We start from the raw sequence: 1,068,658 nt of genomic DNA on the forward strand, positions 1-1,068,658 counted from the left end.
GTATACGTATTAATATTTTGTTTGAATTTTCCTTATATTTTTTTTGATTTTTTATGTATATTTCCATAACCATGCACTAAATACACATACATAAATACATGCATATTTTATCGCATTTTGTGGATATAATAGTTAAAAAAAAAAAGGAAAATAAATAAATAATATTTATTATACATACATACACATATTATTAATTGATATATGTACTTATACATATTCATAAAAATTTACATACTTGATTAATTTATTTATTTATTAGTTTATTTATTTATGGGTTTATTTATTTATTAGTTTATTTATTTATGGGTTTATTATGGGTTTATTTTTATAAGCTTCATTCTATTTAAATATGTTATATGAATATCTACATATGTATGGGTACATATATCCAATTTATTTTCCCAAGTTATATCATTTTTTCAAAAATATTAATAAATGGTTTTCTCATTCTTTATTAAATATGTACATATAATTATATTTTCCATTTATATATTATGTTATATGAATATTTGAATTTTTTTTATATCTATCTATATATTTTTAGATTGTCATTATTTTTTGTTAACATATATTTTACTTGTTTTTTTGAATATACAATATTTTAAATAAAAGGGAAACAAATATCTTGAAATATATTCCTTTTTTTTTTTTTTTTTTTTTTTTTTTTTTTTACTTGTAAAAAATGTATATATAGTTATACGACTATCATATATTTGAATATAAAATAAATTAGTATTTGCTTATAAATTTAAAAAAATAAAAATGGATATATATATCTATATTCTACTTTAAAAATGGAATTTACAAATAAATTAATTACATGATACAGCATTACAATGAAATATAAAATATATAAGCAAAGAGTTCGAATAATGATGCACACACCAATCAATTAAAAAGAGAGTGAAAATATATGTACATATCTTTAACGAAAAAAAAAAAAAAATATATATATTGGCAGACATATTAGCGGACAGTTTGGCCTTTCTCTAGTTGAGTGTTAAAATATCACAAACTTAGACACAAATTATTAAGCCAATTTTAGCTCCGGAGTTCTATAACAACATTTTGAGGATACCAAATTTGTAAGTTTTATAATTTGATCTTTATATATTTTGGCAAAATAGCAATACATTAGTTAATTATATAATTATAATTTATTTTATATGATCAATATATATAATGGCGCATATAATTGAAGACGAATTAAAAAATATAATAAAAGATATATATGTATCTCCAATACTAACCCATAGCAGTAGAATAGCAAAAAGAGAAATTTCTTTTTTTTTGGGGTTAACTATTAATGAATTATTAAACCCATTAGGTGAATCTGATTGTTTGATAATTAATGAAAAAGAAAATATAGATTTAAATTTAAATGCTAACATTAATATAAATTATATAAATAAGAATAATACATTATCTGAAAAAATATTAAATAATAAAAATTTAAAATTATCTTTTATAGATGTAGATGATTATGAAAATTTAAAATTAGAACATATTGAAAAAGTCTTAATAGATACTATTTCATACAATGAACCACAATATTCTGATATATATAATAAATCAAATTTAGATGCTTATTTTAATAAAAATAATAAGGATAATATTTATACGAATATAAAATATTTTGAAAATATATGCTTAAATTCAAAAATTATTCATAATAATATAAAAAATGATATAAAAAAAAGACAAAGCCAAAATTCACAAAATGATTCTAATATTTATATAGATCAAAAATTTGGAAAAATTAATAAAAAAAAAAAAAAAAAATTTCAACAAATAAATAATGATTCCACTACATCTGATTCTTCTTATGAACAAAATAATATAATTCGTATACAAAAATATAATGCTTTTTTTTTGCCATGGTTTTATAATTATTTTAAAACTTCATGGAAATATATGCATCTATATAATAGTTTGCCTATTTCTCCTTTAGGTATTATATGTATATGTAGTACAAAAGATAATGATATAATCAATTTATATAAATATATGATTAATTATCAAATAAAAAAAAATAATGTATATATGAATCAAAATATTCCTAAATGTATAATACTACTACATGTATCAAATAGTGATGATGATGAAATCGAAACCGATGTTCAAAAGATTTTTGTAAATGTTCAATCTAATTTTTTAAATTATAAATGTCATTTATTAATTATAAAAGCTCGAAGATTTATAGATGCATCAAATAAAGAACCTAAAATAAATTTGAGTTCACAAAATAATTTATCAATAAATAAATCAAACACATCTCAAGATATACAACAAATAAAAGAAAAAAATAACAAACTTGACAATGTAATATATGAAAATAATAAATACACAAATGAATCACAAACAAAACAATATAATAATCTTAATTTTATTCAAAAATTATATATAAAATATTTATCTCCAAATCCATTTAAAGATATTAAAAATAATAGTAATATATCTGTTTATACAAATTTTAAAGATATAGAAAATTTTCAAAAAAAAAAAAAAGAATTATCAAATAATTTAAATAAAATATATGAATATATAAATTCAGATAATGTAATATATATATGTAAAAATACACCTCTATATGTTGACAATATATTTTTTTGTTCATGTTTAAATCATATAGATGTTATATCATTAAAAAATTTTATACACAATTTTATAAAAACAAATGTAGTTTCATATATTACTACAATTGCTAATAAAATAAATAATATGATATTAAATAATAAAAAAAGTATAAAAAATCAACTAAAATTTATGTGGAAAAAAACAAAATTAAGCTTTTCAACATCCGATACAGCTTTATATGTAGCTGAACAAACTGGAAATGCTATTATATCCGCAGCACATAACGTATTAGCATCTAATCTAGATACTTATGAAAAAAAAAATAGCTTAAAAAATGTACAGCTATTTGATGGAAAAAATAACAATAATAATCAAATAACTTATTCTGCTTATGATGATGAAAAAAATGATTCAGAAGATCATGTCAAAGATCTTAATTATGATGGTGCATTACAAAAAAACAAACAAGATGGAATCATAAATAATGTATCCAAAATAGAAAATATTGAAGAAAATGAAATAAAAATATATAATAAAGATTCGTTAGAACATATGTATAAAACTTTAAGTGACATTTATTTTATTTTAGAGGAATATGAATTATCTTATAATATATTAAAAATGTGTATAAACGAATTTAAACATAATAAAGAATATGCTTATTTAGCAAATTTATATGAATTATATAGTTTATGTATTTTTAATATGAATAATATAAATAAAAAAGATATATTATATTATCTTGATATGAGCTATCAAATGTATTATAAAATATTTTATTTAAACAATATGTTTGTATGTTCTATAATTAATTATTACATATCTATAATTTGTGAAATTAAAAGTGAAGAAGCAGCTACTATACTAACCAATGCCAATTTTGATTTTTCATGTATTGAAGATAAAATGAACACAAAAAATTGCATTAGCAAATTCGAATTCCAAATCAATAATATTCGATCTGCTTTGTTGTTGGAGCAAATTACCTATAGTTATAAAAAGGCCAAGCACACTAAAAATAAAAAAAAAAACAAAGATAAAAATGACGATAAAAATCGAAATGTAGATAAATATGGCGATAAAAATGGCGATAAAAATGTAGATAAATATGGCGATTCATTTTTAACTGATAATGTACAACGAAATAATTTCCCTCCCACTGTATCTCAAGAATTTCCTATGAATCACCAAAAACAAATTAGTGAACTAACTTATAATACCTCATCAAATTCATTAATAGATGACAAAAATTTCCACAAAACTGAATCCGGCAAGCATGCTAGCTCTGCAAATGATGATAACTCGGAAAGTTATGAAAAAAATTTCGGGGAAAATTATGAAAAAAATTTCGAAAAAAATTATGAAAAAAATTTCGGAAAAAATTATGAAAATATTTGCCAAAATGACGCACCACATATTCGAAGCGTGCACCGAGATGATGTGTATGCACAAAATAGAGACCGAAATTCAAGTCTAGAACATATTAAAAAGATAAACCAAATGGATGAAATAGAAGAAAAAAATCAAATAAATAACCTAAAATATAAGTCAAGAAAATATTTATTTGATTTAACATTAGCAGGTCATACATTTAATAAATGTGGATTTAAAAAATTAGCTTTATTTTGTTATTCAAAATCTTTAAAAAAATTTGAAAAAAAAAAAATGAAACATATATATGAGCATTTGCATTTTATGATGGCTAGACAAGCATTTAGTATAAATTTATATTCTGAAGCATTACAACATTATATATCTATTTTGAATTCGATATCTAAATATTCTGAACAATCATATATTCTTAACAAAAATATTGATATATATTCTATTTCAATTGACAAAGAAATAAATTTTATAAGAGAATTTGCTTATGTATATAAAATATATATGGATAAAGTTTTAAATATGTATAATAAGGTTAGTGGAGAGCAGCTTCCCTCATTTTCGGAAGTTGGCCACGCAGCTAGCGAAAATGGCGAAGGCAAGGAAAATGGTGAAAATTTTGAAAATGGTGAAGATGGCGAAAGTAACGACATTGCACACACCGCTAGCAAATGCAATGGTGATGAAATTATAAAACCTTTGAATTTGAGAATTCCATTAATTTGCCAAAGAAATAGCGAAAGTTTATTTGCAAATTCAATTTATGTATCTAAAACAAATATATATAAATTAAAAAAAAACAATAGTATAAATAATATTAATTATTTTGATATTTTTGAAAATAATTTATATAAAATAAAAAATTATAATACAACCATACTAGATATGTATAATATCATGTCAAAAGATATTAATAACATTTCTAATGATAATATAAATTGTTTAAATTATTTATTTATTACTTATAAAAATTTTATTAATGCCATATATAACGATTCTATAAATTTAGAGAATAACGAAATATATACCCATGATGATTTGGGCCCCCCCAAAAATGAATGCATAAACGGAATTCCCCAAAATGGAAAAACTGAAAATGCTACCACATTTGAAAATAACACATTTGAAGAAACGAACCAAAATGATGCAAATAAAAATAACTGTGTTAATAAAAATGATCAATTTTTTCAAAAATCAATAAATGTGTCTCCATTTTTTTCCATGGAAAATACAAAAGATTTTATTTCATATACAAACGAATTAAGACTAAAACTTAAAAATAGTATCGAATTTTCTAATAGTGTTCAAATTAAAAATATATATCAAACAAATTTTTCAAAAGAGGAACTCCAAATTAATAATAAATATATTCAATATGCAACAAAAAATGATTTTATTTTTGTAACTTTTACTTTAAGCAATCCACTTCACACAAAAGTTGAATGTCAAGCTACACATCTATGTGCATATTTTTATAATCAAAAATTGAATCAAGATATTATTGTTGAAAAAAAAATTCTTATTCTAGAACCCAAAGAATCTCGAACTTTCACATTATATCTTCGTCCTCTAAAGCATGGATTATTATTTATATCAGGTATTTTCCCATTCCAATCTGACTCCGCAATTTGCACCTTACATATTTTCATCTTTGACTCAGCAATTTTTATTTTTCCATTCCAATATTTGACTTTACAATTTTCATCTTATCCATTCTCAATATTTGACTTTACAATTTTCATCTTTTGCAGGAATTGTTTGGGACCTATTCGGGCTCGTAAAGACTTATCAAAACTTTTACACACATGGAGTAAAACAATTAAATAAAAAATTTGATAAGATGCATAAATTAAAATATGATGAATTATTTAATGTAGATGATGATATAGAAAAAAAACAAAAAATAATTAAAAAAATAAATAAAGAAAATGATAAATATATATGGTCTAATAATATAGGAATGATTCAAAAAAGAAGTTTTGAAAAAACAGATACTTACGAAATAGATCATAGATTATTATATTATATATATGAAAAAACATATTTATTTGATTTTATATTTGAAAATGTTTATTCAAAAGATCGAAAAAAACAAAATAATTATGAAATCGATCTAATCGAATTATTAGAAGGAGAAGGAATGGAAATAAAATTTAAAATTATTAATTATTCAGAAATATCTTTAACATATTTGAATTTGTGTATAACTCCATGTAATTTATTTACATGCTATAAGCTTGTTTATAATAACAATACAACATTTCATATTTTGAAAGATATGTCAAATTCTTCACAAAGATGTCATAACACAGAATTGAATAATAACGATTCAGTGCCAAATATTGAGGAACCAATTTTTGTGGATAGTGAATTATATTGCGAAGATTATGTAGATGTAAATAACTGTTCAGTTTTTAAGCAAAAATTTAAAAATAAAAATATCCAAAATATAAAAATAAAAGGAAATTTAAAAAAAAATGATACATTTATTTTATATCTTAAAGTTGATACGACATATACTGGATTTCATAAATTTATGATAACTATGTTATGTGGAAATGATATAAATAATAATACCGATTCAAATAAACAAACAAATAATATGAACAATAATTCTGTAATATATCCTGATATGTTTCTAGAAAAAAAACAAGCCTCTTACTTATTTTTCAGAATAATTAATATTATACCAATAATTAAACTTATCACATATCCTTTAAATAAATATAATAGTGAACACAATTTTATTTATTTACTTTTTCATAATTTATGTAAAAATGAAATTTATTTATATAATTTATATCTTGAACATGTTAATAATAATAATGTGGATAAAAAAGAAAAACATATATATATCAATTTTACAGAAAAAAATAAAGACACAGAAAAAAAATATATAAAATTATATAATTTTTATTCTTCTAATATTCTATTTATAAAAAAAAATAAAACTCTTACATCTCTCTTTTATTCAGATAAAAATATTATACAAAATAATATTTTAGAAAATTATTTTATAGATCATACAAATAATTTAACCCCATCTCTTCATACGTCTTTTTATTTAAACATAAATTGGATATCTAAACAATTTGGTGTTTTAAAAAAAGGATGTATAAAAAAAAAAGTCACATTTTCAAATGACATATTAACTTTTTCTATTGATCAATTTGACAAAGATATATTTATAAACAATCAAAAAGACAAACTTATAAAAATTGGAATTAATATAAATAATAATTCAAATTTCGATATTTCTGATTGTTATGTACATGTTAGAGAAATGGAAGCGATGAATTTTGATTCTTCAATTGAAGAAAATGGTGATAAAGAAAGCATTACAAGTTTTGACAATACTGACACAGAATCTGTAGATGATAAATATACCAATGCTGATTATGATGATCAAAATAGTGAACAAAATTTTAAAAATAATTCTGATTTTTCTGAAATATATGAACATATAACCAACGAATTTAAAAATACCGAATCGGATCATTTTATAAAAAATGAACATATTGAAAATCAAACTGAAATAGATAAAATAGACGAAAAAAATAAAATAATTTCTAACTATTCTTATAAATCAGTTTTATATGATGAAATAAATATTCAACAAAATTCTATAAATGTAAAAATGAATATATCAAAATATAATCCCATAACGGAAAATTATTATAAAACTGACACAAATAATTTTGAAATGGCAGTTTTAAATTATTCTTCATCTATTAATGATAAAAATAATCAAGATATTAAAAATTTGGAAGAGAAACAAAAAAAAAGTTATAGTTCAGAGAAAAATAGTATTACAGATTTTTCATTTGATTTACCTCAAAAATATAAATTAACTCACCAAAAAAAAAAAAAAAAACTTTACAAACTTTTTGTTCATAATACATTTATACACGATTATAACAATCCTAATGATTTTATTCGATTGACATATGATGAAATTAATAAAAGAGAAAACCCAAACCAAAACCAAAATAAACATCCTGAACATTTCATTTCGATAAATGGTTTTACATTTGTAGGAATAATACAAAAACATATTAAAAAAATCAAAAAACACACACAAAAAAAAATATTTTTTAATATCCTTTTTACAAAACAAGGAATTTATAATATAAATAAATTTCATGTAGTGTTTAAGTTGAATGGTGAATTTTTTATGTTTAAACCTTTAAACGAATTAATTGTACAAATTCACAAATAAATATTACAAGATATTCTCTTAAAATGTGTCAAAGTTTTTTATGTAAAAGAACTTTCATAATGAGTGTACATGCACATGTATACACTAACACTTCTTTTCCTGTTTGAAGATTAAATTTTCCGTACATATATATGTATGTATGCATGTATATTATATACATTACCCAATTACCCCTTAATTTATTCCCCTTTTTAATTCCTTATTCTTTGGATTTTTTTTTTTTTACTATATATATAATATATTTTTTTAATTAAAATTCCTAACTATAATCCGCCATAATGTTATTTTAATTCATTTTATTTTGTATAAATGTATATAACAAATCCGAATTTATTAAAAATTCCGCGATATTTATTTTCCTTTTTTAACCAACAGAAAAGGCCAAGGAAAACTTAACTACTGTTTAACCTTTTATTTTATGAAACCCTTTTAATTAATAATACATACACAATTTAATATTTATGCCATAAAGAGTGGAAGATTAATTTTAGTTCCCCATATATGCCCATTTTCTTATATATATATATATATGTATATTTATTTAACCCATATATTATGATATGCTTTTTTGAAATATGTAATGGTAATTTATTTTTTATTTTACGGTAATGAGACACGTATATTAAATTTTCACAATACAACATCCCCATGTATATATGATCTAAATAAAATATAATAAAAATGTATAAAAAAAAAATAGGAAAATAATAAAATAATAGAAATAAATAATCATACCAGCGTAATTATACGTATATGTAGTGATCGAGTCAAATAAATTAAACTACTTTAAAACGGAAAGAAAAAAAGAAAGAAAAAAGAAAGAAAAAAGAAAGAAAAAAAAAAGAAAAAAATAATTGAAATGTATTCTAAACATTTTTGTTCAATTAAGCATATATGTTACGTGCATATATTATATGTATAAATATTGTAAAAAAAAAAGTAACTTTTTCATATTTATAGAAATGCTCTAATATCTAAATAAATATAATATATATAGCCAATTTAAGATGGCTTTATGTTTTCACTTTCTTTGATCTTTATATTCAAGTAAAAATATATATATATAATAATATATATATAATAATATATAGATATGTACATATATATACATAGCATAATAATTAATATTTAAATATAATTGTTTATTTTTATTAACAGTTCATACATTTTTTATGTTACTTTTTAGATATTTGCTTGTACTATATTAAAATTTTATGACCCGTTCATAAAATTATGAATGATTTTATTTTTATTTTATTGCTTTTTTTGTGTGTGATTATATTAATATGTGTACAAATTACTTAATTTAAAACATTTTAAAATCCAATTTTTAATTCTTCCCTTTTTTATTATTATTGCAATTACAATCATAATTGTTATATTTATTTCCTTACATTTCTATTTTCCCCGTTGTTATGCGAATATATCTATAATTATTTATGGTAACATCCCAAACGCTTTATATAATCAAATCCAATATAGTTGAATTTGATAATTTTGTTTCGGTGTAAGAAACGTACTTTGATTAAGCAATTTCCCCACCACACAATACATGATATATATATGTGTATATATTAATACATTTGCTTATTCAAGTGTTTATATATACACGCTTTCCCCTTCCCACATGCATTAAAAAAAGTACAGATTTGTATATATGAATAAATGGCTCAGTACAACGACGTTTCTAGTATAGTTATTGATTTGGGATTTGAAAATATCAAACTTGGCTATTCAGGAGATGAAAACCCTAAAAATATTTTTAGTTCAAATGTTGGAGTCCCTTTAGATTTGGAGGAAAAGATAAAAAATGAAGTATATAGAAAATGTTTATGTACAAAAGATGAATTTTATAAGTTTAATTTAATATATCCACTATTTTATTTACAACCACGTGAACACATCAAACTAAAAAATTGTTTATATCTAGATAATAAAAATAATTTTAATGTTAATGAAGATGTTTTAGAAAAAATTCTTTTTATGAATATAAATGGAGATAGATCAATATATAAGTTAATGCAAAATAGGATCAAAAGTTTTATAGGTAACAAATTATATAAGCAAACAGATATTGGAAATGAATATATTGATGGTGATAATATTAGTGAAAATGATAAAAATTATACTGAGGTAATAAATAACATCCAAATTGATTCAGAAAAAAATAACTATAATAATATTACTAATGAAACAAATAATTTAACATCTACTTTAAAAGAATGGAATGAAGAAAATGGCTATTTTGATCTTGATATAATTGAAAATAGTTACATCGATATTTGTGGTATCAAAAATATGTTGAATAAATATAATAATGTTAGTTGTGGATTAAATGAAAACATGGAAAAATTCCCTTATGTATTTTCTTTACCTAATAAAAGAAATAAGCAAATTAAAAAAAAAATTGCTGAATTATTATTTGAAAAATATAAAATTCCAGCTATCTATTTTAATTCAAAATCTATATTAACAGGATTTGCTTATAATAAAAAAGTTTGTTCTGTTGTTGATGTTGGTTCATGTTATACTGATTTTTCGATATGTAGTGATGGTATAATTGATGATAAAAATTATAATATATATAATATTGGGGGTACAAGTGTAGATATGTTTTTGGAAGAGTTACTACAAAAATATAATAATACATCTCTTATTCCATATTATGAATCTCATAAGGAAAAAAATATGCACACAAATAAAAAAGCTAGCTATAACAGTGATAATGTTCATATTGATTATTATACTAAAGCAAAGTATATCCCTTTGAGAGATTTAAAATGTTATTTATGTGAAGTAGCAAATAGTGAAAATGAAATAAATAAAGCAAAAAATATGACATTTAATGAACATGTCGATATATATATATTACCAGATGGTCAAAATATTAATATCACAAAATTTACTAACATTGCTTGTGAAATATTTTTCACACCATCATTATTAAATGATACAACCATAAATACACATTTAAATAATTTATATACAAAAGATAAAACTTTTGAAGGAATTCATACTACATTATTTAACATGTTACAAAATATTAAGTCAATTGAACATAAACAAGATTTAATAAATAATATTATTTTAACAGGATCTTCAACTTTATTCCAAAATTTTAATGAAAGGTTTATCAACGAATTTGCTAATTTAGATATCCTAAATAATACTAATTTACAAAATTACCAAGTATTAAATAATGGCAAAGAATTTAAAAAATATTCTTCATGGAAAGGGGGAAGCATATTATCATCTTTTAAAAATTTCAACTCTTTTTTTGTTACTAGAAAAGAGTATGAAGAATTTGGTTTTGAGATTGTAAATAGAAAGTGCTAAGAATGATGTTATTTTAGTTAAAAGTAGTACACTGCGAAAGTTTTTTTTTTTTTTTTTTTTTCACATGAACAAAATTATCCCACCCATTCAACTATATATATAATATATATATATGTGTGTATGTGTGTGCATGCTGTTGTATTCCCTCAATTAACTTCAGGGTTTCATTTCGCCGTCTTATCTTTTTTATGTATATACCTTTTCATATTTCATGCAATTTTTTAAATATATCAACTGGATAGTGCCAATTGCCCATTTAGGCTATGAATAGGCAAGACATAAACCAAACATATTTTGCTTATATTTTAAAATAAAAATAAAAAAATATATTTTTGATTAAATTTCCCACATTTTGTCACATTCCAAATAGTACATATCCTATAATAGCAATAATTGTATACTATCATACCAGTATATATGCAGAAATATTTTTTAAACACCTGTTTTTATCCTCTTTCACCATTTTATTTTTAATTTCGTTTTTTTCGCAACGTTTACAATTTAAAGCGATAATTTATTATTTTTTAAAGAAAAATAAAATAATAAATAAGTAAACAAAATGAACAAAATGAACAAAATGAACAAAATAAACAAAATAAACAAAATAAACAAAATAACGAATAAATAAACAAAATAACGAATAAATAAACAAAATAACGAATAAATAAACAAAATAACGAATAAATAAACAAAATAATGTGAAATTCGTAGAAAAATACCAATCCATACCATTTCCTATTATTCATATCTTAAATAATACAAATCAAGTAACAAAAAAAAATTCATACAATATTATTAAAATTAAAAAAAAAAAAAAAAAAAAAAAAATTCAGCTAGCCATTTAAACATTTAGCATATAATAAAAAAAAAAAATTTGCATAAATTTATATTATTTTATTTTTCTCTCTTTTTCGTTTTTATTTTTTTTTTTACGAGTTGAGAGTGAAGTTCTATATATTTTGTATAATATATTTGTCTCTTTATAATAATATTTATATGTTTGTAAAAATAAATAAGGATTTTTTCTTTTATTTAATATAATGGTTGGTCAAGTAGATATTAATTATATAAAAAAAAATCAGCTAAACAGCATATTTTGTTAAGTTTGTTTTAATTACATTATAAATAAACATTCATTGGTATTATTACCATATCATAGCTCATATTTGTCTTATTTTATTTTAGTATATGTTTTTTAATTTTTAGCTGATTTGGAAAAGACAAAACGCCAAATTAAGTGAAAATTTAACCAAAATAAAGAAATAAGAGCAGGAATAGGAATAAAATAGGAATAAAATAGGAATAAAAATAAAAATAATAAACACAGAATTGTGTAAAAACAAAGAAAACACAATATGCACCTGAAAAGGAATACACACATGTACATACAAATGTAAATATTTCCATAAATTGAATTAACGAAAGAAATGATAAATGGCGAGTCACACACTGTGAGTTGTAGAAAGATTTGTAAAAATGGAGAAAGAAATAAAAAATCGGTAAATAATGACAATTATTCAGAAAAAAGTGGGAACGAAAAAAATGGGAACGAAAAAAATGGGAACGAAAAAAGTGAGAACGAAAAAAGTGGGCATGATAATAATACAGAACAGAGAAGAAACGAATCTTGTGAAAATTCAATACTAAAAACAACATTATTTTTTATTTTGCTGGCACATACAATTATAATTTATATACTGATAAGAATAAAAAAAATAAAAAATATAAATTGTAAATTAAAAGATAAAAGTATTATATTTATATCAGAAATAGTAAAATTTATAATGTCGTGTTTTTTTTATTCAAAAGAAAATAAATTTAATATAAAAATAATAAAAAATAATTTAATTAATATAATTGTAAATAATAAATTATATCTTATATATTTAATGTTACCAAGTATATTATATTATATACAAAATATTCTTTTTTACATTTCGGTATCAAATCTTCCAATTCCTTTATTTCAGTTATTACACCAATTTAGAATATTGGTAGTTTTAATATTTACATTTTTAATTTTAAAAAAAAAAATAAAAAAGGAAAAAATATTATCAATACTATTTCTATTTTTATCATTGATATCCCTCAAAGATTATGATATAAATTTTACTAACTATTTTATAAGACAAAATTATAATACCACAAAACATATTGACATATTTAAAATCACAACAAATAATAATATAACCAAATATAAATTATTAAATAAATTTAATGTATTATTATTTTATTATATTCTTGAAAAAAAAACATTAAATAAACAAATCTTAAAATTGCCTATATTATTATTATTACAAAAACATGAAAAAAAAAAAAAAAAAATTAAAAAAATAGCTAGTCAATCATATTCCCAAAATAATTTAAACCTTGATAATAATGAATATTACATCGAACAACTTTTGGAAAATAATAAAAATCAAGATAAAACTAATGAAATAAAAACAGCTATGTTAAAACGGTTTAATATTAACACTAGTGTAATAAAAAATATAAATAATAATATAATAATAGGAATTATTTCTACATTTTTAATAACATTTATTAGTGGATTTTCGAGTGTCTTTTTAGAATATGTGTATCTCAATTATAAACATTCTTTTTGGCTACAAAATTTATTCTTATCTTTCTTTACCATAGTAATAAGTTTGTTAACAAAAAATTTAAACATATCTTTTGATATTCCAAACTCGCAAAAAAAAGACGAATCCGATAAACTCCAAAAGGGGAATACAAATGGTCACCAAAGTGGAAAAAGTGGAAAAAATGAAAAAAGTGAAAAAAATGGAAAAAATGGAAAAAGTGGAAAAAATGTTAACCCATTTACAGATACCCCTTTGGAAAGAACAAATTGGGATATTGTTAATAAACTGATTTACTATTTTTATAAACATTTTAATTCATTTAGCGAATTTATTTATGTTTCTATCCTCATATTTTTAAATGGCATAGGTGGAATCATAACATCGGTATATATAATATACGCTGGAAGCTTTTCAAAATTTTTTATTACACCAATTAGTTTAATATTTAATATTTATATATCTTCTATATATTTTAAAGATTTTGAATTTACTGTTAATTATTTGATTTCATTAGTGTTTGTGTTTTTTTCTTTGTATCTTTTTTTTAAAGACAGTTTAAAACCAGTAGTCAATAAATAACAAAAATAAAATTATTAGTCAATAAATATAAACATATGCACATATACACATATTTACATATAAACATATGCACATATACACATATTTACATATACACATATCTACATGCCCGTATTTTCTGACATTTTTTTAACTCACACTGCATATGCATATGTGTGTATCTACTCTATTGCCTTATTTTTATTTTTATTTTTTTACAGTTACTTTTTTAAAAACATTAAAAAAAATTTAAGTTAAAAACAAGCACACATAATTTGTTAAGAATAAAATCTTTTAACAAAAATTAAACCAATTTTGTAAGTTGCATTTTGTCGATAAAAGTGGAGCTACCCAAAATGTGGGAAAAAATAAAATAAAAAAAAATAAAATAAAATAAAATAAAATAAAATAAAATAAAATGGATATATAGATTTTGTGAAAATAGTGATTCTCGAAAAAATTAGAATTCTTTAAATTCCTACAAGTGTTAATACCCTCCGTTTTAGTGATTCATTTTTTTCGAAACTTAAATAAAACGCGGTAGGAGTAGGAAACCTACGTATATGCACAGATGCATTGGCATGGGTTCAAATTCAGAAAAAAAGATGCATAGTCTTTATTCAGTTGTATTGTTATTTTTTTCATCTACCGTATCCTTAGTTGACTTATCTTTATTTTGCCTAATTTTTCCTCTGGTTTTTTTTTTATAATTTAATATATTTCTTCCTATTTTCATTTCATCCCTTCCATTTAGGAAATCATAATTTGCATTTCCTTTTTGATTTTTTTCTTTTTCTTCATTATCAGATTTGGATTCATTTATATTTTTATCACCTGTTGGTGTAAATAACTTTTTAATAGTTTCTTTTTTTTTATTTATTGTATATTTCGAATTTTCTGAATTTTTTGAATTTTTTTCTTTTTCAAATTTATCAAATGCATCTTTATATATAACTGGCAACCATTCCATAGAATAAGCAGAAGAAAAATCTCTTATTTTATCCATATCAAAACCTTTTAATTTCATTCTTTGATCTCTTATTTCATTTCTTTCTTTTAAATATCTATTTAACTCTGCATCATAAATTTCTTTATGTGTAACATTTTCTCCTTGGCTTCTCAATCCTATTTCAGCTATTTTTCTAAAAACGCGTGGTTTTTGTACTGTTGAATAATATACCATTCTTAAATGTTTTAATTCATCTTCTGTATATTTATTAGCTTTATATATATACTCATGTAATTTTAAATATTTTTTCATAATATCTTGACTTTTTTTTTCTTTTGTATCTATTAAATTTGTATATTTTCTTAATATTAATGATGATTTTATTAAATTTTTTTTATTTACATATTCTTCAAATAGCTTATTTATTCTTTCTTTTTCTTTTGGATCATATTTAATTGGTTCATTTAAATATGGAGTAAGTTTATTGGGATCTATTCTAAGTCTACTATTTCTATATATTTTTCTTTCTTTATTTTTTTTAGTGCTTTCGTGTTTTCGAAAAGCTTCAGCTATTTTTGTTCCTTTCATAGTTAATATTTTTGTATATAATAATTGCACTTTTTCAAGTTTAATATGATTTGGATATTTTTTAAATCTTTCTATCAAATCTTTATATTTTTTTGTTTTTTCTATTATTTCATATTCATAAGACATGTTTGCATATTTTTTTTCATAATCAGAATCACACACATTATCATAAATATCATTTACAGGTTCAGAACCCGTTTTTTTTTCTGACAAAATAGATGTAGAACCATTTTTTTTATCTTCTTCTTCTTCTGATGCAATTTTTGCACAAAAGTCATCTAACTCATTGTAACGATATTTAAAATTTAAATAATCTATATTTTTATCATTACCATGTTGGAAAATATATGTTTTTATCAGTTTTTTCAAAATATTATCAACATTTTGTTCATTTGGATAAATATATTTTAATTTATTAACAAAAATATATGGTAATGAATTTAAAATTTTAAATGATTCTTCTCTTGTTAATACATTTGGATTTTCTGTCAAAATTTTATAACAAGTATTTATATCATCATGATATAAAAAAAAATAAAATTGTTTTTTCAAAACATCTCTATCATAAATTTGTCCATACAAATCATCTATACTTTTAATATCTATTTCTGGTTTATTCCTTAATCTAGTTTTATAATTAATATATGTTACATTAAATTTTCTCAAAACATTTTCATAATCTGTGCTGAATTCTTTTGGATATAATTTTTTATTTACTGTAATTACTGGCATCTTTGCCAATAATTTAAATAAATATTTATTTTTTTTTTTCATTTTTATTGATTTTATTTTGGAATCATCTTCTTGTAGTTCTTGTAGTTCTTTATTTTCCATAAAATAATATAATGCATTGTTTCGAATTTCATTTTTATTTTTTGTATTATATAGTTTATTATTTCTAATAAATGCATTTTCACAAAAATGGATATTATCCTTGCCATTATCTTTATCTTTATCTTTATCTTTATCATTCAATTTTGGTTTCAATTTTATACCATATGAATAATTGTTAATAAACCCTTTAATTCGTCTATTTTTGTATTTCTTATTAATATTACAATTGTAACTATTTTTATTCAAATGGCTAGCTAATGATATTTGATTCTTTTTACATTCCTCTCCATATAAAATTCTATATTTCTCTCTTTTTTTTTCGCTTTTTTTCTCTCTTTTTTTTATTCCATCATTATCTCTTAAACATATTACATACATATAGTAGATTAAAATAAAAATGGCAAATATTTTCATGTTTGGTCATTTTCGCATAGACAAAAAAAATGCTATAAAAGATGTGTAAAGTGGTAATAAATAGATACCAAACAAAAAAGATAATCCGATTTCAGATTATGCAAATATACCACATGAAATATAACAAAACTTTAAATATCTCAAAAAAAAATTAGTAAAATTTATTACATCATTTTATCAAATCATTTCTATCTTTTATTCTCCAATTTATAAACAAAAAAAATATTTAATCAATTATAAGCTAGCTCAATTAATATCCATTATTTTATTATTTATCCACATGTATATATATACACTTTTTCTTGACTCCCAATGTATAACTACAAATCGATCGTACCATTCTTACCTTCCCTGTATTATATTTTCTAAATAGGAAAAAAATTGTTCTTTTTTTATCTGTAAAACTTTCCCCCATATCATTACACTAATTCGAATAAAAAAAAAACAAAAAAACAAAAAAAAAAACAAAAAAAAATAAAAAAAAATATACATACGTAATACATACGTAATACTACGCAATGCATGCTGCACAAAAAGCGTTTCAAATATTCCACCTTTTTTATCATCCATTAACATAAAATATGCTCAAGTTGTATATGCAAATATACCACCGAATCTGTTCATATTTTTTCTCCTTTTTTCTAATTTTTCTACCTTTTTTTAATTTTTCCACTTTTTCAAAAACCAAAGAAAATGTTGAAGGAGTTTTACTAATGAGAAACATTTATACAAAGCTCGAAAATAAATATACATATATGTTTGGCCATATAAATATTACGTCCTCTCCAAACATCTATTAAAAATAGTAATCTTGTAAACTATACTCGGTGGTAAATAAAATTATCCATTTTGTGTTGACAGTTGACATAATTTAAAAATGGGAAGAAAATGGGAAGAAAAAATGGGGAAGAAAAAATGGGGAAAAAAAAATGGAAAAAAAATGAGAAAAAAAAATGGAAAAAAAAATGAGAAAAAAAATGAGAAAAAAAATGAGAAAAAATGGGGAAAAAAAATGGAAAAAAAAAATGGAAAAAAAAACGACACACCTCCAAATGAACCTATGCAAACTCGCACTTGTATTTTTGAAACATGGCGGCCAAGGTAGTATCATCAGATGCCTTTAACAATGATCGGATAATGTTTTTGTATTTAATAATTTTACAAAATTCATCCGTTACATTTTCAAAAAGCAATGATTTTTCATGTGCTAACTCAATAATTTCTTTGGGCAATCCAGCTAATTTTGCTATATGTATACCAAAAGATTTAGGACATATTCCTTTTATAAATTTATACAAAAATATAATTTTTTCTTGATCATCATCAATGCTTAAGCTCATATGATAGTTTGAGATATTTGTATTATGTTTAACTTCTTCTACTAATAAATGATAATGTGTTGAAAATATACATCTACATTTTATTACATCTGAAATTTGTTCAAGAGTAGATAATGCAATAGCAGTTCCATCAAATGATGATGTTCCTCTTCCTAATTCATCTAAAATTGCTAAACTATATTTAGTACTTTGTTTTAACAAATTTGATATATCTTCTAATTCTACAAGGAATGTACTTTTTCCTTCAAATAAATTATCACTAGATCCTAAACGTGTAAATATTTTATCTACAATAGTTAATTCACAATATGTTGATGGAACAAAAGCTCCAATTTGAGCCAAAATAACTGAAATAGCAGTTTGTCGAAGTAAGGTACTTTTACCACCCATATTAGGTCCTGTTAATAAAAGGGTTGTTTCTTTTTCTTTATCACATCCCATATAAATATTATTTGGAATAAAATTAGGCATTAATGTAGCAACTACTGGATGTATATTATTTTCAAGAATTAAAAATGGTTTTTTTTCTTTAGATGCATTTTCAGAACCCATTTTTCCATCTTTTTCAATTTCACAATTTAAATCATCTCCATAATTAGGATCATCTGATTTATTATCCATTGTATTTTCACATTCCATAAAATGTAAAATTGGTCGTGTTAAAGGAAAAGAAGTGTTTAAAGCAACATAAGCAAATGCTTGTAAACAATCTAATTCAGAAATTAGTCTACATGCAGATATATATTTTTCATAATGTTCATAAAATAGATGAAATATTTTCTGAAAAAATGGATAAATAGCATCTTTTTTTTCTTGTTCAATATCTTCTAACATTTCAACTAAATTTTTTATTTCCTCATTTTGTATTCTAACAAATCCTTTTTTAACAGATGTAATTTCAACTTCTTTTAAAAATGATTTAGGAACATTATCAGGACATTCTATTTCATATTTATATTTTGCATGTACATATTTAAGATTTGGAATTTTTAAAATTTTTTTAATATCAACTAATATATTATTTAATTCTTTTTCTATATCTTTTTCTTTTTTATTTATTGCATCAATAGCATCATCACATCCATCAGCAGGCTTATATTCTTTTTCTCCATCAAAATAAATCTTTTCTAAAAATTCATTAGTTATTTTATCAATTTCAGGATAATTTCCTTTTATATTATTTTTAGATATTTTATTATATGTATTTGTAATTTCGAATAAACGAGTAGGTATTAAATCTTCTTCACTATCAATACTATTTATTTCAATTAACATATTGTCAATTTCTTTAAATGCATTTAAAAATGTGACGAATTCTTTTAATTTTGTATTCACTATGTTATCAAAAAAAACAGCTCCTCTTTCACTTTGTGAAGCTTGTATACATATTTTATTTAATAATCTTTCTATATCAGGTAATTTCTTTAATTTCAAACGTATTAAAGATAATATATGATCATTTTTTCTTAAAAATTCAACTACATCTAATCTCTGATTTATTTTATCACAATTTAATAAAGGACTACATACCCATCTTCTCATATTCCTTGCTCCAAAATTTGTACATGTTTTATTTACATAATCATATAAAGAATTTTTTGTTTCTCCAGATTGAGTTTCTAAGATTTCTAAATGTTTCAATGCCGTTGCATCTAGAACCATATAATTATCCTTTTTAAATAAATCATAAAATTCAATTTTACAAAATTTTAATATTTTTTTATCTAACAAAAGAGATCGTAAATAGACAATAAAACCACCAAATGCACATATAACACTATTTTGTTCTTTATATGCTTCTAAAGCTTTAGGAATATTTTCAAAATATTTATTTACTTCATCAAGAGAAGCTATTATATTAGGAAAACTATTAACGCTAGTTAATTCTGGGCAAGCTGGTATATTTTTAAAAATAGATAAAACTTCTTTATTTATATTTTTTGAGCAATATAATATTTCAGCTGGACATAATTGAGCTAACAATGTTCTTAACTCAATTCTAGATTCATCATCATTACAATATCCAACAGATATATAAGATGTAGCCACATCACTTACAACAAATCCAAAATTACATTTGGTTTGTGACCCTGCATTATTATTATTATTATCATCATCTCCTATATCTTCTATATCATCAAAATGAAAACATATTATATATTTCGTTTCTGCTGATAACATATTATCATGTAAAATTGTACCTTTTGTATATATCTCGTTAATTTCTCTTTTTATAGCTTTATCTTTAGGACCTGATGATGTTTTATTTCGTTGTTCTAATTCTTTAGGGGTTTCCATCTGTTCTATTACAACAACTTTATGACCACTATTTATAACTTTTTTTGCATATAAATGTAAAGATTGTTCAGGAAAACCTAAATGAGGCTTTTGTTCACCATTCATCCAATTCAACCCACATATTGTATGCATTATACAAGCATCTATATAAAAAATTTCGTAAAATCTACCCATTTTAAAAAAAATTATTTTATCAAAATTTTTGGATTTTATTTTCCAAAATTGTTGCATACCCGGAGTATAATGAGCTTGCTTATATTCAATTGCCCATTGATGATCTTGAGGTGGTGTCCAAATTGTTGATGAATCATAATTTGGATGATCAGGGGCATTTAAATTAATATCTCTAATATATTCTGGTTGTATCCATTTAGGAAATTCAAAAGAATTACAATATAAAAAATATTGTTCTATATATAATCGAAATTTATCATTATTTAATGTAATAGGTAAATTTAAAAATTTATTACGTAAATGATCTAATTCTTGTGATTTTTTATTATCTTCAATTTTTTTTCGTTGCACATATTTTATATCTCTATTATTATTACTACCATCTTCTTTGTTACTATTTATTAAAATGTCTTCTCCTTTTTTATTTTCATCATATAGTAAATTTTTCAATTTATTGTCAACTCCTCCTTCATTTTTTACAAAATTTTCTTTTTTTTTTTTTTTTTTATCATTACTATCACTTTCACAATCATCATCATCATCATAAGAACTATCCAAAATTATTTTTCTTTTTTTTTTTACAATTATATCTTCCTCTGTGCTTATCTCAGCATTATCCATAATATATCCGTTATTTTCATATTTAACAGAATCACCATTTTTATTATTATTATTATTATCACTTTTTTCACATCCATCAAAATTATTTATGTTACTAAAAAGTTCACCCTTTCTATCGCTATCCATATCTTTATTATTTTTAAATGAATTATCATCTGTCTTTGCACAAACAAAATTATTTAAAATATCAATTTTGCTTTCTTTTTCTTCACATGCTTTATCATTAGTATCTTTCATGCTGTTTTCCTTTTTTATTTTATTATTTTGTGTTTTAAAAAAGCTTAAAATTGAAGCTTGCTTTTTATTTGAGCAAGCTCCTCCACTCCCCTTGTTCACTTCTCCCATTTTAAAAAAACAAAAAAATTAAAAATAAAAAATTAAAGATTAAAAATTAAAAATTAAAAATAAAAAAAAGATAAAATTAAAAAAGATATTTTTTTTTTTTTTTTTTTTTTTTTTTTTTAATTTTAAATTATTTACGCATTTATACACACTATGTGCATATCTAAATATTCCTTTATCTGTTTCTGACTTTATCACAAAATAAAATTATCTTATCTTTAGTCGCTATATATAACCCTATCAACTTTGTATTCCTTATAAGACTTATATGAATTCACAAATATATATATCTCTCTTCTTTTTTTCTAAAATCAAACAAGAATCACCAACCAAATTAAATTTTTTTTTTGATATTTTATATAACTTAAAAATTAAGAACCCTTTTGTCTATTATATCTATGTCTTCTATATACTTCTCGCCAACTTTGGCATTCTATATGCATAAAATGAGGTTTCTATATTCATTTATTTATCTATTTAATAAAACTATTATTTTTTTAATCTCTTCTCTTCCTTCGTTTTAATATAACTACATCCATACATTCAAAATGTTTTAAAAAAAAAAAAAAAAAAAAAAAAAAATAGATATATATTTAGTATTATTTAGTATTATTTCCTAAATATTTTTATGCTTTTTTACATTTCTTTTATTTAAAATTTGTGTTAATATACTTATCGTTTTACTGATTAATTTTTATTTTATTTCTTTTTTCTTTTTTTATATGTCTATCAAACTAATGAAATAAAAAATATACATGAATCATATAATATATATATGTATATTATGTTGATAACATAAAAGTGTCTATGCAATGGGCTCACATTAATACTGAAGTGAATAAAATAAAAAAATAAGTGTAATATATATGCACGGTATTTTATATTATTGTACTAAAAATATCTCTTTTATTTATCTTTGCTATATATATGGTAAAATATGTCTAATATATAGAAACACACTTATATTTGTTATGTACATTATATATTACTCATTATATATTTTTTTCAATTTGTGAGAATTATACAACTAATAAATTATTATTAAAAAAAAAAAAAAAATGCATAAGGTTGTGTATTAACAAAATGATATACACATATGCTAACCGAGCAACATACACACACACACACACACATATATTTCTCAATTTTATAAAATGAAGCATTTAAAATTTAATATATATTAAAAATATTACTTATTATTTATATAACTAGTTCTATTAATGTAAGTTATGTTTATATTCTCTCTAATTATTTTCAAATTCATGAATTTTATAATAAGTGATATTTTTTTTTTTTATCATTTAATAATATTTAGTATATTTTATATTTATTGACAAAAAAAGAAAAAACATAAATAAATACAAATTGTATTCCTTTCTTTGAGGGCTTATAAAATTAAAAACATTTAAACAGACATTTTTTAATTTTAATAAAAATATATTTTTTTATTTTAGGCTAAAAAATGGAATGCTAGGACACTATTATTATTATGTTTTATTTTTTTTAATAAGGTTTTTCATTTTGCTTTATTTTTTTTAATAAGGTTTTTCATTTTGCTTTATTTTTTTTAATAAGGTTTTTCATTTTGTTTTATTTTTTTATGAGCTTTTAAAACCCAATGCAAATATATATACATATATATATACATGTTAAATTACATAATTGTGTATATAATATGATAAAGAACTAACTATTATATTTATACCAGTTCATTATAAATTTAAATGCATATTAATACAATAGTAAAAATTAAAAATTCACAATTAAAAAATAAATATACCTTATTCGTTTTTTATTTTTTATATCTTATATAATAATTTATTAAAATAAAGGGATGCTTAAAAAAATTATACAAAAAAAAGCTAATTTTTATATGTTTCTTAAAAATAGGCGCACGAAAATACACAATTATGGGGTTTAGAATTTTCCCCATTTTTTTATAAACATTTTATCATATAGTTATGTAGTAAATAAATAAATCATCATATGTATGTATTGAAAATTCGGGAAAATAAAATTATCTTAAAAGGGTTTACCCAAAATAATAAGCATAATAAATATTAACAAAAATAATATTCATCTATAGCCCATTCATTGCCTACAATTTTCTGCCTCATTCACATATGAGTTGGGATATACCAAGTCGAATTATTTACGAATTATTTACGAATTATTTACGAATTATTTACGAATTAATTTTGCTTATATTACCATTCTTTTATTAATTTTGCTTATACTACCATTCTTTTATTAATTTTGCTTATAATATACAATCTGAACATATTTGTTCTTGTAAAAGTATCAAAATATAATTTTTTTCGAAATCTCTCTCTATATATATACAAATTGCTATGTATATATCCCTATAAAATCAGAATGATGTTCTAACTATATTTTATTTGTTTATTTTTTTTGACAAACATTTTTAAAAAATGGCGACAATTCTTAATATGGAATTCCCTTCATCAGATGAAAATGATGAAGACTATAATGTTGAAGAAGATTTAAAAGAAGAATTAAAAGAAGAAAAAAAAGAAGAAAAAAAAAAAAAAAAAAACTCAAAAAAAACAGAAAATAATATTAAAAAATCTATCATAAAAGAAAAAACAGAAAAAATATATACCGATATTAATAAAGAATATGAAAAATTATACACTCATGAAAATAGTGTTACGAATGAAGATTTTCTTCTTCAATTTCATAAAAAATATCCTCAATATGAAAAAAATAATAATACAACACAAAAATTGTTTAACCATCTGAATAAATATTGCTCAATAGAACAAGATAATTCCAATTTTATGGACATAAAAGATTATAAAAAAATATGTCGAAAATTTTATGATAATAATAATAATAATAGTGATGATAATAACAACAATTCTGATGTCTCAAATGTTGTCAAAAGTGCATTAAATTCATTTTATTCTAACAATTCTGTATATGTAGAAAAAAAATACATGTATGCTGGTAAAATATATAATATTAAAAAAAAAATCGACAAAACTTCCTCTTCATATAAAAGATATTTAAAAACAAAAGACAAAATAAATATTGGTGGAAATTTTGCAAATATTGATCAACTTGTACAGCAAATACAAGAAAATAAGCAAATCAATACAATTGATAAATCAACAGAAGATTGGAAACATTACAAAATAGTTAATTCTATTGATGAAGAAAAGTTAAAAGCTAACCAAAATTATTTGGATAATAAAATTTTTGCAGAAAATGTTGAAAGGAAAATGTTTGAAAACAAAGCGAAAAGAAAGCCGTGATAAGGCCGTGATAATATAAAAAAACACACTATTATGGTATTTTTTTCCACATTTTTAATACAAATAAAGTGGAGAATTCCTATATCCGCCGACTTACGATACACCACACATCATTTATGATATCCTGATTATATCAAATATATATATATGTATTTTATTTTATTTTATTTTATTTGTTTAACTCATTTGTATTCTTGAGAATAATATCATTCCCACTTTAATAATATTTATAATGCTTATTTTTTTCACACCCTTTTAGTGTTCCATTATTTTATTACTTTTTTCTGTACATTGTATTTACATTTATGTGATAACATATTTTTAATTTATTTTTATTTAATTTTTATTTAATTTTTATCTAATTTTTATCTATTTTTTATCTAATTTTTATCTAATTTTTATCTATTTTTTAATTCATTTTCAATGTGTTATAATAATTAAAAAAATACCCTATTAAATTATTGTTTATAGTTTACCATTTTTTTAACTATCCTTAACATATTTATTATTTTGTCTAAACCCCCCAAAAATAACTAAAAAAGTGATTTTAAAAATGTAAAAATTTATTTTTAAATTATCATTATTCTATACACACCTATAAATTTTATTAACAGTTTATTTAATTTTTATTAATAGTTATTTAATTTTTTATTAATAGTTATTTAATTTTTATTAGAGCTTATTTAATTTTTATTAACAGCTTATTTAATTTTTATTGATTTATATTAATATATCTTTTCCAAACTCAAAAAAATATAAGTTTAAGTTATACTAGTATATATCTCTGTTCACATTAATAAATATGTTTGTCCATCACATGGAACAAAACAACATTCCTTTAAATAATACAAGATAATATGTAGGTAGTTAAACATGTAGGTAGCTAAATATGTAGGTAGCTAAATATGCAGGTAGCTAAATATGCAGGTAGCTAAATATGCAGGTAGCTAAATATGCAGGTAGCTAAATATGTAGGTAGCTAAATATGTAGGTAGCTAAATAACTAATGTCAAATTCATTAAAACGTGGAAATTGCAAAAAATGGTGCAAAAAATGAAGTATAAACAGTGTAAAAGTGCAAAGAATAAATAGAAGAATGAATAATAAACGAATAAAAGAACGAAGATGAACGAAACATTTTTTGCCGCTTATAGTCCTGAAATGGAATAAAGCATAGATTAAGCTCTATTTTAAAATGTTTATTCGAACTTTAAAAAACAAAAAAAAAATGTAAGAAACAGTTCAAGCAATTTGAAGTATAAACCATTGATAAGCATCACAAAGGGAATAATAAAATAGGCACACACATGTATGTATATATATGTATATAATATATATATGTGTGTGCATAATATATATATGTATGTGTGTAAGAGAATGAATTAGAGATTCTGGTCGATTGAAGAATGATGTAACAATTTTTTATGAAGCATTTCTTGCTATAAAAAAATTCTAAAATCAACAAGCATTTTGTAAAATAGATAAATATACGAAAAAAATAAAACTTAATGTTAATACCTATTAAAACTATTTATAATATAAATACCTTAACTTATTCTGTGGATATAAATTGTCAATACGAAATATATATATTTTTTTTTTTACACACAAATTGTGTGCATATATAAATATTTAATTTTTTTCACACACTACAAATTCGATAAAATAATTTAAAATTTTCTTTGATATGCATTTTGACTTTTGTATAATTTTTTGTATTCTTGTTGTTGGTAAGATATTCGTTCAGAATTATCATAAGCATTATTATCATCATGTCTTCTGTATGTTTTTCTATTTTTACGATTTTTTTTTGATATAAAAGGTCTAATTGGCAATGTCAAAATAAAAATTATGAGTTGAAATATAGATGAAATAAAAAAACATATCCATCTCAATAACCATATTATAATTTTTATGGAATATTTAAATGATATATATATAATATAAAACAATATATATATGTGAATAAAATTAACAATAGTGAAAAATAATAAAAATAATATTTGATCTAGTAAATTTGTAGGTATTATTCCCTTTAATTCTGGATTTATTGTATTTATTTTATTTACGAAATTTTCTGCATTTATATTTAATTTTTGGACAAAATGTTCTACATATTTAAAATAACCATCTTTTAATGATAATAATATTGGAATTACATTCTTAACATGTTTTAAAATTAAATCATAACTATGTGATAAAATTGTATTAATTTTATTTTTTAAAAAAAGATGATAATATTTATAAATATAATCATTATATATATTTATAATTATATTTATTTTATTATTATTTATTATAAATTCATAAAATTCATATATTTTACTAATTGTCAAAGTACCATACATTTTTGTATATTTTATCAAGTTATAATATATAATATAAATTCTGTTCAATATTTCAAATAAATATGTATTTTCAATTATTATAATATAAATTGTTTTATATATTTTATAAATTTTATGAAAATATATCTTAATCATATTATAAGATATTAAATAATTTTCTCCATTTTCATATCCATTATTATTATAGTAATATTTTTCATATTTTTTACTACAATCATTTAATTTATATTCAGTATTAGCTATTTTAATTTCTAACTTATTTATTTTACTTTCCAAATTTTTATTTTCATTTTCCTTTTTATTTAAATTCTCATTATATTCATTTCTTATATTTTTAATTTCTTCACTATTTTTTAATTCCTTTTCTTTACAATTTTTAAACAAATTTTTTGTTTCATTCATTTGAGATACACACAAATTTAATTCATTTTTATTATTTTCTATATATTCATGTAAACTATTCTGAACATTTTTAATTTGAATAGCTAGCTCATTTTTTTGGTTCTCACATTCTTTTATTTTTCTCTGTGCTTCATTAATATTGTTTTCTAAAATTTGTTCTCTACTCATATTATTAATCTCATCATTCCCATCTTTTGTGCTAACACCATTTTCACATTTTAAGGTCGTAGCTACATATGCAAAACCTATGATCAACCAGACTTTCCCTAATTTCATTTTTAAAAATAAAACCAAAAAAAATCAAAAAAAATCAAAAAAAATAAAAAAAATCAATATAGTAAAATGTGGTAAAATGTGGCAAAATGTGGCAAAATGTGGTAAAATGTGGCAAATGCGTGGGGAATAAGTCGGCTTGCTGTGCTTATATGTATTTACACCCGTGCGATGCAACAGTTTTGTTCTTTTGAAAAAAATAAAATAAGTGGCACATGTATCCTATATTATAACTATCGTTTTATTCTTATATATAATATTTTATGTATATCCACTTTAGTACATACATATATATATATAACATATTTTTGTGTGTTATGTGTCTTGTTTCGCTATAATATAAAAATGGCTTGAATTTCGATATTTGTATATTTTTTTATTCTCGTAATTTTTTGAAATATTTAAAAATGTCCTTTAAATTTTTAAGCATACAAAATAGAGATACATATAAATATATTTGTTATTTTAAAATGATATGCTTATATGCTAAGGCAAAAAACGGCGAGGGGCTAATGCATATTTATTTGTGTATTTTACCCAGTATTTTATTTTCGAAATGTTTGTAAGCATAAAATGTAAAATGTATAAAATGTAAAATGTATAAAATGTAAAATGTATAAAATGTAAAATGTATAAAATGTAAAATGTAAAATGTAAAATATAAAATGTAAAATATAAAATGTATAAAATATAAAATACAATTTTTAATGAGTAGCATATTTTTTATTATAAAAACATTTCAAATAAAGACTGTGCTTACTCTACATTCAAAAATGGCAACATATATAATATATATATTATATATATATATTATTATACATATATTGCCCTCTATATTTTGTATGTTATTGTCGAAATAAAAGCGATTATATTTGTTAAATTTGCATAATTTCTATTTTTTGTTCATCCAGTTTTTTTTAAACATATCTTTATATGCAAATAATACTGTATTAAAATGATTAAAAGCTTATTTAACCTTGCCAATATAAATTTATTTTAAATATTGTTATGTTTTTTTCGGTTTTTATACGAATATTTTCCACAATTAAAAAATATTTAAAAATAATTTACTTCCCTATCTATATATCTATATTATAAATATACACGCACATGCATGTGTGCATATAAAATAATAATGAACATATATTTCACACCAGACATATATAATTATAAAAAGACATATGTATGTATATATATATATATATATATTTAATCAAAATTACTAATTTAAATAAATTAAGACCATTCAGACTTATAACCAGCTAATATTTCCAAAGGAAAATAAAAAAAAAAAAAGATATATTTTATTTTGTTTGTTTTGTTATATGTGAAAAATCATACCAATTACGCATTTTTTATTTTATTTAAAATTATTAAATATAGTACTTTATCAAATTTTCACTTTGTGTGTAAACAAATATCCATAAGTTTTTTATCTACATAAAACTGAATGGGTATATTAAAAATATAAAAGTGAATATTCTATAAGTATCTCATAAATTTTATGAATTTTCCCTAAGCTTGCTAAATATTTGTTAATTTTTTTTTTATCAAATATATATATATATATGTGTAGCATAAAATGTAGGAATAAGTTTTGCTTAAGTCAAATACACATTTTTTAAAAATTATGATTTCAAAAAAAAAAAAAAAATTTATAAAACTTGATAAAAAAATTAATAAAATACACAATTGACTTATAAATATATTGGCTTAAAATATACTAATTAAATTAAAATATACTAATTGATTTATAAATATACTAATTGCCATTTTTTGATAACATTTATAAAGCTGTATAAAATGTGGGAAAACCATATAAAAATTTTGAAAATATGTAAAAGCAAAAATATTGCTATCCATATATATATATATGCAATTAAGAAAAAAAAATAATTGATAAAATATGTATACATATGAAATGCATGATCATGTATTTGTCTAAATATAAAGCTGCACTCTCATCAAAAAAAATGACAGAGTTACAACATTTATTATTATTGTTATTATTATTATTGTTATTATTATTATTGTTATTATTGTTATTATTATTATTGTTATTATTATTATTGTTGTTATTATTATTTTCCTTTTAAATATTCCAAGAAGGAAAATAAAATGATAGGGCTTTAAATAGTATACATATTGATATATCAACGAGAACATGTACAATTATATTCTTCCTGAACAAGCAATTTAACAATATAAAATATGTCTTATTTCACTGAGTGGCTTATATTCCTTCCCAATATTATATATATATATATATATATATGAGCGATTTTTTATATTTTTCATAAAATCAAATACTAAAATTATCAAGTTTATACACATATACGGATTTCCCTTTTTATATTTTAATATTATTTATCATGTGTTTAATTTATATATATGCCCCTTCATATACATCTTCACATATTCTTATAAATACTCCCCCCTGTTTGTTGTACCATTGCATCAATAACATCCCCATCTTCAATTCCAAGTTGGTCAGGTGTATTCTCTCCATGTATTCGATCTCCGTCATATAAAAATCGGACTATAAAAAAAAAAAAAAAAAAAAAAAAAAAAATATATATATATGTATGTAATATATATATATATATATATATATATGTATGTATGTGATAAAGCTTAAGATAGCTAAATGGGGGCCAAGTACCCAGATGAAAAACACGAAAAAAAGGGAAACAAACAAAATATGTACATAAATCATAATGTCAATAAAATGATTGTTCTCTTTTTTTTAAAAACATGTACCTGCTTCTATTGATTGACCAAGACGATTACAATAAACTTCCATTAATTTTTCCAATTTTGTTTTTCTTTTTATTTTAAAAAAAACTTCTGCTCCATCAGGGGATCGAACTTTAACTTGAATATGTTCACCTTGTGTAGTCCCTGTGCTTCCATTATTATTTGCTGCTGCATTATCATCTGCCATTTTGTTTATATGAACTGTTAATAAATATTTTGTATATAATTTATTTTTTGAAAACTATAAAATATACCTTCTTCAACGGAAAATATACTACATATATGTTATTTTATATGTAAATTAAAGAATATACCTTTTTTTTTAACATTTAAAAATCAATATAAAATAAATAATAAATAACATTTATTAATAAGCAGTTTTTTTCATGTGCAAGTTTGTTTATAAAAATTATTAAGTATTAAAAAATATTTTTTTTATTTACTAAAACATTTAAATAGTACAAAAAAGAGAATTCAGCTAATTTGCATACTATATATATTTTTTTTATGTATTATTATTTTACCTAGTATATATATATTATATCCTGCATACATATATTTTTTTTTTTTATGTATTATTATTATTTTACATAGCTATAAATATTATATGCTTTTAATATTACATATGTGATACCCTTTTAAATTTTCAAATAAAGGCGCGAATTTTATGAGAGTTTTTCTTTTTTTTTTAATCTTTCATTCATCTTTTCTTAAATTATTTCAAACACTCATTTATATTATAAATCTTTTTTTAAACTCCAAAAAAACGAAAGAAAAAAAAGTGTTTTTTTTAAAGGAAAAAAATACATGTTACAATGGTATTTAATATTATATGGATATACAAAAAGTACACAAAATTATTATATATGTATAAAAATATGCACAAAGTATTTACATATAGAGTATTAATATTATATTATTTTAGCATATATAGACGAATTCACATTATTTTCTTTATATCTTTATTCTAATTTTTTATTGTAAAATAATAAACATTCTTATAAATACTGAATAATCATAAGAATTTTTTTTTTTTTTTTTAATGTTTGTTTTTGAAAATTTATGTAATAGTAGAAAGATGTTTATTATTTTTTTCTAAATATATAGTTAATTATTTAATATGTATGTATACTCTCTTATATCTTCTTTTCCATTCATATTCATGATATAAAATTGTGGGAAATTATATTTTTAATAACAATAATCCACATTGATATGGTAGTGTAGTCGGGTGTTATTTTTTATCATCTTTTAAGCAGCTTGGCTAGTTTCTTTTTCAATCTGTATCAAAAAAAAAAATATTATTTTATGAGTATTAAGTATTATGTGAAATTTGTAAAAAAAAAAAAAAAAAAAAGAGACTTACAGCTTCTTGGGCCTGTAAATATTGCTCTTTTAAATTTGCCAATTTGTCCACTAGCTTTTTTCTTAAATCCTGAATTATAAAAATAAAAAATGGTGTATAAAATTTTTATAGAAATATGTACTTTGAAAAAATATTTAAATAAAAAATTTCATTATCGCTTCGTTTCGATATTTATATAACTAACAACTAGGTGAGGGCTATATTTGTTATACTCGGCCAGCTCTTCATCAAGCTCTTTTGCCAAAACCGACTTTGGTTTCCTAATAAAGCTAATAAGAAAAATATGAACGGTACATAATTTATCTGAATTATTTAATAGTAAAGCAAAATACTTTTTTTCAGTTTAACACCCCATTTTGAAACGTTTTAATATTTACATTTTCGAAACCTTCCTATAGCATTCTTGTTCGTCTGTATTATTCTTTATCTATAAAAAATGAAAACAAATCATGACAATAATACTCCCAAAAAAAAATATAAAAACAGAGAAATAACCAAATAAAGGACATAGACTGTTTAATTTTCTTCTATATATAAAATACGAATTAATATTGCCATTATAATAATCAAATTTTATTTTCACATTTTAAAAAATTACTGTTTCTATAGATGCTTCACATTTTTTCCTAAAATATAGCTCATTTGCCAAAATGCCTTTTATTCTGTTATTTTGCTGTAATGTGGCTTCAATTATTCTTGATATATCCTTCAGCTATAAAAAAAATAATAGTTATTAGTAAAAACATGATCAAGCATGTTAATAATAATATATAATATGAAGCTATATCACATAGCTATAATAATTTTAAATAACAAACAAACAAATGTCTATCCAAGTACATTATAATTTGCTCTTATTAAAATAAAATAAATTAAATATAGACAAAAATATTCAAATTTAAAGAAACTATATTTCCTTATTTTAACAACGTGCGAAATAAAACACATCCATGATTAAAAAACTAAATATAACATACCCTTTTCAAGGAATTTAAATGATTATCATTTATTGTTTCCATTTTTTTACATATAAAATTCAATTATAATAATATTTTTATTGATTTTGACATAAACATATATAAAGAATTTTTATCCACTAAATGTGTATTTTATATATAAATACATTTTTTTTGTAGATAGGCTATGTATATAATTATATATAATATATGTATATATGGCATAAAAAAAAAAAAAAAAAAAAAAAAAAAAAAAAAAAAATTATGAACAAAATATGAAAAAATATGAAAAAATATGAACAAAATATGAAAAAATATGGAAAAAATTATGAACAAAATATGAACAAAATATGAACAAAATATGAAAAAATTATGAACAAAATATGAACAAAATATGAAAAAATATGAACAAAATATGAACAAAATATGAACAAAATATGAACAAAATATGAACAAAATATGAACAAATGTGAACAAATTTGGAAATATTATCAAAATAAACTTGAATAAAATTAAGATATTTGCAATTTTATCTATACAATTTTTGGAAAATAAGTGGGATAATAATATACATGTACATAATACCTGTAAACTCAAACTAATAAATCCTGCCGTTAAGCTGATTTAACAGCTCGTCTTTTAAAATTCAGTTAAAGCATTATTCTTCAAATTTGCCCAAACTTATTAACAAAAAATTTCCATATATTTTCATCCATAACCGTGTGTTTTGCTTTATATTATTATTTTTTTTTTAAATAATGAATCATGCTTCAAGTGACCAGATATATTTCATCCATAACACAACCCTGTATTTGTTTTTGTATGCTTTTGTTCAAGTAACTTACTATTTAATATGGCTATTTTTTACTAATAAAAATATTATAAAATTTTTGACAAGATTACAAAACAAAATACTAAAAAAATATTGCCAGTATTTTAAATCTTCCGAATATTTGGACATTTGTAAAAATATAGAAGAATTACAATTGAAGATAAAAAAATATAATAAATTAATCGAGCGAAATAAAAAAGAAAATAGCCATTTAAATAGTTATGATTTATTATTATTAAATGGAAAATATACAAGAAAGCTTTTAAAGGAAGAACAAACGTTAAACATTTATATGCAACAACTTAATGACCAAAATAAAAATAACTATATTGTTTTAACATGGAATGCATTATTGCAATTTTTTTCATCAACGGATAAAATCACCAGTATTCTTAGAAGACAGCTATGTGTATGAACACGAAAAAAAAGGAAAGCACACTTTTTTAATATATATACATACACCTTTATCCTTATTTTATTTTTTTTTTGCAGATCTCAATTATTTTTCTATCATTTATATTCCTTTTTAATGTCAATTTTGAAATACCACTTTTCAAAATAAACTTAAATATGTGGTTTAAAAGAAATATTCAAATAGAAGAATCAGGTATTTTCTCTATTTTAATACACCCAATTATATTGTCTAAAAATAAACATATATTAATTTTATTCCTTAACACTTTTTTGAATAAACAATTAATTACGATACTATTATATATCCTTTTATTATTCTATTTTTTTTTTTTTTTTTTTTTTTACAGATAAAAATCCAAATGGATTGTTAAGTTTTATGTATGGATATAATATTGCGAATTTTTTTTTTATGACAATGAAAGAAAATTTGTCTAATATATTTATAAAATTACCAATAGAAAATAAAACAAAAAAAAATTCTATATTCTTTTAATGAAAAAAGAAAATTTTCTTAAAAAATATAACTGAATAGTTATATATATTCATATTTTGATATGTAAAATAATATTTTTTTTTGTATTTTTATTTTCCAACTATTTGATTTTTTAAGTGATGGTATTTGCCTTTATCACAATACTTTTCATTTATTTTGGCAATTTAATCAATTTTATTTAATATTTTTTTAATATTTTTTTTATATTTTTTGTATACAGTTTTGAATTAAACAAAAATATGCAATAATTTGTTGATAAATAATTTTAAAAAATAAATATTGGAAAATTTTAAAAAAACAAGAAAAACATATAAGCTTGTAATTTTTTTTATTTTATTTCCTTTGATAAAACGAATCAAACAAACTCCACATTTGTATTTTCTCGTTGTTCTCGTTCTTTCTGTAATTATGAAAAAAAAAATAAAAAAAAAAAAAAAAAAAATATATCCATGTAGATTAGTATATGTATCAATATAATAAAAGTTTATTTATAAAAATGAAAAAAAAATAAATTTATCGAAAATGCCAAAAGTACTTATAGTTTTTAATTTTACATTTTTTTTGGACAGTTTCATTCTTACCTGTACATTTTGTTCGTGAAATATATCCGAAGAAAATTTGATTGCATCATTTTCATTCATTTTAATAATTTCATCACTTTCGAAATTGTTCTTAACTAGGGTAAAGTCTATATGTTCTTGCTTCTTAGCAATTAATTCTTTATGTATATTTTCAAATTCTGTATTTTTTAATAAAGCTGGATTTTTCTTGATATAATTTAAGGATAAGTTAATTTTTTTATCTGATGCTTCTTTTATTCTATTTTTATAAAATAACATTTTTCTTTTTTCTTTAATCTTTTCAATTGTTTTTATAGCATTAATTGTTTTTATATATAAATTTCTATCATATTTTATTGGCTCGTTTCGAATTTTTTCAAACTCAAATATTTTATCATCATTAAGTTCTTTGTTTCTTTCTTTACGATATATTTTTGTCCATTTTACTTTACGTGGATTATGTTTTGCCTTAAAATGTTTATGACATTTACTACGACAAAATCGAAAGACTCTTGCATCGTTTCGTATGAAATGTATTCCATGCCCTGTTCGTAATAAATGTGCAAAGGTATTAGTATGAAATATGTCGTGATATTATTTTGTGCATATTTCGCATGTTTTGCATATTTCGTAGGTTTCCCATTTTGGTTCTCTTTTTCTTACCTGGATATATGTTTCCCGAGCAATACCAACATTTTTCTATCCTCATTTTATCATCAAAAAAAAAAAAACAGAATGAAAAAATAAAATAAAAAAAGAAATAAATTGCCAAAAGTCCAAATTCAAAATAAAATGTAGTAAAAAAACGACAAAAATTGGCAATTATATAAAAAATAAATATATAACAAAAACAACGAATAAATATAATTTTTTTTTTATTAAAAACACCAAACCGATAAAAATCTATATTTTTTTTTATACTACATTTTTCGTATTTTTGAAATAAAATCAATCCGGTTTTCAGCTTAATCCAAAATTTATATTATTTATTTTTTTTCCACTTTTTAATTTTTTTATAAATTTTGTTCAGATTATTGGCGCATATACATGTATACATATATATATACATATATAATAATAATAATAATAATTAGTTATGCACTTTTTTTCTTTTTTAACTGTCACCAACTCTATAGGAAGCTTTATAACAACATTCCTTTGGAATATTTTGTCAAGTTTGTTACATTTTATTATATTTATATAAAAAAAATATACATATATATTATACATATCTATACAACAATTTTAATTTTTATCAAATATAATATTAAAAAAAAATTACTTTTCCCATTTTTTGGAATTATTTTTTCGAAAAAAAATAAACATACTATATCAACCCAATACAATATATTTTTCCATCTTTGAATTTTTTTATTTAAAATTTTCTATATCTAATATTACGAATTTTTTTTTCAACCATTTTAAGGCAAACATTGTGATATAGTATATAAAATAAGGGTATAAATACGGTAAAAATAGCAATATAGATAAACAATTATGTATATTTCAGATAACTAATACATATGAATGTTATTTAAAAAAAATGGACGAAAACGATGATCTAAATGATCTCAACTTCTTCTTAAGAGAAGAAAACCATTTAAAAGATGATAGTTATGATTATAATAAAAAAAAAGTTAGTATGCTTTTAAACAAAAATAATACATTAGAGAAATATAACGATAAAACGAGTAATAATTGTGAAAAGGATATTGAAAAATCTTTTGATAAAAATAACCAAATAGAAGACAATATTATTAATGAAAACAATTTAGAAATAATAGAAGATATTCAAAATTATGAAAATGATGATAACAAATCTTCTAATATAAAAAATAAATTAATTCATAAAGATATACCACTAAAAATACATAATATAATATCATCAGCAAATTTAGATACAGAAATAGATCTCCGACTTGTAGCAATTTCGATTAAAAGTGCAGAATATAATCCTAGTAAAATTAACACTCTTATAATTCGAATAAATAATCCAAAATGTACAGCATTGATTTTTAAAAGTGGAAGAATTATGCTTACGGGTACAAAAAATAAAACAGATTCTATAAAAGGATGTAAAAAAATTGGGAAAATTATTAAGCTAGTTACTAACCAAAATATTAGATTAAAAAATTTTAAAATTGAAAATATAATTGCAAGTGCAAATTGTAATATACCAGTTAGATTAGAAATGCTTGCTCATGATCATAAAGAATATTGCAATTATGAACCTGAATTATTTGCGGGTCTAGTTTATAGATACAAACCAACATCAAATTTAAAATCAGTTATTTTGATTTTTGTTTCTGGAAAAATTATTATCACTGGTTGTAAATCTTTACAAAAACTTAACACCGTTTTTCAAGATATTTACAATGTCTTAGTACAATATAAAAGTTGATATTTTCAACAAAAATATAAATTAAAAAAAACCTTTTCTTTTTTTCACATTTTATTATGTAAAAATTAAAACTTTTTTTTTCTTTTTTTTCACATTTTATTTTGTTTATGTAAAAATTAAAACTTTTTTTTTTCTTTTTTTTTTCTTTTTTTTTCTTTTTTTCACATTTTAAATTATAATCCTGATAGTTTACTACCATATTTGTTTTGTCAATTTTGATAAGTTATATGCCTCTTTTTTTTGGTGCAATTTTTATTTTTTCGTAACTCCTAAATATTTCAGTCAAATTTTTTTTCTATAAAATTTGGTGTGTATATACATGAAATGCCAATATATATAAACTTGTAAAACTGGGGTACATTACATGGTTTTCTTTTTATTTGAACCCACCATCTTGCCAACCTAACAAAATCTTCACAGCAGATCCAACATACCCTTTTAAGCGCGGGTTAAATACGTTCACAATTCCAATATATAGCTTTATTATGTAGCCTTATTAATAGCTCTATTATATAGCTTTATTTGTAATTATAGCCTTATGTAGCTTTGTTCATTAATTGGTCATGCTGAACATATTCGTCATAGCCTTTAGTTAGAGGGTCCTTATTTTCGGCATACAATGCAGCTAAATTGTGAATGTTGAAAATATTTTTAAAGTTACCTAATTCGATGGACTTATTTTTTTTTGCATTATTAATATTTCTTAGAATATATTTTTGTCGTCTAGCTTTAATTAAAGCAGAGGTAAACCAAACACATCTCAAAATTTTTATCCACTGTTTTATGTTAGGTCGAGAATTCAAATTTGTTAATTCAACATAACTGCATAATAATCTTTCGTTAAATCGTATTAAAGAAGGATGTATTTTTTTTAATTTCATTTCATTTAGTATATTAAAACTTTCCTCCAAATATTGTCCATCCGATATAATTATTTTTCCATGTAATAAAATACTATATGAAACTTCATCTTTTAGTGGATATTTATTTAATATATCATAGTAATATTCGAAATCTTTTTTATTATTTTTTTTTAGACTTATCCATATTTTTTTATGTATTTTATTTTTATATTTTTGTATATCATGCTCTTCTTTGGAAATTTCCAATGTCTCATTTTTTCGTTCAACATTTTTATTTTCTTCAACATTTATGTTTTTCTCAACATTTTTATTTTTCTCAACATTTTTATTTTTCTCAACATTTTTATTTTTCTCAACATTTTTATTTTTCTCAACATTTTTATTTTTCTCAACATTTATATTTTTCTCAACATTTATATTCTTCTCAACATTTTTATTTTTCTCAATATCTTGGGTTATAATTGACTGACTATGTAATACATTTTCACTCTTCATTTCTGTTGTTTTTTTATTTTTGTCTTGATTAAAAATGGCTAGTTCACTAAACATATTTAATTTGCTATTTTCATCATTTAGTAATTTCATTTTTCGTTTCACTTTTTCAGATATATAATACTTTTTATTATCACAATCTATATTACTCTCTCTATTCAACTCATTTTTTTCTTTTTTCAAAATTCTATTTGGGTAATATTTATTAATTATATCGTTAAAATTATTTTTATTTCCTCTTATTCTTAAAGAGGATGGTTTTAACCCTTTTTCCACTTTCACTCCAAAAGCCCGTTTGCTTATTTGGGTAAAATACACATTAAAACGGTTTAGAAAGCGCATATTTTTCACAACTTTCAAAATGTTCACAATTTTTACAGCCTCACAATTTTCACCGTTTCACAACTTTGTTTACGACATTATACTATTGTTCCATTTTTTAACTGGAAAATGATGTTTAAGTTTTGCAGTTTGGCAAATCAAAAAAAAAAAAAAAATATTCAAGTAGATAGCTAAAAATTTATACTTGCATACATACATACATACAAACACGATATTATAATGAAATTTTTATTTTATTTCCATTTCGAAAGCATACCCATGTTTATTATAAAATATAGAATGTGTATAATTTTTGCGGAACGTTTTTAGTTGTTTTTTCAAATATGTATAACTATTAAAAAATAAAACAAATAAATAAAACAAATAAATAAAACAAAATAAAACAAAATAAAATAATAAAAATGCAAGCAAGAAATAATACGTGACAAAATCGGATAAAAATTGAATTTTCATTAAGGCTCATTAAACTGTGTCAATATTAAATTTTCCCTACAGTTATTTCGAATTTTCTATATTTTAACTACATTAGCTATTATAATATTTTCCTTTAATTTTATTCCAAATCAAAAAATTGCAAAGAACTTGATAATAAATTTGCTAAAATGTTTTCAGAATGTTCCCTTTTGTTCCTCTATAAAAGTATAGAACAAAAAAATGAAAAGAAAAATGAAAGAAAGAGAAAAAGAAAAGTGAAAAGAAAAAGAAAGCATATTTAACGTGATAATGTAATAAACTGAATGAATATAGACTCATAAAACTAAATTTAATGGAAAAAAAAAAAAAAATAATTTTCTGGATAAATATATATTGTTATTTATCCTTTTATTTTATAGTTTATTCAAATAGTATTATCTTTTTTTTTTTACCAAATCTTGCTTAAATCTTCTCATAGCTTTTTTCTACATAAAAATAATGTCATTTATAACATGAATAAAATTGGAACAAATAAAAAAGTATATAATAATAATGTAATAATAAAAAAATAGAAAGTTAATTTTCAGGGATATTCCTGTTCTGCTATTTTTTATCGCGTATAAATATTTAACTTAAAATTTATCTATTTTTTATTATAATAAATGTGTGTGCATATTCCTTTACCTCTTTATTCTTGAGATGATCTATAAAAAAAATCCAAAATAAAAAAAATCCAAAATAAAAAAAAATCCAGAAATAAAAGTGCGAATTCAATGGGATGAAAAACCATAATAAATAACACATATAAAGCTAGCCAAAACAAATCTTAACTATTTTGTAAAAGTGAACTATTTTGTAAAAACAATTTAAGCATACATTTCATTTGAAAGAAAATGATACATTAGTTGATAAATAAGCATATGTATATCCCAATACATACATATATATTATTTTTTTATAATTATGTGTGCATTTTTTTTCCTTTTTTTTGTCTAACCCTCTATGATATCTTGAGTAGAACTCACTTCGGTCGCAAAGTTAAAAACGGTGTAAGGAGGAGTTGCAACATTTAATTCTGTTAGCTAATAATATTGAAATATAATTAATACAATTAGTAATAAAATAAAAAATTATAAAAATATTATTAATCACTATATTTAACAAATGTGTATAATATAAAATTATACATATTCTATAACTAAAATTGGAAATACTATTAATTTATAAAACACACACACATATATATATACATAAACAGTTATTGCAAACTATTTCATCCTCTCTTTTTCTTTATCTCTCCATAGTTTTATATTATTTATATTTTATACCTTTGCTTGAATAAAAATAAATGGAGATACTTTACCAATTGAATTTACATTTTTGCATAAAATATATTTATTTATGACAAAAAAAAGGAACAACTTCAAAAAAAAATATTTTAATTTATTCATTTTTGTAAAGTTGTCTCGTTTATCTTCACCCGAAAATTAAAAAAAAAAAAAATTATAATGATAAAAATAAAAAAGAGTGAAATAAACCGAATAACGTCCCAAAAAATAAATAAAATAAAATAAAAAATAAAATAATTTAATATATTCGAAATTTTTTTAAACAAATTTGATCAACTTGTTAATTTTTAATTTTTTATAAAAATGTATACAACTGTATGTTGGTTGATGGGGCTATTTATAAATATAATAAATCTCTTTATTTTTTTATATGGTAATATGCTTACATTTTATATATGTGCTAATTGTTAAGTCAACAAAAAAATATAATATCATTGCGTGCCAAAACAATGAAAATACAAATCGAATTATATATGGCAAAGAAAAAAAGGGAAATGGTAATTGTAACTAAAGAGGAATACGATAAATAAAAGGTTTAACATGAAATAAAAAATGCAAATTTCTGATAAAAGAAAACACACACATGTAGTATATATAATATATATAATATATATATATATATATATATATATATATATATATATATTTATTTATTTAAAATATTATTATTATATGTATCTACACTATATTGGGCTAGCAATTGTTTTTTCTACACACATTGTTATGTGACCAAAACAATAAAATTTATTAAAATTAATTCACTATCTTTTCAACCAGTCATAATTGTTACAACATTTCGAAAACGTTCATATATCATACATATATATCATATATGTACATATAAATAAATAAAGCAAAAAACTTGCATTTTATTATCTCCTTTTTTGTAGAGTTAATTATACTATCGTTTGCTTGATATGGAATATTAACTAAAAAATTCCAAATAAAGAATTAAAAAAAATTCCAAATAAAGAATTAAAAAAAATCCAAATAAAGAATTAAAAAAAATCCAAATAAAGAATTAAAAAAAATCCCAAATAAAGAATTAAAATAGGAATATAAATAAAAAAGAATAAAATAAAATATACAATATGCACACACGTTCGAAAATATAAAATGGGATAGTTCAAGCTGAATACAAATTAATATATATATACATATTTAATAACATTTTATTCACATTTTTATATGTCTGCATATGTGTTTATATTCATTTAAAAATTATATTTAATACAATTATTTATTAAATTTATATTACATTGTATTAAAAACAAAAAGCGGTAAAACGCGATAATATTTTTTAAATATTCTCTTTTCTTTTTAATATATTATAAAATACACCCACATTCTCTACATTATTTGATAATATATCCCTGTCTACATACATTTTATTTTATTATTATTTTTTTTTTTACAATTTTTAAATAAAACCACACAAATAAAATAGAATATTCTTTATTTTTAAAATGAATTAATTATAAAGAAATGATATACATTGTAAAAAAAAGAAAACACCAAAATATGTAGAAAAAGTTATATATTTTTAAATCGAAATATACGGTTTAACTATTAAAGCTGTATAATATGTAAAGAATTAAAAAAAAATAAAATAAACAAAATTTAATTTATTCTTTGGAATATCCATATTAGAATAAATAAAATTCGTCTATAAAATAAGCTAGATTGAAAAAAAAAAAAATATACACATGAAAATAAAATTTCACATTTAAAGCATTGAATTGTAAAATAACACAGTACATATATATATATGTATATGCTATTTTTAAACCATAGCTCTAAATTTTGTTAACTTGATTAATATATAATTGAATATTTTTTTTTTTTTTTTTTTTTTCTTATATTCGTATAAACATATAAGAACATATAAAAATGCATTAGGGGATGTTGACATTGATAAAATCCATATAGACATATACATTGGCATTTGTAAAAAATTGTCAATTAATTTTCAAAGACAGTTATTAAAATAATGAAACACCAATGGAAATAATTTTTTTTTTTTTTTTTTTTTTTTAAATAACTATAACATGAATAGAAGAATTAATAAATCAATAGAACAGAAAAAAGGGGCACACATATTTAAAAATTTGGAATTAAAAGAAAAAACAAATATTTCAAAAAATTCAAATAATCAAATTAATTTCATAGTCCAAAAATTACAAAAAAATATAAAACAATTTTCTAACACCCCTAATCAAAATGATAAAACTTCTTCTTTTAGTAATAACGTCTATACTTATAATATTTATCACAAAGAAAATGATATAAACCAACAAAATAAAACCCTAACCCAGCAAAATAAAACCCAAAGTCAGCAAAATAAAACCCAAAGTCAGCAAAATAAAACCCTAACCCAGCAAAATAAAACCCAAAGTCAGCAAAATAAAACCTTAACCCAGCAAAATAAAACCTTAACCCAGCAAAATAAAACCCTAACCCAACAAAATAAAACCCCAACCCAGCAAAATAAAACCCTAACCCAACAAAATAAAACCCAAAACCAACAAAATAAAACCCTAACCCAACAAAACATAAATACCATTTCCAGTGATACATTGAAAAGTATAATAAAACAAAATGACAAATTAACTAATGTTTCTAACAAATATACACTAAAAACAAAAAATTTATTAAACGAAAAAAATATTACAAATGAAGATACATATATTTCTTCGGTAAATATGATAAATAAATATAATAAGACAGATAAAAATGAAATAAATCAACACAATTTAGAAAAAAAAAAAAAAATAATCAACTATCCTGTAGAAACTTTAGGCAATAATAATGATAAAAACAGTTTCGAAACAATGAGACAAAAAGGGAATGATGATAAATGTCCTACTCATTCAACTGTGAATTATAAAATTGAAAAAAAAATATTAAAAGAAAACATTTTTAATAAGAACTTATCTTCTATTATGAAAGAAAAAGCAACTAAGATAAAAACCAATATGATCAATAATCCAAAAAATGAGACAGAAGAAATAAAAACATCTATATATAAAAAAATTGTAATAAATAATAACATAATGAAAACAAAACAAGAATGTAATAGTTTAATTATTGATAAAAAAAAGAATGATTCACAAAATAATAAAAATTTAAAAAAATTTAAGAGAATTATTCCATATGAACTTCCTCCTACAAAAAAAAATAAAAATGAAAATATCCAAACATGTAAAAATGTGGCATATCCTATATCATCTAATAATATATATAATAACAAGGAAAATACAAAAAAAATAAATGACGTAAACGAAAAAAAAATAAATGACGTAAACGGAAAAAAAATAAATGACATAAACGAAAAAATGAATTCATTATCGATCCCTATGAATTTTAATTCTATAGAAAACGCATCTGTTAAAAATGATCAGCTGTCTAATAATATAGATTCAAAATCTGACTCAGTTAATTATAACCAGTTAAGTTATACACAAAAAACAACAATACAATCAAAGACGCCATCTATTATGTATATAAAAAATGGACAAAAAAATTTAAATAAATTAAATATTAGTGAAAAAAGAGAAACAAAATCAACCAGTTATTATCCTAGAAATGAAATAAAACCCTTATTAATTAAAAATAAAAATAGTAAAAATACTGATCAAATAGAAAAAAAAAATATTCGTAAAATTACAAGTACAAAAAGTTATATATCATTAACAAATATAAAAATGAAAAATAATTCAAATATTACAATTAACAATTCTTCTGAAAAAAATCATTTTAATAAACATACTAATCAGGAAACAATTCTAAAAATAGACAATAGTGAGCTTTTAAATAAAAAAACGAATATGCTTTTTCCTAAAACCTTAAAAACATTTAAAGAAGTTAACATACACCATAAAATAAATTTGAATAATTCCAAAGATAATAATTTATTTTCCTTACAATATGAAAATGACAATATAATTGAAGGAAATAATGAATTTTATGATTTACCAAATCAAGACCTTTATTCGAAAGAGACTACAAAAAATGAAAATATTCGCAATTTTGACCATCTTGACCATCTTGCCCAGCTTGGCAATCTTGGCAATTTTGACCATCTTGACAATTTTGACCATCTTAACAATTTTGACCATCTTGACAATTTTGGCAATCTTAACAATTTTGACCATCTTAACATTTTGAACGATCGTAAATTTGTTAATTACAATATGCCTCAAATGAAACAGTCATATAATAATATAAAGTCAGAAATGGATTCAAAAAATAGAAATGTTCAAAATAATTTGGGAAACTGTTATAACGACAATAAATATAGTGAAAAATTTAATAATAGTGAAAATAGCAATTATAATAATAACACCATTGTTGAAAGTAGTGGTACCTGTCAAGATGGTGATAAAATACTTATAACTGTTAAACCAATGGATTCTACAGATTCTATTATCACATCTAATATAGAAAATGACCGAGTGAATTGCCAAAATTATATATTAAAAAAAAATTTTAATTCTGAATCAAAAGAATATAATTTATTCCAAACAAATAAAATGAATAATACAATGTTAAAACCAAGACATGAATCCATACAAATCGGATTAAAGCTTGATGAAATGAAAAGAAGAAGTTTCGAAATTTTTAATTATAATACACAAGTTGAAAATAACTTATCAAAAAACAACAAAGACATGTTAAGTAATATCATAGTAAAAACTGATAACACAAAAAAACAAAAATCGAGAAATATCATTGAATTGATTCAAAATGAAGATAAACTAGAATTCTTAAAAAAAAGAAAATTAAGTTATAATATAGACACAAATAAAAATAATGAAAAAAAAACATCCTTATTTTTCAAAAATTCTATAAATCCTAAACCCGGAATTCCATTCAATTCATCTATTCGAAATATTATAGAAAAGGTTGTTGGCAAACATCTGGTCCTAAGAAAAAGTATACCAAATTATAAAAAGCCAAACAAAAAGGAAAATACAATAAAGTTAAATGATCAGCAAGTAAATAATAAAAACAATAAAAACAATAACAATGATAATAATAACATTACCGTGAAAAATATCAATAACCGATTAAAAAAAAAAAATAGCTTCAACCCACTAAATCATATCAATTTAAATAAACCACCTTTTGTAAGAACTCAATACAGTCACATTTCTAGCAACCCCAATACAGGTAAGAACTATGCATAAAATATATATCACCATTTTTACTAATAAATCGGATAAAAAAATAAAAAAAATATAAAAAAAAATAATAAAAATAATGATAAAAATAATGATAAAAATATGATCAATGTGCATTATCTTAATATTTCCCAATTTGTCAAAATTAACCTGAATAATATAAATGTTGGAAATAATAATATTCATATTTTTCTTTTTATATAGAAAATGAATTATCACAAAATTTGGAAAATAAAGCTAATATATCAATGAATATTTTATTAAAAAAATTCCCACCCCCAAAATTTGAAATGTCCCCTAATATGAATAACATTTCAAATATACCCAATAATAATGATAAAAATGAAACACAAAATAATTATATAAATAATAATATCATGTCAAAAAATTTAAAAAAAAATAATATAATATTTAATTCTCAAATAAAATCATATTATAAAACAGATTTGAGTCAAATTAGTAATTTTTCAAAAAATAGACAATCACAAAATATAAAATATGGAAACGATGGAAATAAAAAAGAAATAAACAATGTCGATAATAATAAAAAGTCTTCACAACTAAATTATGGATATAAAAAATTGGAACAACTTTCTTCCATTTTATTAGGTAATGACCTTATTATCATTTGGTTTTTTCTCTAAATAAATAACAAACTTATTCTATCTATATATAACCTCTATTTTTTTTTTTTTTTTTTTTTTTTTTTGCATATATTTACACCTTCATAAAATTTGTTTTGTTTTTATTCCTTCTCAATTTAATATACAGAAACTCACAAAGATGAAAATAAAATAAATTTAATGGATCCAGCTGATAAATATAACAATATAATTAACAAATTTATAAATAACGGTGACTTAAAATATGATAATACTCATAACAATAGTTTTGGAAATATTGATAATATTTGGAATTTTTCAAAATATTCACAAATAAATAAAAAAACTTTTCTTTTATCTGAATGTGAAGAAAACAAACCAACCCATTGTACTATGACATGCACAGAAGATCCTTTAATTTGTCATAAATGCGAAAAAAATGGAGGCAAACAAAATGGAGGCGAAAAAAATGGAGGCAAACAAAATGGAGGCGAAAAAAATGGAGGCAAACAAAACGGAGGCAAACAAAATGGAGGCGAAAAAAATGGAGGCAAACAAAACGGAGGCAAACAAAATGGAGGCGAAAAAAATGAGAGTGACATATTACAGAATAATTATCAAGACCAAATAAATTGCGATAAAAACCCAAAGCAGAATGTCGAGGATAAGACTTTTAATTTATTTGCTATGCTAACAGAAAAAGAATGCAAAGACAAAAAAATTGAAAATATAAAAATGGATAATGATAATAAAATCGATGAAGCAAAGCAACTTGAGAATGAACAAATAGTTAAACAAAATTGTGAAACATCGAAAAAAAAAAATAAAATAATTTCTCAAAAAAAAGAAAATCTCGAATCAAAATTTTATCGAATGAAAAGTGAAGAAAATGAAAAGACCATTCACGATGATACATATCCCATAAGTGGATCTCAACCAAATACAAACGATATACATTCTAAAAAATACATCAACAATAAAATAGATTGTTCTGATTTAAGCCACAAGGAAGATCTAATTAGTGGAAAAAAAATTAGTGGAAAAAAAATTAGTGAAAAAATAAATAGTGAAAAAATAAATAGTGAAAAAATAAATAGCGAAAAAAATAATACTGAAAAAAAAAATAGCGAAAAAAAAAATAGCGAAAAAAAAAATAGTGAAAAAAAAAATAGTGAAAAAAAAGCTAGTGAAAAAAAAGCTAGTGAAAAAAAAGCTAGTGAAAAAAAAGCTAGTGAAAATGAAAAAAATGTCGATGGTCAAAGAGAAGATAAACAAAGAAAAAATTTGGGATCCAATTCATTTCAAATAGTTAACAATCAAATAATCGAACAAAATAAAATGGAATCTACAAATAACATTGATGAGCAAATTGAGATTGTAAAAAAAAACAACCCCTTACTTAGTATTAAACCCAATAAAAGCCAAAACTCAAATTTAACAAATTTTGACGATAATAAATGGGAAACTAAAACGATAGTTCCTCCTGATCATGTACTAAATAACAAAAGCAAAAGCGAAAGCAAAAACAAAAACACTAATAATAATAATGATGATGGTGATGATGATGATGATAATTACAAATATATAACAACATCTACACAATCCGAATCGCAAAATAATATAACCAAATTCCCAAATGAAGATACAATTTTCAATAATACATGCTTGGATAATTATGATACTAAAATAAAAATGATAGATCATAAAAATAAATATCTTGACAATACTAATCACTTAGAATTATTTTCAAATCCACCACATCTAAATTTTATTTGGAATGGTGAAAAAATAAATGATACCAAAGATAAAGATTCCCAAAGGGTTGGGGAATATACACATGCTATAAGTCATGAAAATTGTCAAAATCGTCAAAACTGTCAAAATAGTCAAAATAGCCAAAATTGTCAAAATTCGCAAAATTCAACCATTTTTCAAAACAAGAAACATACAGAACCAATCGCATCACAATCTAAAGACGAATTAAATGATGATATTTTTAAAAATAGAAAAAAAAAAAAACGGGGAAAATATATTATAAGTTCAAACGATAATCTTGATATTTCCCTAAATAATAATGATTTTGATGAAAATGGACAAAATGAAGAAGAATATATTTATACTAATGTTAATAATAACAATTATTTATTTAATTCATTTATTTATGACGAAAATATAAATAATGATGAATTGGGAAGTTTTATAAATTGTGAAGAAAATTGTTTTGATATAAATAAAGAGAATAAAAAAATATACAATGATAATAATTTACCGATTCAATTTAGTTCATCATATAATTTTAAAACAACTAATAATAACCTATCATTATTTACCCCAATAAATGAAGAAAATATATATCATGAAAATATTTTGTATGATCAAGAAAAAGATCTGACTCACTTATTTACTTTTAATGTTCAATTAGATTCAATACAAGAAAAAGAAAATATAGAAAAAGACAATTCTCAAATTGAGTCCAAAATTGATCATAATATTTATCAAGAACAAACTGAAATCTCAGATAATGATAAAACTAACATGATTTATAGGAAATTGAAAAATGTTTTTTTTAACAAAATAAATAAGTATGTAAAAAATGATTCTACTAAAAATACATCTACTTATATTGAATCTGATAATACTCCTTTTGAACATACTATTGAAGATGTAAAAAGAAAAAAAATAAACCAATCTACTACTTCAAATAAAAAATCAAAATCATCAATAATAAGAAAAAAAGTTCGACCAAATTATGAAGAAGATACAAATATTAACATATATGAAAAACATTATATAAATAGAAGAAGAAAAAAAAATGAATCTGAAAATAATACAAATAGTCAAAAAGAAACTTCTGATATCTATACAAATGACATTATAGATATAAAAATTAAAAAAAATGAAATTCCAGAAAATAGTGAAACAACTAAAATAGACACAGAAATAGGAACCCAATTAAATAATTTAGATCATATTTCAATTATTCCTAATAATCAAGATAGTGATAATTTTTTATTAAGTACTTCAAAAATTGTATCATTATATGACCAAGTAGATTCACATGATTCTAATTGTACTGAATCTATTTTATGTCATGGTACACCAGAAAATTATGCTACTAATAGTAGAAATGAAAATATGGATGAACAAATTGAAAACAAGTTAATTATCGAAAAAAAGGAAGTACATACAAAATATTTAGAAATAGAAGAATACACAAATTATACTAAAGGAATTTTTGATAATGCATTTTTTACAAATATTGATTCACATTCTGATCAAAAATCGATGCACGAAAATAATATTATAAAAAAAGATTCAATAGATGTAGCATTCAAAGATAACGATATTAATGACACATCTGAAAAGGTAAGCATTCACGAAAAGAATATAACTGAGATGGACACAAAAACAAACTTATTGTTAGACAAAATAGGAGATGACAAAATAGGAGATGACAAAATAGGAGATGACAAAATAGGAGATAATGAAATAGGAGATAATGAAATAGGAGATAACGGAGAAGGCAACGAACTATCAGATAGCCTTATAAAAAATCGTATAGAAGCAGAAAAATTAAATAATGAAATACCATACATAACTAATATATATAAAGAAATGCATAGATCATCTGTTATGCCATTAAGAATTGAAGCTTTTCATTCATTAGAGGACCAAAGATTAATATATGGAAATCCAGATTGGCAAAAATATTTTTGTCCATTATGTGATCAAAAATATTATCCACCTAATGTTTATGTAAAAAATTATATACATTATTTAAATGAACATTGGAATAATAGAAAAAGTTTAGGTGGTTATATAATATTTCCTTGTAAATTAGAGCATGATAATAATGAACAGAACCCATCAGAAAAAAAAGTAGATGCAGGAGTTACATCTTACAATGCTTCTAAAAAATGGAAAAAAAAAAAAAAAAAAATGAAAAGAAATGCAAGATTATTTATTAATCCACATTATCATTGCCCATTATGTTTACATTTGCAATTTGATGATTATCAACTTCTAGTTGAACATTGTACAAAATTACACAAATCTACAGGAGCAGATCCTACAAGAACACTTCCACCAAATTTTATGCACACACCATTTATTAATAACAATGATTATTATTGTTCTATAAAAAAAAATGAAACAGACATAAGTAGTAATGATATATTAGAATCTGATCAATCAGATAATAAAATAGTTTCAGAATCACAAAAAAAGGGTGATCCCTTATTCCATGATTCACCATCCCAATCAAATTTAACACTTGAATTAAATAATTTAAAAAAAAATAAAATGAAAAATGGAAGAATTAGCAAAGTTGCTTTTTGTGAAGAAATTAAAGTTCGAGAATATGACATTGAATTATCTAAAATAGAAAAATTTGGGGCCAGTATTGGTCCAGTTTTTAATGATGATAAAGAAGAACCATCAAATGTGGTTGCATCTGAAGATTCGGTGAACCACCCACCGTTGTCAAGCGAGTCAAACAAGTCAAACGAGTCAAACAAGCCAAACGAGTCAAACAAATCAAGTGAATCCTTTGAATCATCTAAATTAATAGATGTAGTAAAACCTTTAGATCCTCTGCCCATTTTAGAAAAATCACCTTCCGAAAATCATAGCAATGATTCTGTCGAAAATTCGGTATGTAATAAAAAAGGAAGAGAGAATAAAATTAAAGAATATGCAATTCCTCAAAATAACAATCAAACTGATTCAACAAATTTAGAAAAATGTTTAAAGTTAGATACGAAAACTAAAAATGATGATAAAATTGACATAGATGTATATGATAATTGTCTCACTTCTACTATATTAAATAATAATAATGAATCACGTACTTATAAAAAGAATAACGAAATTTCTAAAAATGTTGAGCATACTGGATATGCAAACAATACCAAATCTAAGTCTATACATCTGGAAAATAGTGATAATGATGATGATAATGATGATGATAATGGTGATGATAATGGTGATGATGATGATAATTGTCTATTTCGGGACAATTCTAAAATTAAGTTTTTAGATAAAAATGAATCTAATAATTATATTGATGAGTATGTTTTAAATTCAACAACAGATGAATCAACAAATGAAATAGATGATCAACAATATCCAAATAAAAATGATGATAATATAAACCCTTTTCATCAAAAAAATAAAAACAAACAAAATTTAACCAACAATATATCAGACAATTCATTATCTAATTTATTATCCTTAAATTATATATATGATTCAAAAATTAATGATATTATTCCAGATTCTAAAGATGAATATGAAAAAATATTACAAATAAAAGAACAACATCTTAATGAAATTTTATTAGAAAATATAAAAGAAAATCAAAAAGAACATATATTTAATCATAATGATAATAAAAAAGTTGGTCAATTTATAAAAAAACGTATTAATAATATACATAAAAACATTATATCAAAATATAAACGAAAAATTAAAATGTCTACTATACAAGATCCAAAACAACGAGAAATAAAAGAAAAAAATTCTTATTTAAAAAATAAATCTTATGAAAATATTTATATCCCTCCAAAAAATATGAACATAACTTTGAATAACGAAATAGAAAACACACCACTCAAAAAGATTATACGTCCCAAAAAAAAAGAAAAAATTACAACACAACAAATTAATTGCAGAAAAAGTTCTAGAAATAAAAATAAAGTTACACAATAATTCAACCATATCCATATATACTTTTATCATATCGCATGCGAACGATTTATTCGAGAAAAATAAAAAAAAAAAAAAAAAAAAAATTAGGAAAATTCACGAAAAATTAACCACTCCAATTTTATCACTCAATTTTATCACTCAATTTTATCATTCATCTTTAACTGTTTGCATATGTGCCACTTTTATCTCCATTTTTATATTACTATCATTATTTTTTTTAATTAAATTCGAAGAATAATTCAAAATGCTTATGCTTTGAAAATGTATATTCTTCGCTTTTTAAATATGGCGTAGCCATGTATATTTTTTTTGTCATACATTTTTGTTTAATGTTTTTAACTTAATAAAAAAAATAAAAAAATATATAAAAAAAAACACAATATTTACCCTTTTACTATTTTAACAGTTTATCATAAATTTAGTTAATCACTTTGGTTCTCTTATGGTCTTATCCATGCTTTTCTTTTGTGGCCCATGCGGCTTTTGCAGCTCTATAAAAAAAATAAAATAAAATAAAATAAAATGAAATAAAATAAAATGTTTAAATTAAAAAATGATACAATTATATAGACAAATAAATACCCATTTTAAAACATAAAATAGCCAAATTGCACACATATATTTGTCAAATGTGGAAAATAATTTTCGTTCAATAATACTAACCGAAAAGTGAGAGCATGCTTTTCAGATAATATTTGATCACATTCATTATAACCACCAGAAAGAAGAGTAATTATTGGTATTTTATTTTTAAAAGCCATTTGATAAGTTATATAATCCCTAGTATATATTCCATGGTCAGAAATTAAAAGCAACCCTAATTCATCATCTTTACTTATATCTACACCAGCCAAATAAAAAATTATAGAATTTTTTTGAGGTTTAATATTATTTAAAATATTTTGATATATTTTTAAATATTCATTATCTTCCATATATGAATTTAATTCAATATCAATAGTTGATTTTTTTTTTAAAAATGGATAATTATTTTTACAATGTAAACTTATTGTTTTAACATTTTGATGATTTTGAAATATTTCGGCTGTCCCATCACCTTGATGTACATCAACATCTAATATAATAACATTTTTAACAATTTTATAAAATAATAAAAAATCAACAGCTATTGCTATATCGTTAAATATACAAAACCCATCTCCTTTATCTCTTTTTGAGTGATGGTTTCCTCCTCCTATATGCATACACATAGAATGTTTTAAAGCCAATAATGAACTTAATATTGTTCCATTTATTTCAATTAAATATCTAGCTATTAAATCAGAAAATAAATTTAATTCATATAATTTTATTTCTTCATTATTTTTTATTATATTAAACATTTTATTTATAAAATTTGTACTATGAATAGAAAATAAAGACTTTTTTATTTTGCTAATATCACAAGATGGGATAATATAATTATTTTCATATATACATTCTTCTCTTTTATTTAAATAATTAAATATATTTTCATATTTATTAATCTTAAATCGATGTGTCTGTATATGTCTGTTTGATTTGTTCACTTTTCTTTCAGCATTTGAATATATTGGATGAAAAACATAAGGTGGGTTTTTTGAATTATTACAATATTTTTTTTGATTTTTAAAAATATTTTCGTATATTTTTTCATTAAAACTATTTTCACATATTTTAAATACCTCTTTTTGAATATCTAAAAATAATAACTCATTATCACAACTAACATGATTGGGATAATCCCATATTTTCTCATCAATTTCGTTCACTTTTTCATTTCTTTTATTGCATAGAGGATAATATTTTTTATTTATTTCATTTTTCACACATTTGTGTGCAAATTGTTCTGTGTGCAGATCAATTAATTTTTCGATTTTTTTTTTTTCTACATTTTGAAATATTCTACTATTGTAATTTTTTTTTGTTTGTTCAATAAAATTAATGAAATTACTTATTTCTATTATTCTTTTGTTTGGATATTTTTGTTTTAATTCCAAAGTTATCCAAACAAATTCAAATAACATAAATAAGATGACAAAATAAAACCAATACATTTTAACATACCAACCTTATATAACAACATTGAAAAAAAAAAAATGATCAATAGATTTCAAATAACACCAATCTCCATATAAAAAAACGAAACTTGAAATAATAAATAAGTAAATAAAAATATATTCATCTATCTACATATCCCTATATTTATTTTAAAATCAATAATATAACGGACAAATATTTAATAACAATTTTCATGCCGATTTATATTTTCACTTTTTTGAGATACCATAAGGAGACATATATTTCTGTGCAATTTATTGAGTACACACACGACAGCAATTTTTAATAAAACTATAAATACGTCATAATATAAATGTCATAATATGTATTATATGTACATAAATTATGATACATAATATACATATTGTGATACATATTGTGATACATGCCTCAGCATGTTCCATTACTACTTTGCCAACTTAAACAAGTAAACCTCATTGTTAAAAAAAAAAATAATAATTAAAATATAACAACAATAATGGTATTTTATCAGAGAAAAAAAAGAGAAAAATATTTCCTTAAAAATGTATGAGAACATATACAATATATTTTAAACGTCCTCAATTTACACACATGTTATTGACTAAATTATTATGTCCAATTTTTCACATTCTTTTTTCATAACTCCTCTTTAAATTTGATATACGGATGATATACGGATGATATACGGATGATATACGGATGATATACGGATGATATACGGATGATATACGGATGATATTGCTTTTGCTCGCTTTTCATTTTTATATACTTTTATCCATAATATTTTTTTTTTAATAAACTTATTTTCACAGAAAAAACAAGCCAAATATGAATAACGTGCACATTTTTTTTTTTAAATTGTAAAATAATTTATCAACATATACTATTTTATCACCTTTATTTAAATTTTCTCTTTTTTAATACAATACTAAATAATTTGTTGTTTATAAAAATATAATTCTAAAATAACACAAATAAAATAAGGCAATATTTTTGTAAAATATCATAACCTTCTAAATACATATACTAAGAGTGGAAACAAAATTTATTACAAATAATTTATTTTCAATTTCTCTCTTCAAATTTGTCCATTTTATTAGTTTGGCTATAATATTCCTAATTTATAAAATTTTTTTTTTTTTTTTTTTTTAACTTTTAAAATCAAACTTAAACAAATGTACATTTTGCCTGATCATTGACAATCGATAGCTTAAAAAAAAAAAAAATCGTCTAATATAAAAATTATCAAAAAAAATAATAAAATTAAAACGTTATAATTATCGAAAAATAAATTGAATTAAAAGTGTACATACATGAGTATGTATGTGGTATGGTCATATATTTCAACACCCTTAAGATGAAACAACCAAAAATTATTATATAACTTATTTTAACAAAGAAAAAAAAAAAAAATTGAAAACTTAATGTTCCGAAAAATTATGTTGACATATTGTTTGTTTTTTCCAAAGAAATGAATAAATATGAAGCAATAAAAAATCGTATAATACATAATATACATAAGAAGGTTACAAAAGGAAAGAAACATGGAAATACCTTTGCACATAACACTAGTAATAATACATGTAACATAAATGATGGAACATTTATTGATCTTCGAGAAAATTATAGCAGTAATGAAGATAAACAAAGTGAAAATGAAAAAGACAATGATGATAAAAATATAAAAACTTGTAATATAGAAAATGAAGAGAGTAACGAAGATAATCAATATTTAACTTATTATAATGATGGATATTTAAGAAATTTTCTTAAAACTGCAATTGTTAGTCCATGCTTAAATATAATTTTGGGAACTAATTTTATTTCCTTTTTAAACGAAAAAGAAAGAAACAGAGTTTCAATGACATGTAAACTTTTATTTTTTGAAGTTCATTCAATAAATAATCTAAAACAATTATATAAAAATAAATTCATAAAAAATATACAAAGGAAATTTATTTGGAAAGCTATATTATTAGCTGAAAATATATATATGAATGAAAATCAATATAATGAATATCAAAAAAAAAAAAGTTGTTATGATAATATAATTGAAAAAGACATTAATAGAACATTTCCAAATAATCCATATTTTATAAATCGAAAAGAAGATATGCAAAATAAATTATCAAATATATTAAAAATATGTTCATTATATTTTAAAGATATCGGTTATTGTCAAGGTATGAATTATGTTGCTGCAATATTGTTATTAGTTTTTCAAAATAATTTAGACGCAATACGTTGTTTTATTGCCTTATTAAAAGGGTTTAATTTAAAAGGCATGTTTATATATAAATTTCCACAATTAAAAAAAATTATATATCAATTAAATATATTAATAAAAGCTTATATGCCTAAATTGTTTTATTATTTTAAAAGAAAAAAAATAAAAATCGATTTCTTTTGTATAAATTGGTTTATGACATTATTTTCTCAAGATTTAAGTTTTGAAAATACATTAAAATTATGGGATATGTTTTTTTTATTTGGCATTAAAATTTTAATTAAATTTAGTCTAGCTATTTTATATCATCATCAACAAAAAATTCTGACCATGTCATATGATCAAGCTTTAATTTTTCTTAAATCAATTACTAAGTTACCCTTTACTAATTATCTTTTTGAAGAACAAAACTTTTTTAAATATTTAAATAAATTTAAAGTAACTAATCGAATGTTAAGACATATTATATTATTCAAAAAAAATAATGAAAAGGTAGAAATATGTGTTGACAAAAAAAATATTGGCAAAGTTAAATGGTCTTTTTTGTTAAAACAAAATTCAAAACAACTCAAAAATAAAAATTTTAATAATAACACACACATAAAAAAAATATCATTTTTTGATAAGTTGATCGATAATATAGTATATAAAGCTTCCTCTATAATGGTACCAAGAAATCCTCCTAACCTAATTTATAATGATCAACAAAATAGACAATATAAACATGCTAGCCTAGGCGCAAATGTGTATACTGATAATTTTAAAATACCCGATATAAATTATGAAAATAAATTTCCTGAACATACATATTCAAATGAAATTTTAGCTAGTAATAATAATTGCCTTGGAATTAATTTTAATACTAATTTATTTTGCGGTACTACTCAAAAACCTAAAAACGAACAAGTTAATCACGACGATAAGAGAGAATATATTGTATCTGACCAACAATCTTTAATGGAATCAAATATGTATTTTGACTTAAATTTGACAAAATAAATTCTTTGAAATATGTACAACTATAGCTAGTAATGGAAAAAAGTTGTATACTAAAATTTTTTTTTTTTTTTTTTTTTGAAAAATACAGCCAAAATATATTCAATCATCTTTGGTCAATTATGTTACTAATATTTCGAATCGCAATATCTCAAAAAAGTATAATCCAAAAATTATAATGGCTACGAATGTAACAAATAATATTTTATTCGATTATGAAAAATGCATATTACTTTCATATATGTAATCAAGACAATGCTCTTATCAATTCTGATCATTATTATCAATTTATGAACCAATCATACAAATGAAGATAGTACATGTACAAATGCATAAACGAATATGACACATAAACACGATCATATATTTTTGTTCCATTTATATAATAGCATAACACACTTTATTTTATTTCTCATTTACTTTAAATTATTTCATTTCGACATTTAAATTGCCTTCTTTTAGGTTTTTACGACTTTTTTTTTCCCTCCTATTTAAACACATATATATGTATATATTTTATTGTCACATTTTTATGTTATAAATTCATCATTATTTCATTTATGGATTTTGTGTACATATACTACATATCTTTATCAACGTTTAAAAATATATATTTATTCCTTCCTTTTTTTCGATTAGTTAATTTATTTTTTTATTTAAAAATGTAATTATTATTTTTTTATTTTTTTTTTTTCTATATATACCTATGATTGGTGCCGTTTTCTTTTGTTTGTATATTTCATTTAATTTTATGTTTTATATATTAATGAATAAACAAGTAAACATTATTTTAACGAAAAAATTGCATATCCATTTGATCATAGAAAAAAAAAAAAAAAAAAAAAAGAGATTGGAAATAATAAGGGAGTATATATAAAGAGGGAAGGAAAAATGTTTCAACCTCTCAAAAAATAAAAAATATTATAAAAAAATAAATGAATAAATGAATAAATTTTTTGTATGTAAAATTTATTCACAAAAAAAAGAAAAATAATTAGATTAGTTTAATAGTATATTACCAATTTTTATGTATATTGTGATTTGTTATGGTGTGAGTTCCATATAGGTACATGTATATATATATATATGTAACATATACCGAATTATCTAACCTTATTTATTTTTTGCTGTTTTTACGAATGTTAATAATATAAGGCATTTCAAAATGTCTAGTCGACTATTAAAAAAGTTCTTAAAAGAGCAAAATAGAGATGAGATAAACAAAATAAATCAATCTGTGGAAACAGAATCGTTGCCTCTAAAGCCTGGTCCTAAGAAAAAAAAACAAATTTTCAAATATTTGGAAGAATCACAAAGTGATGAAAATACAAGTGAAAGTACGACTCAGGTGGAGGGAGATGAAAAAACAATCCTTTTTAGCAAAAATGCACAAAATCAAAATAAACAAAAAAAAGGGGGTTTAAGTAAAAAAGATACCGAACAACATACAAAACAAGAAACAGAGGAAAACAAAAAGAAAAAAAATAAAAAAAAAAAAAAGAAAAAAAATAAAGACGACGAACTCGAAGAATTATTAAATAAAATTGGTGAAGAACAATATGAGAAGCAAAAACAAGAACGAAATATAAAAAACCCAAAACACCCAAGCAATAGCAATAGCAATATTAATAGTGGTGAATTCGCAAAGGAAAATCATGAGCTAAGGGAAGAAGTCAAGCTTTGGGCATGTACACATGAAAAATATAAATATTGCTTAAAACTAGAAAAAAATAATTTTGATGTAAATATAGAATTAAAAAGAATATTTGGTAAAGATTTTGTTAAAGAAAATAAATTTGTTAAAAAAAGTAAAATTAAATATTTGAAAAATTGGCTAGTTCAAGATTATAGTACAAAAACAATACAAGCACCATTAACTATGAAATATGTTGAAAACGAATTTAAAATTGAAAAAGAAAAATTATATTTAGAAGCAGAAAATTTATTCTATTTATTATTAGATACACATGATATACAATCAATGAATGATTTAATAAAAAAATATCCATTTCATATAGATACAATATTAATATTAGCTGAATATTATAATGAAACAAATAATTATGAAGTAGCTAATCAGTATATTAAAATGGCTTTATTATTATTACAAAACATTTTTCATATGAATTTTAATATAGATTATATAAATAATAACCATAAAATATATGTTAATCCACAACTATATGATAATAAAGTTTTATTTAAAACCTTATATATGCATATGCAATCTCTTGAATATGAAGGCTGTACTATAACATCGTTAGAAATTGCAAAACTGTTGTGTAAAATTGATTTATGCAATGATTTATGTGGTATACTTTTAAGAATTGATGGAATTATGCTAAAAGGAAATGTTTTTGAATTTTTGGTTTTTTTTTCATTCAATTTTATCCTTCAAAATATTCATTATGTTATGCCACTATCTAGAACTAATGAAATTATATCAGATTTTTTTTTTAACGAAAATGATATTAAAAATGGCGAAAATTGTATTACGGAAAAATTAAACCCAAATGAGGAAATCTCTCATAATAATATTCCTACTACCAATCAAAGTACTAATGAAATATCAAAAACACAAGAAAATATTTTGAAAATGGAATGCAAAGAAAACATTTCCTCATTAAAACGACAGGATGGAGATATTTTTGATGATGAAAAAATAATTTATGAACAGTTCAGTCAAAATAATGATTTTACTAAAAAATTACCTGAACAAGATAGAAATAATGACAAATTGGATTATTTACAAAACACACACACAAAAAAAAAATATGATTTTCAAAATTATGAAATTAGACTTCATTTTATTTTACCAAATTTCGCCTTTTCTATACCATTATGTTTATATCTAAAAAATAACACTAATGTGAATTATAATGAAATTAATGAAATTAAAAAAAATGATATATTATCTTCTTTTTCTTATGAAGAATGTAAATTTTTAATCCCACATTTTAATATAAATTTTAATTGCTACTGGGGTAATAATAATGTTAGCAACTTATGTGACAAAAAAAATATATCATATTCTTTATCATATTCTTCTCATCTATTCTTAATTAGGGCATTATTATTTTACCCCGATTTTGTTCAAATATTTGTAAAATATAATAATTTTAATACATCAAAAATTGTTAAAAATACTATATATGATATATCCTTTAAGCATATATTGTCACATCCCCCATTTTCAGACAATACCTTATTTAGTAATAAAGAAGAGTATGAAATTGTACAAAAAATCATATTAGCTTATCTGGAAAAAAATAATATATATTATAAATCTGAAAAAATGATTACCTGGGTACATGTTTGTAGTGCATTTATACACGAAATGTATAAGGACGAGTTGGGTAATTTTTCGTTGTATTTTTTATGAACACTCATAATTTTACAAAATTGTACATTTGTTATTATTTTTTTATTTATTTCGCGTCAATCTGTCTGCCTTGTTCGCGTCAATCTGTCTGCCTTGTTCGCGTCAATCTGTCTGCCTCGTTCGCGTCAATCTGTCTGCCTCGTTCGCTTCAATTTTTATATTTTTTTTTTTTTATAACAGTGGCCAAGGAGCTTGATGAAGCACGAAAGCAATGGCACAGAAGAATTCCACTTTTGGACATAAATAAATATAAAGGAATACGAGTGAGCGAATTTAAATCCAGAAATTATTTATTACCCGATTTCATGATGGAAAAAACTGTATCACATCCAGCTCCTGTCCCCAACACAACATCACAATATTATGTTTCATTAGATAGCAATGTGCTTGTAGCTTTTTTTCAATGTTTACTTCCTTGGTATCAAGTAGATTATTATGGTTAAATAATTAAATATGTTTTATTTTTTATGTTTTTACTTTGTGCTTTATTTTATTTTCAAAAAAAGGTGAATAAATATGTATTGAAATTTTCGTGGATATAAATTCATAAGCTTACACATATCCCGAAAAATATTAACACAATTCCTTATAAATGTACAACGTTATTTAACTATTTTAACTATTTTTTTTTATTTTTTTATTTTTTTATTTTTTTTATTTTACATAATTAGCTAATTTCTTCTTCATATCGACTTTATTTGCTTATTCCTTTTATCCTAATGCAGGCACGCATTCAAGGCCTGTGTATTTGGGGACAATATTGGAAACAGTGATAGAAGAAACTAAACGTTTTTTAAATATTTAATAATTTGTTTAATTAGTATGTATATATATATAACTCAATTGTAAAATTGTGCAATAATATAACACACCGATACACCTTCTTTAATTCTATATATGGCATTTGCATATGTATATATTTATATGGTTGCACAATTATAGTGCAAAAATAATTAAGTGAATTTTTTAATAATTCACAAATCGAAGATAATAAGTTTTTCGTAGAAAATAAAATTAAACAATATGATAATCCAAGATTGTATAAAAAAAAAAAAAAAAAATAAGCAAGATGAAAACATCAAAATTAGAAAAGTATTCAAAAGTAAAATTGAGACTAGAACAATACAAACAAATTATATAATTCAATAAAAATATATAACGGAAATAAATAATAAAAAATGCACACACATTTATAAGTGAATCTATTTAATATAAATAATTGAAGATTCCGATTGTCTTATTTTTATTATCTTAAAAATTTGCCAGCATAGTATATATTCCAATGTAGTCTCACACAACATGATAAAAATGATATATATTACCAACTTGTTTATATTATAATATGGTATCTCCATTTTACTTTTGTTTGCTGACTTGAAACAATAATTTAGATAAACAATTCAAAATATATGAATAAAAAGAATACAAATAAATATATATCCTAAAATTTATCTTCATTCTTTACAATAGTAATCAAAAGCATCTTGATTGCTAAAACACCAATATAATTTTCCGTTATCTATTAAAGGAATTTTTTTAACAATATCACAACAAAAACAAGAATGTACCCCACTAAATTTAATTTGGCCCATTGGTGTATAAGATCGATAAGCACTTTCATCTAATAAATAGATAAATAAAATGATCCATAATATAATTAAAATAGATGCAGATGTGATACGTACAATCCACTCTCTTGGTTTCATTTTACATGCTGGTCTTCCTTCATCATTTATTCTGTTCTTCATAATAGACATAATATTATGTAATGCATCTGTTTTATGTACTTTATTAGCTATTTGTTTTTTTCGATAATTTTCTCCTTTTATTTTTTTTTCTCTAGCTTTTTCTTCAATTAGTTGTTTCGTTGCATTCGATAAAAACCATGAAAAAGGTGGAGATGTTAACATTCTTTCTCCTAATGTACATTTATCAGCTGATGATACTGTTGTGATTGTAGCAAATCCATAAAGTATTCCTCCTAAACATCCACCAATATGTGCATAATTATCTGTATACCCAAACATACCAATAAAAATACCAAATATAACGACTAATATCATAAATATAATAACACAACATGGCCTAGGTATAGTTTTCCAATATTCTACATAATAAGCAAATAATGCTCCTATTAATCCATATAATGAACCTGATGATCCAATTGTAACTCCGCATGGGTCACACACAGCCGATAATAAATTTCCTGTTATTCCAGAAATAAAAAATAAAAATAATGTTCTTAGAAACCCCCAATCTGGTTCAATCATCCATAATATTTGAATTTGACATATAACATTAAATATTATATGCATTAAACCACCATGTAAATACATAGACCAAAATAAACGATATATTTCTCCATAATTTCTAATATAATTTGTATTTAACCCTCCTAATTGATTATATACACGATTATTTATTGAATCCCATGTAGCATATCCTCTACCATCTGGATTATCTTCTACTTTATTTTTTGGCCATCCATCATCAGATGTTTGTGTTCCTATAAAATGTCTATCTAAAGCTGATTCTTCTAAATTATATTCACATGCACCATATCCTAAAAATACAAAAAACGGCTCTCTATCTGATTCTAAATGCTCTGTATATATTGGGTATAAAACTTTAGATATACATCTACCATTAAATGTATTATAATTAAATATCATTTCAGAAAAAAATACCCAAAATAAAATTGCTGTAGTTGATATACATACTACTAATCTTCCAACTAATGGATTATTATTTAATCTCGGATCTTTTACTTTTTTTTTTGCATTTACATTTTTCCTTCTATATTTCCCAAGTATAGGTGAAGAAAACGGGTTCAAAGGGGCTCTCCTTCCAACAGCTCCAGATGGCAATGTATGCAATTCATTTTCGTCATTAATTAATATTCTTATTTCATCTAATCGATCTTTGTCCATTTTTAATTCTTTTCCATATCCAGTACTATCAACATTATTATTTTTTGCATCATTTTTTACACCATTTTTTACATCATTTTTTACATCATTTTTTACACCATTTTTTACATCATTTTTTACATCATTTTTTGGGTCATTTTTTGGGACACTTTTTGGGTCACTTTTTGGGACACTTTTTGGGTCATTTTTTACATCATTTTTCGTGTCCTTTTTTGGGCCACTTTTTGGGTCACTTTTCGCACTAGTTTTACCCGTGTTAGTGGGCGGTTTTTTTGGAACGCCTACAATTCCTTTTTCAACAAGATTTGGATTTCCTGGAGCTTCCTTTTTCAAAGCATTACTATTTTTAGGATCTCCAGGTATATTAGCTTTTTTTACTTGGTTTCCTTTGTTTATCCATGGAGGTGATTTGACACCCTTTTTGGCTGTATCATCTACTAACTCATGTAAAGCTTCATTCTTTTTACTATTAACTATAGCCTTTTTCGATTTATTTGTTTCCATGTGAACATTCAAGAGAGTTGGGGCATTATATCATAAGCGCAAATATATGTTTGCGTTTGGAACTTTACACTCTTAATATGTGTAAAAGTAGTTGTATACACACATATATGTAAACTTTTTTTTATTATTAATATATTCACTTTACCTAATCTACCTTAATTTTTATTACCAAAATTGTACGTATATTTGAACCCTCATTCCACTTTTGTGATATATCAGAAAGTAAAAAAAAAAAAAAAAAAAAAATATGTATATATATATATATATATATATATATATATTTACATATACATATTTACATATACATACACAAGATAAAAATTAGCCAAAATAAATATGTTCAGAATGAAAATTGTAAAATAACAATAATAATATTCCGAATTATGCTAACAATAAATTACTTAAAAGTGTGTAAATGTTAGATCTAAATGATTGACAGGAATGAGGCAACAAAATGGGGATATATATATATATATATAAGGAAAATAAGGAAAAAAAAAAATATTAAATATATTATATTGCACAAAAAAACAAAGACGAACTGTAATTATGTACACTCTCTAGTGAATACATAAAAAAATGAATTATTCCTTAATAAGTATGATACAGAATTAAGAGTATGCATTTTTGGAAAATTTATTTTAATTATTTTTTTGTTATTATTTGCATTTTTATAAATATTAAAGATCGATTTTCAAAAAAAATTACAAAAAAATATGTGCACATTACACATATATATATATACAAGTGTTACTTAACAAGTTTATAAATTGACTTAAATAATAGGTAACATATTATTGTACGTAAAAATTGAGTATATTTTTTTGCAATTATTATATAAATAAATAAGTGTAAATATATAAGTGTAAATATATAAATAAACAAATAAATAAATGTAATAATATACAACACTTTATATTGTTACCATTGCTATATATGCAAAACATAAAAATTATACTTAAAAAAAAATAAGACCAAACATAAGATTATAATGGTGATTTTTATTTTTACAAAATATAAGGTTTTTAGACTTTTCCTTAAGTAGCGTTTGTGTGTGTGCGTAAATATTTACATATATGTATATATTTACTTTATATATTTACTTTTATGTATATATTTACTTTATATATTTACTTTATATATTTACTTTATATATTTCCTTTTATGCATATATTTTTATATGCACATTTTCACATAGCAATTGCCTTGTAACATTTTTATCATTTTCCTTAAAAATAAAAAAGACGCATAAATATCGCTCTTACTCCATTATATGCCCACTTGTAATTTAATTATTATTATGAAAATTATTTCTGTTCAAATTCGAATTGTATATTGCCAAAGTAGTTACAAGATAAAGTTAGGATAAAAATAAGGGCCCTAGCAAGTTGTTTATTTCATCCTATTTGTGAAGACACAAAAAATGCATACATATATATATGCATATATACAATCGGTATATAAATCGGTACATAAATTGGTACATAAATCGGTACATAAATTGGTACATAAATTGGTACATAAATTGGTACATAAATTGGTACATAAATTGGTACATAAATTGGTATATAAATTGGTATATAAATTGGTATATAAATTTGATATATTTTTCTTAATTTACTACTTGTATAATTTGCCTATGCCCATACACACGATCTTAAGATTGAGATTCAAAAAATTTGGAATCCAAAAATAATATTCTGTTATATAATTGGTGACTATATTTATATAAATTTAAATTGATAGTGTATATATCTTTATTCCCTATAAAAATTACAAAAAAGTAAGAAATACATTTAAACTGTTATTATGTCATATCATGTCATATCATATCATGTCATATCATGTCATGTCATATATTTTATACTTGGGAAGAGATTAATTCTTTCATCATCTTGGACAGTATTCAAATTATAGGTTACATGAAAATTGTTATATTTTAACGTTGGCAAAAAAAACTCGCAAAAGTCTCTAAAAATAAGAAATAAAAAACAAATATTAAATAAATTTACATATAATATGATATACATACAAAGAATTATCATTATTCATATCAAAATAATATACTCTCTTTCTCTTTTTATATATAATCATAATATATTTTACTTTACTACATCATTTCCTATGTTAGTATAAAATTCTATTTTTTCTATCGACTTTAATTCGACTTTTGAGCAAAGAATAATTTTATTTATTCTATTGATACTCATCTTAAAATGTAAAAAAAAAAAAAAAAAAAAAAAAAAAATATATATATTTCCCTTTGACTAAGTCATATACACATTTATTAGATCTTCATTATTATTTTTCTACTTCATTTTTCGTTTCATTTTTCTACTTCATTTTTCTATTTATTTTTCCATTTCATTTTTCCTTTTTTTTCTGAATCTCACATAATATTTGTCTCCTATTATATTTTATGGATTTTTATTTCAAAATAAACAAATTATGAACATGTATTAAAATGTGGATACTAAACATACTCAACTCAATAAAATTGTGCATATATATGTACATGTACATAATATGTATATATGTGCATTTGCCGCGTCACTTATAAGTATAAAAGCGTGATAGTACAAATAATAGTTCCTACTTAGTTTTCCTATTAATATTTTTTTTTTTTTTTGGTTTTTTTTTGGGTTTTTTTTTTTTTTTTTTTTTTCAATGTATGCATATAACACATGCTTACTCCCCTCTATATAACAAAAATAGCAATATTAAACTATTGTCACATTTTCCTGTTTTATAAAATAACACGATATGATACCTAATTTTGATACTTTATATATGACCAAATTATGTACAAGTTTTATATTTTTTTCATACTTGACTTTTTTTTTTTTACACTCTTCAACAAACATGTCAAAATCAACACATAAAATATAGCTACTTATGTAATGATCAAAAATATAGCATCTAATAATACCTCAATAATATTTATAACATCCAAATAAAAAAATAAGCAAGCTACAACCCTTCATAATTGTACACTTTCATAATTGTACACTTTCGTAATTGCACATACTTTCCCTTTTTAAAGAACAATAATAACTTATTAATTTTATTTCCTTTAGCAGTTTTTTTTTTTTTTTTTTTTTTTTTTTTTTAAATTATAAAAATATTAAGTTAAAAAGCATACATGAAAGAATTTCAAAAAAAATAAAATGATAGCAATGATATAAAAATTGTAAAAGATTTATAAATAATAATTTAATTTACTAATGTAAAAAATGCATGAAAAAAAAAATATATATACATATATATATATACAATTTTAAATAAAAGATGATTGCCCCACTCTCTTTTGTTATGTGGGTACCCCTAATAGATTCGTATATATAGATATAATTATTAAGAATAATGTGCTGATCATTTTATACATTGTTTTAAATTTCGGTTTCTTTTTCATGTGTTTTTTTTTTCTTCTGCATTGCCCATTATGCTCTTCAATATTACAGTATGTTCAAGGTTATCATAAAATTTGTGATATATTTCGAAAATATTTAAGACAGAATTTTTTTAACAAAAGTTTGTTTATTCATCACCAGTATTTGTTGTAAGGGCTTTATTTTCATCTTTCTTAGATTTTGCTTTTTTTTCTTCTTTATTTTTTTTTCTTTTTACAGATGTTGCAATTCCATTATAGTATGCATTGTTCAATTTTTGTAATTTTTTCTTTTCTATATTTTTTTTAGTTTTCTTTTCTTTTTTATCTTTTGCATTTTCAGAAATGCTTTTCTTCATTCTTCGAACTGCTAATGATCTTAACAATTTATATGCTGGGTTAAGTCTGCATCTAACAGCAAAATTTGTTAATGAGTTTTTGTTTTGGGTTCTCTTTTTGCATGGGTTCTTTTTATCTAATAAGCTAGCTTGAACTTGATCACTATTAATTATTCTGTATATATCAGCATTATTAACAATTGGTTTAGGTAATATATAATGTTTCTTAGTAACATATTTTTGGAAAGTTTTTCCATAAATAACATCTAATTTTTTAAATGCATCTTCACTCCATATACATAATCTACCAATAGAACCACCTGGAGCTAATTTTAATAAACTTAATTTTTCAACATTACATAAATCTACACCTGGAATATTTCTAAAAGCTTTTTTAATTCCTGAATCTTTGCTATAAATAATAAGTGGTCCATTACTTATTTTATATTTTCTATTTCTCATTTTTCCTTTTCCCGCTCTAATTTTTTTAGATTTAATTAATCTATTAACTTCATCTCTTAATCCTAAGCTTATTAAAAATTTAAGAGCATCTTTTGTTTTTTGCAAACTTTCGATATCATTACTAGCAACTAAAGGAACCTCTTTTAAATTTGATATTCTATGACCCCTTGCCAAAACTAATGAAGTAATACCACTAGCAGCAATAGAAGAGCAAACAGCATATCTTTTTTCTTTTAAATTTATTTTTCTTCCCCATCTTCTCCATATTTTTGTAGGATTAAACATACCACCACCTCTACACATATTACCAAAAGCAGCCTGACCAGCTCGATGTGTACCTCCTCCTGGAACTCTTGGAATTCTAGCTACTGCTCTTCCTGTACCCCATGATTCTGCTGATGTTTCATATCCTGCACCTAATTTCACAGCATATGGATGCCTTGTATTTTTTGACATATTGCTAAAAATATATTCTATTAAATCGTTCCTTATTGGGGTTTGAAAAACAACAGGAATTTCAACTTCCCCAACTACCTTCTTCCCACTGATACTATAAACATTTGCAAGTGGTCTTATAGTTGCCATTTATTTCGATTTTAAATTTAATAAATTATGTTTTTAAAACTGGGGGAAAATATCTGGAGAAAAAAAAAAAAAAAAAAAAAAAATGTCAATTTTTAAAACTGAAAAATATGACTAATTATTTTTGGTAGATGCACATACACAAACCGTATCACTTTAACGTATCACTTTATATGTAGTGGTGATATGGGATAGAGAAAAAGAGAATGTGAATAATGCTATATCGAGACTAAAATAAGAAATTTTATTTTGTCATATTAAGCAAGCTACAACTCTTGTTCGCTCATACCATATTCCCTTTATGTTTCAACAAATATGTATAATGTATATATAATATATATTTTTTTTTTTTTTTTTTTTTTTTTTTTTTTTTTATATACAACAAAATTAAATAAAAACAAGCATAATCGATTTGAGAATATTTATAAACAATTCATAATGTATAAGTTATATATATTATTTCCATTTCTACATTAATAAAAAGCTGGAAAAAAAATCTATAAAATATTATAAATATTTACCTTTTCTTTTTTATTTCTCAAAAGGAGTTTTTATTGTGTTTATAATAAAGTTTCAATTATAACAATATTATTTCCTTTTTTTTTTACAAATTTAAAAAGCATATTTTAAATAAAAAAAAAAAAAAAAAAAAATCTTAATAACTAATGACTACTTTTTTATACTGCGAAATTGCATATATTGTAAATTATATATAATTTAAGAAATATATTTTTTTATATTAATATTACAAGTTTAAAAATACCACATTATTTTTTAATTAATTTGTTCCTTTATTTTACGATACTATTTTGTATGTACATACAAATATACGCACTATTCTTTGTATGTTTAATTGGCAAAAAATAAAAAAATATAATAAAAATGTAATAAAAAATGTAGTGAACAAATTTAATATAATCATAATATATATATGTAAATATTATCATGTAAATATCATGTAAATATTATATGTAAATATGAATAACATTTTAACAATGCCAATAAGCAAGTCGCTATTTATTGTAAGGAAAACATTTTAAGCACTTTTTTTATATAATATAATTTATACTTATTTTTCCAATATAATAAAATTAGTACGCAAAAAAATTAACAGTATGTATATATATATGCACAAGAATAAATGGAAATATAAACCAATTTTTTCTTATTTTATATTTTATGCCTTTTATCCTTTGAAAGGGATGAAAAGGGTTTTCTATTTTCTACAGCTCCTCAAAAATATTCCCCTCTTCTTTCCCCTAATGCTAATAAAACAAAACCCTTTCTTTATTATTACTATGCATATATGAAAAGTTACATATATATTTATTATTATAATATATTATTTGAAAATGCCAAAATATAAACAAAACATTTTTTTTTATAACGAATTTCCTCTATTTTAATTTTCCTGAATTTATGAAAAAATATGTAGTAATTATTTTATTATATACATGTACATATGTATGCTTAAAAAAATGTATTATTTTATTTTGTTTAAAATTGTTATAAGTTATATTTAATTATTATACTAGCCAATTTTTTCACAATAATATCAACTTAAAAAATTTTTAAAAATAAATGAATTAAACCCAACCCTAAAAATATGTATTTCCATTTTACTCTCAATTTTATATTACCTATTTTCCGAGAAGTAAAACACCCTTTCTCCTATTTTCATCATTTTCAACATTTCATCATTTTCATCATTTTCAACCTTTTCATCATTTTCATCATTTTCAACCTTTTCATCATTTTCATCCATTTTCATCATTTTCAACACTTCGATTTATGCTTGTTTGATAAAAATGGCAATCTGTTTATTTCTTCTTCGGCTTTGCTTTTAAAGTTGCACAAAATAATGAACATGTACATTTTAGGATGTATAAATATATCCATCCTTTCTTTTCTTTTTGTCCTGTAATACTCCCGTGGTAGGTAACTATATATTTTGCAAACGGTCCATGCCCATGACATAAAATGGGCAGAGTAAAATAGGCGAAAAAATAGGCGAAAAATGGGCGAAAAAATGGGCAGAAGCATATATTATTGCATAAGGTCATGTATTAAAAATCATTTTTTATTCCACTAGTGTAAGTCCCATTTTCTCTATCATCAGTTTAATAAGCAAATAAACATTTAAATATCCTTCCCACTTAACCTTATTTTTCAACTTAGTTGTTTGTATTATTGAATTTTTAATTAGATCAATAATTTCATTATTATTTAAATTGGGGTTTATTGAAAATAATAATGAAATAACTCCGGTAACAATAGCAGCTGAAAAAGATGAACCACCACTTATAGCATATTGATTATTAATATGCGTCGATAAAATATCATTTCCTTGGGTTCCAAAATTAACATATTTATTACTATAACATGAATCTTTGGATAAAATAATATCATTATTTGAATCCTTATCAATATTAGAAACAACTAATAAATTTGTTAACTTTGCTAAATAAGCGGGTGGATACAATTTCATTAAATTTAGGTTGCACTCTCTATACCCACCACTATCACTATTTCCATCACTGCCACCATCACTATTGCCATCGCTATTAGTATTCGCTTCCGTTTTAGTATTCGCCTCCGTTTTCCTGTCCCCTTTTTGTTTGCTTTCTTGATATTCTTCATCCCCTTTTTGCACGCAATTTCCCGAAGATGTAACGACGATAATTCCTTTTTTTTCCAACTCCTTTAATGCATAATATAAATGGGGATAATTTTTTTTAGTGGAAAAGCTTGCATTAATGATTTTTGCATTTTTTTCTGCACAATAATTAAAACATTCTAATACATCACTTATATTACCAACGTTATTATTATTTAAAGCTTTACAAATTATTAATTTTGCCATTTTATTTATTCCTTGTATTCCCTCTTTCCCATTTATATTAATATTATTTCCATTCCCAGCAATAATTCCAGCTATAAAAGTACCATGACCATGTTCATCTATTGGGTTAGAGACACTAAAAAAATCATATTTATTATCTTGTTTTTTTTTTTGACGATAATTTCCTTCAGTAGATTTCATATCAATTATAGAATCTTTTAAATCTGGATGATTATAATTTATTCCTGTATCTATAATACAAACATTAACATTATGTTTTTCATATAAATTAGACAGTTGGGTTCCTTTAATTAATTCGCTTATATCATTTTGTTCTTCGATAATATTTATTTTTTTATATTTTTTTAAATTTATATTACTATTTTTAAACATAGATGAATTATTTATTTGGAAATTTTTCTTTTTTTCATTAGAATGTAAAGAATAATCATTTTTTGGAATATAATTCTTTAAAAATTTATTATAATAAATTGGTTTAAGCTTATAATCAGCTTCAACATTAATTTTTTTATTATTTTTTAAAGCATATAAACAAAATTTTATTAATAGTTCACTTTTATTTGGGGTTATATCATAAAGATATAAATTAACATGTTCTAATTTTTTTATTTTACCACAATAATTAAGTAGTTTAATAAATTTTTTATTCATAAAACCAGGATAATTTAACATATTATTTTCATTTTTAAAACTTATAATTAATCTATGAATTTTTGGAGATATTTTAAATTTAGTCTTCTTTAAATTTTTATAATAATTTTTCATAATTATTTCATTATTAATAATATCATCATCGGAAAATATATCATATATATTTGTCTTACTATTTTTATTTATTTCTAATTCTTTATTATTTATTTGATTTAAAATTCTTATTTTTCTGTTATTCCTTCCCCATCCTATCTCACTTTTTTTCCTAATCTCAATAATATGTAATGATCTATTATAAATTACATTACAAACATGATATATTAAAGACCATATATGTATATATCGCAAATATTTAACTTTCATTTCGTTCGCAATACAATATAAACACTCAGTTCGTTCGCAATACAATATAAACACTCAGTTCGTTCTAATTATAATATAAACACTCAGTTCATTCTAATTATAAGTTTTATACATACATACACACACAATTAATATGTCTTGGAAGAGAAATATATAATTTATCAAAATATTCACAAATTTATATCATATACAAATGGGGGTATAATACATTTGTGTGTATGTGTGTGCTCAATATATATGGGTCTTTTAAAGGGTATTTTAACTAAAAAAATTAGCTAAAAAATTAGCTAAAAAAATAGCTAAAAAATTAACTAAAAAATTAACTAAAAAATTAATAAAGTATTTATAATGCCGTTATAAATATTTTATTTTTTTTAAATTTAATTAAATTAAATTATTTTTCGAATTTTTATTCTAACAAATATTGTAATTACACCGGTACAAATAGCAGATTTATTCTAAGGTTTTATCATTATATTTTATGGACAATGGAAAATAAACTCACCAAAAATAATAAATTACTACTAATTTATATTTAAAAGAGAAACATTATCTTAATTAATAAGAATTATATAGAATGTATATAATTACCATTACACTGTTAATAAAAATTAAGTAAACAACCAAACAAACAACCAAATATACAACCAAATAAATGTGTATATTAAATCTCTATTGACATGGTGTAATGTGTGAAAAATATATACCCCCAAAAAAAAAATTTATTATTATACATATTCACAATAAAAAATTACACTATATATTAATTGTACTTGTTTTTATTTTTCTAATGTAAATGGAAAAAAAAGAGAAACATTAAATTACATTCTTCAAAAATTGAAAAACTTTTTTACTATTTAATTTTTACATAACATTCAATATCAATTGTCTATTTTCAAATCCCTTTATATATTGTATAAAAAAAAAAAAAAAAAAAAAAAAAAAATTCGAACTAGGAAATTTATTATTATATACATCATTTGTATATTAAAATGAAAATCTTACCACGTTATATGATTATTCTATGTTTGCGTTTTAAAAATGTACATAATATTTCTTTATATCCTTCTACTAATTTTGAGGTATAATTCTTTATATTTATTAAATTTTTTTAAAAACAAAGGAATAAATTAATTATTCATTGTCTATACAATATATATATATATAATTTTGTAAAATTTTTTGGTTGTAAAAAAAAAAAAAAAATTCCCTTAACAATGTCACTCTAAACACTCTCAAATAAAAAGTTTAACAATTTTATCGATTTTCATTATTTTTCATAAACCCACAAAAACATATAAAACAAAATAAAACAAAGTAAAACTTAATATAACAAAATATAACTTAATAAAATTTAGCAAAAAGACGCTAATTAAAAGCATAAGCATGTACAACACGGTTAAACACGAAAATACCCCCAAAAAAAAGAAACGAATAAAATGAACATGTAGTATATTCTCTTTGAATTAAACCCCATCTTAAAGTTTATCTAAGGAAAACCAAGTATCATTTCATCCCATCCAAATATGTATAAATATATATATATACCCTCTCTATATATATACATTACTAAATGTGTTTATTACTTTCACTTTATCTAGAATATCTTCTTGGAATTATTTTGGGACTTTTTTGTGGATTATTATGTGATTTCATTTCATTTCTTTTTAGTATACTATTATTATATTTATTTTTTTTTTCTCTCATAATCCTTTTATTTTTCTTACTGATCTGTCTTTTACTCCTTCTTCTATTTAAATATCTTTTATTTTTTACATCACGATCAAATTTTTTTTTTTTCTGCATATTTCGATTCTTTATATATCTACCTCGTTTATTATCTTCATCTATTCTTCTTCCTCTTCCATTCTTATTATCATAATTATTTTCCTTTAATCGTTTTTTTCGATCTTGATATATATCATCTGCATGCATGTCCATCCATTCAAATGGCTGACTAGCTTCTTCATTATCATTCAAATATAATCCCTCATCATTTTTTCTCCAAGAATTTAAAATTCCGAATTCTCTATTTATATTATTATTATTATTATTGTTATTATTATACTCGGGGTTTAAATTTTTTCCTCTATAACCTTCAAAATCATTATCATATAATTCTTCTATATTCCTTCCATTTTCTGAATAATTTATACCATCGTTTACCATCTGAATGTTATGCGTATTTTGTCTATCTCTTAAATTGTCTTCAGAAAATATAGGATATCTATTGCCATTTCTATTTATCTCAAATTGAGCTCTATGATTTTGATAATTTGCATCTTCTAAATTGTCTACATATTTTGATTTTATTCTATCATCATAATTCATTTGCATAAAAGAGCTATTAGTTGGATTCTTACTTTCAATAACATAAATATCGTTTTCTTTAACACTATATAAATCTTTGGAAGTCTCACCTTCAAATTCATTTTCATCCTCTAATAACGGCTCATCTTCAAGCCCATTTTCATCCTCTAATAACTGCTCACTCTTATTATTGCTATAGGAATCCTCACTATAGTCATCCAACTCATTCAAAGTACTCAATACATCTTCACCAGAACCACCTTCACCAGAACCACCTTCACCAGAACCACCTTCACCAGAACCACCTTCACCAGAACCACCTTCACCAGAACCACCTTCACCAGAACCACCTTCACCAGAACCACCTTCATCAGAACCACCTTCACCAGAACCATCTTCATCATAGTATATATCAGTAGAGGAATCGGTCTGTGGTTCTATCTCACCATCTTCCTGACCCTCTAAAACAGATGTTTTATTCGTGGGCTCATTCGGTGTTACATCTTCATATTTTTGAACAAAATCAGAGTAAATTATTCCCCTATTTAATAAAATATGAATAAATCTATTTATGTCAAAGTTACCTTCAAAAATATTTTCTGTTTTTAATTCTGGCGTTTCTTTCGATAGTATTGAATAGCTTAATATATTTCGTAACTCTTTAATAGATATATTGGGATATATATTTAGAATGATTGTTATTATATTTATAAAAAATGCTGAACTATATCTAATTTCATAATCTAACATATCATGGTCATCTCCTTTTTTTAAACTACTATTTATACTGTCCAAAAAAAAAACATTTTCAAATTTTTCAAATTTTTCAAAATGTTCAAAATCTTCAAAAAATGGAAATGGATATATTACAGAATTGTCTCCATGAGACTTTTCATTAAATAGTTTTTTCGATGGTAAAACTACGAATATTTCCGATTTTTTTAAATCTTCTATAATTTGCATTAATTGTTCATTTTTTTCATTTATATTATAATCTATATGAATTATTTTTACATTTTTTGTTTTACAATATTCTAGACATTTAATTACAGGAATTATATTCGAATCATTTTTTTTTTCCTTACTATTATCAAATGTTTTGCATATTTCTACATTTATACCACTCTTTTGTAAATCCACATTTTTTTCATATTTTTTTTCTATCAATTTTAATGTATCGCCTTGGATTTTTGATCTATCTTCATATTTTTCATACCCATTATGATTCTCCAAAAATGTAGACTCACATTCAGAATTACTATCTTCATCACAATTTTCGCTATTTACTCCCAAATTAAATGAATCAGGTTTTTTATAATTTATATTAACTGAATGATATGTATAACTATTATATGTGCTAATATCATGATTTAAAAAATAGTTAATTAACTCATCCTTAATATTTAATCCAGTGTCTATTAAGCATACTGATGTTATATTAATTGGTAAACCATTGTTTCTCATAAATTCAAAAATATCATTTATTTTATTAAAATTATCATATCTTCCATAGTTCATGGATTTGTTTATACGATTTTTCTTATTTCCATAAAAAAAATTCAAAACAAATTTATACACCCTTTGAAACATATTATCATCAACGCTTTGTGTATCACTATTTTCTTTAATTTCAGCATCCTTATCATTTTTCAAGTTTGTTTCAACAAAGTTAAGATTCTTAAGAGTTATATCGTCGCGTCTAAAAATATCTTTGGATACAAAATTATTCAAATATTCATAAAGAATTCTATTACTAATAGTATGGGATTTTTGTTGGGTGCACATATAAGGAAACTTTTCCTTAACTAATAAAATAATAAGATTGTAAAATATCGCTACAACCGCGATATATTTGAATTTTCCATTTAATAGGACCATTATTCCTAATAAATGTTTATATTAATTATTTAAAAAAAAAAAAATTATCATATCAATCCTTTGGAAAAAGTTAAATATTACATATGCTAACAAGTTTTATTTTTTACAAAAACTTATATTTTTTGAATATATAGAAATAAAAAATTGACCATATTATATATTTATGGAAATATTACATGATAAGACAAAATGTAAACAATGATTATCATTTTCTTTTTTTTTTTTCATAAGAATAATATACCATTAACCTTATTATAACTAATATATTTTTTGTTTGGACAATTTTACAACGTTGTAACATAAACTTTTTATATATAGCCAAATTTTCCATTACATTTTGGCTGTTTTTTTTTGTTAATAAAAAAAAAATACATATATACATATAACTAGCTAAAATAAAACATCATTTAGCTAGCTCAAACTACTAGACGCTTAAATTTTATTTCTTTCATATTCTTATATATAAAAATATTCCTTTTAATTTGTATGTATACCACTGTGATGTTTTATGAAAAGATATGTTGTCTCACTTTATATAATTTACTGTTCCTCGATATAGACATATATATGCATAATGAATAAGAGAAAACTTTAATTTAACTCAAAGTATGAACTAAAGAAAAGCTAACTTTTTACAATGAGGGAAAATGCACACACACAAAAAGATAAATTGATATTAATTTTTTTAATATATTTTGTTACATTGCATTAACAGCAAAAAAGATTAAAAAAGATTAAAAAAAGTTAAAAAAGATTAAAAAAAGTTAAAAAATATTAAAAAAGTTAAAAAAAGTTAAAAAATATTAAAAAATAAAATTTTTTTTTTTTTTTAATTTTAAAAAATTAATATTAAAGTTGTATATAAGTAGAATGCTCGAAATATATAATTTATAAGAAATAAAATGTTGATATTTTTTTATGTTTCTGAAATTTGTAAACCTATAAAATTCTGACTCTCTGATCAAATTCTATGCATACATCATTGTCTATAAGTACTTTTAAAATTCTCTTTAAATATTTTATATTTGTATTTTCATTAATAGTAAAAATAACAGTTTTGAGATAATTCAAATAGATATAACTACCAGACTCTTTGACAATTATTGATAAGTCTTGATCATATATAATTTTATCAAAAATATTTTTTATATTATTTTTTTTTGAAGTTATTAGTAAAATATAAGAAGGTAAATCTTTAATACTGATATTGCTATTAATTATGTCGAAAATTATACTACTTACACATTTATCAACATATTGTATGTTTTCTCCTTTTGTCTCTCCACGCTCAGACACATTATTACTTGGCTTTATAAAATTAAAATTAAACTGTAAACTGTTCATAAAAAAAAATAAGGATATTAGGAATAAAAAAAAATAACGAAACTGGCACTTCATAATATAAAATGGATATTTAAAGATTATCGAAATAAAAGTGTATTGTTTTTTTTTTTAGAAAATATATGTCAATGTGCATTTATTATTATGCATATATTTATACATGCATATACTCGTGTGTGATAGACATATTTTTATTTAAATAAATTTAATGAGCTTAATTTTTATTTTAATTTACATTTGCATTCTAGTTTTACACTTTTAAACATTGCACTTATCAAATTTGGTGGATGTAGGTACAAAAGTTATATGCATATATATATATATATATATATATATTTTTTTTTTTTTCAATAATAAAAATTAGTGTTTAAAAAATAACGCCAAAATTAGGAAATGGCCACAATATAGAATATACATATATATATGCATACAATTTTAATTAAAATAAAAAAATCGTACATATAATTAATATGAATGTACCATGTGTACATTATATTTGTACATAAGGAGCATGAAAGACATTAAATTTTTCGAGCATGCAAACACACACTTTTTTAATTTTACAAATTTTTTAGACTTTTTGAAAAGTTACACTCATATTGATATTTATTAAAAATAATAATATAACAATTTCTATCACATCATTTGTGAAAATAAATAGGATGTGCATTATGTTATTCCAAAAAGAGATGGTATTAATATGAAAGTAAAAAGAGGGAATAATTTTTGAAGTAATAAACTTTTCCAATTAACATCAAGAAAAACAATGACGTGCACCAAATGAAACATATGCTGGTGTAATGCACCAAATGAAACATATGTTGGTGTAACGCACCAAATGAAACATATGCTGGTGTAATGCACCAAATGAAACATATGCTGGTGTAACGCACCAAATGTCGAAAAGAGTTATTATATTTATACTATAGAAATATAAATTGGAAAAGGTAATAAACTATTTTATAATTTTTCAAAGTTATCTACATAAAATTTTAAACAAGTATAATTTAAATAATACATAGTATACCATGTAAAATGAATACGGAAAAGTGATGTATATATATATATATATATATATATTTTTATGAACTGAAATAGACTATTAAAAACTAATTACAATATGCGTGCATATGTGAGCGCATACTATTAAATCATTTTCATACATGAAAAAAAAAGTTGAAAAAAAAGTTGAAAAAAAATACATAAATAAACAAATGTGTATACAAATGAAAAATAAAATTTTGAAATGTGTTTTGTCCACACTTATGTGACTCGATTTCCAACAGATATACTACATTCTTCATGTCGATTTCACACTATATAATATTTTGTGCGCATTTTGGCTGTCCTCTCCGAGTCGCTGATTATCTACTCTTGAATTTTCTAACTTCTAGTTCCTTTTTTTGTTTTTCCATATGCTAATACCTTGAAATCTTATGTACGAGTTCTTTGAAGATATGGCATTTTTTACGGCCTTCAATATATCTATATAACCACCCCATGCAATTTTATTTTTATGGGAAGATAATTTTACAACTGAATTTTTTAAAATACTTACAACTTGTTTATATGTTAACTCTGGATTTATTGATAAAATAATCGAAGCAATTCCAGCAACATGAGGAGCAGCCATAGATGTTCCACTTAATTCAAGATATGAACCCCGAGTAGCAGTAGAATAAATATTTGCACCTGGTGCTGAAACTTGACAATAAATATCACTATAAAAAGAGTTTATTGAAACATCATACTCGCCATTTTTTTTCTTTTTTAAGTTTGCAACAACAACCACATTGTCATATTGTGTTGAAAGTACTGATGGGTATTTAGAATTAACAGATAAATCACATCTAGTTATATCTGGAATAGAAGATGTAGGATGTGAACAGTTACTTGACGAAACAACAAATAAAATTCCTAATCTTCCTAAATATTCTATAGTTGAACTAAATACAGTACTATATTCATCAAAAGAAAAACTTCCATTAATAATATTAGCCTTATTATTAATACAATAATCAATACATTTAAATATATTACCTAATCTACCTAATTTTTTATCATCTAAAGCTTTACAAATAACTAGCTTAGAATTAGTATTTACTCCAACAACACCAATAGAATTATTTCCAATTGCTGAAATTATTCCTGCAACATGAGTTCCATGATTATGATCATCCCATGGATCTCCAGTATTGTTTACATAATTCGCACCATATATATCATCAATGATTCCATTATTATCATCATCTACACCTGGTTTTCCATTTAACTCTTTTAAATTTACATATATATTGCCTTTTAAATCTGGATGATTATAATCTATACCACTATCTATTACACATACTTTTGTTGTTTCGACTGAATTAGTTGTTATCATTTCTTGAGCATCATCTAAACGGGCTAGATCTAAACCCCATTGCAAATTTCTATATTCATCGTTAAAATATGATTTTTTATCTGAATTTTTAGATTTTTCTAATTTATTATTTATTTTTTCATATGTGTTATTTTCTACTTCTAACATATTTGATTGTATCTTTTTAAAATTTATAGATGTATCTCCTCTTTTTACTGCATCTTTTATTATGTCTACATATATAGAATCAGCTCCTACTAATTCATCAGATTCTACATGAGCTCCTTTTTTTTTTAATAATGTTATATAGGTTTCTAATTCTTTATCTGTCATATCTGAATTTAATTCTATTATCATGGATTTTATATTTTTTAAATTTACAATTTCTCCTTTACTTTGAATAAATGACATAAAATCTTCTTGAATAATTGATTCCTCAAAAAATGATGGAGTAGTTGCATGATTTTCACTAACAATTAATCTTAAAGATTTATTTTTTTTTTCATTTAATAAATCTTTTTCTAATATTTTTTTTTTAGAATGTTTTTCTTCTTCTTCAGCTTTTTTCTTTTCCATTTCTATTTTGTTTAATTCTTCTTTTGGTGCATCCTCATCTGGATTATATGCATCTCCATCTGGTTCAACATCATCAATTGTCATGTTACTATTTTCTAAAATTGCATCAACTTTTTCTAAAAAACGCAAATCTTCTATTATTTTCTGTACATCTTTTTCTTTATTCATTAAATCATTATGTGCCGATATTGTGCACAAAGCCAAGCTTACGACACAACCATAGATAAAAAATCTTCGCATTTTTGAAAATCCCATTTTTTATTTGTACGAAAAATAGCTGTTTAAAAAAAAAATCTAGCCAAATTAATTTGACGGAAAAATTATGACCAGTACAGGCAATTTTGGGGTTATTCGAAATGGAAAAAAAAAAATATATATATCAAGTGACAAACTTGTCTTAAAAATGATTAAACAGTAATGAGTAAAATGAATATATTAAAAAAGAGCATATACTATTAATTGAAAATAAATATATATCAAATTTAATTAGTTTATAAAAGTCGAATTTTAAATATTTTATTATGTATGTTTTTTTTTTTTTAATTTGGGTATGAAAAAAAATATAATAATAAAACAAAAGATAAAAAATTTGTAGAGTTATGTATTATCTATAATGTGAAATTTCACAATTGTGATGTGACATAAACTCTTTTACACATAACTGTTCAAAAAAAAATGTCTTCACAATATTGTCTTTATTGTTTGTAGAGAAAATCAATTAATAATTAACAAGTACAATATATGTAATATATATATATATATAAATGAATAAATACATTGAATTAAATTTTTTATAAATAAAAGTAAAATAATTTGGATCATCAAAAAAGTTATTTTGGTTTTTAAATATCACAATGGTTCTAATAAAAAATAGACCTATTAAATATTAAGTTCAAAGAATAAAGAGAAGGTAAACAAATTTATTACAATTTTATAAAAATCATTTTGTTTTCAATATAATTTTATTTTATTTTTTAATCCACTTGATTTTATTTTATTTTATTTTTTTTTTTAGTTTTATTTATTTTGTTTCCTTTTTGGTACGAAACACCTGGAACATTGGAAATTTTTTATTTCACGTGCTCTATAAAAAAAAAAATAAAAAAAAAAATAAAAAAAAAAATAAAAATAATAAATAAATGCACTTTCTACATTTATACCCCTCTTTAATATTTTTTGTTTATTTTTTATAGTGCTTTATTTTTTCCTTTTATGAATATTGTATACTCATAAATTTAAAAATAAAATAAATTTGTCTTATTACGTTGAATTAATTTACAAACAATTTAATGTCTAAACTCTAGTGCACATATTACTGTGTAATTTTAAGATATTATTATAACGGTATGTGGGAATAAAATGGGAAATTTTTATTAAAAAAAAATAATTTTTTTTGATTTTTCTTAAAAAAAAATAATTTTTTTGATTTTTCTTAAAACAAATGTTTATATTTTCTTCTATTTAATGTGTGTTATATATTTGATTATTCTTTAAACAATCTTCCATTGTTTTTTTCGATTTTTTTTCGAATTTTTTTTGAATTTTTTTTGAATTTTTTAAAATTTCCTATCTATTTTATTTCCCACTCAAGAGTGATCAAATATGTATTACATATATATATACATATATATATGATTATATGCACATTTTTACCGCCCTAAATTTGTTTACACAAATTAATGGGAAACAATATTTAAAACCAATTTGATTGGTAAACATTTGTGTGAATTTAAATAAGATTTTCAAAATAGGGAAATTATTTTTTCTCTTTTTATTCGATTTTGTACCCCTTTTTGTTATGATTTTCTTTATTTTTAAAAAAACAAATTTAATTTTTATAATACATCATTTATTTTTACATTAAAAAAATAACAAAATATTTCAAAGTTATAAATTTTTTTTTTTTAAATAAATAAAATCACAATTAATTCACACTGTCTATTTTTGCTAATAGAAATATATATTAAAACTATAATATTATTAATGATTTTTTTTTGTCTTTTTTACAATTTAGTTGTAATCAAAACAAGAAAATAATAAACTTATTATCGTAAATTCAAATATGAACAATTTTTTTCACAAAATTTAGTTAACATCAAATAAAAAAAAATACAATTATTTAAAAAAAGGCAAATAAAACAATATACTATACTAATAACACACATGAATATGCATATATATATAATATATATACATATAATATATATACATATAATATATATACATATAATATATATACATATAATATATATACATACTAAGATAATGCTATATTTTTGTCGGCTTTCAAAATGACCAATTTAATATTTTGTTAATTTATTTAAAGGGGTTTTGCATATATACAGTTATAAAAATGATATACAAAATGAGAAGACGACCAAATTGAAAGTTCTAAAAAAAAAATATCATAAAATAAAAAATGTTGGGGAAAAGTAGTTTTCATTTCCATAAGGTATAAAATGTACATAACAAAATTATGGGAAATTCGCAATTAAATTTTGTTAAAATAAAGCAACATCACTTGTACTATTCGTTTTTTTCGCTATCCCTTGTATTGTGCTTATATGTTTATAATCTCTAATTTGGGAATTTTACGAATTTTGCAATTTTTCACTAACCTTTCCCTTTTCCCACTTTATTTTTTCCCTTTTCCCACTTTATTTTTTTTCACGTTTTCTTAATATAAAGGCAACAAATTTGCCAATTGAATAAAACAATTTTTGATATAAAGAAAATACATGAAAACACCAAAAATAATTGACTATTAGCTGTTAATATATTTTGTACAATATATACACATATTTATATTATATGAATGTACGCAAATATCATATTTTTAAATTCATGCACATATAATTTTATATATCGTGGCTCATAAATAACATAATAATATATTTATTAAAACCATGTATTTATTTATTATGAAAAAAATTTCCCTAAATTCAAAAATAGCAAGAATTAAAATATATGTATTATTATATTCTATATGCAATTGTACAAATATAAAAATAAAGTAATTGAAAAAAATAGTATACAAAAAAAATGAGCAAAATTTATAAAATATAAAAAAAAAAGAAAATGTATAAATAACCATTTAAAATAGCTAAAATGAATGAAATAAAAAAAACAAAAAAACAAAAAAACTTATATCTCCATAGTAATTAAGATTATAAAATACCATAAGCATATATGCATGTTTGTATACATTTTTTAAATTAACAAATTGTTTTACATTATATTAAATAAGCTACTATATCTCATATATATTATATGTTCATACATACATACATACAAGATACTTCCAACAAATTGGATAACAGTAACAATATAATATGTTACTCCATGAAATCTAATTCATCAAATTGTAATTATTATTGGGAATAAAATTAATTGAATTTTTCAGTACATAATATATTTCTAAAAAATTTGATTAACATTTTTTTTGTTTTTCTCTCCCTTAGTGCTTTTTTTTGCTTTTCTTCTCATTAACCTTTTTTTTTTGCCATTCTCTCCCGTAGTGCTTTTTTTTTATTCAACTTGGAAAATATTGGATATTTAAAAAATATGATGAATGACAATGGTTTAAATAACCATAAAATGAACAACACAAATAATTCTGGTATTGGAAATAATAGAAATATAATGTTTCAGAATCGTGGAGGAATTAATCAAAACTCTTCAAACCCCAATATTTCAATTGGGGCATCAAATAATATACATCATATAACAACACAAGGAAATACAAACAATAATATGATTGGGCAAGGAATTAACAATTATAATGTTAGTAGTGTTAATATACACAGTATGGGAAACAATATTGGAATGAATCATACAAAAATGAATAATAATAATAATAATGGTAATACTAATAATGGGAATAATAATATAAATAATGGAGAAATGGGAATGACAAATAATTTTAACAATGTTCATGCAAATCCAGGATCTTCTATTCGTGTTGCACCAAATGATGATGAAGAAAAAAAAAAAATATATCAATTAATATTTGACTTATGTTTTTCTGAAAAAAGAGAAAGTGCATTATTAGAACTATCACGAAAAAGAGAAAAATATCATGATATTGCACCAGTATTATGGAATTCTTTTGGAACTATAACTACCTTATTACAAGAAATTGTGTCGATATATCCACAATTATCTCCACCTTTATTAACAACATCCTCATCAAATCGAGTTTGTAATTCATTAGCTTTGTTACAATGTGTTGCTTCACATCCAGAAACAAAACAACATTTTTTAAATGCACATATTCCACTATTTTTATATCCATTTTTAAATGCAGAATCAAAAAATAGACCATTTGAATATTTACGTCTAACGTCTCTTGGTGTTATTGGTGCATTAGTTAAGGTCGATAACCCCGATGTAATCAATTTTTTATTACAAACTGAAATTATACCCTTATGTTTACGAATCATGGAAACTGGAAGTGAGCTATCTAAAACTGTTGCAACATTTATTGTTCAAAAAATATTAATAGATGAATTAGGATTAAATTATATATGTGCAACTCCTGAAAGATTTTATGCTGTATCAACAGTTTTATCAAACATGGTTAATGCACTAATTGAAAATCCATCATCAAGATTATTAAAACATATAGTTCGTTGTTATTTAAGATTATCAGAAAATCCAAGAGCTTTAGAAGCATTAAAATGTTGTTTACCTGATTCTTTGAAACATGTAAATAAAGCTTTTATTCCATGTCTTAAAGAAGATCCATATACAAAAAAATGGTTAATTCAATTATTATATAATATTAACAATTCTGAACAAACACAAAATGTTCCAAATCATATTAATGCACTAAATAATATTCATATTCATCATGTCGGACCACAAACTATCTCGACCCCTCATCCTGTAAACTCAAATAACCATATCAATACATTACCAAAAAATAACTATAATAATATTCCACCAAATATTAATGATACTATAATCCAAGAAAATAATAACAATGTCAAAAATAGTAATGTAGGAAATAAAAATAATCCCAATAATTATAAGGACCAAACTAATACATCTAATGTCGGTGCAAATTCGAGTAATAATAATAACAACATTTCGAACGTAGCTAATAAGCCAAATCATTCAAAATCAGAAGCAAGCAATATAACACCCACTATGCTTTCAAATAATAATCAACATAACACAAATTCACAAAATACTTCTACACCCAATATTAGTAATAACCCCAAAACGGGTTCTACAAACAATGATAATATAACAAAAAATATTGCCATGTCAGGCAATAATAATACTAGCTCAATTAATGTTGGCAATGTTGAAGCTTCTAATACATCTAACAACGCAGAGATAGAAACAGTTCCAACAAATGCATCTACTAACACACCCTCTACTTCTGCTAATGCAGATACTACTGTGTCTAGTAACAATAATAAATAATATTTTTTTAATTTATATTTGTTAAAAAATATATATAATCGTACAATAAATATAAAATTGCTTTAAATTTTATTTATATTAAAATGATTTTATTACATATTTAGTGAAATTTACTGTTTTGGATGTATGCATGTATGTATGTATTTATGTTTATGTTTTTTTTGTACAATATATTGTCATTTTATATTTTTTTTTTTACTTTCAAACACACTTGGATCTTTTCCTTTATATAATATAAAATGAAGAGTATCAAATGTAATTTTGATGAACCTCGATTTTTTTTTTTTTTTTTTTTTCACCCCTCTCTTGTTTATTTTTATTTCTAATTTTAATATATGTATGTATATATAATTGCTCAAATATACGAGACTCTATAAAATAGGTATTTTATTTTTTCGTTGTTATATCTATTATTTTAAGTGAATATATAAATTAAAAAAATATATGTAGTGCACATATTTTAACTATAGTGTGTGTTAATGAGAAGATCACCATATATATAACCTTACAATATAATATTATGTACAGCTAGCTAAAAAATTAATGAAGCTGAATGGTTGTACACACATATGGTGATCTTCTCATTAACACACGGTGCATTGTGGGGAAATAAAATAAAAAAAAATAAAAAATGAAAAATAAAAAATGGAAAATAAAAAATAAAAAATGAAAAATAAAAAATGGAAAATAAAAAATAAAGTAGGGTAAGCCGAAATAAAGGTAGACAAATATAAGGTTTGCACAAAACATGAATATAACTATTGGTAGCCATCCAAATTATGGAATCAATATTTTATGTAATGTGAATGGTCACGTAAGTTGCACGAAGATGTGAACGTTGAGAAGTGAACATACACAATCGTATAAGTATGGATAAGAAATCATATCACTATAGAGGTAAGCATTTCCTCAATTATAGGGTCGATTTCTTTATTATTTACAACCGAATCACATAAAACTAAAGCAGTTTCAATATCTAAAACTTTTGCTGCAAAAATGATTAAATGAAAATCGGAACATCGTGAATTTCCATTAACACCTCTATTTAATTTACTACTTGAAAAATATTCCTTAACATCATAAACAGTTTGAGGTTTATTTCTATTTTCTCTAGGAAAATGATAATTTTTAAAAATAGATCGTACAACTTTTGGAGCTGAATCATTAACACGTATTATAAGCCAATCAGTGTCAAATTTATTAGTTTCTTTTCCACCTTCTAAAATTTGAGGTAATAGTTCATATTTATTTGGGGTTCTTAATTTTATATGTGATGGATCATCTTGTATTTCATTAATTAAATTATATTTTACTAAACTCATTCCTAAATCAGATACCATAAAAGCATTTGTAATTGGTTCATTATTTAGTGAAGGATCTGGTGATATTGTACATGTAATAAAATTTGATATATTATAATTAGTATAATGTGTATTATTTTTTAAATTAGCTAATTGTAATTTGGCTATATTTAATAATTCATATGAAGTTAAATATTCTTTTCTTGGTAAATGAGTAAAAATAATTCCAATTTTTTCGAGTCCTAATTTTTCTGCAATTAAATCTACATTATTCATGAAATCATCAGGTAATAATCTTACCTTATCTCCTTCACAAAATTGTGGAGGTTCATATATACATTCACAAACAGCTCTTATTCCTAAATTATAATGACTATCTTCTTTATAGTATCCATACATCCATCCAACTCTTTGATCAAGCATATGATTTTCACAATACCAATAATTAACAAAATTTTTTATTTCTTCAACATTCATTAATTCTAAATGATCAACATGTCTATACTCTTGATGTTTTAATGTTACACTTAATGGTATTTTATTTAATTGCCCTTTTACTAAATATACAGATTTATATTCATTATTTAATGGCAAATCTGTTGTATCATATCCTCTTAATTTTAAAAAATAATCGAACGATTTGAAATTTGGTTCATTTTTATTATTTTCACTATTTTCTTTTTTTAGTTTGCTTTCTCCACCATTCAAATTTGTGCTATGCCCATACTTGCTGCCACTATTATAATCATTATTGCTGCGGCTATTGCTATGATCATTATTATTGCTACTATTATTATTGCTGCTATTATTATTGCTGCTATTGTATGCCATGCCTTTTCTCTCTAAACTGTCTTCATCTTTATTGTTAGAATTAGTACAGTTTGTATTTTTTTTATATGTAGGTTTTATTTCACTTTTCAATTCTATAATACATCCATTTTGCATTTTATACTCATCAATAGTTATCCAATCATTATTTAAAGCTTCATTTGAATAACCAAATAAATATATTTCCTGTTTTTCAACTGGCACATTTAAAAGCTCATTAATTTTATTTTTTAAATCAATTAATTTTTTATCTTTTTCTATTTCAATTCTGTATATTCCTGTCGCACATCGCAACCTCACAATTATTTTGTTCATTTTTCGATTTCGTGCGATTCCACCTTTTATCTATATTATTATTTATACTTTATTTTATTTTACTTTTTTTTTTTTTTTTTTTTTTTTTTTTTTAATTCCTTAAGAAAAATGAGAGAATCATTTCATAGCCATACATATAATATGTATGAGTTTATTTATTTGTTTAAACTTAAGGATGAAAAAAAAAAAAAAAAAAAAAATATATATATATAATAAAAAAAAATAAAGTAATAATAATAATATAGCAAACTAAAATACCAGCAATAGTTGCGGTAGTAATAATTTATATAGTATAGTGCACAAAATCTATGGATTATTTTTTTCAATCAAATATATGCTTATATTTTTTTTTTTTCCTTTAAATAATTTAGGATACAAATATTATCTTTTCTTTTTATCGATAACTCCACATTTAAATCTATGTCATATATATATATAATATGTACCTTATTTATTTATTTATTAATAAAATTGTAATAATAATTTACAAGTAAAATATAAAATGTCCATTTTTTTTTATCTCTTAACCACAATGCTACTATTCAAGTATGCTTATTTTTATCATTTTTATTATATCATTTTTATTATATCATTTTTATTATATCATTTTTATTAACCCTTAAATAGTACACTAGTATTAAATTAAAAAAAATAAAACTATAAAATTTAGAAAAATCAAAAAAACAAAATAAAATGCATATCACGCGTTTAGCAATTTATGAACACTCCAAAGGTGTAAAATGAATAGTGAGTAATGAATGAAGCTATGATTGTGTTTTATTCTCCCCCCCTCATTTTAAATAGAATATTATATCCTTATTTTGGTATTTTCATAATTCGATATTTTTTATTTTACGATTTTCCTGACCATATCATCTTCATAATGCAGTCTTAATTATTTTGTTTTATTCATGTATTACTAGCTATTAATTTTATTCCAAAAAAAAAAAATGAGGTACATATATTTACCTATACCATGTGCATATTATTTTCCTTTTTTGAAAGTGTATACTTACTTTGGTATTTTTTTTCATTTCACACACATATTCATGTGTTAAGTCATAAAAACGAGAGAAAAAAGAAATATATTATTTTTCATAAAGGAGTATACATATTAGCATTGTACTGTAGGAACAAATGTAGCGATTTTCATAACTAGCTAGCTATTTTTTTTATGTAATTATATTTATGAACTGTTCATGCGAAAATGGTAAATGTTACAGCTTTTTTCTTAAATTGGCATTCCACAGAGTGTATGTATGTATAGCATAATTCATAATGCTTATATTTTTCAAATGCATGCCATCTTCATATAATATAGCAATTATTTATGTTTAAAAATTAGCCTATATCTCCAAACATTACGAATTTTTAGTTATATAAAATATGTACATAACGAAATTCATAGAAGACATTATGTACTAAATCAATATATGAATATTTCAAAACATTTTTAACTTTTTGTGCATACGTTTATCATATAAAATTTTCTACATTCACAAAAATAGCTTTATAAACAATTGGCTACATAATATATATAGAAAGAAGTTAACATTGAGAGGGTATAAAGTTATTGTCCGAATTTAATTAGCCAAATTTTAATTATTTTTTTTTTTAACAATTTTTATTTTTTTTAACAATTTTTATTTTTTTTAACAATTTTTATTTTTTTTAATAATTTTTATTTTTTTTTTCATTACACAACCTTTTTCTTTATTTTTTATATATGTAGATATATATTATACACATAAAAAAGTATATAAATATCCCTCATAGTTTATTTTGTCAAAAAAAAAAAACTGCTATTCACAAAAAATAATTAAAGGGATGAAATAAAAGGGGGAAGGAAAGGTATTAAAATAAAATAAAAAAATATGTATATACTTTTACAAATTCTTTTAAATTTTACGGAATTTACAAAATTTATTAAATGCAAAACGGAAAAATAAATGCTAAAAATGCATAAAAGGGAATTAAATAAAGTGAAAAATAAAAAAATAAAAAAATATACAAATATACAAATTTACTTTTTTTTTTTTTTTTACTTTTTTTAATTCTTTATCAAGTATCTATAAAACAAATATCGATGTATCTATATCTATGCAATTAATGTAATAGTTTGTATGCTGAATATGTCATTTGCGTTAATATTATTGTTATATGGTAAAGCTTTTATAATTATATATATATATATATATATATATATATGTATGTATTATAATTATATACACTACAAGTATGTATATATAAGCACATGGTTATTTCATGTATATTTTTTATAAATATATTTGGTTCCCTTTTTCAAATAATTAAAAAAAAAAAGTAGAATTTCATATACGATTTTAAGTCCTTTGATTTTTTTTAAATATCTAAAAATTTACAAAATAAAATCTTTACATAATATATACTAAGAGAGTTGCATCACATAAAAAAAAAATATTTACTATATATGTATATTTTTGTAAATAACATTTTTATTTTTCTTAAATTTTATGTATCCCAATTTTATCAACATATTCCATCAAATTATGAAAAATGATTATATTATAGTAATTTAGGAATAAAAAAAAAAAAAAAAAAAAAAAAAAAAAACGAAAGGGGGGGAAAACCACCAAAATTATGGAAATGTATTTTACCATTCATATAAAAAAAATAATCATTTGATTTAATTTATTAGTATTTTTATATTAAAATTAAAAACGCAAATGGGAAAAAAAAAAAAAATATAATTTCCCAAATATTTTAAATAAATATATAACATAGTTTATTATTGTATATGCTATCTATTTAATTTATATGTCAGTGCCTACGGTAATTCTATTTGTGTTAATTTTATTTTAATATATGCACGTATATAATCCTTCATATTTAGAAAATTCTTACTTTATATAACACACACTTTAACATTTATTCGTAAAATAATAATCCTTTGCATCATCATCATCATCTTTATTTAAAAATAATTTTATTTTGTACCAAGTTTCGTTATTTTTTAATTTTAATTTTTTATTAACATTTTTTTTTTTTTTTTTCCCCTTAACTGTATACACAAGACATATCCATTTTATACATGTGTTACAGAAGTATATATATAGATGAATATATAATGCAAATGCTTATTCTGGAAACATTTAGCATGCATTTATATATTTATATATATATATAATATATGTATATATAATATATATATATGGTTTCATATGTGCTTATAGGCATATGTGTTATCATTAATTTGTTTTGTAACTATTTTTTTATGTTGATTTGAGTTTTTTTTTTTTTTTTTTTTTTTTTTTTTTATATATAACTGTAATTTATTCAGTAGATTGTCACAGTATAAATTCTATAATGCTTTGAAATAAAATAAATATATAATCGATAGATACAACCTAATGTAAAAGTGGAAACAAATGGTCGAGATATCTTATTTTCTAGTTTTATTTTCCTTCGATATATAAATATAGAATAGTAAAATAGTCACAAAAGCAATGATAAAAAAAGTGCGAAAGAAAGATCAAGATGTTTTTGAGTGTATTGAAATGAACCAAATAAATAAAGTAGCTGATAAAGTAATAGAAAATAATTCAGAAAACGATAATATAAATGTACATAATTTAAAGCATTACTCATCAAGAGATATAAATAAAAATACATTTATTGATGATGAAAAAAATATATGTAATAAAATATATGAAACGATGAATAACAAAAATAATGAAAATTTTAAAAATCGTGATGTTAATTGGTTTGAAGATGAAGATAAGTTTAATTCTATTAATAGTGAGGATGATTTTCATCATATAATAATAGGAATGGAAAAAAATGAAAAAAACGAAAAAAATGAAAAAAATGAAAAAAACGACTCAAACCAGACAATTACTCCTTTTGGCGAATACATTGACTATATAGATTATAACGAAGAGTGCCATAAAAAAATTGTAAACAATTTTAGTGACCACAATGTGAACTTAATAAATAATACTCAAATTGGTGCTACTCACGAGAATGACGAAAAAAATGGCGAGGAAAATGGCGAGCAAAATGTCGAAAAAAATGGCGAGCAAAATGAGGAAGAAGCATATGCAAGTTGTGGCAAAAGTGAGCAAAGCAATCTTGCTATTTATAATGATGATAATAAATTTTACAAAATAAATAGTGATCAAAATATAATAGATTCAAACGATATAAACTTCCAAAATGTTTTTAAAAAAAGTAAAACTCTTGATATTTATCAATTTAAGAAAAAAGGTGAGGGAGAAAATATTTTAACCCAAACCTCTACTTCCGATTCCAAAGATACTAAAAATGTAACGATTCCATTTTATAATAAAAAAAAAGAAAATGGAAAAAATTATGATCAAAATGGCAATGATCCGAAAATTGCCAAGCATCTTATCCGTATGAACGATCAAAATAGCGCACCACAAAATAGCGCACCACAAAATAGCGCACCACAAAATAGCGCACCACAAAATAACACACCACAAAATAACACACCACAAAATAACAATACGATGCAAAATAAAAATTATAATAAAAAACAAAATGGTTCTCAAAATTTGGATTATATAAACCCTGAAAGTTTAACTCCAAATGATGAGACAACAAATTATATGGACGAAGTTATTAAAAAAATGACAGAAATTGTTGATAAAAAAAAAACGAGCTCAGAAAATGAGGCGGAAAATGGGCCGGAAAATGAGGCAGAAAATGGGCCGGAAAATGAGGCGGAAAATAACGTGGCATATGACGTACCATATGACGTACCATATGACGTGCCATATGACGTGCCAAACAAATTGCAAGTTTTAGATAAACATAAAATAAAAAGAAATGAGTTAAAACATTCTCTAAAAAAATATCATTCTAATAATGTTGTGCCACGAAGGCAATCATCTAATAGTATATACACTTTTGAAAATTTGTCAAATAAAAAATTTCATAGTACTAATAATATAGAAGATATTAGTGATTCTATGTTTGACTATTCTCCTGAAATATTCGAAAAAAAAAAAAAAGGAGAAATGGAAAATGTAAAAAACTTAGTTGATGATAATATAAAAAATGAAATAATTTCAGAAAATGTTAAATTTGAAAAAAATTTTAAAAATTTGATAACTGATGAACATTTTTCTTTAACTCCTACTAATAGTAAAGAAGAAAATGATATGAATTTATATGAAAGCATTTCAGATATGTCTATCATAAATGAATCAAAAATAAAAATTAATAATCGAAATGAATTTTTAAAAAACAATCCTATGCGAAGTTTTATAAATCAAACAAGAGAGTCCTTTGGAATCAAAAAAGGGAATAATGATAATAACAGCCAAGTGGTAGAATTAATAGAACATGATAAAACAAAACAAAATAATCATAATAATGATGATGATGACAAAATTAAAAATAAAATAGAACCTTCTCATGCTATTGAAGCTAATAACCATGTAGAAAAGGTTCACAAAACCGGAGTTATTGATTTGTATGAAAATAATTTTAAAACAATATCACAAAGACCACTAAATATTGATCAAATTGGAAATGAAAGTAAAAATGGGAATGAAAATTGGAATGAAAATGGGAATGGAAGTAAAAATGGAAGTAAAAATTGGAATGAAAATGGGAATGGAAGTAAAAATGAGTCAATTGGGCCGGTTAACCGATTCGCCAGCAAAGGTGGAAATATAATAAGAAATTTATTAAGAGTTGGAAATGAACCAAATAAAAATGTGATTTTAAGTATCCACAATAAAAGTAGTATTGAAAAAAAATTCATGACAAATTCAACAGATATAAATATTCTTCAAACTGATAATAATACGAGTAATACATCTATTGGTGGAGATGAACCCATAGATGCAAATGAAAAATATACAACAACAATTGTTAATGATAATAAAATAAAAAGAAGAATAATTGATTGTAAAAATGATAAATTAAAATGGGGAACAACACAAGTAATTATTGATATAGATGATACAATTAGATCAAGTGGTGGATATAAATTTTTTAATTATGCATTAGGTGGTGTAGATGCACAATATCATAGAGGAGAAACATATCCGGGTTCTTTTCAATTCATATTTGAATTAGCAATGAATAAATTACCACCTGAATGCAAACCTTTGTTATTATCTGTACTAACTGCTCGAATACCCCAAGTTCCAATAACTGAAAATTCATATTTAAATATAAAATTTAATGAAGTAGCAGAAAGAAGAGGAATTAAAAATTGGGGTATTGATTGTGATAATAAAATTTTATATTCTACATTAAAAGAATGGGTATGGAATGAAACAAGAGGAGAAAAAAAATTTTTTAATTTTAAACAATTACATAAACATGTTATACATCAAAATTCTCTTGTTCGATATATATGGATTGGAGATACAGGGGATATGGATAAGCAAGCTGGTGAAATGATGATTAAAACTTTTCCACAGAGAATGAAAGCTGTTTTTTTACATCATGTAAAAGGAAAAGATGATGAAACATTATTACCTAATGATTATTTTATTAAATCAGTTCCAATATTTTTTTTTAGAACATACATTGGAGCTGCTACAAAAGCATATGCATATAATTTGATAGATAAAAAAGGGTTGACTCGGGTTCTGGTTCAAGCTGTTTTAGATTTAGAAAAAAGTAGAACCCCTTCTAGTTCATCTAAATGGGAAGATTTAATTAAAGATATTTTATTAAGTGATGCAATTGAAGAACTTGATAAATATAATGCAGAGACTGTTAATAAAACAAAGAAAATTATATCATATCGTATGAAAGAAATCTCCGAAAGAAAATTGCATTCTAACAATTAAACATCTTTTTTATTTTTATTGACTAATAAAAAACGTGTATATATAATACATGTGTACATACATATATGTTTGTGCTTAATTTTTCACATGCGTATTGTATAAAATGCATGCGCTTTATCATATTCATACTTTTTTTGTATTTTCCATTATTTTTACTATTTGTGTGTGCATAAAACATAAACAAACCTTATACCTACTTGTATGCGTGAGTATGCCGGTATATGCGTATGCAAGATTTATCTTTTAAATAATCGAAAATTAAAAGCGAGATTAAGGCCAAACATATGAAAAAAATGTGAAAAAATGTGAAAAAAATGTGAAAAAAATGTGAAAAAATATGAAAAAAATATGAAAAAAATAAGGCCAAAAATATGAACAAAAATATGAACAAAAATAAGCACGCCTTCTTCCCGAAATACGCAACACATATCTACGCCAAAAAAGAGAGTGATTAACTGGTCATGTAAATTCCGTTCTCATTTATAAAAAATAATAAATTTAGAAAAAACGAAATGGGAAACATATTTTGACGTAAAAAATTTAGTTTTGTTCCTCTTGGTAACCCAATTTAATTTCATAGCTGGAAATTATTACCTCCAATTTTGTCACTACTATTTTGTCACTACTATTTTGTCACTACTATTTTGTCACTACTATTTTGTCACTACCATTTTATCTTTTAACGAAAATAATAACCTTCCCTATCTTAAATTCCCTTTGTACATTTTATGGAAAACTGACTTATGTATTTTATTTATTTTTATCATTTAATATATATCATTCATTTATGAAAAAGTAATAACATATTTATAATAAAATTTCCAGCTAGCCAAAATTGGAAAAAAAAATTTTGTATTTTTTTTTTTTTTTTCACCATCACAAATTGTCATAAATATATGCACCATACATATTTATATGGATTGACATTTTTTATTATTCTAAGAATTTATTGTATAAATTTCTAAATTTTCAAATAATATTTCATCAAATATTATTAAAATAGTTTTTATAAACCCTAAGCATATATTTACAATTTTTTTTAGTATAAGAAATGAATATATACTTCCTTTTTTGTTCATGTCATTAAGAATAATAAAGAAATGAAACGTATTGTAAAAACGGAAGAAATCTTTATGTTAATTAAAATGTAACCATATTAACAAAATAACGAAGAAAAAAAAAGAAGAAAAAAAAAAAGAAAAAAAAAAAAGAAAAAAAAAACGTTCTTATTTACTACACTACTTCACTATGTTGTGTAACATATATTTATTCTTATGATTTTTTTTGTAGAGAAAATATATCAGATATAAATGCTGTGAATCATGTGAAATTAGCATTTAAACATATTATCCTGGACTTATTCGGATTATCAATGTTACTAAAAGTGGATTATAAATTATTCAAGTTTGGCAATGTCAATAATTTCTTTGTTTTAAAAACAGACATACGGTAAAACTTTTATTATTTATATACTTCGATTTGTTTGCACACTTATACATATTATGTCTATTTTTTAAATACATTTTTTTTTTTTGCAGATTTTTGAACCTCTTTCTCTACATAATACAACCAAACAATACACAAAAATTTGAATTTAATCTAAAGCTTTTTAAAATTTCAAATTTATTAACAAATTTAACAACCATACCAACTATCTCTTTAAATATATACGAGCAACCTAAACACTGATATTTATGGGAGTACTCCCTTTTTACAATTATTAACTAATTTATAATCATATACATGTTTATATATAGAATACAACATATACACAGAGAAAATTATTCTTCTTTTTTTTGCTAAATAAAAGAATTTCTTATTTCATATTATGTTTTTGTATATTACTAATTTATTAAGAACATGTTAAATAATATATGCATATTGAAATGTCAAATAGTTATATAAATATATAAAATCAAATTTTTGTGATAATTTTTTTAAAAAAAAATGTAATAATTTACTAGAAAAATAAAAACAAATATTTTACTAAAAATAAAAACAAAACCATTACTAGTTGTTCTCTCTGATCTATAGTAAGATGTAGTTGAAACTTCTTCATTATGTTCTATATATCTTCTTGAATCTTTAAAATTATTATTATTTTGAACTTGATTCATATATACATGCATTATTAAAAAATCTGTCCCATCAGCTGATTGACATATACAAGAAAAATATTTTTTATCATTAGTCACAGGTAATTTTGTAAATATAGAAGTTTTATCTCCATATGTAACCAGTTCATTATTAAAAATAGTTGAAGAATTAACAAGTTTATAATTATTTTCATCCCATCTTTTATTATGATGTTGATTATTTAATTCATTTCTAACATATACATTATTAAAACATGTGTTAGGTTTTATGTTATAACTATGGGGACATAATAATACAAGATCATCTCCACTTTTTGGATATGCATCACATACTTTATTTACTTGATAATTTACAATACCATCCATGGTTATAGCTGTAGATGTTCTATATTCATAATTAAAATCACATCCTGGTATTTTTTTTGAACCCCCTGAAATATATACTTTTAATACTTTTCTAATAACTTTATTTTCTTTTTCCATATAACAATAACAAGAAAAATTTCGACTATTTACAACAATAGGTGGAATTGTAAATTCAGATCTATGAACATTATTATCTGAACTCATTATTATATTATATGCACCACGAACATAATCTTGTATTCTATATGTTGTATTCATTACTGACACATATTCAAAACATAATAAATTTTCATCAAAACGATCTTGTTCTCGATGGTCTATTCCGTTTATTTCCTTATTTGTATAAGGACATGTAAATTCGAGGGTTTCTCCGGGTGATGCATTTAATGTAATATTATTTTTCTCATAAGTGGCTAAATCGACTGTTTTTTTGCTTATAACCCCATTTAAGCAAAGTATCAAAATTACTAATATACTTATTATATTTTTTACATCAATCATATTGCTCATCTTGATTAAATTATATATGTATATCAACAAATCGGTACAAATGGCTATTTATATATATAGCATATATATTAAATGCACTCTTGGTTTTGGGGAAAAATCAGAAAAAAATATTGTTGCTTAGGAGGATGAACAGAAAAATAAAAAAACACAATTAAAACGAAACCAATGTGTTTACTAAAATTTAACAAATTGAAGAATATACCTTTCAATTTTGCAAAAATCAAAGCGCAAATGAAAATTTGGGGTATGCATTTTACAACGGAATTTTTATTTAAAGCATTTACAAAAAAAAAAAAAAAAACACAATGCTTTCAAAGCCTTCAAAAGCAAAAATGAAGAAAATGTGTAAAAATGAGAAAAATGTTAAAAATGAAGAAAATGTTAAAAATGAAGAAAATGTGTAAAAATGTTTAATTAATTTAAGCCAAAGTAAAAATAATTTCAAAGAAAAATATAAGTAAAATCAAATTAATATATGAAATAAATCACTATGAACGGGAGTTCACACATATTGTATACCATTATTTTTTATCAATAAGTATAAATACATAAAAAACAAAGCATACATATGATAAGACATCGAAACTGTTTTTTTTAATTTGATGTTTATTTAAAGTATTCTTTAAAAAGAAAATCTTTAACACCATTTTTATTTTTTTCATAAAAACATGCAATGAACTAAATATTAAATTAATACCACACACTCATTTTACAAATATTATCATTTTAAAGACATTGTTTATTTATATCACATATACATATATATAATATTAATATCAAAAACATTATACTAATTTAAGAATTACAATTTATCAATAATCTTCATTTTAATGTTTCTTCAAATTTTCTCCCATAAAAAAAAATGTGTGCATGTCCAAATGAGATAGCTAATGCATTTTTTTTTTTTTTTTTTTATAATATCATATAAATCTTGCATAAATAGCTAGATTTTTTTTTTTTTGTTCCATATGTTTTAAAATGTGTAAAAATAAACTAATTGTAAATATTATATAAAAAGGGGAAAAAATAAATCGTATAAATATGTAATAAGCATATGAGCAACTATTGTATGTAACACTTTATATTGATTTAAGTTTTTTTCATACAACTAATATACACATGCAATTATTATTTAATTAACGATATACACATAAATTTTTATAGCTCGCAAAATGTGAAAATTCTTTTGGCTATTTAGTTACATTTTTTCAAATATTATATTGATTAATTATTATTATTTTTTTTTTTCACTCGGACAAATAGCATTTCGAAATTAGTTGAATAAAATACGCGTCTTTAGCTAATATCTCCAATATATGTATGTATAACATATGTATGGGCAACTACTACAAATGAAAAATAATAGCCTCAATACATATGTGTGCAAGCACATTGTATGATTAAGCAAAACATCCCGAAACTCTCCAGTCTCCGCTTGCCAAAACAAAATGCAACGTGATACCCCTTATAATGATAAGCAAAAGCGTGAGAAAAAACGTGAAGAAAAACGTGAAGAAAAATATGAGAAAAAACGTGAAGAAAAACATGAACAAAAGCGTGAACAAATATATAATGGGGAAGATATGAGTATAAAGCAAAAAAATGAACTGCTCGAAATCGTCAACGAAATTCCAAAGCTATATGAAGATAAGGAGAATGAAATAATCTCATCTTTAATATATAGTTATATTCACAAATACCCAAAGTCAATAGAATCATATGAAAGCTTTATAAATTTTTATATTCAAATAAAAAATTATAAAAGTGCATTAAATTTGTTATATGCTGTAATATATTTGGATAAAGACAACAAAAAATTTATTGAATTAATGAAAAATTGTGAAGAAAAATTAGTTTCAAAAATATGTAAAATTCCAGCAATATATAAAAGTCAGCTATCTTACCCTGAAAAAATGGGGTTATATAGAGATAGCCAACATATAATAAACAGAATAAATAATGAAACGATATCTATGTATGGACAAAATGATCCACATCATTATATGAATGACAATACTACCGAACCTGTGTTAAGTGAAGACATATTCAACAATAAAATACATATAGTTAAACAAGGAAAGCATTATATTGCTTTGGCTAAACATAATATTGAACCTGGGGAAATAATATTTCAAGAAAAACCTTATATGTTAACACAACATATTTTTTCAAATAACTATACATATTCAACATGCTACCATTGCTTAAAGGAACGAAATGTTAGTGAGAAAAGTTATGCATGCCCAATAAACCCACATGATTGTCCATATATTTTTTGTAATTGGAAATGTTTAATAAATAATATAAAGGTTCATGAAATTGAATGTTCAATATTACCAATAATAGATGCAGCATCTAAAGAATCTGGAATAATGTATTATACAGTACTTCATATATTTAGAGTTTTAATAAAAACAAGAATTGAAAGAAATTATAATAATAGAAAATATAATATATTAAATGATATATTTAGTGTTTATTCATATTATAATGCAGTTAAAGAAAATCAAAAAAATATATTTAAATCATTTAATATTTTAGCAAATAGAATAATACTAGAATTCCCATCTTCATTTTATTTATATCTAAAACAAAAGGAACTTGTTGAATTTATGTTAATTATATGGCAATACTCTCCATTTATAAAATATTATTCACCATCATTAATTTTGCAAAATATAAATCCTGAAATAACATTTGGTTTAGTATATTCTCCAATTTTATCAAAATTACATCATAGTTGTATACCAACTTGTAGTTACTATTATGATGAAAATGGAATTTTAATTATTCGTGCAATTTGTAAAATACCCGAAGGTGGTAAATTATGTATTAATATATTACCTGATCAATATTTACCTCTTAAAATTAGAAAAAGTTTTAAAGGAATACCAAGGGTTTTTGCATGTGATTGTATTAGATGTTCGGACCCAACAGAAAATAATCTACATTTAAGAAGCATAAAATGTCCTAAATGTATAATTGGATATATATATCCTATAAAAACAGAATCACTAGTTGAGGCATTAAAACTTCATTGGTATGATCAAGAACTGAATAATACTATATCAAATGTTAGTGAAAATTCAAATGAATTAGATGTTATACATAATGAAGAAAATATAATATCTCAAAAAAATATAAGTCTTAATTCATTTTTAAAATATTCTAAACAAAGTGAAGGAAATATAAATGGTAGTAATTCAACATATGATAATAAAAATATATCTCAAAATAAAACAAGAGACATGAAAAATAGCTCCGAAATAAATAAAAAATCGATAGAACAATCAAGTAGTAAAAATTCACACACACATTATTTAAATGAAGAAAAAAAAAAAAAAATATGTTCCAATTTAGAAAAAGAAATAGAAAGATGGATATGTTCAAATTGTGGAAAATTATCACTAAAAGGTAATAAAAGATGTGTTAAATTAGAAAATAAAATATATTTGTTATATAATGAAGCAGAAAATAATTATATTAAAGGAAATGTAATTACAGCTAGAAATAAACTACTAAAAGTTTCTAACGAATTTTTTAATATTTTTCATCCAAATCATTATATAATATTTAATGTTAATGTATTATTAGCAGGATTATTAAGACATGATCCAAATAAACAAGTTTTTGATTCTTTAATTTTTTTTAGAAGAGCAATTATAGCAGCAGATAATGTATTACCTCCATGTTCGTTAGAAAAAATTCATTTATATGCATGTTTGGCGCATTACACATTTAACTGTTCTAATATTTCAAAATTATATAATAAAGGTTTTGGATTATCTAGCAAATTTATTTTTGATCCTATGTATGCATCTATATGGAATTCATATACTATTACAGGATACAAATCAACATTAACTATTTTACTTTTACAAAAATTAAGGACATACAGTATATCTATGAATAAATTTACTCCTCATATGGATATAGAATTTCATATAAACAGAAAAGATGAATTTTCTGATTTTTATCGTAAAGTTACACATAATAAAAATGAATCATTTAGACATATTAAACAGGTTACAAAAAATGATCCGTTTTATCCAATATATATGGCTTGTCAATGTATGGATATAAATTTTGAAGAAAATAAATATTTTGTTAATATATTTAAATCTTTTAAAAATATTTACTATTTAGGAAATGGTTTAAATGCATTATGTTTAGCAGCTGGGTTTGGGAATGTTAATCTTGTTAAAGTGTTATTAAAATTAAATTATTCTCTTTTTTTTAAAAATGAATTAAATATTAATGCACTTTTACATATGGCTAGCTCCTATTTACCAGACGAACAAAATGCATATCACTCAAATTATTATTACACTTTACTAAAAGAAATAGAATTACAACATGTTGAATTAGAACTTTTTGAAAAGGATTATTTTGGGGAAATAAATACTGCATCTAATGATGATGCATCTAATCAAAATTTTGAAAAAAAACATAATTACATGAATCCATATAATTTTAAAAACAAGATAGAAAATCCAATTCCATTTGATCTACTAATGGATGACGAATTTGTATATGGAGAAAAAAGCAAAGATATGGATAACCGTCAGAAAAATATTCTCATTTTATTTATAAGTCATTTATATAATCTTCAAAAAAAAAAAAAAAAAATATATAAAAGAAACCTAAAATTTAACCAAAAAATTATGGCCAACCAAACATCTAATTTTATATCTCAAAGCGAAGCAAGTAATATTACCAGTAGCGATAAGGAAAGTGAAAGTGATGTTAGTTCGATCAAAATTGGTGAATATCACAATAAATATAACAATTTGAGAGTAATAAAAAATCATGAAAATACGGAATCCGAGATCAATAGACGTAGGAACGACAGATATAAACGCAAAAGTGCTCGAGAAAAGAAAATGGCAAATTTAAGTTATAACAGTAATAAAGCTTCATCCGATTTTTCTAAAGAGGAAAGTATTGACGATTTGAACAGCAACAAATCATATAGCAACAATAATGACAATGCTAATGCTAATTCTAATTCTAATGCTAAATTTAATAGACCTTTGAAGAGTCTCGAAAATGTTGATAAATCGAGTATAAGTCGAAAAAAAAAGAAACAAAATTCTGAAAAAAAAATAAAAAGTGAAATAAGTGAATATAGCGAAAGTAGTAATAGTTCAACAGTTGATAAAAGTTCTAGCATAAATAGCCAAACAAGTTTTGAAAAATATTATTATGATGAATATAATATAGATATAGAATCTACTTCTGAAAACTCAGAAGATGTATTAAATAATAAAATGAATAATTATTTTTGTGAAAAAATGTTAATACAATCAGTTTCACATAAACTATTAGGTTTTAATAATGCATTACATTATGCATGTGTAAGAGGAAAAAGAGAGCTAGCTAAACAACTTTTAATAAGTGGTGTTCCTGTGATGTTACTGAATGGAGAAGGTAATACACCGTTACATATGAGTGCATTTAGTGGTCATAATGAAATTGTTAAAACATTAATTGAATTTAAAACAGATGTAAATTCTGTAAACACAAATGGAGAAACACCACTTATGTTAGCAACTTATCAATTACATTTTAATGTGATCAAGACTTTAATTGAACACAATGCAAGTGTAGTTGTAAATGGTGTAGATGTAGACACTTTAAAAAATACAGCTATAGATAATTATTCTATTAGTAATAGTATAGCTAGAAATAACAATAATACAATATTACATTGCTTAGTATATGGTATATTAAAAACTCATAAAATTTTTTATAAAAATAAATTAGATATGGATGATATAGCTACAGTTACTAACCATGGATTTAGTGAATTAACTTCTTCAAAATATTTAACACAAACATCAACTTATTTAAATATTAATCATACAATTTCAAATATTCCTATTATTGAACAGTTATCTCATGATTTTTTTCTTTTACCTTTTAAACTATTACACAGAATAAAAAAAGCTATTATTATAATAAAATATTTAATGGTACATTGTCCTATTTATTTATATGAAATTAAAAATTCTAATGGTTACAACCCTTTTGAATTGTTAAAGGCTATTTGGAAAAAATTATGTGAAAGAAGAATAGAAATATTAGGTGTTTCAGATTTAAGAATGTCATCTTTTAGTGATAACCAAAAAAATATTGTTTTTCAAGGATGGTCTCTCATAACTTCATTAATAAATATACTATTGTCTATTCTTCGCACAGATACATCTGTTTTGACTTCGATTTATAAAAATTTCATACGTATTAAGGACCCAAATAGTTCTACAATGCAATTAAAAGAAATTGAAAATAAATCTGAACATGGCGAGGAACAATCGAAAGAAACTACAAATAAGAATGGGGCAATTTTAAAAAAAACATCAATTATGAACAAGTCAGGCGAAATTGAAAAAAAGTCGGGCGAAATTGAAAAAAAGTCAGGTGATATTGAAAAAAAGTCAGGTGATATTGAAAAAAAGTCAGGTGAAATTGGAAAAAAGTCAGGTGAAATTGGAAAAAAGTCAGGTGAAATTGAAAACAAGTCAGGCGAAATTGAAAACAAGTCAGGCGAAAATGAAAACAAAAACGGCGTGAAACCAAAAGTTTCAAAAAAGGTATTGCTTAAGAAAATGAAAGCGCATTTAATAAAGAATAAAAACTCGTGATTGTAATTAATAAATTTGAAAGTTCTTTCACATATTCATATTTTTAATTGATGATTTAAAACTAATTAGTATATTAAAATATTAAAATATTGAAATATTGAAATACTTGTTTGTTATTTTGTGTAATTTTTTTCTTAAAGAAAATATAATATTTTTTTGTTTCGTTATTTGTTTAAAAAAAATTATAAATAATGAAAAACAAAATAAAAAATTTCAAAGAATAGTTACAAGTATACACACAAAAAAAAGTGAAAAAATGTGTTATTTTCGAACCCTTTTCAAGTTTTTTTGTATTTTTTTTGTTTTTTTTTGTTTTTTTTTTGTAATTTTTTTTATTTCCTTCTTGGAATTGTCTTATTTATTTTTCATTTCAATTATTTTCTCTTTTTCTTCAATTTCTGTAACTCTTGTTAGAATGTCTTCTGTTTGCCCACTAGTAATAAAGTGGATAAACATTTTTGCCATCAACACAAACCAATAAACATTCATTAATAAAATAACAAGTAATAAAAAAATGAGCCATATGAATGTTTCGACACGAATTAGTGAGTTGAATACATTATAATTTTTGTGAATTGGTAGAATACAATTTTTTGCAAATATGTATAATCGTAAGTATCCCCAACTCAAAAATAAAATACAAAATGATGAAACGGTTATAAATTTGTACCTTGTATCAACAAATACCCGGCATCTACAAAAGAAAGATAAAGAGAGCATAAGTGAAGCAGCTGGGTTGCAAAGGAGCCCGTGTGTGCGCATATTAATTGCACTCATTTGTCTCTACACTCATTTTTACAGCTATTTATTTTACAGCTATTTATTTTACAGCTATTTATTTTACAGCTATTTATTTTATGGCTATTTATTTTACAGCTATTTATTTTACAGCTAGTTTTTGGCTTACGCTGAAGAAAAGATCTCACATATGTCATGGCATAACATAATAATGGCTCCAACTCTTATGAGGTTATGGCTATATGAAAAATAAACTAATATCATTGCACAAAAGTGTTGCAAAAAATTCTCATAAAAATCTGGTAGCTTTTCGGACTTTAACAATGAATACACAGATGTTAATAAATATCCACCATTCAAAAAGTAGTATATATGAATTAAGTTTGACGTTTTCTGATTTGGGTAGTCTAAAAAAAAAAAAAAAAAAAAAAAAAAAAATAATAAAATAATAAAAATACATTAGTTTGAAATTCGCTGTTTATATAGTTAAAATTCGTTGGGTATATCTTCAAATTCGTTGGGTATATATTTGCTGGGCCGTTTTCAAAGCTAACCTAAAAAATAGGCACTTGTGTTTCCTTGGCCACCCATTTCTGTTGGGAAATATATTTGATCTTTGAGAGAAATGAATCCGAATATACTTATTAGAGAAAAATATATCAAATTAAAAAACATGACGTTAAATCGTCCAAGTTTAATTCCTCGAATATAAGGACTCCATTTTCTTTGTTACAAAAAAATAAAGTAAAAAAATAAAATATGAACTAGATATATATGCATGTAAATAAGAGAAATGAATTATTGTATATATATGTATGTATATATATATATTATATATGTGTGTGTTGAGATACCTCTTCGGAATAAGACGTTCTCCAATCAAAGTTGAAATTTGATTTAATATATATTTGACTATAAATGTTATACACCCACTTAGTACAAAAAAAACAAAATAACGGGGATTTGGGGAAACATTTATATTTGTAGAGAATATATTAATATCTGTTTTTAAATTATATAAGCAAAAAAATGTATATAATTTATGAAATTGTTCTTTAATAAAAAACAAAATGCTTCCATCACGTATCTGTTTTAGCAATTCATATAAGGGCCATATTTCCTGAATTGTAAATATTATTGTAATTAATAATAATATTTTAAAAATTGTATCAAGTTTCATTCTTAATGCACAAATGAAAAAAAGTGAAAAAAATGAAAAAATAAGAGGATAAAAAAAATAACAAAATAAAAGAGGATAAAAAAAATAACAAAATAAACAAAATGAAAGCAATAAATTATGTAAGACAAAAAGGCTAAAATACACCAACATATAATTATAGCCAAATATATTTTTTTTTCCTTTTATATATTTTTTTTTTTAATTAAAAAAAAAGCTTATCATAAAGAAAACAAGATTATAGAATGAAAATTGTGAAATATGAAATTATATGATTTTAAGAATAAGATTAATTTATATACTATAGTATATTTTATCAAAAAATAAATAAATAGTTTAAACATTTTTTTTTACAAAATGTGTCGAATATTTATGCAAACAAATAAACGTTTTTATGTATGTGTATTTAGTAACCTTTGAAAATTATACACATGCTTTTTATTTTTCAAAAAATATAAATCGTACTAAATTGTATCAAAATTATAAACCATACTAAACCGGTTGAATTATATTTAATTACATTTTTTGTTTTATAAAAATTTGGCAATAATATAAATAAATATCAAGTTTTTACTTGCAAGCAAATTTGTTTATAAGAAACTTTTACACACCAATTTGACTAAATATATAAATTATCAAAATTAAATAATAATTTCATTTTACATTGATACATATTAATATGTTCACCAAGTTTTGTAATAAACATCTTGACATTAGAATGGTCAACACATACTTATCACAAACTAATGCACAATAAATAAAAAGGGAGATAAAAGCGTGCCATATCATAGCATAACATATCAAAGATGGCATATCATAGCATGCCATATCAAAGATGGCATATCATAGCATAACATATCAAAGATGGCATAGCAAAACTATAATTCAATTCTGCTATTATGTGCATTAATAAACAGCAAAACAAATACTGTATAATTATCAGTTTCTATCGTTCATTACATTGTTCATAATTTTCTTTTTTTCCGAAAAATACATATATATAAATTTTTGTGGTTTTATTTTTTTTTAATTTATTATATCTATATACAAAATGACCAATCCTTATACTTTATTTTCTTTTCAAATTAAAAAAAAGTAAACTTAAGACAGCTTTTGAATAAATTATAATCTTTATCACAAATAAAATCTATAGTTATAAATGACAATAAACTTTTTTTTTCTTTTTTTTTCTTTTTTTTTTCTTTTTTTTTCTTTTTTTTTGTACATGTTTAGTAAATAATTTATTAAAAATAATAAAAAATAAAAAAAAGTTTAAAACCATAGAAAGATAGAAAATGAGAGAAAATAAAAATATAGTTATGAATAAATGTCTAACTATCTTATTATATACTCATAAGTTAACCTTTTTTAAAATAAATAAATAAATAAATATATATATATATATATATATATATATATATATATATATATATATATAATTATTAATATGTTTTTCTTTTGTAGACATTAAAAAATAATTCTTTAAATTATTTATTTTTTTTAATAACTTTCACAAAATTAAAAATCGGTATAAATACAAATATCTTATTTATTTTTTTTTTTATTCCATTTTTATATACCCTTATATTTAAAAAAAAAAAAAAATATGCTTCCTTATAACCAACCCATAATACATAAGCCTATATGACATTTTGATAATTGTTTTATATTATTTTTTTTGCTTATTTTTAGAATTGTTTATTATCACAAAATTTGTGCAAAAAATAATAATAATAAAAAAATAATAATAATAATAACAAGCTTATTGTTCTAGGTCCCAAAAAAACAGAAAAAAATAAACTCTCTTATAATTTTTAATACGGTTTTTTTTAATACGGCTTTTTTAATACGGCTTTTTTTAATACGTTTTTTTTAATACGGCTTTTTTAATACGTTTTTTTTTTAATACGGCTTTATATTATGTGCTTTATAAATTTTTTTAACCTGCTTGATATGTTCGTATATTTTTATTTATTATATTTTGGGCCCATATAGTTTTTTAATATTCTTTTTTATTTTTATATAATATTTTTTTTTTTTGGGGGGGGGACATTCTTCTAGGTTCATTAATAGGCGACAAATTATAATAGTGGAATATGAAATATATATATATATATATATATATATATATCCGTAATAATAAATAATATATATACATATATAATATTATATATATTATGTACGTGCATGCATATCCTGATAAATACAAGAATATGAATCATCCTGACAATCTTTGGAATAATTTTTTTTTTTAGTATTTTTTAGCATGCCTATAAAAAAGCATGTTATAAAAACATTCATATAAATAATCGAATAAAATATTTTTATTATTTATATGAATTTTTTTTTTTTTTTTAAATCTGTATCTCATTAATAAATATAAATATATACTAATCTCTCAAAAATATTATGCCTAACTTGTGATATATAATTAAAACCATAGGCTTTTATTTTTATTAAATTATCTTAGGATAAATATATATAGAAAATATATATTCATCTGTTTTTTTTTTTTTATTTTTCACAATTTTATATTATTTTTTTTATAATTAAATTTTTAATTTTTAAACAACCTCAACATACCCCCCCCCGGAAGAATAACCAGATTAACAACAACACAGATATCAGAATATCACAAACATAATCCTCAATATTATCAGCTATTCAGATAAAAAAAAAACAAAAAAAAACATATAAATATATACATATATATTGTACATATTTGTACATATTTATATATAGCTATCAAACATCTTATTGTCTGCTTTCTAAAAATCGTTATCGTTACATAATGAAGGAAAATGACAAAAACGAATATGGGACCTTTCCAATAACTATAAATGAAAATTATGGAGATCAAATTGGCGATTTAAAATATAAAAATTTTTACAAGTCATTATATGAAAAGATTAAATTAGCACTTTTATTTATAACATGGTATACGTTAAATGTTTTTTACAATGTTGATAATAAAAAAATATTAAATATTACAAAATTACCATGGACAGCTAGTTGTGCTCAATTATTTATTGGCTGGATATTTATATCAGCATATTGGGGTACTGGATATAAAAAAATTCCCAAAATTTTTTCATATGAATTATTTTTAAAAAATATAATAATTCAGAGTATATGCCATAATATGGTTCATTTTGGAGCTGTTATCGCAATGTCATCCACATCAGTTTCATTTACGCATGTTGTTAAAGCATGTGAACCCGTATTTACAGCTATATTATCTATTGTATTATTAAAACATTATTTAAAATTTAGTAAATATGTATGCCTTATAATTATTGTTGGAGGTGTTATATGTGCTAGTGTTAAAGAAATACATTTTACTATGTTTGCTTTTGTTTGTGCACTAATATCAAATCTCGGATCTTCCTTAAGATCAATTTATGCAAAAAAAATGATGATAAATAAATCATCAATTGGAGATAATTTAACAGGATCAAATATTTATGCTTTTATAACAATTTTTTCTGCATTAATATCTTTACCAGTAGTTTTAATAGTTGAAGGAAAACAGGCTTATAAATTTATAACAGAATTTGAAACCACACAATCAAAACATACACTAAATGAAATATATATAAGATTAATTTTAAGTGGTGTGTGGTATTATTTAAATAATGAAGTGGCATTCATGTGTCTAGAAAGAGTTAATCAAATTACACATGCTGTTGCTAATTCATTAAAAAGAATTGTTATAATAGTTTCCTCAATTATTATATTCAAAACACAAATTACTTTTCTCGGAGCTGCAGGTTCAGCTGTTACAATTATCGGGGCATTCCTTTATTCTATTATTTAAAGTATTTTTCAGAAATAGTGCAAAATTAACAGAATTGTTAAAATATACACAGTTTCCGAAATTCATACACTTTTTATAATATTTTTTAAATAAAAAGTTTTATCATAAGTTTAAACCCCTTCCCCATCAAATCGTATAACTAATTTATCATATATTTCCAGAATGAAGAAATTATATGCTTTTTTTTTTTTTTTGTCAATAGATCCTTTATTGTATTTTTACAAATGTATAAAACTTCAGAGCGGATATAATTATACGCATTTAAAAAGCAATCAAAGGGAAATAAATAAATAAATAAATAAATAAATAAATATATATATATAGAAATATATATAAATATATTTCATGGGGAATATATATTTTTTTTTGAAAAAAACTACCACAACAATGCAATACATTCATTGTCTATATTTTTTTAATATGCAAATGCAAAAAACGAGAATAATAAAAAATATATGTACGAATATGTGTGAATATGTATAACCCATGCACGACTGCATAAGCACTTTAAAAAAAACAAAAAAAAAAAAACAAAAAAAAAACCAAAAAAAAACAGACATATGCATATATATTACATATAGATATCTCATTATACTTTGCATTTTTTAACGTTTTATAATTGCATTTTGTTGAAATTTTTAAAAGGTTATATTTGAAGTTTTCCTTTTTTTTTTTTAAGTCTATCATATGAATAATATGCACTAGTCATATATGTTTTACTATTGGCATATATATAAATATTTATTTCCTTTTTACATTTTATAAATTGTAAAATTATGTTATTGTTTTTTATTCTCAACTTTTTTTTTTTTTTTAAAAAAAAAGGAAAACTATAAATATATAAAAACACTTTATACGTATACTAAAATTTTAATAATATTTTTTTTCAAAAATTATTTTACAAACATTTTTTTTATCATTTTTGTATGTACATATGCAAATAATATTTGCACAATTATATGTACGTACATGTAGGACAAATAAAAAGTGGGATATCGAAAAAAAAAAAATATTTTATGCTTTTTTAATTTTCGCAAAGACATATTGATAAATACATGGTGAAAATATTCTCTTTTTCCTTATCCAAATAATATCATATAAATTATAATAATAGTAATAATTATTATTATTATATTCTACATATTATTACCATTATTTTTTTATGTCCATTTTATTTCCACATGAAAAATATGACATACTAAGCACACACAAATAAAGCATATACAATAAAAAAAATATATATATATTAAGTACGTCTTTAAATATGTATAGGGACAAATACCAGCCCAAAATATTGTCACTCTTGTTGAGCGCGGGGTAATTTAATATTATAATAACGGTAGCAGTATATGTAGTTATTATTGTGGTGATATTTTAGGCATTACTTTTTATTGATAATTGTAAATTTCGTAATAAATAAAAAAAGTTATGTAGAAAACATTGAACTAGTTAAAACAAGCATTAAAAAACAAACAAAAATATGTACCTTATAATAGCTTTAGTGCAAAAAAAATGTGCACACAGGTTGTATAACTCTTTTCACATTAACAAGTTAATAAAATTATGCAATTTTACCTAACTTGTTAATAAAAAATGAATAAAAAGTCATTAGCATAATATTTTTTTTCGGAATTTTTTTTTATAAAATATGTCTTTCCTTTTATAATCAGTTCTAAGCCCTTAGAAATATGGAAAATGAGAACAAAAAAAGGGTGTGTTAGAAAAGTTTTAGATGATTCAATAAAATTAAGTTCTATAGAAATAGTCTCTGAAAATACGTCTGACTCGTACATATACACAGCACCAGGAAAATATAATTCGCTAGCTATTAGTTTACCTATTTTGGTTTTAATTGTTAAAAATGTAATACTTATTTTTTCCCACTTTTTTGCAATTTCCCTTTATTTTTTCCCACTTTATTGCAATTTCCCTTTGTTTTTTTTCACTTTATTGCAATTTCCCTTTATGTTTTCCCACTTTTTTCAATTCCCCTTTATTTTTTCCATATAATATATGCTATGAAAAATTAGTTACATAATTATCGCAAATGTTATTACATGTTCATATGAAATATATGTATACGCATAAATATACCTGAACAAAATAATTTAAATTTTTAAAATTTTTCTGCTTAGATGAATAAATATTTCTCATTTAGAATAAGTATAATGGACAACAAAAGGTGTCGAAGAACTTTTCGAATTTCGAATTTTCAGGTAAAAAAAAATAAACTAGTGAACAACCAATATTAGACAATAATTATAATTAAAAATATATACACGTTATTATATTCAAATTAATATAATATGCACATGTACATATTATTTTTCAAATTATTGCATATCTTCTTTATTTAATTTATTAAAAAAAAAAAAAAAAAAAAAAAAACTTAGACTGTTACAAGAATTTCAAATAAATGGTGTACTATGCCTATGGTATTAAATGAAGGTTGGAATATTTTACAAATAAATTTAAGTGATTACACAGAAAAAGCATTCAAAACAAAATATGTAGAAACAATAGAATTACAAATTAATGCAAGTATAAGAATTCGATGTATATATTTTTGTGATAGAATTTATAAAAATGAAGAATTAAAAGATGAATTTAAAATATTTTCAAAAAAAAAAGAAAAAATTGTATATATTCCCCCTCAAAATTTAATCAAAACATTAAAAAAAAACACTATCAAAAATGCAGTCAAAGAAAAAATATCAAAAAAAGAAAACGAACAAGAATGTAAAGACGAAAATAATACATCAAAACCTGGGGAAATAAAAGACACGTCTTTAGATTCTACAAAAGAGGAAGCTTCAATTATTAATGTACCACAAACAATGGTGGAAATAAATTCAACTGAAAACAAAGATAAAGAAATCGAATCAAATTTTAAAAGAGAAGATGATCAAAATATTCAAACAAATTTAGAAAAAGAAAACAAAACTCATGATTATATGGATATGGCTGAAGGCTTAGAAAATTATACTGATAAAGTTGAAGAAATAGATATGATTATTAAAAATGATGAAGATGCCCATTCTTTATCAAAAATAATTGAACCATTAGATGATGAAGAAAATAATAGCACCATGGATCCAAACAAAACATTATTAGTAGAAGGGAATGATAATGAAGCAGATATTAATAACTTAACAGAAATTAAAAACATTGAAATGGATTTGAACAATGTCTTATACGAGGATACGAATTATGACACTTACAATAATGACGACAATTAGGGGGTCCATATAAGATGGAAAACATAACAAGCCAAGCAACAAGCCAAGCAACAAGCCAAGCAGCAAACCAAGCAGCAAACCAAACAGCAAGCCAAATAAAGTAGTCAAATCACCCCGATGTGGAAATTCCCTTTTCGCTTTTAAATTCAAAAGTATACATATTTTTTCTATATTTTACCATATGCATTTTTGTGGTCAAATAGACGCCACTTTTAAAGTCTTAATTAATACCAAAAAACAAACAAAAAAAATAAAATAACAGAAAATAAAAAAAACAAAAAAACAAAAACAAAAAAATACGTATATGCACACCATTCGCCGCTCCCAACCAATCACGATTATGCTCTACCAGTAAATAATTGGGGCATGGAAAAATGGTGAATTAAGCTAAAATTATTAACAAAAAAAATTAATAAATCGGAAAGAACGCTAACAAATTTGTTCACAGTATATTGTAATCAATATAAATCTGTGATAAGGTCATGTAAAAGGTGTACAAGGTTAAACCCATTTATTAAGCACAAATAGGTTTTATTATAGTTGAAAAGAGGATATGATAAAAATGGAGAACCGTTATACATAATATATATATCTGTACTTATAAAAGTATGATTGCTAATTGTGCTTCGGTTTTTATCTTTATTTAACACCAAATTTAATTTGATTACATTGTCTAAACATAATTGTATTTCAATAGTTAAATAATCCAATACCGGTTTTAATAATTTGTTAATATTTGTAATTAATGAATTATTTATTAACATTTTAATAGGATAACTACGTACAGTAGATATATCATATGGTGTGTTATTTGATTTGGCTAACTTTAAAATATTTTTTTCTTTTTTTAACTTAATAAAATATAAGTCTTTCTTAAAATTAATAGCATTTATTAATATTGGTTTTTCTATTAAAAGTTTTGAAACAAAAATAAGAGCATTTTTTAACATATTCATATTTTTTTTCATATTATATTTATAATTTAAAATTAATTGTTCAATTTCTTCTTGCTGTTCATATAATTTTTTTAAATAATTCATATGTTTTTTTTTTTTTAAAATATTTATAGCTAGCTGGATAGCTATATTTCTCCATTTGACTTTAAAAAAAGTATTTTTATCATAAGTATTTTGGATCATAGCTAAATATTCTTGATCATATTTTGATTTTTCAATTTTATCATATTTAAATTTTTTAATATATAAATTAGGAGGAAAATCTTCAAAAAAATCAACATATATCATTTCATCAGACACAAATATATCAATAACCTTTTTAATAAAATGTACCAAATTTATTTCATCTTGTTCATGTAATGAAACATAATATGTTTTAAGTTCCTTTAATTTTAATAATAAATTATTAGTATCATCACAATCTTCAAAAAGTGGACAATTTTTAAAACACTCTGATATAATATATATATTATCTTTTTTACAATTATAACTATGTATAAAAGAAAATATATATTCGTTATTTTCAATACATCCACTTTTTCGATATGCCATATATTGAGGCATTGGTATTTTTGTAAATTGGCATATACTTATATTTTGTTCTGTCAATAAAAATCGAATATCTATTTTAAAATTATATATTAATTTACATTTTATAAAAAATTCTATTTCAATTTCATCAAAGATTAATTTTTTTTTTTTTTTTTTTCCACTATGGTTACTATTTATATCCTTAAGATATTTTATTTCATTTTTCGTATTTGTATGTTGATTAGAATTATTTGTATTATTGTTTATTTCGATGATTCGTTTATTTCCCTTTTCTATTATATTGTCTTTGTCTTTCCCCTTTTTTTGTTTTTTTATAAGATTATATAATAAGCTTTTTTTTTCTTTTATTTTGTTTGTTAATGGTGCATTACTTTTAATTGGGTCGGATAACAAATTTTCACACTCTTTTTCTACACGAACACTATCTCTTTTTTCACACTCGTTTTCTACACGAACACTATCTCTTTTTTCACATTCTTTTTCTACACGAATACTATCTCTTTTTTCACATTCTTTTTCTATATGAACATTATCGCTTTTCTCACTATTCAATACATTTTCCATATTATCCATTTCAATGGGCCTACATGTTTTTAGCCCATTAGCTAATATATTATCTGTCTTATATTTGTAAAATAAATTAATAATTTTAATAACTGGGTCGTCAAAAGATAATGCTATATAATTTTGGAAACGGAAAAATAAATTAAAAATATGACATAATTGGAATAACTTTAGCTGAACATAATATGGTTTCGTATCCAAATGGTAATGAAATATATCAATATATAAATTAGCATATATATCACATTTAGTATTTTGTATAAAATTATTTAAAATGTGTGTAAAAGAATTAAATGTGTTTTCAAATATATATTTTACAGAAATAAAACTATTTTTTAAATTATAACTATTTAAAGATTCAAATTTATTTAAATATAAAATTTGTATAAATTCACATATTCGATCACATGTTTTTACAATGTGTGTAGGAATAGAAGGGTAATAATATTTTTCTGATATTTTTTTAATATTATTTAATATTGGTAATATAATTGCCATAAGAGTTAAATTAAAAAAAGGTAGATATACAACCATATTGTCATTTACAAAATAAATTTTATTTTTTTGTTTATTATTTTCTTCTTTATTTATATTTTTCTCATATATACAAAAATATTTAAATAAATATTTTATAATAATTTTAAATATTTCTGGAAAATCAATCTTTTCAAATATTTTACATAATTCTTTAAATACATGTACAAGATCTATTTCCACAAGAATATTTTTTTCATCTAATTTTATTTCATTTTCATCTTCTTCAGATACATATTGTCTTTTCTCTGTTTTAAAATTATTTTTTACATTTTGTTCAATCATAAGATTGTTATTCATTATTGGTTTCATATTATTAACAAAATTGTAATTATACATTTTTTTGTTATTTTCATCATTATTTTTTCCTTTTATAAATTGTATAAATTTTTTGTTTTTTTCTTCATCCTCTATTTCAACAAACGTTTTAATAGAATTTCGTGGCTCATTCTCTATTTTATTATTTTCATTTTTTAATTCTGTATGTTCTTCAATTTTGTTTTCCATATTTATTATGACATTATTATGAATGTAATTTGGGTTCTCTATATTTATATCACTTTGGTTATATGCATCTAAATGGTCAGAATTTATTTCATTAGATTCTATTTTGGGAGTACCTAGAAAAGAAACCTTTGTCAATTCATGGTTGTGTAACTTGTTTGAAGGATTTCTTTTCCTAGACATAACATCTAGTAATCTGACAAAAGAATTTTTATTGTTCATATTTGCTATAGAATTTGAAAATTTGGATAAAACCTCATTTTTCATAAATAACATTCTAATTAATATAAAAAAAATCGAAGTTTCTACTTTATATAATGATTCAATATGTAAACAATTTTTCATTTCTTCAATTCCAAGTTTTATTAAAAAAATTGTAAAAATATTAAGTATTCTTTTATTTCTTAAATCATAATATAAATCAAATATAAATGAACATAAAATGTTTGTACTATTTTTATAAAACTTATGTTTTTTTTTTATATCTGAAACTGTATATATTTTTGTTCTCTCATCGAATGTGTCATAATCATATCCATGTTTTAATGTGTTTAAATTATAATTAGTTTTTACTGAATTATCAAAATTTGTCTTATCCTTACACTTTTCAAATACGATTTTTTTCAAATTTTTAATATTTTTATAATTATGTATAAGACACATAATAATTAAATATAATGGTTGCTGCTGTAATATATAAATAAATTTTTCTACATGTTTTCTATTCATATCAAAAATGTGTGTATTATTTGTGTACATAATATTTGGTAATGTTTCATTCATATAAGATATATGAGATAAAATATAATTTTGTAAATTAATATATAAATCATTATATTTTTTTTCACATTTTTTTAAATTTAATAAAAATTTCACATGTTTAGTATATAAATATATTAAATCCTTTTCATAATTTTTTATATAATTTAAACTATTATTATATTCTTCACTTTTTAATAATATTTGTATATATTCCCAATTTATTATATTTTCTAAATTTTGAACTTGAAATATAAATCGTTCAATTTGTTCCTCATAATAATTATTATATATTAAATAATTCATGAAACGCTCTTTATTTCTTATTTGTTTTTTTACCATATTTATTTCATTCCAGTTTGTATGAATATTATATTTTTGTGAAAAAATATATTCATTGTTTATAATTCTTTCTCCATTCTCATTTTCTCCACTTTCATTTTCTCCATTTTCATTCTCTCCACTTTCATAGCCAACCCATGTTTTTATAATATTTATCGGATTTTTAATATATACTACATTTTTTAGTCCTATACCTAAATGTCCATTTTTTGAATATCCCCATCCATATATATCATTATTAGCTAGCTGAGCAAAACTTACATTTTTAAAGGAATAAATTTTTTCCACATTATGTTTTAAAAAATAAGGAACTAAAACTGGTGTTTCTATATATGTCTCTTTTTTATTATTATTCAAAATTTGAAAATAACTATTATCACCTAATCCAAATATTTTATTATCATATGTTAAAAAAAGAATATGTTGATATTTTCCAACCATTGTTTTTATATTACTTATTTTATTATATAATGTAAATTTTTTATGAAATATATTATTTTTTATAAACTCTCCACATATATATATAAAACCATCAATTCCTAATATTATACTATATGTAGATCCAGCTAATATATCTTTTATATATATATCTTCATTTAGTTTAACATGTTTAGGATAACTTAAAATCGAAATTTGTTCACTAATTTTATTTTCTACATTTTCATCATTGTTTTTATTTTGTATTTCATTTGATATACCTAAACGTCCATTATTTGTATTACCACATACATATAATTCATTATTTTCAGTTAAAAATAAACTATGGCTAGTTCCTAAAGAACATTTATATATTTTTTTTATTAAATTAATTTTTCTTGGTAATAATATAAACCCTTGTATATATTCATTACCTAACCCAACTTTACCACTTTCGGCATTACCCCATATATATAAATCACCACATTCAATATTTTCTTCATTTTCATTATTAGAATAAAAATTATTATTAACAATACATGCACTATGATCATATCCTGCATATATCTTAATAACATTACTTAATGATTTTACATGTACAGGTTCATAAAAATCTGTTGTAATACCAACTCCTAATTGACTTTTATTATTTTTACCCCATCCATATACATATCCTAAATCGTTTAAAGCTAATACATAATCATTTCCACAAACTATTTTAGTTATTTTATTTACACATATATTTATATTTATAGGAATCAAATATTTTTTATTTAAATTATATTCACCTGTTCCCAATTCTCCATTTTTATTCAACCCTGACCCATACACTTTCCCATTTTCTATTAAAAATATACTAAAATAATCATTACCATCTATAATTTTTACTTTAGATTTTATTTTCAATCCAGTATTATCAATTTCGCCAAATAAAGGTCCTACACATTCATTATCTTTATTTTGGAATATTTTTTTTGCTATAATTATTTCATTTGTAACTGTTTTATTTAAATTGTAAAAATCCGTAATTACATCTTTTATATATATTTTTCCTCTTAATTCTTTTATATATATTATTTTGATATTTTTATCTTTTTTATAAAAAGTGTTAATATATATGTTATTATTTTTTGTTTTTTTTTCATTTAATTTGTGTATATAACTATTGTATGAATTTTCCAAATTATCAACATGTTTATAAACATCATTTTCAAATTTATTGTTTTTTTTTCTTTCCTCAATAATATGATCAATCACATTATCATCTGATTCTGAACCAGTATCAATATTATCTAATATGATTTCATTACTATTTATATTTTTATAATAGTTATTCCCAAACATTATTAAATCTCCAACTAATGTTATACCAAATAGTAAATAAATAGATGCATATACATAAATACATTTATAGTTTGTATTTATTAACTTGGGCGTTTTACAAATGTAAATATTATTATTACCATTTTTTGAAATATAAAATGTTCCCCATATATAAACATCACCATTAACATTTAAAGCTATTGAATTAAAACATGATGAACTAACCATAAATATTTTTTTATCAAAATTGAAAAATTCGACTTTTTGTGGATATAATAAATCACTATCATTACCATGTCCCAACTTATAAAATTTTCCACTACCCCATGTATAAACATTATAATCTGTGTCTACACAACTAGAATGTGATACTCCTGCACATACAAATATTATTTTTTTTTTATTTTTTAATTTATTAATTATTTGTGGTGTATTATAATTTTTTATATTTCCTAATCCTAACCGTCCATTACCCCCAAAACCCCAACTATATACATTTCCATCTATTGTGCATGCTAAACTATGTTTGCTTCCAGCAGAACAATGAATAACACTATTTTTTAAATAACCATAATTATTATCTTTTGAATTATTATAAAATTTATATTGATATGGATTATCATCATTTTTCTTTTTTATCGAACATTTTTCTAAATATATTCGAGTTGGCTCATAAACATTTGTATATGTTCCATTTCCAACACATCCAAAGCTATTTGATCCCCATCCATATAAAATACCATTTATTGAAATTGCTAATGTATGCATATCTCCACATGAAATATATTTTATTTTTGTATATTCAGGGAATCGTATTTTTATAGGAAATGGCGTAAACCAATCAGCTTTTTCGTCTTTTATTTTATCATCTCTATCCATCTCTTCATTTTTATTCATAAGACTTGTTGAATTACTACTCTGTGAACTTTTGCTTAACTCACTATGAACACCCTCTTGCTTATTTTCACAATCTTCACTTTTATCATCACTTTTATCATCACTTTTATCATCACTTTTATCATCACTTGAAATTCGATCATAATCGAAACTCATCAAACTGCTAAGAGACGATTCTACTCCTGCGCTAACTCCAAAAGCGGTGAGAAGATTTCTGTCAACATTTTTTCCAAATTTTTTTTCAAAATTTTTTTCGCCATTTTTTTCGCCATTTTTTCCTTTTTTCCCTTCATTTTTCTGACCGATTTCCGATTTTGAATCATCGATAATTTTCCTATGCTTGTTATAACCTAATAAACCATTGTTGCCTTTTCCAAATGAATAAACAAAGCATCCTTCATCATTTAAATTCTCTTTAACTAAAACATATGTTGAATAATTTGTACAACAAACTGAACAAGCTATAAAATTTTCAAAAAAATTAACAATAGTTGGTTTTTCACAATATCGTATATTTATACCAACTCCTAACTGATTGCTACTATTCCCACCCCAACAATAGACACTTGGCTTTTTCTTTGAATATGCAATACATGCATAATGATCTAATCCCGTACTTATTTTTGGATATAAGCTAAATATATATTTATTGACTTCATTAATATCTTCTTCATTTTTATAGTCCATTATATAAGGTTTTATTTTTCATGCAAAAAAAAAAAAAATTTTTAATTATGTTTTGTCTTTCATTTATTTTCCTTATTTATTTTTTATTCCTTTACTCATTTTGATAATTCACTGTTTGATTGGTGTCTTTTGACATGTGTGTGTTTTCTTTTTACCCTTTTAATTTTATTATTTTTTTTTTTAATATTTTTTTTTCTCCCTTTCAATACAACTTTGTATCTTAATTAAATTCAATCATATAAAATATTATTTGGGTGAAGAGAAAATGTCAATATTATTTTGGTGAAGAGAAAATGTCAATATTATTTTGGTGAAGAGAAAATGTCAATATTATTTTGGTGAAGAGAAAATGTCAATATTATTTTGGTGAAGAGAAAATGTCAATATTATTTTGGTGAAGAGAAAATGTCAATATTATTTTGGTGAAGAGAAAATGTCAATATTATTTTGGTGAAGAGAAAATGTCAATATTATTTTGGTGAAGAGAAAATGTCAATATTATTTTGTATATATATTATTAATAAAATTATAAATGTATATAACAAAATAGTGGTATAAAAATAATTTAAAGGCCAGACATTTATATCGCCCATATAATCAAAATATCTATTCTTGGTATCCTAATACTGACATATACAATTGTATAAACATATGACCAAAAAAATATGCACAATTGGACATGTTATATATTCATCTTGAGGTTATTTATTAAAAAAATATCCATACTAAAAAAATATCCATACTAAAAAAATATCCATACTAAAAAAATATCCATACTAAAAAAATATCCATATTAAAAAAATATCCATACTAAAAAAAGGTATATTTTCAATGGTATACTTATACAAAATTAGTTATTTTTTTGTGTATGCATTTTGTTGCAAATAATAAAAAGGCGATATATAACAAATTTAAATAGATTATTAACATAATATAACATGTACAAATTTTGAATATATATAAAATTTGTGGAGATAGAAAATGTGGTCATGCTTAATATGATTGGGTTTGAACTAATCATTTTATAATACTGTATATAAATATGAGGTTATTTTATATAAAATATAAAAGTCCATTTACATGACTTTATGGAAAAATTATGTTAATAAAAAAGTGAATGTGACTAAAAAGATAAAATTATTCTTCATTTGTCTGGTCTTTTCTTCTCTTTTTCGTTCATTCATCCTGTTTTTTTTTCTTTTTTATAGCTATATTTTTCCAGTCAAAAAAAAAAAATAAATTTCCATTTTTATATGAACAATAATAAATATATATGCACAATTAAGGTTATTTTTATTTATTTTTTTTTCAAAAATAATCAAATGTTTTATCATTTTTTGTTTAAATAAAACATTATTTTCGTTTTTCCATTTATCCACCATTTAAATTTGCATATGTATATCATATTTATTTTTTTTGGCCATTATAAATTATCTACTTTTCCAATGTTAAACTAATTATAAAATATATACAGCTCACCATTGAAAAAATATGACTAATAAGAAAAAAAAATGCCTAGCAAGGTAGGAAGAGTTAGGATGCCTGCTAATAACAGGCTGCCCGTTTCAGCTTCATTAAAAACATCAGAAATTTGGAAAAAATCTGTTGGTTATGATCCATATGCTTCAGTAGAAGAATTAAATAGCAAAAAGGAAACGAAAAATGAAGAAATAAATGAAAAGGCACAACATTTATTTAATATTGCAAGGGTAACTGGTAATATATCCACCACAATTCCAGGGGCATGTACACGCTGTAATCATGTCGGTCATTTATCTTATCAATGCAGAAATTTTATAAACTTAGATGAATATGATATTAGAAATGACATGAAAGGAGATGAAGAAAATGAATTAAAAGAAAGAAAAAACCTAGGTCTCATAAGTAGTACAGATGATGATAGCAGTAGTGATAGCGAAAGTGATAATAGCGATAGGGACGCAAAAAAAAGCAAAGAGAAAAGACGGAAACGAAAACATAAAGATCATAAACATAGGAAGGACAGACATAAAAAACATCACAAGCATAGAAATCGTGATGATAAAAAATGTGATGATAAAAAATGTGATAATAAAAAATGTGATGATAAATTAATTAACAAAAAGAAAGAAAAGCACAAAAGCCATCATTATGATGAAAAAAAAGATAGAAAGAGCAAATACAGAGAAAGCGATAAGAAACATAAAAAATCAAAAGAAAGATAAATAACGACTGAGGATGTATACATATTTTACAATGTATGAAAAACAAAACAAAAATCTTTTAAAAACCATCCAAATAATGAAAAAATATTTTAGTATATATACATAACACACCTGAATTTGAATTATCTCAAATATAAATATCCCAATTTATTTAGTTAAAAAAGAATTATATAAAATGTAAATAAAAATTAAAAAAATCTGCTTAAGTCTTTAAGATATTTCATTTTTTGCCTATTTTATTTATGTTGTATTATTATTTGTTTTTTACCTCTTTATTTCGTTGATCTATATTGATTGATAATATATCATGATTAAAATATGACATATTTGCATGATTTATTTATCCCATTTTTTTGTGAATTGTTTATATTTTCAATGTTATATAATAATTATTATAATTACTTTATTATCTTATACCTTTGTTTTTAACTTTAAAAATGAAAAACAAACTATTAATTTTGTTAATAAAAATACAATTAACATATTGAATAAAAACAAGTTATCAAGGTCATTCTCTAATTTGTTCGTTATTTTGTTTAATTTTTAGATTAAAAAATAGACAAAATTAATTCCAATTTTTATACACAATTTTTGCTAAAATATAATACTAAGGAAACAACAGTTTTTATAGTACATAATGTTAATTTTTTTTATATTAACCTTGTTATTGCTTTGCACACATAATGTGCCCTCTTTTTTACATTGCCTGGTCAGGTAAAAAGCTTAAAATAGCTAAAAAAAGCTAGAAAAAAAAGCAAAAAAAAAAAACACACACACATGCAACATAATATAACGATATTATAAACGGACATGCCAAAAAAGGATGTTTGTGCCACTGTTCTATCCCCACCAAAATAAATAAATAAATATATATTTGCTTATTTATTCGTGTGGCCAAAAAGAACAGAATGGGATCCTACAAATTTGGTGACACTTTTGGAGAAATAACCTTAAGGTAGTAAAGTATATATAATTTAAAAGGGAACAAACATAATTTTTTTCATTCTTTCATTAAAAATTTTGGAGAGAAAATAATATATATATATACATATACATACATACATAGTAATAACAAATTAGTAGTAAAACTTGTATGAACAATAGTAGAAAGAATAATATAATGATAATAGTGACAGTGTAGCAATAAAATATATAAAATGATTAAAAAATTTTGTAATAATTTCTTTAATTTTTCGAAATTGAAAGAATGCCATAAAAATATACTTACGGGATTTATGTAATCCTAATATATATAAATATATACATAATATATTTTTTTATATCATGAATAAAATACATAAAAATAATTTTAAACCCTGAAAATATAATAAAATGTGTGGAACATAAACAACAAAATATATTTAATCTATCTTTTTCCTTTATTATGTTAAAATATTTAATTTGTTTTTATAAAAATTGACAAAATTGTAAGATTTCATGCTTAAATGATATAAACAAAGTTATATATATAAAAACCGTATTAATATATTATATAATGATACGTAACATATTTTAAAAATACTGCATATATATAATATAATCATATTATATACATGTTCTGAGATTATAAAACTTAAAAAAAAAATTCATATTAAAATGGGAATCCCAAAATAGTGATATTTTTATTTTTTATACATTTTTTGAGCTTACTTTTTTATATTTTTTAACTTTCTTTTATTTTCATTTTGTTTTGTTTTTTTTTATATTATAGAGGTAATGCAAACGGCTCATTACCCCGCCTAAAAGAATGAGTAGCGATTCTGAAAACTATTATTATAAGATAAACAATGATAATAATAGTAGAAAAAAAAGAAAAGAAATCGAAGAAGATCGATTAAAAAAAAGTAAGAGGCACTATGACGAAACAGATAATAGAAAGGACAATGATTATAATAAGGAAAAACACAGAGGAGAGAAAATAAAAGATTACGAAAAAGAAATATATAATCGTCATAAAAAAAATAAATACAATAGTTATGAAGAAAGAGAAAGGAAAAATTATTATGATAGACGAAGTATTGAATCATACAAAAGTAGTCATGTAAAAAATTATGAAAAAAAAAAATATGATGAAAAAGACAAATATGAGTCGAAAAAAAGTGAAAGGGAAAAAAAACGTCATAAAAAAGAAGAAGATGAAAGTGATGAATATGAACGATACGAAGAACTGAAATATAATAAAAGAAAAAGTGATGAAAAAATTAAAAAAAAAGAAAAAAAAAAAGAAAAAAAAAAAGAAAAAAATTATCATTACACATCTAGTAGTGATGAAAGTTATAGAAAAACAGAAAAATGTCGTGATAAAAAAAAAAACTATGGAAGAAGCGGAAGTAATATAATGGATAATGATAGCGATAAAAATATTGAAGGTAAGCCTTCAAATGAAAATAAGGCAAAAGAGAAACTAAACAAAAATAAAGAGATGGAAAAAAAATGTGAACAGAAAAGTGCAGAAAGTGAACAAGAAATGAAGAGCGAAATGAAGAGCGAAATGAAGAGCGAAGTTAAGGACGAAGTTAAGGGCGACGTTAAGAGCGAAGTCAAGGACGAAATTAAGAGCGAAGTCAAGGACAAAATGAAGAACGAAGTTAAGGACGAAGTTAAGAGCGCCGCGAAACCGGTAGCCGAGACGAAAAGTCTGAGCAGATTAGAAAGGTTAAAATTATTTGCCCAAAAACTAAAATGGGGAAGTAGTGGAAATGTAAAAAAAGGGACAAAATTTACACTTAATGCTCCAAAAATAAAAGGAGTGAATAAACAGGTAAACTTAGATATATTCATGGAGAATGATATCGAAGAAGAGGAGGAAAAGGATGAAAAGGATGAAAAAGAAAAAAACTTAGTAGATGCATACATTGAAAAGGAAGCCGAAATGACAAACGATGTGTTGAAAGACATAAAGGAAGAGATAGAAGAAAATGTAGATGATCCACTGGAAATATTTATGAAAAATATAGAAAAAGAAAACTTAGAAAATCAAGAAATATATACAAATAAGACAATAACTCTTGATGAAATTTATAGCTATGATATGAACAAACATAAATATGAAGATACAATTTATGTACAGGCTGAAAACGAAGAAATAAAAGAAGGGAACATGAATAAAGAAAAGGAAAACGAAACAAAGAACACAAGTTCTCAAATTAATAAATTTAAATTAGAAAATAATAAAGAAGGAAACGAAGAGGATGGTGAAATGGATGACAATGTGAATGAAAATGAGGAGGAAGATTTTTACAAAATTTTTATTGAAACACTCAAAAAAAAAACAGAAGAAGATAAAAAAAAAAAAGAAGAAGAAGAAGAAAAGGAAAGAATAAAAAATGAAGAAAAAGAACAAAATGAATTGGATGATTCTTCTATAAATTTAAGTGAAGATAGTGAATATAATTGCGAAACAAATACTTTAAAAAAAAAAATTAACAAAAAATTTCTACAAGTAAATCATGATGAAATCGATTATTTACCTATTAAGAAAAATGTTTATGTACAAGTTAGTGAAATTACAAATATGTCAGAAAAAGATGTTGAAATGTTTAGAAAAAATAATGGGAATATAGTTGTAAGAGGAAAAAATTGTCCCCGACCTATTCAATATTTTTATCAATGTGGATTACCTGGAAAAATTTTAAATATATTAGAAAAAAAAAATTTTAAAAAAATGTTTAGTATACAGATGCAAGCAATACCTGCATTAATGTGTGGTCGAGATATAATTGCAATAGCAGAAACTGGAAGTGGAAAAACTATATCTTATCTATTTCCATTAATTAGGCATGTGTTACATCAAGACAAATTAAGAAACAATGATGGACCCATTGGAATTATACTTACCCCTACTAGGGAATTAAGTATTCAAGTTAAAAATGAGGCAAATATATATTGTAAGGCTGTTGATTTAAAAATATTAGCAGTTTATGGTGGGTCCAATATTGGTGCACAATTAAATGTATTAAAAAGAGGTGTCGAGATAATTGTCGGAACTCCTGGAAGAATAATTGATATATTAACAATAAGTAATAGTAAAGTTACAAATTTAAATAGAGCATCTTTTATAGTTTTAGATGAAGCAGATAGATTGTTAGATCTCGGATTTGAATCACAAATACATAGTATTTTAAATAATTGTAGAAAAGATAAACAAACTGCTATGATATCTGCAACATTTCCTAATTATATTCAAAATTTAGCAAAAAAATTATTATATAAACCTATAGAAATAATAGTAGGAGAAAAAGGAAAAACAAATAATAATATATATCAATTTGTTGAAGTTTTAGAAGAAAAAAAAAAATTATTTCGTTTACTGAAATTATTAGGAGAGTGGATTAAATATGGACTTATTTTAATATTTGTTAATAAACAGTTGGAAGCCGATTTATTATATCTAGAATTATTTAAATATGAATATAAAACATTAGTGTTACATGGTGGGCAAGATCAATCAGATCGAGAGCATACATTAAAAAGCTTTAAAGATGAACAAAATAAAATATTAATTGCAACATCTGTTATGGCTCGAGGAATTGATATTAAAAATATTATTTTAGTAATTAACTATGAATGTCCAGATCATATTGAAGATTATATACATAAAATTGGAAGAACTGGTAGATCGAATAACATAGGATATGCATATACTTTCATTACCCCAAATGAACACACAAAAGCTTATGATATATATAATTTAATTAAAAATAATATATATTATATAAACAAGACGATAGATATTCCCATTGAATTAGAACAAATGGTTAATGAATATGTGAATAGTAAAATAGCAGAAAAAGATAGAAATAAAATCAATACATCTAATGGTGGTTCAAATTCTACTATTGTTAATTCGATATCTTACCATGTGGGTGATAAGAAAAAGGGATATAAAGGAAAAGGGTTCAAATTTACACCCAATGAAAAATCAAGAATGCAAATGGATAAAGATTTAGCAAAAAAAGAACTCGGGTTGATAGAAGAGAAAAATGAAGATGAGGATAAAGAAGGAGGATATACATCAGATATGGAAAATGAAGGAAAAATAAATTCGAATATAATTAATAAAACAGAGAATGTTGGCCAAACCCACGAAGGAAAGAAAATGAAAAATGTACCAGGAATAACTAAAGCACAAAAAAATAATGAAACAATAAATATATCACCACAAACAAATCTTAAACAAATCGAATTAGAAATTCAAAAAATAAAAATGGATGATACTATGAATTTATCACTAAAAGCAAAAAAAATAAATGAACTAATGAAAGCTCATAATTTTATTGAATTACAACAAAGTAGTTATAAAACAGTGGATAGTTCAAATGATGAAGAAATTGATAAAATGGCAGAAATGGAAAGTTTAAAATTAACTGAGCATATTAAAGATCCAAAAGAAAAACAATTAATGTTCCAAAAAACGAAAGAAGATATTAAAAAAAAACTAATAAATAGTAAAGCTCAGATTGAATCAAGAAATGAAAGTATACAAAGGAATATGCTTTTAAATGTTATAAGAACAAAAAATATGAAAAAATATTCTCCATTTTTACCTCATACATATGTAACTGAGGACAATACTATTTTAGAAGAATTTTATATTAATGATTATCCTCAGCATGTGCGTTTAAAAATATCTAATCGAGATGTCTTGGCACGGATACAGGATATGTCTGGAGCTATGTGTCAAATTAAAGGACAATATTCTAACCCTTCACAACCAAATAAAACTAACTTTATATTGGACCACAAATTGTTACATATTGAAATTACTGCCCCTACTTATAATCAGGTACAAATTGCTCGAACAGAATTAACTTCCCTTCTTAACATGTTCATGCAAAAATGCAACCTAAAAAATCAAAAGCCAAGTGCAGGGGGATATGCCACATTTCGGTGAAAACAATTTATCCGTGCCTGAAAATTTATGCGTTTGCTGCGTATGTAGATGTCGTACGCTTTGAACACGACTCGCCACCTCTTGTGACGGAATTAGTGCCTATTTTAAGTGGCGTCATTTTGTAAATTCCCATTTTTAGTTCTTATATATGCATATACATATACATATATATATATATATATATATATATATATATATATATTTATTTATTTATTTATTTATTACCCGTTTTGGGTTCATTTGTTCTACACCTTTTTACAACCAATTAAAAAAACTGAACTTTTTGTTTTTAATTCATATGATTGACTTTCTAATATGCGTGGATATTTCCGTAAGCTCGATTCGCAAACAGGAAAGAAATATTTCACTTGAAATAAAAGCGTTATATGTGCTCTTATAGCACAATTTGACAAAATTGTTTAGAAAAATATTCAATTATGGTTATTCATTTTTAAATTAAAATGGTATAAAGCAGTGAAAATGTAAAGAAATGAAGAAATTTATAATAAAACAAAAAAAAACAGCAAAATGCGCACGCATTGGATGAATTTTTCTTTTACATGAAAATAGAATAAGAACAAAAACAAATTGAAACGCATGAGCAAGGTAATATGCAATTTTGCATGAACAATGCATAAATATATTAACTAGAAATTAATTTTTTTTTATAATTATTAAAAAAAAATGTACATATGTCAAATATATATACACATATATCACCATACTTTTGTTATTTCATCCCAATTTTTATGAATTTCATTTTTATTCATGTGTATGAACATAAAGTTGTATGAAAAAGGTGTAATAGTTGACGCACACGCTTTTTCAATTATAGCTATAAATAAAAAAGTAAAAAAAAAAAAAAAACATATATATATATATATTATATGTATGTGCATATAATTTTTCAGATGGAATAGCTAGTTAGCTAGCTAAAATTAACAAAAAAAAATATTCACCTTGCATAGTAATACATTTTTTTTTCTGCAAAAATCATTCTTCAAATTCTTGTGTATTCATTTTATCGTATATTCCTCCTTCATCTTTGTCTATAGGATTATCAGTTGACTCAAAATTATTAGAATTATCATCCAGATTATGGTCAAAGCTACTAATACTTTGATCATCTTCAATATTATCTATTGAAGAAATAATATCATTATCCATGCCACCATTTTGGTTCATATTATTTATTTCATTTTTATTTTCGCTGTTTGGCATATTTGATATATTTCTTGAAGTAAAATTACGTCTATCATCAAGAAATATTAAATCTCCTTTGTTATAAGATAAAACAATTTCAGTTATTTGTCTTGGTTGATTATTTAAATCATTGCCAAACCATTTTCTTGTATGTAAGGATCCTTGAATATATACTCTTCTTCCTTTTCTTAAATATTTATCAATTAAATCGACTATATTTTGATCATATACAACTATTCTATGCCAATCTGTTTTCGATTTTAATTCATTGCTATTTCTATCTCTCCAAAATTCATTGGTTGCTAAACTAAACGTTGCCACTTTATCACCACCATTCAATATTTTTATATCAGGCTCACAACCAACTCTACCAATTAACGTTATTTTATTTAATGATTTTTCACTCATAACAGGTCTATTATTATAAAATCTTTTATTATTATTTTCATAATTAAAATCGTTTTGCATATTTATTTTTAAATTGTGTACTTTTCTACTAGTTATTCTTTTATTTGAACCCCCGTTAAATGTGTGAATTTTAAGATTTCCTATATATCCCCATATTTTAAGAATGCTATTTAAATATATTGTAATTACCAAAAATATAAGTTTCATTATTTTACTGTACGATTATCACAAGCTATAACTATAACACGCGCATGTGTAGGTATGTATATATATATATATTTATATGACGTGTACATATATTATATGACGTGTACATATATTACATGACATGTACATATATTACATGACATGTACATATATTATATGACATGTATAATGCATATGGAAATGATCCAATCTCACATTATATTTGTTTTATTCGTATAAAATATGGTAAAAAAAAAACACAAAACCAATGAAATAACGAATAAGGAACAAAATGAAATATACTAACTTAAATTTTCACTATTCCATAATCTTTATTTTTAAAAAGCATAATAAATATATTACATAAATATATACTACATACATAAGTGCCTGTTTTTATAATTATTATATTATCGATATAACCAGCAATTTAAACTAAAGTATTTATGGATCAGCTAAAACCTATTTTCTCTTTTAATATCATTTTTATTTTAATGTCATTTTTTTTTTTTTTTTTTATATACATATTTTTTAGTCATTATAGCTACTTATATTTATGCACATGTATTTTTATCTTTATTTTTATCTTTATTTTTTCCTTTTTTAAATACAATTTTTTTTTTTTTTTTTTTTTTTTTTACTTTTTATTCATTCCGCTATTTTTACCTTATCAAATAATTAAAAAGAGGAACTAAAAAAAGAAATGAACTTTTTTTCACATTTCAACTCACACCCATATATATTATAATTAGATACTTTGGTATCCATTTTGTATATTCTCCCAACTCTCTAAAACAATTTATATATTCAAATGTGTCGATAATTTCTTATAATAGTGTACAAATGTGTGTGATCACAAATACGAAGTCATGTATTATTATTTTATTAACAAAGCTGACTCGCTACTATTACTACTACTACTACTGCTATTGCTATTGCTATTGCCAAAATTTAAACATATAACTAATTTAGTTCATTCTCAATTGTTTTATATTATAATTATTTTCTACAATCTATAAGTAGTCGCAATGATAAAATGTAGCATCTCTTGTGTGAACACGATAATACATATATATTATATACATATATATTATATATTTTTTATTTCAAAATATATAAATTACTATAACAGTTAAAAATACATTTCTACTATATCCAAACAAAATTCTAATTTTATATTAACATGGGTAACTGCAAATAAGTGCAATATGTTTTTTAGAAAAATACACAAATATATATAATACTACCATATATATGTGATATAAATTGTTCTGCCTTTCCCATTCCCCAAATGGGATGAATTATGAAAAAATATTGTCATCATTATCAGCATTATCATCATTATCAGCATTGGCAACATTGACAGCATTGGCAACATTGACAGCATTGGCAACATAGACTATGTATTAATTTAGTATTATATACAATGATATATGTAATATTATTATATTTTTTTTAATAGGAAATATTTGTTTGTGTCTATATAACATTGTACGAACTAAATGAAATATAGCTGTTATAGGATAATAGAATAATTTTAACTACTAGTTTGATAATGTTGTTTTTGTTCATATATTTACATGCATTTACATATATTTCCTATTCCTTTAATTTCATCACACAAAATGAATAACACGTCATAATGCCAATGTTTAGGAAAATATAAAAACATAAAAACATAAAAATATCAAAACATTAAAACATCAAAAATAATAATAAAATTGTTATTTTTTAAATTATTCAAAAATAAAAAGTGCATTAAAATATTTTACCTAGTTATATATTCTGTCCATTTTTTTATATCTACACACAACCTAGAGAAAATATTTTTTTTTTTTTCCATTTTTTTTTCCATTTTTTTTTCCCACTTTTTCCCCACTTTTTTTTTTTTTTTTTCTTAATTGGAAAATAATAATAAAAAAAATTTATGTTTCCTTTTTTTTTCATATCTCTTTTTACCTCTTAAGAAAGAATATAATATAATAAAAAAAAAAAAAAAAAAAATGTTAATTGGAAATATTACGAATTGTAATATTTATATAATAATTTATTTTTTTTTTTTTTTGAAAAATATGTAATTTTTTTCTTTTTTATCATGTAAATAACATGAATAGATTGTAATGATTTTATTTAAAATAATTTCATTTGTCTAATTCCATTTTTTTTGTTTATTTATTTCATTGTTACATTTTAATTTATTACTTGTACAGAATATTTCTTATTTGTTCAAATTCGTGTATATATATATATAATATTATATATATATTATATATATATTTTTTTTTTTTGAATTTATTTTATTATTTAATTGGAAATAATTTTACCATGAAAAGATACAAATTATGCTAATTGGCACTTTAGTTCCTTTTATTACAATTGAATTGTGATTGTTATTTGTTGAAATGTGTCTATAGCTGTTTGTTTATTTGCTTATTTGAATACACACACATAGTGTATATTTATTAGCAACACCTTGTCTATTCTAATTATTCAATTTTTTTCTCATTTATTTATTTGTTTAAAATAAAAACAAAACTCATTAAACTTTGTAAAATCTGTGTTCGCTACTGGATACGATTATATCGAGTCAAGATCTAATGAATTAATTAAAAAAAAAAAAAAAAAAAAAAAGTGATATATAAAGTGATATATAAAGGGATATATAAAAGGATAGAACAGAATATAATAAATTTCCAAGCTAAAATAATACAGATTTAAAAAAAAAAAAAATGAGTTTAAATAATAATAATATAGTAGATTTAATAAAAAAAAAAAAGGAAATAATAAAAGAGAAAAGAAAAGAAAGTAGGTCTCAAAATTCTATATCAACAAAGATAAATAATAATGAAAATAAAAATGAATTGAGTAAAAATACACTAATTAATAATTTTGTAACATCTCAAAAATTAATAAAAGATTTACAAAAAAGAGATAACATATCTTTAGATACATCTTTATATTTATTTAATGTTGAAGTTGAAAAGATTCAAAAAATTACAAAATGTGATAAATGGAAAAATGTTCCATATATTTACCAAAAATCAGCAACTGAAATATTATTACGAAAAAATGAATATATAACTGAGTTTAATAAAAAATATAAAAAAAATATGAATAAAAAAATTGGTCAAAATAATATAGTTACAAAAAGATATAGTAGTAATGTAAGTACCCACAGAAATTGTAATAAACAAGCTTCAATTCGATCTCAAACAGTGAACCAATATGTCCTTAAAAAATTGGAAAATGCTAATAAAAAAGCTATAGCCAATATAAGAGAAAATTCCCACTCAAAAAAAATCAATAACAATGAAAACGGTCTTAAAAATGGTACACACTTAAGAAATTGTGGCAATGTTGGAAATTATGGCAACTTTGAAAATGAAGCGCAAGATGAGCGTGCAAATAGTCATGAAAATGTGAATAAAAGTAATTGTTTTTTTCGGTGTGATGGAATCTATTCTACATCTACAAATTTGGTGGACACAGAAAAAGACGAAAATTCAAATTTTGTAAAAGAAAATAAATTTAAAAATATAAAGAATTATAATGGAATGTTTTATGAGAATATAAATTCAAATGGGTTGAAAAAAAACGATTATTATTATTATGATAATAGTGGTAACAGAACTAACAGTAGGAATAGAATTTATTCCAATTCACGTCCTAAAAATATTTCATCTTTTAGTTCTAATTCTGAAAAAGAAAAGTTTGAGAAAGAAAAGTTTGAGAAAGAAAAATTTGAGAAAGACATAAAATCGAATCAAGATACAAATAAGCGAAACTCTATTTGGTGTTCATATGGATCTAACAATTTAAATAATTTAAAAAAAAACGATAACATATCAAATGTTGAAAATGATGACATATCAAATGGTGAAAATGATGACATATCAAATGGTGAAAATGATATAAATAAAAAATGTTTAGGAAAATATTTTTGTTACAATAATGAAAATCAAGATAGTGACATTCCAGAACCATTTAGTCACGAAAATGATCTTGTGAAAAAAAAATGGTCAGAAATGAAATGTTCACATTTTAGCATAAATAATTCAAATTTAAATTCGAACGATATTAACGATATTAACGAAATAAAATCGAATAAGCAAACAAAAAAAATTATTCCAAATTTTGAGCGACACACTGTTTCATCTTTTATAAAAAATTTAAGTGTACAAAAAGAAATTTTAGAAAAAAAACAAAAAAAACAGGTTCGAGAAAAATTGAAAAGAATGCCTACTAAACAAATTGTCGAAACTTCCAAAAGAACATATTCTTTATATGATAAGGCAACACAAAACAATTTAAAAAATCTTGTAAAATCTCAAAAAAAAAGCGATAAAAATGAGCAAAATAACGAAAAAATATGTGGAAAAAATAAACAAAATTACGACAAAATATGTGGAAAAAACAAACAGAATGATGACAAAATATGTGGAAAAAATAAACAGAATGACGATCTAATAAATGATAGCAGTTTCGAGGAAATATGGAATACAGTTTTAAAAAAGCAAGATACATTATATAGTGTTAAAAATACATCTCCTAATAATAAATATGATTTGTATCATATAGTCCCATTTAATGATAATTATTCCTGGGTCAGAAATTTAAGAAATTATAGTTCGCCTGCTAAGTTTAATAGTTGTTCTGTTAATTCGAATTTGAAAGAAAATTGTAAAAAAGTTTCTGAAAAACAAAAAGAAGAGAGAAAAATTGGGTCCAATCTAAAAGTTAATAATATTAACAAGTCACAATTTTATGAAAAAAATAAAATAAAGCAAAAACTAGAAAAAAAAAATGATCAAAATAAGTTGGAAGTAGAAAAAAAAAATGATCAAAATAAGTTGGAAGTAGAAAAAAAAAATGATCAAAATAAGTTGGAAGTAGAAAGGAAAGATGAACCAAAATATTTACCAAATTGTAAAGACAACACTATAGATGTAAATAATAATCTTAAAATTAAAGAAAATAGTTGTTTTTATAATAATTATGTTTTTTGCAATAATAAACAAGAAACTGAAAATAGTGATATGGGAAAAGATGATGATAGTGAAGAGAATAAAAATAATATTAAAGAATATATAAACATACTTGAAAATGTTAAAAATAATTTAAAAGAAGAAGATAAAAATCCGTTAGAAAAATTTAATGAAAGAAAAAGTAATAATAATTTTGAAATATATGAATATGTGAAAAATAATGAAAATTATAAAAAAAATAATAAAATTTTTGAAATTTTAGTAAACCCTCAAAATAATATCAATAATAAAAACGAAAACACAAATAAAAATAAAATTATTACATCTAAATATTCTCTTAAAAATAATAATCAAAATGTAATTTCAAATTCTAAAAAGTCAATAAGTAATGTGTCTAACAATTTATTTGGATATAAACAATATTTTAAACATGATGCAAATACAAATAAGTTATGTGAAAAAAAAAAAAATAATAAATGCTTTATACCATTTTCTCAGATTCCCTCTCCTTTTAATGATCAAAAATCTATGATTCTTCAAAAAAATAATATAGAAACAGATGCACCGAATCAAAGCAAATTTATGTGTAATTCTTGTCATACAAATTCTAATATAAAAAATGTTGAACATTTAAATAATTATGAAAAAAAGAAAGATGAAATTATATATAATAAAAGTTTGGCTAGTTCAAAAGAATTAAATACACAAAAGAGTATTATATCTAATCCTTCAATAAATTCTAAAAAATATAATGATAAATTTATATTTTTTGAAAAGAACATAAATTTATTAGAAAAAGAGACCAATATTAATAATAAAATAGATAATACTGATTCTACGAATAATATAGATGTAGAATCTGATCAAAATTATTCATGCTATAAAACATTATGTGTATATAATAAATTTCTGAACAAACATAATGAATATGATTCCGTTAATACATTAGAAGAAGCCAAAAAAATAGAAAAAAATATTTTAGAAAAACAAAAATCAGAGCATTTCTGTCTTAATCATGGAATGAGAATAGTAACAAAAGATTCAGAAAAAGATATTTTGAATAATAAAATAAATGAAAATCTTGGTCAATCTATGATAGATGCTAATGTAAATTCGATAAAAAAAATAAACTCGACAAAGTTAAGCTCGGCGAATAGTATTAATGTGGCAGATGCGCAAAGTGGTGTAAGCTGTTTTAACATTGGATGCTCATATAATTCAGTTGATAAATCAAATAACGAGTTTAAAATTAAAAAAGAAATAGCTGAACCCATGGAAAATTATAGAATCAATGTAGATGCAAAAATTGAATCTGATAATGCTGGATGCTATTTTAATTTGTGTAAAAACAAAGAAGTGAATTCTCAAGAATATTTTACCGGATCTATTGATTCAAAAAATTTAAACACTGGAAATGTTGAGAAAAGAAGAACTACTTCTATACTTGATAATAATGATAAAATATTCGAATTTGAAAGTAGAAGCATTTCAAATAACAGGAAGCAAACACATTTCCAAGATTCAAATGATGAAGATATGAATTTATTAAAAAGAAAAGAAACATATAACAATGTAGAGACAGTAGTAGAACGAAAAAAAACATACAATTTAGATTTTACAGATAATAAAAATGAAAATAATTTAAAAGAAAAAATTAACCAAGAATATGGATACATAAATAAATCTTCTTATTCTAATAATTATGAAATGATAGGAATGAAAAAAAGTATTATGAATACTAAACGAGCAACTACATATAGTTATCCTAAATTAGATGTAAATTCAATAAATGAAAAAATGGATGTAAATAATAAATTAAAAAATGAAGGAATAAATAACAAATTAAAAAATGAAGGAATTAGTAGTAATACATTTGATAATTATGTTTTTATAAAAAATAAAATTGCTATACCAAAATTAAAATTAGATCAATTAAAACATAAAAATAATCATCATTTTGATATTTTAAGTTCTGAAATAAAAAATCCTGCACATTTTTCAGTATTACAATGTAATAAGGTACATCTATTTCCTTTTATTCCTTTAAATGATAAGAATGTTATTTTTTCTAATAATAAACAACCAGATTTATTGAAAATAGAAAGTAATTATTTATCTACTTTAAATATTAATAAAATAAATCCTAATAATAAATTTAATAATAATGAAATTAGTGAAATAATTGTCAAAAATAATAATATTTTATCTTTTGCTCCTAAAAATGTAAATAAAACATCAACACGTTCAAGATCTCACACATTTAATTTAAATTATAAAAAAAATAATATAACTAATACAAGATTATCAAATAATATAATTACAAATTTAAATAACGAAAAATATGATAATATTTCTAATCCAGTTTGTTCAGAATCATTTGTAAGTAATGTCTTTCCTATCTTCAGAAAAAATAGAAGTAAATCTAATTCAAAACATTATAATAAATTAAAATTACATGAATATCAATCTAAAATCATATTTCCAGATTTAAAAAATAATAAAAATGTATTTCCCAATTGTTCTGATGAGAATGCCAATTCTGAATCGGCTAATTTGAAAGTGAATGACTCTGTTAATTTGAAAGTGAATGACTCTGTTAATTTGAAAGTGAATGACTCTGTTAATTTGAAAGTGAATGACTCTGTTAATTTGAAAGTGAATGATTCTGTTAATTGCTTGAACCCGTGCATCTGCCAAAATGTAACCAAAACCGAATTGACAAATGAGAATCATTTAGATGCAGTACATAATAAAAACAGTAATGATAATCTAAACAAAGATATAGAATACATAAAAATAGAATCACAAAATGTTATAGATAATTCTCAATTTAACAACCAAAATAAAAGTTTTGAAGAAATAAATAATAACACATCAAAAAAACAATCATATAAAGATATCATTTTGAATTTTTTTGGAATAAAAAAAAAATACAATGAAAAGAAAGATGATACTTCTAATCATTTTCAAAACAAAATCAAAGAGAACAATGGAAATATGAATGTCCCAAAAATGTGTAATACCAAAAGTTTAGGAATAGAAAACACATTTCATGGGTACAGTAAAAATGGTCAAAATGGTCAAAATGGTCAAAATGGTCAAAATGGTCAAAATAGTAAAAATGGTCAAAATGGTCAAAATACCAATTTTGAACTTTTTACTAGCAAATATCTGGAAAGTAATAATATAAAAAACCATGCGATAAATAAAAATTCAATTAATTTAATGGAAAAAAAACCAAGTATCATAAATAAGCAAAATGTAAGCAAAGCTGAAATTAGAACCACATCTTCAATTCGTAGCAATAACAACATAAACAATGATAATGATAATAAAATAAATTCTACTTTGGGCTTTTCAAATTATACAAATAATAATTATATGAATACAAATGTGAATTCAAAAGCATTTAGTTTATCCTTTATGGAATTAAAAAATAAAAAAACATCATCTCCATGCATATCAATGAATAAAGCCAATTCAAATTCAATGCATAATCAAAAATTGGGATGTAACAAATTGAATACTGAAATAGATATTATAAAAAAAAATCAAAATAATAAAATTGATTTAAAAGTTAGAAATAGTAATATTATTTTTAATAGCCCAAAACTTTCTTCTGATTTACCAATTCATTCTAGTTTTAATTTTTCAGAAAAAATAAAAATGTCTACAATTGAATATAGTAACCCAAATTTAAATAAATTTATTTGCAATAAAAATACACATTATTTTAATACTTATAATAATTCCTTAATGGAAACAGAAATTATAAAAAAAGATAATTCTAACTCAACATGTATTAAAGAACCTCTACTCAATGAATTAGCATTTAAGGATATACTCACTATAGAAAACAGTTGTAAAAATAAACTAGAATCTATTCCAAATAAACCTGCATCTATTCAAAATAAGTCAGTACCTATTCAATATAAACCTGCACCTATTCAATATAAGCCTGCATCTATTCAAAACAAACCTACATTTATTCCAAATAAATCTACATTTATTCCAAATAAACCTGCATCTATTCCAAATATAGGTATACACAATTTGTTTGGAAATAGAATCACAGAATCAAATTTAATAGATTCCCCAAATAACAATATAGATGCAAAGTTTAATATTATAGAAAATAAAACCATGAATAATGAATCTTTAGAAATAAACAAAAAAAATATAGATATAACTTTTAATTTTAAGGAAGACACAAATAACAAATGTTATAACACTTATCATCAAAAAAATCTTCAAATAGTTCCATTTGATAATTCTGATAAAAAAATAATTATAAAAGAATTAGAATCCGAAAATAAACAAGTCCTTAATAAAAATTATACGAATCTATTTATATCTAAGAGTACAATAGACATTTTAAATAAAAAAGTTAATAATGTTATTTATAATCCTCATTCTATAAATATTCAATTCAATCAATACGATAATATAGATAAACGAAATACCGATTCTAACAATGTTATAATTAAATCAAATATTTCTATGGATTCTAAAAATTCAACAACAGCTACATTACAACAACATGTTCATTTATCTAGCGTAAATCAAGGTCATCCACATAATCTGAATAATATTCAAGAACACGAAATTTCAAAAAAAAATGAATCCCTCCAAACTGCTCTCGCTCTCTCTGGCCCAAACAAGGTCCTGCACGGGGGGGAACCAGAAAAGGAGGCAGATGCAGATGCAGAAGTTGGGGAAGTTGTAGATGCAGAAAATGAAGAAGGAGAAGAGGAGGATGCAGAAGTTGAAGAAGTTGAGGAAGATGAGGAAGGTGTAGAGGAGGAAGAAGTTGAGGAAGATGCAGATGCAGAAGATGAAGATGAAGGAGAGGAAGGAGAAGAAGAGGAAGGAGAGGAAGAGGAAGAGGAAGATGAAGAAGGAGAGGAGGAAGAGGATGACGGCGAGGAAGATGGTGATGAAGATGATGAGGAGGAAGAGGATGATGGCGATTACGAAGAAGGAGAAAATGATGAAGAGGAGGATGGTGAAGATTATGAGGAGGAGGATGGAGAAAATGATGAAGAGGAGGATGGAGAAAATGATGAAGAGGAGGATGGTGAAGATTATGAGGAGGAGGAAGAAGATGGTGATGAAGATTACGAAGGAGACGAGGAGGAAGAGGAAGATGATGTGGAAGATGTTGAGGAAGATTGTGATGAAGATGATGAGGAAGATTGTGATGAAGATGGTGAGGAAGATTGTGATGAAGATGATGAGGAAGATTGTGATGAAGATTGTGATGAAGATGGTGATGAAGGAGAGGAGGACGAATATAGCCACGAAGTGAAATACCCTCAAAAGTATATGGGCAAGTTGGGATCTTTTAATAATTTTAACATTAAAAATGATAAATACACAAAATTAGAACCATCAAATGAAATATTTGTTTTACCGTCACATAATTTAAGCAGCATTCCGAAAAAGAATATATTAAGTGTATATCCATCAAGCACTTCTTCAAGTTTTAATATAGGTTTTTCTGAAAAAAAAAAAAAAATCAATAGTACACTGATAGAAAAGGGTATAAATAGTAGCGAAGAAAGGAATGAAGAATTATGTAGAAATCGTGAAAATATGTTTGAACCAGATAAAAAAATACCATTGGCTATCTTAAGAAGCGACAGAGACTCAACATTTAATAACGATCATAATAACGATCATAATAATAATTCGTGTAATTCGCATAATTCGTATAACTTTTTTAATGAGATTTCAAAACAAGTGGAATGTGAAAAAAAAAATAATGAGCAACTAAAAAAAAAACTAAAAGAACAGATATATATCCAAAGAAATTTATCAAAACTTAGAGACCAACAATATGCACATCTTCAATCTCTTAAACATAAAGATGTGTATAATATGAATGGAAATATATATTCCTAAAATCGATCAAATGTGAGAAGTGAAAGATAAACTTAATTTTTCTCCCAATTTTTCTCCCAATTTTTCTCCCAATTTTTCTCCCAATTTTTCTCCCAATTTTTTCTCCCAATTTTTTCTCCCAATTTTTTCTCCCAATTTTTTTCCCATATTTTTTCTTATTTTTCAAAATTAACATAAAACCAGTTAAGGTTTTGGAGAAAATTAAAAAATATTAAATTAATAACAATGTGCATAGATTTTCAAAATGCACAATTTGTCAAAGAATGTTAAATCGAAAAGTATGCAGGATAATATTGTTGCACTATTTTATTGCACAAAAAAAAAAAAACATCAAAATAAAATTAAAAAAAAAAATTAATATATATACAAAGATAATTAGTTTTTTTTTGTATCTATGTTAAATCTATACCCCCATCAGGTGTTAACTCAACATTTCCTTCAACATTTAATTTTGATTTGATATTGTAAAGAAAATATATTTTCCAATTATCTAATTTGGTTACTCTATCATATTCATGTACAACTTCTTCAAAATATTCGATATTTTGTTCTGTTATAGCATCAATGATATTATCTAAAAACTTCCTTTCTCTTGAACTTGCAAATCTTGGATCATTTAAAGAATATTTTTCAATAGATATTTTTGCATTTACAATGTCTCCAATAACAATATGAAGTATTCCTGCTTTTATATAATAATCACGGGCCCCATATTGCAACAAGCTATTTTTTAGCGCTTTTTCAGCTTCGTTTTCAAATATCTAGTATAAAAATAAAGCCCATACACATGTATAATATATATACTGTATATACTGCATATACTATATAGTGTGTTTGTGTGTAAGCAAAGATTTACAAGAGTATACATAATTATGTATTTTTTTTTTTTTTTTTTTTTTTTTTTTTTTTTTTTCTCCTTTTTACCGATATAGCATCTTCATATTGGTGATTAAATTGTGCACTCAACTCGGCATATTTCACAATACATTGTGTGTACACTGACCTGAAAACGTTGCAAAAAATGATAAAAATGATAAAAATGATAAAAATGATAAAAGCGATAAAAGTGATAGTGGGAATGATGAAATAAAACTCCTTTTTAATTTCGTTTTTTGGGTACTTTGAATATTCGTCCATTTCAAAATAATAAGCAGCCTTTTTGTAGTATGCTGATGCATTATTATAATCTAACAAATCTTCATATATTTCTGCAATGTTTTTTTCACATTTTCCACAATTTGAAAATCTACCAATGGTTGCATACATTTTGACAGCCTCTTCAATATATTTTATGGCCTCTAAAAAATTGAAAAAAAAAATTAAGGCAATATTTTATACTTTAAATTAAGTTAAAATAATAAGGTAATAATATATTCAAATCAAATTATAATATTATCTAATATTATATATTTTCTAACCAATTTTATCATATTTTTTTGTTATGTTTCCTGCCTCTAAATAAGCATTGGCACAATAGCTAGTTTCATTATTTTTTTTGTATAACGCGGCATTTTTTAAAATACAAGAAGCTGCTTCTTTCCCTAAAGTGACATAAAAAATGAAGAAGTGAAATCGAGAATGAATAAATGAAATCGAGAATGAATAAATGAAATCAAGGATGAATGAATGAATAGAACCCTATTTTGCAAACAGCGCAATAGAAACGAATTTGTTAGTTTGCAACAAATTAGTAGACATAATAAACAAATTATTGTTAAAATGTATATGTAGATATTTTGAGGATATATAAAATCTAACATTTATGAGAAAGCTTGTATTTATTTGCTGCCATGTTATAACAGTTTATAACTTCATCTGTATTATCTGTTCCAAAAAATGAAGAAAAAAAGTCCTTTTTATTTAATGACTCTGCTTTTTTTTCTAGTTCTTTTGCTTCGTTTTCCATTTTTTTTAAAACTCTTTTAACTTCAATAATACATATGTGCATACATATATATAATGTAGGAATATTTTTATACACAAAAATATTTATATTTTTTTCGTCTGTAAAATATTTACAAAAATAGCTAAAATAATAAATAAAAAAAAAATAATCAAAACCCTAACTTTTTTTCCATATATAACATTTATATCCTCATTATTACATTCCACTGTATTATCAAATTTTATTATAATTTTATAATGTATTTTATTTTCCTTCTTTTTTCTCTTTTTTGTGCATATATTTTGTAATATATATTTCCTGAATTATATATATATATATATATTTTTTTTTTTTTTTTTTTTTTTTTTTTTTTTTTTTGTATACCAGCATCCCTCATTCAACATGGGGTTAACTATAAATGTATTCCTTATATAAATAATTTTTTTAATTTCCCATAAATATATTAATATTGGCTTATTTATTTTTACAATATAATATTATTTTTTTTTATAATTATAATAAATTTATTCTCAATTTTATAAATAGATTATATGAAAAAAAAAGGTTAGCTAATTATAAATAATAACTCAAATGCCCCTCTCTATTTTCTTAACAAAAACAAAAATAGTTTTCATATTCCGTCTTTATGTAGTTTGCAATTGTATTATTATTTTCATTATATATATATAAAATGAAAATAATAATAACTAGAGTGTCTTTACCTTAACTTGCAACTTCGCCACAACTACAGCAATGCAATATGTCAAAGTATGCAATATGTCAAAGTATGCAATATGTCAAAGTAAGCAATATGCCGAAGTATGCAATATGCCGAAGTATGCAAGCCAAAGTATGCAATCCAAAGTATGCAAGCCAAAGTAAGCACATTAAAATGTTAAGACCAAAGCAGACTCGAATTCTAGCACTCGCAAAGAGTATTACCCAAGAGTTACATTGTTATGACAAAAATAATAATATTCAATTTGGCTAACCATAAGACGTACAACATGCATATAGCATATTAAAAAATAAAAAAATAAAATATATTATTTTTATTTTATTTTATTTTATTTTAGTTAAGGAAAATGTTAGTTCGATATGAAAAATGTTTAAATAAAATATTTGTATAATTGTACAACTATGTCCCTATTCAATGAATGTCATACATGTTTGTAAATAAAACGAAATAAAAATTTATTCTAAATTGTGTGTAAAAGATTATTTTTTGTTTAAATTTGTGAAAATGGAAATATAAATTATGTATGATTCTTTACATTATAGACAATATATAAGGATTACACAAATAGATATATTAAAAACTGATAATTCATATGCGTATTGGTAATTGAATATATTTATTTTCTCATATTTGTATAGTACTATTTTATATTAATGCTTTATGATGATTTTTGTGAAATCGTCTTATAATATAAATATATATAAATATATATATATATAAATATATATTATAAATGTTTGATTGGTTATTATTCCTTTGTAGTTATTTAATCCATTTTGATAATAATATATGGTTTGTATAAATTTCCATTTTTTCTTTAATTACATATACCTTATAAATAAAAACACACACAAGATATTTTTTTTGTTATTTGATATATAAAGTGTTAAAGAACAAATATTTGAATAAAATGAAATTTTGTTGGTTTTAACACGTCTTATTATTCCATAATAATTTAAATTTATTTTTTTTGTGTATTTATTCGAATATCCATAAAAATATAAACCATTTATTTTTAAAATACATGAAAATAAAAATTTAATTTTGTATTTTAAGCATACAAAAAAAGGTATATGCACTTATTCTTTTTTTATTTGGGGTTATAATTTTTTATATTTTAAATGGCTAGCTTCTTACCCAATATTAATCTCAATCATTTACTTTTGCCAATAAAACTGTGGAGAGATAAAAAATGTTTACATCATTATATACCCAAAGTGGAAAAATAAAAGGCAGTAAACTAACAAATAATAATAAATAAAATAACAAAGCAGTGAAATAAAAAGCAGTGAAATAAAAAGCAGCAAAATATCAAAGCAGCAAAATATCAAAGCAGCAAAATATCAAAGCAGCAAAATATCAAAGCAGCAAAATATCAAAGCAGCAAAATATCAAAGCAGCAAAATATCAAAGCAGCAAAATATCAAAGTAATAGCAGGAAGCCATAGGGGATGAGTAGGGCTCCCAAAATAATTTTTAAACCTTAAACGAGACAATATATTATTTTTAAAAAACATAAATATATAACCATCACTCATAAGTTCATATTTTATCCGTTTTAAAAAAAAAAATTAGTAAAGCGACACGTTTATCATTATTTATTTTATAATTTTTATGGGTATCACGTAAGGGTTTCCAATATTTATATAATATATATATATAATATATATAATATATATATATATGTGTGTGTGTATATGTTTAAGTTCCCTTTTTTTTGTGTATGAAAATACGAGGCTATTTAGATATATGCACACTTATTTATTTTTTCCCAATATTTCTGCAAAGTGTTATAATTGCACATAAAGAGAGGAGAAGAATTAAAGTAAAAATTTAATAATAATTTGCCAATTTTCAAAAATAAGGTAACTAAAGGGTTTTAATGTGTATATTCCTTGTGTAGGGTGGAAATAGTTGAAAAAAAAAAAAAAAAAAAAAAAAAAATAATACTAAAATAATACTAAAATAATACTAATATAATACTAACATAATACTAACGTAATAAAGAAATAGCACATTAAGAAGGGCTACTCTCCGAAACGCAAAAACTGAGGCCTAACTCAAATGACAAATAATGGAAACATAAACGATGAACGAACTGTAAATGATGAAGAGAAACGGGAAGAAGGTTCGTTCGCTATTTTAAAAACAAAAAGGAAAGAAAACACAGAAATTATGAATTATGCTAATTATAACATAGATAATGATAATAATACAAATTTATGTTTAAACAATATAATAAAAAAAAATAATAAAAGAATAATAATTGAAAAATTAATATTAGAAAATTTTAAAAGCTATTCAGGAATAAAAATAATTGGACCATTTTATAAAAAATTTAGTTGTATTGTTGGACCAAATGGAAGTGGTAAAAGTAATATTATAGATGCAATGCTTTTTGTTTTTGGGCGAAGAGCAAAAAAGATTCGACAAAATAAATTATCAGATCTTATTCATAATTCAAAATATTCTACAAATAACGAATATACAAAAGTGTCCATATATTTTAAGACAATTATAGATAAGCCCGGCGAAGAAGATGAAGAAGATGAAGAAGATGAAGAAGGCGATGAAAATGCCGAGGGTAGGAATGATGATAACGATGTGAATGGCGAATCTAGTCCTCACGATTTTATAATTAGCCGTGAAGCCACGATAGATAATCAATCAAAATACAGAATCGATGGAAAAGTTGTTACACAAAAAGATGTGTTTGATTTGCTTTATAAAAAGGGAATAGATTTGAGTAATAATCGTTTTTTAATATTGCAAGGAGAAGTAGAACAAATAGCCCAAATGAATCCAAAAGGAAATAAAAATGAAGAAGGGTTATTAGAATATTTAGAAGATATAATTGGTACAAATAAATATATAGATGATATAAATTCTAGTTTAGAAAATTTTGAAAAAAGTGAAGAAATTTATCATGAAAAGGTAAACAGATTAAAACATGTTTATAATGAATTAAAAGAATTATCATCTCCAAGAAAAGAAGCAAAATATTTTATAGATTTACAAAAAAATACATACAAATTAAATATAATAAGCTTAAAAAAAGATAGATATGAATTTGGAAAAATAATATATAATAAAGAAAAAGAACATGAAAAATATTTAGAAATAAAAGATGGTCATAATGTAGAATATAATAAATTATTAGAAGAAAGAAAAGAAATAAATACTATTCTTAATGATTTAGAAAATGAAGAAGATCAACTTATTAAAAAAAAAAATAAAACAGATTCTGATTTTAAAAAATTAACACAAAATGATGAAAATATTAAAAAAGAATTAATCACAATAGTTGAAAAAATGCAAAGTTTATATGTAAAAAGAGAAGAATTGAAAAAAAAAAAAATTCCTTTATATAAAAAAACTATAGATGAAAAACAAAATATTCTTACCGAAATAAAAAAAAATAAACTTCCAAAATTAGAACAAGAAGTAGAAAAATGTGAAGAAGAATTAGAAAAATATAATGAAGAAATAAAAAAAGATATAGACAAAATTAATCAAGTATATTCAAATGAAGAAAAAAAATTGGCACCATTACAAAACCGTTATGATAGTACAATCAAAGATATATCAGAATGTATAACAAAATGTAATATCATTGAAAAAAAAAAAAAAGAATATAGAAATCATGTAGAAAATTTAGAACATATCCAATCAAAGATATTAAATGAAATTAAAGAAAAAGACATCCAAATAAAACACATGGTATCAATGCAACAAGAAAAAGAAAATGAACTAGCCAAAAAAGAAAAAGATCTACAAAATTTAGATAATAAAATTGAAGAAATTAACAAAAATTTAATAAATGAAACAGTTACATATGAAACAATAAAAAAGGAACTTGTTACTAATAAAACAAATAGTAAATTACATGAATTTGTTTATAATTTAAAAAAAAATAAAATTAAAGGAATACATGGAATGTTAAACGATTTAGGATACATAGATAAAAAATATGAAAAAGCATTATTAATAGCAGGAAATAATTATTCGGATCTTGTTGTAGTACAGAATCCAAATGATGCAATACTTTTATTTGAAGAAATTAGAAAAGCAAATTTAGGACGGATAAATGTTTTATCATTATCAATATTAGAAAAAAATTTAAAACCAATTATGTTAAATAATGAACAAAATTATAAACCAATACTTCCAAATATTCATAGATTAATAGATTTTGTAAAATTTAAAAATAATATATATAAAATATGTTTTTATCATATTTTAAAAGAAACCCTTTTAGCAAATAATTTGGATGAAGCACATATTATCGGATATACTCATAAAAAAAGGGTTGTTACAATAAATGGTGAATTAATTGAAAATGATGGTAGAATTTGTGGAGGAGGTATTGGAATGGGTTCTATTCATTCTAAACATGGACCTAGAAGTAGTATAAAAACAACAGAATATGATGAATATGATTTAATAAAAATAGAAAAATCTATTAAAGAAATTAATAAAAATGTAGAACAATTAAAGGTAGAACGAAATATTTTACTTTCAGATATAAAAAGTGTAAATTCATTTATTGAAGATAATGAATGTAAAATGGAAATTGCAAATAAAAGAAGTGAAAATTTAAAGAAACAATTAAAAGATGTTGATGATCAATTAGAAAATTCGCAAGTACCAGAACTAACAAAAGAAGAAGAAGAAGAATTAAAAACACTTAATGAGCTAATAGAAAAAAAAAATAATGAAAGAGATAAAATTGATATTTTATTAAAAGAACAAGAAAAAAAAGTTAAAAAACATTATGATGAATTACAAAATGTAGGAGGTGAAAAAAAAAAAAAATTAAAATCAAAACTTCTGACTGCCGAAAGACAATTAAATTTAATGAAAGAAGAATTAGAAAAACATAATAGTGAAGAAGTCAATGCTTTAGCAGATTTAGAAAAAGGAAAAAAAGATATTCTTAAATTTACTGAAGAAATTGAAGAATATGAAAAAAATGAAAAAGAATTAGAACAAGAATTAAATAACATTGAAGCAAAAGGATGTACTATATATGAAGAATTAAATAATTTGGAACAACTTCTAAATCAGATGCAAATAAAAATTGAAGAAAATAAAAAAAAAAAACAAATAATAGACGAAAGTATATCAAAAAAAGATTTAGAAAATGTAGATATATTATATAAAATTGAAAATATTGAAAAAGAAATCAAACAATATCTTTCAAAAAAAGATCAATACGAAATTAAAATTAAAGAATATATGGATCTAATTGATCAATCTGATAAACTTATTTTGGAAAACATGACTTTTTCTATAAAAGACAATACTCAAAATGATGATACTCCTGAAAGTGAAATTTCTGATAATACAACAAATAGTGATGGAAACACATATTGTAGTGGAAATAGTGAATATGAAGAAGAAAGCACTTGGGATGATGCAGAAGATGATGAAAAGGGCGAACAGCTTTGTTTAACTAATGGGGCAGGTGCAAATGCGGCAGATGTAAATGGCATAGATCCAAATGGGGCAGGTGCAAATGGCGCAGATGCAAATGGGGCAGGTGCAAATGGCGCAGATGCAAATGGCATAGATGCAAATGGGGCAGGTGCAAATGAAGAAGGAAAAAAAAGAAGACGAAAAAAAAAAAAAAAAAAAGAAGAAGAAGATGAAGATGAAGAAAATGATTTGAAAGAACTTGAAGATATGCTTCATGACAATAATGAAATAAATGATACTGAAAATGAATATGATTATATAAATATAAAAGATGAAGAATTAGAAGTATTAAATAAAAAAGAAATAGAAACAAAAATTGAGCATAAATTACATATATGTGAAAAAAAAGCACCAAATTTAAAAGTATTCCAAGATTATAATATAAAATTACATGATTATAAAAAAAGAAGAAAAGATGTAAAAAAATCAAAAAAAGAAAAAGATAAAATAAGAAAAATTTATGATAATTTATGTAATAAAAGAAGAAAAGAATTTTTAGCTGCCTTTAATATTATCTCATGTAAATTAAAAGAAATGTATCAAATGATTGCAATAGGGGGTGATGCAGAATTAGAAATTATTGATTCTTCCGAAATATTTAATGAAGGTATATTATTTTCAGTTAGGCCACCTAAAAAAAGTTGGAAACATATCCAAAATTTATCAGGAGGAGAAAAAACTTTAAGCTCATTAGCTTTAGTTTTTGCTTTACATTATTTTAAACCGAATCCTATTTATTTTATGGATGAAATAGATGCAGCTTTAGATTTTAAAAATGTCTCAATTATATCTCATTACATTAAAACAAAAACAAATGATGCTCAATTTATTGTTATTTCACTTAGAAACCAAATGTTTGAATTATGTGATCGAATGGTGGGCATATACAAAACAAATGATATAACTAAATGCATAACTTTAAATCCGTACAAAATTCAGGATAATAAAAAGAGAAAGAGCGAAGTTTCCCAAGCATAACGACGCACAAGCATATGCATACATATATATATATACATATACGTATCAGATAATTCAAAATTTGATTTATTATTATGAAGAATGGACAATTCATTATGCCTAATAAATCATTGCAATTGTTTTATTCACATCATAAAATATAGATTCGATATTATGATATTCATAAAAATAAATATAAAAAAAAATTAACTAAATGTTTTTGCGTATGTGAGATTTGTTTTCTTCTTTTTTCCCTTTTTGTGTTTATGTTTACATTTCATTTATTTTTTGATTTTTTTTTCTCGTTTTTTTTATTTAAAATTATTACTATTTTATATACACGCAGAGATGAAAATGGAGACATATAATGCTTATAAGTACATATTAAAATAAATAAATGTGCACTTGCGTATTTTTTTTTTTTCTCCTTTATCTTCTCTTTTTTTTTTCTAGCAATTATTTAAATAAAAAGTATACATATATTATTTGTCTTACCCTTTAAGATGTTGATATTGAAAATTCTATTTTGTTCCTTTTAATATATATATATCCAAAACTACAAAGCCAAGGCAATTATATTTTTTTGTCTAATTTTATTTTGAGTTCCTTTGTTCCTTAAATATTCACTATAATACTACTTTGGAACATTAATAAATTTGATTAATTAAAATAAATACATATATATTTTTATAGGCTAAATAATATATCCATGTAAATACAAAAAAAATGGGGTACTGTACGATTTCGGATGATAACAAAAATTTGATGACTTATAAGCATATCAAAAAATTATGTACAGGTTTGTTGGATTGTTCATACATACATGCATAAATATATTTAAGAAATATACTAATCTTGGCAGGAAAATTTATTTTTTTTTTTAAATTCATATTTTTCATATATTACTATTTTCAGACAATAATCTTTACGACACTGATGAACTAAATGAAGTTCTTTACCTTCATATGAAAGGGTTTCATAATATTGATGGGCTATCAACTTTTAAAAATTTAAAATGCTTATTTTTAAATAACAATTGCATAAAAAAAATTGAAAATTTAAAAGATCTTGTAAATTTGAAGGCATTGTAATGAAAAAAATGAGATAGCTATGAGACTATACTTTCGTTTTTATTATACACATTAATTTGTATAAAATGATGATAATAATAATGATAATATATTTATACCAATACTAGCTATTTACTTTTTCCTAACATTTTTATGCACTTGTTCAGGTATTTACAGAACAATGATATCAGCGTAATAGAAAATATTGACTGCATGTCGTTGGTAATTTTAAATTTATCCAACAACAAAATAAAGAAAATTGAAAACTTGCATCACTTGAAATTTTTACAAACATTGAATGTATCCAACAATTTAATTGAAGACATCGAAGTAATGAAATAGTAAAAAAAAAAATATGTACACACTTATTCGCAACATTTTTATAGCTATTTCTTTTATTTATGATTGTATTTGATAGGCAAAATAAAAGACAATATATAAACATTTACATATTTTGTTTATTTATACTATTTAGGATATAAAAGAAGTTGCACAACTTGAAAATCTCTCACATTTAGACCTTTCGTATAATAATATAAATTTCGAAAAAGAGAATGAAGTAAAAAATTTACCTGACTGTGTCAGAAATTTTCCTGATATTTGTTCAGAAAAAAAATCAACTTTAAATGAAATAAAAAATGAGCAAGTTGAAGAATATTCTATGGAAGAAAATAATAACGAAACTATTATGGACTATTTTAATTTCTATGTAAATTTTCACGAAGAAATAACCAAAAATGAAAATCCTAATATTATTAAGTATCATCAAAATATTCAAAATATGGACCAATTAGCTAAAAAAAAGTTTTTTTTTATTTGTGAATTTATTATTTTACTAAAAAAAATTAAAAACTTAAAAACACTATTTGTCAAGCACAACCCGTTTGTAAATAAATTTAAATATACTACGAAATATTTAATTGCAAGTAAGCTTTCAATTTTTGAAAATTCCCACAAACATGTATATTCCATTGCTTAAAATATATATGTAAATAATATCTATATACATATACATACATGGATATATGGATGCACCCCACTTCATTTACTACACATCAGATATTCCCAACATAGTATTCCTCGATGATAAAAAAATAAAAAAAGAAGATATTTGTCTAGCACGAATATTTTTAAAAAAGGGAGCAATAGAAGAAAATGAACTTAAAAAAATATTTGAGCAAAAAAAAATTGATAAATATAAAAATTTAACAGAAAAATTTCACAATTTTTTATTAAAGAAAAGTGAAAGTATGGAAAACCAAAGCAAAGGAGCTATAATAATAGATTAATAAATTAGATGAAAAATTACAAACTTAACAACTTTAAGAAAATTATGTATATAATATTTATATATGTATGGATGTGTGCATGTTTTATTATTTTGTTCATTTGTTTTATGTACTTGTATATTAACACTTGTACATAATATAAATATATTTATTGATTTTATTTATGATTCTTAAAGTTTTTGTGAATCTATAAAAAGGTATTATTGTTTTGTTTATTTTTAATAACAAGGTATAAGAATATCAAAATAGAAAAAAAATAAACATAACATGAAAATTGCAAACGAAATAGGAATAAATATACTATTTCTGATATTTTTATGACGAAAACAAGAAATAAAATGAAAAGAATTAAAAAATAAACAAATGTCGGTTATGTGAATATATATAGATACACTCCTCTTTATTGTGCTGAACAAATTTAACATTTATTTTAATTTTTTTTTTTTTTCAATTTTTTATTTAACAAGCCCAGCTCCTAATCCCTTATCTGTAAACAAACCCTCTTCTTTCATTTTTTTAATTTTTTCAAGATATTCATTTTTTATTTGTTCTTCCCGTTCATCTTCTGAACTCAATTTAATTTCTTTGTCTTTTTTTTCATGCTCTTCCATTTTTTTAGCCTTCTTTATCTTATTATCTCCCGTTTCTGGTTCTTTTATTTTTCTTGTTTTATTTTTCTTTTGCAATGCCAAGACCTAAAAAAATGCATATGTATAAATGTGCATATGTATGTATATGTATAAATAGGCACATGTATGTATATGTATAAATAGGCACATGTATAAATGTGCATATGTATAAATAGGCATATGTATGCATTATGCATATTTCTTTGTTTTTTTATTTTCCTTTTTACGAACTTGCTGCAAAAAGGATCCATCATTTTTGAATTTATTGTACGTCTTTGGATCAACATTATTTGATTTATTCTTTTCATTCTCATCTATCGAATTATTATTCTCCACCATTTCGTCGGTAATCTCATTTTGTTCGTTCGCTTCATTTTTTTCGTTCGCTTCATTTTTTTCGTTCGCTTCATTTTTTTCGTTCGCTTCATTTTTTTCGTTCGCTTCATTTTTTTCGTTCGCTTCATTTTTTTCGTTCACTTCATTTTGTTCATTCACTTCACTTTCTTTTTTCGATTTTGTTTCCACCTTTTTTCCCATCTTTGTGTAATTGAAAGAAATAAATTTTTACTTTGCTATTTTCAGTAAGCTGATTTGGGCACTTATTTGTTTTATTTTATATTTTCTTGGCTGTTTACATTTATTTTTTATATGAACTATAATACTATTTATATTTATAAGAAATATAAATCATTGAGATAAAAATATCTATAGATACTTTGCTTAAATTAATAGATTTAGTTTTTTATTTTAATTGATTATTTGGAATAATTTAACTGTTCTTTTTATTTTATCTTTTTTTTCGCACACTATATATTACTGAAATTTTATACTTGAAAAAAAAAAAAAAAAATCCCAATTCGTTTGAAAAATACAGATATATATATATATATATATATATATATATATATATATATATTGGGGCAAATGTGAAAAAAATGAAAAAAAAGAAATAAAGACTAATGTCAATCTAAAAAAATAAAAATAATATGAAAACAATGAATTAAAAAAATAATGAAATAAAAACAAATGAAATAAAAACAAATGAAATAAAAACAAATAAAATAACATGACAATACAACTTTATATTTTTCCCCTATATATATATATTTCATTTTATCGTTATATTTTCTACGATTATTTAATTTTTTTTTTTTTTTTTCTTAAAATATGATTAATAATCTGGCTTTTTGTGTAAAGCCCTGGAATCTCATTATTTCTTATCTTAATAAATAACAAATAAATAATAAATAAAATATGTTCACATTGTGATGTGTTGTTTTAAAAAATTAAAAATGAAAAACCCTTTTTATAGTTATAGTTTATAAAGTTGGCAAAATAAGCTGCGCATTGAAAAAGAAAAATGAGAAAAATAAAAAAAAAAATGGGAAAAATAATAGGTAAATATAATAGGTAAGGTAAATATAAATGGGTAAGGTAATAGGTAAATATAATAGGTAAGGTAAATATAATAGATAAATGGGGGAGTGAGAGATCGCTTTATATGTGTTTAGATATTCATTTCCCTGCTTTAATAGATGTTACAATGTTAGACACATTTGTTCCAACTTTTATGTGCTTTCCGAAAAATAAGCTACTTGATGGGGTTGATAAATAATCTGTAATAAATAAAAATGAAAAATTTTATAAGATGTATATGAAAGATTAGGGAACATAATTTCGTCCCATTCTTTTCTCTTTTTTTCTCTTTTTCTTTTCTCTTTTTCTTTTCTCTTTTTTTCTCTTTTTTCTCTTTTTCTCCTTTTCTCTTATCACTTACCAACTGAATTTTGTATACACCCTTGTATCATAAAAGTCGTTGCACATTCGAAACTCATTTTGTGGAAAACGTTACGGCATGCGGCCATTCCGTATCGATTAAAGGATTTCAAGTCCCCTAAAATGGTAAAAATGGTAAAAATGTGAAAAAAATGTGCAAAAAATGTGCAAAAAATATGAAAAAAATATGAAAAAAATATGAAAAAAATATGCAAAAAATGTGCAAAAAATATGAAAAAAAATATGAAAAAGTGGCAAGTCAGCGCAACTGTTCGAGCTCGGGCTTTACCTGTGTGTGTCATGAAATCACTGATAAAAGATAAATGACGGAAATCGATTTTAATTCCATATGCCTCGAAAACTTTCTTTAATTCCTTTGTAATACATAATCTTCCTGCCTCTATACCATACGTTTTAACAATTGTATAAATGTCATTACAATATAATTTAGTCTTATCAATATATTTATCTTTAATATTAAAAAGCTTGTATACATTTCTTCCTTCTATTTGTAACTCATATTCTTCTCCACTATGTGTTATATCTTTTCCTTTCAAAATTTTTGGATTATTTAGATCTTTAACTTTAAATAAAATTTCTTTAGATATTTCATTTTGTAAATAACTTAAAAAGTCTATAGGATAAGGGAAAAAATTTACATCCCAAGATAGTTCAAATTTTAAAACCCATGTAATTGGAGAAAAATCAATTTTTTTTATAAAACAAAGTAAACTACTTTTAATCTTATCAATTAAATTTTTTATATATTTTTGATCATTTAATTTATTTTTGCTTCCTGATATTCCTATAGAAGGATCTTCATAATCACTAACATCCAAATTATGTTTATTCATTCGATTTTTATAATCATATAAATATTCTGAAAATTTTTTACTCATTTTTTGTTTTAATTCTGTTTCACTTTCGCTACTTATTGAAGAATCTGAATTTATTTCTTTGGACTTATTTTTATTTTGTTCATTTTTTATATTATCATTTACATCTGTTAGTTTTCTCTTTTTACTTGATGTGTTCAATTTGTCCTCTTTTTTGGATTTATTTGATTCTTTAGGATCTTCATTAATTATTGAAGAATCTGTTATGGATTCATCTGAAGAGTAGTTACTTTCGGAGTCAGTTTCATTTAGTAATTTCGATTTTTTTTTTTCTTTTTTTTCAGATTTTTTTTCTTTTTTTTTTTCATCACCATCATCCGATTCGCTACTATTCACATTTTCATGTTTAATATCATCATCAGTATCTGCTGCATTTTGAGATAACATACTATCAGTATCATTTTCTGCATCTTCTTCACTTTCGTCATACTCTTTGTCTTCTTGTTCAGATTTATATTCATCGCTTTCTCTTCCATCATTTTGATCACTATCATTATTTCCATCTGATTTATCATTTTTATCATTATCACTTCCTTCATTTTTACCATCCATTGAAAAATTATCATCATTGTCTTCACTAAATTTTTTGGGTGTTTTTAAAGAAGTGTTATAATGATCATCATCATCTCCTAATTTATTTCCTTCCGATTTATTTGGCATATACTTTAGTTTTGCATTAATTTCATCTTCATCATCTTTATATTCATATTTTTCATAAGCAAAATTAAACTCTTCAGACATTTTTTCACTAATAAAATCGAATAATTCATCATAATGCTCATGATTTATAAAATGAATATTTTTTATATTATGATGAGATATACTATTTTGTATTTTATTTAATATTGACATAAGAACAATATTTACCATTTTATATAATATAAAAGGAATAGATAAATGTTTGTTAACTTTACAGAAATGATTTAAATTATCAAATTGAATAACAATTTCATGAACCCATTCTTTTTTTAAATCAAAATTTAAGTTTGTATTTTCTATAACTTGTAAAATTTTTGAATAATTTGCAGTTTTACATATATCACTTTTATCCCAATTAGATTCATTTTCTTTATTATTTTTTGATAATAAATTATTATCTAGTTTAATTGTATGAATTTCTTTATTTTCTATTTTATCACGAATTATTAATTTTCGATTTATTCCAATACCATATATAACTTCGGATAGTAATATACTTTGATAACTACTTAAAATTTTGTCTGCAATATTAGTTATATAATTTTTTATTTGATTTGGATTATTATTATTTTTTTCATCTAATTTTATAGGAACATAAATCATTGGTTTTGATGTCAATTTTGAGGTTAAAAATATTTCTTTTAATCTTGGGATACCCATAGTAACATTTTCAGTACCAGCCAAGTGAAAAGTGTTTAGTGTCATTTGCGTAGCTGGCTCACCAAAAGATTGTGCAACTAATATTCCAATTGATTCTCCAGGGGAACATAATGAATGGAAATATTTTGATCTTAATAATGATGCAGATAACGAATCAAAATTTTCATTGTAATTTGTTATATTGAATTTTTTGTTTATAAGAATGTTATTTAATTTTGCATTATAGTTATCTGAAATAGATCCTATATAAGTATACGGATTATATTGGAAGATCAGGGGGTCATCTTCACCGCCATCACCATCACCATCATCATCATCATTTTTGCCATTTTTGCCATTTTCACCATTTTTTTCGTTTTTTTTTCCATCTTCGTTTTTTTTTTTTCCGTCATTTTTTGCAAACAGCCTCTGGTTGCTTAAAATGAGCTGGTCTGACCCGTAATTCAAATATTTACTAAATGATATATTATAATTGTTTATTAAATCGGAAGGAAGGTTTAAATAAGCTGTTTTTGATGGGTCAATACCATCTTCACCATAAAGAAATTGTATAATTGAGTTATCCTCATTTCGAACTGTACCATCATAATGTAATATTACTGATTCCATAGATTTAATTAAACATCTTTGTATATATCCAGATTTAGCCGTTTTAACTGCTGTATCTATTAACCCTTCTCTACCAGACATACAATGAAAAAAATATTCTTGTGGCCTTAACCCTTCTAAAAAGCAATCTGTAATTAATCCACATGATCTAGCCCCATAATCATATCTATGAAAACTTGGTAATGTTTTTCCTGATCTCATTCTAGGAACTCTTTTTCCTTCTAAATATTGTTGATCTAACATACCACATATCATAGAATAATTAACCTTACTACCTTTAGCACCTGTGAAAATCATATTACTAAAACCATTGGTTAAAAATTTATTCATTAAATTTTCCATTGTTATTAAATTATTTGTTCCAGATGATACTCTACATAAATATGGTTGAAATAACGAATCTAATAAACCATCAAAATTTATTCTTTTTAATGAAAAAAAATTATTTATTAAAAAATCTAATTTGTGAAATACATCTTTCATTCTGTAAAATTTGAAATGTGAATATTTTTCATCTTTTATATTTAAATATTTTTCATAATATTGATATCTATTATTATATGAAAGATTTGTTATATCTTCGTTAAGAGCAAATGAAGGCAAACTTGAGATTAAGCAATTTTTTATAATATCTACATTATCTATACCTATATTTTGGGAATTTTCAAATTTGGTTTCATTTATTTCATCTTCATCATGTTTTAATTTGGAAGGAGAATTATTATTTATTTTACCTTTTTTTTCTCTTTCTATTTTAATTAAACGACTATATAAATGTAAATATTTTTTTAATATAACATCATTTGTTTTTTCCAATTTATTATCATTAAATTTGATCTTTTCTGTATTAAGAGATGATACATATTCTGTTTCAAGTTTAAGATCTTTTTTTAACAATATGTTATTTATTACTGTTTCGACAATTTCTTCACTACTTATATTTGTATTCAAACCACTCGCAAAATCAATTAAAGAAGGAAAATATTTGACTATATTTTCATTTTGAAATAATTCAAATAAAATAAATACTTTTAATTTTTTGTTACATTTTGCTTCTTTTAAAAAATTTACAATTTTTTCAATAACCTTTACTACTTGTGTACTTGTAAATGTGCTTGTTTTATAAAAGATGGGGTTATTTATTGAATTGTATAATTTATTTATTATGCTATTAACAAATTCGTAATACCTACTTTCATCTTCCCAAATAGTTCCACCTTCGCAAATAGTTCCATCCTTTCCCTGCTTTTCTAACGAATTAAGCTTATTTTTACCAACTAGACATTTCTCAAAAATTTCATAATTTTCTTTTTTAATTATATAATTCAAATGTGGAGAATCTGAATATTTACATTTCTGTGTCTCTTCCGATTCTTCATTTTTTACATTCCCACTAAGCATATTGTTTTGAGTAAATATTTCCTCAATTTCTTTGTTTAGAAATGTAATAAAATATAAATCTTTTTTCAAATTTAATTCTTTATCATTAAAAAGATTAAATTTGTTTGGAATATTTTTTTTAGTTAAACATATATTTGTATTCATATGTTTATCCTCAATATTCATTTTTTTTTCTAATTTTCTCTCATATTTATTTATTATTTGTGATTTGTTCAAATAAATATCATATAATTTATTAGAAAATAAATTTTGACCTTCTTCATAGTTACTTATTTTTTTATTACTATATTCATCCATTTTATTCATGTCTGCATTTAAAGCTTTTCCAATTGTATATACAAAAAGGTTTTGTAAATAAAACCCTGTAAATGATATTCTTTTTTTAATTTTTTTTTTTTCCACTTTTGCTTTTTTTTTTAAAATAAAATCATATAAACTTAAACTTGTTCCTCTTAATTGTAAAAAACTAATGAATAAACGACCAAAACAATCAAGCATAACAGCAGCAGATTTTGGTCCAAATAATTCATAACATAGATGTACAAAACTATTTGAGCTAGCTCCAAAATGTAATTTATCTAATACACCTTGTAATAATTCTGAATTTTTAATAATAATTTCACATTCTTTTTTTGGATCAAATGACCATAATTCAGGATCTGTTTTAGCTTTTGCTACATAATTTATTCCTTTAAAATTTTCCATAAAACTATTATCTCCATTTTTATTATATGTTTCAATGGCTAGTTCATTTATAATAGTTTTTAAAATACTCGATATTAATTGCTTTCCTGTCCATAATTTTTTAGGAAATAAAATAGTTGGCTCTTCTGTTTTTATAGTAAAATTTGTTTTGTTTAAATTAGTTGCATAGGGATCTATATAGCTATAATTAGATATTTTTGCATTGATCCCACGAAATGAATTAGAACCACTTTTATCATTACCTCCTGAATTTTTATTTCCATCTTTTGTATTTGAACTGTTAGAAGTGTTTCTATGTTTTGTTTTGCTGAAAAAAAATGCATTTTTTTGACGAAGTAATCCATTAAGAGAACATTGTAATAAGTTGCAATATTCATCATAATTTAAAAATGTTTCTAAAGAAGTAAGATGTAATCCACCAAGAATAAAATCTTGAGCTAATCCACGTAAAGGAGATCCATCTTTAAAGCTTGTAAATAAAAAATCGGAATTCATTAGATGTGTTGCTTCTGCACGTGCTAAAGGTGTTTGTAATAAATGTAGATTCATTTCATCTCCATCAAAATCAGCATTATAACTACTACAATTAACATAATTTAATCTAAAAACTTTTTCCTTTTCAAAAATTTTTAAAAAATGAGCCATAATAGAAAATTTATGTAAAGTTGGCTGTCTGTTCATTATGACTATATCTCCATCTCTAGCATGCCTATGTAAAACTAACGTTTCATGTTTTCCTTTCTGTAATATATGTGTTAATCTGCTTATTAAATTCATTCTATTTTCATAAGAATGTGATAATTTAAATACTCTTCCTTGACCATCTTTATAACTTAAAGCACCTGGATATACATCTGGCCCATTTTCAATTAATTTTTTTACGTACTCGAAATTATTTTCAGTTATATGTTCATCAATAGTTAATGTTTTAGCAAATTCAATTGGAACACCAATTTGATTTGTTTCAATAAATGTATCAGGAGATATAACCGTACGAGCACAATTATTTACGCGTTTACCCATTATGTTTTTTCTTAATATTCCTTCTTTTTTATCTAATATTTCCCTAATACTTATATTATCCATATTTTTTTGAAGTCGTTTATCAATCAAGCTGCTATCAAGAAATGTATTTACTGAAAGTTGTAAATTACCAAATAAAATATTCAAATAAGCAATTTTATTATTATAAATTAATGAATAACATCTTAAAAAATCAGATTTTGCAATTTCGATGTTAAACTCCATAGAATTAGAAATTACTCTTTGTCGTAGTCTTAAAGAAAATAATAAAAACATTTCATTATATAGATCTAATTCATTTTTATTGTATTCTATCATATGATCGAAATCTACATTTTTTTTGCTATTTATACATAATTTTACATAATTATTAAGTTTGCATATATAATTTGTAATTCTTGTTCTTTTATGTATTCCTCTAGATTGGGTTCGAAAACGATTTGAGCTTATTCCCATATAATATAAAAAAAATACTTGATATCCATCTTTTTTTGTAAATGGGTATACCAAATTAATTATTTCTTTATTATTTTCTACAAAAATCTTTTTTAATAAATCGATAATTTGAAAACTAAATAAACGAACTGTACATTTTTCCCTAGATGTTTTTCGTTTATATGAAGCTACAGCATCTTTGAATGATTCATCCTCTTCATCTCCATCTTTATTATTAGAACCTTCGTATTGAAATTTATCAATTCCATTTTCTGAATTATTTAAATTTTTTATTTTCTCAGATTTTATTTCTTTACCTCGTTTATTTGCTTTTCCTACTTCTGCATCATCATCATTATCGTCATTGGAATTATTTCCATTTTCTTCAAATCCTTCATTTTTACTTTTTTTAGAAATATATTTTTTAAAAAACGAGTTATTTGTATATATTCCAACAAAATTAATAGTATCTTTTTTTGGAGATGTTTTTGCTACTATACTTCTACGAAATTTACAATTTGAGCAATTAGCTCCTTTTTTCATATGAAGTTTTATAGCTTTATTTAAAATTACATATTCTTCATAGTTATAATTTGATTGAAAAGCTAATTTGCTTATATCAAATTTATATTTTTTTATTTTTTCCTTTAAAAATTTTATTTTTTCTTTTGTCTCTTTATTTTCTATTTCTTGATTTGTTTTTTTATCTTTGGAATAATTATGTTTTTTTTTATTATCAGATTCTTTACTAAAATCAGCCTCATTTGTTTGATCATCATTATATATATCATCATTTATTTTTTTCCATAACTCATATGTTTGTCTATCTTCAAAGGAATCATTTTCGTTATTATCTTTTTCATTATTACCAAAACTGTTTTCATAATCCTGACAAATAGATTCAACTATATCTTCCATAGTAATATTTGATTCTTTACATATTTTATTATATAATCTTTCAATTTCACTAACTATATATTCATTTTCATTATTTTTTTTTATTATAAATTTGTTTGAGCTTTCAATTTCATTTAACGATTTTAGTTGATAAATATGTTTTAATAAAAATATAACATCTTCTGAATAGCATAATGCATAGCAATTATAACAAACTAAATTTAGTAATTCTTGTAAATCTTTATAAAATAGTGGGTTAAATACTGGCAACACAAATTCTATGTGCCCAATATGACCTAAACAACTATCATGTTTTTCAAAACAAACAGAGCATATTTGTGTATAATCTATAGTTCCAAATCTTGGATCATATGTAATTCTATTTGATGTTCCATCTTTTGAAACTTTTTCAAATTCTTGTAACTGATTTTCATATTTACCAAGGGAAATTCTTTTTAGTTCTTGGCTGCTCAACACACCAAGTTCCGCACTTTTTATTTCTGAACAATTCGCACTATTTATGTCATACATTTTTAGTGCAATTTGCTTATAATAAAAACTTTACTTTCTCGAGTTACCTTCTCGTTTTACCACTTAGGTTGGATGTCGTCCACCAATTTTGGGGGGACTCCTTTTTATTATTGATTTAAATTTTTCCTTGTGACCAGATCAAACAAAAATCATATTTTATAATTCATTTCTAGAATACTTTGTGTTCTTACGGCTTTTCAAAAGGGAAACTTGTATAGAGGTTTATAAACCATGAAATGGTTATATGTATCATCAAAATATTACATACAAAAGTAAAATTGTGAAAATTGAAAAAATTGAGGAAACCAAATTGTATTTTTTTTACAAAATATGATACAAAAATTTAAAGCAATTAAAAATAAATACGAATTTTAAATCGCACATACCCTTGGAATTTTTCAAAAAAACAAAAGGGTAAATATATTTAAGCCATTCACATGAATATATATATAACGAATTAATTATGTGATGTATTTGCAAAAATTAATTTATTATTCTTGAATTTTATACATCCATTTTTTCATTATATTTTTATTTTTCTTAAACATGATACAAAAATAATATAAAATTAAGGTTGCGAAATAAATAATGATAAAATGATAATAATAATAATAACAATAATAATAGCAATAATAACCAAGCAAATAAATATTCTACAAAAATTATCATATACGCCCTGGCTAATATTTTTTTTGTAAAATATATATAAATTAAATAAATCCAAATACAAAGATAAACGAAAATTGAAAAATATAAAAATATAAAAATAACATTTAAATATAGATAATAAATTAATTAATAAAGCTTATGAATTGTATTTCCCAACGCCAATTATAATAAATTATTTCTTTAATTAATGCGGTTTCCTATAGAGTTTATACTAAAGGGGCAACCTCTTCATATCAACACATATATGCGCCACTATCAGGACAATTTTTTTACGCACATGTATGTATATATATATATATATATATATGATATATTGCAATCTATTAGTAAAAAATAAAATTAGTAAAAATATATTTTTTTATCCTTTTAAAGTGTTCATGTAAAGTGGAAAAATATTTGGATATGCTATAAATTTACAAATAAAAAAATTAGTGTTTCCATTTAAAACAATTCCATAATTAATTGAAAAATTGCCAACCCACTGGTATACTTACAATATACTTTCTAATGATAAAATATTTTTTCCATTTTCAGCTATTGTTCTCCCTTTTACAATTCATTGTTTTGTTGTATTGTTTTTTTATTTTTATAATAATTTTATCAAGCTTAAGAAAAATTATATACATTATGTTGTATATATGCTAAGAGTTATATAGTATTGCTATACAAAATATTTCAAAAAAATTAATAGGCTAAAATTATATAAATATAAAGTATTACTCATTTATAGTTAATTAATTTTTAAAGGCAATATTTGGTTATAAATGATTGTAATGGTATTTTTTTTCGTAATATAAAATTAATTATAATATTATTGGTTAGCATAAAAGGAAAATAAATAAAAGCTTGCACACGGAAAACCTTTGTAGCATTGTTTTACTATTTTTCGTTTTTTTATAAATATTCGTCTATGTTACCTTTACTTTATGCATGACATTTATATTAAATGTTAATCTCAGAGTTCACTGATTTGACGAGGTTTTGGGTTAATGTAATGTTGAGTAACCTTTGTGGGATTCCCTTAAAATTTATATTTATATATTATATATTTTTTATTACAATCAAAAAACTATTTTTTCATTTTTTTCATTGAAATGTACCCAGACATAAAAGTTAAAAACATATAGGTATATTTAAATATCACACAATTATATATATATATATGTTGTTTGATAAATTCATATATCATTAATTTTAGTGCTTATTTTAATTTATGCTATTTTTCCCTTTTGGGGGGGGTTAATAAGGAGAACATATTATAGGTTACTGCTTTTCCTTATATTTTTATTTTGGAACAACATATAAAAATTTCAAATAAAAATTCAAACAGCCATTATGGTTAGCTATTTTGCTTTAATTAATTTTTTTGATAATTACAAAATATAATCGCATGAATTGTTAATAAAATAACTTAAATAAAATATAAAAATAACTAGCATGCTACAGTGAAAATACACACAATTATTATTTCTTTTCATTTGTTCATTTTTGAGCCCACTTTTTTCTGACTCGTTAAGGTAAAAAAATTATATTTTAGCTGTCAAAAAAAAAAATTACACACACACCAATTTTATATGAAAAAGGAAAATATTATTTTGAATATTTTGAATATTTATAACATTAATTTAATGTTTTCACTTAAGGCGATTTAAAATGTAATTCTATGTATTTATAAGGTACGGCACATGTTGCAACTATGGCTATTTCATTTAAGCACAAATATATTGTACTTAATAGCCTTATAAAATATGTACAATTATATATATATTTTTTTATTATTTGAATCCTTACTTTATTAATAAAGAATGGTTCATAAATATCGTTATAACTATTCCTTTTAATTTTTAGCTTTTTATTATTACAGCTTTATTCTTTTGGATAAATCAAGGATAAAAGTTGAGAGGTGAAACGAGCGGGTGGTTCCGGCTTTTGTGTCTAATATAAGTAAGAAGATACATAATAAAAAATTTTATCCCATGGATCAGCTAAAAATTATTTTCAGTGACAATCTAAAAAGTGGAAAACTTTATTCTGATTTAAGATCATTCTTAGAAAATGAAACAGACGGAAGTAATGATGTCAGATATAGTGAAATGTTAAATTGCGATCATATAGATATGCTTAGTGAACCAATACCGTTTAATAATGTATGCCTTATATATACAAATTATTTATATAAATCTCATTTTGTACGTACATGTGAAAAAAAAAAAAAAATAATAACAGAAGTTCCAACTCATTATAAAGATACGGATTTTACATGTTCGGAAGACGAATTTAGCACGCTAGATATAAATCCTTATTCCCTTGCATTAATATTATTAATAATTGATTCCAATTATTTAGAAGATCAATACACAAGTGAAGAAAATAATATATCTTATCAAATAAAAAAACTCCGAGAGAAATATGGGAGTGTTAGAATAATATGTATATTTATAGGAATACGAGAATTTTTAAATATTATAGATTATACCAAACACCCTCAAATATGTTATGAAAAAAATGATAATATAATTCTTAATAATAAACATTTAGATAGATTTATTGCATCATTACTTATCCAGTATAATGTTGATACAGTTGAAATCGAAAATTCAATTGATATACATAAATATATTTTTAAATGTTGTAAATATTTACATCAATCAAAAATTCGAAAACTTAATTCTTATTTTAAAGTAAAACCAGCAGGAATAATGAGTCAATTTAAAAATGACAACTTAAACGAAAATAAAACCTATTATACTTGGGTATCCCAATTAATGCAAATCACTGGCATATCTCAAGACATCGCCATAAGAATAGCTGAAGAATTTAACACGCCTTTTGATTTAATTGTACATTTTAAAAAAATAAATGATGAAGAATGTTTAAAAGACTTAATTATTAGTTCAGCATATGGAGAAAGAAAATTGGGGAAAGCATTATCACGAAAAATATACAGAATTTTTTCTCCGAATTCCAATCCTTATAATGCTGTTTCATAACTTGCCTATATTTAAATCGAAATTTTGTAAACAATCCGTTATATATATAACACCTATTTAAATATATTCCCATCAGTTTTTTAATTTAATTGGCTATATTTATTAGTATATTTAGTTATCTTTATAAATTTATTTATACACTTATTTGGGATTTACATTTTTGATACCTCCAACTTCAATTTAAGTGCCTCTATCCGACAATTGGTCATACACTTTTTAAACATATTTGTTTTATTTATTTGTTAATATTTTTATGATACCCCTATTTATTCTTACCATTTATTCTTACCATTTATTCTTACCATTTATTCTTACCATTTATTCTTGCCATTTATTCTTACCATTTATTCTTGCCATTTATTCTTACCATTTATTCTTACCATTTATTCTTTTTTTTCATTTCAAGTTTTATATTTTATTTTTTGTACCGACCATTTTTCGTGAGATTGTTTTCATTTTCTCCACTAAATGAAACGTCACGAAATGTGAAAAAAAAAAAAAATAGAAAATAGCATAGTAAAATAAAAACGTGCTCTTAATAATATGTTGTTTATTATTTTTTTTTTTACAATTTTTCAATTGACTTTTCCATTTTAAGTATATTTTTTAATGTGGCATTTAAACGAAAAGTAAAAATATGACAATATTTTTTAGTATAAAAAGGGGGAAATGATAAAAAATTTAAAATAGTATATTATGTAAGTATATAAATATATTGTTTATCCCTTTTGTTTAAATTGGCATTGCATGCTCTTTGGAAAATGAAACAGCCACGTTCATTTTGCTGATGTGTAGAATATAGAGATAGAGAACAAACAAGTATAGGAATTGGTGAAAAAAAAAAAACGCAGCATATACATAATATATACAAATACTGACACAGTGTGGAATATTTATTTTTATTGCCTTTGCTTCTTTTCGACCTTATGTTAACTTTTTTTTAATGAGAATTTTTTTCATTCTTTTTTTTTATTTGGCTCCACTTATATTTTTACTAGTAAAATGTATTAATAAAATACCCAGAGAAATAAAAAAAAATAACATTTTGATGTGTGACGTATTAAAAAAACAACGGGAATTATGGCGACCTTGGAAAATAAAGTTACGCAAAATTAATACATTTTTTTTAAATAATCATGATAAAATGATCTATGCGTTTAGTAAAGGAATTGTGAATGGGCATAATTTCGTTCGAACACACCATAGGGGTACACGTTTATTTTCCACCGAAAAAGGTAAACCATAAAAGATGATCAAATAAATGAGAATGTATATAAATAAATATATATAATACATTATGGATTTTTCCACATTTGCGTTTATTACATATATAAATTAAAAAAAAAAAAAATTCCTACATTTTTATTTACTTCCTTATATCTTTAGTTGGAAGAACCAAAATAAAAGAATTGTATAATTTAGAAATAAATAATTCTGAAAAAAAAAACTATAAAATATGCGGATGGATTAAGTCTGTTCGAACAGTTGGGAAAAATGGTTTTGCTTTTGTTGACATTAATGATGGATCTCACTATAAAAATTTTCAAGTGGTTATTGATTCAGGAATCTCAAATTATCAAAATCTTTTAAAGGCATCAAGAGATGATGCTATAGAATGTTTTGGGGAGTTGAAATGCCCAATAGGAAAAAAACAAAAAGTAGAATTGTCTGTTTATGATTCAGGAAAAAAACATTATATAAAACTTTTTAAAGAATTGAATACTGACAATTTGGCTAGCAGTTCCAGTAATTTATCCACTAACAATATTATAAAAACAAATACAGATAATGAAAAAAAATGTAATATGATTTATGATAATGAACATATGGAGGTATTAGAAAGAGAGAATCATGAAAAATCTGAAAAATCGGAAAAATCGGAAAAATCTGAAAAAATTGAAGAAGAAAAAAATGAAACTGAACTTAAGGATGTTTATATGATCTCTAAAAAATATCATACAAAAGAATATTTAAGAAATTTCCCACATTTAAGAGGTCGAACAAAATTATATAGTAGTATATTTCGGTTAAAGTCAGATTTAATTATAGAAACATTTAATTATTTTAAAAAAAATAATTACACATATATTAATACACCTATATTAACAAGTAATGATTGTGAAGGGGGGGGAGAATTATTTCATGTTATTACCTCTCCAAACAAAAATAAAAAAACAGAAATCGAAACAGAAAACATAAATTTTATAAATGAAAAAAATAATAATTTTGATAAAAAAAATAGTGAAAAAAAACAATTTTTTAAAAAACCATGTTATTTAAATGTATCAAGCCAATTGGCATTGGAATGTTTATGTTGCTCTATTGGAGATGTATTTACTATAAACCAATCTTTTCGAGCAGAAAATTCAAATACATCTAGACATTTAAGTGAATTTCTTATGTTAGAAGTAGAGCTAGCTTTTTCCGATTTAAATCATATTATTTTAGAATCAGAAAAATATATTAAAGAAATGATTAATTTTGTTTTATCCAAATCAGAAGATATTGAATATATAAATGAACATCATGATCAAAATCTTAAAAAAAATTTAGAAGAAATTTTAAAAAAACCATTTATAATAATAACATATGAAGAAGCAATCCAGATATTGAAAAAAAGAAATAATTCCAATTCTACTAATTTTGATTTTTCAGAATCAGATATATCATTTGAAGATCAAAAATATCTCGCAAATATATATTTTGAATCTCCTGTAATTATTATTAATTACCCAAGTAATATAAAACCGTTTTATATGAAATTAAATGATGATAAAAAAACAGTTTCTTGTATGGACCTAATTTTTCCAAATGTTGGAGAAATTGCAGGAGGATCAGAAAGAGAAACAAATTTAAATATATTAAAAGAACAAATGATAAAAAATAAATTAAACATTGATTTATATAATCCTTATCTTGAATTAAGAAAATATGGTAATATTCCTCATTCTGGATTCGGATTAGGAATTGATCGATTAATTATGTATATTTTGTCGATGTCTAACATACGAGATATTGTACCATTTCCTAGATATCCAAATTATCTCTTTATGTGAGTTTTAGTTAATTTATAAAATCAAAAATAAAATTATACACACACACATATATATATAGAGACTTACCTTATATATAAAAAAATTATCAAAAAGTAATGAAAAATAGCAAATGTTCATAACATAAAAGATTAAAAAATTAGATATATCAAAATATTATGATAACGTCATAAAATTGCCAAAACGATTTAAGCCATAAAATAATTTTTTCTATAATCGGGGCAATATAGGACGTATATATCTGTGTGCACTTTATTTGCTTACTATTTTTTTTACATTTTTTTATTTGATTTTTTTTTTTTTTTTTTTCGAAAATCAGTTTATTTGAACAAATTCTTTTAAGTTATCTAAATCTTTGTAAATCGAATCTATTTCATAGGAATGTAAACACATCCATTCTCCATAACAAATGCTGCTATAGGCCATTGTATTTATACATTCCCCCATCAACTAAAAATAAAAAAATTATGAAAAATTATGAAAAATGTGATATTTATTCATTCAGCGTTTTTAATTTGTTCATAATTGTATCATAAATAAAATATGAAAACTATTTATTTGACAATTTTTTTTTTTTATCATTAATTGAAAACTGTGAATATATATATTTTTCTTACATTTTCTGATGTTGTTTCAAATTGGCTACATTTGCGAATACACTCTTCACTTTTTTTTTTAAACTGATCAATAAGCTCAGAATTGCTATCACTTAATTTTAATAAATTGTTTATTCTCTTTTCAAAATCAGATGTATTTATAACATTTATTAAATTTTCTGATACCTCTTTTAATTTATTATATTTTTCGAAAACCTTCGTATTTAAATTTTCAATAGTTTCAAAAAAATCATGTGTTAAGGCACACTCATTATATTCACCACAGCTTATTTCATTTTTATCATCTAAAAATTTACAATAAATAAAAACATATTTTATGAGAATACACATATACTTATTGTCATTACGCTATGATAAATATATCATGTATGTTTATCCAAATATGTGCAATTTAAAAACAAAAAAAAACAAAAAAAAAAACGTACTTTTTATTATATCGCCTTTCTGAAGACTTGAAGGAGTAGAAATGCCCTTATTGGAATTCTCGTTAGGGCCTCTAAAAAATATAAGCAAAAAAAATATAAGCAAAAAAAAATATACATAAGTATGTGCACATATATATACACATGTGAGTGTTAGATTTATTACCTTAAAATATTTTGATTAAAAAACAATGATGTCTTTTCATTGCTCCATAAAGTTTGTTTATCTTCTTTTCCAATACTTTGAATTAATTCTCTATCTGATATAATTAAAGTATCATCTTGAATTTTTTCAGCATATCTTTGTTCATTTTGTTTGTAAAATTTGTCTTCAGTTAGTGATTCTGTTCGTTTGTAATAATCCACATTATTACATAATCTACCAAAATTGTGATTGTAAAATTTTTATTAAAAAAAAATAACTATTTAATGAAAAGTAAAAAGGAGGTATTAAAATAACTTAGCCGGAATTTCATGAATAAATAAAAAAATTAAATTTTAAGCGAACAATATTTATTACTCTATTTTTTGTCCTAAATTCAAGGGGGTCTCTGATTCATCTATTTCTTCACTATTAAAAAGAAGGGAGGAATGTGAATAGAGCTAGAATACAGCTAGAATAGAGCTAGAATAGAGCTAGAATAAAGCTAGAATATAGCTAGAATATAGCTAGAATATAGCTGGAACATATGAAGATAAACACCATGATATTTATAGTGTAAAAACATAAAATAATAATACCCGAATTTATTATGCGGAGTTATACTCCCAAAATAATCATTGTGCATAATATTTCTGTTAATAATGAAAAAGTGGAAAATATATTACATAGAAGAAATAATGAATTGTGAAAAATAGAAAAAGTGAAACTTACTTGATGGAACGAAAATTTTCAATTTCATTTTTCCCAAACTCATTGTATAGATCATCTTCATTTGTATCATCAAATTCGATTGAATTAAGAATATTAGATCCTATATTAATATCGTTAGTATTTTCAATATTAGATTTTATATTTCCCATTCCATGTTTAACCTTATCATGATATTCATTTTGTGACGAATAAAAATTAAGATACTTTTCGAGGGGTTCACTTGAAAAAAAATACAAAAAAATGATAAAATTATGTATGCATGTATATGCAATAAAAAATAAAAAAAATTTGAAAAATATCAGATATCTTTCGTAAATAAGAGAGATATATAAAACGAATAATAAATTGATGAGTATTTTACAAATATACATATTATTTATTTTATATAATTTTTACTTTTTGATTAAATAGTCTGTGTTTATTTTAATATTTTGGTCATCTGTATTTTCAGAAATAGTCGAAGTGTCCAATTCAGGTCTCATTTTTTATGAACAGATTTGCGTAAAATAGTGAGTCAAAAAAAAAAAAAAAAAATTGCAATATAATTGTAACAAATTGGCTAATTTTTTTATCACAAAATAATATAAAAAATGGAACAAAAACATGACAAAAATAATAGAACAAAAGATGGACAACTTGGCTTTATGTATGCATATGTGCCAAGAGAAAAATAAATAAAAATAATATAAGTTATATATTTTTAAACTATTATAAATAAATAAATAAAAACTTTAGAAATATAATAGTAATGGAATATAGACAATTAAAAAAGGTCGTATAAATAATAAAAGTTTTATAGACAAAAAGGAACAAAAAAATAAGTCCATATCACATTCATTGCTACTATCCCTACTATTATTATTATTATTACTATTATTATTATTATTACTATTATTATTACTATTATTACTATTATTATTACTACCAATTATTATATTTTTATAAAAATAGTGTACATACTTTGCAAGATCAGCGTTAAATAAATTTGCCGTTTTTTCTTCACCCCACTTGTGGTTAGTTTTGTTTAGCATTCACAGTGGATAAACAAATTAACTATAGTCTTTCTATATTTATTAAAATGTATGTTCTTTTTATTAATAAATTTTTAAGTTAATAATTTGTTTGTTTTATTACATCATAATATATACAAAAAAAATAATAAATCCACATATTTGTATTCCAGCAAAATTATAAGTACATAAGTGCACACATTACAAATTTCTTCAATTTTCTTAAAAAAAAATATTATATATATAACAACTTTATTTGGTATATTTATACTTATATACATGAGAAGATATATGCTTATAATTCCAATTTATGTTACCAGAGATATTTTTGTCTTTTTTTTTTTTTTTTTTATTTTAGAACAAACTAGCCTTTAAATGATACCTCCATTTTCATATATATATTTAACACACACAAACAATTATATATAAAAAAAAAAGAAAAAAAAAACATTAAAACGTAGAATGTAGATATTATTTAAGTAGAAAAGTGATGAAAAAAAAAGAGAATAATTTGAACAATATACTATTTATATATTTCCTGCGTACTATATATACTACTTTATGCCAATTACAATTTAGATTTAAAGAGAATCTTATTCTTTTTTTTTTGATTTCCCAATAAAAAAAATTTATCATTTTATTTAAGCAATTTTTTAATTATTAAACAAATCACGATTGTTTTAAATATTAAAAAAAAAAAAAAAAGTGAAAACATGAAGAAGTTCAATGATGTGAAATTGAGAAAAATATATAAATAAAAATAATAATAGTACCAAAAAATGAACATACAAATAAATAGTGAACGGGAAATCATTCACAAGGTAATGATATATTATTAAAGTAAAATATATAAATATAAAAAAATTAAAAAAGTAAAATATATAAATATAAAAAAAGTAAAAAAATAAAAAAAATAAAAAAAGTAAAAAAAGTAAAAAAGTAAAAAAGTAAAAAAATAAAAAAAGCAAAATTGAATTAAACGAATAAATTAAAATATAGCATATACAATGAAAAAAAATATATTGAACTTTTATTTATTACGGCTTTAAGAATAGAAAAGAATATATTACTACAAATAATAAATACTACTATAATTAATAAGATAGCTATATATTATCCATATATATATTTTATATTTTTTTTTAAATTCATGTTCAATCATTCTTTTCGAAACAAAGATTTTCCAATAATATTTTTTTCTGAAAAAAATATAAGCATACAATACATACACATAAAAATGCGAAAATTAATAACCAAATAAATATTCAAATATATGCATTTATGTATATATAAGCGTGTATTCATATATATATACATATCTATATAAGCTTATGTTTCCATATCCACATACATTTGTATGATGGAACAGGAAAAAAAGCCGAGGAGGGAAAAAGAAGAACCCTCTATCATCTCAACAAGTATGGTTTATGATGAAAAGGAGAATCAAAATGAAAAGGAAAATCAAAATGAAAATGAAAATGAAAAACAAAATGAAAAACAAAATGAAAAACAAAATGAAAAACAAAATGAAAAACAAAATGAAAATGAAAAATTAACACAGGTTGAAAATAAATGTGAAGCATTGCCTGAACATAATTGCAATACACATGCTAACAAATCAGATAATATTTGTATACAAAATTCAAATGTGTTAAAATGTGAAGAAATCCAAAATAATATAGATAGCAAGCTAAGCCTTAGTACCAATTTGTATGAACAAAATTATAAATATAATACAAATTTGTATGAACAAAATATGGATGATTGTAACATTGTAGATATAAAATATGATTTAAATAATCCAGTTAAAAAAAATAACATTTTAATAAATAATATAGAAAAAGAAGAAATAGTGGAACCAAACGATGAAGGTAATGAAAATAGTTTTATAGATACAAGCACAAATAAGAATGAAGAAATAAATAATGAAAAAATAAATAATGAAGAAAGTAATATTAAGCTTATTTCAAATCAAAAAGATAAAAATATATGTGATATTATTAATACAAATAATATTGAAGTTGAAAAAAGAGAGGATACAAACATAAAAGAAAAATTGAGAAATGAAGAAAAATTGAGAAATGAAGAAAAATTGAAAAATGAAGAAAAATTGAGAAATGAAGAAAAATTGGAAAATGAAGAAAAATTGAAAAATGAAGAAAAATTGGAAAATGAAGAAAAATGTCTAACAAATTTTAATTATAATAATGAATCAAATATAGTAGAAAAATATTGTGAACAAAATAAAAATATAATAGACGATGCAACAGAAAAAAATCGACGTATTATAGAAATGTATGAAAAAAAACTTGAAACTGAAATTAGTCAAAAAGAAAAAAATATAGATGGGCTTATAGAATCAAGTAATAAATCTGATGGTAATGTGTCAGATATTAGTGCAAAAATGAGGGAAAGTATTTCCAAAATATTTAGAGAAACTCCATCATCAAAACCTAAAATTATAAATGAAATAAAAAAAAATGATAATGATGAAAGTTTTGAAAATGAAGAAAATTTTGAAAATAATAAAAATGAAGATAAAAATAAAAATTTTTTCAAAGATGAAGGAAATCTAAGTAATGATAATGGAAGTATGAGTCGAGATTGTCGTGATAATAAGCCAAGCTTCTCTCGAAATACTTTAAAAGAGGGAAGCCTTTTGAGGCTTTTTCGATGTGAATATTTTGACACTCATTTACATATTAGATATTTATATGATAGAAAAGAAGTAGGAGTACATGAATATTTAGTTAATTCATTATATACACAAAGAAACCCTGAAGATATATTATTTTATTTACCTCAATTATGTCAAATATCATTAGTACGATATGAATCATCATCTCTTTATCGATTCCTTTTAGATAAAGCTAGCAAATCTATGCATTTTGCTTTAAAATTAAATTGGATATATAATTCAATAGTTGAAGATAATATACCTAAATATAAAGAAATATCTCAAAAAATGATACAAGAAATTGAAATGGCTGTAGTTAATTGTAAACCATTAAATAATGAATGTAAAATATTTAAAGAAAATAAACAGTCTGATCTTCTTATTTTAGCATATCCACTTTTATTTAAAAGAAAATTTATTATAAAAAAAATAAGAGCAAATGAAAAAATAAATCAAATTAAAAAATTTAACAAATTTATTAGTAATTCTTATAGTTTAAAAGGACTTATCGAAAGTAACCCGATAGAAAAAACAAATACATTATTGTCTGGAAATAATTCAGATAAAATATTAAAAGAAATGTGTTTTTGTTCAAATTATGTTAATAATACTGATCAGAAAAATACTGATATAATTAATGTAGAAAAGATGGATGAGAAAATGAAAGATCCTCAATCAATATATTCTAATTCTGAGCATATTAATGAAGAGTGTGAAAAAAATAATTATCTCGGTGCAAAGGAAAAATATAACGGTGTTTGCCCTAAATGTGCACATATTTTTGAGATAAAAAAAGAAAAAAAAGATAAAAAAAAAAATATAACTTTATCACCCCAATTGCCATCATGCTATATAATAAATTCAGGAGCTTTATCTGTAGCATCTGCGAAAATAAAATTGCCAAGTACTTATGCAAAATTAGGAGATCCATTAAGCTTTTCCAAATTTTCACTTCCCGATTGCAATTATAGTTTTGATATGATTGAAGAATTACAACAATTTTTTATGAAACAAAGAAGATGTGATTATTTTAGTTTGCTGAACAATTTTATAAATATATTAATAACAACATCTAATTTGTTAGCAAATGAACCTGATATCGATATAAGAAACACATTACTAAACAAATTTATATATTCCTTAAATACTTGGATGGTTATGAGAAGATGTATAGTAGCTTCTTGTGAAAATATTTTTTCCATGACGGGTTTATGTATACCAATGGAATCAATATCTTCTAGTAAATCCGATAGATGTGGATCAAGAAGAAAACACAAAAAAAATTCCAAACATTTACAAATATTACATTTTAATAATGATGAATGTAAAATATTTTTTTCAAAAAAAAGAGCACCATATTTATTGGTTTTTGAAGTAGCAGATTTGGATGAAGATATTTCACACATTAGTGATAATACATTTTATGTGAGTAATAGATTATTTAATATAGAAAATGGTAAAAGTGAAAAAAATGAAAAAAATGAAAAAAGTGAAAAAAGTGGTAGAAATGACAAACATGGTGAAAATTGTGAAAATTGTCAAAATTGCCAAAATTGCCAAAATTGCCAAAATTGCCAAAATTGGCAAAGTGATAAAAATTGGCAAAACGAATCAGGGGTGAAAAAATATTTGAGTGATGATGAACATTCAAATAATGAAAAAAGTGATGAAGAACTGAAACATAATAATTATATTCTTACAAAAAATTATGGAGGATATAATGAAAACAGCAGTTCATATGAATGTGAAATGAAATCTAGTTACGAAGAACAAAATAAAAAAATAATAATAAATAACAATAATAAAAACATAGGAAGGGGTAATGGAAATCGTTACTATGAATCAAATGAAAATTCATATCAATATTATGATGATAAAAATTATCAAGAAATTTATAATTATAAAAAAGAACAAATTAACAAACTAAATAGTAATACAAATAGTGTTAATGATGATCCTAGTGAAATTAGTAGTACCAATAGCAGTTGCAATTCTTCCAAAGATTTAAACGTAATAAAAATGAACGATCTTTATGTATATAATGCTATAGTAAACGATTTAAGGAGAGAAAATTTAATATCTTTTACATCTGAAGAAGAAGAAAATATCTATCTTATAAAAAAATGTATTGGATTAGCAGAAGAAAAATCAAATGATGGTTATAGTGACAAAGAATATGATAACAATGAAATGGGAAGAAGGAGATCAAGACAAAATAATAATAAAAACGAATTAAATAGCGAATCTAATGATTCATCTACAGAAGGAATAAAAACAAATAAATTTTTAAACACTAGATCTGCATCTATGCCTAACTATTTAAACAACTCGAAATCCACTGATATTACATCTACTAAATGTTCTCCTGTTAATAATAATGATGATGAAAATGGTCATATAAATGATATGTGTGAATATAATGAAGGAGATGGTAACTCCAAAAATATTCAAACTACCGAACAAGACAAACCAACTCAAGATCATGAAAATGGAGAAACATATGATAAAAATAACAAAAAAGAAATAAGTTCAATAAATAAAAATTTAATAAAAAGAATTGGAAATAATAATAATAATGGGAAAAGTGATGGAAAGCATTCTAGTGTATTATCATCACATTCTCATAATACACGAAATTTTTATTATTCTACAGAACTACCTTCCATGTTACCAGATATAAGCGAATATTTTAAAGTAGAAAATTATTTAAATGATGAATTTAAAAAAAAAAATTGTAAAATTATAAAAACATTATTATGGGGAGAATTATTTGAAGATAAAAAAAAAAAAATTAGAAAAATATCACCTTATGGCAAATTAAGATCTTGGGATCTTAAATGTGTCATAGTAAAAGGTGGTGATGATTTAAGACAAGAATTATTAGCTTCTCAATTAATTAAACAATTCAAAATTATATTTGATAATGCTGGTTTGCCATTATGGTTACGCCCTTATGAAATATTAGTCACTGGATCTAATTCAGGGATAATTGAATTTGTCCATGATACTTGTTCAGTTGATTCACTAAAAAGAAAGTTTGGTACAGATAGTATTTCAACGATTTTCAATATCGTCTTTGCAGATTACATATTTGAGGCCAAAAAGGTTCGATACTGTTTATTATATACATAAACATGTACATTTCTATGTTAATTCAGATACTATATATGTGTATATTTCTATTTATTTTTACAGAATTTTATAGAAAGCCATGCAGCATATTCCTTAATTTCATATTTATTACAAGTAAAAGATAGACATAATGGAAATATGCTATTAGATTCATATGGACATCTAATACATATAGATTATGGATTCATGTTAACAAATTCGCCGGGTAATGTTAATTTTGAAACATCACCTTTCAAATTAACTCAAGAATATTTAGATATTATGGATGGAGAAAATTCAGATAATTATGAATATTTTAGACGACTTATTGTTAGTGGATTTTTAGAAGCTCGCAAACATTCTGAAGAAATTATTCTCCTTGTTGAATTAATGATGCCAGGTAAATTTTGCATAATAATAAAATATGAGGCTAAATCAAATATCTCATTTTTTTTTAGTATTCCATGATATTCTCAATCATATTAACTCCACTACTATCCCTTTTTGCTTAACTTTACCACGTTGTATAATTATTGGCATATAAAATGAGCTACATACTTATTCATATTTTCACACTTTCGAATTTTCATATTTTCACACTTTCGAATTTATTCCCTTCTCAGCTTTAAAAATGCCATGCTTTTCGAATGGAACACAGTTTTGCATAGATTCCTTAAAAGAACGATTTATGACAAATTTAACTGTTGACGCGGTAAAAAAAATACCTAAATATAGTACTACATTTTTATTATAATAGTATAACACATATTATATTTACACTTTTGCATAAACGTTTTAAACAATATATATATATATTTTTTTTTTTTTTTTTTTTTTTTTTTTTTTTCCACAGTGTATCCAACGAATTAACACGTTAATTGAAACCTCTATCAACAACTTCCGAAGTATTCAATATGATTATTTTCAACGAATAACAAATGGAATTATGTAAATTTATATCTAAAAAAATTTAATATACGCAAAGTTAGCGAATAAATCATACCGTAAAAGAGGAGTCCATATATTTATATGCGTGTAATTAAATTGATAGCCTCACTTTAACATGTTTTTTGATTTTTATATATTTCTGATTATTGCAAATATGCTATCATTGTCCAACTTGGTTTATTTTGTTTTTTTTTTCTTTTTCTGTTTAATTTTGGTGTATTAATGTTTTCAAACTATTGCATAGCATGTGCATATATATATATATATTTTTTTTTGTCATTTCATTCGTTACTATATATATATAACTATTCTCTTTTTTTTTTTTTTTAATTTTCCCATTATCATCAATTATTTGCATTTGCTTTTTTAATTTGTGTATAAAATGCTTATTTTAATTATTTTTTTTTAATTAAAACTCTTACATTTAAATTACACTATATTTAGTTCCTCTCTATTTTGCATTCATTTGAAGCTAAATGTATGCTCTTTTTTTTTCTTAGCTTTTTTCAAAATTTTTTTTTTTCATATATATTGCAAATTCGTTTAAACTAATAATAAGGGAGGGTGTTCATTTTTTTTTTATAAAATTAATAAAATAGTGTGAAAAAAAAAAATATATTATTATATGCATGGATAAAGAATTATCAAAAAATAAAGGAAAAAATATTTCATGTCATAACGGTAATAGGATATATAAAAGGATAAAATGATGAATTAATATTTAAAAATACAATCAATAGTACTTTGCAAATATACACACACACATATATATATGTATGCATATGTATGTATATGTATATGCATACACTTAGGTGACGTTTTTTGTTCGTGAAAATGACTGAAAACGAACAAGTTGAAATAATCGAAAGAAAAGAAGAGTTAGTTGATGAAATATATATACAAAATGAAATCGATAAATTAAATATAGACGAATTAATAAAGCCTAAACAAAACCATGCATTAAAAAAAGTTATACAAACAGATAGAAATATTGTTATGAGTTTAGATGACAAAATAAGTAAGTTACAAAAGTCATGTCAATATGGAAAACAAGTATCAAGAATCATAAAATTTAAAGCAGAGAGTTTAAGTACTATTTCTTTAAAGGAAAAATTAAAATTAATATTAGATACATTTGTAGATATGTTTTCTGAAGATAATGAAACGAATACTGAATTTCAACTTAATGATGATGATAATAGTTTTATAAACAATAATAATGTCGTAAAACCAACTATTAGTTTTATAAAAATATCAAAATATTTTAGTATAAATACATTACCATTTTGTTCACTAAATTATGATACAATCCCTTTAAATCTTTTTATTAGTGATGAAAATAATTTTACTATTGAAACAAATAAAAAAAAAAATTATACCAGAACTAAACAATCTAACAATAGTTATAAAAAATTAAAAGATTATACATATGATAATGGACCTGAAGTAAAATTAGAAACTTATGAACAATCAATGAAACTTAAATATAAATTAAATCAACTTGAAAAAATTCAAAAAAATGTAAAATTTTTTAATTTTATTATTGATTGTGATCCAATTAATGGATTTAATGAAACAACATTTCGTTTGTTTTTGGTTACTTTACTTGTATCAAAAGGTCATGTAGAATTTTATAAAAATACGGATGATATTTTATGCATTAAATCATGTGAAACCCTGGACCCAAATAATGAAAATGATGACATCACACACACATTGGAAGGAGAATTAAAAAAAAAAAAAAAAAAACCAAGCCTTACTTACGTCGTGGTCTTATAATAAATGGGAAGAGTTAGTTAATCAAATAAATAAAGAATCATGATATTAATCCGTTTATGATATTTTTTCATTATTCACATTTTTACATACATCACCTTTTTTAGTGAAATTTTTTCAGAACTGTAATGGGAGAGCTAGCCATAATTATACTCTCCACTTTTTTTTTTTTTTTTTTTTTTTTAAATTAAAATATTTTTACACATTTGTGCATTATGTAAATTTTGAATGAAATAAGCATGTAGAGAATTTTTGTTATATACATTTCCATATTTATTTACTCTATTTTTAAAAATAATTCACAAATGTGTAGGTGCACATGGATTGTGTTTTTATTGGGGTACTTATGTATATGTATATGCCCTCTTCTTTGTGTGCGTTATTTTATTCCTTTGTCTTTGCGAAATTTTCTAAGAAAAAATATATAATCATCCAATAAAATAAAACAACAAAATAGAAAAATGACAAAATATAAGGCGAAGGAATAAGTATAATTTCTGCCTACATTAGCATTTGCATAATATATATGTGCGGAATACATTGAAAACGAATAAAAGTAATAAATTTCATGCGAAATTTAGATCTTATTTATTATCATATACGGATATATACACATTTGTAAAAATGGAAGATACTATAGCAAATATGAGTGAAGAAAATTTAAATTATATTAAAACATGTATCGGATATTCCTTGGCGAAATCCATGCTATATGCAATAAAGACAGACACAGAAGGTAATGAATATAAAAGAAAAAAATTCATCTTTTTTTATGAACCAAGAAATATATTTTATACATATATATAATAAGAATTCATGTAGATATTGTATATATATTAAATGGTTTTATTTTTCATATAAAACCGTGTTCTTTGCAAGAGTCACAAAAAATATATATATATATATGTCGGATCATTCCAATTCACCATCTACCTTTATATATTTTTATCTCATTATTATTTGTTTTTTTGCCTTTTTATTAATTACACTGTGAAAAAAAAGACCCTTTAAATGTTATAAGCCAACAACTAAAAAACTTTACAACCTTCAATGAAGACAAAAAAAAAAAAAAAAAAAAATTCATAAAAAAAATTAATTCATATCATATTAAAATACATGATGAAATAAATAAAAATTTTACAAAAAATAGTATTAAAGATTTATATGAATTTGGGAATAAAAATGATGGCACTTTATTCGAAAAACTGGGAAACTTATTAAATATAATTAAAAATGTTTTGGATGCTGAAAATGTGTATATTGGAAAAATGCATACAGAGATAGAAAATGAAAAAAAGACGGGGAAAAAAAAAAAAAAAACGCATAAAAAAAATATCTTGAAAATTCTTTTTACTAGTGATAAGTGTAACATAAAAAACGAAATGGTGCTTAATGAAATCCAATTTGAAAGCATATTTAAACAATTTGCAGAAACAAAAAGAGATCATTTTTTTTTTGAAAAAAATTATATATTTCCTAACATTATAAAGGAAAATTATACTTATGACGAATTAAGTGAAAATTTATTTCCAAATATAAAACTTTTTTACGAAAACAATAACCGTTTGAAAATCATAAATAAAAGTGATTTCAAACAAACTGAAAATGAGAACCATAAAATAGAAAATGATGATATTTCCGAATTTGGAAATGATAGTGTTCCAAATTCTGACGATTCGAATGAACTTAACTCAGACAAAAATACAGAAGACAATTCCTTACATGAGGAAGAGTCAATTAATGAAACGAGTGATGAAGAAGATGAAGCGGAAAAAAATGAAAAAGAAAATGAGAAAGGAAGTGATTTAGATTTATTAGAGAAAGAAAGTGAGAAAGGGAATGGCGTAGAGTTATTAGAGAAAGAAAATGAAATCATAAAAGAATATGAAAATTTTGACGAAAAATTAATTAATACTTTAAATATGAATCTAACATATAAATGTACATACATATATGAAATTATGGAAATCGAAGAATCGTTTTTATATGAATATATGGTTCCTGGAGATTTTCTTGCCATCCCATTAATATATTATTCATGTTATAATCTTAATTTTTTGAATTATTTATATAACATGAAAAATAAACCGGAACAGCCAACATCCAATAGTTTAGAAAGCATAGGTAAGAAAAACATGTGTATGCATGTGTATGCATGTGTATGCATGTATATGCATATATAAATGCGCATTCATCAAAATTATAGTTATGTTCACAATAAAACGGGAGAGAAGTATACACGACTTGAAAAATGGCCAAAAAATAAAATAAAAAATAAAAAAACAAAAAAATAATAAAAAATAAAAAAATAATAAAATAATAAAAAAAAACAAATTTTACTCTAAATTTATAAGCATGTGTGGCCCAGGAGGATGATGGCTTCAAATTGGTAAACCCTGAAGTAAAGGAAGAAAAAAAGACAAATTGGATAGTTGATTTAAAAGAAGAAAAAAAGACAAATTGGATAGTTGATTTAAAAAAAGAAAAAAAAATAGAAATGTGTCTTTGTATAGATAACAGAGGAAGTGTCAATAAAATAAATGAACAAAAAATGTTTGCCCTAATACATTTCTCTTATCTTTTGATTATACGAATGTTAATGTGTGAAAGAAAATCCGTTGAAAAACAGGCAAGGAAAAGGAGAGTTTATATGTGCTCGTTCAAATAATATGAAAATAATTAAATATGTTTTCATATATTTCTAGTTATTCGAAAAAAAAAATAAATATATATATATATATCACATACACCTATAAACATAATTGTCCTTTCACAAAATTCAGGTTGAATATATGATAGAATGCGAGCATGGAAGCGAAAGACAATTAATCGATAAGTTGCAAACAAAAACCCAAGAAAACAATCAGGAAAATATCATAAATAAATTTAAAAATAAATTAGTCGAACATCATTATTTTATAGAATCATCAAACCTAATAAATTACATGGCTTCATTCCAATGGATAGAAAAAAAAATTCTCAAATATCAACACAAGATTATCCAAATAAGTATACAAAAAAAAAAAATTTTAATTTCCTATTCACATTATTCTCAAAAAAATTATTAATAAAAAATACTTTTTTTAACTTATACAGATAAAATAAAGGTTGAGTTTAACAAAAATTTGTTACAAACCTTACTTAATTGTTTTATAATAATAGATCATGAATATTCAAAACCCTCATTATCAAAAAAGATAATACAAAATTATGAATGGAATGAATTAATATTATACATCAATCAAAATTTTATAGATCGTCTCACAACGTTTAACCCCCTTTTAGAATTTGAAGGTTTGTTCACAAATACAATCTCATGCAATATAGCTACAAAATGTTAAAATAAATATGAATGTGTGCATATTTCGAAAATATAAATATATTTATTTTTATCCATATAAAACAATTTTGTGGGTCCAATCAAACGAACGATTTATATTGAATACATAATATAGTATTCATTAATCTTGTCAGCTATCATTCATTTTTTCACTTTCCCATGTATTTTATAGAAAAGGAAATAGAAAAACTTCATGAGATAAAAAATTTGCTAAATATTGCACCTTTAAAAAAGAGCAATTATCTGAAAAATATGGAAGGAATAACTACATATGGAATAACCTTATTGGAATATTTTAATAATGTAATAAAAAATGAATATTTATGAAACATTTAATATTGCTCAAAAGTTGTTGTTCTATCAAATAATTTGCTATATCTGCATTAAAAAAAAAAAAAATTGTATATACTTTTGTGGATATTCATGTATAAAATTGGTAATATTTTTATGCCTTCCTTTTTAATATGTTCATACAGATAACCATAAATATTTTGGATGAAGTTTTAAAAATAAAAGAAGGAAAATTAATTCCAAATACATAAAACAACAAAAGTGGTCACCCAATCCAAATATCTAATATGAATTTTTTATCGAATCTTGACAATTAAATTTTTCAAAATATGCTATATCTATGTATAATATTATATGTGTGTATTTTTCTTCTTTTTTTCACGTCATTTTGACATAATTTTTCAAAATATATGTAAATGCAAACCTGAACATGAATTTAAGTGGATACACGCAAATACACTAGTGATAAAAAAGTGTAACTTTATAATATGAAAAAACGACCCTTAAAATAATAAAGCAAAACAAAACAAAACAAAATAAAACAAAGTAAAAAAAACAAAATGATAAAAATCCACATATTCTATACTAACGTATACACTCGTGTTTGTGCTAAAATTGTGGTATAAAAAAAAGGAGCTAAAAGGAATAAATATAGTGAATTAATAACATTTAAATTTTTCATGTTATTACATTTTTCATTTTTTTAATTTTTTAATTTTTTAATTTTATTTATTGTATATCATTAAAAAATAATTTAAATGTTAGAAAAAAGTATTAAAAAAAGCGGAAAATGTAAAAAAAAGACAATAAAAGAATATAAATGTATTCTTATTAAATTAACTTAAAAAAAAATATATTATCATCAATATATTTCCATATGCATTTATTATCAACTTATTAAACATCAATAAAATGCGCTTAAAAAAATATTACTAAAGGATTAATTCTCCCCCGTTTTTTTCAATATGTGTATATATCTATAAATATATGCATATTAAATTGGAAAAAAAGTATTAACCATGGAATATTATTTGAGTAAAAAAATATATCTTACATTACAACAAGGTGTATGTATGAAAGTATATTAATATAACCATAACTATTTAATTGTTTTAATTTCACAAGTATATATATATGTCGATATATATGCATAACGAATGAATGTATTATATAAAATATATTATGGAGCATATTTTTTTGTGGGCAAACGGTTTTTTTTTTTCTAATTATCGAATGAAATATATTTGTGTCAATCCATTTAAAAGTACAAATTGTATTTCTTAATTAATAATATGATTTTGATTGTGTCTTATATTTTTTTAATGCATATTATCGTTGATTCGCATTTTGCTGAAATTTAAAAAGCGGGATAAATTTTTCATAAATCTTTGGCTTTAAATTTGCATATGATTTTCCATGGTTATAAAGCCATGTGTCATAATCCATATATATTTTTTCTAATAATTGTTCTATTAATTTTTTTGCTAATATATAATGATCATATTTTTGACAAGATACACATAAATGTAGTGATTCATTTGCTTCTTTTTTTTCTTCTCCTTCTAAATATCCAGACCCTCGACCTCTTAATCTTAATTTACAATCAGTACCTACACATATTTTTTTCATGTTAGTTCCTTTTAATCCTATTATTCTTTTGGCTATATCAAAACCGTTAAATGGGTCAATTTGTACTTCATATTTTGCTGTGTATTTTTTAATTACAAGAAAATTGTCTGATAACATTGAATCTTTAGATAAATAATTATTTTTAGCATTATTGTTATTATTATTATTGTTATTGTTATTATTATTATTATTATTATTATTATTATTCTTATTATTGAAATTATTTGTTTTATCTCCAAAATACCTATTGTTCCCTCCTTTAGAAAACTTATCTTTATCATCATGCATCATTATTCCTTTATTTTCTTTTCTAATAATATTATCTCGTCCGACATTATTATTGTTGTTAGTAATATATGGGGGTTTATATCTTGGAGATGGTTGTTGTTTATCCATATTTTTCCCGTTATTCGCATTTGTGCATATGGAATTGGGTTTCTTCATATTAAATTTGATTTTATCATAATTTTTATATATATCCATCATGGCATTATTAATACAATTTTCGTCAGAGTTATTTGTTTTGTATTTCATAGTGTTATTATTATTGTTATCATTTATTTTTGAATTAGATATATAATTAGAAAAATTTCCATATGATTTCAAATTGAGATGCATATTATGTGAATCAATTATAGATTCATCAGATATGCATCTAGTAGATGTACTTTTACCACAATGGTTATAATCTATTATTTTTAAAGGATTAATAATAGCATTATTATTACCACTATTATTATTGTTGTGAGAAATGAGATTCATGTTTTCGCTACTTCCATTTATTAAATTTATATTATTATTAGAATTACAATCAGTGATACCATTTCGATTATTAGATGCATTGTCTTTAATTAGCCATTCATTATTATTGATCATATTTGTTTCTTCCATTATATTTCTTATAGAATTGTTATACTTATTTTTATTTTTTTCTATGTTCATTGTATTTTGATAATTATTAAAATGTAGTGACGATGTGTAATTGTTATTATTGTTGTTGCTATTATTATTATTATTGCTAGTAGTAGTAGTAGTAGTGTAACTATATATACTTTTTAGTTTTGCCTCATTATATATATTATTTTCCACATCCTTGCACATGCAATTTTTAATGTCAAAATTGTTACTATCATGCATATGAATGCAATCAGTTGGGGCTTTTAAATATGTAGTATTTATTTTATTAACAGTTTGACCTCTTTTTATATTTCCGATTTTATTTCTCTCAATAATATTATAATTATTTCCATTCAAATTAAGATTATTTGGGTTCAAATTATTTCGAGTACCAATGTAATTACCATTCCCTTTACCCAACCATCTCATCATGTTATTGTCACTATTATAATTTCTATATCTTGGGCTATTTGATATAATACTACCATTTTCGCTTAGATAATTACAATTTCTCATATTATAATGAACACTTCCCTCATTTATATTTAAATTGTCATTAATATTTTCATCATCAGTTCTATTATTACCATTACGATTAATATTATTATAATTACGATCATTATTAAAAATTTGTGTATTGGTAATATCATTGGTATTTCCATTAGAGCAATTATTATGATCCGCCTTATTATCAATAATTTTGTTTACATCGTTTCGTTCCATTATTCTACTATTGCATCTATTGACAGAATTTTTGTTATTTGAGTTATTGTTTGGCAATATGCACATCAAAATGTTATCAGCTATTGCAGAATTCATGCGATTAGAAATTTCAATTTTTTCCGTAGTATTTTCTCTTTTATTATTAATAAGAAATTGTGTCATTTTATCATCTATGATGTTTCTCAAATATGTTTGCTTATTATTTTTATTTGAGACATCTCCAAAATAATTGTTAATATTTGCAGCCCCACTAGATACAGTAGAAACATTATTATCAGGACTGTTTGCAATGTTATTTAATTTGTCGGTGCCAAGCATTTTAATAATTTTTTCTTGATTAAAGCATATATTATTATTATTATTGTTAAGAGAAGACATAACAATATTTCCGTTGTTTATTCGATTATAATTGTTATAAGTGGTCAAATTTGCATCCATATTATTTTGGTTGATATTTTGAAAATTATTAAACATTATATTATTTTCTCCAAAAGAAATGTTATTATTATTTCCGTTTTCATATGACATATTTTCGACTAAATTTTTATTTTGCATAATATTTTTTTTCATTGCAATATAGTCCTTATATTTTTCAAGCTGACTTTTAAATATATCATCCTTTTGAAATAAAATATCAGTATTTTCTAATTCGATTTTTGTATTATTAGATTTATTTTCATTATCTCGTAATAACACAGGATTTACAAAAGGAAAAGTTTTCTTTATTGAATTATTATTATTATTATCAGCATTCATGTCGTTAAAACAATTCATATTTTCCTTTATAGTATGATTGCAATTAATATTATTCCCACGATTATTATTACTACTACTATTATTATTATTATATTTATCGGTGTATCGTCTTTCATCAGATTTATTAATGTTTTTCATTGTATTATCATGTACATACATTTCTGAACCCTCATTGTTTATTGGGTATTCATATTTGTCCTCATCAAATGGTTCGCTTTTTCTTCCATTATCATTTAATAAAAATGAATTAATATTATTTATTTTGTTGGGAATATTGTTTTCTCTTATATTATTACTATTAATACAATTTCGGCTATTATTATTGAAACTATTAGCTTCACTGGTTCTATTTGCACACATAGATGCATTATTATTGTTGTAAGTTTTAAAGTTAGAATTATGATAACTAGAATTACCATTATTACCATTATTACCATTATTGCCATTATTGCCATTATTGCCATTATTGCCATTATTGCCATTATTGCCATTATTGACATTATTCCCATTAGTGTATGTATTTCCAGTGCTCCTTTCATTAACCATATTTTTGCTTCCTTTTCGATTGTCATAAATATTTTGATCTGTGATAATTTCATTCATTGTTGCCTGAATATTGTGATAATCAAATTGATCTCTTTTTTTCATGCATGAACTTATATCATCAAAATCAGACAAATTTATAGAACTATTATTATTATTGCTTTCATTAAACTCTTTCGTATTTCGAATACTTTCCATTTTTGTAGCCTCATTTGTATTGTTAATAATTTCATTTCTATGATCTTCAATAAAATTTTTGAGATCATTTCCACTACTGTGATGTGTCTCATTTATTTTTCTTCCACCCCAATTACAATTTACAATATCAACCATATTTTTTTTTTCTGAATAAATATTTCTATTTAAATATCCATTTATAGATGTCCCATTTAATGTTGCTACATCTTTATTTTTTAAAAGTGAATTATCAATGTGTTCAAAATTGGTATGGTTATTATTATTATTATTATTTTTTTTATTTTGGGTGTCTTTCAAATAGCTATCATCTAAAAATTGTTTTATATATTTCATAAAAAATTCATTTTTTTCATGTTCACTTATCATATTATTATCACTCAAGTTTATATTTGACTTATTTCCCGTATCTCCTATATAATTCATTATATAATTTTTTTCATTTATATTGCTATATTTTTGAGTACTATAAAGAATATCTTTTCTGTAATTCCCTTCACATGTATCACTGAAATTAGTAGCATCGCTGTTTGCAACATTGTTTTGATTTCGATTGTTATTGTTGTTAATATCGTTGCTAATATTATTACTAATGCTGTTAATACCATTCGAAATAGTAGCATTATTATTTCCAAGACAATCAACATCGCAATTTAAAATGTCACGATTCGAAAAAATGCTAAAATTGTCATCAATAATATCATCACCCAAGTTTTCATAACCAATAGCATCTGCATCTATATTTTTTTTATCTAATAAAATTGGTTTCACAGAAACATTACATTTATTAATATTATTACTACCATTTGCACTAACATTAGTAGTTCCGCTATTACTATCATTGTCATTTTTTACATTAGTTCGTTTATAATATAAATTTCCAATATTATTTTTTATATTATCAATATCATCTTTACTAAAATAGTTATTACATTCATTATCAAAATCAAAATATGGATTATCTAATGTATTTTTATTATAGATAAAATTTTGTTTAGTTTGAAAATCTTTTGTATTTATATTATTATGTATTGTGTTATTTAATGACAATTCAGAACAATTTATTTCATTAAAATTGTTATCTTTATTTTCTTTTATTATATCCTTTGACATATTATCTATCTCTTTATTTTTGTTACTATTATTACTTAATATGGTAGTATCATCATTTTCTAAAAATGACAATATTTTATCTTTATCACTTAAATTTACATAATTATTATTTATATCGGTTCTTATTTTATGGACACTTTCGTTTGATTTAACATGATCATCTAGTGTATGAGAATTACTATTGTTATCTATGTAATCTCTTACATTTTTCTCATTATTATTATTGTTTATTTCATTAATATTCATTTTTTTATTCGAGTTAACATAATTATCTAATTCAGATTGTTTCTGTTCTTTAATATTATTGAAACCATAATTTAAATATTCCTCGAGCATTTTACTAGATATATTATTTTCATTTCGAGGGCTTCTCAAATATTTTTCCATTTCATTAAATATGGAATTGTTAGTGATTTTATCATTTTGAGAATTTTGATTATCTTCCTTATTAACAATATCACAAGACGATATGTTGTTATTTCCAACGCTAATTATATCTGCGTTATTATTTCCAACGCTAACTATATCTACGTTGTTATTTCCATATTTGTAATTTTGAAATGCATATGCATAATCATTCATATATTCATCTTTTGAATTATTTATATTTAAATTTTTTGCATTGAGGCAGCTAATAATTGTATCGTTATCATTGTTATTATTATTGGGGTCTATATTAGAATCGTTGAAATTTTTTTTATTATTTGGGCATTCATCTAAATAATCCAAAAGAGAGACACCGCTTATTTTAAAAGAGTCAAACTCAGCATTTATCTCATCATCTTTAGCATATAATTTTTGAGGAAAACATAAAAAATGATTAGAATTATTAAATTCTTGAATTTGGTTTAAATCATTAGAAGAAGATGATAGTATATTATCAGATGATCTGTCTTTAACAGTTTCTAATAGTTTGCTATCCTTATTATTATAATTATTAATTAAATTATTCATATTGTTTTCATCATTTTCATAAATAAATAAATTATTTTCTCTATCTTCCCGTTTTTCAAATTTGATGTTATTATTTGATATATTATGATTTCCTTGTTCAATATTTAAATTTGAAAATTCCTCATAAATATTATTGCTATCCGTTCCTTGATGTGAATGATTGTTAATAGTTGTTTGTGTTAAAGGTTTTAAATTAGAATATTTTTTATTCATTAATTCTTTATCTGAAATGTTAGAATAATTTGCATCATGATCATTATGTGCCATGTTATAATTTTTTTTGTCATTTTTATTAAAGACATTATCTTTATTATTATAATTATTTATTTTTTCTGTTTGTAAATTTCTTATGCTTGTATTACACCTCTGTATGCTCTCTGATTCCTTGATATTGTTCATTTTTACAATATCTTTTAACATAAAAATTGCTTAATAATTTTTAAAAATAATGTTATACAAATTTATGTGTATAAAAAATTGAGAATGTATGTTTATATAGAAATATTATTTTCATAAATTGTTTTTTTTTCTTTTGTCTTTTTAATATCGCAATTTTTTTATTAACTTTTTATCTCCTGTTTTTGATGATTTTTTGGTTCTATTCCTTTATTGTCTTAATTACGTATTTTAAATTTTATATTTCTTAATTACTTAAATACATACAGAAAAAAAAATTATGTGTATTTTAAAATTATTTTGGAATTTTGAAAAAATATGTAACACAATTTAATTATATCAGAATATATCTATATTAAATTCATAAAAGAATGCAATCAAAATATATACATACATATATATATATATATATATATATATATATATATATATATATATATATATATATATATATATATATTTATTTATTTATTTATTTATTTATTTATTTACGGTTAAATAGAGAAATTTATATTTTTCATTTTTTAATTTGAGTAAATTTACCCAATGAGGTATATATATTTTAAATGTATTTATATATATACATATATATATTTTTTTTTCAATATATACTTCAGTTTATAAATATATTGAGCTCACACATTTTTTAAATCAGTATATAATATTATTTCTTTCTATTTTTCAAACGTCTTTAATTAAGCATTTTTAATAATTTCTCTTGTTTAAAATGAAATAACACACATATGTATATGCACAAAGATTCAATTCTATGTAGTATCAATACATACATATCTTATTCATACACATAAACATATACATGTATTAATAATAAGTTATATAAAAATAATTTAACAATATCATTAAATAATAATGTATATAGCTTAAAAAAACAAACAAAAAATTATATATACATATATATATATATATATATATATTACAAAAGAATATTCTACAATAAAAATGATTGCCTTTTAAATCATAAACAATAATTGTTTATGAACTATTACATGGAGGTAATATTTATAAGTAGATATATTTGAATGAATATTTATTTTTTATTATACACTATTATTCCTACTATATACGTATGTATAATATATATATATGTATATGTTCATAATTATTAATATCTCCAAAATATTCCACCCCTCTACTACATTAGTAAAATTTTAAAAAAAATTCTTAAAGTCTTATTTTTCTTACGTGTAATTATGTCATTGTAAATATCCATTCCTTTACAAATAATTACAGCATTAAGTTTTTTAATAAATTTAATTTTTCCGTTTTTTATTAATGGAAAAAAAATACATAAATGTGTATGTATATATCATATATATATATATACTATTATTATAATAACATATTATAAATATGCTTTTCTATTAGCATATAATGGAATAAAAATACATAATTATTATAGACAAATATAAAGTATATTCTCATCAAGCATACATGCATATATGTGAGATAATAATGTAACAACATACATATATATATATATATATACATGTACAATAGCTTTAAATATATAAATTTTATAATAATAAAGACATTTTTTAAAAATATTTATAATTTATTAATAAATTACGTCTATTTTTATTGGGCTTTTACTATTCAAGTAAAATATAATACATAAATAAATATTCAAAATGTAATTAAGCATTATAAATTTTTACATTTCATAAAAAATAGTTGACATAAAAATTTGCTTCTGATAGTATAAATTAATTTAAATTTCACTTAAAAACATGTATATAATATAAAAATGAACCAGCAGTTATGTGAATATAGAAAACATGAATGAATATGTTTTACACTAGTTACATAAAACATATACACAATAATTTAAATTTAATTGCAATAACATTTTTCTGTATAATTATTGTTATATTTTTCATCCTTATATATAATTGAAAAAATGTGAAAATTATATATATGCATATATATATATATATATATATATATATATAAGTGTGCTTGTTTATAAGAATAAGCATAAATACATTTTATTCCTTACACACACACATGAATATAGTATATATTTACACATAAATGTAATGAAAACATATAAAATGTGTATTGTTTGGGGTTTGGGTTATTATCTTTCGCAATTCTTAAAGAAATAAAATTACAAGAAAATATAAAAACTATGCATTTAAATACAATATAAATGTAATACACATAAAATATTAATATAATTGTATTCAAGTGTATTGGCTTAATATCACCAATGAATATATTATTCCCTCATAAAAAAAAATGGAAAAGTTTATTAAAAGATGGAAAATAATAAATTATGCTTATAATAAACACGATTTTTAAAGATTGAAAAATAAAACTATCTATGAATATGCAATTATATATACATAAATGATATATGAACACAATTAAAGGATTTCAAAATATTTTTTAAAAAATTATCACACCTTATTAAATTCATAAAAAAAAAAATTAAATTATTTAAATAATATTCAATTATAATATAAGATTGAAAAACAAAAAGGTGAAAAAAATGAATAAGCCAAAAAAATATATAAATAAATCTTTATTATTCATAAAAATGAATTTCTGATGAAATATGCATTTCATTTATGTCTATACATTTATATGAAATTATATTTAAAAACAATTAGTATACAAAAAACATATCCTTATAAGTAGCAATATATTCATATATGTAAAAAATCAGTTCTCTTATACATTTAAGTAATTTTAATTTTTAAATGAAAAAATGGGCTCGTCAGAATCATGTTCTTATCTCTCAAATTCATTGCTTTCAAAATCGTATTGTTAATACCTTATCTTTTTTTTTTTTTTTTTCACTTATTTAAGTATTAACCCTTAAACTCATGACCAAAATATAATTAAAAAATAGTAAAAAAAAAAGAAAAAAAAAGAAAAAAAAAAAAAAAAAAAAAAAAAAAAAAAAAAGCGGATAATGATAATCAATATATATAAGATGCATCAATATTGATCAAACATAAATTTATATATTTGCTTAAATTATAAGCATATACGTGTGCAAATGAATTTTAAAAAATATTTATTTTTCTTGAACAATAAGTGCAAAATATCAAAGAAAAATGATAAACATATTTTTAGTATATTTAGTTTACATATGTAATAAATTAAACTAAAAATATATTAAAGAAAAGAGGATCCCTAAAAATTAATGAAAAGCATCAAATATTGCATGTCTTCTTATTATATTTTTTTAATTTAATAAAAAATATTTATATAAGAAGAAAAAAAGAGCAAAAATTATATAAATGTGTATACACTCATAATAAGTATGCAATGTGTTTACTATAAATTATTTGTGACTATATTTATTTATCATTGTTTTATATGAGCATCATATATATATAATTATATATATAAATATATAATATTTTTTTTTATACCCAAATTATTAACACACTAATGTACACTCTTTCGTTTTTTTTGCATGTATAATTCACGAATAAAAATTAAAATCATATTATTCATAATTTAATATGATGCATATTTGGCCAACGATAATAAGCTAAAATTATTTACACAGTGTCATAAAAAAAAAATTAAGCACAAAAATAAAATTAATAATTTACACATTCTAAATGGAGCTTTTTAAGTATATTTGTAATAAATATATAAGAGAAATAATAAAGCTATATTATATATGTATATTGCATTACATATTTTATTCTTTAGGTATCATACTTTCATATCACATTTTTTATTATATATTTAAAAGATTTTATGTTTAAAAGTATACTAATCGAAATACACAATTTCTTCGTAGTAGCTCATTATTATTATTTTCAATGAGGATAAATAATGAGTTATTTTTAAATGACCAAATTTATTTATGTTACACTATGCGTTTAATTTATAAAGGAATACAACTCGTTATTCCCTTTTTACGTAGAAAAAATCGTGATTGTTATATTTATTTATACATATGTATTTTACTTGAAATATTGATATTTAAGCCGAAAATTTCCACTTATAATACTAATTTTGCCTTTTATTTTTACACATTTTACTATATTTAGAAAAAATAATTTAAAATTTCGTTTAACCTTAAATATAATTATCCTTTATATTGGCTACCTTTTATTATAATTATTTTTTTCATATTATACCATAATGTAAGTGTATAATAATTTTTTTTTTTTTAATTTATACCTTATGGCCATTTCATCCCAAAAAATATTCAAACTTTATACTTTACATTTATATAAATATATAAGCATGTAATATATATCTTTATATTTTGTGTATGTAAACTACTTATGTTACCAAATTATTGTTGCGTATATGTCAACAAAATATTTTGTTTTGTGAATAATTTATGTACTATGAAGTTCAAACATTTATCATTATCATATCATCATTATCGTCATTACCATCGTCATTACCATCGCCATTACCATCATCATTACCATCATCATTAATTTATGGTAGTTTCTACTAACATTATATAATAATTCACATTTTTCTTTGCGTTATTTATAGTAAGTGGAAACATCACACACAACTGGATCATTTGTTCCAAATATAAATAGCAAAGTTTAGTATTATAAAATAGGCAAAATATTACTACTATGAAAACATAAATAATTTTATCTGTTCTTGCGAAGTAATATTGATAAGGGGTATATACATATGTGGATCGAGATTGAATACATATATGTCATTTAAACAGGATAACCATGTATAACACAAAAAAATATGATAATATATTTTTCTATCACGGAAAATGTTTATTTTGATTTACAGATGATCCATGAATAATGCAATAATGTTTTATTTAAGCAAAAATAATATAATAACCAATATTATAAATTGTTTGTATGTGATTGTTCTTATTTATTTGTAAATGCTATAAAATATGTAGTCTAATTATTCATACATTCTTTTAATTACAAATGGTAAAATAATTTATTAATAATACTTTATACATGCGTCAGCATATATATAATTATTATAACAATAAAAAAAAAAATGATAATTATTTTTTATAAGGGTAAAGGTTTATAGTTTCATTGTTAAATACGAGTTAATGAGCTTAGATAAGTAGATATAATATATATCATAAAATGTATATATAAAATTAAGATTATCATTTTTTTCATTTATTTCTATATATTAATGAGAGTATTATACTTTTAATTTTACTTCGGGGGAAAAAATATATACTTTTGAAAAAAAAAATTGGGAAAATGCCCTTTTTTCTTCAACGTTCTGTATTTTTATTTATTTTATATATTTCGCATCCAAATTATATGTTATATATGAACAAACTCTATTGAATTTCGCCACTTGCGTAAATAATATTTTTTCCGATTTGGGGGGTTGAATTTGGCAAAAAAAAATAATAATAATAACAAATACGTATATAACATTTAGGTAAATAACTAAAATATATATATATGTACGCATTTGTTTATATATTCACTTGCTTAATATTAAGATAAATGAGCATGGTCAAAATATCGTGCATCCTTGTGGTTAGTATTTAGTTTATGTAAAATAAAACAAATACCATGAGTTTTATGCAATTTTTAAAAAAAAAGGATCAAGACGAAAAAGGTGGTGAACAGGGTAAAGAAACTGATAAAAATGGAAAAAAAGAAAATAATAAAAAAGATGGAAATATCACAGATGGTGAATCAAGTGATGGAAGTTATGGACCATGTCCTTTAGAAGAAACTGGAAATGAAAAAGATAAAAAAAATAATAAAAAGGATGAAAATGTCACAGATGGTGAATCAAGTGATGGAAGTTATGGACCATGCCCTTTAGAAGAAACTGGGAATGAAAAAGATAAAGAAATTGACCAAGAAGATAGTGACACAAATGACAAACAACATGAAATAAAAGATTCATCTGAATATACAAAAGATAAAGCAAATGTGGTATCAAATAAAAGAAAAGTTAAAGAAAAAAAAAAAAGTCACAAAAAAGTGAGAATAAATAATGATATATATTTAAAAAATATTCCAACAAATAAACATTATGAAGTAAGTTATATGCACACAGATGTTGTAACTCATGTTCTTGTGAGTAATAAAAAAAAATATATAATAACAGGAAGTTGTAATGGAGTTATAAAATTTTGGTATAAAAATGTAGGATCTATTGAATTTGTAAAACATTTTAAAGTTCATTCCGATGAAATTATATACTTATTCATGTCAGAGGACGAAGAATTTTTAGGAAGTTTATCAAAAGATAAAACTTATAAGCAATTTGATATTAGTAGTTTTGACATGAATATAATAATAAATTTAAATTTTTTGCCTAAAACGGGAGAATTTGTTTATTCTCCATTTTTTTCAACATCTGTAAAAGTAGCCATATCATCAAGTGAAAAACCGTGCATCTATATTTATAAACCTTTAGAAAGCGATACATATATACATGCAATAGACTTAAGTTCTAACATTATTGAAATAATAAAATATAACAAAGTATACAATTTATGTATATTAAGTGATAATAAAGGAATTATTGATATAGTAGATGCTACTAATTTTAAATTTCCAAATAAAAATAATAATAATCCTATGATAAATAACAGTGACACAGAAAATAATAATAATGATTTGGATATATTAACTTCTATAGATACAAGATATAATAAAGCTAAAAAACTTGGCTTCTCCTATAAAAGTGAAACAGATTTATACGAATTATGTAAATATAAAACTTATGCACTATGTATAAATATAAGTTCAGATGGAGAATTTATGGTGGTTTTTTCAGAAAATTATTTTATACGTATATATAAATTTAAAACCATGAAATTATATAGAGTTTATGATGAAAGTACAGAAATGTATTTAACTGCACAAAATGATCCATTAAAAAAAAATTTACATATAGATAGTTTAGATTTTGGAAAAAGACTTTTTATAGAAAAAGAAATAAAAAAACATATAAAAAATCAGAATATGAAATTAGATATGGTTATATTCGATGAATCTAATCAATATATAATATATACAACTTTTATTGGTATAAAAGTTGTCAATTTTATTACTAATCAATTATGTTATATAATCGGAAAAAATGAAACAAATTTAAGATATTTATCTCTTTCCTTATATCAAAAAATAATACCTGCTAATAAAATTAAAACAAATGTTCATGAGTCTTTATATATTAATGAAAAAAATATATCTGATTGTGCTTTATTTTGTACTGTATACAAAAAAGCTAGATTTTATATTTTTACTAAAAAAATAATAAATGAACATGAATTAGATGAAAGAGATATATATAATGAGCAACCAAACAAAAATGAATTGAGTTCATTATTATCAACAAAATCTATAGAAAACATTGAAAAAAATAACAATACAAAAACACCGAAAAGTGCTATTATTTATACAACAATGGGGGAAATACATATCAGTTTTTTTTACAAAGAGTGTAAAAAAACTGTTCTAAATTTTGCAACTCATTCAACAAATGGATATTATAATAATTGTATTTTTCATAGAGTTATTAAGCATTTTATGATTCAAACTGGAGATCCAGGGGGAGATGGAACAGGAGGCGAAAGTATTTGGGGAAGTGAATTTGAAGACGAATTTTTTGATCATCTTAATCACTCAAAACCCTTTATGGTATCTATGGCAAATTGTGGCCCTAATACCAATGGATCACAATTTTTCATAACAACTGTTCCTTGTCCTTGGTTAGATTTTAAGCACACTGTTTTTGGAAAGGTAACACAAGGAACGAAAGTTGTTTTAGATATAGAAAAAGTCCGTACTGATAAAAGGGATAAGCCTTTAGATGAAATTAAAATTTTAAACATAAAAATTAATCACTAATAGCTAGTCGTTAGTCCTTATTAGTTTTTTTTTTGAAAATGCATCATTTATGATACATAACATTTGCACAATGGGTGATTGTATATATGTAACAGTGCGCGATGTATATATATATATGTATTTTTTTCTTTTTTTTTGAGTATGGTAATTTATAATATTATTTTTTGATAAATTACACCTTCAAAATAGTTAATTTATTAATCCAACAACCATTTTTAATACATTATTTTTTGTTAAGTAAACTTTGTATAAATATATCACAAATGTCTTTATAATTATATTTGATTTAATACAGTTCACAAAAAAAATTATCTTTTTATAATTTCCGCTTTTTTTCATATATTTTAAAAATGTTTAAGATCATTAATTTGGTGCATGTCTATTCTTTGTGCAAGCAAAATATATAATAGCAATTAGTTTCTATATATGATGCAGTCTGACACGCACTATCCAAATGATTGGAATTTTTATTCACTATTAAATGCAGAGGTGAAAGAAAAGCGCAATTGTTACACCTTTTAATAACACCATCATTATCACTTATTCAAAAGAAAATAATTTTTAATATAAATCAACATATTAACAAATGAAAAATAAAACATAATAAAATAAAATACTTTGATTAATTATATGAAAATTATACATATCAAAATATCAATGATTAAAAATTTTAATCAATACATACATGTAATACGCTATTACAATTAAAACATTTTAACAAAATTAAAAATATAGTGTGTTTTTACCAAATAATATATACATATATCAAATCATTAGATAAGCATAATTATTTTCATCTTTTGAAAATAATAGGTGCGTGAAATCTTTTATCGACATTTGTATAATTACTTGTTCTATTAGAAACTTGAATCGGTGAAGACATATGAGGAATAGTTGGTAATATTATAGGATTTATTCTTTTGGGAATCATAATGGGATTAAGTAAATGGGGTGCACTTATAAATCTTTGACTTATCGATTTTATTAATGAATCTCTTTCTTCTTTGAAGTTTTTAACCCTAGTAGTAATATCGTTAAAGGTTTGCTGTAATCGAACTTTATGCCCTGGTAGCCATCGAGTGTTGTTAAATTTTTCTACATCATCAAGGGAATTTGTAGATAATGTACATAATGTTTCTATAGTATCAAATCCTGCATTGATAAAATGAACAGATATATCTACTGGTAATTTTTGATATTTAAAAAAGTCCACAACTAATATTCTTTCTTTTTCTAAATCAGGGTCTATATTAAGGAAAAGCACATATGTATATATATTTATGAATATTTTTCAACAAAACATAATTAAAAATTACTATTGCATTTATCGAATTAAATTAGTGAAAAATATATACCTCCATTCCATACAGCTTCAAAACCACGCAAATGTTCTGGGTAATGTTTACATAGAAAGTCAACAATAAAATGTATTACATCACTTGGCTTATTTTCATCAATTTCCTGTAAAAACGTGAATATGTATCCATATATATATTTTTTGTAATTTATCATTTCATTTTTTATTTTATTTCACATTTTACATACAAAAAATATATTTCAAAAGGTTATATATTTTTACTTGAGCTATTCTTGCTAATAGCTGCTGAACGCTAGATCTATTATTATAAGCATCTTTAGAAATCATTTTATTTGAAACTAAGCCACCCTTTCGGTTTGATGACGATCCATCTTCAGTTTTTAATTGGATATCCGATTTATTCGATATACTTTCATGTGATTCACTCATAAATTTTGGCATTTTCTATAATTTATATATGTGCGTGTGTGTATATATATATTCAAAAAGGAATGCTGTGCGCAAATAATTTTTTTATATATATAAAATAAAGAAATTTAGATAGGTTAATGGCATTTTATCTACTTAAAATACTTTATTGTAAATATTTTGTAATTTTTTTTTGTCATTTATCTGTCTATCTATTATTTTTTTCCTTTATATTTATTTATATTTATTTATTTAAAATATATAAAGGAAATGTATACATATAAAAGGAAACAAAAATTAAATAAATAAAAACAAATATAGCTTATATATTTAAACTATTGTCATGTTCATTCAGTACGTTTAATGATATTGTTTTTAAAGTGTAATATTAATATATTTTCCCCTTTGCATATTTTATATATATGTATATTTTTTTAATATCGATAATTTACTACAATTTCTACTTTTTCGACATTAAATACAACTATTATAGACAATTTTGTTTTTTTGATATGTGCATATATATTTATATAAATTTTAAATATTATTATAAATTTTTTTTTACAAATGTATCACTATAACAATTTTAAGCAATATTTTTATGTGAAATTGCTATTATATATAATTAACCATTTGAACTGTATAACTATATTTAAGTCTTATATTATTATTTTTTTTTATTAACGTTCATAAATTGAAAATACAAAATAACATTTTTTATGAAATGTTAATGCAAAAAAAAAATTATAATTGTCTATTTATAGCTGTTTTATAAACATAATTTTTCAAAATAATAAGCAAAGAATTGTTATTCATGATAAAAAAAACTATTTTTAACAATAAATTTGGAATTATAAAAAGTTTATATTATACAAATAGTAAAATAATATGATTTGGTACCTTAATTTTGTTCTCATTGAATTTTAAATCTATACAACTTCACACAACAAGCTATTTAAAAAAAAAAAAAAAATAGCTAAAAATCTTAAACATTTTTTCCATCCATACATACATTAAAAGAGGGTGATGAGTAAAAATTTTTGTCTTATGAACAAATAAGGTTTTTCTTATGACAATATAATAGAATAACAATAGCATATTTTTTTGTAAACATTTTTATAATCGAATTTCATTTCTCCCATTTTATTTTCATATATGCAATTTTTTCATAATTAAAATATATAACTTGCATTTTTTCTTTTTATAATAAAAATTTTATTTAAAAAAAAATAGAAATATATAGCAATGACAAAACAACGAAGTGGATATATAAACACAATTTAAGCAAAAATGTATACCCCTATTATCATTTAAAATGTTTAAGAATTGTTATTTTTCCATAGCACCAATAACTAATTAGTAGGATTAATCAGTTATCATTTTCTAGGGTTTATTTATTATATTTGAGAATAAAAATTACATTTATTTTACAAAAAAATATAAATTTGAATTTTGTATAAGTTAAATTATTATTAACTATAAGAAATAAATATTCATAATATGAATTACTAATAAAAAATATGCTATATATTATTGGTCAATTTGTTATATAACATATTTAATATTCTATATTTGGTCATTTTTGAAGGAATTCTATGTTTCATTAATATTTCTGAATAGAAAAAATATATTAATAGTTGCAATATACATATAGTGGATTTAACCAATCTGGATCTATTATAGTGAAATGTTTTCTATATATATTGAAAGTATATAAATATTAAACTGCTAAACAATAAAAATATAAGATAACAAAAACAAACAACGCACATTATTTAAGTTTCGGATAACAATTATAATATTGTATCTTAAAAAACAATTAATTCATCAAATGTAGACGATATTAAACTATGAAGATATTCACTTTTTTGTCATTTTACAAAAAACAATAGACTTTTATCAAAATCATTTTATATGCATATTATACCTTTTTTGAGTTGAACTTTTTAATAATATTGCATTTTCGTTATCAATTAAACGTTATATATATTATAATAATAATAACAAATAATTGGACTATTAAAGTATTGGTAATACTAATAAAGTTGTAAAGAAGAACAAATATAACAATAATGTATATTGGAGTGCTATCAGATGAATTTGATAATAATTTTGACTTGAAAAATGATTCTAAATTTGGAGGGGATCCTGTATGGTTATGTGGAACAAATTCAACAGTTTTTAATTTGAAATGTTCCACATGTAAGAAAAATTTGACATTTTTATTCCAATTATCAACCCCCTATGACATATACATAAGAATATTGTATATTTTCTGCTGCATGAATAGTGCTAAATGCAATATGAATAAGAATAATTGGGTATGTATTAAAGGAAAGAAAAAAATATGTGAAAACTTAGAAAATTTTGAAATAAGAGAATCTCCCACAAACAATTCTAATATATTGGAATTAAACAATCAAAAAAATGGTGAAAAAAATGATATGAGTATATATCCTATGACTTATAATAATAATAGTAGTAAAGAAAATGTGGGTTCCAAACCAACTAATTCATCTAATGAAAATATTAAAAGGGAAGATTCAAGTATACATATTATTAATTCTCAATCTGAAAAATTAATAGATTGGAATACTTTATTTTCAAAAAATGCAAAAAGTCAAAATACAAATGGATCATTACTTAGTAGTTGCATAAATGAAAGCTTAAATTATGCAAACGAAAAAATAAAAAATGATAATAACATATCTTATAGTAATAAGAATGCATCCAAAAACTATAATAACAAATACAAATCAGTAAACAAAAATCATCAGATAAATAATAAACAAAACGAATTAAATCAAATAAATAACCAAACTGAACTTAATAATATAACTTTAAATGATGTTGATGTGAATAATGTTAATTTGCCATGTTATTATATTTCTTTAATTGAAGATGATGAAGAATATGGAAAAGATTATTTATATGAAAAAGCTAACAAAATGTATCAATCTTATGAAAAAAATATTAATACAATTAATGAAGACGAAGAATTGAATGATAATGACAATATGGATAATGGAAGTGATAAAGACAATGTAGAACTTTTTGAAAATGATTTGAATGGGTATGTTAAATTTTATTCATATCTAAGTAAAAATTATAATCAAATATTAAGATATTCATACAAAGGAAAATTTTTATATATATACAAATATACAAAGAATCAGTTAAAAGGGAAAAACATGATTTGTTCACATTGTAAAAGTAAATTAGTATTTGAATTACAACTGTTCTCTACTTTTGTGTATCAAATAGAAAAAATATTAGAAAAAACATCGAATAATATTTTAAAAAAATTATTAAATAATTTTAATGTAGGAAATGTCATTATATTTACTTGTGAAAAGGATTGTGTTGCAATTGACAATATGTATTCATATGAACATATTGAATTTGAAATTTTCTAGATATAGAACATGGGAAATTATTTATTTGTATTATATTTTTTAAATCTGCATACGCAACATATATAGTTTGAACACTCAAACAATTTAATGATATTGTTTTCAGTTATTTTAAATTATTTTATTATTTATTTTTTATCTATTTTTTTGTTTTTTATTAAAGTTTGATAATATAAACATATGCAATGCTCAACATAAAAAACTATATTTATACAAAAAAATGTCAAAATTATAACTTTAAAAAATAAAAGATCAAAAATGAGTTCAATAAGCTTGCACATATTATATATATAATACATGCACATTCGTATAAATGTGTTGATCTTGTTTAGCATATATGCATATAACAAATTTTATGTGCAGTTTTTATAAACTTAAAAAAAACTTTATGCAAATTTTGTGTAATGAGAAATATTTCGTTATTTCATGGATCGCTCATTCCTTTGAAAGTATTATTTTATAATTATTTATTTTTACCATTTTAAAAACGAAAATTTTTAGTGACAAACATTGCCCAAGGAAACTTAAGTCTTAGACTTCTGTTAAATATTTTTTCTATTGGTATTTCGAATTGCTTACAAAATGCAACAGTTATTCTTGGATCCATGTAATTAATTTTTGAAGTTCCTAATGCTATTGTTTTATTATCATCTCTTACTTTCATTTGATTTTCTAGTAATTCTACCTTTTTAATAAGGGCGATTAGTTTTTTTTTACATGATTCTTCTTTCATGTTTTCTTTGACTTTATTTGGTCGTAAGGATCCATCTAATGTGACAACCTTTGAAACAAAAGTAAATTCCTTTTCATTATTATTTTTTTTTAAATATTGTAAATATTTTTTATACTCTTGCATATCTTCATTATAAATTTCAATTTGTTTTTTTATTTTAGACATGGTTGTATCATGTTGTTTTGGAATACTTCTTTGATGGTTACAAAGAATAGCAACTTCTCTATTAGCATTGTTAAAAAAGTTAATAAGATCATTAACATTGGATACATCTACTTCTATTGGCGAATTTTTATTATCCTCATTTTCTTTTTTCATCAAATTTTCATTACTAGATGTATTCTCATTTTCCTTTTTTTCAATTTTTTCATTATTTGGTGCATCGTTATAATCACTTAACACATTTGATGATGATGTTGCATTTTCTAATTTAATTTTTTTTGGTTTTCGTATATCAATATCACAAGATAATAAAGAATCATCATTTTTTCCTTTTATTTCTTTTAATCTTCTTAATTGTTGATCTAAAGTAATTGAAGCATTGTATGTACGAAAAACTTTTGCTGATAATGTTGGCATTATCTCTTTTAAATATTCATTTAATTTTGAGCAAGTTATTTGATCAAATACTCCTTCATCTTTATTTTTATTTTTACAAAATATGATCATATTAATATATGCTTGCTTATCAATTTTTACAGTATTGAAATATCTGATACTATCTTTACCTAAAAAGTCTAATGTTATGTAACAATCATCTTCTAAAATATCTTCTAAATTTTTAGGTAACGGTATCTTGCTTATTTTATTATCATTTTCATCATTTGTATTTTCATTTTTTATAATTACATTATGAGAAAAGCTAACATGCTCTACTCTCAAACTGCAACAACCTACTGTATCTGCTTCTTCATCAATATCTTTTTCTCCTCCTACTCTTAAAGCTAAAAAGTCGATTAAATAAACAGCTGTGCCTAATTGTTTATTAACAATGTTTTTATTCTTCATTTTATTTTGATAATCTTTTCGAATTTTATGTACGCATGATTTTAACTTTCTGGCATTTTCATATTTTAAAAAATCTTTATACCCTTTAAATTTTGATTGAGCTGATAAAAATGTGTATTTTATTTGATCATTAATACTATCTTTGTAATAAGCTAACCATGTAACTTTGTTATCATGATATATATCTCCCCAATTGTGTCCACACATATCATCATAGAGTCTCGGGGCAGGTGCATCTTTACTTATATTAATTACAACGTCTTCTGGAAAAATTCTTTTTTTTAATAATCCTTGTTTTGGATGCTCTCCTCTACCTCTAAATAAACCAGGTGGTTCTGCTTTGTTACTTGAAATTTTTTCACGAATCCAATCAACTAATGCAAATGTATATGGCAATTCTTTTTCCATTCGAATTTTTTTTTCTTCTTCTTTTTCTTCTTTTGTTTTATTTAATCGCTCTTCTCTTAATTTAATTAAATGCTCTTTAATTGTCATAAAATCAATAAATTTAAAATTTGATATATCTCCGTTCTTTATCTTATTTTCATTTTCTCGTCTTATAATATTATCCTTCTCTAAATTATTTATAAATGTTTTAAAAAAATTTAATATAAACTTGTCTTTTGTACAATAATCAGTTCCTATTACACTACACCAATATGTAGCTAATTCCTCTGCTTTAGGATTTAATTCTATTTTAATACTTTTATAAAAAATGGGAATATTGTGTTGTACATATGGAGGAGAAAATATAATACCTCTATGCTCTAAATAATTCCATTGTGTATCAGATTGATCATCTATTTTTTCCCACCATCTATTTATTGGTTCGAAATTTTCTTCGGATTTTTTAGGTATCTTTTTTGGTTTCTTAACCGTTTCTTTTTTTACTTTATTTGCTATTTTTTTTTCCTCTTTAACTCGCGATGATTTTTCACCTGATTCCTTTTTTGTCTTTACAGATTCTTTTAAATGTTTTAATGTCTTTTTTCCTTCACTGGTAGTATTATTTGAATTTAAATTATCATTATCAGCACTAATACTTTTTTGTTTTTTTTTTATTTTACACACATTTAAATTTTCTTCATTTTTCCTTTTTGTATTTAACTTCGATCCAACACGCCGAATAGTACTGCATTTTTCCTTTGCGCTTGACTTACTATTATTCGTTATAACATTTTCTTTATTTGGTATACAAGTTGTATTATCATTTATTTGGGTATCATTTATTTTGGAATCATTTATTTTGGAATCATTTATTTTGGTATCATTTATTTTGGCATCATTTATTTGGGTATCATTTAATTTAGTAGAATACACATTTTTTTTAATGTTATCAATTAATATATCGTCATCGGATGTGCTATCATCGCCTCTATAATTATTTTCTACTATGCTCATTTTACATCCGACAAAAAAAGTTAAAGTGTGCAAATATGTATAAAGTTAACTAAAATCCTTAAAAAAATATAGTTTATAAAGTTTTCAACTTTAGTACATATAATCTGTAAAAGAAAATTATATATATAATTTAATCTTCATACCCAAATGTTTACAAATACAAAATCAAATATAATATCACAAAGATATTATGTTTATATGATACAAAATATATTTTATGTACAATTTTCTGCACTCAAATAAAAAATAATCACAACAAATTAAAATGTTAATTCATAATAAGTCCCAAATATATTTAACATACCAAAATAACATGATGAAAATTCAAAGCTAAATTCAAGTTATTATAAATTTATTGTTTTTTTTTTTATTTTTTTTATTTTTTGTATTATATTTATTTTTTTTACATTTCTTCTTACCCTCGATTTAATATATTTTTATATGTAACAAAAAAATATTATGCATGTTTTATATTTTTTCACAAAGATGAAAGAAATATATTTTTATTGTGTGTATTTAAAAAAAACACAGCATAAAGAAAATTAAAAAAATGAGAAAAAAATGTGTAAATTAAGCATTCTTCTCTTTTCATATTTTTAAGGAAAAATTATTATGTTCACACAATTTACTATTATATAATTAGCATCAAACAATGCGTCAATGAACTATAAACCATAATACAATAAAGTATGGTTATATTATATATATTTATTTATCGTTAAACTAATTAAAAAAATTATATTAAACATAAAAAGGAAAAATATAAAATTAAAATGGCCAAAAACATGCAATAACATAACGTGTATTATGTATAAACATATTTAAATGTCTAATTTAATATATATCGAAAGATGTATATAATGTATTAGACATATGTATAAAAAATATATAATATAATATTTGATTTTAATGTTAAAATTTGTTTACACTAATTATTTTATACTCTTTCGTAATGTATGCTATTTCATTATTTCTCCATAATTTTTCTTGATATCCATATTATGTATAATATAAAAATTAGGATATTCTTTGCTTAAATTTCAATATTGAAGTGAATAGACGATGATCTGCCTTTTTACAAATCAATAAAATTTATATTTCAATGAAATATTATATAGCTTTAAACCATTTGTTTTTTTAATTTGTTATTATACACAAATTCACTTAATTGAAGTTTTAAAAGTTTAAGGAAATCTTCTTTTCATTGTGTACCTATATAGAATCTATAATACATTAAGGTAGACTGGGAAAATATTTTTTCGTTAAATTAATTTCACAAAAGAAAAATTTATCCTCTTAAAATATAGCGAACATTTAGATTTATTTTTCTTAATTTTACTATATAACCTATGAATATTAGGAATTAATATTTCCAAAAAATATTTAAATTCAATATGAATTTAAAATTTATTAATTCTATAAATGCTATATAAAAAGGCTATATATGCATCAAAGATAAAAATTATTTTTTTCGTGACAGCAATAAAATCGGATATTTTTTCATATGTATTGTATTTAACACTAAATTAAAAATGTGAATAAAAAAATGTTAAGTATTATGTTATTTTATAATAGGTTTATAAAATATAATTTTATTATGAATAAATAATGGTTATGTCAGGATGGCCGAGTGGTCTAAGGCGCAGCGTTTAGGCCGCTGTCCGTAAGGGCGTGGGTTCGAACCCCACTCCTGACAAATAAAATAAATTTTATATATATGAATTTTGTTATATTTTAAAATATATATTGGATATAATTAATATAAAATTTATGGTATTATTTATTGTAATATTATATAGTTTATAGTTAATTTATATTTACAATTTTAGTAATCAGCATATCATTCTGTATTATAAATGATAGTAATACTGTTTTTTAATAACTATCAATGTGATATTATAATGTAAATTTAAATGTTTTGATAAGTATAAAAATTGTAATTAAAAAAATTATTTTGTATTTTAACTTTTAATAAAAAAAGTGTAAAGGAGTATGTTAGATGGATATAATAAGATTTATACCAAATTAAAAAATATATGCAAGTCAAACACATCACCCAGTATTATGTCTATAGAAATTATTTCATTTAAAGGTCTGATTAAAAATCTAATTGTATATATAATTATTGAACAAGGTACCATCCCCATAATTGTATAACGAATTATAGAAGTTATAAATAATATTGACATTTGCATAGTAATCGATCATAAACAAACAATAATTATATATTTTGGTATTATGTATACTTTCACTTTTTAAGATACATGTTTCATTCAAAATAACAATAATTTTAATAATTAATGAATCTGTGATTCAACACAATTAAAAGTGAAATGATAAGGAAGATGTTATATACAATACATATTTCAGCACAATTATGTTGTTCTTGGTGTTATTTTTATAAAATAATAAAATGCTTTCTAAAGTATGTATATCCAGCATATGTAGAGAAAATTGAATGCAAAACATAACGATCGATCTAAACAAATACAATTTTCCTCTAATTCGAAGAATTATATAAATTAAAAAAATGTAATAATGCATTTCAATATGTAAACATCTATATTAAGAGTATATAGAGAGCATTGTATATGTATTCAATAAAATTACACTCGCTTCAGAAAATTTATGTTCAACATATAAAAAGTTCACAATTTGCAATAACCGTTTAAATGGTTTTATTTATATATACTTATATAATCATTGCATATAATGAATACTATTAGAAATTAATATTTGCTTAATGCTGTCATTTGTCTTATTTGTTCATAAAAATACATGCATGTTACATAATACAGAAAATCATGTTTTTAAGGTGTATAACAATTAAATAAATCTTATTATGAAATGAACAATACATGATATGCAAATATCTCTTTTCAAACGTTCACATTTTGGGATTTTTTAATATATTTTCTCAATATCATTGTCTTTGTATAAAATCAAATGAAAGAGATATATATGTATTATAAAGATAAAACAATAATATTTTATTGAGGTATAAAACATATATATATTTTCTTCAAATGTAAATAAGATCAACTAGTGCCAAATAAAACCATAAAAAAGGTTTAAGCAAAAAAACATATATCTATATTTTCTCACAAATAATGACAAAGCAATGTGGGTGAATTAACAAACTTTAAATGTATTTAACACTCTTTTGTAATATATATATATGTACAGTCGCTTCTTTGAGAATTACTACCTTATTTATTTATTTATCTTTAAATATATATATTTTTTTTTTAAATGGTAACCTAAGAGTATTAATAGCATGATAAACATTATTTGAATAATAAATATGTCAATCTAAAATTATGTAAAATGTCCTAAATTACTATTCTATATATTTATAATATATTATGGTTCTAATAAACGATATAAATTGGTTAAATTTCAATGAAATGAGAATGTTTCATTTTTTTAACTTCGGAAATATTTTTTATTATGAATAAAAGTATACATTTATTGTCTAATTATTTAATATATCACATAGATTTGTTTATGCTTCAGTCAAAAAATATTATATTGTGGATATTCGCCAACGTAAAGTACGAATCTATATTGCATAAAATAAAGCACATATATGTGTCTATAAATAATAACATTTATTGTTCATTATTAAAAAGAAAAAATACAATATTATTTGTTGATTTTTGCTCTTTTTTTCTTAAATTTCAAATATAAACAAGTAATGCTCATTATAGCTTGGAAGTGTTTCATAATAAAATAGTTTTAAGGAATCTTTATTTCATTCAGTTTTTCTAAAATTTTTTGTGTATGATGATATTTTCATGGTTGATAATATGAAATGCCCATTAAATTTTTATACATGGATAATTTTTATAGAACTATCAAAAATAAATTTATGCCACATATCTTTGGAAATATTAAAATATATCAAATGAATATAATAGTTTCCTTTTATAATAATGTATTAGTGACTAGGATCAATCATAATTTAAAAAATACATGGTTTATACCTTTAATCATTTGATTTCACAAATATATTCATCTTAATGTTTATATAATTCTTTTAATTATTATAATAAAATATGTGCATAGATTTTTTCAGAGATCGATAAATTTATAAAATGTCTGTAAAAATGGTATTTGATTTGATCTCCATATTAAATGAGTTTCTATTTTCAATAATAAACCATATATTTACTGTTAAGTATAAGATATCTATGACAATGTGTTTTGTTAATGATACAATTTCATTATAAGACATTCATGCATAAGAATAGTGCTAAAGGAATTGGTTCAATTATTGTATTTATTATTAAAAATGTTACAACATACGTATCTACTCCATATACTACATCTAAGATCCTCAGAAAAAAAACATTCAAAAAATTATTATAAGACCATTTATCTTAATAAAGGTCCTCGGAGTTATATATGTTTAAAATGACATATTGTTTTATTGTGACATTTATAAAAATGATTTTTATTTGTATATATATAATTTGTTTATCCACTAATGCTCCAATGATATTTTTATTTTATAAGGATAAGCTGATAAATATTTTAGCACAATTTATAGCCACAAATCAATTATGCTAATATAATAGTAAATACAATGGTATATGATCAAAAATTATTCATTAAAATTGAAAGTTTTGTAGAGACATTAAAATGCATATATATCTATAGATGTAGTGGATATTTCATTTCCAAAGAATATGATTAGAATTTGAATTTATGTAAACCGAAAATATATACCAGTTATAACTTCAAAATTTTTTTAAATAATTTAATCTTATGTTGTTTTATCTACTAATATGAGAAAAATTGTAGTAAAAAAAATGATATTGATTATGAGAAAATATAAACTTTTAGATACTAATATAAAATGAAACTTTCTATATTATTTCTATAAAAAAATGTAAAATATCACTTATATATATTAATTTGTCACAAAATTATAATGTATACTAAAATAAAAAACCAATGAGAATAAATATATAATATAAAACAATTTTATTAAACTCATAAAAAATTATATACTAGACAATAAATTAATGTGTGTAAAATAAATATAATAATTATTAAATTAAATAATTATATTTAAAATTAAATATTTAAAAAATAAATTAATGTTATTATAAGATAATTAAAATAAATAATATATAATTAATTAAAAATAAATATTATATAATATAATTAATTTAAAATAATTAAAATAAACAATATATAATTAATTAAAGTAAATAATATATATAATTAAAGTAAATAATATATAATTAATTAAAATAAATATTATATAATTAAATAAAATTACATATTATATATACACAATTAATTTAAAATAATTAAAATAAACAATATATAATTAATTAAAGTAAATAATATATAATTAATTAAAATAAATATTATATAATTAAAGTAAATAATATATAATTAATTAAAATAAATATTATATAATTAATTAAATTAAATATTATAATACATAATTGAAAATAAATATTATATATATTTATATAATTAATAAAATAATAATATATTTATAATAATTAATTAAAATTAAATATTATATTTATAATTAATAAAATAATAATACATTTATAATAATTAATTAAAATAATAATATATTTATAATAAAATATATTATAATAATTAAAACAATTATTATATTTAATTAAATTATAATAAAATATAGTATATTAATTATTTAAAAATATAATAATTAGTGTTATTACTATAAAATAATTAAAAATATAATATATTATTAAAATTAACTAATTTAAAATAAATAATATATATAATTAAAATAATTTTATTAATAATTATTAAAATATATTATTTATTATTATATAATTAATAGTATTAATTAAAATATTATTTAATAAAATAATATATATTTATTTAAATAATAAATAAATTAATAAATAATATATATAATTAATTAAAAAAATATATATATTTAATTATAATAATAAATAAATTAATAAATATATATATTTAAAATAATAAATAATATACATAATTAATTTAAAATATATATATTTAATTAAAATAAATAAATTAATAATTAAATTAATTTTATATTAATTTAACCATATATTATTAAAATTATTTAATATATTTATATTTATTTAATATAATAATAAATATTTTTTAATTATATATATAATTATCTACTTATTATTTATAAATAAATTAAATATATTTTATTTTTAATTAAATAAATAAATTATATAGTATATTAATATTATAATATAAATTAATTATATTTATAATTATTTTTATTTATTATTTAATTCATAAATGAAATTAATAATTATTTATTATTTATCATTATTTTAAATAATTAATATAATAAATTATATTTTTATAAAATTTAAATTTATTATTATAATTATATTTAAAAATATTATGTGTAATTAATTTTAATTATTATTTTAATTGTTTTTAAATTATAAAAAATAAAATTAACACTTTAATAATTAATAAAATTATATTATAAATAAATTATTATAATAAATTTTAAAATATTAATATAAATTAACACACACATTTTATCAAAATTATTATAATAAATATTATTATTAAATGAAACAAATTTATTATAATATTCAAATTAATTTACAATATTTAATTAAAATATATAATTTACTATATAAAAATAATACATTGTTTTATCGATATAAAATTGATTAAAAGATTATCTTGTATAAATATAGCCTTTTATTATCATAATATTTGTTCACTATATGAAACATTAATATTGTCATTTTTATGATTATTATAAATATAACACATGGGATATTTCTATTCTAATTATATTCAAAAAATTAATATATTTTGATATAAAGCTGTTATCATAGACATATGATAATGAAAAAATATTATAATGTTTCTTTTTAAATTCCATACATTTGTTTGTTTTCAAATGTTTTTATTTTGTAAACGGTGTTTAAAAGGCTCTCATTCATTAATTAGCCTTTTCCCAAACATGGAGTTAGATATAAGGAATGATAATTGGAGATATTTTTCATCTCATTTCTTTCATAGGAATTTTTATAAATACGTTATGAGCAATTACTTTAACATCTTACAGTTTCCAGGATATGTTATAAATAAAATATATTACTTTGTTATTAAAAAATATAAGCATTATCCCAAAACAATTTTCTACATGCAAAAAATATTATGCTTCATACTAAATTTATAATCTTTAATATAAGCTAATCTTTAAAATTACTTATACAATTTTAATAGTTTGTATTTTAGAATATACTATATACAAAAAAACATATATAATAATGGCTAATTACAAAAAATAAAATTATAAGACAGAAATAATTCATCAATTCCCATGTGATAAATGTATATACATTTAATCATATTTAATAAAAATGTTAAAACTCATAATTTCCTTCTTAACCATAAGTTGTTTTATATTGTCAGGTTTTTCATCATAAAATTGTAGTCTGTAAATTCTTTAATAAAACAATTGTTGTTTGTGTTTAGAATCATTTGGTTATGTTTTTTTGTATTATTTTATTTTAAATTATTTTGTTATAACTAAAAACATCAATATCTGCATGTTTGGATTATTGTCCATGAATTATAAATATATATATGAATTAAATTACTGCTTTAAAAGGGTATTTTTATAATGAAATGGAGAAAAACAAAGTTAAAGATAATGCATTTAAAGAAAAAAATGAATCTATAATTCCTCGAAAAAACGAACAAATTGTGCCTTCTCATTGCTATAGAAACTGTACAGTGCAAAATACACTTTCTGGCATTTTAAAACCTGTAGAAATACCATATAATGATTTGCTTAATTCAAACACAAAGGACATACCTAATATTATTTTTTTAAGAAAAAACATTAATGTATCAAATCATAAAAATAATAAACACCAAAAAACAAGGAATAATGATATTAAGGACCAAAACAATTTACCAAATGTGTGTAATAATATTGTAGAGTCACATCCTCTTATTAATTATGAAAATTTTGTTATAAAAAAAACATTGAAAAACATTTTTTTTCAAAGAAAAATTAGCAATGCATATTCAACCGCTGAAATTACTAATAAAAGTAAACCGAATGCAAAATTCGAAGGTTTTGATTATGCAATGTACAATGGAACTAAAAATGAACATGTGAACAAACTCCCCATTATAAAGCTTCTAGAATCAAAAAACAATTTTACCATTCCAAATAACACCTATTTAAATAGCATCAAGACACTCAATTACAATAATATTATATACTATGACATTAATAAAAAAAATTTCAGTCCGAAAACAAGAAATATAAATAAGGATATCATTCAAAATTATAGCGCCATGTGTATAGAAAATGATAACTGTTTGGTTAATGAATTTAAAAATATTAAGGATGATAATAATAAAAAAATAAATGTGAAATCTCGTGAAAATCATATTTTATGTGTTGACCACGAAAATGTTTTCAAAAATAACTCTCTGTCTTTAATAGAAACACACGAAAATGGAATGGAAAGAACACTAAATAAAAATAACGCAGTTCACCGTTCAGTAGAATTAAAAACACTTGATGATTTAAATCCTCTTAACAAAAGAATAAAAAAAGCGAAAAAAAAAAATGGAGGAGCGTGTTTTTGTAGTTTCAACAATTTTTCATTTCAATTTTTGATGTCATGTGATAAAACATAGAACTTGAGTAGTAATAATTTTTGTTTTATACATATATAATTATTTTTAAATTATTTAAAGTATCTCATATATTTTGTTTTATACTTCTATATTTATAGGTTTTTATTTTTAGATTGATATAACTATATTTTTCATTTATCAATTTTGCACACATTTTTACACCTTTTTTAGATATTACGAATTATATATTTTGTCTATAATAAATAATATTTATTTATTTATTTGATTCTCTATAATAAAACATAATGCTTTATCTTAAAAATCATCAAACTGCAGATAAAGATAAAATAAACGAAAATAATTTACCATATAATTTAATTATATAATTTCATAATGTCCTAAGAACCTTGCAAAAAATATATTTAATAAGGTATTTACCGGAAAAAGTACAATTGTACATGTTTAATTGTTTAAAAAGTATATAAAATTTCATTTTTTTTCTATAAGTATTTTCATAAAGACATCCATTTTAAAAGAGGAACATAAGTTTCTCTAAAATAATAACGCTATAAAAGCATAAACTATTATGAAAAATAAAAATTAATTTAGAAATGATAAACATAAAAAAGGAAAATATCGAAGGAGATAAAAAATCAAATATAGACAAATTAGATAATGATGAATATAATGCAACATTCCTAGTGGAGAATGATAATAAAGAAAATGATGTTGATCATTTGAATAAGCAATTTGAACAAAATGTAAATAAATGTCATGATAATTCAAATACAGAATCAAATCTAGAATCAGACAGTGATAATTCAGAATATTTTGAAAAATTATTAAAGAATGCCAAAGTAATTAATATATCAAGCTTTAATAAAAATGAAATAATCGCAGACAAAAGTAATTATTTTAAAACTTATACATTCTCTTTTTAATTATTGAATTATTAATGTTATAAATATCAACACATAATATTTGTTTGCATAATATAAACATCTGACCGTTTGAAATAGAGGATGCTTAGTTATGTTTTATGTATTAATATTTATTTTTATTTCAAAGGAGAAAAAGGACCAATCAGTATTCCAACTGATGATAAGCATTTTCTTATGGCTCTTTCATTCATACACAACTTTATGATTGAACATGAATTTATAGAATCACTTGAAGTATTTGAAGTTAGACAAATAATTATGCTTTTAATTTTAAATATTTTTTATTTAGAATGTCTTTTTGTTTTAGTTGCATCATATACGTTTCTGTTAATAACTACAAATGTAAAAAAATAAAATGAATTATTTTTAAATTAGAAGGAATATTTTAAAAAATATGGTGATGATATTAATATACTAAGAAAGGGTAAACGTGAAGATATACTTACTCAAAATGAGCTTTTGAGAAATGACTTTTGGAATCATCAAGAATTTACAAAGGACATTCAAAATTCTCTAGAAGAAGCAAAGTAATTAGTTTCAAATATAATATACACTAAAACGGATGTTCTTTGTATCATTTAAACATATGATTAACCTTTATAACATTTTTTTTATATAACAGTAAAAAAATCCAAAAAACAATAAAGGAAAGAGACTACTATTTAATGCATCATAAAAGAGTTATACAGGAGAAGGAAACCTTGAATAGTATGATTAAAATCACGGTGTTCGATATATATAGATATTCAATATTAATATGTTCATTTTTTTATATATCATAAATAAATTTTCTTTTGTAATTTTATTTTTGTACCTTTGATAGAAGAAATCCAAAAGCAAAAAAAAGAAATTGAAAAGATTCAAAATTCGATAGGGGAAATAAGGGCTAAATACGAAGTAAATATTCTAATGACACACATGTCTTTTTTTATATTTTAAGAATTAACAAAAAATATCAACTGAAATTTATTTAAATAAATGTAATGTATAACGCCTTTTCTTTTTTTCAAAGTCTACACTTAAAGAAAAAATGTTAGTTACATTAGAAAAAGAAAAAAGAGATACAAAAATCGAAGGTTTAAACAAGTATATTGAACGGCTTAAAGATTTATTAGGAAATAGCGGATCTCCCTCATTGGTTAATATTTCTTCCAATGATGAAAAAGGTAATAATTTAACTGAAAGTATCATTTCAAAAGAAGATAAAAAAATATCAAAAAAAAATACAAAAAGAGAAGATACCCCATGGCCCAATAATGAAGATTCCCCTTGTGAATTAAGTGAAAATGAATATGATAAATATAATATTTGTGTTTCCTCTTTAAGCATTGAAAAATCCTTTAATGCTCATAACAGTGCAGTATTAGGTATTGCTTACAACAAAGAGGTTCAATTAATAGCAACAGGAGGTGATGACGGTAAATGGAAAACGTGGAGTGCATCAAATTATGAATTAGTAATGGAATCACAAGCTCATAAAAAATGGATAGGAGATATATGTTTTAATAAAAAAGGGAATATTTTATGTACATGTAGTGGAGATTCTAAAATAAAATTATGGGATATGCTTAAAGAAAAGTGTATTCATACTTTTATGAATTCAGCCGGCCCTATATGGAGTCTATCATTTCATTATGAAGGTTTTTAATTTATAAAAATTACATATTTATATATAGATAAATGTATATATGTAATTTAAATTTTGTAATGAAATCGTATACAAAATTGTCTTCATTTTTTAAGTTATTAATTGAATTGTGTAAAGTATAAAAGAGTATATTTACACATAAATATATTTATATGAAACAAGTTAATATATATATTTATTATTATCAACTTTATAGGAAATTTTTTTGCATCTGCATCCATGGATCAGACAATTAGAATATTTGACATGAATAGCTTAAGACAAAGGCAAATATTAAGAGGGCATGTTGATAGCATAAATTGTGTAAATTTTCATCCATTTTTCAAAACCCTCACTAGCGCATCTGCTGACAAAACAGTAATTCTTCCCCCTTTACGCATAAATCACATATTTATAATTTTAATAGGGTACAAATTTCGAATATATAACATTTTTTTTAATATAGGTATCAACATGGGATATGAAAAGTGGGCTATGTATAAATACTTTTTATGGACATAGCTTTCCGTGCAATTACTCTAATTTCAGTACAGATGTAATAATAATAATGATGATAAAAATAATTAAAAATATTTTTTGTGTTAAAAAAACAAAAACACTAATAACATGATCATTTATATTTAGGGGAAATGGATATATTCTTGTGATTCTGGAGGCGTCGTTAAAATTTGGGACGTTCGAGCAAATAGATGCCTTATCAACATCGATGCAGGTTTCTTATGTTATATATCAACAAACTATGATTTTGTTTTTATATTTGATTTTTCTATATAATTATTTAATTTTTTTATTGAAATTATAATTAGGACCATCAAGTGCAAATAAATGCCCAATGGATAAAAATAATAAATATTTATTTATAGCATCAGAAGATAATACGATCAAAATGTATAATATTTTAGATTAATATTTTAATTTAATTTGATTATATAAATTATACAGTTTTTAAATGAATATTTTTTTTTTAGATTTGATGTTATAGAGAAGAAATTTGTTAGGACACTAAAACATGAATTTCCAATAAAAGTAAAAATCAAGACAAAGGAAAAAAATATACACAAATATATAATATATACTATATTGACGTAATTCTTTTATTTTGAACACCTTTTTATAGAATATTATAGTGGAAAATAATAAACTAATATATTCTTTATCCAATGGAGACATTTTCGTAAGAGGACACCGAACGGAATAGATATTAAATCATAATAAAATAAATGTAAATATCAATAATACATTTTTTGAGTTGTATCATAAAACATATAACTAAAATATAACAAAATATTGGGAAATATTTTTTTAAGGAATAGTTGGAATTTTTACTTTTATGCTTCAAATTTATTTTGTTTTTTATATAATGCGAAAATTTTCATTTATATTAGTAAATCAATTAAAACATCAATAAAAACTTATATTATATTTAATATGCGTTTATATATATGTGTAGTTTTATATCACGATGAAATTATAAATAATTGTATACAATATTAACCATTATTAAATAATACAACACATAAACTTAAATATAAGTTTATATGAATAAGATATTCCAACATAAATTGTAGTTATATTTTAAAAGTAAAAGGTTTATCTGGAAACTATGTAGCAATTATATACCCACTTTCTAAAATTTACCATGTCTCTTTTCTATTATACACATTTATATATATTTTATAGTATGATACATAATATAATATATACGTTTTGTATTTAATATGAATGAACATAAATCGATACTTTCGATGGTAAAGAGCTCATTAAAAAATATACAGAGAATGTAATATGTAAAAAAATAAATAATAGTATTAATCGTGTAATATATATTTCATTAAATGATATACATAATAATGTGCTTCTACAACACCTTATAATTTTTTTTATAATTAAAAAAATATTAAATAAGCACAAAATATAAAATATTGTATCCCCTTATATAATATATTACTTCCAAATATACTTTTTAATTAATATATTTGTTCAATTGCTTAAAAAATGTAAAACTATATATTTTTGTATACGTATTCCAATATACAAATAAATAATACTTAACTAGCTTCATAAAACACTTCCCCCCCTGAGTTTTAGCTATAATTCTATAATATTTTCAAATATTTATTTTGTTTATATTTTTTAGCATAAAATATTTTTTCCACTACTTTTTATTTCATTTTATTGGCTATTTTTTATGCATTAGTAATATTATAATTACTTGAGTTATTAAAAAGATATATCATGTTCCGAATAAATTATTTATAAATGCGTATATATACATAATATAATTAAATTGTATATGGAAAAATATATGTTGCATATATAGTAGTACGTGCATTAAAATATGCTGAGTAAGAGCTTTTTTTATATTGATTATTATTTTTTTTTTTATAAAATGAGATTAAAGAAATGGCCCCGCCTGCTGCATGACTTTTTTTTCTTTTTTTTGTGAAAAATAAATATATATTTTTTTTTTTATATTTATTCTTTTTTTTCGACGTCTTCTTTACCGAAGACTGCAGCATTAATATATAGCTATTAAGGCGATGAAGAAAAAATTGCGTAAAAATTTACAATCTGACAAATAAAATATTATTAAAATTTAATTTTCTTAATATTTTATTTAACGATGACAAACGCAAGATATCAGAGCTTTTTATATATATTTAAAAATAATGTTTTTTAAAAGAATAAAATTTATGCAAATTTGAGTAAAAAAAATGTAATGGTCTATGTATATAAATGTAATGGATATAAACAAAAGAAATATGTACATATGGTTATTATATGTATTCAAAAAGGAAATAATTGTTATATATATTACTCTTTTATTATTTTATGAAACATTTAAAGAAAACACATAATAAATATAAAAACGAAAAAAATATTGTTATTATAATATATACCCCCATATAAATATGCACATGGGGATAATAAATATCATTAATAATTTTTTACCCTTAAATCAATAGTAAATATATAAATGTAATAAAGTATAAATATTCTTTGTGAATCGACAAATGTTTTTGTCAAATCTTTATATAAATGTTATAATATGATAAAAAGGTTATATTGAAGAAGCCTTTAATTATATAAAAAAAAAATATATTTTTTATTTTCAAAGTAAAATATATGCTGTATTATTTGAAAATAATAATTCATACTGTAATATTCATTTAGGGAAAATAAAGTTAAATAAAAAACATAATAAGTCAGTTATTGTATATATACTTATTGACATATTATTAATTCATTATTATATTTATTTTTTGGAAACAATTTATCGTTGTCAAATAAATGGAAATACTCAATTGAAATATTTGTCACAATAATAGCATATATATATTAACCTGTGAATACATTTCGACACAATAAATTGCATAAATATTAACCATCATACTTTTTGCTTGAACATATTTTTCTATAAATTTAATATGAAGTAACGAATACAACTATAGGGAGAAAAAATATATTATATCCCTATAAAAAAGCAATAAGTATACTAAGGTAGTGATAATTTTTTACTTCTTTTAAATGCATATTTTGTTTATTTACACAAAATAAAAGAATATTTTGTATTTAAAAGCTTTTTAGTGGTTTATGCGTCATCCAGTAATGGACGGTAGAAAATTAAATATTCATTGGGTCATTTTATAGTTATTAATAAATACAAAGCTGATTCATTTATATATATATATATATATATGTATGTATAAAAAATATTCCACTTAATTTAAGAACGCATAAGTAATTATGTAATAACACGTCCATTATATATATACACCATTATGTATAAATTTTAGTATTTTTCTTCAAATAAACCATCTGATATGTAAACAAATCTAGGAGTAATTTCTTCACCTTTATAATATGAATAAATTAAACCAGCTTCCATATCAAGTGATTCTCCCATGTAAAATTCGAAATCATCGAAATTTGTTAAAATATGTTTAATTAAGGGTTGTGCCTTTGTTTTAAAAATATCTACACGATCTGGTTTCTTCTCTTCTAAATGCTTAAGAATTCTTTGCATAAAGTTTTTAACATAAGCGCTATATTCTTTTTTGCTTAAACTAGTGGATGTTAATTGAAAAGAGTCAACAATATCAATGACGTGTTCAACATCAGCTCCCATTCCATCTACTGCATCTTCACTATTATCAGCTATACCATAATCATCATTTCCTTTTATTCTTTTATTTGATTTTACTTCAAAAGCAATTTCACGAAATTCAGGATTTCCAAATGGATCTTCTTGAATGTATGAATCTGAGCATACTTCATCATTTGTAAAAATGTCTTTATATACTTTCATTTTGGCTTATACAAATATCGAACAAAATAATATTTTTTTATACACGTAAATATAGCAGTAAATATCCTTGTAATTAAAAATTACAACTAGTTTCCTTAAAAATACAATATGATTAAAAGGCTTCTAAAAAGAAAGAAGAAAAATATGAATTTCCGATTTTATATTATCACAAAAAATAAAAAGGGGATATCGATATATTATATTATATGCATGCTTTTAAGTTTTTCACTTTTAATATATATAATATTATGCTATAATTTTTTATATTTATATTTACCAAAGTTTTAAAGATAAACGATCTTAAGCTTAAAAAAAAAATTTATAAAAATATATTATTTTAACATAAAGAAACAAATATAAAAATTCAATGAATTAATAAAAAAAATAAATATATTATGTTACTATTTACGGATATATATATATATAAATAAGTGTGCTTATAAAATAATTACTATTTTTTTTAATGCATATTTGACAACGGTAATAATGCGCTTAATAAATTTCTTTCTTTATTATTATATATATTGCATTTAATTCTAATTAATATAAATTCATAAAATTTCAAAGGATTATTATTAAATGAGTGAATAAATATGTTTGTATCGTTTTTTATTGATATAAAAAGAAACAAAAATGTTCTACTTAAAAATATAAGTAATGTATGTATATTATACAGGAACTAAGATATATTAATTTATATCACATATTTTATAAGGGGAAAATCCTTCTGTGTAATATTTAATAAGATTGCCTCTTTTTAAAAAATTGTATATTTTTTTGTGTTTTTTGTGTTTTTTATGTACAATTTAGTATACTATACTATACTATAATTATTAAAATAAGCTTGTAATTATATATATATATCTTGGACACTTCAAAGTATAATATAAACATATACTTATGCTATTATTATAAAGACAAAACGATGAATTAAATATTACAGAAACAAATAATAATGTGCTTAAAAATGAAATACATGACAAAATGCATTCTCTATAAAAAAAATTAATTTATAACTGTATTACACAATCTATATGTGTATATATTTTTTTTTCTTCTATTAGTAAAAGATGAAAGCTATTTTTTTTGTAATTTTAATTTTTGTATTACTAAGTTCCACATTCTATGGAAAAAAATCAAAACTAAAAAAAAAAGGTAAAATATAACAAGAAAAATGGTGTTCCTTTACTATCATAAAATCATTAATAATTCATATAAATTATAACAATTATATATATTGATATTTAAAATTTTTAAGCTGTAAAAAAAAAACAAAAGAAAATATCTGCTACGTGTACGTTATCAACATTTTTTCTTATATTTTTTTAATTATAGGAAAAAATGGAAAAAAGAATGTGTCATTAGGTGGTGACTTTTTGGGAGATAGTACACCTTTACCCAGTTCTGTATATAATTTACATGTCGATTTAAATAAGCATTATGAATTAAATGATTTTATTTTAAATAGAAAAGAAAAAATAAATAAAACCTTAATTTTAATGTATAAAGAACATTCTAACCATGTAAAAGAACTTCAAGGAATAATGGGATTAAGGCAAAAATTAATAGATCACTTAATTAATGAAATAAAAGAATTAAAGGAGTTAAATGAGTTATAAGAATTAAAGAAATCAACAGATGTGTGTGAATGCATTCCTTAATTATATGAATTAATTTATCGATTATAAATGCTTTCGAACACATATTTGTGTAACCGTTCATATTTTCAGATATATTCATTTGTTTTGATTCACTTGTTTTTATTCATTTGTTTTTATTCACTTGTTTTTGTTCATTTTTTGTGGTTATTTTTTGTTGTTTACAATGCATATTATGCTAAATATGTATGACACTACTTTTCGATACGTTAACTTTATTTGAATGATGTCTCGCTACCTCATTACCTATCGATAAGTATTTTTTTTAATTTTTTTACAAAAAAAATTCGTAAAGTAGACACTTCAAAATAAATCGAAATTATATTAATAAAAAAACAAAATACCAAACAAATTATTATAGCTTCTAATGTTATATATTTTTTGGTTTATTTTGTAATTTCCCTTTCTTACCGAAAAAACATATTCATGAGAATTAAACAATATTTTGAATATAAATGCATTTAAAAACGCACATACAAATATTTATATTATAAAAAATAAATAATAAACTGTTTATTTATTATTATATATTTTTTGAATTTGTTTTTAATCAACAAATTCGATGATATATATATATTATGGGTATACGCGCCAAAATAATATACATATTACGCACACAAATATAATTATATACGTATATTAACATTATTTGATGTAACGATAAAATTGTAAAAATACGCTATATCAATTTTTTTAACATTAATATAGCAAATAAGGGGTGAGCAAAAAATTAATGCCCTTAAAAAACAAAACCATATATTTTTTATAATTTTAAATTTATCACATAGCTGAATAATGCTTCATTTAATATATATAAATACTTATTAGTCTTTTTTGTTAAAATGATATGACCAATTATGTAAAATCGTTATAAAAAAAAAATAAAAAAAGTATTATATCATATTTTTAGCACATATATATTTTTTATAAGACTTATAATATATTGAAGATTAAGGATTTTAATACATAAATTATAAGAAGTATATATATACAAAAAAGTTGAAATATTTTAATGATAAAAAACAATGCATTTATTTACATTATATATTGTACGCATGTGAATAAACAAATTGTATTTTGTAATTTATAAGCAATATTAAAATTAAGATATATTAAAAGTGTGCGAAAAAAATTTATCAATGACGTTACAAAAGAGTTTGGGGGACGCAATCACAACTATTTGGAGTGTGTTAGACGAAAATGATTGGAATGTTAAATATGTAGCAATAATATATATATCGTATATTGTTGGTTTGGTTTCTTGCTATTTTTTGAGAAAAATATGTTCTCAATCTTTTGTTAATTTTATAAAGCTTTTAAAAGGTGTTTTAGTTTCAATAATTTCTGTGATTAGCTTGAAATATTTAAACATAAATACCAGAGTAGGTATTAATTTACTTCATATATATAATATTGTGCAGGTGTGTAGTTTTTTAGAAGTATTTAGCATAAGAATTAAAAACACAAATAAAAAATTATCAAATGATCAAACTTCAATCGTTAATAAATATGAGTTAGATAATGAAAATGAAAATGTAGACTATCACACATTAATAGGGGATGCATCAGAACATTTAGAAAAAATAGCAAAGACCATTTTGAATGACAAAAAATCCTTAGAGGAAAATAAAGGAATATTAAAAGAAAAGGAACTTATAGAACAAATTGAACAAGAAGAAAAAAAAGAAGAAGAATATATGAAAGCAAAAAATGTTAGTAACTCCAAAAAAAGAAATAATGGAAATAAAATAAATTTGGTTTGGATTTATGTTTTTTTTTCAAAAACATTCAATGTAATATTTTTTTCTTTATTTTGGAAGTTAATGCCCAATTTGATAATAGTAAAAATATTTTTGACATTACAATTATGTGCAAACTTGATTTATACTGCTAAAAATATTTACAAAAACAATTCAAATATAAAATTATTACAAAAATTAATAGATGGACTTAATATTGCATATTATATTTTTATAAGTTTATTTTTTACAAAAATATTATATACATTTGATGAAAATTATAATAATAATTTAATACAAAACTTCGCAGTTATTTCTATTGTCTTTCATATGTATTATGGATACGTGGCATTTGTTAAATATATTTATGATTATTATAAGCAATTCAGACCATCGTTATTTTCATTTATATTATTTTTTCATGTATTTTCCATAATTGGAATAATCAAATTATATCATCATGAATACCGAAAATCCTTGTTAATACAGGTTAGTAAAATTGTTTTTTTTTCTTTCCGTTGATTTTGTTTACCTTTTTTTTTTTTTCGTTAATTCATGTCATTGACTTCATATATTCATTTTTTCCTTTTTTTATAGTGCATAACATTTTACCTCATTAACGGATTTGGAATAACATTCGGTGCCCATCGATTGTGGTCACATAGAGCATTTAAAGCTAGTACATTCGTGCAAGTTTTATTTCTAATTTTGAATAGTTTTGCAAATCAAGGTAGTGTAATAATATGGGCAAAGAATCACCGTTTACATCACAAATACAGTGATACAAAATATGATCCTCATAATATAAGAAATGGTTTTTTTTATAGTCATGTTGGATGGTTATTATATCAAAAAACAAAATTTGTTAAGGAAAAAGAAAAGGAAATTTATGTTGACGATCTATTACAAAATCCAATTCTTATGTTACAACATAAATTAGACCCATATTTCAACTTTTTTTTTTGTTTCATAATACCAGGTATATATACCTACTATATGTATAACAATTTTTGGGATGGATTTTTAATTTTAGGTGCTCTTAGATGGATTATTACCTTACATGCTACTTGGTCAATTAATAGTGCTTCTCATTCATTTGGTCATAGACCATATAATGCTGATATAAAAGCATCTAATAATATATTTACATCAATAGTAGCTCTTGGAGAGGGATGTCATAATTATCATCACGTATTTCCATATTGTTATGCTATGAATGAGAATTTTTATATTCTTAGCATAAACCCAACAAAATATGTAATACAGCTTTTTTATTATTTGGGATTAGTATGGGATTTAAAATCAGCACAAAATATATGTAAAGAAGTCCGATTAAGAGAATCATTAAAAATAGAACAAAGAAATAAAAGGCTAAGTGAAAATATTAAAAATCAAATATTGAAAAAAGAAGATACAAGCTATATAACAGATTTAATGAATTCCTTTAAGACATTTTGTAACGATTATATAAATATTTCTACATTTATGTATATATTATACTTTTTAAGAGATATTACTATTATGTTTACTATTTTCTTAATACACATATGGTATTGTTATAATAAATATGGAAATGGAACAGCCTTTTCAAAATTATCACTAGAAAATAATAAACTTCTTAATATTATTTTTTTTACATTTTTTCATATAATTCTATATGGCATACCCATGGGAACGATGTTTACAAGTCTCTACTCATTAGTTTATGAATGCAAAAGAGGATTAATATTTAAAAATCAATTCCTTAACAATTTATTTGGTAGTATAATATCATCTTTTATTTTATTACCATATTCCTCTGAAAAATCAAGAAAATCCTTATTAACATCATTAAATGAAGATTTTTTTAAAGTTTTAAAAGGACCAATATACTTTGATTTATATATAATTATTTTTTCTTTAGTATCAATATTATATGGATTTATTGCTTACGGATTTGGGTACTTTTATTTTTGCACCTTTTTCTTAGTACCATATATAGTTTTTAATGCATGGTTATTACTTTATGTTTATTTGTTAAAGAATCCACCATGCTTAAATGCCCAGATAGATGCAAAGGATGTAGATATAAATATTTTAAATTATGTTGCCTTTCAATCATTATTAGAATGGAAAAAAAATAATTCAATTTACCAAAGCAAGAAAAGATTATATAAATTTGTTTTCTCCTTTATCAATTTTATGCATCATCATTTATGTTATACATATGTTGTAGAATTTATAAATTCAAAAATACCAAGCTACCGAACAAAGGAAATCTACAAGTATTTTGACAAAACTTTAGACCAATACTATTTTATGCGTAATGACAAATTCATGGAAATATTAAAAGAATTTTTATAAAATGATGATCTTTTACCATATAAAAAACCATTGAACACAAGTGTGTGAAAAAAAAAAAAAAAAAAAAACAATCTGTATTATAAACAAAAATGTGTTTACTAAATAACCATTGAATTGTCCTCTACTAGTATTATATATATATATATTAAATGTACATTACCAATTGATTTGAAAATGTATTATCAGCAGCATGATTACTGTTATTGTTATATTTTACTATTAAAAATATTGTATACATAAATCATATAAACAAGTTTATTTTTTTATTGATTTTTGCATGTTATTAATGAAGAAGGAAACGAAATATATACATATATATATATATCATTTCCTAGTTGAATTTAAGTATTGTGCATTTATTTCATCAATTTTTATTCAGAAATAAATGCAATATCTATATATACAATATTTTTAGTGATATGCATGTAATTAGTAACGCAAATACAACATTATGTATATTTGTGTGTATTTGTCATTTGATTCTTCATAATTGATTTTTTTTTTTTTTTTTAAATATGTTTATATTTTATTTTTTATGGCAAAATTTTCTATTAAGCATCATTCAAATAAAAACGAAAAACAAGAATAAAATAAAATATAAAAACAAAAAAATGTGTATATATAAAAAAAAAAATTTCATCTATAACTTTATCTGAAATTATTTATTTTGAGCATGGGGTAGAAATTCAAATATGTATTACACTGTCAACATCTATATATTTGTATGTTTACGTGTATTTTCATATTTTTATCATCAAATAATTGCTACCCCTATTTTAAAGATAATTGCTCAAGGCTTGGAATAAAATATCCTTATAATCAAAAAAGGATTGGTTAATTAAAAAATCATTATAATTTTGTTCTTCATTGAGTTTATCTTTTTTGGGCTTATAATTGCATAACTGTTCATGCAATATTTTTTCTTTTTTAATTAATTTATCATAATTAAAATGAGCATAATATATATCATTTCCTTCATATAAAATTCCATACCCATGTTTCATTCCCCTATACCAATATCCTTCATATCGGTTTATATTATCATAAAAAAATATTCCATAACCATGCTTCATTCCTAAAAGGAACATTCCATCGTAGTTTTCTTGTTTAGCGTCGTCGTTACTGCTACCACTACTATTGTTATTATTACACATTATGCTTAATCCCTTTTTATGGGGTATAAGATATATTTGTTTTTCTTTAAGATACTCAACAATTTGATAATTTTTTTTTAACTTATTTTCAATTTTAGTGATCCAATTTTTATCCAATACTTCCCAACATTTTTTCAATAATTTTGCTTCTTTTCTCTTTATATAAATTTCAAGCTTTTCGTTAAAATTTATTTGTGTAGAATCATTTTCACTATATTCAAGGTTACAACTATTATTATTTGAAGAATAATTTTGTATTATATTTGTTATATCATCTGATAAAGAGTTTTTTGCATCTGTTTTCAGTTTTGTATTATTCGGATTGCTATCGGGTCGTATTTCTAAACTGTTAATATCATCAGAGTTGTGAATAACGGATTTTATGATATTTATAACACCGTTTGAAAATATTTTATTTTCTATTTTCTTATCCATAGTTATATTTTTACTTTGTGTAGATATCAAATTTTGGTCACTATTATTAACTTTATCTGTATTAGATATGTTCGTTTCAATAAAATTTCTCACATCATGTAACTGTTTACTTATATTATTAGGTATTTTATTTTTACTATATAAATAGTTACAATTCGTATTGTTCTTTTTATATATACCAAAAGGTAAAATATAAATCTTACCTATATATTTATCTTTGTTAGGAAATATTATATGAAAATTTTTTTTTAATACAGGTTCATCATTATTCCATTTACCTTCGATACATAACATTTTATCAGAATTGGGATTATTTTTTATAGTTAAAAACCCATTTCCATTTTTTTTTCCTTCCCAAAAAATACCTTCAAATATGGTAGTATCATTATAAGATAAAAATCCATATCCATGTGGTAAGAAATTTTTTATTTCCCCTGTATAAATATTTCCGTTTTCATAAATAATTTTACCCTTTCCAACTAAATCATTATCTTTAAATATACCAATATATGTATTTTTATTAAATATAAGTTTCCCATTACCATTAAAAAACCCATTTAAAAATTCGCCCTCATATTGATTTAATAAGTAATCAACATATAGCCCATTACCACTGAATAAGTTATTTTTAAATTTACCAAAATATTTGAATTTATTAGAATACAGTAAATGGCCTGAACCATTTATTTGATCATCTTTCCATTCTCCATAAAATGTTATACAATGTGTATTATATATAAGTTTTCCAATTCCTTCTTTGCACTTTTTGAGTTTACAATAAGTTCCTTCATATACATAACCTTTTAATGATATTAATAAAACATCTATTAAATTTGTATTTATTTCTTTTTTTGTTTTATCTATTTTTTCATTTTCATTTTCCAGTTTTCTGTTTTTTTTTTCAATAATTAATATATCATCTATAAAATTATAATTTTCTATATCTTCCTTATCAAGTAATATATTATTTTTTTTTGAAATTTTTAAAAAATTATTTAGTTTTAAATCCTTTTCTATAAAAAAATTATAATTTGAAGTCTTATTCCACATTTCAAGAAAATGTATATTATAATTATTGTTATAATTTTCTCTTTTATCTTTTACACCTTCTTCATAATTTTGTTTGCTTAACATAAAAAACTCGTCAAAATATTTATGAAAATTATTTCTTAATTCTGTAATATGTTGTTTTTTAAATTCGTTATTTTCTTCATTTTCTTTTATACAATTTATGCTACTATTTGATATATTTATTTCCTTAATAATATTCAAATTGTAGCTATTTTGTTGTTGTATTTTTAACGATTTAATATCTATTACATATACATCATCTTCATCATCTATGTATTCAATTGGACTACAATATTGTTCATATATTTCATTGTGTTCATATTTACTCACATTTTTATTCACATTTTTAACACAATTCGAATCGATATTATTCTGATTGTTAATTACATAACCCTGATTACTGTCCCTAATAGGTTCCCCTTTATTATTAACATGATAATTTTTCATATTTTCATAAAAAGGTGCATCATTTTTTTTGTTGGTATTATATTGAAAAGCATTATTCTGAGAACATGCGTTAGAATCATCCTTATTTGAAGAAATAACATTTTTATTATTATTATTATTATTATATTTTTTAATATTTTCAAAAAATGCAGAAGAAAAATTTAAAAAAGATTTAAAAGATAAACTAATTGTTTTTAGATAATTAATTTCATATTTAGTTAATGTTAATGCATTATTTAAATATCCATTTTTTATAAATATTTCATCTTTATCTATATCATATAACACATCTACCACATCTTTTACATATTTATATACATCGCTATCTGTGTTTGTGGATATTAAATAATTTTTTCCAAATGTGTATTCATTAAATAATTGAAGGTTATTTATATGTAATAACAATATATATCGTTCATGAAATAAAATTAATGGTAACTTAAATTTTATCCATTCCTCAAATTTTCCTTCATAATTTTTTATGTTAAATCCAAAATTTATAATATCAGGTATGAATGACAAAAATAATAATAATTTTTCATATGTATTCCCTTTTTTAGAGCTCACCAAAACTATTTTTCTTTCTAACAATATTGCTTTTAAAAAAATTAAAATATTTTTTATTTTCATATTATTCACATTTTCAATACTATTTTCCAGACTCACATAATAATCCTCATAAGTAATATATTCCAATATTTTTCCTGTGTTAAAATAATCAACAAAGTTTTTTAATTTTTCATAATTTATTCTGTCTCCACTATTATCTATTATAATATCATTTTCATAATCACCCCTCTTATCAATATTCATATCAAACTTTTCTACTTTTTCATTATTATCTTCCTCCTTTTTTTCTTTAACTGTATTCATTATTAATGATTGTGCAACTGGAATAAATCGTGTGTATATAAAATCATAATATGGAATTTGACTTATAATAATAATTTCCTTATATTTGCAATTTTCAAAATAATTTAAAGATATTATATAATATCTATTACCACTATCTCCATACATAATGTTGTATTCCTTATTGAAAACATTAGTTTTATCATTGTTAAAATAAAGAAGGGTATTATCCGAATTAAATTCATTAAATAAATATATTCTTTCTAAAATTAACATCTTTATATCATTCACCCAATCCCCTTCATATCTATACCAAACATTAAATGGTGTTATTGATTTTAAATTGTTTTTATCATTAACTTTAAAAAAATTATCATTTTTTTTTATATCTATTATATTTGGATAAATAAATTCAATTTGTTCATTTTCTTCTTTAGATAAAATAACAATACAACAGATATAAGGTCCACAAGTTGTGGGATCAAATAATATTTTTATTTTTTTGTATTTATTAACTATTATATCAGATATATTATCATATTTTACACACTTTTCTGGTGGATCGTTTAATTCCGTGTTTTTTACAAAAAAATGAGATGGCCTATCAGCGTCAAATTTTATATTTTCTACATCTTCGTCAAAAATTTTATCAATGTTCTTTCCTATTTCGGATAATTCATTTTCATTCACTTGCTTATTTTCTTGATCATTGTATCTGTACGTTTAAGGTGAAAAATATCCAGATAAATAAATGTATACATATATATATTATTGATTATACATTGTTTTCTTTAAAGAATATATAGATTACAAATATATTTATGTATATACATATGCCAACAAAAGACCAAATCTCTAAACATAAAACGATATAAAAGCTTATAAATATATAAAGTTTAATATATTTGAGTCAAAAATAACCTTTCAGTTTTTAGAGAAAAAATGTGTGAGTTATCCTTATTTTTCTTCATAAATCTCTTAAAGTTGGAAAAAAAAACGACAAAAAAAAATTACATAGTTTTATTATTCATTTCTGACTTATACTAAATTGTAATAAAAAAATAATATAATATTTAAGAAAAATATATATAAATTTATTGTAAATTAATGATATATATATATTTTAAGTTCAATTTTTATCATTATAAGCAAAAAATTGTATTTTATTTTATTTTATTTTACACTATTATACTTTTCACCATATCATCACCGTGAAAACAAAAGAAAGTAAACGACAATTATATTTTACTTGTGAAAAAAAAAAACATATAAATATATATGAGTTTCTTTTTATATATTATAAATACCCTAAGTTAATTAAATTGTTTTCCGGATTTAAAACAAAATATATTCAAAATTGTATAACATTTTATCCTTTTACTACTAATATTTGTTTTAGCTTTATTTGATTATTTTCCTGTGAAAAATTATATTCAAATTATTATATCAAAACCTTTAAACAAATATATACAATATGCTTTTTTCAAACATGGTGATTACAACTTTATGTATATTATTGCTCATGAAGACAAACTATTTTTATAGTATAATTTATGGAAATTTGTTGGTAATATATAATTTAATGAATATATCGCTTAACTATAAAAAATATAATATTTATCTTTTAAAAATATAAACAATAGTGTTAATATATATAACAATTAAAATTTATGTGACCAAATAAACTAAGAAAATCATATAGAATGTGGTATATATGTTTTTGAAATTCCTTTTTTATTTTGAAAAAAAATCAAATAACCTTTTTAAATTTTCCTTTATAAATCTGAATTTTTTATATTATATCGTTCATATTTTTTCACAATTATAATATATATTAAACAATGTTTATATAAACACATAAATTATTATCAAGTAATAAAAAAGATGTTCTCAACCATAGGTAGCATGAAAAACAATTTCCACATTTATGGAAAAATCACTTTTCTCGTAAAGTTATTTGTCTTATAAAATTTAAGTTAATATTTTTTTGTACTTTGAAAAAAATACGAAAAAAATATGAAAAAAATATGAAAAAAATATGAAAAAAATATTTTCACATGTTTGGTAACTTAATATCGCTTAAAAAAATGACAATTTGTTTCGTTTTGATTTCCTTTTTTACAACTTGTTCCAAATAAAGCGGTGAAAAAATCTATGTTCAGTTTAAGAAGCAAATAAAATCACCAATTGTGATGTTATGGCGAATAAAGAAATATCATTATAAAAGGTTGTATATATATAACACAAAATATGTAAAAAGCATAAAAGAGAGTTTATAAAAAACATAAGAGAGTTTATAAAAAAACATAAGAGAGTTTATAAAAAGGCATATATATAATTACACATTTACATGCATGCAACAAATTTGACAATTTTTGTGAACCCAAATTATAAAATTGCATAATTTATCAGAGTTAAAGGAAATAAATATTATATTTAATATATCTATGTTCGTTCATTTGTTTCAATTGAGAATATTTTATTTATTTGAATTTTGTTTTTTGGGCTTAATTTCAAATTATTTTTGGAGAAAATATAAATACACTCCAAATTATTTCGTAATCTATAATTTTTACTTAATTTTTTTTTTTGCACATATATAAATGTGAAAATAGTAACTATTCTTTAATTAAGACAATTTAATTTTTATTTATTAGAATTTATTTTTACGTATTTTGTTGAACCTTTATCATTATATATATACACATTTGTGATTTATTGAAATTTTTATATTGCGCCTTTTTCGTCATATAATAAAAACCATGCATCCAAAAATAAATATCTCAATCATTTCAAAATATGAGAACACATAGATCATAGAATTCATATAAAATATAAATTTTGTATAAAACGAATGAACCTTTAAAAAATCTCTCATTTTTATATATACATATGCATGTTTGAATATTTATGCAAGACCGAGGAAATTAAAATTCACGCTCTCTATATATAGTTGTCTTTTAATTTCATAGATTGTTTTATTGAAGTATTATTAATTTTATCCATGCTCTTCAATTTCAAAATGAGTGTGGTATTTTTTTAATACATTTGTTATGCTATTAAAAACGAACAAATATATGTGTTTCCGTTTTTGCTTGTGTTTATGTATTTTTTTTTTTGTGAGCACATTTTGACATGTTTAAATGATATTATTTATTTTTAAAAAAGAAAAAATAGTTTTAAAGTAATAAGGTAACCTTCGATACAAAATAAACAAAACGCAAAGGGAGCCACTAGTTTTATTCTTTTTCATAAGAACTTTGCATTAATGGGCAATATAATCATTTAAAAAACATAAAATAAAAAAATAGATATAAATGTTTTTAATATTTTAATGAAAATATTTTCAAATTGAGGAAAGAATACAGAAAATAATATTTGTTAATTCCACGCTTTTATGAATATATAGTTGTAATATACAAATTTGAAAGTAATAATAAAACTATATATTTATATATATAATCATAAAAAAGTGGAGAATATAAAAAAAAAAAAAAAAGACATGAATATATTATATTTTAGGAATTTAGTTTTAATTATCTCCTTTTTTGTGATAAACAACCAAATTAATATTAAAAATGGATTTATATTATTGGGCTTTTTTAGTAGCTTTTCTTGGAAAAGTGAAAATAATATGATGACAGAATGGGTATTAAATGGCAGTCTAACTAATCAAAATAAAAATATCCGAATTTTAAATGCCCATACTGATTTGAATGATAATGTGGATAGTAATATTGCATATAAAAATTTGGATAAAAATGAAAATGCCACATCAGGAAAATCTTTATTTCATAATACAAATTATTATAATCACTTAGATAAAAGTGAACATAAGGAGAATCATAATTCAAAAGCTGAAATTGAAATAAAGGAACTCATAAAGAAAGAAATCGAGAAAAATATCAAAAAAGAGGAACAACTCATAAAGAAAGAAATCGATAAAAGCATCAAAAAAGAAGAAGAACACATAAAAAACGAAATCGATAAAAGTATCAAAAAAGAGGAAGAACATATAAAAAACGAAATCGATAATGAACAAGATAATGAACAAGATACTGAACAAGATGATGAACAAGGTGAAGAAAAAGGTGAAGAAAAAGACAAACCGAAGGAAAAAAAAATAGAAAAACTAATACATCATGAAATTAGGAAAATTAATGAACAAATTGAAAAAAATATACAAGAAAGCGAACAAAAAAAGAACCCTGGTGATATAAACAAAAATAAAACTATAGCAATTGAAATAAAAAGTGAAAACAGACATCCTAAAATGAAATGCTCAAATCAATTAAATTATATAGAATATTCAAATATAGATAAAAAGTTCACAAGCGAAAAATCTAATAATGATGTAATTTCCTTTATTAATATAAAAACAAAAGATAAAATATATTTTAGAGATAAAATAAATGAAAATATTACAAAAATTGAAGATCATTATAATACAAATCAAATATCAAACATCGAACACATGGAAGTAGAACCAAATAGCATTAAACAGGACCAAGATGTTACAGGTGAACAAATTAAAAATAAAAATAAAAACAAAATCCAAGACAATGCAACGTTATATGAAAATAATAATAATAATGATAATAATCATAATATTAATAATGACAATAATAATGATAATAATATTAATAACGTATTTTTGGATTCAAAGGAATATAACAAATTTCACATATTTTTTAATAATAATTTAAAGAATATTAATAAGCATAAAAATTTTCATAAATATAATAACAATTTAAATGAAATCACAAAAAATAATGATATAACTAAAAGCGTTTTTACTAATTTTATAACGGAAAATCAAGAAGATGATTCTCCTCCCCTATCACCCATAAATTTTGGACGTCGAAGTTCGGTTTTAAATTTAAGCAATGATGAGTATAATAAATTAATGAATGAAGCAAGTGTGCTTGTATATGATAATAATGAAATTGTCCCATATAGATATGACCCCTTTGAAGTAAAAGATGATGCTATAAATGATGCAGAAAGAAATAACAATAACAATAATAATAATAATAATGATAATAATAATAATAATGATAGTAATCATAGTAATTATAGTAATGATAATAATAATAATATATATAGGGACAACCCCAATGATATGTCATCAGAAAATAACCCAGAGGAAGAATCTCAATTTAAAGGAATGCTTTTAACATTTGTAACTGTTATTATAATTCTTGCGATTATATTTTTAATTGCATTTATTATTTATTATTATGATATTATAAATAAAATACGTGTAAAATTACAAAATAAAGGAAAAAATAATAAATCAATGACAATAAAAAATGACAAATCCTCAGGAATATACATCGATAATTACTATGCTGATAATACTCATGTATAAAAATTAACATATATTCGAATGGTTGTGTACATATATATGCATATGTGTGTATACATAACGTTTATTTTTTCATTATATAATATTGTTTTAAAATAATATCATTTGTGTCCTTTTTTATTTTTCTCATTCATTTGTTTTACTAATATGTACATGTTTTTTTTTTTGTTATTTGTTTACAATATACATTTTATTTATATTTCCGTTTTTTTATTATTTCTTAAAAATCTACATATTTATTACTAAATGAATCATATATTTGATCAAAAAAAAGTAAATAAATAAAAAACATCACTATTTACAAACATTTTATATGCATAATAACTTTTATAAAACAAAATCACAAAGATATATAAGCATAATATTTTTCAGACAAACTTTTCATATGAATATATGCTTACATACACATTATTTACTACCTTTTCTTCTCTGTATATTTAAAAGGTTTATGGAAAGTGAATATATTACATTATATTAATTTCAGGGATGTAGAAAAAATTGGTACCAAATTTTATTATATAATTATCCTCAACCTTTATAGATTTCTATAATAAATTTAGTATATCTTATAACAATGCCTATTCATATATATATATGTACATACTTATACATCATAAGCAAATAAATTGGTATGAATCGATTATGATTGTGGAATCGCATTTTTATAGCGTTAAGTTGTATTTTGTTGTGTTACTTCATTTCTGTTGATATTTCACAAATTCTAAAAAGGGCTTTTTAATATGAAAGAGAACAGAAAACACAAAGAATACAAAAGAAGAAAGACATTATAATTGCTTTATTTTTTATATTATAGGTGCTATTATATTAATATATACGTGTGTATATATATATTAATCTAAAGTTGTTAAAAAACATGTACTATACATGTGGAATTGGTTAGAAAAAAAAAAAAACTTATTTGTGGATTGAGAAATATAAACATTTTTTAAATATATTTATTTTATAATTAAGCAAAATATATAACTGTTGTATATATTTTAATTGTATCAATTCTGTGTTCAACGTATATAATTATATACATGTCACACTCTTATAAAAATTATTTGCATTTTTTTAAATAGCACACCTAGACCACCAAATCAAAAATATAAAAGAAAAAAGAAATATAAAATTATATTTTTCTTCTATTTTCTTAAACAACCAAGCCATATTGTTGCTTAAACAAATTTTCCAATTTTATAAAACACATTTTTATAAAAATATATGGAAAAGGGAATCTTATAAAGAAATAATAAAATATAGTGTAATTTAGTGAAAATAATAAATGTGTTATTATTAAATCTATAAGTCGTTTTTAATATATTTTAAATATATTTTTTCCATTGTAAAACATAATAACCAATTTATTATATTTTTGTAATTCATAAAATATACATCAACATATACACATACATGTAATGTTATTATATACCATACAATATCTTAGTATTTATGTGCCAGTTTTTTATATCTTTTTTTGCGTGTGTTTTTAGAATATAAACAAGCTTTATAAATTGTGTTTCGCCATTTTTATGATTTGTACCTAATCTCATGTGTTATTATATGGATGTTTGTGTAATATGAAAAAAACAGTCACTAATTTTCCACTGATAAAAAAAAAAGTAGAGTTGAGAGGGGAAATAAATTATATATATATACATAACAAAGTTTAATCTGCATTTTTCCCAATCTTGTTAATTTGAATTTCACATAATGGTTAAGCTTGAATATGTTTTAACAAAAAATTAAAAAAGTGTAAGGAAATTATTAAATGTATATTTCACACGAATAAAAATAGCGTGTAATTTTTTATAAATATATTAATTTATTTTTTTTTCATAACAAAAGTTGTTTAAATTTTTTTTTTTTTTTTAAGAATATTAAAGCTGTACTTATTTTGTGCATATATGCAAAATATATACAGCATGTATACCTAATAGTGTATATTGTATACATGTATGTCGTTTTGATTTCAACGCCTTTTTTCTCTGGATTATATAAAATAATATAAAAATATTTTTTTGTTATATTTTTATTTTTTATGAATTTTATTAATTTTATCAATAATATATTTATAAATTAAATTTATAATTTATTTTATATGCCTATTTGTATATGATATATTTTACTTATTAAGGAAAATATTTTTAATTATATATATATGAAATACATAGCTATATGATTATATATATTTTTCCACAATAAATTTTTTCATTATAAAATGTATTATATTTTTTTAAATTATCGTATTAGGAAGAAAACAAACAGATAATAAATATCATTGTTTCTACCTATATAAAATATACATATATGTGTTAAATAATTTATATTAAAAAAAATTAAATTAAATAATTTGCCAAAATGGAATGCAACATTTTGGAAGACGATGCCTATAATATTAGGACACCGAAAATAATAAATAAAGAAAGTTCTACTGAAAAAAATTATTCCGAAGACGATAAAAATACGTCTTGTTATGTTAGTTATTCGTCAGTAGGTGATGATGGATATTTAGATGTAGAATGTGAAAATATTCAAAACCCCAAAGATTCCCACACATTTAATTACAATGACCGTGTATATAATAATAATACCAAAAATAATAACTATGTTCGTGATCAAAATTTAGCTAGCTATAGTAACGAAATTAATTACAATACTAATATAATGAGTGATAGCAATGTGAATAATAACAATGAGACAAATAATTTTGTGAACAATTCGAATAGTCAAGTTGATTGTAATTCCTTAATGAATTTTTATTCGAACGAAAATGAATTTTTAAATAATAATGGTGAATCATGTGATATGGATGTTTTAAAAAATTATAAAAATTGCATAGACAACAATAAAAATCATGATGATTACAAATGTGCAAATTTAAAACAATGGAACAAAGATAACGTTACAACATCTAATAATAATTTAAATGTCTGTTCTAAAAAAAATAACGAAAAAAAAAATTCTGAAGGTAATTTTCTTAGTGTATTAAGCAAATTTAAAAAAAGCATAAAAGATAATGTTATTGGAAAAAATATATGGAATAACCCCAATTCAGATATTAAATATACAGATCAAGATAGTTCAAAATTATGTGCGAATTTACAAGAGAATATTTCTGGAATTAACGAAAATGATGGAGAATATAATTCGTTGAATGCTTCTAACATTTCTGACGAAAATCAAAATCAAAGTGAAAATAAAAACTATTTTAATCATTTAAATATATCCAATCAAAAATATTTATACAATTCTAATTCAAATTTAGTTTTTTATGAAACGATTAAGAACAATAACAAAATTATATCAAATGATTGTGATGATGATAATAATAATAATAACGAGCTGAGTCCTAATAAAAAAAAATTGTATAAAAAAATAAATGAATATAAAAAAAATAATGAATATAAAAAAAATAATGAATATAAAAAAAATAATGAATATAAAAAAAATAATGAATCCAAATCCGAACCTAATAATTTCATTCATTGTAGTAATTTCAACAACTTGACAGAAGAACACATTTACAATGATGTTGATTATAATTACATTCTTAAAAATAAAAGTGAAGATAATTTTGAATCAATTGACATTCCTTTCTCTGATGAGAAAAATTATATCACTGGAAAAAGTTATCCTAACTATATACGAGAAAAAAAATATAAAAATAGCAATACAGATATATCACAAAACTATAAAGAATGTTATCAAAATCATAGTAGTAAGGATGATTATGAAGAAGATCAAGATAATTCAAATCAAATGAGTGATCAAAGTAGCTTTTTAAACCATTATTGTAATGGTGAACTTAATAGAAAAGTAAATATTTTAAATGATGTTAATTTATTAAAATTATTGTTACACTATAAGAAAAATAAAGGATATAAACCAGATGGAATGGAAGATAAAATTATTGATAACTTAATTAATTATAAAAAGAAAAAGCAAAATAATTTGTTAGAAAAAAATTTAATAAATATATGTTCTAAATGTATAGATGAAATGCAATTATCAAGTTATCCATTTTTATGTTTTGAATGTCTTATTAAACAAATTAACATAAGAAAACAAAAACAAAAAAAAAAAGATATTTGTGAACCCGAAAATGTAAATAATGATTTAAAAAATATTAATACATATATTTTTAATTTTTTTAAACAAGTTGATAAATTAAAATTGAGATTCAAAATGGATGATGAAGAAATCGTATTTATGTTTAGTGAATTAAGAAAATGTAATTTATGGAAATCAGAAAAAAATATGTGTAAAATTTTTATTAACATTTTTAAAAATAATATTATTGAAAATAATGATTTGCTTGAAAGCAAATTTTTAAAAAAGTTTTTTAAAGAAAATTATGAACAATTTTTAAATAATACTGATAAAGAACAATTGGAGTACATTCTCAACAACGGTCATATTTCATATGATAGTGATTATAAAACTATGATTGATAATTTTTCAAAATTTAATAAAATCAAACAAATAAAAAAAATATTTTGTAATGATGATAATGGAGAATATATAGATACAGGTGTTGACCAATGCAAAGAAAACGATTTTAAAGAAAATGACGAAAATTTAAATTCATCTAGTTACAGTTATCAAAATTATAGCGAACAAAAATGGAAAAATACTAAATATATTTTTATTAAATATTTAAAAAAAGGAAAAAATAATTCACATCATATAATAATATGCAATAATAATACAATTTTAAATAAAAAAAAACAAGTTATTAAATATATACATAAAATAAAATATATTTGCAAATATTTTTTTAAAATAGAAAATCGACATTATTATAGTTCTATTTTTACAAATTCCTTAAAATTATTAAAAAAAAATAAAAGCAACAATATCTATATATGTAAATGGAAATATAGTTTAAAAAATATTATCAAAGAAAATATATTAAATATTAGTAATATTAGTAATATTGGTAATATTGATAATATTGATAATACTAGTAATATTGGTAATACTAGTAATACTAGTAATAATAATAGTGAATCATTTGAGGAATTTATTTATTCTAGTGATAAATATTCTGAAAATGAAGATATTTTTTTCATTAATAATCTTATTGGTAAACTAATTAATGAAAATAATAAAATTAAAGCTTCAAATATTATTTATGAAAATACACCAAACAAAAGAAAATATTATAACAATGAAATTTCTTCTCCTAAATTTGAGAAGAAACGATTTGTTAGTTTTGATCAAAATCTTATAATACCACATTATAATAAAAATACAAACAATTTTATTGAAAATAATTGTGAAAACATTAACAAAATGAAAAATACAAACGAAGATAATAAAAATAAAAATAAAAATCTATATTATTACGAACATAGTGATACAGATAAAAACAACATCGAGGGGAACCAAACAGAAAACGATATAAACAGTGATATATTAAGCGAAAATGATATAAATAAAAATTTTAAAAATGACAACGAATCTTTATGTGATTATATAGAATGTGACGAATCAGCTTGTGATTCTGAAATCAGAAAAAAAAAACGTAAGGTAGAAAAAAATAATATAAATAGTGGTGATGATTGTAATGGTAATAGTATTGTAGCAAACACAAACTTAAATAAATATTTAAACGAAAATGTGAATAGAAACGAAAATGTGAACAGAAACGAAAATGTGAATAGAAACGAAAATGTGAATAGAAACGAAAATGTGAATAGAAACGAAAATGTGAATAGAAACGAAAATGTGAACAGAAACGAAAATGTGAATAACGCTAATACCGGAAACAATGAAAAATATTCTAAGAAGCGCCTTAAAGAAATAGAAATGATTATTTCCCAATTACCAAATATAATAACTCAAAAAGTTATACCCCCTCTTAGTATGCCATTAAATACAAAATGGACCAGTTTATTTTATGAAATAAGAAATAATGATTTTGTAAATATAAAAAATATAGATTATTATAAATTATTTATGATAACAAAAAGTTTATCAGATATATTTATTAATAGAAATTCTGTTTTTGATATTCAAAGTACAATAAATTCGAAAGAAAATTTTCCAAAAAATACAAGACTTAATAATAGCATTGAGAATAATATGAACACCTTAAGCAATTGTAACAATGCACAAATAAAACACAAAAAAAATAATGAAGTGGTCGAATTATATATTCCTAATTTTTGGAGAACTGCAAAAAATGTAAATGAAATTAAATCAATTAGTACAGGAAATTCTGATGATTTTTATTTCAAATTATTAGTACATCCTAGAGGAAACTCAAATGAAGATAATTATTTATCAATTTATTTAGAAGTAATAAAACAAGATTTTTATCCACCTGATTGGGTTTTTCCAAATGTTCGATTTCAATTAACTGTTCATAATTTTAAATCAAAAAAAAATTCAATTTCTTCATGGGCTTATTGGTCTTTTACAAACAATTCATTATCTAGAGGATGGCAAAAAATGATAAATCATTCTAAAATAAATAAATCATCTGGATTTTTAGATGACAATGGTGGGTTATTAATTAAAGGAAAAGCAGAAAGATCTTTTAAAAATTTATGGTCTAAATCTATTCAATATACACCTCAATATATATGGAGTTATATACCAGAAAAATTATTTTCGGATTTTAAAAATGATATATTTCTTCAATTTTTATTTAAAAAATATATTTTTGAAACTTGCTCATGCCCAAATCCAAATAGTAATAATAATAAAAACACTTATGAAAATTCATTAGAAAAAGACGTTGTAGAATATATTAAAACTTACATGTATAATAGATATGCAATAGATATTTATAATTTTACTCTATTTTGGTCTCCAGAATTTATTAAGAGATTTCTTGTAAATGATTCAAAAAAATTCAAAAAATATAAAGGTTCTTTTTATACAAATATTAAACATATAATTGAAAACACATTTCTGAAAACAAATAAAGAAGTTATATGTCTTAATAATGATCAAAATTTTTACATACAAGATACACAAAATGATAAAACAGAAAGCTCGGACAGTGATTATTACGAATTTAATGATATCAGTATATATAACAATTTAATGAAACAAATTAATTTAAAAGATTTAAAAATGATTTCACGTGATGAATCACGAAAACGTGAAACATTCTTAAATAATGATTTATATAGAGATGATAGAAAACATATATTATCTTTAACTAACTATATTGTACCTATTGTTGAATCATTTAATGATAATGATAATTTAACTATTTTAGTAAATTGCTTATATAATATCGAATTATTTAGAATTATAATTTTGAAATATAATGCTAATTTATATAATAGACTTTTAAGAAAATATATTAGGAAAAAAAAAACCGAAAAAATATTTAAATTTAATTATATTATGGATAAATATCAAATAGAAGAAAACAATTCAACATATGATATTTTATATAGAATAAAAAAATATAATAAAAAATCAAAAAAAAATATATATTTATATGATCATGATGAATTTAAAAAAAATATCTTATTTAAATTAGAATTAATTTATGATAGAGTTCGTTCTTTTCTTGTATATTTAGATGATAAAGTTAAAAACTTAATTAATATAAGTCTTCATAATAATATATTTATAGATGGAAATTCAAAATACAATGATCATACATATGCTTTTTTTAATATTGGAACTATTATTAATATAAATTCTATAAAAAGTTATAAAATAGAGGAATCAAATAATTATATTATAGATATGAACAAATATATAGAATATATTAATAAAATCATTACTGTTTTAAATATTAATATTAATCACATAAGTAAAAAGGGGTTCAGTATAAATTATATGTGTAATGCTGATAAAATAAAAGTTTCTATACATAATATAAATAATAATATTGAGGAAGTGAATACAATTATAGCAAGTATTGAACATGCAGATAATGTTAGTTTATTAAAAAATCAAGATGGAAATATGATTACATTTACAAATAATACAGATAATGTCAAATCAGATGTGAAAAATGAAGTTAATCTTTCAGGTGATAATTCAATAAAATCAAATCAAGTTCAAAATATAAATAAAAATATTTTAGAAAAAGATGAAAAATGTGATTTAAAAAATTATTTAAAATTAATTGAACCTAATTTAATTGATGATCCAAAGAAATTAAAGAATATATCTTATCGATATAATAATGATATGAAATCATTTAATATGTTTGAATATTTTAGAAAAAATAATAAAAATGTTATAATAGCTTTACAAAGAGTTTTTATATGTATGCAAATGTATTCTTTAGTTTTATGTGCTAAAAAAGGAAAAGAATTTTTTGATAAAAATATGTCAAGTAATTTTGATCAATCATTTTTTAAAGAAAAAGAAAATTCAAATGTTTTTTGTGATTGTAAGAAAAAATATTATCAAACTAAATATGACATTTCAGAAAATTATAAAAAAAATGAAAATATTAATTTACATCCAAATTGTCAAGAATCTCTTCAAAAAAATTCATTTACATCTACAATTGCAACAGCAGTTGAAGGAACAAAAGGAAATCCAATTCCAAGCAACACAACTTTGGCAAATGATATAAGAACTAATGGAGAAAATACTTTATTTTATCAAAATTATAATAATGGATATAATAATGAAAATGAAAAAATTCTGAACAAATCAGAAAATAATGCTGTCCAATCTGTTGGTGTAGATAATATCAAAGAAGGAGAAAAAAATATAATAGTAAATAATGAAGATTCTATATGTTTAAATAATAAAAATAATTTGGGTAATTGTATTAGTTGCAGTGAAAATATGAATGAATTTGACTTTTTTAATTATAATAATTCGAAAGAATCAAATGATGATAATATAAAATATTTTTCTAATTTAGAAATACATAAAAAAATGTGTCTATATTATTACAAAAGTACACTTTTTTATAATAATGTATATTCAGAAGATAATCAAGATAATTACAGTTTTAGTAGCAACAAAAATAATAGGTTAGCTAGTGTAAATTCTACAGAAAAAAGTAGTTCTGATGAATTTTATAATTCTAATAATATGCCATATTCTACTCTAAATATATATAATAAAGAAGATAATTATTTAAATTTATTTAAACCTTTATTACCTAATATCAAACCTTTATTATTCAGTTTAAATAAAATATTGTTCAATCAATATAGATGTAATGAATCCATCAATACAATACATGAACAGCTATTCAATCATATTGTTTGTGATATAGCAAAAGATAAAATTAAGTTAAATAGAAAAATTAAGGAAATAAAAAAAAAATATATACCAAAGGATGAAAATTGTAATTTATGTAAATGTAATAATTGCTCAAAACAAGAAAATAATAAAAATGATGATGACAAAAATTGTAAAAATATGGATTGCCCAAAAAATTCGAAACAATATAGAAAAGCGAAGATAAAAATAAAACATTTAGTTGAAGATTTGAAAAATATAAGAGCATTTGAAAAAATATGTTATGAACTTTTTAATTTAAAAAATAAATCTGAAACTGAAACATTTAGTAGTGATATGATGAGTGATTATAATGAAGGCCAACATTTTAACAGTAACAATGATAGTAACAATTACAATAGTTTAAAAAAACCCTTAAAAAATAAACAAACAAAAATAGGAACAAAAAATTCTACTGATATGAATGAACCAAGAATAGGAAAGGAAAATGAAAACAGTTATGAAAGGAAAACATCAAATGTAGGAATTGCAAATGATGTAGAAATCAAAAATAGTAATAGTAGTAATAATAATAGTAGTAATAATAATAGTAGTAATAATAATAGTAGTAATAATAATAGCAATTCTGTGGATGCGGCAAGCCAAAGTAAAACAGAAAAAAATCAAAAGGAACATGATAAAACTCAAGAATATAACATTTTCACGCCAAACCAAGCTAATGAACACAAAAATGGTAATAATAATAATAATGACAATTCTAGTGAAATTGTTGAAAATAGTGGAAACACCGGAATATCGTCCAATATGAATAATAATAATAATAACAATAATAATAACAATAATAATAACAATAACAATAACAGTATTTCACATTTTAGAAAAGAATCAGATAACAATTACCTGAACAAAAATAAAAATATTGATGATTTGATTCGTAGTATAATTAACAAAAAAAAAAAAAGCTTTTATAAAAATTTTATTACATGCGAAAAAGATATATATAAAACTATAGAAAATTCATCATTTACTGAAATTCCATATGTACTATTTTTTTATATGAATTGTTTTAAAAATTTGAAAAGAGGAGAGTTAGTTGATATTCCTTTATATCTTGACATTTATGAAGACAAAGAAAATGATGAAATAATAAGTAACTGTAAAAATGAAAATACACAAAATTTAGTTCATAACAATTGCAATAATAATAAAGAAGAAAAAAGACCATATTATTTTGGAATAAAAAAAAACATCAGAAAAAAAAATCGAAATAATGATTTTAACGAAGAAGAAGAAATAATTACTTATCATTTATATGCTCTTGTAATTTCTGAAAATAAAGATATTAACAATGTGTCTATGCCAAATTATAATAAAACCAATGATTTAGAAATAAATACAGCTAGCGATTTTAATTTTAATTCATATTCATATTTAATTTTAAGACCATATATAAAAGGACCATGGTATAAGATATATAAAAATAGAATAACAAAATTAATACAAAAATGTGAATTTAACGAATGGAAATGTCACAAAGATTTTTATTGTTCTTCATGTATATATATAAGTGAAAATTATTATGATAAAAATAATAAATATTTTTTAAAACAATATAATATTAAAGATATTAATTTCCCATTATATATCCATACTTTAAAAGAATTTGATATCGAAGAAAAAGATATATATGATTTTAATAAAAAATTAAATACAGATATTAATACTTTATTACTTGATAAAAATCATGAAAAAACAGATGATGAAATAATTTATGAACTTCGAAAAACAGAAAATATCACTTTTCCAAAACCAATAGGTGTACAAATTTCTAATGAAAATATGAAAATGCCACAAATTGGTAATAAATATAGAAATGGATACAAACAATGTGGAACTAACACACAAAATAAAAGTGATGATATTTCCTCTGATCATGAAAATGAACAAAAAAATTCCACCTCAAATGGTAATAGTAACAATAATAGCGGTAATAATAGCGGTAATAATAGCGGTAATAATAATGCGTACATAAAGAGATTGTGCTATTTTCCTTATATAAAAGGTGGAAAAGATTTAGTAATGAACTGTTTAAGTGTTCATCACAAAATAATGATCAATATTAAAGAAGAATTATTTGAAGATATTATAAAAATTAATAATAATAATAATTTATGTTATACCACTTTTAATGATCAAAAAGCAGAAATGGGAATTATTCTTAATAAAAATACTAGCAGATTAAAATATAATAGACATTTTTATGATTTAAAAAATATCGTAAGAGCTTATAAAAAATTTGAAGATAATAATGATTATTTTTCTAACTCACCAAATAGTAATATGGCAACTGAATTAAAAAAAATAAGTGATATTTCAAAAGGCTTCTTTATATCAGATAATGCAATGTCAGTATATGAAACATATCAAAAAAATTCTAAGCTATATCAGAAACCATATGAATTTTTTTATTGTGCTAGAAAAGGAACAGGGATTATAAAAAAACATCAACCAAATAATTTCAAAATAAAACAGTTTCAAAATAGGTCAATAAATAATGAAAATAGAAACAATAACAATAGTACTATTAATCATAAATCGGATACTAAAGAAATGTCTAAAAATGAAGAAATTAATAATAATAATAATAATAATAATAATAATAATAATAATAATAATAATAATAATAATAATAATAATAATAATAACATTTTTAAATATAATTATAATAAAATTAAAAAAATATATCGAAGAAGATATATAGAACGCCGATACAAAAATTCATATATAAATGAACAAATATATTATAGAAATTTAAACGAATATTCATGTATTAATAAATATAAAACAAAATATCAAGGAATACCTATTTCATATGACATCCAAAAATATAGAAATAAATATAACACAAAAAAAAAATGTAGAAATATAAATAATGGAATAGTAACAAATTTAAATACGACCAAATATTTTACACAACTAGAAAATTTATTAAATATAAATATACAAAATAAAAATTTCAACAATATTGATAAGAATGTTCGACTTTGTATAAATAATCCCTTTAATGTTGAACTGAATAATATATTTTATAACTTTTTTAGAGAAAAAATAAATATGAACAACATTAAAAAAAACTATTATAAAAATGAAGACAAATTAGAATCACATAGATATTATATTAAAACATGTTTAAATATGTTTAAGTCTTTTTTTCATGAATATTTTTATATAAATTTTACAAATAATAATGAATTAAAAAAGAAAAAAAAAAATACATACAAAAATTTTTGTATTGCTTTATCAGATATTTTTTTTAATAATTTAAGTTTTAATACAGAAGAAGATTATGACAATTTTGATTATATACAAGGTGGAATAGCAGTGTACAAATTTTATTTAGATCGATTTAAAAAATTAAAAATATTGTTAAAAAAAATATTCATGTATTTAAATATTATTTTCAGAATAATTAAATATATACAATTAAAAAAATTACTATTCAATGAAAGCTTTGATATACATACTTGCAAAATACATGATGTATTTTTCTTTAACTTTTTATATTTTTTTTATAATAAATATTCAAAAGATTGTCAAGAAGCATATATTAAAAAATTATGTACACGCTTTTCTGTGAATACTAAAGAAATAAATTCTACTATTAAAAATAAAATAACTGTATCAATGGATCATAATTTTGATTTTTTGAATTTTTTTGAAAATTTATTTTTAGAAACAGGAGAAAAAAATGTTAAACAAAATGAAGTAGAAAAAAAAGAGAAAAATGTGTCTACAAAATATATTACACCAAATTTTATTTCTAAAAAGCTTAAAATATTAAATAGTGAACAAAATAATTTAACAAATTTATTTTCCTTTTGTACATGTATTACAGATGATAAAAAAAATAAAATGTTTTTTGAAACAGAGAATCATAACATCGATTGTGTATTTAGATATATTTCATTTAATTTACATGAAGACATCAAATATTTAAAAAATAAAAATAAAAACTTTAAAAAAAAAATGTATATACAAAATGATGAAAAAGAAAAAAATATAATAAATGTAAACAGTTATGTAAATAACATTTTAAATTCAAAGGATGATATAAAACCTAAACAATTGGAAGCTTTTATATTAAATTTATTGAATACAAAAAAAAAAACATGTATTTTATGCTATTGTATACGTAGATATTATTTAAGGTTTTTAAACAAATTACAAAAAAATCTAACTTTTGATATATTAGATAAACAAATTAATTATATCTTTGATAATAACTATTTAGGAGTAATAAATTTATATAATAAAAATATAATTGGCTCAAATAGTAACATATATTCAAATAAAAGAAACCATTATAATAATAGACATCAACCTTGCAATTGTTTAAGCATTTTTAATTATATAAATCAAGATGCGATTGAAGCATGTATAACATATTTATTACAAAAATTATGGAAACATTATGTATGTGATATTTTATCTATTCCAAATGAATTAGAACAATTTTATGATAATTTAACAAAAAAAAATAAAAAAAAAAAAAATAAAAATGCAAATGATAAAGGAGCAAACTTTATTAAACATCTCAAAGAAGAAACAAAAAACAATTCTACAAATAAACATCTTTCTAATAGTGATATTGGTGATTCGTTAGCTCATAATAATGAAGATACTTATGAAAAAAATCCAAACAATAATTTATTACTTTCAAATTTCAAGTTTATAGATATTACTGATATAAAGAAGCAAATACCTTCTTTCCCTATTTCTCAAAATCCAATTACTATTGAATCCGAAAACGGTGCTAAAACTAATGCACTAACAACAAAACTTGCTTCTCTCAACAATGTCGGGGAAAACAAAAACTACGAAAAAAATAATAAATCTAGTAACGACCCAAAATGTACCAACTCAGAACAACACGATAAAGAAACAAAAAATTTCTACATCATAGACCTAAGCATATTAAAAGAAGAAGAATTAAATGAATATAAAAAAAAATACAATAATACCAAACTTGATTTGAAAGAAATATTAAAAAGCAAATTAGAAAATGTAGAATTGAAAAAATTATTGCACCATTTTAATTTTACACATGTCAATGGAAATTTAATAAATAATTATATTAGTAAAAAAAATAAACAACATATTATAATTTGTGAAACATATAAACATTCTGATCAACAATATTTTGATTTAGATGATAGTGACACTACTCCAGTAAATCCTTTATATGTTCAAGAAAATATAAATTATATTAAAAATTGTGAAAAAAGTGCTCAAGAAATAAAAAAGTTGGAAAATTTGCTTACCATAGAAATTAGCAAACATGGAAAAAACGAAAATCTTGGAATTTCTAATAATGGTAATGGAAATAAAGGAATAAATAATGAAGTAACAAAAAAAGGAAAAAAAAATGGCAAAAATGAACAAAATGATGATAAAAATAATAAAAAAAAAATTAAAAATTATTCTGTATTTCATCAAAAAGAAGGACAAAAAAATACTGATAAAATATCTTCCATATTAGAAGAGAAATTTGAAAATATTTTGAACAATAAAAATTATGATGAAAATTTTATTTATAATTTCTATCAAGGTTTACAATTATTAAATGATCAATTGTGTAATAAATCTACAGAACAAAATATTATAAACGAAAATAATAATGCAAGCCATAGTTTAACAGACAAAAATAACAATGCAAGCCATAGTTTAACAGACAAAAATAACAATGCAAGCCATAGTTTAACAGACAAAAATAATAATGCAAGCCATAGTTTAATAAACAAAAATATGATAATTACAACAGCAAATACAATCAATGATATAGTAAAAAAATATAATATAAATAATATAAATGGAATAAAAACCATTTTAATAAAAAATGGATATGACATACATAAATATTACACAGGAATAGATTTAATATTTTTATTTTTATCAAAAATAAAAGGAGGAAATTTAAATTTCATGAATGAACATAATTATACAAATAATCAAAATATATATGAAATTATTTTAAATCAAATTAAAGATATAAATTATGAAAAAATAAAAAGAGAATATCAATGTCTAGATTATATATTACAAACATTTGAATATATAGATGAAACATATTTATATACAAAATATAAAAATCTTTTTGATTTTACAGATTATATTTTTACATTACAAAATCTTACCATTGATCAAAATACAGATATAACACATGATATATTTAACTTATTTTTTGATATATTAAATAATTTATTTTGTTATGGAATCGGAATAGTAAATAATTTTAGTGAAAATAATAAAGAAATCATAAAAGTTAGTAAATTAGAAGCGTTTTTTGATCAAGTGCATAAATCTACTGGATCTTTATTAATAATAGATAATTCATTTTATCCCAATAATGAATTATATACATTTATTCAATACAATTCATATTTTTGGTATATTCTATACAAACAATATGATATGTTCTTATCATATTATGATCATAAAAATCACTGCCAAATATTTAATGCCTTTCTTTTCCACTTTTTAAATTATGTTTTTAATTTCCCTATGGATAATTTTTTTAAAATAGATAATAAATTGAGTAATCAAAATGATTTATTAGTTAAAGGTATATTTAAAAAATGTTTATTTTTAGAAAATGATAGAGATATTTATTTATTTAAAATAATATTCTCCTTTTTATTACAAGATCAAAATCATTTTTACAATTATTATTATAGTACTGAAATGTCTCTATTCATTTTTAACACAATCATGTCTTTAAATAACTTTTATTTTAATATGAATAAATCATATCTATTTTCTCCAAATTTTACAAAATTAAACAATTATGAATATGTTCAGATCTCACAAAAATTAACTGAACCCATTGCGGCCGTTTCGAAGGAGAATAAAATTGTAGACACCAAAAAAGAGCCGCAAAAAGGTCAAGAAAATCAACCGCAAAAAGGTCAAGAAAATCAACCGAAAAAAATTCAAGAAAATCAACCGAAAAAAGGTCAAGAAAATCAAGAATCTCAAAAAAATCAAGCGCAAAAAAGTCAAGAAAATCAAGAAGCGCAAGAATCTCAAAAAAATCAAGCGCAAAAAAATCAAGAAAAGGGTGTGAGTGGCGGAAAAGATGACGAAAGCGAGGAAGAGGGCAAGCCCGTTTGCTACAACCTAGTATACTTACTAAAGACTGTAGAAAAAGATTTTGAAAAATTGAAACCTGTAATAAATTTTTATTCGAGAAACAACACATTATATTTTAATAACACTATAAGAAATATAAATTTGGTAATAAATGATGATAAGAAAAGAAGGGTTACAGCAAAATATCAAAGTTGTAATATTATTAATAATAACAATATGTATTATGCTTCATATAACAATCCTATAATTAACATAAACCCTGATTATAATGATTTATTAACTATATATTTAACAAGCTTATATAATTATAATAAACATTTTAGAAATATTAATAATTTATTCTCTATATATAGCAATTTCTCTTACAATTTTCATAATATATTTTTATTTATGAATAAAAAAAATGATATATTTTGTTCCCTTTTCAAAATGAGATTTAAAAAATATAATTCTAAAGAATTGGCAGATTTAATTATTAGCTTCGATAAGTTATGTAGTTCAAATAAAACACAAACAAATTATCAAAATTTGAAAGGAAAAAATAATGTACTAGAAAATAACAAAAATGGTACTACATATATATATCTAAATAATCAAAATACTGAAAAAAAAATTAAAAATTACGAATATGCTATACACAATTGTATAAGTGAATTCTTTTATATGTATGATAATATTGTTTATGATATCAATGCAACTGGAAATATCTCATATTATTTTAAAGAAGATAATGCATATTTATATTTTGATCATGATAAAGATATAGAGCAATATCAAGAAAGAGAAAACCATTTTTTTAAAATTAACGCAATTGAAAGAGACAAAATAGATGATATAGATAAAAGAGTTGAAAAAGTTATGAAATATCAAAAATATAATAAGCTTAAAAATGATTCAATCGATTTAAATACAAACACTAAAGATAGCTCAAATTTATATAAAAATAAAAATTATAATAATAGTAATAACAATAATAATGTCAATAATAATAAAAGAAAAAAAAATGAAAAAAATGAAAATTACTATCAAGAATCAGAATTGGAAAAAGATTTAATGAGTATACAATTTAAAAAAAATGATGTTATTGAAAAGTTTTTTCCTTACTTTTTTTATTTAAACCCATCAATGTATAATAACAATCTTTCAAATATTTCCCTAAATACAATTCCACAATCAACTAATATACAAAAATCTTCTAATTCAATTGACTCTCCTTCTAACATTAACCATATAAATTTAGGAGACACATCAAATAACAATTATGTTAGCAATAATAACGAAGAAAATGATAATGAGAACAATGTGAAATATAATAATTATATAAATAATATTGATTCTAATATTGTTGGAAAATATGATAAAATAGATGTGATTGAAAATGCTGAAATAGCTAATAATAATAATAACGAACAGAAAATTGAGCATATGAATAATCACAATTTAGATAATAACCACATTACTAAAAAAAACAATTCTACTAAAATTGAAATTAAAACAAATAATTATATCCTTGGAGATATATCAAAAAATTATTTTTACATATCTATATTATTTAATATCGATTTTTTTAATGTAAGAGGGATACATATAGAAAATACAATAATATCTGATAGAACATTTTTAGTAAGCAAAGTTATAAAAGATACAAAAGGAAAATTATTAACTGTTAAGGTATTTCATATTTATAACATTTTATCAAAAATTATCGAATTATATTACACAAATAAAGAAACTAATCAAAAAGAAGAAAATTTTTTAAATAGTTTTGATTATAAATCAGATGAAGAATTTTATTATAAAATGAAAATGAATCCATCTTATTTCTTTTTATTATATGCTATTAAAAAAGATTATGATAAAAAAAATAAAAATAAATTAATTTTTATGAATGTTAATTCCGAATTGGAAACATATATTGAAGATAAAAAAGATAACCATTATAAAACAGATCTAACCATACTTTTGATACCTATATTTCCTCAAACAATATTTGGAAAACCCAATGCAAATCTTAGTCTGTTTAATGATAGTGACTATCCATTAATAACTTTTAAGTTTATGACTGAAATATATGAGCTTGTTTGTATAGGTAAGTGTGTTTAAAATATGCTAATAAAATTAAAGAAATACATGAAAAAATTAATAATTAAAAAAAATTATTTTAAGAACAACACAAATAAAATTAATATTTGTTATTCTTGCTTTTGTTTTGTTTTGTTTTGTTTCGTTTTATTTGTTTTATTTTTTATTTTTTATTTTTTATTTTTATTTTTTTTTCAAAAATTTTAAAACACGTATGCATGCATTATCCCCATTTTCACCTGCACACATCATTTACATGTACATTATACACACATATAATTATATACATGTTTACAACTTTTTTTTTTTTTTTTTTTTTTTTTTTAAGGAATAATTGTATGTCAATCAAAGCTGTTCCTTCAAGATTACATACTAAATTGGTTTATACCAAAAGTTAAGGAGAGAAAACTTATAAAAGAGGATATTGACATTAAATTAGATGATATAAATGTTTATGAAGAATGTGAATTATATTGCTTGGAAAAAATAAGAAAATTTTCATGTAGTATAAAAAAAATATTAAAGAAACATAACAGTACAATTGTTATTCAAGTAAATAAATATATGAATACAAACAAAATTAATATAAAATGTATTGAACATACAAAATTAAATAAAAATTTTTATTGTTCTATTTGTAAAAATAATTATATATGTGTGTGTCACAAAAATAAAAAACAAGAACTCCGGAGAAAAATGAATTATTTAAAATGTCATGATGTATTATATAAAACAATAAAAAAAAAATATAATGAAATAATCAATGATAATACAAAATGTGAAGATAATGAGATTGAAACCCTTTCTGATCCATCCAATGATGAAAACAGTACTGTCATTTCAACTCATAATGAAAAAGATAAAATAAAAGAAGAAATAAATATTCAACAAAATCAAATTGAAAATAAATCTGTTATAAATAAAGATCAAAAACAATCCTTTTACAATTTTTCTGAAAATATTGATATATTATATGAATTAAATCCTTATGAACATTCATATAGATCATCCAATAGTTCAATATTATGTATATCTAGTGATAGTAGTATATCTAACATTTCTGATGATGATAATAAATTTTTTGTCGAAGTTGAAAATACATGTTCACACTATATTAATAATATATCAAAAAAAAATATTATTAACAATACAGTTAATTATGATTTATATAAAATGAACAACGCAAAGTCAATCATAGAATCAAAATATAAAGAGTCTCTAACAGCTACTAATAATTTAAACCCTTGTAAAATAGATTATCTCCCACATACTAATGATAACGAAAAAGATGAGATCGAAAAAGATGAGATCGAAAAAGATGAGATCGAAAAAGATGAGATCGAAAAAGAAGAGATCGAGCAAAATGATATCGAACAAATTATTTTACAAGAATTTAACAACTTGGGAAAAGAAGACTCTCAAAATGTTGATAATTCTTATAAACAAAATAGTAAAGAGGGTAGCCAAAATGATCTTTCCCAGTTTCCAAGCCAAGTCGAAAATGGTCAGGAGAAAAATGGTCAGGAGAAAAATGACGGGGAAAGCCATAAAAGCTGTAAACATGACACTCCAATAAATGTGGATGAAATATTTAATGGCAACATTTCGAAAGATTCTAACAATGCAGAAACTGAACAAGAACAAAAAATCACATCTATCAACGATTCAGTTGTGCAGACAACAGATCAATCCAACACGGTCGAAAGGTCTCCGAAGAGTAAAAAAAAGAAGAAAAAGCATGAAAAGGTGGAAGAAAAGGTGGGAGAAAAGGTGGGAGAAAAGGTGGAAGAAAAGGTGGGAGAAAAGGTGGAAGAAAAGGTGGAAGAAAAGGTGGGAGAAAAGGTGGATGAACAGGTGGAAAGCAATAGCGGCGAGTTAAACACAGATGTAAAACCGAAAAGTGCTAGTAACCTTGCAAAGAAAGATAACGTAAAAATAAAAACTAATGATAATACAAGCACAAGTAAAAAGAAAAGCGAACAAGAATCTAAGAATAATTACGAAACAAATAATAAGAATGATGATATTAATGAGAAAAATGATAATAGCCCCAAAAGTAATAAAAATAAAAATGGGGAAAATACAAATGGAGAAAATAATAATGAAAGTGACGAAAATAGTGACAATAAAAAGAAAAATGAAGATTGTAATAAAAAAAGTAAAAAAAATAAAAAAAACAAAAATAAAAATAAAAATAAAAAAACAAATGAAAGTGAAGATAGTAAAGATGGAAAAATGAATAACGAAATGAATGAAATAAATGTAGAAGAAGATAATAAACAAAAATCTAATAATTCAAATGAAATTATAAATAATTATTTTTCTAAACCTGTTACAGATTATATAAAAAATTGTGATAAAATAGAATCACTTGCATCTTATATTTATAGTGAATTAATTGAAATAACAAAAAAAAAAATTAAAAAAAATCCAATAAAAATGGAAAATATTTCAACCGATGGCTATTTAGCAATTGGTGAAGAATTTCTAAATGTAATGAATAAAATAATTACAATTATACATCTAAAATTTAATGATGATAATAACAAACAAAATGAAGAAATCGATTGTCAAGATGAGACAGAAAATGTAGAGCTTGAAAAATATAATATATATAATAATGAAAATGTGATCAAATTTATAAATTTATTGAAAAAAAATATTATTTTCAAAATTTTATTTCCAGATATATCTAGTGATAAAAATAAAAATAAAAATAAAAAAAATATAAAAAAAAAAAAACAAGTCGATGTTAAATATGTATATGATATATTTAAAAGAGAATACACATTTTATGATAAAATATTAATATTAATACAACATATATTAGATATAAATATGAGAACAAATCTATTCCTATTTGTTTATTTATTTGTGGGAAAATATTTCTCTTTTATTGATTTAGACATCATTTTAAATGTTATGATTAATTATAATGAATATATATATTATAATAAAGTCAATATAGAAAATTCAGTTTTAAATGGAATATCTAATAACTTTATTTATGGTATAGAATGTAATAGTTCGGAGTTACAAATTGTATCAAATTCTGAAAAAAAAATTAAAAAAAAAAATAGTGATGAAGATAATGGAAATGATGATGAACTAGTAGATATAAATATAAGTAGAATAATTTATTTATTAATCTTAATTAGTAATAAAAAAATAATTAATGAATTAATTAATGAAAAAATAGTTTTTAAAGAAAATGAAAATAAATTATATATAGAAATAAATAAAAAATATTATGAAAATTCAAATACTGATTATATTAAAATGATGAAAAAAAATCTTGTAAAAGGTTTAAAAGAAAATTATATTTTAGATTTAAAATTTTTAGAAACAATTACACTAAACAGTTTATTAAATAAGGAAAATGAAACATGTACACAATTGTATGTTACAAACAATTTGAACAATTTAGAAGTTAAAAACATTTATAACAATACTAATGATTTAAACAAACATGTAGATATAAATGAAAATGAAGAAAATAAAAAAGATAAATTATTAAATTTGAGTGAAAAAAATAATATATCAACAATTATTAATTCAGATTTATATAATGAAACTAATTTTAAAAAATATATGATAATATATAATTATATTAAATTTAAATTAAGTTTTAAAATAGCTATAAAAAAAATAAATACACAAAAAGATAACCTTTCTTTTTATTCACTAGTTTTTAAACATTGTACATTTATACTAAATTCATTACATAATATTTATGTTGCAAAAAAAAATGATCAAAAAAAATTGGTAATTCCGAATATTTCGATAAATTCGAAAAAAATATTTGATCTTAATATTAATGATGTTGTTAAATTAAAAGAAATATATGAAAAATATGTTAAATATAATAATAATAATAAAAAAAATGTTTTAAAAGATTTATACTTAATTAAAGGAATCGATACTATATTATTAATTAATCCACAAAATAATGAAAAAAAAACTTTTATTCTCGATTTATTTCTTAACTCAGATTTAGGAATTGCTTACAAAAATATTACCAATAATTTTAACACCACAAATGATCAAAATTTTGATTCAAACGTTTTAAATAGCAATGCTAGAAAGCCACATCTAAAAATAACAGAATCAAATATTAGTATGGCTAAAAATAATATGGCTAATCCTGAAAATAATACAAATGACATCTATTTATTATCAAATAATGGAAATATTATAAATGATAAAAAACTTGGAATCAAAAATTTTATTATGTCTACAATGTATGATCAAGCAAATGCTAATAAAAATGAATCACAACATAAACAAATTAATTTATCAAATTCTGGAAGGAATACATCTATACCATTAACACATAGTGGAAAAAATAATAACATCTTAATCGAAACAAATATTAATGATACATCTATAGAATTAGATGATGTATTAAATAATGAAATAATCACAAATAAAAAAAACAATGGATTATTAGAAAATTCTAAATATACAAAAAAAAATATATCATCTGTTATTAGTTATAAAAGTGGAACAGAAATTGCAACAAAAGGAGATGACATAAATTTAAATAATATGATAAATGATGAATCTGTATCAAATAAATATGTAAAAAATAAATTTAAAAGAATATATAATAAAGATATTCCATATATATGTAATGAAGGAAAATCTTGGATGGTTATTTATAAACCCGCATATTATCATTGTTCAGCATATACATCACATAATAGATATAATTTTTTAGTAAATATTAATAAATATAGTGATTATTTTTATAATATATTAGAAAAGATATGTATAAAATGTAAAATAAAAACCAAATTTATGTGTGCCCCATGTAAAGAAATGGAAAAAATTTGTAATAAATGTGAAAATATAATATCAAAATTATGTTCTAAATGTAATTTATTAATAAAAAAAAATAGAGATGTATTTAAAATTATTAATAATATATCATTAAATGATGTTATATATAGTGGAAGAGTGGAATCTTTTCATCTATTTATGATGAAATCTTTCCCAAATTTAGAAACTGTAAAAAAATGGCATAAATTAGAATGTGGATTATGTCATAGAATCGATTTAGAAACATCTGGAAGTTTAATTATTGCTAAAACAAAAGATGCTAGAGATTTCCTTTTTGATCAATTTAGAAAAAGAAATGTATATAAAGAATACATCTTACTATGTCATGGTCGAATTAAAAAGAAAAAAGGGTTTATTAATAAATCAATACAAACACATGAATACAACAATTTCCATAGTAAAAGCCATTTTAGTTTAGTAGTCAAAACTGGGGGAACAGATGCATATACAGAATATAATTGTGTTAAAATATATAAATTAAAAAGAAATATTCAAGATATAATAAAAGAAGTTATGGATGGAAAATATAATTGTAATAGTACTATAAAAAAAGATATAAATAAAGAAATATATTGTAATGATTATTATAAATTTCTAGATGAAAATAAAAAAAATGTTAATAAAATTGTACAAAGATGGGTTGCTATAGAACCATCTAATAATTACATTAACACTGATGATAACAATATAGAAATAGATGAAAAATTTGTTTATCCGTATTATTATGGTCAAGATGATGATAATTCAGACTCTATACAAATTACCATAAAAATTATTGCAAACTATAATTCGGATTCTCAGCTAGTTGAGTATCGAAAAAAAAAAAAAAAAAAACAAAGAATTAAGTTTCAAAAAGAAATGCGAAAGTTGATCAAAAGTCGAGAACAAAATAACACAGATGCAGGTGCAGATGCAGATGCAGACGCAAAACAGAGGGACTATATAAGCTCAGAACAAAATGAAGAACCTAATGAAAAACGTAATGAAACTAATGAAACTAATGAAAACATTCCTGACATTTTTGTTACTGATAATGAAGACGACGAAAATGGCGAAGATGATGAAAAAAACGAAGAAGAAGAAGAAGAGGCATGTTATAAAAATTTATCAAAAAAAAAAAAATTATTACGAAAATTAAGTCTCTTAAAATATAATAATAAAAAAGATAAAATAATTTATGATTATACATCTTCTATAAATAGAAAAGTATGTCATCATTTATGTTTTAGATGTAATTCAATTTCTGATGAATATTTTTATACTGACCCTAAAGATATAGAAACATATACTAAAGAATTTACTTTATGTAATGTTAAGATACATACTGGTCGAACACATCAAATCCGTGTGCATATGAGACATATTGGTCATCCCTTAGTTTCAGATAAAAAATATTTAAATACATCTTTAAGCAATTTAGATAAATTTTGGTGTTTTAGAATGTTTTTACATTCTATTATTCTTGAATTTAATAATCCTGATTATTATTTTTATAATTTAAATGATGATATTCCAAAAAAAAGAACTAAAAAAAATATATCATCTAATAATAATTCATATAAAATACCAGAAAGAAGTGTTAAAGCAATTTGTCCACTTGCTTGTGATTTGCAAACAGCACTTAATCATGAATTGCAAGTTGTTGATATTTTAGAAGATGAAAATACATATATAAATAAAATACTTAAAATGAATATTAATGATAAAAGAAGTGAAGCTATGAAAAATGCAAAACCAATTATAGAAATTTACAAAATGAATAATTTAATATTTGGAACAGATGATAATAGAAATTTATCAATGGAACATATTAGAGATAAACAACAAAACCAACAAAATAACCAAAGTGATGAAATAGAAACAGATTTGAACAAATCAAAAGACATTACATCTAAACAAATATACACAAAAGATGAATACCAACCATGTTATGACGATAGTGACGAATATGAACATGACCCAGATTTTGATACGTTCGATGATGAAGTATTTAGAGAAAATGAAGATGAAGAAGATGAAGACGAAAATGAAGATGAAAATGAAAATGAAAATGAAGAGGAAAATGAAAATGAAGAGGAAGACGAAGAGGAGGATGAAGAGGAGGATGAAGAGGAGGATGAACAAAAGATCGTTCATAAAAAATATTCTGAACAAAGTGAGAAAAATATTAAAGAAAAAATGCTTTCAGATGTAAATAAGAACCAAATGAACAAATTACTAAAATCTGATAAAAATGTAAAAGAAAAAAAAATAAAAAATGGAAAAAAAATAACAAAAGCATCTCCGGAAAATGCACCGATAAGTTCAAATGAAATCAAAATTGGGCAAGATCATAAAAATGGCAATGCTGGTAATGGCGGCGATAACAATGACAATGCTGGTAATGACAGCCTTGGTGAAGAGGAAATCCAACGGTCACTTGCCTTAGATGCAGTCGGAATTGGTGATGATAATAATAAAAGATACATTTTAAAGGTGAATCATGATAGTTTCTTCAAAAGCAAAAATAAATCGAAAGAAAAACAAAAAAATAGTAATCTTGGAAAAAAAAAAGAAATTAACGGAAATGGCAATGAACAAACATATAAAGATAATTATAATGATAGTGAAATAAATTTAAAAACTAATTTTAATTTTTTAATAAATGAAATAAAAATTGTTTTAGAAAATATAATAATGAATAGTATTGCGTTCAAGATACTTTCATATTTATTCAAATTAAAAGAAGCATTATTGTGTATATTAAACATATTTGGTAAAGATATAAAAAAAAAAAAACAAAAAAAAAATATTGTTAAAATTAATTTAGTAGAATTGTTTAAAAAAAATAAAGAAAATAAAATAGCAAGCGAGTTTATATATGAAATAGCATTATGTATCAGTTATTTTTTCAAAAGTAATAATAATAATAATATACACATCAAAAAAAGAAAAGACAAATTTATTATATACACACAACAAAAAAATGGAAATAAAAATGGGAAGGCAAATGGAAAGGCAAATGGAAGCGCCAATGCAAATAAAAACAATTCTGAACAAATCACCACTACATCACCGCATATATCAAACACTATCAAAAATATGATCATAGAAAAATTTTATACCATTTTATATAATATGAATTATTTCCTAAAAGAACATGGAATCAATACAAATTTAAATATAAAAAAACAAATAACAGATAAAATAAAAATTGTATACTTACAAATTACTAGTGTCTTTGTTATTATTATTAAAACTCTAAATGGAAAGATGTATATAAATAATAATTTTGAAATAAATAAAACAACATCTTTAAATAAAATCGAACTATTTTTCTTACTATACAAATTATATCAACAAAAAAAAAATGAAACAGAAAATAATAAGAAAAAGAAAAAAAATTCAAAAAAAAAAAAAATAAAAAATAAAATAACCAATGAGCAAAATGAATTAATAGAAGAAATAAAAAAAAATATAATTAAAATTCATTACATGAATTATCATGAAAATATTTTTAAAACAAATAAAATATATCTTAATGATAAATTAGACCAAATAAATAATGAAAATATAAATTATGATAATAAATATATAAAACAAAATCAACTTAATATCATCCATGAACCTTCGAATTTTGATATTAACCAAATCGATGTTACACAGAATTATAATTTTATGGAAAAACCAATAAATATTATAAATAAACAATTAGAATTAAAAAAAAATATAATATATACTTCATCTGACAATGACAAATATAATACATTATTAAGCAACTATTCATATGGCGATAATAAAAATGAAAACCCAATCAACCAAATGAAACGTGGCATGTGTGATGATGACCAAATGAATTACCAAAGAAGCGAAAGAAATCAAATTAATTTAAAACATCCACAAGTTGTGTTATATGAAAATAAAGAAAATATAAATGTAGGAAACAATAATTTATTTAAGGATCAAAATAGTAATAGTTATATTTATAAAAATGACGTTGTGAATAATAATAATAATAATGGAATTCGAAACCAAATTAAAAGTTATTCTTATAACAATATAGATAATAATATATTACAAGAATACATAAATAGCACAAGACAATCGATAAATAACAATTATCACAAAATAGAAAATATTCAAAATAAATTCTTAGATGTTGACAATGAAAAAAATATTATAAATTTAAAAAATTATTCTAATATAAATGAAAATAAAAAGGTATTTAACTTATCTAAGGAAAGTTTTATAGATGCATATCCAAAAGGGAATACGAATGATTTGTTCGTAAATAAAGGGAATACGAATGACCTGTTCGTAAATAAAGGAAATACGAATGATTTGTTCGTAAATAAAGGGAATACGCATGACCTGTTCATAAATAAAGGGAATACGAATGACCTGTTCATAAATAAAGGGAATACGAATATGATAAGAACACAAAACGAAATTAACTCAACAAAAATACAAGATATAAATTACAGAACGAAAGAAATTAATGTTAATGAAAATTCAAATGTAGAAGAAAATGTTTATAAAAATTTTTTAATCGAAATTGAAGAAATAAAAATAGAAACAAAAAAATGTGAGGAAAATTATGAAAAAGAAATGTTAGAAATTAAAAAAATAAAAAATGAAATAAAATATATTAAAGAAAATAAAACAAATGAAAAAATATGTCAAAAATTTGCAGATGTAAATATAAATAATTTTACTGTTATTTTACTAAATTCATATAAAATATATGGCTTAAATTTGTTTATAAAATTATTAGTATATGATAATAATATTCCACATTTCAATGAATTTAAAAAACAAGATCAAACAAATATAGAATTTTTTATTAACATATCTATTGATAAATTATTTGATCATTTATTATTAAATAATACTATATCTAATATTAACATAAAAAAGTTAAAAGAAAAATTTATACAAGGGCAACCAGCTTTTGAATCTATTCGAAACGATGCATCTAAATTAATTGAAGAAAATATTAAAGATCAAAATTTTATATATATATTTTGGAGACATACATATATACATGATATATATGAAAGAAAACAAATTATTTATGATTTTATAGTTAAGCTTATAGATAAAACTATTGAAAAATATATAATTATTGAATATATAAATATAAGACGAAATGATATATATGACCAAATGTATAACTTATTAAATAAAAATAAAAATGATACAAATAATATCTCTTTCAATTCACAATATAATGATCATATTAATTCGGATCAAATTATGTCTAATAACACACTTATTTATAATAGAGACACTAACAGCACCAACAGTAGCATAGCACATCACAATGCGACGCCGCATAATATATTCCAAAAGCTTTCACCACATAACATAATAATCGATAATAATAATTCAAATGTTCTACATAATTTGAATCTAAAAAATGTTAGAGATGCTAAATTAGATGTGCGAGACAAAATTCCAAATTTTTATTTTTCAAATGAATTTAATATTGAAAAAAAAAACAAAGAAAATATTATTTCTAATAATAATAATAATAATAATAATAATAATAAAATAAATGAAAGCAATTTTTTTACTAAAGGGAATTACAATCCTAATATCAATAATCTTCTTTTTGAAAATTATAATTTAGATAAAATAAATAATTATTTTGATTCTAAAAATGTTAAAGGAAGAAATTATCGCGAATCGGTAGATGCTAAAGATATAAATTACCATTCCATGTCATATCATAATATCATTGATGCTGATAAACAATCATGTTCAAATATATTTAGCGAAAATAGAGATGAAACACAAAATAGCGTATATAATAACAGTATGAATAAAACACATAGTAGTAGCAGTAATAACAATAGTAGCAATAGTAATAGATTGATGCATGATTCTAAAATTATAGAAGATATAACTAGAAGCATAAGTAACCATAATATGTATGATAAAAATAAATTAAAAAATATAGAACCATTTAACAATACATTATATCTCAAAAATAAATTTAGAAATGAAACACCTGGTATAAGAATAAATAACAATTTAAAAACAAATTCATTTAGTGCATATAATATGAATTATTATATTCATAATAATCAACAAAATGAAGAAAAACATAATAAAAATATAGATCCTAACTCAAATTTTATAAAATCAAATTATATAAATGATGAAAATATTGAACCAAGACAACACTATTTGAGTTCTTCTGCTGATGTAACCCCCAAAAATGAAAATAATAATAGTAGTAGTAATAATATTAATAATAACAAAATAGGGCATTATAATAATGGGCAAATGTTTTTAGATAATTATAAATCTTCAATGCAACACTATTTTAGTAACAGTCTAAGAGATGCAAACTTGTTAAAGAAAGGAAACCAACATGAATACATATCGAATGATGTAAATAATTTAGCAATGAAAAAAAAAGATCAATATATATTTTATGATAATAATGTTAAATTAAACGAAGAAAATATAGATGCAAAAAAAAATAATAATAGTAATAATAATAATGATGATGATGCCCAATTTATTGATAAACATCTAGATATTGGTACTGAACATGCAGCAAACATTTTAGAAGATAGCATTAAAAATAACTATTCAAAAAAACTTAAAAGCATTATGTCAAATATTTTGTTTAAAAACAATATAGATAAAACAATAGATGATGGTTCTAATGCTACAAATAACATAATAAATAATTTTGATGTATTAGGATCCAGAAATTTTGATGATTTTAAAAAAATAAATGAAAATGATGATATTATGGGTTCTAACCAAAATGAATACAATAAAAATAAAATAAATGATAATCATTCAAATATTAATAAAAATGGACCTACAGATCCAAATGATAAGTGTTTAGAATTGTTCAACAGTATAACTAGCCATTTTACATTATCAAATAATTTAATAAATAAAAAAAATAATGTAGCTAGCGATTATACAAATATTGGAGATGAAAAAGAAGAAATTATATTAAGTAATAACACTGATACTAATATTAACTCTGATATGTTAATGCAATATAATAGATTATATAAAGGAAATGAAAAGTTAGTTAGACAAAATAGTGTTGAAAGAAATATAGAAACACGTGGACAAAATATTTCTATGGCTAGCTATATCGAAAATAATAATAATAATAATATGAACATGGTCAGGCGAAATGGAAATAATAGTAACAATATATTAAATACTAATGCCAATATTAATAATATACACCATTTTAAATATTCAAATATATTTAAAAATAATGCTAATTATGAAAATGATAATATGAAAACTCCTAACGAATCAAATATTATGAACATGCTAGCCGAATTAAATAATAGCCCAAATAATTCAAAAAATATACGAAATGAAACATCGAATATGGAATCTTTACCACATACTGTTGATAATTTATCACACATTAATAATAGAAATTCTCATACTAATTTTGATATATTAAATAGAGATAATCCACAAATAATTGCAGAACAAAGAAAAATAAATGATAATATTAGAAATTCTAATAGCTCACCAAGGGCCAATATTAACATGAACGAGTCAGGTATTATAATGGACACAATCGGAACAAATCACACTAACTATAATAATAACATATATGATAATAACACATATGATAATAACACTAATTCATATATTTTCAAAAAATATTTTGGAATTAATTCACAAACAAATTTTGAAAAAGAAGAAAACCAACACATAAATAATAATGATCATATAAAACAAAAAAATTTTATGCAAACTAAAGATTCAATAAATAATGATAATATAAGAAATGGAAATGAGCATATTAGAATGATGATACCATGTAATGAAATAAATGTAAATAATTTGAATAGAAATTTAAATAAAGGACATATAAATAAATATACTAATTCATGTTCGGATATTAAAAATATATATCAAGAAGATGATGATTATATAAATAATAAATATGACCAAATAGATTCTAATCCAATTCCCCAAAAATATTTAAGCAAAACTTTTTCTAATTTAGATGCAATACACAAATTTAAAGATTCAGATGAAGATGCCCAGCAAATATTACGAATGATTGTAACCCAAAGAAATGAAATGATGAATGAAAATGATAATGAACAAAATTATAGAAACATTAGAAGTAGTAGTGCCCATAGTAATAATGGTTATTCTTATATGAATCACAAAAATAATAAAATAAATATAAAACAAGATGAAAATATATTAAACACCCCAATTGGAAATAATACACTATTTAATGGATCAAATAACAATTCACAAAATATGAATCAAAATTTTGATATAAATAATTTTCCATTATATATGAATAAAAATATGATTGATTTTAGTGTCAATAAAAATAAGCAATTAAACAGTAACAATAATAATAACAATTTTGATTTTAAAAATAATAAAGATATATATATGAATAATAATGGACATATCTTTTTTCAAAATTCAAACAATGATGTGAGCCCCAATAGATACATCGATATTAATTATGGTAATAACAATGTTTATAAAAAAACAACATCTAACGAAAATACAAATTATTTATCATTTAAAGATAAAAGAACAGATACTCATGATGATTATTTATTAAGTAGACAAATATATAAAGATGTAAATATATCACATGAAAAAAGTGTTAATAATAAAAATATATCTCTTCTTAATTCTAATTTAAATTTGGTTGCAAATATAATTGGAAACGATGATAGAAACAATGGTAATACAAAATATGTTGAAGAAAATCAAAATAAAAATGAACAAAATAGTAGCAAAAATAATAAAAAAAATGAAAAAAACTAGATAAATCAATTTTTAAGTTTTAAAAAATTATTTTAATCAAAATTGTATTATACTAAATAATATTTCCTGACTTATGCAAAATTATATATTTTATCATCATTTTTTCAAAAAAAAAAAAATTAATATTTCCATTATAATACTAAATATGTTTATTATAGCTCTACTGTTAAGGAAAACGAAAAACGGCCACATCACCAGCAAATTTATAAAATGAAAAGCGGGCACATCACCAACCGATTTATACATTGAAAAATTATTATTATAAATTTTCTTTTCTACAAAAATCAACTTTTAACTATATTTTTAATTTCGTTTCTGTTACTATAAAACCCACTTTAGTTGGTCTAATTGACTTTCATATGACAGCAATTATTCTCTCAATACATGTGCATTTTTGTGTTGCTATTTTCGAGCAAATAATATTTTGAAAATTTTTCGCGCCAAATAAAATGTTCATGCTTCATCATGCATACATATATATATATATATATATATATATATATATATTTTTTTTTTATTTATTTATTACAACTCGCTTTCGTAATGTTATGTTAGACTATACATATATTTGTGTGTTTTTTTATTTTCAAACTAATTAAAAATTATTATAATTTAAAAAAAAATTTAAATATAAAAAAAGCTATAAGCACAACTACAGTAAATGATGCAACGAGAAAAATTATGTACAGAAAAGAATTTTTTCTCTCTTCATCAATTAACATATATTGTATTGTTGGGCTTTTTTCAAAATTATAAAAATGAACACCCGTTTCATTTGGGGGAATTGAATTTCCATTGGGATATCCTGATGTGTGTGCAATAAATGGAAGCAAATTTAAAGACATAAAAGAGTATGTACTTTTATTTTTTTTATTTTTTTTTTTTTCATTTTCAATATTATGATCAATAAATTTTATATGATTATTATATCCATTTATTTTATTTTCTTCTTTTTTTAAAAGATCTTGTACATATTCTCTATTATTATTATCATTATAATATTTATCTTTTATATCAATTATATTTTTGTTTCCTAAATTATTTCTTAATTGTGTTTTTCTTTTTATATTTTTTTTCGATAAACAATAATTTATATTTATGTTTATATTTATTAATAAAATCAAAAAAAACAAATATATCTTCTTCATTTCGTAAAATTGGTAAATTTATTTTACAAAATATTTATTCGATTTTTATGTCCATATAATGTTTTGTTCTATGTTGTATTAACATCCTATCTCTAAAAAAAAAAAAAAAAAAGGAAGGGAAAGGAAAGGAAAGTATATATTTTGGTCTTTTATTATTTATCGTATATGTTTATCTTTTCATCATCCATTTAAATAAACAAGTATACACAGATGTTTGCATATATCTATATAATATATGGTTACATATTTATTGGAATTTGTATTATAGTTATTATTATTTTCGTATGCTTTTCATTATATTTTGTTATTATTTTATAATTTTTTTCATCTTGGATAATTTAGTATTTTTCACTCGTTTTACATTTATATCACGCCCTATAATTGTCTAAATGGTATATACATTTCGCATAAAAAAATACATAAAAAATAGATAAAAAATAGATAAAAAATAAATAACAAAATAAATAAAAAATAAATAACAAAATAAATAACAAAATATACTTGTGCAAACAAGTGCTTAAAAAATTGTATTTCCACTATTTTTGTATTTTATTTTTTACAACTATTTTTCACGGAGCACATTTATATAACATTCATATCTTATTTTCTATCAAACTTATTATAAATTATCGCCTTTTAATATATATATAACATTTATTTTAAAATTCGGAGTCTGTAATTATATGCTAAACTGTATATTTCCATTTATATACATTTCAAAGAGAAAAAAAGTGTGTGTGTAATATGCACTTTATTATATGAACATACATAATTAACTAAAAAAAACTATTATATAGTTTTTCCATATTTTGCATATACGTCTAAATACAACTTTTTTAAAAAAATATATTTCTACATTTCAGTTGGCATTGTCATATAACACATTATTCGCCATTCGGAAGTATATGCGAATATTCTACCAATCTATATTTTTCCCGTTTTATTTTATTTCTTGGAATTTTTATAAAACACTGTCATTCTGTTAGCTATTTTAGCTACTTTAGCTATTTTAGCTACTTTAGCTATTTTAGCTACTTTAGCTATTTTAGATATTTTGGCTAGTTTCGCTATTTTTCTATAGATATTATACAATTTTGTTCACTCTTAAATCAGCTCTGATCAATGGAGACCATAATGAACTATAGGAATGAACCCTTTCCATTTTTGTTCATTTTTATTTTCATGGTTATTTAAGACGGATTGTAAATAAACCATAACTTGTGTTCATTATTCTAAGTTGAAAGATTTTTAAAAAAGGTGTGCATATTATATCTTAAAAAAATAATTGGAAATTTTATTTTATACATATATAAAAATATGTAGGTAAAATAAAAAAAAAAAAAAATAATAAAAGTTATTTCGAATTTTTACATAATTATATTGTTCCTATTATTTTTAAGTCAATCATTAATTTCCTAGGTCGTTATATATTTTTTTTTCTTATCATATTTATTGTAATTGTTTTTATTCGTATTTTTTTAAAATAAGTTTATCATTATTGTCATTACTACCATCACATTATCATCATCATTGTTACTACTATTTTTAAAAAACGCTATAATGTGAAAAAAAAAAAAAACATCCTTTTCTTTACCCCTTTCTATTATTTATCACTGTAATAGTCGTTTTTATGAACAATTCTTAAATAATCAAAATTTATTTATATTGATTTTATATCTACCTATATATTCTTTATATATATATATGTTCCCTTTTTAATAAATGACTATTGAAATGACCAATCATAAATTATACATACAAGACGAAACAGTGGATGTTACTTTAATTTTATTTAAAAATGTAACAAATTCAAAAGACGTTCTTGAAATTTATAATAAACTAAGTGCTGATATATCATCATCTGATCACCAAAATAAATTCTTTCTTATTTTGGATAGTCAACTGGTAAGAAAATCAAACATTTATCCTTTAATTACAGTAATAAAGAAATTGTAATTTTCAAAAAAAAAAAATATATATATATATCAACAAATATACTTTTATATAATATGAGGTTAAACTCAGCTAGCCAAAATTCATTTAGCTATTTTTTTTTTTTTTTTTTTTTTTTTGTATTTCTGTTCAGGTTTTTAATGAAGATCATATATTACATAGTATTTATAGAGGATATCATAATTTTAAGACAAAAAAAAAGATAACCAAAAATATAATATTGGAAATTTTTTTTCTATTATCATCTCATGAGAATGTGAGTATTTTTTATAAATTGTTTTCATCCATTTTGAATGTCTTTATATTTTTAATATTCCCATTTTTTTTTTATTTAAATTATTTTTTACGTTTATAGATCAATGAATGCATAAATCAGTACAAGATGAATGAAAATTCTACCTCCATAATTTATGTGGGTGTTAATATGCCAACTGATCAGGTAATTTCATGCATTCATGCATATTTTTTATATATATCCTTTTTTTTGTGAATTAATTAAAAAAAATAAAAAAAATAAAAAAAAAACGAATGTAAATTATTATATATTCACACACATACAGATTTTAGAAGTTACCAAACTAATTCAAGGGGAAAGTACAAATTTCGATGAAATATCTTCTTTGCATTGTGAAAAAAAAATATTAGAACATTTTAACACAGACATAAATAATATAGATAGATTTATTTATCATAATATTGCATCAAAGAAGATTTCTCTTAACTGATAAAATTTTTAATATATTATTTTAGCTATTTTATTAACATTTTTTTTTAACATTTTTTTTGCTACCCCAACCGTGTTCGGTGCACAAAATCATCCATTTATTAAGTTCCTTTTATTGGGAATTCTAACATTTTTTAAAAATAAAATCAAGACGTACATTTATTTTGTTTTTACTATATTATCTCTTTATAAAAGTTATGCACAAATATGTGGAAAATCTCTTCACATATTTTGTAGAAAATATTCATGGATATATGCACACAAAAAAACGAAAGTACCATTTTACACACTCAAAAAATATAACATATATTCCTATATATGCTATAGATAATACGAACTAATTTTGTTCTAAAATAATTCTCTATACTTATTAACATATCCATGTAAAGCAATATTTTCATAAAAATAAAAAAAAATTTAACATTGCATTAAGTATCGTATGTATAATATGCAATTTCATTGATATTTAAGGAAAGGCACAGAAATAAAATAGTGTAAATTATTAACAATAATGGAGCATTATACTGTATTACATTTATGTATTCTATTTCTGTATTCTGTTCATATATTATTTGCCCATACAAAACGCATCACATCTAAACCATGTAAGACAGATCTACGTGTGCATCTATAGGGAAGCCAGATATTACTCTAACAAAATTTAACAAGCTCTCAATTTGTGAAAAAAATGAGTGTCTGGTTTTATATTCGTTAGAATTAAAAGGCGATTTGCAAAAAATGCTTGAAAGGAATAAAACACTATTCATTTTTCTGTAACCATTATATTTGTTACTTAATATATCATGCTTTAATTCATAATTGCCAACCTTAATAGTACTAGTTAAAGATGCATTAGTTTTATTTTCATTCATTTTTTCAGATTTAAAATAAATTCTTTGTGATAATTCAACAAGAAGTATAAGATCAATTAAGATAGGAGATGCTAATAAAGAATCTTGACAAACATTATATAAAGATATTGTATTTTTTCCATTCATAAATAATTCACTAATATATTCATCCATAGCTTTTTTATCATCTCCTACATATGGAATATATTTTATTACTATTTCACTATTTACTTTTTGTTTTTCAATAGCATCAGAATAGTTATATTCATTTTCCATTTCCTCATTCTCTACATTTGTTTGTATCAAACTGTCTCCTTTACAATAATCATCATCTTTATTTGTATATACATCATCAAAATTATCATCTATATATAAATTTTCGTTAGCCTTTACATAATCACATATCAAATTACTTTTGGAAATTTTTTTACTATAAAATTGGCTATCTGAAGAAAGGTTTTTTCCATCATTATTTCCTAAATGGTTATACGAGACAATACTTTTGGGTTTTAGTCCTGAGATAGGATAGCGGCAAGTGTGTAGAGATGTGCGATTTAAAAAAAAAAAAATGAAAAAAAAATGAAAAAAAAATAGCAAAAAAAATGAAAAAATAGCCAAATGAATGACCAAATGAATGACCAAATGAATGACCAAATGAATGACCGAATGAATGACCGAGTGGGCCAGTCGTACCTGTCCCAAAGTAGGTGTCCAAAAGAAGGTTCTTTATTTTAGTCTGACCAGTTTTTAAGTCATTCCCAATTATAAATATTCCCTTTTGTTCAGCTAATTCAACAACACCATTTACCAAAGTGTTCTGAGGACTGCTATTTATAAATGGGCAATTTTCTAAAATAGATGCTAAGGCATATATAATACTTGGAGAAATTGATTCATGATTATTTTGACATGCTAATAAAATATTTTGAAATGTATCATTAATTCCTGGAATATGTGGTATATTCTTTTCAGTATTACCTGACCATAATACTATAATATCAGTTAACTTATTTTCTTTTTTAAATTTTTGGATTTGCTTTCTTACTTTTTCCATAATTTCTAATTTATTATTTCCAACTAATATATTATTAACTCTTTTTTGTTGATTAGCTGCAATAAAATTTCCTTTAAAATAAACACTTTTTAATGGTACATAATTCATATCATTTTTTATTTGCTCAACCAAATTATAATCAAAAACTTTATTTCTTATTAAGCAATCTTTTAGATTCAAATTGTTAATATCCCATCCTCCATAAACAATATTTTCGGGATTATATAATTCGATTAGATTATATATAGGGCAATAATAATGTTCTTTATCTATTTTATTATAACCTAATCTAATATTAGATGATAAAAATATACTACCTAAATAATTGGGTTTTTTTTTTTCATATTTATCTAAATATGTTATTTTTTTTGCATTTGCACATATTCCTCCTAACATAGTTGTTGAATTGTTTCCACCAATTCCAATTATTAATATTCCTAATTTTTTTGTTTTTATTTTTTCAGTCATTATTTTATAATTATTTTTTATTTCTTTACATTCTATTGTTCCATTTTTTACATCTTTTTTTACTTCAATTTCACTATGTTCATAATTTGAATAAACAAAATTTGAATCTTCATCTTTATTATATTTTATATTTAAAAAATTACCATCCTTTTTATAAAAATTGCTCCCTACTTCTTTTGTGCCTAAAAACTGTAACCCCTTATAGTTTTCCATTTATAAATAAGAGACTCAAAATTGATGTGAATAGTTTTGCTATGCTATGCTATGCTTTGCTATGCTTTGCTTTGCTATGCTTTGCTTTGTTTTGCTATGCTTTATTTTGTTTTGCTATGCTTTGCTATGCCTTGCCTTGCCTTGCCTTGCTTCGCTTCGTTTTCAGCGGACTAATTTGTGTGCTTATTTTGGGGAAGCTAAAATGAAACAGTTAAAAAAAACAATTAAAAATTGCAAAAGCAATTAAAAATTGCAAAAATAATTAAAAATAAATTAATATAAAGATATGGTCAATGGCCAATGCGTAACAATGCTGATAAAAAATTGCCAAAAATGGTTTATTAAATTTGCTTAAAATTAATAGGAACATATATTATATAGGAAATTATTTTTTTTTATAAAAAAACTTAATATATTTTCTTAAGAATAGGGTTTACCAATTTATATTTGTAGAGTTCCGTGCCACGTTATATTCAAATCAAGATGTTTCACAAGCATAAGCATAAGCACATGGCACATATCGCATATCACATGGCACGTATCAGTTTTATTCGCAGCTTTTGGCAGCCTTTGGCAGTTTTATTATTTTGTGGCAGCTTATATTGCTCCACAATCGGGCATATATATCTTGTCGATCGAACGATGAAGAAATTTAAAATTGCATTTTTCCTAAAGTAATGATATACAAACAATACGACCCAATTTTCAATAAATTATTTTTTTATATTTTTTTTATTTTTTTTATTTTTTTATTTTTTATTATTTTTTATTTTTATACAAATTTGACAATGTGTTTGCAATAATTTAAGTGGAAACAAAAATTCGAATAAGAAAAAAAATATTCGACCTCGATAGAAAAAAAAAATAAATATATTTTATTTTCCCCTTTTTCAAAAACCTCATTTTTTATATAAATTAAAAAAGTTGTTATTCACAAAATACCAATGCATATTATTTTGAGAGACCAATTTTGTTATGTAGTTTGGTCTAACATTTGATATCATAAAACGATAAACGCAAATTTTGTTTCATCTTTTAATTTGCCACCTCTCCATTTTCAAAAATTAAGCACTCCCAAAAATTGAACACTCCCAAAAATTGAACACTTCCCAAAATTAAATACGCATATTTCATCATATTTTACCATTATTTTTATTATTATTTTTTTTTTTTTTTTTTTTTTTTTTTTTTTTATTCTAAACATTGTGTGTGTTTATATATGAAATAAAATTTCCATTCTTGTGGATCGCATGATCGATACATTCAATTTGTATAACATCATTTATGGAATTTTATTTCTATAATTTAAGTTTTTTTTGTTTTTCTTTCCGTCTATTTATTTTATCTTTTGAGTGGTTCCATATTTCCATATATTAATACTTCCTTGTAAAATAGGAAAGAATCAATTTGGGCGTTGCCTTATTTGTGAATATTTTTCCCCATTTTTCCACCATTTTTCCACCATTTTTTTTCAATTTTTCCACCATTTTTCCACCATTTTTTTCGCAAAATGTGCTAATCATGATACACACTCGATTCGACCTGCACGAATTTGGGTAAAAACTGTTTAGCGAAGAAACTCTTTATTTTGGAAAAAAAAAGTGGAAAAAAAAAGTGGAAAAAAAAAGTGGAAAAAAAAAAGTGAAAAAAAAAAGTGAACAATGAACAGACTAAACTTGTTATTTAAACTATATCATAGACGGACAGAATGCAATTATAGTACCAGCCTTGTTGGAAATTCAAATCATGTTAAACTAAAAAATATATCTTATAATTTTTATAAAAATAGTAAAATAAATAATATATTAAATGAAGAGAATTATGAAAATGCAATAAAAATAAGTGAAACTATTTCAAATTTTTATAAAAATAAAATATATAACAATCAAAGTTATATACTAATTTTTAAAGGACTTATGAATATATTGCTAAAAATAAAAGAAGAAAAAAAAAAAAAAAAAATAGTAAATATTATGAACATATTTGTATTATATTTTAAAGATCATATAAATATTATGAATGAACAAGATATTACATTATTATTAGATACTAATGGAAAATGTAACATTAACAATAAAATAATAAATAAATTAATAATTAATAGATTTGATAAAAATAATAAAAATAATACATTATTTTATAATTTAAATCAAAAAAGTGTGTGTATCATATTGAACAATTTATATAAAATTAATGAAACAATAAAAATAAACATGATTCAAGATATATATAATTATTACATTATTAATAAATATTCAAATTATACATTAAAACAACTTATAATTATTTTACATTCTTTAAATAAATATAATTTCCAAAGATCTCAAATTATATATATTTTAAATTTTATTTCATCAAATATTTTTAAATCATATGATATTTTTCTTAAAACTTGTGAAAATGAAAAAAAATTGACTACACCCTCAAAATATCATAATAGTTCCATTTTAAAAATGAGCGAAAAAAATAAAACATCATCTATATATAATCAAGATGGAGATAAAGAAAATATAAATGAATTTGCTTCATTATTTTGTAAAAATAATAAATATGAAATTATTTTATTACATGTTTTAAGTTGTTACAATTATTGTAATAATCATATTATTAATATTTTGATTAATCAAACAAAAAATAAAATCTTAACAATTTATAACGAAAAAGAAATATGTATGTTAATTAATTCTATATCCAATTTTTTTGTTTTAAAAAAAAATAAAAATTTTGGAAAACATGGAACGGAAGAAGATAATTGTATAAATCATAAAAACAAATTAATTATGTCAAATTTAATTAATAATATTATTAAATTTAATAAAATATTTAACCATTACTCACATTTTAGTATAATATCTATTTATATATTTTTGTCAAAATTAGATTATTTCAATTCTTACAAAAATAAACAAATTCATGACAAATTTCTAAATCATATATTCTACAACTCGATATCAGATGGTGTTGGTGATAGTGATAATATAGACAATGTAAAAGAAAAAAAAAAAATTCCATATTTTTTTCTTAACAATAATGATAAAGATATTACTGTAAAAATATTAATAAATTTAGCATTTTCATTATCTTTAAATAATATAAATTGTTACAAATATTATAATTTTGTTTTACACTATTTTTATATATTAATAAAAAAATATATTATATCTTTTAATAAAAATTCTGAACAAATTAATTATGATATAAATAAGTTTATTCAATTATTGACAATTCAAAATATACAATTACTTTGTATTATATACACTTATTTATTTATAAATCAAATTTTATTTAAATTAAATATAATACATTATCATTTATTTTTATTTTTTATAAATAATTTAAATTATATCAATTCTATGTACTTATCACAACACACCACTTCAAAAATACATGGAGAGATAAATACAGTGCTTACATCCTTAAAACAATCAAAATATTATAATTTAAAAAATAATCAAAATTATGACGATAAAATAATAACCCAACAAATATTACACACTAATGAATGCTTTATTTTTCCTTATTATATAGATATATATTTATCTCCAATGTAAAAAATATTATATATATATATGTATTTATTTTATTTTATTTTTTTTTTTTTTTTTCTCCTAATGTGGTATGCCATTTTTTTGAATAATAATAATACCATGTGTATACTACAATTTATTATGTTAAAAATATGAGAAACTTTTTCCTATTTTTTTTTTTTTTTTTTCGATTAACCAATTTGTCAGTATATGTGGTATGCACTTTTTTGTTTCTCTTTAAACTCGCCATCTTCGCGGCTAACAATTTGTGAAAAATTAACAAATATAACAATAATAGAAAAATATAACAATATTGCAAAACATAACAATATTGCAAAACATAACAATACTGCAAAACATAACAATACTGCAAAACATAACAATATTGCAAAACATAACAATATTGCAAAACATAACAATATTGCAAAACATAACAATATTGCAAAATAAATAGGCGAGGGTACCCCATTTGGCACATAACACAAACTGCACTTTGTTTTTTGTTCAATAATTAATTATAAACATTTTTTTATTTCACCACGTGTTTTTATTATTCTTTCCTATGCCATCAACCAAATTTATGTACATAAAAATAAATCTTGTAGAAAAGTAAAATGTAGAGAAATTTATTTACAATATACTAAACCACATTTTAAGCATAATCTATTTTCCATAAAAATTATAAACATTTATATATTTAATAATATTTTTTTTGAATTTTTTTTTAAAACTTTAAACAATATTTTTATACAAAATGTCTCAGGATAAAATCACCAAATTAATTAAAGAAATAAATACTCTAAAATCAAGTATAAAAAAAAAAAAAAAAAAAAAAAAAATTAGTAATTTATGAAAACTTATGGTAAAAAGATTGTCACAAAATAATGCCAATTCCATTTACAATCTTTATTAATAAAATAGACGGACATATTTTATCCACAAAAATGTTAATCATATTTTTTTTTGGCCATATTTATAGGCTGTGAAAAAATTAATTCTCAATTGGAAGAATTAATAACTCAAAAAGTAGAAAATGAGATCCTCCTTGAAGTAGCCATAAATTTATATTATTATTAAATTTTGTGAACAATGATAAAATATGAATATATTTACATCCTATCTATTTTTTTTTCCCATTTTTTTTCCACTTTTTTCCACTTTTTTTCCCATTTTTTTCCATTTTTTTCCATTTTTTTTCCACTTTATTACATATATAGGAAGTTAAAAATTTAGAGCAAGATGCTACTCTTCATAAATTAACCGGATTAGTATTAGTTCGTGAAGAAAAAACAAAATGCTATGATACCATAACAAGGAGGATACATTATATTTCTGGGGAAATGTAATTTTATTTTTGAAAAAGTTTGCATGGAAAAAATAAACAATATGCAACGAAATAAACTACTATATACACTTTTTAAATATTGTGATCATTTTTAGTGAAAGCCGGAAAAAAGTTATTACCAACTCGGAGGAAAAATTAAAAAAGCTTTTTAGTGATGTAATATGCACATATATAGAAAAAATACACACATATAAAGAAAAAATACACACATAAAGAAAAAATACACATTTATTGTTTTGTTGCGTTTCCCAACTGTTTCATCCATATCACTAATACTAAATTCATCTTTTCTGTGTCCATTTGTTCTCCATTTTGTTCTCCATTTTGTTCTCCATTTTTTGTCCATTTTTTATGACCAATTCATAATTTATTTTTTTTTTATGACCAATTCATAATTTATTTTTTTTTTATGACCAATTCATAATTTATTTATTTTTTATGACCAATTCATAATTTATTTATTTTTTATGACCAATTCATAATTTATTTATTTTTTTTGACCAATTCATGCTTTTTTTTATAACAGCTGGAAGCCTATTCAAACCAAAGGAAAATCGCCATCCCGCAAGCATAAAAAATTAATTATAATTTGAACAATTAAATGGATTTCCTCGTTTTCCTTTATCTCACAAAAAAAAAAAAAAACCAAACAAATGTAATTAATTCATCATTTCAAACTATACTTAGTTTGAATATATTTCTCCTCTTTTTAGTTTCTTAATTTTTTCGTAATCTATATTTTGAACTTTAAATGCAAAGCTATAAAAATGGTGAAAAATAAGTTATAAAATGATAGAAAATTTATAAACAAAAATAGGGAATTTATATATATTCCCAATTTTTCATATTTTTATTATAATAATATATATCCTCATATGTTCATTATGTTGATAAAACTTATATAAAGCTATTCAAATATTATATAAAGTATTATTATTATTTTTTTTTTTTATTCTTACCACATCATGTTACTTTTTCTAACAAAGTAATGCATTTTCTTCCAATAGCCTCTTTTTTGAAAGCCCCTCTTTCTGTGCCTCTTATCATTTCTGACTTTATTAAAAAGGAGAATATTATTCTCTTTATTTTTTATATTTTCTAAATTAATTGATACGTCATTAAAAAACAAATTCGAATGAGAGTAACAAGAAGGGCTTAACTTATGATTTATTTCATTTTCATGTTTTAAACATATTCCATTTAAAAGAAATTTTGACTTTACATCGTTAGCACATTTTGTGTTTCGTATTACATTCTTAATTATATAAAACATTTTACTGAGTTTTAAAAAGGCATAAAAAACAAATATAAGAGTTCCTCATGGAATATAAAGGTAAAATATAAAAATGTAGAAAAAAGTTGTACATGCACATATGTATAATTAAAAAAATAAATAATAATAATTGAACTAAAAGTAAGGATACATATAAAATAAATCTTAAAATTAAAAATCCGAGACGATAAATATACAAATTTATCATAAAAACAACACCGTAAACGTGCATATATATGGGGCCGTAAATTATAATATTATGTGTTTTATATAGAAATTGAAAGTTTGACTATTTTAATTTAAAAAAAGGTTGGCAAAATTTACGAAATTATGAACGTTCAGGAAAAATGTCGGTAAAATTTATAAAAATATTATGAACGTTCAGGAAAAATGCCGGCAAAATTTATGAAAGCTTTATGAACGTTCAGGAAAAATATCGGTAAAATTTAGAAAGTGTAATAAACTTATGAACGCGGCATAAAAAATGCCATAAAAAAAATACATCGCAACAAAATATAAACAATATGTCTTAAAATAAATAACAAAATCTACCATATAGTGCATAAAAAAAATTATGATAAAATGAAAAATATTCATCTAAATTGTTAATGTGGAAAGCAGAGAGTTGCCAATACATACAACTCATTTTTTACAATATATATATATATTATACACATACATGCGATGTATCTTTCCCATTGGAATATGGCACACATTTATAACATTATACCAAGAAAACCGAATCCAGAGATGATATACCACATATAGCACCACCTTCGTTTTCGTTTACATTTTTAGTTCGAACTAAATATCCTTTTTGTTCATTTAGTATATTTTTATCCTTAAAAAAAATAATGTTATGAAAAAATCCAAATTCGGAAATTGACTGTTCAAGTGAAAATTCGATAAATTGTGTATCTTCCTCATCACAATAATTCGAATTTTTTTTTTGTAATTGATTTTCTTCAGATAACTTATTAATTTTTTGTTCATAATTTTTATTTACCTCTTTTATTCTACAATGTATAGTTGGAAATGGAGATGGAAATAATTTTTCCATTAAAACATAAAAAGATAATTTATTTTTTTCTTCTGGTTTATAATAAAGCATTAATTTTTCCTTAACATCATTACCATGTAAATTATTTTGTCCACCTTCTCTTTGGGGTTTTAGTATAAATTTATTTTCATTTTTAATTGCATAAGAAATGATATCAGAATGTTTATTTAATGATGGGTCAATTTGTAAAGCAAATGTTTTTTTTAACATGTTCATATCATTCAATATTTGTTCTTCTGATTTTTTTTTTTTATTTATATCAATAGAAATATATTTTCTTAATATATCATCATCTAATAATAACATTTGAATTTTTTTTAACCCAACTAACTGATAAGGCAAAGATGGAATTTTAACAGAATCACTAAATTCTAACATCTCTCTTAATTCCCATACTATTTCATTATAATGTAAAGGTGCATATAAGGCTCGAAAATAAATTACACTAACTTCGAAAATATTTTTTTTATATTGTTCAAACATTTTTACACCATCATATATATCGTAACCATTTATATCATCGTCATTTAAATTTATCATTAATTTTCCAGGTCTTATTTTTTTTTCATTACATCCATTATTATTATTATTATTTATAACTCGATCTATAGATTCTTTTAATGTTTCATTTGGATAATTTAAGAATATTTTTTTTTTTTCAAATAAGTTTTGCAATTGTTTTATTGTAAAATATCTTTGACTAATTCCTAATTTGCTTAATTCATATTTTGTTTGATATTTATCAAAACTGTTTATATCATCATCATGTAAAATACAAATAGTTATAACTTTATTATTTTCTAATTGATTACTATTTTCAATATAAATATTATGAACTTTTTCTATACAGGTAGAAATGCCTTGAAGAAAATTGTTATCAAATTTTTTGTCTAAAATTTCAAATATTTCTTCTTGATTTTGTTTATTCATGTATGGAAAATATTCTTTATATATTTCTTTTATCATATTTTTATGAGCTTCAAAAATAGTGCTTGATAAATTACCAAAAGCAACAGATATTGTGTTATATTCTATTTGTTTTATTTCACTATTATTTCCATCATTTTTCATATAATCTGATCTACCAATTATGCACCGAATATCGTTTTTTATATTTCGACCATTTTCTTCATTTAAATATACGTTCTCACATATTTCTATTATTTTTTTACAAAAATCATCATTTCCTTTTATATCTTCTAATGCCTTTAATAAAAATGGTAAATCACAAACTATATTATCAAAAATTTCTGAAAAAAGTAATGTACATTTTTTGCATAAATTTAATAAATTTCTATTTAGTTTTTGGGGAAATAATATGAAAGAAAATAACTTAGGAGAACACGATAAAACTGTATTATAATTTGTTATTCTTTTTTTTTCATCATTAATTGATTTTGAATAAATATAATAACTATTACAATTTAATGATGTCACTAAATCTTGAATCAATATATTTATTCTTTCATAACTTAAATATTCATTTTTTCCTTTTGGTACAAGAAAATAATTTATTATTTCCTTTTGAATAATTTCATAAAAATCATTTATTTCTTTTTCCATTTTTTTTATTCATATATTTTATTTGTTTATTTCCTTCAAATTTGAAATTATAAATACAAGCTTGCCCACTCACCTTTATATATATACCACTTTTTTCGGATGTTATCTTACGAATATATACCTGAATTTGTTTGGAAATATTTATTTCTTTCACTTTTGTTTTTGTATTATTCACAGTAAGCTACTTATTTGGAATCTACAACTATATGAACATACCTGTATGTGTACATATAATATATATATATTATTTTTATTTCATAAAAATATAGAAAATGAAATAAAAAATTTTACATTTTCTTGTTCTCATAAAATCTTTCTTTCAACTCTTCGGAGTTATTGCATAGATCAAGGATCCGGTAATATAATACAAAAGTTTTTAGATAGTTTTTTTTTCAACGTTAATAAAAAAGAAAAAAAATATAAGCATATTCTTGTCAGAACAAGCCATAATATATATAAATATATTACTACTATAACTCTTTAGTTAACCCCTATAGAACAATATTAAAATGTGAATTATTTTACTGTTATTACTATTATTATTACTATTATTATTATTTTTTTTTTTTTTATGATGCTATATAAAAATGTATGCAAGGTGCATATCCTAATGAATAGCATATGTTGTGAATAATTGAAATATTTAAAAATAGTCACTTTTCATTTGTTTGCTATTTTTTTAAATTTTGCTTTTCTCAATTATATCATAAAATCCCGAATTTTTTTTTTTTTATTATTAGCTAGCCAATGTGAAATTAACGCTAGCTTGTTCATATTTTATACATAAGTTTACAAAAAAAAAAAAAAAAAAATAATAATAATAATAATAATAATAATAAATGGATGAGTGTGTGAACAAGTAGCATACTATCGATTATTTTGATAGAAACTCGAAAAAAATGTTATATTGTAATTACCAATGGCAATTTCACAACATATTTTATTATATATCCACATTTCATCCAAAATTGTGGATTTATGTTTTTATATATATGTGTGTGTATACAGGTTAAACACAAAAATGTTCACGGGAGTATAAATAAAAGCGTGGACATAAAACATAGCTATAATAACAATACAAAAAAATAGACGATATATTTCATATAATAAAAAAATTATAAAACAAATTCGGTAATAAATAAAGCTAAATGAAATATTTTAAAAGGAGAAATATAAAATAAATCCTACTCAAATATTTTTTTTTTTATTTTTATTTTTTTTTTTTTTTTATTTTACATGTACAAACACAAATTCTATATATTGAGATATATGGTAGAATTAAATTCCTGATCACATCTCTTAAAAACAATAGAAATATCATATCCTCCTGCATAGTCAGATTTTTTAATCTCCTCTTCTGAAACAAATTTACGTACAGGTATATCTGTATCATTCCTGATAGCAGGGTTTAATGGTTGTGGCTGTGATTCAGAAATGTTAGTTACTTTAACTTCATTAAATAATTTAGGGTTTTCTTTAACTAGCGAATGAACATATGTTTCGTTATTTAATTTATTTACAATAGGTCTTTGTTTAATTATCTCATATAGGTTCCCTTCTTCCTTAACAATTTCATGAATTTTTTTTTTTTCATTTTCATATATAAGAGAATTATTTTCTTCTATTAATTTTATATTTTCTTTTTCATATCTTTTAATATATGCTTCAATAATTTTACGTTTTTTTTCATCACATTCATTTGTTAGCATAAAAATTATATCTTCAATTTTTTCTAAATAATTATTATATAAGGGTGTATTTTGAAAATTATGTCTTTTTTTATTAAATATTTCAGTTAATTTACTTCTTATATTTTTTTGATTGGAATATATTTTTTCTTCTATATCAAATGGAACTACGTTTTTTTTTGTTATAGCGATTTTACAACGTGGGCAATGTTGCTTATTGTGTTTATTTAAATGATTTTCCAAACATTCTCCACATATTTTATGTTTGCATATATCAAATAAAAATAGTTTTTTTTCAGTATTTACATATATATCATCCAAACATAAGGAACATTTATATTCATCCATTGTTACCTATATGTTTTATCATATGAATTGTTTTTATATCCACGTTTTTTCCTCTCTTCAAATGTGAAATGCAGATATGTATGTATGTATATATATATATATGTACCCATTAAACAAGATAAATGTTTTATGTGCATTTATTTATAATCATCACGAAGCATGCTTATTATTATATTTTTTATTTCCACTCTTTAAAACACGCAAATTTGTGATAAATATATTTATTCACATACTATTGAATTTCACATTATATATGTATATTTTTTTAAAAGCTATTCCAAAAATATACATGGCTTGCTTCCTTAATATTTTATAATAGCCATTATGAAAGTTACATTTTTTTTTCAAAGCAGTACATAACAAATAAACAAAGAAAAAAAAAAAGATAATTCAATAAAATTAGTTTAAAAATACATACCACAATTATATAGTGTAAACTATATAAAAAATATAATTATATGCATATATGAATTATATAAAGATAACCATTTTTCATGACCCCGAAAATAAAAACATATTATATGCAAACATTTGTGTTTTTAATTTTTTATATCACTTCGTTTTTAGTATGTTTATTTTATATCCTAAAATTATAGGTCACAATCAAATGGGATATGAAGAATTACATAATAAACTATTCTTCATATTTATAGTCTCCCAAAAAAAGTTAAAAAAATTTTATTATGGGCATATATATATATATATACATTCTCAATAAGCATAGAAGATACTATATTCTTTGTCAGTTTCACCCCAATACTATAATTTATATTTTTTTCTCATTTCGTGGAACTAATATACATGTATCCAAATTTGTTCATTTATTCAATGTTCCCACCTTTCCTTCTTACTTTCAATGTAGCGCTACCACTAAATTATAAAGGAACACGTGGAAAAAATATATAAATATGGGCAATAAATATTTGAAAATTTATAGACATAAATGCTAAAACATAATTTCACTTTAAAAGAAAAAAATTTTAATTATGTCTTGTTCATTATATTAAGTTTAAAAAAAACATATCAATCTTGTAACACATTGTCAATTTGAAACACAAAGGTTTTAATTTTAATCATATATTTCGTAAAATTAAACACACGTATAAACACTTTTTTTTTATGAACAATTCATGTAATTTTTACAATAAATAAAAAAAAAACATTTTTTTTTATTGCTTGTTAATATTTTCACATTTAATAAAATCCAATATGTTTTATTTTAGCTACCTATAACAGTTGTTTTTAATTTATATTATGTATGTGCATGAATTATATGTATTAAAAAATTATAGAAGCTTTTTTTTTTTTTTCCCTCATTCAAAATAATACTTATTATAATTTTTGTTTTTCATTTTTGGACATTGAATTTAATAAAATATTTAAAATTTGAGACATTGATTAAATTTAATTTCTTATAATACTGTACGAAAAAAATAAAAATAAACCATGAAATTTTTAAATAAATGTTTTAATCCAATAAATGGAAACATTGGCATTCCATTTTAATTGCCACCACTTTTATATGTATATACATTTTTTCCTTTAATTTTAAACCGTAATTATATCTTAAACGTTGCATAATAATTTTTTTATCTCCATTTTTATTTTTATTTTTATTTTCATCGTATTTCTTTAATATTATATCAAGGGCCTAGACCATATTATGTACAACTTTTTTTTTGTAAAATGAACAAGCTAAAATATACAAATAAATGTAGAAATGCTATTAAACTGGGGAATAATGGCACATGTGTTGAACAATCATATCATGATAAAGACAAAACAATAAGCTCAAAAGAAAGAACTTATTATTCACAAGTTAAATGGAAAAATTCTTGTGCATCATTATCAAAAGTTAAAGAACAGAAAAGTGGTTATAATAAAATATATTGTTATAAAGATAATAAAATCCAATATGGTGTGTGTAAAAATCATAAAACTAATGGATATATTTTATTAACTAATGTATCTATACCATATAATTTAAAAGGAACACACAATAATAATATGAACAAGACAGCCCAATTAAACAGTGAAATAAATAAACATTCCAATAAAAATGAAAATATATTTATATGTAATATATGTTATTATATAAACGAAATGAATGAACAAATGAAAAAGAAAAAAAAACAAACTACAGTTTATAACCTTGAATTTAATAATTTATCAGATTATCAAAATGATGAGGAAAATACTAAAATTACCAAAACAAACAAAACTAATTATATACACATGCTCAATAATAATTGTCAACAAATTCAAAAAGATAATAAAATAATAGAAGAAAAATATTCAAAACATTCCCCTTCCATTAAAAAAAATCTATTCAAATTTTTAAATTCGTTATTTAGTATGAATTAAGAATCTACAAAAAAATCATGTAAATAATTTTTTTTTTTTTTTTTTTTTTTTGTTTCTTCTACCCACTATCCCAGGCCCTATTATCATCTTCACTAATGTTATTAATGAAATTGTAAAATTTAATCTTTATATATATTTATTCAAAATATATCCAAAAAAAATAAAAGGCAATAAATATGGCTTGTCGTAGTAGTAGAATAATAAGCCATAAATTTTTTACTAATTTCATGATAACATTCTTAGGATATAATATATATATATATATATATATATGTATGTATGTATTTTTTTTTTAATAATTTTTTTGTTCATCCAACATTGGATTATATATTTTTTTTAAATATTCGTTTGTGTACATATGCATTTATGATTTACATGCATATGCAATGCGAAGTTTTGCATGTTTATTTTTTTATCGTGATTTTTTATAGTGATTTTTATCGTGATTTTTTATAGTGATTTTTATCGTGATTTTTTATAGTGATTTTTTTTGTAATAATGTGTGTATAATTGTTTTTGTGTTTTTGGCTGTTTTAAATATACTGTGGCCATAGTTTTTTATGTATGTTCATTATATTTTTATAAACTTGGCAAACTTACACATACAATGTTTGCTTATTTATTCATCATATGCTTTTAGAATCTCAATTTGTTTATCTACATTGGGATATTCCTTGTTATGATCATTATAATTACTACTATCTAATTTGTTCGGTTTGGAAATTTATTTGTTTGTTTCCCGATTCGGTGTTTAATCATCTTTACCATTTAACAAGAATATAAAATATTCATATACATGTATAATTTAAAAAGAGAGACAAAACATATTTTTTAATATAACTCGCCATTTTGTTCAAAATGAATAATGGGGTTAGGGCATTATATGTGTATAATTCATCCCCGAATAGTTCTAATTTGATATATACTAAAACTTTTGTTAATATCGAAGTTTATGCTAGGAGTTTACAAGTAAGCTCATTTTAAATTATTCCATGCAATATTGGACAGTAAAGCGAATAGAAACATAACCATATCGTATATGCATTTATCACACATTTCATCACACATTTTATCACACATTTTATCACACATTTTATCACACATTTTATCACACATTTTATCACACATTTTATCACACATTGTTGTCTTTTTTCCTCTTTTTTTTTTCCTCTTTTTTTTCCTCTTTTTTTTTTCCTCTTTTTTTTTTCCTCTTTTTTTTTTCCTCTTTTTTTTTCCTCTTTTTTTTCCTCTTTTTTAATAACCTTCGCAGAATGCAGATTATATAAACGTACTGAAAATAAAAAATATAGAATATTTAATTAAAAGCCAAATCATTGATAAAGAAAATGAAGAGAAATGGGTATATGATAATTTTCTTGAATTAAATAAAACAATAAGTTGTTATAAAATTCATATAAAAAATAAAATATTATATCCATTTTTATTGGGAAAAAAAGGAAATTTTATAGTTATTATTTTATTATTTATCGATAATAATGATGATAATAATATATGTATAATAAAAAATAATAGTATAAAATTATTTTATTACAATTTTATAAATGATTTATTAAATTATATTAAAAATATAATGATAAAATATGATCAATATTTTTGTAAAAATAATAATATCTATATTATACATAAATTAAAAAACAAGTTAGATTATTATATAGCCAATACAATTCCATATGGTCGAGTTGTAAATAAAAATTATTTTTTTAATTATATGAAAAGAGATATGTATAAATCTGAAAATATTTTAGATAGTAATGTATCCATATTTTATGATTATTTATATTTAACAAATAATAAAAATTTAATAATTAATGAAAATAAATTAAATGATATAAAAAATTATTTTATTAGAAAAGATAGTAACAATATTGATGAAAAAATAAAACTAGACAATTCAGATTCTACTAATTTTATTCCAAAGTTTGGAGAAATTACACAATATGTCTATACCCCCCAAAATTTACAAAATAAAAATAATAAAGAAAAACCATTTGATATTGATAACAAAAATCATGAACATTCTTATCATATATTAAATAAAATGTCAAATAATATATTATACACAAATAGTAAACCTCCTTTTGTTAATTATAAAAATATAGTACTTATAGATGATGAAACAAAATATATTTTTTTCAAATTGTTACAAAATTTTTTTAATATTATTAACAAAAAAAATTATTTAAATGATAAAAATACAACCAATTATTTTTATTCATTATATCTATTATATTTTTATAATTATTCTATATATTTTGAAAAAAATAAAAAAATATTAATAAATAAATTGGAAAAATATGAATATTCCAAAAATAACAAAGAAAATATTCAAACATATACCCCTATATATACATATGAGTAAGTTTTTTTTTTTTTATTATAAAATATTTCGAAAATAATAATTTAAAAAGCTTTCTTTATTTATATAGACAATATATTTGGTTTCTCTATGACCCTACTCCCGTTATCTTACCACGTTTTACTATCACTTTACTGTCATGTTCTACCATTTTACTACCATTTTCTAGGAAAAATACACACACTATTCCATGCATAACTATAAAGGAAGAATTAACCTGCTTTATAACAAGCTCTCAAAATAATGATACAAAAATAAAGGTTTACAAAACAAATTACATTTTAATTTTTATTCGCAACCTTGAAATATATGCGCTAACCCAATGCAACACCTATACCGCTAATTTAAAACTTAAAATTTTTAATTTTTAATCTTTAATTTTTAATCTTTAATCTTTAATTTTTAATCTTTAATTTTTAATTTTGTTTATTTAGGGGGAAATAATATTAAAACATCAAGGAGAAAAATATTTAGACATAAATATGGTTATTGAATTAGATAACGAAGATTGCGATATATATACTGACAGTTTCTCAATCTTTGAAAAAAAGTTATTAAAAAAAAAAATGAAAAATATACATGTACAGTACATGTAAATATACACACATATACATGCACAGTACATGTACATATACACACACACACATGCATATTGTTTTAAAATGTAGGGGCAAAAATCTAAAGATACAATATCCATGCAAACATCCAAAGAATAAGATAATTACATATTATTATAAAAATTTGCCAAGTCCTTTCTTTGGTATTGATATAAAAAAATGTAAAGAATATCGTAAAAATCATAAAGCGGTAAAATAATAAAACTTTTTTTATAATTATTTATAGGGTCATATAAAACTAAAATGCTAAATGAAAAAAATATAGAGATAAATATAACACTACAAAGAAATAACAATTTCCCATACATCCAATTAAAACAAAAGACAGATGAATATTTATTTTTTAGATTACCATTTCCTTTTGATATTATTAATCACACTTTAAAATGCAATTTCGTATGAAAAATAAATCTTTAATGGTTAAAAAATTTGTAATAACATAAATAAAATTATATTTTTGCTTAATTGTTTTTTTTAGGGAAAAATCCAGTTTGATAATAAAAAAGAAATAAAATGGACATTCCCTAACTTTGCAAGTAATAAAAAATAAAACAACAAATTTTACACTAAAATGAAACAGCAATTTTTATGTTATACAAACATATATAAATGGTTAAAGATATTCCTATTTTACACATGAATTTGTGAGAATATATTTTCATATTTCCACAAGCAAAAAATATCATACCTTTTCTCAATTTTTTCAATTTTTTCTCAATTTTTTTTCAATTTTTTTTCAATTTTTTTTCAATTTTTTTTCAAAAGGAGAATCACCAGCAATATTAAACGGAACGATACAAATCAATTGTATAGGTAGCTATTTTACAAAAATTATTCTGCTTTATTCCATTTGGCTATATATAAACAAAATAAAGAAAATCATTTTTATACATACTTGCATTTTTTCATATTTTCTATCATCACTCATCTTTATCTTAGATCTTTGTTTCACAAACCTGCTATATCTTTGTGTTATTCATATTTAATTTAATTCAATTTAATTCATGTATTTTTTATTTTATTATTATTTTTTTTTTTTTTTTTTTTTTTTTTCAGAAAAAACATTAAAACAGCTAGCTGGAGAAGTTCATATTTTTTTCAAATCAAATTATTCTAAAACGAAAATTGTTCATTCGAATATACAATTTTCAGCTGATTATATTCTTCAATCGAAAAATTTAATTATGTTAAGTTCTTAACAATTTATAAATTTTCTCATCTTACTAAATTTTATATATCTATTAAAATTTTTTAAAAAGTGATTCAAATAAACGTCCTAAAAAACGAAGAGAAAAATTTAGAGCTTTTCTATATCTTGTCTACATATATATATTTTTTTTTTTTTTTTTTTCAAGTACATTTTTATTTTACCGAATAAGCAGTATTTGCACAGGATAAAATTACTTTGTATAAATTTTCTTCCTTTATGTTAATAATTTTCTTAATTATAATATCGGACAATATTTTATATAGTTCCTCATTTTCCTTTTTGTTTTTTATTCTGGAATATCCATATTTGTTTTTTATTATTGTACCCGATTGGAACCCCTGTGTGCAAAAAGTACATGTATTTTTATTATCACTATTATATTTTTTTTTTTTATATTTTTTTTTTTTTTTTTTTTTTTTTATTTTGGCTAACTCGAATAATCTGAAAGATAGTTACACAATAAAACAACTCAGCTATGTTATTCACATCAAAGATTTGCAAATATTTTTTAAAAGAGAGTAAATCATTAATACAGCTTGTTAGTATTTCCTCTTCTGTTTTACTAAGCTGTTAAAAAAAATAATAACATTGTCTACATGTATTTTGGCTAAAATAGCTAGTTGGTAAATATTTTTTTAAGTATATCCAAAAGTGTGTGCAATAGTATTTTTATTATATTATTATATTATTTTTTTTTTTATTATTTTATTTTATTATATTTTTTTTTTTTTTTTCAAACCTGTATAGAAGATAAGTGGAAAAATATGTGAGAATAATAAGTATCATCGTTTAAATTAAATTGAATATTTTTTTTATTTTTTATGTAGTTATCAATATCTTCTGATGTAACATCGGGGGTTTTCTCTTTTGGTTTTTCTTGTTCATTTTCATCACTTTTTTCACCATTTTTTTCACCATTTTTTTCACCATTTTGTTGGGTCATATTTGCGTATTTATGCTTGATCTGATCTGCTATGGCTTCATTTTCTTCTTTTGTGGAGTCTCCTAAATAATATTTATCATTCTGAACATTTTTATAATTTAAATAAAATAAAAAATCCATACTAGAATCATCAAATTCTTCTTGTTCATTTTTATTTCTTTTTAGTATCTGTTCAATGTAATCATTTTGTTTTTTGTTTATATTTTGTGAAATATATTTATAAATATTTTTATCATTATCTCTTTCAAAATTTTTTCTTTTTAAAAAATTTATTTCAGCTATATTTTTTTTCTTAAAAGGAAACATAGACAAAATTTTTAATTCAATAAATAAAATAATATATTTAATTGTGTCAAATATAGTACCTATTTTATTATTTGATAAATTTAATTTTTCTATATTTTTTAAAATGTCAAAAGTTGTATAGCCATAATTTATTTTATGTTTTTTTAAATTTATATCACTATCACTATAGAATGAATGCAATTTTATGGGATAATTTAGAGATGGAACTTTACCATTTTTATGGTAATCGGTATTTTTTTCTGCCTTGCTTTTTTCTGCCTTGCTTTTTTTTGTTAAGATATAACTCGATATGCCTTCTTCTTCCCCTTGTTGAATATTTTGGTTTTCTTTTAAAAATTCAGATTTATTCGGATATTTTAAATTGTCTATAATTATATCGTACATGTCAAAATTTACTTCGTTTTTACAAAATTCTAAAATATTATAAAAGCTTTTTAATAGTAAAATTCTATCATTTAAATCGGTATAATTATTCATATCAATAATAACATTTTTACATATATTTGATAATAAATATGATGTATAATTTTTATTTATAAAAATATAATAGTTACATAATTTTGATAAATTATATAACACATTTGGTTTTCTTAAATTTGGATATTTATCATGATTACATAAATATAATTTTAATAATAATAAATTTATATCAAAATATTTATATTTAAAAAAAGATTCAGATAAAATAATTATATCATTTGGTTCAATCAATAAAAGATCATTATCTGTTTCTTCATCATTTGGTGTTTGTTTTTCAACTATTTGTATATTTTTATCTTTTAAATAATTCTGACTTATTATAATATCTGTATTAAGTTTCCATTTATTATTATCAAGTATTAAATAAATAATATATTTATAAATTTTATTTAAATAATAAAAATTGAATATATTAAAATGCATTAAGAAATCTATAAACCCTGTTATATGATAAAGATTTTTTATTTTATATATATCTAAACATATTTCTTTACATATTAATTTACAAAAATAAGGATTATAATAATTAATTTTTTTTATATTTTTTGTTAATGTTAATATATGGTTAATATTATATAAATCTCTTTTTTTTATTATTATTTCTATAAAATGTTTATATAAATAATTTATATTTTCTAATTTATGTTTTGAAGACACATCAAATAGTTGTAATTCATTATAATTGTTCAGCAATTTTAAAATGTTATATCCTCTTAAATTATTTTTAAATGCATCATTTGTATTTTTATATATTTCAAAATATGGAAAATCATTATTTAAATATATTTTTTTTTTTTTACTCTTTAATATTTTGTGTTTATAATATTTATACACATTTTTATCTTTCTCATTTTCGTAACTATCTATAAAATATTTATTGTATTCTATTTTTATTCCATTGTTGTGTTTGTATTTTGTTCTATTATTTACATATATTATCTTTTTCCCTATCTTTATATTTTCTTCTTTTATTTCGTTTAAAAAAAGTTTGTACTTCTCCATCTAGATATACATGTACCACAAAATAAGATTGTGATGTTGCTCTAAATAAATATTCTTATGATCGATATCTCATAAATTAGTGTTAAATATTTGGCTGAATGATAGTATACGTGTGTATTTCTAAAACGAAAAAACAACAAACTATCAGTACATCGAAAATAAAGTTATATACATTATATTTCTTACATGTTCGTGTGTCCCTCTAATTATGTTATATATATATATATTTTTTTTTTTTTTTTTTTTTTTTTTTCAATTACCAAACTAGCCCTTTTCCCTCACAATTATTAAAAAGAGGAATAAATCGATACTCCAAATTTATAAATGTTTAAAGAAAAAAAAGGGAGAGCAGAGCAAGCTATATATATCCACCTTATTAATTTGTAAACTCCTGAATAATTTAATAATTATAAAAAAAAAAAAAAAAAATTAAATTGCAAGAAATAAAAATATGCATAATAACATTCAATTTTTTTTTATATGCAGTTATTCATTTTGAGAATTGTTATTCTAAGAAATATTATATCCCGAAATAATGACATTCAAAAATAGTAAAAAAAATATGTATCGTTTTCCAGATTTTGCATATTTTTTTCACTCATTTCTTGGCTTGTAGAAATGTTATTATTTATGTTACCATTATTTGGGAATTGTTTATTTTTTTTTACAAATAGTTAATATGCATTTCTTATATGATAAAGCAAACTTGTTATTACCATTGCCATCACATCACCATCACCATCGTCATTATTATGTGTGTATCCCAATAAGGAAAATCGAGCTAATTTAAAAAATTGGAACATTCTCTCTATATTTTTTTTACTATTTTAAAACTCATTTGAATGATATATAATAAGGCCATGACTAGCCATAAATATCAAACACATAAAAAAAAAAAAATAATTAGTATGAAATACATAAATAGTAAGCTAATATTTAAAATTCATAATGCTTTATCCTTAAAAAAAAAAAAAAAAGGGAAGAATAGACATACTGTTAAAATGGAAGATATTATGTTTGTTTTTTAGGTATACTTTTATAATGTATTTAGTTTTTCAAATAAATGTTCAATTATTTTTTTTGGATTTTTATTATTACTTAATTTTATGAATGTAAAGGTTTACAAACATTTCCATTACGTCATGTATATATAGACAAACATATAAATATGTATAGATAATCATTTTAAAATTGAATTTCCCTATATTTATTCTTAATATTATATATATAATAAAAATATATACACAATGATGTTATCAAATTTTTAAACGTCATATAAATAGCCATTAATTATTATATTGTTGTTTTTTTTTCCCCCTTCCCCCATATGCATATATAAAAATTATTCAACATAGTTACACAAATGTAAACTTATGTTGTATATAAAAATAGAATAGTCTATAAAATTATATAATACGCAATATATATAATATATACAAATAAGAGAAGTTGTTAAAAATGATTAACCTAATTATAGTTTATAAAGTAAATACATATAATTTAAAAATATACAGCTAGCTTATAATGGAAAAAATAAATGTAACTCACTATAAATTATCTCTTTTTTTTTTTTTTTTTTTTTTTTTTGTGTGTGTGTGTGTTTATATATACATTATTTCTTTCCTATTTTATTTTGGCATATTTCACAGTTATTAAATGGTGTGTTGGAATATTATCATTACAGTGATTTGGTACTGTATATAATTTATTTGAAGTTTTTCTCATATTTTATTTTATTTTATTATGTACTTTTATACTTTTTGTTTTTTATGTAAATGTATCAAAATTATTCGTGTAAATCTAGAACTAGCACTTTTAAAAAATATCTTATATTATTATTTATTTTTTTTTTATGTTATTATCTTTAAAATGTTTTATTATTATATCACATATTTGTGTTTTTCTTTCGTTTTATCATAATTTCTTGTTTCATTTTATTTTATTATTATTTTTAATTTTTTTTTTTATGAACATGTTCATAATATTATATAATTTTTTTTTTTTCATATATTAATTATCATGTAAACAAATATATGCATACATAAGTTTAACATAAATTTATACATACGCATAATACATTAATAATATGTAATAATACAATGATTTTTTTTCTTATCATTATTTTAATATAGATGAATAAACCTATCATATAATTAGCAATTTTATTTTATACTCTTTCTTATGTTTTTATCAAATTTCATTTTACCTTAATTTTTATTCTTATATTGATATATATATTATTATTATTATTTTATTTTATATATTTTCCCAATTAATTTAGCATTAATTCTAAGTATTATATTTGCTTGACAATTATTCCCTTTTTTTTGTTATTATATATTTTTATATTATTAATAATATAGAATTTTTCCTATCCAAAATGAATGATAGCTAGTAAGTTTTTACAATTGGAGAATTAGCAATTTACAAACATAATATACATATATTATATAAGCATTATATAATATTTTCCAGAAATATATATAATATATGTATGTATATATATATATGCATATGTATATGTATGTATATTATACAAGCCATATATACTAATATCAAACACATATTATACGCTTGCAAATGCTCTAATACATTCCTAATGTAGTTGCAAATAGCTATATTATTTTTTTTTTTTTTTTACAGTGATAGCTTATTTAAAATTTTATTAATTGGGGATAGTGGTGTTGGGAAATCTTGTTTACTCCTTCGTTTTGCTGTAACCAAACTCTTAAAATTTGAACGAACATAATATATATATATATGTATATCCATATATTCATTCTTGCAATATGAGAATAATTTTTATTATTTTGTGATAAAAGAAGAAAGCATGCAAAAGAAAAGAATAAATGAAAATAGAGGGTTTATTAAAATTATTTTATAAACTAAGAAATAACGACACAGTTTTAATACAAATAAAGATATATACATTTAAGCATGCAATACACATTGATAGACATATGCTGATATTAAAAATTGCTTTCCTCTTTATGTTTCACATTTTCTATTTCATTATTCGTAACAACATATACATGCCTTACCATTGTTGTAATTGCAAATGCTATAATCGTTAGTTATTTTTTTTATATTTTTATATTTTTATTTTATTTTTTTATTTTGCTTTTTAGGATGATACATATACAGATAGCTACATTAGCACAATAGGAGTTGACTTCAAAATTAAAACAATAGAAATTGATGATAAAATTATAAAACTTCAAATAGTAATACAATATATCTCTTTTAAAAAAAATATATATTGCTTTAATATTAATGTAAAATGTGCACTAAAATAGCTAGCTAAACATATAATAAATATCCATATTTTTTTCTTGTTTTTAATAATTCAGTGGGATACAGCGGGACAGGAAAGGTTTAGAACAATAACATCCTCATATTATAGGGGAGCACAAGGTTTGTTTTTTAAAATATTTGTGAAATCAACAAATGTTTTTTTTATACACGCATACGCATTTTTACGAATGCAAATACATTTTATGAATGCAAATACATTTTATGATTTGTTCAGAATATTCCATGCATATATATATATATTTTTTTTTTTTTCTGAACCATTCAGGTATAATAATAGTATACGATGTAACCGATAGAGATAGCTTTAATAATGTCAAAAATTGGATCATCGAAATAGAAAAGTACGCTTAAAAATTTATTCATGTGTGTACATGTATATGTATTTATTTATATGTAGATAGTTAGATGATAGAAGAACGAAGAAAAAATCAATTTTCCCATTCTACATTTTTCCATTTTTCCATTCTACATTTTCCAGTTTTATATTGCACACACAGTGGTTGCATTATTACCTGCACGATTCATACGAATAAAACACATAAATGAATTTTTTATATGTTTTGCTTAATTTAACTTTTTTGTAGATATGCATCGGAAGATGTTCAAAAAATTTTAATAGGAAACAAAATTGATTTAAAAAACGACAGAAGTGTAAGCTATGAAGAAGGAAAAGAGCTAGCTGAAAGTTGTAATATTCAATTTTTAGAAACATCAGCAAAAATATCTCATAATGTTGAACAAGCATTTAAAACAATGGCATATGAAATAAAAAATAAGTCACAACTCGAAAATCAACAAAAAGGAAGAGCTAACATAAACTTAAATGCAAAACCAATTAAGGATAATAAAAAAAAATGTTGTTAATATACACATAATTATGCTTAATATATAATTAACAATTGAAGTAATAAATAAATCAAGCAGGAAAATTTTAGAAAAATATAATTCCAAATTCCATCCTTGTTTTTTTTCTTGTTTTTTTTTTCCTTGTTTTTTTGGTGTATTTTAGGACTCCCTATGTTAGCACCTTAACATTTAATTATTATTTATATATTTCTAATCTGTTCATTTTGCTCATATGTATATTCTTATATATGAGCTTTAAAATGCTGCCCAAATATGATACATATGCTTATGGAAAAAGAAAACATATCAAGGCATATATATTATTAGTGATGTGAAATATATATATACATATACATATATATATATTATTTTTTTTTTTTTTTTTAATTTAATGATTAAATAACTTACCTCCCCAAATTTTTTCCTTTTATTTTTTTTATTTTCTATATTTTTAGATAATAAATGCTTACTTTTTACTGTCTATATATCACGTATTATTTGTGTTATTATTTATTTTATCATAGTATATATATACATATACATATATATATATATATACACATACAGTAATATACACTTGCATATATATATATGTGTGTGTGTGTGTGCTCATTTATTTATATATACATATATAAGCATGTGGATTGTATTATGCCATATGCACGTCTATTCTTATTTCTTTTCTTTTCTTTTCATTTTATTTTTTTTTCGTTTAAAAACTTATGAAAGCAAATACAGAACTCAGATTAAAAAAGAAAAAAGAAAATCACCATCATTATGTTCTCTCTCTCTCTTTTTATATTATTTTTATTATTTTTTTTTTTTTATTTTTTTTTTTTTTTTTTTTTTTTTTTCCAAATTATTTAACAAAATGTGAAATATCCTCTTCGAAATTAAGGATGCTGTATATCGGAATGTTATGCTTTTGTTCGAATAAATCTTTAAAATAAACCTTTTCATTATGTTCATTTATTTCATGTTCATTCCTATTAAGAAGAACTATACATGCAACAACTTGTAAATCTGGATAATATTTCATTTTGTTAAATATTTCAGTTAAAGCAGTTCCACAAGTAAATACATCATCTATTATTATAACTTTTTTTTTATTTTTTTTTTCAAATTGTGGATTACAACAATTATTATTTATTACACAATCTTGATCATTTTCTTTTATATTCCCTACTATAATAGTTTTATCACCATATTCTTTTTTTTCTTTTCTATCATATAAATAAAATATATTATGAAATTTATTTGTGTTAAGTAAAAAATGGCTAGTTAGTGATACAATTGGTATTCCTTTATATGAGGCTCCAAATAAATAATCAAAATGAATGTTTTTTGAAAGTATTAAATTAGATATTAAAAAAGAAATAATATTTGCTGAAATAGCATTATTTAAAAAACCTGTTGAAACAAAATATTTAGATTTTCTTTTTGATTTTAAAATAAAATCTCCAAATTTTATAGCTTCATATTTTATAAGAGCATCTATTAATAAATTTTTCATCTCTTTTATATCATCACAATTTTTATTATCATTTCCTAGTTCTATTCTTTTGCATAATTCATTGTATCTGTTGTGTAATTCTTCATCTATATTTTTTATTTCTTTATTATTTTCATCCATTTTTTTCAATTATCAAAAAAAAAAAAAAAAATCTCAAATTGTAAAATGAGCAATAAAACTCTTTGTCAGTATAAATGTGTTTTTCTTAAATTTTTTATTTTTCTACAACTTTAAGTCAAATTTTGTTAAATATCGAAAAAAAATTCAAATTGTGAAATAAAAAAATTGTACAAATAAATAAATAAATATATAATATGAGAATATTTTTCCATGCTACATCAATTTGTAACTACTATACATTGCATGTATGATATGTATTTACATTTATATTTATTAGCATATTAATTTGGTGGGTATTATTTTGCATGCTTATATTGGCTTTATTTTTTTTTATTGCTTACAACAAAATAAGTCGATACGTATTGTTTTGGAGCAGCATATATAAACCCCAAAAATAAAAAATTAACATAAAAATTAGCAAATAAAAATTAACATAAAAATGAACATAAAAATGAACATAAAAATTAGCAAATAAAATGAACAATAATAGTGAACAATAATAGTGAACAAGTGAATGGGGAAATATAATTTTCACAAAATTTTCACAATAATTCACAATAATTTTCTCCTTTTTTTTCTCCTTTTTTTTCCCCTTTTTTTTCTCCTTTTTTTTCCCCTTTTTTTTTCTCCTTTTTTTTCCCCCTTTTTTTTCCCCTTTTTTTTTCTCCTTTTTTGCCAAATTCAGAGCCTACAAAATGGGGGACCCAAATTGGATGCGCGAAATGATGCCAACTTAAGAGAATGCTCAATTTCTTTTTTACGGCAAATAAAAAGGTATAAAATATTTGTGGATCTATAATTTTTTTGCAAAATAGTTGCTAAGTTATTCCAATCATTTAAATTATAATATAATGTATATTTTTTGTTTGGAATTGTGTCATAAAAATTGTTTCTTAAATATTTATTTTCTAAAGAGAATGTAGAATGTTGTTGTGTCTCTAGAATAGAATTATTATATAAATAATTCCAAGGTGTATAAATAAAAGTAAAATTATAATTATTTAAAATATTATAATTGTAAATTATTGTAAAAAATAAGATTTGAAATAACTTATAATCATTTTTATAATTTAATAAATTACGATATAATATTGAATTGTTAATAGAGAGACACATTTTATTTTTATTTTTTCGATTTTTATAATTTATTAAAAATATCTTATATTTAAATAAAAAAAATAATAATAATGAATTTGTATATGCTATATTTGAATTAACTAAAGGGCTATTTAATATTTTATTCATTTCATTTATATAATTTTGTGTTATTTGTAAAAATTCTTTGCCTTCTTTTTTTTTAAAAAATTTAATTTTTATTTCTTTTTTTTTTATTATCATTCTATTAAAATATAAGAGATATATATATATAAGAAAATTTTTATCATCATTATTACAAACCCACCCTTTTTTAAAAATTATATTTATTATCTCATATAAATTTTCCACTATTTCTATGTTATTTGCTTTAGATATTTTTCTCCAATTTTTTGCACACAAATTTATTTTTCTCCAATTTTTTGCACACAAATTAATTTTTCTCCAATTTTTATACACCCATATATTTTGTTTAAAAATAAGGCTTAAGCAAAAAAATAATTGCGTTAACATTAAATAAATGTTTTTTTTTTTTATTTGATTAACATTATTTTTGATTTGTTTTTTTATCAATATTAGCAAATTTAAAATAAGTGTCCAATCTGGATATTTATTTATATTATCTACAAGTTTGTTTTTATTTTTATATTCTTGAAAATTTAGACATATTTTAAAGATTGTTATTTTAAAAATAGAGATAAAAAAATATTCATCTTGAATTTGTTCATTAATAATATTACTATATTGTAATATATTTTTAAATAAATTATCTAAATTAATTTTTTTTTTCCCAAAATTATAATTACTATATAAATATAATTTGATTATTTCGATCAAATTTAAATTACATATTCTTTTATTTATTGTGAGACATAATTTTTGATTTATTTTTTCAATCTTTATCCAATTTTTTTTACAAAAATTTAAATTATATATTTTTTTTTTTTTCTTATTTTTGGTTAAATTATTTATATATTTAAAATATTTTAGTACATATTCATTATTTAGTGTATCCCATTTTATATTCTCTAAATTTGTAATCACATAAAATATATAATTTTGTTCATCTTTAAAAATATCTCTTCTCCTCATTCCTAATATTACATTTTCATTTATTAAATATAATAATTTTAAACATTTGTAAAGTGTTATATAGTTAGTTGATAAGTTTGTCTTATTTTCCAAAAAAATAGATAAACATTTATTAATACAATTAAATAATTTTATATCTATATTTTTACTTTTTAATAATTCTATATAGCTCTTAACTAAATAATTACATGTATGTTGTTCATATAATTTGGAAAAAAACAAATTTGTATTGTTAAAATTATTTACATATCTTGTTTTATTATAATCATATTTATTTGTGTTCATATCTATTATTTTTTTACATTTAAAATATATAGATGAATATAATAATTTGGTTAAAAAATTATTGTATATATTTAATTTTCTATTAATTTCAAATATTCTGAACAAATAAAAAAAATGAATTTCCTTCAAATTTGTTTTTCTTAATAAATCTATATATAATTTTGTTAAACAATTAAATGTTTCAAATTTTGTTAAAAATAAATAATCATAATTAATTAAATAATTTAAAAAAATACACATACATGTTAAATCTACCAAATAATAATTCATATATTTTTTCGTAGTTATTAAAAATGGAAATATATCATCCTTATCATTTTGTATTTTTTCCATATCCACCTTTTCAATGATAAAATTGTTATCGCCATTATTATCACCATTATTATTATCGCCATTATTATTATCGCCATGATTGTGACACGTTTTTAACTTTTTTTGTCTATTTTTGTTAATTATATACAATGAATGTAGAGCCAGCATTTTATTTATTTTTTTATTTTTATTCTTGTTTTTATTTTTATTATTATTATTATTACCCCCTTTTAATGCTATGCACTTGTAACTGTCAAGTATGCTCACCCTTTCATTATTACAACCATTCACACTTTTACATTTTTTATTAATATTTCTCAAATTTGTTAAGTTTAAATTATCTCTAAAATATTTTAACGAATTGTCATAAATATTTAAAGACCCTGTTGTGTTATTAATTTGTTTTTTTTTTTTAGCAACATTCTGAAAATATGAATAAATATAATTTTTTTTATCATTTTCAAAATTGGCTTTAAAAAATATTTGTGCATATTTTAAGATAGATATTATAAAACGATTATTTTTTATATTATTTTTATTGATAATATATAAATAAATAAATATATCTTTTAAATTTATTAATGGTAATTTGGTGTCTAACTTATCACGGGAATGCATAGGAAATAAATTTATATTCTTTAAATTTTTTTTTTTTAATATTTTTTTTTTTTTATTTAATAATAATAATTTTTCACCACATTTTATTAATCTATTTATTTTTCTCAAAATTATATAAGAATGTAAAAAAGTAAATTTTGAAGAATATAAATTTAATTTTTCAAAAGATAAAGCTATTAAAGATATATTTTCGATCTTGGTTCGGATAATAAACAAATTATTTAGATTTTTATTTTTCTCTTTTTTTATTTTCAAACTTTTGAATATTCTTCCAATTAATAATTCAAATAATTTATAATTTTTATCCAAAAAAAAAGAATAGACAAAAATTATTTTACTTAAAATAGACATATCTTTTTCACAATATAAATTTTTTTCAATATCATAAGATATAGATATAAGAAAATTTTTTATTACATTAATATTTAGAAATTCATATGTTTGTTCACACAAATTATTTAAATTATGATCTATTATGTAGAAAATGTTAAAATGGGATCTTAAATTTATTATGTTATCTTTTTCATATATTTTTTTAATATAACATGTTATATAATATTTATATAAATTAAATAATAATAAGCTTACTATTTTATTATTCATTGTATTTACAATATATTTCATGTCTTTTATTATTTTTAAAATTAAATAATTATAATTATTTTCATGATATATATTAATTAAACTTGTAATCAAATAAATGTTGCACACATCTTTATTCTTTTTTATATCAATAATGTTATTTATAATATCCATATTTTTCAAATCTTTTAACATTTTATCTTTTCTTATAGTTATACATGGTTGTATTGATATCATATCATTTTTTTGTAAAATTTTATTATATATATAATTTTCTTTAGCTAATATTTTCTCATTTTTATCAGTTTTATTTAAATTTATTTTATTATCCAAACAATCTCGTACCTCTTCATTACTAGCATTACTAACATTACTAAAACATTCTGTATTTATTTTATTATTTTTTATTATATTCAATTTGTTCTCTTCATTTTTATCCCCAGAATTTAGTTCTAAAATGTTACACTTTTTTATATTTATAAATTTGTCATCTTTGATATTATATATAACTTGAAAAAGGGATGGTGTATATTCAAGTTTTTTTTTTTTCTCTATATTAAAAGCTATTTTATCATCAGCTTTTTTTTTTTTGCAAAAATAATAATTTATATATTTTGCTGTTTTTGAACTTAATTTCTTGTTCTTTTTTGTTCCAGATAAGTTATCATTTATGTTTTTTTTCAAAGATCTTAATCTTTTCACACCATTTATTTTAGAGACATTGGAAAACATACTAGCATAAAAAAAAACATAAATTTTATATTATACCTTTTTATAATAACATGAACTGGTCAGGTAAAAATTGTAAAAAAAAAAAAAAAAAAAAAAAAAATCACAACATCATAACATCACAACTTAAAAGCTGTTTCCATACAAATTGCTATGGATAATAAAGATAGAGAAAAAAATATTCTACATTTAAACACTTTTTATTATTTATAATTTATTTTTTGGAAAATTATAGAAAAAATATTCATTTTTTCGTGTTCTATTTGTTATAACATTAAGCAAATCACAAATCCATTTTATTTGTATGAAATATATATGTAAAAAAAAAAAAATTTCAAGTTCAAAAATGTATGAACGTTCATTTTTTTTTTATAATTTTTTCGAAGATAGCGAACAAAATATATTCACATAGAATGCGTTCGGATATCAGTCTATCAATGCACATATAATTAAATTATCCCATATTTTGCAGCATTTTATTCATTCAATCATTTATTCATTCATTTATTCAATCATTTATTTACTCATTTATTTATTTACTTATTTTCTTTCTTTCTATTTACCACAAAACAGTTAGCTAGTCGCGATGTGCTTTGTTTAACTGCAAGCATTTGTATATGCTACTTGTCAGGTTATTTCGAAAAAAAAAAATATAATTGTAGCTATAAAATTAAAGTAACATTTCATGAAATTACAATTGAAAACGGAAATACAAATTAATTGTAGATAAAATATTACCTAGAATAAATGGTAACAAAATAGTTTGGTATTTTTTTCCATTTTCCTATGTATACATAAAATGAACGAATAAATGAATGTAAAAAAGCTGTTTTATAAATATCTCAGTTTCCACAGTTTTTTAATTAATAAAAATAATTATAATAACACCAAGTTAAATAATTTATTTAAAGGCAAGAATATAATGAGTCATATAAAACCAAACTATTTTATATGTATCCCTCTAAATGATAACAAAATAATAATAAATGAATTGTTGAATATACAAAAATTTGTTGTTTCAAAATTTGATTTATTAAATGAATGTATAATAGAAAAAGAAAAATTCCATATTTCGTTACTAATCTTATATGTTAAAAATAAGACACAAATAGATTTATCAAAAGAAGCCTTTAACGAAGCTATAAATGAAATTAAAAAAATTAATAAAAAAAATTTATATTTCAAAAGTTTGGATACATTTCACAATGATGTTTTATATTTAAGCTTAAATGAAGAAAGCAATGATTACATCATTTTGTTAGCAAATATTTTTAGAAAATGTTTTGAAAAAAGGAACATAAAAATAGTCTATAATAGTAGAAAACATGTGAATAACCATAAAAATGAGCCAAATAATAAAAATGAGCCAAATAATAAAAATGAGCCAAATAATAAAAATGAGCCAAATAATAAAAATGAGCCAAATAATAAAAAAGAACAAAATGAACAAAATAAAATAACTCCTCATTTAACTTTAATGAAAAATTCCCATTTAAGTAGAATTTACATGAACAGAAAGCCAAAAATATTTCCAGATTATTACTCGAATTTTGACTTAACAAAATTATTGACTGAACATATAACCCCGAATAAAATACAACTTCTCGAAATGGATATTGACCCAAAAACATCTTATTATAAAATAATATCTGAATTTTCATTTTCTTAGTTCTATATATTTCTAATCATAATTTAGAGGGAAAAAATAACCCGCAATTTCTTTTTTAAATAACAGTATTCACACACACAACCCTATTCCTTTATTTTATTATGCCCATATTATGCCCATATTATGTCCATATTATACCCATATATATGCCATATGTATATTTTTTGTCCCCTAGATATTACATTTCATTAATCGAAAAATAAAACTAACGAATTAAATTTTTTTAAAATAGACAAACAATGTATAAGCAAGCGACCAAACATACCGTTGCTACTCTAGAGTAATATCTCAAAGTAATAATTTTTTTTTTTGGATAAAATTTAAAAAAGCTAGCTATGAAATAAAAAAAAAAATATGCACACAAATGGTCATAAAATCAGTGCATTTATAAAATGTGAAAAATGTAAAATGCGTAAAATGTGAAAAATGTAAAATGTGAAAAATATGAAAAATATGCAAAATACGTAAAACATGTTTTAATGGTTTAATGTAGGTACACCTGAGCAACGTCATTTTAAGAGTATTTGTCTAAATTTGTAATTATTAATTTGGATTAAAAAAATATAAGAATATAAATTATTATAACATAAATGGATGAACATAATAAATGTAAAAAATTTATAAATTTTCATTATTTTTTTATAACAAGATTTTTATCACTTAAGTAATAATGGTATTAAAATTTATTATTTTTATTTTAACATTTTTGAATAAATATATACAAAGTGAAAATGATATATCTGTTAATGGGGTTTTAAATGTGTCAAATTTAAAAATATCATCTAAAGATAATCGAGATAATGGAATAATTTTCAAAAATCAAGAAACTGAATATAAGCTAGGTTTAACACCACAAAATGAATTTATTATAAGCAAGAAAAATAAGCCTATGATAACTATTGATGAACATGATAATATAAATTTTTTAAATCCTGATTTATCTGTTAAAGCTTTAAATATAGATGGAATATTAAAAATTAAAAATGTACCTCAATTTAATATGATCATACATGAAAATTTTTCAAATAATTCAAATACTAAAGGTTGGATAGGAGAACATTTTGATAATTTTACATCAAAATGTGGTGGTATTAATTTATTAGGGGGTTATGGTAAATTATCTAAAGGATCCATTTCTAAAACCTTTGAAAATATTCCTAGTCATATTCAAATACAAATTAAATCAAATTTTCATTTTATTGATAATTGGAATAATCAAACAGCTTACTTAAAAATTGGAACAGATAAAAATAATCTTTTTTATGTTTGGACAGATACACATTCAAATCTTAATAAAAATAATTCCATTAATATATGTGGAAATCCAACTCCCGAAACTAAATATTTTTCTATAATTGATATAATTATTCCTCATAATTCAAGCACACTTTTTGTTGAATTTGGTACAAATATTCAAGAAGACAATCCAAATGATATATCATGGGGAATATCTAATTTTCAATTATTTATTATTTGATAATGCTATTTATTATGCTGTTTCAAAGGGATACAACTAAATGAGATGATATAAAACAGTTGGAAAAATGTTAAGACAAAAACGCACCAATTACAAAAAAAACGCAAAATAAAGCCTAAATAAGATGAAAAAAGCCGAAAAATTATGAACGGTGCATGCATATAATGTAAACATTTTTTATGTGCATGTTTTTATAAAAATAAATGCATATAATACATTATTTAAAACGCTATAATATAAATCAATTATGCGATATAAAAGGGAAAAATAACTAAAAATTTATTTCGGTAATAACAAATCAATGCACACACACGTGTATGTGTATAGGTGGAAAAAACAAACAAAGTAAACAAAATAAAAAAAATAAAAATAATAAAAAAAATATGCAAAATATGCAAAATATACAAAATATACAAAATATACAAAATGACGAAAAAAATATAAACAAATCTCTCATGTGCAAATGCACACATAATAGTTGTTTTATTACTTCGTTGTTTCTCCTTTAATCATGTATAAAGATTCATATATATAAGAATGTTGAAACAACCTTATTCCATATAATGATAGACCTTAAAACAACATGTACATGTTAATACATATATATATGAATATGCATATATTCACGTTATTTCACATTGCTTGTGCAGGAATTATAATAGCTACATGAAAATTTTAATGATTTTTTTTTTTTTTTGTTATGTTTTACATTTTTTTATTTTGTTTCCCACTTAACCAATTTTAAACTCGTATAATATATATATATAGTGCTATTTTATTTTTTATATTAATTTTTATTGAAATGAATATGATTAATTTAAGGGTTCGATTTTTAATTTTTTATTTCCTGCTCTTAATCGAGACCCAACGTCTTCCCCTAAAAAAAACGGTGCAAAAAAGGTATAGAATATATTTAAATTGCACACACAGTTTTGTTAAATTTATACAAATTAAATGATACATAAAAGATAAGTTATAATAGTAAACTTATTAAATAATAGAAATGTAAAGAAAGAAAAAAAAAAAAAAAGGAATAAAATAAATAAATAAATAAATAAATATATGTCTATACCATCTAATACAAGTACTATCCTCCCTAGAGAAACCGGATCTGTTAATTCAATTCGTTTCCATGCTTCATATATAGCTGAAGCTAGAATTGCTACTAGTGTCATTGTTGTTGTATTATATACAGCTTGAGCTTTTCCTGGAACATTTCTTAATACAATTAGATTTTCATTTGTACATAAATTTAATAAACATTTTCTTGTTGATTTTCGTAAATCTAATAAATCTAACGTTTCTGGTAAATAATTTTTCGATTTGTTTGATATAGCTTCTAAAAAATTAACCCACATATCTTCTTCTCTTTTCCATAATTTTACATTTAATTCGATTGTAGTTTGTACAGAAAATTCAAGAAGTACTTGTAGAGATGATAAAGGTGTTCCTAATTGACAGGAAAAAAGCCATGGAGCTAACAAATTTTCGTCATTTTCAATTTGATAATTTATTTTTTGTGTTTTTTTTTCTGGCATATCATTATTATCAAGTACGATATCAGTCACTTCTAATTTGTCAAGTAAAATTACCATTTGTTTTTCTAATTTTATTATTCTTTTCTCTAGTCTGTATTTATCTGAATGTGGAAAAAAAAACAAAGAAATGGATGTATATATATGTATATTATATATATGTATATTATGTATATGTATATTATGTATATGTATATTATGTATATATGTGTATGATCCCCCTTTTCTTAACATTTTCTTCGCTACCTTTTTCCGAATTTTGTAATTTATCATTTAATTCTTTTACAATTGTTAATAAGGGGTCATATTTCGTAACGATAAATGTTTGCAGATCGCTGCTAAACATCGCTGCATTTTGGTTAGTAGCCATTTTTAAAAAAAAAAAAAAATAAAATACACACAAAAAAAATCAAAATTTTTTAAAAGAATTTTCGAAAAAAATACAAAAAAATCCTGCATACACACAAATGGAAGTCAGTTTTATATTTATGCACAAAACATAATGTATAATCACATAATGTATAATCATAAAACGTTATGCATGATCACATAATGTATAATCATAAAACGTTATGCATAATGATATTATAATTGTATGCATTCATTTGTGTACATGTTCAGTGCAAATAAAAGGTTTCCATTTGTGCAGTTGGAGTCAGACACAGTTTGGAGATGGTTTGGTGTATGCATAAAAAAATGTATATAATATTTTTTTTCAGATTACAAAAAAATGTATATAATATTATTTTTTAGATTATAAAAAAATGTATATATGGATTTCGATACAAGTAAAAAAGGGTGGGGGATATATAAATTTATGAGATATTTAATATTTTGTCAAATATATTTTTATAATTATAATTTTTTTTTTTTTTACATTTTTTTGTATAATTTTATAGGAATTAATTCATACCGCAAAAAGTGTTTTAAACACATTTTATTTTTATATTTGAAATAGATTACAAAAAAAGGAAAGATTCGAAAAATCAAAATTTTCCATTACAATTTGAATTGATGGTAGTTGTGTATATATAATAATTTTATTAATTTCAAAATAACAGAGAAACAACAAAATTAGATAAAAAAAAAAAAAAAAATGACTAAATAAATATGTCCATAAAATTAAAGAAAAAAAATATATTTATTTTAAGATATACATACATACATACCTTAACTTTCACAATGTGCGCATCTCTATTTGTTTAACATAGTATATTAAAAAAATACTTAAACTCTTCAATAAGTTTGCATAATCCACAGCATACTATTGTTAAAAAGGTTTTTATCTTCATCTTATTTTTATTTTTATCTTTATCATCATCTTATTTTTATTTTCATAAAACTTTTAGGTTTTTTTTTTTTTTTTTTTTTTTTTTTTTTTTTTATTTTTAGCATATAACAATCAACTAAATGATATGAAAATAAAGATAAAAATAGAAATGTAGCTATCTATCTATATATAATGTTCGTATTATTATTTTATTCTTTTATTGTTTGATAATAAGTTATATATGGCATAAACTTGCCTCAAATAAAAGGCATAAAACTTAGCGATATATACAAAAGAGTAAAACCTAGCGATATATACAAAAGAGTAAAACTTCGCTTACAAAAGAGTGCAGCCTCGTTTGCGAAAGAGACAATTTTGTTGGCATAATTCAAGAGCGAAATTATTCTCCTCGATAAAAAAATACTTTAAATATCATAAGTATGTACCAATTCGAGTATACACAAATTAATTAAAGTGAATTAAAAAAAAATATTTGGCAACAGATACATAGATAGATAAATATATCTATGGATATTTGTGATTATCTTTCACATATTCATATGATAAGAGATGAAAAGGAAATATGATTGGAATAAAAATAGAAGAAATTCGAAATTCAAGTGAGGTAGATCATTGTGAATGTTGTAATTTATTAAGTGAAAAGAGTGTAGAATTGGTTGTTATCAAAAATAAAGATTTGTATATTTATAAGTATAAAAGTAAAAGAAAAAGAAAAAGCACGAATAAAAATAAAAATAGAAATAAAAATAAAAATAAAAGATGCTATTTAATTTATGATACAAAACTAAATGCGCCAGTTATTAAACTTGTTGTTTTAAAAAACGTTTTTAAAAATAAAAATAAATGTTTTAGTGGAATTTTATTAATTTATAAAAATTTACATTTTATTATATATAAATATGAAACAAGCTTAAATACTCTTGTTCCTGTTTTAAAACATAATTTTGCCAAAGATATTAACTTTCAATCACTTTTTTATTCTTTGCCAATTTCGATAAATTACACGCATATTTATGAGGAGGCAAAAATAGTAAAGAGTCGCAAAAACAAAAGCGAAGACAAAAATGAAAATCCTAAACGAACTCGGAAAAAACTTATATTCCTCGATAAAAATAACCAATTTTATATTAAAAAAAAAAAATATAATAACAAAATAAGTATCGGTAGTAAAAATGTATGTAACAATAGTGGAAAGGATGAAAATAAAAGCCCAAACTTATTATCATCTAATGAAAATAATAACCACGATATAAATATTTATGATTCAGTTATTTTTAATGAAAATAAAAATGTAGACAATAATTTGTTGGATAACGAATTTGATAATATACAACATATTTTAAATAGTTATTATTTTAAAAAAAAAATAAAATCAAAAAAAAAAAATAACAATTTTTGCGAATTCCATATCTCCTTTTCTTATAATTTAAAAACTGTTTATACAATTTTTTACACCACAAAAAATAAAACCCTCCAAAATAAAGCCACCAAAAATAATAGCACATTACAAGATCAAAATGGTTTAGATATTGACACAACATACTTTTCCAATTATCTACATGTAGAAACCATTGATATTCTTAATTTAGGAGAGATATATAAACATTTTATCTTTATAAAAAAAATATTTTTCTATGCTGATCATGTTAACGTCTTTATTCAAACATCCCCGGTAAGTTTCGCCACATCATCCCTACTTCATTCCTACATCATTCTTATTTCATTCCTACTTCATTCTTATTTCATTCTTATTTCATTCCTATTTTATGTTTGTTTTATGTTTGTTTCATGTTTGTTTCATGTTTGTTTCCCATTTTCGCCTACCACTTGCAGATAAACGTGGGCCACACCCGAGTAGAAGAGTTAAGCCTAAAACTGTTGGTAATAAAAATTGAAAAAAAAAAATTTGACATAATACAAGTAATAAAAAATTTACCTAATGATATAATTGATATTCAAAGAGTTGGAAAATTAATTATTTGTGTATGCTACGATTATATATATGTTTTAAATTTAGAAAATTATAAAAAAGTTATTTATTTTTTTAATACATCATGTTATATGAATAACATTTTCCAATTAATAAAAAATAATTGTTTGTTTTATGACTATACATACTTTAATATAACATTTAAAATATCAAATATTTATGTAAAGAAAAATAAAATTTTTATCATAAATAAAAAATCAATAATTGAAGGAACAATATCAAAAGATATAAACAATTTAACTAATCTAATTAAATGGAATCAAATATTTAATTTTAAATCATATATAAATTATACTTGCTTTTTTGTTATTAATAAAAAATTTTATTTTGTTTGTTGCTACAATGGAATATCGGGGTTATCCAATATACAGCTAATAAGGCTATCTGAAAATGAACCAAGTGAAGATAGCGAATTGTGTAAAGTAGAACAGAATGACGATAGCGAATTGTGTAAAGTAGAACAGAATGACGATAGCGAATTGTGTAAAGTAGAACAGAATGATGATAGCAAATTGTGTAAAGTAGAACAGAATGATGATAGAATAGACAACTCTCCCGAGCTACTATCAAAAAGGGGAGATGGGCGAAAAAAAAGAAAAAGAAAAAATTCCGATTTTATTGTAGAAAAAAAACCAAAATATATAACTGAAGATATTGATAGTAAGAGTAAAAAAATCAAAAAATCATGGTCATATAAAAAAAATAATATATTTTTATTTTATTTAATTAATTATTTAAATAAAAATCAAAACATAAATGAATACACAAAAGAATTTAGCAATAATAAATATAATTTTTTATTTAAAAAATATAAAAAAAAAATAAAAATTTTAGAAAATAAATATTCTATAATAAATACTAATGGATTAATTGAATATTCATCTCCTTTATTTATTTTAAAAAAAAAAAAAAAAAAAAAAAAAAAAATACAAATAATTGATAATATACAATCTAAAGGAATATTAATAGATATATTTAAATTAAGTTATGATTCTTGCCCTATTTATAAAAGTACATATATGTGTCTTTTTGGATATAAACAAAATAGTATGTTGCACAAAATATATTTTCAAATTCCATCTATAATACAAACTATTATATCTTTTAAATATTATAATATAAATAGTGTTTGCACATCTAACAATGAAATAAGGCATAATAAAATAGACAAAAAAGATGGTCATGATATTAAATATATTCTTATAAATTTCGATGAAAATATGAACTTATCATATAATACTGATAAAAAAGGAATATTATTATGCTTAACTAATTTATCTATTTTTAAAAATCAAAACTCTAATAAATTCCACGAACAATATCAAGAAAACCAACTCAAAAGAAATTTGCTTTTACGCGAGTGCTCGCAAAGACTGTCCCAAATGGGTGGCGAAGATGAAGAGGATGAGAATGGTGGCGAAGGCGGAGATGGTGAAGAGGATGAAGAGGATGAGAATGGTGGGGAAGGCGGAGAGAATGAAAAGGTTGGTGAAGATGAGAATTGTGGGGAAGGCGGAGACGGGGGCGAAAAGAGACCCACTTCTAGCATAGATGTTGATAGCTATGAAAATGTGATCTATGCTTTAAAAGGGGAGGAAAAGAGAAGGGATATCCCGATCAATGATATAAAATCAATACAAGATTGTTTAAATTTTTTTAAAAGTTTTCCATTAATACATTTTAATATTAAAGATGTAGATAAATATGTCAAAAAAATATATCTTATTCACATTTTAAGAGAAAAAGAAGAAGATTGGAATTCCAATTCTATAATTCACGAAATTGATTGTATAAAATATGTCTTAACAAAAAAGTTTTGGAATTTTTGCTCAACTAGCAGTAATAATAATAACAACAAAACGTGGAATACGAAAAAAACATCCTTAAATTTGAAACAAAAATCGATATCGATATTGAGGTATAATAAAATACTAATACAAATTTGCCAAAATGAAATAAATATATTTTATTACAATAATACATATATTTTATTAAAACACATTTTAGTAGAGAATCAAAAAATTATAATATCATCTAAATTAATAAAACATTATTTAATCATTTTAAATAATTGTAATGAGTGCTTAATATATAATATAAATGATGATATCCTTAACTTAATGATAAATATAATTGAAGAATTTGTTTCAATATTTAATTCATGTCTTTTACATTGTTTATTATATGATTATACTGATGAATCTGTTAATATTATAGATATTGTTAAATTTATAGATGTAGAAAAAATATTTTATAATTCTTCTGAAATATCTAAATTATTAAATATACAATCATCTTCCATGTTTTTAAAAATTATAAATAAAAAACAAAAAAATTCAGATCATTTTATTATTTTGAACAATCAAATTAACAATACTCGATGTATATCTATAATCGAAAAAAATAATAAACAATTTTTATCTTTTTTAAATATTATAAATAACACATTCAATATTTATGATTTAGAAACTAAACAAATTATATTTGAAAGCAATTTTCTCCTAAACGTCCCTAAATATGTGTATAAAACCAGCCCACCGAGAAGTAAGGCAAAAAAAAATAGAATGAAATCAGAAGCAGATGCAGAGGCAGAGGCAGAGGCAGAAGCAGAAGCAGAGGCAGAGGCAGAAGCAGAGGCAGAAGCAGAGGCAGACAAACGAGCGCAATTTTTGAGCTTATACAAAAAAGAAGAAATTATAAACATTTTATTTTTTAAATTAGAAAACTATTACTTGTTAATAATATTTATGACAGGAAGACCTATTATAATATATAAATCTTTTTCATGTTCTAATTTTTTTAAAAATTTAAAATTAAAAATATTTATTCATAACTATATAAAACCAATTCCTAGCAACATCCATTTTGTTAATAACCCAAATAAAGTAAGCCCCGATAAAGTAAGCCCCGATAAAGTAAGCCCCGATAAAGTAAGCCCCGATAAAGTAAGCCCCGATAAAGTAAGCCCCGATAAAATAAGCCCCGATAAAATAGTTTCCACATCTAGACATTTTGAATCAAATAATGATGGGTATTATATATATGTTTGTAAAAATGATCATAATAAAAATTCGAATTTTAAAAATTGTATTGTCGTTTATCCATATATAGATCTTAAAAAAATAAAAATAAATGATCAAGATCAGAAAATATATTTTTATCAAAATATTTTAAATAATTATGATACAGATTTCCCAATTTTATTTTTTTCAAGTTATAAAGGTAAGTTATTTATTCATAGTTTTGATACAACACAAATGATAAATTCTACATTTTGTGATAGTCATGTAAAAAAGCACAAAAGTGGTGGTGATGGCAACTATTCACAAACCATTAAAGGTGTGAAGAAAATAGGAAAAAATTTATTTTTATCTTTTTCTGATAACAATTTGAGTATATTCAGCATAGGTACAGAAAAATATAATTCAATAGAAATTATAGATAAAAATGGAATCAAAATAAATAATATGGATTCTGTTTTTCCATTTTCAAATAAGTTATATTTAAATAAAAAAAATGTCTATATTGACAATACAAATTCTCTAATTTTTTTTAAATCTTCAAATTTAATAAATCTAAAATTTAATGATAATTTTATTTCAAAGTTGTTTGTTTCATATCCGTATATATCTAAGTTTGCTGTTTCTCAAAATTATTATATTTTAAAAAAAAAAATAAAAAATAATAATAAGAAGAAGAAGAAGAATAGCGATAGGAATAGCGGTGCGAATAACGGTGCGAATAACGGTGCAAGTGACGATGCAAGCGGCGATACGACCAAACAGGCAGTTACGTTTGGAAAAGTGATATGCTTAATAGTTCGAATTAAATATGATGAATATTATAATCTAAAAAAAAATTTAAAAAAAAGATTAAGTTATCAAAAAGATGAATTAAAAAATAATAATTTATATGAAAATGAAGATGCTGTATGTATCCCAAACCCTATACTAAGCGATTGTGTTAATAATCAATATACACATTTAATTAAACGTTTTATAGATGATGATATTGAAACAACAAATAATTTAAATGATGAAAATAAAAAAAGAAAAAATGAAATATTAATTCAATCAATAAAAACAAAATCAAAATATTATAAATTATTACTACTTCATGAAAATAGTCAAAATATTTATGGTTATTATATTTTTGAACATAGCGAGCAAATACATTCTATATCATTTGGGCAATTCAATAATACAGAATATATTTTTATAAGTACTAGTTTAAATATTAATGAGAGAATAGAAACACAAGGAAATATATATATTATTGAATTTAGTCATATTTTTAAATTATATGATACAAATTTATTTATTGACAATTTGTTTGTAAATGAAAAAAAGCATACTAATTTAGATTCTGCTGACGAAAAAAAGCATACTAATTTAGATTTCGCTGACGAAAAAAAGCTTCAAAACAAAATTGATCATGCAAAAAATGCAAAGCTAGTAGTATATATGAAAAAAACATATAACAGTTCTGTCACACATATATTACCATTTTATTTTTATTCAGAAACAAATAAACAAAAATATAAAAAGATTTCAAATGATGAAATAGAAAATAAATTTGAAATAAAATGGAATAATGATAAAAATGAAAATAAATGGAATGATAATAATTATATATATTCAAGTTTATTACATTGTACTAATTCAAAAATATATATCCATGAAATAAAAAATAATGATTTTATTAAAGGAGCCTTTTTAGATAATAATTTTTATATTAGTGATATAAAAATTTTTCGAAATTTTATTATAATTTCAGATCTATATAAAGGTATATATATAAATATGTACAGTTATGAAGAACAATATGATAGTAGACGTATAATATCTATATCAAAAACGTTTTATAATCATAATTTAAATATTTTATCATGTCATTATATTGTTTATAATTCAAATATATGTATTATTGCTATGGATGTATACAATAATTTTTTTATATTTGGTCATAAAAATAAACAAGATATTGACAATCTATATATTTATAATTATTTTAATTTTAATAGAAGAATTCTTAAATTTATAAATGAATTGCATCAAAATAAACATTCTAATTCAGCATTATCTATTTCGAATGATGGTTCTATTCATATATATCATCCATTAAATGATAAAGCTTTTATTTTTTTTAAACACATTTTTAAAATTGTAAAAAAATTTATATTTCCAAACCTCGCTTTAAATATCAACTCGGATTTAAAACCTGATATTTTTATTCAATCTATTATCTTAAATCTTCACAAAAAAACTGACTCTTTATTGGCAGGCAATGTCCTTTTCCACGACCTGCTTAGGTAGCTGCATCTACATCTACATGTACATATCTACAATTGTGTTCACATCTCATGCATATTTATGCCCGCTTTATTTAAGCTATATTTTTATTCATGCCCGCTTTATTTAAGCTATATTTTTATTCATGCCCGCTTTATTTACTTTTCGCAGGCAAATACCCTTTTATTCCTCCGAAGTTTTGTATGAATTATTTTGCCAAAGGGCAAACTTGCTCAACAACATTACAATTGTAAGTGGCAATAAATGTGGCACCTCGGCTCGTTCATGCATTTCCAATTTTGGCTTCCAATTTTTGCTTCCAATTTTTGCTTCCAATTTTTGCTTTTTAGGCGGACCTCATAAATGAGCTATACTTGTTGGGAACAAACTGACATCCTTTGTTTTCGTTCGAATGTAGATATTTTGTTCGGGCACATATGTATGCAACATATTTTAGGTAATGCTTAAATAAAGCATTATCATTTTTTCCCACTTTCATTTTCCACATTTTTCCCACTTTCATTTTTCACATTTTTCCCACTTTCATTTTTCCCATTTTTCCCATTTTTCCCACTTTCATTTTCCACCATTTCGACGGTAAAAGTTGTCATTTTTTATCGAACTATTTAATTTAATTAAGTTGTTTAATTAGTATGTGCATTATATAGAAACACGTTTGAGTTTTGTTCAAATTTAACGATTTCTTATTTTTAATGCATGAACAAAAAAAAATTATGAAAAAAAATTTAACAAAACATAAATATTAATTAAAGTGAGTAAAATATATAATATATTTCACTTTTCATTTTTTTTTTTTGAAACATGCAAATATTTCCCGTATATTTATATATACATATATGAGCATGAATATAAAACATATTGAGGTCGTTCAAGTTGAAAGTTCTCAAGTTGACGCCCCCAAATTGATGTGTGCACACTTTTTATGATTCCCTTTCGGTGCACATATTGTTTTTCTTATATTTATTCACATATCGGATATGATTATATGGAAATGCGCAATTCAATTATGTATATACAAATAATACATACATGCACATACTTCCTTCACTTCTGTACATTACACATGTAATGTATGAATTTGTTCCTTATTTATGTCTAAATATTAATATTTAATATTTTTCTGATAATCTTGCACAAGCTTCCAAACTTATTTTTATCATATTTTCTAATCTATCAGCAGCTAAAACATTGTCAAAATCTCCCTCATCCCATTTTAATGGGCATCCATCAACAATAAAGATACCTCCTGTTTTTACTTTTTTTAAAGTACCCATTACCATTAATGTAGATAATTCCATTTCAACAACAGCTACATTAGCTTTAGAATAATCTAACAATCTTGTTGGGATGATGCTATGTGGATAATATAGATCAGAGGATAAACTAATACCATTGTGAACCTTAACATTTAATTCTTCGGCACATTTTAATAATGTAGAATAAACTTCATAATCTGCAACAGCAGGGAAATCAGAATGTATCATCATATGTGTAACTCTATCTTCTCTTACAGCAGCATTACATACACATAAATCTCCTCTTTTTATTGATTCTGGTTGTAAAGATCCACATGATCCTGCACGAATAATAACCTTTGCTCCGATATTAATTAATTCTTCAAAACATATAGCGCACCCAGCGGAACCGACACCATGACTTACACATAAAAATTTCTGTCCTTTATAATGACATTCAACACTTTTGTATTCTCTATTACATGCTAAATCTACATATGAATCACATAATACTTTTATTTTGTCAACTCTTCCTGGATCTCCAACAACTAATACAACAGGGGTTGCATGTTTCTTGGAAAGCTTTATATGTCTTTGTTCCTCATCCATTCTACGCAAAAAGGAAGAATATGCATGTATGTAAAATGTGGGAATATGTAGAGCATGTGCATGTAGAACGTGTACATATGTATGGTATAATATAAATGTATCGACAATACGAAAATCTTAGCAATGTGCTAAGGTTGGCGATGTATCGTTGGAAACAGCACAAAAATTAAAATACATACGAAAAATTGATACAAAAATGGGTACACAAAATGCATACAAAAATACATTCGGAAATATTATTAGTTCACAATAAAATGAAGGGGAAATAAAGAAAGTGTAATATACTCATATGCTATTGAGAATATACATTTATGAAATTATAATTAAAATAGCTTATTACTTTTATATATGTTTGGAAAATTGCGAAAGATTATGTTTAGGAAAAATTTATATAATTATATAAATTATAAAATTATGTTATTTTTTTAAAAGGGTTAAAATGTGAAAAAATTTAAATAAATTAGTAAAGTTATAAAATTGTTAATAAAATGTTAATAAAATGTTAATAAAATTAATAAATTAATTATTAAAATATATCTTCATTGATAATTTATAAATTTTAAATTAAAAAAAATCAATTTTTTGAAAGCTATTTTTCCTGTTTTTTTCTGAATAAGTCATGTAATTTATATTATTAGCTCGATAAATAACTAAAAAAATACATGCATATATACATACAATATAATATTTGCACAGGTTAATATTAATATACTGAATAAGTAGGTGTGCACTATACAATCCTATATAATTATAGGTATTTATTTGACGGTTACGTGTATTTTATATTTTTACTACGAATGTATATATAGTGTATAATAGGATCTACATAAGTATTATTATTTTAAATATTCTTATATTTGTAAAATAATTCGGGGAAAATAGTAATAAAAATTATATTAAATAAATTAATTAGGATTAAATAATAGCCAAATACACTTTGTTTTGTTTTGCTTTCTTTTGTTTTCTTTTCTTTTCTTATTTTTAAAATTGTTAAAATATTTTTATAAAAGTTTTAATATAATCATGCATTATTAAAACATGTATGATTTATAATTCAAATATATTATTGGAAAAAAAGTGTATTTTAGGATCTACAAAAACAAAACGCGAGAAAAGGGGTCGCTAATAATATATCACCCCTATTTTACTATTCTGCTTATACAAGCTGGTCTGATAATACGAAATTTGAAAAAAATTATGAACATATTGACTAGCCATAATTTTTTTTTTTTTTAAACAAAAAAAAAGCTATATTTTTAATTAGCTCGATAAAAAAAATAAAATAAAATAATAAAATAACCCCCTAAAAAAAGTATATGCAAATATTTCTCAATTTTATAAAGAAATAACACATGGAAAAATATATTTTACTTAAACATATATAAAAGGATGTTTCTATTTTATCGCTGCTTTATTTTTGCATTATCTAAAGCTATTAAACTTAAATTTGCTCTTAACTCTTGAATTCCAAAACGCTTTAAACTTGAAACATTGAATAAATATTCATTTATGTTGAATTCACAACTTTCCTTCTTAAAAGTATTATTTTTTTTATGTATATTCTCATTAAACACTTTTACTTTTTTTTTATAATTTTCAATTATTGAAATAATTTTTATCATTGCATGATGTAATTCTTCAGCCTAAATAAAATAAACAATAAATAAAGCATATCCAATTTAGTATATTCCTACATCATACATATATGCATACACATATCAGTAGTGTATGTATAGGGACTATAAATTCACATAATAAACTAGTTTGGAATAAAAACTAAAGAACGTTAGTTAATAATATTTTTGAAAAAAAAAAAATATAGAGAAAATAACTAAATTTAAGCTCATTACCTTTAGTTTATCTATTTTTGTAACTATAATTTGAAAAGGAATATTTTTCATTATGAACATGTCCAACAAAACATAATCATAAGGTGTAAATAATTCTGTACATTCAATTAAGCATAAAGCTCTCTTTAAATTTTTTGCTTTATTTAAATATTCTTCTATAAGTATCGACCAATTATCTCTAAGGCTTTTCGAAACTTTTGCAAAACCATATCCTGGTAAATCTACAACAGATATGTAATTTAATAAGTTGTAAATAAATAAATGTCTCGTTCGACCCTGATAAAGAATATGAACAAATGTCGATACAATAATACTATTGTTATCAAAATATTTTTTATTTTTTATTTTATTTTATTTTATTTATTATTTTATTTTTTTCGTCTTAAATTATTACTGGCGTTTTAGATGCTTGAGCAACTTCCCTATAATTCATCAGAGCATTTATTAAACTCGATTTCCCCACATTTGATCTTCCAAAAATGGCAATCTGTAAATAAAAACGTAAATTCCATTATTATTTTATTCCCAAAATTGGAAAAAAAAAACTAAAAAAATCCTATATTACACATACATATATACATATTTTATTTGCGTTTTTTTAATGCACCTGTGGAATGTCTAGTGGCTTATACTTATGAATTGTTTGAGCTACATAAACGGGATATGCAATAATTTTGGAACTGAAAATTGTATTCCCCTTTTTGATCTAAAGACAATTTTAAAAAAGGTGAAAAAAAATCATGTACATTTTCAGTAAAAAATATATCTATATATCTCATGTAATTGTAAACATTTTTTTTTTTTTTTTATAAAAAAATACATATTCAGAATTAAGCCAAAAAGGAATATCTTCACTATTCAAAAAATTTATATTGAGAAATGGTTTAGCTAAATAAGGTGTTATTGCTATAATTGTACATAAAAAAAAAAAAAAAAAAAAAAAAAAAAAACATATATATATATATATTTACTCAAATGCCAAATTAAACAAAAATTGTTAGTTTTTATTTTTTGATTTTTAAAAGTGTACATTTTGTAGACGACGCATTCTTGAGTAGTAACAATTTGGTTGTTTTTATCATTTTCAAATATACAATTTTTAGGGGTAAATAAAATAATAAATAAACGAAATGTAAAATAAATACCCAAGTTTCTCCCCCTAACAATTGTGTAAAAAATGAATGACAAAACCTATTCCCGAATTATCAATTTACCATCACTTAATTTTTTTCATACTTGTTTGTAAAATGAAAAAAAAAATTATAAAATAAGCAAACATATACATATGTAGGCCTGACGTATTATTGAAAATAAATAAAAGACGTGAAACTACATTATAATATATTATACATGGTAACAAATTTCGGTGATATTTTTTTCAAATTTATTTCAAAATATTATAGCCATCAAAAAAAAAAATAAATAAACGCCTGTATTTTTTTTGCTGAAATAATTTAAAACATAATTTGATGATTTAAAATTAATAATTCATAACAAATAATAAATTTATATAATATATGTAATTTATAAAAATTGTTATCACATTTTACTATCATATTTTTTTACCATATTTTCTCCTTTTAATTAAAATAATGGCAACATGTAAATTATATGTGTCACTTGGTATTATTATTTTTTATATTAACTTTTTTTAAAGACCAAAATAAAATCCTCTTTTTTTATTTAGAGTTTTTTTTTAATAATTAAGAAAATTAAAAATGTTACCATTTAAGCCGCTAAGTCAGTTTATTTTTCAATTTGTTTTTATAACTTCTACTGCTTTGGGGAAAGCCTTTATACAGGTAATAAAATATACAAATATTTATGTTGCTATTATAAATAGCCACATATATATATATATTTACTACATATAAATATATTCTATATTAAAAAAATATCAACTATATGTTTGTATTTTTAATAACCATTATTTAATTTCCTACATATTTTGTTTTTTTTTTTTCCCTATTATATAAATATTTAAATTATATATACATAGCAATGGTAGTTATTATTATATATATATATATACTATGACTTAAAAAAATATATACATATATACATGCATAACATTTTATAGTTTGCCTATTCATATATTTCCCCCTTTTACATAATTATCATAATTCAATACAGGCATATAAAGAAATTATAAAAAACAAGAATAATACAAATTTAATAAAAGAGAAATATAATTCATATATGAATGTTGAAGAGGCTTTAAACATTTTAAATTTAGACAGAAATAAAATATATAAAAAATTAACAAAAGAAGAATTAATGTCACTAAAAGAGGAAATAAATAATAGACATATCGTTTTAAATAAACTTAACGCAAAATCTGGGACATATAATGGATCTGCTTATATACAAAAAAAGGCAGAAGTAGCAAAAAATATTTTGTTTCAACATTTAAAAATAGATTAAAATAAATCATATAATACTTAGTAATTCATAATATTTTATTTCCTTATCTTCTTCTTATTTTTTTTTTTTTTTTTGTCATCACACAATTTGCACACATATTATTTATGCCTAGATATCATGTTATTTTCAAAATTTACAAGCGAATTGAAGTATGTATATTATTACCAAATATGCATTTATATTTTTCAAATCCCATTAAATTATTTGTATTGTGTAACCACTATCCATTAATAGTTAACCCGCAAATATTCACATGAGCAAAGCAGCCACCTTCATATTGGTATTTACCAACTAAGCCACATGTGTGCATGTACATGTTTGTTAAATAGTTATTTCACTGAAATAACGCAAGCATAATGAAATGGATAGTCAAATTTGTAAATTATCAAATGTTATACATTCTATTTTACTTCGTTCATTTTGCTACTTATTTTATTATATTTTTTGGTATTCTGTGACAACTTATCAGTATATATATATATACATATATATAGATTGATTCTAATCAAATCATTATGTTTATGTTAAATTTTTTTTGACATATTTATACTTTTTTTTTTTTTTTTTAATTCAAATATTATGAGAAAATTGTAACATTTAAAAGCGTCAACTATTTTTTCATTCTAACTTTGCACCATTTAACTTCGTATCATTTTAACTTCGTGCCACTTTTCGCTTCCGTATCGTTCCCTCCCGACATGGAGGCCTTTTTCTTCTGAACCTTTTCATTTTTATTTTCCTGGATAGGCATCAGCTCGCTATTTTTTCTTTTTTTTATATAACTTGAAAAAGTCATAGTCGGAATTTTCTGAACAATTAAGGCATTTTCTTTCCCTTTGGGGTATTTTGACATATATAAGTTTATGTCAAAATTACGCTTACAACTATTATAATCCATGTATCGAATTTTCCCAAAAACACTTCTTTCATTCCAACTTTGATCATGAACACCCATAATAGATGACATGATGGAAACATATGCATTAGCTGTTTTTCCATCAATAGAAAATTCATTGGTTAATTTAATTGCGCATTTTAATGCTGTTCTAGAATTTTCTGACCAGTTCAGAATTTTTTTTGCCCAATACATTCTTAAAAATTCGTGAATTGTACCTTCATTTATTAATTGTAATTGGCAACAATTCCAAATGTCATTATGTGTCCTAGCATTTCGAAAATCTTCGTAATCATATAAATGATTTCTTTTGTCTAATTCGTGTTTTTTTAAACTCTCTTTTGCCCAATCTTTGGCCCCGTTAAAATTATCATAATTTTTATTATAGAAACAAAAATTGTCTGCCAATTCTTTCTTTATTAATAAATCGTCGTTAAAATATTCTTTTCCACTTGAGGCATGAATAGAAGGAAATTGCAGGGCATATTTGTTAACTTCGAGTATGCACCTGAAAAAATAAAAATTATCAATGTTATAAAAATGATCAATGTTATAAAAATGATCAATGTTATAAAAATGATCAAAATTAGCAATGCTATTATAAAAGAATTGCGTTTAAACAATATACCTTTGTGATGATATAATTCCCAAATTGATGTACGGAATAAGGAGATTAATCGTATCGTAATTGGGGTCATTTCTTTTTACACTATATTTGTCTAATTTATTTTTGCAAAAATCTTCCAAAATTTCTCTGGCTTTTTTTTCTGTACACACAAAATTTGACAGAACTGAGCAAGAATTATTAACTGTTAATTTTTTATATAAACTTACAATATCAAATGGTTCTGGATATTTTATAATTTGGTCAAAACGCTCTAATTTTATATATTCTATTAAAAATGAAGATAAGTGAGTTTGGATTTTTGGCTTTATAGTTCGAATTGAGGATTCTTCCATTTTTGATGTTATCCATAATGGTATTATATTATGTGAATCGACTTGTAAAATTTTTATTTTTTTTTTATTTGACATTTGTACAAGATTTTCAACAAATTGTTTTTGATATCCTAATGAATGAAAATCACAGACAACTGTTTTTATTTCATGGATTCTTAAAAATTCCATAAATTCGTCTATCATAAATATTGGAATAACATAAAATGGGATGTTTAATTTTTTAAATTCTTCTTCTAAATTTTTTAAAACTTTTAATTTTATATTTATATATCTTTCAGTAAATTTTTCTTTTCTATTAATATATGTACATGCTAATAAATTACATTTGTTTTTTTTTGCCATATCATATGCATATATAATAGACCAATTATCAGCTATTCTGAAATCACGAGTTAATAATAATAGTACATTTTTTTTAATACTATTTTCATTTCCATTTATGTTTCCATCATTATATTGTACTGAACTATTCAAACTACAACTCCCCATATCTTTTCTATTATAATATGTATTTAAACATCTAACACGTTTTTCTAATATTTTTAGTTTCTTTTCATTTGATACATCATATGGATTCTTTTTATTTTTTATCTCATTATTATTTATTTTATTATCTTTACTTATTAATTCACTACCTAATATACCAGAAGACTTAATTTTATTATTTTTATGTAATATTGCACCAGTTTTTTTTTCGATTTTAGCATGTTTTATCCCATTTCTCATTTTATCATCATATCCCTTTCTACATTCCGTATCGGTTTGTTTGTTTATGTTTCTCATATTTAAATTTATACGATTGGGTTTGTTATTTATAGGATTATGCTTACTATTTGCACGATTATCCTTTGTATTTATGTATCCACATTTGCTATTCATATGTTCTTGTTTACTATCTGTGTGGCTATCTTTCACATTTGTATCGCCATGTTTGTTACTCATATATTCATGGTTGCTACCTTTTGAATCTATACAATCGATTTTGTGTTCTTTTTTATCAATTGGGTATTCATTTTTCTCATTTGATGTATCTCCTTTGGAGGGAAGATGTTGCATTTTCGTACTAACGAAATCACTACTATTGTTAGTAGGGATACGATTTCCTCGCCTTTCATTTTGCATGGCGTCCATTTTAATATTGGTATCTTTATTTGTTAGTTTGGAAATTTTCGCAGAATTATTATTATTATTATTACTATTATCGTTTTTTACATCGCCATATGTGCTAATATTGAGTATTAGGCTACTTGGTTGTTCCCTTAATGAAGTATTTGGTTTTATTTTTTTTTGAATTTCTTCGTTAAATTTTTCATTTTTTAATGTGTCAATATTTGTTATTTCTTTATTCATTTGAATGTAATTTTCCCTAGGTAAGGAGCCAGCATCCTCTGTAATTTTATTCACACTATCTTTCATAAACATTTCGTTACCATGTTTACCAACATTTGGTTTTATTTCGTTCATTTTAATATTTTATTTTTTTAAAAAATAGAGAATGAAAAAAAAAACATATATTTATATATATGTATACAAATGAGTGAATTAAAGGAATACCAAATTATTACAAGTGGTGTGTGTTTATTTAAGTAATATTTCACATAGCTTTACATAAATAAACATAAACACATAAATAAATATATATTCATATATAATTTTATATAACTAAAAAAATGAGTTTAACAATGAAATCGTTTTTTTTTTTTTTTTTAAAGCAAAACGATATAATCATTATTCAAAAATATTTTTTATATACAAAAACACACAATATAAGTTGCACTGTAAATATATTTATTATTTTTTTACCATACTATTATAATAAGGCGCGTGAAGACATTTTATTTACACCCAATATATATGCAAATAGTTAAAAAATAAAAAAAGAGAAAAGTAAAAAAATAAATAAAATAAATAAAATATAAAATTAATCAACCACATAATACAAATTAATTCCTTAACATATTATACTTATTAAAAAAAAATGTGTATATTGAAAGAAAAAAAAGAAGAAATATTATGACTTGTTCAGACAATTTTTTTTTTTTTTTTAGTTAGTCATACATTTTTATTCCATTTCAAGTTTGACACATATTTATATTTTTTTTTTGTAATTCTTTAAAAAAAATTATTTAAACCTTAGACACCATAAAATTTAAGATCTACGAAATATGAAAAGTTTTGTAATATGGAGGATGTTTCGGTATATTTAACTGTTAAAAGGATAAACAACTATATTTTTCCCTTATTCGCAATATAATTTTTTTTGAAATCTAGCCATTATTGTATATATATAAGTTATGAACTATTGAAAACAAAAATGGAAACTCGCTTATAAACAAAAAAAAATAAAAGGAAAGTCCAAATATTATTCATAAGGTTTGCCATTTGGCATAAATGGATATTTTAAGGGTAATTTGTGATAAGGAGGTTTAGCGAAAATGTGCGAACAAATGGAAATAGGAAAATACAGGGATAGCTAGCTATTTTCTATTATCATTGCATTATTATTATCCCCAAGTTTTATTAGCGACATTGTTTTATTCACTTATTATTGTTATCACAAATCGCAATGTTTTATTACTATTACTAGTACTACTACTATTACTACTACTATTATTTTATGTATTGACATTTTATTTATCATCTATTTTGATCGATAAAACACATACATGCGCAAAAAATTGTTTTTATGCAATGACTGCACTATCTATGTACACATTGCAAAGTCAGGTGATTAATGTATATAAAAAAACTTCTTTAAAATTGCAACGTTCAATTTAAAAAAAATAAAGTATAAATAAATTAATGCCCAAGTGTGTGCAATGTAATTACATGCTTATATAAATAATAATAATTTTTTCAGTCATTATCAGCCTGTATATAGGAAAAAAAAAAAAAAAACAGGTACATTTTCCCGTCTTTGTAAATGTATGTATATACATGATCTGACGAACAAATACATGGGAATATATGTATAGAGTTTTTTTTTTTTATTGTCCTATTTAATAAATTAATAATAATTGAAAAAAATATTATTGTTTATTTTTTTTAAAAGCATTACAACGTAGTTTTTTTATGGAATATAGCTAGTCAAAAAAATATATAGGTATGTAACTACCTAAAATGTGTAGGAAAAAAAACACATAAATATGTTTGTGCATTTCTATTTTAAGAATTTTGTGTTTAAATAATTTAATTTTTTTTACGCAACTTAATGTTTTTTTTTGATGCAAGTAAATAAGGATAGGAAAAAAAACTTGGGTATGAACAAAGTCGAGAAAAAACTATAATAATATTGGATAAAATAATATAACACAAAAATACACATATTATAGACACAGAAATTGGAAATTTTTAATAGAATGTTTCGGTTATCGATTTTTGGGCCTCTTTTTCTTTGGAGTATATTTTTAATTATAAAAACAAACTGTTTTTATTTTAAAGTAGATAGTGAACTAATATCAAAAGATTCGAATATTCGTAAATGTTATAAAGAACACTATTTAAATTTCCAAGGACAAATAGTCCAAGTATGTAATGACAAAATAGTTACAAACACTTCAATAAGTAACAATATTTATATATCTGCATATAATACAGAAAATAAATGGGAAGAAAAATTAAAATTATTTAATGATCATACAAAAAGAAAAATTGAATATTTTTATAGTTTTATAAATAATGAAAACTTAGTAATAGTATACTGTTTTAGTAAATCATTGAACTATTCACCATATGAATGTCACAATGCAATTTCTACAGATTTAATAACATTTACAACTCAAAAAATTAACATCGATTTTAAGTCAATAGATCCATTAAGTTTACAAGATTATTCAATAAGCGAATTAGATATATTTGAAAAAAAATATATCCTTATATGTGGTCTAGATACACAAAGAACACAATACGGAGAATATAACAAATTTATTTTATGTAATGCCAGTTCTGATGGTGGAATTAATTGGACGTAAGTGAAATCTTTAAATCGATTTTATGCTAGTATGATTTTTTGCTTACCGTTTTTTTGGTTAACATTTTTTTGGTTAACATTTTTTTGGTTAACATTTTTTTGCTATAGTGCTTTATTTTATTGTCTATATTGGACATATTTTTTGATTCATTTAATTCGTTTAATTCGTTTAATTCGTTTAATTCGTTTAATCATTTTTTATTGTAGGGAAAAATTCACCTTCTTCGTAACAGGAGTTGATCCCAAGTTAAAATACACAAAACTAGTTCCTAAGATCAATGGAAATGAAATAGGATTTCTATATTACTCTGAAATAGAGAGTTTAAATAGATACTTAAAATGTAAATATAAAGACGGATATGATTATGAATGTTATTTGGTAGGGTTGGCACGACTTGAAAGTTATATGTGGGACATTTCAAAAATCAGAGGATATTATATATCAATAATTTCTAATAATAAACAACCACCACATTATATATATTATATGCATACTAATATATATACAATCCCATTAGAAGCCCCTACAAGTACGGATGTAGATTATCAAAAAGGAAACTTATTTCCTTTAGATAGCTATAGATTAATATATAATTATGTTGCTGGAAAGAATAGCTATACATATATATTAAAACATACTGGTGCCGTTAAATATTGTGCACTATTATATATAAAAAGAGAGCACATGAATCCCGGATTTGTTAAACATGGAAATAAATATATATGTACAATTTTATATGATGATTTAATTGTTGATGGTGATGATAGATATTTTACTTTAGGAGTTTATAATGGTGCTAAACATGATATAAGAAAATGTTTCCATGTTAAATATAATAAAGATTCAGAACCCGTTAATATAATACATAAAATAGAATCAATATATGAATATAACAATTATAGATTATATACATTATATATAAAAAAAGATTTAGAAAGATATTTTATTTTTGATATAACATTAGAATGTTATTTAGGTGAAGATTTTTTCTTAAGATTAAAATTATATTTTAAAAATAATTATGTATTACAAACTTCAGATTTAAATAAAAATCAAAATTCTATAAATCTATATAATAATAATATAATCTACTTTACCCTACCAAGCCCAGAATATGAAAAAACGTTGATGCCACAATTAAAATTTCCTCAATATACTAGATATGTTAAACTTCCTGATAAAAATTATATATTTCAATTACCGTCTTATATTAAAAACGAAGTCACGTTACAACTTCCTTTTGTCAATAAAAATAATATGAACAATCAGGTGATAAAAAATGTCGTGATCAATCCAAGTAGCGAAAATACACAAAATAATAAAAATATTGTTGGACTCGATTTTTCTAATGCTAATATATGCGACTATGCTAATATAAATCCTAATTGTGACAACATTGTAATAAATGAAAATAAAATAAATGTTACTATTGATACAAAAACTAATCAAGATATACAGCTAGCTATTATATGTCCTATAACTAAAAAAAATAAAAATACATGTTTTAATGATATTTATTTTAATAAGAAAAAAAAATTTATTCGAGATCACCTAAAAGATCAACAAGGATTATTAACCATATATCCAAAAATGTACATACATGGATTAGTAAATGATAATACCCCATATGAAGAATCCTTATTGACTATACCTAAAACTTATATTCAAAAATTTAATGAAAAAAAAAACAATTATAATAACACCTTTATTTGTAAGTGCCACTCAAATGACATCCTATACGAAATTACCTACACATTCGTTTAACTTTTTTACATTCCCTTTTCGACGTTTATTATTGCACACACATACATATTTTTTACTACTCTACACACATTTTAATCATAATTTCATGAAGAAAATAGGGTGTTAATTTTTTTTTTGTTATTTTTTTTTTAAATCATTTTAGACTATTAAAAAATGTGCATTTTTATTTGGTATAAACGAATTTAGTGAGAAACTTGAAACTTTCTTTTGCGAAATAAATTATGGTTATACACACATCCGATATATGCATTTTTTTACTATCCTAAATAATCATTTTTCGTATTAATGAAAAATAAAATTTATTATTTTTTTTGCAAAATTGTATACCAAAATAGCTAGCTACGAAAATGGCTAGTTAGCTATAAAAAATACCAAAATGTGGCGTTAAAAAATATCAAAATGGGGAGTTAAAAAATACCAAAATGGGGAGTTAAAAAATACCAAAATGTAGAATTAAAAAAATAAAATATAACGAAAGTTAAAGGATAAAAACATATATCATACATATACTTATTTATACGTATGCACATTTTTTTTTAACACGAACACAATGAACTTTGATCTCTGTCGTCTGAAGACAGATTGACCTTAGTTTGATTATTATTGACTGAGTTAATATTTTTTTTTTTTTTTTTTTTAATAAGTTCTTGAGTTATCATAGTAAAAGCAAGTTCAACATTCAATGAATCTTTAGCTGATGTTTCAATAAATGGTATGTTTAATTCTTTTGCTTTACTTTCCCCTTCAGCTGTTGGAACTTCTATTTCATCTTTACAATCAAATTTATTACCTACTAACAATTTACAAGTATCATCATTTGTGTATTTATTTATTTCAGCCATCCAATCATTAATATGCAAAAATGAATTTCTATCTGTTGTATCATAAATTATTATTATTCCATCAGCTCCTCTATAATATGCTGAAGTTATAGTTCGAAATCTTTCTTGTCCAGCTGTATCCCATATTTGCAATTTTACAACTTTATCATCAACTTTTAAAGTCCTAAAACGAAAATCAACCCCTATAGTGGTTATATAACTTTCTGTAAAATGATCATCAGAAAATCTTAACAATATACATGACTTTCCTACTCCACTATCACCAATTAATATTATTTTATATAAATAATCATAATCTCTTGATCTGTTTTCATTCATTTTATTTGTTCTCTTTAGAAATACAAGTCTTACAAAACCAATTACTTATCTTGAGTATTATATATGCACATATATAATGTGTGTGTGTGTTTTTTTTTTTTTTTTTTTTTTTTTTTTTTAGGTATATCTCTTAAAATAGCTAGCTAAAAAAAATATATTTAATCATTTGCACACACGAATATATAATACTTTAAAAGGGAAGAACAGGGTTATTTGATGAAAAAAAAATATATATATCAAAAATGTGGTATATATACAAACAGTTTTAACTATAAAAAATTAATATATAAGGTCAAGTATATATAATAACCTTATTGTAATAATGAGTAACATATTAAGAAAATAAAAATAGATAAATATATATACATAAAAAAAATAAATTTATCATTTAGTACAAATTATTAAACACATTGTTTAAAATATGGATTATACGCATATGAAAACGATTATATGTACATGTATGTATGTATATATATATATATATATATATGTGAGACCGTGTTCCACACTTGTAATCTATTCCCTGTTATTATTACCTTTCCCTTTATATATTAAATAAAAATATATTAATATAAAAACAAAATTTTTAGTACTTGTACATCATTCTTAATTATATCCATAAGTGTTAGCCCACTCATTTTAATATCTTGAATAAAATTCTTTCAATATTCATATAATATATACACCTCTACAATTAGAGATATTTCAAAGTTTTTTGGGTATACGGTTATAACTTATATAATGGTAAAAAATGATAAAATATAAAATGATAAAATATAAAATAATGATAAAATCGCAATGAAAATATTCAAGGTAACAATATTGTTACTGTTATTTTTTAGGTAATAACTTTCATCATATGCGGTATATTAAATAAAATTAAATTAATAGTGCCATATATTTTATACTTTTTATTTTTTAAGGATACTAGGACTATACCAATATAGTTGGTAATTTTGAATAGGTGAAACAATGTAATCAAAATTATTTATTCAAATGAATATTCGTACATATTGTTGCTAACATATACGATTATAATATTGTCGTATTTTTTTTCTTTTTTTTTTTCAAATTTTGAAATAAATTGACATTCCATTTGTACATATAATAAATATATACGAGATAAACAATTAACTGTTATCTTTTCTTTATTCTACACTTTTAATTTACTTTTTTTAATAATTTATAAAAAAAAATATTCATAGTGAGTAACACACTACTCTTTACTCATTTTGAAAAGGCATAAAAATAAAGCTCGATTTTATTACAAAATTTGAAACATTATTTCAAATATACATATTCCTTTATTATTTCACATTTTATTTATTTCAATATTATCCATAAAATTCACACTTATTTGTAAAATGCATAACTCATGTTTGGACATTATAAATAGTACAATACAACCGTATATATTATAAAAATAAAATTATAATAAAATAAATATAGATATGGAACTAATGTGAGAATACAGTTATAAGACTAGAGATAGTGCAAAAGATATTATTTTCTCCTTTTTCATATAATAGAAACTTATATAAGGAATAAGCACAAAATGGATAGAGACGATGTTATTTTAAACGAACAAATAAAATATGATCATTTTAATAGATCAATTGAAGAAGAGTATAAAAAGAAATTTTTACAAAATAATAATGTAGACGAATATTTTGATGATACTACATTTGTAGCATCAAATAATAAATCAGAAAATAAAAATACACAAATAAAAGAAAAAAGTAAAAAAGAAAAATTATTTTTATACAAAATTATATCCCCTGTAATAGATTTAGGAAAACATTTTTATTCATCATTAACATTAATATATGAACCCAAGTTATATCACCTTTCTCTTTTTTTAACGTTGTTATGGGGTTATAAAAATATTAAATATATAAATAAATTATTAGTCCATAAATATAATGATATACATTATCAAATAACTCGACCTGATTCTTTAAATAGTCGACACAAAGCTTTTAAAGTTTTAGCAATAGGCGGATCAATCATACCATGTTCAGTTATTGCACTTTCAATATATGACATGAAAAAAGAAAAAAATAATTCAATGTTCATAAAAAATATAGAATCAACATTTTCTCAACGGGATACTAATCCGCTCATGCCATACACAGTCAAAAGGAATTTCTCCAAAAAGGTTTCCATATTTATGTTTGTCATTTATGTTTGTCATTTATGTTTGTCATTTATGTTTGTTATTTATATTTGTTATTTTTATATGTATCATTGCTCCACTTTTCCATTCCTCCACTTTGCCATTTTTTCACACTGTAGGTTCAATGCTTAAAGGAAAGGCTCCTATTTTTTGCTAAAGATTTAGCGGAAAATAATAATTTTAAAAAGTTGTCAAAAGAATACCATACTAATATTAACAAGCGACTAAACAGCCACTATTTTAAAAAAGACAAAATGAGTTAAAAAATTATTTCCCTATTCAATGACACATATCATCCCATTTTTTTTTTTTGTACTTATTTTTATTTATTTGTCGAAATATTCTTTTCATTTAAATTTTGTTTTATACTTTTTGCCATTTGTTTTAAATGCTCATTTCCTGATAAATTTGCCCCTAAAAAATTATGTACAAAATTAAAAAAAAAAAAAAAAAATGAATGCATATATATACACATACTATTTATCATATACAATTTTATAAAATAACTTTTTTTTTTTTTTTTTTGTAATAATAAAACAAACCAAGATAGGAATGAAAATTATAAGGATTCAGATTATTGATAGGTTCGCCATTTCTATAAATACAATCAAAATCTCCAATTCGGTCCATTTGTGGTATATTATATTTTTCAATATTTATCAAAGTCATTAATTCATCTAAGATATTAAATTTTAAATCATAATCCTCTTTAGTATTCGAAGAAAAAGATGGAGAAGAATTTACTTCAATTAACCATGGTTTTAAATTATTATCAATAAGTATATCAAATCCATATAATTCAAAACAATGTTTATCATTTATTATAATTTTATGAACAGCTAAAAATGATTGTATTATACAATTTTCTATATTTTGTATTAATTCCATTATCTTATCATATCCATATCTATTAATCATATATATAAATAATTCTCTTATGAACCATTTCCCCCCTACAGTATTATCATATCCTTCTGCATTTTTTTGTATTGCTACATTTGTTAAATGCATTGTTATATCATTTATATTATTTTTTTCATTTTTAAAATATCTATGAGAAAATCGAGCAAACCCGCTCCTATGTATATAAATAGTTAGTGGATAATATGACAAAATTAACACATATAAACGTATATCAAATTTTTTCCCTCCAATTAATAGAGGATTAGGAATATATTCTTGTGCAACATATAGTTCAAGTTTATCACGTTCGATTTCTTTTCCTTTGTCTTTATCTCGATCTTTTATCCTCTCCTTATCTTTTTCATTTTCTCGGTTCTTATCTTCAATGATCCTATTTTTAGCACCATTACTCCAATCTTTTATTTGTGAAATTTTATCAAAAAGAAAAATTCCTTTTCCTTGTGATTTTCCAATCGGTTTCATGATCCATATTCGATTGCTTTTTTTTTTATATTCTTCTAAAAATATTTTATATTCGAGCGGTAAAACAAATGTAAGTGGCGTTATATCAAGTTTTTTCAATTCTTCACTATTTTGCGTTTTTCCATACAACTTTTTTAGTCTTTTTATATTCTTGGCTAGTAGGTCTTTACGAGTCAGCTAAAGAAATATGGCCGAAATGAGCGAAATGAGCGAAATATGACCGGAATATATCCATGGTATATATATATATCTCATTCGACTCACAATGCACACATACACACTAGTATATAATTAAACCTATGCTTGGAAATAACCAAAAATGATAAAAATACAGATAACATTTATGCACACACACACACAATTTTTACAGTGCTTTAAAAATAAATTTAGTAAAGGAAAAAAAATTATTTCTATTTTCCCATTTATTAATTTATCCATTTTACTCACTTCATAATAATTTCTAAAATGGTTCACATATTGATCATTTTTAAGGGAAAGAGTGTCATATACTTCATTTATCCAATCCTTTTCAGACCAACATAAATTCCATTCCGTTTCACTTGTAATGAAAAAAAAATATATATGTTTTATTTTTCCTATTTTTTAGTTATATTTTCACATATAAAAACAATTGTTTAATACATTCTCTGGCAATATTAAAATAACACAAAAATAGACAAAAAAAATTTAATGAACGTAATATATAATACTGTGTGGTGAGCTCCCATTCCCTGTGCAAAAACACATCATAAATTGTGTTACGAAAATCCGTTCTAAATTTTATAACCCTGATGAAAAATTAAACGACATTGATCATGTATTTTTAGAAAATACTGAAAAAGACAATTTTAAGGTAGCTTGCACATAGGACAAATAAAATGAGAAAAAATAATCAAACAAAGAAATGCAAAAATTTGATATACAAAACTTGAATGAAATGAATACTTATTTGAAGGAAACAGCTCTCTAAAATATATAGACATTTTTTTTAGCTAGCTATATTGATAAGTTAAAAAAAATAGCTAAAAAATAGCTAAAAAATGGCTAAAAAATAGCTAAAAAAATAGATAAAAAAATAGATAAAAAAAATAGTTAAAAAGAAAAGTGGCTACAGCTAGCTCAAAACATTACGCGTAAATATAATATTTGTGTGGTGATTCAAAAAAAAAAAAAAAATGCAAATAAGTTAATAGCTTGTTATATATACAAATTTAATTGTATGTATATCAAATTTTTAAGAGGTTAATTTTTCTCATTTGTTTATATCAACAAAAATAAAATATTTCAAAATATTTTTCCCAAGGTAAAAAAAAAAGACATTGAAAAAGAAGCAAATCTACGAAAAAATAATAATATATTAACATTGTATTGAACTTTGTCAAAAAAATAATATATATAACATTGTAATAAAAATTATCAAAAATAAAATCATAATTTTTGTAATCAACTATATTCACATGTGTGTGCAAGGAGATATATTTCTCCTCTTTCTATAAAAAGTTTTAATATGGTACATTTATACACTTGTATAAAATTAATTAATTTTTTTTGAGAAAATAAAAAGATAATAAATATTATGTGCACAAAAGGATATGTTGTGGGAACGCCTCGTTCTTTTGATCCTTTCCTTTTTTTTGTTAAATCTTCATTTGATATATAAATCGTGATATTGTATTTTTTTCAGAGATATGAGTATTTTGTACATAACACAATAAATATAATATATATTTTGCTCGTGTTATACCTACATAAAAAATTTTTCTTTCTTCAATTATTTCATTATTGTTTGCAGAAACATGAGGTATTTCACCCTCTATAACATTTATAATAAAAACAACCTTCCATTCTAATCCTTTTGATTTATGTATAGTTGTTAATGTAACTTTTTCAATTAACATTTTTTCATGTATATTATTTTTAAAATCATTCAAAAAACATATTAAACAATCATAACAAGTTTGTTCCATTAAATTTGGTTTATATTCTTTTGTTATTTCTAAAAATACAAATATATTTTGTATTTGACTATAATTATAGTCTTCTTCTTTTATATTAAAAAGTGCTTTTAAATTGTTCTTAATTTCTAATTCGGTTATTATGTTAGGATTTTCCTTATTATTATTATTAATTATTTCTGCATTTTCATTCGTGTTATTGTTTGTATTATCATTACATTGCTCAAATGTTCGTTTTTTTCCATGTATGTTTTGATAATCTACTGTATGAACGCAATTCTTTATTATATGTGTATTTTCTTTTTCTTTACTATTTTTTTCAATATCTGACTTATGGTCTATTGTGGATATATCATTTTTACAATCTGATAAATTTTCCATATTTGATGAATTATTATTAACATTCACCAAATCATTTTGTTCATTATTCATTGATATATTAGCGGTACCTTCCACATTCTCTTCTTTTTTTTTCAATATTTTTTTTATAAGGTTTATTTTTTTTAATATATCCATTACCAAAATATAAACTGAATTATGTTGAGAACAAATATTAAGAAAATGATTTATGACAAAAAAAAAATCAAGAATAATTTTTATTTCATTTTCTGTAAATATATTCAAAATGGCTAGCTGATCGTTACTAAGTTTTTTTCTTTTAGACAAAATATACAACTGTGAAATATTTTTAATTTTTTCAAAGAAAGATATACTTTCCTCATTTAATTTGCCCCTATGATTGTTAATATTATCATCTCTAGCATAACGAGGATCCGAGATATTGTGAACTTGTCTAATATTATTATTTGTTAATTTATGAACAATCGTTTTGATCAATTTACAATTTTTTATAATTTTAAAACATTTTAAAAAAACTACATCATCATTTACGTTTATTAAAAAACGAAGTAATGTTATCAATTGAATAATTTCTTTTGATCCAAAAAATGATTTTTTTTTATTTAATTCTTTTATTGGAATATTAAAAGTGGAAATATTTACTTCACTCCATTCTTCTTTCACTTGCTTATTTTCTTCTTTAATTTTATCAGAAGGAAATTCTTTTTTTGATAAGATACTATCCTCACCACTTTTCACATTTACTATATCTGTAGTTTTAGATTCAACTTGTTTTTCATTTTTTGAATAATTTTGATGAGTATCATTGGGTATATTTTTATTTTCTAAATTTTTACAAAATTCTCGGAACATTTTTAAAGCTTTTTTTTTAATTTCATACTTGTTCATATTTATAAGAGTTTCCTTTAAAGATTTATTAGTACGAGATAATATAGCAAAATCACTAAATTTTAAATTATATATTTTTTTTAAAAAAATAATTTGAGCTAATACATATGATATTTGATCATCATTCGTTTTGAAAATTTCAAAAGTTGCTTTTTGTCCTGGTATATTATCTGTACATATTTTTTTATTTATTCTACAACTTCCATTATTTAATATTAAATTATTTGATATTCTTACAATTTCTTTTGTACTTCGAAAGTTTCTACTTAGTTTAAATAATAAACAATTACACTCTTTTATAATTTTTTTAAAAACACTAGCATGCGCTCCTCTAAAGGCATAAATTGATTGATCATCATCCCCTATGACTGTAATACTTGTCTTTGTTTTATTTCGTTTATTATTTTGTATTTTACTATTTTTAGAACGCTTTTTGATAAATTTATTTGGATCATTTTCAACAAAAATATCCATATCTTCATCAATACACTCATTATCCATAATAGGTTTAACATCATATTGCATATTAGCAAAAAATTGAAGAATATTAAATTGTGTTGTATTTATATCTTGAAATTCGTCACAAAATATATGATTCCACTCTTCCAATATTTTATTTCGTATTGATATATTGTCTTTCATTAATTTATATGTTTCTATTAACAAATCATCAAAGTCATAATAAATATATTTTTCTTTTTCAAAAATTTTTTTATAATTTTCATAAAACTTTCTTTCAATATCATTTATTTCGATATTTGTCATATTATACAATTCAACATATTTTAATAATTTTATTTTTTTTTTTAAAAAAAGAATTTCTTTTTTTTTTAATATACATTTAACTTCACCCATTTGTTCTAAATTCCCTTTATCTATAGAACTATTAAAATTATATAAATAATTAAAAAAATATTCATTTTCTTCTTCTTCATCATCACAATCAGACTGTATTGCTTCATCTTCTAATTTCTTTTCTTCATGTTTACTTATATTATTCTTCATACAATTAATAAAATGTGAAAGATTAAATGTATTATCACTTTTATTAATTATAGAGGGATCATTTGTGCATTTATTACCCCCATCGATTGAAGAATTGTTGTACATCGTTGAATTACAAAAGTTGTTAAAAGCCATTTTTATTACATTACTGTTTATTAATTCTGTTAATATTTTAAACTCTCCTTTATATTTTAAAAGAATATATCGACAGAATGAATGAATAGTTCCTATAAATATTGTTGTGTCTAAAACTTTGAATTTATTTTTATACATTGTTTTATTAATGTCATATTTTTTATTCCGAATTTTATTTCCTCCAATGTTTTTATTTCTATTGAATAGTTTATTTTGAATTTCCTTTCCTGTACATAAATCTATCAAACAATTTATTTTTTTTATTATTTTTTCTTTCAAATCTTTAGCAGAATAATTTGTGAATGTTATACAGACAATTGATTTTTTCCTTTCTATTATACTCTTAATAATACGAGCTGTTAAAGTTGATGTTTTTCCTGACCCTGGACATGCAATAATACATAGATTATATTCCAAAGGTACCTGTACAATTTTGATTTGCTCTTCTGATAAATTTCTGAACAAAATATGATTAATTATATCATCATTAATTTTATTTGTATTATCTTCATCAACATTGATGGAGTCATTATAACTATCACTCTCTTCTTCTAAAGCCATTTTTCGTTTTAAATATTATTAGCTTGTTTTTTTTTTCACCTTTTTTATATTGCCTATGATACAAACAAGGACTCATTTTACTAAAAATACATTATACACACATGCACACAAATATATATATATATATATATATATATATATATATATGTTTATGTGTGCATATATTTTTCAAATAAACATTTTTGGCGCCCTTTTATTTGCATTCTTAGAGCATAGAAATGTGGAAAAGATGAAAATGGCTAGTCCAAAATAAAAAAAGTTTGAGAAAAAAAAAAAAAATTAAAAAAATGTGTGTGAGCAAAAGCCAAACTAGCGAAAAAAAAAAAACAGGTGTACAAATAGTTAGCAATTTTTTTTTTTCCCTTTTCATATAAAATGGCTTATTTTATCAAACACAAGAAAATATCAAAAGTTAAACTTAATAAAAGTTAAAATAAATATAAAACATAATTGTATTATATGTATATTCGTAATACTGAGTTTTAGTGTCCTCATAATTAATGTATGCCTTTTAAAATTAAAAAGTTTGAATTATTTAAAAAAAAAAAAAAAAAAAAAAAATATATATATATCACTACAAAACAATGTTATCATTCTCTATGAAAGCCAATTAGTCTATAAAATTTTTATTTTTTATAAATATTTAAAATGATAAAATTTTTGAAATTTTAATATCGAAAATATAATTATTTTTATTGGCATACCTATTTTATAACAAAGTGTATACACATTTTGAATGGATGTGTTTTTTCATTATAAAAATATAAGATAAAGAAAATCATAAATTATATGTGTATACAAGACATTAGTTGAGAGAAATATAAATACCCAAAGAAAAAAAAAAAATAAATTAACAAAAAAGGCTTTAATTACACACTTGTATAAAGATATTATTTCTTTGTTAAATTAAATTGTAAAAAAAATACCAAGAGAAAAATAATCAGAAATGAGACTATTTATTGTAACTTTAATTATTATATGAAGTATGCTCTCAAATTATACATATATTCCATATCCATTTAAACCAAATTAAAAACAGGTGATGCTAAGTTTGTTCATTATGAACAATATACTACCACTACCAATTGAATATCCTGTCATCATGAAAAATTCTATGGAAGTAATAAAATATGTTTCGAAATATAAATACATAAAAAAAAGTTGAAAAAATATAACAAGTTATAGTAATTTTATAAAATTATATTATCTTTATTTTTTATATTTTCGTAAAAAAAAATCCATTATATAATAAATAATATGTATGGCCTAAATTTTATACAGCTACAACAAATAGCATAAATCACCGAAATAAATATTTATCAGATTAAAAAAAAAAAAAAAAAAAAAAAAATATGAATTGTAAACTTTCAAAATTTTAAAACATATCTTTTTATTTTTTAAGTCATTTATCATATTTTAACAATCGTGATTTTTATTTAATCTACTATTAATTTTTTTTACTTTTACAATTTCTCATTTTTATAATTTGTAACTTTAGTTATAATATATTTTATATGCATTCTCATTCTGTTGCCCTTTTTTTTGTATATATAGATTATATATCGCAAACCACCTTATGGCCTATTTCTTTAAGATCCAAATCTGATTGTAAAATAAATAAAAAATATATTAAACTTTTTTAATGAGAAAATTATTTCATAAAATCCACACGTGATATGCAAGCATATATAGAAAGTTATTGCAGTTCGAACAAAATTGAGTAATGCATAGTTGAATAATGCATAGTTGAATAATGCATAATTGAGTAAAGCATAATTGAGTAAAGCATAATTGAGTAAAGCATAATTGAGTAAAGCATAATTGAGTAATGCATACTTGAATAATGCATCCTATTTCATGTATGCATATATATTCCATGCTACCTGTATACACATGACTGATCTCCTTATGTTAAAAACTTATGTATGGTTATCCAGATATTCAGTTAAATTAAAGTAAGATGAATAATATAATTAAAGAGAAGCAACAATGAAAAATGTCAAATATTTCAGAACTGTAATATTGTAGAGCAATAAAAATAAATCTATATATTTGTAAAATAAATTAACTACATTAAAATGTCTTTAAAATAAACAATATACAAAATAAATCGAAAACTTCTCAAAAAAATAAAAAATATATATATATATACATATTAGAAACACTAGTCAATTATTATATATTAAATAAAAAATGAATCCATACTACCCTTCTCCCAATTCGGCAAAACCACCACATTACCCATTCAAAACTAATGCAAACAATAATAACAACATAATTGAGAATTTCCCACCAATTATTTCATATGACACATCCTCTATTTATAAAAAAAGGGTAATGAAGCCTCCAAACTTAAATGTCATAGGAAATATCAATAGTGGGGGATTATATAAAAATAAAAGAAAAGTAGATATACATAATAGTAGTAATATAAATTTAACTAACAATTTAATAAATAAATATAACACAACAGGACAAAATAATATGTACAAATTAAATTATATTAGATCATTACCAAGAGAAACAAACATATCGATAATAAAAAACAATGGAGAAAGATATTACACATCTAAAGAAATAAATTATCATAAATATGTTCCAAAAATGGAAAATCAAAAGGTAACTTATTCATTTAATAAACATTCAAGTGGTTATAAATTAAATCATAGAAGAAGTGAAAATTTTCGTGAAAATGAATATTCCAAAATATTAGAGAATAGTTATTGGATTGATTTAAGAAATATATATAGACATGATAAAATAGAAAAACGAATAATGAAATTAAAAAGTATTAATTGTAATATTACAAATAAAATGAAAAATGAATATAAAGCTGCAGGAATATTTGTTGTTAAAAAAAGTATAGAAAATTCACAAAATAATGTTAACAATAAAATAAATAAAAATAATATAAATATACAAATATTACTAGGATTTGATCCTTTAAAAAAAAAACAAATAACTAAAGAAATCGAAAATAACCCATCAATGAAAAAAGGCCTATTAAATATTTTAGGGGGTAAAAGAGACGGTAACGAACAGGATCCTTTATTAACATCTTTTCGAGAATTTAGTGAAGAGAATCTTTATATTTATAATATGTTTTTATCCTATTTTAGTTATTATTATTATGTTATGGCAAATGTATCTAGCCAAGAGCATCCAGAGAATAATGGAACGCACGAAAAAGCCAAACATGGTGAAGTCAAACATGGCGAAGCAACTAAGAATGCTCACGAACGTAATAACTTGTATTCACATTTTTTAAAAACCAACCTTTTAAAAGACATAAATAATTTACCTGTTCGAGAAAAAGAAGGTATTATTAATTTGCATATAAATAATTTTTTAATATATTTCAAAGAACATTGTTTAAATATAAAAGAAAATCATAGTTACATATATAACTGTTCTTATCCACCAAGTTATAAAAATTTTGATGAAAAAAAAGAACCCTCAAATGTGAATAAAACAGAACAAGTAGAAGAAAAAAAAATAGATAAAAAATATAAAATTTTGGAAAAAATACATAAAGAAATAAATATATTAAATAAAATAAAAATGGATAATAAACACAATTTCAAGTTATATTATGAAAACGGAAAATATAATGTATTTTTTTATGATTGCACATTTTATAAATGTAAAAATATTTTACAATATATTAATAATTTCTTTTGGGAAAATTATGTTTCTTTATTTAATATCACATTAAAAGAAAATTTAAATTTCTTAACTCAAAAAAAAATCGAGAATAATAAAGAACATGTACCATATACTATGCATCAAACACAATTTAGTAATCAAATTGATGGAGAATTATATAAAAAAATAATGAATATTATAAAAGAGGATAATGAAAATATATCTCTTAATAATTCAGAAAAAAATAAAAATATATTTGAATATTTACCAAATAATAAAAATGAAAAAATTAATACTGATTTTATGAATGATGTTACATGGGTTAATCTTTCATCTTTATTATTATTTCTAATAAAATCAAAATCTTTTAAAGAAATTACCATTGGAATATGGAAAGTGTATACTACATTATATGAAAATGGAGTTATTGATAATAGCAATATAAGAAATAAAAATATTGTTATTATGCTTGATGGAGAAAAGGAATATTGTATATCAAAAGATGTTGTTTTAAAGGTTCAGAATTTATATAAAAATATACATAATACTTTAAAAAAATTAAAAAACGACAATAAATATAAAGAATTATTAATTCTTTTATTTTCACCATTTAACACAAAATTAAATTTAGAAAATATGAACAATGTAAACAATGATATATCTAAAGATTCATTTCGAAGTTTTTTTGAATATTTAATAAAATCCCCAGAAATATGGGCTTTTCTTTTTCTTAATTTAGTTAGTATTTTCCCATTGTGACTAAATTTACCGAAATAATGATCAATCACGAAACAAGATAAAGCAAGCTGAATAGTGTGAATAAAATATAACAAGACGAACTTAATAGTGTAGATATTGTACTAGACATACAACTATAGTATAAAAAAAAAAAAATATTTCAGGGGGTTTCTTTCATAATTCTCATATATGTTCTTAACGTATCCGTCTTATTTTTTCCATTTTGATAGCAAATTATTTGTCCCGTTATACCTTTTTATTTTTATGTATTTTTTTTTTTTTTTTTATTATATACTAACTTTTTGTGATTTTATTTACAAACACAATCATCTAATTTGTTTGAATCATGTATACATTTATAATGATTTATTAAATGGGTGAAAGATAAATAAATTGGTAGGAGATCGAATTTGTAAAAATGGCAAAAATGGTAAAAATTGGCAAAATAGTGAACATGTTGGAGAGACATGGCAATAGAATTATACCATTCTTCGAAATTGTATAATAATATAAATGATTATCTTGTTTCGATTGTTATTCTTTTATTACTTTTTTATATTTATCAATTTTTGATATTTTACTAATTTAAGAAAAATATTTTTATATGCAAATTAGCAAATAGTGGGCCTCTGGCCAGGGAGTATTTAATTGCGTTGCGTCGCTGCCCTTGTCGCCGCTACATTCTTCTTATTTTTTTTATTTATATTTTTTTTATTTTTTTTTTTTTTTTTTTTTTTTTAATATTGTTGGACTTATTTCGAGAACGAAAAGAACAAACTGAAGGATAAAAACGAAAGTATGAGAAATAAGGAAATGTCATAATATTTTTTGACTTTTTTTCAATTTAAAATTATTTAAAATGGTATGAATAAAAAAAAAAAAAAATGAAATTTCCTATTTGCAGGAAACACAATATACTGAAAAGAGGCATTTGTTTTTTCCTTTATATTTTCTACTATTTAAATATATTAAATTTTGAAAATATTATTATAAGTTGTTATAATGTAAAAAATCGAACAGAATTTTATAAAAATAAAAATAAAAATACAAAAAAATGTGTGAGCTTATTTATTGATAATACAAAAAATGTAGCAACTAATATAAGGAAAAGGAATGCCTTTAATTTGTTAAATTATGCAAAAGAAAAAAGAACAAAAAGAAAAACAGAATTAAATTTTTTTAGCAAAAATAAAGAGTGTTATGATAAATATACCAAAACTCCCCTGATTAATAAGCATTCAAAAAAGATATACTTTTTTACATTCAAAAAAAATAAGTTCAATTCTCAAAATGTCAATTTTCAAAATTATCGTTCTCAATTTTGGAAAAGAAAGGAAAGCCGCCAAGATATGTCTGAATTAGAAAATGAAAATATAAAAGACTATTTTCCTAATTCTATTCTAATAAATTTATCAAAAGTGTTTGATTTTTCTATTTTTTATGGAACTGAAACAGATAGGAAATATTACAAATATGATGATATAATTAAATATATAGAGGATACTAAATGGGGTAATAGATTTCTTGAAAATATAAAAATAAATAATAATTTAAGTAAAAATTATAATAAAAGAAAAGATAATGAAGAAATTTATTTTGATGATAAACCAATATTAATTAGAGGACGTGTAGAAAAAAAAGATAAACAATCACAACGAATTATTTTATATTTAAGACAAAATAGTGGATTATATATTATTTGTGTATATGAAAAAAATAAAAATATTTCCAAAATTAATAATATAATGTCTACTGAAAATGAAGAAAAAGATGAAATGTATACATATATTAAAAATATAAAAAATGAAACTGTTGTAGATATTATAGGAAATATAAAAATTAACAAAAAATTATATAAGCATAAAATACCACATATTGAAAGTATATATAATCAAAAGAGAATAGAAATACAAATAAAAAATATTTATAAAATTTCAGAATCTTATTATGTTCCCCCTATAACTCCTAATGATATCCCTTTTCTTAGAGCAACTGTTTTATGCAATAATCAAAATTATTTCAAAATGAATCAAATTTGGGAACATGCTGAAAAAGGCCAAGATGGAAACAAAAGTATTTACGAACATATAAATAAACAAGCTCAAAATGAGCAAGTAGTGCATCCAAATGTAGAGGACCCCCCTGAGAATGCTGAAAATGATGAAAAAAATGTGGAAAAACATGATGAAAAAAATGTGGAAAAAAATGTGGAAAAAAATGATGAAAAAAATGTGGAAAAACATGATGAAAAAAATGTGGAAAAACGCGAAATCGAATATTCCCCAAATGACCATGCTTGCTTAAATTATAGAAATTCGATAAATCAACTTATTTTTAATTTAAAAAATTTAGTAATAAAAAAAATGAGACAAATTTTGGAAGAAGACAAATATATAGAAATATTCACTCCTAAATTAACAAGAATAGACAAACCGCCAAAAAACGAAAATAATTCTCCTAACCAAACTGATGATTCAAATTACAATGTACAAACAGAAATGAACAATAATATAAATAAAATTAAACAAAATTATGATAAAACAAATTTTACAGAATTAAATGGATCAGAAGGAGGATCAAATTGTTTCAAAATTGAAAATGAAAATATAATACTTGCTCAAAGTTCACAATTTTATAAACAAATGATAATTAATTATGATTATGAAAAAATCTTTGAAATAAATTATTCATATAGAAATGAAAAATTTCATAGTACCAAACATTTAAATGAATTTTTATCATTAGATATTGAACAAGTTATATATAATAATCATTATGAAGTAATAATATATATTTATAATTTTTTAAAAAAGATTATTAATTATGTTAATACAAATTTTATTCAAGAAATTAGGTTAATTAACTTAATTTATGGAAAAAAAAATTTACACACATCATTTGAGCCTACTACAATTATTAGTGACAATCCTGTAGTTTTAACATTTTGTGAAGCTCAAAATATATTAAAAAATTATTATTATATAAAAAATGATATAAAATTTTGTAATAATTGTAAAAAATATTTACAAAATGAATATATTTATGATAAACAATATAAAATGTGTGTAAAAATATTAAATGAAAATGAAAAAAAAAAATTAAAAAAAAATATAATTTTTGAGAATTTTAATAAAAATGAACAATTACATAATATTTATTATAATAATAAAATTGCAAATAATTATAAAATTGATATAAAAAATTGTGAAGATAATAATGTAAATAATATTTCATCACCTAATAATGTAAATCATGATTTATTTTCACAAACAGTTTATTTATTTTTGAACAAAATTAACAAGAACGAAATTTATAATGATATTCTCCAATTTTATAATAATACATATGACAAAATAATATCTACATGTAAAACATACCAAACTAATACTTTTGATAAAAAATTTACATCATCTTCTTTCTTTAGTCATGTAAAATCAAATACAATTCCAAATATGATGGAAATATGTCAGTGTATGCCAGAAACTAATCATAATATTCCTGATCAAAATAATGATAACCTATTCGATTTAAACGAAAATGTTTTTATTAGTGAACCCAATGAATATTCCTATTTTAGTGGATTAAATAAATTTTTAGAAAAAAATATAAATAAAAAAATAAGTGTAAAAGAAAAAAAAAAAATAAAAAAATTAAAAAATTTATATATTTATCAAAAAGATTTTACAAATGATGAACTTAATTATTTATATTTATTTATAAAATATAATTTTAATACAGATATATTTATTATAGATCAATATCCATTACACCTTAGACCATTTTATAGTTTAAGCAATATATATGATATAAGATTTACAAATAGTTTTGATTTGATATATAAAGGAACTGAAATTATATCAGGTAGCCAAAGAATAAATAATTTGCCACTTTTATTGCTTCGTATATTAAAAGGAAAAATAAATAACAACAAAAATAAGGATAACGAAATAGACATATCATCATATTTACAAAAAAATAAAACGAATTTTAATTTATCAAATTATATTGATGATTTACAAAAATTAATAAATAAAAATTCAACATTATATAAATATGTTAATTCATTTGCTTATTCTTCTAATCCACATGGGGGAATGGCTTTAGGTTTGGATCGTTTTTTTATGTTACTACTAAATTTGGCGAATATAAAAAAGTCAACTTATTCTTAAAAAAAAATAAAAAAAAAAAAATAAAATAAAAAAAAAAAAAAAAAAAAAAAAAAAAAATTTAATTTGTATTTTTTAATTTGTAATTTTTTATTTTTAATTTTTTTTCTATTTTTTTTATTTGATGTTTTTTATTATACCTTTTGGAATACCAAATAAAACTCCATAAAAATAACTATTTTGTTAATAATTTCTCAATTTTTATTTACTATAAAAAAAAAATAAAAAAAAAAATAAGGATTTATTTTTTTCCTTAATTTTATTAAAATTATAAAAGAGTGTTTTTTTTTTTTATGCCGTGACCAGGGATCGAACCAGGGACCTTCAGATCTTCAGTCTGACGCTCTCCCAACTGAGCTATCACGGCTTTAAATTTTAGTAAAAACAGATAATTAATAATATTTGCATAATTTTTTATTTTAGTTTCGAAATCTCATATTCTTATAATACTAAGGAAATTTATTTATGTCATCAATTTGTATCGTTAATTTATGTCACCAATTTATATCGTTAATTTATTATTTTTTTTTGTAAAAAAAACAAAAATAGTAATTTACTAAATATTGTATATGGAAAAAAATGGGAATGCATAAAAAAGTCATCCCAATAATATTCATTTGTTAGTATATTACGTTGGGGTTTATTTTTTTTATAATAAGCCTCAAAATATGTGAAAATATTTATAAGCTTTCCCACCAATTTTCCCACTATATTTCCAAACAAATTTCCAAACAAAACTGGCCAATTAGTTATATATGCTTGCTGACCTTATAAATAGTTGAAAATGTGTTAAGTTTTTTTTTTTTTATTTTTTTTATTTTTTTTTATTTTTCCCTTTTTTATAAATAAAGAAAAATAGTTGTAAACAAAACACAAATGGTTATTAGACTAAAATCAATGCACTGACAATCTTAATGTCTTTTTATAAATTATAAGAACATGCATATATGATAAAAATAATAATAATAATAATAAAATAAATGAAAAAATTAATTCCTATAAGAATATAAAATTTTTCTATTTTTTAAATAATCAACTTTGTTAATTTTTTGGTAACTGAACAAATGTCTTCTGTAATATTTTTTATTATATACCCCCTGAATTAAAAAGAAAAAAAAGAAGGAAAAAAAGGAAAAAAAAAAAAGAAGAAAAAAAGAAGAAAAAAAAGAAAAACAAAATAAATGTGGAAAATATAAAACAAAATAGTTGGGGAATATTATAATATATGCACATACAAACTTATAAATATATTATTTATTTTTTATTTTTTATTTTTTTTACGCACATATATTCTAAGGGGTTGTATGGGAGATTTCTAAAAATTATTTGATTGGAAATGACATATAGTCCTATGTATACAACCGAAATAAATGATAAGCCTAGAGTTAAAAAAAAAAAAAATAATAATAATAATAATAATGTAAAAATATACAAATAAAACGGTAATATGTTTTGACTTTTAAAAAATATGAACAAGAACAAATGGTAATTACTAAAGCTGCCAATGTTTTCATTGTCTCTCATATAAGGATTGTCTAGGCATTCGTAGATAGAAAATGTTGCTATGATATGAAAAAAAAAAAAATAAAAATAATAAAAAAAAAAATAAAAATAAAAATAAAAAAATATAAATAAAATTATTATTTTTTTTTAAATTTTCCGAAAAATTATAGCAAAAGTATATAAAATAAAAACACTAAACATACCTATTACAAAAACAGCAAATGCTACAACCAGGTAAAGATAACACTAAAGGGAGAAAATATTTTTATATATAATGTGTGTATATATATATGGGTATATGCAAAAATGTAGATTATAATAATGAATTATAAAAAGCTATATTATATATGTGCACACACACCAAAATTATATCAAAGACCGAAATTGTAACAACCCCTGTTAGCAAAGATACATCAACTAAATCTTTAAAAGAAAAAGGATACATCTTAATCTTTGTTAAAATATATGTCCCATTTTTTCTTTTTAATATAATGAAAGATAAACATGACAATATCAATGAAGACAATGAAAATAATTGAAATAGACCTAAAAAATAAAAAAAAAAAAAATAATAAAAAAAAAAAAAAAATAGCTTGTCGAAATAATGAACTTATATTTCATAAGGAATACATTTTTAAAGACCAAATAACTGATAATAAATAATAATGATAATTTTCCTATATTCTATAATTTATATTTTATGAAAATATTACTTTTATTTATTATATCAGCATTCATATAAAGAGCTAAGAATGAAAGGGAAGATAGCCATAGACATATAACAAAAGTAATTTTAAGGATCCAATTACAAATATAATTAATTTTAATAAAAGGTGAAGACTTGTCACCATGCAAGCTGTTCACAATAGATTCTTTAGCCTTTTTAAACAAATACATTTTGTTAAACAAATAGTAATTTTAAAAAGTTAAAAAAGGTGAAAAAAAATGAAAAAAAAGTGAAAAAAAATGAAAAAAAATGAAAAAAAAGTGAAAAAAAATGAAAAAAAAATAGTATAATAAGGATGATAGATTATTAAATAACAGGAGAAAGAAGACTGTGCACGCATAATAATAAAATTGTGAAAGTGCACAAAATGGTGGAAACAACATATTTGTATATCTTTCAGGAAATAAAAAAATTATTTTTTTGAAGAAAGCACAATTAAACAAGGCTTTACGGATTTTGTATAGCACAAGTAATAATATTATAAACAAATATGTACATACATTATTATTTTTTTTTTAAAATAAATTACAACAGTCATATAGACTAAAAAATATATATATTTATTGGAAATAACAAATTTTGACAATATAATTATATGCACACACTATATATGCATATAAAGAATAAAATGGTAATTAATACATAAAAAAAAAAAAATACTAGTATTAAAAATAAAATATATATATTTTAATTTATTCCTTTATTTTTTTTTAGTGTCAAAATTGTTCCATTTATTTTGCTTATTAAAGCGATACTCGCCATGTTAACAAAAATTCCATGATCTATTACTCCCGTTGTCTATAAAAAAAATGAATACAATACAATGCAATATGTATAATCTGTTTCTTATATATAATAGTACATCACATTTCATGGATTTATTTTAGCAATATTTGTATATCCTTTTTAAGGATTTTATCATTATTTTATCATTTTTATTACCATTTTAATTTGTTCACAAGTTTGTGCCAAGTTTTCAATCGGATTATCAAAAAAAAAATCAACAATATAATTATTATTATCAGTTATAAAAATTTCTCCATTTTTTTCTCTTAATCTATATATACAATTTTTAAGAGCTGATATTTTTAGTAAATTTTCAATTATTATTTCATAACCAAAAGATAGAATTTCGATTGGAACAGCTCCTGTTGTCCCTAGCCCATCTTCGCACATTTTCGATTCATCAACAATCTATATAGTGAAATAAATAAAGATAATTATACAATATTTATAAATGGGTGAATATACTTACATATACATATATATACATGAAATAATTTATCATGCCCAAAATGTATGTATATGTATGTATATATGTATATGTAGTACTATTATAAAGCATGAGGCATTTCCTGCAACTAGCTTTTCACGAACTAGTGCACCCCCCCGTCCTTTTATTAAATTTAAGTCGGAGTCTATTTCATCAGCTCCATCTATTGCAATATCAATTTTTAAATTTTTTGTTAAGCTTGTCAAAGGAATTCCTAAGCTTTTTGCCTAAATGTGAGAAAACATAAAAGGGTTTCAAATATATATGAATAAGCCCGTTTAAGGACGTATGAAAAATTCTCTAAATTTTTTTTTTTTTTTTTTTTTTTTTATCTTAACCTTAATTTCTGTATCTATACTAGTTGGAACACATATTAGATTTTTTATTTTCCCACTTTTCATTAATGCATCAATTCTTTCAATAACATAAAAAACAGTGGATCCTGTTCCAAGTCCAATTGTCATATTAGATTGGACATATTCATCAACTGCTTTATATGCCTATTTGGTAATTATAAAAATAAAAAATATAAAATGAGTATATTCGAAAAGGTAGTAAAAAGGGTATGAAATAACTGATATTTTCTCTTTTTTTTAAATATCACAAAGTAATAATATACTCATCTACATATGTTTGCGTGAAAAATTACCACTATTTTTTTTAGACTGTCCATTATATTTTTATAGTAAGATAAAATATTTATCAGAAATGTGTGCAATGTACATATGGTATAATAAAATTATTATCAAATAATTTAAAAAAAAAAAAAAAAAAAATATATATGTATACAAAATTAACCAATTGCAAAATAGGTATAAAAATGAAACAACAATAATCTACATAGGCACTATCTATTATCATCCACTTAATATACTTGTTTGTCCGTTTTATATAATGTAATATAACATTTTTTTTTTTTTTTTTTTTATTTTTATTTTTTTTTTACAAAAAAATTATATATATGATTACGGGTTGTTTTTTTCCATTTATAAATTAAACAAAGATTAATGGATAAAAATGATTATAAAAATATTATCAAGTTATTATGAAGTTATTATATATAAAATAAAAAAAAATATACCTAACCTTCAAAATATATATTTTTTTTTACAATTCTTATTTTATGAAATATCAAGGAAAAATACAATATATAATAATAGTATATAAAAAATGTGCATAAGAAAATGTATTATTTCAGATATGCAATATAAATACAACTATATATATTATTTATGTAGATATCATATATTTTAAATATTTATATTTTATTTGATAAAGGAAAATAAAAACATAACTTTTACATATATATATATAACATAAAAAATAAATTTGCTACTTCAAACTATAAAAATATTATATATAGTGATAAAGAAAAAAAAAAAGAACAAAATAAAATAATTATTTTATATATTTATATGCATATTAGATATCCCTAACTTTTTTTATATTATCTATAAAAATTATTTTTTTTAATACCTCATATTATCCGCTTTTATACATTTTTATACATTTTTATTCCAATTAAAAAAAAAAAAATCACAAATATATCCCAAAATATGAAACATAAAAACTTCAAAACTATAACTGTTGCAATAAAAAAAGCGAAAAAAATACAAAAAATACAAAAAATACAAAAAACACAAAATATGGATACATTTTTACTTCCCACTATTTATGATAACCTTTTTAAATATTTTTATCAAATCCTTTATTATTTTAAATAGCTAACTATTTATACTTTTTCAATGAATAATAAAATAATTGATTGTAGAATATTTTTTTATAACCATAAAAATGGTAACCCTTATAAAAAAAGGGGGGGGAATACAATAATAATATTGTTTGCTTACATGTTTGTTTGTCATGAAAAATATAAAATAGTGTTCTAAATCAAAATAATCATTTTAAAAATTTTATAAAGTTATCCAAAATTATGCAAAACTCGTTTTAATGACTTTTTTTTTGTCTAATAGAAAAATGTGCAAAGGAAAATGGCGAGAAATTTCACTAATGGGAAATGTATGTTTTCTCTTTCCTTATATTTAAATTTGAAAAAAAAAAAAAAAAAAAAAAAAAGTTTTAATATAATCAATATATTTATATAATAATTATAAAACATATAATAAAGAATGCTAAAAATATAAATATTATTACTGTGTTATTAATTCTATATTGTCTCTATAAAAAAAAAAAAAAAAAAATGAAATATGGATAAAAATGCATAAATTATTTATATAAATATATTTTTAATCACTATTTAAGACAAATATACTTGAGGGGTGTATACATATAGTCTTTTTCGATAATTGTTATTTATATTAATTAGTAAAATTATTAATAATATATTTTATATTTTATATTTTTTTTTTTGCAAATGGGAAATAATGATCTATTAAAAATTCAAAATTCACATTCCTATGATCTAATGTATTGGAAAGATTTTTTTTCCAAAAATATAAAAGAAAATGATATAAATTCATATGTTAAAATAAAAGATAATAATATAATAGAATTAAAAAATGTAAAAATTAATAATAAGTATATATTTAATGGGCTAATAAAACTGGATAATTATAGTTGCCCTTGTTTTTATGAAAAATTTCAAATTTGCAACAATAGTGAAATATTTATAGGATATTTTAAATGTAGACATATAAAAGGATATGGTGAAATTATTTCAAACGATTATACATATAAAGGGTATATATCTAATTTTAATAAATCTCAAAGAGGATCATATTTATTCTTTTTATTAAATGATAATAATGATAAAAATAGAAAAATAATAAAATGTGATGGTTATAAAAATATGTCTTTGATATATAGTGGGATGTGGAAAAATGACAAAAGATATGGGCGTGGAACGTTAAAATTGAGTTTCACTAAAAAAAATAATATAGATTATGCCTTAAAAGAAGATGGAAATAAAATAATATACACTGGATGGTGGAAAAATGATAAAAGATATTTTTATGGAATCCAAAATTATATTAATAATAATTGTATATATCTTGGTTTTTGGAAAAAAAATAAAAAATGGAAATATGGAAAAATTATTTGGTATTATAATCGAAAAAAAAATATAACTTGTGAAAATCAAAAAAAAAAAAAAAAAAAAATACAAAATGTGTATATAGGTGAATGGAAAAATGATAGTCTTAATGGGCTTGGAACTTATTTTTGGTTTAAAAAAAAACATAACAATAATAAGAAGAAGAACAATAATGATAAGAAGAAGAACAATAATGATAAGAAGAACAATATAATAACACATAAAAATGCAAATTATGATAAGTATATAGGATATTGGAAAAAAGGGAAAAAAAACGGATATGGGATATTTTATTATAATTGTGGCAATAAATATATAGGTATGTGGAAAAATAATAAAAAGGAAGGATTAGGATATATGATAAATATTAATGGAAGTGTCTATAAATGTAATTTTAAAAATAACGTAATTATTTCGGAGGTACAAATAAATCCAGAATACCAAATAAATAATGTATATACTAATTCGATTTGCAAATTAATTAATTTTTTTTTTTTTGAAACCTATTTTAATATATCAAATAAGCAAATACAGTTACTTTACAAAATTATTTACACCAACTTTGATTTTTTAGTAGACATTTATGAGAGGCATAAAAAAATACAAATAAACAAAATAAGCAAAATAAGCAAAATAAATGAAAACAAAATAACAAAAGCCCAAACTAATGCCAACATTACTTTAGGTCAAGATAAAAACAATTTTACCTTAATAAATTTATGGGAAATATTTTATAAATGTAATATTTTTAATTCAAATTTCAACTTATCAGCTTTAAATAAATTAGTAATAGATCATACAACTATTTGTGAAGAAAATGAATTATTTAATATCTTAAAAGAAAATAGACCCAAAAATGATATAGAATTATTCCCATTAGACGAAAAGAAAATTATTAAATATTTTTTTTATAAATCTTTCGATATTTTAAATATATTACATTTTTTCCCTAAAAAATCTAAAAATAAATATATCTCTCTTTTAAGAGAGCATAAGACATATGAAAAAGAAACAAACAATCTTAAAAATAAAAAACAGACTCACACAATACAAAGTTGTCATGATCCCACAAACGACCACTTCAATACAGATGCTAGCACTAGCACTAAAGATTTATATATTGATGGGAAAAAAGATGAAAATTGTCAACATAATTACAATAGTTTAAATGGTGTATCAGATTTATTAATAAGTTATTCTACAAATTGTAAAATATCAAAAAAATTTTGTGGTCTTTTAAAATATGCTATTTTTAATAAAGATTTATACATATTAAAAGGTTGTAAAGAATTATATAAAATAATCAAATTTAATAAAAAAAAAATAAAATTTAAACAAGTTTTAAAGAAAATATATTTTTTTTTGATCAATAATAAAAAACAGTATAATAATAATTACTTGTATTATGTTTTATATAGTTTGTTTGAAGCATCTACACCTTTGATTTGTTCATTTTTATCTATGATAAGTAATAAAAATAGAAAAAAAAAAATTCGATTATTAGAAACACATAACAGTAGTATGACTTCTATACACTGTGATAATAAAAGTAATAACAAAGAAATAAAATCAATCAGAACCCAAAAATATATTAACAATATAAAATTTAATCAAATAAATAGAGAAATATCAGAAATTTTCCAAAATGAAGATTCTACTGAATATTTAAAAAATATAATTGAATTTACAAATGTACATAAATATAATATACACGACGAAACACGAGAAATAAGTTTTAATTGTTTTTTGTCAACGCTTGTTCATGTATCTATACGATTAAATAAATTTAGAAATATCACTGATCAATTTACTGACATTATAGAGATCTTGAAAAAAAATTATATAAAAAAACAAAACCACAACTATTACTTTGGTAGTAGGAAGTTTATTAAGAAAAGAAAGGGCCACTCCCGTAATGATAACAATAATAACAATAATAACAATAATAAGAATAATGAAACGACAGAAAAATTATTGAAAAATAATAATTACATATTCGATTTAACAAACAAAAAGAAAGCCACAATTTTATCACTGGAAAATATATCAAGTGAATTGATAAACATACTAAAAATTTATGTATATTATTTTATTTTTTACTTTTTAATATTTGAGTCAAAAGATAGTTTTTTTTCCATTTTTAACATAAAGTTAGATTTGTCCATAAAACTTAGAGATGTATTATTATTTTTAATTCAACTTAAATTAGTGAAAAAATCAAAAAAAAAAAACACATCAACGGGATATATCAATTTAGACAGTTATTCCAAAATATCTAAAAATAATAATAATAAAAAAATTAACATAAAAAATAAAATAAGTAAAATTCTGACTTGTTCAGGTAAAAATTATAAAAATATTCAAAAAAAAACATTAACAGTACAGAATAATGATAGAAAAAATAACAAAGAATTATTTAGACATGAACAAAAAAAAAAAAAAAAAATTAATTTGGAGAGTACCCGAAAAAAGGATAAAAGTAATATAAAAAAAGAACGAAAAAAAAAAAGAACAAATTGCAAAAATAAGAGTGAACAAAATATAGAAATTGAAATAAAGGATTATCCTGAAATAGGATACAATCAAAAAAAAAATAATACACTCGCTAATAATAAAGATAATAAAAAAAATTTATTTCATAAATGTGATAATAAAAATGGCATGAACGTACGAGCTAAGAATAAGAATTTGTCAAATGAAATATTTTTAAAAAAAAAATTAAATATATTTTCTTTGTCATATTTTGAAATTTTATCAATTTTTTCCAAAATATTGAACATTAAAAACCTACATTTAATAAGTGAGTCAAATTGTGATTTATATTTTAAAAAAATAAAACATGCTGGAAAAAGGAAATTGCATAAAATTAATAAAACTAATATGTTAAAAATGTGTGCAACCCGATATATGAGAATAATACAAAGAAAAAGAAAACATATTATACTAAGCTTATCTAATTCTATCAAAAAACAAAACAACAACAAAATATGTAGAGATAAAATAATTAGTGTGAATGCTGAAAAAAATGAAAAATATTCAACCCCTATTTATACAAAAAAATATGGAATGAAAATTGTTACATTATTAGACAAAAAATTAAGTGAATTAGATAAACATATGGATAGCGATTTTTTAATTATACAATCTGAAGAATTTAAGAAAGGAAAGAGAATAAAAGACAAAGATAAAAAAAAAAAAAAAAAAAATGAAAAATATGAAAAGAAAAATAAATCAATTTATGTAAATGATAAGGAAAAATGTGAATTGAATAAGCCTGATGATGGAATGGTACAAAAAACACTTATCAAAATTAAAAGACGACATGAAATAAAAAAAAAAATATATTTATTAAAAAATAATTATACAAATTATTGTAAAAATTATATGAGTGTAATTGACTATTATAATATTTGTCTTACTCCATATGAGCTTGTTTTATTTTTTTTGAAGTTTGTTAAAAAAGTTAAAAAAAAAAAAAAAATTATATCCTCATACATCGAAGTATTATCTATTTTTATATTCCGTGTTTTGTTGTATAATACATTTATTATAGCAAAAAAAAATAATTAAATAAATGGAAAAAATAATATGCAAAATTAATTAATATAAAAGGCAAATATGTTTGTACTAATTATTCGTTTTTCTCTTCCTTTTCTTCGATTTATTACATATTTATGTAAAAATTGTAGATGAACATAATTCATATATTAAAAATAAATAAAAAAACATTTATATATGCATTCGAATTATAAATTAAAAAAATATATGATTTAAAGGGGATAAAGGTATGCGCGCCTATTAATATATACATATACATTATATACATATAATACATATACATACACATACACATACACATTTGCATACTTGTGTGTAAAATAAATAAAAACATAAGAAACAGTCATATGCTCAATTATACGAAAACGATTATGTGAATGCAACATATTCGCAATGCATATTTACAAATCACCAGATGCATATCCTATATATGCAGAATAATAATTGTTTTAAAAAAAAAAATAAAACATACAAAGTTTTAATTAAATTGTATGAATAAAAAAGATAAATATACGAAAATTAACTATTGAATTATGTAGATATAAAAAAAAATAAAAATACGAATAAAAAAAAAAAATCAGACATATCTAAAATAAACGGATATATATATATATATATATATCAAATAAAGACGAAGTAAATAAATGTGTTTAAATTTAATGCCAATAAGTTAGTCTAAGGCAAACATATATGTATGGTAAATATATTCTTGAAAAGGGTAACAAATTATCTCGATCCAATATGTCGACACATAAATGTATAAGTAGGTGCATTAACTCTTATTAACATGCAGACCCATCCCTATACACACATTTTTTTTCTTTCTGATTATTTGAAGCAATGGGAATTGGAACATTTTTATTAACAATTATATTTTTGCATATTTTTATTAAATTATTTATACCAAAAATAATGTCTAAGTTAAATTTTTTATTTATTGGTCTATTATTTTTTAAATTATTAAAAATATCAAAAGAATATGTAAAATCAATCCATCTAAGGTCACAAAATGAAGGGTTATTTTTATCGTAAATAATTAATATGGATGTTGAACAAAATGTATATAAAGATTGGTTTTCTAGCCATATTTTTAATTTAATTAATTTTGGTAATATAATATTAGCAATGTTTTTTAAAAAAATTTCAAGAAAATATAAAACAAATTCATCATTTAACCTCATTCCAGATTCTCTACTTATTTTTAAAACATTATTTAGTTTGTCATAACACTCATTTATCTCGATTTTTTTTCCACCACAATTTTCACCAATATTTCCACCACAATTTTCACCAATATTTCCACCACTATTTCCAGCATTGTCAGTATAATTGTTTAAAACCTTATTGTATAAATTGTTAATTTCGTCAGTTGCTAAAAGGCTAGAATATTTAATATAATAAATAAATGCACATATACGAAAGCCCAAAGTTTTTTGTGTTGTTTTTAAGGAGCTCATTTCTTGCTTCCATGATTTTACCAAACAATATATTTCATTATTATTATATTTATAAAATTGTTCAGGTAAATTTAAATCTTTTGCTGTAATTTGTATTATATATTTATCACTATTATTTTTATATTTTTTTCTTATATTTTTTTTTATTTTTGACCATTTTTTAATATAATTTTCTCTATCATTCCAATCTATTAATTCACTTTCCTTTAATAGTTCTTTATTAAAAAATATATCATTATCTTTTATACTGTTATATCCTAATTTTAAATCTAATAAATGTTGATCACCATATTTTATTTGATTACATATTCTTTTAAGTTTTAATGCAAGATGCATTCGTTCCATTTTATTATTATCTATTATTTTATTTTCATTTTTCATATTTTTATTATACATAAAAATTTTCCATTTTTCAGAACTGTTACTTAAAATTGGTGAATTAGATTCTTCTTTTTCATAACATATTTCATTTTTTAATTTTATATTATTTTCAAAATTGTTATTCTTATTTATTATATTCGTTTTTATTTTTTCACAATTAATTTTTTCATCACCATTTTTTGATAACTCATTTGAAACAGAACCCTGATCTATATTCATTTCATAATTATTACAAAAATGTTTTTTTGTCGTTTTATTATTTATTTCAGAATCATCATCTTTATCTTCTATACATTGGTAAACAGGAACTATATCATAACATTTGGGTATTAATTTTTCTTTAATTAAAAATGCCAATATATTGTTATTTTTTTTTTCATCATTTAACCTGTCGAGAGGTTCATTTTTCGTAGTGAAATGGGCATGCAGATTTTGGTCGCATCTCTCGAAATTTTCACATTTTTCACATCTTTCACATTTTTCACATCTTTCACATTTTTCACATCTTTCGCAATTTTCACATCTTTCGCATTGTTCGCCATTAAGATAAGGGGCACCCAGTTTGCGCAAACATGAATGGCCCTCCTCAATACGATCACTTCTACATTTAGTGGTATCATTTTTTATTTTTATTTTTTTTGACTCACCATAAAAATTTATAGTATTTATATTTTGTTCAGAATTAATAGTTGGGATTTCATTAGTATCTTGAATATCCATAAATATATTTTCTCCCATTCTTTCATTACTTTTTTCTAATAAATTAATATAAAAAGCATAATTTATATCATTAGCAAATTGTGTTTTTTCATTTAGAAAATTTCCATACACTTTATTATATGAACGAACTGTATTCATATAAAATTTTGATTCTCCATTTTTAAAAAAAGGAATTATCTTATAAATATATTTTTCATTTTTATCAGTTAACATAATTGACGTCCCTGTAAGTTTAAAACCGGCAAGATTATATAATATTTTATTATTATTATTATTATTACTACTACTATTATTATTATTATTACTACTACTATTATTATTATTACTACTACTACTATTATTATTATTATTTTCATCTTCATTAGGATATATATTAAAACCGTTTTCAATATTATTAATAATTGAAATGGATTCATATTCCTTTATATTATTATTTACATACATATTTTCAGAATCATATGACATAGACATTTTTCCTTTTATTATTTCTTTTGAGTTAGTATGTATTTCTGTGATATTATTGTCTTCATTATCATAATTAAGTACATCTATATATACACCTAAACTATTAGTTAATGTTTCTACATTACTTTCAATACTACTAATTATATCACTAGATGTTACTATATTACTTCCATCATTTAAATAAGAATCCCAATCACTTTCAGAATTTTGTTCATTTTTTTTTTCATAACTACATAATTTATCATCTCTACTCTCTTCTTTAATATCATCATGAAGCATATCGTGTTTATTTCCACATTCTAACTCCTCACTACTATTGCTACTATGATTGTCATTATGATTACCATTAGACATATCAATAAACAAATTATCATATTTTGTTGTTTCGAAATTTAAATTTTTATTTTTATCGTTTGTATGTATATCACTATATAAGTTAATAAGATTGTCTTGATTATTTTTTACACAATTTAACATACTACTAGGTACATTTTTTTTTATATAATTATATATTTTTCCATCATTTTTTTCATAATTTTTTTCATAATTTTTTTCATCATTTTCATCATTTTTATAATTCGGCAAATTGCTTAAGTACGTAGTTCCCTCCTTCTGGAGTTGGCCAGAAGTTAGTTCATCTCTTTTCCCCATAGATATCTGAAATTGTTCTTTTTTATTATATTGTTTCAAATGTGCCAGTTAACAATATGTGCATATATATACATATACATATACATTTATATGTACATTAATGCAAATACAATGTGCAGACATACAAAAATTGAGAATTCAAGCAATCCCTTTTAAATTGGTATCTTCCTCAATATTTTTATTAATAAAAAAAAAAAATGACGATAATAATTATACATAATTCATCGCATTCAATTAGAAGGGAATAAAATATATTATCCACTTTTCATTTTATCTTTTCTGTTTTTTTTTAAAATAAAAAAATGCAAATATAATAGCTGTGTCTATAATATTACCAATTAATATAGAACAAATAATTTAAAAAAAAATAACCAAATCATTTTGATATTTATTATGTATATGTATATTTTCATCACTTTACCATCTTCTGTTATATTTTCTCAATTTGTTTGTCTCCACAAGTTTGTATATGTACATATACATGTGCACATATAGAATGTATAATTATAATGAATTATCTATCATGTGTCATCTAATAAATTGATCTTAAAAATGAATTAATTTAAAAAAAAAAAAAAAAAATATATATATATAATATAAATATAAATAAATATAAATAAATATAAATAAATATAAGGTTTGCTAGTCTCTTAAAAAAAAAAAAAAAATAATAAAATGAATAAAATAATTATGTAAATAACTCTAATTGAAGAAATATTGGGCTGAATATAAAAAAAAAATATAGAAATGGATGAAAATAAAATGACAAAATGACAAAATGAATAAATAAAAAAACAAATAAGGTAATGAGGGACAAACAAATTATGCAAAGTAATTTGCTTCAAAAAAAATATAACAAGAAAAAATAACAAGAAAAAATAAGAAAAAAAATTTTTTTAATAAATAATTTATATGTACATATTTTGTAGCATTTTTTTCGTATTCCATATGCGCATGACATATAATTTTTTAATTCAATTTTGTTTCCAGCCTTACTAGGGGCTATTTAAAAAAATAAAAAATAAAAATATAACACAATTAAAATAAAGTGAAATAAAGCGAAATAAAGCGAAATAAAGCGAAATAAAGCGAAATAAAGCGAAATAAATTATAATAACATTCAAGTATTAATTTTTTTAAATATTACTTTATATATGTATTATACAATTTTATCTTTTCTCATTTTATGACTAGTTCGCATATCAACTATATCATAAATAACGGAATTATCATATTTTTCAAGTTGGTACAATATATTAAAATAATAAAAAATATTTTACTCATTTTATTGGACATATAGTTCAAAATCAAGACCATACACGTACAAGAAGTTGGGAATCGGTGGGTCACATATGGTAATATAAAGCAAGGTGGAAAAGAAAAGCGGCAAAGCAAGGTGGCAAATAAAAGTGGCACGGACAAAATGGATAACAGTGATTGTGATGCAGAAGATGCAACTTGGGGGATAAAAAAATATCGAAGGAACCCATTTATAAATAACAAAGAAGACTATTTTAATGAGCATGTGGAAAGGATAATTTGCTCTATATTAGCAAATAAAAATATAAAAAAAATAAATTATTTAACTTTTGATGTGTTATTTAATTTTTTTATAAAAATAATTAAAAGATTTGGATCAATATGTAAAAAATTTTCATCTTTAAGAGGCAGTGTTGTAGTTAATTATATAGATATAAAATATTGTTTAAGATTATATTTTAATAATATATATAAAGAAATATATATAATAAAAAATTATAAAAATAATTTTGATCATATAATATTTAATATAAATATACAAAATCGAGATGAAAAAATAATAAATCATCAAGAAAATGAAGAAAAAGGAAATTATATTAATGTAATACAAAACTCTTATTTATATTATCAAAATTTATGTACAAAAAAAAAAAATAATAATTTTAATTCTGATAATTCTTTTTCACAAATAAATACAGACAATTTACATAATTCACCATCCAATCAAAATGTTAATGTATTATCATTAGATGAAAATATTGATATAGAAAAATATAAAGAACTTATGAGATTAAAAAAAAAATATATGCATGATCATATGCCAATAGTTCCATTAACTTTAAATAGAAAAGAAAAAATTACTGGATATTATAATGAACAAAATGAATTACATAATCAAAATTCATTTTCATTTTTTAATTCAACAGATCAATCTTCATCTGAATTATCTGACACAGATTCAAATTCAATAGATCAATCTCATAATCTTGATACTTTGGAAAATGTTCAAATATATAATAATGACAATAATAATAGTGGCAAAAATAGTAATGATAATTTAATATATGAAAAAGAGATAATGTGTAAAGAAAAAATTGAGGTACTAAAATTAATACCGAAAATAAAAGATATATATATACAAAATTCAAGTCAACAAAATTCACAATTTAACACTCCAAATGATAAGCATCCTATTTCATTTAATTCGAACAAATATATAGAACCTCAAGAATATCAAAATGGTTTATCTTTAGGTGATACACCTTCTCAAGTGTCTAATCAAATACATTAATTTGTGTTATTTTAACCTTTTTTCAATTTTGCCACTATTTATTTTGTGCATTTGAACAAACTCATTGCCATAAATCTGGCTCTTTGTTTAGATACCCCGATATTCCCACCTCCCGTCTTGTTACGTTTGTTACGTTTTTTTAAACCAAACCAATTATCAATCTAGCCATCCACCTACATACATACATGCCTATGTTATGCTACTTTCGTTTTGTTTCGGTACATACATTTTTGTATACTCTCCAGTGCAATTGCACGTACCCCCAAAAAAACTATAAATAACTTTGATTTATTCAAATGATAAATTCTATGGAAAATACAAAAAAAACGCTAAAAATAGAAATGAAAATAGAAATGAAAATGAAAATAGAAATGAAAATAAAAATGAAAATAAAAAATAAAAAATAAAAAAAAGTAGAGAAAAAAGTGGGCAAAAAAGTGGGCAAAAAAGTGGGCAAAAAAGTGGACATAATCCAAAAAATATGCAAGGTGTAATATGAAAGGTGTAATATGCACGGTGCACGGTGCATTATCAAATGGGCAAAACGCACACTATCTCGATCCTTTCGGATCTTACCCTTTCCCCGCTTTCCCCCCCACTTGTTTACAGTTTTTTTTTACACCTTTTTTTTCTTCCCACTTTGAGCATCGCTATTATTGCTAGTAGGCACAGCCAATGGATTAGGGACGATGGGTGCAGATCCAGTAACTACCTTCCCTTTGTTTGTTGTAAAATTTGGAGGAAAATTAGCGGGGCCTATAATAGGGTTAGATAAATAATTTGACTGGTCATAATAATTTGGGTTTGTTAATGCCCCATATGAATTTTGTGATGTCCCATATGGGTTTTGTGATGCCCCATATGGATTTTGTGGCCAAGTAGATGTTATAGCTTTATTTGAATTATAAAAATAAGGATTTGCATTGTTCATCCCATTATAAAAATTTGTAGAATTTATAGCTGGCTGTGTTTTCATATCAAATGCCCATTTAATTGTTAAAGAAATCGAATAATTAGCAAGTGGTTGGTCAGACATAGCAACTCTAGCAAATTCTGCATTCACTCTATTAGTAAATTGTATAAAAGCTATATTTTTGTTTGGAATAAATCTTACATAATCTATATTTCCATAAATAACAAATTCATCATATAAAACTTTTTCAATAATATTTACTTCATTCAAATTATTAATATATATACTTCCAATAAATAAAGTCCGACAATCATTGTTAAAATTTCCATTTCCATTCATATCTTCTTTAAAAGTATTATATTTTTCTCTACCAAATATATCCATAGTATTTTCAAATTCAAGTTCATCATTTTCTGTTGGTATTCTATGTCTATATAAGCAATTATGACCATATGCACAACATCCTCGAGCAAAATAAATACAAAAATATGGTTTGTTTGCATATGATTTATCGGCCTTAGTATATCCAGAATCTTTAGATGGGTTACATTTATATTTAGCTACAAATTTGGGATTATTATTATTATTTTTATCAGTTACATATTTACCAAACCATATAGTATTATTTTGATTTTCTTGTGTATATTCTACTTTATTCAATTCTTCCTGTGTTATTTGCAATCTTGCTGGATTTTTTAATATTGCTTTTACTTTATCGCTTGTTTTCATTAGCTCTAAACTTTTATTTATAAGAGAAAAAAAAGCATAATTTTTCATATCATTAGCTCCACCACTATTTATTAAATCTTTATTGTAGTCATATAATCCACTATTTTCAACATTTCCATCACAATAATAATTATAATTTTGATTATTTATTCCACCAATATTTCCAATATTTCCAATATTTGCATAACCATTTATATAATTATAATTGTACATATTATAATAATTGTTCATACCTATTGGCATATATATATTATTAAAGCTGTTAAATTCAGGATATCCATTTATATTATTATTTGAATTATTTTTTTTATTTTGAAAATTTTCTTTTGAAACATTGTTACTATATCCACTTCCTATATCGTTACTCATTGCTTGTATATTGTTTAGATTTCCGTAAAACTGATTATAATAATATTGGTAATTTCGGTAACTCTCTAAATTTATGTTGTTATTATTGCTATTGCTATTGTTATTGTTATTGGTATTATTGGTATTTTCGACTGCTGGCGTTGTGTTACTTACTGTTTCGTTTTTTTCGCCTTTTTCGTTTTCATCACTTTTTTCGCTTTTTTCACCTTTTTCACTTCTTTCACTTTTACTATTACAAACTGGCTCCCCCTTTTCAGAACCATCCTTCTTATTCTCACTTTCTTTCAAATCTTCCTCGATAGATATATTACATTTAGCTTTTTTTTTAGAACCATTTTCGTTATTATCCTTTTCAACATTGTCATCCTCTTTGATAGTTTCACTATTTTTTTTTCGTTTTTTGGGGTTTTCCTTGCTATTACCCTCTTTTAATTCCTCGCCTTTCTCATTCGGTTCACAAACTTTGCCATCTTCACTTTTGTCATCTTCATTTTTGCCATCTTCATTTTTGTCATCTTTATTTTTGTCATCTTCATTTTTGCCATCTTCACTTTTGCTATTTTCACTTTTGCTATTTTCACCATCTTTATCGTCTATTTTATTTGGGTTCGCTTCATCTTTGCTAGTTTGATCGCTAATATTGTTATTTCCAGTTTCTTCACCCTTTTCATTATTTGAGCTATCCGTTTTGTTTTCCTTTTCACCCTCCTTATAATTGAAAAAACTTTTAAAGCCCATCTTTAGATAGCCATTAAAAAATTAGAACTTACATTTATCAGTTGGTAAATTTATATATCCGCATTTATGTATATATTCGCATTTATGTATATATTCGCATTTATGCATTATCCACATTTATGCATATATCCACATTTATGCATATATATTGGCCAATTAGCTGACAAAAATTAACTAAATAAAATAAAATAGAAAAGAAAAGAATAAATGGGAATAAAGTGAGTAAGCTATACAAACAAAGCTTTAATTAAAAGATCTCTTAATTTTTTTTTTCATTTCAGCAATAGAAGAAACAAGCAAATTGTGAATTAAAAAAATTTACTTATAAATATGTACAAATGAATATATTTAACTTTTGCTATTTTATTATTTTTTATATTATTTTTTTTTTAACTTAATATTCTTTCTTATTCCTAAAACAGTATAACATTTTCAGCTTATATATATATATTTTTTTTTTTTTTTTTTTTTTTTTATACATATGTATTATTAACCAGAATAACATAAAACTGGAATGAAATTTTTATTAACATTGTCTTTTGTATGACCATCAATTATTCATTTATTTTCATTTCGTAATTTTTATAATTTCGTAAAAGCTTAAACATAAAGATAAAGCAAAAAAAAAATGGATATATATAATTATAAATAAAAAACATAAAATATAAAAAAAAAAAAAAAAATGTATTTTATGTACAGCATTTGCTACAATAAAAAAATATTATAGAGTGTTTCGCCCTGATAAAAAATGGGGAAAACTATGCAAATATAAATATCATTTAATTAAATATATAAATTTATTAAAAAAATTTAATTTGTTAGTATCCTAAAAAAATGTGTATATTTCATACTTATTTTATAGCTAGCCAATAATATATAATTTTTTGTTCTATCATGTTACATAAAATGTATTATTATTTATGTATATATATTATAAAGGTATATACAATTAACCAAAAAAAAGGCAGTTTTATTTTCATATAAACTAGAGAAATAAATATGTATATTTTTCACAATTAGTAAACTTTTGATATTTATATTCGAAATTTTTTATTAACATAAGAATAATAATATAGAATTCCAAGAAACATTCCTGTCAAATGTGATGCGTGCCCTGCATAAATATATACAAAAAAATATACAAAAAATATACAAAAAATATACAAAAAAATATACAAAAAATATGCATTTCACAATATACTAACAAAATTTTATAGAAACAAGATGTGTATATACATGACAAATATCCAATTAAATAAATAAGCATGGTGAAATAATTAATTAAAAATAACAAATTTAATGTTAACACAAAAAATGAAATAAATAAAAAATATTATTGTCTATACCTATATTGTCATTCTTGTTTGCTATAATGCTGTATAGCTCGTTTAAAAAGTAAAGCGACGAAAAAAGGGCCTACAAAATGGGAGAAAAAAATGGGGAAAAAATAGGAAAAAATGTGAAAAAGAATGGAAAAATAATGGCAAAATAATGAAAAAAGAATGGGGAAAAAATGTGTAGGGTGCATATACGTATTCGATATCATTCCCAATTTAAAAGTATTGCCACTCACTAATGGTAAGCCTAGAACACCATATAAATATATTTTGTGATTTGGGTGAATAAATGTGTATGTAGCTAATATAGAGCTTATACTTCCGCTAGCACCAAGAACATAAACATTTTTATAACCATAACTTGAATTCTTTTGATATAAAATTTGTATATAAGATGAAATAATTCCACTAACTATATATGTAAAAAAAAAGTTTTTTGAATTTATTAAAATTTCTAAAGAACGTCCAATATAAAATAAAGAAATTGTATTTAGTAAAAAAGATTGTATAGTATTGTGACTTATTATGTTAGTTACTAAAGTATATAATTGTTTTTCTCTTAAGCTTTTCAAACTACAACAAAAATATTTATACATAAATTCTGATGTTAATAATGAAAAAGAATGTGATTTTATCGGGGCTGGGCTAAAATAACTATAAGACATATTATCAGGTTTAGCATTTATCCATAAAAAATAAACAAAAAAATGTAAAAATATTAAACTATAAGTAACTGGAGATTTATTATAATGCTGCATTAATACTGCTTTAAAATATGGTATATTTTTTATTCCATATTTATAATATGTTGGGATATTATTTAAAAATAATTTCCCTCTATATTTTCCAACATTTATCAACTCCTTTAAAGCTTTATTATTATTATTATTATTATTACTTATAAATATATTTAAAAAATTTATAGGAAAATTTAAATTGGTCTTATAATTGTTACGATTTATTTTACTTATTCTATATTTATAAAAATCACTTTTTTCTTTACACAATTTTTTAAAAAATGAATATTTGTCATATAATATATTTTTATAATTTTCTTCAAATTTTATAATTATATTTTTTATTTTCTTTTGAATATTACTATTTTGTAATCTTCCTTTATTTAATTTTAACAAATAATTTTTTATTTCAAAATTTTGAAAATTAAATAATAAAGACTCACATTTCCGTTTCTGTTCATTAAAAATATTTTTGTCAGAATATTTTGAAAATCTACGTACTGAGTAATTCCCAACATATTTACCAAAACCACTTGTTGATGGATTAGCTGTTATATAAATAGTGGAAGCATTTCGCTCATTATTAATTTTATTATTTAAAAAATATATATTGTCTCTTAAATTGTTTTTATCATCTTTATATCTGTTCTCTTTCGATGTATTAGAAAAAATATTACTTTTATTTAATTTTCTTTTATGCACATACACATGCACATTTTTTGTTAGTGTATTTCCCTTCCCCACTAATTTCATTCCGATGTCCTTTTGCATGTATATAGAAAAATACTTGGGAAAGGATATGCTAGAGTTGGGGTATGAATTTTATTTCTGTGTATATATATGAGAAATGGGAAATAATCAAAATATCGAAAAAAAAAAAAAATGCTTTAAGAAAATCTATTATAAAAATAATATCTTAAAAAAATATACTTGTTTACAATTTGTATACGATTTAGCAGTATAGCCACAATATGTTAACAATTTTTTGTCTTTTTTTTTCTGTTTTTTTCTTTTTTTTTCTTGTTTCATTGTTAAAAGGACATTTTTTTTTGCATATAACAATAAAACAAAACGCCTTATTTCTTATGTTCCATCATAAAAATATCACTGACGAATTATTCATTTAGTTTACATGTACATTTCATATATTTATGACAATTATATAATATTATATTGTGTTCAGTTAAATTACTTCATCATTACTTATTGGATTTTGTAAACTGGGGAAATAATACATGTAACTATTCTTTTTCAAAAAAATAATACTTTATTAAATAATATCATTTTTTTTTTTGTTTCTTCTTCTATTCTATATTATTATTATTTATTTGTTTTATTTTTGTTTCTTCTATATTATTATTTATTTGTTTATTGACTTTCTAAAAATTTATGCATAAAATCTCCCCAACTTATATACGAAAAATAGTTATATCTTTTTTACTGCATAAGAAATATTATGACAACTTTTTCAATCTGTAAGTAACTTATCAAACTGAAATATGCATATACATATGAAAAAAAAAAATAATAATAAATAAAAATTCCAAATCATATAATACAACAAACAGCATGTGCTTATTCAATTTTTTTGCTCTCCCCTCCTATGTTTAACATATATGTTTGGATACCATTGAAAAAATATAAATACATAAATATTTTTATTTATAAAATTGGAGCATATTTTTTTAAAACATGACAAAAAAAAAGAAAAAAAGATCGTCGTCCTCTGAAATTTGTATTTTCTTACGAAATGTAAACATTCTTTCTATATTTTTTAACACTATATTATAAAAATATATAAAGTTAATATAAGAAATACAAAAAAAAAAAAAAACGAGGATGATATTATTTACTACCCTTTCAAATCCTTCATGTACAAAAATAAACAAAAATGAGGAAAGTATTTTAAAAAAAATAAAAACAATTGACGATGAATACATAGAATGTGAAATAAACAATAAAAAAAAAAAATGGTCTGAATATAAATTGGCAAAAGAATTTTACAAATATAATCATAATTTAATATGCCTAAAAAAATATGAATATAATCCTTTTAAAAAAATATGTCAAAAAAATTTCTCTTTTTTAAAGGAAGGGGAAAGATACTACACATCCAATGATAAGTTGTAAGTTTTGAAAGTTTACCTAAATACACACATATATATCCAAAAATTCATTTATCGAGTATAATCGTTATAACATTATATTGAAAACAAAAAAGAGATAGCCAATTAACTATTTTTTTTGTATACCATATATGTCTTATTTTTTCATATTTTTCTTTCATTTTTTTGTTATTTTATTCCTTTATATATATCTTAAAATTTTCACTTTCTTAGGCATAAAAGGCATTATAAGTTAATATTCGAAAATTTAATGAATTCACCATCTATTCAAATATCATTTTGTGGAATTATCATGACAGCTATTGCATGGCTAGTTGATTTAAAAAATAAAAGGTTTAAAAAATAAAAATATTAAAAATCGCTAGTTAAAAATAGCAAGTTTAAAAATAGCTAGTTTAAAAAATAGCAAACTTAAAAAAAGATACACATTTTTTTAAACAATTATATAGAGATATATAACGAAAATATTCTCTTTATATCTACCGTCTTAGGATAACTTTAAATAGTATATTTTATCAAATAAATTTAAATGAAATATAAAAACTGTACAGCCAATGGATACAATTTAAATGATAAGGAAATATAATGATAAAAAAAAAAAAAAAAAAAAAAAATTTATACAATATGTTAATAAAATTACAAACCCAAATATACACACAATGTGATATATATAAACATACACTTTTGGTTATCAAACCTTTGCTTTATTTTAATTAGACTTAAACCCATAAAAACACGAAGCATAACTATTTATGCTTTGCACATACTTAATTTTTACGAAAATATTTTCCTTATTTCATTTTTTATCACATATATTGTTGTTAAATATAAAAAAAAGCTGCACACACATTTTTTATATTAATTGTAGATCATTTGAAAAGAATACTTTTCACTTTCTCCTACTTGTTTCGTAAAATCGTTTTATTTTTTTTTTTTAAGTTTTATTATTATTTTTTTACTTATAAAATTCGTCCATTTTATATGAATGTTTTTTTTTTTTTGGAAACAAAAATAAGTTTATTCATTCTATATATTAAACATTTGTAAATAATTTATTCAATTAAATTACTTTTTTTTAAAACAAAAAATATTATTTTAAAAAAATAAATAAGCTTGAGAAATATTCTTTTCACCTGAAAAACTGAACGATCCAATCCCCTAATATATTCTACAAAAAAGAAAATATAAAACCTGAAAAATGGGTAAGGTAAACAAAGAAATTAAAAAACCTATTCAAATAAATTGAAGTAAAATAGTATAGTATAAAAATAACTGAACAGAAAGGACATACATATCAATATCTTGATAAGCTAATATACTATTATGCATATATGTGTACAAACTACTACAGGGATATATAAAAATTCTTAGCTGTTGTAACGATTTAAAACAAATATATCATATATAAAAATGGAATAAAAAATTATATGAAGTTATAAAAATACATATATTATGGCATCAAATAATAATCATATAAAACCATAAAAAATAATTAAAATTAAGAAAAGTTTGTTTTTGTTTTTTTTGTTTGTTTTGTTATTTTATAAATATATGTATTTTTTAATGCTGCTATGGTTTTACATATATATATATATATACATACATACCGTTTTGTAAAGATTTATTATAGCATTAATCAGGTTTGAAGAAGGAAAGCGGAAAAGAGAAACATGTATATATAATCATATGCATGCATAAATATATATATACTACTGCTTTTTGTGTTCTTTATTCCTGATGAATATATAAAATGGACTATAAAGAAAACAGTGGGCATGCAAACATAAAGGATATAGATTTTTATGTTACTATAAAGCTTCGGTTTTGTATTTGCCTTAAAGAGAATAATGATATAATTATTGGGAAAAAAATATGTGATGAGAAAAAAAAATTAATAAAAAAAATAATTTATTTAAAAAAGTTTATATTTAAAAAAAAAAGAAATGGAGAATCACGAGTGGAAAATACCCAACTAAAAAATAATGATGATAATATTGTAGAAAAAAAAGGCGATTCGATCTCATCATCCATTATACAAACAAATCAAAATAAAAATCTTACTGATAAAAATGATGAAAGTAAACATAATAATTCTATATTCAATTACACAAATATAAATTATAAAGAATGGTGGAAGGAAAAAAACCAAAACAAGTTTTGTATAACTTGCTATTTAATTATAGACAATGAATTTTTTTCCTATCCAGTTACTCTCGAATGTGATGAGATTAAGATACGAAGCGAAAGCGATAAAACCAAAATAAAAAAAAAAAGAGAAAGAAAAATTGATATAAACATTGAAAAAAAAAAAAAAGAGGAATTCCTTGATCCAATTGATATGTTTATAGAAAAAAAAAAAAAAAAAATCGCAAATAAAATATTTATAATAAATAAACGAATATGTTTTCCACTGAGATATCGTCAATTAAGCACAAATAGTTACTTATTATTTATTTTTCAAAATAAAAATAACACAGATGTAAGTTATTACTCGTTTTGTAAATTATTTACTCAAAACGGGGTTTTAAAGCAGGGCTTGCAAATAAGGCATATGTATTACACAGGAAATAGTAACAAAAACAAAAACAGCAAAAACAGCAAAAACAGCAAAAACAGCAAAAACAGCAAAAACAACAAAAACAACAACAATATAATAGCTAGCAAAACTGCTCATCGTGTTAATAGACATGTTACTGAAGCATTGAAGAGGAACATTATTTATATTAAAAGTGATTCTAAAAATAAATCAAAACAAAGTCTTTTCCGTTTTTTAAAAAACAATTACGCATACAATAATTTATTAAATCTCTGTGACTTAAAAAAAAAATATATTAAAAAAGAAAAATACACATTTGGTAAGAACAATGCAAAAACCAAACTAATAGCACACACTAAATTTTCTACTGACAAATTTATAATAAAAAAAAAAAAAAATAAAGTTAACCTTATAAGACCAAATTATAAATTCAAATCGTATATAAAAAAGGTATTACAGAATGATAGTATGATTCAGCAGATCAAACAAAAAAGAAAGGATGAGAAAATTAATTCGTTAGGAAATAATTTGTATGACAACAATCAAGATATCCAAAATAATGCAAAAACCATAAACAGTTTTAACATGGGTTTGTTTAGAGGGGAGACATATTGTAATTACACTATTACTTCAAAAAAAAATAAAAAAAATTATTTAAATTTATTAAAATATAAGCATATGGTGCATTTTATATATTCCCTAAAAAGAAACATGATAAAAAATTATAAAACTTTAGAGAAAAAAAAATTAATATATGAGAAAGAGATAGAAAATGAAAAAATAGACAAAAACAACCATCAAATAAGAGAAATAGGATATATAAAATATGAAGTTAATCGGAATAAAAAGTGTAGAGCTTTCACAAGTTTAAGTGAGATAAATAAAAAAAAAGATGTAAATTTTTCAAATAATATGATGGATATATGTTGGATAAAAAATAAAAATTTATTAAAATGGAAAAATGGATATAGTTATATAAAAAAATATAGCTATTTGTATGATTTACATAATGGTAGAATATCAAATGTTGGAAATAGAAATTCATTTAAATTACTTAAAGGTGTAATAAATATATATAAAAAATTTAAAATTTTTAAGGAAAAAAAAATAAAAGGATATTTAATATTTAATTGTGTTAGTTTTAATAAACCCAAAATATGCTATAATGAAAAGAAAAAAAAGTTAATTACATTTCATGAAAACATTTTTAATGATATAGAAAATAAAGAAATTGGATCCCCAAATTTTTATCATAACACTGGTTCAAATTATGATTGGTTTTTTAATTCATTCGATTATGTTGGAGATACTAGTAATATAAATAATTTAAGTTTTAATAAATTTGTAAAATCTGTTGCAAAAGGACAGAAGAAAAATAAGCATGGAAATTTATTTTTGCACAATTTCATATTTGATAATAAGAAGGATAACATAATAAATGAAAAAAATAAAAACTATTCACATAATCGATTTAAGATAATAGAAAGCAAAAAATATTGTGGAAAAATAAAAAATATTTTATATAAACGAAACAGTGTGGATGTACTTCGAAACGTGAATACAAATCATAGACATACAGAAAAAAAAATAAATGACATATTTGATCATATTAGTAAATACACTAATAGAATTAGTAAAAACATAAATATAAGCAATATAAATAGATATGATGATTATCCATTTAATTTTTTTTCAAAAGAAAAATGTGAAAAAAAAAAAATATCTGTTACCACTCCACCAATAGATGAAATAAAAACATTAAATTATGTTTTAAGTATTCCTTTAACAAAAATAAATGATGATGGAAAAAAGTGTTTATGGAAATTTCGTTTATTTTTAGTAAATCGAAAAGAAACATTAGGAAAATTTATTAAATCTGTAAATTGGAATGATAAAAATGAAGAAAAAGAAGCAATCAGTTTGTTAAGAAAATGGTCAAAACCATCTCTTGAAAATTGTCTAGAATTATTCCATTTATATATGCATTATAATGTTATAAAAAAATATATTATAGATATAATTAAAAATGCAAAAAAAGAACAATTAAAATTATATCTATTTCAAATAGTTCAAAGATTAAGAACATTTAATTACCAACGTATTGATGATTTATTCATTGATATATTAATACATAAATGTGTAAAATCAAAAAAATTATCTATTTATTTATATTGGTTTCTTCTTAGTGAAACACAAGATAAAAATAATGGAAAATTATATTTACATGTTCATAAATTATTTATAAATAAATTAGTTAAATCAAATTCAAAAAAAAAAAAAAAAATTTTAGAAATTTTAAAAAATCAAAACAGATTTCGTAATCAGTTACTTTACCTAACAATAATAGCTAAAAATAAAAGTGATCATATTCAAAATAAAACAAAAAAAATTAGAAAAAATTTATTTTATTATAGACAATGCTTTGGCTATATAAATATCAAAAATTTTATTAAAAATAATATATTTATTACTGATCAAAATGTTTATAACTTTTCTCATACTTCCGAATCTCAAAAATATGATGATCATATTTATTCTAATCCTATGGATCCTAACTTTTTAAATTCGTCAATAATTGAAAAGGAATTACATCAAAACGCTTCCACAAATTTGTCATCAACTTTTATTTCATCTAATACATCTTTGATTAATCAAAATGAAGAAAATGTGTCTTTAAAAAAAAAAAACAATTTTAAAATGATCCCAAACGACCTTTGCAATTCTATATATTATCTAAGTCCAGAACTCACGATTCATTTTAATGCAGAAGAAGATAAATATGCATTTCAATATGAAAGGAAATGTAATATGTCAGATGAATATATTAATAACAATGCTATGAGCAATGTTAATCATAATCGAAATCGTGATAATGATTTTGAAAACGAAAATAACGGATATGTGATAAATTATATTGATGACTCTAAAATAGTAAAGATCGAAAAAAATAAAGATAGTTCTTTTTTTTATAATTTTTTACAACCTAATGATGGTTTTGGGTTTTTCCTTAATTATAGTGATGATGATAAAAACATTGAAATTTTAGATGATTCTATAAATATTGTTCAAGAACAAAAAATAAAAAAAGTAACTACTCCTTTAATTTTACCAATAGATCCAAATACTGAGTTATTAACTTTTTTACCTGAACATTCATATGTTTTACGATCATCATTATATCCTATTGTTATAGCTTGTTTAGTCAGAAAAAAAATTAAATTATTTCATTCAGATTTTCATAACTTAATTATTAATAAACAAAAATATCTAAAAAAAAATATAAAGAAAAAAAAAAAAAATTATTCATTATACCATTTTAATGATTCAAAATTTATTAAAGCGTTATATAATTCGTTTGATAAAGCAAAAGATTTTCAATATTATTATAAAAATATTAAGTGTGTGAATAATGTTATTTTTTATAAAAAACAAAAAATAGAGCGAATAAATAATCCTTCACAAAATAATGAACCTTTTATAGATGGAAAGAAACAACAAACACAAATGAGAAAAGATATTCTGAAAGAGATGCAAATAAAAATTTCAACTGATGATGGGCAATGCAATAATGATGATTCAATAGCAGATGTGAATGAACATTTTGGAGAATTTGATTATACCTTCAATCCTGATTTTTCTCATTTTGAAAATAAAAAAACTGATAACAATTCAGTAATTACTACACCCACTTCAAGACCAGTATTAAAAAAGAAAAATGAAATAAATAATTTAGATATATCAGATTCTAAATTGTATGAAAAAGAAAAGGAAGCCTCGAATGATCACCTAGAAAAAGAATTCGTACAAAAAGAAAAACAAAATAGTATTAATAAAAAACGTGTAAAAAAATATAATGAAATATATGAACTAACTATTAAAAAATATATATATAAAGCTGGAGATGATTTAAGGCAAGATCATTTAGTTATACAAGTTATATATATAATTGATAATATTTGGAAAAAATATGGATTAAATTTAAAACTAACATTATATAGAGTTTTGGCTTTATCTACTAATGATGGATTTATTGAATTTGTAGATTATGCTGAATCTATATCTTCTATAAAAAAAAATTACAATGGTGAGATCAGACAATATTTTATTCATCATAGTAATGAAAAGAATACTCCTTTAGGGTTTGATACCGAAATTTTAGAAAATTTTATTTCAAGTTGTGCTGGATATAGTGTTATTACTTACATATTAGGAATAGGAGATAGACATTTAGATAATCTAATGGTATCTAATGATGGTCGTTTTTTTCATATAGATTTTGGATATATATTTGGTGAAGATCCTAAACCATTTTCACCTCCTATGAAATTGTGTAAAGAAATGATTGAAGCAATGGGTGGAGCCCAAAGTGTAGGATATGAACAATTTTTAAAAAAATGTTGTTTAGCATATAAATATTTAAGATACCATTCGACATTAATTATAAGCTTATTAGATTCTATGTGTGAATCAGGTCTAAAGGATATGAAAACGGCACCTGAATTATGTGTTTTAAAAGTTCAAGAAAAATTTAGATTAGATTTAAATGATGAAGCTGCAGAAATTCAATTCTTGGAAGTTATTAATGCATCTGTCAAGACACTTTTTCCAGTAGTTGTAGATAAGCTTCATGAATGGGCTTTAAACTGGAAATGATATTTTTTACAAAAAAAATTATTCCGCGCATTTCTTTATCAGCCAGCACGGTCATCTTTTATTTTCAATAATAATTTTGGAGAGAACCTTACATTTACACCGTGCATATATTTGCATATATTGCATATATTCTATTTTGCAGATTATTTTTTTGTACTGCATTTACAATCCCCATGTTTTGTGGTATTGTCGCACACAATTTAATTTATCAAGCTGTTTACTCTTTTCGTCTTTTTGTTGATGTTTAACATTTTTTAAATCCATTTTCCTAATCTTTTTCAATAATCGAATTTGGAAGGAAATATAATTTCGACCACCAAATAATAAATAAGAAAATGAGTAAACAAACATGAAAAGTTGCATCAAATTATTATTATTATTTTATATATATATGCATATATATTTTTTTTTGTCTACGAATAATCACCAACTCTAATAAAAATATTTTTTTATTTTTGTATATAACTCGCGAAATAAATTATCATTAAAAAAAAAGAAACAGATTAATTTATAAGTAATAGTTATATGTGAGGACCTATAACATATCTTTCTTTTGTTCATACAAAGGTTTTAATGATGGGAATAAATGCTAGCCTTTAAAAATATAAATTAATTCAGTTGTTTTTTTTACCATTTATATAGACAAGAAATGAAATAATACTACAATTCGTGCTTATATATGATATATCCCAGAAAAAATAAAAAATTGTATTTTGCTTAATTTTGGATAAGATAAAACTAAGGTTCATTTTGTTGGCACAAACATTATAGAAAAGGATATAACACAGTTGCACACACATTAGTTAGGCAAAAAATACATGTATATATATAAAATAGCCAAGAATATAATAAGTTTTTAAGAATATTATGAACAAAACAGAAATTAAAGGGAACACAAAAAAAAAAAATCTATGAAATAATATTGCATGTTAAGGTGAAATAAAATAGGAAATGTATATATGAAAGAAGTAAATATATAAATCTAAGATCTATTTTTATATATGTTAATATTAAAATTAAGAAAATATTGAATTTGTATATATACCTAATTAGACAAATTCATAGAATAGTATAAAAACATTATCTGCATTTTAGTACATATATATACACACACATATTCCTATTGGGCATATTTGTAGAATAAAAAAAAATATATGAACAAGCAAGGAAAAAAATACCCTATATATATATATGTATACATACAAATAGCCCTTTTAATGTTATTTTAAAAATATAAATAAAAATTATGCATAATTATGCACACAAATTTAAATAATGATATTTCTAATCATTTTAATAAGTAAATATTTAAGTCTACAATTATTATATCTTCAAAAAAAACAAATTGCACGTTGTATAATTAAAGTTTCTTATTTCATTTATTTAGTATAATGTGTATTTTTTTTTTTTTTTTTTTTTTTTTTCATATATATAAATATCAATGAAAATATAAAGATCAAAATTATGCATTTATTAAATAAAGATAAATATTTTCTCTTTTTCATTTATGAGATTAAAGAAATTTATAAGTCTAAATTTTTAAATGATAATTTTGTTAAAAATTTTGGTGCTTTTTTTTAGTTAGGCATTATTTTATTTAAAAAAAAATAAAATAATAATTATACTAATATATCGAAAAAAAAAAAAAAAAAAAAAAAAAAACAGCGATTTCTATATATAGATGAATTAAAAGCAAATAAATTGCTCTACATTATTAAATAAATTAAAAAAAAAATATAATATCAATAAATTGAATAAGGTTTATTTTAAGAATTAAAAATAAAAATTAATAGCGATTATATATGTACTATATTTACACATTTTTAATTTGTTTTATATGATTGAATTTGTATTCACAACACTTTTTTTTTGTTCTAACTTTGTCATATTTGTTTCTTTTCTGTTTTATTCATTTTTGTTCTTTTTTTTTATTCATTTTTGTTCTTTTCTGTTTTATTCATTTTTGTTCTTTTTTTTTTGTTTTTGCATACAAGCCCAATTACCTATCTGTCTATAATATAGTTTGTCTTTTACACATTTAACAATTTTGAAAAAAGAAATCGAATTTTGTTATATTTTCAAAAAGCAATTATAAAGGACAATTCAAAATAATTTTGTAGATCTATATTCAAAAATTTGAATAAAAAGCAAAGATCAAATTATACAAGTATTTATCCAAAATTATATAAGACATTGAAAGTGTGTCTAAAGAAGGAATAATACAATATTTTGAACAAATTAAAAAAAAAAAAAAAAAAGCATAAACCCTAAAAATATTATTTAATCAAAATATTATACTACCAAAATGAATTCTTTAAAGTAAAAAATATATAGTATAAACAAATACGAACAATGTGAATAAATCTGTTTTTTTCATAATTTTCATAATTTTCACATTTTTCACATTTTGATTTAGAAAAAAGAAGCAAAATATCCTTTGGGGGAAAAAATGGAGAAATGTAAAAACAAATATATTGATAGTGAATATATGCATATGTACATTTCGCACAAAATAGGAATGCTAAACATTTTACATGTCAAATATTGTTGTGGAAATTATTTTTTCAATATATATACATATATATGTATATACACATTTCAAATGGTCGTTTCTTTGCAGCTAATACAACAAAAAGCGATAAAGGACGAAATGAATAAGCAACTGAAAGTATCTCTAGAAAAACAGTAAGATAATCTTTTCGAAAATCTGGAAAATGAAAACATTATTTAATCATATAGATAAATATGCATATGTTATTATGATGTATATTCTTTTTTTATATCTATATTTATCTATATACATTTACTTCTTGTATTTTATATTCTTTAGAAAACAAGAAGAAGAAGAAAAAGAATGCACCTTTAAGCCACAAACATTGTGGAATCAAAGTTTTAAAAAAACAATTTCATTTGTTGATGAATTTTTTGTTAAATTGAAGCCATATATTGAGCAACAACAAAGTATGGATATGCACCGATACATATATGTTCATATATTTTATTTTGTTATTATGTACATGATTGTTTGTCTGTCTACACATGTGCATAAATGTACTTATGGAAATATATACACACGTGCATATAACCCCATTTTGATGTAGTGTATTTAAATCACTTGAAGGAGCTTGAGGTAGATGATCAAATATTTGCCGAAAAAATTAAGGTAAAAAAAGTATTTTTACTTTTATTTTTACTTTTATTTTTACTTTTATTTTTACTTTTATTTTTACTTTTATTTTTACTTTTATTTCATTTATTTTTTTATTTATTACTTAAACAAACATGATGCATGTCATTTTTAAACCATGTAGGAGGAACTGAGATTAATGCTTTCAAAAGCAATCGATAAAGAAATAATGGAAACAATAATTGAGGGATATAAAGGTATAAGAACTAGAGGAATGAATAAAATGAAAAGAGAAAAATTAGATATTCTATCAAAAATGATCAAACTTGAAAGGGAATATAATTGTTTTATGGCTAAAGAAAATGTAGATAAAAAAGATTTGGAAGAATGTGGATTTGATTGTGATTTGGCAGCAAAGTTAAGAAACGATATTCTTAAAGATTCTTTATGTCCTAATTCGTTAAGAGATTTTGCAAAAATTAGACAAGAAATTAATAAAGTTTTAGAAGAAGAATTGCGAATAAGAGAAAATGAAAAAAATTCTGTAGAGGAAGATGTGAATTCTAATGAAAACATATTTTCATACATGGACAAAAATGAATTATTATATGATAATGAAGAATTAAATAATTCGTTAAATATTTCAAGTAATGGAAAAAATGGAAAAAATGGAAAAAATGGAAAAAATGGAAAAAATGGAAAAAATGGAAAAAATGGAAAAAATGTTAATGATAATGCAGACAAAATAGATGGATATGAACAAGGTCATTACAGCTTTATAAATACAAATAACGAAATAGAAACAAAAGATAATCACAATAATAATCACAATAATAATCACAATAATAGTCATAATAATAGTCATAATAACAGTCACGATAATAGTCATAATAACAGTCATAATAATAATATGGTTTATATGCATAATGAATACTGCTTAAATGAACAAGAACAAACAATTAATAATTTACAAACTGAATATAAAAATGGACATAATAAAGTTAACCATTCAGGAAATGAACATGCCCAAATGCATTATAAAAATAATATACACAATTTTCCACATATATCTAACAACAATCTTATCAATAATGAAGGAAACGAACTAAAACGCGAAGCTGTGAATAAACATGTTATGAATAGTTCAGGAAATATGAAAATTCAAAATGGTCAAAATTGTCAAAATAGCCAAAATGGTCAAAATGGTCAAAATGGTCAAAATGGTCAAAATGAGCAAAATGGTCAAAATGGTCAAAATGAGCAAAATAGCCAAAATAGTGATTGGAATAAAAATTATGGAATGCATACAAAAAATGTCTATCTTAATGAAAATTACATGAACATGTTAAATATAAGAAATGGAAATGAACATTTATCAACTTTGAAAAGAGATCCAAATTTAATGAATGTTATAATAACAAAAAATAATGGTATAAATGATATAAATCAAAATCATATGAAATATACAGATAATAATTATTTTGGACAAATTAATAAAATAAAATATGGAAGTAAATATCCAGGATATATAAATGAAAATGAAAAACGTGTGGAAGAGAATAATAATATAGATCAAATACAAAAAAATAAATTTGTGAATAAAAATTACAATCCTGTTTCATTTAATTTTAACCAATATCCAAATGTTACCCAAAATAAAAATCTGATAAAAAGCAAGCAAATGTATATACCTCAAAATGAGCAGTATAAAAATGAACAGTATAAAAATGATCAGTTTAAGAATGAACAGTATAAAAATGAACAGTATAAGAGTGCCCAGTTTAAAAATGAGCAGTTTAAGAATGAGCAGTATAAAAATGAACAGTATAAAAATGAGCAGTATAAAAATGAGCAGTATAAAAATGAACAGTATAAGAGTGCCCAATTTAAGAGTGACCAACTTAAGAGTACGCGATATATAGACAAGAATCTATATAGCATTAAAAATGTTAACAAATTTTACGATTTCTATAATGAAAAATTGAATAACATTAAAGGGGGTAGTGCAAACATTCCAAACTCTGATAAAATAATGCACGGGTTAGATAATTATTATACAAATCATCAAAATATGAATCAAAAAAATAAAGTAGTGTTGTCCAATTTGAATGAAAATAGTACCTTACCAGATAATAGATATTTCAGGAAAAATGATTTTGATATTAAAAAACAAACAATATTTCCAAATTTTCATTACAAAAATAATTAAAAAAATAATTAAAAAAATAATTAAAAAAATAATTAAAAAAATAATTAAAAATTTATTTTCTCGAAATATAGAACAAATTTTTTATTTTCTCGAAAAATAGAACATTAACAAAGAAATTCAAAACTCTCAAATAGGATTGCAAAAAAAAAAAAAAAAAAAAAAAAAATGGTTAATCTTCTAATCATTATATAAAATACGTTTCGAATCATTTTTCATTAACTTATATTAGTTATCTATTCATTTCCATTTTTTTCGAAACCTAAATATTTTTATATTGTTTCTTTAAAAGATTCTTTTTTTCCATATCCAATTTTATTCTTTATTTCATATTAAATATTTTGGTGTAACTTTTATAATATTTTTAATTTTTTTTTTTTTTTTTTGTATATATAATATATTTATAAGGCAATTTTCGCTATATAGAGGTATATCAATTATTTTGGCACATACACATACACATATATATACTATGTATACTATACATATGTATATACTACATTTGTTTGTTTCGAATCAATGGTAGAAACTAATTGATAGGATCCGCATATTGCAATAATAGTAATAGCCCTTTTGTTATTCAAATAATTTAAATAAATGTATATATATAAAGTTTTTTTTTTTTTTTGTAAGAAAAATATGAAAAATGTTTGTCTAACCCCTTATTGAAAATTCACCATAAAATGAATTTTTTTGGTTTCGTTTGATTTTATCAAAAGGGATATGATAATCTAAAATGTTGAAATTATTAATTTTAAATATATTTTTTTTTTTTATTAATATTAATAATGGTACATGTAAATAACAAATATAAACATATATAACATATAGTAAAAAAAAAAATAAATATGGATCAATTCCCCAAATTATATTCTCTAAATTAAAAAAAGCTTCGTTTTTTATTAAAAATTCATTCCATAAATGTAAAAAGCACATAAATATTAAATCCATAGCAAAATATCGAAAAAAAATTATTAAATAAATGTTAAACCAGTCTATATATTTGGAATTTTTGTTGAATTCGAGTTGGATATGCTTTGATTTGTCAATATTTCCAATTATTAATAGATATATTTTTGTCTGCATAAAAAAAGAAAAAAATATACAAAAATGTGCAAAATGTGCAAAATGTGCAAAATGTACACATGCAAAGGCCATTCAAACAACAGTATTATCATCCCTTTTTTCAAATACGCCAAATTCGGCAACTGAAAAAATTGTCTATTTTGTAATACTGTGCAGGTTGCGCCTCTACTTCTCATTTTATTTCTCTCATTTTGTGCTCTATTTCATTTCTCTCATTTTATTTCTCTCATTTTTCGGCTTATCACAATTTCTTTGAGGAGAGAGTGTGGGCTACGACACGATATCCATTGAAAGACGGAATATGTAAATATCGAAAAGAGGGGAATAATAAATATATTAATAAATTGTCTAATAAAATATAATAAAACTCTATTTTGTAATTTTAGACGGATTTCACAATACATAAATATAAATTCATTCAAAAAGATTAAGATCATATTTAAAGATAATGGAAACAATCCAATTTTCTGGGCCGTTTTTTTTATCCCTCGTATCCAAAAAAAATTAAAATTAATATAAAATAAAATTAATAAAATAATTATATGAGATAATTGTGTTATACATATATCTAAATAATTTATGTTTATGGATTTATAAATATAATATAAACAAAATATAAATATCCATCCTAATGTAATAATTTTGTTTTGTGTATTTCCTCTAAAATGAAATATATCATTTAAAGACAAAAATAATACATCTATCCTTTTTGATGCTGATATAAGCATAAAGGTTAAATAAATAAATGCAAATATTATACTCAAAAATAAAGTAAATTTATTATAATAATTATGGGCCACTGGTACAAGGATATAATAAAAATTCCTTTTTATCAGCTTAAGTAAAAAATAATAATTATTTTCAATATTTTTTAAATTATTCCCGATTATTACTGAAAATGTTATAAATATTAATATGTCAAATAGGAAACAACACATTACAATCAGGTATGTGCAGTATATTATATTGATTCCGAGTCTGAAAAGGAGTACCAAGTGGACGTCTTTTTATTTTATTTGGCATTTTTTGGTATTTTTTTGGTATTTTTTTTGGTATTTTTTGGTATTTTTTTGGTATTTTTTTTGGTATTTTTTGGTATTTTTTTGGTATTTTTTTTGGTATTTTTTATTTTTATTTTTGCTACCTGAGTCCCTTGGATGTGTAAAAGTAAATCCCAGAATGAAAAGACATATTAACAATACAATGTATCATACATGAAATCCAAACTTCATGATTTGACAAAATATTGAATATTTTTGAGATATTTAAATCTGCTGACAGTAGCTCAATAAGGGAGAAATCGCGTAAAGATATAATATCAATTGTAAAAATAAAAATGATTAAAAATGTAAATAATTTTATTAATTTGTTGGATGATTTATATTTTGAAAAGCTGTTGTATATGAATAAAAAAAGGAATGAATATAATACAATATCTTCTCCAAAATTTTTTGTCTTTGGTTCTGTGTATTTTCTTAGTAAGGTGTCATACATTTTCATGCTCTGCAAAATGAAAGCAATGATGTCTCATCCTATTGCTATATATATATATATATATATATATATATATATATATATATATATTTCTATTTTTTCTATTTTTTCTATTTTTTTATTTTATTATTTTTTTTTTTTTTTTTCTCTGTACATTATACAAATAAAAATGCATAAATAATTTGAAAAAAAATATTGTAGACTTACCAACTTCATTGTGTTTATTTCACATTTCCCATCAGCGATATTATAAGAACATATATTTCTAGAGATATTGCAAATATTTTTATTTCCGTTAAATTTTGAACATATTTTATTATTCAGATTTTTGTATACCCATGGATTTTTATCAAGGAAATAATAAGAAAAATAATGCAAATGTAAACATATAGAATCTATACATTTTATTATAGACAATATATAAGATATAATTAATGAAATGGCTATTGGTAAATGGCAAGTGTTTATAGAATTGAAAAAAGAGATACAACCATCTAAAACAAATCTTCCTCCATTAATCTCTTGCAATAAAAATGGAGCCGAAAAAAAAATATAAGTAATAAATAATGGAAATATAATAGCTATTGTTTTATATTTTATAAATAAATATAAAGATGAACTTAATGTTGTTATAGAATATACTACACAATATAATACAAATGTATTTACATCATAATTATGAAATTCATTTACTTTTTTATATATCCATGGTAACATATATAAATTACAATATTTTAAATATTTCATATTTTCAAAGACACTTGCCATTTCAATTATATCATTATATGATATACCAATAGATACAAGATAATACAAAAAATTATCACAATCATATTTTTTTTTTTGATTTTTTTCATTTATTTTACACAATTGTTTGTCTTTTATTTCTTCTCCATTTTTATAATTTTGTTCAGAAAAATAAATTGAATAATCACATAAATCATATAAATTTGTATAACCCTCATATTTTATATTATAACTTTTTAATAATTTTAACAATTTTAATCTTTCTTTTTCTTTTGCATCTTTTATTTCAACACATTTGTTATATTTATTTAGTTTTAATTTTTCTACTCTATCTTGTTTTTTTTTGTGAAATAATTCTGAATGTTCATAAGCTTTTAAAAATAGTATAGATCGAATTTTTCGTACATCACTTTTATTATGTCTAATTAAATTTATTATATTTTCTTTTGTAATTATTCCTAAACTTTTATTTTTATTTTTTTTTATTATTGAACTTTTTGTTCTTCCTACACTTCGAAATCCTAATGTATGTTTGTTTCGAAATATTTTAGAATAGTTATTATTATACTGCGAAAATTTATGTAGGTACTTTTTTTTATTTTTTATCATTTTATCATCTTTTAATTTTGAAGATATTATTTCTTTATTTGATGTTTCCATCTTTTTTTCAAACTTACAAAATTTATCATCCATTTATTTATTGTTACTAACAAAATGTATGTATATATATATATATACAAACTTGTCTTTACATGGACAAATCTCGATATACAATATTATTATATGATCAAATACACATTTCACCAAAACGAAATTAAATCTTTCTACAATTTTTAGAAACATAAACAAATATATTATGACAACTTAGTAGTTCTATTTTGTCCATTAAAAATGTATCATTCCTTTATTCTCATAAAATAGCTCATATACATAAATATTTTTTTTTATTATTTTTTTTTATTATTTTTTTATTATTATTATTTTTTTTTTTTTTTTTTTTTTTTTACAGCTAGCTAAACCTTTTTTTGTACAATTTCATTCACATATATTTATAAATTATTTATGCATAACAAAAAAAAAAATAATATAAATAGAAGAGCATATTGCCAACTATACAATATATTTTATGGGATTCTCCAGAATAATAAGGACTATATATATACATGTTTATTTGTAGAGTTGTGAATATATGTGTGATACATTTGCTTAGCCAAGCAAAAGCATATTATATTTTATTCTCATATATCACACAAGAATATTTGTATCTATGTTATTTATTATAATTTTTAAATGAACAAATATGAATATAAGTTTACAAAAATGTTTATATATATTTTATTTTTGTAGACATGTTTATGGCCAATGTGCGTATATTTTACTTTTCTTATAACCCAATAATAATAACACTCTCATATATATATAAATTCAAAAAAAAAAAAAATAATAAAATAAATACCTTTTGTGAAAAAAACATCAGTTAAGTTGTTTTTCTATCATCATATTGTTCATATATGCCTATATATTTATACAATAATATTTGATCGTTTTTTTTTTTTTTTTTTTTGTTTTTTTTTTGTTTATTTTTCTATGAAATTGGAAATATCTTTAGAATGTAGACATATTTATATATTGCGTAGTATGCACATAAGAATTTGTGTGTGCAAAATTAAGTTTTAAATTCGAAAAAAAGGAAAATAAAATGAAACAATATATGTATACATATTTTAAAATATAATATACATTTTAATAACCTGTCTTTGATCAGTCTATTTTTTATTATTGAGAAAAAATTATGTAACTGTAAGCCTTCTTTAATAATTCGAAAAATATTTACTTTATTACATATATCTCAATTGCTTCTCATTATATATATTTAATTTTTTTTTTTTTTGTATTTAATAAAATGTACAGTCATGAATATATTTATGTTTAGAATAATATTTATACTTATTAATTTTTTTATTAATTTGGATATATATTTAGAAATATTACTTAAATGTTTTAGTTTTATAAATCTTACTAGCTATTATATTATTCATTTTTTATTGGCTATTTAATATGCACTCATATATATATACACCCTTAAAACAAAAATAAATCCTATTCACATAGAAAAGCATATAGAGGAGTGTATATATGGATAATTTTTTTTTTTGTTTTTGTTTTTTATTACTGAGTTGTATAATATCTATAACAACAAAAAAAATATAAATTATAATTATTATGATATGATTATATCTTTCAATTTTATTATCATTATATGATATTTATAAAAAACACAATGATATTTACATATATCGAAATATGATATAATATATATAATTATACTATGATGTGTGTAAATTATATTTATTAATTTTTTTATTATTTTTTTTTTCTATACAAAAAAACTAACATTAAAATTATTCAATCAAGGCTTTTTTATTTTTAAAAAATACATAGTTATAATTAAATTTGAAACAAATTTTTAATAAAGCATTTTATTTATTCTAACTGTATATATACATGTGTGTATTTATATTAGTAAAATTTCCTGACCTGTCTTGATTTTTTTTTTATACCTATATAGATCAAGTTATAAAAAATAAGAGATCAATTTTTTTTTTTTTTTTTTTTTTTTTTTTTTTACATTTATTATTTCAATATATTACTTATGGCACATTTTGCGATACAACTATTGCATATATATACTCAGGAAAATTAAAAAAAAAATTACAATAATAAGTTAACTTTAGACATATCAGATTATAAGGAGTTGGAAAATGAGGTATATATATATTTTTTTTTCTTAACGCTGTTTATCATTTTAATGAATATACAGTAAGGTAAACATAATGTTATATGCACATATATATAATAATATATCTCAATATATATATATAGAGCATATTCCCAAATTTTTCATATGCTAATATTTTAATTATAATAGGAAAATATATTAAGATTTTTATTCATCATAAAATAAATAATAATAGAAAAAAATATAATTTCATAAAATATATAATAATTTTATAATGATATAATCTTATGAAATATTATATTTTTCTTTCAATAGTCAATTCTTCAAAATAGCTAACTGTAAAAACAACATAATTTGTATGTACATTTAGATTGGTAATAAAATATTATCCTTATTAATATATAAAAATATAAAATTACACACACACACACATGTCTATATAAGTTTAAACAAAAAAACGAATGAACGATTTTACATTCATTGTTTATTTTATTTTTTTTTTTCACGCTTAAAGAAATATGGATACCGAACCAAGTTCGAGTCTAAGTGGTAAAAAGCCAAGCCTATTAAGTTTATTTACCAAAAAATCAAATTTAGGAAACCAGAAAGATACTGAAATCGAAAATTTAAATGAGCAAGTTTTAAGTGAAAAAAAGGATGATTCAAATGATACAGATTGTGAAAACGAAAATATAAAAAAAAAAAAAGTTGGAACAACCTTGAATAAAATAGAAGAAACGTCTGCTTCCACAAAAAATGAAAAGTAAAAAAATAATTAAAATATGTAATCTTTTATTATTGTTAAATTTGGTTAAAAAATAAATGCAAACAAATTATTGACAATTTGCTCAGGAAAACAGATACCAAAACTGAAAAAAATGTGGAAGAAAATACCGATAAAGTTGAATTAGTAAAAAAAAAAAATATGAATATATCACATGCATATACATTAAAATGTAAATATATATATTCGAAAAAAATGCAAAAACAACATTGGTTTTTTTAATGTAGAATGTCCAAAATGACGGGAATGAAAACACCATGTTATCCTCAGAAGAAAATATAAGTACAATATCCCTTTTAAAAGAAAAACCAAAAAATATATTATGCACACTTATATAAATGTGTATGAAAAAATATGTACAAATCATAACATTTGGATATTGGCTAGTCAATATTTTTTAATTTTTTTATTTTTTAATTTTTTAATTTTGCATACGTCAAAGATAACAACGGAGAGACAGATCAAGTGTGTCTAGAGGGAGAATTTGAGAACAAAGCAGAAAAAAACAATATTCAAAAATATGAGTAAACAAAAAAATTAATTTACCTAAGTAGTAGCTTCAATTATTTTTAGCATTTTACCTGCACAGTTCATGTAATTTGATAATATCATATACATTTTTATTTTTTTTTAGGAGTAAACTAAATCCAATCGCTCCAGAATTCAAACCCCAAAACTCTTTGTACATATATCAAAAAATTCAACAGTAAGCATTTGGACATAAAAAAAAATACATACCTTATTAAAAAGAATGTGAACGAAGAAAATGTAAAAACAATATGACATGTTCATGTGTGTGTATTTTTTTTAGACACACAAAAAGGAATATCATATTACTTATAAAATCCTTTGGGTATAAGGGGATTAAGCTAGAAAAAATATCTGGAGAATATTGTAAAAAATATAATGCCGTTTTAAATTTAGGGCAAGCAGGGTTTACTAATATTTATGATATCCTCAAAAGCTTAAATAATTGTTTAATATATGAATATGAAGAAAAGGAAGATGGATATAATAATAATAATGAAAAAAAAAATGACAACGAAAAAAAAAATGATAACGAAAAAGAAAATGATAACGAAAATGAGAGTAAGACAGATGTTCCAGTTGCAAAAAGTAATGAAGAACTAGAAAGAAATTTAATAATAAAATACAAAACCCCAAAAATGAATGAAGATCGTGAATTTTTTGTGAAAATAATATTAGGAACAATTGCAGAATATACAAATTATGATCCGAAATTGAGTAATGAAGAAACACCTTTAAATAATAATTTATCATTGAATAAATTGCCACAAGAAATAAAAAAAATATTTGGACAAACATTTAATATAAAAGCACTACAAATACGATGTGGTATTTACAAATTACAAACATTTTTAGAAGAGATACAAGAAATTGATATATTTTCACTTTCAAACGATATAAAAATTCGGATAACTCCAGAAACATATAATTCAAAAATACCACAATTAAAAAATATAAAAAAGTCAATGACTAGTAATGAATTAAAAATAAAATCTTTATACTCACGATTTAGTAGTAAAAATATATCAAATTATAATCAGTACAATGAAAATAAGACAAATATAAAATTGTGTGATGAAAATAGTAATATAATAAAAAAAACAGCTAGCCAAAATAATGATGAAAAAAATATACAAAATAAAATTGATAAACTTGATAGTATTGAAATTATTCAGACTATAAATTCAAGAAATAATAGTATTAGCCGAAAAAATGATTTTCTCCATGATATAAATTCTTCTTTATATAATTCAAAGTCTTGTGAAAATAATTGGAAAAATTTATTTCTTGGACAAAATAATAATCAGCTTTTTGAAAATCAAGATCTTAGTTATATGAACAAAACGAACAGTATTGATAAATTTGAAGATGATTACATTGATAAATATGACACAAAATTTTCTGCAAATTTTTCTCGTTTCAAAAATACTCATGATCCAATTATATACCAGAAAGGATTGGTAAATAGCCATCCGAATTATTTTCCTCAATTTAAAAAAGATAATGAAAATAAAAACTTGCTGCCTAAAATATTGCCAAAAGCACAGTTGCATATTCTTTTATTTCAGCTTATCGTTATTTTGTCAGCAAGACAAAAAATTGAATGGACTGAAATAAACAAAATCAAGGAGCAAATACTAAGATCGGGTAATGCCACTTTGTGTGTGCAAAAAAAAAAAAAAAAAAAAAAAAAAAAAAAAAAAAAAAAAAAAAAAAAAGATTATGGCTACCTGATTGAATGCACACACAAACTTCATTTTCAACATGTATACCAATTATTTAAATTTAAATTTTTAGGGAATGAGACTAACGAGTCAGAAGAAAGTCCCAACAAAAACGAAACTGATACAAAGAGTACTGTAGAAGAACCTGAATCATATAAAAAAGAAAAAACGAATATCTTAGACATTCTGAACAATTCAGGTACTACAGTTTCATCCGATTATTTAAATGGTAGCTATAAAACACAAGACACTTCAAATATGTACAAACATGAAGTATTATCAAGCGATATGAATACAAAAAATTCTCATTTTTTTAATTCGAATGAATTGGATGATAGTGAAAATGAATTAATAGGTGTCTTTGTTTCTTCAATAAAAAGTGAATGGAATAAAACATACTCTGAACAATATCCTCTTAGTTTTTATTTAAATTATTATAAAACAAAAAAATTAAAAAAATTATTAGAGGAAATACCAAATTTAATAATAGCAGGATATGGTAGAACTATGCAAGTTATTACTCTCGATTCTGCACAAGAATATTATGATAATCTTTTTTCAGATGATCAAAATAATTTTAAGGCAATTGCAAAATCGAAGTTTACATCATTAAGTAGTGCATTATATTTCAAGGATGCAACATATAAGGTATGTTTTACGAATTTAGTTATTATATAACATTGTCTTAAATTTGTAAGCACTACAAATAAACATAATCGACATAGTAAACATAATCAACATAGTAAACATAGTAAATAAAAATATTACCCTTTCGATCTACATTATTTTTTTTATTTTTTTTTTTTTATAGGAAATAGCAGAAGAGTGTATAAATGGAGACACTTCAAACGTTTTTAAAATTTTAGAAATAAATTATATAAAATTATCAAATTCGAATAAAAATATAAATAATTATAATTTTATAAATAATGAAAATATCGGACGAAATTTTTCAAAATCAATGGATAATCTTATAGATGATTATAATTTAAATGAAAATAGAGACAAATATTATGGACATAAAAATTATAATAAAAAAAAAAATTTAGAAATATTAAGATATCATTTACATAAATTATTATATAACTTAGTAATACATGTGTGTAAAAAACAAAATTCTTTATTTTTAAAATATAAAGAAAATGGAATTATATTGAATGAACAAGAAATAAACAAACAATTATGTTCTCCTGTATTTTATCCAAGTGATTTAACATATGATGATTTTATAATGCCTAAACAAAATTTTATACAAAAATATAATATAGCAAAAAATATGCATATTTTATCACAATATGGTATATATGGAATTAAACTTATACATTTACCAAATGAGTGGTTTAATTTATATAAATGTGAGTTACGCCCTTTAATGAAAATATGCAATTATTACCAAATAGGGAAAATGATTTCTACTATGTCTAATCTTCTTGTTGTTAATGAAGGGTTTGATACAAAATACATTCCAAATACAAATCTAGATTCAGAGGTATGCTCTTTTTTTACATATTTATTTTATTCACATGTAGCCAATCTTGCATATTGCATGATACGCGATGCATGATACGCGATGCGTGATACATGATACATAATACATTTTATTTTTTTTTTATTTTTTTATTTTTTTTAAGCTTGGAAGCTTCAATGACTTATCTTTCTGGGATTCCGTTAAGAAGACCCCTGACAGTATGCTTATACATGAATGTCCCAAGCTTAATGAAAATTGTTATGCTTTTACATGAATGCCCCAAGCTTAATGCAAATTCTGTCGTTTTTTCCTAATTAGCAGATATTTTACAAAACAAAATATTTTTCCCTGAACCACACAATGGAAATATAAATAACCCACCAAGTAAAAGCCCAGCATATGAAAGTATTATGGGAATTCTTTTTCCAAATGCAATTCCTCAAAAATCGAATAAATTTCAAAGAAATAACACTACTCATATTAGAGCATTCAGAAATTATGATTATAAAAAAAATAAATCATCATTTCCTGGTTCTTATAATTCATATAAAAATAGTATAAGTTTGCATAATTTATTTAGAAATTTATAACAATTAATGTAATTAATATATTATTTTTTAGTTTTATTTTACCAATTTTTCTACATAATTATAAGTGCATTACACATAAATTGTTCAAACATGTAGACATGTATTTTATCTCTATTTTTCAGTATTTTTTTATGTAACATATCTTTAAAAATACAAAGACTTACCAATTTAAACATAAATATACTTAATGAAATCAAATCGAAATTTTATTTTCGCAACCAGATCATACAAACATACATCTGATTTCTTGCCCAAACAAAATATCTATAAATCCATAATTTTTATAATATATAAATTTTAACTATAATTTAAAAAAAAAAAAAAAAAAAAAAAAAAACGAATATACATAAGTATGGAAATAACAATACCAGATAGACACTAATGTTTGCACATTTCATTGATATTAATTTTGAAGAAAAATAATAAAAAGCCCAAAATATAAGAATACCTATTTACATATATACACAATATGTGTTTTTTTTTTTTTTTTTTTTTTTTTGTTTTTTTTTTTTTTAAATAAATTGCAACTTGAAATATCTGAAGCGTATATTTTTTTTAAAGTAATTTTTTCTTTTGTAGTGACAAAACATACGCAAGCTTGCGCAAATATTTATTTTTCATCATTTTATAAATCGAAAAATTTACAAAAAAATAAATAAATTCATCTATTAATGAATAAAATGTATATCTATATAGGCACGTGTGAAAGTGTGTATATATATATGTACATATATAAATACACATAATTACACATGCAATGATAGGCACACATACACACATAATAATGTAAAAATATAATAGTAAAAATAATAAAATGATATCAATGAATAAAGAAAATCTGAACATAAATCAAATAGATAAAATGAACAGTTTAAAACAACTTTTATATATTAAGCTTGAGAATCAACAACCTCTTGCTTTGAAGAATATTTTCTTGAATATTGAGGTTTAGATTTGAAACTCGAACTTCTTGCATTTATATCACGTTCACTTCCTATTCGACTTTCATCAACAGACATATCTTCTTGGCTTGTATGATTTGAAAAGCTAACCATTCTACTTGTTCCTTTATGTGTACTATATTGATTGGAACTACTATTTACGCTTTCTTTATCATCATAATCTTGAGAACCTTGATAGCTTTTACTATCATTTGAACTAAAAGAGCTTTCATCATCATCTTCATTTTCTCCAGATGATAAAAATGGTTTAGATACTTGGGTTCCTTGCCTACTCTTTGCATAACTAGATTTTTCCAGTTTTCTTTTTCTTTCATCTTCAGAGATCATATAATCAGAAACATTTAATAGCACATCAAAAGCGCCTAATGATCTTCCAATAATTACACAAACAATAGCCAAATATCCCATAAAAGATGGTCTATTATATCCTAAACCAATCATAAATACTAATGCAATTGAAATAATTTCTAAAAATCTCCATGGGCCTTGTCCTGTTCTTCTAACTAATCTATTTGATACAACATTTTTGACAAAAGGTAATGCTCCAACAGTTACTAAACATCCCCATACTTGCCATGTGTATAAAGAAGTTATATTATATGGCATATGTCCTAATATTTTCCATTCACCACTTAATAAAATGAATATTGGTAATATTAAAACTCCTAACATATGCTGATTATTATGTAAGGTATTTCCTTTGCCTTCAACTAAATGCATAATCTTTTGCATAAATCCGGCTCTAAATACTGCTGAAAATAATGCATATAATAAGGCCCATATAATTACACCTTTTCCTGATGTTTGGGAATCAAAACATCCAAGTATAAATGCTGACAATAAAAATGCTATGGATTTCCATCTTAGGGGCATATATTCTTCTCCACATCCAATAAAACGAATTATATGATGAAAGACAACAGTAAAACTTACAAGTACTGGATATGATGATATGCAAGGGGTTTTAAATAACAAATAATTTGACAATACAAGCATTAAACAATAAAAAATTGATGGCACAAATAAAACTTTTAACATATTTTCATTTATCTCCACTTTTGGAAAATATGCAAACTTTGGAAATTCTTTACCCATTTCACCACACACATAGGCAACTAATAAACCTTGTGCTAATTGCCACCATGTAACAAATATAGGAAAAGGTATCACATCCAAAAATAGTCGATACATAACAAATACGTTACATAATGTCAAACCAACAAATAATATCTCGGAAGTTATTAATTCCGGATCTTTAAAATATCTTTCGATATCAGTCCACTCTGGCAAAATTGACTTTTCCATTTTATTCTATTTATCGTGTTAATTTTTATTACTAAATTAAATAAATCTGTCTATGCATACATGTATATATGTGTGTACGCAAAGGCGTAAATGTGTGCGTGCGTGTGTATATTTATTATATGTATATTTTTTTATAATATTTATGTAATTATTTTCCTATTAAAATATTTAATTGTCAAAGTCTATAAAAAAAAAAAATATAAAAAAAAATTCAATGTATTATTTATAACACACGTTTCTAGATATTATCTCTTAAATATATGCGAATTTTTTTTTTTTCAGAAATGTGTATTATTGATCATACAACTAATTTAATAATATTGCGTTCCGTTTTTTTTTTTTTTTATTCTTTTTTAATAATATTTCTAAACACAAACTATATTTTTAATTAAATTTGGCTAACACAATCATTTTTTTTTTTTTATTATTAGTGTGTGTAAGTAAGTAAATTATGCATACACAAACAAAATGCATACAATGTGTACATATACATAAATAATATATGATTTGTTAATAAATACATACAATTTGTTAATAATATATTTGCTAATAATATTAATTGTTAATAAATATTGCACATTTTTTATTAACATTTTTAAATATGTAACTAAAAAGTGTTTATATTATACTAAAATTGAAAATTGTTTACTAAATATATTTATTACACAAATGTAAAGGAAAATAATAATGATAAATATTATGCATATGCAATATGATTTTTTTTTTCATGCATATATATATATTTTTTTATTTTGTGCTAGAATTTACATTTGAACACTTTAATTTTAGAAAAGATAAAATACATATATTTTTTCCTATTTTAGTTTTTTTTACCTACATAATAACATAGAATTATTTACTTTAATCTAACTTTGCATATCCCTCTAAATTGTGTTATTATTTTTTTTTTTATATATTAATTATTACAAAATATGAGAATATTTATCAGTCTTTGCCTGGCTGTTTTTATTTTTTTTATTTTATTGCATGCTCATAATATTTCAATCTACAATTAAAAATATATGTATGTTTTTTTTTTTTGGGGAAATTGTGTGTAACTTTGAGATTGCACTTTTTTCGTTTTTCAAATAGGACAATTTTTTTCCTTTCCTTTTTCTTTCCCGTTTTAAACATAGACAACGATTTAAAACAAAACGAAGCAAAACAAAGCAAATTTTATTTTGTTACATTTCATTTTGTTACATTTCATTTTGTTACGTTTCATTTTGTTACATTTTATTTTGTTATGTTTCGTTTTATAGAATATATGCTGAAAAGCTAAGCTAAAATAGTAAGGCAATACTAGCGCACATATACACACGCCTTATATACACATGCATGTAGTCGCTAATATGCCAAACTGTTCAGTTAAAATTCCCGAATTTCCAACAAATAATAATAATAATAATGAAATATCAATGAAAAGAATAATATATACTCCTTTAAAAAATGAGTATAATATAAACTCCTGACCATTTATAATATTGTATAATAAATACCATCTTTCTATAAAAAAATAATCTAACTATTTTATATGAACTGAAATTTTTAAAATAGAAAGAACATACTTATAGGCTGCTAAAAAAAAAGCATATGATTTATTATAATAGGGATTTGTTGTAATGAAAATAATAAGGAATATACATGTTTCCATGTACATAGTAAAATATTTATTACATTTTGGAAAAAATAAACCGAAACAAAAGGTTTTAACACAAAATAATATGACTAATAAATTTATCCAAAATGTCATAGTAAAAAAAAAAAATGAATTTGATTCTTTAGATTATCATAAATAGCATATGCTATATATATAATATGATAACAAGGCAAAAATTAACATGAAAAATTAACATGAAAAATTAACATGAAAATTTTGATGTTAATAAAAATATGGTTCATACTTTAAGTATATAGGAATTATATCTATGTATATAATTTATAATAGTCCTTAATCTTTTTATATTCACAAAATTAGTGCATGTTGGTGCTGATTATTTTCATCAATATAAAGACTAGAAGTTGTGTTATAAAAACAACATAGCATTATTTTAACATTCAATTAATTAATATTTTCAATGTGCATTTTTTCATGATTTATACGTTCCTTTCATATGTAGGCTCCTATGCAAATATCATAATAATCGAATGGATAATATCGCATAGACACAATTATGTATATAATATATATATACGTTTGTGTGTGGGGAATATTTATTTTTTTATAATTTTTTTTTAAATTGATAAGAAATAAAAATTTAAGCAAAGAAAAGGGTGGTATAACAAGGCATTATAATGAATACACAAAACATTGTGCAATTGATACGTTTGTATAAAGATAGCGAAGTATAATTTTGATTGTTTGTTTATAGGGAATATATTATATAAAAATTTGTTTCATTTTTTGTTAATATGGTTTATGCATAAATATATAGATGCACATCACATATACTTTATTTTGTTATTTTTAAATTTTATATCAAGAAAACATATCATTATGAATTTATCATGGTATTTTAAATTTAATTAATGTTCACATAGTATTATAAATAACGACATAAATAGGATAAATAGGATAAATAGCATAGATAAATGTGTAGGGTTAAAAATGCAGTTTTCTTTGGATTTTATTTTTCCTTAATTTTGTCATATTCAATAGGAGTATGACATTTCATAGAAAATGCATGGATATTTTGTAACTCTTCTTTTATTATCTCATTGACTATCCTATGTCTATCTAATAATCTTTTATCCACAAAATTATTTGAAACTATTATTGCATCAAAGGCAGTTCCACATCCACATGATTTATCAATCAATTCTAAAAACACTGGTTTTAAGGCTAAGCTTAATTTTTGTTCTATTATTTTCTGTACACTCATTTTTTTTATTAGTTAAAAAGAATAAGCAATGTGTCTGGTCAAAGGAATATAAATACCTATAAAATATGTAGAGATAATATTTTTTTTTTTTTTTTTTTTTTTTTTTAGATATAATAATATAAATAATTTATTTTGCTGAAATTTACAATTTTCATTTATTTGACAAATTATATATTTTTGTTGATCCTTTAACCATACTAATATGATGATAAAGTATAAATAGTTTTATATAATTGAAAAATAAAAAAATATAATAAAAAAAAAACAAAACTTTAATTTATTTAAAAATAAAAAAATATACTTCGATCAATCATGATATAATTGCTTCAAAATGTAATGCATATATAGTTTTAAATAATTTTGTTAATAATCAATTATTTTTCTATATGTTTATAATTCCATTTTATACTTGATATATTTCCTTATTTTATTTCGTTTCATTATCTTCTCTTTTCTTTTGTTTATTATTTTATATTATATATTTCACCTTACTCATAAAGTATAAACCAATTTTTAATTAACATACAATTTGTGAGAAATATATAGTTCATATTAAATTTAAAAGAGTTTAAAAAAAAAAAAAAAAAAAAAAAAATTATAGATATAAAACTGAATGTGTGTTTATTATAATAACATAAAATTGTATATATGACATTATTACATGGTGTTGTTTTTTCCATTTTTGAAAATATAGAACTTGTTTAAATTTAAAATATTATATTACCAAATTCACCATACAGGGTTCAGGGTTAAAAAAAACAAATTATGCCAAGTTAGTTTTAAATTAAATAATATATGAAAAAATATATTAAAAATATATATTTTTTTTTATGGATAAGATTTATTTCCCCATTTTAACTAACTAAATAAATAAATAAAAAAATAAATTAATTTAAAAGTATAATTATAAATAAATAAGTTTACGTCGCACATGTATATATATATATATATAAATATATTTTATAGTGTACTATATAGACATACATATTATGCATAAAATATTTTGAATTGGTTGCTTTATATGATTTAACAATCCATGAATTATTTCGAGCATTTTTTTTTAAATATATCATTGAAACGCATATATATAAATGTGTATGCATGTATGTGTATGCATTTATGTATATGCGAATGATATGTACATACATATATGTGGGTAATCCCACATTTTGACATCATAAAAATAATAAAAAAAAAAAAAAACATAAAAAACAAATAATATTTCCTTACAAATGTTATATATGCAGAAAAATGAATGATTCATAAAAATGCATGATTAATAAAATTTGCATAATATATGTGTGTAACATTCTGTAGTTTTACTGGAAATTACATTTTTATTTTTTTTTAACGGAATCAAAATATGCATATTTTAGAAATAAAAATGGGCATGAGTTAGCTAACTATTTTGTTATTCGAAAATGACTTTATATAAAAGAGAATTAAACAATGTACCGTCATCTTAGAATACCAGCATTATAATATAAAGATAAGGGGGGATTCCACACGTTAGTATTGTATCGCATCGCATCGTATTGTATTATTTTTTATTTTTTATTTTTATTTTTATTTTTTTTTTTATTTTTTTTTTTTTTTTTCCCAAACTAATAGTGCAATTTTCTTCTCAACATCTTTTCTCTTGTTTTTTTGTGTTCATCATCATCACTAGAGCCTTTAAGTTTTGACAAAGAATACGGATAAGATTTCATTTTATTATTAATTTTTTTTCCTAATTCATTCCACTGTCTTTTTTTACGAGCATATCTAAATTTATTCATAAATATTTTTAAATAGTTAATTGCCTGAAATGCTAAAGATTGTGGATATAAAGATTGAGATAAATTATCGTTTAAATAATTTATATGTTTAACTGGGGCTGTTGTTAATAAGTTAGCGATATCTTTTTGTGATTTGGCTTTAAAAGAGCAAATAGATCTTATATCTCCAACTTTACGAAGATTTAAAAAAAAAGGAATAATGTCTAATAATTCTGTATCATTTAATTCACCTTTCCATTTTTTTATATGAAAGAAATTATCTGGATATTTAAAACCGGAAGTGTTTGAATCATCTATTAATATCATTTTTGAAATTTCTTTTTTAATATTTACTAAATTTTTAATATATACTTTACCATTCATTTCAAAACAATCTTCTCTATAAAATTTTTTATCAATATAATGATCAACATCCATAATATTTAAAACAGTATCAGCATATGATTTAATCGATGTTGTAAATATTATTATTTCATAATAAGGATATAAAACAGAAAAAAATAAATCTATATATGGTCTTTTACATACATATAAAGATAAATATTTTCCATTTATTAATACATCAATTTCTTTTTGATAATCATATTTTTTTTTTTTTGTACAATATATTAATGTTTCATCTAAATCTAAAACTAATGTCATAGATGGAAAGGTTCTTCTTTTTCTATAAGTTCTTACATTTAATTTCCTTTTTATAACAAAAAAGCCTAAAATATATTTCATAACATTTTTTAATTTTATCCATATTCTTAAATAAATTTTTACTCTGTTTAATATGTAGTAAATACATCGTTCGAATTTTTTCCGTTTCATGCTTATTTATTTCTGCTTAGCATAACTCATCTTAATATCTTTGCTGTAAAAATTAAAACAACCTATTTATATGTATGATAAAAATCGTAGTATATTACATATATACACACTATTTCATATAATATATAAATTTGTACCTGTAAATATTTATGCACATATTTACACATATGTGCGGAATTTTAAATAACGAACAGATTTTATAGATTTAAAAAATCGCTCTTTTTATTATACTGCTGTTACATATATATATTTGTTGCTTATTTTTATCAAACTTGGTCCTATAAATTTGTCAAAAAAAAAAAAAAAAAAAAAAAAAAATAGGAGAATAATCAATCATAGGCCATTTAAATTGCATAAAATTTTTTTCACTTTTTTTTTAATGTGAAAAAGTATATTTTCCTTACTTAATATTTCATTCTTGAATATTATTTTGTCATGTATATGGGCAGTATTATATCCATTCAAGCTTTGTTATTAATTTTAAGTACCAAAAATTAATATACGATACATATTATATTATATATGTTGTATGTACATATATATATAGAGGGGTGATAATATAAATCGGAATAATTGCAAAAATTCCTTAGAACAAAAAAAAAAAAAAAGTTTTCCTTTTATTTCACACGAAAATTAACATGAGGTTTGTTCAACTTTATTGTTGGTTAATTTATTTTTATTTTTTTTTTATTATTTTTTCTCTCGTTTTAATTCGCTGTAATTTTCTTCAATTATTTGTTTTCACTTAATTTGTTTGGTGATTTCAATTAATTTGTGTTAATTCATCCCGTTTGTTTATTTAACGTTTTTTATTAATTTTAATTTTTTTCAAGTTCATTCAATTTTTCGTTTCAAGCTTATGTTTAAATTTTCAAATATTTATTTATATATATTTTTTTGTCGCAATTTAACGAAAATATATTGCCCTCATATTATTCCAATATAATAATATTTATATTATTGCAAAACTACTTACCATTTGTATAATTTGCATAAAACTAAAAAAAAAAAAATAGTTATATGCAATGGGCATAAATAAATAATATATTTAATAACGTAACATAAGATATATAATAATGCCCACCTGTGTTTATTATTACTAATTGTAGAGAAAAAATAACAAAATAGTAAAATAAAATAAAGTAAAATAAAGTAAAATAAAATAAAGTAAAATAAAATAGAATAAAATAGAATAAAATTATTTAGGGTTTTCCATTTGTTTAACTATATTTTTTCTCAAAGAAAATATGTTCTTATATTCAAATTTTTATTTTTAATAATAACCATCTATATATGCACTTGATGATATATTATCTTAAATTTGAAAATTACTTTGAAAATATTTAAGGAAAGGAAATGAGAGGAAAACAAAAGCAAAAAGAAAGGAAAATGACATCCACTTTTTATTAATGTGTAAAAAATTCAAAATATTTTATTACATATATATTATTTCCATATGTATATATAGCTACCGTAAAATAAAGATTTTCATGAAACTGACAATTCGAATTTGTATGTGATTTTTCCATTTCTTACATATTACAATTATTATACCTTTTTATTAATGCTATATATATATTGCCAAAATAATATAATGCAAACTTTTAAAAGACATTTCGAGTATTTGTTCATTTTCCATTTAAATAATATTGACAAGTCTAATTCGATATTTGTGTGTGTAAATTATAAATAAATATATGAACAAAACATAAATATAGCCAAATGTACGAAAAAAAAATTATTACCTGTTCATATTATTATAAAAAATGATTTTATAACACATATATAATGAGCATTTATTTAAATATATATATACATGGATTTGTTTTTCTTTTATTATACATACGAATTAACATTCTATATCTCATGTATATCCTTGTGCGTTCATTATAATTTGTTTATATAAACCTACTTATGTAAAAATAGCAAATATATTATATATTTAATATATTTCTTTCAAAATGTCTTATGGATGGCTTACTGAAAGTACAATTTTCGGGAAAAAAGAAAAAACAATTCAGTTAGAGAAAGATAAACTATTTAATGAAAATAAGCATAATCCTAAAAATGAAAATAGTATTGATAAATTAAATGGGATTGTTAATTCTTATCTTAAAAATATCAAGGAAAATAAAAAAAATCCGATAAATAAAAAAAAAGTAATAGTAAAAACAGCTTAATATAAATCTTATGTCTATATTATATGCACATGCAATTATATAATACCACATTTTGTGTGTGTGTTAAAAATACAACGAAAAAACAATTTTAATCATAATTTAATCTTTGTTATTATTTTATATATAACTATTTTTTTTATTATGCTATATCATTAGTAGTTTACGTATTAATTTTTATTATTCTTATATCCGCATTATAGTTCATATTAAATATATATAACATTTAAAATAGCCATTTAATTTGTTTTACCACCTTTTTTTAGCTAAGTTACCATGAAAAAATATACAGTGAAAAAAATGAAGGTGTAGAAAAGAGAAATAAACAGGATAAAGAAATTACGACTGCAAACAAAAAAATAAATAAAGAAAAGAAATACGAAAAACTTCAAAAAAAAGGAAACAACGATCCCAAGTATTTAGTCAACTTTGAATTAAAAAAAGAAATGGAACTCGAAATGGAAAAAATTCGAAAATTGAAAGAAAAACAAAAAATAAAAAATTGGGAATTATTTCAAAATGAAAACCAATAAGAAAATGATAAATATAAGTGGAATGATTTTAGTATATACACTTGTGATAATGTTACCATGTTTTTTTCAAATGGTTACCAAATTTGATATATATATGTATATATTTATTTGTCACTACAATTTTACTTTTAAGAAAATTGAATAAATCTAATTTTTTTTAATAATAGCTATATTCTTATTTTTTTTAGTATTTTTATTTGCACATATTTACAAGCTTCTCGGGATTTCTTTCCCTCCTTGTTTTTAAAACTTACGATAATTATAATTCATAAATTTTAAAGTATAAACAAAAACTCTACCATTTTAATTATATAATTTGATAAAAATAAATTAAGTCTATAATGATAATACTTTTGTTATTTCCTTTTTTTTATACCAAATTAAAAAGACAAACATAAAATATCCTTATTATTTATGGACAATGTTAAGAAAGACAAATATGAAATATATGCACACTATAAATCAATACCCTAAATGTGTGTTATAAAGGCTACCAATTTATAGAGTTAAAATATAATAAATATCATTAATACTTTGAGAATTAATATATATTTATGTGTGTTATATGTGTACATAAATATGTTTGCAAATTTCAGACAATTAATCTATCTATCATAAAGTGTGATTAAATATCTTCAGCCTTGCTTTTACATAATACATATAGTAACTTAGGATCTTCATCTTCATATCGGATTTTTTTTTTATTTTATATAAAAGGGTAGTGTGTAAATTAGTGTAATCATTAAACCTTAAGGGGTATTCGCCAATATGCGGCATAATTTTTTTTAAATAATCACATTAAAAATTATTAAAAAAATTTCAAAGAATATATGATAAGCCTTACATACACTCTTTTATAATTATTTTTTTATTAACAGGAAATAATTTTATAAAAATTATTCATTATTTATATGTGCATTCAGGAAAAATGCATATAATACATAAAAATATTCTGAACAGTTATTTTTTTTTTTATAATATTTAGCTATATATCTTTTTTTTTTTAATAAAAAGTAAAATAATTTAGTAAATAAAAAAATAATAGTATACTAACACAAAATAATATGGTATAAAAAATAAATATAATAAAAATAAAGTGAAAAATGACCAATTAAAAAATTTATTAATTTAATATTAAAAATATTTCTTTTCGCTTTGTTTTTTTTTCATTTTTTTGTGTGACATGTACACATTACTATTATTGATGCAACTTTTGTGATATTTTTGTATTATTTAATATACACTATTTAGTTGCATTTTATTTTTCATTCTTTGGAATTATATGACCATTTACATTGTTTTTTGAATGTAGTAAAACTACGAAAATAAACTGTTTTAATTTTTTTTCTTTTATTTTCGCAATTTGCACAGTATATATCCCACAAGTGTGCGTGTCCCTCGAGAGCAAATCGCCATGCTACACTAAGGCACATATTTCTTGTCATAATATACATCATACATACATATATATATATATATATATATTTTAGTTTACTTCTTAACTTACTTTCTTTTATCATATGTCGTCTCCTCTACACACGCAGACATAATGAATAACCATTCGGTGTACAAATTCAACCCGACTATGTCAGTATTCAACAACAATACCAATTTAAACAACAGCATATACATTTCTGCTGATAAGAAATCAAAGTCAAGGACATCACTAAATACACTGTCATTTTATAAACCAAATGCGTCTGTATATGTAAAGAAAATCGATAAAACTGACAAAAAAGACAATGTAAAAACATTAATTCGATATTTAGGATGGAAAAATTATAGCGGTACAATATCACCAAATTTATTCAAAAATCCAAGTATGACTGATTTAATAAATATATGGAATTTTATATTTAAGCATGTGGATCCATTAATAGAAGTTAACAAAGATAATTATGGAGAAGTCGTATTAAGCTTTTATAGAGACATTGGATATCCATATACAATTTCAAAATCTACTTTGGTGGCTCCAACTACAGGTTTACAATATAATACACATTTATCTGCCTTAGCTTGGTTATGTCAATTATTAATTTTTGAAGCAGAATGTTTTAATGATATTAATGAAGAAAAAGATGTAAATTTTTTATATGATTTTAACGAAGATTGTGAAATAAAAATGGAAGATTTTATTTTACAGAGTTATAGATCATATATAAATAAAGAAGAAAAAAATATTAAGGATATGCTTAGTGCTAAGTTAGAAAAGGAATTGGAAAGACTTGAAAATGATATCGAAATAAAACATGAAGATATCCAAGAAAAGAAAAAAAAAATAGAAGAGATAAAAAGTAATATGAAAGAAAATGAAGAATTAATAAAAAGAAATAAAGTTTTACGCGAAGAAAATATAAAAATAAAATCTTTACATACAAATAGTTTAGAAGAAACTATAAAATTAGAAAAAGATATTGAAATTTGTAAAAAAGCAAATCTAGATGAAAAAAACAAAACCGAAGAAATATTAGAAGAAATAAATAAAATAAAAGAAACGTTACAAAAACAAACTTTAAATAAAGCACAATTTATACAAATGAATGAAAATATAGATAAAAACAAAGAAAAAATCGAAAATATAAAAAATGAAATTAAATCATTAAATAATGAACATCCAATATTAAGTGAAAAATTAAATAATAGAAATAATGATTTAAAAAAATTAGCAAAAAGTGTAAATGATAAATTAACTGAAATTTTAGAAATATTAAATATATACAATAATTTATCTCAATCAAATTGGAATAGTATTAACACTATTAGTATAAATATAGACGCCTTAACAATTGATACTATGCTTAATGTTAAATGGAAAGAAAATAAAAAAAATATTAAATCGTATATTGAAAAAGATAAAAAGGAGTTATCTAATTCGGTAAATATTATCGAGGAAAATGAAAATCAAATTAAAACAATCGAAAATGATATAGAACAAATAAAAGACTGTATATATGATCTGGAAGAATCAATCAGAAAGACAAACGAAAATATAAACAATTTTATAAGCGATTCTAATAATAAGTTTAATCAAATTATTCGCCAAAATGAGGTATTATTTTAAACCCCACAAATTTTAGTCAATACTCGCAACGGTGGCAGCAGAGGGGCTGCCCAGTTGGCCCCTCGCAGCCACTCCGTTCGTTCGTTTGCCCGTTCGTTTGTGTGCCTGTTCGTTCGTTTTCCCATTCTTTTGCCCACTCGCTTGTTTTATTTTTACTTTTTTGTTTTTATTTTTTAGGAAACGCTCGAAGAAGCCAGGAGTAAGCAGGTGAGAAACGAACATTGCGCACCATTGATATTTTTCATGTTTTTATAAATGTTGTGAGACATTGTATTTTCTCAAGTTTAAAATGATCAGCTTTATAAGCTATTTTTTTTGACCAGCCTTACTAGCTATTTTTTTGACCAGCTTTACTAGCTATTTTTTTTGACCAGCTTTACTAGCTATTTTTTTTGACCAGCTTTATAAGCTATTTTTGTGTGGTTGTATATAAAAAATAAAGGCCCGAAGTATTTTACACCCTAATTTGTATATAATTTTTCATTTTGTTTTCTTTTTAGAATGAGGCAAATGAAATGTTTAAAGATGTTATTGCATCAAAAGACGATAAAATAAATACTCTTAACAAAATAAAAATGGAAAACGAACAATTGTTTAAAGAAAAATTATCAACACTTCAAAAGGTTTTAAAAACAATATAAAATATATATACATATGAATATGTCTATTTATTATATATCTTTTATTTATATTTCATTAGTGCACTATCTCTTATGATATACACATTAATTGGGACGCTAATTAGCGACCTAAATTTAACCGAATTAACATGCATATAGATAGAAAGAGATGTATCTCCGTTGCTTTTATCACACCACTATATGGATATTTATATTACTACTACTTTGTTTTTAATATTATATTTTTTTTTATTTTTATTTTTATTTTTTCTTATTTTTTAGGCATGCTCAGTTTTGATAGAATTAAAAAGCTATAGCAAATCCTATATTTCTATGTAAGACTTCATTTATTATTTCTTGTTGTGGTAGATGCAGATAAATAGCAATTCGAGCATCTATTTTCAATTTATTTTGAATGTAATTGTTTATATTACATCAGGGTGAAGGTATTACTATACAATAAATAATACAATACATTTCGACCTTTATTTTATATTTTTTTTATAGAGTTTTAGACGAAAAAAAAAAGGAATTAGAATTATATAAAAATTTACACCAAAGTGTAACTGAATAAATATAAGCAAATAAAAAATGTGCATATTTCTATATGTATACATATGTATGCATATCTATATGTAGAATAGTCTTTTGGGGGTATTATATGTTTTGGGAAAATTATAATAAATAGAACATTCTATGGTAAATATGTTAATAAAGCCTCATCAATTTTGTGAATGGCTTTTTGAATATTTTCATCATTTAATTTGATATTATTTTCAATAGTTTGTATTTTTTTTTTTAATTTTTGAATTTCATTTTTTTCATTATTTTGCTTGTTTTGAAGGATATTAACATTTTCTAATTTTTGACCTTCTATAGACAGAATTTCATAAATTTCTTTTCTTTTTCGATATTTTTTGATTTGTTCTAATAATCTTTTGTATACTTTATTTTTTTTTTTAATTCTTTTTAATTTTTTTACATCACATATTGTTCGTTTGCTTAAAAACATAAAATCACTTTTTATACTCGACAATTCAGTATTTAACATATTTATGCTATTTTCTATTTTATTAAAATAAAGATATCCATTCAAAATCGATAAATTTTCATCCAAATAACTTTTTTCTTTTTCTTTTTCTTTTTCATTTGCATCTGTTGTTTGATCTTCATTATTATTCTCTTCTACATTTTTTAAAATTAGTTTTATTGATTTATTTATACAAAGGGAGAATTCATTTTTGGGTTCAAATAGATTCTGAACACATGCACCTGCAAATGCTTTTTCCATAATTTCTTTTTTCAATTATCGTTTTTGTTTATTATTTTTGACGTATATACTAAGTATAAATAATTAGCAGAAATATATAAAATTATTAACACATCCACTTAATTGGGTTATTTTTATCACATTTTATTCTCATCCGATTTTATTTTCATCCGATTTGATTTTCCCTGGAATGACGTAATAAAAAATAAAATAAATAGTGTAAATAATTTAAAAAATAGTAAACTTATAATAAAGTTGTAGTATTTATTAGTAAAATATTATGAACAAAATTTGTATGTACTATCAAAAATTTTTTAATTAATTTTAAGGAATATATTTTGCGCCCATTTAAGTATTCATATATTATAATCAGGAAAAAATTATAATTCTATGAATTTTTTTTCTTGGCATTTTCAGATATAATAGCCTGTCATAAGGTGGATTTATTATTCAAAATGGAAATAAAAAAATGAAAATAAAAAAAAATAGGGAACAAAAATAGGGAACATTTTTCACACTCCTTGGCTAGTTGGAAATATTTAACGTACTTAAGGAAAATTAATATGAATGTAATTTTTTTTTATTTTAGTATATTATTTTGCTTACTAAATAAGTTATTATTTTTTTTCACCATGGGAATATAAAGTTTTGTTTAAATTAAAAAAAAATAATTAACTATGCCGCATCAATTTTCTATGTAAAGGAAAATAAAATGTTACTTTTTTTTTTTGTTCCAAAATTTGAAAAATGAGATTAGAAAAAAAAGGAAAAACAGAAACAGACGATATTGGTCAAATTATTTTCCAAAAATCGATTGACTTGACCATCTTGTGTGATAAACACAATAAGCCCAAATAAATAAATAAAAATAACAAAATAGCAAAATAAATACAATATAATACAATATAATACAATATAATACAATACAATATAATACAATACAATATAATACAATACAATACAATACAATACAATACAATACAATACAATACAATACAATACAATACAATACAATACAATACAATACAATACAATACAATACAATACAATACAATACAATACAATACAATACAATACCTTGCTTATATTACACACATTGCAAATATAGTTATACGTATTCATGGTTGCGTGTGATATCCTTCATCTCTTCAAGCCATTATAGTCTTATGAAAAAAAACAAGATAAAATTAGATACTTGGAAAATATATGGATTTATTTTTTCTTTATATTATCACATTTTTCGAGTTATTATATTTATTGAGCGGAATTACAAGTTGTATAAATTGGGGTAGCGAAGATAAAAAGGGGTATCAAAATAAAATATTGTTTATTAGGAATTATAAAGAAAGATATAAAAGATGCAATAAAAATAATAATTTACAAAAATATTATATTCAACAAAAAGTATCGAAAATAAACTCCAAATTAGTAAGCTCTTTTGAATCACCTATTGTTGGAATAAACTTGGGAAATATATTAAAAAATAAAAATAAAAATAAATATTTATTTTTTTCACAAAATAATATTTTAAATCTAAGTGGTTCAAAAAGTGAATTAAAAATTTCATTCAAATTGCAAAAAGAATTAATTCTAAGACGAAATAAAAATTTAATAAATATTTTATTATGTCTTCATTATGTTCCTACAATTTCTAATGAATATTTAAAAAAAAGTTTAAATAATTTTCATCTTTCAGATTTAAACATAAAGGAAAATATTTTATATCATTTAACATTGAAGTGTTTATATGGCTTTGAAAAAAATAAAAATATTTTAGAAACAATTCATAAAAATAATTATAAATTTATTTTACAACATTCTAAGATATTGAAAAAGATAACAAAACATGTTCAAATTTCTGAAGAAAAAAATTGTTTACAATCTTCTAAAAGATTTGATAAATTAAAAAATAATTTAATTAGAACACATAGAAACAATTCATGGGTTGAAAATAAAGTCATAGATGTGTATTTAAAAATTCGAAAAAAAATAAATATAATTTTTATTAACACAAAAAAAAAAAAATATATATTTCAAACATACAAAAAAATAATAGGTAATATTAAATATTATGATGTATATGACAAATTAATCATTTTAAATTATTTATACAAAAATAAAAAATATAGAGAATGTTTTTTATTTTTTAAAAAATATATATATAATAGTATATTTGAACATAATACCCAACAAAAATCAAAATATTTTATTATAAATTTTATTAACATATTAAATCATAATAATATATTAAATATATATTTGATGCGAATACATAATTCATACAATTTTCTCTTAAGATCTATTTTATTGTCTAAAATTCAAGATAAACATAAATTGAATTTTTTACAAATTAATGTCGATAATTTTATTCAAAAAAATTTAAAAGATACTCTTTATTTGGGAATTAAACAAGACACAGATGTAGACAAAATTCAAAATGGCAATTCTAATAATAGTAACACAAATTTAACTTATTTATTTTATACAAATCTTTTAAATATATTTTTAAAAAAAAAAAACTATTATTTTTCTGGTCTTTTTTTAAAACAATTTTATTCTCACTATATGGATAATATTTATGACCATAAAATAGCCAATGACGAAAAGTTTTTTTTTTTTTTAATAACTTTAGCATTTTCTTTGAAAATATTTTATTTAAAAAAAAAGGGAAATATAACAACGCATGCCAGTGGCATATTCGGGGAATGCAAAGAAAATGCGAAAAATGGTGGAAATACACAAAATGGTGGAAATACACAAAATGGTGGAAATACACAAAATGGTGGAAATACACAAAGTAAACAGTTTGAAGCCTTGGACATATTCTCTCATATACCCTCACATAATTTTAACCACGTAAACATATTTGGTGAAGATTTGTTTAGTTCCGAAACAACTAATTTGGCTGCACCATTTGAAGTTGTTAATAAAATTATAAATTTAAATAAATTAGATGAAGAAGAAATTGATACATATAAACATTTCTATATTTTACTTTTGTGGCAATATGTATATTTATTACGACCTAATTTGAAAAATATAAATTTTGAAAATGTGCATTATTTTAATATTAATAAAGAAGAACCAAATCAAGATAACTTATCAATTTTGAAGGAAAAAAAAAAAGATAATCTTTTTTCAAAAATAATTAAAGGATATAAAAAAATTTTAAATAAAAAAATTTCTACACACCCTAACGAAGAAATTTTGATATACAATCAAGCATTCGAAGAGTTGAACTTTTTTATAGAAAATTATTTAACTGACATAATTAATAAAAATATAAATAATAAAAATGAAGAAAAATATATCTTACCTGATATTTTGTCAAATTTAATGGATATATTATCTATGCACAAAATAAACATATCATTTTTTTTTTCAGTCTTATATTTTCTTGACTTAAACAATAAAAAATTAATAAAAATTATTTTAAAAAAAAAACTTTTTAAAAATATAAATAAAAATATTACAAAAATAATAACAAAACGATTTCGCAAAGAAATACAAATAAACAAAAAAAATGAACAAACCCCATTCCTTTATGAATATATATTATCAGAATATAAAGAAATATATGATACATATAAAAATATTACTAACTATAGTACCAAAAAAGATATAAAAAAATTAATAAAAAAAATAACTGGAAAAAATGAAAGGAAACATCATCATTTTAAAATATTCAAAAAACCTATATTCGCCTTAAATTTGAAACAACTATTTTTTATTTTTTATTCTTTAAGTCATTTTAAAATGGATAAAGAAATTATTTCTTTATTTCGACATGCAATCAAAAATAAATATTTAAAAAAAAAAAATTTTATACACATTTTTAAAGACAAAAACGAAGAAAAACAAAATCACACAAATAATAATATAGAGGAAAATATTAATTTGTACAAAAAAATATTTTTTATATATCATAATTCTATCTTAAGTTTGGATAATTCATTTTATAATCCAAGATCAAATAAATGGGGTTCAAACTATTCAAAATATTTTTTTTATTATTCTAATAACCCATTACACATTTATAAATACGTAGGTAATAAATATGAAGAGAAGTTAAAAAAAAAAGAAATGTATAATCTCGTTAGACAAAATAAAAATTGTAGAGAATATGATAATAAAATTGAAGACGAATTGGAGAAAATAGAAAATATCGAATTTTTTGGAATAAAAAATATTGAGAGAATTAAAAAAAGCAAAATTTTTAAGAAATTCTTTATTAATAAAATATATAATTTTATAAATAAAAATGATTATACATTAATTTTAAATGGGCTTATGAAATATTTACTTAAAAATGTAACAACACTAAGAGCTAGCCAAATAGAAAAAAAATGTGAAACTAGCGAAAAAAAAAAAAAAAAATTATGGACAAAATATATATATTTATATTTTTACCTGACTTGGCAATGTTATTTAAAAACACACAAAATGTCAAATATAATTTTTTTGATTTTATTAAAAACTAGTTTATTAATGAATGATATAAATAATTTTAATAATCTTCTTTTATTAAATAAGAAATTAGCACATACAAATTATATGTGTATTAATTCTATGATAAATAATGACTCAAATTTTTTATTATTAAATTTAAAGAAAAAATATATTTCAAGTTTTAAAATACCAATTGATATGTATATTATTCATAATAAAAAACTTATTATTTATAATTTAAATTATTTTCAAGTTACAAAAATAATTAATAATTTTATTAATGTGGAAACACAAATTATATTTTTTATTGATTGTAGACAAACCTTTATTAATTTAATAAATTTAGACAATTTTTTCAATCTATCTTTTTTCAAAAATAATAAATTTATCCATTTTCTCAATCATCATAATTTAATATTAAATGAAAATAATTTTTTTAAAAAATCAAAATTTGTCTTATTTTTTGGAAATTGTATTAACAAAAAAACAAAAATTATCAAATATTTTTCAAGCCATTATAAAAATTATAATATTCAAAAAAACAAAAGTATAAAGGATGCTCTTATCATATCTGTCTATGATTAAAATTGGCGACTTATTTTTTTAGCTTCGTTTTGCAGCTGCCTTTGCTCGATTGTTTTTTTCACTTTTTACATTTTTTACATTTGTTATGATTTTCGCTATTTGTTCTATTTTCATTATTTTCGCTATTTTCGATATTTCGCTATTTTCGCTATTTGCGTTGTTCTACACCTGATGTCGTTTTGTGTAAAACATTTGCTTTTCACATAATTTATGCTTTATTTGAATAAAACTTTTTTTTATTGATTTTTTGGTTAAGTGGGGCTTATATAATAATTTAAAAAATATGAATTCGCACACTAATAAATAAATAAATATATATATATATATATATGTGCTTAATTGATATTATACTGGAAAAAAGTGGCCTTTACGAATATGCCTTTTAATAAACTTTGACAAAAATAGTTATTTATATGATAAAGGAGAAATATAATTTATTAATCAATTATTTTATGTGTTATATTTGTTTAATTTTTTTTTATCATATTTTGAAAAAGTACAACCCATATTCTTATTATCACGAGCTTATTTGATTTTACCCTATTAGCTTCATTCTTATACTAATATTTTTTTATTTTTTATTTTTTATTTTTTTGTTTTTTTTTTGGTGGCAATAAATGAAATCGATTAATTTTTTTTGAATTTACATGCATGTACTGAGAAAAAAAATATTTCTATGATCTCAATAAAAATAAAAATTAAAAAAAAAAGACAAATAATAATATTTCCAATTTGCATGTATTCTATATATAAATATCACTTTAAGCTAAAATATAGTCATTTATTCTATAAAATAAATTGTTAATAAATAACTGAAATTCATTTTTTTATATTTTATAAACACATGATAATAATAGACAATTTTTCAAAGAGACAACAAATTTAAAAAAAAAATAACCGAGGGTATCCAGACCCAATTTGTAATATATATATTAAATAATTTTATTCCTTTCATTTTATTAACCAAAATTTTTATAATATATTTTTGTCTATTTTTATAATATTTTTGTCTATTTTTATAATATTTTTGTCTATTTTTATATTATTTTTGTCTATTTTATCTATTTTTATAATATTTTTTGTCTATTTGATTGATGATTATATGTGGATAGTTACATAAGCTATTCCTTAAATTTTTTTTTCTTAAAATTACAATTTATATTTGAACTTAAAAATAAATTATTTTCTTATAAATGGCAACCCTAGCCTATATATAGTGATAAATATTTTATGATTCTACCAAATTATTTGTTTGTCTTTTTATCTACAATTATTAAAAACAGTGTATTTTATTTTATGTGTATATAATCTATTATTAATAAACAAACATGAAAAAATCGAAAAAAAAAAATTATTGAGAATTTTCCTTTTATTTTTTTCATTTTTTTCATGACAAATTATATATAACCTCAATATGAACACATTTTTTAATTTGTTTAAAAATAAACAAACAAATAAACAATGTCATATTGAAGTGGGGAGAGTGTAAATATTTTAAGCTCACATTTATTTCACTCTTTATTTTATATACATATACATGTATCCACATTTTACACACTACATTGAAGAAGAATCAAAAAAATATTATTTTTTACCAATTTTTTTAACAATCTTTTCGAATTCGTTTCACATCACAGAGGGAAAAAATAAAAAGGAAAAAAAAAACAACCTAATAAAAATTGATACCTCTAAATTTTATACAACATTTTGCAATTCGACACTTCGGTGTTTTTAAGACTGGACTGGCAAATTAAGAGCCATTCCATTTGTCTTACATTTGTCTTACATTTGTCTTACATTTGTCTTACATTTGTCTTACATTTGTCTTACAATTTTTTAATTTTTTTACACTTTTTTACACTATTTACATTATTTACACTATTTTTAAATCTCGATTGTAAAAATATAATGAAATATACAAATTTGTGGATTGCATGCTGTATAATTTATTTTTTGTTAATAAATTATTATTGTGAGAATAAATCATTAATTGATAGAGTAACAAAAAGAGGAGATTTAGACATTGTTTTACTATTAGATATTGGAAACGATCAAAATGGGAATACAAATAATTTAGGATCATTATCTAACAATGATAAACGTTTTAGTGGAATTCTTAATAACATAATTGAATTATCTAGAAATTTATTAGTTAAAAATGAAAATAAAAATGTTAAAATTACTTTTATAACATATGGAAATTTACATGTACAAACAAAAGGGACAATAACTAATAATGGAAATAACAATAAATTTGAAAATCAAGTTGTGAATATTTCAAATACATCTATACAAGATGGGTTCAAATCAAATATGAGCAATTCTTCTGTACATAATAATACAAGTTTTAAAAATGGAAACATAAATATAGAACAATTTATAAAAGTTATATTAAAAACAAAAATGGAAAATTCTCAAAAAAATATAATTGAATCTAATCATTTAAAAGCATTAAATTATGTAGGATTAAAACATTTTTATAATTCAAATAAAAATACGACAAAACTTATTATAATGTTTATTAACACAGATGGTAATAAAAATGGTGAACAAAATGATTTAGATGTAATTAATAATTTATTTGATAAAAAAAAAATAACATTAAATATTATTACAAAAATACAATATTTATCTTATTGTCATTATATTAATAATTTAGGACCCAATACAAATGAACAATTAAGATGCATAATAAAAAATTCATATAAAAATAATAATATTTTATCAAACATTTTAATAAAAGTATATAAAGATATTCCTGTAGATGCAATTTGTAATGATTGGGATGATTGGACAGCATGTACAACTACATGTGATATTGGATTCAGTTATAGACAAAGAACAATGTTAACTAATATTAAAAATCCAATAAATGGGTTCTATAAAAGAAAAGGAAAAAATTGTTCTCAACAAAATAATTATATAATAAATGAATGTTTTTATAAAAGTTGTGATAGTTCTTTAGATATATGTAATCAGGAAATGGATATATCATTACTTATTGATGATTCAGCAAATATTTATTCACAAAATATATGGCTAAAATATTTTATGACTCCAATTATAAAAATTATTTCCCAACTTAATGTTAATAATAATTTAGTTAATATTTCTATCTCATCATTTTCTAATCAAGTATTTAATTGGGTTGATTTTACATCACCTTTATCATCAAACAAAAATAAATTATTAACGTTTTTAAAAAATTGGAGATATAATTTAGGTGGATCATCTAAAGATATTATTAATGCTTTAAATATTGTAAATAATAATAATGTATTTAATTTTGATAAAAATAGACAAAATGCAAAAAAAATTCTTATTATTATAAATATTGGTGATATTTATGATAATAATAACTATAAAGAAATAATTAATAAAATAAGTCAGAATCATAATTTAGATATTTATTCTATTTGTCTTAAAAATAAAAATGTACAAAATTGTTCGGCTTTAAGTATTGATCGTAATCACATTTTAGGCAATAATAAAAAACAATTTTTTTATTCTTATGAAAATATGAGTGGTTTTAATGATAATGTTAATTTAATACAAAAAAATATTTGCTCAAATTCAAGTTATGATCAAGATAATGATTCTAAGAAAAAAGAAATTCCTTTAGATGAAAAAAAAGACAAAAAAATCAAAAAAAAAAATGACCCAACAAAATCAGACTATATCCCATTTAAAGAAAATAATATAAATAAAAAATTAAAGAAAAATAATGTTATTTTAAAATCGGTAACTAATTTAGACGAAACAAATGATGACAATGTAAATGATCCACTAGCTATTCCACTAAAAAGATACAAATCCGACTCTTTTATTAACAAGTCAGGTAAAAATGATGATAGTATTAACAAGTCAGGTAAAAAAGGTGATGATAACAATTCAATTATTAAGAGATTATTAAAACTGTTATATCGTAAAAAAAAAAAATATTCTATACAAAAAATTAACCCAAAAGATAAAAATAAGCTAACTTCATTTATCAAAAATTTAAAACATTATTTAAGTAGCAATAATGATAGTAAAAATAATGATAGTAAAAATAATGATGATAAAAATAATGATAATAAAAATAATGATGATAATGATAATAAGATCAATCCGGATGTCTATAAAAAAGTTGAAAGTGATTTTAATAATCTCCTTGATGAACTTTTTCATGAATCATCTAATAATACAAATAACGATTCAAATGATGAGGATGAAGATATTACTACTTCTACATATAATATAAATTATCATCCATCTTTGAATGATGATTCTATATCAACATATTCACATCTATTTGATAATATCGATATAGAACCTTATTGGAATTCAGATATAAATATACAAAATAAATTCCATTTTATTGATAGTGATGAGTTAGAAAAAGTGATCAAATCAGAAAATCTGTTCATCCCTTCTTCCTCTAATCCAATTAACAATTTTACTGACAATAATGTTCATATAAATCATGCACCTGGCCATGTACCAGAAGATGTACCAGATGTACCAGAATATGTACCAGAAGATGCATCTAGAGAAAAACCCGGGGATAGCGAAATATTAGAATCAGAAAAAAGTGAAGAGATAGATAATAAGAATATTTTTCCGCCCCCAAAAGAACCAAAATGTGAAATAAAAAAAAACAAAAAATATATTTCTAAATATGATATAATTAATAGATTCAGAAATAAAGAAATTATGAAAATAGATTCTATATCATTTGATTTAGATAAAGACAATGAAATTGAAAAAGTGGAAAAAAATAATAAAAATAATAAAAATATGGATGATAGAAAAGATAAAGATTATAAGCAAAATATTTCAAACAACACTAATAAAAATTATGATGAAAAAATGCCAGAAAAAGTGATAAGTTTAGAAGATATTGTAAAAATTAATAATCAAGTTATAGATAATGACGAGACGACTCTATATGAACTAGAAAATGAAGATGATAGTTGGAAAAGCAAACATCAAGAATGGGAAATCGATATGAACACAGTGTGGAGAAATAATAAAGGTGTCGAATCATATGTAGATCATGATAATAATGATGCAGATAATAAAGAAAAAAAATATCATTATGTTTATAAATATGCTGCTTCATTTTTCGTAGCTACATTTTTATTATTAGGAGCATCGACACTTTATGTTATACATAAAAGCAAACAAATAATTCCAACTATTTCTATCCCAGAAGAATTTATGATACATGAATCTAAAAAAACTGAAGATTATAAAGATCAAAATATAGCCATAGATTATAATGATGATTCTGCATGGAAATGAAAATAAATTTGACAATATGGAAAGAAAAACATACTCTCCATATTTTTAAAAAAAAAAATTCGCTCTAAATTTTTTTGCATAAATGTTTCGTATAAATGGGGTTGTAATTTTTTTACTTTTTCTTTTTTCTTTTTTCTTTTTCTTTTTATTTTTATTTTTCTTTTTATTTTTTTCGGTCCAAAAAGCCGACTCTATTTGATGTTGCATCGTGAAGAACGAATTGAACGTGTTGAAAGTCGAAATAAAAGTTATAAATCAATTTTTTATTTTCACAATTTTTAAAATAAAAAATAAAAAAATAAAAAATTTCATGATTGACACCCCTCTTTAAGTTATTAATTCAACCCGAATTTGTTGGTACAATTTTTTTATTATTTATAAAAAAATATTTATTTTATTAATGAAGATATTTTATTATATATTTCGTCTTTAATTGTATAATGTGTATCTTCGGCTTTTATAACTCTAACAAGACTCCTTAGTGTTATAATTAGATATGGTAAATTATCTATAGTTTCAAAAACAGTTACATCTTTAAGTATTAGTGTTGAGCCTACATCTATATATTTTTTATATTCCTTTTCAACTTCTTGATGTAAAGATGCAGGCATTTGACCAGATGGGTCCATACATATAATAAAATAACCATGGTTATGGCATTTTATGTTTTTTATAAGAACAATCATTTTATTAATTTTATAGTTAGAAAAATGTTTATTTTTTAAAATGTTATGTATATTATATGTATATAGAAAAGAATCATTATTATGTCTTCGAAAATATTTATGTGCATTAATACTTAAATGAAATGGGTCTATTGGTAGGTTCAAAATTTTTAAGGCTTTTAACCAGGAATTGTATTTTATAAATGAATAACAATATATTAATTTTTTATTTCTATCATAATCCTTTTTATTATATATATTTTTTGATAATTTTTCATCTTCTATTAAATTTGTATCAATTAAAAATGGAACCTGTTTATTAATTTTTTCTTTACTTATATAACTTGGAATTTTATCTCTCAATTTATTTATATTATTTTTAATATTTTGTAAATTTTTTTTTTTTAAATTTACTGTATCATATGAATCGATGTTATTTAATATGGATGATGAATAACTCTTTTTATTTGCCTCAAAACTTAATAAGCTATCAATATGTATATCATTATTATTATTATCATTATTATTATCATTATTATTATCATTATTATTATTATGTTTTTCACTTAAGCATGTCGAGCTAGAAAACGTATTTTTTACCATATCATTATTATGTAAAAACATTTCATTACTCTCTTTATTTTTAGTTACCTTCATAATATCATCATTAGATATATTATTTTGATCTACCCAATTACATATATCAGTTTCCATTGTAGCATTATCATTATTTATTTCTTTTGTTAAAAATTGTTCTTTATATAAATTTGTTTCATGTCTAGGTATTTTTCTCGATATATTTCTTGTCGTGTTCATATATAATTTATCTTCTTCTTTATTATATATATTATTAATATCATAATTTGTATTTATTACATTATTTGGTAATTCTGAATTTTTATTTTTGGTTAACTTGCAATGGTTTCCAGTTCCGTGAACCGTTTGTTTTTTATTGCTGCCATTTTTATTGCTGCCACTTTTATTACTGCCACTTTTATTACTGCCACTTTGATTATTTTTTAGCTGGGCATTTTTTTGTTCATGTAAATTATTATCTTTATAACCCTTTTTGCTGACATGTTCATAATTTTTTGTTTTATTTGTTTCCCCTTTTCCTAACGTGCTTATATTATCACCATCCTCGTCATTTATATTATTATAAAATAAGGAATTATTTTGAGGCAAATTTTGATAATTAAAATGATCAGTAGTATTAATACAACTACTTTTGTTGCTTATATTTCTGTTTTCGTCATTATTATTTTTAAAAAAATTATCCAAATTTCCAATATTACGAATATTGAAATTTAGTATAGAGTTTAATGGGTTATGGTTATTACTTTTTTGCACACTTCCATTGGTAGAATGGGGTGTTTGCTTATTATTTCCCAACTCATTTTTTTTCAGCTCATTTTTTTTCAACTCATTTTTTTTCAACTCATTTTTGTTCAACTCATTTTTTTTTTTGCTTTTCTTAATACAATCATCGTCACTTTCATCCAGTAGGCATGACAAGTTTTCATCTAACATACTTTTTGCAGAAATCCCATTCAAATTTTAAAGCAATAAAATTTTAAAGCCACAAAATTGATGACATCAAAATCATAGGAATACCTTTAAAACGTATGAACAGTCAGGTAAAAATGTGAAAATATCCATAAAGTATAATAAGTGGCTAGCACATTTTTTAAAATTAATTATTGCTGTTAATGTTATTTATGCATAATATTTACAATCATGTTAACCAATTTAGTGGCAATCATAGTAATACATTTTTGAATTGGTAAATTTTATTCCAAAAAAGAAAAAATCAAACCAATCAAATGATACAAAAAAAAGAAAATATAATAGTAAAAAATTAACAAAAAAATGGTACATGTTTCATTGTGGGGTCCCCTCTTTTTATGTATATACACATGGCTTATAAAAAAAAATTGCATAATAAATAAATAAATATATATATGTATATGTGTAAATAATATACATAATATTAATATAAAGGATGCCCGAGCATGTCGATATTCACTTTCACATATATTGCCACATTGGTAATAATGAAATTGGCACTAAAACAAAAAATAAAATAAAATAAAATAAAATAAAATAGAATAAAATAAATATATAAATTATATATAAATGGTATACAAATTATATATAAATGGTATACAAATTATATATAAATGGTATACAAATAATGTATAAATGGTATACAAATAATGTATAAGTTAATTAAAGCATTCGCTTTTATAAAGTAAAAATAATTAATATGGGTAATAAAAAACAATACATAGAATGAATAGTAAAATGCACACACATATGTGTAGGCAAATAAATTTTTATGAATTAAATTGTTATTTTGTTAGCCCGTATTTTTTAGCATAAACCCGTTTTAAAAATGTTAAAAAATTTTTGATATCAATGATACAGTCAATTGAGCTTGCCTTAATTTCTAATGCTTGACTAATATTGTGTTCTAACTTTTTTAAAACATCTTTTTTTATTTTTAAATTAGTTCTATTTTCATAACATGAAGTATCTGTTAAATGATCTGGAAAAAAAATATTATAAAGATATGAAGTTTTGGGGGTTTTTACATAAGTAGGTTTTTGCTTAGAATTTTTTTTATCAATTTTTGTAGCGACACAAGCTAATGGAATTTCGCCATTTAAAATATCTTCATTATTTTGATCAACGCCTTTTTCAATATCTATATTTTTATCAGAAAAATCAAATTTATTATCATATTCGTCTTCTTTATTATAATAATTAAAAGTTCGATCATCATTATAAAAATTAGATTCACTATAATTATGTTTTATATTTTTTCGTGTTAATGAAGTTGAATGTCCAGATGTAGATATCTTTGTGCTCATTTTATTTTTTTGAAAAATGGTCCAAATTTCATTTTGTTTTTTATTAACAGTACAGAATATTTCAGAAGGGGGTTTAGTATTTACATATAATTCATATAACCACATAACAAGATTATGATAAGATTTATTATTTGATGAATCATAAAATAATAAAATTCCATCATATTTTTCATAAAAAATGTTTCTAATATATGAATAAGTTTGAACCCCTCCAATTTCAAAAAATTCAACATATAAAAAATTATCGCTTTCTTTGTTTATATCATTATCAATTATTATACTATCATTATAATTAGTGTAATAATTATTTTCATATGTACTGTTAATATATTTATTATTTGATGTTACATCATTTAGATATACATTATGATATTGTTCATTTTTGTTTTTAATTATATTTAAGGGGATATTTTTTTCAAATATATTATTATTATAAGAATTATTTTTATTCCATATAAATGGATATATTTCAAACCCATATGTATATTTATGCCTTTTTTCAACAAAAAATTTTTTTGCATTCATTTTATTTTCGATAAACTCTAAAAAATTTTTTTTAGCTTGAAAAAACATAGATTCAACTATAGTTTCTACATTTTGTTTTTTGGAATTATTTTGTGCTAAATCTTTAGCAGATATAAATTGTTCTTTTTTTTCTTTTTCGTCTAAATACATAAAATAATCAAAATAATTAATAGGATATATTTCATCAAATCTTTCACTAATTAACCTAAGAAATGAACTTTTCCCAACCCCAAGATCTCCTAAAACCAAAATTCTTAAGCTCCTCATTTAGAAAATATTTTATTTAAACACTTAATATATTCTATACACACACACACACATATATAATGAAACCACAAATTACACCAATATAGTAAGCTCAGTCATATATTCAAGTTATATTAGCCTGACATGTTAATAATTTTTTTTTTTTTTTTTTTTTTTTTTTATTCATAATGTGTGTGTATATATATAATACTATACAAGTATTATATTCTTTTGGCCCTTCTCAGTGTTATTTTTGTGTTCGTCTTTTATTCAATATATATTATATTATATATTTTTCGATCCATTTTATTAAGTTATGAAATGCATATATTTCCATTAATAAACTTAATAAAAGTTTTTATTTCCATTCAAATTCGTATGTACATAATTATCATTGTATGAAGAATAGCTAGTTCCGCTCTTTTATTACATTCCAATCATTTTCGTTTTATTTTGTTTATCTATAAAATATAATGCTTAAAATTTATATTTTACTATATTCGCATTTTTATTTGCACAAAATTAATGTAAAAAATAATCATAATAATAAATACGCAGCATATATATTTTATGTCAAAATAATTGATATTTTTGATGGAATTGGCAAAACGTACAAAGAATGAAAATCCTAAAATGAAGGTAAAAATGAAGGATAAAAATGAAGGATAAAAATGAAGGCAAAAATGAAGGTAAAAACGAAGGTAAAAATGAAGGATAAAATGAAGGCATATAAAAATGTCTTATAGTTTTCTTCACTAAAAAAAACTGGTAATATATATAAATATTTAAGGAAATTATTAAAAATATAATTCAAATTTCCTCTAAAATAGTTCTGTTTTCCCACGTTGATATCAAAAAGGTTAAAAACAAAAAATGAAAAATAAATCGCTAAAGCAAAAAAAAAAAAATACCATAAAAAAAATTAAAAAATTATAGAGTTAAAAATATAGCACAATATTTATTCTTGCTAAGTTTTAGTAATTTGGTAAACTGTTCTGTGCTATAATAACAAAGTGTAAAGGCTAATATTAAAAAAAAAAAAAATTTCGGAAAATATATATATCTCCATATAAATAATCACATGTATATATATTAAAAAAATAATAATTTGCAGAGTTAATATTATTATATACATATATAATATATTATGCATCGCTTTTTTTCAATATAAAGGAATTATTTTATTTTTTTTTATAATAAAAAAAATTAGTTTCCTTATAGTTGGTTTTAAGTTATACAGAATGGGATATATAAAAAATAAAAAATACATCAACAATAAGGAAATATATTTATGTGAATAATACGCTTTATATATAAATTTGTTTTTTTTTTTTTTTTTTTTTAAATTTGGGTTATTAAAAATCTATATTTATTAGTATATTTTTTTTTCTTCTTCATTTTTTAATTCTTTTATATGAAGGAAAAAGAATAAAAAAAAAAAATATTATAAAATATAATAAACCAAACAAAAACAAATTTATCTTGGTGTTTACTTTTTAATAAATTTGATATTGCCATACATAAATAATATGTCCATAAAATGTAATAATAAAATTATGTATTATAATTTCCCTTAAATATTACTAATTCGTATGTATATCAATGTATGGATGTATTTTCCGAAATATATACACACCAAAACGCATAAAAATAATATTTTTTTTTATAGTCCAAATTTTATATTTCAAAAAAAGATACATGATTATATCAGCTTATTAAAAAATGCTGAATGTTAAGAATATAGTTCGAAGAATAAATAGTAAAAAGAATGTGAATGATATATCATGTAAGGTGTATAGTTGGTCTACTAATGATATATATAATATTAGCCCAATTGGTGAAAAAAGAAAATTTAGCACAAAAATAAATAATAATGAAAATGTATCTATACATGTAAATAAACAAAATGAGTTAGGGAATGATGTATATGATACAGTTATTATTGGTGGTGGAGTTACAGGTACTGCTTTATTATTTTTATTATCTAAATTTTCAAGCTTAAAAAAATTGGCAATAATAGAAAGAAGAGATGAATTTGCACAAGTAGCTTCTCATGGAAAAAATAATAGCCAAACAATTCATTGTGGAGATATAGAAACAAATTATAGTTTTGAAAAAGCCAAATTTATAAAAAGATATGCTGATATGTTAAGAAATTATTTATCAAATTTACCAAGTGAAAAAAGAGAAGATATATCAAATGTAACACAAAAAATGGTTTTAGGAGTTGGGGAAAAAGAATGCCAATTTTTAGAAGAAAGATATCCAACATTTAAACAATTATTTAAAACTATGAAATTATATAATAAAAATGATATATATAATGTAGAACCAAATGTAGCATTAAAAAATGAAAATAAATTAAGAGATGAAATGATATCATCTCTTTATATGCCACCTGAATTAACTACATGTGATTATCAAAAATTATCACAAAGTTTTATTGAATCATCAAAAAATTTAAATGATAAAAATAAAAAAATATCTATCAATATTTCTACTGAAGTCATAAATATAGAAGAAGTAAATGATTCATTATTTAAAATACATACAAATAAAGGAATTTTAAGATCAAGATTTGTAGTTGTATCTGCATGTGGTCATTCATTATTGATAGCACAAAAAATGAATTATGGATTAGAATATAGTTGTTTACCTGTTGCAGGTAGTTTTTATTTTACTAATAAAATATTGAATGGAAAAGTTTATACTATACAAAATCCAGCATTACCATTTGCAGCTGTACATGGTGATCCAGATATTATAGAACAAAATAAAACCCGATTTGGTCCAACCGCTTTACCTTTACCTTTACTTGAAAGAGATAATATGAAAACTTTATTTGATTTTTTAAAAGTATGGAATCCTGATATGAATTTATTTCATGTCTATTTTAATTTATTTAAAGATATAACAATGTTAAAATATATTTCTAGAAATTTTTTATTTGAAATTCCTATTCTAAATAAATATCTTTTTTTAAAAGATGTCCAAAAAATTATTCCATCACTCACTGTTAATCATTTATCTTATTGTGTTGGGTTTGGAGGTGTTAGACCACAACTTATAAACAAAAAAACAAAAAAACTTATTTTAGGAGAAGGAAAAATAGATTCTGGTAAAAACATTCTTTTTAATGTTACTCCATCTCCTGGAGCTACTACATGTTTGGGAAATGGAGAATTTGATATGAACACAATTTGTGAAAGACTTAATGAAACTGTTAATAAACAGGATGTCAATAAATATCTCTATCAAGGAGATTACCCAGTCAATTATTTGTAACCAAATTATGACGTTTCAAAAATTTGAAGAAAAAAAAAAAAAAAAGAGTTGTATTATCAATTTTTTATAGTAAACAGAGATATAAAAAGAGAATTTTATTGATTGTTACCCTATTTGTCATTATATTATTATTTCGTTATTTTTTACGTTTTTTTAGCTATTTGAAGGGAGACCATTCATTAGAATAAAAATTATCATTTTATAAAAATCAAAATAGAAATATAAACCCTTTTCACATCCACATCCACATATATATATATATTATATATATGCATTTTTCATGCTCCTTTTTTATGTACTATGCATGTAATATGTAGAATATTCATTTTATAGTGAACTTTTTAAACACCTCATTTTGCATAATACACAAAAAAAGAAAATACTTTTTTTCAATACACGATATACTTTGAAATAACATGAAAATGTTAAACGTGTATGCTCTTTATAAATTATTTTATTATCCTACCAATTGGAAAAAATTATATTTTTATAAATGCCATTATTTTTTTTTCAAATGCTTAAAAATGTATAAAAAAAAAATACGTCAAAATGGAATGAAAAATTTGAAATATAATATATATGCACAAAAAAGGGGAAAAAACTAAATTTATTCTGAACGTTCATATAATATTTAAAAAAAAAAAAAAATTCCTATTAATTATATGCAATATATATTTTTAGCTAGTTGTGGAAATACATTTTTTTTTTTTTTTTTTTAATTCATAAATTATGTAAAGTAAAGGCGTTGTGAAATGAGCATTATTTATAATCGTTTGGTTTGTCCCCATAAATAAACTCACAAACTCGCAAACTCATAAGTGGAAATTTTTATGTCATAGTAAAATAGTTATAGTTGGTTAATCCAAAGGAATGGCCAAATAACAATGACATGTAATAAGTTGTTTTACAAAAATTAAAATGACCACTTTGCAGTTTTTTATAATTTTTTTCACATTACATTACATATATTTACCTCTATTTATAGCGCCATATTAAATTTGTTAAAAGCGCCATGCTGAAATAGAGCTTATCATAGTTTGTATATAGAGGGAAATATACATATATATATATGTATAGGAAGAATGCATAAAGCTTTATTTATAAGTAATATATTTTCCTAAGAAAATATTGTCAAATATTAATACATGGGTATAAATATATACATTATTGATTGTGTATATGGTAGTATTTGAAAGGGAGAATATAATAATAAAGAAGTTTTAATATGTTTTCAAAAAGGAAGATTGTTAAAAAAAATATAAAGAAAAGCTTGTTTGATGATTCAGGAAATTGTGGAGAAGAAGTCAACTTATTTAAAGGTCCCTTGAACGAAGAAAATAATAAAGTAGAAAAGGATGAAAAAGTAGAAAAGGATGAAAATGAAAAACATGAAAAAGGAGATAAAATTAGCAGTAATGTGTGCGCACATGAAGAAGGTATAAAATTACACAATGGAGAGAATTTAAGCGAAACTAATAACGAAATACAAAAAAACATAACAACAGCATTTATGACGAACAATAAAAATATTAATGATGCATATAATGCTGAAGGTGGTATGAAAAATCAGCAAAATGAAAAAATGAAAAAAAAATTGAGTTTTATAGAAAGGAAAAAAAAAGAAGAAAGTGATAGAGTAAATAGATTAAATACAAGTTTTAACATATACAGTGAAAGTGATAGTGATAGCGATAGTGAAAATTATATAATGATAAAAAAAAAAAAAAAAAATATAAAGAAAAAATTTGCTGGTGTGAATAATGATAATATATATGAAAAAAAAGAAAACGTCGAAAAAATCAATTACATGAAAGACAATGCGCAAAATGATGAAAAACATATTATAAAAAAAACTGAATTGGATGGGCATGAAAAGCTTATTTATAATAAACATTATTCTAGAAATAAAAATGAACAAAATAATGAACAGTATTATAAAAAATACAATACAAATAGGCATTATATGTATGCTGAAAATAGCGATGGAAATGAAGGGCATGAAAATGATGTATTTTCTGTGAGAGGAACAGAAGGTGATATTAATGAAATGGATGGGGATAGTCTATATAGTTATACTGGTGTAAATGGTGATAGAAATATTCAAAATATATCACAAGTGAATAATATTTACAAAGGTGAAATAGGAACTAATAATAGCTTGCTTATTCAGGAAAATGAAAAAGTATATGATGATCATGTTATAATTAATTTTGAAGATGAAATTGATGATGATGAAAATGATGAAGAAAATAAATTAATCAAAGAAATAAAATTAAAAAAAAATATTATTCGAAAGAAAAAAGAAATTTCAGAAAAATATTTATTTGAATATAAAGAAGATTCAAATGATGATTGTAAAAAAATATATCCTTATGATTATTCTTATATAGACAAATATACTACCCAAAAAAATATATATTTAAATGAAATAAATAATAATTTAGAAAATGAAGACGACTTTGGAGTTGATGATACATATAACTATGAAACTTTAAATGAGATAAAATACAAACTTTTAATAAAAAAAAATAAAAATGAAGAAATAGGAAATTTATATGAACAAGTCATAATAAAAAGCAAACATGATGAACAGTCAGAATTAAGAAGAGAGTTTTCAAGTAACGACTTAGAATCAGAAAGCAAAGGAAATGGTGACACTCCCAAGTTATACAAATTGTATGGGAATGCAAGCGGTGAAAATGTAGGTGGTGAAAGTGTAGGTGGTGAAAGTGATAAAATAAAAAAAATTATTAACAGCAATATTTTTAAAGAACTATCTAACGAAAAAAAAAAAATGGAATTGTTAGCTAGCTCAAATTATGATGATAATATAAACGAAGATATATATATGAGAGATAAATCAACTGAAAATATTCCAATAAAAAAAGAGAAAACAAACAATTTAAATAATATAAATATGGATGAAAAATATAATACATATGAGAATAACAAAGAAGGGAAATCTTTTATCATCGAAAATAAACACACAATAAATAAATTTAGTGAAAATGGTTTAAAAATTAAAGAAGACATTGAAGATATTACTTTTTATAATAATGAAAATGAAAATATGTTTGAAAATATTAAAAGAAACTTTGAACAATATGGTGTATGTAATTTAGAAATTGTTAAGATGAATAATGATATAAAAAAAGATTATGATAATTATAAAACTGGAATTAAAAATTATGAAAATAAAAAACGTTTAGAAAAACATAATAATATAGAATATAAAAAATTAAAAAAAATGTGTAAAAAAAAAAAAGAAAAAATTATTACATGTATATATATTAATAAATTTATAGAAATTTTAAGGAACCTTATTTTAGAAAAATATAAATGTATTGATAATGCATTACAATTATTATACAAAATGGAAAGTAATTTTTCAACAATTTATTTTAACATGAAGTTATATATATATAAAGAATATTATGAACACAATAAGCTTAAATTTATTGATGACTATATATTTAATTCAAAATTTTATAAAAAAAAAAAAAATAAATATAAAACAATTCAGTTAAATTATCTTATAAAAGAAGATCATTTTATTCAAAACCAAAATAACATAAATACACTTATTTTATTTTACAACAATTTTGTTAATAATATTTATAATTATCAACATTTTAACAAAACATCATATCATTATATATTTGATGGGTTTTCAAGTAACTACTCTACTGACTCCTCAAATATGAGTGAAAATGATGATAAGACAAATAAAGAATTAAAAGATAATGAATATAATTTTTATAATAAATGTGAAAAGAGAAAATATTTTCAAACTATAAAAATGAAAGACATAAAAAATAAATTTCTTTCTCTTATTGAAAATATATTTGAAAATGTTAATTTATATTTTTTAAATTTTAAAAATGTGATAAAATATTTTTATTTATTTAAATATTATAATAGTGAATTTTTTAAAAATAATAATTGCTTGGAATGTTTTCAAGAAATATTTTTTTTTTTTGTAAAATTAGAATTACTATATTGGGATCCAATTTTACAATTTTCATTAAAAAAAAAAAAAAAAAATACTAAATTCGATATGTATGATAGACAAATCAAAAGAGACATATTGGCAACCGATAAAAATGGCTGTGATAAAAATGGTTGTAATAAAAATGGCTGTGATAAAAATGGCTGTGATAAAAATGGCTGTGATAAAAATGGCTGTGATAAAAGTGGCTGTGATAAAAATGTTGATGAAGATATATTTCCCCATTTTAATTACAATAATCTATTTATAAATAGTGAAAACGATAATGATGATAACCAATTTGGGGACCCATCCGAATCTTTGAGCGAAATTTCTGTTAGCTCAAGTTCCACAGATGAAGAAAATGTAAATAATGATATGGGAAAAAGAGAAAGCAAAAATAGTAGCGAAGAAAATAATAGCATTAACTTTGAAAATATAAATAAAATAGAACCAACATTTAAAAATTTTCAAAAAAATCATAATTTTGAAAAAAAAAAATACAAACTTAATAAAAAATATTTCAATACTAGCCCATTTATAAAATCATTTGAATGGTATAAATTTATGGATGAGTTAATGCTTATTTATGATATATCAAATGAAAAAGAAATATTAAAAAATTTATATAAAAATATATTTAACAAAAAAATATATGAACTAATAGATACTGTATGGAACCCATTTTCACTGAATCAAAGTATTAATTTAGTTGCCATAATAAAAGAATATATAATATATAATGAAGACCATGATTTATTATTTTTAAAAATTCGAGAAAGGATTTGTATCTACATAAAAACTTATTTAGAATCACGTAAAAATATAATGAATCAAAAAAAAAGAAATATTTTCTTAATTAGATGTTTAAAACTTTTAAAATGCATAAAAAATATACTTGCTATATTATCCGATAAAGAATTACACCAAATTGTTCAGAAACTTTTCTATGATGTTATTTTAGCTAACTGTGATTATTCTAACAAATTTCATAATCTTATTTTATCATCTTTAATTCCGATTATTCAATCTATAAATATATTATATAATGATAATTTTAATACTGATATGTCAAAAATAATGAATAGGGTCGTTTCCAATTTGGAATCTGATGACACTTGTTTTACGACACTTCATATTGATCATTGAAAAAATAAATGAAAAAAACTATAGTACTAAAATATAGAAGAATTAATTATAAACATAATATATATCCCATTTATTATTTTAATTTTTTTTTTTTTTTTTATGTAGCTCATCATGTACAGAAAAATAAGTGTGTACATGAAGAGAACGATAATCTGTCATGTAAAAAAAATCGTAACTTTTTTGAGTAGACAAACATACCCATATGTTTTGCGCCCTTCTTAAGGTGCAGAATAGTTTCTATTTTTTACTCTATTATTCTATTATTTTGTTATTTTGTTATTTTATTATTTTGTCATTTTGTTATTTTATTATTTTGTCATTTTTATTTTGTCATTTTTATTATTTTATTTTTATTCGTATAAACTTTCTTATCAAGTCCATTGATTAAATAAAAATGCATTTTCTTAAAATTTAAAGAAATTAAAAATCTTTTTAATTTATATATTTTTTTTATTCGCTTTCCTAAATGACTATGTTAGAGCGCCAGAAGGGAAAGCAAGAATATAATAAAAAAATTGTAATAAAAATTGTAATAAAAATTGCTATAAAATTGCTATAAAATTGCTATAAAATTGTAATAAAGATTGCTATAAAATTGTAATAAAGATTGCTATAAAATTGCTATAAAAATTGCAATAAAAATTGCATAAAAATTCTATAAAAATAATGATAAACAATAAAATGGGGTAGGGCATATAAAATATGTTTGGAACATGCGGATATTGGAATATGTTCAAAATGCAATAAATAACACCAAGAAAATTCGCATAAATAAAAAGGAAAATATTAAAGTCGCATAATGAATTAATTACAGAAATAAAAAAAGCATGTCCAATACATTTATTTAGGAAAGAAAGTGTATACATACACATTCTATGCAATTTAAAAGTTTACAAATATACAATTTTCTCATAAATTCTGACAAAAATGCAAACACAGCATATGTATAATAATTATGGAACACAATTATATGTGTATTCCCATTATAAATCCAAATTAAATCTTAAAAAATATTATATATATAATTTTGAAATTTTATCCGTTCATAATTCAACATATTCTCCACAGCTAGCTAATTTGACATATTTTCCACAGCTAGCTAATTTGACATATTTTCCACAGCTAGCCAATTTGACATATTTTCCATAGCTAGCTAATTTGACATATTTTCCATAGCTAGCCAATTTGACATATTTTCCACAGCTAGCCAATTTGACATATTTTTCCTAGAGCTATCGATTTTTGTATATTTTTTTTCAAAAATAATGACACACTTTTAAGGGGAAAAAATTAATCATTTATTGTGGTTGTGGCTGTGGCTGTTCTTGTGATGGAGCAATGTGCATCATAAATCCAAATTTATATTCATTATTTAAATAGTCAATGTATCCACTAACTCCAAATCCGGAATAATCTTGTGTAAAAACAGCAATTTTTCCACTACTGTCAATTGAGCCTTGTACCTTTGCATGTCTAAATGAGTAATCCCAACCTAATCTCATCGCTGATTCTTTTGTTTCTGGAGTAACTTCAAGTTCTGTTCCCACCGATAAACGATCCGATATTTTTCTGGCATATTGCATTTTATAAGAGTGTGCTTGATTTAACATAAATTCTGGTGATTTAAAATTTGGTTGTCTAATACATTGCATAGTTAATACATGATTTTTATGATTATATCGTAAACCAAAAGACCCAATAGATGCACAATTAGATCCTATATATGTCAAATCTACACCTGCTTGTAATTTTTTTGTTAATAATTGTGTATATGAAGCATTAAATATCCAAGCCCCTTGCCAAATTGTTTTAATATTGTAAGTATTTTGTGGATTATTTACTTCTAATGACATTTCATACATATTTCTAGGATCACTTTTATTATATGTATTAAAATTAAATTTACAATCAACAAAATTATTTATTTTTTTACAAAATCTTCCATTAACACTACCATCTAAATTAATTCTACTAATCATTAATAAAGTATTATCACTATTTGCAAAATTTGCTCCAAATTGATATAAATATCCAACATCTCTTAATGATGTTCCTAAAAATAAAGTATGAGTTGATTGTAAATATTTATTAACATTTTTATCAACTTCAAATCTGAACCCATCAAAATTATCTTGAGTAGTTATATATTTATATTCTTTATTTAAATTTTCAAATAATAAAGCATTAGGGGCATCAAATGTATTTATAAATGGTGTCAAATTTGGATCTTTTGAATTTTTATCATCACCTTCATTTTGTTTATTTTTTTCTATATCATTAATATTTTCAATATCACCATATTTCGGTTTTTGTATATTTTCGGTTTCTTTTATTTCTTCACATAATGTTAATAATTTATTATTTAATAATTTTCCTTTTTTTCTATTTAGTTTCTCATCTTTCTTTTGCTGTGTTTCAAAAATCGAGTTACCTTCTATGTATGTAAAATTTTGTCGAAACAACTTTTTTAAAGTATTTGTTATCTCCATAATATGTGCATAAACATGTATGTGTATATGTGTGCACCTGAATATTTTTTTTTTTTTTTTTCACTCTACTCTATACTCTTAAACTGGATTATTCTATTACAGTTTATGGCGTTGTTTTTGGTGTTTTTTTTGTGTTTTTTTGTTATTTTGTTATTTTTTTGCTGTTTTTTGTTTTTTCTCTTTAATGTATAAGGTCATTTATTCGCATTTGATACGAATCACATTAATACGCTTAGGCATAAAGATAAATCATAAAATAAAATGAATTAAAAAAAAATATATACAACTTTTTATCCGTTTTGAACTTAAAAGTCTATAACTATTGTTTAACTGCTCTAACTTTTGATGCTTTATTTTTTTTACATAAACCTTTATTATAGCATTTATGCAAAAAATAAAAAAGTGAATAATTAATACAATACAAAACTGTGTACATACATGTGTTTAAAATGTTGTAGACTATAAAACTACCCAAAGTAATATTCAAAAAAAATACATGCATACATACATACATACATACATACATATATATATATATACGTATAAAAATATATACTTAAAAATAAATTATTTATAATCTTGTAAAAATCGAGGATAGTCCCATAAATATATGTAGAATTTCACTTGAATAACATAATATATATTTTTATTTTATATTTATTTTTATCTCATCATTTTCTGTACAAAATTGTAAGGTTATTATCTTTATAAGTTTTATATTCTTATATATTTTTTTTTTTTTTTTTCACATAAATCTATACATTATATAATATATATATATATGTATATAAGAGCATTAATAATTTTAACAATATTACGTTATATATATTTTATTGTGTTATTAATTTTATTATTTTTTTTTTTTTTTTTTTTTTTATATCAATGAATGACATGCACATATTATTTTTTTTATTAACGTAAAATATAATAACTAATATTTGGAACACAGTAAAATTACATTATATCATATCCAAATTTCTATATTATTTTGAATTATATATATGATAAGTGTATTATAAATAATAAAATTATATTTTTGCAAAAATGGATATACTCTTTGGTATATTTTGCTAGCAAAGCGGTAACGGAAAAAATAGTTCGCTCTTAAGGATGTAAGCCCGTTTTTATAATGCATACAAATATGTATGTATGTATGTATGCATATATGTATGTATGTATTTGCTGCATATATGTATGTGCTGCATACACTTGGTTACCATTTTGCGATTCGTAAGTTCGAATTAGGATTGTTTGCAAAGGAAAGAAAGAAAGAAAGAAAAAAAAAGGAATTGTCAGAACTATTTTATTTTAATATATTTTATGGGAACTATAAAAATGTTTACATATGTAAGAAGCTTTATATAATAGTTGATTGGTGTAAGGAGAGTGGAGGTATAGAAACGATGCAGTATAAAAATGATCAGTATAGAAACGATCAGTATAAATCTCTTCATCTCTTTGCGATATTATCACGCTTTATTTTGATACTATCACGTTTTATTTTGATATTATCACGCTTTATTTTGTTATTATCACGCTTTATTTTGTTATTATCACGCTTTATTCATTTTGTCTTTATCTTTCCCACCTCCAATGATTTATCGTGGATATCCAACCCAAACATGACGCTACTCTTATATAATTTGTATCCCATGTAAATGATGTTAAAACTTAATATGTAAAAAATGTACATATAATAATAGGGTTATATATACATGTAATAATAGGGTTATATATACATGTAATAATAGTCATATATACATGTAATAATAGTCATATATACATGTAATAATAGAGGCATATATATATTTCTTTATTTTGAATAAAACAATCTTTGATAACCTTATTATACAAAGATATTATTTATTTTTATAAAATTTAACATTTAAATATATTTGATATGTTTATATAATATATTAGAGAGTCATTTATTCAAGTTTATATTTATAATAACCATTTTAGAAATGGAAAAAAAAAAAATGAAAATAATAATCTGTAATTTTGCCAAAAAAAAATTAGGCAACTATTTATTATGTTGTATTCAATTTTCATTTCGAATAAAATAACTATTTTTAAATATTATGATACATATAATAAATAGACCAAACAATATCCATTTTTTTTTTTTTTTTTTTTTTTTTTTTTCGGAAAAAATATATTTATATTTAAGTTAGTGTTATCACATTTATGTTTGAAAAAAAATAAATATGATTAGTTTAGAATATAAAAATATTGTAATTTTTATTTTATACAAAATTGTGATCATTTATTTATTTATTTATAATAAATAGGTGATAAAATATAATATTTTATTACCATTCGTTATGTTAAGTAACGCTATTTTATTATGAGCACTTAAAAATTGTAAATTTATTTGATAAAACAATAAATACGTGGAAAAATAAATGAAGATAAATGAAGATAATGGAAGAGTATAAATTCATATTTTCCATCTATACAAGATATGATATGTTGATATATATATATGTATGTATAAAATATATTTCAAAAGTACTTTTTATTTGCTTTCCGTACATAACCAAGTAACCCCGCTTTAAATATATTCCGTTTGAGACAAAGAAACGAAGAAATTATTTTCTAACATTTCATTTTCGTGTTTTTTATTGTTTTTACATTTTATATATATATATATGAAACTATCTGTATATTATTTCCAGATAAACCCTATATGTTCATATATTTGTATTACTGGATAGATAGCTACTTTTGTGTATGCATTATATCCATAGTTATATGTACAGCTATATGTACATCTATGTAGATAAGTCGAATATACTCATTTACAAATTACTAGAAGATACCTGTAATTAAACGATTAATTTGTGTATCCTTAGAATGTACTACCTATACATTTAACCCTTTTTTCTTATAAAAAAAAAAAAAGTCTGACTAGCCAAAATGCTTAAACATAATATCAAAGGGTTATATTGTTTTATTGATGAAGTACGAAATTGTAAAAGTAAAGAAGATGAAGAAAAAAAAGTGATTGAAGAGATAATAAAAATAAAAAAAAAGTTTAATGAAAAAAATTTAACAAATTATAAAAGGAAAAAATATATATGGAAATTATTATATTGTCATATATTAGGATATGGTATATCTTTACCTTATTTAAATATAATCAAATTAATATGTAGCCCTGAGTTTAGTGATAAATATTGTGGATACACAGCATTATCTTTATTAGTTAATGATAATAATGATATTTTAAATATTATGGTAAGTACTGTTAAATTAGATATAAAAAATTTTGATGAAAAAATAATTTTTTTAGCATTACATTTTACAAGTCATAAAATAAATGAATTGTTAATAGAAAATATATATAATGATATATTACATATTGTTATATCAAGTTATATATATAAACCTAATATTAGAAAAAAAGCTTTTTTATGTCTAACCAATATATATAAAAAAAGACATGATTTATTATTTAAAAATGATTTAGAAATCTTTAAGTTTCTCGATCAAAATATATCCGAAATAAATATATTTAATGCTTATTCATATTTAAATTTAATATATATTATAATATTGATTTTTCAAAAATATCAAACTTTATTTTTATATACAAAAAAAAAAGAAGAAAAAAAAAAAAAAAAAAAAAATACAACTCGTAATAAAAATCAGATTCCTAATACTGTAGGAATTAAACGAGAAGCTTGCAAAGATGAAAATAATAATTTAGATCAAAATAGTGACAAAGAAATAAGTAACATATACACTAATGGTGTAGATAGCAGCAGTGCAGAGAGCAACAGTGCAGAGAGCAACAGTGCAGAGAGCAACAGTGCAGAGAGCAACAGTGCAGAGAGCAACAATACAGAGAGTAACAGTATAGATAGCGACTACGTGAATCAAAATAATTCGTCTTCTTACAAACGGCTTTCAATAAATATAAAAAATGAACTAAAAAAAAAAAAAGGAATATTAGATTTGATAATTGACGAAAATTTTACATACACAGATTTAAAAAGAGTCGAAAAATTTGTAGAAATTGAATCTGAAAATATTATAAATATTAAAGAAATAAATTTATTTGAAATAAATAAATATGTAAATAAATATATTAATTATATAATAAATATAATATATTTAATACTAGATGATAATTTAAAAATTGATCAGGGTTTTTATTATTCTCAATTTCGATATCCATTTTTGTTAATTAAGTGTTTGCATATGATTCGATTATATGATATAGATAATTTATCACAAATTATAATAAATAAAATAAATGATATTTTATCTAAAATAATAAATAAAACATATAAAAAATTTAAAAGTCACCCATCTTTTTGGAATATTATAAATAATGTAGAAAATTATAAGAACCATGTAAACATCTCAACAAATAAAAGTAAATTTTCCAATAACATAATAAATAAAAAAAAAGAAAAAAATAAATTACCAAAAATGGATAAAAGTATTGTATATATTGAATATGCAATACTATATGAATGTTGTTCTATATATAAATTTTTGGATAAAAAAATAGATGAAAAAAATAAAGAAATGCTAATAAATTTGGTTATATCATCACTTAATACTAACAAGTCAAATATAAATTATATAGTACTTAATTGTTTATCTCAATTTAAAATAACACCATATATTTATAATAAATTAGAGAAACACATTTCATATTTAATTAAGCTATTAAAAAGCGATGATATAACAATCAAGTTACAAGCTTTTAATATTTTATTTAATTTATGTAATGCTTCAAATTGGAAATATTTAATAAATATATTTTTACAGCATTTACCATATGTTGATCCATATATACAAAATGAAATTATTATAAAAATATGCATTTTGGCAGAACAATTTTCATCAAACATGGCATGGTATATTGATATTATATTTAAAATTATTGAAACTACACACAAACATATTTTTAAAGATGTCTGTTATAGATTAGTTCAGTTATTAACAGGATTTGCCAAAAATAAAAAAAACACTTTATTATATAAAAATGGAAAGTCAGACAACACAATCAATACTAAAAATAATAATACCCCAAAAAATATGAACAATAAAAATACTAAAATAGATAATAATGATAATGATGAAGAAAAAAAAATTCAAATGTATGCTGCTATAAAATCTTATAGATATTTATCTAAAAATATATGCAAAATAGAACTACTTATAGATTTATGTTCTTATATTATTGGTTCATTTGGATATTTAATAAAAAATAAAATACCAATGAAAAGCCAATTTAAAATATTAGAAAAATATTTTAACTATACTACAATAAATAATAAATCTGTTATTTTACTTGCCTTTATGAAAATGTTATTTTATGATCATAAGTTAATTTCTAATGTTAAAAAAATTTTATCTGATATTATTGATCATCCAAATTTAGAATTACAAACAAGAGCATGTGAATTTATGAATCTTTGCAATATTGGAAATTTTAATTTAATCAATTCTGTCCTTAAAACTATGCCATTATACAATACCAAAAAAATTCAAAAAAATTTTCTCATTAAGCGCCTCCTCGAGACTAACAAGTAAGCCCATCCTCATCATCTACACTTCTACATCTCACCCACCTCACACTTCTACCCATATACACTTCTCCATCTACACTTCTTTCATATTTTTTTTTTTTTTTTTTTTTTTTTTTTTTTGACCCCCGTAGACATGCCAACATATACTTGCTCGAAAATGATGCCCAACTAACAAGCGAAAGGGTTAATAATAAAAACAAATCTGACAAATATGACAAATATAACAAGTTTGATGAAGAAGAAGATAAAGTAAGCAACTATTCTAGGGATCAAATTGATTCTAATTTATCATATGAAAGTTATAGTAAAAGAAAATCTCAAAGTGCATCTTCCGATTCTGGTTCTGGATCCGGTTCTGCATCTGGTTCTGCATCTGGTTCCGCATCTGGTTCCGCATCTGGTTCTGCATCTGGTTCTTCTTCTGGAGATTCAAATAAATTACATGACGACTTAAGTAGCAAATCCAAAACAAGTGATAAAGATTCAGATGATAATGGAAATTTATTTAAAATGTTAGGATTACAAAAAGCAAACAATATAAATGAATTATGGTTAAATGGTTGTTTATTAGATAAGTCCTTATTTTATAAAAATTCAATTGTTTCAATTTTAATTAAACAAAGGTACCAAGAAAATAAAGCTATTCTTAATTTTTATATCAAGAACATTTCTAAGGGTCCGATCAAGATTGTTAGGTACGTAAAGCAAGACGAATATTTAGACAGTTCTAAGTGTATTTTTTGATTTTTTTCTTTATTTTTTATTTTTCTTTTTTTCTTTTTTTCTTTCACAGCATTAACATTGAGGAGCCTGAACAAATAAAAATCAAAGAACAAAAAAATATAAATAACGAAATAATTAATGCAGATGAAGTATGTGAATATAAATTAAATGTTACAGTTTCTGATATTTTTTATGTTATTCCTATTATATTTTTCAATTTAACGATACCAACATCTCCGGTAAAGACATTATATTATCATTTATTTATATCTACATCTTATTCAAATAACTATTTGTAGTTTGAAATGTGTTCGTCTCTACACATTGTACATTATTATTATTTTTTTTCTTCTTATATTTTTTTCTTCTTATATTTTTTTCTTCTTATATTTTTTTTTTATTTTTTTTCATTTTCCATAGAACATAATTTTTTCCTCCAAGCTGCCAATTCTAATTACCCGATTTATCAAAGAAAGCAAAATTAATGAAACATCTTTTAAAATATATTGGAAAGGGTTTACACAAATTCATAGTGAAGATATTGTGATGGGCTTTCCAAAACATTCCAAGAAAATTCTCATCAATTATTTGACTAGCGCTTTTAACTTGTACGTTTTAAAGGTGAGTCAGGCTAACTAAAAATAAAAAAATCAAAAAAAATCAAAAAAAATCGGAAAAAATGACAATTCATGTATTCCCATTCGAGGGTATACCCATTCGAGGGTGTACCCATTCGAGTGTATGCCCGCATGCGAATACGTATTGAAGAGAATGTTGTGCATTGTCATGTTTGTTTATTTCATATGTATGTATATATATTGACCCAATTTAATTACACACAGATCGGAACGCATATATGCGCATCTGGATCCATACAATTTCCAGCAACAAACGTAGACAATAAGATTTTGATTTTAGTTAAAATTCGATACGAAGCAAGAGGGTAAGTTTTTTTCAAAATTTAAAGTTAATAAAATATATTAAATATTTTTGTCTATTTATTTATGTAGTTATAGTTTTATATATTTGATATTGCATTTTTTTCTCATTTCTTTAGATGTCAAATATCCGTTATTTCAACCATAAAACCCTTAAATAATTATCTAAATAAAATATTTGAAATTTATCTTATAAAAAACAAATAACAATAATATGTATATATATGACAATATGTGTTTGTTTCGATTTTATTGATTGTTTTATTTTGTCTTTATTTTGTACTTTATTTTGTACTTTATTTTGTACTTTATTTTGTACTTTATTTTGTACTTTATTTTGTACTTTTATTTTTTCTTTATTTTTTCTTTATTTTTTTCTTTATTTTTTTCTTTCATTTTTTTGTGTATTATTTATTTTCCAAAACCTTTGATAATTATATTAAGAAATGTTATGAGGTATATTAAAGATAAAAAGAATATAAGACACATTCCCTTTTCCACAATAATAAAAATGCACAAAATAAATTTAAACAAACTTGTTGCATATATATATGTGCCTCCAATCTGATTAAACAAATATAATTGATAAGGCAAGGACTATATTCCTTTTAAAGCCTTTTTTTAAACTTATTTTATTTCATTTTATTTTATTTTATTTTATTTTATTTTATTTTATTTATTTTATTTTTTTTTATTTTTTTTTTAATTTTATATTTTCAAAAATGTAGGATAATAAAAAAAGAGAGTAATAAAATTAATCAGACACATATAAATTATTTTATTATTGGAAATTACAGTTAAATTGTGTAACAATAATATATTATTATTTTTTTATTTATTGTGACAATATGTTTATCTCATTTTTTTTAAATAAATAAAAAAATAATAATATATTATTGTTACACTATTTGCATTACATTTATGTATCATATGTAAATACTTGTTAAAAAATAAAATTATCAAATTTAAAGAATGATACTTATTTTTAAAATATAGAAAACTTATACCTATAGAATAATTCATACTTTTATTTAAAAAAAAATATATAGTTAGAAAAAAGTCCTAACTACTATTTTTTGCACTTTTTTCATTTTTTGCATTTTTTCATAACTTAAATTATTTAAAAAGTTGTTTGCTATTCTACCTTTTATTTATTAACAAATCAGCTTTTTTTATTTATTAACAAATCAGCTTTTTTTTACTTATTAACAATGTCAGCTTTTTTTACTTATTAACAAATCAGCTTTTTTTACTTATTAACAATATAGCTTTTTTTTATTTATTATTATATATCCAACTAACAACAAACGGAACTAACTAATCACACTTAAATTAGTGTATACTAAAATTACTTAAGCAAAATTTGAAATGCAATTGGTAAAAATATGAAATACCCCTCAAAATTCTTTTTAATTTATTTGTGAATATATGTAAAATGAAAAAAACGTATTTACTATAATTTGTAAGGAATATAAAAAAAGGTATGTCAAGTTTTATTTATTTATTTTTTTTTATTTTATTTTCTTCACCGAAACACATAATGTATTTTATATATAAATGGAACAATATTTTACCATTACCTATAAAAAAGTTATTATGATATAGTAGCGAGCACATATAAAAAACATATATTATAATTATATACATATATAGCATATACTGTATATGTACATGTATATATAGCATATGCATATACATATTTATAACAATCAATAGATTTGAAATATGCGTGACGCTCCACTTATTTATTATATTATGGACAAGAATAGAAAATAAGTTGAGGTAAGAAAAAATATATTATTTATATAAAAAATATGTATATACAGAATTTATACATATATATCATTAAAACTCTATTGGCTTATTACCATTTACAAATAAATATCTATGTATGTATTACTAACAAGGCATAATAAATTCATATCAAATTTATTTACACCCATATATACATAAATTCACTTAAAGTATTATATCTATGATAATGAATAATACATGTATGTATAATATTTACATATATAAATAATATTACATATATATAATAATATTACATATATATAATAATAATAATAATATTACGTTTTATGCACAATCTTAATATATGTTCATACCGATTTGAATGCTACCTATTTTAACAATTTCATATCTTAATATTTAGTTTTTCTTATATAATTAGTTTTTATTGCAAATTTATACAATTTTTATTATAATTTTTTTATACATGTTTTAAAATTTAAGGTATTTTTCGACACCATTTTTTTCCATATAAATTATTTTTATTAGCTTATTTCACTATATATATATTATAAATAAAAAAAAAATCGAATATATCAAGAACAAATTTATTACATTTTTTAATTAACCATTTATATATAGGTAGTAGTAGCTTTCTTTTTTTCATTAATAAAGATATAATATATATAACTATACCTAAATATAAATAAACATAAAAATATCTTTTAATTTTCCATGAAATTTATATATATAAATTTTCTATCTCAAATGAAACACAAAAAAAACTTGATAAATAATGTATATTGTGTATCCTTATATATTTAATAAAAAGGTTAGAAAAAAAATATAATAACATTTTTAATATATATATAAATAAAAATTTGGTATTTTAATATAATCCTTTATACTATATTATTCCTACATTTTGGAGCTGATATATTTTTTTTTTTTTTATTTCATTGATAAAATAAAATAAAATAAAATACGTAATATTTTTATACGTAATATTTTTATACTTAATATTATATATATTTATATAATGCATATGCACAATTTTATTCATATAATATCGTATAAATGTGTGTATTCATAATATTATGTATATTAATGTAGAACAATATTGCATGTTAATGTAATATTTTCTTAAAAAAAATATGAACGTGCATAAAATATAACGATATTTATAAGCTAGCTACTTTTTTTCCTTATATAAATAGCTGTATGCATTTATTATTATTATTTTTTTTTTTATTTACATAGCTAGTATTTTATTTTGTGCATAAAAATGTATTTTTTAATTCATGAGTAATGTTGTGATATATGTTGCCATGGTAGATAAAACATGTCACATTATTGTAGCATAAATATTGTGCATATATATACATATCTAATATATAGAAATATATGTGATTATGCACACAATCCAATTTATATACCTATTTGCACAGACAATTTTATACACATTTTTTTTTTTTTTTTTTTATTAATTATTAAAAGGTCCTTTGTAATTATATTTATTTATTATAAAAAATTATAATTTTTAAAAATAAACATGACAGAAGCTGAAACCTCAAAAATAGAAAAGCCAAATTTTGATGCTTATAATGAAAAATTAGGAAGTATATCTGAGGCAATCGATCAGATTAAAAAGAAAATTGTAAGAAATATAAAACAAAATTAATACCTACTTATTTATGCATGATTATAAATATTCACAAATATGTATGTGCATATATTTTATACCTGGTTATATATCTTGCGTTATTTTATGCTTTTTATTAGGACAATTTGCAAAAGGAAATCAAAATAGCAAATAAAGGAAAAGAAGAATACAACAAAAAAAAAAAAGATATTGTAACAAAAATTGATTCATTCCAAAATGAGATCGACAAATTAGAAAACGAAAGAAGAGGTATTCTTGATGACATCGAACAAAAGCAGAAACATAAAAAAGAATTGAGAGTAAATGCCCAAAACATAAAAAAACAAATAGGATTTGAAAATGAAGAAGATATAGAAAAAAAAATTAGAGAGATTGAAAATAAATTAATGACATCAACTATTTCAATCAAAGAAGAAAAAGTATTAATAAACCAAATACAAGCATTAAATAAGAACAGACCACTTTTTTCATCATATAGTAAAATTGAAAATGAAGCAAATAAATATGATGATGAAGCTATTGGTAAGTGAAATTAATAATGTCCAGCTATACATGTAGTCATTTATTTTTATTGTACTCCTCTGTAAATATGTGTACAACTATTTATGTTAATTTGTCACATCGTAATTTTAATTTTATATATATTTTTTTATTTTTTTTATTTATTTTTTATTTTTTTTTTTTATTTCACAGTACCACTAAAAAGCAAAATGGACGAAATAAGGGAAAAAATAAACAAACTAAGAAACGAAAAAAAAAACGAACGAACCAAATTAAAAGAACTACAAAATAGCTATCAAGAAAGAAATACAAAATTAAATGAACTTAACAATTTAAGAGATAATTATTCTAAAAAAATGAATCACTATTTTATGGAAAGAAGAAGTATAACAGTCGAAATGGAAGAAAAAAAACAACAATATAGAAGCTATAAAATAAATTTATTACAAGCTAAACAACAAAAATTAAAAGAAGAAAGAGAAAGAAAAAATCTAGAATTTGAAAAACAAAATTTAGAAAAAGAATTAGAAGATATTGATGCATTACCATATAGAGAAGAATTAGCATTGATTGAAAATATGTTAGCATATTTAAAAAAACTTCAAGATGAAGCAAAAATGGAAGAAACAAAAAAACAACAAAATTTATCAAATAAAAAAGTTAATGGAGAAGTAGAAAAAACAAATGAAAATGATAAGGAGGAAGAAAATAATAAAGCAAAAAATGAAAATAAAAAAGGAAAAAATAAAAAAGACAAACATAAAATATTTAAACTTGATATGAACATACTTTGCTATTTTGTAACTGCTGGAATAACACCACCAGTTAGTTTTGATGAAATTGATTCATGTATTTCAAAATTATATGAAAAAAAAGATATGTATGAAAAGAAACGTGATGACAGCATTAAAAATGTAGAAAATCGAAGAACAAATTTGACCACCAAAATTAAGGGTATGTATAGCCATTCTATATATTATGACCATGTTCATATAAACATGATTTTTTTTAGTTTGACTTATTAATACCTTTCACTTTTTTTTTTTTTTTTTTTTTTTTTGCAGAAATTGATGATAAACTTGCTGTATTCAAGCCAGCTGAATATACTAAAGGACAGAAAGCAAATAAAGCCAAGGCATAAACATAAATATGAGAAAGCTTTGTAAATTAATTAGACGAAAAGATATATATATATATATATATATATATATATATATATATATGTATCCATGTGTGTGTTATATTTATATATGTATATATATTCATATGTGTGTGTATAGGTTACAATTTTATATTATATTTTTCTTCTTTTTCATATTTTTTTTTCTTTTTTTTTGTTTTTTTAAGATATACATAATTTATATATATGTGTTTACATGTTGTGTATATATATGTATGCATATCTTTTTATTTTTGAAATATCTGTTTTGTTCATTAAGTGCTTAATGCTGTTATAAATATCCTGGTGACAATGAATGAAAGAGAAAGATACAAAAAAAAGAAAAAAAAAACTTATTCATGATTGTTTAATCTTACATTTTCATTATTGAGCTATTTAAATGTACAACGTTGTATATTTATAAACAAAATTAAAATAATAAACAAGTATATAAATAATAAAATTAGTTAAATTAAATTAAAACTATAAAAATTAATGATTATAATTTTTATATTTATCACGTGTCTTCTCGCGATATTTAAAAATGTATTTATTATTTTGCTATTTCGCCAGCATTAAATATGTTCCCTTTCCAATACAGTACACTCGATATGCCATATAACTATAACTATAACTACAACTATAACTATAACTATAACATGTACGTACTATAACATATATATAGCTATAACATATATATAGCTATATAGACAGATGGAATAAAAGACGCTGTCTGCTGACTATTACGATGCTGTCTCTGACTATTACAAATGTGTTGCCCTTTTTGTATGCTTAGACAAAATAACTGAAAAATATTATTAAAATAATTTGTCCAAAATAAAAAATTTAACAAAAGCGAACAAACATCGTTCATAAACATTTTTTTAGGTTAACTGTAAAGCGTGATTTGGTTAAATTAAATAATCATGTGTGTGCAAACTCAGCTTTTAGCAAATTTTTAAATATATTGTTTGTGTTTTTAAAATGAGTCATTTACATGCTTATTTTAACATAATTTTTTTCTTAACATGTTTATTCAACTATATGCATATGCATATATATATATATATACATATATACATATATATATATATATTTATTTATTTAATGGACCCCTCTCTTTTTATAGTTGATAAATTATAAATCCTTTATATAAAGCAAAATTATGATACTCTTTTTTTTTAATATAATTTTTATAAACTTATGTTGAACAATGGAATTTTTCCATTGTTTATGTAATCAACTTAAAAAAAAAAATATAATAATGTATAAGCATAATTAGCAATAAATTTATGGAGAAAAATAAAACGAACTGTGTGAAGAAAGTGTTGTTTATTTATATACCCATATAATATATTATATATATATACTTGATCAATGTAAAAAAAACAAAATTATAAAAATTTACAAAATTTTTAGTACTACGATTTTTTTATTTAATTTATTCATTTTTTATTTTTTATTTTTATTTTAATTATTTTCTCTTTTTATTTTACAATCTTATTTTTTGCAAAATATATCATTTATTTATGCAATAAAGTGTAAATGCATAAAAAGGGAAAAAATTCAACTCAATTTATGCAAACCATGTCAAAGAAAAATTTTACATACAAAGAGAAAAGAAAAGAACACGATCGATAGAAAGAAAACGAGAAAAATTAAGTTTACGAATATTTAAATATAAAGGATTTTATTCCTTTAATTTTTTTTCCCTTTTTGTTTTTTACAAATTTTCTTTTGATTTTTTTCAAATATGAACTCGTCTTATAGAAAAACACGAACAATCGAATTACAAAAAAGGAAAGTAACCCAATCAAAAAATGTGTCTTCCTTATCAGAAAGAAAACTTCCTAATATTTATGCGGTAATATAAAACAATAAGAAATGTATTTTTATTTTATGCACAGATAGCCATAAATATATTCCCTTATTCTCTCTCCCCCCCCAATATATATGAACGTTCATGTAAAATATACAAATTTATATATATTTTTTTTTTTACAGCCAAAAGATTTCGATGAAAACTCAACAATAATTGTTTGTAATTTTCCTCAAACAACTACAATTAATGAATGTAGAAATTTTATGCAATGGATAGGTCCAATTATAAAAGTTGAGAAGATACCATCACTAATGCAAGAAAATAATTTTGTTGTTGTCTTTTGTAATCCATATTTTGCTGAGGTTATATTCAAAAACATTTTCAAATGGCTAGCTACTGACATTTCGAATTATGCATGTGTGTGTGTGTGTGCGTTTTTTTTTTTTTTTTATTTTATATATACGTATTTTTTATATGCATATTTTTTCAGGTAGCACTTGAAACTCCTTTATTATATGAAAATAAAACAAAACTTTTTACAAGAGCAGTTGAAAAAAGGGACACACTTTGGAAAGGAATTAATGACATGTTTACGACAAATATCAATTTTTTCTCATAAAATAGAAAAAGAAACATATGGGCATACCTAGTTGTATATATAGGAAATGCATATGTTAGCAAACGGAGGGTACAAAAAATAGTATTTTGTATATATCCATCACTTTCGATTTTATTTACTACCGATTTTATAAATAGTGGTATTATTTATTACCCTATTTATATTTACTATTTTTTTTTAAGAGTGTGCAAGCTTTAAATTTTTTCTTCCTTTATTCTTTTTCTTTTTTTTTTTTTAGCTATGTAAAAATTAAAATTGTATTTGTCAAACATATAATAATATACTATTGTCTAATTTATGTTTATTTTTTTGTATTATTATTTTTAACACAATTATAAAAAAACATTTCCTGTACATTTTTATATAACGAATTAAATGTAAATTATATGAACGGCAATGTTAATTAATTCCATTTTAGCATTCATGCAATATGCATAAAATTGCTGGCATATTTTGTGTTTATACTAATAGGTTTTTATAACTTTTTTTACCCTTTTTCTCGCTATGACATTATACAAATGTATGTATTGAGGAAGCATTCCTATATATCTCAGGACATAATGTTATGTTGTTTTAAAAAAATTCACAAATAACAAACAAGAAAATGCTTTGTACATTCCCTTTTTTAAATATGTTTATTAGTCTTACCATCGAATTGTTCATATCTTTAAAGAATAAAATAACATATTTACATGAATATGTACATATATTTGTTGTATACCCACATTATACAATTTTTGTCCCAATTCAAATGCCGTTGTACAAAAAAGTCCAATAAAATTCTCTGGTATACTTGTCATGTGTGTAATAAATTTTTGCTTTTTTGCTTTTTTCCTTTTTCATAATATTTTAGTAATTTTTTTATTTATATTACATATCCTAAGAATAGAATGAGACACAAATGCTTAGGATGTACATCATATGAGCAGAGGAATAACTTTCGTAGCTTTTTAAATACATTATTATACTGTAGTGATGTATTATGTATATACAGCGTCATATACATGCATATAATATACATATAATATACATATACATATATATATACATACATACATATAATATAACATGAATCATGCTCAAGTGTATGGGCCCAGATCAGTCCCTTTGGTTATTAGTAAAAGCATGTATCATATAAATACTTATGTAATTATATTCTCTGCTAAGATGTATATTTTTATTTAGCAATATCATGGTTAAAAATTTCAATACCATTAAAAAACTTGTAATCTTTTTTAAAGTCAGATAAAATATTTGTTTTTCGTTTTTTTTTTCGTTTTTTTTTTCGTTTTTTTTTTCGTTTTTTTTTTCGTTTTTTTTTTCGTTTTTTTTCGTTTTTTTCCTCCCCTTAACACTATCTTTGCTTGACAAACGAAATGGAAATTTATATACTATTGAATGCATATATCTCCCTTTATTTGTTTTCCAAATTTGTTGTTTCTTAAAATATACTATGTATATACATTGTGTAAGTATTATAGTGAACTTATCGATAAACAAAAAATACCATATTAATTTATTACACACGTATTTATACAATAGTATAATACCCATGCTCTTAAAATGTGAAAATGACAAATTGAGGAAACATAATAAGCTACCGAAACACAAGTAATGAAGAAGGTTGTAAATGGGTGGTACTTTTTCATTCACAATTTTTGCAATTCATTATTTAACCAAATATAACATAGACCACCTATTAACATATCATTCATCCAGTTTATTTAGAAAAGAGATGAACTAAAATATGAATAAAAATAAAACTAAATCTTTATATACTTTCCTTAAACTAACCCCAACAAATTGTATAAAACGAAATTCACAACAATTCAAACTTGTTGTTTTGGTATAAATATTTTGTTTTATGTAAATACTTAAAAAAAATTAAATTGATTACAAACCAGATTGTTTGCTTTTTTAATGGCTTCTAGTGAAACCTTGTATTTATAGTGTTTAAGTTATAAAAAAAAAAAAAAAATGAAATATATGCATTTTCTACATTCAATTAAAACATTTTTCTTCCATTTTTACGAAAAAAATAATATTAAAATAGAACATAAAAAATAACGAATAAAGCGAATATAATGAAGGAAACGAATAAAAGAAAAAAACATATTTTTTCTTATTTTTCTTTTTTACATTTGCATTTCATACTCCTATATGTACAAATATATATATACTTTTTCCTAATGACATATACATTTTATACATTTTGAGTGTGTAAGTATGTATATATATACACACACACACATTCATATATAAAATGTAATATATACATTATGTGTTACTTATATAAATAACATTTATGTATGCACACACACAAAATGTGTAAACATACATGTATATATATATATAATGTACTACATCATCTAGTTTTATTGAAGTCAGTTATTAAAAGATGACATTTCTTCTAAGATCATTTAATAATCTTGGTTAGCTGTGGCACCTGATTTTAATTGGGATTTTTTTGGTAACAATACATTATGGATATTTGGTAAAACTCCTCCAGAGGCAAATGTAACACCTGCTAAGAATTTATTCAATTCTTCGTCATTTCTTACAGCTAATTGTATGTGCCTTGGTGTTATTCTTGATTTTTTATTATCTCTTGCTGCATTTCCAGCTAATTCTAAAATTTCAGCACATAAATATTCCAAAACGGCTGCTAAATATACAGGTGCACCTGCTCCTACTCTTTTTGCATATTTTCCTTTTTTAAGATATCTTCCAATTCTTCCAACTGGGAATTGAAGTCCTGCCTTTGCGGAATTTGAAGTTCCCTTAACAGCTTTTTTGCGACCGGTTTTTCCTTTTGCTGACATTTTTTCAAAATAATAATAAATAAAACTTTTTTTTTATTAAAATTTAAAAAATCTGAAAAATAATTTTCACAAATAAAATATATTTGTTTCCCTTTAAAAAAAATATGTTTAAATGTATGAATTCTTTATTCGTTTTATTTATATGTATATATATATATATGTATACTTTTCAGTTCTCTTTTTTTTTTTATATTTATTATTTTAAAAAAAAAATATATTATTTTAATATGTGTTAATGGATATGCATATAAAAATCATTTCAAATTAAAAAAAAAAAATGTAAAATGTGCTAAAAAAAAATAATCGCGCTATTATGATTAAAAAAAAAAAAAAAGGCAATAATCCGAAAAAAAAAAACACTAAAAAAAAAAAAAAAAAGGCAATAAAAAATATTCAGAATGTTAATTTGTCTTCAAAAAATACACGTATCGTTATATATGTGCAACAAAATCCAGTTTATATGAGCAAAAAAAAAAATATATATATGTATTACGGGTTTGTATTTATTTCATTTTTTACCAAAATAACGCAATTTTATCCCATAAAAGCGATTATTATTTTTTTTTTTTTTGTATTTTTTTTTTTTTCGCTACATTATTTAATGACTCAAATTTGATGTAATGCAAAACTGAATATCCTTTTTTTGCATACTTACATGTACATAATATAAATTGTGTGTTAATAAATCCGTGTAGTAATATATATAAAATCATAAAAACGTATGAACAGTGCGTGCATAATTGTTTTTTTTTATTTGCATTTTATTTTATTTTTTTTTTTTTTTAAGCATTTTTACATGTACAATTCATTTTTTTTAAATAGTTACCATTATTCGTCCTCCTTATTGTTTTATGTATACATATATTTTTTATACAATGATTCGTATTTTATTCTTTTTTTAATACCAATGTATATATATTATGTAATCACATTTGTATGTATTCAATTATACAATACATATGCAACTCTTCATTTTGTGTATTATTATAATATCCCCTTTAGTGCACACTATTTTATATTACCATTCATATTATTGATACGTTTATCACATATTATGCATATACAATATAATATCCAAACTTAATAAAACATTGCTTCAATGCATATTTTTTTTTTTTAAAAAAGCTGTTTATAGCTCCAAAATAATTGCACACTGTGCATTAACACTTTTACGAGTTTTTTCATTTTAATATATTTTCAAAAAATAATTTGTGCAAATAATATTTTTCTACAAATCCACACAAAATTTACATGAACAGTGCATGCATTCATTTTAAAATTTATTATTCAGTTAGCGAATTATAAAACCATTTATTTTTATAATTCCATTATGTATTTCATTGAAACTTTTATGATTTATCCTTTTATTGCTACGTATTTATTATAATACGTTATATGTACATTTTTCCTTACATATTATTTGTATTATGATATTTTTATATGTTTATTATTTATGTAATATATATAGTCTATACATTCTCTTTATATAATTTATTTTTTTTCTCCTATTTTATGGGCAAAAATTACACACACACACACACATTATATCGATTGGTCAATCTCTCTATTCAGACAAATATTTATTTATCAGAAAACTGAAATAATTAATAACACAATTATTTTTTCATTAAAGAGTATATATTATACTTATTTTATAAAAATCACTATTCCTATTTATGTAATACCATATAATATAAAACATCAATTTTTTCCTTTTTATCTTTATGCCTTAATAATCAATTTGCTTCAAATGTAATACATTAGCATAATGATATTTAAAAATGACATGTACGGAATTAATAGTCTGTGAAAATCTTTTAATATGTTAAGATGACAGGATAATTTATTTTATTTTTTATTCATGGTACATGATAAGAACATATTTATTTTCTTTCTTCCCCTTAAAACGTGGGAAACATTTAAGGAGCTGATTATAAACAGTATAAAATTTCTTTTAAATTTCATTTATGTTTAAAGGAAAAGCATGGAAGCATGCATACATATATATATATGTATATACATATGTATGCATTCCAATCGTTATGAGGCTTATAAAATATTATGTTTTTCTTATAGCTTATTCAAAAACAATTTTTGTGTGTATTCATATTTGAGTAATATCATTAAGTTACAATTTTTACTTAAGATATAAATGATTAAATGGAGGATGCAACCCCAAACAATGTTATTTTTTGTGTGCGTTTTTTTAATTATATATTTAGGTATAAAAAAGTAATGTATATTATGTATTCCCCCTCCTTTAATTTTAACGACTAATAAACACAAGCATTTTTATTTATCACATTATACTTTGCATTTATGATAATATATATATATGTATATTTTGTAATGTATATAATGTAATCATATATTAGTTTTAAAGAAAAATACCAATTTGTTTTTCGATATGTATGATTTCCCATTTCTTTATACGATTGTCTTTAGGTAATATTACATAAATGCATTAATATGGGGTTTAAATTATGTGTCTTATTTTCCTTCGTTTTAATTTTTTTTTACAATTTTAAAACCATATAAAAAATATCTATATTTCTTATAAATACGGATATGTACGTAAATATATATTTTTTTAACCATATGATTGCATAATCATATTTAATGTACATACAGGAAAGTATTTTCTTTTTTGTTCGTTATTATTTTTATTTTAAAAATATAAACTTTTACATGGTACATTTATAAACATTTGCTTAGCCAAACTTTTTTTTTTTTTTTGCAAAGTTGAAAGGGGTATTACTCGATCGATACAACCCGTATTATTTAAGTCACGCGATAAAAATTAATTGAAACTAAAATTTACACTCATGATTATTAAATATTTATATTGGTTGTTTATTTAAATCTAATTATATAGCATATTTTTATAAATATACATAATTATTTATAAATAACTAAAGTTAAAAATTTTTTTATCTATGGTTTGACTAATACATTTTATTAACGTTCATAAAGTATCATGTATATATAATACATATACTTTTATAAAATAATACCCTTAGTAACACTAATATAATAATTATACATGTTAACATAACATTAATTTTTGGAAATTATTTTATATATATCATTTAGGCAAGGTTTGTCAAAGGTATAACAAACAAATATATATATCATGGTTTGCAATATATATATTATGGTTTGCAATATATATATTATGTTTACAATATATATATTATGTTTACAATATATATATTATGTTTACAATATATATATATGTAACTAATTTTTCAGTAATGACATTTATGTTAAATTGTGTCAATTCCAATAAAGAGTAAACGTATTAATTAAATACTATTATTTTGGGGGCGGTAAGGTTATAAAGAATTAAAAACTATGGTTATTTGAATATTAGCTGAAACTATTCATTCATAGCATTTAATGGACAAACATGAATTTGCTTGTATAAATATATTACTTGTTCATAATATATATTACCTGTTCATAATATATATTACCTGTTCATAATATATATTAAATGATATTAAGTTGTAATATCAAATGGAGACAAATTTGTTTTGAAATAAAAGTACAAAAACTTATAAATATATGTGCATTGTTATTTACTTATACTTTTTTGTAAATAATTTTTGTTTTTTTTTTGTGAAGCATCCATAACATAGTTTGTAAACATTACTATCGATATTTATAATATTAATAAAATACACTAATAAAAAATCATAGGAAAAAAAAAAACCTTGCACATTCAGTTTCTATAATATGATATTATGCACATGAAAGGGGGAAAAATAGGAACAATTTTTTCTTATTTAAAAAATATTATTAGCATTGCATAAATTATACGATATTACGTATATAATAATAGTATATATATTTTATATATGCAATATGTACAAGTCAGAATAAAAAAAATATTTATTATTCCATGGTCATATTGTTTTTACAAGCGGGGTGGGGAAAAAATTAATTGCATATATAATACGAAAACACATTTAGTAGTATAAACCTATATTTGTACGGTTTTATAAGTGAATGAAAAAAAAATTCAATATAATTACATGCACTTAAATAAATGATAAAAAAAAAAAAAATATAAACGTCTTTTAATTTACATATATGTATATACTTTTATTTTTTTATTTATTTATTTTTTATTACATATATATTATGTACATAAACGTTTTTTTTTTTTGTAAAAAAAAAAAATTGTTACCTGTAATATTATTATAAATAATATACACGAAAATAATATATGTATTGTTTTATTTATTTAATTATTTTTTTTTATTTATACCTTTAAAAAATATTTTTTCGACAAATAAATAATATTTTTCCAAATTAAAAAAATTTTGAACCACGCAAAAATAAACATTTTATATTTTTATAATATTATATTTTTTTTTTTACAATAATCATTTTTTTTATATATTTATTTTTGAAATTTTATTAATAAAAAATGGCAAGGACTAAACAAACAGCAAGAAAATCCACAGGAGGAAAAGCCCCAAGAAAGCAATTAGCATCCAAAGCAGCAAGAAAATCTGCTCCAGTATCCACTGGTATTAAAAAACCTCATAGATATCGACCAGGTACTGTTGCTTTAAGAGAAATTAGAAAATTTCAAAAATCTACTGACTTGTTAATAAGAAAATTACCATTCCAAAGATTAGTAAGAGAAATTGCCCAAGAGTACAAAACTGACTTAAGATTCCAATCCCAAGCAGTTTTAGCTTTACAAGAAGCCGCTGAAGCATACTTAGTTGGACTTTTTGAAGATACAAACTTATGCGCAATTCATGCAAAAAGAGTTACAATTATGCCAAAAGATATTCAATTAGCTAGACGTATCCGTGGAGAAAGATCATAAAATATGTAAAAGTATGTTTTAATTTATAATGTTTGCATAACATGTTAGTAACAAAAATGACCAAATAAATAAACAGAAAAAATGATATCACTTTAAATAATGCGAAAATCGACCCAGAATCTATATAACTTATATTATATATGTACAATAAAAATATAAGCAGCATATGATATCTGGACAAATCCTCTGACATATGGAATGCATAATCTATTCATACTAATAACTATAAAAAAGAAGTAGTATTAAATGCTGAAATAGCAAACCTATTATGAATATGATATAACATTGCGCATGTATGTATGTATGTATGTAGTATGCATGTACGTACATATATACATTACAAGGGTTTAAATTACTAATTTTTTTTATGTTTTTTTTTAAAATCACATAAGTACAATCTTATTTAGCGGTTGGAACTTTATATACTTTTAGAAAATTTGTAGTATTTTATATATGAACGTATTTTATCAGAATTTATTTTTATAGAAGCACTATATAACGTTATAAATTATTATTGGAATAAAGATAGTATATTATATAGTGCATTACTATTATTATTATTATTATATATATTTAAAAAAAAAATATAAAAGGTTCAATATTTTATATATATGTATATATAAAATGTAGCGTGGATTTAATTTTATTATAATAATGTTTATATTATTTTTAATGATTTATATCTCACTATATATTATTATGCGTATTGTGCATAAAAAATTGCTTGTTTTATTTATTATTTTTATTTTTTTTTTTTTTCATATGTAATATACGAAAAATTAAAATAATTAGTAAAATACAGCAGTATAAGCATTTTTTTATGTTCTCTTTTTTTTTTCTTAAGTATGAAAATACTTAATTGAATATGCATATGTATGTATAATATATGTATATATCTTTTTTTTTAGGCTTCACTAGAAGCTATTACTTTTTGAAGTGTTTTTTTTTTTTTTTATTTTTTAAGATTGTGTGTTTTATGTGATTGTTTTTATATATACATGTAATATAAAAAAAAAAATACATTAAACTAAAGAAACATACGGCAGCGTCCTTATAAAATTGTGTAGTATACAAAATAGCCACTGGCTTTTGGGACTAATTATATTAGTTCGATTATGTTGAAATGGGGAAATAAAAATAGTAAAGTGAGTGGTAGTATTTAGCTAGCTATTCTTTTTTTTATTAACATTTTAAAAACATTAAGGATGTTCCTATGCCTATACGGCTATGTACAATAACCATTATCCATATAGATATAGATATGCATATATGTGTATATATATGTGTATATATATGTGTATATGCATGTGTATATGCATGTGTATATGCATGTGTATATGCATGTGTATATGCATGTACGTATCGATAGTATATTTTAAAAGAATAGTATAAAACGAAAAGCGGTTTTAATAATATTTTGAATAAGTGCTAAGATTGACATAGTGCGTTAATTTTTCTAAAAAAATAAAAATGGTAGTAAAATGTATACAGAAATAAAGCATACATTTTATCATTTTTTTCGATTAAGGTATTGTGTAAAGTTTCTCAGCATTTAGCCATGTATTCATATTTGTATTCATATTTTTATACACATTTTTATACACATTTTTATTTTACAAAATAATTAATGTATGACAATTTTCAATTTTTTTTTAAATACATGTATGACACAAACCATAGGATGTAATATTATAGCTACTTAATTTGATAGCATGTCTTAAGAAGTTGTGATAAAAAAAAAGAAAAAAAATACAAAACAGTACTGTATGATAATTATTTGTTATTTTCATTATTTTCATTATTTTCATTATTTTTTTTTTTTTTTTTTTTTTTTTATGTGGTATGTGTATCAATGCAATGTGGTGGTGAAATAAAATGAGGATGTTCAGCACAAAAAATGGTATTGTCTTAAATTATTTGGTTATATACATAAAATTATTAGAAATATATTTTGTGTTAATAATAGTTAAAGGGAAAGTGGTCTAGAATCCAAAGAGGAAATAAAAAAAAGTATGAACATGTACATCGGTATTTTTAGAGGTCAATTTTTACATGTTCTAAAATATGTGTAGTGAAAATATTTAAATTTTGCAACTTAAAAAAATATCAATGAATTGTACATAATACTAAATATGCTATTTTAAATGCATAATAAATACATATGTAATTAAACATATGTGCACCATATTTATGCATACATGGATTTGGTTTCTATGTGTTATTAATTTTAAATATAGAAAATTAACAATATTTCCAAATTTCATGGAAAAATAGAATTAAAAAAAAAATACAAATAATTTATGTACATATATTGGATAAAATGTACAAAATAGGACGTCTTTAGTAATACCATGTGCATAATTCTACTCTTAATTTTTTTTTTTTTTTTTTTTAATTTTTTTTAGTAAATATATGAATATTAAATAATGCAAAATTTGCAATAAATATAAATTTTTGTATAATTTATCAACTTTTACATTTTGTTATCGTTTGTTATCGTTTGTTATCGTTTGTTATCGTTTGGTATTTTTTTTTTTTTCTACAATTTGACATATTATGGTAGGTATTATAATTTACATAATACTTTGAAATTTTTTTCGAAATTGCAACTGATTTGTTCTAAATAAAAAGAATATCCTTTTTTTCGCAACTATTGCAATTTTCACAATTTTCGTCTTTTCATAATTTTTCGCCATTTGATTGTTTACCTTTCCGGGTCTATTTCGGAATACTATGGGATCTAAAAAAGACGAGAATATTGATGATGGAATAGAATTAAAAAATAAATGCAACTTAGAAAATGGAGATATAAATATAGAGAATGAAAATTATAATTATTTTGACATAAACCAAAGAGAAGACAATGAAAAATTAAATATGGGGAGTATAGGAAGTTCAGAAAATTTATTTAATAAAAATGAAGAAATGGGAAAAATGGAAAAAATGGAAAAAATGGAAAAAATTATGAACGAAATAAATGAATCTGAGAAAGAATATGAATATTTGGAAAATATAGATAAACAAAATTTTACCCAATTTAATAACAATGAAAATAATTCTGAATCTATTCAATCATCTAATTCGAATAAATCGAACCAAAGCGATAGTATAAATGATCAGGACATTTCTGAAGATTGTTCAGAAAGCGAAGAAGCAAGCCAAGTTGGCGTAGATGCAAATGAAGTTGATGTAGATGCAAACGAAGTTGATGTAGATGCAAACGAAGTTGATGTAGATGCAAACGAAGTTGATGTAGATGCAAACGAAGTTGATGTAGATGCAAGCGAGGCTGATGTAGATGCAAGCGAAGAAGCAAGCGAGGTTGGCGTAGATGCAAACGAGGCTGGTGCAACGGTAGAAAGCATATTTGAAAATGATATAAATAACAATTATGCATTAACAAAAGAAAATGTATATAATAATAGTACAGAGTTAGGAAATTGTGAAAAAATAAATATTTTGAGTAATAAAAATGAATTAGAACAGAATGTATTTACTAATAGTTTAAAAAAAAATGAAGATAATATCATTAGTGTAATAAATAAAAAAATATCAAAGCGTAAAAATAACTTTTTTAATTTATTTAAAAAAAAAAATGCTTTAAATATACGAGGAAATAATGAAGAAGATAAAAATTGTAATCAAAAAATGGATGATTATAAAACAGATAATTCGTATATTAACGAAAAGGTAGACATGGGGAAAGTAAAAAATAACGACACAATGAATGGCGACACAATGAATGGCGACACAATGAATGGCGACACAATGAATGGCGACACAATGAATGGCGACACAATGAATGGCGACACAATGAATGGCGACACAATGAATGGCGACACAATGAATGACGACACAATGAATGGTGAAGATGGGAAAAGGTATGACAGTAGCATATCAGAAGAAAAAGAATTAACAACAAAAGATAATAGTGAATATAAAAAGGTATCAATAGATAATAGTGAATATAAAAAGGTATCAATGGATAATAGTGAATATAAAAAGGTATCAATGGATAATAGTGAATATAAAAAGGTATCAATAGATAATAGTGTTGATTTAAAAAATATAGATTCTAAATCCAATTTTACAGAATTACAAAATAAAATAAATAGCGAAAAGGATGAACATGGAAATAGTATTAGATACTGCATTCAAACAAGTGATAATCTTATATTAGATGTAAAAGATGAGAGAATTGGAATCATAAATTTGAACAATGGACAAGAAAATTTTATAAAAAATAATAAAAAAAATGGCGAAGCATATAACAACATTAACAATATCAACAATAGTATGGGAGATGATTTTATTAATGAAAGAGAATTTAGTAGATTTCAGATTCTAACAACGATACCAAGTGGTTCTACATCTATAAAAAAAATATACAGTTTTGATAAAATAAAATCATTTGTTTCTAATAACACTTTTTTAAGAAAAAAAACAAGTACACTCTTAAAAAGAAAATCCCAAATATCAAAAGAACTTCATTTTTTTTGTTATAATTATAATAATTTATTATGTTTCATATTTTATATTTTATGTTTTGGTTTTATAATATCTTCTTTATATTATGATTCTTGGAAAAGACATGAAATTAAGTTAAAATCAGATAATATGAAAAAAATTGTACAGGTAAATATTGGAAGTACTACAATTAAAAGAATACAAAAAATTATTAACAGTAATGGAGATGTAATATATTCAATTGATAAAGATCAGAAAATGGATTCTTTATTAGAACATAGATATTGTAAAAATGTAAAAAAAGAGGATCTAGAAAATTTTTTAATTGATTTAGCATCTAAAAACAAATTAAAAAATAATGAAGAAGAAATATTCAATTCTAAAAAAAACTTAAATGATTCTTTTTTGTTACAAGCTTTATTAGATATTGGAGATGTTGGATTATTAAAAGATGAGAAAATTATATTATCACGTAAATATATTTTTGGATCAACTATATATAATTTAGAATGTAAATTTTTAGGAAGATTAAAAAAAGCGGGAATATTTCACAAAATATTATTATATGTTATATTAGTATTTTTATTTATATCTATATCATTATTATTATTTATTATTATAAAATATAAATCTATTCAAAATATACAAATAATTAAATATATTTCGTTTGTTTTAGTTAATTTTGCTCTTATAACATTAATATCAACAATGTTTTCTATAACCAGAGAATATAATATACCTCTATGTGTTCAAACTGATGGTAGTTCAGATATTTGTGTTGATGGTAGATCTATTCATTTGATTCGTGCTTCGATTATTTTAATAATTTTCTCAAATTTATTTTTTTGTAAATTTATAAATATTATAAATAACAATATAATGGATGATGTAGTAGTCTAAAAATCTTTCATATATAAATATATCCTTATTAGAAAAATTGTAAATATATTATTATATATACAAATGTACATATTCCCTCATATATATAATATGTATCCTTGTATTGGCTTTTTTTTTTTAAGTTTTTTTTTCATTTATTTTATTTTTTCATACACCTAATTTTATTAGTTAATCGTTTAATTGTTTAATTTATACTTACCACTATTTTACTAACTTTTTTATACTCATATTATGACAATTTATGTCGTCTTTCTCCCCATATACCCATAAAATTCATATTTTTATCCAACTTTTTTAAAATAAAACTTTGATAATTATAAAAAAAATAAATGTAGATATAGTATATAAATTATGGCGTTGTGAAAAACCACAAATAAGGTAAAATAAGGTAAAATAAGGTAAAATAAAGTAAAATAAAGTAAAATAATAGAAAGTGTAATTTTATTCTTTTGTGCCTTTTTTAACCAACAACGAATGTGCACATGCATCCATGTAATTGTATATCTCTCTTTTTATCCTGATAAATATTTCCAATATGTCACTAATTAAATAATCCTTAAATGTTTTTTTTTTTTTTTTTCTTTTTTTTTTTCTGACAAAGTCATGTAAAAATGAGCTCGTGGTAATCAAATAATTTTTCAAAAAAAATGAGAATAACACAATGTGGAAAATAAAATACCTAAATAACCTGACAAAGGGATATTTTAATAATAAGGAGGGAATAAGATTGTGTAAATATTGTGAAAAAACTATAACATATACCCCTAGTTACAATAAAAATGGAAATATAAAGAGTAATTATTGTTCCATATTGGGGTATAAAAAAAATTATTACCATGGAATAAATTCAGAAAAAAACTTGAATAATATTTTAAATGAGGTTGATAAAATTCTGAACGGCAATAATTTTACTGTATACATAAAAAACAAAGAAGAAAATAATGAAAATAAATTATCACTAAAAAAAGAGAATGAAATAGACGTGTTTAAAATATTAAATATATTAAATAAAATAATAATCTTAATAAAAGAAGAAAATGATGAATTTCGAATAAATGTATGGAAAAATTCAACATTTAAAAATCTTTTGTCTTATATTAAATTAAAAATTTCGATTTTTAATTATAATGAAATGTTTTTATTTATATTATGTTTTTCAAAAATACAATTTATTCCCCAAGTTTTGCTTGAAGAAGTGTTAGTAAAGCTAAATGAAGAATCATATTTAAGTAATTTTTTTAAAGACGATGTTAATAAATTTGTTCAGTTTATTTTTATTTTTTCAAGTTTTAAAAACTTAAAAAATGTAGCATCACGTCAAGATTTTCTACAATTTGTAACCGAATATATTAATGTGATATTAACACAAGGATTCAGTAATAATAATAAAAATGACCAAAATAATAAAAATGACCAAAACATTATTAATAAAATAAATTTAGATTGTTACATGCTTTTATCTTCAGCAATGTATAACATGAATATAAAGAACGAAATGGTATTACATGAAATGTGTAATGAAATAATTTCTCTTTTAAATCAACATAAAATAGACGAAACTTTTGATGATAGAATTAATATAGCAAAAAAAATAATTAACATTTATTTTTCATATTCATCTCTAGGCTTTAATAATTATTATTTTTATGAAAAAATAAATTCATTTTTATATAATGTAATAGAAGATGTACCTTTGTCAAGCTCTTTAACTTTATTACTTACAATTTCGACACTAAAAGAAAAAAAAAATTATAATTTTCCTTTATGCTTATTATCAATAATAGAGAATAAATTTATAAACAATTTTTATGCATTAGATCAAAAAGATTTATTATTGTTAATATATTTATTTACTTACCTAAAGCTGTACATGTCAAATTATGAACAATATGTGTGCATGCTGGATTATTTATTTAATGTTCATAATTTTGATTTGTTAAAAGATTGTGATATTTACGATAAAGCAAAGCTAGTTCAAATATATTTTTCTTTAAAAGGAGGTATCGAATACAAAAAAGGAAAAGACAATATATCACAAATTAATATATTTGAATTAGAAGAAGACAATACATCAAAACAAACCAAAAATTTTGACGAAAATGAGAACCAAATTTACAATGATAATAAAAATGAAATAAAAAATATAATTTTAAAAGAATTACATAATAAAGGTATTCTTCAAAAAATTGAACAAAATGTAAATGGAAATATGGAAATAAAAGAAATAGCGATTGATGATGAAGACAATTTTAATGAAAAAAAACATGAACATGTGCAGGAAGAAATTGAAATAATAAATAAAATAATAAATGATAAAATTAATAATAAAATATTTAAAGTTAATAATATAAAAAGAAATATATATATAAATAATTATTATTTTAGTCATTTATATTTGCATATAGAAAAAGACCAAAAATCTAACAACAAAATATATGATAAATATGTTATTAATTTATGCACAAATGAAAATACTGACCATTTTGACAAAATTGATATATATACAAATATGAAAAGAGAACATTTATTAGATTTGCACATAAAATATATTCCAATTGATTTGTTAAAATGGAAAAATTTATCTCATCATGAAAAAGAAAAATTACTCATCCAAAAATTGATTGAAAAAAATGAGCATGTACAATATTTTGCATGACCATGTTCATAATTTTTATGTGTAATTGTACAGGTAAATTTGTATTGTTTCATATGAACATTTTTTTTTTTTTTTTTTTTTTTCATAAAGACGTTACAATATATCCAAATGATAAATCATTAATTAAAGTTTTTATTAAATAATGTTTAAAAATGGTAAAAAAAAAAATTAAAATTCGAAAAAAAAAAAAAATTAAAAGGAGTTAACCAGTATATATAGGATCGATTTTGGATAAAGAATCATACAATCCTATTTTTTAAGAATAAACAAAATGAAAGAAAGTTGAAAAAAAAATCAAATATATTTATTATCTTTCCTATTTCAATAATTGATTACATAAATAATAGGAGAATTGGAAAATTATGGAATAGAAAAAAAAAAATATATGTACCATCTTAAACATATAAAATTTGATTTAATTTAAAAGTCTTCAGGATATTCATCATCATAATCTTCTTCATCATAAGAAAGATCGCCATATATCATATCAACTTCATCTTTATAATTTTTAATTGAATTTTTAACTTCATTTGGTTTTTTTTTATTTACAAGAGATTCTCTTTGTTTTTTTTCTCTTTTATCAATCATATCTTGAATTTTTCTATTAAGACTTATTAATTCTTTATTTCCTAATTTCATTTCACTTGCTTGTAAAATTATTGATATAAACCTTTCAATAGCAACACTTTTTGCATTACTTTTTTTAATTCTAAATGCTAATATCTCTCCTAAGTGTTCACAATCTTTTATAGAGTTTAACGGTGTACTTTCAAGTGTAACTATTTTTTCTTGGGCTTTATTTTTATTCATATTTTTATTTTCATTATCTTTATTTATTTTTTTATTTTTATTTGGATTATCACTTATATCTAAAAAATCAGCAATATCATCCATATTATTTTCGAATATTTTTTTTTGAATTTCATCATTTTCATTTTTAATTGTTGTGTTCAAATCTTCTCGTTTTTCTTCTTCATCATCATTTAACCATTCAGACCAATCGTCGACTACCTCATCTTTTATAGCTACAAAAAAAATTAAAAAAATTAAAAAAATTAAAAAAATTAAAAAAATGAAAAAAATGAAAATGTATACATCGGTAATGATAATAATGATGATGATGGTGATGTTGCTTAGTTTGGAATATCGAGTTATAACTTAGTAGGGAAAATATATCAAACATAAAATTATGTATATGTATATGTATATTTTTTTTTTTTTTTTTTTTTTATAAATGTGTGACTAAGACTAGCCAAAAATGTTGTTATAAGTTCATAAGCTTACCCATTTTGTTTTATAATAAGAGAAATATATCCAAACAAATTATTTATTTTATTTTATCACAATATGATGATGATCTTGATTCCCTAAATAATAATAATAATAACCAGGGAAAAATTGTAAAATCCGAATTTTACAAATTGCAATTTGTCAATATTAATACATAAGTTGTGCTTGAAAAATTATTATACTATTTTTGCTGCATATGATTATACTATGATTATTATTATATTATTACTATTATATTATTATATTATTACTATTATATTATTATATTATTATTATTATATTATGATTATATTGTGATTATATTGTGATTATTATTATGATATTATTTTTTTTTTTTTTTTTTTTTTATATGTACATGCTTATGCTTGATAGTTTTTTCTCTACATTATAATAATATATGCGGAAAAAAAAGTGGTAAATATTTTACTAATATATAAATAATTTACTAATATGTAAATAATTTACTAATTATGTAAATAATTTACTAATTATGTAATAAAAATTGATATTTTTAATTATCTACAAAATTGTAAATCTGTTCTTTGAAACATTTACTCTCTAGGACACTCTATATATAAAACTTATTTTTTATTTGGAAAAAAATAAAAAAATGTTTTAAATATTTATATTGTATATATATAAAACATGCACCATTTATGTCATATTAGTTTCGTTGAAAACTGATTGTATTAAAGAAAGAACGAAATAAGAAAGAACGAAATAAGAAAGAACGAAAAAAGTCTTTTAATTTTTTATATAAATTATAATTAAAAAAATATATAACTTTTTTTTTTTTTTGGAACTATATTTATATATTCAAAAAGTGTGAGATTTATGTTTTAGGAAAATAAATAATAAAAAGAAAAGGTGTATATATTATGGACAGTTTTTAAATTTCTATATTTTATTTTTTTAAATATGATAAGAGAGGGTTATACAAAATAAAAATAACATAATGTTACTAAACAATCAAATGGTAAAATAACGAAATTAGCAAAATGATAATATGTTTAATTATAGTTATACACAATTTGCATTATATTTTATCCATTTGTGTATTCCTAATTTTAGTTTGTATCATATATATTTAAAAAATATATTATTTTTTATTTTATTAACTTTTATTAAAAATGAGTAAATATCAAAAATACAAATTTGTTTGGAACAGGTTGAAATAAAAATTGTGTTTAAATTATATAAAGAGTAATATATCTACAAGTTTTTATTTTGTACTTGTAATTTTTTAAATCAAATTTAAATAGGAATAAAAAAAAAATGAAAAAAAGTGATAATATGTTGTTTTAATTTTTCAGCTACAACAAAATTGTAATATAATTACAATAAGTACGTTTGTAAATTAGCTAAAAGGGAAAAATACCAAAAAATGTTGTATATATTTTAAATATTTATATATTTTATATACTCTATTTTGTATATTCTATTTATATATTGTAGAGTATTAAGTGGGATTTATTTTTTGGAAAAGTTGGCTATTTATTGTTAATAAAATAAAAAATATTTTTATTTTTATTTTTATTTTTATTTTTATTTTTATTGTCATTGCTTTTCCATTTATTGTAACATTCTTAATTATAATTTGAAATAAAATGAACTAAAGAATAAAAATATTATATAGTGGCACCTACCCCCTATAGCACTCGCTTTATTTTAGGCACAAAATTTTAGCAGCTAAAATAAAACGTAATAAAATAAAACGTAATAACATAAAACGTAATAACATAAAACGTAATAACATAATAAAATATAATTACATGTATAATAAATAAATAGTATGTACTTATTACTGCTTATATGCACTGTGTTATATTTAAAAAATAATCACGTTAAATTAAGTATCAATAAATTTAAGGATATTGCCATGCTATATTATATATATGTATGTATTATATATGTATGTATATATATGATTATATATATGATTATATTTATTTAACTAATTGGGGAAATATAAAGCTTGCGCATATTAAACATTTAAGGAACAAATTAAAAAAATATAAAAAAATAACGAAGCAAATATTTATTTACAAAAATATAATTACATAAAATTTGTATTATATTCCTAAAAATAATTAACAATTCCATAAAAAGGTAAAAATGCATTTTTAAAAAATAAAAAATATAGAAAATAAAGGGTTTATATTTATATTAAAAATACGAAAAAAAAAAGAAAATATAAAATCAAAAGAAAGCACAAACAAAAGAAAGCGCGAATCAAAAGAAAGCGCGAATCAAAAAAAAGCACAAACAAAATAAAACAAAATAAAATTTCTCTTCCCCAACCATTCTAACTGCATACATATTTTTTTATTCTATCCTTTTATACGATTTTTAGAAAAATTGTAAAAAATAAATAAACAAAATGGCAACAAGATTTAAGAAAAATAGAAAAAAGAGAGGTCATGTATCAGCCGGTCATGGTCGTATTGGAAAACACAGAAAACATCCAGGAGGAAGAGGAAAAGCTGGTGGTATGCATCATATGCGAATAAATTTTGATAAATATCATCCAGGATATTTTGGAAAGGTAATTAAAACTATTTTACTTGAACGTGTAGCTTTTGGGGAGGCTTAGCTAGCCAACTCGGGCCGTTGCACATGCACATGCATATGCATACTACATGCTACATACTACATACATGCTACATACTACATACTACATACATATACATGCATACACATGGGCGTGTTGATTTTTTAACAATTTCGTAGGTCGGTATGAGACATTTAAATTTATTAAAAAACCGAAAATATTGCCGAACCATAAATATTGATAAATTATGGGGTTTATTGCCAGAAGAAAAAAAACAAGAATTCGCTAAAAATGAAAATATAGCTCCAGTTATAGATGTAACAAGAGTTGGATATTTCAAAGTTTTAGGAAATGGAAATTTAGAACATAATCAACCGATTGTTGTAAAAGCTAGATATTTTTCTTCCATTGCTGAAAAAAAAATTAAAGCCGTAGGAGGGCAATGTATATTAGTAGCTTAAGATGTTTTTTTATATATACATATAGATAATTATAAATTTTAGAAACAGTATATTTTAAATAGAACTCGTTTTTTTATGAAACAATAATAAGAATACTGATTTAATTTGTTTTATTCAGTTTTATATTTAAAAATAAATAAATAAAATTATACAAGCATGCATTTATATATACCATTTTTACCTGTACAATAACTTTATAATATAACTATGTTCTTTTTTTTAATAATATATGTATGTATGCATGTATACAAACATGGGTACGTATATATATTGAAGAGGATATGAAGTGTTTAATATTTAAAAAAAAAAAAAATTAAATCATAGAAATGTATAGATATAAATGTATACATATATATGCTAGTGTATATAAATTGAATAACTATTGTTAATTTATTAGTTATCATTTTATGATTTTTGGAGATGGTTATTTTCTAAATCTACTTCTTCATATTGTATTTGGCTCAATTCCCAAGGTTTAAAAAAAGTTGAAAGTGATAAAAGGCTCCATTTTTTTGGTATAAAATATAAAGAAACGGTTAATAAATTTAATGTTAAGGTTAAATATGTTAGGATCTCTCGTTTGTATAATTCACTGTAAAAAAAATATAATTTTGTTTCTTTTTTTAAAAAAGTGTTACACCATTTAGTTCGAACCATACCCATAATATGTATATGTATAGTGCATATGTACATGTGCATATTTATTCGTGAATTTTTTTTTTTTTTTTTATTTTTACCCGATAAATCCTAGGTTTTTTAAATATAAGTCAAATAATATCAACGCGTGAGTGTGGGTAAAATACGTACGAAACAGCTTCTAAAATGGGAAGGGTGTGGATGCAAAATTGTAGATGCAAAAACTGAGTGCAAAATGTAGTGCAAATTATGTAGTTATTTTTTTTTTTTTTTTGTTTTTTGTCTTACTGCGGAAAATACGACTGCCCCACTTGAAAGCACCATAAAAAGACAAACGTGCAAAAGTAAGAAATTTATATATGTATTTTTTTTTTCGAGCATGAAAGCAAGGCCAAGTTTGAGCTGCAAAATGGAGAAAATGGAGAAAATGCAGAAAATTGTAGAAAATGTAGGCAGATGCAGGCAAATGAGGCAGATGCGGGCAAGCGAGCGAGTAAGAGAGCTTTCAATTTATTTGGCAAACCTTTGTGCTAAAATATATATATCCGGATAAAGCACATATAAGTAAATATGACACAATTAGTGTGTATACAATTATCGAACAAACGATATAATCATTAATAATAAGATACTGTAAAAGGGAATATATATATAGAACGAAATCGTATGGATGGTTTTATTTTTTATGTACAAGGAGGAAATAAACAAATCAAACAAATCAAATAGATCAAATCAAATCGAATCAAATAAAATAGATCAAATAAAATAGATGGAAAAACTATTCGAAGTAACCTGAAGCAAGGAATCCCAAAAAACGTATATAGAGAAAAGAAAGTTATGTTCAATTATGGCATTAAAAATATTGTAAAAAATTAAATGTACAATTATAGATATTGTTAATAATAAAAAAATGAGACCAAATAAAAGATATCCAAAAGCATATATTTGATTATTAGGATTGTTATATGAATCTAATATATTTTGATAATCTTTTTCAAGTCTATGTACTATATAATTAAGTATTTTTTTTTGTCTTATATATTTTATATGATAATAAAAAGATTTAAAAAAATTCATTTTTTTTATTTGTATTTTATTTTTTTCAAGAATTTCTGTAATTTGTATTAATTTTTTGGCTTTTATATTTATTATTGTTAATTCATCTTTTAATTGGTTGTTTTTTATTTTTCTTTTTTTATTTTTATATAAATATATTAAATTAAATGGAAATGTAAACATTCCAATTCCAAGATAAAAAGAAAAAAGAATAAAACCAAATAAAAATGTAAATAATATTATATGATCATTAACATTTAAATTTATATTCATTTTTATATTCATATCTGTTGGTATATTTTGACATTCTTCTATTTTTTTGATATTATATTTTAGAAAATATTTTTTATTTGTGTCTAATATATATTGGTACCATAATTTACAATCATTTGCATTTAATTTTATTTTTATTTTTTTAAATGGTAAATATGTTAAGAAAAATAAAAAAAAACCTAAACAAATAAAAAAAAATGTAATTGGGACTATTTTTATAAAAAATATTTTACACCATTTTTTTATTATAGGTTTACAATTCTCTTTCATTTTACAATTCTCTTTCATTTTATAATTCTCTTCTATCGTTTTTTTTTTAAACATTTCTTCATTTTCAATATTAATTAAATTATTCTGATCACATATTTGAAAATTATTATTAACATTTAAATATATTATAATTAATATAGGTGTTAATATAAAAATATATGACAAACATATTAAATATAATATTCTGTACACGATAAATATATTTAAATATTTCTTAACATTAGTAGATAATTTAAAATAAATGTCAATTGGAAATAATAATACTAATATCCAACATATCATATATCCAATAATAATAATAAAATTCATAATTTTATGTACAAAAATTTTATTATCATTTTTATGTCCACATATTATTAATAATCTGAATCCTGTTATACCTGCTAATATTAAACATCCTATGAAAAATATTAATAATATATATTCATCCATATTTAATCTATAAAAATTGTTAAAAAAAAAATAATGTAAACATGCCTATATATTAAAAATTACATGTGGTGGCATATTTGCATTTGTTGCATTTGTTGCATTTTTGTGATAAATATATCTTGTCTTACTTTTTTTTTTTTTACACTTGTTATATTTTCTATTTTTCTACAAAAAGAAAAATAAATTATTTAAAAAAAAAAAAAATCTTTAAATATATCACATGGTTCGTTTTATATGTAAAGCGATGGCATAGCTTTATAAATACGACAAATAAAAAGAGAAATATATATACATTTATTTATACATATAAATTGCAAGTTTGGCAATATCATGTTTCATTTATTTAGTAAAATGAAAAATATACAAATTAAAAAAAAGAGAGATTATACCTTTTTTTATTTTGTATTCAAAAAGTTGAGTATATTATATACCACTGTAATCATAGAACAGTTCAACTACATTTTTTTTTTTTTTTTTTTTCAAATAGCTGTACATAAAAAAAAAAAAAAAATAATAAAAGACCAAATGAATAAATAAAAATAAAATTAAGAATATTTCGTAAAATAAGAGAAAATATGAAATGAAGAAAATATATTTCTCTTAATCTTTATTTATATTTTTTATAGGAATTGTAATTCTTAACCCTACCATTTTAATCTCTCATTTTGAAAATTAAAAAAAAAAGAAAAAAAAAAAAAAATACTATTTTGGAGAAAGGGATCATACACCAAATAATATAATACAGGACATTGTATAATTACAACCATCTCATATATACATACATACATACATACATATGTCTATTAAAATGGCTGAACAAATAAGTATAGATATAGAGAAAAATCGAAAAAAATATGGTGTAATTTTGATATCATTTAAATATATTTTTATTTTCCCCAAATTAGTTTAAAAATTTGATGTACTATTACCAAATGAGACAACACAAAGGAAAAAAAAATATTTTATATATTCTCAATTTGTTTTAAAATATTATTAAAAAATATCTTATAAAATAAAAGTTTCCACACTATTTTATGTTTTCCTTTTGAAAATACACACACATGTCCTATATAAATTTTTTTTTTTTTAAAAAATTATGAACAGTTAATAATTTTTTATGTTTAACATTATATGTTAATAATATTTTAATTGTTGTAAAAGTGTAAAAAAAAAATATAAATGAATAAAGGACTCATAGTTGTTCTTTTTTAATCATAGTTATATGTATCCATGCGTAATATATAGATATGTGTGTATATGGTAAGGTATTGAAAAATGAGTATATATTTATTCAACCTTTGAAATGTTAAGATTAGCTAATTACATTTTCAATATTATTAAAATGGGGAGAAAGCTTTAAGAAAAAAAAAAAACCTGAATAATATTTTATTCATTTTTTTACATCCATTTTACATTCGTTTTACTTCATTTATTTTAAAGTACATATGTTTTTTACTTACGATTTGTGAATAAAGAAATAAATAGATATTCGAGTGCACGACACATTTTCTAGCAATTTAATGTAAAAAAAAAAAACAGGTATTTACACTGATTTAAATTTTAGCAAGTAATTAGTTTTTATATTATTAAGATATATTTTAGTAATAATGAAGAAATGCGAAAATGTACTACAAAAATAAAATGTATGTATTTTGCATGAATTAATTTACACCCTGATTTAACCCAACACCGAGTGCATATATGACAAGAAAAAAAAAAAAAAATATATATATATATATTATATAAATAAATAAATGTATTATTTTAAGTTTATTTGTTTTATATATCCTCAAAGTTGAACACTAATTTTATACATTTTTCCAATACACAAAAGATTAAATATTTTTTTACACCTTATATATTTTTAAAATATTTTCCATATACACTTATTTGAGTATATATATTGTGTATGATTTTTTTTCCTCTTAAAATTTAGCAAAATTTTTCTTTTCTCTTTTTTCTTTTTCCTTTTTTCTTTTTTCTTTTTATTTTTTATTTATTTTTTTAAAAATGACAAAAATATCATTAATAGGAAGTGGGCAAATAGGGGCTATAGTAGGTCAACTTTGTTTATCCGAAAATATCGGAGACATTGTTTTATATGATGTAGCAAATGGAGTACCCCAAGGAAAATCTCTTGATTTAAAACATTTTAGTACAATTATAGGTGTGAATCGAAAAATAATAGGAACAAACAATATCGAAGATATAAAAGATTCTGATGTAATAGTTATAACTGCGGGTGTTCAAAGAAAAGAAGGAATGTCTAGAGAAGATTTGATTGGTATAAATGGAAAAATAATAAAAAGTGTTGCAGAATCTGTAAAACAATATGCACCAAATGCTTTTGTTATATGTGTTACAAACCCTCTTGATGTTATGGTTAATGTTTTTCACAAATATAGTAATTTACCATATGAAAAAATATGTGGAATGGCAGGTATATTAGATACATCAAGATTTCGATATTTATTAGGTGAAAAATTAAATGTTTCTCCAGAAAATATTAATGCCATTATTTTAGGAGGTCATGGAGATCTTATGATGCCATTGCCAAGATATTGTTCAATATCTGGTATACCATTATTAGATTATATTAAAAATCATGATATGTCAGAAAAAGATATTAACGATATTATAGAAAAGACAAGAAATATGGGTGGAGAAATTATTAAGCTTGCTAAATCCTCTGCTATATTTGCTCCTGCTGCTTCAATTCTTAAAATGATAAAATCATATTTACAAGATCAAAATCAATTATTTACATGTGCTGTTTATTTAAATGGACAATATAATTGTACAAATTTATATGCCGGATCAACAGCTATTATTAATAAAACTGGGGCACATCCAATCGAATTTATATTGACAGAAGAAGAACAAGCTTCCTATCAAAAATCAATAAACAATATTAGAGAAAATACACAAAAAGCCTTAAATGCAGTTAACTAAATTTCCAACTTTTTTTTTTTTTTTCCTTAAAATGGATAGTCAAAAAATTATCGGTACGAAAATAATAAATATGATGGGTTATTAATATTTCCATTTATCACGGTCACTATCACTGCCACGGTCACTATCGCTGCCACTATCATATGTGTGCATGTATTAATTTTATGCTAAAACTAAAACAGCATTTTTTTTTTCGCCTCTTAAATAGTAAGGATATATTACATGTGTGTGTGTTTTAGTCAAGATTAAAAATTATGAAAATTTGCATTTAATATTTTACTAAAAATATAAAAAATCTCCATACTATTTTTGCATTTATATAAATACCTATATATATGGAAATGTAAATTTTTTGTTTCTTTAATTCTTAATGAATTTTTTCGTTTATTCTTAAAACATATTAATGAAAAAAAAACACCAGCTAGCCATATTAATTTTTTTTTTTTTTTTTAAATTTAATAAATTAACAAAATGTAAAGTTTTGATAATTCAAAAAAAATTAACTAACAATTATTTAGTACAACATTTCGTAGTCTATAATAAATTCTAACGAATTAAGAGAATGCAAAAAATGAGAAAATGCAAAAAATGAGAAGATATAAAAAATGAGAAAATATAAAAAAATGAGAAGATATAAAAAATGAGAAAATATAAAAAAATGAGAAGATATAAAAAAAAATTAAGAAAATGTAAAATGAAATCGATTTAGCACTTAATAATTAACAGACTAAGTATTAACGAAATTAAAAATAAGCCCATTAATCCAATGTGTACTAATCTTGCGGTATTTCCTGGCCTAACAAAATAAAAAATAAAAAAAAATAAAAAAAATTAAAAAAAAACATTGCCAAAATTGTGAGATATGTGTGTATTGTTGTTTTTCAAATTCTTACCCTCTATTCATTCTAATTACATTAAAAATGTATGGGTAGCAATAGCCCCCGAACAGTCCTCCAAGGTTTCCCATAATGTTTCCTACAGCAAATGGAAAAATGGTAAAATGATATACACAATGTTTCTTTTATTCTTTTATTTTATTATTTTTTTTTTTTTTTTTTTTTTTTTTTTTTTTTTTTTTTTTACCATTATGTGGGAACATGGCTATTGTCAAATACATTGGTACGATCGTAAATCTAGACATAAAAAAAAATAATAAATAAAATGTAAAATTTAGTATTACATGATTTGGTACGATATTATGTTATATACATTTTTGTCTTGTTCATTTCAAAATATTTTCAATAAAATGTAGATATGATAGATACACTCAAAATGCATTTTCTTTTATTTGGTATTTTATATTATAATCATACAAATAAGTCCCTATAATTTCGATTTTTCCTTTAATTTTTTTAAAATTCGATGTTACTTCTTGTAAAAAAAGACCCATAATTCCAGATAGTATAGTGCTGGTTCCTAATTGGGCCTAACCAATTAACGAACATAATTAGATTATGTGATAAAGCAAGAGCAAAATGTATAAAACATGATTTATTCGTTTATTCATTTTTTTCTTTTTTGAGAATATTACCTCATTGCAATTTGCTGTTGCACACATTAATAAATTCCCACATATCGAACTAAACAACATTAATGCTATAGTGTGAATCCGTCCATATCTTGAAAAAAAAAGAAAAAAAAAAAGAAAAAAAAAAAGAAAAATTATATGTTTACTATATTGCCAAATTGAGTAGCAACTTTCGCTCACAATAAAGCAAAGATGAAAAAAATGATATGGTTAATTTTTCCAATTTTGTAATTACCCTTTCTCAACAGTTATCCCAAGGTTGATTAAGTAATATGTATTAATCTATAAAAAAAAAAAAAGTGAAAATAAAAGTGAAAAAAAAATATGGTAAAATGTGAACATATTTGTTGCCCTTTTTGAGTTATACTATCAAACTCCATATATTGGGATGAACTAAGGTCGCAGTTATAAGTTTGTGGAAATGTAATTTATTTGAAATGATTTCCCTATTTATTCCAATATTTATTAACACATCTCTAAAAATAAGAAAAATAAAATTGTATTATTTTTAAAGGGTGTATATCTGTCTATATACGATAAAGTGTATAATTTTATTTTGTTTTATTATTATTTTATTGTATTTTTTTATTGTATTTTTTTATTTTATTATTTGATTTTTTTATTTTTTGTATGGTAAATATCGATTTACTCTCTAATAAATAAAGGGTTGTATTTATTAAAAAAATAAATGTTATATCCAAAGAAAAATATATATAAGAATATAGAAAATATTATGGTAACATAATGAGGCTTATAAGAAGGGAATAATATTTGAATAAATTTAATATTTTTTTTAAAGGTTTTATAAAAAGATCTTGCATATTTTATAAGTAACAACTCTGAGTCATCAAAAACATCATCATTTGGAATATTTTGATAATTCATAAGGAATCGCATTTTTGCTTTTTTATTATTTTATACAGAATCGTAAATATTTTACATCCAATTATTAATATAATTGGTTATTCATTTATACAAAATACGGAACAATAAAACATATAAAAAAATATTAATTAGCAATAATGTATTCAATTCGTAAACACAAGTTAGAAAATACGTGAACATATCAAAAAGGGACAATACGTTAAAAGCGAGAATAATAGCGGCAGGGTATGGTGGGGAAAATGTGGAAAAATGTAGAAAAAAATGTAGAAAAATGTAGAAAAATGTGGAAAAAAATGTAGAAAAATGCGGAAAAAAATGTGGAAAAATATAGAAAAAATATACAAAATGATTGTGTATGTAGCAAATAAGATATTGCAATTTTTCAGTGACAATGTTTGTAGTGATATTGTTATATATCCTAGTATTAAGAAGATCGTTATTGTATTTGAAATTTATATCGTGTGATATATGCATGCAAAGTTTACCCCAAAAATGGAAAAAAGAAAAAAAAAAAAAGAAGAAAAAAGAAGAAATAAAAAAGAAGAAATAAAAAACCAAATCATTGACCTTTTTTAACACAATTTTTATAATTAATTTTTTTAATAATTTTTTTTAGAATTGTGTTTTTTCAGTAAATTTCAAATAAGGTAGTGTTAAAATGGTATATATTTAGTAACACTATTCAGGTATTTTTTTTTTTTTTAAGAAAAATAAAATAAAAAAATGTATATCAGCTATCTATGTGTCAACAAGATTGCAAAATTATATTTTTATTAATAAATTTTGGGAACTTATTTATATGTGTATGGATCTATGAATCTACATAGGAATATATAACAATCATAACTCAAAAAATATATTTATATATATATATCAATATGCTTATATGTTTGCATTTTGTATATATATAAATATTTTTCTTTTTTTTTTCTTTTTTTTCCAAATTTATAACACATTTTAGCTTTTACTACTACCCCATCAACTAGCTATTATGCAACCAAGCCAAATGAACGAAAAAAAAATTTCGAAAATAACTCTTTTACTTTTAATTAATGAAATAATTAATTTGAATATAAAATTAGTAAAAGACAATATATTAGATATTGAAAATGTAGGAAATGGTGATAATAACAAGTTTTATAATGACAAATTTGATAATGAAAAGTTTGATAAAAAGGACAGTAATAGTAACAGTAAGGAGAATTGTAACGAGATAGAAAAAGATAAAGATTGCATAAATATCATGTCAAAAAGATTAAAAAATATGGGTAAAAGTATAGGATTAAAAATGATTGAACATATATTAATATATAAAAATAATTTAGTTGATATTAAAGATATTATCAAAGTTATAGGAAAAGATATGTGGTATATTATTTTTAATAAACATATTGATAAATTACAAACTTATAAAAAAAATGTATATATAATTGTTGATAACGATATAACTGTTTATTTAAAACACACTTTAATTGATAACCAAACAAATAAAAAAAATAATTTTATCCATTTTTTTATAATTTTTATAATTGGAATTATTAAAGGTGTTTTAACCCGATTTAAAATTAATGCTTATATTACTTACAATTTGCATTACCCTACATGTAAGTTTTAATTTGTTTCACTCCGCACTTTTTGACAATTTCACTTCGCACTTTTTGACATTTTTTCACAATTTTGCTCCACGCTTCTCCAAATTTTACTCCACGCTTCTCCACGCTTCTCCACACTTCTCCACATTTTTTGACTTTCCCTTTTTAGGTTCTTTTCAAATAACCATACTCGATGGGTAACTAAGCCAGTAATAAGCATACCACTTATATTGCATCATATTTAAATTAAAAAAATTCACAAAAAAAAAATCTTAAAATTATAAAAAAGTGTCCAATTTTTCAATCACAACTAACTGTGAACATAATAAATGAAGGAAACATTCAAATATCTGTGAATATTTGAATAAATAAAATAATTGTGATGGTATATATATTTTATATCATCAGTATAATATGGTGTGGTTTAAATTGTGTGCATGTTTTTGTATATTTTGTTTTATTTTTATAATAATTTATCAAAATATTTTATTTTTTTTAACAACAATTTTTCCTGATTTTTTATCAACAAACTCAAATTTAGTTAATCCATGTAACTTTTTTGAAAATAAGAAATTATTTTCGTTATGTAATAAAGAATGTGAATTATTACCATTGCCATTACCATCTTTGTGTTGAATATTTTGGAAATCTTTATCCGATTTATTTATTAAATTTATTTTACTTTGATTTAATAATATTCCTTGGTCATAATCTATAAATATTTGGTGTTTTTTTATTAACGGTTCACCAAAATTTATTTGATTTTTTTTTTTTTTATGTAAATTTTTTTCTACATTTTCAATTTTCGAATAAGTTGGAAATAAAAAATAATTTCTGTTTTTAATAAAATTGCTAGTGTTATATTTTTGTGAATAATTTGAATTTTCTTTAGAATAATTTTGTTTTTTTTCATATAACAAGTTCATATATAATTTTTTTTTGTTTTCATTTTGATTACAATATATTAAATTTGTTATGTCTTTTTTTGTTCGTTCATCGGCTTGATTTAAAACAATGAAATTGTAAAAGCAAATATTTTGTAAAAAATTTTTTATAAAATTCGTTTTTTTATCAATCGAATCTAATGATATAAATGAATCTTTGTCAAAATAATAATATTTACCATTTAATAAATTCATATGTCTTTTTTTTAATTCCATAAATCCATTTAAATTTTCTGAACAAGCTAAATATTTTTTTCGTGATAATATATCGATATATATATTTTTACCATCTCCTTTAATAAATATATCAAACATATAAGGTTTTTTTTCTTTTAACATTTCAAAATTTTCTACATTTAAATAATTTAATATATTCAATATTTCATCATGCATAGTTGTGTATTCTTTATATTGAATAAAATTCATATTTTTAGAAATAAACGTATTTATAGATAGTGGAAATTGTTTAATAAAATTTTCTCTTTCAAGCACTGTACTAAAGCATATGATACTTAACATGTTATTTTTTTTGTCATTTTTTTTGTCATTTTTTTTGCCATTTTTTTCGCCATTTTTTTCGCCATTTTTTTCGTCATTTTTTTCGCCATTTTTTTCGCTATCACTATCTATACATATAATATGATTAAAAAAGAGTTGCATAAAATCAAAGTCATATATATTATTGATTACTAATCCTGTGGTAAATACGATTAACTGTTTTGGTGTAAAACCACATAACAATTCTTTTCCTTTATTAACACACATTTTATAAAACTTATCATTTTGGTAATGAAGTTTTGATAAATTATGAACAATCAAACTTAAATTTAGTGCGGATATATTTTCAATTCTTCGAGTTAAAATTTCGCATATTATATCAAAGAATTTATCATCTTTTTTTTTTAACTTCCCTAGTGTGTACACAATATTTGTGATATTAACATCATTTAAACTTTCAGCGTGTCTGTAAAATGTCGAAAATGTTGAAAATGTTGAAAATGTTGAAAATGTGGAAAATGTTGAAAATGTTGAAAATGTGGAAAATGTTGAAAATGTTGAAAAATATCAAAATAAATGTGTGTAAAATGGGAATATATATACAAGGGACACAATTTTATGTATTTTAAGAATTCAGTATGGCATGGCATGGTCTTTTTTAATTTCGCTTTTTGATTGGCTTTAGCAGATTTGTTCTATTTCAAAAGAGACCATGCATTTCCTTGTCAAATTTGGCATAATTTAAAAAATAAAAAATGCCTGAACGTTCATAATTTTGCAGCTATTTTGCAGCTACTTGCAGCTATTTTTATAGCTATTTTTTTTTTTTTTTTTTTTTTTTTTTATTTTTATTTTTTTTTTTTTTTATTTCGCGTAGACATACCTTTTAAACAAGGTAAGACAAGAATTAACGAACTTGTCATCATAGTACTCATTTTTTGAGAGAGAATAAAAGGAAAGAGAAAGAGATAAAATGTTAAATTCTTTAGTTCTGTTTGTGAAAACGTCGGTTAAATATTTATAAATAAATTTATAAAAACCAAGATTAAATTTAATGTTACTTAAAATGTAGAGATATAAAGATATATATTTGATGTCTACATTTTTAATATTTTTTTTAATTCTATAATGTAATTTGTAAAATATTTGTATAGGTATTAAATTCATTTTAAAATAATAATACAATATTAATATTAATATATTTGTATTTTCATTAAATATTGTTTTTTTATTTATTAAATGAATAATTGTCCTTAAAATTTTTATGTATGTGTTTTTGTATTCATTATATTTTATATTTGATTTATTTAATTGTGTTGCATTTTGTATAATAATTTTTTCATTTTGTGTTATAATGTTATTATCCAATTTAGTGTTATTTTTACCGCCTTCGTTTTTACCGCCCCCGTTTTTAGTCTGGCTAGTATTGGCTATGCAAAATAATATATCGGATTTGGTAATTTTTATATTAGACTTGTTTATAAAATATAAAAGAGAAAGCATATCTAAATAATTCAAGTTACCAACATTTAGTAGTATATATTTACATATATATAGTAAATAATAATTTGATATATTAAATAAAGAAGAATATGAATGTAATATATAAGACAAAGCACTATTATTTAAATGGTTTGTGTATACATTTAACATATTAATTTTGTGATTTTTTTTTTTTTTATTTAATAATTGTATAGTATATTTATAATCGTCTTTATTATTTTGATCATTATCTTCATTTTTTAATAATTTTGTTAATTTATTATTTTTATATACCTTTATATGATTACAAATGTTTTTTAATATATTTTTAAAATATACATATTTATTTAATTTTATATTTTTATAACTTATAGCAACAGACAATAATAAAGATGGTGATGCTGTGTGTATATTATTATTTATATGATCAAAAAAATTTTGAATTGTTTTGATATTTTTTAAAACATTAAAACTTATTTTAGATTTACTTAAATTTTGTAATTCATAAATAAAAACACTTATTTTTATATTTTCTTTATTTTTTTCATATTCATTTATTTTTTTTAGACATAAAATTAAAATGTGTTCGCTTTCTTTATTTATGTAACTGTTTGTGTATGTAGAAAATATTTTATTGCTTTTTAATTTTTTATCTAAAATTAATTCGCCTTTAAATAGGTTCACACTACTACTGCCACTACTACAGCCACTACTACTGTCTAGATCTAATTTCGGTTCTGTTATTTCATTTTGGCTATTAAGATATGAGCTTTTGCTAACAAACTGTTTTACTGTTTTTATTTTTTCATTTTTAAAACATTTTATTATTTGCGGAAACTTAGAATAGGTCCCTAAACATTGTATGCTTCGCATTGTATGCTTCTTAACGTTATATATTTGTGATATTGTTTAACATTGCATTATGTGCATATTTTTTTAAATGGTTAGGTTATTATTAATTTATATGTTTCAATTTTCTGCATTTACATAAAAAATGAATATTTATGATACAAATTTCCAAATCTGTGAAGATTCGTGTATAATTTCCAACTCAAATTATGTACAAATTTCCAACTCAAATTATGTACAAATTTCCAACTCAAATTATGTACAAATTTCCAACTCAAATTATGTACAAATTTCCAACTCAAATTATGTATTAAGTTTGGATCAACTAATTTTACAAAGATAATATATAAATAGCAAACTATACTAAAAACAATAAGAATAATTTATCATAAATTTTGAATTATTTTAAAACCCAATTTATAAACATACTATCAATTTCTATAAATTATGAAATAAAAACATATCACAAACAATTATAATTTTTATAGAAAAAATAATCAAACTTGTTTCAATTCAAAATATTTTTTACTCATTTTGATACATTTAATTGTGCTGTTAATTTTGTGTATGTATTATTATTATTTTTTATTTTTTATTTTTTATTTTTTATTTTATTATTTTATTATTTTTTTTTTTTTTTTTTTTTTTTTTTTTTCAAAAGAACTAGAATATATAAAAAAAAATGTTGGTGATAATTTTTTAAAATTAAGCAAGTATAAAGTGGGATATAATTAAAAAAAATACACACCTTTACATTTAAATTTGATTTTTTTTTATTTTGAAAAAAATTTCATCATATTGTTTTATTTTTATTTATTACAAAATAATAATTTTCATATTTAATCACTTTTGATTATGTTAGATAAAAAATTATAATTTTTTAATAATACAGATCATGATGTTTATTTCATTTCAATTGGTTAACATATAAAAAATGTATTAACTAAAACTTAAAAAATGTGAATAGAACCAAATTTTAAGACAAAATGGATAACACACAACAAGCTAATATCTACAATTATGTGAATATATATTTTCCAGAAAATATAAAGATATATGAAAATACTTCCAAATGTTTTCTCTACGGATTTTCGAATAGTAGCACTTATGCCACCATTTATGTTACTCCCAACTATGTAAAGCCACAAAAAATGAAAGATAAAAATGAATGATAAAAATAAAGATAAAAATAGCATCAAACCAGATTATTCACAATGGACAGCATGTGTATCTCTCTTTTATGTTTCCCCATTTATTTTATTTTATTTTATTTTATTATTTTTTTTATTTTTTTTTTTTAACAATTTCATAGATTAAAGAAATAGAATTCGAAATGAATCATGAGCAGATAAAAAATTGGGAATCATTTCGAATACTTGGGGAATTAATGTTTGTAAAAAATTATGATGATATAGAAAAATATGTTAATTCAAAAAATAAAAAAGATAAAATAAATTATATATATAGTATTTATTATAAAAATAAACCGATTGTTGTAAAAATTAATACAGAAAATGAAAAAAAAAATAGTGTCTTATTTATTTTATATAATACAAACAAATATATTTATAACTTTGATTCTGATCATGTAAATAGTTTAATTTCAGATGCATATAAAATAAATTTCGCATCTATATATTATAATAAAGATTATCATAAAAAAAGTAATAGCATATTAAATAACTCAAATTTAAATAATGGAAAAACAAAGAACTTAAATATAGGCAGTGGGAAGTGTCAGCACATGCATACTACATCATGTGGTGATAGCAAACGGTGTGATAGTGAACGGTGTGATAGCAAACGGTGTGATAGTGAACGGTGTGATAGCAAACGTTGTGATAGTGAACGTTGTGATAGTGAACGTTGTGATAGTGAACGGTGTGATAGAGAAAAAGGGAAAAAAAGTTATGACTTATCGAAAAACAAGATATGTGAACACTTACTTATAAGGGATGTAATCAAATTAATAAATTTAAGATATGTTTATATTGAAGAAATGGAAAAATATGAAAATAAAAATAATGGAAATATCCCAAAAAATATAATAACTCCAAAATTTATTTATATAATTTATATATGGCTTTTTTTTATGTACATAATTTCAGTTATAAATAAGACAATATATTATTTATTTTATATACCATATATTTTTAGCGAAAAATTTGATTCGAAAAATAAATTAACTATTTTAAAATTAATAAAAGATAAATGTTTGTTAAATTCAGAATGGTATAAAATATTTTTGCAAATTATTAAAAATAAAAAAAAAAAAAATTTTTACATATATTATAAATATAAACAAATATTATTAATTCGAGCATTTAGTTTATTATTAGATGTATTGGGTGGTATCATTTTATTTTATATCATCTCAATTCAAATATTTAATTTAGGTTTTATTTATGATAAAATAAAAACCGTCTTTGAAACGACCACTTTAACGTATGCAATAAAAAATGTAGACATAAAATGTGGGCATGTGCACATGATATAATATACTATACTATGCATGTGCATATACTATACTATACTATACTATGCATGCTACATTTGTTTGGTTTGAAACATCTATGCAGACACCATATTAGCATGTAGAATATAATAGATACATGTTTTATTTTCTAATTTTATTTTTTCGAAACAGATCAATATTAGGTACATTATTACAAAAGCCATTTGGAATCAAATTAAACAACAATTTTACATCTTTTATTGGAAGTGTTGTAGTATCTATTTTAGATAAATGGTATTAATATTATCTGATCATTTATTTGTTTATTTTTAAAAATTTGTTTGTATGCATATCCTAATTTTTTTTTTTTTTTTTTTTTTTACATCATTTATAGGGAGGTTTTTAAAAATTTAATTCCATTTAAAAGGAATTCGATAATTAATTTTTTCAATATATCCAGTTTATTGGGATTGTCTATTTTTCTTTCTCTTACTATTGATTACTTAAGATTTGCAACTGTACATGTAAGGATGTATTAAAATGATTTAAAAAAAAAAAAATATATATATATATATATATTATTATTTCTATTAATTGTGCATTACACATTTTATATTTTATTCTGCACAATTCAGGTAACAATAATATTTTTTTTTTTTAAAAAAATATTTTCGATATTCCATAGTACTATGTACTCTTTGTATTTACTATTCAAGTAGGCTTATACTTTATAAAACAAATAAAGAAAAATGAGAAAAATAAATGAAGTTTTTATTCTCATTTTTTATCATTTTTTATCATTTTTTATCATTTTTTATCATTTTTTATCATTTTTTATCATTTTTTATCATTTTTTATTATTTTTTATTTTTCCTTTTTAGTGGAAAAAAATGGAATGTTTTAAAATCGAGAGTAGACACAAATTACTACACTAATAAAGAAGTTATACTTGGTTCAAATAAAAAAATAAATGATCAATTATTTATGATTTCACTATTTAGTTGTTTTATATTGCTTTATTTTTTCCAAAAAAATATATAGGCACAATGTTGTTTGCTATTTTAATATTCCTTTCCCCAACTGTTGTCATTCTCCTATTTGTTTTTGGCATCGTATACTTTGCAATTAAAGGTACTAGAATATGTGGAAAATTGCAAAAATTGCAAAAAAGATAAAATTATAAAAATGGCATGCTCAAAGGGTTGCAACCACTATACTAATTAATTGTCTAACCGATTATAATTGCGAAATATGTCTTTTTTTGCACACCATTTTTATAGGGTTTATATATTTTTTGGTAGTTTTAAAGGAAATTATTTTATATTCCCCTATTTATATTCTCTTATTAAGAAGCGAAAACAAATATATTAGTAAAGGAATAAAAATGAAACAATGTAAGATGAAATAACAAAAATTGTTAAAATAAAACAATTAAAAATAACAAAAAATATATATCTTTAAAATTTAATAATTTTTTTTAGGTCAATATACAGTAAATTGAAAAATTAAAAAAAAATATTTAATTAATTATTCCTCGATTTAAGACAATATAATATGTGTTTGTACACTTTCATCTTTTGCTATCTATAAGTTTGGTATATATTTTTTATTATTTTATTTTATTTTATTTATTTTTTTTTTTTTTTTTGTGCTACCTTTACAGAAAGAAAACGAATTAAATGGCTTCCCTCAATCACATTACCTACTTTTAGAAAATGATAAATTGTTATTTTTAGACAAAATAAAATTATTTTTTGCCATTTTTTTTAATTACCAAAATTTCAAATAAATATGTTTTTTTTTTTTTTTTTTTTTGTAATTTTATTCCGATATCTTTCCACATTCTTAATAATAACATAATTGTGGGATGATTTAAAAAACACACATTTATATTATTATATATATTTCCAATAAAGTAATAATAAGCTTATTTTATTTATAAAAAGATAATATAAATGAATTTAGTATTTATTAATATTTTATATGCATATATTTTTTTACATATAATTATTATCTTTTAAAAAAGTTAGAATTTTAAAAGCATTTTATTTAAAACAGGCAAAAAAAAAAAAAAAAAAAAAAAAAATTAAATAAATAAAGGTTACTAATTAGTTGCAAAATTAAACATGTTAATTTAAAAACAAAGAGAAATGGCAACATCATAAAAAAAAAAAAAATTATAATTCAATAATACAAACAAATAAACAAAAATACACACATATATGGATTTATTTATTTATTTAATATTTACTAAGATAACTTAATAACTTTTCCTTGTATATATCATTTATTTTTTGTATCCCCGATTTTAGTTCTTTCTGAAAAATGAATATATAAAATAGGAGACAAGACAGATGAATATATGTGAAATTAATTTATATAAAATGTAAAATAAATATTGCAAATGTAAAATAAATCTTACAAATGTAAAATAAAGCTTACATATACAATTAGAGATCTTGTACTGTCATGGAAATTTAATTTCAAAACATTTTTCATAAAAGTTAATTCTTTATAACACCATTCTTTTTTAACATTGGTTATTCTACAAAAAAAAAAAAAAAAAAAAAAGTATAAAAAATAAAGTATAAAAAATAAGAGTGTAGAGTTGTGGAATTATTTATATAACATTTAATGTGTTAAATTTAAGCTTACGTTTTATTTTTTTTATAAGATGAAGTATATTCGTTTAAAATATAATCATTTTTATAAGTCTTGACATTGCAATCTATTAAATTATCATCATTGTTTGAACTGTAACTTCGAGTATGATTTTGATAATTATTTTCAAGAGGAGTATCATTAAATATTTTTTCCGAATTATTAAAATTAGTAAAATTTGAATCTTCAATATTATTATTTTCTTCATTATTATAACTATAGACATAAAATATTAATTTTTTATTGTCATTTTTATCAATATATAAATCAATTAACATTAGAGGATAGCTAAATATTATTAGTCCATGATTTGCATGATTGTTTGAAGGGATACATAACAAGAAGTTTGTATCATCTTCAATATAATAGCAATTGAACTAAAAAAAAAAAAAAAAAAAAAAAAAAAATGGAAAATAGCTAGCTGTATACATATATATATGCATGTACATATTTTATTGTATATATTTTTTTTTTTTAAATTATTACAATTTTATTATTATTTTTCAAGTAGCATTTAATCATATTTTTGTTTTTTATATCAATTAAAGCCGTTATAATGTTATAGCTAAAATCGAATGGCATGGTAATAGTTTCTTCACTGAAAAAGAGGAAAAAATGTGTTCGATATGGAAAGTTGGGGGTTAACTATAAATTTATTGCTGTTTCATTTATTTATTTTATTTCTTAATTTATAACCTTTCTGAGCTTGAGACAATTTTGTTCAATTTTTTGGATAACCCATCCAGAACAAACAGGGCCTATTATGTTAAAATGGTGGAAAATGGTGAACAGGACAATTGGAATATTATTTCACACACACACACACACAAATTATGAACACTTCCATATGAACATGGTCAGGCAAATTTAGTGATTAACACAAAAATAGCGAATATATCGTCAACAAAATATAGTGAGTTTCTTTAATTTTTTGTTTTCTTACATGAACATTTCTTCGGTATATTTCGATTTGAGAAACTGGGTAGAGTAAATAATTATCATCATTGTCTATAAATAAAAAATTGGTCATAATTATGAGATTGTTCAGAATATTTCACGTTTAGCTATTTTCTATTTAATTTTATACATACTATTTACGCCACTTATAATGTTGATCAGTATGGAATCTTTCGAAATATTTATTTTTTCTTGAAAACAGTTTTCATAAATTTTACACTCCTCCTGTTGGTAATAAAACGTATATAAAATGTTTTTATATAAATATGTTTTTATATAAAATTCATACAAAATAGTACAGACAAGGGCTGATCAAACTTACCCAAAATATTTGACATGCTTTGTATTCCATTTTTCCAATGAGGGTTTTAACTTTATTTGCTAGCTTTTTCTTAATCTAAAAAAAAAAAAAAAAAAAAATAAATAAAATAAAATAAAATAAAATAAAAAAAAAAAAAATGAACGATATAAGCAATATGAAAAGCTTAAATAAATCATAATAATATAAATATGTTTGTTATTTGTAAAAGTTTGTGTGTTATATATACTTTTTTTTATTTGGTCAAAAATTCTTACTTTATTTATTAATTTTAAAAGAGGAAGAGAGAAATGAATGCAAACAGAATTGTCTGTTATTTTTCCAATATAAATAAAAGTTAAATTAGTTAACAGTTTTAATGTAATAATTCTTAAATATAAATTATTTATATGTGTATTTATAACATTCCATAAAAGATATAAAAAATTATATTTCGAAATTTTAAAAAAAGATATATTAATATTATTTAAATCAGAATTATAATTTTCTATATAATTATAAATAAATTGTATAGTTAATAATAGATAAATGTCTGATATTTTATTTTTTATATTAGTTTGATCAGATTTTTTAATATTTTTTTCTTTTTGTATATTTGTTAAAAGTATAAAATTTAATAATATTGGATTACTTAATTCGTTATATTTATTTAAATTTTCATTTTCTTTTTTTAAAACTTGTTTTGTCTTATTGTTTATATTTGAATTATTTTCAGATTTATTTTTTTCCTTTTCAAGATTTAAAAATTCTATAGTTGTATTTCCAAAATATTGTTCTATTAAATTTGAAAACATAATTTCTTCTTCAATATTATATTCGGGTATTAATTCATTAATTGATTTTGAATAGACATTTTCATAATCTATATCATTATTATATTTTATTTGTGTAATTGTAGTTTTTTTTTTATAAGGATCAAAAAAATAATTATAAAAAGGCGGATCTTTCAATTCGTTTAGTAATATTTTATGCAAAAAATTTACTTCAATATTTTCTCCAAATATTAATGAATATACAATATTATTTATTTTTTTATTTTTTAATATATTTAATGATCTAATTAGTATAAATAATGATATATTTGTATTAATAATATAATTATATAACACTGTAAAATTTTTTAATGAATTTGTATAACATATTGGATGTAAACATAGACTTAATTTGAAAAGATGATAATATATATTAACTATATTTAAATTATTATCATAATAATTTAATACTTTATTTATATATGAATTAAAATTAAATATATATTTATAAATATCATTATTTATATTTTCATCAAAAGTTATTTTTTTTGATAATACTGGAATAGTTAAATGTAACATATCCCATATATCTTGTTCACTATTTTTTTCTAATATCATGTTATTATTATTATTATTTAATATTTTTTTTAATTCATTGATATCACTAGAGCACCAAGAAAATGAAAAACAACTTGAAAAATTGTCTTGATCTAGGTCGTTATCTTCATTTTTATTTATCTCGGAACCATCATTATTTTTATCAAAATTTTTTTCAACTTTTGATTTTGGTGTCTTATTTTTTTTTTTATGCAACACACCATAACTTGATTCCATTTGAAAATATATTTTTTTTTTTCGTCTTTGAAAATATGAATTTTTTAAATCATTTTCTTTTATATAATTTGTGTAATATTGATTTGGATCTTGTTTTTTTTCTGTCTCTTTTTTGTCTTTTTTAGAATTATTTTTTCCTTTAAAATATAAAAAATCATAAGCACTAGTTCCTTTTTTTTCTTTTTTTTTTTTTTTTAAACTATTCCGTTTTCCATCTGTTAAATTACCTTCTTCATTTATTTTATCTTTTTTCATATTTTGGTATTCTATATTCTTAGAATCTTCTATAAAAATATTTTCCTCATTATCATAATTTTTCTTATTTTTATCATCCAAAAATGTGCTCGAATTTGTGGATGATAGACTAGATGATGATAAATTTTTAAAAAAATCGAAATTTTTATTTTTAATTACATATTCTCTATCTATGAATTTTAAAAAGGGTATACCCTCATCGTATTGTGCATTAGAAATGTCATTAGATGGGGGCATTAACTTTGGATGTTCATTCGTTCCGTCGTTTTTACTCATTTCTACAGTTGTAAGGACTTCCCTTTTTATTTCACCAAACTGTGTATGTTGTATATCAATTTGGTCATTTTTTTCCATTTCCAAATTAATATTAATACTAACATCATTTTTAGATAAATCAAGTATCACATCTGGTTGATTATTTTGAATAGATGGTAAGTTTTTTACATCTGTATTTTTATCAATTTGTTCAATAATTTTGTGATTAAATATTTTCGAAGTATCAATATGTTGATTATTTTTCGAAAAATATAAATAGTCAAAACTTTGATTTTTTTTATTTATTTTAAACTGAGATTCATTTTGTTGTTTTATATTTTGATCATATTTATTTGAATTATAAAATTGAATATCATCATTATTACCATCATTATTATCATCATTATCATCATTATTATCATCATTATTATCATTATTCTCATCATTATCATCATTATCATTACCCTTTTCATTATTTATAAAATCACAATATATAGAATTATGAAATGACCCAATAATTGGAAAATAAAAATAAATAATTAATTTTAATATTAACATATCATTAATTTTTTTCTTATTACAATTAAGCATATCTTCAAAAAAATATAAGACATCATCTATTTCATCCAAATAACTATTAAATAATTTATTTAATTTTTCAGATTCTTTTATTTTTGAATATATCTTATTTATTTTTATTAAATAGGTTCGCAAATAACAAACTAAAACTGTGAAAAACGAAGATCTCAGTAAAATCAAATTTTCTATCCCTTCATCTTCAACTAAAAAAAAAAAAAAAAAAAAAAAAATGAAAAAAATAAACACAAAATATACACATAAAATATGCATATAAATATGCACATAAATATGCATGGAAGCAAAAATGGAAAGTCAGATTTTATAAAGAAAGGTGTACAAACTTACTTTTAAAAATATTCAAAATAATATTTTTCACATATGTTCTTGTAATTATATCATTGAACTTGTACAATCTCAATGATTCGGTGTATAGTGGAAACTTTTTATTTTTCTTTAAAAATGGGGAAAAAAAATGGAGAAAAAAATGGAGAAAAAATGGAGAAAAAATGGGAAAATACAGATGCATATGAAGAAGTGGCATCTTTAAGACGACGGGCATAGACGCAGTGGTTGGTTCTCTTTTCTTACTTCGTTAAAAAAAAACTTAGAAGTATCATAATTTAAGAAAAACGATATCGATTTTATCATGGAAATATAGTAGGGAATGATATCCTCATCTTGATTTATAAAAGTTGTATATATTAGATTATTAATTTTATTATTACTAAATATGTAATCTAAGAAGTGTGGAAAAAATGCAAGTGTGCATGTAAATGTGTATATACAAATGTGTATGTAAACGTGTATGTAAATGTGTATATACAAATGTGTATGTAAATGTATATGCATAAAATAGTTGAAAAATATAAGATCGAAAAAGATGTAGACATATAAGAAGCATTTAAAATGTTTTATTACATAGAGAAATATCTTTTTGCAAATTTTGAATCAATAAAGTTAAAGATTGGTAAACTTGAATTCTTATAGTTTTATTTATATCTTGGCGAAGTAGATAAATAAAATGGGTAAAAATGTTATCTTCACAAAAGTACCTATTGATATAGCAATTAAGAAATTGGAAAATAGCAACGATAATAACAAAGATAATAACAACGATAATAACAATTTAAGCAAAGCACCACATTTCTATGTCTACGTTATATATATATAGACTTTTTAATTACTGAAAAATTTGATCATCATGTTTGTCACCCCATATTATTATTTGTGTTATTTTTCTTAAAAGTTCGGTAAAATTATTTGTATTAACATTATTTAAATTTATGTTTACTAATTTTTCAAAATAATATCTTTAGTGAAAAAAAAAAAAAAAAAAAAAAATATTGGAGAAAATATAAATTTGTATGTATACACATGTATATGATATGATTAAGACATTATAAATGTTTTATATGATAATATAAACATAGGATAAAATAATATTGTGTAAATATGACATAAACAAATAGGATATTTTATTTATTAATTTTTTATTTTGAACACACCTTAAATCTTCGTGAGTGTATATTTCTTTTTCATTTTTTGTGTTTTTAAATTTATCATCAAAATTGGCAAAGTTAAATACATTCCACATATTTACAAAAATTGTTTGTTTTTAAATTTGGGTTAATCATATGTTATATTACATTATATATGGGAGTATAAAAATTGATACTATATATAAATTTTTTTGGAATTTATGTGGAAATTATTCTTATTTAAGATAATAATAAATATTATCATGATATATTGTTTATATTATATTTTTTTATATAACAATTAACACAACAGTTTTTTTTGCTATATTTCTCTTCATTTTTATGATTAATTTTAATTTTACTTTTTTTTAGTATTTATATATTTTTTTTTTTTTGTTAAACTTATGCAGACGTAAATAAAACTTAATAATTTTTGTTTTTCACATATTTTCATTTATTTATAACTTTTTTTTTTTTTTTTTTTTTTTTTTTTTTTTTCTCATGTAGGAACAACTTTATATGCATAAATTCTGACTCGTGGAATTGCGTTATTTTTATAAAAAAAATATAAAAAATAAATTATATCATAAGAAATAAATTATCATAAGAAATAAAATATACCATTTAATAAAATGCAGTTAAGATAAATGTATATAAAATGATTATAAGAAGAAAAATACGCAATCTTTTAGATTATTATATATAATGATTATGTATCTTTTGTTATGTATATGTATATAATTAGCACATGGAAATGAAGGAGATTAAAAATAAAAAAGAGGAAAATAAGGTTTGTTCCCCAAATGAATCAAGTATATATTTACAATGGAAAAAAATAAATAAGATAGTTGATAATTTAAATTATTTACACCTTAATTACTTAACATAGAAAGGAAAATATTTCCCCCATCATTTTTTTCTTCATAATATTATGATTTGTGCATAATATATATTTTTTTTTTCTTGCCTGTGCAGGAGGAAAAGTTAGTATTAATCCTAAAAAGCGGAATTATGAAGATTTGTCCGAAAATATGAGTAAATAAAGAAAAAAATGGCAATAACAGACGAGTCGTATCAATGTGGATGTGGCATCCACATTCACATTCGCATTCATATTCACATTCATGTTATGTTTTTGCTTTTGTTTTTGCTTTTATTTTTATTTATTTTTTTTTTCCCACTTTGCAGATATAAAAAGCGTCTTAGCATTTATTCCACGAATTGTCCAATTGAATGAGAAAAAAAATGAGTAATACGAAAATAAAAAAATATATTGTTTTTCTCATTACATTGTACACAATTGTAGATAATTTTATATTATCATTAAAACGAATAAATGGAAATAGTCCAGTTTGCCAATTCATAAAATTTGGAAATGGAATTTTTAAAAATATAAGACAAAAAAATAAAAACAAAATTTATAATAATTTAGTAAATTATAATGTCTATGTACCAACCAATTGTAAAATTTCAAAAATAAGCTTTGATAATAAAACCATTCAACTTGAGAAATTTCCTTTAAAGAATTATAATATTATTTCAATTGATTATGGATATACATTTATGGGTAATATAAATATAAATCTGTATTTGTATATATAATTTCATAAAAAAAAAAAAAAAAAATTGTATATTTTTCAATTATTTTTATCATATATTATATAATACAGGTTTATGTCTTGTGTGCAAAAATAAATATATATATGAAAAAATTCTTTTTAAATATCCAAATTTAATTGATCGAGAAACCTTTGATTTGCCAATAAAAGAAAACACAATATTATTCTATCCTATCCATTTTAAAAATTATATTTTTAATTTTTTGAATTTTTTTCACTATTTATTCAAATGTATATATAATACTAATCTTCTTGTAATAATTGGATCTAACGGGTTAATCTAAAATACAAAAAAAATATATGATAGATTGAAAAATTCGAACTTATCATCACACATATAATCCTTGAATTATTCTCTCAAAACAATGAACTATTACAAACACACACACACATATATATATGTATGTATATTTTTACTTTTTCGCATTTCAACATTTTATAGATATCATATGGATAAACTGTCAAGCGATATGGGTAAATATATGTGCTATTTTATTAATGAAAATGAGGAAAATATTGAAAATTCAATGAAAAATATGTTATTTAGTGTAAATAATAAATTAATTACATTTCCAAATAATGATAATATTTATAAAAAAGAACAAATTATATTTGAAGAAAATTATAGTTTTCATTTAAATGACAATAAAAATAATTTATTCAAATTTTTATTAAAAAATTTTGTTACAAAAGTAAAGGATGAAAATAATACATTGTTTTCAAAATTTTACAATAAGGATTATAAATATAGAAAGGATAGTATTTCTGCTTGTTATTTGTCTTATTATTTTTTGAAATATTATGATAAAAATATTAATAGTTTTTTTTTACCATCAAAAAATATTAATTATGTATATCATATAAAGAAATGATAAATATCAAATTATTACGAATCTTTCCATATATTTTAGTTATTTAAAACACCATATAATGTACATAATATTGGTGTATATTTGTATACTACATAAATTTTCCATTATTTTTTTTTTTCAAATAAAAGATCGTATTTTTTCATAATTTGCAATATAATTAATGTTTTGTTAATAATTTTTTTGTTGTAAAACTTTAACATAAATATATAAAAAAATGTAGCAAAATGAAATCAACTATTTGAGAATTCGTGATTTTGCGAAATGATGAGTTTGTATATTATATTATATTATATCATTATACTATTGTTACATTATTATACTATTGTTACATTATTATACTATTGCTACATTATTATATATATACATGTTTGTCGCTCACTGATACATGTGTAAACAAATGCATAATTATAGGAACTAGCGAATTTCAATGGTTATCACTATAATATTATATTCTTTAATTGGTTTCCCTTATTTAAAAAAATGAGAAGAAATAAAGGATAAAATAAGTAATTATATATTTTTTTATTGTAATATTTCTGTTTATATTATTTATATATCTATTCAATGAAAATTGAAACAGGGAAATTTTATATGCCTAGATGTTTATATGAATATATGCCAGCATACTATACATATGTTTGCGCATAAATATATTATTGCATATTTTTTACGCATCCTTCACTCGTTCGCATTATTTTTTATTGCCGTTCATTTTTTCACTATTTTTCGCTATTTTTTCGCTATTTTTTCACTAATTTTTTATTGCTGTTCATTTTTTTTGGTATTTTTTATTGCTGTTCATTTTTTTTTGTTATTTTTTTTGCTAATTTTTATTGCTGTTCATTTTTTTGTTATTATTTGTCATTTTTTTTCATTTTTTGTCATTTTTTTTCATTTTTTTTCATTTTTTTCATTTTTTATTGGATACCATCTTTATTTGTTTGGCTTCCCCCCCTGAAGAAATGAAAAAGAGCAAGGATATAAAATGTACATTATTATAGTTCAATCGAAATGCTTATAAAAAGGAGGGAAATAAATTAACATATTTGTTTGTGTCCCTTTTCATTTTAAAATAAACACAAGATGACACAAATTAATGAAATAGAGTTTATTGAAGAAACTGAATATTTCAAGTTTCAGCATGGGGCCTCTTTTTGCATATTAAATGAAGAAAATAAAAGAAAAAACACAACGGGAAAAAAAGCGGAAAGCACAGTGAAAAACACAACGGAAAGCTTAAAATTGGAAAAAGATAGCATTTGTAACATTTTCATAATTAGCAATGTAAAACAAAAAGGGTTATATATATTCAATGAAAAAATAAATATTTTTTCCTTGTCTGATTTTTTATACAAAATTGATAATGTTAATGAAAATATAAATATAAAATCAATACCTTTCTTAGAAAAACCAAAATTAATAGAAAATAATAAAACAGATGATTTATGTTTTATATATACTGATAAACAAAATATATATATATTTGACTATGCCACTGATGAAGTTAAACTATACTGTAAAATTGATATATCTATAAAAGGCTTCAAACACATAGGTAAGTATTTTACATATGCACATGTTTATTTTATATGTGCACATGTCTATGCTATATACTCATTTATTTACAGTATGCTTACATAACAATTTGCACACATTTTATTTGAACATTTTTAGAAAAATATTCCTTTTTGGTATTGAGCGAAACAGAAGAGGTATTTATTTTGAGCGAAAAAATTATGTACAAATGCAACCAATTCAATGAAAAAATTAATAATATAGATGAAAAAGATAATGTGTTTTTATTTTCACTTAAAGATACAGAAAAGTTTATTTTAAAAGATGAAGATAAATGTATAACTTATAATTTAGATAACATTAGTAAAAATATTGATATAATATATGAGACATGTAATATAATTAGTACAAAATTTTTACAAGTTGATACAAAAAAAAAAATATATATATTATTTGTGGTAGTTTTATATAAAGATGATAATGATGTAACAACAGTTACTTATGATATCCATATAGAAAATTATGAAATAAAAAAAGTGAATTATTCAATTAATGATTTTTTTTTTGAAAATTATAATAAATTATCTTTTATTAAATCTGTGTATATTAGTGAGTGGCAAATTTTAATTGCTATTTCATCCGGATCATGTGAAGTAGTTATATATACAAATAATGATAAATTTATTGAAACAGATGTAAAAAATAATGATTTAAAAATATTATGTATAAAAGAAGGTTATAAAATAAATACAAGAGAATCAAATACGTTTTTTTTATCATTATTTATTTATTCTAAATATATAGATAAAATTTATAGGAAAAGTAAATTAGGTAATGTTCCATGTTTACAAAATCCTGTTGTTTTTTTTTTGTTACAAGAAAATAAAAAAATTGTAATTGAATATTTAGATCAATATAAATTAGAAGATAATAATGATGAAATTTCTCAAAATAATAATAATCAAATAGTTGAAAATGAAATGAAAGAAGTTAGTTTATTTATGCCTTTAAATCATGACATTATAGAAATATATAACCCTACTATTCTAAACTTGTTTAATTTTTTTAATCTCAAACAGATATTACCAGAAAAAGATAATACTACAATTGGTAAAGAAATAAATGAAGTTAAGAAAAAAAAGGAAAGTATATTTGAAATATTTAAAGGGATTGGGAAAAAGGAGGTGAAAGCGGCTCAAGATGATACTGTCAAAAAAAATGAGGTGGACAAACAAAATGAGGTGGGCAAACAAAATGAGGTGGACAAAAAAAATGCGGTGGGCAAACAAAATGAGGTGGACAAAAAAAATGCGGTGGGCAAACAAAATGAGGTGGGCAAACAAAACGAGATGGTATCTATGATGGAATTTCCTGTAACTTTTAGTGAAGAAAAAAATAGCCCATTAGAAAAAATAATACAGACACAAAAAGAAATAAAAAAAAATTCGATTATTAAATCTAAGGAACAAAATGATGAAATGAATACAAACAAAAATCTTTATGAAAATAATAATTTTGTTGTTAAAAAAATATTAAATAAATATAACAAATTTTTAAATATTGGAATGTATTTACCAGATGATATATTACACAAAGAAAATATATATATCATAGAAAAAAAAAAAATTCCAAAAATGAGTAGAAGGAAAAAAGAATGTTACTATAATAAAAAAGAAAAAAAAATTGTCTTATTAAATGTGTATGATGATGATAAACAAAATGAAAAATCTCCAAAACAAATAAATAATGTTCAAGAAAAAGAGAAATCCGAATTTTATGATTATTTTCATTGTGAAAATTTTGATTTTTATAAAACTGAAAAAATATCGGATGAATATTGTGAAAAAATTGTGAAAAAAATAGAAAAAAAACAAAAATTTTTGTTTGATATAAAAAAATTGTTCGTTTCTCAAAAGGAAGATGATAATATTTATTGTGATGTAGATAGTGTTGAAGAAAATGACGAAATTATAGGAAACAAATGTGAGGAGAGAAAAAATTGTGAAATAAAAATGTGTATATCAAAAAATGAAATGGTTAAATGTTATAAAGATTTAGATTCTTATTTTTCTAAAAATAAATTATTAAAAGTTAATACAGAAATTTATGATATATTAAATAAGACAGATAATAGAAATATGCTAGAAATCGTTTTGTATAATATATTTTTACAAGGAGATTTAAAAAATTGTGAAAATTTTATTTATTTTATTTTAAATAATTCATATAGTTCTTCACCCTTTTCTAACTCATTTTTTCTCCTCGAAATGTTTATTTATAATTTTTTGCGTCCTTACATAAATAAAGCAAAAAGTAGATCGAATAACGAACCAAACGAACAAAACAAACAAAAAAAATCGAATAAAGAACAAAATTGCAATTCTCATAAGAATGGTCAAATATACGATAAAGTTGAAAAAAAAGTAAAATATAAAATTGGTAAAGAAAATGATAAAAACAAAATAATAGTAAAGGATAGTGACTATAGTACCGATAATAATAATTATGATATTATATGTAAAAAAAACAAAAATGAATATGTTTCTAAAGTTATTCCTCTTTTTTCTAATATAATTAACGAGGAATATGAATTAAATTTATTTCAATTAATGAATTACAGTATTGACTTTTTAAATAATCAAATTTGTAATTTTTTTTCACATAAATTATTACCAATTATTCTTGAAAACAATCTTAACAAAATATATACAGACTTGGATTTAATAAATCATTATATATATAACGTTATTTTATCTCAAAAAAATTATATCAAAAAATGAACCAATAAAAAAAAAAAAAAAAAAACACCAAGATATACCAAGATATACCAAGATATACCAAGATATACCAAGATATACCCTTTTCCATATCTATATTTATGGAAATGCGTCAATTTAAAATATAAAACACCCTTGATCTAATCATATACTACGTATTGACTACATGTGTGTTTTTTTTTTGTGTCTGAAATAGTTTCCTAACTTTTCCCAACATTTTCTAACATTTCCCAACATTTCCTAATTTGGATAATATATCATTAATATTAAAAATTATAATTTTAAAGTTATAATTTTAAAGTTATAAACAAAAAAAAAAATATCAAATAATATAGCCGTGCACATATCGTCAAACAAATAGACATCTACACGATAAAATAGATTGTAGATATTGTCAGTGTGGGAAAATGAAATACACATGTACCACATATTTTAAAAAATTCGCTAGTTACGATCTTAGGAAATGTTTGCAAATTACGATCTTAGGAAATGTTTGCAAATTACGATCTTAGGAAATGTTTGCAAAGCTCGTTCATAATGTCTTCTGAATTGTTAATTTCCTTTTTTTTTTCTAAAAATATTTTTTTCGATTTTTTATAAATTTTAAAATATTTATTATATATTTGACAGTTTTTCTTATTTTTGTATTTTTTCAAAGACTCTGTTGAGAAATAGACAAGTTGTGGGCTTTCTGAACACAACTTCATAATTCTGTCAATTCGTTTTACATTCTAAAGTGGAAAAAATGAAGAAAAAATGAGAAATGAAGAGTGATGTGTAGTGATATGAAGTAGTGCGGTGTAATGATGTGGCTAATGCCGCAATACATATCAATAGCCACCCTTTGTGCACAATTTTCACATTTATTTATTACTGGTAAGATATTTTTGCTGACAAGCATGTTTGCCTGCAATCCTAAAACTACGCATAACATCTCGGGGAGACATATTTTAAATAATTTCTAAATAAATCAATAAAAATGAATAGAAAAATAAATAAAATCATGTAATAATCAAATTTATTCATTATGCATCTTAATATGAGATAATAAAAAAAAAAAAAAAAAACACATAGTCTAGAACAGGAAAATAAAATAATGATAAATTACCTCTGCAATCCAAGTCAATTGTAAAACTGCATTTTTGCTTAACCATGTAGATATTTTAACTAAAACATGATAATTGTTTTTTTTTTTAAGTATAGACATATTTTCATAAATATTATTATAATTTTTTTTTTTCAAAATATTTTTTTTATAATTTTCATATTTTCCTGGAACGAAATCACTTAAATAATTTATATCATTCATTTTTCCAAAATCATTTATTAATTCATTAGTTAAAATATCAGAATTGTATTCTTTTTTAAAACTTGTTTCTAATGGAATAACTGATTCATTATCGCATTCGTTGCAACTGCCCCCATTGCAACTATTTTGATTGACATAATATGGTTCTATATTACCATCGTTAAGTGGACTATGGCCATTTATTTCGACTTGTGTAGAATAATTAGCATCATATATGTTAGTTTTATTTGTTAAGTTATTAAATTTTTCTTCGCAAGGTTTTAGATTATTTTTTTTTTCCAAATTTTCAATAGGGCTTATCATATTATTATATTTTTCTTTTTTTTTTTTATAAGAATTTCCATTTATGATTCTATAATGCTTAGATAATAATTTATAGCTAAACAAAGATAAAACAAAGTTAGTTGATTTAAATTTTTTTTTTTTTTTTTTATTTTTCATTTTCATAAGTCTGTTTACCTTTCTCGGTGCAATAAATAAGTCTGAGCATAAAATAATACAAATAGAAAGAGTATATTGTATTTGTATACTCAATATTAAAGCATGTAGATAAAACATATCATCATTATTTTGACTATTATTTGCATAATTGTTGTCATGTAATTTGTTTGTTTGTAAATTTGAATTTACACAAATAAAAGAACCATTTTTATCACTTTTTATACAATCGCTTGAAAGAATTGTAGATTCGCCAATATTTATAAATTTATTATCATAATTTGAGGAAGTAGATTTGAAAAGAGTTGAACTAGGGAATGTGTCCGATAAATTAGACAAATGTGTAGGACTGTTAGATGTATAATTCATTGATATATTTGTTTTATAAGATTTATAATTTTGAAATGAAGTAATATAATTCATTATAATCTGTTTTTTTTTTATTTTTATATTCAAATATTTAGATGCTTCTAATATCTGCTTAGATGTAATGTTATGCAAAATAGATGAATGATAATAATAACTTTTATACAATTTAATAGATAAATAATATAAAAAAAGTAAAATATTTTGTAACTTAATCATATTTTTACTAATATCTTTTATTAGTATCTTTTCTTTTCGATTTTTCATAAGAATATTTAAATTTTTTTTATTAAACAAAATTAGTTTCACAATATTGTTTCTTCTTAATAAATAAATCAAAATTTTGTTATATTTTATTATCATATAATTTACCCATTTATTATATAAATAGCATTTATTTATAATATGCGAATATAATATTTTTTTTTTTTCAAAATGAGGAAATATATTTTCTACAACATTCTCACTTTTTTTTTCATTTCCATTCTTCATCCCTTTATCAAAATTTTCCAAAATTTTATTCACCATTTTGTTTTTTTTTAAATAAGGCAATATACATCTTCTCATTCCCGACTCTTCTCCATTTTGAAGCCTTTCCCCATTCGGTTTGTCCACCCTCTTTATATAATGGTGGGAAATATTTTTCATCACACTTTGAGCAGTTTGATATTTATTCACCAAAATAAGGATATGCAAAATGTATGAACTACAACGAAATTTAAATAATTGTTGTGAATATTTTGTTCCAATTTTTTCAAAAAAATATATCCATTTTAGTATCTCAATTAAAATAGTTTTTAACTCTAACTTATAATATAAAATACAAAAATAAAAATTTGCAATTTCCCATGCAGTTAGCAAAAAATTATCATCAATAAAAATATCCCCAATTTCCATAGGAAAATCTAATATTGAAGAATCAGACATTTTTTCAACTTTATTCAAATTTTGATTGTCTTTGTTTGTTTTATCAGTTTTCTCAATAATAGTAGTAACTACAGTTTCGCCCATTTTTGAATTCACATAATGATCTATAATTGCAATAACAAAGGAATATTTTTTTTTAATAAATAAATAAATATTATTATATGTATAACCTAAAATAAATTTACAATTAATTGCTATTTGTATATATTGTAAATATATCTGTATTTTATTTAACCATATAGATGATATATTATTTTTCATAATTTTATAAAATAATTTATTTTTTTTAAATTGCTTTTTCAATAAATTTATACAATTTAATAAATAAAAATATTTCTTTTCATATTCTTCATACCATTGTATATCATATACTTTTAATCTTTTTTTTAATCGTTTTAATAATAAAATATTTTTTTCAAAATCGTCACATAAATTTTGTCTATTTTCTTTATGCAATAGATTTACTTTTCCATTTTTATTCTGATCTACATCTGCTTTCAAAGTTTTATTCATTTTTTCGCATACATTTGAATCTTCTTTTAATGTTGTTTTTGTAAAAAATAAATTTATTTCATTTGAGGAGATTAACGTATCATCTAATATAATGTTATTTTTATTTTTTAAATGGAGAAACGATGGAATTTCTTCCATGCTTAAATAAGTTTTACATATACAATGTATAGATGATAAAAAATATGAACAAAGTATATCATACTCTTGGTCTTTTTTTTCTAATTCATAAAATAATTTGTTTTTTCCTGACCATTCTTCAAGTGAATAACAATTAGGAAGCAGTTTTTTGGAGTTAATAATTCCAGGAAGAAATTCATTATCTTCTATCAAAAAGTCGATACCATTATTTCCGCCATTATTTCCGCCATTATTTTCGCCATTTTTTAAACCAAAAATATTCCAATACTCTTTTAAAATGAAACCATTTCTTTTTTGTAAAGATGAAAATCTTTTTATATTTCGATTTATTAATTCTAGTTTACTATAATCAATATTTATTTTTTTACTATCTATTTCATTTTTTTCAAAACTAAAAAAATTGAATAACATATTATTTATTTGATAAAAATTTTCACAAAATATTCTCTCAATCCATACCCACATATTATAATAATTTTCATATATATAACTTGGCATTGGAATAAATAAATTTCCATTTTCTAAACTAAAATCGTAACTAAAAGAACTTTCCTTATTACAATAATATGTGTCGATTTTATTTAACATATTTTTATCATTTCTGCAATTTTGACTATCCTTATCAACTTTGCTAATATTAATATGATTGTCTTTCGCTAATGATTTGTCTAAATTCGGAGTAGAATTTTCAAATTCGAATTGTATATAATCCTTAAATTCATTATTTTGTAAATTATGAAAACTTTTTTTTTTACTTTTTTTTGAATAGATATATATAGACAACGAAATGAACTTTTTTTGAGCATAATTTAGAAAAATGCGAAAAAATTTTCGAATTATTAATATATTTTCAATAGTATATTTTCTATTATCATATATTAAATTAAATATTTCAATAATTATTAAACACAATAATTTTTCAAATTTGGTTTTAGTATGATATTTTACAATTGTATCAATTTTTCTATTTTTAAATAAATAATTCATTTCATTTTTTTCTATATTTGAATATCTTCGTTTTTTTAAATTATTTATTACATTTTCTTTATTTGTCCTTGCGTTGTCAAATGATTCACTTTTATTTACCCAACAGTTTTTATTAACTTGGCTATCATTATTCAATTCTCCAAAATCTCGATTTTTCTCAACTTTATTAATTCCTTTTATTTTCTTTAATTTTTTTATACATTTAACTGTTCTCAATATACTTAGCCTTTTTTTTACCTTCTTTTCGTGTGTTTTGTCGCGGTTCATTTCGTGTATTTTATCTCGGTTCTTTTCGTGTATTTTATCTCGGTTCTTTTCTCCATTTCTACACTCCGGGCTGTTATTACACTCACCTATACTTTCAGAGTGTCTACGTTTGATAACATTTTCATTATTAAAATATTGTGCACTATCTGAGGAGACTGCTCTTCCAAACGGTTTATTTATGATGTCGCCACTGTTTTTGTTATTCCGTCTTCTTTTGAATTTTTTCTCGGGGAAAATGTCAGACATTGCCCCTGAGGCTTCGTTTGAATCAATTCCTTTATGAAAAAGGTTCAAATAGTAAATAATATTATTATTTTCAACATAATCCTTCAAATTTTGGCTTATAGTAATGTAACATGCTAAGGCCATAAAAATATAATCTAAAATAGTTTTTTCTTGAATAAAATAATCATTTTTTAAATAGCTTGAATGATAATTTATCACCTCTTTAGATATTTTATAATTCTTAGAAATAACGATTTGATAAAAAAATTCATGTTCAAACATAAAAACAAGACTTCCATTCTTTTTTGTACAAATTAATGATGAGTTTAATAAAATTCCAATACAATATTTTTCAAATATTCTACATGCATCAAAAAAAAATTGTATTTTATTATAATTAAAAATATAGCAAACAATCTGAGAAACTATAATTAAAATTCCAATATCTAACAAAGGCCAATCTAAAGGACATTTCATATAAATTTGTTGCATAAATGATGAGAGTTTTTTATTCATTTTTTGTTTTTTTCTATTATTTTCATTGATATTTATACAAAAGTTATTATTTTCTTCATTGCCTTTTTTTATATATTCCTCTGTCTCAACAAATTCATTTTCATCATTTATAAACGATTTATATAATTGTTCTTCTTTTTGAAAAAGGAAGATCATTAAATTTTCTGCTAAATACAAATTATTATTATTTATCAGTTGTAAAATTATATTTATCCATCCATGTTCATAAAAAAATATTCCTTCTTTATTCGAGGGGGTATTATATAAATTTTCCAAGTTATTATCAGATTCAGTTTGTAAAAAATTGAAAACATTTTCATGCTTATCAGAATGGAAAGATTTTGTCATTTTATTCCCATCATCTTCATTATATCCATTTTCCTTAGTGTGCATATTTTTTTCACTATCTTCAGCTTGGAATAAATTACCAATTTCAACTTTTTGTTCACTTTGATTTTCTGTCACACCATCTTTTATTTTATATATTACACTTTGGCTAGTTAAAATTTCTTGAGAATTTTTAATTTCATCATCCATTTGTGATAAAACACATGCTTGTAAAGAATGCATGGAATTAATTTGTTTGCTCTTGACTTGTTCATAATTTTGTGTATTATTTTTTTCTAAAGGTAAATCAATTTTTCGCTTTTTCGTATTATTATTTCCACAAATGTTGCTATTATTTTTGGTGATATAACCAGAACTGTTATTAATTTTGGTATTACCACCAATTTGAGCCTCTAAATTTATCACATCTATCTTATTTTTTTTTTTGTGAAATTTTTCATTTTTATCACAAAATTTTTCATTTTTATTACAAAATTTTTCATGTTTATTACAAAATTTTCCTTTTTTTATTTTAAAAAAATTAACATTTTGATTATTTAAACTGAGATTATAATTTTTTTTTAAATTAAAAGAAAAATTACTCATTATATATTTTTCCTTCCTCAATATTATTTTGTTCGAATATTTATTTAACGAAAAAATCTTATTGCCAATTTTATTATTTATGTTACTATATTTACCAACTTTGGGTTTTGAAAAATTTACACACATTTTATTTTTATATAGTAATTTGTCATCATTTAAAAGTGTAACAGAATTTGTTTCATTTTCATCACTACCCAAACAATAAGTTATTCCAAACTGTTTACTATTAGCATATGTATCTTTAATTAAATATTTTCCTTCATGTGTTTTAATATATGACATTTGTTTTTTTATACATTTCCATTTTCTTCTTTTTTTCTTTCCATTTTTATCCTTCAACAACTTAGTATTATTAGCTTGATTCTGATTATTTTCAACATTTTCAACATTTTCAACATTTTCAACATTTTCAACATTTTCAACATTTTCAACATTTTCAACATTTTCAACATTTTCAACGTTTTCAATATTTTCACAATTTTTTTCGTGTTTCAATTTTGCCGTCTCCTTTTCCTCATTTTTTTGGAAATTTATATTTTTTTCAAAATCGAATGTATTTTCTTTTAATTTTTCATCAGTATGTGCACTTTTGTCATATAACAATCCATTAATATTATTTTTTCCTATTCTATCTATAATTGTTTCTTTGAATATTGTCACTATTTCATCTATATCATTATCTATATCATTATCTATATCAACTGAGGTTTTTTTTAAATTTATACAATTCAAGTTTTTATTTTTTTCGTTCTTTTTCGAATTATTATTATTCATTTCATCTTTTAACTCATTAGATTGATTACTGATATTGTATTCATTTTGATCGCCTTTCAAATTGCTTTCACTTATGTTCATCTTTTCAAAACAGGATATCATGTCGCTTGGAATAAAACTACTATTATTTATTATTTTATTATTTATTATTTTATTATTTATTATTTGTTTATTTTTTTTATTATGACATTTTGACCCGTCTTTTATTTCTTCAGAATTCTTCAATAACATTTCCATATATTTACAATCTTTTATTATTATATTATTTTCATCATCATTGTAAATTTGATCATTTTCTTCATCGTTGTAAATTTGATCATTTTCATCATCGTTGAAAATTTGATCATTTTCTTCATCATAAGATTTGTATTGACTCGATATTTCCCCCTTTTTGAATATATCGTGATTATTACTTATTGGTTTTTCTTCACAATTAAAATCTTCACTTACATATTTTTTTCGAGCTTCACTATTTTCATTTTGATCAGATTCATTTTTTATCAAAGATGATATGCATTTCGTTTCTTTGTAAAAAGAAGATACTAAATTATTCTCATTATTACAACTAACAAAATCTGTTTCATGAGAACAAATTTTGGAATTTATTTTTTTAGTTTCAATTTCTACACAATTTTCATTTATTAATTTGGAATTATTTTCACAATGTCTATCCAGATCCAATGAGATATATCTCTCATCTTTTGAACTTACACTTTTCTTGTAATTATGTGTTTCTTTTAATGCTTTATCAAATTCATTAATTTTTGTATTAATATTTTGAATCTTTCCTTTAGGAATTTCGTTTTGGCAAGAGAAATTATTTATATCTTTATTCACCAAAATATTGGGAATCTTTTTAACAATTGTATACTCTTTATCTAAATTTGAAAATATAATTTTGTTGGGTAACAAATTTGATATATCAGATAGATTAATATCATGTAATGGTAATATATGTGTTTCAGTTTCTGGATATGTTTTTATGTCATTAATTTCTCCTTTTATATTTTGATATTTTTCTATTTTAAGAATATTATTGATTGATGTATTATTTTCATCGGTTTTATTTTCACCATCTTTATCGATAATTCTATTTAAAGAGGAAACGGAACTAGCTTTAAATTTTTCTATATTTTTTAAAATGACATGTTTCTTTTCATCTATATTTAAATTACGTTGTATCAATTCTTCAAATGCGTTTTTATTAGTTCTATACCTTATCAGGTTTTCCAAATCTGCATTACTATTTATTTTATCTATTACATCTATCGTTTTATATCCTTGAATGGTTCCCTTTCCTTGTGTATCTTCATCTATCAATATATTTTCTTCTGTTTGTTTTTCATTATTAACTAATATATTGTTTTTACTATTTCCGGTGTTTTCTATATCATTAATAATAACAGTATTAGATGTATTAGTATTATTATATTGAGTCGTGTTATTAGATTTTATATTAATTGAATTTCTGTTTCTAACTGCTGTTGAATATCTTCTAAGCATTTCTTGTTTTGTTTCAATAGGATTTTTATTTTTCATTAAATTATTTTGTCCTTTATTTATTGGACTGCTCTTATTTGTTACATTACTACTTTGCCTCTTCAAAAATGACAAAGAATCTTTTTTATTTGATATGTTTACTTTATTATTTTTTTCTTCTTTTTCTTCTTTTTCTGGATTCATAATAGTATCAATTAACATTCTTTTTAAATTTTTATGAAATACATCATCATTTGCTATTATTTTCAAATCTTCATGTCGTGTTAATTTTTTATCACGAATAGACGTATAAGTAGGTGTATAAGGATTTTTTTTATATGGAATTTTTTCATTTTTATTAAGACCTTTTAATAAAAACGGTTTATTTTTATTTTCTTTTAGATTTATATTTAAATTATTTTTTATTTTCCTATCATTTATTGTTTTACCACACATTTTTACTTTTCTATTTAGTGTGTGTATATTCGAGGGAGGTATTTTTTTTAAATTATCTAGAATTTTTTTATTTATACTATTATGAGTAGTTAGAGGGAATTGATAATTCATTTTTTTCATCATTATTCCTGTAATATCTTTTCCTGATTTATTATTTTCATTTAATTTATTTTTTATAAGATCTTGTATGCTCCGTTTAGTGGTATGCTTTATATTCTCCTGAATAAGAGATGTTCTTTTACTGACTATACTTTTATATTTAGTGAAATCCATTCCCTTTTTAAGATTTGATATGCTTGAATTATTTATATTATTTGATTTAGGTGTGTTATTTGTAATATCTTTTGTATTCCATTGTCTGGATTGTTTATCATTATTTGTTAGAGTAGTTTTATTTATTTTTAAAGGTAGAAATCCTTTGTTATTATTTTTAATAGTATCGTTAAAACTTTTGTTTTCCTTTTTATCTAAATTTATAGATACATTTTTTAATCCTGTTATATTTTTATTTGAATTATATGATTCATAATTTTTCGTTTGTATATCTATAATATTGTTTGTATCTTTTTTCAGTTCTACACTGGTTTCTTTTCTTTCGTTTATTTTATTCTCTTCTTTTCGTTTTGTATTTTCTGGTTGATTATTAAAGGATCCTTTCATCAGTTCAGTATCATCTTGTCTCCCCAATATCAATCTCCCAGTTATATTACTGATTACACTCCTAACATTTTTTTTGAAAAAATTAATATAGCTTCCATTTTTCTTATTTATATTATTTTCGTCTCCAATTTTACAGCTATATTTATTCCCCATATTTTTTACAGACACTTCTTTATATGTCTTATTATTTGAATCAAAAAAATTGGATATCCTTTGCACATTATACGTGTGTTTCGAATTTTTGTTTTCATGAGACAATAATTTTGGTTTTTGATCATTTTTTGAAATATTCTTATTTAAGCAACTATTGAGCATAATATCGTCCTTTTTATATTTTTCATCATCTGAGAACTTGTTATTAATTATCATTTTATATGGCTTTGTTTAACGAAACAATGATTTCTCAAATTATATCAAACCCCAAATATATCTTGTATATTTTTCTTGCATATTTTTGTGAATATAAGATATTACAGGAAGTCAGTCATTTACAATGAAAAAAAATAACAAACAAATAAATAATATATGCATAGGTATATAGTATAATGATAATTATACAATTTTATCGTCATTTATTTTTCTAAATTTCAATATTTATTTGATGATGTCTGCTTAATCTCAGGAATGCCAAAAGATTATGTGTCTATACATCGGTTATTTATAACATTCACATAGAATTTGATAAAGTAATGCATTTTTAAGTGTAAAGAAACAAAACGGTATATATATTTGAAAAAAAAAACTAAATGGTTCATAAATATAAATTTAAAATATGTGTAAATAACAAATTTTCAGCATTTTCTTTATATAACTTATTTTCTATTGTATATATGTTAATAAATTAGTAACACAAAAAATGTAGAAAATAAAAAATAAGACACAGTGGTATAGAGAATTAAAAAAAAATTAAGAATAACATAAATAAATAAAAAAAGGATGAAAAAAAAAAAAATAATGTATCATTAATAATACGTCGAAAATAATTCAAAAAATTGTCAAAATAGACAATTCAAAAAATATCAATGCATAAAAAATTAAAAATTAGTAACTCACTTAATTTAATTAGTGTGATATAATTCAAAATTTGTTTATATTTATAATGGTTATATATATATGAAATGAAAAGTCATAAAAAAAATATTTTTAAATAGAGAAACGACAAAATGGAAAATTGCAGAAAATGCGCAATTTTCCAAATTCTGAATAAAATATTATCTTTTTTTTTGTTAAATTAAAATTAGAGAACATAAAATAAAAATTAAGATAAATAAGCAATGTAAATATTTAATTTTTTATAGTATATTTGTTACCTTTTTAAAAAACCTATATTAAATACTGATATATTATTTTCCCATTAAAAAATATTATTATCGTAATAATTTTTATTCCTGTTAAGAAATTTTATTTATCTCATTACTATTATTCTTTTAAATATGTTTTTATTATTCTCAATTGTTTTTATTATTCTCAATTGTGTTTGTTATTCTCAATTGTTTTTATTATTATTATTGTATTTTTTTTATTATTGATTAATCATTTGTATTAAGCTAGCCAAATAATTTCTACTTAATATAAGACACACACAATTTTGTTTTACTTGCATATTAATTATAAAAAAAATATGACCAAATACCTAATTTTTTATGACATGTACATATTTTTGTTGCTTTACTCCCCAAAATAGAGGGAATAAAACAAATAAAAATACACTTAAAAAACAGCTGTAAAATATGTACTGTTCAGAAAAAAAAAAATACAACAATGTTATATGTGTATATTTTTTTACAATTTAATCATAAAAAAAATATGGTAGTATTTCATAAAGAGTTATAGGTGATTGTGGAATATTTTGTATACCCTTTTTAACATAAAATGTGTGTATAAACAGAGATAATGATGGCAACATTTATGTTTTCTTTCTATACATTTTAGCTGTTTTTAACTACATATTATAAGACCAAATAACAAACTATATATATATATATTCATTTATTTTTATAAAATATTGCATATAGAAAGTAGCAAATAAAATTGTGGATGTTTTTATTTTGTTTATTTATATTTGCTCTAATTATAATATTGGAAATATTTATTTATGTATCGTATAAATGCATGCATACATGAAATAGTAAAAGATTTAAATGTAAAATATCTGTTCACTCTCTACATGTATAAGCATGAACAGCCAAAGAAGGCAATCACATAATACGCATAAATAAAAATGTATATTAAATATTAAAAAAAATGAAAATGCAAGGAAATTAAATTATAAAAGTAAAATAAAGATACTAATTTTATGAGTATAAATCATCATCTACATTATAATCTTGTGGGTCTTCATTATTTTCCTCATCGGGCCAATCAATGATAAAGTCTTCATTTGTTCCACCCGATTTAGTCTTATATAATGGATCGAATTTGATTCTAAAATTATCATATTTAATTAGATCAGCTTGTGAAACACTTCTTCTAGCCCCTGCTAATCCTTCTTTAAAGTGATGTCTAGTGATTTCGTATTTTATTTCAGATTCTTCGTTATTTGTATCTTGATTTTCATTAGTTTGATTATTTTCGGTATTTCCTTCAGGATTTAATTCAAGTTTTGATTTTTTATTCATTTCTTCGGCATCAATTGCATCTCTAATAGCTGCCCTGGCGGCTCTTTGACACAATTCGGCAAGATCTGCACCACTAAACCCGGCTGTTTTTTGAGCTAAAAAGTCAATAGGTACATTATCTGCAACAGGGCATTTTCTTAGAATTGCACTTAAAATAGAGATTCGTGCAGCAAGGTCAGGTAAAGGAATATAAATTAATTGATCTAATCTTCCGGGTCTTAATAGAGCTTCATCTAATAATTCTGGTCTATTAGTTGCACCGATAAAGAAAAGATTTTTTTTTGGTCCAACACCATCAATTTCAGTTAATAACTGATTCATAACACGATCACCTGCACCACTACCATCACCTAATGATGAACCTCTTTGAGTTCCAATAGAATCTAATTCATCAAAAAATAAAACACATGGTGCTGCAGCTCGAGCTTTATCAAAAACTTCTCTAACATTAGCTTCAGATTCACCAAACCACATAGTTAATAATTCAGGACCTTTTATTGAAACAAAATTTGCAGAGCATTCAGATGCTACTGCTTTAGCTAATAATGTTTTACCACAACCAGGAGGTCCATAAAATAATACACCCCTAGATGGAGCCATACCAAATTTTTCAAATTTATCTGGATGATCAATAGGATATAAAATCATTTCTCTTAATGTATTTTTAACTTCATCTAAACCTCCAATATCATCCCATTTAACATTTGGAACCTCAACAACAGTTTCTCTAAGTGATGATGGGTTGCATGTTCCTAATGCCATATTAAAATGATCTTGAGTTACACACATACTTTCCAAAACTTCTTTGTCAATAATTTCATCCTCTAAATCTATTACATCCATTTTTTCTCTTATACATGTTAATGCAGCTTCTGTACATAATTGTGCTAAATCTGCACCAACAAATCCATGTGTATTACTAGCTAATTCTTCTAATTTAACATCTGGAGATAATTTCATATTTTTGGTATGGATTCTTAATATTTCGAATCTACCATTATCATCAGGAACTCCTATATCAATTTCTCTATCAAATCTTCCAAATCTTCTTAAAGCTGGATCAATAGAATTTTGTCTATTTGTAGCGGCAATAACAACTACTTGCCCTCTACTTTTGATACCATCCATTAATGTTAATAATTGTGATACAACTCTTCTTTCTACTTCTCCATTAGTTTTTTCTCTTTTTGGAGCAATAGAATCAATTTCATCAATAAAAATAATTGCAGGTGAATTTTTTTCTGCTTCTTCAAATGCTCTTCTTAGATTTGCTTCTGCTTCACCTGCCATTTTACTCATAACTTCGGGACCATTTATTAGAAAAAAAAAAGCCCCTGTTTCATTTGCTACAGCTCTAGCAATACAAGTTTTACCACTACCTGGAGGTCCATATAATAATACACCTCTTGGTGGTTTAACTCCTAAAGTTTTAAATAACCCTGGATGTCTTAAAGGTAATTCAATCATTTCTCGAATTTGAGCTAGCTGTTTTTTACACCCACCAATATCATCATATCCTATTTCATCGAGCTTTTCTTCATCATCTCTTTTAATAGGATCACCTTCATAATATATTACAGTATCTGGAGATACAATACAAAAATCATCTGGATCTACTTCAACAACTTTAAATTCAACAGACATAAACCCACCTCTTACTAAAAACAAGTCTCCTTTTTTTACGGGTCTATATGATTCGTTAAAATAAGGTTTTAAAAATATTTCAAATAATGTATCTTTTGCCAAACCCTCGATTGTATCATCAATTGGCAATACTTGAATTTTCTTTCCGTAGGGGATTTCGGGGCAAGCCTTTACGTAGACAATGTCTGAAAGAGGAAAATGGACGAAATGGATGAACAGGACAAATGATGAAATGGACAAATGATGAAATGGACAAATGGACGAAATGGATGAACAGGATGGAAGGGGCTCCTAAATATGTTACACGATTTTTAGTCGATTTTGTTAGATATTTATCTTACCCCCTAAACAAACCCTCAAGTTTTTTCTAGCAACTTTATTTATTCGTATCTTTCCTTCATCTAAATCATTATCATTTAAAATGATGCAAATTGTTGAGTGTCTTTTTTTTCCTTTAATTAAAATTGTATCCCCTCTAAAAAAATTCAATTCTTCCATTCTTTTAGTATTTAATGCAACTACTGAATTGTCATCATTTGTTGCTTCTTCAACAATAAGTCGACACAAATTTTTTTTTTTTGGTATTTTCCCATTGTTATCATCACCCAAGGATTTAATATCAGGGTTATTTTCCATTATATTTATTAAAAAAAAAAAAAAAAAATAATAAATAAGCCAATGATATAATATATATACTATATCTGTGTATATATATTATACATACATATGTACATTATATATAGTATATTTTTCAAGGCTTATTTATAAATATAGCAAATTAATATTGAATTATAAAAATGCCAAGATTAAAGGAAAGCAAATCTTAAACTTATTATGGCGCCAAAAAAAAAAACGAATATATTGGCAGAATATATGTATATATATATATATATAATATGTGTGTACTTAATATTACAATAACAAAATTGTAATTTCTTCACTTTTTTTATAATACTTTATTTTTGCTAAAACTATTTGTATTATTAATATATTTTTTTAACAATTTCTTTACTATTTCAAAAAAAAAAAAAATAAAAATAAAAATGAAAATAAAAATAAAAGGCAATTATAATTAATAGAATAAAAATATAAACGAAGGCTTATATTTATGTTGTGCATTTTTTACTTAAATATTTTAAGTTTTTTTGTGCTATACTATTAAGAGTTTATCATAAAGTATATTTTATGCAAAAATAATTTTGTTCCATATTTTTATATATATGCGTGCAATTGTTTTATACTAATAATTTTATAAATGTCAGTGCTGTGTATTATTATCATCATTTTTAGTATTATATATAATATCTACGATTTAATTTTTCTATTTTTAAATTAAATTTAAAATAAAATAAAATAAACTTGGGAAAATAACGAGCTAAAACATATCCCCTGTTTTTAATTTTACTGATGAAAAGCTTTATTTATTCCGCTTACATTATTCCGCTTATCATTATTCCCCTTATTATTATTCCTCTTATTATTATTATTATTCGATTTATTGATAGGTGTATTTATTTTTTTAAATAAAGCTTATTTTACTATTATAAAAACAATATTTTTCTTTTTATTCATATATATTTCCATAGTTTGTAAAATTTGAATGGTACAATTGTATAGGGAACAAATCCTTAAGTTTTATATATATTAATTATTTTTATTAAAAAAAGAAAATTATAAGATAGTTAATTTTATATGCCCATATATAAGTTTAAGATCAACCGGTTTTCTATTCATCTCTCTATAATCATCTTCCATATATTATTGTATTTTTTTTATTATCTCTTTAATTTTTAATTAATGCATACACCCTCATTCATATAAATAAAAAAAAAAAAAATGCTATATTGACATGAACATATTCGCAAAAATACCTTATACATTCATAATATATAAAATGATACTACATATCGAACAATAAATATGGGGGTGTAACACCCACTGGCATATTACTATCTTTGGCTTTTATTTATATAACTATTTTGTTTATTAATAAAAAAATGAATTATAATTAAGAAGCTGGATTATAAAATAAAATGGTTATTTTTTACTTTCGAACAAAATTTAAATGTCATTTATTTTACACACTTTGACAGAAAAGAGAATAAAAGTTATATTATTTATGACAATATAAATTATGCAAAACATTGTATTTTCGGAAAATAATGATAAAAAAAATAAATCATAGATATAGCTACCATTATTGATAGAAAGGTGACCCCCCCCCCCAAAAAAAAAAGGAGTCTTTTTTTGTGTTTTAATAAAAAAATTTACAATATTTATATTTTTTTTTTTTTTTTTTTTAAAATAAATATGATTAATAAATAACTTTTGTAAAAACATGGAATATATATTATATAGATCAATTTAGGAATATTTACAAAATTTTATAATTTTTATAAAATACATTTATCAGCATCAAAATGAACAGAACCAGTATCTTCAACAAGTATATTAAGTAAAACTGGAAAATGATCAAATTTATCACTAATAATATAGTTCATCTGTTTTATTAATTCTTCTTTAGAATCAATAAAAACACCATATCCTCCATGAGCAGTAATGTAATTTTCGTATTTACTAAAATGATATAAAGCTGATGGATTGTCTAAATAAAATTGAGAATCTAATGTTTTATTATTAACATATTTAATTTCATTTTTTGGTTTTATTTGAAAATCTCTAGTTCCATATATTCCATTATTATTTATAACAATAATAACAATTTTTAATTTTAGTCGACAAATAGTTTCGATTTCATTACAAGTGAAACCAAAAGATGAATCACCTAAAATTGAAAATATTATATTATTTTTATTTTCTAAAGAAGCAGAAATAGCAGCATTCATTGAAACTCCCATCATTCCATTTATTTGTGGAATTACATAATTATATAATCCAAATTTTGGTAAATATAAAATTCCCATTATTAATGATATAGACCCTTCATTTGTAATTATTATTCGTTTTTTAACTTTTTTATTTAAAAATTTGCTACTATTTTCAACATTATTATTTTTTTCTGCTTCATCCGAACTAGTGTAATCCAAATCACAATCTTCTTCAATTTCTGGAAAACGATCCCAATTAACATTTTCAAAATTGTTATTTATTAGCTCTTCTGATATTACTTTTTTATTATCTTTTACTGTTTTTTTTTCCTCTTCTGATATATATATAATATCAGATAAGCCATGAGCTTGAATTTGATCTTCACTAAGTAGTTGAAAATAATTTATAAAATATTTTTTATATTCTATTGGAATATCATTTTGAGTAAAATAATAATTAATTAAGATATTTCGCAAAATTAGAAAAGCTTGTTCCATAGTAAATGTGTTATTATTTTTACCAAAATATTGGGTTGCAATTTTTGTGCATATTTTGTAAATATTTTTTTTTTTTTCTTTGTTTATAATACTAATCCAATCTTGTCGACTATCCATATTTACTAATAATGTACTGTCCTCTTTTATAGTAAAATATAATTTTTTTAAAATAAAATATAAATCATGAAAAAAGAAATGACTAATTTTTTCGTCATTTTGCCCGCCATTTTTTCCACCATTTTTTCCACCATTTTTCCCGTCATTTTTTTCAGCCTCTTCGACGTTGTTCAAATCGATACATATCATATTCTCCTTTTTACACATTGGGAAATTTCCAAAATTAAAATAAAAATTATATGGGCTTCCAATGGAAATGCAAAAATCTAAATTATTAAAAACAAAAGATTTACAAGAATTTACATTATAAATATAATTTTCTTTTAAGAAACTTTTTCCCATTGTATTAGTATATAATGGAATCTTCAAAAGTTTGGATAATTTTAAAACATATTTTATTCCATTATTACAATTTGATCCTACAAAAATAACACCCTTACTATTAGATTTATAAATTTGTTTGATACGTTTTACTAAATTTATAAATTTTTCCATTATTTCATCATTTTGATTTATTTCGACATTTAGTAGATCTGTTTTTATATTTTGATCAAAATATAGATTAACATTTTTCGAAACTGTTTCTAATACTTGAAAAGCTTGTTCAATATTTACAGTCTGACTAATCATCTTATAATCTAAATTTAAATAAACAGGGACCTTATATTTAATAGCCTGATTTATAGCTTTATTAAATTGTTCAGAAAATGTATCTAAAGAATTTGCATGATATACTGAATTACATATTTCTTTAGATTTATTTAAAAAATTAAATTGTGGAAAATATTGAAAATTATTATATTTTTCAAAAAGAGTTAAATTATTATCTATATAATTTTCAAAACATATTAATACCATAGGTAAATTATTTATTTTTGAATTATATAAACCACTAATTGTATTTATAAATCCTGGACCAGAACATACAAAAATGATTCCAACTTTTTTTTGTTTTTTTGTACTAAAATAATTTACATAATTACAACTTATAGCAGCATTTATTTCATTTCTAAAACTAATATAATATATTTTATTTTTAATCAAACTTTTTATTATTTTATTTATAGGTATACCATATACTCCATATATATGATCTATTTTATATTTTTTTAAAATTATTGCAATAATATCAAAAATTGGAATATCTTTATTTTTTATAAGTTCAATACCTTCAGATACTTTTTTTCGTGATATTTTACCTGTATCTGTTTTTAAAAAATTATTAACAAAATATATATTTTTAGGTACTTTAAAATCAGCTAATTCTTTTCTCATATGTTCTGTTAGTTCATATCTTTTATGAAAATTATTTAAATTTAATTCGATACTTTTATTTACATCAAATTCAGTTTCTTCCTTGGAATTATCATTATTTTCAATCATTTTATTGCCCTCTTTTAGACTTCCTGAATTAAGCTTATTTTCACTTTCACTCTCTATATATTTATTTTTATTGTTATTTTTATTGTTATCTTCTAAATAGATATCTTTAACTATTACTGAAGCATTTATAATTTCGCCATATACATCATCTTTTGATCCAAAAGTTAAACAATCTTGTATAATTGGATGGGTTCTTAGAACATCATCTATTTCGTTTGGAATTATTTTTTCACCACCTCTGTTTATTATATCTTTAATTCGACCAGATAAAAAAAGGAAATTATCTTCATCAATATATCCTATATCCCCAGTTTTAAAAAAAGGTACATTTTCTGATATTTCTAAAAATTTATTATTTATCATATATTGTGTTTTTTCTTTTATTGTATTAACATATACATATATATGTTCATTATCTTTTATTTCTTTATAACCATACATAACATTTTTTCCATTAATACATATTTCTCCTAAAGTATTATAATCACATACTTTTTTTTTTTCACTATCATATATTACAACTCCGACATTTGGTATTCCTACACTTTTTAATTTTTTCATACATATTTTATTTTTATTATTATCACTATTTATTAATTTATTTGAACTAACTTGATGACATGCCTCTGTCATACCATATGCTTGAAAAACTTGTGTTTCAAATTTTTCTTCAATTTCTTTTTCTAATAATTCATCTAAATATGAACTGGAAGTTCGAATAAATCGTAATTTATGTTGAACTTTTTTTCCATCACTATCTTTTCTTAAATAATCTTTTTCATATCTCAATAATAAAATTTTTAATATTGTTGGTATTGCAGAAAAATAGCTAATATTATATTCCATTATATTGTTCCAAAATTCAGAAGCACTAAATGAGTGTCCTAATTGAAATAAAATATTTCCTTTAGAGAATAGAATTGGCATTAATACGCCGATTAATCCATGTACATGATATAAAGGCATAACTATAATTGTGTTATCATTTTTATTTATATCATATGAATTTACAATATTTGTTATGGTTGTTTTTATATTATTATTAGTTAACTGAACAATTTTTACTTTACTTGTTGTTCCAGAGGTATGTAAGTGTAGACATATACCTTTATTCGATTCGGAATTATTTATAACATTATCTTGTTTTCCTATTTCGTTGTTTCCTATTTCGCTTTTTTCTACATCTTTGCCATTTGGTATATATGAGTATGTGAAATAAGGTTTTGTACTATTTTTCTTGATTTTTATTAACCCTATATTATGCTCTTTTGATAATTCTTCTAACGAATTAAGGACATTTTTATAATATCCATGTTTTTTTTTTATACTTGCATAATTATCATCATTTTCATCATAATCATGAACAATTATATACTTGCAATTGTTAACCAAATATCTTTCATATTCTTCTTTTTTTAAATTCGTATTTTGTGGTAAACATATATTATGATTAAAATTGATACTTAAAAATGTCAATACATATTCTATACTGTTAAATAAAATAATAGATATTTCATCTCCTTTTTTTATATTTATACTTTGAAAAAAATTTCGAAATTTTTCTATTTCTTCACATAATTCAGCATAAGAAAACCTTTTTTTATTTGTGTTCAGATCTGTAATATATCTATCGTTTATGTTTTCGAGATTGAGGAAATTCTTCAAGGTATTTTCTTTATCCAACATTTTTTTTCTCTTTTTTTTTAGTTTTATTTTGTATTTTTCTACTTATAATCTATTTGATTATTTTCAATATTTGGATGTTTTGGGGTATATATTTTATTATAGTTGGAGTAGATAAGAGAAAAAAGGTTAATCTAAAAATATAAAATATAAAATAAAAAATAATATTAACATTTTTTTTTTTTTTTATTGAATTAAAAATATGTATAAAGCTCGGGTTAAACTTCTAAAATCAATATGCACTTAATGATTTACCTTGCTTTTTTTTGTATGTCGTAATTTTTTTATTTTACAATTTTGCATTTTTACAGTTCATTATATGCATATGTATTCGAACGATTCCATTTTCTCTGTATAAAAGTATATTTTCATTTTTTTATACTTATATACTCCTTTTCAAACACAAAATGATGTTAATTCGAATATTCTTTTTATGAGGGTTTAAACAAGTTCCTATTTTTTTGCTATTTTTCAAATTTTATATTACTTTGCTAGCTCTTTCCATAAGTTACAGTGTTGGTGAGACTATGAAAAATACATGAATTTACAAAAATGTAAAATTCGCATTTTAACAAGGGAAAAAAAATATAATAATTAAATTTTCATTCCACCTTGCAATTTTTCGGTAGCATTTTTTTTTGTAAGTAAATGTATTCATAAAATATGTAAAGCTTGGTATTTTCACATTCAAATGCAATAATATAAGTCAGGAAAAAAATAAAAAGCAACAAAAAATTATTGCAAAGTCATGCAAATACGGAGCTAGCCATTGGAGAGTTAATGAAATATATTAACATGCATAAATAAATATGCTTAACACAGTAAATAACAAAAATATGTGCACACATATGTAATTTGGTTGTGAATAAATAATGTCCAACTTTTGTGCATACGGAATTAATCAATAAAATCAATAAATTACCTTTATTATTTTTAGGAAGAGATATTTTGAAAAATGAAAAAAAAAATTCTTTTAAATAGTGTGCGAAACATAGAAAAGAGATTTTTTTTTAGCAAACATAAAACTGAACAAGTTAATAAAATAGTATATGACTATTTTTATACAGATATTAAAATTTACAATGTTATTGATGTCCCAGACATAAAAAAATTAATATTTCGAGGGGAAAATAATACTGCTACTATTCCAACTGTTACTAGCCATAATGTTAATGATGATATTCTCAGCAAGAATGAGGATGGTACATGTTCAATAAACAGCGGTACCAAATTAATTGAAAATAATATGAACAGCAATGTAAATAATGATATATTTAACGAGCAACTTAAACATGTTATTAGTAATTATCTTTGCAATTATATAACTAGTAGTAAATATTTTAATCATTTGTGTGTTTTTTATATATATAATAATGAAAAAGAAAAATTTTATGAGTTAATGAAAAATTTTACCAATTATTGTTTTGGATATGAAGACTTATTTATTTTGTTTTATTTAATATGTAAAATAAATTACAAGGATAATAACATAATTCGTTATATGTTAAAAGTGTTTGAAATTTATTATTATAAAATTGACAATACTTTTTCATATAATATATCTAATTTGTTATTTTACCCTTATAATAATTTATATACAGCTATAAATAATTTGCCCTTATTTTATAAAATCAAATTAATTAATCTTGATAAGTGTTACTATGAAAAAATAAATAAAATGAAAGGAACCTCGATGGAAAAACTTGTGAATTTTAGTCAAGAAAATTGTACTGTTGATAGATTAGTAAAAAGGGGTAACACAAATGAAGAAACCGAAAATGGTTGTGATATAGACAAAAATGAGAATTATGAATTTTCCGAAAATAATGAAAATAATGAAAATTTGATTTTTAATAAAATAGATGAAAGCACGCCAGGAAACGTTTTAGAAAATTTACAAGAGGTAGATATGGAAGCATATGAAAAACGAATATCAAAAGATAGTATAAAATTTATAAATTTAAATATAAAAAAAGAAAAAAAAAATATAAAAACGAAAGAAATAAAATATGAAGGACTCAAATTAAAAAGTGCATTGATCACACAAATAAAAACCCAAGTAGAAAGAAAAGAAATTAGTCCATTTGAAGCTAAGGAAATATTATCCATTTTTATTAATGATAATAAATTAGCTGAAAAAAATTATTATATGATGGATTTTATTAATAGTATTGTGAATTATTTTATTGAAAATAATAAAGATATTTTACATAACAACTTATTGATTTTTCTCGTATTTTTAGACAATATAAAATATTATAGTAACAAAAAATTAAACAATAAAATAGAAGAATTGTTACAGAAATATATACCAAGTATGTCAAATATAAATGTGAAATATATAGATGATTTTGTAAATGAACAAGTTATAATGTCTAGTTATAAAAATGGAGAAAATGAAACAATATCAAATGAAAATAGATCCATTTTGAACTTATTATATAATCAAGAATATACATATAACTTTTCTTTATATGATGAGAATAAATTTTACGAAAATAAAAGCCAACATATAATGAACAAAATTTTAAAAAATTATTTTTTTCTCATATGTTATATTTTAAATTTACCCTTGAAATATCATATTTTTAAATCGTATATAAATTTATTTGACACACTTTTGGATATATTTAAAGATCATCGAAATATTTATTATTCCTTCAATATTTGTGACATTTCCCTTATATGTACATTTTTTTTAAAAAAGAAAATAATAGACGATAAAATAGTTAATAAATTATTTAATATTTTAAATTACAAAATTGATGAGTTATTATTAAATACATCAAATCAAGATATCAGCTCAAATTCAAATATGTCTAATAATGAAAAATTAAAACTTATTACTAAAAAAAATGAATATCCTATACCATTAAATGATATTATTATTTTTCTTCATTTTATTAATTTTTATAATTTAAAATATGATAAATTATGTAAACAGCTAATTATGATATGTTTTAACAAATATCATCATTTAAATGATACACAACAATTTATTTTTTTTAATAGTATTGAAGCAATGAAAAAAAAAAATATAATGAGTGATTTAAAATATATATTGGACTATTTTATGTATGACAAAAATATGGAGTTTTTTTTAAACAGGAATAAAAATATTCAAAAAGAATCCTTAGGACTTTTATTTGCTAATTAAAAAACAAAAAATTAAAACCTTGAGAAATTATTACAAAAGGTGCGAATCGCATAGTTTTACTGAAGAAATGAAAGAAAATGAAACACTAACCATTAATTATGATTAAAAATGTTATATAAATCTTATCATAATTATAGAGTTTCATTTTTTTTTTTCAAATGAACACGAATAAAAATATAATAAAAAATAGCTAGCTGAAAGAGCATAAATAACAACATATATTTTTAATAGGAAGCCACCACTCCCCCAAAAAAAAGAAGAAAAAAAAAAGAAAAAAAAAGAGAAAAAAAGAGAAAAAAAAAGACATAATAAATAAGCCTATGTACTGATGTAGAAATCAAGAAAAGTATATAAATGCATATAACATAGGGCTTAAATATTATTTCCTCCTTTAATTAAATAAAAAACAATATGATCCCCAACTCTTAAATAAAAATTGTGATATAAATAATCATGCTGCAAACCTTCTCTTTTTAAAAAAATGTAAATTGGATCATATTTATTTTTAATTATAAAATAGTTTCCCCATAAAAGGTAGCTACGCTTTCCCAATCTTCCTAAAAATGGCGGAAAAATGATGAAAAAATGACGGAAAAATGACGGAAAAATGATGAAAAAACGTAACGGAGAAGTAGCAGGCGGTGTGGCGTAAAGGGGAAAAGGGTTACCTGGCTCGACAGCTTTGTATGTAGATTTCATAATTGTTATATCCATTCCCGAATAAATTGTTTGTACATGTTTTAGATGAGGAAGAAAAGATTCAGAAGGTATTATATTTTTATCTTTTATTAAAGAATTATATTCATTTGAATTATACCATAATTGATCATCAAATTGATTATTATATGTTAAATGTTTACTTAACTTATTTGGAAAAAAATAAATAGAGTTATAATTAACAATTCCTAAAAAATTATATAAATTTATAGGTATACAAATATAATCATTTGGGCATGCATCCTTATTAATTATGTGCGAAATATTTATATCATCTCCATTATTATATGATATATCTTTATGTATCTCAATTGTTTTTGATGCGTTGCTTTTTAAAACATTAAAATTAAAATATATACAATATGTTCCTTTTTTTTTATCATATATATATTTATGTTTGTATCCAAATCTGTTGTTGTATCCTGTACATCTTTTTTCGACCTATTCAAATGGGAAAGTGAAAAACGTGAGATTTGCACAAGTTTAGAACCTATTTATTACTGTTACTATTGGTATTTTTATTTTTTTTTTTATTTTTTTTATTTTTTTATTTTTTTTTTTTTTTTTATTTTTAACCTTTGCAATCAATATGCAATCAAGACGGAAAGAGGGTTTGTCTGTATATAAATATTCGTATTTGTAAAAAAAATTGACTGGTTTGAAATAAGGAATATACTCCTTTTTAAATTTTGAATATATATTTAAACATATATAATCTAAAAAATCGCTAACACATATATAAATAATTGAACATGTTCTTTGAAATTCAAGTAAATCATTACAAGCTAAAAATGATAATATATTTTGTAATATTTTTTTTTCCTTAAGTATATTTAAAAATTTAGAATTTAATTTATTTTTTTCTTTTATACATGTATTTTCATTAGTAGTATCATCTTTATTAATTTCACATTTTATATAATTAATAGTGTTTTTTTTTTTGTTTTTTTTTTTTTCAATTATATTATCATTTTCGTACTTATATAATGAAAAATCGTTTTTACCTTGCTTGTTCATGTTAATTTTGACATGTTTTAATTCTGTTTTTTTATTACAATTTTCATATATTTCATTATTTTGTATTTTATTTAAATTTGTTTTATCTTCATTATTTTCTGTTGTATTATTTAGTATCGAATTATCTGTTTCAATACAACTTTTAGTATAATCTGTCTTTTTTTTTTTTAATAATGTATTTTTTTTCCTTTCTTTATATTTAAAATTATTATTTTTTTCCCCATTTTGTCTTCCTTTATTCTCATATGATAATGGTTTTTTTTTTTTTTTTTTAATATAATTTATATAATCAATTTCATCATTATCTGTTAATTTTTCTACACCATAAAATCCACTATAATCTAGCTCGAATTCTTTTTTTTCATTTTTATCACAAACAATGTTTTCATTATGTTTGCTATTTGATATTTTTCCTTTTTTTTTTTTAATAAAATTAATTTTAACAGTTGTTTCGACTGTTTCGTCTTTTTTGTTTATTATTTTATTTTTTTCACTAATTTGTTCTTTTAAATGGATTGTGTTATAGGACTCGAAAATGTCATTATTTAAATGTAATAGATCGTTTTCTGTTAATTTAGAAATATATATATTATCTTTTACCCCAATATTATTTTTTATTTTTATTCTATTTTTAATATCCTTATATAAAATTAGTTGCCTTTGCTTATTATCAGATATTTTATTTCCCATCGTAAAGGGACTAATTATATCTCCAAATTTGTAAATGTATAAATTGTATATATGTATATAATTGTATATATGTATATAATTATATATTATATATTATGTATATGTATATGCATGTGTATATGTGTGTGTATATGCTAAAAAGACGCTTAACATGACGAAATGTCCAAATAAAAAAATAATTAAATTAAATTAAATTAAATTAAATTAAAAGAAAATAACAAAAGTAAATATAACATATAACAGACAAAATTGGATATATATATATGTGAAAATTATAATTTAAACGAATGTTTATTTTGTTACATTATTATTTATTTGTATTTTAAAATAGGATACAAAACTGCAAATGTACACATATACCTGGCCCCTTATATGTTTAACGATTTTTTTTTTTTTTTTTTTTTTTTTTTTTTTTATATTCCCCTTTGTAATTATTATTTATTTTGAATTTTTGCTATTTTAATTGCGTTTTATTTTAGCAAATTATCATGCATATATCGTACATAAAGGAAAACAGGATGTATAACAAATTTTTCAAAATTTTGTAAATATTTCACATGTATATATAAAAGTTTGCATATTAATGACATTTAAATAAATGCCAAAATTTTTGATAATAAAATGATAAAAAATGATAAAAAAATAAAATATAGCAACAAAAAATGTGCTCAAATGTAACAAAATATGGCATAATAATGATGAGATAAATAGTACAGAGCATGGAAACAAAAAAAAGGGAAAAAAAATTAAAAAAATAAAAAAAATAAAAAAAATAAAAAAAACAATATTTGAATTTTTATATATTTTTAAATTTTTTTAAACAACCATGCAAACTATTTTATATTTTGTGGTATGTTTTTTATAATTGTTTTATAAATTTCATGAATATTTTTCGAAGATATATTTTCTTTGCAGTCTTGTTTTAAATATGACATATTTTCTTTGGCACCAAAAAAGTTAATTATAAAAATTAATTTTTGTTTTATCTTTTTCTTTATATATTTAAAATAATTAACATATTGAATAATACACAATACACAAAAAAGGGCTGCTAATGAGGGTCCCTCTTTTTTTACTTCCACATTTGGCATTCCCACATTTGGCACTTCCACATTTGCTATTTTTGCTTTCATACCATTTAAATAAGTATAGAATTGTTCTTTGTTGTGGTTTTTATTATAATATATATCTTTAAAAAATGGGAAAATAATTTGTGTTTTTTTTCCTTTTATTTTATTTTTTGTTCTGTCTCTTTCTTCAGTTTTTGACGCAAATCCAAATAAAATTGAAATGATGGTTAAAAGATATTTGCTATAAAATTTATTTTTATTTATATTTTTTTTTTTTTTTTCGAAACTTAATTTAATGGAAAACAAATAATAATATATATTAAAAAATAAATTTATTATCTCTAAAAATACATGAATATTATTTTTTTTATCATAAAAATTTAAGTTTATTATATTTCCCGTCCCCATATTTTTTACTTCGCTTTTTACTTCGCTTTTTACTTCGCTTTTTACTTCGCTTTTTTGTTCGCTTTTTTGTTCGCTTTTTTGTTCGCTTTTTTGTTCGATTTTTACTTCGCCTTTTTGTTCGCTGCTTCCGACTTCGGAATGGTCTCGATTTTTGGCATAAAGCAAGGTGCATTTTCCATAAGAATGATTTATAAAATTACTAATTTGTATGTATATATCTAAGTTTTGATTGTGTCGAAATATAAATAGTTCAATTTGATTGGCAAATATTTTGAAATTTATTTCACATAATAATTTTAGTAATAATTCATAAAAGAAATGTGTCAAAACGTCAAGGTCGTTTAGAATATCATTTTTTAAGCACCCACTTTGTTTAACTAATAAATCGGCATCGTCATTATCGTCGACATTATCGTCGACATTATTACCTCCATCTTTTTCTTCATCTTTTTCTTCATCTTCATTGTCATGCCAAATTCGACTGAGCCCTTTTAATGATTCTTTTTTGTGTCTAATATCAGTTTGTGTATCTTGAAGAATGTAATTTTCTGAAGCAACGCCCTTAAATTTTTTTATCTCAAAAAATGAAATATTATTATTTATTTTATTTTTAAAAATAATTGGAATGTCTTTGTGAAGTATATTATTTATATTCCCAATAAAGGAATCAATATGATCTTTATAAATATGATCTTTATAAATATGTGTATGTTGAAATATACTTGTGTTGCATTTATTTTGGTTGCATTTATTTTGGTCTGTTTCATTATTTTTATAACATCCTTGTTCTTTATTTGTGAACTGAAATATATGATAGAATTCTGAAAATATATCACAAAAAAGGATTAAAAATTTGATGGTATATTTAAAATATCCAAGATAAAAATAAGAAATAAGCATAAAAAAAGCAAAATGATAATAAGAAAAATTGAAAGAAATTTGATCAAAAAAATATCTATATATTTTTAAAAAATGGAAATATAAAGAATTATTTAAAACAATTAAATAATTCGAATTATCAAATAGTAATAATTTGTAACATGAAGTTAAAATATTTTTTATAAATGGGTAATCAGCGAATAAAAAATGGCCTTTTCTATGAAAAGATAAAAAAAAATCTTTAAAAAAAAGATATTTTTTAAAAAAAGAAGTTTTTTTTAAAAAGGGAGGCCTTTTAAATAGGAATAAATATAATAGGAAAGAATATTCCTTGGGTATTTTATATTTTTGTGATATTATGTTTTCTAAAAAAAATATTTTGTCCAAAAAAAAGTGATAAATTATAAGCATTATCACAAAATAATAATTAGTTCCATTTCCCATTAACTTAAATAACAAAAAAAAAATCATTGCATTATTTTCAAAATTTGTTTTATTTCTTAAAATAGTATTATAATTATTATAAAAATGATATAAATTTTTTTTGAAAATTGTTGTATAGTTATCATTTTTGCAAACAATATATTTCTTTCTACATATATTTTTATTTGTATAAATTTTATTTCGAAATGTTCTCTTAGTTAATAATAATAACAAAAAAAATAATTCTTTTGATCTGTGTTTTTTAAAAATATTTAAAAATAACAATATCGTTTTCTTCCATTTCAATTCTACCAAAATGTGGAATAATTTATATAAATTTTTTTTTTTTTTTTTTTTTAAATTATTTTTACACAATTTTTTATCTCTTTTACTAATATATTCCAACAATTCAACACATATATGTTCATCCCATTCATTATAGATATATTTCATGTCTTCCCTTTTCTTTGTACAATAATAATAATAATCATTATTATTATTATCGTTTTTTCTATAGCGCTTATTTAATATACCCCTTTTGCACACATAGGAATATTTCCCATATAAATTAAATATATTATATTTACAATTGAATTGTTTTTTTATTTTCATCCAAATTTTATAACAACATAAACAATAGTATAATTTATTATCATAACAAAAAATTTTGAAATAACTATTACATGAATCAGCCTTTTCAACATTGTCATATTTATCTTGAAATAACTTATAGTATTTTCCCGATATCCCTCTCCAAATTTTTTTTTTTTTTTTTAAATAAGAATATTTCTCTAATTTAATTTTACACAAAAGATATGCAATCTTAATAAAATTAAACAAATCTAAATTTTTAAAATAGATTAGTCTATTATATTTATTTTTTTTTTTTTTTAAAAAAACGCTGTTTCGTAGATCAATATATTCATTCAATACGTCATCAAAATGGTTGGAATAAAAATTTGTTTCGATTTCGTTTTTTTTGCTTTTTTTGCTTTTTTTTTTTTGCAACGAATTTGATGGTATAAACTTGTTATTTGTCTTATTTAATAAATATCCATCATCACATTTGGCAGATTTGGCAGATTTGGCAAATTTGTCAAACTTGGAAAATTTGGAAAATTTGTCACATTTGACAAACCCGTTTGGGCCATAACTCCATAAACGAAGATATTTATTCTTTTTGTCATCATCTAAAGTGGAATTATTTTTATTTATTTTAATGTAATTAATATAGTCACATAAATAAATAAAATTAAAAAATTTTTTAATAATTGATTTAGGATTAACATATTGTTCAGTGGTTATAGTATAATATATTCCCAACAAAATATCTAATAAAAAAATATTTTTATTTTTGATTGTACTAATTAACTTATTATAATATTCTATATCTGTATTGGTTATAAAATTTACAATACGTTGACATGAATTTTGTTCTTGATTTATCATGTTTTTTTTTTCATATTTTGTAGAAATCGAATCGGGGCTATAACTATTTCCATTGCCTACGCCATAATTTGTGTAAAAAGAATGTATCCACATATTATTATGAAAAAACGGAGACAAAATTTCAAATAAAAATAAATATTCATATAATTGTTTGTATTTATTTATATCAATAATATATACTCCTTGTAATATTTTTTTATATAGATATAATTTATTTGTAAATTTAAATAAATCTTGAATAGTTATATTTTTTTTTATATATTTTAAATATTCTATATTATTTCGTTCTTTTTTAATATTGTTTATTAAAAAAATGGTTTTAAGAATGTTGTCAAAATTTTTAATATTATATTTATTATTTCCTAAATTTATAGATCTTGAAATAAAATGTGACGAATTCAAATTAGTACTTTTTTTTATTTCATAAAAAGACGAAATATTATTTTTATTTTGTTCTTTCACCAAATTGGTAGTAAAATAAATTGCATATTTTCCTGCTTTTTGTTTTATTAATTTTAATAAAAAATTTTTATCAATTTTTTTTTTTTTTTTTTTATTTAAAAATATTATATTATTATATATCATAAGAAGCTTTTTTTTTTCTTTTTCTTCCATTTTAAAAAATCGTAAAGCAATCAAAGAATTTATATTTCGATATAATACCATAGATTTTATAATGCTACGATTTTGAATTTTCAAAAAAAAATTGTTTTTTTTACCAATTTCAGAATTATTCAAATTTATATAATTAAATCTATATTTCGTCTCCATCCTAGTATCATAAAAATAACATTTTTTACTGTCTATACACATTTTATTGTTTGCATCACCAATATGCCCAATATATGAACCATCACATTTGCAGTTGGTTTTATATAAGATATTATACGAGTTGCTTCTTAAAATTGTGTACCCTTTTTCATTTTCATCGCTTCCCTTTTCATCGCTTCCACCTTGATGCGTTGGGAAATTTGTAAATGAGGTATGGTTTCTGTGTGTATAATTTGAAATTATAATTTCGAGAAATAGGAAAATATAAAAATAATATAAAATTTGGAATAACAAATATTCGTCATTTTGAATAAACTTAATAAATAAATCTCCATTTTTTAAATCCTCATCACTAATTAAAGGAAAATATTTCTTGTCTTTTTTTAAAAATATTACAATGTTTATAATCTTTTGAAAAATATATTTATATTTATCTATGACAACTTTTAGTATTCTATATAATTTTTTTATTTTTTTAATATTGAAATGAAAAAATAAAAATGCATTATCACTAATATTATATGTATTATCACAAAAAAAATTAAAACCCTTTTGATATATACAACTTTTATCAGCTAACAAAATTGTGTTCTTGCCATGTTTGTTGCCCTTAAATTTTGCAAACATCTTTTCAATATTGATTTTTATTTGCTCTATACTTTTGATTAAAACATTTTTAGCGTTTTCAAAATTATATAAATTAGTAATTATATTATCATAACTATTTATATTTTTTTCAATAAATGAAAAAAAGTTAGGATCATAATATTTTGAACTTGTATCTTTTTTTTCATTTTTCATATAGTTTTTAAAAATGTTTATAAATAAATAAAAAATTAAAATATTAGATTTATTTAGTTGATTATTTTTTTTTTTTTTTATATGATAAATTATATATTTTATTAATTCATAATTTTGTTGAAAATATATTTCACATAAATAAAAATAACTTTTTTTTTTATTTTGAATATTATTTTGATAATAATTTGGATAAATAAACATACTGTCTTTTATATTAAAATTAAAATATATATCATTATCCATATTTTCACAATAATATAATATATATAATTTATTTTTATATTTTATAGAATCAATTATTGTATCATGTAATAAATAATTTTTATATTTATTTTGTTCAATATATATTTTATTTTCACAATTTAAAGATTTGTTATATTTATTAGTATTTTCTTTTTTTGTTGTTGTATTGTTTAAAAAATCAGAGTCTTCTATTTTATTATTTATTAAATTTTGAGAAATAGAATTATTTAATTTATCAACAATTTCTATTTTCTCTGTACATAAAAACTCAAAATTTAAATTTATAATTTCTTCTATATTTATAGTTTTAATATTAATTATAAATATTTTTTCATTCCTTATTCTGTTCAATATATCTTTTGTATCATTCAAATTGTTTAAGATAAAAGATAGACACTCAATAATTTTATCGTTCTTTAATTCATTTTTTTTTAACTCACATTGTAATTTTTCGCTTATAAAATTTCGAACATTATTTATATCTCTTTCTAAATTTGCCTCATCCATTTTTTCTTTTTCCCCATAACCCAAAACCCCGCCACTCCCACTATTTCCATATGTACCATTTTTATTATTTCCACTATTTCCATCATCAAAGTGTGCAAGCGGATGTGTTTGATTAAAAATGATAAAATGCGAATTTGTAAATTTGTAACAAACATTTGAATTAGGCCTCAATACCAAATTGAAGGTTGTAAATTTTTCTAAGATCTCGTGTATTATTGTAATAAAATATTTATTATTAATAAAATATTCTTTACACAAATTAAAAGAAAAAAAAGAATTTTTTATTTTATCGCATAAGTTATTGTTACTATTACAATTGGTTGTATTAAAAAAAAAAAGATAAAAAAAATAATAAGAAGAATAATAAAAAACTAAAGTATTTATCACCTTTTCATCATTACTTAACCAAATACGTCCATTTTGTCGTAAACTTAATATTCTATTCCCATTTTTTTTTTTTTTTTTTATATTTAAAAATATAGATTTATAATAATTTTTATTTTCCTTTGTTCCTATATTTTTTAAATTATTTATTTTATTATTCTCTCTTTTTAAAAGAATATCTTCTAAACTAATAATTGTATTATATTTTTCACATGTTACTAAAATGTTGTTTTTTGATATTTCGATATTATTAATTGGACCATTTATTTTATCAATAACTAATATACAATCTTTTTCATTTTCAATTTCTAATTTTTTATTTAAAATAAAACATGATAATATCCCATCTAAATCACCAATAAATAAATATATAATTTGATTCTCTTCATTTACTATAACGTTAATACTACTTATAGTATTTTTATGATATTTATTTTGTAGCATAAATATATTTTCTTTCACACATTTTAATTTTACCTCTTTTTTTGTTATTAATTTGTATTCTTTTATTAGAAATATTTCCCCATTGCTTGTCCCATGAATTAGCAACTTAAGTTTGTCTACAATCAAAATCTGTGAAAAGGAGAAAAATGAGAAAAATGAGGAAAAAGGGGGAAAAATTAAAATAAAAATGCGAAAAAATGAGAAAAATACAGAACAGAATGCTAACCTTTGTAATAACTGCAGATGTTCGACTTTTAATTACACTTACAAAATGAATGTGATCAAAAAAACATGATCCGTTTTTCTTAAAAACAAATATTTTTCCATCTGTTGATCCAATGTAAAAATATAATTTATTAGCATATAGGCAAAAAAATAAGATTTCATCATTTTTATTTTTTTTGTTTGCATTTAATTTATATAAGATAGAAAATGCTTTCATTTTTTTATATTAGACATCTTCTGTTCATTTCTAAAATGGGCAGTTCATTCTAAATGCGTAGTTCATTTCTCTTCATATTAATCTTTGTATTTCACTTTTTATTTATTCAGACAAAAAAAAAAAACGCAAACAAATATATATATAAATGTTGTGTGCTATATCTCTATTAATTATATGCATATTTAATTTAAGCTCATAAAATCATTGGTAATTATTTATTATATATCTATGTAATTTTGTAATTTCGTAGCTTTTATAATAACATATATTGTTTTATATATTCTTGATCACACAATTTGGGAAACACATTATATATTTTGAATTTTTTATGTATTAACAAGTCTGGTTTAAAAAGAAGATCCATTTTATATGAATAAAAAAATTATTACATTTTAAATTTTAACATCTTTATAGAATTTGGAACATATTACATATGCATGTATGTTTATGTATATGTATATGTATGTATATTATGCTGGTTTTATTTGAATTTCATTTTTTTTTTTCAAAATCCATATTTTTTAAAATGTATACATATCCTTATATTTTGAATGTTTAAACAAATTTAATTATTTTTTTAATTAACAAAAATACTATATCTTCAATTTTTCGTTCTTTTTGAGTTATTACTATGTAATAATAATTATTTTACCAGCTTTTATTTTTATTGTAATAAAAAAAAATTGAGTATAATTGTTATAGTATAATACTATTTATCACCTACCAGCAAATTTTTAAGGATTTAAAAAAAAAAAAAAAAAAAAAAAAAAAAAAATAATAATACATTCATATATATACATATTTTTATTTAGTAAAAAATGATAATGAAAAAATGTAAAGTAATACAACAATAATACATTTATAGTTTTATTATATATATTAATATTACCAAAAATTATGAAATTCGAATTAAATTATATTTTATAAAAATTAAATATTTTTCCTTTTTTATGGAAATAATTATATCATCTCTAATTTAATTTAAATATAACAAGGAAAATATCTGATAAAAGTTAATAAAAGATTTACCATTTCGTTTTTCACCATATATAGAGAAAAAGAAACCCTAACAAATAAAACAATGCGAAACGAAGAACACAATAATAATAATAATTTAGAACATAATTTATACTAAGTTTATTCGAAATTATAGTACAATATAAAATGTTCAGTGCGATGATAATATAATATATCACGATTTCATATTGCATACTTTTATTTTCTTAACAATGAAATATTTTGTTGTGTAACTATTTTTGCATAACGATAAAACTGTGTATAAATATTTTTTTCACAAATACACTTTTGCAATTTATCTATAATCGACATTTTATATTTCTTGCTAAAGTACAGACATATATAAATTAATAATATATAACTTATTATAACACATTAAAAAAAAATGGATTTTCAAAATCGAGTGGGACATAAAACAGGTAGTGGTATGCCACTAACCAGAGAAGATATAAACCAAGAAAGAAAAGAAAGATTGAAACAATTAGCTTTAGAAAATATTGATATAACTAAAGATCCTTATATATTGAAAAATAATGTTGGTATGTTTGAATGTAAATTATGCTTAACTTTGCATAATAACGAAAGCTCGTATTTGTGTCATACCCAAGGAAAAAAACATCAAATTAATTTAGCACAAAGATTGTTAAAAGAAAAAAATGAAATAATGATTAATAAATCAAGCAAACCACCACCTGAACAAAAAAAAATTATAAAAATTGGAAAACCTGGATATGATGTTACAAAAGTTCGAAATAAAAAAAATCAACTTGGAATATTATTTGAATTATCTTTTCCAAATATAAAAGAAAATACTAAACCCAAATTCCGATTTATGTCTTCTTTTGAACAAAAAATTGAACCAGCTGATAAAAAATATCAATATCTATTATTTGCTGCAGAACCTTATGAAACAATTGCTTTTAAAATACCAAATCTTGATATAGATGAAAATGACGATTTCTACTATAAATGGTTTGAAAAAAAAAAAATTTTTGTTATGCAAATCCATTTTCAAAAACATCCTGGACATTTTCCTATTCGAAATAACCCTAATCTTTTACCAGCTCACATGCAGTGGTAACACATGCAGTCTATATTTCATATTATTGACATATAGGAGCTGTTAATTTTTTTTTGTTTTTCAATTGCAATATAATTAATTATTATTTTTTTTAACATAATATAATTTTTTAAAAAACGTACACATATATATAATACAGTATGCTACTTTTATAGCATATTTGTTTTCTTTGTTTCTATATATTTATTTTTTTTAAAATTTAATTATAAAAATATGTAATTTGGAATCTTTGAGTTCATATTTCATTGGAATGATGCACATGTACATAGTGTGCGTCTTTGCATACACTATGGATTATATGATTTTCATTTCGTTTATATCATTGTGATTACTATAATAGCGTTTCTCTATTTTAATTATTATTATTATTATTTTCTATGTATATATACGTTTTTTTGGTACCGAATAAACTTGACATATATATATGTATATATATTCATTATATGTACATAAAAGGTGGATATATATTATGGTCTACAATTTTTTATGTAGATGAAAACAAATTAATAAAAATAACTATCATCATAACTGTTTCAAAAATTTAATCACTATATGCTTTGCTTTACATATAATTATTACAAACTATAAATGATAATTGCTATAAATACAAAAACAAACATTAATTTAGAGGCTATACTATTAGACATTAACAATGTGTAGTTTTTTGTGCATTCTTCTAGATCTTTCTTAACTATACTTTGCTTAAAATCAATAAATATTTTTTCGCGATATATTCTGTCTTTCATTTGACGTATGTGTTTTTTTAATGCATCCTTATTACCATGTAGACCATTAATATTTACAATTACCATACAATTAGTCAAGAATTTTTCTAATTTATTAACCTTGAATATATCTTCGCTTATTTTATCTACTGTAATAAAATGTTCTTTAATATCAATTCCACTTTCCACAATTGATTCATATATTTTAGACAAATCGTTTAAGTTATTATGACTATTTCCGCTCTGTAAATTAGTATTATTATCCGTAGATGCATTATTATTTTCTTCAGCTGGGGTATTACCGTCAATAATGAAAATCGCATCAGTAACAGGAGCGGTAATTTTATTTTGGATCAACTCACATTGATTCAGTTGGGCTTCAAACGACCCTTGTGCTAATTCAATCCCATCTGAATGTATTTTATCTACACTTCCATATATATCAACCATTAATTTAACATTAGTATCCTTATTTTCATGTTTTGAAAAATGTATCTGCATAAATATATAACCATTTCTAAAATTGTCCATGCTTACATCAATACTCTCATTATATAAACCATATAATTCGTGCATGCATGTTGTATACTTGTTCAAATTAGTAGAAAATGAATTACTAATCTCTCCAATTTTGTTATATAAATAGTCTTTGTTATCTTCTATAAATCGTGGTTCCTTGAAGCGCGGATTATAGTGACATAGGTTTGGAATCCGGTAATTATCATATTCAATTTTCTCATGTAACATATCTCCATCAGGAACCGTTCCATTTAAAATAGTGTCTACATCTATTAGGTCTAGTGCTATTTCATCTGTATTACCAGAACCATTTATCGCATTCAAATTCAAAAAAAAAAATATAAGGAACAACGATAGGAAAGTACATAACTTTATCATTATCGTTTTTTTACTTGAAAAATAAAATAATAAGTCTTAAAAGAAACAAACCCACAAAACAGGTTATTATTATATATATTTAATTGTCAATAAAACAATGTATTAAATATTTTTTTAAATATAAAGCAAAATAATAATAACAAATTCCTTTAAGAATGTTTTAATATTACAAATAAATGTTAATTTAAAAAAATTAGTTTTAAAAGAATGTAGAAAATATTGTCATAAAATAAGTAATTAAATAAACAAATAAAATTTAAAAGAATATTTTATATTTTTTTAACAAGATATAAAAATATATTTCAAAAATAATATTTATTAAAAATCAATATTATAAACAAATATATATATTAATTACTTATTATTTGTTTTTTTTTTTTTTTTATCTTGGTTATATTTTTTTTTTTTTGGTGATGATTCTTTCGTTAATTTCCTTTTTGGTGTTACATGGCTAGTTGGTAACTACATTGAGGATATGAACGTACATGTTTACAACCATATAATATATATATATGTACGTGTGTGCAATATTTTTATGTTTTTTTTATTTTTTAAGTATTTGGGGTAGCTATTTTTTTTTTTTTTTTCAGGTAGCTAAAAAATCGCTATATTGTCTATATTTTTTTTTTTTAAATATATACTTTGAATTTCAAATAAATACCATTGTTCTTATCCCATTGCATATGTACACATAGATCTAGCCTATTAATTAGTGGATAAACAAGCACATATGTATATATTCATAGAGATAAATCTATTTATATATCAGTATGCTCTTTGCATATGGTTATAAACATATAATATTTTATATATAATATTCATTATTTATTGTTTTTTTTTCGTTAACAAAAAAGAACAATATTTGTCATTTCCTCTCCTATTGGAATAATACAAGACTCACAATTTCATGATATTTAAAAAGAAAGAGATTCAGTGTAAATTACATGTTCTATATTTTTCTTATTAAAAATTATTTATTTTGAAATGTTTTATCTCAATTTTTTTTAAATATAAAGATGGGTGAATATACCCAATTTGTAAAGATACGATAAATATGCATATTAATGGGGCTTATAAAAATAATATGTCTTTTCCAAATCTTCTGTGGGCATTTCCATTGTATATTATTGTATATATATATATGCATACATACATGTATATAATATTTTATTAATATTCGGATGTGTGTGCAAACAGAACAAGGTATAATATTTCGAACTAAAAATTATCATATTTTAATATAGTAATAAATGTAAGAGCAAATAAAACATGTTTCATTTTGAATCTTTACCAATTTTACAATGGGTTCCTGTAATAGCATTTTGAAATTTTTATATATGATGATAAACATATATATACACATGTGTTCCCTTTTATTGTGTATTTTTATTAAATAAAATAAGGATCTAATAAAATAAATGGTTTTTCGACATTAAATATATTTTATAAATAGTTTCAACAATAATAACATAAATCATTTAAAATTTATTAGGTTATTTATTTTTTAAAAAAATTAATAGCATAGTCTTATATCCATCCCACTAACGCACGTGCACAAAAAAAAATATTATATGAACAATAAATATAAAAGCATATTGGGAAAAAGGAACAATAATTTCACCAACCAATATTTATTGATTACAACAAAGGTATATTTAAAAAAAAATTATGCAATGAGAAAATATAATAAATGTTATTTGTAAATAAAGGGAATGAAAGAAAATATAACAATATATATATTATCATATATCCATGTATATTCATTACCCATTTTTGAGTAAAATCGTAATCAAAATTTTTAATAAAATTTGTATATAATTGAAATATATAACATATTATTAAATCTTCCATCATACAGAATTTTTAAATATCCAGAAACAATAATTTATATGACCCTTTCCACGTATATGTATATATATATAATACATTGTAGTGTATACACATGATTTTTTTCTTATAGAAAATGCCTTAAACGCCTAAAGAAGGGGGGTCTCTTTATTAATGAATAGCCATAAGCCATAAGCCATAAGCACTCTTTTTCGAGTATTTTCTTTGCTTAGCTTATTTTCTTACTTTTTAATTATATATATTTTTATGTGTTTTTTAAATGTTAAATCTTATTCCCAAAAGAATCCCATCAACGTCTTTGCTTTATGGGAAAAGACCAATCCAAAGGATCCAAGTTGGTAAGATGAAAAATAATAAAAAAAAATAGGATAAAAATATACACACATAAAGATATATATAAATTAATGAATGTATTTACGGATATATAGATGGTGTGTGAACAAGTTTTATGTTTCTCCAACTTTTAATTTTAGGGAAAGATAAACATGTTTTGGAATTATGTTTAAGCGATATAAACTCGATTTATAATGATATTGACACAAATATCGAATTACAAAATAAGGATTATAATCCATTAAAATATAATAAATATATAAAATACAAAATGTCTGCTTTAGATTTAATTGAAACTTATAAAAATGAAGAGAACAAGAAAACAGCATTAACAAATGTTAAATGGTATTCTAAAATTCGGGATTATTTTTTTATAAATTTTAGCAAAAATCAAGTTGAATTAAAAGAAAAGATTGTCCCAAATTTTTTCTACCCAATTGAAAAATGATATTCTTACTGCATTATACTATGTTATATTAATTTTTTTCCTTTCTTTATTTTTTTTTCCATTACATTTTATTTAAGGGACCCTATTTTATTATATATTTGTTGTAGTAGAAAATATAAATTGCGTAGTTAACATTTTCGTTGCATATAACGACGTTGATTTTGATATGCCTACTACTTAGTGTAAGTTTATGGTTTTTTAAACAATATATTTTTTGAGCATACTATATAGAAGCATTTATAAATTTTTATTAAAAAAAAAAAATCCCAATTTTTGTGTAAATATATATATTTGGGAGTTACATCATAATATGATGAAATAAATGTATGCATATATGTATGTCTATGAAATAATTTTTTTTTTTAAAAATCTAAACGATAACCGAATTTTTATTGGAAAAGTTATTACCAGAATCATTCTCTATCGCTATACGCTCTTCATCATTGTTAAAATAAAAATAGGTACTCCATTTATTTTTGTCATAAAAATCAAAACTCATAGATTTAACTGGTAATATATCACTCATATAAAATATGATGACATTTTTTGCTTGTTTATTATTTCCATTATTATTTATTTCATCATTTTGATTTTCTTTTTTTTCTGGAACTATTGTATCATCAACTGTTTGCTCCCGTTTATTTTCTAACAATTTTTTATGATAATAATATTTTGAATTGGCAACATCACGAAATTCTTCAATTTTTTTTATGTTTTTAAATGAATTTATTACATTATTTTTTTCGTCTATAAATAGTTTTATTATTTCGTCTTCGGATAAATCTTGAAAAAATTTAATTTTATTTCTAGGAACATATGTATTTATTACATTTTTTAAATGTTTCTCATTTGATAATATAGTTAAAGCAGTTCTAATAAATTCCTCTTTATTTTTATACATAATAAAATTATCTGTTAACAATTGTATAATATTTTCCATTTTTATTATTTTATCATAAATAATATCATTCTCATAAATATAAGCTTTTAATTTTAAATAACGGAAAAAATTATTAGTCCATACCCAATACATTTTATTAACATAATTGTTCATAAATTCAACGTCTTTTTCTGAACACTCATTAGCTTCATTTACTATATTTTTTATTTTTTCATAATCATTTAATTCAGAGGAAATAACAAAAAAAGGTACCAAATAAAATATATATAATCCCACTACCTTCATTTTAGACACATTTTATGGATATTATATGGGGGATGAAAATTAATAACAAAGATAAGACTCAAATTGAAATAGAAACAAAAAAAAAAAAAAAAAATGGAGTGATATACTATTTTCAAATACTTTATAAGAAATTATTTTTTTTAAAATTATATAAATAAATTTTATTATTTTTAATAATTATTCTGTATACATAATAAAATATACCTTAACACCCATTTTATAAAAAGGGGTAAAAGTTTGCTTGAAATTAGTTATAAAAATGTTATATTTTTTTGAAAAATATTTTATTATATTTATTTTGTTTTTAAATAAATTAAAACAGAGAAAACAACTTTTTTTGTAATGTTTTTTTTGTGATGTTGTTTTGTAATTTTTTGTAATTTTTTTTATGATGTTTTTTTATAATTTCCTCTGGTTTTATAGAATTTGCTCTAATTGCATCAAATTAAAAGGAACGAAAAAGTATACAAAAAAAAGACAATTTTTAAATTATAAAAACAAATTTAAAACAAAAAAAATATCTATATGTACATGTTTAGCACTAATTTTTATGAGACCCCAAAATGTGTAACTTGAAATAGACAATTGCAGCACTCATAAGATTTATATGCAATTAAAAAATTAAACATAAAAATGTAAAGGTGTAAAAATGTAAAAGTGTAAAAATATATTTATAAAAACAAATTAAAACATAAAAATGTAAAGGTGTAAAGGTGTAAAAATATGTTTATAAAAACAAATTACAATTCGGGAATAAAAACAAAAAAGGTTAAAAGTATTTTTCGACTTTTTACCACCTGGCTAAATTTGGTTTGTGCCATCCATTACAAATAAGGTCTATCATTTTTTTTTTTTTTTTTTTTGTTTAAAAAATATTTATTTGTTGCTATTCAAACTGTTTATCATAAATATAATATTTAATATGTTTACACAATCCTTTTTATTCGTAATATTGTTACTAAAAAGATGCTCATAATTTTTATAAAGATAATTCTTAAATGAGCCAAATATTTGATAAAATAGGGTTGATGTTGAATTATTAATTAGATTATCATGAATTTGTAATTTTTTAAATGATGATACAAATAGACATAAAATGTGGCATACTCTGTTTAAATTTTTAATTTTTTTCAAATTATTGTCTGTATTATTTTTTGTTTCAGAATTATGTGTATCGAAAAAAATTAATTTGGTAAAAAAAATATCTTTTAAAAAAGTTAACATCAAAATAATTGATTTGTTAAAATAAGTAGAAATTATATTGCTATGAAAAATCGAAAAGGACTTATTATTTGTTTCATATATTTTTAAAATATTAATAAAAGTTTTAACTAAATCATGTATATCAATAATGGTAAAAACTGAATTTTTATTATTATCATTATTATTTTTTTCTTGATGAATTGCTAAGCTCAAAAATTTGTTAAACTTATTTAAATAACATAAATAAAATATGGAACTAATTTCTTGGTCTATTAAAAAATTTATAATGTTGTAAAAAATGACTGTATTTTCTCTATTATAGACTATTTTTGTATGTTGTTTATTTAAAATAATTTTATATAAAGAAATAATTTTATCATTAAAATTGTTTTTTAATTCATTTTTATTTCTTGTAATATTTATACAAAATATTGCAAATGTTTTATTATTTTTTTCATTTAAAATTAAATTTTTTACTTTCCCAAAAATTAAATCACAATTTTTTTTTAAAATATATCTATCACACATAAACAATTCAAATATATTGCATATATCAAATAAGTTTATAAAATTTATATATTTTAGTAACAAATAATTGGATAAAATATAGAGAAATTTATTTATATACTTCCATTTTATGCTAGTATAAATAATGACAGCAAAACTGTGAACATTTTCTCGTATATCCATATATTTTTTTTTTTTTTTTATATCTTTATTTAACATTATTGGTTGAATATATAATTCATCATTCCTATCGAAATCGGTATTATTAATGCAATTATTTGATGTGTTATATTTGTAACACGACAATTTATTTTTGTAGACATTTTTAAAATAATAAATTAACTCCTTTTTATTCATAATAGTTTTATTTGTTTCGAATTGATCTATTTTTTCTTTATCCATTTTATATTCATCAAAATTTTTGCTTTCATTAGTTGTCGATTTTATTAAAGTGTGTAAATTATATGAATGTTTTTTTTTTTCATTTTTGGCTATATTTATGCACACATTTGTATTTTCTGAATTGTTCATATTATTATATGACTTACTCACCATTTTTTCAATTTCCTTTTTATCCATTACAATATAATTTTTATTTATTTCATATTTTAAAAAATATTTTTCAATATTTTGTTCTAAATAATTATCACTATTGTCCATAAAATTATAGGAAATGTAAATGTGTGATAAAAATATATAAAAAGGGAAGCATTTTAAATTATAATTTTTTAACAAATTCATAAATGCTGATATATCATGCAAATTAAAACTGTTACTTGAATATTTTAATAATTGATTTTGAATATAATTTATTTCAGTGTCTTTATTTAATTCATTTAAGTTATATATCAGTTTGTAAAAGTTGTTAATATCCAAATTGTTGCTTATTTTGTCCATCTCATATATAAAAAAAGCATTTACACATTCTCTAAAATGAGTATTCAGAATGGAAAGGAAGTTATAAGAAATGTTTGTTGTCTCCATTTTATTCATTTTATATAAAATATCCATGTTAATATAATAAATGAATATATATGCACAAAATGTAATAATTTTATGACTGTTCATAACTTTTTCTTCAAGTAAACATTTTAATATTATCGTTATTTCTTTTAAAGTAAACATGTTTATATTATTAATAAATTGTTTTTTAAATTGTTCATATACTTTTACTTTATAATTTTTTGATAAATTATTTCTTAATTTATGAAAATTGTGTAAAATGCATGAAAAATGGATATAATTTTGTTCACATTCTGCATATATATGAGGTAAAAGAAAATCAATATTTTTTTCGACATTTTTATTTCCTTTATTTAAAGATTTCAAAATTCTTACAATATGTTCAAAACTAATAGTATTTTTTTTATTTTCACTAAAAAATTTGGTGTCCCATTTTTTATAGAATATTTTTGTATTATGAGAAAAAAAACATAAAGAAAATCGAAAATTGTTATTACATTTTTTTTTTTCTTGAAATATAGAGAAACAGTTGCTACTATTATAATTAGTAAAATATGTGTCTTTTCCTTTTGAATATTTTAATATTTGAATTTTCTTTTTTTTATCTATTATTATATTTCCAAATGCTTTTACATCCTTTTTTATACCAGAAAAATTGGGTAATTTAAGTTTTTTATTAACTTCTATAATTAAATTGTCATATTTTCTGTACATAGTCATTGTTCTATTTTTTCTTATTCACACTCTTCCCTTCTATCTAAATTTATAAAATATGAGTGAATATATTTCACCCCTCAAGAAATGAAAAAAAAAAAAAAAGAGGGACAAAACATGCACATGAATCTCATATCCAACTAAATATATGCTTTTAAATGAGCATGTTTATATATAACATACCTATGTAGGTATATGTTTGAATAAATATATACATGTAAGAATGCCTATATATATATACATACATATATGCATTACATATTGTATAAAATCAAAGGAATTCAAATATAACATCACTTTGATATCAAATGTAGGTCACAATGATTAAGTAGTGATAGCCAATGGGGGTGAAGTTAATAAAACATAAAATTGAAAATATTAAAAATATTAAAAAAATTAAAAAAAATTAAAAAATTAATAAAATAAAAAATGTATAAAAAAGTGGTAAAGAGTATATAAATATAAATATATATATGTATATGTATATATATATGTAATGCATGAATTACCTCAACTGAGGAAGGAAATAATTATACTGCACGACGCAAATTATTTATTTTTCCTATTTATTATTATTAGTTAATTTTTTCAATTTATTTTATTATTATATAATTGATTAAAAAAGAAATTTTTGAACAATGCAACCAATTATAATAAGGGATATATGTAAGAAATTATTGTAATGTGAATTCGGGACGCAAAAAATACCATCTCCAAAATAATCATATGAACAATGACATATAATTTTATTATTTTTAATTGAGCATTCAGCATTTTTATCACAATTTCCATTATTATTATTACAATCTTTAATAGGCATAGGAACACATTTAAAATATTCTACACTAGTATCTCGTACATAATTAGCTAAACATCGACATTCTTGCCTATCTTTCTCAATAATATAACATCGTGCATTGTCACCACATTTCGAATATTCGCATATATGATTAGTTTTAAATTTGACAAAATTAGTAATAGCAGTTATATAAAATTTACATTTTAAAACAAACCTTTCAATCTTATATACTGCTTCATCTAGTATCCTAGTTGTTTCTTTAAGATTTCTATTTTCTGCTAACAATGTTATACGCATTATATCAGCATGATCTATTATATCTTCTTTATTTTCTTTTTTTTTTTCTGGATTATTTTCAATAGTAGTATTTGAGGTTTCATTATTTTTTAAACTTAGAGTAGTTATCCCATTACTAACAGAAATATCTTCTTCTTCATCTTTTACATCATTAGTATCATTTGTTTGTTCATTTTGTGTATTAATATCATTACTTGGTTCTGTTGATATTTCACTTTGTTCATCTGTATTTTCATTATCGCCTTTTTCTTGATTAGTATCTATATTTACATGTACAGTATCATCATCTTCACCTTCTACGGTTTTATTAACATCTGAAATATCATCACTTTGATTTTCGGACTGATCAGAATTTGAATCTTTTATTTTACCAAAATTTGCTATGTTTGGAATTATACGAATTAATTTTCCTAAAAAAGAATCATCTTCGTTATTTATATTCATTTTGTTACTTTCCATATCTTCTTGGAAATTTTTAATGGTTTCTTTTTCGTTATCCGTAAAATTAAATACATCTATTTTTACATTGTCAGAATTTTGTTGTTCTTTTAAATCTTCAATTGGATTATTTTGTGGTTTGTTATTATAGTTTTCTTTTCTTATAAAATATGTCTCTTTAATATTATTTATTCCATCTTCTTCATCTGTTATAATAATATGGTCATCTATATTAATATGGTCATCTTCGATTTCCTCTATAACATCTTCCTCATTATTTTCTTGGCTTGTAGGGGTGACATTTATATTATTGTTTTTATCATTGACACTTGAAAGGGTTGCATTATTTGCATATACTATCAATAAAAATGATAAGGTAAATAATTTATTCCTTTTTGCAAGTATCATATTTTACTTAGCTAAGTTAGGTAAAAAAAAAAAAAAAAAATTTAAATGGCTAGCTGATACTAGAATAAGTAATATCACATTGCACACACGTGCATAGTATAATATTAATATTTCTTTTATATAATAATATGGTTTTTAATACATAACCATATAATTGTTAAAAAAAATAGAAATATATAAAGTGTAACCAAAAGAAATATGACTGAATTAAATGAATTTAATAAATGTCCAAATAACAAAATAATAAAATTATGTAATAGACAAAATCACATAAAAAAAGCGTTGTGAAAAAATATAATAAGAACACAACATATTTATTCATATTTTAATGCACTAATAATTAATTTTTATTTAATAATTTCTATAATAATTTTGGTTGTTATTATTAGATTGATTGAATGAATTGCCATAGATATTTCCTTATATTTTGTATATTAATTATTCAAATTAATAAAATAATTAAAAAAAAAATAAAAAGGTTGTTAAAAAATATAAAATAATTTTAGACAACTGAACGTATAGAAAGCAATACATAATATTGTGCATAAAATTGTAGGAATTTTTAATTATGTGATAAAATATATCAATTAAATTGGAGAAAATATTTATGTATAAATATATGTAGCATTATGTGTACATATAAAAAGTAGAATAATCGATAAGTTTATGTTAAAAATGTTAATAAATATTAGGCCAAATTTATGCGTACCATTTTTATTACATATTCTCCAAATGAATAGCTGATATAGTAACATTTTATTTTTCAAAAAAGGAAAAGAAAATTCTAGGTATTAATTGCTTATATAAATACCGCCAAAATTGGCAGTTATGTATATTTATATTTTATTTTTCTCTTAAAAAAACGAACAATGTCAAAACAAACAATGTTAAAACAGATAATGTTAAAACAGATAATGTTAAAACAATGTTAAAACAGTGTTAAAATGATAAGTATACATATTTATTTTTTTTCTTCATATTTACGTTTTAATAAATAATTTCGTCAGGAGTTGTTATTTAGGTTATACTTCATTTTTAAAAATTTCCTTTTGGAAATAATGTTTAGGATAATAGACATAAAATAACTTTTTATGATTTTTGAATGTTAAACAAAAAAGACAGAATTATATATGTAATATCAACATATTAAAAAAGGAAATATAATACCTCGTTCGTACCATAAAAACATTTTCAGATTATTATTTTGCAAGAATATATAACCAACCCTTTATAAAAAAATAATAGTAATAATAATGATAATAACATAAATTATAATATTTACAACGGCTGAAAAATAGCGTATATATTAAAATGCTACGCTATGCTTTTGTAAAAATTTGACAGTTGTATTATAGAATTGGAAAAACAAAATTCATATTTATTTTAAAGGAAAAATATACACATAAATATATGGAAAATATTGTTAATAATAATTTTTTTTTTAATATAAATAATTTATTTAATAAATTTCCTTTTATGTTAAGGTGAAAAATACACATATTCTTCTTCGTGTTATATAAACCTTTAAAAAAAAAATTCACAGCTTTTCATTTTAAAAACTTGCTTTATATTCTAGTATATTTTAAGTGACGTTAAAAAAAAAAAAAAAAAAAATTTAGAAAACATTTTCCGATAGTAAGCTTTATTTGCATCCATTTTTTATTTTATTAAAAAAAATATATATTTACATGTATAACAAGTATATAATTGTGTATTATGTAATAAAATGACAATTTTCTTTTTTCTTTTTTCTTTTTTAATTTATTAGTGTTTTATTTATTTAATAAATAAACATCCGCTTTGTCATATCATTTGTATAAAGGCATGCAATCCTTTTCTTCATTAACATTTATTTTGTGAAATTATATATATATATATATATGATTAATAGTATTGGGATATAAAAAGTATTAAAAAAAAATATATAGTAATATTAATTTAACAGTAAAGACTATAAATCTAAAAAATATGAATAAGCATGTGCTATATTTGTAGATTTCTAAAATACATCAATGTAAAACTTATCATAAAAAAATAATTAATGAAAGGATTTTTAGTGAAGAATTTTCTTTCATCTAATAATACAGATAATAAAAATGGGAATGATGATAATGAAAAAAATAAAAATAATCAACAGAATGAGATAGATAAAAATGAGAATGAAGAAAATAGTGGAGAAGGAAAAAAAAACGATATTCAAGCTAGCCAAAATAATAACGAAAATAATAAATCGAGCGAAATAAATCAAGAGGAAAAAAAATTAACATATGAAAAACACAACAAAGATAAATGTGATCCTCCAATGAATGAACAAAATCATATTACAACTGATACCCCTGATGGGAAATTTGAAAATGAAAATAATAACAACGATAATAGCAACGATAATAGCAACGATAATAGCAACGATAATAACAACGATAATAACAACGATAGTAATAATAATAATGACCTTGGAAATAACGAATATAAAGTAAAGGATAATACATTTTCAAGTATTGATAAAATGACATTTTACGAATGTGTGCTAAAACAGCTAGCTGATGATAACTTACTTGATTCATATAATACTTTAAAAAGAGAAATAAATTTAGAAGAAAATGCAAATAGCGAAAATAATTTCCTTTTTAATATGTATCAAAAGAGCTTATATAATTATCCTTCTAATGTAGTTGAGAGCGAAGAAACAAAAATAAATAAGTTAACAGAATATAATTCTTTAAATAAAAAAAAATCACATATATATAATAATAATAATTTAATATTAAACTATGAAAATAATAGCAACAAAATACGACAAATTTATTCTTACGATATTAATAGTCGTATAGAATTAATTCATAAAAATAAATGTATATGTTGTGCTAACAACATATCGAGAAATATTCTTTGTTCCGCTAGCTCGGATAGTACCATAAAAATGATAAAAATAAATGATTTAAAAAAAAAAAAAATATTTCTTATAGATAATAAACACACACAAAAAATAAATAGCCTAAAATTTCATCCAACAAAAAATATTTTATTTTCTGCTAGCGATGATTGTAAAATACAGATTATTGATATAAATAAAGCTTTAAAAAAAAAAAAAAAATTGTATTATAATCAATATAAACATATAAGAGACAAAAATAAAAGAAATGATGAAGAAACAGATATTATAATTCAGGATAAAAATCCATTTATATCAATGTATGTACACCCATGTGGTGATTTCTTATATGCATGTAATAAAAATGAAAATATAATCAAATTATATGATCTTCAAACTTTAAATTGTTTTATGACAACTAATAAAAATATGTATCATAATTCGACTATTAATCATATTAGTGGAACCTCGGATGGACATATATATGGCTCTGTTTCTGTTGATGGAAATATAAAAATATGGGATGGGCTTAATTCGAATTTAATACATACTCAATATAATGCACACAATGGTTATTCAATCCAATCAATTGAATTTAATAAATCAAATTTTTATATATTAACATCCGGTTTAGATGGTCAAACAAAAATATTTGATATAAGAAATTTTAAAACTTTATATACATTTGGAAATGGACTATCATGTATATCAAATAAAAGTATTTTTATGAATAACGAAGCTTTTATAGCTAATATTGTTCAACCTAATGATATTTTTGATTCAAAATTTTATATATATAATTCTTATTTTGGTAATATAGAACATAATATACAAAATATACATAATGATAAAATTACTGATATTATAAATGCAAGGGATGGATTGGATGTTCATACAGCTAGCTACGATGGATTTTGTAAAACCATCAAAATAAATCAAATGTATTCCCATGATAATTAATAAAAAAAAAATAAAGATACAAATTAAGCAAACTAATATGAATTTTATCTTAACACTTTTAAGATTTAATGATATATTCTTTAATATTAAGCAAAGAAAAAAAAAAAAAAAAAAAAAAAAATTTTTTTTTTTTTCAACTCAGTTTAATTAGCTAGCTATGAAAATAAAATTTATAGCATGTCTATCGATGTGTATATGTTTGCTTGATGTGTTGATATTTAAACTGATTTTTTTTAAGTTTGATTATTTGACATGCAGTTATTTTTTTTTCTTCAAACATTTGTCTTTTAACCATTTATATGTCATACAATATGTGCTCTTATATATAACATGCTATGCGAAATTGTGGCATTTTTTATTAACACTAAAATTAACTGTAATTGTTATTACATTTTTTAATATTTTTTTGAAAATTTTATAGTAATATATATTGGCTCATAGAAGTATATATTGGCTAATAGAAGTATATATTGGCATACACTTTTAGATCTCCATTTTGTGTTTCTTTCCCACTCGAAATCGGAAATATTATTTATGTCTTCTATCTTTTTTGCATCAAATTAGTGGTGGGTACATTCTGCATATGATATACACAAAACGCAAAATAAATTAAAAAATGTTAAAATAAATTAAAAAATGTTAAAATATATTAAAAAATGTTAAAAAATGTACACACACATATGTAGAAGGTGATAATATGCGAATTATTTGAATAAACTTTGAAAAATAATAAGATACACAAAATTGTAGACATATCATAAAAAATTATAGTTTATAAGAACATGAATATGTGTGCACACTCGATCTACTAATGCATATAATCTTTTTGGGAACTTATTTAGTGGAAACTTATAAATAATAATAAATTGAAAAAAAATGGAAAAAATGGAAAAAATAGAAACAATGGAAAGCATAGAATTAGAAGATATATGGGAAAACGTAATAAAAATTACTAGTCCTAGTATTACCAGTTTAGACAGCTCAAATGAAAGCAATATTTCTTATGTAAATAAAAGGGTTATAGAAAATAATAATTTATTGGTTAATATAAATTATGAATTGGATAGAAAAATTAATGACAATGATAATTCAAACAAACTTGATAATGATGTTAATAATAAAAAAAATAGCATAATTTATAATGGTGATAATATCGAAGTTAGTGAAGATAAAAGTTTATCTGATATTGAAAATGAAAGTATAATAAAATTAATAAAAACAGCCATGAAAAATAAAAAAAATAAAAAAGATTATGAATTTCGAAAATATATATCTGAAAGCAAGTTATTTTTTATTTTTGTACATATATTTTTGCATTTACTAAAAAATAAAAATAAAATTGAAAATCCATATGAGTATATTATTAATTGCTTTAAAATAAATTCAAATGAGACAGGTAGTTGTGATGAAGATGAGAGAAAAAAAATCATTAATGAAAATAATTTTTATAAAAAAACAAATAAAGAATTAATTAATAAAATAAATAATATACAACTCGAGATTATTGATATTCAAAAAAAAATGCATATACAATAATAATGCAGAATAATGTAGAATAATGTAGATAATATTAAAATAGTTAAAAATACAGAAAAATGGTAAATCTTGAGAATGTGCTGTCATATATTTTATTTTTTTATTTTTTTTTTTTTTTTTTTTTTTTATAACAATTATGCACACATCGATTTCATTGATTGGACGCATAACATAATCGTTGTAAATAAAGTTATATATAATTTATTTTTTGCAAAAAAATGAAAAATATGATCAGTATAGGAATTAGATATATGCTTCATTTTTATAATATTAACAGGTGAAAATGGGCCTGATATAAGATTACCAAAAATTCGATGAGAACTTTGAGGTATAGTAAAATTTGATCTATCAACAACTATTAATTCATGATATATATTTAAAAATTTATATTTTATATATAAATACATTTCAGTGTCTTCTAATATATCTGCATAAGATTTATTAGTTTCATAATTATCAACATCATTTTCTTGTTTTTTTTTTTTTTTTTTCATTTTTTTACTTGGAATTTTTATTAAAGGTTTAGGAATATCACAAAAATAGGCAAATGAATAATCATCATTAAATAATAATGAACTGTTTTCAACTTTTGATTGTAAAATAATTGTATAATCTAAAAATGGACCTTTTATATGTTCTTCAGTTATTGGTTGTATATTTAAACAATTATTTATACATTTTTTTTTTAAAGTTAAATTTCCAAATAAAGCTTTTTCTATTATTAATCCATTTTTTAAATTTTCTTCATTTAATTTTTTGTTATATATTTCTTTTAATTCTTCAATTTTATTAGCATAAATTAAATCTCCTTCTTTTTCGAGAATTTTTCTTTGATTTTCTATCTCGATATCATTAATATAATTATTTAAAGCATCATAATAAAATCTTTCAAATTTATCTGTTAAAATTCGATATGATTTTTGTATTAAAGAATAACATTCTTCATATTCACTAGGTAGTTTCTTATTAACTTCTAAAAGCTTTGATAAATATAAATAGCTTCTTCTAATAGTTTTATAATCACTATTTATATTAACATTAAGAATTTCATAATAATTTGGTTTACTATTACTTGATATAATATATTTTATTTTATCCATATAATTATTTATAAGATATTTTTTATTTTCAGGACTTATTAATTTTAAATTCGAAATTGAATTATTGTCTATTTCTGAAATATTTTCACTTAAATTTGAAAACTCACTTTTTTCCTCCATCTTATTTGAAACTACATTCGAATTTTCCATTTCAAAATTTGTCTCATATGGGAAATCCCGTTAAAGAAGTGGATTTATGCAAGTGGGGAAAAAATAAAAAAATAAAAAATAAAAAAATAAAAAAAATAAAAAAAATAAAATAAAATAAAAAAATAAAAATAAAATAAAATAATGGATAATTATAAGCTATTCCCTTTACAAAAATTCATTTGAAATTATTATTTTACACAATATTTTCCAAAAAAAAATATAACTTTCCAAAAAAAAATATAACTTTCCAAAAAAATAATAACTTTCCAAAAAAATATAATAACTTTCCAAAACTGTATTATAAATATACTTTAATTAAATTCGTTTTATTGAATGTGTATTTTCAAATTTTATAAATAAAAGGAGTATAAAATATATGCATCCACAAATTATCTTACTTTAGAAAATGTTACAAAATGCGCCCATGAAACGCTACGCATAAAAAGGGTACAATAAAAAGGATACGTATTAAAAGGATACACATAAAAAGGGTACAATAAAAAGGATACGCATTAAAAGGATACACATAATACATATTGGACGAACTTATTTAAAAGTTTTGTGATTAAATCTTGGCATTAAAAAGAGGGAATTATTGCATTAATTTCAATTGAATATTTTTTACATTGGTTTATTTTATTATATATATTTTTTTTTTTTTTGTATTTCGCCAAAAAATGTTGTAAATTTTTACACAAGTTACAAAATATTAAAAAGGGAAAAATAATAATTGTTTGTTTCCCCTGAAAAATAAAACAATGTAAAATATACAATTTTTTTAAATATTCAAAAAATTAAAAAAATATATTATATATATTAAAAGTGGAAATAAAAAAAAAAAAAATATATTTCATATGTATATAATTTATATTATTGTATCTTAATATACTCACAAATTTAAAGAATAAATAGTCTATGGGCTAGTGGTGTAGTGGTATCACGTTCGCTTCGCATGCGAAAGCTCCCGGGTTCGATTCCCGGCTGGTCCACAAAAATGTAAAAATAATAAAATAATAAATATATTTCATTTCTTAAGTTATTTCAAAACAATATACAAAGAGACCATATTGATAAATACGTGTAAAATAATGTTTTATTGTAAATATAAAAACGATCAAAATTATCTGTCAAAGTCAAATTATGCTTTTTTCCTTTTGATTTTAAAACTAAATAACGTGATAATATGTTATTAAATTGACGTTATTAATTGACAGAAGCGGGATTCGAACCCACGCCTTATACAGACTACCGTCTGAAGGTAGCGCCTTAGACCGCTCGGCCATTCTGTCAAATACTTATGGCCTTAAAATATACATAATAAAAATATTCTTATATTTTAAAATATATAAAAATATATTTATATATATATAGATAGATTTATAAATACAAAAGGAATAAAAAGGGAGAAATGTCATCCCGTTCAAATGTTGGAACATTATTATATAACTATCAATTAAAGGTTTGTTTTGTTAATATTTTAGATCATATATTTAAAAAAATAAAAATGATAGAGAAATAACAAGGAAAAGGAAAGTTGGTTATATATTGAAATAAATAATTTGTAATCAAATTTTATAGTTTACTTTTTATACATAAGGTTTAAGAATTATTTAATTTTCCATTTCGAAATTTTTTAAAAATAAAAAAATGTATAGATAACTGTATAGTATGAACTTTCATTCTACATACACAAATTAATAATAAAATTAGAAATGAGCTAGCCAAAAAATATTTTAAAATATTAGATGACTTTAACATAAATTTATGTCATATTATTAAGTAAAAAATATAGTTAATACATGTTAATATATATATAATTAAATCTTTATGAAATATAAATGTGATTGGATATCACCATTTGTAGATATATTTGTTTTACTTAATTTTGACTAGTAAATTGTGCCCAGTCAAAATATACGAAATGAGCGTAAAAATATGCACAGGAAATATATTTTTTCATAATTTTTGAATGAGCTTAAACTGAAAATATTAATCATTTAATAAAACTACAAATATATATTAATAGGACATGAAAAACAAGAACCTAAGGTTGTACTTTTTTCCAACAAAATAAAATCGGTTTTGTGAAGCTTGCCATTTTCAAAAATAGTGGTATTCATTTTGATATGTACAATGATGTATACCTTTGCATAAATTAATAAAGAAACAAATCGAGAGAATAGAATGTGAAAATATTAATAACTTAAACAATGAAAAAAACATATGGGGAATGATAAAAATAAAATTCAAATCTTTTTTGATATGTTATTATTTATTTTTCATTTTTGTTATTTTATATTTTCTTCAAATTAAGAATGTTTATGGATATGGAGTTACAAATACATTAAGATGGAATGGCGGATGTAGAAAATTTTCGAGATCAAAACAAAAAAACGGAATGAAAACCGGAATGAAAAACGGAACGAAAAACGGAATGAAAACCGGAATGAAAAACGGAATGAAAAACGGAATGAAAAATGAACAAAAAAATGAACAAAAAAATGAACAAAAAAACGAACAAAAAAACGTACTTAATAAAAGATATTCTATAAAATGTGAAGGTGATATAAAAAAACAATGTTGTATAATAGGAAAAGAAAAAATACCAAATAAAGAAGATTTAAAAACAACTCGAAATATAAAAAATAAGTCTAACAGTTATTTCAAATCATTATGTAATAATAATGTGTTAAATAAAAATGTCGAGGAAAATGTAAATTTTAATGATGGGGTCAAAAATTTTTTTGTTTTAAACCCGAACCCTAATATACTATTTCTAATTAATAATAATAATAACCAATTTGGAAAAATAAATAGCGAAAATTTAGGGGAGTCAAAAAAAAACGAAAAATCTATAAGTGAAAATAAAAAAAAAATCCGTCTTAAATTAAAAAGAGGATATTTAAATGATGTGTATAAAATTGAAAAGAACAAATTAAATACCATTTTATTATCTTTTAATGATAAAAGCATATTTAATAAAAAACAAACAAATATAAAAGAAAATATATTATTGTTAAATGGACAAACTGTTAAAACTGAAGTAGTAAAAGAATATCTATTTCATAAATTAAGATTAGAATATTATGAAAATATAAGAGATAAAAAAAAAATATTAACTTTAGATTTATGGTCTAAAGAGATTAATATCCCTATTGATAATTTAAAAAAATTAATTATTTATATTTATAAAATGAAAAATTTAATTCAAAAAGAAGATGAAGATTTATTAATAAAAACATATTTTTACAATAAAAAAAATATGTTTTCACTTTTTAGGAATACATATAATAATGATGGCAAAGCAAATAGCGAACCCTTTAATTTTAAAATTCCAGGCGAAGATGAAATTTATGAAAAGACCGAACAAGGAGAAAAAAGTGGGCGGAAAAAGGAACCTAAAAATGGGGGAAAAGGCAATGAAAAAAGTTATGAAAATTGTGAAAATTATGAAAATTGTGACATATTTGCAGACTATTTTGAAAACCACGACTCGATTTTATATAAAGATTGTGAAAAGCTAATAAATGAGCAAGTTCAAAAATTTATGGAATATATTAAAGATATAGTGTTTTTTGAAAATTCAATTTATATATTAGAAAAATTAGAAAATAGACCCCCATTATTAGAAGAGTTAATTTATGCATATAATTATCAGAAAGATAATTTTTTAAGAAAATTAGAAAATAAAATAAGATTATCTCAAAAATTGTTAATATATTTTATACCTTTAATAAGTAATATAGTAAGAAAATCTGAAATGAAATTAGGTAACAGTAATTTGAGTGAAGATGACTTTTTATTAGTTAGTTTAGATGCTGTAAAAAATGGGTTCAAAAAATATGATGTCGAAAAATTAGGAATCAAAAATTTAACAAAATATGTATATATGTGGGCAAAAAATAGTACTTATAATTATTATCAAAAACATAAATCTTTTGTATCGATTTCTTCTCATACATATAATGATTATAATAAAATAAATAAATTTGAAGAATCATTTTTTGAAAAAAATGATAGAAAACCAAATATAAAAGAAATAAGTGATGGATTAAATATGAGTGTAGAACGTGTAGAAAAAGCTATGACATCTATGGTTAATATTATAGATGCTGAAAAACCAATTACATATCAAAATAGTGATTCTGCACATCCAGAAAAAAATACTTACAAAGATTTAATTGTCAATGCAGATGATATTTACAGTTTTAATGAAATTATGTATAATGACATTGTAATAAAAGCATTACGAAAATTTATTTCTAAATCTTTAAAAAAAAAAACAAGTAAATTAATAATTTTTATGAAATTTGGACTTTTTTTTAAAAAAAAAAATTATTCTGATGAAGAAATTTGTCAAATTCTTAAAATTAGTAAAAAAAAATTTAATAAATATTTTCAAGATTCAATAATACAAATCAAAAATTTTATTAAAAAAATTAAATATAATAAAAATAAAAATGATCCAAGTTGTGATCTCACAACTTATTTAAATTTTTCTCAATATGATTTTATGGGAAATGAATTTTCACAAATAGAAATGTAAAACCTACTCGCCACCATTTTTTCACCATTTTTTTCACCATTTTTTTCACCATTTTTCACCATTTTTCACCATTTTTCACCATTTTTCACCATTTTTTTCACCATTTTTCACCATTTTTTTTTATGTCTATAAATGACGCTTGTTTTACACTTTTTATGTATTATTTATTTTTATAAGTTTATTAGTTCATTTTGTTAGTTATTTTTATTGGCATATTTCCACCTCCTCATCTCGGTGCGGTATGCCACGTATGCCCACACGGCGTGCACGAATTTGTTTTCCTTTTCGAATAACTTTTTGATAAAACAAATCAAACCAGAAAAGGGAAAAGAAAAGGGAAAAGAAAAATATCAAACCAGAAAAAGGTATAAAAATATCAAAATAGAAAAATATCAAAATATCAAAATAGAAAGGCATCAAAATAGAAAGGTATCAAATGCACATGAGCGGAAATGAGGCAGACTCGCCCTCGCTACTTTTCTGGGTTCGTATTGGGGTTGTACTTAAAATTAATCATAGCTCCTTTTTGGTCATATGACATATTTATTCCTTCGATAATCCTCGAATAAAATGTGTTATTGTTAACAGTTATATCAATTAGATCTTTATCAAAATTAATATTTTCATATGCACCTTTACCTGTTGAGTAGAATCTTTTACCAGGAAGGTTTTTCATAATTTCTAAATTAAAATCACCAAAATAAGAATCTTTGTTATCATTTTCGGTATTATTTTCAGAAACATCTTTAGTTTTATCTAAAGGCGTATTTACAAAATTTTCTTTTAAATGAGCATCACTGTTTTCTTCGTCAGATGTAAACACTAATATGTCTACATCTGAATCAAATGGTTCATTATTATTTATAGAAGTATCTTTTGAGTAATATTCACTATAATGTTTAATGTTATTAAGTTTTCCATTGGTTTTAATTAAATACTGACTAATAAATACATCATTTGCATTTTGGCTAGTTGCCATTCTTCCTGACTTATCAAATATCGTTTCACCATTAATATTAAAAATGTGAATATTCCAATTTGATAATGTTTTTTTTAAACATATGGATCCAAATACACCTATAATATTTATTTTTGTAACAAATTCGTCATTTTTATTATTCATTATTAAATAGTTTCCACATATTTCTACCTCATCTTCTTCTGATAATTTTTTTTTTTTTGAAAATGTGAGAATACCAGATAAGCAGTTGTAATCTGGAAATGGTTCGCTTATTTTGTTTCGTGAATTATCTTTTTCTGTTTCTTTACTTATGGTATTGTGATTATTATTATCATCATAATCTACTTCTAAACTTTCAGAACGTTTATTTGTTTTCAAAAAATTAGCTGTTAAACCAGATAATTGATAACCTAAAATAATTTGAAGCATACTTAGAATCATGCATAAATCATCAGTTAATATGTCCTTATTTTTAATAGCCTTATTTTTATTGTTAAATAAATTAGGACTATAATGTGTAACTGTTATAGATGTAACTTGTTTTATATAATTTAATGCTTCTCTTGCTTCGTATAAACATTCATCATGCATATAATTGTTATTTATCCAACTAATTTTCTCAGAATAATTTTTATAATTTAAAATAGTTTCAGAAGATTTATTAGGTATATCTGATAAAGTACCATAAGTAATTATATGTTTTGAATTTTCTAACATTAAATTTACAATATCCGGTTTTATAACCCATGGACAATCTATTACACTAAAATGAAAATGATATTTTTTTAAACATTCAGCTAAATTTTTTTTTATGGATTCTACATTTGTGTAAAAATTCATTTTGTTTATTTCGTCATCATCATTATTATTGTTATTATTTTTTTTTTTTTCAGACTCTTCATAATAATGTTTAGTGTTGTTATGATTGTCTTGTTCATATAATTGCTTTAGTGAAACAACTTTATTATCATCAAAAATTTTTATAATTTTGATATCTGAAAAATTTAAATTTCTATTACTTTTTTCATATTGTATGGTATTATATTTATTGTTCATATATTTCAGAACATTTTCTTCTTCTTTAGATAGTAAAAAAATATATTTTAATTTTATTTTATGCTCAAAAGATAAGTAATATAATCCATCATTTTGTACATAATAATTTATACCAATTATAGAATATTCAATTGGGTTTAAACAAAATTGTATATTATATAATAAATCATGAGAATAGTTGATATTATTTGTTGGAACATTTTTATTTTTTTTATTATTTTCTTTTTTTGATAATTTTATAGCAGATTTTATATATTTAAGAGATTTATTATAATTACATAATATTTTGTAACATGAAGCTATATTAATATATGTTGATGAATGTCTAGATTCCTTAAAATTTCGTAAACTTTCTTTTAAATAATATATTGATTTGTTAAATTCTCCAAATTTCATACATATATGTCCACATGCATCGGCAATATCTTCATCACCTTTTAATGAATAATAATTATCATAACATTCTTTTATATCTAATAATATATCTTTTTCTGTTCTACCATTGATATTAGGATAGCAAGCTAAATTTGTAAATGAACTTCGTATATTAAAAAAAACATCTGAATCATAATTGGAATATCTTAATAATGAAATTAATTCTTTTATTGACACATTAGCTGGATAATTATTAATATTATGAATAACAGATTTTTGCCAACTTATTAATATATCTGGTGGTATTTGCTCGACATTATCAAAAAAGGATGAAATAGTTCCACCAAAATGTATACTCATATTATTTAAATTTTTTAAATTTATTTTTTTCATTTTTTTGTAAATGGTTTCTCCTCCATTATTAAGATCATTTAATTGTAAATTTATTAAATCTCTTTCTGTATCATATTCATGATTTGATAATTTATTGTAATATCTATTATTTTTCTTTTTTTGATGTGCTTTGGCATTTTTTTTGAAATATTTTATTATATAAGAATTTTTAACTCTATCATAGGGAGTAATAGTATTTCCAGATGCATCTACTGATGATTTACCATCTGGTTTACTAAACAAACCATTTTCCATCACATTATTGTTTTGAATTTGTCCTCTAATAGTAAAATCGTTAGTTTTTTTATGAAGTAATAATGTAACAACTTGAAATGTGTCAGAATAAGGTGTATATATATAATACCCTCCTAAAGATAAAAAAAATAGACAAATCGCATTTAAATTAACCATAAAAGAAAGACTACCATGAACAACAATATGAGGATCTCTATAACCTCGAAATTCTTCATAAGATTGGTAACCTTTATCTCCTATTAGACATAATAATTTATTATTACTTAATTTTAATATACGCTTAAATAATATAAAAGCACCAACTGGTAATACAAATGATAAATTTTGATTAAAATAAGAATATAATTTTAATACAGTATATATATCTTCATATTTTCTTAAATAATCGGATGGTTTATTTGTTTGTTCTTTTTTAATTTCTTCGTCAATATCTATTTTTTCCCAATCCCATTTAACTGACATTCGTAACATAATATCTGCATTGGTTTTATCAGTTTCTTCTATAGGAGAATAAACTGATAAGAGAGCTCGTTTTGTACAATTTTCACTATTAACTATCCAGGCATCAGTTAATAAAGAATCTAAAACATAATTACATATTAAAACAATGGGTGTACCACTAGGTATATATTTTTTGGTAATTTCTAAATATATTTTATCTGATGTATCATTTCCATCAAAATATGCAAAATCTAACATTGAATAATTTGAATAATTCTTAGGTTTATCATCTGAATAATTTGTTTCATTATATGATGAAGAACAACATGAACTATTTGTAGAAGAATCATAATTTATCATTTCATTTTTATCATTTTCTGAATCATAATAAGAATTATTTTTACTTGAATATGTCTTATCACAATTATCTCTACTGTTAATATATTTTTTCAATTTTTCATGATTCATACAATAAGTTATATTATCTCTAGCTACATCTGTAAATACATATACAAATGGTTTTTCTGGTAAATTCATACTTTTAAAATATTTCTTATATTTTGATAATGCTCTCAAAATTAAGTAAGTAAATTTACCATGCCCAGCACCTATTTCTAGTATATAAATTGGAACATTACGATCACATTCATTACTATTAAACCAATCTTTCATATAATTAATTATTACTCGTGCATAATCTTTAGCTAGCTTGCTATTACTTGTTACGAATGATGGAACTATATTTTCTTTCCATGCATTTATTGCAGCTTTTTTATAATAATTTTGTAAAAGCTCCCATATTATACTATCACACAATAGTTCCTTTTTAGCTACACAATGTTTACTAGATGGATTTTTTTCAATAATTACTTCTCCACCCGACATTTTCTCTTCTTTGGATTGTAAGAAATGAGAATAAAGCGGATAAATGCGTAGATAAATATGTAAAAAAGTCTGTGACTATCTAATATATATATGTGTGTATACGTGCATATTTTTTTTTTTTTTCAGACGTATTTTTTTTGTGTGCAAACATTTACAACAGTTACAATTACCCTATAGTAAAAATCGTAGGTTAATTAATTTGTGCAAAGAAAAAAATTTACGTTCTCAATTTTTTAGTTAAAAATTAAGAATATATTTCATTAATGCAAAGAATAAAAAAAATTATAAAATGGTAAAAAAAAATTATGAACATGTCATAATATTTTTATTTTATTTCATTTTATGTCATATCATTTTATTCCCTTAAATTTGCTTTAATTAATTTTGTTCAATTTATTTCGTGTCTAGATTTTTACACTCTTGGCTCAATAAAGAAAATTAAAAAATTCAAATATCATACATTAATTATAAAATAAGCGAAAAACGAAAAAAGGGAAAAATTGTGTAATTATCCAAAAAAATATATATTTTGAAAAAAATTATATTTTGTAATAATACATAAGCACATGGGAAAATAATAAAATTAGTACATGCTCATTAAATATATACATATATATGTATATAATATAACTAATTTGCACACGCTATAATACAAAAAAATAAGAGGGGAATGCATAAATGGTACAATGTTAAATAGGACATATGCATGACAAATACTTTAGGTTAAAAAACGGTGCATACTATGTTATTTTATTTATTATTTTTATTACACCTTTTATAATTGTTATTTTTCATTTTGTATGGCCCCTTTCATGCAGCTTCATACACATAATAGTCGCAACAGATCATTCAGGTGTAGTTACACAACTTATTTAAAAAAAAAAAAAAAAAAAAAAAAGGAAAATAATGGGTAAAAATAAGCCACAAATAATTCTTATAAATGTATATACATTCATATCCTTAAAGAATAAAAACATTTACTAAACATTGAAAATAAGCATTTGCTAGAAATGATAGTCTAATATTGTGTGCTTATTTTTTTAACTTCATTTTTCTCTCTTTCCCCAAAGAATAAGCACATGCAATTATGTATTGTTACAAATTAAATTTATTTATATTTCGGAATTTTAATCTTTAACTAAAAATGAAAATAGGCTAGAACGAAAAAATATGTTACACCTCTCATGTTTGGTATTACTTTACACTAGTATATTAATTATTTTTTATTTAAAGGCTTCATAAGAAATTATATTCAACTAAATAATTAAAAATAATTTAACTATAGAATAAATAAAAGATATGATTGTTTTTTATACATTAATAGAAATTCTATTTTTAAGAAAAAAAAAAATAAAAATACTAAGTACCAATAAAATTGCAATTAATTTTGGAAAAATGTGAGAATCAATCAACAAGGAAATAACAAAATCGTGTAAAAAATTTAGTATTATATTTTTTATACAGATTATAAAATTGTAGCTGGTTTTATTATTTTAATTGAAATACAATACACACACATCCACCTAAGAAGTTATATACACAGAAATCCCATGTGATGAAAATTCACATAACTATAAAAATGTTTATAATGGTTGGTTATATTTGCATAGCTATTTATTTAAAGGTTGTAATAAAAAAATTAGAAAGAATTTGTTACAAATAAAAATAATGTTTTAATTTATAGTTTAAAAAAATAAAAAAATAAAAATATTAATTGATATATCAAACTTGGGTCATATAATATACAATATCATGATGATCTAAACTTATGAATTATCTTCTTCACTTTTATTTTTCCACTTATTTGATACCTTTGTATTTCCATGCATGGCTTTTCCTAACCCTAAACTAACATTTAAAAGTATTTTGGGGTTGTTAAAATTAGAAACAGCCATAACTATAGATGAAGCCATTTTTTGAGGATTTTCACTTTCAAATATTCCTGATCCTACAAAAACACCATCCATTCCTAATTGCATACACATAGCAGCATCTGCAGGTGTAGCTATTCCTCCAGCAGCAAAATTAACAACTGGTAATCTTTTTAATTTTCTCGTAAGTAATATAAGATCAATTGGTGCTCTAAGTTTTTTAGCAAAATTATATACTTCACTTTCATCTAATGAACATAAATATTTTATTTCATTATTTACTGTTCTTATATGTTTAATAGCTTCAATTATATTTCCAGTTCCAGCTTCACCTTTGGTTCTTATCATAGAAGCACCTTCTGATATTCTTCTTAATGCTTCTCCTAAATTTGTACATCCACATACAAATGGGGTTTTAAATTTATGTTTATTTATATGGTTATATTCATCTGCCATAGTTAATACTTCACTTTCGTCAAGCATATCAACTTTGAGCTCTTCTAAAATTTGTGCTTCAACAAAATGACCTATTCTAACTTTAGCTAACACATTTATAGAAATACATTTTCTTATCTCTTCAATTTTCAATGGGTCTACACTTCTAGCTACTCCATCAGTATTTCGAAGTTCAGATGGAATATTTTCTAAAACCATTACACCTATTGCACCAGCTTTTTCAGCTATTTTTGCTTGCTCTACATTTTTTACATCCATTATAACTCCCCCTTTTAACATTTCACACCATCCATGTTTAAGTAGAATGGAATCATTATCTGTGTAATCTCTCATTTTGATAAAATTTTCGAAAATGATATTTTGAATCGGTAATATTTGTTTTAAAAAAGAAACCTTTTAAATTTTATTAAAAAATTTCGAAATCTTTGAACATTTATTTTTTTATACTGTTTTTTTTTAGCAGAATTGTTCCACTTTTTTCTTTTAAATTATATATTATAATTTAACACAATTGAATTTACGTATATGAATACGAAAAGTTGAATAAACAAAAAAACAAATACACAATATAGATATTATTTTTACATTGATTTATTTGATTTTAGATAAAAATAGAGGCATACACAATTTTTCGGTAGGAGATTTATATTTTTTTTCAAAAAAAATAATAATTATTTTATTATCTTTAAATTGGTACAAAAAAATAGCGTTAAACTTTTCTAATAATTTTTTATATTATAATAATATATTTTTCAAATGACTTTTAAAAAAAAATATATATTTATATTTAACACTGTGGAAAAATATATACCACCATATTATTCATGTACAGTTATTTATATGTAGAAAATTTATTTCATGTACCTATTGATATATGCATAATCGGATTGGGAAATTGTAGTGACATTATTATTACCATTATTTTGTCATTATCATTACCACCATTTTGTCATTATCATTACCACCATTTTGCCATTATTATTATCATTATTTTGCCATTATTATTATCATAATTTTTTATTTTATTATTTTTTTTGCTTTTTCTTACAATTTCGAATTTTTAAATGTTCTACTGTTGGGCCATAGGAGACAAATATATTTTGTATGCAACCTGGTTATATATATGCTAACTATTTTAATATATTTTTTAATCCATATATTTATGTCACATTATATTGTATTGTAATATATTGTATTGTATTGTAATATATTGTATTGTATATTTTATACCTAGCCCAATACTGAGTTACAGAAATGGCTTTATTATGAAGAATGAAAAAAAAAAAAAAAATAATTTTCAAAAATATTTTTCCCTAAATTAGTACTCAAATAATATATGCATATAATGTAGGTATAAAATAACGTCGTTGGCATTATAAATTAAATTCAAAAGTTAATTTTTTTTTTTTTTTTGCAATAATATGGAATACATGCATTAGATTAATTAAAAATAAAATAAATATATTGTATACCAGTTTTATTAATAATTTACATTTTTTAATATTAAAAAAAGTATATTTATCGATAGAAAAAATTATGGTTAAATAAACAAAACACCATATTTACCTTAAAATCAGAATATAATTGTTTTAAATTTTTTGAGGGACAAATTTGTACTAAAATTAAAGACAAAAAAAAAAAAAAAAAAAAAAAAAAAAAGTAGAACATTGAAGCTACAACACTTTTTGTATGTTTCCCCAAAAACGTTCGAGTAAAATAAAAGCTTTGATAATATCAAAGAAATAAAAAAAAAATGGCAAAAACTTTTAAAAAAGGGAAATCAAGTAATGAGAAGAAAGAAAAAAATCATTTGAATAAAAAAACAGGGGGGGTAAAGGTTAATTATACAAAGAGAGATAAAAATAACACAGATAGAAATGATAAGAAAGGGGGCAAAAAGGTAGCCAAAAAAATAACCAAACAAATAACCAAACAAATAAGCAAACAAAATGAAGGGGGTAAAAAAAACTTAGTAGAAAAGAAAAAACAAAAAAGCGACAAAAAAGGTGACAAAAAAGGCGACAAAAATAAAGAAGATTGGAATGATAAATGCAAAGAAATTTTAAATGATGAGAATTTGTCTAAATCAAAAAAAAAAAAACTTTTAAAGGAATGCAAAAAAAAAAAATTTGCAGAAAATTACGATTATTATAAAAAGCTGAAATTAAATTTAAATGATTTATTACGATCAAAAGATAAATCAGAGAAGAATAAACAAATAGATATAATATATAATGAATTAAAAAAAATAGAACTAAGCAAATTTTGTCGTACAAATTTAGGATATCATATTATATCTGCTTTAATTATAAATAGTGATGAAGAATGTCAAAATAAATTATGGAAAACTATTAGCACAAATATGAATGATATTTGTGTATTTAATTTTGTTTCATTAACTTTTCAATGTTTTTATAAACATGCAAAAAATGATCAAATAAGAAATGATATTTGTATGTGGCTAATAAAAAATCCTAAAAATTTTTTAACAAAATTTGCTTCAAGATTATGGCATATAGTATTTAAAAAATTAAAAACAGACATGAAAATAAAAATAATTAATTCTTTAATATTACCAAATATTAATTCATTAAAAAATGTATCATTTGAACTTTTAAAAAAGCCCACAAAAGAAATGTTTATAACACTTAGCGAAGAAAATAAAACAGCAATTTCTAATTATATTATTGAATATATTGAAAATATTGTAGAAAAAGAATTATTATATAATATAGTTACACACAATATAATATTAACTGCAACTGAAATTCTGACTAAAGGAGAAGAAGATATAGTAAATGATAAACTTACAAAATTAATGGAAATAATACATGAGGGATGTGAATATTTAATATCTACAAACATTGGAAATAAAGCATTAATTTATTTATTAGGATATAGTACCAGTAAACATAAAAAAACCTTAATAAAAATTCTGAAAAATTATATGGTAGATTTATGTAAAAATAGTGTAAATTTTTTATTAGTAATTAGACTATTAAAAATAACAGATGATACTAAAATTTTAAATGATTATATTGTAAAAAAAATTACAAATTCTTTTGAGGAAATATTTAATGATTATTATGGATTTTATGTAATATTAGAATTTTTTTATGATATTAATCAATATAATGAAGATAAATATTTTTTTGTAGATTGGAAAAATATGATATATAGCAAAACTGTAAAAAGTGTGAAAGATGGAAACAAAAGAAAAAATGAAATTATACAGCCAATTATTGAACAATTAAAAAATATATTTAATGAAAAAGATAAATTAAATAATTATTTAAATGATAAGAGATATGTTATAATTATTTTTGAATATATACAATTTACACAAGATGATCAAATCATGAGTAATATTTTGTCTATTTTAGAAGATATTATATTATTCCTTAAAAGTGGTGAAAATGGTGGTGAAAAATATAATTGTAAAAATATTAATGACCTATTTTTAAAGCTTTATACATGCACAAAAAATCAAGATATATTTAAAAAAGTAATAAATAAAAATAATAATTCTTCAATGTTTTATCAATTATTATCTGATCTTTTTATTACAAATATAGAAATTATTCTAAAATCTGAATTAATTAAAACCTTTAATAATTTTATCATATTTATAAAAGACACTGATAATAATATATATCAACAAATTTTATCAAAAACTAAAAATATGAATAATGATGAAATTTACAACACACTAAAACAGACTTTACCAAATATGACATATTTTAATAAATATCTTGAGCTTATCAACCAATAATTAATAATTTTAAATCTTATTTTTATTTCTTCTCGACACTACGCAGTTTGGATTGTTATATACCAACATTTGTTATATGCCCACATTTATTATATGCCACATTTGTTATATGCCACATTTATTATATGCCACATTTATTGTATATGCCTGGGCTTTGTCAGAATAGCTAACTACTATTATGTAGATACATTTTTAAGGGGTAAAATATAACCAATGCTAACTTATGCAAAATAAAGATTGTTGGAATTTATTTATTATTTTTTTTTATTAAACAATTTGTATACATACACATAAAACTATGTATTTATGCATATATATATGCATGTTTTTTTTTTAAATATATATCTATAATAATTATATTAGAATTCTTTTATTAGTTAAGTTAGAATATCTTACTGATTTTTGTATCTCTATATATCATGTATTAATTTATAAAAAAATTTTAATCACAATATTTTTTTTCATCAATAATAGTTTATTTTTGATATTTGTACATTTCTACTATTTTCATAATTTTTTTTTATTAAAAATTCAAACAAGACAGGATAAAAAATATAAATTATATTTTTTTTTTGTCGAAATTTTTTAAAAACAAATATATATAAATTTACATGTCTCAATAAATAGTATTTTATATTTTTTTAGATTTATATAAATTATTTTCAAGTTTTTAGCAATAAAAAATATGAATATTATAACACATTTTTCCTGGTAATTTTATGTTTGTAGATGATTATGGTTTACCTTTTTTGTTTATTCAGTGACTTAAGCACAACAACAAAAAAAAAAAAAAACATTGAACTTTAAAAGTATATAAGATTTATTTCTTAATTTTCGCAAATTTTAAAACATAACATGCATTTAAGTGCATATAGATATACAAATATCCATAAATAATTTATTATAAATATATATATATATATATATATATATATATATATATATATATATATATATATATGGGCTTATATTGTGTGTAAATATTATCATACATTTACAACACTGTTTTTATTCTTGTAAATTAGGGTACGAGATTTTTCTGTATTTATTAGTATTTTATAATGTGTGTGTATGTTTTATATAAATAAGACTAAATTATAAATATAATAATTTCGAAGATTTCACATATGTACATACATAATATATTAAGCATGCTTAAAAAATAAGTAGGGAATAAAATATGTACCAAATGCATTTACTATACTATATTTTTATAGAATTAATACAGTCTTCTTATAAAAAAAAATATACAAATTCATTTTTAGGCAATATATTTATTAAGCCGTAAATATGTGTATACTTTTTTTTATATAAGCATAAATATATTAGCTTCAAAAATGCACACCATATATGTTCTAAATAAATTTCCGTTTTAACTTTCGTTTTTTTGAGGGAATATAAAATTTAGTAAACTTATGTACATATATTAAAAGTTAAGCATTTTATATATCAAGAAAAAGGTGTATATTATTTAGTATGTGTACTTGTATTTGTGATTGATATATTTTTTTTTTTTTTTTTTTATTCTATCCCTTTTTATGTTTTATACTATTTATTTTTATTCTTTCACAATTCCTACATATATAAATATAGGATATATTGTCTTTTTTTTTTTTTTACTTATTTATTTTTAGTTATATATTTTTGTTATTTATAATATATTTGTTACCTTCAATTGTTATCTTTAATTTTTCGCAAAAAAAAAAACAACTTGTTAATTTTATAGATTGTATAATAGTATAAATTTTTTTTGTATAATTTGTGATAATTTTCCAAATGAATAAATGTATGAATATATAACTTTTAATAAGAAAATTATTGTAATGCGTAGTTTATAATTTTGTAAAAATATATCTTTTGGATAAAAGTAAAGAAAAAAAAAAAAGAAGACTATTTAAGCAGGTAGACAATATATAAACCTATACATATTAACATATATTTGGGAATTATTTTTTTTATATCATATATGTCAATTCATATATTTATATATTTTTTCGATTTTTCAGATTAAGGTGCTTTTTTTGTCTTTTATTTTATCTTCTTTCAAATGAGCTTTATTTTGACTTGAGGTTATGCCATAACATTTTTCAGTGAAAGAGAAGCTATAAAACAGTGTATTTATAATTTTAAAAAATAACAAAATTATAAAAAAAAAAAAAAAAAAAAAAAAAAAAAAAAAAAATATATACATACACCCTTTTGTAAGCACGCATAAAACACAAAATAAATTTCTATACAAAAAAAGTTAAGACAATGGAAAATAAACAATGCAGATTAATTTTTAGTGATTGTTGTAAAGGTCGAGAAAATGTAGAATATAATGCTAACGATCATGTTGCAAATGAAAATATATATAATGAGCAAAATTATTATGGAAATAATCAAGAATATATATACAAAAATGATGGAAATTATATATATAAAAGCAGCGGAGATCATATGGGTTATGAAAACGGTAGCTATATGAACCAAAATAACAATAGCTATATGGACCAAAATAACAATAGCTATATGGGCCAAAATAACAATAGCTATATGAACCAAAATAACAATAGCTATATGGGCCAAAATAACAATAGCTATATGGACCAAAATAACAATAACTATATTTATAAAAGCGATGAGATGTATGTGCAAAAAAGCGATGATGTGTATGTGCAAAAAAGCGATGATATGTATACGCAAAAAAGCGATGGTATGTATATGCAAAAAAGCGATGATATGTATGTGCAAAAAAGCGATGATATGTATGTGCAAAAAAATGATGAAATTCCAATGATAAACGTTCAAGGAGATCAACCAATATTTAACATTCCAGTATACCAAGATAAATATATAAGAGATAAAATAATTGAAACACCAAAATATGAATTTCAAGATGTAGTGCAACCAAAATATTATCGTCAAGAAGCAAATCATGATGTCCCATGTGTTGAATTATTATTTAAAGAAAGAAATATAAATATGCCAAAGGAAAAAATAATAGAAAATAAAGTTGAAGTAAATGTCCCTATAGGATATACACCTATATATTCTCCTGTATGGGATATAAGAGAAATACCAAGAGTTATACCAAAATATGAAGGAGAACAAAAAATTATAGAAGTTGAAGTGCCTCAAATAAAATATGTCGACAAATTTATAGAAAAAGAAATAATTGTAGATATAAAAGAAAAGATAATTCCTAAAGTTACAGAAATAGAAAAACAAGTAGATATAGTAAAGTATGAATGGAAAGAAAAATATCAAGATGTTCCTGTGTGTAAATATGTGCCTAAAATAGATGTAGAATTAGATTGTCCATCCCCTTTAATAGTACCATATCCTGAAGTACATTTTCAAAATACATCTGAAATAATGAATCCAAATCAAAAATCAGCAGATATACCAAACGAAATATTGATAAACAATTCGGGTACATATAATACTATCCTAAACAACCATGTAGATGCATCAATAAAAAAGTCATTGTTAGAAATGACCAGATTACCAAATAAAATGAAAAATCAAAGTAGTGATCATATTAGAAATTTCAATGATAAATTTTCAGAAATAAATAATATAAATTCGAATAAAAAAAATAAAAAAATGTGGCCTTTTTGTACATTTAATAATTGTATAAATAATGAAACCAAAATAAGTGGATCTGACGATATTGACCCCAAAACAGGGTATCCAGTATCTATGCCAAAAAATTTTGCTTCATTTTTTAAAAGAGATCTAAATTCTGTTAAAAAACAAATGATGCAATACAAAAAAAAAAATGAAGTATCAAATAATATCATAGAAAATAGTCCAGTTAGTCCAACTATTGAATATATAGGAAAAATAGATAAACCACCAATAGATGGAGGAAAATTAGATGCAATATCATTCAAATTGCATGCTATTGAAGTACATCAATTTATTCCTGTACCAAATTTACCAAAACCACAATTTTTAGATTTAGTTCCACCTGAACAATTTGAAAATAATGATATATCTTCTCTCCATAATATTTTTGGAAAATCATCTGAAGATTGGGTTGATCCAAATATTACAGGATATATAGCACCTATGATGAATGACATATTATATGGAAATATACAACCTCAAACACCATTATTTAACAAATTAAGTATTGGTAGTAATCCAAAGGAAAATGATATTCCATCTATCAATGCTATCTCTTCTTATAGCCGAGATGAAGAAAATAATAATCGAATTCCCAAAAATACAAACAGTAATACATCTAGTGACAATATTTACATTGACCATAGTAAAATAATTCATGAAAATGAAGAAATGAATGACAATCAAATGATTTATGATAATTATAGCGGACGTTTTAGTGATAATTATAATGGAAACTAAATGTAAACAATACAAATTATAGTTTTGCAAATGATATGTACATAAAAAGTAGTTTAAAGTGCTTCTCAAACAATCTTGTGGATATATCAAGTTTAAGTTTGCATAATCATTAATTTTTTTTTTTTCATTTTTTTTTTCATTTTTTTTTTCATTTTTTTTTTCATTTTTTTTTTCATATTTTTTTTTCATATTTTTTTTCCACATACAAATCATCAATTGGTTATTATCTGTATATAAAAATTTCGATGGTCTCATATTTACATGACTTTACGATATTTATTTGTGTTTATATTTGTGTGTTAAATTGTATATAACGAATACTATATTGTGTATGTATGCCTGGATGCACCAATATGAAAATATTTTATTTTGTCATAACTATAGTATAAACTTTGTTTTATTCTAGTATTGGTTATATAAATTGTTAATTATTTAATTTAGATATATGTTCATCTCATTTATCTGCGACTAATACATATATGGATGTGTAAAATGCAGAAAAACTAGAAGAAATGAAATTCGGCCTTTTAGATTATTATTGGCATGTATATATATATAACAATACATGTAATCCTTATCATACTTGGTATATACACATTATCGTTTTACCTGCATTTTTGTAAAAAAATTTATATTTTTAAATTTTATATTTTTAAATTTTACCTTTGGGTATCTTATTAAGAGTGACACTACTTTTTTTTTACAAACATTTCCAACAAAAAAAATAACCAAAAAATATGTAAAAAAAATAAGCTAAAAAATATGTAAAAAAAATAACCAAAAAATATGTAAAATAAAATATATTTATATTTTCCCAAAAGCATAACACCGTTACCTATAATATATATGTTATGCATATTTATACATGTAGAGAAAAGCTAATAATTTTTTTATTAAAACATTTATAAAAAAGTGAGTTTTTTAAATAAAAAAATAATAACCAGTTTTATTTGTACAAAAATATATACCATTTTATTCAAATATCTATATAGAATTGGGATATAACATATGTTGGCTCCGTTTTAAAAGAGGGTCATTGCATGCTTCATTATCTTCTCCTTACTACATACAAATACAGATAAATATTGTTAAGTAGATGTATTGGAAAAGGTAAAACGCGTACCAAAGGATATGAAATAAATGCCATTCAGCTACGTGTATCTTCATATTGTCGATTAACTTGAACATTTGGGTTTTTTAATATTTGATGTATTTTTTTATATAGTGAACCAGTCTATTAGTACATTATCAATTTCGATAAATGGTTCCAAAAAAAAACAAAAAAAAAAAAAAAAAAAAAAAAACAAAATGTATATAGATATGCACATCAAGTTTTATTCTAAAAAGTCTGTAAAAGAGTTATTATTCAAATCGATAAGCTCAGGATATAGTATAGTAGCAATTGCTATACCATATGAGGATATATGTAATTATAATATAAATGAGAAATGGAAAGTAATAAATATATTTGTTTCTAAAAAATTTAGTAATGTTATTAAAAAGTTAGAGAATAATAACAATGAATGTGATAACTATTTTATTGATAAAATAAATTATGAAGATGAACTAAATGAATATTTATTAAAATTAAATAATCAAATCGATAATAATTATATTTTAGTAAATAAAAATAATACATTATCAATTAAAAATATATGTGATGACTTTATATTAAATTATAAACATGAAATAGAAGAAGAAGAAATAAAAAAATTACATAATTGGCTAGCTCCTAAATTTATAGCTACTGAAAATAGTAATAATAAAAAAGACATTAAAATGATTGGACAAGAAAATAGTTATATTAAAACTAGTGATAATTTAAATAATATTCAAAATGAAAACATTTTTTTTTTACAAAATAATACAGATACATATATATTAAAAAGGTTAAATATAAAATATGAAGATGTTAAACAAATTGAAAATTATCAAAATTTTTTAAAAGAAAATAAATTTGATTTAATATCAATTGAAGTAACAAATCCTGAAGAGATAAATATAATAGCTAATAAATATGATTGTGATATTATTTATTTTGATTTAAAAAACCCATTTACTTCTTTAAAAAAAACAGATATACAAAATGCTATAGACAAAGGATTGTTTTTTGAGTTATCATCACCTACTATACTAACTACAAATACGGAATATTTTTATTATTCTATATATTTAAATAATATAATTTCTGTTATACCATTAAATAGACTTATTATTAGTTCAGGTAGTATAGCACACACTGAAATATTAGAACCACTTCACTTTTTGAGATTACATTTTAATTTCAATAAATTTTCATATAAGCATTTAATTGGATGTATAACCAATGTACCTCTTGCTTGTATCCAAAGAGCATCTGTCAGAAAATCGATGAATACAGCTATATTTCACAAAACTGTGTTATGACAAAATAGTAGTAATAAAAACATATTACCATTTTGGGGGAAGGAAATACCAAGTTCCCTTTTCACCCTCCATTTTTATCACAATTTTTATCACTATTTTGTCATTATTTCGTCATTATTTTGTCATTATTTTGTCATTATTTTGTCATTATTTTGTCATTATTTTATCACTATTTTGTCATTATTTTGCCACTATTTTTCATTACTAATCGTGGCTATTTCCTCTCACACCTATTGTTGCACAAAACACGTAGGCGTTTTAAATTTGTTCAAGTTTTTACCGTGTAAATATTTAAAATTTAACATTTTTATCCCAACTTTTTTTTTGATATCTATATATCCATATTAATCTGAATATTTTAAAAAAAATTTTACATTTTATTATTCAAAAAAATTATAATATTTAAAAAGTTTTATATATCATTAATCATGTTTATAATTATGTTATTGATTTTTATTAAGAAAATTTTTTTGCATGATAAAATATAATTTTTTTTTAAAATGAAATAAAGAGTAATAGAACAATAATATGAATATACTATTTTGTGCATAAACAAAATAATTATTTACTATTAATAATTGTAAAAAATGAGTTTTATAAACATATTTTACGTTTTTAAAAAATCGACAGCTGCAGGATTCGAACCTGCGCAAGCAAAGCTCATTGGATTTCAAGTCCAACCCCTTAACCACTCGGGCAAACTGTCAATAATTTTATGTCATATATTTTATTCCATAATATAATAAAATATGTTCCTTTAAAATTATAGTATATACATATATACATATATATATATATATGCATATTTTAGACCTTTTAAAACAAAAAAAATATTACATAATTATGTGTACTTTTTTATATAAAATAAAAAATAATATACATTTTAAAACTTTACAAATGGAATATTTTTATAAGTTAAGGTTTTCACACCCTTTTTAAATAGTACTGAAAATTAATATTTTATTAATACATACAATATATTTTGGAGAATATATCGTTACAATAGTATATAGTTATATTATTATAAAATTTTTTTCGACTTGAAAAAATGAAAAAAATAAATAAATATATAAATATGCACAATACACAAATTAAGTTAATTAAAAAAAAAAAAAAAAAAATGTATAATATATATTGAGGGAATGCTGTTTTCTCTATATATATACATTATGTATGTTGAAATAGTACAAAAACAATGTTTGGTATAAAAAATAAAATAAATAAATCATATTGGCTTTATGAATTTATGATATAATTGATTTTGCATAATAAAAACAGTAAAATGGTATATGCATTCCCTTTTATTTAATATATACTATATATTATGCATATATATTATATTCATAAAATAATAGCTCACATTTAGTAGCTATAATTTGTGTAAGTATGACACATCAGGTGTATTTAAGAATGGGCTTTTTAAGGAAACAACAAATAAATATATAATTATAAAGTCATAATGAAAAATTATATACTTCGAAATGCTAATAAATGTATTTCAAGTCTTTCCGGAGGTGTAGAAAAAACATATGCCAACTCACTAATTAGTGATATTCGAGGAAAATATTTATTTAACAGAACAATATATACAAATAATGAAACATACGAAGATGAACGAGGAAAAAAAGTGTGCGAAAATATTATAGATGATCATAAAAATATATGTACAGAAAGAAAAAATAATGTAGAACAAGATGAAATATATAGAGAAAAGCAAAATGAGTTTACTAAAATATTTGATGAAAACAAATTTGAAAAAGAAGATTATAGCACAGTTAAAATTATAAATAAAAACAATACGGATACTAGTGAATTTTTGTTAAATAATGAAAATTACTTAAATTTTATAAATAAATATAACAATAATAGTAGTAGTAGCAATAGCAAGGGTAAGGGCAACCGATTTAGTAAAAACAATTTACAAATTGAAGATACAGAAAAGAGTCTATGGGAAATTTTAAAAGAAAAAGAAGAAGAATTAAAAAATAAAAAAAAATTAAAACTATATAAAAAAGAGCTTGACAAGAAAGCAAATAAAGAATATGAAAAAATTATAAAAGAAGAAAAATATGTTAATCAACAAATTAATGATACACACAAATTTAGAACAAATGATGATAAAAAAAAAGAAGAAATAAATAATATAGAAAAAAAACATAAAAAAAAAATATTGAAAAATAATAATATATATAATGATATTGATACATTTTTAGAAGGAGAACACAAATATATTAATGATATAAAATCTTATGATGAAATATATGATGAAAATTCTAAAAAAATTAATAATAAATCAGTAGATGAATATAAAGAAACAAAAAAAAATGATGATAATGATTTTTGCTTAAATAATATAATTAGTGAAGATATGAAAAGACATGTAGGAAATTATAATATTAATGACTATAGTAACAAAAACAAACAAATAGGAAGTAATATATTAATTAATGATTTGAATGTAAAAAATAAAAATTGTAATCAAATATCTAATGATAATTTATTAAATAATCAATTATTTGTAGAGGAACTAAATGATATATCTGCAAAAAAATGCATAGAAAAAATTATCATAAAAAAAGAAGACAAATTAGTTGGAAATGATGAACAAAATTTAATAGAAATAAATGCAGCAGAAATAGTAAAAAAAATCGGAGGAGAAAATCTAAGTACTATTGTTGATGGAAATATAGATAACTTAATAATACAAAAAGAAATAAAAAAAGAAAAAAATGTAACAGGATTAATAAGTGTTATATATAATAATTTAGATAATTGTGATAATATAAATTTAAGTAGTGGGTTAATTAAAATGTCTAAAATTATAGATTCATATCAAAAACAAAGTATAATGAGAAATCCTATGTATTTAAATATAATAAAAAAAGTAGAAGAAAATATAAATACTTTTGAATTACCAAGTTTAGTACAAATTTTTTATGCTTTTGTTAAAATAGATCATCTTCCTTATTTTTTTAATGATATAATAAATTGTATAAATAATAAATTAGATAAAGCTGAACCTAAACACATTTCTAGTATATTATATAGCATAAGTAATATACTAATTGAAACTAATGAGAGTAGAATTTTAAAAATGAAAGTTATAGATATTGTTAAAAATAATATAAAAAATTTTAATTGCCTTAATGATGTTATATGCTTACTCACTTCACTATCAAAACTAAAATATAAAGATATATATGTATATTATGAGCTTTCTAAAAAAATAGAAGAAAATATGAATGAATTAAATATGAAAAATGTTAGTAATATATTATGGTCTTTTAGTAATATCAATTATACTAGTAAATTAATAAAAAATATGAAAAAAATAATTGAAAAAAATATAAATAATACTAATTATATAGATATAATAAATATAATATATTCATTAGTTAAATTAAATGAATATGATGAACATTTATTTAATGATATTTTTCCAAATTTTATTAATGTTTATATACACAATATGAATATGAAGAATTTATGTATGATTTTATGGTCCTATACATATGCAAATATTGATAACCCAGATTTATATATAAATATATTAACTAAAATTAATGAGAATATAAAAGATATTACTACTAAAGATATAATATCTATATTAACATGTCTAAGTCGAATTAAATATAATTATAGATATAAATATTTATTTACTCATTTAAAAAATAAAATTATAAAAAATTTATATTCTTTTACACCTTTACAATTAACAAATATAATTTATTATTCTTCTTTTTTAGATTTATATGATCATAAATATTATTATTTATTAGTTCAGCAAATTTATCAAATTAGAAAATTATTATATTTAGAAAATTTAACTACAATTTTGTATGCATTAAAAAATGTATCTTATTTGAATCTACATAATATTCATGTTTTTAATTTAATATCTTATATTTTTGATCAAATAAAAATAAAATATAAATTATTGACGGGAGAAGATTGTCTTAATATAATGCTTATTATGAACGATTTGGAAAAATACACAACTCAAGGCTATCTCACTTTTTCTCCCCACAATAGTTCTGCAAACATGACTAATAATGCTAATATCCAAAATCAAGAAGGTGATATTTTATTATCAAACTCATTTTATGACAATAATAAAACTTGTGAAAAAAATTATATTGATATATTTGAAGAAGGAGTAAGCTTAGAAGAATTACACCTTGATAGAGAAGAAATTTATTTTCCTAATATTAATGATTTATTATATGAACAAATAAAAATAAGGCTTAACAATTTTTGGCAATTAAATATAAAAGATGTTAATAATTTATTAATAATTATGAAAAATGTTAATACATATGACCCTGTAATAATAAATATGATAATGAGACAAATTATTCCTATTTTATTAAAATGTTCAAATATTGAGTTCTTAATTTTTTTAAGTAATATAACAGCAAATACTAATCTCAAATTCATTGCCTTAACACATATGTCTAGAAGACCAAAACTTTTACAAGTTTTTAAAAAAAAAATTAATTCCATAACAAGTACTATATTGAACAATTATGAAGAACCTGATTATTCATATCAAAATGAATTTAATATGACTTTTTCAAATATTTTAGAGGAAAAGAAACGGGACTTGATAAATAATGATACAGTATTTTCAAAAATTGAGAAAAAATCGGATAAAGATATTGCACCATATATTGTGGATAAAAAAACAACGAATAATGATGTATCAATTACAAGTAATATTTCTGAAAATGCAGAAAAACGAATCACAAAAAATGATGATGATAATATCGAAATAAATGATATGTATAATAGCTTAAGCAAAAAAAAAAACAATGTCGACCTAAATAGTTGTATAGCACTTTGTTATGCATGTTTTAATATACATTATGAAGATGACAATATTTTAAAAATGTATGATGCTATAGAACACATGATAACTGTAGAAAAAAAAACAATTAGTTCTTTTATGTTGATAAATTTTTTATATATACTAACATTGACGAATAATAAATTAAATACAGTTATAAAGTTATCACAAGAGTATATGGACAATAGATATGGTTATAATATAGAAAAAAAAAAAAAAATAAATAATAATAATGATAATAATAATGATAATAATAATAATAATAATAATAATAATACTAATTTAAAATATCAAGCACAAGCAAATACTACAATAAATGGGAATGACAAAATAATGAGTGAACATACAGATAAAGATAAAAATGATCAAAATTTGAAATCATTAACAAGCTTTAATTTAATTTATGAAGAAAATGATGGATTGTCTAATTATATAGAGATTGGAAATGAACAAACGTCATTAATATTGTTAAAACTATTATATATAAATATTATACTAAATAAATATAATTATTTATATCATATATTATGTGAAATTTCAAAATATAATGACAATTTTTATAGCTATGAATTTATCAAAATATCAAAACAAGTGTGTTATCATATTTATAATTTCTCAAATTTTTTTTCAAAAAATAAAAGTATTGAATATACATGGAATAAAGTAATAAATAATGTATATGTAAATGACGAACATATATTTTTAGATTTAAATTATGAAAAAACAAATTTTAATTTTATTGATATAAAAAAAAATCATAATATTATTAACAACCTTTTAAATAATCCTAAAATAGACCAAAATATAGATAACAATATAACAATTGCTAAATATTTTTATTACATTTTAAATTACAATCTTAGTGATATAAATAATGCAACTCCTATAACTTCAAAAAAGGATAAAAAAAAAATCAAAATGTTTCATTTTGACAATGTCATATCTGATATTCTTAATTTCGTAAGAAATATACATGCACATTTATTTCGATTTTATATTTCTCTACATTTAAAAGCGTGTGTATAATTTGTTATTACAACGTTTATATTTGCTAGTATTCGTTTTTTTTTTTTTTTTATTTTTTTTTTATTTTTTTATTTTTTTTTCTTTCTTTACTGCAGCTAAATGTACAATACAAAGGGTCATATACGTATGAAAATATTTATCACATTTGCTGTTCATTTCCTCATGAAAGGCATTTGATAGATATAATATATTATGAAGTAAGAATTGAAACTTACATTGTGTCAAGATATGTATACTTGAACATATACGTACAAATGTTGTTAAATTTGTTATACACTTCCTTACTCTTATATATTATTTTTATGCTTTTTTATTCACTTAGGATGTTTTATACCCTTCGCACAAACCCTTGCTATCTGTGGAATTGAGACAAAAACAACTTGCCTTAAAAGGTACAACTATAATATTGCATAAAATATATTTAATGTCATTATTTTCAATTTTAGCCGCTATATTCTTAGTTGGCTAGTTACTTTCATTTTGCACACATTTTGTACATACTTTGCACACATTTTGTACATACTTTTTTTAATTGTAGGGTGGGCAGTTCATTCAATAAACTTCCGAGACATGTATAACAGCATAAAAGATAAAAATATAATTTGCTATATTTTTAATATTATAAAAAAAATAAAAAAAGATTTAAAGGATTTGCCAAATAATGTAGAACAAAAGGAGGAAGAAGAATTTTGGCAAAACTTAAAATATGCTAACATTTGAAAAAAAAACAAAAATACAAATTTTTACACATTCTATTAACGTTTTTTTGAAAATAATTAAATATACCAAAACAATAATAATACCATCTTTCGTATTTTTCACATTATACTTTTTTTTTTTTTTTTTTTTTTAATTTACTCGCTTATTTGTACTTGTGTTTGTCCATTTGCTTTACTATTTCTTACTATTTTATTATATCTTTATTTTTTTGTTTTTTTAATACACACATTTTAAAAAATGGCAAACAACAAACCAAATGATCTTTAAACATGGTTAACCACCAAACATAACCAAATAAATAACCAAATAAATAAATACATATATATACGCTTATTTATTTGGATATATTTGAACTTGTATGGGAAACTAGCAAATGTCTACATTGGGGGGCATTAATTTATGCATACAATATGAAGTGACTATATAAATTACACCTACTTTTTGAATTATATAGAATGGAAAATACTAGTTTTTTTCAAAATTTTGACTTATGTTTAAATTAATATAAGATAAAAGAGGAGGTGAGGTGATTGATAAAGCATAAAATAAAATATACATATATGTATGTATATCAATTTGAACAAAATGAAATATTAATTATAGCCATATTATTATTATAATAATAAAATAAATTAAATTGTTAATAAAATATATATAGCTATGCTTTCATTTATTATTATTACATGTACAATTTTTAATAAATTATAAAGTTGAAAATTTACAAAAATATAATATATATTTTATATGTAAAAGTATTTTTACATTTTATTAATATCAAAGTATTATGTATTTTTATTATTTTTACTATTTTTACTATTTTTACTATTTTTACTATTTTTACTGTTTTTACTATTTTTACTATTTTTAGCTTTTCCACGTAATTAAAAATTTAGGGCATTCATATTTTGCAATATATATTATACCACTGTTTTTATATATAGTTTATTATACCACTATTTTTATATGTAATTTATTTTATTTATTCCCCTTTTACATGCCATATTAAATCATAAATTGTGTACTCATACTTGCAAGAATAGGGATAGCGGCACATAATGTATACATATAACAATATGCATAATAAATATGCTGATAATAATGCTTACCTACATAGTATTGTACGTGTATTGAGTAAATATCAAAATTAACGAAATTAAATAAATGAGCGGCATAATATCGGGCGCATTTTTTTCCTGGTTATAAAAAATGTATACATATTCACATTATGTTTTGATATGAAAAAAAGTACTATATATTCTTATATATTATAATATGCATATAACAGACATGCAAATTTTTATACGGGTTATTTCTGCATACTCCAATAAAACCCCTGGTTACTATTTTTGTAAAATTAATTATATATAGCACATATAGCATTATATTTTTTGTGCTTTAAAAATTGAAATATATATATATATTATGCTCCCCCTTAAAAAGGAAATATAAGTTTAGAAAAACACGTACATAATTAAATCCTATATAGGTATAAAAATAGTCTCGATTTTTTATTTTCCTCTCTTGAATTTTTGTTGATTTTACCCATTTTTTTAGCGACTAAAAAAACGAACAAACAAATGGCCAAATAATAAGCGATTGAGAAATAACATTAAATATTATTTTTTATGAATAATAAATATTATAATTAACGTTGTTTTATAATTAACGTTGTTTTATAATTAACGATGTTTTATAATTAACGCTATTTTTAATTAACGCTATTTTTAATTAACGCTATTTTTGATTAACGCTATTTTTGATTAACGCTATTTTTAATTAAAATTATTACTTCCTAATATTGAGAATTTAATTATTTTCATAATTTAAGGATTATATAAAAAATAAAAATTAAAAATATTGGTATAAAAAAAAAAATATAAAAATTAAGCAATTTTGTGTACATATAGAAGTTAATATTGCATATCATATATGGATACATATTTATTATCCTTATTTTCTTAATTTTGAAAAAAACAGATAAAAATGCAAGACGATAAAATAAATTCAAAAGATGAAATATCATCAAGCTCTTCTTGTGAAGAAAATGAAGAAAACCAAAATATTTTGAATCCCCCCAATAGGCCAAAAATGAGTAAAGGGGAAAGAAGAGCTAGAAAAATGCTTGTAAAACTTGGCTTAAAGGCAATTCCAAATACCCACAAAGTTATAATTAAGAAATCACAAAAAATGATATTTGCCGTTTCCAATGTTGATATATATCAAATAGAAGGAACTGACTCTTATGTCATATTTGGGGATGCAAAAACAGATGAAATAACAAATTCATTTAACAGTAATGCTACAAAAAAATAATAATAAAACCCTATGCCTATATATATATTTACACGTATATGTACAAATTTTTATTATTTTATGAATTTTATTTATAGGCCTCCTTCCAGAAAATAACCCAAATGAAGGTGAAACTCCTGCTGAACAAGAAGTCAATTTTGAAGATGCTGAAAAAGCTGACGAAAAAGTTCAAGACTTAGAAAATGGTATATATTTTTTTTTTTTTTTTTTTTTTTTTTTATAAAAATAAAATGTTCAGCATGTTGTATATCCATGTAACTATTTATTTTATCATGTTTATATTTCAACAATTTTTAATATGCATGTATTTTTTTTAGGCGAACAAGCAAAAGATGTATCAATGGATGATGTCGAATTAATAATTTCTCAAACAAAATGTACCAAAGAAAAGGCCATTGAAGTTTTGAAAAAAAATAACAACGATTTAGTTCAATCTATTATGGAATTGAGTGGTTAAGTGTGTATATCTATATGTACATGTACATGTATATGTATATGTATAAATCTAACTAGCGAAACGAAGATAGCGTTAAAATGTGATAAATTATAAAATTTGTACATATATTTAAGTAGATAATTTTTATTTTTAACACGTGAGTGTATGTACACATAGCCGTTTTGCAACATTCGTACCAATTACCTATATATACAATATATGCCTATCTTTTAATTATCTCTATTATTATGTTATATGTATTATTTTTTTTTTTCAACATTATTGTAAAAATTTAAAAAAAAACTATATTAAAAAAAAATAAAACACCCCAAAAGAATTACCTTATGCTTTTCACACACCGTATTAAATAAAAAATGCAAACATATTTGGAATAAATTACACATGCATACGTAAATACACACGTAAATACTTGTATGTTATATGTTACCTTTTCATTAACAATTAAAAGATAGAAATGTCATTAAAAAAAGTTTGAGTTTAGTTTTGACATGTAAAAATTGAGTTCCAGTTTTAACATGTAAAAATTGAGTTCCAGTTTTAACATGTAAAAAATTGAGTTCAGTTTTAACATGTGCATTTTCAACATTGCTAATTTTGCTTGCTTTCTCAATTTAATGGATTTTTCATTCATCAAAGAAAAATCATGATTGTAGAAAATAGGAAGGTCAGGGTAGCATATTTCCATGTACCATGTTGGTGTTACGCATGTAACAAAATAAAAGCGAGTTGAAATAAAAACGAGGTGAAAATAAAAACGAGTTGAAAATAAAAACGAGTTAAAAATAAAAACGAGTTGAAATAAAAGCGAGTTAATACCGAGCGGATGCCGAGTGGGCGTAGTGTGTATATATGAGTGCCAATTGGTAAACTTGTTTATTTCCAAAATGATTGTATAAGCCCCCTCAATCCAGATGTTTTTTTTTCTTGTTGAATGTTTTTGGCTAATAAAGAAGGTTCAAGGAATATTTGTGTCATATCAATATGGATAGGGTTTAAATATATTTGTTTCATTTTTCGTTGAAACAATGTATGATCTATATTAAATAAAGTTTTATCTTTGATAATAGATTTCGTTTTTATTTGTAATGCAAATATTGCTAAGTGTTTAAAATAAAAATGATTATTAAGAATCGATAAAATATCTTGTAATCTGTTAAATAGAATCGAAACACGTACCAAAGATTTATTATTATAATGTTCAGAATTATCAATATTTATATAAATATAATTTCTAGATTTAATTAAATCAAATAATGCATATGCTTCTGCATTTTTTTCTTTTAAAGCATAATAACAAGCTAATGAAAAAGATTTTACATTTTTAATAATTTGTAACATATTAATAAAAATATCTATATTTTCAATATTTTTTAATTCTTCAATATTTTGTTTAAGCATATCTGCATATCTATATGCAGAATGTAATAATGGCATTTTATCTACAATATCATCTAATGTTTTTTTATTAAAAAAATTAAACCCTTTTAAATTATTATTCATATTTAATACATTATATAAATTTTTCATTAGAATTATAATTATCCTTTCTGTATCTACATATAATTTTTCACATAATAAATAATTTTCTAAATTATTCCAAATTTTTTCCATAAGAATATTATCATTATTAGAATTATTTTTATTTTTATTTAAATTTCCATGTGTTGATTTAACTAATTCTTCATGAACTATTGATAAACAATTATTATATATTGAAAATAAATTTCCATATTTATTTATTAAAAAAGATAATTCATAATTATCTAAAAATTTGATAAGTATAAAATTGTTATTTTTTATTTCTTCATTTAAATTAAAAATTTTATTTAATTTTATTATTTCATCATATTCTATCACTGTTTTTATATCATTGTCTAAAATGTTTTTTATTTTTAATATGCTATCATTTTCTCCACCATTTGCTCCATCATTTATCAATTTATATGTTTTATTTTTTATTTTAATAATAATAATATTATCTATACAATCTATTTGTAATCTTTCTTTTTCATCATTTTGATATGTTTCTATTTCTGTTATTTTATCTTTTGTTTCTTCGAAATCTTCTTCTTGCAATTTTTCATTATTTTTTTTTACATTATCTTTTTTAATATTATATAAGCATATACGTTCATATGAATTTACAATCGATAAAAAGTATTCATAAATTTCATTGATTCTTTTTTCGTTCTCTAAAAATATTTTACTTTTTTCCACTATAATATTTTCACTTAAATTTATTATATTTTCTTCTTCATTTTTTTTATCATATTCTATACTTGTATTATTTACAGTAATTCTTTTTATTAATTTAACAAATTTTGAAAATTCGACAATTTTAGATATACATTCTTCATATTTTTTTATTTCTAAAAGATATGCAATTTCAGTATAAGCATGATAACATTTTATTTGTAGTTCAGTATTTTTATCAATTGCTTTACTTACAGAATTAATCAAAAATTTTATTTTTTTTAGTCCTTTTTTTAATCGTCTTAAATAACAATGTTTAGATCTATATGGTGCCTTTAAATTATTTACATCTGTTTTTATTTTTATATATCTAACTCTACATATTTCAACATCTAAAAGTAATAATTCAAAGTATTTATCATTTATTACATCTGGATTATATATTTTTGATGTGTATTTATTTCCAACCTTTTTAACTTTATTTAAAACACTTCTTCTAAGTTTCATTCGCCTTCTGTTAACATATCCTAAAAATCGATCCATTTCATCATAATATAAACCATGTTTTTTATATATTCCAATTAAATAACAAAATATATCAAAATTTATTTTTTTCTCTGGAATTATTGATCCTGTATTTGATTCTCCAAGCGTCATTTTTTCAACTATCTTTTCTCCACATTTTTCTGGAACGTTTTCTGGAACGTTTTCTGGAAAATTTTCAACTGTTAGATGCTCTGCGACATGAGTTTTACATTCTACTTGGCCAGCCGTTTTAGATTCTACTTGGCTAGCCGTTTCCAACTCTGCTTGTTGACTCAAAGTTCTGTCCTCCATTTTAAGTTCCTTACTTATCAAAGTGTATTATGTACATATATATAATACTAAAAATTAGTTTCGAAAAAAACAAAATATATGCGCTTCTATATTTATATATATATATGCTTATTCGTTTATCTCATCCGTTTTAGTTATTTTGTTTTTTTTTATGCATAAGGTTATATCAATACAGCCATTAGATTTATATTTTAATCTTTTATTTCAATTATGCATATTTTTAACTATATATATATACATACATATGTATATATAATATATTGTGATTTTTTTTCAGTAAAAATATATCTTTTATGATAAGTTTTGAGTCTTTATGTTTTTATATTTTTACCTTAATTTTTTAAATAACAATTATTCTAAAAAAAAAAAAACACAAAACGATTATTATATTTCCATAAGGATAATTCAAATTTATTTTCCTTCCTTATGAAGTAGTTTAATATTTTATTTATATGACTACAAAAATATGCATATATATTAAATATAGTGGGGAAAAAAATGGGGATAAAAAATGGGGGAAAAAAAATGGGGAAAAAATTGATATACTTAAAATTTTGAAATATAGATAAAAAAATTGTATTATCATAATTATTTCTTTATTTTATTATATTTTTTTCTCCAATTTATTAAGTAAATAAAATAAAGGGTTTAGGTTTATAAAAAAAAATATTAAAATAAATATTGTCGCATTTGCTACAAATTCTATATATATTATGTGCAAGGATATATGTATGTTTGTATGTATGCATGTTTGTATATGAGCATGCATAATGAACTATAGTTTTAATGGGAAAAGGAGTATATTTTAAGGAAAAGAAAAAAAAATGTATAAAAATATAAAATAATTATGAAATTTTTTATTAAATCGAAATATCATTATATACACATTTTTTATAAATAATATTAGTCAGCTTTTAATATAATGAAAGTCTAAGCTTTATTTTGTCTACATTATAACACGCTATAATAAATTGAGGAAAAAAAGTTATTAATTCTAAAGATTCTTTAAAAATTAATGATATGTACTTAGTATTAAGATATAAGGATATATGAATATATCTATGGGCAAAGAATCCTATGATTTAATTATTATTTCATCTTATTTCTTTGTCCTTATAAAAATATGAACAATGTTTTGTTTCTTTATTTAAGCCTTTTTAGCTATTTTTGTGTAGCGTCCTTATGCTACCAAATGATTTATGTTAATTTTTTTGATGAAAATAAAAAAAATGATTTAGAAAATATTTCATGTTATTGGCAATATTTTTGCCATGGAAATTTTCATTTTTGCCAATATGGATGTAGTTTGAAGAAAAAATTAAAAAAAGGGTATAATTTGTTAAATAGTAAGTAAAATAAAATAGTGACCAAATTTTATTTTCCCATTTAAAAGTAGTACCAACACTAGTGTCATTCTGTTTCGCTATCTTCATTCCGTTTCGCTATCTTCATTCCGTTTCGCTACCTTCATTCCGTTTCGCTACCTTCATTCCGTTTCGCTACCTTCATTCCGTTTCGCTATCTTCATTCCGTTTCTTCCCTTCAATTTATTAACAAAATCGAAGTAAATTCTTACACGTTTTCAGCAAACTCTTTGCAAGAAAACTGTTTTATCAACATCGAATGCGACGACTATGATATTTATTTCGATTCAGAAGACCCAGCATATATCTTTTTTTTCTCAAACACATACTTTCGAATTACTTCGGATTCTACATTATACGTTAATTTATATAAAGGGTAAGAAATACAAATCACAAGAAAAGAAAATAGTGCAAATTCAAACAACGAATAATGCATACAAAAGGGCAATATATAAAACACCCCGAAAAAAAATCCTCATATATTCTTCAATTATTATATAAAAATTAATATATTTTCATGCCTATCATACCGTTGTATATATATACCATCACATTTGACTGTTCTACATAAAATTTTTCATCTTTAAAGAAACCAAAATAAAAGAAACGGACCAAACAAACAAACTGGAAAAACGCAAAGCTCAGTCAAAAAAGACGATTATCATAAATGGAATACCAAAAAAAAAAAGAAATATACAAATGTTAAAATAATTAATAAATTAAAAAATTTTGTATCACAGAGATTTAAAAAAGAATTAATCAAGTTATTAATTTTTTTCATCATTATTTATTTGATATTTTTATTACTATTTATATATACCTATTTACAACGAAAGCGATGCGAATAATAAAAAGCGCCAAAAGTCTTTTGTGAGAAATATAGATTATTAATACAAGCTATATTTGAACAATTCATAATATATACATGCATACATACGTATAAATTTATTTATACTTTCGATATACACTAACCTAAAATATGAGGGCTATATACATGTATGTATGCATGTGCAACTGATTCGTAATTGCAAAGTATAAATGATTATGTGTTTAGAAAAAGGTACAAAAGACATATTTTTGCAAAATGAAAAAAATAAGACGGTATATTATGTACATTATATATATATATTTATATTTGTTCCTATTATCGTGTGCTTATTATACAACTCCAAATCATTTCGAAATACATTTTTTCTGTTTTTATATTTATCTTAAAATATCTTTTTCACATTTTTAAAAATGTTCATGTTTTATTTACATAATTATTATGCCTTTTATATAAGAAACCCCAATTTTTTGCGTTTTTTCCATATAGCTTTATTTTTTCCATGTAGCTTTACTTTTTCCATGTAGCTTTATTTTTTCTCATTGTCTCCATTTAACATTATTTTTTTTCACTCACATCTCAGATTATTTTTTTAGTTTTCAATTGTTGATTTTTATCAATTTTTTCCAACTAATTTTATTTTATTAAAATTTTATCTAAAAAATGTGAGAACTCTTCCATACACACTTCCATATTTTATTTGAAAAATAAAGATGCATAATCTTGAAGTAAATATGAAATATTTTTTATTTTCGTCTGCAATTATTTTTTTACTTTTGTTGTTCCTCATAGGATGTAAAATAACTATTAGAAACCGAAAATTTTAAAAGTTATTTGCATTCTGTCTAATTAATTTACATCTCTTATCCAAGCTATTCGAATCGCTTATATTTTTATTATCACTTTGTATAGATTCATATTCGTTCATATAATTTTTATTTAAATTATTATCCTGATTGTAATAATAAGAGAAATCTTGATTTTTAGAATATTCTTGAGAATTTTCATAATTGTTATTTTTATATATTTTAGAAAAATTATCATCATTTTTTTGAGTGCAATATTTTCTACTATATTCATCATTATATGTTTTATTATATTCAATGAAATTCACATTTTTATGTCTATCTATACTAATTTCTCTAATATTATCTTCTTTTTCCAAATAATCATTTATATCGTTTCCTTTTTCAGCACCAAAACTGCTAAACCCGCTAAAACTACTGCTAATATTGTTATTTTGTTCAATACTTTTCTTAATATCTTCTACATTCTGAAATTCATAAGGTACTTCCATGCTTTGAATGTCATGTGGTATGTTCACACTTTCATAAATTTTATATGAATGAAAATTATCATCTTCTTTATGTTTTAGATATTCATCATCATCTTCTTTTTTTCCATGATTTTTATATTCTCCATAAGGAAAATCTTCTTGTATAATTTCATTATGTATTCTACTGGGACACTGATTTTTTGGAAAGATATATTCCATATTATTGTTAACTTGATTTGTGTTACTAAAGTTATTATTTAAGTTTTGAATATTTTCATCAGTGTAAATATTTTGTTCAAATTTTTTATCACTAAAAGTTTGCTTACTATTTTGATAATTATCTGTATATTTATTATCTTGCCATTCCTTATTATTGCTACTTTTAATAATACCCTCTCTTTTTTTTTCATTACATTTGTCAAACTGATTTAAACCCCCTGAAAATATGTTATTATCATTTTTACCAAAATAGCTTTTTACATCTTGACCATCTCTGATATTAGATTGTAATGTTTCAACCTCTCTTCTAAAAGAATAGTCTTCTTTGTGCTTTTCTTTTTGTAGCAGTTGATTATATCTATTCAAAATATTAATATAATAATCTTGAAACTGTTTTTTTGTATAGCTATGTGTATAAAATATTTGCTTTTTTTTATCATAATTATTTTCTATATTCTTAATAGCATCATCATTTTTAATAGCATTGTACAGAAAAATAGATTGCTTTCTTGCATAATCATATATAAAAAAATCATTATCATTTGTTTTTTTTAATAATTTTATCCCATTTTCAATTTCTTTTTTCTTTTTTATTTCCTCTTCACATTTTATTCTATGTTCATCTGAAGTATTACCCAAATTAGTATGCCCTTCAACATCGGCATGACTAATATTATTCAATTCATTTTCACTTTGAAATCGGAATATAAGAGGTTTTGAATAATTCAAAAAATAAGGACAATGCTTACCATTATTTTGAACCCTTTCTTCATATGAGGTATACAAAAAAGTGAAGAAATTATTTTGATCATTTTCATCTTTAATTTGAACAGCTTTAAGATTTTTATAAAATAAAGAATCGATTTGTGCATTTATATTAAAAAGGAAACATAAATTTATACATATTGCTTCAGTTATAGCTAGAAAATGCATTATAAATTTTAATTTTAATAATTCATTTTTTTCTATAAAATCAAAATAAACTACTTGTTCTATTAAGGGGAATATATGAGATGGAAATAAATCTAATGAACTTTTTACAATTATAAAATTACTAGACATTAAATTAAATATGTAATTCGCAGTTTCAACATGTCCTATATGGTCTATTTCTAAGTTTTGTCCAATTTGGTTGATCCCACTGTTACTCTTCCTATTATTATCAACACAAACAAGCACATTGTTTTTATCGAAAAAGAAACGAAAACAAATGTCATTTATTATGTAATACCCCTTCTCTGGTAATTTTTTAATTTTTATTTTATTAATTAATTTATTTGTATTTATCAAATTCCCAATCTCTCTGTCTATTTCATCATTATATAGGCTAACATATGTTGGTTTAAATGTACTGTTATTATTTTGTGAATTTATCATTGGATTTTTATTGAAATCGTTTAAAACGTTTTCGTTCAAAATAGGATATAAATAAATTCCATTTACACATTTTTTTATAGAAATATACATGTATTTTTCTTTTATCGAACTAATACTTTTAGATTGTATTAAATATATAGTATCTGGTAATAAATTTTCTTTCTCATACATTTCTTTATATGTTGAATTTATTAAAATTAGTCTTTTATTTATTATTTCGTGGTTTATATTATTTAATGGTATAAGTACGTAATAGCATTTTATTGAACATGTTTTTCTGTCTATCATATTTTTTTTTATTACCATATTATCAGAATTTGGTTGTGTACTATTTTTATCGCTTTGTTGATAATAGCTAGTTGCTTCATTTTTTGTTTCTTTATTCGTTTTTATGTCATTTTCATTCTCCTCACTCAAGGTTTTTATTTGTATTTTTAATATATCATTAGAATATTTATGAGGCAATATTACATTTTCAATTCTCATACCAGGTATTTTTAATTGGACATCGGTAATATTTAAATTAATCTCAATTATTTTTTCTATATTTTTAATTTTATTTATCGTTAAAATTATGTTAGATCTATATTTGTATTTATGAGTTAATGGAGATATATCTAGAACATTTTTATCATTAACTTGTATGTCAATAGTTTTATCATTTTCATTATCATAATATACTTCTTCTGTATCTTGTTTATTTTTATCATTAGAATAGTCCTCCTTTGACAATCCATATATATTTAATTTTTTGTCATTTTTTTGATTATATAAATAATCTGAAATTATATTTGAATATTCATATTTTTCGGTGTCTGAATCATGGGAAAAAACATGTTTATTACATTTTTTATTTATTCTCTGGTTCTTTTTATTTATTTCACTCGGAATCACACCTTTATTATTATCATAATTCGATGATTTGTCTTTTTTTATTTCTTCTTTATTAAAATAGCTAACTGTATCATATTTGCTAGCCTCTAATATTTCTTTTTCATAAAATATGTTTTTTTCATGCAAATGTTCACTACTATTTTTCTCTTTTTGAAATGCCTCTTTTTTACGATAAAAACTATTGGTTTGAATCTTACAACTATCGTTATAGTTGTTATTAATTGTGTTCTTTGCACATTTTTTGTTTTCCTTTTCTTGATCTAATTCTTTTTTTATATTAGTATTATCGCGTTTTGGTGAATTAAATATGCTATTGTCTATATAGTATTTTTTTAAAATAGGCGAATTTCCTTTTATATTTTCTTCAATATCACTATTTTTTTCATTCTTTAAATATACTTCAGGTTTATGAATCAAAACATTGTTTGTTTCATATAGCTTATTATGCATTAACTCAATGTTCCTATCTTCTTTTTGAACATATAAATCCATAAAATCGTTTATAGTGCCTCGAAAAGCGTTATAAATATTTTCTATAGGGAAAGTATTTTTATTTTTTTTAATTTTTCTTTCTATTGTTTTTATTATTCCCAATTTTCCCATCATATTATTTTGAATATTTTTATTCTCATTTGTACATACTTTTGGTGTATAATTAGGATAGTTTCCAATAATTATGTCTGAATTTTTATCATTAATTAGATCATTAATATTGTTACATAAAAATAAATTTTCTAAATTTAATGATTTATAAGCATTTTGTGTTTTTCTAAAAAATTCAGATAATTGAAATTTATCATTTATTTCTCTTTTTGTAGTATCATGACTTTCTTCATCTCCTTTTAAATTTTCCAAGTTTTTTTCATCCATTAGATCTTGTACGCGTATCGATTCGATACATTCATCAGATTCATCACAGTTCCATATTTTGTTTTTTTCTTCATTTGTTTGGCATTCCATTTCAATAAGGCTATCTGCATCATCTATAGAACTTTTAAGATCATTAAAATCCGATTTCATATGTAGATCATTCTTACTTGAGGTTATTTCTAATGATTGTAAATTATTGAAAGAGCTTGTAACATCATTATTGGTTCTTAGCATTTTGCGAATTTCATCATTTTTTGCATACAAATTTGTTTTTACTTTTTCTACATTTTTTATTTTTAAGTCATTTTCTAAATATGAACTCTTTATTTTCTTAAAATCGATTTTTCCAAACTCCATTATTGTTTCCTTATACTTTGTCTTTTTTTCTCAGTATGTACATATATATGTAAAAAAAATAAACAATCTACCACCCGTTGTAATTAAATTATATTTTTTTTTTTTGTATCCGTATGTAGATTACGAATATGTGTAAAAAAATTGCCCTTATTTTTTAATGTATACTATTCTAAATAACGAGGGATACCATAAACCATGAGAATGAATATAATATTATTTGTAGATATTCATTGTAATATCCACTTATAAAAATATGTACATATTTAAACTTTATATTTTCATATTCATTAAGAAAAAAGAAAAAAAAAACAAAAACAAAAGAATTAAATTAAAAAAAAACAAATACACATATTATATCAATTGGTCTGCTTGAAGGGGTATATAAAATAGATAAGCCAAAAAAGGAAAATATTACATATGCATATATATATGTTTTGTGTTAATAATTTTTTTGTTTTTTTTCTCATTTTAGTTATTTAAAAAAAAAAAAAAAAACAATTTTTTATTAACGAGACATATTTTTTATGTACATAGTAGATAGATTGTGTGTATTGAATTATTCTTAGTAATTATGTTTGTGCATATTTATTATGTATGTTAATATGAAATCAGGAAATAATATGTATGCATTTTTTTTATTGTTGCACACATTTTTTTTACTAATTGGTAATGTGTTTACTAAAAAAATTATGAGAATTGGTAGATTATTCTTAACACCGAAAAATCAAATAAAATTATAATATATTAAACAGTAAAATAAAAATAAGTGTCTACTTCGAAAAATGTATATATATATATATATATATGTGTGTGTGTATATTCATGTTAGGTTTTATTTGTTCTTATATAAAATACGAAAAAAAAAAAAATATTTTTGTCTATGCTCTTATACGGTATGACGATAATTAATACCGTAGGAAAGTAATACATACTACCCCTAATAATTGGTTTAATGTTTGTTCATAAATATTATATATATATATATATATATATATATATATAATATATACAACTAGGTCAACGTTCTTAAATAAATTGCCGTTCTTTCCTTCTTCCCATATTTTTATTTGCTTATTTTCGTTTTTTTAATATAAATAATTATCAAATAAATAAAAAAGTTATTAGCCAAGTAAAAGCTTAATATGTTATAGAGGATATTAAAAAAATATTGATAAAAAAATAGTGAAAGAAATGTTAATATATAAAATTATTGAAAGTTGAAAAATAAATAAAAAATCACAAGACATTACCAATGTATAGTTGTGCATATATACGTGATATGATATAAATAGTGCATATGGTTATGCATAAATAGGCAAATAAACATAAAACAAATATATATATACACAGAATTTATAATACGGGTGAAATTGTTATATACATATTAAAGGACAAATTTGGTATGCTACAAATGGTATGAATTAAATTAAATTATATTATATGTATTTTCGAAATGAGTTCATAACAAATAATTCAATGATATAAAAATTAAAAAAAAATGTCATTAAAAAGGTTTGTAAAAAATAAATATCTTCGAAATACAGCAAATTGTTCAAAATAAAATGTTCAATTAATTTTATTAGTTTGTTTCTTTTTTTCTTTTGCTTTTTCAGACCAATTCTGCAATTACATGCCATTTATGTGTCGAAACTATTTTACAAGTAGCGAATTTGCCCAACAAGTTTTCATTTTCATTATTATTATTATGCAATAAAACCTTGACATATTGTTTAGTATGACCAATAATATGTTCACTTTTGGATGATATTTCGGTAAATAAAACGTTCTGTATAGTATCCTGTAAAAATTTATAATTATTTTGATATGAAAGAAATGCATCAGTTACTTCTCTAGATCTTTTTTTAACAATTTTTGTGTCAATTTTTTTCATATTATATGCAACTGTTCCTCTTCTGGGATAAAATTGAGATATATTTAATATTGGGAATTTATATTTTTTAATTAAATTGACTGTTTCTAAATGATCATTTTCTGATTCATATGGGAATCCACAAATGATATCAGTTGCAATAGTCATATTTGGAACATATTTTCTTAGGTTATCTACTAAATAAATAAAATCTTCAATTTTATATTCTCTGTTCATATCTTTTAAAACATTATTACTACCACTTTGAACTGGTATATGAATAAATTCATACATATTTTTATGTTTTAATAATTTACAAATATCTTTAACATGTTTTAATATATAAGGAGGATTTGTCATTCCGATTCTTATCATAACATCAGTATCTTGTACATATTCCAATATTTCTTTTAATAAATTCACAATGTTTGTGTTTAAATCAATACCATAAGCTCCTGAATCTTCAGATGTTAGCCAAATTTCTTTAATATTATCTTTAGTATAAACATGTTTTATTCTATTAACAATATCTTTTATATTATAACTTGATAAATTTCCTCTTGCAAATTTTGTTTTACAATAAGTACAATTTCCTAAACATCCATTGTTAATATTAATAATTTCAATAAATTTATTTTTTCTTATTTTTGGAAGATTTAAAGATGTCATTTTTTTAGATTGTTTTAAGTATTTAACATTATATCCATTTATTACATTTTCAACAGCATCAACTATTTTATCTATATTATTAACTCCAACTAATGATACATTTTCAAATATCTTCATATCATTTTCAGCTTGAGGAACACAACCACAAACTATAATTTTTATATCTTTTCCAGAATTTGTACGTTTTTTTATTATTTCATTATTAATTCCTTCGACTTTATTTTTTACATTACTAACTAATGATTCATTTTCCCCATTACAACAACCAGCTTTTGTTTTGGGGTCGGATTTATCGTTATTTGTAGCACATCCACAAATATTTTGATTATCATTACATCCTTCTTTTTGATTTTCCCCACTCTCACAGCATGTGTTATTATTGTCATTATTACTATTTAGCTCAGTTGACATTTTTTTTTGGGAAACGGAATTTTCAAAAATTATATTATCTTCAATTCCTGAACAATCTGATGATGATGTTGACAAATAGCCGTCATTTTTTGTAATATTTTTTCTTTGATTTTGTTTATTTTTATTTTTACTAATTTGTTTATATTCATTATTACGAGAATTATTTAAATTGTTAACATAATTTATAATTGTTTTCATACTTTCCTCACTTGGGTTTTTTACAGTACAACTATTAACAATACAAATATCACAATCTTCAATATTTTTTACAAATTTAAAACCATAATTACTTAATAGTCCCATCATAAATTCAGAGTCAGAACTATTATGTGCACATCCAAAAGATTTAAAATATATATTATAATTTTCTGGTATAATTATATTATTTTCATTAAAATTATTATATATTATAGTATCATCATTATTTTTTATTTCATCATCTTCGCTATTTATTATATTTTGTTTTTTTTTATTCATAATATTTATATTTTTTTTTTTTTTTTTAATTTGAACTACATTATAATCCATCCTTTCATTTGTATTATTAATATCTTCAACATCTGTTAATGTGTTTGCATCTTCTGCTGATGATGTTTTTGGTTTTCTTGTTTTTTCATCATTAAATTTTATGAATTTTTTAAGAGCATTATTATTTCTATTTTTTAGAGCATTATTATTTCTATTTTTTAGAGCATTATTGTTTCTATTTTTTAGAGCATTATTATTTGCTTTCTCTTTTCTATCAGAAATATTATTATATTCAGCAAAGTATGAATCATTATCTGAATCGATATCATATGTACTACTATCATTATGTTTTATGTAATCAGATGTGTTTGATTCACTATTTATTTCATTATCCCAGTTTATAAGGCCATTTGTTTTTTTTTTGAATAACTCAAGTATGGATAATTTATTTTGTCCATTTTGTTTTTTGCTTTTTTTTTTGCCTTTTTTCTCGCTTTTTTTCTCGTTTTTTTTCTTGCTTTTTTTATTATCTAAAAATAGCTGATCAAGCAAGTTCTTCACTTCATTTTTGTATGTGCAAGCGTAATATGTCCCAGTAGCAACTAAGCAAACCAAACTTAGTACTTTTATTTTGCTACTATTCATTTTGTGAAAGGGAAAACTGACAATTTATGATCTTGCATATATTCACATGTATATTTGTGAGTATGTATATATAAATAAGTATAGTATACAATTATGATATATCATAATGAATGAAAGATTGAATTGTCAAGTATAAAATTTTTTTTTTTTTTTTTATGTTTTATTTGGTTATAAAGGTTGTTTCTTCGATTTTTATCACAAATTAAATAACTCTTTATTTTGGGGAATATAAAAATTATGCTAATAAATCATGGCAATTGTTTTATGTATTTGGTTAAGTTTATATTTGTATTAATCTTTAAAAATGTAAAAAGAATAACTTTATATAATATCTATTCCTATATATATATATAATGCATAGTTTTAGAAATAAATATTGAATTAACGATGTGATAATTACCTAAATTTAAATACTTACTTGTTTTATGGCATATATTATTATTACTAAATATTCTTTTATTTTTTTTTTTAAAAATGTATATATAAAAAAAATAAGATAATATTTATAAATTTTGTTTAAATATAGTATGCAATATATATTTAAAAATATATACAAAAAAAATAAAATTTATCTTCTATATATATATATATGCATATGGGGCTTTAAAAAAAATGTTGTAAAATAAGTTATACTATTTTAATTAATATATCCTATCATTTTATTAAAAATTAAAATAAAAAATAAAAAATTAAAAATAAAAAATAAAAAATTAAAAATATAAAATTAAAAATATAAAATTAAATAATAATAATAATAGCCATGTTTAAGCAAATCCTTTATTGTTTGAAAAAATGTGTCACTATATAAGAGGGTTTGTCAAGGAATTTTTTACATAAAAAAATATATATTATATAAAATTTTGAGAAAACCAAATAGTATGTATTAATAAGGATGTATTAAAAGAATTTATGTGAATAAATTATTCTATATGTATACATACACATAATTGAATAAATTGCAAATTGTGGAAAATATATGAACGGACATAGTATTATACTAAGATTTCCATTTTAGATATATCATATTTATATTTCCTTAATTTAAAAAAAAAAAAAAAAAAAAAGTATAGCCATTTCAATGAACTTGTTCACTCTTTTGACATTTCAAAATAAAAAATGGAAGATATACCAAATCATTATAAGAGATATTATGTGTCTCATAAGAAAATAAAAAGGATAATTTTAAATATGGGGAAAAAGTACAAAAAAAAAGTAAGGATCTATAAAATAAAAAAGTTCAAATCAACATTCTTTACTTATATATCATATATTCTGTTTGTAAAGCATTATTTTTATTACATCATTTTATCACATCATTTTTATCACATCATTTTTATTCACATCATTTTTATTCACATTTTTATCACATTATTTTTATTCACATCATTTTTATTCACATCATTTTTATCACACCATTTTTATCACATTTTTATTCACATCATTTTTATCACACCATTTTTATCACACCATTTTTATCACACCATTTTTATCACACCATTTTTATAATAGCTCGAAAAGGGTCTAATGCAAAATACTGTTAAACACGCGGACAAACAGAGTAAGGCTTGAAAAAATAAACACAAATTTTATATTTTTAGAAATACAATAATTTGTAACACTTATAAAGATAGCTATAATTCTAGTGTGGTCACATTTAATGTGCATGTTTAAAGAAGTAACATAACAACATCGTTACCCTTATTATTTCCCCATGTTGTTAGGAATAAAAATGTTGCCTCCTTTTTTATATAACGATATAATTAGCCACGAAATAAAAAAGGTAAACAAATTTTCGGAAAATAAATATAATGAAATTATAAAAAATTTAGTTGAGGTATATAAAGAATTGAAAAAAATAAAATGTAATAGTGAATTGTTGAAAAATAAAAAAGATATTGAAAAGATTTTAGACTTAATAGGATGTGATATAATTCATTTTGATTTTTATATCCAAAAAAATTTTAAAATAATTATGAAATTAGTTTTTTTTTTTGATAAAATAATGAATATATCTATAAATCAATGGGTATTATTAAGTCTAATAAAAGAAAAATTTTGTAATATAAATATTGAAAATTTGATAGTTTATTTATCCTTCTTATATTCTTCTCTTCGCTTAATAAATAATAATGAAGTCAATAATAAAGATAAAAATAATCAAATAGATAATAACCAAAATAAAAATAATGAAACATGGATTCCTCCTGATACTTTTGAAAGAACATCAAATAAATTTTTGGTCAAATTAGATCATATTATATATACAAAAGTAAAAATAGTAAAACATTTACCATATTTAATATTTGGATTAAATAATGATGATATTGAACAGCATTTTATCAGCTTAATAGAGAAAGAAGAAATAAAAAAAAAAAAAAAAAAAAAAAAAAAAAACGAAAAAAACGAAAAAAACGAAAAAACCGAAAAAACCGAAATAAACGAAATAAACGAAATAAACGAAATAAACGAAAAAAACGAAAAAAACGAAAAAAACGAAAAGATTGAAAAACGGAATACACACCAAACTAATGAGATAAATGCGAATTTACCAATTTCCAACAAAACAAATGATGAAGAAAATAAAGATATATCAAATGAAAAAAAGTTTAAAAAAAATCTAAAAGAGTCACAACAAATAACATCAGTATATTTTGATAATAAAGATGCTACATGTTTTTCAAAACGAATTTTAAGATATGAAAATGCACAACTTATTAGATTCAGATGGTATAATGATAATGAATATGATCATAATAAAATAATTTTTATTGAGAGAAAAATACATCATGAAGAATGGACGGGAGAAAATTCAACAAAAGAAAGATTTGAATTAGAACAAAAATATGTATTAAAATATATGAACGGAGAATTAAATATAAGAGATTATTTTATAAAAAAATTGAATAAAAAAAAAAAAGAACTTTATAAAATAGGAAATAAAAAAAGTTGTATTACTGAACAAGTTAATTGTGTGGATGAAAAAAAAATAAAAAATTTAGAAAAAAAAACAAAAAAAAATATTAAATTAGCAAATGAAATACAACAAATTATATTAAATAATAATCTAGAACCAATAATAAGAACCTCTTATTTAAGATCTGCATTTCAACAGAGTACTGACAATACTATAAGAATATCAATAGATACAAATATTTCGATGTTAAATGAATATATTAAAAAAAGAGAATATTGGTGTAGATTATCTGAAGAAATTTTAGGAAAAAATGAAGTAATTCGTCTTAATTATGGAATTATAGAAGTTAAATTAAAAGTTAATAAAATACCTGAATGGATTACAAATATATTAAATAGTAATGAATCAATAAATTTATATAAATATTCAAAATATCAAACAGCTATGGCTTTATTACATTCTGAAAAAATAAAATATATACCAATATGGGTATATGAAAATATACATGAACGATTTGAATCGAAAAGTAATTTTAGTGACCTTACTATAAAAGATTCACATGGTCACATTAGTGATTTTGAAAAAATTGGGAATAATATGAATCAATACTCAAATAAATATCTTTATCCAACAAATGGTTATACAACAGATTTAAATATGTCTGCATATAATACATTGGATAAAATGGATGAATTAGAAAAAACATTTTATTGGATAAATAATAAATATAATAAACATTTTAAAGAAAACGAAAAAATAAATTTATTAAAAATTGACCCTAAAGTAAATTTTGCTGCAGAAAGGACATTTCTTCATTATGCTATTGTATCTGTGTACATAACTTTATTGGCTCTATTTTTAGATCGATATAAAAATAATAATACTAATATATATCTTGTTATTATTTTGCTACTAATCACTGCATTCTCTTCACTAATATCATCGTATTTTTTTTTTTTAAAGAGAAACAGTATAATTCAAAAGTAAGTATAAAGCCGTGAATACGATTTTGCTATCTCCCACGCGCCTCTCCACACGCCTCTCCACATGCCTCTATACATGCCTCTATACATGCCTCTATACATGCCTCTATACATGCCTCTATACATGCATCTCCATGCGCCTCTATTTATACACTATTTATACACCTATTTATGTATCTCCATATGCACTTCTCCCTTTTTAGGCGGAAAACTGGGGAATCCAACACAAAGCATCTACGATTCGACAGCTTTTATAGCCCATTAATTTTATTAGTGCTGCTTTTGTTTTCAATTGTTTTATCAATTTATTTTAATTTTAATTTCAAAGCTAAACCGTTGATTTGAATACACAGGGTTTACTTTTTCCTTGTTTGTACATTTTTTTTTATTGTTTTTTTATTGTTTTTTTTATTGTTTTTTTTATTTCTTTTTTTATTGCTTTTTTTATTGCTTTTTTTCTATTTTTATTTCCTTTTAGTATATCTACTATTTATTCCGATACATTTCCCACACCTTTAAACATGGGTAATATATTAACTTAATTTTTTTGTGTATTTATTTATCCTAAGCTATTTTAATTTAAATAAAAAATTTAAATAAAAAATGTAAATAAAAAATGTAAATAAAAAAATGTAAATAAAAAAAACAGTGTAAAAAAAAACAGTGTACAAAAACAGCGTCAAGCAAGCCAAATAAAAATATATGGTCATAAAATTTGGTCAAAAATTGGTCAAAATATCCCCATAAAAGGAACCAGTTTTAAACATTGAAAAAAGGCAAAAAAATTCCAAAGATGGTAATACTAAATACAAACATGTAAGATGAATAAAATGAAATACATCATTAGGTAAAAAAATAAATTCTAAAGACCATGAAGAAATTATTTTATAAACAAATAAATACGAAAAACATAATTAGTTTTAAAAAGTTTTTCATCACAACAGAAATAAATAAAAATGTTGATTTAGATAATTTTCTTAATGATATAAAAACCAATGAAAGCAAAACATGGGAACATTATGTACAAGGAATAAATCCTGATTATGAGCCACGAAAAGAAATGTATCAATTTTTAAAAAATAAAAACATTAACGTATATAGAATGACTGTTTATGAGATTGAATGTTTCACAAAATGGATACTTATGCGAAAAATATATGGAGATAAATATCCACAATTTCCATACGAGATTACATTTGAAGACAAAATTAATCAACTAAAACAAAAATACCCATTAGAATAATAAAAAAATATCTTACATGTGTGTGTGCAAATTTCATAATTTGTTATATGAAAATAAAATTAGCGAATGTGATAAGTTCCGTTACATACTATATCATATGATACTGTTTTATTAATTTTAAAAGATAATTCAAAAAACGCTTGTTATTTTGATGTATGAAAATATGGGTATATTTAAAGACATGAAAATGGAGAAGTGCCATATACATATGCATTAATAAAAAGATAAATTGAGGAAAATGCGAAAATAAGTAAATTTACATACAAAAAACAAAAAAATAATAACAAATTAACATATATATATATATATATATATATATATATATATATATATGACTATTTAATTATGCAAACACAAATAATAATAAAATCAATAATGACCTTGTGAAATTTATTTCATTGGTATTTTATATATACAACTAAGAATTTTTTTTTTTTGACATATATCTTTGAGTCCTATATATAAATACGCCATCTTCATCTACATTATTTTTTATATCGTTATATGATGTATCAAGTTGATTTTTATATTTTATTTTTTTAAGTAACAAACTTAAGTAAGCGCATTGGAAATTATTTTCCTCTTCGCTATTAAACGATTTTATAATCCTTAAAATACTATTAATCATATGCTCATTCTGTTCATGCATATTGTTTTTTTCACTGTCGCTATTTTTATTAACATACTCACCATTTTCATTAACATACTCACCATTTTTATTAACATACTCACCATTTTTATTAACGTACTCACCATTTTTATTAACATACTCACCATTTTCTTGATTGCGAATAAAATCAGTCATAGAAATTATTAACTGTTCAGGAATATCTGGATCAGTTAATATATTTTTTATTTTTTTAATTAGTTCTGCTTTATTTTGCAAAGTAAAATTGGTATTTATTTGTTTTTCCTGTTTTGTGGATTCATTCGAATCAATACTCAAGTCAGTTTCATTAACATTAGTAATATTATAATTTTCTTTTTTATGTGAGCACCTAATCATTTTTTTTCCATTTGGACGTAGCGACACATTTTCTGTTAATAAAAGTAACTTTCCAATTATTATTAACAAAGCTGTTTCACATTTTAATATTCTTTCTGATAAATTTAAAAAATTAAAATTTAATTTTTGTAACAAATAAATTTCTAAATCTGAAAATCCTCGTTCACAACCTAACATTAAAAGTATTTTTCCTTTTTCTTTGTTTAAAATAGAATATTCAAGAGGATGTTCATTTTTTTTTTTTATATCTGTGTGTGCACACACTTTTATTGTATTTTCATCACAATAATTCTGAATGTTCATAAAAAAAGAACTAAATGTATAATGCACATAAACTTTTGGAAAACTTGTGCACATAGCTTGTTCTAATCCCAATTGAAGTGCAAACTTTATTTCATCATTTTTTAACATTTTACTGGATTCATAACATTTATTTGAATATTCTGAAAATACAATAATAATTTTTTTAACACCTACAGAAGATAATTGTTGAAGTGCTTTATTTAAAACTTTTGGTCGAGGTATACATAAAACAACGTCAATAGGTAAAAAGTTATTTTGAGATTTTTCTAAATGTATAGGAGTTAATAATTTTATTATATAAAATTTTGGATTTTCTTCTAAAATAATTCCTTCCCCTTTACCTTTATTAATTACTCCAACTTTAATTATTTGATTTAATTTAACTTTTAAAATATTTTTTAAATGGCTTGTTTGTCTTCCATCGGTTTTAAATAAATAGTCCCCATCATTTTTGTAAATTATGTTTGCACTAATTAGTATTAAGTTCATTTGGTCTTTTGTTTTATTCGATTTTTTTGCGGATAAAAGAAGATTGTTTCACACGTTTGTTCATAATATATACTATATGCATATATGTAAATTTAAATCTAGCTATATGCAAATAAGATGATAAACAGAAATAGTAGAATGCATTTCAATGTATTCATATAAATTATAATATCCTTTATTTAACAAATGTAAATATTTTTCTTTAGTACTTTTCAAAGATAGTAAAAAGAAAAAAAAAAAAAAAAACAAAAACCATATAGCCAAATACAAAAAAAAATAATAAATAAAAGAAATACAAAAATGATTATTTAAAAACAAAAAGGATAAAGGGAAAATATAACATTATGCATTAAACGTTGTTATTCAATTTTTACAAAAAATAAAGAAAAACTTTGAAATTATTTTATCACATTGTGAAATCATCACAAAGGAATACATATACAATACCACAAATATATATATAATAAAATATATTTATTAGCACAACAATTACTAATTGGAAATAAATATATACTTACACTTTTCTTTAATATATAGCTATATTAAAAAAAAAAAAAAAAAAAAAAATGTAACAGCTAATATGGTAAATATATTAATACAAAAAAATAATTACATAAAAAAATGTGAAAAATATTATATATTATATTTCGTTTGTTAAAATGCTATTATAAATTTTGAAATTCTTTAATTATACATATATTTGGTGAAAATAATAATTTTGTTAATACAATACACAGCAAATCCCCCCAAAAATTTAAATACCATAATAAAACATTTTGTAATAAAACAAAGTACAAGATTTAATGCTGAAATACGAAAAGTAATTCATATATCATACTAAAAAATATTATATACATATATATATGTGCATAATTATGTAATTTTAGTAGTTTAAGATGTTTTTAGAAAAATATTTAAAGTTACACATTTTTTAACACAATGTTAAATGAGCAATCACTATATCTATTACTTTTTTATTTTACACTATGTAGTGGTTTTTGGAAGCCCATTCAGTGATACATATCCATCTTTTATTTGGAAAATACTTGGAAAAAGTAGAAAAGGAAAAGACATTTTCAACCCCTTTTTTGTCGCATTAAATAAAACCAGGTAATATTTTTATATATGGACAATAAACTATCCCCTCATATACACATGTATATATATACCCGATTCATATTATTACATTATGCATATCTTTGTGTTTTACCTTTTTTCAGAATATATGATCATGTATTAAAGTATAATAGTCGATATTGGCTTTTTGTTGTTACTGGAGGTTGTGTTACTTCCTATTTTTGGGGAATATGGTTTAACAATATGTGGAAGAAAATAAACAAAGGGGTAAAAAAAAAAAAATATTAATTATTTATTCCGAAACATGTTAATGTCGTTATTAATGGGATGTAATTCTATTATCGTCATAGTTAATGGTTGTTTTATCATGTTTTATTCATATCATTTTTTTGCAGAAATTATATATTGATTGCCCATACACATATCCTGAGGAAGAAGATTAAAATAACCAGTTGATGCCAATTTAGTCTAATTTATCGAAATAATGCGTAGGCATATATATATGCAAGTCAACTTATGTATATATATTTTTTTTTCTTTTTTTTTTGTAAAAATTTAAAAAAAAAAATATATGTTTTATCCCGTATAAATATAATGTATTTCGATAAAAATTTGGTTGTACATACAAAATAAATAAAAGTTTTTGGAACCATTTCGTGTAATTGGGACAGATATATTACAATATAAATTACACAAATTAAAAAAAAAAAAAAAAAAAATCATTATATTTATATAGATAAAACAAATATATAATATAAACTTATTACAATAAACGAATATGCTTTATAAAAAAACAAATGTTTCAAAAATAATATTTTATTAAATTAGGCAAATCATATAAAAAAAACATAGGAAAAAATTGTGTAGAATATGTATAGATATATGGGCAATTATTTGATTTTCGATAAAGGTGGTTAAAAATAAGTATCATTATAATATTTTTATTATTTATTTAGTTCATTGTTTGAAGCTAATAAATATTGCAACTCTTTGTACGAAAAAAATAAATGACAAGATGATAAAACAATGTAGAAATATAAATTATGCTTTATAAAATGTGTGGCTTTTGATAAGAAAATTACAGTTAACAAATCAATAATCGAAGAACATAATTCTGTTATAACACTAACATCCCCAATAGTATATATTTGTTTATTTTCTAAATTATATAAATTGTCTTTAATTTGGGTGTTAATATTTGCAATCTGTTTTTCTTTTTTTATAAATGAATCAGTAACAGTTTCAGTTTCATTATTTTTTTCTTTTTTATTAAAACTTTCAGTCTCATTATCGATGCTTATACTATTCCAATTTGAACAATTTTTACTATCTTGGACATTATTTAAATTAAAAATTTCTTGATTAGTTTTTTTTATTTCATTCCAGTTTTTATTTGAGAGCATTTGACTTATATATAAATTCGTTAAAGATCTTATTGAGGTATATGTTAGTATACTCAAATTTTTCATTATGGATGATAAAGCATTCAAAATATAATAAATATAAGAATTTGATGACATATTAAAAGTTGAAAATATATCTATATATATACTGATAATATAAAAAATAGTAGATAAATATCTACAAAGCTTGAAATTTTTATTTACTATACCACTTAATTTACATAACCAACCAATTTTTAATATCTTTATTAATATTTCATTATTAATTAATAGTTTTGTTAGTACTAAATTGTTTATATTTTTTCTGAACAAAGAAATTCGTGCATTCAATGAGAATCTGCTACTTAATGATACACATACACGTGTTAAGGCTCGAAACAAACAGTATTTTTGAAATTGTTTATTTTTTAATGGTCTTATTACGTTTGTTAAAACACCCCGATATACATTAACCTTTACTAACCTTACGCATCTTTTCCCCTTGCTCGCATTGTATCTCTACTCGGAAAATCAGAAAAATGAGAAAAAATGAGAAAAAATGAGAGAAAAAGAAAAATAAGAAAAATCAGAAAAAAAGAAAAATAAGAAAAATCAGAAAAAGATACAATGAGAGAAAAAGATACACACTACAATTGCTCTACTGTTGATGGGTATGCAACTAAAACATGAAATTCAAAATTTAGTGTGTGCAAATTAAATGTGAAACAAAACAAATAAAGTGAGCTCATGTAAATAAGTCACTAAATAAAGAGGTTATTAAAAAATGGTTATAGATATCACGTTGTTTTTGCTTTTTATTTTTTATTGCTTTACATAGTGAACAGATCTTATTTTTGAATTTGGATGGTTTTTAAGAATAAACTGAGATGATATCTGTAGAATAATAAAATAATACAAGAAAGAGACAAACAATAATTTCATGGTGATATTTCGAGGGAATAATACAAAAAAAAAATAAAAAAAATAATAAAAAAAATAATAATAAAAATAATTTTAAATCATGAAAAGATAATGTGCCATAATACGGCACTAGAATAAAAATTACAAATCATGATAAACAAAATATTATTAAATAAAAATAGGAAAGGACAGAATAAAAGAAAATGAAAACAACTTGTAAAAAATTATATTATCCTATATAATAAATGTGCAATTATATTTATTGCAAACCTCATTTTAAAAATATATAATTTTATTAATAAATTATAATGAAAAATATTTAAAATGAACTTATATTTTTTTTTTTCTTTTTTTTTATTCCTATTATAAAATAATTATGATAAAAAATTAATAAAATAAAATTGATTTGAATAAAATATATAAACCATTGAGTTAAGATTTATTATTCAGCCTATTCTTTTTAAATAAAAATAAAAACAAAAATAAAAACAAAAATAAAAAGGGGATACTAATATATATTCCCCAAAAAACGAATAAACTATATTTATATTTTATAATCTTCGGAACAAAAGTGAAGGAAATAAACAAAATAATAATTTAACATATATAACTAAAAAAAAATATATATACATATATATACATATAAATATTAAAAACAATGCATAATCAAATTTTTATATTGTGTATATCAAAAGATATCTTGAGAATGTCATGAAAAAAATAGAATATTTACATATCATAACAAATTCGTTGCGTTAAATATGTGTAATAATAAATAAATACATATTATACATATATATATGTAAATAAATTTTAGGCGGTTATGCATAAAACGTTATTACTTACATTTAAGGGAAAAAAAATATAAATATTTTATAGGATAATATATAATAAATATAGCGGATGAAAAAAAAAAAAAAAAAAATATTCTCTCAATTTTTTTATACTTAGGGAATAACTTAAAATATTATTAGGATCATAAAAAAAAAAAAAAAAAAAAAAAAAACATAATAAAATAAAATAGTAACATTAAAAGAGCAAAATGAAATGAAACATAAACTCATGTGAATATCTATATTAATCTTTTAAATTATGTTATGAATGCAAAAAAAAAAAAAAAAAAAAAAAAGTAAATAAATAAAGAAAGAAAAAAAGAAAGAAATAAAGAAGAAAGAAAGAAAGCACATACAAATTGTTATATACAAAATAGTCATATACAAAATAGTCATATTTGAATAAATATAGATATAATAAATAATTAAGTTTTATACATAAAATATAACGAAGAGAATATATAATACATGCATATTATATTTTTCATACATTTTTGAAGCTACATAATACTACTTAAAAAAAAGTAAAAAACAAATAAATAAAAAAATATGTTTGAAGCATGCTAATTTTTATATATTTATAATGCTATTTAAACATTTTTAAATAATAAAAATATACTAATTGTATATAAATTTAAAAGTGAAAATAATAGAACATTTCATTATATACCTTTATAATAAATGTTCATAATATTTCATGTGCACAATTTCTCTATATTGATATTTGACTCATTATGTATTAACAAATTTAATGTATATTAACACGTTTTAAAAATAATAAAAAAAAAAAAAAAAAAAAAAAAATATGCATATTTTATATACGCATTATATACTACACACAGTTATACTGATATAAAAGTCGAAAGTTTCGAGATGTATTTTTGTTTTTTTTTTTTTTTTTAATTATAAAAATATTAAGACGTATATATAATTTATTAAATATAGAGTCATTCCCATATACATCAATATGTGTATATATATATACATTTGTTAATGTGTGTATATATATACATATGTTAATGTGTGTCAGTTTGCTCACTCCTTTTTCAATAATGCCAAAACGTTGTATGTGTGCCAAACCATATAAAGTAAAATAAACCAAAAAAAAACCAAAAAAAACCAAAAAAAAACCAAAAAAAAACCAAAAAAAAACCAAAAGAAAACCAAAAGAAAACCAAAAAAAAACCAAAAAAAAACCAAAAAAACAACATAAAAGCGAACAAAGCAAAATATTTCCGACTGAATTATTTCCCGACAATTATTTCCCGGCTGAATTAAATACAAATGTACAAAAATGGCGAGACGTATGAACTTGTTAAATATCGAAAAAAATATTCAAAATTTATGGAAAGAACATAATATATGTGAAAAAGAAGCTGGTGATATGAACGATGTAAGATATACAGGAAATTTCCCATATCCCTATATGAATGGGCTATTACATATTGGCCATGCATTTACATTAAGTAAATTAGAATTTTCTATCCGATATAAAAATATGATGTGTGATAATGTTTTATTACCCTTTTCTTTTCATTGCACGGGTACACCAATAGTTGTATGTGCAGACAAATTGAAAAACGAACTTAAAAATAAAATTTTGGATAATAAACAAACAGAGAAACATGAATGTCAACTTAAAGATAATTCGCTCGAAGAAAAAAGTGGGGAAAATGGAGAAAAAAGTGGGGAAAAAAGTGGAGAAAAAAGTGGAGAAAAAAGTGGAGAAAAAGCTGATGCTACTGTTTTTAGATCAAACAAAAGTAAAGCACAATCAAAAGGGTCTACACAAAATACACAATATGATATAATGAAGCAAATGAATATAAGCGATGATAAAATTCATTTATTTCAAGATCCTGAATATTGGTGTTATTATTTTTCATCACAAGCCAAAACACATTTAGAAGCTTTTGGTTTATATTGTGATTGGCGACGTTCATTTATTACTACTAATATAAACCCATACTATAATAAGTTTGTAAATTGGCAATTTAATTGTTTATATAAAAAAAATTTAATATATTATGGAAGTAGAATTACAATTTTTAGTCGTGTAAATAATCAGGCATGTGCTGACCATGAAAGATCGGAAGGAGAGGGTGTAAAATGTCAAGAATATACATTAATAAAAATATATTTAGAAAATTATATCGATTTTTTTAATATATTTATAGAAACTGTTTTAAATTATAATACAGAAAAATCAACAATTTCGAATTCTGTTAAATATACACCTTTTAATGAAAATGAAGAAAATTTAAAAAATGAAATATGGAATGAAAATTTTTTTAAAACAAAAAAAATTATATTTTTAGGAAGTACATTAAAACCTGAAACAGCATATGGTCAAAATTATACATTTATTAATCCGGATGATTATTATTGTGTTACTTTTGGATTTGATAAACAGATGCTTAATTATGGTGATAAAAATTATGTTAATAATATAATGTCAAAAGATGAAATAATTAAAAATTGTGAAAATATATATATATGTTCTGAAAATAGTTTATATAATTTGGCTTATCAAGGTATAATACCAATGTTAAAAAAAAAAGAAAAAAAAAATCATGAAAATAATAAAACTGAAACAAAAAATATCTATTTTAATAATATCGAAAATGATTTATTTATTTTGGCAAAAATAAAAGGAGAAAAATTTGTTGGATTAAAAATATATACAAATATATCACACATAAAAAATATGTGCATCTTACCAATGTCAACAATTAAAATGAATATATCAACAGGTATAGTTCCATGTGTTTCTAGTGATAGTATAGATGATTATGCTTGCTTAGAAGATATTAAAAAAAAAAAAACATATTATTGTGAAAAATATAATTTATTAAAAGAAGAATATTTAAATAATGAAAGTATATCATGTATTGAATTACCAGGAATTGGTACACATAGTGGTAAACATTTTTATGAATCTGAAAAAATTACATCTTATAAAGATGCAAAATTACCAAAATTAAAAGGAATGTTATATAAAAAACAATATTTTGAAGGAATTATGAAAATTGAACCATATTATAATATGAAAACATTTAATTGTAGAAAAATAGTTAAACAAAATATTATTAAAAATAATCAAGGTTTTCTATATAGCGAACCAGAAGTATTGGTAATTGATCGAAACAATGTTAAATGTATTGCTGCTTTATGTAATCAATGGTATATTAATTATGGAAATTTAAATTTTAAAAAAGATGTTCTTATTCAATTAAAGAAAAATAAGTTTCAAACATATAATGATGTTTTATATAAACAATTACAACATGTTATATTTTGGTTGGATGATTGGTCATGTAGTAGATCTTATGGGTTAGGAACACACATGCCAAATTTTAACGAAAAAAATAAATCAGAAAATGAATCGATAAAAACGGATGAAAATTATGTAAGAAAAACGGATGAAAATTATGTAAGAAAAACAGAATTAATCGAAAGTTTGTCTGATTCTACTATATATATGGCATACTATACAATAAGTCATTATTTACAAGGAAATGTAGATGGAAAAGAAAAAGGAATCTTAAATATAGATCATAATGATATAAACGATGCATTTTTTGATTATGTATTTGATATATCTAATAATACATCTAATATAAGTAAAAATATAACTATTGAAAAATTAAATATAATGAGAAAATCTTTTAAATATTGGTATCCTTTTGATATTAGAATATCTGGAAAGGATTTAATTTTTAATCATCTAACAATGTCATTATTTAATCATGTTGCTATTTGGGGAAATAAAATATATAAAAAAAATAAAGATTGTTCAGAAGAAAAAAGTGCTTTAGATAAACAAACTGAAATATTAAATGAAATTGAAAAACTTGATTTAAACGAATATGAAACTATAAAATATTTTCCGAAATCTTTTTTTTGTAATGGTCATGTTTTAATAAATAAAGAAAAAATGTCAAAAAGCAAAGGAAATTTTATAACTATAGAAAATAGTATAAATCAATATACTAGTGATGGAACTAGAATTGCATTAGCAGATGCAGGTGATTCTATTGAAGATGCTAATTTTAATACAGATACTGCAAATAGTGCTATTATGAAATTATATAATTTAATAAATTTTTCAATTGAAACAAAAAATAATGTTTATATATTTAGATGTGGAGAAAAAACGTTTAATGATCTTATTTTTGAAAATGAAATAAATTATTTAACAAATAAATGTAAAGAAGCATATGAAAAATTATTATTTAGAGATGTGTTAAAATATGGTTTTTATGATATGTTATTAAAAAGAGATACATATAGAATGATGTGTGATAAAATACATATGCACAAAGAAACAGTTAATTTTTTTATTGAGCGAATATGTATTATTATCAATCCGATAATACCACATGTAACGGAACATATATGGACATATATTTTAAAAAAAGATAAATTATTAATTACCCAAAAATGGCCAAGTTCAGAAAATACTAACTTTTCCATTGTTATGCATAAACAATATAATAATCTTTTAAATGTCATGGAAAATTTTAGAAAATCTTATGATAAGGTTTTGAATAAAAGCAATAAAGGCAAAGGCAATGCAAATAGCGTAAACAACGTAAATAGTGTAAATAGCGTAAATGGCAATAGTGTAAACAGTGTGAATGACAATGCGCTGAACCAGGGCGTATCGATAAGTAGCGGGCCAGACGATGAAGATGAAAAACACAAATTCAAAGCAATCGTTTATGTTGCTAGAGAATATAATGATACACAAAAAAGAATTATCGAAATATTAAATAATATAATTAAAAATAGTGATGATAAAAAGTTGCCAGCTAATTTTATTAATCTTTTAGTACAAAATAATTATGTTAATAATTTACCGAAAAATGAAAAAAAAGATATTTTAAGTTTTGCTACATTTCTTGTTAAAGATAATGTTACACTAAACAATAATCAATATGAATTAACTTTACCATATGATGAAATTCAATTAATAAAAAATAATATCGATTTTATAAAAAGAATTTTAAATTTAAGAGATATAAAAATACTTGAAAATATTAAAAAATCTGACATTGATCACACTGATATATATAAATTAGCTAACCCTGGCAACCCTTCGATTTTTATTTATAACACGAAAGAGTGACAAAAAAATATTGTATGTAGATAAAAAAAGCGAAGAAAAAGGCGAGAAAAAACACATACGCGACTTCGCCCCAATAAATTATATTATTATATATTCGCTTTAACAATTTTGTGTATTATAGTACAATCGTTTATGCACATGTATCTACGATATGTGCTTAGGCTTATAACAATTTCTGCCTCAACTTTTATAATTCAAAAATTAAAAAAAATTATATAGCAAATATGCATTACCATTAATATTTTTTGAATTTTTAGTTAATTGATATATATACATTTTTTTGCATACTTTCATTTTTTAAATAGAGTTTTTTTTTTAAATGAAATATAAATTCATCATGAAAATAAATCTATATTTAAAATTATATGACATATATAATGATGTAATATGAGATATTCTTCACCCCCTTTTTACCAACTTGAAATATATTGTTTATTTTGGAAATAAATTTGAATTAATATTTTTTAAAACTTAACAATGAAATATCAATAGCTCTTTAAGATAAAAATGGAAATTTCCTTTAATTTTTTTAGAAACATTTAAAATGACAAATAAATAGATCATAGAAATATTGTAAAAACAGAAAAAATATATAAAATATAAAATTCCCCATTAATAGGACCTTCGAACCATCACATATGTATCATATCCATATATGCACAATAAATTTTTAATATACTATCAAATTGTTTGAAATAAAATAAATTTCTAAACGTTCATATTGAATTGGAAACTGTTGTATATATGTGTGCTTTTGCACAGCTTTGTTGAAAATTGTACAAAAATGCAAAGTGACAAAGTGAAAAAAATAATATTATTCTGTTTCAGGTTAGAACGATTGGGATATAAACATTTATATGCACATGCATAATTTGAAATGTTTCCATCTGCTACTGTGCAAGGGCTGCATTGTTTTTTTTAACTTCTTTTATAAATTTTTTGATTAATTCAAAATCGCCATTTGGTGTAATTTCTTCAAAATTATTTTGTATATATTCATTATTAAATAAGCCCGGATTTGTATTTTGTTTATTTGTATTTTGTTTATTTGTATTTTGTTTATTTGTATTTTGTTTATTTGAATTTTGTATCAGATCCATAGAAATATCATGTTCTTTAGATAGCATGTACTGGTTTGGGCTTGCGTTATTTGTGTTATATTTGCTATTTTTGCTACTTTCGCTATTTTCGCTATTTTTGCTATTTTTGCTATTTTTGCTACTTTCGTCGTGATTGGTTTCGGATAATATACTACTTGAATATCCTACGTTAATGTCACAATTTTGTGAAGCATTATTTAATTCATGAAAAATATAATCTAAAATTTTATTGTTGTGTTTATTTTGGTCATGTTTATTGTTGTGATTATCATTTATTTCAGAACAATTTACAACATTGTTATTTTTTTCAAAATCATTTTTTTTATTATTATTATTGCTTTCATTAAAAAGGTAGTTCATTTTATTTTCGTCATTTTCTAAATCTATATTAATATAATCATCTGCATCTTTTTTATCATATACATTATTGTTAGATTTTGATTTTTCATTATTTATACCATTTTTTATATTTTTGGAAAAATAATATGTTTTATCATTTTTCATGTGTTTTTCTATTTCCTTTTCAGAAAATTTACAAACATTTTTGTAGTTTCTATCTTTGCAATTATTTTTCCCACTCTTTCCATGATCTATATATGAACAATATTCACAGTATGAATCATATATTGCATCGTGCATCTGTTCCTTATGCATGCGGTCATCATGCATCTGTTTACTAACACTTTTATTGCCTACACTTTTACTGCCCACACTTTTACTACCCACACTTTTGCCGTTCCAGGCATTGCTTGGATACACATTGCTATTTGTAGATTGATCGTTTTCACATTTGGACATATTATTTGGCGAGATGTCATTTCTTTTAATCGATTCAAAGTTATTTGTTTGTTTTTTTTGATCAGAAAGCAAGATAGGTGGTGTATCTACATATTCTGTTGTATGCTCATTGGGATTATCAAATATATCATTATTTTTAACGTCATTTAAATATTTACTTTTTAATAATATTTCATGTATATCTTCTAAATTTATATTTGTAAATTTTTTTCTATTTTTAACATTAAAGAATTTTTTAACATCTTGATTTTTATCATTAAATAGAATTTTTTTATTTTTTTTATTTGTAATAAATATGTTTGAATCATCTATACAATTCAATATTGGATTTTCATTTTCCATTACATTTATTTGATCTTTAAAATAGTTTCCTTTTAAATCATAAATATTTTTTTTTTCTCTAATTTGTTCATGTTTATCTTTATAAAATTCTAAATTTACACAATTTTTGTTAGTATAATTATTACTATTTCGTTTTTCAAAAATTATTTTATTTGTTTCATCATTTTTTTTATTAGTTCCAGATGTGTAAGATAATTCAGATATACACACATCATCTTTATTTTCACAATTATTAGAATTATAAATATTATTATTTGAATATGATCTAACATTTTTATTCTTATTTATAGAAAAAAATACTTTTTTATTTGAATTTTTTATATCGAAATCTGGAGAACAATTATAATTTATTAGTTCATCATCTGGTATAACATTAAGATTTATTGATTTTCTATTTTTTTTTAAATCATTTTTTAGATAATTTATTTCATTATTTTGTTCACACAATTTTGATGGTACTTCTAAAATATCTTTTCCTCTATTTTTATTTCTACAATTTTGGTAAAATAAAATATTTTTGTTTACACTTGGGCAAGTTGAGACGTTACTTATTTTTTTTGAATTTTTAGATGATAAATTTATTGGCGATAAAACATTTTCATTATTATTTTTATTCATATAACAATTTATTAACATATTACTATTTTTACCATTATCATAATTATCATTCTTTTTTTTATCACAAAAAATAGATGTGTAACAATTTACATTTTCATTACTTCCCAAATTCATGTTATTATTATATATATCTTCATTTTGAACCTGTTTTTTTCGTGTTAATATTTCAGGATATTTGTTAAAATAGGGGATACTCTTTTCAGGCAACTCTTCACATATTTTATTTGCGCTCAAATTGTTATTTTTATGTGAAGCGTTAGGATATTCATTTTTCCCGAACTGGTCAAATTCGGAAAATTGTTTAAATATGTTGCTATTGCCGCTGTTGCCATTGCCGCTGTTGCTATTGCTATTGTTGCTATTGCTGCTATTTCTGTCATTTTTTCTGTACAAATTTTCAGAAAAATATCTTTTCCAAGCCATTTTATTACAAGATTTGTCATCCGTTTTCATAAAGTTGTTTAGATGTGCATCTACCATGTCATCATACTTATTTGTTCTTGTATTCAAATTTTGTGTATCATTAAAAAAACGATTTGTTTTATTCGGATAATTATATATTGCAAAAGGATCATTATAATTTTTGTCTAAATTATTATTCGCACAATCATAAATATTATATTCATTTTCATTATTATGTGAATTTTTTTTTAAAAATATATTTTTATTAATTTTATTTATACAAATACATTTTTTTTTTTGAAACTCGCAATTTTGTTTTATATTAAATTTGTTATACACATTTTCATCTAAATGAGAACAGACACAATATGGGCAATTGCTATTAGATAAATTATTATTTGTATCTCTTTCAAAATGTTTATCTAAATTATATATTTTAGAACATGGGGTAGTAGGCACTTCATATCCAATATTACTATAATTATAGTTTGGCAAATTATAGTTTGGCGAATTATAGTTTGGCAAATTAACGTTTGGCAAATTAACGTTTGGCGAGGTGAAGTTTGGCAAATTCAAGTTTGTCGTGTTGAAAGTTGGCGAGGTGAAATTTGGGGGGCTGAAATTTGGGGGGCTGAAATTTGGGGGGCTGAAATTTGGTGGGCTGAAATTTGGTGGGTTAAAAGTTGGCGAGGTGATATTTTGGTTATATGGGCCATAGTGAGGATAAGGGATAGAAGGAGTTGTGTTTGGAATATCTTTATTAGACATTTTATCTTGATTTAAAGACATAAATTCATTTATTTTATTTTTAACAGAATATGTTAATGATTGTCTTTTATTTTCTGTAAATTGATCTTTAAAACAATCACTTAATGTTGTAAATATTTTTTCTTTTTTATATTTTTTATCATAACTATTTATGATATTTTTTAATTTATTTAAAAAATTATGATCATTATAATGGTTAAGAATAAAACTATTAATTTTATTTAAATATTGATATACTTCTTTATTTTTTTGATTTTCATATGTTATCCAATCTTCATTTTTTATATAATCTGTTTTTCTTTTTTTCCGTTTTGATATTAACAAGTCAGGTAAATTATATTCATTTATATCACTAATACTAAGTCTTGATCTTTTGGTTTTTTCAGCAATATATTTACCACATAATAACCATCTTAAAAGAAATAAAATAGATATTTTTTTACTATTTTTATATCCATAAAATTTACAAGAAATTGTTTTAAGCCTCATACTACCTTTATATCTATATCGGACTCGAAATTCTTTATTGTGTGGATGAAAATGTGGTTGCCACATTGTATCAATTGCATTATAATTTATTTTTCGATTTTTGATCTGTTTTAATCTTTTTTTATTTAATAATATTGATGCTCCATTATTTATTCCTAAATTTTTCATTGGACTATCACAAATACAAATAGAATCGCAAAAACTACATCTTGCATATTTGGTATCATTCATTTTATTTTTTTCATTTTCTAAATTTATAGATTTTTTTTTTTCATATATAACATCATCTTCACTTGATTCTCCAAAACAAAATAAAAAATCACTATGTTCAAGTTCATTATATTTTGATATATATTCCTTTAAAAAATAATTTATTTTTATATAACTATTATCTTTTCTCTCTTTAATAATTATTTTGGAAAAATCAACATTATCATTGTGCATAATATAATCAACAATTGTGTGTATTTCTTCATTTTGTTCATCCTTTTCGTCATTTTTTTCGTCCTTTTCGTCATTTTTTCTGTCATTTTTTCCGTCATTTTTTTCGTCATTTTTTCTGTCATTTTTTTCGTCATTTTTTCTGTCATTTTTTTCGTCATTTTTTCCGTCCTTTTTCCCCTCATTTTTTCCGTCCTTTTCGTCATTTTTTTCGCTAATAATAAATTCGTTTGGTCTAACACTTGTGTGTAAATTATTTTTTTTATATTTTTTCATTTCTTCAGTCCTTTTTTCATAATTAAATATGTCGATTTCGTTTATTTCGTTTATTTCGTTTGTTTCGTTTATTTCGTTTGTTTCGCTTGCTTCGTTTGCTTCGTTTTTTTCGTTTTTTTCGTTTGCTTTGTTTGGTTCTTTTTTTTCGTTTTTTTCGCCATTTTTGATATTATTTAATTCATTTTCTCCTTCCGCTGTTAAATAACTATTGTTGCTTTGAATTTCAAGTTGAAAATTTTTGTCCTTTTTTAAATTAAACATATCGAATTCTATACAACTATTTATCATATTTTTGCTGCTATTTATCATATTTTTGCTGCTATTTATCAGATTTCTGCTGCTATTTATCAGATTTCTGCTGCTGCTTGCCCCATTTTTGTTGCTATTTACCCCATTTTCATAGTCAAAAATGTTTTTATTTTTTTTTGGCCTAAAAAAATATATTTTTTGTGTAACTTTAGCATTATTCTTTATCTTTGATTTATTTTTGTTATTTTCGAACTCATTTTGAAGAACGTCATCATTTCTAGAATCATTTTTTGCATTGTCTATTTCCATAACAAAATTGTTATCCAGATTTAGTATATGATTATTATTAAATAATTTTTTTTTATTATTTTTATTTTTTTTTAAAATGTGTCTTTTATTTAATAATAAAAAATTTGTATTTACATCTTCAATGTTATCATCTTTGTTTATTACATTATTATCGTGGTTATTATCGTGGTCATTATCGTGGTTATTATCGTAGCTAATATATTTATTTGATTCTTTTTTTTGTATATTATCTTCATCATTTACACTTTGAGAACTATATGAATAATGAAAATCATAAATATCATTATATTCATTTAAACCATTAGAAACACATGAATAGAATTTTAAATTATCTTTTTCATTTATATCATCATATTTTCTATATTTATCAATAAATATATTTTTTATATTCAAATTTTGCATTGTTTCCATTTCAGAATCATCATTTTTTTCTACTGAACTATGGGTTCTACTTCCTCTACTTGCATACACACTATTTGATTTTTGTGTTTTTTTTTTATTAGTTGAAATATCGTCAGAAAAATAAAAGTTATAATTTTTACTAGTATATTGATTTTTAAATAATGAAAAATTCATTTTCTCTTTTTTATATTTATAATTATAATATTTTTGTCCATTTGTTTTTACAAAATTATTTCCTAATTTTTTCACAAGTTTATTTTTATCAAAAATATTTGATCTCTCATTTTTTAAAGGTTCAAAATTATTTTGTTTTTCAATTTTTGGGTTAAATATAGTGTCTAAATTTTTATATGGTTTTATATTTTCATCATTATTCTCTTCAAAATCATAATTTGAATAAAAAGATGTCATATTATTTAAATTTTCATTATCATTTTTTTTTTCTAATAATACATATGACCTTTTTTTTTCAGACATATTATAATTTTGATCTTTTTCTATTTTATCATCTCTTTTTATATTATTCTCTATTTTCCTCGAAATTGAGCTATCAAAACAATTTTCTTGAATTGAATTTTGTCTATTTTCCAAATTCCCAATTATAAATTTTTTGCTTTTTATAGAATCATTTAAATTATCAAAATTAGGAATAGATCTATTATTTTTAAAATCAATAAATTCATTTTTTTTATTTGTACTTATGAAAATATTCTCACATTTTTTTAAATCATTTTTTTTAACAACACTTTTATTTTCATTAATAAATATCTTTTCTTTATTTAAAGAATTGTTATTTATTAAGTTATTATCAACATGTATATTTTTACCATCTACATTTTGTGCTGTTTTATTTATTTCAAATTTTTTTTTAAAGTGGTTTGTATCTATATCTGTACCTGAATTTATACTGCTTGATTCTAAAGTAGCATCTATACATCTGTTTCGTTTTTTTAGTGTATTATATATTTGATCTTTGTAATTATTTGCTTCATTTTCTAAATTACTAAAATAATTTAAATATTTTTCCATATATATATCATTATTTATTCCGATATTTTCATCATCATCATTATTAATTTTATCCCAAATTATGTTCCTTTTATCTTGATTACTATCTTTTATTATTAAAGATGGTTCTGAATTTGATATTTTTGTGTTTTTTTTTTCATCTTCATATGAAAAAGAATTGAACAGTTCTTCATTGTTTTTGTCTGAATTGAGTTCTATTATATATTTTTTATTGTTAAAACTGTTACATAATTCATTATTATTATTTTTATAATTTATATAACCATCTTTTCTATTTCCAAATTTATTATTTTTATTTTTATCTTCCGAAATATTTATTCCATGGTAGTTATTATTTATGCTCTCCATTTTTTTAATATTTCAGTCTATTATATTATTATAAAATTAAAAAAAAAATAAAAAATACAATATGTACACTATAATTTCTATCTACTTACACTAATGTACATAAAAAAAAAAAAAAAAAAAAAAAAATATCCCAATATAAATTATGGGTCTTTTATATGTATTATATATGAATTTTTAATATTGGTTTATAATGAAGACAAAGTGGGGCCTATTATTGTTCATTTATATATTACCCAAAAGGGGGAATCAAAATAGTAGCAATCTCAAATAAATATGTATATGTATGTGTATGCATGTATATGTAATAGTTTTATTTGTTTATTCTATAAAACGACTACAACTTAATCAAATATATATTTTTTTGTCTTAAACTTGATAATATTTACATCTAGTAAAACGATAAATACATGTGTATACAGCATAAATGAATGTGTTCATATGAAAATTAAAAATTAACACTTTAAAATGAATATATCAAGTTATTCGCAATATATTGTATAAATAAAACCTAAACAAAAAATAAAATAATTCCTATCAGCATGTATGCACGTATGTATGTATGTATTCATGTCAGCTCATTTTAAAACAACTAAAATAACAAACACATAAATTATTTAATTTTGTAAATTTTTTGTATTATATTTTTATTTATGATTTAATTAATATATAGATGAAAACATATTTAAAAAGATATACAAATATATATATATAATAACATTTCTGTAACAATAAATAGATGCAGAACCACAAAAATTAATTAGATGTAAAATATATATATCAAATTGTATAAAGTAGTATTCAATTATATAAGCATGTAAATAATAAATTAATCATATAATGTTATATATCCATGTAGTAATATTCTTCTGTGTATATTATTGTGTACATATGTTAGTGATATTTTTTTATCTATTTAACGCCATAAAATTATGTACATTATATATATAATAAAACGTTGTAATATTACATTTTTTATTAATAAATATATATATAAAAATAATAAATTTAATAATTAAAAAAAAAAAAATGTATATATGTATATGTATATATGTATGTATAATATATATCCTTTGTATGGAAAATGTCTATATAATAACAACAATTTTATACAGAGATATATAAAAGATAAAATGACAATATAATAAAATATTATTTATATTTATAATAAATTATAGATGTATATATATATGTATTAAAAACAAAATTTTGATCTAAAATATAAAAATACACCTCTGAAAAATTGATAATAAAATAAAATTTAATTCTTCAAATATATATAGTTTTAGTATAATAAAAAATAATAAATCTTAAACAGATAAAATATAAGAATGTTGTTAGTCTTATCTACAATTTGAAAAAAAATAAATAAATATTAATATTAAATTGTATATATACATTAACTAAAATACATAATTTCTTTATTTTAATCACGTCTATTTTTTGTCCATTTTTTTTTTTAAATAAATAATTAGATGCAAGTATATATATTTGATTATTTTATAAAATGTTCTAATTAAAATAACTATATAATTAAAAAGACGCGTTATATATATATATTATTTATATCGATTAACTTGATATTTTTGTTAAAAAAAAAAATTGTATGCAACCCTTGAAAACATATTCACCTACATTACGTTAAAAAAATATATGTAAACAATATACTTAAAAATAAAATGGGTATTAATAAATTAGATATATATATATATACATATATATGCATAAACTAAATTTAAAAAAAAAAGAAATAATCATACAACAATATGAATCAAGCGTATTTTTTTGTAAAGAATAAAAAAATTAAAAACTAAAACTTTGAAATAAATATAAGGGACATTGAAATTCGTTGATCAATAAACAATAGATGTCAAATGTTAATACAAATATATGCATACATATAAATATATCTTAAAACATATAATAAAAATAAGTCTATGTACACACCATGGCTTTATATACTTAAAATATTAATAAATATGACGCATGCATATACATATATCTAAAATTTATATATTTTTTGGCTGCTATATGTTATATACTAATATAAATTAGAGTTTTTTTTTTAATTATATATAGTAAAATAATAATATGCGTTTAATTCAGGTTTTTTTATTCGTTTTCATTAAAAAAGACAAATTTATTTTAAATTTTGAAAAAAAATATATATATCTATATATTTATACATAGAAATATAAATATTTATAAATAAGAATACATGCATAGAAATTTGCAACCACAACCATAGAAAAAAGCAATATACAATCATAGGCATAGAAATATGCAATATACAACCATAGATACATAATGATACATGCATAGAACCATTGATAATTAGTGAAATATGTATATATTAGTGATAATTATATACCATACATATCGTATATGTAATATATATAGTACATATATGTAGAGATACATGCAGACATATACAATACATATATGAATACAAATATATAAAAGGCATACAAACATACATAAAATTATTATTGCATGCATATGAAACATATAGAGATATTTACATTATACATAGATATGATACATGCATGCAATGTATTATCTAATATAATACAACAGCACAAACTAATATTTGCAAATATAATAAATAATAATTAACTTATTTTATTATATCCTTGAATAATTAAATAATTAATACTGGAGATAAAATATACAATAGAAATATAAATAAATGAATAATGTATTCTTATTAAATTATCATAATTATTTATATATATTATTATTATTTTTTTTTTTTTTTTTCCAACAAAATAGAAAAAATCAAAATTAAAAAGATATTCCATATGTTTAATTGTAAAAAATCACCAAATTATCATGATATGATGTAATTATAGAGAAGATAAAACAAGTAAATAAAAAAAACAAATTAATAAATTAAAATAACAATTTTTTTTTATTATTATTTTATTTATCTTATATTTATATTAATAATGATATGGTTATATTATTATAAAGTATGTATATATATATATATATATATAATATGTATATATATAATATGTATATATATTTTTACATAATATATTATTACACATGGCATAAAAAAGAAAAGTGGACCAAAGTGTATTTTTATGGTTCCATTGAAAAAAATGTTATAACTGTAAATATATTATGTACATTTGTTCTTAAAGAAAAAATTATGAATACAAAAAAAATCGAAATAAAAAAATTGGTTGAATTATTTTTTTTCGTTTTTTAGTATATTATGATAGGTAAAGGAAATTACACACCATATATGTACACACATTTATATTAATAAATCTATAAGAATAATAATTAAACAAATGTATGAAAAATATATATATCTATATTACTACAAAGCTATTTAAATATATATATATATATATAACATACATATGTGTTATTTCACATTTTTTATATTTTTTTATTTTTATTTTAAAACATACCAATAAAAAATACCATGAATGAAAACCAGTTCAAAATTAAATAAATAAATAAACAAAAAAAAATATATACATATATACAAATTATAAAAAAAAAGATTTACATTTAAAATCTTTCTATGAAATTGTATGAAATATAAATTATTTTTATAACTATAAAACAACGGTTTATATAGGTACACACCAAAACATAAAGATCAATTTTTAGCATATCTCTTTATATATATACAATTTATGTGTAATAATGTATATGCAAATTCCATAGTTTTGTTTTTTAAACATTATTCAAATTTCACAAAATGATACATAACATATAAAATCAAATATGAATGTGATATTTTAATTGTTTCAATTTATACACATAAATATATGGGAAAATATAAAATACAACATTATATATTTTATTTGTATATCTATATAATATATTTATATATAATATATATATATATATTAAGTGGAACAGAACAAACATAAAAAATAGACAATTTCCATACACACACCCATTTAAGTGAGCGATATGAAAAAAAAAAAAAAAAAAATAGAATAAAATAAATCAACGATAATAGAATAAGAAATAATTTGATATTTACATGAACAAGCAATAAAAAATAAAGAAAAGAATATAAATTAATATGAACAAGCTATACACATTAAATTTTTGATTTTAATTCCACACTTATATTGAATATGGAAATTAAAATTGTATACACATATTTTGGTTTCACTTGAAAAAAATATATAACATATTTATCATTGTTATAAAACCATAGTCTTTCATAAGCTTTATTTTTTATTAGGAATTTATTAGGTAATATGTATAGTTAATATTTCTTTACATTTTAGCTATTAAATATGTACATGCAGGAAAAAAAAAAAAAATAAAAAGGGTAAATCTATATTTTAATAAAAAGAAATAAAACTTGGTAAACCTTCGAATTTCTTTATATCTTCCTATGAAATATTGTGTGTTTTTTTATGATAATTATCAATATATTTATTACTTTTAAAATTACAATAAAGTAGAAACATTATATTAAATTTTTTTTTTATGAAAAATAAGTCTTATGTGATAAAAAAAAAAATATAATACATATAGTGAGTAATAGTTTGGGTGAAAATGGAACATATTAAAAAATGCATATAAATAGATTGTCATATAAATAGATTATTATATAAAAAAGAACGTATTTTATGATGTCTTATTAGTTTTATTCACAAATATAAAGGCTATATATTCAAAATCAATTAATTTTTATTAAAACGTCTATTTATTCATTTATTTGGTTAAATTTTTAATATCACAATTATGAAACATATATGAAATTGTCTTCACTATATGTGTAATAAAATTATTTATTTTATAAACCCTTTATTTGTGGATATTAAAAATTAATTAAATGGGGTTTATATCTAAATTAGTGGTTGAATGGTGTAGTCACCGTTTCTTTGGGTCATTTTGGTGCCTTGCACAATATGTATATGACTGTGAAATAAATAAACAAATAAATAGATAAATAAATAGATAAACAATAGATAACCAAATAGATAACCAAATAGATAACCCAATTTTGGGACATACACAACTTATGTTACCCAATTTGTTCATGTTCATAATTATCATAGTGGATATACGAACTAATAGAAGGCAGATTTTTATCACCATATTTAGAAATCTGTCGTAAAATCATATCCCCAATCACAATAGAAGATGATGCTTCAATTACAGGGGGTATTCTCGGTAAAATACAACAATCATGCATTCCTTTTACCTTTAATGTACATATATTTCCTTCAAAATCGCTTGTTTCTTTTTCTATTTGTATTGAAGAAACTGGTTTTATTGCTGATCTAAAAATGATATTATTCCCTGTTGATATTCCAGCTAAAATACCACCACAGTTATTTGATTTTGTAATTAATAATTTGTGTTTATTTGGTATAGTACAATAAATATTTGAAATGTGTTTTTCCTCATATTCATTTTTGCAGACATTTTTTTCCCCATATTCATTTTTGCACATATTTTTTTTTTTTTTATCATCATTTGTATTATCCATTTCTAATTCTTTCTTAATCTGTTCATATTGGTAACACTCTTTTATCTCGTTTATATTTGGATGTACACATTTATTTTCTTCCTTGAAATAGCTATTTATTGCATCATTTTTTTCCAACGGAATAAATAAATCATTATGTTCAGACCCTAACATATAAGAGCCACTAAAACCGCTACCAAATTCTATACCCTTAATTGCTGGTATGGATAAAATAATTTTGCCTAATTCTGATTCCAATTTATCAAAAATAGGTTCCCCAATTCCAATAGGAACATTTTGAATAACACAAGTAGCAATTCCTCCTATACTATCTCCTTTATTTTTTATTTTTAAAATACATGAACATATTTGTATAGCTGTATAGGGATGTGGACATCTTGTTTGAAGAATTACCCATTCAATATTTTCTTTAATAATTTTTTTATCATTACATTGTATTATATTATTTTTTTCTTTTTCAGAAAATATTAATATTCCATCTAAATCATATATATTATTAAAATAATCCATAAATATTTTTTTATCTTGATTATATTTAACACATCCAAATTTATCTACCAATTCTTTACTTGGTGGCCATTTCTCAAACATATCATTAATTATTTTAGGTATTTTTATATTTCCAACAGAATATACATAAGAAACTATATGAATATTATAATAATTTTTTAGCCATTGCCCAATGCATGATCCTGCTGCTACTCTTGTTGCAGTTTCACGACCCGAAAATCGGCTACTTCCACTTTTATTTTTAACATTATATTTCATAAAATATGTATAATCTCCATGACCAGGGCGTGGTATATTTATAAAATTAGAATATAGATTTTTTTTTACATCTTGATTTTTTATTAGAAATGTAATAGGTGTTCCTAATGTTTTATTATCATCAAAACCTGACAAAACAATTAATTTATCTGGTTCATTTCTATTTGATGTTAATTTAGATTGATTTGGTTTTCTTCTATTTAATTGTTTTTGAATTTCCTCAAAATTTATCGTAATATTTGGTAAAAAACCATCAATTACACATCCAATTCCTTTTCCATGGCTTTCGCCAAATGTAGTAACTTTCAATAATGTCCCATATGTGCTCATACTTTATTTTGTTTGTTCATACATTTTTATTATCTTCAATAGCTAGCTATTTTTTTTTTTTTTTTAAACTGAAATATATTTATAATAAAAGGAAAAAATCGATCTTAATATAAAATCCATTACGCATATAATAGTATGGTCGCTGTATAAATTACAACAATATTAGATATTGTCAAAAAAAATGTATATTATGTATGTATAGCAGTCTTTATTTCTCCTTTTTTACAAAATATTCTATGAATATGTTTTAATCTATATATTTTTAATGCATATATTTTTAATGCATATATTTTTAATGTATATGTTTTTAATGCATATATTTTTAATGCATATATTTTAAGTATAGTATATTAAATGGTAGTGATTTATTATTATAGCGGAAATATATATATTATATAATCAGTATTAATTGATATGCCAAAAAATGGAGATTATATGTATGTATGTATGTATACATTTTTAACAATTATTATTCTTAGTTTGTTTATAAAATTAAAAATCCTTTTGAATTTGTATATATAGTTTTTAATGTTTACATATAAATATAATTTGTATAATTTTAAGTAAATCGGAAAAAAGTAAACCCTGAATAAAGGTAAAAGCAAAATTTAATAAAACTAAAATAAATGTTAAAACTTAATAATTAATTTTAGAAAATATAAAATAAAGTAATATATAATTATATAAAAAAAAAAAATTAATATACATGAAAAAAAAAAATAAAAGTAAAAAATATTAGGGAAAATTGGAAATACACAAAAAGAGATGAATAACTCATACAAGTATAAGTTCATTACAATGGGGGAGGGTAAGGCACAACACACAGATTGCAAGCCGGTGAATAATTATACCTTAAAAGCTAATACATTATATATGTATATAATTAAAAAAAAATGTATAAAAATATAAATAAAAAATAATTTGTTCCAAAAATATAGTCATGTAACAACAAAATAATGTTACAAAAATTAACTCAAATGCATACAATAAATATGTATACATATACCTATATGAAAATTATATTATATTCATAAAAATTTATAAAATTATAATTAATTTTTTTTTTTTTTTTTATGTATTTATTTAATTAATTTTCTGAATTGTTTATATGTTCTGAATTTCCTTGATCGGTTGGTAAATTATCTTGATTAAATTTATCTGAATTGGTAACTCCATTAAAACAATTATAATTAGAAACATTATTTTCGCTTAAATTTCCTAAATTATTTTTGTTAATAGTAAAAGGTACATTTGTTTGTGATAAATTTATTAAGTTATTATTTTTATTTCCATCTCCTTCTGTACATTCTCCTGATTGCAATTCTACAGTATTGTTATTGGTATAATCGTTATTTGTAAAGTTGTTATTTGTATAATCGTTATTTGTAGAGTTGTTATTTCCTAAATTATTTAGTTCTTGCTTTTCTGCTTCCAACATACCTTGAATATATTCATTTTCATTATATTCGGATTTATTTTTATCTTTTTTCATTTCTGGTGGTGTTTTTGGCATACTAATCGAGATTTGAGCAACCTTGTTATCAAAGCTTTCACTATTTGTATTTTGGGTAGTATTATTTATTAATTTTTTATTTAAAAAATAGCCATTTGTTCCGATTTCGGGCATATTCTGTACAAAAAAAAAATTACAATGTAATATATAAATAGTAGTTTGCATTATTTTCACATTATCTATGAAAGTTTTAGAGAATCAAATATTCTTACTGATGTATCCACATGATCATGGGAATAATTGCAATAATAATTGGCACAGTATGCTCCTATTAAATTAGTTGGTAAAAAAGAAATAAAGGTTTATCAAAAAATATTTTATTATAAATATTCACAATATCTTCATAAATGTTCATATTTTTTTTTCACAAATTTTTTTGTATATTTACCAAATTTGCATGGGACATTTGGATGAATATAAATACATTCTGATCCAAAGGCACAATAAGGCCAATTTCGACACTATAAAAAAATTAAAATTAAATTATATTTATTTGTTCATATGTAATATAAAGATATCTTCACAAATTATGAACATGCAATAATATCTTACATTTTCCACTGGATGGATGTATCGACATTTATCTCCAAATTGGCAATTTGGAAGGTAAAGGCATTTTTTGGGAATCTAAAAAAGAAATGAATTAGGATGTATGCATTATATATACATACGTGAATACATACGTGAATGCATACGTGAATGCATACGTGAATACATACATGCATACATATGTGAATACATACGTGAATGCATACATGAATACATACATGCATACATATGTGAATACATACGTGAATGCATACATGAATACATACATGCATACATATGTGAATGCATACATGAATACATACGTGAATGCATACATGAATACATACGTGCATACATACGTGCATACATACGTGAATACATACGTGCATACGCAACTGTTCATACGCAAATGTCAGAATAACATAATGAGTAGCATTCAAATGAGCATATAGCGAAAAAGCAGAGCAAATATTTCCAAGAAATTTACCTTCACCACTGTATTTGCGGGATCAACGACACCATCTTGGTTAACCATTTGATTTCCACCAGCTATAGAAAAAAATAAAAAAAATGACATACATATATATTTTTCGGCATACCAAAATTACTAAATGTTTGACTAGCCAAAAATACAAACATAAAAAAAATTATATGCACAAGCTAGCTAATGTGCATATTTTTTTTTATTAAAAATGTACCTATCGCTACATTTGTGGTACCATCATTTATGTGATTTAATTTTGTTTCATCTTGTAAATTTGTATTTTGGGTATTGGGTAATTGGTCATTTATTTGAGAATTTGTAATATTGTTTTTATCACTGTTATTTGTCATATTATTGGCATTTTGATTTATCCATACATTAGATATTATTGGTTGTGTTGTGTGTGTATTTTGTGGTTTTATTGGTGACTTATCAGAATTAACAAAACTTTTATTAAAATGAATTTGTTTATTAAATTTTTGAATATGAAATTGTTCTTGATTTTTTTGATTGTTTAAATACATATTATTATTATTTGGATTTCCAAAATTTAAGGTGTTGTTATTTTTTGCATTAACGTTCATAATATTATTTTTCGGATATGAATAATTATTACTGTTCATATTATTTTGAAATTTATTAGTGTGTGCAAAACCAGGTTGAGGAATCATATTTTTTTGTTGCATATTATTATTATAATGATTTGGATTGGGGGGATTAAAATAATTATTATTCACATTATTAGCCATATAGCTATTATTGGGATTATTCACATTTCCATCTAAAATATTTGGTTGAGATACCATATAATTACCTTGGTAATATTTTCCTTCGAAATTCATGCCCTTGTCATATGGATAATTTCTGTTCATGACATAATTTGGCATTTCTTGAGGATTTAAATCTAGCCAAAAAAAAAATAAATAAGTAAATGAATAAATATACGAATAAATATACGAATAAATATACGAATAAATATACGAATAAATATACGAATAAATAAACGAATAAATAAACGAACAAATAAACGAACAAATAAACGAATAAATAAACGAATAAATAAACGAATAAAATAAAACATTGTAGTAAATAGCAGAGTGACGAAACTTTTTTTATTCCATTTTATTCCATTTTTATTCCATTTTATTCCGTTTTCATATATCCATTAACTTGTTAAAACGATATAACAGTTACACAGATATAAATATGCAAATTTGCTTACTTGAAGAAGCGGGTTGTAAAAATGGGAATGTTTTATCATCCCCAAATCGTGGATTTGGCCTAAAAATAAGTTAATACATTTTATAAATATAAACATAAATTTATACAAAGGTTAAAGAAAACGAAAGTATGAAGCCAGCCTAATTAAATATTATTTATATTGCATATGAAATATATTTTATTAATTTGTTTTTTTTTTGAAGTCTCTAAAATATTACTTTAAAATGGCTTTATTTTTTTTATCCAAATTGTTGTATTCATCTGAAACCGAGTTTTTTCTCTCTTCCATTTCTAGGATAAAGAATACAAAAAATGTAATAATAAATAAATGAACAGTTCATAATATATATATATGTATATTTTGGCTAGCAACGACAATAATTTTTAATCGCCACTAGTATACAATAAATGAAATTAAAAAAAAAATTGAGTTATATTTAGAATAATTTATTATGCATATATGACCATATTTCATTTTTTTTTTTTTTTTTTTTTTTTTTTTTTACCAGTATTAGAACGTAATCCATCACTATATGAATATTCTTTGTTTCCTTTTTTAATTCCACCTTTTTTTTCAACATAAATTTTTCTATTAGGTGATAATGAACGACTATAACTTTTATCGTTTGTTCGGTCCTTTTCTCTTAATTTTATTTTTTTATCATATTTTTCATTATCATTTAATCGTCTCCTAGGTTGATTTCGATCATAATGAAATTTTCGTGAATGAATTTTTGATGAGTTTGATCTGATACTTATTTCTCTTTGTCTTTTTTTATATTTTTTTGAAAATAAATCAGAATCATTATTAGAATATTTATCACTACTACTTCGGATACTTTTCGACCCTCTTCTGGAACGTGAATTGTTTCTTTTATTTGAATCGTAATCCTTTAAATAACTCTTTAAAATTAGAAAGCATTGAGATGTTAATAATTTAAAAAAAAAAAAAAAAAAAAAAAAATAATGTATTATTGTTAAGGTAGAAAATGCAAAAAATAGCATACGTATTAATAATCTATTCATTTTTCACACGTTCACACTTTCGCACTATTTATAATATGAAATGTGCATGAAAAAATGTATGAAAATATGTATGAACATATGTATGGAAATATGTATGAAAATGTGCATGAACATATGTAGTATGCAAATTTTAAAATGCACAAACTTTTGATTTTTTGGATTGATTAAGTGACTGCTTCGATCTTGAGTCTGCAAAATTATGAAATGAAATTAGGAAATAATGTTGCAAATTGTAGATGCTATATGGTAAAAATACAACATGGATGTAAATTAAAAAAATGATTATACCTGGACTTTTATTTGATCGTGATTTCTCATCATTTAAATTATCGTCCTTTTGATTTTTCTTTATTTCATCAATAAGTTTTAATAACCAATCAACGAAAACTGTAGTCTGTATTTTTGAATAAGAAAAAAAATGTTATATATATGAGTTTTGTTTTATATAGCTATAAATATTATCATAGGCTTATTGCAATTGATTAAAAGAGTGCCGTTAGCTTTGGGCACGTCACGTACATGTACATGTTCATGTAGTTCGCATGTTCATGTAGTTCATATTTTTCTATTTTCTATTTTCTATTTTTTATTTTTTATCTTTTATTTTTCTATTACATGATCCCCTAAAAAGTCCTTCAATTCGTTACACATAAATTCACTACTGCTTTTTGAATTTCCGGCCATATGCCAAACATATTCAGTCAATATATCAACTTCATATTCTCCTAACAATTCTCTTAATTTTTCAGTAATAATGTTTTGATATTTTTTATCGGTTTCTGTGTTATTTGAAATCATTTTTATTTGTTTTTTATCTTATTCTGTTACTATCTTTTTTTAACAAAACTTGTTCAATCTTGGAAATATCCCTCATCAACATATACATACATGCATACATACTATATATACATACATATACATATATACATACATATACATATACATATATATATACATGCATATACATATATTTATATCTATATATAGATGGAGATATATTTCCCCAAGTTTATTTTAACTTATTGCTTTCTATATTATTTTTTAAACTAATATAAAAGCATTTTCTAAATATTATAATTTTTTTAGGATGTAATAAAATATAGTGCTTTGAATTTTCTATGGATATATTATATAAAAATAAAAGTATAAAAATATTTATATATTTAAATACCTAGCCTTTTATTTTGGAATTTTTTTTTTTTTTTTTTAATTCAAAATTATATAATTATCATTTTAAAAATATTGTAATATATATATATTTTATATTTATATATATAATAATTCAAAATTATTTATTTGCTTGTATATGTTACAGTATTATATTGCATCCTTTCCGATACTCAATCATATATATACATGCATATGCATATAATATACATACATATATTATTAATACCTTTTTTAAGATCTTATAAGTTTTGAATTTATTATAATTCAAAAATTGATATATAATACACTTATTTATTCATTATGTATGTATATATATTTTTTATTTTTTATTTTGTACACTATTAAATATATAGCTATTTTTATATTTTTCTGTAATAGTTGTTTATGACTATATTTCCACTCTCAGTTTATTCTGTATGGATGTATATGTTCATTTCCATATTCCTTAACTGAGTACTATATGTATAAAAATATGAACACATTAAAACTACATTTCAGTTAGTTTATTTCAGTTAGTTTATTTCAGTTAATTTAGCTTTATAAATTAATTCATTTACAATACTTATAAAACAAAGGAAATAAAAATATATCTGTTAATAAGAACAAACATATTCCATTTATGGTATATATTCACTGGGAAAATGAAATAAAATATATACCAAATTTAATATCCATTTTTGGAAAAATAAATATTCCCAAATTGAGTAGAAATATACACCTCTAATGTATAAATTGTTTTTTTTTTTTTCCCAAGATGCTATCCACATTTTATTATAAATATTGATTATCACATTATTTATATGTCACTACACATATAGAGATATTCCTATATTTAAAGAATAAACTAATTTTATACATAATCGATATGCATTATTAAAATAAAATAATTTATGTTTTATTTATAAAAATAACCAAAAATATTCCAAATTTTATTTTATTCCTATTACGCTTGCTATATATTAAATGCCTTGCTCATAATGTGTGCAATGAACAAACAGGCGATCAATTAAAAGAGTAAGAAGTGGGTAAGAAGTGGGTAAGAAGTGGGTAAGAAGTGGGTAAGAAGTGGGTAAGAAGTGGGTAAGAAGTGGGTAAGAAGTGAGTAAGAAGTGAGTAAGAAGTGGGTAAGAAGTGACTAACGTGAGTAGTGCTGGATGGCAATCTCAAAAATCAAGAACATTTTTATTTCACAAAAAACAACTTAAAATGTTAAGATATATAATTTGTTTAATGTTTTAGAAGATTATATAAATTTAACGAATAATAAAAACAATATTTTAAAGAAATTCATATTTTTACAATTTTTTTTTTTAATATAGTCCCAAACTAGTTTCTCCAATTTTTGTATAAATAAGTGTATATTATTATAAAAAAAAAAACGAGAATAAAATGATTTATCGAACTTTTTATATTATATAAATTTATGTACATTTATTGATCACATAACCGTTTCGAAATTGATAACCAGTTAAATATAACCAAGCTAAAATAACGAAGCTAAAATAACGAAGCTAAAATAACGAAGCTAAAATAACGAAGCCAGGATAATAAATGAAGCGCCAGGTTGTATTCTCATTCTCATTTTCATTCTCATTTTTGTTTTTATTTTTATTTTTATTTTTATTTTCATTTTCGTTTTCATTTTCATTTTCAAACGCAAGCAAAAATGTGTTGAGCTATGAAACATTAAATAACAACGTTAATAAATATACATTTTTGAAAACAAATCGATATAAAAAAAAATGCACACAAAGAAGATATAGTCAAAAAGAAGCAAACAAATATACAAATTTATATACAGTTAAGAATCCACTTAAATGTAAAGTGATAAATAAAATAAAATTAGTTAGAGAGAATGCAAAACATATGGTATATAATCTTGAAATAAACCACAACGGGCTTTTTAAATATATAGAAGGACAATCATGTGGGATAATTCCATATTACTCTGAAACAGATAATGAATGTAATAATACAAAAATTGAAAATGATGTAAATTGTGAAAAAAATGATGTAAATTGTGAAAAAAATGATGTAAATTGTGAAAAAAATGATGTAAATTGTGAAAAAAATAATGTAAATTGTGAAAAAAATAATGTTAAAAGAAAAAAATGTGCAAGGCTATATTCTATATCTTCAAGCAATTCTTATAATTTATCGGTTGCGATACGAATACATAAATATGAAGAAAATGTAAATGAAATAAAAAATATAAAATATGGATACTGTTCAGGTTATATAGAAAATATAAAAAAAAATGATGATATATATTTAACTGGGGCACATGGAAATTTTATTTTATCTAATAATATTATTGAAAATAATATAAATTTAATTTTAATTGGAACAGGAACTGGAATATCTCCATTTATAAGTTTTTTAAAAAAATTATTAATATATGATGAAAATAATACAATAAAAAAAAATACATATTCAGGTTTTATACATTTATTTTATGGGGTTTATAATGAAGATTCAATTTTATATTTAAATGAATTAGAAAAATTTAAAAAATTATATCCTAATAATTTACACATACATTATGTTTTCTCTGCTAATAAAAAATTAGATGGTTCTTCATTTTATGTACAAGATGAAATATTTAGAAAAAAAGACGAATTTTTTCATTTATTTAATAATTATCAAACAGAGCTTTATATATGTGGGCATAAAGCAATAAAACAACAAATTATGAACATTCTAAAAAGCGATCAAAATTTTGATGCTTCAAAAAAAAAAAGAGTTCATGTTGAAGTTTATTAGTTTATAATAAACTAAATGAGATATTCACATATATCCACACATATATATCCACATATGTATATCAACACATATATATCCACATATGTATATCCACACACATATATCCACATATGTATATATTTTTTTACACTAAGTGTTTGTATTAATCTAGTAAAAAAAAAAAAAAATTATAAATTATAAATTATAAAAATATCGATAGTTAATTAATTAAAAATATATTAATTTATATCCCTTGTATTTGTTAGTTATCCACACAATCTGTGGAATATGTGTGTATAAATTTATTTTTTGTTTTTTGGTGATTTTTTTCAAAATAAAATTTTATTAGCTATTTTTTTTATTAAATATTGAAAAATAACTTAATATTGAATTTGAAAAAAAACTAAAACACATATTACAACAGCATAGGAATAAGACCAATACACTGATTATATATACAAGCCACCACATTGTATATGTTGCTGCAATAAAAAAAAAAGAAAAAAAAAAGTATATTTGCTAGCTCACATTCATACATATATATGTGCAGAAAAAGGATGATTTATCGTCCATTTATAAATAACAGAGTTAATTTACCTGGAGTATAATGAATTACATATTGTGATAACCCTTTTTTTAATGGTTCTGAACAAGTCAAAAAAAATAAAAAAATATATACATATTAATAGCGATGCCCATGTTTATTTAGTTATATATTTATTTATTTAGTTATATAACTAGCTAAAATAAACATTTCGTGTTATACCATCACAAGGAGGTGAAACCTCTACTGTTTGTTTCCCCCATGGTAGCATAGATGGATTTTGTTGGTTTTTTTGTGTCCACCCATTATTACATTCACAAATAACTCTATTCAATTTTGTAATAAAAATACATTTGCCATTTAAACATGGATTTGTTTCTTGAAATGAACATGGATTATTTTCTATTTCACAATTTGCGCCTTGAAAAAAATCACCACACTCACATTTATAATAAGGTTTGTTTGCTGTGGGTATGCATGCTCCTTGTTATGTTACAAAAAAAAATAAAATATTATATATAAATAAGCATGTATATATATGTAGGAATATATATGAAAAATTCATAATTTGATCTAACCTTGCTTACATAATGCAACAGAGCAAGATTCAGTTGTGTTGTTTATATTACAGTCTTGTTCGCAAACATTCCATGTCTCTTTGCAATGTATCCCCTTTTCATTTTCATTACATAAACATAGTTGTTTATCATTACTTAAGACATAACAATCATTTTTACACTCATGATTCTCACAGTTTATACATAATATAGTTGTAATTTTGTTGTAAAAATATACGAGCAATATTATTATTATATTGAATTTTGAATATATGATCATATCGTACGTGTAAAAAAATTAAAAATAACAAATTTGAAGAAATTGGTGAAACAAAAAAATACTATTATTCAATCTTTTGATGTAATAAATTTATATAAAACTAGAAAATAATCTAAACATATTTTTTCATTATATAAATTTTGGAAAAATATATGATCACTTTTATTTTTCTCTTTTTTTAGTCTCGGTTAATTTATTAATTATACATATATTCTTTGTTTTTTTATGACTTGTTCATAATTTTTTTTCAATTTTTCCTGTTTAGGTTTATTTTGTCATTTATATTTTTTTTCTTGTTCATAATTTATCAATGGTGATTTACTAGGTTATTAATTTGCAGTTATATATGTGTACATATATATATAAAGATTAGCAGCACTAGACACTTTTTTACACATATTATAGTTTTTTTTAAAATATGCATATTATTATATTTTCTTTCCAAATGTATCATGTGATTATGTATACAAATTAATTTGTAATTTATAATTTATAATATATAATATATAATTTATAATATATAATTTACATATAATTTAAGATTAAGGTAAAATATAAGCTAGCCGAGTCATATTTTATTGCCATTTATCTCCTTCACAGTTTAATCACATGTATGTGCATATATATAGTGATTATGTATATATAATTTACCTTATTTATTCATAATTTTATTTACAATTAATATGAACAAATAAATAATACATTAACAACAATTTTATTATATTACTTAACAAATGTAAGCATTATATATACAACTCGATCTATTAAATATCACTAATTTATAATTAGCTACTAATGTAGTATTTTTTGTATTTTGTTGTGTATGTATCAATATTTATATATAAAAATGTATTTAAAAAATATGTTAAACATGTTGTGAAGGAAGTAAATATAAAATAGTTTGTTAAATCATGCACACATATTTATGTAGTTGCATTATATATGCTCACAAAAATGATTTCCAAAATAACTCGTGGACATATACAAGAGAACATATCAAAGAGGCACCAGTTTAAGGCTAAAAAAATAAATAGTAATAAATAAGCAAAATAACAACAGTTGTAATAATAAGTTACCAACGAATTTTACACAATTTTATTTATAAGCACTCACATACATGTTATATAAAGTAATATATTAAAAAGAGGGAAATAAAATGTACAGGGAAAATATAATTATCAATATGTGTGCAAATTTATGTACCTGTAATATAAATACCGCTCGTCATTCACACACACACATACATATGAACAAGCATATACATGAACACACATACATATGAACACGCATACATATGAACACGCATACATATGAACACGCATACATATGAACACGCATACATATGAACACGCATACATATGAACACGCATACATATGAACATACATAATATAGGATATCACCTTCACAACTCGGGTCATCATTTCACATTTATTATTATGTGAATAACAATAATAATACACAAATTCAAACATGTAATAAAAGGGAAACATATAGCCTGTTTTCGCATTGGCAATAGTAATAATTTTAGATATATGGAATAAACGTTTAAAACTAAAATATTATAAATGAGTGTATATATATATGATCAGGCAAATAAGATAATATGAAATATTAATGTGTTTTTTTTTTGGGAAGTCAAACATAATAATATAATTTTTCTATGTATATGTATATGTATATAAAATAAATTAGCATAGTTGTAAAATTCTATAATTTTATAAACAATACTAATATTTATGTGATCGAAGTTTTATAGCTGGTAAGGGACCATCCGATTCAGGCCATGAAACAGATATTCCATTTTGAAAAAGTATAGGCTTATATTGAGGCACAGATATAGTCATAATTGCAGAATTTCTGTAATGTTCAATATTAGCTTTTAATCCTTGTACCCTTCCCCATGTAACAGTGCATATTTTATTACTTTTAAATGCATTTAATTTATAATTATTAAAAAATTTAATAAATAGTTCAGCATAATGAGGATGTATAAAATTAATAAATGCATAACCAACATTACATTTGTTACGAAAATCAATTGGTAAATAAAAAAAATCATATAAACCTTTAAAATGCTCATTCATAACATCCATTAACATATTTTGTGTATATTTATTTGGTATATTTCTTAACATAACTGTTGTTAGACCATTATTATTATTACTATCTAAATTATGAATATTTAATATTGTTCCAAGTGGTATAGATTCTTCACATTTATATATAGTATCATTTTCATTATTATCACGATTTTCTTTATTACAAATAAAATTATCATAATACACAGTATCCATATGATCATTCTGAACATGTACATGTTCTATGCAACTTTTGTTTGATACTGAAGGAATAGATATAAAATTATTTAATCTTTGCACACATTTTTCTCCATTATCATCACTATTATTATTATCGCTATTTCTGTTATTATTATTGTCGCTATTGTTATCATTATTATTATCGCTATTGTTGTCACTATTTTTTTCATTATTTTTGTCACTATTTTTTTCATTATTTTTGTCACTATTTTTTTCATTATTTTTGTTACTATAATTTTCTTTATGCCCAATTGTCTGATAACTACATTTTCTATACTGTTCATAAGGACTTAATAAAGTATCCTCTATTTTTTTATCATTATTAATAACACATTTATTATTAGAAATATTTATTTTTTTTATACAATCTATTAAATCATTATATTCATTTGTTATCGTTTCATTGTCTTTATCACTTTCATAATCAGAATAAATATGTATCATAGTAGATATTGTATTTAATTCAAAATCTTCTTCTTTTTTTTTTTTTAAAAATTTCATATTTTGTTCATTCAACAAGCCATATTTTAATATTTTTTTTTCATTATTACATTGGTCATAATTTGGGCTATTGTTTTGCTTAACATTTGGGGAACAACATTCAGGATATTTTTCTCCACTATTACATATATCACCATCTTTAACATAATTATAATATTCTTTTGAAAATCTACAATTATTTTCACTAGTAAATATTTTATTTAATTTATCCAATTGATTATTACTATTCCCCTTTTTATTATAAAGAACATATGGAGATATATATGTATTTTTTATATGCACTATTCTTTTATTACTCACTCTTTTATTTATTTTTTCGTCTTCTAAGTTTATATTTTTCAAATTCATATTCATTTTTGTCCGTCCTTATTTATATTTACAACTTTTCTATTTCTATATTCATACGTCAGAATTATTTTAAGTCTTATTTTCTCTTTATATGTATGTATATATATATTTTTTGTGTGTAATGATTATATTTTTTATGTACATGCATATTTTTATGTTTTTTTTTCTGACCGGCAAGGTAATTAAATGTAGCCAAATTATATCACAGAATTATTAAAATAAAACGTATAAAATGATTAAAAAATATATTAAAAATATAGCATTATTTTTATTTTTTTTTGACATTAAAATATATATAAAGCATACATATTCTATATTTACCTTTTTAGAAGAAAAACCATGTATTCAGAATTTTACGTTGTTAATGTTACACTATTAATGAGAGTAATGTAATATAACAGAATAGAAAATGTAGTTAAGTTGTATAATGAAAAATACCATACTATTGGAAAAAAAAAAAAAAAACAACCAAATATGAATATATGAACAAAATTTTTTTTATGAATTATATATTCTTAAATTAAATGTTTTTTTATTTGTTATGTATAATAGTTACAACAATAATAAAACTAAAGTCAATATTAAAAATGCTCTTCAAAAAAGGCACATGAATATACATACCAAATATATGCATGTGTACACACGATCATATGCATATATAGAAAGAGGTATTTATTAAAATAGCAAATATAATAAACAAAAAAAAAATGAATAAAAACAAAAAGAATATGGGGAATACCCCATTTTTGTATTATATAAATTCACAACAAATAAAAAAACATTTTTAATAATAAAATTTTAATAAATTTATACGAAATATGTATTACATATATTTTCTATAGTATGGTGTTATGACATATGTGATTAAATAATTGGTGAAAATATGTCCAGTTTAAATTTATAATGTTTATAAAAAAAAAATTATAAATAAAATCTTTCTATATATCTCATATCTTTTCTTCCTCTCTTTATGTCGATATTTCCATTACAGGTAGAATGACAAGCAAAACATCAAAATGAGGATAAAATAAAATATTTTATATCAATATAACATTTTTTTTTTTATAATCTGTAAAAATTACTAAACATTAATTAATACTGACATACATACATGGAACCATATATAATGTCCATGTGTAAATAAAAATATTATTTTTATAAAAAGGAGATTGTCCTTTCAAAATATTATAATTAAAGCTTGCTTAAAAAGTAAAAATAAAAAACGTTTCTTAATTTACAATTGATAAATTATAATTGGCAAAATCCCAATTTATTTTGGAAAACCATTCTGAAAAAAAAAAAATATATATATATATATTGTGCAAATAGAAATGGAAAAATACCACAATTTTGTTCGAATTTCATCAAAATTTCATATGTCTAAGATAATAGCCTATAAGACTGTTTAAAAATTAAAATATATTTCCACTTTTTTTAGTTTTTTGTTTATACCTTTTATATAATCATTTCTAGAATTTTTATAATCCACATAATATGCATGTTCCCATACGTCTTTCAAAATGGAAAGAAAAAAAATCAGCATATATCCCCATAGACATATATATAAATAGATTTGACAATTTTATTATGTTTTATTATGTTTTATTATGTTTTATTATGCTTTATTATGTTTTATTATGCTTTATTATGCTTTATTATGTTTTATTATGCTTTATTATATTTTATTATGCTTTATTATGTTTTATTATGTTTTATTATGTTTTATTATGCTTTATTATGCTTTATTATGTTTTATTATGTTTTATTTTCTCTTTCCCCTTACCTAGTGCTAGTATTGGATGGCCAATTTGATGCTTAATTGGACATTCGGCATCATGTCCTTGATAAATTTTTAATTTATGTTCTTTGATTACTAGCCAAATCCAACCACTTCCAAAATGACCTATAATAAAAAAAAAAAATGTCACAGCAATAATAATATAACTTAGGTATTTATTATATAAAACACGATGAAAAATGTAAAAATAAAATACTGTGGAAACATATATGTCTCTTATTGGATATAATTACTTGATGCCTCCTTTGTGAATTGTTCTTTAAAATTTTCAAAAGAAATAAAGGACTCTTCAATTTTTTTTTTTATTTCTCCATATGGTTTTCCCTCTCCATTGCTTTTCAGTCCCAACCAAAAAAAGTTATGATTAAATATCTGAGCTGTTAATAAAAATAAGCATATTCCGAAATGTAAATTAGTGCATAAAAAATATTGTATGTTCATAATTAATAAGGAAATTATATATCTAGCCATAAAAAATATTGCATGTTCATAATTATTAAGAACATTATATATCTAGCCATAAAAAAATTGCTATTTTTTTATTTACACTTTATTATGTTCAATTAATTATTCATATGTATTTGTGTGCAAATATGAAATAGTACCTGCGTTATTATAAATTGGTCCATCGTATTTTTGCATTATTTCTATAACAGTGAAATGGGAATAAAGATAGAACTAATATATGCATACATTTTGAAAATGTGTGTAATAATATATGTACATATTTTGAAAATGTGTGTAATAATATATGTACATATTTTGAAAATGTGTGTAATAATATATGTACATATTTTGAAAATGTGTGTAATAATATATCCATATATTTTGAAAATGTGTGTAAAAATTTAATAATGTTCATTTTATACCCTCTAAAGACATATTCTTTAACTCAGGATGTTTTGTTGCAAAATCTTTGAATGAAAAAATTATAAAAATCATAAAAAATGAAAATAAAAGCTTGAATTATGGAAAAGGTAATATTAGTAAAATTTAATGTTGTTTTATTTTGTACCATTTAAATTTTTTATATAAGCAACATGGTGTTTACTGTAATGATACTTAATTGACTCTTCACTCAAAAATGGTTTCATTTCTTGAGGATTCTATAAATAAAAAATAACAGACATATGTATACATTTATAATAATTATTTTTCCTAGTACATTTATATAATAAATCGAAATAAAAAAATGTCATAAATTACATGCACTGTTCATATTTAAATATATATATGTTGGTTATTGGCACTATTATTGAACTTTGTTATGTTCATTTATTTAGTATTTTTTTTTTTTTTTATCATACAAATGGAAGTTTCATTAATGAAAAGGGTTTTGCATTCCACATAGGTATTACTCCCCATGTTTCATACATGCTATCATTTGTTTTGGTTAATTTTGTATGAATAAGTCTAGAGTTTGATAATGAAATTCCTTTGAAAATTAAATAATTTAATTTGATAGAACTTTTAAAATTCGAACCCTCTAAAAATATACATAAATTTGTAAGTAATGTTTATTTAAATATATATGTATGTATACATGTCCATTATTAGGCAATTAAAATGTTAAAGACAGTATGATTAATTAAAATGGTCTCGATTTTGTAATGATTTATACAAGTATGATAAGCATATATATATATATTTTTTTTTTTTTTTTTTTTTTTTTTTTTTTTTTTTTGCAATGTTAAGATAACCTTTCATACATTCCTGTTTTCCCATACATGTAACATAAAAGAGGATCAAAAAAAATGTAAAAAAAGGCATTTTTATTTTTGGTAAAATATGTTATGTCTATATAGAAAAGAACAAAATTCTTCTACAAATAAAAAATAAAATTTTCATGACATAAATTTTAACACTTTATTATTAGACTTGAAAAAAGTAATGTCATAAAAAATGGGAATTTAAAAAAAATTCCATAACGAGCAGATTTTTTTTTTTTTTTTTTTTATCTTCGATTCAATGTGATTAATTATTTTTATATATTTTTCTAAAAATTAGCTGATACACACATTAATATAAACTTTTATTTTTTATATATAAAATAAAGGGGCTTAAAACATATTAGATATATTATGTTTTTTTGAAATTATATCCTTAAAGGAGAAGCACATTTCTAAAATAATAAATAATTTGTAAGTTTTATTATATATAATATAATTTTATATTTCTAATATCGAAAAAAGCGAAAATATATACTTCGAACAATTGTTTTTATTCATTTTTTTTTATTCAAATTATTTATTTTGTCGATATATTTATATAACTTATACAAAAAAATACAATATTATGTACATACGTACTATATATATACATTTTGCTGCATAATATTTTCTCTAAAGCTACAAAATTATAAAATAAGGATTTTTTTTTTTTTTTTAATTATTCACAAAAATAACAATTTATTTTTTTTATTTTCGTTATATATCATACTGGTATTATAGTGAAATTAACAACAAAACTAAATTTTAAATCTATAAAACAATATTGGCAAAAAATACATTATACATATATAATCACAGTGAATTAAAAAACTGTATTATTATAAAACCCTATTCAGTTCTTCATCATTCAAATATAGTAGCACAATCATAAGATATTTTTGTTTTTTTTTTATTTTTTTATTTTTTTATTTATTTTTAATTTCATTTGTATGATATATTAAAAATTATTTGTAATTTATAGGGATATAAAATTAAAATAACTCTATGTTGATTTCATTTTTTACAAATTCAAAAATTGTTCTATATACCAAAAAAAAGCAACACAATTATTTGAAGATTTTATTTTTATTGTTAATAAAAAAAAACAACGAAACAAAACTCAAATAAATAGTAACAAAATAATAACAGACAGTTTTGCAAATGTATATTGGACGATATTATGATAACATTTAATTACAATCTTTTTATAAAAACAAAGTTTTCAGTTTAAATGATTTCCTCAAAAGTATATATAAATTAAGTCTATACATATGCATAATTATATAAAGAGTGCAAAAGGCAGCAAGCTAAAATAAAAATAAAAAATTATATTACCTGAACTGTTCATACGATTTTGTAAAATAAAAATAAAAAATTATTAGTTATTTAAAAAATATATATTAAAATTGGTAATGAATTATGGGTTTATATGAGTATGAAAGATTTACATCAAAAAGTGAGAAATTGTAAGAAGAGTAAAAATAAAAATATTTTGAAAATAAATTATTACGAAAAATTTGGCTAATTCAATTTTTATTTAGTTTTTTTTTTTTTTTTTTATTTTACCTAAAAAAAAATGCATTACGACCCATTAGTAGCTTTATCTACATTATCACCAATTGAAAAATTGTCTGATGAAAATTCAAAAAAAAAATCAAGATGGGGAAATAATGCAAGTAATTCTTTAGAAAATAAAATTGTTCCAAGTAGATGGGGAGATGAAAATTATAAACCATATTTGCCATTGCCATTTGTAGATTATCCCCCAGGTTTAACACCTTCACAATTAGATCAATTTTTAAGAGAACAAAGATATGATGAATTAACAAAAAAATTAAATAAAGGAGAGTTAGAATATGTCGACCCAGATATAAGACCTCCATCACCTCCACCTATTTATGATAAAAATGGAAATAGAATAAATACAAGAGAAGCCAGAATTAAAAATAGTATGATTGAAGAACATCATAGATTAATTGAATATTTATTAAAACATGTTGAAGGTTTTGTAGCCCCTTCTAATTATAAACCTATTAAAAAAATTCGTAAAATTGAAATTCCAATTGATAAATATCCAGATTATAATTTTATGGGATTAATAATTGGACCCAGAGGATGTAATCATAAAAGATTAGAAGCAGAAAGTGGGGCACAAATAAGTATAAGAGGCAAAGGTACACAAAAAGAAGGAAAAAGAACAGACCATCAAACAGATATTGAAGCTAATATGCCTAAACATGTTCATATATCAGCAGATAATGAAGAATGTGTTGAAAAAGCAGTAACATTAATAACACCATTATTAGATCCTACACATCCATTACATGATGAATTTAAAAAAAAAGGGTTAGAACAATTAGCATTAGTAAATGGAATCAATTTAAATCAATTAGAAACACAAAGATGTGCAATGTGTAATTCAACAACACATTTAACACATGAATGCCCAGAAAATATGAATATACAAAATTTTAAAAAACCAGAAATTAAATGTAATTTATGTGGTGACCATGGTCATATAACACTTGATTGTAAATTAGCTAAACAAAATAATATTATGAAAAATAATTTTGATGCATCAAATATACCTGCACCACCACCTGACGATGGAATGTCACCGACTTCATTTGACAGAAAAAATAATCACCCTTATATAAATAAACAAGATAAAACAAAAATGGATATTGAATATCAAAAAATGATGAGCGAATTAAACAAAGATAGTGGTAGTACTACTACTGCTAGCAATAATAATCAAAAAGGAAACACAAAAAACAGTGGAAATAACTTTCCTGCAAGTGGTCTCGTAAATAATATTACTGGCAATATAAATGATGATTATGCATTTCATCCAAATTCTAATAATTTTTCAGATACAACAAATAGTAAAAATAATAATACTAACAATTATAGTAATAATAATAATATGATGCCACAAATGAACATAAAAAATATGAACAATCCTAATTTTATTCCATTAGGAAAAGGTAATAATTCATTTAATGATGATTTAAAAAATGTTAACCAACAAAATTATTATGATAATTATAACACAAAAACGGGTATAAATGATAATGAACAAAATTTTAATGCAAATATGAATTATCAAGGGATGAGCAATATACCGTTAAATCATTCACTACCAATGTTACCAAATTTTTTTAATTTTTCTCCATTTATGAATAATGCTTTTCCTCAAAATGGTGCATTACCATATCCCAATCCTCAGCAAATGCCTTTGGACCCCATGTACATGCAGGCCTTTCCTGGTAAGCGTCACATTTTTTTCGCTATTTTGTTCGCCATTTTGTTTGCCATTTTTTCCGCCATTTTTTCTACCATTTTTTTCGCCATTTTTTCTACCATTTTTTTCGCCATTTTTTTCGCCATTTTTTTCGCCATTTTTTCTACCATTTTTTTTTCCATTTTCCACCATTTTTATTTTCGCCGATTTAGGATGGCCACAAATTCCTATGAACTATTCAGAAGATTTATTGGCACATGCCGCTGCCCCTGATACAAACCCACCACCTCTTCCATCAGAAAATGGGAATGCCCAAGAAGAAACAAATGATATGTAGAAGTTTTAATTATAAAAATGATGAATTATAAAAAAATAATAAAACAATAAAATAAATGAAAATATATATGTGTACGTATGCATATATACAATTGTGTGAAAAGAGGCAATGCTTATATATTCTCTAACAAAAGTGCACATGGCATAATACAATTAAACGCATGTGGTTCATTCTTCCGAAATTTTAAAAACAAATACATGATTTTTTTTTTTTTTTTTGAAATTTAGTAATTTGTGAAGAATTATTTAGTATCCTTCTTCCTTATTTAATGGTTTTGCTAACAAATTAACAATTTGATTGGAAAACTTTTTTTTTAAGTCATTTACCATTTTTATGTTTTTATATATACTAGGAAATTTTGTATATAACCAGCAATATAAATCGATTATTTCATAATAAAATTCTAACACTTTAATAAATTCATCAAAACCGACATTTTCTGTATCATTTTTTGCACACACTTGATATTTTAGTTCAGTGTGTGCGTTATTATGTAAATTCATAAACATTGGATTAATTAATTTTGAAAAAAAAGGAAATAAATTATTATTTATTTGAAAATTATCATTTTGTGCATCCTTCAAGTCGGGACTCATAATATTTGGGCTATTATATAAAGCTTCATAAGTGAAATTGCCATTGCCATTGCCATTGCCATTACCATTGCCATTACCATTACTATTGCAATTTATTTTTTCATTCCCACAAGGTTGTTTATAATCATTATTGAAGTAGTAATTATTTTTAGAATCAATATTAGCATCATTTGGTAAATTGCAATTTTTATTATCACCAACATAGTTCAGCATCGAAAGCATATCAGCATTTATGCATTCAAAAAAATCAACATATCCCAATATACTGTGTGACATAATAAATGTTCTTAAAATATTTATCATAATTATATTATTTATATTGACAGGAGATATTGTATATATAAATAGTATATTTTTATCTATATTAATATTCTTTAAAAATTTAGCAATAAATATAATTTGATTATAATTTTTTGTTAAAAAAAAATAAGAATCATTTAATTTTAAATAATCAATCAATATTTGTAATATTTCATATAGTTCAATTTTAGCTTTATATTCAAATTCTAATATTTTGCTCAGCTTTTCAATAGTGTCAAAGTTTGGAAAATATCCTGCCCGTAAAGTAGTATTAATATTTTTTTTTTTATTATCAAAATTATTTTGGCTAGCTGGATTTTCTCTATTATTTATATCATCATCATCATCATCATCACCATATTTATCCATATTTTCTATCTGTTCATATAATATTCTGTTAGAATTTATATTATCCAATAACTTATCACATGGTATATTACCAATATATTGATCGATCAAATTATTTGAATCATTAGTTTCATTTGCGTTATGTAATTCATAATAATTTTCATCATCATTACCAATTAATTTTTTGACATTTTTATTTTTAAAAATATTTTTTAAAATATTCATATCTTCAAAATTTACACATGTAACAAAACCATCACTCGAATTTTCTGAATCATTTTTATCAAATCTTCCAGCTCTTCCTGCTATTTGTAATATTTCGGATACATTTAAATATCGAATAATATCACCATCATATTTTTTTAGTGAATAAAATATAATTCTTCTTATTTTAATATTTAGTCCCATTCCAATAACATCAGTTGCTACTAAAACAGTTTCTTTTTTCTGATTTCCATGATTGTAATTTTCTATATGATATATTTCATTTTTTATATTTTCCTCATCATTATTTTTTTTCAATTTTATATTATCACAATCATTTTTGGTTTGTTTACAATAATAATTAAATAATTCTATTTGTTTTTTTTTTGATTCAGGGGGTAAAGTTCCATAAATTACAAAAACCCGTTTATTAAGTTTTTCAAGTTTTGTTTTTAGTAGCATTATGTTATTTCGTGAAAAACTTATTATACAATCACCTGTTTTAACATCATCTAATGCCTGTACATTTTCTTCTAATTTTAATTTGTTCAGTCGTTTAAATCGTTTTATTATGACTTGGTCATGTAAAATGTCTGATAATTCTTTAATTAAATTAACAATATGTTCACTACCACAAAGATATATTTCTTCACATTTTAAATTCATTAATACATGAGTCCATGCATAACCACGTATACTATTATTAATCATTTGTATTTCATCAATTATTGCACAATCATATTTTTCATTTAATGGGGTCATTTCAATTGTGCACACAGTGTGTGTGTTATTAGCTTTTTTAATTATTTCCTGACCTGTTAATAAATTTGCATTTTTTTTTAAATTTAATAATTTTTTATGTATTTCCCATGTTAATAATCTTAAAGGGGAACAATATAACCCGTTTTTTGAATCAATAAATTTATTGAAAGCTTCATGTGTTTTTCCACTATTTGTTGGTCCAACATAAAGATATAATTTTCTATTTAAGTTATTTTTCTTTTTTCTAATTTCATTTATTTCGGTAAAATCGCATAATTTTTTTATATGTTCATAAAATATCCATTGTTTGTGATAATTTCTTTTTATAAAATTTTGAAAAATGTTTAAAAGTGTTTCATATGAATTTAAATAACATTTATCGCTTACTTGCTCAAATTCGTTAATTTTTTCTTCTTCTATTTTATGATCTAAAGAAAAATTAACATGAACATTGTTATTAACAATTTGTCCATTTTCTTCATTCACTTTTACATTACGAGTATCACCAATACATCCATTACTACAACAATTTGTATCTACATCTTTTGTAATTAACTCTCTTAATTTAATTAAATTATTTTTATCGTTTTTAATTGTATTCAAAAAATGATTTCGCACATCCATATCTTGCAGAAAGAATATGGGAATATTATAACGATGAATAACATTTCGAATTAATTCCTTTTCATTTATAATTTTAATCAAAATATTTCTTATTTTTAATATTTCATTTTCATTTAGCATTACATAATGTTGCGCTTTTCTATATTCTTCATTTATTTTTTCAAAATATATATTATTATTATTATTACTTATATTTCTTCGACATTGTTCTAAGATTAAGAAATTTACATTATTTTGGTAATACTCTTTATTGATTTTTTTTATATAAAGATTTAAAAAGCATTTTCGAATATCTTTTATCATTTTGTTAATAAGTTTTGATTACATAATTAGTGGGGAATGAAGACGGGAAATTAGCTGAAAAAAATATATATAAGTTTGCCATTTCCTTTCTTCTTTTTTCATAACTTCTTAAATGGGATGGCTAAATTTTTTTACAATTAGCCTCAAAATTGTTAAAAATTGAAACTATTAAAGCTTCTTCATTTTATAGCTAATATAGTTAACTTATCTAATTTTATATACCATCATTATTTTTCCATTGTTCACACTATGTGATATATAAATAAAAATATGAACATTATACAACGTAGCTTATTATATTCATTATTCTATGAAAATTAATTTTATTATTTCACCATTTCTCAGCATTTTCAACATTTCTCAACATTTCTCAGCATTTTCAACATTTCTCAACATTTCTCAGCATTTTCAACATTTTTCACCATTTTGGGAATTATTTATATAATTTTTACCCTCGCCATTTATATACTTTTTGTTTTGTGCCTGAAAATTACAGCAATTTTTATCCCCGTGAAAAGGTACCCACATGGATTATATATATATCGTGCAGAATATTATAATTAAAACCATAAGTGCTTAAAGCCTATTTTTATGAACTTTTTTAAATGGTAAATATTTTTCACAAGTTTAATGGATAAACGAAAAATGAGATCTCATCGATTACATGGATAAGAACATATATAGCTATATTACAAACTTTCCAAAAAAAAAAAGTTATTTATATATTCCTATTTTTCTGAACGTACAGAAATTTAAATGGACACATGCCCATCACATAATTATTTTCGTAACTATTTTCGCTTTTTTTTTATTAATGTTAATAATTATTTTCGAAAATGTTTTTTTTTTTTTTTTTTCAAAAGTTTATTATAAGAATACAAAAAAATTAACATATAAAACTGTGCACACATAATAATACTACTATGTATATATGGTGTTGTATCATGATATATTAAATTGTTAAAACAGTAAAGAATGTAATAAATACATTAAATGAAATTAAAATTGAATATATTGAATTAATTAAAACAATAATAAATAGATGATCAATCAACAATGACAAATTAAAAAAATTAAAGGAAATATATATTAGCATAAAAGAAAATACCAAATAATGATACTAATATATATGCACACATTTTCAACAAGCTATTCCAGCTAGCTAAAATGGATTATGCATATACATTTTTGGATGGAAAAAAAAAAATAAAAAAAAAAACTTTATTTAAAAAAAATATGGTTATTCAACAACTTTAATTTTTTTTAATGCCTTGTACATTTCATAAGCACATGGACGTTCTTCTGGATTAAAACTGAAACATTTTTGTAAACATTTTTTTATAGAATTTGGTAAAAAGCTTGGTATGTGTGGTGTTCTTTTATTAACTATTAATTCATGACGTATTTTAGTATTTTTTGAAAAATTATAATATGGATATTTACTACAAAATATCTCAACAATACAACAAGCTAAACTCCATATATCAATTTTTTCAGTAACTTCTGATGTACAACTAAATGTTTCAGGAGCCATATATCTGTATGAACCAAAATTACTATAAAGTTTTGAATTTTTAAATCGTGCTTTTCCAAAATCACACATTACCAAATCCATATTATTATTTATTAATATATTTGATGTTTTAATATCTCCATTAATAATTGGTGGATTATGTGAATGTAATTCATGTACTATAGAACACATTTGTATTGCCCATTCTAATCTTTGTTTTTTATGAATTTTATTTTTATTTTTTAAAAAATTAAATAAATTTCCTTTTGCATAATATTCTAATAATAACATTAATTTATTATGTTTTATACATATACCATAAAATTTGCATATATTAGATCTTTGTAAATTTTTATATATTTCAATTTCTCTTAAAAAATTTTTTAAATTTTTGCTATCTTTTAAATCATGTATTTTGATAGCAACTGGTATTTGTATATAAACTTCTCCATCTTTATTTTCATTTTCTTCTTCATTTTCTTCTTCATTTTCTTCTTCTTCTTCTTCTTCTTCTTCTCTTTCGTCATTATCAGGTGTTTCAAAATAATTTCCTTCTCTGTTTTTTTTATTTTCATTATTATAATTAATTTTTAATTTTTCTTTTTGAATATATGCTTTTTTATCATGATTTTTTATCTTATTTTTGATATTACCTTCATCATCCTCTTCCTCTTCTTCTTTATTTTTTTCATTATTTTTAATTTTAGAAACATAATTATTATATTCTTTTTCATTAATATAATCTTTTGAAACATTTTTATTTTTAGATAAATTTAAAATAATAGTTGTTTTACATTCATCTGTGTTATTTGAATTTAGTAATGTACTATCTCCTAAACCCTGATTGCTTGAATTTATAATTTTACCTTTATTTCCATTTAATTGTACTTCATCATTTTGTCCAACATTTAGTCTATTTATCTTGTTGTTAATAATTATATTTCCATTACTAATGTTATTTTTAGTCCCACTATCGCTTGTATTTATAATATGGTAAACACTGTTATCATTTCCTCTGATGCTTTTTTGGTTTTCTTTATCGAGCATACGAGCATTGTCATTGTCATTGCCATTGCCATTATCACCATTATCGCCATTATCATTATTATCAGCATTATCATTATTATTATTGTTAGCATCATCTGCATCATCATCGTCATTATTTATGGAGTCGCCGGGATGGTTGTTTAGATTACCATTTCGATCGAATGCCGTGTTTTTGTTTTTTGGATAACAAAACATATTTTCATCATTGTTATTTGAGTGGATACAAATAAGTTCATCTAAGATATTTATTTTATTTTGCAATAAAATACTTTCGAAATCGGCATCAAAATTTTGATCATAATCATTTGGGTTCGACTCACGATCACTAAATGATGCAAAATTATTCATTAAATTTGTGTTTTTTGAATTTTTACATAATGAACAATAACAATCTTTTTTTATAGTATGATATTTTTTTCTTAAATTAAAAATAAATTTTAGGAATCCAAAAATTAATGCATTTACTAAATGATTCATATTTAATTTACTGAATGGAATTATTGATAATTTATTTAAACCATTTTTATGTTTATTTATTTCACGTTTTAATACTGACGAGCTTTTTAAAACTTGATCATTATTTAAAATATTATAAACAGTAAAATGTTTATATTTATTTAATAATTTATAATCATCTATGAATACAATTTTAAATATTGATTTGTCACTATAATAGTGAAATATATTTTGGCTATCAAATATATATAGATAATCTTTATTTAATGAAAATGTGATTATATTTTTACTTTTTATATATAAAAAACTTAAATTATTATTATATACAATATTATTATGATATATTTCAACTAATAAATATGAAATAATTTCATCATTATATTTTTTATTTAAATTTTTATTTATACTTTGTAATTTATTTATTATTTTTTCTGCTTCATTAATAAAACAACTTTTTCCGATAACTATATCATCACATTTTTTATTTCCATATATAAAATTTAACATTGATTTTTTTAATTCTTTTATCTCTTGTGAGTGTGAACATTGATATTGTAATACATTTCCTTTAAGAATATATTCACGTGCATATTGTTCATTTTTTTGGCACATGTGATTATTATTATTATTATTATCATCTCCATAATTAGTCAAATTTTTTATATCATCTTCTATATCATAATTTTTTTTTTTTTTTTCTATTTGATTTTCAAAAAAAGGAAAATTATTTAATAATTTATATTTCCTTTCACCATTACTATTTGTACTATATCTATTATCTTCATTTATTTGTTCTCCAAATATTTCGTTAATATCTTTGTTGCCTTGTTCTGAATAACTAACACTATTTTTCTCATTTCCATTATTATACTCCTCATTTATTATTTTTTTTTTTTTTAAAATGTTTTCAATCACTGATTTATCGTCTTCTTTTAAACTAATGCGTATGTTATATTCTTTTTTATTTTGGTTATTATCTACTTCATTGTTGTGATTGCAAGAAGATTCATTTTCACGATTATTGAAAATTTCAAATATCTTTTCTATCATTTTATTTCTAAGACAGTCCATCTTTTCTATATATTCTTGTATTTTATCATGCTTTTCATTGTTTTGACAATTTTTTTGACAGTTTTTTTGACAGTTTTTTTGACAATTTTTTTGATATTCTTCTCGACTATTATTATTGTTGGAAGTGCTGTTTGTGTTATTTCCGCAATTGTTAGAATTTGTGTTATTCAATTTCATAACTTCTAAATATAAACGACGAAAGTGGTTTCGTTCATAATTTGGATTCTCAAAATCTTTATTATGCATTTCTCTCTCCTTTTCATTTTGCTGACCCTTAATATCTTCATTGTTACATTTATCATCTTGAATAACAATAATTTTATTATCATTATTTTCTTTTTGTTTATTTATAAGCATTTTTTTTCTTTTAATTTTAACATTTTGATCATAATTTTCTTCTTTTGCATGAACATTATTATATTCCTTTTCTAAATTATGATCATCATCTATTCCAGTATGCAAATCATTAGTATATTTTGAATTTTGATCATACATTTCTTCATATTTATTTATTTTTTTTAATAATATTCCTTTATATACAACACCAAAACCACCTTTTGATAAATAAGATTGAATTTGAATATGATTATAATCTATTAATAATTTATCGTTTAAATATAATGAACATATATTTGTGTTTGTCATAAATATTATTTTTGATATTTTAGTAAATATATTAACATTTTTTAAGGGATAATATAATTTTATATGTTTTACTATTATATCATTTTCTCCTAAATGTATTATAGGAATATTTAACATCCTTTCTTTTTCCAAACATCTTCTATATATTTTTATGTTACAATTTTCTTTTGTTTTAAATATTTTATCTTTTTCATCATAAATAACATTTTCATTATTTAAACAATTTTCTTTATAACATGTAATTGAATTATCACTACTACTGTTAATAACATATTTTGAATTATTCATATTAGTATTATTTGTTATGACACCGCCTTTTAATAATGGTCCTGAACCTTCTCCTGTTAATGCATTTCCATTTTGATAATTTCTGATAATAGATTGTGCATCAATACTTCCTCTTTTTCCACTATTATTTTGATGTATATATTTTTTTATTTCATTGTTATTTTTATTTTTATTGACATTTCGATATTGTTCACTACTGCTACTACTATTACTACTGTTTGAATTTTCTTCTGAATTGTTCATGTTATAATTCTTATTTGAAGTTGCTATATTATTTTTATTATAACCATTGTGCATGTTTATATAATTTTCTTGAATTTGTAATTCCTCTTTAACACCATCATTATTATTATTATTGTATCCTTTTCGTTTTGCTTCTTCAAGTTTTTTTCTTTTTTCTTTAATAAAATGTATCAAATATTCTTCTTTTATATAGTTTCCATTACATGCACTGTTCATATTATTATTATTACTATTATTTTTCTTAACATAATTATTGCTACATCCAATATTGTGATTATAATGGGATATATCATTTTCTTTTCCCATATGACTGTTAATATTACTAGGAAATATATCTTTTTTATTAAAAAATATATCATCACATTCCATTAGTTTATTACAATTATCATTATTGCCATTTACCATTTTTTTCGAGCTAGCTTTTATTAACATTTTAATATGTTGTTCATCTTCTTTTTCTTTATTAAAATGGCTAGATGATATACCACGAGATTCGTACATGTCATTATGCATTTCATATTCCCTTCCAATACCATATATATCATCTGTTTGATTTACTTTCATATATCCATTCAATTTATTTATTCCATAATTATTTTTATTATTATTATTGTTAACATTGTGATTATTATTGCCACTACGGGGAGTCATATTTTTAATGTGCATACAGCTATTTTGTTCAGGTGAATTTTTATGATGCGAATTTTCATTATTATATCCTTTTAAAGTATTAGCATATATAAAATTTACACTTCCATTAGTACTATTTTGAATGCTTTGATTTTTTTTTTCAAATTCCTCAATTATGAAACTATTTTTTTGATTTATTCTATTTTCAATTTTATCCTGATTAAGATCATAAAAACCAGGAAAATTATATCCTTTTCCTTTATCATTTTCTACACCCCTTTTTTTTTTATCATAATTATAATATGGAGCATATGTTGGATATTCTGATTTATTTTTATCGTCATATGCACTTATACACGATGAAACGTTTTTTTCCATTCCATAAAAATTTTGATTATTATTTATGACTTGTTCAGAATTTTTATCCATTTTTGGGGGTGCATATAAATTATTTTTTATTTTTTCATAATTACATGCATGGGCAAGGTATTCTCCATCAATATTTTTTTTTTCTTTATCATAAACATTTTTTTCTCTTTTCATATTATTTAATAGTTCCTTTATATCCGCATTATTTTTGTTATTATTATTATTGTGAAATTTCATATTATTGTTAATAATTCCAACGCTTTTTTCACTACTAACATTTTTATTACTACTTCTTCTGAAAAAGTTATTATAGCTAGCTTCATTGGATATTCCAATATTACTAGTATGACTGCTATTGTTGCTAATACTATTTATTATTTCATATTCAGAATAATTTAATATATTTTCGGCTTTATATTTATTATTACCACTATTATTAACACTATAGTGCATTGGTGTGTCATTATTTCGATAATCGTTGTTTTTATTATTTCCTACAATGCCAACTAATGGATCGTTTTTTATATGATCATAAGTAGAGGGATGTATATTATTTTTATACATATTATTATTATTATATTTATTTGGAGTTACATTTTCGCTACCTATGTAATGATTGTTATTATCGCTATTATTATTTTTTCCATTTTTTACTAAAATATTTTTACTCTTAAAATTTAAAAAATCAAAATTTCCCAAAAATTTTTTGACATTATTAGTTATAAATGCTTTATCAGAATTTTCAGTGTTGTTCATATTTTCGTAAGTAATTTTTTCGTTACTTTTATTTTTCATATGAAAAGCAAGATTCATATTTTTATCATAACTATCCATAATAATTTTGTTATTATTGTTGTTACTGGCGTTACTGCTACTTCCATTGTAGTCGTTTATAATTTTCCCGTTACCATTTATATATGTCGGATTTTCATTATCTACTGCACTATTTCTATTTAATAAAAATTCTCTATTAAATTCTTTAGCTGATATAATATGGCTTGTTGTATTATAGCTATTATGTTTTTCTTTCATATGAACATCATTTGCATCCACTTCATTTTCATTTTCATTTCCATATAGTGAAAAAGTGAATATGTTATTGTTGTTTTTAAACATTTTATTATGCTTTACAATGGTGTATTTTTTATCTATATTTTTTATCGATATTTTTTGTATATTTTTTTTTATATAATTTTTTTTTAAATATTATTTCTTCATTTACTTCAAAATAACCTGTACTGTTCAGAATTTTTTACATCCAAGCATTATTGTATTATTTATTAATACTATACTTTTATTTTTTTTGAAGGGTTTATATATTAAAAAAAATAAAAATAAATAAATATATATATACACATGTATATAGTTAATATATGTTTTGATAAATTACTGAAAAGTATATTATACTATGTAATGAAGATATTATATTTTTTTTTTTTTTTTTTATATAAATTATAATAAATAATTTTCTTAATTTGGCTATATAATTTAAGCATATCCTTCAAATTTTTAGTTTTATTAATACAAATTTAAAAATTATTTTGTATATATTGTTTGTCTAGTTGCATATTAATGTATATATGTATCAACTGGTTTGTTTATGTCGTTAGTTAGATATTTAATTATAAATTCATATATTGACGTTTTCAAATATATGTTAAAATATTTAATTATTCAAAATATCGGATAATTAATTATTTAATTATTTTCAATTTTATTAAATTGTTATTAAATTTTTGTCTTTTCTCTTGTTTTATACATATTCAATGAATATATAACTAACATTTATATACACATAATTTTGTATATACAAAATATTATTATTACATATATATATATAATATATTATTTTATATATATATAATATATTGTTTTATATATATAGAATAAGACTGTTCATATTATATAAGGCTTAATAAATAGATAGCTGCTCAAAACAATGTAATTTTTTTATGCACAAAAGGTAAAACACAAATAAAAATGTAATATTTAATTATAAAAATGATAAGAAATTATTACACGAGTAAGCAAGTAAGCAAGTAAATAATGGATAATGGATGATGAATAATGAATAATGAATAAATAAATAAATAATGGGTGATGAATAAATAAATAATGGACGATGGATGATGAATATAGATTCAAAAAAAACTGTATCAAAGATTAAAAACTAAAGGATTATTATTAAATAAAAAAAAATGGGAAAAATGTGGTAACCCCCAAATATAAAATAGATACATACACACGTGTTTATATATACAATAATTTAAGATAGAAAAATGATAACATTTTTTTTCTATATATTTTATTAATTAGTCTATTATATAAAAAAATATTGTATATTAATAAAACAAATGTTTATATAAATATCTACATATATAATCGATTACTAAATTAAAAATAATAAGAATATAGTTTATAATATAGTTTATAATATAATCTAATTAAAAATGGCATTGGAAAAAAAAAGGATATACATGTAAGGTTATTATAATTCATATAAATATTGTAATTAAACCATGAAAACTTACTAAAATTTAAAAAAAAAAAAAAAAGCATAAAAAATTGTGATATAAAATATAAACACAAATAAGGCTATCATATATATATATCAATTAACATGCATTATTTATATCTATAGATGTATAAGTAGTAAAGATATAAAAGATTATTTAAATTTTTAGAAAACGTTTTCAATGTATATAATGATAATAATAGTACCTTAACTAAATAAGCATGGATAATATATAAATAAATAGGTTATACATAACAACATATACTACATAAAATATTAACATATACTATATAGCTGTACATATTTATATACCATTAATTTTTCTATATATAATATGTTAAAAAAAAAGAAACAATATATATTATGAAAAATATTAAAAACTAAAAAACAAAAAGTAAAAAAAAAAAAAAAAAAATACAAAACTTAACAGCGGTATAATATATTATAAGGTAATATTTTTTAAAATAACACCCTTTTTTTTATTTTATTTTTTTTCTCAAAAAATATATATTAACATATAGGGTACTACTCTTATAAGAGCAAATTTGTATTTTATAAAATTTACAAAAAGTACACGCAGAAATATAAATATATCTATTACTCACAACAAATAAATAATATATGCTATTTTATTTATTTATTTATTTTTTTTTTTTTTTTTTTAAGCATAAAAATTCAATGTTTGTCATATATTTTCATATGCCTATGAAATTTTTTTATTTTTTATATTAACACAAAAAAATTAATATTAAAGATGATAAGGACAAATCAATAATAAATTAAAAGATAATAATAATATGTGATAATATATTTATTACATTATTAACAAGTTTTAGGGTCGTCACATTTAGTATATTTAATAATATTATTATTATTTTATTTTTATGTATAATTTGTTTGCTTAGTTTATACGACCATTTTAGCTAAGAAAAAAAAAATATCTCAAAATAATAATGCTTGCATATTTTTTTTTTATTTTTTTTATTATTAAATTCGCTTTTTTATTTGATTGTTTTATAAATAATAACTTTTTGTCATGATTTTTTTTTTTTTTTTTTTCTATATTTGTGTTTTCATTAAAAAAAGGAAACAAAATTTGTTCATATTTGTTCATATTTGTTCAGTTCATATTTGTTCAGTTCATATTTGTTCAATTTGTTCATATTTTTTCAATTTGTTCATATTTGTTCAATTTGTTCATATTTTTTCAATTTATTCATATTTGTTCATATTTGTTGATTTTAAATATATTATATAAAAAGACTTTCAAAACGTTAAAGAATATATTTTTCTTAGTTTTATTTAAACAAGGGTTATAGAAAAAAACGATTAATTTAAGAAGCAAATTAATCAGAAAAAAAAAAGCCAATTTAAAATAAAAAAAATTAAAAAAAAATATCTAAGCATTATTATTATGAGATATTTTTTTTCTTAGCTAAAATTATCGCATAAAAATTATTATATACTTTCTGATGTCACTAAAAATATCTTCTTATAAACATGTCATTATTTAATATCTTTTAATTTATTATTGTTTTTTTCTATATATAGTAATAATTTTTTTTTTTTTTTTTTTTTTTGGGGGGGGGGAAGGGAAGATGAGAAATGGCGGAAATATATCCAAAAGTGAACACTATACATACTTGGTTATATGCTTTTCAATAAATTTTATTTTTATAGTTGCTTATTGACATGTTTTATTTTTGTAATTATTTGTTGACATGTTTTATTTTCTTTAAGTTGTAAGAGTTTACCATAAAAAGTATAAGCTTTTTTTTTTTTTGGTATTTGACTAAAATGGTTAAAAATGTTTATATATTATATTCCCAGAGTTCAAAACAAGATAATAAATAAATAAATAAAATATCTCTTAAAAAAATTGATAAAATTATTAGAGTGTAAATAATTTTAAAACAGTTTATGTAGCCATACATTACGTAGCCATACATTATGTAACCACCTATTATGTAACCACCTATTATGTAACCACCTATTATGTAACCACCTATTATGTAACCACCTATGATGTAACCACATATTATGTAACCACCTATTATGTAACCACATAATATGTATATGGATACGATTCCAATTTAAGAAATATTATATACTATGGTTATATAATAAGAAAATATTAATACATACTAAATTTGAGAATTGAATAAACAAAATAGGATATACTCCTAAAACCCAACACATACATGTGTATGTACATATTGATGTGTGCTAAAATAAAAGAAAGAGATCTTTGTTTTTTTTATTATTTTTTATATTTTACTTGCCTTTCTGATAACCCAGTATAAAAATAACCAAATATATACACTGCTTAATGTGGAACATATATATTAATAATATAAAATTAAAGAATCTTTATAAATATAGATAGGCATATGTATAAATTTGCCATAAGACATACACTTAACAGTGTTATAACAACAAACCCTCATTTCGTTTATTTTTAAAGTGGTGAAAATAATGGTGAAAATAATGGTGATAATAATGGTGTTATTTGGCATTTACTAAAGATCTCACAATATGAACAATATTTTTATTTTTATTTTTATTTTTATTCTTTTCTTATTCTTTCTTATTCTATTCTTACATTCCGAATTAATGTGTCTCTCGAAAATTTAAAAATAAAAAAATAAACACATTTCCAAAGACCTTGAAAAGTGGAAATAATATGCATGTTCGAAGAGAATTATTATTTAAAAGTAAAATAATAGCTTAATCAATTATAATATAATATGTGATAAAAAAAAATAATAAAAAAAAAAAAAAAAAAAAAAAAAGTATTTTTTTTAAGCAATATTATATTTATCGCTAGATAGCTATTATCATATAATTTTTTGCACATATATCAATGCCACTCAAGAGTCATTTTAACATTTCTAAAAAAATACACACATACTTTTATACTAATCATAAGCCAATTTAAGCATTTTTTATAATTATACAATTATATAAGAAAAGAGAATGAAGGGAAAACATTTTCATCAGCAATGGCTTACCTCCTAAATTTGTAGAAAAATAAAAAAAAAAAAAAAATTAAAAAAATCAAAAAAATTATAGCTTACATAAGTAGTCATTTAATACGTATAAATAAGTTTATTATTTTATTTTTTTTGATTTTTTTGATTTTTTTGATTTTTTTTTGTTATTTTCTCAAATGGAGCCTATAGTTATTGACAATTTATACGAATTTGGGAATGAAGAAGTGAGATTGGGAATTGATGAAGCTGGAAGAGGGCCTGTGTTAGGGCCTATGGTTTATTCCGGTTTTTATTGTAAAAAAGAAGATGAGAAATTATTAAAAGAAATGAAAATAGATGATTCTAAAAAGATAACCGAACATGATAGAGAAAAAATGTTTTATAAATTAAATAATTCTAAACTTCCATTTGCATGGAGAGTACATATATTAATGCCACAAGATATCAGTGCAAAAATGTTAAAAAAAGAAAAATATAATTTAAATGAAATATCACATGATACAGCCATATCTATAATTCAACATGTTTTAAGTCGAGGTTGTAATTTAACTGAAGTGTTTGTAGACACAGTAGGTAAAGCAAGTGTATATGAAGAGAAATTACAAAAATTATTTCCAAATATAAAATGTGTTGTTAAAGAAAAAGCTGATTCTTTATATCCAGTTGTTAGTGCTGCATCAATATGTGCTAAAGTTACACGTGATTTTTTAATAAAAAAATGGAAATATGAAGAACAAATTATTAATATAGACAAAGGATTTGGATCAGGATATCCAGGAGATCCAGTAACTAAGAATTTTTTAAAAAATAATTTCGATCCGATTTTTGGATTTCCAAGTATTGTACGTTTTAGTTGGTCAACTGCTGATACTATGTTGGAAAATTTAGGAGAAAAAATTGAATGGTATGATGAGGAGGAAAGTAATAATTCAAAAGCTATGAAAAGAAAAATTCCTTTTGATTATAGCAAATTACAAAAACCTTTAATTAATAGATCACAATTTTATGCAAAAAATGGACTAGATCTTGTTAGCAATTTATAAAACTTGATACAACACAATGGAAAATATCTCTCTTTAAATTTTATTGCTCTATTTGGTCAATATATATTCGTGTATTATATGTGCACACAATATGTATAATTATGAACATTTGAGGAAATTGTAAAATTTCCATATTTTTTTATGTCCTGTTCAGGTAATAAATAAGCCAAAACAGGAATTTAACGTTTTTTTGGTGACTATGCAATGTTTTTTGGTGACTATGTAATGTTTTTTTCCCCATGTTTTTTGGCCATATTTTTGGCCATGTTTTTTGACCATATTTTTTCCCATATTTTTTTCCCATATTTTTTTCCCATATACTTTTTCCCATATTTTTTTATGCTAAATTATAGTAAACTTATTTTTTTGTCAAAGGACAATAAATTTTTAATTTATTAAAAAAAAAGAAACTGAAAAAATTACATTTAATGTGTAGATTAACATAATTTTGTTTTTTTTTTATAAGAAAAATAAGTTAAATATAAAAAGGAGAAAATGAAAAATTAAGACCGTTCCTTTATACAGTATTTGGGTTACTATATGAATAAAAAAAAAAAAAAAAAACTACAGCATGAACAATATGAACAATTCGAATATTATGCATGTTTTTTTCGCTAGCTATATTTTTTATTACATTTTTATGAATGTTCATAATGTTTAGTTATTAATGCTATTTTTAATGGTATATTAATTCTATATTAATACCATTTTAATGCTATTATTAATGCTATTACTAATTCCACTTTAATGCTATTACTAATGCCATTTTTAATGCCATTTTAATGCTAATTTGATGGTAATTATTTGTTTTTAATTTTTAAATATCAAGCAAGCTCTATAATAAATTATTGTGCCATAATTTACAAGGCCAAAAATGTATTACAAAATATTGTGCCATAATTTACAAGGCCAAAAATAAATTATAAATTATTGTGCTATATATTTTTCTCCATAATTCTACACAATATTATGTTACAAATTAATATGTAATTAAAATGAAGATAATAATATAGGTATATATTTTTTTTTCCTTATTTTTTATTTTTTTCAAAAAAAATAATTTCGTGAAATAAGTTTTTTTTGTCTTAGTTTATATTATATATGCATCAATTTTTTATGCTTCATATATATATAATGCATAATATATTACTATATATAAAATATATATACATGTGTTATTTTCCTTGTATGCATATTTCATAATTATATAATGCTCCTTTTTTATATTCCCGCCATCCGCTTATGTATATTTCATATATACATAATAGTTTTATGCTCTCTTTATTTATGTTCGTATTATTTTTAATAATTTTGTTTCACCCATAAAATAATTTTAGTAAGCATTTTATTATTATTTCCTTTGGGTATTTATTATGCATTCACTATATTATGGTATTTACAATATTTCGGTAACTTTTTTTTTTTTTTATTTTTTTCTCGCAATTTTTCACATTATTTTTATTTTAAAAATAAATTTGTAACAATAGCATACATAATAAATAACATAATTTCCTATTAGATACTTCAAGTGTTTAAGTCATATTTTTTTTTCTCTCAATTTTCGTTGTTTGCTCTCTACATAATATTTTTAATATCTAAAAAAAGCAATTTGGAGAAAAATTATTTATTATGCAATTATATATATATAATATATAATTTCATCGCAAAAATAAAAATTAAATTAATGTATATCTTCATATTTAACATTTGCATTTAGGCAAAAATATATGCGAAGCTCTTCTAAAATATTGTATAAGAGTTTTCGCTATTTTTAGTTTTCTATAAAAATTATATATTTTTGCATAAATTAGAGTTTACCAATTATTTATAATTGTCACAAAAAAAAAAAAAAAAAAAAGGAAATACAAATGTGGCAAAAATAATAATTCCCAAAAAAGTGAGTCAAAACAATTTTGATTTAGTTTGCTATATATGAAATGCATAGATAATAATAAAATATATGAATAAACTATTTTGTAACGATTTATTATTGAGCTTAATAGTTTTTTTTTTGAAGATACATATTCTACATAGTATATATAATAGTTAGAAGTAAAAATTGTGATTTTGAGATTTGCTTCACATAAATTTATAAAGGATATATGTTAGTAGGAAAATAAATAATAAGAAAATAAGTGAATTTATATTTTGAATGTATTTTTTTTTAAAATGAGTGAATATAATTTAAAGAAAGATGATGATTCTCCGTTTTATAAATTGGATACAATAAAATGTGAAGTTCCAATAAATTCTGAATTTAACGATAGGATTAATAAGTTTGTTAATCAATTACGAATATCTTATGGAACATTAGAAGAGTTTGTTGATAATTTTGTTTATGAATTAAAAAAAGGTTTAGAAGCACATCGTAGACATCCAAATTTATGGATCCCACATGAATGTAGTTTTAAAATGTTAGATTCATGTATTTCTGATATACCAACAGGGCAAGAAAGAGGAACTTATTATGCTATTGATTTTGGAGGTACAAATTTTCGAGCAGTAAGAGCATCATTAGATGGAAATGGAAAAATAAAAAGAGATCAAGAAACTTATAGTTTAAAATTTACTGGTACATTTTCACATGAAAAGGGTTTATTAGATAAACATGCAACTGCTTCTCAATTATTTGACCATTTTGCTGAAAGGATAAAATATATTATGGGTGAATTTAATGATTTGGATGATAATAATGAAAAGAGTGTTGGATTTACATTTTCATTTCCATGTACTTCACCATCTATTAACTGTTCTATTTTAATTGATTGGACAAAAGGTTTTGAAACAGGAAGAGCAACTAACGACCCAGTCGAAGGTCGAGATGTTTGCAAATTAATGAATGATGCTTTTATTCGATCTAGTGTTCCTGCAAAAGTTTCATGTGTTGTGAATGATGCAGTAGGAACACTAATGTCATGTGCATATCAAAAAGGTAAATCTGCTCCACCATGTTATATCGGAATTATTTTAGGAACAGGTTCTAATGGTTGTTATTATGAACCAGATTGGAAGAAATATAAATATTCAGGTAAAATTATTAATATAGAATTAGGAAATTTTGATAAAGATTTACCATTATCTCCAATAGATTTAGTCATGGATTGGTATTCAGCTAATAGAAGCAGACAATTATTTGAAAAAATGATATCTGGAGCATATTTAGGTGAAATTGTTCGAAGATTTATGGTTAATGTTTTACAAAGCGCATCATCTAAAAAGATGTGGCAATCTGATAGTTTTAATTCTGAATCAGGTAGTGTTGTTTTAAATGATACAACTCCTGATTTTCGTGAATGTAAAAAAATAGCTAAACAAACATGGGATATGGATTTTACAGATGAACAAATTTATGCATTAAGAAAAATATGTGAAGCTGTTTATAATCGATCAGCAGCATTAGCAGCTGCTGCTATAGCTGCCATAGCAAAAAGAATCAAAATTATTGAACACTCAAAATTCTCATGTGGTGTTGATGGCTCATTATTTGTAAAAAACGCATGGTATTGTAATAGATTAAAAGAACATTTAAGAGTTATTTTAGCTGACAAAGCTGAAAATCTTATTATCATACCAGCGGATGATGGTTCTGGTAAAGGAGCAGCTATCACTGCAGCTGTCGTTTCGCTGTCTAGCAACATGAAGCAGCTCCCATAATGCAAGGCAAAGCGAGGCGGAGAAGCAAACAGAGCGAAGCGGAGAGGCAAACAAGGCAAAGCGGAGAGGCAAACAGAACGAAGCGCGAGTCTCACATTGCCGAGATTGGGCAGAATGAAAATGTACTAAAACATTTTAATGCACACAAGCTTTTGATCTAGAAAAAATGTCATATTTGAAATTTTTCCATCATTTTATTTTAACCCTTAATTGCGCCAATTTTTTTTTTTTGGGAGATGAGGGTTGTTGGCAATGGCTTTTATATACTAACCAAACCCCTTTGCGTTTTTGCATTAAATTAATAAATGTTATGAAAAGATGTACCATATTATATTATATTATATATATATGTATTCCTTATATCTAATATTCTTTGGCTCATGTGCATATATTTATTTATGATATATCACTATAATACATAATGAGTCCATTGATATGTATATAAAACATATGCATATAAAACATATGCATATAAAACATATGCATATAAAACATATGCATATAAAACATATGTATATAAAATATATGCATATAAAATAAAATTTGTGTGACTATATGCGAAGAAAAAACAGACTGTTTTATTTTTTTTTTTCTTCTTTTTATTATCATATGCTTTTTAATAGAAATTTAGGAATTTAAACGTTAGTTAGATTTAAAAAATGTTATTAATATTTATTACATTAATTTGTTATTCGAGTGTGGCTATATATATTTTGGTACAAAATATTTTCCACAAAATTATGATTTATTCATGTTCATAATTGTTATTACCATATTGGTGAATTGAAGGGGTATCTGAAATATGTGCAGATATATATAGTATATTCTTAAAATTATAGAATCAGTATGGTTAGTATTTATTATAAATAAAAGAGTGCTATTTGCATGACCTATAAAAAAAGGAGCGAGTTGAAATATAAACATCAGCTGATAAGAATATAAATTGTTTAGAAGTATACAATTTTACTTCTCTATGTTATTTATTTTGCTAAATACCATTTTTATATATTAATTAAAATTTTTGCAAAATCGTTGGCGACTTTTACAATAAATACGTTCATGCATTGCATGTTGAAAATGGGAATATAAATAAGTGTGAGTTGTGTTTTTAAATTTGAACATTTTTCCTATTCCGCTGTAAAATATATATGTATGTATATTACATTATATTACACTATGGGGACTGCACATTTTTTGGGATATTATAAATAGTTCCTATTATTGACCCTTCGATTTTTGTTAGAACGAAATACAAGTTTTGCATAATTTATGGATGATTAAATATTTTTATTTTATGGATTTCTTATATGTATGGGAAAATATGATATGCACATATCTACATATTTTATCGGCAAAAAAAAAAAAAAAAAAAATATGAATAGATTTTGGTTCCCTATCTCTTTGTTAATTTCATTTGATATGAATGAATAATGAAGAAAATATATTTATTTTTTAGAAAATAAAGAATTTCATTTAAATTAATTTTTTATTTTATTATTATAAATTTTGATTTTTTTAGCTATTTTTGTTAAATGCCTAGAGGTGGACATAAAGGTGGATTATTTCCTGTTAGTGGAATAAAATGGGGTATGTATGAGCGAGTTAAAAAAAGAGGATTATATCATAATAGAAGAGAAGATATATTAACACCAAGATGGGGATATAGATATGAAAATAGAAATAAAAAATATTTACCTGATGGAACATCAAAATCTTTTGATTCGGATGTAACAAAAGCTTGGCCTCAAGAAAAAAAACAATGGAATAATTATTATACAATTAATGAAGGTAGATATATATGGCCTAGTATATGTGCATATAATCCTGATATTAAAAATTATATTTTAAATGTTTTAGAGGATAGTCAAGGTCGACCATTTAGTGGAATTGGATTTGATAATGTTCAAAATGATTATATAAAAGACCAAACCAATAGTAACAATGATAATAATTTAAATAATATTAACAACAATAATAATAAAAATAGCTATTTGTATAAGCTAGCTAACGAATTTAATAATACTATATATCCACAAATTGAAGTAAATTTAAATAATAAATTAAAAAGAGGAAGAATTCAAAAATTATATGATATTATAAAAGAAGAAAATATTTGGAAAACAACACAAAAAATAAAAACAGCACAAACTGAAAATGTATTTCCATATGTTGATGATAATGCCACTTTAATAAGAGAATTACCACTCTCTGAAATTTTGTATACAAAAAATAATTTAAGATTAAAAGTTAGAAGACATCCAAAATGGATGAATGTCCAATTTTTGAAAAAAAAATTAAAAATACCTTACTTGTACAGGTAATTTTGCATTTTTTTTTTTTTTTTTTTTTTTTTGTCAATTTTGGCTATTCATAAAATTTTATTAATTTATTATTATAACATACATTTTTTTCCCTACACCCTTCTTTTTTTTTTTTTTATTTATATACCTTTTTCAGGAGAAGAGTTTCAAGGGAAGAATTACAAAAAAAAGAACTTGGATCTTTTTTTTAAAAATATCCAAATGTAAAAATATTAAAGAACATGTGTGTAAATTCAAATAAATTAATAATTAAAAACAAAAAAATATTTTCTTAGAGTCTTGTAGTATTATTTTTTTTCCTCCCTGTAAATAAATTCGAACAAATCATAAACAAATAAATTGGGGAATATTCAATAAAACGTATAATAATATTTGCACTATTTAAAAAAAAATAGAGAAATTAAACATAACAAGTTTATATATATATATATATATATATATATATATATATATATATATATGGATGTGTGTGCATTTCTTTTTCTTTTTTTATTATACCGTCTATAATATTGTAATAACCCAAAGGTTCCTAACCCATCATTTTTTTCATTCGAATTTGTTTTTCATTTTCGGGGCAGACTTCCTGCTTCTTTAGTTGTAAATAAGTTTTATAAAATGGTTTTCCTAAAAAAACGAAACGACAAAATAATAATTTATTTTTTGTGCTCATTGGTTTATTCATCTTTATAAATATTTTTTTAATGTTATGTTGTACATATTCAAAATGGTGTTTCATATTTTATATTTTTTATTTTATATTTTATACTTCACGTTTAATATTTTTTATTTTTTATTTTTTATTTTTACTTGTTTTCTACCTTAATATTAGACAAGCCCATATTTAAGCTGCCCTAACTATTTAGGGCCCTTTTCCTTATAAATAAAAAGTATAATTATGTCTACTTATATTATTTTTCTTGTCTTTAATAAACATTTTATATATGTTAAAAAAATATGTATAGTGAAAACATTTCGTAGTCTCATAGTGTAGAGATTTAAATTTTTCTGTAAATTTTACAAGAATTGTAATAAATTAATGAGGCAATTTATTTCTAATGGTGAAGATTTTTCTTAAAATGTTATTTGCTTTCTGAGATAAAATTATAAAAATATGTATATGCAATAAAAATATATTATACTATTCAGGAAATATATTTATAGATATATGAAAAAATACTTTTATATTTTATTGTCTCATAGGTTAAGAAGTTTTTATATCTTCCTTTTCAAATGTTTCATCATCTGATTCCATATATTTCAAAAAAAGTGATGAATATGATTGATCTCCTTTTTGTTTTAATTTTCGAGTTTTATCTTTTGCTTCTTTTAATGCATTTGCTTGTTTTTCTTCTAACATTTTTGTTTTGGTTTCATTTTTTATCATTTTTTCTTTTTCTAATTTTTGAACATATAACAATAAATCTCGTAAAGGTTCAGATATAATATTAGGATAAATATCTATAATTCTTTTTTTTGTATTTGCCTTAACATATTCATAATATTCATGCAAAGGATGATCAACATGTAAAAATGGAAATTTTATTAACAAATCATTATCTAGTTTTAAATAAAATTCTACAATATCACTTTCCTACCAAAAGAAGTTTAATAGAAAAGATGAAAAATGTATGCTTTTCGAGCATTTCATTTTATTTTACCTCATTTTATTTATTTCATTTTATTACCAAAATTGCAAATGTCGCTGTATATTCAATTATAATATGCTCTCTTAAGGTTTTGGGTAAATATTTTAGTTTTTCCGTACTAGAAATATAAGATGAAAAAATTGGCTGTCTTTCATTTTCGTTGAGATTGTTGTAGTAACTTAAAGAAGTTTCATTGTTCTAAATGTTGTCAAAAATAATAAATAAAATAAAACGAATATGCATAAATGTTATATATAATGATTTATTTTTTTATATTTTTATTGTATATTACATTGAAGCCATTTAAAATTTCAGGTGGGGGCTCATTGTTGAAATAACTTTCATTCATGTTAACATGGCTTGAAAAATATCAAAATTATTTAGGTGAGTTGAGATGGGAAATCTTTAATTTATAATTAAGCATTTATATAAATATGGAAAAATAAAAAAAGTCAAAGAATTAAATTTTTTTTTTTTATGTGTTAAAAATATTATGAGATATATTTTTTTTATTAGTCATTATTTTATCACTATCTTAATTTTAATATTTTATTCCAAATATGATCACAATACTAATTATATTTTTTCCCTGAAATAGATTAAAAAGAAAAAAAATGTAATTGAAAATGTAATCGAGAATATAATCGGAAATATAATCGAGAATATAATCGGAAATATAATCGGAAGTAAACCTATATAATAATTCAAGACTTATAATAAATAGGTGAAATGGCACAATTCAAATTTATGTTATTTATTAGGGTTTGCAAATATATTCTAATGAACTATTAAAATATATTATACAATATAAATGCAAAAAAATTTAGGTATTTATTATCATCATTATTTCGTTTTATTATTCTATATAATTTTATCAAAAGAAAGTTTACAACTATTTTATTTTTATGTATTGCCATTTATTATTTAGCTAGCTACTTATTTTTTTTTTTTTTTAAGCTGATTTGTACATACACATAAATGGCTATAATATGCCTCAATTTCGACCTCCCTCAAAAAAATAAAATAAAGTGATGAATAATAGTGGTAGTAATAATAGCGGTAGTAATAATAGCGGCAGTAATAATAGCGGCAGTAATAATAATTGTGCACACAATGAAATATTTCTCAAAAAGAGACGATAATTTGTTCATAAAAATATTTGATGTGTAACATTTTCATATACACACATATATGAGTATAATTCGTTTCATTTTGAGTTTTATTTATTATTTCTGTTATTTTATATTACTCTATCTGTCTAATTTAGTTCGATTTCGTTTGATTTTCTTAGAAAACCATACTTAAATTTTTCTGTCTTGCCTTTGTATTTGCATCACTTTTTCTACATTTTTTTGTTTAAATTTTTTATTAATATGAATAAAATATTCTACTTTTTTTTGTTTTTTTTTGGGCTTTCTAATTGTATGTTTCCATGGACAAAAAAGAGAAAGGCGGGTAAAAAAATTATGAAAAAATTATGAAAAAATTATGAAAAAATTATGAAAAATATAAATTGAAAAACCCAAAACAATGTAATACTCACTTTCTATTTCATGAATTTCTTTAATTCTTACCTTTTAGTGAACCAAATGATGATAATAAAAGGTTTGTTCAAAATGTGTTTTTTTTTTTTTTTTTTTTTTTTTACATTGTTCATATTTATTATGACTATTTATGATTTTTACCTGCATTGTGCATAAAAAAACAAGCATAAAATATTAAAACTTACTTTTTAAAGATATGTCCAATGAGATAAAAAGGAAGTCTGAATCTTTGCCAACCCAAAAGGACATTGTACTATAAATTATTTCCGTCTTTATATTTTTATCTTTATATTTTTATCACTAATATGTTTTACTTGTATTAATAAAATATTTTATTTTTTTATTCACACAAAAATCTAAATCAAAGGCAAACCAAATACACAAGTAAAATGCAAAAATAAATAATTTATGATTTCTTATTTTTTTTTTTTGTGGATTTCCTTAAATGGAAATAGTGGCTATTATTAAAATTATTTTTGATTAATATTCACATGATTACATAATATATAAAAATTTTGTTAGGGTATTATTTTTATGGGTGTATAAGAATATAGAAATATATGTACATATAAATTAATTCCCGATTATATATATAAGTACATGATTGAATTTCTTTTATAAAAAAATATTTTAACAGAATAGACAAAGAAGTTATAGATAATTTAAATAAAGAAATAATTAAAGAACAAAATATAATAAAACACAAACCTCATGTATGTTCAGAGCCTTCTTATGAAAGGGACTATTCTTATTTGTGTCCAGATGGTAATATCAAAATAGAGAAAAACTAAAGATAATAAAAATTGAAAACTAAATTTTTTACTATTCAAATCATGTTCTTTTAAGGTAAAATATATATATATCATTTTTTTTTTTTTTTTTTTTTTTTTTGTATTATACATCAATATAATATTTAGATTGGGTAAAAAATTCTAGTGATCAATGTTGGTAAGTATGTCCCATTGGTGATAAAGATTTTTGCCATTTATTTGGCATGGTTTTGCTATTTATTTGAGATTGTTTTGTTATTTATTTGGCATGGTTTTGCTATTTATTTGAGATTGTTTTGTTATTTATTTGGCATGGTTTTGCTATTTATTTGAGATTGTTTACGTTTTGATTTTTTTTAAACAAAATTTGGACATTTTTTGTAAATCATTAATCGAATAAAACAGGGGCATAGATTATGATGGACATTGCGAGTCCCTTAAATATTTCCAAGATTATACTGATGACGAAAAAAAGGAATTTGTAAAGCTATATCAAAAAAAAAAAAAAAAAAAATAAAAATAAAATAAAAAATAAAAAAAATAAAAAATAAATGCATATACATACATATGCACATATCTACATCCCAATTGGTAGGAACTCAATTGTTGTGTATCTTGGCCAAAGTTGAAGAAGACATCACATAAACAAAAAAGAGAAGATACTTTAAGAGGATCAGTTAGATCAAAATATTTATTTTATATTTTAGACATAATTTTTTTCCCCAAAAAATATATATGATGAAAAAATATAATAATTTTTTTTTTTAAAATCGATTTATTAACATTTAAAATTTTACAGATAAATCCAAATAACGGATTAATTGTTAAACCAAATAAATGAATCCCACAAAACAAAAAATGGCTATCAAATTATATATTTTTTTTGAATTTTTAATATTCTGTTATTTTTATATTTGTTATTAATTTTTTGTGATAAAACATATCAACATGCAAATATGCACACAAACACACATGCCCACATATACGTAGATACGCACATATGTGGTTAGAGCCATTTATAAAATCTATAACAACAATATGTACATAATAATATTATTTTTTTCATTTATAAAAAAGTGATATTAAAACGTTACAACAAATTTACAAAAAGTTAAAAATAAAAAATTAGACATATCTTATTTTTTTTCTGAAATTATCAAGTTATAGTATGTATGTAGATAGACATCTATAATTCACTATATAATAAAATTCTATGGTTAATTAAAATTTAGTTTCAAATTAATTTTTGGCTGAAATTTAAAAAATGGAACTTTTCCAGGATTTTTCTGAACATCAAATGTGTCTCGATCATTTAATAATCCAAAAACTAATGTCAGCATTCCTAAATCATAAATAAAATAACTTTGAAGATTTCCATATCCACTTTTTCTAATTAGTGATGTTAAGGTCAGATTAAAATTTAAAGATGGGCTAAGCCATTTCACCAACCTCGTTAATTTATTTTTATTATTCTCATCATTTTTTTTTTCATTTTTTTTTTTTTCAAACATTTTTTTTAATGGGCTTTTATTTAATTCGTTATAATTATTCATAATAGTCTCTAGTTTTTCTTCAAATTGTTTTACAAATTCATTTAACGATTTATCAAAATTTTGTGTTGCATAATTTTGATCAGTTTCTTCATTTGGGTATACTAAACTTTTGATATCTTCTTTAAGTTCTTTTAGTAGTATATTTTTAAAATATTTTATTTTATTATTTTTTTTATTTTCAATCAATTCTTTTTCACTTTTTATATAATTATTATTTAATATAATATTTTTTGCTTTATTTAAATATATATCTTGTAAATTTAATAACTGTTTTAACATTTGTTTATATATTAGTGCTTTAAATATATTTTCCAATTTTTCCATTATCACATTTTTTAGTTTTATTCCTGTTTGATTAAGTGTTAAAATATGGAAAAAAAATAATGCACCTTTTAATAATTCATTAGACAAATATCCGTAATTTTTTATAACACCTCCATTAATTATATTTTGTTCATATTTAAAATATATAGAATCAAAATGATTTAAGGTTTTATTATATGCTTCTTCTATAGCATATATATTATATACACATTTTTGATTAAATTTAGAAAAATTTTTAAAACTACCCATTTTGGTTATTTCCTTTTCTACATTATCTACTAAAAATTTATATTTATGTAGATTATTTTTTTGTATCATATTTAAATCTATTTTATTTTGTTTCATTAAGTATATATTATTCAAATTGTTAAATTTATTTTTTATTCCCGTCACAAAATTTGAAAAAATATATTGTGATTGTTTGCTTTTATCATCATTCAAATCTTCTAAAAGAACAAAATATATATGCACATTTTTTTTTCTTTCATTTAGGCATTTTAAAAATAGTTCGATTTTTGATGGAAAATTAAATATTACGGAGTTTGTTTTCAAATCAGTATTATTACCATTTTCATAAGTATTACCCGATTTACCATTTTCATAAGTATTACCCGATTTATCATTTTGTATTCCTTTCGATTTATCATTTTTCATTCCTTTCGATTTATCATTTTTCATTCCTTTCGATTTATCATTTTTCATTCCTTTCGATTTGTCATTTTTCATTCCTTTCGATTTGTCATTTTTCATTCCTTTGTCATTACCTTCCCCTCCATGCTCTTGTGATGTCTCGTTTTTTTCAAATAATTTTTTTAATTTTATGTCATCCCTAGATAGAGGTATTATAATGCTATTTGTTGTTTCAAGGATAAAATTTATTAATCTTTCATAATTATATATTATTTTATTACCATTATCTAATATTTCTTTATTTTCTAATATATCTAAATTCAGTACAACATTAAAATTATTATTCTTATCATATCCAAACCATAAATCGAACTTTTGTTTAAACCCTAAATTTATGAAATTTGTATCCAAACTAGTAGTATCATTTGATGTATCTGTGATAGGAGGAATGTTAAATAAATTTTCTAAAATTTTTTTTTTGTTATATCCTGAAGCTCCATAAAAAGAATAAATATATTTATTTTTTAAGCCCACATTGCTGTCTTTTGTATTATATATTTTTCTTAAATTATTAAGTTTTTCTGTATAATCTTTATCTGATAATAAATTTATGTATTCATATTTTTTTATTTTTTTCGCATATGAATTTTGTGCGCAAATTAAAACAAGGTAAAATAATATTAGGTAAATATTTATCATTTCAAAATCTAAATAGTTTTGCTCCTCATTTGAAATAAGTATTTGTTCAATCAAAAAAAATAAATGTATATATTTTTTGTAACCCTTTTTGTTTTGTATTTATATTTTGCGTATCTTTAAACTTGTACTTTATATAGCTAATATTAGTACTCATGCTACTACGCGATTTTTATTTCGCTAATTTGTAAAATATACTCAATATTTATAGCCTTCTTTTTCATATCCAATTAATTTCCCCTTTTCGAAAACCTTCAAAAATCCGCAGTTATATTTACATTCATAGTAAATTTTGTTGTGAATTTTTCTATATTTTTTTTTTTTTTAATTAAAAATAAAAAAATATGACGAAACGCTAGCGATTTTTTTTTTAAACATTTTTTTCTCAATATTTTTTTTGATGCGAAACTTTGGCGTTTCAGCAAAGAGTAATATAGGAACATATACATACAATATATATTTTTATTTAATTAATGCTATATTATGATATGTGTTTATAATTAAAATAAATTAATAATAAGTATCTTAAATACATGGGAATGAATAGTAGCTAGCTTGTACCTATATGCACATTGCAAACAAATTATGAACAAGCAATATATTTAAAATGCATATTTAATTATAGCTAATTAAAAAAATATATATTCCTTTCATAAATGTGTATCTAGCTATCTAATAAAAAAAAAAGAAAAAAAAGTTGTATAAAATTATGATATGTTCATGTAAAAAGTAAAAATATATATATATATATATATATATATATATATATATATATATATAACAAATATAATATTAATAATATGCCCAAAGTAACCGTAAAAAAAATTCATGCAGTTGCAAGATGGAAATGGATTGGATCATCAGTTGATAATATATGTGCAATTTGTAATAACTCCTTAGAAAATACTTGCACAATTTGTATAAGACCGGGGAATAGCTGCCCTCCAGCTTTTGGAAAGTGTGGTCATCATTTTCATTTACATTGTATGGAAAAATGGATAAGACAAAATAAGTTAACGTGCCCATGTTGTCGAGCAGCTTGGTATTACAAAACACAGTAATTATAGTTACGCGAATTTAAAGGTATATATTTTAAAAACCCTAAACCGTGTGCAAATGATATATACAAACATATGTAGCATATTCTATATATTGAATATTTTTTATTTGTTATACCAAATAAGCATATATATCCAATTTTATATATATTTTTAGGAATTATGGCTAGCTACAATTATACACATATGTACATATTACAAGACATGTATGCTTAATTTGTTAAGGATACATTTTGCTTATTTTTTTAAGTGATACACATTTTGCTTACATCATTTTTAATTATGATTTTAAAAAAAAAGGAAAACAAATAAATTTATTAACTTTTTTAGTAACCTCAAAATTTATCAACCTTAATTTTGACATCAAACAAAATATATATTAAAATTAAAAATGGGAAAGCATTTCAACAAAAATTGGTTTCATATTTATTTCTCTACTTTTTTTATGCCAAGCTAACAAATATAATTCCATCTTATAAAATATACTTTACCCATAAAATGTTTCTTTTATTTTGTAAACCTCCTTATCTACACTTGCAATATTTTGATTTGATTGGATGTTTATATTACTAGTATAATATAACCATTACAAAAAATAGGATTTGGTTTTTCAAAAAAAAAAAAAAAAAATACTATAGATATGTTGTTCCCAAAGCAATGTAGATAAAATGATATTATAGTTTGCTTTTGCTTTATTACCAAAATTTGTAAGCTTCTTCTCGTATTTTAAACATGTCAAATAATGTCGCATTTTATTATGTATAAATAAATCGTTTATTTTGCAATATTTTTGCAATGTGCTTGTAACATATACCTTCCCTTTGTGTGTAAAAGGAGGAAGACACGTGAGAAGATGGGAAGAGGAAAAAAGGGAAGGCGGAAAAAAGTGAAAGAGGAAAAAATTGAAAGAGGAAAAAAATGAAAGAGGGGAAAGGGGGCTTATTTAATATAGATATATAATGCAATAAATTAATTAAATGGTAATAATAATTATTTAAAATATGATGAAAGATAAAGGCTTAAAACAATAGTCTGCTTACAATGGATATATATATATACATACTGATGGGCATGTGAAAAATTATGTTAAAAAGCTGAGTGAACTCTATTTTATATACACGAACTAGTTTGTCTATAAGTGTGTAAATATATATATACATACGTAAATACGAATGTGGAACGATTATTTTATCTATTTTTTTATATATGTTTAAAAATTACTCATAAAATTATCGTACAATACTCCATTTTTTTCGCCATATAATTTTGGTGTACGTTTTCAGACACTTATAAGACAAATAAATACACCAAAAAGAGGAAATAAAAAAAAATGAATATATAATATACAGTATATATAATACAAAATATACATATTAGATGCACATTTTAAGCCGTGGAATGATGAAAAAAAATAAAATAATAGAAATAATAAAAAAATGTATAATGTGAAATATATTTAAGTATACTAGCAATCCAATTGTAATATTTTATGCATAATAATACAGTTTATAAATCTCAAATTTTTTTTTTTTGTGTGCTTATAGTGCATTTTTAAAATTTTAATTTTTATATTAAATAAAATTATTAAAGTAAAAATCAAAAAATAAAAATATATAAGAAAACACAATAAAATATACAAACTAGCATACTATATATTTATGAACATCTTATAATTTTTTTCACACAAAACGTGGAAGTTAATCATACATAAAAATCCTATAATAACTTATAGTTACAGTTATTTATCCAAAACTTTTTTTTTAAATTAAATAAAAAAAAAAAAAAAATAGGTAAAATAATAAATATACTGAAGTAAATTTACATGGAAAATGGTACACGAAGAACAGTTAAATAAATGAATAGGCAGATGGACGAATAAGAAAAGATATAGCCCCTATATATATACATACATATATACATGCATACGTACATGCATACGTACATGCATACATACATACATAATACATATACGCTACTTGAATATATTAAATATTTACATAAAGACAAAAGTTCTTTTCTTTTATTTTATTTTAAAATGGCTTTTATATATTTATTTTTAGATCGTATTTGTTATTGTTAATAGACATTTTTATACAAATATATAAGTAGAATTTAACATAAATATATTTTAATACTTTTTCCAGACATTGCATTTTTAACGATAATCTATTAATGTAATTCCTTTTTTTTTTTTTAGTAATACTTGGTTTGTTAAAAAAAAAAAAAAAAAAAAGAAATTTGAAAAATATTTTTAAGCCCCTTTGATTCGAACAGTATAGTTACATATATGTATATGTGTAAAAAAAAGAAATAAAATAAAAAGCTTAAATACAAAATAAAAATATTTATATTAAAATAACAAATAAATTAACTATATTTATATTTAGCCCCAATAGTTATATGCATACAACATAAGTTACACCTTTATGTTGGTCTAATCTTAATTAAAAAATATTTTCACTATATATATTAATCAGTAAAATAAGCTATGCACATATATATATATACATAGTTATACATAATTACATTAATAGTGTTGTGTCAAAGTATTTCGAAAATATTTATATAATATATATATTTAAGCTAGTATTATATGGGAAATAACATTATATATTTTTTTTTTTTCAAAATTTGCAATATTTTCATTTTTGCCTTTTCGTGTGTTAATTTTGCTTTTTCTCCTTTTTCCTTACTCTCTTCTTTATTTTATTATTATATTTTTTTTTTTCTGTTTCTTTGATAAATGGTGAATGCATAAATTATACATATGAAAAATATGCGGTGTGATACATATATGGATATTCCAAGTATGGTTTAACTTTTTATTTTTATTTTCTGTACATTCAGATTTTTTTATTATTTTTTTTTTTTTTTATTCATATATTTGAGTACATCCAGCCAAAAGTCATAAATAATCCATACAATCACTTGTTTTCTTTTATGTGTTTTAATTTTTTTTATGAACATACATAAATGTGTTTATGGGTAGATAAGTTAAACATAAACATATTAATATAAAAGTTGGCTAGTTTATTATTGTTTTTTTCTATAAAAAATAACATTTAAATTATAGCGTGTCCTTTTATAATATTTTATTTTTTCATATAATTTTTGAGCTCCTTTTTATTCCATTTTTTTTTTTTTTTTCACCCTTTCGGCTTTCGATCTTTTTTTTTATTGTTTATCTTTCATAATATTTATAATTTTTTTATTTATTTAATTTTTTTTTCTTTTGATTTTATAATATATATATATATAACCAATGTTCATTGAAATTTCAAATAAATTTATATACATACATATAATAATACTAAACAATATTGTACATATATAAATATTACATTGTATAGGTAGTATATAATTGATAAACAATTAATATGATTGTAGTAGTAGTATACTTTAATTAATTTAATATATGGAGTAGATATTTATGTATCTTTGTATGTATATAATATATTTATATACATATATATAATACACATATTATATATATATATTTTTATTTATAATAAAAAAATTGTCATACATATTCTTTTTTATATCAAGGAATCATACAAAAGGTGCTACCTATATATAGTTGAAAAAAAATTGATATATTTGCATGTAGATAACTTTTTTTTTTTCAAGTTTATAAATGGAGGACAATATTTTTATTATACATATAATGTATGTGCATTTATATTTTATAATGGCTCTTAATGTTTAACATATATATAATATATATACTTAGGGGATATAAATATTCACTACTATGTATATACATACATGCATATATATTATGTACTTAAAGATATTTGAAACAAAAAATTATCATAACAATTATATGCATACATAATACATTAATTTATATACATATATATTTATTTATTTATTTTTATTTTTATTTTTATTATTATTATTATTATTACTATTATTATTATTATTTTTTTATTATTATTATTATTTTTTTTTTTTTTTTCAATGATATATACATATATATTTTTTATTTATGGGAAATTTAAAAAGTTCAATAAATGTTCGTTTAATGTTTTACATTATATTTAACTTAGTAAGTGTACAATCTATATATTATTGTTTTTCATGGTTTTAAAACGTGTTTTTTTTTGCTTTTTTTACTATCTTTATTCTTACAATATTTTTTAACTAGCATATTTGCCCATATATATATAAGGCATCTTCTTGTTTCAATGTTATAAAAGGAATTTACATGTATATGCTATTATATACATGCTAAATGCTTATTCACTATTATTGTATATATATATTTACAAGTACATATGAAATATATATATATATACCCATTTTTATGGTTTATTTTTTCTGTATGTATATATAAATCCTTATGATCGTATATACATTTTTATTGCATATACATATATACATGTACATGTAGTATGCTTTTCTAATTTACTTAAATTTGCAATGTATTCAGAATCGTAAAGTTTTAGTTGTATTGCATATGTGTGATTTTATTTTATAACAATTTGAGATCTCGATTAATTTTAATATATGGCTAAATTATTTATATATTATTACTATTATACACTTAATAATTTGGCATTATATTTGTACTTTCATATATATATATATATATATGGGTATGTTTCATAGAACATTTTTATGTGATCCATGTTATGTAAAATAGAAAGAGGAATAGACGAAACTAATAACGAATTTTGTCAAATAACAGAAAAGGATAAATAATTTATTAACAATAATACAAGGAATGCTATAAATAGAGTATACAAAAAAAAAAAAAGGTATATAGCATTTATGTTTTAAATATCTTTATATAGTATATGAAATAGATATCAGCAAATATATATATATGTATATATATATATGTATATATATATATTGCTGTTAAAATGAGAATAAGAAAAACATGGTGTACATTATGTCGTGAAAATTTTGAAGATGGGGATGATTGTATTTGTTGTAAACAATGTAAAAAAAAGTTTCATAGAGAATGTTTACAAGCAGAAGGGTTAATAGATTCGGAGCAATTAAAAGATGTAAAAAATTATATATGTTATCAATGTATGAACGAAGAGGATGATACTCCTGAAAATGAAGATAGATGTAAAATATGTCGTGAAAAATCTTCAAATTTAATTTTATTATTATGTGATGGATGTCCTAATAGTTACCATGTTAGTTGTTTAGGATTACAAACAGAACCCGAATCTGAAAAATGGTATTGTCCAGTATGTAAGCCAGAAGAACATAAAAATTTAGATATTAGAAGAATGAGAAAAGGATTTGCAATAGATAATATGAATGGAGATCATGTAAATTCTTCAAGTTGTTATGTATGTCAACGACCTGGTAAATTATTAGGATGTGATTTTTGTCCAAATTCTTTTCACCCCACTTGTTTACCAGATCTTGATTTTGATAACATTTCTGATCAATGGGAATGTCCATGTTGTAAAAATGAAGATCCATTACTAAATCAGGGACATAAAAGATGGACTAAAAACGAGATTCAAGAAATTATGAAAAAAAGACAAAAAGAATTAAATTTTTGGCGATCTCGAATTATAAAATATAGAAATAGATTTTTATTAGCACATAGAAAAGATTTACAACCATTTGTGAATCCAAAAGTTTTTGCAAATTTAACAAAAACATTTAAGAATGATTTTTATGCTTCAAAATGTAATAATTCAAATAAAAAAGGAGGAAAAAATGATTCTGGAAAAGGAACCAAAATAACATCTATTAATAATAATTCCTCAAATAATGGAAAAAAATCTCTTAATTTAGATTCTAAAGAATTTGATGAATATATATCATCATTAGAAGAAGAAGCAAATCAAAATGCAAACAAATTTATAGAATCTGTTTTTCTTAGTGTTTATCATCCTAATGGTAAAAAAATAGAAAGACGACCTCTTGTAGATAATGTACAATTAAAACCTCATCAAGAAGATGGGGTTGAATGGCTATTAAAATCATTTTTAACTGGTGGTGCTATATTAGCAGATGAAATGGGATTAGGAAAAACTATACAAACTTTATGTTTTTTATCTTATTTAAAATGTAATAAAATAGATGGTCCCAATTTAATTGTTGTTCCATTATCTACTGTTGGTAATTGGCTTCGAGAAATTCATAGATTCACTCCACATCTAACATGTATAAAAATTTGTGGTTCTAAAAATGAAAGAACCCATGCTAAAGAAGACAGATTAGCAGAAAAAGGGTTATATGATTTATATGTAACTACATATGAAACTGTCAAAAATGAAGAAGAATTTTTTGTAGAAACTATTCCTAAGTGGCAATGTATCGTTTTAGATGAAGCACATCGAATTAAAAATCAAGGAGGAGCAATAAGACATTCAATGGACAGAGTTGTAGGAAATATGAGATTACTACTTACTGGTACACCTCTTCAAAATAATTCAGCAGAATTATTTACATTAATTAATTTTATGTTTCCAGATATTTTTAAAAATTCTGAAATCATTGAACAAGCTTTTATTAACACACCATCTACATCTGGAAATTCAAATAACAATAATGAAAATAATGGAAATAGTGGAAATAGTGGAAATGGTGGGAATGGTGGAAATAGTAGTAGTAATTATAAATTAAATGTTAATATAGGTAATATAGATTTAAAATCTTCAATTAAAGAAGAAGATTTAAAAGCAATTCGATGTTTATTAGATAAAATAATGTTAAGACGATTAAAAGAACAAGCTATAACATTACCTCGAAAAATATTTCATGATATATGGTTGCCATTGGGAAGTTTATCAGCACATTGGTATAAAAGATTGTTAGATATTAGATCAATGGTTGAAGAAAAGGTAAGTGTAAAAAAATTATTAGGATTAGTTATAAAAATGAGAATAATTTGTGGACATCCAAAAGGAATAGTTAGTAGACCATCACAGATGGAAAAGTTATTTGGATTTTTTGAGGAAGAAAGTGAAGAAATAAAAGAAGAAGTTAAAAAAGATGCAATAAAATTAAAAAATATATCAGGAGAAGAACATATAGAATCTTCTTCAAAATTGATTTTTATAGATAAATTATTATGTCAATTACATTATGAAAATTGTAAATATGTTAAAAATTATGCATCTAATTTTGATAAACATAAAAAAGAAGTTGCTATATATCATTATCATAAAATGCAAGAACAAAATCAATCACAAAAAAAAAAAAGAGAACATAGTGGTAAGTTAAAAAAAACAGAAGCTTTAGAAAATTCTCCATTATTTATGGAAATATATAATAAAGGTAAATTAGAATTAAAACCAACATCTAAAGATGAAGATAAATTAAAAAGTTTTATGCATACTGTTTCAATCGATAATGAATGTCCATATAAAAAAAAAAGATGTATATATGATAAAATAAAAGAAATGGTTAAAAATAAAAATAATGCCAAATTTAATCAAAATAATTTATATTCTTTAAAAAACCCTTCTAAAGATTTTTCGGAATTTCACTATAAAGAAAATGCAGAACCCAGTGATGATGAAAATAAAACCAAAAATGGAAATAAAACGGATGAAGATGAGGATGAAGATGCGGAAGAGGAGGAGGAAGAGGAAGAGGAAGAAAATGAAGAGACTGGCGATGACGAATGTAATAATTATAGTGAAAAAAATAAAAAAAATAAAAAAAATTTAAAGCAAGTATTTCCCGATGAGGACAGCAATGACGAAAAGGTTGAAAAGGTTGAAAAGGATGAAAATGTGGAAAATGTGGAAAAAGTCGAAAAGGTTGAAAAGGTTGAAAAAGATGAAAATGTGGAAAAAATTGAAAAAGATGAAAAAATTGAGCAGGGCGAAAATAAAGATTCTGAAGAAAAGACCCGAGGTTTAGATAATTTGAGAAACGAAAGTGGAGGGATAAATAGTAAAAACATAGTTACATTAGGAAAAAATTGTAAAATTATAAATATAAAAGAATTTTTTAAAAGTGGAAAAGAAGCAACTAATGGTGAAGGAAAAGCAAGTGTAAGCCCAACAGAACAAGTATCTAAGAATGAAAATTTAGAAAAGGTAGAAGCAGATTACATTAAAAAAGAATACGAAGGAGATACTATAAGTACAATACATTTAAATAAAAGTGATACTGAAGAGAAAATGATGCAAATAGGAGAAATAAAAGATGAAAAAAATGAAGAAATAGAAAAAAATAATAATAATAATAATAATAATAATACAATTAGTGTAAAAAAAGAAGTAACTATTAAACTTCCTTTTACAAGATCAAATTCTAATAATGAAGAAGGAGAGAATGCATCTAAAACTGAAGCTAAAATGCATAAAGTTTTAATTTTTACTCAATTTCAATTAGTATTAGATGAATTAGAAGAATATTGTAAATATAGATGTTGGAAATATATGAGATTAGATGGTTCAACGAATAAATTAATAAGAGAATTAGATATTAGAGAATTTAATTTATCTGATAGTATCTATTTTATATATTTAATTAGTACTAGAGCAGGTGGTTTAGGTATTAACTTAACAGCTGCAAATCATGTTATTATGTATGATGAAGATTGGAACCCTTTTATAGATCTTCAAGCTATTGATAGGGCACATCGTATTGGACAAAAAAGAGAAGTAAATGTTTGGAAATTAATGACAGAATGGACAGTTGAGGAAAGAATGGCATTTAGAAGAGAACAAAAATTAAAATTAGATAAATTAGTTGTTCAAACACAAGAAGATGAAGACATGTTAGATACTTTTGAAGAAAAATTATCATCAGATGAAATTCGTAAATTAATGTTACATGGAAAAGCTGCAATACAAAATATGGATGTTGAAAGTACTCTTGATTTACCACTTGAATTTTTTATAGATAGAGGTCGAAGAAAATTACCAATTATTAATGGTATTGATTTAGAAAAAGAAGAAAAAAATACAATTGAGCAAGAAATTAAAAATATAAAAGAGATAGGGAATCAACTTAATACAAATGATGAAGAAAATATTTATGTACAAAAGGAAAATTATATTAGTGATGATGATGGTAAAGATAATAATAATAATTATTATGATAATGGAATTGATATGGATGAAATGTTAGTAGAAGAAACAGAAGAATTACTTGATCAAGGTCAAAATAATAATGGATTGGGTTCTTTTTATGAAGATGGTAATAATGATCCTAATTCTACAAATACAGATGCAATTAAACAAGATAAAGAACAGAATGGAAGTAATAATTCTGGAACTGGATTAATATCACAATATTCATCAAATAATAATGGAGGTGATTCTACATTATGGAGATCAGTTAGAGAACGAAAAAAACCACAAAATATGTATACCCCAGAATATTGGGGAAGAAAACAAGAAGTTAAACAAATAAAACATGAAGGTAGATGTTTTATATGTAATAATACAAAAAATTATAAAACAATTGTAAAAGATCGAAATAATAATGATATTGAAATTGATTATGGTGATATGATAAATTGTTTTAGATGCCCTAAAACATATCATAAATTATGTGAAGGAATAAAAGATGAAGTTGTTAAAAAAACATGGACATGTAGTTGGCATGAATGTTGTTTATGTTTTAGAAAATCTTCTCAATGTGGAAATTTATTAATACATTGTGCTACATGCCCTACAAGTTTTTGTTATAGTTGTTTTCCACCAGATTATACACGATATTATGTTGGTGAAGAATATTATCATAATTTAAGACAAAGAGGTGTTAATTTTAATGCACAAAATTGGGTATGTTTTTTATGTTCTAAATGTAAAGCCGTTGAAGAACAAAAAAAACGAAGAAAAATGACAAAAGAAGAAAGAGAAAATGAAAAACAATTACAAAAAGAATTAAGAAGTCAATTACATGGTAGTAAACAAGAAGAAATTGAAACAAAAAAAAGAAAAAAAGCACAACAATTAGAAAGAGATAAATTTATTATAGAAAATAGAAAACGTATTGATGCTTTGGATAAAAAATATGAAACCCAATTAAGAAATGCATATGAAAATTTATTTCCTCCAAAATTTATTAAAGAATTAATTAACAGAATTGAGCAAGCTAAGCTTTTAAAACAAAAAGGTGGTACAACACCCGATGATGAAAATAATACATCTAAAGAATTGTTATCAAAAAATCAAAATTCAAAAGATTCAGATAATAATAATAATAATAATAGTAGTAGTACACCAAAAGATTCAATAAATAAAAAAAAATCAACAACATTTTTACATACTAAATTACCAAATAAAATTTTAGTTTTATGTGAAAATTGTAAATTGCCATGTCATGCAAATTATAAATATCCAGGAAATTGTTGTTATCCTTTAGAATTGGATAAATCATATTTTTATGCAAATTCCTCATTTAGTCAGTCAGCAAATAATAAAGAAAATAAAAATATAAATGGAGACAATATAAGATCTGGTGCTAACGGGTCAAGTTTTGGTCAATATCAGGGTTCTTCTACTACATTGGTGGATAAAGAAGGTTCAACTCAAAAAAATAATTTTAAAGATGATAATATGAATGAAATTGGTCAGAATGGGAACCAAATAAAAGATGAAGAGGATGAGGAAGAGGACGAAAAGGAAGAGAATGATAAGAATGATAAGAATGATAAAAATGATAAAAAATTATCTATTATAAATGAAGAAGACGAAGAAGAAAAAGAAATGAATACGACTGGCCAATCTAATTTTAATAATGATGAAAACTCAGCTAATAATAATAACCAAAAAAGTTTTCATGAAAATAGTAATGAAAATAAAAATGAAGGAAATATAAATGATAATGAACAATGTGGTGAATCACCAAATAATAATCAAGACAATAGTGGAAAAGCCAAAACAAGACGATTTTTAAGAGCTGTTTGTTCAAAATGTGGAACAGTTCAACTTGGTAAATTAGCTCATTTTAGAAAACATTGTGATAAATTAACTGAGGAAGAAAAAAAAGAATATGATGATAAAAGAGAAAAATTAAAACAATTAATCGAATTGCTTAACACAAAAAATATACCTGATGAACATACAGAAGAGGAATATAAAAATATGTCAATTTTTAAATTTAAAAGTTTGTATAGTAATTTTCAAGATAAAGCAGATAACATTTTAGAGGATTGTATTCGTGAAATGAAATGGGATATGCTTATATCTACAAAAAAAAAAACAGTAAAAAAAGAAAAAGAAAGTAAAAAAAATAATAATAATAATAACAATGGTGGAAATGGAGGAATGGGAAATAGTAGTGGTAACAGTAGTAGTAGAGGAAAAAGTAATGGAGAAAAAGATGGAGAGAAAAGAGGAGGAAATAATAATATATCTTCAAAATCTAATATAGCACAATTATTATATAAAAATGCATTGATCAATTCATTAAATAAAGAAGGAAAAGAATTTATTGAAATTATTAGTGATAATATGACACCCGAAATGAAAGAACTGTTAAGTCGAGAATTATCATCTATGAAAGGAAAAAGAAAAAAAGTTATAAATAAGAATACTATAAAAAGTAAAAAAATTAAAGGAAATAATAATGAAGGATGGGATGAAGAAAATAATTATACAATAGATGATGTAATGTTAAATCGACATAATAATGATAAATTAAATGAATTAAAAAAAATAAGTTCTAATAATAATAATAATAATTTAAATATATATCATGATAGGTTGAATAAAGATAATCAAAATGAACATTTTACATTAGATTCTTTTAATGATGATTTTTTGCATAAAGCTAAAGAATTTTTAAGAATTACAAAAAAAAAAATAATTAATAATGGATTTTCTGAATCCACAAATATAGGAAATGTATTAAATTCAGGAGAAAAAGATCATAATACAGATATTGAAAAATCAATTATTCAAAATTATATAAAAAAAATGAAAAATTCATTAAAAAATAATCAAATTAATTCTAAAATTATAAATGATTTAAATTTTAATAAACAACATCATATAAATAGTTATGATCATAGATCAAGTTCAAATTCAAGAATTGATGTTTACAAAAATTGTTTTGATAGAAATAATAAATATCATATTCAAGGCTCTCATAGTAATTATCGAATTAATCGAGGAGGTAGTGGAGAGCGCATCAAATTTGATGTTGCCAATGATCACAATAATAGTAATAATAATAATAACAATAGAATATTTGCTCCAAAATCGGGGATAGGAAATAAAAATTTCCACTTTTCAGATATAAACGACTTTAGCGTTGACATATTTAACATCGACAAGAACGTTAAGCACAAAGGTATGCAGCATAAGCGGTGTTCGCTAGTGGTGTTCTCTAGCAGTGTTCGTGAGCAACATTTTGAATAACATTTACATGCGATTTATTTTTCCTTCTTTTGTAGATGACCCTGTGGATTACGACATAAAAAAAATAACAAACACATCAGAAAATACCGGAACAAATAAAGTACACGAATATATATTATATCGAAAAAAAAAAAGTAACAGTAAAAGTCATCATGGATATGATGATGGTAACAGTTCTAATTATAGCGGTATGGGTAAACAGGATAATATACATAATAAATATGATAATATTGAAAATATAAACAAAAGTGGAAAAATAAATATGGAAACACAAATGAATATAAAAAGATCTTCAAATTCATCAAGTGATAGAATAAAACAATTAAATCTGAATGATGTTAAAAGTTTTTTAATAAATGCTGAAAGAAACTAAAATTGTCACATTTATGGTAAAAAATATTAAAGTTTTATTTTTTTTTTTTCCAGAATTTTTTAATTTTATAAATTCCTAGCAATAATCTTATTTGTGCACACAATAAATACAGTCTGAGATTCGAACTGTGAAATAAAATGAATAAAGCGCAAAAAAAGTATAAAAAAAAAAAAGTAAAACTTTAATATATATGCACATAAATAAAATAAGTTGGTTATTGTACATAGCCTGTGACATACATAACAACATATCTAATATATGAATTTTTCAAGCTCTTATATTTTTGAATAAATAATATAAATTGTAATAAAAAAAAATATATTATCAAAGAAATGTTATAAAATGAGGATATATATATTATGCACACAGAGAGGGTTAGGCTATAATATAAATGTTTAAGTACAAAATAAGCCTGAAGATATTTTAATATTTTTTTTTTTTTTTTTTTTTATTTTAAAAGGGTATGTATTAAAAATTTGTTCATACCAGGGTTTTATTCAAAAAAAAGAAAAAAAAAGAAAAATTTAATATAAACATTTCCCTTACAAGATATAAAATCCTCAAAAATATATTTAAATAAATTTTAAGAACAGAAAGAAATTTCCCGAATTGCCATCATTTCCGTGTTATATTTATTTCTTTTAATTTTAAGAATAATATATTACATATGTATATACTATAATGTATTAAAATATGTAACTAAGGAATCTCACAAAAAAGGAAAAATATATATAATATATATATATTAATATATATATATATTGCATATATAATATATACAAATAAAAAGCCTATCAATGAGACTTATTAATTATTTATATTTATTCCATATTTATAATAAATAGAACGTTCATATTTTTAACACATATTTAAAGTTGCCACAATAGTGTATATATGTATATATAGTAATGTTTTAAAAGTGATTTTTATACCTTTTTTATTTTTTTACATTTTTTATAATATTTTTTTTATGATTTTTTATAAATATGTTTATTATTGTCATTTTTTTTTTTTCGTTTTAAAGATAATAATAACCTCCCTTTTTTTTAACGCCTTATATATATACATTATATAATATATGGGAAATTTATAATATTTTCTTATATATATACATTTTTATATGTTTTTGTTTGATTTAAAGTGATGATATTTTATTAAATATCAATTTTGCATAGTTTTTAAATAAATAGGAATAAATAATAATAATAAAAAAAAAAAAAGTGAAAAACTTAATATACTAACATGCTTATAATTTTTATTTTATTATACAAATTTTACAACGTATTTAAAGTTTAAAAAAAAATCAATATTGCTATATTTTAAAAAGGGAAAAATGTTAAGTATCTTCATGCAAGACATAAGTATTATAATAGGCATATCTACAATGAAAAAAAAGAAGGGAAAAAAGGAAATGTAATGAGAAATACACTTTATAATGTCATTTTTTGTTTTATTTTTTTTTATTTTTTTTTTTATTTTTTGTTTTATTTTTCTTACTGGGAAAAAAGGCAGAATAAGACTCTATGGAAAACGAACTGTGATCTGTATAAGAACATTAATCTGAAGAAGAATGGAAAAATGAATTTATATTTTGTTTTGTTTGGCTATCTAAAAAATAAGATTAATATATTTTTTCCTTACCTCAATAACGAAAAAGGGTTGAATGATACCGATAAAAGACTGTTAATAAAAATTAAAATAATAAATATGTGTTTTCACAATATATATCTAAAGAGAGAGACATGCACAGACATGTAATTTCTATACATATATGATGGTACCTCTTGTGAAAAATAAAAGGAAAAGATAAGACTCCCAAATATTTTTGTATTAAATTCGTTGAATGTAGGGAAAACAATTGTATGTTCTTTGATTTGGCCAATATCCTAAAAGTGAAAAATGTAGTATTTGTAATAAAAAAAAATATTATTAATTTTTCTAAATTAGTATAAACATAATATAAAATAATTTGCTATATTACTGTGCGCCTTTATAAACACTTATATGATTTGGATGGCCTGAAACACCATATTCATCAAATGTTAAAATCTGAAAAAAAAAAAAAAAAAAAAAATTGTCGATGTGTATATAAATTAGCTAGCTGGCTAGCCATAAATAAAGAATAAATTTGATATACTAAAAAAAATAATTTGGATATATCATAATAATTAAATATCGATATATTAACATAAGACATACCTTTTTTATATTACGTTTAGAACAAAATTTTGATAAAACTTTAGAAACATATTGTTCATTCCATGGGTTCCAACCATCTTGCATATTTGGATCATCAATTATTTTATAATTATTTGGATGCCCTCCTAAATATGACCAAACTTTCGTAAATTCTTTTTCTCGTACTTTTCCGATACCATAATAATTACCATTAGAAAGAGATAAAATAAAAATTTCAGTTTTATTTTTATTATTAAATAACAATTTTAAGGTTGGTAAGAAAAACATAATTTCATCATCTGGATGAGCAACAACTATACAAATATTTCCTTCTGTTAATAAATTTATTAATTTTTTTTTCTTAAAATTTAAGTAATAATGTATCAATCCATAACCTATTCCTACCACCAATAAGGTTATACTTTTAACCGTTATATGATTCATGTTTCTTTATATTAATAAGTAAGAACATTTTATAAGCATAGAGATAAAATTCGGAAATAATGGGTGTAATTATATTAACACAATATAATTACATATAAATAATAAATTATCACGATTATGTAAAATATATATATGCATAATAATGTAATAAATTATTCAGCAAATGATATGGTGACATATAGTCAATTTAGCGTTATTTTATTATTTTAATTTTTTTATTTATTATAGTATTTTTTTCTGTAGTAGTTTTTCCAAAACCGCAAATGGGATAAAAAAAATAATAAATAAAAAAAAATAATCAAGCTAAAAAAAAAAATAAAATTAAAAAAAAAAATCAAGTTAAAATAAATAAAACAAAGCGGGATAAACAAAGCGGATAAACAAAGCGGATAAACAAAGCGGGACAAACAAAACGGAACAAAATTTATATTCATAAAATCGACGAAATAATAATTATATGTAGGAAAAACATTTAATCTCTTTTAGTGATCGAATAATATGGCAAGCAAATTCAAAATAACAACAAAATATAGATCAAAAATAAAAAGATAGCGACAGTAATAATACACACGTATGCATACATTTGTGAATAGATTTATGCATACATTTGTGAATAGATTTATGCATACATTTGTGAATGCATTTATGCATGCGCATTAGCCGCCCGACAACGAACCCAGTATCAGATTTAAGGATATCATTTTGTGATTTACAAAATGTTCGTATTTATTAAGTGTAATATATCATTAATAAAAATTCTATGCACAAAAAATTTACCAGGCAATGTGCAAAAGTATAATTGTGTTTCGTGGGGTACATAATTAACATTTGTTTTAAAGTTATGATAATTTTCTACGATAAATTGTTTGAAATATTCTGGTTTTAATGAAGAAATATAAAATTCCATTTCTTTAGATACATATTTCATTAAACATATTAAATGTTCATGTGGTCTTAACTCATGAGAGATTTCCATTTCATTACCAATATGATTCTTTAAATGATCTTCTTCTTTACTAATACTATTTATCTTATATTGTAATAATAAAATTTCCATTGTTCTAATTAAATTTGAAAATGTTAAATTATTTTTTAAAAGATTAACCTCTTTATTTGAATATGCTAATATGGTTGAATCTACTATTGCAATTATATTTCCCATAGATTTTGTACATATATTAATTACATTTTGTTCATAAAATTCTGTATAAGTATAAATTGATTTAATAATCTTGTTAATATTTTCTAATGAAAATTTATCTCGAAATATCTCAATGATATCTCTATTATGATCATACATGTTTAGATTGACTTGATTTAAAAACCAAGAGATAGCAGTAACTATATATACAGAACAATGATTTTTTATTAATAGTTCATTTCTTAAATAATATAATCTAAAATCTTCTTCTTCTTTTGAATATATTGTTTTTTTTTCTTCATTATATATAGATCTTATTCCTTCAATACTTGCATTATTAGTATAAATAAAATTATATATTTTTTTTATATGATCTTCCATATGTTTATGTGAATTTTTTTTATGAAAAGTAGATAATAAACTTTTTTTTTTTGTAACATTTTTTTTTTGTCCTAAATATAAATGTTTCGATAAATAATGTAATCTATTATTTAACATTTTAAGTCGATCTAAATATCCTTCAAAATAAGTATAATTATCTAGTACTTCCATATTTTCATTATTATCAGCTATTTGGGTAAATGTATCATGTAAAGAATCTGTATATGAACCAACGAAATCATTAAACATTCCAAGTTCCTCTGGTAATGCATCTAAATTATCAACTAATTCATTAATAAGTAAATATTGCATAGTACTATTTATATAATCTATATCAGATTTATTATAAGATATTAAACTAATTAAATTTGTTAATAATTTAGAAAGCATATTTGTAACAGGCAAATTTATTATCATCCCTTGATTTTTGGATTCATCTAAAAAAGTAAAGCAATAAAAAAATAAAACAGTAAAAAAAAATTTAATATATATAAATTATCGCCAAATTTGGGGCATATACATTCAAAAAAGTGTTAAGTGTGTGTATTATTTGTACATTCTTTAAAATAAATTCTAAACATGTGTAGAACTATTCTACCATGTTTTCACTTATTTTAATGTATATAAATAGACACAATATTATTTTTTTATTTTAACCTGATGATTCACGTTTTATGTATAATACGGGGGCCATTATTACTATAAATTGTGAAAAGAGAGTAAAAAAATATGAACGTTAATAATAAATAATGCACACAAATAAATAAAAAAATAAAAAAATAAAAAAATAAAATTAATGGACATCACATTTCCAGTTTTCACATTTCCATTCCGAGCAAACATAAAGTATTACTCTAAATATATGTTTTAATTTACTTATATCATTCCATGATAAATTTATTGAATTATTTAGGCATTCTTCTTTGCTATCAAACATATGGCTGCACATTTTACATATTTCTTCATATGCTTTTCGTCCACTCTTTAAATTAAGATAAATCATTTCTTTAACTTTGAATATATATATTTCTATACACTGTTCATTCATATTCTTCATTTCTCGATCATCAACACTCTGAAGTAATAATATAATTAAATTATGTAAAAGATAAAAAAAAAAAAAAAAAAAAAAAGCATTTTTTCCTGCATGTTCATGCAAAATATGTACATTTTTGGAAAATTACCATTTCTTCAAATTGTTTCCATCTTCCAGAACGGTAGTGCGATCTTTTGTCAAATATCCCGTCTAGATAATTATTTACTAAACCATTTGAAGCATTTAAACTTTTGTATTTCCATCCTTCAGATCTATTGCTGTGATCAACATCTAAAATTTTTTTTTTTTATTTTTGAAATAAAAGAAAGGGATATTTATTTTCATTAATATGTTTTAACTGAAAAATTTTAGGGTTTATTATTGTTTTTTTTAATTTCTTTTCGATTATTATATTTTTATTTTGGTCTTACAATTCTATAAGATTCAGACAAAATGTATTAAAGGGAAAAATAAAAATATTATTTAATTTTTGTTTATAATATATATATATAAGTATTTTTCTTCTTTTGTTGTACCTTTAAATCTTGAGATTCTTGTGAAAAAAAAAAAAAAAAAATATATAACCATAATATATAGCCATATTATAGAGAGTTACTCTCCGAATAAATATTTCACATTTTTAAAAATTCATTGTCTATTTAATTTTGTTTAATACTTTCAAGGGGATGTATTATACCTAATAATATTATTCAGTTCGTTATAAAGGGAAAATAAAATATGTGTGTATCCATGAAATTATATTTATTATATTTTTCCTTTTTAATTATTATTCATGTATGTATATTATTGACTAACTCATTTTGCTTAACGTGGTTATCATTTCTAATTATAAAGTTAAAAAAAAAAGTTAAAAAAATATATTTATATAATTATTTTTTAAATTTTAGGAATTTGTGTATATTTTGGTGTTGCGGTTGCTTACTTTGTAGGTAGCTTTTTCTGGGTTCTTCCTTTGGAGCTAATGAAAATGGAAAAAAAAATAATAAAAATTAAGTTATAAAATATTTGCAAATTAGATATATAATAGTTTCATTTTTTTTCTTTTTTTTTCTTTTTTTCTTTTTTTTTTCTTTTTTTTTCTTTTTTTTTCCTTTTTTTTTCCTTTTTTGTGTGTATACGCATTCTACTGGTTGAAGGTAACGGGTTAGTATATGCTATAAAAATCAAAAAAATAAAGAAATAAGAAATGGGGATATATTTCATTTTTATGAAGTTTTGTTATTTCATTTCTTGCATACGCAGTTTGCTGGTTGAAGGGATAGGCTCATCATCTGTTTTCAAAACAAAGGAAAATAAAAAATAGTTGTAATTTTATTCTTATATAGTTTTTCAATATTTATAAATTCATTATTAATATAGTTGTCTTTATTTATACCTTCTGAACTAGTGCTAGGAAAACTTGGAAGTTCTTTAAAGGGTATAAATAAGTAAGTAATATTTTACTATATTTTTCAATATATTTTTCAATATATTTTACTATATTTTTCAATATATTTTATATTATTTTTCAATATATTTTTCAATATATTGAGGGGTAAATCCTTATATGTTTATCTTTACCTTGAACATTAACAGGTACAGATGATTTTTCAGAAGCCTTAAAAAAAATATAAAATATGTATATTTATTATTTTTTACTTTTTTTGTAAATTTTTTTAAAATAAAAATATCAACTAATTTATTTTTTTTGATGAAAAACGTATCTTTATATATTACCTTAGATGGAAGCTCGCTAGATGATTCTTTAAAAATGAAAACAAATTATAAGAATACGATTCATAAATGTTATGGTTTTTATTTTAATTAAACATATAATTTTCATGTAAGTGCTTAATATATTTTCTTTTTCTATATGCACATATTTATTTTTATAAAAAAAACTAAAAAAAAAAAATATGTCTTACCATCAGAGAGGATCCTTTCTATATTAGGAGGAGCAATGAGGATTATCAGAAAAGTAGAATACATATTTAATTAATTTTTTATTTTCATGTTAAACAATTGTAGTAGTATGTACATATTGGTATGTGTAAATATTCTGAGTGCAAAATTATTTTTTACTATTTTTTACTCCTTTTTATTATTTTTTACTATTTTTTACTATTTTTTGTTATACCTATCTTTTGATAGCTGACAAATTGTGCTCCTATAAAATGTGATAAAAAAAAAGAGCATATATAAAGATAATATGTTGATAGACAGAATAAGTAGAAATTTGAATTTTGAAATGTTTATTGAAAAACAACGTTCATATATTTGTGTCTATAAAAATAATAATTTATGGTAATTATTTGCATACCATTTCCATTAGCTAAAAATTGGATATAAGCTATATAAAAAGAGAAAAAGAGAAAAAGAGAAAAAAAGAAAAAAAAAGAAAAAAAAATTGTATAATATTATTATATATACATAAATATGTCCAATTTTCCACTTGGTTTTGTTTGTTTTTTTTGTTTTTTTTGTTTTTTTTGTTTTTTTTATCAAACAAGTTTATTACTATAATTGAAGTGTGTATAATAACATTTTTTACAATTTGTAGAAATAATTTGAATATTTTGTAATAACCTTTTTGGTCCCGGGGAGTGAACGAAAGAACACAGGAAAGAATAAAAATATAAAATATATTCATGATTAAATATTAAAGATAACAAATTAAAATTAATATTTAAGGAAATATAAAAATATAAAAATACAAAAATACAAAAATACAAAAATATAATATAAAATGCTTTATAATAGTATAAATTAATATTTGGAAAATTATAAAACAAAAAAAAACAACAATAATGTTTCCTTTTATTAATAAAAAAAAATATTAAATATTTATCCCATACTATTCTATTCCCTTCGAAAAAAAAAAGACAAGAGATTAAGATTACATATAACCCGAAAAGTTGAGTTTTTTTTTTTTTTTTTTTTTTTTTCAAAAAATATAATTTTCTTTATAATAATAAAAACCAGATTTGGTAAGGATCATTATGAACATAAAACAAGTTGAATTTTCAATTATAATATATAGAATCCGATTTATTTTTTTTTTTCTCCTTTTTTAATAATTACATAAGACACTTAAAAATATATCAGGTTTAAAAAATTTGAACCTATTTTGTAATAATTCATTTTGTTATTATTATGCAGTTAGGAATATGATCAATATAGTAGCCTATTTCAATTTTATATTTTTTCCATTTTATATTTTGTGATCTTTAAGCATATTTCACTTTTTTTATATGTAGACAAAAAAAAAAAAAAAAAAAAAAAAAAAAAAATAAGTAATACATATATATATATACATACATATGTATGTAATGAATACAGTTTACATGGCTTGGACAAACTTTTTTTTTTCAAACGATTCTAATTTAAATATTCCAAACAAATCGGTTATTTTATTATATAATTTTATTACTCTCTTTATTGACATTATGAATTTGAGCCGACTTGTCTAATATGAAATAAATGATGAGTATTAAATAATTTTTGGATATTTTATTTTATAAAAAAATAAAAATAATATTTTTTTATATAAAGTAAATTTTTATGAGTGTAATATTTTGGAAAAGCGAAATGGATCTAGCAAATTTATATATATGAATAAATGAACAGATAAAAATATAAATCGAAAATATTTTTACGTTATTTGATTGTATAATTTTTATTAACACACTTATGAGACTGTATTAAAAGAGACAAAGTGAGCATAAAGGCCAAAAAAATAAAATAAAATAAAGCAAAATAAAACAAATTAAAATAAAGCAAAATAAAGCAAAATAAAACATCAGTTTTTAAGAACATTTTCATATTTTTTTTTCCGTATTTTCTCCTTTTTTCTCCTCTTTTCTCTTCTCCTTTTTTCCTTTTTTCCTGTTCAAATAATACGACATAACATATGCTCTATATTAACAAATGTGTGAGTAAATAATCGGGAATTATTTTTAAGTAAAATTGGAGAAAAAAAATAAGCAAATAGTTGATAAGTAAAAAAATAAGAATAGGTGAAAAGTAAAAAAATAAGCAATAGGTGAAAAATTAAACAGGTATGTATTCATGATGGAAAAATTGAAAAAGGGACCAAAAAAAAAAAAAATAAGTGCTAAAAAAAAAGAAGAAAGAATTGGCTATATGAAGGAGGTAAAATACTAATAAATGAGACAAAGGATGATAAAAAGAAAAGAATAAAATTATTAACTTGATAAAAAAAAATATATATGTTAACCCATTTTGTATACAAAATTTCCAATTTCAGATTTTTTTTAATATATATTTTTTTTTCTAAATAGCTAAAAAAAATAAACAAAGACATAAATTCTGAACAAAAAATAGTAGATGAAATAAATTCAAAAATTAATAATATAGATGCTAATATATTTTTAGGATACCATGATATAAAGGTTTAAACATAATATACATTTCCAATTATAAATAATATATTTGTTTCCATATGAAATTTCTAAAAAATAAACACAAAAAAAAAAAAAAAAAAAAATGAGAACCCTTTTGATATGCATAAAATATTTGAACATATATATTACAGATATTAAAACTGGAATTAAAAAATAAAGAAATCGAATTTGAAGAAAATAAATCAAGACAACTTTTATCATCCAGAAAAATTGAAAATACTATAAATAAATATGTACTAAAATGTTATGAATCTTTTTTGAAAACTTTAGAAGAAAATGAAATACAACTTCATGATAAATTTAAAACGTTTCAGTAAGGATTATTATAAAAAAATAAAAAATAAAAAATAAAAAATAAAAAATAAAAAAAAAAAAATAAAAAATAAAAAATAAAAAATAAAAAAATAAAAAAATATTCCAAATAACTTTCTTATTAAACAAAAGGATGTGTAGACATGTCAAAAATGTGTACTATTTTTAATTTTAAGAGTTGAAGAAAAAAGACATTTATCAGACAAAGAATACAATAAGCTAATAACAGATTCAAATGTAAATCATATAAATAAAATGAGTTCTATGGTTTTATCTCAAAATGAAATTATAAACGAACTTAATAAACGATTTATAAAAAACCTTAAAATAATTCGAGAAAATTATTCCAAAAAAATCGATATGGTTAGTTGCTAAAGTTGGCATTAACACATTGCAAATATTAGTTTGAAGAAAAAAATATTAACACAATTTGGAAAATAATTACCTTCCTAAATTATAATTTGATTATTTTACATTCTTATAGGAAAGAGAAGAAAATGATAAAAAAAGACAGAAAATTATTTTCGATTTACAAAAGGAAAAAAACGAAAATATCAAGTAAAATTATGAAAAAAAAAAAAAAAAAAAAAAAAAAAAAACTTTAAATTTATTTCAAAATCGTAATAATGTAAAATATAATTTAAACAAATTTTAAGAAAAATTTTAACAGAATATAATGAAAAAATTATAAATATTCAGAATTATTTTAAACTTATTTTGGATGATCAATTAGAAATGATCTATCAGCTAGAGGTTGCAAAAAAAAAAATCATATATTTTCTGTTTTCCTCTTTTTTTCTTCCTTTTTTCTTCCTTTTTTCAATTTTACAAAATTTTCAACAACACCTTGTTTATGAAACATTCTTTAGGATGAGAAACTTTCGAAAAGGAAAAATTATTTTTCTAAAAAAAAAAATTTAGAAGACTTAAAAAGGAATATCTGTTCTAATAAAAGTAATAAAACTGTGGAATTAAATTTGTCTATTTTATTATATGATCATATTGTAATATATCAAAAGTTTATAAATGCATTTTGACAAAATAATTGTCAAGGATCTTATTTATTTAATTCGAAAAAAATAAAATGTTTTATATAATTTTTTGATTAAATTTCAGAAATATTGCATCAGTTGGAAAAAGATATATCGTCTTTACAAGCTAATGCAGTAGATTATGAACAATTAAAAATTAATTTGAAACGAATAAAAGAAAAAAGAAATAGACAACAAAATGTTTTAACTGATTTAAAATTAGAAACTAATGTAAAGAAGCTACTTTTTGAAAAAATATCCAAACAATACGAAGAAGTTTATAATCAGAATCGATTCAAGTTATATGATCGACTTCAAAAAATTTTACTAGAAGTATGAAAAAAAAAAAAAAAAAAAAAAATTTAAGCACTATATATATATCTTCAACAATCATTATCGTTTCAAACAACCATTTATCGTTTCAAACAACCATTTATCGTTTTTTTCATTTTTAAAGAACTACTTTTTGGAGACAAAGATTAAGTTACAAAATGAAACCCTCGAAATAAATACCATAGAGGTTTGCATAAAAAGGAAACAAGGAAACAGTTTAATTGATTAACATGGCAACATTATGTTTTATTCGCAGTGTTTATTTTGGATGATTTTATTTTTCGCTATTTTATTTCGCATTATTTTTTCGCACTTTTTTCTAGCTGAACAAATGGAAGGAGTGTGTAGATCCTGAACAAAATGAAGTGATTAACAAAGCTTTGACCACTATGTTTCAAAAGTTTGAAATTTTGAAAAAGGAAGTTGAAGATTTAGTGGTAAGGATTAAAAATATTTATAAATAATTTTTTTGTACAGATAATTCAACTGATATAAGAAAATATAGCCTACAACTATTTTATACTTGTTAATATAACTTTTTTTTTTTTTTTTTTTTTTTTTTTTCACTTTTTAGGATAAAAATGAACAGAATAAAGAAAATTATGAAGCAATGATGCACCTGAATTATTTTTCCAATGATGATTTGGATGTTTTAAAAAGAGAAAATATATGATAAGAGTAGAAAAATTGAAGATACGATAAAGGCAGTATAACATTCTCAAGTGTATGCAAACTGTTTATTTACCCAGGATATACAATTAAATAAATATATAGAGGATATACATAAATAAATATATAGAGGATATACATAAATAAATATATAGAGGATATACATAAATAAATATATAGAGGATATACATAAATAAATATATTGTATATATATACAAATAAATATATATTGCAGATATGTATATGTGTATATATATATATATATTGCAGATATGTATATGTATAATACCCAATTCGCTCACGCACGCATCAGTCAGTATACATGCTACAAAGATCAAATTATCCACAAGTGTTTTTTATGATATACACATTAAATATAAATTATTTTTGTTCATTTCTTTTATTTGTACTTACAATTTTAAATTGGTATTTTTATATTTATTAAACATTTGTGATTATTTAATTATCATTCACATTAGCATTATTGTCTATATGTATGCACTTAACAATTTTTCTAAGTTTTATTTAAATAAAAAAATAAAATGAAATAAAATATAAAAATAAAAATAAAATAAAAAATAAAAATAAACAAAATGAAAAAAAAACGATATCAATAAATTTATTTTCAAACATAACATGAACAAATTACATATCATTTTGTAGTAATATTTAATAAAATTTTAAATTAAAAACATTTCAACAAATAATTAAGCATTTTTTTTTTTAGTCTATTGAATACCCAGCACCACTTTTTTATGCTATATCATTATCCATAGTGTATTAAATATTTTTTTTTTTTTTTTTTGTATACTGCAATTATTTTTCTTACATTTTTCCAATGTTATGTTTTTTTCATCTTTTGTTATTTTTTAATTGTATATGATTAATGTTATTTTATTATACAAAATTTAATTATATAATCATATATTTTGGGGTATATATGTTGTATATAATATTATGATATTTTGTTCTCTTTATAATCTTTATCCATTTTTTTTTTTTTTTTGACTCACTTAATATTTATGCTACCCTTAAAATATTTCAATAAAATAATAAAATGTTCAGGAAAAATTGAAAAATTATTCTGTATGGTTTATTAATATTCCATCAAATGCAGAATTATATAAAGTTTGTAAATATCAAAAAACGAAAAAATAAAAATAAAAATTTAGGATAAAAATTTAGGATAAAAATTTAGGGTAAAAATTTAGGGTAAAAATTTAGGGTAAAAATTTAGGATAAAATATTAGAATTCCAATTAAGTAAAAATATATATATAAACATTGAATTGTCTAAATGTAAATAAAATATATTTAATATGAAAGATTTAAAAGTTATACATTCTTCTAATACAAATTATATTCAAAATGAAGAAGAAAAAAAGAGGATTGCCAATGCATACTTGCAAGTATCAACTCATGGCACGGCCTTAGATATAGGTAAGTGAAAAATAAACATAATTATGTTTTATATTATCGTATACCACCATATGTATATGTTTATATTAAGAAGCATGATTGTTTTTCGTGAAGAAAATAAATTTTACTTAATTTTGATTGGAAATTTCGAATACACTACACAGATTTCGTATATCAACGTATCTATATATATAAACATTATATATTTTTCTTTTTTTTTCTTTTTTAACTATTTTTCATAATGAAGAAAATGAAGGGGAACGAATAGAAACACAAAATGTGCTAAATAAAAAAAATCTATATAATATATTTTATATCCGAATACTATATGCCATAATTTTTTTTATAGTGGGCGTATTTATACAATGCTATTTTATAATTTTGAGTGATGGTTACTATAATACAGGAGATACACCTTTGAAAGATAGATTACATGAATTATTCGAAAAGCCATCTTTTATGAGTCAAGAATTTGTTAATACATGTATCCTTTCTTTAATGGGGATATCTTTTTTAAGGTTTGGGTTATTTTCTCCTGCACTATTAGCAATAACTATGTTTATTAGAATAGCAATTATATTAGGATCTATTTATTCTATAAGATCGATATTTATTTATGTTACTACCATACCATGCCCAGTATATACTTGTCAACCTCTTGTAAATAATGGCTTTCTTCAAAATTTATACTCAATATATTTGATTGTCTTTGCCAAAGTATATGAATGTACTGATTTAATCATATCGGGTCATACTTGTTTTACTACTTTATTTGTTTTCACATGGCTATATTATGAAAAGAATTTGTTCATAAAGTTAATTATATTATTATATTCCATATATTTATATTTGCTCATTATAATATCAAGATTCCATTATACGGTTGATGTATTACTCGGAATTTTTTTTGGGTCGACTATTTTTATTTTCTATCATTGGCTCCTGGATGTTGCTGCAAAGCGATATGTACTAAATAAATCATTCTGCTGCAAGGTAATATATAGCTAACTGGAAAATTATATATACCACCTCGTGTGCATATTTCATTTTTTTTTATTTTATTTTTTTATTTTTTATTATTTTTTTTTTTATTTTATTTTTTCAGCGTCCCGGGTTTAAAGGATCTTTTTCTGATAGGAGTGTTGTACTTAATTGTCTTATTCGAATAATAGCATATATGGAAGGATTAGATCATCGGCTTAATATAGCAATGTATTATGACAAGGAATTAGTAAGTTTTATTATTCCCATATTATATATATATTATTTTGACCTACCTAAAAATTTGAGGAAAGAATAATATATTCAGATATAAATATATAATATTTAATTTCCACGCTATTTTGTTAGAGCGCTTTTTGTCCTTGTAAACCCGTAAATTCCCAAGGGCTCATAATTCAAAATAATTCTAGTGATTTGGAAAATTATACTTTTAGTGAGCATTTTTATCATTCTTATGCGGGAAATGGCTCTTTTGATCTGTCAACAATGAAATATTTTATAAGAAAATTTAAACTCTTCACTGGGATAATAAAAGAAGATTAATTTTTGTAAACATTTTTAATATATATATATAAGTTTGATTCTTTGTATAACTCCACACATAATATTTATATTTGTGTTATTCCGTTGTTTATGATTTTATAAAGCATATGCTAAAGGATGTAATATTTTTTTTAATGACATTTTATAATTAATTTATCATATTATGATTATTATTAACAATAATTAATTTTTGGTTATTTATTATTTTATTTTACATTTATGTATTTTTTGTGATTCCTATTGATGTATGCATGTAAACTATTTGTATTGTCTAATAATATTATATTCTTTAAAATTAATCTTATATTTTAAATTTATAAAAATTTCAAATATACAAAAATTTCAAGTATACAAAAATTTCAAGTATACAACAATTTCAAGTATACAAAAATTTCAAATATATAAAAATTCTCTATTTTTAAATATGCTAGCCAAAAATGTTTTTTTAACTATTTTAAAAAAAAAAAAAAAAAAAAAATGTCTCTTTTTTTTATTTTAATTTTGATGAGTTTATTTGTTAAATTCGAAATACCTAAATATATAAATATATACATATTAAAAAAATGTACACACATAAACAACAATCGATAAATAAGGAGATATGGCTCTACATAATTTTTTTTTTTTTTTTATTTATACAAGTATACTTATATGGATGTATTGAATTTTATGAATTGTTCAGAATATTTTTTTCTGTAAATGTTATAAAATATGACTGTTAATATAATTTTTTATTTTTTCTGTTTTTCGTTTATTTCTTTTTTTTGTGCGTTACAATTAAACTTGTTTTTCGTTATTATATGACATTTTTTAGCTATTTTTTTTTTTTTTGTCTTTTTTTTCATTTTAAGTAAATCTTTGCAATTGTGTAAAAAGTATGAACATTATTTAAAAAGGCAAAAATATAATTTTTGTATAAATTAAAAAAAAGGATCAATGGAAACTCCCCAATTTAATAAAGAAGATGATCGGCCAAAAAGCGAAAATGATAAAAACAGTAATTATATAATAAATGAAAATAGTCAAATAAATAAAGATATAGAATTAAATGAAATGTCTATAAAAAAAGATGAAGATATCAATAATTCAAACTGTTTAACAGAATGGAAGTTATTTAAGATATTATTTATAAAATTAATGATTTCTTTTGGTTTTTTCATAATTTCATTGTTTATACAAAGTTTCCTTATGATATATAGTGATTCCTATTATAAAAAAGATACAACACCTTTAAGTGATCGAGTACATGAATTAGTTGGACATCCCCCTAAATGGGTTTCTTATAATTTGTCAAATATTTTAGTGGGTTTATTATCGATTACATTTATTCAATTGATTTTATTTAATAGTATATATTTATCTATAGCTATTATTTGTCGTTTTTTATATATGCATGGATTTTTTTATATTTTAAGAGGAATACTTATATATATTACTTCATTGCCTGCTACATTAAAAACATGTATACCATTAGAGAGAGGAAATATAGGCTTTAACCTACTACAAGTTTTGAAACTTAATTTTAACCTGTTATATGTATGCTCAGATTTAATTGTATCTGGACATTCTTTTACAGCAACAATATTTTTATTATTTATATTTTGTTATATGGACAATGTTGTGTTAAAAATAATAACAGGTTTATTATCTTGTTGTATATATTCAGTTTTGATTGTTGGTTTTATACATTATACATCAGATGTACTATTAGGAATTTTATTTGGTTTTTTTATTTTTGGGTTATACCACATAGCACTTGATTTATCATCCTTACATTATATAATTTCCACATTATATGATGTTAGAAGTATATCAAATAATAAAAAAAATAATAATTTTGAAGCCAAGCCATTTTTTTTAAGATTTTTTTTATTAAGAATTTTATTGGGTATTATTCCACAGTTAGAAGGGTTACATCATACATTAGATTATGCAATGAATCAAAATAGCGATAAATCAGGGTTTTGTAGTTGTGGACATAATTCGAATACACATAATAAACCTATAGATGATTTATTTAAAAAGCCTCAGATAAAAGAAAAACTACTTTTTGGATATTCGAATCATTTATATCATGCATATGCTGGAGATGGCAAACATAATTTTTTATTATTTAAGTTTTTTGGCCCCCATCCCAAGGAATAACATTTTGCCGCGTAGCATTTTGGCACGTAACATTTTGCCGCTTAACATTTTGCCGCTTAACATTTTGCCGCGTAACATTTTGCCGCGTAACATTTTGCCGCGTAACATTTTGCCGCTTAACATTTGTTTTGTCTGTTGTAATATATACAAATGTATGTATAATTTTTGTTAAAAATGTTTTTCCTTACTATATCATGGGGAGATATTTGTTTGTTTAAAAATAATTATACATTTTTAATAATTTTGTTTTTAAAATTGAACGAATAGCTATTATTACATTATTGACAATTTTATTTTATGATATTAATTTTTTTTTTAGTCTACACGATGAGAATAAATCATATAATTTTTTTTATAAATGTGGTTAAAATGTAATGTTTTTTTTTTTTTTTTATATAAATTTTAACTTCAAATTTTTCATGTAAATATTAAAAAAAATAAAAATAAATATATATTATATATATATAAATAAATATTGATACATAAATAAAAAATAATTAAAAAAAATTTGAATAGTAACATTTTTATAATAGCAAAATGGAATAAAATAAATGAAAAACATGATAAGAAGATTCATTCTGTTTTGTTCACCATCCAAATGTAAATCCAGTGAGTATATAAAAAATTAAAAAGTAGAAATATTATGAATGTGGATGAAATAAAAAGAACATTATAACAATATGATGTCACAAATATATACATACATATATACATACATATGTTTGTGACTTATTATTAGCAACAGGGTTAATATATCAAGGCAATATTATTGGATAAATAAATATATATACTATCACATAATTATGTACAGATATAATATATAAGCATGGCTAGTCAGGACATTATTGAAAAAATTATTGAAAAAATTGTTGAAAAAATTGTCGAAAAAACGTGATATATTTTATAGGATTATTTAAATAATGGAAGAAAATATGAATACATGTTTCTCCTTTGATATGCTTGATATAATGATTAGTAATAGCAGTTATAGAAAAGAAAATGAAAAATTAATATGGGATGAAAACAAAAGTAATGATATATCAAAAAGTACCAAAGATCAATCATTATATAATACATTTGACAACAGTGAACAAATAAAAGAAGATAGAGATAAAAGCGTATCAACTCAAAATAAAAAAAAAAAAAGTTTAAATATATCAGAGAAATCTAATATAGATAATGAATTTTACGATGATATAGATAATATTATGGACAATGAAATAAACGAATTTGTAGATGCTGATTTAAACACATTTTTAAATTTGGTAACGAATGAAAAAAAAAAAAAAAAAGGGAAAGAATCACACCGTAAAATTAACGGTACTAAAAAAAATTCACCATTAAAAGTTCAAAAAGGAAAAAAAAAAAAAATAAATAATAATAATAATGATAGTAATAAAAAAAGAAAAAATAATCAAACATCAAGTTATGAAATATCAGAAGGTGAAGATCTTTTAGACATGTTTTCGTTACATGATGAAGGAATTAAAGATAATTTTTCCGAAAGAAATTATAATACCAATGTTGAAAATAGTTATATTGATGGTATTGAATATGCAATATGTAATGAAAATGAAATAGTAAGTAATAATACTAGCAAAAATTATGAAAATATAAATGAATATAATTTATTGTCCGAAGGAGGAATATCAAATAGTGACAGTAGTGACAATTGTGAAATAAAAGAAGATATTTCAACAAATAATAAAATAAATATAAAAAAAAGTGAGGAAAAAAGTGAGGAAAAAAGTGAGGAAAAAAGTGAGGAAAAAAGTGAGGAAAAAAGTGAGGAAAAAAGTGAGGAAAAAAGTGAGGAAAAAAGTGAGGAAAAAAGTGAGGAAAAAAGTGAGGAAAAAAGTGAGGAAAAAAGTGAGGAAAAAAGTGAAGAAAAAAGTGAAGAAAAGAATATAAATAATAAATTAGAAGATATAGAACGACTTGATAAATATTTATTAGAACCAAGTTGTATAGGATGTTCTAATTGTAACTACTATTTAAAAGAACTAACTTTGAAAAATTATATAAAATTTAGTTCGATGGGTGAGTATATAAATGAAGGTGAAAATAATTTACTTTTTTTAAAAAATAAACAAATACAAGAATTAGAAAATGTAAATAAAAAAATTATAAAACAAATGGAACTATTTAAAGAAGAAAATATAAATTTAAATAAAAAATTAGCTGATTTTAAATTTGAATTTATTGAAATAAATAAAAAAATTAATATGTTAATAAGCCAAAATAAGTTATTGCAAGATATAAATAATGATCTAACTAAAAATCTTCAAAAAGAAAAACAAAAAAAAAATCTACAATCTAATAATTATTCAGTGGGCAAAAAAAAAGTGTCTGAAAAGGATTTCGAAAATTCGATAGACAAAGAATTATTTAACTAATTTTCGAAAGATAAAAAATTGGAGATTGTTTTGTTATATTGCTTTTTTTTTTTTGTAAACCTATAAGTTTGTTTTAATACATAATTTATAGGAAAAAATGCATAATGTTATTTTATTTCGTCCATTGTTTTCGTGGGATGTTACTACGTATGTACTACGCTTGTGCCTCATCTGTGCCTACATCTGTGCCTACATTTGTGCTTATATATTTATTGATTTGCAGTCTACATTTGTGTGCGTTTTTTTATAAACAATTTTCAGTTCTCAATATGATTATTTTGAGGGATTTTTTTATAATTAAATTTGTTATCATATCAAAAAAATAGCAAAAGTTACTTAAAAAAAATAGTAATAAAAATTTTCATTATGAAAGGAATAAGGCTAAAATAAAAACATTCGTATAATTGTATGCTTTTAAAAATCAGGTAAATATGATAATTCATATAGGGAAAGATTGTTATATAATATATCCAAAACAAATATATACAACGATTAATTTTTGCAAACATAATAATATACACATATAAATGCGACAATCCAGAGTTTATATTGTGTGAAAAAAAAGAAAAAAAAGAAAAAAAAGAAAAAAAAAGAAAAAAAAAGAAAAAAAAAGAAGAAAAAAGAAGAAAAAAGAAGAAAAAAGAAGAAAAAAGAAGAAAAAAGAAAGATTAATCAGTAAAATTGGATAGAACAGAACAGATCTATACCATTATTATAGTTGCATTTACATATTAATGGGTAAAGGTTGTTAAACAAATTAAACATAAATAGAGAATAAAATTTAGAATTATTCCTTAATGTTAGTTCCGATTTCTGCTTTAATTGGTAGTTTTAAATTAAAGTCCCGAAGAATGTTATCAAATTTGTCAAACTTGCCAAACTTGGCAAAATTGTCATAAGAAGTCGAATTTTCTGTATTAATTTTTTTAAGATTTTCAATATATGTTTGTATAGATATATTATCGTTCATATAATCATATAATAATAATAATCTATTTTGTGTATTTGTATATTTTATTAAATTTAAAAAAGAATTTTCTAAAACTGGTTTTAATATATTTATAATATCATGAGTTCCATTTTCATCACATTCAAATAATAATTCATCATGAATTTGTAAAATTAATTTTGTTGATTTTATATAATTTTGATATTTTTTTAATAAAGAAACATTTATATTATTCATTTTGAGAAAAATATTTATATCTTTATTTATATTATTATCAAATGAAATTATTTTATTACATGATAATAATGCAAATTTCATTATATCTGCAGAACAACCTTGAATAGGTGTGTTCATACTTATTCGATATTTATTTTTAATGCCTAAATCAACTATTCTTTTTCTTCCTATTAATGTATAAACAGAATTCATATTTTTAACTAATATTTTTTGTTTTTGCATAAATTTATATACATTTGGATAAAAATTAAAAAAATTATCAATTAAAGATTTTGCAAAATTTTCACTTATTAATAAATTTTTTGCTAACCCATTTTCAGATTGTCCATATAAAATACCATATATAACAGTTTTGGTCATTCTTCTTAATTCTTTTGTTATTTCATTTGTATTAAATAATATTTTAGCAGTTTCTACAAACACATCACTATTGTTTAACATTTTTAATAATTGGTTATCAAAACTTAGATATGCCATAACAAATAATTCCATTTGTTTATAATCAAATGTGAGTAAATTTTTATTTATTGATGTATTTTTTATATTTTCTTTTTTAATAGAAATGGAATTTAGTTGATTAAGTTTTAAAGAAATTGTGCATCTAAATTTTGAATGAATATTTTGTAAATTTGGTTGATCACATGATAATCTACCTGTCGATGCTCCTAATTGATTAAGATTACAATGTATTTTTTTAGTATTTTTTTGTATATATTTTGGTAAATTTTCAATATAATTTTGAAATAATTTTTTAGATTCTCTATATAGTTTTATATTATTAATAATCTGTTTAATTTTGTCTTTTTCTTTTTCTTCAATATAATTATTTTTTTCTAATTCATCAATTATAATTTTTAGCATTTTATTATTTGTTTGTAATAATTTATTTCTTTTCATTTCATTTATAGTATTACTATATTGTCTTATTTTTATTTTATTATTTTCATCATTCGGACTATAAGAATAATTGAACTTTTTATGATCTAACAGATTTAAAGAATGTAATTCCTCACATTCTTCTCTGTTATTTTGACAATTTAAGTTTGAGATATAATCAAGATAGTTGGAATTATAATTTAAAACATTTATTATATTATCTTCGTTATCATTGATACTGTATGGAGTCATATGACTGTCTATACAAGTAGATAATTTATTGTTCGAATTTTCAGATGTAGTTTTATCTTGTTGATTAAAACTATCACTAAATAATATTTTAGATAAAAGAGAAGAGACTTGTTTAGACGAATTTAAATTTATATCATAACCACATAATTCTTCAATTTGTTTTTTATATATTAATGGATTATTTGAATTATTTTGTATTTCTTGTATTTTTTTTTGATTTAAATATATTCCTTCTTTTTCAATTTCACTTATACAAAAAATTAATGGTTGTTCTATTTTTGTATAAAGTGTTAATATGTTAATATTATATTTTAACTGATTTATTAAATAATTAAATAAAATTATTAAAAATATATTTCTAGAAACACAAAAAAAGATCATATCTTCTTCCGTAATTTCATGTATGCTTCTTTTATTACCAAATACTATTTTTTTAATATTATTTATGTTTTTTACTTTTACACTTGTGAAGGTAAACTTGGAATTAGCCGGCTCGCCATCTTGTTCTGGGGAATTTTTTCCGCTTTTTCCGATTTTTCCACTCTTTTCGCTTTTTCCACTCTTTTCGCTTTTTCCGCTTTTTTTGGTTTTCTTTTTTTTGGGGGCATCTTTTTTTTTTTGGTATTTTCCCCACCCATAAACTCCAAATTTTCCGGAAAGAACATCCGAAAATTCAGGGGGAACAATTGAATAAAATTTAAAGTATGGGGAAAATTTTTTAAATTCATTATTTGAAAATGATAAAAAATCATTTTGTGTTTTTTCTGTATATGAAGAAAATACATTTTGCAATTTCTCTCCTCTTTGAACAAGTTGCAATAAGGTACTTACAATATAAATATCGAATACATTTTGAATATTTAATAAATTTATTTTTAAATTATTAAATATATGTATTAATGTTTTATAATCATATACAATAAAAAGAAATGGATTTATATTTTTTTCTTTTTCCTTTTCTTTTTCTTTTTCCTTTTCTTTTTCATAATTGATCTCATTTGAAGTTTTGTCTTTTATACAATCATTTATTATTTCTTTGATTTGTTCATTTTTTTCTAATTCATTTATATTAAAAGTGAAAAAATATATTTTATCGTTATCTTTACATATATCTTCCTTTTTATATTTATTAACATTTAGATTGCAATTATTTTTTGTGGATTGTTCACATATTTTTGTCTGATTAACTAACACATTTTCAATAATGGGGTGTTTCCTATTTGTATCTTTTTTAGTCCAAAATGTAATGGAACCAGGATTATTTCCTCGGTCACGTTTTTCTCCATTTTCGCCACTTTCGCCACTTTCGCCACTTTCTGCATTTTCGCCATTTTCTCCACTTTCGCCATTTTTTCCGTTTTCTTCACTTTTTTCGTCCAATTTAGTCGAATTACAATTTCCTGAAGTGTCCCATTCACTATTATTGACAAGTTCTATAAAATTATAAAAATCATAATTTTCAAAAGGTTTTAAAATATCTGTTAAGATCTGAAAATCTTTAGGAATAACTACATGAAATATCAAATAAGTAGGGATAGAAAAACACTTAGATTTATATTTATCATCTGTTACTTCTGAAAACCAACTTATATAAATTTTCACAGATTCTATCCAATTATATATTACTGTATTATATTTATTAGAACATAATGTGTGTGGATCATTTGTTTCATTTTGTTCAATAACCAAGTGTGTGTTTTCTTTTTGTATTTTATCTAATTTATATTTTTTTAATATCAAAAGAAGCGAATTAAAAGAATTTGCTTCATTTAAAATATTTTCTTTCTTTTTTTGTAAAGCATGTATAATATTATTATAATTTATAAAATGACAATAATTGTATACTTGGTTATATATATATATATTTCTAATATTATTATTTTGTATATTTATATTCTTACATTTTCTTAAAATGTTACGATTTTTTATTACAATAGAAAATAATTTCATTTTTCACATTCTCTGATATAGTTTAGGATTTTCAAAAAAAAAAAAATAAAAAAATAAAGATACCCCTTCACATTATGTGAGTAGAATTAAATTTGTAAAATATGTTTTGTTTCCTTGGTTTTATTAATTGTTTCTTTTTTGTCAGCATTGTTTTACCCCTATTCATTTGCTATCCTTGTAATATGTATATAAAATTTTTGTTGCTTTTTCAAAATGATAATTTCAGATAATTACAGATAATTAGATATTGACATCAAATTATTATTCTTTCTTTAACTCCAAATTATTCCACGTTTTTATTTTTTTACACATTCTCTTTTGTTTCATTTTTATTTATCAAAAAGACTTTATATCGTTTTCCTTTGCCATTCATTTCGTCATTATTATATTTTACCATATGCGCATTATTTACGTACATACATATAACATATTAATGTTTTTCTTTCTGTTAAATAACGAAGTAGCCACTATCGTTGATAGGAAATAATTAGTAAATTGCCATTTTAATGTAAAAAATGGAGAAAAAAAAAAAACTAGCCATAAAATTAGCCATAAAACTAGCCATAAAAATTAACCACAAAATTAGCCATAAAAAATATGCATGTTCCATAAGTCGTATATTTAAAAAATGTTTTTCTAAATTTCCGCAATGAAATTATAACTTATATCTTTAACAATATAAGCTTTCAAATGTCTCCTTATTTTTGATTTTGTTCATTTGTTCACTTTTTATTTTTAATAAAAATGGCTTTTCTTTATTTTAAAAGTTTGGCGATTTGCACACAGTATCCCTTCATTGGTGTGAATGTCAAATCAACAACAAAAAATAAGAGTAATGATGATTTTCAAAATTTTGGTTAGTTTGATCGAATTATGTTTTAAGAGTTATTATATAAACAGATATACGGCATTGTAATATATTCACAAAATTTATGTGTGCAGAATTTAAAACGGCGTTAAAACAAATCATTAAAAATTATTTAAAAAATTGATTAAAAAAAACGGTTAAAAACATATTTAAAAATTTATATAAAAATGATGAACATATTTCGAATGAAAAGTACCTTCCTTTATTTTTCAAAACATAAAGTGGGACTTTTGACACAAAATAAAATGTAAATATAAACTTACAAAATATAAAAATAATAATACATATATATATATATCAAACATATATAATTGTTTATGTCTATATAATATAAATTATGTAGCTTTCGGAAATTATTGTAATTTGGAAACAATTTAAAAGGTCTAAACAAATAGAAATATAAAAGAAAAAAAAAAAAAATAATAATGATAATAATAATAATAAAGCTATTTAAGCAAATATCAATAGCCAACTGTTTGTGGAATGTAAAATTGGGGCCTAAAATTAGATGGTCTCGACTCTTTTATTATATTTTACTTTATTATATTTTACTTTATTTTACTTTACTTTATTTCAACGTAAATATAATAAATCGCTTTTATCATAATTCAACATTTGCTCTAGGTAAATAAACAAGCGAAAACATATTGCTAAACATGGATGATATAAGCCCTTTGTTTTTATTTGTGTTTTCTTCCTTATTTTCAGTGGTAAAAGCTTTTTGAAGATCATTAGATATAATTGTATTTATTTGTTCAGTTGTGTCAATATATTCATTATCTAAATATTTTTCTAGTGCATCCATATTATTTAGGTGTCCTTTAAATTCGATATTTTTTTGCATTAGTTTTTTGGGTGATCGTGCTAAAGAATTTATTAATGAAAAATTATTAAAAAAATTATAAACCCGTGAAAAAATTGTTTTGTTTTTATTATTATCAGTGTCTACAATATCTTCATTAATGTTTGAATTTTCAAATATATATTTTAGAGGGTCTAAATCATTTTTAGCACTTTTGTCATTACTATTGAACATATCTATATTTCCATTTAATGATTTAGCTAATTCGTAATCTAATTCTTCATCAGGATATTCATCATTATCTTGGTTTTTATTTTTTGATTTTTTTTGATTTTTACATTTTCCACCAATAAATTTAAAACATGTATTAGTTGTGTAAAAAGGACTATTTTCGAATAACTCATTTTTTTTTTTTATATAATCACTTTCTTTTTTTACAAATTTAGTATAATTATCAAAATTTTTTTTTTTTTTTTTGCTAGATATTACATTCACTTTTATATCTTTTAAATTAAAATATTTGTTATTAAATTCGATTAATAAATCACCATCACTATTTATCATTCCCTTTCCTTGATTTCCATTATTTGAGTGAAATAACTTTTGATTAAAAACAGGAAAAAAATGTTTTACTTCATCTATATCATATTCATCAGCTGAGTCTTTAAGGATATCATGTAAAGAGAGCAACTCATTTTTTTTTTTTTTTTCTTGGCGTTCTTTTATATAAAATTTGCAACATCCATTTTGATTACTTGTAAATAAATAACATTTGTAAAAAATATGTTTTTCAAAAATGTTCATATATTTACATTGATCATTTTCATTATTTACTTTCCTTGTAGGATTTCCTCCTATTATGTTTTTGTTCAATAATATTGAACTCAAGAAAATAAGTGATATAACTACATTCATACTATCTCCATTTATTATTTATACAACAAAAATTATGAATTTTATATTAATGAATTTTATATTAATAAATTTTATTATATACAAATGTTCTAATAATGTATATTTCTCCTAACGAATAAAATAATTTTTTTTTTTATATTTTGTTATCACTATTATATTTTTTTTTTTTTTTTTTTGTAATACAAATTTTTAGAAAAAAAAAAAAATGTAGTATATATCATATGTATATATTTAACGTTATACATATAAAAATGCAAACGTACAACTTTATAAATTTAGGAAAATTTAATTTGTTTTTATAACACACACTCTCAATTGTACTTTTTATTAATAACAATGAAGAAAAATTATAAATGCACATGTAATGTAATGTAATGTAATATAATATATTTTATCCAAATATGTATATGTTATACACGTCTGTTATTTTTTTTGCAATATTCACAAGATATAGCGTTTTCTATTGTAAAAGTTGTTTACCCGCATTTAAATAAATAAAACAAATAAGTAAAAAATAAATAAATAATTGAAAATTAAAAATTAAAAATTTTTTTTAAATTAAGAGGAAAAAATTGTTCAAAACTATTTATTATTTAGAGTAATAAAATTAGGATGACGGTGTTAAAAGTTTTTTTAATAAGCACACAAGAAAAAAAATATACATAACAATATATATAATATCGAAAGAAAAACATTATCCACATAAAGAACAAAATAACCAAATTAATAATTTTCCCAAAAGATATTTTTTTTTAAACATAATTCAAAACGCAGAATAGGAAGAAAAAATAGGTTTTGACTAAAATTATTGTAAACATTTTTGATGTTTTTTTTTTAATATTATTTTTACTATTGTACAAAGAAAATTTTAATTAAAAAAAAAAAACATACAACATATATAAATAATGTTGCAAAATTATGTAATGTATATACATAACACACAATAAAAAATATTTATTTTTAAGAGATGAATAAACGATAGGAGACGGAATGTAAAGCTATAAAAAGTTTTAAACACATAATAAAATTATTATTATTATTATAATATATATATATGTATATATATGTGTGTGTGTGTGTCACAGAAATATGGGGGTGTTAAAAATAGTATGAATTACATTGCTAATAAGAGTATAGAAAATTGTCCTGAAATGAATGTACAATTTTGAAAGAAACAAAAAGGAGAAGATATATATGTTTGGATAATATTGGATAATATTTGGATCGTTGTAAATTTGCACAATCTGATTGAGAAATATGCACACACGTATGCCTATTTACTCTTTCTGAAACTTTAATAACTATGCAAAAAAAATGACTAAATGAACTAAGTAAAAAGTAAAGAGTTAAAAATGACGATGAAATTAAAGAATGCGATTTGTAGACATATTTTTAGGTATGAAAAAAACAAATATGCAATTTTTGTGCTGCAACCAACAAATTTTTCAACGCTAAAAAGGTATACTACAAAAAACAATGAATATATGAACGGCAAGGTAAAAACAGCATATATATTAAAACCTAAAAAAAATAATTTTTCTTATGACCAAAAAAATAATTTGATAGACAATGACATATTTTTGAGAAAATCAGCTGATAATAAAGACAAAATAAACAAAGAAATGTACAAAAAATTAAACACAAAGATAATTGAAAATAGTAACTTTTTTCAAAATGACAAATTATTTTATAATTATATTACATGTAAAGTTGTTCGAGAGGTAAAAAACCTCAATTATATAACTAGCGATTTCTTTTATCATTTAAACAAATTTCACATTAATTTTATTAACAATAATTCAAATTTTTTTTTTTTAAAATTTACCAAGACATGCAAAATATTTTTTGGTGTGCTATTTAGCTTTTCATTACTTTTGACATTATTTTTAGTATCCTCATCAAATTATTTAGAATATAATATTATATTAAAATATCACATAAAATTTCACTCATTACTTTTTTCATTTTTTTCGGCATATTATTTAGCTCTACAAATAGGAAATTATTATTTTAAAAATAATTTCCATTATATATATACCCTCACTTTTTTAGTTAATTCTGTTATTTCTATGTTTATGGCAGATTATAATATATGGGGTTCTTATTATTTTTTATCCTTAAATTATTTAAGTTGTTTAGCAATTAATTATTGTAACATATTTTTAAAAACATTCCCTATACAAATATTTAGGAATACCAACAAGCTTATTTTATTTTCCCTTTTGTCCTCTTATTTAGCAGTAAACAAAGGAAAATATATCGAGAAAAATATTGAATTGTTAAATGATGAAGATGTTGATATTAGATCATTTAAATTATTTAAAATACTACCTTACTTTTTATAAAATTAAGCTATGAAAAATTATTAAAAGAGATTTTTATTGCTATGTTATTTGTACCCATGCGCTATATGCATGTTTTTTCCATTTTTCCTTATTTTTATGTGAAAGTTAAATGTTTGCAAATAGTTGCATACATATAATGGTTATACACCATGCTTATATCATTCATTTACATCCACTTTTGCTTTATAGAATTCATACTTAATGTGAATTTCCAATAATTTATATAAATTCAAAGTATTATATTTCTATCTTAGTGTGTTTATGTGTTAATATATGCGATCAAAATACAAATAACTAGTCTTTGTTTTTTAACCTAATAATTTAGGGGGGTTATGTGACATAGAAAATAATAAAATGATAAAATAATAAAATGATGAAATAATAAAATGATAAAATAATAAAATGATAAAATAATAAAATAACAATATAATATTAATACAAATTAAAACATATATCATTTACCCCTAATTTTTACATATTTTATTTACATTAAAAAAACCTTGCTATTTAATTTTTTTATTTTTAAATATTTTTTTTAATCTAAAACATTATATAGAACACACAACAAATGGAATATTATGCATATATATTGTCTTGGATATTATTATGTTTAAAATAAAAGAGACACTTATTGTGGCAAAATGTATATTATATCATAATTTGGTCATTAGCCATTTTTTTTTATTTCGTCTCTTTTTCACAATGTATAAAATAAATAAATAAATATATATATACAAATGAATGATTTAATTTGTGTGCTTTTTTTTATTACTTTCTCTTTTTCTTTTTTATATTAAAATTTTTATTATTTTTTTTTTCCATATAAATGAACTATATAAAAAGCACCTATTAGGAATGTACGTTATTTTTATTTTTTTTTATAATTCATATATTAGTGAAAGTTCAGGACTGTTATAAAAAAAAAAAAAAAAAAAAAAAAAATAATACATGTAGAGAAGGGATTTATAAAAATTATCGGGAAACGGAAAAAAAAAAATGTAAATTTTTATAGTTTATTAATTAAAATAAGGAATAAAAAAAAAATAAATAGCGGAAAGCATTGTATATGAAGTATGTACATTTAAAATGTATTTTAGTTCAGATTTATGCCGAAGAAAAAATTTTAATTTTAGTAAACCCTTTTAAATTTATTCAAAAGTATATAATACATAACATATATATATAAGGATCAATTCATACATGCTTGCACATATATAGTACAATATATATACAGTCAGCTCGCATATATATATATATATATATATTATATATATAATATATATTATGTATATATTACATATATTATATATATTATGTATATTATGTATATATATATATATATAATTTAGGCGTAAGGGCATAGACTTTTAATTATATAAATATCGTTTTCCATTTATATATCTGTTTATATATATACTACATGGATTTAATGATACAGAAGATATTTTCGTGAGTTGTAATAAATAAATGTACAAAATTCTTTTTTTCTTTTATATATATATAATTTTTTTATTTATTGACAAAATATTAATTACATGGTACACATATTTATTTAAGTATGCCTTTTAATTTTTCACAAAAAGATCGTTTCTGTACGTTTTTTTAACTTTATATACACAGACGTCAATGCATATACATATATATATATATACATTGATACATTTTAAATAATTCCTAAAAATAAAAAAATAAAAAATATTTTTTTAGTTTATATTAATATCTTTTGATGAATATCAAAGTATGTGATATACATTGTATGCATAATATGTGGTAATTTTTCTGTTCATTTTTGAGCATAAGAAAAATATAAATTTATATTTTTCTTTTTTGCAATTTTATTATATTTTTCCTACCTATTTGAATATCATATATGTGCATATTTATATGTTTAAGACAATAATTATGTGGAGTTATATTTTTCGTTTTGTTTCCATTTAATCATGCAATTAGCTCATTTATAAAATGTGTTTTAAATTGCGAATGTTTATTAAAATTAGTGTTTATTCAATTGCATATATAATTTTTTTTTTTTAAATACAAAAAGCAATATTTTTCAGATTTTACAGTTTGAATACAAATTCATCCAATTAATTTCACTCCACATTTTCCATTTGGTTTCATATATATATACACACATTTTTAATTATCATTTTATTGTTTTTATTTTTACAAAACTATTTGAATATTAACATTAGTAGTTTCCTCCTATAGTTTTTTTATTCTTTATCATTACTATTGCTATTACTATTATTATTATTATTACTATTATTATTATTTTTTTTTTTTTTTTTCTATTTTTGAACTTGTTTTATACGTTTTACGATCCACATTGTTTATTTGTGATTTCTACACGCAGTTGTTTTCTGCACCTACTATATATTATTGAACATATGATTCATATGTTTGTTTTTTTTTTTATATTTTTTTATTGCTAATTCAAAATTTCTTATTTTTTAATTTTTTTTTTTTTTTTTTTGTAAAGTGCTCATAAATGCATACGGTTTACAAAAGTGAGAGTTTGATTGAGTGTAGCAATTTTTTATTGTGCAGTAAAGATGAAATTGATGAGTATTTGGAGTTAAATGAAATAAAAAATGATAATGAAGAAACATATATAAATTATAATATAGAATGTGCACTGAACAAACATGTGCATGATAAAAAGGATGAAACAAAGAACCGAAGAAATATAATAATAAATGATAATGTAACAGAAAATAAAAAACATGAATATGGTGTATCAGATCCTGTATCTCTAGATTATCCAACAGAAGAAGATTTAAAAAAAGGGAATGATGTTGTAGAATTATTAAAAAGTTATAATTTATTTGAAACTGAACAAGCATTAAAAAAAAGAGAAAAAGTATTAGGTATGATAAATAAATTATTTCATGAATTTGTAATTGAGTTATCTATAAATCAAGGAATAAATGAAGAAGAAGCAAAAGAAATATATGGAAATTTATATACCTTTGGTTCTTATAGATTAGGAGTAATAACACCAAATAGTGATATAGATTGTATATTTTTAGCACCCCAAAATATAACAAGAGAAATATTTTTTAATGAATTTTATTTAAAATTACAACAAGATAGAAATGTAAAAAAATTACAAGCATTACCAGAAACATATACACCTATTATTCAATTTATGTATGATGATGTAGATATAGATTTATTATTGGCAACATTACCATATAGGACCTTAAAAGATTGTTGTTATACATTAGATAATGATTATATACTAAAAAATTTAGATGAAGTAACTGTAAGATCTTTAAATGGTATACGGGTTGCTGATTTAATATTAAACTCGGTACCAAATAAAGATAATTTTAGAAACACACTTAGATTTATAAAATTATGGGCAAAAAGAAGAGGAATTTATAGTAATATATTAGGTTTTTTAGGAGGTATTTCATGGGCATTATTGACAGCTAAGATTTGTCAAATTTATCCAAATTATAATATTAGTCAATTAATTTGTAAATTTTTTAGAGTTTATTCTATATGGAATTGGAAATATCCTGTTCTTATACAAAATATTAAAAAATATAATATTGAAGGATTAAAAAATTTTACTATATGGGATCCAGAAAAAAATGTTAAAGATAAATTGCATATTATGCCAATTATTACCCCCGCTTTTCCTTGTATGAATTCAACACATAATGTTACATATTGTACTAGAAGTATTTTAATTGAAGAATTTAAACGTGCACATTCTATTATTAATTATATGGATTCAAATCCAGATGCAGATATTAGTCAAGTTATGGAACATGTGAATAATTTGATGAGTCATGGAAATGCTATTAATATTAATAATGTAGGAAAATCTGGAGATAATGAAAATGTTAATATACATAATAATAATAGCAGTATATGGTCATGTATTATTGAACCTTTTGATTTATTTAAAACATATAAACATTTTTTACACATTCAAATTATGGGTACTAATGAGCTTATATATAATTTATGGAAAGGTTGGATAGAAAGTAAAATTAGGTTACTCTTTAAAAAGTTAGAAACAATTAATGAACTAAAAATTCGACCATTCCCTAAATTTTATACTTATAAAAAAGACAAATTTTATTATTGCTCTTCTTTTTTTATTGCCCTTATATTTTTTTTTAAAAACCCTTATGACAATACTTTTAACTTGTCATATGCAATCAGAGATTTTATAGATATTGTTCTAAACTGGCCACAAAAAAACAAATATACAAATTCATTTAAAATTAATATTAGCTACCAAAAAGTATCTCAGGTCTTGGACTTCTTGTCAAGTGTTTCAAATGATTCAAAAGAAAATAATGGAGATAACTAAAAAGCGAGCAAATTCGCAAAATTAGCAAAGTTAGCAAAGTTAGCAAAATTAGCAAAATTAGCAAAATTAACAAAAATTGTTTTAGGGAAATAACTGAGGAATGGTTATTTTTATGTGCAAACAAGATGTTTTGTTATATTTTTTTTATTTTAAAAACATTTTTTTTATTCATTCTAATAATGAGGAATGAGCGGGAATATATAATTACTTTTTTTTTTAAAACACATTTTAAATCCCCACCATATATATATATATATGATAGGCTAACAAAAGCCATATATGCTTATTCATATATATTTTTTTTCCTATTTAAATCTGATTTTTTTAATTTACATTATATTTTATAAAATAAATAGTAATAAATTTTTCATTAGTTTGTTCTAATGCAACTATAAATAAAAAAAACTAAATAAAACATGAAAAAAAAATATAAATAAAATATATTCCCCCAAATTGGCACAAACATGTATACATTGTCCAGTATCTGGGCTGTTTTTTACTTTTGGTTTAAAATGCGAAGAGAAAGGGAACATGAAATTCACTTTCTATCCCTTTTCATATATTTATTTATCCATGTTACCTATTTTATTATAATTTATTTTTAAACAATTTGATTAATAGAAGAAGCTGTTGTCTTTTTTTAAAAAAATTCTCATTGCTCTTATCTTCATCTTCTTCTTCTTCTTCTTCTTCATCTTTTCCATTTTTGCACAATTATATGCAAAATTTGTGCTCATTTTTTTTTATAAATCACGTTCCTTTCTTAGCATTAGTCATATCGCTTGAAAATTTGTGATGATTGAAATATGATTGCCTTAATACCTCGGGGTTATTGTGTAAAGTTGGGTACAAATATTCAGTTTGTAAAAGTAAATTTGGGACGAATTCATACTTTTCCATTATATGATATAAAGAAAAATTTGTAAATCGTTTTAGTCTATCCTCCTTTTTTTCTGGCAATAATGGCATTGCTTTTTTGTTGCTTAATTTTTTAAACCAGTGACATAAATTTCCGTAATCTTTTATATTTATCTTCCCCATTTTTTTTTATTTATTTTGTTTTTGTAAAAAACAAAGATACTTTGTTTATTGTAAAAAGATATACACTCTTATATACTAATATATATATTATGCATATTGTTCTTTTAAATAATTTGTATATATTTGTTAATATATATAATTTATTACAAGGAAATTTTATTTTCCAAGGATTTATATATAATATATCATAGAATATATTTATTTCAAAATATTGTTTATACTTTATTATGAATTGTGCAAAAATAAGTGTAAAATATTTCTCAGTATTTTAATTATTCGAATTTTATGAATAGCGTATTTATTTGCTTGCGCTAATATCCTGAATGTTACAAGTTATTTTAAATAATTATTAGCAGAATTCTTTTGTAAAAAAAACTAAACAAACGCGCACATGCGTGTAAGAGATGGTGTATTTTTAATATGTTAAAAAATGTATAATAAAATAGCAATTCAATTCTAGGTTAAATTAAAAAATTATTAACTCCAAAGTAAGATAAATTATAATATATGACATTTTACCATCTGAATAGCAAAAAAAGAAATGTTTTTTTTTTGTCACAAACATTAAAAAAATAAAACAAAAGATAGTAATTAATTATATAGGTTATAATATACACAATGAATTCCATATTTATGGGAGTAGAGAACAAAATGTATATTATTTTGAAATGTGACAGCATATTTTCCCCCTGTTATTTATAAGGAATAATGAAAAGTTGCAATCTTTTGTGTATTTATCATTGCATATATACGGAAGGTGATATTTTTCTTATGATAAATATTTGGCATATTGCGACATGGCCTAATATCCTTAATATTTTAATTCAAAGGAATAAATAGCTTCAAAATATTATAAATCAATATATTATTTTCCGTAAGCATATATACCAATGGGAGATATATTGTTTATTATATGAAGATGGCTAAAAGAAAAAAAGACAAAATTTACATTTAGCATTGTAAATAATAAAAAATTCTGACTGTTCATAAGAAAATTAGCTTTGAAAAAAAAAAAATATGAACATTCATAACAATATTGCTATATAAATAAAGCTTTTTAAAAAAATATAGACACATGTGAAAAATTTTCTGATCGTTCATAATAAAACTGGTTCCCTCATTAGATCTTTCGAAAAATATTATGTATTAAAATGAAAAATATTCTGAACAGTAATTAAAATATATCTTAATTATATAAAAATTATAAAAAAAAAAAAAAAAAACAGCGATGTTGTAATAATGGTTTGGTCAAAATATTTGTTCTCTATTTATTTTAAATAAGAAATTATTTAACTTAGAAAACAAATACTCTGTTTATATATGCAATATTTAAAAGTAAAGAATATTTTTATTAGGTTGTATTTCAATAGACAAAATTGATCTTAAAAGAATGCAAATTTGTGTGTAATATGTAAAAATATCATGAACATATAAAACATAACAAGTATATGTATATATATTGCATATCATGGATGTTTAAAATGTTTATTCATAATAAATAAAAAAAACACTAATTTTTTTTATTTTATTTTTTTTATTTTATTTTTTTTATTCTATAACTAATTTTTCCTATTAATATTATTATTTTATTTTTTTCATATAATTATTATTTTACTAAAGTAACCAATAGCCCATTGATTATAAAAAACACCAACGTCTGTTTCCAAGATAATGAAATAATTTACTTGTTTAATAATGAGCGAAATTAAAAAAACAAGCGACAATGCTGAAAATGAGACAAATGATGTCGAAGAGAAATCTAAGGATGTATTAGATGAAAAATTAAACAAGAAATTAAATGGAGAATTAGAATATAAATTAAAAGACAATTTAATTGGCAAAATGGAGAATGTGATTAACGATGTAATGGTCAAAGATTCAAATTTTAATAATGAAATAAAAAAAAAGTCGCTTTCACATGAACTGCATTTTGATAAAATAGACAAAGATAGTCACATTTTGTTAAAGAGTAATTCTGAAGACGTATTAGAGTTAATTACAAAAAATGAAAAAAATCCACAATATACAAATTATGCAAGTAGTAAATTGTTGTTAAAAGATAATGATGCACCAGCAAATATAAATATTACAAGTAGGACAGATACATCAACTTCAAAAGATACCCATAATGAATTAGAAACATACGGGAATTTTTTCAATATATCTGAAGAAGCTAAACATGAATTATCAGAACATGTAAAAAAATTAATTAAAGATAATAATGAACCAGATAATTATGCAAACGAGGTAAAACAAAATGATTATGACAGTGATGAAAGCAGCAATTATAAAAGAAAAAAAAGAAAAAAGAAAAAGAACGGATTAAGAAGTAAAATCAAAAAAAATAAATTAAGAACCAATAATGAAATTAATGGAAACGATAGTTTTAAAAAACTAAAAACATTATATAAAGGAGCCCAAGATGCAACGGCTAATTATATAACAAAAATCTTCAGCAGCAAAGTTTATATTGAAAAAAATATAATAAAATATGATGATATATTGTCTAAACATAGTGATAATATTATAAATCATTTTAACATTTTTGAAGAAACTAAAGATGAAGAAGAAATATCCACCTCCGATACAATAGGTTCAAATTCATTTAATAAAATGAGAAAAATATACATTTAGACAATAAATGCATTGAGTTTCTTTCTTTTAGTGAACTCATAAAACTGTTTTTTTTTTTTTTTTTGCGATTATAAAATATTTGTATATATATCATGCCCATTATCATTCACCTCTTTTTCTAAATTTCAGAAAATGGTATCCTGGATAATATATGTGAATATTTTGCATATCTGATGGCTTTATCACTAAAAAGTTAAAGAATATATACACTCGAATCGCTTACTTTTAAATAATTACCAATTTTATATGAAAACAGGCGTATATATGTTTAGTTCCTTTTTCTATTTTTTGTATTTAAATAAATTGATATTTTTATTGTTCTAATTTTTGATTATATAATAAATTGATTTATGAATCATTATACACTATTGTAAATTCATATACCTTGTATTTTACATAATTTTGTTTGTGATTTTTTTTCTTTTATGCTTAGTTCAAAAGCTTTATTTTCAAGCTATGGTGATTATTTTTTTTCGTGTCTATATTTGTTCACTTTTATAGTTCCCGGTTTTTGTGGCCTACCATTCTTAAATTTACACACATTTTGTATTATATATGCTTTATCTTAAATTGCTTAATCATATCGTTTTAAAATTAATAAGCATATGTATATGTCTACAATTTCGTTTTTTCCATGTCATTAATTTATTGTTATTCTGTGTAGTAGCTAATTTTGTTCGTAAGAATATTTTTTATGCATTATTATATGAAAAAAAACTAAAGAAAAATAGAGGCAAAACTAAAGAAAAATAGAGGCAAAATTAAAGAAAAATAGAGGCAAAATTAAAGAAAAATAGAGGCAAAATTAAAGAAAAATAGAGGAAAAATTAAAGAAAAATAGAGACAAAATTAAAGAAAAATAGTTTTTAACTCTATTTAAAAATGTACTTGCCAAATGGTAAATAGATCTTATTTATTATTTTCCATTCTTCGATATAAAATGAGTTAGTAACACAAATTTGGAAAAAATTGTTTAATTGTGGATGAAAATGTTTTTACGGTGTGTGCATAAATTAAAAATAAAATGATAGGTATAATGTGGGAGAAACATCCATAAATATGATAAAAATATAATGTGTTAAGGGTAAATGAAATATTATAATAAATATATTTTAATTTAATCAACAAAAATATAATGAACAAATAAGGAATATATGATTGAATGACATTGCCAATGTAGCTGGTAAAAATAACTACTAATTTAAATAGTAATATATATGTGTTAATTGCATTGAAAATATTAAGTATTAAAAAAAAAATTAATTAAAAAAATATTATTTTACATTGTGTAACTGTCCCACAAAAACAAAACATATTTTTTATATTTTTATATAGAAGAAAAAAAAAAGATAGGTCATACGTAAGATTTCATTATAAGTATCTTATTATTAAGGATAGTGGTTAAATTTAAAACATGATTTATATAAGACATTTTAATTTCTTCTATTAATTGAATATCAAAATTGTTTAATATACTATATGTTGTTTGATGTTTGTAGTTATTTAATATATTTATGTAATTTTTAAAATTTTGATTTAGCTGAGTTAGTAAATAAATATTTTTAGTAATTAAATTTTTTATGTTCAAATTATTTTCAGTTGATATATATTTTTTTCCTAAATTATAAATAGATTGAATTATTAAAGTGAAAATCGTAATATTCTGAATAAGATAATTAAATTTTTTGAATAGACATGATAAATTTATAATTTGATATGTTTTGTCATTAGACAAAAGTTGCTCGAAAATTTTAATATCATTAAATAAATGTAAATATATAGAATTATATAAAAATTGTATTTTATTAATATATTTCTTTATATCACCATTTTCTAATATATTTATATACATGCTTATATTTAATAGTAAACATTTATAGAATAGTATGGCACTTGTATTATATATATCACTATGATAGGCTGTTTCCATTAATTCATAATTTTTAAAAAAATATGTTCCTAATTTTTCTCTAAAATTATTAAACTCTATTGATGTTTCTAAACAGCATTTGACATTATCATCATCTAAAAAGAAATCACCATAACAGAAATCAGCATCATTCCAATTTTGGATAATAGAATTTTTATTTGATGTAAAATTTTCTGTTATATTAGAATGGAATTTATTTTCTGAATTTTGTACAGGATCTGTTAATTCATAGTAATGAATAATATATACGAGATATAAAAAAGCGGTTTTTGTTTTTTGAATTGCTTTATTTTTTTTATTATTATCAAAAGAATAGTAATAAAATGCTTTGTGAAATATGTACATAATTGTGTTTAAAATTGTTGAATTTAGATACAAATTTTGAAGAGGATAATTAAATAATTCATTTAAACATGTAGTAAAAGGGGATACAGATGAATAATTTTTTTTTGAGTAATCTTCATTTTTTCCAAAATATTTTTCATGATTTTTTGTATTATTAAAAATAAATTTGTTTTTATAATTTGAATTTTCTTTATCAAATGTAATATATGTATTATTAGAAATAAAAAAATTAATATCATTATGAACAGTATCATAATTGGCTTTTTTTTGTATTGTCTCAAAAGGAATATCCATCAAACTATGATTATCATCTTTTTCTTTACTAACAGTATTTGAGTTAACAATTATATTCTTAAAATTTGCTGAATTTGTTGAATTTGTTGAATCTGTTGAATTTGTTGAATTTGCTGAATTTGTTAAATTTTGTTCGTGGCTAGTTATATATATACTACCCTTCATGCTATAAAAATTATGTAAAATAATCATTGGGTATATAGTTTTGATATCTTTTATCATATATACATTATTTGCTTCTAAATTATTTAAAATTTTTATTTCTTTTAAAAAATTTAATTCATTTAATTGGGCTGTTAATGATTCATGTAAAATTTGGTTGTAAAAAAATGTATCATAATTTTTATAAACAGTTAATAAAAAAGACGGGATATTATATTTAATTAAAATTGCTTGATTATCTATTATTAAAAAATTATATTTGTCTAATAACAAATTTTTATATAAAATTTTATGGGAAAATATATTATCTTGATTAAAAAGTTCGTGATTAAAATTTTTTAAAAAATTTATGAAATTATTTTTTATTTTATCATTGTCTTTAGAAATATTACATTCTAAGCTTTCTTGTTTGTTTTCAATTTGATCAGAAATATTTTCTCTTTTTGTATTTTTATCTATATCTAAAGTAGGTGTCTTATTGTCACCAATTTGTTGACTATTCATTTTAGAAATTGTATTATATTTTATATCTTTTGTATTTTTAAAAGCATTGTTATTATTTCCTGTAAATGATGATCCTGAATCTTTATTACTAAATGAAAATTTTGTTTTGAAATCATTTAATAAAAATTTATATTTTAGTCTAGCATATAGATTAGTATAACCTGTTGTTTTATCTGCTTCAAGTTGAGTTTTAAATACATATAATAATTTTAAAAAATAAAAAAATATATTTGATGAGTTTAAAAAATATGAATTAACAATTTCATTAATTTTAAAAAAAGAATTATTTTTAAAACATTTTGAAATTGAGCTTTTTAAATTATTTTGTTGAACATTATAATAACTGATTGCTAATTTTATGGTATTATTAAATTTTGTATAATATGAATAATTAAATGAATGAATAAACAATATTGGTGAATATGTTATTAGTTGTATATTTTTGATATTTAACTTATCAACTAATTCAGTATAATTTGAAAAATTTCCAATTATATTATTTAAATAGATTAGTAATATTATTACATTAATATATTCATTATTTATAATACGTTTTATTTTTTTATTTTCATTTTCTAATTTTATTATATTTTTATTATAATTATATGCATATTTTAACAAACTTAATGCTATAATATAATATTTTCTATTTGTTAATTTTATATTTTTTTTGCATTTTTTTTCATCATTACAACATTTATTATTATCCACACATTCAAAATTTACAGTCATCATATTTTCATCACAATCATTTTTTTGATTTTTTTCTACCATATTATTTAAATTAGAACAAGAAAAAAAATCATCAAAAAGAGGTATTATATTTTCTATATACTCAGATAAATCTTTAAATCTTTTTAAGTCTATATCTTTTTCTATTTCTTTTAAATAAAAAAATATATCTTCATTTTTTTTGGATGAATTATAAGTTTTTTCATGAAATGTCGTGGTTTCGATTTTGTGTGATTTTTGAGAATTTTCTTGAAAACTTAAAACTTGTTGTTTATCTAAGAAGAGAGCCATTTCGACTAACAAACAAATCATATTATCGTCATTAACATGTATTATATTTTCATGATCATTTTTTATAAAATTTGAATCGGAAAAAAAACGAATAAATAAAGAAAATAATCGAGTAAAAGATTGATGAACATTTTTTTTATATAAGAGATAATGTAATTTTTCAAAATTATATATTTTTCTAATATATTGTAAAATAACTTTTTTAATTTGAATGTGATTATTTTTTTGAGCTAAATTTAATTTAAAATTTTGATATTCTTTATTTAATAATTCATATAAATTTTTAAGAATAATTTTAAAAAATATAACTAATATAATTATCATTTTATCATTTAAAAGACTAATATAATTTTTAATATTATAAAACAAGTTGTAATTATTACTCTCTTTTAATATGAATAAAAAAAGCATATACATATATACTTTTACATTACACTCTTCGTAAATCTTTTTTAAAAAATTATCATTTTTATAATTGTTAATATCATTTTCGAGTTTGTTTTTTATTAAATCAAGAGGGTTTATTTCTGCTGCTTGCCCATTTGGCTGTTCATCTGGTTTTCCACCTGGCTTTCCACCATTTTTATTGTCTGAAATAGTTTGATTACAAAATGAAAGAACACATTTTAATATGTCTACATATATGTCGTTCGAAATATAATATTCCTTTTTCTCTTCAAATATAGCATCCCAAAAATTGTTAATATTTTTTGGAAATTTTTTGAATTTATTTATATAAACATTTATCATTGATTTTTTAAAAAATTCTAAATACATTAAATCGTTTTTATATGATTTTAAAACATCTTCAAATATGTAATTTTCAACATTATCATTTTTTATATTAAGAAGATAAATTATAATATCCATATAGAGTATGTAATAATCTACATTTTCTGGTAAATCGTTTTTTATTAATTTTGTTAAAATAGATAAACAGTTTTCCAATTTTCCACTAATAAAAAATATATACAATTTATACACTTGATATTGTAATGTATTTAAAAAAAAATGATTTGATTTTGTATAATCTAGAATTTTAAGACACTCATCATAATTTCTCATTTTTATATTTAAAAAATAAAGGATTAAAAAAAAAGAAAAATTTTGTGTTATTTTATTATAATTATAACAATTATAATTTCTCAAAAAATTTAAAGATAAATTATATATTTGTGTATTATTAGTATTATTGTTAAGATATAGCAAATAACAATTATATAATAAATAAGTTGTATCATTAGTTGTTTTATATAATTTCAAAGATAAATTAGTACTTTTTTTAAAAAAACTGTTATTTATACAATAATCAAAAAGAGATATTAATATTTTTTCAATTTCCATTTTGGTTGTTATAATTTTTGAATTTTGTCCTTGTTTATTATTACCACTAATATTATTTTTATTATTTTCAAGTGCTTTTATTTTTTGTTCATATATATCTATTAATTTACTTTCTTTATTTATATTTATATATATATTTCCGAATATATAAAACATATTTCTGTCATAATCTTCTAAACTTATTTCATTTAATCCTTCATTGCATTCTTTTATTTCATTAACATAAGAGTGGAATAAACATTTTAAAATTAAATATAGTTTGACATTTTTTTTTCCTTTTAATCCTGCATTAATTAATTTTTCACATTTCTTAAAGGACTTTTCCTCTATTAAATTTAGAATCTCAATACTCTTGGAATTCATTTCGGTCTTTATTAATTATGTAATATATTTTTTTTATATATACATGTATTTATTATTTTTTATACTTTTATGAAATAGCGAAATTAGGAACAATACACATTAGTTAAGCTCCTCTTTGTAAATTATCTTATCAATATTTGAAAAAAAAATAACAATATATCAAATAATAAACAAATTATGCTTTAAAAAATGTTCATGTAGAATATGGCTTTTTCACTAATCATGTTCATTCAAATTTTATACTCAGTTTTGTAATAAATAGTGATCTAGCCTTTTTCTTGAAAAAAAAAAAAAAAAATAATAAAATAATAATTTCTTCAAATGTTCTATAAAATATGGCCCTAATAAACAGGAAAATATTTTGTTTTATTCAAAAATTCAAAATTAAATATACAAAATGTAGAACAAGAAAAAGGTATATTTGGGAAATAGTATATAAAAATTACTCCTTAAATATAAAAATATATTAATAAATATGTAAATGAATTACTGTGCTTAATTAAATTAAATAATTGCATAATCATTAAATATATACAATATTATAAAAATGTATGCATATATGTGAATAAATCACATTATTAAAAATAATAACAAAGGTAATGAATAATTCATATATATATTTATATTATATATATTTTATATAAATATAAAAATCCCCAAATTATAATAAGTGAATAGCAAATAAATAAAAAAAAGAAATGACGTACATATAATTGAATTTACTGGTAAAAGGCGAATATCTACAGTTTAGTGTCGAATAAAAAAATTATTTTATTTTGTATCCACAAATTGTAAACCTTTAAGAAAAAATATAAGCAACTATGTTTTTATTAAAATATCATGCTATCTAAAATAATTCGAAAATCACATTATTTGATAATTAAGCATACACATATTTTTATATATTATACATACATATATATATATACTTATACAAATATGAGTGTATAATATAAAATTTGCTATATTTTAAAACGGCAAAGTTAACATTTAAAATATTTTATAGGGAAAATTTATTTGTATTAAATTGTTTTATTTTAAGAATAATTTTTGTTTAATATAATTATTATACCCAAGGTTAACTAATTCATTTTGTATCCATATAAATATACGTTAAAAAAAAAAAAAATATATATGGAAATAAAAAATAAGAGCAAGTCATTTATTGCTGTTGTTCTCACTGATCCATCATTGAGAAGACTGATTTTTTTTATTCTAACTTCGCTAATAATATGGTAATAACTTTTTTACGGCATAAAAATGTGAAATATAAAATATGAAATATAAAATGTAAAATACATAATTTGAAAACCACATCGTAGTTAGCCACTATTGTGTATGCATATACGTACATAACTTTGTGTGTGTGTGTATGCACAAACATATGAATATATTTTTGCACACATTTGTACACATTTTTGTGTGAGGTGGCATTCCTTTATCTGATTGATTAAATTGGTAAAATATACGATTTTATTTTTTTACAATATTATTACAGTTTCCTTCCAATATATAAAGCCATAAGATATATTGTTGCTAAGGAATATGGTGGACTTTCGCCGTTTGATTCTATATTATACCACTGCATTACAAATATAATAGTTATAATTATATTTTATTTCGTTTTGCTTAAAAAAAATATTGGGGGAACTACCAAAGAAGTTATTGTAAATCGATTAAAATTAAAAGGAAAATGTATAATAGTTACAGGTATATATATGTATTTTTTTTTTTTTTTTTTTTTTTTAAACTATCCCTTAATTGTATCAAAAAATAAGTACCCATAAATATTATATGTATTAAATGCTTAGGAGGATATAGAGGAATAGGGTTAGCTGCTGTCCATGAATTTTTAAAATATGAATGTCACGTTGTTTTAGCATGCAGATCAATAAGTCATATGGATTTTATTCGCGCAAGTTTATTAAAAAAATATCCTGAGTAAGATGATTGCACTAATATTTAATTATTTGTTTATATGCATGAAATTGTTAAGGCACTAATTTACATACATATACATATATTCTTCTCAATTTTAGCGCGAAAATATATTGTGTAGAGCTTGATCTCGGATCCTATAAAAGCATAGAAAATTGTGCTAATTATATATTAAAAACTTTTCCCAAAATTGATATAATAGTTAACAATGCAGGTGAGGTTTCCATATTCTTATTGTTTTTTTTTTTTCTATTAATATATATGTATTTGTCTATAAATGGTTTTAAAAAATTCTAAAATTTTATATTTTGATTATTTTGTATATTCATATTTCTCGGTTTTTCTTTAAAAAATAAAATAATTATGAACGTACAGGATTTTTGAACAGAAAACTTGAATATATCAATGGACTTGAATCAACATTCTTTATTAATTATTATGGCCATTTTTATTTAATTAATCTTTTATATAATCGAATATTAACATCAGGAACATTAATTGTGAATCTTAGCAGTATAGCACACAGTCTCTTGAAGGAATCGGTTCGTTTTTTTGTTTATCAAACATAGCTTTATCAGATATATTTATATTTTCAATATTATTAATGTTTTACTTTTATTTTTTTAGGATGTAGATTATGCCTTTATTTATGAAAATAATAACGATAATTATAGTAAATCAAATCTTCTTTATCGAAAGGAATATAATTTTTCTAAATTATGTATGCTTTATTATTCGCAACAATTACAGAAAAGGTAATGAATTATCTTAATATAATAAAATTTTTCATATAACTAAAAACAAGTAGTAAATAAAAGGACATTGCCAATTATTTAGTGTGCATTATTACATTTTAAAACTAATTTTTTTTTGTAAATATAGATTTGAAATGCAAAAATCAGATGCATGTTCAGTATCAATAAACCCAGGTCTAGTAAAATCAGAATTCTTTAGATATGAACAAAGTTGGTTTAAAGCAATTTGTAAAAATTTTGCATTTCCAAAGACAACTTTACAAGGGGCTCAAACCATACTGTAAGTATTGAAAATGAAAAAAATAATTCTTTAATTTTGCAGATTATTCGAATTTAATATTATTTACATTTTTCTAACTTATTTATTATTAGTTATGTATGCCTTTTGGATCGTCGTGAACTAGCCAAAGGGTCCTACTATTCTGATTGTAAATTGGATTATATTCGACACTATGCCAAGGATATGAAAAAATCAGAGGTAAACAGTTAACGCCTTAAAATGTGCAACTGCAATTATGCATGTACTTATGCATGTATTGTTATGATTAAAATTGTTGCAAATTTTGCGATGAAAAATAAGTTATATTTGGAATAAAAAAAAAGGAAAAAGAAAAAGGATAGATAAGCATATGACCCTTCATTTGGGAACTAGCTACAAAAAATTATGTGCATTAAGTAGTATATATATGTATATATATGCAGTCGTGCATGTTTATTTATGTACAAAAATTAAAATAAAATGAATTATATGTTGATCGTTCAATGTAGGAACTATGGCGAATTTCCGAGGAAATACTTGCAAACAAGGGAAAATAGATCGAGGAAAAGATGGACAAAAAATATATATGTTATATGTGTGGACATATTGAAAGATATGATAGTATTGAAGCTGATTATATCATTTTAAAAAATTTTCTGTAAAATAATTTGTACAAAATTTAATGATAAAATCATAGTAAAAACGTATTGTCGATTTGGAATCCAAGAGTATACTAGCCTCATCAATATTTGAATGATTGCCATTAAAAAGAATATAATAATTATCAAGGAATTCGAATTTATTTTCACTATCATTTAGATTATTATCTGTGGAATTAAAAATAGTAGATTTATTGAAATTTAAAAAATTGTGGTTTTGAACAATTTTGTTATATATAATATTATTATTAACATTATTTTGGGTACTTAAAAAAAAAGAAGAATAATCTACAAATTTAACAATATAAATAAATTGATCATTTACATTCACTGTTTTTATAATTGGAATAAAATTTATAAATAATCTTTTAAACATTCCAGTTGTTTTTATATTTTTAACTTGAACAAATAAATCAAAATTTGTATTATTTAATTGATTTATAATAATATTTTTATTTTGTTCATGTTTATCTAAAACTAGTATCAGATCTTCTGTTGAAGCATCTTGAGATTCTTGAATTATTTTATTTTGATTTTTTTCATTATCTACTGTTTTATTGTTTGTTTTTTCGTCATTATCTTTTATATTATTAGTCCTGTTAATTAACTTAAGAAATTCGTCATAATTTTCTACACATCTATACCATTTTGAATCAAAGTCATAGAAACAAAATGGAATTAATAAAATAGATAAATGTACATTTATAACATTACAAATGTGATCATATATATATGGAGTATATTCATATATATATATATTTATATTTATAAACCATGTGTGGTTTTTATTTATATACAAATTATTTAATTTATTTTCAAATATATAATTATACAAATTATTTATTACATTATTAAAATATAAATCATTTAATTCATCACTATAAGATATTTTTATATTAATGTATTTCTTTTTTTTATTATTATCATCCTCATTTTCAACATCTTTATTAACATTCCATTCCTCAGTATTCCCAAAATCATCTTCTTCTATATTATTTTCATCATAATTAATTGTAATATTTAATTGAGAAATAATAATATTTTTTTCGCAAACATAATATATGTTACTCTGTAAATTGTCTTCTTCTCTTGTAACATTTAATTTTATTTTTTTTGTTTTTTGTTTTTCCATTTTGTATTTAATTGGGTTGTATAATACCTTCTTCGATTTTTATAATATATAAAACGAATGCTTAATTGTATAGTCTCTATATTATGTTCTAATAAAAATTGGAGAATCTGTTTTCAAACGGATTATCACAATTATATGTATGTATATATATGTATATGATATATATATATGATACATAATTCATATATAATCAATCCCCTTTTTTACTTTTTCAAATATTCAATTTACTAGCCCTTTTTAGCAAGTATTATGAATGAGAAAAAGAAAAAAAAAAAATACAATATATATATTAATGCGTTTCCATTTCCCTCCAAGGGTTATATATATCTACTCTTAATAATAACCTCAGAATAAAAAAACTATTCCAATTTGATGATCTATGTACTCAAGGAATTTATGCATATATGTATATATGATTAATCCATAACCCCATTTTTTCAATTTTCCTAACTTTTCTTACAAATAAATAATAAATGAAAAAATATAAATTTCAACTCATTATTTAGTAAAATTTATATATATATATATATCCCATATAAAGGGTAAATTAATAATAAGGAAAAAAAAAAATATATATAATAAAGTGAATATGTAAATATATATTCCCCAACAATATACTACAATCAGATAGAAGAAATTGCCCCAATTTTGTAGCTCCCTTCGATAAATATAATAAATAAAAAAAAACATAAAAAATTATGTCGTTGAAAAAAATTGAAAGAAAAGAGTTATAAATGAAAAAATAATAATGGTATATCGATTAAATATAAGAAAAAATGGATATTATAATAAATTTAAATTTTAATATTTATTTTTATCGAAAATATAAATAGCAAAGATACATAAAATAGTAGTTGCAATTTCCCCTACAACTGATATATATTTTTTTTAATGCCAAACTGCTTAATTAAAATTTATATGAAAAAAAATAATGAAAAAATCGATAATTAATCCAATTAGTTTTAGGAATATAATATATGTATAACTGTTGATGTGGAAAAAGATACACCATTTTAAAATATGACAAAATGTCATATACCCTATTATATTAATATTTAATAAAAATCAACATATAATATGGTATCACTTTTGTGATTTGTTAAAAATATGTACATTCATAGATGAGTGTGTATATATACATGTGGATATACGCAAGTGTGCGAGAAAGATGTCATGAAAAAAAGTTACAAAGAATCACTTATAAATAATAATATCAACTAATAAATGATAATATCAACTAATAAATTTATTTTGTAATTTTTTTGAATAATAGTGCTGTATTATGTCCCCCAAACCCTAAATTAGTATTTAATGAAAAATCAATATTTTGTTTTGAGGATATACATTTATTAGGTGTATAATTTAGATCACACTCATCATCTTTATGTTCATAATTAATTGTTGGAGGTATAATATTTGTTTGCATAGTTTTTAAGCATATAATAGATTCAATCGCTCCTGCTGCTCCTATACAATGACCTGTCATACTTTTCGTTGATGATATATGTAACTTGTATGCATGATCTTTAAAAACATTCTTAAAAACTTTTGTTTCTATTTGATCATTTAATTTAGTTGATGTTCCATGGGCATTTATATATTTAATATCGGATCCACTTATGTTGGCATTTTTTATTACCTTATTTATAGAATTTGTTAATCCTAAACCATTAGGTTCAGGGGATGTTATATGAAATGCATCACTTTCCGAAGAATATGCTAAAATTTCTCCATAAATTTTTGCATTTCTTTTTATTGCATGTTCATATGATTCTAGTATTAAAACACCTGATCCTTCACCCATAACAAATCCACTTCTTTTTAAATCAAAAGGTCTACAAGCCTTTTTAGGATTATCATTATATCCAACAGCCATTGCTCTTAATGCATTAAATCCAGCAAAACTAATCGGAGTAACACTAGCTTCAGTTCCTCCACATATCATAACGTCATATTCTTTATATTTTATATATCGATATGCCTCACCAATAGTATTTCCTGATGTTGCACATGCACTTAGCATACCAATAGAAATTCCTCTTAAATTATTTTCAATAGATACAAGCCCTGATGGTGTATTTGCAATCATTGCGGGTATTAAATATGGACTTACCCTTTTATGACCCTTTTCATACATTATTTTCATTTCTCTTTCTAAAAAATCTAATCCACCAATACCACTTCCAATAATTGTTCCAATTTTATTACTATCAATTTTGTTTAAATCTATTTTAGCATCATCTATTGCTAATCTAGTTGCAGCTATAGCATAATGGGTACAATCGTCATTACGATTTGCATCCTTTTTATTTGTATAATAATCAGGTGGGTTAAAATTTTTTTTATCTATTGTGCTAGCTATTCCGCATGACATTCCTGTTACATCAAATTTGGTTACTTTGTCAATCGAATTATAGCCATTAAGTATGTTCTCCCAAAATTGATTTATTCCAATTCCAACTCCATTTACAACACCAACACCTGTGCATACAACTCTGGAAGTCTGTATTATTGTAAAAAATAATAAAAAATTATGTACAATTCATATAGCTAGCCATATAATGTTATTTTTATTTGATATGTATTTATTTCACACAATTTATACTTATGTTTATTTTAAATTTATTTATGTAGACCTATATACATATATACGTAAAACACATGCATAAATGATATACCACTTGTTTGATTAAGAGAGTACTGCATATATACAATATGATTTAAAACATAACATATTTTTTATATTAATATCTTACTTCGCAATATTTTTTTAATTCATTTGCATTGTAAGTGGTGTATAGACTTAAATTCCTGAATATATTTTTTTTAGTTCTTTGAGCATTATTCTTGATAAATCCATATTTTTTGCTATACACCTGATGATGTTTTTACAATAGAAACATAAGCATGTATATTAAAAAAGATTAAAAGAGGTAAAATAAAAAAAAAAAAAAATTTATAAAATTATCATTAAGGTATAAATAAAAAATAATTTCTTTCTTAACAAAAAAATATATTATTCTAATATCACATGTCCTATATTCCCATATGCATGTTACTTCCAAGTATTTATAACACACACAACTATAGGATTAAATAGTGTTGTTCTACAACCATACATATGTATACTTGAGTCTTTTATATTCACAACTTTGTGTATATGTACCAAAATGAATATTTTTTTATACAAAAAAAAATATAATTTTTTTTTTTGCTTTTAAATCAGCAAATTCAGATACATGCATAAAAATATACATATGTCATATATGTTGTTTTTTAATACAAAGAAGGATTTTAAAACAAGTGTATATATAGTGTAGAAAACACAGGGGATGTAGATCATTTAATTTTTGTACAAATTTATGTTATATTAAATATTTTAAGATTACTTGGTGAACCAAAAAGCAGAAAAAGAGGAAATTTAAAGAAATTTTCATTTTTCGTTAAATAATTTTATAATACAAGAATATTTTTAAGGGCCATTTCTTTTTTTTTTTTTTTTCTTTTATTAAAAAATGTTCAAATTCTTTATTTTTAAATTTTATTGAAGAGATTAAAAAGAAAAAAAACAGTTGATATATTGAACAAGTATACACACCGTATGCAGGACACTTGTTTTTCGTATTCGACTTGTGCTAACCTTTTTTTATTTTTTAACGCATTTAAAAAAAAAAAATAAAACATATATATTAACAATTTTTTTTTTTTTCTTTTTTTATTATTGTTTAAATAAAATATACATGTATATAATTATATATGCATATTGTAGCCTATATATTTTAAATGGTTTGTATAATTCGAGCATTTTACAGAACAATCAAATAAAGTTGACAATAGTTAAAATGAAGAATCGATTTATTCAATCATACCAACTTTCCTCCATAATCATTGCAAAAAAATAATTCAAAGATAATTTGTTTCAGAAATATAACATTGTTATGCGTTAGCAATCAATATTAAGGATTTAATAATTTAATTTTATATAATTTGTACTTTATTTTTAATGTGTTATTATTTTTTTATTTTACTTTAATTTTATTATATGTATAATTATAAAACAATAAATAAAATAAGTGCACGAAAATGTACATATAAAAAACTCTTTTATTATAGGAAAAAAATTATGTATTTTAAAATGCCCATTTTATATTTAGTAAACACATAAATGATATTTGTATTGTTGCTTGCTACCCATTTTTTGTTCATTAAAATTTAACTCTTTGATTTGTCTTTTTTCATTACTTATATCATTTGATTGTTTAAAATGAAAAAAAAAAATTGTATTTAAAAATTTAGACAACCTATAAATTATTAATGTTTTCGAATAGCTTAAATAAATGCATGAGCGGTTTGTTCGCGTTTATTTTTTATTATTCTGCAATAATTAATATATATATATTTTTTTTTTTTTTTTCCTCTCAAACTCTTATAAATAGCGCAAAATGCATATTATATGTTGAGAGAAGCATATTATCTTTTGTGTACACTTTCATTACCTAAATATGCAACAAATGAATATATACGTACATATACATATGATAATTATATCAGTAAAATATATGGTTCATTTCATGTTTCTATACTTGTATGTATACATATTTATAAATATACAATAACATAGCCCATTCGTTTAAATATAAAAGTTACATAAATACACAACTTGGTATATTTTCAATATATATGCATATGATTTACGAGATATATACAAATAGAAAGGGTGTATATAACAGTTGGAAAATAATTGCGTTTGATATATATACAATATACATTATTTTTATTGCTAGATATATTTATAGTAACTGCAGTGTGCATTAGTAGAAAAAAATATTGTGGAAAATATCATTGGAAATTGTACCAATCGATTTCATATATTATTATATATATGTGTATATAAGATTGGAATATTATAAAAAATGTCTCATAAAAATATTTTAAAAATAAAAGAATTATAACAAAATAAGATACATTTATTTTCTTTATAACGAAATTGTGTTAATATATATATTATTCACTATACACTCATTGTGCGTTATTATTATTATTAATAATATTATTTTATTTTTTATTTTATTTTAAGCGATTGAGTGTACATTTAAATTTACAAATATACATATATATATATTATCAGCATGCACTGAAAGTTGCGTGTTTTTTTATTTTATTTTTAATAAATAAAGAATAATAAAGCACAATACACATAATATGCTTAGCATAGCAAGCAATATTCTAGTGTAAAATAATCCTTACACAAATAGAGCATTTGGATTAAATATAATAAAAATTATTATATAAAAATATACGTATATGTATGCATACATATATATTATATAATATATAACAATTAATTAACATTATAAAGACGATATTTGAAAAAACAAGTAGCAATTAATAAAACGCGAAAAAGAGCAATATCAAAAAAAATATAAATGAGGGGAATATACATACACAAAATAATGCCCCATTATATATATGTAAGGGTTAGTGTACAATTTAACCACATAAAGGCATGATTGTGATAAGGGCTAAAAATAAGTATAAAAAAAAAACGCACATACGCGTATATTCATAATAGGTAACACACAATTTCCATAAATACACACTAAGGAAAACGAAACTACCAAAAAATTTATAAAAATTAAAGGTAACTATAAGGGATGCTACTATGGAGCTATCAAGGGGTAAAATTATTGTGGAAAAGAAAATAAATGAGTACACAATAGATGAAGATGTCTTTTTTTTCGAGCCATGTGAAGAAGATATATATGATAAAAATAACAACCTGCGGTATATATTTCACAACACATTTATTAGGACAGAAGAAGAAATAATGATAAGTGAATTTAAAAAATATTGTAAAAATAAATGTTTAAAAATTAATAAAAGTTTTTTTGAAAATGAATGTCTACGTTATTTATATTCAGCCCAATTTGATTTTGCAAAGGCTTTTGACTTAATTAAGAATAATTATGAATTTCGATTATCTGATATATTACCAATAAATGAAAGTGATATTATAGAATACATAAATAAAGGTATAATGTATTGGCATGGTCGAGATAAAAAATGTCGACCTATTATTATAATAAATTTATTAAATATCGAATTATTAGATATTCAAAAATTAACAAATTTATTTTTTTTTTGCTTTGAATTTTTTTTAAAATATTTATGCATACCTGGAAAAGTCGAAAATTATATATCATTAATCGATTGTTCAGGCATATCTATATCCAAATTTCCAATGTCTACTTTTATGCGATTATTAGAAATTATGAATTCAAAATATAGATGTAGATTATTTAGAATGTATATTATCGACGCTCCTAAAATATTTAAATCTTTTGGAAAATCATTTTTAAATTTTGCACCTTCTTATATGACTAAGAAATTAAAAATTTTAGATGGAAATTACTCATCTTATTTAAGAGAAGAAATATTAGAAACACAATTAGAAAAAAAATATGGAGGAATACAAGAAAATAAGGATAATGCATATTATCCATTTTCTTTTTATAGTAATTGTTATTCTACTGAAAAAAATGCAAAGTCTCCAAAAAATAATTCTATTTTAATAGACATATTTAGTAAAATGAATCATCAAATATATGATCACATAGCATCTGGATATTCAATGCATTTGAAATTAATTGAAATTGGAGAAAATGAATCAATTAGACAGAAATATGACCATTTGAAGGAGAAAATAGATTATGAAGAATGTTGTGAAAAAAAAAAAAATAAAACTATTAATGATTCCCCAGATAATGAAGGTACTAAAACATACTCAAGGGCAAGTACAAACAATATTAGTAGTCAAAAAAGTAGCCAATCATATAAAACATTGAAAAAAAAAAAAAGTAAAAAATTGAATCTGAGTACACAAGACATTTTTATAAATAATAATTTTATTAATTGTATGATAAATAAAAAATATTATATAGATAATTCTAATATAAATTTTAATAATCTTATGAAAAGCCATAAATATATTAATTGTAAATCTAAATATATAGTTAATATAGCTAGTTTACATAAATGGTTTTTTAAAGTCAAGAATTTATATTTATCAAATATTGCTTCGAACTATTTAACAAATAAATTTCCATTTTTAATTGATCATATTGTAAATAGATCAAAATATAAGTCTTTATGTGAATATATTAAATATATAGACCAAATTAGTGGTAATAAAAAAACAGCATATACAACTAAGGGTAGTATACAAACTAATAGTGAAATTATAAACAGCTTAAGTTGTTCTGATAAAAAAATTGATAATCCAAATGCTTTTATTAATGCAAGTACATCTAATACTATCTCAAGCAATAAAGATCCTCAAGAAAATACCAATGCAACAGTAACAACTGCACATTCAATAAATAGTTGTGATGAAACAAATGATAAAGCTAATTGTAATAAACGTGATATAATTTCTCATGGTCGTCCATCAAATGTGCATCCAAAGAACAAAAATGGGATCCATAATGGACATAATTTTAAAATGAACTCATCTAAAAAAATATGCAATAATGGGGATATGAAAAATAAGATAATATACAGAACCGAATCAAAAAATGAAAAAATTCAATTTTATTGTGATTCAGCATCTATTTTTGAAGAAAATACTCAAACATTATTAAATGACAAAAATAATAATAGTAATAGACGAAATAAATATCAAAATAATATGACAAATGAAAAAAATGACCGAAAAAAAAAACATTATAAAATCACGGTAGCCAATTCAATATTTAAAGATGAAATTCCCGAACAAAAATTAGAAAGTAGTCATAATAAAAATGATAAAATTTCGGGAAAATCAAATATAAACTTAGAAAAGGGTGCTAAAAACAATAATGCTAATATTAGCAATAATATTAATCATGGTTATAAGAAAAAATATACTAAGGATATTAATGATGCTGATGCTAAAAAGGGGTCGAACATATCTTATGATAAGGGATTGGATAAAAAGGGAAGTATAATAAAAAAGGATGATACGCCAATATTCTATAGCGAAAATAGAGAACACTTTGAAAAAAATGTGGCAATTCAAAATAATAATGATCCCCAAAAAAATATTAAAAAAAAAAGTAAAAGGATCAAAATAATAGGTTTGAATTTTTTTAACAAAACATCTCCCACGACCTAAATTAAAAAAAAAAAACACAAATAAGCTAGCCACCTACAAAAACAAATTGTATAGCACGTAGATACATGTGTAAATATTTTATTTGTATATATGGGTGTGTTGGATTGGCGTATTTAATTGTCAAAATTTCATTTATAATTTTTTGAAAAGTATATACGTGCAAAACATTTGACTAAAAAACGAACACATTTAACAATGGGTACAAGCTAAAACTAATATATATTAGGAACACCTATATATATTAATTTCGATAAATAAATAAATATATATATATATATATATATATTGGGGATTTGTTTGCAAACAAGAATTTATTTACTTTACAGGCTTTAACGTTAAACCCTGGAATACCAAATATAAGTTTTATTTTTATATACCTTCAAATATATACACATAAAACGACTTTTTATATTACTCTTTTAATTTATCTAAATTCGGCACCCCATAAAATAATAAATTATAATTAAATACCCCTTAAATTTTTTACAATATTTAAACATGCTTACCAAAAAAAAATTTTAATGCATATAAGGAATATCATTATATATCTATTCTACTTATAAAGATTCTCCTCAATGTATTTGCGTGTGTGTGTGTGTGGAAAATAATATTTTTGTTTCATATATTTTTATTACTTCAATAAAATTTCATGATAATTATTTTTTTTCTGCTGTTTTATCGTATTTTATTTTTTCTGTTTTTTTATTTTCTTTATTTTTTGTTTTATCACAATTATAGTTTTATACCAGTATTCGTTCTATTTATTTATTGCTTATTTCTTCTCTATCTATTTATCTATATATCGCTTTATATATATAATATATTTATTTATGTTTATTTATTTATGCTTATTTATTTATAATATATGCATAATATATTTTTTGTTTTTGTAATTTTTGTTTATGCTTTTTTTTCATATTAATTTTTTCTTTTTATATTTTTCTTTCTTACATATTAATGTGAAGAGAGATAAAAAAACTATAAAAGACAATTGCACAAAATGCTTAAAGGGTTTTTGCGAATTTTAAATTTAATGAATTCTTTCCATTTCTCATACATATATCTATATATAGGTGTATATATGCTATATGTGGAGAGTCGTTTGTACATATATCTATATCTTTGGAATAATAAACTTTTCCATAAAGGATAATTTATTACATTTATTTTGGGATAATCTTATCCAAAGTGTGTAGAATAAAAAAAAAAAAATTCGTGCATCTATATATAGAGAGTGAAATAAAGAATGTGCAATACAAGAACTGGAAAAGTATAGTGTCTATACTTTCATATTTCTTAAAACGTTCAAAGGATATACTATTTTTTCATTTTTTTTTTTTTGATTTCCCTAATCTAAAATTTTTTAAATATTACCTTATTTTTTTTTCCTTTTGCACAGTCCTCATGATTAATAAATTCATCATATATTGCAAGTCTTGATAAAAAAAAAAAAATGAACTCAAATGATAGCGAATTAAATTATGTAACAGCAGATGATGAACGAAATAATTTATGCATTTGTGAAAATCGAGATATGTGTGAATGTGAATGGAATGTTGATAACATAGTAGAAATGTGTAACAGTGATGGGGGGAATATAAGTGAAATTAAAAAACAAAAAAAAAACACAAAAATAGGAAAAAATGATGTAAAAAATGATGTCGTAAAAAATGATAAAAAAAAAATTGTGAACAAAAATGAGGTGATTAACACATGTGATGATGAAAAAAATATTGATGAGACGATAATAAAAATACTAAATAACCTTAAATCCAAAATAAATGCCGTAATGGGTAAAGAGAGTGAAAATGAAAACACCGAAAAGGGTAAAGATTGTAAAATAGAAAATTCGAAAATGTTAAAAAAGGATGTAGATAAAATAATAAGAATTATTAAAAAAAAAAAAAAAACAGAAGATGAAAATAGTTCTAATAATGTAAAAGGATTAAAAGAGGAGTTAGAAAAAAATATAGTAAAACAAAAACAAATTTTGAAAAGTTATGAAGAAGAACAACAAAATGTAAAACTTTTACATGGACAATTAGATCAATTACAAAACATGTTTGATAATAATCAAAAAAAAGAAGATAAATGGAATTGTGAAAAAGAGAATTATTTAGAAGACATTGAATCGCTTAAATGTACTATAGAAGAACTAGAAATAAAAATTGAAAAAAAAAATAGTGAAATCGAAAATTTAAAAAGAGAATGTGAACATATATTATTAAAAGTTGATAATTTAGAAAAGAACAATAAAGAATTAAAAAATGAAAATAATGAAATGAATGAAGATATGAATTTAGCAAAAAAGGAAAGTAATAAAAAAAATATCCTAATCGATAATTTAAAAAAAGAATTAGAAGAGCAAAAAAAATTAGACGAAGAATACAATAAAGATAAATTAATAATTGAAAAAAATACAGAACTAATAATAGAAGAGCGTAATTTTATAAATGATGAATTAATAAAAACTCAAAAGTTGTTAGAAAATCAAATAAATAAAAATAAAGATCTACAAAATATCCGAACAAATTTGTTAGATAAAATAGATTTGTTAGAAAAAAAACAAAAAGATATGTTGAAAAAAAATAATGATATAGAACAAAAATTAGAAGATATTAATAAAAAAAATAAGCTACTTATCAATGAAAATAAAATGAAAGACAATGAAATTGCAAATAACATAAGTATGATTAATAATCTTAATAATATAAATGGTAAGATGAAAATAAAATTAGATCAAGAATATTTTAAAAATAAACTTTTAGAAAAAGAAAAAAAAACATTAAATGTTAATGTGAAATCTCTTACATATGAAATTCAAAGTATTATAAAATTAACTGAAGAAGCCAAAGTAAATATCCAAAATCAAAAAAGAGAAATTAATGATTTAATAATTGAAAAGGAGCAGACAAAAAAACTAATTGAAAAAATTGATAAAAATACTAAACAAAATACAGAAATAGCAAAACAAGAAAAAATAAATAATATTAATTTAGAAAAAGATATAAAAAAATATATAGAAGACAAAAAAAAACTTAATGAAGATATACAATTATTAGTTAAGGAAAAAGAGAAATTAATAGAAGACTTATCTCATATTAATACTACACTTATTCAAAATGAAAATGATTTAATCGAAAAGGACACTAAAATTAATACATATGTTAAGGTTATAAGTTCATTAAAAAGCCATTTAGCAAAAGAGAAAGCTATTTATGAAAATGTAAAAAGTAAAAAAATAACGACAACAAAATTGTTAGCTGAATCTAAGGATAAATTAATGAAACTGGAAGAAAAATATAAGTTACAATCTAATGAATTAGAAATTATTAAAACACATGAAAAAAATACAGAAATAAAAATAAATGATACAATGGAAGAAAAAAAAAAGTTAATTAATCAATGTGAAAAATTAAAAGAGCAAATAGAAAAATATAAAAATCAAAATGAAAGTTCCAAAACACAACTATTCCATGATAAAAAGTCAAGAGATCAATTAGAGGGAGAAATAAACGAATTAAATAATAAAATAAAAGTGTGCGATAAAAATATTATGAAAATAAAAAAAGAAAAAGATATGGCCGATAATGAAATCAATGAGAGAGATGATCAAATAGTTGTGTTAAAAGATAAACTAAAATTATTACAAATTTCTCATAATAACATAGAAACAACAAATAAAAATCAAACACAAAAAATACAAGATTTAAATAAAATCGTTTCAAATATTAAAAATCTAAATGAATTACATAACGAGTCTAAAGAGCTACTAAGCAGTAACAGGGTAGAAATTAATGCACTCAAAAAGGAACTAATTAGTGAACAAAGCAAAGTAAAATCCTTATCAGAAGAATTAGAAAAACCAATAAATATACACAGATGGAGAAATTTAGAGGGAAGTGACCCTACTGCCTTTGATCTAATACACAAACTTAAAAATGTTCAAAAAAAATTAATTGAAAAAACAGAAGAATCTATAAAAAAAAATGCCCTCATTCAATCAAAAACAAAAGAATGTGAAAATTTACAAAAAGAGCTAATTAACAAGACGAATTATACAAATGTGCAAGATATCACAAAAATTAAACAAGAGCTACGAAAAAAAGAGACACTCATTAAATCCTTAACTGCTGAAATTTCGATGTACCAAGAGGATGCAGAAAAAATGAAGTCATAAATTGTAAGCTTCGAAAAACCAACAAGCACACCTGGATTGTTATCATTTTTGTGTGATCGTAATTGTGGTCGTGATTATGATCGTGATCATGCTTATGCGTCATCATTAATTAATTTTATTATATTTTTTACCATTTATACATTTTGTCTTTACACCTTTTTAGCCTTAGTTTAGCATAAATAAAAACAAAAAAAAATATTATAAAAGTGAAAAAATGGAAAAGGGGACAAAATAAGAAGAAAAATTGAAGCAAATATGTGAAAGGAAACTCGCTAAATATATGCGAAATTAATCAGATGCAATTTTTTTCAAAAAGGGGGGAATATAATATCCATCATATCGCTTTAATAGAACAAATAATGATGGAGAAAAAAATATATTCATATTTTTCAAATAATTCAATTTTTGTTTATATTCTTCGCTATATATATATTCATTCATTTTGTTCATATCCGTCCAATTTTCCATATATAATGTTTCGACAAAATATTCATTTTCTTTTATATAAATATTATAATTATTAAACCCATTTTTTAATTCAATTGGATCAAAACAATATTTCAATTCATTAAGTGTATTTTTATAAAAATCATCTTTACTGGAAATAAATTTATTTAGTAGCACACCATTTGTAGAATTTATATTATTAACTAAACAAACAATTGTATCTCTTAAAAACCATCCACTCATGGAACCACTAATTCCAAATAAAATATATTTCAGCATTGTTCAAAGAGATACCTAAAAAAAATAAATAATATAAATAAAATTACTTTTTTTAGTTCATCTCTAGACACATGTATCCCATATGTATAGTTCTCTCTAACAACATATATGTGATTATCTTCTAAAGTCATAAAAATGTATTATCCTTACTTGAGTTTTTTTATAATAATTGAAATAAGTATATAATATGGCTATAAAATAAATATCTAATTTTTTATTATTTGTTCTTCATGATTTTTCTCCGATTTCCTTTTATTCACTGATTCAGTTGCTTTAAAATGGGCAAATTTTGTATTACTTTACTATTTATATTATTTTGTTTGCATCATTTATATATTTTTTTTTAATAATCTTATCTATTTTTATTTTACACGGTTTCGCTAATATATATATATATATATATTTTTTTTTGTCGCTTGTTTACGCCTTTGGAATTTAAAGTTATACGTAGATGGAAGATACAAGGATTTGCCAATTTTTTGGAGTGTACATATTAATAAAATATATAGGAGTAAAATAATTAAAAATTTCGTAAATAATATTTGCATATATTATACGTATGTGAATAAAATTGTAACTAAAAAAAAATATTTTATAATTTAAATAATTGGAATTTAAGCGTAAAAGATATGTAAAATAAAAAAAAAAAATTATGTCAGTAAAATTTATAAAAAAGAGATGGAGTTATGCACAATAAAACAGCATATAAATATTTGAATAGTAATATATATATATGATATGAATGAATTTGGTTAAAAAAGGGATTGAAATAGAAAATATATGAAACTTCTAACATCGAAATATCCTAAAATATCAAAAGATATTTTTCAGAGGAATAATATTATCCTAAGAAAAAAGAACGAAACAAGTAATTTTAAGAAATTATTGTGCAGGTCTTTTATATTTTATTCAGCAATGCAAAAAGTAATTGGGACTCATTCAGGACGTTTTCATACTGATGAGATATTAGCATCAGTGATGTTAAAATTTTTACCTGAATATAAAGATGCAAAAATTATCAGAACCCGGGATCAAGAACTTTTAGATAAATGTGATATTGTTGTAGATGTAGGAGGGATATATGATCATGAAAAAAAGAGATATGATCATCATCAAAGAGAATTTAATGATGGCTTAGATGAAAATCATAATATAAGACTAAGTAGTGCAGGGTTAATTTATAAACATTATGGAAAAGACGTATTAAGGAAAGGATTTAATATAACTGATGAAAATAAAGTAAATATATTATATGATAAAATATATACTGTATTAATAGAATCGATAGATGCACTTGATAATGGGATTAATCAATATGAAGGAGAAGCAAAATATCAAATAAATACAACCTTACAACATCGAGTAAATAGATTTAATCCAAATTTTTTGGAAGACGATGTTGATGAAAATGAACGTTTTATGTTAGCTTCAAATGTTGTAAAAGATGAATTTAGTAGTTTTGTAAATTATTATTCTAATGTTTGGTATGAAGCTAAAACTATAACTTTAGAAGCTGTGAAAAATAGATATAATTTTCATAAATCAGGTAGAGTTATATTTTTACAAAAACATTGCCCATATTCGGATCATATATATAATATAGAAAAAGAGCTAAATATTAAAGATCAAATTTTATTTTGTATTTACAAAGATAGATATAACAATTGCAGGTGTGGTACAATTTCAAAAGAAAACGAAGGTTTTAATCTTAGACTTCCATTTCCCCCTAGTTTTAGAGGTTTAAAAAATGAAGCTTTAGTTAAAGAATCAAATATCGAAGGCTTAACATTTGTTCATTATTCTGGCTTTACTAGTGCTGGTGATAATATTGAATGTTTGGTTAAATTGGTTGAGGCTACTTTAAAAGAAAATGGTATTTCTTATTAATTTTTAATGTCTTTTACGATGAAGTAATAATTGCTCACTTTTCCTCTTTTTTTTTTTTTTTTTTTTTATCTGTTTTAATTACATATTATAATTTTGAAAACATTATAAATATATAAAATTGGACTTATTCCAACTTTTTTTTTCTTTCCGTTCATAATTGTACAATAAATAGCGTTATTTATTGTGTTATATATGTCTTGGCATATTTACACTTTTACAGTAAAAACGCTTTTTGTGTCTTATACAAATAAAATTAAATTTTTATTGTGTTGAAAAATTATTATATACATACGGATATTATATGCAATATATTCGCCACCCAATGGTGTGCCATTATATCCAAATTTATTTATTGTTAAAAATGTAATATGAATAATATATATATATATATAACATCGCTTAATTAAGTTTAATACTGTAAAATTACGTATATTAATGGCTAATAAAGGAAAAAAAAAAAAAAAAAAATTTTAATGGCATTTATTTATTTATTTATATTTATAACAAAACGTGAAACACCTGTATCTTTTTTAAATTTTCGAAAGTGAATAGGGGGGGAGGGTTCTCATATTGTGCGGAAAAAAAACATTACTTTAATATATTTTTTTACATGCTTTATATTATTTTACTTATAAATGTTAATAAAAATTATATACATGAGTTGTATACCGTTATAGGTGAACATGTGTAGTTTTGCATATTTTTACAATTGTAAATCATATGAACAAAAACCAAATAAAATTTGCAACTTTCTTTCAGATAAAGGATATTAGAAATGTATAAATTTAATTTGGTACATACTTAAAATTAATAAAAAGGGATAATATATGAATTAAAAAAAAATAAAAAACTTGCTATAATATTTGCATATGTAATTTTAACAAGTTATTACATAAAAGTTATGCTCAAACTTGCACAAAATAAAAAATATTTTTATTTTTTTAACCCAAGTAAAGCCCTACAATTATAAGTTTGATGATTAATTTGAGGGAAAAAAGCAAGACAAAATGTTTATACTAAAATATAAACCTGTTTAATACGACGTTGTAATATCAACAAACCGATAAGCATAAAGCTAGCCATTACATATATATATATTTATTTATTTAACCGTTTGCTTATTTATATATACCAATTATATATCTCCTTCCACAAGTGGGGCTTATCCCAAAGCTTTAATGGTTTTTTTCCTTTTTTTTGCGAATAAAAAACATTTTACACACTTACAAGTGCATACAAATATAAACCATAGAGTAAGTATTATATATATAACATACATATTTTAAATTAAATAAAAAATCGAAACATTAAAGAAATTATATATTTAAAAAATACTTTATTTTAATGCTTTCATATCTACAAGTTACTAATCTTTTTAATATATATTTTTTTGGATATTTCGTAATTTTTATTTTCCGCATGATAATATTATAAATTACTCTCTTTTTTTATTCATATTTTTATTCATATTTTTATTCATATTTTTATTCATATTATTATTTTATAAGTTTTTGTACTTGATGTGTTTAAGTAAATACATATATACATAGTACGCGAATGTGATATATTATGACATTTTGAGTACAAGTTGTTTATATATACCATAATTTTTGTACGCAAATTTATATTTTATTTTTTAACCATATTATGCAAAGAAATAAAAATGATATACTACAAAAACTATTAAATACAACATTACATATATGAATAGAATATAAATTCGTAATTATATATAAAAATGAAATATTCAAAGCCTATAAAATAAAGTAAAAAGTGTAACTTATTTTATAACATATTTATTATATATATATTTTTTTTTTTTGAATGTCTATACTTGCATTATTATATATACTACTATTATTATAATGCGTGCATCATTTCTGCTAACTTATAATACTATATTTTAAGATACTATTATTAATGGCCATATAATTTAATTATACATATTTTTTAATATTACGGTGTATAAATAACATATATATATATATAATAATTTATGCGATATTTATTTTTAAAAGGTTTATTTTTTTTTCTGTGAATACATATATATTATATATAAGTTGAGGGAAGAAAATCCTTCCGTTGTGTATATATAGAAAAATAAATTATGGAATATATAAATATTGCTCCTATATTTTGATATATTGCAATAATGGCATAAAAATGCATTCTATTATATATCTACATATTTGAATAGGTCATTTAAGGGTCTTTATGATTTTTATTTTCCATGCCCAGATATATATAATATAATTATTTATGTTAATAGCACGTTGAGTTTACATATACACTTCTATTAATTATTCATTTCATTCTATTTATTGCATTTATTTCCCATACTATAAATATATGCATATTCTATAGCATCCAAATAAATATATTTAAATATTTTTTTTTCTCTTTTGCATTAAAATAATATCTTACGGTTATTATTTTCACTGCTTTATATTATTTATAATTAATATTAATAATTAATTTTTATTTCCATTCTTTATATATAAATAGTATATTATATATGTGCATAACACTTATATAACAATAATATATATTTATTAGTAAATATAAAATTATAACCCCCCTTAAGTTGCAAAAAAAAAATTAATTAAAATAATTATATATATTAATTAAATTTATTCAGCATAAAATATATAAATATATATTACTTTATATTTAAGAAATACCAACAAAGAAAAGATATATTAATTCATTTTTTTTTATTTTTGCATTCTTTTAATATAACGTTATTTATAATTTTATCTTCTACATTACAAAATATATATAAACAAAATGAATCCTTTTAAATTTAAAAACGCAACCGCTGGAGCTAGCTTACAAAGCGCAGCTAACATTACTTTAAGGCAAATTTTAGAACCTAATAATGTGAATTTACGTTCAAAAAAAACTCACATTGTTTGTACATTAGGCCCAGCATGTAAATCTGTTGAAACACTCGTGCAAATGATAGATGCAGGTTTGAAAAAAATAAAATGCATATATAACATTAATATATTTTATAGAAACACCAATACTGATAATTATTACGCGAATAATAAAAGTTTCTATGGAAATATATAGAGCTCGTTTTTATCACATAAAATTCATTATATTGTTTATTTTATTATTTGTTCATTTTAATAGGAATGGATATATGCCGTTTTAACTTTTCTCATGGAACTCATGATGATCACAAGCAAATGTTTGAAAATGTTTTAAAAGCACAAGCCCAAAGACCAAATTGCACATTAGGTATGTTATTAGATACTAAAGGACCTGAAATAAGAACAGGTTTATTAAAAAATAAAGAAGCTCATTTAAAAGAAGGAAGCAAATTAAAGTTGGTTACTGATTATTCCTATTTGGGAGATGAAACTTGTATTGCTTGTTCATACACAAAATTACCACAAAGTGTAAAGCCAGGAAGTATTATATTAATAGCTGATGGATCCGTTAGTTGTAGAGTATTAGAAACACACGATGATCATGTAATTACAGAAGTATTAAATAATGCAACAATTGGTGAGAAAAAAAATATGAACTTACCAAATGTTAAGGTTGATTTACCAATTATAAGTGAAAAAGATAAGGATGATATACTTAACTTTGCTATACCAATGGGATGCAATTTTATTGCTGCATCATTTATTCAATCTGCTGAAGATGTGCGTTTAATCAGAAATTTGTTAGGCCCACGAGGAAGACATATTAAAATTATTCCAAAAATCGAAAATATTGAAGGTATTATAAATTTTGACAAAATATTAGCTGAAGCCGATGGAATTATGATTGCAAGAGGAGATCTTGGTATGGAAATATCCGCAGAGAAGGTTTTCTTAGCCCAAAAACTTATGATATCAAAGTAATATTAAAATAATTTAAATTGTTTTCAGCATATATGTGTGTATAGAGAAGTGTATGCATATTTTTTCCCATTTGACCATTTGCACCACAAAGAAAAATAAATAAAATAAAAATATTTTTGGAAATTATTTTTATATATTATACGTGATGCATAAAATAATAAAAATAAATATAAATGACTTCGAACGTTTTGTTTGAGTTTTTTATTTTTATGTCTTGATAAGTCAACTGATTGGTTGTACAATGGAGATGAATGCAAATTTATTTTCATTCTTAAAACCATTCAGTGTTAAATTGAGATAACAAATTAATACATATTTGCATATTTAAATTTGCCATGATATATTATATAATTTAAATATTTTATGATTTGTATGATGCATTTATTTTTGCGAAAATGTCCATCAATTGTATTGTATGTTTCGATTCTATTTAGAATGACAAAAAAATACAAATACATTTATGATTACACTGTTGTTTATATAATATGGCACCTTATTTGTGTAATATACCATTTTACATATATTGTATTAATATTTGTTTTTTTAGATGTAATTTACAAGGAAAGCCAATCATTACAGCCACTCAAATGCTTGAATCTATGACAAAGAACCCAAGACCAACAAGAGCAGAAGTTACAGATGTAGCTAATGCAGTTTTAGACGGAACCGATTGTGTTATGCTTTCAGGTGAAACAGCAGGCGGTAAATTTCCAGTAGAAGCAGTTACTATTATGTCTAAAATATGTTTAGAAGCAGAAGCATGCATTGATTATAAATTATTATATCAATCATTAGTAAATGCCATCCAAACCCCAATAAGTGTACAAGAAGCAGTAGCTAGATCTGCAGTTGAAACAGCAGAATCGATTGAAGCATCTGTTATTATTACATTAACAGAAACCGGATACACTGCTAGACTAATAGCTAAATACAAACCAAGCTGTACTATATTAGCTTTAAGTGCATCTGATTCAACAGTTAGATGCTTAAATGTACACAGAGGTGTTACATGCATTAAAGTTGGATCATTCCAAGGAACTGATAACGTATTAAGAAATGCAATTGAAATTGCAAAAGAAAGAAATATCGTTAAACCTGGAGATAGTGCCATATGTATTCACGGAATTAAAGAAGAAGTTTCTGGAAGTACTAACTTAATGAAAGTAATACAAGTAGAATAAAAGAAGCCTGGTCTTACGGTTTGTTTCGCATATATTTTTTTCGATATGATTATATTACATTTGTATAAGATAGTTAAAATTTACCATAGTTGCATGATACTAATTTTGAAAAGTTGATGAATAATATATGCGTGAATATTATAATGTAAAAATTAATTCATGGTAACAATTTGTGTATTTTATGCATATCTCTATAAATTTATGAAAAAGACTTCTAAAAATATATATATATTATATATATAGGGTTATTAATATAAATAATATTTGAGCACAATAAAATTTTACTTTAAAAAAATCTACACATAACATTACCCTCGTATATATATACTGATATACATGGGTGATGTTTACGAATCATAAAGGATATATATATCTCTTATAAAAAATAGTGTGAAATTAAAAGGTTATTCGTATTTGGTAAAATTATTGCCTAATAATTTGCGAATGTTTTCTGGACTTTTTTTTAGCAACTTAACAAAATTATGTTCACATTATATATGGAGAATTCGTTGAAAGAACTTAAAAATTACATCATCATATTTTATTTTTTTGTATAGCCTACTTAATTGGATTCCCAGTTTTACACATTTATGTAAGTACGAAAAAAAAGTGAAGATTGTAAACAAAACTTAAGCAGAAAAAATGGCTAGTAATGCTTATGTAAAAAAAATAGAAATGTGCTTACAGTGAACATATGTCGAAATGGCATTTATGTTTCTTTTGATACGGTTTAAGCATATTTTTTTGTAAAAAGTATAATGATATATAAAAAATATATACACAGTGTAATATATTATGGTAATAAATTTTGTTATAATACCTTCAATAGAATTACAGACAAAAATATAATTAAAACGATTGTATAAAAAAGAGATTGAATGAACATTTCACTTTCTGTTTTTTGTTTTTTCCTTTTTTCTTTAATAATTTTTACATTATTAAAACGTAGATATGAAAATTGGGAATGTTTCACTATGGATTTTAAAGAAAATAATTACAAACTAAATTAATATCCTATATGCATAAATGTATTGAATGTGCAATTTAAAGGCACATGTTGCTCTTTCCCTTTTTTTCGATTTAACTAAATGCTTTTTTATAGATATAAAAATGGGCATTACCTTTTAAGAAAAGTTACAAATAGCAATTTAAAAATATGATAAAATTATGAAACATAAAATTATTTGCATATATAGATATATGTATTTTTTTCATAAATAAATTTAGGGGATATTATTATATAAATAATTATTGAGTTATCAAATAGGCGATGGCGTATTTTTTTTCTGATAATAAATAAAATCACACAAATATATAGTGTAAATAATTACGGAAAAAATACTGAAATATGCATATAAATTTATGTGCATGTAAAATTTTATTGATATATTTAGTAAAATATGAATAGATAAAACTTATGATGAGATGGCTAAAAATATTGGATCTATTTAGCGGCCTTTTCCTTCGAAAGTAAATAATATTTCAAAAAAGGAAAGAAGGATAAAAAAAAAAAATAAACAAAATAATAAGAGGGATTACTTAGGTAGTAATATTGCAAAATAGAAAGAAGAAGGGACATAAGTTTTTGTAATTTAAAACAAAAGTAAAAAATGATAAAAACAATTAGAAAAAATGGGATACTAGAAGAGGTAGCAAAAAAAACAAGATGCTGGAGCTTTTTGAACAATAACAAATATGGTGTATTGTTTAATCATAATAAATATATATCATATGATGGAAAAATAAAAGAAAAAGAAAATTTAGATGAAAACACTGAAGTAACTGATACGTTGTGTAATGTAAATAGTAATTTTGATGTAAAAAATATATTGGTTCATGATAAGTATAAAATTCAAGTAGGTTTATGTATTGATAGATTCCCTTTAAATTTTATTCCTGAAAAGTTTGAAAAAGATTTTGATGATTTCAGAGATAAATGGTTATTACGAACAAATAATAATTTAGAAATAAGTGAAGAATTTTTACACATGAAATACAATTTAAGTTCTTTTCATGATAAAAAAAAAAATGAAAATAACAATGAACAAGATCATTTGAAAAAATATCAAAACAATAAAGGAGACATAAATGAAGGTAATACAGAAAAGGAAATAGAACACGAAGAAAATGATGAATCAGGGCAAGACAATTTAGAAAATTTATTTTGTATAGAAGGAATGGAAAATATTTTAAGTTTAAAAAGAAAATTAAATCAAGAGAAAAATAATAAGCAAAGTGATATAAATAATATAAATGAAAAAGGGAATGATGATGACAAAACAAATGAATATCCCTTTAGAAATATTAAACGAAAACCAAACGACTTTTTATATTTATTAGTCAAATATAAAAAACGTGGTAATAACAATGATAATAATATAGTTAACAAATGGATGTTTCCCTATATAGATTTTAAAAAAAAGTTATCGATAAGAGAAAATTTACAATATTTATGTTCACATCATTTAGCATGTGAAATTCCATTTTTCATTGGTTATTCTCCATGCACCTTTGAAAAAAGAAAATTTAAAACTCCTTTAATACCAAATGAAATTATAGGAAGAAAAATATTTTATTATAGAGCTCATTATACAAATAATGATGCAAATATAAATTTAATGCAAAATCAGTATATACATGACTTTGCTTGGGTAACGCGTTCCGAATTGAAACAATTTTTATCCATCAGCAAATACCACGTCATAAAGGATTCGATACCTTTGACCTGAACTTTTTTTGAAGTGTTGAAATCCTCTATTTTGTTGCTAAATGTGCATATGTGTTATATGAATGTTTGCAAGGTATAACATATATATATATGTGCATGGCCGTGTGAAACTTCTTTATTTGTTTGAATTACAGTTGTAAGGATAATACATGTGCATTTGCGATGTACATTTTCCTTTTTTTTTATCCCCTTAATTTTTCATGCATTATATGTACCCCTTTTGCATGGGGGATAAGCCAAATACAACTTATCCATTTGGCTTCAGTTTAATTTTTTGGTATTTTTTTTGAAATTAAACACATGATATATAGATATAAGAATTTATAAATTATAATTTAATGGTGAAGTAATCAAATAAAATGCAATGGTACAAAACTGTATACATTATGTTACGAAACATTCATAGAGGATATATGAATAATTATATAACAATACAAAGATCATAAAAAAAATATAACATGTTAAACTTTTAATTATTTACATGAAAAGTAACCTTTTCCATCTCTTTTTTTATTTTATCTTTAATTTGGTTTCCTTCTATACTGGTATCAAATGCATCCCCGTTTGAGTTGCTATTTAAGCTGATTTGATCATCTTTATTTTCTTCATACAACTTTTTAAAATATTCCTTTGACCACATATATATATTTTTTTTTATTGTGTCATCATCATTACAATCCTTTCCTGGATTAAATAATATTACATTTTTTGCATAAGACACTAAAATGCTATTTAATTTATCAGATATATGTATTTCCTCTGATATATCTGATGTGTCAGTTTGACAATTAGCATCTTTTTCCATTGAAAAGAGGTTTATTAAAAATAATGAAGAGAAAATTAAATAATAATAAAAATAGAGGTAATAAAATAAAAATTATAGAGTACAAAAAATTTTTATATAATATTTAGATGATTAAAAATACGAAAAATATATACTCAATTGTTGTGTTTAAACTTTTTTTAGGTCTTTTTAATACTTAAAAGAATAATGCATACATATGTGCGACATTTCCTAAATTATGTGCGAAGATTTTATAAACCCTTATGTATTAAACATTTTAATATAATTTTGTTAATTATTCAAATAAATCATGTATATTTACAATTGGAATTATTTATATTTATGTATGTGAAAAAAATATACACGAATATGTATATAGTATATATAAGTTTTTGGTGTGTCTTTTTCTTTTTATATGCTTAACATTCTAACGCGTCTTATTTAAAGCGTATTAATAACATATCTCTTAAGAATTTTATAACAAAATTAATTATTTTTTTTATTTAGTTGGCATCATATTAATAACATTATCCATTAGATATATTTTCAATATCTTGTTTTTGTTTAATGATAAACATAAAAATGAAAAGAAACAATAATAAAAAAAAGACTAAGCTTGAGTTATAGTATGAATGACCAGCATAAAATAGACATTTTTATCATTTACATATTTATGATATAAGAAAAAAATGCAAAAATTTTATTTTTTCTTATCTATGTTTATATATATTCTTGTCATTTATTGACAAATACAGTCCTAAATATCCACTGTTATCCCAAAACATTTGACATAAATATTTTAGAGATTTATTTTTTCTATATTTTTAATATTTCAAAATAAATTTTAAAATTATAAAAAAGTTAATAGATAAAACGCACATGCTTAATATATGTGCACATGTGCGTGTAATAGAATGTATAAGATACGAACTCGCAGATATAGTCGCATAAAATTTAAACATTTTAAGACATATTTATATATGCGAAAAGAGTTGGTAAAAAATATTTGAAAGATTTTTATCCTAAACGTTTATTTTCAAGAACCATTTTTATTTTTTTTTCTTTAATATATTTTATTTTCCCTTTTTTTTCAATAATGTTAAATGCATATTTATTAAACTAAAGCATCATATTTTTACATGACACTATTATAATAAAAACTGAAGAGATATAATCATAAATTATTAGTAGTATAACAAAATAATTGCATATAAATATGTTGGCCTGAAGAAACAATATATACTATTTCCAAAAGGGGTATATACCATATATACTGTAACACAATTATAGATATGTTATATCATGAAAAATTGCCATATGTTAAATATACAACATACGTATTATGATATAAATTAATTGACATGTATATATACATAGTAATGCTATAATGTCATTCATCTGTTAAAATGACTTTGTCCTTAAATAAATTAAAATTGTACTTACGTGTCATCCATATATATATATATATATATATATATATAATATTTACCACATTTGTTTGCCTTTGGCAATATAAAAAAAAATATATATCAAATGGTATATATAAATAACTATAATTAATATTCAAAAAAAATAATTTTTAAATTATTAAAAAATAAATATATAGTACATTATTTTATACGTTGTTAAATTAATACCAATATATATAATTTGTATATTGCATGTATATTATTTGTTCCATTAAAAAATTCCCAATTATGCATAGATTTTTTAACTATTGTTATTATTGTGTTTTTTATTAAATTTTTATGATTAAAAAAATGTTATATAATTACTATGCAATAATATGTATATAATGGATTTAAAATGGCTTTGCAGTATTTTATAATTATATATATACAGTTTATTATTGCTATAATATAATGTCATTTTTATATGTATATAATAAATGAATAAATAAATTATTTGAACAGTGTATAATTTTTTTTAATATATAAATAAAAAATATGTAAATGTAAATCCAAGTACCCAAGTAAATAAAATATTAAGTGAGTGAATAAAAATTAGTAAAGAAAAAATTAAATGCGTAAGATATAAATAATAAGCATCGAATAACTCTGGTGCAGCTAATATTACTATTTTACGTCCATTATATATTTCCAACAGCATATTATGTTATATTATATATAAATACCTTGTATTGTATTCCTTCTTTTATCATAAATTATAAAAAAAAAAAGTTGTAATATGAAACCAGGAACCAGTCATAGTATTTATTATATATAAATGTGGTATAAAATCGTATACAAATAAGAATGAATGTTTTTTGTTGTGAATTACAAGAGGAAATTAAAAATGTATAATAAAATTATTATTATTTGATTAAATAATTATATATATTAATAATATTATATGTATAATGAAGAGCGTTGAATTTGAAGCAAATTCAAGTTCACACGGAAATGAATTAAATGAAGATGATATTAATAAATGCATTTTAAATAAATTAAATTTAATTTTTAATAACAATATTAAATCTATATCACAAGATGATGATAAATTAATTGAACACGAATTGAATCGAAAGGAAAAAACTAATGAAATAAGTGAAATTAATACAGTAAATAATGACACTACTGTCACAAATGCGATTGATAAGCAAAATAAATTTATAAAAAAAAATAGTTTAAATGCTGTTGATCAAAATAATAATGCATATAATGAAGAAATAAATAATTCGAACAGTCTTGATTCAAATAACAATAATAATACAAATAGTGATGTTACTAGTACCAATACGATTGGTAAACAAAATATAGCTATAAAAAAAAGCAGTTTAAATACTACTGACTCAAATGACAATGCATCTAGCGAAGGAATAAATAATTTAAATATTCTTGAATCAAACAATAACAATGCATGTTGTAATATTGATAAAAATGCCACAACAATAAGTAATACCAATGGAAATAGCACTAATGCTAGTGGTAGTAGCAAACATACCATTGATAAAAACAATCCTAATATTGTAGATATAAATGACACACATGTAGATGATCAAAATAGTTTTATAAATTCGATTGAAAGAGATTGCTCCACAATTGCTATTATAAACAATGGTAACAATACTGATAATACAATCAGGGATGCCAATAATATCGACAATATTAACAGTGATCTTAACACGAGAAGTATCAGCATTCTTAATCAACTAAAAAGAGAGAATTTATCTGAAAATGTGAGCGTAATAAGCATTGGCGATTTATATAAATTAAGTTGTGATGCTTGCTTAAGTATTGAATCTATAATGAAAAAAAAAAACCTGGGTGAATTATTAGCAGGGGAAAATAATTGTAATAATAATATTAATAAAAAAAATGAAAGGTGGAAAAGATATATAAAATGTATTGAGCCATTTTTAGACGTTCATACAATAATTAATTTAAGTCAGACATGCAAATTTTTGTATAAAAGAAAATACAAAGTATGGAATAATAGATTAATATTCAACAGTTATTTAGGTTACAATCCTAAAGTATTATATACATATGTATTCCCAACAATTTATAGGCATATTCATAGATCTGTTAGAAGAAGACTTTGTTTAGATTTTACTCTTTGCACTTTAATTAAAGATATAACAGTTACTAATATATTGAATCAAATATATAATTTTGATTCATTAAATACAAAGCATTTATTTATTTATAATTTACAAGAAATATATTTTGATTATTGTCATAATTTAACTGATAAAACTTTAGAAGTTTTAGCACAAACAAGGCTTCCTTCATTGAAAACGTTAAGTATTAAATGTGTCAGAAATAAATATTTAACTTGTGCGCCTTTAACTGTTATGCTAAAAAAGCAAAATTGGCCAATCTTTACAAATTTTATTTGTTCATTTTCAAATTCATGGTTGGAACCAATTTTTATTATATCTAATTTTATAGTTAATAGAGCAAATAATCAAAATCATTTAATTTATCATAAATTAAAAAATTTAAGAAAAACTTTAGAAAATATGAAAAATTTTGATAGTACCCATAATAATGTTAATACATCTTTGGGTACTTCGATAGACGAAAGTAATAAAAAAATTATTAATGAAAATAATAAATATAATTTTATGAGTTTACAAAGCTGTGTAGATGCAAGTAGCTTATACAAATTAAATATAAATGATTATTCATCTACTACTAACAATCATCATACTAATAATAATAAAAAATTCAAATCAGCACTTAATAGTGAAACTGAATTTAGTATTAGCCAATCTGAAACAAATAATAATTTTAGTCTTTTTAATAATTTTCTATATAACACTATGAGACATTTTGGATATTCGTCGAGACTTTCAAATAATTTTAATTATAAAGATTATAATAATACTTATCCACAAAAAAATTCCATTGTAAATAGAAAGGATGACACAAATAATTCTCATAGTTCAAATGGAAGTGTATCTAACAATAATAGTAATGTTAACAATTCCATGAGCAATTTCACAGGTGTTACTTCGAAAAAAAACATGAATATATCCATAAATATCGATACAAGTAATATAAATGCAAATGAACAAGGCCCAAATAAACAAAACAATATAGACAATCTTCATCCTGCAGGGCATTCTGTATCGACTGGCAAGTTTCATATCTCTTTGAGCAACAATGGTAATATTGGCTGTGATGGAAATGCATCATCCCTAATTTCAAAATCAGAGCCTAACGTAAATGCTGGGAATACTATTTGTGAAATGAAAGGACAAATAAATGATGGTAGTGGTGAGAAAGATGCGAATAATTATAGTAATAATTCTACAGCTGAAGAAATTGAAAATATGATTCCAAATAGTGATAATAAAGGAAATGATTCCTTTTCATGGGCCTGCAAAATGCGGAATACTGATGGGGTTCTTACAGAGTCGGAAAATAAAAGAAGTAAAAGAAAAAGTCGAGATAAAGAATCTTTTGAAAATGATGGAGAAGAGAAAAAAGTTCCTAAAATAAGAGATGAAGAAAAAAATAATGAAAAATCAAATTTCGAAGAATATACAGAAGATAGTTTACTACAAGATGGTAATGATACAAAAGATAATATGAAAAATAAAAATATGGTAAAAAAAGATTTAATAGAAGAAAAAAAAAGTAGAAATAGTTTTAATAATAAAAAAAACAAATTATTAACAGCAGAAAATATATTTTGTATGAATATATTACATAATAATGTAAATACATTTGATGAAGAAGAAGAAGATGATGATGACGATGAAGAAAACAATTTGAATAAATGCAAATGCAATGGAAATTCATGTATATATACCCCTGATGAAATAAATTTTAAATGTGATTGTGATGATTGCCCATTTGCTAATGGATATAAAAATTTAATTAGTGTTGATGATCCATATATACAATCCCATTTTGTTCATCCCAATTTAGATATTTTAGGATCATGGGGTAGTAAGTGTTTTTTAGAAAGTATAGGATTAGACATATATGTAAAGGGTTACAGTGTTGCATTAAAAAATGAAAATGTAAAAATTTGCGTTAAATTAAGTAAAAAAATTCAAGATGAATTATACGAACTAAGTAAAAGTGAAAAATATAAAAATAATAATTTAGTATATTTATTAAGAGATAAAGGTAGTGAACTTTTATCAAATACACCATTAACTATTGAAACCGATGAAAATGGTGGAATTGATATATGGACTTTACCAATATCTTTAGCCATTAGTAAGAAGAATAGATATTTATTTTATTTAGTTTTAAAGGGAGGTGCAAAAGTTGATATATGGGATTATCTTGGGAAATCTCCTTTGTATATAGCCTGTGAAAATGAGTGTAAAGAGTTTGTTGAAGTTTTAATAGATGAGCGAAGAAATAGAAAAAAAAAAAATAATATAATGCAATGCTACTCTAAAGGTTTATATAATATAGATAGAGAAGATTCAATAGCTAATTGTCATGGAAAGAATATATGTGTCGATGATTTGAATAAAAAAATGTCCTATAGTAATGAAGACATTAAGAAAATGAGTATTACAGAATTGGGGAAAGTTGCAGATTCCGAAACGGTGAACAATGGAAATAATATTAACAGTAACACTGTTATCGCGAATCATATTAACGATAATAATAATATTAACGGAAATAATAACGTTATTAACAATGGAGAAGATTTTAAAAGGATCGATACTTCCAATCCCTTTAAAAATGAGCCAAGGTATGAAACTAGAAATGATGTATCATCTTTATGGGGAATACATCACAATTCAAATGGCAGGAATAATGGAAATAGTAACACTAGTAGGAGTAATATAGAAAAACGACTTAGTGAAAAAATAAATGAAACACAAAAAGATAATAATATAAATGAAAAGGAAAGTTCAAATAAAGAATTAGTGCCCAATAATGTAAACATTGATATAAATAATTCATATGAAATAAATAATTCATATGATTTTGATGCACCAAATTTCGAAGGAATAAAAAAAAATGATAATTTTAATAATTTATGTATAAGTCCATATGGTAATAAATGTGATAATTATTATGTTACATATCCTATTGATATAGAAAATGGATATATACCTTTAAATATTGCTATTAAAAAAAAAAACTTTTCAATAGTTAATTCATTAGTTGAAAGTGGAGAAAGATTAGATATTAAGTGCCCATATGTAAGAGATTATAAATCTCCATTATATTTAGCATGTGAAAATAATATAAGTGAAATTATACAATTATTATTAGAAAAAAAAGCAAATCCTAATTGGTGTTATCATAATAAATTTACCCCCATTCTATTGGCTTATAATTTAAATAAAGCATGGGTTAATCATTTTCTTGATGCTGGGGCAGGAGAAAAAGCATGTGATAGACATATTTTAACAGAATTAATTTCATGTGCTATATTTAAAAAGGACTTATCTACAGTTCAATTATTATTAAAGAAATATCCCCAACTATTACAAAAAGGACATAAATTATGGTCTTTACCATTTATTCAAGCAGCTAAATTAGAACGATTAAATATATTAAAATATTTATATTCATTAAAAAAAGAAATAATTAATCAGTTGGATGCTAATAATGTATTGTCACCTATACATGCTGCTGCAGAAGAAGGAAATGTTGAAATTATAAAATTTTTGATAGAAAATGATGTTAATATAAATTTAACAAATAAATATCACCAAAATGCTTTACATATTGCCTGCTTAGAAAATCAAGAAAAAGTTGCACAGTTATTAATAGCAAATAATGTCGATGTTAATTGCAAAGATAATATAAATGGAGAATGCCCATTAATGATTTGTATCAGAACAAGAAATGAAAATTTAGCTATGTTAATATTAAATGAAAGTAAAAATATTAATTATAATTTAACAAATATCCATGGAGAAACTTCTTTAATTTATTCAATATTCTATGGATTATATGATGTAGCTGATATATTGATGGCAAGAGGCGCTGATGCTTCGGTAAGAGATATTAATGGAGATAAATCTTACAACGTCGCATGTGAGCGTGTCTTATCTAATAGAGCTTGTAAAAACGTTTTGAAAAAATTTCTTAAATTATATAGATCACAAAATAAAAATTTCTTACCCCAAAAAAATAAAATTAATAAAAAAAACAAATTTTACCAATCTTACCAAACTATAAACCAAAGTTTTTTTAGTATATTTCGTATTAAAAAAGAGCAAAAGGATAAAAAAAGCATATCCTATTCTATAGATAATGAAAGTATTCAGTAATTCAAAACATTTTTTGAGTTTGTATGTAGGTACGTTGAAAAACAGTTTGAATGTCGAAAATATGCGTGCGAATCAATGCATATATACACACACATAAAAAAAAATGTGTGTATGCATCTATAGCTTCGCATATAAATTTGTCCCTCACACATATCCCTTTTTAAATCAAATTAATTGTTATAATCTCTCAATAAAATTGTAATCCAATTATTTTTTAAAAGTGGGAAATATAAACCATGCGCATTATAGCATATTGTGCTTGTTTCCTCATGCATATAGTTTTATAATTTTTGTTCATACTTTATATGTTTTATTTTATTTTATTTTTATGCATCAAAATTGTCTTATTTGATTAAATTGATTCAATATTTTTAAATGTAATAGTATTAGCAGTTATACTCATTGTTTTTTTTTGTAATCCTATAAAAATAATTACCCATAAATATTGCTGAATATTATATTAATTTTTTTATGCCAATAAAGCGTAATACTTATAACGTAAAATATATATTTAAAAATAAATTAAAACATGGGAAAGTAATAAATATAAACTTTGTTCATAATAATAATACACGTAGAGAAAAAATACAATAGTATCATATGTGGATATAAATAATATATTTATTTAGATAGGCATATACTTATTTATTTTTTAATGTGTAAAATATATTTAAGGTGTTTCAAATGGTTGGAAACGGAAGGGGAATGCACATGCATATATATACATTAGCAAAATGGCGAGTCTAAAAACATTTTTTTTTATTAGCTTTTATTATTTTGATAATTAATTTTAATACTTTTAAAAAATAAAATCATAAAAATTATAAAATTAAAATTTAAATAAATTATATAAAAATATATAAAATAAATGTTTGTATATGCACATTGGTTTATGCATATATTTGTAGCATTGAACCATTTGAGGCAATCTGCTTTTTCGTATAAAAAAACTAAGATGAATAAAACAAAATGTACAAAGACAAAAAAAATCCTAAGAAAAAGAAACACGATGAAGCAGCTTCAACATGAAATGCATCCATTTGTGGCCTTCTATTATCATTTCTATTGTCATAAAAATGTGATTGGTCAGACATGTTTGTATAAGACATGCCAAAAGAAAACGGGTTGGCCCATACACCAAAAGAAGCTCTTAATCCTAAATTATTAGAATAGTTGTTATTTCTTCGAACATTTTCTTTTCTTTTAGGTGTAGGCCGGGGTTCTTCATTATTTGAATATTTATGATCACTACTATTTTTTCCTCTACCATACAAAGGTATTACATTTTCTTTGGTTACTTCTGCTTTACATACAGGGCAATCAATATTTTTTTTAATCCATGCAGAAAGACAAAACCAACAAAATAAATGGCCACATCTAGTAACAACAGGATCTCTTACATCATCAAAACATATATTACATTCAAATGTACTTCTATTGCAATCATTTTCTTGTGGGGCATTATTATTTGTAGTTTCTTTTTTCTCATCATTTTGACATGAGCTATTTTTATTATCGTTTGTATTACACTCATTTTGTTTATTACTATTTATGTTGTTTTTATCAATTTGTTCTTGCTCATATGCATTTTTATTTTTTTTCTCTGTATCGCACCCACTTTTAGATTCTTTACTTAATAATCTTTCGTTTTTTTTTATTTGTTCACATTTGTCCTCTACAATTATAAAACCAAGCTCATGGGGTGATGATCCAAGTTCCTTTGAACTTTGATATAAATCATTTAGTTTATCATCTTGGGTTTCTTCAATGTTTTTTGTATCATTATTAATTTCTTTTTCATATATATCCTCAATTTTATCGTGATTATTTTTTATAATATTTAAGTCATCATTTGTATGCCCAGAATTGTTTGTTAATTTTTTTTCATTATCATTATTATCACTATTATTATTATTATTATCACTATTATTATTATTATTATCACTATTTTTATTATTATCACTATTACAAGGATTACAATTTATGCTATCTTTTGAGATTAATAAAGAACCTTTGTCTGTTGGTGCTTCATCTTTGCAAATAATATCCAATTCTTCTTTTTGAATATTTTCAACTGTTTTATTATTTTTATATATATCAATGTCGTTTAAATTGGGCGATGATAAACCATCTGTAAATAAATTTGGTTCGTCTTGTTTTTCATTTTTTGGGAATATTTTTGTTTGGTCATCATTTGGGTCTTTATTTTGATTTGAACTTGGATATGCTGATTTATTTTGTGGATTCAAATTTACTAAGTTGTCATTGTTAACAGTATTTATTAATTCATCATTAACATCATAATCATATATGCCATCATAGAGAGAATCATATTCTTTACTAGTTTCATTCATTTTTATTTTCTCATTTTATTTTATTCATTTTTTACAAAAAAAAGCGCCGCAAAAATATTTTTTTTGTAAATTTTCATGAATTTTATAATACAGTATTGTCACAAAAAATCCAATAAGAAAATATAATTTTTACATAATTTAAATAATTTAAAAATATATTTTGTGAGACCTTATATTTGTGCCATATATATTTTTTGGGGGTCAGCGTTTTATTTGTAGGAATAATTAATAAACAGAAATCCTCAAAAAAAAGTACAAAACATTTTAAGAAATATACATGCATATAATAAATGCTTGGGCGCATAACGCTTACAAGCATCAAGAATATACAACAAAATAAATGTATAATGTTTTAAGTACTTAACATTTTTATGAGAAATATTTAAATGAATTTTCCATTTATTTTAACATAAGTTAATATATCAATTTAATGCTATCAACGTATTAAACGATTATTGATATTTTATATAACATTTATTTTAATCTCAAAAATTGTGCATATATTTTACGATTAATTGCAATTTATGCGCGTTTTTTTGTTTTTGTTAAGTTTTTAAATATATTTTATTAGCATATATATTTAAACACTTAAATACATAAAATAAAAAAATAATATAAAATAAAACAAAAAAGGCATCTGAAGGTCAAATGGATTATTTATTTAAAAAAAAAATGATATACATATATAATTCCTAATATGCTTATGCTAGCAAACTGCTTTTAAATTGTAGTTTTTAAATATAATGTATTAAACAATGCAGTAAGACATTTGGTAATGTTCATTTTAAATAAAACCTTTAGGTATATGTAGAAATGCTTTACAAAAAATTATTATTTTTAAGGGATAAATAACTATCAATATATATATATATTATTTATATTTGTGTGTGGATATTAATTTCGTATCATCAAAAATTGCGTGAGGGCATATACATATGGTAAGCATTTCAAAAGGTATACCTTAATATAACAGCCATATGCACTTCAAACGAGTTTGTGTATTTTATATTTCCACAACAAGCGCATATATATCATTGTAAATAAGCCATTTGTTTATAAGGAATTAATGTTTAATGTGTTATTTTTGCAGTATATTTATATTTAAATTCATTAATATACGGAGAACAAATTTGTAGAAATAATGTTATTTTTTTAATTATAATAAAATTTTTAGTTATACAAATATATAACAATTTCAAGGCTATAAAGCTTGCCAAAAAATTATGAAAAATTTTTTGTTAAACTTATTTTTTTGAGATGTCTTTTTATATAGCTCTATCACTAGCCCTATATATACAAAAAAATCATTTAAATTTGTACATATCAATTAAATAATATATATTTTTTTGAGGATTATAAAAAATTAATGCTTATCAATTCTCTCTCTATAAATTTATTTACTTTTTATCAACTTAATAATCTAATTATTACAAATGGTTATAAAAAAATTAAATTTTTGTATCACTCTTGATCATATTAATGTGTTTTTTACGTCTTAATTATATGGGTTTCCTATTTAATATACACGATTTTCAATTTATTAAAGGATATTCTGAAAATTAATAAATGTACTAATTATAAAATATTTGAATATATGCACTATACTTGTTCTTCTCTACTCTATTTTTATAAGTATATGCGCAAGTACTTTAAGACAATACATGTGACTATTTTTGTGAAAAAATGTTAAATCATCATCTAAGTGAATAAAAATCAAATTGATGCTAAAATTAAAACGAACATTCCAAATAATATTAGAGCTAAAATTTGTTTGATCTTTGCAATTTTTCAACAACAGCTGAAAAAGCCGCAAAACTTGCACACCCACTAAGCATTGAAGGCAAACCCTTTTTATAAGAAATCGTTGCACCTGTTAAGCAACCTGAATATAAAGTATTAGTTATGTCATTTGTTGCTCTTATTTTTTGCAATGAATTTTCATAAAGAGAAAATAAAAATCCTATTTTAGCAAAATTGATACAGCTATTTTTTACTGACTGTTTAAACATAATAAATTGCTCCTTGAGTTGCTCTTTATAAGTTAAATTGTAATCTATATTAGTTGGTTGCATAGTAAAAAAAAAAACCCCAATTAGTGCCCCAAGAAATCCACCACCAAGTCCCATACCTATGCACTTAGGTAATATTCCTTCATTTAAGTATGTGTGAACTTTTAAAAATATTTTTTCTTGGTCAGTTAATTCTTCTCCTTTTTTAAAAACATTTAAATTTATATATTTATCATTTAGTAAAATACTATTACCCCTACTGTTGTAGTTATTCCCATTGTTATTATTTAAACTCATTTTAACATTAAATTGTGTTATAACATTTTGCAGTATACTTTTCTGGAATTTTCCATATATTTTATACACTTTGACTTTATTTAGGGGATATTTGTTTAAATTCTTATGTATATGCAGCGCCCTTTTTATAAAATGCAATTTTCTTATATAATTATTTTTAATTTCAAAAATAAGATTAATCAATGAAAATTAAAATAATTCATAATACTATATGATTCTTTATTTAAATATATATACAAATACATATGCAAAAACGGGGGAAAAAAATATATTAAAATTGTATTACATCGTATTTATATCTTATAAAAATATACGTTGTGTATTTATATATATAACTAAATGCACAAATATTTTCCTGCATTAATTTCATATTGGTATCAAATTTATAATTTTTATTTTATTCTTTCAAATTAGTATATTTTTTTATGTAACAGCTATAAACATGAATAATTCTTTATACATTACATTTCAATGGATATTGGATTTGATGGAGTGTGATATGATATTTTTATATACTCGTCTCACATGAGTTTTTTATTTTAAATAAATACGACAATGTATTAAAAAACTATTTAAAATAATATGCATGTATATATATTTCTTAACAGCTTTTTTATTCGTACAATAGTATAAAAAATGTAATTACACAATCTTTTGAGCATTTTTAAAATAATAGAAATAAGCATACGTGTATACATTGGTAACTGCATATATGTTAGTACATTCTAGGTATATATATACATATATTCTGCTTATTTACATTTAAAAACGATAATAATAAATTAAAAAGTAATAGATGGATGTAAAAGAAAACCACTAGCAAGTCTCAGAGCAGATTCTCTATCTAACAATAATTCTACAATTTTAAGTGCGAATTCTACAGCTGTTCCTGGTCCAAGAGATGTTACACAATTTTTTGAAACACAAACTCTTCCTTTACCAATGTGTTTAAAATCACTTTCAAAAGAGGGGTATGCAACTGCTTCAACATCATCAATCAAGGAATGTCGATGTAGAACAAGTGCAGGTGCTGCACATATAGCTGCATAAAGTCTATTATTTTTTTTTTGGTCTCTTAGCATTTCAATAACAACTTGACAATCTGATATAGCATTAGATCCTTTCATTCCTCCTGGTATTATTATTACATCGAATATATCATTTTTTACTTTATCTATAATAGTATCAGCAAAAACGGTATTTTTTGATTGAAGCTGAACCTTTTCTGTCTCGTGTATTGAAGCGGTTGTTACATCAATATCTTTAACAATGGAAAAAAACGCACAAAAAATATAAAAAAAAATTTTAAATATATTTTTATTTGTAAATTACAAAATATAGGTGTTATATATAGGATAATATAAATATAAGCTCATATAATATACAAAAATATTTTCTAATTATATAACTTGATTTTTTTTATAATTTAATGAAAAAGGTATAAACGTTTTTATTTATGCATGTATTTATTCTTACTAGCTCTTCTTAATACGTCAACTGTTGTTATATATTCAACGTCTTCAGAACCGGATGCCTGGAAAACAACACAAAGAATATATATACAATTAGTGTGTATATATATATTATATAAATTGATAAAATAATTCATGAAATCAAAATAAATGTTTATTCCGATTTAATACTGTTCGAAAAAATGTAATTTAGCAAGCCCACAAATTATTATGTAGACTAATTAAGTTAAAGGGCATTTTTTATAGAAACAAAAAATATATAATATAGTTTTACATCAATAAATATGCTATATGAATATAAGCTTTAGTTTATTGGTTTAATGAAATCCCTCAATTTATCTTACCACTACAACTAATGCCTTTTTTTTCATACTCATTTTGGATATTTATATTGGGAAAATTTACAATATAGAAAGACTTAAAATTGAAGTAATATATTTGTTTAGAATAATTTTTTTAATTATTATTAATTATAGAAACTGGATTAATTTAAATAATAAGATATAACACTAATATATTAATATGGTTTTGATAAATAACTTGCTAACAAATTAATTTATTATTTTTATTTAAAAATCATATATTTTTATATATTAAAATGCAAATTATTAGAAAAAAATAAAAATAAAAATATTAAAAATATACAAATCTTTAAAATTAATTTTTAGATAATTATAAATAAGCACTCACATACTGCCACAAAAAAGGGAATTATTACATGTAGGCAAATTAAGAGTCTATATATGCATACCATAATTTTCGAAAAAAATTAATTTAAAGAAATATAAAATAAATTTCCTTATGCACATATATAAGAATATTATTTTAATTATTTTCCATTTTTTTGTTTTTTCTATATTTAATACATAAGTCTAAATGTACAATTAAAAATTATTATGAATATAATTTCCAAAAAATACTAATCCTATGTGTACATTTTTTAAGGCATAAATTTGCGTAAAAATGGCATTTTCTTAAAATGTGTGTATACACACATATATGCATATAAGTATGCATATATATAGAAATAACAATATAATTTTTATACCTTATTATGTTTATTTTACATGAATAAGTTAAAAAAAAAATATATATATATATAACTCTTCTTTTGTAGTATAAATATACCGTTATAATTCTTTGCAAATTTAAGTAAATCAATTGTATTAATTAATTTATATGATATAACGAAATGAATAATAAATGATTAGTAGAATATCTTACAAAAAATTGTATATATATACACATAGAAATAAATATTAATATAATTGATTAAAGGGCAAAGTAATTAGCATGGGCAAAAAATGCTCTTGCCATAAAACGCCGTGATTCGGATGCAAGTAAAAAATTGGACATACTAAAAGGGCGAATATATATATTGTATAGGTCATATGCGAAAAATGCCCGAATTCAGGGAAAATAATATTAACAAATTTAGTAACGATAAAATGCATTTTATAGATGACTGTATAGAAAAGAGAGATAATAATAATAATATGCAAAATGTGAGTGAAATGATAGAAAATAAAATGGATACAAAACCCAAAGAAAAGCAATATACCTTTAATCAAATAAACGAGTTAACGAATTATGGAAAGCATATTTCAAAAACATACAAAAAAAGAGCTTATACCTTAGGAGCAATCGATGGGATAGGATCAATAAGTATATTAAATGCCCCTTTAATAAATCCAGAAAATGCAAAAGTTGATCCTCCAATTTTACAATTACCCTCAACAACAAATCTTATAAAAAATGTTCATGTAAAAGCTAATAATGAAAAAAATATTGACAAGGCATATAAATATCGAGACCAAAATAGTAATAAGGATATTATTAGAAACATGAAGCCATTATATTCGATACCTGAATATGTTATGAATTCATATATGTATGATAATGATATGGATAAAAAAGGAAATGAAAATATTCCAAATGATGAAAGTAAATGTCTATTTCAAAATGAGTATCATAATTCAGAAAAAAAATTAGTAGAAACACATATAAATAGTGAATTGAGAAAGAATGTAGAGAATCAAAATAATAATATAAACATAAGCGAATCAGCATGTTTTGAAAAGGGGCAAATAGTTAATAACACAAAAGACCCTATTAAATATGAAGAGAACAAAATAAATTGTATATCAAATAACAATCGTGAAAAGATGAAGGGAAAAAACAATGGAATGCCAATGAATAATGATAATGTAAACAACAAAAATAATGGCAATAACACAAATGGTTCAAAAGGGGATCGATTAATGTACTCAAAAACAATTTTAGTGAAAAATGATGATAATGATAATAAAAAATATTCATATGAAAGTGGAAATTTTATGAAAAATAAATATACACATGAATATACTCATGCTGTAAAAAACAACGTTAATAACCATAATGAAAAATTAAATCAAGATGAGGATAAGATCGAATTTTGTAAGTTAAGCCAAATAATGTCACAAACTTTAACAAAAACGCTCGAAATTCTAGCCAATGAACGATTTTCCTAAATATTTTCTTAATTTGTATCATGTTTATTTTGTTTTTTTTTCTGAGGAAATTAATCATTTCCACCCAAAAATGTGTAAGAGAGGGGAAATTACAAGTTTTTATTATTATTACTACTACCAGTATTGGGTATTTATTTTTTTGGCATTACTATTTATATATATTCGGTTTTAAGAAAGAAATGGAGTTAAAGAAAATGAAAAATTGTAAAAAAATTTTATACTTCGAAATTTAAATATTTTATCATTATAGCTTTTGTTTTTATTCATTCTACTACGAAAAGTTGTATAAAATACATGAATTTTTTTTTACAAATTGGAAAAGAGTCTAATAATGCAAAATTTATTTGCAACCTTTGTAGAACATCACAACGTTAAGAGCTTCATTAAATTATCCAAAACATCTTTAAGCCAATTAATTTCAATAGATATTATTTCATACATTATTTTTCGAATAAAGTGTAAAACATATATATCCAAGAGAAACCGAGAAAAAAATACTTGTAGTGATAATCCAAATAAAATAAATATTTATGTAGGAGTACAAATCCGTCCCATAGGGAATATATATAAGTCAATATTATTTTAGAATATGAGTTACTCCATATGAATAATATATTAATTCACATTTTTAAAAGGACAATATCCCCAAATTTTCCAATGCTTTAATTATATTAATATAAGTACAAATGGGATATAAGTGGTATTATTTTTATTGGTGATTTTTACGATTAAAAGCAATCAGTTTTAATAAAATAAGTAAGTTAATATATTATTACTAAAATATTATGATGTCAAAAATGATAGTGTAACGTATATTCGTTTGGATATTCTACATGTGTAAACGTATTTAAAATTTTTTTTCATACTCATATATTTGTGAAAGAATTTATGCATAATGTAACATTTTTACTTAAATTGATAACACAATTAAGCATGGGCGTATCAACTACAAAATAATATATATTTTTTATTTCTTATCGTAATAATATGTATATAGTACGTATTTTAGTCCCATAGCTAAGTTTCTATAATAAAAAAAATTTACGGAAATACTTTTAATTCAGTGAGAAGCACGTTTTCATTTCATATTAAAATGTAAATTTTTATTTTGGAAAAATAAGTACTAAGAATATTTATGTTGTTTATCTTTTATTTCATTTATGCTCTCACATATATTATTAGTTTTACAATAAATTTATTTCATGAAAAAATATTATATTTCTTTAAATCATGCATATTCCCTATTAGCATATAAATTTAGGTTATTCCGTATTATTTTCCATGACTTTAAAGAAAAAATACAAATTCATTATTTTACCTTAATTTTTATATGTATGAATTTTTTCACGTGATATATTTTCCTTTTTTTATAGTATTTGACATATAAAAAATATATATATCATATACACTATATGCATGTATATATGTATTTTATTAAAGAGATGGATATGCTATTTTTTATTATTTACTATTGATTCAAGTAAAAATATGATACTTATTTTTTATTTTCACCTTTTAATATATTTTTTGATTAATTTTTTTTTAACTGTTTGAAAAAAATAATAATAGAAAACCCCAAAAAAGAAAAAAGGTATTTTCTATTATTATTATTTGATGATTAATTTGCAGCACAACATGTAAAATTATTTTTGGTATATTGTAGTAAATAAAAAAAGAGTGGAAAAAATAAATACATATGTATTTTTAATAGCGAATGCATATATAATATATATATATATATATATATATATATATATATATATTATTTTTTTTCTATAAATAAAAAATATATTATATTGGTACAACGTTTATTATATTTTTTATATGGGGGGTAAGAGAAAAAATACGCATAAATTTCGTATATTATTTAAATAATAAAATTGCATATAATAATATATTAATGTAATATCTTTGTATAATATACAAGTGGATTCTTAAGCCTGTATATAAAATTAAAAAGCTATTAAATTTAAATACCTTAATTATTGTGTAAGTTTTTTTTTCTTTCGTTTTTTTCCAAGAATATACATAAAAATGTAAATTTGTTTTTACTTTAGATAAAAAGTTATGAGTTTCCAAAAATTATAATTATATATATATTTTTTTTTCATTATTTTAATTATAAACATATTAATACACTGTTTTTTATGCTTTTATTTAAGCTTAAACCAGTAATGAATAATAGTGAAGCAAACATATACATATATAAATAATATATATGTATAAATCATATAAGATACACTTTTCTTTTTCATATAACGTACATTATATGTATAATATAATATTAAATATTCATAAGCATATTTACGTTATAGTTTATTGTTGATTATTCATATATATTGTAAACCCACATATTTACTACGAACAAATTCGATAATGTAAATAAAATAATTTATGTCAGTATACTTTTTATTTTAATTTTTCAATATATATATATATATCATCTATTTATATTCTTAGTTTCAATATAATTAAAAATTTCATAAAAATATAAGTGTTTATTTGTTCATTACATATAGTATTCGCGTTTATATATTTACAAATATAACATTTATACGCAAAAATTATATGTAGCGTTGTATATAAGTTTTTCCCCAGTTTTTTTTTCTTGTGTTTTTTTATAAATTTTTTTTTTTTTCACAATATATATATAAAATTTATATAATATAAAAATAGATAAATGCTTTATATACGCATATATTTACAATTTTTTTTTATTTATATCCCGTATGCATAATACATAATATTATATCTAAGACACTTGTAATTTTTCCATGTATTACTTGCATAGTTTCACATATATTTATGTAACATAAGCAATTATATGGGCATATATATACATATTTTTTTTGTGTATATATCCAAAAAATTCATATATAAAAGTAATATAGCACTTTTATCCAAGGTTGAATTCAAATTTTATGCATTTTTAATTTAATTAATACATATTACATATTTACATCTATGTTAATATATGTTTTTTTTTACATTTTTTTTTAAATATCATAAATAAAAAAGGGGGAAGAAGTTTTAATTTTTACGAATTGCACGTTGTAATATTTATATTTGTTATAAGGATTTACTTATGCATGTTTCGACTGATATATAAAAAGTCTATATATATATTTTTTTTCATCTTTCGTTTATAGCTATTAATACATATGCATAAGCGAGTATATCGATGTATATAGAGAGAGAAATAAAAATAGATAAACCCAATATATATAGGTGCATATATATGCATATGTGTATGTATTTATGAATGCAAGAAAATGCATAACACAAATTTTGAAAATAACTTATACATGGGATGGAAACCAAATGAGAAAATATATAAAACAATAATAGAGGCTTTATCATCTTCCTGCAATAATTCAAATAATAATGTGCAAATCGAAGTTACAAAAGTGTTAAAAGATTTAAATGAAAATGTTTCAGATGCAGCATTATATTTATTACATATATTTATGAACAAACAAGAAAATAGTGATGTTAGACAAGTAGGAGGTTTGTTATTAAAAAATTATATAAACTCAAAAAATAAATTTTTAACAAATGATATATTAAAAATAATAAAGAATGAGATATTTAAACTTGTAGAAGATGAAATAAAAGAAATAAGAAATACATCTGGCTCTGTTATAACATCAATATTAACAAAATATGAAGGGATAGAAAAATGGCCAGAAGCATTATATAATTTATTACTTTTAGTAGAACGCGGAAATAATGATGTAGTAGATGGAGCATTCCGTGCTATAATAATAATAATTGAAGATGAGTTAATAAATCGAAAAAATACTGATTCTCTTTTTTTTCAATTTTGCAAAACGCAGTTATTAGAAAAATTATTTTTATATTGTTCACTACAAGAGAAAAGTATAAAAAAAAAATATGCCGCTGAATGTCTTGATTTATTTATTAACGCATCATGTTTTGCAACAAATGGCATATTTAATGAATATTTCCCACAGTTATGGGAATGTTTAGGTTATTTAGCAGCAGAAGAAGATACACAAATATTAAAAATTGTTGTCACATGTGTGACAATTATTACGGACACAAGATATGCATCTATATTTAATAATCTTGATGGAATAATTCAATTTATGGTAAATGCAACCAATTCAGGTGATAGAAAAGTACAATTGGAGGCATTAGAATTTTGGCCTGTGTTTATTAAGGACAGAAGTTATATGGCATATTCAAATTATAATAATAATAATAGTAATAATAATAAATGCATTATCAGTAGTAATGTTACCGATGGTAAACCGATTGGAACCAATACATCGGAAAATTACATCGACGAAAATATATATAAAAATATAAACGAATTACGAAATGAGGCTTTAAAAACGTTAAAAAATTATTTACCATATTTATGTAAAATATTAATAGATAATACAGTATATACAAAATGGGATTATTTAACAATGGATGAATCTCATTTTCAAAATGATAATGCAAATGTTCCAGATTTAATACAGGACATTTCTCCTGAGTTATACCACAGCAGTAATAATAATAATTTTGCTAACGCTCAAAGTAGTGATAATAAAAGCAATAACATGCTGAATGAGCAAGGTGAATATTTAAAAGTGCAAAATATAAATTCAAATATTAATGGAAATTGTGCAAATAATAATAATGAAAATTGTATGAATGTTAATTCAGGTGATATAACAAATGATAATAATATAAATGATGATTTAGATGATATGAGTGATGAAGAAAAAAATGATGAAATGACCTCAAGGACATGGGGTAATGATTGGACAGTAAGAAAAGGTGCTGCACTATGTTTAGATTATTTATCAAATGTATATAATGATGATATATTAGAATATATATTACCTCATATTGAAGAGAAATTAATGAGTGATAAATGGAATATTCGAGAAAGTGCTGTATTATCATTAGGCGCTATTGCCAAAGGTTGTATGTATAGTTTATCTCCATTCATTCCTAAAGTTTTAGAATATTTAATAAAATTGTTAAATGATGAAAAGCCCTTAGCACGAAGTATTTCTTGCTGGTGTGTTACAAGATTTTCATCATGGATATGTCATCCAGATAATTGCGATAAATGGTTTGAACCCGTTTTATTAAATTTATTAAAAAGAGTATTAGATAGTAATAAACGAGTTCAAGAAGCAGCTTGCTCTTCATTTGCTAATTTAGAAGAAGATGCATTAGAATTATTAAACAACCATTTACATGAAATAGTACATACTATACAACAAGCATTTCAAATATACCAAGCAAAAAATTATTTCATTTTATTTGATGTAGTAGGAACATTAATTGATAGTGTAAATATTGTTAAGGAAAATATAGATTTAGCCCATGAAATTGTTAATTCGATACTTATAAAATGGAATAATATAAGAATTAGTAGTCCATATATTATTGCACTTATGGAATGTATGTCTTGTATTACTAGTGCTTATGGAAAAGAGTTTTTAAAATATGCAAAAATTGTTATAAGAACATGTATTAAATTTTTAGTATTATTATATATAGATTTAGAAGAGGAAATTAAATATTATTATAATAGAAAAGTAAACAATTCGAATTCATTTATTGTTAATAGAAATAATATAACACAAACCGCTAATGAATTATTAAATTATTATAAAATTTCAAATGAAGATTATTTTATTAATCTTAAAGACATTGATTCGATATCTTCCTCGAAAAAAAAAGATCTAATCGAATGTAGTTTTGATTTATTATCAAGAATATTAAGTGTTATTAATTCAGATATTATTGAAATTATAGCAGAAAATGAATATAACTTTATACCATTGGTTCATAAATATTGCCTAAAAGTTGGATGTGTTCATATTGATGGTATAATGTTTACGATTAATTCTTTGGATAATAATAATCAAAATTCAGCCGATGGTGTTAATACAAATAATAATAGATCTGGCTCCAACGAAAAGGGCATGCCACTATTATTAAATCATAATTATAACACGAAACTACCTACAAGTTCTAGTAGCATCGGTAATGATAATGTCAATGTTTCATCAGGGTCAGTGAAAAATGGAGTTATAATGATAAATAAAGAAAATGAATATACAGAGTTAGCTAAACAGTTTTTAAATTTTGGTATTTTACAATCAAATTTTGCATTAATTGGAGATATATCCAGATTTTGCGCTCAATATTTAATACCATTTTTAAATGATATTATTCCATTTTTAATAGCACATATATCACACCCATCTATACCAGTTTCAAATAATGCTAGCTGGGCAATTGGGGAAATTAGTATACATATAAACTCGCAATATATAGAACCATATGTTGACGAAATTGTAAAACAACATATTTATATTTGTCAAAATTCTAAATACCATGGTTGCTTATTACAAAATATATGTATAACTGTAGGAAGATTATGTTCTACTTACCCTAAAAAAATAATATATTATTTTCCTCAATTTTTAAAAACATGGTTAAAAATTATGTCTCATGGCACCCAAGAAAATGAAAAAATTAATTCACTAAAAGCCATTTTAGAAGCATTATATTTAAATCTTGATATTGCTGCTGAGCATTTAAAAGATATTGTATATATAATACTAAAATATAAATATGTTTCTCAGAACATTAATATTTTTTTCCATCAATTTTTATCAACAATGAAACAAAAGTATCCTAATCAGTGGAAGGAAATTTACAACCCAATGATGGATGAGCATTCTTCGCCAATACCAACCGATATGTTAAATGATTTGAGCACTAGATTTAATTTATAAGAAATAATATATACGCAGTTACGCACGTTTTCACTACAATAAACAATGTATAAGCCTTTGCACATGCATATATGCCAACATTTTACAGTTGTGAGTTATAGATGCACTACATATTATGTTGAAAATGTTTATCAAATGAGAACAAAGTATGTGAGCAATCTGTAGTGCTATAAAACTATAATAATAGTATATATTGCGAATTATTATATAATATAGATTAAACAAAAAATAAATGAAGCTTTATTTGCATAAAAGGTACTTGTATATTGGAAGATAGTGTGCCTTTTAATAATATATTTTATATACATAATCAACATTTATATTATCTATATGCATAAATATGTATGTATCTATATAATTTACAAATATATATGCATGAATATATTAAATTTATTAAATATATATTTATGTGTATATGTGTGTTTATATGTACATTACATTTGCATAAATATTTTTTGTATGCATATCAATTTCAAACAGTCTGTATATTTCCAAATATGAATAAAAAATATATAATTGCATTTTAAGGAACATAATACATAGATTTATTATTGAAAGCATAATGTGAGGGCATAATATATAAAGTATTAAAAAAAAATTATTTTTAAATGTACATTTTAATTAAAATTTATTTTTTCCATACTTTTCCTTTTTTTTTTTTTATGTTATATATTTTTTTTATTTTTTTTTAAATACCACTTAATTATTATTCTTAGATAATTAAAAAGAGAGATAAAAACAGTTATATAACGAAAATTAAAAATATTTTTTGTTTTTTTCATATAAATTATATAATAATTAAAAATTAGCTTTGCATAATTGCTACACCTTAATTTTGTCTATATATTAAAAAAGGAAAAAAAAAACAATACAAGCATAATAAATATTAAACAATTTGATATAATTAATCACAAGCTTTTTAAAGCCAAAGAAATATTGCTTCGTATTGAAAGTCATATATATCCAAAAATTTATTATTCACATATGATATTTTTACTTTTTATCCAATATTCTCAAATGTAGAAAAAACACCATTGCATATCAGAATGTATATTATTTTTATAATTGTTATGAGAACATTATATAGTTTTTTTGTGTTTATAAAATTGTGCATAAGTATCTATACAGATGTGACAAAATAAAATTTAACTATAAAAAAATAAAATGCGAAATGTTTCTTATTCTTTTTTGTTTTTGTGAATTCCATAAATATAAAGGTCACGTAACAGTAAACAATAATACATATGTACATGTATGAATTCTTACAAGCTGATACACACCAATATATATGTGCATTAATAGAAATAAAAATATGCAATTATATAATAATAATGCAACAATGCTTAAAATGAAAATATACATATTTGTAACAATAGACGTTGTATATTTTTTTATTATAAATTTAAGTGCGTTTTCTATCATTAATAATGAGATATGCAATCACTAATACGCATAGAATATGAAAAGAAAAGTTAAAAAAAATATATGTATATATGTCACATGCATATATATAACCAATAAAAAGATAATAAAATTCTGAAAAAAAAATGTAAAATGTACATACATCAACAATTGCACAAAAGAAATAATCAATTATGTATATAAAAACAAAATGATAAACAATTTGTTTTGCATGCTGCAATTATGTATTATCCAGTTGTTTTATTATAGCACATTGGAAATTGACTAATCTTAGCATAAGAACAAATTATTAATCATGGTATATAAATATTATATACATAAACGAAAAAGAAAAAAAGAGTGAATATGTACGGATATATGCATATATACACATACATATGCAAACATAAACAAACGTAAACAATGACTTGGGAATTATTTTTATTTTATTATTTGACTTTTATTGAGGGTTCTACCCTTTTTTGCAACCTTCACTAATTTATTTCACGCCTTTTCATATACAAATGGGGAATATTTAAAAAAATGGCGTTTCCTTAGTATTTTTATCATTATATTTTTGAGCATCCTTCCGCATATTTTAAAATAAACAAAAATAAGAAAAAATTAAATAAATAAGAAAAAATAAAAAGAAATGTGGTATATTATGTATATTCATAAAATCGATATATGCGCCCTAGGAGATATATTTTCTTCCCTTTGTAGATATTTTTTAATATAATATTATGATGCTACGCCATAACGTTTTTCCTTAGATTCCATAAATTTATTTTTAATAATTTCAATAACATCATAATTTGAAACAGTTGAAATATCTCCATAATCATTCAATCCGATTGCTATAGCTCTTAATATTCTTCTTATAATTTTTCCACTTCTTGTTTTTGGCAAATCGGGGACAATACATATTATATCTGGTGTAGCAATTGGTCCAATAACTTTTCTAACGTATAGCTTCAATTCTTCTATTAACTTTTCATCGGTATAATTTTCATGAGTATGATTTTGTACAATGTTGTCATTTGAACTTAATAGAGATCGATTATTTAATTCATCATTATTATTATTATCACCATTACATTCTGGATATTTTTGAAAACTTGTGAGTTTTTTAACGACAAAACATAGAATACCTTCCCCTTTAACTTTATGAGAAAAAGATACAACTGCTGATTCAGAAATACATGAATGTTGAACTAAAGCATGTTCAATTTCTGCAGCGCCTAATCTATGACCTGATACATTTAGTGTATCATCTATCCTTCCTGATATCCAATAATACCCATCTTCATCTCTATATGCACCATCTCCAGTAAAATAATAACTGGGGCATGCTTCAAAATAGGTTTTAATTAATCTATTGTGATTTCCATAAACTGTTCTTAACATACCTGGCCATGAACTTTTTATACATAATATACCACATACATTTGGACCCTTTAATGGCTCTAATGTTTTTGAATTTAATATCTCTAATTGTATACCAAAAAATGGTAAAGAAGCAGATCCCGGTTTCATTTTAAATAAATGTGGTATAGGTGCAATGACAATGCCCCCTGTTTCTGTTTGCCAATATGTATCGACAATTACACATTTTTTTTTTCCAACAACATTATAATACCATCTCCATGTTTCTGGGTTTATAGGTTCGCCTACACTTCCTAATATTCTACAAGATGATAAATCATAATTTTTAATATAATAATCACCATGTTTCATTAAAGTTCTAAGTGCGGTAGGGGCTGTATAAAATTGCGTTATTTTATGAGTTTGTATTAAGTTCCAATATCTACTACAATCAGGATAGGTAGGTATAGATGAAAATAAAGTGGTTGTTATTCCATTTAATAATGGTCCATATACTACATAAGTATGACCTGTTACCCAACCAATATCAGCAACACAACCAAAAATATCATCATCTTTTATATCAAAAATATATTTGGATGTTGCAAATGCATATAATAAATATCCTGCAGTAGTATGAGTCACACCTTTAGGTTTCCCAGTAGAACCAGATGTATATAATATAGATAAAAAATCTTCACTATCTACATATTCTATTGGGCAATATGGTCTCATATTTTTCATTAACATTGATCCATTAATATCTCGACCTTCTTTTAGTGTACATATATTTTCATCAAAATCATATTTGCTTTTACAATTTTGTTCATAATTGGCGTGTCCATTGTGTATATTATAATCATTAATATGTTCAAAAGCGTTTACTTGATTACAGTTAATCATATTATTATCATATGAAATATGTCCATTCATTTGTGTCCCATTTTCAGTCAATTTATTTTCCTTTCCATCTATTATATACTGATCATTATTGTTATATAACTCTTTATATGTACCATTTTCCTTGTTTTGATTTTTTTTATTTATATTGGTATTTTTTGATATTAATTTATTAAGTGTTTGTATATCTTTTTCTTTAGTACCCTTTTTATCGATTTTATTATTTTTGGATAAATTGACATCATTCGTATCATTATTAGAAGATAAATTAATATCATTATGATTGCTATTACTACATATGCCTGTTATATTATTTGTAACACAATTATTTAAATTCTCAGTTTTTTTATCAAATGTATCTTCTTTAATATGATTGGAAATATCATTATGTAATATACTATCATATACATTTGGGCTTGGATCATTATTGTTTTTATGTGTTGCATTTCCAACTGCGTAATATTGCAAGAAATGACTACTTCCTTGAGAGCATATATTAGATGTATTATACATATTATTTGATTTACTATTTAATATACTATTATTATTGTTATCATTTCTTTTTGTTTTATTTTTAAAAACTATACACGTTTTGATCATTCCAGACATCTCCATTGCCCCATCGGCAATATTTTTTAATTTGGTTAATTTACCGCCTCTTAAACCAAAATCGCTAGTAATTAAAATAGTTGATCCTGAACTGACTATCCTTTCTGATAAACTCCTAGTAGAATATCCAGCAAAAACAACATTATGTATAGCACCTATTCTAGCGCATGCTAGCATAGAATATATCAATTCCGGTATCATTGGCAAATAAATGGTTACACAATCTTGTTTTTTAACTCCATACATTTTTAATAAATTAGCAATTTTACAAACTTTTTCTAATAATTTTTGATAACTTATTTTTTTATAATCATTTGGTGTATCCTTTTCCCATATAATGGCAGTCTTATTAGGATGCTTTTCAACCCATCTATCAACACAATTATCACAGGCATTTATTTTCCCATTAACAAACCAGCTAACATTTCCTTTATTAAAATTGCCAATATATGTCTTAGTAAATAATTTAGACCACCTTAAATTATTTTTTGCCATATCACCCCAAAATAACTCAGGGTTTTTTATACTCTCTTCATACATTTTTTTATATTCTTTTATATCTTTAATTTGGTTGTTACCACCAAATTTATTTTGATCGACCTCATATGCTTCATTTACTGGAAATGATTTGCTATTAAGGAAAATATTTTCATCTATATCAATATTATCAATTTTTGATGAATCCATCTTTGAAGCAACTCCATTGTGTTCCGCGTTATTCATTATGTACTACGGGCTTTACCCAATTTTTTCTCGTTTTTTTTTTTTTTTTAATTTATTTTTATTTCTTTTTATAATTAATATATATAAGCTATATAATCTCAACAATTTTATGTTATTTCATAATTACAATAAAACATAGCACGTGCATATGTACATATTATAAATATGCATATATATATACTCTTTAAGCATGCTGCTTATTTTTTTTTTTTTTTTTCCTTTAAATTAAAAACATAATAAATATATTATTTTAAAAGAAAAAAAATACTTTAAACAATACAAAGAAAATAAATATTTTTTAAAATAACAGGAATAAATTAATAAGTGTTATATAGTATATTTGTCATTATATGGCAAAATTGCTGTAAACTTGATACATACCTAATATATTCAATTTTGTTTATATATCACGCAAATAAGTTAATATAAGATACATTAATTATATACACATATTTATTATATAAATATATTTACAGTATTATATATGACCATTATTACCCGTGTTATATAAATAAGCCTTATTATTTAATACCAATCGAAACTAAGCATTCAAAGGGCAAAATTATGCATATATATATATGAATATTGGTGATTTTCTGAAATTAATTTTTAAAGAATTTTATAGCAGTGGCATGAAATAATTAGTTAAATATGTGAAAAAAATAGTTAAACATTCTTACATATTTTTAAGTATATATTAATAAAAGTATATTTAAATTAAAATATTCATATTACTTTATTTGTATATTTTTTTAAGCGTCAAATTTTAAACGCATATTTATATATGATTATATATTATAGGGGATTTTACTAATAATAGTATTAATCGTTCTTTTTGTTTTTTTTTTCTTAATTACTTCATACACATAATAATTTCACCATATATATATAAAAAAAAGCTTAAAATGTTGGCATAAATTATATTTATTAATTAACATTTGTAATCAAAACCATTTTATTGTTCAGTGAATATTTTTCTCACTTTTTCTTATTAATCATTTATGGTGTTATGTTAAGAGAAAAAATATATGCTTTATATATGCTATATAAAAAAATAATAACATAATTGAAAGAAAACAAAGAGAAAAGAGAAAGATACAACAATATGCTTATTAAATCGTAAATAATATATGCTTATATTACATATATATGTATTTGCTCGAATATTGTTTATAATTACAACAAAATATTTCCCCTTAATATAGTTGTGTGTATTTGTTTACTTTATATTACTTTAATAACTAAGTATATTATTTTTTTTTTTAATTTATACAAGCCCAATTAATATAACATAATTTTATTATATTTTCTTTTTTTTGTTATTGCACATTATAACATTCATTTTGCAGAAATTAATAGGTTTCTTATAAATGTGTAAATAATGTTTAATAATATCTACATATTTTTTTATTTGGTAAATTAAATTGTAATTTAAAAAGTGGCAATTATGTGCAACTTAAATTTGATGCATACTTAAGATATTCGACTTCCATAATCCTTAGTTCGCCATATATATGTAACCGTGTAAAAATATATATGAATAATAAAATAAACATCCATGCACACATAGTATGAACAATTATTGTAATGCATAATATTTTCCAAGTTAATTTCAAAATAAGCATAATTTATGATATGTTCACTAGTACAATTAAATTTTTTCCCCTTCACACATGAAATTACATATCATGATTTTTTTGTGATTATAAAAGTAAATTGATGTTGAAATATATTAATTCTAATAATGGAAGAAAATGTAAATGAGATTAACAAAAAGCTAAAAATTAATAACAATAAAGCTGTAAACTATTACGTAAATAATGTTTCTCTAAAAAAAAAAAAACAGTATTCTGCAAATTTTACATATTCTAACAAACTCAATAATAACACAAAAAAATGGAATAATAGTTATGATGTAAATATTACTTCAAAAAATGGTCACACTCCTAATTTAATGAAAAGTGCATTAAATTATTGGGAGTATAATGCAAATTCTAAAAATAATAATATAAAAAGCAAAACAACAAATAATCACCCTTTTATAAAAAATGACACAATTTTGAATTCTGATTGGGAAGATAAAGAACTGAAAAAGGTATTAATAAATTTCGAAATAAAAATGTTCCATATATATATGTATACTTTTCATTATTATAATACATTTTTTTATTTCTCTTCCTATTAAAGAAATTCGATTTATATGAGCATCAAAGAATATTTCTCAAAAGCAATGTAAAGGATAGGGTGGAAACTTGTAACAGTAATAAGAAATTAAATAACATTGGTCTATCTTCAAATGAATACACAAATTATAATGTTGTATCAGAAAAAAATAGTTATGAACATGCTAAAAAAATTAATGAACTATGGAATATATATGTCAATGAGTTACTTGAACTAACAAACAATAATGAATTATCTCTCGAAACAATCAATGAGATGGAGTTGAACGGGGCATATGTAGAAGTTCATAAATCACGATGTTCATCATATATTGGCATTAAAGGAATAATCATTCTGGAAACTCAAAATGTAATTATATAAAATACGTAAAAAAATTGTATGAAAATATAAAATGTAATAAAATGAAATATATATTGTGCATCATTAAATAGTCCTTCAATTTTTATTGTTTCATTGTATAATATTTTTGTGCAATACTATATGCATATTTATATACACATATATCCGAATAAATATTTCTATTGTTTAGGGCTTTAAAATAATAACTCCCAATAACAAAGTACTAATACTATTAAAGAACAAAACTGTTTTTATAATCAAAATAAAGGATAAACAATATTATTTGCATGGTGTGCAACTAATGCGAGATCCTGCATTAAAATCTTCGAAGAAATACAAAATGTTGCAGAACAGAGTTATTTGAAAAATAATTGAATTGAAAAATTTTACTATTATTAATAATATTAGTAGTAATAGCATATTGTGAATAATAACAGCAATTGTTCAGTTCACATATTTTTTTAATTATATCATTTCCTTATTAAGTATACACTTTTGTTTATGTTCATCCATATATATAATGTATTATATATGTATCCTTTACAATGTTTCATTGATTCTTTACATGTTTATTCCCAATTTTTATGTGGTTATAATTTTCAATAATGTTACAATGTTTCACAATTTTCCAAATTTGAATGTGAAACTATATACATGTATCTATTAATTTGCACTTTGATATAATTTTTAAGTATATTATACAGAGAAAATTTAAATGTATTTTTGAATCCTTATTTTTTAAAGAAATTAATTTTACATTTATAAATAAATATAAACATTTCACAATTTTTGTTTTAATATATTTTTCAAACTCCAAATTTTGTAACAAATTATATGCAATATTTCATAAAGCATGAGGCATATTTATTTTTTTTGTAAATTTTATTATAACATTTGTTTTTTAAAAATTCTTTAATTTTAATTTACATTTAAAATAAAATTAAAAATATGATTTATTTTTCAATCTAAAAAAATATTTTTTTAAAACGATACCCAAAATTTGAATATCTCATTTTAACCGCAATCAATTAATAACATCAAATATATTTGTTTATACTCCAAAGATCTTCGTATCCTATTATATTAAATAGTATACAACTGTTTAAGCGCTGTTTATATCATAAATAATTATTTATCCACTTTTTTATTTGTTTGATTTTTCTATTGAAATAGTAAGTTAATAGGTATTTTAAAAGTACGAACATAATGAGCAACGATTTATTTAAGTCAGAAAATAATATAGCAGAACTTTTAGTTGAATCACCAGCATTTACATTTCATTGTGCCCATTTTATTGCTTATAAAGGATTCAGAGAAACATTACATGGTCATAATTATAATGTTTCGTTAAAAGTGAAAGGGCATATACAAAGTGATGGATATGTTGTAGATTTTTCTATATTAAAAAAGATTGTTAAAAACATTTGCAATACAATAGACCATCGTTTTATTATACCCACTAATAGTGACGTTCTAAAAATCGAAAAAATAAATAATAATTTTCAAATTACATGTGAAGATAATTCTGTATATTCATTTCCACAAAATGATTGTGTTGAAATTCCTATAAAACATTCATCGACTGAAGAAATAGGCCATTACATTCTTAATAAAGCAATAGATGCAATAGGCATGGATTTCCTTAAAAATCGATCAGTTACTTATATAGAGATAAGTGTGAGTGAATCGCTAACCCAAAAAGCGATGGTTTGCAGGTATATATAAGAGAAATCAGAAAATTGTATACCTACACCTGCATACATACATTTTATTAGTATTTTTTTTTATTTTCTTTCAAAGTTATTATTTTTTTTATGTTACCAATATATAAAAATTCAAAATATTTTAAGTGAATAGATATGTGTAGCTATTCATATATTTTAAGCTACATATTTGAATGGTAAAAAAATAATAACGAAAATAATTTAAAAAAAACAAATCAAATAGTATAAAACGACAAAAACAACAATATTGGCAATAGATAAGAATTACAGAAAAAATAAATCAATTAAAATACTTATCAAGCCAATATAACTTATTATAAAAAATATATATGTGGTAATAAAATAAGAGCAATTTTGTTACTAAAACAATTAAAACAAACTAATCTTCATACATCAATTGCATTTGATCATGAACAACGTATGCATCTAAATCAATAGCTGTACAATTTTTGATTGCATATAAAAGCCTTTCCTTCAAAATTTCTAAAGAAGAATATTGTGGTAATAGCAATCGAAATCCACATGTAACAGCTGTAGGCAATCTTTGGTCGACATCATTAATATTATTATTTGTATTATCTACATCTATGATCATATGCCAATCATTTTTTGTTGTAGGTAATCTTGAACGACCCGAAACGAATCTAAGAAATGATTGCAATTGTTCATTAGTAAATTTTTCTAAAACTGCAAAAAGTTTATCTTTCATTTTTAAGTCATTAAACCAAGTATGGGCTTTTAAAACACCTAAATTAATTTCTCTTTCACCACAAACCATATGCTCTATATCAGTAAAATCATATAATAATCTTAATCTTCCTAAAGGTATTACTGAACTAAAACCTTTTAATAAATGTGTAATTCCTTTTGATGATTCATTCATTTTACATTTTGTCATTAATTTAATGAATAAATCTAGATTATCAAAGTTGATCGGTACATTCATTCCATTTTTTATAAGTTCAATTGAATTTCCACCTGAATCTTCAGTCATAAATGTCATATCTCCTAAAGAATATGTCAGTTCAGTATTCCACACATCTTTTTTTTCAGAGTTTAACATTTTTAATGTTTTTAACATTTCTACTGCAACCAGATCATAATCACATAAATCTTGCAATTCTAATGGCATTCCAGATACCTTTTTCCATATTATAGGGTTAAAGCATATATTTAATGGAGATGCAATACAAATACACATGCCCATAATTCTACCTAAAGATTCATACATAGCTAATTCCATAGCTTTAATGGTTTTTTCATCATATCCTATACTCTCACTATTTTTTGCATTATTATTATTAGTAGTAGAATTATTTCCTTTATTTTGTATGTTTTCAAATTCATCTTTTTGGTCTGTTCTATTATATGATGATAATTTGTCATTATCTTTATCATTTTTTTTATAAATTTTGTTAATAAAGTTTCTTATAGTTTTTAATGATGTATTATTAATAATTTCAAATACAGAATCTGTTGGAAAATTATATTCAAATGACGAATCTCTATCACATTTATTATTTAAAGAGCTATCTGTTTGATTTTCATTTTCCAGTTTTTCAAAAGTTACAGATTTTTTACTATTCAATAAATAGCTATAGTTTTTATTTTTAGAACACGATTTATTATTTTTATTTCCTTTTTTTTTTTTTGGTGAACCTTTTTTTGCACTATGCATATCATCATTGCTGCATTCAGTGTAAACGCAATTTCCATTTTTCTTAAGATGCTTTCCCTTTTCATTAGAGTTTTCATTGATATTAACAAATTCATTATCATATGAATTTTCTTTAGAAATTAAACTGTTATTCTTTAAGTATACATGTTCTCTTTCACACTCATTTATATTATTATTGAATTCCCCATTCTGTTCATTTTCGTTTTCATCAGCTTGCATTGAAAAGAATTCATAATTTTGATTTACACTTTCTTTAAAATGTTCATCATATAATTTGTTCTCATCTTTGTTTTTATGCATTTGAAATTTCATAGATTGAGATTTGTGCAACTTCTTTTTAATATTTTTAATAGAATTATATGCTTGTAATATTTGCCATCTATAATTTTCTAAATTATCAATAATATCTATTTCTCCAACATAATCTGCCTCTTGAATCGAATAAGGACTAGTTTTGGGATTTATAATTACAGTGTCTTGACGTCCTCCAATTGCTTGTGTATAATTTGGACATGGTATACATAATTGAAACATTGGTAAACTTTTATCTGGAGAATCTGATAATTTTCCCATAACTTCTCTTGATATAGATGAAAGATATTCATGAAATGGACCACCAAAATCAGTAGCACCTTCTCCAATAAATACTACCATAAAAGGTCTATCTCTTGGTTTCCTTCTAAGTTTATGAGTATCCATATTTAATAATGAAAATGTACTTTGATACCACATTGAATGCGTAATGTTTTTAGCCGTTGCTGCCATACCTCTATCTATTTTTAATGTCAAATTAGATTTTTCTGGATTTGCTGAAGTAATATTTTTTAAACAATCTTTCCATAATTTTGAAACAGTATCATGTTTGAGTAGTTTCTTAACAAATAAATATGAAGACAATTGTATAGGTAAATCAGAAGAACCCATTGCTAAAACCATCTTATTAGAATAATATCCATTTTTACAATGTTTTATACAGTTTAAACTACTATTTTTAGTAGTTTTTTCATCAAGAATATTACCATTATTGTCAAAATAGTTATTATCACTATCATTTGTAAATGAAAACTGATAATTGTCATTAATTTTTTGTGAAATATTTTTGTTGTCATCTTTAATATTGTCACATTTGTTAAGATTAAATAAATAGTTACTAAAATTGTATATATCATTATGTTTTTTACAATTTGTTTCATTCCATGGGAAATATCTATCTTTGCTACTAAAAAAGCATAACGGACATTCCAAGGTACGTAACCCATGCTCTTCTAAATGCACAACAGGTTTATTAAACAAAACTGCTGAAATTGGTAAACAATTTTCAAAATAATTATTAAATGTATTTAACAATGATATACGATCTTGTATAATTTTTAAAAAAATATTTTTATTTTGTTCATATACATGATTTTTATAATAATCTACCGTCATAACCATTTTATTTTTTGCAATATTTTTTAAAGATTCTTCGGAAAGAGTAAAATATTTCTTAAAATTTGGAGGGAAAGCACCATGCTTTTTATAGTTATTTTGATATATTGTCCTCATTGTAAAATTATGAACTTTTTTAATTTCTTCAATAAATTCGTCTAAAGATATATTTATTTTTTTCCATAATTGTGATGTTTTACTTGGTAATTTCTTCTTTATTTTTTCTATATCAAATGCATGATAAACAAAAAGACTTAATTTTTCAGGAGAATCCATATAGCTACTTATTAAATCATATATATGCAAAATATATATATCTAATGTATGTGGCCATATTTTATTACATTCTTCTCTAATTAATTCATTTTCATTTGGGTTAGATATTAATTCTATTTCACATAATAATTTAAAGTCTCTTTCTTCTTTTTTATCATATTCTATATAATCCCCTTCATAATAGGTATCATTTTCATATATATTTTTTTCATTTAAATTGTCTTCATATATATAATCATATGAATCATTTATATCACTTACTGAAATATATTTATTTTTCTTACTTTTTTTGTTATTTTTATTTATATCATTCAGTTTATAATTTTTTTTATCTGATTCATTTATATTTCCTAATCTAACCAAATTGTCACATTTTTCTTTTTCAGTACTATAATTTGTATTTTTACATTCTTTTCCACAGTTAGAACTTTTTTTTAATGTATCAAAGGGCAAATTATTATAACTAGACATATCTTCTGTAAAATTGTTTTCAAACTTTATATGTGTGTCTCTTTCTTGTTTTTTAATGTTCAATTGACTTTTCTTTCTATTATTTGTTTTGCTATTGCTGCTGATACTGTTTATGTTATTATTATCAAGATCCTTTCTAGTATTACTATTACTTTCTCCTAATATATCTAAATTAATTGATCGTATAGAGCTTTGCTTGGTCATTTTATTTTCTCGTTGTTTAATATCTTCATTATTTTTCAAAATATCCTTTTTGTTATTATTGCATTTTCCATCGCTGTCTTTATTACATGATTCTGTATCATTTTCGATTTGATTATAGCTTATTCTTTCGTGATGACTAGAAGAATGACTGCATGACGCAAAATTAACATTTTCGTTTTCACTATTTTTTTCTTTTTCATTGATTTCTTTCCTTATTGAATCATCTATATTATCTAATCCATAATTATCAATTTCATTTTCATTAGTAATATAATGCATAGAATTTGTTACATTGTTCGAAGCGCTGTTACTATTATGCATTTCGCTAAAAATTCTAAACAATGGTATACATTGTGCAGAATCTGTTATATGAGTATATTTATCATGTGTATTATTTGTTCGCGATTTTGATTTATTTTTATTTTCATCTATTTGTTCGTCAAGAATATTAGGAATAAAATAAAGTTCTTTCTTTGATTTTTCTTTTTTATTTATAGTATATCCCCGTAAATAATTTGAATATTTGTCTTGCTCATTTATATCATTATTGTTACTATTCTCTTGAAAAATATAATTCTTTAAGAATAATTTTTTTGAATATAAATCACATAAAAATGATCCTCTATTTAGATCTCTATTTTTAAATATTTCATTAAACATACATGAATCATGTAAAGCCATATTTAATAAAATATTTTTATCATTAATTGTATTTATTAAATTGTTGTAAAATAAAAAGTGGTCACCATTTTGCAATGCTTTATTCATAATTGCTACTGATTCTAATACATCATTCTCATATTTAAAAAATGTATATGAATCTGTTATCCATTTTATATCATGAAATTCATTTAAAATACCCATTTTTTTTAATAAATTTTTCTTCCATTGTTCATGTACATCATTAGACCATTTTTGTTTGAACCCGCTAAATATGGTGCAATAAATATCTATCTTTAATAGCATATAACCTAAATCCAATGAGGAACTATATTTTTCTAGATTCTTTTTTATATCCATATTTAATAAATATTTTAATTTTTTATCCATACAAAGTGTGTCAAATAATTCTAAAAATTTTTCAAATCCTTTAATTAAATCATCTTCATTTTTGACCTTGGTTAATATACTATTCAATTCTTCTAATTTAGGGATACTACTTATTTTTTTTGAATCTAAATAACCAGCATTTTTTAGAATATCTGAAAAAATACCAGATTTATTTATAAATTCTAAAAGACTTTCATGCAAGTATTGATAGTTATAGGAATTTGTTTTTAATTTAGAAAATACAAGATTATATTCGCATCTATTTTTTTTAACATTATCAAAATTTAATCTATTATGATTCATTTCATGTATATTTATATCATTCAGATGTAAAATATTATTTTTATTTTTTTTATTATTTTGGTGTTTATCCCAAAACTCAGTATCATTTACAAATTCGTCATCAAGACAAGGGTGAACAACAATATGGTTACATATAGCATTGATGTGGTTGTTATTTATCATATAATTTTTGTTTCCATGTTTTGTCTCATTTATTAGGTTATATGAAAGATCGCTATAGTTAATTTGATCATTTCCATTTATTAAATCATAATAGAAATAATTTTTATTTACGTCTTCATAATTATTTTTATTTGCATGAGTATCCATTTCTATTAAATAGCCCTTTTGTAAAATTATTGCATCATTATTAGCTTCTTCAATTTCTATAGTGTTATCATTTCCGATGCAATTTTTATCATATTTATTATACAGCGAATTAATTTCACATTCTTTGTTAGTAATCTTTTTATTTTTATGTTTCATTGTTTTTATTTCATTTTCTTTATTTTCTTTTTTATTTTTACCAATATTGGACAAATTTATTATATGGCTATTTTGTAAAGAATCATCAGCATAACATGGCTTACTCTTCATTTTTAATGTTTGTCTATTTTCATCAGAAAAATTATATCCCCATCCATTAGTATCACTACAACCTATTTGACCATTCTTAGAATTATTCCAAACCTTTTCGGTTATTAATTCTTCGCCACCTATGACAAAGGAATTGATTTTTACTGAGAAACTTTTGTAAGAACATTTTTGATTTATATTAAACCCAACAGCTACTGAACAATTTGAAAGGAGACCGGGAATAAACTCTTCATTAATATAACAATTTTTTCCTTTTTTATTATTTTTTGATGATAATTTAATCCAAATTTTTAAAATATTTTCTAATTTTTTGTTTTTAATTATTCCTTTTTCTGTTAAATTTTCAACAGATACTCCTTTTTTATTCATGATAGTAGGATCAGCGCCTAATTTTAATAAAGTTTGAACCATTTTTATAATATCACCCTTTTCCTCACTATTACATGAATCTAATATAACTTTATGCAAAGCAGTATTCCCCTTAGTATCTCTTTTATTAATTTGTACACCATATACACAAACAAGCATAGATACGATTCTGATATGTCCACATTGCGCTGCTACCATTAAGGGTGTTTCCTTATCCAGTTTATAACAAGAACTATTAGGATTAACTTTGCCAAGTTTTATTAATTTTTGAACACAACTTTCACAGCCTATTCTGCACGCTAATATTAATGGTGTTAAATGCTTTTCATATATAATATTCTTCATTGATGATATAAGCTCACATGAAAAACCTTCCTGGTTCATTTCATAATGATCAAATGATATTTCTGGTTTATTTTCATCAGATTTCATTAATAGTTGAGGATTATTTTCCAAAATAGAAGTAACATTATCGCAATCATTTAATAACAATGAATTATATAATTTAATCATATTAACATGATTTTTAATTCTTATTAGCATTTGATTTTTACGATATTCTTCTTCATCATTTTCACAAGTGTCGTTATCGATATTATAGGTGTTAGTATCATTTTTTGTATTATGCATATCTTGATATACTTTTTTACCTTTTGATTTTATGCTATAATGTGTTATTCCGCTAATTTTTTTATTAGATTTTTTTTCTAAAGAGTAAGAATTATTTGTATATGTGCTATTTCTTCGTGATTTGGATGTTGAATTTAACGATTCATTTATTAGGGTATTTGAACTTTCATAATTATCATATTTAGAGTCATTTTCCTTTAGAATTTGTTCATTGTCTTTTTGTTCGCAATTTATATCATTGGTTTCATTTTTAACTGATTCTAAATCAACGCAATTTATATTGCTAGTATTGTTACAAATGTGTGCCTTTTTTGATGCATTATAAAATTCTTTTGTTTTTATTTCCTTATATTGGTCAGAGAACATCGATTTGTTCATATTTCTATAGTTATAAAATGTATCAAATTTGAAACCAAATTCATAGACGCCATTTTTGTAGAAAAACAAACTTTGATATAATGGTTCGAATTCAATACACAAATTGTCATTATTTTTAAATCCTGATACTTGCAATTCACATTCTTCTATTTTATCTGATGGAAGCTCAGAAGTAGGTAAAGGAAGATTTAATGGACAAACAAAAGTGCCATTACTTTTCCATAGCCAACGATAAATTCCCCATACTATTCCAACAGAATTATTAATATCATCTGAATTACAACTAGTATCATGTTCATTAATTTTGACAGTACAATTAAAAATAAAATGTTTTGCAGGAAATACAGAGTCATAAGCATCTATACATGATTTGAATTCTTTGCATCCTACATAATACATACAAAGATTATTGTAATTGCCAAGCTTATCTTCGTGAATGGGTTTGTATGATTTTTCTATATTATTATCACTTTGAATTACATTGTTAATTTCTTGTATTGAACTATATTTTATATTATATAAATCTTTTTTTAATTTTGGTAAATTATTAAGTTTATATTTTATATGTAAATTATTGTCATTACTACTTCTAGTAAAATAATCATTTACGCAATTACTATGAATTACATTCCTTCCAGTACATTCTTGTATAGATTCATTATAATATGATGTATATTGCTTTTTGTTAATTTCATCTAATTCATATATGCTTGTTTTTGAAGCTAAATTACTATTTATAGATTTTTTTAATTTTTCAATATTTTTGTTATCATGTGACAAAGAAATGTGATACGAATTATCATATCTTCCTCTTTTATTTATTTCAAGAAATTCATTTTTATATATCTTATCTAAGTGATTAGTCGAATTTAAATCACCTTTCACTTTTTTGTTCAAATTTTCTTTGTTTACATAAGTATTTGTATTTGTGTTTGATATTTTAGTAAATGTTTTTTGCATATTAGATATATTTTGAATACTTAAATAAGTTTTTGGATTTTTAAATTCACCATTATTTAATGATTCTAAATTCTTTATATTCGATTCTTTGTGTCTACTTGACTTATCAAAACTGTAATAATTCATAATTGGGACATTTCTAATATTTTTGAGATTATCTAGAGATAAAATTTTCCATTTTTTTCCGTGAAAATTTCTTCCATATATATAATAAGAACTGTTTATCAATCCACTTTTAATCTTGATGTTTGGGGTTAAAAAAAACGAGGTTGTATTATAATTTTTCCCAGAAATAATATTGTGTTTTGACTTAGCATCACATAATTTTACTATAACTTCATTATTTAATTTTGGTATTATTAATGGTAATATTTTTTGTTTTTTAACGATTTCTCCTATAGATGCATTTTCTGTTGTTCCTCTATTATCTGGAAAAATAAAACATTTAGGATTCCATAAATTTTTAATACGTTCCCATATACTATTTTTATCAACACAATTATTTTTATATTTAATTTTATGAGTATCTTCGAATTTAAGATAAAAATTTGATAATGATGAAGAAAAATATTTTTCATTCGTATCTATAAATTTAAGGTACAAAGATAAATTAGACAAACCAGAGTTATTGTTTAGTTCATCTAATATTTTATTTTCTGTTAAAGGTTCTACTATAATAAGAGGTACGAATTTCATGATATCAATATTAAATTCATTTTTCATTAAACATATATCATTTGCAATCCACACTATTTGTTTACCAATTATTTTGACGGTAATAGTTATTTTAGTTGTTGTTTTATTTATTATAGATGATTTTAATTTTTCTAAAACATCATCAACAATAAATCCTTTCGAATAAACTTTATCATTGAAAATGTCGTAAGTTATATAGCTATTCTCATATTTGAAAGAATTATTATTTTGTGTAATTTTTTCATTTAAATTAGTAGGGGAAATATTTGTGCTGATTTTCTTTTTATTATTGTCATCATCATTATCATCCATTTTTCTGTTATTATTGTTTTCATCACTATTAGTATTACTATTGCTACTAATATTTATATATTCGTCTTTTATTCTAATATCATTATATTTATCAGTTTCGTTTCCATCTTCGAAGGTTTTATTAGTGCCATTACAATTTTCATTATTGGTTATAAATTCATTCGTATGTTTTTCATTATATTTCTTATTAATCTCACAAAAATAAACAATATCATTTTTAGGAGAAGAAGATTCATCATTATTATCATCAGTATTAACACTATTATTAATAATATCGCTCTTTCTTGATTTATTAGTAAATACTTTCTTTTCTATGCTTTTTGGAAAATAAGAGGAGTATCTAAATAGTCCATCAATTTTAATAGATCTAGGGCAAATGTTCTTATAATTAGCGAGAGAAATATTACTTAATCTATGGCGTTTTTCTGGGATATTTGCTTTACTATCTTCATTATTTATTGTAATTTTGTGGTTGCTATATTCTTTTTTATCACTATCAATTTTATTATCATATTCTGACATTGATGCATCATTCAGATTGGCATATTTTCTTTTCATGCTTAGAATACCTATTTTTATATTCATTAATTTTTGAATATTATCAAATACACAATTTATGTTATCATTTAATGAGAGTGATATAGTAAAGGAAGACGAATGACTCGTTCCAGAGTATAGATAAGAATCCCCTATTAATATTAATGGGTTTGCCAATTTGTGGGTATTAGTTATTTCAATATGAGAGCCTAACTTAAAATTTTTCACATTATTAATTTTTAAATTTGTTTCGATCGAATTTAAAGCAATATATTTAAAATTTTGTATTTTATTAAATTTTATCTCTTGTAAAATATAATTGAAATCACTGTCTGCACCAAATACTACATTAGGTCTATTCATAATTTTTTTTTTTAATGAAATTCTATTAATTTTGTCTTTATAGTTTTTATTTGATTTTATAATTTTCTCCATATCCGAATTATATATATTACTACTATTCACACTAAAATTAGCATTATCATTTTTGTTTTTCTTATTATTTTCTATTGGTACTGGAAACATATCGTTTATTTTTAATTTAATGATTTCTGAATTAGGAGAAGATATGTGATGAATTTTTTTATTAATATCTATTATAATATTAGCTGAGACTGTTTTTTTCAATTGTAATACATCTTGAACAAATATTTCTGGATAATTTCCTTCATAATTGTCTGCAAAAATATTATTCAAATATTTGATATCCATTAATTTATTATTGCCAAAAGGGACAATATTTTTATTGTCTATATGTGTTGATTTATTTTTTAATTTATTATCATTAACATTTATTGAATTATTTACTGTCAAATTGTTAATTATATCATCATTTTGCCCCTGAGGAAATTTGTTTTTTTCATCTGTTTGTGATTCAGTTTGTTTTTCTGTATCCCCATGCATAAATGCTATTGGATCGTCGTTAATACTTTTATTAACATAACCTTTTATACATTCATTCGTATTAAAATTCCTTATATTTTTATAATAAATTTTAGACACATGATCAACGACGTACAAATATAAACAATATTGCTTAAAATTGTTATATACAGGTTCATTGCTAAATTTCATTTTATTAAATACATCAATTTTTTTAATATAATATGCAGCGCAAGCAAAATAATGGATAAGTAATGAAGCATTAACTTTTAAGGGATCATGGGTTCCCTTTTCTTTATTATCAAATAAATCGAAATTATATGCATTGTGCGACAATTTTTTTCCATTCACTACATTATTATTAGCTGAATTTATATATAAGGCATTTTGTGTTGATTCATTATTGGCATTATGACAATCGTTAGCTGGTTCTGTATTCTCTTGTAAACCGCTATTATTAATATTGTTCGAAGAAATATTTGGACTCGTTCTATTAGTAACATTTAAATTATATATTGTTTCATTGCTTGCACTATTAATTCCACTAAAATTATTATTTAGTATTCGATTATTAGATGAGTTTTGTATGCAATTCAATATATCGTTAATGTTGTTATTTAAGCTATCTATAATATTATTGACATTCTCATTATTATTTCTAACATTTCCATTATTACTATTATTATTTATCTCTTCATATTTATTTTTACTACTATTATTGATTTTATAGCAATTTTCTTCATTTAATTTAATAATTTGATTAAAAACAGAAGATCCAAAAATATTTACACAATTAAATAGATAATTTAAAAACTCATTATAGTTGCATTTTATTCTTTGATATTTATTTTTTATATTATTATATGTGATTTGAGATTCTCGAGATTTTTTTGTTTTTTTGTTTATTATATAATTGGTATCAAATTTATTATATATAGTGTCACTATTAATATTATCAAGGTCTCCAGTGGGCAAATTAAATTGAGTTAACATGTCTATATTCAACAATTGTTTATAATTTTTTTGAATTGTTCTATTTTGCATTATATAAGTAACACAAGACCAATAAACCAATCTGCATACATCTATACCAAGAATTATAGGAAGGCGATTTCCATTAATAATTAATCCAAATAATGATGTAACTGAAATGGGTGTAATACAACTTGATCGTATTTGTGATGGACATAATGGATGCCTAATAAATGTATCTAATAACCAATGTGCTACATGCACAGAAGGCGAAATTGAATGAAAATTTTCTACTTTAACTCTCTTTTGTGAAATACATTGAACAATAGAACCTATTAAATGGTATAATAATTCACATTGGATTATTAATAACAACTGATTTACTAATTTTTTATCTTTCCATGTAACAATAGATTTGTAAAATATTCTTTGCCATCCATACAAAATTGAATATTTATAACTCTTTTCATTAATTAATTTATACACATTTTCTTGTATTTTTGCATTTCTTAATTGTCCTTGAAATTTTTGCCAATAATCTTCTTTTCTAAAATCTTTATTCCTACTAAGGTAATAAACACACATACGAAATAGATAAATAATGCTAAAAATATTTAAAATTTCTTCCTTATGTTTTAATCCTAAATTATATAATTTTCCAATATTATTTATTTTATTTTTATTCTTTTTATGTAAATATGATTTAATATTGAAAATTTCCTTATTATTTTGATTTTGTACACCATCATTATTATTCCATAAAACGTTATCCTGATTCGTTTCTTCTATACCATAATAGTTTCCTTCAATAATTGTTTTTTCGTTAACGAAATCCAAACTTACATCCTCTGTATTATTTAATGATGTACTATCTTTATACAACATATTAGAATCATCTTCGTCTTTTCTAACATGTTTGCCATTTTTATTTGTTTTGCTGTTATTTATTATTTTTATAACTTTCTTTTTATTACGCTTACTACGCTTTTCAATTATTTCGCCTTTTTTCATTATGGGTCGTTGCTTGGATCTTTCGAGAGTATTATTATCATTATAGTTATAAATTCCATTTATCCCTTCCTTGATTTTCTTGCCATAATTGATATTTTTTAAACTTGTTTTTAACTCATCCATAAACAATTTAGGAAATAATAGTGTCATTACACAACAAATATCTATTAAATATTTTTTTAAAACGTAACCAGCATAAAAATTTGCTGATGTACTAGCAATTTTCTTTGAAAGATATGTATTAGAATATTCAAAATCAAAAAGTGTATCTTTTAATGAATTAGAAGTTAAATTAATATTATTATGTGGAAAGCTTAATGAATATGCATTTTGAGAATTAAAACAAACTAAAACATTTAATATATATGTCCATAAATCAAAAGTATCATTTTGTGTTATTACTTGTTGGTTTTTGATTTCTGGAGGAAATAGATTAAACTGTTGTAAAAATTCAAATGGTATTCCACAATGTTTCAATATTTCTATCATATTTATATTTTCTTTTTTATCAACAAATTTATTTATTCCATCAGTTCTTATTATGTTAAAATAATTCGAATTATATATATGTGCGGTATCTTCATTATATGAATTATTTATATTATTTTTTGAATTTGATTCATTTACAAAGAAATTGTGGACAAAAGATGTTGGTGATATAGTATTATTAAAATTATTTTGGAAATTATATTTTTGATTTTTTCCAAAAATCCTTTCAATATTAATAGAATTATTTTTCGCAAAATGTTTAATTAATATATCACTTATTCCAATGTCTATAAAATTAAATATTTTAATAAAATTTAATAACTTTTTAAATGACCCATAAACATTTTTATCAGGTTCATAAGTTCCATCTGAATTCATTTCAAGTAGTGTTCTTAATAAAATACAACAGCACATAACTGATTTTGTTGCTATTAAACATATAGTATACTCAAAGAAATCATTTTTATTATCATTGAATATATTTAATTGTTTATAGTTCAATTCATCATCACTTTTATTATTATTATTATTATTTTTGTTATTATCATTTGTATCATCACTAATTTCCTTACTTTCATGATTTTCAAAATTATTTCTATAAGATTCTGATGAGCCAGTTTCACCTATAAAAATTGAATCCATTTGCAAGTTTTCATTTCGTATACTATTATTATTCATAGAACCGTTATTATTTGGACTGTTCGTGTTGACATAATTTTCATTTTTTTCACTGCTACTCATATTATATAAATTATTTTCTGTGTCTATTGCATCATTTTTTGATCTTGATTTTCTTAATGGATGTAAACTTTTCTTCTTTTTATTTAATTCCCCTTTTATACTATTAATATTGTTTTTATCTACTACAATATTATTATTATCTTCATAATTGCATTTATTATTTGGTTTATATTTGTTGGTAATAAAATTAAAAATAGAATTTACAAAGAAGTCACTGCATATAATATCTACCAATTTACAAAAAAAAAGTTCAATACATTTCATATCTAAAGAATACGATACAGAATGCTTTAATTCCGATAAACTGCTTAGCCAAGGAAGTTCATCATAAAAATTGTGTTTTTTATTTTCTGTTTTTTTCTCATTTTCATTTGGTGTTTTTTCCTCGTTTTCTATAGTTAACCCAAAAATGCAAATAATAGATAATAATTCTCTAACTATTTTATTTATATTAATTTTACGTTTTATATAGACATTTGGATATAATAAATTCATGTTATTTTCTTCATTGGTATGATGGTTTCTCTTATCTGAGATATTACACTCAAATAATAAGTAGTGTTCGGATGGTTTGCCTTTTTCAAGTTCAGTGCTATTTATTTTAATAAATTTCTCAATATCACTAACATGTTCTGAGCTATTATTATTTGTGCTGCTACTATAATTGATACCATCATAATCATCCTTGTCTAAATGCAAAATTTCTCCATTTTTGTGATTATATTTGTTTTCCTTTACATTATTTTCTTCATTATTATTTTTTTTATAAGATTTTTTATTTAAAAACTCATATAAATTTTTATCCAAACCTATTTCATTTTTGTCATTGTTTTCTAAACTATTCTTATTATTTTTTTCTATAGATTGAATAGAATTAAATAATTTTATTTTCTTTGATTTTTGAACTTCAAATAAATCATTTGTAATGTCATTTTCTGAATATAAATTTGATGAATTTTTTTTCAAATTATAAGATATTTTAGTTAATGTGTTACTCATCCTTGTTATTAATTCTTGTTTTAATCCTTTTAAAATTTCATTATCTGATCCAAGAATTGATTGGTATAATTTTACAGATTCATAGAATTCTTTTTTCTTCAAAGACATTTTATTTAATTTTTTTTCAAAATTTTTCTTTTTACATCCAGTCAAGGAATAATATTCATTTAAATATTCTTCATCTAAATTTTTATTATTGTTTCTAGAATTTTTTGAGTCTATTGTATTTGGATCTACATAGTCCATAGTAAATGTTGGACCTTCATACAAAATAGTCATAGGATCTTGGAAAATAAAAATTAGATTCATTCGTCTTTCAAATTCAATTTGTGAATCAGATTCAAATAAAACTTCTAAAACAGATCCGATACTAACTCCTGAAACCATAAGTTCTGTTCTTAAACATTTTTGATTTTGTTGATCTTCTACGTTAAATTTCACACTTAAAAGATCACCTAGTTCATATTGGACATTTGCTGCAAATACATCATGACTAAATGGTTGACATGTGCTTGTACGAAAACCAACCACATCATTTCTATCAAAAACTTCAGAAACATTAGAAAGCACACATTCAGCGGGGGCAACAGTAACACCAAAACGACCTCTTGTTTGAATACGAAAATTAATTATATCATTAACTTCATTATGGGTAACATTTAATGCTGGAAATGTAAGTGGTGCTAAACATAAAACGACACCTCCTAAGTTTAAACCACGTAAAACTCGTAATGTTCTTCCTTCCATTTGTGTTTCAAAATCATCTGATGGTCTAGCTGACATAAAAAACTCAGATTGAGGTAAATCGTGAAATGGATGATTTCTATATGATATCCTAGGTATTAAACCTAATATATTTTGTGTGCTTCGACATTGTATATCACATTCATTACTTGATTCATTCATATCCATTTGATAATATATAGATTCAAAATTATCTCTAGAGGTAATAAAATTCTCCATTCTTTCATTTTTACTATTATCATTAGTACTATGATTTGAAGAATTATTATTATCATCCTTTTTAGATGTTGAATTTTTGGTGTTTTCATCAAAAGTATTTTTTCCTTTAGGAAATAATTTTCTTGCTTCTTGATGAATCAATTGCTTTGGAAACAATTTTATAGGAGGTAAACACCTGAGTAAAAACAAGCCTTGTATTTTTCCTTGTTTATAATTATTATTTTTTATATTACTAGTATCATAATTTTTATGCAAAATATTTGATATTTTAATGTTCTTTCCTTTGTCTTTTATAAAATTATCATAATTTCCATTTAAAAATACATTGTTATTATTATAATTAACATTAATATTGTTGTCTTTTAATGGTGTTTTACTAATTTTATTATTATCCTTTTGTATATTGTTTATATATTCATTTTCTATTGCATCATTATAATTATTTAATATATATTGATCAAAATATTTGTTAAAAAAAACCGTAATATCATCAGCATCATTAGGAGCCTTTTTTATACACTCTGTAATTAGTTTATAAAAATTACAATTTATTTTAAGGTTTGATAATTTTTTAAAACAATATGTAGGATTATCTTGACCTAGTAAAAAACACCTTAATAATATCATTGCACCAGTTGATGAATTTTGAATGCAACTAATTAAAGAATGCATAAAATCACTAATCATTTTTTCACAATCATTTACTTGGTGTTTTCTTATTTTCGTATTATTAATAATAATGTAAAATGAACCCTTTTTATTTTTTGTTAAATCTTTATATAATTTTACAATGTTGCATAATTTTATTAAAACAGACATTATCATTTTTAAAACAGATTCTATAAGATTTTTTCTTTGAGCTGTATTGAAATTATATTTAAAATCATTATAATTATTTTTATATTTATATTCATCATACATATCATAGATGATATTACAATACTTCCCTTTCACACTTTTTGTACTACTCTCATTAGATATATTATTATGTAGCTTTTCATTTTCTGTATTTTCTCCAGAAACAATTATTCCCCATAAAATAGTTTTAATCAAATTCCAACTTATTGTTTTTAGTTTTATATAATTTAGGTTTTCATAATCATCAAAATAATCACTTTCGCTATTTTTGCAATTCTCAGAATTTGTGCTTTTGCAAGAATCATCGTTATTGTTATCATTAGAAACATGTTCTATATCCATTGAAGATTTCATACATTCACAAACATGTTCTTCATTTGTGTTTTCATAATTTTTATTATCATCATTATTATAATAATGATAGTTTTCATAACCATATTTATTAACGTTATTATTATTATTACCACTATTTGATGTATTTATTATCATATCTCCATCATTCTGTTGGCTTTTTCGTGGTTTCTTTCTTTTTAATGGCTTATCATCATCAATTAATTCGATATTTTTGCAAGATGGATTTGTATATTCCAACTCTAACGGGTCCACACACTCTATTATTTCATTTATAATAATTGATTTTTTTTTCACCCAAATGTTTATTACATCATTAGTATCTGTGTTAATTGAAAATTCCAATTCAAAATTATTTTTCATAAAAAATGATTTTAAATTAGTATCGTGATTCTTATTATCATATATTTCTAGCTGTACATCAGATATTGTTCTAGAATTTCCATATATGTTATATACCGGATCTCCGCTTATAGACCAAAAGCATGAATTTATTTTATTATTCATATTTTGAAATATATTTTGTTTTATATGTTTTATAGATTTATTCAGGTTTTTCAATGGTAAGGTATATCGAGAAGAATTTTTGTATTGTTGGACACACAAAGCCAAATATTGATTTCTGTGAAAATATTCTTTTGTTATTTCAAAACCCTTTAAATTTTCTAAAATTAATGCTTTATCTATATGCTCATTATTATCAACATACTCATGATAAATAATAACTCCTGTAATCACATTATCTAATAACACTGCATTTTCATGTTCTAAAGAATTACAATTTCGCACTATTGGTATTCTTTGTTTTATTTGTTTTGGTTTTTTAACTATTCTTTCAGAATGTATGTATCCTTTGACATCATGTCCATTTTTCTTTTCTTCAACATTTTGTTCGTCCATTTTGCTATCTATTTTTTCATTGATGTTATTATTTTTAATGTTATTTTTCATTGGAATTGATTTGGAATTCATATTTCCTGGCACATTTTTAACAGATTTGCAACAATATGAGCATATTACTTTAAATCTAGAGCTATTATGATTCATGAATGGTTGTTTTTTATTTACAGAATTAATTGTCTTTTTATATTGTTCAAAGTTTATATGTACTTCACGCAATAGTGGTTGACATATTGTTAACATATGGTATAAAAATGGTACAACATATCTACTATCATTCAAGGGTTTTACTTTCAAACATATCTGTAAAGCTATTAATCGTAAAACGCTTTCTATCCATAATGTGTTCATAGAATTTTTTATAATTTGTGAAAAATTGGCCGAATTCATTATCATTTTTCTATTATATCTTAAGTACCAAATGCATATACTTTTTGTTATATCCGTTAATGTAAAGGAAAGAGCATATTCCATTGGCTGTGTAAACCAATAGTTATGTGAAATTTTATCCTTCATATATGAATATGACCCGTTTGTAGTACTGTTATTTTCGTTCATTACGTTTATTACATTTTTCAATGGAGTTATATTTCTAAATTTTATAATTATAATATGCAATAATTTCAAAAGCATCCATCCATAATTTTGTACAGAAAATAAAGATGGTTCAACATTCGAAACTGTTCTATTGCATTCATTATATGTTCCTCTACTTAGAGAAGGAACAAGCAAATCTAGAATAACAGGCCATTGTGTGTTTTTTTCTGATTTGTGTTTTAATAACTTAAATATGTCTCTTTTTATCTTATTATTATCATATTTATAATTCAATTCAACAATTTTTTTATATTTCCTTTTATCTGTATATAAACTTAATTTATTATTTTCACACAATGATGGTGATCTCTTTTTTTTTTTTAATATAATACAATTTTCTGTTTTATTATTTTCTTGCACATTATTTGGTTGTGTCTGCTCGTATTCATTTGATATGGATTGGTTATTAAAATCATCTATATTTTTTTCATTATAATTAATTTTTTTCTTCTTTTTCTGAATATCATCAGAATTATAATTATAACAATCTTTTCGTGATTGCTCATTTTGATATTTTTTATTTTTTTTCATATTTACTATTGGATTTTTTATTCCTCCAAATATTCCTGCACATAACATTGATTTTAAACTTCGACTAATTAAATATCTACATAAATGTGTCAATTGCTCTATTCTTATGACATTTAAAACAGTTTCAAGTTCAATATCATCAATTAAAAAGTTTAATATTTCTTTTAATTGTGTAGTATAATTGTAGTCAAATGTATGATCTACTATATTGTCTATAGTCATATTTTCTGAATTCATAGAAGCATATTTATTTTTAATATAATCAAAAGATGGATAATTTTTTATATTTTTTAAATATTGGTCACTTTTCATATCATCAATATATAAAGGTATTTTTTCATTATTACTGATAAAATTGCTTGATTTGGATTTAGTGATTATATTATGTTTATTAAATATACCATGTAAATTAAAAAAAGAAGAGTTACAATCATATTCAAAAAAACTACTACCATTTTTTGTAGCATAATATGTGCTTTTATCCAACTTGTTGATATTATTATTAATATCTTGGGTTATGAAATCATTTTCATCTAAAAGTTTGTGGGAATACATACAACGATCTGATTTATTATTTGCAACATTGTAATTTAACTCATCGACAAGAATATTATTACACTCTTGGTGATAAATATAATTTTTACTATTTTGATTATTTAAGCAAAGTTCTCCATCGTTGATATTATTGTTGTTTTCATAATTAATGCTATCATTTCTTAAAATATTCATATAATTAGGGTTATGTTTTTCTGGAATATAATAATTCGTATAATAGTTAGTGCTATCACAAATTTGGAAACTATTAGAATATTTTTGTGTCTTAATATTATGATCAATCATACTATTATCTATACTATCTCTATTGTATTTTAAGTAAATATTATTGGATTCTTTTAAAATATTATTTCTTTTATATGTTCTTAATAATCTTTTTAAGTGGCACATGTTTCTTGTAGTATTCTTACCAAAAATTGTTTCTGTGCTAAATTGCATACATTCTATTTTATCATACATTCTATTTTGATTTCTAAATAAATTGTCAATATAACACAAAGATGACATATTTGTTTTTAATGAGCTAGTAAATGCTGGTACAGTTGCAGCTTCTTGTACTAATTGATAATCGCTGCGATCGGAATATAATTTTCTTATAGTAACAGGTATATCATAAGAATTTCTTCTCATAAATACAAAATGTTCATCCCATTCATGAGAATAGTTATCAATTACTATTACTGGACACAATCCATATGGATATGTATTCATTATCCATTCACATTTCTTTACAATTTTATTTATTTGTTTTTCTCTTTTTAATTTAATTAAATCAATTGTTATAGATTCATTAGTTTTATTACTGCTTTTTTCCTCCACGTTATGTAGTGAAAATTTTGTATAATCTAATCCATCTTTATAAATATCTTCTGAATTAAAAGACTGGTTTTCATTATCCGATGATGTTGCATTTTTATCTAGGTTAAATTCATTTGATATATTACTATTGTTATGTTCATTATTATCTACGCGATTTACATAATCATTTTTTACATTTTTTATATCATCATATAACTTGTTATCAGAATCAATCGATTCCATACTGTTATAACTTTTATTATCATTTTTTGATTTGTTTAATGATTTATTTTCTTCATTTTTTTTATTATGTTTTGTCTGACTTTTTGCTATTAGATCAATAACACCCTGTCTAGCTAAATTACAAGCCATTGTTATTTTCTTTATTTCTAAAGCTTCTTTTAAAGATGAATTATATTCATTACTCTCATTAATTAATTCATTTTGTATATTTTTTGAGTTTTCATTATTTTCTATATGATTATAACCAATAATATACAAAAACACAGCAACAAATGCTATTTGCACTCTTTCAAAATTTTTATGAAACACATTATAAAATTTTCCTAAATCTTTTATAGCATCATTATCGTTTTTCAATAATTTATGTAAAAATTCTATGCTTCGTTTATTTCCAGGATTATACTTCTCATCCTGAGTAGAAAATTGTATTTTTTCTGATTTAATTTTATAACTATCTGATTTTAAATTCTGAGATATACTATTTTCATTATCATATGATGGTTTATATGTGTTGGTACGTTCCTTTCCTACAGACATACTTGCCTTATTAAAGTTATCATAATTATTCGACTCGTTTGTTATTATATTATTAGGTGAATAATTATCTATGTAACTATCTTCACATGTATTTTTTGTCATCGATAAAAATCTTGATATACTTTGAGGAATTACATAGTGATTAAAAACATAATTTTCATAATCGCACACAGAACAATCTGTAAGTTGTAATAATATAATTCTTATAGCTTTTTCGAAATCAAAATATTTATTTTTTTTTGACGATATGCGAATATATTTAGCTGCATCAATTAAAATCAATGGTATTGGATATGAATTTGATGAATCTTTTAAATTTTTCCGCATGTTCACATATATTTCATATTTGCTTAGGTTATCTGACATAATAGTGAAGAATGATAAGAAGTGGGTAGCTAAACTTGTAATACTTATACAACATTCTGCAATGGGATGTAAATTATCTTTATGTACTGACATTTCAAAAGACAAGTGTCTTGAAGTTAATAATCCTTGTAATGTGATTTTTAAAAACATTGGCCAAATATTTAAAGCCATTTTTAAAGATAAATAATTTTTCAATTCTTTTATATATGAGTATTTGTTAATTTTTTTTTCATCGAACAAATTTGTAACATATCCTAAACATGGAATAATTCCGCTTATAATGAAATTACATGATTGTAATAACGTTAAGCTTTTAGGTTTAATCATGTTTTCACATAATTGAAGAAAATTCATTTTTTCATTTAATCCATTTCTAATCATTTTTGATCCAAATATGTGTATAAATTTGTGCATGCCATTTTTTTCATATAAATAATGGTATGAAATACTAGACAAAACTCTTAAACCAACTGATAACATAATTTTCAATATTTCTTCCAAAAGAGAAAAGATGAAACTCAATTTATTTGAATCAGTTACATACTTTATTATTTTTTTTTTAATTTTTTTCAATTTTTTGCTATTCTTATCATACTTTTTCTTTTTAGATAAGCTATGAATAACTTCATTCATTTGTGTTTTAAAGGCTATCGAATCACTATTTTTATCATAAAAATCTTGTAACTTTTTTCTAATATAAAATTCGTCAGATTCATCAGAGTTATAATTGTATTCTGGAAATATTGTATATTTGTCTTTTTTGTTATGATGCTTTTTTCCTTTTTTCTTATCATTTTTATCATTTCTATTACTATTACATATATTTTCTATACTATTAGCAATAAAAAGTGATGGATTATTCTTATTTACACATAATCCATGTGAACTGGAATCATCTGAATTTGATAAAGCATTATCAATCAATCCTGTGGATTCAGTAGAAATTAAAGGCATCCATATATTTTTTTCTTCTCTACATTTTGTATATTTTAAAATATTCGTATTATCATTGTTAAAAGAAGACAAATCCGAACATATATAACTAGAAAATTTACTATTATAACTAAGATTATCTTCGAAAAAACTACCTGAATTATATAAATATTGATTTTTTAAAATTGGAGAATTCTCAAAATTGTTTTCCATAAAATTTGTTTGGTTTATATTGTTTACTCCATATTCTGAATTGGATAATTTTATACTAATATTGTTATTTTCTTTATTTGGAACTTTATCTTTTGATATTTTATTATGTAAGTTATAAAATGGAATAACTGGTTGATATAAAAAGGCTTTTTCTGATTCATATTCTGTTGCTATTGTCAATATGTGTGTCGTTAGCATTAATACAATACCTCGAAAAAAAATAGATGCCACTTCACTTGCATTACTTACATTGGTATTTTTTTGTTTTATTTCATTAATTATTTTGATACAGAAATCAAAATATTTATAATTTGATAATATTTCTTTTTTTGGTTCACTTTCATAAAAAAAGCATAGTTTATGTATAAATTCACATGTTTTGTTTTCAATTAAAAAATCGTTTTCATCATTATGTTGTACAACAGGTATATTTATTGCATCACTTGTTTGATTATTTATTAATAAAATTAATTCTTCAACAAAAACACCAAAATATGTATTGTCTATTATTCTAAATTTAGAATTTCTTTTTCTTTTTCCATATCTTTCTATTTCATGCTTATTTTCTTCATAATATTTTCGTTTTTTTGTTTTTTCTTCCTTTTTAAGGTCCATATTAAATTCATTTAAATAGTTTCCGTTTATATTATAAAAACTAGAACTACATGATGACGATGAAAATGTGGGAGAACTTATATTTTGAGATTTTACATAATGATTGTTTTCATTTTTGTTATAGCTGTTACTGTTACAATTGTTAGTATTATAATGATATTTATCTTTATAATTACTATGGTAACTATCATCAATGGAACTGTCGCAATGATTACTATATGGTGCACTTAGCATTCGTTTCATCATAATTTCTAAAATTCCTTTATGTTCTAAAGATTTCAATAGTTTCAAAATCATATATGAGTCTAATATATTATTGTCTGAAAAAAACTTTAGTAACTTCAAAATAATATCAATGTTTATTCTCATAAATATATTACTTATAATTATTTTATCCGCCTCTAAAAGTATTTGGAATACATTCCTTCGCAATAACCATAAAATACCATTTAAATCTAATTCTTCCATTTCATAATATTCATTTACAAAAAATTCTTTTATATTTACAAATGGTGTTTCTAATTTAATTATTTTTAAAAATGCTAATATTAATCGTTCTGATAATGAATAAAATTGTTCATTGTTTTCTATCCTAATATTATGTGTATCTATATTATTCTTTAAATATAATTTCAGAATACTTAATGCACATATATGAGAATCAGATATTTTATTCCACTCATATAAATATTCTCTATATTTCTTTACTGGTTCATTGTGGCTATTTGTGCAATTTGTATTGTCTATAATATCTTTATTTTCATTGTTACTGTTGATTTTTTCCGATACACACATATTTGATAACTTATATAATTTTTTCAAAATTTTATTATTATTTTCTGTGTATTTAATTAGTGATTCAAAAGTTAAAATGTCTATACTATTATATAATTTATATGTTGTTTCATTTTCTATTACTTTTTTATAATCGTTATCAGTCCAATTACAAAAGTGGTATATATAGCGATTTAATGCAATAGAAACTTTATTATAGAGCTCTATTATATTAATTGAGTTTTTAAATAGAAAATCACTATTTATATCTGGAAGCAATTTTCTGTTTACTAATTCATCAACAAATGCCGCAGACCATGAATATTCATTTGGGAATTCAATATTACATGTGTGAGAAGCATAAACTTTTAAGTTTATACTATTGCTCATGAAAATTTTATTATCAAAAGAAGAAGAATTTTTTTTTATATTTGTTGTTAATAAATGCTTTCCGTTTGAATAAATAACTATTTTACCGTGGTTATTCTGGAAATCGGAAATGCTATTATTATCATTATTGTAGCATCCTTGATCAACTAATATATCAAATATAATTGCATTCATGTTTGTTATATCATATGCATTTACCTGCTTAGTTGTATCTTTATTTTTATACTTTTTGCAATTTTCATTATTATTATTTTGGATTTTTAATGAATTATGGTTATTATTCTTTTCATAAAATAAATTACTATTCTTGTCACAGTTATTTTCATCTATTTCTTTGGAAAGATGTTCTTGTTCCTTGATGTAATTTGTTGGTTTTATTAATTTTGTATACATGTAATTTTTAAGAAAATTAATCTCCAATATGTTGTGTTTATTGTATTGGTTATTATTATCATTTGCATTACTATTAATGTCTTCATCTTCATTTAGTTGAAACATAATTTTACATTTAGATCCTTGTTCGTCTAATACTTTTATAGAATTGTCAATTTCAAATGAAACAACAATTTGAAATATATATGACCCATGTGATGGAAGTATGTTTGTAGAATATTCACAAGGTTTAGATATTCCTTTTAAATGTCTTTTCGAGGTGTTATTAATTTTCAAAAACATTGGATATTGCAATGAAAATAATTCTAACAACTTCAAGGATTCATATTCATGCAACGGAATTTTGCATATAAATTTCTGAAAATTTGTATAATTTACTAAATGTTCACCATTATTATTTTCTTTGATTATATTAGCGCTAGTTCTATTATTTTCATCATTATTAATTTTATTTTTGTTCGTTATTGTCTTGTTATAATCAATTATATTATCTATTTTGCTCCTCAAAGACGCATTTTCACTATAATTTTTTTTGTAAGATGATAAAATTTCACATCTTAAGTAAGGGATAATTATGCATTCTGCAATTGTATTAAGAAAATTAACGATTTCTTTTAAAGAATTTTCATATATGGCTATTGTTAAAAATGTATCTACAACTGTTAATGTTAATGCTATGTCATTATTTCCAATAGCATATTTTAATACTTCTTTGCAAACATTTGAATTGTTATATATATTTAATGGAGAAATAATATAATTATGCTTTTCATTATTTGAGGATTGTTTATTTTCTAATTTTTTATTAAAAGTATAAGAATAATTTAGTTTTGTGTTAATCAATAATTGCTTAAGAAATATATGAATTTCTTCGTTTTCAATTTTTATAGAATTTATTCCTTTAAAAATAATATTAAAAACATCAAAAATGTTAATATAATATTCATTTGATGATATAAAATTATTTGTCTGATTTTTACTGAGGTTAAAAAATTTGAATATCATATCTCGTACTAATGAAGTATTATCTGATTTATTTAAAGAATCATATTTTGTACTAAAACCATATTTTTCATAATCAGGAGAAGGAATCATTTCACTTATGATTTTACCGGTTTTAAATAAAGGGGCTTTTGAATTATTACTCATAGCATGCTCTACCATAAATTTAACTTCCAATATTGATTTATTTTGATGATTATATATAGAATTTCTTACATTTTCTAAATATTTTGGTAGCAATATCATATTATTTGGAACCTTTGTAATATTTGCAAAACTAGAAGTTTCTGACGTGTCATTTTTATCATTTTCCTCAACTATAATTTCATCATTTAAACTTATCATTTTTAAATATTCTTCATACTTTTTATCTTTCCATGATTTACTATCCATTTGATTTAACACATTACATAAATAATCGCCATATTCTTCTAATTCATTAAAAGGCTCAATAATACTTTTTTCATCATTATTATTTAATTTATTGGTTTCATATAGATTTGAATCATTAGATTTATCATCTATATTAATTCCAATTTTATCATATACCTCAATATTGTTCTTTTCATTTTTTTTTAAATCTGTATTATTACAATCATTTCCTAAAACATGATCATTTTTTTTGAGTGATGTAATAATATATTTTATTAATGTTCCACATATATAATAATAATATTTTTTTTTTTTTGCTTCTAAATAATTAATAAATGTTAAAATTTCATTTTCTTGTTTTTTATTTTTGTCTAAATTATAAATTTTAGACTGCAAACACTTAACACATTCTAAATACACTTTTGATTTATATAATAATTTTAAAATGTTTTCATAATTGCTTATTAATCGGGAAGAAGATTGCAACAATAGAAATTCGCCATAATTGCTAATTGATTTTAAAAAACGCGTTCTACTTACAACAACAAATTCAGAAACATGGCATTTATTTGCATCTTGAAAATTATCAAGTATATTTATTAATTTTTCTGAAATAATTTTTTTGTCTTTTTCGCTCGTATTTGCATATACGGAATGTAAATCATTCATCTTTGCTATTTATTGTATAAAACGACAAATTTAAAATAAATTTAAACAAATGTTACAAAGTCAACAAAGCATAAAAAAAAGACAGAATAACCAAATAAAAATTGACGAATAAAATAAAGAATATATAAAACAAACAATAACTATTCATATTATTCATAAAATTAAATACAAAATTTACTAAATAATATTTACTTTAATAACAAATTAAAATTGGCATTAAATTATAGAATAAAAGAGAGTGATTAATAATAAATATTTATAACCAAGGAGTATGCATTATTATATAAATATATATATCATATATATATATATTTCTCCTTAACCCTTAAAATATTTAAAGTGTGAGAATTAAAAATATAATAACATCGAAAAAAAAACGAAAGTATAACAAACTAAAACAACGAAATAAAAATATGCATCAAAAAAAATAAAAACAAAAACAAAAAATATAAAATAATAAACGAAAAGATAAGCATATATGTTATATATCACATCGAAGAACTACATGCAGAAAAATACACAATATAAAATATTTATAAAACAATTTGGTTATTCAATAGAAAGCGACGCACATATAGTATTTCCTTATTATTTTTATTTTTTATTATTTTTCACCTATTTTTTACGTTGTATGATATCAAAAAACAAATGTAATGTAAATACGTTATAAAGTATATATGCTCCTAAAGGCCAAAAGGTTGTGCTTGCAAGCTGCATATATGTACACATTTCATTACAATTTATCGTTACATAAAGCAATACCGTCATACAATTTTCACTAGTAATGTATTACGATGGTGACTGCTTTAACATTTAAGTAATATTTTGTGCATACTAATAATTATTCATTAATAATTTATTAAAAAATAATTTTTTATGTGTGCATACGTGATAATGTATTTTTGTGTGCAGCGTGTAAAATCAGTGCACCAAAAAATAGTGAATTTTTGATTATATAAATGACATGCATCAAATAAATATATATATTATATATAATGCATAATATGGGATAATTTTTATGAAAAAGACAAAACAAAATACAACAATAAATATATATAATTAAAAAATAATATATTTTATATCCTATAAAATGCAGTTGTCCAAATTAATGAATATATTTTTTAGACATTTTTTATGAACAAAATACAACAAAACATAATTGGACGGTGTTTTTTTTAATTATATAAATATAACTAGCCAAAATATATTAATGTTTATAAAAATTCTGGCCTTTAATTAAAAAAAAATAGTGATAAAATGGAATAAAATAAAGTTGCAAAGTAAAAAGGAACTTGTATTTTTAAATGATAAAAAATATATATATTATATATATATGTGCATATATTTTTGTGTGGTATATTAACTATTTATTACATTATAAAATTAAATTGGTAGAATGGGACATTTTTTGATCATCTACAATCTAACTTGTATTATTTGGATGAAATTGTGAACAAATATTTTTTTATGAACCATTAACAAAAATGCACATGTCCAATAATATTTATTTTATTTTTTGTGATATTTTTTAAGGAAATTTAAAATTGCTACCATATTTGAAATATAAGTATTTTGTATGAAATTTATAATACCAACAAAAATAATGAAAAAAAACAAATTTATGATATGCATATATATATAATTGTATATGTGTGTCTAATTTATGTAAAAGTATCATTACTCTACGTATTAATTAGCACGTTTCTAATTTAATAGTATACAATTTTTATTTTTAAACAATTATTATATATAATTCCATGTTCTTTTTATTTGATAAAACATAATTTTATCAAGCATTATTTAAAATTATGGTGTAACATTTTGTCTGAAATATATGGTGGATGTTTTTTGTTTGGTTATTAAATTTATCAAATAAATGAAAGTCACAAAAAAGTATCATGTAAAATATCAAAATTTAATTTTTTATTTTGTGTTATAAATTATGCAAATGCCAGCATGTCCTTATTTCAAGTTTAGTTGATAATTTTATAGTAACATTTTATTTTAGAAGCTAATTACAAAAAAAAAAAATCATATTTAATACTTTTATTTATTATTTTATTTTTTAAATTTTAAAGAGCATTTCTATATGTATTTTTATGTAGAAATTTATATAAATATTTAACAATAGTATAAAAATATATGCTTTATTTCTGCATTATAAGGACAAAAGTGTTACAAATTATATTTTTGAGTATGTGGTGTTTACAGTCTAGATAATGTTCTTTTTTAATGAATAACATAATTTTACCCTTTTACACCATAAAAAATAATTTGCAATATCCTGCAAATAATATAAGGCTTATATTACATTAATATATAAATATCTCACTAAGAGAGGGTTAAGTAAAAATTAATATTATGATTAATATTATGATTAAAATTATAATAATTTTTCATAAGTCTTTGAATTTTTTTTCCCTTTAAATGAATCTAAATAAAATTATTATTAACATATATTATTCTTTAATATATGTACATATAATATGGAGGAATTTCTTAATATGCGTTTTTCTTATTTCCATTAAGCTGCATCGATTTCTTTATATATAACCGATGATGAATTTATTAAATCAAGTCTAAGAAATTTTTTTTTTTCGATTTCATATATATATGCTTTTAAAATTGATCCATTAGAATAATATTATGTGTGACGTTTAAAAAAAACAAGATTCTTTGAATTTAATTGCGAATAAATATTTATTGTTGTATTATGTATTAGCTACAAAACGGCATATATACGATTGACAGTGAGTGCTGCCCTTTATAATTTTTTAAATATTGTCACACATATATATATTATTTATAACATTTTGTTTCAATGTTTAATGATGTATTCAAAGAATTTAATAAAAAAGAGAAGGAAAATGTTTAAATAATATGTTGAATGTAATAAAAGATTAAAATAAACTATTTAACAAAGGTGATTATATTTGTTTGAACTAAAATAGCCATTTGTAGTAACACATTGTAGATACAACTTCTCATATATTGTGTTTTGTCTTTTCATTTTTTAAGTTTGGAGCATTATATGGGGTATCTCTCTATATACATATAAAGCTTACATATTTATATGCAATATAATGTCCTATGTATATAATATATTATGTCATACAACAATATTATGTGGTATAATTTGTATAAATATTATGGGGTGCAATGTAGCATCAAAATTTTTTTTAAATATTTAAAAAAAAATCTTTGTATATACCTATGAAGTTTTGTTTTCTTCCAATATTTATTATAAGTTTTAATCAAAAAAATATATTAATATATACTTTCAGCTGTAATGCATATGTAATAATATTTCATCCATTTTTATTTGTCTCAATAAGTAAATATACAATAATGCACATGGAGAGAGGTTGTTATTAAATGGTACTTTAGTTAAATTTTATTGTAAGGATAATTTAATACAAATAGCTTAAATAGGTTATTTGTCATTTAATTAAAAAAAGGAAACAATAATAAATAACAAATAATAAAAATTCACAAAAAAATATAAAGGCTTTATTATAAAGATATGGAAAAATAAATATAAAAGGGTACGGAAAAAGGTATATATATAATATATATATATATATATTTGTGCATACATTCATTTGTATATGAATAAATAATGTTTATTTCGTAATTTAATTATTGTAATGTGGAAATAAATTTAGTTCAATTTTTTTTTCAATATTTTGCATAAGATTTACATTGCTAAATATTTTTGTATGAATTTTTATATTGTTTTATAATATATATAATATATTTGTATATAAAGCATTATTAGATACTTTACAAACCAATATATATAAGTTAAACATTGATAATTATTTAAATTATTATTATATAATATCAATTTGTTTCTGCTATATCACCTATGTTGTGTTAGAGAAACATATACATTTTTTCATTCAAAATGATTATGTGATGATGATGATAATAATAAGAATTTTAATAGAAAGCTAAATAATTTTTTAGCAAATTAATATATTATCATGCGGAAATGAAATAAAAAATATATATTCAACTATAAAATCTCGTTTTATACAAATCCGCTATAAATATTACTTTACAATTGGAAGGTATTTATAAATAATTATTAATAATCATAGATTAAGGAATACTTGAAATATATAAAAAAATCAAACAAGGGAACTAGGGTAAATAGAACATATTTATTACTTGTTAAAAATATTGTGTGAATAAAATTATTTGATGTAAAAAATACAATAATTGTAATATTACTAAATATATAATCAAGAAGGCAGCGCAATAATTAATATTATCACACTTAATTTAGCAAATTAGGTAATTATATATGGATAATATAAGAAAGGGTGATTTGTTTTTGAAGACAGTTAATCTTTAATTTGCCTACACCTTCAAAACATATATGCATTTACCATATTTGTAAATATAACTTTTTGTTTTTTACATGGAAACATTTACCTTATATTTGTGAGAAGGATAAACATAAGAAAAACCATTAATATGTATAATAAGGGAATAAATATTTGTCTTAATGAAGATAATAAATGTATTATACTTTTACATATAATATTTAATAAATGTATAGTTAGTTTCGCTGTTTCACATATATTAGCAGAAGGAAAAATATGTTTCCTAAATCGTATAAAAAATAGTAAAATATTTAGAAGGTTTGGAAATATCAATAATCATAGAAGAAATAATGTGAAAGAGTATTATAAATTTGTAGGAAGAATAAATAAAGGTAAAGAGAACAGAAATAAGTGTAAAGTAAAGTTACATAGATTTTATGACTACGCAAAATCATACATTTTAAAACAATTTAAATGGGTATTAAATAAATCAAAATATATTTATTTTAATATAATATATCATTTAAAAAATATTTGTTATTTAAAGAATGCCTTTTGTGTGCAATATACACAAAGAGAGTATTTGTCACAAAATATTGAAAATTATATTATTAATATTTTACCAAAACATATTCAAAGCTTTAATCCTATTAATTGGTCTTATTATAATAACAATGAATATGATAGTAAATATATTATAATAAATAATTTAAACTTTATAAAATATAAAAATAAATGTGAAAAACAATATGATATAGAAATGGAAGAGGATATAAACTGTAAAGGTGCAAATGATATTTTTTATAACAGTTATAATTATTGTAATAATAATAATAGTAAGCGTGATGAAAAAATAGAAAAAAATATAGTAGAAAAAAACATAGAAAATAAGTATAATATAAAAGAATATGATAAAACAAATAAAAGTATATTATTTCCTATTGAAGAATTTAAAAAAATTATTCAAATAGAAAATAATATCGAAAGAAATTATATAGTTCCAAAGGAATCTAACAAAAATATTTTATATAACTTAAAAAACATTCTTGAAAAAATTCGAAATATAGAAGCAATATCAAATATAAATAATTATATTGATATGAAAAATACAATCGAAAGTTATAAATTAAATCCTGATGAGTGTAAAGAAATATTACATAAGGATAAAGACTTTCGTAATAAATCAAAATTGTGTTTATCTTGTTTTCATAATATAATTCATAAAATAATATATTATAGTAAAATGGAGAATATAAGTTTTTCAGACATGTATAAACAGTTATTAACTAATTATAATAACACTTCTTGTGAATATTGCAATCGAATAAATAATTCCATAAATAGTAATAATGATTTTTTAAGCCTTTATAATGATAACAATATATACAATTGGGAAAATCGTGAAAAAAACAAATTTGAAACCTTGGAAAATGAAATTCCACGTTGGAATTTTAATTCTTCGTATGGTAATAATTTTCCACATTTACAAAAAAATAATAAAATATATAGAATTTTAAGCGAAGAAAACGAAAAAACATTTAATAATATCGTAGGAAGAAATGAAATGGAAAATGATGAATTGTATAAACGTATACATACAGAAAATAATGTTGATTTCGGTGCATATAGTGACCTTGGGGAATATAATAATGACAATGAGAAATATATGTTAGACGAAAACGAAATAGAGCAGATCATAGAAGAGGAGGTAAAAAAACAAGAGAAAAATCAGAATTTAAACAATATGGACTTCAATAATGTAAATAAGAAACATAACCAATTAAAAGATGATAATATAATTATTTTTAACAAGAATAATATGCATAACAATTTATATAACAATGGACCCAATGATTCAAATTTAGAGAAAAATAATATTTTATTTCCCTATGAAAAGTACAACAATTTAGATAAAAACGAAATGAACTTAACAAAATATTCTCAAAATAAGCAATTTTATGGTCAATATAAATATGATGAAGCAATATATAAATATGATTTAATAGTACTTGATACATCAGGGTATATATATAAAGTATCAACAGATGGAACATATCATTGGAAATATAGAATTGTGAAAAATATACAATATTATATAAATTATGAAGAAGAAAATAAAATAGAAAATTATTATAATGCATTCAAAAATAATAATGAAAAAATTAATATGATGCGCAAAGATATTTTAAGAAAAAATGATTATGAACAATATCATAAATTAAAATTAAGAGCAATGAAAAAACTTCAATATAATAATTTTATTGATGTATTCAATTCAAATTATAAAAAAAATTATCCAACATACTTTAATGAGGAAATTACAGAAAAGGATGATATTGATAAGAAGAAAAATTATAATTATGAAAAATCTAAAAAAAAAAGTAAAAATAAAAATGCAATGAAAAAATTACTTTCAGATTATAGTGGTGATTTATTTTATGTTGATGAAAATAATGAAGCAATTCCAATAAATATAAATATTAAAGATGTTGTTAATAATTCTCCTTTTAAATCGACACTGTTTCCAAATATATTATTTATTGGATCTAGACAATCAAGCATAGTTAATTTAGATTTTGATACAGGATATGTAATAAAAAAATATGAAGAAAATTATGATGATTTAGTAAAAGAAAAACAAAAAGCTTTACCAAATAAATACGAAAAATTCATTAAAAAAAATTCTAATATATTGCATGATAAATTAGAAAAGTATTCGGAGCATTCTATAGATATAAATGATAAAAATTATTATGTTAATGAGGAAAAGGATGATCTTGATAAGGATTATACTATTATAGATGGCGAAGTTGTTGAAAATAATCAGCAACTTGACGACATAGATTTATATAATGATGAAATTGAAACAGAAAATAACAATGGCGAAAATAATCTTCTCCTTATTGATGGGAAAGAGAAAATAGAAGAACAACCACCAAATAATGGAGACAAAATAAATACAGATAATGTGTCTAATATTCCAGATGAATGTGAAATAGAAAACTGTTTAAGCAAACCTTCAAAAGAAGAAAACGAAATTGCTAACAATAAATTTAATAAAAACAACAAAGATAAACTACTAATTCAAAGAATAAAAATAAAGAATAAAAAACCCTTTTTAATGAAAAAATGGTATATGAATATTAGTAACAATAGTTTATTAAATATAAATTCGAGCGTTTTAGGAATAAACAAAAAGAAAAGAAATAGCAAAAAAGGAGAAAAGGGAAATAAAACACGAAAAATTCAAAAAAGACAACTACAAATTAGTCTTGTTAAGTGGGTTATAAAAGCAGTTGATGAAACTTCTTTGAAACAAAAATGGATAACAAGTTGGGTTGATGTTGGGTCTATATTTATCACTGATAGTCATAAACAAGATTTATCATTTATTAATTCACTAATTGATATTGATGGTAATAAATTAATATTGAGAACACTAGAAAATAATAAAGTAAACAAACCTTATGATAATACCATTTCCAAAAATATAGAAGATGGTGAAAGAAACGAACTTGAATTTGCATCGGAGAATTATAAAAACGATATACCGAATGAAATTGATGAAAATAATAATAACAAAATAGGAAGCAATATAAATAAATTAAATCCGAATATTAAATCTAAAATTTTTATTTTTTCAAAAGAAATATCATCTGTATTTGCATTGCAATATAAAAGTAAAACTAATATATTCACATTAGATACAATATTAAAGCAAAATGAAAAATTGTTTCCTGAATATGATAATATTAAACCTTATTCATATAATCTTCTTAATTTAAAAAATAATAACAATGCGTTACTTTTGCCATTTTCTTCATCTAATGACTATTTAAAGAATAATGATAAAAAAAATCTTCCGTGGAATTTCAATTATGATGAAAATGGTACAAATCCTAATAATAGCATTGCTTTTCAAAACTACAATAATTTTATTGTCCAACGGTTAAATAATATATCAATTAACATAACATCAATCGAAAAGGATTTAAGATATTTATTATTAAGTATTATATTCGTTTTTGATAAGCATAAAAAAATTCCCATGAATTATATATTTCAAATGAAAACATTATTACATGAATATCAAAAAACAAAACAAAAATTTATGATATGTTTACGAGGATTAAATCATAATAAAAATATAAATATATTTTCAAACCATAATGATATTAGAGATACTGATATAAAGCATTATGAATATGACGATTATGATTATATAAACAAAGAGATGGATGCGATTGACGAGCCTATACATATTTGTGAATATACAAATAAATTTATCGATTTATCATTTGAAGGGAAAGAAAAATGTATTGATTATTGCTCTATGCTTAATATATGGGATAAAATATTTAATAATTATACAAATCACGATGATTGTTTATTATTATCAAATTTATATAGAATATTGAATAGTACATATCCCCTTACTAACAAAGATTTTAATCGCATAATTGATGGAATATTTCTAAAGGATAATGAAAACATGTTAATAAAAAGAAGAAGAAAACCAAATGAAGGCTCAAGAAATCATGATTTAACAGAATTTTCATCCCAAAAACATAAAAAAAGTTGGTATTGGAATATTTTTTATGCAATCACCTTAGTGATTGTAGTTCCATTTATATTTATTTATAGACTATTTAAAAAGCAAACAAATAATAAAAATAATAATAAAGTAATTATGAGAAAGAAAAAAATTACGGATTATGATGAAGATAGTAATGATACATATGATGATGAATTATTAAATATCGACAAAGTTTTATTAAAAAGAAACAAACGAAAATTGGCAAATATATTAAAAGAAAATGGTATATCAAGTTTAAATAAAACGGAATTAGAAATGTATATGAAAAAAAATTTGAAAAAAGCGCAAAATATAGAACAATTAACTTTAGTAGATATATTAGCTAGACATGCAAGAGATTCAGATAGTGACAGTAATTTTTATGATATTCATGATGGTAAATATAATTTATACCCATATTATTATTCTGGTCAAGAATCAAAATATAGTTTGCCAAATATGCATTATATAGATTTAAGCAAATCGCATTCAGGAGAGACTAATAAATATGATTTAAATGGAAGGAATATGTTTTATATGCATAGAAGAAGAGCTGCTTCACAAGATGTTGCATATAAGCAATCATTTATAGTAAAGAAAAGGGTTAGAAGTAATTATAAATTAGGGAACACATATAATAAGCGAAATTATACAGATTATGAAAAGGATAAAAAGAGCAATTCTATAAAAGAAAAAAGTATAAATGAAAAGGCTTTTGATAAAAGTGATTTTATAAACTTTTTAAAAAATTTTAATAAAAAGTTTATGAAAAAAAATCCATTTGTAGATCATCTTATGAAAAATAATAAAACAGATTCAAACAACGAATTTAATAGTGATAATAAGGAAAAAGCTAAATATTTATATAGTGAAAAATACAATCTCAATAGTGCGGATGAAGAAAATAAGAGTCCTTATGCAAAAAAATATTCAGATGAAAAAAAAAATAAAAGTAAATCTTCAAAATATATAGAAAACACACAAAGCAATAATAATGATAATATTAATGGAAATATGAACATCGGAAATCATATTAATAATGATAAAATGAATAATAAAGGTTCCAGTGCAAGAAATCTATCAATCATTCAAACATCACATATTCCTTATGATGCCCCATTAGCCGATTTTTTAGAAAATGGCAGATTTATGAGAACTTTTGAAAATATATCATTAATAGGACAAGGAGGATTTGGATCAGTGTATAAAGTATCACATAGACTTGAACCAGGATCGCCAACATATGCTGTTAAATTTATATATTTAAAAGTAAGTTCATTGGATAATGTTAACTCAAGAAGATATTTTCGTGAAATCGCTGCAAATAGAGATATATACAGTAAACATGTTGTTAGATATTACACATGGTGGTGTGAAGAACCTCAATTTTTACCAATGGATATAATTCCAAAAGAAATTCAAAATACGCTTAAAAAAAATAAAGATCCTTTTAAAAAAGTTTGTAATAAAAATAAAAAAGATGATGATTATTCTAGTGATTGTACAGTATCTTCAGGTGAAAATAATAAATTTGATTTAAAAAATTATAAAAAAGTAATAACAAAAAAAAATGCTCCAAAATTAAAATTTTATAGTGATAATGATACACCATATAATAAAAGAAAAAATATTAATCAGAAAAATGCGTTTTTAAATGATAAAAATTTATCAGATAATATATATATAATCGAAAATAATAAAAAGAAGAAAAAAAAAAAAAAAAAAAAAAAAAAAATTATATATAAGGAAAAAAAAAAAGGAAATATCGGCATAAATGGAGGCCATAAATATAGTACATTTTATGAACAAAATAATCCAAATCATTTCAGTTCTACTCTTCAAGAATATGATCCTTTTGGTTATGGGTATTTAAGTGAAAACGAAAGAGATTTAATTGTTTTTGCGGATAATGATGAATCTAATGGGTCTGGTCATTCGAAAAAAAATGATAATGATGAGCGAAAATCTTTGAATAACCAAAATGGAATTTGTAATACAGGGGGCGATATCAGCAAAAATGGCAATGCCATACATGATAATAGTAATATGTTGGCTTGTCAACAATCCAATAAAAATTCAATGACTATAAAAAATGCACAGAGTAACAGTATTAATGGTACATTAAATAGAGATACTATAAATGACGAAACCAAAACACGGGGCACTAATAACAATCCGAAATATTCTATTGATTATAATATTGATACAATAATTAAGCAAAAAAGTGGATCATTTACTTGGGTGGAAAAGGCTCCTAGTAATAATAAATATAAAAAGGACGGTTTGGATATTATTAATACAAATAGAAAATTAATAGAAGAAAACAATAAGAAAGAGAAAGGTCAAGAGAAGGAAAAAGACAAATTAAAGATGAATGGTGAATTAGAGAAAAAAGAAAATGCTAATAAAATAAAATATTATAAGAAAAAAAACGTGGGTCCAGAATTTTCAATTGTTTTATTATTACAAATGGAATTTTGTAAAGGTTTTACATTGCGTAGATGGCTAGATAGATCATCAAGAAGTGACAAACCTTTACATTTTACATATGGAGATAAAAATACAAATCATCCTTTGGAATTTGATTTATTTAAACAACTAATTAAAGGATTAAAAGATATTCATTCAACTTGTTTTATTCATAGAGATCTAAAACCAGAAAATATATTTGTAGATTTAGATACTTATATATTAAAAATAGGAGATCTAGGATTAGTACGATTTATAGAAGAAAAAAAAAGAGAAAACGATTTAAATAATATAGATAACTTTAAAGAAAATATATATACAGAAATAAATCACAACACTATAACTAGTCAAATTTCATTGAAAGGGCAAATGATTGGAACTCCTGGATATACAGCACCTGAAGGAGGAGCTTTATGTGACGAAAAAGCAGACATTTATAGTGCAGCATTAATATTACTAGAATTATTATGCCCACGTTTTAATACAATAATGGAAAGATATAAAACATTAAATGATTTTCGAAATTATTATACTGTGCCTGATTATGTTAAGATTCATTTAAATCCTTGGTATATTTTGATGTTACAAATGTCTAAACCTAATCCCGCTGATAGACCATCAGCAGCAGATTTATATAATAAAATAAAGGTATTGCTAGATCCGCATTTGACAGATTTTACCTTTAGCTTTAATGATATAAACAATGATGATCTCGAATATACAGGAAACCGCAATGTAATAAATTCTACCAACCCCAATGGTGATATTAAGGAAAATGTTAATCAAAAAAATTTAGTGGATGATAAAGATAATAACAATACTATTAATGGAAACGAAGTTGATCATTAGCACTATGGTGTGGTGATAATGATTCTTATAAACGAAGAAAAGCATATACCTTCATTAAAAATGTTGACATTTATAACAATGTTAATAATTAAAATATGCTTTATTTAAAATATTTAATTACCTTTAATAGTTCGTTTTAATTGCTATGTACATATATGTATTGTAGCACATTTTGTTTTTATTTCGAATTTTTAAATGTTATACACATGCATAACTTATTACAACGCCATTTCTATATTTCATTTATTTATTAACTTATTTTATTATAATACTATTTTAATAATTTTTTTACCCTTTGCACTTTTTTTTCTGAATTTTACATCCCTTTAAATTTCTTTACTCATCTATTTATTATTTTTTTTTTAATTTATTTATTATTAAGATACCTTAATTTATTTTACTTTACATATATTTACCTACCTTTGTGCATATTATTATTTACAATTTGAATATTCATTTTCACATTACATAAAAATACCACATATGCTTGTTTTTATTTTTTTTCATTTAATTTATATGATTAAACCATTACATAGCGATGTATATTTTACCCGTCGTTATAATATATACATGGTGATCATCTAATGTTATTGTGAATAACATTAAATGTTACTTATTTTTTTTTTTTTTTATTATCAAATTAAAAACCTCATTAAAATTTATTAAACACATAAAACGCAAATAAACTCTGTTGCGGTGTTTAACACTGTTTTTTAAGCATTTAATATTATTTTTCACCTTTAATACATTTTATACTATAAAGTTTCAGATATACATATTAAAAAAAATGGGCTTCCAATGTTTCCTTAAAGGATACAAGTAATATAAAATAATTTCACATATTTCTGTAAAAACATGAGCTTCTTTCTTTTTTTTTGTTTTTTAATTACAACATATTAACTTGTATTAATGATAAAGTTGTGAGAATCTTCAAAAAAAAAGTAATGAAAAAAGAAAGAAGATAATACGAAAGGTAAAAATTAAAAAATTATAATATATAACATGTTACAAAAATTTTTAAAGGTTCAAAACATAAAATAGGAAAAATTTGGAATATGGATGTAATTGGTATAATGATGGAATTTCTTCTTGTTATCTGTCATTTATTTTTTTTTTCTTTTAACAAATAAGAAAGTAATGCCGAGCTCTTTGCAGATATTTGTTATTACAGTGTATGAATAGTCAAATAAGTAAAATAATCCAAATCCTAAAATGTAATATAATATATTGTTTTCGGAAAGTGCTGCAACATTTAAGAATTTTGGTTTCATTGTTCTTTTGACGAATAAGAGAGCCATAAAAGCGTAATAGACTATTATTGGAATTGGGACATATGGCATTTTAATCTGAAAAAAAAAATGATGCAATAATAAATATATAGTATATATGTTTTTATTTAGAATTGTTATATCTTGTGAACATAGACATAAATAAATCATACAAATATAAAAATGTTTATAATAAAAAACTCAAAACATTAACTATTGTTATTATAATGAATTCCGAATAAATAGTAATTCATAATTACCTTTAAAAGTGTGGATAAATGTATGTGTAATGTGTAAAAGGCTGAGTATATAGCTAAGATTAAGAAGCATATCAATTCATTTTGGGGGGTTATGGCTATAAAAAAAAAAATAAGTTATAATGATAATTTTATAAAAACATATCTAATATTTATTATCATAAATAATTGTTCTTTCGTATTTTGCTTTATTAATTACTTGTTCTATAGAAATAATATTCTGATAAGATAAATCCGATAAATAATGCTAAGAGTACTGCACAAAAAAAATATAAAGAAAAATATAGTAATGGGTATTAGGAAAATGACAAAAATGTTTATTTGTTCAATTAATATTAAAATGTAAAATATCACACATTTTTAATCTTACATGATGCTTCTTTTTTCTTTTTCTTGGCGTTTGTAATTCCTTTATATATGAAATTAACAGTGGTTGGGGTAATACTAAAAAATTAAAAAAATAAGGATAAATTGAATTATATATAATTAATAATATAAAAGATAAGAATAAACAACATATGAGTTATATTAATTTGATATATCAGTATTAATATGTTTGATGAATGTATCCTTTCTAATATATTTTTTTATTCTTACAGCAAGAAGGATACAACAATCAATATGGTAGATAATGATAAACTTAATAAGGAATATCCAAAAAAGGAACTAAAAATTAAAAGAAAATTTTAAAATAATTGGTGTTTTATTGTTTTTTAGAAATATTATTTTATTTATTTTTTATATTTTAATATTCTTACTGTATCTTGGCTGGAATTATATTTTTAAAGGTTAATTTTTGATATATTCCTGGTCCTTTTAATCCTCTAAAAACACATAATGCTATTCCCTAAAATAAAAATAACACATGTACAAATATTTTAATAAATAATGTTCCATATTTTCTGTATCTTTTTATCCGTTTTATTTAATTTTTTTTATGTTTATTTCACTTACAAAGAGAGTGATTTCAGTTACTCCAAAAGGTCCATTGGTTGTGTTGAATGTTTTTGTATAATGTTCTAACCACTGAAAAAAATAAAACATTTATTATAAATATATAAAAAATACTTATGCACAGGCATATATTATATATATAGAAAGCGAAAAATTAAAATATATGCAAATGCTTATAACTCATTCTTACCGATATAATGTAAGTCATTAATTGGATATATCCTATAGCCTATAAAAGAAAAGAGTTTAGAATCATCGAGATATATTTTTGTCAATCGAAAAAGTTATTTTTTAATTATCTTATATAATTCTCTGAATTTCAAAATTACCCAAAATAATACACATCCATGGGTCAAACCAATAGTTTTAACAGCGACTACAACAAATAAACACTGTAAAATAGAAAGGAATAGAAAAAATTAATTTAAAATGAACTATACAAATTATAAAATAAATAAAATATATATATTTGATTTAAAAAAAAAACGTACTGAAGTAATTGCGTCACATCCATGATCAAAAAGTTGTCCTAATGCAGAACTTGTGTTTGTTCTTCTTGCTTGTTTTCCGTCAATGGAATCAAAAGTCTATAATAGAAAAAATTTATACAAAATGAATATAACATAATTATATATCACATAAATATAAAATAAAAATTAATAAAACAATTTGAAAAAAACTTACTGAATATAAAAAGAATAAGATCCCCATATATATATATATGTGATCATACTTCTTATTGTTCATGTCAAACATATACATGAGAAAGAATGCCAATGTTGAACATATAAATCCTAGTAATGTCAACAGATTGGCCGTTACGGACTGTAAAAAAAGCAACAAAAATTATATAATGTATGTATGAAAACAGGCTTTTAACAAATCACACAAACAATTATAACAGAGACATAGAAGTATGCGCAGATAATAAAATATAATACAAAGCATATAATATACAAAATAATTAATATATATTATGCTTACCTTTGGAATTAGTTTGACGCAAAAATTCCAATACGGTTCACATAATTTCTCGAATAGAGAGTGGGCTCCCCTCTTATATGAGTAAGATTTACAATTGGAGTAGGCATTTTTGTTTAATTTGAAAATAATCCCCATTTTTTCATTAAAAGTATGTTTAGTTGAATAAATTAAAAAATAATATATATATTTATAATAGTTTTGATATGTTAGTATATCTTCACAACTTGTATTTCTCCATTAACATATGAATTTTATTGATATGGAACTATTGCTATAAAAATATAACTTAATAATTTATAAAAATTATATCATCATATATTTTTCTCTTCAATTTTTTTTTATATTAATAAAAAATGAAAATGAGTATTGATCTAGAAATTTAGTTCTTAAAAACTAATAAATATGTCAAATATTAAAAAAAAAAAATAGTATATAAATAAAATTATTATTAAATATTTAACAAAATATATATTATATATTTATAATATAAAATAAACAAACAATTTGGGCACAAAATAAAAAATAAGCATTAAGAATTTTTTTTTATATATTGCTATAATTAAAAAAAAATCTCTTTGAAGTATTGCATTATTTATATAATACGTATAAATGAACAATTTTCTCGCGTAATAATAAATTATAGCTTATATTATATATATAATATATATATATAATATATATAATATGTTTTTGTGCTTACGATACAAATTATATATGCATATAATCATGCATTTTATAATAAATATATAATTAAAAAAAAAAAATGATTTATTAATGTTCATTATTAAAAATTTTTTAATAACCCAGTTATGCATTTATGAAAATGTATTCATAAAGTATTATATTACAACTATATTTTTATTATTTACTTTTTTATTATATAGCATATATTTATTATGGCTATTTTTTATTTGGCTATATCATTTATTTTATATTTTTCTTATGTATATAATTGTATGTATTATGGACTTGATATTTTATTAGTTTTATAAGCAATTTTATTTGTTTATTTTATGATCTGAATAGTTTATCTAAAAAATGTATTGTTTTTTTATATTTTGGGGATTTAATTGAATTTTTCTAATATTATACATGTTTACCTATTTTTATTAGGTAGATGCTTTCTATTATGATAGCGTCTACGAAAATAATTATATTATGATGATGATGATTTATAAATTTTTCATAAAGACCCAATAATTATATTATGATTGTTTATGATGATTGGGTTGCAAAATAGAATGTTACAATTTTTTTAACAATGAAAGGGATATTTTATGTATTATTATTACTGTTTTATTTTTTTGTGAATAATTTATTTAACTTTATTAATATGGTAATATACTGGGGTTCTCTTTTGTTTCTGTTTTATAATAATTATTAAATTGTTTATACATTATTTCAATTATAACAATTTATTTATATTAAAAGTAAGAAATAGTGATAAAATTGTGGTCTTGTTAATAATAATAATATAATAGGTGGCATACCCAGGTTCACTTTAGTTAAATAATTCGTAATGGATAATTAATCTAAATTTATGCTATTATAGATATTTATTTATACCATTTCTTCCTTTATCCTATTTATTATTTCTTATGATATCTCTTATCATGCGTTTTTTTTGTTTTATTGGATTCCTCACATTAAACTAAACTATTTATACTATAAGACGATTCTTTAATTTGATTTTTTGCTAAACTTTATACAATATTTTTTTTTTCACAAACAAATTAAAATAAAAAAAATCATAATATGTTATTTTCGAGTTAAAACTTTAAAATCTTACAATTTGTAAAAGATATATTATTAAAAAAAATGAAAACTAATAAATATCACAATTCATAAGCATTGTTAAAATGAAATATGTATATATAGGTACTATTTTGTTTCTTTCCTTCGCTATATGTGCGATTATAATTAAGTAAAAACATATTTTCTTTAGTGTATAGCATATACTTAAAATTAACGAATTAAATTGGAACGTGAAAAAAAAATACATTGTTATTAATGCTGGCTTTTGGTAGGTACAAGTATTTTAACTAATAACGTGCATATGTATATAATATAAGGATAATTATGAAAATATATATATTCACATATAAATCGGTATATTTTTATTTGTTTAAGTTTTCATAAATTATTATTATGGTATTATGAAAAAAAATGAATAGCAATATCTCTTTTTGTTCTTATATAATTTTACATTTACCTTATTTATTTTATTTTCCTGAATAATATAATTAAAATATCCTTTAAAGGACATATACTATAAGTATACTAAAATGTTTTATAAAGAATTGGTATGTTTGTATGTATAAATACATACACCTATTGATAAAAGACAACAATATTTATAATTCATTACCTTATTTTCAATTGTTTATGACATGTCTATATAATTTAATATTTAAAAAATGTAATTAGCTGACATAGACAGTTCAAAATAAACAATATTCAGTTTTTCATAATAAATAATGTTTTATATAGGCAATTTCATATATCTTGATTTATTTTCTGTCTTTATATATTTTCTATTCACATATGATAATGAATAATATATTTGTTTACTAATTTTCATATTATATGTACTATATATTGATATATATGTTATAATATACATGCAGATCGATGATAACTGTGAACAAAACCAAAAAAATGTAGAAAGAAATTCCTTTGGAATATATATTCGGTTATTGTATTGTTTTTTTTCTGTGACATTGTTGATTGGTATTTAATATAACCATATATATATAGTATAATCGGTGTGCATTCATGATATTACATATCCCATCTATTTATTTTGTTTCAAAATTTTTAATATAGGTTTTTCTTGTATAGCAAACGGGAGAAAAGGAATATTTTATTTGCTTTTTTCTTTTTGCCCTAGTTTCGTTTATCTTTATCTGTTAGAATATATATATTTTTTTCATTTTATTGCATTTATTAGTATAATCACATTTTATAACTATAAATATATTTTTACTATAAGTTGTCCCCATTTTCTGCGTTTTCAATTATAGATTCAAGAAGAAAATAAAGAAACGAATAAAATTTTCACACATTGTTGAAATGATATTATATGGAGCTATATTATCGATTATTTTTGCAGGATTTTTAGAATATATTTTCTCACTTTTATGTTTTTATTTTTGTCATACATGTTTTTTAAAAAATGTTAAGGAATCATATTCCTTTGCCTGTTTAATAGTGATACTATTATGTATAAAAAAATTATTAAAATTGTTAAAATTATTAATACATAAATTGTCGCTCTCCTATTTTTGCATATGTATATATACTATTTATTAGTTTGAATATTCTAATTTGTATAGCGTATATTGTGTGAATATACATGGTTGCAAGGAAAGTAACAATATTTCCATTAATATAGATTCTTCACATATATATGTATACATTGTCATGGATTTTTTTACAGACTTTTTTTTGGGGGTAGCATATGTAGAAGAATTTTCAAAAATTTGTCCAATATTTTTTATTAATGCTAATTCAATAGTAAATAAAAATGAATACACAGAACTGCCTATTATTGAAAATCACAATTTTAAAAGTGATATAACATATGAAGATAATGAACATAATAACAAATTTAATAAGTTTAAATATATTTATGTAGATGATAAATTCGAATATATATATTTTTCCTTGTGCTCTTCAGCAGGGTTATATTTTCATATATTTATAAATTAAATGCTTATTTATATTATTTAATTATATTTTTTCATATTTGTTGTTATTGTTGTATGTTTATATTCAATTATTATATATTTGCGTGAATATTTAAATTCGATATATGGTCTTTTATATGATTTATTGGTTAATAGATTTTCAAGCACAGAAAACCTAATTTATTTTACTTTAACATCAGAAGATAATTTTTTGACAATTATAATATTAAGGTAACCATAAACTATCAATAGCACCAACCGTTTTCACTTAAAATGTTACTAATATAATATTTATTATTTTACTATTTTTACACAGGAATATAATTTGTGTCTTATTACACATGTCATGTTCAGGAATATCATCCTACAACATTATAAACAATCGAAATAATGAAAATCGAAATGGTATATATAAAAAAAGGAACCGTAAATATATATTGAGCAAATTTCTAAGAATATATATGTCTATTTACAGAACTTTACATATTTATTAAGTATTAATAACATAAATAATAATGGAGATAACTTTTATCACATTTTTTTGTGCTTTTCAGGCATGATGCAAAGCATATTATCGATATTGAAATCATTATTTTTATCATCATTATTTCATGCCATATATGACTATTCCATATATTACAGTTCATTAAATATACCTGAATATCAAATTTCATTTTTTAAAGCATTGTTTATGTATTCTTTTTTTTCAATGTTATTTATATTTTTCGTTATAATTAAAGGAATTGTTTGATGTCTATATATTTCTTGTTATTTTTATTACTATACCCTCTAATTAATAATTTTTTTATTAAAAATACAAATAATGTATTTGCATCTTGATTTGAATTCAATATGTTGTATTAAGCAAAAAATATATATTATTAATTTGAATGTTTACAAATAAATATTTATTGAAATTTTTTCGAACTTTTTGTTTATGTTTTTTTTCCCTGTGTTTGGTAATATATGATACATATATTAATAATTAATTTGAAAATATCCTTAAAATTGTTAATAAGATGAATGAAATGATGATTAAATTAAAAAAACACGAAAAATAAAAGATGTGATATATGGTATTTAATAAGTGTGTTTGAATAATGTAAAAGGGGAGTACCAGTGTGTATATATATACATGGGTATGTATATAATATAGATATATGATATGTTGCGTATGTAAAAAAGGAAAATAAAGTGTTGAAATTGTTCTATGAAAAATTAATTAAAAGGTAAAATAAATAAGCAAAAATTGGAGAAATGATATTAAAATCTGGTGCAAACGGAATTTGTATTTTTATCTTAATAATGTATATGCATGTGAATATACATAGATTTATTGATTAAAATTAAGATCAGTAATGATTATTAGGACGGTCCAATTCCCTGAGGATTCAAATTGCCCCAATTTGAGTGCAAACCAGCATTTATTATCGGGTACAATAAATTTAAATATGCCAATATCATCTTTATTATTTCGACATTCATTAAGAATATTTAATGCTTTTGTTAATGTTTTAATATATACCACTTTTTTCAAATCGGAATTATCGTTATTTTTATATGTTTCACATATATTTTTTTTTTTTTTGGTGTCTATTACATTTTTTAAAACATAATTATTTTTTAATGTAGTTACATTTTTTGTAGTTATCGAATCCATAAGAAAAATAATATCACATTTTTTATTTACTATTTCGAATATTAATTCAATTCTATCTGAATAAAACTTGGAATAGGTATTTAAAATTTTACAACATTTTTTTAATTTGCAATTAATATATATAGAATTTTTATGCATTTTTATATCTGGAAATTTAGTTAATGATGGGTTAATAATTTCTACTCCACATTCATATTTTTTAAAAGCATCTGTAACATTACAATGATGTTTAAATAATAATATACATATTCCATTTTTTTCAAATAAATCAATTGTAATTTTTGTATTTTTAGATATATTCTTAAAAATATCATATATTTGATATATATATACCAGTATAATTATTTCATTGTTCGAATTACTTTTTAAAATAAAATTTTCATAAAATAAATCATTCATACTAATTTTTATCAATATTTCTACATGCCTCTTTTCATTGCCAAAAATTAATAAATATTTTTCCGAAAACTTAAAACACAAAAAAGAGGTTTCAATTGAAAAAGAACAAAATTCTTTAAGTCCTTTCAGTATATATGAAAAGTCATTTATACCGTCTTGTTTGAATTCCGCATGTAATTTCATTGTATCTTACGTATTCTTATAGAGGTGTACATATTATATATTTGTTTTTCTATTCGTTTATTTTCTATATACTTTTTTAAATTGGCTCCCTTTGCTCTTTTAAAGTTGCTTGGATTTTACTACGCCTTTCAAATTTTGAAGCTTATAATTTAAACTTTACACAATGTGTTTGGCTTATGTCTGTAAATATTGGCATATAGTTATTTTGATTAACTTATATATTTTAGTATATAAACAAAATGTATAGATATTTTTTACTATTGATTAATACCACTTTAGGGTTTCCCTGTGTTTATTCTATTCATGTATTGTATTTCTTTTCTATATTTTTGTGTTATATTTTTATCAATACCATTTTTCGCGCATTTCACGAACAATTTTATTTGTTACATATATATATGTGTTTTCTTTTTTTTATCACGTTTGTTTTAGTAATTTTCATATATATTTTTATTCTTAAGTAAAAAAACGAATGAACAACAAAAACATGTATTTTTTTCTTTTTTTAAAGCATTCGAATGTTGCTAAATGTTTCCGTTACATATAAACATACCTTAGTGGTGTATTATATAGGTACATATTTTTACACATTTATGTATTGTTTATTTTTATATTTATATTTATAAGTTTATCGAATTAAAAATATATAAGTATTTAAATGAATTTTTCTATTATAATTTTTACATAAAAAAAAATATATAAAGCATTATTCACAGTAATGAATAATATTAGGATTTGTGTCCGTTATATTATTTTTTATCATTCACATCATATTGTAAAATAATTTATATATACGGGAAACATGCATTATGACTTATTCTTCTTTTTAATATATTCTTCTTCCAATTTTATTAACTCATTTCTCCAATATTCGCGTTCCTATTAATCATAAAATATGCATTCATGAAAATATTTATGGGCAAAAGTATTTATAAAAAACTGTATTATTATTAGCACATACATAGCTTTATATATTATAAGATACATAATCAATACATATTCAAATTGTATGTTTTAATTGCTATGTATTATAACAATGCTTACCTGTTTTAATTTTTCGATTTTTTTTTTCAAATTCAACAATATAGCCACGTCAGTTCTTAAAACCCTATGTAGCAACGAAAATAAAATTTTAAATAATCATAGAAATGTGTAAAAATATAAAACAATAAGCAGATAATTATATATACATATATGATATGCAATTATACCCATATAAGAAGCAAATGTTTTCTGTATATATGGTTGGTTTTTCTATGCCGTTTTCTTTTAAATATATATCTAGTTTGTCAAAATATGAGATATCGATTTTAAGTTTTTGGAAAAAATATTTTGCGCTATAAATATTTTTTTCGTCCTTTTCGTCCTCAGGGAATTTGTTTATCTATATAAGCGATGAAAGAAATAAGGACATATAAAAATATAATAAAAAGGTATAAGATAAATAGTTGGAAAACACAGACAAATTCAAAAAATTATAAGTATGTAAAAATATGGAGAAATAACACAGACACTTTTATTATTATTGAATGTATAAACACATATATTTTGTGTTACCGGTATAATTTCATCGTTGGTTAATTCAAATTTCTTTTTCAATTTTTTCATATCAGACACCTTTTTTAATTCATGTTTAATTTTGCTCTCAAATTTTTTAATGCTTTCCATTGTTATTTCTTCTAACATTACGTCTTTTTTTGATATTGTATATGTTTTATGAATTGTATTTTTTCTTTCGATATCTGCTTCCATATTATACGTAAATTTGACTAGTGGATGTTTAGCTTTTCCTTCTTTTAGTTTTATTAAATCAGTATTATTTTTAATTTTTTTTGATTCTTCTAACTTAATTTTTTGATCATAAGCATCTTCTACAACTTTTTTAGAGACGCTATAAAACCGATCTTTTATTTCTTCTATAGTTCTTGAATATTTAGTATCATATACATCATATATAATAATAAAATGACATTCATATTTTTCACATAAATTAAATAAATAATCAGTTTCTTCCTTTGTCCATTTTAAATTCATATTTTTAATTTGTTTATTGTAAAATTCATCATCATATTTTACTATATTTAATTTTTTATTAAATTTTTCAAAAGTGTAATCATCTTCTATAGCATTTTCATTAAATTGAATTTTGTCATTTTTATACCCTATTTTTTTCCATTTTTTTAGTATTAAGTCATCATTTCTGCATTTGTTTTTAAATTTTACCAACCTCCATATGCTAGAATTCTTGTTATTAACCTATGAAAAAAGAAGATGAAAATGAAGAAAAGATATGCATATATATAAAAATTGAATTTCTTTACATTAATGTGAATATATGGATTTGTTTTCATTTTTTTTAAATTTACATTTATAGTTTTAGATGATGTTGGAAGTGAAAACAAGTTATCATTTTCTTTTAAAAAATTTAATTCTTTTTTGCTCTTTTTATCTTTCTCCTTTTTCTTATCCTTTATTTTTTCGATGTTAATACCGAGCATATCATATATATGACTCATTTTCGATGAAGAATATTAAAACTTATTAATATAACGAAGAAGATAATATATCATTTCAATGTGCAATGCATGTCATATGGATAGTAACTAGACAAAGCCATTAATTTTATCATTGCTTAATCAAAATAACAAAAAAAAATATATATATACATGATGTTGTGATAACTTATGATTATATGTGATAATAATAAACCAAAGGTTAGTCATGCATTTGAATGCATATATGATTATCAAATGACAAATAAACAGCTTGCAGAAAATAATAATACATATATAAATATATATAGTCTAGGAATGTATAGTTTCCTAATTTGTTATAATTGTTTAATGATTAATTCTCTGCAACTCTTACCAATTTATCATTAATATAAAAAATCTATACACATAAATTATGCAAAAATATATGCATATGTTATTAAGTGTATATTAACTGCATTATTTAAAAAAACAAAAAAAATTACTAAATTTTAGGAAAACTATCAAATGAAATACATCTTTATTACTACATGTAGTGATCAAAAATAATATTATAATTATGGAAGTTTATGATGTATATACTATAAAAAATATATTTTTTTTTTGAAGTTGAATTTTTTCTTTAAGTATATATGAAAAAAAAAAAATATATGCATATGTATGCTATATCTAAAGGAGAGTGTAACGGATTTAATAATCTCCTATTTTAAGTTCTATTAAATGTGAGAAAACATATGTATATATGTTACTTATACGTGTAAAACATTGTTTAATAATTCAGAGAAAAAATGTAATAAATACAATTTATAAAATTGGATTTATAAAAAGGGTAAAAATTTGAAATATTATACCCTATATATATAATACATACATATGTATGTTATTATATGTATATAAAGTAGCATCTTATGAAGATGCTATTTTCGTTAATCATATTTTTGGTGTTTTTTTTAGAAGAATGTTACATTTTATGCTTAAAAAAAAAATACAATTTTCTACTAAAAGAAAATAATACAATATACCATCACAAACAAAGAGAATGTACTAATAAATCTTATTTATCATTAAAGAAACATAAGAAAAGTCATTACTGTAAAAATGAAAAGAAAAGGTTAATTCTAAACAATAGGGAAGGGTCACAGAATGAATATAAGGTAGATATAGAAAAGAAAATACTTGGCCATAATTTATTTAATTTCAGCTTAGTAGATATTCTAACTATTTTCAAGCTATTATTATATTTAAAAAAAATAACTTTATATCGTCATAATAATAATGTATCAATTCAAATAAAAGAACCCTTAAGAGAAAATAATAACAGCTATCGTGATACAATATATGAGTATGGACTATTTTTAAAAAAATATTTATCAAAAAATAAAAATGCAAGAAACACATTTTTTAATGTAATCGATACTAAATTAATAAGAACTGGGGAAATATGTTGTGACGCGACTGAAAAGAATGAACAAACATGTAATAATTTACACCAAACAAAAAATCAACAAACTCAAACGGTTATTCCCAGTAGTAATGATCAATTGGAAAATAATGACACAGACCACTTTATAAAAAACAGGGGGGATATGAAGGAAGATAAAAAAAATATATCTAATATTATAAGGATTTTAAAAAAAATAATTAAAAATTTATACATTGATGTAAAAGAAGAACGTTACATAAATAATATTAACGATAAAACAATTTTAATTGTATTTTATGTAAATGGTAAAAAATTTGTAATTTCGTGTTGTTATAAAAAAATTGATAGAATGTATTATCTATATAAAAATACAGTATATGTTGAAGTGTGTGATATAATAAAAAAAGACATTGCAATAATTAATCTTATATCGAATAATAAATTATTCTGTGATTTTAGTAAAGATAAAATATCGGTTAACCCATTTTATATAAAATATTATGTTAAATATTATCTCAATACATTATTTCATTTAAGCCCTAAATTGGTAATAAATAATTATTCAAGCATGCTATATAATAATAAGTTTCCGTATATATCTCAAATCGGTAATTCACATAATAATATAGACAAAAATATAATGCATACATTTTTTTTAAATAATAAAAATTCTATTGATATAAAACAACCTCAAAATTATGAAAACAAACAAAATGATACAATAAGAAAGTATGAGCATATAAAAAAAAGAAAAGATATAAACATCAAAGCGATAAAAATATATATGAATGGGAAGTATTATGTATCGATTCCAATGTGTTTAATATATAATGTAATTAAAAAAAAATTTTATATAAACAACATTTTTTATATTGATAATACAAAACACAATTTAGAAGACATTTGCACACTTATGGATATATATTTTAGTAACATTAATTTTTTTCAAAGTAATAATTTTATTTATTTAAATAACACAAATATAATATTAAATAGTGACCAACTAAAATTTGATCTTAACTATATTCTTCTTTTTTATTTTGTATATTTTAATAACAAAAAAAAATTGCATACACCGAAGGAAATAAATCCACTATTTCCTTTTTATAATATAATGTATAATAAAAAAGGAAATAATTCAAAAATTATAAAAAAAATTGTATATAAAGCTGATAGCAATTTTGTTAATTTTGTATATTAAGTATTTGTATGAATGCTATGACGATAGAATAATGTTGTAGCACGATGATATCAAATTACATAATATATTGTTACATGTATTTCTTTTTACCATCCGCACATTATTTTTATTTCGTGCTTTTGATTTGTTATTTGACTTTTTTTTTCTAACACTATATTAATTTGTTTAATTAACTATATTTTTAAAATTTATTTTCTGAAACATTGACAAATTGTAGAGAAAAACAAAAAAAAATGTAAACACTATACTGTTTCGTTTTACTTGGAATTTGTATACACAAAAAATATATTAAGGGTGTAAAAATTCATGTATATGCGACATATTGATTATATGAGCATATATAAAAGCTGTGGCACAAAAAATAAGAGTTCCAAACTTTTAAAATAATGGAATAAATGAATAACATAATGATGAACAAAGGGACGCAATTTATTTGCCTCATGAAGAATAGCAAATAGAATGAAATAAATATATGAATTAGGGAAACGGTATAACTTGTTATTATAACAACTATGACATTTCCTCCAATATTTTTTTAATATAATCACTAATAAAGGTATTTACAAATGTGTAATTAATGCTCATTAACGATTTCTCTTGATTTATTTTATTTTTTAAAATACCTATAATTCGGTTTTTAAAATTTTGCTCATTTAATATATTTTTATTATCATCAATTTGTAAATACTTTATATTTTCATCAAGGATATTTTTTAGCATATTATGCATTTCATCAAAGATATTATTATTATTTGCAGTGTTTAATTTTTCTAATAATGCTTCTTTGTCAAACCCTATGTCTATATATTTATATAAATATTCTCTGATAAAAGCTTTGTCTAGATTATTTTTTTTTGAGTATTTGATAAGAAAATATAAATCCTTTGGTTTTATCAAAATTTTTTTTGATAACATATTTTTTTTTTTTAATATATCTATTAATGTATTAACTATAAAATTTGAGATGCTCTTTTCTTCATCCATCCGATTTACAACCTCGTCGATTTCATCACCATTTACTTTTTTATCTACTTCTATATGTTCCAAACATTCGTTAAAATAGTTGTATAAAAATGGGTCATTAAAAAATACATGGAAATAATGGTTTGACCATTTATATTTAATTTGATCTTCATATATTTTGATTTTATAATTAACATAAAACTTTAACAACTTTAAGACTTTATTGTTTATTTTATATTCAGGTATATTTCCTTCGTGTACATAATTATATTTTTCTTTTTTACGTAAAAAATAATCTGTATTATTTACATAGCTTTTTGTATATATATCACTTGATATATTATTATTGTCATTATTATTATTATTACATTTTATGTTATTATAATTTTCTAAGATTGATTTAACAACATTTTGTTTTTCTAATTCTATACAATTTCTTATTTTTGTAAAGCTATTAATATTTTTAAGCTCTATCCTATTATATTTTATATTTTCATATTCAAAAGATATGTTTATGTCTGATCTTATATTTTCTTTATTACCTACACACACACCTAGCAAACATATTTTATTTTTGATTTCTTTTAACAGGTTTATACAATCGTCAATATTCATGTAACCCTTTTCGATTACAATTTCAGCTAATGGTATACCACATCTGTTATAGTCTAATAAAAGCTTTATATCCGAATTACTATTTATTCCAAGTCCATGATTAATCGAATTAATTTCTAAATTGGTATCATTACATGATGAATTTATGCAATTATTAGTAATATCATCAACATGTTTATTTTTATCCAATAAAATGTCATTATTAAATGTGTCTCTATCATTTACTTCTGATGGTATCGATTCATTGGAGTTTATTTTATTTAATTTATTGAAAATTAGAAAAGATTTGCTTGTATCTTCTTCTAAATGAACACTTTTTATATTATATTTTTTTCCGTTAATATAAATATATCCATTTGATCCTAGTGGTTTTTCTTTTTGTGTAATTTGATATCCTTTTGGCAAATCATAATAATTATAGATTTTTCTATCAAATGATATATGCTTACTTAAATTACAATTAAGAATGATAGAAATTAAATATGTATACAAAATGGCTGTAATATTTACTAAATTTAACGAACCTACTTCACCTACACAAATATTGCAAATATGTTCATTTGGTTTAGTAATAATGTTATCCCCATAATTACCATGACAATTTGTTTCACTTTTTTTATTTTCTTTTATATCATTTTTTAAATTGTCAATTTCAGAGTTATAATTATCTATTTTGTTTACTGTTTTTTTTTTCAATATATTTTCATTTAAAAAGTTTGTTAAATCAGTGTTATACTTTTCATTTTTTTTTTCTTTATATAAAGAAGATATATTAAAGCAGTTACAAAATGCTTTATGTTTTGTACTTAATTGTACGTGCATCTCAATGCCAATTTGATATTTCAATTTATTTTCGATGTTTTTTGTTAGCTCCGTGTTATTGGTTACCTCATGATTGTATATGCTATTTCTGAATTTTACTTTTATATTTTTTATATTTTGTCCTAAGGAAATTAAATTATTGTTACCTTTTAATGTGTTTATTTTGAAGCATGTAATTTCAAACCAAATAAAAAAAACGAAGTAACTAAACCATATGTAAGCAAACATCATATATAAGTATATGGGTTTGTTTGTGTATATGCATATAAATGTGTGTATTGTTGCTTCCTTTGGTATGGTATTCTATGGTCAATGCATTTTTCATAAAAACTATAAAATAAATAAAAAGTTATAAATGTAATTTTTTATACATAAGCTATGTGTATCTCCAATGTTTTTCATATTTTTGAAGATATTGACTTCTGCCTTGTCCTATCGCTTTTTCATTCACAACTTCTGTAACCTTTGAGTTTTCTTCTCTTCAGCAACCGTTTAGTTACATATGGATTGCATAGATAATTTTATGTCATTATTTATTTTTTTAATTTGTATTTTTAAAAACATTTTGCCATTTTAGTTATACTAAAAAATATATAAATGTTAAAGCATTCATTGGGTTCATATATATGTGCGTGAATAATTCGTTTTATCAAATATTGCGCCTTTCTTTTTTTTATTAACAGTCATGGTTTATAATCTATTGCAATTAATAATATTTTTTACTTATAGCAATTTATGCTAGAATAAATTTCTAATAAGAGAAACTTTTTTTTGACATAAAAATAATTAAAAGAAAAAAATTACATATATTTATATTATATACATATATATGTACTTATGCGGGCATATTATAGATGTGCAATGGTATTATATATATGTTTTCTTTTGAAGTCATTTGATAAAGGTTGCAAAAAAAAAATATTTTAAATCCCCAAAATAACGATATTAGGTATATATAAATTTATAACATTCTATATATATGTATAGAAGAAAGATAAAAACATGTTAAATATGTTAAATATGTAATACGAGTAAATTCTTCAAATAATTATCAATAAATGCAAATTATATTGACTATACATATTTTTTTAAACAAAATAAAAAACAAAAGCAGTCATTCTATATTTCATTATCATTTTATTAAAAAAAATAAATCATACTAATAATAAATGGTTTCTAAATAAACTGAAATTTATATATTATTTTAATTGCATAGATATAGAAAAGCCAAATGAAAATGATTGGAAATATGTTACTTTGTTATTTCATCTTATCTATGAACCATATGATAAGTATTTATACAATATTATGAAATTGTTTTTACTAAGGCATAATAATATAAGCAATATACATGACCTTGTGTTAATTATGATGACAATTTATTATACTGGAGTAAATAATAATAAAACTTATAATACTAATAATATAGATTGTTTCAAAGAGGATATTAATTATATAAATCATCAATACGAATATACACACACTAAATTATTTGACAATATATATAGTATAATTAATCAAATGCATATCAAATGAAAAAACAAAAAACAAAAAGAAAAAATTAAGAATATTTTAATAGTTTTAATAGCATATACGTGTGTATATTTTATACTTTTTTATATATATTTATGAGCACAGGGTAGAGAAATATTTTTTATGGGGTTCCAAATGTCTAAATATTGTATTAATATTTATTTGTGCCTTTTTTATTATTTTATGTATTTTTTTTCGTATTTTCTTATTAATTTGTTGCCTCCTTGCTAACTGAATTCATAAACTTTTGAATACTTTCTTTATCATTTTGTGTTAAAAAATTATTTGGCAAAAAATTATAACTACAGTGCAAATATAATCTATATACTTCAGTTTGTATATTAACAAAATTTAATTTTTTGTATATTCTTAAAGCAATTTCATTTTCTACATTTAAATCACATCTATTGCAATAATATAAATATTTCAATATATATATACATATGTACATAATTAATAGACCAAATGATTTATTTCTATATTCTTTATGAACTACAAGTCGTTCGATTCTTGAATCAAAGCATCTTCCCATGTGAAATAACAAATATATCTCTACATAACCAACAATTTTTTTATTTTTTAAATTGTAATTTTGTAGTTCCGAATAAATATCATTTGGATCTAAAATAGTTTTACTAGCATTATAGTCTTTATTGCTTTTTTTGAAATATCGATTATTTTTTTCAATTCCTTTTTTTATGATATCTTCAATATTTAATATAAGCGATTTCTCAAATTGCACTGTATTAATATATGAAGATGTGTTTTGATAAGGAACATTATTATTATTATCATAAATGTATAAAACATAAGGATAATAAAAAGATTTCCCTATCATTTCAAAAAATAAAGATGGCCCAAAAAATATATTGCATGTTGTAACATCTCTTAGCATTTGATTACATATAATTAAATATTCATAATAAGTTGACATTAATTTAAATTTAAATTTGTAATTATTCCATGTGAAAACATATTTATATAACACTTTCTTTTTGTTCAATATATCTAAATAAAACTCTTTGAAACTTTCACAATTGTTTATTTCAGGGATATTTTTTTCTTTATGTGAATTTTCCATTTTTGAAAAATTAAGTTTCTTTTTACATATAAATTTCATATGAAAAAAAAATTATATACCTAGATAGAAATATAAATCACATTTCATTAAAAGCAAAAGTTCATGAAAACTGCCAATTGAAAAAAATAATGCTCATCATATAGAGGGGGAAATAATTTAAATAAACATATAGCAATCGGTGTAATGTACATATATGTATAATTGTTATATAAGGAAGTAAAAAAAAAATAGAATAACAAACATGTGGAATGTACATATTAGGAACAAAATTGCAAATATAAAATGTGTTAATGAAAAATAAATGAGCAGGTGCTGTTATGAAATAATAAATAAATATAATACTTTATGAGCATTATACATATATATATATATATATATAGCAACGTTAAATGTGTTTTCTTATAGGTAAGTAAAATTCGTATTTATATATTTCCTGTGTTCCAATAAGGGGGAAAATAATAAATAGAATAAAAATAAGTATTGAATAAAAAAACACAAAATATATTTCTGTATCGGTATCATTCTTTCCACACGGAAAATTAAAAAATTATTCATTCAACAAAGTTCATGTATATAGTGATATTATACTAGTAAAATGGAAAGAAGCTTTGAGGTTTCGCCATTTTTATAAGTGAATATTGTTTAAATTAATTTTTTATATAGTTCGTAGTAACATTCAGAAAAGAGAACAGGGTATCGTGTTGGGTTATATGTAGAAAAGTGGTCTGTTTTTAATTTTTTTATTTCATTTAATGTATGCTGTTTTATTTCGTGTATTGTCTTGAAGGTGATTAATAATTTTCCATTATCCCATGCATGCAATAATTTATTTTCGATTTTTTTGGGTGTAATAACTGTTTTTTTACATTGGTTTAGCATATCAATACATGTAATTTCTTTGTTTGGCAAAGGTTGTGTTTCATTGAAAGATTGTAAATAATCAAATGATACAGAATCATCTTCAGTATATAATCTATAAAGCATTTTTTTATATGGGTAATTCGATTTTATATGCTCATTTGTTATTTTAAAGCATGGTTGATTATTAATTTCCACTAACTTAAAAACAAGACCTAATGATGGCTGTGATTGGCATGTAATTAAATTTGTTCCAATGGCAAACATATCAATATGATGCTTATCTTGATTGAAAGTTTCAATTACTTTTTCATTGATATCATTACTAATACAAATTTTGAGGCCATCAAAAGGAACATTTAGCTTACTTGATATATCAATAAATATTTTTTTACACTCATTTGATAAGTGTTTTAAATCGCCGGAATCGATTCGTATACCAATAGGTTTATAATTTATTTCATGTAATGACAATGCTACTATTAGAAAGTTGAAAATTCCAGATTCTAATGTGCTATATGTATCTATTAAGCTAATGAACATCTTTGGATTAATTTGAGCAAAAGCTACAAATGCCAATAATTCACTTTCATTAGCATTTTTGCAATCATATAACTTATGGACAATTTCTTTATTTTTATTTACTATACTTAAAAAGTCATGATTATCTAAATATCTATTAGGTACCGATTGATCACCTTTAAACGATAATATAAATGAATGTGACATTGTTCCTAATATAGGTATATCATATAGAAAAGATGCATATACATTTGATGTAAAATCAGCTCCAGCATAAGCATATCTCGATCCACTTAATGCACCATCCGGTCCTTGAGCTCTTCTACAACCAAATTCAGCTAATGTTTTTTGATTTATGGAAATTTTATGCATCATACTATTTGTAGCTATTAAAGTGGGATAATTTATTAGATTTAAAATAGCGCTTTCTAATATTTGACATATTAATAATGGTCCTTCTAATGTTATTAATGGTTCATTCGCAAAAACTATTGACCCTTCTTCCATACTATGAATAGATAAGCGAGATCCATTTACACCTTTTAAATAATCAACAAATTCGTCAATATACTCATAATGTGACATTTTTTTTTTTATATATTCTAATTGTCTTTGTGTAAAACGAAAACAATTAATATATTTTATAACTTCATGCACTCCTCCTAAAACAGCAAATTCTCCTTTAAAAGGGCATTTACGAAAAAATACTTCGAAGACTGATATATTTTCATGCTTTTTTTGTCTAAAAAATGTATATGCCATTACCAAATGATAGTAATCCATAAAAAGAGCATTCATACTATTGCTATGTGGCATATCTAAACTTTTGTTTATTCGATTCTCTATTAAATATTTGGTACATTTCATTAACGATATAATTTTATGATCTTCGATAGGAACTTCACTGGATTCAGATTTATCTATCACTTGCATAGTGTTTAGATTCCCCTTAGTATAATTATTATTTATGGCATTTTCATGACCATCCATTAATTTTTTAGATATTTCACCATTAAGTGTGTTATTACATGAATCTTGTGATATATGTTTTTTCTTTTTCAAAAGCAAAAGTTCTTTTAAATCATCTTCTGTTATATATACATCATTTACATAAATAGATTTATTATTTTGGGCGATTGTGATGTTATTAATTAAAATTGAATTTACATCTCTCATTTCCATATCTTGTTTATTTAAATATAAATTATCATTCAAATTTGTTCCATTACCTCCATTACATAATCGGTCTTTATCACTATTACATTTGGCTTCCATTTTGTTCTTATTGTATATATATATACATATATATTATAACGGAATTTAGTTTTTTTTTATTATATCGGAAAATTAAGAAATGTCAATGTTGGGTACGCTAGGTATTGGTTAGAAAATGAAAAATAAAATTAAATTAAAATATACAATATAAAATAATTTTAAAATGAAAAATATTAAAGAACATATAAAATTTATTTTACTTTGACATAAAATATTATTCTGGAGCATTTTATTGCATACATAATAAAAGTAATTATATACTTCTAATTTGAAGGGACTATTAATTATATATGTGCATATCCAAAGATATTGTAACCATTTGCATTCATATACATGTAAATATGCAATATAAATAAGTGATGTGAACTATTTAATTGTTTAGGAGAAGCTAAAAACGAATAGGATCATCAAATAATAAAAAAAATTATTACAAAAAATAAATAAAATTAATTTAAATGCGTTAAATTTTTTACACAGTTTAATTAAACATAAGCAATTTAGATAAATTATTTATCAAAAAAATAAAAAGCATTAGTAATAATTAGTAATGTACAATATTAATAATATAATTTTTTTTATATTATAACTTTTAATTAAATTTAAAAAATAACGTCATTATAGGAACGATACAATTCATATATATGCATTATTTTTTATGGATGTAAATGAAAACGTACTATAACGCATGTATATATAATCCATTCGATGATATAAATTGTATGCTCTCTTATATTATATTATTGCATTGTTACACAATTTCCCCACTATTTTCACATATTTTATATAGTATATGTATGAATGCTGGTCGCCTTGGTATTTTCATATATAGACCCCCACTATTCCATATATATAATATGCATCCATTATATATATATATACATGTTTATATATCCACATATATTTATGAAACCCAATTCAAATAAATAGTTTTAAGAAAAATAAATTTTGAATGTTTGCAGAGCTTTCATTTTGCTATTTTTACGAATTAAGTTTTTTTTATTGTTTTCATTGGCTAATTTTAGTTATTGGTATATTATTAAAATAAACAATAAAATACACAAAAATCAATGATGGAAAAAATCGAAAAAAAGGTACCAAAATGGATTGTGCAAAACAAAAATGAAACGTTATATGCATACATATGCATATACAATCAATATATAGGATGAAAAAGGGAAATGTGAGGATTAGAATAAGTAATATGCACATTTTTCCATTTATAAATAAATTTTATGAATATACATAATATATATGTAAATTAAGATATCCTCTAACTATATATTGCACACGCATTAGTACTTCCTTTGTAATTTTATTAACTTTTTCATTTTTAATTTCCGAAGAAATATTAAAAGTGTGTTACAAAAAAATAAGGATTTTTATAATTAATGATATATTAAAGTACGCCGATATATATTACTTCATTATAAAGCACACATTAATGTGCATAATGCGCATAACATATACCGAAGTCCGTGCACCAAATATATTAGAACAAATCAACAATGGCCTCCTTTTGTTTCTCTGTTAACTTATCAGGAAATTGTACCATGAATTTAATGTAAAGATTGCCATATTGACTTGAATTTTTAATCGGCATACCTTTATTTTGTATTTTAAGAACTTCATTATGAAAAGTGACGGTATTTTTGGTTATACGAATAGGTGTACCACTAATATGATGTATATCTTTTGAGAATCCAATTAAAGCATCCTTTAAACTAATTTGATATGTTTGATGTAAATCATTATTTTTTCTTTCATAGATCTTATGGTTTTTTGTTTGAACAAGAAAAATTAAATCTCCATTCTCATGACCAATTTGTTGTTTTCCTTTTTTTTCAAATAAAATTTTATCATTATTTTTAGTTCCAGGTTCAATTTCTAATGTTAATTCAATACTTTTTTCTTCAATTAGTCCATTTGGGCAATATGAGCATTTCGAGTCCCACGCCTTTCCCCTATCTATACAATTATCATCTCTTATTTTATTTTGCATAATAAAACCTGGAGCGACTTGTTGTGTTACAGTTCTATACCCTTTACCACTACATTCTTTTTTTTTCATAATACAATCATCACTTCTTAAGCATTTTACATCCCTTGTATAATATATCGAAAATATATCTCCTTTATATAATTGCTCTAAACTCAATTCTATTGGTAATATTAGGCTTTCTGCTTTTTTAACTTCTTCTCTTCTAAAACCGCCACCAAAAAAACTTTCATAAATATTAAAATGATCTGATGGATCATCATCCATTTTATTACTTTCTACATTCTTTGCAGCGTTTAATCCATAATTATCATACATTCTTCTTTTTTCTTCATCACCTAATATTTCATAAGCTTCAGCTATTTCATTAAAACGAGTATTTGAATTTTTATCTTTTGCTTTATCTGGATGATATATTTTGGATAGTTTCCTATAAGCCTTTTTTATTTCTTCAGTAGTTGCATATTTATCTACTTCTAACACCTTATATAATTTTGTATGGTTATAATCGTCATCTTCGGGTTCCCCACGTCCAAACCATGCATTTACATATTTATTCCATTTTGTATCTATTTGTATTGTGCTTAAAACAGCTAAAATAACCAATGTAAAATATAGTTTTCTCTGTATCATGTTTCTTCAAATATCCATCTGTAAAGGTTTGTATAGATGATGCATATCAGGAATTATTAGATGAAATAGAAACAAGTAAATGCATTCTTATGCATATATGTGTATATATAGCTATGGATGCATATATACACATATGAAATATTCGGATACAGTTATTATATGTACGTCCACAAATACAAGGATGTGCTTGATTATAATATTTTTACCTGAATGCCTATGTATTTATATATCGTATCTAAATAAAGAACGCCTGAGTTATATATATATATATCCTTTTTTCTACGAGCCTCAAAAATATGATATTAAAGGCATATTTCGTATATAAAGCCCTTTTTGAAAATTAAAACATTTAATTTTGTTGCTCTGTATTTTGTGGAAGTATAAATGTTAATTTATATGTGAATTATATATATATTAATATTTTATAGGCAATTGGGGTGCTATTTTTATGGATGTATAATTGTATACAAAAATATGTATATACTACAAAAGCTTATACTCTATAATTGGAAATTTTAGAATTTGAATTTTTAAATCATACTCTTTTGTTTATTATATAAATTTCTAAATATTTTTTTTTTAATCATAATTTTCCACTATTGTATTATTTATTTTTTTTTATTATTCAAAAATTAATAATAATAATTTTGGCCGCTTATTTATTATTTTACTATTTTTTTTACTATCATGGGCCATATATTATTATGCTTTAAATAATAAAAAAATATAATAATACTAATATGCTTTTGTATATATATTATAGTGCACAAACAAGCTGAATATTAAAGTCAATATTTTATTACATTATTTTTTGTTCTAACAAAGAATTACAAAATATTTTAACTTAAAATAAAATTTTATTTCAAAGGAAATGTTCTTTATGTGCTTATGTAAAAACTTGTTACATTGATTGTTTTTTGGAGACTTAGAGACATTCGAAAACAACGGTGTTGAAAAAAAACAAAATGGCCCAAAACAGTAAAAACGTTAATTTAGAGTAATGAAATGCTAGAATTCGCCATAAACCCTTATTAAAGGGAACATGTATTACATATAATTGGATATATACATAGTATACAAATGTAATAATTATAAGTATGTATATACATATATTCAAATGAAACGATACATATAGATTGCATATTACTATTGGATGTGTGAAATTGCAGAAAAAAATGTTGGGTATATCGTAGATTAATAGAAATGAAATAATGTGTATGTGCGTAAAACCTCGATAATATTTGGTATATATGACTTTGGAAATGATATGCAAATAAAGTTGTTTGTATATAAACACCATACATTTGGGTTTCTTATATTTTTCCAATTTCACATAAAATTATATAAATATATTGTTTACAAAGTTAACATTGCTCATAGACTGCTTTATGTATAAAAATATACCTATAGTATTCATATTTATGCCTAGTTAAAAAAAAAAAAAAAATTTGATAAAAAAAAAAATTCTAAGCTATTCTTTTTATGTATACAATTTAAAAGAGAAAAATTATTTATACAGTATAACTGTGAATAAAATATAATTAATATTTTCAGAGTTTTTGTTATGAACGTTTTAAAGCCCTAAAATTCATATTATATTATATAAATAAATATGATGTTGATAGACAAAATATTTATATTTAAAATCATAGTTGTTGTTATACACTAAATATAAAGGTTATGAAAATATTGGTAGCATTGCTCCAAGAATTTTATTGTGAAAAAAATAATATAAATTATAAATAAATATGTTATTATTGTCATAAAAAAATATTAAATAATAATAAGATTTTATGCTGCTACTCAATGCTTTATATTGCTTATAAAATTATGTGTACCGATATATTCGAAGTATTTACATGATTTATTAATAAAATAGTTTTGTAAAAAATTATTTCGAAAAATATCCAAAATAACGATATAGGTATAGTACATTTATAACGCTCTCTATATATATCTAGAAAAAGAAAATGATAAAATATTAAAAATAGCATATATGCAATACGAGTAACTTCTTCAAATGATTGTCAATAAATGTAAATAGATATATAATTATAAATATTTTTTTAAACATAATAAAAAATAAAAAGCAGCTATTCCTTGTATCGCTCCTGAATGAATATACTAAATAGTAAAAATAGAATAATAACAGATTTAATAAAATTTGAGAGGAAAATAAAATGTAATGTTCGCCTATATAATAATAAAAAAACAAAATGTGCAGGGGATAATAAAAAAAATAATAATTTCCTAAAGAATATATGCAATAAAAATGTCATAAGGAATTTGGATTCAGTAAATATTATTGAAAATTTAAAGTATGTAACTGAATATAATGTGAATGAAGATATTATTAAAAATTACATAAATCGAGTAAAAACACTAAAAGAACAATGGGGATTAAATAAAATATATTTTATTTTTAAAACACTTATAAAATACAAATTATATGATGTTGCTTTGTTGAACAAATTAGAAAATATTATCAATGATATAGAGGTTCCTAATGAAGACATGAAAAAAGAAAAAATTGATTGTTTTGAAAATGTATATATAATAAGGATATCGTATATTTTATACAGTTTTTACTATTTTAATCATACTAATGAACAAGTAGTAAAAAAGTTGATAAGCATCTTGAACATTAAAATAGATTATATAATATATCACAATGATTATTTCAATCGTTTTATTTTTAACACATTCAAGGGTTTTAGTGAAAGATATGAAAACATAAAACAAGAGAATAATAATAATAGCTATGGAAAGGATATAGATAATGTACAAAAATGCATAAATTATGATAATAAAACGTGTAATGAATCACCTGAATACGGTATTTTAGGGAACTCTCTAAAATTTAATGGCTTAAAAAAGGAAATATATGAAGTCAAAGGAATGGCTTTAGATAGTAATAAGAATATGGATGTTTATATTAGAAATATAACTTTTAATGAAATATATTTCATTATCAGTTTATTAAAAAAAATAAATTATACTAATAACAAATGGTTTCTAAATAAACTGAAATTTATATATTATTTTAATTGCATAGATATAGAAAGGCCAAATGAAAATGATTGGAGATATGTTACTTTGTTATTTCATCTTATCTATGAACCATATGATAAGTATTTATACAACATTATGAAATTGTTTTTACTAAGGCATAATAATATAAGCAATATACATGACCTTGTGTTAATTATGATGACAATTTATTATACTGGAGTAAATAATAATAAAACTTATAATACTAATAATATAGATTGTTTCAAAGAGAATATTAATTATATAAATCATCAATACGAATATACACACACTGGAATATTTGACAATATAGATAGTATATTTGATCAAATGCATATCATATCAAATGAAAAAACAAAAAAACTTAAATTTATTTTGAATTATATTTCTGAACATAGAAATGAGATAACAAATAAGGATATTCCTGATATAATATGTGAACGAATTTTTAATTTGTTAAATTATGAATATTATAAAAGTAAATCATTTTGTTATAATTTTGAATCAAAAAATAAAGAAAAACAAATTTCTAATAATATTAAAAATGAACAAAATGAGGAAAATAATTTAGAAAAAAATAAATCCAGAAATAATTCCTCTGATTTTTATAAAACAAAAAGCAGTGATTTACAAAGCATAAGCGAATTCATAAAAATTTGCAATTACATGTCTAAAGAAGTGGATGTATTGTATTATTTATATTTAAAAAATAATATAGAATTTTTTAATATGGAAACAATAATTAATGTGATGAAAATGTATATTTTTGTTTACAACATTAGTAATGATCTAAATAAAAACTATTATAAAAATAAACACAGGGATTTAATATATTCAAATATGATAACTAACAATTTAAATAACTTAACAAATATTATTGTTCAAATTATTATAATGAATTCTTTACATCGATTATATAGTTCATGCAATTTAAAAAATTTGGCAAATATCCTTTATTATTTACACCAAATAAATAGCACTTTTGATAATAAAACATTTGAAGAGCTACACATTAAAAAGTTGCAAGACAATATAGATGATATTGTTACTAAAAAGTTAAAGGTAATTATAAATAAGCAAGGAGAGAATAATACTAATGTTGTTGAAGAGTTACAGACTACCAAAGAGAGATATCACATGAACAATTTGGATGCTATCTCGTTCGATGATATGGAATATGGGGAAAAAATAAATGAAACTTTCGCCAAAAAAGCATATAAAAACGAAGATGATAATACGCATTCCGAACATTTACACAACAGCTTATCCAAAAAAAATGAAAACATAAATGAAGGAAATAATATGAATTTAAAAATACAACATGATGAAAATAATATTAATACATTTATTTCACTATTTAATATATATAGTAAAAATTTGAATAATAAAAAAATAATTTATATGCTTTTACAAATTTTAAATAAATATAATATCGAACAAAAATCAAGCAAACCAGAAATATATATAAATTTATTAAATTCATTTGCAAAAATGAAATATAGAAATTTATTACTTATAGAAACATGCCTAAAAAAAGTCACTGAAAATTTAAACAGTTTACATTTTTTTGATTACATAAATTTACTAATATCATTATCAAGGCTAAATATATTTGGTATAAATTTAAATGTATATGATAATGTTTCAATGTCTTTAAAAAATAAAGATGCTATGTTGAATAAAAAAACGTCATATGAAAATGAAAAGCTTCTTTTCATAAATGAATGTAATGATAGTAATTTAAAAAATTGTAGTCAAATAAGCATGGTTAACAATTTAAAATGTATATTGGAAAAAATAAATGAAAATTTGTCTAATTTTATTTTCACACCAAGTTATAAAATAATTAACATTATTCCAAATATATTAAACAGTTATGTGATATTAGGTTTTGATAAAATACACTTTAAAAATATAAATAAAATGCTAGAGTCTTTTCATCATTATATATTTAATTATTTTGAAGAAAAACACTCTGAAAATATTAATATGAGCTATTATAATAATAAATATGATATCGATAGTTTCAACGAATATTATTCAACAGATATAATTAATAGTATGGGTAGCCCAGGTGTAAAAAACCATTATTGGTATTTCAGTGAACAAAACAATGTAATACTAACAAAAACAAATTCTAATATATCACTTCATATTCCCATTCATTCGATATATCAGCTGTATATATTTAATGTTTATTTTAATATATATATAAAATATTTATATCAATATTACATAAACGAAGACAAATATATACCTGTTGAAACTCATTCCATGAATAACAACAGGGAAATAAATTGCATAAAAAACCCATTACACTATTTAAATAATTCAAGAATTTACATAAATGCGGATAAAACAAAAACTGATAAAAAAAGTTACGATTTTTTTAAAATACACAATATTTTAAGTGAAAAAAGTATACATATACTAAACAACATAATATATTTCGTTAAATATATAAACAACTTTTATAATAAAAGCACATATGAAAAGTATAATTTTTATATGCAATTTTTGATTCATACTCCAGAAAAAGAGACCAGAAATGAACAGCTAGTTGAATACGCAAAAGAGTGCCATGTTATTGAGAAAAGAAACAAATCAGCAATTCATTCATCGAGTTTCCACAGGGATGTTTTCTCAACATTTCGTTTGTTAGGGATAAACGATATGGAGTGTGAGGTAATATTGTGTGAATATTGAAGAGCACATATGTATATATAGAGAGATATAATGCAATGCATAAATACAATAAATCATTATACCGGTTTATCACTAAGTATACTTTATCATTTTACTTATTATCTTAATTTTTGTCTTTTAATTTTTTTTGAAGGTCCCATTTCTTGATGGAATATATACTGTCGATATTGTTATACAAAATTCGGTAATATAAAAATTACAATGAATCTATATTGATGAAAAATATAATAATAACACTTTTTTCAACCCTTTGTATACATTAACTATTATCCTTACTGATTTAATTTTTTTATCGTATTTTTTATTTTTTAGATATGTGTCGAGATCAATGGAAACAACCATTATTACTATGACAGAAACATGAAGAGATCATGTCAAAATATTGATTGCCTAAATCTAATAAAATATTACTTGCTGTGCAAAAAATATAAACTAATTTTAATTCCATACTTAGAATGGAATAAGTTAAAAAATAATGAAGAAAAAAAAGAATATTTGAAAAATAAAATGGAGTCATAAATACATGATAAGAAAAACGTGCATTGCGGATTTGTACAAGTGCTCAGATATATATTAATAAGATTATTTAATGGTGCTGTACAATATATATTTCACGTATTCGAATTATTAATAATATAAAATGATGGAATCATCAAAATGGCAATGAAATACCAAATATAGTTTGTTTTGTAATACAATACTATTTGTTTGTTATGAAACGAACTTAAAAACAATATTTTACGAAAAAAGTTAAAACTAACAAAAAAGAAAAAAGAAAAAATTAAGAACATTTTAATGTTTTCAGTAACATATACGTGTGTATATTTTATACTGTTTTATATATATTTATGAGTATAGGATAGATAATTTTTTTTGTGGATTTACAGATGTCTACATAATGTATTAATATTTATTGGTGCCTTTTTTATTATTTTATGTATTTTTTTTTTGTATTTTCTTATTAATTTGTTTCCTCCTTGCTAACTGAATTCATAAACTTTTGAATACTTTCTTTATCATTTTGTGTTAAAAAATTATTTGGCAAAAAATTATTACAGTGCAAATGTAATCTATGTACTTCCGTTTGTATATTAACAAAATTTAATCTGTTGTATATTTTAAGGTAATTTAATTTGCTACATTTAAATAACATCTATTACAATAATGTAAATATTTCAATATATATATAGATATATTTGAATGGAACGATAGGCACAGATTGCATATATCTTTGAACGTGTGAAATTGCAAAAAAAAATGTTGGGTATATCGTAGATTAATAGAAATGAAATAATGTGTATGTGCGTAAAACCTCGATAATATTTGGTATATATGACTTTGGAAATGATATGCAAATAAAGTTGTTTGTATATAAACACCATACATTTGGGTTTCTTACATTTTTCCAATTTCACATAAAATTATATAAATAGGTATAAATATATTATTATTGCCATAAAAAAACATTAAATATTAATAAGATTTTATGCTGCTACTCAATATTTTTATATTGCTTATAAAATTATGTGAACCAATATATTCGAAGTATTTACATGATTTATTAATAAAATGCATTTGTAAAAAAGTGTTTCAAAATCTAAAAGACGAAAAATTTCATTGTATTATATTAATGAAAAAAAATGCATATTATTTTATATATATTCCATATTTGTATTCCTTTGAAAATTTTAATTATTACTTGTAATTTCTCATTTACAACAGGTTTTCATATAATCTATAGTTGTAAGTTTCCTATTAAATATTTTAATTATTTTAGAACAACACATATATAATTACCATATTTTGTCTCGAAATATATTTGTACAGTTTCCTCTATAATTTCAATACAAAAATAAAAAGTATTCCATGCATTGTGTGCATATCTGACAACAAAACCAATACAAACTACATGCGCATAATTATATAGTGCTTTCATTTAAAATGTGTAATTACGTTTTTATTAATATATTACATTATTTTTTTTCATTCGAATTAAGCATAAATTATATATATATGAGAAATTATAATTTATATAAATTTCTTTATATATTATTTCTATATACATAAAACCACATGCATATGCTATATTTTGTTCAACTCAAAATATACTAAATTATATGTAGCACCACCAAAAAAAAATAAAGCACATAAATAAGGCATGCAAAAAAACACACTTATGCATTGAAATATTTTTTAATGTTTTTCTATTCAACGTAATAATATGTTAAATATATTATTATAAAGGAAATGTTTTTATATTATATGCATATTAAAATCGATGTGAATTTTTTATACACTTTTTAAATTGGGTTTAATGAAAAAAAATATAATAATATTAATAAATTCTTAAAATTTATATTATTAAATATTTGGTATATAATTCAATGTTAAATTTGTTATATGATAATTTTTGTCTCTAATTGTTTTTTTTTTAATTTTATATATACTTTTTGATGTTTTTTATGTCAATATTATAAAATAATTAAAATCAACAACATAATAATATACTTAATTTGAGAAATAAAAAAGAAATTCACATAACCGACAATTTAAAGATAGTGTGTATATAGACATTTTGTATAATTAAACATTTATTGTAAAATAAATATACTATACATATAATTTGTATATATTTTTCATTAAAAAAATTATTGATGTGAATGTGAAAGAATGCAGGTATTTCTCTTTATAATCATATTATATAACTGCATATGTTTGACATTAATATATTCGTTTAACCCATCAATTGGGAGCATCATCAATGTGCTTATAAAAACACCTTATAAATTATCTTTTGGTGAATCCAATAAAAATTCGGAAATTGCGAATTTAGAAGGAACGGGTAATTTTTTGAATGAAACAAACACTGAAGAGACAGAACAAACAGTCGAATTCGAAAGTAAAGAGTCAAAAAATGATGACCAAAATGTATTGAATATCGAATCGACACCTGAAGCAGTGGTCGAGTATGAAGTAGCAGATACTAAAGAAGCTATAGTAGAAGAAGCATCAATCGATAAGGAAACCGTAATAGAAGAGACAGCTGATAAAGATGATCCTTCAGTTGAAATAAAAAGAGTTAAAGAAGTCACAGCCGAAGAAATCGAAAAAGTAAAAGAGAGTGCAGAAAAAGAAATAAAAAAAATTAAAGAAACTGCTGCGGAAGAAGTAGAAAAGATTAAAGAAACTGTAGCAGAAGAAATTGAAATTGCTAAAGAAATAATAGCAGGTGCTGTATTAGAACAAAAACAAAAGGAAAAAGAATACGTATCAGAACATACAGAAGAAAATGAAGAAAAAAAAATAGAATCGGAATATACAGAAGAAAATGAAGAAAAAGAAATCGAATCGAAATATACAGAAGAAAATGAAGAAAAAAAAAACGAATCAGAATATACAGAAGAAAATGAAGAAGATACAGTGAAAGAAATAGAAGTATCAAAAAACGTTAATATAGAAAATGAAACTATTATGGAGGAAATAGATAACTCAGATGTTGAAAAGCTTAGTGAAACGGAGAAAGAATTAAAAACAAATGAAATGATTCAAGAAAAATATGGGGAATTCAAAAGGGCTGAAGATTCCTATTATTGGGAAAGCAAATCTACCGATGTAGAGGATGGTGTAGATGATGACGTTGATGATGATGAGATTGTTGGACTTCCAAAAAAAAGTAATAATACTATTATTGATAATACTCCTAAGAGTAGTGTCTATTTAGTTCCAGGGCTAGGAGGAAGTACGTTAATTGCGGAATACAATCATGCACAGATTGATAGCTGTAGTTCAAAAGCATTACATTCGAAACCTTATAGAATATGGCTTAGTTTAAGCAGATTATTTTCAATTAGATCAAATGTATATTGTTTATTTGATACATTAAAATTAGATTATGATAGAAAAAAAAAAATGTATCGCAACAAACCAGGTGTATTTATAAATGTTGAACATTATGGGTATATAAAAGGTGTTGCATTTTTAGATTATATAAAAAATAAACCATTGCGTTTAACAAGATATTATGGTATTCTTGCAGATAAATTTTTGGAAAATGGATATATTGATGGAAAAGATATATTAAGTGCCCCATATGATTGGAGATTTCCCCTTTCACAACAAAAATATGAAGTTTTAAAGTCACACATTGAATATATATATGGACTGAAAAAAGGAACTAAAGTCGATTTAATAGGTCATAGTTTAGGTGGGTTATTTATTAATTATTTTTTATCACAATTTGTAGATGAAGAATGGAAAAAAAAATATATAAATATTGTAATGCATATTAATGTGCCATTTGCTGGTTCGATTAAAGCAATTAGAGCACTACTTTATAGTAGTAAAGATTATACGCTTTTTAAATTAAGAAATATTCTTAAAGTATCTATATCTGGAAGTTTGATGAAAGCTATTTCACATAATATGGGATCTCCATTTGATCTTATACCTTATAGAAAATATTATGACAGAGATCAAATCGTTGTAATAATAAATATGGGTAAGTTGCCAATTGATGAGAAACTTGTTCAAAGCATAGTAACCGAATGTGGAATATATAACGAACGATGTTACACTGATAGAGAAGATGTAAATTTAAAGACATATACATTATCAAATTGGCACGAATTGTTAAGTGATGATATAAGGGAAAAATATGAAAATTATATCCAATACACCGATCGATTTTTTTCAGTAGATCATGGTATTCCAACATATTGTTTGTATAGTACCACTAGAAAAAGAAATACAGAATATATGCTATTTTACCAAGATGTGCACTTTAATCACGATCCTATAATATATTATGGTATTGGTGATGGAACAATTTCATTGGAAAGTTTAGAGGCTTGTAAAAAACTCCAAAATGTGAAAGAAGCTAAACACTTTGTATATTACAAACATATTGGAATTTTAAAAAGCGATATAGTTAGTGATTACATATACAATATCATAAATCAAAATAGAACTAATTAATATGCATCATTTGTACATGAAGCAAATAAAAATAAGGAAATATTTTTTATGTTTTATAATATTCGTTGTAAAACTCCGAGAAATATTATACATTATTATGTCATTCTAATTAAAAAAATTCACATTGTTATGCTTACTCAATGTTATATTTATTTTATTTATTCGTCATTTGAGTATGTATATATATGCGAGTGAGCATATACAATAATTAATATGGATTTGTTTAAAAATCACATTTTTTGTTTTGTGCATTTACATTATTAATTGTTTTGTGTATATTATATAATTTATCATATTAATTCATATATTTTTTACTAAAATATTGTGTTGCAACATGAGCCAGTATGAATGTATGGGAAGTTGTTGTTTTATGTAATAATATACAAATCGTTTTTTATAATCTAAATATATATATATATATATATATATATATATGGTGATGAAAAAGCGAATACTACAACATTTGCATACAGCTAACTGCTGAATATACTCATTATTTGTGTTAATAATTACATTACAAAATAAACAACAATTATGCTTTCATTGTAAATCGGCATAATATTGTATATCAACTTTTTTATTTGCTTATTATGAATTAAAGTGACTTATAATAATTTAGATATAATAATATGTTATCAATATATTAATTATTATTATAAGAATTCTAAGTGATATTTTCCTTAAAAAACTGTACCAATTTGTGAAAGACATAATACACCAAAACTATTTATAAGTTTATTATGTGTATTACATATTTTTTATAATATATACGAGAATGTAATAAAATTATTTATATATAATTTTTACCTCCATAAATTTATTAACACTTTTTTTTTATATTTAAAAAATCAATATGTAACAAAAATGAGAAATATTACAACAATATGTAATTTACAGCTTCATGTAATATTATTAAGGAATATAAAGATATTGTCATTTCAGCACACCAATGCAATTTTTTCTGAGATAAATATTTATTAATTTTATTATTATTCAAGTACTGGAAATATAAATTTATTTGTATTTATTCGTTTTACTTTATATATGATGTATACTCGTTATATACATTTTTTAAATTATATAATAATAATAATAATACGAATTTATATATGCATAAAAAATGCATATTTTGTATTTCATAATTTTTTTAATTCGAGTAAAATATGAATTTTATAAAAAAAAAATGTTTATTTAAAATTGTTATAGCCCCCAAAAAATATAGAATAAAAAGAGGAAGTTGATAAGAAAAAGTAAGGGTTCATACTTATATGGATGATATAGCATAATTCAATACATATGAATATTATATATAAATTATACATGTGGGGAATATATCAAATAAATATTTTTCTATGACATACGGAATTATTATTCCCCTATATAATTTTTTCAATATGTTATGAGACGTTTGATTTACCACTATTTAAAATTATGCAATACATAAAAAATAATATAAAAAAAAAAAAAAAATATATACATATACGTATAATATATATTTTAAACCCTATAACGGAATGCATTTTCAGCACCTTTGGGAATAACGTCATTTATTTATAAATCCAATACGACCTTACATAAAATTTTTAATAACTATATATTTACATGAAAAAATGCATAACACCATAAATATAAAAATTTTTAAGTAGATTCTTCATCATTTTGGCTATATAATAATATTAAGTATATATAAAAATATATGTATAATTTTTACCATTTTTATATTTGTTTCATATTGTAATAATAATTAATGACTGGAAATAATAGAATAATAAAAATAATAATATAAAAAAACTTTTAAATAATATATGAATAAAATATATATATTAAAATAAAAATAAATTTCATTAACATAAATATGTAAGAATAACGTTAGTAGAATGCTTGTACTCCAAAATATGTACTTAATAAAATTGGTAAAAATATAGAATTACTAAACGAAATTAAAAACCCCAAAGCATTTAACAAAAAAAATAATATTATAGCCTAGTAAAACAATACTATTAAAATATTTGTATATATGTATGTATGTTGATTTAGTGAATAATAAATATATATTAGTATAGTATTTTCTTTTTGAGAGTATGTAAAAATGATAAAAAAAAATAAACATTGTATATAAGCATTACCTTTTCTTTTAATATTATCTTTTTTATTTATAATTTATTCGATTTAAAAGAAAAAAAAAGGAATAATTAAAAACTATACTAAAAAGAATTACAATAAAAGTGTGGTTATACGTATATTTTATACTAATATGCGTACACAATCTTCCAGGAGATAGAGGCATATATGTAAATATAGAAATATAACATCAGAATCATATTTTTAAGAAGTTTTTTTTCTTATATATAATAATAATAATCGAATCAAAATAAAAAAATCAAGAATCATTATGAATTTTTTGAGCCATTCATATTAATGACATAATATTCTTTTTATTATAATTAACAGCATTGTTTTTGAAATATTTAAAACCATAAGAAAGGAATATATATAATAATTACATATGTGAAGAAAGAAATAAGAGAACACAAAAAATATAATTCTAAGACACCCAAAAGAGGAAATAGAACAGCTTTTTCGCATTTGCGCATAAGTATATTATATACATACAAGTTATATTTATAGATACAAATATTGATATTGTTTGTACAAATTAGAAAATTTAGTAATAGTTTATATAGAGAAAAATATAGATAGATTTAAAAAAAATGAATAATACAAACAAAGTAAATGGTGAACATGAAACCAAAGAGGGGAATAATTCCAATAGTACTAAAACATTATGGGTAGGGGACTTGGATAAGATAAAAGATGAAAAGGTTGATGAAAATTATATTTTGTATTGTATGTTTTATGAATTTTCTGAAGATATAATAAAAATAAAATTATGTAAGGAAAAAAATTCTCAAAAAAATTCATATGCTTTTATAGAATTTACGAATTATGATATTGCAAAATATTGTTTTGAACAATTAAATGGGAAATGGATACCTGGAAAAATTAATAAATTTAAGTTGAATTGGGCAAAATATAATCTTGCTGATAATGTAAATTCGAGTGATAAAAATGTAGATATTGAATTAGATGACAAAGGAACATATTCTATATATGTTGGTAGTTTACCAAAAAGTACAACAAAAGAAGAAATTGAAAATTTATTTTCTAGTTTTTATAGTAGTATTTGCTTTGTTAAAATAATTAAGAATACGCAAAAAAATCAAAATAAGGTTTATTGTTTTATTCACTTTTTTAATTATGACGAATGTGTTAGAGCATTAACCGAAATGGATGGATATATTTTTAAAGGATATAAAATTAAAGTTAGTAAATCAAATGGAATTAAAATAGCTAATTCGGATATGAATAATTATTATAACAATAATAAAAATTTTGAAAATAATGCAAACAATATAAAATTATTGAATGAAAATAATTACAACCCTAATAATTTTAATCAAAATAATTATTTCATAAACCCTTATAACCAAACCAATTATAGCCCAAATAATTACAACGCAATTAATTATAATTCAATGAATTATAACTCTATTAATTATAATTCAATAAATAATACCTCAAATAACTATAATCAAAACAGATATCCCACAGGAAACAATGCACAAAATTGTTATAATTCAAACAATCCTAATATGATGATTAACCAAGGGGGAGAGCAAGAAAATGAATGCAATACTAATGCAAATCCTATTAACGGAAATAATAATAGCAACAATACCAACATGAATGAGAATGCAGCCCCAAATAAAAACATGTTCCTTTACTATAACAATGGAAATAGTGGATTAAATAATCCATATGATATAAATTATTATGATCAGATGAATTCTAACGTCAATTCATATGCTGCTTATGGAAACACAGCAAATAGTAACAACAATAATAATACTATCCCATATAATACAAATAACTATGCAGGCACATTAAATCAGTTGAATTATTATGGTAATCAGTTGACACAGGTAAATAACTACAATGAAGATGCACTAAATAATAATAATAATAAAACCTATAATGACGATGGACTAGTAGTGGATAACAATAATAGCACCGATAATAATACTAACAATAATAATAATAATAATAATAATACTAACAATAACAATAACAATAATAATAATAATAATGATGATAATAACAATAATGATGATAATAACAATAATAATATGCATAACGGTGCCGAAAATCATACATACTTAAATAATTATATGTGTGATAACAACAATTTAGATAATTTTAATAGGGATCTTAAGAACGAAAATAATGATGAACAAAATAGTTTATCTAATCAGAAATAAATAAATCATAATATTATAAACTATAACGATATGTCATCAACCATCCAAGAAAAAGGAAATAATTCAAATGAAATGAATTGGGCGAAAAAATATTTAAGCGTATTTAACAATTTTTGTAATTAAATGTATATAATAGCATTTCATATAAAAAATAATTGTAGTAATAAAATTAATCATATAAATATATACAGAAATACAATTGAACAAATTTGTTATACTATTAATGTGAACAAGAATCCTATAAATAACAAAAAGAAAATGATCATATTAAATATTTCTATATACATCATAAAAAATATGTTAATTAAACTTTTTAGGAGTATCTAAATGCAGATAAGAAATTTTTAAGATTATACCCATAGCAAGAATTGTGGAAAATAATGAAAAATTATTTATCATTATTTTTCTATAATTTTTTTTTTAATAAATATGCTAATGCTCATAATTTATTTTATGGCCGCCTACTGCAATTCCAACGTTCTTTTTATTTATATATGTGAAGTTTATAAGCCGAGCTTGTAAAAAATAATAATCTCTTATTTATATTTTCCAAAATTTTGTACAATTTTTAATAATACATTTTTACTAATTCAAAATTTCATTATATGTTATTTTATTTTATTTTATTATATTTAGTTTCATTTATTTATTATTTTTCATTTTCTGCTTTTGTTTTTTACGTTATTTATTTAAGATAAAAAATATTTTCCTTATATAAATATATGGTAAAATATAATGCAGTGAACATTTTTTATGTTTTAATTCGCCTTATGTATTGCATATAGTATTGTTTCTTATATTATATTTTATTTCCTTAGTTATTTCTCCTTTTATTTTTGCAACAAGTCTTTATATATATTGTTATTGTATAATATGTATCATTATTACCCTATTTTATTATCTTCTGTTATTTAATTTGATCGTTTATATTTTCTCGTATTTTCGTTTAAGAATTTTATTTCATTTTTATTATTCACATTTGTTCCTTTGGAAAATTTGTTTATTCACACCTTGTGCGCATATATTAGCATATTTAGATAATAAATTGAAATAGTTATTTATTTAATTTTTATATAAACACAACTATAATTCAACTAAATGTAATTAAATATGCAAATCGTTTAAAATTATAACATTAAAATCCAATGAATGCATATATATACAAACTAAATCAATATTATGCAATTATATATATGAAATGAAGGTATAAAGTAAAAAACACACTTTGGTCTTTCACTAACGTATTATAAGAAATGCGGTAACTATAGATGAAATCAACCCCATTACCGAAAAAAAACATAGTAGGGCTAAGGTTGCATACCTCTCTGTTTTGTTCTTAAAAGTATGCATATTTTTATAATATATCAAATTGGGTAAGATACTAAAAAGAAAAAAACAACATATAACGTATATGTATATGTATAGATGTATAAATATATGAGTATACATGTATTGGTAATATTCGCTTACCATGATATGATGGATGAAGTAAATCCACCAAAGATACCTATAAAATTTGATAATTTCCTAACGTTAAATTCTACAAAAGCACATAAGCAAGTAACGAAAATTGCTGCGCATTTTCTTTGAAACATATCATCTCCTTGAGATTCAGATGCGCTTGAGTTTTCTGTATTTTCATCTTGGATATATTCACCAAATGGGTTTTCGGTGTCATAGCGTAAAATATTTGACAAAGATGGTAAATATTCATTTCTTGTGAATACAACAGAATATAATTTTTGGATGTTATTACGGATTGATGTATATAAAGATATCATACTAGGATAGGTCGCAATAAAATTTAATGGAATTGAAAAAAAAAAGGATATACATAAAAAAAATTTGCATAAAAGTATCGACATATTTGTTTCTTCATAATTTAATATAATGTTATCTTTGGTTGTATTTAAAAAGGATAAATATCCTAATAAACCAAATAATGTATAAAAAATAACTTGTATTAATATACTTCTTGATTCCGATTTTGTTATTCTTCTTTGTGTTGGTTGATTAAATTGCCCAGTTATAAAGCAAGCATTTGATTGTTGTGAAAATGAAAATAACAATATATTAAAACATTTAAAAAAATGCTTATTTATTTTAAATAATGAAATATTTTTTTCTGGTAATAAACTCATATAATATTTGCTTTGATACCCAACTGTTAATACAGTTAATGTTATAGAAAATAATGAAAAAATTAAAAAACAATTAATAGAACCTATATGCTCTCTAAATGTTAATGGGAGCACTAATAAGCATATAACTATCGTTATAAATATACGATTAGAAATAAAGCTGGGGAAATTAAAGGCATATAAAATATTACTTAAATAATCATTCACTAGTATTAACACTAATACATAGCCTGATAAAAATGAAAATGTTAAACCAAAATCAATAAGTGTTTTGTAATATTTATTTCCAATTTTTTCTAATAAATTTCCATATACAAATATATTATGTTCGAGTGATGACATGCACAAAATATTTGTAGTTATGTAGGATTCTAGTGAGTTTAATAATATAAGTATAATACTCAAAATTATCCCAAGTTCTGAAAAAACGTATGGAATTGATAAAAGACCCACACCAATAGCTGTACATAAAAATAAAACTGTACTTGATCTTACGCCACCAGGTGTAAATGGACTAAATGTTCTCTTCTTCCATGTTTTTTTTTTATTTGTTTGGTTTTCTTCATATATTTTGTTTTTCTCCTTTTCATTTATTTCTTGATCGTCATCTTTTATATGATCTATTGAAATATGCTTATTGTGACTATGCTTACTGTTTTTACTGCTTTTACTGTTTTTACTATTTTTACTGTTTTTACTATTATGCATCTTATTATTATACTTATTTTGGTGATACCAATTGTTCCCCATATTATAATTCTTACTACTTTCGTCAATTAAATCTATTTTTGATGTGTTTTCTAAACTATTTATATTTATATATGGAGTTGTGTTTTCCATATTGGTGTCTATTTGTTTTGTTTCATCTCCTATTTTATTATTAAACACAAAAACTCCGTTATAATTGGAATTAGCTCCCATATTATTTTTACTTATTCCGGCATTTACATCATCATGTTTCTCCAAATAATTATAACTGTCATTGTTTTTTTTATAATTCACTATATTTGGAACCACATCATTTGTAGAATGACAATAATCTAATATATCTATATTATTAACCATTCTATTAAAAAATAGAAGCAATAATTAATACCACTAGCAAGAAAAACCTATTGGATAAACTAATGGAAATCAAATATCTTTTAAAAACTCGTCAAGTTAATATGCAAGCATCTGCATATATTACTTATATATTAAATCAAATTAAAAAGTAAATCTTAGTAGGATATATATATATCCATTTTTACTTTGTATATATACAGTTTTTATTTTAACATGTATATATATAAGGAGTGAAATATCTTTGATATTTTGGACGGCGATAAATATAATAAGAAATATATAGAGAATCGAAAAAATGAATAAAAAGTGATTAATATGATGAAATAGTAGAAACACTTATATAAATAGTGAAAAATATACAACGCTGTGGGATGGAAAATTATATTTCCATCGTAACCCTATTACAAAAAATATGTCACAAGTTTTAATTAATAACTATATAATTCCTCAATAAAAAATATGTAATAATAAAATAATTTTTTTACAAATATATAAAATATAGAAGAATTAAAACAACGATGAGCACAACAAAATATGAAAATATAAAAAATTTCCATAAATATAATATGGTTATAATAACGAAACACTATGGAAATCAAAATATTTTTATAATTTGATTAATATATAAATATATGGATGGTATATATACGTTTATAAAAAATGATTATACCCCAGAATAAAAATACAGTGAGAATGGAGTAAATTAATTTTAATAAATATACATATAAAAGAAAATTGCCATACTTTTATCATATGTCAAATTATTTATATATATTTTTTAGGAAGTTATAACTTTATTATTTACGTATTTTACTCTCTTATGAGGAAAAAATATATCTATAAATTTAAGTATTTTGAAGCACCATATTAAATAACATAAAAAATGAACAAAACAATAATTTATAGATTTTTAGTTTAAGTTTACAAATATTATATGGTTTATTGTATATATTCCAAATACATAATTGTTCTAAATATTTATTATATACTGTTTGATTTGTATTGTTTTGGATTAATTTCATTTTATTTAAATTATATTATTTTTTTTATTGTTTTAAGTATTTGTTTAAAAATGAAACTTGTGTTTTAGAAGCTGTGTTAATACCCATCACATCGGATTAGAAAAAAGATAAAAAGAACAAATTTACCTGTTTTTTTAATACAGTCCCCTTTTTTACTTAATATTAATGTATAGGAATAAATGTATATATTATATATATATGGGTTATGTATTCTATTTTTTTAATGTTTTAACATTTATTATATATATATATATATATTTAAATTTTATATAAAAAATGGAGAATATTTTAAAAAACTTTCGAATGCTGAGCATACCTGTAAAGGATAACCCCCTTTTGACATTAAATGTAAGACGCTCATAATTATATTTTCTTATAATATTTGTTTATACGATAAAGTATATAATAAATGTGATATTCATTATAACACAAATAGACATATATGCATATATATTCTTATTTTTTTTAGTTGTTTATATTTAGCTGTAAAAATGATAATGATGAAGACATGATGCATAATGAAACGTTATGTGTAGGGGTCCTTGATAATATATTTAACCACAACGATATAAAAAAGTTTTTTTCTAATTTTGGAACTATTAAATCTTTTAATGTTTTAGAAAAAGAGCATTTATCAAAAAATTTCCAAAATTTTGCTTATTGTATATATATAAAATATATAGAAGAAAATGCAATTGAAACTATTTTAAGATATACTGTTGATTTAAATAATTGTTTTACAAGTAACACTTATGTTCCATATTTTATAAATATGGAAAGTAAAAAATATACATATTATTTAAAAAAATATTATGATGATCATTATAATTTAAATATAGGAAGGAAAGCAATTATTAAAGACATTTTAAATTTAAATAAAGATAATAAGCATCCAAAAAAAACAAATTTAGTGGATAACGATGGTTTTACTGTTGTTCAAAAACACACAGATAAGCCTGATAATATTAACTCAATTTTTTCTAATAATAACGAAAAAATTAAAAATTTCACAAAAAAACGGAAATCCAAAATTCATGAAGGATTTTATTTATTTCAAAAAAAAGGAAGTTTTAATAATCCAAATCCAATTTTACCCAAAAATAAAAAAACGAAAAAATTTTAAGAAAAAAAATATAGCTACCTCAAATTGTGAATTCGCGTAATATGCGCATATAGTACATAAAATTATAGATAAACAAACGAAAGCATAAATATATGTGATGTTTATATATGCATAATAAATACCTTTGACATAATTGAAAATCGAATAAGTGATGCAAACAAAAAATACTTGTTGGGGAAGCACATAAGATGGAAATAAGATACACGAATTAAGAACATTATTGTAGATATGTGTGAACAAAAATATATTAAATGTAAAAATAGTATAGATGATAATTTAGATAACATTATATCTAATATAAAATTAAAAAAAATAAAAAGACGAAAAAATAATTTTACAATTTATTCGAAACGATGAAAATCGTATTTTTTTCAACCATTTGTACACAAAATACGTTTATTGCTTTAAATGTTTTGTTTAATATTTTATCTTATTGTTGATAAGGTTTTTTTTATAATTAATTAATGTATTCTTTAATAAGGAGGTACATTAATACACTTATTATTTTTTTTCAAATTCATAATTACCTGAATATATATTTTTTTAGTTCTATATATGTAATGAATATTTCAAAAATAACATGAACAAAAATTTTAGGAAAATTCTATAAATAAAAATACATTTAAGTAATGTAAATTTGTTATGTATTAAATAAGCATTATTCAATTTTTAAAATGGAATTAAACTGTTCTTTATATAAAATATTTATTAAAACATTAATAATTTTTTAAATACATGGATATAATACAACAAAATTTATTTTTATATATTGGGGTTTATTATAAATTCGACTTAAATGCATATATATATTTATTTATAAATTATATAAGAACATACACATTATAATTTTTTAATATTACGTTTCGAAAATAATTTCTACCCACAAATTATGAAAAGTTTGCATGTGTTATACCATTAAAACTAAAAAAAATAAGCATAAAACTGTATATATATAAATTAGTGAGATGGAATATTTTATATCACGATACTTTGGATACAAAGTATAATTTATAAAATAAAAATTAACCAAAACGTTGTCTTTAAGAGTATAAGATATATTTTTTTTTCGACGCCTTTTCGCTTATAAGTTGTAAATTTTAAAGTTTGTGTACCTATAAATTTATATATATTTATATAATATATTTATATATATATATGTATATATATAACAAAATCGTCAATAAATTATATTATAATTTAATATATTTTTTTTATTATGATATTAATATTTTTATAGATTAAGAACTATACGTGTTTAGTGGTATTATTTATATATATTGTCTATATGAAATTTTAAGAAATAATTATTCTTAATTTTATACCTTTTATCTAATGAAGCACTATTCATGCTATGCTGTTCTTTTTCATTTTTTTTATATTAAAGAAACAATTTTACAATTTAATAAAGTGTAAAATATTTACAAGCCATTAGATATTTTTAAGTTGCATACTGATGCTAAATATATATTATATGTAAGCATACTATATATATTTTTTGCATTATCATATATGTATATAATTATTCGGTCACTTTTTAACACTCAAAAAAAAAAAAAAGTGAAAAGCAATTCTTGAATTTGGTATAATTTTTTCGAAGAAATAATTGAAAATATTGAAAGTTTTATTATCCTCTTTTTTTTAATTACTCATTTATACATATATGCAAATGTATAATTTTCTTAAAATATTCCCTTATGCAATTTGATTTTTTTTTTTTAATATATTTGTTTGATTTTTTAAATGATATATTAAAAGTGTATAATAATGATTTTTTTTTAATGAATTTTTTGTTTTAAGTAACCTGAAATAATTCTTATTTTATGATACTATTTTTTTTTATTTTATAAACCTTAAATGTTTAAGAATAACCAGTTTATAAAAGGGTACTAAAATATACATCATATACATATATAATATGTATCTCTATGTTTTATTTGCCACATAATATACATATTATATATATATATATTTATATATATTTAAATCCGATTTTTTTAAATTAACATTCAAGATGCTATTAAGAAATTACAAATAAATACATAAGAAGAAGAAGAAAAAAGAACGTTCAAGGGGAAGACTGATAACAAGGTGCGAAATAGAATATATGAAAAAATATAATAAAAAATAGTATGAATGAAAATATAAAAAAGGAAGGAATGAAAAACGTGGAAGAATATAATGAAAATCCTTACAACAATGAAACACAAGAAGAACGTAGTTTCAGTAATAATAATGAGAATATAAAAAAAAAATATAATAATGATGATATAAAAGACAATAAAGGAAGCATTATACGCAAACCAATAAATAACTTAAAAAATAATGGTACGCCATCCGAATTAATAAATAGTGAAAATGTGCATACTCTTGAAGGCAATCAAAATAGTAACCACAAGACATATGATAATATGAAAATGCATAAAAGTAATTTTTTAAATTTGAATAACAAAAATGATGTAAATGATGATAAGGAAATTAACAATATTACAAATAAAAGTATAAAGTCTACATTATACGATAATACAAAAAATAATAGCACTTTAGCTGTATGTTTTGTAAAAAATGATAATAGCCTTTCTCAAAATGTAAATGAAACAGAGAATGGAGGAAAAAAAAAAAGAAAGAAAAAAAGGAGAAAACCCATAGATAGTTATTCAGATGATTATACCAATTTAAAAAAAAAGAAAAGAAGCATTTTTTATAAAAGTTTATTAAAAAAAAAGTGCAAACCATATATGAATAACTTAAAAACAAATAGTTTATATAGTCTTCATTCTTTACAAAGTGGAAATTGCAATAAATTTGTGGGGAACAACCAATTGCAAAATGTACCCATTGATAATTTCGATAAAAATGACAATAATTTTTTTAATTTTAATGATAATAAAACGAAAGGGAATGCTTTTGAATATGATATAAATTGTGAAAGAAATTTTTATTCTGACACTTGTATAATTTCTTTGTTAAAAAAAAAAAAAAAAAAAAAAAAAATATACAATATATTATATTACAATGAGCATTTTCGAGAAAATCAATACAAAACTAAAAATAAACAATCACTAAAAAAAACGTCAATATGTTATGGATTGTTTTTTAATAAATATAAAAATTGTAGATTAAATAATATTAATAAAAATGTTAAAACGTTATATTATACTGCTACTAAATTGGGGAAGATACATAAATATTTACAATGTGAAAATTATAATTTAACGTTAAGAAATATTCAAAAAAGGCAAAGGCTATATTTTTATCATAAAGAAAACATGCTTAGTATGTTTAACTGCTTTATAAGGAACAATTGTAAGAATGGAAAAAAAAATAAAACTTTGAAAACGAATCGATGTGGGATTAAGAAAGAAGGTTTTAAGGAGACGAAGAGCCTAACAAGAGGGGCTGGTTACAAATCGAATAAATCTGAAAAAACAAAAAAAAATAATAAGTCAAATAAAATGAATAATTCTAATGTATCAAAAGAAAATATTGATAATGCATCTAACAATTTAGTAAATGATGAAATAAAAATGAAAAGAAAGCTTAGTGAAGAAAATAAAGAGAATGAAATAAATGATAAAGATGGCGATTTAAAAAATGATAATATTAACAATAAGGTAAAAAATGATATACAAACAGAAGAGGGGAATAAAGAATTGAGAATAACAGGGAAATCATTTATAAAATATAATCAGCACATATATGAAAAATACTACAATGATATATTTTTAAGGATTGGTAAAATAGTAACAAATAAAAAAAAAATATATTTTTTAACTTATAAAATTATAAAAGAATCTTATTTTCGTATTTTAATATTAAATAATGAAAAGTTAGAGAGAAATATTTTACAAGTCGTAGCTATACAAGATGCTACATTGTTTGATAAAAATGTAAGAATATATAGTGATCCATTTTATATAAGAAATAATGGAAATCTGTATGGTGTTAAATTTTTAAAATTTTTTTCACTAAAATACTTTAAAAAAAAAAAAAATATAGAAGACATCATATTTTCAGATGCAGAAATAGCTGATAAAAATTCAAATAAAAAAAACATAGAAAATGAAAACAATAATTCAAAAGTCGTTAAATCAGAAAAAGAAAAAAAAGATACTGAAGAAACTATTTTGAGTAAAAGTGGCACTGATACAGAAGATAATAATATTAATAACACCAATTGTAATAGTGATGAAAATGAGCAAAAGGAAAATAAGACTTGTATCAATTTAAATGCAACAAAAGCCTCAAAAGATAAAAATAACAATATTAGTATTAACAAATCCAAAGAGATGAAGCATCATGAAAAGGACACCCCTAAATCTTCTATCTCCAGCAATAGTAATAATAATACCCTTAATTATGATTCTGATGATAATGAAAAGGGAAAAAAAAATCAATCTTGTAAAAATGAAAAATGTGCAAATATGATAAATAAAAAAGGAAGAAACGCAAATAGTAAAGTAAAAAATGAAAAAGTTAGTAACACAAAAAATCAGTTCAATAACAATGATAAAAATAGCAAAAAAGCGAACGCCAAGAATACAAAAAATAATAATAGAGATTCTAAAATTAAAAAGAATCCAAATGAAATAAACAAAAATATTGGTAGAAATAAAACATGTAAAAAAACAAATAATTCCAAAGCAAGATATAATAAAAATGCAAATAAAGAAGATGAAGAACATAAATACACGGGTGTTATATATAATAGTAAAAGAAAATATTATTTTAATATTACCAAGATTAGTGATATAATTAGTATGGTAAAAGGATCCGAAGACACAACAAAATTTTATTTAGATACTTCTAACAATAATATGAAAAAAAAATTAAAATTATTTAAAAAAGTAGAAAAAACATTGTTTTTAGAAAATTTAAATATTGACGGTGAAGAGGTATTATTTAAGCGCCCTAAATTTTTTAACTGCATAATTGAAGAAGTCTTTGAAAATTATAATATATTATACGAAACAGAAGATGGCAATTTTAACATGTTTGAAAATAAATACGATCGTTTAAAAAAAAATGTGGTAAACAAACCCGAAAATGATTTATCGAATAAATACATTGAATTAAAAGATGAAGAGAGAGGTTTTAGGTACATAGGTTATCGTGTTAGTTTTGAATTAAAAACAGATAACAAAAAAAAAAGTACTTTAAAAACCGGTATTATAAAATATTATTCTCCAAAATATAAACAATTCTTTATACACCATATAGAAAATATAAAATTTAATTTATCAGTTGATTCTCCCAAAAGTATAAACAGAGATGTAAGTAATACAAGAAATTATTCTAGAACATCATCTTTTTCTTATAATACTATCATCAAGGATATAAATCACAATGATTATAATACGGAAAGTAATTTAAACAATATAAACATGATTGATATAAATGGTGGTGACCCTCAAGGATGTTTGAATGCAAATGGAAATAAAACAGATATTCTAGAAAAATATAATAGTGAGAATAAATCTCCAAAGTATAATATTAAAATGCAAGACGAAGTTGAGAAGAAAAAACCTGATTTTATTTTTTCAGATGTTAAAGGGTGGTATTCGCCACATTTTTATAATATAAAAGTATTAATATCCTTAAAAGAATTCCACAGATTTGATATACTAGATAAAAAGAAAGAAGTACATGATCTTAGCATTTTAAATAAGCTTACTAAATGTTTTTTATGTAAAAATAATATCCTTTTCATTAAAGGGCATGATCATTACACTAGCACTTTACCCACTACTATATATGATTTAAGTAGTGAAGCAGAAAAAAAAGAAATTGATGAAACGAATACTATAAATGTGCATTGGGGTGTAAAATGTTTTATGTGTTCTAAAACATTTCATGCAGAATGCTTAGGAGATGAAGTTATGATTGCAAAAAGTTATGATAAAAATGTTTTAATGAAAGAATATAAAAAATATATTTATAAAAATAGTCTTAAAAAAGATAAAAAAAGTACAAAAAAAAATAAGAGAACGAAAAGTCCTAATAAAAAAGAGGGTACGAAATCAGCTAAAGGTAGTAACAACAGTATTAGTGATAATAAAAATGGAAAAGCCAAAATGGAATATGCTAGTAGTAAAAGTAATACTAATAGTAGCTCGCTTCAGAGTAGTAGAAATACATCCTATAATTGCATAAATGATTTATCAAATGAAATTGGAACCAAATTAAAAAAAAATATAACTAGTAAAACACGGGAGAATAACAAGATTCTCAGAAGTAATAGTAACAGTAATAATAATAATAGCGGGGATAATGAAAGTAGTCAAACAAAAAGTGATGATTTAAATGATGGAAATTTAGATGATGAATATTCTGATGCCGAAAACAATAATAATTTAGAAAAATCAAAAACAAAAAAATCTCGAAAATATTTAAATTATATTCCGTCAGTCAAATATAATGATATGCATTATAAAAAATATATATGTAAAGAGTGCTATCGATGTATATACTGTTGTGAAAGTATATATAATTATAAACAGACACCAAATGTAGCTAATTATGTTATTTGTAAATCTTGTAATATGGTAGCTCATGGGTCATGCTGTTTTCCCAATGTCCCAGATATTTATTTATTTAATTGGAAATGTGATGATTGTTTAAAATGTAGCAAATGTGATTATTCAAATTTATGTTTTATAAATTATAATGAATGGGAATTACATTTAGATTGTTGTATAAATTGTTATAAAGAATACGAAAAGAAAAATTTTTGTATTATATGTAATGAAAAATATAAAGTTGATGATAGTAATAAATGGGTAGAATGCGATGTTTGTAAATTTTGGATTCATTTAAGTTGTGATAAAGATGAAGATAGAAATATAGAAACATTAGCAATAAAACACATTAATTATAAATGTCCTACATGCAGATCAGGATCATTTATTGATAAAATTGAGCGAATATTGTATTTATTTTTTCTATTAGATAAATATAAAAATTTCACTTTTCATGTACCAATCAATTTTTATATATATTGGAGAATTGTCAAAATACCAATGAATTTATATATTATGAAAGAAAAATTATGGGGGAAAAAATATAACACAATATCTGACTTTTTATATGATTTTATCCTTATAGTACACAATGCTAAAACTGTTCATATGCCTAATACACCTATATATAAGAATGCATGTAATTTTGAAAAAAAAGGAAAAGCTATAATTAAAAATATGTTTAATATGTCTAATGAAGAACTGAATAAATATATTGATGACTGTCTTGAAAAATATAAAAAAATTATAGCTGATGATGTCACTAATAATGAATCATCAAATAATGTAACTAATACTAATATTGACAATAATTTTTCGATAGAAAATAGTAAATTAAATAATAATAGTAATTCTTACAATTTTAATATGGATTATATGCTTTCGAAATATAATGAGAATATGGGCCCTCACAACAATGCTGCTATTTCGGATTGTACTTATAAGGATAAAAAAAATAGCGAATATAGCCTTAGTAAGGAAACTATAAATTTAGTGGATATGAATAAAGATGCACATATTCATCAAGAAAATTATAATGATATAGGGTACTATGGCAGTACAACTATTAACAGTAATGATAATTTAGGTATAGAGAAATCTAGAGATAACACAAAAAATAGTGGTGATCGAATACGATTTTTTCAAGAGGGTCATGATATAAAAAATTTAGAAAATAATTATAATAAGTTTGAAAAACAAAATGGAACTGATAAATACAACTATAGAAACATTAATGATAATTCTCACTATTCTGAAAATAATATGCTTATGAATAACTTTCAAACATGTAATAATGTTTATGAAACAAATAAAGATAATATACAAATAGAAAGAAATATTATTTCCAAATTTGAAACATCACAATTTGATAAATTGGAAAGCAAAGATGATGCTTCTTATATTAATAATAACACTAATAAAAATAATATAAATGATAATCCTTACAAAAAAAGAAAACGTGAAAATATTGAAAAAGATATTATGCATTATGATTTACATGAACTTTTTAATTTAAAAAAAAATTCCATTTTTTTCCAATCAAACAAGGAAATGTTTATTTCAGATAAAAACGATACAATACAATATAGCATAATTAATATTAATACTAATAGTAAAATTTACTTTAATACATCATACAATAAATATGACGATTTTGACACTTGTAAAATATTAAAGATTCATTTTTTGAAAAAATCTTGTAAGATAATGAAAACTGACAATCGTGAAAATTTATGTTCAGAGGCCACACTTACAGATAAACCAAAATTAGAAAATGTAACAGGCGAAATGAGTAATAATAACGACAATCTAAATAGATCTGCATCTATTATTGAGGATTTAGTTACGAAAACTGCATTAAATGATAGTTCACAAAATAGTGAAAAAATTGCATTTAACGAAGAAGTGATAGATGTAGATACAAATAAAAAGAAAATGTCAAACGATAATATTTTATATAATCCTGATAAAAATAAACTATTCCTAGATTCTGATATTTTTATGATTGATATTATGAAGGAAAAAATAAAAATTAATCATGTTACAAAAGAAAAGAAAAGAATATTAAGCCCTATAAATGACACTTTAAAATTTTTAAAATGCATTCAAATTATATTTTTTGATAGCTTTGATACCGATGGGCATGATAAAATTGTATATCCATTGAATGCAAGCATTTACCAAAGTTATAAAAAATCAAAACGTGATATGGCATATATTAATGATACAACTTATTCTGGAAAGGAATATGAGGAGAGAGATAAAAATGATAATTTATTTGGTACAATTAAAGAAATATCGATAGATAGTATTATATCTTCTGTTTGTAAATATGAAATAATAAAAAATTGTGATAATAAATTCGAAAGAAGTAAAAATTATGCGAATACAAATGACGAGCAGAATAGCACTATTAAACATATTGATTGTCAAGGTGATAATTTTCTTAAAAAAAAAATCCCAAATATAAAGAAAAAAGTTGAAAAAATACAATTTCTGAAAAATGACATATTAAAAGAATATTGCTTTATATGTGGATGTATTGAATATAAATATCCACTTTTATATTGTTCATCATGTGGTTGCTCAATTCATTATTCATGTGCAAATGTATCACAACCATTTTTATTTAAATTAAATTCCTATTTTGAACATAAAAAAGATATAAATAATATTTTTAATGTTGTAAGTAGAAATTTCAAATGCTACAATTGCATTAAGTGTGATGGATGTGGCGATGGATTTGATGACGAAATTAAAAGAAGCTTTTATTCAAATACAAGAGATAAAAATTCACATAATTTAAAGCAATTTGAAAAGGGAGTATACAATCATTTATATAATTTACAGATAGAAATGTTTTCAACAAAAATTAAAAAAAATAGTAGTAATAATACCCAAAATTGTAACGATAATAAAAAAAATATTATGATAAAAAATGAAAACAATTTAGAGCATGCTGATACAGATGCAAGCATTAGCCTAGTAAATGTAAATAATTACGATGATAATAATGCGTCTATTGTAAAGTATGCAGATCATTCTTTTGTAAATTCAAGTGCATGTGAAAATACACCTCTCACAGATGTTGTTTGCATATCTGATAAGCACAATTTTGCAGATAAAATTGAAAAGAATGAAACAGACCATAATTTAATTCCTATTAATGTTAACAAAAACAATAAAAAAAATAATGCCACTAGTAATAATTTCGAGAATAATTGTGATAAAAATATTTATATTCATGATAATTTATATACAAACAATATGAATAATAAAAGTTGTGAAATATTGGATACAGAAAAGTCAATGGGAGACGAAATCAATAATAGTATAAGCAAAAAAGCTGAAAAAGAAAAATCTGATACTTTAAAAAAAGGCATGGTAAATATATTAAACATACATGAACAAACATCGAAAGTAATAAAATGTTTTTGTTGTGGTAAATCATCACACAATCATTGTTTTTATCGCATGGACAAAGATCTCAATAATATAAATTCAATGATTCATAAAAAAAATTATAGAAGCTATACAAAAAAATATAATAGAAAAGGGTCTAATAAAAAAGTAGTTAATAATTACCATGGAAATAATGAAATAAATTATAAAAATGTTAATAGTGATCTTAGCCCAGTTAAATATTGCGATAATTCAACATCTGCAGATAATAATAGTCTTATATATTTTATAAAAGATGAAAGTATATCGAAATATAATTTGAAAAATAATGATACAGTAATAAATAATAATTTTTATCACCCTCATACTTTAAAAAATATTAATAATACAAGTAATATGATTTTTAAAAATACACAAGAACATAATGTAAATTCACATGCTGCTGCTGGCAATATATATGGTAGAGGAAGTAATAATAATATGTATGCATACATGAATAATCCAAGTTATATAAATAGTATATATTATAATAATAACACACATTGTAATATAAATAACATTTATGGTGATAGCATTGGAAATCCCAACATTGTTAATAGTATGCGTAACGCAAGCAATAGTGATAATAACATCATTATTAAAAAAGGTTATGAACAATTTAATGGTATAAATATTGTGGATCTTGCTTTAAGAAAAAACTATATATCTACAGATCGTATAAATAATTTTAATTTTGAAAAAAATAATATACAACCACGTGGTATATATAGTTACGTTATTCCTTCTAATGAAGTATTGCACGATTCATATAAAATTTGTTTAAACAATGTTGAACATGATGCAGTTGTTACTATAAATGATAGAAGATTTAACAAACGAGTTTTAAATAAAATATATGAACTTATTGATAATAATAAAAATATCGTGATAAAGGATTTATCACATTTATTTAATGTAACTGAATTTAAGCTAAACTTTGCTCTTTGTGAAATTTTAAATGGCTTAATTGTCTATCTCAATAATAAATTGAATGAATATAATTTATTAATGCATTCAAATAATATTATAACAAATGAAAAAGTGGATGATCATATAAATAATAAGAAAAAAAATATAAGCATATTCGATACCAATTTTATTTCTACTGCTCAAGACAAAATTAATGTTAATGAAAATATTTTTAAAATTAAATCATTAATTTCATATATTTTCTCAAATGATGAAAGTATCGAAAAAACATTTAACCAAAGTTTTATGGGAATGGGAATTTCAAATTATGTTAGTAATAACATACATGACAATACTAGCAACAATGATATTATGCGTTTTGGTAGTTTATATAGCAATAATTTTAACAAATATAATAATATAAATATCACGAAAAATCACAGATATTCATTGCCAATATATAATGACACATTTAATCAAAATTTAGTTCATTTAATTGCAAACGGTTCAAATGGTAATAATTATAATGTTGGCAATAATAACGACAATCATGCAAATAATACTCAAAATATGAGCAATATTAACAGATTTGGTATTGAACAAAATGTCGAAGGGATAAATAATTTTAATAATCAGGTATATAGCATAAATGATAAAGATAGTGTTATTCCTGTGGATATGAAAAATGCTGTTAATAATAAAAATGCTATGTTACTATCCTATATAAGCCCAAATGTATGCAACATAAATACTCCCTATATTTTAAATGGTCCAAAAAATGATGGAAAAATGCATGAAATGTACTATAAAAATAACTCATTTTCTATTGAATCGAATGTATTAAATACCAATACTGTTAAAAAAGCAAATAGTTTTGATAAAATGTGTACAAAAATAAATGGATTCAATTATGAACATCCTGAATATATTTTAAAACAAAAAAATATTAATTGGGTAGGTAATGTTTCTAATATGAATAATTCGAATAATATGAAAATGTTTATTAATAAAAATTTAAACAATATGATAACTATTAATAGTGGTAATAACATAAATAATATGAATGATTTTGATGGAGAAAATAACCAAAACATAGATAATTCATATAAAGGTATAAACAGAAATTGGATTAATGAAACAGGTAATTTCAACAATACCAATAGTATTTTACAAAATATAAATATGATAAATAATATAGGAGATAATAAGCAAATCGTGAGCTCAAATAATGTTAATAATTTATACAACTCTTCCAATGTCATTAGTAAAAATATGAATAAAGATATAAATGAAATTAAGGAAGACAATACAGTTATTAATCAAAACCATATAGTGAATATGAATAAAATAAACAACGTAAACGAAATAAAAAATTTGAACAAATATAATGATATGAGCACACATGCAAATTATTTAAATAATTTTAATAATGTACATATGTTGAATAATATGATTACAAATAAAGTTACAAATATAGCTACTAATGATACTATTAGTAATGTCATGGAAGTTAAAAGTTCTAGTCATTTTAATAGCAAAATAAATTGTATATTAAATGAATCAGCAATAAATAACAAAATATATAGGCATAGTTCTCTCAGCAGCAATTTAGACTCGCATAAAAATAGCTACTTTTTTTATAACTCATCAAATAATAATCTTTCCAACAACATTAGACGCAATAGTAACAATTATGGTTCTTTAAATTGTAAAACTATTAGCAGTATTAATATGTTCAATAAATTCAAAACAAATTCAGATATTAATAATAATTTTATAAATGAGGTAACCAACGATTTGTATTATAAAATCAAGAACAAAGAAATCGGGCCCAATGAAATTTTTATTCAAAATAATAATCCACCTTTAATATTTATTGATAGTCCATATAATAGTTATAATAAACTCCAAGATGTTAAAAGTTATGATAATTTTACCTTTCAAAAAAGTGTATCTTTAAATTCATCATCTATATATGATATAAACAATAAAGAAAACAAAAATGGCTATATGTATAATAATAATTTCATCACCAATGTTGCTTATAATTTTTCTAATAATGGACCAAATAAAAAAGAGCATGATCAAGTAAAAAGCCTTTTAAAAGCTAGTATAGCTGATTTTGATAAAATTTCAAGTAGCAATAAAAATGTAAAATCCTCATCCCTCAGTGGAAACACATTAAATTTTCCAAAATTAAACAAAACTTGTAGTAATGATTCAAATTATAAATATAATAACGTCAATACTCTTGTTAAACAAAATATAAATATTAATAAAAACAACAATGATTTTATAGAGAATGATATGTATAACTATCGAAAAAATCCATCTGATAGCGTTTTAAGTATTAAGGAAAAAACAGATATTAACTTCAACAAGTTGAATACTATCAATACATGCACATTTTTTGACTTAACTTCATTACATGTTGAAAATAAATCAAATGTAAAAAATGTGAATCAAAATTTGAGGCATGAAACGCAAAATATCAAAACTATTAGTAATAATAATTACATTTGTTACAGTAACAATACTAATAATGATTGTGACATAATATGTAATAGTAATAAAGCAGAGGGTACTATTAAGTTAGTTGACAATATAAATAGTGATAAAATAAATGAAAACTTTATAAATACTAATATAGGAACATTAAACAACAATTGTAACATAATAGAAATTAAACACGAGGAAAACGTAAATTCTGAACATTCGAATGAAGTAGTTACAAACTATCAAAATGATATTGTCAATAATAATTTAAATCAAAAATCAGAAAGGAAAAACCTCAAAAAACAAAGTAATAATGCCAAAAATATGAATAGCAATGATGAGATATCTATAGAAAATATAATTACACCAATTAACACAAATATAAATGAAAGAGAGAAACACATATCAATTATACCTGAATGCGTCCATATAACAGATGATTTAAATATAAAAAAAGATAAAAAAAAATCTGAAAAAGGAAAAGAAATTGTGGAAGAAAAAAATGGATCGAAGAATGTAGATAATGAAATCAATGATAAAAATGAAGAAACAAAAAAACAAAAGGAAATTACAGGAAAAAATGAATTAAATGAAGAACGCGGGAATGAACTATGTAAAGATGGAATCGAAGATAAACAGGCAAAAAAAGAAAAGAGGAAAAAAGGAGAACGAACTGTACGAGAGAAAAAAAAGAAAGAAACCAAAAAAGGAAAAGATGAGGAAAAGGGAAAAACTAATGGTACCAATGAAGAAGGTGAAGAAATACAATCAAAAAAAAATAAAACAAACAAATCAAAAGGAACACGTATTAAAATAAAAAAAGAAAGAAATAGTAATAAAAATATGCCTAATGGAAATGTAGATGATTTATCTACACATCAAATAGATGGTAAATGTATGAATAACAATACCAAAAATGTTGAAAATTCTTATAATGCCAATGATACTCATAATAATGATAGTACATTGCATTTAACAAAAAGAAGTAAATCTAATTCAAAATCTGTTGATAAAAAATCCAAATTGGAAAAAAATAATAAAAATAATGATAATTACAATTTATCTGAAAATAATGATTTCTATCTTTGCTCAGATATTGGCGAATCTGGATATTCTCCATATCATAAAATTCATTCATCTTTTCCTGTTAAAAAAATAAAAATTAATAAATTAAACAAATTTTTAAAAAAAAATTCATTTATATTAAAGTCAAAATTTAAGAGAGTTAGTCCTAATTCTTATTTATGCCACGATTGTATATTATTATATAAAAGTGAATTATCTTTTGATGTATTCAACGATGAAATGCAAAATTTTGAAAAAAATATGCCTGATTCTGATGAAATTACTAATATATGTAATGTTAAGAAAGATGTAACTGTAGAACGAATTGAAACATTTAAATTGAATTATAACATCCCCCCAAATAATATTATATCTAATGACAATGATAAGAACAGTGTAAAAACAGAATGCAAAGATATTGCTATCATGGAAAACGTCATTGAGTGTGATACTAACATTAATAATAATAACAATTCAAATCAGATAAATAGAGTTGAGAGCGAAAATAATAATATCGTAATTTTCAAGAATAATAAAAATTCCTTTGAACAAAATTCTAGAAATATGTATGAGGAGAATTCAAATAACATGATGAAGAAATATGATGATGACGATGACAAAAAAGATGTTGAGTTATTATTTATTGATAATATTAATAACAAATCAAAAAATAGCAATGTAAAAACTATTTATGAACAAATGAATAATGATGTTGTGGTAATATGCAATAATGAAGAAAAAGACAAATATATCGAAAATGTGAATGAAAATAAATGTGTTAATTCTTGTAGAAAGGATAGCAATAAACAGCCTTGTCAAAATCAAAATAGTTACATTAGTAATAACCTTAGCAAAAATACAAATCTTAGTAACAGCAATAATAATTATTTCACTGTACATAATAGCAATACATTAGAATGGGATAAGGAAAAGACTTATTGGTCAGCCAAAATATCATCTTTTAACAATATATACTACAATATGAATTATTTCAAATCAAATAAAACAAGCCATACAATTATAAATGATATTGAAAAGAATAAAACAGAGGTATATAAATGCTCAATATGCTGTATTTTATATGAATATAAAATTAATGAATGTTTAAAAATTCCAAATGAGGAGACTAGTTCAAACCTATTATTTATTTGCAATATGTGTAGCCGAAAATATAAATACATTTTTAAATATATGAAGCATTCTGGAAATAATAACAAATTTATAATTATGAATGACAAAGAAAAAAAAAATAATAAAATATATACCCCCAATAATTGTATTAATAGCATTAGTAACAATCGTAACAGTAAATTAAGAAATATGCTACACGAATTAGTGTATTTTATAATTAATATATGTTATGAACATATATATGAAAAGAAAATATTTTTAAAAAATATTTTTAATTTATTAGATAAAATATTAAAAGGAAAAAATATAAAGTTGCTTAGTTTGCTGCATTTTTCTTATACCTATTTTGTATATGATGAGTTTTATTTGTTTTTTCAAGAAAAGCTAAAAAAATCCATGTTCTTAAAAAGAAAAAAAAATACATATTTAAAAAAAATATTTTCTGCCATATCTACATCTTCTTTTGTTAGCATTATGGAATATGTGTTACAACAATTTTATAATCATATTTACAATGAAGTTGGCTACACTAAAACTGGACAAAATAAGCATTCCGATTATTTATATACTTTGCCGAAAAGAGTGATATTCTTATATTATACAAAATCAAATAATAAATTTGAGCAAGTTGTTAATTATTCGATTTATATTTTATACTTATATTATGTTCGTGCATGTTACTGCAAGCAATTTTTATTCAGAAATATTGAAAATCTACTAAATATCAAAAGAACAAATAAAAGGCATAAAAAGAGTGAAATCATTCAGACAAAAAAAAAAAAATCAGGAAAAGGAAGTAAGCATTTTAAAGCATCTCTTTTAAAAGGAGACAATTCTGATAGTTTTTACAATTTAGTGTACAATTTTAATTATAAGATTATTACTAAATTACCAAACAGTTTTAATAAGATTGCCGAAAATATGAATAAAGACAAAAAGGATCAGATTGGAGAAGAAAATTGCGTTTCGATATGTTCTTATAAATCGATTGAGGAAGTAAACAATAGTAATAATATACATAATGTAGTAAAAATAGAGAGAGAGAATAATATTACTAATGACTATAATGAGAAAAATAACAAAATTGTTCAAATGGTAACAAAATATGATGAAGAATGTGAAAAATTAATTCAAAATTATTATGAAAAAATAAAATCAATAATGAAAAATAAAATAAATTTATATGTAAAATTTATGCTAAATAAGTATATTAAAGAAGGTGTAAATATTTTAAAGGATAGAAAAATGAAAAATGGCACAAACAATAGTATTATAAATAATAATAAAGAAAAAAATAATAAAAAATTTGATAATAAAATATGTTTTTTTTGTAATTACGGAAATTATATTTATAAGGGACAGCTTATTCCATTTTACGATATTTATATGCATACTGAATGCTTAAAATGGAGTTTAAATTGTACACAATATTATAATTACAATAAAGACGGTGTATATGAATATAACAAAAATTTAGCAGATGTAAAAAATAATATGAATGATACAACTACTAATAATACTAACAAGGTTATTAATACTACTTCTAATACTGGTAATAATAAAAAAAACTCTAAAAGGGAGCAAATGAAAGATAAAAATAATTCGAAAAACTTAACAAGCAATAAAAAAACAAAAAAGAAATCAACATCAAATTATGTTGATAATTGCAAAAATGATGCAGAAAATTCAAATGTGAATAAAAATAATAAAAACACAAATGTATTAGTAAATAATGAAAATCCATCTTTTATTAAGAACGAAAAGCTTTCTCATGATACTCGTTTCAATTTAATGAATTGTGGCGACACTAATTCAACAATCGAAACAAATAATGCATCACAACGTGAGCAAAATGCTGAAGAAAACCTTGAAACAAATATTAAGAAGCGAATTAAAAATATAAAATTAATGGAACGTTTAGAATATATTGAAAATAAACACTCTTTTAATAATTATCAAAATATAATAGAAGTAGATGAAGATGATATTAAAGAAATAATATACGATTCTGTTAATTCAACTTGCTTTTTATGTGGTTATAAAAATGCTAGCATTTATTGTAGTAATGAAAATTGTAGTGTAAAATTTCATTTAAATTGCGCTTTTTATTCAACTATTATTAAAAATTGCAATGATAATATATTTTTTAATTATAAAAAATTATTCAATTTGATTAAATTTAATAATGATACAATTTTCTGCAATCTAAATAATTTGCCACATAAAAAAGAGGAAGAAAATTATATATTTGAAAATAATTATAATGATATTTTCCCAATTCATATAATATTCAAAACAAAAAAAATATGGTGTAATCATTGTTGGAATGATAAATCTGTTTATGAATCATTTTATTTAAAAAAGGAAAATGTCTCATATTGTACACCTTCAAATTGTGTGAATGACCAAATGACTTATGAACAAAATCAAATAATAGCTGATAACACGCCATCTAAACATGTTGAAATTAATAATTTGAATCATATCCCAAACTTAGAAAATACCCTTGGAAAAAAGGAGATGCTTCAAGAAAATTCGATTACATGTGTAAAATCAGAAAATGATATGGAAAATAAAAAACTTATATCATATACCAATGATAAAAGAGCTACTAGCACAAAGTTTCTCGAAATGCTAAAACAATATTTTAATTCTTTTCTTGAGTTTTACTTCGAAAATGGATCATACTATGTTATGGATACAATTTTACACAACATAAATGAAAGCATAAAAATTCGATATAAATCAAAACCGTTGACGGTGTTGCAAGAAATTTTAAATAAAAAGAGTAAAATAGAAAAAAAAATGAAAGAATTAGAAAATGTTATAAATAAATATGTAAACAAAAAAAATGATGAAAAATATATTGATGATAAGTATAATCTTATTATTCAAGAAAACACAAAAAATATTAGTAACAATAATAATGATATACCAAATGAGCGACACGAGACAAAAATTACGAAAAAGATAAAACGAAACGAAGAACCAATTAATAATACAATTGTTGATATACAAAAAATTATTGATAATAAAAATGTGAGCAATATTTTAAAGTCATATTTTATACTTAAAAATTTTTTCTATATAGGAAATTTTACAACATTAAAAAATGAAAACTATTTTTTTTCAAAAAAAAACGAAAATTCTTTTGTTAAATATTTAGTAGAAAATGAACAAACATTAAATATATGCCTGTCAGATGTGCTTACCACTAATCAAATAAAAATGAGTTCATTTGCCTGTAAAAAAAAATGGAATGAAAATGATATGGCCAATTCTTCTACCAATGAATATAATAAAATGAACGAAATGAATTCCCCTCAAAATTATTGTATAAAATATGTTGAATATGATAATGAATCAGATGATAATACATCAGATACTAATATTAATTGTAGTAGCGAAACAGAAGAGTCAAGCCAATATATAAATGATATAGATAATAATATTGAAGAAAATATGAAATATAAAAAAAAAAGTATAAATATTTATTTTAAAAATTTAACAGATATGAAAGAAAAAAAAAAAGTCAACATAACCAAATTGCAACAAGTTAGTAGTAATTTTATCAGGAATAGAGAAAATGTGCACATTAATAAAATTGTTGAAGAAATAGATGAGGGAAAAAATAAAAACCTTGTAGGAAAAGAAAAATTAAATATTTTTAAAAAAAGAGGAAAACCACAAGAATATATAAACGATCGAAAATGGAGTAATACCAGTAGTAATGCTAGTATTGCCAATATGATGCTAAAGAAAGAGTGTTTTTTAAACTTGGTTACAAATAATAATGATATATATATTAAACAAATAAACGATAAATATTTTTTAAATTATAAATATAATACTGCTACTAATAATAATAATAATTTACCTTTCAATCACTCAAAATGTAATGTTATTAAAATCGGCTGTCATAATATATTAAACATTGGAGAAGTAGTAAAATACGAAGGAGAAGAAATGATATATCCATGTGGATTTTTAAATATGAGAATATTTTTTAATTTACCATCATCAGTTTTATTTCACATATATAAGAATGCTAATATTAATAATTTGTGTTTAAAAAATAATGTATTAGAAAAAATATGTTTACAACTACGAGCTACTTACATATTTTCAATTACTCTCAAAAATAATAATATATTCTTTTCAATTATTTTATTCCCGTTAATAAATATAAATTATTTTAGTGAAGCCGATGCACAAAAATTTGTTTTAGCTGAAAGCCATAATATTAACGAATTATATAAACAATTTCTTTCCTACTTTAATTATCAAAACGAAATATATATTACAGAGCAATACAAAAAGTTTACAAAGAAATATTCAAAATTATATGAATATATGGCTAAATTTTTTTTTAAATCTGCTGAACACAACAAATCACTTGATGCACACAGTTTCTTTGGATTAACATTACCATGCGTTATATATCATATTAAATATAAGTTGTTTAAATTTATATGGGCTAATTTAAGTAGTAAAATTAATACACATGCCAAACGAGAGTGCGAACGGTTAGCATAAAAAACAAAAACAGAAAGTGTGATACTTGTGGTACATATTTTGTATGAATAGTCATAATATAGTATTTATATATGTTTACTTTACATAATTTATTTTTATTTTTATACCTTTTTTTAGTGATGAGATAAAAAAAAAAATAAAAAATTGCAAGAGGGAAGTCAAATATAATGATAATATTCTATGCAAATATTCCAATCTCGAAACGTCAATTTTTAAGGACAGCGAAAAAGAAATGGTAAAATTATAATTCTTAAAAAAAAATTGTATATACATATGCGTGAACATGTTTGATGTATATAACATACATCCGTGTGATACGCTTTTATGCATTTATTATTTCACCAACTCAATGCTCATTAAGCATCCAATGTTTATGCTAAATATGTTCACTCTTTTATTTGTTTTACCTTAATTTTTTTACTTATTTTAGGAAAAAAATACAAGAAAAATAACAAAATACAAATATAACATAAACAGTGCGATGTCTTACAGATATTTAATGAACATATCATCAAACTCAAGATTGTATGTAAAGAAAAGTAGCATACATGGGTATGGATTATATACACGTGAATTCATTAATGAAGGAGAGGTAAAATATTTTATATATTTTTTTGTATTGATTGATGCATATATATATGGGCATATATTTAATGACCTTTATTTTTTTAATAAATAATTTTATTGAATTTCTTTATATTTTTTTAAAATTTATAGCCTGTTATAGAATATATTGGTGAATATATAAGAAATATAATAAGTGACAAAAGGGAAAAATATTACGAAAAAATCGAAAGTAGTTGCTATATGTTTAGACTTAATGAGAATATAATTATCGATGCGACAAAATGGGGGAATGTTAGTCGATTTATTAACCACAGCTGCGAGGTAAAAATTATGAAAATACTTATTTGTGTGCAAACATTCTACTAATATTATTTGATATATTAATTTTTATTCATTTATCCTTCCTTTTTTTAGCCTAATTGTTTTTGTAAAATAGTTAGCTGTGATCAAAATTTAAAACACATTGTTATCTTTGCAAAAAAAGATATTTTACCACATGAGGAAATAACATATGACTACCAAGTAAGAATTACAAAACTGTGAAATATTCGTGACAGTTATTTGTTTATTTATTTATTTATTTTTACAACTTAATAATTAATTTTTTTTCTTCCACAGTTTGGTGTCGAATCCGAAGGAGAAAAACTAATTTGTTTATGTGGATCAAGCACGTGTCTAGGAAGAATGAACTAATGCAATGATAATTGCCATTATTTTTTTAGTATGAAAATATTATCGTGATGTGTTTTTGATGCTATGTTTCGTATAATATTTATACACCCATATTCACATATCTATGTAAATTTTTTTTATTTTGTCAAATTTATATATTTTTTACTGCAACATATGAATAAGTAAATTAAACACTTTTCATAAAATGTTGGGTAACATTATGTTTTAAATACTCTACCTTGTCAATGTTTTTATTATTATTTTTTTTAAAATAAAAAACAAAAAAAATATTTTGTAATTTGTTTAAAAAACTTATACAAATATTTCTTTATTTTTTTTATTTTCGACATATACAAATGCACATATATTATTTTTTAATGATTTACATCTTCCCCGCTTTTGCGATTATTATGAACAAAAAATAAAAGGTTTTATATTAAAGGGGTTATAGGTTTATTTGAGTATATATAATAAATAAGATTATGTTAGTTTTAATTATATTTATTATTAGTGATTTTGTGTAACTAAAAGTAATTCACATACACACATTTTATAGTATGAACATATAGAAATATGTGTAGTATGTACGGTTCATATTTGTACTAAAAAAAATAATCATGAAATGCAAAATAAATGAAAAAGATAGAGAAATATCTCTTCTGAAAAATAAAAAGTGACCCTCCTCATATTTTATAGTTCGTAATGATAAAGATCATTTTGAAAAAATATAAATTCTCTATTTACCAATGAAGATACTCTATTTGTAATTTGTTCATTGGAAGAAATATTCATTTTTTTTTTAATATATTCACATATATTCATTTGTGATGCTTTTCCTTCTACTTTTAAAAATTTAACAATAGCTGCATCGATATGTAGACTTATATCTTCATTCTCCATATTTTCTTGTGTTAATGCAGGGATATTTGTATTATCTTTATACGTTGTATCAGCATAATCTACTACTAAATGTTTTTTTTTTGATTTAAATTGTGAATTGACCTTAAATATTTTATTTATTTCATCATAAATTAATATTTGTGTTTCTCCATCCGAGTAAATAGATTTTAAATAGCATAATATATTATCAATTGATATACCTGTCATATCGCTTAATTCATTTATAGTATATTCCAAATTTTTATTAAATTGAAGTAGGCAAAGTGCTTGGATAATTGTTACAGTAATATAAATTTTTTTTTTTTTTTTTTTTTTGCAAAATAAATTATTGTCACTTTCTGATTTAACACTGTTCTTATTTGAATCATTTTTTTCAAGAAGCTGTAAAATATCAGCTTGCCATCGTGAATATTCTTTTTTTTTGGTTATTCTACTAAAATTTACTTTTAATGTGCACAACCCAAATAGAGGCAAAAATGTGATATTTTTGGATTTATTATAGCGCTTATAATATTTAAGAAAATAATCATTACACATTTTTACAGATTCTGGATAGATAACACTATTTTCAAGTTTATTATAATCCCAAATTTCATTAAAAATGATATTTACAAAATATTTTTTTTTCTTTAATAATTTTATTGAATTATGAGGCATTTCGTTGTAAAATCGTTTAACTATTTTTGATGTAATTTTCATATCTTTTAAAATACTTTCTATTTTTTTAGTAAATTGTTGACCACATTCTTTTTTAAGAGTTTTAAAAACTTTAATATCTAACACAATGTTAAATGAATTGTCATTTATTAATCGTTTACACATAAAAATACGATAATATTTTTCAAATTTTTCTTTGTCACTTATATATTTAAAAAGACTAAGCACAATAGTTACTATACTCATAATACACTTTCCAACGTCTTGATACATTGTGAACAATTTTTCAACCTTTTCAACCTTTTTAGCTCTTTCAGCCTTTTCTGCATGGTAATGCATATAAATTTTATCACCATTTCCACTGTTGTCATAATCTGAATAACTATATTGGTTATTTAACTCATTATCATTTTCAACACCAGATTCTTGATCCCCCTTACTATTAGAGTCTTGATCGGTTTCTCTTTCTACTATTCCAACACTATCTGTATTACTTAAAAAATGTGGGTTACTAATATTATTTCGATATTTTTTATTTTTTATTTCCTTATTTAATATATAATATTTTCTAAGCTTATTTATACATGCATTATACATCATCATTAAATTGTTTAGATATATGCTAAGTATAATTGGCATGTATTTTTCAGCCTGATCACCTTTATTTAAAATATGTTCAAGTACTTCTTTCCATTTTTTTGTAAAAAAATATGAATATCTAAATGACATAATAATAATCCTATCAATATTTAATTTAAAATTTATTAATTGTATAAAATTATCATTTAATATATTTATATTATTTCTATTATTAATTAAATTATTAATTAAATCAACACCTATAGTTTCAACGGAGTTACAAAATAAATTACAAAATTCTTCAGTTATATTTAAATTTAGAGAAAATAAATATAAAATTCTTAATGAGTCATATTTTTCATTAATTATACAATAATCTATATACTCTTTTTGATATAGTATATCCTTATGGTTTACTATTAAAAGCTCTTTTAACATATTTAAAATATCTATTTCTGTTTCTTCTTTTAAAAACTTGCGACATCTCATTTGTTCATGACATAAATAATTCTCTATTTCATTTGGAAAATTATATAATCGATTATCTATGATTTTATTTTTTTCATTTATTAACATTTTATTACTTTTTTTTACCCTATTTTTAAAGTATGCATATGTTTCGTTTTTATACACTTTTTCAAATTCTTCATACATTCCTAGAATATCTATTATTCTTAGTACAGTAGAAAGTAGTTTCTCATTTATTTTTGTAGAATTTTCTTTACAAACAAAATTATTATTATTATTTTCTTTTTTAGAAGAATTATTTAAAAGTAATGTATCATCTGAAGAATGTATAGACACATTTGTGTTGTCCTTTTCTATATCATAGTTTATTACATTGGGTTGATTTTCTTTTTGATCAAAGTTAATTTCATTAGTTTTATCAGTTTGGTAATTTTCATGAGAATAATTAATACATTTATCAATACCAACTTGCTCATATTTTATATTGTCTATATTTATTAACATATTTTTTGCGTTTTCATCATTATATATATCCATACATACGTATTGATAAAATTTGGTTTCACAAAAAATTTTATCCCATTTTAAATATTCAGAAGTACTTGATATTATAATATTTTTTATTTTTGTAAAATCATGAGTATACTTTTTCCATATTTCAGTAAATATATAAGAAGGAGTATCAAAGTTAACAGATGTAATCTTATTATAAGAATTGAATGATTCTAATATGTCTTCTAAATGAACTATAACTGACGAAAAATTGTTCCATATATGGACATAATAATTTAAAAAAGTTTCCACATTTTTAAATTCATTATTATTTATTTTAGTTTCTAAATCTTCAAAAAAGGCAATTGTTTTTTCCTTACATTTATTTTCAATTGTTTCACATATTAATCTATCACAATCATAAAAAACAAAAAAATCGAATAAATTTTTAATTATAAATATATTTTCACTATCTATCTTTAGCTCTTTAAACGGTAAAAAGTCGAAACAACTTTGGATATATTCTTCAAACTTTCTTAAGCTACTCGAAAATTGCTCATTGTCTATGTTAACATTTTCTATAAAGATGAAAAAAAAAAAATAATAATAATTCCACTACATTGTTAGAACAGTTAATACACACATACGTAAATTTATCAACAAATATGTTTATATATATATGACTGTTAATTCATAATTTTTTAATTATTGATATATAACACGAAGTTATATTGCGTAGAAAATGCTATGACATGCCACCTTTCAAATACAATAAGCACATTTGAATGCATTTCACTAATTTATGGAAGTAATATATAACAGAAAATTGGCATGCTTTTATACATTTGATTATATATATATATATTTTTTTTTTTAATTTGACATGTAAACATGTACAAGCCCAGACATATGTATAAATGTAGTTGTATGATCATAATTGTACCTTTATTTTTAATATAAAAAACTGGGAAATTTTTAAAAGCACTTGGATCCATTTATTACTTTTGGTTTTAATTCAAAATAAATGAATTTATTAATTAGGCATAATTATATATATTATATAAATTTTTTATTATCAAAAATATGAAATAAAAAGAAGAAAAATCGGAAAAAAAATATTATGTTACTTTATATATTCATATTAAAGTTTCCATTTCATACACATAATCTTACACATGCATATATAAAGGCCATACTTAAACTTTATGAAATAAATTTTATTTCATTTATATATAATAAGCACCTGTTCTATATTTAGCATATTTTCAAAAATTTATATTATTCATATAATATCAGATATTTGATTTAACTAATATCATATGAAATATGATGGTGTATTTTCTTTATTACATGGATCTGTTACAAAAGGTAAAATAAAACAAAGATTAATGAAATAATATATATAAAATGAAAATTCTACCAAATATTATACAGCCATATATAAATTAAATGCTGATATTATTGAAAGCTATTTAAGAGTTAAAAAAAACAATGGGTATTTGTAGTTAAAAAATTAATAATTGTAAGATTATAAAAATATTTTTATGGGTTTGTAATGACACCATTCTAAATTTATTTATAATAGAAAAAAAGAGAAGCACATACGAGTATTTTTAATTAAATAAATAAATATATATATAATATCCAATTAAGCATATGTATTTTTTTTTTTAAATATACCAATTCCCTATTTACTCAGACTTTATATTATAGTGATATGATTTATTAAATATAAAATATAATATTTTAAGCAATACATTATTATAATAGGAAGAAATACATTTTTAATAAAGTATTGTTTATAATTGCTTCCTTCACTTTAAGGTACCTCGATTTATTTGTTTGTATATACATAATACATAAATATATGATATATAATAATATACTTATAATTTTTTTTATTCACAAGGCATATCATTCTTTTTTATTTTTGTAATTTATTTTGTCATATTTTTTGGTCTCAGTCGACACACAATTACATTATCCATTGTTTTATATATTTCCCCACTTGTTTTATATATCAATTTATTTTTATTTACACTTTTTGTATTTTTCACCCTATTTACTTTATGTTTAAATTTCATTTTTTTCTTATTTATAAATATTCCATCGCTTATGATATTAGCTGAGTGTAATGCATAAAATGCTTTGGAAAAAATTTTAAGTTATGTGTAATTTTTATTATATTTTGTTTTTTATAAGCTTATTTTGGCCACAGTATATTAGCGGTTATTTTTAACTGTATCTTTATTATTATATTTAAATGTCTGTGTCTTAATTATAATAGGATATAAAAAGAAGCAACATTTGTATATTTTCCTTTTTTATATATTTTTTATATTTCGCCCTTTTACATATTTCTTATCATTCATACTCAATAAAAAAATTGCATGAATGTAAAATTATTTATTTTAATAAAAAATGAATTATATATGATTGTAGCTAACTTTGAGGGTGTTGTTTTAATTTATTTTATTCTCCTCTGAGCTCTTATCCAATAATTTTAATTATTGATTTGTATTTTATGTGTAAATATTTTTTTTTTCACCTTATTAAATATAAAAAAAAAACAAAAAATCGTTATATTACTTTTAGTAGTTATACATTATTTCACATTTTATTAAACATTATGAGAGCAAAAAATTAAATAACATACATTTCAAATTATATTATGTTTTTTGTTTGGTACCAAAACGATTTCTCATTAATCTCACAATTTTAACAATTCCGCTAAACGCTTTAAACATAATAAGGAGTTATTGAAATACAAAGACATAAGTATTGATGTATATAAGGAAATGAGATGAATAAATAAGCAGTCAAATTCGAAACTCAAGTAAACAAAATATATAATATATGAATTAATTTCCGCATGTGCATGTGTGTAATAGTTTTAATCTGTAGTGTAGATGGAGATAAAAATAAGAGAATAAGGACCTCTAAAAATATTAAAGATAATTCATACTTACATATGTATATATGTGAAATAAGCACATAAAATAATATATAATTAAAAAAAAAAAAATAAAAAAAATAAAGAATATGAGTGTTGGGCAAGATGTACAGTTACTTAAGCTTGACACATTGGCAAAACGTTTTGAGGAAAAAATAAATACCTTAAAAGGATTATTAAAAGGAAAAAATGTAAAAATAGAAGATTCAATTTTAATTAGATATATTTTATCTTATGGAGACAAAACAGAGGAATTAGTTAACGCAGTTACAAGAGCTGTTGAATGGAGAAAAGAAAACATAGAGCCAATACTAAAGAATGATAAATTATATTTTAAAAATAATGATATTATATTTCCGATTCGAGTTAAACCATATTATTTTTTAATACGAAAAACATTAGCAGCATGTGCCCACAAATATACTTTAGATAACCAACCGGTTGTTATTGGTCGATTAAAATTATGTAATTTTACATTTTTATTAGATAATGTTCCAGAAGATATTATAATAGACTATATCGTATATTCAAATGAACATGAATTTTCAATATGTAATAAACAAAGTAAAAAACACAATTATATATGCAGGACATATAGATTTATTGATTTAAAGGGTTTTGCCCTTAGGCAATTTGATAAACGATTTTTAAAAATTTTTGCAAGTACATCAAAATTATCTGAATTTCTTCACCCCCAACTAGTTTTCAATACAGTACGTATATATGAGCTTTGCAATATTTTGTTATTTTACATTAATCTCATGAATTGGATATGTCCACCATACCTGTATATATATATATATATATATACAAATGCGTCTAATATTCTTTATATATGTATTGTTTCATTCTTTTTTTATTCAGTACTTAATAAATGCCCCATCCTATATAAGGATTACAATTGAAACATTAAAGGCCTTTGGGATTAGTAGGAGAACCTTAAATAAATTGAAAATACCCAAAATGATAGAAAGCATAGAACCTGCAGATTGCGAATGGTTCAATACGATAATGGATAAAAAAGTAAGCTTTCTAAAATAAATTAAAAAAAAATAAATTGATTAAATAGATGCACATATGCTTCAGGAATATTTGTGACTATCCTTATTTATTAATATATTTTTAATGTTCCGATATCGTATTTATTCAAAATAACGTTTTCATTTATTTCCTTTTGAAGGATATACCGTCATATCTCGGTGGATTGTGTAAGTGTAAAAATGGATGTATACCTGGATTCAAGAATGATCAAGAAAATATGGAAGAATTCAACCTAAATGATGTAAAAGCAGAAATAAAAAAACAATTTTCAAAAATAAACAATCCCGAACGTAATACAAATTCCCAAAATAAAAATAAAAAATGAAAAATTAATTTGGGATAAATGTTATTGTGCCCCCATAATAAACTATTTAGATTTTGTTATTTTATTTATTTTAATTTTTTATTCAATTTTGTTATTTTTATTTATTTTTTTCATAAACATACATTAATCTATACAAATTATCCGCCATTTTATAAGCTTTGATTTTTTTTAATATACATATTTATTTGTGAAAATAATATGATTTAAGGATATTTTTAATAATAAATTTTAACATTATTTAATTTTATTAAATATCGATTTTTAAGAAGAAAATATAATTTAGCTTTTTAATAAAAAAAAGAATAAAAAATTAATGAACAATTTTTAAAACGTGTCCGTTTTCTTCTACAGGACCCCCAAATCCGTATGTTGAGGTTTTTATTTCCTGGCCATTTTTGATAAATGATTTAGGCAATGAGCTCCACTCAGCATTACCTGAATAATAAAATAGAAATGCATTATATCCATATTTACATGAGCAAAACCAAAATGTGTACAATAAATATAAAAGCAATAGTTTAATATAGAAAATATTTAAGACTTTTTTATTTTTTATTTTTTTACAATCATTAGCCCATCTAGCTCGATGCTCATAATCATAATTTGAAAAGTCCATAGCTGGTGAGCATTTCCCAACATAGTCCTTTACCCAAAAAAATAATTCATGGTATATGGTTATTTGAACACATCTATAATATATGCTTATTTGAGCACACATCTATAACACATCTTATTTGAGCACACATCTATAATATATGCTCATTTCTTATTTATTATCAAAATGAAATATTGAAAAAATGCAGTTCTTACATTAGGTGCTATGCATAAGCTATTCCCTACGAGGGTCCATCTGAATGGGCATTTCCCCATGATCTTTAACTTTGGTGCTTTTACAAGAGAAAATATATATATTTAAATTAAAACTATTATATCAATTATTATTTATCTATAATTTTTTAAATACGTAATAATATTGTTAACTTGTTTTTTTCAAAGGTATATAATTTGTTATCCTGTTTAATATTATATTGTCTTACAATTTATACATGGCCATTGTACTTCACATTTCCATGCGAACAACTCTTTATCGACATCTTTACTATTCGAGAAGTCTATAGATCTACACCTACAAAATAAAATAATATAATGAAGTTTATGGGATAAAAAAAATATACATATATTATACATTCATTCAAAATAATTAATAATAATATTTCAAAACTAACTGTCCTTCGTATGTTTCAGGAGGGATACAAAGACCTGTATCATATTCTGATATTTTCCATCCTTTAAGAAAAAAAAATTATATATATTTTGAAACTAAATATAGAAATGTATGCAATGTTTATTTATACGTAAACAATATTTAGGTCTATTTAAAATTGTAAACATAAATTTGGTCATATATATGTAGTGTTTCATTATTTATATTTCCTTTATTAATGATTTTTTTTTAAACCTAAAGGACATAAATTAGAATAATCCCTTCGGCATTTTCCAATATACCTAAATGAATTATAATATAAAAATAAATAGTTCATTGAAGTGAAATTTGAACTATGAGAAATATGGTAAAAATAAATAAATAATTTTTTAATATTTTGCAAACCATAATTTTTTCAATCTCTCTTGGATTATTCTGTAAATTTCTGAAAATATATAATTATACAAACTATGTAACAATGCAAACTGGAAAAGAAAAATAAATAATGTTGAAAATAATATATAAACCTTTATCCAAGATATTTTCTATTTCAGAATTTTCAAGATCAATTGTTGCTTGTTCCTCAGCCTTTATATTAAACAATGGTGTAAAAATAAAGAAAAAAAAAGAAATTAATTGATATATAAATATTTGATATTTATCAAAAAATTATCGTTTTTTTGTGTCTACAATTTATGCCTTATTTATGTATATGCGAAATAATGAGCACAAACATGTATATACTTATATACATGCGTACCTGTTCAAGACTTTCATGTGCTAGGTCATTGAAGTCAGACCCATCGAAACCCTCGCTTTCCTCATCGTCATCATCTTCATCTTCCTTTTCATTATTAATTAATTCGTCATTAATTGCATTTAATTCTTCCATATCCCTATATTTGTTAATTAAAATTTTGTAAATACCCTTTTTACAATTTTTGAATAGGCATATATAAAAAGAAAAGTATACATATAAGCATAGTTTATTTTTCTGATTACTTTGATATGTCTTTATTCTCTTTTGTATTGAGACTAGTAAATCTAGGGGATTCGTAGCAATTAGACATTTTTAACCAAATTATGGAGACAAAAAAGAACAGAAAAAAAGGTGAAGAAACTTTCATTTTAAATGAGAACAAAAAGATGATGTGTTTTAAAGTTTTTATTCATAAGGTAGTATATATAATTATACATATTTACTTATATACAGACTTTATTTATATATTAAAAACACTAACAATTCACCAATTTATTTATAAGAAACATTGTACAATAATATTATTACAAAATTCATCTATTTTTCGAATTCCAGTACACATGTACACTTATGTATTGTTGTAGTTTATTTATTTAAATGTTCTAATATTAAAAGTATCTACAATATGAAAAATGTGTATATACATCAAAATGTAACCTGTATTCCTATTTAAATAATTTTATTCCTTAATTTTTTAATTTTTTATATTTCGTATATTTTGTTGTTTTTTTTTATTATTCGTTCAAATATTTAAATATATTTAAAAAAAGTAAAAGATAAATTTAGTTAGCTCTTGAAATATGATTTACTAGCTAAGTCTTAATTTCTTATGGTGCCTACACACCTACAATAGTTACTATTATCACTACATTATTACTACATTTATTATTTTTATTGATTAATAGCACAATTGAAATATTGTGCAAAAATAAAACATGCAAAATATTATAAAGATAAACAAAATATATTTTAAAATAAAAAATGTGTACATATAAAACATGTTCAAATTATTCACTTTCATATTATATACATATGAAGTATAACAAAAAATAAATAAATGTGTAAAAAATCACCATTTATTAAATGAAAAATAAATGTAAAGAGAATAAAAAAAAACAATATCATTATCAAGATATATTAAGGGGAAATATATCGGATTCAGTTTTTTCACCCTTAATATATTTTTATATGTCTAATATGATATATATATCAGGTTTAAAAAAATAAATTAAACTAAATGAATGAAGAAAATGTATAATATAGTAAATAAACATAAACATAGAAAAGTATAAAAGCGAATTAAAAGAAAAAATTAAATGGAATAATTATTTATATTAATTAAATAAATGAGTAAACGACAAATTATATAAAATAATAATGTACTACGTGCTATGTAAGAGAATTGATGCAGAATAACTAAAAAAGAGAAATCAATGTAACGAAGTAAAAAATAGACCAAATAATATGTTTGAAAAAATTATATAGATTTATGTGTATCATTTTGTATTAACCACCAAACAAAGTATTATAGTAACCGTTTTTATTAGAGCAAATTAGTAAAATAATAAAAAGATAAACTAAGATAACATTTTTTTTCGAATTATTATTTTAATTTTGTATCTATTTTATTTAATTATATTTGCTTGTTCCTTTCTCTCCATGTGTTTGTTTCTTGAATTACTTCGGGGCAAATAAAAATGCTGTCTGGAATATGAATAGTATTTATTGGTTCGTTATAAGAATCACATTTGTTCATATGAAAGCGTTTTAAATTATTATCACTATCACTATCGATACTATTTAATTTTGTAATGCTGCTAAAAGATTCGTTAAAATCTGTACTAGAATTGTGTGCATTGCTATAATAATATATACTACGATTTATATCCGTGCTTTTTGTTTCGTTCGGATTATTATTTTTATTTTCTTCATTATTACATACTGGAGGAACATATAAATATAATAAATTTTTAAATAATTTATCATTAACCTGAGAATTACATTTTTCAGAAAAAAACCATTTAAATGCTGTAATAAAATCTTCATTCATAAAATCAAAAGAAAAAGCTGCTTTTTTACTACACTCTTTAGCATTACTTAATAAAATATGCGAACTTGAATTTTTATAAGAATCATTTTCGGAATGAAATATTAAAATTGAACAACATATTGATTTTATTGAATTTATAACATGCTTTATATCAAAACTATCTTTCAATATTCTTTTCATTAATGAACAAGGAATGTTCATATCTTCGGTTGGTAAAGGTTCGGAATTTTCGGTATAAAAAAAGGACATATTACATCGAACTATTCCGTTGTAGAATTGGTAACTTGTAACATTATTATAACCATCATCTGTACTCATATTGTTTCCATTTTTCATACTATCTCTACATATATTATTTTTAGTATTTATATGCTGTATATTTGTGTTATTAGAGAATTCTTCATTTCCTCCCCCTTTTTTACCATTGGTTCGATTGTTATTATTTATCCTTTTTTTGCTTTTTTCAATTTTTTCACTTGATTTTTTACCATTTGTATTATAAAATTTCTGTTTAATAACCCGTTCATCATCGATTACAGATTCTTCATCAATTATAACCTCTTCATCAATACTTGTATGGACATATTCATCAAATATTCCTTTATGTGTTATTTCATTATCTGCTTCACTGTCTGCTAATATAATATCATTAGTATTATTATTATTATTATTATCATTATTATTATTATTATTATTATTTGGTGCGCTCGTGTTAACAATTTCAATAAATTGGGGTTTGATAAGTATTAATCCCCCCAACGTTCCATTTTCGCCATACACTTCTTCCAATCGATTGACCACTTCTATAGCTGGACTAGCCAAAAACTCATAACACATTATATAAACATTACTATATGGTATTTTTAAAAAATTAAAAATAAATTTTAAAATAGTAAATGCATCATTTACGATTGATACTGATTTCTGCTCATAAATATCAAAACTGGCACCATATCCTGAATATTCCATAGCAATTATATTTAAATTTAACTTTTTATGCAAGGCGTTTACAGTTGGAATTATCATCCCTAAGTCTTCATTAAATTTATGTAAATATAATATGATTTTATCACTTCTTGTTGATTTGTCATCATTTAAAAAAAAAAAGGCACATGGAATAGAATCAGTACTAATAGGCTCTGAAATTTTTAAACTTCTTGGTACCCATCCTAGTAAATTTTTAAAATCATTGCTCGTGTAGGAACTTTCTGGAAAATATACATCATTTGAGCAATTTTCTTCTTCGCAAAATTTTATTTCTTCATCGCTGAATTGATAGTTTGTAAAAATTCCCGAAGAATTCTTCTTATTTATTAGAGATGTGAAGGTACTGTATTTTAAATCAATCAAATTAAGGCATTTTCTTGTAACTTCTTTTATCTCATTTTTCTTTTTCTTACAATTTTTTATAACGTTTTCCTTATCAAACATTTTCGCATTCTATTTATGCAATAATTTCTAAAAGCTTTGATTAGGGTATATAATATATACAAGCATACTCGTGTATTATATATTTATGTATAGTGACTGCACAGGACAAAATACATACACACATGTAAATAAATAATAATATATATACATACAATGAAGGAAATATACAAAGCGGAGAGGTACAAAGGTGCAAAAAATTACATTTAAAAAAGTTAAGCTATATTTAATTATTTATATATAGCTAAATCTTCAGAAAAATATACATTATCTACTTATTTAAAAATATACATATACTGTTAATATATATAATGGCATCATATATGACAATATAAAAATTTAATTATATCACTAATAAAAATATATTTAAATAAAAATGCAAATTTATGTCTGAGGAAACAAGAAACATGGCTTTTTGACGGTATATATTAAAATTTGTTCCTCTATTTTCGTTTTTGTTTATTTTCTTTTATTATCTTATTATTTATTTATTATATATTTTTGGAGAATAGGAATCTTATAAATGTGTGTGTAAATAGTGAAATATATATTTTTGTGTTAATAATCCTATGCAAATAAATTTAAAAACACAAATGGCGCATTTATTTTATACGCACAAAGCAAACAATCGATATATATATTTATTTTTTTCTAACGTCATTTTCCAATAAATGAAAAATTAAAACATAATTAAGCATAGTATAAATGCTAATAAAATAAATAAAATTTATTAATTTTTAACGAACAATATAATGTACATGTGTAATTCATATATTTAACATATGTATAATAAAAAATATATATAATCAAAAACTCTATAAACTTAAAATGTTGTTTCCAAAGGTTACTATTTTTATATAAATTTATACGTTTTTTTTTTTTTCAGATTATATTTACCACTGGGATATCGGTTTTCTGTTTTTTATTTAATTTATGGAGAAAAATATTTAATATATTAAAATAAAAATCATAAGAGACTTAAAATGAAACTTTAATTTTTACATGCTATTGCTCGACTTTCTGTAAACAACAAAAAAAGGACCTAAAGAAAATAACCAAAATAATGTTTAAATATAAAAATTTACATAAAATTATTGCCATTTATATAATTTTTTAAAATTCTTCTTATGAATGTCTTTTTCAATTCAATAATTTTATAAAATAAATTAAAATGTTATAAATTTTCAAAACTTAAAAAATCAAACAAAATTGGATCTTTGTACATTTGGCATGTTTTGTGTATATATAAGGAATATGATGATATTAGTTAACACATATAATATTTATTTACTCATTTATTTAATTGATTAATCAATTATTTAATTAATTTTATTTGTTCTTTTTTATGTACAAATGGCTATATCAAGGTAAAATATTTCAAAAAAAAAAAAAAAAAAAAAAAAAAAAAAAAAATATACATATAATGGCTAGATCGAAGCTGTATTTACACTAATTTTTTTTTATGCAACCGTTCATTTCAAATGTATAAGTATATAATGTGTTTTTTGGGGAACAATGGAAATATAGATGTTCAACCAAGTTAAGGGAAATATGTGTGAAATGGTTTAATTTATTTACAATTTATTTTTAAAAATATAAAAAATATCTCAATATATTATATATATATGATAACTGTTTCCCATATTTATAATTTATAATCTCTTATATAGTGTGTGTGGATATAAATAAAATATCATAAAATTTGTATTTTTTTAAAATAAACTTCTGAATATATTAAGAGAAATGAAGTACTTTTTTGTTTCAATCTATTTGTTTTTTTGTTGTTTTTTCTATAATAATTTTGTTCTAAATGAAAAAATTATTCCCATAAGCCCTGTATGTCTAAAAATAAATATATAATAATTCTAATAATTTGCAGACTTCATTTGGTGAAATTGTGAATACTAATTCCATTTTAACTTTCCAATAAATGCTATATTTATATTTTATTTTCTTAATTAAACACATACATTATTTATATAGGCTGGCCGCAATAAATTAAAAAAAAATATTGAACACGATGACGATTTCAAAATAAACATACACGTAAAAAAATAATATAATATGCATAACCATAAATAAAAATAAGTCTTCATTTTCGAATTATGATATTAAAATATGTAATTAATAATCACAATATTATGTAATTCTACAATTAAGGCCCCGGTTGAAGATACACAAGAAGTACTTGAATCTTTGGATTCCTTAATGAGGGTCGAAGAAATTCAAAGAAAAGTCGATGAAGAAGAGTTTATGAACACTAAACAAAGATTATTAAAAGTCCACAAAAAAAGAATTCAGTATGTCTATATAAATATTATAATAATGCTAATTATTGTTCAAAAAATTACAATTCACCAATTTTTATATAATTTATTTTAAAATACTATAGGGACATTCTTGCGTCAGCATTTGAACCTCTTCATGACTTTTTACCAAATCCATTACAATATTTAATCACTAAAGGTAAATTCAGAAAAGGGAAAAGATATAATAAAATTTTAATATTATTTCAATGTATTAAAATGTAAAAAAATAAATATATATAAATATATATAAATATATATATATATATATATAGTAAATGCACACACAACATTGCCCACTATAAAAATTCGCACACCTATTGATAAAAAGAGTTGTGTACTAACCAATACACATGCATTAATTATAAGCGAGAATAAGTTATTTTTACTGCTTAATGCTTACTATTATGCTATCCGATTCGTATTTAATTGTTACACTATTATTATGAGAAACTAGTGCTAATACATATATATATTATATATATATACGATGTGTTCAAATGGCAACTTTGCGCTTATTCGCTTTATTTCATACACTATTTTTAGATGTTCATTCATATCTAAAGAGCTTGGAAGAATGATTAGAGAGAAAAATAGGATATCTCTTTAATAATAATTATATGCATGGTCATATAGACATTTTACAGCTATAAACCCAATGAAAAGTAAAACTAGCTCACAAGAGATGAACAATGTTTCGATCTCAAAAAAAATAATTTATTTGTCCCATTATGAAATGTATAATGCGTGTAAAATTTTAAAAATTTAAGTTTTATGTTTGACAGAAAATTATTTCATTATAAGAAACTATATATTGTGAAAATCTACGTATAGTTACGTTTTCATGAAATTATATATATGTTATGCCAAACTATTTTTTGGATAAGAAAATATATCAATATATATGCATATAATGAATATTTCCTTAAAAGCATCCATATAGAAATATGCATATTTTTTCACCAATATAAATATATTAGGTTGTTCTTTGTAAGCATAATACCCATAAATGAAATAGATTTATTTAAAAAAACAAATGTGGTAAAATAAAAGGAAAAAAAAAAAAAATAGGATATGCTTAACGATTAATGGTTATTACTTAAAAAAATATAAACAAGTATGGTCATATAAGATATGTTTTCATTGATTTTAAAACATCTAATAATAGTGGCATATTTAGCATATTAGCTAAATTCTCCATTATTTCTAATGTTTGGACCCAATTGCTTATTTCTAAGCGAGGAACAAATGATTTTCCACACTTACAAATGGCTCTTCTGTGAAACGATTTGATAGCATTACAATTGTTGCACACAAGATCTTGTGCCTGTTGATATGAAAAAAAAAAGGAAATATAAATAGACCAGTATAGGAAGAAATTAAGAGAGACAATAAAAATTGGATGTAGACAAATATGGTAGATAACAAATTTGATGGAATAAAAAAAATGAAATAATTTATAAAATAACTTACGTTGTATGCATCAAAAGTATCTTGGAGATGTGATAAAATTTTAGTTTCTATAAATTCATTGTCATATTTTGAATTGCAATTTTTGCATAACCAAATAAATGATCGTTTTCCATTAATTTCTGCTTCTACTAAACTTGTTACTATATTCATATGATTAACTGATGAGCAGTTTTCACAAAATATATCTTTTAATGTTAATTCATGACATGGACTTGTCCACAAAGAATTTTTTCGGTTATATTCACTAGCATCTATCATTTCATATAGTTCATGTCTTTTTTCATGAAAAGCTTCATTAGAATTTTCATTTTCCAAATTTAGTAATTTATCATTTTGCATTAAAAAAATGCAAAATTTAACAATTTCTAATCTCCAATTATTTTGTTTTTTTGCTAAATTTCCTAAAGTTTGAGGGAATAAAAATGGTGCTAAATTTAAATTATTTTCATCAATATCATTATCATAAGGCCAATAATTTTCTATTAAATAATTTTTGTACTTGATTGATTTCATAATTTTTTTATATACATTTCCTGGCATAAACCATAAATTTTTTAATTTTTCTTCAATTTTAAAAGACAATACATCTATACTTTCATTTATTAATGAAAAAGTTTCACACACTTCATCTAGTTCATCAAATGATTTATCATAAATATATTTTAATTTTGCTCTTTGTGCTAGATTTATTTTATCAGTAAGTTTGTCCGATTTTAATATAATATTAAAATCGTTTTTTTCATCTTTTTGTATTTCCAAATTTTCTTCATTTGTTCTTAAATTTGCTTTATTTCCATAAAGTGCTAATATATCTTGTAATGGGTTCAGTGTAATAGCATCTAATACATATCGTAAAAACGATTCACATATAGGTGGTAGATATTCAATTATTTTTAAATTTTCATCTGTATTATCTTCATTAGGATTATAATATTCTTTATATCTTATAAAATTATATTTATCAAATTGACATGCAGCTATATATTCTTGTTTTATGTGAAATGGGACATTTGCATATATTGAATCATTTTGTGAAAAATATGTAATTAAATTTTTTAAAATATTTCGACCTGAAATAACCGAATATTCATTAAAAGATATTACAAAATTTCTTAAATCTGCATAAATAATATTAGAATTAAATTTCTTTTTTATAATATTAATTAAATTGTTTTGATACATTTCGGAGCATTCTAAAACTTTATTATATAATGCAACGTCATATAACAAACTAGAATTATTCGAAATCCAAGAATAAAATGATGTAAATATTTCAGAAATACTCTCAAAAGTTTTATTAGTAGTTAACAATGCTAATGAAGAAATTTTAGATATTAAATATTCTAAGCATTGACCTAATAATTTAAAAGCAAAATTACTAAATTGTGAAACATGTGAATTATATTCTACAATATCATTAATATCATATTTATTTTTCACATAATTTTTTTTTTCATTCAAATCATCATTTTCATATTCATCAACATTGTTAGTAGATATGTCTAATCCATTTTCATCTGTTGTTGAAAGATCTTCGTCATTATTTCCCTGATATGATTCTCGTTCGGTATTTTTTTTTTCATTTTTATTATGTTCGTTATTGTTATTCATTTCCTTTTTTATTCTATTTTTCGAAAATTCGCTATTTCCAGATGTAAACTTATTTTTTTGGTTATATCTTTTTTCTATTTCTGTTTTTGATTCATTTTGTTGTTCTTCCTTTTTAGTATTTGTGACAGAAACATATTCCTTATTATTTTGAACACTGGCATATTTTGTAAAAAGTCGAACACTATTAAAAATAAGGGATTCATTAAAAAATAAATGAACAATATATCCTCTATATATACCTTGGTTAACTATATCTACATTTTTTTTGACCAAATCATAATCACAAAAATTATTAATATTTAAATATGGAATACCCAAATCCGAATTTCCAAAGTAAGATAACCATAAGATACCTTTTGATTTTTTTAAAAAGGAAGCATATAATGTATCATATATAAATTTATGTTTTTGATTATTTTTTTTGACATTAAGAAGGTTAAATAAAGGTATGCTTGATATTCTAGCAAAGTTAATGTCTTCTTCAACCTTATGATAATTTTGATAGAATAATTCTAAAGATAAATTAAATGCATTTACTTTGTAATTTTTTTGTGGAATATTTTGATATTTATGAGGGTTTTCAATTTTATAAAAATAACAAGGGAAATATTTATTAGTACTCCACCAACCTAGTTTGCTTCTATCAATAGTTGAACAAACATAAAAAATATATTTCTTTTTTCCTGTTAATATGTTTGCACGATATTTATTTAAATATAGATCTAAATATTCTAACACTTTATAAACATTTGGATTATCTTCGTAATAAATATCAAATTTTCTATAATGATATAAAAATAAAAAATCTCTTTCAACATTTTTTATAAAAAATTCTTTATCGAATATAGTATTCATTGCTTTTTTTTTAAGTTGATCTTTTTGAAAATTTGGAATAAGATTATTCATATTTTCATCATTTTCAATTCCTTTCGTTGTTTCGATATTTTTTGAGAAGCTATTCCAATTATTATTATTATCGTTGTCATAATTATTGCCACTTAATTGAAGGTACATTTGCTCAAGTTTTAAAAATTTAGCAAATTGTTGATATGGATCAAAATCATTTTCTTCCTTTCCAATACCACTATACATAATTTTATTTCCAAAAAGGATTTCATTTGAATCATCCTCAAATTGGTCATAAACATTTATAAATATTCGATTACATATATTGTCAACAAGTGTGTGAAATATGTTAATATATATTATATGTACATCATCTAAATAATTGGTAGATATTTTTTTTCCTGGATTTTTTTCTAGTTTAGTAAAACAATGTGATTTAAAACATTTATTTTCATCAAATATACAATTATAATTATTTGATTCGATTTCAACTGAATTTCCATATCTACTTAAAAAGTCAAAATATAATGGTATTTTTGTTTCATATACTGATATTATACTTTCATGATAATTAGCATTTAATGTATTGATTATATATTTATTAAAATATTTTTCAGACATAATAAATTCATATAAATTAAATATTTTAACATTTCTTGGAAGAAAAAAATTAGCATTTGGTTTTGATTTAAATATTGTATTTTCACTATTTGTTGATAATAATTTTATTGTAATATTTTTATTACTTTTTATGTCTAATGGGTTGTAATTATTTATATATATATGTCTATATATTTGTAGTTTTATTTTATAAAATTTATTTGTGTTTTTTAATGATACAATAGCATAGTAAATACCATCATCATCGTTTGCATCTAAAACATCGTCTTTATTAAACATATCGTTCTTATCATCTATTCCATTGTTATTTTCGTCAGAACTTGATGAATCATATTCATTTTCATCCTTAAAATATTTCAAATATGGTTTAAGTAATGTCTCTTTTTTGTCATTTTTTGTTGTATTAGGATTATTAACTGTTCGGTTTTTTTCAGTGTTGTTATTATTATTTTTTCCTAAATTATTACCCTTTCCACTTTTTCTACTATTTTTTTGTTTGTCATTGATTTTTTCATTTGCCCGTTTTTTTTCCCCTCCTTTTTTATTTTTTTTGTATAGATAAACAATATCCATAGGATTTTGAATAATGTGCATATATTTTGGATCCAAATTAGACATATTATTTTGTTTATAATTATTTTCACTATTTTGTGGTCCATCATCATTGAATGATAAACTTGTTTGTTGTTTTTTTTTATTTTTTTCTTCATTTTTTATTTTTCGAATTTGAGCTCTATTATTTTTCCATATTTTATTTGTAATTAAAATCCAGTTTTTAAAATTTGTTTCAAATAAGTTATATAATTCAGATTGTTTTAAAGTACTAATATTAATTTTTTGGTCATCAATTAAAATATAGTTGCTATTATTTTCTGCATGAATACCTAGAGAGTTACCTTTCTTATATTGTAAACTGTTTGTAATATTATTTGTCCCATCATCATTTATTAAAATTATTTTAGTTTTCTTAGATATAAAATTATCTAATAAGCATTGTTCTAATAACCGTTTTTTTGTTTTTGTCGGACCTATATTATGCATCGATTCCTCAATAGAAATTGCACCATTTTTGTCTTTTGATTGATTTTCATGGTTATATTTTTTAACTATGGCATTAGAATCATTATCTAACATATCGGTTCCATTATAAGTTGAAGTATCATTGGTTATATCTGTTTCTATTCCTAAATGATCTTTCTTTATAGTGTTACTTAACATTTCAGGTTTTTCTTTTTTAACAAAAAATGAGGTAATTTTTTTTTGTTTTTCCTCTGAAATATTTATCTGTTTTTCTAACCAATCAGGAATTGATATGGAAGTGATTGGGTTATTAATATTTTGTTTAATAGCAGGTATAATAACTAGCTTCAAAATTTGCACTTCTAATTTTTGTTTATAATAATCCCAATCTATAATATCTCTAACATTGACTGGAACATTTGGGGGGAATTGCATACCTAGCCATTTACTTAGATAAAATATTTGTGTATCTACATTTGTTTTAAAGATTTGTATTGGAATGGCTCTAAATGTGACATCAGAACCTATAGGTTTAGATGCAACGATAAATTGTGTAGATACATTATTATCTTCGATATAACTTGTATTACTTAATAATTCACTTAATCTTTTTGCAGTTGTTATACCCAAACTTTTTGCATTTGGTTGTTCTTTTACTGATTTATTTAAAACCTTTTTAGCTAAAATTAAATCAAATAATTCATCATCATTTTCTATATCTATAGCTTTAGAATCTATTAAATTTTTCCATTTATTTGCAGTCAAAGATGCATAATAATATGATTCTTCTTTTGTTTTTCCTTTTAAAAAATTATTAAATATTTCACTTTGAAATCTTTGTATAATTCTTAATTCTCCTCTTCTTTTAATTTCAAAACCTTTTAATTCACTTATTTGATATTTATCATTAAATACAACATATCTTTTTTTTAATAAATCATCTGATTTTTCAGATGCAGGCAAAAACATACTATGCCATGGACCATCTAATTCAAAAAATATTTCATTTTTACTTATACAATCATAATCGTTAGTTTTTTCATTATATACTAAGTATTGATTATTAGTCCATTTTTTATGCATTTCAAGATTTAATATATTTGTTGGAAATTCAAAGTTCATTTTTTTAATATTTTTATTATTTTTTATTGCATCTTCTGTCATATTTTCATATTGTTTAATATTGTTTAATTCATCTTTATCTAATATATATACATCATATATCTCAGGAAAACGTTTTGGTAACATACACCATATACCATCTGTATCTAATTCCATAGGTATACCTATTTTATCAATTAATTTAAAAGCATCATTTATAATTTGAGATCCAGTATATGTAACAACGGCTCCCATTTGATCTGAATACCATCTACTACTTTTTCTTTTTACATATCCATAAAAACTATTTAATATACATTTATGAGCTAATTGTAATGAATCATTTAATAATATTTTTTCATCTAATTCATGAATTTTAACATAATCTATTTTACTCTGTTTTAATAGTTCTCTTTTTTCATGTTCACATTCTTTTAACCCTCTTTTATAAACATATCTTCTGTCTCTAAATGTTTTTACTGTATCAACATAAAATGGATTTTCTCTTTGGCAAATCAAACTAGATGCATCTACTTCCTTTGCTAACTTTGTCTTTTTAAAAACTTTTTGAGAACACTCTTTTATCACCTTCATCAGTTCGTCATGCTGCTGCTTCTCAGTTAGTTCGTTCCATCTGCGAGAAATAAACGGGGATAGTGTATGTAGACAATGGAAAAAAAAAGAAAAAAAAAAGAAAAAATAAAGGAAAAAGATTAAGAAAAAAGATTAAGAAAAAAGATTAAGAAAAAGCGCTTACGATTTCTTTTTGTTAACCACGGGCTTCATAACGGCATCATTTGCGGTGCTCTCTGAATCTTCATTATTCTCCATTTTGAAATAAGGGTTCTGGGGATAAAATAGTCGCGTCTTTAAGTCCTGTTTTAGAGACAAAATATGACCATAATCAATAGGAGATATTTCAAGTTTTCTTTTCCAAATCATTTTTTTTTGACATAAATGTCTTTGCTTATAATAAGAACAATTAAAACAATGGTCGGGTGTTATTATAGCATTTGGTTGCAATCTATGTGATAATATAATATTTGGATACATTGCAGCCACATCTAAATGATAAATATTAGGACATGAACTTATATTTGGGTTCTGAATAAAAAATGTTAATTTTTGAATAATGTCATTTTTAATATTTTCAAGATTTAAAATTTGTTTTTTATTCACATATTTTTTATCATTAATATTCAAATTTTTGTTTAAATCTTTTTGAATCCAAAAATCTATAATATTATCAACATTATTTAATAAATATTTATATGTATCAGAATTTAAATGAAAATTTTCTTTCAAATCATCTCTATAAATACCACATTTTAAGCTTTGTACTTTTCCACCAACAAATGAATCATCATAAATAAAATATTTTTTTTTATTATTAACATCAGTAAAATATTGATTATAAATAGGTTTAGATTTATTTGGAAATAATATATTTTTTTTATATGCTTCTGCCATTAAAAGTTGTTCACATAAAGTTCCACTACCTTGTCTTAGTACATTATCAGGATTCATAGGTATTATAGAACATAGTGCAAATAAAAAGCTGTGAATAAATTTATCATATAAATAAAATGTTGCAACAGCATCAGAAACACTATAGACAGCTAAGTGCTGTGGATTATTTCTAGCAATGGGTACCATAAGTTCAGGATCTACTTCTGTTGGATTATATTTTAATTTAATTTTACAAACACTTTTTAATGTTCTAGATCCATTGGGTAAATAAGAATCTCTTTCTACCCATTTATATGCATCTATATTTAATATAAAATTACATGAACATTCCTTTTTGTTGTTCATAATGAATCCAATCTCTTTTGGAACACTAATATTATTTATTTCACACCTTCTACATAAATATGGTATATCAAAAAAATCACCATTGTATGTAACAAATATATGTATACGTAATAATTTTATATGTTCTATAAACCTTTTTAATAAAAAATATTCATTTTGTTCATTAAAAATTTTAAATGTGCCAGCTCCTGAATATTCATTATTAGGTTTGTATAAAAATTCGCGTATATTTTTACTCATAACATTTCTATTAACTATTAAATAACCTTGAGCATTATACATATATGATATTAAAATAATTTCATCCTTTTCTTTATCTGGAAACTTTAATTCATCTTTATAACATTCTATATCCCATGCAAGAACATTTAAAGGTGCTAATATTTCTTTTTTCAAAACTTCAAAATAAATTTGTTCAGTATAAATTTCATCTTCTAGTCTTGTAACTTTATACCATAAACCACATCTTATATTTTTATCTATACATAAACGTGTAGTATATTTTACATCATATTCATATAATTCAACCAGTTCACTCATTATTTCTTCTTTGCTTAAAATATTTTTTTTCATATTAACAATAATATCGTTCATATTTAGTATATTATTAGAAGTTTCTAAAGTATTTGCTCCATTATTTTTATTTTCATTATTTGTATTTTTGTTTCCTTTTTCTTTATTATCTGTTTCTGTGTTATTATAATTGTTTTTGTTTTTATCATCATTTTTAGTAAAACCATTTATTTGTTCATTTTCTTTATCATTTTTACATGAAAATTCTAATTTGCTATATGATAATTCATCATCATTAAATATATGTTTATCATTATTATCATCTTTACTTTTTTTATTTCTTTCTATTATTCTTTCTAAAAAAGTTCGTGATCTTACTAAATTTTCAATAGTATCAAACGATAGCTTGAAAAAAATATTATTTAGATAACTTCTTTTTTTGTTTAAATGGTCAAATAAACTTATATCATCTTTTTTTACAAATTCTATTTCGACATTATATTTACCTAGTTCTTTTTTTAAAAAATTACTAACTGATTCATAGTTGTATATATTCTTAGTTTTTAAATAAAAGTAGGGTCGATAAAATAATGTAAGTCGCCATGTCTTGTTGTTATCCGAAACGAAATACATATGAACACCTAAGGGGGGAGCAAAAAAAAAAAAAAAAAAAAAAAAAAAAACATATATATATATATATATATATAATGATGAAATATGCAAAAAGGTTATCATAATACACCAAACCAATGTAGTAACATAGAAAATAGTGAATATATTATCATAAATAAAAAAGATGAAAAATGATAAGACATCACAAAAATGCAAAATAGGTACCTGTTTTTTTTTGGGTTTTAGTGGAATCTTTTACTAGCACGCTCATAGTAGTAGGGACAATATTATAAAGGTATCCCTCCTTCTCACCCTTATCTATCCATGTTTTAATTTTGAATTTACCTTCTAATTTGACAAGCTTTTCATATTCATAATCAGCATTTATTTTCGAATCTTTTTCCCATCCTTTTGTCCTAGTTTGTAACGCCATTTTTTTTTTTTTTCTGATAGCGTTTTAATTCAAAGTTTAAATTTTAGAAAAAGATAAGAAAAAAAAAAAAAATCGGTAGGATAAAAGAATGTAATTGTTATTACTATATAATATTATTAATTACACAAAAATAATCATCCATTTTTGAAAATAACTTATGTAAAATTTTAATAAAAAAGTGTATTATTTTATTGATCTTCAAATATGAACACAAGTAAAATAAGTTTATACAAAAAAAATTATAAAATCCATAGAGATTTATTAAAAAGGACCAAAATATGATATAAAAAAAAATTAAAAGGAAAAAAAAAAAAAAAAAAAATGATGATAAGGAGCATAGAATGTGTAATATAAAAAATGTTATATGTGTTTATCCATATTTATATATTATTAAAAGCGTGAATAAACATACATTTCCTATGTATTTTAAAAAATGTATATGATTGTATACTAATATAAAATATGTAGTTAAAATGTGCACAATAAAATGGAATTTGGAAATCTTCCTTTTTTTGTTTTAAACATAAATAATTCGAAAAATTTGCACATATAACAATAAAACTTATATATTCTTATTATAATTTGAAATCATATTAACATGTTTTAGTTTCTGTTATTTAATAAATTATAATTTAATGTGTTCTCATTATTCTTACTATAAATAATAATTATATCATAATTAATATAATACTTGAACTTAACACCTCTGCTAATATGTTATATTTAAATACCTTTAAAGATTTATAAGCTAGCGAAAAGGAATAATAATAATAACAAAGCAGTGATATTATTTTATATTTATTTCTGTATTTTTTTTGTTTTTAAAAGAAATATTTATAAAATAAGTATATACATAACTGATGAAGAAATAACAAAATGTGTTTGAAATAAAAAAAATTATATTTTTATTTTTTCTTTCTTACAAGCCAGAAAAGTAAAAAAATGTAAAAAGAAAAAAGACAAACAATGTGCAATGTATTCTCTTTAGAGAAACAATAGAATAAAGGAAAAAAAAAATAAAGAATACATAATTTAGTACATATATAAAATAAAAATATAGAGAAAAATTTCATACAAATTTTAAGTTTACGAAATTAATTCATATATATATCTATATATTTATATATCTATCTATATATTTATATATATAATACAAAAGTAAAAATTATTTATATTAATTCCATTCGTCCCCTTTTTAAAGCAAATGCGTATTATAATAAGCAACTATATTTATTAATCAGATTAAAAAATGTGTGTATGCAGCATATATATTGCCCATAACATGTGGATAAACAAATTGAAGAAATGAGATATTATATTAGCAAAAAATAAAGCTTGTTCATATAACACTATCATATAATACTGTCATATAATACTATAATGTTTTATATGCAAGTTCAGCTCATCACATAATGGCTCTTAAATGTTTTGCTTTTTGAAATTATGCTAATATTATTTTTTTTAATTTTAATTATAGAAAAAAAAAAAAGTGTTATTAAAGCATGTCTATAAGTGCAAACTTCTAAAACGTTATTTATATAACAAGAAAACAAGTATATATATACTAACGAAATAAAAAATAAAAAATAAAAAATGAAAAATAAAAAATATTTGTACATTTCAGTTGAAAAAAAATTATTTTTTTACCATGCATAAAGTAAGGAAAATGTAACAAACATTTATCAAAATAACCAAAACGGATACGTATATATATATATATATATATATATATATATATATATAATATACATTTTTTTGAACAAATAAAACAAACAAATGGAAGCAAATAAAGTTTATAATAAAGTGTGTGCATATTATATGGTAACATTTTTTTCTTTTTCACACTTTTTATAAACATTATGAAAAAGAAAAAAGAAAATAACGGCAAACAAGTAAAATGAGTTCGGAAAAAATTAAATACAAACGAGTATGTATCCTGATTTAATTCTACAAACGATATCTGAAATTGAAATAGGCTAAAAAAATTTATTAAAAAAAAATGCATTTTTTCACCATTTCACTGTTCAATCATAGAATTATATATTTTGGGTAAATTATATATTTTGGGTAAATTATATATTTTGGGTAAATAATTAAAAAAGTGTCTATTATTTCTTTGCAATATTATTAAGTAGTTTCAACTTTTTGTATGTTAAAATTTATCAAATTTGTCTGAAACATTATTGGTCTATATTATCTTTGTATTATCATGCTTACCGAATATGTATTTTTTTTCAGTCATACAATATTTTTTTATGGATATGAATAATATATATAATAAGAATGAAAAAAATAACAACCCAATAAAATATAAAAAGTATTTAAATTGATAATTTGGGAAATTAAAATCTAATATGCTACTATAATTTATCGGCTGATGAATATAATATCCATATCTTTTTCTAAGCTTTTCAGCAAACCCTTCTACAGGCATATTTAAATTATGGTTAGGCATATTATATTGATTATTTTTATCATTATTATTGTTATGATTCAATTTTGTAGAAACGGAAGTTGAAGATAACATATTATTACTATGTGTTGTATTGTCTTTTCCTTTTGATTTTTCTAAAATAAAATGGTTTTGATTATTATAGGGCTTGTTTTTTATTTTATGCAATTTTTGCATTATGCTTTCATAATAACTTAATAAATTTATGCAATTATTATTTAAATGGTTATAATTTTGTTTTAAACATTTATGAACTATAGAAAATTTGGAAAAATCTTCACAATATTTATTAATAACATCAGAGCATGAATATAATAAAGAATTATTTAAAGACCTTTTACATCTTTCTGATAAATTATCTTTTTTTAAAGTAATACATTTTAATACATTATCTTTATGACAATTATGATTTTTTATATCTTCTTCACATCCTTTTATTGGTTTTATTGCATTGAAATTTTTTGAAATAGCATTATTTATTTCTTTATCATATATATTTGCAAAATCATAAAAATTTAGAAAATGTACATAATCATTTGCTAATGTATTATTACTATCTTTTATAATTTTTATATTATCTTGATTTGTCATATTATCTTTATTTTTTTCTAATTCTTCATTTATATCTAAAGAATAAATTGCATAAGCAGTAGGTATAATTTCGGCTAGCATATTTGTTAATATAGTTATATCATCTTGAATTGGATTATTTTTTTTATTCCTTTTATTTAATTTATAATTATCGTTAATAGTTAAATGGTTTTCTATTCCGGTAAACATAGGTTGCATTATATCATTAAAAAAATCATCATTTAATATTTGTATGTCTAAATAAGAACTTTTTGTTAATTGTTGTTGTATTAATAATATAACCCATATAATGGGTGAGATAAATATTCTTAAATTTTTTCTCATTCTCATATTATATGAATGTTATTATTTTTTTTTTTATATTTTTGTGATTATATATCTCTATTTTAAGGTGCCTATATGATCATGCATTTATATTTTAAAAATAAAAAAATACTATTCATTTGGTAATACACACACATATACAAATAAAGGAAAAAAAAAGTTATTCATATTACTTTCTAATTAAATAATTTTTCGCAAAAATAAAAAAAAATAATAATATTTATTTCTTTAGTAGCATTATACACCTATATTTCAAAAAGACTCAAACCAATATTGCAATAAAAATATGTATAATGCATAAATAATGTCTAATATTAAAAACATTTAACAATCCCAAAATAATAATTTGTTCTATTATTTTATATATGAAATAAAAAAAAAAAATCGATAATAACGTGTGCTATATATTATTGGGATATTCAGCTAATTTTATAATTAATTATATATGAAAACAAACAAGATCGTGAAAACATGTATATAGATATATGCATTTATTATAAAAAAAAAAAAAAAAAACAAACAAATAGAAAAAGTTTAAGTGTATCATAAAATATAAAGATAATTTACCCATTCAAAGATATAAATATGTATCAAAATAATAATTTAAAACTATACAATATTTTATTAAATATAACAAATAAAAACAAATATATAATATATATGAATAAAAGGAAAAACGCATACGCACATAATAATAAATGTTAATATTTCCTCTTTATGGATATTACATCCAAATTTTTTAATATATTTTTTTTTTTTTTTCCGTTTTTCTTTTGTAATGTTTATTATTTTTTGTATATAACTTTTACAAAATACACATTTATGTATTTGTTTGAATTATTTTATTTTTTTTAAATTACCAAGAAATAATTGCATATTTTTATTTATGCTTGAAAGTACAAAAAAAAAAAAATATTTTGAATATGTCTAACACTGCACCATATAAATTAAATGCATGTACAATATTAAAACATCAAAACAAAAAGTCATATTATATAAATAAATTAGTTTATGATATATGTTTATATATTTTTTATTTGTATTTTTTAATTTTTTCACGTTAAAAATATAAATGATATATTTTAAAATAATATAATATTGCAACCTTATAACAGCTAGACAAATGGTGTTTAATGCATATCTCCAATTCTTTAGTACATCCATAAATATTGTGTGCTCAAATAAAAGCAAAAAATAAAAAGAAAAAAAGTAAAAAATTACCAAATTAACAAATTAAGAAACATATGGAAATTGTTACAATTTATATATACAAGCGAAAATGTATATACCCAACTGTTAACCTTAACTTGGAATTTTTAAGACTATAAAAAGTTCATCACATATATATGTGTATAAATATATGTGTATAAATATATTATGCGTATACTACGATATTTATAATGTTGTATTGTTTGTCTATAAATAAATATAAATACATGAATATAATATAAATAAATATAATATAAATAAATATAATATAAATAAATATATATGTAAAATGCGTTATTTATATTAAAATTATGTAAACAGTTGTAAGATTTAATTTTTAGAAAATAATAATCCGTTGTATTACAATATGCCGTTATTTTATCTTATATTTTATCGTTTATTTATCGTTTATTTATCGTTTATTTATCGTTTATTTATCGTTTATTTTCTTTTATTTTTTTGGGGTTAGTGAAAAGAAAAGCCATGTGTGCTTAGGTATATAAACTTGTTATAGCAAATAAATTAAGGTTAATATATTTATTTAGTACATTTTCTTTCACATTATTGTACCTTAAAAAATAAACTAAATAAAACTATATAATTATATAGCATATTTAAAAAGTCTTTTATGTTTAAAACTTCAAAAGTGAACAAACATATTTAGGAAATTTATTTATAGCCAAAATATTTAGGTAAATTTTTTTTTTTTATTCATTCTGTTGATACAAGTTAAATATTTTTTTTTATGTTGTTTCTCTTTCTTTATATGGATGTTGATGAATTTAGATATTTAAAAATGTAATTTAATTAAGTTGTATTGATTTACATTAATTTTACAAATTAAAAAAAATAACAAAAAAAGGCGAAAATAAATGATATATAAAAATTTAAGAATAATATGTATAACTGTTTTTTTTTTTTTTTTTTTTTTATCGCCTCTTTAGTATGCATATATTAAATTTTTTTAAAAATAATATATATTTATTTAAAAAAAAAAATTGAAAACAATTAGGTTGTATTTATATCACATTTTATCTTGATAAGTTATAAAAAAAAATTAATATAGCATAATATAATTTTTATAAAAAATAACATTATTTTATTAAAAAAATATACATATGGATTTCTTAAAAACAGTATAACATCATTAAATATATCTATATGAAAAGATAAGTTGGGGTTTATAAAAAAAAAAAAAAAAAAAAGAGAATAATCCCCGGTTCTCCATTTTTTTTTTTACAACGATTATCTCAAAATTCTTTATTTTTTCTATATCTACACTATTATTTTGAGAATAAAAAATGGGAAAAGCTCAGGGAAATAAAAAAAATAACAAGTTAGATAAAATAACGAGTGATGACATGTCAGAAAATGACGAAATTGTAAGTGATGACATGTCAAAAGATGACGAAATTGTAAGTGAGGAAATAATTTCTTCAGAAACAGAAAGTAGTAGCAGTAGCAGCAATGAAGACCTTTCCGAAGATGAAGAAAATGAAACTCGAATCGATAAAGAAATACAAATATATTTTACTTCAAATATAACAGATGAGAAATATAAAATACAAGAGAATACAACTTATACAATACCAATATATTTTAAAAGAATTGATTTATCAAAAATGGTAAAAAAGTTACTAAACATAAATGATGATGATGATGATGGTAATATATCATTTGACTTTTTAATAAATAAAAAAATATTAAGATCTTCTATATCTGAATTTTTAGAAGAAAATAATATATTATCAGAATCAACTATTGAAATAGAATATATTTTATGTTTAAAAAAAAAAACAAGCAAACATATTGATAATATATCTGAATGGATATCAAAAATGGTTATTATTGAAGATAGATTATATTGTAGTACATTTGAAGGAAATATATTATATTATGATTTAAAAAAATTTAATAAAATAGATGAAAAAATGATATCAGATAGCCCAATATATTCATTTAATGTATGTAAATATATTCCAAAAAATAATAAAAATATTTGTGATAATAATTTTCAAAATATGCATCAATCTGTTATTGGCTTGTCTAATGGTACAATGAAAGTATGTTTAAATGAAGAAACTGATAAAGGAATATCTTTAAAAAGTGAAATATATTTAGGAAATAATGAGGATATGATAAAATGTATCGAATTTAATAAATCTAATTCTTTGCTTTTATCTGGAGGAACTGATAATAAAATAAATATATATGACAATAATAATATTTTAGAAGAGTTAAATAATAATAATAATACAAATAGTAATAATAAGAGAAAAATTAAAAATATAATAACACCCAAAAAATGTATATATAAAGAAGAGGGTATTATAACATCACTATCATTTTTAAATGATAATAAATTTTTATGTACATCATTAAATAGTAATATAAATATATATGATACAACACATATAGATATAGTTACTTCATATTCATATAATAAATCTATATTATTAAGTGACATTATTAATGATAATTTATTTGTAATATCTGATGACCAATCTATAATTAAATTATTTGATATACGCTGTTTAAATCAGACAAATACCATAACACTAAATGGAAATAAATATTATTTTCATGATAAAATTATAACTTCTTTAGAAGCAAATAAAAACGAATTATATATTTTATCATCTTCTCATGATGGTTTTATTAATATATATGATATTAGATTAAATAAGTCACCCATATATACTATCAAAAATGAAAAACAATTAAAATATTTATCTTCTACCTGGTTTTATAATAATGATCAAAATAACTCGATTGTAAGTGCTGATGAGCAGAATCTGGTTATTCATCAGTTTTAGTTCAGTTGGAAATGTAAAAGTGAATGCTGGCCTCATACATAGCACCAATTTGTCAACCCATTTGCCAACCAATTTGTCAACCTATTTTCCAACCAATTTTCCAACCAATTTTCCAACCTATTTGCCAACCTATTTTCCAACCTATTTGTTTATTTTTTTTCATTAACCTATGGAAGGATGCTCACTTTCCATATAAAAATATATGCAAGAGAAACCTTCCTATATGTTGTATATGCCAACATTTTATTTGTACAATTTTATGTTTTTTTTTTTTTTTTATTTATATTTTATTAATTTTTTTGCGTTGATCAATTTTATGTTTTTATTTAACTTCTTTGCATAATTTACACATGTGTAATGTTTTATTCGCTTTAAAATATTAATTAAATAAAAAAAAAAAAAAAAAAAAAAAAAAAAAAGTTGTTTTTTAATTTATTATTAAATTTGACAGAATTTATAAATATTATGAAAGTCTTTTTTTAAATAGACCATAACATAGTTACATTAGGATTTAATAAAATAGTGGAAAATATTTTATTCAAAAAAAAAAAATACTTTTGTAATTTATTTCATTTGACTAGTACAAAAAAAAATAATAATATAATATTTAAAAATGTATAACTTGATAAAAAGGATATAATTATACATTTGTAGAATTATAAAAAAAAGTGAATAAATAAGATATAAATTTGTTTTTATGTTTTTTAGGAGGTTAATATATATATACAACTTTTTGTCTTTTAGTAAATTTATTAAAAAATATGTACACATAATTATATCCACTAAATATATATCGTAATGGGCATAACCCCAATATATAATTGGTTTTTCATTTTTTTTTTGTTTCCTTTTTTTCTTCTCTTCCGTTATTTTATGAATTTTTTTTTATAAATTATTGGAAGACGAAAAATAAAAAAACTTAAGTTTTATTATTTATATAAATGTGATTGTTTTTTTTTTTTTTTGTGGGAAAATACTACATTGACACTGTAACAAAATATAAATAATTGTTTCCTACATATTTACAAATAAACTAAATATGATTATATTATAAAATATGTTTTATTAATTTATGTGTATATTTATGCATGCACATATTCATGAAAATGTGTTTTATATATTTCTCCCCCTCTTTAAAATGGTAAAAAATATGCATAAACTGTATAATATTATGTATGTAAATTATGTATGTAAATTATGTATGTAAATATTATGTAAATATTATATACGTATGTATGCATATGTAGTATATTAATCGGTAGTTATGCTTATTTATACGTACATATAGATATATGCATATGTGTATTCGTCCCTTAAGATTTTCAATCAATTAATTCACTAAATATATTTTACTTTTTTCCATATTATTAAATCTGTCAAAAGCTGCAATTATTTAAAATTGTAGATTATATGAAAGCCTTGTTTTTTCATGCACACGTATGTATCAGTCCATACTTATCATAATTTGCATATTAATGGTAACAAAAGGCCCAATAAAAAATATAAATATATATATAAATAAAATAAGCATATATATATGATACTCTGTGCGATGTTTTAAACCTTCCTAGAATAAAAAAGGAAAAAAAAAAAAAAAAAAAAAAAAAAAAAAAAAAAAAAAAAAACATAAAAAAAGAAAAAAAAGAAAGAAAAAAAAAACGGTATAAAAAAAGTATAAAATAAGAAAACTAGTTACCGCAGCAATATTGATAATTAGAATGAATAAAAAAAAAAAAGCATTCGAAATAGTGCAATGGTAAATAACTTAAAAAATGTGCTTATCAATACCCACAATATATAGATAATTAAAATTTTAGTAAATAATAATTTTTTATATAAGCCCTCATTTAAAGAACCTTTACAAAATGCAAACAAATGAAGAACTATTAAGAAAAGAAGAAGAGGAAATTTCCAAAACCATAGCCTTGTCCCTCGAGGAGTATCATGCTTCTCAGCAAAGAAATAAGCAATCTGTAATATTAAAATAAAATAATAAAAAACATAGAAAATGAGTCAGTGTCAAAATACACACATTTATATATACATCCTTATGTTTACATTTCCATGTATATATGTGCCTGTTCGATAAATGATATTTATGCAAGTCGTAAAAAATATATATGTTTTTTTCAGTTATTTTTTTCTATATTCTCAAAAAAAAAAAAAAAATTTATTTCATTTTTTAATTTTTTTTTCAACATTTTCTCCACTTCACAGAACTTAGATATAGATGATGAAAATGACGAATTGTTACAAGAAGCAATAAGATTGTCCATTTTAAAATGTGATACAAAAAATACAGAGAAAGAAAAGTCCGATTTAAATGATAGTTATTATGATATTGCAAAAAAAAATTTTGATAAGATTACATATTATTTATGTAATAATTATGAAACAACAAAAAATAAAACGGATATAATTGATAATAAACTATTTTGGAAAGAAATATATAAAGATTATAAGAATATATATATAATAATAAAAGATTATATAAATAATTTACATAAAAGAAATGAAAAATTAAATGAAGGAAAAAAAAATTCAAATTATTCAAGTAATGATGAATATGATAGTGATGAAAATTCAAGCGATTGTAGTAGTTCCTCTTCTTTATCTTGCCAATCGTTAGAACAAATAAAAAAAACATATAAAAATATAAATTATACAACACAAGATTATTGTAAATGGTTAAAAAAAGGTAATAGAAGTAAAAGTTTAAATGATCATGTATATGTAAATTATTTATTAACTGAAATGAAAATATTTGAAGATTCAAATAATTTACATGATTTAGTTTTTGGTATTAATAATTATAAATATTCAAATAAAATGGATATACAAAAATGGTGCAATCATAATATATCATTTTATGATGATAAAAATATAAATTTTGGTCTTCGCCAATTTTTAAGTGGGCCTTGTGGTCTTATTTCAAGCATTCAAGCATATATCATAATAATTTTGCTTTTTAATTATAAATATAATTTTTTATGGGAAAATGATTATTTTAATATTCTCAAAACTAACAACGATTTTATGAACATGTCATTTAATAATACCGATAAAAATAAATTAATCGAACAAAACAAAATGAACACAACTAATTTTTATAAAGAAGACACATCTAAGGATTCAAATAATGAGAAACAAAATGAAGATATACAATATGATAATACAAATGATGTACATAAAAATTTGGATACAAAACAAGTTACCCAATTTAAAAATATAGAATCATCACATAATAAGGAAAGGTGTTGTGAAAAAAATGATGAAGAAATGAATAAAAAGGATAATGAAATTTTATATCTAGTTAGAGAACATATTCGTGATTTAAAATATTATTCTTTAGTAGAATCATTAGCATATATATTATATCAATGTACTGATAAGTCATATTATATTGTTGCTTTTTTGTTACCAGAATGTTATGACTTGACATATAATTTAAGCAAACAAAATAGTAATGAATCTATTGTAAGAGATATAAAAAAAATAAATATGTATTATAAAGAGTTTAATAATATAAAAGATGTTATTCGTTTTTATTTAGAACATTTTATAATATTTTCAAGTTCAACTGGTGTAATATCTTTTCTTTATTCAGTTATATTAACTAGAGGGATAGATAATATAAAAGATGATATGGATGATATAAACCACCCATTAATAGGTATATATGGGCATTGTTCCCAAGAATTAGTAAATCTTTTATTAACAGGCCGAGCTTGTTCAAATGTATTTGATAATACTAGTATCATAAATACATTCTTAAATAATGATGTAGATATTGTAAGTACATATGAAAATGGAGGAAATAATAATTATAGTAATCCATATTTTGTTGGAATAAATAATGGAAATGATTCAAAAAATTCTCAAAATATTATGGATATACAAAATTCTACATCATTTAATAAAAATAATATAATACTTAAAGGTATAAATAAAAGACCATTAATAGGATTGTTAACAGATTTTGAAGCTTTTAAATATTGTGAAGTTGGTAATTTTTATAAATATCCGATATATCCAATTTGGGTTATTAGTAGTTCTAATCATTATACTGTTTTATTTTCCTTAAATATAAAAAATTCAAGATGCACAAGTGAAGAATTGTATTTAGAAAAACTTAATAAAGTGTGGAAAAAATATGATAAAGAAGATAATAAATATATATTATCACATTTTATATCAAGATTTATTGATGATTTAAATATAAAAGATGAATATAGAAATATGTTTCAAGGTTTTGTAAATGATCTAGATATATTATTATATTCAGAATTTAAATCATTTTATTTGCAAGTCAAGCAAAAAGATATTGATGAGCGAAAATTTGCTGATCCACCAAAAGACAAATATTTTTATTTATATGATGCCCAAGAAATACCAGAAAAAGCTATTACTTATTTTTTTTTAAAGGGAGTTGATTATGATGTTTCTCATGATAACAATTTAAAATTCTTTAATACAAGATGGCCAAACAACTCAGTGGAGGTTTTAAATAAGACCAAGAAAATGAGCAGATAGCTTCTCATTTGTTAATCGAGAACCTGTACATGTACTATACATATATATATTATTGTTTATAAAGCGGTATTGACATTAATTACATAAGAAAAAAAATTACATGGATCAAAGAATTTTACCGAATTAAATTATTTTATGGCCGTTTTATATATTACTATTTTTTTTTTTTTTTTTTTTTTAATAATTCAATTGTGTAATGCGAAAAGATTGACACTCCGCGATTTAGTCATTTCACAAAATAAAATATGTGCATGATATGTATGTGCACACTTTTTCATACTTGCATTTATGAAATTAATATTTTTGCATAGCATTCGTAGGGATATAAATGTGTACCCTTTTGTTTTATAAAAATGTATATATTTTATTACTAGCCATTCACCTTTGCTTATTTATTTTATTAAGTTAAATGAGCTAGCTGAAGTTTCAATTTTACATTATCCTTCATATAATTATCAATTTTATTTTAAATAAATGATGCAAACATTGTGTATGTTTTATTCTACATAAAACTAATAAATTATATTGAATAACTTTAAAACTATAACAACAGTTTTATGTTTTTAGAACTATATGAGAACACGCACACACAACTATACTGTGTGTTTGAAGTAACATTTAATATTAGCATTTGCGTAAATATATTCTGAACAATGCATAAAAAAAAAATTATTTTTTTTTTTTTTATCAAATATGGATATTACGTTTTAAAATATGTTAAATAGTTCTTATTTGATTTTATATAAAAAAAGTGTATTCACGCTAAATCAAATTTAAGGAGATAATAAAATATGGGCACTAGGGTTTTATATGTACATACATAAAATAGGTTCCTCAAAAGTTAAAAAAAAACAAAAATGTTTAGAATAAAATTATACCGCGATTTACATTGACAAATATATATATAATATTGCACTTGATTGTTTCATAATTTTTTCTCTATATTTTTTTAAATAATAAAATGAAATAAATCAAACATTTAATCGGGTGCTAATTATTTTTATATCATGTATTATTAAGTAAACGAATATAACAAACAGGTAGCTATGAATAAATATTTCCCAATTTAATTGGAAAAAAAATATATTTTTCAAGTAGAATAAAGTTGCTGTTTCGTTTATTAATTTATTATTTTATTTATTTTTATACAATATTTATGTTGTTTTTTGGTAGACTATATATCCTTAGCAAGGATGTATAAATATGATAATATAGCAACTATCTTAAAAAAATATATTTAAATTTTTTAATTAAAAATATGAATTTTGATTTTTGTAATTTTTACTATTTAAAACAATTTAACAATGAAGCCTGAGTTGCTTATTGGGCTTCCAGTGTCAGAACAAATTGATCAACTTATTTTAAAAAAAATAGAAAATTATAAAAAGGAAAATTTAGAAAATGGTATAAAGTTTGAGGTAAAGAAAAAATTGTATGTTATATATTCAAAAAATGTGGTAGCATATTCTTATTTATATATATTATTAAAAAAAAGTATATACTTAAAATTGGATATAAATTTTATACTAATAAAAGTCGATAAAAAATATTCTCAAGAAAAATTAATTAATTTAATAAAAAAAATTAATAAAAAAAAAGGAGACAATATATCAATTCTAATTTTATCACCCTTAAGTTTTCATATAAACAAATTTTATGTGTCAAAATTTATTAGCGAAAAAAAAGATATTGATGCTTCAAATAATAATGCAATATTTAAAGTATTAAACATTAAAAAATCGTTATTACAATTTTTTGAATTAAACACAAATTTTATAAATAATGATAAAAAAAATATAAATTTTGTTAATATATATAATTATATTTCTAATTGTAAAAAGAGAGACAACACTTATGATACATATATAAATAAAGACAAAATATTTGATGTTAGAAGTTTCAACAATGAATGTGTATATCCAAAACGTTTTATATCAATAAGACATATTCCGAATTTTATATATTTGGTACAATTATTTTTTCCAATTTTTCAATCACTATTATTTAGTTATTACAAATTTATTATAATAAATATAAAATATATTTTGATATATTATATACAAAATATACTGAAAAATAATTGTGAAAAAATATATAAAAAAGATAAAGTAGAAGAATATAATACAAATATTAAAAAGACAATAATTAAATCTAAAAATGAATATAGAGATAATTTGAATAATTGTGATATTAACAAATCTTTGGAAAATATATCCATAAATATGAATACAGAAATTTATAACTATTTAAATGAATTTACTAAATTTAATATACCTTGTTGTGTTCATTCCATTATTTTATTTATTAAATATTACAACATTAAGATAGAAAATAAAAAAATATTAATTCTTAATAATAATATAAATATATTTTTAACATTATTTTATTTTTTTTATAAAATTGGGATTTCTACAACAGTTTATGACGCAGTCAATGGATATACTATTTGTAGATATAACAAAGATGCAAAAAAAAAAAAAAAACAAATTTATTTTTTTATAAAAATAGACAAAAAAAAAAAAAAAAAAAAACTATATGTCCATGATGATTACGATTTTAAAAATAAAATTCGGAAATTTATAAATAATTATATATATAATATAAATAAACATATACAGAGTAACAAAAAATATGTTATCATTAAAAATAATCTGAAAAAAAATATTATCAAAAATTCCGATATTATAATAATTGGTATTGGATATTTTAATATTTTAAAGAAAACACATATTAAAAAAAATGCCATAATTTTAGATCTAGGCATCAATTTAATATCTACAAGTCATGTAAAAAAAAAAGAAAAAAAAAAAAAAAAAAAAAAATTATGTACTAGCCAAGTTCAAAATAAGATACAAGAAATAAACCAAAGTATAATTCCGATTAAGCCATCATCTTGTTTATCTGAACAAACATGTTTTAGTATCAAATATAGAAATAAAAGAATATACGAGCAAAGAAAAATTCAAAATAAAAGAAAATGTGGAAATATAAATAGAATGTCTTTTCAAAATAGTGATAAAAATGAGTATAGAAAGAAAAAATTAAAAAATAAATATAATCAAATATTATTAAAAAATGATAAGTTAAAGCTTGAATTTGCTAATAAATTATCGAAATTTTTTAAAAATTATGAAATATTTGGAGATGTAGATTTAAATTGTAGAAAAAAAACTGCATATATTTCTTCTGTTCCTGGTGGAATTGGTCCCATTACAACATCTATGTTATTTTATAATTTATATTTAAAAAAAAATCCTACAAATTTAATAAAATATAGTGTAAAAGAAAATAACATTTAATTTTTTTCCGTTAATGTCTACAACTATTTTTATTTTTGCAAGATATTTCCTATTTGTTTATTATTTATATAGCATTACCTTTTTTTTAAGGCTTGCTATTTTTTTTTGTTTTAATAAAATAATTAAAAGAAATAGTTTATATATATGATTTGCATATATACGTATGGTGTTTCAATTTTTTAATGTTACATATACATAAATATACTCTATTTTGGTAATAGTAAACATTTTCAAAACTGAATTTGTGAATTATTTTTTTTAAATATAATTTATTTCCCTATTTTATATCACTATAAAAATAAACATAAAGCATAAAATATGTATATCTGTATGTGTGTACCTTTTTAAATCGACATTTAACCGATTCTAAATATTTTTTAAAAATTTAAGATTGGAGAGTTTAATATGGCGAAAAATGGCAAAATGACAAAATAGCAAAATAGCAAAATGGCAAAATAGAGAAATGGCAAGCATAACTTAAACTGTTTCATGCATAAGTTGAAAATAAAAGAAAAATTTTAGTAAGACATAAATAATAATATTTTTTTATATTTCTTTTTTCTATATTTATAAAAATAGCTATTGCCGTGTTAATAAGTGTATTGCACATGTAATGCACAAATTCCAAGGATTAAGAATTATCATTTTTTTTTCACTAAATATATTTTTTTTTTTTTTTCACTAAATATTTTTTTTTTTTTTTTTCTCCATTTTTTAGTAACAGTATCTATACCTCAAAATGAAAGTTAGATATATATAAGACATTATATTTTTAAATAGGGGAAAATAAATTAATTTCATTTTTTATGTAATTTTGTACTCTCCTTTAAGAGTTTATATTTTTTTGAATTATTTTTACCTGTCTTACGCGTTATTATATATATATAATAATATATATAATAATAATATGTATAATAATAATATGTATAATAATATATTTATGGATGTCGGTATAGTGTAGAAAGGTTGCTTATTTTTTTTTTAAATTTTATTTATAATTCATGTTATTGATGCTAAACATGTTTTAAATATGCTATAAGAATAAAATTAATTTTTCATTTGACTATGTGTGTATTTTTATTTTAGAATGTACATAATTTTGGAACTTTAGCTGTTTTTAATATATTTGCATATTTTTTCATAGCCAATATATAAAGGCTTATTAAAAATAAAAAAAAATAAAAAAGGGAAAGGAAATGGTTTTAAGTAATAATAGTTTGTCAAAGTTAAAAAAAAAAAAAAAAAAGGAAAATGAATTAATAAGTAATGATTTGGAGAAAATTGAGCAAGTATAGACTTATAAAAACAATTTATTTTCACATATATACAACAGTTTCTATATATTTTCAAAAATTATAATTCATATTTTTTCTTTTATTATTTTATTCACAAATTTAATTTGAACTTTTTTTTTTTATGCATTTCTGAATGTTTTATTGTTGTTTAACCTTTTGAATATATAGAAATGGATAACTAGCGAAGAAAATCAAAAAAAAAAAAATGACACATCATTGGAAAGAGAAGTATACATGCATATTACATCTATATAGATATCTATATTATTTTTAAATGGAAAATATGAAATTGTCAAAGTTATAATAAGGTTGCATCAAAATAATATTGTGGTATAATTATTTTCCTCTTTTTAAAGGAACTTTTAAAATTTATACAAAATCAAGATGAATTTAAAAATATAAAAAAAGATTATCCTATAGAAACCAAAGTAAAAATAATTCGAAAAATTAACATAAAAATATATACCCATTTAAATAAAAAAAATAAAATAAATAATTGTTTCAAATATATAATGCATAGAAATGTGTTACTAAAATTTGAGAAAACTTGGGAACTTGTTTAATTTAGACATATTTTATATTTATATAATAGGAAATAGTAAAAAAAAAGAATCCACGATTTATAAAAAATGATAAAGATTTATTAAAAGAGCTGAAAAAACAAACAGAAGAGAAAAAGTTAAACACAAAAAAAAAAAAAAAAAAAAAAAAAAAAAAAAATTTCCCATTTTAGACAATAAACCATTTGTATAATTTTACTATTTATATAATATATTTTTTTCCATTTAAATATTTCAAAAAAAAATGTAATATATATTAATCAGGATACAACAAAGAAAAATTGATGAAGAAGCATCAAAAAGAGAAGAAATTGAAACAGCTTATTTGTCAGAAATCGAAAAAAAACAAAAAGAAGAAGAAAAGAAAAGTATTTTAAAAAATAAAGAAAGTGCCTTGATAATAAAAAATCAAATCCAGGAAAATTTTGTATAAAAAAATAGAAAAAAAAAAAATAATTTCAAAATTTTGTTTATATATAATATATATGTGTATCAAAAATAATTATTAATATTCGGATTAACAGATAAGAAGACAAGAAGAAGAGCAATTGAAAATTATCGAAGGAAAGCTAATGCAAAAACAGTTTGAAAAAAATAAAATGGATGATCTTGAAAAAAAAAAAGAAAAGCTAGAAAGCCAAAGGGTTATACAAAATTACATTTTAGAGAACAACAAAAAGAATATTGAACGTAAGCTCAAGCATGAATAAAGAAATAACCACACACATATATAATACATGTTTGTCTATATGTTTGTCTATGTGTTATCTATATATACTTGACGGTTATACCCCAATTTTACGTTTAACAGATGCAAAGGAACTAAAAAAAGAAGAAAAGAGAAAAGACGCCGAGTAAATAAATATAAAAAAGTTGTGCAAATAAAAAGGAAAAAATAATTCCATTATCCATTATTAAAATTTGTTAATTTTTATTTTTAAATCAAGGTATGTAAAATATTTGGAAGAAGTAGAAAATAGGAAAAAAGAATATGACGAACAATTGAAAAAAGAAAAAGAAGAAAGAGAAATGGGAATTCATGCAATTAGAATGAAACAAAAAAAAAATGTAGAATTACAAGCTCATTTTGATGAAATACAAGCAATCAAGTAAATAATATAATTCTTAAAAATAAAAAAAAAATGAGTAAAATATTATTATTACATAAATACATTTTTGTGAATATTTGTTTATTCTTATTTTTGAATAACATTCTGATATTGGATATGCAAATTCAATATGTGTTTTTAAGGTGGTTAAAAGAAACAAAAAAAAAAGAAGAGGAAAAAAGAATAATCGAAGAAGATGATAAAAAGAAAAAAATGAATGAATTAAAAGAAGCTAGACTTATTGCAATGGTTAATAAATTTTGTAGACATGAAAATTATTTATGATCATATCGTTATTTCTTTACATATTTATTTAGTTTTTTGTTTGCATATATTTACAGCTTTATATTTATTTTACTCATTTATGTGTTCCTTTTTTTTTTGAAGGATGAAAAAAAAAAGAAACAAATTGAACAAATAGAAATCGGAAAAAAGGAAGCAGAAAAATTAAAGGAACTCAGTGAAATCAATGTACTATACTATATATTTATGTGAAAAAAAAAAAAAAAAAAAATGGAAACAAACATAATAAATAAATTTCATATATTTCTTTTTTGTATTTTAATAGGAAAAGGAAAAAAAAGAGGAGGAAGAAAAAAACAAATTAAAAAAAAAAAGTTATTATGACAGTTTAACAAAATTAATTAATTTGAAGAATAAAAACAATAAAAAATTATAATAAGCAGTTTATATAAATTAAAAAAAATAAAAAGTATCATTTACTATTGATACCAAATAAATACAAAAACGATTTTGAATAATTGTTCTTAATAACATAATTTAAAAAAAATGTTAATTAAAAAATCAAAATATAGAAAATATAATATATTATTTCCTAATTGAGGATATTAAAATTTATTAGAAAATGTGCACAAGTTCAGTTTGTGGAAATTAAATTTCTATGGACAAAGTTGTCATACATACACACATTATATAGTATTTTTACTATTTAAACTTTTTTTTTTTGACATTAAATTTTAAATTTAAATCAACTTTTGGTGGGGTATCCAATCCAAAGTTTTTGGATGTTAGCATCAAATTCAGATTATTTATATCGAAGACATCTTTCAATGCGTAAGTCACATATCCCTAAAAAATTGTCCAAAAAAATTATAAATAGATTGTAAATAAAACATAATAAATAAAACATATTAATAAAAAACACATTAATAAATAAGGCCACGTTAGTAGGAGCATTATTGCATAATATGCATATACAACGAAAACAATATGAGACAATAAAAGTTCAACTCATTTTCTTTTATATAGTAAAAATATGAACAAATAGCGAAATAGCTAAAAATATGCATAAAAAAAAATGCATTTTGGCTATTTAGCTAGATTTTTTTTTTTTTTTTTTTTTTTTTTGGTGATAAATTTATTATTACATTTAAGTACGATTTAAAGGCCTCGCGTGCCATTTTATGAAGGTGGAAATTTTTTGTAACAATCGATTCCATTTGTGATTGTATATTTATGAGTTTTTTTTGATCATAGGAAAATTGATTGACTGGTATATTATAAAATTTTAAATAATTTAAAAATTTAAGCTCATGTTTCATTAAAAAAATAATAGCTGATCCAGCAGAATCATTTCCTCTGCATGTTCGTCCTACTCTATGTATATATTCTTTTGAATCATCAGGAGGGTCATATTGAATAATATAATTAACATTTGGTATATCTAATCCTCTTGCTGCAACATTTGTACATAATAAAATAGCATTTTTTGCAGCAGAGAATTCATTAAAGCTTTTTAATCGCTGATTTTGTTTTTTTTTTCCATGTATACAAAAAGTTGGTATATCAATATAATTTAATAAATCATTGTAAAATTGAACAGACATACAATTATTAAAAAAAACCATTATTTTTTTTGAAGTATTTCTTTTTAAAAAAGTAAATAATAAAAGGAATCTTTTATCTTCGTCTACTAATGCATAACCTTGTTGTAATCTTTCGACTGTTGCAATTTTTGTAGTAACTTCTATAAATATAGGTTTTTGCAAAGATAGTCTAATTAAGCTTTCTACTTTTGTTGTTTGTGTTGCTGAAAATAAAGCTGTTTGTCTTTTTTTTGGTAACCTTTTTACAATTAAATTAATTTCTTCTTCAAACCCTATTTGAAGCAATCTATCAGCTTCATCTATAATTAAGCATACTAAATTTTTGTAGTTAAACTCTTTAGTATTTTGCATATGATCTAATAATCGTCCTGGAGTTGCTATCAAAATATTTATCCCATGTATAAATTTTTTTTTTTCTTCATTTCTACTTACCCCCCCTATTATTATACCATTTGTTTGAGGTATATATTTACATAAATCTGTACACACTTGATATATTTGTAAGCATAATTCTCTTGTTGGGGATATTATTAATACACCTGTTCCATTTTTAGGTAAGAATTTTATATTATATAATATATGAATTGAAGGAACTAGAAATGCTAATGTTTTTCCGGATCCAGTTTTAGCTGCCCCTAATATATCTTTTCCATTTAAAAAATGTGGAATACATTTTGATTGTATTTCTGTTAATGTAATAAAATTTAATTCTTTTAGTCCTTTTTTTAAAGCATCACAAATATCTAAATCTTCAAATTTTTGTTCACTGTAAAAATTTTCTTTTTCACTTTTTTTATTAGATATGGCACAATTTTTATAATTGATACTTTTTTCGCCCTCTCCATTTTTATCATCCTCCCCTTTTGTTTGCATTTCATTTTGATCACCCTCCCCTTTTGTTTGCATTTCATTTTGATCATCCTCCCCTTTTGTTTGCATTTCATTTTGATCATCCTCCCCTTTTGTTTGTATTTCAGTTTGATCATCCTCCCCTTTTGTTTGCATTTCATTTTGATCAATAATATTAAGCTTATCACACTTTTCCTCCATACCGTTTTGGTTATCTTCTTCTGAAATATCTGTTTGTTTTATTTTTTTAGGGCCTAAATCATTTATGTCCTTATCATCATTTTGTCTCGACCTTTTCTTCGTTTCTTTACCATCTTCTGCATTTTCTGCATTATCTACATCAAGTTCGTTATTTTCATTTTCTGCATTTTCTGCATCAAGTTCGTTATTTTTATTTTTTTCATTTTCTGTATTATCTACATCATTTTCATTTTCTGCATTTTCTGCATCTTCTGCATTATCTACATCAAGTTCGTTATTTTTATTTTTTTCATTTTCTGCATTATCTACATCATTTTCATTCTCTGCATTATCAACGTTCGTGCTTGGTCCGTCCTCTTTATGACATATTTTTTCTTTTGAGGAATGCATTTCTTTCTAACAATTTAAGCAAAAGAGTTTAGTATAGCTTATATTTATTTTTGTATTTATTCTTTAATATTATTTTATTACTTTTTTTTTTTTTTCTAAATTTTACTATATAATTTTTTCAAACAACAAAAAAAAATAATCGCATGATTTCATCATATATATTATATGTATATATATACTAATGATATATATTTTTAAAAAATAAAAATATTGTTAATCTTTCTGTATAAAGTTATTAATTTGTTCAGAAAATATACTAAAAATGTATATATTAATTTTTTTTTTTTTTTTTTGCCTATAGCCATATAAAAATTAATATCCTTAATTTTTACAATTTTATATATACAAATAATTCGGTTCATAATTATGTAAGCATATCCCTTCCTACACGAACCCTTCCGATGTTTCCAAAAAGAACAATAAAAAATGTTGAAAATGTTGAAAAATGTTGAAAAATGTTGAAAATGTTGAAAAATGTTGAAAATGTTGAAAAATGTTGAAAATGTTGAAAATATAAATAAACTAAAGAAGACAGTAGTGAAATGGCCAGATCAAATAAAACTATATAATTACTTAGACCCAATTAATTCAAATTGTTCTATTATTATCCTCACAAAATATATGTAATAACTTTTTTATATATATAGAAATATTCTTTATTTGTTCCACATTAAAGCTATTCATCATTTTTTTTTTTTTTTAAATTAAATAAATATAAATAACTATTTTATAAAAACATTTCAGGGTTACAATTATATCAATTTACCCCTAAATACAAAAAAAAAAAAAAAAAAAAAAATATTATTTTGTAGGAGCCAATTATGATACATTATCATTCATATGAACATAGTTGTATATCACCACATTTATTTAATTGTTTAAAAATAAATAAAAAAATAATAAAAAAAAATAATAAAAAAAAATAATAAACAAACAAATAATAAACAAGCAAATATAAACTGCATATTCGGTCACATGGAGAACAATAAGTAGTTACATAAATTTATTTGGAGATTTAAAAATAATTGATACCTTTTATTTTATTATATTTTTATAATAAAACAATAATAACTCATTTAATTGACGAAATATATTTTTTTTACCTGTAAAAAATAACACAAGCAATATATATAATTGTGAAATTGAGAGAAAGGTGTTATTTAAATGTCTAAAGACATATATACACGTTTTGAAAATATTTACAATTTATATAATAATTTGTACAATTTGTACAGTTTGTACAGTTTGTAAGCATTGATATGCATGTAAAGATCTGATTAACCATTTATTATATTATTATACATATATATATTTTGTCCATTTTTATCATATTCATTTCAGTGAATAAATATTTTCCAACTATAGTTTCCTTTTATTTTAATATGCACCATATATATATTGTTTTTTAAAACAGAATGTAAAAGATCACTTATTTAAACTAGAATAAAATATATGAAGCATTTTGCCATTTTTTTATTTGTATATTTTTCGAAAATTTTTAATAATATATTTATTATACATAAAACAATTCTCATATATATAATATGAGTTTCTAATATATTTTTATTAAGTTCGATTTGTGCCAGTTTCAAAATTTATATAAATTTTATGTTTGAATTATGTTCATAAAAAATAGTGCAAATATATGTTGTCATTATTTTATGTAATTAATATATATATAAATTATTTTTTCATTTACATTTGGATTTTCTTATTATTCGCTTGTTTTATATTAGAATAAACATTTTTATCATTAATAGTTGTATACATATTTGTATTTTAGTGTGTTATTATTTATTTTTTTATTTTTTTTGAAAATACCGCTTAAATTATTTCCTTTCTTTTATATGTGCAAATGTGTTTGTATGCGCATTTATTACTTGCATTTTTTGGCTAATATTTTGGCATATTTAATTATTTTTAATAAAAAAAAATAAAATAATAAAAAAATAAAATAATAAAATAATAAAAATTTATATAAATAAAAACTATATATTTATAATAACAATTTGTAAGTAAAAAAATATATGTCTTCTTTACATATCAAGGAGTAGAAAAAATAAAAAATATTATTGTTATGCAAAAATATATCATTAAATTTATAAACATTTTTTTATTATAATAAAAAAGTCTCAAAAAAAATAAAGACATATTTGTGATAAAATTTGTCTATAGTTTTAAAAATTCTCTACAGTGCACCTGCACACATAAGAAGTGGATGTGTTAATAGTGGGGAACCGCCAAAAAAAGAAAAGCCAAAAAAAAAGAAAAGCAAAGGCAAAAGCAAAGGCAAGACGAAAGCAAAAGCAAAAGCAAAGCCACGACGAAAGCAAAAGCAAAAGCAAAAGCAAAGCCACGACGAAAGCACGGCGAAGACAAACTAAGCACCGGGTAGGGCATTTTTATCAAGTAGACATAAAAATAAACATATCAAAGCTTTAAATTTTGGCAACTACAATGGGAGGAACATCAAGTCGAAATTTAGGATATAATAATTATGTTAACATGAAACTGTTAGAACCAATAGATTATACAAATGTGGATGATATTTATTTTCAGGAACCAGATATACAGGATATCATTAGTAAAGCCAGAAAAATAAAGAATTGCAATTATAAAGAATCTTTAGATTTATATTTTAAAGCATTGAGCCATTTAAAAAAAAAGAAAGAAAATAATTCTCGTGTATATAAGAATGTATTAGGATTTGAAATATATCCTCAAGAAATTCGAACAAATAATCAATTAAATAAGAGTCTTGAAAATAGTATTAATATAAATGAAAAAAATAATACAAAAATTTTAAGTGATAATGAAACCATTTCAATAAACAAAAAAATAGCATCAATATATAACGAAATTGGTGATTTATGTTGTATACATGATTATATTGAAAGATCTTTATTTTATTATAATAAAGCATATTCACATAATCCCTCTAAAATAGATTATATTTATAAACAGGGTGTATTATATCAACAAACAAATGATGTAGATAAAGCTATTCGTACATTTAAAATAATCTTATCTACAAACCCTAATCACATACCTACTTTATTTTCACTGGGGAATTTATATAGATATATTGACTATAATATTGCTCTTTCTTATTTTGAAGCAATTCTTAAAATAGAACCAGACAATACTGAAGTTTTATCTTTATCTGCTTCATGTTATGATAATTTAGGAAAATTAAATGAAGCTATATCATATCAAAACAAAGCTGTTGAAATAAATCCTGATAATTTTAACCATAAAAAATTTGCTCAAAGACTTATAGAAATGAGACCCCAAAATTAGTTTTTTTTTTTTTTTTTTTTTTTTTTTTTGTAATCTTATTCACATTGTTTTTTTTTTTTCGAAATAAACTTCATCCATCTGTGCATGTTCAAAGATATCTGTGCACTATATTTGGACTTTATAAATATGAGAATGATCTTATTTTTACAAAGAAAAACTGTGTGCTTATTTTTTTTTTTATTTTTACATAATTAGGGAAAACATTATGCCTAAATTGGCTTGTTTTTTGCACACATGTTCATAATTTTTTTTTCAGCTAAAATTTTTTTTAACTTTTTTTTTAACTTCTTTTTTTTTAACTTAAAATTATAACGCTTTTGTTAGTGTGTGCACAAAACTATAAATATATTTCCTATTGGAAAGGTTGTGGTATATCTATAGTATCACAAACATTGTTTGGCATATATATCGGATTAATATGTAGATAATATATTTGTTAATAAAAGATGGTTGCAACAAACGTTTATAATGTGGGTGAGAAACAAAGGTTAACAAAAAAAATGGGGGAAAAATGGCAAAAAAAGTGGAAAAAAAAGTGGAAAAATGGGTAGACTTGTTAAATTAGCCTAAAGAAGATAAAAATAAAGATTCAGTTAATCCAAACAAAATTTTATGTATCCATATATAAGGTTTGAATCCAGAAAAGAAGTATCCCTGATTTCCTCTTTTATATAATAAATAAATAATATTATTATTTTTTGAGATTTTGAAAATATCAAAATGATTGAAATTAAAATTTTTATAATCTGATGAGAATATAAAAAAAATAGGAAAATCAAAGTTTTTAATATTTTTAGAAATAAATTCATTACTAGCATTTTGAGATATATAATAAAAAACTTTTATTAATTTATAATCTTTATAATGAAGAAAATTGGGTATAATTTCTGAACTATTTCGATTATATCCCTTGATATATTCGCTACATAAATTTTGTTCATCTTTTTTATTTTTTATCTCATTTATTTTATTAATAAATACATAAAATTTTTGATTTGAACAAAAATCATGATATTTATTTTCAGTAAAATAAAAACATGCATATAAATATATTAAATAATTATATACATTATATATAAATACTAAATTAAATAAAAAATTATCTTGAGGTGTTAAATATAATGTGTTAACAAAAAAAAAACGCCATCTTTCGTATAATTCTTTTGTACAAAAATAAGACATTACATCTTCTTTAAAATTTTGATAATATTCTATAGATTTATTCCAGTTTTTATTTTTTTCTTTATTATGTAATATATTCATTTTTTTTTTTATATTTGAATTATTTTCACATTCTTGTAAATTATTATTATATACTATATTTTCTTTAGTCCTATATTTATTATTTTTATCAAAGCATTTGTGAATATTATTATGTTCATACAAATTCTTATAATTTGAATCTTTTTTTTTATGTATTAATAAATTTGTTTTATTTGTATATTTTTCCTCCATTTTAGTCACAATATTTGAACTTTTATTGTGATTATCTTTTTTTATACATACATCATGGTCATTATCATGGTCATTGTCATTATCATTGTCATTATCATTGTCATTATCACTATCATCAGCATCATCAGCATCATCAGCATCATCAGCATTGTGAGCATTGCTTAATTTGCTCGTTAGATTATTTTCCATATTCGGTCTGTTTGTATTACTAATTAGTTTTCTTTTAGAACCAAGGTTATTCAAAATTGTTTTGCCACCAGCACATGTGCTTTTGGTACTGTCATATAAATTTGATCCTTTTAAGATGTGGTTCTTTTTATTATTCATTTCATTTTCTATAACATCGGAATATTTTTGTTGATAATAACTATCACTATTATTACGATCACTATTATTATCACTATTATTACGATCACTATTATTATTATCATTATTATCACTATTATCATTATTATTATTATCGTTTTTTAAGTTGGAGATACATTTTTCTTGATCAATTTCTTTCGAAACATTTTGAAAAGTAGACAAATAGTTATATTTTTTTGTATTTTTTTTTGCATTTTTTTGAAAGTTTATAAGATGAGCATTATTGATAATATTAATAATAGAAGTGTGTATTTTCATTTCTTTATTTTTTCGAAATAAATCATAATCATAATTATAAAATAATGTATCTTTTAAATATTTTTCTAATTTATCTGTACATAAAAAAAAATATTTTTTTTTTATTAAAATTGAAAAAGAATTGAAAAAAATATTTACTGAATGTATTATTTTATGAATTATTGAAAATTTAATATTTTTATTTTCTGATAAGAAAATATCAGGATAATTAAATATATCAAACATATTATTATATGAGAAGTTAATTAATATACATATTTTTTTTGGAAAATTTTTTTTTTCTTTATTTTTTTTTCCATATTCTTCTTCATCTGTAGAACCTTCTTCTGAATAACTTTTATTTTCTTCTTCAGTTAGTCTTGAATTTTTTATATTTAAAAATGAATTTTTTATGATTTTATCTTTTTCTATATCTTTTTTACTATTATCTGATATATTTAAATTTGATTTAAATTTATTTTTTATTTTAAAAAAACTATATCGAAATTTTTGAGACATTCTTGATATATTTTCTGGTATCCCATCATTTATTGCATTTTCTGTCATTATGCTTTTTAAATCATCTTCATTGTTATTCTTGGCAACATATTCCTCCACTTCGTTTTCGTTTTCATTTTCCATTCCATTTTCCATTCCGTTTTCATTTCCCATTCCGTTTTCATTTCCCATTCCGTTTTCATTTCCCATTCCGTTTTCATTTCCCATTCCGTTTTCATTTCCCATTCCGTTTTCCATTCCATTTTCATTCCCTTTTCTAAAAAATGTTTCATTTATGTCGTAAGATTTGTCGCTTATACTCCTATATCTACTTTTTCGTGACAAACTATCATTTCTATAATTATTTTTGCTATTATTTGAGCTGTTCCTTTTATAAATTTCTTTTGAATTTAAATTTGTTTTATCATTTATATCTGTAACTATATAACCATTACTCATTTTACTTTCATTTTGCTCAAAATGGGGGGAACCCATTTTTCCAGATGCATCTATACCACTCTCACGCACTTTGCCAGATGCATCTAGACCACTCTCACGCACTTTGCCAGATGCATTTATACAATTTACATCGTTTGTATCGCTTACATCATTTTCGTGCATTTTGCTTATGTCGGACAATTCAAAATCATGAGTTTTATCAGAATTGTGTTCTTTATCAAAGATACTAATTTTTGATTGATTTAAAAAATAATTAATTTTTATATTTTTTTTTAGTTTATCATTTGAACTTTTTAATTTATATATTTTATTTATTTTATTTTTTTTTTCTTTAGATTTTTTTTTATGTTTATTATTTAATTTTTGATTATATTTAAAACTGTATTTTTTTTTTCGTTCTTTTTCTACTTGTGCTTCTATTTCAGTTTCGATTTCTTCTTCAATTTCTGTTTCTAATTTTGATTGAGTGTTTGAAGGAGTTTCACCTTCTATAGATGCATCTACTATATTATTGTCTATTTTTATTTCATTATTTGTTGTATTTAATTTTGATTTTGATTCTGATTCTGTTTCGATATCTCCATCAGATTCTATTTTTTCTTCATCATTCCATTCAAGATTTTCATATAATGTTTCCGGATTTATTTGTATTCCATTATCTTCTTCTTTTTCTACATCTATATTTTCCAATTTTCCAATCGAATTATCTGATTCGATTCCAACAGAAATATAATTAGTGGCTTGTTCATCAGATGTAACATCTTTTAAAATAATATTATTTTGTTTATTTTTTTCAAAATCTGATTTATCATCATTTATAACAGATTCTATTGGAATATGTCCTTTTCCTTTTATTCCATAAATAAATTTATCAATTTTCCATTTTTTTATATTTTTAAAAAAATCTTTAGCATTTTTATTTTTTATATTACATTCTGAATTCATCTCATTTTCATATTTACTATTATTATCACATTTATTTTTATCTTTAAAAAATAAACTCATAATATTTTTATTATGTTGCCTATTAACAGTATCTTTTTCTTCATCACTTTTATTTTGACTATTTATTTTTTCATTCACATTTTGTTTATGATCTATATATGTAATATTATTTACAGAATTTTTAGTATCTTTAAATTTATTTTTATAAAATTGATTAACTTGATAATTATATGGATTAATATTATGAAAATTAAAATGATGTTTTGTATGTTTAGTTGTATTTTTATTTATTTTTTTTTTTAATAATTTTTCCAAAAAATAATTTAATAATATATTTGTTCCATCATTAAAACTAAGAAAAATAAAATTATAATTTTTAAAAATACTTTTAAAATGTGACATGGAAATATTAATGTCATTATAATTGTCAGTAAAAAATGAGAATGGGCATGAAAATAATGGTGAATTTATATTTTTTTTTTTTTTTTTTTTTAAAAAATTATTATTTCCCACAAATTTGGGGTTATTTCCCACAAATTTTGGGTTATTTCCCATAAATTTTGGGTTATTTCCCATAAATTTTGGATTATTTCCCATAAATTTTGGATTATTTCCCATAAATTTTGGATTATTTCCCATAAATTTTGGATTATTTCCCATAAAATTTGGATTATTTCCCATAAATTTTGGATTATTTTTGTTATATTTTTCGGTTTTGTTTAGATAGTTAAAATCAGGAAATATATAATCTCTAATAAATAAATTTTGATCGATATTAAAATTATATAATATATCTAACATATTTATATTTTTAGAATTAAAAAGATATGGAATCGATAATCCAAAATTAATATTAATATGTACATGAACACATATATATCCTAATAATTTAGCTATAACAGTAAACGTGTCTATTTTTACATTTTTTGTCAGAAGATAATAAATTGGTATATTATTTTGCATCTCTTTAACATTTACATAGTTATAAAACATTTCTGGGACGATAATAATTATGCCCTTTATGTTTTTATATTCACATTTTTTTAAATTTTCGTATAACTTGTCTCTTAATTTGGTTTCTGTATTTTTTTCTGGATTTTTAGAATTATTTATCTCATCATTTTGTTCTTTTTTTTCGGCCTTTTTTCCATCATTTTTTCCATCATTTTTTTCGGCCCTTTTTTCGGCCCTTTTTTGATTTAAATGCGTTTCTACATTTTTCTTGTCATGATGGTTTTCTGTTTGTACCCCATGTTGCTGTTCCTCCTTCTTTAAACAATAGTTCACCATTTTATTTGTTATTTCATTTTCTGATTCTGTAGATGAAAATAATATATTTGATAAAATTTCAACATCTTTATAATTTGGAGATATATTGCTAGATGTGTTCAAAATTTTATTTTTAAAGATTCTTAAAAATTGAACATATTGTATTATTACACTATCTTGTATATATAAATAATGAACATCATGAGATTCTACATTTTTTATATTTAATATTTGTTTCCATTTCTTATCAATTAAAATTAATTTGATTTTTTGTTCTTGTTTAATATTTATTAAATCGTATAAATCTATTATATAATTTTCATTATGATTAGATAAATTTATTTGGTTTTCTTTTTTATTATTATTATTTTTTTTTTTTTTTTTTATAGTAGCATTTGGTAAATAATAATCAAGTATTACTACTCCAAAGTTATTATTATTTAGTACTTCTCTTGTATTTATATAACCCTGTAAATTTATATTTTCATATATATTTAAATATTCAATTATAAAAAAAAATAGTTTCAAAATGTTGAAATATATCCATTTTTTTATTATTATATATATTTGGACAAACATTTCTTCATTTTCTTCATCATTCTTATTTATTTTCTTTTTTATTTTTGAATTTTCAGAAATTAAATAACTTAAATATTCTTTTTTTTTTTCTAAATAAAAATAAAATACATGTATAAAAATATCCTGTAAAAATGGATAAACCAAATAAACAGTACTTCTATATGTTCGTTCAATGCTACTACATCTATTGAAAAGAAAATTATAAAATAGAAAAAAAGTGTATATATATTTATATTATTGTATAATAAAATGAAAATTTTCGTTTTTTATTTTATCAAGTATGGAATACACATTCTTGTGTTGGTTTTGTATCAAGCTAAAAATTATAATAACAAAAGAACATAAAAAATTTGAATTATTTATATCTTACTTTTTTAAAATGTTTAAAGATTTATCACCTATATAAAATATCAATGCTTTTGAACAAAAATTGTAATCATATATAAAAAATAGTACCAACACTATTAGTATGCCAGTAAATATTTCCATTTTTATGATTGTAATATTTATTTTCCCAATATATGATGTACCAAATTGAAATAAAGAGAATTAATTTGTCTTTAACATCATTTCCAAACTTTCGAAATTTTAATTTACATATTTATGTTCTCTATATCCTTCACCCTGCTTATTTTTTGTTTTTTTTGTTTTTTTTGTTTTTTTTGTTTTTTTTGTTTTTTTGATTTTTTTTGATTTTTTTGTTTTTTTTGATTTTTTTGATTTTTTTGATTTTTTTTGATTTTTTTGATTTTTTTGAAGGGTAAAGAAAAATGGCTAATCTATAATTTAACAAAAAAAAAAAAAAAAAAATTAATAGTTTGTATGAAAATAGTAAAATATGTCATACAATTTTATATATTTATTTACAACATTATTTTAGTTATTTATTTTTATCTTAAAAATTGAATAAACATATATTTACCATATTTTTAAGTCTTTTCTTTTTCTCCTATTTATTTCATTTTAAAGTATATTCTAAAATGTGCATTGAGCAATCTATATATATTTATTTATAAATTTGTATATACATATATATTTCTCTACCTTTTTTGAAAGTGAAAAAAATTGTATATATTATTTTTATATTTCACTAAAGCAATATTCATTATTCCTCTTTTTTTAATATAATTTTTGTGCTTTTTTTAGTATAATTTTCGTGCTTTTTTTAGTATAATTTTCGTGCTTTTTTTGGTATAATTTTCGTGCTTTTTTTGGTATAATTTTTTTTTTTTTTTTTTTTTAATTTATACATCCAAAGTTCAGCTAGTATATAACTGGATATAATCTTTCACAAAAATTAAAAGCGACTATTAAAGCGATTAACATAAGTATGCAGAAAAAATATAAAAGGAAAACAGATCATAATTAGGTGTTAAAAAAAAACGCAAATTTAACCAATGCCATTATATGAAATAAAACCACACTATGATGAAATAAGCCCTTTGTATTTTTAAGAAGTGTTAACGAATAGATTGTAAAAAAAAAAAAAAAAAAAATATATATATATATATATATATAGATAGATATATAGATAATATAAGTAAACGAATATGAAACTGTGGAAGGAAAGGAAATAGGAGCATGCTAAATAAATGGTTCATATATAATGTCATCGAAAAATAGAAAATACAAAGATAATAATTATAGGGATAGAAATGAAAAAATAAAAAATAATTGGGATAGTGAATATGATAAAGAAAATGGAAATAGAAGAGAAAGAGAAAGAGAAAATTGGGACAGTTCCAGAAAAATAGGAAAAGGATATAGAGAACATTTTAATAATAAAAATTATGATGATTGGCATCATAAAAATAATAACTATTTTGAGACAGAAAATAAAAGGAGAACTAATTTTGATGTATATTATAAAAATAATAATGAAAGAAAATATGATAAACATTTTAAAACAGACATTAAGAGTAAAGAAAGGAAAAGATCTCGAAATTATAATAATGATGAAAATGAAAATGAAAATGATAGTGAAATACGTTATACACATTCAGATAAAAATAAAAAATATAAAAAAAATAATAAAGAATATGATGATAATACAAAATATATAAAAAATTTAGATGAATATTTAGAAAAAAGACCTAATATTGAATTATCAAGATTTATTTATATATATAAAATAGAAAATGATACAACAGAAGAAGAAATCGATGATGTAATCAGAAATGTAGCTATCAATAATGGGTTCTCTTTACCTATTAATATATATATAAATAAATTATCTTATTTTTCTACATGTGATGAATTATTTGTTAGAGAAGATTTAGAATTTTTAAAAAATAATTTTTATTTTAATTATATATATCAACATAATATAATAAATTCGCAAATTGAAAATACAATCACTGATAATACATGTTGTATAATTGAATTTCCATCAAGTGAAGCAAGTAGAAAATTATTTTCTCTTTATGAACTTAGTAATTATTCCATCACAATTAAAAATAATATAATTTCATATATATTTCCATTATTTAAATTAAAAAAAAAAAATAATAATATACATGAAGAAAAACATCTATTAAAAAAATATAGTGATTGGATATGTTCATCTTGTAATTTTTTAAATTTTTCTAGACGAATTACATGTCATTTATGTAAGGCAGATAAAACTACAGATGCTAAATTAATAGATAATGAAAAGAATTCTATTGCATCATCATTTTTTTTAAATCATAATAAAATTATAAATACACAAAATAGTAATAATTGTTCAAATTATTTATCAAAATTTACTACAAATGAAACCTTAAGTAATTTTCATATAAATTCTACACAAATTGTTAATGAAAATGTAGCGAATTATTCTAATCTTCTCGATTTTGAAAAACAAACAAATTTTGATTTAAAAAATGGAGAAAAGGAATTAAAACATACTGGGAAATATGTTCAAGGATACAATAATTCATTGCTCTATACAAATAATAATGACACTAACGATAGTAACAATAATAATAATAGTAGTAGTAGTAATAATAATAACAACAAATTTGACTTTCTTAATAGCAATATAAATGTGGAAAAAGGAACACAACAAATTCTGAACGATAAAGAAAAAACGAATATGCTAATTTTAAAAGATATAGATGGAAATATACCAAATAAAGATATATTAACATTTTTAAATGAAATGTTTGAAAAAAGAAATGTTAAATATTTATATCTATTTAATGATATTAAAGGGTCTAATAAAAGAAAAGGGTTTTGTGTTATCGAGTTTAATAATGAATTTTTTTCTGAAAAAATGATGAAAGAATTAGATGGAAATTATTATGTTAAATTTCAAAATAATTATTTAAAATTAGATTATATATATCAAAAAGAAAAATCAGTTTTTTTTGAATGTATACAACTAGCTAAATTAAATATTCATAAATCATCTGCTTCTCAAATTAACAATTCTATATCATATTTTAATTTTTTTATTAACTATTTAGAAGCTATAATAAATACTAATATTATTAATTACACATATTTTCTGAACTGGTCATCACAAATTATTATTTTAAAAAATGAAAAACCACAGCTAACTGAATTCTTTTTTGATTATAATAGTAAATATTATTATCATCCAACTTATCAAATATATTTTGATAATAATACATCATTTTATATGTCCTTAGCAAATGGTTATTATATATGGAATGAAAATTCAAAATGTCTTGTTCGATTTTATACGGATAGTTCTCAAATAAATTATAAAACAAGTTATGAACAAAATTGTGAATCAATACAAGGTAGTGATGAGGTATACAATAAAAACATAAAAAATGAAATAAATCAAGAAGATCCGAAAATATATCAAATTAATAAAAATGATAATGAAATAGATAATCGTAGAACTAGCGAAAATAATAAGATTAATATGAAAATATCAAATATTGTGGAAAAAGCCAAAATGATTGCCTTAGCATCAAAACAAAATATGGAAAAAATGAACATAAATGAAATTAATTTAGAAAAAAATAAAAAACAAAATGATATAATTAAAAAACATTTTTCGACAGATTCAGCTGATGATGATAATGATTTGTCAGATCTTGACGAATTAAAAAAAAAAAAAAAAAAAGGACACTATAATAATAACACTATTAATATTAATGATGATAAAATTGATCAAAAATCTAAACATGAAAATAATTATAATGAAAATCATGAAAAATTATATAATAATAATCAAGTAGTAGAAAATATAAATAATTATAATGATAATATTAATAATATAAGGGATGGAAATTCAATTAATAATATTCGAGTTACTAACAATTATAATGACATAAATAATATTAATCACCATCAAGAAAATATTGCTAATTTAAATATTTGTTTTATATGTTTGAGAAAATTTGAAAATTCAACACTTCTTCAAAAACATATAGATATCTCATTATTACATAAAAAAAATATCCAATCATTATCCGACCTTACACCTGTTAGTTAAAATTTATAATTTTTTTTTTTTTTATAATTGCTTTACTAACTTTGATTATTTCTTTATTTTTTGTCACTTTTTCACATTTTTATTTTTTTCATGTCATTTTGACTTTAACATTTTATATTTGTAATAATTACACTATACATACCTTCTTACTATGCCTATACAATATTTATATGCATTAATAAAATGAGGGTGAAATTCCATATAAGGTATATAAATTTGTAAAAAAAACCAAAAAAAAACAAAAAAAAACATAAAATACATTTAAAATTAAAAAAAATTGTTAATGGTTCTTTACATTATCCACACTTTTATGTATATATAATAAGAATGGTGTATTTTACATTTAAAAAAACTATGTAGGATATGCCATTTTTTATTCCTTTTTACTTTATTAATAATGTTAAGAATATAAAAAATAAAGGCTATTTTTATTATTATTATTATCATTATTATTTGTGATAGTTTAAATTATACAGCTAATGTATTTGTAGGTGTAATAACAATATAGATATATAAAGCTGGGGTAATAATATAAAAAATTACTATATGTGTATGTATTTTTTTTAATATTTTCTTTGCTATTTATTCTTGCATTTTTTTCACCATTTTATTTTTCCCCTAATTCCCTATGCATTCTTTTACCTAGTAAAGTTGGTGCTTTATATACATTATGAATATGTCAGAAAAAAAAAAATAATATTCATATATTATATCATATAAATTCTGAACGTACATGTATATTGTTGTTTTATAAAAAAAAAATAAAAATATACACAAATAAGTTGGAATAATTATATATATTATTTGGGAAAAAAAAAGTTATCAACTATAGGGGCATAGTTATTTTCACTAACTATATGAAATCCAATTTTTATCATATGAATTTAATAGATTTATAGACTGAAAAAAAAAAAAAAAAATATTCCTTTTTTTAATAACGAATAAATAATGCACAAGAATGAAGAAGTTGATGGAACAAATGGGGAAAGTGTGAAGGATAAAAAACTGGCTATGAGCCATTTAATTTTAGTAATTGATGTAAATTTTTTAATATGGAGCCAAGGATTAAAAATAAAGTTTGATAAGAATAATATAAAAACTGTAAAATTGTCTCAATTTTTAAAATCCGTTTTTCAATTTACGCGATTTTATTGTTTTATGAGCAGTTCAGAAAGAATATGTATAATAGCTACCTGTTCAGGTAATTCCAAAATAATATATGAAAATTATATATCTTATACAAAAAATAATTTAACAGAAAATGATTATTGTACTAATGCATATGACAAGTTAATAAATTTTATCAAGGATAATAATAATAATACCAAGACCTATGAAATGGTCGAAAGTACATTATCATCAGCTTTAGCAATTGCTTTGTGTTATAATAATAGAATATGTAATTTATATGAAAATATTAATTCTAGAATATTTCTACTTGATATATCAAAAAGCCATTTTTATACAAATCAGTATACACAGTTAATGAATATAGCATATAATGCTAAACGAAATAAAATAATAATTGACGTATTTTCTCTTAATCATAAAACTCAAATATTAGAACAAATTTGTAATATAACTAATGGATTGTATATAGATAATAGTATTTTTTTAAGTATCAATTGTGGTGATAATGTTGAAGATATACTAACTCAAACTATAATGTTTTGGTTTTTACCTTCTACTCATTCTAGAAAATATTTTTCAAATACATATTTAAATGAAGATACTAATATAGCTGTATGTACATGTCATAATAAACAAATTGATATAGCTTATATATGTTCATGTTGTTTGGCTATTTATTGTTCTGAAAAAGATTCTCAAACAAACAAGGAAAGAATTTCATGTTCTGTATGTAAAACACGATTTACCAAAGCTCTTTTACGAAATAAAACAGTATCCGATTTGAATTTTACAACTATTTAGAAATCCATGTGTTTTTATTCGATTTCTTATTTAACTTATATTTAATTTTTATTTTTTAACTTATATTTAATTTTTTAACTTATATTTTATTTTTATTTTTATTTTTAATTTTTTTGTTTATATAATATTCATAAATTTATGTGTACCAACATATTAAGATTCAATCAATTTAAATGTCTCGAAATAATGGCAGAGAGAAAAAGTGTGCAAAAATTGTTATTAAAATAATTCTTCATTGTAGATATCGAAAGATTGTACACATTTTATACTATTACCCAATAATGCAATATTTAAGTTTGTACATATTGTATATGTTATATGCTATATACATGTAGACAATTATTTATTTGCACACAAATTCAAAAGCGTAATGGAAAGGGAAATGTCAAAGTATGTTTGCAAATATAGAATATGTTGTATATGTATAAATAGTTATGTGTATATGGGATTATATATAATGAGATATGCTAGCTTTGCATAAATATTGTAATAATAATTTTTTTAATTATTTTAAAAACATAAGTACAATGTACTTAAAATTAAGTTGATATATAATTAGGAAAAAAAAAAAAAAAACAATGTATACATAATAAGTATGCATATATATATGCATTCTTTTAAATTATAAAAAAAGATATGAATATATATATTCATATAAAGTTAACTAAAAAAAAAAATATCATGTGCAATAGTAACCATATAACTATAAAATAATTTTTTGTATGGAAAATAAAAAAGTGTAATAATATCATTAAAAAATGTATATAATATAAAGAAAATTATATATATATATTTGGATAAATATACACAAAGGAATTTTAAGAATATTCCTAAATGAGTCAAATTAATTTGTTTTTCTTGTATTTATTTTTGCATATGCAAAAATTTTATACGCAAAAGAGTATAATCAAATATATATATTTTCAAATTTTTTGTTAAAATTATCAAGCTATTTATTTTGTAGATTAAATAAAACATATAAAACCATTTAAAAATATGTTTTTCTGCAATCATTATTATTTGATATTCATTTGGTGTTTATTTCGACGTTTATTTGATGTTTATTCGGTGTTTATTTCGGTATTTATTTCGATATTTATTATTTTTTTTTTTTTTTTTTTTTCACTTAATCGGGCAATCATAATTATATTCTTCTTACAACTTTTATATATAACAACCTTACAATGGTATAAAATTTAAAAAAAATTTAAATTATAAATAAAATTAAACTTCTCCATTAAATGGCAATACTAATTTTTTCCCATACCATTTGGCAAGTGCAAAATAATAAAAGAAATCGATATATAATAATGTTTGTATTAAGCCTCCTAACCATCCTACGACATTTATATATGGTTTTGGATCAAAAAAATATCGATATACCCAATTCAAAATATAAAAAGCACGATACATACCCATTGTAATAACATAATGAGATGTTATATTTTCAACTTCTCTTTGTTTTTCTAATAATACTAACTGTGGTAATATTGCAACGCTTTCTAGCCAAATTGAAAAGGACCATAGAATGTTGTAAAGATTGTATGTCTTACATGTTAGTAGACTCAAAACTGAAAAAGAGGGAAGGAAATAAAAAAATAATGATATAAATAAATGGTAAAAATGGTAAAAATGGTAAAAATGGCAATACAATCTTATTTGTGTCAATATATATATACACATTTGGAGATATGTTTTTTTTTAGTCTCTAATTGAAGTACCTATACATGGAGGTATCAAATATTTTTCGCTCTTAAAATTATCCACTTTTCTATTATATGTTTGAGAAATTGGTAATTTAAATCGAATCAAATATATCGTATATGCAATAGTTAATATAAAAGTTATTTTCATAATTGTGTTATAAAAGCTGACAAACACAAAGAAGAGGTCTATATATCTGTTACCGAAAAAAAAAAAAAAAAAAAAAAAAAAAAAAAATATATATATAAATAAGTACATATAAATAAGTATGCATGAGTATACATGAGTATGCATAATTAGAAGCAATGGCAACCAATATAAGAAATCGAATTATATACAAAATAATAATCAGAGTGCAATTATATGTATATATAGTTACATAGGGGAAAAGTACAATTATATATGCTTGTGATATTTACCAAACTTGAAAAAAATACATTATACTTACCTACATAAAAAGACTATTAAATACAACTCTTGCATACGACATGATATTCCTATACAGTTTTTCGATTTCTTTAGTTTCATAATAAGTATATACATACTTATTAAATGTAAAAAATCGCCTATTAATCGAAATATATTCATTTTGACATTAATTTATAAATATTGAAAAGGATAATATATATTTTGCTAGTTTTCCAATGTGATATTTAATATCTTTAAAAAATATACGTTAAAATATTTTATTAAAAAAAAAAATTTTTTTTTTTTAAATATTTATATAATTATTGATAAACAAACAATTTGGTGAGAATGTTTAAAAAATATAATAAACTAAATGAAATTATTAATATTACACAAATTTAGAATTAAATTTGTATAACAATTTTTACAAAGATTATGTGATTTATTTTCTATACTTTATTATGTATTATATTATATATTACATTTATTTATTTATTTTGATTAACCCATATATACATAATATTTTTTTAACATTTAAAAATCAATTTTCATTTAATCATTAATATTTTCAGAGGCACTACATATTTAATCGCAAAAATATTATATATATATATAAACTTGATAAAAATGAACAGAATATATATTTTCTAAAGTGTAATATAAATTGTGTTATCTGCTTTATTATTGCATTAAAAATGTTATATGGTTAAGTTATATGATTATAATGTATTATAATTTTTGTTATATATATAATTGTACATTATGCATATTGTTGGCTTCGCCCTTATTCGAATCTTTGAATTTGCTTTACCGCTAAATTTGTATAATAATTTTTTTCTTTTGTATATGCAAAAAAATGTAAAAATATATTTTACAAATATGTTTATTATATTTAATGTTTTATGTTAAAATTATTTAAATATACTATGAAATAATACGTCGAAAATATTGTAAAATTATTATAATTTTGTTGGCAAAAAAAAATAAGCATATATATACATACTACATTATATGAGCATTTAAAATAAGTGTGACCCTAATATAGTAGGTAAAGTTGTTATTAATGCAATTGCCTTTATTTAGAATAAAATAAAATAAAATAAAGCAAAACAAAATAAAGCAAAACAAAATAAAGTAAAATAACATATTTATCTTTTCATGACCAATTAAAAAAATAAATTTTTAATTCATAGTTAAAAGGGAAGGTTTTTAAATTCATACTTTTTTCATTCAAATTTGAATTATAAATAATATGTGATCATATTTTTTAAAGATATAAAATTGTCTCCTATTTTCATATTAACCAAATTAATAAATACAACATATTTTCTAGCCATTTGGAAATATACAACATGTGTAACCACATTTATTTACATTGTTAATATGGCATATAATATTAAGATGAATTATTGCTATATTATGCATATATATATTTTTTTTTTTTTTTAATTTAATAAAAAAATAATTACACTTATTATTTTGGGTGTGTTGCTATAAGTACATTGTATTTTTTCCACTCTGCTTTGTATTCAACCATGCATAGTAGTAGTAATAATAATAATAATAATAGTAGTAGTAGAGTAGTAATAAGCTAGCGTATACACACTTATCAGGGTTTTATCCATGCTATATATATATAGTCAAATCTTATACAATATTGTATCAATGTATTTTGTAATAATATTGGGTGTTGTGTATGTTGAAAATATGCACACAGGAAAATAAAAAGGAATGCTTAAATAAAAACGAAATGCTTAAATAAATTGAGAGTTAAAAGTTAACTTTAACATTAATGGCCCTTTTAAAAAAGGCAGTTGCACATAAATATTGCAGTGTAACATATTGTACTGTATTTTATTATGCCTTATTATGCCTTATTATGCCTTATTATGCTTTATTATGCTTTGTTACGCTTTGTTACGCTTTATTATGCCTTATTATGCTTTGTTACGCTTTATTGTACCATGCAAATATGGATATAAAAATATAGATAGCAAATCAGCCACTCGATAAAAATAAGCATTCACATTTTGTCAAATTGTTATTAGAAAAATATAGCATATATAGAAAGGTCAACACATATTATTGTCTCTCAATTTCAGCAGGTTTTCAAATATGCATTTTGAAAAAAATTAATAAAAATAAATAAAAATAAAGATATACTATCCCTGAAAAATGGTAATAATTATGGAATGAATAAATTCACAAATATATTCACATATCCATTTAGCTTTTATATATTATTAACCGCCTTTTATTATTATATTTTTTTATATTTTTTATATTTTTATACATTTTTATACATTTATATATATTTTTTTTTTACATAAAATGAAAGATATATATACAATTTGAATAATAAAACGACACCATTTTTGAGGATTAAAAAGCATGTTAAATAAATATATGAAATATCATAAATAATAAAAAGGAAAATTTATGTTTTTCCTGATCATTTTGATAAAAAATTCCCGCATTGTGACGTAGATATGAATTATATATATACCTACATAATAGCTAATTTAAAAAAAAGGAAAACAAAAAGAATATGATTGCATTTGTTTGCCCTATTTACAATAATAATAATAATAATAATAATAATAATAATAATAATAATAATAATAATAATAATAATAATAATAATAATATATACACAAAACTGTAGAGATAATATACTCAAAATAACAAAAATAAAACGATAAATAGCCAAAAAAATAAAGAAGAATAATAAAAAGCGTACAAACAAGGCTATATAAATACAAATGCAAATAGTAATGCTTAAATAAAGAAACAATGATGAATTGGTTTAAAAAAAAAGAAACCACGGAAGAACCCCAAGTCAAATCAGAATATGATAGTTATGTAACACCACCACCATTTGGTAATTATTTGGCTAAAAAACCAGAAAAGCCTAAATCATTAAAAAATGAAAAAATAAATGTAACTGAATTTAAAGGTTTTACTCCACCACCAAAATTTGAATTTAAAGAAGATACAACAGATACTCAATATGATCAAGATTTTTCAAAATATACAAATAACAATTTTATAGATTCCTCATTTTATGATGATAAGCCAAATATGTTTGATTTTACTTTAAGTCATAGAACTAAAGCTTGTTTAGAAAGCGTAAAAATGGGGGTAAAAATGGGAACAATGGTTGGTGGAATTTTTGGAAGTTTAACTGGTTTATATGCATCTTTTGCTCATAAAAATTTATTTATTTTTCCTGTTTCAGTTATTGGGGGTGCTGTTAGTTTTGGCTTTTTCTTAGGATGTGGAATGATAGTTCGATGTTAACAATTTTATATATACATCTTTCGCTATAAAATCAACTTAAAATTTTGACCATACATAGAGAGAAAATATATTTTTTCACAACAAATAAAACTGCTATTTTTTTCACAACAAATTTATGAAAGCATGCCTGCATATATTTTATTTTATTCTGTTCTATTCTATTACATTTTATTCTGTTCCATTTTATTCTATTATATTTTATTCTGTTCCATTTTATTTTAGCCTAGTCTAATACCATTTTCTTCGTTTTTTGTAAATTCAAAAGCATTGTGGAATAAAATATGTTAATTTAAATCAATGCATTAGTTGAAAATGAGGATAAAGAGCATTAATAGTTTACTTATCCACCTGTTATTTATTTTTTTTTTTAATTCATAAAATTACATGAGCATGTAACTACTGTTTTTTATTTTTTAATCATATTTAGACTATCGATTTGGTATATATAACATTTTATATTTTAAAAACTAATATTTTAACAGAAAATGTCTAAATCATTAATATGTATATAATATGTATATAATATATATAATATGTATATAATATATATAATATGTGTATATATTTTTTTTTTTTAAATATCATGAGTCAGTTAACATTTCCATTATTATCACTTTTATTTTTCTTTTTTAAAATTAAGATACATAGACATATTTATATGTGTGCATATATCTATGCAGTGGTAAAAGGTATCGAAAAAAAAAAAAACATTTAAAATAATGTACATTAAATATTATAAAAACAATTGTACAAACAATGTATATATAGAATTTAGGAAAAAAAAAATTGCGAAATTTTTATTTTTTAACATTTTGTTGTGTATATATTTTAATTAATTCTGCTATCTCTTTCTCTGTTAAATACTTTTGGATAACTTTTCCGTCTTTATTTGACAAATATGCTAATTCAATTTTTTCACATTTTGGGATTTCACTATCTGTGCTCTTAGCTAGCGTTTTTATAGCTAGCAATAAACCTTCTTGCAGGGTCATATCTTTTTTCCATTCCTTAAAAAAAAAAGTACAAAAATACACAAATTTATATGAACGTACATGTTATTTTAATGTGTGTATTAATATTTACAAATATATTAAAAATGCACACAAAAAATCGATATTTTTTGTTACCTGCTTAAGAATGGAACTAGCTGTTAAATTATTTGTACCGATAGCTGTAGCAAACCATCCAGAATAATTTCCACTAGGATCAGTATGATAAAGTTGATATCCTTCTTTTGTATCATAGCCAGCAATTAAAAAGCTAACTCCATATGGTCTTAATCCACCATATTGGGTATAACTTTGTTTAATATCACATATTTGAACTACTAATTGTGCTACTGGTTCAACATCATTGTAATTATATAAATATCTTTGTGCATATAATCGTGATTGATTTATTAATATGTTTGCATCAGCATTTAATCCTGCTACTCCACAAAATATATGATCATCGATTTTGTAAATTTTTTCAAAATTATTAGCTTTATTTATTAACTTTGATATAAATACTTTATCAGCACCTAATATTACTCCATCATTAGTTATTATTCCTATTGTTATACTTGCATTATTTATAGCTTCAAGAGCATATTCTACTTGATATAATCTTCCTTCTGGGGAAAATGTTGTCGTCCTACTATCATATCTTCTAGCCATTTTATTATTTTTTTTTTTTTTTTTTTTTTTTTTTTGCACAAATTTGTTAATATAATAAATTAAAAATGTTCTTGCTTATTTAGGATATTAATTCGTACTTTAAGATATCCTTAAAATATCACAATTGATATATTGTAGTATAGGTAATAGATACTTTATTTGGTAATATTTATATAAATATTTGCATATATATTAATATATTTATTTCAAAATGCATTAATGTGTTAATTCATAATATATATAATATAGAGATATTACTATAAGTGTGGAGAGAAAAAGAAAAAAAATATATCGGAATGTAATAATACAAGATAAATATAATATATCCTGCTTTTTCGTGTAAAACTTATTTAAATAGTATATAGCTACTGTAGTAATTTAAAGGAGCACATTGGTATAAAAAAAAAAAAAGAAGAAATATATAGTCACAGGAAATTGAAAATATTTATATGTAAAAATCCATGCATATATATGTATTTTTGTGAGGGAATAATTAAAAAAAAAGTATTAATATTAAGAATTAAACAATATGTAATTAATCATAACACATTATTTTTGTTTTGTGCTTTTATGTATATGTACAAATATTTAACGGTACTGTAAATTTTATTAGAGATTTTTGTTATATACATTTTTTTTTTAATTTAAAAAATGAATAAATAACACAGAAATGTTGAATACACGTATGACTTACTTTTTTTTTTGCAAAAGATAGCCAACATATAGTCTATTATATGTATATAAAATATTTTTCTAATTAAATACTATGCTAATCTATATTTTGCAAAAAAATATATATTAATAAATAATTATTAATAAGAAGGTGTAAGGAGAATATAAGATATTTTAGTTATAAAATTTATATATTTTTGAATACAAAAAAAGAAACAGAATAGGATATTTTTCCATGATTATAATTAAACAAATTTATAATATAATTACATTTATTGTATTATATATAGTACATAATAATAGAAAATATATTTTATAAAAATACTTACACAAAAGTTATATGTATATATACATTTTATACTATTAAACACAAACCAGTGTTTTATTTTTATTTTTGTTATATTACCCTGTATTTTGATAATATATATAGTAATATATATAACTATATATGAACAAGGTATATTTATAAACACTTGTATAACATTTTTTATGAGATTATTTTTTATGTAAAGTTATTATATGATCACTATAATAGTGTTACGTTTGGTTTGTGACTCCTCAAGTATCTATAAGAGTTTGATATTATATGTTTATTTATTTTATTTTTTTTTTTATTTTTTTTTTTTTTTTGAAAAATAAAAGAATAAACATTTAATAAATAAGCCATTTTTATATACATCGTTGCATATTTACATGATATAACAAAATTAAATACATGACATAATTTGTGAAAAATATTGTGTTTAGTTATATTTATTAATAATATTTTCCAATACTATATAAATTTGTTCACTATTTTTTTAACTGATTAGGTATTCAGTTAGTTGCAAGTGTGTATATAAAGCATAGTAGCAGTAGCGGCAGTAAAATGAGTTATGATAGAGCTATAACAGTATTTAGTCCAGATGGGCATTTATTACAAGTAGAGCATGCTTTAGAAGCAGTAAAAAAAGGTGGTTGTGCAGTGGCCATAAAAAGTTCAAATTTCGCTGTTTTGGCTGTTGAAAAAAAAAATATCCCAAAACTTCAGAACCCAAGAACAACAGAAAAGTTAGTTAAACTTGATGAGCATACTTGTTTGGCTTTCTCAGGTTTAAATGCAGATGCACGAATTTTAGTTAATAAGGTAAATTGAAAACATTGAAAACATTGAAAACATGATAAAGTATATCGTTCAACACGTAGGTTGGCTTATGCACGGTTATAATACATTGCATCTCGCTACACTTCACTACACTACACTACATTTGTTATGATTTATTTATACATGTAGACTCGTTTGGAATGTCAAAGATATTACTTAAATATGGATCAACCTGCACCTGTTGATTATATAGCAAAATATGTTGCCAGAATACAACAAAAGTTTACTCATAGAGGAGGGGTTCGACCTTTTGGAATAGCAACATTGATAACTGGATTTAAAAATAATAAAGAAATTTGTATATATCAAACTGAACCTAGTGGGATATATGCATCTTGGAAAGCCCAAGCAATAGGGAAGAATGCTAAGGTTGTTCAGGAATTTTTAGAAAAAAATTACCAAGAAAATATGGAAAAAAATGAGTGTCTTCTTTTGGCTTTGAAGGCTATATTTGAGGTAAAATGGAAAATGTTGAAAATGTTGAAATGTTGAAAATGGTGAAAATGGTAAATATGTCTACATTTCTTTTCATTTCTTTTCATTTCTTTTTGTGCAGGTTGTCGAATTGAGCAGCAAAAATGTTGAACTTGCTCTCCTCACAGAAGAAGAATTAAAATATATCGACGAACAAGAAGTTAATTCATTGGTAATGTCAAACATGCATTTTCATTTTTATTCTTTTCATTTATCCTTTTCATTTATCCTTTTCATTTATCCTTTTCATTTATCCTTTTCATTTATCCTATTCATTTATCCTTTTCATTTATCCTTTTCATTTATCCTTTTCATTTATTCTTTCCCGTTTTAGGTTGAAATAATTGATAATGAGAGGACAAAAAAAAATGCCCAAAATGAATAAAGTGATGTTTATTTATACCTTATATATATATATGTGTGCATATTTTTTTGTTAAATAAAAAAAAAAAAAAAGTTGTATGATAAAAGAATTGTTAAAAGTGTGTAGGTAATTAAAATAAAATAAATATACCTATACATATGCACATATATTATATATGTGTGTAAACTTTTAGAATGTATATACACATTTTTGTGGATACTTTGGAATTTTTCATTCTTTTTAATTTTCATATTATTTTAATAATCTTAATTTCATTTTTTTTCAGTTTTTGAATAACATTTTACATAATGATTTATTCTCTATATTTTCAAATACATACAAAAAAAAAAAAAAAAAAAAAAAAACTGTTTGCTATTTCGTCTAAGAATTAGCAAAATAAATACTACTGATAATTAATGTAGATCTTAAAATTTGTTGTAAAAAAAATGTAAGATTTATATTTATATTATTTTTAACATTTTGATAATAAAATTAAGTTAAACTAAATTTTTCCTGAATTAGTAAATATATATTGTTCAATATTTTTAACAGGTAAATAATGTTTTAATAAATTTGAATTAAATGTTAAATCAACATTAATAATTTTGTCTATTAAATATTTTGATATATTATCAATATTTTTATATATATTATTTATTTTTAAAATATAATTTTGTAAATTTTGTTCTATTTTATTTTGATAAATTTTTATTTCTTTTTCCATTTTTTTTAAATTTTCATTATATACTAAAATTTCTTTTTTTTTTAATTTTTCAATTTCTTCGTCTATATTTTTATACATATATTTTTTAATATTATCTTTATGTTTATAAGCTTTTTCAATAATTTTTTTGGCTTCTTTTTCTCCATTAAGTAGAAAATCAATATAACATACTTGTTCTTTAACCTTGTTATATTTCATGCATTTATCAAATAAATTATTTTTACGATTTTTACAATTTCCATCCTTTTCAACATTAAATAAATTATTATAACTTAAATTATAGTCCCTACAACAAACTGGAGAACAAAATGGAGAACTAAATGGAGAACAAAATTGAGAACAAAATGGAGAACAAAATTCATTTTTTTTTTTTTTTTTTTTTTGAAGAGGTTTATTATGTTCATTTTTGATAACTATATTTGTTTTATTTATTATGTTTAAATTAGTGTTAGCATTAAAGAGGGTTTTTGTATTATTATAATTTTTTTCAAAATTGTTTACTTTGCAAACATGATTGTAATTATTTATTTTGCAAACATGATTGTAATTTTTTATTTCTTGACATTTCGGTCGTCTATAGAATTTATTAGTTGATCTATTTTTTAAATTTAAATGTATATCAAAATAATTTGAAAATTTATTTGAATAATTCAAATTATTATAATACACATATTTGTTGTTTTTTTTATATATCTTGCAATTATACAAATTAGTTGTTTCGTTGTTTTGACGGGTATATTTATTTGTAGCATTTTTATTTGTAGCATATTTATTTGTAGCATATTTATTTGTAGCATTTTTATTTGTAACATATTTATTTTCTGCCTTTTGAATAAAACTACGTAGTGATATACTCGTATTATTATTTGTATAATAATTATGTCTATTTTTTTTTAAATTAATAAGTTGATCATTCTTGTAATTTATGTTATCATTACCATTATGGTCTGTATTAGTACATTTTTTTTTGTAAAAAAAGTTGTTTTTTTTTTCTGTAAAATATTTTTTACATATATCAATATTATTCTTAGTTTTAAAATATGTATTCTCTAATGAAACTTGTTTTGTCATAAAGAAATTGTTTTTTTTATTTTGACATTTTTGATAATTCAAATGTACTTTAGAATAGATATTCTTTTTATCATTAAAATAAAAATTTTTATGGTTATCATTAGAGTAACAATTTTTGTGATTATCATTAGAGTAACAATTTTTGTGATTATCATTAGAGTAACAATTTTTATGACTATTATTAGATATAAATTTTAGTTTATATATACCATTTTCATATATAATTTGCATATAGTTATTTTCCAAATTTTCTTTCATGTTTTTTTTTCAAATTTAATAAGCATTTTATTTTACAAGATTGACAAATATATAGGGATTGGCTTATTGCTACAGAGGCAGATTTGTATAACTGTTTGTATAACTGTTTTATAACTATTTTTGTAACAATTTTTATCATGTTCTTTTTTGGTCTCTACATCCATGTTAGCCCCAATATGTGCACGTCTATAACACTTGATGTTGTTAAAAAAAAAAAAAAAAAAAAAAAAAAAAAAAGCTTTAATTCGACTTGATTTTATTTTATTCGACTTGATTTTATTTATTCAGATTGATTTTATTTGATTTTTAAAAAAAAGTTAAATCAGGATGCACACGGATTTCCCCATTTTTGTCTTTGGGTAAACATACTGTATTCCCGTGTAAAAAATGACAAAATTGGAAAAATAAAAAATAAAGTTAAAATAGGAAAATGAATAAATGTGACTTGACATATACTAGTTGAATAAATCATTAAATTAATATATTTAAGAAAATATAACAAAAAATAAATATCTTTATAATGTAAAAATATATAACTAATATGTTTACATGCATTTAGCATACTTGCGTATATACACACATGGGCAGTAAACTTTACGCATGGAAAAAATAAAAAATAAATGAAAAAATGAATGCATAAATGAATGAATAAATGAATGAATAAATAAATGAAAAAATGAATGCATAAATGAATGCATAAATGAATGAATAAATAAATGAATAAAAGCTGAATTACATAAACATTGTCGACTGTTACAAATATAGTTATAATAAATATGATACAAAGGAAGGGTGTGTGTGAATATGCATGGCTCAGTACTAAAAATAGTAGAATAAAACTGTATACATGTGTATACATATGTATATATATATACATACATACATGCATACATACATATATACATTCTTAATTTATGGGAAAGGGAGCCAAACTAAATAAGGCCATTTGGGTTGTCATCGAAATTGCTAATATCTGTAGTACCATCATAGTTCATTTTATTTTTTTTTAATTTCATTATAAGTTGATTTTTAAAATGAATTATTTTATCTTTTTTTTTTATTTTTTCATCTTGCATTTTAATATAATCTATACATGTATAATACATATTTAACATATTTTTTAAAAATATACTATTTTGATATTCTAGTCGTTTTATATGATTTAAAAGTAAAACCTTTTCTTCATCATTTTCTAACCATTTTAATGATACATGATATATATTATTTTTATTACCATAAATATTTGTATCATCCTCCTCTTCGTTTGTAGTATGTAAATTCAAATTTGGAGAAAACTTATCTTTATAATTATTACTCATTTCTGAGTTAATATCAAAATAAAGATCATTTATTTCGTCGTATTTATCCCACTGCGCATCCGCATCCCCTCCACTGCCCTTCTCACAATCTTCACATGCATCTACATTGCCGCTACCCTTCTCACAATCTTCACCTGCATCTTCACCTGCATCTTCACCTGCATCTTCACCTGCATCTACATTGCCGCTATTTTTTTTCCAATTCTTAGATGCTTGTTGGTTAGTTTTATAATGATAGGGGTTCTTGTAAAAATTAGTTTTTTCATAATTTTTTTTAAAAACCTCTCTTTTTTCAAAAGGTTCGTTTTTTTTATTACACATTATATTAGGAATATTATTATTAATACAACTAACTGATTTGTGAATGTTAAATTTATTATTTTTTCCTTTTGTGGTGTAATATGTGTGTGACTTATTTTCAAAAAGTGTATCATTATTTTCTTTGATGTTTTTAATATTATTATGATTATATTTAGAGAATGATTTATTGTTATATTTATTATTTATATCTCTATTATTGATTCCTTTGCAATTAATTATACTAGCTTGCTGATCTTCAGCAATATATTCATAATTATTACCACTCTTATCATTATTTTTAACGTTTTTATTTTTCATATTCGTCTTACTTTTATTTTCATCACAAATATACTTATGATCTAAATTTTTCATTTTTGCTAAGCATATTTGTGTATATATCAATGAATATTTTGTAGAGTTCACATTTTTTTTTCCATTCCCATTTTTTTTATTTTTTTTTATTTTTTTGCTCAAATTTTAACATGCTTTTACAAATTTGTATATCACTATTTTGTGTTTCAAAGTTTTATCATTCTTATTTTTTTATTTCATTAAATATAAAAAAAAAAAATTACATAGCTATTAATATTATCCACATTTTTTTATGTTATATAAACATAAGAAATGGTATAAAATATTATCTTCTTTTTGTTTATTAAACTATGGATATATATTTATAAAATAGTCAAAAATATATCCAATTTTTTTTTTTTTTTTTTTTTTTTTTTTTTTTTTGCAAAATTTATTTGGAATGCATACTAACATGTTTTATATATAATATAGTCTTAAAAAAAATAACACGAATTTTATGTTTAAACAAATGGTATAGATATCTACATGCTTTCTTTTAATAAAAATATTTATTTTGTTTTTCGAATGACTCAAATATAATTCATAAATAAATCCACAATTAAAAACTAGAACTAAAAATAGGAAAAAAACACCAAGCAAAGTGGGAAGAATGCAAAGTGAAGCAAACGTGTGATCTTGTGTTAAAATAAGAATAACCACACACATGCATATTTATATGTGTAGTGGCCAGCATATTTAAATGCCCAACACAACTTGGAGCATTTATTAGGTCAACTAAACAAATAGCCCGATTTTGTAAATGCTATCAAAAAATATATACATGCATATAGAGCGGCGGCACTGGTTTATTCTCTGTCTATTACACAAGTAAGGACGCACAGTTTTTTTTTCTGTACATTTATATTGGCATTATCATTATTGTTACATCTGGGTAGGCTTTACTACTTTCGTTTTTATTGCGATTCAAACTTTGGGAATGAAATAACTCGGCGCCTTTGTGTAAACACATATAAACAGAAAAATAAAAAAACAAAAAAAGAAGTAAAAAACAATCCTGAAACTTGAGATATTATAGATATAAGACGAATATAGTATACTTGGTTAAAAGGGAATATAAATAAATGTGGATTTTTATTTAAAATAAAAAAAATATAATTAATACTTTGTGATATAGTAGAATAAGTAATACTATGTGAAAAAAAATATAAGCGTCTTAAAAAATATTGTATCGGATTAGTACATATAGAGGTTGAAAAAATAAGAATAAATTCAAATATTACATTCATTATTTTATTATATTTTATTTTTTTATTAAATAAATTTTGAAATTTTATATTTTCATTTGTTATTATATTTATACAATCATTATTATATCCATCTCTAAAATTATTATTAATATATCTTGATATAGCATTGTGTAAATCTTGAAACAATCCAGATATAGTTCTTTTTCCATTTTGAGTTATATCATTTTTTAATGCCCCAGAACCACTATATATTATACTTATAGCATTTGCATTATTTATCCAATTTTTTCTATATAACATTTCATGATATTGATTTTTAAAAAAATAAAAAGGGAAGTTATTTTTTTGTACTATATTTATATCTATAATTTTTAACTGTAAAAATAAAACACATTTTGATAAAAAACTTTGAAAAACATTTGTTCTATCTAAACAATCTATACAATTAACTCGAAATATTCCATTTTGAAAATTATTAACTATAATTGAAGACCATGATTTATAAAATTTACCATGTTCTAAATTATATTTTTTATCATTAGGAATAGTAATAAAAAAATATGAATAATTTTTCAAATCATTAATTATAGATTTAAGTGAACTTTGAAAATTTTCATAATTTAAATTTTTAAGTTCACTGTTAAAATCAAACCAAATATAATTATGATCAACATTACATTGTTTTAAACACTTTTCAAAATGTTCTCCTAAATATTTTTCTTTAAATTTTTTATTTATTAAATTTGTAATATGTATTTTACCATATCGATTTTTTAATTTTTCCATATGCAAATTTATCGTTTTTATATTTTTATTCATATCAAAGCATATATTTATTTTTGGCCTTAAATTTAATGCTGGTTCTTGGGACCATAAAACTGGTATAGATCCTCTTATTATAATATAGCTAAAAATATTTGTTTCTTTTATATTTTTAGAAATTACTATTTGCTCTGTTTCAACAAAATTTGCTACTTCCCCTTTTTCGTTTCCTCCTCGACACCAAAATCGCACTCCACCTCTATTCTTATTTTTTCGGGATATTAAAAAGATCTGGATTCTATTTACACTATCACTTTCACATTTTGCACCGTTCAATTTTGTGTCGTTCAATTTTGTGTCGTTCAATTTTGCACCGTCCAATTTTGTACTGTCACATGTTGTGCTGCCCCATTTTGTATCGTCTTTTTTTTCAATTTCCAAAACAATCGAATTGACATACCCATGTATCGGAAATATAACAAAAGCATATCCATTGACTTTTATAAAGCTATCTATGATTTTCCAATTCCATGCATATTCTGGATTAATTTCATCAAAACGAAGTTTTTCGAAAACTAAAACTTCCTTGAAACCTTTATCATTATTCATATAACTCTTAACCATATTTTTCATTTTTGTATCAAGATTATTTCCTTTTTTCGATTCATTTATATAATTTGTTTGTAAAGATACTGTTAAATTATAGTAATAGGAAAAATAAAATGGTCCTTTATTAAAAGCACTAAAAAAATAATTCAAGGTATCTAAAATCCCTCTTTTTAAATTGCTATTTTTAAATTTATGTATATAAGATTCATTATTATATCCTGAAATATTATTATTCAAAAATATAGAATTTTGATCAAATTTATTATTAAAGGAATTATCTTTATTTAATTCATTCTTGTTATTTCTTCTTTTATAAAAACCGTTATAATTATTACTACAATTTAATCCTCTAAGATTTTCGGACACTTTAGTCAATTTCCCACTATTCCACAAACGGCAAATTTCATATTCATATTTTCCAGATTCATTTTTGGTTATTTCTTCATCATTTAGTTGGATAAATGATATTTTTTTAATCCTATAAATTGCATGATTAAATAAATAAGATACAATTTCAGCATCTGAAACTATTACTAAAAAATTTATATTATCGGCTTTAATTATCCCTAAACATCCAAAAAACCAAAATCTATCATTTTCATCATACTCATCAATCAAATTTTTATCAATATATTCCTTTTCTTTTGTTAAATTTAATTCTTCAGAATATGTTATTTTTAATGTCGATTTTACATAACTTTCAACATTAACAACCGATACATGGCTTTTATGAAATTCTAAATAATACTTTTTCTTGGGTATGGTACAAGCACTATTCATTTTTATCTAAAGTATTCGAAGTTTATCACTGTGATGCAATTTGCTACTTTTATTTTTGAAAAATTAACATAATTATATTGTCAAGAGGAAAAAAATAAAACAACTTGTATGCATGTATGTATATATGTGCTTGCTTTTTTAATACTATCAATATAGCATTATCAAAAAATCTAGCTTTTTCTTGTATTATATTGTTACTATTTGGAGACCATAAATATGTAGGTATAACTTAAGTTTTAATTCATTCTTTGTTCAAATTATATATTTTTTTTTTATTTATGCATAAACGTGCGTAGGCTTTTTATTCTCTTTTTTTTTTTGAATATGTAATTTGTATATATTTAACAATTAGTGTTTAAATAATGTAAAATGCTAACCAAATTTTTTTTTAATCGCCATTTTATATAAGGATTAAAATAGTCATCTGTTTTGTTCATTCTTTTTTCTTCTATATTTATTTTATTATTATATTTTTTTTTTTATTTTATTTTATTTTTTTTTTTTTGATGCGCATTTATTTATATTTTTATTTATGATAAATTTATTTTACATGTTAAATATGTTGTATGTTCAATAAAGGTCCAAAAATAAATATGTGCATTTCTCATATAATATTTGATCATGTATATATTAAGCATATTTATACATTTACATGGATAAAATAACAAGCATAGTTATATATTTACATGGATAAAATAACAAGCATAGTTATATATTTCTCTTTTTTGATATAATTTTATATTTGCAAATACAACAAATATATAGCCAATATATGCTTTTTTAACCTTAACAGGCAATATTTTCTTTAATCTTAACAAACAATATTTGCTTTAACCTTAACAAGCAATATTTTCTTTAACCATTAACAAGAGCATTTCCCCTTTTTAACATTAACAAATAATATATTTTATTCTTTTGAATTGTTAATATAAATTTTATTTAAAAAAATTATAAATAAAATTATGAACAGGAATATATATTTGTCAAAAAAAAAGTGACATACATAAAAGTTGTTTTTATTACGTTTATGAAAAATTGGCTATAGAATAAATGAAAAATATTGATGATAAAATAAAGCCAATAAGGTTATACACAAAAATATAAAATTTACACAAAATGTAATAATTCCAAAACAAAGCATTTTAAAAATTTTTTTTAAATTTAAATGGTCTTGATTTTGAATATTTAACTCTTGATATATTTTTTTTCTTTTTTTCAATTCGCTTTTTAGCTTTCTTATCCTTTTTAAGTCTCTTATCAACAAATTTAACCATCGTTTTTCCGCCCTTTTTGTTTTTCTTGGCTATCTTAGATCCTTTTCCAGTGCACACAACATATGATTTTTCTCGTTTTTTTTCTAAAAATTAATAAAAGTGAAAAATGTACATATATATTTAAATGTGGGAATTTGGAGAAGCACGTCACATATGCGTAAAATAAAATATGAGCATGTACACACAAAAAAAAAAAAAAAAAAAAAAAAAAGTGAATTGACAAATGAACTACTATATATTTTATTATTTCAAAATTGGTTAGGTTACCTGATTTGTTCTTTTTCAACACATTTGCTATAGCTCTTTGTTTTAAGAAAGGGTCATCTTCATCTTTTTCAATTTTTCCAATTTTTGCCTCTAATTTTTTCATTTTTGTAATTTCTCGCTTTTTATTTCTCATTTTAGCTTCAATTACCTTTTTAATAGGCATTTTTGTTATTCTATTAATTTTATTTTTATATTGATCTAGTACAGTTTTATCTATTGGTATAACAGGTTTTCTATATTTTTTTTCTTCTTCGACAAACCAATCAGGTAATGTATCTTCATCTTCAAGATAAGAGTGTCTATTAAAAGAATCATCAATTAGATCCATTCTACTTTTTTTATGAATTAATTTTTCACCTACATATTTTATAAATGCTAATTCATCGTCATCTTTAATTAAATTTGAAAAATATTCATTAACATTCTCAGAATTATTTGTGTCTGTTTTTACTATAGAAAAAGATGCATTTTTTATCTTTGTTTCATTGTTTCCGTATTTTTCCCTTAATTTTTTGTTTTTCTCTTTTTTGGCTAATTTTGCAGGTAAAGGTATTTTGGGGAGTTGTTTTGCATTTATTTCTTTTATATCGCTTTCGCTGTTTTCTTCTTGGCTTTCATCTTGGCCTTCATCTTGGCCTTCATCTTGGCCCTCTTCAACATCAGCATTATTCAACTGGTTAAATATATTAGAGAATATTTTTTGATCAAAGAATCTGGTTGTACCAGTTGGAGATTCATCTTCTGGTTCTTTCTCTTTGAGATTTTTTCTTATCATTATTATTTTATTAACTATTTTTTTAATATGTTCATTTTTGTTTAATACATCTTCATATTTGTTATTTTGAATATTTTGTTCTGTGTCTACATTATTATTTTCTTCCATACTGTCTTCATCAGATGAGTCGTTTGTATTAGTTTCAGTAACTTCATCATCGCTAAAATATTCATTTAATTTTTTTTTCATCATTAATTCTTCATTTTTAAGTTCCATAATTTTTTGGATTTTCATCAATTCTTCATTTTTATAATCCATTGCTCTTTTCCTTCTTGTTAATTTTTCATCTTTATTTTCATTTTGTTTTTTATTTTCTTTAATTTTTTGTTGTTTATAATCTAAGTCAACTAGATATTCTAATCTTTCCAATTCGGCATCATTATCATTATCATTGTCATCGTTTGTATTTTCCGAATTTTCGTCATCGCTAGCTGAAAATTCGTCTTCATTAATATGAAGGTTATTATTATGTTTGTTACTATTTAGTATATTTAAATGATCTTTAAAATTTTGTTTGTTCAATAAATTTAAGATATCTTTGTTAAAATGTATATCATTTTCATCATAATCTATTTTAAGAGGTTTATTCATTTTTTTTTTTTCAAGTTCTTTTTTTAATTTTTTTTCTTTTTTTTTTTTTTTCTTTTTTTTCTTTTTTTTCAATGTATTTTGAAAATTCATTTATGCTTTCATTTTCTGATCCTTCATCTGATGAATTACTCAATTCTTCTAAATTATTTTCACAACTTTCCGATTTTGTATTAATTTTTTCTGTATTTATTGGGGTTTCTTCTTTATTAGTTTCAAAAGTAGTTAGCTTTGTATTTTCTTCATCGTTGTCTACAAGTTTTTGTGTTTTTTCTTGATTATTTGGTAACATTTTCATGATTGATTTTTTAATTTTATATCTCCATTTGATTAAATTAAAAAGATCCGATTTTCCCAAAACTTTAAGATCTTTACAAAGATTAAAAATTTCATTATTAGTTGATTTATTTGTATATATAGCTTCATAAGTATTTTTTATTAATAAATTTGAAGAATTTTTATAATTTTTATCAAAAATAAATTTATTACTTTTTATTAATAAATCAACATAATTATCATTATTTATAAAATCTGATATATCTGCTGTTCTATAATCATCTCCTTTTTCATAACCTTGTCTATTTTTTTTTTTTTTTTCTTTTAAAATGGTACTTAAACCTTTTTTTTTTTTATTTTTAAAATTATTAGTATCACTATCATTTTCGCTATCATCATTTTCTAAATCTTCTGTTTCATTTTTTGAATGTATATTAGATAATTTATTTTCATCTTTTCTAAATTTATTACTAAATATATATGTAAAATCAAAATATTTTTTATCAATTTTATTTCCTAAAAAATTAAGACCAATTAAATATATTTCTGATGATATCTCTCTACTACTTCTTGGTTTTATATGTTTAACTTCTCCAAATAATTTTTCTAGAACCCAAATTAAAGATACATATTCTTCATTTCTAAACACTTTAGTAATAAATATACCTCCTTTTGTTAAAAATTTATAAGCTAATTTAATACTACTAAGCACTAAAATATTTTGATTAAAACTATCATATGAATAAGTTGTACCAACATTTGGGGCACCATCATTTAATATTACATCTGCTTTTTCATATTTTATTATATCTTTAATTTTTCTTATACATTCAGATGATGTTATATCACTTTTTATGGTAATTACATTATTATCTATTTTTCGAATAGGAACCAAATCAACACCTATGATTGTACTATTTTTATTCATATTTTTATAAGCTACTTGTAACCACCCTCCTGGTGCTGCACACAAATCTATTAATATATTTGCATTTTTAAATATATTATATTTTTTAGCAATTTGAATTAATTTAAATGCTGATCTAGCTCGATATCCTGCCGATTTGGCTAGCTTATAATATTTATCAATTCTTTCCTTTCCAACTTTTTTCTTTTTACCCATTTTTTTTTATTCTAATTTTAATAAGTAAAAAGTTGTTAACTTATTTTAAGTTAATTTATGGCTCTGTCCTGCTGCCGCTATCTTTTCAGAGTTGTAATTTTGTCAATTTTGCAATTTTGTCAATTTTGTCAATTTTGTCAATTTTTGCAATTTTTGTAAAGTGTGGTCAAATTTATGGGGATATAAAATTCTCTAACAATTTAGGGAACACATTCTTTTAGAGGCAAGATCTGTTAGTCTGGCAAATACGTCCATACATACAATATATGGTAATATTTTTGCTCTTATTTTTGCTTTATTTTTTATTTTTACTTTTGTTTGTTTATCTGGCCGTAGGTCACTATAAATAGAGTATCATGCATATGGGATACATAAAATTTGCGAAAATCATAAATTCGAAAATTCTTAATTTTAACAAAACAGTTAACTATGCTTTGGAGCCAGTAGTAGATTTTATCTTTTTTTCACATTAACAATTTGGCAAATGCAAGCAAATGTAGCAAATGTAAGCAAATGTAAAAAAAATTTTTAATTAAAAAGGTATATATGCCATCCTAATCATATTTGTTTTGTCCCCTACACGATGATATAATTTAATAAAATATTATAAAATAAAATAAACAAATTCCAATTAAAAAAACATTTTTTATTTTATAGAAAACAGTGATTTTTTTTTTTCCAAACGAAATATGTAGAACAATCGTTTTTTTTTTTTTTTTTTTTTTTTTTTTTTTAATATGAATTACATTATATTATCATTTGCGATATTTTATAAATTTTTGTGAATTTATTCATTTTTTTTAATTAATTTTTTTTTAAATGATAACAGAAACCGAATTTTACATTTTTGTTCGTGGCATACAATTTGTTTGTATTTTTTATATGCCCTTAATTATATTTTAAAAAAAAAAATATTGTTTTATAATTTGTTTTATTTTTTTATTTTTTTATTGACAATTTATGATATGATAAAAAAGAAAAAAACCTTTTAAAGATCAAAATTTGGCAACTAATTTTATATGATATTAAAGAATGGTAGATTGTTCTAAATTTTTCAAAATTATTTTTTTTTTTATTCGCCAAATAGTATATATATATATATATATATATATATATAATATATTGTTGTACTTGACAATAAATTTGTTTTTTTTATAAATATTTATTTTAAGATTATTTGGAAATATATCAAGTTTTATTTTGTAAAAATAAAATAATTAATTTAATTGGAAAGGAAAAAAATTATAATAAAAACAGGTGTAATGAAATGCGAGCCAAGAATTAACCATATAAATATGGAAATCCACATTAGTATATTTTTTTTAGATATGCACTAATGCACATGGCATTTGCAAATATTTATGTATACAAAAAAAGGGAAAAAATAAAAAAAAATATGGAAAGATAGGAAAAAATAGAGAAAAATAGGGAAAAAAAGGGAAAAATAGGAAAAAATAGAGAAAAATAAATGAGGATAACATTTTCATACACTGCTTATAGTTAATACATATACAAAAACAATTTAAAAATATATAATTCTTGAGAAGGTATAAAGAAATATATTCGGACTGTTTTTTATATTTTTGTTCATGTCATTTGTATGTCTCCAATAGAAACTATTGCCACAATTAAGCCGTATAATCCTGTAGAAAAAAATAAAAAAATAAAATGTGGTAAAATTTATATATAGGTAATGGTAATGTTTTTTTTTTCCCACGATATATTTTATATAAGCTTATATTTATTTAAAAATATAAATATGTTAATAAAATTACCTATAACACTTGCACATATCTCAATCATTAACATTCTTACAAAAAGATCTGAACTATGAGCATCTCCTAATGCGCAAGAGCTGCCTGTAATTCCAACAGCAACTCTGAAAAAAAAAAAAAAAAAGAGAGAATATTGTGAGTGCATTGAAAAGGTATAGACACTTCTTCTTATTTGCGAAGAAATGTCTTTTGCTCATTTTTTTGGTCATTTTGCTTAATTTTGCTCATTTTTTGGCCATTTTTTTGTTCTTTTCCACGAATGCATCACATACCCAGAGACAAGATTTGATAAGCCCGCGGTTAGTCCACTTGCAAACAATGCCCATCCACCCCGTATACTGTTCATAATTAATGGATCTGTTTGTGGTGTTAAAACTAATGGGGAGTGCACTTCCGTTTTTAACCCACTAAATTTGATTTGCAAAAAAACTGCGGTAATTACTCCATACATACCTAAAGAATGTATAAAATGTCCAAACATGTAGGATATAATGTTCACTTTGTTTTGTAACCACAAATATTACACTGTTTTGTAACCACATATTACATTTTTTTATTTTTTTTTATATTTTTTTTTTTTTTTTTTTTTTTTTTTGAAATATTTATTACCTAATGCTTCACAAAAAATAATCGAAATTAAATTTTTTGAAATAATACGTGGAGCTTTTACTGAGGCTCCAACTATACTAGTACCACATATAAATATTCCCCTAAATTAACACAAAAAAATTGGGCATTATATATATGTGTGTGCAAATATTTTATTATTTTTAATTATAAAAATGTAGGATATATTAAAAAATAAAAATAAAAAAAAACTAGCTTCTTTGTATATATAGAGAAATATGTTTAATTTGCATATTTTTTTATTATAATATTTACCATGCTGCACCAATAATAGAAAGGAATAAAGATAATGCAATTCCTAACAACGCCCAATTATATGGGGATATACCTCGAATGATTTCAAACCATGAATTATACATTATTTATTTATATTGTCTTTTTAAAAATTGAATATATTTTCAAATGTTATACATCAAGTTTATTACTAATTTGAAGATTTTGTTTGATGTTTTACAAAATGGGAATTTGTATTTTCTGTATTTTCTGTATTTTTTATATTTCTATATTTTCTGTATTTTCTGTATTTTCTATATTTTCTGTATTTCCTTTCTCAAATAAATAAATAGTGTGTTTATATGGACATACTTTAATTCTTCTTTTTCTGAAAGAAAATTATTTATATTTAAAGTTGTGTATATTTGTTGGCTTTCAAGTTAAATTTAAGAAAAAAATATATTTTTTTTGGTTATTTTTTTTTTATTTTTGCCAAAAAAAAATTATATATATATAACGGTTGGTTCTTATGCTTTGTCAGACTCGTTTTGATACATAAATCGAATTATTTTATATTTCAAAATGTATTCTTATGAAATAATAATAATAATAATAATAATAATGGAAATTGTAAAGTTTCTACACAATGATTGTTTTGGTTTGAAAATTTTATAACGATGTTTGTTTTGCTGTTTTGTGTTTTTTCTTATTTTTTATTTACAATTTTTATATAGGAAAATAGCCCTTAATAAATTTAAAAAAAAAAAAAAAAAAAAAAAAAAACTATAAACTGTATACATAAAAAAAGGAATAATATTTTTAATTTATTCAAAAATATAATTTTGAAATTTTATGCTTTAAAAAATAAGTAAATATACAATAAATAATATCCAATTTGCTATAATTACTTATTATATGCATTATCATTTTTTTTTTTTTTTTTTTTTTTTATAATATATACTTCCTCTTTTACGTTTCAAAATTTATTTATTATTATATAATACAATAAAGTTTCCATTTTATATATATAAATAAATATTTATATATGTAATCAAATTTAATACTGCATATATGCCTTACTTTTTTTTTATATTACATATTAATATGTGTTCTCATTTTTTTCTTTTTAATTATATATATAATATATACTTGCATATATTGTGTATTTATTTTTTGTGTTTGATTTGCTTATATATATTTTTTTCACATATTTAAAAAAACATATAAAAAATTCATAACCGAAAAAAAAGGAAATCTCATATGATTTCTTATAAGAGAAAAGGAAACTACTAATAAGTGTGCAAATTATCATATATATGTATAATGTTACCATTTAAGATATATTACAAAAAATGAAGGAAAAAAAAAATATAATTTGTGTATATTAATAGAATGTGAGGAAAATAAAAAAAAAGTGTATATCTATATTTAGCAAAAATATGTATAGTATTATATATAATAGTATTTATATACTAGCACTTATGATATATTGAATAAAAGAAAAGAGAAAAATAAATATATTAAAAATTTATTTTATTTTTAAAACAGATGATTATCAATAAGAAAATGAGTTTCGTTATAGTTATTTATGATATATTATATAGCAATTTGCAAAATCAGTAAAAAAAATTATTTTGTTCTTTTTTATTTAGGGAAAATAATTCCTCCATGTGTTTGGAAATATCATATTTTCCATCATGTAGATATATATAACATAATTCTTAAATGTGTGAAAAAACAATTTTATGAATTCGTTTTAAAAATGTTCGATAAAATATAATGGAATTCCATTGTAACTTTTAATATACACTATACAAAGGTTTTCTATATTTTTTTTTAATACAATATATTTTCCATATTACAAAATATATAAAAACTATAAAGCCATATTTGAAAGGCTATTAAAAAATAAATCATATTTTTCCTTAAATTATACCCTCTTTTTTTTATTTTACAAATAATGTTTATAAAATATTTTATTATACTTTGATTTTTTTTACGATATTTCAAAGCATAAATTAAAAAAAAAAAAAAAAAAAAAAAGTTTGTCCCATTCTAGTGTCAGTAAAAAAAAAAAAGTTAATCACTGTGTTTTAAAATTTAAGGATTAAAAAAAAAAAAAAAAAAAAATGTATTTCTACAATATTTATGTTTTTCATATGTTTGACCTTAAAAATAATTAATTTATGTGTTTAATTATTTTTTCTTTTATTAAATATTTACTCATGTATTTTTTTCACACTATAATAATATATAAATTGTGTTCATATATTTTCCAATGGTCCCATAATTAATAGTTCTATTTTTATCATTTTGGCTGTTCATTACACTAACTATAATTATATGTATATTCTATATTGTATTTCTCCGTTATTTTTAAATAATTATTTTACAATTTTTATTCATTTCTTTTAAGCAATTTCGATTTTATAATTTTTTATTGCGTGTTCCTTTTTGACGATTCGAATAGTATCAATATAAAAAAAAAAAAAAAACGATAGTAGTAGGATATTTGTAAAAAAGTAGAAAATATCCATATTTCTCCAATAATTTTATTAGCATTCAATCCATACTAACTATTTTCATAAGTATTTTTTAACATGAACAGTGCAGGTATAAATATATATTTTTTTATTTTATTTTATTTATTATTATTTTTTTTTTATTCTAATTTTATCATTAAATCACAAACTGAGTAATGTGACACATATATGATTATTTATATAGTTCCATTTTTCTTCAATAAATATATGCATGTTTTTTTTTTTTTTTACTCAAGGATATAAAAGTATATTTTAAAAATAGAAAAATAATAACACAATTTAAAAAAAAAAAAATAGCTATATTTTTTTTTTTTTGAAAAATAAAATACCGCCTGAATAAATCATATATAGTATCAGTAATAATAAATACTAGCTACTTGTATGTATTAATCGTGTCTTTACCAAAATGAACATTTTTGAACATAGTATAAAAAATGTTGATAAGGGAAATGTAGTGGCTATAGTAGGCACACAGTGGGGTGATGAAGGAAAAGGAAAAATAATTGATATATTATCGAAATATTCAGATATAACATGTCGATTTAATGGTGGAGGTAATGCAGGTCACACAATATGTGTTGGAAATAAAAAACATGCTTTACATTTATTACCATGTGGGGTTTTATATGAAAATAATATAAATATATTAGGTAATTGTATGGTAATACATTTAAAAACACTAATGAAAGAAATAAATAATTTAGGTAATAATATACTTGATAGAATATATATTTCTGAGAAGGCACATATATTATTTGATATACACCAAGAAATTGATGCAATACAAGAAACCCGAAAATCAAAAGATGGAAATGCAATTGGAACAACAAAAAAAGGTATAGGCCCTTGTTATTCAACTAAAGCTTCACGAATTGGTATTAGAATGGGGTCATTAAGAAATTTTGAAAATTTTAAAAAATTATATATAAAATTAATTGATAATTTAATGGATTTATACAATATTAAAGATTATAATAAAGAAGAAGAATTAAATGAGTTTTACACATATCATAAAATATTAAAAGATAAAATTATAAATATTATATCATATATAAATAAAAGTATAGATTCCAAAAAATATATATTAATAGAAGGTGCAAATGCAGCAATGTTAGATATTGATCTCGGGACTTATCCATTTGTAACTAGTAGTAGTACAACACTTGGTGGAATATTTTCAGGTTTAGGAATACATCACAAAAAGTTAAATTTAGTAGTAGGTGTTGTTAAAAGCTATTTAACAAGAGTTGGTTCAGGACCATTTCTAACTGAACAATGTAATGAAATAGGAGAATATTTAACAAAAAAAGGTTTTGAATATGGCACTACAACTAATCGTCCTAGACGATGTGGATGGTTAGATTTACCTATGCTTTTTTATGTTAAATATATAAATTGTATTGATATTATTAATCTTACAAAATTAGATGTTTTATCTGGATTGAAAGAAATATATGTATGCGTTGATTATAAAAATAAAACTACAGGTTAGTGTCCATTCATTTTATTCTCTTTTTTGAGACATATTTTATGTTTGTGTCTCGACACATTTTATTGCACACATTGCCATAAATTATTTGCACCGACATACATAAATATTTTTTCCCTTTTTTTTTTATAGGCGAACTACTCGAAAGGGGAAGTTATCCCTTAGAAGATGAACAACTAAGAGAATATGAGCCAGTATATGAAAAATTCGAAGGATGGGATGAAGATATAACTAATTGTATTGAATTTGATGAATTACCAGAAAATGCTAAAAAATATGTTTTGACAATTGAAAGTTATATAAAGACCCCAATTGTATGGGTTGGGGTAGGGCCAACTAGAGATAATACAATTACTAGAAAATTCGATTAAGGAAATAAAAAATGTGTTATGATTTTGCGGACAGTAAGAATTATATTGTCACATAAGTTCAGCGAGCTATATTGTCACATAAGTTCAGCGAGCTATATTGTCATATGATAAAGTCAGCGAGCTATATTGTCACATGATAAATTCAGCGAGCTATATTGTCACATGATAAAGTCAGCGAGCTATTTTTTTTTTTTTTTTCCCATCCCAAAATATATATGAACAGTCATAAATATAATCAAACAAAGAATATATAGCTTCCCAAAAATGTATAGCTTCCCAAAAATGTATAGCTTCCCCAAAATGTATACATTCCCAAAAATGTATATATTCAACATGAACAGTTTATTAAATATGCCGCTTTAGTTTGTGTTAGTAAATTATTAAAATGGTTATATATTTTTTTGGCAATAATTTATCATTTGATTTTCAATATTAGGAAATGGTGAGTATGTAGACTCATTTATTTGTAATTTCGTATGAACTTTTGTATCCATATTTTTTAAAAATAAATTATATAATTATTTCAAAAGCCGTTTACGAAAAAATAACACAAAACAATTAAAAAAAAATAATTTAACAAATAAAATATGATACAATATAATGTAATGTAGTATAATGTAGTATAATGCAATATTATGAACAGTTAATAAATAATGTTCATATAAGTTGTGGTGACATATTTTTTGTATTTTGTTTGAATTTTATTTATATAATTTTTTCTAGGACATCATTTATTTCATCCTTCATAAAACCAACAAGTTCATTCTTGAATTGTAAAAAGTCAAATGTTGTTGATTTTTTTAAAAATGAAAAATCAAATGGGATAATATATTTTTTCATTATTATGTCTGCATTATTTTTACATTCAAAAATATATTCACAAAATAAAGGAAAAGAATTTATACCTTCATTGCCAAATAATTTTTCAATTATCTTATTCGAATCACATCGTTTTATTTCTTCATTATCTTTTAAATATAGTTTTTTTTCTAATAAATTATAACAATTATATTTTTTTAAATAACCATAACATACATAGGGTTTTACAAGGAACAGCTTTTCCATATTCTCTTTCGTATTTACTAATAGCACTCCTTTGAATTGTTCTTGCAAATTTAGTTCCTACAAAATTGTGGAAATGAAAATGGAGAAATGAAAATAGCGAAATGAAAATGGAGAAATGAAAAATTGTGGATAGACGTGGACATATGCAAGCTAGCCATGTATGTATAAATACAATGTGTGCAACAATATTTTTTCACTTTTTAAAAATAAGATAATATTTAGTAAGAAATTATTATATTTTTTTTTTATATGTACCTGAAGAATTTCTTTTGATTTCAAATTAATACAATCAACATTATTTTTCATTGCAAATATACAATGTATATTATCATCAAATTTTTCATTCTCTAATTGTTTTTTTAAATTTTCATATTCATTTTCCTGTTTTTGCAACTTTTTTTCATATTCTTTTTTTTTGTATGCTGTATTGAATTTTTTTTTTTTTTGTGTCTGTTAAGGAATGAGATATAAAAAATATTAAAAAAAATTATTATTCCTTATAATAAATAATATAGAACAATAGTTTTTATAAGCATATAATAAATTGTATATTATTTTGTTAAAAGTTGTAAAATTTATTATTCTTACCTTTTGGGGAGTTTGATCTTTTTCCGGTTTTTGTATTAAAATTTTTTTTTCTCCCTTAAATTTTACTTTTTTAACTCTTTTAAATTTTACATGTTTTTTTTTCTGATTTCCAAATTTATTATTTATAGCTTTCTTATTTTGTTTAGCTTTATGCATTTTGTTAATTCTATTGTTTGTATTTTTCGATATATTTTATACTGTTTGTATTTTTCTCTATATTTTATAATGTTATATTTTTCTATATATTTTGTCCTGATATTATTGTTATTTTTTTAATTTCATATAAATATATTTTTTATTTGCTCAAAAATTATAAAATTCAAAGTTTGTAATCGCTTCATGTGGTTATAGCAACATCAAAAAAATGCGCTTAAAAATAAAAGCAATGAGAAAAAAATGAGAAAAAATTAGAAACAAATTAGAAAAAAATGAGAAAAAAATTAGCAAAAAAAATAACGAAAAAAATAACGAAAAAAATGACGAAAAAAATGACGAAAAAAATAACGAATTAAAAAAATTAGCAAAAATATAACGAATTAACGAAAAAAATATTTTTCTTTAAAAATGATAAATAACAATATTAAAAAAAAAAATAATTCTATATATTTGTATGTTTAAATTAAAATGGCGATATTTCATAATTTTTCCAAATTTTAAGAAAATACTTGGGGAGGGGGGTAAATATTTGCTTATATTTATTTAATATACATATATCATGGTTTTAAAGTAAATAACTTTATTTATTATTTTGAAAAAAAGTAAATTCTTAAATATAAATATAATAGTACATTTTATTAATTACACAATATGTTACATGCTCAAATTGTGTTAAATGGTTCCCAATTGTAAAACAGTATGACTACTTGTGCAGGTACATGCATATGCATATGCATACGCATATAGATATACATATATTATTGCTATTTCCAACTTATTTATCAGAATCGCAAAAGAGAAAACAAGTCGTTGCATCAATAGTGGTTTCCTTCTATATGGGCTTGAAATTATATTTGTTGTCAAAGTAATATTTATTATTAATTTTAATTGTATATCTATCGATTTTATACAAAATGTAGTCAATATGCAATTTCGCTACTTGGTGGTTAAAAGTTGGGGCTTAACCCGATGGGTTACCATAAATTATGATGAATTAGTATAATTTCTTCTGTTTTCTTCCTTTTCTTCCTTTTCTTCCCTTTCTTCTTTTTTTTCAAGCCATACAATTCTACATACTTAAGGTTTCAAGTTTTGGGAGTTTGATTTTCTATCATTGTATTATTACTTTTTCCTCGAATATCAATAAAATGTCTTGTTGTGTTTGTTTTAACATTATCGGCCTTCTTACTAGCTTGTGCTTTAATTCTTTGATTGATATTATTTATAATTGTGTATATCATATTTTGAGATGGATTTGCATCTTGTTTACAATTTATATCTTCATGTTTATTATTATTATTATTATTATTATCATAGCTATTATTACTACTAATACTATAATTGTCTTTACCATTTTTAGCTAGCTGTTTTTTTTTTTTTTTATTATTTTTTTCGCTATTTTCTCTATTTTCAGACAATTTCGTATCTACATTTGTTTTGTCCATTTTATTTAATATTTTATCACGATGAATACATATCCTTGGTATTTTATAAATTTTTTGACTTTTTATTTCTTTTAATGTAATTTTATTTTTTGGAGGTTTTGTATTAGTAGCTATATGGCATTGATTTATTTTATATACAACATCTTTTTCTGGTTTTGATTTTAAACGTAATGGTGTGTCACTTTTTAAATATTCATTTGTATGAAATAAAGAAAGAAGATATTGTTCAAGAAGATTGTTTTTACATTCTAAAGGTGAATTAACATATTTTTTATAAACTTGTAACATTTTATAAATAGAAATATTTTCTAAAATTAATATTCGTTTTATTTTCATAAATTTATATAAAGAGTGATATATAACTTGTAATGTGTAAATCATTTTAAATCCTTTTGTTTTTCCAATTAATTCAATTTTTCCATCAATTTTAATTTCTTTTTCAACATTATTTATATTTATATAATTATAAGCAATTTTTTTGGTTTTTTTAAAATAGCTATTTGCCCATATTTGAATAATCAAATTTTCAATATAATCTCCTGACTTGTAAGGTAAAAAAAATTCACAAAAATAGCTTATTTCGTCTGATCCAAATTTAAAATAATTCTTATATTTTATATTTTTCCAATAAAATTTTATATATGGTTTTCCATATAGACATAAACTATCTTTTTTTGTATTATATACATCATGTATTATTAGATGTAATACCAGCATATCTGGCCACTCTACTTCCATTTTTATCGATTTCTTTGATAATTCAGTTATATAACCCAAAAAATTTAAGAAAATAAAAAAAAGAAAATTAGCTTATATTATATGTATATTTTCGAAAAATGACCAGGCTCAATAATCGAACAAACATATAAACCTCACTTTTGGCTATAAATATATTATTTATGAGAAAAGACAAAAAAAAAAATATAATTTTAATCTTTCAAATAATTCCTTTTAAGGTCATCCAAAAGAAAGAATATAAGAGAAACATCTCCAACACATATAGACATTTTTTTAAAAAATAAAGGTAAAAAATTGAGAGTAAAAAATTGAAAGGTAAAAATTAAAGGGTAAAAATTAAAGGGTAAAAATTGAAAGGTAAAAATTAAAGGGTAAAAATTAAAGGGTAAAAATTAAAGGGTAAAAATTAAAAGGTAAAAAATAAAAAGTAAAAAATAAAAGGTAAAAAATAAAAGGTAAAAAAATTGGATTTTCAAAAATATTTCAAAAGCATGTTTAGCTGATGTTTTATCGATAATTTTTTTATATATAGAGAGAAAAAAATTATTTTTGTTTTTTTTTTTTAATTAAAAAAGTGTCATATGCTATTTAGCAAATAAAATGAGAATAAAAATTGCGAAATAAAAATTACGAAATAAAAATTACGAAATAAAAATTACGAAATAAAAAAATGAATTGTGTAAATGGTACAATTTAAGCATCCTATATTAATAAAATAAATTCGAAAAATTATAAAATAAAAATATAATGGCACTATAAAAATTTGCAAAAGACAAAAATAATTGCAAAGGACAAAAATAATTGCAAAGGACAAAAACAATTGCAAAAAAAAATAAAATTATTTGCAGAGTGTTGTATAGAATGTTGCATGTTGTGTGTCTAATTAATGTTTTTACATTTTATATTTTATTTTACTTTGTTTCACTTTTAATTTCATATATTTATGCAAATTTGTCATAAAACATGAACGTTTTTATTTTTTGGCGTTATTTTGGCGTTATTTTGGCGTTATTTTGGCGTTATTTTTGTCGCTATTTTTGTCGCTATTTTTGGCATTATTTATGCTATTTTTTGCCTTTTTTGTCTTTTTTTTTTTTCCATTTTATTACGTTCGTTTGCTGGCCCAGCTCCGAATTCGAATTTTTAAGAATGTTTTTAAAATCGAATTTTCTATCTATGTTAAATTTTTGTGAAGACATTAAATATATTTTTTTTTTTTTTTTATTATACAAATTTATATATGAATAGATAGACTGAATCATATGATGATAAGTAAGTGATTCGATATTATTTGTAATTAGTACATGTTCTAATAAATTTATTTCTGTTGGAAATTCGTTAATTTTTGAATAACTAAATTGTGTAACATCCGCAACAACATGAAATGGATTATATGTTTCTTTCCATTTTTCCTTTTTTAATTTATATTTGTATCCTAAATTTAATATTCCTTCTGAATTAGGACAATCTATAAATGATACTAATTTAACGCCATCTTTTAATGGTTGTATTAAATATTTATGTAAATCGTTATCAATTATTTCGCCTTCTGTTTGAAAATCACATGGTACAATTGTTTGGTTATATCCACCTTTTTCTATACATGTATAATCATATTTTTTATAACTATGGCCTGAATAAAAAAAAAAAAATATATCTCCAGGATTATTATCTTGAACTAGCCATTCTAATGCTGATAATATATTTCTTTTTGTTGGTCTATAATTTGGATTTGTTTGATTATCTATTAGTTTTAATATATTCATTGAAGAATCATAAAAATTATATTTTTTTATTAACAAATCGTTTATTATTATTGCGTCATTAATACTTCCCTTTAATTCATGTGATGTACCACAATAATCTATTCCAATTAACAAAGCTTTTTTTTTATTTCCACATGAAAAATATAATATTTTTTCTGAATTTGGAGATGGGATATAATTTCTTGAATACTGTAAATGCTCTTTATAATGATAAAATTTATCATTATCAGAATTTGAAAAAGGTGCATGATTTTTTGAGTTATTATAATCATAATTTGAGTAACTGTTATTATTACTACTATTATTATAGTGTACATCATTTGGTATGTCATAAGGGTTTTTTATATCATTATTGTATGTATAATTATTTAAATAAGTAGGAAATAAACTATCTTTTGTTTTATTTATATAATTAGAACTATTTTCGTTTGCACCTTTATATATATAGTGACTCACATATTCTGGTGTCGAGATTGGAATATAATTGTTTTGTATTTCTTCCCCACTTGTATATATGGAATTATTTTCCTTTGATTTTTGAAATGTTTTATTATAATTTTGATTATTTTTGTTACTTTCTAAATTTGTAATTCCATCAATTGTATTTGTATTTGTATTAATTAATTGTTTTATGATTGATGCTTCATCTTCATTTTTCCAAATAGCATTTCGTATTTCCTGATCTTGGAATGTGGGTAATAATTCTTTAATATTAAAAAATATGATGTCTTTTTGATTTCTAACAATATTAATTGATAATTCTAAGGTACATTTTTTTAAAACCTCAATAAAAGTTATATTTTCTTTTATTATTTGTCCGATTTTTATACTATTTAATGTGAAAAATGTATAGGCACATTGTTTATTTAATAAGTTACTTTCCCATATTTCTACATAAATAAGTTGGTCTTTTTGGTCATATATATTTGTAATTGGTATTAAAAAATTTTCGTTAAATATGTAACATCCTCCATCTTTTGTTTGACTTTTATATTTTTTATCATCCCAGTATATTTTTACATAATGTGAGTTTCTTTCTAAATTATTTACAAATTTTAATTCATGTGCTTTAACATAAATTTGGTCCATTTGAAAAGACATAATAAAATTATATATAATTACATAAAAATACAAGGTCTATATGTGTGTAGAAAAATGTTATTCCTCTATGAATTGTAAAAAAAAAAAAATTAATTTCCAAATTTGAATTTATGTAAAAACGGTTAAGAAAATGTGAAGAAATAATATATATACACTATTTTTTAATTTGCAAAAAAAAGCACATAAAATTTGTTTACAAATATTTATTTTTCATAGCATATTAATAACACGTTTTGGTGTCATTCATTTTATTTTTTGTATAAATTTGTTTATAATTATTTAATAAAAATTGTATAAAAAATGAATAGTAATAAGCTAACAAAATGGAAACTAATAAAACAAGAGTGTCATTGGGATTGTTAACTGCATTATGTGTATTATAATAAACCCAAAACAAAAATAGTAAAAATAGTAAAAATAGTAAAAATAGTAAAAATAGTAAAAATAATAAAAATAACAAAAATAACAAAAAGAACAAAAAGAACAAAAAGAACAAAAAGAAAGAAAAGAAAGTATTTTCAAAAAATATACACGTATATATGCATATAACTGAAAAAAAAAGTCATAGAAATTTTCCAACAAATATGTCCATATGTACATACAGACTGAATTACCACAGTCTATGTACAAAATAAAATTTTTTGTTTCCAAAAAAAAAAAAAAAAAAGAATTATCATTATATTACATGAACAAGAAATATTTTATTATTCCATTTATTTGGCTGTTTGTTTATTATGGGGTTTTATCATATTAAGTTTTTCAATTATTTAATTATATTGGTATATGTATTGTCATTTTACAAAGTTATATATTATTCTCAGAATATTTATTATGAAGACTGGGACATATGTGTGTTATTTATAAAAAATAGATAAGCTAGCTTAAATACAATTAAGTCAATTTTAATTGAATAAAACTGAATTAAATAGCTGACTTTTATTTTTTTTTTCTGAACGTTCAGAAAGTGTGCACATTTGGAATATTTTTTAGGGCAACTACTGAGTAAAACAAATAAACTAATGAATAATAAAAGAACTTAAGAGTATACCTACTTATTTCCACACCTACCTGTTAATTTAATAGGATATATATAAATAAATATTATACTAATATGCATACAAATCTTTAACAATTTCATATAATAATAAAAACATATAATTTATTATGCCTTTTTTTAATCAATTTTTAATTAATTTTTAGTCATTTTTTAACCATTTTTTAATTATTTTTTTAATAACTTTTTAATCATTTTTTTTTTTTGGATATATTTTTGACATAGGATATGATAAAAATGAGTACTTGATTTATTTCAATTTTTTATATTTTTTTTTCCCTTTTTTTAATTTAGCGTTTATTGGAACGCATTTAAATTTATATAAAATTGGGTTTTTGTTTATCCAAATAATTTTACTACTTTATTATGACATTAATGCAAAAAAAAAAATGGATAATAATATTAAGGAGCTAATTAAAAGGGAAAAAGAGCGAAGGAAATTATTAAGAGATCAAAAAAAAAAAAGTGAACAAAATCCCGAGAAAGACCAAAATGATTTTTCTTTAAAAATTAAAAATAACAATGAAGAGAATGAAGAATACGAAAAAAATAACAACAACATACAGGAATACAAGGATACTAATATTGTAAATGTAATAAAAAATAAGGATAATATTCCACTCAAAAAAAGTAGTTCAAATTCAAATTTAAAAAGAGTACATTTTGAAGAGCCAGCAACACCATTAAATAGGATTAACAAAGATAATAATTTAAAAAATGCATTTATGGATTATTTTGATGAAGATGATGAAGAAAATGATATACCAGATAAAAGTTGTTTTTCTACTACGAACAAGTTAAAGGATAATAGTCAAAATAATGATAAAGGCGTTCCAAAGAATTTCTTTGATATTTCAGTTTCCACAAATATTGAAAATAATTCCTTTGTTAAAACGTCGATAAATACCCAAGTTCAAGGAATAGAAAAAAGTTTAAATGGAGAATTATTAAATAATGATGAAACATCTAATACTTCAAATAATGATACACACAAGAATCCAACTAATGAGGAAAGGATATATATAAATGATAAATACCGTATAGAAAATTTGTTACCTTCCATTGAAAAAGAAGAAAATGTAGAGGTAATAGAAACATATGAAATAATCGATCAGCCGGTTGATAAAATAGACATTGAATGGGGAGAAGATTTTCGAAAAAAAATTCAAAAAAAGAGAAAAGGAATAAGCATTTACGAAGATTATGAAAATGATGAGGAGAATGAATTAAATGAAGAGAACTATCAGAATAAACAAATTGAAAGTGAAGAAAAAAATGAAGAAAATGGAAACGGATTAATGAAATTGTTTAATAACGAAATATATGATAGTAAACACTTCAAAATGTTAGACACAGCATATTACGAAGAGTTGGAATACCTACATAAATTGTTGATAGAAAAAAAAAAAAATATATTAGGTGATTTACATGAGGAAGAAAATGATCAGAATGAAGACAACGATAATGCGATATTAGATGAATTAGATGAATTCCATAAAAAAAATAAAAAAAATAAAAATAACAATAATAATAATGACACATATGAACATTTTAATATTGATGAAATTTACGAATTATTGAATATTAAAAAAAAAAGTCAATATACTTATGGAAACATTGGGACAAATATACAAAACAATAATAATGATAAAGAGTTACATAATGACAATAATACGAATAAAAAAAATAATATCCCTAAAGGGTTTTTTGATGATAAGGAAAAAGATATTCTTGTTAGAGAAAATATTTCTTTATCCAAAATAAATCAAAAGATAGAAGAAATTAAAAAACGAAAAAAATTATTTTTGAAAGAATATAAAAATACAGAAAATTTATTTGAAGAAAAAAAAAACACTTATATTGATTATCTATATGACGATAAATTTGATAACAAAGAAAATATTCTTAATGAAATTAAAACACAAAAAAATAATTTATATTATAATAAAAAAAATGAATTTAAGATAAAAGACGAAAAAAAAACAAAAAAACAAAAACATGCAAATAATAAAGATGATGAGCTTTATGATTTTGAGAATGATCTTTTCGATTGGAGAACAAAAAATATATTCTCATCACGAAATAGCCAAAAAAATTAAAGGGCAATATAAATTTAGAAATATATTAGTTATTTTATTTGTTTCAAATATTTTTTATAACTTTTAAAAAGAAACAAGTTTGTTAAAGATAAAAAACAATAGACAAATGCTAACTATATATAAGATAATATTATTTATTATATAGCTATTGATAAAATAATCTCAAAAATGTTAATGTGTAGTTAATTAATAAAGTAGAATTTGGAAAGGAAGACATATTGGATTGTTTATTCAGTTATTCATGTATTTATATATTTTACATTTTTTTTTTTTTTTGTGTAAACCATGGTATGCAATAATTATAAATATTCATTGCTTTTGCTACGGTTTAAAAGATAGCATATTGCTAATTTTCTTTTAACTTATGCTTTCGCTTCTTTATTTTCTCCTTGCATGTTCAGGTTGTAAACCTGTTTTATCTTTTACTTTCTGACATGTTCAGAAAAAAATATAGTTGCTCATGTATTTTATATGTGTGCAAAGTAATTTTTTTAATGAAAAATTATAGAAAAGAAGAAATATTTGACATACGAATTTTGTTCTTATTCCGTATGCATATTATATATAATTTATTTGTATGCATTTTTGTATTTTGTCTTTTTTTCATGTTTATTATTACAATTTTAATTAATAAAACTTTTAATTTTACAACCCTTGAAAGCCAATTTTTTATTTTATACATTATTACTTTAAAAGCAAAAAAAAATAAAAACCACAAATAGTTAAAAATTTAAGAATACAAATATTTTGTATATGTATAATAGGATGGGATTATACCTAGTTAATTAATATTTATCTAATTTATATTTATCTAATTTATATTATTTTGTATTATTATAATTTTTTTTTTTATGTCTATTTAAATTAACAATAATGAAATAAAATTATAAATGATGTACATAATTTGTTTATGTCTCGTGTGTATATCATAAGAATTTAAGAAATGCTTTGGGTATGTAATTATTTTTCTCAGTAAGGTATATATTAATACACATACGTACACATTTATTTTTATTTTTTTCTCTCATTTGAATTGTGTAAAAAAATTAATATATATAAAATGTAATAAAAAAAACAAACATCAAGAAAAGGTAATTTCATTATCATGTATGTGATGAATGATAATCTTCGAAATGGATAAGTGCAAGGTAGCTAAAGGAAAAAATAAGGAAGATTAAGCACAAAAAAATATAAATTATTACATATATCACATAAATATAATAATATATGCATCAATTGTGGAAGTATAGCGGAAACGCTTCATAAGGGAAGGACATATAAAAATACGATATGTAATTTTGGCAAAATAAAATTTTAATTGTTTATACATTTATTTATTTTTCCTTCGTCTTTAAAATACACTGGAAAAAAACCTTTAATAAATTAAAATAATATATTTACACCTTTTCACATTCCAATAATCTTAGTATGTATTATATATAGCAGGTGTGACATACACAATAAATCCTTTATCAATTCTCTCTTTTTTTTTTAATATTAATTTTTTTTTTTTTTTTAATTTTAACAGTTATTTACCGTGCCATATAGTATCTTAAATTTTTTTGTTTTTTATTATTTTTTATCAATTCTAGTAAATGAGTTACACCCATTTTTATTATGCATGCTCTATTGAAAAAAAAAAAAAATAAAAAAAATAAATAAATGCGAAAGATAATGTATTTCTGTGAATTCAAGTTAAACATTTATAATACACATTTGTTAATATAATTATTAAATATAGCTATTTATTTATGGAAAAAGAGCAGATGAAATATACATGTTCATAAATTTATTAAATTTTTTCATCATTACATATATCCAGTCTGCAATCTTGTTAAGCTCGTTCCGTTACCTTCTTAATTCGAGTTTACCCAAAACTAATAATATTGACAGAATTTGTAATAGGAACAGCAAATAAACCCTATTAAGAGGTATACACACATTTTTCACGACCATCAAAGGCATAATTCCCTTTCGAATTGTTGCTCATCAAGAGTGTCAGAAAATAAGCAAGCAGAAGCTCACATATATATACATATACATATATATATGCATATGCATATACATATACAAATTGTACTAGCGCCACACATTTCGCTTTAAAAAATGTCGAGCATGTTCAACGAAAACGAATTATCTGGGATAGATGCCCACAGCGTTTTTGGAAATAATAATAACAATGAAAGAGAAAATTATGAAAATAAAAGAAAAAGATTTAATGAAAATTCAAACATAAGTGTTAATCAAAGGACAGAAGATGAAGAAGATGAAGAAGATGATGAAGAAGATGAGGAGCCATCTCATGTACAAGATGAAAATATGGCTAAAGTGTTCGAAAAATTTTTAAAAACATTTTCTGAAAAAAAAAATGGTAAAACAGATGGAGATAGTGATGATGATAATGATAGTGTATGGAGAGACAATTTAAATTTTGATTTTCCAACTGAATTAGAAATAGGAAATAATGCTCATTATGTTCAAATATTATATACAATATTACAAAATTCATTTTCACGAAATAAAGTATTAGTAGTTGATATGAAACATGTATTAATGTGGGAACCTACAGATAGAAATCGATTTGATATTGGTAGCCAATTATATATGTACATAAAAAGACATTTTTTAAGAATTTTAGATATTTTTGAACAAAAGGTTCAAATATTAGCTGAAAGTATTAATCCAATTAAAACTAAAGAAGTTGGTAAAATATGTTTAAGATTTTATAATAAAAAAAATCCTATACATTCATTAAGAAGTTTAAGATGTGAAATGTTAGGAGAAATGATAAGTGTAAGAGGTCAAGTTACAAGAACATCGGATGTAAGACCAGAATTAACATTAGCATCTTTTAAATGTAATGAATGTGGAAATATTATTAATGGTGTTAAACAACAATTTAGATATACTCAACCAAATAAATGTCCATCAGCTAGTTGCAGTAATATGCATGATTGGTCATTAGTTTTAGAACAATCTTATTTTGTTGATTGGCAAAAAATCAGATTACAAGAAATAGCACAAGAAAGCCCACCAGGATCTATGCCTAGAAATATGGATGTTATTTTACGAAATGATATAGTAGATAGTGTACATGCTGGAGATAGAATAATAGTAACAGGATGTTTAATTGTTGTTCCAGATATACCAACATTAATGAAACCTGGAGATATACCTAGAAGTGTTGCTAGACAGATGTTAAAAAAAAATGAAAATTCATTAGTATCACAAGGATTAACAGGTATTAAAGGTGTTGGTGTACAAGATTTAAACCATAAGCTTTGTATATATGCATGTCAAATTGAAAAATTAAATAGTTCTAAAAAAGATAGTTCTTTTGATGAAGAAACTCAAGTTGATATTAATTGTGAAGAAATATTAAATTGTGATGATTTAAAATGGTTAAGAGAAATAGCTATGCATCCTAATACTATTGATATATTAGCTGAGTGCATTGCACCGAAAATATGGGGTAATATTGAAATTAAAAAAGGTGCACTACTTATGATGACAGGAGGTGTACAAAAAATTACATCAAATTGTAAATTAAGAGGTGATATAAATATGTGTATAGTTGGTGATCCTGGTACTGCTAAAAGTGAGATATTAAAATATGTAGAAAGTTTTGCACCGAGAGCAATATTTACTTCAGGAAAAGGGTCGACTGCAGCAGGTTTAACAGCAGCAGTGCACCGAGATCCAGATCAAGGAGATACTGTATTAGAAGCAGGTGCATTAATGTATGCAGATCAAGGAATATGTTGTATTGATGAATTTGATAAAATGGACGAAAAAGATAGAGTAGCAATACATGAAGCAATGGAACAACAAACAATATCAATAACAAAGGCTGGTATTCAAGCAACATTAAATGCTAGAGCATCTGTCTTAGCAGCCTGTAATCCAAAATATGGAAGATATGATTCTCTTAAAACATTTGCTCAAAATGTAAATATACCTGCACCATTATTATCAAGATTTGATTTATTTTATACTATGTTAGATAGTATAGATATAGATAAAGATACAAATATAGCGAACCATTTAGTTTCTATGCATTGTGGTGAAGAAGCAGAAAAACATTTAAAAGCTAATGCTGGTAAATTAGATAATGTAAAATTAGAAATTTATCTTGAATTAAGTAAAAGAGTTAAACCCTTACTTACAGATGAAGCAAAATATAAATTAATACATTATTATGTATCATTCAGAAATATAGAATATTCACCAGGTGCTCAAAGATCAATGAGAATGACAGTTCGTCAATTAGAATCTCTTATACGTTTAAGTGAGGCTGTTGCAAAATTAAAATTTTCTCATTTTGTAGATGTAAAACATGTTGAAATAGCTTGTTCAATTTTTAAAGCTTCTATGAAAAAAATATCAAACGAAAAAGAAATTAATTTAGATGAAGAACCCGAAAAAATAGGTAATGTTTCAACATCTATGGGTAATGAAAATAATGGTATTAATAATGGAGATAACCAAACAGATAAAAATATAGAAGTTAAAAAAACAACAGTTATAAAAGCAAGTGAATATCAATGTATATCTGCAATTATTTTTGAAATTATAAAAGAATATGAATTTAATAATAACAATGAATGTATGACACAAGATCAATTAATAGAATCATATTTAAAAGATTATGCAAAAGCAGAATCTACTGAACATTTAGATGAGTGGATACATAAATTAAAAAAAATTATTAGCAGATTAATTAATCAAGATATGAAATTATTAAGTGAAACAAATGAAAATGATCCTGAAAATATTATACTCAGAATTCATCCAAATTATGCAGGCCCATCAACAGAAGGAATTGTATCAAATAAAAATATGTATGGTTATAATACATTTAAAAATTATCAGGCTGATCAAAATGTTCCAGATGATGATGTAGATTTCCAAGATGATATAGAAAATTTTTAATTTTGGTCATATATAATGTATCAAAATGGTTATTTTTATTTTTATTTTTATACTCCTTCATTTTCACATGTACATGTCAGCTGATCTTCGTTATGAATTTGTGTATCATATTTCGTGAATTTCAACTTGGGTTATTTTAAAATATTTTTTGAAGTTATAAGCGAGCGGCAAAGTAGGCCGAAAGTAAGCGGCAAAGTAGGCGGCAAAGTAGGCGGCAAACTAAGCGGCTGCCTCTTGCTGCAAATCTCTTCACTTTGCGATGAAACTTCTTTATCTTGCGGTCATATCTCTTTACCTTGTGGTCAGATTTCTTTAATTTTTTTCTTTAAAAACTTTAACTTTTTTTTTCTTCTAAACTCGGCAATGCTGTTAATAAAGGCTGATTTGGCATCTTCCGAATGAATTGTGTTTTTGATATTTTGCAATTCTTTATTTTTTAATAAAAGGGTTTGCTGATTATAAGGCAAAATAGAAACCATATCTATATTTGACTTATCATTTATTATTTTTTTTATGTACGATTTTTTATTTAAATATGTTTTTAATATAGCCCAATCAAAGTAAGGAATGTTAATAACAATATATCCAAGGTCACTTAATAATTTATGTTTTAATTTTGAAAAAGAAGTATAAGATTTTGTGTTTCTATAAAAATGATGTTCTCCATTAACTTCGATTATTATTTTTCCAATATTTTCATAATTTTTTTTATCTGATAATATAATTTTAGTAGAATTATTTGATTCTTTTTTATAATATATTTCATTTTTTGATATATTTTGAAATGTTTTATCTTCCTCAATAAAATCAACATTATATGGTCCTATTGAAACTTCTTCTAAAGGTGTTAAATTAAAAGTTAGAAGAATATTTTTAACTTCTTTTTGTAAATCTGATTTTATATTATATTCAATTTCTTTTTCTTTATTTTTAATATAATTCATATATTCATAACATTCAGTATCTAATTTATTATACACATTTGGAACATGTTGTGTTCGCAAAGAGAGTTCTATAATTTTTAATTGGTTTAAATATATATTATCTATTAATATGTCATATTTGATTAAATTTTTTATTATCATATTATATATATCTTTATTTTTAAAAGAAAAATAACAAAAACTTAATAATAATTTTATTAAAAATTTATATGGAATTTCATGTATTAATTCGGGTTTATTTAACAATTTGGTTGTTATGTCTACTAATATATTTTCTATATAAATATCTAAGTGAAATAAACTGTACAAAATTTTTATTTTATCTAAAATTGTGAGAGAATTGCATAAACTGTTGCCTCCTCTCTCCTCACCATCACATTCGCTATTTTGACAGACTCCATTTTTCTCTACCACTTTGCCTGTTTTGGTAAAAGATAAATATTCGAGGGAGATGATATTGCAAAAGTTTAGAATGTGTTGGATTATATTCGAATTTCTGTATTTATGTAAGGCATATGATTCTAATATAATTATAAGATTTTGAGAATTATATTTTTTTTGTTTTATATTTTGTAAAAATATCGAATCAAATATATGAATAACTTTTGAAGGAAACAAATTATTTTTTGATAGTAAAAAAAAAATAAGTAACAAATTTTTATAATTTTTTAAAAATTGAATAAAATTATTTAATATATATTTATAAAACATATGATAATCTAATTTTAAAAATAAAAAACAATTCATGATATAAAATATTTTATTTAAAGAATCATAATCCTGATCTAAATTTATTAATTTATTTTTATTAAAAAAATATATTTTTATAATATTTGTAATTTCGTTTGATAATGGTATATGAGAATAGTTTAAATCTTTTAAACTTTTACAAATTGAAAAAAGTGTGTCTAAAATAATTGCGTTTGGTGTGTTAGAACCAGCATAGATGGAGTCATCACCATTATCATCATCATTATCACCATTATCATTATTATTATTTCCGTTCCTATCGTTTGTGCTGCCCCCCCTTTTAGTGTCTAACTTATTTTTGTTAAAATTTAATGGGCCATTTTGCGTATTAACAATTTGAAAAATTTGGCGAGATATTTTTTTTCGCAAGTTAAATGAAAAGGTATTATCTTTATATGGTAAAAATAAAAAGTCAAAATTATATACTAATTTGTTACATATATTTTTAATTAAGACCCAATTGACATTTTGTAAATTAATAGAATTATAATGTTTGTTAAAAATATATATTTCACTAAATATTCTTAAAAAACCAACAAGATCATATATTTCATATTCTTCATTTTTTATGAAATAATCACATTTATTTATAAATATTTTTAATATATCATTATCAGCTAGTTTTAAATTTGTTAATATATTTAATGCATAAATTAACATTTTACTAGTATATAAATAATGTAGTTTTAATTTTATTTTAGACATAATACATGTTAATACTTTTAAATAAAATTCATTTTCAAATTTATTTTTATAATCTGGAAAATTTTTATTAAATATAATTAATAATAGTAATAAATTTTCTATATTTAATTTATTATCATTTTTTTCCAATAAAACATAATTTATTATTTGATTTAAAATGTCAAAACTAATTTTGTTATTTTTCAGATTATATTTGTTTAAATCGTCTATATCAAATTTTTTTTCTTCAAACTTATTTTCTTCAAATTTTTTTTCTTCAAACTTATTTTCTTCAAACTTATTTTTATTTTTAAAACTGTTCAAATTTGGAGATAATTTATTTATTATTTTTATCTCCTTTTTATTGTTATTTTTGTTACAAACATTCTGATAAAATATACAACAATATTTTCCACATTTTTTTTTACAATTTTCGAAATTATGCCAAGTAATCAAAAATTTCCCACACCAAATGTGTGGCTTGAATAACAAAACCATAGTTCAATCACATATTTATCATTTTTTATTTTTTTTACATTTTCTATATATTAATAAAAAATAAAAAAATGGGGAAAAAAAGATGGGGAAAAAAGATGGGGGAAAAAGGATGGGGAAAAAAGATGGGGAAAAATATAAAAGTTATTTGGCAAAATTTAATAAATTTTACTGTTTTAAACTATATGAAAAAGGATGTTGAAAAAAAAAATATTTTGTATTTTTTTTTGTCATAATGTATATCTCTTTTATTATTGTTAATTAAAACCCCCAATTTGGCAAAATAAATATTTTTTTAATTTTATATGCGAAATTTCGTTTTCTTTTCTAATTTTTTTTTGAAATATATTAATATTGTTAGTATATGCGCATATAATATAAGCATGTCGTCTTTTCAATCACTTTTCAATCACTTTTCAATCACTTTTTAATCACTTTTTAATCATTTTTTTAATCATTTTTTTAATCACTTTTTAATCACCTTTTCTATTCTTTTCCATTTTTTTTTCCATTTTTTTTCCATTTTTTTGCCATTTTTTTGCCATTTTTTGATTAGATCAGCAACTAATAAATTTTCACAAATTTGGTTAAATAGTCGTATGTAATGATTGTATTTTTTTTTTCTATGAAGAAAAATAATTACAAAAAAAGGATGAAATATTTTTTTTCAAAACTAACACTTTTATAATTTTTATTATTATTTTTATTATTTTTAGTATTTTTATTATTTTTAGTATTTTGTTTAATTTGAAAAAAAATCGAGGAAAAATCTGATTATATTGTAAAATAAACTTGCTTAAAATATTTCATCCTCATGAATAAATCCAAACATAAAGAAGATAAGAAAAGAACAAAATAAGAAAGGAACAAAAGAACAAAAGAAGAATCAAACCAATATTAATATAACAAGTTAATTAGATTATATATCATTCAAAAAAAAAAAAAAAAATTAGGAAGAAAGATTATTTGTAAATTTTGAAAAATCACGTGAAAACATGTAATTAGCTAAGTTATATATATATATATATATATATATATATATTATATATTTTTTATTTTTATATTTTTGGAAAACTTAAAAGATACATAAATAAAAGATAAGGAGTTCGATAGCTCCACTTCAATATATGTGTTACATATATTGTAAGTAAGATAACCATTTTAAATATTGTTTTAGTTATTTAATAAAGTGTAGCAAAAAAAAAATGTACAAAATAGAGTATACAGAAGACAAGGGTAAATGCATTGTAGCTTCGACCCAAATTCGGTCTGGATATTGTATTGTTGAATCACATCCGGAAATTGCTATTCCATTATGTGTTAAATTTATGGCACCAAGAATAGTTGATTCTACTCTTAAAAAAAATAATTATAAAACAATAAATATATGTTTTTATTGTTTTGAAAAAGTTAATAAATGTATATATTGCCCTAATTGTAAATATGTAGCATATTGTAGTGATAGTTGTTTAGAAAGAGCTTGGAAATTTCATAGAGAAGAATGTGATATATATAAATCTAATATATTTGATAGATACTGTCCAACAATAACTATGAGATTAGTTATTCATTCATATTTAACCCATTTTAATTTTTATGATTATAGTGGAACTATTACAGATTTAACAAAAGAAAAATATGAAAACTTAAAATATCCAGCATATATTGTTGCTGTTGCACTTATGAGTAAAAAAAAAAAAATTTTTTCAAATTTTGATGAAAATAAAAATATACTTAAAAATGTAATTGAAAAATTTATAAAGGTATCAAAAAATACATTACAAATTATAGATAATGAATTAGAACCTTGTGGTTTAGGTTTTTATAAAAAACCTGTTCCATATTTTAATCATTCATGTTTAAGTAATTGTATAACTATATTTAAAAATCAAAAATTATATATAAGAACATTAATGGATATATATCCAGGAGAAGAATTAACAATAAGTTATTTAGATATAGCATTTGATCGTAATACTAGACTAGCTATTTGTACAGATCAATATTTTTTTACATGTACATGTAAATTATGTAAAGTAAATATTCCTTCAGAGTGTCATAATATGTTCAATAATGATTTTATATGTACACGTTCAGAAAATTGTAAAAAATTTGTTAATTATATGGAAATGGTATTAATATCAGAACTCGAAAGAAAGCTTAATTATCATAATAAATTACATTTTAAAGCATTTCCAATTTTGAAAAAATCAACAGATAAAAATGAAAACATATGGAAATGTATGTTATGTAAACATGAAACTAATGATAGTGTGATAAAAGGGGTAATAGAAAAAGAAAAAGAAACTGTTAAAGAAGTTGAATATTTAGAAACTTTATTTGCTGAAAAATATTCTTATGATAATAAAATTATATTACAATCTTTAAATAAAATCAAATCGAAAATAGATTATCTTACAACCTTTTATCATCATTCAAGATACTCTTTACAAAAAATGAGAGCAAAAATATTATATATATCTATACAATTACAAGAATTCAAATTAGCATATAATATAGCTAACCAATATTTAAAATCAATTGAAGTTTCATATGGAAAATATTCACCAATATATGGATACTATATTTTTTTAACAGGAAAGCTAGCTTTATTTCTTGATCTCAAATCAGCAGGCTTAAATTTGATACATAAAGCCAAAAAAAATATTATCAAAACATATGGCCCCGAATCTCCTATATACAAGGATCTTGAGAAGTTTCTTTATACAAATAAATATTAGACAATAAATGTTAGACAATAAATATTAGCACAATAAATATTAGCATAATAAATATTAGCATAATAAATATTAGCATAATAAATATTAGCACAAATGAATGCTAAACGAATGTAATTATTTTAGAGCTGATAACTGAGTTACATTGAGTAGTCAGTGTGGAAAGGAAAATGGAATGGTAAAAAATATGTCGCAAATATTGCATTTGAGAATATTTGCGTTCATAAAAAAGTATTAATATATATATATATTTTTTTTTTTTATATATATCCGCCTTCTTATATGTAATTAAATAAAACCATGGGGTTGCACACCGATTGTTGTATTTGCATATATTTATATATGTGTGCATATTTATTTTGGATGATATACAAATGAAGAAAAATTCATGATATTCTGTGATTGTCACATTTTTTATGTATTGTTTGCAAATTAATCATGTATTGGTTGCGAATTAGTTATTTATTTTCAAAACTTTTTTAATGTATATATACACTTTTTATTCATATTTCTACAAGTGCATTTATATAGTATATTTTATTATTAATTTTTATGTTTTTGCATTTAACTTTTTTTTTTGATATTATATTTTGTTTCTTTTGTACAATTTTCATATACCATTGTATAGTTGCATTTCATAAAAAAAATTCTAACTAGCCAAATAATTAAACATATCTATAATTGTGAAGTCAATTCATTTACAATAGTTGTTTTATACCATAACCATTTCGTTTTATTTATTTTAATAAATAAATGAATTATAAAATTAAAAAAAGCGATAATAAGGAAATCCATATATACACATGTATTATACGAGCATATATATTTACTTAATATATATGTAGGCAATGGAAATAATAATTTGTACAAATAATAATTTATACATGTTATAAATACGACTAAACATGCTTCATTTACCATTTTTAAAAATATTTAAAAAAAAATGCTTTTCATATGTATGTTCATAAAATAGTGCTGTTTTATATGACTTGTACATAAAATATAATAATAGCACATAATTATTTATACTATATATACTACTATTTAGTATCATTTTTTTTTATTATAGAGCTAACCTTATGATCTCCATTTATTTATTTTGTCATATGTATATCATCAATTTAATAACTTATTCTATAATGATTTATTTAAGCCAATAAAATATATTTTATTACTATTACACAAGATCTTATTATTATTTTATATTTTCCATTTAATTTATAACTAATAACTAATTTATATCTAATATTTGATTTGGAGCTAAAAATAGCCACCTGTGGGAGTCGAACCCACGATCTTTTGATTACGAATCAAACGCATTACCAACTGTGCTAAGATGGCTTTAATATGAATTTTCGAACTAGCCTTTCAAAATGTTTTATTTTTTTTTTTGTAAATTTTTCCAAATTTTCACAAATTGTTATGTTCCAGTTGTGTACGCAATAAATGTATTACATATTTGTATATGAAATAAAATGAAATTTAATATTAGTGTCATAATTATTTTATTGCTAAGAATGGTCAAAAAGAGAGAGAAAATTCATTACGATTTTTTTTTTTTTCAAATTATAAATAAATAAAACATCAGCTAGCTATATAAATAATATTGTAAAAAAATTATTAAATGGGCAAATAAGATATGAACAGAACATTATTTTATAATATTATGTTATATCTAGTTACTATAAATTTTTGTTTTTTTTGGTAATTTTATTAAAAATAACAATTCCGCTGTTTTTTTAAGATTTGTGAATTTATAAGAAAAAAAAAAATATAATAAAAATGTAATGAGCAAAACACGTACATACATAAAATAAATAGATAGGGAAAATACCAGAAAATTATTTTTTTACATATGCTTATATATTAATTTTGTTTATAAATAAATAACATTTTATTGGCGAATTATTCTCCTTTAGAAATATAAAGTTTTATTATTCATGTTGTTTTAATTTTTGGAAATATAAAACATATTATATATCATAAAATCAACCTATAAAAATAATATACATGTTTGTAAGTGCAAAAATATGTTATTAAAGAGCATGTAATATAATAATTTTTCTACTATTTTTTGTATTGTAAAAAATTTCATATTATTATTATTATATACTTATTTTAATTTGCAAATATATTATATATGAAAGTATAAGGTACATGAATAAATAAATAATATTTCATTTTTTCCTATACAATTAAAAAATAAAACATATTTTTATTCAAAATAATTGATACAAAGACATAAAAAAATTTAATAACAATTAAAAGATATATATAATACGATTTAAATATTACTATAATATTATAGCCCACAACACACCAAACGTACATACATATAAATAAAAAGATTTATTAATAGTTATAGGGAATATACTTATTTGTAGAGGTCAAAACTATCAAAACAAAGTGTAGCAATTTTGTAAAGAATATATAAATAGTGATATTGTATAAATTTACGAAAAAAATATAAAAATTCAAAAAAAATCCAAAAAAAATTCAAAAAAATTCAAAAAAATTCAAAAAAATTCAAAAAAATTCCCCCAAATTTTCCCCAATTTAATGAGTGGGCAAATATTTTCTAAAAAAATTTTAAGAAGTGTAACGAAATTTCGAACACAATTAAATGAAGGAAATAAAACGTTTTGTAAATTAGGAAATAAATATATAAATACAAAAAATAATATGCCAAATATAGATTTGATAAATATTACAGAAACTATGAATACAAACCAACATAATAGCAAGGGTGGGATACATAAAAGTGATGATAATATAAAAACAAATAATTTAGGATCTATTGTAAACAATTTAAATGAATACAAACCTCCAAATGAAAACACAGAATGTAGTGATGATAATAGTACAAATGTGAGTAGCAATGTTCGAAGTGAAAATGAGTGTTATGATAATAAAGCAGAAAACTGTCATGCAGAAGAAAATGCAAATTCAGATAAAATAAATAAAATCGACACAATAAAAGAAAAAAGAGAAGAAGGAAATGAAAATGATTTAAATAATGATGAAGAAAATGGAGTAAAAAAAAATATAAGTATTGAACTTTTGAAAATTTGTAATTCCTTAAAAAATATAGGAAACAAATATTTTAAAGAAAATAATTATATAATATCACTAAAATATTATACAGCAGCAATTGATTTTATAAAAAGCTTTTATGAAAATAATACAGATGAATCATATTTAGAATTATTAAATAAAATTAATATAGATACATTATCAGATTATGTACAAATTGATGGAGAAGATATTGAGTTATTAAAAACATATTATAATGAAAGCACAATAAATAAAAATTCAGAATTTATAAGTATATATGAAACAGATCTACATATATATTATACAAATAGATCTTTTTGTAATATGAAATTAGAGAATTATGGATTATCTATACAAGATATAGATGAAGCTATAAAAATAAATCCACATTATGCTAAAGCATATTATAGAAAAGGTTGTTCTTATTTATTATTATCCGATTTAAAAAATGCATCTGATTGTTTTCAAATGGTTTTAAAATTAACAAAAGATAAAAATTCAGAATTAAAATTAAAACAATGTAAAAAATTGTTATTTGAACAACAATTCCAAAAAGCTATAGAATTAGAACAAAAAATTCCATATTATGAAACTATTGATTTAGATAATATAAAAATAGAAAATAATAATGCACCGATATATGATCGAAATAATTTAAATATAGAATTTTTAAAAAAAGTTGTAGAATATATAAGTGTACCTAATCAAAAATTAAATAAAAGATGTGTATGTGCAATCATATTAGATGTAATTAAATTATTAAAACAATCACCTACTTTAGTATATTTAAATTTGAAAGAAGATGAAACGATAACAATTTGTGGTGATATACATGGTCAATTTTATGATTTAATAAATATAATGAATATTAATGGATATCCATCTCCAAAATATTCTTATTTATTTAATGGTGATTTTGTCGATAGAGGTAGTTTTTCTGTAGAAGTTATTATATTTTTATATTTAGCTAAATTGATATATCCTAATAATGTGCATCTAACTAGAGGAAATCATGAAACAGATAATATGAATAAAATATATGGATTCTTAGGTGAATTATTAGAAAAATATGATGAAAAATTACATTCTTTATTTTCAGATTCATTTAAATTTCTACCATTAGCTTATGTATTAAATGATAAAGTATTTATATGTCATGGTGGTATACCAAGTAAAACAGATGTAACTTTAAAAGATATTGAACAAATAGATAGAAATACAGAACCCTTAGATGAAGGAATTATGACAGATTTATTATGGTCTGATCCAAATGAAGAAAAAGGGTTTAAACCGTCAAAAAGAGGTATTGGTTTCTCATTTGGTACAGATATTACTGAAAATTTTTTAAAAAAAAATAATTTATCTCTTATTATTCGATCTCATGAAGTAAGAGATGAAGGATATTCTTTAGAACAAAATGGACAACTTTATACCGTTTTTAGTGCACCAAATTATTGTGATGTTATGAAAAATAAAGGAGGGTTTTTAAAATTTAAAGGAAATGCAACACAACCAGAATGTGTAAAATTTACCGAAGTTAAACACCCAAATGTCCCATCCCTTAAGTATGCTCACAATTTATACCAAAACATTTAATTGTCAAGATAAAAAAGGAAAATAAAAAAGAAAAATGAAAAAATAAAAAATAAAAATAAAAAAAATAAAAATGAAAAAAATGAAAAAAATAAAAATGAAAAAAATAAAAAAAATTTGCAAATACCATTTTTAATATAAATATATGGATACATATTTTTTTTTTTTTTTTACACTTTCTATTTACAATAATGTAAACAGTAGTATTTATTTTCACCCATTATACATGTAAATTTTTTTTAAAAATTAAAATAAATTAAAGTGAATAGATGTTGTTCACTACAATAAATGAAATGTATTAATTTTAATTAAATATGTCAGAGCATATCATTATTAAAATTATAAGCTCATGTGCATATGCCTTCGCTTCTACGCCATTTCTATAACGAAGAAACGAGCTTAAGCTACAAGTTGATCGTTTAATATAGATGGTGAAGAAGAATGTTTTTGTCCTCAATAAAGGTGATAATATATAAATATTTTATTTTTAATATTTTTTTAAATTTGTTAATGTTTAAAAAGGGTAAAACAGTAAAGATGGGAAAAGTAGCGAATATAATAAAAAAACGCTTTATATAAATTTGAAAAAAAAACGAAAATAATAAAATTTAAATTAAATATTTATACATATTTTAAAAACAATTTTATTTTCAAAAATGTGCATGCTCAGGATAGCAAAAATTGTTAAAGCAAAATGGATTGTAATATAAATAGTACAAAAAAAAAGCTAAATAATAAAACTTATTAAAAGTGTGGAAAAAAAAAATATATATGTGAATATATACATGTACGTAATATATATGTGAATATATACATGTACGTAATATATATGTGAATATATACATGTACGTAATATATATGTGAATATATACATGTACGTAATATATATGTGAATATATACATGTGCATATGAAAATGAGAGTACATATTATGTTGTATAGAAATACTCTCCGTTTTAATTTGGGAAACAAAATGTGAATCAATAGAATGAAAGATATAGTTGAGATTCGGCTAAATAAAAAAAAAAAAAAAAAAAAATGAAAACTTAAAATGTGCTTATAAGGTAGATGCACTAATGAATTAAAATATTTTTCTGTATCTATTGTTTGTCATTTTGAATAACTTTATCAGAAATATCTAAATCAGAGGCAAGTACAAAATTTGAATTTCTAATATTTTTTTCTGTCTCATCATTGTTTCTTTTTTCAACTAATCGATGATCTATTATTTGATCTTGTGTAACCGTATTTGAAACATTATCATAAATTTGTCGTAATTTAACTTCTTTTTCTATCCATTTAATATTTATTTGTTCATAAGGAGAGCATATAACAGCATCATTTGTATATTCACCAGTACCTAGAAATATACGAGATTTCAGATTTTCAACTTTAATACAATCATTTTGATTATCTTGTTTTTTTTCTGCATCTTTATTTCCAAAAAACCAATGATCTTTTTTTGGATGTAAAGGAGGTTTATTATTATATATTTTACAAAGCTCATCAGCATTAAATAATGAAGATTTAATATTTTGTAGAGTTCCCTTACAATGATATAACCATAAAGTATGAACTTTTTCTATATGATTATAATTTGATTGTTTTGATTTTATTAAATTATCTGTACAATTTTTAGCAGCAATAATATGGGTAACACCCGGATCATCATAATTAGAATATATTTTAGCTCCTAATTCTAATGCTATTTCTTTTTGTCTTTCTTCACAATCAGATAAAATAACATTTTGCAAATTTTTTGAATTTTTTCTAAAACCTGTAAAATATAATCCTACATTTGATAATGTACTAAGCATAATATTATCTATAATTTTACCTACATCTACATTTAATGGATTTTCAAAAAATTGTTTATGAATTTTTAAAAAAATTTTAATCATATAATGTAGATGCATATCCATATCTACAAATCTTTTTTTACATGTACTAGGTTCTTTAAAATGTGAAATAATATCATATTTACTTAATTCAAAAAAATTATAATGTTCTGCTCTTAAAATATGAGAATGTGGTATATCAAACCAGACATCTTTTCTGTCATCAAATGCTATTACATATTTAGGATCAACATTTGGATAAATTTTTTCAAAATGTTTATTTTCATCTCTATCTACACTACTACATCTAGCAACTATACGATCAGCAAAAATGGTTCTATCAGGATCTAAAATAGCTATAACTACATCTGCATATTCTCTTGTTGCATTAGTATATATAGATAATTCATAATATAATGATAATATCTCTAAAAATTGACGAACATAAGGTCGAAATTTTAAATAATAAAAAAAATTATAATAAGGTAAAAAAAATTTATATAATTCGGGTTCATCATTTTCGCCTATAAAATTTTCTAAGGGTAAATCCATATTAAATTTAGCAAATGATGTTGCTTGTAATAATGTATTATCCAAATCTAATAATAAAATTAATTTTCCATCTTTTAAAGATGAATGATATGTTTTTCCTTTTTTATGAATTATTGTTTTTAATATATGTGGTGATATTATTTTTATTTCATGTAAATCATATATATTATTATATTTTTCAGGGGGATATGGCATATAAGAAGTTATAAATAAATCTTCTATTGGTATATGATTAGTTGATTCTGTAAATTTATTTATTTCATTTTCTTGAATCAAATTTGAAGAAATTGTATTATTCAAATTATTTGGGTTTTTTAATATGTTTGAACTAGATGTATTTTGTTGTGCTTCTATTAAATTTCCTGAATTTATTTCTTCCATTCCATATTTATCAAATTCTGTTTCCTCTTCTATAAAAGAATCATTTTTTTTTTCTGAACTATATCTAGTTAGATGTGGACTCGATATATTATCATTTTCTAATATTCCTTGATTTTTATTTTCTTCAAAATATGGAAATTTTTTATTTTCATTTTGTCCAAACATTTCTACTTGCTCATTTTTATAATTATAATTTCCAAACTGAGAATACAACCCCTTCATTTTATCTAACATAATTTGATCATTTTGAAATTGTTTTAAATTAATTTGTGAAAAATTTGAATGAGATGCTTCACTGGTATTGTTTAAATTGTTGCTCCATCTCACGTTGTTATTTTTGGCATCATTTTTTTCGTCATATTTTTCGTCATATTTTTCGGCATTTTTTTCGTAATTTTTTTCACTACTATCAACATCTTCGATATCCTTTTCCTCGTCAGTTATTTCCGAAACCTCACTTAAACATTCTATATAACTGCAAAATTTAGAATTATATTTATTTTCTTCAATATTAGAATAAATGTTATTCCTTTTTTTTTTCATCGGATTTGCATTATTTATGTTCATCTCCAAATGCGTTTTCAAAATTTTCACATTTTCATAATTGAAAGTTTGTGCTAATAAATTTATATCAGGATAATTAGATGACTTCGACATATCTTCTATTACTTGATCTTCATTTATTTCGCGAACCATGCTGTTTACACTGTTTAAATTGTTTGCATTGTTTGCATTGTCTATGTTCGTTTTGTGATTATTTACATATTCATTTGATGTGTTAGATGTAGAATTGTGGATTCTTGTTTCGTTAGACATATTAAAATTTTCTTTATTTTTAATTTTCAAATTTTTATATGTCATTTTGTTTTTAACTTTTGCATATGAATTGTTATTTTTATCATTATTATGTTTCTGAAAATTCACATTAGAATTTAAATATTTATCTATTGAAAATGATATATTATCAAACATTTTTTTGTTATTTAAGTTTTTAGAATTTTTTAAATGTTTTAAATTTCTATTACTATTGTTAATATTACTACTGTTTAACTGTTTTATGTTGAATTCATTACTAATTTTGTTATTTTCAATATTGGAAAAATCTTGAATCTGTTCATTTTCTTCATTACCATTTATATTATCTATATTTGTAGAATATTTGTTACTATCGTTATTACCATACCTGTTTAATGAATCGGTAATTGGTGTGTTATAAAATTTTTTTTGTTTATTTTTATAGTTGTGATTTCCTGTTTCAAATTTATTAGTTCTTCTTTTTCTTTGGGTAAGATTATTATTACCATTTTTTATGTTATTGTTAGTACATGTTCTTGTGTTAAACATAATTCCATTTTCATTATTTTTCCAATTTTCTGAATCATGATTATAACTAATATTAGGATAATTATATTCAATTCTTTGTTTATTATAAATATTATTTTCGGTACCTGAATTTTCTATATTATAATTGGTATTTATTTTGTCAGAAAATTTGTCATTATTTGATATATCATTACTATTTACATTAACATTTACATTAACATTGTCTCCATTTCCTTTGTTCATAATCTTTTTGGAATTATTACCTCCTTGTTTTATCCCTGCCTTAATATATAGATGATTTTTATTTAACAGAAACTTTTTATTGCTTATATTCAAATTACTATAATTAAAATTATATTTCTTTCCCCAATTGGTGCTATTACTATTGTTATTGCTATTGCTATTGCTTATTTCTCTACTAACATTGTTCGGATTAGCGCTATCTTCGCCACCTTTCATGTTGCCACCCCCATTACTACTATCTCGATTCACCAAACCTGTGGTTAGGCTTGTTTCTTTATATGTTTCATTTTCATCCATTTCGTTAAAATGATATATACACACATAACATATAAATATGCTTTTTATATAAAAGAGGAACGATATTTGACTAAATGTGCACACACATACATATACATATGCATATAAATATGCATGTACACATGCATGTAGATATATAGTATGTAGATACTATAGTTATGCACCGATATTAACAAAATGGTGGAAAAGTCTAAATGCCAAAATCTTGAAAGCTTGTTTCAAATACAAGTTAACTATGCTAATAAAAAATAAAGAAAGAATATGGCTTTAATTATTATACATACATACATACATATACATACATATATACATACATACATATATGCCTTTTTAATTAATTATATTCTTTTGATTTGGTGTTATACGAATTCGATATATTTTCTTGAACTAACAATTTTATTTATTCTTTTTCTTAAAAATTTAGAATGATAAAAAAGTACAAAATCATAGCTTTTCGTATTTTATGTCTATAATTAAATATATTATTACATATTATTGCATATTATTACATATTATTACATATTATTACATATTATTGCATATTATTGCATATTATTGCATATTATTACATATTATTATATATTATTATATATTATTTTTTTTAATTCTCTGTATTATTATTCTCTCTTTAAATTGGTTAAACCTTGATTATTCAAACGCTTTTAAATTTATATTTTTTTGTTTTTTTTTTTTTTTACTATTTTATATTTCCCTTTAATTAGTATATTGCCTAAAATAAGTGCACATATAAATAGTAACACTATAATTTGACAGTCCAATATATTTGTTAAATAATAAATAAGCATAGAAAATATTCTCAGCTATCAATATATATTACTGTTATAATTCGGAAAGAAAATAACCACCATATCCTTATTTTTTATTTTTATATATAATTAACAATAGTAGTATATAACTGTGTGATATAAGCATCTATTATATATTCTCAATCTACTTGGCAATTCAGAATATGTATCCATGTATCTAATATGCACAAATTTTACATAATACATTTACAATATGTATACATATGTAAGTAGGCAGATCGTATTAAAAAAATTTAATTTTGTTCGTGAACACACATGTAAGAATAAATACACAAATTACTAAAATATATTTAATTAAATTATAGATATATTTTAAAATATAATGCAATAAAATTTATGTATAACAATCTAAACATTTACCAGGTATGTCTACAAACAAATTACAAAATATATGGATATATACATATGACTACTTAAATTTTATTTAACTAAAATAATACAGAAAAATTAAATACACAATTTTGTAACTATAAATAATGAAGAAAATATAATATAAATTATTTTCTACAATTTATTTGACTCTATAAATATCTATGTAGGTGTTATAAGACCATATATATCGTTACATGCATAATAAGGAATGAATAAACATATGTATGCATATATATATGTATTGTAAACAATATGCACATATACATAGATATTATTATTTATGTATTTTGTATAATATATAGGAGGCAAAGGTTGCACATTTTCTAATTTCACACATGTGTGTATATTTTTTTTTTTTGATTTTTTAAATATGTTCGAAAAAACAATAAATATAATTTTATAATTATTATATTGTATATTTTTTTCGATATTATTAATTTTTATTTGTATACACCCTTTACTCCTATTTCAAAATTGATTATGCATTAAAAAGCAAATAAAAAATAGTAGCATATTTATTGTCCATTTCCTTTATGTAGATATAGAAATAAACTTAATTAAAAAATATGTAACTTGTATTTTTTTTTTTTTTTGTCAAATAATTATACAAACATATTTTCTTACTCCAAATAAAAATAGAATCCTTAATATACGTCTCTGCATACAATACCTAGAACATTTATTATAAATTTAATAAATTGTATTATATCAAAATGAAATGCATATAAATATAAGGCCATTACACATGCGTCATGAATACAAATAAAAAAAAAAAAAAAAAAAAAAAAATTATATGCACAAAATGGCTAGTTTTTTTCTCCGTATTAAATTATATTAACATAAAAAATGAAAATACAAAATAATAGGAATATATACATAAAAAAATACAGGACATACCACAAATTATTTATATCCAAAAAAAAAAAGAAAAAAAAGCATTCTATAATATTATACAAATATATAATTTTTATGAAATATATTTGTGTGTTTAGAACAAATCTAAAAATAAAAAAACAAAAATATAACAAAGGTGTCGAGTTAAAAATAACGAATATATAACTTACGCTTTCTCTTTTTTTTTTTTTTTTTGCACTATAAATATTTTTCTAACAATTTTTTTGTATTATATATACACAAATGAATACCTGTATGCATGTACATAAAATATGAATAAATAAGCAGAAATATAACAATATAACAATATATATATATATATAATAATTCATCGCCTTACATTCTTGATAAGACTTTTTTTTACCTCTTCAAATTTGTATAAAGATATTTTACAATATTTATTTTATTATACAGTATATATGGTTACATAATTTTTTATTTTTGTTCCTTAAAAAATTTGTTAATTTAGTGAGAACAAATAAGACATATTATTTACATTCTATAATGTATAAAAAAATATGTCCTATTTTATCGTTTCTCAAAAATTATAATATTTTTTTTAATAAATTGAAGATATATTATTAATAGAGGAAAAAAAAAAGAGTGAGGCTGGTTATTATGATATTTTATATATCTGTATAATTGCGTATCACATAGATATATATGTAGTGTGTTTATATATATACTTAAAATGTATATAATTTTAAACACGCAAATATGAATTAAAATATAATTACTGGTTCTATTGTTTTAATAACAAAATGCATTCACACATTTATAATATATATTAATATGTATATATGTGTGTGTATGTATTTAAGATATATGTACATATATATATATATAATATATTATGTATATAAATATACACATATTATATAATGTAGTTTTATTCCATGCTCTCTTGGGAATTTTAAAATTCAGATTATAAAACTTGAAATTTAAGAGAACATTTTTTTTTAGCTAATTTTTGTACTATTTTTGCTTAGCTTATTTTTGTACTATTTTTGTACTTTTTTTGCTTAGCTTATTTTTGTACTTTTTTTTTTTTTTTCTTATAATGGGATTCTATGATAAGAAAGGGGATTTATTTTATTATAAAATAAATCCTTAAAGTACTAAAATCAATAAAATATATTTATTATTTTAGCTAATATATATATAATATATATATTGTTCTTATGTTTTCCTTTCTTTTTTTATATCCCCATTTTATTTATATATTAATAATATAGTTTTCATTTCATTATTATATGTCAACATCAATAAGGCCAAAGGAAAGTTTTTTTTTTTTTTTTTTTTTTGTTATATTAATTTTTTTTTTTTACAATTTTTTTTTATATTCTTGTAAATTGTTTATTTTTTTTTTTTTTTTTCTCACTTCTTTAATTATTAAAATTAAAGGGGAAATAACTCATAAGCAGTATGAACAGAATGGATGAGATAAATAAAAACCATTCATTATTATCATACAAAAAATAAAAAAATAAAAAATATATATATATATATATATTATATAATTAATTGATTTAAAAATAAAATGTGAAAAATAAAAAACGACTTATTTTATAATAATATATATGTATACATTAATTTATTTTATTTAATATGAATAAAAAAAATTATTTTTTTATTTTTAAAAATATACACGTTTATAAAATAAGCACGATAATATAATAACAAATTTTATATATATTTTATGTTTTTTTTTTTTTTTTTTTTTTTTTTTTATTTTAATATGATAATATATATCAAATATATAATTTTATTATACATCCGTTATTTGATATTTATATAAATAAGTGTACTGTTTAAACATTATGTATAACAAAATAATTTTAATAGAATTTAATATTATAGAGAATTTTATTTTTGTAACATTGTAAATAAAAAATAATTATGCATAATTTTTAGAACAAAAAAAGTTTACCTTAATTGCGATTTTTTTTTCTTTATTTAAAATACTGTATATAATAACATTAATTTGGAATAATTTCCTTTTATTTTATAAATTAAATTTTATGCTTTTCTTTTACAATATTTTATAAAAACATAAATTTATATTATAATTGTTAAAAGGGCTATTTCATTATAAGTTGACCACCCTATATCTCTAAGGCTTTGCCAACATGGGTATTATAAGCATGTAATAAAGCATGTATAGCACAATAATACATTTTTATGACGTTTAAAAAACGTGTATATCACAATAGTACATTTTTATGACGTTTAAATTTATCCTTTTGGATAACATGTATGAGTTGCGATAAAAAATATAAAAAAAAAATTATATTATTAATGTGCAAATTTAATAAAATTATAAAAAAAATAAAGCATTAATCATACCATGAATTACTAAATTTAATATTATAATTAATTATGTATTTTTTTTTTTTCGATATTTTGGCACATTTTAAAATATATGGTATTTATTATATTTGATAATGCTATATTGTATATATGCTGATAATATAATAATCTTTCACACAATTTTATATCCTTAAAAATTGTTAAGCAAAAATATTATTCACATTGATATGTATGGATGTATGGATGGATGTATATAATATTGGTGGGAGGGAATATTAATTTTTTTGAGTATTAATAAACAGACGAACATAATAACATAATTTTAAGTATAATATCTTAAATTTTATAAGAATTATGAAATATGTAAAAATTAATAAAAAAAGGAAAATATATTGTCTTATATGAAATGTTATTCTCTTCATTTAGTCATATATATCACTCTCATGTAATTATACACAAATAAGTTTTATTTATTTTATTAGTGTTATTATGTAACATTAGTTGTTAAACTACATGTTTTTTAAAAGGGTTTGTGCAAACATATGGAAAATACCTTAAATATTAAAAAAAGAAAAATTAAGACATAATAAAGCATTAATTTGTAACTACATACAGCCTTTAACACTGTATAGAATGTGTATGTATATAACTCTTTTAAAATGTGTATAAAGTAATTGACCATATTAAATATAAACGCATTTTAACGAATATCACAATTATAGCTATTAATATAATGTGAGAAATAAACCTCGGGTAATTTTAGTTATAAGCGAATTTTATGAGAGATATAATATGTCGACTATTTGATAAGTTCAAAAAATAAGTTTTAAGAGGTACATCATACTATTTTTGATATCATAATAAAATTAATAAATTGTATTAATATCGTTTATTTTGAAATATGAGACAGTATTTATTGACATTTGTTTTGATAGAATATAAAATGATAACTAATAATATATATACGTTGAAAATATGTAATGAGAGAATTAGTAATACATATAATTACAAAATTGAAAAATAATATATACAACTTTGTATCTTATAAATATACCACAAAAATTATGATACATATTCGTATCAAATAAGGCCATTTTTTGGTTGTTATATTATTGCATAATAAAAATTTTATTTAATTCATGTATGCTTGAATTTTTTTTTAATTTACATTTTTTTGAGATTAAGTTTTATAAAATAAAAAATATATATGTTTATAAGATATTTTTTAAAAGATTATAAGTGTATATATATATATATATATACATTTAAATAATCTTACTATATTTTAGTATAGTATTTTATCTGTATTTTTAATTTTTTTTTTTTTTTTTATCACATTTTACTATATGCGTAATAGTAAAATAATCCAACAAATTATGATATATTATTTTTCAATTAAATATCGTAAAAAATATATATTTCTCTATAATTATATATTTGTTTTTTTTTCATTTAAATTTCTTTAAGAAAAAATAAGAAAAAATAAAAAAAAAAAGTCATACTATTATCCAAATTTCAATATGAACTGCTAATTATATAAATATATATCATGTGGAAGTAGCATAAATATATAGAGAATTTTACGAAGAAAATTCAATTTTCGAATAACCAAAATATAGTTATTTAGTTATAATTAAAAAAACTGCAATTGTTTTTTAATAATGTTTAAACATCGATAAATTAACATAAATTAATTAAAACCTAATAAAAATAAGTTACCAAATATTTTTCATTATATACATATATGTATTATAAGCTACCTTAGTTCATCATATATCAGAAATATTACCAGACAATACAAATTTTACAAAAAGGGAATATATTTTTTTGTAAAAAGAGAATATAATTTTTTGTAAAAAGGGAATATAATTTTTTTGTAAAAAGGGAATATAATTTTTTTGTAAAAAGGGACTATAATTTTTTTGTAAAAAGACGGAAAAAATGTCTACATTTGATAGATTTAATATTCATGCCCAATTGGAACATTTGCAAAGCAAATATCAAGGATCTGGACACGCAGACACAACTAGATGGTATGCATAATATATATATATATATATATATATATATATATATATATATATATATGTATATATATATACTTAACGAAAAATTATACATACTTATGAAATTTTATTCTTTTCGTTCGAAATAAATAGCAAGTGTGCCCACATACGTTTTCATATATTTCAATCTCTTTATATTTTTTTTGTAAATTTTAGGGAATGGTTAACAAACATTCACAGGGATACATTAGCATCTCATGTTGGTCATTATTCAAGGTATTTTAAAATTCCAAGAAAAAATGTGTAGAAAAATGTATAGAAAAATGTATAGAAAAATGTATAGAAAAATGTATGATAGATATGTACATATTCATTTACAAATATACTTATATTACCACATTCTTAAAATATAATTTATAGGCTAGCTTATTTTGCTATTGCCGAAAACGAGCCTATTGCTAAGATACGTTATCGTTGTCTCCAAGTAAAAACTATATAATGTTATATGTGCATATATAAATTTGATCTATAATATCTTATGTTATTATTGGACTTATTTTTAGTATGTATATTTTTGTTTTTGTTCCACATTTTTTCATTTCGTTTAATTTTTATAATTTTGCCAGAATATGTCACTCCCTATAACCCCACGCCCCCCAAAAAACTAAGTCACGATTTTTTTTTTGTTCACTTATATTGCGTTTTACAATTTATATATACACATGTACATATGCATGATCAGCATTTTTCGTTTTAATATTTATTCTAAATTTATATTTTTTTATTTTTTTTTTTTTATTTTTAAATTATTTTATTGTATTACATTATACTTTGTTTTAAAATTTTGGTTAATCTAAACATGCCAATATCAATTAAAAAAAATGTTGCATGAGAAAAATATCTTTAATATAAATTTATCAGGATATTATAAATATATCTCTTTAATTTTATATTAAAATGGAAATAAAATGTATATTATATAATATATTCACACACACATGATATTATTAATACCAATTAGAGAAATAAAAACTTAAAGAGGCAACATCAGAATAGCAACTATAATTATTCTAATAATATACCCCTGATAATTACATAATTGTATTATCTCTTATTCTTTATTTTAATAATTTGATTAAAATCAATTTATTAATATCTATATATTATTTTGGCTAGTTTCCATTTATATATTTTATACGTGTATTGTTTTTACATTAACATAAAATAATAGCCAATTCAAATAGGTAATAATATTCTTGCAATATTTTTATTAAGCTATAATTTTTTAATTAAAAAAAAAAAAAATAATAATAATTGATAAAAAATTATGACTGTTCATGCAATTTTGGCGATTTAAATATTTTTTTATTCATATCGTATGATTATCATTAATACGGATATAAGTCGTTATATCACGTTTTATTTATTTGTTTATTCGTTTATTCATTTATTCATTTATTAATATTGTGTTTTTTTTCCTTCATCTCATATGTTACCCTTAAAAATACTATGTTTCGCGATAATAATAAAAAAAAATGTATAAAATTTAAAGAAGAAAAAAAATATAATAATAACAAGCCAAAGGAACCAAAGGAAAATAGCAACATTGAGAAATTAAATACAAATTTGATAAAAAATAATGAAAACAAGACTAATTGTTCTGAACTTAATACTAAGGGTATAGATAAAGAAATATTACTTAAATGTGAAGAGTTACAAAAACAAGAACTTGAAGCATTAAAATTAATATATGTAGGAGACAGAGAATTAATTATAAAAAATGAACAAAATAAAGAACGTGATACAATAATATGTATGGAATTAAATGATGAAAATGATCATTGCAATAATATTATAAATATAACAATTGAATTACCTAAAGATTATCCACTAAAATCTTTTATTATAATAAATATAAATGTTAAAAATTTTACTGCTGATATGAATAATTATATTAATCAAGAAATATACAAAGATATACAAAATTATTTACAACAAGAATGTATAATATTGAATGTTATATATAAAATAAATGAGTTAGTTGAAAAATTAAAAAATAATAAAAATACTTTACCAGAAAATAATAATAATTCCTTTGCTTATTCATCTTCTGACGACGATAAAATAAATGAAGACTATTTAAATAATAATAATATAGACACACAAAATTCAAATTCAGACATAACAAATAGCCAAAATAATTCATTTTTATATTATAATAAAATGAGTTTTGGAAAAAGAATATTAGCTAGACGCTTATGTTATTCTCATCATATTTTAAGTCAAGTAAAAAGAGCATGTATAATTAAATGGGCTAGAGAATTAAAAATTGGAGGATATTCAAAAATAGGTTATCCAGGAATTATTATTTGTGAAGGTCCTAAAGAAGAAGTAGACTTTTATGTTAATAGTTTAAATAAATTAAGATGGAAACATTTTGATTGTAGAGGAATGGAAGATATTGTATTAAATGAATATGAACACTTAGATGATATGCGAGTTCTTCCTAAAAATATGAATGAACTAGATCAAAAATCTATGAGCACATTATCTAATATTTGTTCTGAATGTGGATTAAGGGATTTATTTTTGACTAGTATGAAAATTTATGGTTCACGTAATAATGAACTATCTAATGAACAAAAAACAGTAACAGAAAAAGATAAAAGTGATAATAATAAAAAAAAAAAAAAAAAAAAATAATTATCCTAAAAATTTGTGACTCTTTAATTTCTTTTTCCTTTTTCAGATATACACTCCGTTTATATTTGTACATTTTTTTGTCTATAAAAAATTTATACTAATAATTAAAATACACATTCCTTTATTTTGATGAAATAAATAATATAATTTTATATTTTTTTTAATTGATTTTTTTTTAAACAAGCATAATGCATTTCATTTGCTTGGTCATAATTTTTTTATTATGCTTCTATAAAGCCAACTTGCTATTATCAAAAAAATTATAAAATATGTTAAAATTAACAGATATTTTTATAAACACATTTTTATCAGCATACATGCATTATCATCTTAAATATTAAATTTAGCTATATTTTTTGGAACAAAGATAAAAAAAAATATAAAAAATATACACACATATAAATTAAAATTATGCACGAAATATAATCGATATATTTTCGTTGAAATGAAGAAAAAACATCATTATACATATTTGAATGTGTATGCTCATTTATATATATATATATGCATATTATTGTTCATATATTTTTTATTATAGTTTTTTTTGTAATGTATATTCTCAAATAGAATAGTGCATATTTTATGGGGCTAAAAATGTGCATACACGTTTGTAAATAATTTTAATATTTTTCGAGTAAGCCCATTGTTGTGATACGATTTATTTTTGGTAAGATTGTTGCTTTTGTCTTTTTTTGTTTTAATCTTTTATTCTATGGAAAGAAAATTGCAGATATGTTTATATACATAAATTTATATTTATTGTTTGTATATTTATATTATATTTTTTTTAGTAATTATTTATTTTTAAAGTTGTAAATTTTTTTTGAATGTATATAAAAATAATGCTAACGAAATTGTAAGTCATATATTTTCCGTGGTAATAAAATTTTCATAATTTTATGAATTATTTATAAAATTTAAAACAATTAAATGCATATATTTTTGTTTTTTTTTCGTTCTTATTTTATATATTTTTTAAATTGAGTAGAAAAATAGACAGATATTTTTTTATTTCTGCTATTTTTTTTTTTGTCTTTTTGCTTGTATCCTGATTTTTATTCCTCTCATTTAGGTTCCTTTGTTTTCATTTATCTATCAATTAACAGAATGAATAGTATGCATAAATTATTTCAATTCGAAAATAAAGATGATGATGATATATATATAAACGCATTCTTTAGAAAAAACATTTTTAGAAAATATGAATTTAAATCTAAACATTATGATAAGCCCAAATCGGATGTAATAAAAAATAAAAGTGGTGCGCATTTCAAACGTGTTTCAAATAACTCTTGGTATGATACAAGTGTTTATAATAAGGAAAAAGATATTTATTTATTGTGTAAAGAAATGAAAAATGAAAATAAATCTATTAATATTTTAAGATCAGTAGAAAAAAACGAGGAAATACAACAAGTTGTGAACACTTATGAAAATGCCCAAAATAAAACGAATACAAAAAATGTATATAATTTACAAATTGATAAATATACGGATATACATAATAATGTACTAAAAAATAATCCGTATAATAGTTTATATATGAATAAGAAAGGGAAAAATAATAAATTGTTAAACATAGAAAATAAAATTCACACTGATTTGTTAATAGGCAAGCCAAGTGTGGACAAGCCAAGTGTGGACAAGCCAAGTGTGGACAAGCCAAGTGGGGACAAGCCAAGTGTGGACAAGCTAAATGTGGACAAGCCAAGTGGGGACAAGACAAATTCCAATATTAAAGACTGTAGAGGGGGAGATGAATTAGAAGAAAAAAACAAAAATATAAAAACAGAAAAAAATATTTTAAAACCCAAAAATGTAATAAAAAATAATCTCAGATTGAAAAAAGAAAATATAACAAGAACCAGTAGTGCATATTGTGATGATAATATTGAAAAGGATTATTTCAAAAAGCGTTGGAAATCTAATTTAGTTAATTGCAAGATTTTGAAAGGAAAAGTAATTCAAAAGAAATGGATTGAAAATATTAATTCCGAATTTGATATAAATAATTTGGATGAATTAAAAAACAAATCTATATTTCTTAATAATAATAATAATACAAATAAATTTAAAAACATTAGATGTTTACATTTAAAGGATAAAAAAAATAATTATTTAGATCATTTAATAAATTCTAATTATATATATAATAAAAAACATAAATATTTTAAAAGAGAAAAAATGTTATTTCCTAAAATTGAAAACATGGTCGAGATAGAAAATTATAATTTAGAACAAGGAGGCGAAAGAAAAAAAAACTTAAAAAAAAATAATAAAATTAATCAAGACTTTGAAAATGAATATTATAATAATAAAAAGGAGAGTTCTAATAATTTACTATTCGATATTTCTGTTTCACAAAATTATGAAATAAATTATGATGATATGTCAAAAAAAAAAGAAAAAGACAAGATCGAAAAAAATGATATATCAAAAAAAAAAGAAATATACAATTTAATTGAAAAAATAGAATTAAATGAAATACAAAAAAGTATTAAGACAAAAAATAAATATTATTCTAAACATATGAATTCTAATAAAATTATAAATAGAGAGATTTCTGATGATATTGTCAAAAAAATAAAAGACACACAACTTTGTATTCATGATTATAGCTTTAATAGTAATGATAAAAATATTCAATTTGCAAAAGGAAATATATCAGATAATATATCAATAGATTTTAAAATATATAAACCAATATTAATGAATTATGCAACTCAAATAATAATAGAAATGGGAAATAAAATATTAAAAAATATATATATAAATGAATATCCTCAAACATTTAATGTTATTATACAAAAAATAAATAAAACAAATAATGAACAAATAATTAATAAAATACGAAATAAAATGAATAGTATAAAAGATGAAGATTTAATAAAATTTGTTTATTTAAATAATTATAAAGAAATAGGTTATTCATATATATGTATAAAAAATTTGGTAAAATTTGGAATGGATGGTGGAATGTTTATTTTAGTTTCAAATGAAAAAAAGGAAAGTGTGAATCATAAACATTTTATGCATTCTCAAATTATACCAATTAACAAACAGGAAATAAATATACTTAAACCCAAAATTTTTATGAATTATAAAATTTATTGTCCTAAATTATTTATAGACAATTTACCAATAAATGAAATCATAACATCTAATGAAAAAATAAAATATCTAGAAGACATGATTAGACAATTATATGTTTTTATTCAAAATTCATATTCAATAAAATATACAAAAAATATTGTTAATCCAAAAGAAATAAAAGCAAGAGTTATATATCATAGATCAAAGGGTTCAGAAAAAGATGCAGAAGACATAATTAATAAAAAAAAATATCCAAGTTACAAAATTGAAAATTTAGAAATTAAAAAAAAAAGCAAGCCCAAAAAAATATGTAAAAATTATGATACCATAAATGAAATTAGTCAAATATATGAAAAAAAACAAATACAAAATGATACATATAAATATCTAACTTTTCCACATTCGAATAGTACACAAAATATTGAACAAAACAAAAATTGTAATAAAATAAAAAATACTAATAATGTGTATATCCAAATAGAAACAGAATTAAACGACACATCTGTTAATATAACAAATAAGTCGAATAACAGTACAGATAAAGCTAATTCAAACAGTTTAAACAGTTTAAATGGTACAAGCGATGCAAATAAAGAAAACTGTCTCAATATAGAAGAGACAAAAGAAGACATGAATTTATCAGCCAATGATAAGGATGATAAAAAGAAACCTGAAAATGAAATTTCTAAAACAAACAAAAATATGAAAAATGATAGTGATACAAGAAAAATAAATATACAGAAAGAAATATATTTAGATGAAATTAATGAATCTGTTACAGATAATATATATAATTTGAGTGAAGTAAAAACACAAAAATGTAAAACTAAAAAAGAACAAAAAAATAATATTATTTTATCATCTAAAATAAACGAAATTACTAATGAAAATAAAAATAAAATTAATGAATTATGTAATGTAATAGAAAAATTAAAAATAGAATTAGAATCAAAAAATTTGGAAATAAACAAATTAAAACATTCAAATAATAATATCAACATTTTGTATAAATCGTGTCATAAAAAAATTTATAATCATGAAGAAAAAAAAAAAAAAAAAAAAAAAAAAGTACAAATGTTCAAAAATAATATATTATTGTCTAAATTTAATGGTATATATAATTGTGAAATAACTCATCAAAATTTGGAAAAAAATATTTTGATTAATTCAAGTATAGAAAATAAATGTTATTTTGAGAAAGAAGATGAAGAAATAACCAAAGAACCATACCCAAACGTTAACAATAATATATCTTTTTTCAACTTAAATATGAAGGAAAAAAAAATAAATTATAATGAACAAAAAGAAGAATTACAATCAAACAACCATGACACAGATATGGAAAAACAATGTATAGATGATGTTGTAGATACTAATACTACTTTAAATGAAATAGATGTGGAGGAAGAAGATAATACACTTTCGCATAAAAAAACAAAACAACATTTAGCTAATATTGAAAATAAACTAATAGAGTTTGAAATGTTATTAAAAAATAATGAACTAATCAAAAATGAACTAAATAAGAACGAACTAAATAAGAACGAACTAAATAAGAACGAACTAAATAAGAACGAACTAAATAAGAACGAACTAAATAAGAACGAAGTAAATAAGAACGAAGTAAATAAGAACGAACTAAATAAGAACGAACTAAATGAGAACGAACTAAATGAGAACGAACTAAATAAGAATGAGCCCCTATTGTTAGATGTAAATGATTCTAAAAATAATGAAAATAAAAATTTAGATGAATATGAGGATATAAATTATAATGAAGAAATATATGAACAATCTATTGTAGATAATTTAGATAATGAAAAATGTTTTACTAATAAAATTAAAAAAATAAATAAATATGATAACAACATTAGATTTAATTTCCCTCTAAATTTTGTTAAAAGGGGTTCACATAATTCTAGTCCAGAACCAAATTAAAAATTTACACAATTCGATCTAAAGATAAATTAATAAATGCTTCACCACTGATTGACAAGTTAAAATTTAAGCTTTCAAATGCAATTATAGAGGTTCAGTATATTATAAATATCTAAGACAATTTAGCATCATTTTTTTACTCATTTTTTTAGCTTATAATTTGTTCGAGCCACAATAAGGGAAATAGATATAATAAAAACAAATAAATGTTGATCCCTTTTCATTATATATTATTCAGATTTATCATTACACATATTTATCATTACACAGATGTATCATTACACAGATTTATCACTATTTTTGTTTCTTTACATTTATGTAGATATCAATTTTTTTTTTTTTTTTTTTTTTTAATAATTATGAATACATGTTACTTGTTTCTATCGTTATATGTTTCTAAATTTGTAAAAATATACAAAAATAAAAATTACAAATAAATTATGCAATTTCATATCATACCTTGTTCAAACAAAAATTTATATGAAGTAAAATAATGCAGCATATGAATACACACATTTATATATATGATTAAGATAATTCAAAATAAGTTCAAATATATAACTAAAAAAAAAAGAATTCCATATTTTTATTCCCGATAAATACTATGATTGTTGTATAAAATTGTATAAGGTTAGTAAAAACACAAAAAAAAAAAAATGTAGAAAATTATTATTACTCAATGCATTTTAATTAATTATTATATACTCTTAATCAAAAAAAAGTTTGATTCTAAAATTAATGAATACTAGAAACAGTTAATTTATTTAAAAGTTGGAAAATTATATGTGTGTTTCTATCCATATAGTCTTAGATAAACATAAGGATGTTTTTTTTTTACGATTTTTTTTGCGATTTCCCTTTTTTTTTACTATTTCTCTTTTTGTTATCAAATATAACCTTCTCCTCATTTTTTTCTTCATCTACTTGGCTACTCACATTTTTTTCATCATCTATTTGGCTACTCACATTTTTTTCATCATCTACTTGGCTACTCACATTTTTTTCATCATCTATTTGGCTACTCACATTTTTTTCTTCATCTATTTGGCTACTCACGTTTTTTTTTTCATCTATTTGGCTACTCACGTTTTTTTTTTCATGATTTAGATGATCATTAGAATTATCATTTTCGGATCTATTTTGTTCAGTTTTTTTCATATTATCGATTAGCATTTTTTTCTTTTTATTAAAATCATCTAATAATTGTCCATGTGTTGATTTTTCATTTTTTAAATTTGTATTATTATCGTCGTTGGAAGACGAATCATTATATTGATTATCCGAATCAGATTCATCATCTCTTTTATCCCAACTAGTTTGCATATTCTTGTTATATAGATGTACTTCATTATTGTTTTCAGGGTTTATGGAGGGTTCAGGGTTTATGAAAGAAGTTTGTTCATTTGTATAATTTTGAAAAATATTATGATTGTTAATATTTTCTTTACTATTTCCTGAACAAGCTTTATCAGTCAATATTTCGTCATTATTATTACTATTATTATTGTTATTATTATTATTGTACAGATTAGCCATTTCTTTGGTAAATAATAAATCATTTCGTATTTCACCATTTGAAATGATATTAAAAAAATTTGAAAAAAATGATAAATCTTCTTTATAATAAGAAGAATCTAAATGATTATTCATCAGTTCATAACAAACATTTGTTAGATGTGAAGTGTTACATCTAAAAGTAAAGGACCATCCACTAATACGCAAAAGTTTTCTTTTCTCTCTAATTTGAACATCTATCTCATTATTACTAATTTTGAATTGATCAATGGATGTTTTATCAGATGTCGTTTCTGGTATTGTTTTTTTTTCCTCATTATTTTCTTCATCATTGGGATTTCTTTGTTTATCTTTAGAATCGTTATTAGAATTTTCTGTATTTTTATCGATTCTAATAAGTTTGATCTCTATATCATCGATATGATAAGACCATTGTGGTGACACATCATTTGGAGTAGAAAAAAAATGAATAAATTTATCCCAAGTAATAACAAATATTCCTTCAATATATTTATTAAAAATTCCAGCATTAGTTAGATGTCCTTTAATATTTGAACAAAATAAACAAAGCATCGATCTTATATTATATTCTTTGCTAAAAAAAAATATATTATTATTAATTAAATTTAAGGCATTTTGAAATTTAGGAATATCATCATTTTTTTTATTTTTATCAAATTTAAAAGGATGTATTTGTCTTATCATTTGTTCATTATCATTACTATATTCATCTATATCTGTTATTGTTTTTAAATTATTAAATTGTGATATTTCGATATGTTTTTCTTGTAATATTGAGTCATATAATATATTAATATTATTTATATATATATTTAAGAAACTTTTATATAATAATATATAAGAACATAATATATCTTTTATTGCATTTTTTTTCCATTCATTAAGTTGAAAATATATTTGTATACATTCACATATAATTTCTATATAATTAATTTGAATTTGTATTAGAATTTTTACATTTTTTAAATATTTTCTTTGACATAACCATGAGCATTTTATTTTTTTTGAATTTGAATAACTATTTTCAAAATGTTTCCAACACATTTTACATGTATCTATTTGTTTTAAAAATTCATTTTTTTTTTTTTTTAATTTTGCCATTAAATTATCTTCTTCTTTTATATAACTATCTTTTAATGTGACTAAAAATTTTTGGCATATTTCATTGTCTATTAGATTCCCACTTGCTTTCATATTATTCATAATTTTTGTATAATTTATGAATCCAAATTGAGCCCAATCATTAATAATGGTATGATAATAATTGTAGTTATTTGCATCTACATCTATCACTTTATCTAAAAAAAGAAGCATTTCATTAGGTTTGTTTTTTCTTTCATAAGTAGTTGATACTATATTACCATTAGCCTCGTTTGTCTTTACATGCTCAGTTTGTTCATTTATTTTTTTATCAGTATCAATGCTTATTTTTGAGGAATCATAATTTTTTTTTTTCGAATCACAACTATTATTATTTTCTTTACTGTTTGATTGATGTTTATCTATATTTGTAAAACCATCATGACTTTTCATTGAATCATTTGTTTCATTACTTTGTTTACAATAATTAATGTTATCATTTTCGACATTTATAGTTGAATGACATTGATCACAAAAAGAATCATTACCTGATATGTTCATAAAATTTTTGGACAAATTATTTATTCGATTACTTCCTAATGATGTACCTTTATAATAACTTGTATCGTTTTTTAAAAATTCTTTAAAAAATATATTTAAATTATTTATATTATATTCACCATGTTTTAATGCTTCAGACATTTTATAATTTAGTCCTTCAAGAAAATTCAAAAAGTTGGTAGTATATTTTTCTCGACTTGTATGATATTTTGTCATTTCAATAAAATAATATTTTTTATATACTTCAAAAATTATTTTTTTTTTTTCAGATATATTATTTTCTTCATTTTTATCTCCTAATACATTATCATCAATATCATTAGTTATGTTTTTATTATTTTTCACATTTGTTTTGATATTAGATATTAAATTTTGATCTCCATTGAAAGTTGAACTTAAATATGATATGCTTTTACTTCCTGAAATTAAAAAGTTGGAATAAGTTCCTTGAAGCTCTTTAACCCAACTATTCCTTGATGTTTTTTTTTCATTTGTTTCGGTATTTTGCATATTCAACGGTAAAGTAGTGAAATAAAACAACCTATATATTTATTTAAGCACATATACATAAATTAATAAATGTGTTATATAACTATGTGTAAATATTTTATGATATGAAGAAATAATTATATAATGGCTATATGCATATTTTTATATGTCTCAGTCAAAAAAGAAAATTGAGTATATATATACATCACTATATAAGTTGGAAAAATATAAATTTTATATCAAGCGGCGATTTTATATATTTAACAGCATTGATCGATTAAAGCAACCAAGTTGTGTAATATAAAAAAAAAAAAAAATAAAACAATGACTTAACACAAATACAGTAAAAAATGTTTAACTATGAATCCTATATAACTAAATAATATAGTACAGGAAAATCAAAAAAAAAAAAAAAAAAAAAATCATGCAAACGTACAAACGTACATGTATCATTGCATGCCCGTTTCAAAAACGCGGATATTTTTTATTTCCCCTTGTATGTTTGACTTCTATTTACACATTTATATGTGTTTGAACTTTTAGATAAAATGTGTATTTTCTTAAGTACGATTGGAATTATGTTAAAATGTAATTTTTTTATTATAAATTTTGAAAAATAATTGTGAAATATAAACCTCATAATATCAAACTTGGATAAGCAATAAAATTATATTATACGCATATGTATGTATATCGTTTTGGAAATCTTTCTAGCATTTTCTTTAGAATTTTTTCCTAACAATTTTTAAACAATTTTTAAACAATTTTTAAACAATTTTCAAACATTTTCAAACAATTTCAAACAATTTCAAACAATTTATTAATATTTGTATTTTCCCATTTTTATTGTAGATACTTTAACAAAAGATAAATAAAAAAATAATTATAAATAAACAGAAAAAATAATTTTTTACGATATATATGACCTAAGCAATTGTGACAAAAAAGATAATTTCTGTGAAATATTTTTGCTTTCTTTCCAACATTTAATGTTATGCTAAAATTGTATATTTTTGTTATTAATTTATTTTTATATATTTTAGACTAATACAATAAAAAATGTTGTTAATTTTAAAAATAATACGTATAAAAAAATATGTTTAAAAAGAGAAAATGGGAAACATATAATGTGCAATGTAAATTAATTTTATTTATAGTGCTCTTTTAAAAATTATGATAAAAAAAAGAAGAAAGCTGAGATATTATATATATATATATTTTCACCCACAAACTTATAACTTTGAAAAATATAATTTAATTACACAATATTACAAATTAGCATAATATTTGATAAAATTTAGGAAAACAATTAATTATAAAAATAAATAAGCTTATATATATATATGGATATGGACATATATTAAAATAAACTTGAAAAATAATAACATATTCCAATAAAAAAAAAAAAAAAAAAACGTCTAAATATAACCCTTTTTAAATCCATAATCTATAAGAGAAAAAGCAGCTGATGAAAGTATTGAATAACTTCCCATAATTTTATAGTTTGATGAACTTTTATATATACACCCAGCAAAAAAACCTGCAATAGATGAATTGTAAACTTCATCATTTTTTGTAAAGAGCTTTACAAAATTATTCAAGGCATAATATATCATAGTAAGTGATGCCATTTGGTTAGCAACATTTGGTCCAATAACAGACGTAGAATTTAAAACTGAATTTAAAAAAAGCTTTTTTGTTTTTCCTCCTTTGATAATTCCACTTAATAAACCACATCCTCCTCCTAATATTAAACCTATAAAAAAAAATAAAAATAATTATTTTGTGTATAATTATAATGTTTATAAGTAAAATTTATCTTTTTCTCATTATAGCTTGTATATGCATATAGGTATTTCATTTCATTTTATTTCATTTTATTTCATTTTATATTATTTCATTTTATTTCATTTTATATTATGGTTGGTCTTTATTGGTTCCATTTGTATCTTTCATATCAGGTTAATCTCATATATTTTCTTATATACAATATAAATAAAAAAGTTAACTTATATTTATTCTATACCCGAACCATAGGCCAATCCAACACTGTATACTAATTTTTCACCCCATTGTCTTCCATATCCTTGTAGGTATAAATTTTGCTTATCAAAAGATAATTTTTTTTCAGGTTTTTTTTTTAATATTTCTAAATCATAATTTACTGATCCTGTTTTTAAATAATCTCCCATTATATATATGCATATATATATATATCCTTATTTTATATGTGTGAATTATTCATTTAATTAGTTTACTATACTTATTTATGTTATATATGCCTTTAGTATTGGGCATGTTTTTCACTGTATGTGCTTATCTATATATAGAGAAATGTATAGAGGAATATGTAGATAGCTATATTTTGGTTGCTATTATTTTTCTATTGTTATAGAAATTTACATATATATATATGGCTATAACACAATTTTTTTGCCTTTAAATATTTATACATATTAATGTATTTTATTTTACAAAATTGTATATGTAAAGGAAGTAAATGTATATATGTACATGTTTTAAATACAAAAAGCTATCAGCATAGCAGTTGCTATTTTCAAATTTTCAATTAAAAGAAATATATATATTTATTGGCATATTTATAAATATAATTATATGAAAAAGTTATATATATAATATTCCGCTTTAAAGGTGCTATTTTTTTATATGCTGCTTTATATATATATATACATATATGAAACGGATTTTATATTTTTAAAATAAAATTTATGTAAAAAATATGTACACGTAAATTGGGATATATGGAAACTGAATTAATGTTTGAAAATATATTGCTTGCCGAAACATATATAATTAAAAAAAATTAAAATATATGATATATCCTGCTTTACTATATTTTTTTCAGTAAAATGCTTTAGCATGTACAAATTTGTGGATATCATTTTTTTTTTTTATAATAAACTATATATATATGTATAAATATATATATAAATATATATGCTTATTTTAACAATTTTTAATTTTCCATTTAACAAATTCTCCCTATTTGTAATAATATTGAAACAAAAAAAATATAAAAGGAAACAACGGAACTACATTTTAATGCTAAAATAAAAAATGTTGGTGGTATGTTTTACACACCAATTAACTTATATTCATTTATTATTTGATCTTTGCATATTCTAAAATGAAAAAAATTTATTGTTTATTTTGCATACTATATAAATTACTTTTTAAAGAGGAGGACAAAAGACCATTAAAAAAAATATAGGGAGAATAAAATATAATGTAAAAAATATTGTTAGTATAATTTTTTCCAAGCACCATCAATATATTAATTTATATAATTTTTTTATAAAATTTTGAATAACCTCTTGAAATTAAAATTATTCATCTTTCGTTTTTCCTATTTTGATTAAAACTGTTCAATGTATATAATAATATATTTTGAATATCCTAGTACTTTTTATTACCATTTGTATAGATATAGTTAGAAAACAACTTATAATAAGTTACATTTTTATATATTAAAAATTTGTGTATCCTTACATGGTTTAATTTATAATTAAATAGTGTACTATATTTAAGTGTGTCTTAACTAATGAATAAAACTAAGGAAGGAAAAAAAAATTAAGAATATAATATGAACTTGATAAAAAATTTAATTTGTACATAAAAACCATAACTACTTTTTCTTTACTAAAAGGTTAAAATAAAAATGTATTAAAATATATTAATTCAAAATATTTAAAAACATATTTATTGTGAATATTTAAATTTTCACTCTTGTATGATTACAGATTTTGTAATTATTAATGGCTCTATACTACTATTATTATATTTATTTATAGTTTTCTATATAATAAAGATATACAAATAAATACATTGTTAATATTTAATTCTACACATAAATACCTGATATTTATATTATGAATTATTTATAATACCAATATATTTATTATCTTTACCACACACACACATGAATGTTAATTTTATTTGGGTTTAATTATTATTTTTAATGGAAAGTTATATATTTTTTTAGAATAAGCTATACGTATTTTATATTCCTTTAAAGTATTTTCCCTCTTTTAGTTTCCAATATTAAGAAATTAAAAATATATATATTAAATACTTTACATAGTAAAATACTATAATATTAAATTGAAAAAATTGAAAAAATTATAAGATATATTAAAAAAAAAAAATGTATTTATTTTTATATATAATATACAACTTCAAGAATGTATCATTGTGAGTGCTAAATATCTTTGGACTCCACGAGTTTCATGTTTATTTTTTTATTTTATATTATATATATTATTTTTTATTGCATTTTAATAAATTTTTATTGCCATAATACGCTAATTCTTATCATCTTTTATTTCTTTTTTCTCTTTGTTATCACATTCACGATTTATCGTAATACTCTTTTTGTTTTAATTATATTTTATTTTACTTTAAAAATTTAAATCCTCAGACTTTATGAAATATATAATATCTCTTTTTATTTTTTTTTTTTTTTTATATTACTTGTTTATTATTAATATTTTATAATATTAAACAAATCGTGCATATGTATGCATAAATAATTATCCCTTTATGCATATTTTCAAGCTTTTCCTTTCAATTTTTATTTTTGGCATAATATAATTATACATATTTATATGTGTAAATTTTTTATTTATACAAATAAGTTAAAATAGAAAGTGAAAAGGATAATAAATATTATTAAGTCATTATTGTTTCCAACACTTTTAAAATCGTATTTGTGTGCAAATATAAACTTGTATAGTATTAAAGAATTTGTTGAGAAGATTTATAATTTCCCCTTATTCAAAATATATACATATATATATATTACATAAATTGTTTTTTGTAATATATGCATATGGGTACGCTTACACTTGAATAATTCAAAAATGTGTTCATCATCAAGAAGTTCAAAAGAGTTGTTGAGATTACAAAAGGTAACTAAAGAAAACTAGTCAGCTTTATAGAATTGTATTATTTATCTATTCATAAGAACTTACATATATGTCTTAACAGAACTGTACCTACATATATACATATATATATATATTTACATACTAATGTATATTATTACAATTAATTAGGAATTAAAAGACATTGAAAATGAAAATGTCCAAGAAATAGATGCCCACATAAAAGATTCGAATTTCTTTGAGTGGGTCGGATTTATAAAGGGCCCAGAAGGAACGCCATATGAAGGTGGCCACTTTACTCTAGCCATAACGATACCAAATGATTACCCATATAATCCCCCTAAAGTTCGTAACAAAATATACAAAATGAGCATATTATATATATCATATTATATTATATCATATTATATCATATTATATTATATCATATTATATTATATCATATTATATTATATCATATTATATTATACGAATTGAGTATGTACAGAGTTAATTATGCTTATAATTTTTACAGATGTATATAAATATATATTTGTTTATATATGTGTATATACATAATTTCTCTTATTTGTATGTTTTAGATTAAATTTGTTACTAAAATATGGCACCCTAATATTTCAAGTCAAACTGGTGCTATATGTTTAGATGTTTTAAAAAATGAATGGAGTCCTGCATTAACAATTAGAACAGCTCTTTTGTCAATTCAAGCTCTCCTTTCTGACCCCCAGCCAGGTATATATATCTATACCCATATGTATATAGTCCTTATATGTATATATATATTTATTTATGAGGATGAACATTCCCAATAATGTCAAGTACTATTTATAACACATTTAATTTGCCCACATTTTTATTCTTTAGATGATCCTCAAGATGCAGAAGTTGCAAAAATGTACAAAGAAAACCATGCCCTCTTTGTTAAAACTGCAAGGTTGACATATTAAAATTTCTGATAATATAAAATTTATATAAATATTCTCACATATTATAATTATATATATGATAATGTATTCATTTTGTACCTCCATTTTCGTAGTGTATGGACAAAAACATTTGCAACGGGTCCAAAAGAAGAACCTCGTGAAGTTATTGTAAGAAATGAAAGAATAAAATAATTATGAATAAATGTTGAATCACCTTTTCTTTTATGATGGTTATAATTTTACATACATTTTTATGATCTCACTTATATATTTTGATCAGATTAAGAAAATTACTGAAATGGGATTTAGCGAAGACCAAGCTAAGGTTCTTAAAAATAATAAAAATATCAATGCAAACAATTATAATATCTGAATATAATAATATGTATATTTATTTATCTATCTGTTGTAGTTTCGATATTTTTCCCTAGCATTTCCTTTGTTAATTTATTTTCATTTTTTTCACATTTATAGAATGCCTTGATAAAAGCAAACTGGAATGAGACCTTGGCATTAAACACATTATTAGAGAATTCTTAATTCTAATTTACATGTTTTTATATTTTACATTTTAATCAAAATAATTTATACACAATGACATTTATGGTCAAATTAAGTTACGGTAGTATGGTTTTATTTTCTTTTTATTCCGTTTTTTTTTTTAAATTTAAATATCCATGATTTGGTACCTATATATGCAATACTATGTGTATTTTTTTAAGATATAATTTTTTGTTTATCACTATTATTTAAATATTTGTATTTCATTTTTCCCCTATAAAATTGTTTTAAAATTAAATAAAAAATATTTCTTTAACAAACTTTTAAGTAGTATAAAAAGGAAATAAAGAAATTTTTCTCAATTATATTGTATACTAATTCAGGCCCATTTTTCACCATTTTGTAAATGTTGTTTTGTACATAAAATAGTAACACCCTTATATTTTTATTAAAATGATCGTAAATACATATATGTAATGAGATATCAATTATTACTTCAAAATCAATATTTGAAAAGTATCGTCTTTTTGTATTATAGTAAAGGGTTATTAGTTAATATGAAATCAAGCAAAAAAAAAAATAATTATAATAGTGATAAATAAGAGATTAACTCGCTTTAGTAAATGTGTAAGCATTATATATATATGTGTGTATGTATATAATACTTACACACATAAAATAACATTTTATTTAAGATATTATACTTTTGTGGTTATTTTTTTTAAGCCCCCAAAGTATGGAGAATTTGGAAATAAATCTTGAATTTATACATGGATATATAAAAGTATATTATTTGGACTTACAAACACATGTACCTATATTATAAATTCTTTTGCTAATAAATTAAGGCAATTCTCTTTATTCTTACTTTAAATAAATAAATATATATATATATATAATATGTGTGTATATTTTTTTTTTCCTTTTTTTATATAGAATATAATTATGTGCATATTTTTTATCTCTTTAAAAGGGCATAAAAATGTTTTCCTACTCCTAATTTAAGTTACCAGATATTGAATGAATATATAAGCAATGATCAAATAATAATATTTTTTTTTTATTACGTATGTTCTATTTTAGCACATATGAGATTATTTTGTGAAATTTTTTTATTATTCTCATTTTTTTTATTTTTATATAATAATGAGTATTTATATTTTTCGAAACTGTAAATGACCTTACTGGTTTATTTTACCTTCCATTAACAAAAATTCATCTTTTCGGAAAAGTATTAAGCATAATCATTATAGTAATCCGCATACATACATATATGTATGTATATTTATTCATGATAATATATTTGCATGATCAGTTATTTATTTAAAAAAAAAAAAAAAAAAAAAAACGAATATTCCCTTTTTTTTTTATAGAAAAATAGGTGGTTAATTAAACCTTTTAAATATGTAAAGAATATGGATATTATTTATTACTTTGAAAAAAATACGGAAAAATATATTTATACGTATTATTTTCGATGTGTATAAAATTATTATTGTTATTAAATATCATGTGAAATGATGCTTAATAAGAAAAGATAAAGGAGAAGAAGGAGCAAATCAATACAAACACGAAATAGACATAGACTTAATTTGATAAAAACAAGAAATTAAAAAAATCGAAGAATAAATAAAGTTAATGAAAATGATGAACTTAAATAATTTTATCAAAAATGATTTGACAATAAATGAAAAAGGCAGTTCACATTTCAAAGAAAATATTTCTGGGTCTTCAAAAAAAGGAAATGAAATAAATGAGATGAAAGCATTAACGAATTTGATTTTAAAAAGTGAATTAATGCGCAAATTTTTAATGGATGAAAATGTATGGATATTTATACAAAATATGAAAAGAAAACTAAAAGAAGATTCTGTAGGATTTGATACTTGGTTAGATGATCAATTAATTATAGCAAAAGCTAATTCTGAAATTTCTATAAATGCAGATATAATACCTCTTGTCCATCATCCTAAAAATAATTATGAAAATATTGGTTCTAAAAGCGATAAAGAATATGATGAAAAATATTATCCTCTCTTTAACCATGACATCCAGAAAAATAATAAAATAACAATAAAAGAACCTTTAGAATCTGGGATAGGTATTAAAAAAGATGAAGATAAATTCGATTTTGACGGTGTAAAAAATAAATTAATTAAAAATATAGAAAAAAATGAAACAGATGATATAAAAATATCCTATAGAAATAATAAAACTAAAAATGATAATCTATATTTAAAAGAAACAGAAAAAACATTTTATGATCAAATGAAAAATGATATTAATAATATGAAAAAGCTCTTAACTGACGAAGAAAAAAAAAAAGAAATTAAAAATATCAATGATCATATAAACAATGCTGATGAAAAAAATATATTTGATAGTTACACAATAAAAAGATACAAAACAGAAATTATTCCAGATAAGTTTACATCTAATAATATAGATGAATCTAAAAATCTGGGTCAAAATATTTTAGAGACAAAAGGAAAATTATCCGCTATTTTTGGGACAAACACAAATATAAAAAGTGATATCCACAATAATATTGAACGTGATATTCTAAATGGATGTGAAAAAAAATATCACACTGATTCAATAACAATTAAAAAAAAAAATGAAAACGATCCATTGATAACTTATAAGAATATATTAAATGGTATGAATAATCAAAATTCTTCGAAAAATATACATAACCTAAATAATGAGAGTATTGAAAAAAATGAAAAAAAAATATATATAAATGAACAATTTGAACATAAATTTGATGATAAAATATCTATTCAACCTCGAAATAAATTAATTAATCATGATCAGAATTTTGATGTACATAAAAAAGAGGAATACAAAGAAACAAATCATGGAATAATCAATATGAGTTTAAGAAACGGTAAAGTTACAGATAATATTGAAACAGATATAGGAAATAAAATAAATATGAAAAATGAGAAAAAAGAAAATTCTCCAATTAATCTAAATAAGAACCTAGATAATGATCAAAGGGGTTCTAACGGATTTAAGACAACAGAAATATTATTCACAAAAAATGATAAAGACAACAATGAAAATAATCGGATACTTATTTCAATTCCTAAAACGAACATAAAAATTGGAAAAGAAATAAATGAAGAAACAAGTTTGAAACTAAAGAAAATATTTAGTCAATGTAATAATAAAATGAATTTAGAAGATTTTGAAAATTTAATAGTAGTTAATTTTTTGAAAATAGGGAGATATATGAGTCACACATTATTTTCAAAAATAGAAAAAATAAATAAAGATTTTGTTACATATCAAGAAGTTCAAAAGTATTTTTCTAATCGTTTTATTGATGGAATAAATGATCCAAGTTACTACAATGACAAATGGTATGTCGCTTTGTTTGAAAATAAACTGAAAGGAGGTGGAGTATTAAATGATAATCTTACCAATGAAAATAATGATGTAAATAATGATGGAATAAATAATGTTTTTTGTATAAATTCTAATGGAGTTGATCAAATAGGTAATTATGAAAGTGAGAGATTAAATGATAATATTGATATATCAGATGAAAATTTATCAAACTCTAAAAATAAGGAACATATTGATGTGCCTTATAAAAAATGTTCTATTATAAATTTTTTCAATGCTATAAAAAGTGATATCAATAAAGATTATTTAGAATTTAAAGATTTTGATATATATCTAAGAGAGATATTAAAAAGAAATAAATCATTACATTTTTTATTAGAACATTCTGAATTTTTAGAAAGATATATAGAATCTGTTATTGTTCGAATTTTTTATAATATAGATATTAATGATACAAATAAAATATATTTAAATGATTTTCGAAAACATACTTTGGCACATATATGGTGTTCTTTAGATGACTCTATAAGAGTTCAACATATTAAACAATATTTTAGTTATTCACATTTTTATGTATATTATTGTACTTTTTGTCAAACTAGTAGTTGTAAAGATATGTTAATAGATGATAATGATTTATATCGATTTGATAATCACTCATTAAATGATTTTATAGTTAATAGGATATGGTCTCGAATATCAATAAAATTAGGAGGACCCAATCAAAAATATATGTGTTTAAATGATTGGATATATTTTTTAACAAATTATGAAGATATGACAACAAATAGATCTATCGAATTTTGGTTTAAATTAATTGACTTGGATGGTGATTGTGTAATTAGAGATCATGAAATTCGAGTTTTTTTTAATATTCAAATGGAAAGGTTAAAATCTCATTATTTAGAAGAACCCAAATTTGAGGATTGGCTATGTCAAATGAATGATGCTATTCAGCCAACAGTTGAAGGTCATTTTACTCTTTCTGATTTAAAAAAAAATAAAAAATATGCTGCCCGATTTTTTGGATGTTTAGTCAGCTTATCAAAATTGTTAGCATGGGAAAGTAGAGATGTTCATAAAGAACTTCAAATTGAAACTGAATATCCACAATGGACACCTTGGGAAATTTTTTGCAAAATCAAATATGACGAATTATGTTATATAGAAAATGAAAGTTTTTATGATACTTTTGACAATTATGAAAATTATGATTCTAAAAACATTTATACCCTTAGCTCGGATTTATAAAAATTATCAAAACTAGAAGAATAGTAGAAAGAAATAGTTTTTTTTTTTTTCAATTAAAATTTATTCAGGCTTTTTCTTTTCAATTATTTCGCAATAAGCTTAAAAAATTTAAGAAAATAAAACAGTCCAAAATAAAGCAATTCAAAATAAAGCAATTCAAAATAAAGCAATTCAAAATAAAACAGTCCAAAATAAAGCAATTCAAAATAAAACAGTCCAAAATAAAATAATTCAAGCTAAAATAAAATGTTACGATGTACAAAAGGCGCACACGCTTATGCTATTAAATTTTGCGAAAGGTTTTTAAATATTCCCAAGTAATAACATTGATAGCACAATCTGATTATTAAATAAAAATGCGAAATATAAGAAAGCCAATTAGTACCGATTTTATTGCCTATTTATTGTTTAATTTGTTTCTTATTTGATAAGCTATTTTCTAATTAATTTTTTCCATAGACATTAATATATATAAAGATTGCACATCAAGAAATAGGATTTATATAAGCCTCACTTTGGTTATTTATATATTTATGCATTTCAAACTATGTCCCCGAAAATGCACACCTTTATTTAAACGTATATTTTTTTATAAAAATTCAATCGCATATATACACATTATATAAATGTGTGAGCATGTTTCTTTCCACTATATTTAATTAATAAATAAATGTAATGTTTTAAAAAGTAAAAATTGTTTTTTATTTGTGATTTTAAAGTTATCAATAATAATAATAATGTGTGATTAAGTTTGTATTACATATGTGCTATGTATATTATTATTATTAGTTATTTTTTTAAGTCTTAATATTTCATTTATATGCAAAAAAATTTTATATTTTCCAATATATTTTATGATATTTTTTTGTTTCACCATTATTTATTATTATGTATCTTTTATTATTTTTTTAAGTTTAATTACCTAAAAACAACATCAATATTCAAAATATTCGTAGTATATATTTTATAAGTAATATATATAACTTGTATGTGTGTTAGCACATTAAATTTATTTTTTAATTGAAATAATTCCCTTATTTTTATCTTTGCATAAATTATTTTATAAATAAATTGTGTAAACTCTTAAAAACAAACCCATGTATATATAGTTATGAAAAAAAAAAAAAATACAAAAATGTACATGCATATTTATGTCTTTTAAAATATATAATCATACCTATAATAATAATTTCTAGATATAATGTACGCAAAAATAAAGAAAGAGGGGAATAACAATAGTATAATCATAAAATGTCTATTTATGGCAATATTGGTTTATACGAAAAAATACGTAGAACTGTGTTTCGAAGAAGAATTAGTGGACCTTCCCCGTTATACAAAACCCCGCTAAGATTTATTTGGAGTATTTTTTTTTTTGTAGACATTTTTTTATTATATTTTTTCGTTATATCTTTCCTTATTTCAATAATTTTGCAACATGAGTGTTATGAATCATTTTCTATTATCCTTTACACAGCAGCCAATTTGGGTAAAGATAAATACCAAAAAAATAATAATAAATATTGTCAGCTAAATATGAAATATTAAAAGTTTATATGCTATGTATAAATTTATACAAATATACAAATATATATATATATATATATATATATATATATATATATATCGATTCATAATCCATTTTTTACTTCTTTTCCTAGTATTGAGTTTTTTTATTGATTTTTTCTTGTTAATAAAAGGGGAAGAAGTTGTAAGCGAAGAAGAAATAGTTGCATCAATACTTTTAACGATATTTTGGTGTACAATCAAAGTTATTATTAATGCATTTATAATTTATTCATTCATTATAGAATATGGTGATATTAATAACACAACAGATATAGCAATTTCAACAAGGTGTAATACATTTGCTGTCAAATCGATACTATTTAATTACGCCATATTAAACTATTTTCCATTAGGGGAAACATATTTGGAATTTATTCTTACTATATTTTCTATTGTTCATTTTAAATCACAAGTACAATCTTACGAAACTATTATTTAGGAGGGGGGATATACTTACTATTACATATATTTTATTTATTGCGGAAAATTTTGATTGTATTATTATTATTATACTACACATTATATTAAACAAAAGCTGTTTTCTTTATTTTTATTATAATTTTTACTTTGAAAATTTGAATAGGGCCTAAAAGAATGTATGTACATTAGTATGTAATAATTTTGATATAGACATTAGCAAAAGGTATTTACAAATTGTGGTATATTTTTTAATTTTTTAAAATAAACAATAGTATAAATTAATTTATTTTTATTTTTTTTATTACACTTTTTTACTCTTTAATATAAAATGTTTTTTGCATTTAAGCTTAGTTACAAAAAACACATTGCATATAGAATAATATATAAACAAATCGAATTTAGTTTCAAAAAACATAAAAAAAAAAAATAAATAAATGTGTCTACATATTTTATTAAAACTAAACAAAATGAGGGAAATTTTTTGGATTTATAAACAAATGTAATTAAAGTATATTATTTATAAAATTAAATTATTTATGGAAAGCAAAATATATATTTATTAAAGACATAATAGAAAAATAACAAAAAAAAAATGCATTTAATCAGGAGTAAATATATTAATTAATATATTACTTGTTTATTATAAACATATATTCACAGGATTAATGTACTTATTATAATATAAACTTATAAGTGGTTTGTTAATACGATATATGTAAAGTGCAACTAAAAAAATTAGGCTGATATATATGCACTGTCCTCCTGAATGGAATAAAATGTTTTATCAGAATTCTGGTCTCCATTTTTTTTATTTTTAGTTATTTCTCCTCCAACAACTACAATAGTAAAATCCTCACCTAAATATGCATTAGTAACTTTTTGATGTAACATTGAATAAATTAATGTTGCTTTGCTAAATTTACTCTTTAAACCCGATTGTATAGAAATACCAGGTTGGGCATTTTGGTTTAATAAAAAATCGGAGCTAGCTGTAAAAATTAATTTATGGTGAGCAGAATGACCCCACATATAAAGCTGATTTAATTTGTTAATGCACCCAGAATGTCGTTCCCCACAAAAAACCTTTTTTGCTTTTTGATTATTTTCATGTAATTCAACAAATTTAGGTGTCCCAACAATATTTTGAAAACCCGAAACTCCACATTGCCCTGAAAGTTTATCTCCAAAAGACCACACATTCTCATCTTCTGTTATTAATAAAACATGTCTTGCTCCAGCACTGATTTTATTAATATTAGGCAATTTTTTATTATTAGCATCTCTTAATATTAATTGTTCAGGATATATAAAATAGTATCCTTCTTCATCATCAAAAGAACGCCGACCTAATTCTCCATAAGTTCCATCCCCCCATCCATACAATTCACCATTTGTTAATAATAAAATTCCAAAATTTTTTCCCATCGCTATTTGTTTGATTTGATTTGATTCAAATTTATAAAAAAATGTAGGCATATATTTCAAATAATTGTTATATGTTTCTCCCCATATATACATAGAAGTATTATTATCACATACTGCTATACTTTGATTGTATTTTGCATATATTTGTGTGCATTTTTTTTTTTTTTTTTCACTTTTTTCGTAATCAGTTATTAAATGAGATAAAAAATTTTGTGTTGTTTCAATAGCATCTCCATTATTAATAATATTTAAAATAGTAGGTACAAATTGATCATAATTGCATTTTAGCCCATTATAATTTCCATGTCCCCATGAATAAAGAACATTATCTTTAGATAAACAAAGAGAATGATTATATCCACATGCAATTTGTTTTATATTAGTTACTGAATCAATTAACGTTGGTTGCATGTTATATACGATTAAATTTCCTTGGCCTAATTCCCCATGTAATCCTTTACCAAAAGAATACATATTTCCAATATTACTTAAAAATAAAGCACATGTTTTATTACAGCTAATTTCATTAATTTTGACATTACTCAACTCTGTATATATTGTTGGTAAATGTTCAGGTGTGCTATCATTTTCATTTATTACCCTCTTCCCCCAATAATATATTATTGTTCTGTTGTCTTCATATTTTGGTAATTTATTAATAAAATTTGATGATATTATAGGTTTTGTTACTAGTTTTGGCTGTGCCACATTTTCTTCTTTGGACTTTTTTATATTAAAAAAGTTTGCCATTTTATAATAGCATAAAAATGCAATAAGTAATTATTATAACTTTTATTTACGGCTTCATGCATATATATTTGTACGTATAAAATGAGTAATAAAATTATGGGACGAAAAAAAAAACTAAAAAAATTAATGTATTTTTTTGCATACAACTTAGACGATATTGTAAAGAAGGAATATTAAAAGAAAATTATTTAATACACCCATAATATATATCAAACAAATATAGTATTATTATTATATATATATATATATATGTGCGCGTCTTCAAAGAAAATTAACAAGTCGATTAAAAACAAAGGCAAAGATATATATTGAAATTGTTTTACAATAAAATGGGAAATGCTATAACTTTTCATTTATTCACACCATAATATATACAGCTGATATTCGTTTCCTACTTATATGCGTTTTGAATTATGCATGCATTATTGTGTATATTTAGCTATATTTTTTTATGTGTGTGGGAAATAATTCACATTTTTTAAACAATTATTTTCCTAATTTTCCATAAAAAACAATGAAAAAAAAATTACAATAACATTAATAATAACATAATATAAATTTAGAATATAAAATATAAAGCAGTTTTAACTATCCATATCGTATACAAAGACATGTGCATATATATGATGTATATATTTTTTATTATTAATTGTATTTTTTTATATTTATATAGAAAATTCATTTACCTTATTTTTGGTATTTACTTAGGAATTATTATATTCAGAAAAATTATATGATCTTATAAAATAATTTCTTTTCATTTAATTTTATATACTATATATTTCATAAATACCCTTCATCATTATAGACTAAAAATAAAACTAATATATATATATGAAACGGTTTGGAGAGGGAAAAGAATGAACAAAATAATTATTGTTTTGGGTTATCTTTGAAAATAATATATTTATATCCCTCTATAAAATTATAACTTTCTTTTTTTCTTCACATGTATAGTATGTATGGCTATTTTAAACCAATTTTCTGTTCGGAAATATAACTTATGGAATTTGTTTTTAATATTTAATAAACTATACAAGTGTTTCGGAAAATATTGTGTTACATTATATTATAAGATGTTTTATGACAGTGTTAATGTACTTGAATTTTGTTTTGCTTTGTGAGGATTTAATACTCATTTGTAAGCAATTAGTTTGTATCAGAATTATAATTTATGTATCGTGTTCTTTTTCATTTTAATATTTACAATTAAAGAAACAATCATATAAATACCTAGTTACACAGACATGCTTATTGAAAGCGTATGGTTCAATGATATTATATATTTACGCATTTGGGGATGTACGAATAAGCATGTATATTTTAACAAACAGCTATTTATATATATTAATCATTATTATAAAAAATTTTAAGTGTAATAAAAAAAAAAAAATATAGTAAATGTAAATAATACCATAAGTTTGATCTCAAAATAATTGTTTGGTATTATGAAATAGAGATTTAATTCATAATAATATAGGTATTGAAAAAAATAAACAAAATGTGATTAGTTTTTTTTATTGTTTATGAATAATAGAATAATCGATTTGTCCTTATTCAAACAATTTACACGATTTCATTTTAACTATAAAACTTTGGAGATCGCCAATAAGAGATAAACTAAATACACATACATAAAAAATGTGATATAATATACAATAACTATAATTGCAATTATTATTAGCAAACAGTTTTACTTAATTTATTTTGATATGTTTTTAATTTATACATTAATAGGTATATAGTCATATTATATGTTCAGATATAAATATGTTATGCATTGATATATGGAAATAAATTTTTTTCAACGTCATAATGAAAAAAAGATGAAAGAAAACGACTAATTCTGTCTAAATATAATGTAAATAATAAATATTACATTGAAATAATTAAATTTTATAAAAAAACAAATATTTCCTAAACGCTAATTTAATTAATTGTGTAAGGGAAAAGTGTTAAAAAAAAAATAAGATAATATGTATTAGGGAAAGTATACACTTTTGTTCATTTTCAAAAATATTAAAAAAAAAAAAAAAAATTAATGTTTACATAAAAAAAAAATATGGCAATAATATTATATATAATATATATACATATATAAGAACAAATTTATATGCAGCCTTTTACGAATAAAAGTATTCATAATACTCTTCAAAAAATGTAGTTATATAACTACAAATCCCCTTCATTTATATTGAAATATTTTTCACTATGATAATATTTTATATAAATCACAATATACATTTCATATTTTAACTTATTAAAAAAATGAATTATCATAAGATTTTAGGTACAAGAGAGAAAAATATATATATGGGCACAATAAATTGATCTAACAATATTTTTATTTAATCGTATTATATATAAGTATATTTGGAACATATACTTTTCTATATATATATTATTAAGTAATAAATAGTTATATACTATAAAACACATTTAATATATTTCTAATTATAGGTGTAACAAGAAACGCTTGTAAAAAAACAATTCGTGAGGCATACTTAAAAAAAGTTAAATTATATCACCCAGATTTAAATAAAAGCCCTGATGCCACAACAAAATTTAAGCAAATTCAGGAAGCATATCAAGCTCTATATAATGATAATTACTCACGTAAGCATATAAATTGGGTTTATATTTATAATATCGTATACTAAAAACGAACAGACATTACTCATTTATATTTTCATATATGTATTTTTTCTCATAACTTATAGAAAAATTGTATGATAACGAAAATATTTATAATCAAAGAACCAATTCTGAAAATAAAAAAAACAATAAAAACTATAATAATTATAATGAGTTCAACGATTTCCATAGAGCATTTTATGAAGAATATCGTAGAATGACAAAACAGGAAAAACACGACGAATATGCGGTAAAACAATATATGTTTTTTAATTTATTAAATGGAATGCCAAGACAATATATATATTTTTTTCTTTATTAAGTGGACTGTCAAGACAATATATATTTTTTTTTCTCGTTTTTTTTTTTTTTTTATATTACAGAGATATACGAATAATAACTCCAGATACAGCATTAACGACATTTTTCATAAATATCCTAGGGAATTTTTTTACATAAATTTAATGTTTAAATTATTTCCCCTATTTGTGGTTCCAGTTATATTCCTTTTTGTTGTATATAAGCAATATATGTAATAAAGAACTAAGCAAGATATGTCTATATACAATATAAAATAATTAAAATTTATAAAATTAGAGATTTATTTGTATTAATACTATACATGCATTCACATATATACATTTTTTGACATAATTGTCTATTTTATTAACAATGAATAATGAAATATTATTCTATATATTTTTTATTTATAGTTTGAAGAGCTATTTTAAAGAAAAGCCAATACTTATATATGACTCATATGGTATTGAATAAAAAAAATATTATAATGAATTTTTTTTGAAATACATTTTAAATATAATATACATACATAATTCCCTACAATTATTAATATGTCTTAAACAGGGCGAGCCTTTTTGATAGATACCCATGGAAGGAAATTTAGGTAGGAATGTTAACATAATTCCAAAAAAAAAAAATAATAAATAATTTCCATCTATCATTATAATATATATTTTTTCTTATTTAGAGCATCTGAATTCGATAAGTATTAACAGAATATATATAATATTTTTATAAATCAGTGCAAGCATATTAAACCAAGAATAATCTCTTATTTCAAACTTAGTTGTAATTGAAGATTTGTTTATTATAATTTTAATAATTTTAATAAATTTTCCCCATATTTTTAGTTATATTTTATATATACATTTTTAATTATACACATTACATACATTTTAAATATTATATTGTTTAAATTCCTTCTCTTAGATCTAATTTATGGGTATACTTTTTTAATTAAAATATTGTTTTCATCCAAAAACATCATACTATATATACATATTATTCAGTATTCTCATTTTATGATAATTATACTGAATGTTTGTTTGTATGTGTATTTTATAAATAACTATTATATATTTATTTTTTCATATAATATGTTTTGTTAAATTAATTTTTTTTGTGTGTATTATTTTTTTATGAGTCTACATTAACAATTTTTTATTAATATTTTATTAGAATAATGAAATATGATATACTACTTCCATTTTTTTTTGTTAATTATATATATGTTTTTTAATTCTGCATTAATTCCTACTATATGTGAAAAGTTATATTTTTTGCATAACAAAAGAAATTGAAAAAAATTTACACACTGTACATATAAGTAGTATGTATATTGTGTAAGGAACAGTTTTATTTTTCTATCAAATATTTTAAATAGTTATAGAAATAAAAAAATGAATGAGAAGCTATATATTAATGAATATGTAATTTGTAATATTTTGAAAAAAAAATATTTTTTTATGTTAAAATGGTATATATGATAGACAAAATATAGAAATATATGGGAGAGCTTAAAAAAAAAATCATAGAAATTTATATCGTCGAATTTATGAACAAAAAGTTTAATAAATATGACAGCACACAATGTAGAATTTAATTCTTCGAATTAAAAAAAAAAAATTGTCATTAAATGTTACAGACTCTGAAATATATAAAAATACCGACATATAATCTTATAGTTGAATAGGATATTTATTAATATGTTATTTTGTGCACATGTTTGCACGTTTATGCAGGTGTGCTAATATTGTATCACATGCTTAAATTTATATATGCATATGTGATAAGAAAAAATGATATGTCTATTATATTACATATGTATATAAAAGATATT

The 1,068,658-nt window shown here is 21.8% G+C and overlaps 281 protein-coding genes and 8 non-coding genes across 289 annotated transcripts; 148 read left to right on the plus strand and 141 right to left on the minus strand.

Annotated features, from left to right (window-relative positions):
* Nucleotides 1-1,182: 1,182 nt before the first annotated feature.
* On the plus strand, nt 1,183-8,179 carry PY17X_1105800 (trafficking protein particle complex subunit 8, putative; the record flags this gene model as incomplete). The annotated part of the gene is made up of 2 exons (XM_724969.2): nt 1,183-5,557; nt 5,712-8,179. The coding sequence occupies 2 exons, from the start codon at nt 1,183-1,185 to the stop codon at nt 8,177-8,179; spliced, it is 6,843 nt and encodes a 2,280-aa protein (XP_730062.2).
* Nucleotides 8,180-9,844: 1,665 nt separating this feature from the next.
* Nucleotides 9,845-11,515, plus strand: PY17X_1105900 (actin-like protein, putative; the record flags this gene model as incomplete). Its single annotated transcript, XM_022956434.1, has 1 exon — nt 9,845-11,515. The coding sequence occupies one exon, from the start codon at nt 9,845-9,847 to the stop codon at nt 11,513-11,515; it is 1,671 nt and encodes a 556-aa protein (XP_022812343.1).
* A 1,427-nt stretch (nt 11,516-12,942) lies between these two features.
* On the plus strand, nt 12,943-14,679 carry PY17X_1106000 (UDP-N-acetylglucosamine transporter, putative; the record flags this gene model as incomplete). The annotated part of the gene is made up of 1 exon (XM_022956435.1): nt 12,943-14,679. The coding sequence occupies one exon, from the start codon at nt 12,943-12,945 to the stop codon at nt 14,677-14,679; it is 1,737 nt and encodes a 578-aa protein (XP_022812344.1).
* Nucleotides 14,680-15,274: 595 nt separating this feature from the next.
* PY17X_1106100 (conserved protein, unknown function) lies at nt 15,275-17,443 on the minus strand (the record flags this gene model as incomplete). The annotated part of the gene is made up of 1 exon (XM_725797.2): nt 15,275-17,443. One exon carries the CDS (start codon nt 17,441-17,443, stop codon nt 15,275-15,277), a length of 2,169 nt encoding a protein of 722 aa, XP_730890.2.
* A 1,058-nt stretch (nt 17,444-18,501) lies between these two features.
* Nucleotides 18,502-22,221, minus strand: PY17X_1106200 (DNA mismatch repair protein MSH6, putative; the record flags this gene model as incomplete). Its single annotated transcript, XM_022956436.1, has 1 exon — nt 18,502-22,221. The coding sequence occupies one exon, from the start codon at nt 22,219-22,221 to the stop codon at nt 18,502-18,504; it is 3,720 nt and encodes a 1,239-aa protein (XP_022812345.1).
* Nucleotides 22,222-24,650: 2,429 nt separating this feature from the next.
* PY17X_1106300 (conserved protein, unknown function) lies at nt 24,651-25,496 on the plus strand (the record flags this gene model as incomplete). The annotated part of the gene is made up of 1 exon (XM_022956437.1): nt 24,651-25,496. The coding sequence occupies one exon, from the start codon at nt 24,651-24,653 to the stop codon at nt 25,494-25,496; it is 846 nt and encodes a 281-aa protein (XP_022812346.1).
* A 1,670-nt stretch (nt 25,497-27,166) lies between these two features.
* Nucleotides 27,167-28,522, minus strand: PY17X_1106400 (conserved Plasmodium protein, unknown function; the record flags this gene model as incomplete). The annotated part of the gene is made up of 1 exon (XM_722283.2): nt 27,167-28,522. One exon carries the CDS (start codon nt 28,520-28,522, stop codon nt 27,167-27,169), a length of 1,356 nt encoding a protein of 451 aa, XP_727376.2.
* Nucleotides 28,523-30,930: 2,408 nt separating this feature from the next.
* On the minus strand, nt 30,931-31,463 carry PY17X_1106500 (small ubiquitin-related modifier, putative; the record flags this gene model as incomplete). Its single annotated transcript, XM_022956438.1, has 2 exons — nt 30,931-31,058; nt 31,280-31,463. The coding sequence occupies 2 exons, from the start codon at nt 31,461-31,463 to the stop codon at nt 30,931-30,933; spliced, it is 312 nt and encodes a 103-aa protein (XP_022812347.1).
* A 1,064-nt stretch (nt 31,464-32,527) lies between these two features.
* PY17X_1106600 (mediator of RNA polymerase II transcription subunit 11, putative) lies at nt 32,528-33,661 on the minus strand (the record flags this gene model as incomplete). The annotated part of the gene is made up of 6 exons (XM_022956440.1): nt 32,528-32,557; nt 32,643-32,711; nt 32,827-32,911; nt 33,020-33,069; nt 33,241-33,354; nt 33,620-33,661. 6 exons carry the CDS (start codon nt 33,659-33,661, stop codon nt 32,528-32,530), a joined length of 390 nt encoding a protein of 129 aa, XP_022812348.1.
* Nucleotides 33,662-34,356: 695 nt separating this feature from the next.
* On the plus strand, nt 34,357-35,337 carry PY17X_1106700 (conserved Plasmodium protein, unknown function; the record flags this gene model as incomplete). The annotated part of the gene is made up of 3 exons (XM_022956441.1): nt 34,357-34,839; nt 34,923-35,037; nt 35,192-35,337. The coding sequence occupies 3 exons, from the start codon at nt 34,357-34,359 to the stop codon at nt 35,335-35,337; spliced, it is 744 nt and encodes a 247-aa protein (XP_022812349.1).
* A 355-nt stretch (nt 35,338-35,692) lies between these two features.
* Nucleotides 35,693-36,606, minus strand: PY17X_1106800 (60S ribosomal subunit protein L24, putative; the record flags this gene model as incomplete). The annotated part of the gene is made up of 3 exons (XM_022956442.1): nt 35,693-35,737; nt 35,919-36,442; nt 36,561-36,606. The coding sequence occupies 3 exons, from the start codon at nt 36,604-36,606 to the stop codon at nt 35,693-35,695; spliced, it is 615 nt and encodes a 204-aa protein (XP_022812350.1).
* Nucleotides 36,607-37,440: 834 nt separating this feature from the next.
* PY17X_1106900 (transcription initiation factor TFIId) lies at nt 37,441-38,298 on the plus strand (the record flags this gene model as incomplete). Its single annotated transcript, XM_721339.1, has 1 exon — nt 37,441-38,298. One exon carries the CDS (start codon nt 37,441-37,443, stop codon nt 38,296-38,298), a length of 858 nt encoding a protein of 285 aa, XP_726432.1.
* Nucleotides 38,299-38,834: 536 nt separating this feature from the next.
* PY17X_1107000 (conserved protein, unknown function) lies at nt 38,835-39,995 on the minus strand (the record flags this gene model as incomplete). Its single annotated transcript, XM_721340.1, has 1 exon — nt 38,835-39,995. The coding sequence occupies one exon, from the start codon at nt 39,993-39,995 to the stop codon at nt 38,835-38,837; it is 1,161 nt and encodes a 386-aa protein (XP_726433.1).
* A 553-nt stretch (nt 39,996-40,548) lies between these two features.
* PY17X_1107100 (conserved Plasmodium protein, unknown function) lies at nt 40,549-41,860 on the minus strand (the record flags this gene model as incomplete). The annotated part of the gene is made up of 5 exons (XM_022956443.1): nt 40,549-40,626; nt 40,862-40,894; nt 41,094-41,113; nt 41,407-41,491; nt 41,738-41,860. The coding sequence occupies 5 exons, from the start codon at nt 41,858-41,860 to the stop codon at nt 40,549-40,551; spliced, it is 339 nt and encodes a 112-aa protein (XP_022812351.1).
* A 1,946-nt stretch (nt 41,861-43,806) lies between these two features.
* Nucleotides 43,807-53,252, plus strand: PY17X_1107200 (conserved Plasmodium protein, unknown function; the record flags this gene model as incomplete). Its single annotated transcript, XM_022956444.1, has 3 exons — nt 43,807-46,930; nt 47,146-47,550; nt 47,713-53,252. 3 exons carry the CDS (start codon nt 43,807-43,809, stop codon nt 53,250-53,252), a joined length of 9,069 nt encoding a protein of 3,022 aa, XP_022812352.1.
* A 448-nt stretch (nt 53,253-53,700) lies between these two features.
* Nucleotides 53,701-55,288, minus strand: PY17X_1107300 (histone deacetylase; the record flags this gene model as incomplete). The annotated part of the gene is made up of 2 exons (XM_721783.2): nt 53,701-53,743; nt 53,916-55,288. 2 exons carry the CDS (start codon nt 55,286-55,288, stop codon nt 53,701-53,703), a joined length of 1,416 nt encoding a protein of 471 aa, XP_726876.2.
* Nucleotides 55,289-56,745: 1,457 nt separating this feature from the next.
* On the plus strand, nt 56,746-58,500 carry PY17X_1107400 (GTPase-activating protein, putative; the record flags this gene model as incomplete). The annotated part of the gene is made up of 1 exon (XM_721782.2): nt 56,746-58,500. The coding sequence occupies one exon, from the start codon at nt 56,746-56,748 to the stop codon at nt 58,498-58,500; it is 1,755 nt and encodes a 584-aa protein (XP_726875.2).
* Nucleotides 58,501-59,662: 1,162 nt separating this feature from the next.
* On the plus strand, nt 59,663-62,684 carry PY17X_1107500 (transcription factor 25, putative; the record flags this gene model as incomplete). The annotated part of the gene is made up of 3 exons (XM_022956445.1): nt 59,663-61,853; nt 62,060-62,317; nt 62,605-62,684. 3 exons carry the CDS (start codon nt 59,663-59,665, stop codon nt 62,682-62,684), a joined length of 2,529 nt encoding a protein of 842 aa, XP_022812353.1.
* Nucleotides 62,685-63,333: 649 nt separating this feature from the next.
* On the minus strand, nt 63,334-65,313 carry PY17X_1107600 (uncharacterized protein; the record flags this gene model as incomplete). Its single annotated transcript, XM_719541.1, has 1 exon — nt 63,334-65,313. One exon carries the CDS (start codon nt 65,311-65,313, stop codon nt 63,334-63,336), a length of 1,980 nt encoding a protein of 659 aa, XP_724634.1.
* A 1,657-nt stretch (nt 65,314-66,970) lies between these two features.
* PY17X_1107700 (conserved protein, unknown function) lies at nt 66,971-67,523 on the minus strand (the record flags this gene model as incomplete). The annotated part of the gene is made up of 3 exons (XM_721735.1): nt 66,971-67,077; nt 67,181-67,284; nt 67,420-67,523. The coding sequence occupies 3 exons, from the start codon at nt 67,521-67,523 to the stop codon at nt 66,971-66,973; spliced, it is 315 nt and encodes a 104-aa protein (XP_726828.1).
* Nucleotides 67,524-68,850: 1,327 nt separating this feature from the next.
* PY17X_1107800 (ribosomal protein L4/L1) lies at nt 68,851-70,086 on the minus strand (the record flags this gene model as incomplete). The annotated part of the gene is made up of 1 exon (XM_721734.2): nt 68,851-70,086. The coding sequence occupies one exon, from the start codon at nt 70,084-70,086 to the stop codon at nt 68,851-68,853; it is 1,236 nt and encodes a 411-aa protein (XP_726827.2).
* Nucleotides 70,087-72,163: 2,077 nt separating this feature from the next.
* Nucleotides 72,164-73,960, minus strand: PY17X_1107900 (subtilisin-like protease 3, putative; the record flags this gene model as incomplete). Its single annotated transcript, XM_022956447.1, has 1 exon — nt 72,164-73,960. The coding sequence occupies one exon, from the start codon at nt 73,958-73,960 to the stop codon at nt 72,164-72,166; it is 1,797 nt and encodes a 598-aa protein (XP_022812354.1).
* Nucleotides 73,961-75,553: 1,593 nt separating this feature from the next.
* PY17X_1108000 (uncharacterized protein) lies at nt 75,554-78,148 on the minus strand (the record flags this gene model as incomplete). The annotated part of the gene is made up of 1 exon (XM_719520.3): nt 75,554-78,148. One exon carries the CDS (start codon nt 78,146-78,148, stop codon nt 75,554-75,556), a length of 2,595 nt encoding a protein of 864 aa, XP_724613.3.
* A 939-nt stretch (nt 78,149-79,087) lies between these two features.
* PY17X_1108100 (conserved Plasmodium protein, unknown function) lies at nt 79,088-79,546 on the minus strand (the record flags this gene model as incomplete). Its single annotated transcript, XM_022956448.1, has 1 exon — nt 79,088-79,546. The coding sequence occupies one exon, from the start codon at nt 79,544-79,546 to the stop codon at nt 79,088-79,090; it is 459 nt and encodes a 152-aa protein (XP_022812355.1).
* A 1,333-nt stretch (nt 79,547-80,879) lies between these two features.
* PY17X_1108200 (uncharacterized protein) lies at nt 80,880-82,664 on the minus strand (the record flags this gene model as incomplete). Its single annotated transcript, XM_719519.2, has 1 exon — nt 80,880-82,664. The coding sequence occupies one exon, from the start codon at nt 82,662-82,664 to the stop codon at nt 80,880-80,882; it is 1,785 nt and encodes a 594-aa protein (XP_724612.2).
* Nucleotides 82,665-85,988: 3,324 nt separating this feature from the next.
* PY17X_1108300 (protein CAF40, putative) lies at nt 85,989-87,857 on the plus strand (the record flags this gene model as incomplete). The annotated part of the gene is made up of 1 exon (XM_720451.1): nt 85,989-87,857. One exon carries the CDS (start codon nt 85,989-85,991, stop codon nt 87,855-87,857), a length of 1,869 nt encoding a protein of 622 aa, XP_725544.1.
* Nucleotides 87,858-88,738: 881 nt separating this feature from the next.
* On the minus strand, nt 88,739-90,301 carry PY17X_1108400 (uncharacterized protein; the record flags this gene model as incomplete). The annotated part of the gene is made up of 1 exon (XM_720449.1): nt 88,739-90,301. One exon carries the CDS (start codon nt 90,299-90,301, stop codon nt 88,739-88,741), a length of 1,563 nt encoding a protein of 520 aa, XP_725542.1.
* A 3,485-nt stretch (nt 90,302-93,786) lies between these two features.
* PY17X_1108500 (conserved protein, unknown function) lies at nt 93,787-97,116 on the plus strand (the record flags this gene model as incomplete). Its single annotated transcript, XM_725563.1, has 1 exon — nt 93,787-97,116. The coding sequence occupies one exon, from the start codon at nt 93,787-93,789 to the stop codon at nt 97,114-97,116; it is 3,330 nt and encodes a 1,109-aa protein (XP_730656.1).
* A 1,100-nt stretch (nt 97,117-98,216) lies between these two features.
* On the plus strand, nt 98,217-98,805 carry PY17X_1108600 (conserved Plasmodium protein, unknown function; the record flags this gene model as incomplete). Its single annotated transcript, XM_725564.1, has 3 exons — nt 98,217-98,263; nt 98,407-98,565; nt 98,655-98,805. 3 exons carry the CDS (start codon nt 98,217-98,219, stop codon nt 98,803-98,805), a joined length of 357 nt encoding a protein of 118 aa, XP_730657.1.
* Nucleotides 98,806-99,053: 248 nt separating this feature from the next.
* PY17X_1108700 (uncharacterized protein) lies at nt 99,054-100,088 on the minus strand (the record flags this gene model as incomplete). Its single annotated transcript, XM_725565.1, has 1 exon — nt 99,054-100,088. One exon carries the CDS (start codon nt 100,086-100,088, stop codon nt 99,054-99,056), a length of 1,035 nt encoding a protein of 344 aa, XP_730658.1.
* Nucleotides 100,089-101,536: 1,448 nt separating this feature from the next.
* PY17X_1108800 (SET domain protein, putative) lies at nt 101,537-106,732 on the plus strand (the record flags this gene model as incomplete). Its single annotated transcript, XM_725566.2, has 1 exon — nt 101,537-106,732. One exon carries the CDS (start codon nt 101,537-101,539, stop codon nt 106,730-106,732), a length of 5,196 nt encoding a protein of 1,731 aa, XP_730659.2.
* Nucleotides 106,733-107,086: 354 nt separating this feature from the next.
* PY17X_1108900 (longevity-assurance (LAG1) protein, putative) lies at nt 107,087-108,650 on the minus strand (the record flags this gene model as incomplete). Its single annotated transcript, XM_022956450.1, has 4 exons — nt 107,087-107,426; nt 107,640-107,877; nt 108,025-108,194; nt 108,325-108,650. The coding sequence occupies 4 exons, from the start codon at nt 108,648-108,650 to the stop codon at nt 107,087-107,089; spliced, it is 1,074 nt and encodes a 357-aa protein (XP_022812356.1).
* A 2,788-nt stretch (nt 108,651-111,438) lies between these two features.
* On the plus strand, nt 111,439-112,464 carry PY17X_1109000 (uncharacterized protein; the record flags this gene model as incomplete). The annotated part of the gene is made up of 1 exon (XM_718802.1): nt 111,439-112,464. The coding sequence occupies one exon, from the start codon at nt 111,439-111,441 to the stop codon at nt 112,462-112,464; it is 1,026 nt and encodes a 341-aa protein (XP_723895.1).
* Nucleotides 112,465-113,728: 1,264 nt separating this feature from the next.
* Nucleotides 113,729-115,703, plus strand: PY17X_1109100 (conserved protein, unknown function; the record flags this gene model as incomplete). Its single annotated transcript, XM_022956451.1, has 4 exons — nt 113,729-113,781; nt 114,135-114,327; nt 114,600-114,680; nt 114,858-115,703. The coding sequence occupies 4 exons, from the start codon at nt 113,729-113,731 to the stop codon at nt 115,701-115,703; spliced, it is 1,173 nt and encodes a 390-aa protein (XP_022812357.1).
* Nucleotides 115,704-116,161: 458 nt separating this feature from the next.
* PY17X_1109200 (guanidine nucleotide exchange factor, putative) lies at nt 116,162-123,238 on the minus strand (the record flags this gene model as incomplete). The annotated part of the gene is made up of 1 exon (XM_022956452.1): nt 116,162-123,238. One exon carries the CDS (start codon nt 123,236-123,238, stop codon nt 116,162-116,164), a length of 7,077 nt encoding a protein of 2,358 aa, XP_022812358.1.
* Nucleotides 123,239-124,749: 1,511 nt separating this feature from the next.
* Nucleotides 124,750-125,442, plus strand: PY17X_1109300 (uncharacterized protein; the record flags this gene model as incomplete). Its single annotated transcript, XM_722800.1, has 1 exon — nt 124,750-125,442. One exon carries the CDS (start codon nt 124,750-124,752, stop codon nt 125,440-125,442), a length of 693 nt encoding a protein of 230 aa, XP_727893.1.
* Nucleotides 125,443-127,189: 1,747 nt separating this feature from the next.
* On the plus strand, nt 127,190-131,335 carry PY17X_1109400 (RNA helicase; the record flags this gene model as incomplete). The annotated part of the gene is made up of 1 exon (XM_720580.1): nt 127,190-131,335. One exon carries the CDS (start codon nt 127,190-127,192, stop codon nt 131,333-131,335), a length of 4,146 nt encoding a protein of 1,381 aa, XP_725673.1.
* A 993-nt stretch (nt 131,336-132,328) lies between these two features.
* PY17X_1109500 (uncharacterized protein) lies at nt 132,329-133,153 on the minus strand (the record flags this gene model as incomplete). The annotated part of the gene is made up of 1 exon (XM_720579.1): nt 132,329-133,153. One exon carries the CDS (start codon nt 133,151-133,153, stop codon nt 132,329-132,331), a length of 825 nt encoding a protein of 274 aa, XP_725672.1.
* Nucleotides 133,154-135,861: 2,708 nt separating this feature from the next.
* PY17X_1109600 (conserved Plasmodium protein, unknown function) lies at nt 135,862-144,021 on the plus strand (the record flags this gene model as incomplete). Its single annotated transcript, XM_719475.2, has 1 exon — nt 135,862-144,021. One exon carries the CDS (start codon nt 135,862-135,864, stop codon nt 144,019-144,021), a length of 8,160 nt encoding a protein of 2,719 aa, XP_724568.2.
* Nucleotides 144,022-144,413: 392 nt separating this feature from the next.
* On the minus strand, nt 144,414-145,927 carry PY17X_1109700 (alpha-soluble NSF attachment protein, putative; the record flags this gene model as incomplete). Its single annotated transcript, XM_022956454.1, has 5 exons — nt 144,414-144,782; nt 144,946-145,024; nt 145,142-145,319; nt 145,440-145,562; nt 145,780-145,927. 5 exons carry the CDS (start codon nt 145,925-145,927, stop codon nt 144,414-144,416), a joined length of 897 nt encoding a protein of 298 aa, XP_022812359.1.
* Nucleotides 145,928-148,709: 2,782 nt separating this feature from the next.
* On the plus strand, nt 148,710-153,101 carry PY17X_1109800 (chromosome assembly protein; the record flags this gene model as incomplete). Its single annotated transcript, XM_726157.1, has 1 exon — nt 148,710-153,101. One exon carries the CDS (start codon nt 148,710-148,712, stop codon nt 153,099-153,101), a length of 4,392 nt encoding a protein of 1,463 aa, XP_731250.1.
* Nucleotides 153,102-153,806: 705 nt separating this feature from the next.
* Nucleotides 153,807-155,439, plus strand: PY17X_1109900 (leucine-rich repeat protein; the record flags this gene model as incomplete). Its single annotated transcript, XM_022956455.1, has 5 exons — nt 153,807-153,879; nt 153,996-154,167; nt 154,318-154,480; nt 154,626-155,076; nt 155,210-155,439. The coding sequence occupies 5 exons, from the start codon at nt 153,807-153,809 to the stop codon at nt 155,437-155,439; spliced, it is 1,089 nt and encodes a 362-aa protein (XP_022812360.1).
* A 455-nt stretch (nt 155,440-155,894) lies between these two features.
* PY17X_1110000 (conserved Plasmodium protein, unknown function) lies at nt 155,895-156,605 on the minus strand (the record flags this gene model as incomplete). The annotated part of the gene is made up of 2 exons (XM_022956456.2): nt 155,895-156,134; nt 156,405-156,605. 2 exons carry the CDS (start codon nt 156,603-156,605, stop codon nt 155,895-155,897), a joined length of 441 nt encoding a protein of 146 aa, XP_022812361.2.
* Nucleotides 156,606-157,583: 978 nt separating this feature from the next.
* Nucleotides 157,584-165,700, minus strand: PY17X_1110100 (RNA polymerase I, putative; the record flags this gene model as incomplete). Its single annotated transcript, XM_726154.1, has 3 exons — nt 157,584-157,684; nt 157,846-157,962; nt 158,134-165,700. 3 exons carry the CDS (start codon nt 165,698-165,700, stop codon nt 157,584-157,586), a joined length of 7,785 nt encoding a protein of 2,594 aa, XP_731247.1.
* A 2,645-nt stretch (nt 165,701-168,345) lies between these two features.
* On the plus strand, nt 168,346-169,359 carry PY17X_1110200 (ERCC4 domain-containing protein, putative; the record flags this gene model as incomplete). The annotated part of the gene is made up of 1 exon (XM_726153.2): nt 168,346-169,359. The coding sequence occupies one exon, from the start codon at nt 168,346-168,348 to the stop codon at nt 169,357-169,359; it is 1,014 nt and encodes a 337-aa protein (XP_731246.2).
* Nucleotides 169,360-170,302: 943 nt separating this feature from the next.
* Nucleotides 170,303-172,415, plus strand: PY17X_1110300 (asparagine--tRNA ligase, putative; the record flags this gene model as incomplete). The annotated part of the gene is made up of 2 exons (XM_726152.2): nt 170,303-170,594; nt 170,746-172,415. The coding sequence occupies 2 exons, from the start codon at nt 170,303-170,305 to the stop codon at nt 172,413-172,415; spliced, it is 1,962 nt and encodes a 653-aa protein (XP_731245.2).
* Nucleotides 172,416-172,727: 312 nt separating this feature from the next.
* Nucleotides 172,728-174,807, minus strand: PY17X_1110400 (conserved Plasmodium protein, unknown function; the record flags this gene model as incomplete). Its single annotated transcript, XM_022956457.1, has 8 exons — nt 172,728-172,862; nt 173,030-173,313; nt 173,455-173,525; nt 173,618-173,830; nt 173,972-174,022; nt 174,193-174,246; nt 174,326-174,544; nt 174,722-174,807. The coding sequence occupies 8 exons, from the start codon at nt 174,805-174,807 to the stop codon at nt 172,728-172,730; spliced, it is 1,113 nt and encodes a 370-aa protein (XP_022812362.1).
* A 1,885-nt stretch (nt 174,808-176,692) lies between these two features.
* On the plus strand, nt 176,693-182,075 carry PY17X_1110500 (uncharacterized protein; the record flags this gene model as incomplete). Its single annotated transcript, XM_719194.2, has 4 exons — nt 176,693-181,117; nt 181,208-181,523; nt 181,747-181,835; nt 181,977-182,075. The coding sequence occupies 4 exons, from the start codon at nt 176,693-176,695 to the stop codon at nt 182,073-182,075; spliced, it is 4,929 nt and encodes a 1,642-aa protein (XP_724287.2).
* Nucleotides 182,076-182,905: 830 nt separating this feature from the next.
* Nucleotides 182,906-183,850, plus strand: PY17X_1110600 (conserved protein, unknown function; the record flags this gene model as incomplete). Its single annotated transcript, XM_719193.2, has 1 exon — nt 182,906-183,850. One exon carries the CDS (start codon nt 182,906-182,908, stop codon nt 183,848-183,850), a length of 945 nt encoding a protein of 314 aa, XP_724286.2.
* A 621-nt stretch (nt 183,851-184,471) lies between these two features.
* Nucleotides 184,472-187,729, plus strand: PY17X_1110700 (conserved Plasmodium protein, unknown function; the record flags this gene model as incomplete). Its single annotated transcript, XM_034637607.1, has 7 exons — nt 184,472-184,583; nt 184,850-185,971; nt 186,202-186,464; nt 186,631-186,856; nt 186,944-187,141; nt 187,360-187,490; nt 187,664-187,729. 7 exons carry the CDS (start codon nt 184,472-184,474, stop codon nt 187,727-187,729), a joined length of 2,118 nt encoding a protein of 705 aa, XP_034493555.1.
* Nucleotides 187,730-188,807: 1,078 nt separating this feature from the next.
* PY17X_1110800 (conserved protein, unknown function) lies at nt 188,808-194,708 on the minus strand (the record flags this gene model as incomplete). Its single annotated transcript, XM_719189.2, has 1 exon — nt 188,808-194,708. One exon carries the CDS (start codon nt 194,706-194,708, stop codon nt 188,808-188,810), a length of 5,901 nt encoding a protein of 1,966 aa, XP_724282.2.
* A 5,507-nt stretch (nt 194,709-200,215) lies between these two features.
* On the plus strand, nt 200,216-202,513 carry PY17X_1110900 (uncharacterized protein; the record flags this gene model as incomplete). Its single annotated transcript, XM_719028.1, has 1 exon — nt 200,216-202,513. One exon carries the CDS (start codon nt 200,216-200,218, stop codon nt 202,511-202,513), a length of 2,298 nt encoding a protein of 765 aa, XP_724121.1.
* Nucleotides 202,514-203,306: 793 nt separating this feature from the next.
* PY17X_1111000 (stripes inner membrane complex protein, putative) lies at nt 203,307-204,272 on the minus strand (the record flags this gene model as incomplete). The annotated part of the gene is made up of 3 exons (XM_022956459.1): nt 203,307-203,758; nt 203,869-203,974; nt 204,093-204,272. 3 exons carry the CDS (start codon nt 204,270-204,272, stop codon nt 203,307-203,309), a joined length of 738 nt encoding a protein of 245 aa, XP_022812364.1.
* Nucleotides 204,273-206,311: 2,039 nt separating this feature from the next.
* Nucleotides 206,312-207,655, plus strand: PY17X_1111100 (PDCD2 domain-containing protein, putative; the record flags this gene model as incomplete). The annotated part of the gene is made up of 1 exon (XM_720568.1): nt 206,312-207,655. One exon carries the CDS (start codon nt 206,312-206,314, stop codon nt 207,653-207,655), a length of 1,344 nt encoding a protein of 447 aa, XP_725661.1.
* A 478-nt stretch (nt 207,656-208,133) lies between these two features.
* On the minus strand, nt 208,134-210,794 carry PY17X_1111200 (eukaryotic DNA topoisomerase I; the record flags this gene model as incomplete). The annotated part of the gene is made up of 1 exon (XM_720567.1): nt 208,134-210,794. The coding sequence occupies one exon, from the start codon at nt 210,792-210,794 to the stop codon at nt 208,134-208,136; it is 2,661 nt and encodes an 886-aa protein (XP_725660.1).
* A 1,616-nt stretch (nt 210,795-212,410) lies between these two features.
* Nucleotides 212,411-212,490, plus strand: PY17X_1111300. Its single transcript has one exon. It is a non-coding gene; the product is annotated as a tRNA-Leu (tRNA).
* Nucleotides 212,491-218,429: 5,939 nt separating this feature from the next.
* On the plus strand, nt 218,430-219,458 carry PY17X_1111400 (conserved Plasmodium protein, unknown function; the record flags this gene model as incomplete). Its single annotated transcript, XM_022956460.1, has 1 exon — nt 218,430-219,458. The coding sequence occupies one exon, from the start codon at nt 218,430-218,432 to the stop codon at nt 219,456-219,458; it is 1,029 nt and encodes a 342-aa protein (XP_022812365.1).
* A 551-nt stretch (nt 219,459-220,009) lies between these two features.
* On the plus strand, nt 220,010-223,185 carry PY17X_1111500 (WD repeat-containing protein, putative; the record flags this gene model as incomplete). The annotated part of the gene is made up of 12 exons (XM_022956461.1): nt 220,010-220,304; nt 220,467-220,582; nt 220,715-220,866; nt 220,962-221,047; nt 221,163-221,236; nt 221,352-221,979; nt 222,184-222,344; nt 222,433-222,522; nt 222,612-222,699; nt 222,794-222,875; nt 222,956-223,013; nt 223,105-223,185. The coding sequence occupies 12 exons, from the start codon at nt 220,010-220,012 to the stop codon at nt 223,183-223,185; spliced, it is 1,911 nt and encodes a 636-aa protein (XP_022812366.1).
* A 1,297-nt stretch (nt 223,186-224,482) lies between these two features.
* On the plus strand, nt 224,483-224,639 carry PY17X_1111600. The gene has a single exon (XR_002696578.1). It is a non-coding gene; the product is annotated as a small nucleolar RNA snoR04 (small nucleolar RNA).
* Nucleotides 224,640-225,780: 1,141 nt separating this feature from the next.
* Nucleotides 225,781-226,296, minus strand: PY17X_1111700 (translationally-controlled tumor protein homolog, putative; the record flags this gene model as incomplete). Its single annotated transcript, XM_720179.1, has 1 exon — nt 225,781-226,296. The coding sequence occupies one exon, from the start codon at nt 226,294-226,296 to the stop codon at nt 225,781-225,783; it is 516 nt and encodes a 171-aa protein (XP_725272.1).
* Nucleotides 226,297-227,366: 1,070 nt separating this feature from the next.
* On the plus strand, nt 227,367-227,915 carry PY17X_1111800 (conserved Plasmodium protein, unknown function; the record flags this gene model as incomplete). Its single annotated transcript, XM_022956464.1, has 2 exons — nt 227,367-227,451; nt 227,632-227,915. The coding sequence occupies 2 exons, from the start codon at nt 227,367-227,369 to the stop codon at nt 227,913-227,915; spliced, it is 369 nt and encodes a 122-aa protein (XP_022812367.1).
* Nucleotides 227,916-229,093: 1,178 nt separating this feature from the next.
* On the plus strand, nt 229,094-232,036 carry PY17X_1111900 (stearoyl-CoA desaturase, putative; the record flags this gene model as incomplete). Its single annotated transcript, XM_720178.1, has 2 exons — nt 229,094-230,182; nt 230,291-232,036. 2 exons carry the CDS (start codon nt 229,094-229,096, stop codon nt 232,034-232,036), a joined length of 2,835 nt encoding a protein of 944 aa, XP_725271.1.
* A 776-nt stretch (nt 232,037-232,812) lies between these two features.
* Nucleotides 232,813-236,966, minus strand: PY17X_1112000 (MORN repeat protein, putative; the record flags this gene model as incomplete). Its single annotated transcript, XM_022956465.1, has 2 exons — nt 232,813-236,710; nt 236,917-236,966. 2 exons carry the CDS (start codon nt 236,964-236,966, stop codon nt 232,813-232,815), a joined length of 3,948 nt encoding a protein of 1,315 aa, XP_022812368.1.
* Nucleotides 236,967-239,497: 2,531 nt separating this feature from the next.
* On the plus strand, nt 239,498-241,366 carry PY17X_1112100 (conserved Plasmodium protein, unknown function; the record flags this gene model as incomplete). The annotated part of the gene is made up of 1 exon (XM_722595.1): nt 239,498-241,366. One exon carries the CDS (start codon nt 239,498-239,500, stop codon nt 241,364-241,366), a length of 1,869 nt encoding a protein of 622 aa, XP_727688.1.
* A 2,358-nt stretch (nt 241,367-243,724) lies between these two features.
* Nucleotides 243,725-273,406, plus strand: PY17X_1112200 (RNA pseudouridylate synthase, putative; the record flags this gene model as incomplete). The annotated part of the gene is made up of 2 exons (XM_722761.2): nt 243,725-259,787; nt 260,109-273,406. The coding sequence occupies 2 exons, from the start codon at nt 243,725-243,727 to the stop codon at nt 273,404-273,406; spliced, it is 29,361 nt and encodes a 9,786-aa protein (XP_727854.2).
* Nucleotides 273,407-274,011: 605 nt separating this feature from the next.
* Nucleotides 274,012-274,554, minus strand: PY17X_1112300 (apical rhoptry neck protein, putative; the record flags this gene model as incomplete). Its single annotated transcript, XM_022956466.1, has 1 exon — nt 274,012-274,554. The coding sequence occupies one exon, from the start codon at nt 274,552-274,554 to the stop codon at nt 274,012-274,014; it is 543 nt and encodes a 180-aa protein (XP_022812369.1).
* Nucleotides 274,555-276,288: 1,734 nt separating this feature from the next.
* Nucleotides 276,289-277,232, plus strand: PY17X_1112400 (EKC/KEOPS complex subunit CGI121, putative; the record flags this gene model as incomplete). The annotated part of the gene is made up of 4 exons (XM_022956467.1): nt 276,289-276,459; nt 276,641-276,763; nt 276,863-276,946; nt 277,068-277,232. 4 exons carry the CDS (start codon nt 276,289-276,291, stop codon nt 277,230-277,232), a joined length of 543 nt encoding a protein of 180 aa, XP_022812370.1.
* A 595-nt stretch (nt 277,233-277,827) lies between these two features.
* PY17X_1112500 (inositol-3-phosphate synthase, putative) lies at nt 277,828-279,817 on the minus strand (the record flags this gene model as incomplete). Its single annotated transcript, XM_719142.1, has 2 exons — nt 277,828-278,597; nt 278,776-279,817. 2 exons carry the CDS (start codon nt 279,815-279,817, stop codon nt 277,828-277,830), a joined length of 1,812 nt encoding a protein of 603 aa, XP_724235.1.
* Nucleotides 279,818-281,478: 1,661 nt separating this feature from the next.
* On the plus strand, nt 281,479-283,368 carry PY17X_1112600 (conserved Plasmodium protein, unknown function; the record flags this gene model as incomplete). Its single annotated transcript, XM_719144.2, has 1 exon — nt 281,479-283,368. One exon carries the CDS (start codon nt 281,479-281,481, stop codon nt 283,366-283,368), a length of 1,890 nt encoding a protein of 629 aa, XP_724237.2.
* Nucleotides 283,369-284,098: 730 nt separating this feature from the next.
* Nucleotides 284,099-285,263, plus strand: PY17X_1112700 (prefoldin subunit 6, putative; the record flags this gene model as incomplete). The annotated part of the gene is made up of 5 exons (XM_022956468.1): nt 284,099-284,153; nt 284,324-284,394; nt 284,562-284,686; nt 284,785-284,845; nt 285,216-285,263. The coding sequence occupies 5 exons, from the start codon at nt 284,099-284,101 to the stop codon at nt 285,261-285,263; spliced, it is 360 nt and encodes a 119-aa protein (XP_022812371.1).
* Nucleotides 285,264-285,372: 109 nt separating this feature from the next.
* On the minus strand, nt 285,373-285,962 carry PY17X_1112800 (conserved protein, unknown function; the record flags this gene model as incomplete). The annotated part of the gene is made up of 2 exons (XM_722982.1): nt 285,373-285,448; nt 285,649-285,962. The coding sequence occupies 2 exons, from the start codon at nt 285,960-285,962 to the stop codon at nt 285,373-285,375; spliced, it is 390 nt and encodes a 129-aa protein (XP_728075.1).
* A 724-nt stretch (nt 285,963-286,686) lies between these two features.
* On the minus strand, nt 286,687-288,585 carry PY17X_1112900 (glutathione synthetase; the record flags this gene model as incomplete). The annotated part of the gene is made up of 1 exon (XM_722981.2): nt 286,687-288,585. The coding sequence occupies one exon, from the start codon at nt 288,583-288,585 to the stop codon at nt 286,687-286,689; it is 1,899 nt and encodes a 632-aa protein (XP_728074.2).
* A 1,253-nt stretch (nt 288,586-289,838) lies between these two features.
* On the minus strand, nt 289,839-290,621 carry PY17X_1113000 (CDK-activating kinase assembly factor MAT1, putative; the record flags this gene model as incomplete). Its single annotated transcript, XM_022956469.1, has 1 exon — nt 289,839-290,621. The coding sequence occupies one exon, from the start codon at nt 290,619-290,621 to the stop codon at nt 289,839-289,841; it is 783 nt and encodes a 260-aa protein (XP_022812372.1).
* A 1,686-nt stretch (nt 290,622-292,307) lies between these two features.
* PY17X_1113100 (conserved Plasmodium protein, unknown function) lies at nt 292,308-292,985 on the plus strand (the record flags this gene model as incomplete). The annotated part of the gene is made up of 1 exon (XM_726071.1): nt 292,308-292,985. The coding sequence occupies one exon, from the start codon at nt 292,308-292,310 to the stop codon at nt 292,983-292,985; it is 678 nt and encodes a 225-aa protein (XP_731164.1).
* An 858-nt stretch (nt 292,986-293,843) lies between these two features.
* Nucleotides 293,844-297,178, plus strand: PY17X_1113200 (conserved Plasmodium protein, unknown function; the record flags this gene model as incomplete). The annotated part of the gene is made up of 9 exons (XM_022956470.1): nt 293,844-293,954; nt 294,256-295,361; nt 295,532-295,622; nt 295,797-295,912; nt 296,031-296,122; nt 296,206-296,375; nt 296,458-296,515; nt 296,745-296,792; nt 297,036-297,178. 9 exons carry the CDS (start codon nt 293,844-293,846, stop codon nt 297,176-297,178), a joined length of 1,935 nt encoding a protein of 644 aa, XP_022812373.1.
* On the minus strand, nt 297,175-299,920 carry PY17X_1113300 (conserved Plasmodium protein, unknown function; the record flags this gene model as incomplete). The annotated part of the gene is made up of 4 exons (XM_022956471.1): nt 297,175-297,255; nt 297,351-297,527; nt 297,622-297,756; nt 297,929-299,920. The coding sequence occupies 4 exons, from the start codon at nt 299,918-299,920 to the stop codon at nt 297,175-297,177; spliced, it is 2,385 nt and encodes a 794-aa protein (XP_022812374.1).
* Nucleotides 299,921-302,300: 2,380 nt separating this feature from the next.
* PY17X_1113400 (ras-related protein Rab-1B, putative) lies at nt 302,301-304,099 on the plus strand (the record flags this gene model as incomplete). Its single annotated transcript, XM_022956472.1, has 6 exons — nt 302,301-302,314; nt 302,564-302,636; nt 303,049-303,144; nt 303,271-303,334; nt 303,501-303,576; nt 303,820-304,099. The coding sequence occupies 6 exons, from the start codon at nt 302,301-302,303 to the stop codon at nt 304,097-304,099; spliced, it is 603 nt and encodes a 200-aa protein (XP_022812375.1).
* Nucleotides 304,100-304,940: 841 nt separating this feature from the next.
* On the minus strand, nt 304,941-305,714 carry PY17X_1113500 (uncharacterized protein; the record flags this gene model as incomplete). The annotated part of the gene is made up of 1 exon (XM_719834.2): nt 304,941-305,714. One exon carries the CDS (start codon nt 305,712-305,714, stop codon nt 304,941-304,943), a length of 774 nt encoding a protein of 257 aa, XP_724927.2.
* Nucleotides 305,715-306,395: 681 nt separating this feature from the next.
* On the minus strand, nt 306,396-310,430 carry PY17X_1113600 (conserved Plasmodium protein, unknown function; the record flags this gene model as incomplete). Its single annotated transcript, XM_022956473.1, has 1 exon — nt 306,396-310,430. The coding sequence occupies one exon, from the start codon at nt 310,428-310,430 to the stop codon at nt 306,396-306,398; it is 4,035 nt and encodes a 1,344-aa protein (XP_022812376.1).
* Nucleotides 310,431-311,238: 808 nt separating this feature from the next.
* PY17X_1113700 (AKAP-like protein, putative) lies at nt 311,239-312,096 on the plus strand (the record flags this gene model as incomplete). The annotated part of the gene is made up of 1 exon (XM_719860.1): nt 311,239-312,096. One exon carries the CDS (start codon nt 311,239-311,241, stop codon nt 312,094-312,096), a length of 858 nt encoding a protein of 285 aa, XP_724953.1.
* Nucleotides 312,097-312,766: 670 nt separating this feature from the next.
* PY17X_1113800 (conserved protein, unknown function) lies at nt 312,767-313,573 on the plus strand (the record flags this gene model as incomplete). The annotated part of the gene is made up of 1 exon (XM_719859.1): nt 312,767-313,573. One exon carries the CDS (start codon nt 312,767-312,769, stop codon nt 313,571-313,573), a length of 807 nt encoding a protein of 268 aa, XP_724952.1.
* An 812-nt stretch (nt 313,574-314,385) lies between these two features.
* PY17X_1113900 (conserved protein, unknown function) lies at nt 314,386-315,478 on the minus strand (the record flags this gene model as incomplete). The annotated part of the gene is made up of 3 exons (XM_719858.1): nt 314,386-314,450; nt 314,646-315,212; nt 315,355-315,478. 3 exons carry the CDS (start codon nt 315,476-315,478, stop codon nt 314,386-314,388), a joined length of 756 nt encoding a protein of 251 aa, XP_724951.1.
* A 1,483-nt stretch (nt 315,479-316,961) lies between these two features.
* On the plus strand, nt 316,962-324,072 carry PY17X_1114000 (conserved Plasmodium protein, unknown function; the record flags this gene model as incomplete). Its single annotated transcript, XM_022956475.1, has 4 exons — nt 316,962-318,071; nt 318,233-323,700; nt 323,852-323,930; nt 324,031-324,072. 4 exons carry the CDS (start codon nt 316,962-316,964, stop codon nt 324,070-324,072), a joined length of 6,699 nt encoding a protein of 2,232 aa, XP_022812377.1.
* A 738-nt stretch (nt 324,073-324,810) lies between these two features.
* Nucleotides 324,811-325,545, minus strand: PY17X_1114100 (purine nucleoside phosphorylase, putative; the record flags this gene model as incomplete). The annotated part of the gene is made up of 1 exon (XM_719855.1): nt 324,811-325,545. The coding sequence occupies one exon, from the start codon at nt 325,543-325,545 to the stop codon at nt 324,811-324,813; it is 735 nt and encodes a 244-aa protein (XP_724948.1).
* Nucleotides 325,546-326,945: 1,400 nt separating this feature from the next.
* PY17X_1114200 (GTP-binding protein, putative) lies at nt 326,946-328,477 on the minus strand (the record flags this gene model as incomplete). Its single annotated transcript, XM_022956476.1, has 6 exons — nt 326,946-327,188; nt 327,396-327,671; nt 327,790-327,882; nt 328,003-328,101; nt 328,216-328,301; nt 328,426-328,477. The coding sequence occupies 6 exons, from the start codon at nt 328,475-328,477 to the stop codon at nt 326,946-326,948; spliced, it is 849 nt and encodes a 282-aa protein (XP_022812378.1).
* Nucleotides 328,478-329,113: 636 nt separating this feature from the next.
* PY17X_1114300 (mitochondrial import inner membrane translocase subunit TIM16, putative) lies at nt 329,114-329,819 on the plus strand (the record flags this gene model as incomplete). The annotated part of the gene is made up of 2 exons (XM_022956477.1): nt 329,114-329,197; nt 329,529-329,819. 2 exons carry the CDS (start codon nt 329,114-329,116, stop codon nt 329,817-329,819), a joined length of 375 nt encoding a protein of 124 aa, XP_022812379.1.
* A 649-nt stretch (nt 329,820-330,468) lies between these two features.
* PY17X_1114400 (DNA photolyase) lies at nt 330,469-333,138 on the minus strand (the record flags this gene model as incomplete). The annotated part of the gene is made up of 2 exons (XM_725657.1): nt 330,469-331,222; nt 331,343-333,138. 2 exons carry the CDS (start codon nt 333,136-333,138, stop codon nt 330,469-330,471), a joined length of 2,550 nt encoding a protein of 849 aa, XP_730750.1.
* A 1,895-nt stretch (nt 333,139-335,033) lies between these two features.
* PY17X_1114500 (6-cysteine protein) lies at nt 335,034-337,409 on the plus strand (the record flags this gene model as incomplete). Its single annotated transcript, XM_725656.1, has 2 exons — nt 335,034-335,641; nt 335,852-337,409. The coding sequence occupies 2 exons, from the start codon at nt 335,034-335,036 to the stop codon at nt 337,407-337,409; spliced, it is 2,166 nt and encodes a 721-aa protein (XP_730749.1).
* A 536-nt stretch (nt 337,410-337,945) lies between these two features.
* Nucleotides 337,946-338,569, minus strand: PY17X_1114600 (uncharacterized protein; the record flags this gene model as incomplete). Its single annotated transcript, XM_725655.1, has 1 exon — nt 337,946-338,569. One exon carries the CDS (start codon nt 338,567-338,569, stop codon nt 337,946-337,948), a length of 624 nt encoding a protein of 207 aa, XP_730748.1.
* A 1,555-nt stretch (nt 338,570-340,124) lies between these two features.
* Nucleotides 340,125-341,008, plus strand: PY17X_1114700 (conserved protein, unknown function; the record flags this gene model as incomplete). The annotated part of the gene is made up of 2 exons (XM_022956478.1): nt 340,125-340,727; nt 340,865-341,008. 2 exons carry the CDS (start codon nt 340,125-340,127, stop codon nt 341,006-341,008), a joined length of 747 nt encoding a protein of 248 aa, XP_022812380.1.
* A 59-nt stretch (nt 341,009-341,067) lies between these two features.
* PY17X_1114800 (tubulin--tyrosine ligase, putative) lies at nt 341,068-343,114 on the minus strand (the record flags this gene model as incomplete). Its single annotated transcript, XM_022956480.1, has 5 exons — nt 341,068-341,159; nt 341,288-342,308; nt 342,579-342,690; nt 342,842-342,919; nt 343,077-343,114. 5 exons carry the CDS (start codon nt 343,112-343,114, stop codon nt 341,068-341,070), a joined length of 1,341 nt encoding a protein of 446 aa, XP_022812381.1.
* Nucleotides 343,115-343,768: 654 nt separating this feature from the next.
* On the minus strand, nt 343,769-347,035 carry PY17X_1114900 (DNA helicase II; the record flags this gene model as incomplete). The annotated part of the gene is made up of 1 exon (XM_725653.2): nt 343,769-347,035. The coding sequence occupies one exon, from the start codon at nt 347,033-347,035 to the stop codon at nt 343,769-343,771; it is 3,267 nt and encodes a 1,088-aa protein (XP_730746.2).
* Nucleotides 347,036-349,228: 2,193 nt separating this feature from the next.
* On the plus strand, nt 349,229-351,439 carry PY17X_1115000 (conserved Plasmodium protein, unknown function; the record flags this gene model as incomplete). Its single annotated transcript, XM_724745.2, has 1 exon — nt 349,229-351,439. One exon carries the CDS (start codon nt 349,229-349,231, stop codon nt 351,437-351,439), a length of 2,211 nt encoding a protein of 736 aa, XP_729838.2.
* An 863-nt stretch (nt 351,440-352,302) lies between these two features.
* On the plus strand, nt 352,303-355,587 carry PY17X_1115100 (aspartate--tRNA ligase, putative; the record flags this gene model as incomplete). The annotated part of the gene is made up of 1 exon (XM_724744.2): nt 352,303-355,587. The coding sequence occupies one exon, from the start codon at nt 352,303-352,305 to the stop codon at nt 355,585-355,587; it is 3,285 nt and encodes a 1,094-aa protein (XP_729837.2).
* A 292-nt stretch (nt 355,588-355,879) lies between these two features.
* Nucleotides 355,880-355,951, minus strand: PY17X_1115200. The gene has a single exon. It is a non-coding gene; the product is annotated as a tRNA-Phe (tRNA).
* Nucleotides 355,952-356,608: 657 nt separating this feature from the next.
* PY17X_1115300 (conserved Plasmodium protein, unknown function) lies at nt 356,609-357,984 on the minus strand (the record flags this gene model as incomplete). The annotated part of the gene is made up of 6 exons (XM_022956481.1): nt 356,609-356,681; nt 356,870-356,963; nt 357,078-357,146; nt 357,291-357,333; nt 357,449-357,633; nt 357,801-357,984. 6 exons carry the CDS (start codon nt 357,982-357,984, stop codon nt 356,609-356,611), a joined length of 648 nt encoding a protein of 215 aa, XP_022812382.1.
* Nucleotides 357,985-358,501: 517 nt separating this feature from the next.
* On the minus strand, nt 358,502-359,760 carry PY17X_1115400 (ribose-5-phosphate isomerase, putative; the record flags this gene model as incomplete). Its single annotated transcript, XM_722899.1, has 5 exons — nt 358,502-358,612; nt 358,757-359,008; nt 359,147-359,314; nt 359,426-359,587; nt 359,737-359,760. The coding sequence occupies 5 exons, from the start codon at nt 359,758-359,760 to the stop codon at nt 358,502-358,504; spliced, it is 717 nt and encodes a 238-aa protein (XP_727992.1).
* Nucleotides 359,761-361,461: 1,701 nt separating this feature from the next.
* PY17X_1115500 (MORN repeat protein, putative) lies at nt 361,462-365,709 on the plus strand (the record flags this gene model as incomplete). Its single annotated transcript, XM_722797.3, has 1 exon — nt 361,462-365,709. One exon carries the CDS (start codon nt 361,462-361,464, stop codon nt 365,707-365,709), a length of 4,248 nt encoding a protein of 1,415 aa, XP_727890.3.
* A 770-nt stretch (nt 365,710-366,479) lies between these two features.
* Nucleotides 366,480-369,371, minus strand: PY17X_1115600 (inositol polyphosphate multikinase, putative; the record flags this gene model as incomplete). Its single annotated transcript, XM_726125.2, has 1 exon — nt 366,480-369,371. One exon carries the CDS (start codon nt 369,369-369,371, stop codon nt 366,480-366,482), a length of 2,892 nt encoding a protein of 963 aa, XP_731218.2.
* Nucleotides 369,372-370,794: 1,423 nt separating this feature from the next.
* PY17X_1115700 (conserved Plasmodium protein, unknown function) lies at nt 370,795-371,922 on the plus strand (the record flags this gene model as incomplete). The annotated part of the gene is made up of 1 exon (XM_726124.2): nt 370,795-371,922. One exon carries the CDS (start codon nt 370,795-370,797, stop codon nt 371,920-371,922), a length of 1,128 nt encoding a protein of 375 aa, XP_731217.2.
* Nucleotides 371,923-372,538: 616 nt separating this feature from the next.
* On the minus strand, nt 372,539-374,671 carry PY17X_1115800 (cell cycle control protein Cwf2; the record flags this gene model as incomplete). Its single annotated transcript, XM_726123.1, has 1 exon — nt 372,539-374,671. One exon carries the CDS (start codon nt 374,669-374,671, stop codon nt 372,539-372,541), a length of 2,133 nt encoding a protein of 710 aa, XP_731216.1.
* Nucleotides 374,672-375,705: 1,034 nt separating this feature from the next.
* Nucleotides 375,706-377,516, minus strand: PY17X_1115900 (rhomboid protease ROM9, putative; the record flags this gene model as incomplete). The annotated part of the gene is made up of 3 exons (XM_022956483.1): nt 375,706-375,785; nt 376,018-376,087; nt 376,245-377,516. 3 exons carry the CDS (start codon nt 377,514-377,516, stop codon nt 375,706-375,708), a joined length of 1,422 nt encoding a protein of 473 aa, XP_022812383.1.
* Nucleotides 377,517-378,584: 1,068 nt separating this feature from the next.
* On the plus strand, nt 378,585-379,217 carry PY17X_1116000 (conserved Plasmodium protein, unknown function; the record flags this gene model as incomplete). The annotated part of the gene is made up of 2 exons (XM_022956484.1): nt 378,585-378,871; nt 379,085-379,217. The coding sequence occupies 2 exons, from the start codon at nt 378,585-378,587 to the stop codon at nt 379,215-379,217; spliced, it is 420 nt and encodes a 139-aa protein (XP_022812384.1).
* A 1,404-nt stretch (nt 379,218-380,621) lies between these two features.
* Nucleotides 380,622-386,060, plus strand: PY17X_1116100 (phosphatidylinositol 3-kinase vps34; the record flags this gene model as incomplete). The annotated part of the gene is made up of 1 exon (XM_726201.2): nt 380,622-386,060. The coding sequence occupies one exon, from the start codon at nt 380,622-380,624 to the stop codon at nt 386,058-386,060; it is 5,439 nt and encodes a 1,812-aa protein (XP_731294.2).
* Nucleotides 386,061-388,365: 2,305 nt separating this feature from the next.
* PY17X_1116200 (conserved protein, unknown function) lies at nt 388,366-391,396 on the plus strand (the record flags this gene model as incomplete). The annotated part of the gene is made up of 6 exons (XM_022956485.1): nt 388,366-388,379; nt 388,477-388,519; nt 388,681-388,745; nt 388,891-389,021; nt 389,162-389,223; nt 389,372-391,396. The coding sequence occupies 6 exons, from the start codon at nt 388,366-388,368 to the stop codon at nt 391,394-391,396; spliced, it is 2,340 nt and encodes a 779-aa protein (XP_022812385.1).
* Nucleotides 391,397-392,047: 651 nt separating this feature from the next.
* PY17X_1116300 (amino acid transporter, putative) lies at nt 392,048-395,380 on the minus strand (the record flags this gene model as incomplete). The annotated part of the gene is made up of 4 exons (XM_022956486.1): nt 392,048-392,473; nt 392,725-393,457; nt 393,624-393,982; nt 394,181-395,380. 4 exons carry the CDS (start codon nt 395,378-395,380, stop codon nt 392,048-392,050), a joined length of 2,718 nt encoding a protein of 905 aa, XP_022812386.1.
* Nucleotides 395,381-397,978: 2,598 nt separating this feature from the next.
* PY17X_1116400 (conserved Plasmodium protein, unknown function) lies at nt 397,979-402,554 on the plus strand (the record flags this gene model as incomplete). Its single annotated transcript, XM_022956487.1, has 10 exons — nt 397,979-398,223; nt 398,313-398,370; nt 398,472-398,526; nt 398,687-398,768; nt 398,879-398,950; nt 399,056-400,419; nt 400,570-401,144; nt 401,308-401,985; nt 402,128-402,182; nt 402,286-402,554. The coding sequence occupies 10 exons, from the start codon at nt 397,979-397,981 to the stop codon at nt 402,552-402,554; spliced, it is 3,453 nt and encodes a 1,150-aa protein (XP_022812387.1).
* Nucleotides 402,555-403,444: 890 nt separating this feature from the next.
* PY17X_1116500 (glideosome-associated protein 40, putative) lies at nt 403,445-404,821 on the minus strand (the record flags this gene model as incomplete). The annotated part of the gene is made up of 1 exon (XM_725149.1): nt 403,445-404,821. The coding sequence occupies one exon, from the start codon at nt 404,819-404,821 to the stop codon at nt 403,445-403,447; it is 1,377 nt and encodes a 458-aa protein (XP_730242.1).
* Nucleotides 404,822-407,448: 2,627 nt separating this feature from the next.
* On the minus strand, nt 407,449-407,703 carry PY17X_1116600 (uncharacterized protein; the record flags this gene model as incomplete). The annotated part of the gene is made up of 1 exon (XM_725148.1): nt 407,449-407,703. One exon carries the CDS (start codon nt 407,701-407,703, stop codon nt 407,449-407,451), a length of 255 nt encoding a protein of 84 aa, XP_730241.1.
* A 1,604-nt stretch (nt 407,704-409,307) lies between these two features.
* On the minus strand, nt 409,308-410,294 carry PY17X_1116700 (NLI interacting factor-like phosphatase, putative; the record flags this gene model as incomplete). The annotated part of the gene is made up of 1 exon (XM_725147.1): nt 409,308-410,294. The coding sequence occupies one exon, from the start codon at nt 410,292-410,294 to the stop codon at nt 409,308-409,310; it is 987 nt and encodes a 328-aa protein (XP_730240.1).
* Nucleotides 410,295-412,255: 1,961 nt separating this feature from the next.
* Nucleotides 412,256-413,004, plus strand: PY17X_1116800 (conserved Plasmodium protein, unknown function; the record flags this gene model as incomplete). Its single annotated transcript, XM_724703.2, has 2 exons — nt 412,256-412,453; nt 412,738-413,004. 2 exons carry the CDS (start codon nt 412,256-412,258, stop codon nt 413,002-413,004), a joined length of 465 nt encoding a protein of 154 aa, XP_729796.2.
* A 1,549-nt stretch (nt 413,005-414,553) lies between these two features.
* PY17X_1116900 (kinetochore protein NDC80, putative) lies at nt 414,554-417,259 on the plus strand (the record flags this gene model as incomplete). The annotated part of the gene is made up of 5 exons (XM_022956489.1): nt 414,554-416,053; nt 416,243-416,272; nt 416,566-416,688; nt 416,968-417,020; nt 417,193-417,259. The coding sequence occupies 5 exons, from the start codon at nt 414,554-414,556 to the stop codon at nt 417,257-417,259; spliced, it is 1,773 nt and encodes a 590-aa protein (XP_022812388.1).
* A 120-nt stretch (nt 417,260-417,379) lies between these two features.
* On the minus strand, nt 417,380-417,976 carry PY17X_1117000 (conserved Plasmodium protein, unknown function; the record flags this gene model as incomplete). Its single annotated transcript, XM_724706.1, has 1 exon — nt 417,380-417,976. The coding sequence occupies one exon, from the start codon at nt 417,974-417,976 to the stop codon at nt 417,380-417,382; it is 597 nt and encodes a 198-aa protein (XP_729799.1).
* A 1,185-nt stretch (nt 417,977-419,161) lies between these two features.
* Nucleotides 419,162-422,989, plus strand: PY17X_1117100 (conserved Plasmodium protein, unknown function; the record flags this gene model as incomplete). Its single annotated transcript, XM_022956490.1, has 1 exon — nt 419,162-422,989. One exon carries the CDS (start codon nt 419,162-419,164, stop codon nt 422,987-422,989), a length of 3,828 nt encoding a protein of 1,275 aa, XP_022812389.1.
* Nucleotides 422,990-424,897: 1,908 nt separating this feature from the next.
* Nucleotides 424,898-428,275, plus strand: PY17X_1117200 (uncharacterized protein; the record flags this gene model as incomplete). Its single annotated transcript, XM_724178.1, has 1 exon — nt 424,898-428,275. One exon carries the CDS (start codon nt 424,898-424,900, stop codon nt 428,273-428,275), a length of 3,378 nt encoding a protein of 1,125 aa, XP_729271.1.
* Nucleotides 428,276-428,664: 389 nt separating this feature from the next.
* Nucleotides 428,665-430,470, minus strand: PY17X_1117300 (conserved protein, unknown function; the record flags this gene model as incomplete). The annotated part of the gene is made up of 1 exon (XM_022956491.1): nt 428,665-430,470. One exon carries the CDS (start codon nt 430,468-430,470, stop codon nt 428,665-428,667), a length of 1,806 nt encoding a protein of 601 aa, XP_022812390.1.
* An 821-nt stretch (nt 430,471-431,291) lies between these two features.
* On the minus strand, nt 431,292-432,605 carry PY17X_1117400 (ras GTPAse, putative; the record flags this gene model as incomplete). Its single annotated transcript, XM_724180.1, has 1 exon — nt 431,292-432,605. The coding sequence occupies one exon, from the start codon at nt 432,603-432,605 to the stop codon at nt 431,292-431,294; it is 1,314 nt and encodes a 437-aa protein (XP_729273.1).
* Nucleotides 432,606-434,306: 1,701 nt separating this feature from the next.
* On the plus strand, nt 434,307-435,869 carry PY17X_1117500 (malate:quinone oxidoreductase; the record flags this gene model as incomplete). Its single annotated transcript, XM_720574.2, has 1 exon — nt 434,307-435,869. One exon carries the CDS (start codon nt 434,307-434,309, stop codon nt 435,867-435,869), a length of 1,563 nt encoding a protein of 520 aa, XP_725667.2.
* A 1,225-nt stretch (nt 435,870-437,094) lies between these two features.
* Nucleotides 437,095-441,006, plus strand: PY17X_1117600 (conserved Plasmodium protein, unknown function; the record flags this gene model as incomplete). Its single annotated transcript, XM_720573.2, has 1 exon — nt 437,095-441,006. One exon carries the CDS (start codon nt 437,095-437,097, stop codon nt 441,004-441,006), a length of 3,912 nt encoding a protein of 1,303 aa, XP_725666.2.
* A 1,298-nt stretch (nt 441,007-442,304) lies between these two features.
* Nucleotides 442,305-443,495, minus strand: PY17X_1117700 (mitochondrial import receptor subunit Tom40 homolog; the record flags this gene model as incomplete). The annotated part of the gene is made up of 1 exon (XM_720570.1): nt 442,305-443,495. One exon carries the CDS (start codon nt 443,493-443,495, stop codon nt 442,305-442,307), a length of 1,191 nt encoding a protein of 396 aa, XP_725663.1.
* Nucleotides 443,496-446,414: 2,919 nt separating this feature from the next.
* Nucleotides 446,415-450,912, plus strand: PY17X_1117800 (AP-2 complex subunit alpha, putative; the record flags this gene model as incomplete). The annotated part of the gene is made up of 6 exons (XM_022956492.2): nt 446,415-449,044; nt 449,176-449,739; nt 449,838-450,006; nt 450,188-450,388; nt 450,610-450,710; nt 450,825-450,912. 6 exons carry the CDS (start codon nt 446,415-446,417, stop codon nt 450,910-450,912), a joined length of 3,753 nt encoding a protein of 1,250 aa, XP_022812391.2.
* A 3,076-nt stretch (nt 450,913-453,988) lies between these two features.
* Nucleotides 453,989-455,741, plus strand: PY17X_1117900 (conserved protein, unknown function; the record flags this gene model as incomplete). The annotated part of the gene is made up of 4 exons (XM_022956494.1): nt 453,989-454,093; nt 454,219-454,621; nt 454,793-455,554; nt 455,665-455,741. The coding sequence occupies 4 exons, from the start codon at nt 453,989-453,991 to the stop codon at nt 455,739-455,741; spliced, it is 1,347 nt and encodes a 448-aa protein (XP_022812392.1).
* A 1,771-nt stretch (nt 455,742-457,512) lies between these two features.
* PY17X_1118000 (conserved Plasmodium protein, unknown function) lies at nt 457,513-458,200 on the plus strand (the record flags this gene model as incomplete). The annotated part of the gene is made up of 3 exons (XM_720385.1): nt 457,513-457,623; nt 457,764-457,943; nt 458,072-458,200. 3 exons carry the CDS (start codon nt 457,513-457,515, stop codon nt 458,198-458,200), a joined length of 420 nt encoding a protein of 139 aa, XP_725478.1.
* Nucleotides 458,201-460,620: 2,420 nt separating this feature from the next.
* Nucleotides 460,621-461,022, minus strand: PY17X_1118100 (histone H2a; the record flags this gene model as incomplete). Its single annotated transcript, XM_720384.1, has 1 exon — nt 460,621-461,022. One exon carries the CDS (start codon nt 461,020-461,022, stop codon nt 460,621-460,623), a length of 402 nt encoding a protein of 133 aa, XP_725477.1.
* Nucleotides 461,023-465,457: 4,435 nt separating this feature from the next.
* PY17X_1118200 (histone H3 variant, putative) lies at nt 465,458-465,868 on the plus strand (the record flags this gene model as incomplete). The annotated part of the gene is made up of 1 exon (XM_720381.1): nt 465,458-465,868. The coding sequence occupies one exon, from the start codon at nt 465,458-465,460 to the stop codon at nt 465,866-465,868; it is 411 nt and encodes a 136-aa protein (XP_725474.1).
* A 2,733-nt stretch (nt 465,869-468,601) lies between these two features.
* On the plus strand, nt 468,602-471,235 carry PY17X_1118300 (conserved Plasmodium protein, unknown function; the record flags this gene model as incomplete). Its single annotated transcript, XM_720380.3, has 1 exon — nt 468,602-471,235. One exon carries the CDS (start codon nt 468,602-468,604, stop codon nt 471,233-471,235), a length of 2,634 nt encoding a protein of 877 aa, XP_725473.3.
* A 661-nt stretch (nt 471,236-471,896) lies between these two features.
* On the plus strand, nt 471,897-473,891 carry PY17X_1118400 (conserved Plasmodium protein, unknown function; the record flags this gene model as incomplete). The annotated part of the gene is made up of 1 exon (XM_022956495.1): nt 471,897-473,891. The coding sequence occupies one exon, from the start codon at nt 471,897-471,899 to the stop codon at nt 473,889-473,891; it is 1,995 nt and encodes a 664-aa protein (XP_022812393.1).
* Nucleotides 473,892-474,311: 420 nt separating this feature from the next.
* PY17X_1118500 (conserved protein, unknown function) lies at nt 474,312-474,785 on the minus strand (the record flags this gene model as incomplete). Its single annotated transcript, XM_720847.2, has 1 exon — nt 474,312-474,785. The coding sequence occupies one exon, from the start codon at nt 474,783-474,785 to the stop codon at nt 474,312-474,314; it is 474 nt and encodes a 157-aa protein (XP_725940.2).
* Nucleotides 474,786-477,561: 2,776 nt separating this feature from the next.
* On the plus strand, nt 477,562-478,193 carry PY17X_1118600 (ribosomal protein L27a, putative; the record flags this gene model as incomplete). The annotated part of the gene is made up of 2 exons (XM_726284.1): nt 477,562-477,726; nt 477,912-478,193. 2 exons carry the CDS (start codon nt 477,562-477,564, stop codon nt 478,191-478,193), a joined length of 447 nt encoding a protein of 148 aa, XP_731377.1.
* Nucleotides 478,194-478,598: 405 nt separating this feature from the next.
* Nucleotides 478,599-480,860, minus strand: PY17X_1118700 (LMBR1 domain-containing protein, putative; the record flags this gene model as incomplete). The annotated part of the gene is made up of 5 exons (XM_022956496.1): nt 478,599-478,785; nt 478,931-479,010; nt 479,118-479,231; nt 479,353-479,460; nt 479,622-480,860. 5 exons carry the CDS (start codon nt 480,858-480,860, stop codon nt 478,599-478,601), a joined length of 1,728 nt encoding a protein of 575 aa, XP_022812394.1.
* A 2,010-nt stretch (nt 480,861-482,870) lies between these two features.
* PY17X_1118800 (malate dehydrogenase, putative) lies at nt 482,871-483,812 on the plus strand (the record flags this gene model as incomplete). The annotated part of the gene is made up of 1 exon (XM_022956497.1): nt 482,871-483,812. The coding sequence occupies one exon, from the start codon at nt 482,871-482,873 to the stop codon at nt 483,810-483,812; it is 942 nt and encodes a 313-aa protein (XP_022812395.1).
* A 705-nt stretch (nt 483,813-484,517) lies between these two features.
* PY17X_1118900 (rhomboid protease ROM10, putative) lies at nt 484,518-486,237 on the minus strand (the record flags this gene model as incomplete). The annotated part of the gene is made up of 8 exons (XM_022956499.1): nt 484,518-484,608; nt 484,706-484,787; nt 484,896-484,945; nt 485,126-485,238; nt 485,344-485,431; nt 485,576-485,622; nt 485,708-485,816; nt 485,990-486,237. 8 exons carry the CDS (start codon nt 486,235-486,237, stop codon nt 484,518-484,520), a joined length of 828 nt encoding a protein of 275 aa, XP_022812396.1.
* Nucleotides 486,238-487,216: 979 nt separating this feature from the next.
* PY17X_1119000 (trafficking protein particle complex subunit 6A, putative) lies at nt 487,217-488,018 on the plus strand (the record flags this gene model as incomplete). Its single annotated transcript, XM_022956500.1, has 2 exons — nt 487,217-487,829; nt 487,987-488,018. 2 exons carry the CDS (start codon nt 487,217-487,219, stop codon nt 488,016-488,018), a joined length of 645 nt encoding a protein of 214 aa, XP_022812397.1.
* Nucleotides 488,019-488,293: 275 nt separating this feature from the next.
* On the minus strand, nt 488,294-491,614 carry PY17X_1119100 (heptatricopeptide repeat-containing protein, putative; the record flags this gene model as incomplete). Its single annotated transcript, XM_726288.1, has 2 exons — nt 488,294-489,725; nt 490,143-491,614. 2 exons carry the CDS (start codon nt 491,612-491,614, stop codon nt 488,294-488,296), a joined length of 2,904 nt encoding a protein of 967 aa, XP_731381.1.
* Nucleotides 491,615-492,576: 962 nt separating this feature from the next.
* Nucleotides 492,577-495,834, plus strand: PY17X_1119200 (phosphatidylinositol N-acetylglucosaminyltransferase subunit GPI1, putative; the record flags this gene model as incomplete). Its single annotated transcript, XM_022956501.1, has 10 exons — nt 492,577-492,726; nt 492,903-494,035; nt 494,238-494,339; nt 494,440-494,569; nt 494,681-494,760; nt 494,927-494,997; nt 495,087-495,176; nt 495,326-495,439; nt 495,527-495,537; nt 495,709-495,834. The coding sequence occupies 10 exons, from the start codon at nt 492,577-492,579 to the stop codon at nt 495,832-495,834; spliced, it is 2,007 nt and encodes a 668-aa protein (XP_022812398.1).
* A 451-nt stretch (nt 495,835-496,285) lies between these two features.
* PY17X_1119300 (conserved protein, unknown function) lies at nt 496,286-502,251 on the minus strand (the record flags this gene model as incomplete). Its single annotated transcript, XM_022956502.1, has 14 exons — nt 496,286-496,363; nt 496,488-496,590; nt 496,701-497,083; nt 497,193-497,304; nt 497,403-497,464; nt 497,650-497,714; nt 497,798-497,888; nt 497,986-498,060; nt 498,240-500,860; nt 501,003-501,108; nt 501,246-501,394; nt 501,576-501,709; nt 501,842-501,967; nt 502,163-502,251. The coding sequence occupies 14 exons, from the start codon at nt 502,249-502,251 to the stop codon at nt 496,286-496,288; spliced, it is 4,194 nt and encodes a 1,397-aa protein (XP_022812399.1).
* Nucleotides 502,252-503,368: 1,117 nt separating this feature from the next.
* Nucleotides 503,369-504,626, plus strand: PY17X_1119400 (conserved Plasmodium protein, unknown function; the record flags this gene model as incomplete). The annotated part of the gene is made up of 3 exons (XM_022956503.1): nt 503,369-503,702; nt 503,806-504,028; nt 504,197-504,626. The coding sequence occupies 3 exons, from the start codon at nt 503,369-503,371 to the stop codon at nt 504,624-504,626; spliced, it is 987 nt and encodes a 328-aa protein (XP_022812400.1).
* Nucleotides 504,627-505,709: 1,083 nt separating this feature from the next.
* Nucleotides 505,710-508,921, plus strand: PY17X_1119500 (conserved Plasmodium protein, unknown function; the record flags this gene model as incomplete). Its single annotated transcript, XM_022956504.1, has 2 exons — nt 505,710-506,181; nt 506,301-508,921. 2 exons carry the CDS (start codon nt 505,710-505,712, stop codon nt 508,919-508,921), a joined length of 3,093 nt encoding a protein of 1,030 aa, XP_022812401.1.
* A 497-nt stretch (nt 508,922-509,418) lies between these two features.
* PY17X_1119600 (conserved Plasmodium protein, unknown function) lies at nt 509,419-519,275 on the minus strand (the record flags this gene model as incomplete). The annotated part of the gene is made up of 3 exons (XM_725828.2): nt 509,419-509,649; nt 509,793-509,879; nt 510,027-519,275. 3 exons carry the CDS (start codon nt 519,273-519,275, stop codon nt 509,419-509,421), a joined length of 9,567 nt encoding a protein of 3,188 aa, XP_730921.2.
* Nucleotides 519,276-521,200: 1,925 nt separating this feature from the next.
* On the minus strand, nt 521,201-523,804 carry PY17X_1119700 (cell division cycle protein 48; the record flags this gene model as incomplete). Its single annotated transcript, XM_718733.1, has 2 exons — nt 521,201-523,353; nt 523,510-523,804. 2 exons carry the CDS (start codon nt 523,802-523,804, stop codon nt 521,201-521,203), a joined length of 2,448 nt encoding a protein of 815 aa, XP_723826.1.
* A 1,757-nt stretch (nt 523,805-525,561) lies between these two features.
* Nucleotides 525,562-529,680, minus strand: PY17X_1119800 (acyl-CoA synthetase, putative; the record flags this gene model as incomplete). Its single annotated transcript, XM_721099.2, has 1 exon — nt 525,562-529,680. One exon carries the CDS (start codon nt 529,678-529,680, stop codon nt 525,562-525,564), a length of 4,119 nt encoding a protein of 1,372 aa, XP_726192.2.
* Nucleotides 529,681-530,632: 952 nt separating this feature from the next.
* Nucleotides 530,633-532,834, plus strand: PY17X_1119900 (conserved Plasmodium protein, unknown function; the record flags this gene model as incomplete). The annotated part of the gene is made up of 1 exon (XM_722947.2): nt 530,633-532,834. The coding sequence occupies one exon, from the start codon at nt 530,633-530,635 to the stop codon at nt 532,832-532,834; it is 2,202 nt and encodes a 733-aa protein (XP_728040.2).
* Nucleotides 532,835-533,206: 372 nt separating this feature from the next.
* On the minus strand, nt 533,207-535,258 carry PY17X_1120000 (conserved protein, unknown function; the record flags this gene model as incomplete). The annotated part of the gene is made up of 3 exons (XM_722946.2): nt 533,207-533,391; nt 533,503-533,992; nt 534,128-535,258. The coding sequence occupies 3 exons, from the start codon at nt 535,256-535,258 to the stop codon at nt 533,207-533,209; spliced, it is 1,806 nt and encodes a 601-aa protein (XP_728039.2).
* An 833-nt stretch (nt 535,259-536,091) lies between these two features.
* Nucleotides 536,092-543,079, minus strand: PY17X_1120100 (uncharacterized protein; the record flags this gene model as incomplete). Its single annotated transcript, XM_726146.2, has 2 exons — nt 536,092-542,766; nt 542,864-543,079. The coding sequence occupies 2 exons, from the start codon at nt 543,077-543,079 to the stop codon at nt 536,092-536,094; spliced, it is 6,891 nt and encodes a 2,296-aa protein (XP_731239.2).
* A 1,402-nt stretch (nt 543,080-544,481) lies between these two features.
* PY17X_1120200 (splicing factor 3A subunit 2, putative) lies at nt 544,482-545,177 on the plus strand (the record flags this gene model as incomplete). The annotated part of the gene is made up of 1 exon (XM_726145.1): nt 544,482-545,177. The coding sequence occupies one exon, from the start codon at nt 544,482-544,484 to the stop codon at nt 545,175-545,177; it is 696 nt and encodes a 231-aa protein (XP_731238.1).
* A 575-nt stretch (nt 545,178-545,752) lies between these two features.
* Nucleotides 545,753-546,799, minus strand: PY17X_1120300 (secreted ookinete protein 25, putative; the record flags this gene model as incomplete). The annotated part of the gene is made up of 1 exon (XM_726144.2): nt 545,753-546,799. One exon carries the CDS (start codon nt 546,797-546,799, stop codon nt 545,753-545,755), a length of 1,047 nt encoding a protein of 348 aa, XP_731237.2.
* A 2,107-nt stretch (nt 546,800-548,906) lies between these two features.
* On the plus strand, nt 548,907-549,428 carry PY17X_1120400 (ATP synthase-associated protein, putative; the record flags this gene model as incomplete). The annotated part of the gene is made up of 2 exons (XM_022956506.1): nt 548,907-548,985; nt 549,121-549,428. 2 exons carry the CDS (start codon nt 548,907-548,909, stop codon nt 549,426-549,428), a joined length of 387 nt encoding a protein of 128 aa, XP_022812402.1.
* A 370-nt stretch (nt 549,429-549,798) lies between these two features.
* PY17X_1120500 (conserved Plasmodium protein, unknown function) lies at nt 549,799-550,614 on the minus strand (the record flags this gene model as incomplete). The annotated part of the gene is made up of 1 exon (XM_726142.2): nt 549,799-550,614. The coding sequence occupies one exon, from the start codon at nt 550,612-550,614 to the stop codon at nt 549,799-549,801; it is 816 nt and encodes a 271-aa protein (XP_731235.2).
* An 876-nt stretch (nt 550,615-551,490) lies between these two features.
* PY17X_1120600 (conserved Plasmodium protein, unknown function) lies at nt 551,491-554,007 on the minus strand (the record flags this gene model as incomplete). Its single annotated transcript, XM_719399.2, has 1 exon — nt 551,491-554,007. One exon carries the CDS (start codon nt 554,005-554,007, stop codon nt 551,491-551,493), a length of 2,517 nt encoding a protein of 838 aa, XP_724492.2.
* A 610-nt stretch (nt 554,008-554,617) lies between these two features.
* Nucleotides 554,618-555,943, minus strand: PY17X_1120700 (merozoite surface protein 10, putative; the record flags this gene model as incomplete). The annotated part of the gene is made up of 1 exon (XM_719398.1): nt 554,618-555,943. One exon carries the CDS (start codon nt 555,941-555,943, stop codon nt 554,618-554,620), a length of 1,326 nt encoding a protein of 441 aa, XP_724491.1.
* Nucleotides 555,944-557,984: 2,041 nt separating this feature from the next.
* Nucleotides 557,985-559,775, plus strand: PY17X_1120800 (cleavage stimulation factor subunit 1, putative; the record flags this gene model as incomplete). Its single annotated transcript, XM_719397.1, has 1 exon — nt 557,985-559,775. The coding sequence occupies one exon, from the start codon at nt 557,985-557,987 to the stop codon at nt 559,773-559,775; it is 1,791 nt and encodes a 596-aa protein (XP_724490.1).
* Nucleotides 559,776-560,651: 876 nt separating this feature from the next.
* PY17X_1120900 (conserved Plasmodium protein, unknown function) lies at nt 560,652-561,311 on the plus strand (the record flags this gene model as incomplete). The annotated part of the gene is made up of 1 exon (XM_719396.1): nt 560,652-561,311. One exon carries the CDS (start codon nt 560,652-560,654, stop codon nt 561,309-561,311), a length of 660 nt encoding a protein of 219 aa, XP_724489.1.
* A 134-nt stretch (nt 561,312-561,445) lies between these two features.
* Nucleotides 561,446-562,561, minus strand: PY17X_1121000 (DnaJ protein, putative; the record flags this gene model as incomplete). The annotated part of the gene is made up of 1 exon (XM_719395.1): nt 561,446-562,561. The coding sequence occupies one exon, from the start codon at nt 562,559-562,561 to the stop codon at nt 561,446-561,448; it is 1,116 nt and encodes a 371-aa protein (XP_724488.1).
* A 917-nt stretch (nt 562,562-563,478) lies between these two features.
* Nucleotides 563,479-563,550, plus strand: PY17X_1121100. The gene has a single exon. It is a non-coding gene; the product is annotated as a tRNA-Ala (tRNA).
* Nucleotides 563,551-563,769: 219 nt separating this feature from the next.
* Nucleotides 563,770-563,850, minus strand: PY17X_1121200. The gene has a single exon. It is a non-coding gene; the product is annotated as a tRNA-Leu (tRNA).
* A 941-nt stretch (nt 563,851-564,791) lies between these two features.
* On the plus strand, nt 564,792-567,107 carry PY17X_1121300 (conserved Plasmodium protein, unknown function; the record flags this gene model as incomplete). Its single annotated transcript, XM_719684.2, has 1 exon — nt 564,792-567,107. The coding sequence occupies one exon, from the start codon at nt 564,792-564,794 to the stop codon at nt 567,105-567,107; it is 2,316 nt and encodes a 771-aa protein (XP_724777.2).
* A 472-nt stretch (nt 567,108-567,579) lies between these two features.
* Nucleotides 567,580-571,473, minus strand: PY17X_1121400 (conserved Plasmodium protein, unknown function; the record flags this gene model as incomplete). The annotated part of the gene is made up of 1 exon (XM_719683.1): nt 567,580-571,473. The coding sequence occupies one exon, from the start codon at nt 571,471-571,473 to the stop codon at nt 567,580-567,582; it is 3,894 nt and encodes a 1,297-aa protein (XP_724776.1).
* A 1,766-nt stretch (nt 571,474-573,239) lies between these two features.
* Nucleotides 573,240-574,133, minus strand: PY17X_1121500 (pyridoxine biosynthesis protein PDX1, putative; the record flags this gene model as incomplete). Its single annotated transcript, XM_719682.1, has 1 exon — nt 573,240-574,133. The coding sequence occupies one exon, from the start codon at nt 574,131-574,133 to the stop codon at nt 573,240-573,242; it is 894 nt and encodes a 297-aa protein (XP_724775.1).
* Nucleotides 574,134-575,553: 1,420 nt separating this feature from the next.
* On the plus strand, nt 575,554-577,572 carry PY17X_1121600 (mRNA-binding protein PUF3; the record flags this gene model as incomplete). The annotated part of the gene is made up of 1 exon (XM_719681.2): nt 575,554-577,572. One exon carries the CDS (start codon nt 575,554-575,556, stop codon nt 577,570-577,572), a length of 2,019 nt encoding a protein of 672 aa, XP_724774.2.
* Nucleotides 577,573-579,825: 2,253 nt separating this feature from the next.
* Nucleotides 579,826-581,925, plus strand: PY17X_1121700 (uncharacterized protein; the record flags this gene model as incomplete). Its single annotated transcript, XM_719506.2, has 1 exon — nt 579,826-581,925. The coding sequence occupies one exon, from the start codon at nt 579,826-579,828 to the stop codon at nt 581,923-581,925; it is 2,100 nt and encodes a 699-aa protein (XP_724599.2).
* Nucleotides 581,926-583,233: 1,308 nt separating this feature from the next.
* PY17X_1121800 (ribonuclease P/MRP protein subunit RPP1, putative) lies at nt 583,234-584,331 on the plus strand (the record flags this gene model as incomplete). Its single annotated transcript, XM_719507.2, has 1 exon — nt 583,234-584,331. One exon carries the CDS (start codon nt 583,234-583,236, stop codon nt 584,329-584,331), a length of 1,098 nt encoding a protein of 365 aa, XP_724600.2.
* A 624-nt stretch (nt 584,332-584,955) lies between these two features.
* PY17X_1121900 lies at nt 584,956-585,037 on the minus strand. Its single transcript has one exon. It is a non-coding gene; the product is annotated as a tRNA-Ser (tRNA).
* Nucleotides 585,038-585,790: 753 nt separating this feature from the next.
* On the plus strand, nt 585,791-590,923 carry PY17X_1122000 (conserved Plasmodium protein, unknown function; the record flags this gene model as incomplete). The annotated part of the gene is made up of 4 exons (XM_022956508.1): nt 585,791-590,137; nt 590,299-590,400; nt 590,526-590,595; nt 590,742-590,923. The coding sequence occupies 4 exons, from the start codon at nt 585,791-585,793 to the stop codon at nt 590,921-590,923; spliced, it is 4,701 nt and encodes a 1,566-aa protein (XP_022812403.1).
* Nucleotides 590,924-592,906: 1,983 nt separating this feature from the next.
* Nucleotides 592,907-593,693, plus strand: PY17X_1122100 (uncharacterized protein; the record flags this gene model as incomplete). Its single annotated transcript, XM_724141.1, has 3 exons — nt 592,907-593,216; nt 593,314-593,421; nt 593,554-593,693. The coding sequence occupies 3 exons, from the start codon at nt 592,907-592,909 to the stop codon at nt 593,691-593,693; spliced, it is 558 nt and encodes a 185-aa protein (XP_729234.1).
* Nucleotides 593,694-594,566: 873 nt separating this feature from the next.
* On the minus strand, nt 594,567-596,723 carry PY17X_1122200 (signal recognition particle subunit SRP68, putative; the record flags this gene model as incomplete). The annotated part of the gene is made up of 1 exon (XM_724142.1): nt 594,567-596,723. The coding sequence occupies one exon, from the start codon at nt 596,721-596,723 to the stop codon at nt 594,567-594,569; it is 2,157 nt and encodes a 718-aa protein (XP_729235.1).
* Nucleotides 596,724-597,846: 1,123 nt separating this feature from the next.
* Nucleotides 597,847-598,935, plus strand: PY17X_1122300 (conserved Plasmodium protein, unknown function; the record flags this gene model as incomplete). Its single annotated transcript, XM_022956510.1, has 3 exons — nt 597,847-598,069; nt 598,310-598,463; nt 598,677-598,935. The coding sequence occupies 3 exons, from the start codon at nt 597,847-597,849 to the stop codon at nt 598,933-598,935; spliced, it is 636 nt and encodes a 211-aa protein (XP_022812404.1).
* Nucleotides 598,936-599,736: 801 nt separating this feature from the next.
* PY17X_1122400 (conserved Plasmodium protein, unknown function) lies at nt 599,737-603,906 on the minus strand (the record flags this gene model as incomplete). Its single annotated transcript, XM_724144.1, has 1 exon — nt 599,737-603,906. The coding sequence occupies one exon, from the start codon at nt 603,904-603,906 to the stop codon at nt 599,737-599,739; it is 4,170 nt and encodes a 1,389-aa protein (XP_729237.1).
* Nucleotides 603,907-605,515: 1,609 nt separating this feature from the next.
* On the minus strand, nt 605,516-607,969 carry PY17X_1122500 (uncharacterized protein; the record flags this gene model as incomplete). The annotated part of the gene is made up of 1 exon (XM_723926.1): nt 605,516-607,969. The coding sequence occupies one exon, from the start codon at nt 607,967-607,969 to the stop codon at nt 605,516-605,518; it is 2,454 nt and encodes an 817-aa protein (XP_729019.1).
* A 1,116-nt stretch (nt 607,970-609,085) lies between these two features.
* On the plus strand, nt 609,086-612,211 carry PY17X_1122600 (vacuolar transporter chaperone, putative; the record flags this gene model as incomplete). The annotated part of the gene is made up of 4 exons (XM_022956511.1): nt 609,086-609,181; nt 609,479-609,527; nt 609,691-611,866; nt 612,070-612,211. 4 exons carry the CDS (start codon nt 609,086-609,088, stop codon nt 612,209-612,211), a joined length of 2,463 nt encoding a protein of 820 aa, XP_022812405.1.
* A 526-nt stretch (nt 612,212-612,737) lies between these two features.
* Nucleotides 612,738-613,109, plus strand: PY17X_1122700 (conserved protein, unknown function; the record flags this gene model as incomplete). The annotated part of the gene is made up of 1 exon (XM_724987.1): nt 612,738-613,109. One exon carries the CDS (start codon nt 612,738-612,740, stop codon nt 613,107-613,109), a length of 372 nt encoding a protein of 123 aa, XP_730080.1.
* A 418-nt stretch (nt 613,110-613,527) lies between these two features.
* Nucleotides 613,528-614,907, minus strand: PY17X_1122800 (RNA methyltransferase, putative; the record flags this gene model as incomplete). The annotated part of the gene is made up of 1 exon (XM_724988.2): nt 613,528-614,907. One exon carries the CDS (start codon nt 614,905-614,907, stop codon nt 613,528-613,530), a length of 1,380 nt encoding a protein of 459 aa, XP_730081.2.
* Nucleotides 614,908-615,726: 819 nt separating this feature from the next.
* PY17X_1122900 (cytochrome b-c1 complex subunit 9, putative) lies at nt 615,727-616,427 on the plus strand (the record flags this gene model as incomplete). Its single annotated transcript, XM_022956512.1, has 4 exons — nt 615,727; nt 615,900-616,017; nt 616,128-616,251; nt 616,380-616,427. Coding segments are annotated over 4 exons (291 nt in total).
* Nucleotides 616,428-616,928: 501 nt separating this feature from the next.
* PY17X_1123000 (conserved Plasmodium protein, unknown function) lies at nt 616,929-618,308 on the minus strand (the record flags this gene model as incomplete). The annotated part of the gene is made up of 2 exons (XM_022956513.1): nt 616,929-617,885; nt 618,201-618,308. 2 exons carry the CDS (start codon nt 618,306-618,308, stop codon nt 616,929-616,931), a joined length of 1,065 nt encoding a protein of 354 aa, XP_022812407.1.
* Nucleotides 618,309-620,414: 2,106 nt separating this feature from the next.
* Nucleotides 620,415-624,251, plus strand: PY17X_1123100 (leucyl-tRNA synthetase; the record flags this gene model as incomplete). Its single annotated transcript, XM_724956.1, has 1 exon — nt 620,415-624,251. The coding sequence occupies one exon, from the start codon at nt 620,415-620,417 to the stop codon at nt 624,249-624,251; it is 3,837 nt and encodes a 1,278-aa protein (XP_730049.1).
* Nucleotides 624,252-625,141: 890 nt separating this feature from the next.
* Nucleotides 625,142-631,822, minus strand: PY17X_1123200 (AP2 domain transcription factor AP2-SP3; the record flags this gene model as incomplete). The annotated part of the gene is made up of 1 exon (XM_724955.2): nt 625,142-631,822. One exon carries the CDS (start codon nt 631,820-631,822, stop codon nt 625,142-625,144), a length of 6,681 nt encoding a protein of 2,226 aa, XP_730048.2.
* A 5,008-nt stretch (nt 631,823-636,830) lies between these two features.
* PY17X_1123300 (chorismate synthase, putative) lies at nt 636,831-638,396 on the minus strand (the record flags this gene model as incomplete). The annotated part of the gene is made up of 1 exon (XM_719228.1): nt 636,831-638,396. The coding sequence occupies one exon, from the start codon at nt 638,394-638,396 to the stop codon at nt 636,831-636,833; it is 1,566 nt and encodes a 521-aa protein (XP_724321.1).
* Nucleotides 638,397-639,483: 1,087 nt separating this feature from the next.
* On the minus strand, nt 639,484-643,966 carry PY17X_1123400 (nuclear polyadenylated RNA-binding protein NAB2, putative; the record flags this gene model as incomplete). Its single annotated transcript, XM_022956515.1, has 12 exons — nt 639,484-640,026; nt 640,122-640,177; nt 640,298-640,370; nt 640,462-640,536; nt 640,925-640,986; nt 641,136-641,825; nt 642,144-642,202; nt 642,361-642,433; nt 642,649-643,045; nt 643,314-643,357; nt 643,457-643,562; nt 643,784-643,966. 12 exons carry the CDS (start codon nt 643,964-643,966, stop codon nt 639,484-639,486), a joined length of 2,361 nt encoding a protein of 786 aa, XP_022812408.1.
* Nucleotides 643,967-645,889: 1,923 nt separating this feature from the next.
* PY17X_1123500 (ferredoxin--NADP reductase, putative) lies at nt 645,890-647,101 on the plus strand (the record flags this gene model as incomplete). Its single annotated transcript, XM_022956516.1, has 1 exon — nt 645,890-647,101. The coding sequence occupies one exon, from the start codon at nt 645,890-645,892 to the stop codon at nt 647,099-647,101; it is 1,212 nt and encodes a 403-aa protein (XP_022812409.1).
* A 324-nt stretch (nt 647,102-647,425) lies between these two features.
* PY17X_1123600 (EGF-like membrane protein, putative) lies at nt 647,426-648,461 on the minus strand (the record flags this gene model as incomplete). The annotated part of the gene is made up of 4 exons (XM_022956517.1): nt 647,426-647,562; nt 647,678-647,725; nt 647,847-648,107; nt 648,203-648,461. 4 exons carry the CDS (start codon nt 648,459-648,461, stop codon nt 647,426-647,428), a joined length of 705 nt encoding a protein of 234 aa, XP_022812410.1.
* A 1,728-nt stretch (nt 648,462-650,189) lies between these two features.
* On the minus strand, nt 650,190-651,635 carry PY17X_1123700 (uncharacterized protein; the record flags this gene model as incomplete). Its single annotated transcript, XM_720172.2, has 1 exon — nt 650,190-651,635. The coding sequence occupies one exon, from the start codon at nt 651,633-651,635 to the stop codon at nt 650,190-650,192; it is 1,446 nt and encodes a 481-aa protein (XP_725265.2).
* Nucleotides 651,636-652,858: 1,223 nt separating this feature from the next.
* On the minus strand, nt 652,859-655,197 carry PY17X_1123800 (superoxide dismutase [Fe], putative; the record flags this gene model as incomplete). The annotated part of the gene is made up of 9 exons (XM_022956518.1): nt 652,859-652,917; nt 653,082-653,141; nt 653,413-653,532; nt 653,661-653,804; nt 654,033-654,074; nt 654,297-654,341; nt 654,443-654,533; nt 654,735-654,913; nt 655,128-655,197. The coding sequence occupies 9 exons, from the start codon at nt 655,195-655,197 to the stop codon at nt 652,859-652,861; spliced, it is 810 nt and encodes a 269-aa protein (XP_022812411.1).
* A 1,515-nt stretch (nt 655,198-656,712) lies between these two features.
* Nucleotides 656,713-658,717, plus strand: PY17X_1123900 (transcription/splicing factor; the record flags this gene model as incomplete). Its single annotated transcript, XM_719364.1, has 2 exons — nt 656,713-658,405; nt 658,593-658,717. The coding sequence occupies 2 exons, from the start codon at nt 656,713-656,715 to the stop codon at nt 658,715-658,717; spliced, it is 1,818 nt and encodes a 605-aa protein (XP_724457.1).
* Nucleotides 658,718-658,962: 245 nt separating this feature from the next.
* Nucleotides 658,963-661,854, minus strand: PY17X_1124000 (helicase; the record flags this gene model as incomplete). The annotated part of the gene is made up of 1 exon (XM_719363.1): nt 658,963-661,854. One exon carries the CDS (start codon nt 661,852-661,854, stop codon nt 658,963-658,965), a length of 2,892 nt encoding a protein of 963 aa, XP_724456.1.
* Nucleotides 661,855-663,094: 1,240 nt separating this feature from the next.
* Nucleotides 663,095-669,232, minus strand: PY17X_1124100 (uncharacterized protein; the record flags this gene model as incomplete). Its single annotated transcript, XM_719362.2, has 1 exon — nt 663,095-669,232. The coding sequence occupies one exon, from the start codon at nt 669,230-669,232 to the stop codon at nt 663,095-663,097; it is 6,138 nt and encodes a 2,045-aa protein (XP_724455.2).
* A 4,568-nt stretch (nt 669,233-673,800) lies between these two features.
* PY17X_1124200 (ribonuclease H2 subunit A, putative) lies at nt 673,801-674,667 on the plus strand (the record flags this gene model as incomplete). Its single annotated transcript, XM_722136.2, has 1 exon — nt 673,801-674,667. One exon carries the CDS (start codon nt 673,801-673,803, stop codon nt 674,665-674,667), a length of 867 nt encoding a protein of 288 aa, XP_727229.2.
* A 2,169-nt stretch (nt 674,668-676,836) lies between these two features.
* On the plus strand, nt 676,837-678,321 carry PY17X_1124300 (hexokinase, putative; the record flags this gene model as incomplete). Its single annotated transcript, XM_724785.1, has 1 exon — nt 676,837-678,321. One exon carries the CDS (start codon nt 676,837-676,839, stop codon nt 678,319-678,321), a length of 1,485 nt encoding a protein of 494 aa, XP_729878.1.
* A 1,532-nt stretch (nt 678,322-679,853) lies between these two features.
* On the plus strand, nt 679,854-680,833 carry PY17X_1124400 (conserved protein, unknown function; the record flags this gene model as incomplete). The annotated part of the gene is made up of 2 exons (XM_724786.1): nt 679,854-680,638; nt 680,779-680,833. 2 exons carry the CDS (start codon nt 679,854-679,856, stop codon nt 680,831-680,833), a joined length of 840 nt encoding a protein of 279 aa, XP_729879.1.
* A 1,010-nt stretch (nt 680,834-681,843) lies between these two features.
* Nucleotides 681,844-682,637, minus strand: PY17X_1124500 (conserved Plasmodium protein, unknown function; the record flags this gene model as incomplete). Its single annotated transcript, XM_022956520.1, has 3 exons — nt 681,844-682,233; nt 682,328-682,486; nt 682,581-682,637. The coding sequence occupies 3 exons, from the start codon at nt 682,635-682,637 to the stop codon at nt 681,844-681,846; spliced, it is 606 nt and encodes a 201-aa protein (XP_022812412.1).
* Nucleotides 682,638-683,661: 1,024 nt separating this feature from the next.
* PY17X_1124600 (CPW-WPC family protein) lies at nt 683,662-685,443 on the plus strand (the record flags this gene model as incomplete). The annotated part of the gene is made up of 9 exons (XM_022956521.1): nt 683,662-683,743; nt 683,870-683,893; nt 684,027-684,082; nt 684,200-684,216; nt 684,470-684,597; nt 684,750-684,780; nt 685,008-685,083; nt 685,198-685,278; nt 685,402-685,443. 9 exons carry the CDS (start codon nt 683,662-683,664, stop codon nt 685,441-685,443), a joined length of 537 nt encoding a protein of 178 aa, XP_022812413.1.
* Nucleotides 685,444-685,819: 376 nt separating this feature from the next.
* PY17X_1124700 (uncharacterized protein) lies at nt 685,820-687,808 on the minus strand (the record flags this gene model as incomplete). Its single annotated transcript, XM_719651.1, has 1 exon — nt 685,820-687,808. The coding sequence occupies one exon, from the start codon at nt 687,806-687,808 to the stop codon at nt 685,820-685,822; it is 1,989 nt and encodes a 662-aa protein (XP_724744.1).
* A 797-nt stretch (nt 687,809-688,605) lies between these two features.
* Nucleotides 688,606-688,866, plus strand: PY17X_1124800 (anaphase-promoting complex subunit 11, putative; the record flags this gene model as incomplete). The annotated part of the gene is made up of 1 exon (XM_719650.1): nt 688,606-688,866. The coding sequence occupies one exon, from the start codon at nt 688,606-688,608 to the stop codon at nt 688,864-688,866; it is 261 nt and encodes an 86-aa protein (XP_724743.1).
* A 4,865-nt stretch (nt 688,867-693,731) lies between these two features.
* Nucleotides 693,732-701,544, plus strand: PY17X_1124900 (helicase; the record flags this gene model as incomplete). Its single annotated transcript, XM_721647.2, has 2 exons — nt 693,732-701,103; nt 701,207-701,544. The coding sequence occupies 2 exons, from the start codon at nt 693,732-693,734 to the stop codon at nt 701,542-701,544; spliced, it is 7,710 nt and encodes a 2,569-aa protein (XP_726740.2).
* Nucleotides 701,545-702,880: 1,336 nt separating this feature from the next.
* PY17X_1125000 (N-acetylglucosaminyl-phosphatidylinositol de-N-acetylase, putative) lies at nt 702,881-704,166 on the minus strand (the record flags this gene model as incomplete). Its single annotated transcript, XM_022956522.1, has 6 exons — nt 702,881-702,923; nt 703,042-703,104; nt 703,186-703,224; nt 703,326-703,430; nt 703,526-703,593; nt 703,744-704,166. The coding sequence occupies 6 exons, from the start codon at nt 704,164-704,166 to the stop codon at nt 702,881-702,883; spliced, it is 741 nt and encodes a 246-aa protein (XP_022812414.1).
* A 709-nt stretch (nt 704,167-704,875) lies between these two features.
* On the minus strand, nt 704,876-706,736 carry PY17X_1125100 (conserved Plasmodium protein, unknown function; the record flags this gene model as incomplete). The annotated part of the gene is made up of 3 exons (XM_721922.2): nt 704,876-706,125; nt 706,346-706,387; nt 706,565-706,736. 3 exons carry the CDS (start codon nt 706,734-706,736, stop codon nt 704,876-704,878), a joined length of 1,464 nt encoding a protein of 487 aa, XP_727015.2.
* A 4,059-nt stretch (nt 706,737-710,795) lies between these two features.
* Nucleotides 710,796-713,497, plus strand: PY17X_1125200 (GAS8-like protein, putative; the record flags this gene model as incomplete). Its single annotated transcript, XM_022956524.1, has 11 exons — nt 710,796-710,876; nt 711,026-711,136; nt 711,280-711,461; nt 711,637-711,823; nt 711,945-712,018; nt 712,117-712,213; nt 712,330-712,414; nt 712,577-712,824; nt 712,949-713,011; nt 713,148-713,261; nt 713,399-713,497. The coding sequence occupies 11 exons, from the start codon at nt 710,796-710,798 to the stop codon at nt 713,495-713,497; spliced, it is 1,341 nt and encodes a 446-aa protein (XP_022812415.1).
* A 1,314-nt stretch (nt 713,498-714,811) lies between these two features.
* Nucleotides 714,812-716,456, plus strand: PY17X_1125300 (sphingomyelin synthase 1, putative; the record flags this gene model as incomplete). Its single annotated transcript, XM_725110.1, has 4 exons — nt 714,812-714,932; nt 715,159-715,904; nt 716,017-716,142; nt 716,262-716,456. 4 exons carry the CDS (start codon nt 714,812-714,814, stop codon nt 716,454-716,456), a joined length of 1,188 nt encoding a protein of 395 aa, XP_730203.1.
* A 936-nt stretch (nt 716,457-717,392) lies between these two features.
* Nucleotides 717,393-718,601, plus strand: PY17X_1125400 (sphingomyelin synthase 2, putative; the record flags this gene model as incomplete). Its single annotated transcript, XM_022956525.1, has 1 exon — nt 717,393-718,601. The coding sequence occupies one exon, from the start codon at nt 717,393-717,395 to the stop codon at nt 718,599-718,601; it is 1,209 nt and encodes a 402-aa protein (XP_022812416.1).
* A 920-nt stretch (nt 718,602-719,521) lies between these two features.
* On the plus strand, nt 719,522-720,997 carry PY17X_1125500 (conserved Plasmodium protein, unknown function; the record flags this gene model as incomplete). Its single annotated transcript, XM_725108.3, has 1 exon — nt 719,522-720,997. The coding sequence occupies one exon, from the start codon at nt 719,522-719,524 to the stop codon at nt 720,995-720,997; it is 1,476 nt and encodes a 491-aa protein (XP_730201.3).
* A 787-nt stretch (nt 720,998-721,784) lies between these two features.
* On the minus strand, nt 721,785-725,261 carry PY17X_1125600 (DNA polymerase 1, putative; the record flags this gene model as incomplete). The annotated part of the gene is made up of 1 exon (XM_022956526.1): nt 721,785-725,261. The coding sequence occupies one exon, from the start codon at nt 725,259-725,261 to the stop codon at nt 721,785-721,787; it is 3,477 nt and encodes a 1,158-aa protein (XP_022812417.1).
* Nucleotides 725,262-726,730: 1,469 nt separating this feature from the next.
* On the minus strand, nt 726,731-727,846 carry PY17X_1125700 (conserved Plasmodium protein, unknown function; the record flags this gene model as incomplete). Its single annotated transcript, XM_725106.2, has 1 exon — nt 726,731-727,846. The coding sequence occupies one exon, from the start codon at nt 727,844-727,846 to the stop codon at nt 726,731-726,733; it is 1,116 nt and encodes a 371-aa protein (XP_730199.2).
* Nucleotides 727,847-729,198: 1,352 nt separating this feature from the next.
* PY17X_1125800 (conserved Plasmodium protein, unknown function) lies at nt 729,199-730,191 on the plus strand (the record flags this gene model as incomplete). Its single annotated transcript, XM_022956527.1, has 1 exon — nt 729,199-730,191. The coding sequence occupies one exon, from the start codon at nt 729,199-729,201 to the stop codon at nt 730,189-730,191; it is 993 nt and encodes a 330-aa protein (XP_022812418.1).
* A 2,491-nt stretch (nt 730,192-732,682) lies between these two features.
* Nucleotides 732,683-734,524, plus strand: PY17X_1125900 (poly(A) polymerase PAP, putative; the record flags this gene model as incomplete). Its single annotated transcript, XM_724804.1, has 1 exon — nt 732,683-734,524. The coding sequence occupies one exon, from the start codon at nt 732,683-732,685 to the stop codon at nt 734,522-734,524; it is 1,842 nt and encodes a 613-aa protein (XP_729897.1).
* Nucleotides 734,525-735,274: 750 nt separating this feature from the next.
* On the minus strand, nt 735,275-735,565 carry PY17X_1126000 (conserved protein, unknown function; the record flags this gene model as incomplete). The annotated part of the gene is made up of 1 exon (XM_022956528.1): nt 735,275-735,565. One exon carries the CDS (start codon nt 735,563-735,565, stop codon nt 735,275-735,277), a length of 291 nt encoding a protein of 96 aa, XP_022812419.1.
* Nucleotides 735,566-737,260: 1,695 nt separating this feature from the next.
* PY17X_1126100 (conserved Plasmodium protein, unknown function) lies at nt 737,261-738,396 on the plus strand (the record flags this gene model as incomplete). Its single annotated transcript, XM_022956529.1, has 2 exons — nt 737,261-738,158; nt 738,329-738,396. The coding sequence occupies 2 exons, from the start codon at nt 737,261-737,263 to the stop codon at nt 738,394-738,396; spliced, it is 966 nt and encodes a 321-aa protein (XP_022812420.1).
* A 1,157-nt stretch (nt 738,397-739,553) lies between these two features.
* PY17X_1126200 (conserved Plasmodium protein, unknown function) lies at nt 739,554-744,164 on the minus strand (the record flags this gene model as incomplete). Its single annotated transcript, XM_722600.2, has 1 exon — nt 739,554-744,164. One exon carries the CDS (start codon nt 744,162-744,164, stop codon nt 739,554-739,556), a length of 4,611 nt encoding a protein of 1,536 aa, XP_727693.2.
* Nucleotides 744,165-745,298: 1,134 nt separating this feature from the next.
* PY17X_1126300 (oxidoreductase, putative) lies at nt 745,299-747,673 on the plus strand (the record flags this gene model as incomplete). Its single annotated transcript, XM_022956531.1, has 9 exons — nt 745,299-745,399; nt 745,663-745,874; nt 745,976-746,105; nt 746,204-746,316; nt 746,478-746,644; nt 746,730-746,857; nt 746,985-747,137; nt 747,230-747,335; nt 747,626-747,673. 9 exons carry the CDS (start codon nt 745,299-745,301, stop codon nt 747,671-747,673), a joined length of 1,158 nt encoding a protein of 385 aa, XP_022812421.1.
* Nucleotides 747,674-747,755: 82 nt separating this feature from the next.
* On the minus strand, nt 747,756-748,907 carry PY17X_1126400 (conserved Plasmodium protein, unknown function; the record flags this gene model as incomplete). The annotated part of the gene is made up of 1 exon (XM_720275.2): nt 747,756-748,907. One exon carries the CDS (start codon nt 748,905-748,907, stop codon nt 747,756-747,758), a length of 1,152 nt encoding a protein of 383 aa, XP_725368.2.
* A 1,246-nt stretch (nt 748,908-750,153) lies between these two features.
* Nucleotides 750,154-752,344, minus strand: PY17X_1126500 (3-oxoacyl-acyl-carrier protein synthase, putative; the record flags this gene model as incomplete). Its single annotated transcript, XM_022956532.1, has 3 exons — nt 750,154-751,410; nt 751,664-751,783; nt 752,297-752,344. 3 exons carry the CDS (start codon nt 752,342-752,344, stop codon nt 750,154-750,156), a joined length of 1,425 nt encoding a protein of 474 aa, XP_022812422.1.
* Nucleotides 752,345-754,569: 2,225 nt separating this feature from the next.
* Nucleotides 754,570-757,059, plus strand: PY17X_1126600 (CRAL/TRIO domain-containing protein, putative; the record flags this gene model as incomplete). Its single annotated transcript, XM_721559.2, has 1 exon — nt 754,570-757,059. The coding sequence occupies one exon, from the start codon at nt 754,570-754,572 to the stop codon at nt 757,057-757,059; it is 2,490 nt and encodes an 829-aa protein (XP_726652.2).
* A 1,453-nt stretch (nt 757,060-758,512) lies between these two features.
* On the plus strand, nt 758,513-761,239 carry PY17X_1126700 (conserved Plasmodium protein, unknown function; the record flags this gene model as incomplete). The annotated part of the gene is made up of 1 exon (XM_723360.2): nt 758,513-761,239. The coding sequence occupies one exon, from the start codon at nt 758,513-758,515 to the stop codon at nt 761,237-761,239; it is 2,727 nt and encodes a 908-aa protein (XP_728453.2).
* Nucleotides 761,240-761,527: 288 nt separating this feature from the next.
* On the minus strand, nt 761,528-761,965 carry PY17X_1126800 (conserved Plasmodium protein, unknown function; the record flags this gene model as incomplete). The annotated part of the gene is made up of 1 exon (XM_723361.1): nt 761,528-761,965. The coding sequence occupies one exon, from the start codon at nt 761,963-761,965 to the stop codon at nt 761,528-761,530; it is 438 nt and encodes a 145-aa protein (XP_728454.1).
* Nucleotides 761,966-762,745: 780 nt separating this feature from the next.
* On the plus strand, nt 762,746-763,852 carry PY17X_1126900 (uncharacterized protein; the record flags this gene model as incomplete). Its single annotated transcript, XM_723362.1, has 1 exon — nt 762,746-763,852. One exon carries the CDS (start codon nt 762,746-762,748, stop codon nt 763,850-763,852), a length of 1,107 nt encoding a protein of 368 aa, XP_728455.1.
* A 2,787-nt stretch (nt 763,853-766,639) lies between these two features.
* Nucleotides 766,640-768,893, plus strand: PY17X_1127000 (pyruvate kinase, putative; the record flags this gene model as incomplete). Its single annotated transcript, XM_719878.1, has 3 exons — nt 766,640-766,823; nt 766,991-767,708; nt 768,260-768,893. 3 exons carry the CDS (start codon nt 766,640-766,642, stop codon nt 768,891-768,893), a joined length of 1,536 nt encoding a protein of 511 aa, XP_724971.1.
* PY17X_1127100 lies at nt 767,839-768,025 on the plus strand. Its single transcript, XR_002696579.1, has one exon. It is a non-coding gene; the product is annotated as a small nucleolar RNA snoR35 (small nucleolar RNA).
* Nucleotides 768,894-770,503: 1,610 nt separating the features above from the next.
* Nucleotides 770,504-771,622, plus strand: PY17X_1127200 (mitochondrial ribosomal protein L46 precursor, putative; the record flags this gene model as incomplete). The annotated part of the gene is made up of 1 exon (XM_719877.1): nt 770,504-771,622. The coding sequence occupies one exon, from the start codon at nt 770,504-770,506 to the stop codon at nt 771,620-771,622; it is 1,119 nt and encodes a 372-aa protein (XP_724970.1).
* Nucleotides 771,623-772,090: 468 nt separating this feature from the next.
* Nucleotides 772,091-772,426, minus strand: PY17X_1127300 (conserved Plasmodium protein, unknown function; the record flags this gene model as incomplete). Its single annotated transcript, XM_022956534.1, has 1 exon — nt 772,091-772,426. One exon carries the CDS (start codon nt 772,424-772,426, stop codon nt 772,091-772,093), a length of 336 nt encoding a protein of 111 aa, XP_022812423.1.
* Nucleotides 772,427-774,764: 2,338 nt separating this feature from the next.
* PY17X_1127400 (erythrocyte membrane protein) lies at nt 774,765-780,110 on the plus strand (the record flags this gene model as incomplete). The annotated part of the gene is made up of 1 exon (XM_719875.1): nt 774,765-780,110. One exon carries the CDS (start codon nt 774,765-774,767, stop codon nt 780,108-780,110), a length of 5,346 nt encoding a protein of 1,781 aa, XP_724968.1.
* A 950-nt stretch (nt 780,111-781,060) lies between these two features.
* On the minus strand, nt 781,061-782,464 carry PY17X_1127500 (uncharacterized protein; the record flags this gene model as incomplete). Its single annotated transcript, XM_719874.1, has 1 exon — nt 781,061-782,464. The coding sequence occupies one exon, from the start codon at nt 782,462-782,464 to the stop codon at nt 781,061-781,063; it is 1,404 nt and encodes a 467-aa protein (XP_724967.1).
* Nucleotides 782,465-784,224: 1,760 nt separating this feature from the next.
* On the minus strand, nt 784,225-784,770 carry PY17X_1127600 (mitochondrial import inner membrane translocase subunit TIM22, putative; the record flags this gene model as incomplete). Its single annotated transcript, XM_719872.1, has 1 exon — nt 784,225-784,770. One exon carries the CDS (start codon nt 784,768-784,770, stop codon nt 784,225-784,227), a length of 546 nt encoding a protein of 181 aa, XP_724965.1.
* A 782-nt stretch (nt 784,771-785,552) lies between these two features.
* On the minus strand, nt 785,553-786,619 carry PY17X_1127700 (uncharacterized protein; the record flags this gene model as incomplete). The annotated part of the gene is made up of 3 exons (XM_719871.1): nt 785,553-786,031; nt 786,247-786,304; nt 786,587-786,619. 3 exons carry the CDS (start codon nt 786,617-786,619, stop codon nt 785,553-785,555), a joined length of 570 nt encoding a protein of 189 aa, XP_724964.1.
* A 1,014-nt stretch (nt 786,620-787,633) lies between these two features.
* Nucleotides 787,634-788,752, plus strand: PY17X_1127800 (conserved Plasmodium protein, unknown function; the record flags this gene model as incomplete). The annotated part of the gene is made up of 1 exon (XM_719870.2): nt 787,634-788,752. The coding sequence occupies one exon, from the start codon at nt 787,634-787,636 to the stop codon at nt 788,750-788,752; it is 1,119 nt and encodes a 372-aa protein (XP_724963.2).
* Nucleotides 788,753-792,024: 3,272 nt separating this feature from the next.
* Nucleotides 792,025-795,525, plus strand: PY17X_1127900 (transportin; the record flags this gene model as incomplete). Its single annotated transcript, XM_725529.2, has 1 exon — nt 792,025-795,525. One exon carries the CDS (start codon nt 792,025-792,027, stop codon nt 795,523-795,525), a length of 3,501 nt encoding a protein of 1,166 aa, XP_730622.2.
* Nucleotides 795,526-797,667: 2,142 nt separating this feature from the next.
* PY17X_1128000 (acetate--CoA ligase) lies at nt 797,668-800,523 on the minus strand (the record flags this gene model as incomplete). The annotated part of the gene is made up of 1 exon (XM_725530.1): nt 797,668-800,523. One exon carries the CDS (start codon nt 800,521-800,523, stop codon nt 797,668-797,670), a length of 2,856 nt encoding a protein of 951 aa, XP_730623.1.
* A 1,744-nt stretch (nt 800,524-802,267) lies between these two features.
* PY17X_1128100 (ribonuclease P protein subunit p29, putative) lies at nt 802,268-803,410 on the plus strand (the record flags this gene model as incomplete). The annotated part of the gene is made up of 3 exons (XM_022956535.1): nt 802,268-802,618; nt 802,711-803,055; nt 803,237-803,410. The coding sequence occupies 3 exons, from the start codon at nt 802,268-802,270 to the stop codon at nt 803,408-803,410; spliced, it is 870 nt and encodes a 289-aa protein (XP_022812424.1).
* An 842-nt stretch (nt 803,411-804,252) lies between these two features.
* PY17X_1128200 (6-pyruvoyltetrahydropterin synthase, putative) lies at nt 804,253-804,771 on the plus strand (the record flags this gene model as incomplete). The annotated part of the gene is made up of 1 exon (XM_022956536.1): nt 804,253-804,771. The coding sequence occupies one exon, from the start codon at nt 804,253-804,255 to the stop codon at nt 804,769-804,771; it is 519 nt and encodes a 172-aa protein (XP_022812425.1).
* Nucleotides 804,772-805,149: 378 nt separating this feature from the next.
* Nucleotides 805,150-831,792, minus strand: PY17X_1128300 (HECT-domain (ubiquitin-transferase), putative; the record flags this gene model as incomplete). Its single annotated transcript, XM_725534.2, has 1 exon — nt 805,150-831,792. One exon carries the CDS (start codon nt 831,790-831,792, stop codon nt 805,150-805,152), a length of 26,643 nt encoding a protein of 8,880 aa, XP_730627.2.
* Nucleotides 831,793-836,274: 4,482 nt separating this feature from the next.
* On the plus strand, nt 836,275-844,017 carry PY17X_1128400 (uncharacterized protein; the record flags this gene model as incomplete). Its single annotated transcript, XM_720922.3, has 1 exon — nt 836,275-844,017. One exon carries the CDS (start codon nt 836,275-836,277, stop codon nt 844,015-844,017), a length of 7,743 nt encoding a protein of 2,580 aa, XP_726015.3.
* Nucleotides 844,018-845,120: 1,103 nt separating this feature from the next.
* On the minus strand, nt 845,121-847,615 carry PY17X_1128500 (choline/ethanolaminephosphotransferase; the record flags this gene model as incomplete). The annotated part of the gene is made up of 12 exons (XM_022956538.1): nt 845,121-845,363; nt 845,546-845,640; nt 845,742-845,798; nt 845,913-845,986; nt 846,140-846,208; nt 846,301-846,389; nt 846,497-846,568; nt 846,687-846,725; nt 846,826-846,888; nt 846,988-847,083; nt 847,181-847,321; nt 847,481-847,615. 12 exons carry the CDS (start codon nt 847,613-847,615, stop codon nt 845,121-845,123), a joined length of 1,173 nt encoding a protein of 390 aa, XP_022812426.1.
* A 2,150-nt stretch (nt 847,616-849,765) lies between these two features.
* PY17X_1128600 (protease, putative) lies at nt 849,766-851,920 on the plus strand (the record flags this gene model as incomplete). The annotated part of the gene is made up of 8 exons (XM_022956539.1): nt 849,766-849,783; nt 850,108-850,210; nt 850,307-850,388; nt 850,504-850,703; nt 850,920-851,163; nt 851,326-851,400; nt 851,486-851,574; nt 851,724-851,920. 8 exons carry the CDS (start codon nt 849,766-849,768, stop codon nt 851,918-851,920), a joined length of 1,008 nt encoding a protein of 335 aa, XP_022812427.1.
* Nucleotides 851,921-852,502: 582 nt separating this feature from the next.
* PY17X_1128700 (conserved Plasmodium protein, unknown function) lies at nt 852,503-853,411 on the minus strand (the record flags this gene model as incomplete). Its single annotated transcript, XM_022956540.1, has 1 exon — nt 852,503-853,411. The coding sequence occupies one exon, from the start codon at nt 853,409-853,411 to the stop codon at nt 852,503-852,505; it is 909 nt and encodes a 302-aa protein (XP_022812428.1).
* An 807-nt stretch (nt 853,412-854,218) lies between these two features.
* PY17X_1128800 (DNA methyltransferase 1-associated protein 1, putative) lies at nt 854,219-855,927 on the minus strand (the record flags this gene model as incomplete). Its single annotated transcript, XM_022956541.1, has 5 exons — nt 854,219-854,290; nt 854,456-854,519; nt 854,623-854,795; nt 854,969-855,667; nt 855,778-855,927. The coding sequence occupies 5 exons, from the start codon at nt 855,925-855,927 to the stop codon at nt 854,219-854,221; spliced, it is 1,158 nt and encodes a 385-aa protein (XP_022812429.1).
* Nucleotides 855,928-856,817: 890 nt separating this feature from the next.
* Nucleotides 856,818-858,527, plus strand: PY17X_1128900 (uncharacterized protein; the record flags this gene model as incomplete). Its single annotated transcript, XM_718619.2, has 1 exon — nt 856,818-858,527. One exon carries the CDS (start codon nt 856,818-856,820, stop codon nt 858,525-858,527), a length of 1,710 nt encoding a protein of 569 aa, XP_723712.2.
* Nucleotides 858,528-859,037: 510 nt separating this feature from the next.
* Nucleotides 859,038-861,158, minus strand: PY17X_1129000 (glutamyl-tRNA(Gln) amidotransferase subunit B, putative; the record flags this gene model as incomplete). The annotated part of the gene is made up of 1 exon (XM_718618.2): nt 859,038-861,158. The coding sequence occupies one exon, from the start codon at nt 861,156-861,158 to the stop codon at nt 859,038-859,040; it is 2,121 nt and encodes a 706-aa protein (XP_723711.2).
* A 1,510-nt stretch (nt 861,159-862,668) lies between these two features.
* Nucleotides 862,669-863,541, minus strand: PY17X_1129100 (glucosamine 6-phosphate N-acetyltransferase, putative; the record flags this gene model as incomplete). The annotated part of the gene is made up of 1 exon (XM_022956542.1): nt 862,669-863,541. The coding sequence occupies one exon, from the start codon at nt 863,539-863,541 to the stop codon at nt 862,669-862,671; it is 873 nt and encodes a 290-aa protein (XP_022812430.1).
* A 642-nt stretch (nt 863,542-864,183) lies between these two features.
* PY17X_1129200 (uncharacterized protein) lies at nt 864,184-866,196 on the minus strand (the record flags this gene model as incomplete). The annotated part of the gene is made up of 1 exon (XM_718617.1): nt 864,184-866,196. The coding sequence occupies one exon, from the start codon at nt 866,194-866,196 to the stop codon at nt 864,184-864,186; it is 2,013 nt and encodes a 670-aa protein (XP_723710.1).
* Nucleotides 866,197-867,685: 1,489 nt separating this feature from the next.
* Nucleotides 867,686-868,825, minus strand: PY17X_1129300 (uncharacterized protein; the record flags this gene model as incomplete). Its single annotated transcript, XM_718615.1, has 1 exon — nt 867,686-868,825. The coding sequence occupies one exon, from the start codon at nt 868,823-868,825 to the stop codon at nt 867,686-867,688; it is 1,140 nt and encodes a 379-aa protein (XP_723708.1).
* A 2,115-nt stretch (nt 868,826-870,940) lies between these two features.
* Nucleotides 870,941-875,080, plus strand: PY17X_1129400 (uncharacterized protein; the record flags this gene model as incomplete). The annotated part of the gene is made up of 3 exons (XM_719332.2): nt 870,941-874,540; nt 874,695-874,745; nt 874,874-875,080. 3 exons carry the CDS (start codon nt 870,941-870,943, stop codon nt 875,078-875,080), a joined length of 3,858 nt encoding a protein of 1,285 aa, XP_724425.2.
* A 609-nt stretch (nt 875,081-875,689) lies between these two features.
* PY17X_1129500 (conserved Plasmodium protein, unknown function) lies at nt 875,690-875,947 on the minus strand (the record flags this gene model as incomplete). The annotated part of the gene is made up of 1 exon (XM_022956544.1): nt 875,690-875,947. One exon carries the CDS (start codon nt 875,945-875,947, stop codon nt 875,690-875,692), a length of 258 nt encoding a protein of 85 aa, XP_022812431.1.
* A 1,284-nt stretch (nt 875,948-877,231) lies between these two features.
* PY17X_1129600 (lecithin:cholesterol acyltransferase) lies at nt 877,232-879,535 on the plus strand (the record flags this gene model as incomplete). The annotated part of the gene is made up of 1 exon (XM_719331.1): nt 877,232-879,535. The coding sequence occupies one exon, from the start codon at nt 877,232-877,234 to the stop codon at nt 879,533-879,535; it is 2,304 nt and encodes a 767-aa protein (XP_724424.1).
* Nucleotides 879,536-882,246: 2,711 nt separating this feature from the next.
* Nucleotides 882,247-883,854, plus strand: PY17X_1129700 (uncharacterized protein; the record flags this gene model as incomplete). The annotated part of the gene is made up of 1 exon (XM_719330.1): nt 882,247-883,854. The coding sequence occupies one exon, from the start codon at nt 882,247-882,249 to the stop codon at nt 883,852-883,854; it is 1,608 nt and encodes a 535-aa protein (XP_724423.1).
* Nucleotides 883,855-885,090: 1,236 nt separating this feature from the next.
* Nucleotides 885,091-887,060, minus strand: PY17X_1129800 (transmembrane amino acid transporter protein; the record flags this gene model as incomplete). The annotated part of the gene is made up of 2 exons (XM_719329.2): nt 885,091-885,235; nt 885,325-887,060. 2 exons carry the CDS (start codon nt 887,058-887,060, stop codon nt 885,091-885,093), a joined length of 1,881 nt encoding a protein of 626 aa, XP_724422.2.
* Nucleotides 887,061-888,358: 1,298 nt separating this feature from the next.
* On the plus strand, nt 888,359-889,205 carry PY17X_1129900 (RNA-binding protein, putative; the record flags this gene model as incomplete). The annotated part of the gene is made up of 2 exons (XM_022956545.1): nt 888,359-888,430; nt 888,552-889,205. 2 exons carry the CDS (start codon nt 888,359-888,361, stop codon nt 889,203-889,205), a joined length of 726 nt encoding a protein of 241 aa, XP_022812432.1.
* Nucleotides 889,206-891,334: 2,129 nt separating this feature from the next.
* Nucleotides 891,335-910,558, plus strand: PY17X_1130000 (SET domain protein, putative; the record flags this gene model as incomplete). Its single annotated transcript, XM_022956546.1, has 6 exons — nt 891,335-909,288; nt 909,416-909,533; nt 909,729-909,890; nt 910,016-910,186; nt 910,280-910,387; nt 910,484-910,558. The coding sequence occupies 6 exons, from the start codon at nt 891,335-891,337 to the stop codon at nt 910,556-910,558; spliced, it is 18,588 nt and encodes a 6,195-aa protein (XP_022812433.1).
* Nucleotides 910,559-911,227: 669 nt separating this feature from the next.
* On the minus strand, nt 911,228-914,628 carry PY17X_1130100 (cullin-like protein, putative; the record flags this gene model as incomplete). The annotated part of the gene is made up of 2 exons (XM_022956547.1): nt 911,228-914,211; nt 914,577-914,628. The coding sequence occupies 2 exons, from the start codon at nt 914,626-914,628 to the stop codon at nt 911,228-911,230; spliced, it is 3,036 nt and encodes a 1,011-aa protein (XP_022812434.1).
* Nucleotides 914,629-916,675: 2,047 nt separating this feature from the next.
* PY17X_1130200 (phosphatidylinositol/phosphatidylcholine transfer protein, putative) lies at nt 916,676-917,952 on the plus strand (the record flags this gene model as incomplete). The annotated part of the gene is made up of 3 exons (XM_719365.1): nt 916,676-917,299; nt 917,451-917,609; nt 917,767-917,952. 3 exons carry the CDS (start codon nt 916,676-916,678, stop codon nt 917,950-917,952), a joined length of 969 nt encoding a protein of 322 aa, XP_724458.1.
* Nucleotides 917,953-918,262: 310 nt separating this feature from the next.
* PY17X_1130300 (CPW-WPC family protein) lies at nt 918,263-920,283 on the minus strand (the record flags this gene model as incomplete). The annotated part of the gene is made up of 10 exons (XM_022956548.1): nt 918,263-918,387; nt 918,517-918,595; nt 918,763-918,839; nt 918,990-919,078; nt 919,179-919,239; nt 919,412-919,458; nt 919,562-919,601; nt 919,684-919,744; nt 919,917-920,052; nt 920,159-920,283. The coding sequence occupies 10 exons, from the start codon at nt 920,281-920,283 to the stop codon at nt 918,263-918,265; spliced, it is 840 nt and encodes a 279-aa protein (XP_022812435.1).
* A 1,266-nt stretch (nt 920,284-921,549) lies between these two features.
* PY17X_1130400 (conserved Plasmodium protein, unknown function) lies at nt 921,550-923,397 on the minus strand (the record flags this gene model as incomplete). Its single annotated transcript, XM_721785.2, has 1 exon — nt 921,550-923,397. The coding sequence occupies one exon, from the start codon at nt 923,395-923,397 to the stop codon at nt 921,550-921,552; it is 1,848 nt and encodes a 615-aa protein (XP_726878.2).
* Nucleotides 923,398-925,137: 1,740 nt separating this feature from the next.
* PY17X_1130500 (secreted ookinete protein, putative) lies at nt 925,138-926,281 on the plus strand (the record flags this gene model as incomplete). The annotated part of the gene is made up of 5 exons (XM_022956549.1): nt 925,138-925,230; nt 925,378-925,440; nt 925,555-925,694; nt 925,787-925,860; nt 926,247-926,281. 5 exons carry the CDS (start codon nt 925,138-925,140, stop codon nt 926,279-926,281), a joined length of 405 nt encoding a protein of 134 aa, XP_022812436.1.
* Nucleotides 926,282-926,823: 542 nt separating this feature from the next.
* On the minus strand, nt 926,824-935,745 carry PY17X_1130600 (DNA polymerase epsilon catalytic subunit A, putative; the record flags this gene model as incomplete). Its single annotated transcript, XM_022956550.1, has 4 exons — nt 926,824-927,027; nt 927,174-933,006; nt 933,130-935,341; nt 935,538-935,745. 4 exons carry the CDS (start codon nt 935,743-935,745, stop codon nt 926,824-926,826), a joined length of 8,457 nt encoding a protein of 2,818 aa, XP_022812437.1.
* Nucleotides 935,746-937,933: 2,188 nt separating this feature from the next.
* Nucleotides 937,934-939,118, minus strand: PY17X_1130700 (conserved Plasmodium protein, unknown function; the record flags this gene model as incomplete). Its single annotated transcript, XM_022956551.1, has 1 exon — nt 937,934-939,118. The coding sequence occupies one exon, from the start codon at nt 939,116-939,118 to the stop codon at nt 937,934-937,936; it is 1,185 nt and encodes a 394-aa protein (XP_022812438.1).
* Nucleotides 939,119-941,622: 2,504 nt separating this feature from the next.
* Nucleotides 941,623-943,137, plus strand: PY17X_0062300 (uncharacterized protein; the record flags this gene model as incomplete). Its single annotated transcript, XM_718583.2, has 1 exon — nt 941,623-943,137. The coding sequence occupies one exon, from the start codon at nt 941,623-941,625 to the stop codon at nt 943,135-943,137; it is 1,515 nt and encodes a 504-aa protein (XP_723676.2).
* A 1,865-nt stretch (nt 943,138-945,002) lies between these two features.
* On the plus strand, nt 945,003-947,670 carry PY17X_1130800 (uncharacterized protein; the record flags this gene model as incomplete). The annotated part of the gene is made up of 2 exons (XM_719735.1): nt 945,003-945,110; nt 945,355-947,670. The coding sequence occupies 2 exons, from the start codon at nt 945,003-945,005 to the stop codon at nt 947,668-947,670; spliced, it is 2,424 nt and encodes an 807-aa protein (XP_724828.1).
* Nucleotides 947,671-948,974: 1,304 nt separating this feature from the next.
* PY17X_1130900 (bifunctional methylenetetrahydrofolate dehydrogenase/cyclohydrolase, putative) lies at nt 948,975-950,969 on the plus strand (the record flags this gene model as incomplete). The annotated part of the gene is made up of 1 exon (XM_719736.3): nt 948,975-950,969. One exon carries the CDS (start codon nt 948,975-948,977, stop codon nt 950,967-950,969), a length of 1,995 nt encoding a protein of 664 aa, XP_724829.3.
* A 1,196-nt stretch (nt 950,970-952,165) lies between these two features.
* PY17X_1131000 (TPH domain-containing protein, putative) lies at nt 952,166-954,612 on the plus strand (the record flags this gene model as incomplete). The annotated part of the gene is made up of 11 exons (XM_022956552.1): nt 952,166-952,258; nt 952,433-952,492; nt 952,621-952,692; nt 952,857-952,942; nt 953,089-953,251; nt 953,349-953,514; nt 953,636-953,678; nt 953,772-953,933; nt 954,077-954,182; nt 954,321-954,404; nt 954,502-954,612. The coding sequence occupies 11 exons, from the start codon at nt 952,166-952,168 to the stop codon at nt 954,610-954,612; spliced, it is 1,146 nt and encodes a 381-aa protein (XP_022812439.1).
* A 266-nt stretch (nt 954,613-954,878) lies between these two features.
* Nucleotides 954,879-957,220, minus strand: PY17X_1131100 (ATP-dependent RNA helicase HAS1, putative; the record flags this gene model as incomplete). Its single annotated transcript, XM_022956553.1, has 2 exons — nt 954,879-955,022; nt 955,322-957,220. The coding sequence occupies 2 exons, from the start codon at nt 957,218-957,220 to the stop codon at nt 954,879-954,881; spliced, it is 2,043 nt and encodes a 680-aa protein (XP_022812440.1).
* Nucleotides 957,221-959,677: 2,457 nt separating this feature from the next.
* On the plus strand, nt 959,678-960,520 carry PY17X_1131200 (uncharacterized protein; the record flags this gene model as incomplete). The annotated part of the gene is made up of 1 exon (XM_722156.1): nt 959,678-960,520. One exon carries the CDS (start codon nt 959,678-959,680, stop codon nt 960,518-960,520), a length of 843 nt encoding a protein of 280 aa, XP_727249.1.
* Nucleotides 960,521-961,081: 561 nt separating this feature from the next.
* On the minus strand, nt 961,082-966,817 carry PY17X_1131300 (conserved Plasmodium protein, unknown function; the record flags this gene model as incomplete). The annotated part of the gene is made up of 2 exons (XM_022956555.1): nt 961,082-966,512; nt 966,699-966,817. 2 exons carry the CDS (start codon nt 966,815-966,817, stop codon nt 961,082-961,084), a joined length of 5,550 nt encoding a protein of 1,849 aa, XP_022812441.1.
* A 1,117-nt stretch (nt 966,818-967,934) lies between these two features.
* On the plus strand, nt 967,935-970,781 carry PY17X_1131400 (Ran-binding protein, putative; the record flags this gene model as incomplete). Its single annotated transcript, XM_719895.2, has 1 exon — nt 967,935-970,781. The coding sequence occupies one exon, from the start codon at nt 967,935-967,937 to the stop codon at nt 970,779-970,781; it is 2,847 nt and encodes a 948-aa protein (XP_724988.2).
* Nucleotides 970,782-971,729: 948 nt separating this feature from the next.
* On the plus strand, nt 971,730-972,713 carry PY17X_1131500 (RNA polymerase II transcription factor B subunit 4, putative; the record flags this gene model as incomplete). The annotated part of the gene is made up of 1 exon (XM_719896.1): nt 971,730-972,713. The coding sequence occupies one exon, from the start codon at nt 971,730-971,732 to the stop codon at nt 972,711-972,713; it is 984 nt and encodes a 327-aa protein (XP_724989.1).
* Nucleotides 972,714-973,937: 1,224 nt separating this feature from the next.
* PY17X_1131600 (ER lumen protein retaining receptor, putative) lies at nt 973,938-975,005 on the minus strand (the record flags this gene model as incomplete). The annotated part of the gene is made up of 3 exons (XM_022956556.1): nt 973,938-974,284; nt 974,435-974,613; nt 974,866-975,005. The coding sequence occupies 3 exons, from the start codon at nt 975,003-975,005 to the stop codon at nt 973,938-973,940; spliced, it is 666 nt and encodes a 221-aa protein (XP_022812442.1).
* Nucleotides 975,006-977,618: 2,613 nt separating this feature from the next.
* Nucleotides 977,619-978,125, plus strand: PY17X_1131700 (reactive oxygen species modulator 1, putative; the record flags this gene model as incomplete). The annotated part of the gene is made up of 1 exon (XM_720929.2): nt 977,619-978,125. One exon carries the CDS (start codon nt 977,619-977,621, stop codon nt 978,123-978,125), a length of 507 nt encoding a protein of 168 aa, XP_726022.2.
* Nucleotides 978,126-978,922: 797 nt separating this feature from the next.
* On the minus strand, nt 978,923-979,783 carry PY17X_1131800 (proteasome subunit alpha type-4, putative; the record flags this gene model as incomplete). The annotated part of the gene is made up of 2 exons (XM_725132.1): nt 978,923-979,132; nt 979,253-979,783. 2 exons carry the CDS (start codon nt 979,781-979,783, stop codon nt 978,923-978,925), a joined length of 741 nt encoding a protein of 246 aa, XP_730225.1.
* Nucleotides 979,784-981,323: 1,540 nt separating this feature from the next.
* On the plus strand, nt 981,324-982,458 carry PY17X_1131900 (multicatalytic endopeptidase Y13180; the record flags this gene model as incomplete). The annotated part of the gene is made up of 4 exons (XM_725131.2): nt 981,324-981,581; nt 981,729-982,055; nt 982,156-982,245; nt 982,408-982,458. 4 exons carry the CDS (start codon nt 981,324-981,326, stop codon nt 982,456-982,458), a joined length of 726 nt encoding a protein of 241 aa, XP_730224.2.
* Nucleotides 982,459-982,939: 481 nt separating this feature from the next.
* PY17X_1132000 (uncharacterized protein) lies at nt 982,940-984,490 on the minus strand (the record flags this gene model as incomplete). Its single annotated transcript, XM_725130.3, has 1 exon — nt 982,940-984,490. The coding sequence occupies one exon, from the start codon at nt 984,488-984,490 to the stop codon at nt 982,940-982,942; it is 1,551 nt and encodes a 516-aa protein (XP_730223.3).
* A 932-nt stretch (nt 984,491-985,422) lies between these two features.
* PY17X_1132100 (conserved Plasmodium protein, unknown function) lies at nt 985,423-986,481 on the minus strand (the record flags this gene model as incomplete). Its single annotated transcript, XM_022956557.1, has 1 exon — nt 985,423-986,481. The coding sequence occupies one exon, from the start codon at nt 986,479-986,481 to the stop codon at nt 985,423-985,425; it is 1,059 nt and encodes a 352-aa protein (XP_022812443.1).
* An 893-nt stretch (nt 986,482-987,374) lies between these two features.
* On the minus strand, nt 987,375-989,819 carry PY17X_1132200 (phosphoinositide phosphatase SAC1, putative; the record flags this gene model as incomplete). The annotated part of the gene is made up of 1 exon (XM_022956558.1): nt 987,375-989,819. The coding sequence occupies one exon, from the start codon at nt 989,817-989,819 to the stop codon at nt 987,375-987,377; it is 2,445 nt and encodes an 814-aa protein (XP_022812444.1).
* Nucleotides 989,820-990,961: 1,142 nt separating this feature from the next.
* Nucleotides 990,962-994,122, minus strand: PY17X_1132300 (large subunit rRNA methyltransferase, putative; the record flags this gene model as incomplete). Its single annotated transcript, XM_034637608.1, is given in 3 exon segments — nt 990,962-991,176; nt 991,361-992,735; nt 992,755-994,122. The coding sequence occupies 3 exon segments, from the start codon at nt 994,120-994,122 to the stop codon at nt 990,962-990,964; spliced, it is 2,958 nt and encodes a 985-aa protein (XP_034493556.1).
* A 1,587-nt stretch (nt 994,123-995,709) lies between these two features.
* Nucleotides 995,710-996,883, minus strand: PY17X_1132400 (V-type proton ATPase 21 kDa proteolipid subunit, putative; the record flags this gene model as incomplete). Its single annotated transcript, XM_022956560.1, has 5 exons — nt 995,710-995,765; nt 995,898-996,001; nt 996,170-996,350; nt 996,507-996,607; nt 996,780-996,883. The coding sequence occupies 5 exons, from the start codon at nt 996,881-996,883 to the stop codon at nt 995,710-995,712; spliced, it is 546 nt and encodes a 181-aa protein (XP_022812445.1).
* Nucleotides 996,884-999,686: 2,803 nt separating this feature from the next.
* On the plus strand, nt 999,687-1,001,140 carry PY17X_1132500 (adenylosuccinate synthetase, putative; the record flags this gene model as incomplete). Its single annotated transcript, XM_726204.1, has 2 exons — nt 999,687-1,000,767; nt 1,000,902-1,001,140. 2 exons carry the CDS (start codon nt 999,687-999,689, stop codon nt 1,001,138-1,001,140), a joined length of 1,320 nt encoding a protein of 439 aa, XP_731297.1.
* Nucleotides 1,001,141-1,001,845: 705 nt separating this feature from the next.
* Nucleotides 1,001,846-1,002,949, minus strand: PY17X_1132600 (60S ribosomal protein L7-2, putative; the record flags this gene model as incomplete). The annotated part of the gene is made up of 3 exons (XM_022956561.1): nt 1,001,846-1,002,262; nt 1,002,461-1,002,655; nt 1,002,794-1,002,949. 3 exons carry the CDS (start codon nt 1,002,947-1,002,949, stop codon nt 1,001,846-1,001,848), a joined length of 768 nt encoding a protein of 255 aa, XP_022812446.1.
* A 1,085-nt stretch (nt 1,002,950-1,004,034) lies between these two features.
* PY17X_1132700 (conserved Plasmodium protein, unknown function) lies at nt 1,004,035-1,005,132 on the minus strand (the record flags this gene model as incomplete). The annotated part of the gene is made up of 1 exon (XM_726206.2): nt 1,004,035-1,005,132. One exon carries the CDS (start codon nt 1,005,130-1,005,132, stop codon nt 1,004,035-1,004,037), a length of 1,098 nt encoding a protein of 365 aa, XP_731299.2.
* Nucleotides 1,005,133-1,006,196: 1,064 nt separating this feature from the next.
* PY17X_1132800 (metacaspase-1, putative) lies at nt 1,006,197-1,007,999 on the minus strand (the record flags this gene model as incomplete). The annotated part of the gene is made up of 1 exon (XM_022956562.1): nt 1,006,197-1,007,999. One exon carries the CDS (start codon nt 1,007,997-1,007,999, stop codon nt 1,006,197-1,006,199), a length of 1,803 nt encoding a protein of 600 aa, XP_022812447.1.
* Nucleotides 1,008,000-1,009,442: 1,443 nt separating this feature from the next.
* Nucleotides 1,009,443-1,011,152, plus strand: PY17X_1132900 (conserved Plasmodium protein, unknown function; the record flags this gene model as incomplete). The annotated part of the gene is made up of 1 exon (XM_720170.2): nt 1,009,443-1,011,152. The coding sequence occupies one exon, from the start codon at nt 1,009,443-1,009,445 to the stop codon at nt 1,011,150-1,011,152; it is 1,710 nt and encodes a 569-aa protein (XP_725263.2).
* A 2,106-nt stretch (nt 1,011,153-1,013,258) lies between these two features.
* Nucleotides 1,013,259-1,016,084, plus strand: PY17X_1133000 (DNA replication licensing factor Mis5; the record flags this gene model as incomplete). The annotated part of the gene is made up of 1 exon (XM_720169.1): nt 1,013,259-1,016,084. The coding sequence occupies one exon, from the start codon at nt 1,013,259-1,013,261 to the stop codon at nt 1,016,082-1,016,084; it is 2,826 nt and encodes a 941-aa protein (XP_725262.1).
* Nucleotides 1,016,085-1,016,386: 302 nt separating this feature from the next.
* On the minus strand, nt 1,016,387-1,018,960 carry PY17X_1133100 (RAP protein, putative; the record flags this gene model as incomplete). Its single annotated transcript, XM_022956563.1, has 1 exon — nt 1,016,387-1,018,960. One exon carries the CDS (start codon nt 1,018,958-1,018,960, stop codon nt 1,016,387-1,016,389), a length of 2,574 nt encoding a protein of 857 aa, XP_022812448.1.
* A 1,202-nt stretch (nt 1,018,961-1,020,162) lies between these two features.
* PY17X_1133200 (uncharacterized protein) lies at nt 1,020,163-1,021,698 on the plus strand (the record flags this gene model as incomplete). Its single annotated transcript, XM_720166.1, has 1 exon — nt 1,020,163-1,021,698. The coding sequence occupies one exon, from the start codon at nt 1,020,163-1,020,165 to the stop codon at nt 1,021,696-1,021,698; it is 1,536 nt and encodes a 511-aa protein (XP_725259.1).
* A 1,265-nt stretch (nt 1,021,699-1,022,963) lies between these two features.
* On the minus strand, nt 1,022,964-1,023,036 carry PY17X_1133300. Its single transcript has one exon. It is a non-coding gene; the product is annotated as a tRNA-Thr (tRNA).
* Nucleotides 1,023,037-1,024,254: 1,218 nt separating this feature from the next.
* On the plus strand, nt 1,024,255-1,026,345 carry PY17X_1133400 (serine/threonine protein phosphatase 5, putative; the record flags this gene model as incomplete). Its single annotated transcript, XM_719935.1, has 1 exon — nt 1,024,255-1,026,345. One exon carries the CDS (start codon nt 1,024,255-1,024,257, stop codon nt 1,026,343-1,026,345), a length of 2,091 nt encoding a protein of 696 aa, XP_725028.1.
* A 1,096-nt stretch (nt 1,026,346-1,027,441) lies between these two features.
* PY17X_1133500 (NLI interacting factor-like phosphatase, putative) lies at nt 1,027,442-1,030,975 on the minus strand (the record flags this gene model as incomplete). Its single annotated transcript, XM_719936.1, has 1 exon — nt 1,027,442-1,030,975. The coding sequence occupies one exon, from the start codon at nt 1,030,973-1,030,975 to the stop codon at nt 1,027,442-1,027,444; it is 3,534 nt and encodes a 1,177-aa protein (XP_725029.1).
* A 6,344-nt stretch (nt 1,030,976-1,037,319) lies between these two features.
* PY17X_1133600 (splicing factor 3B subunit 5, putative) lies at nt 1,037,320-1,038,052 on the plus strand (the record flags this gene model as incomplete). Its single annotated transcript, XM_022956565.1, has 4 exons — nt 1,037,320-1,037,411; nt 1,037,601-1,037,660; nt 1,037,805-1,037,868; nt 1,038,011-1,038,052. 4 exons carry the CDS (start codon nt 1,037,320-1,037,322, stop codon nt 1,038,050-1,038,052), a joined length of 258 nt encoding a protein of 85 aa, XP_022812449.1.
* Nucleotides 1,038,053-1,038,893: 841 nt separating this feature from the next.
* Nucleotides 1,038,894-1,040,087, plus strand: PY17X_1133700 (RWD domain-containing protein, putative; the record flags this gene model as incomplete). The annotated part of the gene is made up of 1 exon (XM_022956566.1): nt 1,038,894-1,040,087. The coding sequence occupies one exon, from the start codon at nt 1,038,894-1,038,896 to the stop codon at nt 1,040,085-1,040,087; it is 1,194 nt and encodes a 397-aa protein (XP_022812450.1).
* A 1,107-nt stretch (nt 1,040,088-1,041,194) lies between these two features.
* PY17X_1133800 (conserved Plasmodium protein, unknown function) lies at nt 1,041,195-1,045,118 on the plus strand (the record flags this gene model as incomplete). Its single annotated transcript, XM_022956567.2, has 1 exon — nt 1,041,195-1,045,118. One exon carries the CDS (start codon nt 1,041,195-1,041,197, stop codon nt 1,045,116-1,045,118), a length of 3,924 nt encoding a protein of 1,307 aa, XP_022812451.2.
* Nucleotides 1,045,119-1,045,952: 834 nt separating this feature from the next.
* PY17X_1133900 (conserved Plasmodium protein, unknown function) lies at nt 1,045,953-1,048,805 on the minus strand (the record flags this gene model as incomplete). The annotated part of the gene is made up of 1 exon (XM_022956568.1): nt 1,045,953-1,048,805. One exon carries the CDS (start codon nt 1,048,803-1,048,805, stop codon nt 1,045,953-1,045,955), a length of 2,853 nt encoding a protein of 950 aa, XP_022812452.1.
* A 1,397-nt stretch (nt 1,048,806-1,050,202) lies between these two features.
* On the minus strand, nt 1,050,203-1,050,976 carry PY17X_1134000 (mitochondrial import inner membrane translocase subunit TIM23, putative; the record flags this gene model as incomplete). The annotated part of the gene is made up of 2 exons (XM_022956569.1): nt 1,050,203-1,050,540; nt 1,050,811-1,050,976. 2 exons carry the CDS (start codon nt 1,050,974-1,050,976, stop codon nt 1,050,203-1,050,205), a joined length of 504 nt encoding a protein of 167 aa, XP_022812453.1.
* A 2,688-nt stretch (nt 1,050,977-1,053,664) lies between these two features.
* Nucleotides 1,053,665-1,055,154, plus strand: PY17X_1134100 (ubiquitin-conjugating enzyme E2, putative; the record flags this gene model as incomplete). The annotated part of the gene is made up of 7 exons (XM_724300.1): nt 1,053,665-1,053,712; nt 1,053,860-1,054,033; nt 1,054,270-1,054,420; nt 1,054,553-1,054,622; nt 1,054,728-1,054,782; nt 1,054,895-1,054,939; nt 1,055,089-1,055,154. The coding sequence occupies 7 exons, from the start codon at nt 1,053,665-1,053,667 to the stop codon at nt 1,055,152-1,055,154; spliced, it is 609 nt and encodes a 202-aa protein (XP_729393.1).
* Nucleotides 1,055,155-1,056,753: 1,599 nt separating this feature from the next.
* Nucleotides 1,056,754-1,059,720, plus strand: PY17X_1134200 (uncharacterized protein; the record flags this gene model as incomplete). The annotated part of the gene is made up of 1 exon (XM_724299.2): nt 1,056,754-1,059,720. One exon carries the CDS (start codon nt 1,056,754-1,056,756, stop codon nt 1,059,718-1,059,720), a length of 2,967 nt encoding a protein of 988 aa, XP_729392.2.
* Nucleotides 1,059,721-1,060,971: 1,251 nt separating this feature from the next.
* Nucleotides 1,060,972-1,061,728, plus strand: PY17X_1134300 (conserved Plasmodium protein, unknown function; the record flags this gene model as incomplete). The annotated part of the gene is made up of 2 exons (XM_022956570.1): nt 1,060,972-1,061,209; nt 1,061,382-1,061,728. The coding sequence occupies 2 exons, from the start codon at nt 1,060,972-1,060,974 to the stop codon at nt 1,061,726-1,061,728; spliced, it is 585 nt and encodes a 194-aa protein (XP_022812454.1).
* A 716-nt stretch (nt 1,061,729-1,062,444) lies between these two features.
* On the minus strand, nt 1,062,445-1,063,884 carry PY17X_1134400 (regulator of chromosome condensation, putative; the record flags this gene model as incomplete). Its single annotated transcript, XM_725795.1, has 1 exon — nt 1,062,445-1,063,884. The coding sequence occupies one exon, from the start codon at nt 1,063,882-1,063,884 to the stop codon at nt 1,062,445-1,062,447; it is 1,440 nt and encodes a 479-aa protein (XP_730888.1).
* Nucleotides 1,063,885-1,066,152: 2,268 nt separating this feature from the next.
* Nucleotides 1,066,153-1,067,531, plus strand: PY17X_1134500 (DnaJ protein, putative; the record flags this gene model as incomplete). The annotated part of the gene is made up of 7 exons (XM_022956572.1): nt 1,066,153-1,066,174; nt 1,066,345-1,066,500; nt 1,066,605-1,066,768; nt 1,066,902-1,067,050; nt 1,067,232-1,067,281; nt 1,067,383-1,067,422; nt 1,067,507-1,067,531. The coding sequence occupies 7 exons, from the start codon at nt 1,066,153-1,066,155 to the stop codon at nt 1,067,529-1,067,531; spliced, it is 606 nt and encodes a 201-aa protein (XP_022812455.1).
* Nucleotides 1,067,532-1,068,658: the final 1,127 nt, after the last annotated feature.

Source organism: Plasmodium yoelii (assembly GCF_900002385.2).
Source record: "Plasmodium yoelii strain 17X genome assembly, chromosome: 11".
Taxonomy (NCBI): Eukaryota; Apicomplexa; class Aconoidasida; order Haemosporida; family Plasmodiidae; genus Plasmodium; species Plasmodium yoelii.